Genomic DNA, 1,153,433 nt, shown 5'->3' with positions numbered 1-1,153,433 from the left:
ATGTCATTTGATGTCAAATAAAATACATTTCAAATATTTTGTTCATGCCTAAAGAGAAATAAAAACACTTAGGAAAAATCCTGACTGAGGTTATCAAAATTCATTCATAAAAGGGTTCATCTGTAATTTCCTAAAGCAGATGAGCACTGTAGTGTTTATTAAATATGACTCAAACAGGCAGAAATAGTACATATGTCAAGGACTATTTTCTGTTGTGGATTAATATACATGCTGTGTTCTAGTGAGTATTTCTGGTGGCAGGATGGTGTGTGTGGGATTGTGACAAAATGGACTCAACATTAGGTGCTTTTTAAGGAATGTGGTGACAATAAGAGAGACCTAAACAATTCTTTGGTTTATTTATTTTACAAATTAGTATTCGAATGTTATTATTACATTTGGTGGTATTATACTGTGTAATACAATACAAGTGCAATACAAGCATCTGTCTGTATACATAGGTACTAAGTACTGTGAATGTATGTGTGTGTGTGTGTGTGTGTGTGTGTGTGTGTGTGTGTGTGTGTGTGTGTGTGTGTGTGTGTGTGTGTGTGTGTGTGTGTGTGTGTGTGTGTGTGTGTGTGTGTGTGTGTGTGTGTGATTTTTACTTACATTTAAATACTGTACCTGTACAATGACAATATATATAACAGTTTATTGTCATTGTACAGGTATACAGTGAAACTTCTGCTATATAGTCTATTCTATTCTATTCTATTCTATTCTATTCTATTCTATTCTATTCTGTTGTGTTCTGTTGTGTTCTGTTCTAAATGCTGATGTCATCCACTGAGTCTGAATTCAAAGTTAGCTGATAGCAGCATGGCAGAAAATTTGAACTTGAATCTTGATTATTATTTCAAACTGAAGTGTTAAATTCCAGTAATAATAACATGTGAGACTTTTGTGGAGGACTAAGTATTTCTGTTTGACGGTAGAAAAGTGAATAAAGGACTGATATTGCACAATATTCATGGTTAGAATGTATTTTTGTTCTCTCCGCCTCTATGCAGCATGTATTATTAGTCAGCAGGTGCTGCAGGTAGCAGCTCTGTAGGATTTGGTGAAAAGTGGAAGCAGCAGCAGCAGCAGCACTTGAGCATTAGAATGTGCTGGAGCGCAGTCAGCTGGCTGCAGGCCTCAGCTCACAGCGGGGAGGCTCGGCTGGACGGCTCCACACCACTGGAAGGCAAATCACATCACACCCACCGTCTGAACCACACACGATAAGGCTTCATTACCATAAGTTTATTTTCTCCTGTTGAAACGGCTGCTAAAACAAAAGGGCAGTTGATTATTTTTCCTTGATCAGTGTAGCATTCAAGGCGTCTGATTTGAAAAGGGGGGGAGGAGGGAGGGAAGGGGGGGGGGGGGGGGAGACAATGAAATCCCTCCCAGGAAAAGAGGGGGAAGGCTGACATGTATACAAGGCAGGGAGGACGGCTGGATTCTCTAGGTGGGATCTGCCTGTCCAGCCTCCACAATGGACCCACGAGACGAGACGGACACACAAAAGAGCTGAATCTGACAGTCAGGCCACTCTGCCGGGCCGACGTCTCCAGAGATGACGAGCTGGCCGTCGGCTCCTCCACCTTCACAAAAGCCTCCTTCAGCATTGTACTGAATATTTGACAGATTTGACACATTAGACTCAGTTCACAGAGCTGCAGCCAAACGGGAATAAACTCATTTAAATAGGAGGAGGAGGGAGTGGGGGGGGGGGGGGGGTGGAAACGTTACAGTGTGTGTCCACGTCTGTCTGGGATGGGTTTCCATGTGCAGCCATGCGGAGAGCATGTCTGAGACTGTGTGCTTGGAAACAAAGTGCACAACAGGCAAGTTTTTAGCATGTAATAAGTACAACAGCTGGACAAACACTGTTTCTCTTCTGGTTATGGTTGGAAGGGAAAGAATCCAGCAGAAGATGGATCATCTCATCAACTCATACTCATTAAACATGCATTTAAAGTCTAATATAAATGGCAGACACTAGTCCACACGTGCCAAAGTGCACAATGAAAGAGAGGGGTGAGGTGAGTCACCTTAACATTGCCTCTAGATATTTAGTAACCCTGTAACACCAAAAACGTGTAACAAAAAGTGTGAAAACCTGATGTAGACGTTCAGATACATGTAGTGCACAGATCAACCACCAGGGGACCTTTTATTTGAAGCATCCAAGATGGACGTTGTAAATCAGTGAGCCACAATTTTGAGGCCTTTGCCAGTAAAAAAGCTAAGGTAAGAAAAACATTCAAATAGTAACTGATACTTCAATAGGAATAGTTACTGGATTGATGCAATGTTAAATATTTTGTAGCTTATTTTATAATAAATTCCCAGCCAGCATGTCCATTTGGGCCCCAGAAGGGTTATATTTGGTCTGCAATATGGGTCCGACATGGGTTTGTTTGCAGTTTCCATGGTAACCTGTGTTTTACCCATATGGGCTTCAAGTGGGTTCTGACTGGGTTTCAGGTGGGGCCCAAGTAGGTGAGTTAAACATGTGGGACCCATGTTACTGAAACCATGGGGGACCCACAAAATTTGCCCAGTTCAAGCCCATGCCCATTCAGTACCCACGTAGCCCACATTTAACCCATGTGGGGCCCACATGGACATGTTGGCTGTGTTCCTGTTGAACATGTGTGTATCAGATTAGACACAGCAGGTATAGAAGCTCATTTATCTGTAAATCTGTCTACTGTCATTTTATTGCATTTCATGTTGTGGCTGATATGAGCTCTATGCAGGACCTTTAAGGGCTTAAAAAATGTTGTATTTAAAATGTTTTTATTTGCTTAAATAAACATGCAATGAAAAATAAATTCCGGATGAATCAAATATGATACAAAGAAAAAACTCATGTGTGCAAAGTGTTGTTTTTAAATGATTTGTCTGAAGGTCCAGTAAACACTCCAGTTTTAAAGAATTACAATTTTCTATCAATTATTTGATGGTTCAGACTTTACAGGGTTCAGACGTATAAAGTACCCTGCTTGGAATAATAATGTGTCTGATAAAGAAGTTCAAATTATCATGTTAAAATCCTTAAAATCTCCCTTATTAGAAATTCTGAATCTATGAATATGCAGATTTTTTTTTTTGATTTCTGGTCACAAATGTCTCCTACGTCACTGTAAAGTCCATTCTCAGTGTCAGTGTGCGCTGGCTTCTGTATCACACCTGTGTAAGTTGCATACTGGATTTAAAACTAGATGTGATGTCTCACAGACTGAGAGAAACTTTCTGTCTTCAGCAGATGAATGTGAAAACAAACTCTGCACATTCTGTACAGTGAAGCTCAAACATTACTCTGTAGGAACAGGAAGAAATAAATATGGCTCCAAGTATAAGGTGTAGAAGAGACAAACTTTCCTCCCAACAAGAAAAACAGAATCAGTATTTTCAGCAAGTGTCCCCAAAACGACATATTTATGTTCACGTGACAGAAGCCCTCTAGTGGTGGTGGTAAGATATTGAGTGATATTATTATACAGCGACAATATGTAGATGTAGGGAGGAGGATGGGTGGATGGACGTGTCAACAAAACATGACACTTACATACATGAGATTGTGCTCTGTTTCCCATTTCCAACAGTAACCACCTTTTTTTAAAACCATCACCAAGATCCTCCTCCTAAACTTAACCTCCTGCTCATCTAACCTTTCCAAACTATTTATTTTATCCCAAATCAGTCTGTGACAAAGTGGGTGAGACCACACAGTTAGAGTCGTTTATTCTACAGAATGACTGCAGCTAGAATAATAAAAATGTATAACCTGGCAGCACCAGGTGTTCCCAGGTGTGCTGAGGACGCACCTGTGAACACAACAAACAGGTGAATCATATGTTCACACAGCAAACTGTGACATTATCACATTGTTCAAGATTCAGTGCACGCTTTTGTTACTTCTAGGCTGGATGATTGTAATTCATTATTATCAGGCTGCACTAGCAAGTCTCTAAAGACTTTACAACTGGTCCAGAATGCAGAATGCTGCTCCAGCTGCATGAGCTCTGACTCAATTCAGAATAGAATTCAAAATCCTTCTCCTCACTTTCAAAGCTCTTAATTAGATCTTAATAAGAGCTCATAGTACAGTACCTTATGAACCTAACCCTAACCCTAACACAGTGCTCCCAGCATGCAGGCTTACAGTACTTGTAGTTCCTAGTATCTCTAAAAGTAAAGCCCAAGTCTCTCCTGTGGAACCATCTTCCAGATTGGGTCCAGGGGTTAGACACCCCCTCTCTATGTTTAAGAGTAGGCTTAAAACGTTCCTTTTTGATAAAGCTTATAGTTAGGGCCAACCAGGCTTGGACCAGCTCTTAGTTTATGCCCCTTTCTATGTGTTCACATTCATGAACCATTATAACATGTTACTAATGTAACTTCTTCCCCAGAGTTTTTTTGTGTGCTCTCTTGTCACACTTGTCCTCACAGCTTGCTGTAGAAGCCTGTCCTGCTGTGACATCCACCCATCCTGCTTGACAACCATATCATTCTGCTCTTATTATCATCATTAGTCATACTTCTATTATGACGTCTACGTCTATAGACAGAAGTAGACTAGACAGACATTATGGTTGTAACTGTGCCTCTCTCTCTATCTTTGTGTGTGTGTGTGTGTGTGTGTGTGTGTGTGTGTGTGTGTGTGTGTGTGTGTGTGTGTGTGTGTGTGTGTGTGTGTGTGTGTGTGTGTGTGTGTATCTCTCAGGCACACACACTCTCTCTCACTCTTTCATTCAAATTCATATTCAAATAAGCTTTATTGGCATGACAAATCATAAATCTATATTGTCAATGCATTTTTAATAAAATTGAATTGAATAACATCAGCTAGTTAATAATCTGAAGATAATTAGCCTGCTGCATTTCCAACATCATGCATGTTAATCAATTAATGAATTAGAAAAATGTAATTGAAGTTGCATTATTTATTTTATTTTTACCCAGAATTACAAAATGTGTAGTTAAAGTGACGGTGAAAGTCACTTTTGATGATGTACAGTATGATTTAGTGTCATGCTCAGCCTGTCATGTGACTCTTTGTTACATCACTGGTCATTTACCTACAGATATGGGTTGTGGTAGTTTACAAAATAAATTGGTTAGTGAGCTAGTGAAAAAAGAGCACACTGTGGCTGTGTGATCATTCCCATAGCTTTTAATTTAACTTTTATTTTGAAAAAACACAAAACACATAAAATGCATATAAAATACATATACAAAATACATAAGACTGAACACACAGAGTTTTAAAGGACAGATTCACAATTTGAGAACACATTAGTAACAGCAGTATGACTTCTCATGCGCGACCATGAATCCACCACGGCCACTGTGCTTTCATGGTCAAACACTGTTAAATAATATCAAGATTTTAAGATAGTCCTATTGATTGACATATTGAGTACTTGGGAGACGTCTGATTTGGACATTTTAATGTGTCCCCAGCTTCACATGTGCCTTGTTGTGTAAGACCTGTGGCTGTACCTGTTGACTTCCTCCTACCTTCAAGAAAGTGACCACATCTCAACCACCAGTCAGTGTTTTCATGGCTGAATAAAAAGTAGCCCTCAGCAACAACAACACAACCCTCCTGTTCAGATCCAGAGGGAGGAGCGCTGTGTGGAAAGTGTGTGTTTAACCTCGCAGCTCTGCCTGGATATCAGCAGGACTTGATTGGCTGCTTGAGGGATCTCTGATTTAGGACAGCTCTCACCAACTAGCTGCTAATTTAAAGGCTTGATTGGTCGGGTGTGAACAGGTGAACTCTGAATGTCTTCATATAGCCACATGTCATACGTGTGTGTGTGTGTGTGTGTAGGAGAGTATTTCAGCACCAGGATGCTGATTTGATGTGTTCCATTATCTTTTTTTTTCCTTTGATAAACAGGGATTAGCATTTTTTTGTTGTTGCACAGAGCTACGTCTGAATGGAGAAACGGCAGCATTGCTAAGAAGGCTAGGAAACAGAGGATTACAAGAGGCTTTTTGCACCATAATTTGATTTTAAAAGAGTCTTACCTTTGTTATACGTGCCCAGTTAGGATGTGCTGTGAGCTCGAGATTAGCACAGAGAATCGAGTTTGTGACAAAGCCGATTAGCAGTTGAAACAGGGCCAACTATTCTTTTCTTATTAGACAATCTGCATTTTAGAGTAAACATTTGTTTTGTCATGCAAAGACTATATTTCCATTTCCTGTTTTGTTTCCATGGCAAAATGTGATTGATATATTGTGTTGTACTGCAGCTGTAATGTGTGTTTACTGTAGACAGGTAGAGGTCTAAATGAGAGACCATGGAGGTGTTTCAACCTTTTTTATACATTTCACTGAAAACTGTGAAGACATTTTAGTCTCATCAGAAGGAATTGTGCTTCAGCTTCAGGTGGATTGTGGGTATATACTGCCATCTGGTGGAATAATACACACTGTTTCATACCACCACCGCTGCCTGAAATAATAGTCAGAACAGAGCTATAAATGTGCAGTGAAGTGAAAAGTCACATAAAATCCACCTCCAGTAACTGAATTTTAACTTATAACATGTCATATTCAAATATTTTATAACCACTAGTTTTCACATTAAGTTCTATACTCATATAATGACAAATGAGCCACCTGCATTCTTTGATATGAAGGCAATGAGATGTAAGTGTACCTTGAGTTACTATTTTGTCAAACTACTTTAGAGATCAAGGCTGAACTGTCACTTGCAGCACCTTCATCACTTCTGCAGATCAACGATATGGTTCCTGTTTCTGACAGTTTCATCATTCGACTCCCTTATTGAAGTTTTAATTAGTTTCATAGACAACAGAGTTAAAGCATTTAACCCTCACAGAAAGCGTCGTCAGAGTGGATCACAAAAAATGAGCAAAATAAGCAATCAAAAATACGACACGTGTTGCCCCGGCTTTCACCATCCTCTTATCATTCTTTTGATGATCCATGGCAGTAATATTGTCCTGATACAGAAGAGACTGCTGGTGAGAAGCCTGCCACTGGGAGAGAAGAGTCTCTTCTATTTGAGTTTATTGGGAATAAAATCTTTAGTTTGCTCTTAGTGATATATCTGAGTATTGCCGTATTGACTTATTAATGACCATTCACTTTGATGTCCATTTACCACAGTTAAAAGTATTGTGGCTCTGAATGTAATTGAGCATCATTAATGTCATTAGATACACCATGTTGTAATATCTGCTCTCACTCACTATTTACTACATAGTGCACAACATCTACTGTGCACCATTTTATTTATGTGTCTGAATGCTGAAACAACAACAATAATGTGGCAGGTCTGCTGTACTGCAGCACTGTATGAACTCAATTAATTAACAAAGCAAAATAACATAAAACAAACAGCAGTATATATATACATCCGCACACACTACAAACATTTATTGGTTAATATAAAAAAGAAGTTCAATCTGCTACACTTACTTTCTGAATGTATTAATTACATATATTAAGACATATACACATATACACGTCTTAATGTATTTAACATATAATCTAAATACATTAATTGATATATACATAAAATAATATGTATATACGTGTCTTAATGTCCTTAATGAATAACAAGTCAGAAAACTGAAATGTTTGAAACTTATTGCAACAGCAGTTTATTCAATATATTTCCTTTTTTAAAACAACAAATCATGTGTTTGTAGTGTGTGTGGCTTATCAAAGAACAATACATACATATGTTTTCATATGACGACGGAACATAAAATTATTGAGATTGGTAACATGTGTATACATATTCATATACATATATATATGTGGAGCACTTTGTGACTTAAGTCTTATTTATAAAAGTGCTATATAAATAAATTAGATCAATTCACTCTGTTGTTTCGTCTCTAAACACACGCAGATATTCATATTAAATGTCATGAATGTTCAGTCATGCTTTGTGTATCATGAGGTGAGAGATTTGGTATAATAAAAAAAACTCTTTCAGTAAGTTGTGTGTCATTGATGTTTCAGGGAGCTGAAATGTTTCCTCTATCATTTCACATGAATAAATCATTACTGTAGTCACAGTGATATTTAAGTGACGCAGTTTCAGACCAGGAGAGGGCACACTCCCCTCAACCAGACTAAATCGTTAGATGTTAGAATACTCAGATCTCTGTCAGCTGAGTGCATTAAAATATACTAATAATATATATAAAAAGTGATCAGACCTACCTGATCTGCCAGCAGCAGCCTGCAGCATTTATCAATCACACCTTGTAGGTTCAGTTATCATGATGTGACACAGCTGGATGCACTGCTGCAGTTTTTTGCTTGTACAGATGTTCCAAACACAAGTGATTTCATTCATACTGATTGGACTCGTACAGTTTAAAGTGAGAATATGTAACATTGACAAAATCTTCCTCCTACAAATAAAAAGGAAGACTTCAACATCTCAGGAAGTACACTGATTTACTTTATCTGAGTTATGATAGACCTAGCATAAAGACTGGTAGCCCGGGGAAAAAGCTAGTCTTGACTCCATTCTACAGCTCACTAGAGTTACCATGTTGTATCTCGTTGTCTCATCTGCACACAGACAGAAATGTCAAAACTATTTGTCAGTTTATCCACCATCACAGCATTTTAAAAGAAATGGTATTTCTGGACTGCAACAACCGGACACAATTCTGAGTCACTGAACTGCACATATCTTTGTACTATGGGGCAGCTGTAGAGCAGTCGTCCACCTATCGGAAGATTGGCGGGTCGATTCCTGGCTCACCGGTCCATGTGTCAATGTGTCCTTGGACAAGATACCACCGGTGTATGGATGTCAGTTTCCCTCTGATGAGTCGGTTGGCACCCTGCCATCGGTGTGTGAATGGGTGAATGACTGTGGCATGTAGTGTAAAAGCACTCTGAGTGGTCAAAAGACTAGAAAAGCGCCATATAACTACAGTCCATTCATCATATATATTACATTGGTTGTACTGTCAATCAAGCGTCTTAATTGGCCTTTGATAGTATGTTCTTTTGCTTCTTGTGAATTGCCATCAGTCCAGACTGCATTACAAAAAATGGCAATTTATAAGCTACATATATTGGTGACACAGTATTTCTGTGTCTACTGTGGGTTGCCAGATATAGTTTTTGAGCACATGTACAGACATGACAATACCAAATCTGGCAACCTCATGAGATCAGACTCTGGGATGCTGCACGCAGTCACATTACCCAAAATAGTTCCAGCACAGCTACATAATCTCAGTTTTAAATTTGTGTGTGTGTGTGTGTGTAAGACCTAAACAAACTAAATCACATCTGGTGGTATCAGTAGCGGTGATGTTAGACTCTCCCTTCACTTACGTATAAAATAGTAGACAAAACAACCAATAGTTTTTTTTATTGCCATTGTGCATGAACTTTGACACTGCAGGTTACATAAGGAGTATCATGTAGGAGTTGATGAACACTCTGACCTGCCAGTGATGTGCTCTGGTCACTCTCAGTGCTGGTTTTGTATTGATTGATGGCTTTAGCAACAAACTACTTGCTGATTCAGCCCCCATGCTCAAAACCAAAGGAATGCAAGATGAGATGCGTCGTGTCAAAGAATGGACAACATCCGGGAGGACAACACCTTTTTTTCTCCCCCCTATTATTGCACACATCTAGTTTACCAATGCCGAGTATATGCGGGACATTGGGAAAGCTATAGCTCTTGGTAAGGTGCTGAAATGTCTTAAGAAACCACAACATTGCATTGAGCCTCTTTAAAAGCCACATATATACAAAATATGAATGGAGCATCAATGCAGGGATTCCACAAGCACACGAGATATCAAAATAACTGTCGGTTATGTTTCACTCTTGACGTTTGGAAATGAAAGTTGTGGATCATTTACACTTTGGGCATGGTGATGTTCATCAGCCGAGACTACAGGATAGTGTTTTTTGCACAGAATATATGCGATGTTAAGAAGGTTTCTCTTGCTTGGTGGTAGCATCAGCGTGCTTACAACACTCAGCAATAACAGACAGACAGTGAGAGGGAGGCAGGCCAGTTTTATCCTTTTATCTGTGCATCAAACAGATGAAGGCGCTCCTGTTTCTGCAACCAAACATCTCTCAGTACTGTAGCTAGTCTCTTACAGCGATCAAATCAAAAGGCTGAGAGATATTTTAGGAATGAATCATCATGAGTCTATTTATGTCTTGCTAAAATCTCATGGAATGCATTTTAATGGAATAGCAATTATCTGGATTATCAGAACAGTCTAAGTTTGGATATCACCTGAATGCAGATTGGAGATTGTCCAAAGTTGTACAAACATTCATCTTCTATGGCTTGACTGCAATCTGAGCTTGTAGTAAACTGTTGCCTTGGGCCGAGTATAAATACACAATACTTGTTTTGGTACCAACCAAAATGTGTCTGTGGCATTAATTATCCAGAACTGCGATTAACTCGTGACATTATCACCCTAACCCTAACCCATCAGCCAGTTTCTGATTTAAAGCTGCAACACTATTTTTTGTGACCATATGAAGTTGTTGTGGCTAAAGGGTTAGCAAACAGGTGCTAACTGATACATCGAGAACACACAGAACTATAATAGCACTGATGTAGAGTCTTGTTTGTGTTGAATTCACTCTACTTTTAGTTACTGAGCTAAAAAATATCTGGATGCTAAGTTTCTGCTCCAACTAGCTGCTAACCCTAAATCGGTTTATCAAACTTTTGAGCCAATGAACAATGAGCCAAAAACAGGCTTAAAAAGGCTCAGAAGTGAGCATACTCTATGAGCATTTCCTTTCACAATACACTAGTCATTTGATCCATAGTTAATATAAAAATATAGTTTAGTGCAGCTATTATCATAATGTTGCCAATTTTAGACTTTTGTGTTGTGTGTCTTGTGTTTAACATTTGTGAATTTTGGCTTCTTTTTGTTAAATGGAAAAAGGATTCTGAAGAAAATCACGTTTACATTCCAAGTAATGATTATGGAAAAAGTGACGTTTTGGTAGCAGTCGTTAAACTCAGATATCACGTTAACGCTAGTGTCACTATTAAAGTCACACATTTTGGTTGGAAATTTTTTTATACTGTTCATATTTTTTACCAAAATTCCCGACTGATACATTAAGCTAATTACAGTTAGAACACTGGAAAAATGTAATATTTAAATTCAGTGCTGCAAGCTAAGGGAGGGGTATTCTTACAATGCACTGATCTGTAGCATACCCTGTTACCTTCAGTAAACTGGCTACGTACTAATGAGCCGTGCTAAATAGACAGTGATAACACAGATCAATGTGAGAAGTAATGTGCAAGATTTTGGAATAAACACCACGAACGGAAATATTGTGGATAAAGGTGAGGCTGTTTGCTGACTTTCTAAAACAATACACAACCACAACAAAGTCAAGTAACGTTAGCTTAACTCAAGTCAGGCAGCGGACGCACAACGAATAAACAACAAAACACGTGATTAAGTTTCGTGGGTTGTGCTCGTTCATTTTAATGAATTGTGTTTGTCTTCATGAATTCAAACTTGCTTTAAAAAAGTAAGTAAAACTTTTTAATAACAACATGAACGACTAGTACCTTATGGTGGCTAATGTTTAGCTTGTGCTACTATGTTTTACTGATTACCGTATTAAAGCCTTATTAAAACCAAGGTTTATTTCTAACCTGCAACAGGATATTTCATAAGGTCTGATGTTAAAGTCTCAACATCTAGACTGCTTGTGAATTTAAAAAAAATACTAATATTAGCTTATCACGGCTACATCGTATTGGTGGAGATGCTAGCTGAAAAGTTTTAAGGAACTGCAGCAACATAGTGTACGTTTGGGTAAAATAGAAACAGTTTGTCTGCACTAATAAGTGTGTTTTTACATGGTGAAATGTTTAGAACATGCTCGATATTGGTCACTATTCATTAACTACCAAATTCAAGTTACTTTATGTGATTCTGTTAAAAAAAATGATTATGGGACTTAAAATAAAACCCTCTTAAATATCACTATCGGCCACAGAAATCCAGTATTATCATGCTCTCGTCTTGATTAAGTCAGGTTTGCCATATGGCTAAGTTTCTTTGGCTACGCAAACTGAGGTTTAACTTAACAAATAAGATCATTTCTACCTCAGAAAAATGTTTGTACAACTCCACCTCCAATCTGCACCTGTAAAGAACCAAATGCTTCAGTTTGATTGTATCTTAACGTGAAGGTGCTGCAGACTCGTCCACTCGTGTCCTGCTGTAAACGGCTCAGCGGAGCCAATCGCGTACTGTCGTCAGGCTTAAATAACGGACGTCGTCCCAAGTCTCTCTCCGGCATGCTTCCATCAGTACACACACAGCCACAAATGCCATTGGTCACAGTGCGTGTGGTCCGTACAGAAATCCCACCACCAGTCAACAAAAGGCACCCCGAGGGGAGGGGGCACCCACCGCTTCCAACTCTTTTCTCTATGCAGCTCGCTATCACAGGTCTAGTCTTAGACTTGACTCTGGAACAGAAAGGAATGATTTGTCTAGGAATGAGAAAATGACAGTGAATCTGTTCTGCTTTGTCAAGCTACAGATATTTGTATGGACATACATTCCAAATTACCTGAGTATAGACTCTGATTGAAATACCTGAAGCGAGGCCAGATGCAGACACTGTGCAACTAATTGTGGCCATTTTGTCTTTTTTTTTTTTCTTTGCCCGAATTACTTTTTTTCTTCTCTCCTTCGTTTTTTTTTTTTTCCGACAGGGTTTTAACAATGTGACCTGGATAGTGTAAACATAATCCTGAACAGTACAGCTGTTTTTCCTGTTCGGTACATAACACAGCAATACACAGTTTTGGATTTTTTTTTTTTTTAAACAAGCATTTTTCTTTCTTTTCATAGAGATATATGTGTATATATATATATATGTTTAGAGAGCTTATTCATACTGTGAATGTTGAAACAGAACACAACACATAACTTAATCAGAAATATACTACCAGTTTAAAATGCATGCCCCTCCCCCCATCCATAGTGCTCCATTCTTCCCTCCGATGCCTGCATATCATAACCTTTAACCATCAGGTCCTCCCCTGCCAGCAACAGCTCAGACATTATGCAGGACAGAACATTAAGTGGCGAGTCTTTGTGGTGGCGGTGGTGGTTATTTGGGACATTGTTGCTACGTCATGCAGAGATAGAAGGGGGGGTTGGAGGGGGTCAGCACAGAGAGACGGAGGCTCCCCTGGCAGAGCAGAGGGAGGTGTTGGTGGGACAGTCAGTGGTGATGGTTGGTGGTTGCTAGCGTGAATCCTGGAGCCAGAGGCCAGCTCTGCTCAGGTCTAGCTGATGGCCGGGCTGTCTGTCCGGGGGTCTGCAGTCTCTGAGGGCGAGCCAGGCTCCTCCGGTGGGTCGTCTGTGCTGGTGCTCGTGGAGACCTGAGTGGGGGCGCCGTAGAACGACGTGGCCCCCTGGGGCTCGGAGCTGGAGCCCGCCTCCGCGCTGTCCTCGTCCTCCTCGGGCTCCGAGGCCGGGGTGAGGTGCAGGGAGCCGGGGAGTTTGACGGGGCAGAACGCCGAGCCGGTCGAGATGAAGTTGACCTTGTTTTTGTCGGGGCAGGAGAAGAGGGGGACTGAGGCCGACGCGGACTGCCTGGAGCTGCTAAGCACATAGACAGAGACATATGCGATGTAAGAGTGGATCATGAGAGAAGTGTTCAGATTCAACACGAGTATCACACAGTCTTTACCTCATCTCCTCAAAGGCTTTAATCTTCTCACAGCCCTCTGGGGGCTCTCTCTTGAACATGTAGCTGTTGTTGGGTTTGGGCGAGGAGGCAAACTTGGGCAGTGGTGAGCTGCTTCCACTGTCTGTCAACACAGAGACACAGGCTTTATAAAGACTGCACAAGTGCTCAGTACTTTGAACCTCAAAGTCCCGTTTGAGGGATATATGAGTGGCAAAATGTTAACCCCTAACCCTGTGCAAGTGATCTAATGTAAGAGCAAGATAAGCTGAACAAACTCGACGTTCACTAGGTTGACAGTGGGTCCACCTACTTACAACTAATGCAGCCTAATACAATAATAAACCTGCATTAAGTCTTACCCTTATCTTATAATGTTGACTTTTAGAGAGGTGTTGATTTAATTGTATGATCATTTTGGAGGTTGTAGTTTGTGCTGCTGTTGAATTGTGATGCATTAGACCTATACTGATGAGTTTGTATTATTCATTCATCCTAATTAAATGCAGTTATTCAGCTGTTGAATATGTCTAAATGTAGACCTACTATAATCTATAGCCAATCAAATCCATGCATTTGGACGCGGAGAAACTTGACTTCAGTCAGTGAGATCATTCTGCTGCTTTGCATCTTTTCAGTCTGGACCAAGTGGTACAACCACCAACTGAAACTACTATCTCTAGAACCAATGTTAATATTATAAATCACTTATTGATGTGAAAAAAATGAAACAGTCAGGCTGGATTCATCAGAAACCCAACAGTCTCAAAAATGACCTCATAAGTTAAGCAAATGAGTTGTTAAGTGTCATCAAAGCGTCAGTACTTGATTTCAATTTGAATGAGGAGCCTGAAAGTTCATCGTCCTAAATCTTCAATGTTTGGTGCTAAATTGCTTCTGATATAAATAAACATGGGAGTTAGTTGAAGTAGGAAGCTCACATTCTTCTTCAGGGTTGAAATGTAGATAACAAGGCATCAACAGTACAAGAATAACAGTTCAGTCTACCAGAGATTTAGTTCCATGCATTCCTTTCTAAACAAGAGACGTTTTTAAATTTTGATTGACCAAGAATTAAGATGCTTTTGAGGACCTGCCAGAAAGATGTGGTCAAGACTGGGCTGGTCTGACATGAACCTTTTGACCCTTCTGATCAGTTTACTCTCCTTTCATATCGGTGATTCCAGTTGTTGATGTAGATGGTTTTACCTTTATCGCGGTCGTAGAGTAGATCCTCTGTGGAGTAGGGGCTGCCGTCGTGGGATCCCTGTGGGTGAGCGGGCGAGGGGCAGGGCGACAGGCTGGAGCAGCTGCTGGACCGGCCGGGGGCTGAGGGAGTCTGGGTGTCCACGCTGCGGGTGCTGCTGCTGCGCTGCTGGGGAGGGAAGGGCGCCCGTCGGCCGTCCGGAACCTCCAGAGACTAAATGGGCAGGAGAAAAGAAACACGGAACGAATCACAGCTCAGACAAAGCAAGTTAGTACAAGACTTAGATTGATGTAGCAGGTCCATGTCAGTATGGATTCAGAATAAAACCGATCTTCACCTTCAGCTCCTCCTTCTCTCCGTTGTCTTTGATGAAGACCTTCTCCAGCTCATGGTTGATGCCTTCCATGCTGCTGGGAACCCTGGAGATGGAGGGCTTTGGCACTGTGATGTTGGACAGCGGCATCTGGGCCGACTTCGACATGGAAAACTGCTGTAGTACACACACACACACACACACAAAATATATAAAAATACTTAGTGAGGTGGCTTCCCTGATATCTAAAGGTTGTGTGTTCTATAGTTTTGGCACAACTTCAGCTTTAACTATTCATTAACTACATTCTATTCTCAATTATAGCCAGACTGATACTGGATTTTTGGGGCCAATACCGATAAAGTAAAAAAATTATATCGACATATTGCCTGATAATATTATATGTACAGAATGTATAGATAAACACTGTTTTTTGTAGTGATCCCTTAAATGTAATAAAGGTATGATATTTTACAGTTTAACAATAAACTTTACTGTATAAAATGACTATAAAATAAACTTCTGTGGGAATTTAATGAATGAACTATGAATAAAAAAAACAACACATACATATATCAAACTTGAATTAAGAAAAAATCCAATATACATAAAATGCTCCCTATATAAAAATAAAAATATGGGCACATATAGGACAACATATTCACCAGTTCCGATACATCGGTCAGGCTCTATTCAATATATTAAATTCATGACATGTCAGAATATACACAATTTGTGTCGTCTTTAACACACACAAACAAACACAGTGACTGTCTTCACTTGTCTAATGGAACTTTGAGAATGATCCAATGTTTAGAAAGTGTTGGCAGGCGTGCAGCAGCAGTAATCTGTCCTCAAACATACAGGTCTCAGTGGATTCAGTGCCGCCCCCTGAACAATATATATCATCAGTAAGCTCGTCTCATTTTTCGGTGTTGTTTTTATTGTCTTGTCCACTCTGTTTTGCCCACTGTCTGCTCATCCGTCTAAACTCTTTTAGACTTTTTCTTCACATGTTTTCTACGTATGTAAATGAAAAACTAACACCAGCATCAGCCCTGTCCAACCTCCTTGAGAAATGTTTAAAAAAGTCGAAAAGTGAAGTACCTGGACGTGGCTGGCTGTGGTGGATGTGGTGTTGTTGGTGTTGGTGGTGCTGGTGGGGGGGTTGTAGGTGATGTTGTAGTGGAGCGGGGAGAGTCGCTCCTTGTCTTTACTGTGGCGTCCTCCTTGTTTGCTGCGCTGGAGCTGCTGCCGGAGCTTCCAAATCTGCTGGAGAAGGAAACGGGAGATAACGAAGGTGTCATTATATCAGTGGTATAAAATGATCTTCAAATGACAATAATATCATTTATCGCGATTATTTCTGAGACAATATATCGTCCAATAAAAGTAGTTATCATGACAGGTCTAGTATTTGGGATAGAAAAAGAACTATTGGCTTATTTACAACTGCTCTGATCAGCTGACTGCTCGTGGACCAATCAGATTAGATACGTCACTGTGATCCAAAATCTAAGCACTTACTTTGATGAGAAGAACTACAATGTTAATTAACAAAAACTGAAGTAATGTATTCATATTCATTCACTTTTTTTTTTCTCTCCGTGATGAAGATGAAACGAAAAATCTGACTAAGACTAACCAAAACATCAATTATTAAAGTCTGCATCCATTATAAATCAACACATGGTTCAAGTCTGACTGTATTACTTTAATTCTTTTATACTCTCTCTACATTTTGTTGGTCTGACATTTTGTGGCTGTGTGTGTGTTTCAGACTAAATTCTAACCTGACTGCTCTAGTCAAGGTTTTCATTGGCCAATACAGGCCTATAATAAAATACATCCTCTATATGACTGGTAGAAATATTGGCCAAGACTATAAAAATAAGAACCCAGTTGTAATAAATTGGAATGATCCTTTACATACATAGGCATCGTTGTGTCTTGAATAATAAACATACAACATGGAGGCGCATTATTGGCTCACTACACAGCCACCAGATGGCAGTGTCTCCAGTGCAGCTGGCAGAAATCAACTGCACTGTTCTGCAGTTATCTAGTATGTTGTAGGAAGTCATCAAGTCATTTCATACAGGACTCATTTCATTTTTAATCAAACTTTCACTTATAGAAGTTATAGTTGATGATGTGTTTCTGTACAAGGGGAGAGTATATGTGTTCTGAATGTATGAATGTGTAGATGTTAACCTCTGTTCTCTAAGTGTGTCTGTAAGTGTGTGTGTGTGTGTGTGTGTGAGATGGATAGATAGAGATATAGTGGAATTCCCAGTCGTCCTCCTACTGTACATGTCAGTACATGTTCCCCCACTCAGTACTGACTGGCCCCTCTTTACTGTAACACTTGCAGGACTTTTCAGTTCATGCGCTGTGTCAAACAGCTGTTATATGATCACAGTATTTGGGCCACTGAACCAGTTTACACAGTGCAGTCCTGCAGGGTTTTGTTTCCTTGTCAGCCGCTCTGTGAGTGTCAGTGCTGTGATATTACACTGCAGGGAGCTAGCAGCTAGCAGCGTGGACACAGTTACTGTCAGCTCAATATTCTTCCTGTCATAACACTGCTGTCCATTCATCAAACACATGCAAAGACATTCAAAGTCTGACAGTCTGCAGCCATGCTAGCAGCTCTGTGAGGCTCCACTTGAGCTTAATGCTAACATTCTCACCAATATTATGAAGTTTAGCAGGTTTAATGTTTATGGAGTTGGCTTAGCACGTTAGCATGAACAACACTAAACACAAAGGACAGCTGAGGCTAGAAGGAATGTCATTAGTTTTAAAGGTATTTGCTCATAAACTAAGGTATAAGACATTATGACATTTTGACCAGATGGAAAGTTATCATGATCAAAGTTATTTTAATTCATTCTCTGTGGGAACATGAATCTGTTTTTTCAACTTTCACAGCAATGCATCCAATAGTTTTCAAGATATTTCAATAAAGAAAGTTGTTAAAATAGACCCTCTAGGGACCATGAATGGCAATTTTAATGTACATTTAATGGCAATTAATCCAATAGTTGACTAGATATTTCAATAAAGATTTTCACTGAAATAAACTCTTAATTTATTGAAACCAACTTTTCTTATAAAGTCAGACAGCACTAAAGTTGTTAGAATGCATCCTCTAGGGACCATGAATAACTGTTGCAAAGTTCATGGCAATCCATCCAATAGTCGTTGAGATATTTCACTCTGAAGCACAAATGTCAACCTCATGGTGGCGCTACAGTGGGAGTCAGAGGATCACCGAAGACAGTAGGGTTCGTCCTCTGAGGACCATGAATAACTGTTGCAAAGTTCATGGCAATCCATCCAATATTCGTTGAGATATTTCACTCTGAAGCACAAATGTCAACCTCATGGTGGCGCTACAGTGGGAGTCAGAGGATCACCAAAGTCAGTAGGGTTCGTCCTCTGAGGACCATGAATATCTGTACACAAGTTCATAGCAATCCATGGAATAGGTGTCAAGATATTTCAATGTGGAACAAAGTGGTGGACTGACCCACCAACCCACACTGAAACTACCACTGACATTGCTAAAAATTGGGTTTATATGACGAACATTTTAAGAATGGAAAGGTTTAAGAACATTTTTAAAATGTACGTCAAACTGATTATAATTATGGAGCACAAATTCATCAAACATGTTTTTGGGGATGGACAACAGGTAGTCCAGGCTGTGCTAGGATACTTTGGCTTTACTAGGCTATACTATGATTATGTTCATTATTGATTATTTTCTTGATTCATCAATTTGTTGTTTGATACATACAATGTCTGAAAATGGTAAAAATGTCAGTTTTCTGCAGCCAACGGTGATGTCTTTAAATGTCTTGTTTTGTCCAAAAGTCCAAAGAAATTCAGTTTACTATCAAAGAGGACTAAAGAAACCAGAAAGTACTCACATTTAAGAAGTTGGACTCAGATATGATGCTGTTCTTTTTTCGTTAAAACTTACTCAAAACACTTAATTGATCGATAGTTGTCAACTAATTAATTGGCTTATCGTTGTAGCTCTAAATTCAATGATACCTACGTATGTAACGATGCATGCTGGCACTCTCTCACATTTTCTCTGCATTTGTACTGTCTGCCAAATACAGTAAGATGTTCATTATTTTCTCAGACTGAGATAAGACTACATCCAGAGTGTTTTTCTCCACTAAAAGTGACGTCACACCTCCTCTGACACGTAGACCTGCAGTTAGTCATTCAGACAGAGAGGAGAGTCTCGTCACACACTCTAACAACATCTCTGGTGTTCTTCTAATCCGGCCGCACGTCTCGGCTCTGTCCCTTCTCCTCTTCCTCCTTGTCGCTGCTCTACTGACACGTGTGGAATGTGTGTCAGCTCCGCTCCTCCTCTGCAGCCCTGTAACTCAGTAATGTGCCTGTGCACACATTAGCGAGAGGGCTAGGTTGTCATCCGGCTGGTCCTTATTGTTCCCTTTTTGCTGCAGGAGGCAGAGAGGAGCCAGCTGGGGCTTGGCTGACCATAAATTGCGGCGGGTTATGGCCATTGCAAAGAGGGGAAGTGGGTAGTTAAGAGTGAGATAGCGTTATCTGCCACATCCCTGCTGCTGCCGCTGAGTGTCAGCCGGGTGGAGCTGAGAGGGCTCTGATAAGTGCCGTGCCGGCTGCAGGATTCAGAGGATGTGAGACTGTTGCTACTTTACACCATCAGCACCAGAAAGCCACGTATGCTTGGCCTGTGAGGTTACACAGGAGCTGATACAGTCTAAACAACATACAGCAGCAACTCTGCCTGATTAACTTGTGTTTCCATATGTCTGCTGTACAGTTCAAACAGCTCCTACAGGGGAACTTCACTGATTTTGTGTTTCAGTGGGGAAATGTAAAAAAGTTTGTGTTTGCAACTGGGGCTGTGTGAAATCTGATACATTGCCTCATGTGATGTCATTTGAGTCAGCATCAGTTCAGGCTGAAGGCTTGAAAGTTTGAAAATGAAAACAATCTATTATCGGCCGATATTGACCTATCACGGATAAATTGGTATCGGCGAAAATGTTTTGTCCGATATGTATCGATATATATACAGTACTGTGCAAAAGTTGTAGGCCACTACCATCACACAAACAGAAAATACAGGAAATATGTACACAAAATTTAAATTTTTTGTTCCTAAGACATTTGCACAGTACTGTTTTTTTTAAAGTTATATAAGCAGTATTTTTGTATATTTGATCATTTTTTCTTAATTCAAGTGTTTTTTTGTTCTGTGTTCTTTATTCATAGCTAATTATAATTATTAAACTCTCAATGGTTTTTACTGTTTCAGTGCACTGATGTCATTTTATACAATACAAATATATATATACAAATACCATACATATAACATTATCAGCCAATATATTGATATCAGTCGTTTTTTGCTATTGAATTCAGTATCGGCCCCTAAAATCCAGTATGGGTCGGGCACTAATATGGAGTCAGAAAGAAGTGAGGTTAACAGCCTACGTTAGCCACTTCTAGCATGACACACCTGAATCCCCCATCACACTGTCAGAGTTGCCACGTTACGACAAGGAAGAAGAAAATGCTTGAAAACATTTTTTTAAAACACGATATCTGTGCTTCTGATCTCGAGGAAGAACTTTTCCTCAATCTCAGCTGTTTAAGCCATCAGGCAGAAGCTGGCTGCTGTTATCATGTGATGTGTGTGTATTAGTTTCATGCCTCTTTGAGCTGATCAGCGCTGCCCCAGGACGCAGAGCGCTGGTGGGTGCTCCTCTTCTCTCCTGTTTCGTCACTCCAACATCCGGGAGTCTGAAAAAGAACAACACAGCTACATGTTATTATCTGCACACAAGTTTAACTATGATTCGTTCTCATTTGGATTTTAAGTATGTAGATTTGGTCATTATTTCCACTCAGTTCTGATTACAGGGAACTCACCGAAAGTCTTTAACGAAGCCTTTGATTATTCCAGCAATAGATAATCAGCGAGGCAAATTCAGAGTCAGACACACACATGTACACACACATGCACACACGCACACACACATACTGAATTTCTTCCTGGCTCTTTTAAATGGGTCCGACTCAAAGATGTATTTTTTTAATTTGCAGCAGCGAGTGAGCTAGTGAGAATGGAAAGTCTCCCTCATCCTGCATCCTGTCGTCTTCTTTCACTCTCTATCAGACAGCAGAGACGTGACATTTTTACTATCCGTGTTATCACCACATCCCATGATTAGTCATCACTTCATCTTTGTACAACTTTTGCTTTTGTTTTGGCCATTGTTCCAATTTTGACTTTTTATTCGTAGATTTAATTGCGGAGATCTGGACAGACACAATGTCACACTTTACAATGTCGACCAGGTCAAACCATGTAAGCGGTCACATGATCACGCAGGTTGTAAACAAATGATCTGAAGCACTTTGTTTGGCAGTGTAAACACACCTGAAATGCACTTTATACTCATCCTTTGTGTTATAAAACTGTGTAATTAAATAAAATGACAGGTAGAAGTTTGATGAGGAGGTAATAACATGAATGTTGCTCATATAACTGAATGCATTTTAGTAATAACTATAACTGTCACTGTTATATTCAGCAATCTTATCCTCCAATCAGAACTGAAACAAGTTTTCAATTCATCTATTAAATAATTCATCAGTAACTATTTTAAATATTTGTCCTTTTTTGAGCAAAATTTATAGTATACATAGTATTATAACTACATTATTAATATAATTATATAGTATAATATATATATATATATATTAGGGATGGGCATGATTAATCGATGATCGATAATTGATCGTTAAAAATGTTGTCGATCACATGACATTTTTATCGATCAAACGCTGGTTTCCAATAGAAGTTGTGTTGCGTAGTGTGAGTCTTGAAGCAATGCAATGAATTTCACTATGTGGCAGCAATGAGACACCTTACCAACGGGGGGCGATATTTGACAGAGAAAAGGGCTCAGCTACCTACCAGCTGCCGTAGATATCAAACGTAAACATGAAGAGGTCAAGGTGAAGTTTGGCGAGGGACCCTTTCAAACTAAAAATGACAGAGTTTATTGTAAATCCTGCACCTTGGCCAGGCTACTAGCCAGGATAGCGCGACAATGCCTCTGCATCCCGGCTACATCGGTCCTGTCAGAGCGTTTCAGCTGCTGGACTGACGCTCACTGATCCCTGAGCATGCTAAAATGCTAACATGCTAATCAACAAGAATCAGTAGGCAGGAGTTACTTTACTATGTTAGCAGTGGACAGTCACCACTGTAGCCTTTAGGTGAGTCAGTCTAATTGTTTTACGAGGCTCTAGTTAAATAAGCAGAATTGTGAAGTAGCACTATCTCTGTCACTCACTCTACCTCTTTCTCTCTCGGCTCGGCTGGGTGCATTTTGGAGTCCTTTAACGTTATATTTTGGCAAAAACTGTCAGTCCGGAGTAATATTCTGTTTTTTGATTAAGTTGTTATTAGATTTGATTGTTTTTTTGGAAGTGTTTCTAAAATAGGCTCAATCGTGTTTAAGAGCGCTGTATTGATTGATATGTGAAGAGGTTTGGTTCGGAGCTTCGGGCTCAGCTGCTTTTACAAGCGGCCCGTATCATGGCATTTTTAAGATAAAAAATAATGATTAATCGATAATTGATCGTCAATTTATAGTAATAAATATTATGGTATATAGTATATATATTATAATATAGTATAATTATACAGTTTTATATATAGTATATATGGTGTATAGTATAATATAGTATAATTATACAGTTTTAAATATAGTATATATGGTGTATAGTATAATATAGTATAATTATACAGTTTTATATATAGTATATATGGTGTATAGTATAATTATATATTATGGTATTATAATTATATTCTCTGGTTTCAGCTTCGCAAAAGTGAATATTTGCTGTTTTTAGTTATATGATTAAAAGAAAAGAATATCTGTGCTTTTTGGTTGTTAGTCAGACAAAACAAACAACTTGAATATGTCACCTTGGCCTTAGGTCAATTGTGACAAACAGCTTTTACTATTTTCAGACATTTTAGCAACCAAACATTCAAATCATATAAAAATAAATCATCAATAAAAATGGTGAGCATAATATTATCATAAGCAATAGCAGAGGTTACCAAACTAAAGAAATACAACCAGATTAAGCTCTACCAAATAGCTTTGATAACTTAACTGAAATGTAGGAATGGAAAATGATACAAGTAAGGAAGCAGGAGTTAGAGAGCAACATTAAAGACCGAAGAGTCAGTTTGAACAGAAACTTAGAGCTGAAATAAAAAACCATCTCAGTCATGTACACTGTGGTCACATTTCTTGTAGTTGGACACATTTTCCATTTTCTGCTGTTGACTGCTATTTTATGTTGATTGTGACATCATCATTCAAAAACATGTCTTCAGCTGCATGTTGTTCTTTTCACTATGCACAGTTTGTTTTCACATTCATCTGGAGGTGAAGCTTTCTCCGTTCTCGCCTTCAATCTAAGTTTAACACATACACCTACGAACATGATTTGTGGCAACGCAAGTCATCCAGTATGCAACTTATATAGGTGTGATGTAGAAACTTGACATAGTGAAACTTTTGATATGAACAATACATATTGATAGATTCTGCATTTTTCAATAAAGAGGGAGAAGAGAAGATGTCATATCAATGGTGGATAGGCCTGTCACAATAACTGCATTATCGCCTTATTGTACAGTAGTAAGGTAAATAACTCCGTCCCCAATTATAATGGCAGTCTGTGTAGAGCCCACTCTCCAATCCCACCCCCCACCCCCCTTACATTTCTATGTTATTATATTATCATTATATCAGTGGTATAAAATGATCTTCAAATGACAATAACAATGACAATCATTTCTGATTATTGTTATTGTCGGTTATTGTAACAGGCCTAATGGTGGATTTTTATCTAGATTACAGACAATATTATTTACAGAATTTTTTAAACAATGATCAAAAATCTGAAGGCCGTCTACAATTTTGACAGATTACTTACTGAGGGTGACCAACTGTTACTTTAAGTTAATCACACTCACGTCCAGTTGGTGGTGAGAGCGCATATTAAGTAGCTATGATCTAGCCTCGTCTTATCTTTGGTCTAATTGTGCATGACCTCGTTGTTTAGATGGCTTTATCCAACGCTACATACGAATGCAAAATGTCACAGCAGCCGAGTGTCCGAAGTTTCATCGTAAAGTCCGATAATTGCATTCAGCGAGGCGTCACATGATGGCGAGTTCGCAATCACGTAGACGTTGTCAATATTGCACAGAGTAGGATAAATCTATCAAAAAAGAGAACGTGGGCATCATTGTCAAACTCCACACTGGACTTAACTTGTCTTGCTATCCAGGTGCTGTGCCAAATATTTTAAAAATGACAATGAATGAATGAAAACAAAAGCTATTATATATGTCGTATTATGACTAAAAAATGAAAGTGAAAATGATGGGTTATAATAGATTATTATTTTTACGAACCTGTCCGTTAAAATGACGGATGATGAAAAAAGTGTAATGTGACCAGTGATTACAGGGTCGGACATCAGTCACAGACGGACAGTTTAGGACGACGGAAGGAAATTTCGAATTTGATAACGTTAAAATTAAAGTTGCAATTCAATGATCAACGAGCTAATAGCATCGATGCAAAAATAAAAACATTGATCAGACATCAATAATCATCTTTAAGACGCACCTTTATTTTGACATGTCTGTCTCCAGAGCGTGCACACCTCCAAACAAAATGCAAGCGGCCAGAAAAAAAGTCTGAAGATCCTGAGCAGCTTTTGCCCACGAAAAACTAAAACACAACTCAAAAAGAGTGATGAGTTTCACTGATGCGATGTCACATGTCCACATCTGGAGCCTTTTTGTTCCGCAGCACCGCAGCCAGCGCAGCTTTAATGTATAAAAACAGGAACTTCATTTTATTTCGGTTTCTTTTATGGTATGTGAAAATTTTAAAGCAAAAGAAAAAACAGCTACTATCACACAGTATCATGTCCTATTTAAGACATGAAAATATAACATAGCAATAATGATGTAAATGTATTTTATGTAAAGTGAAAATAACAATAACTTTATGGAACTGTGGGGTTTATTGTATAACCATTAGAGCCATCAGTCTTCACTGCTACATCATTAAAAAGAATGATTAAAACTATTAACTATTCATTTAACATAAGGAAATGTCAATAGATAGTACGGCTCAAATCTGACCCAGAACAGTCTCAACATTTGTAGCACCTATACAAAAGTATTTTGGTCAAATTTAGGAGAAGTCATCAAATTTCAGAGTAAAAGAAATTTAGGCTGTTTTTACAGCTGTCAAATGTCAAAATGGGTCAAATTTGACCCAAACAGTATGTAAGGGTTAAATGTCTGGTTGAATCAGTTGATGACATCGTGTCATATCGATCGCTGAATCCAATCCAAACGAAATCGTATCGTGAAAGACTTTGTAATATCAGCAAACATCATTGTCAATCATTGATATATTATATATCAATATATATATATGTCAATCAATCGTTGTCTGTTGAATTGATATAATATCGTATCGTAAGAAACTTGTGATTTACACCCCTAGTTGCTGATAAGGAAATATAACTGTGAACTCTGCCTTTTGTGTCAGCATATATCTGAAGGAAGTCAGTGACAGAAACGTTGTATTTATCAGAGATTTTATTTGAGGGCTAGCCGGGCTAGCAGCTGAGCTAGCGGCAGAAAGCTCTCAGACATAGCGTCCATGTTTCTGGTAGAGGTGGTGACTTTGATTGACAGGTGACACTTGGTAGGGGGCGGGGCTTCAGCGGACTCGGCGGGCACTCCCACAGCGTTTGGGAGCAGAGAAAGAGGCTGATTTTTACACAACTTTGAAGCCTAATTTCATATATTTGGCGATTTTTTTAATCATTCAAATTTGGCAGGGTGGTTAACAACACACTTTTCTGTGGTATGTCAAACTCAGAACACACATTGCTGCTGCAAAAGAATACGACAAATTAGACTGCTGTATATACAGTTATGAGTTTTATTGAAACTGAAAAAGAGGTGAGAAATAGGCAATGCAATCACAGACTTATTTATGATACAATAATGATAAGCACAACACTAAGTTATGTTATTATTTCTATAAGGATAAATGTATGTTTTTATTCTGTATAAAGCTTTTCTCCTTCGTCATAACAAGAAAATATTCTTATGATAGTTATTTATATTAGGACTGTAACTAATGATTAGTTTCATTATAGTTCCAACTGCTCATTATTTTTTACTTGAATAAGTTGATTGGTTGGTTATGTAAAATAATCAGAAAATAATGATAATAATGATAAATAACATAAACTGAACAAATATAATTACACTCATTCACTCTGCCCCGGCTCACATCTAATTTAACACCTTAACTTCTACAATTCCGACCTAGAATATCAAAAACTAAATTTAAGACTTTTTAAGACTTTCTAAGGATCCACAGGGACCCTGGAGTTTTTAATTTTTCCTTGAATTGTTTTTATTACCTTTAAATATGGTGTGTCTATTCTTGTTTTTTTTTACATTGAAATGTTTTTACTCAAATTGTTTCTATTTGTTCTCTTTTATAAGAGAATTATTTTATGTTTTGTGTATTTTACTGCCTTGTGAAGCACTTTGCCAGTTGGATTTTGAAAAGGACCCTATAAATAAAGTTCATTATTATCATTAATATTATCATTATTATTGTTGTTGTAATTATTATAGAGTGAGTGAAAACAGTGTGGGTGTTCTCTTTTTCTTTTTTAATAAAGACAAGAGCGAAAGAGAGAGCGAGAGGGAGCTGCAGTAGTGAGAACAAAGCTGTGACCGAGAGAAATAAAATGTTATTCTTTGACTGTTTCACGGCGGTTATGACTAAATAAGCATCAAACACTCAACAGATGATTAAGTGTGGACGCAGACGCTTTTAGTTTCTGTTTCACGTTCCTCTTACTAATTTCTCCTTTTCATTCGCTCGTTTACATTACAGACGACTGACAGATAGTAAAACTAAGCAAGCGAGAGCACGAGGAAGACCTCCTCGCATATTCAAACATGTGTCGGACAGGAGTGCAGACTCTCACTGTCGGGCCCTTTGTGCAGCTTCAACAGTTAATAATAAACTGGAAGCTAAGAGCGAAGAGGTCATCTGGCTTTTGATGTGGCACAGATGCGTAGGAGGTAAATGTCACGCAACCTGGAAGAAACAGGATGTATAGAGCTGAATGTGTGTATGTGTGTGTGTGTGTGGGGGGGGGGGGGATCTGAGGTCAAACAGCATGACAGGATCACAGGGCAGGAAGGAGTGGGCACGAATTAAGGTCAAAGATGACTCATATAGTTACTACAGTGTTAGAAATAAACACATAATAATATTTTCAGAGTCAGCGATAACATGGAGGTGGATATGAAGTGGATGCACGATCCAAAACACAGCCACACTCAGAAAGATACAAGAGCTGCTAAATACTTTGCTGGTGGAGAGCTGATAATAAAAGCTGATAGTGGTGACTCATACAGTCCTTAGTCAAGACTCAGGCTGCAGATGGTGAAACTGAGGATGATGACAAAGATCATCCATTTATGGTACACCCCTGGGATGCAGCTCGTCACTCTTAGACCAATAGAGTATGCTTATGTAAGTTAGACAAAACAAAAAGATTACTCACCAATGAGGTTTTAAGTTATAAAAAAAAAGGAAGGCAGAATGAATAATGCTAGTAATTATGCCGATAGCTGAGCATGTAATGTGTTGGTGGTATTTATCAGTGCTCCACGCAGTTTGTATGAACAACAACAGCTGGACTAAGATGTTCAGAGATCAGAGTTAATATGAGTTACAGCCTACAACTGTAATAATCAGTGGTTTTATCATTATTAATCAGTTGGTACTAGGCCTGTCACAACAATTATCGACTTATCGTACAATAACATAATTATCAGCATCATCAGCATATCATATGATACATGGACATGACCGTGATCATTTTTTTAACCTCAGTATTGCCACACTTCACATTAGCAGCTAAGAAGCTATTCATTTCTATTCATTGTCTAAACAAGTAGTGTCCTCCATTCCTCACTGTGTACGTCCTGAGTCGAGACTGCAGAAGAATTAAAGGTAAATAACTCTGTCCCCAACCATAATGACAGTCTGTGTTTTTAGATTCCCACCCCCTACCCCTCTTGCATCATTATGCTATTATATTATCATTATATCAGTGGTATAAAATGATCTATAACTGACAATAATACCGTTTATCGCGATTATTTCTGAGACAATATATCGTCCAACAAAAGTAGTTATCGTGACAGGACTAATTGTTACATATGCACTGTTGCAAAAGCTTCCAGTCCACATGTTGAGGTGTACACTAATTCAAAAATTGCAGATTATTACTATTCATAACATCAATGCTTTTCAAATGTGTTTTTATCTATAAGATGCGTTCAAGTGAAGGGAATATTCCTAAGCAGTTTAAGACTTACTTTAAAGCAAATTCACAGGTTCATTCTTACTCAACTAGTCAATCTACAGATCTTCATCCTTCCTTTGCAAGTTCTCACTTGCAAGGGTCAGTTATCTATAAGATTTAGAGGAACCAAATTATGGTATGGGTTTTCCCACCTGAAACAACAAAAAACTGTTCCTCTTTAATAAGTTATATAAGATGCTTAAAGGAACATTTAACTGCTGTTTTGTAACAGCTTTTCTACATGTGTTTTTGTCTCTGTTCTATTTGTTTTAGTCAAAGTTGTCATGTATCATGTACAGATGTTAAGGCCAATGTCCTCCTCACAAACATATGCACATGCTAATCAAGAAAAATGAGTATTTTCTATCTGAAGTCAGTGTTTTGTCCCTGTTCTACATCTTTAATGGTCAGCATGAACAGGAGGGATGATTACAGCAAGCAAGAAGTGTTCGAATGTACATATAGACATGTACAGTGAGTAATGTTTGAAGACACATAGACATGGGTCACTGTGAATAGATACCTTCATATCTTCATCACACTGTAAGAGATAGGGGACAAACTCCAAAACCTTCAAGCTGTACAAACACATTCTAAAGTTTATCTGACAAATGATGTATCTGACATGACAGATCAGGTGGATATTTTCATCCTGGTGGTCACATGTAGGTTTATTGTTGGTGTGGACACTGTTCGGAAACACAAAGGACTGTGGTTTTGAAAGATACCCATTTGTGTTGACTGTTTCAGACAGCTGAATCCTCTTATTAACTTTGGTGGACACAAATACTGACTGAGGAGTTTGAGGAGTTTAAGTGTGCTAGGAAAGAGTGACGTGTCCACAGCAGGAGTTTTTTATACATTGAACACCAAAACCGGTAATTCTTCTCCTAATGGGCATGTGTGGAGGACAAACAAGCAAGTCGGCCATAGAAAACCAGCAAAGAAGAAGATTCCACTCTGTCTTCCTGACATTTAGTTTCTTGAGAGCAGATCCCAAAAGTTTTGGGGACAGTAAGGTGTCACATAGCTATGTTAAACTTCTAAACTAACTGTCAGTGTCCACAATAAAAAGAACCCTTGCATGAAGCTGTCCATCATTGTGTTTCTCCTTCTGGAGGAGTGGTGGGTTGTGCTTACCTGTGTGGACTTATCTTTCATACAAGATGGATAGTGCACATGAGGGTCCCGAGGCCACTGCCCGGTGAGGTAGGGCCCTGTGATAGCGCCAAGGGAGGAAGTCCGCCGAATGGCCCCCGAACTCCGCACCTGCTGTGATTTGATCCTTTCAACTGCAGACATAAAGAGAGACAGAGCAACACAGTTTCAATGTAACGTAGCAACAGAGAATCATCACCTAGAGCTGCTTCTTTTTGAGCACTGTTTGGTCATGCTGCTCTCATTAACTCTATTTCCAGCAGACAACAGCAATTTTAGTCAGAAAGGCGAAGATGAACCTACTGTACTTGAACTTTCCCGACGACAACCAGCAGACATAGTTAGTAGAACATCAGGAAAGCTGAGGCACTCCTCCTCTAGCTTCGTGGTGACTGTCGTTGACCCCGAACTTGATAAAAATATCTCCCTAACAAACTAACCTCTCATAGACCTCAGGAACTGGGGCAAAGCTTGTGTTTTCACTGACAATGCCTCCTTCTGTACAGTATGCATGTGTTCCTCCACCACAAGCAGTAATACTTAATCCCTCCTTGCCCTTCAGCCTTACGAAGCCTAAGTTCAACTTTATGGGCCCATATCTGTATTAACACCACAGAGAGTGTTAAGCGAAACACTTGAAAAGCAGAAACCTGAAAGGCATACAAGGGTGCTGCAAAGCTCATCTGACAGGACGGGTTTCTAAAAAGTGCATTTCGTCCAATCAGATACGAGACAGTCAACCCTGTTATTTCAGTTTACTGAGTGTAACCACAGCAAAAAAATCCCCTTCATACACTTAAGAGTTGAGTTAGATCGCCGAAAAAGGTTCATTCCAATCCTCTAAACAATCTAGAGCTGGGACGATTAAAATGGTCACTTAATAAATTAGAGTAGTTAATCAACAGAAAATTCATCTGCAGCTACTGTGATAATTGATTAATCATTTTAGTCAAATATTTTTCTGGTTTATCCGCTCACAGCACCAGTACGTCTACAGCAGGGGCTGCATGTGTGTTACATGTAACACATTTGACAAGAATGTGATGGTGTATCTGTTATTAAAAGGGTTGATGCATTCTAACACAATTTCATAAACTTTCTCAATAACATAAAGAACATTACAGGACAGAACATAAGAACATAAAACCCCTGTTGGTATAAACATCTCCATTATAGATATAGTCTCACACAAACGTACATAGATACTTTATTGATCCTCCACAGGAAATTGATTAGTTTACAGCAGCTACATCCACATTTAAGACAAAAAACCTTAAAATACCTACTACTAATACCCATAAGTTGTGTGTGCAAGTGTGCAAAAAGTGCCAATGAAAATGCACTGCAGTATCTACACAAAAAGATTTTATACTATAATATTGGTACTTGTTTGGGTAGAAAAGGAAAAGGAAAAAGTCAAATTGATGCGTCACTAATTGACAGTGCAAGAATGGACAAAATGCAGAGGTTGACTCAACTAAGAGATTACTGAAGACTTCAGAAACAGGATGTACTCAAGACATAACAAAGGGACTGTTTGTTTTTCTGTGCTTCACTAATTCATCCATTTTTGAAAACCAGTATAGACTCTCATAATTCCTTTGTTGCCACTTTGGTGTGAATACGTTGCTCGCATATGTGAACGAAACTTAGCGTATGAATGTGAAAAGGTTTTTTGGGCACATCCGGGTTGGCAAACACACAGATTCATTAAGCTCTGACAGTTGCCCAACCCTCCTATGTAAAAAAAAATAAAAAATATGAGCGCACAGCTGGTGATAGACAGCATGCTGCAGGGTAAACATGTTTTATAACTACCACGTTAAGAGGCCAGAAGAGCTTTCCTTATGTGTGTTCATTACATGACACCTCATCTGGTTAACAGTCCGGTTGTAATCTGGTGTTTTGGCTTCTTGGTCCATAATAGTGAATCCTATTAAACAAGATAAAAGGTAGGGTCACTTGCTATAAATCCACAGGATTACAGGTACACTCAAGGGACTAATTTAGCCTTGGCTGAGATCTTCTCTCTATGTTAAGTAGCTAAACAAGGTACCACAAGAGTTGCACTACAGGAACAATCTCTCTCTTCCTCACCCAGTCTTTCCTCTTAGCTTCCACAACAGACTTTACAAAGCTATTAAGCACCCAGGCCTCCATAGACATGATATTGTCTTAAACAACTCAGCATTTTTTTCCCGAAAAGGCCAAGGATCTGACTCTAGCAACACTATGTTACAGGGTAAACAATAATGAGTTGACTTTTGGGTGTCATTTTTAGGACTTGTTGTGGGAGTTATGATTTGGGTCAGTTTAATAGAAGTTTTTATTTATTTAAATATTTATCCAGGTTTCTATCAGCACAGTGAAGCTTCATGTAACCCTGCTTATCAGGACCTACTGTACTGCTGGCTGGAAGTCAATTCCTTACACCTTGTAACCACAGTGTAGCTCATCCCTGATTACACACAGTGTATGGACACTCCATGATTAAGACATTTGTTAGAAAATGAATCCTTGATCAGGATCTCTTTTTCAACAGAGACTAAAAGGTCAAGAGATTATGTAAATCATGATTTTAATGTGCAAAGTTACGCGGATTTGGGATCAGAAGAGGACCCAAAATAGACCCTTGCGGAGCACCATCACTAACTTTGAGGGCATGCGATTTGGTATCACTGGAAACAGCATCGGCTTCATTTCTTATTCATAAATCTAATTAAATGAATATCAATCCTTTACTAAAAAGGGTAGCTGATATATCAACACAATTTCATAGTTAACAATATTAAAGTCTTTTGATGCGTCATAAAAATGTACAGGACAGTGCTCATGATTGTCCAGAGTGTAACAAGCACAACTGTTATGACATGGTCTAAACTCCAACTGTGGTGGATGTAACCTAAGATTTTTCTCTACAGAGGCTCACAGCATAGAGTTCACTATGGTCGCTAAGATGTTAGGTAAGCAGGACAGCTTGTTGTTGAAATGTGAGGTTAAAAATATAACATGTAGAGCTGCATTTAAATGAGCCATCAGTGCAGTCGTAGAGGATCTACAGATGTTACCCTCAGACTAATTTAAGCATAAGTTCATCAGTTTAATTAATAAACCTCAATCTGACTTACAGGCCTGTGGAAACAAGCTGATGAGACCAGGTTGGCTGAACTGATAAAAAAAATGAAATATTGACTTCCTCTTATTTTAAACAATTATTTTTTTTAGACAATTTGTTTTTCAAGATTTATTCAGTTTAAAAATCCCTGAAATGTATTTTAAGTTTTTAGTGGGTTAGTTTTAGTCTTTATTTGGTTCCCCAAACTTCTACACAGTATGTAATGACTGGTACTGTAAATGAACAATGTGTTGCATTACATAATATCAATTTGCATATGATTGTCCAGCTCTACATGTAAGTTTTCTACTGCTTGTTACAATCCAAATAAGATTGACAGACGGAGTGTATTAACAAAGCCTGAGGCGTGTAGACTTCACGTGGTAGTTAAAATATTCACTGTATGCAGCTTCACTCCAAAAGTAATAGTTTGTTAAATCAACGGGTTTATTTACAACCTGTCTGAGTATTAAACCAACCACATCTTTACTTTTAGACTCTGGAATGCAAAGTTGAGACAATAATACAAATCCATTACTGTGGTCTGTACAGTATGTGTCTGCATTCTGTTGGTTGAACAGGGTTTACAATTCATACCAAATATGGACTCCTAATAAAGTGTATTGTGTAATGGCGTTTCCCTTCTATTCATTCTGCAGGGGGATGCCATAATAATATCAATGGGCTATTTAATGACTGTGAGAGCATGGTAGCATCCTACATTACGGTGGAGTTCCGAGCAACAAATTAGCCCGAGCCACAAGTCAGACGCTGGTAAAATATGCAAGCAGCTGGTAAATTTGCTTCACTCAACATCTTTTGAGTGGCTGCTTGAATGTAAGATTCAGTAGTCATTTTGGCTGAGGGTCAAAAAAGTGAATTTTTCACCCTGGTGTTTTGAGTAGGGTTTACACTTCAAACCAAATATCGACACCTAATAAAGTGTTTTGTGTTATGGGAATAAAGGTTACCCTTAATTCATTTTTCACCACTGCTAAAATTTCAACTGATCAATAATATCATGGGCTATTAATGATTTTCATTCACACACTGTGTGAGCACTGTAGCATCCTACATTATCTTGGAATTCAGTGCATTAGCTCCAGCCAAATTCTGGTCAAATATGCAAAGCAGCTGGTGTATAAATGTAACATTCTTCAAGTTATTTTGGTTGAAGGTCCAAAAAGTTAATTTTGCACCCTGGTGGAATTGTTTTTAAATCATTGACTAGTGCATCAAATCCTTTCTGAATCCTTCCTCTCCTCATTCCTCAAAGGATCTCTTTATGAAAGGTGCTGTTATTTGAGTAATGTAGCTGCTTTACAGAATAGGGCAGTGTGTAACGTGTGGTTGAGCAAGTAGAGCAGGCAACAGAAAAGTGAGGAAATGATAAATATAATAAAAGCTGAAGCTTCTCAAGACAAAGAAAAGTGTTGTCTGTTGTTTCCCCAGCTGCATGAAAAGTGAAGCAGGTTAGCGGCTAACCTGACCAGGCTTACTAAGGTGGAATGACCTTTAAGGTAGACCAACTATTCTCATTTTTAGAGTCAATCTCAGCTGCCCTTCATGTAAACAGAGAATTGAGAAATGTGTGGCCGCTGCAGCTGCTGCTGCTGCTTTCTCCACCCCCGCTGCCACTAAAAAGCAGTCAACCTATAGGAGGAAAACACTGCTTACAGATCAAACTGTTTTTAACCCTGCTGGTTTACATAACCAGTTAAAACTGAAACAGGCCTACTACTTCCTGTCATTTGATGTGTGCTTACATGACCCCGGAGCGCGGTGACAGCTACAGTATGCAGCTATCAACACAGCACTGAAGAAAAAACACACACACGCCAGCTTTGAGGTATTGTCCTCTGCAAGACATTTGATCACTGAACTGAGATGTTGCACACCAAAAAAACAACCGAGTGAACAATGGGAGAAATAACAAGTCATGTTGGGACCATCCCAAATATCATCCACCAGCTGATTATTTTCATTCTCTGTGTTAACTTTAAAGTATGTGATAACAACCTAATTAGACACCAGTGCTGGATGAACTCAAAGGCTGGGACTGTGATAACTAGAACTGCTAGGTGTTGTTATCAGTACATCAGTAACACCACTTTTGAATGTCATGATTACATTTGAATATACCTGAGTAATGCAAAGCATGGACTATAAATGCTGTAGTATGTGGGATAAGTTCTATATGTGGTATATCATTTTTCTTATACATGAAATTAAGTCTCATCTATTAAGTTCATAGATGCAGGTCAAGTTTTCCTACAGTAACCTATCAGATGTAATGTGAAAATAACCCAAATGTGTGGTTTTTACCTTTAATTTAAAAAAAAGCACAAATAATAACAGTTATTGAATTTATACACAAAGTGGGTTAAGAGGTTCATGTTGGGAGCATGTCACTTTTTCAAAATCCACTGGTCTTAGGTCAATATGCCATATAGTGAAGTAAAAAACACTAATATCTATCTATCTATCTATCTATCTATCTATCTATCTATCTTCATTAAAACATACACCACAAACATTCACTTAAAATACAACTATCTAAAGAAAATAGTTGTGTGTATGTAGATATGTTCCTACCATCATTCAGCCCTAACTTTTCACAAAGCACAAATAATGAGAGTTATTGAATTATTACACAAAGGGGTTAAAAGGTTCATGTTGGAATATTATAGCTGATTTGAATCTCCAAATATGGGAGCTTTCACTTTTTCAAAATACCCTGGCCTTGGGGTCAATATGACACACAGATAGTATGAGTATGAGTTTAAGTTAAAAAAAAAAAACTAAAAAAAAAAAAAAAAACCCACTGATGTACAGTATGTAGATTATCTTAAACACATTAAGTGGCCATGTTGTCTTTTGAACTCTATCATTCAGACATGTAGTCATTATAATCCTTTAGTAATATCTGTGATGTTCCCAGTACAAACTAAACAAGCAGAAGGACAAACTCCTGACCTTTAACAGTGGTCAGAGTAGAAATCCACAGCTGGACCTGCCCTCACTTCAACTTAACCACAAATAAACTGAGTTGAACTATAACATGTACTACTGTGGGAGTAGCTGTCATGTGTAATGTGTAGCCTTTGTCTTGCATCTTGTAATCACTGTGGTCAAGCATCATAATGAAACCGTGTACAGTGTTGATGTTCAGCAGCTGTGTTGCTGACTTCTGCAATAAGCAACAAAGGGGCGGCACCGTCTGTCTACAATACTAACAAAGAACAACCACAATGACTCGTTGGCAGCCAAGAAAAATCTGCAAGAACTACCCGGCTCCGAAATTTGAAGCATTAAATCGGGTTGAGAATGTTCAGTGTACCACCTGTGTGGCATAATCCACCAATCCCACCTTAATAACAGAGTAGCTTATCGAGTATAGTGGTACTTTTCATCATCAGTCTGCAGCTGTGGAGGACCACCGCAGTTTCAGTTGAGCAGTTTACACCAAATAGGTTTAGACAACACACTCAGAGTAGAAACAGGAAACGATTGGTATGTCTGCTACAGTTGGTCTCCAGAGGAAACATCAGTGTTTGCTTTAAAAATGTGCACGGCATGTGTAGAAGAAGTCTTCTCTCCAGAAGACTGTGGACACCACGAGCTGGCCGAGAGGTGTATGCTCCTCACGCAATGAGTCGTCATTCTGAGCACGTTAGCATGCTTACGTTAGCATTTAGCTCAAAACACTGCTGCCTCACAGAGGTGCTAGCATTTGCTAAGCTAACTAATCTTTTATCAAACGTTTTATCTCTCTAAGACTACAACTAATGTTTCATTATCAACTTATCAATTAGCTATCAATAAAATGGTGAAAAATGTTCACAAAGCCCAACATGACATGACTTAAATGTCTTATTTTGTCCACAACCAGTTAGTCATAGAAGACTAAAGAAACCAGATAATATTCATATTTAATAAGCTGGAATCAGAGAATTTTGACACAAACCGATTAAACAATTATCAAAATCATTGACAATTAATTTGATAGTTGGCAAATAATCGATACATGGCAACTATATATTGCTCCTCACTCTCTATAAGCAAAGAGATGAATGGAATAAACATAGTTATTACATTCTTATTTCTAGACGACAGTCAGTGGTTAAAATGATAAAAATCACCAGAAGCAGATTAAATCAGTGGTTGCAAATGAACATTAATTCCATATTATCTGAATCAGAATCAGCAGCTGACAGCAAAAATGAAATGTTTGTCTCTATGGTAAGATTACGGTTGTTTGTGAGTGATTCGATTTCTCTGACTTATATTTTTTCAGCATTTTTTTTTAGCTTTAGCTCAAAATTAAAATCAATCATGTTTTCCTGATAGAAACTTTTTAACACATATTTATATATATTCATATATATGCCCTGGGGATATGAATGGGCTACATTTGACCAATGTTTCAGATGACTCAAGTTAGAACAGAATGTATTGTTCTGTACAGTGTTTTCATGAAGGATACTACAGTATTTCCAGTGAATCTGTAGATCCACAGGCCCTGTGTGATTTGTACAGTCTTGTTGTATTAGTTAAATTTGCTCCAGGCATGTTTGGGTATCATGAGTTCATGCTTACATTTCAAACTCGAACCGTATTCACTTTATTGTCAACCAATGCATATATATATATATATATATACATATGGGATGAAATATCATTTCTAGGGCTGGGTATCGGTACTCGATACCTTGAAAGGTATCAACCTAAATAAATCTTAAACCAAGTAGTATCGAAATGTCTCCTGTGAAACGATACCTGTATTCCATCCTTTTTGCACCCAGAGCTAGAACATATGACTATTTGTATGGACTTGCTCATAGCCAATCAATGCAAGCGTTAAATATTAATATTTTTAAGACCTTTAAATGCATTTGTGTAAAAATCTAATCATTTAGATGTGGAGGAGTGGTGGCATTTTATGCAATTTAATACTAATATTTACATAATGGGTATCAAATGAAGTACTCAATCAGTATTGGTATCACTTTAAGGGTACTTGGACGGGTACAAGTATCGGCATTTTTTTCCCAGGATCCTATGGTGCAACAGGTAAACGTTGCGAGACATTAAATATACAACATAAAACATGAGGACATAAACTGAACATATCCGTACATATTAGTTCATGATAGTGCAAGAAAACAAGACTGTGGTGCAAAACAATATAGACTATAAGACAGGACAGTAGTACAAAGACTGAGTAAACTATTAAACAACTCGTGTGGTTGATGCTGAAAGCTTTAAAGGGATAACAAGGTCATCCAGCATGACTTTCACTCATATGACCATCTCAAACCGCAGGAGAAACACTCCCACCACGGTCTCATACATAATTCAGAAAGTGCTATTTAAAGACCACTTCACACGTTTTGCACTTCATTTTCTATGTACAGGATTTCTATGTACAGGATATCACACAGTAATTATCTTGCTTTCTCACTTCTACACCATAGCTGTGAAAGGTTTATAGTGAGGTAAGTTGAGTTACACTGAAGTATACACATCCTACATTTACCATGCACAATTCAAATCTTCTCTTTTATCCCCCTCCTAAAAGTAATGTTGTAGACATGTAGAGTCATGACAGTGAAATACGTTAGCATTATCATAAACAATCACATAGTGGACAAACCAACAATTGACAGCTAGTAAGTTGTGACTGATTAGCGCTCGCATGTTCCCAACTGGCTAGTTTATAAGTTGTTAGCTCCACAGTTGTAGTCTTAGAGAGATAAAAGGTTTGATAAAAGATGAGTTAGCTTAGCAAATGCTAGCACCTCTGTGAGGCAGCAGTGTTTTGAGCTAAATGCTAACGTAAGCATGCTAACGTGCTCAGAATGACGACTCATTGCGTAAGGAACATACACCTCTTGGCCAGCTCATGGTGTCCACAGTCTGCTGGAGAGAAGACTTCTTCTACACATGTCGTGCAAATTATTCAAATAAATCAAATTATTCACTGACATACATCAATAAAACCTCCACAATTACTTTATATATAGTTTAAATAAGTTCAAAATAAATTTGACAAACCACCAATTGACAGCTAGTAAGTTGTGACTGATTAGCGCTCGCATGTTCCCAACTGGCTAGTTTATAAGTTGTTAGCTCCACAGCTACGGTAGCTTGTCACTACCCGATGTGAGTCGCTACCCGATGTTACCAAGCTAACGTATAAACTTCTCTGGTCCACCTTCTTGAGTAAACAGGACTCTGTAGCTGCCAAACTACCAAAGCTGGGTAATAATTAAAAGGTAAAACCGCCGCGGTGTGCTAGCGAGCTACATTAGCTTAAACTGGAGCAAAATAGTAGGTGACTGTGTCTGTTTCTTTGATGTGTGATGCAAAGCTGCTATCTGTATCTGATACTGTATTTCCTCAAATAGAAGACGGTAGTAAATTAAATTTCAGGTCTCTGATAATGGAGGTGGGGGCGTTCTCAACACGGACAAATTAAGGGCTGACCCAAAAACAGACTGGGGGGGAAGAAGAAAAAAAAAAACGGTGGCTCAACCAAGCCCTCCAGGAACAGCACTGGGCTTTGAAGCCAATTTAACATAGTGGCCAAACCATTTAATTACAATTCCAGGTCTGTCATGTGATGCACACTGGCCCAAAAAAGACCTTTTCCCACACATCATCACGGGGAAAGGAACGGCTGTAAAATGGTGGATACATTTCATAACCACCTTTCACTATCAGAATTTGATCCATTTGGTTTGATAACCTTTTGTAAAGTTTTGTTTTTTACCATTCAAGTTAGTGGGGGGCTAAACTGGGAGTTAGGTGGCTCAGATGTGGAAGATCCAGGTAGTTTTATATCAGTGAGTCAAACTTTTTTGGCTTCATGCACCACTCAGCATATGGTATGTGTATTCACATTTACATGGGCCTGCACCGGACGCTGCTGAAATCATCTAGACTGCCACATTTTTGGTGTCAAATTCATCCCTACTTCCATTTATACACTTTATATTAATATATGAGTTCAGCTGATTACTAAGTATACAAAATAACAAGACATTCCAATCATATTCCCAAATGAATCAAACTAAGAATCATACACTTTTGCATTTGAACCACAAATCTAAAAATACAAGTCTAAACTGGATCTAAATAAAAGCTGGGAATGGTTGTGATGGATATAAATAATAAAATAGAACAGTGGGTCAGATGAGATGATTTTTCTTGAAATAACTAGGGGTTGTGCATAAAATGTGAGAAGGTCCAGATCAAATCATGCAAAAATGATATATAATTCCATAATGTAGTATCAGATTACCTGTGGCAGCTTTATCCTGCTCTGCATAACAAATCTGGTGACTACTGATGATCTTATTCCAATGTTTGGACCATGGATGTAATGACAATACCCACCACTGCTTTTGTCAGAAGTTAGAATATAAACATGGTGATTAAAGCTGTAACTAATGATTCTCTTTATTTTAGATTAATCTGTTGATCATTTTCTATAAAATGTTGGAAAATAGTAAAAAAACAAAAATAAAAAAAGCCTGTTATAATATCTTTGAACTCATGATGACATCTTAAAATGTCTGATCAGAACTTCAAAATCCAAAGATATTCAGTTAGCTATTAAGTATGACAAGGAAAAGCTTCAAATCCTCACATTTTTTTGCATTTGCTTAAAAATGGCTAAAACGATTATCTGATTATCATAATAGTTGCTTTTAATGTTTTGTTGCAACTCTAATGATGATACTGAAAAGTTGTAAGGAGTACTTTTTGTTTATAATTTCAATGGAGAAATTGGAACTCACAATATGTATCTCCTCCGCTACATATTTTCAGAACCTGGCAAACATTTATAGACTATACTACAGCCAAGCTTCTAACTCCCACACTTCCTGAATGCAACTCCGTATGAAATAAGTAACATTTATTTCTGGTCCTGTAGCTATCTCAGTGTTTTTAACCCATCTCAATGGAATATTAATTTAACTGATATTAATTTTACTTTGTGTAACTGTTATTTATTTATTCATTCTTTTGTTGTTTTGTATTGTGTGGCGTTGTATATGTTTGAAAAAGCCAATAAAAATACGTTAAAAAAAGAATTTCAATACACTGTGTTCATGATGTGTGTTCTAAATTGAGTTAATACTCCGAGAAGAAGCAAGTGTTGACTTAGTAATGAATGAAAACAAATATCCTGGATATAGTTCAGTGCTGTTGGCACCTCTTCACTACACACAATATGTTCATATCTGAATAACGTGCTGCTTTACATCCCTAAAAAATGATCCAGATAAATGCCAGTCATTATTCCATCCGTACACTACAGCAGGTAGCTTTACTGATTAGCTCCCTTCCAGCTAAGTGGTGCAAATCACAATCACCTGCTATGATCTTTGGCTGGAATGAACACATATAAACGTTTACAGTGTTGAATGACCAGTCTGCACTTGGACTAGTAAAAAGAAGTCATAAAAAATGACAAACTTGTAGCTTGGCTGAAAGTAGTGACCTTATGATAGATTGAAATACTGTATGGGACTAAAATGCCTTCAGTTAATTATGACCACTTTTTCCAAATAGACAAAAAAATTCTTTAAAATGTTAAATGTACAACTATCTATCTAGCTGTAAAACTGTTGGCACTAGCTGTCTATGGGCTCTGCTGGGTCACACAGCCACTGTCATTGTTTAGCAAAGGTCATCAAAATGAAAGTTAGTTATCTCTCTCTCTCTGTGTGTGTGTGTGTGTGTGTGTGTGTGTGTGTGTGTGTGTGTGTGTGTGTGTGTGTGTGTGTGTGTGTGTGTGTGTGTGTGTGTGTGTTTGTTGGTTGTTGGCAGGCTTCTAAAATGCCATGCTCAGTGCCACCCTGGCTTCATGCATGCCCCACCTTGGCCACCACCACCATCACCATCACCATCACCATCAAAATACCCTGAACACACCACTGCTAAACACAACCATGTCTAGAATGACAAAAAAAATAAAAAGTGCATATGATAATAAAAGAGAGGTGGCAGCTCTTGAAATGTGAATACTATATAGGCTAGTAACTATGTAGCAGCCATGACACATGCTATATGTTGTCTGCTTTGCACAAACACCACAGATTAATGGGTGAATTTGGAAGGACAAAGTGTTCTTTCCTCATGAACTGATTATTCCCGTTTATTCAGGTAGACAGAATGATATTTTATATGTATGCATGTAGTTGCAGAGGCTGGCCTGCTTGCCCAGAGGGCTCTGTTTATGTCTCAGAGACTGCTAGGCCCCAATGTTGCCATAGGAGCCACAGACCTACCAGCTGACGACGTATTTTTTTTTTTTCCGTTTCAATGATGGTAAACAAGCACAATGACACGATTTAATAGTGAGCTTTCCGTGTTCACCGTCAATGCCGAAAATCTGGCTAATCATCCTTCTCATGGAGATCAGTAAAGCCTGTTTATCTTCGACAGAGTAGCTGCATCATCACTACACAGGCATCCATATCCTGACATATTTACCTTACAGCACGGATCATATCACTGTAATGCAATAACAACTGCGTTACTCTCTTTACATCTTCATTGTAACACATTAGAATAACACAACTAAATAGCTTAAGCTGTGTAGTGCTAAAATATGAGCAATATTATAAAAAGGCATGGTGACGTGTGTGTGGCATTTATTGTGGAAATCTAAAGATAATATGTGTCATCTCGGTGTTTCTGCGTTAAGCATCAGTTCCCTAATGGAAGTTATTATGACCCAATTAAGACAGCTAGCCAACTAGCCTAGCATCTCGCCCCGATATGTGCCGTTCCATCGCAGCTAGAAGAGAATGGTTCGCTAAACTGAAGCTACGTTTGGAAACTTGACAATTTTTGCTTATCTGTCTAAATGGTGAAGGTATAGATGCGTAAGAAATTATCCTTGACCTTAGTGTGAATGATTACAGTCCGCTTTAAAATTCGGCATGCATCAAACTCATAACACTGAGCTCATTTCAATAAAAATGTCATTTTATAAGCTATTTGGTCTCTTATTTTCCATTAGCTTTTCTCTCCAAAACACAACGTGGCGCCTGATGACGAACCTTAGGAACAATTGTCAAAGTTGAGATTTTATTGAAGTTTAGTATTGAATGATGAACTATACATACGCCGAATATAACATCACATTGTCATTATCCGAATGTGTATGGATTATCACTTTCCAATAAGCGTATCGTGTTCATTCATTGCACAACACTTTAATTGTCACATTTTCTAAGCTAGTTTGGCGTGACGCTCGCTCCATACGAAACACAACGACACTTAGCATAGCACTAAGCTATCTGGACGATGATGGGTGCATTAAACATCAACTTCATCTACTTGAAATGATGACATTACCTTTGGAAATGGGAGAATGTGGAGAGCGTTCTGGTGAGCTCCTGCTGTCCGAAGGTGAGAGTGTCTGCCTGGGGAACAGCCTGCTCTCCGAGCCGCTTCCAGCCGGGTTAGTGGGACTGGAGCAACGGGACGTCGTCGGTCCTGTGTTGCTCCCGGCTACTGAGAAGGAGGAGGAAGAGGAGCGGGTTGGGCTGTGCTGATTTCCACGCAAAAGCTGGTACGGCACCGTGGCGCGGATAGGCTGCAACCGGACCGCGGTGTTGTTGTTGTTGGTGCAGGGAGAGCAGGAGGCTGTCGGGGAGCCGCTGTGTTTAACCCGCTGCTGCTGGGATGAGCTGGCTGCTGCTGCTGCTGCTGCTGCTGCTGACATCATCAGCTACTTCACTTGATAAAAGTTGTTTATGTAACAGTGTGAGTGGTAAAAGTGCAATGTCCTGTTGACTAGACTACAACTTAACTTGACGTAGTTTTTTTTCGGCATACGACATATACGCCATCCATGTTTAACTGACTTTACCAGCTGTCAAAGTTTCTGAAGTTCATTCACAACGTCCAAGTTTCCGAACAGTTACATTTCTGCGATGTTATCCACAACAACTATAAAGTTACTTCTTGGATTCGGTGTCTGATTAGCATAAATATAAACAGCACACCTGTAGACCTACAGCTGACTAAAGTTTAGTTTAAATGTCCTTATTGTTTAGTCAGGTTAGTCCGTGTTTCTTACATGTCTCCACTCCTCTACCACAATTTCCAAGACCGTAGTTGTCAGTTCAAGCAAGTACTGGCAAGAGGTTGGGCCAAAACAATACGACTACTCTCTGATTGGTCTTGGACTACTTCCTGGGTATGTCAATGCTTTGTTCATTGGTTGCATGGAGCCTTCACCCAATGTAAATGGACGGCAGGTTAATCAGAAGTGAGGTCAGGGCGTGCTGTTGGTTAATTACCCCTTCATGGGCCATAAGTAGTTGTATTAACTAGTGTAAAATGTTTATTATATTTAAATGCAACATATCAACTAAAGTCATTTTACAGAAAATAACAGCCAAAACTCTCTATGATCCTCCTTCTGTTACGCAACATATCTTGAGTATTTATATTGTTACATTTTTTAAAGATTTATAATTCTATATTTTCAAACATCTCAAAGAACAAAAGTCAAACTGTGTGAGACAGTGCTGTGTATAAAATGACGGTTGTAACTCTGAACATAATCCTGTAACATTACTGGAAATACTTTTCTGTTTCTGATTTATTCAAGTATAAACACACACAAACACACATTCCTGTTGAAATGTACTCAGAAGGTCATGTTCCATAGGTGGGATAAAGTGACTGTTTCGTCATGAATAAGTCTCAAGGTTTAGCTATGAAGTCTCAAGTTAAGACCAGCAAATTTTAGTCAGACTAATATCCCAAGTCGTGACCAATAAGTCCCAAGTGAAGACTAACAAATCCTAAATTAGGTCAAAAGTCTTTCCTCAAGAAGGTGGACCTTTTAGTCTTTTTTAGATTTTGTCAAATCAAGTTTTAAATCATCAGATTAATGACAACGCAGACTCGAGTTGAGTCCAGGTCATGTGATTGAAAACCATTCCTATGCATATAACCTTCCATACAACCGAGTACTTTGTTACTCTGAAAAGTGAATAAGTGTAGATGAGTATGACCTGCTCAATGTATATCCTTTACCACTTTTGCGATGTTATTTATGCTAATCAATCATCCTAATAAAATAACAAAATGATCATAACTGATCATAAAACATCCCCATCAAATGCAAAGACAGTCACAAATTAATCAACACTCTTCAAATTTATTTGTATAGTTGTTGTCCACAACACTACCAAAACAGAACCCTCTACCAGCATTGTCAGACACTCACTCAGGGAATAGGACGGTTCAGGAAAAAGATTTTAGATGGACAAGTGTGTGTCCCTACCAATGAAAGGTATATTGACTGTACATTAAAGGCACAGCAGGTTAAGATGAGTCCAACTTTGATCATGTACAAACAAATACAGTACAAATAACGTATTTGGTAAGCTCCTGGGTAAGTTAATGACAAATTAATTTCCTCTTCTCAGCAAAATGTCTATGCTTATTAATAAAGAAACAAAGAAAGAAAGAAAACACCCTTGTTGAAGGGTAAAGACACAAATCCAGCAAACTGTTGAGAATATACCCATACAAACTACTTCAACTATACAAACCAGGATGTGCATGTCATTCTAAGAAAACCACTCAAAACAAGAGCTACAGATGAATGAATGGTGAAATCCCCTGTATATTTTACAGTATTTACCAGCGATAAAGTACAAGAGATTGTAACTTTGTTCATGTGAGTACTGTAAATTCTCATATAAAAGCCAGTATTCATCTTATTGCCATGTCTCATGTATTAGCCAGGCAAATGAACATTACAGAGGTGTACTTCTAGTACGATAGCAGTAAATTCGGCTTAATCAAGCCAACACATAAACATGGAGTTTGATAACCATGGAACAGGAGAAATCAGGAAAAGCCTGTTCCAAAAAAAGGCCTGGTTCAAAACCTAGTCAGTATCGTGCCTGGCTACTATTTGAGAATTTACTGCACATCAGCACCAAGGGTTCACCCTTTGCTGACTTAAAGCCTAAAACAGTTTGTGTAAGGTGAATCCCAAACACCTGGGAAGTCATTTCACATTATGTGGAATACTGCACAACTTTTCAATCAGTGAAAAAAAGATAGGACTCTTGTTTTATCTCTTTTACAATAAAAATAAAAAGTGGTCATACAGTTTAATCTCTAAGCCTCTATACACTCTGTACAATATCTGCTGTCATGCCTTCACATCGTTTCTATAGAGGTAAAAAGTGTACCAACCATTCTGAGCAAAGAAACTAGTTTGACAGAATTCTAATGAAACATGTATGACATTAACACAAAGACAGCAAAAAACAACTGAAAATTCAGAGAGAATAAATAATAAAAAATAAACCGAAGCTGGCAGTAAAATGTGCTGATGCTGGATCAAAAGGAAGGCTACATTCAGGAAGGAACATTTAAACATCATGATTGGTTTGTTATATAAACAAGAAGTGGTTTTGCGACACATAATGTGAAATATATAAATGGCATCGTATTAAATTCCTAAGAGTTGTAGCTGGTAAAAAATACTCCTACTGCACATTTGAACTTGATTATTTAAACAATCTGGGTGTGTTGCAGTTCATACTGGGCCAGACATGAATAAGTACTTTCCATTTAATGATTCTAGTAAATACTTGGGTTTAACTCAGTGGGAGGTAGGCATTTTATTGTCCAAGTGCTAAGCTTTGAATAAAGTTATTGCTTCATCATCTACGTGTCACATCCTCAAATGACCTTAAAAAAAGTATTTGGTACCATTTGAAATGACACCCTATTCTAAACAGTAGATGGTTCATACAGGGATAATCAATCTTAACTTGAAGGACGATTACAGTTTATTACAACCTGGGTCTCACTGTTGTAGTTTTGGCTATCATGTGTATCTGTACAGTTCTGCACAGACCCAAATCTGAGACCTGATCCCAGGTGGTACCCAACATGTCATAACCCGACCGCTGCTGCCATTTTGCAGCCTGGAGCCAACCTGAGACCTGAGGCTATATTTCCTTCTACGCTCTTCTGCATATCCTTAGGAAATCATGACATGTATGGACCCGGATCATTGGCACAGTCAGAAAGAGAAAGTTCATAGAAATTACACTGGAAAATAGCCAAAACCTAACCCGACCCCTGTTTGAGGCTTTATGCTACTAAATGGCTCAAATTTGAAACGTGATTCTTTGCGTTGCAGTCGGGTGGCAAAACCCTAGCAGTCACATGATCAGACAGGTTGTTAACAAAATACTCAAATTAGTCAAAGTTATTTGGAAGAGACAACAAATTATGGAGAATAAATAGTAGTAAACTTTTAACAGTTGACTGTTAGACACCATTACAACAGACTGCACTGTACTGTGTCTGTGTCTGTGTGTGCATAAGGACTTGACAGTGATGGGGCCAATTTTCTGGACAAGGATTAAGTCTAGTTCAAGGCTTGCATAATCTTGGTTTTAGTCTAGGACTAGTCTTAAGCTCTGTTTGAGAGGACCCATCATAGACAGGCTCTATAATGAAAGTGAACAGCAGGTGCCCTGACTGAGATGATTCAGTACCTATTAAACTATAAAATTAGAACTCGTGGTCATCTGTTATATATTCAGTGAGATTTTCATGCTATTCAATGGCTTTAATTTAAAAGTAGAAAATGAACAAGGAGTCATTTACAAAAATGTAATGCTTCTGTATTTTCTTAAAACGTATTTGAAGTTTTAGGTCATTTTAGTGAGCATTTCACTAGTGAGCAAATAACATTTGCCTGCTCAGTATGTTGTCAGTTGTTGGTTATGTCAGAGGTTGCAACCTCTGACATAACCATATGCTGCAATAGAGTGACCTATCAGCCAAGCTCCCCTCAGTGTGAAGTCATGATGACAGTCTTGATATTAGAATCTAAGATGATGTATTATGGAGAACAGAGTTCTCTAAAGTGAAGTCGTACTGAAAATTGGCGAGGTTGTAGTTTATGTCCCGGGACAGCAGCACATCGGGGATGAGGGAGAACCCTGCTTGCATTGCCTGGACATGAGGCGCCAAAGTGAAGGGGACATCCCCGAGGAGGTCTGGAAGAGTGGCAGCAGCCTCCACTGCTGGTGGTCCGGCTATCAGTGCTGTGGTAGGTAAAGCTGGAGGGAGACCTGTGTCCATGGGTTGAGCTGGAGTTGTATAGGAGGACTGTGGAAAAAGAAAAGACAAAATTGACATCAGTACAATCGTCCGGTTGGATTTTCCTTTCAGATACACATTTAGTTATAGCCTCTGTTCACTGTTAGTTTAGTATTTATACCCCACAAGCAGTGAGGGTGAGGGCTATAGTTGACTATCTTGCTGTCAAACTGTCCATTCATTCACACACATACTGAGATATCTCCCCATTAACTAAACCTTATTCCCCAATCATACACTATGAACTAGTAGTGCACAGTATGCACTATGTACTTATTTTCTATACTGTTTATCAATCAGTGTACCTTATCAGTTAATCAGCAAATTTGGAATGCAACAACAATTTTACTTGTCAAGCACAGAGAAAAATGTAATTACTGCAGCACAGAGTAGCATCTGCATTACATAGGTCTTTTTATCTTTTGGAACAATGGTGTGCATCAATAGTACATGCAAACACTGAGTAAATATAGTGTGCACGCTGACAGGGTTGTGGGTTAGTATACAAGATTCTCAGTTCTCAACTGTTGCAAAAGGGTTAGGCGTTAATGGTGGTTAGGGTGGATTGTGTCATTTCCCCATTGTGAACATACTTCACAGTCACAACCCAGTTAGAGTGAGTATGTAGTAAAGAATTTGTACACAGCCTCAGTTTTTAGTGATCCCCTGACCTTTCATCCAGATCATCCATCAGGCCAAAACTTCAGCTTGTACACAAAAATGATTAAAGTCTACTTGGCAGATTTTCTTGGTTACCAATAAAGTTGGCAAAGAAGACACAAGTGCAAATGGTTTTGTTGTTTTTCCATCAGCTTTGTTTTAGACTGCCGTGAAATTCGTGGTAGATATTTACAGTTCCCAGATGGTGAAACCTGGCCTTAGCAACACTCCTGCAACACAATTTCCATTTGGACAAAACATACTGCGTGGTGTAACAGCCTGAGAGCCGTGACATTTGCTGAATATACTCATGGTCACCAGAGAGAGGAACCACTTTAACCAGATGACTCCTTGACCTAATCTGTAGTGTTATCCTGAGGCTATTTTATTTGAACTCCACTGCAGATAAGCTTTTAAGAGTAGCAGAATCAGTATGTCTGGTCCTGATCTGTCAGATATTTCCATATTTGAGTCGACCAATGCCACCTAGACATTTCCATATTATGGATATTTAGCCTTGTTGACTCAGTTTTGACTCCATGAGAGTTCCTGGATAGTGATATTTGGTTAGTTTTGTCAAAGTCATGTTTTAGATTTACATGCTGTCTCTCATTAGTGTAGTTTTCCAAAAACAAAGTTTTAATGCTGTCAAGATCTGAAAGCATGTTGGTGAATTACAGTGACCATAATTTATTGTTGCTATAATGGTGCATATGGAAGTTGTTCCTCATGGTTACACACTGCATGTGAAGGTTTGTTGACTCCTCTACTGAATGTATAAAGTTACTGAGTGTTCTGCTGTATGTGGAGGAGTCAAATATGTTTTTAACTTAAGTATTTATAGTCTTTACAGAATGAGTAATGACCAGATCAGATTAGATATGATATACCAACTTTTCCCTCTCTGCAAGCATAAATATATTTTTGACATATTCCAACTTTTACAAAAATGCACATACAATGGGTGGATGGAAATGCACCCAATGATCTGTTACTATCAGTGGATTTGTTCTCAGAGATGACGTTTGTATTGGTCAACTTTGGTGAACCGACATGCAAACTTGCACTACCTGGAAACCAGTTTGACAGTGTTGAACTTTGAGGGTATAAAGGGAACTGTAGAGTTCAAAAAGGATGGGGTTATTATATAACTGTAGCACCAATGACAATACAGCATTCCTTTTTGTATGCAAGTAACTAGTTCACCCATCTACTTCTAATACTATAAGTTGGTGAATGGCTAAATAGTTTGGCAAAAAGTAGACTTAGCTGCAGGATGCCATTGTTCGCTTCCTGTTTCCAACTGCGAATCAGTTTTTTTAAAAACCATAACAACCATTGTCTTGGTGTTTATTGTTGCCACGTTGTATGATTTAAAGGAAGAAGAAACCACATTTCATAGGATTGTCTTAACCCAAACCATGATCTTTCCCTAATTCTAAACAAGTGGTTTTAGTGCCCAAACCTAACTAGACCTTAACTACAGTACTGTCACACCATAAACCTTCATTATTTTTTAACAGGGTATATAACATGTTACAGTAACATTTGTCAATGGAAAGCAGTTTATTACACTCCTATGGGTTGTTCTGGTGTGTAGATATAAACGACCTGTGTGGTTGTTTAATTATGAGGAAGTGTTGAATCATAACCACTGTGCAGCCCACATGGCCCTACATCACAGAGCTGATGCATTAATGAGTTTCACTGTGCCACTTCCTGATGTAACTGCATTCACACCAAGTATGATAAAAGATTCATACGAGTTCAAACAAACTAGGTCTTTAAACACAGCTGGCCACGTCTAAAGGCAAAACATTTTTGTACTTGGTATAAAGGTGCAGACTCCTCCTGACTGCATCCCACTGCCTCTTCGATCTTACATCTTTTTTGAGCGTCTTTGGAGTCTTTGGAATCTCAATGTGATAAGTTGTACCAATGGGGATAATAAAGCATACCCACAGACAGTCTCTCCACTAAGACAGTCATGGTGTTGTGTCCTGTTATACAAATAAAAAGTTATGGAAGAAGTTTTTAGAAAACAAAAAAAAGAAAAGCCTGAAGTTCCAATATCACTCTATAAAGAGGTCTTGAATATTGAATGTGTTTTGAAAAAGTGGTTGGTAGAAAAATGGTTGCTTGAGGCATCCCTGATATCACCATCTGAAAGGAGGTTTTGGACACTGATAGATAATCCAACAGGCACTTTGTGAGATGCATAACGCACAAACAACCACATACGGTACAATGAAAATGTTTTGTCTCAGTGTTTTCCTACAACTAGTGCTGTTACTGGGACACACTAGAGCCAAACAAAGAATATGGGTTCATTTTCAGAGTCAACAGAATCAGAATGATGCATATACATATGTAACTGTTACCAAACATAAAAAACACATTTATTTTGTTGTTCTCTCTAGGACACTGCTCAGTGTATCTTCTCATTTGCTGTAGCAATGTGCTTGAGTAGTATCCAAAGTTAAGCAACATATTTAAGTTAGTGCTGATATTAAAATCGAAGGCTTTGCACTTCTGTAACATCCTAAGGAAGGAAGTTGCGAAGGCATAGTACCCATCATTCTACCTGCCAACTGCGCTTCCACAACTGTTAACTGTGAGCTGAGCGTAGACACACAACAAACCTTGCAGCACATAGCAGCAGCAGCTTTAGGGTAATGCAATGTTTGAATGAGAGGTGTTTTTGGTAGAAAACCTCAAAAAGTAGAGCTCAATCTAACTTAAATGGAAAGTGTCTATGTCTCTCTGTCTGTCTGTATATCTTGCCTGTATGCATGTATGTGTGTATATATGTATGCCTGTATGTATGTAAGTGTGTATGTATGTATGTATGTATGTATATCTGTATGCCTATATGTATGTAAGTGTGTATGTATATATGCCTGTATGTATGTATGTATGTATGTATGTATGTATGTATGTATGTATGTATGTATGTAAGTGTGTATGTATGTAAGTGTGTATGTATGTAAGTGTGTATGTAAGTGTGTGTGTGTGTGTGTGTGTGTGTGTGTGTGTGTGTGTGTGTGTGTGTGTGTGTGTATATGTATGTATGTATGTATGTATGTATGTGTATGTATGTATGTATGTAAGTATATATGTAAGTATGTGTGTATGTGTGTGTATGTATGTATGTATGTATGTATGTATGTATGTATGTATGTATGTATGTATGTATGTATGTATGTATGTATGTATGTAAGTGTGTATGTATGTAAGTGTGTATGTAAGTGTGTGTGTGTGTGTGTGTGTGTGTGTGTGTGTGTGTGTGTGTGTGTGTGTGTATATGTATGTATGTATGTATGTATGTATGTGTATGTATGTATGTATGTAAGTATATATGTAAGTATGTGTGTATGTGTGTGTATGTATGTATGTATGTATGTATGTAAGTATATATGTAAGTATGTGTGTGTATGTATGTATGTATGTATGTGTGTATGTAAGTGTGTATGTGTGTGTGTGTGTGTATGTATGTATGTATGTATGTATGTATGTATGTATGTATGTATGTGTGTATGTAAGTGTGTATGTGTGTGTATGTATGTATGTATGTATGTATGTATGTAAGTATATATGTAAGTATGTGTGTGTATGTGTGTATGTATGTATGTGTGTATGTTTGTGTGTGTGTATGTTTGTATGTATGTATGTAAGTGTGTGTGTGTATGTATGTATGTATGTATGTAAGTATGTGTGTATGTATGTATGTATGTATGTGTGTATATGTATGTATGTGTGTATGTATGTATGTACAGTATGTATGTATGTATGTATGTATGTATGTATGTATGTATGTATGTGTGTATGTATGTGTGTGTGTGTGTGTGTGTGTGTGTGTGTGTGTGTGTGTGTGTGTGTGTGTGTGTGTGTGTGTGTGTGTGTGTGTGTGTATGTATGTATCTCTATCTGTCTGTACATCTACATAAATGTATATATGTTTATATGCATGTATGTCCTTTTCTTAACAACTGTTCACCTGTATGTGCATTCACACCACACATTAACTGTACTCATTTTTCTATGCGTCCCAGTCTGAACAGGCACTGCACTAGTTTGAACAACAGATTTTTGTGTGGTGGGAAAATAATTTTTGTCCTACGTGACGCTTTTTATTGAGACTGAGGTTGCTTTGATAAGCTGTGGTGGAGGTTTACAAAATGCAGCCTAACATTTCATGTGTTGCTTGACTTGTGCAGGTCTGGATATGGAATTCATACAGAGTTGCAGATTACAGACTTTGTTTTGTGCTTTATCATATAATTAAAGGAAAATGTGAGAGTAAATCCAGAAAAGATGTTGTACAGGAAATGGTTATTCCTCTGCAATTAAGAGGCAGAGTTCCTTTGGGACTTTGGGACAGGGAGGGTAGACCAACCAGGTCCCAGGTCTGATCTTCTTTTATGCTCTGTAACACAGTTTCTATGAGGCAAAGCATAAAACAAAGATCCTACACCTGGGTAAGACTGCTGTGGTGGTAGTAAGGACACAGTGAAGACGATAACACACTTTACTGGATCATGACTTGAGTTAAAGTCATGTTGTGACCCTTAGTTTGTAGTACAAGTCAAGTTTGTGACCACTAGTGGTGCTTTAGAGTGACATTTTGGTTCCAAAATGATTTGTGTTAAGTACGGTGCTAGAATGTGCATGCAACAGCACACCACATTTCTGCTGACTGCACAGGGTGGCTGTAATAATCTCCCAGAAACAAACTGAAGAGAACAGGCAGAATAAAAACAGGTCTCAATCATATTAGAGCAAATTTAAAGGGTTAAGGTCAGAAACACATGTAGAGGCAGGCAGAACAGAAGTGTCAGTATTCTTCAAAATTCTTGTTGCATCATTAAACAGTGTCTGTAACCCTCCATGAATCCTCTTTGAATAGATTGCTGACTCAGAGCAGCTGGGTGCTACCTGCTACCTAGTTCCAGCTTCTCAAAGGTTGAGGATTTGCCCCTTTTTTGTCCTAAACTGACATTAAGCCAATAAACACACCTCCCAAATCTAAAGAACACAATGTGCAGACCTGGAGCCTGTTTCACCAAAGTTGCAACATGCAAGCTGCAACTTGCAACATGAGATTATTTCTACTGGAGTTGATTTTGACACGTTGAACTAATCAAAACAAACACAGTACCTGCGACCTGTGCTGAGTTTACTGCCATTTTATAAAATAAAGTTTATTATTAAACTGTAATATATCAATATCCATTACATATCGTTATTACGTATTGTCAAAAGTGCTTGATAACCACATTTGAGGGATCATTGCAAAAAAATGTGTATATATGAATGTATACATATGTATCTATACATTCTGTATATAAACATTATCGGCCCATATATTAATATTGGAATTTTTTGCTCCCTAGTGTTGGTATCGGCATCGGCCCCTAAAATCCGGTATCGGTCGGGCCCTAATGTGTTATTTATTTATAGTTGTTCATAATAATTAAATTCCCAGTGAAGTTTACGGTTTCAGTGCTCTGATGTCATTTTATACAATAAAGTTGATTGTTGAACCTCTATTACATAGCTTTGTCACAAATGTTTGATGACAACGTTTCATGGATAATTGCAAAAAAATGTTTGTGTATGTATTCTGCGTATAAACAATATATTGGCCAATATATTGATATTGGAAATTTTTCATTCTCTGATATATAAAAAAAAAAAAGGTATCAGCCAGGACTAGTCCACATATTCATTCATAATAAAATAATGATTCATTGCTATGCAACTGAGATATTTTGACTAAAATAAACAGGGTGGGTGAGAGTGGAGTTTGTGAGCCATAAATCAAAACAATTAACTTAAACATGCTAAAAAATGTAATTCCCTGTGGGTTCATCACTACAAGAGGCAGCTTTCACATCACACACACATACACACACACACACATCGGATCCATTATTAATATAAAAATATTGATGAATGGAGTAAAAGTAAAAAATAGTGAGAAATATAAATGCTTAAGCTGGTAGGTTTTAGAAGTGGGTTTCAATCTACATCTGGACATATTTTCCAGCTGTTTTGTTGACAGCAGGAATAACTACTTTAAGTGTGTGTGGTCCACATGTAGGCTCTGAGTGGAGTGAGGTTTTCATCCTGCACCGTGTGATCTGAAGCAAACTGTGTGACATGTGGTAGCTCCAGGATGACATATGGACCAAACACACACACACACACACACACACACACACACACACACAAAAACACACACACACACACACACACACACACACACACACACACAAATGACCCTATTTAGAAATCAAGCAATAATCACTGAAGTATCAATGCTCATTAATGCAAATAATACTAATCAGAAGGCTCCACACAGTAGTAAAGGCAGTGGCAAATTTTGGCACGCTGGCTCAGCTCGGTGGCCTCCAGCACCTGTCATCATCACAGCAGTGTGTATCGTTGAGTATGAACCATGTGGGACGAGTCCAGCTGAGATGCTCACAGCTTCTCCTCCCTGAGCTGGAACACTCAGAATATGAAGGAAAACATGCTCTCTCTCTCTCCCTGTCCATGCTTTGATCATCCACTTCCACGCCACTCGTTATGATTCCAAAGGATAAGCTTCACATTATGAACTGAAAATCCATGTACAGTGCGACAGGCTCACCTTTGATGGCTGCACAATGACGTTTGTTGAACGCTGTGCGATGTTCATGGACTGCATCTTCCTCCTCTGCTCTTCAACTGTCTCTCCTGCAAAGACAATGACACAGATGGCAGTTTAAGATTAGTGGCTTATTAGTAAAAAATATTAAAGGAGCAAGACACTCTCTTTTGAAGTACTTATTACAACTTCTTCATCCATGTTAAATTGAACTGGAAACAATGACAATGTGTCTGCATGCTTTTCACACTGGGCCGAAATACATGAAGACCAGCTGCTGCCTGCGAGGTGCCAGAAATCAATAACATTCTAGTAAGCTTGGGAAACATGTAACGTGCTACAACATGCAGAAACAATAGTGTGATCTGGACGTATTTGTCAATCGATAAGTCGATCCAGCTTCAAATGAATGAGGATTTGCTGCCTTGAAAAGGTCAGCTTGGGCTCTGGGAAATTGCGAGGTGCATTTTTTAAACTATTTTTCAGAGCTTTTATTGAACAAACAGTTTATTAGTTCATGAGAAAATAATCAACAGATGCTAGAAGATTCAAATATCATACATGGAGTTATACTTGACAACTATGTGTGTTTTCAGAGGTCAGGTTTATCAGCCTAGCCAGTGTATACCAAAGGAATGAAAGAAGCAGCAGATCTAATGTCTTGACTTGACTTTTAAGGTCTCAGTATGCTTCAAACTTACTGCTTGCTTGATCACCTTTCCAACAACAAATTGAATAAGTTTCCAGAGCAGATTTTCCATTCTTCACACAACTTTCCATACGCACAGCCGACAACTACAGCATGAACATAAGTAGAGAGAGTGTGAAAGTGTCTCTTTATATTATTTAAATATATTTTCAAGGCTTTCATAGTGTTGCGCTCGCTTGTTCACATCACAACAATTAGTCAATGAATTCATTCCTTATCAGCTATTAAATTAACCACCGACTATTTTTATAATCCATTAATCGTTTGAAGTCATTTTTTAAGAATAAAAATTCCAAATTCTCTGATACCAGTTTCTTAAATATGAATATTTTCTGGTTTCTTTAGTCCTCTGTGACAGTAAACTGAACATCTTTGGGTTGTGGACTGTTAGTCAGGATAAAACAATACATCGGAGGATGTCATCTTGAGCTCTGGGAAACAGTGATAGACATTTCTTACCATTTTACAGACCAAACAGCTGATCAGTTAATGGATAATGAAAGTAATTGTTAGTTGCAGCCCTGGAAAGATTCAGAAATGGCCATACACTGATGTGAGATAGATTAAGGGGGCTTCTGAAGATATTTGACCAACTGATAAGCAGTTCTGAAGAAGCATACTGGCAGCTTATCACCCTGCTTAGGAATGTGAACATTCAAGAATAAGTAGAAACACTTCTGCCTCAATATAACCATGTATCTTCTACAACTAATTCAAATGTTGTGCTGTAAGTCGCTGCCTTTTATTAAACCAAATTTGAGTCTTTTGACTCATATCTTGCATTGCAACGTTTATTCTCCTGTTTCATGTCTTCTTTTAGCTTATTTTTTATTTTCTAACTCTTTTTAACTGTACGTAAATGCGTCTTTTCATAATGTCTTTTTTGGGTTTTTTTCCATTCTGTCTTGAATCTGTTTATGTTTGATGTTAAACACTATGAATTGTTTTATGCTTTGTATAAACTTGCCTTGCTTTGCTTTGCCTAAAGACTGATCTACTTTCATTTTACTCCCACAGCATAAACCATGTCAGGCAGGTGAGATCATCTGTGCTCAACAAGTGGTTTTGTGGTCACATTTATAGATTAGAAAGCATTAGAGCTGCTGCCGGGAATGAGCAAACACAGAGATACGAGAGATATTGTCGCATTGAAGCTATCGATACCAATATAATGAATATGCAACAGATGTGTCAGAGCGTAGAAATGAACTCACTTATCCTTTGTCCGCATCTCTACCTATTTTAAGGTTATGCTCGAGGCTTGGCAGCTGTCACCGAGCCAATTAATTAGATCTACCTTGTCAACTGGATGAAACACTGAGTAGGTGGCCAGACCGGCTTTGTCCACAGAGTGAAATCATGCGCTGATGTCATCGTCTCTGATCTCAGCTTTCCGTGTGTCTCTACAGCAGCTTGTGTAGATCATCATCTACAATCATCACTTCTTATCATTTGTCTGCCGTGTTTACTACATGAAACGATGACTGTGGGGTTAAAGTGAGGGCTTCAAGCTGTAAGTTGAATTGGGAATGTTCATATCTACATTCAGTTAACAGTGAGGGACTCGTAGCTTTTTTTTAACTTTAGGTTTATGAATAAAAAAATACTCATGTTCATGTAAAAGAAAAAAAAAACTTGCATTTCAAATTGAATGTGCTGGAGTAGAAAACCAACACAATACTTCCCTCATTCAACTGCATTTTAAAGGACATATGAGACTACTACAGCGCCCCCGTCTGGACAATTGTGGTATTTTTCATGTATATTTGACTCCATTAACGCTGCTGTTGGTTTAGTTCTACAATGGAGGCCTACATAACAAGTCTCAACAACCACCAAACACAAAACAAACAATTAAAAGATCAAACAGCATTACTGTAATTATGATGTTGCTAACCAGGAAACTCATTTGATGTGTTCTTTCCTCTAGGAAAACAAAAAGGGGTTTCTGTCGTCATGGCAATTTGGCAACACATAGTCCAAATGTTTGCATGTAAGCCTAACCAGCTGGTACAGCGGTGAATAAATAGCTGAGATTATGTTCTTTATGTAAGCAATAAATCATAACCTTGCATTGAGTTTTATATATTTTAGCTTTAACTACTGTTCACACCCAGAAACAGCCAAACTGAAGACAGGAGCATCATTTTAACAAATATTAGAAAAGACCAGAATGATTGTATTACCTTGAATAAGTGGAGCATGAATACCATAAACTAAATATTCATTTGACCTAAATTTAAACACCTGTATTGGCAACTGGGTTTCCCCCACGGTTTGGTAACTTCCAGGTTAGACTATGGTATTAATTGATAAGTCGGTCGACAAAAATATAATAGTTAATTGTCATTTTTCAGCAAAAATACCTCAAATGTGTTGTTTTCTACTTCTTAGATGTGATCATTTAATACTTTTCTTTGTCATACAAATATTAAATTGAAAATCTAGGGCTTTTGGACTGTTGGTTTTGACAAAAGAAGACCTCTAAAGACGTATGAAACACTAACAGTCATTTTTTTCACTATTTTCTGTCTTTTTATAGACCAAGCTATTAATCAATTACTGCAGTAAGTCAGTGGCAGATTCATTGATAAGGAAAATAATAATTAGTTGCAGTCCTAACTTAATTGACTCCAGCTCTTTACTTCTAAGAAACAAACTGCTCAATCACATTATTATTATTGTTATTTTAGCTTCTTTAAATCGGCTCCCAGCTTGTCTTACATTTAATTTTAAACCCTTAAAGTAAATTGTAGAACTTTTAGAACTACATCATTCATGACTGTGGAGTTATTGGTAGCTTCTTTTATCTTTCAAACTATAATCCAAGTTAAAAATCCAAAGGTGACAGAGCTTTTGTGTGAGTGTGACCTTTAACCTTAAGTTAGAACGGCTGGTTTTCATCATATTTTAATAATCTCATTTGAGGAGTCATTTGTACAGTATATTCACTTATGATGACTTTACTGTGTGTCTTCCGATCTGCATTCCTTTTACTGGGTTTGAAACAGAGGTGCTGTAAAACCTTCACGCTCCATAACTACTTTTATCTCCACATAGTGACGAGGGTCAGAACAACAGACTGCTTTTATCCTTCTGCCTGGACGAGCACATTGAGAAAGAAGTGTGGACATTGCCATGGCGGAGCTGACCAGCAGCCTCCCTGCTCAGCCTCAGCCTGGTCTGGCCTGTCTGACACTGTGAAGAGCCATGCACCTGTTTATTTACTCCTGCATGTGACCCTCAGCTCAGCCGTGGACATCTGTTCTGTTAGGAGGAAAATCTACCAGTGAGTGGCTACATGAGGGAAAAGGACACTTTACATTTAAAGAAAAATAAAACCTCATCATTTTGTTGTCTATCTTTACTAGTTTACTTAACCTTTACCAGTTTACTTTAGCGACCGTTGCTATGGGGACAGACAGTACACTTTGCGTTACACTACAAAACTTTTATTTAGTATTATATTTGTTAATACCTTTTAATTACTACATTTATTCTAAACTCTGTACAGTTGGTTCATTGAATCACCAGCCACCCACCCCTCTCATTCTCACACACACACACACTGGATGACGTGGCTCATGGAAGGGCATGGGCTGACTCACCACGTGTGACTAAAATATCTTAAATAAACTTACAGCTTTACTTTTCATTAACAATGGATCATCTAAAAAACTTAAAAAACATAATAGTAAATGGGATATAAAACATGAAATGAAACAGTGACTCTACAAAGGAAATATGATCTGTGCTATGGACCAATAAATGAAGTGTCTGAAATATATAAAGGTGACAAAATCAACGATTAAATATGACAAAAATAATTTAATTCTGTAACAGTGGAGGCTGAATGAAATGCTCAATGTAAAGTCCAGTTTGATGAGGTGTATGAAAGTGACAGTGCAGGGATTCAATGAGCAACTTCACATTTTACAATTACAGACTATAAAGTGCCTTTTCTTTACAGAGAAATAGAATGAAGCTCACTGACGGCAGACAACCCAAAACAGTAGTCAAACGTGACGCATCCACCCACAACACAAGACTCTCATTTTGTCTGCTGTTATCAAAAACTGTGGAAAAAAAAATCTATCTCCCAGAATGGAAATAATTCAAACTGAGAGCCTCCACATGCAAATTAAAAAACTTCAAATGGACAGTGAAGAAAAGACTTCCAGCAGACTGATAACATTAAAATAAAGTAATAAAAACAATTCTAAAATCTTGTGATTAAAGCTTGAATAATTTTTTAAAACATTACAGCTTCTGTGGTCCAGTATCGACTGACAAAAAACAAACAAAAAAACAATATATTACAATTGAAATACATTAGTTTAATGTTGTCCTGAGTAAGATGATGATGAAAATGGGAAATTCGTGTCCACGTTTGAATCTAGAGATTACATTTCGTGACTATTTAACAATCTGCCATGAGACTGGGTTGGGCGATCGTGTTTGTCATCACTGACACTTTTGGGTTTATATTAATCACTCACCGAGCACATTGCTTATTATACGGCCATCTTTAATGAGAGGACGTGACTAAATGGTAAGCAGGGAGTCTACAGTGAACGTCTGGGAGCTCAGTTGGTTGCCTCAGTCTGAAAGAGAAAGTCTGGCTCTGACACTTGCTCTCCTCTGCCAAAAATAACACGCGGCTCCTGACCATCTGTGTCTGCTCCACCAGCTCTTCACATTAAAGAGGGGAAATAATATCGAACCTTGCTGAAAGATGAGATCTGAAGTCATGTCAGGTGGTAGGAACTAACAGGCAAACGTGAAGTAAAACTATTTGCATTCCTGTTTGGTGTTCCACAGAATATAACATATCTGTTGTTATAATGTATTTCAGGGGTATTTATGTTAAATGTTTGCTGCCTCTACTCTTGTTTTAAGAGGCGGCATCAATTAGTTGATCTAGACATGAACATGTGGATACACTGTATTACAAAACAAAGTCACTCACTCAGAAAATTGTGAGATCAATTTCAAATTCTGTCAACTCATGATGGACAAGCAGAAGTGAATCCAACCTCAACCGGCTGTTTTTTATTCAGTGGACATTCTTATTAAATATTCCATTATCCTAATCACCACTCATCTTTCCTCAGTGAAAAGATTCATAATAATGAAACAAATCTTTAAAAAGCTTTGTAAATCATCATTGGAGTTACTTTGCAATGTATGCGACCTGTTCCTCAAACAGGATATATGAGCAAGTATGAAGGGAACTTCACACCAAACTCCATTCAAAATTCTGTCAATTTAAGAAAAGCCCTGTTAATAGATGATGGTAAATACAAAATCTGACATCTATAGACCTTTTCTGATCTTTTAATCAAAAGAAACACAAAAGAAATGGTTCACATCACTTTCCACCACCAATGTTGTGCAAACTTTTTTATTGACTACTGGTGTATAGCCCATGAAATATGACTTGTCTTTACTGTGAAAAGGGTCATAACAACTTCTTGGATTTTTGAATGGAATTTTGCCTGACATTTCATTTGTAAGCAGAAACAGGGCTCTACCAGCTAACAGGGTGTTCCAAGAATTAACTAATGTTCTACAACAAATGCCAACATGTCACTTTCATTTGAATATGAGGTTAATATGTTTCTCACCGACGATAACAAAGCCTCCATCTGCCTCCTTCTCGGATGTTGACTTCTTAGAGTCTTTCCGGAGTCCAAGGAAACTGAGCATGGTTATCCTGCGTTAACAAAATAAGAAAAGGTTACACTGACAGTTATTACAGTGTGTAAGCTAGCAAAGTTCATGTCACTATTCAAGTTAAAGTGACGGTAGAAAAGCTTTACTTGAAGAGTGAAATAGCTTAAATGTGACTTTATTGCTGCATGTCTGACAGGAAACACCTTTAGCTCACACACAGCTACTTGGAAACTCACCATAAGTAAATATGACATGATAAAATGTAATGCCAGATATTAAAGTATAAAAGCTAAAGAGCTAGCTCGTAAGGAACAACCACGTTTTAAAGGAAATTCGACTCAAAGTCAGAAGCTTTTTTCTCTGTAAAGTAAAAATGAGTCTTACTGTCGTTGTGTCTTCTCATGAAGTTCAGAATATGGCAATAAAGTCACTTTATGGCTCCAAAAGCTTTTAGTTTGGGTTACTATTGCTTCATGACGTTAGTTTCTGATAAGTATGACTCCGTTAATGTGTTTCTTTGTAGTTAATGTTACGTTAAGCAATGCTGCGACACAGTATAACCTCATTAAGCTTCCGTCATTATTGTCTCCGTGTAATATCATCCGTGTTATTATGTTATGATCAGATGTTGACGTCATTGACCTGAATGTTGTCCTTGTCCGTGTCCGTGTAGAAACTTTAACTGAACCCAAACAGTTCTGCTACACGTGACGCTTTGTGCAACATGTATCGGAACTGTTCGCTGTTGTCTACGGGGAGGAAAATGCTGGAGCACAGCGGATATGTCGTTAAAAAGGTTGGGGATGTTCGATTTTAATTACGGGGTTAACCGTTATTGAAAAGCAGGCGGGTTTCTACGTGAATTTAGATACTCCGCCCGGGCGGGCTACCATGTAAAACAAAAGTAGGCAACTCAATATTTCCCGCGCTCTCGCTCTGAGCTTTAGTATTTTGTGCTTGTGCAGCTTTGTTCAGTAACGCCATTACAACAAACCGCCAAGATGTCAGGTGTTCTGGATGGCCCCAAACCAAGAATCAACTGCTCCATGCTGTCACAGCATATTAGCAGAGCGGTGTGCTTCGTTGGTCGTGTTGAAAAGGTCAGTGTTGTTTGAGCTAACATGATGCTTGAGCAGTAGGAGACGTGCTAAACTTGTTTTAAACGTGTCATTAACACGTAGCGGTTCTTTTCTACGTTTTCAGGTACACCCAACCGGGAAAACCTTCACTGTGGCGGATGGAGAAGGAAAGATAGCAACGGTTGAACTAAATGATCCTGTGAGTAATGTTACATTTTGTAGCAGTCCTGATCTGATGCTTCTTCAATCTGCAACTTAATCAACATCTCAACTCAAAAAGAGCAGTCTGTCTTTAGCCACTATTCCTCATACACACTTTCAATGTGGTGTTTATTAAGTACAGTTGAGTTAAAACGACGCAGTCAATTAGGTAAAGAACAGCTTCATTATGGTTCATGTAATATGGGTTTGAAATGCTATTGAACCTTTGATACTTGTCACATTGCATATTCTCACCTCCTCCTCTCCTTTACTGGGAAATGGATATAAATGGCTTGAACTGAAACAATGTTTCACTTCAAATGTCAAATGGAAGATATATTTATAAAAAGAGATATCACTATGTGTAATAATGTAACTCAGACAGAAACATGTTTGTGGACACTTATAACGGAGTCTTCCTGAAGTATAGAACTAACAAAGTATTTCATGTCCTACCTGTCACAGAGATGAATCTGTGATTCAGTTGAAACATTGCAGTTGTGGCATAAAGGTTGAAAAGCGGCTGCTGTTATGTTACTCTTGTTCTACTGGCATATGTCACTTTGAGTGGTATGTTCCACTGTCTTGTGCCACTTCTCCGTGGCATATTAGCTCCAATGACATATGCCACTGAATATAATGATACACTGACGCTGTGTGACACTGTCACAGAGATGACAGTATCACTCCCATTTCACCAGCAGATGCCACTTTTCGCCTCTTGCTTTAGTGCCATATGTCGATTCTTACTGGCACACTACTTTGCCTAGTGGCATGTCCCTGCTTTCTCACTAAGAATAGGGTACACAAAAACGGCACGTCCTCTTTTCCACTCATTTATCACTCATCACCAGTGTGACTGTGAAAATTCAGACTCATATGCTGTTGTTTTTCTCTTTCTAAATTAGAGCTGGAACAATTAGGCAAATAACAAATTAGTTGCCAAATATTTTGATAATGGATTCATTGTTTTGAGTCAGTTATTGAATTTTAAAAAGTCTCAGATTCCAGCTTCTCAAATATAAATATATTCTGTCTTCTATTGCAGTAAACTGAATATCATTGGGTTGTGGACTGATGATCAGGACTAAACAAACACTTCAGATGTCAGCTTTACTTTTAGAAAACAGTGATCAACCTTTTTCACCATTTTCTGACACTTTATGGACTAAACAGCTACTCGATTAATCAGGAGAGTAAAACAATATTGTTAATTGCAGCCATAGTCCAAATGTTAAGTATCAATGATACAGATCTATTATGTGGATCAATGAAAAAAGTAGTATTATCACTTCACTATCAGTCTTTGTTTTGTTTTGTCTTTGTTGGAGAAGAGGGGTTAACATACCAAACAATGTGGTAATGGTATTAAAGTGAATTTGTCCCCCTCCTCCAGCTTGAAGAAGAGCTGAGCGGCATTGTGGAGCTCATTGGTATGGTGTCCAACAAAGGAGCAATAATGGCCTCCACATACAACATGCTACGAGAGGACAAGGGCATTCCTTTTGGTAAGTCTTCTTCTCTTAACAGATGATATGTCTGCTATACACAGTTACACTGATCAGTGGTGACTAACAGTGCGTTGTGTCCATGTGTCCCACAGATTTAGAGCTGTATAATGAAGCTCTGAAGGTGGTCCATGATTTCCCTCAGCATTACCCTTTTGAAGTGGCTGCAAGTGGATGAGCACTCACCGTGTCAAGACGTTCTCAGTCCATTGTGGAAAATTGTTGGTTTGTTTGTTTTCTTTCTGTGCCCAGTTTTTGTTGTAAAAGTTTTGTACAAAGTAATATCAAGAAAGTTTTGGCAATAAATTTAATTAATCCCTAAAATGATTTTTCTTTTTTTAACTGAAACATTCAGCATAAAATCACTCAAAGCAGCCATTTCAATCAAGCATTAAGGCTCATTGCCTGTGACAAAATAATCTCCATTAAAGGTCCTCTTACTAGCTTTATCAAGACTTTCAACTGCATCTCTCACATGGACCTTTGAGTAGAAAAAAAGTTTATTGCCCAGCTTTTCAGTGTTTCTATTGGAGATAAATTTAGAAAAAAATCAAATACTAGGAATAACCTGACTACAAATTAACCTACAGTACTTTACATAATAAATACTACATTTGTGAATCCTAAACATTTCAATGATGGTCATTGTTGAATTAGGTCAAACCTATAGTAAGTTGGTTATTTTGTCTTCCACTTCACATTAATTGAATATTACTCCATTTAATAAATATAATGGGTTTTTATGCCATGTTGACTAATGTTATTACCTGTTGACATTGTTCAGTACTATAATGTAGTACATATCAATATCATCACAGGTTTTATCTATCTAGCTAGTAAACATTAGGTGTGCTGTTAAATATAATTAACGTTTTTTTTAAAATCAGAATTAGACTTTATTCTCCATGCACATGTGTATAAGGAATGCAGGTGGCAAGTTTACAGGTAAGGTTCTGTGTGATGGGTCATATGCACATAGTGTGCAAAGTATCAGTGATATTGCTAGAAAAGTCCAGTGCAAATATGCCTAGTGTGCATTATATTAGCATTCAAACATACATAATGAAAACTACATACTGAATACATAAATGCATGTGTATTAACATAGAATAATCTTTATTGTCATTGCACAAGACAATGAGATTATGTTGGAGCAGTCCTCCAGCTACCCAGGATTATAAATATAAAGATAAAAGAAAACCATTAACATCAACATGAAAAGCTGGATAGTTATAAAACAGAAGCTTCAAACATAATTGTTCCCTCTGTGTACATGAACCATAATGGACACCAGGTGGCAGTATTACTCAAGCCACAGTAATACTCAAGTCATGTCAGAGCCAGAAAACCTACAGAAATCATTTACACTCAAACCTATAAGTTTCTGTATTGACCATCGACCCAAAAACCCAGTTACATCTCTCTTTGTTTAATACATGGTTAATATGCTATTGTGCACTGTCCCTGTTTAAATAAAATACAAAATTACAAATTATATCTGATTGTATCCAATCTCAAGAAAACAAAGTCACAGTGGTATTTTAAGTACCAACCACACTGACAGTTGATAGGGTAACAATGAAATATTTCTATCCTGATGGGAGTGCTCTCTTCCACAGTGACAATGCCTTCATCCATAGGACATGAGGGGTCACTGAATGGTGTGATGAGTATGACAATAGTGTGAATCATATGCTATGACCCTCACAGTCACCACATCTCAACCCAACTGAACACCTATTGGAGACTTTGGACTAACGTGTCAGACAGTGCCCTCCACCACCATCATTACCATCAAAACACTAAATGAGGGAATATCTTTTGGAAGAATGGTGTTCATCCCTCCAGTAGAGTCCACAGACTGTAGAATCAATGCCAAGGTGCATTTAAGCTGTTCTGGCAGCATATGTTGGCCCAACACCTTACTAAGACAATTTATGTTGGTTTTTCTTTTCATTTCTGTATGTTTTCCCAGTGGTGTGCTCCTCAGTGATGATGCCCTGTAAAGCTGAATGAGCTCCAGGATCACAACATCATCACTTTGGTTATAGCACACTCTGCTGGTTCCAAATGTTGTAACAAAGTGAACCTGCAGTTTCTGGAGGTCCTTAAAATCAGTCTTTAAAAGGGCACACCAGTGAGTTAGTACTGTGTTTTAACAATGCTGGCAGATGTCTGACTAGGGATCATTGTTGCACATCATTCCCCATTTTTCTTGTCATCTCTCCACTGTTGCTATCAAAGGAAGTTGTAAAACGCCCCCAAAATATTATTAAAAATAATGTACAATGACTATGTATGTAGAGCCGTAGTTCCAAAAAACTTTTGGCTTGTGACCACTAACAAAAATAGAATCAGTGTGGCTCCATTTCAAATGCTTCTGGTTTGTGAGTAGTTCCACTAAAAGTACATTTTCCCTCTAAACTTTGTTTCAAAAAAATATCCAGACAGGAAAGCAAAGATAAGAGAAAAAAAGTAAATCAAACTTTATGTAGCATCTCAGAACTCCACAGATTTGATCAAAATAGTTTGAACTAGCTCGATCGACAACAGTATGCAGCTTACACACTGATTCATCAGTATTAATCATTTATTTGATTAAACTTACCTTACTTAATACTTTAAAGTTCATTTAAGTGGTAATACTTCTGTACTTTTACCTAAGTAACAGATCTGGTTACTTCTTCCACCATGACATTAGTAAAGTACAATTACATACAGTATAACAGAAAGTGAGTTGTTTAATTCTTTGTGTAACAATGCTCCATTTTAAAATCATAGTCTTCGAAGTAACTTTAGCTGTCAGACAAATATAGCAGAGGATATAATACAATAATTGCATTTGACGTGTAGTGGAGTTCATTGTTGTTCGATTGAAGGCGCTGTACAAAAGTTATTATTATTATTATTATTATTATTATTATTATTAAACATCTAAGTGTACAAAAATGAGTTCTTCAAGGATCCATTCTTGGGCCTCTTATGTTCAACATCAAGATGCTCCCACTGGCTCATATTGTGAGAACGGCTTAATATCTCATCATCAATATGCAGACGACACACACATTTATATTACAATATCACCAGGTGATTGTTCTCCCATATAAGTAGTACTGAGTAGTCACATTGAACAAATCAATTGGATGTGCCCACATTTCCTCAATATTATTTTTCATTAACCAACTAAATATAACTGGAAAAAACTGACTTTTTCCTGCTTTTTTTATTAGGTTATTAGGTTATTGGGCAGATAATATAAGGACCAGAATTTTTTGATATATCTCTTTTGTAATCAATCAATATGTAACATAACTCTTTTTTTTCCGAAGCCCTGGGGCTGAGTAGATGTTGACAGGATTTTAATTTGTAACTCTCATCCTTCAACAGAATAATAAATGCCAACCACTTCCAAATAGAGACGTAAAATGTAATCAAGGAGGAAATGATCACTGTAAAATATTGTTGGTATGGATGTGTATGTCGTTACAAAAGAAGCAGGGTGATGGTGTCAACTGCTGTAAAAGAGCTAAGTATATCCCTGCCACAGTCAGTGTGATGATGGGTGGGAGAGGAGTAGCCTGGAGGAAAGCAGCTGCCGTGTTCCGGCAAGTCGAGACACCGCTCTTCAATGTTGCAGCATCTGCTCCATCTGCTGCCATCCACGGACACTATCACATCCATCTCCAACAGTTTGTCATGGAAATATCTCCATTTTCACTGCTTATCCCTGTTAAGTCTACACACACATGCATTCATTCATTCATTCTTTTTTTTTAAGCTTTTGTTTTAAACCCCCAAAAGCTTGAGATCATATGTTAGATTTAGATGAAGGCTTCATTTTATCCTGATACAGAATCTAAATGACCACATTTCTTTAATAACCATATTTAAAAGATCATTATCATAAATGATTAATATAATAAAATAAAATAATTATCGGCTGTTATGTTGGTCATTTTTCATTCTAAAACACAGGCTACAATTATACACCTCACCTTTTGCTCCTGGAAATTGTGATGGGCATTTTTCACTATTTCCTGATATTTTATAGCCTAAACAATTACTCTATTAAATACTTTTTTGAACAGAGTCTGACAAAAGCTGATATTTTGAAGCTGCATACATTCATTCATTAAGCCACTTGGAACCAGGAAAACAAATTGAAGCTCAACATTAACACATTATCACCTTATAGAAGTGTTATGGCTAACATGTTAGCAAAGAATTGCCTATTTAAACATACAGCAGACACAGAGTAATGTTAGCATTAAGGTTTCTGTCCACTGGATGAATGTTAGTCTTAGACCTGTCACAATAACGTTATCAGCTTATCGTACGATAACGTAATTATCAACATCATCATGTCCATATATGGACTTATCATATGATAGCCTACATTGACATGACCGTGAACACTTTTTTGACCTCAATATAGCCACACTTCACATTAGCAGCTAAGAAGCTATTCATATCACATTGTCTAAACAAGTAGTGTCCTCCATTCCTCACTGTGTACATCCTGAGTGGAGACTGCAGAAGAATTAAAGGTAAATAACTCTGTCCCCAACCATAATGACAGTCTGTGTTTTTACATCCCACCCTCCATTTGCCCCTCGGCATTATTATACTATTATATTATCATTATATCAGTGGTATAAAATGATCTTCAAATGACAATAATATCGTTTATCGCGATTATTTCTGAGACAATATATCGTCCAACTAAAGTAGTTATCGTGACAGGTCTAATTAGTCTTTTAGCTCTGGTTTGGGTATCCACCAGCTCCTGTTTAGCTGCTAAACGGTCCACTATGTTCACCATCTTTGTCACCCCGGCAGATGTTTCGTGATAGACAGGTAGGATACACTGAATTTACCAGAGCTTCTTTTTTTGCCAAAACAGCTGCTGTTGAAGACAAGGGTGATTAAAGAAGAGTATGTGGCAAACCAAAGAAATTGCTATAAGAAGCCAAAAAGGTGTGTAGCACTGAAGGGAATTGTTGACTTTGGTGATCATTGTCTGTCAGTTTGTCACTATAAACGACACCTTTCACATTACACTTTATCATTTAATCCACTTGTACTATAAAATACTTATACTAACCTTTAAATGAATCATACCAAGAATGGACGCTACTTCCTCAGAATTTAGCAGGAGCCTTTGATACCGCCTTTAATGGGGCTCTAAAAATCTATTAGGTTAAATTCTTTGAGTGAATAGTGCCATAGGCAGAACGAGGCAGGTTTCATTGCAGGTTTTACAGACTGACACCCCTGAAACTGTCAAATAAAATGATCCTCTCTTGGTGGGTCCATACTGACCTGGTAAACTCCTTTTCATCTTAAAAAGCAATTATCTACTATCTATTAATTATATCTACCCAATTCATCATCACTCCCATTTATCAGTCTAAGCCTGTTTCTGTTTGCCTTTGTCGTATAGTGTATGTCATCATCAGTCATAATAGTAAATTCCCTCCTTATGGTTAGTGCTCCAGAGACTTGTTTTCTTCTGTTGGGAGGCACAGTGTTTATGATGCCATTCTGTTCTGCTTGTTAACCCTGAAGTGACCACAATAACTGCAAGACCAAGCTGTGGATCTTGTAAAAAAAAAAAAATCACGTCCAGAGGTTATTAGTTCATATTCTACATACCAAGGTGGACACTGATATTTTCACTGAGGTTTGCCCTGAAATGCAGCAGCTCCTCATGATGCAATGTGAGCCAACATGTCTAAAACAACCTCCACATATCTATCACATGCCTATCAGGGCCCCTGAGTGGGGCTTTTGGAGCGACCGTATCAAGCTGTCAGACCTGCCAAAGTCAGAAGTGCCACAGGGAGCTTTAACAAATGATCTGAGCATGGCAAGTTCAAGACGACTTCATACTTGCATGCGACTCATCCAGGCTCTAATGCTCGGTAGATATAGCGGTATTCGGCGCTTTGAAGTCACGTTTAAACAATGCTTCTTTTTTTTAAAGTGTAACCTTTAGTTCAGGTCAATCTGTATGTTTGTATTTGTGCCTCAAGCACAGTTGCTTGAACAAATACTTTGAAATCTATACTGACTGAACAGAGAGACTAAAATCACACTAAATGCATTGGTCGTTAGTGTTAGACACATGTACACTTGGCAAAAGTTACATGTGAATAATGTTTCATGTCAGACAAATTTGGAGTTGGCTCCTGTTGAATGGAGAACTGTTCATCCACGCATGGAGGTGATATTAAATGAACGTGCAGAAATTCACCCAAATAACCATGCAGATAGAATGAATGAATGAACTAAATCAGTAAGATATTCAATTTGACTGTCATAAGAAAAACAGAAAATCATCACATTTGAGATGCTGCAACAGGAGCATGGTTGGCATTTTTGCTTGAATTACCAAAATAGTTTCTTTTGATCGACTAATCATTGCAGCTGTAATTAAATGTGATACAGAAAGTGCAATTTGAGTAACGCCTCAATGAAGTTTAACATAGACTGCAGATTGCTCGGTAAACACTACAACCATTCAAATGACAAAGTAATGAACCAATAATGTGTGTTAGCCCCAGCAGGTGATTTCCGGATGATGTTTCATAGAGCTGAAGACTGTGACAGGATCAACTTTGGTGCCAGATGACATTGCTTTTTTTTTTACACAGCTCTAATGTCTGTCTGAAATCCTCGTGTTTCCTTGAAAATGATTTCAGTAATGGAAAAAACGTTTGGAATTGTGTTCTGACGTGATAAGAAATGAGAGTTTGACCAATGAATGTTGTGCGTGAAAGAAGTGTACCATTTTATCAAATTTGATATGTATTGTTGCTGTATGCAGTGGCTTTAAGCCTTCTTTCCAAAATATCAGAATGATCCTTTAGTGTTTATTTTAAAAGGAAAAAATAATCTTATGTCAACGTCTGCTTACATGCGTCATCTACATTCCTTTAATTTATTCATTTTTTCTGGATCATTCATGCACATGTGTGAGCTGTGAGGCCGTGGCAGGTTTCCACATGGCCATGCTTGTGTCCAGAAAGCGTCTGGCCGTGCAGCCGTGCGCTGTTTAAAGCCCGCTGGTCTTATCATAATATGTTGAACTGTGGCAGGAAGCGCCCTCTAAACTCTCAGTCTGGTATTGGTGTTGTTGCTGCCTGGCTGTGTTGTCTTAACACAGAGCTGTCTGCAGACAGTGCCACAGCCAGCATTACTACCAGTCTCTTCCCATAAAGCCAGCGGTAGCAGGCAGCAAGGACTGCTGGGTTTCTCTTCACCTGGTGATGAAAATCTTGTGGTAATGTTGAAAGCTCCTGAATAAACCAGTAAGTAGAGTGAAGATCATTTAAAGTATTTAGGCTTTAATTTATGAACTTTGTAATGTCCAGACAACAGTCAACTACAGTTAAAATACTTTTTTTGTGATCAATTTTTTGTTCATTTGTTTATCATTTAGAGGAGGGGAATAACATCATTATAGTCATATATATATCACCACCACTCCCCCATTCCACTAGTTTCCCTTCCATCAACCTTCTAACCTCTGACATGAGCCCAGGCAGTGTACAAAATGAAAAAGGGAGTAAAACAAAAAACAAAAAAAGACACACACCCGCACCCCACGCTTCCCAGGAATCCCAACACCATCACAGACTTCATCACAAACCAATAGTATACTGACACAATGGTATTGAATTATTTTGCTGATTTCCTCCATCACCCATGATGATATCCAAATAGCCAAGCAAGTACATAACATATATGTATGTGAAGTGACCAAAGACTTTATATATAGTATAGTATGTACATGTATGATATGCATATAAATATATATTAACATGTTACAATTACAGTTTCCATACTTACTTCCATACGGCACAAAACTCTACTGCTATGTTCGTTTTTCTAGGAATTGAAGCCAATGATCTAGAAGTGGTTAAAGCAGACATGATAATAGCTTTAAATAGCTGCACTACTTTTTTTTCTTTCATATTAAAAATGGATCATTAAGGCTAATGGGAAATTTGTCAAGTCGACCCACAAAGAATGACCTTTGATGGCCTGCAACGTAACAGTTTTTTTGGGAAGGGCTTTCAGTGTCACTGGTTTAATTAAAATTGTTTCCAGCAGCAAGAAGCAGCAGATTTCAGTTAAAAAAGCTCCAGCAGCAAACAGCAGATGGACAATGTCAGCAACTAGCTATTGAACTTAGTGGAGCATTTAGCAGCTAAAGAGCCAGATATTTTTCTTAGGAGTTGGTGGTGACCAAATCAGAGCTAAAAGGAGAATGAATTATAAAAACACACAAACACAACTCTAAATGAATATTAATGTTTCTCTGTGTGTACTGGATATGCAAATAGGCAACTGTATACTAATACGTGTGCTATAACAATTTCAAAAGACGGTAGTAGGTAAAAAAATGTTTTTACAGCTTGTTCTGCTGCCCCCAAGTGGACATCATTTTATCTGCGTTACTTCTTTGAGTAAAATATTTGTTCAGCATGGTCTCTGTACATAGGGCTGCTGTGTGTGCATTTCAAACCTGCTTTAAGTGTGATTAAATTTTTTTCCCTGTACAGCAGCTGCATCATCATCTTTTGACTACAGTGTTAAGGAGATTTATTTTACCCAAAACATGCATACACAACATACAGTAAATACAGTGTACAAAGTTATTCAAAGCACAGGCATATTGTTACGCTATATAAGGAGATCTTCTTTGAAGGAATGTTTTCTCCAAGGTTTCAGGTAATATTTATAAAATGATTGGTAACTTTTTGCAGAGAAGTGGCAGATCTCAGACATGTCACTGATTTATGTGAGGAATTGGCGATGAAGCGCTTATCTGAGCCTGTCTGAGCCTATGAATTATGGGAGCAGCTAATAGAAGTTTCTTATACAGACATCCTCCAGGTACGGTCTCTCATACACGCTCCACATTCTCAGGTTGCCACACTGCGTAAAGATCAGATTTAAAACATCCTAAATATTCCCTTTTCTCACTCCCACACCTGAGTGAGCCATATTTCAGTCTTACCCCCGTACACTGTTTTTCTTTTTTCTTATCGACCTTCCTGAACAAATTTCAACAGTTTCTTCATCTAAATCATCAACCTGTCTCTTAAACCCCACCTCAACCAGGCTGCTTAAGGAAGTATTATCATTAGCATTGGATATGATCAATTTATCTTTACAGTAACAGTAACAGGCTATGTACATTTCCCCATCATGAGACTAATAAAGGATTATCTTATTTTACCGCAGTCCTTCAAAGTAGCTGTAATTAAACCTCTTCTTAAAAGCGTACTCTTGATTTAGGAGTTTTAGCCAACTATAGACCCTCAATGTAACCTTCCTCTTCTCTCTTCACTCACCAATTAGTTGTGTGACTTTCTACATAACAGTTGTTTGAGGATTGTCAGTAAGGATTTTAGAGCCCATCATAGCACAGAGACAGGAGTGGTGAAATGTACAGATTGACCTCCTTTGCACCAGACAAAAGACTTTTCTTTGCACTTGTCTTGTTAGATGGTTAGATTGTAGTGCAACATTTTAAACCCTTTCTCATCACATACTATTACAGAGACTGGAACATTTAATTGGCATTAAAGGAACTGCATTAAACTGATTTAAATCTTGTTAACGATGAATCCTCCATGGACGCATAAGATACATGGAGTTCCACAAGTTTCTATGCTTGGACCAATACTATTCACCTTAGACATGCTCAGGAGGTAGAGTGGTTGGTCAAGGTACTTAACCCCGAATAGCTCCTGATGGCTGCACCAATGGTGTATGAATGTGTGGGTGAATGGTTAGACTCCTCCTGACGAGCAGGTTGGCACCCTGTCATCAGTGTGTGAATGGGTGTGAATGGGTGAATGTGACATGTAGTGTAAAAGCACTTTGAGTGGTCAAAAGACTAGAAAAGTGCTTTATAAGTACAGTCCATTTACCATATGCTACCTTGAGGTTATATTATTAGGAGGCACGCCGTACATTTCCATTGTTGCCTATTTAAACATTCAGCAGACACCCAATTATATACATTTATGAAGTCAGGTGAAACCATTGTCTCTCTGCCCATAATCAGGTAAAGTAAACACATACTTACTACACTCACTTTTACCAGCTGATCTTAAGTCTTAATGCAGTATTTATAAAAGCTCACATGCAGAAAATCAGTTTGTTGTGTTAATAGTCTTTTTTCCCTCTCTTCAATCAGCAGCAGTCATTGGTGGTTTTCACCGTAGCTGTGACTGCAAAAAAACAATTTCCTTTCCAAATAAAAGCATACAATCTGATGTGGAAAAGGACCGTTAAGGACCCCTAACCCAAAGTGCAACAACTATTGTCTTGAAATATACTTAAATATGTAATGAGATCATGACATAACATATGGAGTATATATATTTATATTTATGAATTTAAAAAAAAAAATACACAGCCTACAAAGGGTTGACTATTTCCTTTCTTGAGTAAAGTTTTATTTTGAAGGCAGTGAGAGGAAGTACTGTTACTTGTAATTGCAGTGAGATGTCACCGGTGTGCTGTGACCATCAGAGCTGCTGTTCTCTGTCTGCACAGCAGCGCCTGCTCATCTCACTGATGGATTAACCTGGAACTCTTACTGCACCAACACACAGGTCAGTGGCTCACTTCTATTTATAATGAAGGAGGACAATTAGTCAAACTGCTAATGACATGTTAATGACCAAGTTGATTGATCATACTGTAGTTGAAATACTTTGAAGAATGATCAAAATGCACGTACCAAACTAATTAACAGGCGTTTATTAATCAAGATAATGTTCAGCTTTCAAAAGCAGTCTCATATCAGGATTATTGTTATCATTACAGTGTATAAGAACAGGAGTGATGTGATTGTTACTGCTGTATGTCTATTTCACTTTTAATACACAACTTTTATTCTAAATTAAAGTACTACTGCTGGTAGTGTAATGGTGTAGTGGTGTATTGGTGTTGTGGTAATAGAGCCCTGATGGAAGTAAGTCCCCTTTTTCGCATTTATAAGCAATATATGATCATTTAATTCATGGTTTATAACACTCTATAATGTTGTAAGTAGTTATAAGTGTTTATGAATGTATTAATCAATAATAACTCTTCCTGTGGCCACTCATAAGTGGAGGCTGCTGTATAAAGAGATTTAAAAAAAAAAAAAAACATTAATAAGCACTTTAAATGTCCTAATATCTGCATATAATAATATAAGTAAAAAGGTACTATATTGGTAATAACAGGACTAGTTGATAATAATTGTTGTAGTAGCACCAGTTATATTAGTAGTAATAGTAGTGGTAGTAATTTTAGGGGATAAAATCCTATATCATAATATATGTAATGGCATAAAACAATATCAATATATTGTGATGTAATGCAGCATCTGGAAAATCAGTTGATACATTGTTAATGGATAAAACAAGCAGACAGGAATGTGTTTGAGGCTAATCCAGCAAATGAAAAACCTGACAAATCATCAACGCCATCGTGCCAAAAATCTTCTATAAATTCATTATCGCTACAAAACATTCCTGCTTATTGATTTTCAGCATTGCCCACAATAGTCCAATTCAAGCAGAGATATAAAAGAGACAGTTATATGATCATATCTCCCAACTCCACAGCTGTCATTATGGAAGTGAAGGCAGAGTTGTGTTACCTCTGTGCCTGCTCACTGAACAGTATATTACCATCATCATGCACTGCCCTCTGATGGAATGCGTCTCTAAGCTGTCTGTGCAGTCTGTCTCCCTCTAGTGTCAATACAAATCTTTGCATGCCTCTGTTACTCTTGACTGAGTGGATGAAATGATGCTATCGTTCAATTAACAAATAACTGATGATGTCAAATGGAAGCGTGTTTACCCATCATTCTGTTTATATTCTCCTCTTTAGACGGGCCGAGCAGCTGGACTGAACAATGACCATGCATTGGCTCCTGAAGGTTTTGATCCTCTTTCTGGCTCTGTCTAGTCTAACCACAGGCCAGAAAAGAAGGAAGAAAGGACAGAGAGATGATAACCAGGTCATTGTTAATGAGGGAAAAGGTAAGAGCTTTTCTTTCACAGGATTTGTGTCGTACATCCATCCACACAGCTTTACAGATCTCCATGGGGTATTGATGAAGTCTGCAAAAAGCACCATAATCTCTACTTCTCTATCTCTAAAGTCTAACATCATATCTAAACTCCTCTAAAGCCTCAATTAGGGTTCATGTCCCTTGATCATGTTTAATGTTCTGTGTTCAATATGAAAGTTGTTTTGCCAGCTTTTCTTTCTAATTTGGTTGTTATCTGGTCATCAAGTGAGATGAAAGTGAATGTGTTGAATTTCATGTCAGTCTACTTATCAAAATGAAGATATTTCTTGCATACAGGTTGAAAATGTGTTATTGCAGTGACACTAGAGTTATAGTCACTAGGTTTCAACATTAGGGTAAATCCTCTGGGCACCACCAATATTTACATCCAATACCATGTAACTCCATTATTTATTAGTTTTCAAGATACCTTGATGGAAATGGTCTTTTCAACTAATGATATTGTTGGATGAAAGGTCAGAAGTTTACCAGAATCATTAGGAAACATTATCTGATAATTCACATTTTGGAGCTATCTAGTCAGTAGTATGTACAGTACATAGTAGTACATAGTATGTATACTGGTCAGTACAACGGTATTGCTCTGGTGGTATGGCAAGACCAACTGACATCAGCATCCAGGCTTTGGTGGGGCAAAAAACAAGCAGATATTTCACATATGACCTAATGTGCCACTGCACCAACTGTCTGATTTTTGATCTAAATGGTTGTTGTTTGTTTGTAAGCCTGCTGTGTTTTGCTTCTTGCCTAGTCCTGATCTGTCCGGTGGAGATCATGTTCATAGTGGACAGCTCAGAGAACGCCAAAGTTCTGCTGTTTGAGCGACAGAAGGCATTCGTCCTGCGCTTCAGTACTAAGCTCATGGAGCTCCACTCGGCAGGCTGGCGCCTGCGGCTCCGTTTGGCTGCTTTACAGTACAGCAGCACCGTGTCTGTGGAACACAACTTCAGAGACTGGCAGGACCTGGACGTCTTCCAGAGCCGGGTGGCCTCAATGACCTATATCGGCCATGGCACCTACAGTGCCTACGCCATCACCAATGCCACCCAGGTGTTCGACCGCGAGACGTCCTCCAGCAGCCTGAGGATTGCACTGTTGATGACGGATGGAACAGACCATCCTCGCAGCCCCAGCGCTGTGACGGCCGCTGCTGAGGCTAAACAGCACAACATCAGGGTGTTCACTATAAGACTGTCAGGCCTGCCCAGGGACATTCCCATGGGTGCAAAGCTACGCTCCATCGCCAGTGCCCCCCCACATCAGCATGTCCTCAGCCTCACAGACAGCCAGCTGGATGACAGACTCTACAATGAACTGGTCAGTGATTGTAGGTTGCACCAGTATAACAGTCTGCTCATTATGTTGTCTTTTTTTCTAAAACGTCATTGATTCTGTGTGGAAATAATACTGCTGCTTTCACAATCACATTTGTTGGGGAAAAAGATGAACAGAAAAATAGAATAAGCGGGTAAAATAGATGAAATTAAAATACGTACGGAAAACAATGAAACTGTATGATAACATAAACATGCCTTATACTGAGAGTGTGGATACTTGACTGGTAAGTATGTGTTGCCTTATTGAAGGGTTGCAGAAAATTGAGAGACATTTTGGGAAATACATAAGAGTTAAATGAGAAGATCGATTCCACTCTCGCCTGCATCCACTCATTATAAGGATAGAACCAGTAGCTAGTTAGCTTTGTTAGCCTATACCAAAGTGTAAAAACAACACAAAGAGGTATTACCCCGTTGTTTTTTTTTTCCAAATTCAACAGGATATTATGTGTTGATTGGTGAGCTTTAGTTAGATTTTGTTTCCATTGGACAGAGCCAGGTAAGCTCTTTCCTACCGTTTCCATTCTTTGTGCTAAACCAGGCTAACTGGTTGTGGCCTTGTATTGAACTCACTTATGGAACTTTCTACCAGAAAGTTAAGTGTATTTCTCAATTGTATAACTACTCTTTGAAGGAAAAAAACACAGTTTGTTTTGATGCAATACTTGTAATGAATGTAACAGTCCTTTTTGCAGAAGACATTATGACATATGTCACAGTTGGAAAAGTACTGACGCAAGTGACAATGATGGTTGAATTCCATTTAGCTGCTTCAGTTTCAGGGTCCTGGTACTTACAGGAACACCGGAAAATAATGGAGCCATCTTTAATGGTATAAGTAACTCTACTAGGACAAGTCAAACTGTCTGCTGTGAAAAAGATCTGTGAAAAAGATCTGTGAAAAAGATCTGTGAAAAAGATCTGTTTAAACTCCACAGGGTACCTTAAAATATAAATCACTGAATATGAACACTCAATACTTGTGTTAAAACTTAAAACTTGACTGATTCTTCCTTTTCCCTCTCTTCCCCTTAGCATAAAGTTATTCAAACTGGAGTAAGTATTATGATATTTATTTAAAATATCAACCCTGTGATTATTTATCTATGTTGTTTTGTTGAGTTTGGACCATATTTTTTCCTTTGCTTAGTGCCCACAGCCAAAGACCTGCCTGTGTGAGAGGGGGGAGAGGGGTCACCCTGGAAGTCCAGTGAGTAATATATTTGGTCTCTATTTGGTATTACATAGGTATTGTGTTTGTGTTACTGCCTTAAATCGTATGATTGGGTCTAGATAGTCCTTTTACAGTGAACGATGAACAAACCAAACATTTTGTCTGAACTCTACTGGTCACTACAAGCTGGAATTTCTCATCACACCATGCAATATGCACAAAGATAATCATGATTTTGGTATTCTTTGAACCTTACTGCTAGTGGGGTAAAAAAAAATGTCACCCTTGGCTTGAGGTTCAAAGCGTTCCCAATTTTATGATCCTTTGGCTTTTTCCAGAGCTTTCAACCATAAACTCTGTTGATATAGATGTGTATCAAATTTGGATATCTTGCTTTGGATCAAAGGCTAGAAAGGCATATTCCCAATCCTTAGGCCATGCTGATAGCTCACTAGCTGCTACATTTATCCACAACCTTTTCCACACCTTAGTCTCAGTACTTGTACTACAACTGTACTGTTTTGGCTTGATATCCTGCAGACGTTTGGGTAATGATGGGACATTCCACCTTTTATGGAAAAAGTAACAATAGATTTAAACCACCTTAGCAACCAACTGTGCTAGTGTGCTTGCTTCTGGTTTACAGGCACTTTGACAGCCATACGGAGCCCAGTAGTCCCTACACAGTGCCTTGTTATCCCTTGATAGCCAGGCATTCTCCCAGCCTTAGCACCCAGACTGTCCGCCTTCACCAGCAGGTGCATCTGGCCTGCATCCAAAACACTACGGTGAAAAAGATGTGAAAGAGCGGGAAATGTTTCCCACAATGCAAGTGTAGCAGGTGGCGAGAGGGTCAGCTAAAGGTCTTTCACTGGCAGCTGTGCTAAAGAGAGGCCAATGGAAAGAAGCAAAGGTCAAGGATGGAAGATTAAACATGAGCAAACACACAGGCCGCGATGATCTGAGAACCTGCTGCACTGAGGTTGAGGTTTATGTTGTATAGGGGTTACAGACAGGTCGAACTGAGAACGCCCCACCTAACCTTTCACTATACACACAAACAGTCAAAACTAAACAGGGGCCCAAATATTTTCATTCTGCACAATCTCTCCCTTTACTTTCATCTAGGGGAAGCCAGGCGAGCCGGGGACTGATGGAGCTCCAGGCCCAAAGGGATCTCGCGTAAGTCTCTATTGTCTCTGTAATCCCCCGCTGGTAACAGAAAGAATCCATGAAGTGACTTTTGATGTGTTGTTTTGTCTGGGCTCGGTCACTGTAGGGGGAACCAGGCATTAACGGACGTCCAGGAATGGAGGGCCTTGAGGTAATAATCAAATATTCTTTCTCATCCATATATCTCCTGGAACTCTTTTTTTTTTTTTTACGACCCTCTGGCAATTAGAGTTTTGAGGCTATCATGTGAGTTTATTTGTGGCATACTGAAAGCATGAAGGGGGTTTCAACCGGACCATATTTACCCTTTCATCGAAACCTTCTACTGTTAAAGTAGAAAATAGTATAGTCTAGTAGGAGGTAGTGGGCGTAACTTTCAAGTCTAGTTTTTTGGTTATTCTGGATGATACCCTTTTAGATGTCAGGTCATGTCTGTTTCACATGTGACAAACTCATTTAGTAAAATGAAATGTCAGTATCAATCTTATGATGGTGCATTAAATTCAGAGCAAGGGTCAGGAGGTGATTAGCCTAGCTTAGCATGAAGACTAGACGCTTGGGGAAACAGCTAGCCTAGCAAACACTTCTACATTTCACTAATTAACACTTCTGCACCTTTTTTTGAGAAATCTATACATATGAGAATGACAATGTGCCGGAGAAATTCTTCTTCTATTCTTGAACTATTTCTTTACAAATACAACAGTTTATCCTTCCACCTAGCACTTCTTTGGCGCAATTTGGACTCTAAAGCTTATAAGGGTTAGATACAGTCGGATACATACTACCATATTTTTTATTCCATTTGTCTCATTTGCAAAGCAATGTACCACAATGTAAATGAGCTGACATTCTGAGGTGTTATGAAAGTAGGGAATCATGTAGCCATTAGCTGCTAGCCTCAAGCAGAGATGAGGAGTGGGCTACAAAGGTCTTACACTCAATTGAAGCAACTCATCAGATTTCCCTCAACTCTCTCTTGCGACACGAAACACTTTACACTACTTTTTCACATTCAGATTAAACTGTAATGTGACTGTCCAAAGTATCTCAACATTTATCCAGACTACAGAGTTAGCTATAGCAGCTGTTTCTCTGCTAGTTTGTCAGTTGTAAAAGCAGTGGCTACAGACTACATATTGACATGGTTTGGAACATTCAAAAGAAATGATGACGAATTGGATCCATTTTCTAGAATAGGAAATCTCTTGTGCTGTTATGTGCATTACATGTAGTAAGAAGTGTGTGTTGGTATTGGTTGGTTGAGAGACTTGCTATGTGTATGAAGTGTTGGTGGACAGTCGGCTGTCTGACTTAAGTTTAACCATTTTCTTTTCATAGGGTCGACATGGAAGTAAAGGAGAAAAAGTATGTATTATTTTGTATTTGGATTTTTATAGTATATGATGACCTGTGAAAATATGATAAAATATGCAAATTCAAAATATAAAAAGAGGCATCTCTTCTCTGACAGACAGTTTGACAGTTAAAGTGATGTTTGATTGAAGCCTAACTTACCTTTGTCTTCTCTGGTTGTATCTTCTAGGGGGAAAGTGGTGAATGTGGCGCTCCTGGTAAAAAGGGAGAACTAGTAGGTTTTATGTTTTAATGTATTTATTTTTTAAATTGCTGCATGGACTGTTTGTTTGTTTGCATGACTGTGATGTATTATATTGTTATACTGTATTATCAGTGATACTGTATTTTCTTTCCTCAGGGTACAGATGGACTTTCTGGCCCCAGAGGCCCCAAAGGAGAGCAGGTGATGTTTTGAACTTATTTATTTATTTATTTTTAATATCTTGAGCCAATAGTCTCTACACATAATGCATGAGTGGCAGAGCAGTACATTTATAATGAATATAAAGAGAGCCTCAGTGTATGGTGGTTTAGGCTATATTCACACAGTACAACTGAAAGTGTCTATGTTGTTATTGACCCCCTTTTAATGGGACATATAGGATGCCTTCCTGGTGTAACCTTGGTAACCAATCTCATCAACATGAATTAAATAATGTGTTAGAATTGGCACTTAAACTTTGAGATTAAAATAGTTTATCATTGACAAACTGTATATCTTTATAAGGAATTACTAATATTTACTAATTCTGGAACACAGTAACTTGGCTGAACTGAAATTTACATGGAGGGCCATGAGATATAACAATGGAAAGAAAGCCTACCCAACTAGTTAGGCCTGTCACAATAACTACTTTTTTTTATTACTGTCATTTGAAGATCATTTTATAGCACTGATATAATGATAATACACGGTCGCCAATAAAGTTGGAATAAAATATTTTTTTACCTCTTTCCATGAAATGATTGTGACAATGTGATGTATTCTTGATAGATAAAGTGTATATATTCTCAAAAATTGTATTGATCAATCTCATTATACCTGGTCAAAGGTGATTACTGATGTGTATAAATAGAAAATAAAAAGAGGAATGTGTTTGAACACTAAATTATTCCAACTTTATGGGCGACCATGTATAATAGCATAATAATGCAAGGGGAGGGGGGGGGGGTGAGCACATATTCACTTTCTTTTCAAGAGCGAGATGAAAAGATTGATATCAATTTAATCTCATGTCTGTGGGTGAAGAGAGCTGGTGTCAGGGCATGGTTAACAAACTGCTAGCCTGAGCAAAGTAAAAAAAAAAAAACACAAATCAACACCTTTAAAGCTCATATCGGTACCACTAAACCATAAGCGCACCCTTATAAAAGATTTATAAATAGTTCTAAGTCAGTTATTAATTAGGTTGTAAACACTTCATAAACCATTAATTAACAGTTGTAAATGAGTTATAACCTAATTTCCCATACATCCATTCGGGGTCACTATTTGGCAAGATGAAGGTAGGCTATACTACTGCATTTTTATCCATCTAGGTTAAATAGACTATCACATCTTGTTATTTTGTCACTTTGTCAGGCAGCAGATTAGTAAATGGTTATATTTTTTACACTTTACAATAATGCTCCCCTTTAGGAGTTATAAATGTTAATAAATCATTAGTAAATGGTGATGTCTTTTACACATTTTACACTCCCTTGTAGTGTTAAATAGTTTGTAACTCATGAATAAATGCTTATAATTGGATGCTAAGAAACATGAAAAGAATCCACTCAACAAACTGTGGAAACCAAGGATGCTGCCTGATGAAGAGAAAGCTAAGAATCCAATCTGAGATTTAACAATACAGATACATTTGGGTTCACTATTTGGCAAGGCACTGGTCACCACTGGTTACCATTTTTTGCCAATGAGTTATAACAGCTTATTAATGATTTAGAAAAGGTTCACAACCTAATTAACAAGCCAATTATAAACTATTCACAAAGCCTTTAAAAGGGGACACTTATTGTGATGTGGTAGCACACATATCTCATTTATGTATCTGCAAACAAAAATACAGAAAAATTAAATCAATACACCAATTTAGGGAAAGTTATATAATGGATCTATTTTCTTGCTGAACAACAACTGAGTGCATTGACTGTGCACACCGTCCCAAAATCTTGTCACGTTGATTTTGTGGAGAGAGGGTAGTAGGGTTATTAAGAAATAGTTACAGCAAGTAACAACCATTTTTACATTCAGTTTGAGTACAGATTAAAGAACATTGTGTTGATCAGTGAACTTCAGTGAATCAGTCTTTGGAGGCATATTTCTTCTCAGTGTTCCCCTGCTTCCAGTCTTTATGCTAGACTGATCCATGATCTTGCCTCACTCTTGGGGTAAAAAAGAAAATAAGTGTATTTACCATGTTGAACTCATTATTTAATAAATGTGTGTTTTATAATCATTTAAAGTAGTGCACAAACGTTTTATGGTAATCTGTCGTTACAGTAAACGTGTGGCCTTTTTCATTTGACTTCTCTGTCGACTTAAAAAGCTTGATGTTACCATCTGCAGTACCCCTATGGAACAGAAATGCTTCCATTCAAAAAGTGAAGATATGTCTGTATGGGCCTTCATACCTGAATGGGTGTGTGGTCAAATTGAAAGATTCCTGTGTCCATCCACATCCGCGCTGAAACAATCAGTGCTGTGCTGAAAGCCACACACTCTGAGTCCATCTTCTGCTCTGCACTTGTGGAATGTGAGCTGTGGATTAAGTCTTATCCCCTTCCTAATGTAGCCTTTCTAAAGCGGGGAATCCAAGCTTGCAATGTTTGGTTGTAGTCTTTGAGCAGACCTTATTCCAGAGGATTAACATTTGGGCACATGTTATCCATTCCCTCTCTCCTTAAATGCTTGTTGCCCCCTTCAGCATCGGTAGAACAACAGCAGTTGTTAGAGTGTGATTAGATTTCACGTCCTTCTGATCTGTCTCCAGTTCCCATGAAATTCAGTGTTTCTCCTATAATTGTACAGGCCTGGCAGGCAGCCAGATCTGTAAGAATCCCTGCCAGGCCAAAAAAATATTTTTTCAAAATGCCAAAAATAACGCCAAATATCCATTCATTCGGAAGTCAGTAGCATTTGGGGGACTCTTTGTAGGTCCTTTTGGGGAATAGCTCAGTGCGTAGAGAGTGTGCAGTCGAGAGGGGGAGAGAGAGACAGAGAGAGAGAGAGACAGAGAGAGAGAGAGAGAGAGAGAGAGAGAGAGAGAGAGAGAGAGAGAGAGAGAGAGAGAGAGAGAGAGAGAGAGAGAGAGAGTGTGTGACAGTGAAGCTACCATCCGAGAGCAGGTTGAGCAGGCAGGGAGAGGAAGAGGTCTTGCTGAAAACAAGCACAGAGAGCTGGGGAGACAGCAGCTGCCTGCTTACAACAATGTGTGTTTACCACAAAGGGCAGGAGGGAGGACAGATTTCTCACTCTGCTACTCTGCTGTAAACACTCAGAGACACTTTTAGTTTGTAATTATAGTCTCCGTCGTCTGAAGTATTGACGACACGCTCGGTATTTTACAAAGTCGTTTGTCATTTGATGAACATGGCCACTGAAAGACAAAAATGAACTCACATTTTATCTACCAATACCAATAATAAGTACCAATAATCTTATATAATTAATTCAATACAAAACATGCAAGCAAAGCATGGGTGGTAGTATAAGCTGAATGACTAAGTAGATAAAGTCACTAAGTGAATAAATGCAGATTATTCATCACATCTCTGTAACAACTGTAATAACAATATTAATCATCAACATACAGTCATGACTATCTCATGCAAATGTCAAACATGTCAAAACCTTGAGGTAGAACAATGTTTAGAAGAAGGTGAAAAGTAATGTTAATAATATTGATAAGTTGATAAAACATGGCCAAAAAGTGACACAGACATACAAATATATATATATATAATTTCACAAACAAGCTATAAAAAGTATGTTATTATTGTATTTAAAGTTGTATTAAATTAAAATATCTGATTTATTATTTAATAATATGTAGTAAATTAAATTCCATGAAATTGTATTTTAGATTATTGACTGTGTTTTGTCTTTGGTTTGTACTGGAGTCTATCACAGTCAACATCTGCTTATCACAAGCTATTATTGTCAGTGATGCATATGAAAGCACAGACATACTTACATTTGCCAATTACCACTAAACACAATGTACATATGAGAATGAGGATATTTCAGGTATTTGGTCATTGACTGAATATTAGCTAAATATTCAAAAATCCATCCAGTAGTTGTTGAGACATTTCAGCCTGGACCAAACAGACAGACATGTATGTTGCTAGCAAGGTTAAAAAAAATAACTGCTCATAAGAATGATATGCAAACTCACATAACTCATATAACAACATGTAGTCTAGGTATTTTACTGTATTGTTTTAATCTTTCACATAACCAGTGGTTTGCAGTCATTCCATCTGGCATTTGATGTGGAAATCAACTTGATATACAATAAATTGGGCATTTGGTAATGGCTCTGATAGTTTTGAGAATTTATATAAATGATTAGACTTATGTTTTCGAGACTTTTGGAGAATTGTGTGTCTTGTGAGTTTCATGTGGAGCAGACAGATGAAATTGCAGTCACACCCCCTCTTAGATTTCAGTAGGGGGCAGTCACAGCTCACCAGCCGGTGCCACACACACACCTGCACTCCAATGTTCCACATGTTAAAGATGTCTGTCATGTACGGTTGACAGTTCAATGAAAACATGCTCAGCCCTAGCTTCTGCTTGTTCAAACATATTTTCATTGAGCGGTTTGGTACACGTGAAGAAAACATAATAATTACAAAGGATGTGTTATTCCTGTATCCACATGGGATTAAATCAGTACGTAAGAAAATATCATTGTAATAACAAATCATTTTTGTTGTAGATTGGAGGAAATGACTTTAAAGACAACAAGGGTGAAACTTGGCCTCATAACTAGAAATGATGTTAATATTCTTACCAAGAAATATGATCCCAGTGGCCTATCACATATATGTTCATAACTCCAGATGCCTTTGAGCAATCCCGATTAAACTCTCTGGAGACATCCTGTGCTACGTCCTGAACGTACACACTGAGTTTAGTTCAGATGTGATGAAAAATGGTGGAACTTTGAGTGCGCAATTATTGAAATGCTGCAGGCTTCATGATGATGAAACAAGTATGTGCTTGATCTCACTCCTTTAAATTAATCTAGCTGAAGTGACCTTTCTCAGCCTGAAACCTGCTTGTTGCTGCCCCTGGCTTTAATTTTATGGCTGTGTGTTATTTATATGGCTTTAATAAATAATGTTCATGTCTTAATGACACATTATGCAATAATAACTCTTTTGCGTTTGATCCACTCATGGAAAAGGGGAGAGATGGCATTAAGTAGTCAGTATTTCTCCCACTAATTCCAAAGTTTAATGTTTAGATGGATTCCAGATCATTCTACTGTTACTGAAATTTTGGTTCTTCTTTAAAAAGAACCAGATGTTTTTGGTAGTTGTTTAACTAAATGACATATCAGAGCAACAATTACAAATGAGCTAGCAACTTCTCCAGTGAAGATGGTTTCTCTGTGATGTCTGAAACGTTTAAACTCTAAATAGATACTAACTGCTTCAAATTCAACACTGTTCATCGCAAACCCCTAAATTTGATCTCAGCAACCCTAAAAATAAATAAATAATCGGTGTTTCCCATTAATTATAAACCGTGGCGGCCTACAGTCTATATAATCCATGTGTCTATGTCTCTGATGCACATGGAGGGCTCAGCTCCGCCCCACTGAGACAGAGCAGAGGACGAGAGGCTAACGTTAGCTTCTGTTATAGTTTGTTGTCATTTCTCGTCGCTGCTCTTCGGTTGCTACTTTATTCCTCCTCACTGTTCTGTGTAAAAGGTCCGGACACTGAACGAGGGGACAGAGTTGCCCCGCCAGTAAGCTGCTACAGAGGTAGTCACAGAGCCGGTGTTTCAGTTTCATTGGTGACCGTGTTAAATGGTGACTTTCACGTAGGTGTTCTCTTAAAAGCCTTTAGCAGTCACTTAGACTGCTAAGCCTTTAGCTTAGCAGTCTAAGTGACTGGTCTAACACAGATGTGTTTACTATCTAAGTTACACAAAATTTAAATTTTGTTCAGAAGACACATTCACCTCTCGTAACGTATCTTGTAATGTGAGACAGTCACCACTTAACACGGTCACCGAAACCCCGGAGCGACTGAGGCTGCGGTCGAGCGAGGTAGAGAGTGAATGAAGAGAGGGAGCGCTGACAGTAAGAAAGCCGGTGAATCAGATCAATAAAACGTTATTTTCTGATTGTTTCACAGCGGTTACGTTCAACAGCACTAATAAACTTCCCCATACACCTCCACTCAACCCTGCAGCTCAGCCTCAAACCTCTGAATCTGAAACACCTGCTGCTGTTTAAAACACAGCAGCAGCATTATACTGGTTTAGTTGGTTCAGTTTAAAAAAACAAAGTCTTAGTGAGAGATCACTTTTATTTCCATTTGTACAATAAATAAACTCTGATCCTGATCCACTTCCAAGACATCTGGAAGTCAAGTCTCAAACAAGCACTTCCTGGTTAGCAGTGTTGTAGCTTGTTGCTGTTGCTAAAATTAGACAAATTTGTATAGCATATCAAACTACAAACATTATTAAGCGTAAATAAACAAGTTTCAATCCTAAAATTTGGTAAAGTTGGCCAAGATGCCTGCCATCTGTTTTGCTTTGGGTTTATTTTTTACACTGATTGATGTATTGTGCTTTTGCTACCACTAGATGGTACAAAAACAATGTCTATGAACAGGACAACAGGTCAAAGTTAGGCAAGGTCCAGCAAACCCAAAATGTAATGTCCCCATATGAGGATGTAAGGTCGCAGGAGGTCAAGTGAAAAGCTATAAGAAGGCCTTTGTATAAAAGTGACCCTTAATAAGTGATTTAAAAGATGGAACTGATTCTGCTTGTCAGAGATAGTCAGGCAGCAAGTGCCACAACTAAGGGGCCCCGGACAGAAAAGGCCCCTGTAGTAGCTTAGTAACTAGCACTACTAATGCCTAGCTGCATCTAGTCAATGATATGTACAGTACAGTTAGAAGTTGAGTGTTGCTGGATCATCAGGTCAAGTATCCCCTATATCCTGTTTTTTCATTCTGTATCAGCAGAAAACACACTAACCTGGCAACTTCGGATAGATTTCACTGTTAACATTATGTTGAGTTGAAATGATAAGATCATTTGTGATTGGTAAAAAAATATTGGTAGAGACTATTCAGCAACACCCCATTCCTAGATCTATATCTATGAAACAGGGGCAATTCTAGGATCAGACCTTTAGGGGGGCTCAGCTCCTAATGAGAATTTGGCCCTGCAAGTGTTCAAACCCCCTGCTAAATGACTCATTTCACTGGATAACGTAAATTACAACAAGAAATATTAATACATAGTAGAATGGTCTACTATAATGTATAATAATAATAATGGTTCAGAATAAACAATGACAGATTTCTACAGAGAGGACTCTAAGATAATTAATGAACCCTGAGGGAAAGACAAAATTAATGACAGAACTATCCAAAGTACATTAAACCTGTTAATAAAACCATTTGAACCTGTAGCACAAGTGTTTGTCCCATCTCTAATAGACAGTCTCACAAAAATAATTAAAGTTGTATAAAATAATGGTAATTTATTTATTTTTTAGGGTTGCTGAGATCAAATTTAGAGGTGCTTGAGCACCCACTAAAAAGGATCTAAAATCGCCACTGCTATGAAAAGCAACTAAAGGGTTACATTTGAGGTGATCTTCCTTAAATTACTTGAAAGGAGGTATTTTCTATTCAGTTGTGCAAAGGTATGGTAAATGTATATGTCCATGTCTTCTACAGGGTGTGTACCAGCCTTTTTTTCTGTGAATTCAATGTCCTGTCAATTGTAGGTGGAATGAAACTATAGTTATTGCCTATAGGAGGGGCTCAAGCTATTTTTTTTATTTTGAAATGGGATTTAATCTAAGGCAAAGAGATGTCTTCAGTACAATTTGCACTCTTCTGGTGGTAGAAGAGTAGTGTCTAATCAACTTAAATTTGTCTTGGCATATGGCATAAAGTTTTGGAGGGACAGACCACTGTTAGTGAGGGATCATGGTCTAGTAATGACTAGTAACCCAGTGTGTATCAAAGGAGATAATTGGCAATGACAGAAATGGTGGAACATGAGGATCTGACCTTTCCAAGTTGGGCTACAGGAGTAAATCAAAGAAAAAGGAATAACACATACCTTGCATTGGCTATTTGACCTTTGTTTTAACTAAGAGCAAGGATCGTCAAATAAGACACATAAGCCCAAAAGATACCCTGGATATCTACCATTTATTAATGGTTAAAACTGACACAAATTTCATTTCATTTTCATTTTTAATTTGTTTTGTGTCATTCATGCAATTTAATGTGTGGCTGGCTTGTCCCTGTTCTGTATTTGTCTCAGGGAGGCAGAGGAGGAGCTGGAGACCAGGGTCCAGAGGGGCCATCTGGATCTAAGGTAAGAAAATTGTCAATCGAGTTTCAAGTACGTCACGTAAATGTTCACAAGTTAAAGCAATGGGCACATTTGTAAGTTCCTTTTTCCCTCCCCTAAAAGGGTGACCGTGGACCGAGGGGTGTACAAGGACCTCCAGGAGATAACGGCGTTGGGTTCCCTGGTTCAAAAGTAAATTTAGATTTAGTTTAGTATTCGATCAAATAAGGAACACCTATTTGTTGGAAGTCCAGTGTATGTCCTTCCAGTTTATATGTGATCTATAAAATGTATTTTTCAGGGGGACAAAGGGAACCAAGGAAGACCAGGTCCGCCAGGGGCAATGGGTATGGGTGAACCAGGGACACCGGTGAGTTCACAAAGTGTAAAAACTTTAAGTGTAAAGCCACCTTACTACTCAATGATATTATCATGGTATTTCTATATCTGTTCATTCAGTATTTCATACTGACTACTTCTGTGTTGATGTTAGGGACCAGCAGGGCCACCAGGGATGCAAGGATCTCCAGGGTTTCAAGGTGAGGGTCTCCCAGGGCCCAAGGTAAGTTCCAGTACAAGCTTGTTCACTATGATTAGCATTTTTTTAATGTACTAATAATAGAAGAAGAAAGTCAAATATACTAATGCAACTGCTGACTGCTCTGGTGACCTGTGACTCAAAACCATTGGATTTTAAATAAAGAGTGAAGATATCATAAGGATTGTGGTTGTATGGTTTGGCTTCTTGTCCTTACTCTCAGTGCGTGTGTTCCAGGGTGATAGGGGGTATGAGGGTCCCAAGGGCAGCCGTGGACCTCCAGGAATCGGGTACAAAGGTGATAAGGTATGGTTAGGAGTTAAATATAGCCGGGACACACAGACAGTTTAAAAACCAGTGATGCTATAAAGAATGACCTGTCTGACCCCTCACCTGTCTGACCCTCAGGGAAACACAGGAGCCCCCGGGCTGCCAGGTTTGGTTGGGTTTCCAGGGGCAGGCATCCAAGGAGAAAAGGCAAGGCCAATGGAAATGTTAGGAATTTGCTTCTTCTAAATATCCTTTTTTTTTTTTTTTGTAATTCTGTTTTTTCTCTCTGGCTTTAGGGAGACCAAGGACCATTTGGGCCTCCTGGTTCAAGAGGACCTACTGGACTGGGTATAGTTGGACCAAAGGTCAGTAGCAGAGTATCAGTAGAAAGTTGACATTCTGGCTTTCTATAGGAATGAGTTATGGGTTTAAAAGGTATTAATGTATCTGTAAGCTTTATCTGACATTTATAAGAAATATATGGACAAAATATAGTATTTTCAAGCAAGATTATGTAACATTTAAAAGAAGAAATAACATGCTGTCTCCCACAAATGAAAAGTTGAATGAGGTAAAACAATAAAACACACTTTTGTTCACTTTAATACTATCAGGGGTTTTGCTCTGGCAGCCTTACTCAGTTTGGTATTACTAGAAGCTTGTGTTGGTTAGTGTTCAGATAGATATAATTGGCATCACTGAGTCAGTTTGCCAACTTTATGACTTTTCTATACTCAAGCTACTGTTATATGACATTTTAGCATTGAAATAAATAATCATTGTCATATTTTGCTCCCAACAACTGGACTGGCACGAGAGACTTGTAGGAGAAACCAGCAACCCAAGCTGACCAATCACAGTTCTTGTGGTCTCCATGTGGTATCTCTGTAATTATCATAGCACTCATGCTTAGTTGCATTTTTGAAAGGGGCGCAAATCATGTAGGCTCAAAATCCCGCCTTTGCCACTATCCTGTAATTGTGACGGCATTGGCTACCGTTGAGCAAAAATCACATAGAGTCTCTTTAAAGTACTGAAATAATAATCTAGGCCTTCACAGATACTGTGGATGGGCAACAGAGGAGGCGCAAGCCCTCTCTGATTCTTTCAGCACTCCCTGCTGTATATGATAAAAATAAAAATAAGTTTTCTCCATAGTGAGCAGTAAATTGAGATTTCATATAAATAGTTTAGTGCTATCAGTGACAGCTATAATAGTAGCAAACATGCATATATTGTATATCTCTTTCTAATCTGTAACTTTCTTGTGCTGTTCTACTGTTCTTCTTCACCATTATGAGACTCAATCGGCTTGTGAGATTAATAACGTATACATTACAAGACTAAGTTTCTTTTTCAACAAGTTAAGTTTGGACAAAAAGTGACAACCTTATTAAAATATCTTAGGTTAAACATTTCCCTATCGTAAGTGCTGCTGCTATATTGATTTTTTCTTACTGCACGAAGCCATTCAAACCAGTAAACCCTTCAAATGCATTTATTCCTGTAGTAGTCTATCCTTTATAGCAACTATACACTAAATGTCTGTCTTTATTCCAGTGTTGTCATTAAGAGGTCCACTGATTAGCATTCATTAGGCACATCATTCTTTATGTCAAGCCTGAGAGAAACAGTAATGTCTTATAACTTGAGCCTTATCACTCAGCGGTGATCAGCTTGACTCTGACGCAAACTTAGGACAATTGATAAGCATTTTTTAACATCTCTCAGTTGTTAGTCAATGATTTGTGTTGCTTCCCAGGGTGACCAGGGTTTCCCCGGGGAGCCTGGACCTCAAGGAGAGAGGGGTATTGGTGAGCCAGGGCCCAAGGTAACTCAGCCACTTGATTAAGTGCATTCACCAGAATGGACAATAACTCCAAATGGGTCTCAATAAGATTTTGAACTTATATATGTATGGATTTCTAGGGTGAGCCAGGGCCTGACGGGACTTCTGGTATACCTGGAATTCCTGGTGAGGATGGAGCTGTTGGGCCTAAGGTAAGAATTTAATTCACTTTATGTGTAATTACAATCTGGTTAAAGTGAAGTTGAGATATAAAGCATGCATCGTGCCTAAACTTCAGTACACCATATTGAGGAGGCAAAGCATCAGATTCACAGTGAATTTAAAGGGTAACTACACCCAAGCTGAAAATACTGCTTGAGTTGCAATCTAGATATAGCTTCCTGCTCTGCACACAATCCAAATTTAGCCAAAGATTCCTTTAGTTCTATGATATATTATATACCTTCATTTTCTTTCTTTATAGTAAATGGTAAATGGACTGTACTTATATATAGAGCTAGTCTTTTTGACCACTCAAAGCACTTTTACACTACAAGTCACATTCACCCATTCACACTCATTCATACACTGATGGCAGCTCACAGTTTATCTGTTCATCATTTATGTAACCTGAAGTGAACTACATTCAGGATACTCACAATTGTCACATACAAGCTCGATTCACTGGACAATGTTGGATTGTTTAATGCTGTTGACATACTGCTCTTGTTTAATTTAGGGAGAGATGGGGTTGCCAGGCCAGCGAGGCTTAGCAGGAGCGCTGGGGAAAGGCATCCCTGGAGAAAAGGTATTATTTAATCATCCGTGCTGCTGCAGCATTTGCAATATCTTAAATGATATCCTGGTCATGTATGCAAACAGATTAAAGTGGATTCGCTAGCTACAACGCCAGTTAAAAGTTTGCACACAATTTTTTTACTACCTATAATTAGAAGGTGTATCCAAACATTCAACTGTTGCTGTACATATTTACATACCTGTGTTGACAATGGCTTCATTGGTTTAGTCGGAATTACAAGTTTGGCCAACTGTATCCAGTTGTATTTAACTTTGACAGCAGTGGTGTCAATGAACTTTTTTACCATGCCTTCCTAGTATTTCAGAACCAGATGTGTTGCAATGTGTCACGTCATGTGTATATATTTTTCCGCAGGGAGACAGAGGTGACCGTGGGGCGAGAGGACTTTCAGGGTCTCCAGGCCCAGTTGGACCTGCTGGAGCTAAGGTCTGTTAAATACAGGTTACCCAGAAGTACTGCTGGTTTTATGTGGAGAATCTATCACTGGAGGTGTTAAGCAAAGGTCAGGTTCAGATGGCTCTAACAGTACCACAGAGGTTTAAGATCAGGTCATATTTCATTGTTGGATGATTAAATTATACAGGTGTTATGTAGTTTGAACAGAGATAAAGTTGGAGATTGAGATTGAGTAATTCTACACATCAGTTAAAAACATTCATCTTTTGAAGTCCACAGTTTTCTATGAAGAACAAACAAGTAGAAACAAGAACAAATGAGGCTGATGAAAGTGCAGAGAGTCAACCAAAGCAATGAGGGCTGTAAAACCAAAACACTCAGCTAAAAGAGGCTTTACAGAGCTCAGGTGAAAAGTGTAAAAAGAGGAACATTGGCACTAAAAAGCTGAAGCTTCTTATTAGCTTCAGATCAACTTATAAAAAAAGTTTTACACAGAAGGAGGACTGTGGATTTAGTCCTCCGTCACTTCCATTGTAAGTGCATTATGAAGGGATCTTCTAATGGTCAGTATGAACAGGAGGAATGATTACAGCAAGAAAAACACACTTAATGTTCATTTGGGCTCCTGACTGTTGTTTTAAGACAGACTTGAAGACTTGTGAACCCGTTCTCCAATATCTGACATTTTGTTCAGGGAGAGCCTGGCAGCCCAGGAATGGTGGGTCTACCCGGAGCTGCTGGCCGTGGTTTACCAGGACCGAAGGTGATGACATCCAGTAAAGAAGTTCACATTCACACACACTCTCTGGCGTAGCCACGGGTGCGCAGGTGCCACTCAAACAGGCAGTCGTTATAGAGAACATTAAATGTGGCACACCCAGTTTTTCTCTGGCGCACCCAGTGTCTTTTTTATGGCTATGCTAGTGACAAACACACTGAAATGACATGTTACAGACTGTCAGTTATTTTTTTTATGAATGACTCATAGTGAATCTGTGGTTAATAATAATAGGGAGATCCTGGACCTTCAGGACAAACTGGACCTGTAGGAGAACCTGGAGTTGGAATCATTGGACCAAAGGTGACAAAAAGACAGATAAGATGCTATCATATCACACCTGCTTCAAATATCAGATGCATTGTGTATCAGAGTGGATGTCATAGACAGACAGTACAGACTTACTGTATGTTGGCATGCTGTACATTATATACATTACAACTAAAACACTGGTAATGAAAAGGTATAGCGGAATAGTTTACTGTTATACAACCTTACAGCTTTGTCTTATTGTGTTTGTCTCTGTCAGTGTTCTGATTCTTTTACTGATCTTTATTCAGGGTAACAAAGGGAATACTGGACCTGTGGGACCACCGGGGGTCAAAGGAGATGGCTTCCCAGGACCGCAGGTGAGAGGGAGCTGTCATAGACAGACAGAAAGGAAGAAAGAAAGAACAAAAGGAAGTAGATAGAAAGAAAGAAAGTAAGGGAAAAAAGAAGAGAAAGCTAGAAAGAAAGAAAGAAAGAAAGAAAGAAAGAAAGAAAGACTTTTGACGTCCTTCAATAAAACAGAGGCACTTGCAACAAACACCACATAAAGCTCCTACCCATTTAGAATACTGTAATAAAGATCAACATCACCCCTCACACACACACACGCACGCACACACACACACACACACACACACACACACACACATACAAGCATACACACACACACACAAAGACTTGAGTAAAGGATATTTACTATAATAAAACATTTATTCACCAAACAGATGGAAAATGAGTGCAATTTCAACAATATTATGTCTCAGTCGGGAACGCAGTTTCGTTTTATTGATGCTCATCACATAAAAAGCTTGTTCACAAAGATAAGTCGTCCCAAACATGCACAACATTTTTGCAGCTAGTTGTGTCAATTTGGGGTTACCCTGGAAAGAGGTACAAATGTGTCCAAGCCCACTGATGCAAATTTGTCCTTCAAATCTGAATCACACTGCAAGTCAATTATTTTGAGTTGGACGTCCACAGGCAGATCAGAAGCCTTGACTGTGAATGGTGAGCAAAAATAAGAGAATAGCATTGCATTTTATTGAAAATTAGAATTAGTTTTCTGCAATTTTCATACTTTGGGCCAGAATGGACCCCTTGGCAGGCCGATTCTGGTCCAAGGGCCATATATTTGACACCCCTGTTATAGGAGAGCTAGCAAGTGCTGGTTAGTACAAAATGTCCTCATCCAAAACACAGTGAAAATGTTTTCAACAAAAACATGATTTCAAGTCATCACATTCAAATTCATATACAGAGAAAAAAGAAGGAAAAAGAAAGGAAGAAAGAAAAAGAAAGAAAGCAAGAATAAACATATTTGGCTTGATCTTTAGGGGCTGCATGGCTTACCAGGAGTGCAAGGAGAGATGGGGCCTGAAGGAAAAGGACTACCTGGACCTAAGGTAAGACACAAGTGTTACATCATGAATTCATGAAGTGAAGGAGAGGAAAGATTGTGTGATCTATCTACCTGATATCACAGTTGCATAGTTACTGTAGGTGAATGTCTGATGTGACATGCGTCAGTTTTGACCAGGCGGGGAGTTCCGGTCCTCTGAAATGAGGCCAACGCGGAAGTAACTTAAAACTGCATTCTATCAAAAGGCCACCAGGGGGCGACCGTTTTGGTGTCAAAAGGACTTCCGTCTCTATACAAGTCAATGGAGAGTTCACCAACTTCTCACTTGATTTCTAACCTCAGTAAACGTTTTCAAAATGTGTTTATGGTCTCAATCGCTAGTTTAAAGCCTTCTTCAATGCAGTATGATGTTCATTTGGGACATTTTGCCCACCCTGATTTTATATTTAACGATAAAGCAGGGTATGCATTAGGGCGTGGCTACATCGTGATTGACAGGTTGATTGATTCACAGGTTCAGGAGGCCGGACCGCAACCTCCCCTGCTCCGCCTCATGCCCCTCCTGATGCCCATATAAGTAGAATCCGTGTTTTTATTTTTCCCGGCATGCACCTGAAATTTTCAAGACGACGCTGCTCAGATCTGAAACTATTGGCCTCCTATCAGCAGTCCACAAACCAATGGGTGACGTCACGGATGTTACGTCCATTTCTTATATACAGTCAATGGTTTTGAACAATAAGCAGCATGGAAGCTTAAAATGTTCAGTCACTATGTGGCTGATGGTAGACTGAGGTTAAAAGGCTGAGACCTCATTGGACCAATTTTTCAATTTGAAACGTTCATTTTGGGGATTTTGGGTCAATTCAGCAACAGTTCATTATCTGGTTCTTGATTGCTGATTAATCTGTTTTTGGCGTTTTTGGCTAAAACCGATTGGCTGGATTAGTACCCCAGTGCTCCTTCTGCTACTTGATCATTTTCCCCAAACACTTGTCAATACAAACTAACCACAGTGCAATCTGGCCTGATAACCAATCATCACATGCCTCTAAAGTGTTTAAGCCTCATCAAATTGACAAATAAAACAGTCACTCATGAGACTTCCCTACCTTCAAACTACTTTTATGTTAATGTGATTGAATAACGCTGCTGTCAGGTGGAAACCTTGTAACTCAATTCATTTTGGACATACTAGGTTTCCGAAAGCAACTAAAGCTAACAACATCAACAGAATGGGTCAAGCCTTGTGTCATATTTCTGTGGAAACCTTACAAAAAACAGTGCATTTTATTTCTCCCATCATGGAGGTCCCCTTTCTGCTCAAGGGCCCCTGGCCACTTGCCCAGATTCCTGTATGGTAGATCCGGCCATGTATTTAAGTACATAAATGTTGACCTCAGTGTATGAAAAACAATGCATTACGAATCAGGAGGAAACGAGAGCAAACAGAAACATTTTGTGAATTTTCAGGTATATATGTTCAGTTCACATATAACACGTATAACCAAGTTACAGTAGAATGTCCAACTGTGTATGTGATCCTACATATGTGTCTCAGAAACAATGGTGCCCCCGCAATATTGTCTCTTTTAATTTCCAGTCTATGCCGGGAGTTGGAACGTGTCTCACTGTGTGGTTGCTGCGTGTCCCCTGCTTGCAACATACATTTGAACAAGGGTGTGGCCAGTTTACAACATAGCATAAACTGTAGTAGTGAAGACTTCTGTAGGTGGAAAGAAAATGAAACTTTGTCACAAAGCAGTCTTGCATACACAGATCACTTCTCAGATCAGTGCTCTTACACAGTGCTGGATCTGCTTGTTAGAGTGTGTTGGTGGTTTACAGAAACAGCCACAGATTAACACGTCATATCAGAGAGAGATTTCATGATTTCAGTAATGTTAACAACTCAATAAAGTGCAGGCGTCGCTGCACAGTGGCACTGGTAAGTTAACCATTAGAGTAAGTTACAGTAGGTGGATGTGCCAGTGTCAGGCCATATAACCTGCTCATACATTTGTTATAAAACTTAAAAAATTTAGAGCAGGTTACTGTAGGTGAACTGACTACACTTTGGCTGCTTTGCTCTCACATCTGTAATCAGGCAGTGCAATATTATTCATTATTTATTGATGTGCACGTTTTACATTCTCCACACTTCATACCTGTCCAGAAATTAATTATTTAAATGATTTATTTGTTATATATCTATTTCTATTTATTTTACATGTTTTTGACAGAGCTTTGCTCGTAATTTCGTTCTTGGATCTTTCTTGGATTCTTGGATTCTATAATGAATGACAATAAAATGTAAAATTGAATCTTGAAATACAGCGGCTGAAAAAAATGGATGAGCTCCATGAGGTGTATATATAAAGGATTTATTTAATCGTTTTAGCTCAGTTTTATTGTCTGTTTTGTGTATCAGGGTGACAGAGGCTTACCAGGGGTCCCAGGGTCATCAGGTCCTCCTGGAATTGGACTTTATGGACCAAAGGTCAGTGTGTGTATGCATGGAGAGAGCTAAACAGTTTCAATCAATTTATCAAAATGAAATTAGCCCTGGAAACTGACAAGTGATGTCATTTACTGTATTCCCAGGGTTCTGCAGGGCAGCCTGGTCCACTAGGTATGCCTGGGCCTCAAGGAGAGGGCATCCAAGGGCCAAAGGTAATAATTTATATGTATTTTAATGTGTTTTATTATGTGTTATATATGTTCCCCTCTTGAGTCATTCAACCTCTGGTGTTCCACTTCATGGATGAGATCAGTCTATATGCTGGTGTTACCCCAACCACTGTTACCAATCCATCAATCTTTATTCTTAGGGAGAGCCTGGGTTTCAGGGACCAATGGGCCCCAGAGGGGCATCAGGGGACGGCCTTCCAGGGGAGAAGGTACAAACAATACACTCTCTGCATGTACCAATGATCTGTCACATATTGCCTCTGATTGCCAGTACTCCATATTTGTTGTGATAAAGATCTCCTTCATACACACACACACAGGGTGACAGAGGCATTCCTGGAGACCGTGGAAAGAAAGGAGACAGGGGAGACTATGGAGAGGCAGGAACTACTGGACCGATGGTAACACAACATACTCCATCCAGGAAATAATCCAAATACATCATGGTTTTTATACTACTACTACTAATGCTACTACTACTACTACTACTACTACTACTACTAAAGCTACTACTACCACTACTACTACTACTACTACTACTAATACTAATACTAATACTACCAATTCTAGTAGTACTACTACTACTACTAATGCTGCTACTACTACTACTGATACTACTACTACTACTACTACTACCACAACTACTACTACTACTATTACTACTACTACTACTAATTCTACTACTACTACTACTACTACTACTAAAGCTACTACTACTACTACTACTACTATTACTACTACTACTACTACTACTACTACTACTACTATTACTACTACTACTACTAATTCTACTACTACTACTACTAATACTACTACTAAAGCTACTACTACTACTACTACTACTACTACTACTATTAATACTAATACTACCAATTCTAGTAGTACCACTACTACTACTGATGCTACTACTACTACAACTACTACTAGTACTACTAATTATAATAATAATAATAATAATAACAATAAACTGTTCCTTTAACATTCTGTGACGGTCACAACTCTCTGAGACTGATGTCTTCCTTAATTAACATCATTAGGACTGACTGGTCCAGCACTTATGATCAATTAGTCCCTGTTCTTGAAGATTCTATGGATCTGATTTACTAAAGGTTTGCATGTGTATAAACGTGTGCAAACGTGACATCACCCACAAAAAAATGTGCAAGTTGATCTACTAACTAATCTGAGTTTCATTTTACAGGGGAGACCCGGAGAAAAGGGGGAAGCAGGACTGACAGTGAGTAAAGTGATGGGCACAAGTGATACTGAGTCGTATATCTTAACATTAAACTTTAAGACCTAGTGTGTCTGTCTTCTTTTTTCTGTGCACAGAGAGAAGAGGTCATCAGGATAATAAGAGAAATCTGTGGTAAAGTATATGTTTTAGAATGTTTTACAGCCATTTATTTTTCAATCATTAGTCATCTTGTTGTGTTGCTTAATTGGCAGCTAATGTTTCTGATACATTTAATTAATTTATTAAATAGAGGAATTTTTTTTTTTTTTTTTAAACAGTATGAAATAATGTAGACCCATGTAGTATAGTCAAGACTACAACATAGTCAACAGCGTTGCCAGGTTGGGCTATGTTTTTGTATCCACTCTTGCATTGTAATTTGCATTGTAGTTCATCTCTTCCATTTGTTGAACAGGTTGTGGATTGAAGTGCAGAGAGAGCCCTCTGGAGCTGGTGTTTGTCATCGACAGCTCTGAGAGCGTGGGACCCGAAAACTTCGAAGTGGTGAAGGACTTTGTGAACGCTCTAATCGACCGCGTGACGGTGGGCCGGGAAGCCAGCCGGATTGGTGTGGTGCTCTACAGCCACGTGGACATGGTGGTGGTCAGCCTGAACGAGCAGTCCAGCCAGGAAGACATCAAGGCCGCTGTCAAGAGGATGCCCTACCTGGGCGAGGGGACCTTCACAGGAAGCGCCATCCACCGAGCCAACGAGCTGTTCTTAGCCTCACGGCCCGGCGTCAGGAGGGTGGCTGTGGTTTTAACGGACGGTCAGGCCGACCCCCGTGACGTCATGCAGTTTGAAGAAACAGCAACTGAGGCCCACGACGAAGGAATCGAGATGTTTGTTATAGGGGTCGTGAACAAGACCGACCCACTATATAGAGAGTTCCTGGCTGAGATGAACGTCATCGCCTCTGATCCTGATGAAGAGCACGTCTACCTCATAGAAGACTTCAGGACACTTCCCAGTAAGCAAACAAGGTTTCAGTTTCTCAAAAGGACTCCAATGCTGACTATTGGCATGAAGACATATTTACGAAAGGAACAGTTCAACATTTTAGGAAATACACTTCACTTTATTTTCAAGATCTGTTGTTTAGGACTAGATGTTGATATCCCTTATTACATACATACTTGAGGCACCAATGAGACTCTGTGGGAAGGTCAAGTGAGTGATGGCATCCCTGGGTTATCAAGTGGCCTAAGAATTAGACGAGAACATCTTGTGCTTTTTTGTGAATATTAGCATGTTTTAATGGGACTTTCTTTTAGACATGTCGTATGTGTCACAGTTACATAAAATTAGAAAAATATAGACAGAAACATGCATACACATATTGTACTAGTGCAGACATATAGGACATGCACCTGTTTGCATACAATAACAGATAATGATCCTTATCTCAACAAGCTTTTTGAAAACAAATAATATAATAAAGTATCACTTTTTCCCCCATTCAAAAACCCATTACCTTTGCATCCTCCCTTTTACCTTATCTAATAATGCCATCCTCCCCTCAAAATCTCCCCTAAGGTCACCCATCATCTGAGAAACACAGTATCACAGGCAGTTATTTCACAGTAATCATTTTAGTATGTTTATAAAGCTAGACTTAGCATCTCATGGCTCTTGTTTAATGACCAGAGATGAAAAGTAGTATCAAGATAACATTGTTTGTTATTGTGAGGTTCCACACCCAAAAGTAATTCTGTCCACCTTAACTCTTTTGTATTGACCAAGTATGCGCTTTTATTACATGAATAAATGATTCACTCTCAACTCCTCCAGACAGTACACAGTCCAGTTTCATAAAGTACAGAATCAATATACAGTTATGATGAACAGCTGGTACACCCAACCTCCTCCAACTGTGTGGGTGTCTGTCAGGTTCAGCATGCTACTGAATAAATAAGGAAAGAGATTAATCAGATAACATCTAATACCTGTGCCAATTAGACCCAAACCAAATCCCACCACACACACATTTCACAAACTGTTGAACTATCTCTGAACTTAACAAACACATGATTCGTCATTCATCACATGACATCAATTTTCTCCTCTAACTTTTGAAAATCTTGAACTATCCCTTTAAAGAACTGAGCTTACTGGTTTTAATAGTAAAATCTTAAAGTAACAATACAACATTTTAGAAAATACATTTTATTATTACTTTACTATCAAATTCCTAAAAAATAGGATGAGAGTTCTTAGTCAGTATGGCTTTGTTGAAATTAAAGTAGCTTCCACAACCTGTAACAAACATATTAACAGTATGATGAATGTGCCCCAACATGTGAAAAGCGTGCCACTTGGCCGTCTTTAAAAATGAGTCACTACATCACTACTGTGAGATTACATTTATTATTTATCTCATATGTTTGCAAAACCTTTTCTTATTGTTTAATGTCTTTGTTCTTTTATGTACAGCTCTGGAAAGCAAGATACTGAGTCAGATTTGTGAGCAGGATGACACGATGATGTTTCTACCAGACTCTGTGTTTCCACCTGTGGAAGTCCAGCCAGAGACTCCAGAAGACAGATACCCAGAGGAGTTACCAGAAGAGGTAAACATACGAGTAATGCTGCTTTCATCATCTCTTGATAGAAACTACACAAAAATAATGTTAATTGCAGTCTTCAGGTGGTGAATATTACTGTAAAAAAACACCAATCAATTCATCTTTAAGAAAACTGTTGACCTCCGTTTAAATACTCAATTATATGAAAAATTATTTGTTAGCACTATTCCAATTACCCAAATTTTGCCATGTGTCATTCCCGTGAATTTGTGTTTATTCCCAAAAAAACACTTTACGTTAGCAGCCAAGTATACATTAGCTATAAGCTAGCTAGCGACGTGCACCAGAAACATCCTTTTTCCTTTCATGTCTGTAGGTTTATGAAGCAGATTCATAACTACCAGACATTCTTTGCTTCAGTTGAAACATTTTTAACTTGTGGACATGACTTTGTATCAGTTCATGCTGCCCTGGGAATATTTTCCTCCAATCACATCTTTCCATTGACTTTGTATACAATCCCGCCGCCTTCAAAAATGTGCCGTTTTCATCTGAAAACACCTTAAAAGATAAGGCTGGTAAATTTTCCATATTTTTTTTTATTGTCAGCCTCGTTTTTAGTTCTGATGCCAATGTTCATATGTTGTTATACGCTTCCCTAGCTAGCTATGCTACGTTCACAACCTCTTGATTTTATGCTAGTTATTTAAAATGCTTTACTTCTTGCCTTGGATATCTAGCCCGATTAGCCACTGTACCATCTGTACATTAGCTGTCAGCTAGCTAGCAACAGACGCATCGACTGTGGCTGTGTCCCTTATTTCCGATGCTAACTAGTCATCATCATTTTGTGTTATCACCACACTCTACCATGGATACCACTTTTTCATTCCCTCCAATTTCCCTCATTTCTGTACATTTATTGAACAGGTCTATAAAGACGTGAGATATGTGTGAACTTACATGGACATTTCATACAAACCAACATTGGCTGGTTATTTATGAGAGCTCATAAAAATGCTTAACATTTATTATTTAGAAAATTAGATTTAATAAATAGAAAATGGTGCATGTTGTCTTTTTTTTAATATTAACATTGTGTTTGGCCTTTGTCTTATTTGGTGGAACTACTTTCTTTCACCTCCCCACACATTAAAGTAGAGATCATATAGAAATAAAGGGAGTATTATAAAAGACTGTGATGTTAGTTTCCCCCTGCTGACTGCCTTTTAAAAGACTGCATTAGTTTGCATTAAAGAGTGTCATGTAAACTGCTCTTTTTGTGTTTGAACTATAAGACTATGTCTGATTTGAGCTGCTGTTCTACTTCCTAGCTGGATTTTCCGGTGGAGGCAGTGACAGCGCCGACTCCACAGACCCCCGAGTCAGGGCGAATCGATGAGAACCTGGTTGACAGGAAACTGTTTGTGGAGCCCTGGAATGACCTTACAGACATCATGTTCGCCTCTCCCGGTAGACGGGGGAAGCAGGGACCTGGAGTGACGTCTGTGGTAGGTCCTCAGACTCCAACTGACTGGCTGTATGAGGCAGAGAGCACAGAGTCTCCAGCCAGCACTTCTCTTCCACCCCTGACAGAGTCTCCTGTTTCAGGTAAGCAAACAGAACTGCAACAAATGAGAAGGTTCCAGAGCCAGACACATACCTATATACAGTAAAAGGATTATCTTGATTACTTCCTTACAGCATTAAAGCCACACCATCAATGACAGGAATTTTCTCAGGTTGTTCAACAAGTGTCTTATCGCAATCTTGTGTTTGTTTTAGTCATAAAATCTTACCACCTCCCTTCTTCAAATACTATTCTTTTGTTTGTCTTTACAATGAGCTTAACAGTAATATAGAAAGATAATACAAGCGGATGTAAAGACGTGGTCATTACTCAGCCTCTATGACGCAAAACCTCACACAGCTCAGATAGAAATGCATGTGCTGCAGTTCTTCACTATTGCACAACTTTTACTTTTTGCTTGTATCCACCGAAATATTTCAACAACTGATGAATGGGCTGTCATTAAACTTTGTGCACACGTTCATGCTCCCTGGAGGATAACATTGAATGGGTTTGGTGAAACTTTAACATCACCAGCAGGTTACGTTTATTCACTTTGAAATATACCAACGTATGTCAACATCTTCAATATAGAGACAGAGCGCAACGTGTCATACTCCGAAAACCACGTCGATCCAGAGGGAAAAACTGTCGGTGCCATTATACGCAACCAAGGCCTGAAATGTTAATAAAATGCCTGTAGCTAGATATCAACTTTAGATTTCAGCATGTCAAAGGATTATTTTAGCACCCTGTTTCTACCACAGAGGAAAGGGTATTAGTGCATATGCTGAAAGCTGTTACATTAAGATACAACACATTAATGCAAAGGCTGACATCACATCTACAGTAGAGATAGCACACCTGTATAGCAGACTCCGGCAGTCAGTACTCCACTAGCAGGTTGACATTATTGGTTTTAATTGACATATCACGACAGCTATTCAATGGATTGCTATTAAATTTGATACAGATATTCATGTTGACCATTCATGTAGTGTCATCAACAGGTCAGTGTTTCTGTTTATCCAGTACTGTGGTGTGAACCATGTTTAAATATGAACCATATTTAAAAGAACACTCCAGAAAGTCAGTGCAGGAAAGGTTCAGGCTGAAGTGTGTTTAGACCTGCTTCATTTCCAGCACAATTCCTATTAATGACTCCCAGACGCTTGGAACATGGACCCTGGTCAGAATGGGACCTAATGGTAATTAGACTTAATCTAAAATGTGGTGGTAGAGGAATATAATATAAAAGGAAGACCATATTGCAGGCTGATTCAATGACCTGCCTCATGTTCAAAGAGTCACTGAAATGAAGGTGATGTGTACGAGCCGTTCACTCATTGTCACCCATCTTGTCCTTTCAGATGAGGGCTGCGGTCTGCCTCTGGACCCAGGTCCCTGCCGGCAGTACGTCGTCAAATGGTACTACGACCCCGAGGCCAACGCCTGTGCCCAGTTCTGGTACGGTGGCTGCCAGGGAAATGCAAACAACTATGAGACTGAAGCCACTTGCAAGAATTCTTGCGTCTATACGTAACAGACTGTGTTTGGAGAAAAAGGGCGTGTGCAAAGCGAACATGCTCCATCGGCGTCACAGAGGAGCAGAGTGGACTGATGACGTAAGCTTTACCGTTTGAGCAGCAGCGGCTACTGCATTCACAACTCTCTGGACTGCTGGGCTGCGGGTGAAGGAGACGATGGAGAGCTTCATCTTCATCGTCTCTCAGGCTACATTCACACTGCAGGTGCTCCTGCATAATTCTGACCTGCTGCACATGTATCAGCTGTCATTTTGGGACAACTGGTCACATCTGTAGCAGAATAAGTTGAGTTTATACTTGGTGCTTTGCTGTGTTCACACATCAAATGCTTTGTTTTAAATATTGAATTTTCCTCTGAAAGATCTATTCCAATTTAGTCACCAATATAACTAGTGTGACTAAGTGACATTAAAAAAGTGCTGGTGGAAGAGTTGGTTCACCTAAATTACAAAAAAAATCATCTTACCTATAGTGGTGTCCCATCACACAGATAGTTTTTTGGAATATCTGCCTCTAACATAGTACTGGTTTGAGCTCACAGCACTGAAACAATTCTTTTAAAAAGTCAACTTTGTAGATACAGTGATCTAAACTGAGGTTCACAGTGGATCTACTTTCTACCCAAGAAACAGTCAGTTCTGTTATTCTTAATTACCAGCCTGACAGGAACACTGTTTCTTTAAAGAGGTTTTTTTACTAGTGATATTTTGTAATGTCATTATTCAGTGCAAATAAAATTCCAACTTATTTCATTGTATTTGGGTGGAGAAAGAAATCTCAGAGACAGATATTCTCAAAACCCGATCCAAACTGTCTGTAGTGGCTGGAGACTACTAGAGGTAGGAAAGATTTGAAGCTCCTGTTCAGTTTGGGCCAGTTAAAACTTCAGGTTCTTCTCAAAATGTATTTTCAATTAAACAATTCCATTTTTTTTTTAAAAAGACCTTAAAGAGTCAAAAGAGTTCAATGCAATATTAGATAACTGTGCATCACATAAGTAAGACCAGGCACTGAATGACAACCTGCGACTTGCGTACCCATCGAAGGCGGAGCTTATCTGCTTTGATTCTCTCACACATGACGTCGACTATGGTCTTGAGTCTTGAAGTTTTACTAGAGCTCAGATACATCCATGGCTTGAGTGTTCTGCCAAAAAAATGAAGTGTTACTTGTCATGTCATGGTGACCTGGAGCATGCTGCAAAAAGTGAACTGTTACCTGCCATTCTGTGACACCATCATTTTTATATTGATAATATCTGAATAGATGGGGGGGGGAATTCCCTCACTCCACCTACACAGCATTAGTACTACAGTGGTACTAATATATTCACTCCTCTTCTCTCTAATCAAACTCAGGACTGTGTGTTCTGAGTTTGACATACCACAGAAAAGTGTGTTGTTAACCACCCTGTCAAATTTGAATGATTAAAAAAAAATCTCCAAATATATGAAATTAGGCTTCAAAATCATGAGAAATCAAGCCCTTTCCTGTGCTCCCGAACGCTGTGGATGTGTCATAATATTACAAGAAAAAGGTCATAAGTCTTTGAAACAATATGTCAAAATATTACAAGAATAAAGTTGTAATTCTACAAGTAAAAAGTCATTATATTTTAAGAATGAAGTTGTACGTTTATGAAACAAAAATCAGATTTAGCTGTGATTTTAAAAATTATTTTGAGAGTAAAGTCAAATTAAGTCATAATATTTTGAGGAAAAGTCATAATTTTATCATTTCAATGTTTTAAATATGATGAAAAGTTCTTTATAAAACCTCTACATCTTTAAATGTGATATGTGAGCTGACTGCTTCTTCTTCTTGTCTTGGCTGTTTCTGTTATCCATCCATTTCCACCTCTTCCTTGTCCTCTGAATCTTCCTCTGTCACACCAACCACCTGCATGTCCTCCCTCACCACACCCATAATCCTCCTCTTTTCCTCTCGCCTCGCAGCTCCTTCCTCAGCATCCTTCTCCCGATTCAATGAGCCGACCACTGCTACCACACGATTCTTTTCGCGTTCATTCTCCAGATATCAGAATGTCTTTATATTATTGATCGTGGCCATCGTACGTTCATTGCAAACGACTCCAAAGGTGTTTGCTTATGGAGGAGACTGGTACGTGTATGTAACAGATACACAGAAACTAATGAAGCAAGACTAAACAATCTGATTCAGTCTTTTGCATGACACGCCGCTCTATTCTTTCATTGTTTATTGTCTTGCGAACACCAGACCGTCACACGCAATGCACAATGTTCCCTGAATATGAAACTCAATAGCCGTCGTTTGGTGCACACGTGTGAAATATAAGGGGATGATTGTGTTTTCTACATCTGAACAACAATATGAGAAAGTAGGCTTTACTTATCACATTTACACTGCATAAGGAGATGGTTTAAATCTCTGAAAGTGCAGCTCATTCTGTTTTTGTTAGTTTATAACCGTCTGTCTGTGCAGAATTACATTACAATAACAGCAGCAAGCAAACTGAGGAAGGTCAACTAAAGAACTAAAGAGTGCATCAACAGAGAAAGAGGTATCACATGTGAGTGTACATTCCTTTCAGTAAACTCCATCTATTCCAGTTTATTGCAGGAGGAACTGAAAACACAAACACATCTGTTTCAGTTTAACATTTATTATCTATAATCAGTTAAACTGTTTTTTTGCTATATGAAGTATCAATCTGAAAAACACCTTGTACACTCTTACTTAAAAACATCACATATTTAAATAAAATCTGAATTGCAGCACTTACACCTGCAATGTGAATGTAGTCTACTGTATACTGCTGTTAAATATGTAGTCTATGGACCCAGACAGTATATGAAACATGTTATATTTCACTTTAGGTTTATTCAAATCTGGGATTAAATTGTGTATTGCTGTTCAGTTTTTGTGGGTCATTGTGAGAATTGTCCATATAAACAGACTGTAATCTTAACCTTTTTATGTTGTAGCTGCTTTGATGTTCATTTCTCAAGCCTTACTGTATGTTACTGTAGTTTATGCTAACACAATATATTAACCTCCAATATGACCAATGTTGTATGAAAAAAGACACTTGACTGTAAAATATATTGTTTTATTGTTTAACAGAAGGAATAGAAAAATTCAGAACTTTGTAGTTCAACAAAATAAACTTTTTCAATAAATAAAATATAATTTCTTAAAGATTTGTCCATTTCAATAACCCGTTTTTCAAAAGTGCAACTCGCATTCAACACATAAGACATTTGACTCGAAGTATAAAGCTGGTGGTTATCATTCCTGCCGATCTAATGATATCTTGATTCATAAGCCTTTGCATTTACACCTGCTATTCATAAGCACTATTGTTGATTTTACTCACACTGATAGGATCTCAATATACATACATTAATTGGGCAGGGCTGACAGACTTCAGCAAACATGACGTCAGGTTAAATAAAGCAATGCCTCTGATGGGTGCCGAACATTGAAACATGTTTTTCTTGCTGTAATCATTCCTCCTGTTCATACTGACCATTGGAAGATCCCTTCATAATGTACTTACAATGGAAGTGATGGAGGACTAAATCCACAGTCCTCCTCCTGTGTAAAAATGTATTTAAAAGTTGATCTGATGCTAATCTGAAGCTAAATATCCACATGATATGACTAACTCCTCATTAGCTTCACATCTACTTTTAAATGCATTTTTGCACAATATGTGTGGAAACACTGAATTTTGGCCTCCATCACTTATATTGATAAAGCACCTTTAATGTGACATGGACAAAAAAAAAGGTTTCTGATGCGAATTGATTATCTGATGCCACCGGATACTACCCAGCGGGCACAAGAAAGTTTCCCCTGCTCATGAGAAAAGTATGTAAGTGTATGTGAGTACTGTACACAGTATGTCTGGTGTGCACAGGAGAACCATTCAGTGCATTTTGGCCTGAAATGTTTCCATGTGTAAATGACAGTACAGAAATATTAAATTTCATGATAAGCACGTTACAGCTTTGCTTGCACATCGTCACCGTTATGACATTTAAAACAAACTTTGTCTCGCCCAGTTTTGATCAGGTATTTGCTTTCATTTATGAACAATTACAAAAATCTGGTCAACTCCACACGTATAGATGGATGTGCACAAAATGCAAGAAGAATGGATTACAATGTCAGAAAAGACAAGGTTTAAAAGAATGAAAACCCAAACTCAATATGTACACATATATATATATATATACACATACCTGGCAACATAAATCTCACACACACACACACACACACACACACACACACACACACACACACACACACACACACACACACACACACACACACACACACACACACACACACACACACACACACACACACACACACACACACAACTCATAAACAAGCATACCATAAAAGCAACAGATTACTCATGACTGCTCCCTCCTTAAGAACCAAGTGTATTTTTTTCTTAAATGAACAGGCGGAATGATTACAGTGAAGAAAACCTCTTTCACTGTTCATATGTACACCTGACTGTTGTTTTAAGACACTTGGAAAATGATTAACCTGTCCTTTAAGCTATCAGGAACAGGAGTTTGGTGACCAGTTTGCATATTAAAATAGTCACACTGTACAGCTTGCATGTGACATTACACAGTCAGTTTTTTTCAAGTTTTACCTGTAAATATGATCTGTCTCAAAGATAATGTAAAAAGTATAGTATCTGTCTGTTGCATTTCGTGAATTACAAAACTAAGGAAGACTTATTTCACACAATAAGACAGATTAGTAAACAGTTACAAACTCAAACATGAAGACAGTTTTCACAGTTGAAATCAGACTGGCAAGAACATGTGAGCAGGTTCACGGCCTCGCCAGGTCTTCAACCATTAATTATTCAATTACACGTTTTTATACAAGGATTAAAAAGAATATAAATAAGTTACACTGACTTGACCTCTCCTCCAGTTAGTGCAGAAGTTATAGTGCAGACAAATATTTTACATAGACATGGTTGTGGTATTAACGTCATTTTTTTTATCTGGATCAAATCTGTATTTGTATCCATACGCCCGCAGATGGTAGGTCAGGTACTCCAAAGCATACATCTGGTCGGCCTGTATGTAGTGAAAGGACACCACTAAATCTGAGCAGCAACCTGGACCCTGGAGAGAGAAAAAAAACACATTACTGTAAATTCACAAATAGTGGCCAAGGCCTTTATTTACCTCAGAGGCTTTTATTAGAGAAAGTCCTTTATTTCTATAGTTTTATCAGGTGCTTTACTTTGCCTTTTGTTCCCCTGAATGATCTTAAATTACCGGGAATAAAACTCTACGGTCGTAAGCCTTGTAGACTGGGTGTGTGAACTCCCATGACCCCTCAAGTTTCCTTGAAGGGTGAAGACCTGGTTCACTGTTCCACAGCCAGGACAGAATTGTTCATTATTCAGATCTAGCAGACAATTCCTCCTAATCACCTCCCTTTACATGTGAGTCCATTCTATGTGAGTATTTAAGTCCACCAGCAGGACTATGGACTCATCGGGCCACGCCCCCTCTAGGACCCCACCCCACTAACTCAAAGAAGGATGGATACTCCAAATTGTTGTTCGGTATGTAAGCACAAACACTCAGAGGCTTCCTCCCAGCAACACATTGCCACAAGGAGGTCAACCTCTCGTTTGGTGGGGAGAACTTCAATACTGCAGTGCTCAGCCACTTTTTATTCCTGAGGTGGTGAGCCCACAGGGTGGCAGCTCCATGTTATTTCTTAGGGCTGTGCCCAACCGGGCCCAAGAGGTCAAGGCCTGTCCACAAGAAAACTTCCCTCCCAGGCCTGGCTCCATGAGGGTGCCCCACTCTCCCTCTTCAGGGCAAGGTTCCAACATGCCTAAAATGCTGCTTCACTGAGGTCTATGAATTGTTCTTGGTGTGGACCCTCACCTGGGACCAAATTGCCTTGAGAAACCTTACCAGGGGCTATTGCCCAGAAAACACAGCTTCCAGGATCACAGGGACACTCAAACCCCTCCACCACGATAACGTTACAATTCTCAGAGGAGCAATAAATTGTCTTACAGGGCAAATTCTTTCAAGTAGTTTATGAAGACATCACATTCACCAAGTTTTTCAGGTGTCTTACATTTACACCTTTCCTTTTGATGATAATAAAGTCCCAACGTCCTATTATGAGCACTTCTTGGTTAATGGTGTCATAGCTTGTTGCTATCACTAAAATTAGACAAATTTGAATAGCATAATAAACTACAAACATTATTAAGCATAAATAAACCAGTTTCAACCCTAAAATTTGAGAAGGTTTTGTACCTGGTTTACTTTTGTCTGATTTGGTCAAGATGCCTGCCATCTCATTTTTACACTGATTGATGTCTTGTGCTTTTTCTACCACTAGGTGGCACAAAAAAGGTGTATGAACAAATGAATGAAAGGACAAGGGGTAAAAGTTAAAAGAAGTGAAGTATAAGGTCCAGCAAACCCAAAATGTAATGTCCCCATATGAGAACGCCGGGTCGCAGGAGGTTAAGGGAAATATTGTGGATATGGAAAAAGGTCAAGGACTCACAGCCATGCTAGCACCTGTGTATGGCGGTATGTAGGCACAGCTGTACTCTGAGCTGAATGTTGAAGTTAACATGCTGTCATGCTAATGCTGAGCAGGCATTATGTTTACCATTCTAGTTAACATGCCAAAAATTGCTAATTAGCACTGTACTGAAATTAACATTTTGACTTGAGGAAAGTACCAAATGAAAAGTCAGGTGATCACTAAAACGATGTTACATGAAACTGCAGAAGGCATGAATGTGTGTACCAAGTGTCACAGCAACCCATCCAATAGTTGAGACAGTCATACATGTCTATCTTGTGGTTATTGAATTACCAATGTCAGTAGGATTCATAGTCTGGGGAACATGAATGTCCGTACAAAATTGGTAGTCCATCTAATATGAGAGCCATGTTGCTAGCATGGCTAAACAAAATAAGGCAAACATCTGTTACATCATCAGGTGTGGAAACGTCCAAGATGGCATTATTGAGACACCAGGGATTATTTCATGAAATTTCATTGGACATGGGTCAAATACAGATTCTTAGTAGTAATTTGTGTATTATGTTCTTACCTCTACTGGGGTGTAGTGATCATAAATGAGATACCAAGGCCGTGGTCTTGGCAGTTGTCTCAGAAGGTAATAGTCTGGTGGGTAAGGATGAAATGTTTGTCTCCCTTTAACGTCTCTTGAGTCCGCTGGTTCCACCTTCATCGTCTCCATACATTTCCCCAGAGCCATGTCCTCTATGGTGGAGAAGTGGGTGCATTCTCCAGTATCAAACCCTTTGATAAATCTTCTTAGTGCTTCCTTACTGAGAACATAACCTGCTCCTCCACTCATGTAGCCTTGGCTGATAAAAGGGGTAAACCTTCTGCCCAGGTACAAAGGCTTCTCTGGATCATACTTGGACAAGACGTAGCGTAGATTCTCCATGACCACAAACGTGTCATCGTCGGCCTTTATAAACCAGTCTGCGTCATCCAGGTGGTGCTCGTAGATGTACTGAAATGCTCGGATGGTCTTCCAGTAAAGGTTTTCCCTCCCCTCACTCACGTTCAGCCCCACGGTCGGGAAGTCGGTCTCGACTGAACTCATGTACAACACTACGTCGCAGCGCTTGGCCCACGTATTCTTGATGTGCCTGGTGCGGGATTCCAAGTATTTGGGCCCCGTCATGATCCAACACAAGACCCGAACTGTCTGAGAGGAATTATCTCCGGAGCTTTTCTCACCTGCAGGTGTCACAAACACAAAATATCAGAAATGTATAACATGATTATCTTACACCTAAATCTGGAGTACCCAAGACACCTAAGCCCCGTGCGGTGCCTGAAATAATACTACTCACTACAATGTGTGGCGCACTACATTTACTGGCCACCATTTTATATGGAGTGCTATTGCATAGTGCCCTCACAAACTTCCCATACTGAATTGAAAAAAGTCACACACACACACACACACCTTTCTTATTATAATTCCAGGTCAGTGTGTCATTTTACAGTCATATAATTCTTACACCTGTCAGTGATAACACAATAAGAAATACATTTCTGATTTGAATAAGTCAATCATAAGTAGAATCTTCTCACTTTGGACAGTCTCAGGCTTTTACAATGATGCCTGCCTTGTTTATTAAAATCCTACATGGTCTTGCCCGTCCACCACTGAGCCAGTTTGTGGCCTGAAAGGACCAGAACCAGAAACACAAGGTCCACATTTGGATGTGACTATGTTGTTCCTTATAGAGGTAGTATGTTTGGATGTCCAGCCTTCTCTATCCGATCATCAGACTACTGGACCGACCAACCGAACTAACTAACTAACCAACTACCTCTGTTCAATGTTCAAAAATAACTCAAACTCTGGCTCAAACACCAGAGCTGCAGCCATAACTAAACCTATATCTTCTGTGTCTACATCACCATCAGACTCTATTGTGGACAATGCTTTTACTCACTGTTCAACTTTAACTGCTGTAAATGGCATTTTGGACAATTTTCAAACACTTCAATGGTTTACAATCACTACACCCAGGCTCCTCTGTTTGAGGTGTAAATAGATACAGAGAGAACAGGTTAAACATGAGGGCTGGCACAGTTTTGGTGTTGATAAAACTTATCTGACACATTCAAAAACTTGCTCAGCTAGTTCAGGCTGTTTAACATGGTGTTGGTATGTTTTTTTCTACTGCACCTTTATTTCATTGTTGAACTTTTATTTTCCTCTTCATTGTGTTTGGACATGTTTCAGTGCATTCCAGTGCCATATAGTGAACACTGTAAAAAAGTCCTTCAATGGTAGTGTGTATATATTACTAGTATATTTACCCATTATATCAATTTCCTTTGTTTAAGTTTCACATAATTAAATAGTAAGAATATTTAAGTAACTCATTGTTTGGAATGAAAAAAAAGATTTTACTCAACTTGACAATAAATTGATTTCACAAAACTCAGTGAAAGTGCTTATGTCTAAAATAAAAAAGTCATGACATCTTTCTGCTCTGACCTGCCTGTTCCACACCAGCGTATTTGTTTGGCTAGGAGAGGTAATACTTGAATACCCATAAACATGAGTATTTATTTGGATTGTTTACCGTTATATTAAAGCAAAGCATCGCCTCGTCTCCTCTATTTGCATTATACAATTTTTCCAAATTGATTGGGCGCCAAAAAGGCCTCACTGAGCTGATAGTGTGTATGTTGTGTTAATGATCAAATGTTTAACATACTGTATATCATGCTTCAAAACCATCACGACTCCTGCTGCCTTCTGCAATGTAAAACATTCAAGCTAACGTGCATCTACATAGTTGTGCTCATTCATGCAGCCTGATGAAGAAAAAAAAAAGTAGATACTAAATGATCCATATAGGAAAAAGACTAAGTTTATTTATTTATATGAGTGAGCCATCCATGTTCCTCGCTGCACTTTGTAAACTGAGGTCTGATGGTCCTCGCTGCATTTTGTTAAATAAATGTTGGAAATAAATACCTGTCTTTTCTTTATTTGTTAAATTTGTGGCAGTGCCAACTAATTATTTGAACTGGATGAGACTTACAACAGAAAAGATAAAACTGGTCAAAATTAATAAAATTGAGTTTATAAATTCAGTCAAATCTAATTTTAAATGTTTACTTTTCTACGTTACTTATTTTAATGAAGTAAGATGTGGTTAATATGCTGACCTTTTTCACATTGGTTAACACTCAATTTCCTGGTTGTTTCTTGTAGAGTGTACTCAACTTAAAATATGCAGAAGTTACACCAACTCCTAAAAGTGGTTGGAAAATGTTACACACACACACACACACACACACACACACACACACACACACACACACACACACACACACACACACACACACACACACACACACACACACACACACACACACACAAATACATTTCTGATTTGAATAAGTCAATCATAAGTAGAATCTTCTCACTTTGGACAGTCTCAGGCTTTTACAATGATGCCAAGATTAGAATTAACTGCTGAATAAGTAATTGCTGTAGAATATATGCTACTGTAGTTTCATGTTCACAGCAACATTCTACACTTTTGTTTAGTTTAGATAAAGTTCAATTGTGTAAATAAGGTAAATGAGAGGATAACAGCGCAGCACCTTCCTACAATCTCTCTAACTGGCAAGATCATCTGAAGTGCGCAATTACGCACCGCAGTCCACGCTCTCACTCCAGCTTTAGATACATAACATCAACTGGAGGGTGCAAAGTAAATAAATACATGGATGATCCGCATTCCTCATATGTCCATTTGAACTAGGCAACATGAACCTAGACTTTGCTGACAATTTAAGATACATTTGACCAAATTATGTAGAAAAATTGGACATTTTCAACGGGCAGCGCAGATGCAAATGACTACTTAAAAAATAAAAAACCGTCCACTTCTTTAATGAAGTTAAACTTAATAAAACATTAACCACATGGTTGTACCTGGGTGTTCATGCTGTAAGTCGCGTATCCTGCTTCTATGCCTGGCGTCCCTCATCAAGAGCTCTGCAGAGAGCTTCAAGTCCAGTATAGAGTGAAGGGAGAGGAATCCCATTACCAGTCCAGTGGTAAAGATTATATTAGAAGTAATGTTCTGCATCCTCTTGATTTATCTGTCAGGTACATGCGTAAAAGAAAGTTACAAATATAATACTTCAGCAACGTCCTCTAAAAGTATGAGAAAAAAGCTTTAAATGGTAAATTGGACATATTCCAGGATAGATTATAAACTGATAATAATACAATAAATCGTATTAGCTGAAGAAAAGTGAATAATTTACCCGGACAAGCACAGACCGCTTCACACACACACACACACACACACACACACACACCCTACTCTCACACACAGGTATTCCCACTAACATTGATTACATCGCTCCAGATTTACGTAACCATAGGTAGGATAGCTACGACCTGACGTCATCAAACTACGTATAAGGTGAAGAACAAACAGGTCCCCTTGTATCAGAGCGGGAAGAGGTATTCTATAATACATCCATTGGGTGAGGAGTGGGCAAGTGAAGGAGAAATGACAGAAGCATCACAGAGGGCTACTGTATGCTCTGTTACAGTCAGCTGAAGAACTAGTTTAGCAGCCTGACAGTAAAAAAAGAAAGAAGCCAAAGCCACGTGATAGCAACATGTGAGATTAATACACTTTTAAATACAACCAAACAAGAATAAAATGATGTCCCCTGAAAACTAAAATATATGTTCACAATTTAAAATATGTCTTGAAACAGCAGTCAGATGTATATGAACAGTAAAGAGGTTTTCCTTGTTGTAAACATCCTGTTCATACTGACTATTAAAATATCCATTTTATGGGCTTGCAGTCCAAGTGATGGGGGTCAAAGTCCACAGTGTGTCTCTGACAGTGTAGCTCATTCAACAAACTTTCTATTCCATGCAGTTTTTTTTACTGTAGGAGGAACTGAAAACACAAACACATCTGTCAGGTATAAAAACCAGTTTCAGTTTAACATTTATTATCTATAATCAGTTAAACTGTTTTTTGCAATATGAAGTATCAATCTGAAAAAAAACCCTTGTACACTCCTACTTAAAAACATCACATATTTAAATAAAATCTGAATTACAGCACTTACACCTGCAATGTGAATGTAGTCTACTGTATACTGCTGTTAAATATGTAGTCTATGGACCCAGACAGTATATGAAACATGTTATATTTCACTTTAGGTTTATTCAAATCTGGGATTAAATTGTGTATTGCTGTTCAGTTTTTGTGGGTCATTGTGAGAATTGTCCATATAAACAGACTGTAATCTTAACCTTTTTATGTTCATTTCTCAAGCCTTACTGTATGTTACTGTAGTTTATGCTAACACAATATATTAACCTCCAATATGACCAATGTTGTATGAAAAAAGACACTTGACTGTAAAATATATTTTGATTTTAAAAGTTCCACCCACATTTGACACATATCATTAGACTGAGTACATAAAGCTGTTTGTCTTTCCTACTGGTGTGATCCATGAGCACTTGCATTTACATCTGGTATTGATAAGCAGTACTGTCAGTATCTACCCACACTGTGATAGGATCATAATATACAAATGAACTGAACAGGGCTGACAGACTTCAGCAAACATGACGTCAGGTCAAAGAAAGCAATGTCTTTGATGGACAACAGTCTTGCTGTAATCATTCCTCCTGTTCATACTGACCATTAAAAGATCCCTTCATAATATACTTATATCATTTAATGTATTTTAAAAGCTACTAAATACTTAACAGTAAAATGCATATGATACTACACGACTCAGCAATATGTTTCATAAAACAAGAAGCAGATCACTCATGACTACCTGACTGATCCCTCTCTAAAAACTGTTCACACCTGATATTTAAAAGGTTTTTTTTGCAGTTAGGGGATTCCATACATTGAAAATACATTTGAAGGGGATCTTTTTATAGCCAGTGTAAGCAGGATGAATGATTACCTCTTTCGTTGTTCACATAGACACCTAAGACAGATTTTTTTTTAAATGGTGAACCTGTCCTTTAAGTTAGGTGACCCTTTAATTTGCATATAGTCACACTGTACAACTTGTATTCAAACCTGATGACATCATGATCTGATCACAACATGAACATATTGATCATATTGACAGGTGTTTGTTATCCAGGTAGTTTAACAGATCATATGTTAATGGTAGATATAAATAGGGTCTCAGTAGCAGTGGAGATTTACAAATAGAGAGAGCAGGAATGGCGAACAGCAAAAGGTGGGTGGGAGGATTTGGGGGTTGCACCAGACAGCAAAGGGCATTTTCACTGTGAATCAAAAGTGACTCAATATTTTTTTAATTTCGTCATTCAAACAATGAGAATGACAAGAATATTCTAACAATATCATAGTTGTTAAAATAGTGTGATAGTGTACTGTATGGTACGTTCCACATACTCACCTGATTACTCCAGTTAGTGCTTAATGTACTGTGCTGTGTGTTAAAGGGGCAGTGTGTAAAATTTAGTAGCATCTAGCATCTAATGCAAACCTGCATACACATGGCTCTCCTTGGCACATGGTTCGCCACCCCTGATCTAGTGGAACAGAATTAAATATATAATATTCATAAGTATGTTTTAATTTGTGTATAAGCACCTGAAAATAAGAATGGTGTTTCGTTAGCTTAGAACGAATCCTTTATATCTACGTAAGGAGCAGGTCCTCTTCTACGAGGTCTGCCATGTTACACCACCATGTTTCTACAGTAGCCCAGAATGGACAAACCAAACTCTGGCTCTGGAAGGGAACTTTTGTGGCCACTGTAGGTTCTCCTATATGCTTGGAAGGGGAGGGAAGGGGGTTATCAATTGGTTGCATCAGAAGATCTGCAACCTCACCACTCAATGGGACTAAATCCTACACTGGTCCTTTAAGTATTGTAGCTGTAGGCATGTATATGTTGGCAGTGATTTATTTGGGGAGAACTGAATATGAGAAACTTACTCATAATGTCAAAGTACAGTATAAGTCTATTGCATCTTAATTAATTACAAAAGTAAAGAAGACAGATTGACACCATCTTAAATGAGTTTCTTTTCTTATTTCACACAATGAGACATCTTACAAAACATTCTCACTCCCAAACATGAAGACACGTTTTCACAGTTGAAATCAGACTCAAGAACATGTGAGCAGCTTCACGGCCTCGCCAGGTCTTTAACCATTAATCAATTCCATTACAGATTTTTATACAAGGATTAAATATGATACAGATAAGTTACACTGACTTGACCTTCTCCTCCAGTTAGTGCAGAAGTTATAGTGCAGACAAATATTTTACATAGACGTCTGTGGTATTAACGTCCATTTTTTTATCTGGATCAAATCTGTATTTGTATCCATACGCCCGCAGGTGGTAGGTCAGGTACTCCAAAGTATACATCTGGTCGGCGTGTATGTAGTGAAAGGATATCGTTAAATCTGCACAGCAGTCTGGACCCTGGAGAGAGAAAAAAAAACACATTGCTGTAAATTCACTTATAGTGGCCAGGGCCCTTATTTACCTCAGAGGCGTGTGTTTGGTTAACCCCCACAGCACCACTTAAGGTGTTTTTTCCCCCCAGGCCAGCTTTGAGTTGCACCAAACATAGATGAGACCCACAGTGAAACCAGTTAAACCTATGCAAAGCCATTTTGGGATAAACTGAAAGGGGGTTATTTCTGTTCATCAAGAATGGAGGCGAGTGTGTCCATTGGGGAAAGGAAGGTTCTGTTCGCTTATAGTTTCAGAGACTGAGGTGCTGATTTATGGATTTTGTACACAGGGTCTCAAGTTACCACCGCTGAAGCACACATTCCCTGTATTGCATTTTCCCTTTCTTCATTTTTCATATGCTTTTATGTTCTTTTCACGTCAAGCACTTGGTCCATGAAATTCCTTTTGTTGTAAAGTACTTTGAACTGCATCTTGTATTAAAAAGGTGCTATACATATAGTTATTATAATCATCAATATAAAGTTCTTTCAATATGTCTCTTAACAAGACAGAACTGTTATAAATAGATACAAATTTGTACTGGAAGTTGAGCTACCTTCTTAAATGATAGGGGAGACCATTCACCTATCATTAGGGGTGCTTTTTCTCCCAATGCTTGGATATCAAAGTCCCCTCGTGTTTGTGGACACAAAAACCTAGTACCAGCTGTTTTATAGCCAGACTGGAAAACTGGCTGTTCTGCAAACATTAACTTTATGTCTCATGTAGGCAAAGTTTTTCAACTGGTTTGTGAAGACATCACATGCACCAAGTGTTTTCAGGTGTTGGGAGTTCTACTATGAAACAAGCCTTTTGTGGCTCAAGAGCTAACTGTGGAAAACCTGATAACGTTGCCTCAAGTAATGTCATTCGAGTTGTCCTTACAAAATTGGTAGTCCATCTAATATTAGCCGTGTTGCTAGCATAGCTAAATAAAATAAGGTAAAAAATGTGTTGCAGCTCGTCTCCTGCAGGGTAAGCTGGATACTCTACATACACTGCCCTGAACTCCATATCTTTACTTTCCACCTCTACATTCACTACTTCATGCATTGACACTGAATGTAGGCCAAATCATTAGGTGCAGATATCTCCAAGATGTACAGAATTTCAAGCAACACTGGGCTTCTAACTGGCATGTTGAGAGACTGGGCTTATTTCATTGGGCATGGGTCAAATACAGGTTCTCCGTCATTTGTGTATTATGTTCTTACCTCTGTTGGAGTGTAGTGCTCGTAAAGCAGAAACCAAGGTCTTGGCCTTGGGAACTGTCTGGACAGGTAATGCTTTGGGTGGAAAGCATGGAATGTTTGTTTCCCGTTAATATCTCGTGTGTCCGCTGGTTCCACCTTCATCGTCTCCATACATTTCCCCAGAGCCATGTCCTCAATATCAGAGAAGTGGGTGCATTCTCCAGTATCAAACCCTTTGATAAATCTCCTTAGTGCTTCCTTACTGAGAACATAACCTGCTCCTCCACTCATGTAGCCTTGGCTGATAAAAGGGGCAAACCTTCTGCCCAGGTACAAAGGCTTCTCTGGATCAAACTTGGACAACATGTAGCGTAGATTCTCTACGATCACAAACGTGTCATCGTCTGCCTTCATGAACCAGTCTGCGTCATCCAGGTGGTGCTCGTAGATGTACTGAAATGCTCGGATGGTCTTCCAGTAAAGGTTTTCCCTCCCCTCACTCACGTTCAGCCCCACGGTCGGGAAGTCGGTATCGACTGAACTCATGTACAACGCTACGTCGCAGCGCTTGGCCCACGTATTCTTGATGTGCCTGGTGCGGGATTCCAAGAAGTCGGGTGTCGTCATGATCCAACACAAGACCCGAAGTGGCTGAGAGGAATTATCTCCGGAACTGATCTCGTCTGGAGGTGTCACAGACACAAAATATCAGAAATGTATTACACTGATATATTACGACCTAAATCTGCAGCATCCAAGACACCTAAACCCTGTGCTGCCATTCACTACACTATAAAGTGCAATTTATTTACTGAGCACCATTTTATTTGCATGTCTGAATCATAGATATAAACGTTAGGTGTGCGTGTCATAATGATTTGCCATTCTGGGATGGAACCATATGGCAGCCATCTTACCTGGGTCAACTTTTAAACTTGCTGTAATTGGAACTTATGGTGAGAGACACCTGTATTATCTTTATAGTCCTTGTCTTTTTCTATCAATACACCCATATTGTTCTATACTTAAAGTAATCAGATACTTCTATTATAATAACTGTCTAGAATGAACCAAGAAAAAAAAATAATTCACAGACAGACAGACACAGTTATGAAAGTGGTTGAATAATACTAAGTCATATCAAAAAATTAAACCAAAAACATAATATTCTGATTGGAGAAAAAAAAAGGTAAAGGCTGAATCCTGACCATTGTATATTACTCGACCCAAAACAGCAGTGAGACAAAACACACAAGAATAGAATAGAATAAAGAAAACCTCATAAAACAGAGATCATGATTGTGAGTCATTTCTCAGTGCTGTATACATATTTCGTATCTTTCAAATATGTTTTTGAACATTGTCTTAAATGTACACATTACTCCATTCTTTTTAGTTCATGGATACATTTTAACATTACAACTGTATGCTCATAATCTGATTGAGTAATAATGTTTTTGATGATTTGCACTTGAAAAGTTGTCAAGGTTAAAATACAGTAGATTTTAAAAGTGTTGTCATCTATTCATATCTCTACTCAACAGAAGTCAGTGATGTTTGATCCTGTTCACTCAGATATATAAACATAAGATCTCCATCACTGTGACCAATCACATCTTGAGAAGAGATCTTACGTGTCTAAAGCTTCATAAAATGATGGTTTGAATTTAAACCGAGGTTACACATTATGTGCAATAAAGATTTTAGTGCAATAAAGATTTTAGTGCAGGAGCTGCTCTAACAGGTGTGTTGTGTGCACAGTGTTATAAAAAGGAAGACATACAGAGGTTTGAATGTGAAGGCAAAACTCTGTTCAAAGAAATGACTGATGCACATAAAAGCTGTAACTTTATAATGTCCTTGAGTTCCAAACTAATATCCAATCAGGATTTAGATTCTGACAGGCAGTTAACCTCTGCTAAGGAATGTGCTTGGATACGCTCCTTAACACAGATGAATGAGGAAATGGAACTCTGTAAAAAAAGGGAGGAGACAGACAGATCAGGGTTTTTTTGAATGAAATATGCCAGTGAGCAGGTTAGGTTCACGGTCCGTTACCATGGTAACTGACCCACAGTTTCTGGAACTGACAAAACCAGAGTTTCCCTCATTTCAGGGTTAACAAACTCAGAGTTTTCACTAAACCTGCTTTCTGGAATGCAGCCCTGATCAGTAGTGATGACATTTATCTCATCCAGTGCAGTTATCTGATCATTAAAGTTAGTGATGTTTAATTCAGATGAATAAGTGTGCCGAATGGTTTAGAATATCATAGTAAGAGAAATAAAAGTTTGTGGCCTTCCATACAAAACACAATCGATTGCGGATGAATCACAAGTTAATGAATGTATCATACTTGCTACTTCCTGCTGCATTCAAGCCAAATATGAGATACATGTAACATTGTACACTGTATCAACCAGTCCTTAAATCCTATACCCAGATTAATGGCTAATTAATTGGCTGTTCACTTGCAACATCAGCGCACCACAGCAGAGCTACACCCGATGATTTCCATCTGGGTCTGAACTAGATGTGACAACTTTGATTTTGATGAGACAGGAAGGTTTCCAAACCATGTTGTCAGATATGGGATGACTGCACGGTTTGGAAACCTTCCCGTCTCATCAAAATCAAAGTTGTCACATCTAGTTCAGACCCAGATAAAATCATTGAGCAAAAGAAAGATTGTTACAATCCAGTCTCTCTTTGACCAGTGTGTACTCAGACAGGTATCTTCTGCGATCGTGTTGTGGCTGTACTAACCGATGACTGTGTATTTTATTCTGCACTGTTCGTGGCACTAGTTTTATTTTATATTGTACCAGGAAACAGTCGTAAACGCCATAGAAACCACAGCATTGCACGATATGACCAGCTGAATCAACACTAGTAACATCACAGAGATCCTTTAAATAATGGCTTCTCCATGTGTAACATCTCCAAATGAAATATGTCTATTTAAACTAGGCTATAAACAAGGCTGCATTAGTATCCCAAGGGGCCCCTGGGCACTGAAGCTCATGTCCCCCAAACAACTTTAGTTTATTCTGATTGGATAACACTGCTGCTGGTTGGAAACCCTGTAACTCATATTTTATCTAATATTTAACTCATATTTTGTTTTTGTATCTATCAGTTTTTAAAAAAAAAAATCAACATCAAGAGAATGGGTGTCAAGCCTTGTGTCATATTTCTGTAGAGCCCCCCACACATTTTTTTCTCCCATCATTTAGGGCCTCTTTCCTGCACACTTGCACCCAGATTACCTTTACATTTTGCATTTACCAACATTTGAGCATAAAATTAAGTTACTGTTCTGATATTTCTCTTTGCAGCACCGATGCAAAGGACTCCTTTAAGTATTTATATTTTGAAATCCACTTTAATGAAGTAAATCAAACCTTAAATAAATGGCCGCAAGTGGGTGTAAGCCGCGTACCTGTGACCTCCCTCCCAAATAGCTGTGCAGAAAGGTCCGACTCCAGCACACAGCGCAGGAAGATGAATCCCAATAACAGTCCAGTGCTGAAGATCAGGTTAGACTTTCTATTCCTCTTCATTTTTCTGTAAGGCACATGCGTGATTAAACAATTAAATACGGGCGTACTTTTGCTCTAAAAGTATGAGAACAAAGCTTTAAATGGTCACTTGGAAATATTCCAGGATAGATGATAAACTGATCATGTTATCACAAACCTTAAACAGCTGAAGAAAAAGTGAATAATACTTTACCAAAGCTGCACTTTTCTCTGTTTTTTCCCTCAGAGGACAACAGATCAGCACACAGACAGGTTCACACTGTCACACCTGCTCTCACACACAGGTGTTCCCACTTTAACACTGATTACACTGCTCCACATTTACTTTACATGGAGCTAGTGAGGTCCCCTTGCCCCCTATGTTGGGGAGGGAAGAGATTCACCTCAATACATCCATATAGAGGGGAGGGGGAGTGGGTAGGTAACTGTTACTGTCACTGTAAAGACTGTCATGTGATATAAGGATCATTTCACAATTTTCAAGTCTTAAAGCAGCAGTCAGGTTTCCATATGAACAGTAATCTCTCTGTAATCATTCCTCCTATTAAAAGATCTCCTTTAAATGTGCTTTCAATGTAAAGTGATGGAGGACAAAATCCAAATCTCCTCTGTCCTCATCTCCTCTCTTCAGCATTAGGATTGGCAAGGCCTCCATGCTCATGCTGCTATTTCCTAACTGTATGTTCAGTGGGTGTAGAGTGATGGGTCTAAAGGACAATGAGCTGGCCTTTATTTGTTCATATCAACCACATCACAGCTTATTATCAGAGACCTGGCTTCTATTCTGTGGCTTTAATTATACGTCTACACAGGTAAGATGACGTCTATAGACAGAATGGGCTTTAAACCAAGGAGCTTTTGTGAGGTCAAGAGTGACGTGAATAATGAAATCTTTTGTTTAGAAAAATCCAATCTGAAAAAAAAATCATCCATAGATGCTTTAAAAATGAACCTTAACCTTGTTTATGATCAAAAAGTGGTAGCTCAGAGTTTTTAAGGTAAACTTTATACATCCAAATGTTCTCATCTTCTAAACTCCATTAAAAATCCATTATGAATTACTTTGTGAGCTCTGAAAGCTATTTGGAACCTTAACAATACAAATCAATTTGGAAATGATGAACACTACAGAACTTTTCTCATGAACTGGCTCCTTTTGTGTTTTAATGTCCTTTGTGAGTGTTACCACCTACACTAACGCCAGGCTTTATCACCCTCACTCCAAAAGATATTTGCATTTGATAGATAAGTAGTTCCCTATCTATTTGTTTAATAATGACTAAGCAATGACTCTTATTCTTGCCAATATAATTAATAAACCACGAGCCTCTATTGTTAAAAGATCATAATCTGGATCTGGCTTTGTCAAACAGGCATATTACAAACACTGTTAGATTGGTTCTGGATTATTCTGAATTCAATTCAACTATAAATCTATCAAAAGACTTCACTCAAATGGTCATTCTTCAGTCAAACTTAAACATGGTACCTCACTGGGTTTTCAGTTATATGGTGTTTGTCAAGGCTTTTTCAGAAAGCAGGTTTAACAAACTCTGAGTTCAAACCTGAATTCTGGGTTGACTAACTCTGAGCTGATAAACTCAGAGTTTTGGGTTTCAGAACATTTAGTTCAATCAACTCTGAGTTAAAGTAACCCTGAGTGAAGCTGGTACATGAGGAGATAAAAAGCCCTCATCAATGGAACACAGATAACATGATTCACCATGGCAACAGGTGAAACAAAGGGCCCGATCCTCTTACTTCTCTCCAGTGGAGTTAGAAATATTAATGAATGCATGCAGATGATGAGTTTATATATTTAAGAAAAAAAGCAATACAATAGCAGCAGCGAAAGAACATGAGCTGACGTGGCAAAAACTCCTTCAACTCTGAGTCAACTCTCAGTGTGTAGTTAAAATTGTTTCTCTGAGATCCTTAGGGCCAAAAAATGACTCTTTCATACATTTCTGTGTTATTGGCATTGTCATTTTAGAATGAATATTTGATATTTATTATCAGGACTGATGTTGGTTAAAAGAAATAATGAATTGAAAGTAAAAAAATAATATTAATTTATAATATTTTTTTACGGCAGTCCTTTTACGTGGACATTTTTGTCCCTAATGAACTCAAAGGGAACATTTTTAAAAGGAGGCACAAGGGTTAAAATAGCATTTTTGCTCAAACCTGGTACAATACACCTCTTTGTTTTAGACAAGGTTAATGTTTTAGTGTGTACTGTCCCTGTCTAAATAAAAATACATTACATTAAAAGCACTGTTTCTCTCCAGTAGGACAGAAGTCAATGAAATGTTTTATAAATGTAAAAAAAACAAAAAACAATCTTAAATAGTGTGGATTAGGGTAATATGAGACACATTTTGTAATTCTGATTTATCATATTTATATATGAATCCAATACATTATATCAACACCTAATCATTATGAAATCCCTGAGATGTTTCCTTAAATCAGAAGATGATTTTAGATATTGTACTCAAAAGGAAAATGGCACATATATTAATGTTCCTTGTGTCAAATTGTTTCACAATGTGTAGATTTTGTAAACTGGGAAAACTATTTTTTCGGCTTAGAAATACCTTAATTTATACAAAGCAACCTTATATGTGCCAAAACTTTCTGAAATGTACATACCCAGATCAGATAGGTTTTTAAAAAAACATAAGTAACCTGTATGTTTACATGTGTGATGTTAAACAATATAACTTACAGTTTGCATATACTAGTTAGCTTTAAAATAATCTAATAGAAAAAGAGATAAATGCACTGGAGCCTAGTAGTCCCACATTAGTCAATGTCCCACATTATCCTAATCCACCCTACCTAGTTTAACAAAGAGTGCTGTGTAGTTGTAGTGGTTGTTTATTAATCCTGTCCTCTAGGTGGCGGTGATGAGTTTATAAACTGCTTTGTTAACCGCCAATAAAACTGAGGCAGAGGAAGCAAAGGTTCATTTCCGGCATAAACAAGGACATGTGTTAAATAACCACCCTTGTGAATGGTAGTTTCTGACAGTTACTCTTACTCTCCGTAATGTGTGTCAGTGCTTTTTAACCACAGGACAGATTCATTTAAATTAGCTGTTAGACAGTGTGGTCGCTTGTGGACTGAATGGCGGCCCCGGCTCATGTCTCCAGAGTCCGCTCACTGTACAAGAGGATTCTAGTCCTGCACAGGTTCCTGCCCATAGATTTAAGAGCCCTGGGTGACCAGTATGTGAAAGACGAGTTCAGAAGACACAAAAAAGCTGAAACCGACGAGGTGAAGAACTTCATGACAGAGTGGGAGGTAACTGCATAGCTGCTCAACCAAACTCCATTCAAATATCTCTCATTTTAAGGTTAACCTGAATGATGGATGTACTTTGTTGTTATTCGCTATTTGTTGCTATTCCCGGTTAGCCTCATATTCTAAATCTTATTCTACAAATGTGTAATTGTGCAGAAACTGAAGAGTTAAATTTCAGATTTAAATATGCCGAATTAAAGCCAACACTCTTATCAATCCTTTGCAACTGTGGAAATCTCGCAGATCACGATTTGATACATTCAGATTGGTAAGAATGTTTTAAATGTAAAGGTTTTATAAGGGAGTTTGGTATGACAGACCCTGTATGCAAGAGAGCTGTCAGTTAGCTGCTCAGTGACATTTTTAGTTTTAATTAAAAAGTTATTTCAATGAATTTTCTTCTTAAAGCTGCTTATTAACAGTTAGTGGTTTAATTGTTAGTACTTAGAGGTGTGTAACTGTAGGTGACTTTATTTAACTCTATGTGTGCAGTATTTGTTATGTGTCCATTGTTAATGTCAGTTCATCACCACATGATGGCAGAGCAGCTCCAGGAAACAGAGAGATGGCAGCAGAGGACTGTTGGAAGTGCATACAGTAATCAGAGGTGTGGTTAGCACTCTTACCTTCAAGTTCATTTAGTACCAGGGAAAGTGAGACAAGTCTTCTCACCTTCAAGGAAAAGAGTGAATCACAACTCAAAACACAACATGCAACTTTTTCAAGTCCCACCTGTCCAGGTGTGTAGTGAGAAGCGATTTCCAGGACAGTGTGATGTGTCAAACGTCTCTTCACTGGTCAGCTGGATATCACTAAATGACCTTCCATTGAAATGAGCAGAGAGTTCAGTCACCAGCTGTTTCACACAAACACACACACTTCATAAATGTTCACGTTTGGAGCCAGAAGTGATGAGAAGTGACCATATTTAGACGAGAGGGTGGAGCTGACCCTCACACTAGCTGCTAGCTTGGTTAGCATGTTGCATTTGCAGTCTATTGTAAACTATGATAATGTTAATGCTAATTTTTGCTAGTGAAAAAAAGGCTTAAGTACTTTATTTAATTCTATTATAACAGTACTTTATTTAATTCTATTATAACAGTACTTTATTTAATTCTATTATAACAGTACTTTATTTATTTCTATTATAACAGTACTTTATTTATTTCTATTATAACAGTACTTTATTTAATTATTATAATAGTACTTTATTTTATTTTATTATAACAGTACTTTATTTTATTTTATTATAACAGTACTTTATTTTATTCTATTATAATAGTACTTTATTTATTTCTATTATAACAGTACTTTATTTAATTCTATTATAATAGTACTTTATTTATTTCTATTATAATAGTACTTTATTTATTTCTATTATAACAGTACTTTATTTAATTCTATTATAATAGTACTTTATTTATTTCTATTATAACAGTACTTTATTTATTTCTATTATAATAGTACTTTATTTTATTTTATTATAACAGTACTTTATTTAATTCTATTATAACAGTACGTTAATTCTATTATAATAGTACTTTATTTAATTCTATTATAACAGTACTTTATTTAATTCTATTATAATAGTACTTTATTTAACTTTATTATAACTACTTTATTTAATTCTATTATAATAGTAATTTATTTATTTCTATTATAACAGTATTTTATTTAACTTTATTATAATAGTACTTTTTAAAATTCTATTATAATAGTACTTTATTTAATTCTATTATAATAGTACTTTATTTATTTCTATTATAACAGTACTTTATTTAATTCTACTATAACAGTACTTTATTTATTTCTATTATAACAGTACTTTATTTAATTCTACTATAACAGTACTTTATTTAATTCTATTATAATAGTACTTTATTTAATTCTAATATAACAGTACTTTATTTAATTCTATTATAACAGTACTTTATTTAACTTTATTATAATAGTACTTTATTTAATTCTAATATAACAGTACTTTATTTAATTCTACTATAACAGTTCTTTATTTAACTTTATTATAATAGTACTTTATTTAATTCTAATATAACAGTACTTTATTTAATTCTACTATAACAGTACTTTATTTAACTTTATTAGAACAGTACTTTATTTAATTCTACTATAACAGTACTTTATTTAATTCTAATATAACAGTACTTTATTTAACTATATTATAATAGTACTTTATTTAATTCTAATATAACAGTACTTTATTTAATTCTACTATAACAGTTCTTTATTTAACTTTATTATAATAGTACTTTATTTAATTCTAATATAACAGTACTTTATTTAATTCTACTATAACAGTACTTTATTTAACATTTTTTTGCGATCAAATGTTTTTATTTAGAATAACAAAATTCCACAGAATACAAAAAACACCATCATATGGTGCCCTTTCAAATGGCACACAACAAGCCCAAGACATAAGAACGTGTCTCAGGATAAAGAGACAAAGAGGGTAAGAGGGGAAACAATTAAAACATAACATAGCAAGAACACTGAGTGGTACATACAAAGAAGACAAAGGGAGACAGACATACAACAAAAAGGACGCGGACAGAGGGACATGCATAAGACATAAGGGACCAATCACATGTACAAGTAAAATATGAAGGCTAGGCTCAAGCTTATAACATACGTGTCAAAGATTCAGCAATATTGCGCCAATTGTCCAGAGTCTTTCCTGAAGCTCCATTAATACGAGCTGTGACATCCAAAAAGGAAAGAGTCTACGTTATTATAACAGTACTTTATTTAACTTAACTTTATTATAATAGTTCTTTATTTAACTTAACTTTATTATAACAGTACTTTATTTAACTTAACTTTATTATAACAGTATTTTATTTGATCTGGTGTTACCATGTTAACGGCAACCGTGGCACAAAATAGTTTTAAAATAACAATGATGTCATTTATCACAATCATTTTCTGCTACAGTTTATTGTCCAACGAATGTATTGATGATGAACGACGTGTCCTGGCCCACAGTTAGCTTTCTGTAGTCTTGAGTTAGAACACAATGACTGTAAACTCTCAAATGTAACTGAAGGCTCAGAGGCTCTATCTAGACTCATGTGCTGATGGAAATCACAATATTTGCAACTCATCCTTCGGTTCCCAGTATAATCTTAACCATGTGAGCCTGCCAAGTCTCTTTTTTTATGTCACTATGGGGGAGAGCCAATGTTTTCCAGCACAATTATGGAGTGCTGGGGGATGGTAAATCACCCATCTGCAGGTAATTTCTCTAATGAAGTAGATGGAGATTGCAGCTGGAATCCTGAGAGGTCTCTTTGTCATTGCGATAGCTGTAAAGTCACCAGGGAGGAGGTAGTCTGTTTCATTATGCCTCACTGTATCAGTATGCATTGTTTTGGAACCAGCAGTCCATTTAAATTGGTCTCCATCAGGGATGAGAGGCTTTTGTCATATTTACACCACTGCCTTGGCTGTCTTTCAAATGGAAACATTTGTGGGGAAACTTAGTTTGACAGAAACCACTGGGAGGCATTCATGTCTGGATAGGATTAGAAATAACAATAAGGTCTCTGTCTAATTGCTGGTTTATCTGGCCAAACCAAAACATCAAAAAGCCAGAGCTGTCCATTACATTTTGGTTTTAAAACAAAACAAAAAAAACACTCATACTTTATGAATGAGGACCTGAACTTGACTGCTTGCCCACTGTGGACAGACACCCTGTTGGCAAGAGCTTTTAAAGGTTTTATTTGAATGGACCCTGGTCTCAGGCCAAGAGAAAGCATTTCTACTTTTGATTCTGGACTCAGAAAAAGAAAAGAGCCGGACACACTAGTATCTTAAAAAAAAAAAAAACACAATTTCAAGCCACCCTGACATAGCTGACCTTTGAGGGGACAGAGAGCTGCAGGAGGCTATTGAAGCTGTTTTTATGTCCATGTGGTTTAGTCAAATTTAAAAGGGGTTAAATGTGAAAATATATAAATATATAAAATGTCTGCTTTTAATTCAATTTTGAGAGAATATATTAGAGGATTACGGTAAAAATGTCTCAAACGGTGCAAATGTCATTTCAAATGAAAACCAGCAAAAATACTAAATGTACATTTTAACAAACCTGATGCTGCTTTTAAAACTAGTTTTAACATATTTTTGAATTGCTCATATTGCATTGACATTGTCAGGCAGATATTAAAATAAGAAGACACATATATATATATATATCTATATCACAGGAAGAAAAGCACAGGTATAAATGAAATTGCTGAATTCCATTTAGCTGCTTCAGTTTCAGGGTCTTTGTATTGTTCATGCTGACTCACTGTCACATCGACAAGTTACTTACTGAACACTTGAATAGACTAGACATTAAAACCTTTCCATAACTGCTGTGAAAAAGAATTATCATCATATATATATATCAGTGTAATTCAAGGTTGAAATGATGAGTACATCTCAGGCGGCCGGGTCAACATTGTATGAATTAACATTTTAAAGATTTAGTTTCATGAATGTGGAAGCTGTTCTTGAAACATGCTGAACTTAAAGGATATTAATGACATGTTCGGTCTTATTTTCATAGGTATTTATTTTATCCAAGTTGTAATTTGAGCTGAAATGATTGTCGATAGACAGAAAATAACAGTTTGATAATTGAATATTCTTCAAATATGTTCTTGTTGCAGCTTCTCCAGTTGTGAGGATTTGCTGCTTGTCTCTTGTTTTCATATCATTAGAAACTGATCTGATATCTTAAGGTTGGACACTGATTTAACAATTAGTCAAGAACATTGCTGCAGATGAATTGATGAAGAGAATAATCATTGCTGCTCTAGTTGTAATAAGTGTAATTATAACTGAAGGTGTTCTTTATAGTAATTGTATAAATGCATTTATAGTAGACACTTGGTAATAAATAGGGAGTGACTTGCAGTGTTTTTTTTAGTATTTCACTCAGGATAAAACCTGGTCCATCTACATCATTGTGGTTTGCACCTTTTGCCATCTGGTGTGGAGGACCATTCTTCCTGTTGCACCAAGTGTTTGGACCCAGTGCTGTATCGTACAGCTGTTGAGAACCCACCAAATCCGATTTACAAATTGAGTATAGCAGATACTCTCTACTGAATGTCCTCCATTTTTTCAAGAGGAGGCGAATTTCTGCTCCACCTCAGCCTCCTCAGAAAAACACAGAGGAGAAGGAACAGACGAGGAGCGGGACGCAGAATGACATTACAAGCACTGAGTGTTAGCTGTGTAATCCAGTTATATCAGAGGCACCCATGGGAGTTCTCTGCTACTAATAAATCTGTTCTGTTGGGCCAAACAAGCTTTCCCCAATAAGATGTAGAAGGAAGCGAGACCAAAGTGTTGGCAATGCTGTCTTCAAAAGGGTTTAAGTTAAAGGGGACCTATTACGCTTTTCCTTATTTTCAGTCATTTATATAATGTTACAATGTGGGATGTCACATACAACATACATACAATAATGACATAGATGTATGTAGCACTTCTCCCTGTAAGCAAAAAGGATCGGCTTCAGACTGCTCTGAAGGCTCAGTGACTGTTATTTCTAGTTTAAGCCCAAGCTGATGTCATCTTGTGACAGATTCCTTTTTATGGTCATCTGCTCTTCATACATAATAATATATATTTAACGTAATGGATTTTGGATGTTATGCTGTTAAAGGTCAAGTTAGTGAATACAACATACAACACCATCTTATGTTCTTGATTTGAATGTAGAAAAGTCAGTTAAAAATGGAGAAACATACTCCTGCAGTTTACTTATTCATATTTGAGGATAAATTGGCTGCCTCTGCTATCTGAAGTACGAAGTTAAACAACAAGTACTTTGCGAAAGCATAGGAAACTACTGCTCCCATGAAAATGTACCAGTGCCGATACATAAAATCATTGTAATCCGGTGTCGTCCATATCTATGAAATTCACCAACACTCTCTTCTGATGTCGTTTTTATTTCTGAACCAGTGGGTTTGGCGCATATGTCGAGTCGTAACATTTAACCTGTGATGATTTAGGGTTTAAGGGGAATGCTGCTTGGTGATCTCTGATTACCATCTCCATCCTTGTCTAAACGTATGGAGTGAACAACACATTGGGCCAGATGCAAGAACACGTTCGTATTTTTCTTCTTAAATCTGTCGTACTTTTTTCGTGAGGTGGACATTTACGAGTGTGCCACGTCAGATTCACCAAACACTCATATCACCAGGACACAGTCGTAAACAACCTTCGTAAACATGATGAATCCCACCTGTTCTAAATGAACGCGCGTTTCGGAGAATAGTACATTAGCATAATTGACGCCCTCAAAATACCATATACGGTCATACATCTGGCAGGTTGTAGGGAAGCTCCATTCATGAAAATGACACTAAAGACTAAGAATAAGAACTTTTTTTACGAACTCTCAGACTGAAGTCCTGCTCTCAGAAATAGATCAACAGAAGCACACGTTATTTAGTAGTGTAAGTGATGGAATTAAAGGTCCTGAGAAATCCAAAGAATGTTTTTTTTTTTAAAAAGACCTTTACCTTGCTTTGGAGAACGGCAGGTTGGTTGTATGTGACTGGTATGACAGGTCTGCACCACTCATACATTTTGTTCGTACCTAAGAGAAAATCTTAAATACGGGAAAATTGGTGAATGCTGCAAATTCTCGTTATATCACTATCACTACACCTCAGTTCCAAGCCTGGATGTTTATTTATTTATGTTGTTGTTAATGTCAGTGGGATTTATAAATGAGGTTTTCTTACTTGTGGAATAGAACCCAGAAATGTTTGGACAATAAAAAGTTATAAAAACATTTTAGGAAACATTAAGCATTATGAGGTAAAAACACGGTTTATAAAAAGTTATGATGTCATTTCAAGTGGTAATTAGTCAGTAAGTTGTTGTACCATACATAAGTGCTGCTCAGATACTGCTCAGTTCATCAGTGTCTGCTGTTCATTGGCGTACCATCTGTAGCACTCTCAGCATCAGGGTTATTTTTTCACTCTTACACAATGACATTATACAACTATAGGCTTTGCAGTACTCCTCATGACTAGTAGACTGACTGAACTTGGTGGAATACCCCCTTTAAATAAATGACTTCCTTGCATGAAATTAAATTGATGGTCAGTGATCTTTCCGGAATCTTTAACACGGCTTAATAAAAGACCGATATTAATGTTGTTAATCTTCGTTTACGTCTCAGTTATCCCAATCAGTCTTTGAATAGAAAAGTTTTTAGAAAAGCAAGAAAATGTTAGAGTAAGCTGTAACCCTCCTGCTTCAGGGAGGATATCTCCCCTTGGCAAACGTTCAACATAATTACATTACGTGCCGGAAAAAGCCTCTCAGATAAATAGCTTGTTATTGCTGACAGTGAGACCGTTCCAAAAAGATGCTTTCTGAATGGACGAACACCAGACAGTCGCCGCGTGCTCCCTGTTCCACCGATGGATGAATTTTGGCCGTGGACATTAATCACAATCTATGTGCACAGATCAGTTATATCCACGCTGTAAAAAATTGAAGACTATAACCGTAAACCCCTGATTTATTTTAGTGAGAGTTGAGAGAGGGAGGGGACAACATAGCAGTGGGGCTAAAACACAACAACAACCAAAATGAGGGTAGTGCAGTAAAGGAGTTACATCAGTACCGGCCCTGTCTAATATGAGCTAGTGGTTATTACAATGACCAGCAAACCAATCTACAGACTCATCCAGCTATGTGCCTCAAAACACTTGAGGAGCTCTTTCATACCATCAGACATTAGACTACAACACCACAGCTCCCAGTACCTCCCACTCCCACTAAAAAAAAGACTGATGCTGTATGCTGTATGTAATCCCAGGAACACTGCACACATGCAATATCAGGAATGTAGGCATATTGCACATTGCAGGTTATTTACACACAGATTGTTAATTGTATATTTTATTTTATTTTGATCACTTTCACCATTACGTGGATACTGTTGTGTCTATTTTTAATTTCTCACTAGGGGGATCAATAAAGATACCTTACCTTACTTTACTTTACCTTTAAGCTGCTGTCATTCTCTTACATAAGGTGTATATGTGCGTGTTACAGAAAAATAACACTAATGATAGCTTTATTTGTTTAGAACTTTTGAAAACACAAAGTCAACAAAGTGCTTCACAGGATCAAAATAAGATAGCGTAGTAAGATTATAACAATAAGAAAATTACATTGGATATGAAATCAATACATTGAAATATAAAAATATATTGAAATACATGACATGAAATACGTTTTTTTTTTTTTTTTAAAAAGAAGTTAAAATAGGAAAGAAGAAAATGTAATAAAATGTATTTCTCAGTTTCATATCAGTCAAAACTGAATATTTTGGGGGTTTGGAATGATCACAAACTATTTGAAATGCTGAACCTGAGGAAATTAAGATCTTCAGTATTTTCTGACACGTACATTGAACAGTTAATGAAGAAAATAATTGGCAGATTAAGCACTAATGAAGATAATAATTAGTTTTCGTAAGGCAGAAAGTTAGTAGAAGTGGTGCGTTGTTCTAAGGCTGACATTTGTTTAATAGCCGTTGGCTTCAGTAAATCCTTACATACATTTTCACAGTTACATACAATGCATATCCATCTTGAACCATATGTTCTGCACACCGTGTGATGTGTTTAATGGATCTGAAAGTGCAGATGGGTTGGAAGAACAGGTGCTAAACACCGCTGCTATTCCTGTCTGGGTTTAAAGTGGTCTCTGTCTGTTCTCCCCTCCCCCCTCCCCCCCCCTTCTACAGAACTACAAGGACACCCTGCAGACTCAGATACTGGAAGCGGTGGGGGAACAAGACGCCCCGGTCAAGTTCGGGGCCGACCTGTCCGACGGGAAACTCGGCCACTTCCAGGAGGACCAGATCGGCCAGCTGTACGAGCTCATGCTGGAATCCACCAAACCTAACAGACAATTTAACATCCAGGAAGACACCAAGTGAGCCGGCAAAACGGGACTTTTACTCGGACGACAGAAAACAGACGGTGCAATCGTTAATTCAGACCTCTAATATATTATCACTCATATATTATCTCTGAGTGCCTCAGATATAGAGTGGTACTCAGAGGCTCAGTAGAAGCTTTTAAGAATATGAGATTCTACTAAAGAGCTGTGTAATATCTCTGTGTTCCTGTGCTCGTCTATTTGACCGTATGTGACAATAAAAGTAGGTTCCTCATGCTTTTGCGTTAAGGTGGCACTAATTGGTTTCTCTTGTCAACTTCTTTTTCACATGAATACAATTCTGAGTCCATGGTCATGAACTGAAGGCAGTAAGATGTGTCTCCTCTGCAGATGCACCAAGAGCTGACATCAGTAATGCCTTTTTTTTTTTCAGCCTCATGGTAATATTACCATTGTTCTGGTGAAACCGTCATTATCAATGGAGACGTATAAAACAATTCTACATGAACTGTGTGTGGTGTTAGAGCAGTTGTCATTATGTCAAGTCATAATGGTTGATGCAATGATTACTTCCCACAGAGCTCAGACATCACAGTCATTTCTCCAGAAATAAATAGTAATCAGTCATGCAGGATACAAATGTACAGACTGCTACCGAGATTCTTCGTCCCACATCTGTTCAAAAATAAATGCCACTTTGAACCCCTACCTCCCACTTACTCCTCACAGTCTGTTCTGATAGACATTTTTTTTGTTGTGCTTTTGAAATTTCTGCAGAATACCTTTTGTCTCCAATTCTTTACAAGGCCTGACAGCCAGCATTGTTTTTTTTTTTTTTAACTAAAAATCCAAATATAGTCTTTTATTTTATTTTTTTGTCTGCCTCTCGTATAATGCACTCTTACATTCATACAGCTGTAGAGAAAGGAGGTCTCTCTGTTGGAGTCTTGTTCTTTTGGTTTAATTTAAACCGACGACTTTAATCGTTGCGTCATGTTCTCTCCTTGTGAACATGCGTTTACTGGCCCCAGTTACACTGTCAACATGACACAAGTCTGAATTGAATAAAAGGCGACAGGGAGCCCCCATGCTGCATTCCTGTATGTAAATGAGATTTTGGAGCTTTCTGTTACCAAGGATGAGATGACGCTGTTAGAGACTAATGATATAGCAGTACAGAGTACAGTACCAACACTCAACTGACTTTACTTAAGAGAGGCTGTCTTACAGGCACCGACAGCACTTGTTCATAGAGATACAGCATGAGGGCCAATTCATACTTTCTGTATCAGCATGGCCGAGAGGGTCTGCACTGGTCTGAGAGACGTACATTTGATCATCCGTCCATGTCTGTGTGGATGTCTGGAAATATGTGACCTGCTGACTGTTGCATTGCAAGGGTGCCAACTGCACACGTGCTTGAAAAGCAAAACAGGAACGCCCGTCTCCTCTAAATGGACTGTATTTATATAGCACTTTCTTTTTTTGACCATTCAAAGTGCTTTTACACTACATGTCACATTATCACATTCACCCATTCATACACCGATGACAGGAGCTACCACTCAGGGTCCCAACCTGCTCATCAGATGGAAGTTAACCATTCACGCAGATTTATACACCGTTGGTGCAGCCATCAGGAGCAATTTGGGGTTAAGTATCTAGCCCAAGGATACGTCGACATGCGGACTGGAGGAGCCAGGAATCAAACCACCGATCTGATTGGTGGACGACCTCTCTACCTCCTGAGCCACATTAACCCCTCTACTATATTTCTATTCTCATTAGGCTGTCACTTTTCTTTTTTTGACTTTTTCCTGGTGTTCAGCAACACATAGGAACTGGGGAAAAAACTCATTGAAAACAGCTGATACTTTCAATCCTAGAGGATGAGAAAGAGAAGGTAGGGGAGCAATGCCACCTGTAGATTTAAAAAACAAAAACAAAACAAAAACTGTAGTTTATATAATATAAAAATAATGGCAACAAAATGAATCTCTTCATTCATTTTTCTCCACCTATTAAAATAATTATGGAAGGTAACCACTGAATTGACGAAGATGCAGCCCACAACAAGACGTAGGTATGTTATGCAAAGTTCTTTAGTGCACTCACAGAAATGCAATGCTAAACTCAAACCAAATGGATCAAATGTATATAATGTAACAAAAACATGTGATTTGGACTTTCAGGTGTGAAAAGGCTCTTGAAAAGAAGAAACGTAGAAGCAGAAAAGTGTGGGGCAAGGAGCAACTTCGAATGTGCTTCCATCTCCACAAAATCCTAGATAATGGATAGTAAATGGACCCAACATGTCCTTTCTATTAAGATAAAGTTTTACCTCAGCACATTCTATCAGGCTTTATGGGTCTGGCACAGCAGCCAGTTCCAGTGAAAGGCTATGGGTAAGAAGAAAAGTGAGTGACTAGGGCAAGTACCATCACTGGCAGCATGTTGTTAGCTCATATTCTAGACAGAGATGTATGCGTTGTTCACTTTTAAGGTGAGGTAGCTGCTTGTTTTATTTGTTGAGCCTTTTCTGTGCCGTGGACCTAACTCAAAGAAACACCAGTTATTGAGAGGTTGCCAACCTGATGACCCTGTTGACTTGCCCACACTATTACACACTGACACATGGCACAACTTAATATTGAAACTATGCTCATTTATGGTAAGAGAAGTCAAATGATACATGATTCATACATGTAACACCAGAGGGGTTGCTAATGAGTAACTATCGGTAAGATTAATGGAACTAGATAAACAGTTATGGTGACTGGACAACCAAGTGCTCCATGGAATTTAAATGCAGTTTCCTATCAATCAATCAATCAATCAATCTTTATTTGCATAGCGCCAAATCACAACAAAGTTATCTCAAGGCACTTTACACATAGAGCAGGTTCTAAACCGTACTCTTCAAGTTTTAATTTATAAAGAGACCCAACATTCCCACATGAGCAAGCATTTAGCGACAATGGCAAGAAAAAACTCCCTTTTAACAGGAAGAAACCTCAGACAGAACCAGGCTCAAAGTGGGCGGCCATCTGCCTCGACCGGTTGGGGTAGAGGGGAGAGAGAGGAAGAATAGGAGAGAGAGAGAAGCACATAGAAAATAAACATTGAAGCTAGAAGGTCCGGGACTGGAATCTGTCATCCGGACGTCTACAGGCCCAGATTGCCTGTGAGATGAGAAAGCACAGACAACTCCGGGGAAGAAGTGTAGGTTACTGAATGCATTAATAGTACATGAATGTTATTGGATATAGATGGATGGATAGAGAGAGAGAGAGAGGAGGAGAGAGGAGCTCAGTGCATCATGGAGGTAGGAGTCCCCCGGCAGTCTAAGCCTATAGCAGCATAAACTAGGAGCTGGCTAACTATAAGCTCTATCAAAAAGGAAAGTTTTAAGCCTACTCTTAAAAGTAGAGAGGGTGTCTGCCCTCCGGCCCGAATCTGGGAGATGGTTCCACAGGAGAGGAGCCTGATAACTGAAGGCTCTGCCTCCCATTCTACTTTTAGAGATACTAGGTACCACAAGTAGGCCTGCGTTCTGGGAGCGCAGTGTTCTGGTAGGTACATAAGGTACTATGAGCTCTTTAAGGTATGATGGAGCCTGACCAGTAAGAGCTTTAAAAGTGAGGAGAAGGATTTTAAATTCTATTCTTGATTTTACAGGAAGCCAATGCAGTGAAGCTAAAATAGGAGTAATGTGATCTCTCTTTCTAGTTTTTGTCAGAACGCGTGCAGCTGCATTCTGGACCAGTTGGAGTCTTTAGAGACTTGTTAGGGCAGCCTGATAATAATGAATTACAATAATCCAGCCTAGAAGTAACAAATGCATGGATTAGTTTTTCAGCATCATTTTGAGACAGAATATGTCTGATTTTTGAAATGTTACGCAGATGAAAATAGGCAGACCTTGAAATTTGTTTTATGTGGGAATTAAAGGACAGATCCTGGTCAAATATAACTCCTAGGTTCCTTACAGTAGTACTGGAGGCCAAAGTAATGCCATCCAGAGTAGTTATATCATTAGATAATGTGTTTCTAAGGTGTTTAGGGCCAAGCACAATAACTTCAGTTTTTTCTGAGTTTAACAGCAGGAAGTTACAGGTCATCCAGGCCTTTATGTCCTTGATGCATGTTTGTAGTTTAGTTAACTGGTTGATTTCATTAGGCTTTATTGATAGATATAATTGAGTATCATCTGCATAACAATGAAAATGTATTGAGTGTTTCCGAATAAGCCAGCAGGGCCTGCCACATGAGTTGCTAACTACTGCTATTTGTAGAACTAGCATGGCTCAATAAACAGGAATGGCAGCTAAATTATGGCATTGGGCCAGCCAATGTAGATTAACCTAAGCAGATGTAGTGTATATGCCAGTTGGATGGTGCCAATCTAAGGATTTCCAGGAGAAAGAGAATAAGCAGCCTACCCTGCTGTTACTGCCAGGTCTTGGGGATTTTTGAATGGGATTGAGTGGACTGCAGACTAGACTGGCAGCAATATGATGGCATACTTACTTAGTGTGCCTGAACTAGGTACATTGCCTCAACACATATCGTCCCCATGTATGTATTTTTGTGTAGACTGACAACTACATAGTGTGCACAGTCTCAGTATGTAGTAGTAGGCTCATTGTTTGGAATCGGGCAGGGTTCCCATTTTGTCCATGTTCTTTTGTCTCATTGTTGCAGCATACATTCAAATCAGCAAGTTCCACGGAAGAAGCTGTCCCGTGCTTTCACTTACTCACAACCTGAAAATAGTTTTATTGCAGTAAATATCAAGTTAATCCTAAAGGCTATGTGGAAGTGATTTCTATCTTGATGGGAGTGGTCTCTTCCAGGATGACAATGCCCCCATCCAACAGGCACAAGAGTTACTGAATGGTTGGATGATGTTGAAGTTGATGTGAATCATACTGTATGCTATGGCTTTCACAGTCACCACATCTTATACCAGTTCAACACCTATGGGAGATTTTGGACTAATGTGTTTATCCTTCCAGTAGAGTTAAGAGACTGTAGAATCAATGCCAAGGTGCATTGAAGCTGTTCTGGCAGCACTAGGTGGCCCAACACCACCATGGTGGATGTCTTACCCATCTGTGTATACATACCTCATGAAAGTAAGGCTTCAGATGCAAAATGAGTTTTTAAAAATTCATCACTGATGTAACCTGTGGGAGAATTTTATATTTAGTTTATTGTCCATTTTCAACTCATCATTGTTCTCTAGCAGTGTTGCTGGTCTCTTGTTCTCCGAGTACCAGATAATGTGCATAGTGTGGCTTTTTCTGTAACATTTGAGTCATGTCTGACTAAAGCTATATTAAACATTTAGGTAACCTGTGTCTGAATAACAAAATAACATCAGATAGATGAAGCCAGCAAGGAGCGCCCTGGTAGCTGAGCGGTTATACAGTGCGTGCCATATATAAGCAACGTCCCTGGTTCGAATCCATCAAGGGACCTTTGTTGCATGTCGTACCCACTTCTCTGTCCTTCTTTCCTGTTGGCCTTTCTGCCACTAACTTACTAAGCCAAAAATACCTCCAATAAAAAGGTGAAGCCAGCAATGTTATGTTTTCTACAGAAAAGGTCTTAAGGGCAGCAGGTGGTCTCTCCCAAAAACCCTGAATGGAAAGCAGTAAGATATCAGCTGCTGGTCTGTTAGGGTGAACATAGAGGGACATCACACAAGACCTGATTTTCATGTCTTTGGACTGTGAGAAGAATTCAATCTTTAACTTCATACAGTTTGAACTGGAAATGGTGCTTACCCATCAGACAAATGTCGTCGTTCATGCTGCCTCACAGACACTTGAACAGAGCCTTGGTTAATGTTATTACTAACACCTTTTCTTACTATGGACAGTCACAACATCTGCTGTGAAAAAGGGGCGATTCCCCTTTAACTATCAGAGTATGTCCAGTCCAATCTCTTAATTAAATCAGTGATTAATATCAGCTGTGATGGGAACAGGCTGCAATTGATTTAAGGATAATAAGCAAGGCGGTGCTTACAGTAATAGTTTAACATGACCTCCGTTACTTCCCCACGGCGCATGGCAATACACAGCACCATATGTCATCAAGTGGCTACTTACAGAGTGAGGGAGGCAGGGTATAAATGAACACACTTGACCTCAACTGTATGAGTATAATAAATGATGATTGAAATAGTGAGGAGTAAAATACTAAATGGGTTAGGATTATAAATCTAAAACCTTTACATATTGTTTACTTACACTTGTAGGTTACTCGATCCTCTATTGTGCATTTTAAAAAGAAATTTCAAAAAATACATTGCATTCTGGGTAACATGTTAGCCTGTTGTGTATATTGAACTTCTCTGTTTGTTGAATAGTAAAAGTGCTTGTTGTGTGTTCATTGTTGTCAACCTGCTTCCCTTGACACATGAAGAATCAATACTATAAAAGTCCACTTGAGTAATGGTCCAGCTCTTGTAATAGCAGCTGGGTTTCACCAGGCGAGAGGAAGTTAACGATAGCTTGTTAAAAGACTATTGGAAGGCGCTGAAAGTCAGAAACTTGCCCCAAGCCTCCACAGGCTGCTGTGCTGATTACATTTTTCAATACTAGATTTGGACAGAGCAAAAATGCTGATGTTCAAACGAAAAAAAAATCTTAAATAATGTTTGTTGAGAGCAAATCTGCTGATGAAGACAATGTGCAATGAGCCTGAAAAGTCCAGAAAAGGCTAGTAAGTAGACCTTGAAATACTGTTTACATGGTCAAAATGTAATGTTGTGCTTTTTATACAGATTATTTTTGTATAGTTTGATCATATTCAGCTCATTTCAAGGTCTACGCTTTCATTCTGAGGCTCTACTGGAATTTCTTGGAGCCACTCAGTTCAGCCTCTGTCTGAAACAGGCTGTTTTAGTTCCCGTCTCTTTAAGGCCCCTTCCCAATAAGCCCACTGTGTTCTTGTTCAGTTAGGGTTCTCATACAGAGATAGAGTGCAATGTATCATAATCTGAGAACCACGCCCACAAGAAGGGAAGACAACCAGTGCTACATTATGAAACCAAGGCCTGAAACGCTAATAAAATGCCTGTATCTAGCTATTTTAGCACCCTATGTCTACCAGAGAGGAAAACATTGTTTATAGCATATGCAAACTTCACTGCATAACAGGCTGGAACTTTTCATGACACTTTTCACAGCTGATATGGCGACATTTTTGCATATGATCATCTCATGTTTTGGAACTTTGACTGTGATTAACATAGACATTCAATTTTAAAACAGTATACAGATGATAGAAAATCACAAAAAGCAAGTCATGCCCCCTTTAAAGTTTGCCCCGTCTCTCTCTCTTAAAGCAATGGTTCGGCGTAATTTCGACCTAGCGTCATATGCACCATGAGGTCTATCTAATCACAGCCTCAGCCCTTTTTTTTCATTTGGTCGCAAAATAGTGGAGTTAGAGCCATCAGCCGAATGGCTTAGTACAGGCGCTAACGGGACCACCAGTGTATCTCGTAAATTACTCCACGAGATGTTTACAGCTTTAGCAGTAGCAGCAGAGTAAAAGCCATCAGGTAAGTGTTTATTTTAATAAACTCCTGGTGTATTTACCAACTTTCCAATGCATCGATTTATGAGTAAAGACTCTATTTGTACTAATGTAGAAGTTTGATAACAATCCAGGCATTATTAGTGGAGTAATTTACGAGATACACTGGTGGTTCCATTAGCGCCTGTAGTAAGCCATTCGGCTGATGGCTCTAACTCCACTATTTTGCGACCAAATGAAAAAAAAGGGCTGAGGCGGTGATTAGATAGACGTCATGGTGCATATGACGCTAGGTCGAAATTACGCTGAACCATCGCTTTAAATTTAACCTGAGATTGGCACTAGAGGAAACGATATAAGGGCCAGTACTATCTAAATGTACAACAGATAAGGATCTGCATGTTGCATCTGTATTAATATGACACATGACTAATCAGTAGGCAGCTGTTTTCACTGACACAAACTGACTATTAATTTGTATAGGTATTCATCTGTACAAGTTAATGGCCGAAATCTGGGAACGCGGCAACATTGCTACAATGAAGTACAACAGGTCAAGAAACACAAGCAGTTGTACAATCGGACAGGTTGTCACAAACCAACACTACTGAAAGTAGAGAGGACCAGATCTGTTGGAAATAATCCCACATTGCACTGGAAACTGCTGCTTTGTTCTCAAATCTCATATATCCCCTTAGTACGTATTTATTACTGAGGAATTATTATCAAACCACAAATACAGGTCGTGTGAGGGGGGAATTTCCCTTTATGAAACATCTGACTTGTGCAGTGCTCTAACCTGCATTTAGGAGGTGTCAGCTGTCATGGCCAGCAATCATACACCTACCATGAGACAGAACGCATCATTTAAACGAGCACTGCTCTTAAATGAAATTGAATAACACAACAAAGCAGGTCGATACACATCCCAGACAAAGGATATCACCTGGCCAAGTGTCTGTCTGACAGGCGAGAATAAAAAGTGTTTCCACAGGGAGAAGCGAGGGCTCTGTACAGGGGGTTTGTCAATTACCCTTACTACTTCTTCACCATAAAAACAGTCAGTATGTGGAGCATGAGAGGGAAAATCAATAGCCTCACAAAAGCTTCATTTGCAGAATTATGTGAACAGAATTCAATTGGAGGAATAATCCCTAAAGTGTTAACCTGCTAATCAATTGGAATCAATCTGGAAATGCAGAGGTCTTGTTAAGCATTACATAGAGTCAACTGACCATCAGATTAATCAATATACACAAATGTGGGGTGGCTGTGAAAGTATATGGTACTTGAAATTAGAAAAGTAGCTCAACCAAACAGGGTTCTGATTTCGGGAAGAGCATAAAGTCCTTTAAATAATTTGACATGTTGAAAGAAGGGTTACATTCTCCAGGAATGTTAGAGAATATTAGGGAATTTTTACCAAGGAGTTTCTGCTCAACTGGAGTGGAAACTGGACTGCTCAACTCTTTAGAAAGCCTTTTTTTTAATCAGTAGAGACATTTAAGTTGTATGTCCTACAGTAGAAACAGGTCTGCTTAGATATTAACATTTTTGGAATTGTACATAAAGGCTACAGTGGGATCTATGTAGATATCTGCAATGAACAGATGCCTTTCATTTCAAATTCCTCAGTCAAAAATTAGAAAATTGTGTTGCATTTAAGTACTGTCGAGACTGTGGGAGACATTACAGTGGATACAGAGAAAGTAAAATGAATGCTTAAAGTGTATAGCTGCTCTATTTCAGCATGACTGTGATGTCAGTGTTGGTCAAATGGAAATTCTTACCTCATAGGGCCACTAAAATAAAAGTCAGCTTATCCCAATTTTGATTAGTATTTATCTTGTGTGAATGTAGAATGCCTGGACTAAGGCCTTGTTTACACAACAACGCTCGCGGGTGAAAACGACAAAATATTTTATCGGATGTGCCTTTTGTTTAGACGGTGATGTTTTTGAGGCTTAAAAACGCAAAAAAGTGAAACCACCCCAGAGTGGAAATCTTAAAAACTCTCCACTGTCACGTTCCCGTCTAAAGGGTAAAGACCAGGCGGGGAGTTCCAGTCCTCTGAAATGTGGCCAACGTGGAAGTAACTTAAAACTGCATTATATCAAAAGGCCACCAGGGGGCGACCGTTTTGGTGTCAAAAGGACTTCCGTCTCTATACAAATCAATGGAGAATTCACCAACTTCTCACTTGATTTCTAACCTCAGTAAACGTTTTCAAAATGCTCTTCCATGTGACGTCACATACCGATCCTTCTGCTGATACCTGTCTGCTGCAGCGGGGCCGACGATGACAGAGGAGGGGGGGAGAGAAGTGTAGTCCGAGACAAAATGGTCAGTTTTTGTTCGCTTCTTAGCCATGTTTTGGTTTTGGTTTTCCATTTCGCCCTATTAGGGAGAGAACTAGAGGGAAGGTTCTACACAGGCGCACACTTTGTGGTGTTGTGGCCGCCTGGCGTGCATACATTGAATTCCACAAACTTTTGCGTCACCGTATGCACGCAGATTTCCCCCAAAAAACGCTCGTCTAAACGCAGAATAAAAAGTGAGAACGCAACGCCACTTTTGCGTTTTCTGTTCATATCGTTTCCGTGTTGGCATAGCCTAAATTCGATTGCAATCCATCCACTAGTAGTTGAGACATTTTATTATTGACCAATCAACCATTGTCATCCATAGAGCCATGCTGCAAGAATGGTTAAACATGCCAGATGATAAAATCACCTGTACTCAAACTGCAAACACAGAGCAATAAAAGCATTCATTTGGAGTTGTGTTTCTTTCCACTACCAAATATGATAAATGTAAGTCTAATATTTAGTCTAATCTAGCTGTGGTTTGATATCCAACAATTCCTCTGAAAGATATTTGGCTATTAAGCTGCTAAATGTGCCGCTCTCCTACCAGCTAGTTGCTAACTTACGCTAACTGTCTGCTGTTTGGTGCTGGGCAGGTAGCGAGCAGTGCACAGTGAGTTTATCTGAGTTTTTTCATTAAAAACAAAGTGCTGCTGGAAGTGAAGTTGATGAGAGTGGTGAGACTGAACTAAAACAATAAAGTTGAAGGCCATAAAGCTAACACAATGAGCAGAATGTGTAGCACTGAGGAGCTCTGTAGGTTTGAGTAATAATTCTCTGCAGGTTCATTACTAGAAGAAACCCTTTCACATGATACATAGTCATTTTAATCATTATTATTTAAATATATGAATTTGTGCAGCTAATATAAAATAGTTAATTTATAACAGGCTAGTGTTATAAATTAACACTAGCCTGTTAGTTTTAGTTCCTAAAATCATCAACGAAAAATATTTTGAATTAAAACCACCTAAGGAAAGTTAGACAATGATAATTAAAAGGCTATTTTTAAGTTCCTTAATGTTGTATGACTCATACAGATATTGAAATTTAAACAGTGGCGCTTTAATGCAGAGAGAGATATACAAACCAACAGACAGCTAGGAGGGTTATCTCCAGAGGGCCAGATCCACTGCTGGCAGCTTCTGATGAATCAATTATTACAGGCAACCACTGTGTGTTATTAGTATGAAATGAGAGTGTTAGAGAACAAACACTGCTGAAGACAGTTAATAATGTGATGGAACAACGTGAAATGATTGAATTATGTGTAACAAAAACATGAGCTGCTGTCCGTCATAAAGTTAATTAAAAATGTTCTGATACTAAAACATTGAATTTGGGATGTTTGTTTTATGAAGGTAAGAGTTATTTTAAATCAGTTATTACAATGAATGCTGTAAACAGTCAAACTCATATGTTGTACATTCTATCATTCGATTTATTTGATTTTAGATTATTTAGTAGCTTTTTTGCTTTTCATCCACAACCCTATACTGTATCTCCTTCTGCAGTTTTTATGTTGTCAGCACTATCATAAGCTGTTGCATTGGCCCCTCCAGCAGGCGCCAAACAGCAGCAAGACTTTATTTATAATTAATTTAAGACAATCAGTTAATTTTTAAAAGTCAGTTACATTAATATTCAATGTGTGCATTTCAATGTAGAATAAACATACTTCTCACATTCTGCTGCGCAAACCTTATACTGACGGGAGTCATCCAAACTACTGGTTGCTCATTATTTTGTAACATTAGGACATATGTCTTAATATAATCAAACTAGCTAGTTAATTAAAGATAAAACATGTACAAATGGTGAATAATGATCTACACACTGAACATGGAGAATGGCAGCTGCCATAAGTGGACAATTTCACTCTAACACTGACCTGCCTCTAACACCACTGAACTGAGACTGAAGGTGAAGTTCTCAATTTACCAGTCAACCTATGTTCCAACCCTCACCTATGGTCATCAGCTTTGGGTAGTGACCGAAAGAATGAAATCGTGGATACAAGCGACTGAAATGAGTTTCCTTCGTAGAGTGTCTGGACTGTGCCTTAGAGATAGGGTCAGGAGTTCAGACATCCGAGGGAGGCTAGGAGTAGAGCTGCTGCTCCTTTGCATCAAAAGGAGCCAGCTGAGGTAGTTTGGGTCCCTGGTCAGGATCCTCCTGGACGCCTCCCTTTAGAGGTGTTCTGGTCACGTCCGACTTTGAGGAGACCCAGGACACACTGGAGGGATTACATATCTCTAGCCTGGGAACACCTTGGGACCCCCCAGGAGGAGCTGGAGGGCTTTGCTGGAGAGAAAGGTGTCTGGGGCTTCATTGCTCAGCCCAATGCCACCATGACCCGTCCCTGGATAAATGGTTGAATATGGATGGATGGACTGACTTGCCTACCTGCACATTCAGGCAACCTCATGCACATATACTACACTTCTACAATGCTGCTGTTGGTTAAAGACATAAGTATTTTTCTTCATGCTGAGAGAGTGTAATTCCCATCCTGTCACAACAGATCCACACAAACATCTGTGAGGCAAAGCTGTGAGCAGGTTGTTATCTTAATGCAGAGCTAATCAGGTGTGTAATGTATCTAAATTGCTTGACACAAGGCTTTTGTAGACTTAATGTGCACACACTTGTATAACATAGGGAAGAAATCCTCATAAATAGAATTAAAATAAACATTATATCATAAAATATCAAGACATCCATGAGTCAGATAGTCAGATATAAAACAGGCACCTCAGTACATAAAGGAGCATTTGAATACAATCCACACAAAGGCCACTAGAAATATGGATTATATTAGAATCATTAAGGGATCTGAATAACAATATTTCTAATGTATCATCTCATATCCATAATCATATAATGTGATGAAAACCAAGATACATCATAACAAGGAGACCTGTGATCATGTAAAGCAGGCACGTCCATACTATTTCATAAAGGGCCGTGTGACTGTAGGTTTTTGTTCCAACCAATCAAGAGCAAACATGATTCGACTAATCATCTGTCTGAAGACTGAGATCAGTTGATGAAATGAGTAAAGCCTGGTGTGCTCCTGCCTGGACAGCTGGATATGTTGATGCAATGAGACAAACAGATGTTACTACTTAAAATGTTTGGCTCTGAAACATCAATTCCTCCAGTTATTATGTTTAAGCTCATAATATAATGTCATGGTCTTGTCACAGCCTGGCTATGTGTTCCTTAGTGGCTGTTCTTTTCGTTCTACCAGAGAATTTTGGCCTTGTCTCCCTTTTTTTGTTTGGACTGGACTGTGTGGGAGACGGCTTACTCGGACTAATTAACATGATATTACTTTAGTTGCCTATATGAATTAGATGCTCCGCTTTTCCCTTCACACCTGCCCTGCTCATAGTGTCTTTCCCTTTCCTGTCCTTGTGTCCAGTCACTCCCCCAGCGGTTCATTTCTGTCCCTTTCACTTCAGTCTTTGTTGGATCCTCTGTTCAGTATTTCCAAACACACTAAAGGTCGGCCCTGTAGTCTCTGCATTTGAGTCCATTCCTGCTATTCCCTATGGCAAATCATAACATGAATAGATAATAAGATATAAAATGAGTTGATCTCTGTGGATTACCATTAACCTTTCATTTTAAACATTAGCTGTTATGTACATTTCTGCCTTTATGTGAAATTCTAAACTACTAAGTATACCCTACAGATACATCAAACAGTAACTTCCAATCATAACATCTACTGTATATGAAACGGCATTGAACTCTTGAGACTTTTCTATTTGATGCCAGTCAGTTATATCTCATCTGCTAACTCCATTCAGACGGTTGCACGGATATATAATTACAACACAGATTATGAAGATTTTGATACACCCGTTGCAGTGCTTGTCGTCACGTCAACAAGCAAGTAAACACATTTTCTTTGCTTTTTCTAGTTTAAATGAGAGATTAGCAGAATTATAAAAATTAAAGTGTCAGCACAGAAGTGGATAGCAAATCCTGTGGAGCGACGTGACCACTTTAGCTGTGTGGTGTCTGATTGGCTGTCAGTCAAGAGTCAGACGCTCTTCACACCACTTTGTAAAGCCAACATTGAATAGACTGAGAGTCCCAATTACCTGTAGTAATTGACCCATTTGACTGTAGCAAAGACCAATACTATTTGTGATGCACTCCATGTTGACTTGAAGGATCACAGGTCCACATGGTCAGCAGTGACTCACTCTGCCTCCTTGTTCAGAAAAACAAAAAATGATGGAGGCTCAACAGCTGTGCGTATACGTGTGTGCGTATGTGTGTGTGTGTGTGTGTGTGTGTGTCACCTCCCCCTCAACAACCCTGTGACTCACAGTCTTCAGTGGCACCAAGTACTATACTGTGCATTTCACCTTAGTGTGAGTGTGTTGACTGTGTGGTGTTTGTACCAAATTAAATGGATTCTGCTGTACATGTGCAAATATGTCAGGCAAAACAGGAACAATATTTGACTTTAAACACTTCGGTATTTAACCTGATCATAGAAGTTTATGTTATGATGACCACTCATGTGTTTTGTATGTCATTGTCTGTCCAGGATGAGGGATGGCTTGTTTAGCTGCAGTGCGTGGGCGTGATGACTATGACCCACAGTACCACATCTGGCTCAGTTGTTATGGTAGACCTTCTGCTGCCTACCTAGTGCTACTCGTAATTCTTTCAGGCTTAGAGTGCATCCAGCAATTGCCAGGTCGCCCATTATACAGTCTTTGACCTCAGCCTTAAGGTCCTGTTCCTTTACATGTGACTGTCATGTGTTATGTTCAATCTATTTATAATCCAGTGCAGCAGCATCTATAACACAAAACCCTCAAGAAATACTTCTATTGTAATAGTAATATATTGATAAGAAATAATGAATCCTATGCTATCCTACAGTAATATCAGTATTAGGATCATTGTATTGCAAACACTTCATAGAAATGTTTTTTTTTTTCAATTCTTGCTTTTCCTTCTACTTCCAGTTTGTGCACTAAACAAGAATTAAAACATCTGGGACGTAACAATAGAAAAACAAAAGGGAGCACATTAACTTGCTATGTTATCATGTAATGATCATGATCAATGTGATTTCAAACTAGCAGTGGCATGGGGTGATCAGCTGATCAAACCAACCCCACAAAGCCAGACAAGAACTGCTGCAGAAACCTTGAATTAAGGCTCATGACATTTTTTATAGTCCAATATCAAAGTTGTTGTCAGGTGATAGTGGTGTCATGCATTTGAATTGTTTTGAGGGGGTTCAGTGTCACGAACAGTTTCACTTCAATTCATCATATCAGATCTACAGAATCCATTATATTTGTTATTCAATAAAAAAAGTGACTTTACATAGGGAGATTCTGAAGCTCAAAGTAAATTACAAATGTATTCCATTAAAGTCCAGCTGTTTTATGATGTATGCTGAGATTGGTTAGTCATACCTCACACTGTGGATAACAACCATTCTATTTAACATCTACGGCCTGGCTGCTGCTAGGTCGTGTTCTCCAGAGGGGTGTATGTGTACCAGGTGCAGTTAAATAATATTAATAACAATAATCATTTTACATGTATAATATTTGTATATTACTTTCCAAACATAAGCACATAAAGAAATAATCTCATGATAAAATGTGAATAATATAAATAACCACATATATAATCAAATGGGATGAAAATAAAAGAAATAAGCTCATGTAGATAGAATGACAGTAAAACAACAAACCTTGAATATAAAACAGATAAAAGTGCAAAATATATAGAAATACATATAAGTAATACTTCAATGATGACAGTAAATAAAAGCACAATTAAAATTGCAATGAAATTAAATAAGACACCATACATATTATTTACTATATATACAGTACTGTGGCTTAAGTCTTAGGCCTACACCACCATACAAAGAGAAAAATACAGGAAATATGTACTGAAAATTGCACATTAATTATTAAATATTATTACTATTATTATTATTAAGGTTCCATTCCATTTAGGTTTAATAGATCCAGGTTCCTGCTATTACTCAAGTGTAAGTTATTACACCTAATTTTAAACATTAATAGAATTTAACAATATCTAGAGCTATCCAATCTCAGATATTTGACGGGTCACATGACCTCTCATGTTGAATGGGCCTGACATGACATGACAGGACAGACTGATGAAATGCCTCAGCACCAAAACAGCAGACAGATAAAGTTAGCAACTAGCTGGTGACAGATATTTCTCTCAGTGGAGTTTAACAGATTAGAAATGAATGTGAATATTGAAAATGTAAAAATGTAGGTTTAAAAAAATGTGTTTTTTATTGTTCTTACAGTGTGATGTCTGAGCTTCACTGTGCACAATGATAAATGTGCAGAGTCTGTTTTCATATTCATTTGATGCAGGGGGAAAGTTTCTCTGTGCTCACTGAAAATCTGAGTGCAAGCAAGATTTTGGAGCCAAGTAGTTTGGAGCCAATCATGGTCTAGTATGTTATTACACAAGTGTGATGTGGAAACACTGTGAATGGACTCTAAAACGTGTGGTTTAGAAGGAGACATCTTGTGTCCAGCAGTTTAACTTTTGAAATTAAAATATTTGCATATTCATATATATACTGTCTCTCTCCTTGGGACAGTGAAGGCAACTGTCTGTGGTGTTTTGGTGGAATGCACAAGTCACATAACCGTAACACAGCATGACTGTGGCACCCGAGGTCAGAGGATATGACTGTCTGACTCCCTAAACCCACAGATGTGTCTTCTTGTTTGTAGAATAACGAACCAATAGGCTAATTCCATTTACAGCCATTTATAGTCATAGAGTATTGGTGGCACTATTTGTGAAGGCTTAAAGACTATCCATGGAGGACAGTTTCCTCAGAATCGTGGTGACGTCATGCATCAGAAGATGTATTGATAATATTCTCCTTGGCCAAGCTGAGTTTAACAGTTAACAGATATATTTAACGTCAACTATACTATTGTCATCACTTACCAGGATGCCAGGATGGAATACAAGATCTCCCTCCTGGCTCACCAGTGTATCTATGCTCACCCGACTGGCCTCAACACCATCCCTCAACTCTACAAACTCTAGTTGCCTCCTCCTCCCCTGGACTAAACTCAGTATCGTGGGTGAAGGAGCCTTCTGTTCTGCTGCCCCTCAGGCTCCTCTCACTGCTGAGAGTTCTGGAGAAAGACTTGGGACATTTCTTTTTATCACAACCTTTATCTTTTGATTATTGTTTTATGATCTTTTGTAGCAATTTGAGATTTATTTTCAAATGTGAAGTGTGTTAAACATAAAATGTATTACATCCTGGACATACAGATGAGTTAACCATTGATCAAATAATTCTCCACAATAACATCTAGGTGACAAACGTTCATATCCAGAGGTGACTGGTTAGATCCTAATTTGCAAAAAGTGGATTTGTTGGACTTTGCGTGACTGTCTCGTATCCAACCACAAGTCAGACAGTTTTTTTTTTTTAAACTACTGTTGCCATAACAACAAAAGTGGCCTAACTTTAAGGTAGTAGTAACTTTAACCCACACCATGTTTCAATTGATCATTTTAACCCAAACCATGATCTTTCCCTTATCCTTTATCTTACCTCAACCACAGCATTGTCAGTGATGTGTAATGGTTTTGGATAGCACAGACATATTATATTGTCCTGATCATTACTGTTGTTAGAGGCAGCATAATAAATAAAGTAGCTCTGGGTCGTTTTGGAGTGCACGGTCAAATGATTTGATCTTTTCATTTAGAGGACATGTCATATATATATTTTTAATGAGGTACCACAAAAAAAATTTCAGACACAATTTATTCCAAGCAGAGGATTTTTTTTTAATGCCACACAGTACACATGTCTGGAGGGGGTCTTTAAGTATGATTCACAAATGTTACAGTTGTGCTACTTGAGTAAAGACTCTTCCAACACTTAGTAATGATGACTTTCGTCTGCCTGCTTCGCCAGATAGATTATCAGTGATTCATAATCTGTAAAACAGACACATTGTGAACCACCCACCAAAATGACACACACCTCCACCCCCGACTCAAGTGCTTTATTGATGTAACCAATTTGTCGCTCATACTTTTTTTAGTTGATCTTTTGAGGGGGTCGCATAATTCCTGGCTGATATTCGTGGTTCAGCTTCTCAGTGATGCGTTTCCTGTCGCGTACGATCGACTCGGTGTCAGTCACATGTGATGATGAGGTTATTTTCATGACGTCTCGTTACCTTTTTCTCCTTCAGACTAGAGAACAATTACTGCTCCCTGTCATCACGGTTTTAAATAAAATGATAAGCTATACTCCGTTTCACCTTTTTTTTTTTCTCAGCCTCTCTGCCACCATATGCTTGGAAATGTCATAAATTTGCCGTTAAATCATCGTAATCACCGTCTCGCTGCTTCCTTAGGCTGAACAGTGATAAAACTGTCCTCTCCTTCTAATCGCTTTCCTCCTGAACGTTCTCCTCATGAAAATGAATAGGGAGCTGGGGAGAGCATCAATTATTCAAAGTCAATTACTCAGCAGGTTTTTTTTTTTTTCTCTTCTATAGCACACGGTGGATGACAACTGCAGCCTGTTTCAGAGGTATTTTTAGGATTTTATCATGCTGGATATCTGCGCCTTATGATAGTTACATGGGAAACAATAATAAACCACTCCCCTCCTCCTCCTCCTCCTTCCCCCTGTCTGAGTATCCAGTTTAAGGCCTAAGATCTAATTTCACTAGCTTTCTTTGTCATCTTTGTCGCCGCTGTTTTCTGAATTGCTAATGAATCAAACACATTGGAGAGTTTTCTCCCCCTATCATTGCCTGTGGATAAATATTACATGCTGCGTGAGGCAATATCTCTTTGTATTGCAACAGAAAGCACTTTGCACTCCGTCTTTAATCTTCATTAAAAGTGAAACATGCTGTTTACTGCCGAGCTTCTGATAGCATCTGGCAAGAGAAGCACAGCAAAAAAAAAAAAAAAAAAAAACCCTCTCAAAGCTTCTTTCTTTCTCAGCTTTGATTCTCGGTGCCTCGAGGACCAGGACAATTTTTATCACAGATGGCATCTGTTCAGTGAGAAGAGACATATTTTCAAACTCACATTTTTTATTATTTTGACATTTCTGAAAATGTCTTCTGCACGTCCCTCTGGGCTGTCCTACATCCTACTCTCTATACAGACTCTCACGCTGAAGAAGACGCTTGTATCCATAGGGTGTCAACCCATGGACTAAGCTATGTATATCACTTCCTGATAGAAGTATGCTGTCCTCACTTGTTCTCAATATTTGGATGAACATCTATGTGGATGAACAGCAGCCAGTGAGTTAGCGCATCCAGCCAGCACTAACAATACACTGTTCAGACTGGTGTGACTTGTTGTGTTTATTCGTGTCCCCAGAAATGATTCTTATTGATTTTGTTGACCGATGACCTTTTCCAATAGCACCACAATCAGGTCAAAATGTCCATATGACCAGCACTTAGTAGCATGACAAGGCATCTCAAAGTCTTATTATTACTATTAAATGTGCTGTGGATGTTCATGATCCCCAGAGGATGAGGAGTCATAATGTTGTTTTGGTGACCCCTGACCTTTCAGAAATCTGTCAAGACAGGACAAGAAAGAAAAATAGATTCAGCCACTATTTCCAAAGTTCCAGTGGTGGTTTCAGACTCAAAGTCCAACAGGTTTTAGAGTTGGGATACATTCCATATGACCAGTACTTAGGACCATGAAAAGGTATCTGAAAGTCTTATTATTCCCCCTCACAGTATGTTCTGTATGGTCTATAGTCTAAGAATCTCCTCATAAAAAGTGTCTATACCACATTGTGAACCACAGATGTGTTTAGAAAACATCAATAGTGGATCTGACTGATCAATAAATGTGTGATTAAATGATTCATGTTTCAGAGAGCAGAGAGAGAAGAAAAAACATCTACTATCACACAATATCATCATGTCCTATTTGACCTAAGACATGAAAATATAACATAGCAATAATGATGTAAATGTATTTAATGTAAAGTGAAAATGACAAGAACTTTATGGAACTGTGGGGTTTATTGTATAACCATTAGAGCCATCAGTCTTCACTGCTACATCATAAAAAGAAGTATTAAAACTATTAACTATTCATTTAACATAAACACATGTCAATAGATACGGCTCAAATTAGACCCAGAACAGCCTCAATGGACAAACATGTGTAGCACCTATACAAAAGTATAAGATTTTAAAATATTTAATTTTTTGTGCATTTTGGGCCACTTTAAGAAAAGTCATCAAATTTCAGAATAAAAGACATTTGGGGTGTTTTTACAGCTGTCAAATTTCAAAACATTGTTTTTAGTGACACCAGAGCGCCATCGTAGCCCCCCCACCCCCTTACCTTCCCGGTAGGTTTGGAGTTGTCACGCAAACACACGAGCTGAGTTCCCATCAGAGTGCAGAAAAAAAAAACAGCCAAAGAAAATGCAAATGCAGCAGTTCTCCATCAATGACTGAGGAAATATAAGGATTTGATTCATTGAGATAAACAAATGGTGGCACTAATTCTTCAGTCAGTGCTATTAAACCATTGCAGAAGAAGACAGACAAACAGAGATAGATTGATAGATATACTGAAAAGTGCTTTTTCTTTGGATGTTGCAAAACTTCTGTCTCAGTCAGCTGTTAAGATTACAGGTTAGTGGTAGTGTGAAGTGATATTATTATAAAGTCTTGCTGTATAATAGAAAGCATCTCCTGCTCCCCCCCGTAACACAGAAGTATAATACACTTCACTTCACCTTTTCATTTCTTATGCAGGAGAAAAATGGAATTCATTAAATAAGCCAATGTAATGTAAGATGTACATATATATAACACTGTAATGAGACAGTTTGACAGTCACATACATTTTCTTCCTCTTGTGATGTTACTGGAGTATTTTCCCTTCAGTTTATAGGAGCTGTGAGCTCAGGTGTAAATGTGATTTGTTTTATCCAGATGAAGCTGATGGTTGCAGTGTTTGGCTCTAATGGAGGTTATAAACCACACAACTCATTCTTTTTTTTTAAGTGGTTCCAACCTTTTTTCTACATTTACCAACAGCAAAGCACATGCGCTGCCATAACATTTATAACTAGAGGCTTCAGTCAATGTTTTTAACCAGGTGGTAAAAATCAGTCTGTGCTAATCGTGGCTACTTAGAATGGAAGTCTCATTACACGAAATACAAAAAAAGAAGCTCTGACATTATGTTTGTGTTTCTTAAAATCCACCAAAGACAGGAAGGGTCAATCAGTGTAACAGTAATCAGGAGTCTAATGCGAAGAGGCAGCGGGGAGAATAGAGTCAGTCCCCTGAGTGACACCTTCGTGAAAAGGCATGACATTTCATCTGGGCATGTTTCCGCCAGCTTACCACGGCGACGTGCTACAGCAGAGCGCCCGGCAGCGACACACACACACACCTACACACACACCTACACACAGACACACACACGCGCACGTCGTCACACTGTTTGCAGGCTTTAGAGCCACACAATGATGTGACACAATGTGTTAGCATTGGGTTTTTTGGGTTTTTTTTTGTTCTCATCTTCATATCTTTCACTCGCTCACACCGTCATTCAGAGCTTAGAATGAGTGAAAAGAATTTCATGACAAACTATCAGAGGAAGGATCTATTGAGTGATGATGTTGTCACACAGCAAATATTATACAAAGGACTTCTGAGGACAGGATGAAATAAAATTTGTAAGAGTTTGTGTTAGTAGGTTCAGTTTTTTAGAAATTTAATTTTTTACCTTGAAAAATGTCCATTTACTTAATTTAGAATTTGTTAACAACTGAGGACGTTTTTTCAAGATTCAGAGATGACAATAAGATCACACTGAGACATTACATCCACCATCAATGTTAAAACCATTCCATACATTCATAGTGTGAAGTGTACTCTGTACTATAATATAGAAATGAAATAACCCCGGCCTGTATCACTGTCAGGTTGTTCATGAAAGAGCTCGTGGAGTGGCACTTCTAGGTGAGGTGGTTCAGGACCAGGGTTGGGAAGGTTACTGTGGAAATGGATTATAGATTTGTAGTTACTCTATTTAAATAAAAATGTAATAAGTAATGTAACTTATTACATTTGATCACTTTCTGATGACTTTTCTAATGTTCTAACCAATGTTTTCAGCTGTTAGGGTAAGTGTTCCCATTAAGCACCAAAATCTAAGTTCAGCTGTTTTTCATGGATACTGACATGATTTATAAGAGAGATCATTTCTTATAAAATGTGTTCATTAGTTCATGTAGATTCTGAAATATACAATAAAGATATTTGATGAAAAAAGTCAAAAGAATTAAAAACAGCAATATATGTATTCACTTACATGTTAAATTTTTTTTTTTTTAAATAAGAAAAAACGTTCCTGAGCAAAATCTATCTATCTTTGTAATCCATATTTTCATCAGTAATTTAATGACACATTTTTTCTCAGTAACTGTAACTGATTACACTTATTACATTTATTTTTTAATTATAATTTTAAATGATGTAAGGCCGTTACATAGAACTAGTTACTCCCCAACACTGTTCAGGATGTGGGAAGTTATTCTGAGCACATCCACACATGGGGGAGGGGCTAAGAGGAGAGAGGGAGAGCGAGAGAGGATGGGGAAGGTGGTGTGTGTGTGTGTGTGTGTGTGGGGGGGTTATATATGTCACGTCGCCTGGGAACACCTCAGGATCCCTGGGAGAAGCTGGAGCCTTTGGCTGTGCAAAAGAACGTGGATTCATTTACCATCTGAGTTTTCCCACTTAGAATTTGACTTAGTGAGGCTGTGTGATGTTTGTTGAGCTGCAGCCAGAGTTACCACAAGTGTCAGTTATAATATAATATAATATAACACTGTAATCATAACACGTAGAGTCATAAAGTCCAAAAGCAATCCCTGCAGTGTCATTTATATAACAATATCTGTCTGGAGTTTAACACCATTAGTCACCATTAAACTACTGCATTGATCTGGAGTCTTTTCTATGATCACCTGATCAATCCATTGTCTTCTTGGTCTCCATCAACTCTTGAGGCAAATACAGACTCTGATCGATTCTACATACACATTTGTTGATGTAAAACATATGAATTAGTGCAGCTTTAAGGATGTTTTAAGCAGTTCTTTAACAAGGTGGTGTATCCTCAGGAGAGTAGTTTCACTGTTTCACACAGCTCATCTTCTATCCTCATAGAAAGCTTAACAGAACTTTCAAGAAAAATCTCAAATGAAAGAGTCTCCAGTGGACATGTTGGCATTGTGTTCCCTCCACATTGTTCTATTATAGCTGCATCTCATCTCTTCCTTCTATGTCATCTTTTTTTTAGCTGTTTTAACCCTCCTGTTGTCCTCCAGTCAGGGAAGGAAGGAGGGAAGAGGGAAGGAAAGATGGAAGGATGGGAGGAAGAAGAAAGGAAAGGAGGAAGGAATGATGGAAGGGAGGAAGAAGGAAGGGGAGGAGGAAGGAATGATGGAAGGGAGGAAGAAGGAAGGAAAGGAGGAAGGGAGGAAGGAACGAAAGGAAGGAAGGACAGAGGACAGAAGGAAGGAAGGAAGGTAGGAGGGAGGGAGGAAAGAAGGAACGAGCGAGGGAGGGAGAAAGGAAAAGAGGAAGGGAAGAAGGAAGGAAAGAAGGACAGAGGAAAGAAGGAAGAGAGGAAGGGAGGGAAGACAGAAGGAAGGGAGGAAGGAAAGGAAGGGAGGAAGGAAGGACGGAAGGAAAGAAAGAGAGAAGAAGGGACGAAAGACAGACGGAAGGAAGGAAAGAAGGAACAGTCAAAACCGACGGGGTCAATTTGACCCGGGAGGACGACACAAAGGTTAAAGCACAAATGGAGAGGCACCTGTAATCTCATTATATGTCATTTATAATGACAATAAAACATTTCTTTTACTGGAGCTACATATCACTGACAAGCTACTCAGTACATGATCCAGAATCCCAGAAGATCATTACATTTCTGAGCTTTTTTATCTTTTTCTATCTTATCCACACAACATGTTATCTTCAAGATAAAAACTATACTCTCTGAGGACTTTGTGTGGACTGAACTCCACTAATTATTTACTGTAATGTAATATTTTCTTCCATTTGACCTTTAGCATTGACACAAAGCTATGTGCCAGGAGTTATGAGTTTTCTAAATCTCTTTCTGTCAGTTTTTATTTATTTGTATGATTGAAAGTACAACATCAATCTCTGATTAGTCACCTCTGTAACAAAAACATTCCAGTTTTCTCCAACAAATGACTTCCCCTCTAAAGCCAAACGCATTTACCTTCTGTTGAGAAATGCCAGAGTGATGTCCTTGAGGCTCTGCAACAGAAAACATGGTTCATTCATTCTAACAAATACTGTGTTGGAAACGGTAGATCCACAAAGATAGATAAATCACAAAAGTACATTTAGTCATTTCAGGTTTTAGGTTGCGGCTCAGTGAGTGTGAAGTGCGGCTCATCACCATAGAAACCCAGTCATTAGCTTCTGTAGTTAGCCATCCCCCCATTAACTAGTGCAAGTGTCAATCAAAATGTGATGTAACCCGCCTGCACAGTCTTGAGAAATGGTCTAAACAGCAAAATGAGCAGATTTTTGAACTACTAATAGTTGTGAATGTTAATTTTCACTTATTTTATATGGATGCTTAATGAGACACTAAATGCTATTTCTAGACGCTTTAAGGTCTGTTTAAACCGTAGGGCTTTGTGCATTTTTAGTCAAAAGAACTAGGAGGTGTCTCTCTTTTCCAAGCTGTCTTAAAGGAGAAGTCTGGCAATTTTCTGTATTTACTTATTGTCAATAAATCTCATGTGTGTGTATTCAAAGCCATTGTTCTAAAAACTATTAAAAACACATCAGTGCACATCGCTGCACTTGTTTCTTGGCCCTGAAGAGGATTGCCACAGTAGTTTGTAGGAGTGGGAATGGCTTCAAAGACTAATAATACTGTGAATGCTACATATCATGACCTCCTGACTTTGTGCTGAATTTCTTTGGGTCGGAGTTGAAGGGTTTCGAGGAATATGAATCTACATCTGACCCACTAGTAGAAATGATGGGATGTGAAGAGTAAAAAAAGAGAGCAACAGCCACCACTAATGTTTCCTTGGTCTTGGTTATAAGCACTAATGTTACTTTGGGGTCAAAACTAAGACTCCACATTGCTTACAGCCACTGACATTACAACCGAAGGAAAAATGTCAAATGTCAATGAATGACATGAAATGCTTTATGGATTTACTTCCATGGTTTTATGACTTTTTTTCCAAAGTAAATGTCTTTATTCAGAACTTAAACTGAAGCTCACAGACTGTTTCTATTGAAAACTATACTTGCATTTGATTTGTGTGTTAAGGTAGCAACCCTAGTTAACAGTTAACACACTTCTCTTACATACAACAGCACAAAACTGTTACAAGAAAAGCTAAAGCTGAGTTAAATTCACAGACCTTTAAAATGAGATGTTTATTGATATAAAATGACTAAATTTGTATTTAGTCAAATGTCATGATTAGATCGGCTCAGCAAACTCAAATCTGAATAAATCTGAGAATTATTAGACCTGATCCAAAATATGACCAACCCAAACAACCCCAAACTGAGAAGAAACACCAACACTGACAGCAGCATGATGCTCCACCAATCAACAGTTCACTAAACCCCTCCAGGGTTAGAAAAACTACATTTCAGTACTGAAACTGTCATTCCCTCCACTTCTACCTCCCAGCCTGTTCTCTCTATCTCTCACTCATCCTTCTTTGAGTGTCTGTGCTTGATTATAGGAGTGGAGACAGGTGTGCAGGAGTCAGGCCACCAGCTGCCATCAATCATGATTAGTCCTGCATATATACCTGGTTCTGCCTACACCTCAGCGCTAGATCATAGGCTGTGTTTACTCAGTCAGTATGTAGTCTTCTAGAATCAGTTTTGCCTGAAGTCTACATTTAGTTAAATCATTTTCTCTGTATTTGTGTCTGCCTGACTCTGACCCTGTCTCCAGCCCTCCTGCCTTCCCCGTCAGTTCAGTACTACTCCCTGCTCTCCGGACCCCCACCACACCCTGGTTCCCCTCAGCATTCCCTCTGCTCTGCTTAGTCCATCTTCATGCCCCAGTCTCAGTCCCGGTTTCCAGCTCTTGTTCTAGCCCACGCCCCAGTCTCTCAGCTACCTCCCAACCATAAAACTTTAAAACCAGCCTCAGCCTCCTGCCTCAATGTTCAGCACTTGGGTTCACTCACCTAACCCCTTAACAGAAACAGCTGTTGTGTGGATGCCAAGACTATATCAGAGTTTAAGGTAAGCTTTAGTTGCTCTGATTATTGGATTTGATCAAGTTTACACTCCAGCCAAACTGTTATGTTTCCCAAACTCATAACCCTGCATAGTTTCCATGTTTTCTACAGGGATCGTCAACTAGTGAGGATGCTGACATGAGAACATACGTTTTCAGCCAACTCGAAAAGTTTACAGCTGATCAAATCTGGCAGCCACAGACTAGAAATGTGAAGCCTGCTTTGATCTTCATCTGAAGTCAAGGAATGATGGTTTCAATTATAACCATGAAATGTACAAAATCTACAGTGAAGTTTGGTCATTGTAAACTGAATGTGTGAACAGTAGACAGCTCGACAGGTAGCAGGGATTTTTTTAAAAAGAGCAGTATGTTATTCCTGCTCTTCATCGGTCACAGTCACACAGTTGCCAAAAACACTTTTCTTGTGTTCTTCTGTAATAATAACTCAGCACTTGAGCCCTCTTGGATCCACTGTTTTTGTTATATTTACAGACAGAAAGACAATTAAACCCAATTAAACAATAAAATAACTTATCAGCTTGGATTCACCTGTGATGACCCCTACTGGTGACCTTCAGTGATGTCACAAAAGGGGTTTCCTATTTGTTGTCAAAGGCAAAACATCTGCTGATTGGTCACACCAGCAGCATCTCTCTTCTTTCTTCAGAATTCTACATTTGATGCATACAGGCCAGAATCCAGCCACTCCCTTTAATCGGAAGTTCTAATTTTAAAATGCTCCAACTGGCTTTTTCTTTTAAAGTAAAGTCTGTGTTTGCAACATATTTCCTAATGTTTCTGTTTATCCTCTTGGCATTATAAAAACTGCTTTATCATGAATGTGAAATAAACACAATCATGTATACATTTTTAAATATACAATCTGCCGTAGTCATTATGAAAGGCATGGGGATATTTATTCTGTATTATATATACATCAAACTCTCTACAGTACATTAGCAAGAAGGCAAAACAAGTTTGTTCTTTTAGTTTTCAGAATCATGTATTTCATTTTCTGAATCAATTCCCCCTGAGGGTATTTGTATAAAAAGTATATGCACAATCACGACTGCAAATATTAGCATATAAATAATAACCTGGCCGGTATGTCCATGTGGACCCCTCATGGGTTAAATGTGGGCTATGTGGGTACTGAGTGGGCAAGGGCTTCAACTGGACAAATGTTGCCTACGTGGGCTGACTGTATGAGCCCCATAAAGGATGTAGGTGGGCTAAGAGGGCATGGGCATAAATAGGGAAAATTGTATGGGCCCCATATTGTTTCAGAAACATGGGCCCCACATGTGTAACCCACCCAGTTGGGCCACCCCTGAAACCCAGTCAGAACCCACTTGAAGCCTATATGGGCAAACACAGGTGGGGCCACCATGGAAACTGCGGACAAACCCATTTGGGACTCATATTTGCAGCCCAAATGTAACACTTATGGGGCCCACATGGACATGCTGGCTGGGAAAATACAGCTCTTGAACATGTATAGACTCTAGGTCTTTATACCTCATCACTAGAACTGAACTGATCATCAGCTTGGGCTTTAAATACTAATTTCTAACAGACAGCTTGTATTTTGACATGTATGCAAGAAGTCTCTGCTGCTTTGATTTTAACACTTTCTCTGTCTTTTGTGAGTCCCCCAACCTTACTGAACCTTACTAAAGTACCCCTGTGCATTGCCTTCATCTTAAAAGCATGTTCAAGTAAGCTATTTGTTATTTTTTGAGACGTGCAAGGAAGTTGCTTTATAAAAGCATTTGGTATTTTGTCAGTAGTGGGTCACTGTGGACCTTCCCTGCTGTGGTTTCAAGTAGAAGTGTGAATATAATCTACTGTGATCCACACATTGGTTCACACATTGAATTATCATCTAGTGAAACAGTCTCGACTCTCCCTTTATTTAACCTCATGATTAAATACAGAAAACAATTAATAATTTGTTCATTATTTTCCCTTAATCAATGAATTCCTAACAATTGTATCATAGGTGGCCGAAGGATATCAATGTTGGTTGTTCGGCCAGTCTGTCATTCCAATTACCAGCCAAATTATCATTAGATTATGCTGTGGATATTCATGATCTCCAGAAGATGAATCTTTAATGAGTTTTTGATGATCTCCCGAGCTTTCCTCTATTGCTCATGCTAAATATTCCACTTGCACTCATATAATATGAAGACCTGATGGACAGATTGCCATTAAATGATCACTGAGCACATTCATGGTCCTCAGGGATGGAACCCCCTCCATATTAAAAACATTCATGTGTGCTCATTAAGCACTACACTGAGACTAGAATGTCAACTTTGCACAGACAGTATCTCACATTCTAACAGACAGACTGGTTTGAACATTTCGGATCACATTCATACTGCATTTCCCCAGAGGATGAACTATAATATCCACTATAATTATCCCATGGCTACTTTAAAGTGAAAAGTACGAAAGGATAAGTACAGTATTTAAGTAGATATGCTTTCCACTAATGCTAGAGGCCCCTCAGAATGAATGTGACATGCTATCTCGTTAGCCTTTAAAAATGGCACCAAAAAAAAAATCAGTGTTTTGTTTGAATCACAAAACACTTGTGTAATCCACCAAGGTAGGTGGGGTACATGGCCATTTGACTCCAGGCCAGTCATTGTCCCAGACAGGCAGGGAGGCAAGGTGAGTATCCAATAAATGACATGGGTGACACCATATTTGGTCCATGAACCAGACACAGTTTAGGTTTTAGGCTCTATTTTTTCTTGTTCATGGACCTACCCAACCCAACTTTGTGGATTACCCATTGGCTGATACATGTCTGGATGGACATTATTGGTTATTTATTTATTTTTTTACCTTTATGAATTGTTTGGTTTTTAAATACCGTACATACATACTTTGACTTTCCTCCGGATTTTTTTCCTTCTCCATGCACCTTGGAAGTAGGTGAGCCACAAACCTCTACCATGTTTCTAATCACACAACACTTGCAATGTGGGGGGGTCAGCTCTATGTTCCCACATCCCTTTGTTCCCACAGCTCTATGTTCCCACATTACTTAGACTTTTACTTTTTTTCCAAAATTAGGCCCTATGTTCCCACAGCTCTATGTTCCCACAGCCCTATGTTCCCACATTTCTAACTTTCTTTTCAAAATTAGGCCCTATGTTCCCACAGCCCTATGTTCCCATGTTTCTAAGAAAGTATTTAAAATTAGGCCCTATGTTCCCACAGAGTTAGGGTTAGGGTTATATTTTACAACTGCATCCATAACATTCACCCTCCAAAATTTTCCCCACACTTGTCCGGGTCTACGGTACGTGAATCTTTATGGCCCAAGTGGGAAACTAACCCCAGTCTCCAGCATGATAGTCGGGCATCAGCAGATTGGATAGAACTTCAACATTTAAATGTTTTAAATTTGTGAAATTTGAAAATTCGGCTCCATAAGTCCCTGGTTACGCCAATGCTCAAAGCCTGTGCTCCGTGCCGTATCAGATGGATTGGTCAAGCCAATGAGGAGAAAAGCCTGGTCTACCTGATCTTGCGAACGCAAAAAGACGGCCCAATCAGGACAGCGTTGTGCCCACCCCAGTGCTTAATTTGTAAATTATTGGTCATGAGGGACTTTCACTCGTAGCCTTACAGAGGTACCAGGACACCCCACATGTCTTTGACTGTGGGAAAAGAGGGTCTAAATTTTAATAATCTCTTAGAAATGTGGGAACATAGAGCTGTGGGAACATAGGGCCTAAATTTTAATAATCTCTTAGAAATGTGGAAACATAGAACTGTGGGAACATAGGGCCTTAATTTGAATAATTTCTTAGAAACGTGGGAACATAGAGCTGTGGGAACATAGAGCTGTGGGAACATAGGGCCTAAATGTAAATACTTTCTTAGAAACATGGGAACATAGGGCTGTGGGAACATAGAGCTATGGGAACATAGGGCCTAAATTTGAATAATTTCTTAGGAACGTGGGAACATAGGGCTGTGGGAACATAGGGCTGTGGGAACATAGAGCTGTGGGAACATAGAGCTGTGGGAATTTAGGGCCTACATTTGAATAATTTCTTAGAAACATGGGAACATAGGGCTGTGGGAACATAGAGCTGTGGGAACATAGAGCCTACATTTAAATAATTTCTTAGGAACATGGGAACATACAGCTGTGGGAACATAGAGCTGTGGGAACATAGGGCTGTGGGAACATAGAGCTGTGGGAACATAGACACGCTCCCAATGTGGGTTGTAATAACTTTCAGGCCACTGGTATACTTGCTTTTTACAAACATAAACACATAACCAAAAGTATAACCACTAGGGGGCAGATGAGAGCCTAATCTACCCTGGCATACACTGGAATATTTTCCCTTTTTTTCCTTTGCACAATGCAAACAGCAGAATTTGACACTCAAGAATGTTGCTGAGTCAGAGCAGCTATTCTGGTATGTATTGTTGTCACTGTGCAGCAACATGGAGATTACATATAAACTGTAGTTTCTCTTCAAAACTTCCAATTATTGTTGTGGTGATCTGAGTCTGCTGCTAACTTACTTTCTGATACCTCCCCTCATTAGTCATGCTTAGTCGCATCCCATGGCTGCGTAGTGTTAATTTGGGTGGGATGTGCACAGCCAGCGCTGCCAAGGACTGCAGGATACATGAGGTAGCCATGATGTGCATGCAAACGTAGTGAAAGCAATCAGCAACCTCGTCTGAAAAAAGCTCATTGTCAATACTAATTTACAATTTACCACGACGTAGAAAATCACAATATCCCCCTCGTCGAAAGACAACGACAGATAAAACACCATTTGAGGGCTTTGAAGACGAAGAAGATGTTTACCGCCTAATGCTGAATGAAAGTGAGTCAAAGGTCAGGTCTCAGTAGGTGCTGAGCCCATCAAAGAGGCTCACCATGATCTGAGCCTGCACTGAAAACCCATGGAGACTAATTAACTCATAGACACCAGGCAGGTTTCTGATCCCTCTATAGTTTGACAAAGGCCATGGGAGTAACACATTCATGAGCACCTGCCAAGTGACTCCCCCGCTGCCTGCCAAGACAGAAAGAGTGAAGTCATCATTCACATTCTCAGAAATCACTCTAAATTGGTGTCCAGAAATAACCGACATTTTATCTGCACAGTGGTATTATTCTGTGAATGCTTTGATGGAGCTGACTATCATCAGCGAAGTGATGGCTTTTCTTTCAGCTCATGTTCAATCTATTTTATTTATGATGAGCTCAAAGAATGGAGGAGGTAAGGGGGCACAGACTCCAGACAGGAGCGGCGCCCACTCGTCGTCAACAGAAATTGACTGGCAGAAGTATTCCTCATGGCTTTCAGTCAAGTTGATAGGCAGCATGTCAAGCAGCAGCGTGTTACTATAAGACAGTACAAAGCACCAATGTGATTGGAAGATTTGATTGATAAATTAAACCTGAGTGAATAAAAATGTCACAAGTGAGACAGTCTGCTGATTGATGAGCTGTCTGCTGATAGCAAAGAGTTGGTTAGAGTGCAAGTAAATCAAGGACAGTACGTTTTTTAAATTTTATTTCTTAATAAGAAATAACTTTATGTGTGATACTGAACGTTTTTTGTCTTGTGGATAAATGTGAATAAAACTGAAGAGCATTTCTTCTACATTTGTTTAGCCTTTATAGAACAAAAAATGAAATATTCACTACAGACCATTTTTTGACCACTTTGAGGCAATGCTAAAAAGTTTAGCAAAACTGAGAGGAACTACAGTGTTGTCTGATATGTCCCTGTGGGTTATTCACTACAAGCAGCACCTTACTTTCTGCCTTTAATACCCTATAAACATGCCCTGCTACCTCGGACCAAAGTTAACACTTACTTGGCCTGATGTTAGCTACTTTAGCTCAGCTGTGCTACCAAATACTATTATATATATAATATATATGTACTGCAACAGTCCAACTCAGTATGGGTCCCACAGCCGGGGAGAGCAGCAGGTGAGCCAGCTGTCAATCACAGCTGTCAATCGACACCCACACAGCAGACATCAAAGCTACTATAAGTCTTCAAATCTTTATTGACGGAGCAATAATTTCTATAATGACCACCAGCAAACTTATTAGAGGGCCTAATTTTTAGAGTTTGAGACCATAATGACTTGTTGAAAAAAATGACTGACTGAAGCATTTTGAAAGGTTGGTGGCACTTTGTGGTGCATCTGCATTTGCTTCAAGCTTAAGCTGTGGTGGGTGGTGGTGGAGGTAAACAAAACACATTCTAAAATGTTTTTAAAAACTGGCTTTGCAAATGTTTTTATGAGGAAAGAAATGTATTCAACACGTGTTAGATCTCAAAGATACAGATAAGATAAGATAAGTCTTTATTGTCATTGCACAATCGCAAACATAGTGTACCCTTTATTAATCTTAGGTGAAATGAGTACAGTTTGTCTTCAATTACAGTCTTTTCTGTTTGCCAATACAGAATTCAAAGCAGCATCTCCATATTGATCTCCTGTGTTCCATATTTCAGCAGAGTTAACATATTCAGACCTGTGACAGGAAGGCGATAGCGATGATAATTACTCTATTCCCACAGGTGCTGTGGTTTCACACAATGGATTAGCACAAGAAGTAGGAGATCCATGCAAAGGTCAGATTCGATCAGCTATCCCGCAAGAGCCAACAAAGGTTTGAAGTGTAGGTAAAAAAAGCCCTGTGTATCTGTTTGAACCTCACACGAAGATCAGTTCGTCTGAATCTTTAATGTGATAGTGATAGGTGTCTGAGCAGAGATTAGGCAGGAACATGCACCTTTAGCACTGATCTACAGCCTCAATGGTGATCCAGCTTGGCTCAGACAGAGGGGACATGTTGTAAGAGAAAAAAGCTCATTAAGTGGACAACAGCTGGTAAAAAGAGTTCCGGAAAAACAGACAAATTAAAACCTCTTGAGGGAGATCACACTGTGCCTACACAGTGGATATAGTGGACATGATTGGCGGATTACATGTTTCGGAAAGATGATCTGACAAACACTTTTTGTTTGAAGCATACATTTATTTCAGTCTTGCTCCCTGTACAGAGACTTCTATAACAGAAAGCGTTGAACTTTGAAAACTTCACTTTTCAATGTTCAAGGCAACTAATTTCAGTAAAATTTGGTATAAGACAATTTTACAGTTTTTTAAGCTTAGGATTTGAATTTATCCAACAAAGAATTTTTACTTCTGTTAACTTACTCCAAGTTAATGTAACTCAAATCCCTGTGCTGCACCCATTGCACACTCTCTGCTTACAAATTAACTCGAATTCCAAATTACCTTTTTGATTGAGTGTGTCCTGTCTTGTCCCACATGACAAGTTAGGCTGTAATGCGAGCTGACACAGCTACAGCTGTAGGACAATATGATGCAACTATCCTCCAAAGTTAGAGTGCAGGAGGTTTGTGCAGACCTCTTCATTGTTTGCATTGTTTTAATTCCTCTTAAATGGACTGTACTTATATAGTGCTTTTCTAGTCGTTATGACCACACAAAGTGCTTTTTTACACTTCATGTCACATTCACCCATTCACACACATTCATACACTGATGACAGGGGCTACCAGACAGGATGCCAACTTGCTCATCAAGAGGAAACTAACCATTCATACACATTCATCATTGGCACAGCAATGGGAGCAATTTTGGGTTAAGTATCTTACACAAGGACACATCGACATTTGGACTGGAGGTGTGAATCGAACTGCCAATCTTCCAATTGGTGGACGATCGCTCAACCTCCCGCCCCTACTTAAAAGACACACATAAAAGACGCATAACAGCCTCCATCATCATCCATCATCATCATCACCATCATCATCATCATCATCATCATCATCATCATCATCATCATCATCATCAGGATTTAAAGGGGAGTTTTAACCTTACTGTAATGTTTGCTGGCAAATACATGCCAATAAGACGAAAATCTTTCTTAATATCTTAGTTCAAAGTAAAATTAACAATCTATTGTACATTTTGATCTACCATACTTCTGAGTTCTGAAAGTGATAATTAACTAAAACCTTAGCCAAGTTCATTTAATATAACTTATGAGATTTTACAGTCCAGAGGATAAACACAAAGTGAAAATTGGTTTTCCTGCATTCCCCAGCTACTATACTACCCCAAGAACACAATTTAACACAATTTTCTTGCTATGTATGTAACACAGATTCAGATTAACTGCTTGATTTGCTGCCATAATTTCAATTTGACTTCAGTTTCTAAGGCCTAACACCTCATAATTGTTATTAATGCCAAAGTATATTGTTTTTTTTTTACAGTATAATTACTGTAAATTGTAAATAGATTATATACAGCACTGTTAGAGTCTGAGAGAAAATGCTTATTAATCCCTAACCTCAACCGCAAAGTCGTCCACAGTGTTTGACTCTGATACAAGAGTTCATTTAGTTTTCTTTGAACCATGATTACCATCGTTTCCTAATCTTAACCATTAGAAAACTGCTACATGACATAATTCACAGTTACAACATTTGGCAGACGCATTCACTGTCAACATTTTGTCGGATAAGAGGAAGCGGAACATTACATAATACAGGCAGCTTCATGTATCCCTGAAATGTATTTATGACATAGATGTCACATATGTTTGAACCTGGTTCCTTGGAAAAAAAAAAGGTTGCCTCAGGTCATCAGAAAGTACAGAAGAATGTTTTTTTCCATCTCAGACCCTCAGAGCAAAGCTAGAGTTTAGAAGAGCACTCGACATAAAAGTGCCATACTTGAAGGACCGCTCTTCCAGTTTCCACATGCAGTAGAAGTGATTAAGGGGCCATTTGCTTGCACAGTGCTCTTTTAGAAAAGCGTGTTTGTGACATAACCTGATTTGCATTCATTTCTTAGTAAATTAGAAGACAGGAATTATGCATTCTGCAAATGAACAACTGAGAGTCAAGAGACAGAGATGTAAGAATGTGCCTTTTGCAAGCCTGTCCATGCAAATCTGGGCGATACTATTCTCAGCAAACATAATGTATTCCCACAGTGTTCTCACTATTTCTGTTCTGATGATTAAAATCCGTCTATACAGGCATCAAGAGATGTCTGTGAATGGCTTCTATTATTTCTTTGGCTCGTTTCAGCATCACAACAGACTGCTTGGAGCTGAAAGCTGCCTGGGGATGGATAAGGAGTACTTCCAGCATCAAAGCAGCTGATCAGGGTACACCAGTATGGTCCTCACAGCATCTTTCCCTGACTCACTTCATATCAGCCCGGTGTGCAGTAGGAGAACAAGGAGAATAAATGCACACTTACAAAAAGAGAAGAAAAACTCTCTAAACATTCGCCCACCTAGTGCCATGTAGCTGTAATTATACTGTTCCCTTCTCAGTGAGATCCAATGTGACTGAACAATAGAGTCAACATCCTGTGCATCAAGAAGATACTAAAGACATCCTCAGACCTCTTAGTATCTGAGGTCATGCTGAACTAGGGCTGGGCGATGTGGACAACATCAAATATATATATACACTTATACTGACACCTATACCTATACCTACACTTATAGCTTTATACTTATACCAATACCTACAACTATACCTGTACCTGTACCTGTACCTACACCTACACACTTATATCTTTATACTTATACCTATACCTACACCTACACCTACACCTACACCTATACCTATACCTCTACCTACACTTACACTTACACCTATACCTATACCTCTAACTACACCTATACCTATACCTATACCTACACCTATACCCATACCTACACACTTATAGCTTTATACTTATACCAATACCTACAACTATACCTGTACCTGTACCTATACCTGTACCTACACCTATACCTACACCTACACCTACACCTATACCTATACCTATACCTGTACCTACACCTATACCTACACCTACACCTATACCTATACCTATACCTACACCTATACCCATACCTACACACTTATAGCTTTATACTTATACCAATACCTACAACTATACCTGTACCTACACCTACACCTACACCTACACTTACACCTATACCTATACCTATACCTATACCTACACGTATAGCTATTATATCTATAACAATACCTACAACTATACCTACACCTAAACCTGTACCTACACTTATAGCTATTATACTTAAACCAATACCTACACCTACACCTATACCTACACCTACACCTATACCTATACCTACACCTACACCTATACCTACACCTACACCTATACCTACACCTACACCTATACCTATACCTATACCTATACCTACATGTATAGCTATTATATCTATAACAATACCTACAACTATACCTACACCTAAACCTGTACCTACACTTATAGCTATTATACTTAAACCAATACCTACACCTACACCTATACCTACACCTACACCTATACCTATACCTACACCTACACCTACACCTATACCTACACCTACACCTATACCTACACCTACACCTATACCTATACCTACACCTACACCTATACCTACACCTACACCTACACCTACACCTACACCTATACCTATACCTACACCTACACCTATACCTACACCTATACCTATACCTATACCTATACCTACACCTACACCTATACCTACACCTACACCTACACCTATACCTACACCTACACCTATACCTATACCTACACCTATACCTACACCTACACCTATACCTATACCTATACCTACACCTACACCTACACCTACACCTATACCTACACCTATACCTACACCTACACCTATACCTACACCTACACCTACACCTATACCTACACCTACACCTATACCTACACCTATACCTACACCTATACCTACACCTATACCTACACCTACACCTATACCTACACCTACACCTACACCTACACCTATACCTATACCTACACCTACACCTACACCTATACCTACACCTACACCTACACCTACACCTACACCTATACCTACACCTATACCTACACCTATACCTACACCTACACCTATACCTATACCTACACCTACACCTAGGTTGAAACAAGTAACAAGCCTGTTTTGACAATGTAAGGACTAGAAAGTACAGATACTTGTATTCAAATTTAGGGAGTAAAAGTAAAAAGTTGTCAGAAAAAGAAATACTCAAGTAAAGTACAGATACCTGAAAAGTACAGTAACGAAGTACAAATACTCCGTTACTTCCCACCTCTGACCTTTTACCAGACAGACCTTTCACCCCTTGTTAGCCAGAACGCTGCCTCACATGCTCAAATCAAAGCGCATGCTTCAAGAGGCATTTAGTGATCTTTAACCTTTATCTACCAACAGCCAGCAACATCACCAACAGGTTAAGGAGACCCCATGTGTGATGCAAACTGTGTCACATTTTAATTATAGAGAGAAGCTTGCTGATGAGATCCTTTAGAAAAGTCAACAGGTATTGGTATTTCTCCCCATGCTAATCAGTGACATCATACTGTTTTCCACTAGAAATCCTTATGTGGTTAATTGTAGCATGTTTGAAGTTTCAGAGGGTGGGGAATGATATTTTATGTGTGGGGTCCCAACCAAAAGTGACATTAATTATAACCATTAAATCACAAGTTAGGGTTAGGGTTAGGGTTAGGGTTAGGGTTAGGGTTAGGGTTAGGGTTAGTAAGTTTTTTTGTTTTTTTTTTAAGATTCAGTTTTGAGCTTTTTGGCTTTATTTACATAGTCATTGGCAGAGATGCCGACAGGAAGGAGGTAGAGAGAGGGGAATGACCTGCAGCATAGGTCCCTGGCCGGACTTAAACCAGGGACACTGCGATTATGTCGCATGCGCTTTAACTACTCCACCACCAGGGAGCACTATATGTGTAAAGTAGCTGTTTTACACCAGTTGATCACATAACTGTTTCGTCAGTTAACCATGCCTCCTATGACATTCAGAAATGACTAATTTGCATTATCAAAAATATTTCGCAGATCTGCCCAGAATACAATCTTCATCAATATAACAAGGAAATGTTATTGATTGTACTGCAATCTGCTCACTGCCAAAACAAAATGTTCATACTGAACATACCGTACAGGCAAATGTTCACTGCCAAGGTATTTTATTTGTCTTTAAAAAATCACTTGCAGATCTATTTCTTCCAAGAGTCATTATTCACCTAAATGCTTTCTCTATCTGCAGGTGAAACATGGAACTGACCATTCTAAAAGGCAAGGCAACTTTATGTGTATAACACACTTCAACGAAAAGGTAATTAAGTGCTTTATGTAAAACATCAATGCAGAATCTAAAAGCAACAAAAGGCAATATAAAAAGACATACAATACACAATACAATTTAAAAGTATGAAATTGGCAGTTAAAAATAAGATGGAACAAAGTTATAGTGCAGTGCAAGAAATGCATTGTTATGTGTGATTAAAAAGAACTGAATGTTGCAGCAGTTTTCTGGGAGTTTGTGGAGCATAAATATTGATTGCTGTTTCTTCAGGTCTAGTTTTGACTCTGGGGACAGAAAGCAGACCTGTCCCAGACCACATGAGAGGTTTGGATGGTTCATAATCAGTTAAATCAGTTAAATCATTTATTGGTTTGTAAACTAGGGTGGAGATTTCTGGCACAACTTCACCTACTTCCAAGGTGCATGGAGAAGGGTCCAAAAAAAGTCAAAGCCCCAGCAACACTTGTAGTATAGAACAACTTTATTAATTGAGAAACGTGTTTTGGCTTGCGGCCTTCATCAGGGTCATCATAATACACATGCTTTGTAAACCACATGATTTTTTAAAATCAGTTGACTGACAGGAAGTCAGTGTAAAGACCTCAGAACTGGAGTGATATAGTAGTAGTTTAGTGAGGACTCCAGCAGCAGCGTTCCGAATCAGCTGCAGCTGTCTGATTGACTTTGACCTGTAAAGTACAGTAATCGAGGCTACTGACCATTAATACATGGACAAACATTCCCAAAGTATGTTTCCATTTAGCAACTGTCTGTCAACACATGGAATCAAAGATCTGCTGTGTTGAGCAAAGATATTTTAATAACAACAACAATGTACATTTGGCATCACTAAGGTGAAGAAGTGAGTGATGTATAAAACCTTTGCTGCACCAAAGATATACACATTGGAAAAAATACAGGGGTCCTGACATGAGGGACCTGAATCTGTGTAAGAATGTTTGAGGAAGCATGACACATAAGTACCTCTGCTATCTGAACAGAAAACACAAGTGTAATAGGTTACACAATATAGAAAAAGAGAGATCACGCAGTACTTGATCAGTTTGTTTGCAGGTCCTTGACCTTACATCAAGTGTGTATAGACGGCATTATTGGTGTGAAAAAAAAAGCTCTCACACTCTCTTCACATGTACAGCTTATCACTTGCTTCTGAAAAGGTTTAACTTTTCAAGAACAATTAGAGCCAAGTGGGGTTTGGTAGTTTTTGATGAGTTGTTCTTCAACTTTGAATGCTGTGGTGGTTCAAACTTAAACCTGGAGGCCATGAGGTCCTGCTAATGCTACAATTTATTTTTTATTTTTATTTTTTAACTTAATTTTTATTGAGTTTTTCTCAACATCATGACAGGTACATATACATTTCCCCTTTTTAACAGCTGCACATAGTCTTTACACGTGTAAGATAACTGTAAAAGTATATCAACTTATAATAAAGTACAATCGAAAAATGTATATATAATAAGATTTGATGGTAATAGATGAATAATTAGGAAATGATAACAGTAATATTAAGAAAAAAAGAAAAAAAGAAAAAAGGAGGAAAAGAAAGAAGAAAAGAAAAATAATAATAAGTAGATCATTTAAAAAAAATTAAAATAAATAAATAATGAGAACAATAAATAAAAATCCAATGCTACAATTTTAAAAGGATTTCCAAATATCTGCATTTGGCCAAAACAGTTAAATAAAAGCTGCATTAATTTGACCACTGGATGCAAGCTGAAAACATGTATCACCGCTGTACTGTTAAGCTGTTATTGTAAATGTGCTACTGTAGCAAACAGACGCCTATTTACACATCCAGCAGACACAGACAAACATAAGCATTCATTTGACGTTTTGTCACTGACACCCGATTAATCTAAGTCCAACGTTCTTTCTCCTTTTAGCTCCTTTTTAGTCTGATCTTCCAGTTGGTGGATGCCCGCTTTACCTCCTGAACCACAGACACCCCAAAGCCAGAAATATGCAGATGCATTCTTTTCTTCAGATTTATATATAGTACTGTTTTATAAATCTGAGTCATGCCCAGCACAAGATGTCCCCCAGACCTGGATGTGTAACTGTAATTTTGAAAACTTTTGTAAACAGTTGGTTAGTAGTGTCTTATTCCACCAAAGACATAAATGGTCACATTTCCTTGTGAGGTTAACAAATGTGATTCTTGATTAACAACAATCACAAACAAGACATCTGCTTCACTATCAACGGCATAGAAATCTGCTCCCATTCTGCTGTGCTGTATATGCACGGCATCAGAATGAGGCAGAGCAGTAAGTAGTGGGCAGAGAGGGCTGACATCACATCACTGTACGCAGCTAGTTCTAATGACTCCCACCACTCTGATCCTCACAGAAGTGGGCGATCGCTGACCCGGTGGCACTGAAAATGGAACGGAATTGAAAAATTCTCAACTACATTAAGAACTAGTGGCTTTTCTCCTGGCAAGCGAGCCTCGAAACACCATCTCCATTTGACAGTATTGTTACTTCACGGCCAAGGCTGTGCACCCTCCATCAGCCCAACCTTGATGCGTGCTCCACGTCCAACTTCCAATGTCAGTCCTACACACTGGCTGATAAAAAAATTTAAAAAAACCTTCAAGCAGTCCACGCAGCCTTGATCCATGCTTCTGCCAAACGAAAAGGGTTGTTGTGTCGGGAACATTCATCCAGAGGTGCCTGTCAGGGTTGGTTTTATGTTTTCAAAATGAAATCAATTAAATTCTATGAAGGTACATGCAGAAATAATCTTTTTACCAATCACAAAGTGGTTGAAAAAAACAGGAACAGAAAATATTCCAGTTATCATTATGTTGAAAAGTTGCACAAATCATGCAATTAATGAAATATTTGATGCTCTATGGAGGTCAGAAAACCTTCTTGTATTCATTGGAGAGTTTTTGAATGCATTACTCATCATTTCATATTATTTCATAAGCAATTAGCCTTGAAGAAGTGAGTTTTCAGTCTGTAGACGCAGTGATCTGCTCGGTCAAAATCAGCATTGATTGATGGCTCGCAATGCAAGAGAGCATTTATATCTGTGCAAAACAACGTGAGACAACCAAATGAAAACCCGTATTGTGCTTGAATTTATCGCTCGTCTCTAAAAGGTAGAATGCTGATGGCTCTGTTAAGTGCATGAAGAGTAATTTAACACTAAAGTCACTATTTTGAAACACAGTTGTAAATGGTAAAATGGTAAATGGACTGTACTTATATAGCACTTTTCTAGTCTTTTATGACCACTCAAAGCTCTTTCACACTGCATGTCACATTCACCCATTCACACACCGATGACAGGGGGCTACCAACGCAGGGTGCCAACCTGCTCGGAGACACAGCCGTTGGGAACAATTTGGGGTTATCGTGCCCAAGGACACATCGACATGTGGACCGGAGGAGCCGGGAATAGAACCACCAATCTCAAATCGCACTACCTCCTGAGCCTGAGAACTACATTCCAGACTATATCAGTTCACCCTGACATCACTGTTTGCGATGATTAAGGTAGCAATCAATCACGCTTCTAACCACACTTAAAGGCACCCTGTGAGTGTTTTGACCTAACGCTGTGTATCACTGTATCATTGTATTGTGCACACACACACGAGCACACAGTAAACGCAATAAACAATCCTGCCATCAGTTTGATAATGTTTGGTTGTGATATTAGGTTAAATGACATGAGCACATAATGGGAGGAAGTGGGTCACTGCAGCAGCAAAATAGTAACTGGATTAAAAATGAATGACCAAACAGTTGCAGAGATACTAAAAAACATCAGAGTTAAACAAAAAAAACAGTGTAGTTAGTCACACTGGCTGTAGAGAACATCAATTAAAATTCAATTTAAAGAATTTTTATTAAAGTTTAAATTTTTTTCTTAATAATCTGCAGGTGTAAATTGACTCAAAAAAATGCTGTTTACGGCCTACTGTTGCACTTCCATACATTACCATGTGTTGCACTTTGTGATGTCCCTTTAAGTGTTTTTGTAGGGTACAAAAATAGCAGAGGGACTCCTGTATGTTCTATTGTCAGTAATTATCTTGTTGTAGAGCGTCAGTGCTGCTCTTAACAGCTCTTTTACTGTCAGTGAACAAAGCAGCACTCTATAAGGGCTGTAATTGTAATAAATTTAGCAGATCCTCACAGCAGAAATTACAGTATCTATGTTCTGAATCTCATCTACAAGACAAGGACACAATGGTGTAAACGATCCGTCGGTCTTTATAATAGCCGTGAGAGCATGGTGAAAGACTATTTCTCTGTTTGGTTGCGGTCTCGTGGTTTCATGTGAAACAACTGAGAGAGAAAAAGAGTAAATATTTGCATGTAGTAAGCCTCTCGGCGTGTGATTTGAAAGAAAAGCATGATGGAATAACGGATAAAACAGTTCCTTTATCAGAAATGACAACAGAGGTGGTGCAGGTGTACTCCAGAGAGCGGTGAGTCATTTAGTGTCTGTGGCGAGAAATGAGAAGACACAGTGTGCATTAAGTAATGAATACTTAAATTCACTTGGCCAAATGAGGGGGGATTATAGGACCCTCCACGTCAGCCGTGATTAACATGGTCAACATTCATTTCTGATGTATTGCACACATGCTGACAAACACAAATGTTTTCAAAGGTAAGAGGGATCTAGGTTAATGGCAAATTTGCAACAAACTGGATTAGAGGTTTTTAGGCCTGTTGGGTATGTGACTAAGTAGCTATGGCTGAGATTATGACATAGACAGTACAAACATTCAATATCTTAAAAAAACTAAAACGATACAGATACATTTGCAACAATATGATACACTTCAATTCAAAACAATTTGATTCCACTGCAATTAGGAATTTATATTTTTACCTTTTGAATAAGTGTGACTTCATTAAAAAACAACAACTAATTCTTCATTTCTTATTTCAAATAGTAAAACATGAATACTCCATAAAAGTAGTCTAAAGGGGTTTTTTGGGGATCGGCCTACATCTCAGACTCTTTGTCGTTTTACAATCCTTCACAAACTCTCAGATCATCTAAACACACATACAATTATGAGCACAAGAAAACAGGAAGTGCCGCTTTCTTCAATTATGCTTCAAAAATAATGGAATACTCTGCCTAAAGCTAGAAGAGATGTGGACTCTGACTTCTAATAAGTGTCATTTTAACTTACTATTTTTTTTACAAATTGTCTGATTTTTTTCTTTATTCTTGTTTCATTTGGTTATTTGTTTATTTGCTGTTATTTTATTGTATTGTATTTTTCTTTTTCTCTGTAAAGCACTTTGATCTACATCCCTTGCATGAAAGGTACTAAGGTATAAATTAAGTAAGTCAAATAAGTTAAATAAGTTAATATTAATATCATTATTATTATTATTATTATTATTATTATTATATATAAGTGTGTCTTCTGCCACACCAACAGTAGGAAACATGAGCAGTGATACAAATATTCTTTCACTAAAATGATGCAACTGTGTATTGCTTACCTCAGTCTCAGGGTCAGTGCCATCCCTCTCCATAAAGTGATACTGCAAATGCGATGTAAACTTCAGGAGGCAACCAACTTTCACTGTGGGAATGTCGTGAAGCAGGTGTGTGATTGGGAAACGTGGTGAGAAAGCAGGACACACACACACACACACACACACACAGACATGCAAAAAGGGGATGCTAAATCATTCCATTAGTGACCTAAAAGAGGCCACGTTTTGCTGCATTCGTCTGACATGATACTAACCTGCTGATGGAATGAATATTAATGTGATGCGGATGTGATTTAGACTAGCTTCCAAAAGGTCACAAAATCAATAAGGTTTCCAGAGTACTTTTTGGCTTGCTCTCTTCTTTAATTCCTTTAGTGATGGGTCGGGAAACGTAACATAATGTACAGTAAATCATTGTTTAATATTTCAAGTGCTGTAAACAATGAATTCATTTCATAACACCATTTATATAACTGTCGGTTGCTAAATGTATTGTAGATTTATTTCATAAAAACAAGAAGATTGCACAAGTAACTATTAGTGATTTTGGCTTGGATATAAAATGATCATGATTAATGTGATGCAGGTGCAAGTATTGATCTTATGATCTCATGTTTAAAAAATGCAAGAGCTGATCCTAATGAATACACATTTTGATTATTCAGTTCAGTTGTTTTCAAACCATAAATGAGCTTGTTTCTGGTTCTTGCTGCTGAGATACAGTAAATGGAAAACAAAGTCATGTATACCTAGTGAGAGTTTACTATTTATAGAGGGTCAATATAAGATCTAATGGCCATTATAATGATCCGCCAAATTATAAATATATAATTGAACAAGGGTAGTAATTTCCGTTGTTGAGTGATAAACTTTTATGGGTAATAGAACTCCTCATAAGTTATACACATACGTCATCATCCTCCTACCTCTCCTTCATCTTCATTTTGCAGGTTCCAGACTCAATTATAAACTCAGGCAGCTTTATTTGGTTAGTAGACCGATGTAGCCACCAGTCATCATCAAACCAGGAAATGAACTTTTTTATGTCAACATAACAAGGATGCCCCAGGAGCCACCTGTAGAGGAGACTGTATGTCTGGGGCCTCCACTGAAGAGCCACTGTTCACTCCACTCACGTTAATTAGAAGTTTACCTACTGAAAACCCAATTTCCTATTGATGACTATGAATGACGTCATCCTATTAAAGACGATGAGAATGAGAAAAGAAGAAATCAAAAAATGAACTTGAAATTGTACACAATCAATATACATAATTACATACTACTACACCATCTCCTTGAAATTCTGCTCAATTAGCAACACAACATTTTTAAAGAACTGTAATGTCATCAAGATTGTGTTTTCATCAACATAATGAGGAAACGTTGCCTTTTTAATGTATCTGGCAAAATGTTCACTGACAACACATGTTCTTTGTTTTTCTACAATATCTGTTCATAGCAACTAAAGCATGATTTAGCTTTTTAGTTTAGGCACTCACAGCACCTGGCTGTAACTATGTGTCATTTAAAACTAGCCAAAAACATTAGCAGTGTTAGCATGTATTTTCTAGTAGACAGGATTGAAACAGTATTAGCCTCCAATATTGCTAAGCTAATATATATATATATATATATATATATATATATATATATATATATATATATATATATATATATATATATATATATATATATATATTAGCAATAGTTGTAACACTTCTGCTAGCTTAGTTCTGTAAAAGGTCAAAAGAAATATAATAACAAAACAAAAATGATGAAAACATTTTCATCAGCCTAGCTAGCACACATGACACAGTTATTAACACAAAGGCCATTTGGGTTGATATTAATTGAAGGACAAGTGGGAATGGACGTAACTAACACTTTTAAAGAGGTGCTGACTTTCAGAAATCTCCACTTTCTTCCCAAAATGTTGTTGTTTCTTATTTATTGATTTCATAGGGTTTTCCCAAAAGAAACATGGCGGCGCGCGGTTGTGCAGCGGCTCTTAGCTCTCCAGCTGCATGCGTGTCTTGTTTTTATTGTTTTAAAAGCACAAATGGAGTGGCACCTGTAATATCATTATAAGTTAAATATAATGACAATAAAGCTTTCTATTCTATTATATTCAGAGCAAAGTTTGGATATACATGAGCAAAAACAGCACAAAATAAGCATTCTTTCACTACACACCAACGTTAGCCATTTCCCTCTGTTTTCAGTTTATGCTAACTTTTAGCATATTTTCTAAATGATGGAGTTTTCTTTTAATTAAAGTGTTTCATGTACATATTTAATGCTTCTGTTCTTTTGGGCTTTTAAAAAAAAGAAAGTTGCACTCTTAAAAATAATCATTAAAACAACAATTTGACGACAAACAAGTATAATAAACTATAATGATTCAAAAATTCCCTTTTACCTTTGTGTTTAGCAGTATAATTGCTGCCACACAATGACAGCAGACATAACTACCTTTAGAAGAATTTCAAATTATAATAAGACTTTTAAAACAAGCAGATGGACAAGAACATGCAAACTTTGTGCAAGTAAAAGAAAAAAATCGATCGAGATAAACAGCTTGTGGAATGGCACCACTGGACATTACAGTCATCCTGTGGCCTTTATCAAATGGAATTTTTCTTTGAATGTGAACATGAAACCTTGACATAAAAACCTGAGGCAGAAATAACTCTGGAGCTTCTTCTTTATTCAAGGAAAAGCGCTCCAGAGGGGAACCTTGTCCTGTGCGTGCAAGAAGAAAAGGGCAAGTTGAAGATAGCACATATCCTTACGTGCCAAAAGAAAAGTGTATAGTACTTATAGTAATGGGTAGGTGGATGTCCTTGAGGAGCAATACAAGGGCAGTAAGCTATAAACAGATTTCTAATGCATACGATGTGTGTAATTCCAATTACATTTGTAAGTGCAGCATAATTATTTGTAATTGTTTCTAATTAATTAAGATACCACATATAGCAAACTCACTGACACTGGGAATAGTGAGGCCCAATGATTTTTATCTTTTAAGAATTATGCTTCTAGATGATAAAACTGCAACTGGTGTTCTATGTCATAAAAATAATGAGTTAACTTTATGATTATTATTATTAATTATATTATGATAATGTACAGTAGAGACAGGCAAGACTGAATGTACACAGGCAGATAAAAACACTGTGGTGTTCCTCTGACTTTTCATTTAACGCCACCATCAGGTTACATTTTTAATTGGTCTAAAACTTATAACTAATACTTGCCAAAAAACAACATTTCCATCAGTCTCAGCTGTGCTTGTGTGCAGTGTAATGTGCTAATTAGTAAATGTTAAAATTAAAACATGTTAAGCTACAAGTGCATCCACACAGACCCAGTTCAGTCCATTTTTCCAGTAAAGTTATGAACACCTTTCCGTTCTCTCTTAACTTTTAAAAATATTAATACATCTAAACAGAACAGCTACAGTAGCTGTTGCTTTTAACCTGCATGTTGACTTTGTCAGATAATGTCACAATTACAATATGGTTTATCCCTGCAGCTCAGCAGCTTGGACATGACTGCTGGTTATTTATGACCAAGTGATTAAATCACTCACTCACTGAAATTACTCACTTTCATACTCACTCTGTTGTCTGACCACAGAAACAGAAAAATATATAAATGAGAACAAATACATGGGGATTGTATTAAAAAGTAAGTAACAGAAGGTACAAGGAGACTGAGAGCAGGACAACAATAGTAATCACAGGATTGAGATTAGAGGATGATTGAAGTTGGGGGTTTTAACCCTCCTGTTGTCCTCAGGTCAACTTTGACCTGGGAGGACAACAGTTGTTAATTCAAAAATGAGGGAATACTTTAATTTAAATTAGGCCTATTGACCATTATTTCCAAAAATATGTGTAAAACCTGCAGTAACAAGTTGGAATGAAGTTGACTCAAAAGGTCTAACACAGAATTAGGTGATAATTCATACCTTATACTTTATAAACAGTCAAACCAGACCAGAATGTTTACCCGAGAAGACAACATTTGCACAGTCGACAGGAAGTCAACAGGAGGGTTAAAAAAACTGTCACCGCGTAGATACAGGAAGCAAATAGCGTTCTCCTGTTGCTAAGTCTACTGGCAAGGTGGTACAAGCACCGCCTCCAATTTGTCAATATGAAAGGCAATTTATCAGAAGGTAATATGTCCTTTTTTTCCAAAACAATACACATGCTAAACATCAGCATGTTAGCGTTGTCAATGTGAGCGTGTTAACATGCTAACATTAACATTTAGCAGCAACTTTGATTATCGTTTATTTTGTCATTAATACTGAACGTCATTGATGAAAAGATTTTTAGGGGCTTTAAGAGTCTGATAACAAGAAAAGCAGCTCAGGTTTTGTTCATTGTAGTTGATCCATTACAGATGTTGGACAAAATACCCACATGCTACTGATGCAGTCCATTACAACATCACAGTGTGACTAATATACAATAACATAGATTTGAATCAACTCATCATGAGTAGAACATTAAGATTAAGCATCACTAGCATAGCATGTATTTCATAGATTTTGTTTTGGGTCCCATTTTAGTGTCAGATGTTTCTGTTGTTTTGTCCACTTCATGTATATTTAAAGTTAACATTCAAGAGAACCTAAATACACATAGCTTAATAGACATGAAGCATCTCAAGTGTAGCAGTATTGCAGAGAGGATGAGTCATTGATCCTGGATGATTGTATATTCTAACTGCTGTGCTTCTTAACAGCCACTAGGGGGCAGCTACACTAACAATGAGTTTGTGAATGAATGAATGAATGAATGAGTGATTAAATGTATGAATGAAAATGTGGGTAAGTGAGTGCAACCATATTTAAACATCCATTCAGATCTTATATGACAATTTGAAATAATGCATTGGCATGTCCGAGGAACTCCATTCATCCAGAGCAGGCTCGTGGCCAGCAGCAGCCGTATTATCGAATGCATTACCATGATTGGACACAGTCTACTTGGTATGCAGTCTGTATTTCATCCTGAGCTGACAGTGGTCAATACTGCGAAAGCGTCAGGAAGTTTTAAAAAAAAAAAGAAGCTGTCTCTGCCTTCCTTTGAGAGTAAAACAAAACTTAAATACAAAAAGTGAATTGTCAAATACAGTTACTGGAACACTTAGACATTCTGACGCAGGAGGTTTTCATGCCAATCGAGTTAAAGACTGCGGCAGCCTGATCGTGAATGAGAGCCACACCCTCCCTCTTACTCTCTGTGACTCTCAGTGATAGTAGTGCCGGGGGGGGGGGTTCCTGCGTATTTCCCTGTCTGAGTGTGATTGATTATGTCTGGGCATCGTCCTCTTCGTCATTGCTCACAGTGACTTCACTCACAGGTGCAGTCATCCAGACTGGCTGGGATTATGATAGGGAGACTTTGAGTCACGCATGCATAAATTAACTTCTTCTCTTGATGGGTAATGTTGATTTATACAAGAATCAGGCAGATGTTTGCCAAAAATGGACTCAGTTGTTTACTATTACTCGAATGACCCAGTCGCTAAATGTAGCAGCAGGTTATAAAGGAGCGACACCACAATACACTAGAACTTACTAGAACACCTGTATTGCCGGGGCTGGCCCAAGCCACCTGAGACCCTGAGAAGAATTTGTTAGGTCTGGCCCCTGCTCTGCTGATTCTTTAATATAACCATTAGCCAATAAGAAAGATAACAGTAGTAGTTTGCTGGACTGAAAAATAAAGTATAAAATAGCATCATTTCCAGGCATTTGTGGAACGTAATGAATTTACCTCCAAAACAAGTTTAAACGTAACTTTGTAATGTGGAAAAATAACAATAAACTGTTAAAATGACATTATATCAGCTGGTCATTAAACCTTACATACTGTTTAGGGTCAAATTTGACCTATTATTTTATTTGAGAGCTGTAAAAACACTATATACACATTTCTTTTAGGTGGACTTTTGCCTGTGAACAGACCTGAGTAACATCAGGTCTGTTCATCTGACTTGTTGACCTCTGCTTTGATTTATATTGTCTGTTACTTTCCATGTTTACATTTAAACAATTTTAAATTTGAACTGGTCAAAATTGAGTGTGATTGAGGAAGAAACCACAGTTTTTGTTTGAGTTGCACCTACCAGAGGGGAGTTAACACCAATGTGAGAGGTGTGAAGCCTCTGTGATGATTTTCACTGCATAGTCTCAGACTCAGAGAGTGTGTCACGGTCCAGTAAGATGAGCACTGGCGGTCTTTCCTTCTGTCCTGAAGCCTGTTTCATGAAACCAACTTCCAACATGTTTTATAAAACCCTACAGAACTTTTGCATGCATAAATCATAAATGTGGTGTTTGTTTTGATGAGTGAAATGTGTCAAAATTATGGAGATAATACATCCTCTGTTGGGCCTTTTTAAAATAATTGAGTCTAGCATAATTGTCCCCCATTTCAGCTTCCAAAAACCAGAAGGAATTTCCCAGTCCACACAGTGCGGCGGATTATAGATGTGGTTGAAAGCTCTGGAAAAAGCCAGTAAGTGAAGCTTGAGTTATGTACAGTCTGTTATCCAACTCTGCAGACACCTCGAGTTCACCTAACACCTAAAAAAAATCACAGCATTCAAGGGTGGGATGCCAGCAAGGGTCCTTGTACCTGTTGTTGCTGCTCTGTTGCCTCCTACTGAGTGGGGTGGTGGTTAGGGGGGGATGCTACACAGAGGGGGGGGGGGGGGGGGGGGGAGTGCATTTGACCAGAATAGCATGAACCTCCCACGTCTTTTACCCCCCTGGTGAATCATCACTGGCAGGTGAATGGAGGCGTCTGATGATACCATGTGTCAAAGAAAAACCACATGTTTGTCTGCCAGTTGAAAGTGGCAGCAAAATTGTCCACTCCAAAGTAGGAGAGAACATGTGCAAAAAGAAGGGGGGAAATCAGTGAAAGTTGGGGAGTGATAGCAAGTTCCAGTCTGTGTTTTGAACTGTGGTTGATTTGGAAACTGACCCTTAAATTGATGAAAAATGTTGATTTTCTCCAAAGTGACTGGTAGAAAGTCTTGTTTCAGTTCGTACTACATTGGTTGTTTTTTTGGGAGATGTTGGCTGAAATTGATTAAGACATTCACACATACTGCACATACTGTATGTTTGAAATACAGGTATGCTCAATAAGACTTAATCAGCGAGTACTCACCCTGACTGGGATGGACACAGTTTATTACCCGTTACCACACCTGATTGTCTGGGGCTGAGTACAGGGAAGGCTGGACTGAAATCAATCCAATATAATAAAACAATAAAAATGCATTGAACAAGAAAACCTGTAAGCTTTACACTTAGCAAGCATTCTTTTTCACAAACCTCATATAATTCCAGTAAATGGAGAGACGGACAGATAGTTTTATTAACGCCCAGGTTCTTAGACATTGCCTGTAGCTGCAGTTGTCAATGGGACAAACCCAGGAATATCTATCGGTTCTCGTGTCAGCACACATGAAGAGAAATACGGGAGCACAGAAGCCCAAAATGAAAACTGATTCATGCAGGAAATGAGTGGCAATGAGATAGTGTGCCACAGAGCCGCCAATTACATCTGACATGTCCCATCTGGACCACCCTGATTAAAATTCCTCTAAACTGAGTTTTCGGTGCCACTGAAAGGCAGTCAATCCTAAGAAAGTTTCAGAAGGTGATTCATTCCTTTATTCCTTGCGTGCGTGCGTGTGTGTGTGTGTGTGTGCATCATGCAGAAGGGCAGATGAGTGATGTAACTATTGTGGCAAACTGCATTCCTCAAGACGTCACATTGTGTGACTCATTCCTGTAGCATCCAAGAAAATTAAGATGTCCTCATAACCTTCAAACATGAAATTGTATTTTATGTTCTGTGGGACTGATGTGTGTGTGTGTGTGTGGGTGTGTTTGTAGTGTGTGTATCCACTTGTGAGAGAGGATTAAAAAAAGCGTATACCAATAGGTTTCCCCCCCCCCCCCTCCAACAAAGCCAACATGATTTCATTCCCACACACCTGCATTCCCCTGTTCTATAGGTGTACTTGACATTTCGTGGGTAACAATAGCTAACCGAAGTTGATGGTGTGAAGTACAGATGACAATTGTACATCGATTTGTTCAAACGCCTCTCACTCTGAAAACTAACCCCACTCTTTGTGCTACTGAGTGCTTGATGGCCACTTCACTTTGCATCACTTCTCTCCAACAAGTCATGGCTTGTGGGTGTTTGGGGGGGGGGGGGGGTGTGTTTGGGGGACAGTATTAGATTGTAGCTAAAGAATTTATGTTTGTGGCAAGAACCAGAATCTTCAATGCCAATCCATGGTTGCTGCATTAACATGGCTGCAAGGGTCCATTTGGTTGTCCGCCAGTTGTGTGAGAAACGCAAACTGGTCGCTTGTTTCATATAAAGTACGCACAGTGTGTACTATTTAAAATGCATACCAAGAACTCCAATTGTAGTATATAGAAGTGCATGTTTAAGTGCTGTCAATAGGCAAACCCACAGCTGTATTGAAGAATAAACAAAGTTGTGAAAGTAGTCGGAATTAAGAAGTAATATGTATCAAAATATGCATGTACTCAAACGTGTGAATTTGTATTTGAATTTTAAAGTGTCCTAGAATTCTAAGGTCTGCCTTTAAATTGGCAGGGGGAATAACACATGGTGTATCCCTGTGAGTGGTGGGCCAGTAAGGCTCTATGTTATCTCTTTTGGGTGAGCCTGAGCTGGTCCTACGGATCTCGATTCTCAAAGATTCTTGATTCACTTTTAAGGGTTTAGTATGCCTAAAATGAATTAGTTTAATCCGATGTGTAGTCTGACCACATCTAAAGGCAAAGGTGTTTCGATGGACACCCTTGAAGACAGGGTCACATTCATGGTTGTAGATACAAATTCAAATCCTACTTTCTCACCTCCACACATGAGGTCAATCATGATGTCAAGTGGGCTTGTTGGATTGTTGTTTGGTAAGTTACAAAAAATGTCTTAACAGTGAGGGTTGAAGGGGGTTTCAGGCACTACTGACAATCCATCAAGCACTTTGTTTGCAGTATACTGAGGTCCTTAGTCTGGCCCCTCACCTAGGACCAATTTGTTTTGGGAGACCCAAGGGGATCTTGAAACAGGTTCGCAGGTAAATTGGTGCAGTGTCAGCTGAAATGCAGGCTTTGTACTGCACAGCCTGAAGGTGACATTTGCTGGTGAGGTTTAAAATTATCTACATTCCAACTCTCACCTACTCGCTCGTGGCATTGACATAAAGTATGAGACCACAGATTCACGTAGAAAAAGAACTGCTGCTCTTTTGCAATCCTGAGTAGGAAAGTCTCTAAGGGTAGACCCAGAACCCACTGGAGGGAACACCTCTGTATCTGTCAGGAGAGAAATGAAAGACATGGCTGGGGAGAGGCTGGGGATGTCTGGATTACCTTGCTTAGTATGCTGCTACTGTGATTCAAACCTGGATAAACAGCAGATGAATGAATAAATGGATGGATGTAAATGAATACTGAGCATTTCTTTATTTCAGCCGCAAGAAAGGTTCTCAATTATCATTCTTTGGATGGATGGATGTGTGACTGTTTCCCCAACTAAGGCACACGTATAAGCACACACTGTGCCACAGCAAATTTTTTACTTTATGGACGTTAATAGGCCATGTTTGTGAGGGTACGCCAGTTGCAGTGAGTTAGCCATACAGCCTGGAAAGCTCAACTAAAAAGTCAATAGAAACCTGATGCCTCTGTCTTCAGTATCTTTATAGTATGAGATATGCTAAGTCCTTTTATTCCCCACCATTTATGATTAATGATTTCATTTTCTACAGTCTATGGTTGATCTCCACAGCAGAACTCATTCATCTGCAAAACCCTTCCCATCACCTCCTTGTCTCCTCCCATCTCATTATGCAATTGGACCATAAGTATTCAGCCTTGTAAAGTCACTAAGACATTATTTTTTTTTTTACCACTGAGCAGATTTTGATATGCAAATTTAACACTGATGTCTGTGGTAGGGCCTGTTAATTTCTTAGCGCAGACATTCAGTTATCAATATTCCTTTCACATCATCCACCCGCCCACAAGGTAGTATCCATTATCTAGATGGAACCCAGGGGACCAACTCCATCAGAAGGTCACAGCATTGTTCGTGCAACCAAACTCTCAGCATAGAAAGCGATTCAGCCACAAATATGTTTGATATTGTATTTGGTAAGATCCCAGGCAATCAGAAAATATCATGACAACAAAAGTGCCAAAGCTAATGAAACATCATTTGTGGTGTATAAGCCATTTCCCAAGAAAAACTGTCAGTGGTTTCATCTAATTCCCCCAAAATAAATCTATATATACTTTGATGACAGAACATTTTTAGCAGCTGGATTATGACCAGAACAAAAGAGGAAATCAGGTGACGTTATTATAGAGCCACAAAGTTCTCATAGGGAGTAGGTGGGGGTAGATGGGTGCGTCAATAAAACATCAGATTTTAACACCATGATCATTGTTCACCTTCTGTTTCCAACAGTGAGTCAACACTGTATTTTAAGAAAGTAATTTTAACCCAAGCCACGAGCCGACAAGGTAACTTAAAAAAAGGATTTTTTAGTATTTTCAAAACTAACCAAACCTTAAAATCATAAAGAGCATTTATTGTATTTTCAAAAGTAATATTAAAAACTTATCATATTTAACAGTTAAATTTAGAGGACTTGTTGACTAGTAAACATTCTCTCAAAGATAGATAGATAGATAGATAGATAGATAGATAGATAGATAGATAGATAGATAGATAGATAGATAGATAGATAGATAGTTTCTTTAAAAAGTGTCATCTTGCCATTCGTTTAACAGCATGAAGAAGAGAACAAGAACATGGAACTAAAAGTCTAAAGCCATGCTGGCAGCCCTATTAAGATGTAATGCTAATAATACACCAGAATATAAAATTATAAGTTGCTAAGTGGGGTTCTAAAAGTGTTACCGATGGGTGGTGCCAAAAAAGGGTTTATTCTCTGTATGGTGGTCCATTTTTGGACTTCATAGACTGAGCATGAAAGGGCTAAGCTCTACATGTCAAACTTGACTTGATGCTCCAAATGTTCATCAGCTTCAGCTTTGAGCTTCCTAGCATGTCCATATAAACAACGCTAGCACCAACATTGCTTTTTAGATTAAGTTTGGTCTTTTGAGCTTGCCGTAGTTAGTTCAGCTTGACAGACAGCAGATGAGAGAGCATGCTGAATCTCCATTTCTTTTAGCAAAGCATTGGAAAATATATGCTTGTGAGTATATTCTTTTGGTTTTCTTGCAGTTTTCTGTTATTTAGATTTTAGTGTTTCTTGGGATGTAATTCAGTCAAACATCTAGGGAATTATATGTGGTGAAATTTAATTAGTCTTTTACTAGGAGGTCTTATTAATGGCCCCTAGTGACCCCTGGATGCCAGTGTGTGAACCCCAGGGGGAAAGCACTTCACTATTGGTCTAATCAAAACACTGAGTAGGAACCAGTAGGAGACTGATTATACTGTGCAAACACTAAAATGCGAGCATGTAAAGTAAAGGAGATGATGCTTGGAACAGAGTGTGTATGCTCTGTAAACCTATAAAAAATATGTGACAATGATGTTTTGGACTTTATGGAGCCAACTGGGGCCTTGAGGTAATTTCAGTGAGCAATAAACTCAACTGAGCAGTGTTGTTGACCTGCTTGTTGGCCTTCTGTGGGTTACGTTTTTTGAAGGTAACTGACCTGCATGAATACACGAAACTCTGAATGAGACTGAGGCTACTTTACTCACACACATATTTTATTTTGGTTCCTTTGAGTTGATCAAGTCCTTGCTCATGAGAATGTTGGGTCAATTTAAATTAAATTAAAGAGGACAGTCAAGACCTGCTCCATGTGAAAAGTGCCTTGAGATGACTTGTTATGATTTGGCTATATAAATGAAGATTGATTGATTGATTGATTGATTGATTGAAGTTGTCTTGACTGCAAAAATTGTAGAAATAAAAGTGTTTGGTTTCTTTCATGGGGAGTGTTTTTAGGGCTCTTTTGACCACTTCAGAGAGATTTGATGGGAACAAGAAGGGATTCAAGTTCAAGAAAACCCAATGATTTATTACAATCTGAATATGTTGCCTGTGGGACTAAAATGCTATTTAAAAGCATTTATTGCAGCAATTAAGAGAGGCCAAGAAGAATTACAACACTTAAAGACAAAAGATGTGTGCTTACAAATGTTTTAATAGACCAACCATAGACTGTAAATAAAATGGACGTAACATCCGTGACGTCACCCATTGGTTTGTGGACTGCTGCCTGGAAGTGAATAGTTTCGGACCTGGGCAGCGCCATCTTGAAAATTTCCGGTGCATGCCGGGTTAAAAAAAACACGGATTCTACTTATATGGGCATCAGGAGAAGCAAGAGGCGCCCTCCTGAACCTGTGAACCAATCAACCTGTCAATCACGACGTAGCCACGCCCTAATGCATACCCTGCTTTATCGTCAAATATAAAATCAGGGAGGCCAAGATTTCACAAATGAACATCATACTGCATTGAAGAAGGCTTTAAACTAGCGATTGAGACCATAAACATATTTTGAAAACGTTTACTGAGGTTAGAAATCAAGTGAGAAGTTGGTGAATTCTCCATTGACTTGTATAGAGACGGAAGTCCTTTTGACACCAAAACGGTCGCCCCCTGGTGGCCTTTTGATAGAATGCAGTTTTAAGTTACTTCCGCGTTGGCATCATTTCAGAGGACCGGAACTCCACGCCTGAGACCAACACGTTTTGGCTTGGAGCCTTCATTGGGGTCATCATAGAAAACATTACAAGCAGTGTTTATATAGGGTAGTAATTAAATACACTATTGAAATACTGCTTGTAATGTGTTTTATGATGACCATGATGAAGGCTGCAATCGGAAATGCGTTGTTCTAACAATGTTGTTAAAAACTACAAGTGTTGCTTGAGTTTTGATCACTTGACTGACCTCTTTAATTTAACAAAATGTTTTCCCTTTTCCATGCATCTTGGAAGTAGGTGAAGTTGTGCTAGAAACCTCTTCTCTGTTTACAAGTGTTTGTCAAGAAAGCAATGTCATTTTTTTTACTTAATAATCTTACTTGTACAGCACACTTTAGAAGGCCATGACACTGAATTAACACAAAAAATACAATGTGTAGCAGGCAAATGGTACCATCACCATTTTCGGAGAGCAGATGATATGATAGTTATGCATCTTCAACTTGTGTCAGACCACATTGTTGGACACTGGTAAAAAACTGTGTCGTTGCTATTCACATCACACCCAGGTATAGCATAGGTCCACTGCAGCATTTCCACAGCAATTTTTTAAAGATTTATGTTTTTTGTGCAGCCACCTTATTAAACATTACTTTCCTTATCCTTGTAAGGATGGTAATCTATCATTGCAATTGGTATTATTCATTTACCATAGAATGTGCGCAGTAGACTGCAGAAACACATTCATTTTCTAAGATTACAGTTGAAGGACAGTCACATTTACAGACTGCATTCACAACAACAGAAGTTCAGAAGTTCAAAACATATCAATCAGTGATGATAGTTAGGCTTTTCTTGCATTCAAACTCTTTAGAGGGGATTATATTAATAGAGAAAATCATGTAAAGGAGCTCGTATCTGCCACTTCCAGTAGGTTGTCACTCTGGAAAATGAACTCCTGTTGTGAAATATCTTACACACACCGAGAATCATTTATCACCACATCTTTCATTTTAAAAGAATGAAAACTTAACAGTGCACTTTGATCACGTTTTATAGAGTTGCTGAAGGTGCCACATATATCATTTTAACATCAATAAATTATTACCACATTAATTGTAAGGCAATGTAATTAAGGTTCAATTAATTAGCTCCATCTCCCGTTTAACAACGTCTTGTATTACGTTAAAAACATGGGAAGAATTGCCGTTCAACCAATAACAGAAATGGGTTTATCTTCTGTGTAAATGCTCACGGAAGATCAAAAAAATCTTAATTTCCTGTTCGCTATGATTAATATTTTAACAACTCTGTTTTATTTAGCATCTACAAGGCTATTTTAATTTAAGAATAAATTAAATGTTCGGTATGATCCCTGTTTGCACAAGGGATTTTCTAATTTAAGTCGCTCATGCATTAACTATTGGCACTGTGTTGCTTTGACTCAGTCATATCTTCCAATAAATGATCTGCTTTGGATTCATTCCAGGCACAAAATCAACTTGTTCTCTGATATATTCATGCATTATGACAGCATCCCATTTGCTGCAGGACGCCTTATCAAAGTTAGAGGAGTGTCCACAGTGACCTGTAGCAATCCAGCTGATCGTATTACCTACACAGCAGTAACATAAATGCCTTTCAGTCTCTCTGGACCGATGTTCTATTTGTCCAATCTGCATATCTGTTTATCTCTGCGCCCCAACTTCAATGGCGCCCTGCTCGTTTTTACCTCCTACATCTTCTCTCTTAATCCTCCTCCTCCTCCTGCTCCTGTGGTAACTCCCTCCCATGGTTCCAAAGACTCCATCACCTCTCTCTCTCTCTCTCTCTCTCTCTCTCTCTCTCTCTCTCTCTCTCTCTCTCTCTCTCTCTCTCTCTCTCCTCACCTCCTCCCCTCCTCCTTCCGTCCGTTAATTGGATGAGGTGTCACGGTGGTGAGGATGATTAAATTCCAGTCCGGAGTAGCTCTGTGACAACGGAGCTCCCCCTGGTAGAGGTAGGTAATGAATATTAGTGTAAACCTATCCACAGTCCCTTCACCTGCACAGAAAGTTCCACAGGACTTCTTCACTTTATGTGAATCATATGTATCCTACACACAGGCATGGGGGGAAATAGTCATGATTTAAACTTCTCATTATCAGAGTAGGGAATCCATAAAATATACAGAACCTCAAGGTCAAATATGTCTAACAAAGCCAGTCAATGCAAAGCATACTTATGTGTTACATGTTAATGTAAATTGGTATTGCATCTTGAGTCAGTTAACAGATGGTTGAGTAACACACACCATAGAAAACAGATTGAAGTCCTTCTCCACCTCAGGCAAAACATTTGCATTTGCCAATAGCACATGGGTAAATAAAATGAATGTATTGTTGATGGAATAAAGGCCCTTGAGAAAATCAAGCACTTGAGTTGTGTGTGGACACTGAACTTGGCGTGGCCATGTAGTCCTTCTATTCATCCTGAACACCCTACTCTTAAAAAAAACAGCTTTTCTAATGGAAATCAGTTGCACGCTCAGGTCACACGCCCTTCTGTTTTCATTCAGGCTTTGATATGAGAGGTATGTATACCTCCATGTTCTCTGAGCTGTAGGAACCACGACACATGTAACAAAATACACGTGGCATTGGTTGTGTAAAATGTCGCCGAAATCAATAAAAATCAGACGTAATAATTGAATAAAACATAAAGATGGGCAGGGTTTTTATGTAGTTAAGTGTAAAAGCAAGTGCGTCATCATAGACTTGCGTGACTGTTACGTTATTATGTCGGTGTAGATAGAAGCTTTCCCGCTTCACACACTTCACACAATTTCTGCTTTTAAGATGTCAACAGAACTAAAATACTGTTTCCTCACAGCCTTAAAAAGATTGATAACAGCTGCTTTTAGTGATTATCACTTGAAATACCCTTATAGAAGTATACAACAGAACTCACATTTTTTTTTATATTTAGTTGTATTTATGACATACAGGGGGGATTCTAGGATCAGACCTTTAGAGGGGCTCAGCTCCTAATGAGAATTTGACATACAATGCCCTGCAAGTGTTCAAACCCCCTGCTAAATGACTCATTTCACTGGATAATATTAATACATAGTAGAGTGGTCTACTATATGTATAATAATAATGGTTTAGAATAAACAATCACAGATTTCTACAGAGAGGACCCTAAGATAGTTAATTAATCCTGAAGGAAAGACAATAGTAATGACAGAAGTATCCAAAGTACATTAAACCTGTCAAAATAAAACCATTTGAACCTTTAGCACAAGTGTTTGTCCCATCTCTAATAGACAGGCTCACAAAAATAATTAATTTTTAGTGGGAAAATTACAATCATCTTTTTGTTAGGGGTGCTGAGATCAAATTTAGGGGGACTTGAGCACCCATAAAAAGGGTCTAAAATCGCCACTGATGACGTACTTTACTATTTTTTTTAAAAAACGTTCAAATTAACCACCTAGTGCGAGAATGGAAACGTGAATCCAATAATAATTTCCCTCCACTGTATTTTAAAATCTATTCCAAGTACTACCTTAATTATTATGCATTCTCTTCCCAGATATGATATTATGAATAAGTAGACGTAGGTTATATGAGCCTGAAGCCCTTAACAATGTTTATGAATGACTGCTGTATCACAGTTATGGTGGCCCACTGCGTGTCTGAATATAGATGATCATTTAGACAAACATTCAGACTTACTTTAATATGGAGACCGTCCAATGACGCACATAGTTTACAGCTCGTGATAACAGAAGTGCTTTGACTGGCAACTGTAACTAATTGAAGTATCATTGGCGCGAGTAATCACACTACTGTAATGGCGTTACTAAGCAACCCTGCTTAGACCGCTATATAGGAGCGCATGCGAGGCTTTTCTGGACAGGAGGACGCACGAGACCCAACAAGTAGCAACAAAGGCTGAGCGCGCGGAGAGCTTTGGACACAGTGGCGCGAGAGCAAGGCACAGCGTTTTGACGCACGCACGCGCTATGGACTACTGTTAAACTGTAACGGAAGAAGCAGTGCGCGCACGGTAGAGCTACTCGTGCCTCAGACCTTTACTCATTTTGGTTTTTTTGTTTGTTTCTTTGTTTTGTAATTGTAGGTGTTTACCGACAGCTATTTTTCATATAACGACTTATTTATCTAAAGAAAACTGCGTTTGGCATCATGAAGTTGCTGCTTTTTCCAGTTTTAATGGCTCTTTTCGCCGTCGCCCAAGTTTTTTGCGAGAGCGACCCAAAAGAGGAGGCTGACTACTGGACGAACAGTAATCAAATACAGGTAGATTATCTTTACTAGAAAACTTCTCTATTCATAAATGCCACTTTCTGATTATTATGTTCTAGTCTGTAAGAATTATTTTCTTTTCTTGAATTAAACTTGTGTAAATCTACAGTTATGATCTAGGATCAAACATGACTACATTTTATCACTTTTTTATACATTGTTTTTTTTTTTACATCTTCCAACACACTGTCAAACAGTCTTGTGTGTTTACCAAAATATCTAAGAGTAAGTTAGGGAGATAAAACTGACAGCATCTTTTTAAATTAGGGAAATCAGCATCGAATTACAAAGCAGAATATTTACTATAGTAAAACCTCTTTAAACCTAATAAGTGTTGTGTATTTCTATAGAAAAACTAGAGCAATAATAATGAGATAAAGTATTACACCTGTCAGCTTTAGGGGACATTGATCCAGATGTTTCATTTTAAGATTTTGTTTTTATGTCGTCCGATGTTTTTTTGTTTTGTTTTTTGCCATTTTTACTTATTTTTTTCCTCTTACAATTAGCTATGTTTTTAATAGAACATAATTGATTGGTACTAAGTAATAAGAGTTAGGTGTTAAACGAATTGATGGCAGTTCTCTGACTGAAAAAAAAGCTCAACCTGCAAGTTTCAGCTTCAGCCTACCAGGCTTTAAGATGATTTTTCTTAAAACTGGAAACAAAATCTGCCTGTGAGTTTCATTCATTTTCCAAAATCAGTGTAAATATGTTGAGATATAAATAATACAGCAAATCACTGCAGTGGTAGAATATCAGTGAAATATTGTATTATTTAAATTCTGGCAACAAGTAGATTTGTAATAGAAACAGGTGATAAAAAATAAGATTTTAGGACTGAGGAACCCCCAACATAAAGATGGAGATGGTTGCATCAGAGCAGAACAGCCAATAGGAAATGAAATAAAGGCTGAAGTGCGCAGTGTATGAGGAGCTGAAGCCCAGACCCTTCTCCATTGATATGAAACGCACGTCCTGTGTTTGACATTGCGATTTGGAAACGTGCCAAACCGCTCCACCAATACCATAAAAACTGTAGGCCGGGGCCATTCTGCAGATGAATGACCGTCCAATAAATCACAGACAGAGACATTAGCCCCCCCAGGTCCACATCTCAGACTGTCAGACTAATGCATACTGTAGAAATATGTCCTGAGATGGAAATAGAAAGTTCAGAATTCAATGCATTTATTGGTGATCGTGTATGTGTCTCACTTTGAGTTTCTTGCCCCCCTGCCAGGACGGCTGGCTTTCCAACGACCCATTCAGAGAAATCCTCCTGAGGATGACAAGAAAGCCGCGGCCACATCAGTTCATCGGTCTGATGGGGAAGCGCTCTATGGGTAACGCCTCATTTCTCACGGCAGACAGTTTTTATTTCCCTCTGCTGGTTTGTTGTCTTCATTTTGTCTTCTCTTTGTACTTTTTTCCTGCAGCAGCAGCAGCAGCAAATGCACAGATCACCCGCAAGAGTAAGTATAGTCACTCATTGGTCCTTTAACTCTCCTGATTGAGCCTTAAAAGTCAGTAAGAATAAAGCAATTACGCTGACATCATTTAAATTAGCTGGAAAACAGTAGAAGAGTTCTGACTGATGATGGTTCAATATGATCATTTATTAGATAAGCGTCAGCACTACAGGAAACATTTGGCCTCATTACATCATTCCTCATTTCTGGTCATTTTTGGCTTCATCTTTCATTGTGCAGTGAAAATCATATCTGCATATCCGATGAGTTGTCCTGTGCAGAGCCATAACCAGGATTTTTAGAAATAATGACATCACCAGTCCCTGCTGACACCCCCAACCCCCCTCACACCCCCACCCATACACCCATGCAACCCATACACCAAGAGATTGATGATTTATTTGGATTTTTCTTACTGAAGCTGAAACTGTCAATTCTGCCACTCAACACACTTAATTATTATAACTATTATTATAATTATTTTTGCCTCGTCCAAATCTTAGACTCTCGTTGTCAAATGTAGCAATAATCCACCTTGAAAATATCACCACTATGTGTACATTTAGAATGTAAATGTAAACTCCATCCAGGTCGCTCAAATCTCTGTAACTTTCTATAAAAACGTACAGAGGCTGTGACGTCAATGTCCTCAAGCTACGTCTCTGCTCTTCTGTCTCAGGCTTAAATTAGAGGCTCTAAAAGCTCACTGAATTATCCGAAAATGCTTTAAACAAAATAAAAGCTCATTTTGAAATATAAAGATTTTTCTCTTTAGATTTTTATAAACCTTTATTCTCCTCACATTTTATTTGATCAAATATAGTTTTCTTCATAATTAGCATTTGACAAAAAAGCAGACATTTTTGGCAGTCTATATATGTTCCTCCAGTATTACAGACATGAAATCACAGTGGATTGGGTCAGTCAGTTGTTGCCAGCATTGTATCTACACAATGAGAAAAAAACAAACCCTGTCGTATTACGCCCACAATATTAGTCATTGAATATTTATATTCAACAAACAAAAAAGAGAGTGTAATTGAAAGGAGCGCACGGTTACACAGGGTTTAATTAATTGACAGCAAGCGCAGATTACTGTCTGTCACTGTTTTTGCTTTTTCTTTTGAACACTGGGCAACATTAATTTGTCAGTGTGGATGTTGGTCCAGAGCAGAAGTCTGTGTGCGACAAAGAGAAGAGAGATAAAGAGCATAGAAGGAAAAAAAAAGAATGAGGAGGAGGGGATTTTCCCTTTTTCTCTGTCAGGGGTTTGTTTTGTCTAAATTAGTCACCCACTCTGTGATGCAACACAGCACAGTATAGAATAAGTAAGTATACATCCATCTAATTTATTCCTTTTATGCAGCCATGACTATAAGTCACTCATTATTAGGGTGAGGCAGAGTGCTGGGATCAATGCCCCAAGGACATCTGAGAGTTAAATTGGATTGTTTACGCTTGTGATGGATAGATGGAGCTACGCTTTCTCCCCTCACTTCTAACAGGAATGCCTTCTGTCCTTACACCACACACGAAACATCAACACACTGAGATAAAGCAACACTGTATATAAGTCTTCTCCAGTAGGCCAGGATTTAGACTTGAGTGGCATATTTTATATATTTACAATTTACTCTCATCAGTATGATGCAAATATTGATATATGTTTGTAATTTAAAATATTCCCAAGAGGAACCCCAATCCAATACAGACCCCCCCAACATGATCATATTACAATCCATTACTGAGATTGACAGTCTGTGATGCAACTGTCCATCAAATTTACATCTGGAGGAGTGTTTCTCCAACAAAGAATCACGTGATCAAAGCAGATAAAAGCAGGAAAATGGTTTGTGCTACTGAAAATTAGATTCATTTTTTCAGACTTAATTCAATTTAGGCTTTCTTTCTTTTGAATGAGTAGTTGATATAACCTCTATATCTTCAAATGAACAACCTGAAAAAGAATAATCAGTCTTTGGTTGAAGTGGTCACGATTTTCAGAAGAGTTAGAGAGGTTGGGAAGCACCGGAGCAGATTTAGGTGGAGGAAAAAAAATTACATTTAAGTATAATACAGGGATTTGCTATCACAATTTAAAATATAACAATTAAATGAATTAATACAATTTGAAAAAGAAAAGATGATTAGAAATTGTCTGATGTTTTTCAGAGGCTATTTTCTTAGGTGGGTTGCGAGGGTGGACTTGAACTTGTGACCTATTTCTAAAATACTGGTTCTGACCCTGGTTTCAGCTTAATGATACCTTTGTTTCTGATTTTTTTTTTGTCATGCTGTTCTCTGTGAACTATTTCAAATGAGAATCTCTTTTCTTTGAAGGGCATAAAGTCAACTCTTTTGTTGGACTGATGGGGAAAAGGAGCCAAGAGGAGCCAGGTAATTGAATTTGGTAACTGTCCTCATGTTATCAGCATCTTTTTTAAAAAAGAAATAAACTCGATGTGTAGTAATTATAAAGCTCCCTGTCTAACAACCGTCTCCATCTGCAGATTCCTACGAGTGGAGCACATTACAGACGTACGACAAGCGCCGCTAACCGGTCACCTCTTCACCTGCCTGCTTCTCATCTAGCCATTCCTCATCCATGGGATGGTTATCCTACGCTGGTTTTGTTTTTCTCCAAACTGTGTATAGCTGTTTAGTCAAATAAAATGATTATGTTTCCACATTGTAGTGATGTAGCAGTGCTGTACCTGTGCCAGTTTCATTTGTCCCAGCAGAAAGTAGAAAGGGGCAAGAGGAGGGAGGGAGGGGGGGGGGGGGTGATGTCATAATCAATGTTAGTGGTTTCTGTGACCGTTCTAGACTGTCTGCCATGCCACAAAGACTAAATGTTGTTGTGGACCATCAAAGCAAGGCTATACCTCGGGGTATGCTGAAAATTGCACTGCCAAAGTCACTGTATAGTGCCTCATAACTGTTTAATTGCAACTGATTGTTCTCAAAAGTACAACACACTGGGACAGGTTCTCATTTCGGCTTTCAAGTGAACTTCAGAAAAAGCTGTCATGATCTCCACCTGGACGTACGGTGTGAAATGACAGATACCTGTGTGTTATAGTGGTTTGACAAAATATTAAAATTATTTTCTTTACTGGTTGAACTTCAGCTCGCAAACTGTGGATTCCTTGTGATTTGTGTGCATGGAAGTGTGTGGGGTAAGCGTGCCATCTAGTGGATGATAAAGGTACTGCATGAAAAACACAAACTACATTTCAGTGTCGAGAGGATGAATTTATTTGAACAGTTCTTAGAATGAAACAATTACAAGGAAGCAAGTCAGACAGATAATGGTTATGATAGGGATTGGACAAAGTAGTTCATGGCTAATTGCAGTATATTGTTAGGTCTTATTTTTATTGTCCACTGTTTATTTTTCAATCATAAATTCAACACTTTGAAGATGTTGGCCATACGGATAAAGCATCACTGTATTTTTAACTTTTTATTTTAATATAAAAAAAATCCCTACAAAAGTTAAATTAAGTTGCAAATCCTGATGGAACAATCCAACAGCTAGCAAATTTCTTTCAGCCCGACCCTAACTCAAACATTATCTTGCGCACACAGATGCACACACACATACATAACAAGTACCTAGCGAGTACAAGCCAGACCTATTTCCCAGTGATAAACCAAGCACACATGTCCTTTACACCAAATGCATATTATACTAATCGACAAGCTGTATCAGCCTTTTTGGTATTAGCACCTACATACACAAACCAACAAATGAAACATCTGGGCAAATATTAAAGTCATTTCACTCAGATTCAGTATGATTTTAAGTTATTTTATTAAAATAGATTGATTTCTGTCTATGGTAATTTATGAGGACACAGTATCTATAAATAGACATCTCTTTTTGTTACCTAACTAGAATGAGACTAATTTTACTGGGGCTCATTATATGATAATACTTATGAAAATAAATTAAATAATATGACGCCACAGAAAAGCCAGTTTAACAGCATGTAGAGTCAGAATAATATTTTTGTTGGTTAAGCAGCTCAAGGTAGACAGACAACCCTAGAAATGCTCAAAGCCTTGTGGTACCTGAAAAAGAGGGCCAGGCGTTTGCTGTGATGGATTACCTTTCTCAAGTTAAGTTTCAAGTCTCTGCAGGTTAATTTTCATTATTTGTTAGCATAATGAAATGAACTGAAACAAATGGCTGCCTGGAAGGTAGAAAGTAATAGCACAGTTTATTAAAAAAAAAAGGCTGATAATTTAAAATAAAAAAGGGTAAGGTAAGCACTAAAACAAAACCAACCATATGGCCCTTCAAGGGAATAGAGTGTAGAATTTAGTGGCATCTAGCAGAATGAATTTGGCAGAAATGGAATATAATGTTCAGAATTAGTGATCAAATGAAAGCAATAATTGTAATGAGTCCTTTATATCTTTACACCGGCATATTTCTACTGTAGTCTAGAACAGACAAACTAAACTCTGTATCTAGAGAGTGCTTTTCATGTTTGCTTGTTTTTATGAGTTTCACAGCCACTGAGGGGAATGGAATTGTGTTGGTTGCAATCTACAATCTCGCCACTAGATGCCACTTTTTCCCACACTGGTCCTTTAAATAAATTGAAAATATCACAGACACATCAGCTAACCCTGATGTTTGTTGACCAGATTTTGTTGTACTTCAGGAAGTATTTATTGTTCTTTGACAGACTTTAATGGAGTTTGTTAAATTTAGCTGTAAAACAATGACTGATGAAAGCTTTCGTAGCACAGTCAGCTGCACAAAGCAAAATGAGTAACAAGAACTTAGAACTCTTTGTACAGTACAGCTACAATTGAACTCCATCACAGTCCGACAAACTCATACAGGGTGACACAAGTGACGCGTCAAAATAGTTCCAAATTACTTCAATTTGAATAGGACAGGGTAAAAAATGACATGTAGCAGAGAAGTGGTGAATGACAGACGCAGACCCCACAGCTGTTCCGGTCCATTACTGGTCTTTATCAGGTTTATAGATAGTCAGCGTGCGGGCTGATGGGTCGGTGGCGTTGGTCCAGCGTGGCATCCAGTAGTGGGAGAGCCACTCGGCCCGGCCGGGGTAGTTCTTCTCAAACACCTGTCTGAAGTAGTAGGCCTCTTTGGTGAGAGGGGGGTTGTGAGGGTAGGTCTTGGGAGCTTTCTCCAGCTGGGTGTCATTGACCTGAGAGGAGAGAGAGCGGGTCAGATACTGTGGGACGACAGGACAGAACCTTTGCCCCACTGCTAACTGGAATATTCAATTCAACTATAGTATACAGACAGTTTCTTATTTTCTATGTTATATGCATTCAAATTAATTTCTGTAAACACTACAATAAAAAATGGTTGATCTCCATCTACTGATGAAGATAATATATGACTTAACAGTTCAGAACAGCAAGTGAATTGACCTCAAAGTGTGATTGTTTTGTCATAAAAAAAGAAAAGCAAGTTTGTAAGTTTTGTGAGTGGATAAAAACAAAATGAGAATATACGAAAGATGGAGAAATGGATGGTATGGACAGGTAAACTGAGCCACTTCCTTAAAGTACGAAGCTATCTGCCATAATCTGAAATGTACCATGTTTGACTGTCTGTATCTGTATTGTGAGACTTCATATCATACACTAATTTTCCTGTCTCATTTTATCTCCTCACAGTCCAACCAGCATCCTCATACAGTGGAAGTGATACATGAGCATGTCAGATATGTAAGTAAATCTGTTGGGACCCAGTCTGAGATTCTGGAGGATGAACATTTGAATTCAGCTGTAACCTTTCAAAGAGTCTCACTGTTTTTTTTGTTTTTTAAACCAATGGAGTGAAGTGCATCCCTTTGTTTCAGGGTTCATTTTGATTCTCTCTCTCTTTTTTAAGCTTTTATGCATTAAGTTTGGTCGCTTCAGACTGCAGTTTTGGATGCTACCACTAGGAGTCTCCACTGTGTACTCAGCTTGGTTGAAAATCCATTACTGAAGTCAGTAAATAGTCCCTATTCACACAGTGGTCATTTTCCTATGACGTCACACTCAGGGTGAGAAGCTGTCAAGTAAAGTCTTTGTGAGAAGGACACGATGGTCTCTTGAACTTCATTTTTATATGGAGAATTGAACTGGATACATAATAAGGAATACACAGACCCAAAGATGAAGATTTTAGCAGATCCTCTGGATTCATGCAAATCCACTGATACACTACCAATGTTACTGAGAAAAACACATAAAACAGCTTGCAAGCAAATTCAATCTGTATGTACAGAGCTATGTGTAAGTTAATCAGAGATACGAAACCAGTTGATGCATCATGGCAGACAGGCTGGAAATAAAGCTACTTATCTTAATTATCCCCATTCACTCAACAGTTCATAAAAACTCTGCTGCTGTCACATTCAGTCTGTCTATCAGTCAATCTGTCAGGTTTGATCATGTATGTGAGAAAATGCTCTCAGAAAATGGCAGGAACATGAAATCGGAATATTTTCTGAATGGATTTCAGCACACAGTAAGCTGCCACGCTGACATATTACTGTATAATTGATGCTGGTTGATCATGACACCATGTAATGTTGGTTACTTTAATGTTTGCACAAGCCAATGGATTGGTTTATCATCTGACAGCGGACCTCCATTTATTAGTAGTTTTGTCACTTGTGGCGGAGCAGTATCCTAGAAGGCTTGTAAAGTTTTGTCATGTCTTCCAGGCTCTTGTTGTACTTTAGCGTCCCCATATAGAGACAAAGACATGATGCAATACCGCCACATTATCTTAGCTCATTTGCTAAGGAGATGGTATAGCTTACACAAACATCCTCCTCCTCAGAGAGATGTTGCCATGGACTCAAATGTATAGCCAAGCTTAGTAGAGATGTGTCTTTCTGTTGGCTCTTTGAGTAGGTCAGTTTTAACCATTGGGTTAATGACTCCTCTGCAGACAAACTTTATTAGCCTCATTAAACAGTCAAGCAGCTTAAGCAGATCCATCTGTTCCCCTCAAAAGTCTTAACAGCACACTGCAGCTCCACTGGTTCCCCTGTAATTGTACAAGCCTGTCAGGCAAAAAGACATCTCTTTTTTTTTAAAGCCAAAAATACCTTCAAGTATCCAGTCATTTGGAAGTGAACAGTGTTCGGGGCCTCTCTGTGCAGCATTGTTCTGAGATGTGAGTCCACCTCTGTGTCGTTGCCAGTGAAACTCTAATGTAATGTAGCTCCTTTAAAGGAACAAAGCAGTGTGTAATGTGTGCGTAATGAGTGTGAGAGAGCAAGCAGCAGAAAAGTGACGGTGGATGTGAGTGAAGCAGTGAGAATGGAGAAATGTCTCTGCTGAGTCTCCCTTTTGAGGCCACACTTCATCCCTTCCCTCCAGCTCAAACAGGCAGAGGTAAGAGGCCATCACATTCCTTGTGCTTTTATCAAGGAGGAGGCTGTATTTGCTGTCCCCAGTGTCAGGAACCACTCCTTTTTTTCTTTTAAGATTTACTTTGGGCTTTTTGACTCTATTGGCAGAGATGCCGACAGGAAACAGAGAGAAGGGAATGACCTGCAGCATAGGTCCCTGGCCGGATTCAAACCAGGGACACTGCCATTATGTGGCATGCACTCTAACCACTCGACCACTAGTGCGCTCCAGTAACCAGTCCTTTAAGAAAATACTGTGCCAGCACACTATTAATTAGAGCTTACCGATATTATCGGCCAGTCACAGATATCGGAACATATCAGTATATGTTTATTCCATCCAATATATTGATGCATGTTATATACATTTAATCCTTTTTACTAACTCAAGTTTAATATATACATATTAAATTCCCTGTATAGTTAACTGTTACAGTGCATTGATGTCATTTTATAAAAATTAAGTTTATTTTTAAACTGTTAACCATCATGGCCTCCATTACGTATCTTTCTTTTTTCTTAAGTGTTTGATACCCACTTTTTTTTTTTAAGTGTTTATGTACATATCATGTATATAGAAGATGATTGGCCATCTGAATTCTTTTATTCTCGGTATCGGCGTCAGTCCCAAAGATCCAGTATTGGTTGGGCTCTACTATTAATCATTTCAATACACTTTGTATGGTGCAGTTTTCCATGCCTGACCAGTCAGGAGAGAATGAACAACGCTGTGAAGCAGACATTGTTGCCTCTGTTTCAAAGAGTCAGTGTTTTTGTAGATTTTGCTTGTGTGGACTATTCAGCGTGGAATGTCAAGAAACTCTGAGTGTATTTACAATTATATTATGTGAATATAAGTTTAATAAAGTTTATTATTATGTTTTCCAATGAAGTACAATGTCTAGGTTTTGAATAAATGATCTGAATTCAGCTTCTTTTATGTCATTGTAGAAAAGATATTGGGCTTTGTATTGTCCCTTAATGAGCTCATTATCTGTGTGTGTTGTGTGATGTGTGTGTTATTGTTCAACATACCATAGATTCTAGATGGTCCTGCAGGCAGGTGTACCAGGACTTCTTCACTGACATCATACCGTCACTGAAGGCTTCCTTACGTCTCCACAGGATCTCATCGGGGATCAAGTTCAGACCTTTGAAAGAGTCTCTCAACAGATGCTTCTCCACTCCATTCTGAATTACACACAAAAACACTGTTATTACAAGGCAATGCTAGTAAACTAACCTCCAAAAAAGGTGACTCGACTGGTTTGGGCACAAATTAACTGACCTTAGGAACCCTCATCTCCTCAGGCAGGGAGAGGTAGTACGCTGTGAATCTGTGGTCCAGGAAAGGCACTCTGAGTTCCAGACTGAATGAAGAAAAAAAAAAAAAAAGGAACTTCAGATGAGTTGGTAAGAAAAAAGTATGACTCAAGTGATCACAATTTCATTGTTCCAAATTCTTTTTCTTTTTTTTTTTTTTAACTCATCAAATTCAGTATTACCTTGTTACTTTTAGTGGCTTTCACTCCTGCAGTTGGTTATTAAGCTTTAATTAATCACATAACTGCTCTAATTATAATACATTAATCAACTGTTGATTGTTTCCAACCAATGTGTTGCTTAAGATCACTTCATCTTTTATTTCTGACACTTGATTTCCTTCTAGTGGTTCAATTAATCATGACTGCTAAAATTTAATATTCCAGTTCAGTCAACCTAATTAACAGATATTAACATATTTGTTAGCTGATGACAAGTGGTGTACATATTTAGTGGTTGTGATGCAGTGGTTGTGATGCAGTAGTTATAATGCAGTGGTTGTGATGCAGTGGTTATAATGCAGTGGTTGTGATGCAGTAGTTATAATGCAGTGGTTGTGATGCAGTGGTTGTAACGCAGTGGTTGTAACGCAGTGGTTATAATGCAGTGGTTATAATGCAGTGGTTGTGATGCAGTGGTTGTGATGCAGTGGTTGTGATGCAGTGGTTATAATGCAGTGGTTGTGATGCAGTGGTTATAATGCAGTGGTTGTGATGCAGTGGTTATAATGCAGTGGTTATAATGCAGTGGTTGTAATGCAGTGGTTATAATGCAGTGGTTATAATGCAGTGGTTGTGATGCAGTGGTTATAATGCAGTGGTTATAATGCAGTGGTTGTGATGCAGTGGTTGTACTGCAGTGGTTATGGTGCAGGAAAAGTGATCTCTCTTATCCACAATGGTCAGAGTAGAGGATGATACTGCATGACTCATGCAGCGGGCGCACGTACACACACACATTGAACTTAAAAGTTGGCAGGAACGTTTGTTACACACTGCGTCACTCCCAAAGACTCGTAGTTAAAAAAGAGCTTGAGGTGATAACAGCTTGATAACAGTTTGTAGTGCACATTACTGCTCTCCACTGATATGACTGTGTGTGCATAACGGGTTGACCTGACACTGGGTCACTGAAAACTTTCAATACTGAATGAGTCAAAGAAAACTCAGACTTCACACAGCCAGTGGGCCAGGCGCTGTGTCATCACAAGTGGTTATAATGCAGTGGTTGGGATGCAGTGGTTATAATGCAGTTGTTATAATGCAGTGGTTGTAATGCAGTGGTTGTAATGCAGTGGTTGGGATGCAGTTGTTATAATGCAGTGGTTGGGATGAGGTGGATGGTGTTACCCGTGTGCAGCAGTGGTGCGATCAGCACGGAGAACATCAAACAGGTAGAGTTCTTTCATCAGGCGAACACTGTCCTCTGCTGCTGCTTTGGGATTTGGAGCCTGGATGAGGGACACATTATGTTAGTAGCTCAATGCTATTAACATTTAGAGATCAGGCTGATAGCGTGTATACACAGAAGTACACACTTGTACATCAGTGCAGCAAGGTGAGAAATTCAACCACTAGATGTCTTTCATGACTTAAGGACATAAAAATTAAAAAAAAACAACAACATTCCAAATATTGTTGTAATTTGGCAAATTTACCACATTCCCTGAAATAAAATGTTTTTGTGTTAACTACTAATGAATAATAGTTTGTGATGGATTAGAGGAGGACTTGCCTTGTGGAAGTAAATGTATCCCTGAGTCAGCTCATCTGAGCCCTCTCCAGAGAAGATCACCACACTGTCTGTCTTCTCCCTGATGTACTTTGAAACCAAGTACATACCTGCAGAAGAGGAAGCAGAAACACATTCAGTTACAGAGATAGTCCATAGGAGTGATTGCAATGCATTGTGGATCCTTTAAGGTAACGAAGGTTTTTGAAGAAATGTAATTGAATGTTGTGCTGCACACCAGTCAACCGATGGCTTCACTTCTACCTACATACACTGCAGTAGGGCGGGGCAATATAAACCATATATACACTCTTTGCGATATAAAATTAAACCATAAGAAAAATAGAAACTTCAACATTAGAGTTTACATTTGCTGCAGATGTGATCACTTAAGTGTTAGGTTATACCACAGTAAACATCCCTCCCATATGTTGACCCTGCTGACCATTTCACTAATCTCTCTGGATTTCACTGTAATTCAAACGAGCCAATCAGGAGGAAGAGGAATGCAGTGATGCAGCATACCCAGACACATTTCTCACATCAGCGAGCACATGAATCAGCAACAATGTGAAGTGCAGAGCCATATAATGTTTCCATGCAAATGCTTACAGTCACTCTGTTCAAACACAAAACAGCCTGTTCAGTGATATTTTACTTTAATGTACGGAAGTAGAAAATGCTTCTATTCAAGCACTTAACAGTAACATTAACAGTGTGTGTGTGTGTGTGTGGGTAAAACCTAATAGCCTACATCACTACCACTTTATTTGGTACTCCTGTACAGTGTAACATCATCCAGTACAACAGCACTGCTGTATATCCATTTGTAAGGTTCATCATGTTGCTGCTGATTCAGCTCCAGGTTCATTTTGAAGGCCAAGTGTTTTAAATTTGTTTGTATGATATTGAAATGAAAGCAAATTATCATATATTTTTTTATGAGGCTACAATCATGGTCATATTTCTTTATAACTAGTTTTATTTTAATTTCATAGATGACATTTTGCTTAGTTGGTCCAGTTGCAGTTTTAAATTATCGTTTTTGGTGTCTGTGTTACATCCACACACATTTAATGCAGTGTATTTTTGTAGTTTCTTCATGCCAAACGTTTCCTGTGTGTTTTACACTCACCAACAGAGGCACGTATGGTGGTGATGTCATAGGTCTCCAGGTGGAAGATGACTTCTTCTACAGCCTGGATGCCTTCTTCTGCGGTGAAGTTCACCTCGTGGTGCTCGCTGCCGATGAAGGCGGCAACCTGAAAAATGCAAAAACAACCCGATTTAAAAACAAACCGAGTTTTTTTTATTTCTTCCACAATCGATTTATATCAACTGTATTAAAAAGATGAGAAATAGCAAAGAAAACTGACCTTGCGTGCAGCTAAGATGTCAGGACTGTCCTCTGAGCCGATGGAGAATGTCTGGATGGGATACTGCAGCTTCTCCTCTTTGGCCAGTTTCACCAGTGTAGCAGCAACCAAACTAGAGTCCAGACCACCTGATACATGGACAACATGAAGGCAGTTCATTAATACAAACAAGTCTATTTCCAATCTCTTGCATCAGTAAAGCTTTCAAAGAAATAGCTAAATTCAGACTTATCTAATGACAACATAACAGGGTAATGTGCTGCTTAATAAGAGCTACTTACATGATTGGACAGAATTGGTCTGGGTTTTATATTAATATACTAATAATAATAATAATAATGATAATAATATTCGGATATTTGATGTGTATACTTCAGCATAATTTAGCCTTCAGTTTTTTTTTTTAGCTTTGGCATTACTTTAGCAATTTATGCCATTCAGATTTAGTCCAATTTTTCAAGTGTGTCTCTAAAAACAGTCACTGTTGCTTTATAAAGAGCTCCACTGGAATGGCCTGGTTTACAGTCAGGAGTTCATAGTAATAATAACAAAATACAACACTTAAATAAACTGTGTTGTGCTGTTCCCGTTAGCGACTGAGCTAGCTGGTTTGCTAACGAGGAACCCGGTGGGCTGTTGTGGCTAGCCGGAATGTTACTTGACATGTATTTATCAAAGCGCGTGAATTCATTTCACAGTGACAGTGTTTGGTCTCACAGGGAAATGAAACCATGGTGTGTCATGTGAAAGGCATTTCTATTTGTTAGCTCACACCCACTGGTTAGTGAGGAGCAGTGTTGGGACAAGTGTCTGTTAGCTGTGATGTTACAAATGCAGCTGAGTCACTAGAAAACACTGACTGCTGAGTCATGTGGTAGAAAACAGCTAATGCTAACCTTTCATACATGATAGTATAGCAGGAAATTACAATAATATACAAATTTTTTGCTACCCAAGGCATTATTGTTATTTTATGTTGAAATAAAGTAGGGATGTCAAACATGCGGCCTGCAGGCCAGAACCGGCACGCCAAGGGGTCCAATCCGGCCCACTTTCCTTTCATCTTTCCTTCTTGTAACCCTAACCCTTTTCCAACCTTCCTTTTTTCTTTCTTCCTTCCTTCCTGACTTTCTATCTTCCTTCCTTTTGTCCTTCCTCCCCTTCCTTCCTTTCTTCTTCTTCTTCTTTTCCTTCCTTCCCTCCCTACCTTCTTTTCCTTCCTTCCCTCCCCTACCTTCTTTTCCTTCCTTCCCTCCCTCCCCTACTTTCTTTTCCTTCCTTCTATCCCTACCTTCTTTTCCTTCCTTCCATCTTTTTAATAATCCGGCCCACATGAGATCAAATTGGGCTGTATGTGGCCGTTGAATGAAAATGAGTTTGACAGCCCTGAAATAAAGTGAGTTATTATCACAGAGAAGATGTAAACGTTAGCTAGCATGTTTCATGTATCAAACAGCTAACGGTGCTGTTTCAGTATGTAAATGGCAGGAATGTTCATTACCTGACAGAAGACAACCGATTCTCCTGTGAGCCATGAGACGTTTCTTGACTGCGTTCTCAAACAGGGTTCTGATGTTGCTTTTCACCGTGTCCTCGTCGAAACCTGCAAACACGTCACATTTAAAATAGTGTTGTAGAAAATGCTAATCAGCTAACGAAACGGACAAAGCCTGTCTCGAATCACACACTTCTGTTGGTATACCGTGTGCACTGTACTTACATGCAGTGCACATATATCGACAGGTTAGTATTGTCTCAAATCAAACACGGCAAACACTTAAAAAAATAACTTTAAAAAATTAAATAATGATTAGCTAGTTAGCAATCTAGGGTTAGCATTATGATTCGTGGTACCAAATCCTTACAGACGTCTAAATGAACCCAATAAACCTACTGAGGGCTTATATGTAACAACGGTAGAGTGGCGCAAAAACACACGTGTAGTTTACGTTTGTATGATGTGGCCATGTTCACTGTAGTTACAACGTCCTTGGCCGCCATTTCCTGTTTGAAAAGTGGTCTCTCCCCTTCTGCTATATAGTCAAGATGATGACCGTTGAAGGTGAGAAGTGTCCATAGTTAGAAACTCAACTGTTTGAGTGCAACATCCAGATACTCATAGTTCACTGCATTTCCCCATACTTCAGTGTGAACGAACTAATGTACTCAAAATATGAAATATGAAGTGTAAAAACAGATTTCAGACACAATGTAAGTGATGAACACATACTTGTTGGTAGTCTCTCCACGATGTCATAGACAGCATGAGCAGGCTCTTTTGTGCAGCAGTGAAACGGCTCCATCTTAATAGGCTTCACTTTGCCACTCTGCTTCAAATCAAAGGCCTCGTAGTGTCCGGGGAGGAAAGGGACGATGTTGGCAGGGGAGGCCATTGCATGGTTGATATCTATGAGACCTGTAATTTTTTTTAAAAACAACAAGTTAAGCAACGCAAAATAAACTAAAAAAAAGGTGTTAAACATGTGATTTGATGATAAGAAACCAGCCCGTTACCTTTGGCTTCTGAGCTAACTGCCAGGAATCCATCGTCTGTGAGGAGTTTGAACAGAGGCCGCACGCCATACGTGTCTCTTCCCAGGAAGACTTTTCTGTTGGCGGTGTCCAGCAGAATGAAAGCGAAGACACCGTCCAGGAGGGAGGCCATCTTCTCGATGCCGAAGCGATCGTACAGATGGAGCAGAATCTCACCGTCCACTTTGGTCTGGTGATCGAAATCAAACTCCTTCTTCAGCTGGGAGAAAAGTGGAGAAATATAGTTGTTATTTTAAGTTTCTTCACATAAACATTCATACTTCTTTATCACTAAAAAAACCTTTGAATGGACAAAATCTACATTATGGGCTGGAACGGGTTTTAGTTCTCTCCAGTCAGTCTTTTTGCATTTGTGGAGCAAAATTAAATTATTTCAAATTCCCCCTTAATCCAATAGTGGATTCCTTTCAAATTACAGAGTCATGTGAATCAATTCTAGCTGAATGAAGAAACAGATGCTGGCATGAGTATAGTCTTGTTTAATAAGAAAACAGCAATGACAAGTAGGCAACATAGCTAACAAGCTACATGCTAATGATGGAAATGTTGAACAAAAGCTGAACTGAGCTTCAATGAAAGATAATCAGCCACGTGCAAAATATTTCTCAGTGACTAACTCACTCACTCACTGAGGCGAGCACGAGCACCAGTCCGACGGGCACGGTCGAGGCCAGTGTATCACAGAGTGAGGAGGACTATTTGCTTGGGTGTAGTTACACTTCAAATCAGGGGCAACAAAAGTCAAACCAGCTGGTGGTTTGGTGCTGTTCTGTGTGGTGAATGTGGGAACACAGTAACAAGTGACTCCTGCCGTAGATGCAGTTTCTCTTTATGCTCTAACCCTCCTGTTGTCCTCCTGCTGACTGTGCAACTTTGGTCCTCCTGGGTCACAATTTACCCGGTCTGGTTTGACTATAAAACACAACGTATGAATCACCACCAACTCTGTGTTAGACCTTTTAAGTCAACTTCATTCCAACTTATTACCACAGCTTTTACACATATTATTGGAAATTATGGTCAATAGGCCTCATTTTAATGAAAGTATAGCTCATTTTTGAGATAACACCTGTTGTCCTCCTGGCTCAAATTTGACCTGAGGACAACAGGGGGGCTGGACCGAGTTGACTAAAAATTTACTGATTCAGCAGTGAACTTAGATATATGGGCGATATGTCTGAATATTCATGGTCACAGTGGAATTCAGTGTGTTGCATGTAACAAGTATTTTAGGGCTGGATGCAGAGTTGTATGTAGCTCAGTTCAGGAGATAATGCAGTGTTTTGACCTTTTATTTTGTATTTATTGATTTTTAGTATGAGTCGTTTATTATACAGCTACTTTTTATCTACTTAGAAGCTGGACAGTGTGCATTACTACTGAATTATTTGGTACTGTGCAGCAGCAGCAGCACTTTGTGTTCAAGGCAAATTTCCCTCAGTGATAATAAATTCTCATCTTATTATAAAAGAAGTTTCTATCATTCTAACATGTACGGCAGCTTTCAATTGTCCATCTGATGGAACAGATTCTGCTCACTGACTGCGTAACAGCTCCAGCTTCAAGTGCAAAATCCCACCTTTTTTTTTCTCTACTTTTGTTTCCAGTACATACTGATTAATGTGCTTTGTGCTTATGATCAGACAGCTGTGTTGTGGATGAGCAGATCCACTACAGACGCTGGTAGGGGACTGCAGCTACTGATATGAAGCTTTTGGAATGGGAGCACAGTGTCCAAACTCTGAGACCTGCAGCAGGTGTTGGCAGCACAAATGGAAACAGGTGGTCACATGATGTGCAGTCTAAATACAGTGTTTTAGTGTCCAAACTGTGTGTGTTTGGAAACCTTGACAAGACCGTGGGAATGGCTTCAGAGCAGCAGGTAGCATCTCCTTACCGTGAGATGGTTGTAAATCTCTCCGTTGTAGCAGAGCCACAAGAAGGGAAATTTCTTGATGCGCAGCGGCTGCATGCCATACAGCTGGTCCACGATAGCCAGGCGGTGGAAGCCAAAGCAGCAGTTGGTGAAGCCATTGACGTTCTCAAAGCGGAAGGCGTCAGGGCCCCTGTGAGCTATCTTCATGGCACTGGTGCACTGAGATGACAGGCACTCATCACTGCCAAACAAGGCCCATATACCACACATGTCAGATCTGTGGAGAGAGAAGATACATGGACAAAAAGAGTGTGTTGGTTAGTATGCAGTTTATCATTTGAAATGTAAAATAACTGATATTCAAACTAAATTAAGTCTAGCATCAAAAGCTACTTGTTTTGATCATTTGTGAAAGAATAAAACAATGTTAGATATTTGAGTTGGGAATTTTGTGAAACTTCTGTTCCAAATTAGAATATTAACACACACATATGCTCCACAGAGAAACACAGCCACATGAGAAGTTAAGGCAATAGTGCATACATCTTACATCATGAACCTTAAACATGAACTGAAAATTCCAGGCAGAGGAATGAGGAAGAATCATCTTCTGCTCACTTATGGGACATTTTTTTTAGTATCACACTGTTCCATTACAGATACATAAAAACCTCTAAATTCCCTCGTTCCTTGAATGCAGCACGATTGGTGACGATTGAATTTGACTTTCCGCTTCTAAGATTAGACCATTTTTGAATGAACGCCAACACACGTGGTGAATGAAAGTAACCAAATTATTAAATAATAATTGTTTCTTTTATTAAGTTAAGTAAATTAATAAAGTTTTCTTGTAAATGAACTTTGTGTGTCATTGTTTTGGTCCATACGTTACGCAAATATTTCATTTGACAAAAAAAAAAAACAGTAATTCGGCAGTGGAGTCTGGCATAAGGACGATATGTCTGAATTCACCATATAAAAAAGCGTTTCAGCAACATCACTGAACACCTGAATATGAGCTAAATAGAAGTGGACACAGTGTCATTCATTGTGTTGAACAGACTGCAGACTATTAAAGAGCTTTTTAGGGCTACGTGTACAGTTTCATATAGCTAACGTAATAGTAAGCGCCATTCTCTTGTATCAAGGGCACCTTCCACCAAACCGCATTAAAGAAATCTACAAATTAAACATTTGCTTTGATTATGGACAAACACTGTAACAGCTACAAATGTGGGATGGACTTTTCATAAATGAATGACTTGTATTCTTCAACTCGGCGTAGACCAAGCAGCACTTTTTTCCCCCATTTAACAGACAAATTGCATCATCTTCTATTCTCATTATGTGTATTCTGTCCAGTCGGGCGGATGCTAACACGTGTACGTCAACCTTAAAACACCGGATAGGTTTGGTGTACTATAATGCTGCTATACGCCCAATTTTAACAAACATCCCATTGATTCGTAACTGGTCGACAGCCCTGTGTATATCATGCATGTAGATATAATGACTGAACTTACGTTGTCCTTTAAGACTTACGATTCCTGTAGAGACCGGCAGACCGTAGTCACTCCTCAGCAATGATGAGCAGCAGTGATGAGGCGTCCCATTTAATATATATCCGGAAATTATTCATTGATTTTCACAATAAGAGAACACGCGCCTAGCGCCAATGACTTGAACCATATCGCAGTAAAACATTTTATTTGTTAGAATTGGTTATATTATTAGTTGTAATATTTCCTTGTTCTACCAGCATCACATTTATTGAGGTCTTTATTTGTGACATGCTCCATAATTTTGAGTCACTTTGACCTAAAAACACATGCAGGGTTCTTGGCGTGAAAAGGTAAGACGTGAGTTGGTAAAACGTGGCCTTTTATTGTGAAAGCTGACGCTATTTTCTGTTTCCTGATCTTGACAGCATCCTGGCGCACGGCACGCAACAGCCGGCACTGTTGCATCAGTGCGGTGGTTTCATCAGTGAACATTAGCAGTTTAATTCACTGTTAAATCATAAGAACAATGAGCCTGCAGACTTTCCATCTCACACAGACATTTCGGCACTGATATAAAGTGAACCCCGTGGCATCATGGTACTCTGAGTTTTAATTTGGTGAAGGACAAACTCGCCACATGCAAGATTGCATCAACTGAGGAAGTGACTTCACGATATCTATATATGGCTCAGTGGTTGTATCTGAATACCTTTGATGACTATGTGTGATGTTCTTTATCTGATGTAGTAAAGAGGTCACAATAAGATTCACTCCCTGTTTATTAAATGAGTGGCAAGAGCAAGGACATATTATGTTAACTGAATTATGTTCCAATACGGTGCATAAATGTATTAGTTTTATATGATCAAGCTGAATTGTGTTTTACCCAATACATTTGTATTTGACTTTATCACTCCAAACACTGTAGAAAGGCTTTGCCCTGGATTAGAGTTCATACTGTCTGATCCATTAATCATTGGCTTGGGTCTGGTTTAGGTCTCCAAGTGTAATTTACACAAAATGTTCTCTCTTAATATCTTTAACTTACACTTGATACACAGTGCCTGGTGAGAAGAGAGAGAGAGTTTGGTGAATAGTCAGCAGTGAATGAGATAGATAGATAGATAGATAGATAGATAGATAGATAGATAGATAGATAGATAGATAGATAGATAGATAGATAGATAGATAGATAGACAGACAGACAGACAGACAGAGAGACAGACAGACAGACAGACAGACAGATAGATAGATAGATAGATAGATAGATAGATAGATAGATAGATAGATAGATAGATAGATAGATAGATAGATAGATAGATAGATTAATACAAATGTATGTATGTACATGTAATAAATAATAATAAAATACTCAATGAAAAAAATGCTTTTTGCAAAAAAAAAAAAAAAAGACTAAAATAATATATGAATAATGTTTCAGATGTTAAAACTAAATTACTTTAAACTGCACTGTGGAGCTTCCTGCATGTTCCATGTGCTTTCAGTTCAGTCCTGAATGTTCCATATTTCTCATCAAAATAAAAAAAAAGTGGTCTGAGAACGCATTATTTGGCCTTTGTATTGTTTTTTGGGTCGCAAACATTTTTGAGATTTTCAAGTGGGCCCTGAGTTGGATAAGGCTGGGAACCCCTTTAGCACATTTAACAGTCTGATAAATAAAATATAATGGTTTGGTTTGGGTGGTACACTTTGGCAATTTAATTGTAACAGTACGTTTGAGTGTTGAATTTAGTTACATACAAATAATTACAGTATATTTTAGGAAATTACTTGTCGTCATTACAATGGCATTTACATTTATCTACTTTAATTTTTAAACTTTCCTCATTCATATCAACCATATGAACAGATGTTAAGCCCTTATAGTGTCATTATAGTATATCTTAAACATATTTCATATATTTCATATGAATTTCTTTTTCTTGTTGACAGATGTATTGTTTTAACCAGACGTTTATGTTTTGATGCATGGGTGTAAATTGTAGTGAAGTATCTTTAAATATAATTCTTATGTATTTCTACCTATAAAAAATTCTTACCTATATAAAAAAAAAAGAAAAAAATGGTGAATGAAATGGTGTCATGATTATGAGTTAGTTAGTAAGTCCTTCATTTGAACAGGTTGTTTTTTTCAAGAGAAACCAGAAAAACATGGGCTATCATTACAATCACTCCATGTACGGTGATCACTCAGAGAGTGAAGTAAGGAGGCAGTTTTTCCAGTAGAGCTTCATTCATTAACATGTAAAAAGCAACCGCCTTTTTATTGTTTGTTAGAGGGGACAGTCTCACCTGTTCTTATAGCATGTAATAATCCATGAGAGAATTATTACTTGTGATAAAGCAAGGTGCATTGTGATAAAACAGAGTCAAGATGCTTTTAGCACACCAGTCACACTCTGATATTCAACTTGCTTGTCAGGTGTTCCACATGAGCCTTAAACATGAATCTGTTATCCAGCTGTATTTGTAACATTTCATATTTTCTGAAATGGATAAAAAGCAAAGTACAGTAATGATTAAAAATGGCCAGGAGACATATACAATGGTATCTGTATAAAAAATGTACAGTACATCATGGAGGGACAGGGACTCTATTGTTTATGTATATGCTCATAATATAGTTATCATGTGCTATTACAATGCAGGTGTATTAAACTTGAATTTTTCAGCAAAATTGAACAGTTAGTCCAGTTTTTACAGACGGCTCTTTACTGTGCAAGAAACTCTGGAAAAACAGGATTCACAAGCCTCCGCTCTACGAAAAAATGTACTATCTGAAAATCTACTCTTACAGTATCATGTGTTTCTGATTTATTAGTACCTTAAATGATGCTTTTATTCTGATTGAAGTGCAATAAATGATGGAGTTTGATGAAATAAACCAAAAAAACAGCAAGTCATTCCTGCTGGGTTAAATGAGCTAACACCATAGCAGCAATACATATGTGAGTTCTGTTAATGGCCTTATTGATAATGATTTATGTTGTCTCAGTGGTGGTTAATAACTGTAGGTTTATTATGTTGAATATTGATTTATTGGAGTTTTATCACGCCCTGCACCTTATTACATGTAAGTGTAAAAAACAAGAGTGGAAATTGGTTGGTTAATAAATGGCTGATTGTAAGATGATTAACAGAGGAGGAAATAGGAAGAAAAAAATTGAAATTGAAATGAAAGCATGTGAGGAGTTATTTGGTGGAGCTGGCTGGGGTTTCTCTAACACCTGTCTGAAATAGAAGGCCTCCTTAGCATACTGTTTGACCATGATGATGATGATGATAACGTTAAATCTATATATTGATTGGTCGACATATCAGGCTAAATATCAGACTTAAATGAAATGACATAGGCAGAAAGCACCAAATAAAGACAGAGAGGCCGCCTGCTCCAGGAGTGAAGGATTTTATAATATTTCTTCACCGAAAGCCAAAATAATACGTATAGTTTTCACAGTGGATATTTTGGAATATCACAGTAGAAAAAGCACAGGTGTAAATATAAAAATGAAACATGGCTGAATTCCATTTACTTCAGTTTCAGGGTACTGTCACACTGCTTTGGCTTACTGGGGCTAAAGTGTCCCAGACAGTTCCTTAGCAGCAGCAACTGTCTCCAATGTAAAGAGACACTGTCAGGCTAAGCTTGCTAAGACTAGAATGATGTTTCTCTGAAGGGCTTTTAAAACTGTCTATCTGAAGGAGTTTCACAGGTATTTCTCTGCTCCGCCCGGGTTACATAGGACACAGCACTGTTGCAAAATCATGATTCACTTCTTAAGTTACATCTCCACACAAAGGATGAGATTGCACAGTCTGCAAACTAAAGCATTATGAAACAACTGACCTTTTTTCACGTGTCTTTATCTGCTCAGGCAAGGAAAGGTAATACACTGTGTATCTGTGGTCCAGGATTGCAAAACATTTTCTTTTTATGTGCTTTGTTGCTGAACCGTTGTATTGTTAATGCAGACCATGTAGAGCCAGTTGGCTTTTGATACAGATAAGTTCTTTGTTAGTGCTCCAGTGAATTCAGCTCACCCTATGCACAGCCGCACTGAATCAAACTGAGCTAACACACAGGCCATATTTGTGCATGTTCTTCTAACCGCCACAATATGACTCTTAATGCAACCACTAGGTGGCACCAAAGGACTATGATGAGAGATGCAATTGTGATTCCACTTCTTTGAAGCAGAAGCTGAAATATCTGTATTCAACACTAAAAGTCAGTGAACAACCCTCATAGAAGGGTCAAGAGATCAACTAGTCTAGGAATAGTATTTCTTTCTGACCATATATGCTAGAAGGACAGCACACAGGTGTGGACCAATGCAGCATGACAACACTGCCCTCTACTGGCTAGTCAGATCAACACATTAAAGAGACATAGACATCTACACAACTATGTCTCACCACTGCTTCAGACAACATCAATTAACTGTTAAACCATCAGCTGAAAACAAACTAATACTAAGCACATATTTTAAGAGCACCATTTGTAACATGTATAATATATAAAAGAAATAAATCAAATGATGATCACTATTTAAATCTCTCTCATAGTGGTTACCTTTATCTGAAAAAATACTGATGAAAATGAATGTAAGAAAAAAGGGTTCTCAGCCAAGATTCATTTTAACTCCATCTGAGTTTCAACACAAATAACTCTTCCCTGGTCATCCTTAAATTGTTCCAAAATATTAATATTTAAATGTTTAAATGCATAAAAACTATGTACTGTGTTTCACTAACTATTTCTAATTCTGTCAAATAGGTTTGTTGTATTTTCCCTTTGAAATATACCAGACATCTCCTATGTCTTACTGGGATTTGAGAAACATTTCTATTCTGTGTAACCACTTTCAGTATCTTTGCCAGAGGGAGATACTGAAGAAAGTTTCAGGCCTGTTCATTATATCATTTTAATATCATCCCAAGTACAATGAACATGTTGTGTAAGAGACAGTAAGAACAGGACAAAAGAAAGAAAGAAGAAGAAAAACACAAAGAAGCAAAACCAATTAAAAAACATGCACACAACCCTCAAATCCCTCCTTCCAACCCAAACTGACCTAATGTGAAGGAATATTCCAATATTCCTTCCACCCCCTGTGGGCAGTAGGTACATGAACTCTACCCCTATTCCCTGACTGCTAGGCCACGTGAGTGCCCATTTCCCCAAATCTCTTCAATCATTCACACGCCATATTTCGTGGCACCATTCCTGTCCTCATTTTAGGGCTGGGAAAAAAAAAGATTATAGCTCATATTGTCCAGGATATAATAATGTCTTAAGGCCTGTACAACCATATGCAAAAAGGGAGGAAAACAATCTGTGGGCATGATGCATTGAGACAGTTTTGTTCTGGGAGGACAGTGTCTCTCAGGGCCTTAGTGGTTCATATGGGTCTAATTATTCTGCTCATGTCTTGTCTCCCTGGTGATGAACTCCACAACTTTTTTGTGTTGTTGTTCACCATTCCTAGTAAAGTGAAGTGTAGCAGGCTCAGCCCGATGAAAACATACATCCATTTCATTCAGTCTCTTAATCACAGGTCTATAAAGATTTTGCAGATCAGCCACGTCTTTGGTTCAGTTAGGGAAGAAGGCCATCCTGCAGCCATTCTATTCAATATTGTCCTTTTCTCTTTATATCTTCCCATCTCCAGACAGAAACTTTGCTCTCAATTTAGAATGTGTGTAGGACGGACTCCTTTCTCCATTGGTGGCCACAGGGTACAAGGTACTCTGCAGCACATCATCTTTAAGATTAAAATGATTTACCTTAGGTCTTACCTTTTGAGGTGAACTTAGTTTTGAAAAGTTGTCCAGCTGTACTTTTGAGCCCTGTCAAGCACTGATGTCATAATTTTTGTTAAATTCTTACATCTTAGTAATTATTTTTGTGAGTACACTGTTATCATAACTGAAAGAAATTATATCCAAAACTATGAAAATAACACTGAATTTGCTCTATCCTTAAAGCCTTAGTTAAGAATAATAATACTTGGGACCTTGGAACCAACTCTTGCTGTCATGTTACTGTCTTTTCTTCCTGCCTCTTCGTCTCCCCTTTCATACCCATAAAGGAAATGTAAATGTCAAGGATCAACACTTTGTTCTAATGTCTGCAGCTGTGACAACAGCAGTTGTCTGGCCCAAAGTCTTCAAAGTTCAGATCAATACACCACAAGATAAGTGGTAAAGATTCAGTCTTCTGGGCCAAATCCAACAAAGGTTACCCAGAACTGAGGCACATTCTCCTGTCAGCATGCCAAAGGCACTTATGACATAGGATACACGTTTAATGATCCCTGTGGGCATCCAGTAAAGATTTCAGATGAGGCAATGATGGCATGTCTAAAGTGATCTCATTTAACAGATGTTCTGGGGAAATTATTTTTTATAGTTTGATCATTTCTGTTTGGCCTGTGGCTTCATCTCAGATCTTTTAATCCCTTTTATATCTGAGTGCATTATGAGGTATGAGGGGTCTTGTTGAATTGCTGTTAGAGTTTATAAATGCTAACTCCTCCAGAGGCCTTCTTTTTGTGCCTCAGCCCACTGGAGCTGTGACTAGGAAGTAACTACATCTTCCGTATCAAACAGAAGGACTTTACTAATATGACAGATTTAGTGGACCTGACCCTTTCTAGGGACATTAGCTATATCCAGCCCTTCTCCTTGAAACCAAAAAACACTGCACTCGCTTCATCTGGACAACAACTGCTTGATGGTGCTAAGCCCTGATGACTTGCAAGGCTTGGTAAACCTGCAGCACCTCACCGTTAACAACAACCAACTGGGATGCATCCGTGTCAAGTCCTTTGAGGACCTGGCACCTCCCTTGTAGAATCTGGACTCCTACAACAACCTGATGTCTCTACTGCCAGATTATCAACCTGCACTGGAAAGGCTGGCGAAACTGAACCTGATGTCTAACCAATTGCAGAATCTACCACCAGACCCCATCTTTGCCTGCACCCAAGACTCAGTGATCTGGACCAGACGCTATACTCTCCAGCTGTCCCTGAACCTGGGTGGGAAGTTGCTCCACTGCAACTGTTGCTGTGAAGACTTGAAAGAGATGACAACCTGAAGAGTTGAGCTTCCCCTTGTGCACTGAAGGGTTGTTACTTTTGGAACATAAAGGAGGGGGTGTTTGTGTGTCAGCCACCTGCCATTACTCAGCACACACATAGAATACTGGTCTTGGACAGACAGTCAGCAAGCCTAATTTGCAAAGCTTCTGGAGATCCTTCCCCCACCATCCACTGGATGTCCCCTGATGATAGGCCACTTGGCAACACCCCCCACCACGCATTTTACAGCAATGGAACCCTGACCTAAACCATCATCACCTCTAAGGACCAATGCAACTTCACCTACTTGCCACTAATGTGGCTGGAGGAGTCCACTGCCTCCATGGCCGTGTCAATCCTCTAGCTTCCCCACCTTAACAGCACCGAGCAGCCAGCGCAGCCAAAGTTCCACCACTCTGATATCACAGGAAACACCAGGATCAGCAAGGGTTAAATGTATCACACAAACAAGTGCAATACCAAAAGTTGCCCAGCAGGTTTCACCATTTTGACTGTATCAAATGCTTAAAAAAAGTGAATCATCACTAGCTCCTCCTGTTATATTGCATCTATAACATATTTTAATAAAAGGGTGAGACATCAGTCTTTTGTCCACAAGTTGCCAGGCACACCAGCAGGAGAGCAATCTCTTTTACCATAAAGTATAACCAGGTCACAAAATCACCTGTCTACAGCAGCAGCTGTCATTTCTTTTTGATTAGCATTCTGACACATATTTACTTGTCTCATATTTGAATGACACTATAAAATTTAAATATCTCATAGCTTTAAAACCATTATAGAGTCCATTTAATGTTTAAATTCAATAAGATCACAAGGGAAAGACAGAAGCATTACTCATTGTTTTGGTCAAAGCAGGCATTTATTAAAGTCTCATTGATCCACAAATACCTGACAAACTGAAAACTGTTGTATGTGATGAAAGCACTTATATATCTCAAACTGTCGTATATTCCTCATAATGATAATGGATGTAAAAGATATTCAGAAACAAGAAAGTGTAATTTTGGAAGTGTGTGTTCATTGTGAAAAAGCTTTACCTTTTACTTTGATACAAATGACAATTTTACAGTCTGAAAAAACATTTACCAAGGAGAGTATTCTTGAGCACTTCCCCACTAAAATATAAAGTCTAAAAATGATAAGATGTTCTGAAAAAGCAAATATGATACTGAAGCAAAGCGGCTTCCATTGTGAGAAGCCATTTTTCTTCTAACATCAGGAAACATCTGATATGGCCTGGAGTCTGACCAATATCTTAGAGCTGAATAAGTAATAACAAATTATGTAATGATGTTTGCATTAATTTACAGTGTTGCTTTAACAGTTTTTCCACCAGAGTACTGACAAGTTTATTTTTATGTGGCAATATGTCCCGCTTTGTACATATGCTGGTCAATATACAATTACAACATTTTTAAAAACTCTGTATATCAGCCACTAAACTCTAGTATGATTTGGGCTGTATTATGGAGTATGTAGCAGTTAGCCAAAAGTTCAACATTGAAAAAATTACTAAAACAAAAAATAAAACAAATATATGTCCAAAGCTGTTGTATCAAAAACCTGTGCATGGCACTGACAAAAAGCCATGCCAATAGTTGTAAAAGCTAATATATATATATATAAAGTAAAAACTTATCAAAAGTATCAGTACTGTTCTGTGCTATCATGCTTGATAAAATGTAGAGCATTCATTCAGTGATAAAATTGTGTTGCCTCAAATTAGTATTCATCTATATTTTCACCATATTGGTTTCAGCATTGAAACCAAATAATTTAAAGCCATGCATTCTGTGGCAAGCACACTAAATATCAGTATTAACATTAAACATGTGGCAATCCATTTTTTCTCATGTATAAAATATAGTGCCAGGACCCCGTCCTGTGCAAAATACTGAACTGAAATGTTTCAAATGTATGGCTTTATTAACTTTCCTCAGATCTATAACTTATGTGTTTGATTAATTATTGTCCTGTGAAATATCCACAAGCAAATTATTTAACAATTCTCATACTATATTGCACTTCGTGATTGCATTAGTCTCTGGTATCGGAAGTCCAAAAGAGAGAAGGGCTTCTTGTGACAGAGTGTGGTGATTACAATGGCCTGTAACAGGCGTCTGGTTGCCACATACGCAGATCCATCACGATCTGGTTCAGTTTCTTCATCCACAAATTCCTCTCGTCCTTAGTGTCAGCACTCAGCCAGTTTCTGCACAGGGGAAACAATCAATGACAATCAGTGATATGAGGCCATGTTAGGATGTTCCATTAATGTGTATAGATACTAATAGTAGGTACTTACTTGGTGACACACATGGTATTCTGGCACTGACTGACTAGTGTCTCTTTGTCGTTCTCTCTTTGTGGTCTGACTGTGATGAGCTCAAATGTGTTTGGTCGGGCGCAAAACTCTCTGTTGGCTGGTTCCACCTTCTTACTGGTGCAGTTGGCCAGGTTGATGCACCCAATGGGCTTCTAAACAAAACAAAAAAGAGAAACAGAAGGTCAACACAGACTTGAAGGAACACCAAGTGTCAGCCTCTGTTACGATTATTAACACTTTATATGGTATTTATATTTCCTGTGTAACAATTATTTTGATGCAATGCAGAGTATCTTTCAGATTTCTTTAAACAAAGAAGGGTTACCTTTCTCTTCTCATCATCTGGGTAAGTCCAGTAGGAGATGTAGTATCCTGATAAGACGCACCACCTCCTGTGCCAGGCGCCAAACCCACTTACATCTTCAAACATCGTCTGGAGAGAAAAGACAGTGTTAAAGATATTTGTGTTGAAAGAAGCATCAGCAAACCAAGATAGTTTTAGTATCTTTTCATCTGTAAGTGATTTGATCTGCTTTCACTCACCAGGAAGCCTCTCTCCTCCACCTTGGAGCCGACTTCACACTGCATCTTGAGGTAGATGTGGCCCTCCAGAGGGCACAAGAATGGTACCTTGAATCCAAAGAGAAGACAGTTAACAGAAAAGCTGGGACATCACGGCGTCAACAATTCAGAAATATATTAGTTACAAGTTAAAGAAGAACACAAAAAGGTTACAATCCAAACTTCTCTTAAAATGGTTAAAAGTAGCTAAAAGAATGTGATAAACACACCGTGATAAAAAAAAAAGAAATGTACATTCACTCTCATGAAATGAAGCTCATGTTAGTGCAACAGTGTTAGAGCGTGTTCACCCTTGCCCACAAGAACAGAACAGACAATAGCACAAGCAGTAACCTTGTTATGAAACATGCCACTGAGTAGTTCTATCTCACTTCCTTCATATGCGATCTAAAAGAAAGATATCAAGGCAGGTGAGTGAGAGCACATGCAGAACATACTGTCCTGAGTCTCTGTAAATGCTGCACACACACATTCTGTATGAGAGCTGTTGGTATCACACATGTATAGTAGTATAGACTGCAGATAGAGGCCAGCCATATTTGAAATGTAGAACAAATGAGGCACAAAGAATAAAAATCAAGAGTTCTTAAAGTAAAAATGACAACAAAAAAACAAACAATACCTTCTCCAGAGGAAATTTGTTTTTCCCAATGGAAGATAGAGTGAGCTTGTGAGATCCGACCTGGACAAAGTGACTGGTGCGAATAGCGTTGGGGCCTCCTGGACTGGCCACAACTACACACAGAGAGAATCAGATGATCTTTATGAATGTCACTGATTTCACACATAAAGATTAGTTTACTTGCCGTAAGGAGTATGACTCAGCATGTGAATACACTCATATGATGCCTTCTGTGGCTCAGGAGGAGCTCTGTTCTATCTGACAATAAACATCAGCTAACATCAGCAGGTATCTTGGCTTGAGCTGAGAGGCCCATTTTTAGCAGAAAACTGGTGTTACAAATTGGGCAAGAAATCCGGTATCAGTGTTGCATCATGGGAAATGTACAATACAATACAGCACTTTTGGGTGATGGTTTATCTATACTTGGCAATCAAAGTTAGGACATTGTCTCTGCTGCAACTTTTTTGCTGTCACTACCAAGCTCCCCAACTTTACTGTTGCATTCAGCAAGCTAGATGCAAACGTCTTGTCACATTTAACTCAGTAGTGCAAAGTTTAGAAGGATGTAGTTTGACATACCTGGTGTCTGGCCACTTTTCTGCAAAACAAAAGATGAAGGGGACAAATTAAAACACTGATTTCAGACAAATTATAAATCAAAGTTAGGGAGTGCACAGAAATGATAAGGGGGGACGTTATGTATATTTTCATTGTGCTGAAAGGAAAAAAAGCAATACTATGTTTAACTTCATTTTGGCAAATACTAATGTGTGATTTGGATTATGTAAAGAATACTGTCCTTTAACATATTAAACTTGAAATCAAGGTGGGGTTACTTAAGGGGAAGTGTGCTTCATTGTTTTGTTGTAAGTCACATTGTAATAACACTGGGGAGGGTCATTCTTCATAAGCTTCAGCCCCCTCCCCACTCCAATAATTAGCACACAGCACCATCATCACCAACATGCTGACATGAAACATGAACATTAAAATACTTACTGTAATGGCGAGGAATCTCTTTGGAGTCATAGCCTGAAAATAAAGCAAATCATGTATTTATGCTTCAAGAAGGGAAAATGGAAGGAACAATCCAATCTGCCTGAGTTTATACTGTATGATGTTGAGCAGTTAACAATCCACTCAATGAAATAAACACCTGAAGCTGTGTAGAGAAACAGTTGTGACATTCTGTTAAGTCTGTCTGCTCTGTGTTCACCCACCAACAAAGTGAGAGATACAAAAACTGTTCATACCGACATACACAAAAAATGGGCCTCATGAACCTGCCTCCAGATCATCTGAACACACACACGCTTTATTAATGGTCATGAACTGGTGATGTCTTTTTACACTTGGTTAAAAATAAAAAAGTTGGAATTTACCTTTGACTTGTTGGGTTTCTTCTTCTTGTCATTGCAGATCTCACGCTTCTGCACCTATGGGTGTCATTAGACCACGCATGAGATTAGAATGAATGACTGATTAACAATGGAAACATGAAATCATTTACTCATGCAGCTCTTCTAGACTTTTGAAATACGACTGGACTGAATTGATCAAATTCTGATAGTGAAATGAGTCATTTCACGGGGGAAGTGATGCTAAAAATAAATGCATGTGCTGATTAACAGACATCTCTTTCACATCATAAGTCTATGAGAAAAGGTCTTTTTGTGATGCTATGTCAAATTATCTTGAATGCCCAGTTCTGTTCCTGTATCCAGTTCTATTTATATATCTGTGGTCACTACTCTGTGGTCTCTAGCAATGTCCCACACACAGCACCATTTATAATAACGGGCTATCAGCCCTCAAAGCTGTGCATGCTGTGCACAGATGGCAGAGAGAAGCATCTGCAGACCGGAGCTGTGTTTGGAAGGTAAACACCTAATTAAACGTAGTGATATTTAACATCCAAAACAATTCCCACATCTGTACAAGCAATACGTTTCATGTGTGTTTGAGAACACTACAGCTGACATAAGAGATCGAAATGTTTGGACACACATTCCCATGATTGAGAACGCATGTCCAGACTTTTGACTGGTGTTGTATGTTGACTCCTGTATGTATTTATATTGGACTTCAGTTTTTGACAATTCAAAAATCATAAAATAAACAAATCTCAGGAGAAATTATATTTTATAGGTTTGGGAAAACTGAATCTGTAGTCAAGATCAGAAATCAAAGGAAATTGTTGCCTGAGAGAACAGTGGTACTGTTTGTGTTAAATGTCTTCAGAAGTATGCACATCATTATGTCTGTATCTGTAAAACACTCACCAGGCAATAGACTTCAATATCAATGGCAAAGTCACTGGAGACATCAGTTCTAAAAATAAAAAGGGAAAGACATGCTTCAATATTAAAAGGAAACTTCAGCATTTTCAACCTCATCATAACCTGTATTGAATCTGTTGTTTTGTCAAGTATCAGGGTTCACCTTCCTCCCTGTACAGTGCTGACTAAAGCCTGACCCATATACCAGTCAGCTGATATTAACATCCAATACTGACCTATCACAGATATATTATAAGTTGCAGCTTATATGTTGTCAGTTTAATATATGTACATGTTTTTTATCCTATGTTTAGTTTATAGTTATTTATAATTATATTTATATAATATCATGGCCTCCATGTCTTTGTCACAAGTGTTTGATAAACACATTTGAGGGATGATTGTAGAAAATATGTGTATATACATGATTATCGGCCGAAATATCGATATTAGAATTGTATTACTCCCTAATATTGCTATTCGCCCCAAACATTTTATATCAGTCACAGAGTATGATCAACTAACCAAACTAAACTGCATCATAACAAAAGTGGACAACAATGACTAAATTACAGTGGCAATCATAGTAATAATCAAACCCCCATGTAAGTGGATGGATGTGTGTGTGTGTGTGTGTGTGTGTGTGTGTGAGCCTACATGGTGAACTTGGTAGGGAAGGTGAGGGTGTCTCCACTGAGGCCGTGGTGTGTGCTCGCTAACGGAGTGGCCACAGTGTTCTCTGCTCCAGCCCGAATCATGATGAAGAAGGAATGTTTGGTCGACTCTGAAATCATCAAAATACAGAATTATATTTATAACCATCGATTTAATAAATATTCTGTTCCACTTCATCATCTTACACTGAGAATGTGAAGCATGACTAAATCCAGCTAGAGCTGCTTCAGAAGTCTACTGTCAGGACTAAGACTGACTCTAAACACAGCTGCTAAAACTAACACTGATAGGCCACGCCCACTTGCACCAATCAATATGGCTCCTCAGCTATAACTTTAAATTAAACTGCAGTTCAATTTAAATTTGAGTACCTGGTTTGTTGGCAGTTGAGCAAACAAAGTCTGCCTTGAGAGGCAGGCGTAGCTCCTGCAGGGTGATGGAGCCCTTGGAAGCAGAGGCTTCTGGAGCGGCGGGGGTCTTTTTCAGGCCTGCAGGACCCTCTCCTTTCAGACGGTCCAGCTCTGCCTTCAGTGCCTCCCTCCTCTCCGCTGAGGGAGTGAAAAAGGAAACAGAGTCAGAGGAATCGTGAAAATCCTGAACACAGGGGCGTTAAAATGTGCAGTAACAGCACTTTGTTACAATTAACTTATTATTACCTATTTTGTTTAATTTCAATTAAACTATATATTTCATTTTTCTTGTTGTATTTAAATGTGCTTTCTAAATAAATTTGACTGGACTAATCCTCAGACTCAAGTGACATCACTTACAGCTAAGTTTTGAAATTGAATAAAGAAAAAGGAAATACAACATTCACAAGGAGCGCTAAAAATAAAGCTAAATCACTTCTAAAGGATCGGTCTACTGTCTGGATAAACTCACTTGCTATCAGCAGCAATCTCTCAGCCTCAGCCTCCACCTGCGATCCCTTGCCGTGCTCTTCGTCTGTGCAGCAGTTGAGTGCCTGACTGGCCTGGTGGATCACTGTCTGCTGCAGGTTCAGCTCATTGGCCAGAATCTACACAAACATACAACGGAGAGTAACCTTCACTGTGCTGTTCACTGGAAATTCAAACTGTGAGCACGCATGAGTGGAATCACAAAGATTATTCCGAACCTTCATCTTCTGTTTGATGCTGAACAGACTGGAACCTTGTGGTTCCTCTGCTCTGTGAGAAACATCTTCTTTTCTCACGATCACCTGTTTGATACTGGGTCTCTCAGTCTCCTTCACTCTGGTGGATCTGTATGCATCAATGCTGGTACACAAAAGCAAAATATACATATTATAATGCGCTTTAAATGAGACAAAGTGGATTTTAATAACTTGAGTACATCTGAGTATTACATGGGAGCTCTTACCTGTAAGGCAGTTTATGGTCCTCGCCTAAAGCCTCAACACTGTCGACAGAGGCGGTGCGTATCATGTTGGTTCTCTGGAACTTTCCAGGTTTGGAAACATTGTCTGGAGTGTTCTTCACAATGAATGAGCTAGCTGGAGTTGATGTCTGCACGAAGATATGAAGAGAATGTTTGTAAAGCTGGAAATTGCCACACATGGCAGTGAATTAGGTAAAGCTCATGTTTGAGACCTACCATCATTCTCCTCTCTGGACTCTTCACCACAGAAGCAACAGTCTCCACCAGAGGAGTGAGGATGGACATGGAGGAGATATTCAAGGCATCTTCCTCCTCTTCTTCGTCGTCATCTTCGTCGTCGCTCTGCTCCAGGACTCCGTCGAACAGCTCGTTGATAACCGCCGAGTTGATGGACTGATCGACACTCATCTCGATCTCCTTGACCTCCTCTTTATCCTCTTCTTCTTTTTTGGTTTCATCTGTTGCTTTCTTTTCTGTGGGGGCTGCCACTCTCAGAGGACTGGATGTGGAGGCTGGAGGTGACAGCACCAACCCATAACCTGCTAATTGACATCAACTGTGTAAGAAACCTCCATCCAACCTCCACCACATAATTTAACTGTTTTCCAAGTTAAGAGATATTTGAACTTATAATGTTAATGTTAATACCTGACCAGTTAAATGTCTGGACAAAATTCACCAATCACCAGTCTGAGATGTTATGTAATACCTGGAGGGGTGCACTTGGTGGGTGTATCAGTACTGTCAGTAGAGGGTGCTGTGGGTTCATCCAGTCGCTCACATGGGGCAACTTCCTTCTCCACAGGCTTGTCCAGCTGTTCCTAAAGAGCACATTATTTGTTAAGTACTACATATTATGTGCTATGAATACTTCAATATCTTGTGAGATGGCAAACAACCAACCCTGATGTCTGTGATTTTCTTGCTTTCTGCTGCTTCATCGTTTTTCCACGTATTGTTGCCCTTCTGGAAACGACTGCGAATCTGAGCCAGTTCAGACTCACGCTCCTGAAATGAGGCGATTCTTTTAATGAATGGTTTTAATCACAACAATTACAATATATATTATAGTATGTGTAACATGAACCCACCAGCTTCTGTTTCTGGGTGAGATCGGCAGTGGTGGTTTTTGCAGCCTGGGCAGCTTTGATTCTCTCCTGCATCAGTCTGGTGTTTGGTGTGACTGATGGAGTCACAGTGGGGGTCTTTGCCTGGGGGGTGGACCCTGCTGGGGAACTGTGGTTTGATCGCTCCTGGCACCTCTCTCCAAACCGCTCCAAGAAAGACTTTACACCTGGAGAGAATCACAGGTAAAAGCAATGATTAACATTGTCTTTCATACGTGAGAAGGACAGTGAATGCAACATCAAATGCTAATCAAATCTGTCTGCAGTATTACTGGATGATCAATATATGAAGAAATTGGATAAATGAGGATGATTATTTTCCCCCTCTAGGATAAGTGTAGAAAATACTAAGATGGAAGAGCTCCATCCATCACTCCACATCCAATTTAAGAACCAGTGTGCCATATCATCTAAAAGCAGCAGGCTAACTTGTCTACAATAGGATTAGGTTACCATGTAGAGCACACTCAGTGCACGTTGGCTGATTTAGTTAATCTAGAGATAATGTGTAGCCCCCCTGCAACCAATGGATTGGTTGCAGATTAGGTCGAATTTTAGTCAACCAAGATATTTTTTGATGCAACTAAATGCGACACACTGGTCCTTTAATAAAAATGATTCCAAAATAACCTGCTAGGTGACTTACTAGGAGCTCCAGCAGCGGCTTTTTCCTGTGGGACAGAGGGGCCAGCAATGGTGGGCTTGGCACGGAGTTCTGGCTTCTGAGGACTGGAGGCGGGGTTGAGACCCCTGGACAGAGCCTGATTCTTCAGGGGGCTTTGAGGCACTGATGTTGAGCTGGAGGAGGAGGAGGTTTTCAGGGGACTGGGTGGGTAGGCGGTTTTCTGGACGGAAATCTTCTGAGGACTTGGGACTGACTGAAGTGCTGGTCTGGCAGCAGGGGTTTCAGCCTTCTGAGGGCTTGGGGGAACCACGTGGCTTGACTTCACTGGAGAACACTGCGCCTGCTGAGAAGTCATATGAAACCACATTAAAAAAAACAATGCAAGGTGAAACATGGTGGCTAGAAATTCAGACTTAATGCAATGATTTAAAATTAAACCTAAACGTTGCTGGTGTGTTTGAGTTCAGTTTGACTGATATATCCATGAGTTAGAAGCCTTATCAGGCACAAAACCAGTGTTATAATGTTGTGGGAAGTTACAGAGAAGCTACTACGGCTACAACAATTTTATTTTCTGTTGCAACAATCATGAGGTAATCAATAGAAATACAGTATTCAAATTTCAAAGTCATCTACCAGTATAGTCGTAGTAGTGTTTACTGTCACATAGTTAATCTTGCTGAATGGGGTCAAATTACATTGCAGGAAAAGGTGAGCCTGAAGACCCTGTGTTAGTTTTATCTTACTGGAACCATCTGAATGAGTGATTGGGTGGACTCAAGAAACAAGTTTTTCAGATGTTGTGAACCTCTGACCCTGCAGACAGTAATGACTTCAACAGTTAAAGCTGCAATGACCATATAGCAGAAGACTACTGTCACATCTGCTACAGTCATGTGAGTCAGTCCCTGCAAGTTTAGCAAAATGTATGATTCATCCATCCCACTCAGTCATTTAGCAGGAAGGTGAGAATGGAACAAACATTAGTTCATTATTACTCTAATAAAAATGTGTAACAAGTCAATACATTCTGCGTTATAATTATCCATGCATGGTGTGTTCTTGTGACGAAAGCAGAATGATTTACTATTGAGTGGTTAGTGAATTTGAACATTTATTTCCCACCCTGGACCAAAGCCATGCAGTATTATGGGTGGATTATAGTTGCATATTTGGTTATTAGAAAAAAATTAAGATATTTCATAAAATACTAATCAGTCAGAAGTAATTGGCTGTGTTCAAGTTTAATGCATTTTTAAAGTAAGCCCACCTGATTGGAGGTGATTGTGGTCTTGCTGCTTGCGGCTGAGCTGGCCGCCACATGACCTGCAGCACTTGGTTTAGTGCTGGCGGTCACGCTGGTGTCTCTGTTGGCGAACCTGGAAACAGATGGTGTAGCAGGCTTCTCTTGTGTCTGTTTGGGAATGTTAGCGTGGCTTAAGTCGTCCTCCCAGGTTCCGATGGTGGCGGCGAGGTTGGCAAGCCTGCCTCTCCTCCCTAGTGGACCTCCTGAGGACGCAGCGGGCACGGCGGCAGGTGGGACATCAGCTTGTCTATTCAACATGGGCAGTGGAGTGCTGTCTGGAACTTCATCAGAAGTGCCTAAAAAAAGGTAGAAATATGTATAATTTAGATCAGGACAAACTATATATTACTATCACACATTTGACACTTATTTGCAGAGTTTGGGTTACTGAAACACCAAGTGACCCTTTCTGCTGCAACAACATACGGCACTTTCTCTGACACCTGACTCCTACAGGCTACCATAGCAACAATGGCCTGACTGAAGACTGAAACCTCTCAATCAATTCTGATTTAAAGAAATGTGCATATAATTGAGCCAAATGTTGTAGGCTTGTGTTCTAAGCTTTAAATGGACAATCATGATAAATGGTTAAATATACATGGACCAGACCGGCAATAAGAAACAATACAACTACTTCTCCTTTTGTTTACACCATAATCATGGATTGTGTCTTTAAAATACTGATACATAAAGTATTCTTACCATCCCAAACCTTTCTCTGCTCAGCGAGTCTCTGAAAACGAGATTTCATGCCTGGTTCCTCCTTGTTCCTCTGTGGAGTTGGACTGGCAGACACCATCTCCACCTCCCTGCTATTCAGAGGAGCAGGAGAAGGGGTGACTGACATCTTCTCTGGCTCCGGTTGGACAGTTTTCGGCTGCTCTGGCTGAGACTGGACAACAGGCCGGGTGGCAGTCTTCTCCAGGGAGGAGCTGGACCGGATGCTGGCGGGCCCCACTGGGGGTTTCTTATTTGTGAGAGGATCTGGGTTGACAGAGGCTGCAGGTGGGGTCATCGCTGGCTCCTGGTTCTCCTCGCTGGCCGTGGGCTGGAGGTTTTCTCCTGAGCGACTGCGCTTGGAGGGAGAAGGCTTGGATGACACCTGTGGGACTGAGACAGAGTGGAGGGAAAATATAAGCAAAGACAAGCTAGCTGCTACTCAGTGATCAAACTGGCAGGACAAGAAATGTGCTCACACCTTTATCAATAACTGGCTCACTGATCACACTGTTGGTGTCAGCCAGTGGCTCTCTGGGTCTTTTGACCATCTGTCTGTTTGCAGCGTTCGGTCTCTCTGCCATCTTCTTCTGCAGGTTTTCTCTGCGAGCGCGGGTCCGCTCCAGCAGTTTCTGGTTTGACAGAAGCAGTTATTCAGTTGTTATCCCACTGGCAGCTTTATACACATGTGCAATGTTTCAATGTGTCTCAAAAGTTGCCAAAGATTTGAGTCTTAACATTTTACATTAGTGATTTACATTAATAATACTTAGTTGCACAAAGGCAGAATATATAGTATGATATTATATAAATATGTTTTATTGTTTTCATCTCAAAGACAAGCAAGACAAATGTTTGTACATTTACAAAACTTTGCTCTTATGCATCCACATAAACCAAATGACTCAGTTACAGCTACAACTTTTAAGTAACTTATAAGTGTTCACAAGTTTGTTTGTTTTTTTGTGTGCAGCCTTTAGTTTTTTTTGGCGTCCCCATGAAAGACCCAAACTAATGTGAGTGCAGTTGCACTGGTGCAGTCTGCACAGTCAAACGTTTTACTGTGTGCACATGGACATGAGCGGACGACAAAACGTACGTCACATGAACCCGTGTGTTGACGGTGCAAACATGAACTGGCATCGAGTCTGCCTCTCATCCTTTCTGACTGTGTGGCACGTCGGTTGCTTCTGAAGACTTAAATCCTTGATTACAGATCACAAATAAAAAGTTTAATCTAAACAAAAGACTCAGTCTAATCAGTCCTAAATCAGCTGCCCACGGGAGTTTTAGGAAAGAATACTTCAACAAGAGGAAATGCTGCATTTGTTTGGATCTTCAGCTGCTGATTAATAAACATTTGGTGCTCTCGTGAGTATTTCCTGCAGTAGGGTTGTGTGTGGGATTTAGCCAAAATAATGTGTGTGTGTGTGTGTGTGTGTGTGTTCATGGTAATCAGCAGAAATCAATCTTTAAAAGCTGATGAAAAGAGGTTTGTGATCAAATTATTTCTTTCTAATGAGCCCTGAACTAAGTCCTCTCTTGTCAAACTTCCCCTACAGTTTCATGATTGCTGTTTGGGGGAAATTTGCAAAACAGACACCACCCCCTCTACAACTTCTAACTGTACGTACAGTATCAGTATCAGTCTAAAGTTTGGACACACTTTCTAATTCAAGTGAATGGGAAAACGTTTGACTAGCGCTGGACGTTTTTGGCACTGCAGCATATTTGTGATGTGTCTCTGGAAGTTGGAGTATATTCTGTGTCACAGAATCTGAGACTCAGAGCTTCATATGTTCTTGTTGCTGTAAGACTAACAGTCTGTCATTTGCAAACAAGAAATCCAGTTAATCCAGTTAAGTGTCTGCTAATGCAAATACGTGCAACAAGGCGTAGCACATATGAGCCACTTTTAACAAGTAACATCACAGCTGAAGACACACAAAAAGTCTTTATCCACCCTAGATAAAAAGACCTCTGTTTGCTCGCCCTCTTTCCTTCCTCTTTTCTTTATTTGACATTCCCTTCCCTCGGCCTCAAATGCGTCCTGTCACACTATCTGATTTACAGCACTGTAAGTTAACTGTGCAAGCCTCAACACATTCCTGCAGCTGCACCACTTTTTCCAGACACTGTGGAAAAAACCTCAAGTCACTTTCAGCAGCATTCCTCAGTAATGAGCAACTCCTGCCCACAGTTACTGGATTCAAAATGTCAAACTAGTGACTAGAGTTGTGGTCACACGGATGTAAATCATGTGTAATGGTCTGATATTGCAACAACAGTTAAGTGCATTAATGAAAAGAAGAGAAATTAAAAGAAAAGTGGGCAAAGTGTTGGACTCTTTCCAGTGCTGACACATACCATTGCCTTAAATGGAGACTAAGCATTTGAATAACGTTATGCTACACTGGTTGTGATGTGTTCTGGTTGAGTGAATGAACAAAACACGTTGATATGAGTTATTATACAGTAACGTTAAAAAGCAACTAGTATCCTGGTTAAGTTACGTTTAAAAACTGCTTAACGTTAACAACTTAAGTGACATCTTCAAAATGACATTTGCAGACAGGAGACGTTTATAAGCTACATATGCGTATTATTTTACAGTTTGCCTAATTTGTGATTGACAACTGATAAGACAAAGAAAAAACACGTGACAGGTTTTCATTGATCTTATTTAAATGTATAAACGTTACTATGTAAGTATTGTGAAGGCAGCCTACGTTAAAAACCTTGGTGTCAGCCGGTAACAAAACACGTATCTAACTATTAGTATTCATAACAGTAAAAAAAAAAAAATAGCCAAAGTTAACGTTAGGTTAGCATTAGCAGTTAACGCAACTCACGTTATTTCGACTCAACCTTACGTTACGCTCATGGACTCACCTCGGTAAATGGATCCATTCCGGATATCTTCTCCCTATTCGAGCAATATTTTAATAACTGTGTATTTTAAAAGTCTAGTACACTACTGTCTGTACATAAACAGGACGCGTTGAGATAAGCTGAGCGACTCCCAGCCACTCTTCTCTTTCCTCTGCTTCTCCTTTTCTCTTCACAAAACAACGTCTGTTCAAATTTGAATTTCAGCGCTGCGCCTACTACGCAAGTTCCAACTGCTCTCCCAGCGGCCGAGAGCCAATCAGAACGAAGTATCTGGTTTTACACATTCTCAGCCAATCAGAGCCTGAGTGTGTTGAAAAAAGCTGTCAACAACAAGGCACCACCCAGATCAGAGAGCATACACCTACTTCCTATGAATCATGTCATCTGTTTAGTCATATGCTCAAAATAAACGGTTGTAACGTACACGTACCTGACCTAATATGCAGATTTATGATAGAATAATGAAATCAGTGGGGATTAAAAATGGACAACAGCACAGAACCATTGTCCAGAAACACTGAGCATCACTGGATTGTAATTAAGAATAAACCCCATTGTGCAAATAAGCTTTTTCTAGGGCTATAAAACTGTCAACCTCTTACTAACACTTTTTTTCCTTACTTGATCACGCATTTACAGATTGAACACTTTGAGACAAATATTCTTCAGGTTTGCTAAATTGGAAACTAGTTTGAGAGATTACTATACATTTTGGTATGCAAAATATAGGTAGAATATATAATGAACAAAAGACCAATTATGATCAAAATAAACTATAAATCTTTATTGCTTGGCTTCAGTTAAATGATACATATTGGCTAACACATTAATTTCAACATCTGTCAATATGTTTCATATTTGTATCATAAATAATATGTCAGCGACAAAAAGCTGCAAGATTTTATATCACATTAATAATCTGTGGACACAGCTTCAACTGAAAATGGGGCAATATATAGTGAAAAATGTTAAAGCAAATGTGTCAAACAAGATTTGCAGACATACCTGACAATAGATCAGTGTTTTCTATATAACATTATTATGTTAAAAAAAATTAAGAGTTTAGCAACTGAAAGCTGAATGTCAGTATAATGCATTCCCTTTGTTAGTGCCAATGAAAACCTTTACTTTACCTTTTATGGTAGAGTTTGTAACTGGGTCAGCGTTGAAAGTCATGTGTTGAGAGTCATGTGTAATGTGATTACATAAGTTGAGTAAATTTCTCAGTCTCGTCATTAACCTGTCATATTGTTTTTTATAGAAAAGACAGAATTGTTACATACCTTCAACTTGGACGTATCAGAATAATTAAATATACATCTTGAAGTTATTGTACAAAAAGATCTGGAGACAACCACCTTCTTTTTAGTATACTGCTACTATTGCAGTGTTTGCTGAATTATTTATTCTAAGCATATGTTGGTAGGTGAATGTGAACTGTGTATGAGAACATGTTTTGATGAGTGTGTGTCTACGATAAATATCTAAAATATAAAAAAATATATCTTGAGTTCCATTTTAGACAGTTTACTGAATTTTCGTGTATTTGTAACACATTGACAATAAAGTGATCTTGAATCTTAGATCTTGAATGTTGAATTACTGTGAAACATGGGCATATCAGTGAGTGTTTATGGGTGTTACTTTAAATCTACAGTCCATAGTTTGAATTTTAATCATGGGAATATTATATTCAATCCACTAAAAAACTGAATAATGCTGCATTAAACCCAGGGGTGATTCTAGGATCAGACCTTTAGGGGGGCTCAGCTCCTAATGAGAATTTGAAATACAATGCCCTGCAAGTTTTTTTTTTTTGTTGTTTTTTTTTTTACAATGCCCTGCAAGTGTTCAAACCCCCTGCTAAATAATTCATTTCAGTGGATAACGTAAATGACATCAATACATAGTAGAGTGGTCTACTATAATGTATAATAATAATAATGGTTCAGAATAATTCAGATTTCTACAGAGAGGACTCTAAGATAATTAATGAACCCTGAGGGAAAGACAAAATTAATGACAGAACTATCCAAAGTACAGTAAACCTGTTAATAAAACCATTTGAACCTGTAGCATAAGTGGATGTCCCATCTCTAACAGACAGGCTGGCAAAATAATTAAAGTTGTATAAAATAATTTTTAGGGAAAAAAATATAATAATAATTTACTTATTTTTAGTGGTAGCCTACTTAGATCAAATTTAAAAGGGTCTAAAGGGTCACTGATTAAACCTATGAATGAAACCAACCTTGATATTTTCTCTACAGAATCTGAATGTATTGTGATCATAGACTGTATATAAAAGATTGTGATACGGACTTCATTTCCCATGAGCATCCGCGCGTGTTGCGTAGCTTACATAGAAACCATGGCAACAGATCAGTCAGTGCGGAGCAGCATCGCAGACAGCTCGGCTTCTCTCGTCAGTTTGGCTGTGGCTCAGTGTAGGCGGGACGTTTAATGTCATTTCATCTGTAAGCTAGAAAAAATGCTCCAAACTATATTCCTGGGTGTCCTGTGATGATAGAATCACTGCGGACAAGCTTCTGTCATCGCCGGGTCACTGTTTGAACAACGTTAGCCGGCTAATGTAGCTAGGTTCACTCGGATAAATAACGACAGTAATCGTCGAACAGTAAGTTAGTGTCTATTTTAGCTTTATATAATTTACATTAACAGAGGATGCTGGAGTCAATAAAAGTCACAGGTAATATTCTTTTTTTCTCATATTATCTTGTGACAGTAGCTAAGAGCTCATTTACTTTACTTAACATGTTATAATAACATCAGAAACATTGATAACAAGCTAAATATAATCCTGTATTAATGGTAACTTTTGTTAACTAGTTGAAATAGAAGCTCCAGTAAGCAAGTAAGTATTAACTTATTAATACTGACATTAACTAACACAAAAATCCAATCTGAAAGCATCTATTTGTAATGATTTATTTCATATTTCCCTGCCTCCATATGAAATGACTTGATATAACTGAGCTTACATGTTGTATTTTATAGTGTTTACTACGCACTTGTGTTGTTGAGAGTCATTTCATTGTGAAAAGCAGGTTTCTAATGTTAGAGGGTTTATTCAGAGGTGGATCGTGCCAATGATTGCTATTTATATGCTTTAAATGAACGATTTGTGCTTTGATAGGTTGTGGTTTGATAGTTAATAGTTATGAAAGAGATGCTTGACCATTGATTTATTTAGTTCTGCAGTTGAATTGCATGTGTATAATGTGTTTTCTGTCCTATTTAATTTCATACATGGTACCTGACAGATTGAAAATGTCTTTTATTAACTTCATAAGGCTTTCACACCCCGATTAGACAGAGATACTAGGTAGATAATATTTTGCTTTTACTATGATATGACAGTACAGCACATTACATCAGCTGAAACTGAACGCTGAGATATTGTGTTAGATAACAGTATTTGATTTGCTGGCTGAGCATGCCAATGAAACTCTAATTTGTACTCTTCCCCCTCTTCCGATCGTTGCTGCTGAAGTCATTAGTTTGCGCTGCGTGTGGCTGTGCGGATTCCGGCTCACTGCTCCCGTTCCGACCAGAGAGCCTGCTCTCAGTGTAATGTTGTCCCGGCTCACCTTACAGCCACTCTGACTTCTGTGCTGTACAGCCAGTCTCTGGAGACATGATGAGAATAATTTCCTCTGTGACGGCAGAGCTCATGAAAAGGAACGGCGCACAGCCACGGACTGCTGATGTAACAGCGGTTCAGGAAACATGACAAATTAGGTGCATTTGTGTCAGATTGAATCTTTCTGATTGATGAAAAAAAAAAAATGAAGGAACGGGAACAGACAGCTGCACTAAAGTCAGTTTGTTAAAAATAGTCACTCTAACAAATATTCCTGTAGCTTGGCACTGGAATTGATCTAAATTTATCCCTCCCTGATAAGAGGATTAGTCTATCAAGCTACTGTTTCTACAAAAGGTCTGCACATGAAGGAGGTGATTCTAAAGAAAGCAACAAACAGAATCCTCTCTCACTGGTGTCTCATATTTCTTCTTTCAGAAAGACTCCACTGGCCAGAGGTAGAAATGTCCAAAAAGTACGTCTTAAACACTGCTGACAAGCCAGTGAGTCCAAGCCAAGTCTACTTGGAGAAGATGTCTTCCAGTGTCCTCAAAGACCTCTTTAGCTCTGGCTCCAGCAGCTACAATGTCCTGCTGCAGACTGAGGAGGAGGAGGAGAAGAAGAGCCCCAAGCCGTCCCCTCACAAGAGGCCAAAGACGTCACTGAAATGTGGGAAAAGAAACCGTTCAGGTATGGCTCCTAAAAAGGTGCGGGCTGCAGAAGGTGGTGGTAGACCTGCCCAGACCAACCGCGTCCTCTCAGGCAGCAACTCCAACCTGCCGAAGCCGGTGCGGACCATCGCCGTAGTGGGCAGCACCATGGGCCTGAACCCCCGCGTACTTCCACAACTCCGGAGGACGTGCCTCCCCAGCTCCCCTCGCACTAAACTTCCTTCTCTGCACAAAGCAGCGATCACACGGGATGTGGAAAATGCCAAGAAGCTCTGCATCCTTACAGCCATCAAGCCGTTTAATGTGGAGAAAGAAAAGGCCAAGTTCTTCAAGTCTGACTTCAACTACAATCCACAGTTTGAGTACAGCAACCCTGTTTCTCTGCTTATCCTGGAACGGCATAATAATGCCTCAGATCGATTCCTGACACAGGTAAGACTTTGTTTCCACCAAGCATGTTTGGAATCATTCAATTCTTTTAGTTTGGTTCATTTGGTCCAGTGAAAGCAATACCATCTGTACCAAATACTACTACTAATAAATGCTCTGTAATGTGCTTCTCAGCCTTTAAACAAAAACTTATATATGATTCGTCTGGGGAGTGTCAACAATTATAAGACACTACCTAAAAACACAACATAATTGTTGATATCCAGCAGTCGCTTATGCTTAGAAAAGCTGTCAGAATACAGAAGTTGAAGGCAGACTACAAACAGGCACTAGAAAACACACTGTATATAATATCACTCCTTATGTTATTTATTATATTTCACACAGAACCTTAAATGTTTTGAGTTTCAAGGCATTTCATGAAAATGTAACACAATAACTCTACAATCATAGCTGCCAATGAGGACGCACTGGTTTGTAGTTTTTCTTGGAATTATACAAACTTTGGGGACGCTCATATTCTACAGTTAAACATGTATTTTGTAATCTGATTCTAATATGTTCAGACTCATTATATTTAAGATTGAACACTCTATGTCAACGATTAAGGACTCAGTATTTCTCTGACAGAATTTTAAATTTAAATTTTAATGTGAAATCCTAATTAGTGTGGAAAAGGCTTTGATTATGTAAAACTTCATGTTTGCAAATTGATCTGTTAACTGAAGAAAGAGATCAGAAAAGACCAAATTATAGCTACAACTACACATGTTGGATCTCTTTTATTAAAGAGTATGGAATTGGAAGTATGGAAGTATTGAATTTAATTTAATTGAATTGACTTCATTGTCCACCTTAATGGAAATTTGTCTTCGGCTTCTTCCAATGCATTAAATAGAAACAATAAACACCATATCATGAAGACATTAAAAACATACACCAACACCACACAAAATAAAAAACATACAACAACTTACCACTGTGCAAAGGGGCAAACAGCAGCAACCATTGTAATAAGTTAAAACCTGTTAAAAGGTGTCTTAAATAAAAAGTACTTGAGTTCGTAGTGCATTCATTTACATTCAGTGCCTGTCTAGACCTGCCTGTCTCTATGTGAAAATTACCTTGAGATAACTTTTGTCGTGATTCGGCGTTATATAAATTAAGTACAATTATTTAAAGATTGATTTTCATTATGAATTCATCTGCCAAGTGTTTTAAAAATGTCTTTCCCTTTAGAGGATAAGTGGTCAAGATAATAGAGAGATGGATGGTTGGATGGATGGATGGAAGTCTTTACCAGGATCTACAGCAGGGTCATAGTGAATCCAAGTAGCCATACAGTAATCCTATAACTTTCTTAGAAACCCCTGTTCACCTTTCAAATGACAGTGTCAGCCCTGCGTGCTGTAAAGTGAGGTCAGAAGCAGGGTTGCACAGCCAGATTAAATATCAGCTTTGGATTCATTGAACCCAGGTTTATCCCAGCTCTCTGTCTATGTTTATTATAAGCACTGGACAGAGACACAGACACTTAGAAATGCTGAAACAGTGTAGAAAGTACATTATATGCAGTTAATAAGTGCAGAAGTCCAGCAGATTCTGGCCCAGGATGCTGTGACAGGTCATTCATCACATCTGCACCCGTGTCCCCCAGTGCACGAGGCCCCGACGCTGAGCTAGCCGGTTTGAGATCAGCAACCTGCACATGGCGAGTAGTCGAGTTTAGATGCTGCGATCACATGACTCGCTGCCAAAGCTCTTTAGTGTCAGGGCTGATCAGAGCGGAAGCGTGGTGAGTCAGCTGTCCAAGTCAAAGGGGAAAGTGGATGAATTCATTCAGGAAGCAAAGGCAAAGAATTCATTTGGCAAACACCGGTAGATTAGAGTGTCTGAAGCTCTAAATGAGTCGCAGTATTTTCAAAGCTAAATTTTGATGACTTTAAGAAGACATGAGACCAAATATGTTACCATCATCATCGTCAAACCACAAATGAATGCATTGTGAAGATCAGATATATTTCTAGTGAAGTGGAAAAAAGCTCTGCGGTAATCTGTGATCTTCGGTAATCTTCCTTTTTCTTCCCTGGAGTCTGCCATAGTCTGTCACGTTTTCTGAACTTTAAAAGTGGACCACAACTTTTTTTTATAACTTTATCTTATAACATTCTCAGCATTTGTCTGAACAAATAGTTACTCAGAGAACTTAATGAGAACGTGTAGCAGGCTTTAACCTTGCTGTGGGCTGACATGACTGACTTGTACACTGATGCTCACAGGCTATCTCCACATTTCAAACTCACACATTAGTTACGTTACGGCCGAGTCCTAAACAGAGGAGGAAATGAGCGTCCCCTCTGCAAATTGGTGTCCTACAATGACCTGAACTGTCTAGACTGCTGAATTTCCACAGCGCTGTTCTCTATAAGGAGAGTAAAAAAGGGTGAGGAACTACAGAGGATGAAAAATTGTATAAAAGTCTAAATAAATGCAGAAATAAATAATTGAATAGATCAAAAATAAATATATTTTGGCAATGAATAAGGACATTAACTGAATATTTTCTATATTTCTATGAATAATCTTTTCATCATTTTTTATTTATACATTTAATTATTTATTTATCTCTTTATTTATACATTTCTTCTTTATTTATTTCCCTCTGTGTTACATCAAAAATAAATGAATGAAGAAATGATGAAATGTAGAAATAACGATGTGAAAAAATAAAGAAATAGTGAAACATAGGAATACAGAAATAAATCAATTAAGAAGTAAAGAAATAATGAAATGTAGAAAAGCAGAAATAAACAAATGAAGTAAAGAAATAATGAAATGTAGAAAAGCAGAAAAAAATGAATGTGGAAATTCAGAAATAAACAAATGAAAAATAAAGAAATATCAATCAATCTTTATTTATTTATTTATTTATTTATTTATACTCCAGTCATTTTTCATCTTTCCTAAGAAACTGTGTGGTAAAAGCGAAACATTCAGGATGCAGCCACACACACTTAAATCACATATATATTTCATGCATGTGGGTATAGGACGTCAGCATGATAAATGAATAGACATAATTAAATTGTTGCATTTTAAATGGGCTAATGCTTTCTCAAATGTTCATATTATCATTAGATGCCCATCTTCAAATGAATTAATTAGAGGCATTTAAAGCACAGGTGTTATTAATAGCATTAACAATTACTCTGTTCTATTCAGGTGTCCCACTGAGTCATGACAGTGTGACAGTGAGCCACCACATGTAATAGATCTTATTCACAGCAGGCATTATGATGAAGATTTGCTGTCACAGTAGAAAAAGCACAGGGGTAGATAATAAAATGAAAGATGGCCGAGTTCCATTTAGCTGCTTCAGTTTCAGGGCCCTGCTGTCGTTGTTGATGCTGGATCACTGTCACACTGTCATGATTTACTGGGACACTTGGAGAGAACAGGAGGTTTAAAGTTATTAATAACACCTGTGATTTTCCTACTAATGCGTAATGTCTGCTTTTATGTTATTTTTAGAACAGTGATTGTGAGACGGTCAGGAGGAAGCAGTATGTTTGTAACCTACTTGACTAAGGTGGGACACTTCACTTTGTGTAACTCCTGGGCTGAAAGTGACACTGAAGTCAGTCCCTGAAAATAGATAATATTCATCATTAATTCATGTAGTGTAAGGCAAGGCTGTAAACTGGAGTTAAACAGTAGAACAACTGCAAACACATTTAAGTTTGAAGTAGTGTTAGGCAATTTAAAAAGTATTTATTTTAAGTATCTAAACACAGACTGTAGCTGGACTGCAGTAATCATGATTGACAGTACACTGGTTAATAGAAAAGAGAGTGTTGGGCACGTTACTTTGAAAAAGTAATCAGTTATAGTACTTTTTTTTTAAATGTTCAAATATGTCAAATGACTCGGCTGCCCCAATCATACTGGCCTATAGTACTATAGTGAAACAATAAAATACTATAGATAGTTTAGAACTTTTGATATTTATTGAACAGACAACAACTGGCCCAAAACACGTTCAAAATTAAATTATGCTTCTTAAGAAATGTACTAAAAAGAAGTAAATAATAAAATTGTACATGTAGCAGATGTGCAGCAATTTAATTTTATTCCTCAAAAAGCAAACTGTTTAACAATATAAACTTCTCTTTGTGTGGTAAAAGAGAAGTTTACAATATAAACTTAAGAGAAGTTTATATGTGCGACAGCCACTGTGCATGTGTGTGTGCTGAACACGCCCTACTCTTTGGTTTTTGGTTTTGCCCCTAAGTGCAGACAGAGAGAGAGAGAAGCGCCTGTTCGGGCAAAAACCGCTTCAGTGAGGTCTGAAGAAGTAACACCGCTTTTTTTTGGCAGTAATGGTTACAGCGTTTTAACGGGGGAAACAGTCATTAATTTGATTACTAGTTAAACTCTCAAATCAAGCATTTTTTAGTACGCATACAGGCTTTTGAGTATACCTAATTTTGTCATTTTTTCAGTATAAACACACTACATTCTCATGATTCTTGTTACTTTACACCCACCTCTGAATCATTAAGATAATTGCCTTCAATACACATGTATTCAACCTTCTTCCCACAGTGAAAGCAGTAAAGTATCAGATCCATCCATGAAATGGCAACATGCTATGTGGTTTGTGGGTAATGCAGTCCTTTAAACTTCAGTAATGTAATGTTATCTTTCACTTCACATCTTTTCAACTTTTGAGCACCAACATGGATCGGTGCAGAGTACTGCATGTCCAAAAGCATGGACAACAGGAGGTCATCAGTCACAGAGAGCTTTCAGGTTATGAGTTGTATATTTTTTATTAACCACAGCGTTTGTCTTTAAATCTCATGCAGGCGGTGAATATCATGGAGCTCGCCCTGCAACGATATGGCAGCTATGAGAAGTTTGAGCAGGCCACCGGGGGCAGCCTCCTCACCAAGAGCCGCATCTGGCATAACGTCAAGAAGTACATGGAGAAGGAAGGCTGCATAGGAGAGGTGAGTCCTGACAACACGGGTGGATTTCATTATGAAGGAGGTCCTTTACTCTTCGTGTTGTTTTTCCCAGTTTGATTTAAACAGAATATTTAAAGGCTTGACAACATGAAGCCTGGTGTTGTTGTGCGGCTGCCCTCTGTAGTCTGTGTCATGGTGGAATAATTGTGCATTATCATTACGGAGCAGCAGACAGCATCACAGTGAATGTGCTCCAGGGGAAAAGTAAGACCTTACAAAAAAAAAAGAAGAAATTCCACTTCACTGGAGTCATCCTGTAATTTGCTTCTGTGGAGATGTGTTTATGTAACCATAAACAAATACATTTTACATCACCATGTTAATCAAGCTCCACTGAACACCACATATATACATATATACCATCACACTGTGTTTGCTTCACAGTCCTCATGAGTTGAGGCATATAAGACTAATACTCGGGAGTATATTGCCTTAAGTAAGAAAAAACACCCAAAAAACGTCTAATTCTTTTATTGTTACTCCTGTGGTGAAGCAACAGTAATAATAAAATCATACAGAGATGTTTCCAGCACAGCTACAACTGATAGCACAACATACAGTATATCTGACCCTTTAGAAAGACTGTATGTCCATGTCCTTCTTCATTGAAATGAATGTGGAGTACGTCTGTAAGGTGTTGTCTTCCAGTGTCTCTCTATTCTCACAGTGCCAGCAGTGTAACGTTTTTTGCATTATTTGTCTACTCCTGACATACTTGGCTATCGCGTCCAGGATGGTAATTAAAATGGAAGCATATGAGACAGGCTTAAGGGAAAAATACACCAAATATAACAATATAAACAGCAAAAACCTAACATCCATCCATACCTGTGTGTTGACAGATAGTAGTCCAGGTGACAGATGACCTCCTGTCCAGAGCCTCCATGACGGTGGTGAACAGCAGACCCACACTGACCATCAACATCTCCACTGCCAGAGAGCATTGGCTGGAAGGCATGCTGAGGCATGAGATTGGTAAGTAATGGCTAGAGATCAATTTAAATTTGGTTATAACGTTTTCAAGGAAAAATAAAACGGAATTAATTGTTCCTTTTCATGGCCCGCGATCCTCAAGAAGAGATCTTTTTAGTTGTTCCCGAGACAACACTCTGGAACAAGCTACCTGAGTAAATCAGATCAGCAGTTTCAGTGACTTCTTTCAATCTCTTCTAAAAACATATTTTTATCTGAGAGCTTTTCAACACTTTATTAGATTTTACTGACTGTCTGAACCATTGATTCTCATACATTTTATGGATTTTATTAATCTTATTGATCGCCCTTTTGCTGATGACACTGTCATTTTTTTGATGGACTGCTCTGATTGATTGTGTTAATTTTAATGTATGTTTGCGCTGTACTCAGTCTTAATGTAAGTGTTTTATGATTAGCTTGTTTTAATTATGTTGCTTTATATGACCTGCAGGTCTTAATTTGTTACCCTCAGTGAAGCACTTTGTAATGTTAGTTTGGAAAAGTGCTCTATAAATAAAGATTATTATCATTATTACTGAATAAAGTTGGCTTGAATTTGAACTTGAATTCAGCTACTATATATATAAGTCTTTGTCTCTGTCCACCAGGCACACATTATTTCCGTGGCATCAACAACTGCCACCAGCCGTGGAGCAGCAGCGTGGGCAGGAAGAAGCACAACCTGAAGCCTCTGAACCCCACAGAAGAAGGGCTGGCCAGCATCCACAGTGTCCTGTTCAGGAAAGACCCCACGCTGTGGCGCGCAGCCCTGCTCTACTACACCGTCTACCAGGCCAGCCACATGTCCTTCTCTCATCTTTTCAATGACCTGGGACGCTTCGTCCAGGATCCCATCACCCGCTGGGACTACTGTGTCCGAGCCAAGAGAGGCCAGTCCGATACAGCACAGCCAGGTCACTATGTCACAAGATTTATTAGGACCAATAGTGGGCTTTTATAAAATTTTAAATGTGTTTGATCAAATGTTATATATAGATCAGACAATAGTACACTGGTTGTCTATTTTCTTTAAGTGGATCTCTCACATTGCAGGGTGCTTCAGTAAAGATCAGGTCTACCTGGATGGCATTCTGAAGATCCTTAGACACAGAGACAAGATCAACTTCCCACTGCTGATGACTCTAGGAAAGGTGAGTCTGTTTATTCTAGTTCATTTACATATTTACTACCCTAGATTATGTAGCTGCTTCTTGATCAGATGTTGCAAAGATGTTGTCACGTCTCCAGTGCTGTCCTCCATAACAGCGCTACAGTCAACAGAAACAGCAGAACACTGTTATATGGTTGCAGTTCAGACATAAGGTAAGATTAATGAAGTTTATATAACCTCTCTGAGGACGGAACAGACCGGGGTCTTCTGCTTCAGAGGAGCTGTAAGCTTTCAGGGTTAAACAGTATGTTCATTCCAGCTGTAGATGTGCTTGTGTTGTGTTTTTAATAGCATCAGCCCAGCATTAAAACAGTGAACAGAAACACACTTTTTAAAGGTAGCATTTAGTTTTTTTCCATAGAGCTGAGTGCAGAGTTGGAGAAAAATTCAGTACGACACCTTTCACACACTCAGTCATTTGACAACTGTTCATATAAAAATATGAATTAGTTCTATTCCTATGCAGCAGGTTGCTAAATCTGTCCTGTGGTGTGTTTCTGTGGGCTCAGGTGTCATTTGAAGATGTGGACCGCCTGAAAGCTGTGGCTCAGATGGAGAACGTCCGCATCCCACACTTCATGCAAGACCAGGCGAAGTACGCTGAGCAGCTGACGAATATCATGGCAGTCAACCAGCTGACTGACGAGGAGCTCAGGACCATCATCTAAATGAAGCTGTCACATCACTGCCAGCCCTGGCCTGCATGCCTCTACACCACCACTGTCATCATGCATGGTAGCAGAGAGTGTGTGACCTGCACAGCGTGCTGTACTGCATGTCATGTAGAGATGTGTTAGATCCATACATTAGTTTGACCTGATATAAGCTTTGAATTAAAATCTGTTACTGCACAGTTGTTTTCCCACTCATACTGTAGGAACCACCCAGAGAATCATTTCAGTGTGTTGTGTTTAGGGCTGGCTATAGTTGGAACTGTTTCTATACTAGTGCCAATGCAATGAGTTGCTGTATCAATACGAAATGATACCTTTTCAAAACCTTACTCTACTTTTCTTTAACATTTTCCAAGAATTTCGTGCCAACTTTTTATTTTTATTTGACTGTTTCTGATACTCAGCTTGGTTTGAGGTTTGATACCCACTCTTAGGTTTGGAGTTTTTTATTTTGTAGCCTCTCAGTGGCTACTTTAGCATTCAAAAGAGTTCTAATATCCCATGAAGACCTAAATTAGACATCATAATCTGATGAATATATATCACTGATATTTGTTGTGTTTTTTTGTGTTTTTTTAAATGAACACTTAACATGAACAACCTTCTTCAATGTCTTTTAAAGGAATAGTTAAATATTTTGGGAAAGGTTTTCCAAGAGTTACTGTAAATGGAGACCAATACCACCCTCATGTCGGTGTGTTAAACTACTGTCGTGGAAAATTAGCCTAGCTTAGCATAAAGACTTGCAACAGCGTGAAAACTAGCATGGCTCTGTCCAAATTTCATGAGTATGCCTACCAATGTATCTAAAGTACCTTCATTTTTAAATCCATACATAAACAGAAATTAAAACAGGACAATTTGTGTTTTATGTGGAAGTTATGTGCTGGAACACATTTTAAGTGATTAGCAGCTGTGAGCAGTGAATTCCTGTAGTTGTGTCATCATGGTAAGGTTGGCCATGCCAAATAAGGTCCATGAACAGGCACAATGTAAAGAAACTGTACATTGGGCCTGTTCATGGACCTTATTTGGCAACCTGCGCTATAGTTGGAAGTCGATGAATAAACTTGTTCATTAAGAATGAGCTCCAGCACTGAATCAAATCACCATTTTTACTCTTCTGTTCATGAACAGGTGTAAACTAACGACATACTATGTCTGAATTAATCTCCTTTTGAGGTGTTGGTAGACATATGTTTGAATTTTGGACAGACTCGAGCTAGTTGTTCCACCCTGCCTAATGCTAAGCTAGGCTAATACTTGTACTAGTAATTAACACACAGGCATGAGGGTGGTATTGATCTTCACATCTCACTCAAGCAAATAATTGTAGGAAATTATACAGTAGACACATAAACTTGTCAGCTCTCTCTGGTGTATAAACTCTGAAATAGGGACATTGTTTCTAAATTACCTCAAACATTTCTCTACTGTAATTTCTCTGTTGTAATTTCTTGTTAATTCTAAACTGACATATACGCACACGGTGACAGAATATCAGCGAATTAATTGTCGGTGCTTTTTTTTTTTCTTTTGTGCATAAATATGATTAAATGTAGACACACAGAACATCCATTAGTTATAGCACAAGCCATTAAAACATTGATCTTATTCCAATATAAGTGTACTTACCTAGTGTTTTATATCTGTCTCTGTAGTGAAGATGAATACTTTCTTGCACTTTGTTTCCTCTAGATACATCTTAGGGTAACTATTTTTGTAGTACACATGTTAGGCATTACTAGTAACACAGAGGTGTTGCTGTAAAAAAAAAAAAAAAAGGTGGTGAATGGATGGAGCAGCAGGCAGAGATGTAAGTGCTTCATCAGCAATGTCACACTCTGCTAATTAAAGCTGGTGCCTGTCAGCATTGTTCTACACTTGCTGATAGCTTGATGCTGAAAAGAGAATAGAGGTGAATGAGGTGTGAAGGTCTCTTGTAATAACATATATAACATTTTGAAGGTGTGTTTCACATGATGCTCGATGAAGCTACGGTGGTCCCAGTGCACTGACTTGAATCCCCTGTTTCACTATTTGCACTTTCTTACCTTTTGATCTACCTTTTTCAACTGCGCTGATATTAGCAGTTACTGTGTCAGTGTCATTTATAGATACAGATGTTTATGTTTGACTAAAAAACCAAATGCCTCGTGGTTTTATCGTGATACTTGATGAGTTTTTTTTTGTGTCGTTACCAAGAATGATCTAATGTAGGGAGCACATGAGCTGCTCCGCTTCCTCAAATACCCATAATGGTACAGTTGAATAACATGGAGTTTCTATGTGATGTTTTCTATTTAAATGGTCTTTTTGTGATAACTATAGATATAATCTCAAATAAAGTGGACTCCCTGTAAAGATGCTTGTTGTGTAGTTTTTCAAGTAGTTGAATATGATGATGTTTGATGACATATTTTGCACATGAAGGAATGATCAGCACTGCACTATTAGTTCAAACCATTTTCAGTCCATGCATGAATGTATTGTTGGTGATATCATTACAGGAAACACTACATTTATACAGTAACAGTCAAAAGTTTGGACACACCCACTCATTCAAGAAGTTTTCTTTATTTTTTTTTACTATTTTCTACACTATAGAAAAATACTGAAGACATCAAAACTATGAATTCATACATATGGAATTATGTAGTAAATGTGCTAGACTAAAATATGTGTCATATTTTACATTTCTTAAAGCGGACACTTGTATTGCATCATAGGACTACTACTTTAGATATTTTAATTGTTATGGCATGCAGTTGTATTTGTCTATATAACCAAAACATCAGCACTATCAGATGAGAAATACTTCATTTTTGCATTTATAAAAGAAATGTACAGTACATGTCCCACTTGAGCACATATGTCTGACTATTACACACCCTAAATGAAGTTGTTTCGTATGCAGCAGTAGCCACAGAGCAGTGGTAGCAGTGTCCAATGTGAAACTGTACTGTTCTTAGCCCCATAGGCTGAATTATTACCCCCATGGGCCCCTGAGCAGTGACAAATCCACAGAGAATAATCACATTCTCTGCAGCTCCCCTCAGCTCTTTTAAGCCTCTTTTAGATTGCATTGTTTGGTTTAGATTGACCACGTTTCAGATTCATCGCTCTCATCAAAAGCTGTTTTCGGTGAACAAGCTCACTGTATGCTACCTGCACGGCTCCAAACAGCACACCGACAAAGTTAACAACAAGCAAGGGCCACAGTTCTTTTCAAGTAATGCAGCTTTTGTCTCATGTTTTGGCTGAGTGTATTATCAGCTTTATAAAGTTCTTACAGTGAACTTTTTTACACATTGAGCTGACACAGCAGCAGTGAGTTCAATATTCACTCTCCTTTTAATTCTGTCTGTGAAAAATACTCTGTAAAGTGGATTTTTATGACACTCTGGTTTGTTTGTTTTTTGCAACAAAAATAATATCTGCCTGCTCCGTATGGAAATGAGGTTGATAAGAGGAAGAACAATTGCAGTATAAGGAGCTTGTGTCAGAGATCAATAAGGAAAGTTTCCTGGACTGAATGTACTGACCCACAATCTGAGTGACCTCAGTAACAAAATCTGTCACAACACCCTTTTGGCCTCTCCAAACCCTGTCCTGAGGTGTCACACCTCCCATTCATCAGAGTCTGGTTTCACTGGGAAACTGGAAACCAATGAGGGTCAGAGTGGTGACTGGCAGCTACAAGCAGTGACATGCTGGACAAAAGGTATCAGTCTACACGCCAGTCACACACACACACACACACACACACACACACACACAAACACACACACACAGGCATCACTCTCCTACCTCCTTACACTAAACTCTGGTATGAGGAACATAATGTGCGCAGAATGTAATGCAGTTTTAATGGGAATGCAATATGTTCTTGTGTTGGAACTAGTGCACTCTTTCATGTAGTTTCTTTTTTAAATTGTGATGAATAAATATATGTTAAATTAAACTCTACCGTAATACTCGTAGAAATGGTGACACATAGGTTTAGATCAACAGTCCTGTCTCTGTACCTTTTAGCCTTGCTGGCACATTGCTCTGTTGGTCAATCCACCACTATAGAATTTGTATTGTATTTAGTATCATGGTATTTTGTACAGACATCCATGATCCCCAGAGGATCCTTACGACTTTAGTGAATCTTTAACGTTTAATTCTGAAATTTTCTAGTGAATGAATCAAATCAATGCAGCCAGAAATACTGTTCTTTTTATTCCATGCATTCTTCTTCCTTGTCAATACCCAGTGCCTTCATTACACAGCACGGCTCTGTCAACAGAGAGGACAGTGTATGTTATCTGTCTAAGATGTTCTAAATCAGTAGTCACCAATCCTGTTCTTGGAGAGCTACTGCTACTGATTGTAATTATTAACTGGATATCAAGCAGCTGAAGTTTGTCAACAGGCTTGATAACAAGTTAATAATTAGAATCTGGTGTGTTAGAGTGGGGCGATACCTGAAAAATGAAGAGCAGTAGCTATCCAGGAGCAGGGTTGGAGAACACAGTGATAAATGATAATGGAAGATGACCTTCCCCCTTTTTTTATTGATAGTTGAATATATTTATATGTTGTTTTTTTTATCTGTAGTTTTGTTTTATGGATATTTATTACATAATTAGAACCTTGTTATTTAGAAGAATGTCCAGCTAAAGTAAGAAAAAAGGTTTCTTTCTGATTGGTACAACAGAATTGGTTCTTGTGAAATGAAGCCTTTTCTCCACTAGGGGGCAGCAGCAGATAATGCATTTCGTTGTGTTGACCTACAGGTGCAGAAACAAACCACATACAGCCTACAGTCCCATAGGATAAGTGCTCATCTTAAAATCCTGTGTGTGTGTGTGTGTGTGTGTGTGTGTGTGTGTGTGTGTGTGTGTGTGTGTGTGTGTGTGTGTGTGTGTGTGTGTGTGTGTGTGTGTGTGTGTACTAGGTATTCCTAACTTTGTGGGGACTTAAATCTGTTCACACAGTTATGTTATGGGGACTCGCCTGTCTTATGGGGACAAAAGCAAGTCCCCTTAAGGGAAATGATTTATTTTAGGGTGAAGACTTGATTTAAAGTTAATATAAGTTTAGGGTTATGTTAAGTTTAGGATAAGGGTTAAGATTAGGCATGTAGTGGTTATGGTTACGGTTAGGATAGGTGTCCAGTAAATGAATGTAAGTCAATGTAATGTCCCCTGAAGTGATGGAAACATGGTGTGTGTGTGTGTGTGTGTGTGTGTGTGTGTGTGTGTGTGTGTGTGTGTGTGTGCGTGTGTGTGTGTGTGTTTTGGCCTGATTCAATTGACGGTGGCCTGAAAACATATACAAACAACCTCACAACTGTAATCACAGTTTCATGCAAATATGTCAAAATCCTGACTGGTGCATAAGAGTATGTGACATCACAGCTTTCTAACCTCAATCCCATCCTTCACACCAGTAGAAAAACACAGAAAAACCTCACAAATACCAAAAATGTCATATGAAAAAAACTCAATTCAGCCTGTTTGCTCATGATAAATTTATTGTTTTTAGTGCTTTTAATTTGTCCATTATTAGGAAAATATGATTATATGTATATGTATAATTATATAGCACAAAGGCATATTCGGGTATTGTATGAAATGTTCCATTTGTTTTGCAAAATATGCAAAATATGTTTTCTATTACACAGAGGTCATGAAAAAAAGCCTGTTTTAGAAAGCTGTAGTATTTAAATGAAACATAATGAATAAAAAATTAATCCTCCATGTTTTTATATTACATCACATCTTAATTAATTGAAATGATGGTGCCAGTCTGGTGCAGTTTTTTTATCAACATTTAGGTTATAAGAATTTTATGTTTAGCTTTGTGTTGTACATATGTGAAAACAAACTTCTTCTTTTTTAACTAAGTTTTGAAATATATACTTCAACCTCATCCTCCACCTTAGAGATGAAGTGTAGCACTGTCTGTGTGCCAGGTCTTATTACTAGGCTGGATATATATATATATATTAACTTACTGACTTATTGACACAGAGATTGAAAGATATAAACATCAATAAATGAGAGATCAGCTCTGCGGTGTGGAGCTGGTGAATGAGCAGCTGAGGCAGCAGCAGAGGTCCTGTGATGGCACTGCGCCCTGCCACCTCATTTCCATCACAGAGGAGGACAGCAGCTCACATGTGCACACAGAGGCCCTGGCTTACATAATTTAGGAGCACAGCTTTGGCGAGCTTTACAGAGAGAGATGTTATCATCCTCTCAACTGACAGAACAGATGAGCGTCACGGCAGAGCTCGCTCATTCAGAGGATGATTAGACGCTGATGATTATCTGCATTAATGACAGTTGAGACACAGCTGGAACATCTATCAATTTATCTTTATTTTATATACATATAGAAAATGTTTGGCACATTTCTTTTTAAAGTACATCATATATATATATATATATATATTGTTAAAACATTTTATGGCTCTATAACTCATCAGTTGCTATTATACAGTGATAAATTGAAACCCAAAAAGGCAATCTTGGCACTTCTTCACATTCATCAGGAAACTCTTTGCTCCACGGCAAAAACCTAAGCAGGACTGAGGCAGGATAAAGTCATTGTGATGTCATCCGCCCTCCGCCCCCCCCCCCATCTGTACTGTGACTTTAGATGCTGTCACCGCTCATGTTTGGGCATAATGTCTCCTCTGTCCACTACTGCCATACCGGGCCTGCTCAGCTCCTTAGGGGCCACATCTGCATAAAACTCAGCGACCACTGGGCAGTGATCTGATGCCACGCCGCCCCACGACCAGTTATCTGGGATCCAGGGGTTGGTCAAGCCCTCCCGCACGACCATGCAGTGGCCTGTGGGAGGAAAAGACGCGAGGAGAAGGGAAGTTAGTGTGGACTCCAGACCTGTCATTATAATAACATACCTGCTTACACTAAAGTATTGACACAGACCAGAATTGCACTCTAAAATATTAGCATTAGCTCTCAAACTTATATAATCTTTAACCCTAACCCTAACCCTACACTCTACTACTGTGCATTAACACCCACACAGATCACCTACCTGAGTAGATCTTCTTGAGGGAGCGGCTCACCCAGATGTTGTCCAGGCAGCGGCTGCCCTGCGGTGAGCGTGTGCTGATGTTGGTGAACTGGTTGGATGGCACCAGCGCACAGAGCTTCTCCTTTCTCAGAATGTCCAGCTCTGAGCTCTGAGGAGGAGAACCAAAGTCTCCCAGCACCACCAGCTCCTTCTCACCTGCAGCAACGAACCGAGAGAGAATTAGACGAGAAGAGGATGAAGCGACCGTTCCGAAAGCCGGAGACAGATTTTTCTCCAAACAGATGTTACTGTTCAATTTTGTCAGGTTGGCTTGTGGTAATTTAATTCATTGCAAATTGGTTTGTTTACAGTGTACGCATCAGTAAAAGCCACGATAAACTGGAATGACACCAACATTTTTAAGGCTGTTTATATTGCACGTGTCATTAAATTAAATAGTCCCAACAGAGTTTCTAATTACAAACTAATAAACACACAGCTGTGCATAGACTGTGGGAGACCACTCTGTGGGTGTTCAAACCTCAGAGCCTGATACCACAAGAGGTAAATGAGAAAAAGTTTTGGATTTTTGTAATTTGATAGAACTGACCTATTTTTTTTAATTTTTTTTTTTTTTTTTTTACAATTGCATCATGAGTAAGGAATGCAAAAGTAATAAATAAATAAATGCATAAAAAAGGATGAGGTTGTGCCACTAAACATGTTGTTGATAATGTAAAACCCTTAAAGGACGAGTTCACCATTTTTCAAGTCTGGTGCCCAATGAACATTAAAGTAAGCTTTTCTTGTCCCCCATCACTTACACTGGAAGTACATTTGAATTTGAATCTTTTAATAGTCAGTATGGACAGGAGGAATGATTACAGAGAGGAAAAACTCTATCACTGCTCATATGTTGTATGTGTTGATTTAATCTGACCCATGTTTTACATTTGAGGGCTGTAAAAACACCCTATACACATTTCTTTTAGATGGACTTTTCCTAATGTGACCATGAAAATACAGACATGGAAATAAAATGCATTATTTTTTTTGTGTGTGCAGATGATACACATTTTTGTAAATGCAAATGTCCAAATTTGACCTGTGTTTATTACAAAAAAAATCACCCTTCAAACATGTTGTATTCATCATATTCTATAAAAATGTTCTACTGGACCATAATATAGTGATTATGAAGTGATGTCTTTTTTCCCATAAATACATAGAACACACTCTCTCTGCTCTCTGACAGCTTCATTAAGCATGAATCAAACATTAATTCATGACTGATGGAGAATTTAAGAATATGAATTGGTGTGCTGAGTCAAAATATGAACAGTATGAGTTGAAAACTGTGAACTGCTCCTTTAATGTCTAGGTGCATCAGGTGCTGGAGACAAGCTGCCACCACTTCAGATATACCTGATACACAATGTGGCTCATGGTGAGAATTGTGTGTGTGTGTGTGTGTGTGTGTGTGTGTGTGTGTGTGTGTGTGTGTGTGTGTGTGCGTGTGCGTGCGTCCGACAGACTGAACTGACCTTTGAGTGTTTCCTGGATGCCGGGTGAGAGCCGCTGACACTTGGCTTCTTCCGTGTTGTGGTTCTTGCCGTTGGACTCTCCTGGTGCAGCCGTGGCTTGGATGTGGACGTTCACTACACTCAGCTCATATGAACCAACCTGATGGAAACAGTCAGTCATGTAAGACTCATCAGAATCCAACACAGTGTTAAAAGGTTCTTGTTATGACTATTCCTAAGTTCTGCAATGAGTATTGGTTTTTCAGTTTTGATTAGCAGATGAGTTCAAATAGAGGAGGATTAAAGGATCATTCTGGATTATTACAACTTGGAATAAACTATTGCTCCTAAGAGTAAAAATAACATTGTTTACAACCTGTCTGATCCTCTGTCTATCTGCTCATGTTTCTTCTAACATTATTTTTAGTGATGTTGCTGTTTTCCCAGATATCACTATCATAACTGATAGAAATGATGATCAGAGTTATGAAAATAAGATAACTGTAATAATGTGGAATTGCCCTTTAACTCAGTATACTTCAGTCATCTCTCATTAGAGGGTTTTTGGAATTTCTGGCAAAAACCAGCAGAGCTGACCTAATGAGCTCCTGGCAGAGCAGCGTTTGATCAACTCAATGCAGCTTTGTTTGAGAGTTCAGTCTCTTTAGAGGAAGTTACATTTGCACGTAAAAATGCACATGTCTGACATTATGTTTTTAAAATAAATGTCAGGTTTTTTTTACATCCTTAGACTGTCTTTAGCGTCAGCGGACTACAGACTGTTTCTCAGAGCTCAGCGATACTGCAGCAGTGTGTGACAGATGGTAAGAAGCACTGAATTAGCCACCATCATTTAGCACAGACACAGCAGAGAGAGAGAATGATCGGCCGAACAATTACGACTGTCTGTTAATAGAATCTGAATGACGTTAGCGGAGTTATTTTAATCGCTTTTACTTAACGCATACTTATACAACATAGAGTCGGTGTTTGGCTTCTCTGTCTACATTTGGATGTTATGATTTTGTTAATGGGGACATTTCTTCTAACCCTAACCCTAACCCTTTCCCCCAATAACTTCTGTTTTATTGTTTATTATTCATAATTAATATAATGTTACAAAGCTTCTAAAAGAGATCTTTGTGTAAACACTCCGTTTCCCATCCCCTCCTTTTTAATATTGCCGTTGAAACATTAGTTTTAATTCCAGACGGGTTTTTAATCAATCATTTATTGATTACTTCGAGGTGGACTGCACTGACTGGACGAGACACTGTGAGAGTTTGCATAAAACATCGATATCAGCCTGATACATCAGCAAACATGCCTCAGAATGACTTATTACTTACAGAAAAGTGAGCCAGGTAAGGTTTAGGGTAGGAATGATTCCCGTTGCCGTTGACAACCGGCGACTCCAGGACTAAAGCGTCCTTCAGGTCAACACCGGACGAGCTGTCCCACAGAAAGCCAGAGTAGCTCGCTCCCTGGGAACACAGAATTGTGGGAACTGGAGTCAGATTTACTGCCCTACTTAAACGGCCTCAATACCATTACTAACTAACAGCTCATGAGCACCTATTAATAAGTAGTTCAATGCGTCACAAGGCCATCAATATGAAGTATTTTATTGAAAAGCAGATGTCACATTGTGGCTAACTTTGGTTGTTTTCTACAGTACTGTACAGTATGAACCTTCATAACACTGAACTGTGTCAGAGGCTTCAAAACACACACAGATGTATTGTATACATGCATGTGGGCTAAAAAGACTCAGTGGCAGTTATAGACTGCTAAACTTCCTCTTATTTATGGAAACATGTATAATTCTGTATGGAAAAATAGAATTAAATAAGATATAAAAAATGAATGCATGTTTACTTTTAAATATGTTGGAATCTATATAACAGCATCATAACAGTCAGAGATAAAGGAAAAGTGAAGATATTTTAAAAAGCACACACTGTATACAGCATGACATGAAAAAATGTAAGAAATTGTGCTCACATGTGCCCTATGCAAGAGTGTGTGTGTGATGTGATGGATGTTTGATATATAGATAGATGATGTTGCTTTTGTGTCTGATGTTTTTATCTTTGATGTTCAGTTATAACATCTTAGGAGAATATTTACTGTAAATAGAAATAGATGTGGACTAAATGTTTTTAACCCCATTTTCATTATAATATCCTAAAATGTAAAGTCAACTCAGGTTGCTAAGAAACCAAAACAAATTCTCAGAAATTCTCACTGGTAACTACTCAGCTCCACTCTGAGTAGTATGGTTAAAGACAAAACTTAAATACCATTAATTGCACAAATTTCCCCATAAAGTCTTGATTCCACTTTAGTTTTACAAACTTTATTATAACATCTATCTCAGAATGCTCCAGCAGTTGGGTGCTGGCGGGGCATTTTAAAAACCCCTCGTTGTTATTTCAATCATCCATCTTTACGTGACCGAGGTCACGGACGCACAGCTGACCCAGCTCAAGTTAATATCAAGGGGGTTCATCTCCTGGCTGGTTTCCGCTGTGAACAAACACTGCTATGTGCTGTGTTGCTCAGCGTCTTCCTGATGTCAGGACAGATACTGAGGAAAGGAGAGGCCATCTCCTGGAGCTGAATATACACACAATAGCCTGTTTTACTGCTGCTGATACCTCTGAAAACAATGAATCACCTGCTAGTCAGAATTTTTTTTTTTTCTTTTTACATTTGGGTGTGAATATTGAATAAAGGTCATCAATATTTTAGTGTTTCAAATGAAAAGTTTCACCTGTTTATTCAAACTTCATCAAAAACACGCTGAATTAGCAGTAGGTGATTAAACATGGCTGCCATACCTTGCAGGAGTGTCCTGTGGGTTTTTCAGACACGACACTTTTCCACAGCCCTCGCGGCCACTTCCACTTACGTACGCTGGCCAGTGTTCCCTGATTTAACTCCACACAGAACTGTAATATAACAGAGAGGAAATTCTGTCAGCACTTCAGACACAAGACCAGATTTGTTGTTAGTAACACTTCAGTTTTAGGAAATGACATAAATGTCAGCTGTAGCTTTACTTCTGCCAACATTTGTAAGAGAATAACCCTTCTAAGAGATAAAAAAAATAATCAACTTTATTGAAATTTGTCTTGGGCACAAGTGCTGATGCAGCTGCATATAGCACCATTACATTGAATACACACAACACATTCACACACATATACCTACAGCATACACATAGTGTTACAAAATGTTGTAGTCCCTCGTGCAATTTCATAACGTTATCGACGGCAATAACATTAGGAAGATTGACCCCCGCCCAGCAGAGATTGCACCTGTACATGAGTCCAGTGAGAAAAACACTGGACAAACTGAGAAAAAAAAAGCTAAATACCTCAATTGTATGTTTTAATGTTTCCATGTTTTTACTACTATCGGGTTTTATTTTATTATTTTTCTCAAATTGCATGTTTTTATGTTTTTTTTTTATTTCCAATTCTTACTGTTAAATGTTTGTTTTATGTATAAAGCACATTGAGTTGCCATTGTGTATTTAATGTACTATATAAATAAAGCTGCCTTGCCTAACGTGCCAATGATTTTGTTAGCTTGTAGCATTTCCATATGTATAGCGCTAAGAAGTTTTTGATGGAATACTGTTGTTGTTGGGTTTTTTCAATTGTGTTAAAAAGGAGAAAAATACACGAAGGCTAGTAACTACAGTGGTTGAGAAGCTATAGCTTGAGGTGGGGTGGTGTCTGGCTTTTTTACAGTATTGCTGCTGGTCCTACTGACCTTCACAATCAAACAATTCATGGTCATGACTCGATGAAGAAAAACACTCATGAACACTCATGCAGAAAGATAAAGCACATTGCCCTGCAGGTGTTTTCAGTTATTTTAGCTGCTTGGCTCTCTGAAAAGATAAGATCTTGGCTTAGTTGTTTTTAGGTTGACAGGTAAAACAGCTGCATCTGAATGGAGTTTTCAGCAGTGAAGTAATAACATGCAATTCATATTTATTTACAGTAAATAGGAAAATGATGAATCTCATGTGTGGGTGTCTAATCAGCTCAAACTGAAAACACTTGAGTATGTGTACCATGGTGTATTTAAACATCTTAGTTGGAATTACATAAGTTAATAAGTCATTACTGGAATCAGTGTATGGTGTAGTAAATATCTCCTGAAGATGATCTGATAATGAAATGCCAACACAAATTTACCTTTGCTTACTGATTAGTTTCTGCCTGCAAAGCGTGACACAGAGCAAGTCACATGTTGTGTTGTACCTTAATTCAACACTTGAGGGCAGATTGAACTCGTCAGCAGTCACAAAGAAAACAATACAGAGATCCAGTGAACTCAAATAGCCTCATCTCATCTCGCGGAGGAAATACTCGGAGAAAGAGGAAGCCTCTAATGTCGACATCGCCGAGGGGTGAAATAAACCAGTGAGCGGTGTGTGTGGCGTGCAGCAGGATGCAGCGAGCGAAGTGACGCAGTGTGGAAATAAGACAAGTAGGACAAACATGCAAAGGAGAAAGGCTCGGGTTGCTTCTTTGGCTGACCTGCAACTGCCTCTAAATTTAAACTGAGGGGCTCCCTGTGGGACGCCGGGAGAGGAACCCCACCTATCTGTACACACACACACGCACACACACATACACACACACACACACACACACACACACACACACACACACAGACCAGATTGAAACGACACCAATTATAATTTAAACTGACAATCTGCTACATTTAAAATGATACAATACAAACACAGATGTTTTTCTATGGATGCAGTGTGTTGTACATGACTTGATTCACCTGATTCTACCACAGCTCTATCAGGCTGCAGTCTGATATACAACACTACAATCACAGTCAACTGCATCCTGCTTTTCACCAGCTCATCGCTGAGTAAGTAATAATATTAATAATAAAGCAATTTTTAAACTGCCAGGAGGTTAGAAAACCCCCCTACAGGATTTATTTTCACTCGCAGCCTCCAGGGACCATTGAGCCTGTAAGGCGTACAAGGATGAATTGCTCACAGGTACTTTGCCAAAACACAAAAACACCCTCATAATTCAGACCGTGAGGACCAAAGTGCGGGCACAGCATGTAGTCAAAGGGCCTTGGCAGAGAGCCCAGACCTGCAGGAATCACCTGGCAGAGCAGGAGAGGCCTTCAGTAAGACCTGGATTAGACCAGGTACAGGAAAAAAAAACATTATAGTACAGTTAGAAGCTCATTTCTCACTGCCAACAAGTTAATTATCTGATTACTAGAATAGGATGAATGTTAATCAGTTTTACAGGAAGAGGATGTAAAACACACTCACCATCATCTCCTTTGTAGAACGCAAGGTTTAAAACTTTCTAAAGTCACCTGTCATCAGGGTTGTTTTAGTTTGAGCTTAAAGAAAACAGCTGGGGGGGCTTTTTAAGCAGAAAACCTGTTACGCATAGCAGGTGTATAGTTTGAGATACATGGGTTGTTCTCATCAGTTACATTATGAGTAGTGTAGTGACTCATTCTAAAGACTGGATATCTCAGTCTGTGTGGCTTCGATTTTGACCACGCACTTCTTCAAGAGCAATGTTAAATCACTGGAGAGACATATTCCAGTAACCTTAACATCACAGGATAACTTAGTTCATTGGTTTGTGTTGTCTATAAATTGCTTGTGTTCAGGGTCTAATTTGACCCATTTTGACATTTGAGAGAAAAAAAAACCTCAGCTTAAAAAATATTTTCTTGTAGCCGGAAATATGATGACTCATTCTAACATGACCCAGAATATGCAAACATTGACTTTTTAAAAACGTTTTTGTGCAGCTGATATACATTCTTGTTGAGTGTCTGACTCATTTGTATTGAAAAATTCAAAAAGCACCATTCAAAAATACTGTTTATTCACATGTAGTATAATTCAGTGAAATCATTATTGTGTTCAGTAACATTGGACCAATATATATAAGATGATTGTAAAAAAAAAAAAAAAAAGTCTCCATCAACAAAGCTTCATTAAAGATTAATCACCAATTTATTAACGACTGATGAGGTGTTCATGAACCATTTGTAGTTCGGAAATTATGTGCAGAGACTAATTATGAAGGGATACTATGAACAGTAAATAAAGGCTAATGGAACAAACTACAATGCAAATGTGTTAGAAAAGGGTTGCCTATGTATACATGCAGTATATATGATGTTTCTATCCATCTAATGAGTATTCTCTCCTGTTTTGCACCAACGCCTCAGACACACATCTGTACGTGTAGCTGCTAAATGAGCCACTGTTTACCAGCTAGTAGCTAAGAGGTAGAATACTAAAAATCCCAACAGTAAAGTGCCGAAAAACCAAAACAAAGAGTTAAACATGCTAAAAAAAAGCTCAGTAGAGCTGAGGGGAACTGCAGAGTTGTGATAATTCTCTGTGGGTTCCACATTACAAGCAACACTTTATTATGATGTAATTTGAGCTGTTTTTAATAGCTTTTTAATTGTTTTAATGACATCACCCTGGGAATATGAGTAACCCCAGTACTGCTAGAACACTGGAGCCTGTAGGAGCCACTAGCAGCATGTACGGCTATTTAATATATCTCAGTATGTTGCTTCCTGTTTTACATTACATCCACAGATCACTAGTGAGAATAAGATCCATATCTCATAAGACTGATTACATCAAGGCTAATAAAATACACAGCTGTGTGGTTAAGGCTTCTTTCACTTCCACAAGGTACAAATCACTAATGGTCTCTATCTGAAACATGACCAAAAGACTGAGCTGCCTATTCTCACACACACACACACACACACACACACACACACACACACACACACACACACACACACACACACACACACACACACACACACACACACACACACACACACACACACACACACACACACACACACACACACACACACACACACACACACACACACACACACACACACACGCTGAGAAATCAAGACATTTAGGAGCATTGCACTCAGTGAACCTTTAGAGGATTGCCAGATCACTGTGTGCAGGGTTGCCAGATTACACACAACACAAAAAACAACAGTGCGTGTTAGTGTGTCACAGTGCTCGTGCATTTTACAAGTGTGAGTGTGTTTTTTTTAAAACTTATTTATACCTTCAGGGAGCTAGGCAATTTTTAAAATGTATTTATTATTCTATTTGAATAGTGACTACTGGGGATTTTACAGTATGATTAATCATGACGGTGAAAGCTAACCACAGTCACGCGGGGTTCCTTAGCGACATAACAGAAAGAGGACGATGGTCTTGAACTGGCCCACACGCACGCACACACACACACACACACACACACACACACACACACACGCTCTGTATGACTAATAACACGTGCAACACATATCCAGAAAACATGTCCATCTAAATTACAGTCCAATGTGTCACACTCAGTCATAACAGAAATCCATCACATGGATACAAAAAAAGTCTAAATTCATTGAAAAAAATGTTTTTTAAGACACATTAACATACATGAGGAAGGTAAAATATTAGGAAGACTTTTCAATCTAATGCACTCCAGTACATCACCACTCACTATGACTGCAATAATGAACATGAAGTAGAATTATGATCCTTCTGATGATGGAAATGTATAAGCTTCATAAAAGTGTAATTTATGGCAGAGCTGCTGATTTCAACTGCATTAGATTGGTGCAGGTGTTCCTAATAGAGTGCATGTTAGTGTATAATAGCATTGTAGGGTTAACATGCTTTTTAAGAGAAGAGTCTGCAACAAGAAAAAAAAAATCTTTTGTCAGGATGCAGTGCACTGAGCAAAGTGAAAGATCTTAGAGAGAGAATGGGTAACATTCCTTATTCACGCCACAGAAGGAGACACTGCAGGGATGGCAGATGAAAAGAAAGGGTGCTAAGGGCTAAGACAAGACAGAAGAAGGTGGAAAAACAGGCTGAAAATCAGCGTGGGAGGCTGGCACAAGTGAAAACACTGCAATGTGGGCTCGAGCTCGTCCAGAGGTAACTCATCCTCCCACCATCCCTTCTCTCTCTGTCCAAAATACTCTGCTGCTGACCTACTTCCCTTTTTAAAGGGAGTTGATTTTCTCTGCCAATGATCCATCTGGTAGCCCCGTACAGAAAGTGACATTTCATGCGTGCAAAAAAAAAAGTGTGTAGGTTGAACAGGAACACATCATACTGCCTCAGAGCCTCACGCTGAACTCTGACATTCATGGATGCACTGGCATCTGTGCAGTAATGCCGTTGCCCTACATCTAAGAGAGTGGGCGAGCTGACTGTACAAGCATACTTTATATAGAGCCTCAGTTAGTGAGTTTATCCACTGATTACACCAGCATCTGTACTGACAGATTGGGGTCCCGAAAATTCTCTCAGGTCTCAAGGCGAAATCACACCAGCACTTAAAGTTCCCTTCAAAAAGTTTTTTTCTTGCTCTTACAGTTGGATGTTTGAGCTTCACTGTGCAGAACGATGTATGTGGAGAGTTTGACACTAAAAGGCTGTTTTCACATTCATCTGCTGAAAGTGGAAAGTTTCTGTGCGCTCAATGAAAATTTGATTTTTAAGGGGCCGGCCTAAAGAGCACAATTTGTGACATCACAACTAGTTCTGATGCCAATAGTGGTCAAAAATTCAATCTTCCACAAGTGTGATGTGGAAAACTTGAAGCCTCCAGTGCACCAACACTGAGAATGAACTTTACAGTGAAGAAGGAGACATATTTATAGATTCTGGACTTTTTAATAAGGTTATTTTTATTTTAATAAAAATGTCTTAATACATTTTGCAGCAAAATCAGGCCATGGATGTAATTCACAAAGACGTGTGGATGTATTTCAGGTGTTCTGTGTAGGAAATAAAAGATATCTGTGTAAGTGAAAGTCAAAAGGAGTGGGAAAGTCAGAGAATCACTTAGTTTTTTTGAAAGGGTTGATAAATAAATGGATTATGATATTAATATTTTGAGATAGGATATGTGTTTGCTACACTAAAAAGGGATAACATAATATTCACAAAATATAATTATCGGCTCTCTTTTTCAGAGTGACATGAGAAGATTGACATCAGTGTCTGGAGCTGAAGCCAGAATCTCTTCAGCTAATAAACACTAGTGTCTGAGAAAAGGATCTTTGTCATAAGTGGCAGGTTGGCATGTACCTTAAGCACCTGCACTGTTTAAAGCAAGATAGACAGTTGTCATACAGTACTCCAGTGAGCTGCTTGTACTGTTTAGAGTTGTAAAGCGTCCAATTTGAATGCTGGCTTGGTGATATATAAAAGCAGAGTAAACAGAAGAGGGTGAGAACTTTGGTCTAGGGTGCTGGCCTGTGGCTATTTCCTGGAAGCAACATGTGGCAGTACATATCAAACTTAAAATGTATCATGTTTGTTTGTTCATTTAAAGCCTGCACCAGCCAATTTAGCCAGTTTAGCATCAGGCTTGTACAGAGTTCTATACTAGAACCTGGCCTCACTGACTACATCTGGAAACCCACACTTTAGCTGGAGACACTGTACAGAAGTACTGAGCTGATGGATGAGCTGTTGTTCACCTAGAAATTGGTTCAGCACATAACTGGTTTTTATATATTAGGTCTCAGAGGAGACTTAAGAACTTAAGAGGGACAGGCTAGCTGTTTCCACCCTGCTTCCAGTCTTAAAGCTAAGCTGGACTAACCATATCCTGGTTCCATTGTACTTAACACACTTATATCAGTCTGAAAGTAAAGAGTGCATTTCCAAAAAAAGAAGAAGAAGTATCCCTTTAACGCGGTGGACTCATAGTTGTGGAGGTCAAACACCCTCTAGTGCTGAACAGCTTGGAAAGCCGCAGCTTCCGTCAGGATTTATATTTCCGTGTCATTTGTCTTCCGGCAAATCTGGACGTCACAGCTCCCAGCTGTCAGCATCTTTTCTGCTAAATTATCTTTTTCTTATTTTTCTAAATAGACTATGAATCAAAGATTGGTCCAAAGATAGTCATCAATAAAGTGTCATCCTCCTTGACAGTGGGGAGGGAGGGGGGGGGGGGGGGGGGGGGGGGGGGGGGGGGGGTATTTATGCCAATACCTGACACTGGACACCCTCCAACCCATAGCAACTACTGTCATATTTATAGTAATGAAAGCACAGGTGAGTGCTAACACAGTTCAAACCGAACACCACTAGAAATAGAGGACATTTACACTCTAGGGATAGAGACAGAGACAGAGACAGAGAAGGGTGGGGGGGGGGGAGCATAGTTGCATAACAGAAATATATTACATCAATGGGAAACACTCAGTGAGAGTTTCTTGGTGCATTTCTCTGAGTAGTGAGTCATCTCATTTACAATGCTGAGAATAAAAGAATAAAAGTCGTCCTAATCCCCCCAAAAAAACAGTGTAACCAGTGAGTCTGAGTGAGAAGCTTCACTTTACCTTGTCGAGAGCCTCCCGCTCCAGCAGGTCCTGCACTGCCAGTAACTTGATGCTGAAAACAGAAAGACACAAGTTTCAGTTTTACATTCCTATCATGAACCAAACAAGCTGTAAACACAACACTGACATATTGTCACTTTATAAAGTTAGTATGGCTTTTGCTGTTACACACAGCTAGCAGACACCAGGCAATATTAGCATTGGTTCGGGGTCACGTATCTGACCACTTAATGAATTTAGGTTAAATTCACTCTCCTTTTAGCTCTGTTTTGGTCTCCACTGTCTCTTTAGCTGCTAAATGCCACTATGTTTGATTCAGAACTGTATGTTGTAAAGAGGCTAAAATGCTCCATAGAGCTGCAGAGTTGGTGTTACTTCTCAGAGGGTTCGTCACATATTGATTAATGCAGCTTTAAATGATTAGGTCTACATTAATTATCTCTTTAAGACACCGTGTATAGGAGTTGAATTCTGACTCTGGCTTTTTCCTGAGCTGAAGCAGCCGAAGCAGCACATACTATACTTCTGTATATTTATAATACACTTTCCACTTTGTCTCATTTTTTCTTCAAATATAACTACACACCATTTTCCACACGGTGTCTTTGAATTCCAACACTATCATCTTTTATAACAAACATCATAATAACATCTTTCAATCTTTGCTTTCAAGTACAAGAATCAACCCACAGAAACTCAAACATCATTAAAATTCATAAAGACGGTTCCACCCACACTGTTTGGTTCCTAGGAAATGCACAGCTGAGAGACACAACAGCAATAAAGCAATGACTACTCAAGACAAGAAGGAGACTGGAAATGGTGAGTATCTCATGTGGATCACCACCACGTCACTACAAATTAAAAATAAATCCCACAACACATTTCCTAACTTGCTTTTAATGGTATCTAGTGATGATAAAGGTGGCAAAACCCCAAACTGGATCCTTTACATAATAACCAACACATTACCTCAGAGCTCAGTGTTTTTTTTAAACTGGCAAACAGCTCAGAAAATGTGACTAACGTTGACAGCAGGAGTTTGGACCGGTGTCTTACATTCTATACGCCGACACGTCAACACACAGTAAAGGAGGGGGTCTTTACAGCCCAATAAACATTTATCTGTTTACTTGAAAAATGATTTTCCAGACCAACAGTCAGCACAATAAAAAGCAGTAAACCTCCGAGAGGCACCGCTGCTCGTCCTCTGCTTTCACTCACACAGGAGGAAACTGCTTCGCAATGCAATTTGCGACAGGCTCTTGTATTGGTAAAGCATTCCTCTGTATTTCATTTGGATTAAAAAGTATTTCACAAACAGCTTCCGAACACGAAGCAAGTCTTATTTAGTAACAAGAAGGGAATTAAATAAGTTCTCCCAATTCCTGCTAGTTGACGCTCATAACACTCATAATCTTCCCGAGCTCAATCCGAGCCGTTTATTATATTAGAGTTACACAAGGCGTTATGCACACACACTGACACACACACATACGCCCTCAGCTCAGTCAACAGTGCCATATGCTGAAGCGATTCGCTGTGGTGCAACACAATGAAATGAAGTTGGTGGAAATGCTCCGACCTCGTTCACCTCTAACCTACTAATCCCAAATCAGCCACAGAGAAAATCACATTGCATAACAGTCTTTTCTATCAGAGCAGTGCTGCTGCTGCTGCTCTGTTACTACTCCACACCGACTCACATTCACTTAGCTGAGTGCAGTAGCTCTGTAGCATCATGTGTAATGTAATCAGTCAGTGCATGTGAAGGAGAACACAGAGGAGTTACGACACAGAATCCTCTACAAGGATGTGAAGCCGTCAAGGGTGAATTCAGCCACGAAGGAGACTACGTTCTGTACTTTTCTTCCTCTGCTGTGTTCACGTCACACGGGACAAAGATGGCTCAGACCTTTATACATAAAATATCATTCACCGGTTATGTCTGGGATTTTACACAGGATACACCTCAGCCTGGTGTATCATGCACCTAATAGATGACAAATGCTTCTATTTTTAACTAAAACAGCTCTTGTTTCACACATGCTCTATGTTGCCAAGCTGCCAAAGCAACTTTATATGCAAGTAAACACATCATTTGCATCCACTTGATCATTTTAATGCAAGTATACCAGCTGGAAAATACTAACCAACCCCTATTTATTACAGAGCAGACAACTACTGTAGAAAATACAGCCTGTTTCATGAATTACACTTCATTGTTTTGTAGGGCGTAGGAAATTTTCATTCAGCTCACTACACCCATCCTTACATTGACATTTTCTGATTGGCTGAGAGCCATTGCACTGCAGTTACCCTTTGAGCAGCCAATGACCTATTGATAGGCATCACCTCGTCTCAAAGACAAGCCTTTTAGACTGTATGCTTACTAGCTGATATTGTTATATTTTCACCTCCAGGCTTCTTTAGCCTTCACCTACTGTACTGTATGGTACTGTACTGTACTGTCCTGTACTGTACTGTCCTGTACTGTACTGTCCTGTACTGTACTGTCCTGTACTGTACTGTACTGTACTGTACTGCTGCTGAATATGTATTAGCAGCTGCTTTAATTGATTCTAATTCCAGTCACAGTGAATGGGGGAGTGTGTTCAAGATTTACATACATACTAAAAGTGACTGTTGTAAACTCACTCTCTTAGACTACTGAGATTTCTCAGCGGGTGTCTGAGTGTCTGAGGAGGACATAATCCAAAGAAAAGGCACCTCAAAATGAAAATATGTTTTTTCATGCACATCTAGCATCAAGCAGCAGCCAATCAGAAATGATAAAACTACGTCACAACGTTGACTGTCTTAAAACAACAGTCAGGAGCCCAAATGAACATGAAGTGTGTTTTTCTTGCTGTAATCATTCAGTCCTCCTTCTTCGTAAACATGTATTTAAAAGTTGATCTGAAGCTAATATGAAGCTTCGTCCAAATGAGTCAAATCTTCATCTTCTATGTTTCAACGTTACAGTGTTTTTAGTGCCAAAGTCTTTTTGTTACTATACTTCCACCACAGCTCAACAGAGAAACACTTAGACGGACTGTTAACATATTGACATATTATGACATTATGGTAAATACAGTATTCAGACTCTTTTTAGCTCAGATTTGGTCTCCACCATCTCCTAAAGGAAATATCGTTCTGTAGCTGCTAAATGTTGTGATATTGACTCTCATTTCATATAAAATGATGCAGTTAGTACACTTCCAGTAGCTGAAAATGTGAACTGTGGCCTATTTCTTTCCTCTGTGTTGCCTTGCATGAAAGCAGCTAGCCAATCACAACCCACCCGGAAACAAAACAGGTTGTTTTAGAATATCAAGTCAAACCTTTGTGGGGGTTGAAAACTGTGACTTGTTGTTTAAGCTGTAAATGTGTATATATGAAGTTACTGAAAGTGCTGCTATATTTCAAATTGCATGAAGTCAATGTTTTTTTGCAGCTTACTAACCCAACCTGCTGTGTGTGTAGTTTATCTAACATACATTCAGGCTAGACTATCCGCAGTATTAGAAGCGGTGGAGATTAACCTAAGCCACGTCAAGTCTAATGCAAATGGTACAGCAACTCATTACAAATCAGTATCAGTACCAATGATCCTCATTTCAGTTTTCCTGCAGATTCATCTATTTCTACTGCCCCTTTGTTGCCTTCGTGATCAGCGATACCACAGATCCTGTTTTCAGAACAAACAGGCCTGCAGCCACAGAGACAATACCCTCTTTCCTCCTAGGTGTGATCACTCTGCACAATGAAAGAAACTTTCACAGAGTCCATGCTACTCTCCCGCTGGTTAAGATCCTGATCCTCCCCGTTTCCACTGGCAGGGATTCAAGCCCAGCACAACCTGAGCTGACCTTAGCTTTAGCAATGTCATCGGGACATGTAGGAGAACGCTGAGTCAGTGATGCAAACTTGTGCTTTGGACTTTACTTTGAAGCCTTGAGATGTCAACGGAATATGCTGCGTCCACAAGCGATAATCCTGACAGAAATGATTCCCTGAGAAGAAATGAAAATAAGCACAGACACAAGCAAGTGCAAAAAAAATACAAACAAAGGTTGCAGAGAGAAACTAATCCTTCAGTGTCACCGTGACAACAGCGACCGCCGTTCATGTCAAACAATCACAGCGGATTTCTGGCCTCCGTATCTACTGCCGCTGTGCAGACACAAACACAACATGATGGAGCAAAAACAGCGTCTGCTTCAGCATTTGTCAGATTAAGGCAAATCTGCGAGCAGACACGAGGTTGCGTAATCACGGACGATGAGCAGCAGCAGCAGCACAGCTGACCTTGAACATAAATAAAGTCTCTGAGGATTTTTCTAGAGCTGAAAAGAGAAAAAGGGGCAAATTTAAAGAGCCACAGTGTTGATGTGATGCGGTGCTGACGGTGGTAAAAGCAGTTCTGAGTTTGGGGGGATTTTTTTCACTTCATATAACTGCTGTCTTGGGAAATCTGTCACCATAGTTTTTAGAGGATTTTGTGTTGAACTCCAGACAAAGGAGGACATAGTTCCTCTATTGGCCATTTGTTATGACTGTGCAAATAAGGTCACATTCAGATGAATATCTATATCCAATAAACTGTCTACCAAATGCTCACTTTTGAGGAACTAACATACAGCTATGAAGAGACCAAATAACCACTAACATTGTTGGGGTTTGTGAGGCAATGAGTGAGTTGCAATAGACAAACATCTACGTACATACACTATTACAATCTGGAAAAGTGAAAAAGTAATTTGCGAACTTCTGATGGATAATTGTATAAAATATTTGGATTTGATATTCTGCATGAGGATACTATCAAAAAGGCTGCAATTCCGTAAATAACATGTATAGCAAATGTCAAATACATTCTTCTTCTTTTTTTTTTACAATGTGTAATTTGCACATTTACATTTACACAAAGACCAAATCAGCGCTAAAAAGGTGGTGAAAAATGGACTTAGAATAATCAGGTGGACAGAAACATGCCTCCAAATTATTGTTAATGTTGCTCTGTGACAGCTGGATGATTTAAGAAGCAACTGTAACAATACTAAAATACTAAAAATACTAAATTAACAATACTAAAGTTATATGAATGATCTCCCAGTCAGTTTTAGAAGAATAAAGTCCCATCCCATCGTCACTCCAACAATAACTAACTATGCCTTCATTTAAAATCTGCCACTACATTTGTCACAAACTCTGCTAGTGACAATCTTAGCCATATTTTGGAAGTGTTTGGGAGATACTGAGTGTATGGATGGACAGCAGAGAAGAGGACCGCACTGCAGTGGTGTTTTGAAAAGTTTCTACAGATGCATTGGTACTTTTCTTTCACCATGAAATTGGAATTCAAAGGAAGCTACTGGTCTTTCACAGCTGTCTTTCAAGCCTTAAAAAAGGGCTTGTGGTGGAGTATTCCTTTTAGGTTTACCCTTCAAATCAAGTATTCACTTTACTAATCTGTACTATACACTGACCCATAATTCATCTCTCTCCAATATCTCTGAGGTAATTTATCTTTTGTCTCAATTTCCCTAATTAAAGTGGAGTTGCCTTTAGCTGGCTATTGACTATTGTAAGTCACTTTGATTTGCTGCCCCGTGTTAAAGTGCTGCTGCAGGAGACAAACAAGCCCAAATCAGCTTTGTTTAGTGGAAGAAATGGGGTTGGAAGCACTGTATTGGCCAGAGTGACTCCTTTGCTGGCAGGGCTTGCTGGGCAATGCCCCTAACTCACTGTCCACCCGCAATAAAATGCTGCGCCAATGGAAATTTCCACATGAGCACCCAACAACCTGCGTCAGCTCAGCACAGACCTCTTTTGCAGCAACCCCGTCCGTCCTCATGACCTCAGCACCCAGGCTGGCTGCAACCTCTCTGTGGATTCTTTTAGAGGACCAGGTTGTCTCTGTGATATCTAAGCGCTATTCTTAACATCACTGACAATGTAAGATGGCGCTGGGGCTCTCAGATGGAGCGGCTCTACGCTCTTCAAACTGATGCTTCAGAAACCGTGGATGAGCAAAAAGGTACAAAATCTCTTAAGAGGACCCGTAAAAAAAAGGTCTGAACGACTATGGTGCAGTTGCTTTCACACTAATAAGAAGTGCTTCGAAAGATTGGTCCTCTCTCTTACTGGACTAACACCAGTTCAGTTAGAGATCCACAGGGGACACCATCTCTCTGGCTCTTCGCACTGTCGTGACTCACCTGGAGAGACAGGATTCATACATGAGGACACTATTTACAGACAACAGCCCCTGGATCCTGAATTTCCTGTCAGAACGTCTTCAGGCGGTGAGACTGGGCCACCACCTGTCCTCTACTATAACTCTGACTCTAACCACAGGGGTGTGTACTGGGCAATATACTCTACTGCCTCTCCGCAAACAATTGTGTTCCTGCATTTGCCACTAACGCTATCGTTAAGTTTGCTGATGACACAATGGTGATTGGGCGGCTCTCCAACAGCGATGAATCAGCGTATGAAGTGGAGGTGCAGGACCTGGCGAGATGGTGCTCAGAAAACAACCTGTCCCTTAGAGCAAAGACCAAGGAGCTTATCATCAACTTTGGAAGGTCACAGGGTGATGAGTTCGCTCCAGTCTTCATCAAATAAGACAGAGAACCTCACATGGTCCAATTGGTCAAGAAAGCAGAGCGATGGTTGTTCTGAAGAAACCTGGTCTTCCCCAACAGATGCTGGTGACTTTCTGTCGCTGCACCACAGAGAGAATTGTAACATACTTCATCTCTGTGTGGTATCTATGCTGCACAGCAGTTGACAGGAAAGCTCTTCAGGATGTCGTCTCCAGCGCACAGAAGATCATTGGGTTACAGCTTTCAGCCCTGGAGGACATTTACAGCTCACATTGCCTAAGGAAAGCAGCATCCGTAAGGATTCCACACACCGATTCCATCATCTGTTTGAACTCCTTCCATCTGGAAAACGTTACAAGGCCTTGTACACCTGAACATACAGACTGAGAAATAGCTTTTTCTCCATAGCTGTAATTGCTACCTCCCATTATCTATCTGACTGACCTAATAATTGTCTGGCACCAAGTGACTTACACACATAGACATACTGCACCATGTCACCAAATAAGCTATACAGTACACATCTGTCCAGGCTCATCAATACATTTACCCACATTGTGTGTTTATGAAAACTCTATATCTATATTTCTGTTCTGTTTTGGTGTTGCATTGCACATCTGAGCTGTTTACTGCCGGACACTGTTTACACTGTTATATACTGTACATAATGTGCATAATGTCTATTACTTAATTGCTACTTTGCCTTATTGTCCATACTGCATAAGTTCCGTTGCGGCATTACTAATGTTCATACTGTTCATCACTTTATTGATATTTTAACTTATCTATATTTCTATTTGACTGATTTATTATTTATAGCATTATTACGGAAGACCCAAACTTAATTTTGTTGTACTTCTTCTTTTGACGCTAAAGACATTCTATTCTATGTGAATATTCATGTGTATGTGTGTGTGTTTCTGCAGGTCTGTGAAGGGATTAAAGGAGCGTGTGTGATGATGCTGCCAAACCGTCTGCCAGCACGTTTCATAATCCACTGAACAGGCCAAAGACATAGGGCACATCATCTCAGCAGCTGCACTGAGCCTCGGTTTACTGCAGTCAACAGTCAGATTTGCAACATAACTCATGCGAGCATGGATGTGAAGAGTCTGTCACTTACAAAGCCTGTTAGTATCCTTGCTGTAGAAGAAAGTGTATTATGTGGTAAAGAATGAAAGGTGCTATGTGCAGCATTGATATTACAATACTAGTTCTTGGTGTAATAAATACAAACATTCAATTTCATGCTTTAGAGCTGACATGTAACATCTTTTTGGAGTGTGGATGGACTGTTGTGCTCACATGAGACGATAAAGTGTGAGAGCAACAGAGGTAACTCTACAGCTGACACGGAAGCATTGCTCTGGATTTCACCATATCTGTTGTTTGCTTGTTGCCATGGCAATGCACATCCATGAATTTGGGGAGTGCAGCTCCTGAAGGATCATGAAAGGGAGGGTTGTATATGTTTTGGTTCGAATATAAACTTTCTCCAGAATGACTGACTCCATCTTTAAAGCTCCTTACTAACATATTGTGTGTAAGTGTGCTTGATTTGCACATAAGCATAAATGTAGAAATACTTTTGAATTATTACATTGGTTTGTGATACAACCTATTAGAAAATGTTAATTAGTGAACTTTAGAAGGTGTTGGGAGGTGTTTGTCCTTTTACGTTGGACAGAACTAGGCCAGTTTTTTTTTTTGTTTTTTTTTTGCTAATTGCCATCTTAACTTAACGTGCAGCTATGACAGTGGTATGAATATATTTCCCAAAATGTCAAATCTTTCTTTTACAGCAAAGTTGACCCGAGCAGAGCCCTGCCACAAATCAGAATCTAACTTCAGTGGACCAACATGTGCAGAGAAAGAAATACAGATTCTAAAAATACACTAAGTCAATCAGAAGGAAGGTTTAAACAAAAAATTGTCTATTGTTCTGAATATTAACTGGATAAAATGCAGCTATTCACAGTCCCTTCTGCTTTCATAAGCTTTCACTTCTCTGTAAAGAAATATTGAGCTAAACAAGGAGCAGAAGCAGCTTTGATTAGACAGTAATATGATTAACTGCGACGACAGCAGCTGCTATCTGTAAACCCATCACTCAAAGACCAGGAATATCACCAGCAACTCATTACCATATAATTGGCTTTAGTGGCTGCTGTGTCAACACAACAGGCTGGACCATCATCTGTTAACCAGCTCTGCTAACAACCTGAAGGACAGGTTGGGATATTAAACATGAAAGGCTACACAGTAAATGCATTTTAAAGGGTTTTCTTCTGACACATCTATTCCCTCTTTTGTTTTTTTGTGCTCGGGTGTATGATTTAATAGCCTGTCGTGTAGCCAAAATGATAATGTGACACCACAATCCACTATGAAACTGCTTTGGCTAACTGGATGAGGATGTAGATCACTTTGTCTGGCGTCTCTTCCCTTTTCACTCGTGTCCTCTTCTGAGAAACTACAGCTTGCTTTTTAGTAGGATCTCTCCTTTTCATGCGTGTAAGCGTCAGCCAATACCACCATGAGCCCTGTCAGCGAGGTCAGAGGTCGACCACAGACTCAGTACCAAGGAAAACAAACCCTCATGACTTGACACTGTGATGGGAAAAAAAAAGAACCTTGAGTAACCTTTCTGCTTTAAGTTTTAACTTGTTCAGGTCACCAAACTGACTTTAGTTCCACTTACATGATCCAAATATAAAGCAGATTTCTCTTTAACTTGAATATGTTAGTCAGAAAAAAAACCTACTTTTCTCACACAGGTTACAGTATAAGAAAAGTATTAGTATTAGAAAACGCTGTAAAATTATAGGAGGAGCTTCATTTGATGTGTGTGCTACCATTGTTGATCCCTGCTTGTAATTTCCATTATGTGTTATCACTGACGTCAAGAGGTTTTTTCTGTATTTAAATTAAAGTCACATGCACTATTTGAAGCTTGGGTATTTATTTTTTTGAACATGTGTCTTTTTTCTTTTTATACACACACTTTCTAAAGTTCCTGTAGTCATTTCTGCTTCCTGTAGTATCAAGTCACAGACCTTCAATCAACTAAGCAAATATGAAACAGCATATGACACATTTTGGATAAGTTTGAATGTCACTAATGATGTTAATACTGTTGCTTGTTGTCATTTTATTGTGGTAAGTACAGTCAATTATGAAAAGAAGAGTTTAAGAAAGAACAGTAAGAAAAATGGTCAAAAGAAGACAATCAGGATCCCAAATGTACAGAAATGACCTACAATTAAAGTCATTTTGCTCAAAAAAGTCATCAGCTGATTAACAGACTTGTAATTACTTGTAATTGCTCTAGGTTAGGCAATATTTACTTATTGCACTAATATAACTGTAACAGCAGCAGGTGATAATGGTGAGAAATCCAGTGGGAGCAAGATTAAGAAAACATTCCCGTACAGGGTTCTGTTATTATATGAAATAAATAGTTATTTACAGCTTTAAGATGATGTATCTATCCATGCAGTTGTCAGCAGTTGTCATTAACTGTGTGCGGTCTAGGCAACAAATCATGCATGTATGTAAGTTTGTGTAAAATGCTGCTACAGTGAGGTATAGAAGTTGTAACACCCCCAGTCTGGAAGAGACTGTGACCTGGCATCAGTGGATAAGAAAATCGGTGTCAGAGGCGCGTAAGACCTACATGAATTCTGCCAAATAAGAACAAACTGGAACATGAGCCGAACCGTTGAACCTTTTCAATCAGAAGCTCGACAGCTTTGCCAAAAACCACTACAACTGGCTGCACCAAGCCAGAGAATGGAGGGATTGAAAAGAAAGAGTAAGAGATGATGAAGTTTACCTCCATGTGGATTTTTTTTTTTGACAAATTCTTCTGCAAACTTAAAGGTGAGGTGCGATTTCTTTCTAATTATTATTATTATTTTGGAGGGAGTCAGAGGCAGGTCACAATCCACACATGTGGCTTCTACAGCAGCTGGATCACAGTCCCACACCACCATCTCACCTGCATCCCTTCAGCATAATAAGAGAGCTGTGCAGGACCACTTGAGGCCTGTGCTAAGGGACAACTTTACATGTCATCACATATAAAGTTCAAACACAACCAATTACAGTGTATCCAATCAATCTATTGCACTATAGTCTATTCTAGTAGCTATGTACGGAATGTGATCTCATGTGATGTTGATCAATTTACTACTTTTACTTCAAAAGAGACTGGTTGGGGGTTTTTGGGTGGTGAAGTTAAAAGTCCAGTCAGAAAATGACTTTAAAGAATTTGAAATGTTGCTTAAGAAATTAGACTTGTTCCGGACTCAAAAATATACATTACATCATTTTAAGACTTATTATACCTTTTTAGAAGTATTATTTGTCACTGACCCAGCTGCTTCCAGTCTAATCTAACCACATCTTAGCTCTGACTCCATACTTCACTTCCAGACATGAGACTGATATTCTGATATTGATCTTCTCATCTGACTCCCTGGAAGAAATTGTACAGTAGTGTGTAAACATTGTAGGCACTTCAGAGGTTTAGATTTCTTATCTATAATGCAACACCACCAGGGAGCCATCTGATTGGTCCTGGTTTCATTCTGCAGCATGATGAAATATCCAGCCAGAGTCATAAAGAACTATCTTGAGTCCTGCAGCAGATGGTTTGGCTCCCACAAAGCTCTGATCTCAACATCATGGAGTCAGTCTGGTATTACAGGAGGAGACAGAAGCAGCTGAGAAACAGAAATCCACAGAAGAAGAACGGTGGTCTCCACAATGCAGAACAACCGATCTGCAGTGTAACTGAAAGTGCAGGTGTAGCGAGGAGAACGGCTGCTGTTTCAAATGTGTAGGTTTTTACAAAAAATATTCATTGCATTATTTTAAAGCATCCTCTCTTAATGCCTAAAACGTTAACCCTAACCCTATATCCCAAACTGTCAAACTATAACCTCAAAGAAAGGACAAAAAAGGGTCCCCACCTTAACAGAAAAGCCGAGTCACTGACTGAAAAACGCACCCACAACCCATCTATCTAACATGACAGCAGGCTGAAACGTCTCCTCTACTGGACTTAACCTGCTTGAAGCAAGAACAAACCTATGTGTGCTTTGTGAAGTGCACACACCATGCTTATATTGAACAGCCTGGTTGGTTTAGCATGAAACAAACCAGAGAAAATCAAAGACGTGACATAATGTCTAACGCTGTCGAGCCCGGCGTTACGAGGACAGATCACTTCCTCCTTGCTGTCCTCTAACTAAATTATATGTTTTGATTCTTCACTTCCTGTGTGTGGTGAAGTGTCAGCTAGGCAGAATGGTAAATTGGATGAATAAATGATGCTGCACGCTGGGCGGTGATGTTTTTCGTCTCTTGCAGCATCGCCGTGCGATTTGGACACAGAGGACAGACGTCGGTTGCTTCAGGAAGCCTGGAAGTTGCACGCGGCGTTGCACACATTACTGACGACATGTGAGGGTTGCAAAACCGATACGGCTGACAAACACGCACACACACACAAAAAAAGGAAAGAACCATGGACTGATGAAGCACAGGAAAAAAAAAACTGCATGGCTCACTCCAGAAACAGAAACGTCCTCCTACAACCTGTCATGTACACAGAGAGGATCCCTGGAGCAGATTTGACAGCAGCACAGAGTTTCACTGCTGCAGCCAGATTAGCTGTGACTCAAGTGAAAGCCTGTCAGCTCACATCTTTACCTCGATCCATATTAACCCCACTGTTAAGAGCTAGTGGCTGTTCCAGTGCGATCGCTAACATTAGCAGGCCCGTGAGACCCTGATGGCTGAGAGCAGTCGGCTGTTTAACCTTTAGTAAGCGGGAGTTCAATGAACTCTAGTAGCTCTCTGCTTGTGCCTGGAGGAAAGCCAGGAAGTGAGTAAACGCAGCCTGGATCTTGTGATTGCTCACACAGCGGAGCCCTAGCGCTGTGCAAACACACCGTATCTCCTCTACAGCCTGCTCCTCCTGCTGCCCGGCCGTTCCACCATAACAATAAAAAAACCCTTACAATGTCATCGTCAGGGGTTGTTACCAATGGCTCCGGAACACAGGAAGCGGGAGGCATGAGTGAGGGAAGTGCTGCAGATTTATAAGAGGGGTGGGATACAGAGGAGATGGAAGGGGGAGGCAGATACGGAGAGGAAGATGATCTAAGATGGCGCCAAAAGGTAATCAGACGGTTCTTATCAAAACACGACAGCAAACACTCCTTGTTCAAATGGGTCTGTCATGTGAGGCTGGAGGCTTTACCTAACACAGTTTGCATTGGGCGTGGTGGAGGATTATAGACGGCTTAATCAACACGTCTGATTCTGAAAATGTCGCACACCCAACTAGACGTGGCCTTCATTATCATCAGATCCATAGTCCACCAAAGACATGAAGGCCTCAGTATGTTTCAGATTCACACAGTCTCCTCTAGGACACGTTTCCAGGGTTGGGATTGAAGGGGCTAGGTCCATCCCGAAAAAGATAATCTGACCATCGCACCTACTTCATGTAGTGACTCGTGTCTTTGAGGAAAAGTTTGTCTTTAACAGGATGCTGTTATCTCCTTCTGTACAATTCATTAAGCTGAGAATATAAAGATACACAAGACAGAGCACCTTCATGGTCATGTGGTTACAGTACATGTCATATACCCCGTAATGTCCCTGGTTCAAGTCTGGGAATAGACCTTAGTTGCATGTCATACTCAACAACATAGAGCCACAAGACGCAGATCATTTAAAGAGTTCTTGGGATAAAACGAGGAGGAGGGTTAGGGTTAGGGTTAGGGTTAGGGTCGCGCCTTCCAGTATGGAGATTCCGAACAGCTATGTACTTGTTCCATGAAATAGGTGTTACGTAATGAACCCTTAAGGGTCTTGACATACCAAGACGGTTTTAAACCACTGTCAACCGAAGCCCTCTGTCTGCATTGCCTTAAGGGTCTCAGTAAGTATCAAATTCAACCACGTCTAAAAGCACCAGGGTTTAAACCCTTTATAAATGCCATCAATCGAAGAGAGACAGAAACACCTGTCATCATAGAGAGGCGTGAAATGTGATGAATCACACAAATACAGATGAAGAAGCACACCTTCATACAGTCTGTCCTTCAGAACGGTTGTTGTTACCCTTGGAGGTAGTTGTGTAAGGAATGATATACAGTAAGAGAGATTGAGAGACAAGTTGAAACTCTGCCTGCTGTCTTACCTCCACGAACTCAGATAATCAGTGTGTAAAGTGGGCCTAATGGTCAGATTGTCTTTTCTGGGAAGACACAAAATGTCCCCATTCAGACTTCAGAAAGAGGGTTTCAAATGCTGTTAGATGATCCAACAAGCACTCCTGAGGCCTTTAGGTCACCTCTCCTTGCTTAAGTGGTTCGTGAACATAAGTGATAGAGAAACTCACTACCTTGTATTTGAATTCCAAGAAAAAAAAAAGACAGAGAGACAAAACAATATTGTGGTCAACCATTTTCACACCACTGTTTCTATGATTCAACAGTCACTGCCACATGTTTGGAATGCAAATTGAGAAATGTGTCTGTTTTGTTAGGGTTAGGTTTGCTGTGCCTGTGGTGTTGTTGTTAAAGAAAACAAAGAGGCAAAAACTAATAAGAAACAGTACTGAGAAGGAGCGGCATCACTGTTACACAAGGCTAAGCAGTTTTCTATCATCGATTCGACCTGCTGAATAAGTCGAATGGCCGCCGATAAATTAAAACTAAGGCTGAACTAAGGAGGATCCTGCAGTACCCCAGGAGGTCAGGAGCAAACACACACATATAAAAATAGCCTGAAGAACATTGAAATAAACCCATCTTTCTGGTAATGCTTGCACAGAAAGGTTTCACAGTTGCCAGCTAGTGAGGACAAAAAGGATGTCATGATGAGACAACACACCTGCTATTTACCGTTGCAACCTTGCTAAGTTGATGTCTGGGATGTTTGGTGCACAATGGGGCTCTAAACAGAACCAATCCTGCTTAATTCAATTCTCCATAGGGTAAAAAAACCCTTCTGATACCTTACATAACATGACCAAAAAAAACTTCCTTGATACATTCTGAAAAAACAGGTGAATTTAGTAGGGCCGGGACTCGATAATAAAAAAAAAATAAATAAATAAAATTAATCTAATTAATTAGAGGCTTTGTAATTAATTAATCGAAATTAATCGCATTTTAATCGCATATAAATATTTGACCTGAGAATAGTGAGAAGTACTACCACACTAGCGTCCACGCTAGCTGCTATATGTTTTGCATTGAGGTGATACTTGAGGCTCGATGTGCTGCGGTGATATGCGAAATCCTTGTTGCATAGCTTGCACACAACCATGCTCTTATCCACACTCCCATCCACAGGGCCAACCAAAGCGGTCTCATCAGCTGCTTCGTTCTTGTTCACTGTGGTTTGTTGTTGTCTGAACTACGCTAGTTGGTGCTCCACTATAATCGGTCCGCCTGAAACTCATCCAGTGAGAAACGTTCCGCGGTGCAAAAATAAGTGCGATTAAAATGCGTGAGTTTTTAACGCGTTAATTATTGTGTAATTACGTTAAAGTCCCGGCCCCTAGAATTTAGTATAGAAATTGAAATTGTAATAAAATAAGTACTAGTTGATGTATCAGTCATAAGCCAAATAGATAAACAGAAGTGGATAATTCAACAAAGCTCTTCAGTCATTTTCTATTGAGTGTGTACAGAAAGCAGCTTTAAAGAGACAGATTTTTAAATGGAGTTTGGTGTGGCACCTTCTCCATATGTGAGAGGAGAGAATGTTTAGGTGCTGTGGTGGATCATATGACATAGCAGAGGATACTAATTTCACTGGCATTGACAGTTTCAGGCAACTCGTCCTGCAGGAATGCCCTCTCATAACCCCTCCACCACAATCCCCCACCCACTCCACTTCTTCAAGGCAGGTCAGAGCTCACCAACCCAAACAGGATACCACACCACTCCGGGGGCAATTGCACTGGCAAACTCAGCCTGTTTAACCTTGTGCCAAGAGCCACTGAGATAGCCAGGTTACACCCAGCTCTAGGACTGGGTATTATGAACAAAGAATAACTGAAAAACACTAAAGGCCATGTGAGCAGCCACGTGAGCCCAACAAAGTAAATACCTCCAATGTCATTTCACGCTGAGGCATCTCAAACCTGGTGAGAGAAGCTTTATATCCACGCCACCTCTTGTTGTCAAACAAACGCCATGATAATCCCATTCAAATGATCTCGTTATATATTCACGGAGTAGTCCGACACTGAAACGCTGCTCTCACAGTTTATCTAGGCAGATTAACCTGATTCACAGAGGCTCATATTTGCACAAATGTTGCACTCAGGGCAAAAAGAACACAAGACACTTTAACTGGTCTACTAAAGATCCTGTTGCTCTCTCTCTGTGCTCTGCCTGCAGTCTCTTTTCAAATGATACTTTGTCTAACAACTGACACAAGGGAGTAAAAGTGAATCAAAGAATCAGAAATGTTACATAAGACTCAGTGAAACATTTAAACTGGTGCGGCCCATACACCTGCTGCATTGATCGTGTTGGGCTGTTACTTTGTAAAGAGTGTATAATGGCTCTGTGTTCTATTTGACTACATATCACTTTTTTATTGCTCTTTTATGGGCGAGCACAAAATAACATTGGATTATTATTTGTCACAATTTGAGTACATATTCAGGAAGTATACGATCCATTTATTCACTTTTTCTAACTAGGTAACAGTTCTGAACAGATCATGTTTTATTTTATTCTTTGATTTCTCATTTTATTTTATTTTTTCCATCAACTTCAATTATAGTTGAAAGTTTGTTATAAACAAGCATGCAAAATGGTGTTGTTGTTGTTCCCCTACTGACTCCCCACCCTGCCTATCTCTGCGCTCTGTGTACAGTACAGTACGTTCTGCTTCTTTGCTTCACAAGCCAATTCAAACTACCTGGCTCCAGGTTTTTATGTGTCAATTCATTTGAGATAATTTAATGACACTCAACTTTTATTTAGGAGTATGCCCAAACAAGCTTTGTAGTTCAAATAGTAATTCTCAATGACATGCAGTGAACTTTGGGCTTTTAGGGCCCCTGGTAGTTAGAGATGGCTAACTGACTAACTGATGTTCTGTTTCTTTTTGGGGTCATAAATAAATCTAAACAAAGTCACAGCATCATTAATGAAAGACACTTTCTTATTTGCTACTTTAGCTTTAGGTGGTAAATGATTTTCATTAGCCGAAGCAAATGATAATTAGCTTCGGGTCGTTATGCTCTAACAGACCGAGCAGGCTCAGGTATAACTTGTACAGGACACTGCTGGCACAGAGTCGTCTCCAGCATAAGCTATCTGCCAAGTGCCACTGATCACACCGTATTACAGACAGCAGATACAATATGATGATTAATGGCAGTATTTGGCTCGCGTCATCTGTTTAGAATGTCAGGACACATTGTTGACACAAGATTTGAATCACAATTGTCAATTCAATGTTGAAGTCCAAAAAAAATGTACCAAAGACAAAGACTGTCCTCCACATACAGTACCAGTCAAAAGTTTGGACACACTTTCTCATTGATGTGAATGGGAAAGTCTGTCCAAACTTTTTACTGGTACTGTATATAGCTCTTTATATTATGTCAGTGTTTCCATACTCATAGTTTTTAATCTAGGCTATTTGGAGGAAACAATACAGGTGTTGTAGTCTAAAGTCTGATGAAGAGTATAACTAATACATGTTAATAACAACAATTAAGATTAAATTAAATCTAATGAATGACTTTTGAACTTTTGACTGATCTTGAAGTCTTTTTGTCTGATCTGAAGTTTTGCCTCACTTTTGGTGTATGAGACTACACCTCTCCACCACGCACCCCACTAACTGTGCTTATTATACTCTTAATATGTAACGGTCAAGTCTACGCTTCAGTGTTGGAACTTGTACTCACTCGTTCTCCAGCAGGGTCATGCACACCACCTCCTTGACCCCCGGGTTGTTGGCCTTATCGCAGGAGCAGCCCTGCAGGCTCCATGTGGCCACGCGCACTACGGGCTTCCCGTCCCGCAGCCCGGGTGGGGGTTCCACGTTGGGTCGCACTGAGATGATCTGGGTAGGTCCTCCAGGCGGGAGGTCCAGGTCGTCGCTCCTGAGACTGAATGAAGTCGGGCTTGGGTGAGACTTGGTGGTGCAGGTGAGTCCTCCGTTAGTGTTGGTGGACGGCGCTCTGGAGCGCTCCACGAACACCTGGAAGCGGATTTTATCCAGCAGGGAGCTGTTGATGTGGTTGACCCTCACCAGGTCCTCAATGTTCTTGAACGGACCGTGTTCCCCCCGATAGGACACGATGTTCTTGGCTATTTTCTCCGTGATGCATCTGATGCTCATGAGCTGGGCCGGGGTCGCGGTGTTAATGTTCATCCCGGTGCAGGACTGGTGATCCAGATCTTTGCGCAGCGAGGACGGCGAGTGCTGGGACGAACTGGTCCTGCTGGAGACACAGATTTCCAGTTTGATCACCTCAAGTTTGGTGGCACCGATCCCGCTCACCAGAGCCAGATCCTCCACCTTTTTAAACCCTCCGATACAGTCCCGGTACTCCACGATATTCTGCGCAACGGTGCGGTTGACTCCCGGTAGAGTCATGAGTTCCTCCTCGGTGGCAGTGTTGATGTTGAGCCGCTCCTGGTTCACCAAGATGTGGCCGAAGTTACAAGCTGCGCTGTATTTACGCTTGCTGCAGCTGAAGTCAGTAGGGTCTTTGGGGATGGAGCGGTGGCAGCCCAGACTCCCACCCATGGCTCCGGAGGGTCACCGGGGCTCGGATCAGTGCAGGGGACGGCGGGCAGTCAGAGGGCCACGGCAGAGAGACAGAGAGAGAGACAGAGAAAGAGAGAGAGAGAGAGAAGAGGCTGGAAACACAAGCAGCACAGAGAGAGAAGAGAAGTGACAGTCACACAGATTCACACCTGAGATCGTCCACACTCCTTCATTAAAAATGATTTTAGACATACGCACCAACACAGCAGCTGTCCACAGCAGCGGCTACATGCTGCACGGACTCCTCACACCGGCTCAGCGGGTCTGTGCGCTCCGGGCGATTCCAGCTGACTGTGCGTGTCAGTGTGAGAGAGAACAGCTGATATAAACACCATCCACAGGAAACTTTGCCCTCACACTGTCTGCTGTCTGACTGGCCACAGGTCGGCCTCCACACACACACTGATCTGACAGAGACGCCACTTCTCCCATCAATACAAACCATCGCTCCCAGCGTGCGTCAAGTCACAAAGGTTGAGCCAGGAAAAGACCGGAAACCATATGTGTGGTTTTCAGAATAAACGTTAAGAATTTGACAGATATGCATGCAAGCCAGTGCAAATAAATAAACAGATAAATAAACACTAATGCCAAATATAGTCAATATGTTGTATTACATTCAATACAGGGACTTTCCTCTCATAGACTGTAGGAGCACAAAAGGGACATAAGATATATCGCACATAAATAAATGTGCCATACAGAAATAAGATGGTTCATTTTGAATTTCTGTATTGATTTATTGATTATTAAATGTCTCTACAGTACATTATCAACATATTTTTGATTTAGTGCCCATTTTGTCGCCAAATTTTAACTTGATATTACTAAAACATATTTAACAATAGATTTAATACACATTTGATTCCTCATTTAAATATAATTTTCTTTTTTCGAGCCTGGAAGCTCAATACTGATTAAAAAAAGTCGTCATTGGTCAATCAATCAGGCTTTTACTTTGAAATCAGAGGCTTTGTGTAGTTTGGACTTCCTTCATTATCAGCAGCGGCAGCAGCCACGACAACCAAATGTTTTCTATCACTGTGGAAGTAGAGCTTATGACACATGCACATTTTGATAAAGGGTATATTCAAATTTGGATTTGGTTTTAATGTAGGTGAATAATAAATCATGACATAATGCCTGTCTGTTATAAAGCAGGATAATAACCTTATAAAGTTTTAAATGAGTTTCATATTCGGTTTTTGTTATCTATATTTGTAAAGACCTTTCACACTGAATCTTTAGTTAAGATCTGAGTTAATTATACTCATCATACTGAACATGAAGTTTTCAGTTTAGAAGCACATGGTTCTGACAGACAAGTTGTAACATGCTGTTTCTTACACTAAGCTAGGCCTGCATTCAGTCAGAAGACAATTTCCTATATGTGTTATACATCTTTATTCAAAATGTTACTCTTGCAGCTTCCATAAAGGTGAAAGATGGATTGAAAAAAAGAATAATCAAGATCCAAGCAGCAGGTTATGCAACCGTTTTTACAGCCCCTGTGAAGTGGGTGAATTACCCCTCAAAGCTTTTTGTTTATAGGCCTCCAAGAACTTCTGAGGCAATTCAAATCTGAAGTGAATACATCTATCAGGACTAAACAGTGGGACCTGTATGCAGCTATTGGTCAGAGCTTTCAGTATTTCACAGTGGAATCCATCAACGGAAGGCGTGTAATTATCCGCTGGCTGCTTCCGCTCTCATCCTGCCTGATTGAATTAGCATAGCATTATAATTTTAGATAAGAAGCGCGCTTTGCTTTCATTCTTTATCAACAAAGCCTGTGATTATCCATTGATCTAACGCTTTCTCTCCTCTTTAATGCTGTTGAGTAACCCTCCATTCATAGACGGGATTATTCTTTTGAAATACATTTAATTCAATCAGTTTAAATGTATTCTTTCTAAATGGAAATAAGACAGTTATAAAGCGATGGAGATATACATCATATGCACCTAGTTTGGTACTAATTAACAGGTTCACAAGTGCAGATTTCATTGCCATCAGTGCTTAATTTCTGTATTTGTTTGAATAGTTATAAATATGCTGCACCATCTATTTCCATAATGAGATTTAGATACCTTCGTGAGTTCTCGATAGGGCTGCATTGATCCTTCAGTGGGTTTCAGAGGGTTTCAAGAGTACTCCAGAGCCCAGATGAAGGAAGGGTTTTAAGGCTTCTTTGAAACATGTATAAGGTAGTTCCAAGAATCCTGGGATTCACAGGGGTAACGGGATCGTTGAAGGAACCTCCTGAGGTCTCCATGAGGTCTATGCTAGGGGAACTAGAGGAGCTAGCTTTTGAGGGGTTACGGTGATGTGGAGAGGTTGCGGGAGGTCTATGAGGGGGTTCTGAGGATCCTTCAGGTGGTTCTGAAGAGTATTAGAGGGGATTCTTGTGGAACACCAGGGATGCTTTCAGGGATATTCAACAGAGGTTTTTGGGTGGTTCTATGGCTCTTTAGTGGATCCAGTGATCTTGATAGGTTTAGGTAGATCCTTGATGGAGTTCATAGGATGTTTGAGGGTGATATGATGAGTATCAAATGGGTTCTAGGGAATTAAGGGGGTTCCATTTGTTCTTGATAGGTTTCAGAGAGGATTGCAGGGGTTGTTTCAGGGGTTCTTTTGCACACCAAAGGTTCTTCAAGGTTTCTCTTGGGCATTCTACTAATTCTAAAAGGTTTTAAGTCCTTAAGACTATTACAGGGGCACTTTGAGAGGGTTTTACAACAGTTCTTGATACACTATATGAGTTTTTTTTAGAGGGTTCCAAGGGGTCCAAAACAAAATTAGCACAATTGTAATTTGACAACCATCATTGCTTTTGCACGAGAGAATCTAACTCATCATTTTGATTATAGGCCTCCACTGTTTCCCACTCTACAGAAAGCTCATCATATCTGTCAAATGCAAATTCTATCCCATGGCACTCTTTTTATTTTAACTTTATCAGATGGGTGCAACGCTCAATTAGTAACCACTGTCATATATCCGTGGTCCTGACAGGTAATGTAGAGCAGACAGTCAACAGTGTGCCAAGATCCTCTGGTAGTAAACGGATAGTCCGCTGTTCACATCACAACTCTATTTAGAACCACGGTGCCCCATGGCATAAATACTGCACATTGCCACCTCTGCCTGACCTCAGCTCTTATGCAACATGGACAGCACAAGAAAGACTTGAGGAGTTCAACATATAAGACGGTGAAAAATAAATCAGGATTTAAAACCGAAGGTATCAACATTCCACAAAAGGGCAAATGGAAAGGAAGGACTGATTTAAATCGGTTAAGAAGATTTAGATTTTAAAGTGATATGAATTTAAAGAACATGACCGTGGCTTAGGATTAATGTTCCCTGATGGTATCTTGCTCTGTCTATTGTCTAATATTACCGTCTAATCCTGCAGTTTTTGGCAGGTAGAGTTCTTGGCCCCATTTGACTTGGTAAGTACAGTCTTCATGAAAAGATCAGATGTTGTGCAGTTACTTGTCAAACACTTTGTATTCACCATTAAATGTTTCCCTGCTATAGTGTGTCCTTTTTTTGTCGTTTGTGCAGGTTGCTGTTTTGTCAGTGTATTCTAAGGACTCAAGGTAGTGGAAATGAGCGCAATAAATAGGCTTGTGGTTTAGAATTATAAGGACTAATTAGTCTTATCTGTGTCTTTTGTTGTAATGGTTTTAATAATAATAATGTTTTTTCCACAGCAATGTTCACTACAGTTACTTTACCCATACTTTCCCTCCTACTGCCATCATCTTACATTAGAAATTTCAAAATCTAATATGCAGCATGGCACAACATTTACTGAGCGCATTCATACTTCCCTGAAGATACAACCTTTCCATTTTGAGCACTTTAAGAACTTTCCTTTTATGTCAACTCATCAAAATTGTGCACAAGATGAACTACTGTCTGTTTCCAGCAGTGATTTGGTTTGGTGTGGATACTCATGGTCCCCAGAGGATGCCCCCCCCCCCCCCAGGCACTTCAGAGTCACTAAAAGGCAAATGCAGATCAAATGAGTAGATTGTAATGAATTGTGTAGGCTCAAAGAAGAGCAAAATCATCAGTGTATTATTCTGTACATCCATACAATCTGTAATTTAATCCAACTCATTCCTATTTAGGGGTGTAATTACCATAGCAGGATTTAGTGGCTGCTAGTGTGGCTCCAGGGAAGACAGTTGGTCAATCTACCCAACTTTTTGTCCAGATGGAAAAAAATCTCAGCTTTTGAATTGGTTTCCACAAATTTATATACAGACACCCATGATCCCAATAGGATGAAACCCAATGACTTTGGTGATAATCTAACTTTTAATAAAATATGGCTTCATATACTTGATGGATCATCAAAATCTTTTGCACATTTATAGTTTCCTGAGGATGTATATCATTCTCTTTGATGATCCCCTGACCGTCTATCCTGTTGCAGGTTTACATTGTGCTTTTGAGTAAAATGTCATTGACAAAGTGAATAAATAATGGATTTGTTCCCAACGGGATGATTTGTGATACTTTGGTTTAAGACCAAATACCTGCAAAATGCACTAAGTATACAGATTCCTTTATTGTTAGCGCTGTCTTGTATTGTTCTTATTAGTTGTAAATATTAGTTGCATCAGCAGTAACAGGTATAATATATTTTAAATCAGATATCCAATGTCTCATGATTGACCACATGCTAACTCAGAGGCTTTTACTCCCTGAGTAAATGAAGGATAACGTGGAGTTTGGAAATGTTTTGGCATGAAAATGGTCAATACTATTCTTCTCATACAAGTAGGATGCATTTAGATACTGGCACAAAAATGTCACCTATTTGTATTGAAGTCTACTGATCCCTTTACCGGCTCCCTGATTAATATGTTTTGTCTGGAGTGCATAAAACTGAGTCCAACAGAAAGAGTGTTGACGGTCTCTGTGACACATTTCCTTTCCATTTTTTGCCCAGGGCTGGAGCTAACCCAGAAACACTGCAGCTCTCAATGAACCAGGTCAATGTCAGAACGGCAATTAACCAAACATGAACAGACTCTGATTAACCCGATAAGAAGCACAAGTTGGCAGCAATAGTATACTAGGCACAATGGAGAGGAAGGTATTTTGGATTAATAAAGAACAATGACAGGGATAAATCAGAAAATAAAGCAAGTTATGGATTAATTGCAGTAACATAACATACTGTGTTTACTGTGTGTTTAGAATCGCTGAAATGAGGACAGGTCAGTCTCGATCTTTTTGGGGCCCCGAAGCAGGATTAGACTTGTGACCAGTTCCTGTCTTGTCATGTGGGCTGACAAATGGGATTTAGGTGTACACTGCTATAATTGGCTGGGGGTATCTTCACCTGTGTGACCTGAGGGAACAGCCGACCAATCAGCAAGAGGACAGACCAAAGCAGACGAATTGTCATTTTAGGAGGACTGTGGCGTGATACTGCAGGACAGCAGTGTGTGTGTGTGTGTGTGTGTGCACGTGTGTGTCCAAAGGGTACATCATTTGTTTGAATAAACCAGACAGAATGCCATATTTAGGGTTACATCATTATATGCAGCCAATACTGACTTTTTAAATAAAAAATCTATTGACCACATCTGATACTGATATGATACAGGGTGAGTGATTACAAGTTATAATGTGGAACTGATCAAAATATTGGCTGTCTGTAGGAAGACCTCACTTTGAACTGATTTAAATGCAACACTATGATTAATAAACATCGTAAACAGGCCCATATTTACCTCCTGTTGCGCTTTTTGCTAAAAAAAAAAAAACAGTGGTCAGGAAGTAAACCTAGATCCAACCTGTTTCCTAGCAACACAATTCCTGTGACATTCAGCGAGGAGTGGACCAGGAGGTTCTAAATGCTGTTTTAACTTTTACACCTTGACCATGACATAGAGGATAGATGAAATACCTCTAATCTTTTGGCAAGAAAAGATAACTGATACTTAAGAGCAGTGTCTGTCACTGTAATCAATAAAACTATAATGCTTGCATCAGCTATTAAAAACCTATAACAATTCACCTCTCGTGTTCATGACTAGAAGTTCTTTAGAGTGCTAATAAGAGTCTGTTGAGGATTCAAAAGGTACATTCATTTTACTCCTGTCATCCTGAAACAACCTTTATCATCAAAATTAAATCATCACAGGCTCAATTATTATTCTATTGAGCATGTCTGTCTGGTGACTTAAAAGTTCCTTGTTCTATTATATTACATGTTGTTGGACTATTGCAAAAATAGAATTTTTAATGTGAAGATGAAAGGTCTGGCTTTACGTTTGTCTGTCAGGAATAATAAGTGCTCACAGAAAATTGGTCAAAATCCCTGAAGCCCCAAGAGCCACTTGAAAACTGTTCAAGATGTTCAGGCACTGTGGAACTATCTCAGCAACCCCTTCAATCATGCATCTGGACTCCTCTCCTGAACCCCAGATCCCAGTTAAGGATCCCAGAGAACCCCCATCAACTCCTTCAACAATCCCTAGAACTCCTGGAATCTCTGGTTACCTCTGAAACCTCCTCATGATCCCCCTCAACTACAAGGGCCCAAAAATCCACCCCAAAATTCAAAATTCTGAAGTGCACCTGTTCAATCATGAACCCCCCAGCCATTAGAACCACCTCAAGGACTTAAGGAACCCTTAAAGATCTTATAAAATTCTTCAAACATTTCAAAAGCTACCACAAGGACTCAAGGGGCTCCTTCGAAAATTCCCTGTTTCTGTGCCTGAACCATCACAGGGACTCCAGGAACCACCTCAAGCAATCTAAAAGGACTGCTGAGAGAAGAATCATTAAAACTTCATCAAGACAACTATAAAATCTATTAAGAAGTATTAGAGCTCCTAGAACTCCCACAAGAACTCAGGGAGCTCCTTAAAGAATCTCCAGAGACCCACACAAATACTTCAGGAACCACCTCAAGATATCCGTCAAGAAAGTCTGCAATCCTCATAGGGACACTGGAATACACTCACTAAATCCTAGAACTTTATGAACCGCTGGAATCCACCCTCAAGCACCAATAGTGGTGTCAGAGCTCCATTCTGTAAAACCAACTAACCCCCCCCCCCCCCAAAAAAAATACTTTTGTTCTTTTGTCATTATATCCAGGTGGGCAACTATCGCTTTGGTGACGTTCAGACCGAGCAGCACTGCGTTCTTGCTAAAGCCTCTGATCTGACCTGTCTGGGCAGAATGACAGTGCCCAGAAGGTTAGAAAAGATCTTTCCAGTGGGTGAAAGGCTATGACAACACACGCTGACTGTACTAAGTGCACCTGGGGTTTTGAGTGCATCAAGACAAAAACAGCTGGGTCATGTTTAAAGTCCAAAGAAACACTGATAAGGCTGATCAAACATGGAAAGTCCCTGAACATGTATGGACTATGGAGGCAGTGCAGTGCTGCCACCTGCTGGAAAAAAAACACAATTAGGACCCAGACGCAAACTTGCACTTCATAAGCAGAAGGATTCGGTCACCGATGTGTAGTGCTGCTTATGGTTCTAGTTTTACAGTTCTTTAAGGAATATAATAATTTTCTACAAAAACCCCTCCCAGTCTCCCAAGTGTTCAGTCTCAATCTACTTGAAACGAAAGCACCTGTACACAAATGTAACGAAATAAAATACACAAAAGTATAAAAATACAAAAATCAGTAAAGAATAAGTAAATTTAGGTGCAAGCATTCAATGCCAGCTTTGGGTATTTTGGCACCGTAACCAACCCTTATTTTAAAAACAATTTGGGTCTAGGGATGGTTGTCATGGTTTAGGCCAGGCACGTCCAAACTATTCCATAAAGTGCCGTGTGCCTACAGGTTTTTGTTCTAACCAATCAAGAGCCCAATCTATCTGAAGACTGAGATCAGTTGATGAAATGAGTCAAGCCTGGTGTGCTCCTGCTTGGTTGGAATGAAAACCTGCAGCCACATGAACCTTTATGGAATAGTTTGGACATCTCTGGTTTAGGCTAACCCCTTTCTTTCAAAAGAAGGTAAAACATTCTGTATCTATTCCCCTTTCCTGTTCCAACATGATAATGCCCTTGTGGACAAACACAGCTATATAAGAAAACTTTTTCCCAGTTTGGTGTAGAGAAAGCTGACTTACCTGCACAGAGCCCCGACCACAACTTCATCTAACACATATAGAATGAATAGCAGCACTGACTATGAGCTAGACCTTACTGGTCCTTACCTACACAATGCTCTTGAAACTGAATGGGAGCAACTCTCTGCAGCAAGGTTCCAACATCTAGTGGAAACCCTGAAACCAGAAGAGTGGAGAGTGTTGTAGCAATATGTTAATGTTTCAAAACATGCTTTAGGAATTACATTTTTCAAACACTTTCACCAAATGTATCTGTTTTTCCCCCATCACAATTTTATTACGTGACTTTTTACAGTAAAAACAAAACATTATAAAATACAGATGCAGTACACAAACAGTGCTAAATGTGATGTAAAGAAAGCCAGCTTGGTACAGTTACAGAGCCGTCTAAACACTTTTTCACTGAAGAATCTCAGCACCAGCTTTGCTATCCACCCACATGTCACACAGGCTTTTCAAATCCTGCCCCTGGAAAGATTTGTTTCTGTTCTGTTGTTAATGCAAATTAGTCTAGAACCTCTCAGTTTGGACCAAAATGCGTCCGGACGCCATTGGATAGACCCACAACCAATTAGAGCAACGACACATGTAACATAGCCCACTGTACAGTTATCATATCAATCCCACCCCATATTAGATAAATGGTTGTGATTGGCCAACGGTGGAGCGCCAGGCACATCTGCGAGAGCAAATAAAACATGAGCTTGCACATTGGTCTGGTTTCCAGGTTGGTTGCATATAGAATCTGGATAAGAAGTTCAACTAAAGGTGTGTAGATTCATTATGTGAAAAGCAGTTAAGCAGTTTCTTTACAGTGTTGCACTCAGGGTGAGTGAAGTCAGGAATATATGGAGGGTTTCCAAGATCAGGGTTGGAAAACATGGGCTATGATAATCAACAACATAATCAACACAATTTCTCTACCAGGGCCAATACAAAAGAAAAAAAAAGAAGAAAATGAACACAAAGTAAGAAAATGTCACACATGACTGAAATTAAACACTGCAGTTCATGGTTATACAATTTACATTACAGGAGATGGAGGAGTAGAATACCTTGGGAGGAAATACAATGTGAGACCTACAAAAGAGAACTGAAAGATATATATTTATATAAAAACAGTGCCTGAGGTGAGCTTCAGCCTTACCCAGTCCGCTAACATGCAGGAAGTGAAAGACTGACCTCTTTGTTTTTTTGGCATTAAAAGAATGGAGCACTGCCAGTGCACCATCCAACATTCCCAAACAAGAAGAAGAAAAGAGGATGACTGAGTGGACTCTGAACTTTGTATCTAACATTACATTATACCAGTGGTGTTTTGTCTGTGTACATCATTTTGTGTCCTTGCTAGGAATCAACAGAAATAAAAACAGTTCTTCAAAGAGGAACAAGTAGAAGTGTGGAGTATTTCCCAGATGGATTGGTCAAATTCAGAGTCTACACAATACTGCCCCCTGGCTTTCTTTTGATTATTACACAGTAATATGGTCAAACAGCGGATGTAGTTGATTGACAGATGTTTTGACAATCAAGGCTGGCAGGTTGGCAAATATTAACACACTGTAACATTGGGAAGGTCCTCCGGAGATATTAAAATATCTTCTTCTTTTTGTTCTTTTCCAAGGTCCTGTAAAATACAAGAAACAAAAACACAGAAGCAGTCAGGCATCCAAGAGTCTGTTGCCTTTCAAAAAACTAAGTTTGAATATGCTCCAGGTGTTACTGCAATTCCTTGCATCTTGGGTCTGTTTTGGAGAATCCAGCATCATTGCTTAGCAAGTCTGCTCTGTTTTAGTGGTTGCAAAATTGAATGAAATGCTGCAAGGCATGAAGTGGCTGCTTAAAATAATCCTACAAAAACCTATTTTCTAAATGAATATGGGCTTTTAGCAGATTTGCATTCTGGTTATTTGGCATTTGATTGGTTTGCACGGTAGGGAGGCACGACTGCTGAAGCCAGAACAGCCAAACACACTACTAGACAACTACCAGTCTAGTGGAATGTATTCATATTTTAAGTAGGGAGTCCAAACTGGAAAATAACGTCTTGATAGGCTGGCAGTGATCTTTATTTTGTTATTGTCAACAAACATACAAGACAATTATATAGTTTAGATAAAGGCTTCGTCATTTCTTAAAACAGCTGGTTATTGTATAGTTTAAGCAAATTTGACTTAAGTAGGAGGAAAAAGTGAATAAGTTGGGGACTATTTTCAGTGGTGGATTAATACACATTTGTTGCTACGATGTGTCTTTCCAGCAGCAGGACGACAAATTTAGTGTTATCGGTTTCTTGGTGCCCAGTTTGTGTTAACTTCAGATTAAGGTCAGATTAAGCCTGAAACTCCTTCTTAAATCAGTTAAGAAGCACCACAATGAAACACTGATCTTCATGTGTGAAGGTGAGTTTACCTGGAGGCGTCTAGTTTCTGCTGTTCCAGAATCCTCTGCTGGGCCTCCCAGGAAGCCTTCTCATCCTCGTGTTGGCGACGCTTGTCTTCCAGTTCTCTGTGCTGGGCCTCCAGGTTCTTTTTCATTTGCTCGTGACGCCTCTGGAGCTACAGGGATGCAGAAGTGCAGTCAGAGGTTTGCCATGAGTTTAGAAAAGAAGAAAAACACAGTACAAAAAAAACAACAAAAACCCCCCCACTATTAATTGAATTAATTTACCTCAGCCTCAGAGTCTTTAAGCTTCTGGAGCTTCTCTTTAACCTTCATCTCAAACACTTGTTCCATTTCTTGTTCCATCTTTTTCATCTTAGACACATGGTCCCGCCGCTCCTCCTCCATCTGGGCAAGAGGACTCCTGAAGAGACAAACCGTGTTCATACAGACAGCACACAGTGGCAAACATCTGGATGGTGACACATCTATGACATCCCAGGTGGACATTTAAGTGTTAAACACAGATGTGTCCCCCTCCCCATTAGATTTGTGTGGCTGAGTGCTGAGTGATGAGGAGAGGAAGGATCAAGGGAAGAGGATAGACCAGGCTTGCTTTCCTTCCCTGGAAGTCCTCTACAATAGACAGCTTCCAGGGAGGGCTGTAGCTAAAAGGTGACAGGGGCTTTTTATTATAAGAGAATAAACCCTTAGTCTGAAACTAACCACGCCTTGTTCTGCAATAATGTCTACATTAGCAACATGTCCAGAGGAAGCAGTGTCAATAGTAGCTAGTGGAGGCATATTTACCCTGTTTCTAATGCTAAATTACATGTTTACGAGTTAGAGAGCTATATCTATTCAAATAAACTGTGTAGAGATGAGCATTAATGGCAGTAAGTTTTTAGACAAAATATTAAGCTAAACTAAGATGGTAAACATTAAATCTGCTAAAAAAAATGAACATGTCATCATTTTTATAGTGAGAAAGCTGGCACAGTTACATAAGCATTTAGCTCCTGTTATTCTGACTTGAGGGCATTATTCCAAGATGGCTAGCCTTGGCTAGCAGTGTATTCTCACCAGATCAATAAAACTTCAGCTAAAATGAGCTTTTTGTTGTCGATTATATTTTTCTGGCAACAGGTGAAACCAGCTGACAAGCTGTGTATAGTGACTTCTTAATTAGCAGAATTCAGTCTGATTAGACCATGCTAATGAACTAAAATAAGAAGGTTAGATGGTCAACATTATACCTGTTAAACATTAGTTTATTAGTGCTGTTATTGTGAGCAAGTTAGCATGCTAACTACAGCCAAACAGATACTGAATCTTTGAGGCTACAATCAGAGTGTTAGACCGTTGATAATTAAATATTGACGGTTATGTTTTTTTCTTTTTTTTTTAAACATAACTAGATGGGTTTAACATAGTCAATGATATAAAAGATGTTTGATGTAGAGCCTTAAACTTGGTTATTCAAGAATTGTGTAGGCCATGATAGAAAGGTATTGCACACCCAGTGTTGTAGTGAGGTACTGATTACTGAAAGTAGACTTGAGAACAGTAAAAGAGTGTTGCACACTCTAACTCTATATGTATGTGTTTTGGCTCTCAGGCCTTCTACAGGACTGTTGAGCTTCACCAAAATGTGCAACACTTTTTTCCTATATTTAAGGAGTTAAACTTAAAATAGAACTTTCTAAGCTGCATTTACATCCAAATGTCTTGGCAAAAAGGCAGCATTACATGACATATCACCCTAGCACCAATAGGAGGTGTTGTGCTGTAGTGTGTCAGTATAGTAGTTACCTGGATGTAACAGCAAAGATGGACAACAAAGTAGTAAATAACTTCTGTAGTTGGGCCAACGTTGTATTCAAGTACAGAACAGCCTTTTTCTCTGGATAGAAATGCACTTTTCAGGAGAGGCAACAGTGGCCCGGCGGCGGCAGCTAGCAGTTGTTTGACATTCGGCTGCGGCGGTGTGTTTTGGCCTTTAATTAGCCATTTAAGTTTCTCAACAGACTTCAATGAAGACATCAAATGTACTTCATAAGAACTGTGTAATGAAACTGCAAAGAAAGTAGCCAGCTTGCTGATTGCCAATGTGCTTTATGGAATGAGATACATTGCAAATATCTAATGCAGAAGCAGAAAGAAAATTCTATGAGATAAGGGAAATGAGCAAGGTTGGAGCGAGGAGGATAGAAGCATCTGTGATGTTATGAAGAAGTGAAATGACACTTACATGCCTTCAGTCGTCTCAGGTCTAAAAACAAACAAATGCACAGACACTTAGCTTACTGCCATAACCCATGCATTAGCTTGTGAGAGTGTGCTGGTGATTACAGACGGCTGCAGCTTGTGGATTAGAAGTCAGATGGTGCCTCAGTTAGTGCTGTCAGATTAGACACAATTGATACTGGGGGCCAGTTAGTTAGTGTGGAGGGTGGGAGGATTAGTGCTGGCTTGTTTTGGCCAGGGGTGGGTTTAAAGGTTTGGGCTGTTTTAGTGACAGCTTGGCAACTTTAATCAGCTGGTGCAGACTTTGACCTCTGAACTGTAATTACCTCCACGGTGACACAGTGAATGAACCGCTCAGAGACCAGAACCAGCAGCCAAATCAGCGGCACGTTCCAGTGGGATGGAAGATGACCTCTCGTTTCACGTAACGCATTATTAAAGGGGCAATTACAGAAATATGAACGCAGTACTGTACTCATAAACTCACTTGGTTAGCTGTCCTTTGGCCTTGTTGTTGTCCACACCGTTGTAGGTGACCGCAGCCAGTTTCCTGCTGCGATAGTTCTCGTAATGAACGTTGTTTGTGACGTCTTTCAGGTCCTGCATATGGGTCCTTTAAACCAACAAGAGGGGACATAAATAAGCACATTATCTCTCACTAAAAGCACACCTCATTATCGAAATCAATATGTTTTAACATAGGTATATTCTCCGTGGCAACCACTCTCCATGATGACTGAATGGGAAGACTTTAATTGTGTTGTGTTTGTCATAAGATCTGCACAATATGCTGTTTTACTTGAGATGTTTTATTTTAAATTAGATGAATTAGGTGCAGCACTTTTATTAGTAATATGATTATGACCCCTTCTATTATTACAGATCTGAGGGAAAATATTGCAGCTAACAGGTATTCATTTTTCATGGGTTGAAAGAGGTATTAGGCATTGATAGACAGCCCAGCAGAACCAGTCCTGTGTTGCAGATGATGTGTTTTTTAGCTCACCTGATGAGCATGTTCCGGAGGATTGTAAAATCACAGTGCTCTCCATTCTCCACTGTGAGAAAAAGCAAACAGAGCAGAGTTTAGACGCAGTAACATGAGAACATAACTGAGACCTGTAGAGACACTAGAGAGTAGAAAACAGAATGTACTGTATAGCAACTAATATTGACCAATGATGAAAGAACTATACTGTAAGTTATTACAACCTGGGTTTAGTTTTCATATAGAATCTATCATGTATTTTATATATGCATTCAGTTATGTTTTCACCTTCAGCCTTTGTGACTCTCAGGATTCCATACTTTAAGCCTTAAATGTAACTATAATGTCTCAGGTTATTTTCAGGCCCTGCAGATGACATAATGCCACCTAAAGCAGCATGTAGTACCACCCTCCACCAGCAGGGGGCATCGTATGCAGCTTTTCTGTCCCTCCTACAGTTAACTCACCACAGTCCCCTGAGGTTTCTCTGGACTGCTGTGGTGGAGTGACTCACATAGCTTCTCAGGGACCTTGCCCTCTTTCTCTCTCCCGCCCTCTCTCCATATTTATGCTGACATGGAGCCAGAAACATTTTTGGTATTCTAAAACTCACTTGCCATGAACAGCAAACCAGTTTCATAGTAGCACTCCTACAAGTGATCCACTGGGCAGTTCTTACGCTGAGACTACAGAAAGAGTCTGAACATCAGATTTGAGGTCAACTGCAATGTTCCCATCATTGCCTTCAATTCATTTGTTACAGTACAGTAAATACCTCTGGACTTAGTCACTTTCAGACATGCCTGTGTCCTCATCACTTCAAGCTGAATATGTTGTCATGTTTCAAATGTCTCGCCACAGCGTGACTGAAACTTCCTGTGTCAGGTCAGATAGGACTCTCATATCCTGTGCTTCTTTCCTAGCAGAACAAACACGAGCCGACTGTGTGGAGGCCAATTCATAGAAAATAAGAATGAAGTTTATATAGGCTGGTATTTTATTCATTTTAGGAATGAAACTGACTCAGCATACAAGTATAAAAGTTACCTCGAGGGGGAGAATTATGTTAATCCTGTGATCTTCTTGTAATCTGTTTAAATTCAGTGTTACTCAACACTTTATATAAACCGAGGTTTGCATGTACGAGCAAGTCAGATTCATCAAAGTCTCTTAAATGCAATTAAAAGCAATCTCACCACATGGGACATTCAGTAACTGCTCTGAAGCTTACAGTTATATCACACAGTCTTCATCAGCAGCCTGACTTGCCCAGTTGAGCACTTTAAGAACTAAAACAGGTTAAAGGACAGGTTCACAATTTTTCAAGTCTGTCTTAAACCAACAGTCAGGAGCCCAAATGAACACTGGAGCCTGTTTTTCTTGCTGTAATCATTCCTCCTGTTCATACTGACCATTAGAAGATCCCTTCATAATGTACTTACAATGGAAGTGATGGAGGACACAACCCACAGTCCTTCTGCCATCTGAAGCTAATATGAAGCTTCAGCCGTCCAAATGAGTCAAATCTTCCTCTTTTATGTTTCAACGTTACAGTGTTTTTAGAACCAAAGTCTTTTTATTGCTGTACTTCCACCACAGCTCAACAGAGAAACACTAAGAGGGAATTTGATGCTAAATAGACTAAATGTCTCAGATATGACTAACTCAGACTGCTGGAGCCGAATATAAGCTTCACGTCTACTTTTAAATGACTGTATGGGCACACTGTGGAATTTGTCCCATTCCTCCTGTTCATTCTCAGAATCAACAGGAGGAACACCTCTTCACTGTTCATATGGACACCCGACTGCTGCTTAAAGACAGATTTGAAGAAGTGATATCTTTCACTAACATGAAGTTAACCACCTGCAGGATTCAGCAGTGAAGCTCAGACTGCTGAAGCCTCATATAAGCTTCACTTTGAAATGACTGTGTGGACACACTGTGGATTTAGTCCTCCATCACTTCCATTGAAAGCACATTTGAAGGAGATATTTTAATAGTCAGTATGAATAGGAGGAATGATTACAGAGAGGAAAACCTCTTTCCCTGTTCATATGGACATATGCTGGTTTAAGACATTTGAAACATTGTGAAATTATCCTTGAAACTATTTTTGTTCATTCATTTTTTCCATTCTTCATTTATTTCCATGACAACTCCATATGCTGAAGATCATGTGACACAGTCGAAAGCTTGGGGAGTGGACCTCAGTACTGAGATTGTTTCTGCCAACAACCGATGAGATGTTTCCACCTGTTTGACTTCTTTTACTCAGTGTTTTATGAGCTGCCCTCTGCAGTTGGCAGCAGTGTGTGTATTGTGTCACAGCAGACATGTGAGTACATGTGCTAATGCAACACAACATAGACACAAAACAGCTGCCTGCTTATCACTATGCTGTTCCATAGAATCTCTACTGGTCAAAAACACCCGAGTACCTTTAACTTACTTTGTGTTATGTGTTATTGTCCATCTTGAGTTTTTTTTATCATGTTACTATGATGGAAAAATGTTATTTGAATGTGTTATCACTTATGTAAATCCACTTATGGATGGGTTCCAAACTAAATTGTGTTAGCAGTCTTTCCAGTTGTTTGATTTAGAACTTTTTTCTCTCTCTTTTTTTTTTAACTTATGGTCATCTTGAAAACATTTAAATGATTAGTTTGATTACAAAGCTATAAAACAAAACTACATGTGGTTTGTGATTAATTTCATAATTATATTATGGAAATTGTACATAAATGTGAATTTCACGTGGCAGGTTTCAGTTTCTTCTTTAAATATATATAAATATATAATATATATGTTTCTGCTAAATTGATTTAAAGGACACCAAAAGCCTCTTTATAATTAAGATTAAATAATTTGATTTAGTTTTATTTTCTGATATATTTTTAATGTAATTGCTATTTCTATAACCTAAATATCACATTGTTTTGTTTAAATTTTTACAATTTTCAAACACACTTTATTATTTATTTGTATTTAAAATGTATTAGTTTTATATTAATTTGTCTTTATAATTGAATTGATTTTTAAATGTCACGTATGTGTAAGCATAAGTAAAGCTTGTAATGTAAGATTGCATTCTATCTCATTCATTTGTTGATCAGTGTGAGTTTAAAGTAATTCAACATAAAGAATAAATATTCATATATTTCATATATTTGGCCTTACGCTCCCAATTCTGTACAATGTCATGCTTGTCGACCCTCCCTCATGTATTAAAGTGTGAGCTATGGATACCCTGATCAATGGGATGAGAGCAAGACAGGAGCGCATGGGTTGTGTTACTGCTTTGCAAACCATCTACGCATGATGTTCAATAATCCAATAAAACTGTGGAAATATGTGTGTGCGTGTGCATGAGAGAGATTCCACTTAGTTGATCAATTTCCAGGCTGGGATGAGTTTGACCTTTGACCTCTCACCTTCAGCCACACCCCAGGGGTACTGCCTCCCGCGCACTCGCTTTCCATTGACCTCGATAATGGTGTTACTGCCCACTACAGCCAGGGGTAAACGATCCTGCAGAGAGGAGGGAGGGGACACAACTGTTGCATAGCTCACACACGACGGCTAAAAATACACTGTAGGCTGTGGGTGTTTGCTAATATACACACAAACACTGCATGTATGACATACATCAAAAAGACTGTATTAAATCAAGAATGCTTCAATAACAGAAATAGATTTACTCGTAGGTTACTTCAGCAGAACACACCTTGATCTTCCTGACTATCTTCATCTCCTCCTCATCGTCCGTCTCCGGGAACTCGTAGATTTTTATTTTGTGCTCCTGGATTTCTTTCATGATCTATACACAAACAAACAAACAAACAAAAACACACACACACACAGAGGAGGGTTGAGATGGACAAAACAGCATGAGAGGTAATGTAGTGAAGTGAGCTCTATGTGGGACACATAGCTCAATAGTCAAACTGGAGGTTCGTCAATACACACATAGGAGGAGGAAACTATCATGTGATTATGGAGGTTTATGATGGATAATAAAGTAATAGATTACTTGCTGTGAAGGTAGATCACGTCTTAGTATCTAACTTTTGTTTGTGTGTCCTTCATATATCTCAACAACTGTTCATCTGATCTAATTCACACATGGCAGGTGTATTGCTGGGAACCTGAGGAAGTGCAGTGTCGAATGCAATTTGAACATCTAGCCCCGTCTCGATAACTACTTTTGTCGGACGATATTTTGTTTATTTTTGTTGGAAAATAACGACGATAAACTATATTATTGTCATCATTTTATATCACTGATATAATGATAATATAATAGCATAATAATGTAGAGGGGCTGGGATTGGAGAGTGTGCGCTACACAGACTGTCATTATGTTTGGGGACAGAGCAACTCAACACCCAATTACAAAGCTTCTAATAGGATGAGAGAGTCAACATGGTTGCTGGCGACTTCATGCATCAAAACACTCAAAGAGTTGTTTGTACAGGCGATATCAGATAACTGAGAACATAAAACTAAATGATTGCTTTTATCATTTTAAAGTGGTAAGTAAGTGGCTGCATACATCTGTAACAGAGATATGATTAAAAGTAACGAGTGCTTTTTCAATTGTAGATGCTTGATGAGACCACAAAGGGTTAATCACGTTGTCATATTGTTTATTACTGATGTATTACAAGTTGGATTTAGTGCTGTCAACACAGGCTGCTGATGTAGGCTATTTTTAATTTGAACGTGTCATGATGATAATTGATGATAATTGTCAATCCATTCACTTTAAATCAAACCTGTTTACGCTCCTGCACTGGACCTGACCGGCAAAACCAGAAACCGACCCAACCCTCGTAACCGCGTCAACAAACTGATCACACACCTGTTTCTTGAACAGCTGACACTCCTCTGGCGTCATTGTGTCGGCTTTGGCGATGAGGGGGATGATGTTGACTTTTTCGTGTAACCTTTTCATGAATTCAATATCGAGAGGCTTCAGCCTGGAGAGGGGAAGCAGAGGAGGAGAGACAGATTCAACGTTAGTGTCAGCGGATGGATCTGGTTTAAGTGGAGCTGTAGGGATGGAACGGGTGAAGCAGTGAGCTTCTGTCACACAGCCTGCGGGGGATGGAAGTCATGTTTCATGGCTTGGCTGACCTCAAACTGCACATGTGAAATGGTCCAGACAGCAGGGGAAATCGGAGCTGATTGGAATCCTCTTTCAAATGGCATTATAGTGTTGTTTGTCTGTTTTGCTGCCAGAGCATCTAAAAAATGCTCTATTTAGATAAAGTATGCGCTCTAGTGGCAGAACTAGTCCATAACCCACATAAAGAGTAAGAGTAAACCAGTTTTTAAAGGCTGATGCAAACAGAAATTAAATGTACAGCTGCTAGTAAGTGATATTGATACAAAATAATTTAAAGGAATAGTTCAACAGTTTGGAAAAAGTATGCTTATTTGCTTTCTTTCAGTGTTTTCAATGTTTCTTCTTCCACATACATTAAACCAAATCAGAACCAATGATATGACCAGTCAGGCTAAAAATCCTGGACTTCCAACAATCCACTGGACTAATTTAAGCCAGAATGTGTCTTTTAAGGCAGAGTTGGCTGTGTATATGCATTTTAATAGAAAAGGAAACTATGCAAAAAAAACAAAATAAAATATGAAAAAATTGCATCACAAATGATTTTACTTCTAAAAAAAAACAATTAAAGATAAATCTTGCAATGTATGTGTGATGTCACCTATCAAACACATAACATCTGCGATATTGGCATTGTAAAAATGTAAATCCAAACCATGTTCAAACATGTGTTAACCCGTGTAATCTTGATTTCCCCACATTTCAGACAGAGTTATAGGTTGTTCCTGGCTATTTTCACATTCATGGTAGTTTGTTTCATCTTGCTGCATGATCAGCTGCTATTGTCTCCATCTGTGAGAGCGATGCTGTGGACAAATGTTTGGGAGTGTTTCAAGCGCTACTCTATTCAGTTATTCCACATATGGCCCTTTGGCCTTAATACAGAAAATGTCTTCAATCTTGAACTATTTCCATGACAGTGATTGCTTAACAGACTGTCAGTAAATCTTATGTACAAACATGAAACAGGATTATAGTGCATTATGTATTGATAATGCATTCATCATACCAGGCAGTGAGTGAAAAAAAAGAATATCTGTCCACCCAACAATAAATTACACAGAATTCAGGGATGATGAAACTTTTCATTCTTAATTGTTCACAAACGGCACATTCATGCAAATTATAATGTCTCTAAACTTTCCAAACTGTCTGTTTGCTCTTTCTACAGCCACTACTGTAGGAAGCTTTTCACTGTGAAGAGATGTGATGTGAAGTGAACACCTGCTGCTTCTTGGCAACAAGATGAATGAATATAATGGAGATTTTAGGCTTCATAAAATTGGATCCTGGGATTTTTATAGTGTATGCATGTGTCTGAGCATACTTGAGGACTATCACATGTACTGAAATAAAGATGCCATCCTAAATCTCATTAACATTTCCAGCCAATGGTCATAGATATATTCTGAGTGTAAACTGATGCAGTGCAACAACAGGTTTCTCAAGCTTTCTAATGCAATTTCCCAGAACAATGCTCCCCTTCCTCAAACTACCAAAATGACTGCACTGCACACAGAAATAACCTGAGATCATCCATGTAACCGCTCTGACATAAATCAAATCAAAGGATCAAATAGCTTCTTTCTATTTACCTAAATGTCTGTGTATCTTTAGGTGGAAATGCTCTATTGAAAAAATATGACCACATTATCTAACACATATGAATTTTTACTTATCCACAATCCTGCTTCTACAATAAAGTGTAATTTATGGTGAGAAAGAGTGGTTTATATCTGGGATGTTGTCATTTCAAAATCATGGAAAAACCATTGACTTAAGTGAGAACAGCTCCACTTCTGCTCATAGCTGGTCAGGTAAATGTCTCCAGACACAGACTCATGTATACATACAGAGAACACAGCTGTATATAAGCTGAGCAGCTCTGCCAAAGCACTCGATGGAAATGATATCCCTTCCGTGGGGGTTGCTATGGTTACCCTGGCATTTACACACACACACACACGTGTCCAGCTTTATCTAACGCTGGTTAACTTATAGAGAGAAATGGGTCTGAAACACCAAATAACACCAAATTCAACAATATATAAAACAGATTCGACAATATTGGCTCCTTTTTACTTCTTACTATTTATTCAACTTGGGTGTAATTTGTTTGTGGATAGGAAAATGCATTTGTGAACACCATCACTTTTCCCAAATCAGCAAACACAATGTAAATCTTGTTTTTATGTGCATTCAGCTGCAGTTTTTGACTAAATGCAGAGAGTTGTGTAAAACTAGCTCTACTACAGTAATGGCAAAATGTGATTAAATGATAATGTGCCTTATCATAATAAATGATTTATTCAAATCTTAAAAATGTCCCAGGAATCTTGTTATCATCAGATACAATCAGCCTTATAACTCCCTGTAATGTGAGCTGTGAATTTCACACTTCTTATAAGGCCAATGCTGGTCTGATGTTTTAGTGCAACCCTTGCACACGCCGATGCAGATGCTGAAAATGAATGGATCCATATGGTGCTTTTCTTTTGCCAAGAGAGGCAACAGGACTGCGGTCAGAAACCCACACTGGGTCACTGTGGCCAAGAGGCTCAATAGTGATGGACTGCAAAACCACCTTTTGTTGTAGGCAGCACAGCCAGGCTGAATGTATGAGCAACTCAGGCCAACTCTGTGTGTGTGTGTGTGTTTGTGTGTGTGTATGTATGCTTGGCAGTGGCCAGAGCCAAAACACAGATGGGAGGAATGGGGTCTCCAGGTCAGCTAGCTCAAGACAGATTACACCAATGTTAGTCCTGCCTGTTAGCTTGGTAGGAAGCCACAGGCAGAGCCGCCTGGGTTTGGTCAACTTGACTCCTGTCCAGCGAGTCATGCAGCGGGGGAGCAGCACTGAAACACAACAGCTGACTGTACTGATCCCATATGAGGGGAAAACATCTTGAAGAACAGCCTTATACTGAAAGTTCCTGACCTTACTGACATTTTTTTTCCTTAGCAATTTCTCAACCTTCATAGCTGGTATCTCCTGCGGAGTTCCTCAAGGATCCATCCTAGGTCCTGTTTTCTTTTCCTTCTACATGATTCCTCTTAAGCATGGCTATTAAAGGCAGTGTCAGTTATTCTCACTGTACTAAAGTCCCACACAGATACACCCCTCCCTTTGTGCTCTTTCAGAAGCCTATCCCCCCTAAATTCTTGGATGTGCATTGCCAAGGCAACAACCAAAAGAGAAATATTGCAGAATCCAGAGCAATGTGTCATCCACACTCTCTGCAGCCTCTGTACTTTCCACTTGACCTGCGTTCAGCATCTCTGTCCACAGAAGCAGCTGTTTAATGATTCAGCTCCTAAAGTGCTGAGAGAACAACACCAGCTAGCCAAGCTGCCTTCCTCAGGCTGATTGACATCAGAAATTTACTGAACCAAAAGAGTCAGCATGTCGGCTCCACAGGTAGAAATCAACAGTGTTTGTATTTATTGATTCGTTGATACGGTTAATACATTGACAACACATATACAGCAGGATATTTGTGTGATTTAATCAGCTGTCTGCTCAGATTATGCTTCACGCTTGGCTAATGTGGACCGACTCATACAGAAAGCCCACTGCTTTGGATTTAACCTATGTTACTGTGTAGGTCTTAATAGGGTGTAAGGGGCTTAAGAAAGGGTCAATTCCGGCCTACAGTAAGAATTCTGGTAATTATATAGTCTAAGCCATTAACAATTGTACAGTGCATATGCATATGTTTGTGAAACCTACCCGTGTCCAGACGGGGCGATGAAATACAGGCAGCACTGCACTCTGCTGTCTGGCATCATCCGTCTGTTGACCCGTGACTCTGCGTTGAGGTAGTCCTCAAACTTACTGTCAATGTAGTCGATGACCGGCTGCCAGCTGGGGACGACACATCATTCACATTAATGTCAGGAACGTCCCGTGTTTCTTCGCTGAACTGTGAAATTACTCAAATAAACCAGTGAGAGACGGCTGAGCTCACCAGTTACTGTTGTCGACGGCATCACCAAAGCCGGGGGTGTCAACGATGGTGAGCAGAAGATGCACTCCTCCTTCTTTTACCAGAACCTTCGACTGTTCCACCTGCAAAGACCAAGAATGTTGATGGAAATCATTAAAGATTATTGCAGGCTAGAGAGAGCCAACACTATCTCTTTACTTGTCTGCGACATTTTAATTATAGGTTATATTTCTTTCAATCCTTCAGACTATTTCCACTTGAACCCGCACAGTGCTATGTGAGTGCAAGAAAGAAATGCTGTACAAAAACAGACCAAGTCACATGTTGAAAGCAAGAGTTCTTAAATCTTACAACATACAAGTCAGGGAACACATCACGTTGACCGAATACTCCTTGTACTCCAGTCTCTAATGCTTCATATCTGATACCAGTTAGTATTTTACTGCTTTTCAAATCTAATTCTAAAGCTGATTTCCTCCCAGTGATCAGACACAAACAACAAGGCATGCTTTCAATTATTATCTGACAGACAAGCAACCGACAGTCAACCAGAGTCAAATGACTGTATGACCGCATAGTCTACATCAGTTGATGTTTACTTGTAAGTCACACCACCAGGTCTTTGCCATTGGTTTGTCAAGGCTCTCGATCAGCAATAACACGTGAAAATGTATCAAATAAGGGTCCTTTTGAAATGATGTTCAGAAACCTTTCATGGTCTTCAGTAACTATCATCCTGTGTAATCCTGCGAAAAACTGTATATATTGAAGAAATTTCTAACATTTCTAAAGTAAAATTCTTGCTTTCTACAATTTCTGCATATGGCTGTAGATCAGGAGTGTCCAAGCTATTCCATAAAGGTCCATGGCTGCAGGTTTTCATTCCAACCAAGCAGGATCACGCCAGGCTTGACTCACTTAATCAACTGATCTCAGTCTTCAGACAGATGATTGGTCAAATCATGTGCTGTTGATTGGTTGGAACAAAAACCTGCAGACACATAGCCCTTTATGGAATAGTTTGGACATGCTTGTTGTGGGTAAAGAAAAAAAGATCACAATTATGACAAATAGCTATGGAATGGTCAGGGTTAGGCAACTAAAACACTTGGCTAAGGTTAGGGTTGGATTGTGTTAATGGTTAATAAAAAAGGTGAATGTTAATTGCAGCTCTTTGACAGGAGGTGAACTCGAGTTTCCTGCACATTGGAATTCAAAAAAAAAAAAAAAAAAAAAGTCTGAAGCTGCTGAACAGTGCTGCTTCTGAACACATCAGAAAGGCCAAGAGGGTTGAGCTTTGATCAGCGTGGGGTCGGGGAAGAACTCGTGATCAGCAGATGAACTTTGATTTAATCAGCACATCTGAACCAGACCTTGTCTGCCACTCTGATGTCAGAGACTCAGAGCTTTCAGACTGTGACTGACTGATGAAAAACAGTCAGTACTGCTGAGGTCAAGCAGGGTCCACATAGCAGATCAACATCAAAACTACAACACTCTATGAAAATGCACATTGTATAGCCTTTAATTGCAGTCCAAGTCATGAACATGAATTTTCTTCTCAAGCTGATGACTTAAAAAAAATAATGAGTGCTGTAAAGGTTGTGTAAAGAAAGCTGCTAGTTTCTCTGAGGAGGAGGGACACACTAGAGCTTAACCTCAGCTAAACTGAGCCAATGCCTTACACTTATGTAGCACCACAGAATGCCTGTGGTACTCTCACAGACTGGGGCTGGGCTGCACTTCCACTACACCACATGTCGGTTACGCTGCGAAACCAGGTTCTCACAACAGAAGAAACCTCCTCAACCAAGGAAAGGTGAATCAAAAAGCAAAGATTTAACACAGGAGATTGGTGGTAAAAGTGTACTTGACTGATGCCAGGAGACATTACAGCAGAGGGAACCGTTTCTATTCAGAGCTTTTGTTTGGGTGTAGTAGTGGCTGACATGGTGAGGCCAAGACGCTCCAACAACTAGACTAAATGCAAGACGCCATTCACCTGCAGACTCTACTTTTGTCTCACTACTGCTGTACCAGGTTTAGCCAAAAAGAGGTGCATTACACATCTTTGAGTTGAAGTCATTTTAGCCTTAAGTTACTATTAGAGGAAGTCAGATGTTCAAAAGGTAAAAAAGGGATACGTGGATAAGTAGATGTGATAACAGATTTAAATTTGATAAAATGCTATAAAACCCAATTCCTAAATATAGAGCAGCAACAATAAGTCGACTGACAGAACAATCAGCAACTATTTTAATGATTGATTGATTATTATTATTATTATTAAAACAATGTCAGATTCCAGCTTCTCAAATGTGAATATTTTCTGGTTTCTTTAGTTCTCTATGACAGTACTGAATATCTTTAGGTTGTGGACTGTTTGTCAAGACAAAAGAAGACATTGGAGGATGTCACCTTCATTAATAGATTGATAAATAATGATAATCATTGGTAGTTGCAGCCCTGTGTAATTACACCTACACTTTTACTGATGTGACATGTCAAAATGGCTCCTCTAAAAAAAAGGGGGGGAAAAGGATGTATCCAGCTTACATAGCACTGACCTCATCTTGCACACATCCTGACAGATCATGGAAACTTCTGGGGACATTACATATTGCATACATTCATTTCCTGGAGACTTACACTAACACTCACTCAAACCTTGACCACTGACCCCCCCCAAAAAGCAGCTTTTTACGAATTGGGGACACTGCTTTTGTCCCCAAGTAACTGGTCCTAAGTCTTAAAATGTGTCCCACATAACAACAACAACAGTACAGGAACCTCTGCAAAGCATTTAAAGCAGACCTTAACCCCTATGACCCCAACCACCACTTACTGGCGTCCGTCACGTAGCCCGGCTGTGTTTAACCTGAACTCTGACCTGCAGGGCTGGCTACTGGGAGGTCGGGCTGCCCAGAGATACTGACAGTACAGTGTGTGGGGAGAGCTGACAAAATTAACTTTTAGAGAACTTCTAAATTGCACTCAGAATGAAATAGGCCTGATTTTATATGCAAACTAATGTAGAAATGAAAGCTACTGCAGAGCTGCTCGAGTTAACCTAGCAGTAAGAGATGATACCACTAAGAAGAAACTGCAATATTTTAAATAGTATATATAAGTTTTAATTTAAAACCATGTCTCACTGTGAAAGAAAGATGCTTGTGATGCTATAAATGTCTGTGAGGCTGAAATGGAACGAGAACATCCTGAACATCATGATCAAAGATAGTATAATATCTAAGATGAATGTTGTAGGACTGCTGATTGGACAGTTTTGTAATGAAGGCTGCAGTGTCTCTCTTCTTCTACTCTATAAAAAAGGATGAGTCAAGCCACAAACATGCTTATTAACCAGACAGGCTGCCCACAGACAGTGAGCTCATGGGAAAGGAAGAACAACAACACTATACTACACCTTACCACTCTAGAATGGTAATCTGAGATGCTTGTACTAAAGTCCAGTGTTTGACTGGATCACAGGACTGCAAGCTTATTGGATGGTGATATAATGTGAATGGATTGTGGGAAAACAAACCACACGTGATGGAGTTGTGGTGATCTAACCTCTATAAGTCAGTCCATAAGTGGTAATTAAACATACAGTAATACAGTATAAAAGGTAGCCCCCCTATCAAGACTCAAAATACAGGATTGATTGACAGGTCTTCACTTATGTTGAAGCCCAAATGACAGACCAGTTCAAATATGAACTTCTTGATAGTCTGTAGGTCAGAGTTCATCAGTTTAATTAACTTTGACACAGACAGCTGACACAAACACTGTTGCATTCTCTTTGAGATTATTCACAGTATCTGATCTGACTGTTCACAATGCTCATTATTTACTAATGACGCAAATGGAAACACTGATATATCTATTCTTTTTCAGTGCTGAGTACACAGCAATTAGCTTGAACTGAAACAGATAACAGGCAAATCTTGGAGAATCCTGTAAAACAATGTGTTTTTATCAGTAAAAAAAATATTAAGTTATCACTGTATAATGTTTAGCGCTTACTTTTTCACCTTTCCGATACATACATGTATGGAAATGTGCTTGTTATTTAAATACTTGAAACAAATGATTGATTTGTAAATGACTGTCCTCAGTCATTAAAAGACAATCATTATATTGTTGGCCATTATTTGTACCAAGGTAAACCTGAAGTCTTGAGGACTGAAAGTGAGTCATTGAGCATTGAGATTATTCATGAACTGTAACGACACTCAATTAGAGGTCAATTAAATACGTTTTTTTTCAGCTAATAACAGTATGAAAGCAAAATGTTTATTGATAACATTTATTATATCTGTATCAATACATAGAGTGATACAGTGAAGGAAAATCTAATGAGAAACGAGGAACTTCATCTGCTGGTGACGGCCATGAGATGAGACTAAAACAAGCTTGTACGTAGACCTTGAGTGAAGATTATTCATATCAAACTACTATTTCTATAATGAAGAAAGAACTTTCATGCTCGGATGTGAAACTGTTGAAAGAAAATAGTGAGAGGAACGTCTGTTTTTGGTTGATCATGTCAATTATATACCTTATAAATCACTTTAGGCCTACAACTCAACCCTGCTGATCCTTTTCTTTATTATGTAATTAATTGCTGTCTATAAAATGTGGGAAAATAGTGAAAATGTTTCCTTTAGTTCAAGATAACATTTCAACGTGCTTGGTTTGTTGGACCAACACTCCATGACTCAAACACATTCAATTTTTCCAGGGAATCATACCGAAACAACAATGTTTTCTTAAGTCTGTAGAACATGATGTGTAGGCCAAGAAGTCTCTGCTGATCTAAATAAAGTGACTGGCAGTCCAACAGAGCCTTTGTTGAAGATGAGAGGGACATTTCCCTTTATATGACAACTATTTCATCAGATTATCTTGTTATTTTAATCCCTTAAATTCCTCTGTAGCCGGACCAAGTGTCTGATATAAAAAGCGAGGCGTTGTCTTGGCACATGGCAATATGCTGGCTAATCACCAAGCTGCCTGTCCTTGTATGCTCTGCAGCCTTGGCCGGGCCTTATTCACCAGGAAAAACAGAGACGGCTGCCCCTGGCCTATCACCTCTGTCAGCTCTAGCCATCATCCTTTTCTTTTCTATTGGACTGGATTTCATTAGACGCAACATTCCGCCAGGTTTCATCACATTTCTCTGGCGTGAGTTGGGGGAGAAAAAAGCGGCCGCAATTATTTTGAAAATGTAATTAGTTTGTGGTTCCTGGAGAGAGGAAAAAGAAGAGCTCTCTGTTCCCCTTATTTATCTTTCAGTCCTTGTGAGGATAAACAACAAGCAAACACACGTACATGCTGTATTCATTTCAAGCTCGGGAGTGGGAAACCTCGGGGGGAATCCTCAAAGCATTCGGTGTGGGAGCCAAGCAAAGCGCACACACGGCGTAAATCTGGTTTAAAGTTTGAATAAGGAGGAGGAGGTGTAATAGGCAGGTAAACAAATTGGAAGCAGCAGTGGGGTGAGGGCACACAGAGCCCCTCAGTGTGTTGCCAGGGATTAGAGGAGATTTAGAGCAAAGTAGCTGGATCACAAGGAACGCAGGTGAAGGGAAGATCCTCGACATGAGGCTGATCTCTGTTACAGCTGGGGTGTTGTTTGGAGCTTCTTCACGCCATCGGTATCACCTTTCACTCTTCAAAAAGGAAGCTGGAGTTAAACTATGCGGCTGTGAGCTGTATTTGAGGAAAAGTGCCAAACCCTGATCCTCTGTAGCTTCACTGCAAACAGCATCAAAGATTTAGGGAGTTTGAGATACAAACCACATGCCTCAAATGTCCAGTATCACTTCTGGTTTGCAACTTCGCTCTTGGCACATCTGCAACTTTGGTATCTGAATTTAACTTAATGATTCAACCTACAGTCAGCTCATAAAACCTTTAATGTTTACTAATGCTGGGTGGTACGAACAAAGATTTGTATCATGGTATTTTTAAATTCCATTACATGACTGGACCTTTATATAGGTTTATAGTGGTTTATTCTACTGTCAGGAGTACACAAAGTTTACATAACCGGTTCAAAAGTTTATATCTGAGTCTAAATGAAAGTAAACAGGGATTAGTCGTCTATAGCAGAATTATGGTTAACTGCATAGTATGGCCGGATCTACCATATGGGCAGTCTGGGCAAGTGTCCATGGGCCTTCAAGCAGAAAGGGGCCATCAATATTGAGAGAAAAAAATGTGTGTCGGAAACTTATGGTGCGTTCCAGTTGTACTCGGAAGTCGGAATTTCAATGTTCCTAGTCGGAAATTTCAACTGGAACGCCCCCTGAAGGTGGATCTCTGGGACTGGGAAAGTCGGACATACCCCACCAGCCCTGACCTCAAAATCCAAGATGGTAGCCCTGTGTATTAACAGTGTGAACGTAATAGTAACATCCTGTTTATTACTAGTTTTGTCTCATTGTGTCTCATTAAATCAATCGTACACACAACACTGTCCAACTTCTATCTGTGGACATGTTGCTACACTGCTTGTATGACCAAAATAGAGCAAAATGCGTCAACTGGTATTGCTATCAATGGCTAACCTTGCTAGAACTGGTTTTCTGACTTGTAAACTGGAACGACACAAAATCAGGTGTGACGTCATACCCAGCACCGCCTCCCAACTTCTGAGGTAAATAGAACACAGCACTAGTATGTACAAAACAAAATATGGAGTTACAAATCTAAAAAGGGCAGCTTGCCAGCTAACCGAACCACCAAAATATTTATCTCCTCACTGTAAAAAAAAAAAAATGCAATTACAACACCGAACACTGTGAGGAATTATAGTATCCAGGTCTTTATCTTCCAATGGAATCCTTGTATTTAGAAACTTGAGGACATGAACCATTTTATTTTATCCACTAAGTTACTTCTTCTCTAGCATAGAACAGCTTGCAAAAAACCTGTTGCTCAATGGTTCAATCCACTGCCTGACATCTGACATCTGGCCTGGATAAACATGCTGGGTGACATAATTAGTACTATTAGAGCACACTGCTTTAGGCACAGGCTGTGCTTAACAGTGCAAATTAAAGTGTTTTAATGGATAAAAGGTCAGTGAAACAATGCTTTTCAGCTTGGAGTTACCACTTCATTTGTCAAGTGGCTGGTGAAGGTGCTCAACCTACCAGCCACCATGACCAACGTGTTGCAATATTGCCAGTCGACAAAGTCTCTGTGCTTGTTGTGACATCGCTGTTTGCGTCGCTGCTAGTGAAATATACATGTTGTGTATGTGGCTGTACAGTCTGTGCCAGTGTGTGCATGATGTGAACCATTGTATGGCTATGTGCGGTACACGTGTGTAAATTTGACCAGCAAAAAATGTTGTATATTAAATGTTGTATATTTTGTTGAGTTGTGTTGACATTGATCTCAAATGGTTTTAACAATATTCACACCCAGAGAAATCTGTCATGTTAATGAAGGTAACGGCCCATTTGATTTGGTCGACAGTCAATGGCGTCATAACCCTCCCATCTGTGTTTTGGTTGCCTGCCAGAAATAAACTGACTTTTTATTCACATGTTTACAAAACACTTTTTAGTTCTTGGTTGTTTTTAACTGGATCTTTTAACAAGATGAAGAATGTTAGTCATCAGATATTTGGATCTTAATGTTGGCAGCTCTGGTCGAAGGACCTCCTGACATCTTGTGTCCATTGAACAGGGTCAAAGAAACACTGACTTTTAACAGGAAACTGCTTTATTCAGTGTTTTTACTAGTTTTTATCATGGGTCTGTTTGTTTTGGAGAGGAGGAGACCTCTGCAGATAATTTGGCTCCCAGTAAAAACCTCCTGAACCATTAACACTGAAGGAATCCTAACCAGGAGGAGCTGACTGTAATGACAGCAATGATGATTGTTAAACAATAAAGACAACAACTCCCATGATCACGCCACTTCACATCATCATCAAACTCCACTTTTGGTTATTGTTTTAATTAAGAGACCCCCTAGTGGCCAAAAATGACACTAAAGAAGAATCTTTTTGTCTTGCATTGGGGAAGTTTGGTTTACTCTATACTGAGTCGTGTGCCTGGTTTTATCAGTACATCAACACAGGAAGTTGTCTGTTTGTTTGAGGTTTTGTGCTGTAACGTTTACTATCATTGACATACAGGAAAAGCAGCGCCAGACATCTGGCTGCTTTAGTCTAATCTGTTCAATTCCGGCAGCAAGGCACTGAGAATAACACTGGATCTCTGAATTAGGAATAAACTAATGCCTTTTTGACACATTTTTAATATATGGGGTCAGTAATTACCTTTCAGACTTCTGTCAATGCATGGATCAGTGCAATTCATATGTTTCAATATACCGTTTAAATAATTTGTGAAAAAATCCATCTGAAATGAAACCATGAACGACTACTGAATCCAGAAAACACACCTCGGGCAGTTACTACGTCACAAATACAGCAGAAGAAAAGAAAGTAGTCTCTTTTCAGTTAAGCCAGTGCTCTCTTTCACTTCCTGCAATTTATTTTATTTATGTATTTAGCGTGTGACAGCTTTTCACAACAGCACAGATACTATCTCTGTATGTGATTGGCTAAAGAAGACCATCAGTGTTCCAATGATATACAGTAAGGAAAATGTAACGGTTATTATATTGCTAAAATGCATTGATAGTGCAAAATGCATTTAAAAAAGCTAATTTGGTAGCCTTAATCAATACTATTGTTTTTTCTCCCTGATGCGCTCAATATATTTCAATGTAAACAGGAAGTATGGTCAGGTTAACTTCAGCTTGGCTTCATTTTACTTGTTGTATATTTCTCTACATTTTGGTGAATTGGCTGTATTATCTACCAGCAGTTCTTGTTTGCACTAAAACTACTTTGAATCACATCTTTCACATGATTCCTTACATGAGATATTACTATCACAAGACATGAGTATAACATCTGTGGTATGATTGGACTAGATTATGACCAGAAACAGTACCACGGATTTCACCCACTTTGTCTTCTGCAGTATCGATGTACTAGCATTGATATCATAACCATCTAAAGGATTAGAACTTTCTATCACAAGTGTAAGCAGCTGTTGGAAAAGCTGGCTCTTCACAAATAGAAACAACCTCTTCTTGTTTAAGCAATAGTTTTCCTGTCTGCTTACACTGGAGTCATGTGGAGCAGAGGGAGGTAAATATATTGTTTACAGAGACGTCTGTAACCAATCAAGCGTAACCACTGGCCGTCTCAGCTAGACTAAACTGTCTGTCATGTCTAGTAAAAATGAATATGCTTTCAAAGACACTCACACTTCAGACTCTAAGCACATACATTACAATGCATTGTACCGTATCAATAAATAAGATTTACAATGAATTCATCCTGCCTTTCATCTACTAGTTACAGTATGACTCATTCATTCTCATAGTAGCTGAGGGAGCCCACACATATCCAGAAACCCAGTGTCAATCAATAAGGCAGCTTTCTTTTTCACACCAGGTCTGTTTGTGCTCCATCTTATCAAACGCTGTTTCATCTTCACACTATCTGCTGTACTCTCCACACATTTAATGTCTTCTCTTTCTGTGTTTCATCTGTACTCCAGCCCACGTTAAATAGCTTCTGTGGAGGCTGGGGAGTAAGCAGTGCCAGGCATAGTTCTGCTGTAGCTCTGGTTCTTCTCTCTCCAGCCATCAACACGTTGCACGACCAGTATCAGTCTGCTGGTTCCGTTAGTCCGGTATAGTAAGCAGTCATCTGCATAGAGTTATACCTACATTTTCTCAGATCTGCTTTTTTCAGCTTTTTAAAATCTTAGTTCAGATATTAATGATTGATTATTATTTTTTGCTGTATTCTGAGACAATTTTGGCAAAGTTTCGTCAAAGTTTCAGCAGATTTAATTATTTCAGTTAAACAACTTATTTTTTACAAATATTACGTTTTTATTTGCGCTAATATACTGTGCACAGATGCAAGGTGGCTTTATATCAAAACTGAGTAAATAAAAAGGACATTATGAAATAAAAAATAATATATATATTTTCATTTTTATTAACAGCAGCAGCACTGCTCTGTGGATGGTACTGTTAATCTGTGGATCAGTTAGTCCACCACTTCAGACTGACATATTTTAACTACCATGCAATATGGTTCTAATATTCATTTTCCTGGGTAGATGAAATCTAAAGGCTGTGATGATCCCCTGACTATTTCTCTGACTCCACAATGAGGTTCACATACCTGCTAAACATCAACATTTTAACTATGTTATTGTGAGCCTGTTGCTTGCAGCAGCACTGTGCCAGAGTACAGCATCAAACAGCTGCTGGCATAGCTGTACAGTCTTGAGTCCAGCCTTGTTATCTCACAGCTGTCAAACCAAACAGAAGACAGAGCCAGCTATACCACTGGCTGTTGCTTTGGTCTGAACGAGTGAACAGCACATCACATAGCTATGTCCGCCCTGTTTATCTTGATTCAAGCAAAGACTTTGTGATAAAACGTGATTAGAAAATGCTACTGTTCATAAAAACAAACAGAAAATTCTTTGTAAAATCCCTTGTGTTTAAAATAAAAAAATGTCTTCCATCAAATAAAATGACCTACAATAAGCTGTTGGATATATATATATGTATGTATGTATGTATGTATAAAGCAGCCATTTACCATGAAATAGTATTTACTGATATCAAGTTGAGTTTTTAACCTTTATTATTTTATTTCACTATTTCAAGTTTTGTTATGTATTTTCATGATTATTTTTTCCATACAGTCTAATTAACTTATTTAGTTTACGTTGACTGCTTTGGTTGTCTGTAGCTTATATATTACCTTTATTTAACTATATTCATCTCATTCTTTTATTGAACTCTCTTTTACAGAAGAGGCCTGAGTTCAGCAGAGAGAAAGACAAGACAAACAAAAGCACATCCAGCATCAGACACAATGGCAGACATTTCTAAATAACTCTGGGTTTAAAACCACACAAGATGTTTGACAATGTGTTTGTCTCTTGCCTAGTGGACATGGGCTTTTGTGTTTAATCAAAAACTGTAAATATTCTGTGCTTGTCTGTGCTATAAATGACTGCTAGGCTGGGTGAATTATTCACTGTGAGAGGATTATCTGTGAATTCCATTATGATGGAATCACTGGAGGTTTTGGGTCTCGGTTTTTAACTTGTATCCAAAGTTTTGGAAGTCCTGTTTCTGAGGTAGATTGTGTGTAAAATACTCATTAAGTCATATATTTTGATTTTATAGCTAAGGTGACAGTTTGAATAGCAACTTTATTGCAGGAAGTGTCACAACGATCTAATTAGATTGCCTAATATGAAATTATGACGCATCTCTGCCTTAAGCAAACCAGCTATTTCTGTGTTAAAGCAGATGGACCGGTTTCACGGTCTAACACAAACACAGGGGTGGCAACAGCTAAGGAGGAGCAGCCACACAAAACAAGATCTCACACAGCAACTATTCAAGCTGATGGCTGTAATGCAGACAGACACTGGAGGGAAGAAGAAAAAAAAAGGCGAGGGCACACCTATGTTATGGCAGCCTCAGGCCCTGACACTTGAACTGGCCAGTGTCAGGGTGAAGGTAATTTAACACACAAATATTTGTTTCTTTATGGGATTATATTTAAAAGTAATAGCTGAGTCATAGCAACCAAAATCATCATTTACCTGTACAGTTTTTTTAATTCTATGCGAAGGACCTGGGTATTCAGGGGAGTACAAGTCTGTCAGAAAGAGGGAGTTGATCAGCGTCGACTTTCCCAGCCCAGATTCCCCTGAAAGACAAAAGACAAGAGCCAGAGTGAGTGAGTGAGTGGGTGGGATTGAACACGAGAGATGCATTTCACGCTATACTTGTTTTCTAATCTTCTTCTCTTTTTTTTCATGCCAGATCGAGGCACAACATGACACAATCTCCAGATGTTTATCAGCCCCGTCTTCCCAATGCCGGTCCTTCTGCTGTTTGACATTCTTTACATGTTTCAGATTCAGACCCTTTTTCTTTTTTTTTTCAGGACAGGAAACGGCTCCCTTTAACCCTCTTTTCTTTTAAAAATAGGCAAGCTTTAACACGAGACAGAGGAAGAGGCAGACCGGGAGCCAGAAGTCCTGTCCTCCCAAATTCTTCTTCCCGTCTGCATTTCAGGAATCTAATCAGAGAGATTTGTGGGAAGGAAGAGGAGGGTGAGGAAATTTTTATAAGACCGCAGTTGTCATGAATTCTCACTCTTGTCAAAAAGAAGGAAAGCAGAAATCAAAAGCAGAGATATCATATCATTGTACTCAATGTAATCAAATGCACAAGAGACAAACATTTAAAGGTGGACTAATCTTCTCATAAAAGTCCATTCTAAAACTTAAATGAAATGGCTCCTGATGTAAATCCAGACTTTTATTCATAAAAAGTTTAACATGCAGTTCATTTGGGGCCGAGCTTAGATTCTCACATAACTTGTCATGTGGTTAATAGTTCCTGATGACAGCGTATGTATGATAAAGTGTGATAAAGTGCCTCATTTTCTCTGAAAGTTACCGTTATCGCACTACAGACCTCCTTCCTTTTTTTAAACTAACTCCTCCACAGCAGAGCCAGTAGAAATGTAACCTTTACTTTCAGCCTTGTGCGTTACTGTAAATAGTGATAATATAAATGTGTCGACATGTCACGAAACCGCCCGCAAACAATTTATAGATTTTCAAAATAGTTGGAGATTAATGTAATGGCTGGAAACTGATCAATTAAGCATGTCCCCACATAATAATGCAGTTATGTAATTATATGCCAACCGGCTTTGAATGCAATGCTAGTGTTAGTGATAGTGATAGTTACCCATTAATGCTCACATTAGCAGCTGACATGAGAACAAATCTTGACAACCCAATCAACAAAAACAAAAGTTAAATTTTGATTATCATTCACTAGTAATTTATCAAGAAAAATGCTGTTCATTTGCTGGTTCCAGGTTTTTGTTCTTCACTGCTTTTTGTTCTGTCTTATATAATTGTGAATTCAGTACTTGGGGGTTTGGACTGTTACACATAAAACAAGCAATTTGAAGATTTGAAGTAGTAGTGATGGACAAAGCTTTTGGTGCAACTTCTAAAAGGAGCTTGTGTAGCTGCAATAACCACAGAAAAAAAGAAAAAGAAAAAGCTTGTAGGAACCCATAGAGACTGACTGTTGTAATACAATACCTTCAGTAGTGTGCCTGTTAAGATTGGGGTGAGTAGAGGGCAACAAGGAACTGCTGAACAAAAGCCTCAGTGTGAGAGAAGAGGCAGTCATACGCCAGCCTGGCACTGTAGCCAAAGAGCTGCTCCTGACCTTTACAAGTGGCCCTGGCCAACATCGGGCCAGCACTGCCAACAGCTCAGCCACTCAACGCCCCGTGAATAAGAAGGAGAAGGAGGAGGAGGACGGCGAGATGAAGAAAAACATCACACAAAAGGATCCTTCACTCAGCACACTCTCGGAGTCGTAAATATTTTCCTACGAGGGCAGAGCCGCATTTATCTTGCAATCTCCACAGAAATGCTTCAGCGATTATAGCTGGTCTGTGATGAAACATGCGAGACCGCTGTAAACATTTCTTCAAGGCTGAGAGGGAACGGAGGGGAACTCTTAGTCGCTGGAGGCTGATGGGTACCAGAGGAGGGGAAAGAGGCTGCGGTTTTGTGCAAACTGTGGGTGAAATACATGCGATAAAAATGTCAGCTTGAATTAGGGGAAAGCTGAGGGCTGACAAAAACAGCCGGACCCCGAAGAGACACGGCGAGATGTCGATCTGGGTCCAATTCTCGGCCCAGTGTGAGGAGAGGGAGGACGAGGAGGGAGCTCTGGTTACATGAGAAGCAAAGCATCAAACTAAGGGTTATGATGATGGTGGTGGTGGTGGTGGGTCAGGAAAACACGAGTGAGGATGCTGATCGTAGCTGGTCAGAGCTGTGGTCGCTTTGTTAAGAAGCAAGGCGGGTCCTGAATCTGCCACATGACAGAGTCTCATACCGCTCGAGTTAGCTGTGGAGATCTGATCAGATGATAATTGGCCTTGACTGAGTGACAAAAAATCCCCATCTCCCCTGCTGCTCTTTGACTGAGGCAGTATATGAGGTTTGACCCTTTAGCCACAACTTAACACTGGTTCCCAATATTCAGCGGCCTGAGTGAGTGAACTCCAGAATGTCATAAAAAAAGCAAATAGCAGCCAGTGGTTCCATTGAAGCAAACAAAGCCGAGTTGCTCTGATGTGTATCGTATCGTGTATAGAATGGAGGCCAAGGAAGTACAATTTTGTAATGCGTAAGATTAGAAATTGTGGATTAAACCAATTTGAATGAGGTGAAAAATGAATTGATTTTGTTCAGGAGATACAAGTTTATGACAGTCTTAGAACAGCTTTAGAACAAGCCTGTCTAAACTTCTCCATAAGGAGATATGTGGCTGGAGGTTTTTGTTCCAACCAATCAAGAGCACACCGTTCGATCAATCATCTGTCTGAAGACTGAGATCAGGTGATGAAATGAGTCAAGCCTGGTGTGCTCCTGCTTGGTTGGAATGAAAACCTGCAGCCACATGAACCTTTAGACATCCCTGTTTTAGCACAAAAACCTATTAAATCTCTGAAACCTTGATTCAAAAGGGTTTTTCTCCACAGCATTCAATACTCACAATAAGCTACAGTCAAAATTTAACTTGGAGAGTTTACATCAGCTCATCTGCTTCATCAGAACTGTGTGGGTGTGGTTTGATCAGATGTGACTGATAGTGAAAAAAAGTATACCGCAATTGACGTCACAATTTGATTCAAATATTGCTAAACTCTGATTGGTGTACAGGAATACCCAAAATGCCCTTTTTTTTACATCTGAGTCTCAGCAACTCCCTACCAGTAAGAAAACAAAGACAGAAATCTGTAATGTGAATTAGTAATAAATATTGTAACATTCACAGAAATGACTGTGTTCGTGTAGAATCCTCGATCTCTTAGTAAACAGCTGACTAAGGATGTACTGTATGTTTGCAGAGCTGTTGAGTCAAATCATTTTTTCACCTTAAATATGTGCTGCGCTACAAACTTAAAACCTTATAGACTTACTGCTGGTAGACCTTCATGACAAATGTAAAAATTAGATCCGATTGGCCAGTTTGGGCCTAACCTTCAATTTTAGCACTCAAGATATCAACTTCGACTTCGAGTAGTGATGGACAAAAAATGTTGTGCAAATACTAAAAAGGATCGTGTGGAGCTGTAATAACCACACCCTGTCCCCCTTTTCTTTCATCCTCCTCACTCTTTCTTACAGTTAAGTTTGCAGTGAAGTCATTCAGAGTCAAGTCCAGCCTTGTAAAACTTCGGGGTCGGCTTTAGTTCTGGAGATAGAGCAGGTTGTCCATTAATTATAGGATATTTCAGAGCATTTCTGTTTGATCTCTGACTCTTCCTGTCCACAGATCAAGAAGCAGGACACTAAACCACAATCATGGCAACTCTGCTGCCATTGCTGTGAGAATGGGTGCAGTCCATTTGCTATTTATCATTAGTATACTGCTACGCTGGTATTGTAGCTTGTTATGTGTACAGTGGTCAACTGAAAAAAAAATTCTTCAAGACCTTATAGGTAAATGACCCCATTACTTACCAAACCTGCTCTACTGACTGGCTTTCACTTCATGTTCCAGAGTTCCGAGTTCAGTCTGAACTCGGAAAAAATACTTTTAGCTTTAACACCCCTGACTCATGGAACAAAATGCAGCCCCCTTCTTAAAATATAATAAACACACTTATACCTTTTGGACATTTTAGAAATTTGATCTTAAACATCCCAACATCTGCTTGTAATTGCTTTGAATAGTTGTATTTTTATTTTTTGCTGTCTTTATAATTGACTCAATGTCATTGTAAATGAGGGTCAACCTCAATGATCTCTTGAGTATAAATAAGGGTCACTACTATAACTATAACATGAGGTTTGAATCAGCGGTACCTTAACAGGGGAACTTTTTCAACCTAGGCTGTATCTTCACATCTTTTTGTGTCTAAGTGAGTAATGAGGACAACAATTTTTGGAATTGTTCCAGTATTAAGTGAGAGTGCTTTAGCCGGCAGCCACAAAACAGGCAGCAATCTATCCTGACAGAGCAGCAGTGTCCTGTCAATGTGTGTCCCATTAGCTACATAGACACAAATAGATGGGAAAATAGGGTCCACATTAAAAAATACCCCAGTATCCTTTTAACAGGTTTACACTCATCGACAGTTTTTATGATGGTATGAAATGCAAATTTTCTAGAAATAGCAAAAGGACATGGAGGAGTGTTTATAAAGAAAACAATTACTGCAAAAGTTTGGTTGATGGAGCTGGTTGATGTTGCCAGGTAGCTGTCAGGGACTAATTGAACAGCTGCACAGGTCATTTGCATAACTCAGCACATACCTATAAAGTAATGCTGCCTCATACACTGCATATTGAAGATATGGAAAAATATATTCACTTGTTTATGGGTGTATTTAACTATGGTGGGTGTATAGGTGAAGTCTCCTCTGGTTTTATTAAATATACCACGTCAAGAATAAATAATGAAGCCATTCAATGTCATGACAGACGAGCGTCCCGGCCCCAGCAGCAGCATAGGGGCCGCTCTCACTGAGCCGACCCGCCAAGCCGAGGCCCCTGCCGGCCCGCCGCTCGGCTCGGCTCAGCAGCCAGCGCACTTCCTTTAAAGGAAATATCCAGCAGCTGTGTAAACCGTGGGGGTTTATTCAAAGACACTTCCCACTGCATGCAAGAGGCTGGTGGAGGGGGAAGCAGGAAAAAAGTTTGGCTTGTAAGAGGGAGGCCGCGGTAGGTTAATTCATTTGACAGGGCTTTCAAAACACTGAGCTAATAACGTGCAGGTGAAATGAAAAGCAGCTTGGGGTTTTTTGTTTTTTTTTGTGAAAGGGAAATTTTGTGTGTTCGACGTTACAGTCATCATCTCTCCAGCCACTGTGTTTATGAATGGGGCTTTCCCTTCAAAAAGCAGCAGGAGACAGTAAAAGTTTAACAAGTCTGGAGCGTGACAAAAGTCTTACATACATATATATATATATATATCTGTCGGCAAAAACCATCAATTTCCATTCGCCTGTCAGGTTTCGGCTCTTTAAAAGCTTGTCTTGTTTAACGCGAGGGCATTTTTTCCATTTCCAGAGAGGATACAACGGAGCTCACTCAGCTCTCTGTCAAGCAGGACCAAACACAATGAGCTGCTATTGCACCGGCCAACATCAAGGTCAGTTCCTGCCAATGTCTAAATCACTGCCAAATATTGACTTTAACCACGACAAATGGCTCTGGCCCACTTTCGCTTGCTCACTAACAATAGTCACCTCCCCCTCCAACTACATCCACCTCCAAAACACTAATGTGTACTTTAACCCTTTAACTTTAAAAATGCCCAGTTAAACCAGCATTTTTCCCACATTTGATTCCTTCTGCCTTATAAAGGTGTATTCTTTTAACATTTTACCATTTATGTAACTAAAACAGACATAGATGCCTTTCCTCTCTCACATTTATTTCAATGTTTTCACATAAGACACCGGATTAACTCTTAAAAACAGGCATCCTATTCCAATTCTCTATTCTTAACAATGGAGAAACAAGCAAAACTAGGCTTAAAAGGCAACATGACAAATAAAGAGAAAAGGACAAACTTCATCCGTTTCTTTTCGATCTTTTTTAACTTAGTTTTTGGTCTAGCTTTTAGTAAACTCTAACTCTTTTATTTCATTTTATTTTAGTTTTGTCTTTTATATCTATCTTAGCTTAGTTTTACCTCTAACTTTTACTCTTATTCTCTCTCATTTTATTTTACTATACATCCTAAATCTTTTCATTACATTTTTATCATTGTTCTTTATATTATCAGCTTGTCAATCAACTGTGAAGCACTTTGAACTACATGAACCTGTATGAAAGCTGCTATGTAAATAAAGTTTGATTGATTAATTGAAATGTTCCTCTTTTTTTTTAAAAGATGTTGCACAGGACATATTATACCTCAGAAGATACATGAACAGTGAAATGTCAGTTTCTGTTGTATTGCATGTTTAGGTCCTGGGACCTTCTAAACTCATTTTGGTAATCTGTATCTGTCCGTTTGAATATGTTGTCCCTGCACATGCTCAAAAGACAGTCATTTTAGAATAGGATATCTCCTATTGGCAGATAAATACATACATACATACATACATACATCAAATGGGGATCTAGTAACTTGCCAACGTCTACGGTTAACTTCCACATGAGTTCTGACATTTTGATTTATTTTAAGCCTGCCCAAGCACAGAAACAAGCGTGTTAAACCACCTGTGTTCACTTATTGTCTTTCTGATAGTTTCAGGTTGGTGAGTACTAGGCTGTGAACCACAGGTTGACCCACATTAGACTTCCATGCAAGTCTAGTTATTATTTTAGTGTTTGTAAGTGTGTATTTGTGCATGGTTTGTTACAGATTCTATTTGCAGACTGTAGTTCCTGTTGTGTTTCAATGCAGATGTGACAGGAAGGCACTGGGTAGTTGTACACTTGTCCGTTATAAAAGACACAGTATTTTTACCAGGCATGTTCATACTTTCCTGAGGGTGTGAGCACACTGGCCTCCACTATATTTATACAAAGTTTCCTTTCTACTAACGTCACCTTGTGAAGCAATATGAGAAATAAAGAGAATACAGTGTAAACATGTAACCTGTCTGTAACATAAACTCCTTGATCTCATCTCTTTCTGAAATATGTGTCTCTAAATTCCATCATATCTCTCTAAATTCCAAACCCAGTGTGTCCCCAGTGGGTAGATGTGTTATGTAACCTTCCCATCAACTGCCTTGAAAATTGAGGAAAAAGCGTGCAGTATCTGACGCTTCATCTACTCCAGCCTGGCGAGTGCTTCGCTTTGCCAATTAGCCAGCTATTCAAATTACATGCTGCACACAAAATTGCCACATAACAGCCTCTTTCCTGAGAGCACACAGCAGGGGGAAACTCCAGGGCGTGACTACATGAATTGAGCCATGGAGGGAGGGAGGGAGGGAGGAGGAGGAGGGTGTGCTGATCGCCATGGAGATGGGTTCTATAAAGCCCTGGGGGCAGGTAGGCAGTGAAAGCCGTGAACCCAGGGGACAGGATGTGACATCATGCAGGCATTCGAGTGCTGGCTTCCTGCTCAGGTAACCTCTGCAAGGGAGAGAGGAAGGGGTTTCTTCTATAGTCGTGCCTCTCCCTGAATCAGCTGCTCAGGGCTTTGACTTTGGCTGTATGAATGGAATGACAGGAAACCTCCCTCCCACCACACCACACAATCCAGAAGATACACACATAAGCACACACACATAAGCACACACAAAAGCACACACACACACACACACACTGCCTGTCTGTGCAGCTGAATGGCAAACATTTGTTTTAAGTATGGTTTCCCGGAGTCTTGTTTTACGTGCAACTTACCCTCCACAACTTAAACCAGCTCTAATCCATTTCAGCGGCCAGCTGCTGGCGCTTTCCGCCGTGCTGCTTTCTGTGAAACTCAACACCGCTCCACACATGAACACTAATGGTAGGAGCAACAAATTCTAACATGGACATACTTACTGTTTGTAGATGTGTCAGCCTCTTTTAAAAAAAACATCACACTCAAATAAGTGACCGAGAAGCTGTAGCTCTCTCTGTGTTTGTATTCATGCATGACTGCCTGAGTGTGTCGCAGACTGACTGAGGGGAAACAAGGTGCTAAAAGAGAGGTACTCACCCACAACCATGAGCGTGAACTCGAAGCCTCTCTTCACAGATTTTCTGTAAACTTGGTTGGGGAGGTTTGCAAAGCCCACATAGCCCTCCAGGTTCTTCTGTAGCTGTGGAGTGAAAATAAACATGCTTTACTGGAGGATGAGAACAGCGCGGACTTTAACAGTGTGTGAAACTTGCAAGCTCGCATTTCACACATAACATGTCAGAACTTTCAGATAAAAAAAAAAACCCATAAATAAATACACAGTGTCTGCATTTAGATCAGACTAAATGGTCCAATCTTTAACTGTGCAGTGCAAACAGGCCAGTAGTATTATCCATATAACAAAATACTGCAGCTTAACATTCTGCAATTTTCCCAGAGCTTTTAACTACATCTCAGTCTTCTAGTTTCCCCTCAGAGGATGGAGCAACTGAGCAACCTCCATCCTCTAAGAAAACTGTGATTCAGTTGAAAGCTGCAGAAAAAAAAACTATCAGGTTGACCTCTGCTCATCAGTTTAAAGTCCAAATGTGTCCAACACTTTGATTTATGATCAAATGTTTGCAAAACTGTTTTATATCATATGAGACTGGAAAAAATTATACACACATTGTGCGGTTCATCTGGCAAATTCTATAAGATTTGGCAAGCTTTTCTGCGTTTATGTATATATTCTGTATTTACATAAACACACATTTTTTGTAATGATCCATAACACATGGCTTTCCAACGCTTGTGACAAAGATATGTAATGGAGGTATTATTGGCCAATATATTGATATCGGTATCGGCCCTAAAAATCCAGTATGGGTCGGGCTCTAATTTTCAGTCAAACATTGGTCAAAGTATTGTGCGTGCACCATTCTTGTATCTGTTACTCAGTAAATAAATACACCCATTCTTTACCTTTAATATAAGTGTTAGGCCTTAAATTCTAATTATTTTAAGACATTTCCAGATTTTAAGGCAACGCTTTCCAATTTTACATGAACAGATAAGGATTTATGCTGAAACTTGTGTCTCTATTCAGGTTTTGTCTATGAGACCCTGAGGCCCTGCAGGCTCATGAGAGACATAGATACTTACAGCTGGTTTGGAGAGCAGACACAAGTCGATGTCCGAAAGAAAGGTGACAGGAGAAGACAGCGGTCACAGCAGGTGGGTCCGTGAAGCAGGAACACAAAAAGAGGAGACACAGAGAAATGAATTAGTGATATGACCGTTTAAATGGAATTCCAGGAAAGGCTGGAACATCTTCTCTTTTTTTTTTCAAATAACGTTAGACATGAGACACAGATGTATGAGGAATCTGGAGATCAAGTTCAGTCTCTTTTTGCCTGTTAAGAGACATGAAACATGCAACAATATAAAGCTGTTCTTAAATACTATAACAGCCACACAATGATGTTCTTTACTGCATGGATACAAGTACGCTGATGTGTTTCACCAGCTGTTTATACAGTAACACAGACAACACACATACTGTATTAATGAGCATCTCCACTAACATCAAAGAAGATTTACATATAAGAGCTGGGTCAGTAACAACTATTTCACACAGCAAGGAAGAAAAAGGATTCTTTCTGTACAATCATTTTTTCAGCTGCGCTTTAATTTAATTTAAAAGGTTTTAATGTGAAATATTTCCTAATTGATCTCCTTGAGTCTCTTTAAAACATATTCAAGACATAACACATAAGACACTTGGTCATTGTGTGCAATATAACTACATTTTGTGAGGCAACCTGCAGGACTCAGAAGCTATTAGAACAATAAGGGAGTGAAAGGACTTGGCACAGACTAGAAATTTAAGATTAAAATGAACATGCACAAAATAATACTGCACATTCCTACAGCGAGGCAGTCTGTAGACATACTGTGTGTATTAGCTTATAGAAGGTGAGTGACAAGCTGCTGTGGTAAAGAAACAGTAAAGAAACATCTAAATATCACAATATAAAACGTGCGTTTCCTGTTTAAATAGTACAAACTAAAACATTGAGTAATCATCCAAGTGCATATTTAACATGTTCAGTGTGGACAGAGAGCGTCTCATGTTATGCAATGCCATGTGATAGTCAATATAATCGCCGGACACAGTGTCAGACGGAGAGGAAATTCAGAAGAAAAGGAAAGAGAAGAGAGAAAAGAGAAGATTTAGCCAGCTAACGTTAGGTTTGATGGATTAAGCAGTTAAAATAATCGTTATTACAGTGTGTTATATACACACCTAGTTATTAAGGTTTAGAATTATACAATTAAAGTCATTTTAGTTCATTTTTAAATGTTTTTAACTAAAATATGATGAAATAAATATGTTCTAAAGTTTGTTTTGCTGAAGGCAGATGAAGAAAAAAAGGATATATGATTATTGACTTTATTTATACATGTGTATGTGAGTTTAATGACTTTAGAGCTGTAAAAACACTGTAAACACATTTCTTTCAGTCACACTTTTTCCTAACGTGCCCCACAGTATATTATTATTATTTTTGTGCAGCTGATACACATTTTATTAAATAAAAATAAAAATCACCAAACAAACAAGGTGAATTCTGAGAGATTGTGAATGTCTTTTTTTGTCCATAAATGTATAGAATACACTGTGTTCACTCTCTGGCAGCTTCATTAATGATTAATCAAACGTTTATTAATGACTGACAAGGAAAGTATGAATGTGAAATTGGTGTAGAGACTAATTATGAGTCAGAATATGAACAGTATGTAAAGGGTTAACGAGTTACAAGCCAAACGACATCATAAATCAGTTGTTCAAATCATCATTTACTAACCACGCTGATCACAAAACATTTAGTTTTGGTATTGACAACTTACATAGTACGAGCCAAAATGTGTCACCTAGCAACCAAGGAACAAACTGTCAGGTAGGAGAAGCTAATGCTGACTAAGTGCTTACTCTTCTATCAGACAGCTCCTGATTCAGATCACTCTTTTGTATTTAGGCTGTTTCTACCTGACTGGACTGACCCAAGTTTCTGATGACAATCTAAAATAAAAACTGTATATGAAGAAAAGCATCAGTGATACAGACTGTTAACTCATCACATCTCTACAGCATGCAGCTGGACAGAGTCAGGCCTCCAATAGAGGAACTACCCCCCCTCCCATGTGTTTAGAGGAGCTGTCACCGTTTAATCGGAGCTGCTTAAAATGATGCATGCTCCTCTCCTCTCATCCCATCAGTCCCAGTCTAACCACACATACATAACTCACAGGTTACTGGTTTATATCACTTGGACTCTCTCACACACACAGCTTCCTGTGCTGGAGACAGCTAACGAACTGCAGGCATGTCAAACATGAAGCCTGAGACAACGCTGCAAACTGCTGCAAACCCCACCTCACATATTACACTGAGAAAAAGTAAATTATGCAACGTTGTGCACGTTCACAGAGTCACACACTGCTTTATTGCGATGTTTGGTGGTGATGGTGTTTTCAACAGAAAAGTCACGTACACTCAGCTTGTCGCATTTTTCCTCACTCAAACTGTGACCACACACACACACAAAGAAAACAGGTGAATCAGGGTCAGTTTTTACATTGAGTTTCACTTACAGGCAGATTCACGTTTTTACACTTTGATATAAGACGAGAATAGAGGCGACTTGTTTGTGCTAATAACTGCTGCGCTGCACCAAGACAGCTCTTTCATAGCTATCTTAACTTAAAGCTAAAATAACTTGCAGGATGCGGAAGGATGCGTACTGAAACTCTGAGACGTTGTCAGCGACTAATCAAATCACAGCAGGAAAGAAGCGCGACAGTAACAGACAGCAAGAAGAAAAAAAAAAGTGAGCTGCACTTTGCTGTTTTGCTGCTAAACTGACGGAAACAATGTGGTGAGGCTGCAGGAAGCTGGAGGTTACAAGGAGCACCAGAGGCACGGAGTCTGAATTGAGCAGCAGAGAGTGAGAGACAAAGAGGCAGAGAGAGAGAGAGAGAGAGAGAGAGAGAGAGAGAGAGAGAGAGAGAGAGAGAGAGAGAGAGAGAGAGAGAGAGAGAGAGAGAGAGAGAGAGAGAGAGAGAGAGAGAGAGAGAGAGAGAGAGAGAGAGAGAGAGAGAGAGAGAGAGAGAGAGAGACAGAGAGAGAGAGAGAGGACACCAGCTCAGGACTTCCCACGACCTCAGCGAGACTCAGACATTTCATGCATCATCCAAGATTGTTTCTCTTACTAAATGTTTTCAGACTAGAGTCTTAAAAAGTATCCCGAATAAGGTTTTACCCTCTCTCTCTCTCTCTCTCAATCTCTCTCTCTCTCTTGTGAGACGTGGTTTCACACAGATGGAGGATTTACTGTCAAATTCACAGACCCCCAGAAAGTTTTTGCATTTTTCCACATTTTAAAAGATAATGTTAAAGGGTTATTTTGGTGTTTTAATGCCGGCTTTATGTTAGAGTCTGAGCTCAGATAACCATGATGATACTATTAAAGGTAATGAATCAGACTTCATAAAACTCCCTCCAGTTCTAGGATGAGTAAACTCATGTTCGTGCTATTTTAACTGATAATAATGTGCTTCGTTTTTTTAGGAGGGAAAATATTCAGCTCTCCTGCACATGTTCCTGTCAGTCATGTACAGATAATTGATCACATGCTATTTCATGGCAACAGTTAACTCTGTGTGCCATCAAATGTGCATCCTTCCATCACATGTACACATGTTGCACACAGTGTTACTGAGGCTGTGGCTGCTCTTTTTTAGCAGCATATGCTCATTCTAAAGTGGTATATCACTGTGGTTTACTGCTATTCTACATTCTAATACCAGCCTACTGGTTTAAGGCACTTATCAGGAAGAGTTTGGAGAATGCATATCCAAATGTAGGTGCTGGTTAATGCCATGTATCACTGGAAGATGCCACTAGACCTGTCACAATAATTATCGACTTATCGTACAAGTAAGTAAGTAAGTTTAACTTCAGTATTGCCACACTTCACATTAGCAGCTAAGAAGCTATTCATATCACATTGGCTAAACAAGTAGTGTCCTCCATTCCTCACTGTGTACGTCCTGAGTGGAGACTGCAGAAGAATTAAAGGTAAATAACTCTGTCCCCAACCATAATGACATGTCTGTGTTTTTACATCCCACCCCCCACCCCTCGTGTATTATTATGCTATTATATTATCATTATATCAGTGGTATAAAATCATCTTCAAATGACAATAATATTGTTTACCGTGATTATTTCTGAGACAATATATCGTCCAGTAGCTATCATGACAGGGCTAGATACCACCAGCAGTTGGCATGTGTCGCTGACATTCTATATGTCGCTGCTGTGTGCAACATACTGTAAAAACATGTGTACCATCAACAGATACTGTGTAGATAATTATGAAGAGAGCAGAATGTTTGGTGAGTTTTATTTTGTCATTTTAACAATGAAATAAATAAATGAATAAACTAAACTAAATTTGATGGACTGCACTTTAATGTGTGTGCATGCATCCTCTAATAAAGTACAAGGTAACCCTCCCACCCCTCTCGTAGACAGCTGTTCCTGATGTGATGAATGCAGCTTTTCTGGCTGACTTTGCAAAGTAAGCATAGCCTTTAATAAAGCTACACTTATGTCAATATAGCTAAGAGGTGGCATCTGCCAATGGAACAACAGTGACAGGTTATTTGTGTGTGGCCACATGCCATTTGTACAGCATCCACATACCAGTAGCCAAAGTGGCATTACACTAACTGGCATGTGCCAATAACTCAACAGCAGGACATTGTCAGTATATGTCAGAGCACAGTGATATGTGACAGTAGGACACATGACAATGTGGAAAATATTCAGTAATAGACAGTTAATATCTTAAAACACATTGATTAGAACATTAGCGTTCGATTAGTTTAGCTCAATGAATTAAAACGTGCACTGTGCATGTGATTGCAGCGTCAGTGAGCTATTTCATGCTTACTGAGCAGTGTTACAAGCTGCATGCAGCATGCATTCCTCCATCACATGTGCAGTGCACATTCATCACATGGACAGATGTTCCTCAGCATCTCACACACTACACTGCTCCTGTGCATCTATCACAGCAATATCTCAATGTACAGCTGCAACAATTAGTTGATTAAATCGATCGGTTGCCAACTATAAAACTGATTGCATACTATTTTAATCGTTGATTAAAGGTTTTTAATCAGTTTTTAAGAAGATGACGTCAAACTTCTTTGGTTGTTGCTTCTCAGATGTGAATATTTCCTGGTTTCTTTTGTCTTTTTTTATTGGCAAGTGAACATGTTTGGGTTGTGGATTTTTGGTTGGGACAAAACAAGACATCACCTCAGGCTCTGGGAAACAGTGATCGACATTTTCTGACATTTCAGCTAATTGATTAATCGAGAAAATGATCGACACATCACTCAATAATGAAAATGTGTTCATTAAACCACTAGACAAAGCATGGCATGTGGCTTATTAAGAGTCAGATCCTGTAGATTTTGATGTCTATACACATGAAAAGTCTGTTCACAATCTGCATACTACAACAAACAAGTGTCCAAAATAGACATGAAGCTTTGTCTCTGTTAACATATGCATGTGTCTTTACAACATCACTCAACTATTTAATTCAATCTTGTGGTTTCACTGGAGACGTCCCAACATGAAATAAGCCATGCTGGGATAATGCGTTCAAGCCTCTTGCTGAGAGGAACGGGTAATAATCTATCCCCTGTGTATGTGTTCAGAAATGACTGAGCTCTATATTCATGTGTGAACACCTGAACAAACTGAGAGTACACTCAGCCTGGTTCTTAAGAGACTTTTCTTTGTGGTATTTGGCCACTGCACCACTACCACCACCACCTGACACACATTGTCTGGCTGAGCGCCTGATCTGCCCATCTGTGCAATGTCACAGCCACTATGCAAACAGCTCAGACAATATGTCACTTGGCTATGACTACAAGATGCCACCCATTTTTATTTCATACAGTGCCCATTACACAGAGACAAATGTGTATGTGACTCCTGGAGGTTAAATGGGCTTTTTCATTCTAATGAATTACAGCTAATTGCAGCATCTGTATGGGCTGTCGTTAAGGGGGAACTACTTAAAGCTTCAAGTCAAATCTTTCATTCCTACTGCTGTCAGACTCTACAACACCTGCAACCTGAACATGTTGTAGTTTCTTCTCTCAATCACCACAACTACTCACCATATATTTATATTTTTCACATCTCAAACTGGTTATCATGTGCAATATTACTTATGTTCTGGTCACTTTACTTTTAGTACTTGTTTTAGCTCGGTTAACACTCGTTTGTTCATTTATTGTATATGTATATGTTTAAGGGTTTGTTTGTTGTGGATGCCCATTTTCTTTTCTGTAGTGTATATTACACATGTTTTTGCTTCTGTTTTGCTGCTGTTACAAGTGAATTTCCCCGTTGAGGGATTAATAAAGTACAATCTAATCTAATCTAACCTGTGGTGGGATGGACAGAGGGTGCAACACAGGAATATGTAACAAATCTGTCAGCCACTAACAAACTAAATAGGCACAGACATGAAGTCAATGATGTTATCGATCCACATATAGTCTACTCGTTGTTAGGGAGATAATGCTGTCGCTGCCAATGGCGATGTGACATCATCACACTGAGAAGAATGTACCGTGCTTTCAGTATATCTGACTGACCTGTTTCACCACCTGTAGCTCATTGTTCCTCTCTCTCTCTCAGTCTAGTCAGTCAGTCTATTTAAGGTAAACGGCGTGGTAACTCAGTGTAGCTATCTTCATACACTGCCGTTGATAGTAAAGGCATGAAGTTTAACGTCACACCTCTCTTATAACGAGCAGTGTTAACCCGAGTAGCAGCTCACACACGACATAAAAAAAAACACACAGGAAATGCCAAGCTATCGTTTGAACCGCTCAACTACATTACGTTACATGATACAGCACTGTCCCTTTATTAAAACGAGCCGTAGCCAAACTCCATTACAAAATATGACCGTTTAAGATAACACTGTGTTAAAATGTGAACTTAACCGTAGTCTCAGTTAATTTATGGCACTCATTGAGAAATGTACAGTTCGGCGCACGATACAAACAACTCAACAGCCAGGAACATTTTAAAGTAGACGTAACATTTAGGTATACATTCTATAATCTTTACGATAAACTTAAATAACGCTACAACACAGCATGGTGGGCGGCAGCGAACAGCATGAACTAGGTTCACATTGTTCTAAAAGAAGTGCTAAGTTTGTACACAAAATTTACCGGAAGAGCATAACGATTTCAGAGGTGATTAGAAACGGTGAGCTAAAAGCAATGAGACGTTAAACGAGCGTTTTTTTTCCTATATAGTTCGGTTTACCCGCTGCTAAGCTAACGCTTCGCAGTGAATGAGTATTCCCGAGCGGGTTCCTACTTTATATCCCAGCGTTTCGTTCGCTAAACAAAAGCAACCGATTCACAAACTTCACAGCAGACCTGGTTCAACTTCACAGACGGAGAACAGGAAGGGTTTAGTCTTAATGCTGAACAAACTCACCCATTATGCCGCCGTTCCCGTCCGCCTCACTAACTAATGTTTCTACGGTTGACATTCCCTCTCACAAACTCAGTGCTCAACTATGTGAAGTAGTAACGTTATAGTAGTTGTACCTAGTGGGATACGCACATTATTTGACGTAACCGCATTTGAGTGACGCAAGTACGTCAGAGCAAAAGGCGTACGTTGTTTTTTTGGAGAATACCGACTGCTACACATCGCGAGATTTGTATTCAACCAAATGTAATAATTTATTTTGTACCGCACTTTTCATTCATAGTAGAACTCAAATTGCTACACTATCAACACACAACATAAAGAAAATGATACTAAGCAGAAGAGTTCAGATGAAAGACTACGTAAAATCACAACCTCATACCACGGTTACGTAAAATACTTACATTAATTAGGATAGCGCCATCTAAACTCAACCATTATAGGATCAATAAAGACTTGCAAAACACAAACACATGTGCACACGACTCTAATAATAACCACTGAAGGAATTAAAACAGGCACATAATTAGAGCGGACACTTGTAGTGCTTTAACGCTTCATGTCTCTTGAGAAATGAGGCAGTAAACAGCGCCATCTAGTGAATAATTGTATGAGATACAATTTACAATGCATTTTTTCTAGTTGACTGCTTCAGTTCCCAATCTAGTATATATTTTGTAAAAAAAAAAAAAAGGTATTTGTTTTCTTTTTTACTTTTTTATCCTCATACTGTGATGGTTTCTGATGTGATGTTAGGAATTAAAAAGAGGGCCAGCAGACCACCTAGTTACTTGTTGTTGGCACTAAATGAAAATCACCAAATCATCATCTAGGACCATGAATGACTCTACCACATTTCATGGCAGTTCATCAAATAGTTGCTGAAATATTTTACTCTACAGGCCAAAGTGTCACATTAACTGACAAACTGACATCTCTTTCCCTAAAGCCATGCTGCCAGTGTGTTTATAATTGTACATTACTTTCCTGCGGAGCACAATTAATTAACTAAGAACTAAATAAAAATGAGAGTAGATATTGTATGCTGCACATGATTCTGAGGGATTTGGGAAATAGAACTATCAAAGAGCACTGCAGACATGAACCGTCCTACGCTAGGCAGCAGTAAAATCAATGCACAAAGCCTGAGCAGCCTCACTGAGCTAGCACAGACGAAGATGACAGCCGCTGGCTGGTGAAATGAAATGAAATGGAGTGTGGCACAGAGGAGATTGAGCATGTCGCGTCACATTATATGAAGCTGGCAGCTGATGTACACAGAGCTTTACATGAGCCACCTGTGCCTCTGTGTTCGGCATCCATGTTATTACTATACAGTTGATTAAACTGTTGACTTGCTCATGCAGATGATGGAGCTGTTGAAGAACAGCTGCTCAGACAGTGTAAATGGCATAATTACACCAACAATGAACTGCATTCTTCAATGCCTGATTAATATACTTCAACATATATACTTCAACAGTTTTATAATGATATTAAAAGGAAATATTTGCCTCTTGTTTGTTGATATAGTTCTATATCATCTACACATGCTACCATGTTAATCTTTCTTCCAGTACATTAACATGAAATGTGTCTCCAGCATAATACAAACAAATATTATAGTCCAACTGGGTGCAAAAAGCTGTGTCCCATGGGGGGAAAGCTGATTTTTTGGGTCAGTGGTTAAGGTTAGGGTAAGTCTCCAGGAAATGAATGCAAGTCTATGTAATGTCCCCAAAAGTGACCATGGTGTGATGTGTGTGTGTGTGTGTGTGTGTGTGTGTGTGTGTGTGTGTGTGTGTGTGTGTGTGTGTGTGTGTGTGTGTGTGTGTGTGTGTGTGTGTGTGTGTGTGTGCACGCACATACTTGTGATCATTTTATTTATTTATAGCTTTTCAGTTTAGTTAGTATGTGATCAACCAATCTGCATCATATCCAAAATAATATAGGCAAATATTACAGCACAATATATGTCAATGTCTTCACTGCATGTATGTCTGTATGTAGGATATACATTACGTATAATACATGTATTAATAACTCCTCACTCCATTAAATCATGTATCATATCCATCATAATATAGGTACATATTCTCATGTTTCATGGAAGATCAGTATCAGCAGGATATTCCGGTTCCCAATCCAAACCAATTTTGTGCTGTTTGTGTTGGAGGGGAAATCTCAGTATCATGTGTCATGTGATAGTAAACAGAGATCTCTGTTGCCTGCTGCTTAGTCCACAGTGCCTAAGTTATGACTTCATGCACACACAAGGTGTCAGTGTGGGTAATATAAAACACCAACACAGGCCTGATTTATTTTTATTTTTTTTTGTGTGTATAATGCAATCGTTACATAAGAAATGACTGACCTCATGGTTGATTATTTTGCTGTGAACCCCTAAATATGAGGCCTGAAGGATGACAATGAATGGAAATGTATAGTGAAAGCAGCACGATATTTAATACCTGCCCTGAGATTAAATGGCTGCACTTACTGTAACAAAGCCATCAGTCCGTGATCCAAACAGTGTTCTCACAAATCTAATTCCAAATTGAGGTAATGGAGTTATTATTCAGCATCTATGCACAATTCTAATTTCATCATCAGTGAAAGTCATTAGCTCTCACAGATATTTAGGATCTCATTGGCTGAGATAGAAGGGTATCATATACCTGCCTGGCATGCTAATATATTGTCAAATGACTCAACATATGCAAATTGTGTGTTTATTTTTTTCTTCTGGTCTATTATTTAGCAGTGACAAAATGTTCAAACAAATAGCAGCTTCTCTCTGTTTTTCATCAACACTGTTTGTTTCCATTCAGCGGCAAACAATTGTCCTTTTGCCAATTCAGTGTGGGTTTGCTCAGTGCTCATTTTATGCACTGTATCTATTTACTGTCTCTTTGTAGCAAGGGGGGGGCTCCGGGAGCCGGTGTGCATTTGCGCTCATGCATGAGCTTACATGGGCACGCAGTGTAGTCGGTGTGTCTGAGAAAATAATGATTCATGCTGGTGGAGGAGCTGCCTGTCATCTTCAGCAGCGGCTCATTACGACCGAGAAGAAAGTGGTCTCTTCCTCCCAGAGCAGACTGAGGAAAAACTCTAACAGACCACAGTCCCCTCACTTTAGAGAACATTAAAATATGCACAAACCTCAAGAGACAAGCAAGGGGGCTTCATTCTCTATTCATTTTTTTTTTTACAGTGGCCACACAGACTGCAGGCTGGTCTTTTTATTATGCTAAAGAAATGCCTGTGAATTACGTGCCTTCACTGAGGACGTTTGAGAGAATTAATTTGATTTCTCTGGTTGATTTAATGGTCACAAAATCAAGGGCATCAAAGAATGGAGAGCACAGCAGAGCTCAAGGAAATATTCATAAAATATCTCAAATGAAATGACATCAATGGAACAGCCTGAGCGGATGGTTTTGTGATTCACAGAATGCCAATCAATTTGTATTATTCAGTAATATCTTGTTGCTTATTATGAAGTGAAGCAACTGCATTATTACTAGGGCTGGGTATCAGTACTCAATACCTTTAAGGTATCAACTGAAATAACTTGATACCAAGTAGTATCCAAACAATACCTGCAATTGATCCCTTTTGCACCCAGAACTAGAACATATGACTATTTGTATGGACTTGCTCACAAGCCAATCAACACAAACGTTCTTCGATTTAATGCGACATGTGATCGGCCCACTTTGAAGACTTTCAAAATGCATTTGTGTAAAAATCTAATCATTTAGATGTGGAGGAGTGGTAGCATTTTATGCAATTTAATGCTTCTATTTACATGATGGGTATCGAATGAAGTACTCAGTTGGTATCAGTATCACTTTAAGGGTACTTGGATTGGAACTGGTATCTTCATTTTTTTAAACGATACCCAGCCATAATTATTACAAAACTACATTGATTATAATCTAAGAAAAAATATAGCGTTACAGAGTTATCCCTACAGCTCAACTTCAATGTTAAATGATGCAAACATGTAGGTTACAGAAGGTTATCATTCAGTGCCTCTAGTTGATCCGTTGGTATTGGTGCTCCATGCTAACAATTTAGCATACAATATTTTAAGTGATGGGTGACCAGTGTTATCTACAGAAATTAATGTCCCTGGCTACAAGTCAAAATATCCACAGTAAAAACGATAGAATAGTCGTGTTCGTTGGGGGGAAGCAGGTGAAGGATGGTGTCATTGTCATTGTTGCATCCTCCCAATACAAATATACAAACTTTGTTGTAATTACTGAAGACACAGACCAACAATATAGGTTCTGAAGAAAGAAAATGTTAAGCAGGTCTTAAACGAACCAAGTTTAAAACCCATACAATGAACAGAGACTTAGACTCTGATAGCTAAACCTAACAGCTCATCACTACCTTGTTTGGTAGCTTCTGTTATCAGTCTTCTTGGGAAAAGCTCATTAAGGCTCATTCTACACCATAATATAACTGATATGAGACGTTCAACTAATTGCAGCAACAACTACAATGATCTCATTAACAAGATTAAGAGTCTATAGACATCCAAGCAGCTCTGAGGTTCTGAGCTCATCAGCATTCTGACATGCTGACAGTGATTTTTCTCACATTTTGATGTTAAGCAGGTATAATGTATGACACATGTAATAGTGTAATGTTTGTTCGTTGTGTTAGTTTAGTGAGTTAGCATCCAAAAAGTGTCAATTAGCGCTAGATTGGATGACAGATGATGGATGATATAACTGAGGCTGATGGAAATGTCATTAGTTTTGTTTACCAAGCTGACCAGTTGAGTGTTCTAAGCATGCCTAAGCAACATTTGCCAAGTAGTACTAAACACACAGCTCAGGCCGATGAGGATGTCATTAGTGTTGCAGGTATAAACCAAAACATTGGACAAGTATTGGAATTTTTCACCAGATGATGCATTAAAAGACAGCAGATTAAAGTTATTACCTCTGAAGACCATGAATGTGTGAACCACATTTTACAGCAGTCCATACGATAATTATCGAGATATTTCAATGAACAAAAAAGGTTAATTTGGGGGGGGGCGTGGTGGTTCGGTGGTTAGCACTGTTGCCTCACAGCAAAGAAGGTCTTGGGTTCTATACCTGGCGTGGGCCTTTTTCTGTGTGGAGTTTGCATGTTCTTCCCATTCTTGCATGGGTTTGCTCCAGTTTCCTACCATTGTCAAAAAACTTGTTAGGTTACTTCTCCTGTCAGTGCCCATGACTGAGGTTCTGACATAAAACTGGAGTTGGCGTTGCATACTGTCTGCACACTGCTCCTAGTACTTAGGATGGGCTAAATGCAGAAACTAAATCTCACTGTATGTGTGACAAATAAAGTACCTAGAAGGAAAATCAAAGGATCAACATAGTCATTAAAATACATCATGTAGGAACCATGAACAATGAATGTCTGTTGTAAATTTCACGGTAAAGCATCTGTCGTTTGTGAAGACATCTCACAATTGTCAACCTCACGGTGGCACTAAAAGAGATGTCATTGGATCACCGAAGTAAGTAGCAGGCTTCATCCTCTGGGGACAATGAATGTCTGTATAATAGTTGTTGAGATAGTTCAGTCCGCATCAAAGTAGTGCACCAAGAAAACATCTGACATTACCATCCCTAGAGCCGATGCTTAAAATGAGTAGAACTGGAATATTTTTGTATTAACTCTTCTTGTGCTTTATACACAGGCTCCAACAAGCAATTATGATTACACTCCTAACATCCCACATCATGATTAAAAGAAGGCATAATACTCACTGATGCATCATAATTTCAGTTTTGGTTCTATGTGTTGAGATGTGTTGTGATTAACATGATTGTAAAGCATTATCAATAGATTTTAATTACTGTCTATGCACAAGTATGCATATAATACACATTACAGTTATAAAACAATTTCCTGAGGAGCATTATATATTACATAATATTACATTATGGTGTAGAGAATTATACTCAATTTGAAATCTTTTCTTGCTGCATTTGTGAATACATTTGCCAACCACAGCTGATATCTGGCTCCACATTCCATTTAGCATGACTCTCTTTGATGTTCCCGTGAGTTTGACATTAAAAAAAAGCCTCATTGTCATTATTTATTTCCATCTGAAAGTGCATTTCTGTTTCATCTTCCCATCCGCCACAGGACAAAACCATGAGCCGTCACAGACTCTAGCTTTTCCCATCGAGTTGGGAGACTCAGTTCTCATCAAATGCTTCACGCAAAAAACAAAGAAGTAGAGATATTAGGCATGCTGAGGTGTTGGACATAATGTATTGTATCTTCTATGAGTAACTACTGGCCTATTGCAGATTACTTTAAGAAAAATAATTGAACACATCCATTCTTTGAGGAGATTTATAGTCTTTTCTTCCTCTTTGCTTTTATCTGCAGGCTGATTTACTTCAGCGTGGGAAGTCCAATTACTGAAAAGTGAAAAATTGTCTAGCCCTCAGGTCGGAATTACAGTATACTCCGTTCACGATCAAGTAAGCAAGAACTACTGAGAGGTTCCTCCATTTATCAGCCTCCACAAAATCACATACCGACAGAGAAGAGAACAGACGGGGAGGCCTGCATGTGGTGGTTTGTGTGAGTGTGTACAGTCTTTTCTCTTCTTTGTTCATATGTGATAACTAGAGATCAGAGTTACCCCATCTGTTGTCACACGGTGTTGGTCCCTACAGCAATGTGAGCAACGTTCAAGTGAGAGAACTCAGCTTGTGCATGTGAACACACAGGAGATGCACACTTTTAGCGCACGATCTAAAGATAACACATGACATCAGTTGCATAATCACTCCCGGATAAAAAAATTGTAAATTGAGTCACAATTGAAGTCACTGCCATGTTAGAGAGGATTGCATTTAAACATGATTTCAAAGCTTTATTGGCATTTTAGGCTAATGGTCAGTTATGAGGGAGATTCTCTTCTTCTGGATAAGAGAAGGAGTATTGATGCTGGTGTTGGGTGAAAGAACAAATCATCTACATGGGTTAAAGTCTGCAAGATATAGGAACAGCTATATGGACACATAGAGCACACACAGGGTAGTTATTGATTCCCACATACACTAATAAAAAAAAAAAAAAGAGGCGTGCTCCGCCTACTGATTGGATGATTTGGAGAGAGTTAAATTGAGTAATAGAGGAACGAAGGATGAAACGAAGAAAAATGAGAGGAAATAACAGACGAGGCATGAGGCATGAGGCATGAGCGAGTTTGCATGTGCATCCATTGATGAGCTTTTGTTCAAATATTCAATTCAATAAGGAAATACATACAAGAGCCGTACTATTTAAAAAAAAAAAATACAATTAAAACTTAATAAAAAGCACTCATTACTATTATTCATGAATACATTGTGGATTCTGTCTCATTTTCTTTTTAAAGGCGCTATATTCAGCTTTTTGTGGTTTTCTGTTATTTATATACTGTGTGTTAAACATGGTCAAAGTTCCAAAACTTGAGATTAATGTATATAGAAATGCTCCATGAAGGTCAAAGGCAGCGCTTCAACCTGTTTCCTGTCCTGTACAGTTTCCTGCTTTGGTTGCTAAGGTTGTTGCTAAGGTTTTTTCCATGTGTTGTTGGCGTTGTCCACTCTCACGTTTCAGATTCTGGCTGTACTAATGTATTTGAGAAGTTGACATTTAGATGTAAAGACTGTGATAAATAGTGAAATCCTTCTTCTATAGTTTGTTTCATGATCTGTTCATATAGCCTCTGGGACCAATCAGAAAGGAGTGGGCTCATTGGGAGGGGGATAGGGGACCTTCATCAGGGTCATCATAAAACACATTACAATCAGTATTTAAACAGGGTAGTTAAAACACACAAAAAATTAAAAAGGTAAAAAAATATAAACAAAAAATAACCAATAATGTGCATCCCGTCATGTATCAGCCAATGGGTAATGTACAAAGCTGGGTTAGGTGTATGGTCATACATATGACTTCAGGCCAATCATTATCCCAGACAGGCAGAGAGGCAAGAGGAGTAGCTGTTCTATACTACAAGTGTTGCTGGAGCTTTGACCTCTTTGGAACTTTTTCCCTTCTCCAATGACCCTTGGAAGTAGGTCAGAAACCTCCACTGTGTTTAGAGACAGAGGCTGGCCTGAGGGGCTGCATAAAGAGTCAGTATAAGAATAACGAGTTTTTAACTTTGAATCATGCAAAACTGTTCCAGAAAAGCCACCGATTAAACATCTAGACGTGTAAATGTGTAAAATATGTCCTCTTTAAAATAATCCCACTTTCACATGTTGATCCCCAAACAGAGAAAACTGTCCAAAGAAAGATGTGCATTGTCACTGAGCACCTGAGGAGCCTGATTATTTACCTTACTATAAGCCTGGTATGTAACTGTATGTGTTGACATATGTTTATACAGCCACATTATGTCATTATCCTGCCTTCCGCTTAGTTGTCCCTATAAGGAAAACGCTGACATCGCAACAACACAGTCAATTCGATTGTCACATGTGGAACACATACAAGGAAGCAGTGTGTATGTGTCGTTTGCTGAAGTTGCTATAGAGTTTCCACAATGGCATTCAACTGGCAGATAGGGATTTTAAACTGGTAGATAGGGATTTTAAACTGGTAGATAGGGATTTTAAACTGGTAGATAGGGATTTGAGCTGCACCATATTTGTAAGGTGTGACCATATTAGAGGATAGTTTGCTGCTGTTTTGCCTATAGTCTGTTTTGCCATTTATTTTCTTCCTAACTGTATTTACTGCTATTTTATTGCTTATAGTTTAGCATATTTTAAATGTGTTTTATTGTTTATTTCTGGTTTGTGTGTTAAACTCTACTGCAACCTTTGTGATCCTTTAAATGTACTAAAGCTGTCTCTGCACTCCTTAATTTAGCGTGTGTATCCGGGCTGTACTGCAGGGTCGCTGGCCACTTGGGTTTGCCGTGCACCTGCATGCGGATAAGTGATGCACAACACCTTGGAGTGTTAGATAGAGTTGATACTGTGTATGTGTGTGGTGGTGGTGGTGGTGGTGGTGGTGTGGATGCATGGTGAAATAGAATTGGATAAAGGTTGGTCATGCAGCAGTCAGCCTGTCTTGTTAATTGTATCCTTTCATTGTTGTATGAGGAGTACTTAAAATCTTGTAAAAATTTGTTTTTCAGACCCACCGTGGCATTTTAGGATACCCGCGTGGTGCTAATTTAAAATCTGATTACCTACTTGGCAGTTATCACTCTATTTTCATTACAATAAAGTGCTCCTCTGGTTTTACTGCAACATTTCTATTCTTAGTTTTAAATAACTTTTTTTACGATTGCACTTGAAGCCAAGTCTCTGTCTAACTCATTTTACACTTATCTGTGTGTTTTTTTTAGTGTTTAGTAGACTCAGTTGAAGGTGTAGGTAGTAATGACTTCACCTCCAGGTGGGCAGGTCACATTCTGTTGTAGCTGGTAGGATTTGTGAAGCATGGATGTGTGCTTCCAGTTGTTTTGTTGTGTTGTGAAGTTTTGTAATTATATGTATCATTTAAAAAAAATGTGTAGATATATAATATAGGCAATGTAGTACATGTTTTAGAGTTAATTGTACTTAATGTTTATTACTGAGGTTGTACTAAGTGGTGGTGTACTGCAGTGCATTATATTAACTGGTGTTCCTAATATTTTGCCCCCGTCATGTATGTTAATGGGGTGGACAAAATATTAGGAACACCATTCAGTATAATGCACCCTAATACATCACCATCACCTACTATGACCTCAGTAATAAACATAAAGTAGAATTATCACCTTCTTGACAATGTCAACAAAGTGTTTGGGTTACTCAAAAAATGTAATGTATTACACATTACTTGTTACTTTCCAAAAAAGTAATGCATTACTTTACTTAATTACTCCGTGTGGAAAGTAATCAATTACTTGTTACACTTTTGATTTACTCCTTAGCAACGCCTGTGATGTTGTGTAAAAATAATATATCAACAGATAAAATAATATGGGTCTTGACTCTTGACCATCATTACACCATCGGCCCAGATAGCTCACCAAAGTTTTCCTGTTTGAATATGGCCGTCGGTTCACTATTATATATTATATTATATGTTATAATATATTGTCCGTTAACTATTATCCTTACTTTGCTGAGTTTGTTTCTGACAGATGGAGGTTCCTCTGTACACACAAGCTTTGGCTGCTTGGTTGGTATCTGCATACACTTAGCTTGAGCATCACTGTGGGTCAGTGTTTCGTTACTGGCTTTACGTTAGCATGAGAGGTCAGGCAGTGTGCATGAAAAGCATCTGATCATTTATTTATCCGCCCAATTTATACATAATAACTGAAGAGCTAATGTAACGCAAGTAACGATATATTTGTTGTTTAGTTACACTAAATAAGTGCAATCCACATACATTTTTAAAAATAAATGAGGGGTTGGACCCAGACTTAATGCTTAATGTTTGGATGTTCATTCATAATAAGAGAGGAAAGGCTTCCAGACTTTAAAGAATGCCTGTACTGATCGTCTAGTGGGGTACATTTTTGGAGCTTTAGATGTGTCATAACTCTTTCCACCCACTTACTGTGAGATGTTGGTTTGGTAGATTTCCAGTGAATCAACACTAACCGTTGGGCCAGTAATGACAGAAAGGCTAGGGCATTACACTGTGCACCTGTAAGTGCCAACTCTCTAGGAACTATTCCATATAATGCCAGAACTGGGTCTGGACATATCTCCCTACCACAAATAGTAGAGAAAGTTTCAAAGATAGCCGAGCAGAATGGTCCAATTGGGAAGCTCCAAAACGAGCGATTAAAGAGCGGCTTCATCCTGATGACAGCGGGCGCAGATCTTATCTATAAAATATAAGTGTATACAGTACAGACATGATCTGATTCTATGGTGAAATCTGTCATGGATGGAAAACCTGCGAAATTATTTTCAGATTGTACCAAAAGCCAGTGATAGTCTCATTTATGTAAAGTTGTTACAATAATATCTATAAATTACAGCGGTGACAATTTGGTATGTAAAAGTGATACTTGTGATTATGTCAGAGGATACTTTTTTGTCATAGATTCATTAAATTAAACTCCAAAAAATCTAAATCAAACATGAAATCAAACAGAAGTCATTGTGTGTGTCCTGCAGTGAATACAGTGTACTGTTGTAACTGCTCCTCAACACGTCAGAGCTGGAAATAGGAGTACTGTCCAGATGGTAACTGTCAGAGCAACTGTCAAAAACCTGGCCCTCCACACATCCCTGCTTTGTTTTTATACATTTCATTATATACGAAAGAACATGACATTATTCCCATGTCTCCCTCCACTCTCCAAACTACACTAAACTAAATGGAAAAACACCAACCTGAGTATCTGCTATGAAAAAAAGGGAAAAAAGTGGAATCTCTTTGAATCCACCCACTCAGTCCTACGCAAAAACGAGGCCACAAGATTTTGTGAGACGGTAGCGAATAAATAAAGTTTCAAGATAATAGCATGAGGCATCCACTTTTACACAAAGCACAAGCTAAACAAAGAGGCTTTCAGTGGAAGTCAGCTTTCATTACTCTGTCCATGAATCAGCTGGAGATTTGCCAAATGGAAAGCATACACCTCAGCTGGCTTTGGAGGTTCAGATTTTGAAAACAGTGTGGCACATTTTCATATTTTCCCCTCATCGCTCATGTGCTTTTGTTAGCTCTGTTTTTTTTCTTCTTCAGGAATGTAAAATCAGACGGTTGATCGGATTTCAATGCAGAAGCTATGTTGCATGTGTGGCGTAAGAGTACTTTATTGTGGAAAAGATAAAAGGAGCAAATGTGCATATTTCTTTGTCCTGACTTATCTGTAGACTACACACACACACACACACACACACACACACACACACACACGCATAGTTTGATATCCCTCAAGGGTCAGGAGGTGAATCATTCCCAGATTGGTGACATCCACGGGTGCACATTCTCTCAATGTTCCCTCATTAATACAGCACAGTTACAGACACAGGGGCAATAACCGGGCTGCTTCTGCTGCATGCCATTGTGAATTTACTTCCAAATGTCTTGTTTTTTTCCTCACAACTTGCAAATGAGAGAATGCAAAAGCACGTTTTTCTTTTTTTTTTCTTTCATTTATTTATTTATTTTTTATTTTTTTTGCTTAATGAGGTTTCACACCTACCAGTTTATCTCGATCCTCGGGGGAGTTTAGGAAATTAATGTTAAAGGAGTGAGAAAAACAAGTGAGCGTCGACAGTCATCAGGTGTGAAAGGGACTAAAAACAGATCGTCTTCACAAGCGTGCCGCGCACAGGCTCCTCCGGGTCAACCCACATACTGTACAGCATGCAGGAACAAAAGCTGTGACCTCATACGCAGGAGAAAAGCATGTTGTTGTTTTTTTTTTGGTGTTAAAAACAACTACAGTAACAGCGGTGGTAAAAACAGAAGCATTGTGGGAGTCGTCGTGGCCTCAGACTTCTCAGACTCGACACAGATGTTACCACAGGGCAAGCATCACCTCCGTTTTACATAACGCTGACACCAAACTGTGAGAGTACATCGTGAAACGCGTACCATATTTTATATGTAGAGGATGTGTAAAAATAATGTGACAGGTTTGAACAAGAAGTGCTTTTTGTTTATGGTGATTTGATTTTTTTTCCCCTTGAAACTGTCAATTCTGCCCACAAGCTAAAACAAATATGTTTATGGTAAAGTGGTAAATGGTAAAATCATCAGGGTTGGAAAGATTACTTTGGAAATGTGATATGTTACAGATTACTAGTTACTTTATTTATGTAATAAGTAATGTAACTATTTCATAACGTATTACATTTGATCACTTTCTGATGACTTCTCTAATGTTCTAACCAATGTTTTCAGCTGTTAGGGTAAGTGTTCCCATTAAGCACCAAAATCTAAGTTCAGCTGTTTTTCATGGATACTGACATGATTTATAAGAGAGATCATTTCTTATAAAATGTGTTCATTAGTTCATGTAGATTCTGAAATATACAATAAAGATATTTGATGAAAAAAGTCAAAAGTCTGTCATGGGTTTAATTGGTACTGTGACACCATTTAATCCAATGTGTGCTCCAAATAAGCCCATATCATGATTTATTTACTCAATATAAAAAATAAAGAATTAAAAACAGCAATATATGTATTCAGTAACATGTTAAATATGAAAAAATAAGGAAAAAACTTTTCATAAGTAACTGTCATTTAATGAAACATCTTTTTCTCAGTAACTGTTACAGATAACACATTCATTTTGTTAAATTAAATGATGTAATGCTGTTACGCCGTTACATGGAACTAACCCCCTAACACTGAAAAATGTAATTAATTTTAATGGAAGTAGAATTGTGGTTTTTCTGATATTGGACAGCTTTGAGAGGAGATGTTATATGTCGTGTTAGATAAAAGGGTCTACAGAGCCTCTTTTGGGGAACTCGACTCTCATGAGTGTCGTTGCCAGCGGCCGCAGTTTTCATCGGGAATGTTGTGACGAACTCACAGGAAACATTCTGCTCAACACCAAACGGCAGATAAAGTTAGCGACTAGCTGGTGAATATAGTGGAGCATCCTGCTGCCAAAGAAACAAACGTGTTTTCAGGAGCTGGTGGAGACCAAAACAGAGCTCAAAGGAAAGTGAATAACAAACATTGATCTAGATGCCAGAACCACAACTTACTGTGCTTGTTGGATATGTAAATAAACAATGGTTTACTCACACATTCAGCATCATTTAAAGGTCCCGTATTATAGAAATGGAGATATTCAGGGTTTTTATAATAATAACAATAATAATAATAATAATAATGCAGGTCTTGCTATATAAATACAGTGTAAGGATGAACAATGCTCAGTCCACAGACTGTGCCTTTAATCAAGCTGTTTGGGCTTCCATAAAGTTGTGATGTCATGACTATACACTAGGCCTTGGAGGGGTGCTTCGTCCCTCCTGAAAGAAACAAAATATGTTTATTTATATATGTTTATGTGCACATGTTTCATTTCAGCTCAGTTTTAGAGTCTCTGCTGAGTTGTGCTGTCATTTGGTTGTGCTAATTTGTCTCCTCTGCTATCTGTGTTTCACCAGGGGCAGGGCTAATACACACACACACACACACAAACGGAGCAGAGGAGAGACAGACAGTGGAGGAAACGCTGCACAGTTGCTAGATGTCAGGAAGCAAAAGTTTGATTGCACAGGCTTCTAAGGGTTGGATAACATTATTCTGGCCAACCGCAATTTACTGGTGACTTTTACCCAAACCACAGAGCCATGGTTTTACCTAGCTACAGACGATTTTAGACCCTTTTTAGGGGTGCTGAAGTACCCCTAAATTTGATCTCAGCACCCCTAAAAATAAATAAATTATCATTGTATTTTGTCCCCCTAAAAATTCAAAAGGTTTTATTTTAATAGGTTTAATGTACCTTGGATAGCCTAGTTCTGTCATTAATATAATTTTTCCCTTAATTAATTCCCTTGATTAATTAACTATCTTAGAATCCTCTCTGTAGAAATCTGAGATTGTTTATTCTAAACCATTATTATTATACATATAGTAGACCACTCTACTATGTATTAATATTATCCAGTGAAATGAGTCATTTAGCAGAGGGGTTGGAACACTTGCAGGGCATTGTATGTCAAATTCTCATTAGGAGCTGAGCCCCTCTAAAGGTCTGATCCTAGAATCCCACCCTGTACTAAGCTTCAATATGTTACCTGTGTTTGGCCTGGGAATATGTCACTCACAAAACAGTCAGCCAATCAGAAGATAGGGGCACTGGGCAGACTCAAAACAACCTGTTCTTAGTGGAGCTCCAGAGAAAATCTTAAGAAAGGAGAGAAACTATACAGAAATGGGTTTTGGTACTAAAAATCACAAAAATATCTTCTTGAGTGGTTCCATGGTTTATGTTCATGTTATCATTTTCCTCTGTTGGATAAATCTCCATGAAAAGTGGCATCAAAGGACAGGTTCACAATTATTCATCAACACTTAAAACAACAGTCAGGAGCCAAAATGAACATTTAAACACGTTTTTCTTGCTGTAATCATTCCTCCTGTTCATACTGACCATCAGAAGATCCCTTCATAATGCATTTACAATGGAAGATGAAGGCCAAAACCTACAGTACTCCTGTGCAAAAATGTATTTTAAAGTATATCTACCTCTGTGGGTTCTCTTCGGGTATTCCAACTTCCTGCCACAGACCAAAAATAGGTCAGGTTGATTTGTGACTCTAAATTGCCCGTAGGTGTGAATGTGAGTGTGAGTGGTTTCCTGTCTCTGTATGTTAGCCCTGTGATTGACTGGCAACGTGTCCAGGGTGAACCCCGCCTCTAGAGGATAAGTGCTAAAAAAAATAAAAAAATATTTGCTTCACAGTCTCTGACAGGTTGATACCGGCAGCAGGAATGTAACTCTTTGTTAACAATTACATATTGTCTGAGCTTTCATATCTACTGAGTCAGTGGGTATTGTTCAGTCTGAGCCACTCTCATCAGCCCCCTGTTGACAGTCTTTTCCAGCAAAAACCTTTGAAAAAACCCGTACACTACATGCCCAGAACAAAACAGCACACAAACAGAATAAGCAACTAGCTGGTGAAGAAAGTCAAATATGTAGCGAGGTAAAGACTAGATAGATAGAAAGGTGTTTTTCTCAGGTGGAGATTGAACTAATTTTAAGAGGAGATTGAATATTGGACTTGTATTCATCAGGCGGCCACTTGACACATCAGCAGCGCCAAGTGTGATACCTATGTGTATACACCAATCAGACAAATCATTAAAACCATCTGCATAATAATGTGTAAGTCTCCCTCATGCCACCAAAACAGCTCTGACCTGTCGATGCATGGACTCCACAAGACCTCTCAGAAGGTGTCCTCTGGTATCAGATGTTAGCAGCAGATCCTTTAACCTTCCTGTTGTCCTCGGGTCAATTTTGTCCCAGGAGGACAACAGGCGTTAACCCAAAAATTAAGTATAATTTCAATTAAATGAGGCAGATTGACCATAAATTCTAAAAGTAAGTGTAAATCTTGTGGTAATAATTTGGACCAGGTCAATTTTGACCTGGGAGGACAAAAGTTTTGCAGTACACAGGAAGACAATGGGTGGGTTAAGTCCTGTAGGTGGTGAGGTGGGGTCTCCATGAATCGGACTTGTTTTCCCGGCAAATCCCACAGATGCTCGATCAGGTTGAGATCTGGGGAATTTGGAACTCTTTATCATGCCCCTCAAACCATTTTCCTAAAAAAAAATTTAGTTTTGCAGGGTGCATTATCCTGCTGAAAAGAGGAATCAGAGAGTACCGTTGCCACGAAGGGGTGTACTTGGTTTCCGACAATGTTTAGGTAGGAGGTACATGTCAAAGTAACATCCACATGAATGTCAGCACCCACGGTTTCCCAGAAGAGCATTCTTCATTTCAGGGCATCACAGCTTGCCTTCTTCCAATAGTACATCCTGGTGCCATCTCTTCCCCAAGATAACCAATGCACACACACCTGGCCGTCCACATGAAACGTGATTCATCAAACCAAACCCCTTCTTCCATTGCTCCATGGTTCAGTTCTGATGTTCAAGTGCCCATTGTACTGTAGGTGCTTTGGCAGTCAACAGCGAATGACTCTTCTGTGGGATTGGGCCAGACTGGCTAACCTCCACATGTTTAAGATGTGGAAAAATACCATCATGCAACTCTACAGCTGATGGTGATGACACGAAACGAAACATCGATTAGTTAGCGTCGGAAATCTTGATGCGCTGCTCACAATCGAGCGAACTATTTAGTGCCTCTTATATAGGGAGTAATGCAAGAGTGAATGTGGAGTGATTCTGGACACAGCCTTAATAAGCAGCAGCAAATTACAAACACTGTTTTGATTATACTGCTTGTGCATTATGATAATTTTACAAATGAGCATGAGCATGAGTTCTTTCACTGTATTCTGAGTTCTGTCCTCAATTAAAAAAATTACTTATGAAAGCATTATTTTCAGAGTTGAGTAATCCAGCCAGGAGGTAGAGCTTTGTGTGAGAAGAAATTGCTCGCTTCATTACATCATCAACTTAAAGACATTTCCAGATGGTCCATATTACGCCTTTGTAAAACAGCCCGGATGCTCTTTCCTCTGGGCTCGGTTTAATTTATTATTCTAGACAGTGCAGAAAAAAGCAGACTGCAACAGAGACAGTGCCTTGATGGTCGTGTCAAAACACAATGCAAAAATCCAGTCAGACGGAGGGAGCGCAGACAGAACCCGAAGCGATTCTCTACTTCCTACAATCACATTTTCAGTGTGACCATGACGATGTTCAAATCTGTACAACGCTTTCTGACTGTGAATCATTTCTTCCAGACAAAAAAGCAATAATATCACTTAAAATTAAATCCTGGGTCTGGTTTCTGAACTCTAACAGTGATTTATTCGTACTTCTTTAACATTTATACTGTTGTGTATAAAAGTACAACATAGAAAGACCTGATGTTAGGTCAATAGTGGCCTTCAGATTAAAGTTGTAGTCGTTATTTACTGTATGACCTTTAGTGAGAATTATGATTGTTGTCTGTCAGTAGTAAGGGCAGAAGCAGGGAGGAGGTCTGGGTTGTTGGGCCGGGTCACTCTGTCAAAGAGTTTGATTCAGGGGAGTCCAGCTGGCATCCTCTTTCCTGACAAAAGTCAACACTTGTTTCTTTTAACAATGATCACAAATAGTTCCTAACCCTCCTAATCAGTAGTTTTAGTGCCTAAACTTGTCCAAAACATAATTATAGAATGGTGGCAGATATGATGGATATGGAAATAGTCATGAGTAGTTTTTGTTATGGTGATTTGAAAGTTTTGGATATATTTCTAAATGCAATCAGAAACACTATTTATTTTTTCTGACCAATTTTTTATTTAATTTTCCAAGTGGAACAACCAAGCTACAACAAAAAGCAAAAGTACAGTACAAAACACAACAAATAATATAGTGACTAGTCAAATATAGTAGTGAAGTATAAACGTACATGTGATTGGATACATACATTGATATTGATATATTTAACCACAAAAACAATCCCAACAACCATCCCATTGGTCCTCCTCACCAACGTACATCAAAACGTCCCTACAAAAACAATTATTACACACAATAAATAGCAAAAAAAAGAACTTTGTAATACCAATTGAATCAGAAATGTGCCAAATATATTAACAAATGCAAGGGTAATTAACCCTCCTGTTGTCCTTGAGTCAAGGAAGGAAGGGAGGAAGAAGGAAGGAAGAAGGAAGGAAAGAAGGAATGGAGGAAGGAAAGAAGAAGGAAGGAAAGGAGAGAGGAAGGAAGGGAGGGAGGAAGCAAGAAGGAAGGAAAGGAGGGAGGAAGGAAGGGAAGGAGGGAGGAAAGAAGAAGGAAGGAAAGGAGAGAGGGAGGAAGGAAGGGAGGGAGGAAGGAAGAAGGAAGGAAAGGAGGAGGAAGGAAGGAAGGAAGGAAGGAAGGAAAGGAGGGAGGAAGAAGGAACGAAAGGAGAGAGGGAGGAAGGAAGGGAAGGAGGAAGGAAGAAGAAAGGAAAGGAGGGAGGAAGGAAGGGATTAAGGGAGGTAGGAGGGAAGGTAGGAGGGAAGGAAGGAAAGAAGGAAGGGAGGAAGGTAGGAGGGAGGAAAGAAAGAGAGAAGGAGGGAGGGAGGAAAGAACGAAGGGAGGAAGGAAAGAAGGAGGGAGGGAGGAAGGAAGGACAGAAGGAACAGTCAAAACAGACGGGGTCAATTTGACCCGGGAGGACGACACGAAGGTTAATAGAGTTAATATAAAAAGACAATGACTGACTTCTATCACAGGAATCCGATTTAATTATTATTATTATTTAATTATTTGATCAAACTCTATACGTCACAAAATAGCATGTTTTGTGATATGGACAAACATAATAAATGTTAGATAAAGATAAAGAAGCTTTATTGTCATTGCACACAAGATACAAAGAAATGTTGTTCGGCAGCAATCCTTGTAGCAGCTACAATCAGTATAAATATAAATAAATATGTATTAAAATAAATAACAACGTATCTAAAAATATGTATTAAAATCAAGTAACAACTCCAACATTAGTGTCGAAGCTGATTGGATAAAGTTTGCCAAATCTGTTACAGCATAGACCAACTGCTGAGTCTACTGAGTCATCATTTATTTATTTTTATACTTTCCTTATTTTCATTATTCCATTTTAGGCATCTTGCGAATGTAATATAAGCTACATAGTGATGACAACATTTTTTTTAGTAAATGTGATCAGGTGTGTCACCCAGTGATACAACATAATAACAATCAAGAATATAGCAATTAGTCAAAGTAAATCAATAATAATATTTACAGTACAGATTGATCAATTGTTACAGTGTATTGTAGTCATTTTAAATTCATAGAAAAAGGGAATTAAAAAAAAGAAAGACAAATTCAACTTTGATTTGATTTCATATTAAAGTCAGCTTGCTGTAGGTCCATAGGTTTTTTCAAAGTTTCCACCTTCCTCAAGAGCAGCAAACATCTGAGAAAATGTCAAAATTAAATACAAAAAACATATAGGGCCTTATTCAAAATAAGGTACCTATAGTGTTATAGTGTATAACTTGACCACTTGGACCATCTTTTATTAAATAGTTTCAGGTTCCCCCTCATTTTATATGTAAAATACTCCATCTGATGTATTTGTTGAACCATGTCTCTCCATTTATCTATTTATTTATTTATTTCATATATAAACATGCTGGATTTGTATGACCAGCAGGTTAATCATTATTGCAAGTTTGACTGGTATGAATAATTCTTAAAAATATATATATATGTATCAGTATTATTATTATTATTATTATTATTATTATTATTATTATCATTATTATTATTATTATTGTTATTATTATTGTTATTATTGTTGTTGTTGTTATTATTATTATTATTATTATTAGTGGTATTATTATTATTATTAGTGTTATTATTATTATTATTAGTGTTATTGTTATTATTATTATTAGTGTTATTATTATTATTAGTGTTATTATTATTATTATTATTAGTGTTATTATTATTATTAGTGTTATTATTATTATTATTATTATTATTATTATTATTATTATTATTATTATTATTATTATTATTATTATCATTATTATAACTTCAGTAACTCCAGTTCCTCATGGTTTCAGTTCATTCCCAAGTTCACTCATTCCTGTTGAGTGAAGGTTTCTCTCTCTCAGTTTCTTCCCGTATGAGCAAGCATCTGATGTGGAGATCTGTCTACCATCAGTGTGTTGTCCACTGCATTAACTGAGTCATTCACAACGTGTTCCAATTGCTAAGACTGAAAAATCTGTGAAAAATCTGTGCATTTGTGTACAAATAAATCATTTTGCATGGAATGTTTAGTGTTTGTAGTTTTCAATAATGTGAAAGTTTGCTCAAGATTTTTTTTTACCTTGCCTTACAGTGTGCTACAGAGCTTTTATGAAGACAGTCTGGCATGTACAGTAATGTTAGGCTACAATAACTAAAATCCTTTGAAATAGAAAAGTGGTTGACATTGACCTCTAGACTCTTGAGAAGATCCAGCTTTAAGCTTCTGTCTGGGTTCTCTGCATTATAGAAAAAAAGCCTACAGACCTAACTCTACCCAGTCTGCTGGGCTGCCCTCACTCAACAGTCATTAAAGTACAGTAGGTACTAAACAAGCCCTTTCAGAAGTAGGTCCTTCAGCAACGAAACTTGATGCTGAATGGCATACTGATTCTCAATAATATTTAATCTATTTGGTCAGTAGGGATACTTACACTTAGAATGCTTTCTCTGTCATATTTTATAACACGGGGGAGTTATGCACTCCCTGTTGAGTGCATAACATGGACATTTATTCATTATACTCAGTTTGTATTTCTAGTGTGGCTCACCACAGTTGGCCAATAAACAGACTCATTCTGACTGTCTTTACTGTCCATAAAGTCAAGAAGGAGTCAGCAGCAGTGTGTTTACTTTCTGACTCATCCCTTCATGCAGTTAGACAAACTAATAATGTGAAAACCTTCAAATTGAAACTGTAACTGAAGACAGCGTTGAAAGAACATGAACTGCAATCATGATAAATAAACAGACACCAGGTGTGAGGTAATTATCTTACATTGCATTCAGAATCTGTCTCATTTTGTCATCCGTCAGTGGACAGTTGTGTCCCCTCAGCTGGAGGCCAGTGCACGTCACCTGCCATGCTGATGGATGGAGGCCCCCTGGGATTGTTGGGTGACATGCTGACAGGCCCTGCCACTGTTTATCACCACCTGACCCAGGAAGACCTCAATATCACATCACATCACAGTCAGTGAGTCATATTGCTTTAATGTGCATCTTGTGTCATGTGTTCAGATACATGACAGAGTTTTGAAAATCAATCTAATCATTGTTTATTCGTTATTTAAGTTCTTAGCAGCCTTTAATGAACATCATTTCCCATAGGTCCTGAAGGTTTGTGGGCTAAACCATAGACTGTTAAAAAAAAAAAAAGAGACTCATATCACCAAATGGTGTGTAGCCTGCTATTTTGAAGCCTTGAGCTTCGTGATTTGACTGTCAGAATCTTTGGACCAGAAGGTGGCGCTGACCCTAGTGCTAGGTGCCAGCTTAGTTAGCATGGTGCATTTAGAGTCTATGGTTAACTGTGATAATGCTAATGCTAATTTTGACTAGAAAAAAACTGGCTTAAAACCATTAAAATAAATATACCTTTTACTCTTTTTGTACTCTTCAGAGGGTGTTTTAGTGGCCTACCACCAGATGCCGAACCAGACTTTTTTAAGCAACAAAAATGTTACAATTTACTTAAATTAACTGAAAACACAAACTGTGTTATACCATGGTTATGTTACGTTATGAATACTGTCGACCATGGTAGCAACAGTGTGGCAGTCACAAGGTAGCCACGTCGGAAAGCTTTGCTTTATCGTCTATTTTACTGTAAATGGGACCATAATTTACTAAATGAACGTCATGTTGCATTGGAGAAGACTTGAAACTGATTATCTGAACCACAATCCCATTTTTAAAGGGTTTACTGGGATAATAAATCAAGTGGGAAGTACGGTCATTTTCTCTTCATTTCTTTTTTTTCTTTTTGGAGCCAGTGAAGCCGCCACCTGCTGGCCATTAAACAGAATGCAGGTTTATAATGCACCACAACAAGCTACCCACTTGGGCTAATAAACATCACGGCTCAACAAAGGAGGTGAGTTCATGAGCGAGTGGAGGGGTCATGGTGAGTTCAAACAAGTCAGTAATTGCATCAGGACAGAGAGGAACGAACACTGTACAGCACACATTACAACTAGAAAGATCAACAATGGCTTTAGAAGAAAGTTTTGGGAAGTTTTATGGATAATGGGTACTTCATATTTGTTTTACAGTATTTTTTATGGCAATCCACCCACTAGTTGTTGAGATAGTTCAGTCTAGAGTGAAATGATGGACTGACTGCTGCTAAAATGGTTAAATGGTAATACAACATTGTCACATCTATGTTAGAGCACCTGAGGTAACTGATATGTATAATTCATAAAATAATAAACCAAAATAATTACTAAAAATAATATAGTCAAAATAAAAACAATAAAATAGATATATGCCAGAATATTTTTCTCACTGTAATACAGATGGACTTTACATTGTAGGAATGGGTCAGCCTTCTACCACTGTATTGCCCTGGATTGTCATCACTCACCTCCCCACAGGTTTGTATGAATTGTGATTGAAAATCAGTGTGATTGAAATCGACTCTACATCTTAGTGACAGATTTAAGCAATCAGTGTTGGCTTATATGGCTTTCATGAGCTAGACAGCCCCTCATATTCAATATTATTATCTGCTTTATAACCGAAAGCAAACTTAATAAACTGAGTCAGCCGCCTCATTAATCAAATGAACAGGAAATGCAGGGAAAGATATGACAGAAAAATATGTGTAAGATGATAACATAAATATAAAAAGACTTATGCTGTAGTTCTTTTTCTGCATTCTGTAGGTTATTGCAAAAGGCAAAATGGTTCTTTTATGTTTAATTTCTTACTTGTAGGCAGAGCTTTTATAGTCTAAGTTTGGAATTGCAATGAAGATAAACAGATCCCAGTGGGCCAGCAGGAAATAACAAGCGACTGTTCTCGTACCAGAGTGAAATATCAAGTTACTGCCGAGGCTCCATATAAAATAATGTTTTGAAGTGCAATTACGAAATGATAGGAGAGCATATTCAGTTTCCCATGATGAGGCACAAGAAAATTAAAAGGCGCCTGTGAAATTTCTCATGAGAGGTGAAAGCAGGTCTTTATCTTGTTGGTTAAGGAGGGAAGTTTATGTGTTTCATTCCAGGGGAAATTAGAGGTAAAGTAAGGACAAAAGATTGGGAACAATAAATATAATATAAAGTGGAAAACGGTGAATGCTACAGAAATTTAAGTTGTATATTCTTGTTATATCTGAGAACACTGAAGCTCACCAATTTATACCTTCTTTATAAACACGAAATGATTCAGATTTTGATTACTTTCAACAAGGTGAATTTTAGAGCTTAATTTCATACTGAAGCTGTTTCGGGACTCTCTAAACCAATTTATATTACCACTTTCTGTCAATTTTACTACTGCTACAAATATAACTGCTGCTACAATAATTGTACAACCACTTCTATTTCAACCATTAGTTGAACAAGGCAACATACTGTGTTGTTGCTACAGGCTACTAAAAATGATGCCATGGTGAAATAACATCCAATCACTTGTAACTGTAAAGATCCATGTCTGTTCTGGCTTGTAAAGTCTTCAGTGAGACTGTAAAGTAAGCAATCAGAAGACTTTTCGTGTCAACCCACGTCTTGGATGAGCCCCAACTGACATGAACATTTGTGCTACATTGGGAAAATTACAAGCCTTAAATAACAGTAATCGTTTCATCTCAACTTAGTTCAATGATATTAATAAGTACAACAACAACAACAATAATAATAAGGCAATTAGTTGGACGTAGGGCCATCTCAGGATCCCTGGTCCAGATAGAAGTAAGGAACCTAAAAATTCTTGAATGGAAGAAGAAACATGGCCAAGGAGAAGTAATGTAGAGAGCTGGGGGATGAGAGTGTGGCTGCAGAGATGTACTGAGGGGCAGACTGTGACAAAAATTCTAATTAGAAAATGATTGATGACAGTAATGTCAGTGAAAAGACAGTTAAAACTAAATATTGTACCACAGAGCTGGTGTTATTAATCTTTGATAAGGGAACTCTTGTCTTCACTTCAGACGCCACGGTCTTCATTGAAATGCAACACTGATTAGCTGCATCACTACCAGCATGAATAAAGTTCATGCTGGTAGTGATGCATTAAAGGTTTAGTCCTGTACATGCCAAGGACTAAACCTTAATACCAGTCTCCTTTCATAAAGACAAATATTTAAATCTTAAATAAAAAAGACTAGTCTTAACACTTGTTCTTCAAATGACAGTACAGCTGCTTTCAGTGGTGACACATTAACTGACATTTCATCTGTTGCACTTCTATTTTTTATGCTATTTCAGTAATGGTATTTTGAGCTGTATTAATATTTCCACTGTGTAAATATAAGTGAGAACTGTATTCTGGTCAGGGTGGAAAAACCTCTGAAGCAACATATCACATGAAGTAGGCTCCTCACAGTTTAAATTGCTCCTTAAAACTGACACCTCTTACCCTTCACAAGTGCATCGATATTAGGTGTAAAATCCTAAAGAGTTGCTAGTCGCAGAAAGTCATTCAAGTGCTTGTGTGTGAGCCTGGAACATAGTTTCATTTTATTGATACTCATCACAGAAAAAGCTTGTTTACAAAGATACGTTGTCCCGAACATGCACAACATTTTTGCATTCATGACTGTCAATTTGGGGTTACCCTGGTAAGAGATACCGATAAAAATGTGTCTAAGCCCAACGAGGCAAATTTGTCCTTCAAATCTGAATCACAAGTCAATTATCTCAAGTTGGATGTCCACAGGCAGATCAGAAGCCTTGACTATGAATGGCTAGTGAAAAATAAGTGTACATTTTATTGAAAAATTGGAATTACTTTTCTGCAATGTTCATGCTTTGCAAAGTTATGCTGTGGGTCGGACTGGACCCCTTGGTGGACCAGTTCTAGCCCGTGGGCCGTATGTTTGATACCCCTGGTCTAAGGCCATTTTCAAACCTTTGTTGTTTAGTCTGGTTGTATCTGACTCTGGTTTGTTGCAATTTGTTTGGGTAGATCCGAACATACGCAGATGCAGACCCCAAAAAAACCTTTCGGAGGTAGAGATCTCAGTCTGGCCATAAATGAATTCTGGTACAATTTGTTTGTGGTGGGAATATGATTGATCTGGACTGACCCACTACAAGACTACACTACAAGAATGCATATGAAAAACCTGGCCTGACAAATGGATTAGTCATGCAGGTTTCACAACTATTTCCTGACTGTGAAACTGTGAAAAATGCGACTGAAAAAATCCATTACTGTAATGTGTTACTCATTAACTTTGGAGGATGAGAAATAATCAAAATAAATAAATATACAGAAATAAAAATAAATAAAAATTGACAAATGGAAATGTAAAAACAAGACAGTTAAAGACATCATTTAATTTCTATTTCTACATTTATTTATTTTTAATTAAGTCATTTTTCATCCTCCATAATTAAATGCCTAACAGTGTGTATTTGTCGATCAAAAGGGAAATAAATAATACCATACACTAATGCATACCTCCTTTATTTCATTTTCTGTATGACATGCCATTACAATCCAACTAAGACAGTCAGTGGTAACATTTTCATTCTCAACTCCAGTCACAAGTGTGAGTTACTCTATCACACCTACCCATCCTGTGCACGGAAAACTGTGATATGGTACATTATTTTTCGGTTCAACAACTGTTTACATTGACATGGTTGATTCAGTTTGTTTTCCTAACCTGCTAAATAAACCTAAAATTGACAAATCCACTAAACAGTGAGAATCCTAAACTGAGAAAGCAAGGCTTATGTGTTCGGAACAAAGACCAGAGGTGGAGAGAGAAAAAAAAAAGAGGTAAATAAAATGGTGAGAGAAGTATTCAGGCACTTAGAAATACTCTCGGGTCCTTGGCTACACTGTGCTTCTTTACATTGTACATGCATTTTGTAGACTATCCTGATCCTGTCATGAGGAGTACGAGATTGCCTCTACAAGACAAGGCTAAGGGGTGTAGCACATTCAATAACAACTAATTAAAGGGATTTCAAGCATTTCACACAACATCGATGTTCCTATTTACATGTGATTCTAGTTTTCTCTACCTACATATTCTCATTGCATATCCCCTAAGATGTCATTTTAACAACCATTATTGTACAAATTCTGTGAAAGACACAATTAAAACATGAATTGAATGGAAAGCAACGTCCAATATCTAACATGTCACCAGTCATGTGCACGGTTTCTGTAGGTCATTATTCAATGTAGGTAGTATATATAAGATGAGCTTTTCCTGGTGAAAATCTGTTCTGATCTTTCTTTCATGTCTTTCATGTGTCTGTGGCTTTCAGTTGGCTCCTATGTTTTAGTGAGCTCCAGCAGCTATGATGGTAGGGAAGCCATTTGAGAAAATGACAGCATTGATTTTCTCGTCTCCTGCTGCCAGGAGTGTTATTAAAGGGAAATGATGCATGCATTGGCAGTTTGACTTGAATAGGAATGTTTGTGTTGATTTTTTTTTTTTTTTTTTTTCCTGACTGAGATGTTCATATCGCCTGCCATCCCCATGTTTTGGTCATTCTGTCCTCCTCTTGAAAGGGCATGGTAAGAATCAGATGGAGTGAAGGCAAACGGTAACAATTATCAGTCACAGCATTGACTCTGAAAGACTCGAGTAACCACAAAACACCAACAAGAAGAGTCCACTGAAACTAACATTTAGTCTTGTGCTTACATCTGATCAGTACAGATATACAAAGACTGACTCTGACTGACTCTAAAGACAACAGGAACAAACGTAGACTTCACAAACTGAAGGAATAAACGTACATACAGTACACCAGAGCAAAAGCCTTGTCCATTGATATTGTCAAACCACAACTATAACTCCTGGATAAGAAATTATTTGACAAAATAATCTCAGCCCATGGTCCACTTAAGAGATTTCAACTGGTCTTTAATGCTATTTCATGGTTATCATCAGTGGATGGAGTTGGCATCCTAACTACTTAAGTATGGAACTTCGCTCACGTGATAAAAGATGGTTGTTTATGAGGATTGATGGTAACTAGCTTTGGTTCGATGAAGTGAACGGGTCTCCTAACAGCAGTGTTGCCATTAACTGACTCCTGATCGAAGACTTGAATGTAGCCAGATAGCTATGTAGAAAGATGACATCCCCCATTATTAATCAAGCCTCTTAAGCTCTCTTTCTCCATCTAACAGCCATCAATGGACCAAACACCAGACCTATATGAATTGTTCAACAAATCTGCAATGTGGGCAGCAATTTTTGAGGTCTGCAACTATGCTAGTAGTGTCATGTCTTTAGGGTGTATCAGTAGGGATCTTAAGGTCTTTGAATGTTTTTTGGAAAGTTCTGCCTCCCTGTGGATGGATGTTCCATCTGCATGGATGTCACAGCAGACCCCGTGTAAATGGGTCCCACTGGGATGCTTCTGTTGGTCCCCTTGGATTTAGCAGTGTCATCCACTGATTGTAACTCCATATATGACAACATGTTATGCTGTCACTGAATTTCCATTCTTAGGCCATATGATGACATGACATGAGATATGGTTGAAATTTCCAAAGAAAGACAGTAATTTGACATTTATTAAGATTATTTTGTCAGACTACAATTCCTAAGGTCAGTGGGAAACATTTTCACTCATTATTTTGGGGCCCAGTTTTACAATGTTCTAGAACATCTACTGTCCCATACCTATTAATATTATCAAGTCCTTTACCACAAATATACTGTAATTCAGGTACAGAGAATTCATATGTAAAACTATACATGGACACATTATTGGAAACCATTTCTTTGCAGCTAACTGCACCAGATTTACTGTCTTCAGGTTCGATTAAAGGCATCAATATACTAGAAATGGGAAATAGGGAACAATTTACAATTTTAATTGATTTTCATTTTCTTTTTGAATTCTAAAACATTAAAGAAGCATCACATTTTTTAGGTCTACATGTGCAAAACACAACACGAATAATACAAAACCTGCACCACTTGCCAGCTGCAGATGGTCTAGTCAGTGTCAAATGCCTCAATTAAGGAGAACAAGAATATTCACTTGAATAATCAGTGTCAACACAGACAGAACAAAGTCCTGCTTACTAATTCATCTGCTTCTGCTGTTTGTGTTTCTTGACATCAACCTGATACCTGCTGACAGCTGTCAAGCTAGCATTAGCTACTGTGCTCCATGGCAGGACAACACTGAACATTGACTCACGCTGGTCAACTGAGTTCCATAGCTTCACCTCTTGTAAACAAAGACAATATCTCTTCAACACAAACTGAGAGCTCAGATTTGCTACAAGATAGCCATAGCCAGTTAGCCACCTGGAGTCACGAAAATCCTGTCAACTACACCAGTTGTGCATGTATTCATGTCACATTTCTTGGGACTGTTGTGACTCAAGACAGCAAATTTTGCCGGCTATCATCTATGTTATCATCATGTCAACCTTTTTGTGCACATTCATTTTCAATTCATATTTCGTACATGTGCAAAAACAAAAACTTAGATCAAATTCATTCATTGTATATGTCGTCCAGCCCTATGCAGAGGACACACAGGTGTCTTTGGAATTTGGAAAAGAGAAATGCATTTTGTAGAATCAAGATGTGCACCACGTTCAACATCATCTCAATTTTGGTTTGCATTGTCTCCAATATATTGCTGCCTTCAGAGACAGTTTAGTATGTTCTCATGCCACAAAGTGATAAATGCTTAATTCAGGAAAATAAAAAAATTAAAAATGTATCATGGCGTACTTTAAAACTTTAAAACACGGCAAGCACAAGCAAATACCATCACAAAATGTGGTTGCAGCAGTACTGTTGGTGTAGTGAACATGACAATCTAAGGGGCCTTGATACACCTACTGTTAATGGAGCTGATCCTAATTTTTTTTCAAATTTTAGATTTAGAAGAGAATGACTGAAGACTACAAGGTTTTTGGTGAAACTGAAAAGAGAAGGGGACAATATGAAATTGCTATTCTGATGATTAACTGATGTTGAATTGCTACATATGGTACCTTAAACGTAAGTCATATGTCATATGCAGTTCTAGTTCTCAAACAAGCACATACAGGTTTTCTGTGCATTTGGTTTATTTTATTTTGAGTTAAAGTACTGCAAAATATGATTAAACACAGGCATATATTGAAAACATGCAACCCTAAAAGGTGCCTTATGTAGGATTAGATCTATGGGTATATTTTTTAATAATTACAAGTAGTGTAACATATTCAACATTTGATAAATGTAAACAGTCATTTTTTAACATCTATAAGATTCGTTTAAAAAATGATCATTGCAAGGTAGATAAATTAATTTCTTTCTTGCATATAATTTACATAAATATAACCACTAAAAATATGTAAAATTTGTTAAATGTTGTTTTGCCTGCTAGAACCATCTTTTTAAGATTGGGGGATGTACACATCTTTTATTGTACTGTATGACATAATGAATATAAAGGAAAACTATGCTTCATAACAACGTGAGTTTTATTTTTGGAGCTCTGATGTTAACTGCATCAGTTATCATCTCCCAAACACAACACTGTTGATTAAAATAGGTCTGACAGGGAAAGAAAGCAGTCAGACAATCATCTTTAGTTAAAGATAAGTGGTAGCTAACCTGCATGAACCTGTGGCTAGTTGTCAGGCATACAGGCTGTAAACAAACCAACAGTGTAACTTGATTTGGACGTAAAACCACAAGTGAGAGCACCAGTGTCACTAATAATCCCTCACTGCACAGGAGGTTAAACCAGTAATGATCATTTTTGCAATATAATTATTACCCAAGAGCCTGGTTGGCCTGGGTATTTGTAAAAACCTGTCTGATATTTTATCTGACTTATTTTAATAAATAATGCTGCATTCTATGATACTGACAATGTTACAGTACTTTTTTACTGTAAAGTATTATAACAATGTATCTATGGATGTTAGTCAGTACCAGTGACTTAGTGATATCTAGGCAAAGTGCTGAGGTTTTTGGCAAACTCAAAGCTCACCAGTCTGTGCTGTTTTGGGGGGGAAAAAGTACTGTTAATAAGTTTTTCCTCTTAACTCCTCTGCTACTAGCAGTGACAACTCCTCAACAATGAAATCCAGTGCTACACAGGAGCCATGAGCCTGCCAAGTCATTACAACCATGATGGGTACAATCTAAACATTGGGCTTAGTTTCATTAATATTATATTTTTGTATAATCCAGAATGAGCCATGCTGATAGAAACAATGCATCATTTTTTTCTTGGTTAATTTCTTGGATAAACTCCATAAAGCTTGGAGTTAGTTATCCTGCATCTACCATACTGCACCACTTAAGCCTGATTTATGCTTCTGCGTCATTCCGACGCCGTCGTTGACCTTTCGAAATTCTGCGTTGAGGGATCGCGTTGCTCTGCAATTCACCGCCATGCCGCTAGGGGGTGTGTGTGGTTTCAGAGGAGTCATATCTGTATCCTTGTTTATCTTCCAGTCACAGTAGCATGTTTTTTTTTGTTTTTTGTTGGTCACAGCAGCATGTAGCATTGCGCTATGTGCACTAATAACAGAAAACACATACCTTTTGTTCATTATTAATAATAATGGTGGTGATGCAGGATGAAAGACCGGAAAAAGCAACTGCCGGAGGAACTGACGTTTTGAGCGGACCAATCACAGCCCTTGCAGTCTGCGTTGCCGTGACGCGTAGTTAGGATTTTTTGGAGGTGCACTTCAGGCTACGCCGTAGGGGTCCACGTCGACGCAGAAGCATAAATCAGGCTTTACTGTGATCAAAATGTAAGTATTTCATTTTTATTAAATTCATTTTAATAGATTTTAGTAAACTTTCTATTGGTACTATCTTTCCCAACCTTGTCACGAATTATACTTTCCCACTTCAACAACCAGGAGAAGCTGTAGCCTTATAAGAAGTGAAATCGGTAGCGCTTCATGTATGACATTTATTTCATAACTGCAATGATGATGCTCAATCATAAAAAGCTAAATGATCCTCCGGCCAATCAGAGTCCTGTTCTACAGAAGTCATTTAACACCAGAAAAATTGCAAGAGAGGATGAAAATAAAAAATATCCATGGACAGTCAAAATTATAAGATACCAAGTCAAAAAATTAAGTAAAAAATGATAAGACAGTAACTCAAAATTGTAATATACATATTGTGAGCTAGTGTCTCATAATTTCAGGTAGAAAATTGGAATCTTGATTTTGTGTCTATAATTTTGACTCACCGTAGTTCTTTTTATTTTTATTTTTATACCCGTTTTGTCCTGGCAGAAATGGACTTCCATATCACCTAGTATTTTCCGTGGCCACAGTTTAAAGACATTTACTGTCAGTGAAATCTCTACATATCTTAATTGTGAAGGTTTTATCTCAATGTGTTATTTGTTTCTATTAAAGACAGGCCCCCATAGGTTTAATGTTCTAAAATATTAAACTTGTAGATTAAATAGTTTCTATTAGATTCTAGGATTCAGAAATGTAAATCTAACTCATCAGATACTGTAATTTTCATACAATTTTAAGGGATATGTATGATGCAATTGGTTTAGCAAGTTAACGTAATGTTATATTTTACGATGGGCTTTGAGATACCAAAATAAGAGAAATGGAGTATAGGGTGTCATGTCTTATAAATATAATTTTTTTTTTTTCAGATACTCCAAATTTTCATTAAAAAAAAAAAGCCATTACCATGTCAATATTTAAACCTGAGATTCAAATTTTCAAAACTCCTTAGAAAAGACAATGGTGGTTTTAGGCTATTGGACCCTGTGGCCTCCCTTCTCATCTCATCTCTGATTCAGTCATGAACAAACCCTGGTAAGGACATACAACAACATTTCCAAAATACAAATATTTCTCGACAGTTTTGATGCTCATATCACCTAAAGGTTTGAAATAGTAAACACTATAAATGCGGGTCCTGTTACATAAACATTTTGGTGTTCATTAGGTTTGTGTGGGACACAGTCACTTTGACACTGCTGTCAGACAACAGTGCTTATGTCGTCAGCCTCATCAGGTTTCTTGGGCTTGCTGGGGAGAGACTTGAGGTACTCCAGGTGGCGTCGGGCGTCCTCCTGGTTCTGACGAACATAATACACCACGTATGAAATCACCATGGCGAACCAGCCAAACATGGTCACTAGCATAGCATAGTCTGTGGTCCTTTTGGCCAGGTTACAGAGGTCTTGGTTAACTGCCAAGAAAGGTCGTCCCTCCTGGTCATGAAGCTCTGAGCTCCTGCAGAGAACCCGGGCAGCGGCCTCATGGTTGTGGGCCATTCCACCAATGGCCTGCTGGAGGGCACAGTCACAATGCCAGGGGTTATCATCCACAATGACGCGGGCCTTGAGTCGAGCAAAGGCATCCTTGTGTACGCTAGTGATGCGGTTGTGGGAGAGGTCCAGCACCTGCAAAGTTGCCTCTATGCCACTGAAGGCACCTTCCCCCAATGTCTCCACTGCATTGTAAGAAAGATTGAGCTCCCTCAAAAGTCTGAGTCCGTGGAAGGCTTGATCGGGCACGGCGCCTATCTGGTTGTGATCCAACCTCAGCAGCACAGTGTCGACTGGGAGGCTGGGGGGGATTTCCTTGAGTCTGGACTGACTGCAGGTGACATTGAGGCCGTGTAGGTGGGAGTCGCGTTGACAGATGCAGCCCTTTGGACACATGCTGGCCGAGGGGAAGCACAGGGCCATGAGGACAAGGCTCTGAAGGAGCAGGCACATGGGGATGGAGCGCGACAGCCACAAGTCCAGCAGAGTCATACTGACAGGCTGTCAGCAGCATCCCGACTGGGGCCGCAACACCACCACTGGTCCCTTAGACACATCGCATAGTAGCGACTGATCGTCACTGTCTGTCCACTGGAGATACTGAAGTACTGCGAACAGATGCTATCATGCTGAGGCCTGAAACAACATAAAACAGAAAGTCAAGGTGAAAAATGTACCTGCATTTATTCTACTCAGACATTTTTTTATTGTTCTGTTTTCAGTATCATCATCCAAGGATTTACAAATTTAGATACTCAAAGCAGCTTGATTTGATCATTGACATTAGAGTTGTAAAGAGGGAGGGGCAATTTTGGGTATGCCTTGGTTCTGAAACTAAAAGTCCCATTCAATTTTCCCATAAACAATGTTGTGGGGTTCACGGGGCTCACACTACTATAGCTTGCATCAACATCAAACTCTCCCAGTTAAATCATTGGTACAAAAGAAAATGTCTGGTTCTTTGAAGAAAAAAAAAAGTTGAAGGCACAAGACTGCATACGTAAAAACTCTGGAATAGAAGCTTAGTCTTCAAAGGTGCATTTCGTCAAGAAACATCCAATCCCTTAGATTAAACTCCTGTCAAGTGCGCCGCTAACAGCAAGCTAAAGCCAAAGATTCCCATGTTGAGAAAACTGATTTTACAATCTACAACATGAATTGACTTTTAATTTCTGGGGCACGTTTGAGTGAATTCAGTAACTATGGCACCACATTTTGTTTATGGCTGCTATGTCGTATCGTTTTGAATTCAGTCTAAATTAAGCCTCTGACTGGCTTCTTCTACATAGCAATAGCAGCTGAGGCTCATTCTAATGACGGATGAAACACAAGTTCTCAGAAATGACATTTAAATCATTGAAACTGATTGGAACCTTTAGACCAGTGGTCTCCAACCCTGCTCCTGGAAAGCTACTGCCATGCATGTTTTAGGTATCTCCCCACTCTAATACACCTGATTCTTATTATTAACTCATTATCAAGCAGCTGAAGCTTGTCAAAGGGCTTGATAACGAGTTCATTGTTAGAATCATTAATATTTAATGTAAAGACCACAACCACAACCTGTGGTCCAAACACTGCATTAGTATTCATTCCCTCACCCATAGAAAGAAGCACATACTTTACTGTGTGTTGAACTATTTTCTTGTATTCAATCCAACATTCCAACTAAATAATAATTGTCCATTAGTTTGCTTCATAAATACTCGTCCTAGAGATTGATGCTGTAACTCTCTTCAAGGTAAAATCTAATGGTGCAGTTTGTTTGGAATGTATAGAGAAATAGGACTATACAGAGAAATAACCATTTACATTTTTAGTTTCTTTTGACAAACTGGAAGTGATAAACAGATTTTTCTGAGAGACCTTGAGGAGAATAAAAAGATACAAAATCTAGACTGCTGCTCTTTCTTTGCCACATTCGAAGAAATAGACAGGCCCTGAATGGCTGTCTCCATCTCTTCCAAGAATCTTCCATTTATCTGTCCTGGCACAGAGGTAGCAATGATGTCTAACAACAGCCTATGAGGAAGAGAAGAGGCGAGGGATCATCTGTTTTCTGCAGCACAGTGAGGACCGGTGACAGCTCCCAGGCCCACATCAAGCTGTTTATCCAGCTGCTGCTCTGCCACAAGAGGGAAAACCTGTTGTATGGAAACAGGTTTTGTGTTGGATCTATTAAAGCCTGCGCTTTGCTTATGGGAGACTTGGTCTTCTGACACTGTCCTCAATATAACTATTAATTATTACCTAATAAATTACCTCAGTTCTCCTGGTGTGTTCTTTAGGAAGAGTCAGAGCCCAAAGGAAATAACTCAATATCAATATAATAGACACATCAAATCAAATATATGTGTAAAGCACTGGTCTTTTTTGTTACTACTGTTTCTGGTTTATTATGCTGTTTTCTTGAATTTGCATACGGTACATCATAATGACTTTTACTTAGAAGTTACTCCAGCTGCAGTGTATTGAATCATATTGTGATACTATAAAATATATCATTATATTATAAGTATAAAATGGAAACAACACTGTGCAGTGGTGCTTAGAATGATATTCAAGCCACTGTTCAGAATATTTATGGTTAGCATTTCAGTAATTATCTAGTTTTCATTGTTAGTGATGGAGTCTGGGGTTCCTGTGCAGAATTCAAATTGCCTTCACACGCATGAAGGACTCACAGACAATGATGCAGCATGTAACCCAACATTCAACTAGTTCATTTTTAGTTCATTGATAACAGCCTTGTCAGAGCCGTTTTAAGTCCCTGCTAAAGCAAGTGGAACATCTTACTACCGCTGCTTCACATGAAGAGCACTGAGCTGACAAAACACGGGTCGCTTTTATTTCAGAGCTGTCACAGAAAAGTCAATGCTCGTAGCCGGGGTTAGTTTAAAAAAAAAAAAGAAGAAAAAAGAGTCGTTTTCTGCATCTTTTGTCAGTGGATCGTTTCAAAGTTTTTCAAAGGAATAATGAAACAAGAGGCAGCAGCTACAGTTATTATTGACTGACTTCTTTATTAAATCAATACGAGTCTGTTTGTTTGCACCATCAACGGATACACCAGTTGCTGTTGCTGTTACCACGGTAACCACGGCTGACTGAATCAACTGAGACAGAAATCTTAAGGATTATAACTTTAAAGCTAAATGCGAACATCAGTATGCTGCCATGATCCAAACAACAATCTTAATAGGGATGCTAATGCTAATGTTTATCATCAGGGGTCATGTTTACCATGTTCTCATGCTAATAATTAGCAGTAATCGCAAAGTACAACTGAGACTGAAGGGAAAGTCATTAGTGTTGCGGGTTTAGGTCATTAAAAAAACTAGTGGATAAAATGAAATTTTTCTCTTTCTGATGGGAATATTAATGTCTAAACCACAGTTAATGTCAAGCCATTAAACAGTTGTCAAAACGTTTCATTCACAACCACAAATGTAGTAAATCTCATGATGGTGCTAAAATAAAAGTTATTAAAAGTCTTTAGGATACATCAAGTGGGAATCTCATGGTGGTGATAAAAGTAAAGTTAACATTGTCATTAGGATACAAGTGGAAACCATGAATATGTGTATACATATTATATTGTAAAATATTGTGTGTGTGTGTATATATATATATGTATATATATCCATCAAGTAGACAATGAGATATTTGACTGGATACGTGAAAACTTTTATTTTGAATTGTTTTGACTTAAAAAAAGTAAAAGGATCACCAAGTAGATTCAGCCTCTGGGGACCATGAACGTCCATACAACATTGCATGGCAACTCATCCCATATATAAAGTGTGGATCAAAGTGGTGGATGGAAAGACATTGTGATCCCACACAGCCAGCATGGCTGTCAAATATAATTTGAAGTCATTAGCTTGAGAGGCCTTTCAGATGTCATGAATCTGCTGCTGTGTGAAGTCTTATTCTGTCTGTTTAACCAACAGCCCTGTTCTAGAATAAGATTCTAAACAGCTCAAGGCTTATAGACAGCAGCCCTGTGACAAAATCTAATTTAAGACCTTTATTATTTTGGTGACATTGTGCTCCAGTGATTCATATTCTAAACATGTAGCAAGAAAAAAGCTCTTTTTTTTTTCTTGTTAACAAATCTCATGTGCAGACCCCAAACCAACAATTTATCGATCTACTAACAAGTATTGTGTTTGTATCAAAAGCCTGACATATCTAAGTCCTCTGTGCCAAAGAGTTCCATTGTTATCCAATAACTATTAAAAACAACAACAAATACCACACATTATTGCACTAGAATACCAAATGTGGATTAATCCACCACTGAAAATAGTTCCAAACAAATGTACAATTTCTTCCTGTTTGAATTGCTTCTTTCAAAAAATACAGTTTTAGAAAATAACTGATCCTTTTTTTAAATCAAGCTATATATTTAGTAGCTATTTTTGAAGACTGATATTACCACAGAGAGCCACAGAGAGGGTAGAGCAGTTGGAAAGCATTGGGAGATGTTTTAGGGTGTTTGTGGTCAGTGATGAAAAAAAGGGATTAATGCTAGCCTCATCAAAGAGGTCCTGCATTAGTACTAGTTAAAGCATATTACTACTGTAAAGCATATTATTCTGTCATGTTGTCAGAATGATACATGAATGGTCATGACATAAATATGCAAATCTTAGGTAATAACAAGCAAAGCTGAGATTTCATTTTGGGTAATTCTATGGAGGTGAAAAATGTCACAGTCACTCAGGGAGAAATGAAAAAATTTAAAAGTCTACCTGAAACATTCAACTGAGAATGTAAATCAGGAAACATAGCCTTTTAGACGCAGATTATTTAACATATCATCCCAAATGCACTCAGTCCAGAACCTTCTTGTATAATAGATGCCTGAGTTGGACCATTGGTCAAAACGTAGGTCATTCTATTCTATTCTTGCACTAAATCACATATCAAACACACTGTTTGTATGTTGTGAGTTGTTTAAGATCCAAATATATGCACTTTTATAAGATACAGGTTTGTAAGAGCTTTTGCAATTGCTATAACCACCACTTAGGTATAATGTGAGTTGATTTCAAATCTCACGATATGGTGAAAATATGTCCAGAAACTTAATTTTTAAGTTTAGAGCTACTGACATTTTCTGCACAGACTGGGTAAGAAAGAAGCAAATGTCATGAATATTTATGTGGCCTTAAATGCTCGGTTGACAGTGAGTGAGTCTATACACAGAGGACAACTGTTGCTACAGGCTTATATCTCTGTCTTGCCATTAAGACTCCCTCCAAATCTTTAAAGCCTATGACGTATGAAAAACGCCTGCTTGGAATAATAATTTGTGAATTTGAAATAGCTGCAGCATGTAACTTTGTATAAAAACCACCAATAATCTTTTAAACGCTGGTGTTCACATACAGGATAAATAAATTAAACCCATTGTTAATTAGCCAGCTTTAAAAGTGTTGGCAGCCTTTAAGCTAAGCTAGGCTAATTACGTCTCCTGCTGAGTACATGCAGGCACATGCTACGAGCTGAAAAAGCATTAACATATTAGGGTTGACATGTTTAACTTATTAGCAAACAGTTGCTTAATTCCACATGAAGTAGTTATGTATCAACATTATGAATCATTTGGAATGTGTTTCTGTCCACCTGGTGATTATTAGTCCAATATTCACTCTCTTTTAGCAGTTCTTCCTTTCTACAAACTCCTACAATCTAGCTGCTAAATGCTCCACTATCATTACCAGCTAGTCACTAACTGGGTCTGTTTGCCTTTAAGTGCTGAGCAGGTAGCGTACAGTGGGTTTTTAGAGCTTTCCTCTAAAAACAGCCTGAAAATTATGCAATGAGACTGAATCAAAACAGTAAAGTGTTGTCCAGATGGCTAAACAATGAGCTGAAACTGGCTATAAATCTCTGTAAAGCCAAGGGGAGCTGCTGATGATTCTCTCTAGGTCCATCACGAAGAGCAACGCGTTTCATAGTACACATTGTGAAAACACTTATTAAGATAAGTCAGAGCGTAAGATAAGTAAGACTGTATCAATAAAGGAAAATAATAAAGAAGAAAAAAAGATACACTTTAACAGATAACATGAGATTGATATCCATCTTCTCATCTCACTCTGGTGACTTTATCACAAAAAGCACCTTTTAAATAAACTTTGCTTACTTACTAAAATGTAGTCTGACATAAAAAACTACGTGCTGAACATGTCTCAACTTTACACTTTTTTCTTTTTCCAATTTGTGCCAAATTACACCACCCTCTCTCTAGAATAGCCTAACAATTAAACATTAAATACCAGCAAATTAGGATAAAATGAAGGGAATATAAAAACCTGTAAATTAAAACGCTGACTAAAAAGCTCTCAGGGTCGGAGAGGACCATTCGATGTACAAACTGTTTTTTTCTGTAACACCAGACACTGCTGTTCCCACCTGTCAAAGTTGGTTTCTTCTAATAATGACTGCAATAGTTCCCTAAACATAACCATGTAGTATAATTAGGGCTGGGCCTGAAAAAATTGATACCAAGTAGTATTGAAACGTCTCCCATTAAACGATACCTGTCAATCCTTTTTACACTTAGCCCTAAGTACAATGTTCCTACATTTAACCCATATTCACTGTTTTCGCAATAGTCATACGGAAGGAACTGAATACCCTATGGTGTCATTCAGGTATTGGATCTCCTTATAGTTTACTTTATGACATACAGTATGTGCATAAAAAGTCAACAAACTGCTATGGAACAGGAAGGATGCAGCTGGGGAGACTTCAAAACCCCTCAGAATGTGAAGAGGTGTGACCTCCAGAACCTCTGTTCCCTCTGTTCTTTCACTCTGCATTTGATATTAGACATTAAAAATACTGGGCTGTGCCGACAGAGACACATCTGTGTGGATGTGAGACAGAGCATGGTCTGTTCTCTCATATTTACTTCCAGCGAGGCACGATTGCATAACCTTTTGAACTACATCTCATCTCATCTACACAACTAAAACTTCAGCTGTATTTAAAATGGATCCATATTTCTCTATCTAAAATCCTCCACTGAGCATTTAGTTAAGCCCCAAATTGAATACTGCAAGGTTACCAACGGATTACTTACAAGTAGGGATTTTTTATAATACTCTGAAATTGAAAGTTTTTTGGAAGGTAGGAAGAAATTGGTGTTCCTACACAGAATTCTTAACATTTTGTGCAACATTTTGAGATACCTCCTGTGTCAGGTCAGAGGCTGTCGAGCAACGCCTCCTCAAGAGTTCAATTCATCTTCCAAGTATCTCAAGGAATTTTGGCCTTGGTTATGAAAACTCCCACTACTATTCATTGATTATGTACCAGTCAATTAATGTGCCTAATGATTCAAAGTTGGCATGGTAAAAAAATAATTAAATGTCACATTTGCTGAGACAGAACAATGCTGCTGAGAGCAATTAAAAAAGCTACAGAGGACGTCAGAACTCGACTTGGTTTTTCTCGTTTTTACTGGATACTATCAATGCTAGACAAAGTGTAACTTAAACATGCTACAGACTGTTGGGGGTGTGAAACAATCCCTTGGGATTCCTATACATTCATTCAAGGAAAGTCTCTTCATTTATGAGTTTTTGGCAGCAGATGGATGGTCGGAAAAACACAGATAACATACAGGCATGGTTGGAATAATGACTGTTCATATTAGCCCAGTTAAGATAGACTTGAGGGTCAATCTGGGCGAAAGTTGCATCAATAATATGACATGTTGTCCGACCATTTCTAAAGGGCAAAATGTTTCTATCTCTTCCAAATGATCACCCTCGAAGGAATGGAGGATGGAAAGCCTTCTGTTTAGCCCTCTCCTGGCCAGATGACACTACCTTTCTCATCTCTTTCAAGAACTCAAGACCACCATCAAACACAGGGTGGAAAGCCTTCTAGCCCCCTCCTGGCTAAATGACACAACCTTTCTCATCTCTTTCAAGAACTCTGTCTTTTCTGGTCCTTTGTAGACTCAACGAAATGGATTGTACAAATGTGGAAATCAGTACACACCTTGGGACAGTTTCTACTTGTAAGCATTCATGGCTGTATACGCTGATAATGACAGAAATGGTTGTGTAGAATGAATAAGGAGATAGACAAAGAAGTTAGACCTTTGCCAACTTTGACACCTGCTCAAATGTGTTTCATTTAGACCTTGTTAGGTGAAAACAAGTTCTTGGTTTGAGGCATACTAGTGACTTAACCAGAATACCAAGCACTATATTTAAAAGCATACCCTGTCTTGAAATATGGTCAGTAAAATGCTGCTGTTGTAAGTATGTAACATTGACAGTAGTAGATAATGAGTCATTATTTATGCATTTGTCATTTATTTTCTTGATTAATTGATAAGTTGCGTGGTCCATAAAATATAGAAAATGGTGAAAAATGTTGATTACAGTTTCGCAAAGCCAAAGGTGACATTCTCAAGTGTCAAGTTTTGTTTTGTCCCGACCGTCACTCCACAACCCAAAGGTATTCAGTTTACTGTCACAGAAGCCTTAAGAAACCAGAAAGTATTCATATTTGAATCAGAGAATTTATTCTTCTTAAAAAATGACAATTAACCAATTATTCAAATAGTTGGCAAGGACCTAAGCCCCTTTCACACATGCACTGCAACCCCGATTATTTTCCAGACATTACCCGGAGGAGTAAATGAATGAGATGCAAATGTGTCAATCCAGGATATCTGACTGGTTGGAGCAGTATTTACAAATTGCCCTGAAGACACATCAGAAAAGATTACGTTATGAAAATTCAGGCAGCATCTGGAGGTGCCATCTAGTGGCTATTAGAGGAACCGCAGTTTAGTCGATATTAATATTACCGCCTAGCAACTTTTGCAAGACAATGACAACTCATTAACCTTAAAATTAAAGATACAAAGCACAGTATAGCTTTATTAACAGGATTACAGGATTACTGAGTCAAATTGCCAACTTGGAAACACAATGACCTGTTAAATGCTGTGCTGTGGAGCATCAATGTGACTATCTTACACGTTATAAAGAAAATATGAACATGATACAAATCAAACACAGGGTGGATTCATCCAGAGAATTCATCCTTACATTAAGCCACCGAGGTTGATATAGCTCTACTTTTAAAGGACGCAAATATGAGGAAAATTGGTTGGAAAATTGCCTGCAATCAGTATGTTTGTGCCTCTCCTGGGAGGGGAGGAGCTCACAATCAAAGAATCATTAACCTGCTGGTGTGAAGCACTTACTGTCCCCCAGCTCGGCACTGTTTTCCCCCCCCCCCCCAGTAGGATGGATTACAAGGTACGGCTGAAGGCAGGGCTGACATACTACAACCTCCACATGTCAAAGCAAAACTGGTTCATGCCTAATACAGGTTAGATTGTGAAAGGTCATATCACCTTGCCTGTGAGAATGAGAGTTGCATATTCTCCATCAGCTAACAGGTAATATTTCAAACACTGCAAAATACACTGAAAATGTTCCAATTTTTTAAGACCACAATCAGTTTGTATAATATCTTGATGAATATCTTGCTGGTCAACCCATATATTGTACTAATCATGATGGGATTGTTGAAGATAATCTCAGGGGTTTGTGAATTTTAGCTGCACTAATCAATATAATATTTCCATATTGACATAACAGCTGTTATATAGCATTTTAACCTCTTTCAGCTCATTGTTTTGTTTTGTTTTTTGTTTACAACCCACAACTTAACTGTCATCCATTTAGTTTTTAACAGCAGCAGGCCCTACTAAACCACAGTACACAATGTTCCCAACACCAAATGTTAGTCACTAGCTGGTAAACATTAGTAGAACATTAAAAGCCATATGTTTCCCTAAAAACAGAGGAAAAAGCAGAGTGGTTATTAGGCTTAGAGTCATCAGATGGACTTTAAATGAACGCCAATGTTGCTCCATGACTGCCAAACGGTACAAGCAACTGACAACCAACATATTTTACATAAAAACTTCATATGGTGATGATATGTCAGTGTTGTATCAACATCTTATTCTACTGCCCCCAAGTGGCCAAAACATTAACAACGAAATAATGAATGCAGTTTGAAAAGCAAAAGCTCATTTTAATAGATAGGATGACTTCATATGTACAAATAAAAGTAGAGAATCTACCGTTTGTGAATGAATTAGACATGATTAATAGAGCTGCGATGATTAGTCGATTAATCAACTAGCTACTAAATTCAGCACCAACTAAGTTTTTTGTTTATATAGTCTAATCTATGACTGTAAACTGCTTATCTTTGGGTTGTGGACTGATGTTCAAGAAAACATTTGAGGACATCATCTTGGAAAAGAAAATAATCAACAGATTCATGAAAACAATGGTTAGTTCCAGCCCTAATTAATAATATTACTAATAGAAATGACTAGTTCTTTGATGAGGCTGTAGTTACTATTCAGCTTTAAAATTCCAGAATAAGTAGTTGGCAAATAATCCTCAGTGGCACAGAGGCAGGTGGTGATCAGATCTGACATAATCAATGAATTCAATACTCAGATAACATATAACCACACTGGCCTCATTAAAACACCCTCAGCAGCATTGTTTAACCTTTTGTGGGAATCTGTTAAGACCACGCAGACCTCTGCAGATAACTGTGGAGACTTTTATACCATTATTATTATCATTATTATGACCCGGTCAGTTGAGTTTTTAAAGGTTCATCAGAGTGCAAGTACATGATGCATTTTTGCCTGAAGTTGTTAATCACTTTTAACAATATTTGGAATCTACATTCTGACTATTTTTGTGTAAAAATTTAAATTAAAAATGTCAAGAAATGCCCCCAAAAAGGATGACACTGACTTCATCATCCACAGGGTTTTTTTCTGGGAAATTGCAAGTTAACATTCTAAAATAAAAATAAAAACATACATATGGTTGATGTTTCTTATACTGATCACAGTGTTTACACTCAATATACACACGCCTGACTAGTTTAGGTCAAACATACAATGATACATGCTTTACTTAGCGGAATATAGACACATTTGGACCTTTTCTGTCATTTAATAGTTTTCTGCTGTAAATAAAAATAAATTAATCAATTTATCAGAAAAAATGGAAAAATCAAAAAACAATGACACCTGGCACAATGCTCAGTGCATTGAACACATATGAAAACAGTATGAGGCTTGATACATGACACTAGTCTTATTATGGACTTAGTATTCCTGGACATTTGAAGAAGGCTTTGAAATAATTTAGACCTTCATTGTGGGATAGTTAAATTTACAGAAGGTATGATTAAACAGGTCCTTTGAATACATTAAATATGGAAAATCCAAATAAGCATCTCCGTATTTATAAAAGTGTTTTTTTTTTAACCACTGAAGGCCAAAGAATAAAGAATAAAGAAAAACAGTGCATTCATGTGGAGTCTAATCCACATAAATATTGGGAATGTGAGCCATTTATAGACAGATAGTGCAACACAAGTAGATCTAATTGATAAATCATTTCAGTTATTTTATAAAACTCCAAATTTGCAGATTTATATCAATACATTTAATATCATCTAATCATTTTAATATTTTAGAATCGTGTTTGATCACTGACATCAGGAAAGGAAATAACATTTCATGCACGGAGATCTATAATATTTAAACGACACAGATGTGATTAAATAACCGGTTTCTCTTCTCAAAAGAGACAGCAGGGTTTACCTCGTCCATCAGGAGTCTGGTTGCCGCCTTGTGAATGTGACACACTGCTCAGTATAATCAGAACAAACACAGACCTTCTGACCGGAATGCACCTGAAGTCAGAGAGAAGATCCAGCTGTTGCCTCACATGTGGAAAACCCTCCCTGCCTTCACACTAACTATTTCACTGCCGCATGCATGAATTGAAATCATTAAAAGCCTCTTTATCATATGACAGGCAGGGCTCAGCAAACACAGCCTGTCGTTAATATAACCTAAACAAACAACAGCACAAGAACCGAACAATTAGCTTCACAAACAGACGTGATGTTGTCAGGCTTTCCAGTCCAATAAACCTCAACTGTGGCCCCGATCTGGTAAATGGAAAGAACGTCACGCAGAACGCCATTAAATAATTTATTAATTTAAAATATAAAACCTCACTGGCAAAAAATGGCTGTATCTTGTGTGATATTACACCAAGGTTGTCAATCTATAGTAGCGACACTTAAATTCGGCATGCATTGAAGACAAACAGCAGCGTTACTTTTAATAAGATTTCAACTTTTATAAATGCTTCACAACGGCCGCTGCCGCCCTCTGCGGTGCGTGTCGCTCGGAAAAGATCGCATTAAACTGCAGATGAAGCAGGTGTAAAGTTGAATATTTAGACAAAACAAAGACATGCTGGTGGATTCTTTATGAGCCGAATTAATGCACGGATTTCACACATCTGAAAATCACATTAGCTCCCATTTGATGCGTTGTGTCATTTTGATAATAACCAAAAAAACACTAATTTACATCTTTCTAAATGGAGTCTGGCAGTACGTGATCTGTGAAAACATCACGCATCAGCCTCCCTGCGCTGCCGACACCAAAGCAAAGCTGATTGTGAGGAAACACAGAATGCAAAATACCAAACACAAACCGCACATATAATCCACCACTGTGTAAATGATACATGTAATAATACCAATTCCTTCGTGCAGAAAAAAGGGAATGATGAGAGGCATGGAGCATGGCAGAGGACAGACAGCACAGCATCAACAGCACAGCAGCGACAAGCTCGGGCGCAACAGGCGACACAAGTCTCCTCACCTGCAGACTCAAGTGAAAATGTTCACATCACATTTAAGCTGGTCGGACAGAGCTGTGAGGACAGTCTGCCTGCTGGAGAATCCGCTCACAGGCGCACAAGTCGCAGTGTGGTTTGGCATCTTTACCTTACCAGGAGAAACCTGCACAGGAGTGAATGAAGAGAAAGGGAGGGGTTCTCTGTGTGAAGCCACTGTGTGAAGAGGACACCAGCACATCCGGCCTCATCTTTCACTGTAAAACCATATATATTCTATATAACGCAGGTAATATTATGTAATGTTAAAGATAAACTCAGGCATCATTAAGGATGAATGTTCAAAAGACATATTCTTCTCTGGATTATAAAATGAACTGGATTTTTTTTTCTTTCATTTAAATGTTTTATTCTAGTGTCATACAAGGGATGTAGCTCAAAGTGCGTGTTCCATCATTTGTGGAGTATAATGAAAGAAAGCCACACTTCCTGTTTTTCTTGTGCACATAATTGTGTGTATTTAAAACCCAGCAGTAAATGATCTGAGAGCTAGTGAAGGATTATAAAATGACACCAACCCTTTAAAAAGAGCTTTAAAAACAAGTCAAAGCAGCTTAAAATCTATTCTAAAAGATACTGGGAGTCAATGAAGTTCAGCTATAACCAGAGTAATATGCTCTAGATGGAAATTGTTCAACTTTACTCTATACACAGGCCTATATTAGAACCTGCTGAACTCCTGCTGACCCGAACACAGTGACACACAGCAGAGTGTAAATGTCAGTTTCAGTGTATGGCCTCCAGAAAGCAGCCAGTCATCAGCTTTGTTTAGGAATGTTTAAAATATTACAGGAACTAAAATAAAAGAGGTCTTTAGTACAGAAACTAAACTCAACTCACAGTTCACTTACTTACTTTTTGAAGAGCTTTCAGATGTTAACCCCTTATTTCCTTTCACTGAAGAATGACCTCGGATGTGGTTGAAAGCTACAGAAAGAAGAGTTTTTCTACAATTTTTTTCTAATTAAATTGACTTTTTTTTTTTTTACATTTTGGGGAAAAATATTATTGAAAACAATATGTATATATATTTCTTAATGTACATAATATATATTTTTGTTGGCCTCTAGGTCAAGCTTTCATCTCTTCCTGTCTGGGCTTTTATCCACATTACTTCTGTTTTGTTCAAATGTTATTGAAAAAAGTTCTTTAACAGCAGATACAAAGTTCTGTTAGCTTGTCCAATAATTGATAAAGTAGATTGATAATTTCCTCCATAAGACATTGTGAGAAGAAAACAACTCCACCTCTTTGACACATATGTTGCATTTAGAGTAAAAAAAACAAAAAACTTAACAGCATGTGTTTTCCAGTGTGTTCAGCCCCCTCCGTCACTGCAGATGTCAGATGTAATACTACTGTGTTCCTGAGTGAGGAATGAGCTCTGCCTTTATTTTGAAGGCTAAATGAGCTGGTTTCCTGCTATAGTTGTGTCTACCTGCAGCAACTTGATGCAGCTGTGATGTTCACCATGTAGAGAGCAGACCAGATGAATGAAAAGTCCTCATTTGGCAAACAGGTATAGGTCTTGCATATGTGTGTGTGTGTGTGTGTGTGTGTGTGTGTGTGTGTGTGTGTGTGTGTGTGTGTGTGCGTGCGTGCGTGCGTGCGTGCGTGCTTGCGTGCGTTCAATCAAAAAGCATTTTTTAAATTGGAATTAATTAAACTGTATGACAGTCTTATTATTATTATTGCTATGATGATGACGATGATGATGATGATGATGATGATGATGATGATGATGATGATGATGATGATGATGATGATGATGATGATAACAGTTGTTGGTTGTTGTGTCTATGGTTGCTGAAGGGTTAAATTATTTAGGGGCCCACAGCTGCAGGGGCCCAGGAACATGCCAGTCATTTCACACACATTTTTTGAAAAAAAAAAAAATATATATCTATACAGTAAATATATATATTTAATCTTTATGAGAGGAAGAGTTCTTTTTTCTAATAGAATGCAATTTCCTCAGCTTTATTCCTGTAGCTGAATGAGAAAAGGTTGTTGTCTTGTATTAAAGTTATAAGTGGTATTTTCTCATTAACTGTCCTGGTCTCTCAGCAGGTCAAACTGGCCCAAAGGGAACCAGGTCACAGCACTCCACATTCCTACCAATCCAGGCCCCGGCCATCTGTGTAGCAGCCAGTCATTCTTCACTCTCAGTTAAACCTTGCACAGCCAGACACATACGTATAGTTATTCAGCTATCAGCCAGTAAATGTTGTCCTCTGACACGATAACATAATGTTTGACTTTTTTTTTTTTTTTTTACCTCAGGCAAGCAGCAGATGTTTTGCATCTACTTCATTTACTCTGTCCGTATGTCTGTCCATCTGTTTGACTACGTCTCTAAAACTGAAGGTTGCATTGGCATATTTTTTGCTGTGCACATTTCACACTTTGACCTTTTACCCTGCTGTGAGCATACGGCTGAACTCAAGTTTCTAATGAGCATATCTCCTCACTCCTCTGTTATACATTCATGATCCCGACAGAGAGAAAACTTTACAGTATAGTGTCACTATCATACCACACTTTGGTTACCCATATAATACCATTAAGTAAGTATATTTCGATCAGGAGAGACAAGTGAATTGAAGAAAAAAGGGTGATGTTTATTATATATTTACAATGAGATGGACAAAAGTCTTTGGCACTTGACATCATCCCATAATAGCAACGAGATAGAGCCTCCCACGAAGTCCAGACACTGGTGGTGAGGCTGATGAAGTCGGATGAGAATAATGCAGATGAAAAGATGGGACTGTTGATCCTGCAGAGACTGGGCGGAGATGGGACACTCATAACAGCTGTATGTCAGACTAGAGCAGAGAGAGAGAGACGTATTTAAAAAGACTGCAACTATTAGGCTAATGATGAAGGTGCGGCATTGTGCTATCGGATGGTGTGATTGACAGGTGACATCTGAAACTCAAACGACGCCCCCCTGAACATTGACAACCAGGAAATAAGTGAGCACGGGTGAGAGAGAGTAATACGCTAAGCTTCATAAGTAAAGGTGAAAGTTACTAGTTATGTATCCAGTAGGTTTCCAAAGCCAGATTAACTTGCTTGAGGGCCCAGGGGCAAAAATAAGCTGCTGGCCCCCTTTAACCCCCCCACAAATTCATTTGGAACATACAGTAAAAGCACAATACTGAAATAATGATGTTCTCAAACTAAATGTTGACCCCTCCTCAAGTCAGAGCCTCATACAGTGCTTTAGTGGTGCACATTTCCAATCCAATTCCATTTATTTTAATACTTCAAATAATCACAAACCTGCAGCACAGACAAAAAACTTTTTTAAATAACCTTCAAAAACAAAGACTATGACTAAGTGCTTTACAATTTTGCAAATGAATACACACTAAACAATAATGTGAAAGATAGACAAAAAGTCAGTCCTCTTCAATAACCTGGACTCTGTGTGTCACACATTTTATGTCACTTAGTGCTGCTTGATCTGTGGCACTAATAATCAGCAGTAATTTAACATCATTAACCATTTTAGACAATGTTACTGGTTTTTGAGAGGAAGATAGTAAGATTTATGACCTAAACCCATCTCCAATGCAACGTTAACATTGTTTTCTGTAAACTTTACTTACTGCTGGGTGTCTCACATAGGCTATCGGAAGGTATTAAAGCAGAATTAATGTAGATTGTCAACAGTGAACAAGCTTTTAATTAATAAAATGAACAGTCTCCCTGCAGTAGAGACCACAGGTAGCTGCAGTAATAGTAAATGAGCAAGAAGGACAGAGAGTTAGCAGCTCTGTTCCAACACAATGACAACTGGATTTATTAAGAGAGTCAGCCGGTTGTGTTATTGCAGAGCAGAGTGAAATGGGACCAGTGTATGTAACCATTAAAGTCTGGTGTAAACAGGTAAACACTACCTTTTCCACTAACCTTATGATAGACAAAAGCAAAAGCTGTATCCATGGTAACTGTACACATCAATGAAACTGAACAAACTGATAGAGAAGGCAGGCTCTGTGCTGACTCTGGAGACCCCTAGATTTAGTTGTGAAGTAAAAGGATGTTGCTGAACACTACACACCATCTTCACAACCTCTACACAACCTCTACACAACAGCATCTTCAATTAAGGGCTCCTTCAGATACTGGAGGTCATTCCTGCCCTCTGTTATAACATCTACAATGACTACCATCTGTGCAGGGAGCGGAGAATCCTCCACTGAGCGCTAATACATAATGCACATCTTACATTTAATTTGCACATTAACAGCAATATCTCGCTTTAAAGTTTTATCTGTCTTTTATCTATTTTTATCTGTGACATCATACTGTAAAAAAATCAAAGGAAATGAAGTCAAACTAAGCTGACTCTAACCAGCTATATCATTATTATATATCATTATTTTAGCTTTTTTTCAAGCAGCTATATCTTCAATATGCATCTTCATTTACCTCTAATATTAAAAAAATGTATTTCAGTGACTGTCATGTTGTTTAACCAGAAAACAGAAAAATAAAATTCTATTAAAAAAAAAATTATATATATATATTTATTTATTTTTAATAGAATTGTATTTTTCCATATATATATATATATATATATATATATATATATATATATATATATATATATATATATATATATATATATATATATATATACATGCAGACTGTCATAGACATGATGAAGACACTGGAGTAAATTCAGTATTGTTAACTCAAACTTAAATGGTTAAATTCAGTAATTTAGAATGGCCAGGGGCAACTGATACCCACTATATTTATAGAGGGTATCACCCTTGCATCAAATAGTGAATTCCACTGTATGCATGTCTATACAGTGTTATATGTTCACAGCTTAATGTCAGTAAATATTGTACAGTTAGTATTGGACTATAAAAGAGCTGTAAGCCTGCTCAGGTAGAGTATTTTACAGCTTTGAATGGGTCGGTTGGAGGTGTGGTTACAGCAATTGTACATGATTGGTGTGGCCTGTGCCTGGTGGTGAGGCCCGATGTGATACCGAAAATCCCTGGCAGGTGGTCCATTGAAGGTGCTGCTGCTCTGTTCAACTCAATGAATTTCAATCGATGCAGAGAGACACAGTCCCATTCATTCTCTGAGGAACATTGGCGATTTCCTCCAAGTAGAGCAGTTAAGTCTTAAAAGTCACCAAATCTTCTGAGAAAGTCACTAAATTGGCAACAGTGGATCTAACTGCTAACATGCTAATCAGCTGGGCTTGTCCTAGCCAGACACAATCTTCTTTTTACTCTTTTTTCCTGTGGTGTAGTGTCTTGGGATTGTGTTCTCAGGTTCATACATCATTATATTCAATAAAGAGTAACTTAAAGGGGGGAAAAAGCTCTCCAAGTTTGCTACTTAGCTTTGCTGCTAATGAGAACAGGTTGCTAATGAAGTTTTTTTTAAAGTTTATGATGTACAATGTAGAACAAAGTCAGGTTGTGTGTGGACAACAACAGAGGACTATAGCATAGAGGAATGAGGTACACCAGGCTCTGATACACACACAATACTTGTCAGCAGGAGTTCATTGTTGGATTGGTTCTGTGCATGAGATTTGTGGACAACAGGAAAAATAGCCATATGCTGTACAATTAAAACTAAGGCAAAATCAGGTGATAAAATTAACAACGCAAACCAGCTGACTCACAGCAACCCTGGGGCTTTAGGGCCACTAGGGTTTGCAGTCCCCAGGTCAGATGCCTGATTTGCCGGGTATCCAGCCATGCAACTTTATTCTTTTTCAATACTGATTGTTAGCAATAGAAGAATATAAGCTATATTCTTGTTCTTATTGCTGTGATTATAGCTGAAATGATGATGTTATTATGATTATTTTGGTTCAGACCTCATTAGGCCTAAAGAATAATAACAGACTGGTTATGGTGATGCTTGGCATTGTCTTTTAAATTCCTTGGCAACTGCGTTGTCACGAGGAACCGAGTCCGTTCGGTTGAACTGCTCATTTATTACGACGAGTACATCTCCCAAAGGTTCATTAGCACAAGATGAGTCATTATCCCAGAGTGTGAGGGCCAGCACCTATTTCCACTGCACTCCCAAGACTCCTTCAGAGAGTGTTTTCACTGACATTTAGAGAGACAAAACATAGATTAATGCCATGTAACTTCCAGGAAACAAGGTCATGATTTGTGCCCATCTTTGCTAAGCGGTCAGTCTTCCTGTAGCCAGGAGGTAATTATAAGCTATATATGTAGCCGCGGGAAAGAGAAGCATAATAAATGCTTAGGGAGCTTTTATCTGCTCAATACACTGCTCATTATGCCATTCAACCTGGTGTGAACGATAAACAATGCTTTTTTGTTCAAATGTCACAGGATGACTCATATATTTTCATTTACAATTTTCTGCCAAGTTATCACACAAATATTTACACACACAGGAGCCCGGCAGAAGAAACAGTTTGGATGAGACGCACGGTCGAAGAATTGAACAAATGATTTTTTTTTATCCTCACAGAAGGAACATGAACTACTCGCTCATGAATCATACATGAATCATTACTGTATCGAGTTCGGACAATATGATGGCCCCTCGCTGTTTCTTTGAACATCAACATGACCATCAAATAACATTTTATTGATCTGTGATGCTCTCATGGAAAGGTCAGCTGCTCTGATGCAGTGGGCTTGGTAGAGTCTAGTCGATGTGTGCAGACTGATGAGCACAGGTGGACAATTCTTTAACTGACTCTGATTAGAGGCAGGATGTCTTTTTTAGTGGGTTGTAGATGTATTTTGTATGTTCAGTGACAAATTACCATCCAGCCTCAACCCCCAATACCATCTTTCCATCTTTCCATTGACTCATCAGTTGATCATTCTATCATCCATCAGTCTAAGTAGGTAAATATTACCACAATGACCTACCAGAAATTGACGGTGTATATTCATGATCCCCAGAGGATGATTCCTAATGATTCTGGTGACACCCTTGACCTTCTGTTGAGTGTTACCATTGGGTGAAACCAACACTGAAGTCCATCACAAGGTATGTTGAACCCTTATGGAGGGGGAATTCCTGATGATCATGGTCCCCACAGAATGAACCCCAATTAATCCAGTGCCACTATTAGCAGTACGTTAAAGTGGCCACAGATGATTAAAAAAACTTTTTGATTCTGGACAGTTCATGAGGTTTTCTATAGGTTTCCTTGGTAACAAATGCCTCAGCATTGTACATCTAAAGCACTATTTAGAAAGGATATAGTTCTAAAATGTCTCCCCTTATCCTTCCTAATACTGTAAAAGTAATAATAGTGCACAGCATTTTAGTGGTTGTGCAACATTATCAATATTTTTATATTAGTATACTTACTGGTAGCTATTGAGCAGTAACTGAATTATTAACAGACAGTTGCAAATTACTTAAGAGTATTTTGGAATGTGGACAAGGCTGCTTTACAGGAAGAAAGGGGCCTGATATCGGCAACAGTTTTCAATTCATGACAATGCAATACAATACAATGTAGCTCTCTATACATCAAATTAGATGGTACAAAGGTCAACCAGCAAACCTGGACAACCTGGTCTAGTTTTTCCAATTACATTGTGTTAAAGAACATATTCGCCGCCTGGATTATGTTCACGGGTAACATTTTTTCATTTGAATGTAGCTTACATATACTGTATATATCGCTCTGAAGTCTGATGGAGGAGGTTGTGGTGGATGGGGGACAAACAAGATGCAGGATTCTGATGCAGACTGGAGTCCACATCCTGAGTCCCAAATAAAACTGCCTTGCCTTGCCTTGCCTTTAGGTTTAGGCAACAAATGCTCTTTGGTTCAGGTTAGTGAAAGATTGTGGGGGGGGGGGTTTTGTCATAAAGATGAGCTTTCTGAAAAGTCCTTCTTTCCCTTTACCTGAAGCAGGGGCTGTCAGTGCCTGAACATAACAAAGTTTAATAATGCTGTAATTACTACTAGCTGATCACTGCATGATCTTATATTTTGGTGGAACATTTTTGCAACTTGCCAAATATGTTTCCTGTTATAGTTTAGTTGTACATAGTATTATAGGGGGGTCGGCAACCCACAGTCCTGGAGCGACATGCCGCTCTTCAGACCCTCTGCAGTGGCTCCCTGTATGCCTGTTAAAAAATAACATGGAAATAAATTACATACATTTTCTTCTTTCTTTTTTTTTTTTTTATTCATTTTTTTGTTGCTCAGTTCCCAATCATTCAAAGGGAACACCTCTTATCTTGGAGTTTGTGGAGATAGTGTGACAATGAAATAAATGAAAAGCTTTAATATTTCATCAACTAAAATATGCATCACATCTTCAAGGTTGAACAGAAGCATGACTTTACAACAGCCCATATATACAACAAATCCTTCATATTAAACAACAGAAGGGTTTTCTGATCTGATGGCCCCCTATCAACAGCAACCATGTGTCTGTGCTTTTCCAAAACCCTTACAAATCACTGTTGGAGAATAAATGTGTTTCATGATGTGATAACGCTGCGGTTAAGGCTCGGTTATAAAAGTCACATGTTTTCAATGATGGGAAGACTGTTCTCATGATTGTTTTTCTGAAAAACAAATTTGCGAGTGGAAATGGGAAGTGAACAGCGATCTCCTGTGTTAATTAAAATCTGATGTTTTGTCGAACCATCCATCCACCCCAACCTCCTCCTCCCTTCAAGGACTTTGTCGCTATTATAGGTTCTGTCACTTCAATGTCAACATGTTGTATTGAGGCACACATCCTGTTGTTTTTCATGGGAGGACAGTTTGCTTATGATGAGCTTGTGGAGTCTTGTTCATGTAAAATGTATCTCTACATTTTCTATCATTATATGAGTTGGTTGATGTTAAATAGTGATCAATCAGGTTGACACGATCCTTGTCTACTACTACAGTTGTCAGTATATTGGTAAGTGCAGTGACAATAAGATGCATTTTGAATAAACAACAATAACTCAATGGGTTTTCCTCTTCCTCACAAATGTCACGTTTTAAATCAGCTACCTGTAAGGTTCTAAAAATGGCAAAATAATCATAACATTGTACATTCTGCTCCACATTTTTCACATTATGTGCTATAAATATTGCAAGCCTCTGTGGGTTGTTAGTGGGGTTTTTACTTGTCTTATTCTTGACCTTTATATTTTTTGGCAGGTGTCATATATTAAGACAACCCATAAGACAAGCCTGACTTTGCCCATGGAGCACAACACAATCAAAATGAGACTTGGATATTTGTCTCTTATAGACAATAATGGGATGATGTTTCATAAAGGTTTAACATGGCACAGTCATTTGAATTAGTATGATGTAATAGTAGGAAAAAGGACCTTGTAACAGACAAGGTTTACTGAATGGTGACATCTAGCTTGCAACCTTGATACCAATACAGAATGTACACACACACACACATACACACACATACACAAACAACAGCTAAACCTGCTCCGCTGATAAAGGAGCTACAGTAAAATGGTGTGCCTTCATTCAGCAATTAAATATGAAGAGGACATGATTATCCAACCATTTCACCCTCTGAACTCATCTCATCCTCATCTTCAACCCTCTGGGATGACTCTCACACTCATCCCCTGACCTAACTTCAGTTTGAAAGAATGAGGAACACCTTCTGAGTCATTTACAGTTCATTAACACTTCACAGAACTGAAATGCAGTCCAATATCTGGGTCTTGTTTGGAGCCGCAAAAAAAAAACGGTAGTATGTATAGGTTATAGGTATGGCTAGGTTAAATGCAGAGGATAACTGTTATTTCAATGTATGAGTGCTGAGAAATGACAGGACAGAAGTCTTAATTTTTATCCAAAACCTGCAGTGCATGAAGGTCCATTACATTAAAGCCCTTGGCAAACAAGTTCACACGATGCTAATAGAGACTTCTGTCAGCCATGGCAGATAACTTGTGGTTAGCTCTCTGCTAACTTGAACGGGGATAAAATAATTTATGCCGCGCTCCATTTTAAAAGTTGGAAGTCGAAGCTGAGAATGACGTTACATCCGAGTTTGAAGTGTTCCAGTTTAGAAGTCAGAAGACCGGTTGTAGCCAGGTTAGCCATTGACAGCAATACCAGTCGATAAAAACACATTTCATTGTATTTTGCTCATATAACACCATAGCAACATGTCCACAGATATAATTTGGACAGTGTTGTGTGTACCACTGATTTAATGAGACACAAATAAGACAAAACTGCTAATAAATAGGATAGTACTACAACGTTCACACTGTTGGTGCACAGGGCAGCCATCTTGGATTCTGAGGTTGGGGCTGGTGAGGGTCGTCCAACCATCCAAGTCAGAAATCTGACTTCAGGGGTCATTCCAGTTGAAATGTCCAACTGGAAACTAGGGAAATTCCAACTTCTGAGTACAATGAAATGCACCATTAATCATGCAGCTCTTCTAGACTTTCCAAATGTTATGGGACCCAATGGATCATATTCTGATAGTGAAATAAGTCATTTCTCGGGGTGTGGCACTCAAAACAATGTATCCACTGTTTTACAGTCACAACAGTAGCTATGGAGTAGGCAACAGAGGGGCCTATGAGGCAAGCACATGTTGCAGTGTTTTTGTAATTACTCTCACTGCCAGAAGGGGAAAAAAGTTTTGCAGTCCAGCTTTAATCTCATGCTGATTCAGTCTAAATTTAATACAAACAAATAGAGAGGTGAACAGCCTCTGCTCCTCGGCAGAAGAACTACTGAACCCATTAATTTAAAGTTGTTCATAACAGACTGTATTCCTATGGACAGTAAGATGAAGCTACTCTTGTAGAATCTATTGCATACAGAGTGGAATATAGTCACCACAGCAGGCATGTGGATCCTCTCAGATGGGTCAGACTGACAGATTCTCATGGCGAGCAGGGCAGGCTGCCTCCCCTGACATTTGATCTAATAACCTCTACATTGCCTGCGCTGACAGTTTCAGCTGTGTCCTCCAACCCTCTCCCCCCAGTCCAACATTAATAACACTTGACATGCTTGTACACCATGAGCATCGCACTGTGGCTTTGCATGAAAAACCCCCCTCAGAGTGGTCAGTATACTGTCAAGTAGCAAGTAATGTGAGGACAACAACGCGTATAAAATACAGAGTTCAGTGTTATTGCTTTTGGCCTTAGTGTAATGTCCTTATGCTGCTTTATCAAGCACCAAAAAACATACTCATACAGTTAATTGACACTGATGTTGGCCACTTTAGGCCACTTCACAGTTATTATGTTACACACTTTGTGACACTCATTTTATACTCGAAATGAAGCTTGAGTCAAATATATTTTCAGGCCTGTTATCAAAGACTGCAAAAAATAAATAATATAAACAACTTTATTATTAACAATTAATACAATTATGTTGATGTCATTTAAAAGTGAACTGTATTCATGTACTTTAAGTGTGCTATTTTTGAAATACTGATTTTGTACGTACAATCTTGAATATTAATATAGCATGCTGTATATTAAAAAATAGACACGATAAAGTTATATTATTTGTATATATATTTTGTAGATTCTGATATGATATTTACATATGTAACACATTTTTCTATAGCTTAATTTACTATTAATAGTAGCTCAGTAGATATTATGGTAATTAAATGTACGTGTATATGGTATATATGACATATATATATATATATGTATGTATATATAAGTATAGGGCAAGAAGTCCACTTTAATGATTTATTTAAAAACACTTATTAGAATTTGGTGTCTTAGAACAGCAGGGTTAAGTGTACTTAAGTGTAATCTTAAGTACACTTAAATCAAGTATTTGTTAACTATAGACATAAAAACATAAAGAACAATGTCAAAAAAAGCGCATTTTAAGTAAGCTAATCATGAGTGGCCACATAAGTATACTAAATATATTATAACTAAGTACAATTCAGTATACTTTATTGTTTTAAGAGGGGAGAGTTGTAATGGCCACGCCCAGAAGTAACAGTTTCGTCTGGATGTGCACTGCAGATGTTGCAACTACACATCTGAATGACAAAATAAAACATTTTTAAAAATCTATCTATAATAAGTATTTATTTCATAACTTGACTTGACTAAATTTGACTAAAACAATGAGTTAAAAGAGGCTAAAAAAAAAATGCCACAGAGCTGAGCAGAACTGCAAATCGGGGTGATCAGTATGTATGCTTATTACTGACTCTTTTCACATTACACCTAGTCATTTGATGAATTGTAAAACATAAAAAAAGATTTCTACTAGCTGTTTATAGCCAACAGAGTGCTTTGGATGTTCATTATTATCTTAATATATAATATCTAAACCCAAAATGTTCAAAATCAAGTATTAAGTATAACGTTGTCATGCTGGAATAGTTTTTAAAACCAAATTTAGATCATGGAACAAAAGAAGTATCCCATAAAACCTAATCTAATAGTGCCTGGAAATTATGAACTATCAAAACATCCAATTAGGATCTACAATGATGAAATTCATCATATTAAGTCAAGGGGGTCGAGGAAATATGGACTTAATTGTGGTCCTGCTCCATGTTCCTCTGGTCCCACACCACCATTATTACATCTACAGTACAAAAAAACATCCGTCTCACCATCCTCATCACAATCCCATCTCCTCACACCCACTTACTGATCTATCATTGAGCACAAATTGAAATTACAGGGTTTCTGATTGCACCACTCAGTTGTCATAATTACATTTTCACTTACGGTCTTTAAAATGTGTCTTTGACCCGTTTCACCCGAGACTTTATGCTTCAAATTTCAACTGAAAAGCTGTTAAAACATAAGTATGGCATTAACACTACAGGGATAAATTAAGATACTTGACATTTGTTCAGACAGTGTAGGGACTGTCCATCAACATGGGGCCCATTAGCTCTCTTCTTCACATCACAATATCCGGTAGCACAGATGCAACATTGATATTCATGTTGAGAATTTGCTATCTTAATTCTAATTTTTGATCAAATAAGTAATGTAGCATGTCACAAAGTCATTATAGTTAGTTCTAATTGCACTCTATGACTTCATGCCTTTAGTTCCTTGTCTGATATAGCTGATACTGTAAAATGCTAATGTCTAATGTAATGAAAATGTAAATGTACATGTTCTTATTCCCCTCGCCTCTCCTTGAAAATGATCCGAAGGTGAACAAACTCATTCTGATCTAATCTACCAACACCACCTGTGTGTAGAGGATAAGAGAAGGTGTAGTTAATCCAGCCGCTGAGCTGTTTTTCCACCATCCTTCTGTACCGTGTCCCAGAGGGTGTCGGTAACTGATTACGGAGCACTGATGACGGCTGAATCCCGTTGATGTTATTTAAGTCTATGATGAGTAGTTTCTGAAATGAAAACACAGAGTGAGTGAGAGAGAGTGAAGAATGAAGATGTAGGAGTGGAGTTTTATTCATCTCATGTACCGTAGTCATACGTCTGGCTCAGACAACAAAGCTGTGTTTGACTAAATATTCTTAAGTCAGTCCAAGCTTTTTCCATTGCTTCCTCATTAGTGAATGAATATTGATGGAGTTTTACATAGATATAATCAAACACAAATAGCAGCACAGAAATATCAAAGAACATATGACAACAACAGACTGCATCATATTAACATATCACATCATGGGTTAGCACATACAGACAGGATATTACAATAAATGAGCAAAGTGAAGACAAAGAAAAACAGATGTCATCATTTCGCCCACGCTCCCTGAAGGTTACATGGGGGGCTCCACATTAGGGCATGACGCCCTCTTTTATATGATATCTGACATATTGAATGAGATACAGAGAAGAAAATGTTGCAACAGTCTATCAAAGGAACATTCATTGTCCTTCAAGATTGCACTCAGTCTCTGTATTGGTATAACTTTGAATAGCTCCCCTCCTCCCATTGATTCACAGTAGGAGGTCCAGGCTTGATCCACTGATATAAAATACATCTTTGCCAAAAGTAGAAGTTTGAACCTGCAGTTTTACCTGCATATATAGCATAGATAAGTCCTCATTCAAAATGTTCAGCAGAAACAAACCAGGATCCACTACTTTGGATATGATACACTTCCAGATACAGTGAAAATAAGAATCCTGCATCTTTTTACACTTACTACAGTGGAGAAGTCCTAGTATCAATAATTCAATGTATGTCAATCAAGTTTTTTGTGCAATTATAACCCGCTGTAAGAAAGAACTTAATCAGGTACATTTATTGTAATTAAATGAATCAACCTTGTTTTTTGTTGTGCTAGGCTACGATTTTAGTCGAAGAATTTTGCAGAAAACATACAGGAGACATAAAGTAGCATCACCTTAACAACGAATGCTGTACTGTTACACTTGCAGGATATATATCCAGGATTAGGATGAGGAGGACAGACTGCAGTCTCATCAGGAGAGCTTACACCGGGCTGTCTCGTCAGTCTTTTTACAGGTGCTGCTATAAGGCATAGTGTCTGCATTAAGCCTGCATAAATTATCAGACAAGGAACTGCCGATCCTTACAGTATGTAATGTAATCTAGTATGAATGTTTAAAAAGTTGAATAAACGCATTAAATGATTGTTTGTTGTCATGAATTTGTACATTATGGGTCAAAATGATTAACATATAGGAAGATAACGTATTTGCTGACTCATTTAGCAAAGAAGTGAAGAAAGAAGTGCTACATTGATTCTGATTGGTGTGACAGTGTTATAAATGGTAAATGGACTGTACTTATTTAGCGCTTTTCTAATATTTTTTTATATTACATGTCTCATTCACCCATTCATATACACTTTCACACTGTTGGCACAGCAACGGGAGCTAGGGTTAAGTATCTTGCCCAAGGAAACATCAACATGTGGACTGGAGGAGCGGGGAATCGAACCGCCAATCTTCCATTGGTGGCTCTACAATCTTCCATTGGTGTCTCTACAATCTTCCATTGGCGGCTCTACAATCTTCCATTGGTGGCTCTACAATCTTCCATTGGTGTCTCTACAATCTTCCATTGGCGGCTCTACAATCTTCCATTGGTGGCTCTACCTCCTGAGCCACAGCCACCCTGTACATTGACGCAACAGTTTTTGTCTTAGCCCAAATTTAAGTGAGTAATTTGGATCAAGTTAAATCAGGCATAACATTTATTTTACATGAATTAACAGTGTGTACTGGAATCCCTTCTATTCTATTACCCAACCAATGAAGGAAGCCTTTTGAACTTTTAAGATGGCTTCATCATTTTTTCTTCATTGTTATATTCTGCATGTTAACCTTACCAGAACTACAATAGTAAAAAGTTGCTGACAGTAACACCAAAACAATGCTAAAAGACACTAAAAGTACTGTAGAGCAAGGCTGCATTAATACTGTCAGGTAATGTTGTAGTACTCCAGATCGGTCTTGGTCTTGGGTCTCAAGACCACATTTTGAAGGTTCTTGTCTCCGAATCGACAGCAGTATTTTACTAACATTTCTAAATAACGCTTTTCTTTTTATCAGCAAAAGAAATAATGTTGAGCCACATGATTATTATGATTACAGCAATGGTCTTGAAAATGGTCTTGCATTTGTTTGGTCTCGGTTTTGACTCGGTCTCAGCCCCTAACCCTAACCCTAACCCTAACCCTAAGATTTCTGACATCATTTTCAACATCAAGAGAAAGGGTCAAGCCTTATGTTGTTTTTGCTGTGGAGCCCGACAATAAAAAAGCCCACTTTTTGTTTGTCCCATCATTTAGGGGCCCCTTTCTACTCAAGGCCCCTCCTGGGAACTTGCCCAAATTGCCCATGTGGTAGAGCTGAGTGCTGAATCTCTGAGGTTTTTTTCACGACTTTCACATTACACACAATCACTTGACCTGGCGTTAATATAAAAATATGGGTTAGTGGGGTTTTATTAGACTCATTAATTGAACTTGCATTAGTGGTGCATGCAAGATAGCAAAACAAATGTGCTTTTTATTCATATGCCATTATTCAGATTAGGAAAAAGTAATTGCTGCAGCTGAGCATTTGGGACCATTGCCAGTTCCCACTTTGCCTGAATGGTCATTCAGTCTTACTTACTACTTATGCTTTATAGGGTTGTTTTCATAGGAGTTATAACACTGTAAGCGGAGAAATAGCTAAATAAAATAAAAAGGTCTATCTTGGATAAATACAGTGCACAAACCAGTGGAGGAAGCATGAGAACAATATCATCGACTCATGTTTACAATAAGAAGTGAAATATTAAAAATGGACCGTGGGTAGCTCCTTGTCCTCCTGCTGACTCTCACAATGTGGGTATCATCATCAAAGAGAACATTCTAGCTCGGTAATGAACCGCTGTCTCATTAATGAACCATGATTCCACAGTGAACGTTGCGCTTGTTGAGATTCATTTAGCGATATCGCTGCTCTCAACAAACATTCTCTGAAGTGAAACGTTATTTCGGAGGAATTCCAGCCTTTCATGCCATAAATCAAATTTGCGTGTCTCAAACAAAGCCAAGCAGATTCAGGCCAGCATTAGAATCCCAAAATAGTGTGGGTGCTCTCCGCAGGGGTTTGTTCCTTCGTCTTCACCCTGCCAGAACAAGTCAGGTCTCGTTGAGACGTGAATTCAGGACGCGATGTCAAGACCGATGTCAAGTTCACAATGTGGAAGTGTATATGAGGAATGGACGATGGAAATATCTGGGTGACACATTATCATATGAATACATACATTATATCCAGGATGACTTCTTCGTTTTGGGCTGTGCTTCATTTTCTTCAATAATATCTAATATCTATCTATATATAAATCTGGAATTTCTTCTACTTAAATTTTTTTGTATGAATCTGTCAATCATTTACTTTAGGAAACAGTATCTTGACAACCAAAGCCCAGATTGCTATAAAGTTGAAATTATTACTTAAAGGATAAGATCGCAAATGTTCAAGTTTGTTTTAAAACAGTGAGACTTCCTTTCTAATGTATTTATAGTGGAAGTGATGAGGGACAAAAAAATCCACAGTCTTCATTCTGTGCAGAAATACATTCCAAAACAATGTTGGTTGGTGATTATTTACCTGTGTGGGGCTACAGGGAACACTATAGCAGGATAAATTATATTTACTCAACACATGCAAACAAGTTTCCATCCAACAGTCAGCTTAACTGTCTCTTTTCTCACCAAAAAGAAGGGAAATAAGACAAGACTTGAGCTTTAAACATTTAAATTCCGAGTATTTTTTTTTTTTTCACTTTAAAATCTGTGCAATAAAAGTATCAACTCAAGTATGTTATTAATACATTTTTAAACTATATTTTCCACTACTATTGTTTGTTTGTTTAATTGTTTGTGTACATACTTATTATTTATTGTTCTTTATTATTTGTATTGATTCTGCTACAATACTATACATTTCCCCACTGTGGACTAATAAAGGAATATCTTATCTTATCTTATCTTATCTTACAGCCTACAGTTCAATAAAGAGTGATGAATCAGAAGTTTATAACAATATTTACTGATGTTGGCAGCAGAAAGACTTTTGGCGATTAGACTCCAACAATATAATAAAATATTTTTTTACCTCTTTCCATGAAATTATTGTGAAAATGTGATTTATTCTTGATAGATAAAGTGTATGTATTCTCAAAATTATATTGATCAATCTCATTGCACCTGGTCAAAGGTGATTACTGATGTGTAAAAATAGAAAATAAAAAGAGGAATGTGTCTGAACACTAAATTATTCAAACTTTATGGGCGACCGTGTATTAGAATTATACTTGCTAATCAAAAGTATACAGTACAAACTCCCAGATTGTTACCCCTTATTCCCTGTCTTCATATCTTTGGTCTGATGTAACTAAATGTATGATAGTACAAAAAAATGACACTGTAAACAGGGAATAATAGACAGGTCTAAAGTGTTATCTACATAAATAGTATTGTGTTAAATAGATTTTATTATTGAAATTCTTATAGATTTCTGATCCAGTTTTGATCCATTGAAGAATCTTTTATATTTAGATGTCAGCCTCCTGATAGCAGAGCAGTAATTAATTATCAATGGTGGTGCTGTGAAAAGTTAATGAAAAAGTGAAAGGTGTTGCAGTGTATTGACAGCAAACAGGATTTATGTTTTGAGGATATTGGGCTTGTTGCTCCGTGTTTTGGAAAAATATTTCCGTCTGTGTCATGTGAGAAGCATCTGTTGAATTCCTGACAGCTGCTACAGGCTGTATAAACATTCACACTACAATGGTGCTGCTCCAACAGTTTCACAGTACTGTCTTTTGAATATGAATACGCTGTCAAAGGGCCATTGTCATTCTCTCGAGTACATTTTAAAGAAAAGGGACCTGTCTTGCTTTATGTGAAACAAATTCGATTCAAATGTGCTGAGAGGACAGAGAAGACATAATGTTTAATAGGAATAGAATGAATGAGGCTCTGCTGTTTAACAATTCTACATCATCTTATGAAACCTTGTTCTTCTATATATGTGGAAGAGCAGATGGTGGAAGCTTCTCATCCTTCCTTCTCATTGCAATCTGTTCCATAGAAGAGATGAGGAAGAAAAGAAAGCAGTCACATTTTTGAATCACCTTAAATCCAGCCCCCTAGACTCCCTCCATTCCAAAGCCCTCCAAACCCTAAAAACTGAGCCCAGAAAAGAGTCCCCAAAGTCAGATGGTGCTGAGACCTAACCGCCCAGTCTCACACCAACACTGCTTGCAAAGCTCCAATCACACTAAAAAAAAATTATAACACAATGTCAAGAAACCTATTTGGAACATTGGAGAAAAAAAAGGAAGATAAATGTCAACATGGATTAGAATGTTATCCGATCTTAAAAAAAGATGATGAATTGGCAGAATATCTCCTCTCTGCTGTCAGAGAAAGAAAGCGAGACAGATTCTAACCAAGAACAGGCTCAGTGATCACTAAATGTCAATGGACACACTGGAAAATTGGAAAAAGGATGAAACAAAAAATCATTGCAAACCAAAAGAAAAACACAGTATGTGATCACTGTTCAACAGGTGAGTCTAAATCAGAAATGCTAAAAAAAATAAAAAAAAAATAAAAAAACCTCTAGGAGGAGACAGGGCCACAACCTGAGTGACAGTGAATGACCTGGACACACACAAAGCACGCACATGCATTCAAACAAAAATATATATTATTTACTGTATATGCATAGTTAATATGCATCACACATTGTATTAACGTTCATATTATTGGTATTTTGTACTGTCAAAATACTTGGACAAATTGTATTTTGATTCTTTGGCAACATTGTTCTTGAAAATTCCATGCCAATAAAGCTCATTGAATTGAATTGAATAGATATAACAGAAAGATTGTGCCTTAAAAAAGCCATTAGCAGATATAGGAACTCGTGATCTGTATAGTGAAGCTTATTTGGCTTAATTAGACACTTTACTGTTTTGGTTTGGTAGGGTTTTTATCTTTGTTCTAACTAGCTAATACAGTATAAAGACAGTGTTCCTCTATTTCCTGAGTGGAGGATGAGTATATGAGACAGAGAGAATCCATGACAACACCTCCTCTACCCATCCAGCTGTTTTCAGAGTAGCAGATGGTCATCTTTACCTGTACTTCATCTTAATGATATGGATCAAATATTAATCTCACAAATGACACAAAATACACTGATTCCCATCTGCTCCTGATACACAGAAATTAATTCCACTTACAATATTACAATCAGTCATAAATCATTATCATACTGATATTTAACAACTCATAATTATCAAACATGTATAATCAGTTGTAATACGTCAATGACAAAATAGGTGCATTCCAAAACAACCTATTGGATTGAACAATTCATGAGGTGAGGTCTTAAGATTTGGTGACTAGAATGATGTGGTTAAGGTTAGGGAAGGATTGTGCTGATGGTTAAAACTAAACACAGTTGACAGGGTGCTATCTCTGTGTGGTTTCAAAGTCAAACTGTGTTTCTGAGGTCAGAAGCATGAGTATCAGGTTTGGCTGCACAGATAAGTTGGAGACATTGTAAACAAATTACAAACTGTGTCTTTTCTTCTGGTGAGGACAGTCTATTATTATCATTCATGTGGCGCTCATTACATTTTTTTAATTTATTATGTGCAATACATTTGCCTTTAAACAAGTGCAATACAAGCAGCATCTGGCTGTATACGTAGGTACTAGGTGCTGTGTATGTATGTTTGAATTGGTGTGTGTGTGTGTGTGTGTGTGTGTGTGTGTGTGTGTGTGTGTGTGTGTGTGTGTGTGTGTGTGTGTGTGTGTGTGTGTGTGTGTGTGTGTGTGTGTGTGTGTGGTTTTAACTTAAATTTTACTTTTTTAAGTCTCTTTGAGGTTTTGATTTAATTTGACTTTACTATTTCTTAAATAACAGACTGATATGTAGGTCTACCAAAAATATCAAAGGAACTATTATATATACTATAATAATATATCTTTATTGTTTCCATTTACTTGGTTTCCCAAATAAGAAGTGCAGGATTTTGCCTTTTACGCTGTGGAAACATGCCTTACCTACACTATACACTTACTGGGAACACTGAGCGCTGCACACTGAGCTAACGTTAGCAACTTTAGCTAAACTGTGAAACTGTAGGAGGACAAATGAATCTGTGGTAGCCTGACACATTTTATACATTAATGGGAAATGCATTTATCCATTTTTATGGCATTTTTCAAAACTTGTGTACTTCCTGTCTGTTCTTGGGTAAAAGCCCTGGACCACACAAAAGTCAATATGCAAAAAAGCCAACTTGTGTTTTGTGCTGTGAAATATTAATAATGTTTATTCCACATATATTTATTCATTAAATAATGTTAAATGTTTTCGCTTATTAGAGATGATTAGGTCTAGCCTAAATGAGACACACACACACACACACACACACACACACACACACACACACACACACACACACACACACACACTTATCCAATCATTACTTATGTTATGATTATAACAGAAATAGGAGAAAAATAAAGAAATCATTCATAAAGGAGGCCCATTGTTCTCTAGAAGTTGCCTTAAAGTGTGTTTGAATGTATCATTGTATTGGTATATTTTGGCTTGGAATATGGCCAAAATGATGACAGCAATCATTAAGAAATGATTAACGTCACAGAACAGAGCTGCACCTCTAAGAGCTTCTGGAAGTAGCAGATGGTGGAGGGGATGAGCCTGAATAAGAGTAAATCAGTATGGAAAATGTACACATGAGTAAGTGGACTCACTGACGAATCCACTGACGTTTCTTTCATTTCTCAAATGCAACACAACAAGTCTTTAAATAACATTGCGATGCCCTGTGTGTGTATTGATGGTAATAAATGCAGACACCAACTCTCTCAACTTAATGCTTCTCTGATGACTTGGTATTTTCCTCTAACTGTGCTAGAGAGATTCATCACATTATGCAGAAAGATTGCTGCAGTCCTTGACTATAATTGTGTGCACAGCAGAAGATTCTCTTTAGGAAGGTAATTACAATGACTGCAGAAGAATGCAGTACAATGTTAAACAGGTTCCAATTGACTAACTACATATGAGGCCTTATAAAGACGGATAATCACTAAACAGCTCGTGTGAATACTAATATGATTGTAATGGCTGTGTAATGATATAAAACAGCTGCACATGTTAAGAGACTGTGTTGGAAGGATAGATGCTTTGTTATGAGACTCCAGAATCTGTCAAAACAACTTTTATGCACATTTCAATAGCGTAGCCTTGCTTTCAGAGGGACGGAATTGCTCATGATAATAAGATCGGAGAAGGCATTTGAGCTATTGATTCTCTAATTGTGTTGTTCAAATGTGGGCCCGCTCAGTTTGAAGTTCATGAACAAAAGATTTAGCAAATCACTGAAATACTGTATCAGTGTGAAACAGTCATGGTCTGAACAAATCTTGTTGTTTCCTTTCAAATGTTTTGCCCATAGTGTGCATGTTGCTGTGGATGGACACCAGCTGTTTGCTGTTATTTTGCTGGTTGCATTGGTTTTTGTGATATTTTAGGGTCTGTTAATAGTAGAATTGTGATTGTAATAACTCGCTGAACTGTTTGTGCATCTTGGTCTGGATGTGAATCGTGGGTGGTCAGGGTGACAACGATCAAACTTACACAAAATTGTACACACAATTTGTATTGCTTTATCAATCCTTTTGGGCACTGAGGAGAATACTAATGGATGTAAATCACGCCATCCCCCCCAAAATTCTTCAATTTGGTGATATCCTGAGAAATTCAAATCCACTTGGCGTCCAATTATACAATACTTCGATCAATTGAAGTGTTTCTCTATAGAATCATAACTATTTCCTGTTGGAGTGGAAAAGTGGGGTTTTCAAGTACATGATGCTTTACAATTCCCTACTTTTTATACAACGATACAATGTTTCGTCTAACCCTTCTACAATGTGAATTGTATGCTCTGAAAATTTGAAACACAAAGATAAAAAACAAAACAGTGGCAACCTTTCATGACATCCAGCAAACAGTCCACATTTTTGTCTTACAAACCTTTCTGTGAATGAGGATCCTTGGGGCTGTATTCCTGCAGCGACTGCAAGACAACCAGCATCATGTGGTTGCATCATTTTCTTTGTAAAACCATGAAAGTTTCACAATATTAGATGATATCTATGGAGGCAAAGACTATTACCAGCCAAGATGAGCTCATGATAGCTATTAGACATTTAACAGTGCACATGCTTGACAGTGAAAGCAAGTAAAGTAGAGATACTGTTTCAAATGCTGATGCTCACAGGGACAAGGCTGATGTATCGAGAGGTCTAATTCATGGTTTTGAAAGCAGATATGAATCCTCAAGTCGTGATAAAATCTTAACATTTCCGTCCTTCAACTTGGCTAAGAAATGCAAGTCTTCCAAAGCTTTATTAACATGATGCTTAGTAACAACCTTCAGTAATATAATGGCAGTTTATCTGTTGACAGATATTCCACTGTAAGAGAATGGATGCATTCAAAGCAAGCAATAAAACCTTTGGCAGTCTCTTCTGCGTATTACTTGGTCAACATAATGAAGTCAACATCCTGCTGTTGTCTCTTGTACTTTTCACTCAATATAATTAAAAAAAAAGCAAGGACAAAACCTGCCTGCTAGCCTCATCCACTTATATATGACAACAGGGACTTTTCACCTCAAGACAGCTGCCGGCTTATGGATGCAAAAACCTAATCACAGGCTCAACCAGGGAGAAAGACTTAGGCTTAGATCATCATCTACCATGGTTGAAAGAGAGGAAGACAGTAGGATAATTGTGCAACATAAAGACGGTCTCCTTTGAGAACCAGACCAGGAGTTATGGTACCCTCGTATATAGTCATCTTTCATTAATAGTGGCATGAACCAATGTGTACAATACCACAAATTCACTTTGCTGGCACAAAGACCACACACGCAAACTAATTATATGCACTACTGATTACATTCTTAAGTGCTCAGTATGCATGTAACACCACAAATACTTGTAACTAATCATCAACATTTTCTAAGCTTGTTAACAGTAGTATATTAAAGTTTCTAGAGGGATATGTGGTTTTCACTCCTGTTCATTTGTAAAAGCAGAGATAAAGTGCTAAAAACACAGCTTTGTGAGTATTGTTTCTTTTTCACTATAATGTAAAAGCATCGAATTTGTGTATTCATCCAAGTAGTTTTCCTACATACTCATGACCTTTGCGAAAGGTCAGGTTCGCAAACTAGTCCAGGTGCTGTATCCTCTCTTATTGCTAAATAACATATTCAGAATATAAATATACATATTTAATATGAATACCTTGGGTGAAGTCATAGTTCCTGCCTGTTGACTCTTGTTACAGAAGCTGGTTAATTATATATACATCAATCAGTGACCATGCTTCCACTCCTACTGACATTTCATTCAACGCAAGCACTTAAGAGTGTAAATCATGTGTTGTAACTGAAAATATACACTGGGAAGGAGTGCAACATCTCTGGCATGTATGGCAGTCTGCACCATCCTTGACCCCCTTCTGTCTGCACTGACCCTGAAACGCTTGACTATAGCACTGACCATTCTTCACATATCTTTGTAACTGTAGCTTCATTTCAAATGCAGTGGTGAACCAATGTAGAGAATGTGGCCTCCCTTCTTTGTACAAGTCACATGACAGTCACATGACATCAATGTGTTCCATATACAGGGGTAGATGACTTGACGTTTTGCTGCTGAAGCTATTTTACTTGCCTGTTCTCTCAGGATACTATACATTATGAGGCTCAAACGTGATGGATTTTTTTTTTACTGAAATAAATATATCTATACTGCATATAGGCATAACATTCTGTATAGACATTCATGGATCCCAGACGATGTATCCTAATGACTTTGGTGATCCCCTGACTTTTCCTCTAGCCTCTAGACCTTTATGGTATTAAGTGAAATGTTAATTGAGTTAATTAAGTCAAATATTTCATTTGTCTAATATATCCAAGGAAGGTTGAATCAACTGGACTCCTTCGAGCCCTTTCGCCTAAGTGTTTTTTTGTTGTTGTAACTGACTGGCGGGGAGTCCCACGTAGGTCATTGACACAATTTTGTTTGTTAGTGCTCCTGGCTGTTGTAATGACTATTGTTAGACTCGTTGGAGTCAGTCAGTAAAAGAACTGAAGCAGCCCTTTGGCTGAGAGGTGAAATGCCTTCAAGTATATGTAATCAAGAGGGCCAGTTTGCCTTGATTCAACCCTCCTTAGATAACCATGACCTGGATGACTGAGAATCTTAACAGACCACTTGTCCAATACTTTTCTGAATGACCTATACCTGCCAAATGAATGAAATAATGTGTTTATGGCTAAATGTTAGACTACACTAAGCTACAATGTTGCTAGCATGGCTGTAGCATGGAGCCATTTTGGGCAACTGATATCAAACCTACATGCCCATGCCAGGACAGGAGTCTTGGTGTCATCTCTGACTCAGCACTGAAACTTGGTGGAAGGTTGCTATTTTCAGCTGAGGAACATTGTCAAACTAAAGTCCATCCTCTCTCCCAGCGATACCAAGACTGTTACCACTGCATCACTATACTCAAGGCTGGATTATTGCAATTTACTGTACGTGCATTTTGGCCATTCCTCTTTGTCTTACCTGCAGCTGGTGCAGAATGCTGCAGCAAGACTCCAAACTGGTACCAGAGGTTCAAGGTTCTTTTATTTGTTTTTAAAGCCATACATGGTTTGGCACCACTGTACATTTCAGAATTTTACTACCCCTACCCCAATTTTAGCAGATATGTCAGTCATCTTTGACTCTTTATCACCGTCGATCACCAGAAGCCTCCGGGTCTAACATCAAGCCACTGCATCACTTCTGCTTATGCATTTTCATAAAGATACATTTTAAAATGTTCACCCCTTTTGTGGTGCATCAAACCTGCATTGCCTGGAATCCCATGTCTGGTGAAACAATTCACATGTGTCCCACGCGACAATTAATGGGGAAATTCGTGCTGCATCATGTTGCGTTGCGCCCCATCACTTCTAGTGGGCCCTCACCTTTAGTCATATTGAGCTAAACACTTGTAAGGTAATAAGTCCATATAAATAAATCATAGACAACTTGAGAGTGAAGATATGTTTGATTCTCTGGGAAAAAGTAAGCAGCACTGTAAAGTATACATTTAATTAATGGGCTAACCTTTTTGTTTTTTTGGCTTGTGACCCTTTAAAACAAACTGGGGTTCTATATGTGCTGAGCTGAGCTGTGAGCGTTGATCAAAGAGTGATTTGTATCATTCTTATAACCCTGAACAGGTAAACTATTTTCTGCTTCACCAGTAAATAAATAACATAAATAAATTACCAATAAACATAATTGTAAGCTTTTAATTGTTAGCTTCTTTTAGTTCTTAGTAATCATCTCATGACCCCTCAGATTTACCTTTCAACCCTTTGGGGGCTCCCAAACCCTTAGGTTGGCAGCCATTGCTTTTAGGAATAGGATATACAATTCAATGGCATCCTACTATGTTTAATGCACAGTATAATTGTAACATACTGGGTCAACCTAACCAATCTCAACAGGTTAAAATCCCATAATTCCATAATTGTAAAATAGGTTGACACTGGACCTGAATAGTGGTCATAGCAGAGGAATGAAGGCCATTCACTGGATGCCACAGACCGAGAGGAAGTCTAATTTTAGAACATGGTGATAAGCTGTGCTCCCTGTGGGACAGGGTGATATCAAAGGGAATGCATACTGACTCTGTTGCCATGGCAATCATAATTCAGCTTGGATATCTCCTAATTATAAGGAAGGGATGTATAAAAAAAATTAAAAAAGACAAGAAAATAGGAGAAGAAGGAATAGCACGAAACAAAGTCATCATCATTACAGAAATGGGAATCAATAGTTCCTTCCCAGCTAAGGCATTATTGATATGAATTGGTGGAATGGATGCACTTAGCTTTAAGTACGGAGAGGAGAGGGACAGACGCTGCTGCAAAATCCTCATCATCGAGTCTGTACATTTTGATGCTGCATCATATTTTTAGGATTCCTGTCCATTCACTTCTAATTTTACATAAAGGTAGGGAATCCTGACTATCGAATTGTGCTGTGGCTTTAATTTACAATGGAGCATGTTCGCTTTTGCTGCAATAATGCAAAATTAAGAGCAAGAAACTGCTGAAAAACACCATCACACAAACTGTGAATCAGAGTTTAAAATGGAGCTGGACAGTGAGTGATTTATTAGTCCTGGAGCCAAAATATTCCCTATGAAGATTCTGGGCTTTCCTTTTGAACCAGTAAAAAAAAAGCTTGTCACAACTCATTTATCTGTGTCAGATTATTTCAAATTAAAAAATGGATGAATAATTGATTTATTCATTAGCTGGATGTGACATCCAGAAGAGTTAATAAAACGTAATCTCTAAAAATGGGCCTGGAAAGACATTCCCCAGTACAGTAATTCATCATCTGGGACTGGCTTTACATCATGGTATTTAATTCAGCCAGGATGGTACAACTATTCATCAACTGAAATACGGCACAAGAGCTCCAAGCCTGCCAAATACAGAATATGAAGCAAAGGTTTCATTGTCAGGGTTTGGCGAAATTTGGTTTCATGCACAGATCATAAGGCATCAAGGCAAAAAGGTATCATAAGAACATTGTATGAATATTTTGAGGGCATAATGTAATGATCATAATCTACAAAACTGAGATAAAATGCCAACAGGCCCTCCAAATTAAATGACCAAATACATCATTGACCATGAGACTCCAAAATGACACATTGTTTCTATCAGCAGTAATTGGCAGTACATCATTTTGTCTGTTTCAAATACTGCTACTGTTAAAATAAATATTGATGTTTTATGATGTGACAACGCTGTGGTTAAGGTCGGATTAAGTTTAGGCACAAAAAACACTTGGTTGGTAAGGGAAAGATGATGGTTTGGGTTAAAATGATCACTAGTTAAGGTTAGAGAAACGTGGTGGGGGTTAAAATAACTAGGTCCTTAAAGTCAGGCAAACACTGTTGTTATGGCTACAATAATAATCATAGGTGGTTAAGATTAGGGGTCAATCATAGTTACACTTTTTAAAAAACTGTCTGACTCGTGGTAGGAAATGTGACACTTGTGGTTGGAAACAGGCTAACAATAGCTTCTTGTGGCAAAGTCCACTGTTAGGTTATCATCAGAACTGCCACACTGCTCCAGGTCTTACACTACAACAGCTAGATGGCACACATAGATTGTTTTTTGGCCCACGACATTACGACAATGTCATTTTATTGGGAGTACAGCCGTAAATGAATCAGGAAGCTAAGTGATCATCAGTTGGAACAAAGGAGCATTCACCTTCCCTGCGACGAAATAACCTATCACCGAAATCAGATGTTTTCAGTATTAGCTGCTATGATGTGATTACTTTCTTACTTTGAGTCACAAGTAATGTTACAATTTAAAATTCAGGAATTCTCTAACTCTATCTTACATTCATATTTTGGGTGATCACCTCATGTGCTATTCTACCAGAGGTTGTATGGTATCAGAGGATTAATATCTATTGTCCTGGACCTGTTAGCCTGGACCTGTTAGCTTAAACACTCTTAGGTGATAGCAGGCCTCTGGCGTGTCTACATTCAGGAATCACTTGGCTTTGTTCAGCATTGGAGAGCGTGTCAATCTTCGGGATGGGACTTTTGGAGTCACGTTCATTTCATACCTATCGTTTAGACAACAATTACAAGCAACTCAATCTGAAAAACTGTTCAACCGTTGAGTTGTAATTTTGAGTTCGAAATTCTGACGGTGCAATATTTTCCACTTGGTGAGAAGAACTACAGAACTGTCAACGAACTGTTAGGAAAATGGCTGCAAGCTAACATTGCTCTCAGTTACATCTAAATAAAATACATTATTAACACGAATACCATTTGTGTAGCTGATTTAAAAGGAGCTAAACAGGTTTTCTACATAAATATATATAGGTTTTCCTTTTTTTTGCCATTCTGCTAACATTGCATGAATGCGTAATAAGCTAGCTGGGGATGTTAATACGTCCATAAACTGGCTCCTTATTAAAGTTAGATAATGTAACTGCTTCTTTACTGAGAAATAGTTATGCACGTAACTCTGCATAAAGCCTCATGTTGTCTGGGTTTTACATTATGTGTATAGATTAAACAATAACACACAATGTTGGACAGCTAACTGTTTTCCTCTGATTTTATTCTTTATGCTAAGCTAAGTTCACCTCCCTAACTCCCACTCCACATTTTCGGTACAGATATGAGTGTAATATCCATATTCTCATGTAACTCTCTCAAGAAAGCAAATAAGTGTATTTCCCAACTTATTATGTTGTAAAACGTGTTTGTCTCTTTTCCTCGGTGGAATAATATATTCTACTGTATAATGTGAGATTTGTATTTCATTAAACGACAGTCTTACTCATATTAAAAAATCTTCATGGGACCACTGAAACACACATATACTCTAAATCATAATTGTCTGCAGGGATATTTAGACCTCCCACAGTCATTCTATGTCTCCCTCAGGAAGCCAGGCATGAACCGTGTGTCTCATCTCCTAAAAAAAATGGAGCAGATTAATTGTCAATCAATCTTTGAAGAAAGGGAACAATTTAGAGAACTGTTCTTTTCCCCTAGGGTGTTGTTTACTTTCATTTCAACCCAGACATAAATCCACTTTGTCCCAACTAACCTCTTTTACTCAAAGCTCTGTTGATCCTGTGTTGTTCTATTAACACTATAGTAAAAGGCAATACAAGGCTAAATCAAAAAGGACAACAACATGAGGTCAGAGGTCTCAGCTTGACAAGTGCCCTAAATAAGTTATCACAAAAGGCACCATAGTGAGATCATGCCTCCATTAGGATCTTATTAAACTCGTCTGCACACACCTATAGCACCACTTATTTCTTAATGGCAGTATATTATAAAAGCTTTCTGGGGTCTGGGCTCCTGTTAAAAGAAAACATTGGTTGGCTATAGGAAGCTAAGAGGAAGCAATTATCATATTAACCTCTTCCATACATGATATCCTCTCAACTTACTCTAATGGCTCTAAAAGCCTTCTGTCTGTCTCTCTTGCTATTTCTCATCCAGACAATTTGATATGTCATGATAGCTCATAAGAAAATCATTAACGACCTGACTTCGGACCGTCATTTTGGATGCTTGTGAATTGTGACGGTGCTTATTTTTCTGTTGTGTTAAGGTGTCTGCTGACTGCCAAAAATGTAAACTGTACTGTAAATATACAATAAAAGCAACATGCTGGACTTGCTGGGAGCCAGCACCCCCTGCTGGTGCCAAGTGCTGCACACAGACATATACTTTTCACAGTGATTGTTGAGCAGTCATTATTCCATTGGTATAATTTTCAACACGTTTCCAAAGCAATTCAACTGGATATTATGTGGAAGATGGATTCAGACCTTATCAGGGTTGTGAACAAGATTTTAGAAATGCTCAAGTCATTGGTGTCATGTCCCCTCCCCCAACAAGTCTTCACAAAAAATAATGTTCAGATATATTTCCTGTAAATTTGAACCCCTAAGACAATGACTTAAAAGATGTTCAAACGCCTCCTTCACACGACTCTTCTTGGTTCAAAGATAGCACTTGGCGGTCTTCATTTCGTAGAAGGAACAGACCAGATGAGATGAGATGTTCTGGATCTCTTCACCATATTTTGTCAAATGTGTTACCTATAAAGACATTGAGTCTGAAATAGCAGAATAAGTATAAAGCAACTACAGTATGTGTAATTTGTGTGAAACAATCAAACCACAACGTCCTCATTGGCTACTGAGCAGCTCCAACTTAACGAGAACTGTGAGTTCAATTATTTCACAATGTTTTACAGTGTGCCCCAAAATGTAAATGTACTTATAAGTATATAGTGTGTTCAATCAAAATTTTTTTAGTCATACCAACAGACATTACCTTGTGTTTTCTCTTTAGTTTCATTGTCTCAGGTTAAAGAGTCGATCAATATAAAAGTATAAGTAAAAGTAGTATAAAGTCTTTTGTGTCTCCAGAGGAAGGTGTGTGAAATCTGATAAATTGATGTGATGTAATTTGAGTCAGCATTGGAATCCTCCCCTACTAGGATAACATCTGAGTGTGTAAGGTGGAGTGAAGTCAAGTTGCATTGTGGTTAATGTAGGCACCAGGTTTTTACAGTTAACCCTCCTGTTGTCCTCGATTCAAGGAAGGAAGGGAGGAAGAAGGAAAGAAAAGGCGGGAGGAAGGGATGGAGGAAGAAGGAAAGGAGGGAGGGAGGAAGGGAGGAAGAAGGAAGGAAAGGAGGGAGGGAGGAAGGAAGGAAGGGAGGAAGGAAGAAGGATGGAAAGGAAGGAGGGAGGAAAGGAAGGAAGGACGGAGAAAAGAAGGAAGGAAGGAAGGTAGGAGGGAGGGAGGAAAGAAGGAAGGAGGGAGGGAGAAAGGAAAAGAGGAAGGGAGGAAGGAAGGAAAGAAGGACAGATGAGAGAGGTAGGGGGAGGAAAGAAAGAGAGAAGGAGGGAGGAAACAAGGAAGGGAGGAAGGAAGGAAGGAAGGAAGGAAGGAAGGAAGGAAAGAAGGAAGGAAGGAAGGAAGGAAAGAAGGAGGGAGGGAGGAAGGGAGGACAGAAGAAAGGGGGATGGAGGAAGGAAAGAAGGAAGGGAGGAAAAAAAGAGAGGAAGGAAAGAAAGAGAGAAGGAGGGAGGGAGGACGGAAGGTAGGAAAGAAGGAGGGAGGGAGGGAGGAAGGAAGGACAGAAGAAAGGGGGATGGAGGGAGGAAAGAAGGAAGGGAGGAAAAAGAGAGGAAGGAAAGAAAGAGAGAAGGAGGGAGGAAGGACTGACGGAAGGAAGGAAGGGAGGAAAGAAGGAACAGTCAAAACAGACGGGGTCAATTTGACCCGGGAGGACGACACGAAGGTTAAGAATGCATGGAATAAAACACTCAATACTGCTGTTTCTACTGCATTGATTTTTCTAACCTTCAGCACTAGGTTTTCATTATTTTCAGAAGAAAATGATGACTCAACATCTATCAACAGAAGGCAGATAGCAAGTTTTCACTATGTATATTGTCTTCAAACGAATGCTATGATGTTTTGCAGTGCAGGTGAGGGGTGTAAGGTATTGCTCAAGGACAGCTAAGCCGTGGTAATAATGGGGGGTCGAGTGGTCCTTATTCATATTCTTTACTTGGATTTATCTTTTTAATCCAATCCATCGAACAGGTGACCTTGTGGCAAGCACACAAACATGAACTATTGTTCAGCCTACTTGTGCCCTTTGTGTTGCTCTTTTTACTACACAGGCCAGAAGTATGCTGTCACATCACCTTTTCCAAATATTGTAATACAGTTTCCTCTGATGTTCAACATTTATACATTTGACCATTTTTAGCCAAAAGAAGAGCAAAAACAACAACAAAAATCCATTTAAATTGTTTTAATATTTGTAGTTTAAATTACAGGTTTTCAAAAAAATTCATGGAATCTTCTCAAGAAGACACATTAAGTTCATAAGAACTTTTCACAAGCAACCAGGGATGGATCTGATCAGTTCTACTTAAACATATTCAGCCTGTTAAACTCTATGACACCAGAGGTAAAGAACACACACTGAATCAGATCAGATGTTTTATAAAAAGTCCAGAATGACTTTGAGAGTGTTATCAGACACTGGTGAAACACAGTGAGGCGTTGGTGCCTCCAAATCCAAACGAGTTGGAGAGTGCGACCCGTCTCCCCTGAGTCTGCCACTGCTGCGCTGTGCAGGGAACATAATTGAGGTTGAACCCTGGCTCGGTGCGGTCCAGGTTGAGGGTCGGGGGCAGGACCCCGTGGTAGCAGGCCAAAGTGGTGAACGCTGCCTCCAGAGCCCCCGCAGCCCCCAGCAGATGTCCCGTGGCTCCTTTGGTGGAGGAGACGGCCAGGCTTCCGACGCTTTGCTCAAAGAGTCTTTTGATGGCGGCGTGTTCAGCAGCGTCACCCAGAGGCGTGGAGGTGGCGTGGGCGTTCACATATGTCACATCTGCAGGTGAGACGCCGGCATCTCTGATGGCTGCTGACATGCATCTATGGAGACAGTGGACAGTCATACAATTGGAAAGACTCAAGCTTTTGAGAACTAACTCAATTAAGACATTTTTGGCTATCTGTGTCTCATTCCTTATTGTTAAAATGTCTTACTCTTGAAAATCTAGAATCTATATGCAAATATTTTTAATTTCAAAAGTGTCTCATACTTCTAAAGTTCATCCCCAGTGTTTGTGCTGTGGAGGCTTCAAGTTTCCACTTCACACTTGTGTAAGTTTCATACTGGACCACGATTGGCTACTAATTGTGATATCACAAATCCTGCTTGTATGTTTGCCCTTTAATTCATATTTACGGTGATCTCAGAGAAGCTTTCCCTCCTTCAGCAGATGAATGTGAAAACAAAATGTGCACATACATCATTCTGCACAGTGAAAAGAACAACATCCAAGTGAAGGAATAATAAACAAAACATAGTTTTGATAGGACACTTAACAATATTGAATATAAGCACAACATGTTGGCTTTCAAATGGTTAAACAAAAAAAGCTTCCAAAGACCCTAAAATGAATCACCTGAATGCTCCGTCTCCATCTTCAGTGGGTGCGGTGATGTGGCTGGCGTCCCCTGAGAGCCCATAGCCCAGGACCTCTGCATAGATTCTGGCTCCTCTCCTCACTGCGTGGTCTCTCTCCTCCAGCAGGAGCACAGCAGCTCCTTCACCCATCACAAAGCCCTCTCTCTCTGGGTGAAAGGGTCTAGACGCCAGCTTGGGGTCGTCATTCCATTTGGTGGCAAGGGCGCGCGCCCTGGCAAAGCCGGCTATTGACAGAGGACCCACACAGGACTCTGTTCCCCCTGCAACCATAGCAACTGCATCACCGTGAGCAATGAACCTGGCTGCATCACCTATGGCGTGTGCGCCTGTGGTGCAGGCTGTGGACACAGCATGGTTGGGACCCTTAAGCTTGTGTTTGATACTTATATGTCCCGCAGCCATGTTGACAAGAATTCGAGGCACAAAGAAGGGGCTGACTTTGTTGTAGCCCTTTTCTTGGAAAGCAGCAGCGGTTCGAGCAATTTCATCCAGTGACACCATCCCCATGCCAACAGCCACCCCTGTAGAGAGCTGCTCCTCTTGGGTTTTGGGGTACCACCCTGAATCCTCCAGAGCAAGCTGAGCGGCTGCCATGGCCATCACAGTGGCCGGTGACATGCTGCTGATCTCCCCACGAGAGGCAAACTTCTCCTGGTTGAACTGGCCCTCTTCAGCCCCTCTGGGTACCAGCGCTGCCACTTTACAGGGAACAGTTTTGTACTGCTCAGAGCCAAGTGCAACAAGCCCACTGTGGCCCCCAATCAGACGCTCCCAGACCAGAGCAGTCCCTGTGCCCAGAGGACACACCAATCCAATACCAGTGATCACAACCCTTCTTCTCTCTGGTGCAGAGCTGTGGCATCTGGAGGCTTGACTCCTACAAACACAAGCACTGTTTTGAAGAAGTGCTCTTGTTATATTGTGTTGCCTCAGCTGCAGTTTAGTCCAACAGGAGAGTGATGTGACAGACATGCTGGTATCTGTGTCAAGTTTGACTGATGCTGGTGTCAGAGAGATAAATACACCAAACCAGATACAGGTGTAACTTACTTAGATTAGAGAAGTGCTGAATAGTTATCTGTCACTTTCACAAACATCCACACGAGAGTCCATCCTTCATTCGTCTGCAGCTGACTTGGAGTAGTCTTTCTGAACGCCAGATTCGTTTAACATACAAATATACTGCTTAAATATGAAATTAAACCGATAACACAGTAACATAACGTGGCATGAAACAGTGTTATGGTGAAATAACAATACAATTACAGACAATATAATTTTCTACAGCTGCAAACACTTACTCAGGCGGTGTCAGGTCAGCTATATCCAGGACCCCTCTCCCTCTTTTTTCAACCTTATTTAATGTACACAATTCTCCATAACACCTCCTTAGCCCCAGAAGCATTATTAGCATTGATGATAATAGTGTAGGTTATTTCGGTTTGCTTTAGAAATAGCAACATGGCTGCTTCACCGGCAGTCACAACACTGTGTGAGAATTCTAACGAAGTCTTCTTAGACGTCGCCAAGTTGTTACTGACGTACGCCGACAATATATTAAGGTAAGGTTGTGAAACTGAACAACGCAACGTAAGGTGAAAGGTGTTAAGCTGAGGGTGTATTAGTCATATTTTATAGAAGTTAATACGTATAAAACAGTAGTATGTAACGTCATTTCAGCAACTGTCACACTAAACCGGTGGAGCTAGCTGCCTCATATACTCTGTAGGTGCTGTTCATACAGAGCGACACACCAAACCCTGTTAAAAAATCTGCATATTTTAATTTTCTCGTGTTTACTTATTGATTATTGATGTAAAATTAATAATTAACTAATTGTCAGGGTGCTGTGGTGAGTTCGGCACAAGATTGACTCCCCAGGTATAGAGGGAAGGATACAATGTGAATTTTCACACGTGTCTGCCTTAAGTAAATGTCTGCATTTAAAGTCCAGTCGTGTATTAAAACTTATAAACACTCTGCTTGGAACAATAATGTGTGTCTGATGTTTATCCACAAATTACCAGAAAAATGTCTTTAACATTGCATCCGCTCCATTTCCTTCATTAAAAGTCCAGAGTTTATGAATATGCAAATGTGTTTCATTTCAAAAGTTTAACCACTTCGCAGAAGATACCTCTTGCTTCACTATTAAGTCCATTCTCAGTGTGTGTGTATGTGTGTGTACTGGAGGATTACATTTCCACATTGAATATTGCAAATAGAAGCATTCAATTGCATAAAATGCCACCATTCCTCCAAGATGTATTTTTATTTGCTTGTGTTGATTGGTTGTGAGCAGGTCCGTACAAATAGTCATATTTTCTAACTCTGGGTGCAAAAAGGATTGATTAAAGGTATTGAGTACCCAGCCCTAGAATTGGCTTCATACTAGCTGTGATGTCACAGATCCTGCTTGTAGGCCCATCCCATAAAATCTGATTTTCAATGAACTCATAGAATCTTGTATGTATGAACTCATTCATTGGTTTGCATAAAGTAATTAGTTTCCTCCACTGTAGAGGAACAACATGTATTTTGAGAAAGATCTCAACAGTATCACTTCCTCCTCAACAGGAATCCCAATGAGGAGAAGTACAGATCGATCCGTATAGGCAATCCCACTTTTTCCACCAAGCTGCTGCCCATCAAAGGTGCTGTGGAATGCCTCTTTGAGATGGGATTTGAGGAGGTAATTTGCTGAACCTGTACTTAATAAGTAACAGACAGGTTTGTTACTAGGCTGTGTGGTTGTATCTGTGACCTAACTGTGAGTAAATATGTACATAGCTCACATGCTTCCTTTTTACTTTTGTACTGAAGACCTAAAACATGAAATGCATTGTAAAGGCTGATAGGTTTGTTCCGTTAATGTGATGCTAAAACACAACATGCACCTTTGCCAGCCAAGTTAGAATCACAATTGTGCCTCATTTCAGGCTGAGACCCACCTGGTCTTCCCCAAGTCTGCATCAGTGGATCAGCTGAGGCTCATCAGGGAATCTTTAGCTGCAGAAAGGGATCAGAGACTACATGGAGGTCAGTCTGTCCAACCCGCTGCTCGGCCTCTTGCGGCCACGGCCTCTGCCTCTACCTCTGCCTCTGCCTCTACCTCTACCTCAGCTTCAGCTCCGCAAAGCTCTGCTGCCTCCAGCCAGCCGGTAACATCACCTCCAGCACAACCTTCGTCCTTGGTAATGTTACATGAATGACACTGTGTTTAGATGGTGTGTACATCTGCCGTATTCACGAGTAATATCTTTGTAACAGTGTCATACTGGAGGCTAAAATACATCTCAACTCAAGATGTTTTCCATATGAAATTGAGAACTACTATTACTAGTCTGTTATGGACATATTGCACTGATAATTAAACCCCAATAAATGCTAGTTTGTCAGTTAAGTAAGGTGACAATAGAGCATGTTGAAGATCTGATTTGTGGGTATGAAACATAGAGCTGGGTGATATGGACAGAATCAAATATCATGATATATTTGACAAAATACATCGATATCCCAACAATATTGTAGGGATGAATATCGGTGCTTTCACAAAATATTTACGCAATGAGATGTTTGATAAATAATCATCAGTAATGTGGATATAATGAGTTAGTGGATGAAGGCAAATAATAGAACAGCTTGAACAGTCTAAGTTCAGAGAGATACATCGATTTACTGTAATACAGCTTTTAAAAGCAGGAAAAGACAACACTTAGATTTTTGATATGGTAACATTGTGATATGACATAAGACAATATCTATCTGTCTCATATCACGATATTGATATAATATTTATTGCCCAGCCTTAAGCAACATTTATAATGTGGCCTTTTGTATTTGAAACAGCAGTGTATTCCATAAGCTGGTTAATTTACTATCATTACATTACATTGATGTTTGACAGAGAGCAGCTACATTTGACTGAAAATCAGTGTAAAATGAAATCGAGTCTGCTTTCTTTATCATTAGGGACTACAGGAAAATGACCATATTAGGAGCGGAGGGTGTTTTTTTTTCTTTCTTTTAGCTGAAGGAGAAGTAGTGTGACTTTTTTTAATCTATGAGTGGATCTTTTACTTTTCTATCATATTCTATTGAATATATATCTATATTATGGGTCATAGATGTGTTGCTATATGCGTAGAGCAGCAATCTTGTTTCTAGCTTTATTTTCCTTTAGTACAATGAACTAGTTGCTAATATGACCTGTATGTATCAATATTATGTCATTAGTTTGATTGTGACAGTCAGACACTTTTATTACATAGAATCTGGGGATGGACTTCAAATGTTATAGTACTCAAGTCTATAAGCAGTGAGCAGTTTACACATTAAGTGGCTATAATATGAAATAACTGTTTATTTAGCCACACTTTTAAAAAGGGTGGAGTGCAAAGAAAATACTATATTCAAAAAAAAAGGTGAAATAAGATTCAGCAACCATCCCAAATCATTTTTACATGATAGAACATCTATATGATATGTCTTCTTTGCTGGTGAATAATCATCTCTCTGTCACTACTGTTCCTCTCAGTGGGGTAATGACGGGGATGTTTTCTGTGTTTCTGTGTCTGACAGGAGAACAGCATGAGCTTCTTTGTGACTCTCCAGTCCAACTTCCAACATGTGATGATGTATGAAAGTGCTGAGCTGCAGCAGAAAGCCCTCAGTCACATCCCCCACCTGCAGCTGTCCTCTGCTGCTGAATTGAAGCTGAAGGAGGTTACAGAGGTCGACTCAGGTGTGAATCCCATTACACATTTGAGTCAGTTCTGTATCTGTATGCAAATAAACTGATAGTGAACGCAGTGATTCAGAAAAAAACAGCTGACCTGTTTTTACCGTTTGTAGAATGTAAACTTGGAAGGGAGGACTTCTTGGTGCTGGAGTTGCTGCGATGGTTTAAACAGGACTTCTTCTCTTGGGTGGACTGTCTGCCCTGCAGCCGCTGCGGAGGCAAGACCAAGAACAACGGCTCCCTCAGCCCCAGCACGGACGACATCCGCTGGGGAGCCCAGCGAGTGGAGAACCACTACTGTCAGAGCTGCCAGCTCTCCACCAGATTCCCCAGGTCTGCTTGTGTGTTTGGGATGACATTTTCTTACTACAGCGATGAGAGTTTAGGACAGGTATTTGAGGTTTAGATTAAAGGCGACTTGTTTATGTCTTAATCTTGTGTTTTCTCTGTGTTGTCAACACCAGGTATAACAATCCTGAGAAGCTGCTAGAAACCAGGAGGGGGCGCTGTGGGGAGTGGGCCAACTGTTTCACCCTTTGCTGCAGAGCCATGGGCCTTGAGGCCAGGTACATTTGGGACAGCACAGGTATGTTCATGAAAAACAGATTTAACATAGCATGCCATCACATTTGTCAACATCACAGAAGTTGCTGAATACTAGTCAGTGTTGTTATTATCTACAGTATATGCCTCTCCAGAGAGATGAGTTTCAGTTTCAGTGTGAAATGAGTGGACTGTAACTCTTCAGATTCAAACATGCCTCAACTTGCCTTACGAAACTGCCGTTTATATAAAGTATTCATCAGGATGAGTTTCAGTTGATACTTTCTGTGTTTTGTGAAGGTGTTAATACTGTTTCACTGGCTTTCCTGCTTGGAGAGGTACTTCTGAAAAAAAACTTAAAAGTTACAGTTTGCATTAGGCCTGGTGATTAAACTGTAGAGATATGTACCAGAGATAGACACTTCATCAGTAACTATAAGAAAATTGCCCTGTAGACTGTTCAATAGTTTCACTTAGATGTATTAAATGCAAACTGGCATGAAAACACATAAGGAATATCCAAAGTTCAGTTGCACGAACAAACCCTAATCATGCTCCCTCCCTGGCTCACAGCCTATAACAGCTTATCATATCACTTGATAATGAAACGTGCTGCGAGTGACGCACAAACAGCCAATCATTGAACAGGTCTGTTGTTGGATCACACCGTCAACATATGACACAACAAGAGAAACAGTGTGGAGTGAGAAGATGTGCAGACATGTGTGCTTGATAAATAAAGTGGTTTTAATAGAACCTTTTACTGCTGCTCTTGAACATATATTTAATTATGTTTATTAATAATAAAATGAATAAAACTAATAATAAATAATAAATTATGACAGAAATGAAACATTTTATCGTTAACCATTTCTCAGCTATATCGCCCTCAGCCATAATTTGAAAGTAAAAGTTATTTAACATACTGAATACTTGATTTTCACTGAGCCTTTCATACATTACATTACACTTCTGTTGTCTTTTGTTTCAGATCACGTGTGGACAGAGATTTACTCGACCTCTCAGCGTCGCTGGCTGCACTGTGACTCTTGTGAGAACACCTGTGATAAACCTCTGCTGTATGAGGCTGGCTGGGGGAAGAAACTGGCCTACATTCTGGCTTTCTCTAAGGACCAGGTCAGAAAAATGAACACATACTACTAAACGGTCTCTTACTACAGCTATCAACTGTTCAAATCTATACTGATATTGTTTCACTACTACTTTTACTACCAGTATATAGCTGCTTCTGAGTTTTTCCTGCCTGTGATCTTGTGGAAACAAACATATAATGAATGGCCTTAAAGAAAAAAAAGAGAGATTTGGCAGGAAAATTAAATGTTTTTAACATTTACAGTTATTTTCTTATCATGAACAAATCTAATGAAAAGACCAACCCAACAATGAATTGATCTACTATCAAGTGATATGTGTGTATCAAAGCTTGATATATTTCTTGATACACATTAGTGAGCCACAAGAACCACATTTGTATTAATCTGCTGCTAAAAAGAGTCGCCAACAGTTGCACCATTACCTCCTGTTTGAGTGCAATTTGATGAAAACTGCGGTGGTCAGCTGTTTTAAGGAAATGACTCAACCTCTTTAGCCATATTAGACGGATCAACGGATGGCAGCATCTGTCAGTAGGTTGGTTGGCCTGCTGTACACTTTAATTACAGACTGAAATATCTCCTATCATGTGGATTCCCCACTGGATCAATTATACTGACTAGTATTTGAGTAGTATTTTCTATTTTCTTTATTTCATTTTAAATATTATTTTATACATCATGTACTTTACTTCTGTACCTCTGACTTTACCTCTGTGCTCCGGTTTGCCTTATTTTGTATTTTCCTTGTTTGGTTTTATTATTATATGCTCTTTAAAGCCCTTTGTAACAATGTTAAGAAAAGTGCTATATAAATAAAGTTTATCATTATTATCATCCCTGACATTTCCCTGATAGCACCACCATGAGGTTGATATCTGTGATTCACAATAAAATATCTTGACAGCTGTTAATTGGTTGCCACGAACCTGCCAGCACAGCTGTACACTCTTTCTTTTTTTAAATTTGTATTTTTTTCCCTTTTTAAAAAAAACTTATTTTAGTAGGGAGGGACAGACTGTAACATTGTTGGTTTTGATCGTTTTCATGAGATCTTTTGACAGTAAGTAAAACACCAGCCTTCTCCTTTAATAAAAAGTCATGAAAGTGTATATTGGTGCAACCCAATTCTAGCACATAGTGTTTCATTAGTTTCTTAGTGTGTAGAACTGTAATCATCAGTGTGCTGTTGTGGAGGACTAACAAGGGTATCATCAGCATATGTTTGAAAATGTCAGAATGCAGTTGTAAGCTGCACCACTTCACACTGCAGTGCTCTGTTTGCTGTAGTTTCAAGTGAATTCTCTTACAGATGAGATCAGAGGTGTGTGTTTGTGTGTGTGTGTGTGCTGCAGGTAGTTGATGTAACGTGGAGATATTCCTTCAAACATCCAGAGGTTTTGTCAAGAAGGACCAAGGTTCAGGAGGCCTGGCTACTGCACACTATCAATGGGCTCAATGCATCTGTAAGTCTTTATCTTTTTAACACTTTTCAATTTAAGGCTGTTAAGGTGTCTTTGTGATTGTGACGTTAACCACTTTGTGCTTTGATTGATGAAGAGGCAGCAGTCCCTCACTCCAGACAGGAAGAAGGAGCTGACGGAGCAGCTGCTTGTGGAGCTGGTGGAGTTCATTTCCCCGAAGGAGCCAAAAGCAGGCGAGCTGGGGGGACGCAACTCTGGGTCAATGGCCTGGAGGTTAGCGAGGGGGGAGACCAAAGGGGCTGATACAGCGGCACAGGTACCCACATAATATATATGATGTTATAAGGAGCTCATTGCACTCACACATTTCATTATTTCTGTTTTAACAGACAGAAAACAAAAAATCTGTTAGCTAGTTCATCAAAGTTGTTCTACAGGTGGTTGAATTTGCCTGTACTTCTATTTTGTCCCAAAACTAAATGTCCTTATAGGAAAACAGCAGTTTATTACAGCATAACATGCTGCACCACACATGTGGAACAGCCTTCTTCACCACCTGAGGGCAGCAGACACTAGACTATTTAAAACAGCCTTGAAAACAGGAAAACTTTTTCATCTTAACCCTGTTTGCTGTTCAACTTTGAGATTCACTGTGGATGAAAAGTGCAGTGCTAATTACATGTATTATTATTATTATTATTATTATTATTATTATTATTATTATTATTATTATTGGTCTGGATAACAGTTATATGTTTATGATTATACTCACTTTACAAATCATTATTATTATCATTATCATTATTATTATTATTGTAGGTCTGGATAACAGCTCTATGGTTATGGTTATGATTACACCCACTCTTTTTTACCCACAATTATTAGGAAGAGAAAACAAAGACTAACAGTAAAATGATTATCCAAACTGTCTGTGGTAAACATCATTCCTAGTTTACAGTTGCACCTTTGGTTATCCAGGTGCAACCACTTTCAGTTTACCCACATATATTATAGTACATTATATCTGGCTGAACTGTTTGGGTTTCTATTGCCTGTTGTTGTGAAGTCCACAGCAACCCCCCCCCCCCCCCCCCCCCCCCAAAAAAAAACAAACAAAAAAAACAAAAACAAAAAAACTACACTGTAGTTTTTCTTTATATACAAAAAGAAAATGATTAATTGCATGCATTACGTTTACCCTACATTGGATTTTCTATCAACTCATGTAGGCTATTGGACACTAAAACTTTCACTTAAAACCAAAGATGATTGTAATGATAGACACTCAGTTTCCAGTCTGTTAAGTCCATCAAGCTAAAACTAATTTTTTGTTTTTAATATTACCTTTACCCTACTTGATATAAATGGGGTGGACATTGGGAAAGACTTAAACAGACAATGAACATGTAGCCAACATTTATAGGGACAGAAAAGGACAAACACCACTGCGATCAAGAAGCCACCAGTAATGTATTATTAATATTCTTAAAGCTTTATACACTAATTAATACATATTTATGAATATGATATTCCATTTCTGCCAAGTCTGTTGAACTAGATGCTACTAAATTCTACACACTGCACCTTTAATAGTTGGATTGAATGTGTATCTGTGTGTGTGCTCAGGCTCCAGGTTATGTGTTTACTCCCACTGAGAAAGAGAAGAGCGACAGATTACTGCACGTGCGCTACAACGCCGCCAAAGACCAATACTGCCGAGTGTCCAGCAACTCTGATGTCACTGAGAGCTGGGATCAGTGTGTGTGGAAGAAGGAGTCAGTGTTCAGGAAGACGGAGAATGACTGGAAGATGGTAGGTTTAAAGTCCATCTCCACTCAAAAATGTGTTTTTCTTTTTGTTCCTGCAGTTGGATGTTTGAGCTTCACTGTGCAGAATTTGACTTGTTGAAAGTCAGACTTTTTTTTAGGGACGGGCCTTCTTGAAGCCTCCAGTTCACAAACACCCAGAATGAACTCCAGCAGTTTAAAAATATTTCCATGTCCATAGATTCTGCAGATTTCATTTGAAAGATTTTAACATGGTAATTATACTTTTCCGTGTAAAAAAACAAAACAATCAGACACACATATTATTGTTCCAAGCAGAGTATTATTACATATCTGAAGAAGGAAGAACTCAACATAAGTATAACGTGTTCATCATGCACTTTAATAGAACCTTATGAACTGTTGTTATAACTCAAAGCGAGAAAATGTTTCAGTACTGTCCTAGAGCAGTTAAATAGAAATTCCAGTACAAATGGAGACTTTGTTTCTTTACACTTTCAAACTATTTTGTGTTAAAATTAACACAACATTCACATTAACTGCAAAAAGAGTGTGGGGGATACACACATCCAGAAAAAAACAACATTACAGGTGCTGCATCAAATAACAAACTGAAGCTAAAAATCAGACACAAGATCGCACCATGTTTTTGATTATGTCCTAAAATCTCTGGTAAATTGAAATGTTGCTTTATTAAATTTCCTGTGTCCTGACTTTAGTTTAAATTTTGCAAAATGGCACTGAATACTCAGCACAGTAGAAGCTGATTGCTGCAGCTGACCTGCAAGTTTAACAGGTATTAGGAAACAACTGTCATGAACAGTGTATTAGACATGTTAAAACGTTGACCAGTAGATGGCGCTGGATAAAACGTCTGGATTAAATCCTGAGAGGGACATGAATGTGTGTAACAAATTGTATGGCAGTTACCACATATACCAACCTCATGGTGGTGCCAAAGGAAAAGTCAGGGGATCATTAGAATAATTAGGATTCATCCTCTGGGCTCCATGAATGTCTATACAACATTTCATATGGCAGCTCATCTTGTTGAGATATTTATGTGTTTTCACAGACTGAATAATAGTTCCTATGACTGTTCCTGTTTTTAATAGAAAATCACTGTGTAAGTTTCTATAAGAATGCTATCAAACCTCATTTAGATTTAGACAGAAGCTGTATTCATTGTTTGATTGAATCTGTGGAAACCAGGACAAGAGTTGGTTGTGTATCAGGAGGAAGCACCTTGTTGTTGTTATAGACAAGTCAATCCACCAGCACTAAAACACGATACTCCAGTCTGAAAACTGGATTTTGAACACGGTTAAGATTAGCGGCCGATTTGAAATATCACTGTTGTCAGATAGTGTGGGAATGTAGGAAATGTGAGTAAAGCATTCAACTTTTTAAAAGACCCAGGAGCAACATGCAGCCGTATATGTGTGATTATCCAATTGTTCTTCTTCTTGCAGGTGTACATCTCTCGAACAGAAGGCTCCTCTATGGGAAAAATCAGCTGGAGGTTTGACTTGGCTCCAGCGGGAATGATGATAAAGTCTGTCTCCATCATGGCCAAAAGCCAGACCTTCCACTCTGGGAAAGTCTGCTGGCACTTGCAGGCAGGCCAGATTACTACAGAGTTCTCTGGAGGTATGTAACAGATACTCTGATAAAATAGGATTGTGTGACATGATCTACTAATGATCCCCCCCTCCCTCTCCTTTGTTTGAACTTTCAGACGGGAGGATGCAGTCGTTCCAGACTCTAGGTGGCTCCTCAGAGTTCCTCGTTATAGCAGAACTCAGCGGTGGGGAAGGCGATTCATCATGGCAGCACTCTCAGCTCTTCAGACAGAGCTTGGATGAGACGGAGGAAACTTCGTTCGAGATCCTTGTCCACTTACAAGATGCTTAACAGTTGTTTTACTCATCAAGATGGGACCCCTACTTTCTTTTTTTCAATGTTGAATGCTCTGACAAGTTCAGGGATAATTGTTTGGGTGATAGTTTCTGTTCTAAAAAATTAATGTTTGATGACAAATCAGTGCAATATTTAAATGTGTGTCAGTCCTCCAGAAGGGTTAAATATGCATGGCGTGGTGATAGATTAATTAAGACATGAACTTTGTACTTTATACACAGAGTACAGATATTGTAACACATTTTAGACTTTGAATTTGACTAAGAGCCAATTAATTAATAATACATGCAGTCTACTATTAGCTGTAAAGAGTTTTAACAAGAAGCCATAGAGTCTTTGTAATATTTGCCTCCATTATCACACAGCAAACCAGAACTGCCAGTTCCGCTTGCTCCAGTTCTACTGCTAAAAATAAATACAAATTAACAGTGAGTGTGTTATTTGATACTGCGCTGCTGAGCTGAGCTAATACATGTTAGTATTGGTGTGTGGAAAAGGCTTAATGTTGGTAAATGTATGGTGTAATAAAGATATTTTTTCAGTCTGGTAGTCGAGTGTGAAACTGTGGTTGGGTGTACATTACTGTCTGCTGTTGAATCCTGGGTGGGTTTTTTGGCGCCATCTGGTGTTGAAGACAGAACGTCACTGGTTGCTGATTTCCTCTATTGGCCGAGATACCGGTGCCTTCGAAAAGCAGCTACCTGATTGGTCGGTTTATCTGCGAGACGATTCGCCGTCTATCTTGTAGATGGCGGAGCCGGACAGTGGGTGCTGCTGTTAGCTAATATTCGTTTTATTTCTAAATGAAATGTATTTTTGTTTTTTTAGAGCATTTCAGTTAAACAACTCTTATATTCCGCTCGGCTTTCACATGGAATTATAACCGTATTTAACGTGCGCGTTTTGTACAGTATTTATTGTGCAGCAAATAGCTCTGTTAGCATCTTTGTTGGAAGTTTAGGCCTACTGTGCCTCCGCTTGTCGATTTTAACAAAAGCCGTGATACACTCCCCTCTCCTGTGCTTGTTTTCATACCTTCAAAGGACTACCTTTTTTAAAAGCGAACGGAACATGGGAGATAAGCAGGTCTTGGTCACTTACAGCTACTGAGACATTTGTTATGTGGACGGACATTTTAATATAGCTGGAACTGAAGACATTTTGCGAGCTACATCACAAAAAAAATTGAGATCACAAAGGAAGATGTCCAACGGCGCAGCAGGAAGCGGGGGTCTGGCTTGGTTGGTAAGTTGGTTTGCCGTTTAACTATCTCAGTCTTAACTTACCACTTTATGAGCCCAATTGTGCTTTTGTAACACGTAGAGTAAGCGTATTGTTTACCTTAGCGAGCGTTTAAATCCCACCACAGTGGCTGTTCTCCTTCCCATTCATACGCTTGTTAAAGAGCCAGCTACAGTCTCCATTTAAAAGCCTCACCGGGTCACAAAGGCCGGTGTCCGGACGCAGGAACACTTAAGAGTGTTTCTTTGTAACAAATATAACAACTACTGATAGATACACAGTTTTTAATAACATGTTCTCTCGGGACCAATACGGCAACATTAATGTAGCTGTAGAACGAGGGTTATGTCTTCAGAATGAAATTGAGGGCGGATTGAACGTAGAAAACTAAACTATTTAGTTCTTTATTACCATATAAGCAATATACATGATGCTAATTTAATCTCTAGTTAACCTCTTGGTTTCATTGTGTTGTCAGTATTTCCTAAATGCGTTGTTTACCTCTACCGACATTAGTGTGTAGTAGTGTACTAGTGTAAAACGCGCTGATGATCAGTTAGTAAATCACTTTAAAGCGAATGTACTCCCACGTTGTTAACTTGTGCACGTTTTGTAGTGTGTTGTGGATGAATGGATTAACGTAGGACAGACTCCTCACACAATAGTAGTAAACAGTTGTCAGCCACCCCCCTTTCTCGCACACACACACACACACACACACACACACACACACACACACACACACACACACACACACACACACACACACACACACACACACACACACACACAAAGGCATCTCCAGATCACAGCCGGTTCACTTCAGGTGTCTGCTCTGGTTGCATTTACAGTTCATCGCAGCTTTAATTTGGCTTTGAATGTCAGATTTAGTGTTATAGCTGTATTAGATAATAATCACACATTTACACACCAGCATGTTCTCATCAGTACCTTTTTAGAAACATGGACACATGCATGTGAATTAATGCTGTTACAGCTGTTGTTTATTTTAGAACAAGGTACATAAAAGCCCATACTATCAGTAATTAGCTAAATAAAAATACTGTAATGCAAGGAGACTGTGATACAGCAGGCATGTGTGTAGTTATATGTGAAATGTGCAGTCATCATAACTAGAGCATGACCAATATATGCTCAGCTGATTTTGACCTGATCTGTATCAGCATATATGTTGTCAGATATGTGCTGATATTTTTTTTAAAGTTCTACAGGCAGCATTTAATGTATATTTGATCCTTTATGTTAATTCAACTTGAACATATATGTACATGGTTTTTTGAGTGTTTTTTGGTATTTAGTTAGTTATAGTTATTTATAATTATTACATTCCCAGTGAAGTTTACTGTTTCAGTGTACTAACGTCATTTTATACAATGAAGTTTATTCTCAAATGTTAAAATATCATGCCTTTATTACATATCTTCTAAGTACATATAAAATATGTGTCAATATTTTTAAAACTTACTTTTTTTTTTTTGTTCTACTTTTTTGAAATTCAGATTTGTTACTTAAAGTTTGTTAAACTGTAAAATATCACATTCTTCATTACATACCTTTTGTCACAAGTGTTTGAAAACCACATTTGAGGGATCATTACAAAATGTGTGTTTATATATACAGGTATTATCGGCCAATATATACCCATACTGGTATTTTTTTTACTCCCTAATATCGGTATCGGCATCGGTTCCAAAAATCCAGCATTGGTTGTGAACTGTAACATTATGATTTCAGAGTTGTTTACAGTTCATAAGGGAACGTGTTAGTTTCTGTGTTCATTACTTATAAGTACCTCCAAGTTTCATTGGAATATCTCTAAAATGGCTCAATGTTATTGTGTGTTCATCATCACTGAGAAGCTGATATTTAACTGGCACAAATATGACTGTAGCTCAGAATAGAGAGATTTAAAGGTTTAAAGCTCACGTCATTATAAACACAAGTTGAGCCAATTCTGCTTTCTAGATGTAATGACTGTAGTTTGTAGTCTGTTGATTATCTGCCGCCAAAATGACAAAGCCACAGAGAGACTGGTGGTGAGCACTGATAATCTGCTGTCAACATCCCACCCAGCGCTGTCATTTTCCTCTCAGCTGAGGTTTGAACTGAGTCCTGTGTGTATATTAATAACAAAATAACAATCTTGTCAAACAGGAGGCGACGAATGGCAGAGGTGATAGTGGCAAGATGGAAGGAGCCAAGAAAGACAAGGCCGGCTCCAAGTTGTCTGTGGAGAGAGTGTACCAGAAGAAGACCCAGCTAGAGCACATCCTTCTCCGTCCAGACACCTACATCGGCAGTGTGGATCCCATCACCCAGGTCAGTCCACAGGTTCAAATAAAACTCATCTAAACTTTCTGTACTCCCCCCACCAGCACTCCTCTCTCCAACGCTGTCATGGCTGAATTTTGATGATAACTCTCACAAGATTTCAGCATAAGACTTCTCTTTGAGTGACACATGGTTAGACACAATAACAAACTGACAGGAACAATTGAACAGTAAAGGAAAATGTTGTATTTCTCTGTAAAGCAGGTCAAATGAGTGTCAAAAACACCTTTAGTGGATGCACGTTGACAAGGTTCTGTTGCTCCATGGGATTACTTTGCAGCTGGTTTTGCAACTGCCATCTGAATCACTCTTAGCGGTTGCAGCAATTTTTGGGTGTATACCATTTGTTACACGCATTCAGTGCAAAATTGAATCATTTTTGACCACTCTAGAATTGATAAAAATAATTAAAAATCCCTCCAAAATACCACATTAAGACACAGAAACCTTGAGGAACATCATGCAGTCATTTGATATCAAAAGCATTTGACTTGGCATTTCACCCACTGTCAGACCTGCAATGGACTTTTTTTTAGAAGTCAACTTCTTAAAGTCCACATGCATTTTTATGCAATTTATTACATTTCACTCAGCTGTCTGCAGCCACAAAAGATAACTTTTTTACCACATACACAGCAGAACGCCCCGACACTTTTATGTGTCAAATTCATGGCGTTAGAAGGCAAAGTTTACTGCTCTATTATGGTATGAAAAGTTGAAGACACATCCTGTTTTATAACAGAATGAAATGCCTTTTACAGACATTTTGTTCATCTTAAAAATAATTTTGATAGCTCAGCGAAAGAAACTAATTATGTCTGCTCATCTCTGTAATAAGCTGCTCTCTGTCCTCCAAGCCTGTTGCATCACTTTGAGCTTATCACACCAGCTGGTTGTGGTTAGTAGTCAATGGATACAAAGATGAAGATGAGTTGGTGTTGGTCTTGCAACTGAAATAGAGAAGTGCTTTCCCTCCAAAACAAGTAGGAGACAACAAGACAGTTGAGCAGCATGTTATTAAACAAACTTGATCAATGCGTAACTTCCTGTTTTGCAGAGTTTCACATGTTAAATATAGTGCGAGCGTTGCAACGCTCTCAGTTGTGTGTGTGAACAAAAACAACACGGAACTCCTTCAAAACAGAAACAAACATCTGTGTGTCATCCTGTACAGTCATAGTGTCTAAACTGATGAGTCACTGAGGACAGTTTACATACCTGACTTACTTTCCTTTTTCCTAGTTAATGTGTTGTTTTGTTTATTTATTTATCTTTTTACATTAATACTTTATAATTAATATAAATAATAGTGTCTAAAGGCAGCACTGTATCTGTCCAATTAGGTGTTATACTGCCTGCGTGAGAGGCTCACTGTAAAGACACATAATTAGTCTGTTGCTGTCATATACATGTATCCGATAATTAGTTATGTGTTGACTCAGCAAAATACAACAGAAAAATGTGATCACTGGTAGTTTTGATAATTAATCTTTTAAGGCATTTATCATTGAAAATATAAAATATTTGCTTTGAGGGAAAAAACAAGCTTCATGCACTTGTGTGTGGAGCAGGAGCAAGTAAACCTTAGGATCAGGTTAAACAGCCTTTATTCAAAAACAGGAGCCTTTAAACTTGTCAATCTAATCTGTGGTGGCTGTGGCTCAGGAGGTAGAGCAGTCGTCCACTAATTGGAAGATCGGCAGTTCGATTCCCGGCAAAATACTGAACCCGATGGCTGCACCAACAGTGTATGAATGTGTGTGAATGTTAGTGTCCTTCTGATGAGCAGGTGTGGTAGCCCTTGTCATCAGTGTATGAATGTGTGTGAATGGGTGAATGTGACATATAGTGTAAAAGCACTTTGAGTGGTCAAAAAGACTAGAAAAGCACTATATAAGTACAGTCCATTTACCAAAATGTCATTTTTATAAAAATGATTTCTATCTTCTTTTTTCCCCCCTCCAGCAAATGTGGGTTTTTGATGAAGAAATCGGAATGAACCAGAGAGAAATCACATACGTCCCCGGACTCTACAAGATCTTTGATGAAATACTGGGTGAGTGAATCCACACTGTTCAGTCTGCCTGTGACACTGTAATGCACACAGCTGATATAAAGCCTCGTTTGTCACATAAGCTAGTCCACTCCATAATTGTGATGCTGAACGCTTATCATCAGTATAAAAATGTCAGCATCATTGAGTGAATCACAGCGAGCTGCTCGGCAGTGATCTAGGAGGACTGTATGTTTGGAGATTACTCTCCCTCTCTGAGCTTGTCTTTGTGTGCACACTGAATAGAGACATTTGTGAAAAATGAAAAGTCAACTGAGAAATAATTCCAGCAGGCGAAGCAGCTTGCGGTCAAAGTGAGTACGCTCAGTCAGCTTTTCCTCTGCTAAATAAAGCTTAATAAAGAAGCTGTACGCTCTATCTGTTCCACATTAGATTAAATGACTCAGTAAAATGTGGGAGTAATGTTGTACATGGAGGTTTCTGCTAGTAAAGAGCTCCTTTGTAATGATGCTGCTCACCACATGGGATAGTTGTTGATGATCACATTCATCTCCACACACACTCGGCCCCTCTTAGCCTGTGTTTATGGAGGCGTCTGATTGATGACACTTCACCGTGGGGATATTATCACAGTGTCCATGTGATTACACAAGAGGCTGGAGCACATACTGCACAATCACTCACAGACAATACAAGTTACTTTTTTTGTGTGAGATTCATTGAATGGAGAGTCACTGAATGGGGCACACATGACTTATTCAATTGTTTTAATGTTCATATTATATGTATTTTATCCAAATTGAGGTATGATAGTGTTCTGTTCGTTAGCAGAGAAGTAAATGTTTCCTTTAGAATCTCCATCCAAAGGTCAACCTCTATGACTTCAACAATAGTCTGTTTAATTTTTACTTATTGCCTTTTCACAGTCAACAATAATACAAGTCACTTCTTATTACTGCTCCTGTTTTGAATGATAATAAAGATAATATCTCATATATAACACCAATATTCCTCTTAACATATTAATTATAACTTTATTTACATAGCATCCTTCAAAACAAAGTTAAGATAAGGTAAGATATTCCTTTATTAGTCCCATGATGGGGAAATTAGCGTTAGCTATAGTTTGTGACAAAGTGCTTTACAATAAAAACAGATGATGCCAGTAAAAGATCCAAAGTCAAAATATAGACAGTATACAATAATTAAATGACAAAAACCAACAGTTCAGAAAAAGCCATATGATTAAAGTGAGCGTTAACAAGAGATTTAAAAGATGACACTGAGTTAGCCCGCCTGAGCTCTCCAGGCAGGGAGGTTCCACAGCTGACTTAACTATTTTTTAATTTCCTATTTATTCCTATTGCTTGTTTACTTACTTATTTATTGTTCTTTATTCATTTTATTGATGCTCTTTCTATTTTTTCTCTTGTCTTTGCTGATGTAACACTTTAAATGTCCCCATCATGAGACTAATGAATGATTATCTAACCTTACTATTATCATAATGTAAATCCTCCATGGTTAAAAATACAAATCATTTTTCACATGAGCAGAAAATGTGTGAATAATGAGGAGTCATGTACACACCAAGGCTGCAGCCAATGCTTATTATGTAATTATGAATGAATCTGTTGATTACAGCAGCATCGACAGCATGTGTTTTAGCCCGATGAGTGACTGACTTCAATGATTAATCCATTATCCATTAGAATTACTTTGCTTTTCATGGGAGGTGGAATTAAAATGATAGGTTCAATTTAATATAATTTTTGTATTAATCTTTTATTTAAACTTGAAGAATCATTGAGGTGGACCTTATTTACAGTGATGTGGAGTTAAAAAACTAAAAAGCAGAACAAACACATGAAAACCAGTTCATTATATGAGCACTGACTTCAGTGACATTGTATTATTATTAAGTTAAATACATGAGTGTGAAAATTCATTCTTGACCACTGGAATAAGTAGTTTGACAGTCATTATAATATAAGGCCCGCTTGCTAGTTTTTCCCAGAGCTTTTACCAGCTCTTAGTCTTCATCAGCACTTCATCTACCTGATAGATTTTCCTGAGGACCTTAAGTTTAGTTACTTTAATCACACAGTTAAATATAGTTTGTTTTCATACACTGAGCTGTATGAGAATAAAGAGTGTACAGATGACATTTCCAGCACCCACACACACACATAGTTCACCCACATAGGAGCTCCTTTCAGGACTGTGTGGGCGTGTGCAGACAGTGGATGATGGACAGTTTCCTCACACTCCTCGTTGTTTTTGTTGAACCCATTCAGGCGTTCTTATTGGTACGTAAAGTTAGGTGACATCATGTAACTCCCAGCAGAGCTCCACCCATCGTCAATCTCAGTGGAGGACTAATCAGGCTTGATTAAAAACACCTGTGATGTTTTATACATTTGTTTGATTTCTTTATTCATGTGGAAAATAAACTAGTTATGATTTACTTTAACTCATTAACACAATGTTAGCAGATGGACAGAAATTAATCAACATTTTTTAAATTAAATGAATGATTTAAGTCAGTAAACTTTGAAGCAGAAATAACAGATATTTGCTGCTTCCAGCTTCTTCAACATGACGACCTGCTCATTTTTATTTCAGTATCTTTGGACAAAATGTGCAATTTAAAAATGTCATTTAGATGATTTCAGATTTTTTCTAACTTTCTGTATTTTTTCCTTCAGTGAACGCAGCAGATAACAAACAAAGGGACAAGAACATGACAGCCATTAAGATCACCATTGAACCGTGAGTACAATGTTTATTGTTTACTAAATAAGGCATGTACTATGATAATATGAATATGTCACTTCCACATGTTTTGAGCAGTCTTTTCACAAAGTTTATATACTGATAACTATTTTGAGCTCATGACATTCTGAGGCAGGACTTTGGTTTCTGTCTGAATAGTGAAGCTGATGTTTTCTTCATGCTGTGGATATAAACAGAGCTCGTGAATGCATGTAGTAGATGAAGCAAGTTTGAGACACAGATCCAGACGACACTACAGTATAACCCGCCTGCACTGAAACGCACTGAGCTCTTATTTTATATGCCGTTCACCTCCAGCCTGCCGACTGCATCCACATCCGACTACTTAAACAGCAGCATGTCCTTCAGCCGAGCCGCTCCGCTCTCTCTAATGTCCCCCCGCTGTATAAATGAGAGCATTAGTCCTGCCACATAAAGTCTCTGCTACTAATGTGCTTTATAGAGATGTTAATGCTCCTCTCCACAGATCCCCCAGCCTGCTTGTGTTTGAGCTTATTGAGCATTTTTATATCACTTTGAGTCACCACAAAGTAAACTGCATCATGTTATATCAGAGGTGGAGGTCACTGACAGATTAGTAACACAACTATAACATAGTAACATTAGTTCTATAAAGCAGTGAAGTCCTGATTAAAAACATGTGGTTTAAATAAATAATTGACTGTTTTTCTGTCATTCTTTGTTTGGTTTGACAGTGAACAGGTATTATACAGCATTCTGTGTGCTATTAAAAAGTCATAGATTTAGTTAAGTGTGAAATTGTAGTTTAATTTTTCAATTAAAAAAAATAAACCAATCGTCTCATATACATCAGTGCTTAATCAACCTGATCTCACAGACATATGTGAAATGAGCATGACCTCGTAACACAGAATTCAGTGGTGGTGTCACATAATGTGTAAAGTGTACATGTCAGTGTCATGGAAACAATACCCATGTAAAGTCAATGTGGGTCCTGTTTTGTGGTGGACACACGGATTCCCTGGTTCAGTAGTGTCACACAGTGGGCGGTGGTTAATATTTTTTTCTAATCTAGAAATCTTTTATTTTATCCTTATTTTTAATTGTCATTGCTCTGAATTTTTTTTTTTTTTTTTTTTACAGTGCATTGAATTTAATTTTGTTTGTGGTCTAACATCAGATGGATTTTTATTTGTTTTATGTTATCAAAGGCAACTTTAGTCCTATTATCATTTTCCCACATGAATAATGAAAACAGTTTTATATTATTAGAAATCAAGTGAATATATTAGAGCGCTGATATCATCTCTGTCTAATATACATTACAAACAACAACAAAAACCTGCAGGCACATGATCCTTTATGGAATAGTTTGGACATGTCTGTATTAGAGGTTGATTCTACATCGTAGGCTGATATATATTTTTCCAGGTATTTTATTTCATAGTAGGCTAACATTAATAATAATAATTGTAATAATAATGATATTAATAATAGGCTAATAAATGAGAGGAGTCAGTCGTTACCAAGGCAACAGACGGGGAGCACAGCTGTATACTATAATCACTACATTACTCAATATTCTGACTGTGAGATTTTTATCCTTGTAGAGTATTTATCAGTCTGCCGGGCTGACTGGATAACCTGTTGCTTGAAGTATTTTCCTCAATGTCGTTTTATTTATATCCTCAATATTTCCTAACACAAACACATGAAAGTGTCCTTGATTAGTCAACAAAACCATTGGTAAATGTTATGGCCATTATTATGAGGTCGTGGTCATTTCATGTATTTCTGTGAGATCAGGTTAGGTTTAATTTAGTCTTAATATCAACTGATATTTTAACATTTATGCAATATGTGATAATCCTCTGTTAAGAGAAGAACATCAGGCATGTAACACCAGCTTGTGGTATTTGATAGTTTTCATTGGTCCTTCAAGTAAATGTTATCACACTGTCTGTGTTCATGTTCCCTTCATATAACCTGTTCACTGATGAATTTGTCTCTATTCTGCCTCCACCAGTGAGAACAACACCATCACTATCTGGAACAATGGTAAAGGAATCCCTGTGGTGGAGCACAAGGATGAGAAGATGTACGTCCCAGCCCTCATTTTCGGCCAGCTGCTCACCTCCAGCAACTATGATGATGATGAGAAAAAGGTCACAGGTGAGAGGAGCATCTTCATCGGTGCTTATTGAAATCAGTTAAAGGTTAATATTGTTCCCTGGTAACTGTTTGTTGGCCTGCAGGTGGAAGGAACGGGTACGGTGCTAAACTTTGCAATATCTTCAGTACCAAGTTCACCGTGGAAACTGCCTGCAAGGAGTACAGACACAGCTTCAAACAGGTGAGGATGGGTCTGCTGTCTTTTTGGTTTACAGGCATTAATGTGATCATATTGTAGCCTGTTTTAATATAAACATTTGAAGGGTGTCAGTTTATCTTTGAGTGAAATAATTGCTGTTTTATAGGGTTTTGACATGTGGTCATATCTGAGGTAAGGCTGTGTATATTCTCACCATTTGTGGTTGCATCCTTGAGGGTGGTGTGAGCACAATGGTTAAGTCAGCGGGTGTTAAATATCACAGTTGTTAAGCCTGAGGGTGTTCTGAGTTTAAGAGGCTCACAGACAAACTGCATAAAAGATCATTTATTTACCTGAAGTGACAAAATGAAATAGTCTATACATTTATATCCAGATTTATCAGGCAGCAGTAGATCAGTGTATCACTGTGTGTTTTTCCTATCCTCAGACGTGGCAGAACAACATGAGCAAGACAGCCGATCCCAAGATCAAGTTCTTCGACGGAGAGGATTTCACCTGCGTGACGTTCCAGCCGGACCTGTCCAAGTTCAAGATGGAGAAACTGGACAGGGACATCGTAGCGCTGATCACCCGCAGAGCATACGATATAGCCGGCTCCTGTAAGGGGATTAAAGTCACACTGAACAGCAAGAAGTTACCTGTAAGTCACATCTTATTCTTTGTTGACACTGTGTGGAGCGTTTCACATCACTCATACAGTTAGAAGTGTTACATTTGATGCTACTTTACAGGCCTGAACTGAGTCCCCATCAGGATGGAGAAAATTCAAAGCAATACAGAAGCAGATTAGAAAAATAGATATAAATTGGTTTATGCTACTGAGCTGTTTTGGGGGTTAAAATAAGAATAAATCATGAAAACTAAAATAAAAATGTGGTGGAACATCCTTGTAGTTAAAGTGTCAGGTTTCATGACAGTTGAACAAAAGATGAACCTTTTCTTTTGATCTTTCATCAGTGTTTCACTTTCTGTAATAATAATAATAATGATAATAATAATGATGATGATGTAATAATAATATGACACTTAATGGATGATATTTAACATAATGGAAGTTACCAATACATTGGTAAATTTTTCTTAAATTGGTTGTTGTCATTAATGTGAATTTACAACAGATTCTATCACACCCCTGTGGTCCAGACTGATGACAGGCCTGAGAGCAGAGTTACATTTATAAAATGAATATTGATATTGACGCTCACTTGTATCTTTCCTCTGTGTCATTGAAGATTACCGGGTTCCGCAGCTACGTGGATCTGTACGTGAAGGACAAACTGGACGAGACGGGCGTAACCCTGAAGGTGGTGAATGAAACTGTGAATGATCGGTGGGAGGTCTGCCTCGCCATGAGCGAGAAAGGATTCCAACAAATCAGCTTCGTCAACAGCATCGCCACCACCAAGGTATCTGAATCTCAGCAGGGAGTAAAAGTGTGAAGACTAAGAATCTGTAGTTTCTAACAGTGAGTTTGTGTGTGTGTGTTTCAGGGCGGCAGACACGTCGACTATGTGGTGGATCAGATAGTATCCAAACTTATTGAAGTGGTGAAGAAGAAGAACAAGGCAGGAGTGACAGTCAAACCTTTCCAGGTGGAGCAACGAATGATTTAAAGTTATCTTTCAGGTTGTTGTGCACACGTGTTGCAAGCTGACTCACTTTCCTCTCATTTGCAGGTGAAAAACCACATCTGGGTGTTTGTGAACGCACTGATCGAGAATCCCAGCTTTGACTCCCAGACCAAGGAGAACATGACACTCCAGACCAAGAGCTTCGGGTCTAAGTGCCTTCTGTCAGAGAAGTTCGTCCGGGCTGTAAGAACTCTCCTCAATTACTTCCAACTCCTTTATCTGTTCTCATGTGAAATAGCAGTGCATCAAAGGTTTTTTTCTTTTTTGTCTCTTTTTCACCCACAGGCGACCAATTGCGGGATCGTGGAAAGTATACTCAACTGGGTGAAATTCAAAGCTCAGACGCAGCTCAATAAAAAGTGCTCATCTGTGAAGCACAGCAAGATCAAAGGCATCCCCAAGCTAGATGACGCCAACGATGCCGGTGTGTCAACAGGGCGATGATTTATCCTGTAGAAGAATGTGTTCCCATGAATGTCAAACCACAGATGGCACTGCAGCAGCATCTTTTAAACCTAAACATAGAAGTTGATGTGCAGTTTAGAGTGAGGTTTACACAGGACATCAAGTGGTGCTCATAAAGTATTATCAGATATAATTATATACTTCATGAAGGCTTTATCTGCATATTAGAAGTCTAACTTTAAACTGAATAATAAACACTAACCACCTCATAAACACTAAAATGTTAGGGGTTGAATATAGAACATACTGTAAATTCTACATAGTGGCTGGAGCTTTTCTAATGTTTTAAATGTTCCTGTTGAAAAAACTGTTCTATTTGTTTGCTGTTACTGCAGACTCAAAGCTTCCTTCATGCTTTACATTTGGTCCCGATAATCCTGGATAAAAGCTCTAATTCCATTAATACAACAGAATAACTTCATTTTCAACACTCTGCTGCTCTGAATTCTCTTTAACAGAAATACAGATGAAAATCAAACAGCCCTAATTAAATTAAACATTAACAGACTGATTGAGCTAATTACATTTCACAGAAATACCAATTATTAGTTAATTGGTTCCACTTTCACAGTTTTTTTTTCTCTTAAGCTGCTGTCAGTGAAATTGAACACACCTGTACCTATGTCTTACCAGCCGTTCCTTTTCTGATAGGCTTTTAATGTGAAACACAGGAAGTGTTGAGTGTTTATAACATCTTAACACAGATTTTATAACCTGCTAAGTATTTTATTTATTTATTTAATTTAAGATTTATTTGGCAGGGACAGTACACATCAATCAACATTGTATTTCACACCGCAATGTAAATGTGACAGAGTTGACCAAGAGTCTGAGTCTGACTTTTTCTTTTAACCCAAGATTATTTGTTAGTGAAGATCATCATTTCAATACTGGTTTTTATTAGAGGATTTATGGATAGAATAGAATAGAAAACTACTCAGAGCAAGAAGTCATTTGATTTGTCTTAAAGACTGTACAAAAAAGCACATGAGTAAGTTATCTTCTCTCTATCTATGTCCTAGGTGGAAAGCACTCCTCTGAATGCACACTCATCCTCACTGAAGGAGACTCAGCCAAATCTCTGGCCGTCTCTGGTCTGGGAGTCATCGGGCGAGATCGCTACGGAGTGTTCCCGCTGAGAGGAAAGATCCTGAACGTGCGAGAAGCAACACACAAACAGGTACGCAGCACAGTATCAGTAATAGTTGTCCCATAAAAAATGTGTTATAAATAGTGGTAGTGAGTATTTAAGCTGCAGATGATGGAGAAAATGACAGAAACGGCATAGAAAATTACGTGATAATAATAAAAGTAATGTTCGAGACGACTGGAAAGGTGAGTGATGGTATGTTAAGTGTGTCTGAGACATAAAACATCCCAGTGATTGAAACATCTGCTTCTGTAAGGCCATCTGTGATAGGCCAATATTGGCCAGTAATATTGGCTGACCGATATATCGGTCGGGCTCTATATACAACAAAAGGTAGCAAAGATTTTGGAGGGTGTGTAATGTTATGTGCAGGTCCTCTCAGTGGGATTGTAGCTTCACTTTTACATGACTGGAGTTATTTAATAGAAAAATGATTTCAAAATATGAATGAAATATATCCTTATAAAGCTTTATTATTTTTTCACTTTAAGTAACATTCTCGTTTTTTGTCAACAGATCATGGAAAATGCTGAGATTAACAACATCATCAAAATCGTTGGCCTCCAATACAAGAAGAGCTATGATGACGCAGAGTCTCTGAGGAGCCTGCGATATGGCAAGATCATGATCATGACAGATCAGGTGACTCCTCATGAACACACTGTGTGCTGGTGTTATTTCTATCTGTTCACTCTCGGGCTGGGCAAAACGATTATTTTTTAAACCATTAATCTAGCGATTATTTTTTTGATTAATCGATTCATCTAACAATTCATTCTTCGATTACCTTGATTATTTTTTGATTATAGATTATTTTCCCATTATTTGATTACTATAGCAATTTACACATTATGAATATAAAAAAACATTGATTTCAATATTTATTTAACATTTCTTTAATACATCCCTTCAGAGTATTCCTCCCAAAATCTCTCCAGATAGATGAGACAAACTGATTTTGAACTGCCTGTGGAAGCATTTCCTTCATTTTACATGCTTAGCTACAGTCATTGTGTTTTGGGCTCTGAGCACTTCCAAAACGTAGGTGACCTACACTTAACCGTGTACCTGAACGCCTCCTGTGTAGACACTCGCTGTGATCTTCTAAACATGCTGCTAACGCTACGCTTTCTTTCAAGACGCAGTCAGAGTGTCCATTCTTGATTAAAAGCTGTTTTCGCTGTCTACTTTACTCTGACTCGCGCTGTTGCTGCTACAAGCTGCCGCCATTTTTTATTTTGGTTTGACGCGTCGACCCAGCCCTAGTTCACTCACTCATACATTTCTAACATTTCTCCTCTGGTCTCAGGATCAAGATGGCTCCCACATCAAAGGTCTGCTCATCAACTTCTTCCACCACAACTGGCCGTCACTGCTCAAACACACATTCCTGGAAGAGTTCATCACACCCATTGTCAAAGTAAGACACACACACACACATATAAATACACACACACATATCAATACACCTGATAACTAACAGGGCTCTTTGCTCTTATTAATAATTGTACAACATGAAAACTCAACATACATTTAGAGAAAGCTGCAACTTCACTGGTGTGATTTTTATTTATTTATTTTATTTCACAGGCGACCAAGAATAAGCAAGAGATGGCCTTCTACAGCATTCCAGAGTTTGATGAGTGGAAGAAACAGACAGAAAACTATAAAACATGGCATGTAAAGTACTACAAAGGTTTGTTCTTTAAGTCATTAAATATATCATTACACATGTCAAAGAAAATCCTTATAAATTCAAACAAAAGCTCACTAATGTCACTATTTGAAAATATGTTTAATTAAAAATCTTAATTTGGGTGACTTCAGCTGATGTGGACGGAGTAACAGCATTCAGTGTGAGCTTCTGCATTATTGTTGCCAAATATCCCAACTGTCACATCTGAGTCAGCCCAAACTTTCACAAAACACAGTTACAAGTCTATGTGATGTTGTTAGATCACTTCTGAGGCAAAGCTTTTATTAAAATGGCTTCTAAGAAGACTCAGAGAAAAGGAACCGTTCGGCTAGCAATGATGATAAAGCACAACATGTTGTCATAGAGACAACAGAATACTTAACCACTAAACCCAGTGATGACCAAGGACCACAATTAAGGCCAATAATGACAAGCCTGTTGCATGGTGTCAACTGTCATGGTCTCATAAAGCTTATTGTGAGGTTCAACATCAAGTCTAGTTTAATGTGGTCCCAGCTCTACACAACCAAAGTATTCAGTGGAATGACATTTAATTTAAACACTGATTGAGCTGGAATCCTGGAAGCAGCCAGACGGGTGAAGAATGTCCATGTTTGAGGGGAGCAGGATTTTCTTTTTCCATGACTTTTCCAACATAAGTCAGAGATAACAGAAAGAAGCTTCAACCATACAGGACACTACATCACTGTGAACAACACTACCAAGTGTTAAGACAAGCCTGAAAAAGTGATGACATTTTTAAACACTGTGAGAGGAGAGGACTGAGCACGAATACACAGGAATGTTTAAACCAGAGTCTGTGATCAACAAACTGAACTCAGACTATGCTCTGTTACATGTATAGTTTTGTTGGGACTGTGTTAGAGGAGGGGAATGTTCAGAGGGCTTTTGTGGGTGGATGGGTATATAAATGTAAAATCTGTCTATATGTGAATAAGACATAATTAAGGCATATTTTTAAAAAAAATGTGATATTTCTGTTCCAGGTTTGGGTACAAGTACAAGTAAAGAAGCAAAGGAATACTTTGCTGACATGGAGAAGCACCGCATCATGTTCAGATACAGCGGAGCAGAGGACGACGCTGCAATCACTTTGGTCAGTTGCTGTACTATTCTGAAGAACTCCTTTTCAATATGATGCAGTCTAATCAAACATGAGAACTCAATCAATACCTGTCTGACACGATGAAGTCCACGAATACTGGTGGAGGTAATCTACTGGATTATCATGTTTCTGCTCACTGAGATTTACTAAGAAAATGGAATCGTGCATATGTGCACTGTGATTTTTATTAAGTTCAGACCGCAGCTACTCATTAAACTGTCAGCTTATCAGCTCACTTCTACACTCATTCTGTGAGTGAAGAAGAGCTCAGGAGCTCTGTGCTGAGATATATCTGAGGTCACAGCTCACAAATAAACTGATAATAGTGATAATAGTGTTATCTTTTACAGAACACTTAGTCTGGCAGCAGAATTCTGTTACTATTACTCCAAATATTATGACACTCTATTTTTTAAGCTTACAGTCAATACAAAAGGAGGCAGTGAACACACACACACACACACACATATGTGATGATAAATGTGTGATAAATACATCTCATGTTTGGGGCAGAATACATCAAATCTGCACCTTTTAAAACTGCAGTGAATCTGGCTTTAAGTTTAATATTTAGTCTGTCTGGAGATGCTGTTTTATATCAGAAAAGGAGGCAACTATGACAACCATAACATATTTGTATGTATAATCATGTAAGAGCTGAAATGAGTAATGAGTGGAGGCTAATCTGCAGTGTTGTGCTTGTTGTGTTTCAGGCCTTCAGTAAAAAGAAGACAGATGACAGGAAGGAGTGGCTGACAAACTTCATGGAGGACAGACGTCAGAGGAGGATGCACGGCCTACCAGAGGTTTGTAGCCTTGTTCAAAGTTTAATGATGAGAGGAATGAAGCTGAAATGATGAAGATGTTTGAATTTTGACGTGAGCTTCACAAACTCTGTGACTTCAATTCACTTTCTTCTTTCTTTGCAGCAATACCTGTATGGAACTCAGGCCAGGCACCTGTCATACAATGACTTCATCAACAAGGAGCTGATTCTGTTCTCCAACTCTGACAATGAGAGATCTATTCCATCACTGGTTGATGGTTCGTACACACACTTCTTATCTGTCAGCTGTTTCCTGCTGGATTCTTTTTCTCTTCCTGAAGCTACAGTGAAGAATCTTTTTAGAAATTTGTTCTGACATGTATTGTATAGAATGTTCTCACACAGTCCTCCTGACACAGTCCTGCTCTAATGATGTGGTGTGTGTGTGTGTGTGTGTTTGCAGGTTTAAAGCCGGGTCAGAGGAAGGTGCTGTTCACCTGCATGAAGAGAAACGACAAGAGGGAGGTGAAGGTGGCGCAGCTCGCCGGTTCAGTGGCAGAGATGTCTGCTTACCATCACGGAGAGGTACGGTCAGCTCATTACAGTCCTCAGACATGTGACACAGTGTGCCGCGTCATCATAGCAGAAGGGAAGATGAGTAGTTAGCTGTTTAGCTCGAGATTTCTATCTAATGTTCACTTCTGTGTGTTTTTTTTCTTTTTCTATCGTGTTTGCTGTGTGTGTGTGTGTGTGTGTGTGATTAGTCATTGTACATCCTTGGACTTGAATTAGCCAATCAGAATCTAAAGGATTTTCTACTTTTTTACATTTGAGAGCTGTAAAAACACCCTATAGATATTTCTTTTAGCCACACTTTTTCCTAACGTGACCCACAGTTTAAAAACTGGAAATACATTTTTTATTTTTTATTGTGCAGCTGATACACATTTTGGTATATGCAATTGTACAAAATTCAAAAAACACCATTCGTATTCTTCATATTCTATAAAATGTTCTCCTGGATCATAAAATAGTGATTGTGAGTGTGATTTTATGTCCATAAATAAACAGAATACACTCTGTTAACTCCCTGACAGCTTCATTAAGGATGAATCAAACATTTATTAATGACTGATGGGGAATGTATGAATGTGAATTGGTGTAGAGATTAATTGTGAGTCAGAGTATGAACAGTATGTAAGATGCTGTCTTGTAGAGGTGTTGCACTCATTGACATGTTTCTCTTCCCTGTTATTTCCCATGTGTCCATGCAGCAAGCTCTCATGATGACCATTGTGAACTTGGCTCAGAACTTTGTGGGCAGCAACAACGTCAACATCCTGCAGCCTCTCGGTCAGTTTGGTACTCGAATCAATGGAGGCAAAGATGCTGCCAGCCCTCGTTATATCTTCACCATGCTCAGGTAAATAATGACCAGCAGTGACTGTGTCATTTGTTTATTCCAGTTGATGATACCAGTGTTTATATTGTTTAAATCTGAATATCCTGACAGATTTGATAGACTTTGTATCAGTAAGTCCCATAACAGTGTTTTCTTTCTCCCACAGTCCTCTCGCCAAGCTGCTGTTCCCAGCTGTGGACTCCAACCTGCTCAAGTTCCTGTATGATGACAACCAGAAGGTGGAGCCCGAGTGGTACATTCCCATCATTCCCATGGTGCTGGTGAACGGCGCTGAGGGCATCGGGACAGGCTGGGCGTGTAGGATCTCCAACCACGACCCCCGAGAGATCGTCAACAACATCCACCGCATGCTCAAAAACCAGGACCCCCTGCCCATGGTCAGTCTGTTGTTCACACTACACTTCCCTTTTTTCTGATTGGCCATCGGTAGAGTTGATCAAGATGATGAGGATATATTTACTTGAGTCTGACACAAAAGAATCTAGTCAAATGTCAAAGATGTTATCATATTGTTTATACTTGATTAGCTTTCCCTTTATTATCTCTTGTATTAAACCAATGAGCAGGACTGATTTATGTCAAAATGGGATTTACAGGATTTCTGCATGAAATGTAATCTAAAAACATGGCTGCATTACCACAAAATGTACAATATCATAATATATATTTGTATAAATATTGCATATAAAATGAATGACACTGTGATAGATGTATCCATATTCACAGCAATGAAGGAAATTATTTATTAAATTAGGTGAGCCAGTGAGAAACAAAAACCCTGTAAACAGCTATCAGTTCAGTCTGAGACCTTTTAAATGTTAACCACAAACCATCTAATGAATAAAATATGAATACCAGTATGAGTCTGACCTGAACCTGACAGGACAAATCTGGTCAAAAGACAGAAAAGATTACATGTTTCAATGCAGCATAACATCAGTAGATAAATAGATCAGTTAAAGTCCAACAGGAAGGTGTAAACATTAATTAAAGTGATGTTTTAACTTCCCACAAAAAGCTGCAAGTTAGTCAGTCAACAAACCAGCCAATGATAGAGGCTCTAAGTATTTATGAAGTATTTAAGACGTGTGATCATTGAGCTCAGCAAGTGATGCATTGATTGTAAATTGTTACCTCCTGATTAAAGTTTGCCCAAACATTTTGATTGATTGTATGTAATCACATCATTGTGGAAACACTGGCAGCTGAGATTAAATCATCTTGGCTGACAAACATGTTGATGGTACACTGCTGAGCTCTGTGTTGAACCTTGTTAGAATGAATTCAACCAGGAGAATTATTCTTCCACTCACTTTGTCTCCTTGTGTAAATTTGTGTTTCTGAACAGCTTCCCAAATACAAGAACTTCAAAGGGGTGCTCCATGAACTGGGTCAGAACCAGTACCTGGTCAGTGGAGAGATCTCAGTCATAGACAAGAACACCGTCGAAATCACAGAGCTGCCTGTTCGGACATGGACACAGGTACACTTCAGCTCCCTTTCTCACCTCCCCGCTTAAACATGCATCACTGTATAAAGAGGAGGAGCTGGAACATTTGATGATGATAAAGAATAAAAATAAGCTATGTGGTCATTTGTGTATTTACTGCAGTATTAATATCTTGTGGTTCTTCAATCGTTTCCAGTCCTATAAGGAGTCAGTGCTGGAGCCCATGCTGCAGGGCACCGACAAAACACCAGCTCTCATCAACGACTATAAGGAGTACCACACAGACAGCACGGTCAAGTTTGTGGTTCGTATGTCTGAGGAGAAACTAGCCCAAGCTGAAGCAGTCGGACTCCACAAAGTCTTCAAGCTGCAGTCCAGTCTCACTTGCAACTCCATGGTAAACTCTGACTTCATACTCAACTCAGACATGAATCATAGACAGTGATCATTGTCTGTCCTGACATGCAGATGATTTTTATACCACTTGATCCACAGGTGCTGTTTGATCAGATGGGATGTATGAAGAGATACGATTCAGTCCAGGACATCCTAAAAGAGTTCTTTGATCTCCGCCTGCACTACTACAAGCTGAGGAAGGACTGGTTGGTGGGCAGTCTGGGAGCTGAAGCAGCCAAACTGTCCAACCAGGCTCGCTTTGTGCTGGAGAAGATCGAAGGAAAAGTATCTATCGGTAAGTATGTTGAAATATTTGAAAAAACTTCAGCTCAGGTACCAGCTGCTCCTGGAACAGAGAGGTTGACTTGTTTTTCTTTGTGTCCTAACAGAGAACAAATCCAAGAGAGACCTGATCCGCATGCTGGTCCAGAAAGGCTACGAGTCTGATCCTGTAGCTGCCTGGTCCAGAGCTCAGGAGAAGGTACAGATATCCACACACCATGAAGAACACATTAACATAAACATAGAAGCAGCTCTAGTTAGTTATTTAAAATGACTACAATAGGCATTACAAATTTACCACAGCATTTGTATCGACCATGATGAGCATTATATTAATGAAGAACAGCAATTACATCATTTCCACTACAGGAACCAAAACTTGTAAAATCTTTTATTATGATCTGAGAAACCAGACACTAAATGTCTGTACAGTAGTTTCAAATGGTAAAAAAGTTGCTTCTTCAGAGGAAGAACTTACTGATAATAAGGCATACTCCTCTGCATATCTTCTTTAATTCTTTTATACCATCAGGTGAAACATCTCAAAAATAAAAACCAAGAACATGTTTTCTCATGTGCAGAAGTTGTTTCAAACACTGTCAATGTTTTTTATTTATTATAGATTATTATTATTATTAGTCTAATCTTGACAATTCTTCAGAAGTGAAGCAAGTAAGTATAGTTGTTCCAGCTGTAGTCTTTTTAATGACTTACTCAAAACATAGCTTTATAAAAAAACAACAACTGACTTGTTAAGTTCCTGCAGTGGAAAAGAGCTGAATTGTAGGAGGTTGAGCTTCAACAGTGGGGTTCTCAGTGGAGTGCTAAAAGCAAAATCTAGTAAACATGTTCCAAAAATATGAAAAGGTTGCACATTTTCCAGTCAAAGAGGACATTTCACTTGTTTATTTGGTTGACATCATAAAGAGCCATTAGTGAAATAAGTAGTAACAAACACAGTGGGCAGTGGATTAGTCCTGGCAGCATTTCTGTATAACACATGAATCCTGGCTGAAGCTGCAGGAGGCACAGTGAGCTCCACTTCCTGTTATATGACTGGATATTATTTCTCTAACAGGCTCTAGAAGAAGAAGACCGGGACGGAAACGACAGCGACAGCTCGATAGACTCCGGCTCCTCATCAGGACCAAACTTCAACTACATCCTCAACATGCCTCTGTGGTGCCTCTCTAAAGAGAAGGTGGACGAGCTGCTCAAACAGAGGGACCTAAAGGTATCAATCACTTGTTCATTTCTTTGCTTTTATCAAATGATCACGAGTTACCCAAATGGAAATCACACTCCAACAGTACTGAGTGAAGTGTGTTCATTAACAAAGTAACTGTGTTGTGACGTTCAGAGAGCAGAGCTGACTAATCTGCAGAAGAAATCTCCAGAAGATCTGTGGCAGGAGGACTTGGCAGTGTTCATTGAGGAGCTGGATGTAAGAACAGAACTCACTTCATCATTTAGTCTCTCCTTCTTGTCTCAGTTCACATTTGCTCAACTGTAGAAGAGTTGTTTTAACTCACTGTTAACACACTTTGGTGTAATATCAAACACAAATGAAGCCTTTTTCATATCAACGAAATAAAACTACTCAGTTTTAGTTCTTTACAGGGTTCAAGTCACACCATCTGTTTCCCAACATGTCTGATATTAAAATAAATGTGATCCTCTTTAGAGACAATGACTCTCCCCTCGTGTACATACATAACATACATTCTCAAATAGTAGTTGGAGCCTTTATTTACCTCAGCTACAGATGAAACAAGGTTTTTATTCGAGACAGCTTATTGAAGGGCCTCTAATTTATTTCCTGTTATACACAAACTGTTCACATTTTAAGGTTTACTGTCATTTTCTCAGTTTTAGCAGAAATGCAGTTTTTATTCACCAATTATTTCCAGGTTCTTACATTTGCTGTTAAAGCTTCTGTCAATTGAACTCAGCACTTCCTGTTCAGATGTTTTACATTGAAAGCCTCCCAATAATCCCTCCAGTCCTATCCATCTTTAATTATTTTAGTGTTATTGACAGTAGCTTACTACTGATGGATATTATTGATGGAAGAAGCTGTAAAGTGGAAACAATTGGAATGAATTGGTGAATAAGAGTGTGTTTAAAGAGACATTGAGAGTATGTTTCTGCATGTAACTGAATGTGTGTGTGTGTGTTGTGTGTCAGACCCTGGAGGCTCATGAGCGAGAAGAGCAGAATTTAGGAAAGGCCATCAAGATGGTGAAGGGTAAAGTGGGCAAACCTAAAGCGAAGAAGTTGAACCTGGAGGAGACCATGCCCTCGCCGTTTGGCCGCAGGGTGGATCCTCCAACTCAGGCAATCAAGTCTGACTCCGCCAAGAAGATGACCAAAAAGAAGAAGGTAACACCTGCTCTTGTGAAATGGAAGTGAAAGGAGAGATATCAGGAGTACAGGGTTGTTACAGGTTGTGTTTTTGATCTCAGAGTGACTTGGACCCGGCGGTGAAGTCGGAGTTTGATGACGAAGGTTTGGGAGGAGAAGCAGGAACAGGAGGAACAGGAGAAAACTCTGTGACCAAACCCAAAACTCCTCGTGTTAAGAAGGAGAAGAAAGAACCAGGTCAGTTCTTCTCTCAGCTTCTTCATTTAACATCATAAACTATTCAATCTAAAATGACTTCACTTCTGAATGATGCAACATTTTTCAGTGTCCATTCATACTGAAATGTATTGAATGAAGTTGTAGTTGTAAGAAGTGATAGGATTGCACTTGTATCAGCAGATAAATAAAATATATATCAGCACAGATGATCAGATTTTTTTCTCAACTTGAGCTTTCTAAACATGACAGTGCAGTGTTTCTCATGTCTACTGTGTCCTACTGCATGAAGCTGCTAATCCATTATTGACAACCGGTCAACAAACAGCCTGCTAAATATTGTTTATTCTGTTGCAGCAACTCCCAGAGTGAGAAAAACTCCAGCATCCAAAACTACCCCAGCTAAGAAGGTGAAGAAGAGGAACCCCTGGTCTGAGGATGAGTCAAAGTCAGACAGCGACGCGGAGGAAGCCAAACCCGTCATCCCCAGAGAGACCAAGTCCCAGAGGGCATCAGGTACTGTCAGGCTTTCAGGCTCAATATTCTGTTATCTGTAGCACCAAGAAGTGGGTATTTAGAAGATGGAGGGCTCTAATGAAAGACACTATGTAGTTTCATTATGGGAAGCGTAGGAGGAATATCTTGACCTCTGCTGCTTCAGTTTTAATTATCCCTATATTAATCTGTCTCCTGTTTTAAATGGTGTTGTAGGTTGAATAGCTAATAAAGAAACTAATATAATCAGCAGTGTTTATTGGTCCAGACTGGATGAGCCACTTCATTGTCCAGTGAGAGAGACACGTTTGAACACACTCACTTGAGAGTACCAGGCCTTTATTGGAAGCAGGTTTATATTAGAGAGAGGCCTTTATTCTAATTCGGTTCTCATATTTTAGTATGAAGAATCCTTGTTTTCTATTTTTCTCTGTAATCCACTTACGGAACAATAATTGTGTTGTCTAATATATTTTACATGCTCAGCAACAGAACGTTCACAGAAGTAATAATCTGTTTTCCTCTGTTTTATGGATGCTGGAAGTTTAACAAGCAAAGAAAACAGTTTGTATTATCTGTGTTTCTCTTTTATATGTCTGGATTATTTAATGTGAGCATCAGGTAGCTGCTCACACACTGACTGGCAGCTTTGAGCTTCCTGACTTCAAGCCACTTGCAGCCAAAAATAACTTCTAAACTCATTGAGCGTTTCCTCAGACTGACGAGTCTCTGTCTGCCTCGAGTGTCTGAGGCGCGGCCTGATGCAACCGCTCAGCAACATGAACCATTACTGTACAATGCGTCAGAATCCTCAGCAATAATAATGAGGTTCGACACACACACTGCTCTTGTGTTTCAGCGTCGAAGCCAAAATACACGTTTGACTTCTCAGAGGAAGAGGAGGCTGATGAAGAGGAGAACGGAGACGACGATGCGGTTACTTCTCCAGTGAGGTTGTTCAAAGATGACTTCTCTACATCTGACACCAAGCGTTACAGCGACCATGATGATGACGAAGACGACAACGAGATCTCCTACTCTCCCCCCAAACAAAAGACCACGTAAGACTGAAAGCACTTAGAGGCTCATTTTAACTCACTGTGATTTCCTGTCTCCTCTCTACTGTCTCATATTTAATAAATGACCAGAACACATGTGATTAAGATTGAATACTTTTGTTTATTCCTCCTTCAAGGTCTACACCAGTAGCAAAAAAGAAACCAGAGACCACCAGCATCTTCTCATCCAAGTCAGCCTTCTCTGAAAAGAGCAATGACAGTGGTGAGTGCAGCTCAGTGTTTAATGAACCATCCTGCAGTGGTTCACTTTCTCTACATTTGGTGTTTGATAGTTATCAACCACAAGCTAGAGGAGGTTGTACCAGTGTCTGCTTCAAAACTAGTTTAGCTCACTTTGCTAACAGCACTGAAACTGAGTGTTGGACACTATCCTTAGTCATTTCCTTCATTTATAGCTGTGAACTGCTTTCAGTTCACCTCCACTGACCATAGAAACATCACTGTGTATAAAGTTAAGACTGATGCAAGCTGGCTGGATGAAGCATGTTAACATTAGCTTGTGTTTGTCTTGTAGATGGGTCCAAATCTGACAGCGAAGATGACAACGGCCCAGCGTTCTCCACATACTCCAGCAGCTCTGCTTTTGACAAAGTATCACCAGCAAAGAAAGGTAATGTCTTACCATGTCCACCAGGGGGAGCTCTAATACAGACAGCATCATGTAACAAGAGCCTATTATACAGCCTATAATGACAGGTCTAAAATCCAGGCTGGCAAAAACAAGCTCAACATGAAGTACATCATCTAGTGTAGTTCACATAACATCAGTCTAAGTCAAACTATTCCATAAAGGTTCATCTCAACCAAGCAGGAGCACACCAGGCTTGACTCATTTGATTAACTGATCTCAGCCTTCAGGCAGCTGATTGGTCAAATCGTATGCTCTTGATTGGTTGGAACAAAAAACCTGCAAACACATAGCCCATTATGGAAAAGTTTGGACATGTCTGATATAAGGTGACTTGAAATGATGATTTACCTTAGTAGGAAGAGGTTTGATGGTTGGATCATTGATGGATGGCAAAGAGTCGATTTCCAACCGTGAGTCAGGACATTTTTGTCAAACCTGTAATGAAGTGAAGGGGAGGAGGTTAGACAGAGATCACTGACACTACAAGTGGAGTTCATTAAGTCTAATATGCATTTTATAAGACATGATGAGTTACTCATTATCACAGGATAAACAACGTATGTCTTTGTAAAGTCATCTTTTTATATGTGATGTGTAGCAGCTAAGAAGCCAGCAGATGCAACTCCTAAACCTAAGAAGACTCCAACACCAAAAGCAAAGAAACCAGATAAATCCATCTGGGACTCCGACTCTGACACTGGGTCCAAGAAGCCAACACCAGCTCTGAAAGGTACAGTACAGGTTCTAGTTTTTGTTTTTTAATGACATTGTTAATATTGAGTAGTTATTCATGTTTGGTTTTGGTGAACTTGCAGGTAAAGGCAGAGGGAGGAAGAGGAAGGGCTCTGGCTCTGAAGATGAGTACAGTCCAATGAAGAAAACACCAAAACCTGTTGGCAGTGGCAGAGTGAGTTTGTTTCTGTTTATTAAGTTATGAGTAAACACTACTCATCCTCAAGCTGGATTTGGACACTTTTTAACATACTTCCTTTACTTTATATAGCTCATTTTTTATAAAGCACCTTTCATACAAGGGGTGATTTGGAGAACTAAAGGCGTCATGGAAAGAGGAATAAAGCATTTCATTAATTAATAAGTTATTGTACAATTAAAAAGAGGAATTTACTATTTTCTAAATTATGTTTTAAATGACTATTTTAAAATTGTTTTTACAATTCCTCTTTCCGTGACCCTTGTGGTCCTCCATAGGATAGATAGATGCTTTATTGTCTTTGCACATTTCTATACAACAAAACTTTCTTTGAGAGCAGTCCTTATCACAACAGCATTAAAAAATCAAATAAGAGTAAACATAAATAAAAGGAATAATATGTAGCTCAAGATACTTTACAGAGAAAAAATACAATAAAACATTATAATAAAATCAGACAACTTGTAAAAAATTTATAAAAATAAGACGTAATTAAATGATCTCAGCTGTGGTCCACATCTTTGAGTTATTCCATCATTTTGGAGCATAATTAAAGAAAGCTGCACTTCCTGTTTTCTTATGCGTATTTATAAACTCAGCAGTAGAAGATCTGAGAGCTCGTGAAGGATTGTAAAACCATTAAGAGCTTTAAAATCAAGTAAAAGATACTGGGAGCCAATGAAGTGTAGAAACAATCAGAGTAATATGCTCTAGCAGCACTATTTTAAATGACAAGTGACAGCTTTGGTAGTCCAGTAAAAACATCTCTGCAGTAGTTCAATCTGTTAGAAATAAAAGCATGAATCAGTTTTTCAGCATCTATGTATATACCATCACTCCTTGCTCACTTTTGATATTTGACCATTTTTCGGTACTTTGGTAGATTCAATCCATGACCACATCCTATAATGCTGTTTGAATGCAATCATCATTTGAGTGGTAATTCAATTTAAAGTGTTATTGTCCTCCTATACAGAAGCCTCAGAAACCTCCCTCTGATGTTGATGATGATGATGATGTGGAAGATGACAGCAACAACCTGAGTGTTATGAACGCTCTGTCCCGTGACCGGTCGGGCCGGGCCAAGAGAGAGGTCAAATACTTTGTTGAGTCAGACAACGAGGAAGACGATGATGACGACATGTTTGATTAAAGCAACTTTCGATCACATTCAAACACACTCCGCTTGTATGGAAGTTTACTCCTCCTTCTGTGTTCCCACAGACTTTTGTACATTTCCTGTTTCATTTTATTTTCATTAATGGTGATGTTGAATAATTTTTAATGTGTAGTTGTTTTACACTTTTTATTATACATATACAGGTTTCATTTTTTTATGCTCATTGAAATGTTCTGTATTTGTCTGAAGCAGCTTTTAGAAGTTTAGAATGCTGTGCTTTAGCACATTTTAATTGTTAAAATACTATGTAACTTTTTGAACATGAAGTTGAAAAAAGTAAACAATGAAATGTGGTTTGCTGGCTGTGGACTCTTTAATGACTGAGCACCATTACACACAGCAGAACTCACTACAACTCTAACGCTAGGAACACACTGAAGAGCGGGGGCTGCACTTTGCCGGCCGCTGCAAGTTTACATAGAGATTGCATGGCAACTCGCTGCAGGCCACTCTTCGGTGTGTTCCCGGCCTAATACTTTCTCTTACACACAACATGATCTACACAGCAGCACAGTTTCTTCCTCTGCCCTTGATCACCTATTAGTTTATGGTGACACGACAGGAAACTACTAGCACACATAGTCTAAAGTATTCTAGAAGTCAGCTTAGCTGCTGCTTTCTGAGGCAGGAAATACATCATCTTCCAGATGAGATTTATCATTTAGGCTAAGAACACAAATGTTTGTCAGAGAATAATATGTTGATAATTACTGACCAGAGTGCTGATTCATAAATCAGACAGTTACAGGAATTTGACCTATGCTCATCTGATGCTATCAAGCCCTACTAAGACTAGCCTAACAAATAACAGTTACCTGAGGTTCCCTACATGCTGGCCTGAACATGAGACCTGAGTTTACCTGGAGGGTTGTGTGTTTGTAACAGTGTGGCTCTGACCTGACAGTCTCCCTTGACGTCCGTCAGCTGATTTTCGTCGGTCTCTGCAGGCAGCCTCCTCTCTGGTTTGACTGATTATAAAGCAGAAAGTATAAATTATCATCCAATTCTGTGTTTGACCTTTGTAGCCAACTTCTTTCTAACTTATTACACATATTTTTTTTTAGAAATGATGGTCAAAAGAAGTCCTTTAAATGAAATGAAACTATATTTTTGCGTTAACACCCGTTTTGAAAACTGACCTGAGGACAACAACAAATACATATTCTTATTTATACACAGAATATTTACATGAAGGCTTCTTTACACAATTTTGTAGCATGTGCTGCAGTAACAGAACTACCAAAATTCTCATGTTCCTCTTGGGAAGGAAACTAAACCAGAAACTGCCACAGATGGATACTCAGGATGGTGGCATACAGGATGGTGCATCAGCTAAGACATTATCCTGCCACATGCTGTAGGGCTGCAGACACACTATGGTTCCATGTTATGAATTCAGCTGGTAGAGACAGTGGATTTTGATTTGCGTTCACCTCAACATGAGTTATACACTTAAACTTCCAAATGCTTGACAGCCTAAACAAAACCCAGAGCTTCTTTCTCAATAGCTGAATAAGCCTTCTGATGTTTATTTAGCTTTTTCGAGTAATGAGCAACTGGACCGTCTAGTTCAGCTTCATCTGTTTGCAAGGGCACTGCTCCCACACTAGTGTCACATCCATCTACCGCAAGTTTCAACAGTGCATCAACACTGGATGCAAGCAACACAGGTTCACACACCAATATAGCTTTCACACTAACAAAGGCAGGAGCTCCACTCACTTTGCACACACTCTACTGCAACAATCTGCAGATATAAAACTCCTTCATCAGGCTCTAAAGTTTAGAGGTAGATTAATTGGAGCAGATCTGGCTACACCCACATCATGGACATCCTGGATAAGGGAGGAGAACTGAGACTGCCACTCTGATGGTAAATACTCCAGATAAGAATCAAGTGTGGAGTTCATCAGACAGAACCTATCAGTGTCCACTTCTCCACTGAGATCTGACTCAAAGCTGCACAGGCAATAGATGCCCACATGAGCCACCATGGTATAGCTTTAACACATTAAAAAGTGGCATCATGTGGTTTTTCACCAGAGTGCTGATCACATTGTTTTTGTTTCCAACGTTTTTCAAACCTGTATACGGACCACAAAATAAAGCTCACTGTGCCAATGAAGCAAGGACCTGTTCTCCATGTGCAATACAGCCTTCTGATCAAACTGAGCTTTCATATTACTTCCTGTACTAACTCATCTGCTGTGAAGTGTGTTAGTGTGAGTAAATATGTTATGAAGTATCTGTTACAGTTGCTGGGTGGCTGCATATTAGCAGCTACTGTTACTCAGCTACTGTCTGTAAACTGACAGTATATTATGCTCACTTTATGCTGTATTACAGACAAAATACCAGATTGGTCAGCCTCTTGTTGATGTGCTCATTAAGTAACGAGGTGCGTACATCACGCACAGCTCAGCAAGCTAGCTCAGTCACTGGTATTACTGCACTACATGTACACTACTGGCCAACAGAGGGCAATGTTACACCACTGTTAAGAGGGAATATGTTTTGGCCTCACATATGTTTACAGAGTATTCTAATTAATTAGCTGCTGTTTATTAGCTTGTCATACAGAGAAAACTCTACAATTTCTACATGTGTTTGTTATATTATCATACTGACATTTCACATGTTTCATTATATTATGTTCATTAATACAGAACCACTGATTCAGACTGTTGTACATGGGATGTGGATGTGATGAAAATAAAAACATAAACCTGAAGATATCTGCATGATTCTGACTGATCACCTGCAGCAGGGTCTTCTGTAATAAATCCAGCACAGTCTGAGGAGATCATTTTACAAAATGGCTCTTCCACCACAGGTATAGTCAGCACAACAACAGAGAGTTTCTGGTTAGGTTCCAACCACCTGACAGGACTGACAGAAAGCTACAACATGCTGACGGAGCTTAGACCAGTACAGGTGACCCCTGGTCTTAGCCTGGGTCTTCCTAACTCCTCAGTGGTCAGCTAACTCCTCTTCATGATGACACTGAGACAGAACTATGTGGTTATACACACTCCACTCATCAATAGCAGGTCTCCACCTCTTCATGAGCACATCAACTCTTTAAGCTACTGGTTAAAAAGCTCCACCCATCATACATCATTCCAGTTAGAAAATACATTTCAAAGACATCGTTACCTGTGATGTATGAAGCACAAAGCGAACAACTGGCAGCTACACTAGCATCAGTGGAGTTTTTTGCCTCAACCATGGACATGTGGTCGAGTTGAACCACAGAACCACATATCAGCTTGACCGTGCTCTACATCAACAACGACTGGAAGCTGAACTCCTGCACTGAGAGAAGTTTCTTTACCAAGGATCACACAGACCAGTGCGAGTGGTTTAAGACAGTTTCTGAACTTGTGGCATCTAGAAAAGGACAAAAAGGTCAAAATTGAGGTCAGTTTTATCAGGTGACTGTCATGCAGGCTCCTGAAGAGTTACAACATGGATACAGCCAGCGAAGGCAAGATGACACAAACATGGAGTGTGGGCAGGACATCGACCAAACAGAAGGGCTACTACTGTTGTATAGATGTGGTCTGGGTTTGAAAAGTCAACCTTTATCTTAGGGCTGGACGATTATGGCAAAAATCATAGTCACGATTATTTTGATCGATATTGAAATCGCGATTTTAAAACATGATTATTCATAGATTTGTAAACATAAGCATTTATTGAATCACCAGAACTAAACTTGATATATATATATATATATATATATATTTGAACAGCACAACCAGAAATAAATTAAAATCAAGAAATAAAAAAAGAAAGAAATGGAAATAATAGTTATTAAATAATAATAATAGAATAGAATTCAAATCTGACGATCTGAGTGTTTTATTTACATGTTATATTTTAAATATATAGAGAAACTTATTTTGCTCCTTTATATTAAATGTTTACATTTGATATATTATATACCAATATTTATGTTAGGCCTGTGTCTTTGTCTGCATCTACAATTCAAACTGTGCTACTTTATTATAGTATTATTTGATTTTGATATTTTTGACCATGTTCACACTTTTTTTTTGTTTGCAACTATAAAACGGGCTTTCTGGTTTTTTTTACCTTTTTATATTTTGGAGCCTTATTTTGTTGCTATATCTTAAACTTGAAATGTTGACATTTGGTATTTTAAATACCAGTATTTATTTTAGGCCTGCATTTTTTAAAATTTGCTTCTACAGTTCAAATAGTTTCATTTCTATATTTTTGACCATGTTCATCCCTATATTTATTTTGTTTGCAACTATAGTTTAAAAGTGTTTCCTATTTCACTTTTATGTTGAATACATTCACATTTTATATTTTGTCAGATGCTTAATTGAAAAAGGTTCAAATAAGAGCAGAAAGTAATCATATTAAGTTAGAAAATAAAAATAAAAGTTCCTTTTATGTCAAGTTTATAATTCAATAAATATAATAAAAAAAGAGGGCGTTCCATGTGGTCAATTTATGTAAGATAAATTAAATTGACAGAAAATGTGCTTTATCAGGATATATATAGTCATTGTGATGTTTTTTTTAGCCAGGAGGACAACATCCTCACCCACATGCCAACAGTGAAAGAAACCATCAGCTGATCACCTCTGCATGTCCATGTTAGAGGTGCTGCATGGTGAGTTTTAATGGCCATTTGAAGACTTCAAAACAGTTGAGTGAAATACACATGGTTTCTTCTCCCTTCACTTGCAGTGTGGATGACGCACCCAGTGATGTTCAGCTGCAAAAAGTTTAGTTTTAGGTTCATAGTCACTACACAGCGTTTTCTGCTTGTATCTTGTACACAGAGATTCTCATTATGTCACTGGTTCACAATAAACAATAACAAGATACCATCAATACATCAAAATAAAAGATTTACACCCCATCTCAAACTCTTTTGAGGGCAATATGTCTCATTCATTTCTATACCAATAATCTGCATTCAGTATAACACCACCTTTTCTTAATAACAGGGCTATGAAACATTAATATAAACAGGCTTACTCACTTGGCTATGAATAGGAACAGTCTTACCCAATATTCATATAACAATCTCACACAATGTTAGTGTGCCCAGTCTTAACAGATACTAGAACAATGCGCCCGTTGGGCGCTGCAGCATGTTTATTTGCCAAAAGACACGCTCATAGATTAAATATAATCTATGAGTGTAGTTACGTCAGTTGGTTGTTTGAAATTAGTTCCACATAACCAAGGACATGTTAGGCCATTTGTGAATAAGATTGTGTATGTAAATTATCATTGTTAATGTTGTTACTGTGGGATGAATCAGCTGGGGTAATCAGAAAGTATGAGTACCTGTAACCTGAGGTGGCTCACATGACTTCTTCAGTCTCTTTCGGTGGCGATGGTTCTCACGGCGCTCAGCTAAAAAGTAAATATTTCAAATGTGTTTTTTATGCTGTTGAGTGAATTATAATACATGTGTAGTTGCATCAGATAGTTGTTTGAAATGAGATCCACATAACCAAGGACATGTTAGGCCATGTGTGATGAGATGGTGTATGTAAATGATAATTGTTTATGTTGTTACTGTAGGATGAATTAGTTAGTTAGTATTCTATTAGCATGGTAATGCTAGCAGGTAGGTGAGAAAGTGAAGCAGCAATATGTTTATGTGTATTTGTACATTAATTGAAATATATGCATATATAGGCATGAAAGGGTTAATCAGAAGGTATGAGTACCTGTAGCCTCAGGCGGCTTTGATGACCTCTGCTGTCTCATTCTGTGGCAATGGTCCTCACAGCGCACTGCTGAAAAGTCAAGACAGTTTCTTTTAAATGAGATAATGCATGACCACACACCACTGGTTAAGTTAATATATTGATAATTGGATTTCTGAAAAATGTTTATATAGGCTATGACACACAGACTACATTGTAATATAGTGGACCCAATACATGAAAAGGTTAGGCTTTACATGCATAATCACACTGTGAGATAGTTTATGCAAGTATTGTCTGAAAAAATATATTTTCCCTTGTTGTAACCGGTGTTACAACGAAATCTGTGACCGTCAGAAATGGTGACCTGCTGTGTTGCTGGCTCTCTGCTGAAGAAGTTTATAAACCTAAACTTTACCTTAACTTCAGAAGAGACCCCAAGTCCCACCGAGTGAGTGAGTGAGTGTGTGTGTGTATCCGCGGTAACAACGTGATCCCGGACCCTCATCATAAACCAAAATTTGTGTTAGGCGAGTTATTATATAACTCTGGAAAAAAACGGATCTTAACCCTGAGACAAAGAGGAACATAATGCGTGAATTCATGTCGCGGAAGGATAATTACATGGAAGGCTGTATGGGTGAATAACTAACAAACTGTAGCTGTAGTATTAGCATTAGCATTAGCTACTGTGTGGATTGTGTTTATAAGCAAAGTTAGTGGTTCCTTGCCTGACTTCTCTGGAGTTTCGCCACCTTGCGTTGATGTTTGGCGGCATCGTATTTTCCAACAGTGATTTGCTATTGTTAGGCATGTTGTTGTTCGTGGATAAATGTCCGTGACTGCAACAAAATGTCCCTACAGTCTCTTTTCACCCCGTCACGCCCCTATGTCTCTACCATAGACTGTATACGTCACAGGCTGAAAAAATAGTCCCAGGTGGCTGTAACTCCGCAATCCCAAATAAAAAGTTTAAATTCAGACTATTGATTTAACATTGAAATAGAAATTGAAGTTGACATGCAATGAAATGCGCATAAATGCCATATGCAATGGCTGGCTCTCTGAACCTTGATGGGGATGCAGGGGGTTGGAGAAAGGCGGACGGATGGACGGACGGAAAAACATCCTGCTCTCCAATCATAGTAGTAGGAGAGGGCGCACTGTAAAGTCTACTGCCCCGCGCGTCACTACTACCAACGCGGGCACCCTCCGTACATTAGCTGCTAACTGGCTAGTACACAGTGAAATACAGTTGCTAATGACACTCACAGGACATAATACAGTATCCCCGACGTACAGTGTAAACATTATCTTAACCCCGGATCCCTCAATAACATCACCAGCTTACCTGCAACATGCAAAAAGTATACGCTACACAGGGGTTTCTGCTTGTATCTTGCACACAGAGATTCTCATTGTGTCACTTGTTGACGTGAGACTTCCTGGTAACTCACCCAGCTTGCGTAGCGACACTGCCACCTGCTGGTGATTTACTAGCGTAACGCTAACACTGGCAGTGAATAACTTTGTACCCTAGATTTTAACTATAATGAACACTCTTCTTCCCAAAAACACATAAAACACATATGAAGCCGATAACACAACTCTTAACTTACACTACATCCAAGAAATTGTTTATTAACATATGACTTAATTGTGCCCCAATAGCAACACTAGATAATAAAAACACATTTTACTGTATTTTGCTCATACAAACAGCGTAGTAGCCTAACATGTCCACAGATAGAACTTGGACAGTGCTGTGTGTACAACTGATTTAATAAGACACAAATAAGACAAAACTGCTAATAAACAGGATGTTACTACAACTTTCACTGTTAATACACAGGGCAACCGGTTACACTTCAAATTTCTGACTGGGAACTCGGAGATTCCGATTTCCCAGTACAACTGTAATGAAGCGTAATGCCAGCCAGGCGTTAGAAGCAAATCACGTCAACAGCTCAGTCAGTGACAACAAAGCCCGCCAAACACAGCAGACTGGGCTCAAACAAACATGGCGCCACAGCAAAACACACACACCACAAAGTGACAGCACGTCACTCTAAGACTATAGCACAAAATGATCAGCATGCACCGCTAAAAAAAAAAAGCACCGTCAAGGAAAATTCACAAACATTGCCTACCCTTACTGAGCTAACAGCTAAAAGCATGCTATCACCTACAACTTCGATCAATGCAAAACACTCATTATGGTTGCCAAGCTTATCTAGGCTCAGCTAGTGTTATAATAATAATAATAAAATAATATATTTAATTTATAAAGAACTTTACATTTACCAAATAACTCCTGGTGGTGTATGAAATTCTCTGTTTGTCTCTGTCTCCAGCAATCTGTCCCTCCTTGTTGTATGTCTTTCAGCGTCTCCCCAAAACAGGGCAGCTGTAGCCATTTAGGATTAACGAGCCAAACCCGTCACACCCCTGACGTGTCCATGTCAGCCTCACCGTCACTCAAACCTATCAAATATCATTGCACCAGTTTTGGTAGTCGAGTGGTTTCCGTGCAAACCGCACAATCGCAAAGTGCCTGGTTCGACTCCAGCAAGTGGACCGTTAAAGCACATCATTCCCCTCTCTCTCCCTGTTTCCTGTCGGCCTCTATACCATGCACTATCAAGTAAAGGCTAAAATGACACAAAACAATCTAACACATCCAGCAAAAAATGGACTGTTATTATAGTAATACTTTATGGCCATTTGTTCCAACAAACCCAAAATGAATGGGTGAAAAAATAGTTTTATTGTGAAACAGGAGGAAATAGTGCAATGGTGTTGAAGACTATTTTTCACATGAATAATGAAGTAACATGTCACCCTGTGAACAGTGCAGCTCAGTTATGTGTTTTTAATAGTTTTTGGACAATGAACAATGGATACACTGCTATTGTTAGTCTGTTTGTTTTTTTCATGGGATTTGATGACAGTAAGAGAAATACAGGATACATCATTTGCAAGTGTGGTGTCACCTTAGGTTCATCCAGTGGAACAATATAGATCTATATCAGCCATAAGTCCCTTATATATTTTCTGTAGCTACAGATAAGATGGCAGTATGCAATCACTGCTGTCATTACATTCCGTTAGCTCTTTAATGAGGTTACCTGTGTTTACATTTTATATCAAAAATGCACACGCAAGTATTTTAAAATAAATATATTTTATTACTTTGCCAGGACAGTTCATGGTAAAGTTAAACAGTATATGAACATAAAAAGCGTATGTTAATGTACAAACAAAGACAATATTCAAAATGGAGAGCGGATACAGATCGAAGTTTAAACCTCAGAGATGGCTCCTGAGGTCGGCTTCAGTTTACGGGCCAGCAGCAGGGGCTGATGGGAGAAATCCACAACAGTGCCCGCCCCTCTTAATTCTCACGTCCAGTCAGATGTGACCTTAATGTCTCATATTAACACGACTATACAACACTGCGTATGAGTGGTGGTGAGGTTCTCTTGATACCGATGGAAAAAAAAGCGACCGTGGACAGTTTGGGATGTCTACCAAGAACACCTTCAGGACGGACAACAACAGAGCTGTTAATGATTCATATTGAGGTTCACAGTCATGTTTTCTGGCTCCTGGTTAAGGTGTTGTAGGGTTAGACCGATATGTTGGGCTGATATTGGGTTTTTGTACACCTGTTGTCATGTTTTCTGGGTTTTAGTTAGTTTACTAGCTTGTAATCCAGTAAGCTTATGTCTGGTTCACGTTATATATATGAGCAGCCTCTACAGAGTTAGAAATAACAGGAATTTATGACAGCTAGAATGTCTCCCACTTGGTAAACAGAAAGTAAGTTCCATAAAAGAGCTATACACCATTTATTTGTGTATGGTTTACTTGACAAACTGCTAATTTAAGCTATTTATATGATATGACTTCAAGGCCTATTTACACATCCAGCGAGCAGGCAGCAACTTCAGCATTCCTTTTAAGTCATGATTCTTGACACTTGACAAATACAAGTACCTTCACTCTCTTTGTTGCTAACACATCTAACTCAATGATGTGTTCTAAGGACAGATACCGGACTAAAAGTTGGCAACCGTTCACTGGAATGACAGTTGCTTTCCTGGCACATGAGCCAGAAAAGTTTTCTAACTTTGCAGCCCACTAAAAACTCACAGCGAGTTCCCGCTCAGCCCAGAGACTTTACATTTGGATGATGTTAAAATAGCTTTTTCTAGGCTCTGGGAACGTTTTACAAACATAAACAATTAAACATTCATAATTCAAGGAGTTATAATTCATCTTATTTGCTGTTCAAAGTGTCCTGTCAACAGTTTCATAGATGCTTTTTGGGTCGCTGGTAATAACTGGCAGCAAGTCAGTGTAGCAGCGCAGTATCCAGTTCTTAATACACCAACAGTCTAATTACTTAGACTGTTAGACAGCTAGCAATATGTGAGTTTATCAGAATTGATGAAAACAGCTGCCTGCTGTTGTCGCTGGCAATATAGTTGATGAGACTGGTGAGACTCAACCAAAGCAATACAGTTGATTTCAGTAAACCGAAACAATGAGCTAAAAGAAGCTAAAATTTGATGTCTAGCATAGAGACCTGGTGATAATTCTCTGTGGGTTTGTCACTATGAGTGACTCCTTTCACATTACATTTAACCATTTGTTCCACTGTTAATATAAAAGTTTAGATTAGTGCAGCGTCAAGATTTTCCCTGTGGAGATTGGTTGTTTGGGTGTCGTCAAAAGGCATTCTGGGATAGCTAATAATGAAGGCAGGCTTAGGGATGTGCACTCAACTCAAAAAGTAGCTTATGCATCCAACACCACATTCTGATATCAAACTATCTGAAGAAGATTTTTTTCCCCCTTTGACTGCTTATTGGCACCAAACATCAACCAAGGAAGATCAATCTAAAAATGTCAGTATTTGTTTTCAAAAACCCCATATCGGCCGAACCCTAGTTCAGCAGTGGATCTGTTACACCAATTAGCTGTCGATTGATTGGGTTTGATTGATTGTTGACAGCTGATTGGCTTCCTGGCTGAGGGGAGAGGAGAGGGGGGGGACAGCTCTGTTGTTTGACATAGAACAGGAACAGAATGTATCGGCGATATCTGGTGTTGAGGTGACTTGGTCGTCCATTTCTCCCATTCCTGGGCTTCTGTTTCTCAGTCACTGTGTTGTGTGAAGTATGACCCGGGTACCCAGATCAGCCCACCAAGTTCCAGTTCCTCCATTTTTTAAAATCCTTTTTCTTTCTTTTTTTTTTTTTTTTTTTACAGTTGATGTGAGTTGATGTTCCCAAGGACAAATAACAGAGTGTCTTTTCCACAGAGCTGCCAATTGGAATGCAAAGCACACACCATTCATATAACATCTCTGCAGTGAGCTAGATAGTAGAGTATTACAGTTACGTCGGTACAACATTCAACAGAAACGAACAAGAGTAATTCAGCATTGTGAAGTTGTTTCCTAAAGGAACTGATAACAATCCCTGCTGCGTCCAGGCGCCTGAGGGCTGCCCCGACGCTTCAGGGGTGGATGTGGACATTCTTCGGCTGTGAAGGTATTCCAGCTACGAAAAAAAAAGAAAAGAATAACACCAAGATGCCTCCCTTCAGCTCTCACCAGGAGAGCAAAACAGAGAGAGAACCGAGGGAAAGCGTTTTCCTATGTTACATTGAGATAGAAGTAAATTATCTTTAACACTGCATATCATTCTTCTGACAGCCTCCATGACATTATTCACATTCAAACACGTTAAAATAAAAACAAATTAAAAAACTGAAACAGCTCAGGTTTCCCTTATGATATGTATCTCCAAGCAGGAATGGAATGTAGATGTTTTTTTTTATCACGTGCTGCTGAGACCCAGAACCCTTCACTGCCCTTATGAGTTGTCTTACTTTTCCTGTTTCGGATCGAATGCCAGAAGCTAAACGACCCGTCTGGTCCGTGCAACAAACACCTTCAAGGTGTCTGGGAGAACATTTGGAGCAGATATTTATGCAAGCAGGTACATTTACAATCAAGTTTTGAAATTTCACTTGTATTTAAGGAACGGAATTTGATCAAAATAAATAACTTCTGGTTTGTAGTGTTCAGTTTAGCAAAATTCATTTTCAAAAGCAAAGGAGAACATTATCCTAAGTGTCAACTCAAGACGTCATAATTCATGTTGTATTATATCACCAATTCAAAATGTGATCATGCTGAAGGTTTAAAGCCTCTAAAAACTTGGTTTAAAATAAATGAATTTATTTCTCTATGTCATTAAATATTTATGACTAAGTGATCAACATCAGCTTGACAAATCATCCTTCTTCCAAACTGTGTGAGGAAGTTTTTTTTCGAAGATTTGATTGGTGATGATTACAAAAACCAACTGATTCAACCGATGTTGCTAAATCCTGATTGGTTTATGGAAGTCAGCTTTCTCTGACCGATACCATCCACATGAAACCAATGATTAGAATACAGAGAAAAAAGGGGGAAAAAACTGAAATCCCACATGTGATGTAGCCAAAAGGATTCCAACATTGGTCGAATATTATGTTCATGTGTCACAGTAATAAGCTGATTGAGAAAATCAGTCACTGGTACCAAATTCCATACCTGTTGGCACAAATATCTGCTTATAAGCCTCTACTAGTGTTAAAACCTGTCCTTTTAACTAAAATTGAGACATCTACTCTGTTGTTGACCAGACATTCTGCATCATGTCTGGACTGAAAAAACAAAATCTTCCCAAAGGAGTTCAAAACTGTTTACGCTGTTTTCATATAAGTCGTCTTTGTTGCGCATCATTTTTGTGCTTAATTAGTTTAAAGTTGAACTTCGGCCTCCGCCTCTGGTGGTGGAGGTACCGTTGTTTTAGCCTTCATTTTGTTCAGTTTTAGTACTACAGCTAATTTTCCAAAGGTTCAACATGTTTAAGTGCTACAGTTAGCTTGTCCCCTGTATTATAAGTGAATCACTTGATATCTGTGTGAGTGGAGCTGTTCTTCAGCCACAAAGGGGAACAGGGTAGTGAGGGATCTGGGTCCTATAAGAGGATATAATGGAGTTAATTTCTTACTGTTCAGTATTATGTGTGACCCTAGCTGTGGAGAAAAAAGCTGCTATTTAGGATCATCTTTAATTTCAGCTGGACCACCTCATCCGATGTAAGACACACCGCCTACTTGGCTGCCAATGAGATTAAGAGCTCAGTTAAATCTACTATCCAAAGAGAAGCTTTACTCCACTGCACTTCCCAGGGGGATAAAAGGTCATCTGGAATCTCCTTTTGCATCATTAAACGTAGCTTACACTGTCATGTCTGAAGAGTAAGGCGAGCAATTGGAGTGGATTCATGGATCCCACCCCACCGTGTGCTTTCTACATTAGTATACAATCGTCCCGACCTGTGCGGTTCGGTCATCAGTGTGTTTTAAGGATTGCATTGCCCCTGTGTTTCACAAACTCAAACAAGACACTTCTGAAAGGGAAAGAAAAGTGGGTTGAGGAGCTCTGCTCATAAGGCCATAACAGAGCCCATGTGCGTTTGTAGAGCCCGGTTGGTAGTACATGCTATAAGCGGTAGATACACCATCATTAGGTTGACCATCAGGCAATTCTTGAAACTGAAAGCTGCTACAGGCTGTGATCAGATTGGAAGCATAGTCACAAAACGTGGTGCTGATAGTAGTAGAGAAACTATGAATTCAAAGGGTCTAAGTAGCTTTATACCTGATATACAGCAACAAAGGGATTAAAGAAAATTACAGTTTATTAAAACGTGGCTCTTTTCTGTAGTTTTCGACCACGATTCTGATCAGTTACGATACCATGAACTCACCAAATTCATTTCTGAGATCTTGGAAAATGGTGATATTGTTTAAAATAGGTCCTACAGGGCTACACATGGGAGTGTGAGACAACAGGTTGTAAACAAACCAACAGTTTTGCAAGATTATCGATGACTTTATCTAAAGGTAAAACCACAAGTGAGTACACCCATTATTTGGTATTATATATTATAGTAACACAAAACTATGGCAAGTAGAGTAAGTTGAAACATGATATCTGTAACTCAAATGGATGTTTTAAACTGCTTGAATTGTAATTTTACCACTGACAGTGTATCATCTTCCAAATAAGTTTGGCTAACCTTTTTTTTAATCCATGCTGCTGCCTATCTAGATCTTAGCAGTTAACTTGGTGTGATAACAATCATTGTTACAATCACAGAAATACACAGGATGTAATTAACTGTAGCTTTCCTTTAAAATCTAAACTTTACTGTCAACATTCATCACATTGACAGACCAACTTCCTGCTTCACATTTAACCTACAGTACTTACTGTAGTTGTGTGTGCCAGCAGTTTTCCAACAAACAAGCAACATTTTTGGCGCACCTGCTTTTGGTTAATCAAGCTAAACTGTTAGCTGGTTTACAACCTGTCTGATATATGTAGTGATGTCAGTGTCCCAAGATCTCAGCAGAGTAGACGTAATATAACTGACGGAAATAATAACCAGAACAGAAAAAAAAGACCCAAACTTGAATTATTTACGGTGAGACTATGCAACGTTGGAAAGAACAGTTAGCACATTTCGTCTTGCACCAGCAAAGTTCAACGCAGGATTTGTTTCTGATAAAGCCTTCATGATTTAGTAGGCTATGATCAGTAGCTAATGTTAGCTAATGTTAACAAACTTAAGCTTTTTGTGTAACTGAGTCAGCGCAATTATTTGTACAACTGTTACATTATGTTTTAGCATTTAGCATTAGCCTCTACTTGCCACCTTGTTCAGCAAAAGTTACACAAACTGCCCTTAAACCAGGTCAAAGGAGATGAATGCTATCACTGCTAGCTAGCAGAGGGTTATTATGTCTGTCAGGAAACAAGCAGACATATTAGATCCATTTCAAGGATCTATTTTCATCAGTTATTTGTTTTCCTAGCAATGTTTCCTGTACAAGAACATCATAGTGGTTGAAATTAAATGAATAAATGCTGAGCTGACTCCTTGTGGAATCAATGGATACTTGTGGTCTTTGATTATTTAAAGTGTGATACCTCCGGAAACAAATTATGGGCTTTTAAAAAAAAAAACGTATTAAACCCTGTTAACTGACCAGATGATGATGATAAAGTGCGACATGGTTAAAGTTGAATCATGGTCAAGTTGAACAGGTTCACCTATACAAAAAGCGTCGTATGTGATCACAGCCTGCCGCAGAAACATCTCTGGCATCTATCAGCAACCTAATTTCCCCAATCTGTTTTGACAGCACGGTAAACTGATCTACTGACGAGATACAGCCACCAAATGAGTCGATTTCATGGACTGGCTTATTTGATAAATCTAATCCCGTACGTCGGGCCTCTGCAGGTTCATGTCGAGACTGAAAAGTTAAACAGACGCGGTCAACCTGATGAGTGTGTATCAAAGGCTCCTGCTGTTGTACTTCCCTCCTCTGAGGAAACAGTTGAACAGACTCCGCTGTCGATATGGAGAGAAGCTTTGCATTCTGGCGGTGTGGATGTACACTCATTCATGTAGAGACATGAACCAATAAGTGTTATAAAAGACAAAAACAGTTTTAAATATAGGAACAAATATAAAATAGTAGACTTCCGTAATATCTATATGCAATGACATTCTAGATAACTTTTTGAAGGACTTACAATTAGTCCCACTTTAAACCTTGATGTATCGCCTCAAAGATAATATTTAAGACAATGAAAAAGCACCACAAAATTCATCATAGAAACAGAGATCTAACCATACAATGGTATGTACAATGTATGTATGCCAACAATACGAGAGATGAAAAGAGATGAGGATAGAGAGAGAGAGAGAGAGAGAGAGAGAGAGAGAGAGAGGAGTAAAACCACTTATGAAACTCCCGTCATGCAGATAAGAATTTACACAGGAGACCTGAGGAGTATCATTTCTGGCGGTTTCCGAGGGCCATGCCCTTCCTGTCACAGTCCCTGTCCCAGAGACACCACGCCAAATAAGAGCTCAATTCAGAATTATACACAAAGCACTGATCCTTTGAGGCCTCCGTGTTGACGTTTTCTTTTAAGGAGGGAATTTCAGGGAAATTGGAGAGAAAAATAGGACAAGGATATAAAGATAACGTAATACCAAGCGAAGGAGTCAGGGTTGGGGGTTTATAGGGGGTCGGCGTCTTGCCCGGTTGTTCTATTTTTGTGCAAAAGAATGTCATAGTGTGTCCTGGAGGCACCTGTAGGCGCCTCCTAGGGCTCGTCGCTGGGCGGCGTGGCCGTAGCCCTCTTGTTGTCCGGGGACTCCGGCGACTCCAGAGCGGCGGTGTCTTCCTCGGGGCTGTCCTTACTGCTGGGGCTGCTGGACCCCGCCTCGGCCGAAGTGCTGCTGCTGCTGCTCTTGCTGCTGCTCTTGCTGCTGCTGCTGCTGCTGCTGCTGCTGCTGCTGCTGCTCTGGCCATCTTGGCCCTCTGAGTTCTCCAGCATCTCCTGGATGAGAGGTGGCATGGAACCGGGGATCTCCATCTTTAAAGAGATGACGCGCTCTGCTCCTGCAAGACGATGATGATGATGATGAGGGCAAAAAAAATAAAGCTTAACATTGGAGCTGCAATCATCAAACATCAAAAAGAACATTAGCTGTTGATTAACCAGATAAATGTCTGCAGCATTACAGAAAGGAAATAATAAAATAATGACAATAAGAAAATAACATAAGAAAATAAGTCAGGGGGCTGCAGTCTGCGGAAAGTTCCAGAAAGGCTTTTTATGATCTCAAACTACACTCAGGCTCATACAAGGTTTAAGGCTCAGCACTATAAGCAGTCCAGAATGTGCATTAAAAGTTTAAAGTTAAGAACGAATAGAGAGAGTAGGGAAGATAAAGTGGAGGTAATGTGCTCTCCCCATGTTTCCTGTCCACATCTTCACTGCCCATTATCCAATAAATGAAAAAATGCCACAAAAAAAACAAAACAACGAACAAATAAACAATACACCAAATTTGTGGACATAGAATTGCAGATCACACGCAAAGCTGAAGGTTGTTTTGAAGTCTGTATTGCTTTCAGTTACTGGAGAAGACCATCAGGACTGACTAACAACCACACAAACCAATCATCCTGTAAATCATTATGTTTCATGAGTGGAACACCGTTAAATGAAATTAGCTTATCAGAGTCTTCTTGTGGAAGTAACTTATTAACTTGATATTTTTAAGAAATAAATTGCAGCATTTTCCAATTAACTTCAATACAATCAGTTTCTTGAAGACAGCATCTAGTGGCAACCTGTGGATTTGCAGCCTTTGTCAACAGTAGATGTTCAATTTGACTTGTTGTTTGCTGTTAAGAGACCAACAGAAAAACATCATAATGAATGAGAAAAAACGTTCTTGATAGTTTGAGCTTGGAACGTTGAATTCTCCTGTTAGACTCCTGAGTTAAGGATGACACAGTAAGCTCAATTTGCAATTGTGACATCAGCATTCTTGGAGATATCACCAGCTCATCAAAAAGTACAAAGAAGTATCACTATTGCGCAATTGGTTATTTGCAAAATAAATGGTATCATATGTTTAGAACATCAGAGCCACCAGTAAATTACCAAAGAACTTGCTGAGATAAGATTGTTCCCTCAGGATGATCCTGGTGTTCATCTGCTATTGGTTCCTCATATCTTTGAGAAAGGCATCATTTGGATAAACTGATCACATATTTTGAATCCACATGATTACTTCATCACCTTAAAAAAAATTCTCACAGTTGCAGAACAAACACTAACAGTTGTGGGTTTTGCTCATGTTCTCCACCATCACCAGAGACTGATACAGCATGCATATGGATTACTTAGCAACCCAAAGTTCATACAAGCAAACTCACATTACCTAATAAAAGCATCTTCTTACCTTTAGCGCTAATGCTGCGCAGGTCTGTGATCTTCATCAGTGTTTTGGGGAACATGTGCGGTTTGCTGGGCCGACGTTTCCTCACGTAGATCTTCAGAGCTTCCAGCAGCGGCTCTTGGAGCTGGTCCACCTTGGAGGGTTCCTCCAGGTCCTGACGGTCTGACACACACATTAACAAAACAAGTCAAACTTTAAGCTCCAGTGTGACTAATCCATTTTTTTTTTTTAACTTTATCTGATGTAGACAAGCTGGAGGCTCATAAATGTATCACAGTGTGAAGTCTGGTTTGATTAAGAAGGAGGTTTATCACATTATGTGCGGAGATGGCAACAAGTGAATAATCTGAGCAGGGAACCAATCTGAATCTTGTCTTTTGATTAGGAGTGCTCAGCTCTTACAACTGCGAGGCTTTAAAAGACAGTGACAGCAGGGGAGCAACAACTGAACATGTCAAAGTGATCAGCAGATCTGAGACTCAAAGCCACACATCTATTCAGAAATCACCATTCTGCACGCACTGATCATTAGGAGAACTCATCAGGGCATCTCCTTTTCTGAATAGAGATGTTGGCTCAAATCACCCATCAAAACATGCTTTGGGCTATTTTTAGTTGTTCGAGTATTCGAGTCCTTTAACATTTCATCCAACCTTGATTCTACTAGGTCTAACATTTGCACACTACTACTAACGTTTGCATGATCGCACACCTGCAGGCAATATCACATGTGCAGAAATAACCTTCGAGCAGTCCTCAAGGCGAATACAATATTATGTTTCCGTAGTGACGTCACCATCTGGCGCCAAGTGCCTTATATTGAAAGAAGGTGGCAATGCAATAACAACAATAGCAAATTAACGGTTTCAGTCCCGACCCACTGAATCCCCATCTCATATACAAACTAGCGTAGGCTTGTGGAACAAGTTCATACTATATATGTGCCAAAATAAACAATAAATAAATATACAGTGGTAAAATAAGGGAAATGCATGCGTGTGAGACCCATAGATGAATCTGGGATGTATGCAGAATAAGACAAGCTGCTTAGCCGCCATTACTGTGGTGGCACCCATGTATAACACTGTAATGTGAGGAAGACAATGTTTGGGCACTTTTGTTAAGAAACCTGTGAAGGAGATCTCGTAAAAGTAGGTTATATGTCGAAATTATAGTCATGATATACCATTAGAATGAAGGTTTGAAAAAGCTGTGTAGGAGACGCACACATCTGGAATAAGAAAGCAGGTGCTGGACCAAATAACTAAATCTGTACCAGCATAAAAAAGTCTGCACACTGCAGCTCCCAGCATTACCTTACCTTACCAGCATACCTGCATTGGGAGCTGCAGTGTGCAGACTTTTTTATGCTGTTATTAGAATGAAGGTTAAAATCCAAAAAATGAAAAAAATTTAAACTTTTCTATGAAATGTAGCCTTGTTTTCTTCTTTTTTTTCTTTTCTTTGTCCATGCTGCTATCAGCTGCTTCGGCATTAAACTTTAACTTTGGAAAAAACAGCCATAGGCCTCTGCTCCATGGAATCTATTTGACTTTCTACTGTAAATATGATTAAACCTGGAACAACGCTACCTTACAGAGCTGTCTTCAAACTGCCACACTGCTGTTGCACAGTTTGGACTGTTGCTTCAGTTTGTGAAAGCTGCTCACAATCAAAGATGTGAGACCAAAGTGACGGCTGTCAACGCCATCGTGAGCTTCCTGCATGATGTTCACCAGAGATCAAACATATCCTCCAACGTGACAGAAGTAAATGCAGAATGTTGGTGACAGTTGAACGTTGGTTGGTTTGGGCGTTTTCTCTCAGCAGCATAGACATCAGGTATTCTCTGATAGATCTGCTGCTTTTCTGTTTTTATATCTTTGTAGTAATATCTTTAGTATTTTAATATCTAACATTTTAAATGCTGCATTAAAGTAGAATAAATGACCAAAATTATCAGTGCATTAATTGAAATGGATAATAATTGTCCTACTTTAAATAAATAAATAAGATCATGTCTGTGGTTTTACACAGACATGATACAGTAAAAGTCTGATTTTGAAATGTCATGTCTAACATATTGAGGACTACATTTCATTTTGGGGGTCTCTTCTGGATCACACGCAAACTACACCATAAGGTGGCAGTGTGTGCTCTGAAATCAGCTGCTCAGCTGCTGGACCTGCAGCCCGCTCCGTCAAGGTGTGTGATTACTGATGCAATCAGAGGTGTCTCGCACTTTTCATGGATTATGCAAGAGCCTGTAATATTTGCCAAGGCTTTGGGGATTCAGTATAGAAACATATATTATTGTTGGATGAAAAGCCAGCAGTGATGGAGGCTGAGCGCTGATGAGAACAATGAGAGGAGTGGGGCAGAGAGGGAAGTGATAAAGAGAAGTGAAGCTATGTAACTTTTGGTTTGGTGGATGTACAGTAAAACTGTGTGTGTGTGTGTGTGTGTGTGTGTGTGTGTAGCCTGACACTGAGAGACACAGTCATGCTAAAGGTATCTTGGTGGAAAAAAACCAGAGCAGGTTCATTTCCTCTGGGAGGGAAGTTCAAACATTCCATTCAGCCAACCGACACTGCAGTGACATACCTGTACATCATCCCTCTCTCCTTCCCATGTTTGGCAGTCAGAATAGTGCTGCCTCACTCATAGCAACCTGTGGCTGACCTGGTTTCAGACTCCTGTGGAGGATGGCTTCCTTTCATCCCAAACTGGGCTACAGCTGCACTCAATATTTAACTGGAGGAATCAATACACTCTGACTATGTTGAATGGAGAGCAGCCGAGCATGGTTAGAATGTGGAGTGGATCTGTTTATTCATTCCACTTGAAGTGCTCCATGACTTAACTATCAACTCTGTTTATATCTTTAAATCAGAATTTATGCTAAATATATGATGTAATCAGGCTGCAAAAATCCTTTAAGTTGATGTATCCGTCCTGCAGAGTGACAGCGTGATGACAGATTTTACACACTGACTCACACCGACTCTTTGGATGAAGCTGTCAATAAATAATACTTTACACCTGTGATGCCCAACCTGAGGGTCGGAACCCCTGAAGAGATCATCAGGATATTGAATACTCAAAAGTATATATTTTTTAACTTTATATAAATCTTAGCTTTTTTGTGCAACATATCAAAGTTCTGCCTCCTCAGACCTCTGAAAAGTCCATCTGAAATTAAATTCAATGGTTTTTGCTTTTTCATTAAAAAAATAAATAAAAATAAGGAGCGCCCTCGTAGTTGAGTGGTCACAACGCATGCCATATACCTGCAATGTCCCTGGTTCGAGTCCTGCAATGGACCTTTGTTGCATGTCATACCTATCTCTCTCTTTCCCCTTATTTCCCGTCAGTCTCTCTGCCACCAACTGTCCAATAAAATCAAAAAAAGCCCCAAAAAATAACATTTAAAAAACTAAAATAAAACCTTGGGTCTCATGAAGAGGCCTGTCTACAAATAGTAGTGACCGTGTTTTGTCTGTCTACACAGACAGAGAAAGACATAATAGTGTGAGTTACTAATCAGACTATGTCTCTTTTAAAGAAGAAACAATGTGGTAGTTACAAAAAATAGTACTTCAACTTCTCATCATTTGCCAAGATCGTGTTTTGTGATAAAAACTGTGACAAATTCATCTGAGACATGCTGAAATGTAGGCTAGAGGAATAGAAGTGAGTAGAGAAAAGGCATGACGCCATCACACTTACTGTGCATTGTCAGATACACTGCAACCTCCACCTAAAATGTACTAACATTAGCCACAACAAGCTATTGTCATACAGGACCAAGTAAGGCTGTAGCCTTAGTATACTGAATTAAGCAAGGGTGTGTTTTAATCGATTGTGAATAACATTTTTCATTAGTAATAAAAAATGTTATTACTTTGTTTATGTTATGACGTATTTGAACAAATAAAATACACTAGAAAGATGTGGACTGCTCCCTTTGGGTTGGGAGTGAGTTGCTGCCTGAAGTGGAGGAGTTCAAGTATCAAGTATGTCTGGGTCTTGTTCCTTGGAACATGAGGTTGACAGAAATATGGTGCAGCATCAGTAGTAAAGCGGATGTTGTACCAGACAATTGAGCTGAGCCAGAAGGCAAAGCTCTCAATTTACCAGGTGATCTACATTCCAGCCCTCACCTATGGTCACCAGCTTTGGTTAGTGACTTAAAGAATGACATTATGAAAGGCCAGGGGGAGCTCAGGGAAGAATCGCTGCTTTGGAAACTGGTAGGAGACCCCAGTGCAGACCCAGAACACACTGGAGGGACTACATATCTCTTATGGTCTGGGAACGCATTGGGACCCCCCCAGGAGGAGCTACAGGGCATTTCTGGGGTTAAGGATGTCTGGGTTTCCTTACTCAGTCTGATGCCACTGCAACCCAGTCCCAGATAAGTGACAGAAAATGGATGGATGGCTTCAGTAACCATCACTGTTATATCTTTGCTGACAGCCATGACACAACACAATAAGCCTCAGTTTACATTATCTATCTAGCAAATGTCTCTTTCCTATCTAGCATTGACATAAACGTATGTGGCTCCTCAGTTTGCATGCTAAATAGCTGATTAGCTAATCAGCTGTCGGAATAATAATAATAATAATACATTTTAAAATCACTTTCAGATGTTTTTTGCCTGCAGAATTTCAGTTGGACTTCATACTCAAACAATATAAGAAGGATTTTTCACTGTTTGGTTGAACTTATACTCTGGTGTCCTTTGCTTTCTCTGTGAGTTATATTCCTATCTTGTCCTTATCTCCTGCTCTCCCCCTCTGCTCCCCCTCACTGAATGCCCAATGCTCTGCCCTGGCTCGCCCACCTCCGGAGATGAGACAGATGGCGCTGAGGAGGCCTGTCTCTGTGTCGTCCATCTCGATGGGCAGCAGCTGGTTGGCAAAGGTGAACACCAAGTCAGTGAGCGGGCCGAAGCCAGCATTGTGCATCTGCGTTCGGTTGAGGGTCAGCCCGTCTGAAAAGGTCATGGTGTCCTTTTCCGGGGTGTACCTTGTACAGATGCGCAGGATCTGACGGGGAAAGAAAGAAAGAAGAAACAAGGTCCGTCAGCAAGGATTAGTGGACAGGAAACTTTAAAGGGAGACTTTGATTTTTCAACTTGGACCTTTTCTTTCCATCATTTTGTGTCTAAGCGACTAATGGGGACAACAGTTTTTGAAACTGGTCCAGTATTGAGCGAGAGTGCTTCAACCAGAAGCGTCGAAAAGGGCTTCAATGTTAGCCCCGTCAATGTACATCCATTACAAGGGCTCAGATATTATTTTAAATGTCTCCGACAGTATGGAAAGGACCATACTGAGAATTAAATGCTTTTCTTAGCCTTTTGCTTGATCGAGTCTGTTTGAAAAAAAGGTCTAGTTCTCACGAAAGTTGGGTTGTTGCAGAAAGATAACCATCACTTTGACAATCTTAGATACTACTAAACTACACTTTCTGTACTCCAACATAACAAACTCCTTCCATCACTCCTGTCTCCAACTCTCACTTCCACTGTTGTCTTCCTTCAACAACTCAACTCTCGTGAGATTTCAGAGCTAAACTTCATGAGTGAGACACAATAACAAACAGACCGGATAGAACAACAAGTAAAGAAAAATGTTTAATTTCTCTGTATGGTTCTCTACAAAATGTTGTACCTTTTAGTGGATGTACATTGATGGGGTGCAATTGCACCAAAGGATTACATTACAGCCTGTATCATGGCTGCCGGCTGCAGCACTCTCACCCAATACTGGACCAATTTCAAAAAACGTTGTCCCCGTTGGTCACTTACATGCAAAAATATTGGAAAATAGTTTCCCTTAAAGAGAGCCCTATAAATGTTTTAGTTCAACATTTTAAAGACAAAAACTGATACAGATTTAGTGTCTACCTCAGACCCCAAAGCATTCAAATACACATTTGGACAGTAAAAGACATAGGCACTTCACTGTGGAAGTTATTGGTCTTCTTTTTGGTAATCGAGCAAATTCATGAACTTCTACATAACTGAGACAAGACAGGCTGTCTAATTTACAACATAACAACCTGCACTCTTATCATTTAGCCTGAAAAACCAATGGACAGCTATAAACAAATCTGAAAATAATAAAATACTTTACAAAAAAACTGCCAAAATTGGTCGTCTATCCTGTACATACTTGTTAAATTTAGACATTGGTTATGTATGGATGATACCCATCAACCTGTATAAAACCGTAATGGATGACGTAGTTACCATCATTTCAAAAGTCCTATTCACAAACACAGTCATGTTGGAACTGTCCTTTAGGTCAGGCTGAGGGATTCAGTGCATGTTAAGAAAACACTGTTTATTCTTATTGGATAATGTTTCCACTATCCAGGCTTCTTCAAGTCTGGAGAAGTGTATTTATGATGTTCAAGAGACACAATGACTTATTTTTTAGTTCATATTTTCCAGATGTGTGCTATTAGAACTGTAAAATATTAAACTGTTGATATCGTTTAGGGGTGTAATGATACGCAGAAAGACCTGAAATGTGCTGCTGCTGTTCATCTTTTGTCGTGTTGTTTTTTCCTCCACAGCAAAAATCCTGCTTTAATGTGTAAAAATAGTGACTTAATGTACTTTCGGTTTTCTTTTATAAAATGTGAAAAAATTGTGTGGTAGACACGCACATCCGCATTTTGTTATTTGGTCTAGCTCCTGCTTTCTTACTCTGGATGTGTGTCTACCACTCAATTTGTTCTTTTATAGGATGCAAACATTTTAAAGCTCAAAATGTGGCACTTTATAGTGAACAGGAGGTCTATTTTTTATTTAATTAAAAAAGATTGTTTTCCATTTAAATGTCTGCTTGAGCTCAGGAATAAAAATTGTTAATTTTTTTGGGACGTTTTAGGATTTGATATAAATGGAAGTGATTTTGTTAAATCAGCTGTCATATCGTCTCATAACGATCGCTGCCTCCTGAATCGAATCAAATCAAAATCATATCGTGACAGACTATGTGATATCGGCAAACATCGAATCATTGTTCATTGAATCGATATCATATCGTATGGTGAAGAAACTGGTGATTTACACCCCTAATATCGTTGAATAGAGGCTGTTGACAAACCTGATAAAATCAAATAGTTGTGTAAATAGCCAATTATTTGCTAACATGCTGGCTGTAACAACTCTACTAGGCTAGCTTGCTCTACTGCCCCCAAGTGGCCACAAAAATGAAATACTGCAGCTATAAAAGTGATGAAACTAGTTTTTTTAAATTTGGTTGAACCAAACCTCTAACAAAGATCAAATAAAGATGTTTTACTCACGAAGAAAATCTAATTATACTGCAGCTTTAACAGACTCCCCATGTGTGTTTTCTCATCTTTACTTTCACACCATTATTTTCCTGATACATTAGTCTGACCCTGCGCACACTAACAATTACAACCTGCTGATCAGGGCAGGCAGACTGTAGATTGAAGTGTGTACCAGGTCTAACAAGATTCCCATAAACAGCAGCAGAAACAACAAGTGCAACCAAAACAATGACCTTCCATACGCTCTAAGAGAATAACCTTTGGGTCTCCCTGCTGCACTGCGTCTGTGTTTGTGTATGTGTATGTGTGTGTGTACACCTAATGAAGCATCTGATGCTGGATGTGAAGCCTACTGTAGCCTTTGAAGCCATTTGAGTGGGCTGGCTCTGACAGTGAGTGGCAAGCGTGTCTGCAACATGAAACAGAATAAAACATGGCTACTGGCGGTGACTCGCACCGGCTGGCCAGGCCCGCGCTCACACACACACACACACACACACACACACACACACACACACACACACACACACACACACACACACACACACACACACACACACACACACACACACACACACACACACACACACACACACACACACACACACACACACACACACACACACACAGTGTTTGATCTTTCCTCTGACACTCCCTCACCCAGCCCTTATGCACAATATCTACGCCCTTCACCACAGAAGTGTGCCGGTGAGCGGACGTTGATGGCTGAGCCAGAGCCAGAAAGTCATCACAGCCGGCCTTCAACTTCTCACCTCCATGTCCCTGGGAGTTCACTCCACTGCTTTGTCACATCTGACAAGTACGACTTAGTCAATGCAAACAAATCCATCTATTAATATGGAGACGCCACTCACACTGAACCTGTTTATACACACCATGAATAACAAATAAAGTATGTACAACAAACCATTCCTCATTTCATCAGCATTCATCTATCCAGGTTGTGTCTGGATAGGATATCACCACTCTGCATTTACAACTCCCATTAATATGCATCTTCATGCATTAATCATAGATTTTTGCATTCCCTCAACAAAATGTAGATCATCCAGCATGTCACCTCCTTTCTAATTATTTTACATGCACATATACAAGATTGCAGAGAATTAACCACTTTCTAATAAACCATCATTTATCAACATTTTATAACCTTAAACTTAATCTAACTAAACTAAATCATGTAATATTAATCATATTATTAAAATAATAATAACTGCCAGGGTGTGGCAATGTCCTTGGTTGGTGTTTTTCATTTATTTTGATCATAATGCAGAATAAATGTTGATAATCTGTTATTAAATACTTATACTAATATACTAATAAGTTATCAAGTCTGCAGTTGCAAATATTCATTAATAAAAAGTTGTAAACGTTCATTAATGAAAGTTCATTATTTCAACAAGTGCTTTAAAAAAAATCAAAAAACAGCAGTCATTAATCTAATGTTTTTTTTTTTTTAAATCAAGGCATTTCCAACTCAGCCCAGAAGTTTCATATCACGTGACCTCTGACATAGCGTCAGACTGCTCTGAGTAGAGCTGTGCGACCACCATGACAGTTTTATCCTGTATGGAAGGTGAAAAGAGTCTCTGTGGCATCTTTTAAACAAGGTAAGAAATCAAACCTGTGCTATTATTATCTTTATTATTAATAAGTCATTAATAAAGTATTTTTACAATAACACATCAAGTCTGACTTTGTAAATCTCAGTATGTTGTTACTGTGTAGACAGTGGTGTCTGTGTTAGGTGAGCGTGTCATGGCAGTTTTTAGTTGATAGTCTAGAAAAGAAAGGCTTCATGATGTGTCTGTGAGGGGTTGAAATGATGACATCATACAGCTCATGTCATCCCTGTACTTATTAGTCCTGTAATACTTTAATGCTACTGGAACACAATGTATAACTTTTTATTAACTCTTATACTACTTACTAATTCTGATGGAAACCCTGGTTCACATCTAGTCAGTAGGGCTGGGTTTGAGTACTCAAAATCGATACCAAGTAGTATGGAAACGTCTCCTGTCAAACGATACATGCAATCGATCCTTTTTGCACCCAGAGCTAGAACATATGACTATTTGTATGGACTTGCTCACAGTCAATCAATGCGAAAGTTCTTCGATTTAATGCGACAATACTAATAATTTGAAGACTTTCAAAATGCATTTGTGTAAAACTCTTGGTGCTCGGGTACTTGGATTTGTACTGGTATCTTAATTTTTTTAAATGATATCCAGACCTATTAGTTCATGATCTTTGTTGCATTTCATCACTCCTTTTTTTCCCTCGACTCTCCTCTGTCAGCTATTCCATCCAATATTGATAGTAGATGGACAAAGAGCAAAACGGAGGGCACGCAGATGGTCGAGTGGTTAAGAGCGCATGCCATGTACGCAGCGGACCCCAGTTCGAGTCGTGGCCAGCGGACTTTTCTGCATGTCAATTTCCTGTCTCTCTACTTTCAAATAAAGGCGTCTATGCCAGAGAAAATCTTGAGAGATAATTTATCCCTTTGAATTATGATCTGTAAATAATTCAATAATTTTATTTCCCTGAAGAAAACACAATTCAAACGAAACATATTTTATTTGTAGATAATGCATGCTTTCTGTGAAGATTCTAAAAGCAGCCGTAGCATTGTTTTGGTGCATGTTTGGTCTATGAAGAAAAAATATGAAGAGAAAATAATCAGACATAAAAAAACATATTTTTCTTAATGTTTGATCATTTTCTGTAGAACTCTTGAAAGCTATTTTGTGCTACAGACTGTATTAAGTGTCAGATTATCGTTTTCATGTCAAAAGTAAGTACTGTGTTTTTTTCTAGAATTGACCACATTAGGAGCATGGAACAGTCTCCATGTAGATAATATAAAAGTACTCATACTGCTTCTACTAATACTTTATACTACAGCTAGTACTGAAAGTTTAACCCTGTATTAAAATTAAGGTCAAAAAGTAAAAACATATAACAAGACTGTCATCACTTTCTTCCCACTTTTTCTTCCTTCCTCCTCTCTTCCTCCCCTCCTCTGAGCAACGAAAGCTAATCAAATCGCCCCCCCCCACACCTCCCTTGAAACCCCACAACAGCCGAGCGTGCATGAGAGAGAGAGACAGAGGAGGAAGAGAGACAGCCATTTGCCTTTTTTCCATCTCATTACTGCAGCTACATTAGTACAGTACATCGCTCCACTTAACAACTTCTAAATAACAAACAAACATTCAGCCGACAGCGCAGACATTACCGCATCTGTACTCCATAAAGAACACACAGCGTCATTAACAAAAGGAAGAGCAACGGAGTGCTCGGTATTAAAAAAAACAAAACAGATGACCATCTCAAAAAGAGATTAGTGTCTGAAAAAATGTGCCTGTGTGTTTAATTTAATCTCCGCTACAGACAGTTTCTCCACTTGAAGAATTGAATCGACTGGCATGATCAATTAATCGGATCTTTCTTGACTCCCATTGGCCAGCTGAGTAGGTCATCCAATGAGGGTTTGAGGATTGGTCTAATGGGAGCTGGACCTGAGGTTAAACCTACAGATCCCCTGGAGATCTGAGGCTATCGATTCACCACAGAGTCTAAACGAATTCATGGATTCTTGCACACTGAAGAACAACAGGGAGACTAGCAAATAAATATTAGAACATAGTGAAGTAGACAACTCCCCATTGCAGTACAGAGTTATGTTTATGTAACTGTGTTATGTCACTGCTGCGAAAGCTCCGAGAAGGTTTTTAGCTCATTACTGAAGATTCGGAGACATTTTAGGCTCTGAAGAAGCATCCAAACTGCTCTTTTTGTTAAAGGGAAACCACACAATACAATATAATGACTAATGCGCATGAAAAGGCAGGAAAGTGACTGTGCAGACATATAAGAAAATATGCCAACACCACGCTTCAGAAATGTGAAATTCACATAAGCATAAATATTAACTCATCAGCACTAACAAACATTACTACATGGCTGTCCAGTGCCACAATACTGCTGGAAATGTTCTATCAGAAAGTACTTTGTGAACATTAAAAATCAAGCCAGCTGTATTGCCATGTCCTTATCATTACTATAATATTAGCAATGACCAATCACTAATATTTGTTAGTCCAGAGATGATGTATGCCAATTTTTTGGTGGAAAATGCAATGTGCTAGTACCTGAAAATCAAATGTTATAATGTTGCTACCGAAAGTTCCCAAAGGTTAACAAAGAGTTTTCATGCTCAGGAAGTCATTTTGTGTCTAGCATACATAGCAAATATTTCAGACATTATGGACCAAAATTAATCTATAATGTATAATTTAAACTTCTTTATGTTACCATAGCTAAAAATTATGAGTGTTATTTTGATAAAAAACATGTTCTTCAGCTATTCACAGTTATTACATCACATTAGTCACTAGTGTGTTGGACCACTTAGCTAAGTTGCTACTAAGCTAAATCCATACAATATACTACTGTATTATTGAATACTGTGTACTAATGTTGACAGTGCACTATTTTGGCAGTTTAGCAAAAAGAAATTCATGTAATTACTAACGTTAATTACTATTGTGCTGTTATTAAAAGGAGATGATACAACTAACTAGCTAACTAGCTTATTTCTATGTCTTCTGTATTCGCAACTGCTACGGATGCTAACTTCTTATACGGTATGTGTTAGCTTTATCCTAAGTCTGTTTTCCATCATTACATGGTAGCCTACTTAGCTTGTGTAAAATTATACATAGCAAATATATAATTTTATCCATAAAAATTGAATTGTGGGGCAACATTGCAACACTAATAAATTGACTCTGTATAGTGGAATATTTAAGGTAGCTAATATTTCATTTGTCATTATTGCAGCATGAATGCACAACACAAAAATAAAAATATTGGTGGTGAAATACTACTGACACATATTGACTGGCTGAAGGAGTTTGAGGTCACTATCAACTTCGAAAAAGAGTTATAATCCATTTTTGATATTATATATGATCACTATATTTTCAGCAATAGCCATTCAGTGTATTTACCTTCATTAACTACTACTAACTACTGATTAGTAGATGTTACTGGCAGTGGTGGAGTCTGCCATTCTTGCTTCAGATTGCATACCTTAAAATCGGCATTGGTAAAAAGTGTTCATATTAAACAAGAGGACTGTATGTAGATTGTCAATAACATGTTTTCTGATCTAAAACTAAGCTGTGACACACACCAGAATGTCCAGGCAGGCAGCTTTCAGGAGCGTGATCTGGTCCGCGATGGTCAGCGCAGTGAAGCCAGGCACTCGTTTGGCAAATTCCACGATCTTGATAATGCACTTAGTGGCCAGCTCGCTGAACTTGTCCCACAGGCCCAGGTCCAGCCTCACACGGTGATCTGCACTCGAGTTCTGCGACACACACACACACACACACACACACACACACACACAGGAACACACAAACAAACAGAATAAGGCGTCAGACGAAGAGGCATCTACTTTCTTCATTGCAGAGACTGCTGCTAATGATCTCCTCAGTGCACCCTCTTCACTCTGCTCTATATGTGTCACACTTACATACAGCAAATAGGCTCCATAAGACCTGAGCTCTCAAAAACACTGGCAGGATTGTTGTTGTGAATGTGCTGTGCTGAGCTGGGTGGCCGGGTCTGCGATAATGAGCGTAACAGTGTCAGTGGTATACTTCGGCAATGATGGGATGCAGAAACAGAGCTATGACAGGTAGCACAGAGGGGTTTGAAGCCATAGGTTCCATTAATATAGCTAGACGGTCCAGAACCTACACAAACACTGGAGGGGGGGAGCGGGAAGGGGTGGAAGCCAGGGAGCACTGAAGACAGAGAAGATCGCAAACTGCAGAAAGGAGAAAAAGTGGAAGTGAAAGTGCTGCAGACACCAAGAGGGAGGAAATGACAGATTGGGGGTGGGAGTGGGGGGATAGGCTGTTCTATGAATATTGGCAGTTTGTATATTTGGAGGTTATGTGTAGGCTACTGTAGAGTGACACTGGGTGCATTAGTTTGTTGATTTATGGCCTCTGAATGAAGCTCACATGACAGTCAATGTCATCCACCTCTGATGTATTCGTTCTGATTAATGTTGTTAGCACGAGGAATCATTGGGGGTTTGTACAATGTTCAACAGCGTTAAGTTAAAGGATAAACTAGCAATTTTTCAAGTCTGTCTTAAACCAGCAGTCAAGTGTCCATATGTACAGTGAAATAGGTTTCCACGTTGTAATCATATCTTCTATTCACTGACTGTTAAAAGACATCCTTCAAATGTGCTTTCAATGGAATGATGAAAATTTAAAGTTAGTCTACAGTCTACCGTCATTTAGTGCAAAACTGCATTTAAAAGTAGATGTGAAGCTTATATGAGGCTTCAGCAGTCTGAGTTAGTCATGTTAAGTGGATATCTGACACATTTATAGTCTTTTTAGCATCAAATTCCCTCTTAGTGTTTCCCTGTTGAGCTGTGGTGGAAGTACAGTAACAAATAGAGGGACTTTGCCACTAAAAACACTAACGTTGAAACATAGAAGACTTGATTTGGTAATAAATAAATAGCTGAAATAAGTCATGGATATGTGGTTGGAATGGTTCAAGTGATTGATAAATCGTTGACATGTCTAGCTCCTGCAGAAACACAAGCAAACACATACTGCTCCTCTGATGTTGGAATGACAGGAAACCAGGAGAAGAAGAGGGAGACAACAAAGAGGCAGAAGATAGTGTGATGGACACATCCAGACAGAGAGCAGGGAGGATGAGCAGCAGTTGGGGAATTGGTCGGGTGTAGCGGGGGGAGAAAGCTGTGGTGTGCTGGCTGATGGCGAGGATGGAGCATCTGATGATAATTTGTTTGTTTTCTGATGGTTTACGTGGAATAGCCCATCGGTTCCACATGAGTGAGTCTCCACATGTAGCAAGGACACAGCACAAACACTCACAGAGCAGGAGAAAGACAGGCCTATGCAGAATCTACTGTGGATGTAAGTTGGACACCAGAAAAGCAGAGACGTGTGGCTGCTTTGACCTTTCTACCTGGAACACCTTATGCTGTTTTAGCTTTTGACCTTTTCTGACTTGTACTGGGCTTTCGTGATGATCATAAAAGGAAACAGTATTTTTCCTTGTCTTCTTATTTTCTCTGATACAACATTTAATTCAACAGAATAAAGACCATAGTGTGGCTTCTAAAAGGGGGTTTTAACCTTTTACTACCTGCTGTTTCACCTGTATGAGACTAACACATATTGAACTTTCACAGACTGTGTAGAGAGCTGAAGCTTTGAAATTGTCTGTTTGACATATATGAAATTAATATTTCTTAGATTTCTGGCAAGGAATTAATGAACATCTTGCATGGCATTGATAGTGCATTTGAATCGACCTACTACCATACAGTCAAACATTATGGATGGTTTATATTTAAAGGATTGATTTCAGCCTACTCCACAGCAGTAGCTAGACGAGCCCTGAAAACAACAATAACATAATACATCTAGGTTAAAAAATCTGCTGAATTAATTTCCACAAAGAGTTGGAGGATTTGGAAAGAGTTGGAACTGCAAGAATCATGGTGGGCTACAACAGAAATGCAAACACAGCAAGTCTGAGTGACGATCCTGAGTATGTGACAAGGGACACTCTTAAGGATTACTGGACCAGCAGAAGAGCTTTCATGAGGATCTGAGGATTTTCTCAAATGATCCTGGACTCAGCCAAGAAAAGAGTGTACTCAGTGTTGGTTGAGTTACAAGAACTCAAAGGTGAGACTGAATTACTCTCAAAATGAGATTGATGATCTAAAGAAACACCAAAAGGCCCAATAAAGTGAGTTTAAGTACATATCCAAGTAGGTTAATGAACTGAAATTAGGACAATCTGCGAAGGGATACTATAATCAGATGGATTACCTAGAGAATCAATGCAAGAGAAATAGTCTTGTGATTAATGGACTTGGACCATATATACAGCTAATGAAACCTGGGCTTGAGTCCAAAGCACAAGAACTATTCACCATAAAACTGGATGTCTCTGTGGAAATTGGGAGAGCTCACAGGAATAGAAAGTTCAGAGTGACAGTGAAAGACAGAGATCGTTATGGCCATGGCAAGACCTTACCTGATAAACACCTCAGTTTACATCATTGAGGACTTTTCTGAACGAGTGAGGAAGAGAGGAGCTGAGCTGTTACGATGAAGGCGGAATGAAGGAGGCAAGATCAAGAGAAGATTATGGTCTCATCATCTACAACTGCCTGACTGAGCAGAGAGAAATCCCCCAGTCAATGATATAAAGTGTGTTGGATCATTGGTTGGTATGAACTGGTCAAATGAGTGATGGCATCATCTGGGTTGTCAAGTGGGCATCCTCCTTCCTCAATGTTTGAAATGTGATAGGCCAGTGAAAATATCAAGACACTTGCTGTCTCAGAAACACATTTAGACCAATCAATAAGAGACTTGGGGGTAAGCCTACCAGACTATAACATTTTTAGAAACTGTAGAAATATTTTTTGGGGGAGGCGTAGAAATGTTTATACAAAGCCATATTACCACCAAGGTTGGACTGGACTGGACCTGATGGATGCCAGTATTGAGACTTTTTGGCGGCTTTTGGACTTATGCCCATTGAGAAAAAAATTTGAACAGCACTGCATTCATCTATAATTTAACTCGAAGATGGTGAACCAGTCAACTAGAGTATATTGCAATTATGCCGCACAAACATCTGCAACCTGTATTGATCGCATATTTACTAATAACTGTGAATTATGCTCTAAATCTGTCCTGTGGGATTAAAAGATCATACTATTGAGGCTATTAAGAAAAAGTATAATTCCTAAAGTTATACAAGAGGTCATGTAGAATGTTTTGTGATAATGATTTTGTTAAAGGTATAGAGATTGTTGAGTGGAACCAAGTGTTGGCATTAAATGAGCTGCAAAAAGTTATTTAATGAACTATTTCTCTCTTTAGCTGACCATTGTCCCATTAAGAAAATGTACAGTAAAATCCTGGCTGGTATGGATAATCTGGATGGTTACTAGTTGTTACCAATATAATTCATTGCAGATATGTCATATTTTTAATTTAAGTCTTAAGGAGGGGTTTATTCCCTCAGGTTTGTAATCTGCCAAGGTTGTACATCGTCCGAAAAACAACAAGTTTCTCAGCTGCCAATAGCTGACCCATGAGTGTTCATCCAGTGTTGAGCAAGCTGATGGAAAAAGTTGTTCTTGAACAGATACTACATTATTTTTCACTTAAGGGAGATCATTCCACCTGCACAGCACTGGTAGAGATGACTGACAAATGGGTATCTTATACTGACAATGACAATTATGGTTGGAACTGTATTGTAGACCATAGGTTATTCTTAACAAAACTAATTACACATGGGTTTAGTCCAACAGCAGTACACTGGATGAATTGTTACTAATCCAATACGATGCAGTCTGTGTTTTTTAATAGTGGTTTTTCCTACCCTAAATGCTTACAGTGCAGCATGACCCAGTGGAGTTGCCTTGGGCCGGTACTCTTTTCAATATTTACCAAAGACATGCCTTGGTTTTGGGTAAGTGGAGTGCTATCGTATTTGCAGATGATACAGATATATATTTTGCATCAAATAATGATTTCGGGAACACACTATAATCTGAACTGCAATTATTACTTGAGTGGATATGTGAGAGTAGACTTGTTTTGAATGTAGCAAAATCAAAAAGTATGATTTTCATGGCCAAACAAGCCACTAATAAAGATAATCAGCTGTGCCTATCACTCAAAGGATCAGATATTGAACAGGTTCAAACGACAATTTTGCTTAGAGCCACGCTTGATGAGCAGCCATCATAGGAGAAACATAGTGAGAATATTAAGAAAATGGGTAGAGGAATATTATGCATCACAAGATGTTCCTCTTTTCTTACCACTGCCTCTGGAGTGCCAGTGGCATAGGCTGTAGTTTTATCTCACCTTGATTATTGCTCAGCAGTCTGGTTGGGTGCAGCCACAAAGATCAGTCTAAGCTTCAAATAGCTCAGAATAAAGCTGCAAGGCTCGCATTGCCCTGTCTGTTAGATGTGAGGCAGGGTACAGAGAGAATGCATGCCAGTCTTGCATTGGCTCAGAGTAGAACGGAGGTTGGCATGCAATCTAATGGGTTTCTTTGGGAATATCTGTTATAGTAAACAACCAAATTTTCTGTACTCACAAATAAATGATGTGAGAGATCAGACCAGGCAGGCTACTAGGGGTTATCTAGTTAAACCAAAACCCAGAACAGATGCAGTGTGCAGATCTGTAATGTACAGGGCCATAACAAGTTGAAACAAGTTACTAACTATGATAATTGAACCACACAGTAAGGCAACTTTTAAAAAAACAAAACAAAAATAACCTGTTATGCTCAAGCTTCATATTTTATTTATTTTTCTCCACAAGAGTAGCTTTGCATGACTCACAGTTAAAAAAAACCCTCCTTATTTATCTTATACTTGCCCTTTATGTAGCCCCCCAGTTCAGCCTCTGTCTCTTAACAGTCCGTCCTAGCTACTGTCTTTTTAAAGTCCCTCTTCCAAAGAGCCCACTCTCTTCTGACTGGCCAGCTTTTGAAAAGCCTGCTGAGGGGCAGCCATATCAGAGTCTTAAGTTACTGCTGATGCACTGACACATTGTTGGTTTTGCTCTTTATATGTGATTGTTGACAATCTGTATGACAGATATCTACAGCAAAACGCAGAACCTAGACTCTTGAGACCAATACAAATACTTAAGAGTTTAAAAATCTGATGTTATAATAGTGAATATCCACATTTTACTGTAACATAAAGACATATACAAAAACATTTAGATAATGATTCCTTACGTTTTCTTTTTTTTAAGAATTGTGAGTAATATATGAATGAAATGAAAAATTAAATTGTAAACTGTTGTCTGGTGAAATACTGTCCTTCTTGTGAGTCTAAAGTGTACAGAAACCACAGCCAGAGTAACTCCCCTGAAAAAAACACATAGAAGTCAGGAAACATCATCCATGTTTCAATTAATTAGGCGGCTGGCTGTCAACTAACCCAAAAAAAAAAAGTATTCATAAATTTGCAATATCATTTTTGGCCACATGGGAGCAGCAGAAACAAGTTGAGAATAGGAGGTTATGAAAGGAGGTTATGAAAGTGCTGAGAGTGAACCAAAACAGTAAAATTGCAGTCGGAGAGCTAAACAATGAGCTGAAATTCTCCTATAAAGCTTTTTAAAGCCCAGGAGAGCTGCAGAGTCATGTGCACATCGTCATTTTATACATTATTATTAAACATACCAATTATAACGACTTTTACAACAAAAATATGCCTTGACTGATTAGCCAAACATCCATTGGCTTAAACTAGTAGTACTTTGCAAAGATTAATACTCAAAAAGTATTAACCTGTCACTAATAAAGAATACACCAAAAAACGTCATATCTACTTACAGGCATACCTTCTGAGGGCTCAAACAAGAGGATTGCGGTGGATTGCGTCAGAGTGCACTACTCTGCCATGCTACTAGCTTATGTTAGATTAACAAATTAATTTGCTCACTATAAGAAATTAACTTAAGTCGGAACAGATGGACAACCTCTGCAATAACGCCACTGTTTCTAAACTACCTCAAATGTATCTTTGGCATTTCTGTACTGCAACTTCTCATACATATATCTACAATAAGCTAATGTCGAATGATAATATTGGCACTAGTGTTTCATTTTAAAAGAAATTCACAAAGTACCTGTTGTTTTTATACTAGTATTTGTTTGGGCACTGTTTTCACTCTGATTTTTCCATTGTGTAGCTGGCTTGGCTTGGATAGAGTTTGAGCACATAATTAAGCCATAAACAACTATATAAAAAGGGTTCTTGACAGCAACAAAAAGGTTTGTGCCACTGCCCAGTCCTGCAGAAAGGTTAGGAGTGTACACAGTATTATTCACAGGCCTCAGGAGAGATGGAAACAAAGCCTTTGTGCAGCTGTAATTGACTGTTGCATAGCTTTTTCTTATTTTTCAGATCATAAATACAACTGCAAAGAGACACTGACAAAGAGTTCTTTGTGTCTATAAACAAACTTAGGCTGTTTATTCAGCATAAACGGAGAATGAAGAATTCAGTGGCATAAAGCATGTGTCTCCATTTAAATTGTGTTTACAGACAAACAGTAGAGACTGATCAGAGTGGGCAGAGAAAACATGCTCATCTTTGTGTTTACTAGCACATATTGATACAACGTGGCTGAAGATGCACTTTGACATTCTGTACTGGGATATAATATCGTTAGATTTGACTTTTTGACTTTTATTTTGACGAATGACAAACCTTGCTGTCATTCTTTGCAATTTTAAAATACGTATTGTATTAATACAATTTACAGAAGTAATTGAAAGAATTAATAAAGTATTATGTCAAACCCCAAACAAAGGTAATAAATTAAGTTGGACAAAAACTTACACTCAATCCTAAATTCTAATTTTTGAGTTTGAACTTTTAGCAATGAAACCAAGAGAGCATATACACGTCTACTGTGCAGCTTTTCGGAGGAGTAGACAGAAATATGATGAAATAAAATCTGGTCACAGGGGTGTTATGCAATCAATCCATTTATACCAAATTTAATATCATTTGCCTTTCTGTATTTTACTTGTGTCAGAGTGGAAAGCATTTCCACAGCAGTAATTCTATGAGTGCAGCAATTCATTCCAGTTGCTTCCGCTTTGCTTTTTTTATGATCAATGTTGAGCTAAAGTCAATGAAATACAAAACTTCCTGCAGATGTTTGACATAAAATGCAGAAGAGGAGTGAAGTTATGCCGCTGGAAACCCATTAATGTCAAACATCTGTGCAGGAAGTGTTGAGTTTCGATGACATGTTAACAGCGATCAAAGAAAGTAGCAAAGTTGAATTAATGACTCATTATAGAAATTCTGTATATTGGTGCTTTAGCCAAAAACTTGTTGTATTACTTTATAAGAACATCAAATTTATTTCCATTGTGGTTTTTGATGTAAAAAGAGCAAAGATGCAGGAGTGCATGTGAATTACTATCTACTTATATCATCATCTATAAAATCACATCTAAATCCGCCCAGACCTCTCAGGTGGTCTGGATCAGATCTGCTTTCTGTTCTAAGAGTCAAAATTAAATAAGGAAAAGCAGTTTTTATGTTCCACATATCCAAACAAACTCCCAGAAGACACTCACTTCTTTTAAATCACAGCTGAGGGCTTTTCTGTTTGCTGCTGCTTTTTTTTATTAAATACAAATGTTAGGTTTAATACCTGCACTGTAACTTTTTATTCTCCTATTATAGCTTAATTTAATTTCCATTTTAACACTTTTAATTGTGTTTCAATGTTTTTCTTATGTTGACATGTATTGCTTTTATATTCTATCCTGATGCATTTTATGTAAAGCACTTTGAATAGCCTTGATGCTGAAATGTGCTATACACATTAAAGTTGCCTTGCCTTGCCTTAAAACATCTAAAAAATCATATATATATTACAATGAGAATTCAAATCGACCAACCTTAGACCAGACCTCATACTATGGTCGGTCTCACTCCGGCTCATCTACATCATTGAGCTCACAGTGCCCTAGGAGGATGCAGTTGGAGGAGGCCTGTGAGTGCAAGAAGCTGAAGTACCCAGAGCTGGACAGCAAATGTCCAACAGGTTGAAGCAGCCTGTAGAGGGTTCATAGCCATGCAACATCAAAGTTACTCTGGGAGATGGGATTCAAGTGTGCAGCTAAGGGATAATAACATCTAGTCCTACGCAATAGATTCTTCAATAGCCATAATTTGACCTTTTCTTTTCTTTTCTTTTTTTTTTTACAGCTACTTATATTTACCATAAGGTAACTTAGTTCAAAGGTCATTTATTCCAACATATCAAGAAAATAAGTAAACATGAAGAAATTTTGCAGAGTTGGCACTAACAGCAAATTAAACTGGGAGAACAACAAAAACAGGAAGAGGCCTATTCTCTCTGCAGTTGGAGTAGAAACTACTATTTGAGAATTTACCTTACCACAAAAAGGAAAATGACTTGCATTAGAGCTGCCAGATCCAAGCAGCAAGGTTAGTTACACCTACCCACCAACTATGCTTTAGCTAATCTTTCTATGTCCTGGCTGCACTCTGAATGCACTCGGCCAAAAATGTCATGCTCCAAGTTGGCATGGTCTATTCTGTTAAAGTGTTAACTGGTTTTCCTCTTGTAAAAAGAGCAGATAATCACATGGCAGCATCATAGCCAGGATTTAAAAAAAAAAAAAGCTGATTCCATGATTCCATTCCCCCAACATTTCCTTTGAGTATTGAGTCAGACAGCAAAAAGAAGGTCTTTAAATTACTTATTATCATTTAACTTTCTTATAGATTTAATAATTCAGTCAAGTGTTAAATTATATAGGTTAAATGCTTCCTTCTCCACATTGGCAGGAATAAGATTCCGGTGCTGAAGCAGAAATACTGAACTCAGCCTAAAAAAACCTTTACATTTTTTAAATTGTAGAATGTAGAGATGGCCCATTTGCTTATTTGAATCATTTACTTAAAGCTCCTAAATTCTCTACAAATAACATAGACATAGAGGACATCATTTTTAGACGCTTGAAGCTATTGAAGAAAAAAAGGGGCAGGTGGAAAAAGAACAGATTCTTTACTGAAAATCCAATATATGCTCAATATGTTTGCCAACCTCAAAATGAGTCTAAGCTCAACCCCAGGAGCTATTGTAGTGTGAGAGGGCTTGAACACAGCAGCCCTCTGAGTTGAGTGTGGAGAGACAGCTGTGGAAGCCCTCTGCCTCACAGCACATCAATCCCCCTGAGGTTGTTACTGTGAGGCAGTTAGCAGCGCGGCTGCTGGACACTGTCACCAGGAGACTATCTATTGTGTGGCAATCCGAGAGAGAGAGGGAGAGAGAGAGAGAGGGAGATATCGGGAGACATGGAGCGGTGGAGAGAGAAAGAGAGAGATCATTAAATATGATCCGGGGTTAAGTGAGAAGCACATTAGGACTGTGCTTAAATCACAGACAACGAGCTGCAGTCGACACAACAGCACTACGGACTCACATTCCACTGATTGACGTCTGATTTGATGGGGAAGGAGGAGGTGGAGGTGTCGACAAAGGAGTGTGTGTGTGTGTGTGTGTGTGTGTGTGTGTGTGTGTGTGTGTGTGTGTGAGAAAGAGAGAGAGTGTGTGTTTGCACAATCCACATATGTTGGAAGGGGGGTGGGGTGGGGTGGCGGCGGTGGCTGATATTAAAGCAACTCATCTTGTCTTCCCTCTGGGTGGAGAGGGGCAGGGAAGAAAAAGGGTGGAGAAGAGGGAGGGTGAAATAATTCGCAGTTGAGTTTTTTTTTTATTTTTTAGGCACCCCACCACCCCCATCTCCCATTGCCCCCCCCCCCCCCCCCCCCCCCACCCTGCAATCTCAGTCAATTACACGAGTCCCATAATTCAATAGAGCGAAACAAGGAAGTTGCCGGGGAATTCTAATTTCATTTAAGAACATTTATCCAAACAAATTAGACAAGTTGCAACATTAGAAAATAAGCCGGCAGTGTAGAAATGAGTGCTGCGCAGTACATCAGCGCGCCGGCTCGTGTGTACAGATCCAGAAAGGGGAGAAGCAGTAAAAGCAGCCAGCACCTGTGACAAATAGCGACGTTGAATCATGGCTGTAATGTGGCTAATATCTGCAGGCGGGGGCCCCGTGTACTTGCACAGCGGCTCCCGGAGCCCGCCGGCCACGTCGACCGCTAATGTTTTATTTTGTCTTTGAAACTGCCGGGCTCGTTTTTCATCACCATCACTGTCAATGAAGCGTTATTCATTGTGGAGCTAAGCCCTCTCACTCGCGCGAGCTATCTCCGCTAACCCGGCAATGAACTCCTAAATCACTGCAGACTAGGATTTGAATATTTCACCACATAATTGGAGCTTTAACCTAATCTAGGGGCGCGGGAGCTCCTCTTCTGTTTCCGACGAGGAGGACTCAAAAGGCGCATCAGGATCCAATCGCTTGTAATAATGAGGAACTTCTCACAGTCTGTGAGCAAGCATAATTACCACTGATCCAGATTAAGGCTTTATCTGAGGCCCGACTGCCACTCCAACAAACAGCAAACACTGGCTTATATCATGACGGGGGAGCAATATTTTTGCTATTATGCGCCACTATTTTCACTCGTGGATTTTTTTTTTGCCTCAATGTGACTGTTTATTTTGGAAAATCAGGAAGTGTCCCGTGGGAGAGGGGATGGGATAAGGGTGGAGTAGAGAGGGGTTACAGCGATTAGGTGCTTTGTGTTGGGATTGAAAGAAGGGGGGGGGGGGGGGAAAACAGTGTTTTGGAGACGGGAGATTACTGTACATTGAAATGACAGCAGCAGCAGTGTACAGCTGCACTATATGCCAATTTGCTCCGTTTTAGCATCACTTACCAGCTCCACTCCAGTTTATTGCCAGTGACTGAATGATTTTCATCACTGCCACAATTGAGGCATCACTGCGTAGATTTGTTTATCCTCCTATAAACAGTATTTTACATGATTGACAGGTGTCGGGAGATTTTCCAAAACTGGTTCCACCAAAATCATTAAACCTCTCTCTTCCTGCTCTCAAATGCTCCCTACAGATGACTGTTAGTGGCACACCAGTGTCAATCACGTCTCACTCCCGCCGACTGTAATCTACACGTTGAGTCATCTTAAAAACAAACACATTAGAATCTGTCACCTCCCCACACATTGCTGCCATGCCTACCTGTCAATCAAAGCGCCTCCATCTCTACTCGGGATCGAGCCGTCCTGCAGCTCGAGCCATTTACCTGTCATGAGCATCACAAAGCTCAGCTGAACACGGGGTTTTTGCAGCGTCGAGCTAGGGGTCGGTGTTCGCTTTTGGAGGTTCTTTTGACATTTGAGCGACCTTCAACTTTTGCACCGAGTCATGACGAGTGCAGGGCAGTCTCTCAGGGGAAACAGGAGCTTGTTGTCACTGAGTTGAGGGGAATGTAGAGACTTTGCAGGGTCGACCGCTTTGAGAACTGAAAACAAGGGTGTCTGATTGACAGGTTCTTCTCAAAGACCCCGTTTGGATTAGCATCCCCTCGCTATCTGGCCTTTCATTGGTTGTTAGTTCAGCAAAGGGCCTGGCGTTTGAGGGTTTAAGGGGGACGATAAAGAAACCTTGATGTCTGGCGGGAGATGACTGGTGGAATAAAGCTTCTCACAGACCTTGACAAGCGTTCTCAATACATCCAGCTTAGCTCCGTCGCACATCAGCGTTTTGACTTACGGAAGCAGATAATGACGCACGTTGGATTAACTGCGTTTATTCCACTTTTTAGACGTGTCAGAACTGGAGGCCGTCTCAGACTGACTGATAGGCAGCTGTCTGCTTCAAAAGCATTTTCCCCAATCAAGGTTTGGTGTCGACAGCTGCAACGTCTTCCATTCCTGACATCTCTTTCTGATTCCTCCTCACTACGTTGCAACATATAGGAAAAAACGGGTAAACAAACCCTGCTATCATCTCGGATCGGTCTCACCGGAGAAGCTGGAAGTCGTGGTGTGTTAGCTGTGCTGTTATGATGCATGCCTGTACAGCCTTTCTATCACACTTAATGTCCAATCAATAGCTATTGAAAGAAGAAGAAGAAGTGTTGGTGAGGATTTGCCTGGACAGTCAGCGGTGTACATCTAGACTCCTGAGCTGCATTAGAGGGGGATTTAGAGTACAGTACGAGAGATTGATTATCATTACGAACACTGCACTCGCGGGTAGTTTGCAAGACCGGATCAAAGAAGCGCACCGTACCATAGGCATAGTGGGGTCAAAGAAACAGCGTAGCTCTGTTATGTTTATGATTCAAAAGAAGCGCAAACCACAGTCGAACATTTTCATTGATCTACTGTATAGATGTATATTTGCAGACAGCGGACTCACCGTGGTGTATTTGCCAAGCTGGCAGAGGGAGGGGAAGGTTTCTTGATGGGCCTTACGAATCTTTTCTATGATGGTCTCCAGCTCGGCTGTCATCTCGTAGCTCTCTGCCAGCTCCGGCTTTGGGCTCTCCTTCTTCTTTTTATTCCGGTCATTTCGAACAGCTGAAGGAGAACAAAGGATTAGGATTAGCATCAACTATGAATAGCGATTGTAAAAAGGATGGCTCGATCATCGTAGCGAATGCGGATGTTTGGTGGATTGAAGCAAAAATAGAGGACGACCTGAAGGAGGAACAACAGAACTTTGTTGCTAGTAAGCGTTTTTATTGCTGGTTATTTTTCAGAGATGCAGCAAGTTGTCAAACTGTAACTTGAGACCTTACATAAGGACAAAAAGTTTTGGAGCTACAGTCTTGCTCTGTCAGCTCAACCAGACTCTGTCAGCTTACTGCCGATAGCAAAGTCTCATAAAAGGAGAGAACAACAGTGACTGCAGAAACTCAAGGCTTCACAAATGGATTGTGTGATGTGGGCAGACGTTCTAAATTAATTTCCTAGATCAGTTTCCCCTGAAGAGTTAGACTGGTGTTAAGGGCAAAATGAATATGGGTGTTGATACAACATTACCTCAGCGTTCCCAGTTCTATACCATTCAGGAGGCTTTATTAATTTTTGTAACCTTTATTTATATTGGGTGATCCAATGAGAGCAGCTGTGGTGGTCTATGCAACATCTGCATGGGTGCTCTGTTTACATAGGACAATATAATAACAGGCAAAAATCCGTGTTTCCCGTTTCTCTCCAATGTCAAATATCAAAATGAAAACTAAAAATGTAGTTATTGAATCAGAAACCCATAAACAATGTGAATGATACATACGTTGATAATAACAAATTATAATGACACTGGACTTTTTGTTTTCAAGTCTAACTAAATATTCAGAAATGTGGCCAACAATTCTGAATAATTAATGTACTAACCATTAAAATGTTAAGTTTCATTGCTATGGGAACTGTGACTGAAAACAATAATACATGAAGCATTTTTGAGCTCTGTGTAGTGTGTGCAGAGCTCACTGTCAGGCTGAATATAGCCCTAACAAAGTGGACCAACCACAGAGTTAGGACAGCCTCTATGTGGCCTCAGAGAGCATTCAAGTCTACACAAACACTACTGCTCACAAAACCTAAACATACCCCGTGGAGTTTCTGACCTCTAGTAGCAACGTTGTTAACTTAAAGGGGGCGTATTACGTTTTTTTCTGGTTTGCTGTCATTTATATACTGTTATGTTGTTGGATATATATGCTGAACATGGTCAAAGTTCCAAAACCTGGAGGCTAACGTATGTGAAAATGCTCAACGCAAGTCAAAAACCAGGGCTTCAACCAGCTCTGAACATTTAGTTTGCAATATTTTTTTCTACATTACAGACGAGATGACATCATTATACACGCCCATAAATAGCCAGCCATAGCCTTGCTAATGTTGCTAAGGTCTTTCCATGTGTTGTTTGCATTGTTAAAGCATCATAGACAATCCTGTGCTATGCCTAGCAATATTTTTTTATGTGCAATACATACATACTACTTTCTACATAAGTGCAACACAAGCAGCATCTGACTGTATACGTATGTACTCAGTGCTGTGTATGTATGTTTCAACTGTGTGTGCGTGTGTGTGTGTGTGTGTGTGTGATTTTAACCTAAATTTAAATTCTACTCTTTTAAGTCTCTTTCCTATTTGAGCACCACTCAGGCAGTGCAGCAGAAATTTCGTTGTATATGTGTGCAATGACAATAAACTATTCTATTCTATTGTCTACTTCCAGATTTTGGTTCAAACATGAACGGATGTGTTTGAGAAGTTAATATTTCAACTTGTTTAAAGAATGAAAAAAAAGCAGTGAAATCCCGCTACTATAGTTTGATTCATGGTTTGTTAAAGTGGCCTCCAAAGCCAGTGGTGTTATGTTATGTTGATATTAAAAATATAGTGTTCACCCTTGTGCGAGTACACTGTCCTGCCAATGGTTTCACACTATTCCACACATTTACAGTTGCTGGTGTTGACATGCAAAAAAAAAAAAAAAAAAAAAAAGAAAAGAAAAAAAGAGCAATGCACCCACTTAGCCAAGGAGGAAGGAGACTGTGAGTTGATGTAAACAATGTTGGTTTCAAATTCTTCCAAAAATCAGCTCTGCAAATGCTTAACAGGAAAGTAAACAGCCTCAAGGATACACACACTGTATCCCAGTGGGAAACAAAAACTGTACAGCACACCTTTAATATTGGTGTAAGCACATAGTATTAATTGAAGGCAACCTACACGAGTATAGTTTTTCTTAATTGACCTAGATCCTCTCTTATATTGATTATGTAGAGTAAGAGGACACTGAACATGACCCCGGTGGTAATTACACCCTTGTATTGAATATTACACTACAGGTAAATGTAGAAGTGCTTTAAAAAAAATCCAAGATAAACAGCTGTAGGAACCCCTGAGGAGACTTGTCCCACTGAACAAAGCGGAAAAGTGCTACAACAAAGCCCAGTTTGTTGTGCTTGTTGTGTGTAAAGCGCACCCTGAGAGACCCGAGTCCACGGAGTCCTTTGCTTCATTAGGTGCACATCTTTGAAGTCTGTCACAGCAGGAGGCTCCAAACAAAAACCAACCAGGTTTATTACTCAACACACAGCGTGATCACCCCCCGACATCACAAGTCTCTGATCAGCTGCGTGGTGCCTTTTAAAATAATAAGTAGAGGAGCTGGAGAGAAAGAGCCAGGCCCATTGTCAGCACTGAGACACCCAGGGGACCTTCCTTGGCTGATTATATAGCAGTCACATCCTCTGCCCTAGTTTACAGTAAAAAAAAAACCTTTATATTCAGGCACTAAAGCCAGGGTTGGAAACCTTTAAAGCAGATCTACAAATAGAGAGAAATATATATATATTTATTTATGAGGGGTTTTGTAAACAGTGGCCTACTTAAAGAAGAGAAAACATGCTGAAGCTTATGAAACCTTGCCTCAGCTCTTGTTTCAGTGTTATTATCATATTGTGAAAGGTGAAAAGGTAGTGTGTATCAGAGCTGTGGACCAGTGTTTGCAAAGGGACACAGAGACAAGTACATTCATATAGTAACTGTGACATTCTATGTACGTAGGGTGCAGGGAACACAACATATAGGATAGAATGTTATGTTTGTGGCCCTGGAGCTGAAGGTTGAGGTTTATTCTCATATAGAATAGGGTTAAGTGACAAAGATAAGTTTGAATATAAGGAGACATGCTGTACTGTTGGTTTTATGGTAGGAGTGGTAAGAGAAAAATAATGATTTTATGGTATTTCATTTTATTTGTACGGTGCTTTAAAAAACAGAGCAGTAAGAAAGACACAACATAGCATCGTAATGCAAACATGTGAGTTCCAATGTACTTGGTTTATATTAATTTTATTCTAATAGAATTGTTTTCTTATCCAAAACTAACATTTTACTGAGATTTTATATTTGCTGCCATTTTTAGACTAATCATGAGTGATATAATCTCCATCAGTTGTTTACAATGTACCACACTAAGGCCCTACTGTCAAAACTAAATCATTTATTATTAATATAATGTAACAATTACTTGTTTCAGCAGTCAATTAGAAACTTACTGTAAACAAAAGAATCATGTAGTGACCCTTTAGTAACTGCAGTGTGCACTCTTCATATTAGATGATATTCAAGTTCACAATAAAACAAAAACTAAATGAAAACAGCCTAATGTCCATAAACATCCCTGAATAATGAAGTGTGTTAACTGTCTTAACATTGTCCTAACTGTATTTTAACAGTAGCATCTCTGGTGCTACAAATACTCCTATAACGCTAGTTATTGCTTTACTGCAGACATCCCAACTCTCCCGCATATAGATAGCGGCTTCCTGACGCCCGCAAATTATATACAATCTCCCTGAATCTGCAGCGAGCGAGCAACAGTGTGCGCTAGAGAGTATCTGCACGTGTGTTTGTGTGACTATCAATGCAGCGCGTGTGCCTGAAATTTCTCTGAAGCTTTCTCCCCACTGATGCAGCATTCAACATGTGTCTATGGTGTAACTGATTCAAGGCTGTAGTCATAACACTTCGAAAAGCAAGAATCTATGACCTCAGCTGTTATCTCCATTTCAACTGTCCATCATGCTCTCCAGCTTTGACGCTCACTCTGTTGATTACATTATCATGTGCCATGTTGTTTTTGAGGTTAACCGCTTTCAATAGGAGCATCAGCGCCACCAACTGTTGACTTTGGACACGTGGCTATAGTCTCTTTTAAAAGTATCGGACTAAAAGCTGAGCATTAGTTCAAAGAGGCTTTAAAAAGGCTTTTTTTTTTTTACTATTGGGGAGGGTCGCAGAGCTTTTAATATCCATGGGGAGAGCGTTCCAGAGTGGGGGCAGTGTTGTAGAAGTCCCTGACCCCTCCTCCCCCTGGAGTTTGTAGTTTGGAGAGGGAAAAGATGTTAGAATCAACTGAGTGGAGGTTTGGTGAAGGGGTGTGATGATGGAGGAGTTCAGTGAGGTAGGACGGAGGCCTTTGTAAGTGATGAGGAGGATTTCGAATTGGAGCACGTAAAGGTCATGCAGAGGTGTCTGGGATGAACTTTATAAGGTGATAATATATCAGTGTTGTGTTTATAGCTTCTCAATAACATCATGCCACAATGAGAAGCTCTGATGGATAAAGATGGTCGTGTCTATATCATACTCATACTCAGTCTACCTGCCTAATAACTGGTAGCTATTTTTAGCTCTATGCAATCTATATTCTCTCTCTCTATGGAATTTCCTGTGTGATTAGGGTTAAACCTGCAAATCTCCATATAGTGTGTTTTATATGTCAGTGTTGGACGTCACACTCACCAGCATCAAAGTTCATGGAAGCAGACTGTTGATGGTCAGAGGGTTTACCATGTTGACCGATCGCAGGGCTTATCCCTATAATCAGGCATTAACCCCCAGATGGAGGCCTCAAATATCTCATCTGTTTTATCAACAACGCTTTAAATCTCTAAACTGGTCTCTCCTGATTAAAAAGGTACACTTGAACCGTGTTGACATGATTCAGTAAAAAAAAAAAAAAAAAAAAAAAAAAAGTCCAGATGTTGTTTAGTTTGACCGATGGGACATATTGCGTCACATATTAGCTCTGCTTCCACATCATTGGACCGTCTCAATACATCAAAGAGAAAGAGGAGTCAATCTGATTTTCTGTTTCAAAGAGTAAGACTGAATGTTTTGGTCAGCCGCTGCCTCGCGCTGATTACTGTCACTGCTGAGAGGCAGCTGTAAAGTGCTGACATTAATCACTCTATACATTTTGACCTACATGTTTGACCTATATGTCCATTACATGGCGGTGTGTATATGAAGGAGATCTACCGCTACATCAGCTATTATAATACAGAGAGGAAAGCAAACTCTGACACTGACAGTATGAATTACGTCACTAGAACAGAAGATATGAAACAAAAGGAGAGACTTAACATCACTTTTTAATGGTGTTTACTGCTTCACACCTGGCAACGGTAATCTTCAAAGATGTAAAAGGAAACCAATGATGGGAGAATTGATCCTAACCTTGTCTATCATCAGGGTTTATAGTGTCAGTGTGGGGGCAGTAAAGGGGGGGGTTTGACTGACAGAGGAGAGAAAGCCTAGAGAACAGCAGATAGTACAGTAATGATTCACAACATCTCTCCAGTGTACAAGACTAAATAAATATGGGCCCAATGCCAGCCTTTTGTTAAAATCAGATGTGGATGAATGTTGATGTGTTTCGAACAAGGATTCAAGAGAGAATATGAAAGAAATGAAGGAAAAACTGTTTTTAAAAAAAAGTCTTAAGTGGATGAATCAGATGACATTTAAAGCTGGTACAAGGAGTTTTTGAGTGGTTATGAAACAGTCTCATGATGCCTCTATATGACCCACAAAAGCAAACAAGAACATCAGCGATAAGGTTATATCTATACAGTTACTGGAAGTTATTCTAAATGCCTGGCAAAAGAACCTGTGTTTACATTGCATGTAGCGTTGTAGCAGTACAAAGATGTTTATAGGACAAGAGAAGGACATTTCTCTACATTTGATAATGTTAATGTTTAAAAAAAAAAAAAAAAAAAAAAGGAGCAATTTGAGGTTAAGTATCTTTCCCAAAGACACATTGACATGTGGACTGGAGGAGATGGGAATCAAACTGCCGGCCTTCCAATTGGTGGATGACTGCTCTACCTCCTGAACCACAGCTGCCCCAACAACAGCACATTTAGAGGACTCTACCTACCTATACCTAAAAAAAAATTAATGGCAGCGTGTTTTGGCTTGAAATTAGAGCCCGACCGATATGGAATTTTTGAAACCGATACCATTACCGATTTTAGAGTGGAAAGATTCACAGATAACCAGTATTTTTGTGAAAATATTGAAATTTGAAAATATGAAACGATTGACGTTTTTCTATCGTCACAAGATATAAATCATCATCATATTTCACAGCCCTGTGATTAAGTAGAGTATAACACCAAATTAAAGTAAAAATCGTGTCAACAAAATATGATTAGAATTAAATATTTCAATTGGAATTATTTATTTATTTTATTCCTATCCGTTTTAGGGAATAACTTACAATGCCAAACTGATATGAGTCAAATGAGGCAACATTCTCCACATGTTAGTCCCCTTAATTAAGTTCATCTTACATTAATGTAAATAGACACAGTGTGTGTGTGACACATCTGGAATTGCATATTGTAAAATGTGCTTCTGAGGTTTGATTCCACTGATGCATCTCCCTAATTCTGTCAATCTAGCTTTTCTTCCACTATCCACCATACTGACACTTACTCATCAAACACACTAACATATCTGTCCTCACTATTATGCTCAAAATGGTGCAGTGAAAATGCATCTTTCTGTTTAGAAAAGAACACTAGCTGTAAAGTGTAGTCTAAGACCCAATCTTCCAATGCTGTGGCTAATTCTGTAAAAAATGCTGCCGTCCGTGGTTAGTGCTCTCGCTGAGAGAGGACATGCCGCCATGATGGTGAGCGAAATCAGCCGGTCCATGATCCTCACTCTATCAAACAACACAAAAAAACACACACAAAAACACACTGCTCAATGGAAGAGGGGGATGGTATAGAAGAATGGTATGGAAAGGGGGATGGTCCACAATCTGTTCTCATGTGTGTGTCTGTCATTTGTCACAGTGGGGTGACAAACTGTGTCTGGCGAGGAGGGGGGGAGGTTGCTGTCCACACAGAGTCCGGCGAGCCACAAGATGTGATTTAGGAAGACAGCGACGTGGCAAGTGCACCCCACCCCACCCACCTACCCACCCAGGGCAATCAATTACCACTGCACTCCAAGCAAATTACTGCGAGCACGAGCAGATACATCCAAATGATGCATCGGACAAGAGGCCATGAAAATATATGGCTTTTTAATACCCACAAAAAGAGCAGAGGGAACTCATCCAGCTCTCAACAGAATGCCTGTGATCAGTGCTCCTGACTACCATATTTTTACTGCTTTATAAGAGTATTTTTGGCTCCTTAAACACTATAATCTACTATATAATATACTATGATTTTTATGGAACAACAGCACTGTGTTAAAAAGAAAATACAAATCTACAGCCATGCTAACAGTTCTGTGAAACACACCCGTGTTTTGACCTAACGCCAAAGTGACAATGCCAACATGCTGATGTTTAACAGGTATAATGTTTACCATGTTGACCATCTTAATTTAGCGTGTTAGCAGGCTAATGGGTGTTAATTAGCATCTTATACCACGTTGCTGTCTTCCTAGCAGTACAACTGTAATAAAGTATACCCGAGGCTGATAGGAATAAAGATTGGACCGACCAAAGATTAAAATGTTGACCTGATGATGGTGCTAGATGAAAACTTGTTGGTGGTTAATCCTGTGGGAGACTTGGATGTCTGTACCAAAATTAAAATCAATGGCAATACATCCAATAGTTGACCTATCGTTTCAGTCAAAACCACAAACATAAGCCTCATGGTGGTGCTAGAGGCAAAATATTGAGTTGAGGGATTACCAATATCAGCAGGATTCATCCTCTGGTGATCATTAATGTCTGTACCAAATGTCATGGCAATCCATCTGATTGTTGTTGAAATATTTAAGTCTGATCCAAAGTACTGATCTGACAGACCAACACTAACATCACCAGAACTGCTCTGTTCGTGTGACTACAAAGGGCAAGGCAAAGTGTCGGTGGGTGGTATTCAAGTTAGAATTTCTGTCCTTACACTAATTTACTCATCATTTCAGTGCCACTTTGAATGTATAAATATTAATATGATGATGCTTGGTGTAAGGGTTATAGCTGTATCTGTTTTCAAAAATTCCCAGTCCAATCTGAGTACAGACACATTACTAACAGAGGCAAAGAACCTCTTTCCAGCTTCACTGGTGGAAACAATATGTCACGAGGACTAACTCTATTGAAGTGGTGGTCTTTGAAATGGGCTCTATAACATGAAAACATTTGAGCACCTCTGAGCAAACCATCTGATTTCAATCCAAACATAAAATCTGAAAAATGGTGTGTTAGGCATTTACTAGGACTGTGTTGAGTGCATGAAAACCTCCACCGAGCCATACTGTCAGGCTTTGAGCGAGCTGTGTGAATGAGCAAACACAAAGTGTTTCTGAAGTGCTCTCCAGAGTGTTAGACCAAGGGATGAAGGGTCATTGAGTGGAGTTCAGACACGCTGTTAAATACACCCTTCACAGCCAGGCCTACTGTCACACTCCCGTCCCTTGGTTTCGCAAGACACTCATCTCCCGCTCCTTTAGTCAATGAGCAATATCCCTCCCTCTCTCTTTTGTCCCCCTCTTTATTTCTTTTTTCACTACTGCCTCGAGTCCCCCGGTATAGCCTGGTATTTTTTTTTCTCTGCTCTGCTGCTTTAGTGGGGTGGTGTGAGGCTTGGTGGCAGCAGGCGTGGACGGTGGCCGTTGTGAAAAGCCGCCGGCCAGCCATCTGTGGGCTGCCAAGCTCTGCACAGTGTCTCGGCAAGCAAACAGATGCAGCGGTAAATAAACACAATCTATCTGGAGCCCACATAGTACAGCCTCGGCCGCTTGCCACACCACTTAACATGGCAGCTCCCTAACAGTAACCAGGTGGGTGTCGAGGAATGATGATATTTCTTTGCTGCTGTCAGGGAACTGAGTTTAAGCTAATGGTCCTGATGGGGGCAGGGGTGGGGTGGGGGTGGGGAGAAGGGGTTGTCAGAACTAGCACTGGGAGAATATGACCTTGGAGGGGGAGGTGGATTAGGGTAGTAAATAAACAACCACTTTAAGATATGATAAGATAAACAAGCGCCATTAAAACTGAACAAGACCAGGAATTAGCAGCTATGAGGCTTTACTTAAGCACAGTGGTTCTTTGCCAGGTAATGTTTACTGCATCAACCATCTTCGTTTAATTAACTTGTGTTAGCATGCTAATATTTGTTAATTAGCCTAAACACAATAAAGCTGATGGGAATTTCATTCATTGACCATGGGTATGTGTACTAAATTTCTTTCTGAAATCCATCCTATAGTTGTTGAGACATTTCATTAAAACCAAAAATGTCATGGTGACATTGTAGGAAAGGCCAGGGAATCAACAAAGTAAGATGGCCTCATTGTCTGAGGTTCATGAATATCTTTACAAAATTTGATGGTAATCCCTCCAATAGTTGAGAAATTTCAGCCTCAGAGCAAAGTGGTGAACAGACAGGCCAACAATGCCTGCAGGCTACAAGCATGCATGTGTTCAGGAACAACTCTTTATATCACTGCTGGTGCCAATGGCAAAATGTGGTGACAGCTTTCTTCAGAAGGCTCTACGCCAATTTTGGTTTTCCACAATATAATCCACAGTGGTTTCATGAGCGCAGAGCCAGCTCAGAGCCTGGTACAGCAGCTGCTGTGACAAGTGGAAGGATTGGCTGACATTCTCCATTGAGAGAGTACTGAGATGCAAGCCATGGACCTCAGGCAGTGCAGGATGGCTTTCAACTGGCTGTCCAACAGTATCACCAGAAAGACATTTTTTTTTTATTGGATGAGTCTGCTGACCCAGGGATTACATTCAACGACCATCTCTTTTATTGTCCAATACCAATGTTTTCCGGGAAAAAAAACCCCCAAAAAATCTGCAATATCTGCACGTGGAACTTGGTACGATCAAGGTCATGGAAAGATCTTGGTTATGGCTATGGTTAGGTATTGTGACGGAACAAAACTCCTACATGGAAGTTGGATGCGCAACAAAGGCAACCTACACCTTAGCCTCCACACTCTTTCTTTCCACTACTCTACATAGAAAGCACAATACGTCCTGCAATTAGCCCTGAACATTGGAACGAAACGAAAATATGCAGTTTGGTCCAATATGAACATAATTCTTCGGGGTGCCGGGTCACTATCATAGGAGGACACCGATAAGCTGTATGCTAGGAAGAGGGTCTCCCCTGGGCTCAGGAGAAAGAAGGGTCAATCTCACTCGTTTTCCCACTATGCATGGTTCCGTGATAGCTTTATAGAGTCCTTTAAGAATGTCTACACTCTCCATCATCGCCTGTAGGGTGATGGGAGTGTTTGTCATCTTGGAGGAATCCTAGGTCAAACAGCTAGTACAGTAAGGCCCGGTGCTCCAGGGTCTGCACAAGGAGAGAAAGGTCCTATGATGGAGTTAGCCACTGGTCCATCTCCTTTGAACCCCTATACTACCCTGCTACCCCCTATAACTACTATATATTCATTGTCTTCAGAGGTTAAAGACACACAACGAACACCTTAAAGACAAGGCCCTGTCCACTTTACTGACAGGACAAACACTTATTATTTGACGATCAGATCAGGCTCAAAAATGTTGGATTGTTTCTTTAAAAAAAAATCCTGATCAAGCTTTTGTAAATTCTTTAACATGAAAATAGATATTGATATCAGAAGCTTAACTACAATAACTTTTGCCTCCAAAAACTCTTCTTTCCTTTGTGTTATTCACATGATTTCACTTAATATTTGAGGCCTATGTAACTGAACAGAAACACACACACAAACACTCCACTAATAACAGGAACACAGTACATCCTCTTCCTCCTCCACCTCCTCTTCGTCTGCAGATTCACCAGATTAATTATGGATCACATCAGTACTCATGACGTTATGAGACTCATGATCGCTCACCACTGAAAAATACAAAGACGCAACTTGTCTAATGACGCATTCAATCACATACCTCCTGGTGCAGCGTAGACACACTCATAGACACAAATCACATACACACACACAAAACAATCCTCCCTTTGTGTTCTACCCTAAGCAGAAGTTCAGCTATCTCCAGAGGCACATGATAGCACGAGTCTAGTGTCCAAAAGCAGATGTTCCCTTCCATCATCTGACTCTGGCCTCAGACTGTGCTCTCAACACCCTGCTTTTATTATGAAATAATTACCACTGACAAGCTTTCAGGTGATACAGCCTGTGGCGGCCATAATGCATGTCTCCAAGCTTTGAGATAGTGAAATCTGATGACAGTTAGTAGTGTTTCTATATATACAGCTAGGACTCATGGGAACTATTATAATCAATACTTCCTGATTATGTGGTTAGATAATGAATTGACTGCAGTCAGTCAGAGAGTAGCTGCACATTTTAAAGCAGCATGAAGGCGTTAAAGTCTTTAATCCTTTTGGTTTGCCAGTGTTCTAAATTTAAAGTAGCATTCATTTATTTATTTGGCCACTTGGGTCAGTTGGCCAGTTATACAACATCAATATATTATCACCTTAGAAAGCTGTTTAAAAAATTAAGCAGATACAGAACACTAGCATTAAGTTGTGGGTCTTTATACCAAAACAATGAGCCGAAAGATTAGTAAAATACTCAGTAGGAGTGACACTGTCGGGGGGGGGGGTAGCCCTGCAACAGTGGTTTATAAAAATGTGTTCAAACTGATGTTCTGAGGCTACATAAAAAGCCAACAGAAATACTTGAGTGAGTGTTGATAATGTGAATTAGCTCTGGGTAGCCTGATTTAAGGTGGAGTACCCATGCAAAACCCACGGGTAAATAATGTTTCAACTTCAGTGTCAATTTTGGGCTTGAACCTGGATGACAAGAATGAGTAGATTAGAAGAAAAATAACTCAAAGAACCAGAGTTGCAGGTGAGTTTTGAGAGTCTGAGCTGTCATACAAGACTGCTGTACTGTACAGTTGGTTCATTGAAAGCTCTTAATTAAACTAAAACTGGTCAAGTTGGCCTGAATAACTCACTTACTGCTTGATTTCAGCACCTCTAAAGGATGGAAATGTCAGTTAGTCTGTCTAATACTTTGATCCAGAACGAGACTGTCATGGACTCATGGTTGTTGGTCCCTTTGTGTTTTGTTCTTTTGGGTCTCTGTGTTCACTCTGTGTGTCGGTTTGATTCCAGTTCTCCTTTATGGTTATTGAGCCTGTTAAATTTTCTGTCACAGTCTGGATCTGGGTCCCTTGGTTGCTATTCTCTTCCATTCCACCAGGGATCTCAGCCTTTTCTCTATGTTATGTTAAAAGTGTACTGTTTTTGAGAAAGCTGATTTGAGTTGTTTCTGTGGAAGACTATCTGGCGTGATTGGGTTGCATTTTTGGTCTGTCTGTTTTTATTTCGGTCTGTGCTCACACAGCTTACTCAGTCTAGGTTAGGAAGGATTGTTTTTTTGGGGGGTTTGCTTTTCTGTTTTGCTCATGTATCCCCAGCCTGCCTTTCCCCCTACACCTGCCCTGCATCTAGCCTCATTAGCCCTGGCCTGCTCTGTGTTTTCCCCACACCTGCCCTGTATCAGCCTTGTTAGCCTTGCTCTGCTCCCAATGTCTTCCCCAGCCAACCAGCTCCTTGCCTGTTCCCCTGTCCGGTGACCTATTGCCCATCTCCTCGATAGTTCAGTTAGTATCTAAGTCCAGTTTTCAGTTGAGTCTTTGTTGAGTCATTGGCTCAGTTTGACTAGTTCTTGTGCCACAGTTTCTTAAAGAAACTAATAGATCTAGTCCTGCCATTTCATGCTTTGTGGTCCACCTGCTCTGTTCTCCTTTTGACAAATATCTCGACAACTACTGACCAGATTACCATGATAAGTAAAGTGGAATTTCCCAAATTGCGATTTTTGGATTATAGCCAAAATAACCTAATTTTGGACACACATTTACTTGATCATACACATCTCTTTCTAGCATGGTTGGACAATTAGCTTTAACAAGTGAATCTCAAACATAGTATTGGCCATGGTTGCTAAACAATTTGTGACAGACCCTTTAGTCCCTGTAGGGAACAATGTCCAGTCAGCATGGACTAAAAAACATAGTAAGAGTTGCTCCTAGTGACGAAATTGTAAGAAAAATCTATGTTGAGAATCCGGGGCGAAGGAAACCACCCCATCACTTCCATCCATGAATATAGGAAAGAGAATAGTCCCCTTTCTCATCAGTGGCCCTGTAGGGGGGTTTAGCCTGAGGATATCAAGACATCATCTTTTCCATGACTCCTCTGCTGAGGTGTGAAACAGCATAAGAGAAAGGAATGGTACCCCCCACCCCCCCCACCCCCTCCACCCTCAGGCTAATGGAGCATGAAGTGGACCTGAGCTATAAATGCTGATGCAATCAAAGGATGCCAATAACCTGTGAAATGCAAACTGTTCCTATGGATGACAATAGAGCAGGGGGGGGGGGGGGACATGAAGGCCTCGACAGCAACAATTCACTCGGTTTCCTAAATACAGAGTGTCTGAAGAGTGTGGTAGCAGAGGGAACCCTAACATATTTTATTGCGGGTTCAGATTGTGCATCCTTGTTTGTTTACTCAGTCATCAATTAATCTGTTCATTATGATCTCAGATCCAACTGGGTTGATGTTTGATAGAAAAAAAAAAAATGATGCAACTGCCCCTCGCTAGATGTAACACTGTTCAGAACAGAGGGCATGCATAAGACAGAATGACTGTATGAGTAAGATGAGCAGCGCTACTGTAACCATCGCTCCACTGCAACAGATGAGTGATCATTGCTGCATCACACTCATATCAATAAAGCCATTACATCATTCAGTTCAGCTGCTGACCGCATGAGATCTTATCTGACAGACACAATGCTGTTCACTCATATTAATGGATAGTTTTTCACATCTTCAACTCCTCGGTGAACTGTGCCGCAGGCCATGTGGTTGTCTCATATTCTACAATACGCAAACACTGAAAATTCACTGAGAGATCACAGCTTATTTTCAGTACTTTAAGAAACAGTTAGTTGAATGTATTGGTGTATATTTTTAGTGTTAGAAACAACTGAAAATCATATTAAAAACTTACCTCTTGATGCACTTTAAAAACCTCTACAGAATTATTATTGCTTTAAACAGCTCTGTTTTATAATCATTTGCAATTGCAGTTCATTTGCATTTAAAACCCAATACTCTCCTCACAGTCTACCACTGGAAACACCTTTTATTTTGCAATTTGTACTGTAAACAATATGGAATACTGTCTTCAAGCAGCAAGAAATATAACACTGTCTGAATGCCTGGGGACATACAATCTGAGTGAAAATACGCTTTCTTCACGGCAGACATTTAGACTTGTTCTAGTAGGAAAAGCACAGGCGTTACTAATAATTCAAGTGTCCCAGTAAGCCGTGACAGCGTGACAGTGAGCCAGCATGCACAAAGCCAGGACCCTGAAACTGAAGCAGATAAATGGAATTCAGCCATCGTTCGTTTTATTGTTTGCACCTGTGCTTTTCCTACTTTCTTAACATGTTGGAAAAGGTTTAAACTGATGTGCTCTTCTGAAGGTCCAACACTCCCCTGACCCACCTCACAGGTGTTTCCACATATGTGTGATTAGGCTTTTTCTCAGGACTATTTATATGCAGGCTGTGCTTGACTGACATCTCCCTGAGTCTCCTGTTCCTTTCCTTATGTTCCCTATGTTAGGGTGGGACGCTATTTTATATTATTGCATGATTGTGGTGGCCTTCCAGTATAGCTTGACTTCAACCTGAGCAGAGCAGAGTTTGGGGTAAAGCTACAGCTGTGAAATGCACACAGTGAATTAGATCAGTGACATAAATGTGAGACATCACTGACAGAGCTGGAGTTTTGATTCCTTGTACTCCACACTGTACAGCACCCAGTAGAGCTGCAATGATTGGTTGATTCATCAGTTAGTCAATTCACAGAATATGAATCTACTACTAGAACTATATTGATGATTGATTAATCGTTTTGAGTCTTTTTTTTTTTCCTTCTTTTTTTTCTTTTTACAAAAATGCTACAATTATCTGGTTCAAGCTTCTCAACTGTGAAAATGTTCTGGTTTCTTCAGTCTTCTATGACAGGAAACTATTTTAGGATGCATCTTGGGGTTTAGGAATCGGTGATCAAAACAACTGATCAAGATTTTTTCTTAAAAAAATCACAAATTCCCCAACATTTCTACAGTTGTCAGGGTGGAAAAAAGACACACCAAACCCCTTTCTTTGTAACTGTAGATCATATGTAAACGACAGTCATTTCAGATCATCACACTGTGTAAAACTGAGGGGTGAAACTCACACTCTTTGGACATTCCCACCGAGAAGCACCTCTGCAGCCGGCAGTACTGACAGCGGTTTCTCGTCACCTTGTTGATAATGCAGTTCTTGTCCCGGTGACACGTGTACACCATGTTCTTCTGGATGCTTCGGCGGAAAAAACCCTGAGGAGACAGACAAGACACAGACGGGGGGGGGGGGGGGGGGGGTGGGGGGTGGGGGGAGGAAAGGGGAAGACCCTCACGTTAACCTCATTTGGCTTCTAATCTTGTGTAGCAGCCTGTTTTCTAAAACATCCACATAGCTCCAGTGAAACTCTGCCACCACTGGATATAATGCAGCGACAGTCACTGTAACAATGAAGTAGATGTTTTTGTCTTTTCGCTGCCATTAAGGCTGAAAAGAAAAGCGAGTCGCTGCATCCCTGTTGGGAGCTCTGTGGAGCTTCAAATGCTGGATTTAAACAGAGAAACAGTACAAGTGGGAACAGAGAGTGAAGAACCTCAGGGTATCAAACAGTGAAGCTGCTGCTGCATTATGGGAGAATAACTGAGGACTTTGGTTTAGCTGTAGGCTGGGAACATCATGTCTGAACTTGACAAGGTGACATTGAGCTTCTGTGGAAGACCAAAGCCACTTTTCTGTCAAAAGAATACTTTGATTGTACTTCTGTGGTTCACTACTGGAGTCACGGATCTTAATTGGGCTCATTCAGTGGTTCAGTGTTAACAGACTGATAAGTAACTAAGTAGCAAAAGCATGTAGCTCCATCAACATTTGCGACAATGGGAGAGCTCTGCTGACAGAGGAATAGATGCTGTTTTGGACACTGAGCCCAAATGACAATAAAAACTAAAATATGCTAAATGTAATGTAGATAAGATTTTCAACACTAGCTCAAAACATTTCACAGAAGATAAAAAAAATACATGTGAAATACCCTTAATAGATAAAATAAAAGCATTACTTTACAGGCCCTACACTCATACTAAATATGCTCAACTCCTTAACATGCTGTGTTGATGGACTACCAACTGAGCAATTCCTTCATGGTCTCCCAGGACCCTCATAGGCTGCAAAATTAGATTACTTGCAGCTTAGTTTGGTAAAAAGTAAAATATAAGTTCCATTTGTCAAACCTGTCTTAAAACAGTACTTCCATGCCCATCTGCAAATATACATTTAAAGCATTACTGATCATCCTAGCTCTGCAAAAATGACATCAAACCAAATATGAGGATTAGTAGATTGTTATTGTTCAAAGTTACAGATCGACAAGGAAACACTGTTAATATATAGCCAGAAAGCCATTTAATAGTCTGACACAAACTGCTGAAGCCTCATATTAGCTTTAGCTGAGGTTTGGAATGAATTTCTGCAGAGAACAGAGACAGTGGATTTTTCCAACAGCTCTGGGAACCACCAGAGGGTTAATCCAGCCTTGGTTGACGGATACTATTCTTTCCACAATGCAAAGCACAGAGGGGGTTACTCATGACATGAAGAAAAGACAGTACTATATCCTTGGAAATACACATTCTCCTTGCTATTTGTGATGTTTTTTAGATCTGACATTGCCATGAATTAGACACAGTACACCAGTGATACAATACGCCAGCTATGTAGTACTTTTTTTTAAAACTTCCTACAGCATATTCTGGATTGTGATCAGCTCAAGAGGACCTTGCTCATTATAACATGAATTCAACAGTATGTTTTTACAGCAGAGAACAAACTTCTAGGACTAGTCTAGTAGCTTGTTATCTATCAAAACACTAAGAGACTTTACGAGTGTCCTCCAACTTAACCTCAGGAGGTTATTTCAAGCTTATATATAATACCTTTTAATCAGTGTGATGCCTTCCATTTAGAAACACCATCAAAAATCTCCACAAGGCCGGTACAGTATGCACACATTTTTTTAATCCTATCTGTAGCTGTTACGCTTGTGATACGCCACAAATGACCCTTCTGAAACACTAGAGCCCTCTCCATCTAAACCCACATTTAGACACTCTCATGTGCACTGGGCTGCCCGCCTTGATGGAAAGTGGTAATGAAGGCGATGTGGATCCTCCGTGAGAGTAAACAGAAACAGACACTGAGCCCGGGCTCGGCTACGTTTGTCGCTGAGTGGCGTGACAGAAAGCAGAGGAGCAGTTTTTCCCCTCTTGATATTAATTTGCCGCTGCTGGGGTCTTTTGCAATGATCGTCCATCATCCCGGCCCTTTTGCACATGTTTGTAGGCGTTTGCGCCTGAGGAGCTGCGTTGAGTATAAGGAGGGGAGTTAAAATTCCATTTACCATAGCCTCCTGTGACTGATGGGACCTTGCCTTTTCATTAGTGGAGCAGGATGCATGATGGGTAACAGATTAGATCACAGGACTGAAACGGCTGACTGTGTAGCCCATCTCGCCTCACCCTCGAGCATCCGTCAACCAACGGACTGCCCCCTCTCTAGTGCAGATACTAGACAAAAGCGGCCAATCATGTCTCAGCCTTTGTGACACGTGGCCGGTCCGAGGTCACCTCTCCTCAATTGGTATTATTCACTGTCTTAATAGAGGCCCTTATCCAGGCTGATTTAAACCAAGTGAGTTCTTAGACATTACCTGTGAGGTCTGATGAATGACCATGGAAGTGGCCTGCCTCACCATCAGCTGCCATATGACTGTGTTCAGGTTGGGTGCAGAACCCAAGGCTACTCAGGTACTTATGTCATTCAAAGCTGAGAGCATGTAGGTCACTTAGCCTTGGAAATCTGTGTGTGTGTGTGTGTGATAAGTGCTGCACAGTGAGGTGGAGGTGATGGTGGGAGCTGGAGGGGCTGCAGTATGTGTGTTGTGCAGTTATTGCACGCTGTTTTCCCCAAGACAGATTTGCATTTTGTGGACTTCAGCTATTTGGGGAAGGTTTGTTGACAGTTCAAGGCCTGAGCTGCGATACCTCTCATTTAAACTTTGCTCATCCACGGTATGGATAAATTACATTGAATATATATATATATATATTTAATGTAGTATATATATAATATACTGATGGGTAAAGGAAACATTTTCCAGAGGGTTTCTTTTATGCCCTATGCAGCAGTGAGCTAGTGTATTAGTTCAACTTGTCTTTGACATGAAAGGTCGATAACTGAACAGAATTCAACTAGAACCTGGCCTAATTAGGCCACCTTTAAAAAAAAAGGTGACTCATTTTTACTGGATCTAAGAAAAAGTTCCAATGAGAACTCCTGACAGCTGGGCCTCTGGATAATAAAAAGTAACAGGGTTCCTGCTGCTACTGAATTTTTTAAATGTTTATTTTCAATTCTGTGAGCACCCCTACACAATTCAGATGGACAGCTCCAAACCTAGACATGTAAGTCCGTAACTATCTGCACCAGTATAAGTAAGTGACTAAATATGTTCTTTGTTTCTTCTGTAATTTGGGTCATGTGACCCTGTGATTCGAAGTACTTACTAATAAATAACTAATTAAATGGGGGTTTTCTGTTTTGTTGTCTTTTTACTACTATTGTCCTTTTATTGCTTGTGTACTTATTTATTGTTCTTTATTCTTTCAATGGATGCTCATTCTATTTTTGGCTATCCACTTGCTGCTGCAATAATGTTAATTATATCTTATCTTACTGCAAGACAAAAGCAACTCTTTGAGCCCATAAAAATGACATTTTGGAGTGAAAAACAATAGTAATAATATAATACATGGAATAAAGAGTGTGTTTATCTGCTGTAATGTGAGCTCTAAATGTTAGCATTTAACTAGCCTATTATTTACAGTAGTAACATAGCGTTACATGTGTGGTGGCTATGATGCTAGAATCAGAGATAAGTATAAGTATAACAGCGCTGTAGCTAACTGTAGCTAGCTACACTAACTAAGATAATGCTAACGGGGAGAAAAATGCCTCATTTTGAAAATCTGGAAAAAGGGTGTCTTATGTTAATACTGCTCAGTATGACTGTACATAGCTACATACAGACATGGTCCACGCTGCAAACATGATATCATGCTAAAAACCAATGCTAACGTGACCTTGTTTGGCTGCTCAGCTCCCGTATTTATCTATATTTTCAAGCACTGTGTTTTAACTTTCAACGTTACAAGAGAAAAGGTTTTTGAAATGAGGACTACCTATACAACTGGCAAAGTACTACCTTGCGCAATAATACAGCAGGGTTACGCTCTGATAGCATTCAGGACTAGCTCCCACACAGTGTAGAAATACTTTATAGTGGAAGTTGTGAATAGCGTTTTCTCATAGAATAACCTATAACCCACAAGCTAACGTAATTTAGTTAGTTAATGCATTCTTGGCTTTTCAGTAACATATTGTTGGTAGTAACCTAGTTAGCTTGACATGGTAAGGATAGCGGCTTACGTTGGATAACAGATAAAACACACTGGTTTGTCCTTTTCTTACATTTTTGCTGTTGTGTTCTTGGCTTTTAAAGGGGTATTACGAGGCACCACCCTCATACCTTTTCTACTTTTTCTCATGTTGGAGCTTCATGTTCAGGATGTGGAGAAATTCAAGTAATCACAAGCCTCCCAACTCTATAGTAACAGTCGCTAAGCTATGATTGGACAATAGCTATTTGAGGGAAGGGTTAGTGAACGGCCAATTCCATCTTGACCCTCATTACTCCCAATGTGTCCTGAGTTTTTAACCTGTGACTTTCTTGTCACAAGACATGCCCCCTTGGTATACTACATAGAGTTGTATGGCTGTAATTGTGTGTATGGTTATTATGTGTGTGTGTGTGTGTGTGGAAGAGGCTGTTTGTGCGGCATTGTGTACCTCCAGTGGTTTCCCAGCAGCAGTAGTGAACAGATGCCACGACTCGGAGCACTTCATCTCTACAAGCCTCGAGGGAAACACCATCAGTGTCTGAGATGACACTGAGACACACACAATCATCACAGCTGCTTTTTTGCCTCTTTTCCCCCTTTCCCGCCCCGGTTTTTTCCCCACTTTTTCACTCAGCAGCATTTTCTCTTCCCCCCTTTCGTCTGTCTCCTTTGCTTTTCCTCCTCTCTTTTCATTCCTCTCCTGCACAGGACGTGCAAGTGTTGACCTGAGACTGCAGACTGCTCTGATATTTGCCTCTGCTTGTCCTGTGGGTTTTACTCATTTGAAGTCTATAAATGTGCAACCAAAGGACACCCTTGAGCTGAGTGTTGTACAAAGGTGTTTACCTAGGTAGAGTGCAGCGGGGGGTAGGGGGGGGGCTGCTGCTGGGCTAAATAAGTGTTTCAGCTGTGGGAGGATGAATCACCTCACAAGGATGCAGAGGAGCAAGCTGCTAAACTCAATTTGCCCACCTACAGAATCAGCATCAGTACAGAATACAAGTGTTTTGAGCCAGTTTCATCAAGGTAATCTTAATATTTTATTTTATTTTTCTTCTTCTTAAATCTCCTGTATGGCTTTGGTGCCACTTGACTTCTTTAGAATATCATGTGAATACACTACTCGCCTTTCAATCTGTCCTTGTCTAGGTAGGAATGTAAAATCGGATCACTAACCACAGGACAGTAAAATTCTCTATAAAAACAAAGGACAAACCAAAGTAATGTGATATCAAAGAGAAGATAACTTTCAAATTTTCTTTCTTCAAGAAAATGTCTTCCTTGGTCATGGTTCTGCAGCTAATATAAATCTTTCAGACCAAAACTCAGTGTTCATCATATACATCAAGGTGGGGATAGTAATGCAACCATAAGACAATGTAGGTGTTGTTCAACGGGGACTAAATGAACTCAACTAGCTTATTACCTTATGTCACTCCAAGTATCTCCCAATCAAACTTTGATTCATGTCACAATAAGATTTTAATGTGATTACAGTTCTGTAGTAATAGTTCTGAATCAGGACCCTCAGTGTTTGGGCTAATTAGCTCTTGAGACACTATATCTATAATATCTATAAATAGATATCTATCTATATCTATGAATCTATCAGCAACAAGAGTAGTCTGTAAGTAGTCCGAGTAGTATTGACCAATCACATTCTAGTTGCATGCAGGTAAACAGTGGAGAGCAAAAGAGGTTGAACGCACTGACCGAAATGCAATCTAGGAACCAATGGGTTATTGTCTGCTGTCGATGTAGCTTTTTATGAGCTTTCTTTTTTTTGAAAAATCTGCATTCATATTCATATATGTGTTTATAGAGATTCGCCCAAATGTTGTCTGGACCGCCTCAAGTTGCTAATCAGACCGTAAACAAAGACCAGCGTACAGAGAAGGAAGTCTTGGCCCGGATACCTATTACCTAGATATCTGCTGGCTACACCAGAAGCCCCGAAATACTGGCCGCTGCCCCCAGAGGCTAAATCATCATCAGACAGATGGCTGATGGGTTCTGAGATTGATGAGGTACAGAATGATTGTGTCAAATGCTTTTTAATGAACATTTCATGTATTATGCAGCTCAGATCATTTCTAGGTTGTGAACAACCACCAAAAAACCCTGTGTTTTTGCTTTCTCAGCTAACAAGAGGTGATAGACTTTATTTTAGCCTTTGTGTTGGATTCTCTTAGAATTCTTTCTGAAAAAGTGATTGTGTCTTTGTTTATCGTGGTGGTTGTTTGACAACTACAGAGCTCCTCATACCAGAACTCTCTGTGTGCTTATTGTGTAGATAAGGCCATGTTAAGATGTAATGTCAGGGTATCAGGGGACACGAGCCCAGCCACCTGGGAGATGAGGCCACTTCTCCCTGGACTGATAAACTGCACCTTAACAGAGATCATTATCCAACATCTTGTTATCTTAATGGGCCAGGGATAGGATGTCAGAGCAACGGCCCGCCATCTTAGGGCTTCTCATTTACAGATTAAAAAACGAAAGTGCCGTCCATTAATTATTTAGCTACAATCCAACCCCTTGTCCACCTGGCCTCCTCTACTTTCCCCTCTCTCTCTCTCTCTCTCTCTCTCTCTCTCTCTCTCTCTCTCTGTTCCTGCCATCAACTGGCTGTCCGGCTTGCTCGCCTCGCTCGGCTCTTTGGACTCGGCCGCAGCGCTTTGTGTTGCCTGAGCATTCAGCACAGCCGAGGGAAGAGAGGCAGAGTGGCGGATTAGCTTTCGCTCTTAATCATGTCGACATCTTATCACTGCCATGGAAAGTGGAGAGGACACTGGAGACCCTGGGGGGTTCCAGAAAAAATGAGGAAGAGAGGTAGAGTGGAGAGTAGGAAGGGGGGGGGGGGGGGGGGGGGGGGTGATATTTATCCAGTTTATCCAGTCCAAGCTATTACTTACACCTGCAGTTCACTGGAAAGACACAGCGGAGTTCAGGGAGGAGGCCGGGCAAGCCAAGCAAGAGGGAGAACAACCAGTAAACCAAGTTTCCTAAAATGTTGCCTTCCCATTTTACAAAATGAAGCCTGAACATATTATTGATTGCTGTCAATGAAAACTGATTTTATGTAAAATATATGCTATAAAAGACTGAAAAAGAAAGACATCACTCTAAAATAACAAAAAAAAGATTTGTAGAGTGTACAACAGGAAGAGTTTAAGTTACTGGAACACAGTAATTATGTACAAAAATGTTCCTCTTCAAAATATGTTCAAGTGCCTTCTATTCCGTCTCTTAATACAGTATTATTGAGCTTTGTAAAGCACTCTTTATGTTGGGTAACGTATCTCCATAGGTAAAAACATAAGGTTTAATTCAACTTACAATGTAATATCATGTTTTCTCCTTCATCAATAAGACAAAATTATTATATGAATATTTTTATTGTATATAGTTTTGATTTCATATAAGCAGTTTGAGTTTTAAGATCTTACATGTAGAATTTGAATTTTGTAGGTATGGTGCTCACACTGGTTGTATCAAAAAAAGATTCAAAAAAGATATTTGTAACTTTAGACAATTTAGACAGCAAGAATTCTTTCCTTTTTTGTATCATTTTTCTAACACCAAAATTACTAAATGTCAGAGATGCTATTAGCACATTTGCAATGTGTGGTTACCACTTGAAGCTAAAGCTGTTGTCAAACTGCAAAGGGAAAGACCTTTATTGGTACGTTCCATTTGTACTCGAAAGTCGGAATTTCACAGTTCCCAGTCAGAAATTCTAACTGGAAAGCCCCCTGAAGTCACCAGCCCCAACCTCAAAATCCAAGAGGGCAGCCCCGTTTATTAGCAGTGTGAAAGTTGTAGTAACATCCTGTTTATTAGCACTTTTGTCTTATTTGTGTCTCATTAAATCAGTGGTACACACAGCACAGTCCAACTTCTATCTGTGGAAATGTTACTACGCTGTTTTTTTATTAGCAAAATACAGCAAAATGTGTTTTTATCAACTGGTATTGCTATCAATAGTTAACCTGCCTAGAACTGGTTTTCCGACTTCTTGAACTGGAAAGCCTTCACTTTCAACATCCGAGGTAAATGGAATGCAGCACAACATTAAAGAAATAGCAATGTAAGTTTTACCTAACAGTGGCCATTTTAGCCAAATCAAAGTGCTATGAATTTCCCCAAATTTTGGTTAGCCAGGTGGTTCAAAGACACCTTCAACCTAGAATAAAATAGAATAGATCTTTATTGTCGTTGCAAGTATACAATGAAACTTCGTTTGAGAAGTCCAATTGCAGCATACAAAAATAAAATAAGATATAAAGTATACACATAACATTAATACACACACACACATCTCAGCCATACCCATGACCACATACACATTCATACCCTTAAAACCTGACTGAGAGTATGCGTAATGGGACCACAAACAGGTCTCTTAATGTGGTGTGGTATGGTAGAGAATAGAAAAAGTCAGCAAACATTAGCAACCATAAGCCTTCGGTCATACCAGACCTAGGCAGGTTGTAGTGTCAAACCTCCTGAGTATACTCAATTGAGCAAAGGATGTATTGCTTATGAATACAACTTTTATATAACAGCAGTTGTCAAGCTTTTCTCAGACCTGAAAGTCAACAGTTTTGAGATAAAATGTTTTAAAAAACCCAGTTTTATCCGGCGTGCCTCACATAACCCTTTCACAGGGAACACATCAAGGACTGGGAATCTGTGCCATCTGGGTTTTGTAGAAGCTAAAAGTTGACATTTGGGAAAACACGAAACGGGAACAGCGGTGATGTTGTGGTTCACCCGCTGTATCAACTGAAAATACAGAACAACCGGATCAAAAAAAAGGACCTGGACTTCACAAAGACCTGCATTGTGACCGTGGCAAATGTGAAACCTCGACAGATAAGGCACAAACAGAGTCAACAGCTACAGCAGTGAAAACAAGACACAGCTCTCTCAGACCCCCACTCTTCTATTCTGTTCCCCCTCTACACACCAACCCCCCCTCCACCCTCCTGAAACCCAGTCAGTGCTTATCTGTACATCCGAGCACCTGAAGTGCACAGATGGACCAAGAGATACAGTAGAGATTGAAAGGTGAATAAGGGGAAAAGTAGAAGGGAGAGCGCAAAAAAAAAAAGAGGAAGGGAACAAGAGGAGGAAGAAAAAGGAGAGATAGCTAGTGAGAGAGGCCTGAACAGAGGAGTTGTGTGACTCACCCAACCTGCTCTGAATAGCTGCAGAGACAGAGAACCGGAGACCGAGCGAGAGGCATGAAAAGACAACGGAGGAGAGAATGAAGAGGTTTCAGATCACCCAGTCCTCCACAGACGCCCCACTGTGGCCCTATTCTTCGGGTTGCCTCTCACCATTCAACGCTCATCTTTCGGCCCCGGACCTGGCGTGGGCCCCCGGAGCGATCAGAAGCCATGTTTAAAAGCTCTCTCTCTCACTCTGCGATGGGAGGCCGACATTCTGCTCACTTACACATTAACACACACCACACACATGCAGACCTGCTGCTGACCTGTCCTAGTAGATAGGCCTGCTCACAGTAACAATGTGTGAGGAACCAAACTTTGTTGGAGGATTAGGTTTGCAATACGATTAAGGAACAGTTTTGATCATTCTGACAGCATTTACTCAGCATCGAGTCAGTCAGAACTTTATATACCTCCAAATTCATAGAGAGTGAGCTTGATAGCTACGTGTTTTTTCCAGCAATGCGTTTACACATCCAGCTTTACGAACTTTAGCATTTATTTGGAATCATGTTTCAAGCCATCTGACAAATGTATATACAACAAACAATCTCCTTTTAGCTCTGGCTGGGTCTCCACCAACTATTGAGAAAAATATCTGGCTATTTAGCTTCTAAAGTGCTGGGTAGGTAGTGTGCATCAGGTTTATGTAATCTTTTTTGCTGAGTTTGAGAGCGACTGGAGTAAACCAAAAATAGTCAAGTTGTGGGCAGTAAAACCAAAAAACAGCTGAAAGATGCTAAAATGGCCTTTATAGCAAATATAGTGTACATATAATAAACCCTTTCGGATTACATGTAGTCCTTGACCAATTGTTAATATACAGCTATAGATTAGTCAGCTTTAAGGTGGAATTGCCACAATCATCATTATGGATTTGCTTTTGGTGCATAGTAAATCTTTTATGTAGATGCTAAATACCACAACCAGCTACAAAACAACTTCACAGAACCGACACTTGAACATAAAGAACTGGTATTATATTAGCGAAGTCATAACATTACAGTGGTACCACCACTGCCCTGAGTGAATTTGCATCTACCAATCGAGAGTGGAACTAGTCAATACATCACCAAGCTTCAAGCACACCTATTTTGTGAGGACATGGGAATGAATCTTGCTTTGACACTTCCTGGTAAAACCGGCTACACTTAAACAGATATATCAAGAACAGCCAAACCATTGGCTGAAATGAGGTTACCATAGTCACACTAGGCCTACATCTGTATATAAAGAGAGAACAACTGAAGCAGCCAAAAGTGCAAAATGCTGAATTCAGGTCAGTGTGTGAGTCAGTCAAGCAGCACTGTGTCATGTCATACTGACTGTTGGCTTACACAGTGTTTGGGAGCATTCTGCAACACTGGCTGATTTCTGTGAGCAGGCTAGACTTTAGTTTATAGATTGTTTTTCTTTTTAAATCTTGATGTGAATGTCAGAATCTGTCTTTGTTGCTGAACTTGATAATATATGTAAAAATCTGTTTAAAAAATGTTTAAGATAGTTGTTTTCTTTCAACTTGAATTGTTAAATACAGGTATAATTTATCTTAACCTGTACATTTTAATGCTGTAACTGGCTGGTAGGAGGTCGACTCCCAACACTATGTCACCTTTCTTTGGCAACCCTCTTGACATCTCTAGCAACAGTGTATAAATCTATATCCCTATTAGTGTTTGTTATGACTTTGTCCAACCACATCCAGATCCACCACCTTTGCAATCCCTTTGCTTTTATTACCAGGGAACCCAGAACTCTAAACTGACCTCAGAGCTCAGAACAGATCCGAAACTGACTGAACCTGACTTAAACACTTATCTGCTGAAACATTATGGAGAATCATTGCTATAGACTTACTGTGAAACTATTTCATTGTACTTTTTTATTTTTATTTTATAAAAAATGCCATCTTAGGCTGTATCATTTTATTTTCTTACAAAAGAAAAGTTGTAATACAATCTACTATTGGACTTGCTCTCTGGCTCCTGATTGAGGCCTTTACTCATCTTCAACCCTCCCTACAAATTTAGAAATTGGTCCAATATTCCTTGAACTACCCTGTGGTCATCAGGCATTGCAGATGTTACATAAGCAAGCTTCCTCAGTGGTCTCGCCACAATCAGTGTTAATCATGAGATTGTCCTACAATGATGTCATTGATGACTTTGCATCTAAAAAAATCTAGAAAGCGAAAGTTTTTGAAAATGGCGATGATGACGATGATGTTAACAATACAGCTAAGTTCTTTGAATTTAATACGTTTTTTATGAGTAAAAAGTAGCATTTGGTGTAATATGGAATATAATGAAATAGGGCGAAGGGGGCTCTATGGCCACACTTGTTTAGCTGTCTGCCAGCAACTTTACGGTTTGCTTCACTGTCAGTCAGATGTATCACAGCTGTGGGTGTTACAGGTATATGATTCCATCTCTCCCCACTTTTTCCTGAGGTAGACAATAATGAAACACAACTGAGCCACCCAACCAATCACAGCCATTTGACCAACCCACCAGGCCAGGGAAGAGTAAACAGCTGAAGTACAGTAAAATGATGCATTCAGAAACTGTGCTTCTGTCACTTGCTGCTGGCTGTGATAACAGATCAGAGACAAGATCTGATAACAGATCAGAGTTATGAAACTGCAATTTAATACTAGGCAATAAGTACAATTTTGCCCTTTGTGATTCCTGACACTCATTCTGAGTAGAGTTTTTATAATGTGAAAGCTGGTGTTTTCTTGCCAATTTAACCCATTTTCAGTGATGGATATGAGTTGGACAATGTAGCTCAGTTTTCATTTTGTTGAGTATTGTAGATAAAACAAAAACAGTAATATTGTTTATATCATACTGTTAATACAGATTTTACACAGTAATACTGAAGGGTCAGCGGATAAATGTGAGGGGTGGTGAGATGATTAATGGGAGAGGAAAGAAGAAAAAACTATGTTCTGATACACAAATGTGTTTTCAGTTTTTGGACTTTTTCTCTAATCTTTGATTTTTGCTAAAAATATTGGATCATTTGAACATTTATTGAAATGAAACCATCTGAGAAATTTGGAGGGAAAAAAAATCACTATTTGGTGGAGCTGTTAACAACTCATAGACATCTGAAATGTGACACACTGCTTTTTGAACGATGTCAAAAGACAAAAAGGTCTTTAACAATGTGTTGTATTTTTAAAGCTTGTTATATTATCCATTGTGTCAAATCTTCACCTGGAAAGTAACTAAAGCTGTCAAATAAAGACAGATGACAAATTAAAGGAAAAACAACAAAGTGGGAGACCATCACGTGCCACTAGAACAGCTTCTAGTGGCACGTGCCCCTTGTTGTTCTACAGTCTGTGAACTTTACTGGAGGATGAACACCATTCTTCCAAAAGATATTCCCTCATTTAGTGTTTTGATGGTAATGATGGTGGTGGAGGGCACTGTCTGACACGTTAGTCTCCAATAGATGTTCAACTGGGTTGAGTTGTGGTGACTGTGAAGGTCATAGCGTATGATTCACATCATCTTCTTACTCATCACACTATTCAGTGACCCCTTGTGCCCTATGGATGGGGGCACTGTCATCCTAGAAGAGAGCACTCCCATCAGGATAGAAATGTTTCATCACTCAGAAATACTTTGTATTGATTTGCAGTGACCCTTCCCTCAAAGGGGACAAGTGGACCCAAATAATGCCAGTAAAATATCCCCCACAGCATAACAGAGCCACCAGATCAGGTCAAGCATTCATGCCTGTACCGGTTTTGGTAAATGTAGTGGAGTAGAAAGTACAAGGAGGAGTGAAAGTATGAAGTAGCATCAAATAGAAATAGGCTACTTAAGTAAAAGTACCTCAAATTGTGAAATTATACTTTTTCTTTTTTTTTTTAACTTTTTATAACGTCACGGTTTTAACCCTTATGTGACTAGGCGGCGGCGGCATATCGCCGATGTGGTGTCCATCGGCGATGGCATCGTCCATCGGACCAACCCTATATCTTATACACAATGAATTTGACAAAAAGCGTGTTGAACAATCTTACTAGAATCACTGACTCTACCTTTAAGTACTGTACTTGAGTAAATCTACTTTCAACCACTCATACTAGACTTACATTTGGCAACACTTTAACCACATCTATAAAAGGTGATATATCAATGTTATTTAAAAATGATTTAAAAAGCTGATTTCAACTTGATTTATGCTTCACCTTCATTTTTGAATGATGGAATGCAGCACTGAGAAAAATTCAACAAGTTCATCGTCATTATAAAAGATAATGAAAACTCCCCTGGGTTCCTTTAATGACAAACTTCCAAATCAAACTTAAGGACTCAAAGCGGGTACATCTTTTTGAAAAGGCGAGTCCTGATTCTCCTGACACACAGTAGAAAGAACTCATTCATCAAACAGCCAATCAGCCTCCACAGCGGTATGTGAAAGGACACTTCACACGCTGTTACTTCCCTTCACACATCCTTGACAACCTGAGGTCCGTCCAAACACACAGTCACATACTAAAATCAAGTCCTGCCTTTTAACCGGCCATCCACTGGTGACTGAAAGAGACACGAGGCAGTATCACCAGTTGAGCGGCGGATTGCACCGCAGCCAGAGAAGAGAATAATACCACCGTCTAACAATCATATCTATTTCCCGTCACACCTCTGCGAGCGGCAAGCGGCTCTGACCCACTCTGTTTGATTTTTCTCTCTCTATTAGCGCTCTGGCTTCTTTTATGTCGTACAACGTTGACAAATCACATTATGGACTGCGTGTTAGCACCGGGGGAGCTGTATAGATTACAGTGACAGGCAGAGAAAGGCCCCTGCAGATCCATGTCTCTTTTCGCTCTCTATCTTTTGCAGTAAACTGTCAACTCAACCAGCCTCTTCATCATCGCCGTCCTGCAACTGCAGCAGGGAGTAAATAAAGATATGAAAAGCACAGAGGAGGAGGAGGAGGAGGAGGAGGAGGCGGCTTATGTGTATGTAGGCAGGGGTGCAGAGGGAAATATACAGGAAGGTTAAGTGTGAGCGACCACCAACAAGAAAAACATAGCATTTTCTATGTCCTATTTATCGGAATGTGCTTTTTTTCTGATTAAACCTGCATATTGATCAGAGGGTTCATATTTTGTACTAAAGCCAGACACAGAGACAAAGACTTGAGCAGATTCAGGAGTATCCACAGAAGCAACAATATGCTTATGCAATCTTGTTACCGGAATTATAAACTCCTGAATATGCATTGTTACATAAAGGAGATTATATTTTTGGCCCGTTTTTTTGTGTGTTTTTGTCTGTTAGTCAGCAAGATGCATCGAAACTTTGTTAACAGATTTTAATGGAATTGGTGGAAAATCAGGCTGAGGACCAAGAAAGTTTGTGAAAAGATCTTTAAACAAAGAAAGATGTATAATATATATATATATATATATATATATATATGTTGGGTATTTTCACTGTTGCTGCATAAAATAGAGCACTGCACTGATTTAGCATTGCACTCCTATAACACTGTCAGACCCAAGATGGACAGTTATAATAATTTTTAAAAAAGATACAGCAGAGCCAGAGACTTCCACACATTCTTCTCTTGTGTCAAAACCTGGCCCCTACATTACCCATAATGCAACTCAACATGGTTAACTTGACAGATTCAGGCGTGTTACTCCACTAGTATCTAATTGAGCTGGTAGTCTCTGGCAGAGATGAGGAGCGGGCTACGGATGTTTGCTAACCTCATTGACTTTTGTCATTTTCAAACTTGTAGTCTTTAACTCAACTGACGCTGACTCAAGTGACATCACTGGAGTCAATTAATCAGACTTAATGCAGCTCCCACTGAAGCCACAAAATGCTTTATACTACTTTTTCCACATATGCAGTAGTGCTCTTCAATACGTGGAAACACACTTTGTTGAGTAAAAGCATTGCTTCTTCAACAAAATCACAAGTACAAGTATGCTTAAGTACATAAGTATGAAATAACACATTTAGTGTATTGAGCAGCTTTCTAATTGTATACTATGCATGTCAGTTATTATAAAAATGTGTGTGTGTGTGTGCGCACAATTTCACTCCCACAGTTTGCCATGAATGGTATAATTGTATTTTTGTTGTTATGCACAACTGTTACAGCCTGATTTGAACCAGTATGTTGTTGTTATTTCAATGAGTTGAAGTGACAGTGAATCAAAAGGTTTTTAATGTTTAAGCAGACTACCTTTTCAAATGACATGCAGTGCCAGTAAATGCCATAAATAGACTGCAGTGCTTCCCTATTTACTCTCTGTATGCAGAGGTGTATACAAGCAAGCTGGGTTTAAGATTAAAAATGTGTGGAACAATGGAATGTGACACCATATTTGAAATTTCTCAAATAATTTGAAGGTGGTGCTCAAAGCAGGACTAGTGACTCAAATGAGGAACTGCATCCAAATGGAATAAAAGCCTGGCAATGGAACTTTGTACACGGCCGATTTCACCACCATCCACGTCCACAATTTCAACTGCTTGTCTCGAGCACCTTGATTCATTCTCTGGCTAGCTGCTAGCAACTATGTTGTTTATCCTCATCCCAGCATGCAAAGCGCACCACGCTACAGAAACGATGAATGTTTAACTCAAACTTGCAGAGTGCGTCTTGCAGTTGTGTCACATCCAGGTCGGATCATGTTCCACTTCCTCTACAGGGTCTCGGTATGTTTTTTTCTGTCCAAACAGATCCAGGCTAGCTGTTTCTTCCTGACTGGAAAAATCTCGTACTTCTGTACTTACACTTAATATTTTGAGTGCGTTCACACTGAGAACTATGGAAAAATGCAGTGCCCTGTAAGTACGGTCAAAAAAGTTGAGTGCGTAACTATGGACACTTTTCACCCTCAACAGTCGCCATCTCGGCTATGTAGCAGAAGGGGAAGAACCACTTTTCAAACAGGAAATGGCGGCAAAGGACGTTGTAACTACAGCGAACATCACTGAAATATACAAATGTAAATTAAACAAGTGTTAGTTGCACTAAGCACCACTGTACTGTTGTTACATATAAACCTTCAGTAGAATTTTTGGGTTAATTTAACAGTCTGTAATGATTTGGTACTGCGAATGCTAACGCTAGCTTGCTAACGCTAGCTTGCGAACGCTAGCTTGCTAACTAGCTAATCATCATTTCAGGTAAATGTGCAACGGCCGTGTTTGATTTGAGACACTAACCTGTCGAAATTTGCACACTGTACAAGTAAGTACATAGTGTACACAGTGTACTAACACGAGTGTACTAACAGAAGTATGTGATATGAGACACAGCATCAGTCTTTATGCTAAGAGGCTGTCTCACGACGTCCTCACTCCAGCTCTGTACTTAACGCACAGACATGAGTGGTATTATCTTATGTAACTCTTGTAAAGAACACCAAGATTTTCTTAAACAATGTTGAACTACAGTATTTCTCTAAAGCACAAACACACATATTGATGTTAACACGTGGAAGCCTGTTGAGACTTATGTCACACACATTCCTTCTTTGACATTTATTTTCTCTTTGCCAAAGTGTTGTAGGTCACAATGATAGTGTCTGTGTTTATGTGTCTTGTATATGTCAGGAACCTAATGCTTTCCTGTGATAAATTATAAAGAAATGAAACCTCAACAGATTTATAAGTGAGTTTATTCCTACATTCCATCCCTGTGTGCAGGTTTGAGGTGCAGAAACAGAGAGGTTTTTTTTTTCTCTTCTGAATTGTGTTTTATTCAAAGAGGTTATGGTCCCCTGCTTGTCAAACCAGTTCCATCAAGCTAATCCTGCAGCGTCAACGCCTCAAGACCCAACAAGTAAAAGAGAGAGAGCGAGAGAAAGGGGGGAAGGTGGGGGAGGAGTGTTCGCCGCTTCGAGTTTTGTCTTGGTTCCCAAAGGCCTGTCAGCGCTGTCGACACGCGTACAGATTCAAGCCGTCTCTCTTTCTGGACATTTCAGAGCTTATGCAAAACAACGTTAAGATGTCACTGTCTAAACTGTTCTCACTTTTCTCTCAGGGTGTCAGAGTCATACAGATAGCTGTGGTTTTGTTTGTCAGGTTTGGAGATAACACACACTCTCTCTCTCTCTCTCTCTCTCTGGTTTCTGCTTCAAACTCAATGCAGAGGAGGTGAATGGGATTGTTATTCTTGTGGGGGGTCTTTCACACAGAGAATACATGACACTGCTGGCTTCATCGCTCTTTTTTTAAAGGGGGGTTTTGTCATGAAAGCAGATGTGTCTTTTATGTAAATGTTCCTCACGGTTTCATTCAGACATGTGAATTCTGCTCCAGATGATATAAAGACAGAAACTACAAGCACTGAATTACAGGACAGTTGGGAACTATTTTTTCTTCTTTCATGTAGTGGATGGATGCAAATGTAAAATTTAGGGAGGGAGTTTTTCCTCTTATTAGGGGCCAAGCACTAACAGAGCGAAGGCCCTATTGAATCTGTAGGAATTCTTCTTCTTCTCATTTTTCTTCTTCCAAAACAAACTGATTATTGGTTGCTTAAATGTGCCCCAAAACTCACATAAAATAGCGCACATGCCAAACCCGACGAAAAATGTGATATTTTATGGGTCGCAGAAATTGGTATCGCAAAATGGCTCAACAACGCCCCTATAGGCAATTCTTAAAAATTGAGCCCCTCGCTCCAGATTGACGTAGATGAACGAACTTTGAAAGTCAGACATTGTGATTCGAATATTTGATTTTGGCACCATTTTTCGCGATTTCCACGCCTCGTACGTTAACGAACTCCTCGTAGATATTTCATCCAACCGACTTCACATTCACTCAGTATTATCTTAAGACCTTGCAGATGAAAAGTTTGGTGCGGGGGAGCGATGGCCCGTTCATCGTTGCTTGCAACTTTAATTAATGTTGTGGTTGTGCAAGATTGCAGTTTTGTTGCCCTCCTTTGACATGAGATGCTCCTAAACAGTAGGGCTCATTCATTTGTGTTTAACCAGTTTTTTATGTTTTTTTTTAATTTTCCTTGTTACGGTGGCCCTGAATGCTCAAATGCACTCGCTGAAATTTAAGAAAACATGCAAAAGGAGAAAAAAAACAAGCAATCATTTACTGCATTACATAAATATCTATATAAATATCTTCAAATAGCTTCACTATGCATACACAGCGCTTAGAAAAAACTGCACCCATGCAGATATTGGTGTTTTTAAAAAAACATATTTCCACTGTGTTTTGTGTGAGTTGCCATGTTTCTGTATCTGTTCAGCATTTTGTGTTAAATGTTATATGTTGTTAAATTTGTAAAGAAGTTGTTTATTTGCATGTGGTTTCTTGTTGTTGATAAGAAAGGAGACATTAACTGTTTACAGGTAAACAGCCTGTACCCCAGCTTGGAAAGCTGAGTATGAATTCTGCACTAATGCTTCTATATTTAGCTTTTTCTTCATGTGTTCTTCACTGGTACGAACAGCACACAGGATCAGTCGCAGACGTCATAGTCAGATGGTACCTGCGACACTTTGTGGAGTTTCAGAGGGAGTTTTAGAGGAGGGCACAGTTAAAAGATGTCAAACGGACAGGAAGTGTAGGGGTGACTGAATGTGAAAGCTGCCTTGACTTTGGAGGGTTTTTTGACTTTGGGTCAACACAGATACAAACTGTCATGTGCTGCATATGCATGTGCTTCTGGAGGCCCATATGCTGGTGCCCTGTTTTAACAATTCAAATCAGCTCTGTCCGCACAAGCAGATTTGCTCCTGCTGGACAGCACGCTCATTAACTAAGAATCAAACACCAACAACTGATGCTGATTCTCTGCTGGTGTACACACTGTATGTATGATCTGATCAGCGGGAAAATAATGAAGCATTTGGATAATAAATGAATCATTTAAGCCATTTATCAAAGTTCATTGGTTCCAGTTTCTTAAATGTGAAGATTATTTGCTTTTCTCTGTTTGACATCACTTCTGATATCCAGAACTTGTTTCACACATTTTATAGATAAAGGATTATTTTTGTCAAAAGTCCACTAAATGTCTCAGGTACCATATTACCTTATTGATTGGATTAATAATAAGAATAATTAGGGGAGGAATCAATCTTTATCAATTTGTTTTGGTTCATTAATTATCAAAAATAATAATTTATCCTTATATATCTAAATATATCTTATTTATTTATTCTTTTGAATATATTTTAGACATATTTAAGTTACTTTTTGTTTGTGTTAACATTTTGATAACTTTAATAAAATATAAATCATAAAAATTAAAAATCACGCTTGCATATACCATGTGGTTACTGTACATGTTGAATTTGATTTGAGTGTCAGAATACTTAAACATTTCAACAATGGACCAAAAAGTCACACTGACGCATATACACAATCTTACAATTCAATGTGTTATATTTTACAGATGCAAAAATGACTCTACAGCTGTTGTCATTACATAACATCGTAACAGGGTAAATTACGCACTGTCTGATATATAAATAACAGTGAATGACACAATCTTATTCTACAAACCCAGCTGTAGAGTCTTATCTTCTTCACTCATTCATCAAATGTAGTCCAAATATTTACCTGAGCAAGCAATAAATCTCAAAGTATCCACTGATAAAATAAATCTGTTTTAAGTTGTAGTAATGTGATTTATACACAGTGATATGATTTTAAATAAACCTTTTATTAAAATGAAAATGTCTCATGTTTGCTTTTATTAACCTGTAAAACTCATATCTCACATCACTCATCTTAACTTTAATGATTTTACTGTAAACCAACAAATGTTTGAACACTCACTCATGAAATATGAATTTACTGCAGCATTAAACATGGGCATGCATGTGTGAGAGTTTTCTTCAACAAGTGCTACACACACACACACACACACACACACACACACACACACACACACACACACACACACACACACACACACACACACACACACACACACACACACACACACACACACACACACACACACACACACACAATATCTTTGAGTCTATTTGTAGCTCTAATTGGCACATTGAGCGGGCAGTAAAAGGCTCTTTTTGCTGGCTAAAAGCCTACAGCTGTAGAGCATGCTTGGTTGCATCTACCCAATAGAAGGGGGCTTGCCCCTCGCACTACAGACAACAATGCCTTCGCCATGGAGACAGAAATACAACACAGGAAAAGATTTTTAAAAAAAGGCTATAATCCTCCGCTTAATCCTCTTGAGTCAGGATGTCACAAAAATCAAGGCCATTCTGCCATGAATTGAACTATTTTTACATCAGCGCTGCGTTAAGAGTGAGCGGGCGGGTGGAATGAAAATCCTGCCTCATTGTAAATATTCTCAGAAGCACTCCGATGTGATTTCCCGTCATTCAGCACCTGCATCTGTCATTAGGGAGGCGCAATCTGCACTCACAGCACTCACATGTGATGATGATTCACTTTATCTGTCAGCGTATGTGTGTCTACACTGAGCTGTTGTGCACACACTGCTCTGTTTATCTCACGAGCAATGTGGATGAATTTCTTGGTTTTATAAAAGGGGGGCCTCCTCAAAAAGCGAGGCCATAGCAGAGGAGGTCAGAGGTCACGACAGGCTTTTACGATGAGGCTTATATTGGTGTATTAACGGCATGGGAGTCCACGGAGAACTTAGTTTGACCCACAGCCGAGTGAGTGAGCTGATCACCACCTCCCTCTGGGCCAAAAACTCCAAAGGATTCCTGGCATACCACCGCTTCATTTACAGAGAGGCGGGGAGGAGAGGGTCTGCCTGCATGGGAGAAAAAAGTGCATCGCCTGGGAAGAAGAAATCCTATAAGTTGTCTGCAAGGAACATGTGTGCAGTTCTCAAGAAGACTTCACTGTTCCCACTGACAAAGTTTACTGTTTCAAAAAGTTACGAAAAAAAATGATCTAGAGATGCTTTAAAAATACATTTAGCAGCACCGTTCATTGTCTACTGAATCTACTGTATATATATATGTATGTATATGTGGATACGGGCTTGAGAGGTTGCCTGGCAACAGCTGCTGTAAGTAGGAGAGGAAAGACAATTGCTGGCAAGGCAGATGTTGGAAAGAATTTCTAAAACGTTTGAGAGCAGCAGGGGAGACAGAGAGGAGACACTGTCACTGTAGAGAGTTTAAAAAGTTGAACCATCAGAAAGTTTGAGCTGTGAATAGCTGTGAGCTGCATGTCAGGTGTTTAGCTATGTGGAGGGTTTATAGTTTGTTTTCCCAGGTTTGCAAGTATGTGGCTATGAGATTTCCTCCATCCATCACGATACAGTGGAGGTGAATGTAGGCTTGTCTTGATAACTACTTTTATCGGACGATATATTGTCTTAGAAATAATCGCGATAAATGATATTATTGTCATTTGAAGATCATTTTATACCACTGATATAATGATAATATAATAACATAATAATGTAAGGGGGGCGGGGGGTGGGATTGGAGAGTGGGTGCTACACTTCTGAGTTATTTACCTTTAATTCTTCTGCAGTCTCCACTCAGGACGTACACAGTGAGGAATGGAGGACACTACTTGTTTAACCAATGTGATATGAATAGCTTCTTAGCTGGTAATGTGAAGTGTGGCAATACTGAGGTCAAAAAAATGATGAAGATCATGTCCATGTATCATATGATGAGTCCATATATAGATATGAGGATGTTGATAATTACCTTATTGTACGATAAAGTTGATAATTATTGTGACAGGTCTAGGTGAAGGAGGATTTTATTTGTTTCCTAAAATTTGGGATGCACATTTTACAGTTGAAAATACATTAATAAGCATTCTCCAGCAGAACAACTACAGTATAACAGTTACTAGGTTTCTAAACTACAAGAAACAGTATCACAGATTCTTCATCATTAGTTGCAGTTTTGCTTCGTTGTCGCAGATAAGTCAAAGAAATTACGAGTTCATCCAGACCATTTAGTAATTATCATCCATGTTGGCCCAAAAGCAAGAAGCTTAAAAGTATGTCAACAGATCCATCTCCATGACAACGATAATGACTGCGATACATATGGCTAAAAGATCCAGAAAATGTTAGTTAGAGGACCTTTTGTCAAATTTCTATAGCCACGAACTTTCAAATAAAACACATTTCTAGCATTTCTGTGCCAAAATATCCTATTACAGTACCTACCAGACAACATATACACTGCTGCTGGCTTGTGTTCGGACCGTGGGAGGAAACCTGAGCAACCAGAAACACTTTCAGGTGCAGACTCTACACAGAAAGACCATTCAAGACCTTCTCACAGTGGAGTGACAGTGCTAACTACTGAACCACCGTGCCACATTTCAGAAGACCAATAGACTATCTTCAATAGTACAATAGACCACTACGAAGGTCACTTTAATGCTTTTTATACTTAGTTGTGTTATTACTTCATTTATTCCTTAAAAAGTAAGTTATTAATTAAGTTATTACTAAAAGGAAAATGCAGTAATTTCCCTCAAAGATCAGGAATTAACTGCAGAAAAGGCTTCAGGGGGTAAAACCTGTATCATATAATACAGACCGTGTTGAATCATGTTGATCAGATCAGCAGTTCAGACAAAAAGCTCTCAGTTTCACCCAGCTGCTACGTTCTCCAGAGGCTAAATAAACCACATCAGCATTCAATAATAACTGTCTCTCACTTAGTCTGATGATGAGGTACAACAGTCTTACCTTGCAGCCCTCACAAGCACTGACACCATAGTGGTATCCAGAGGACTTGTCCTGGCAGACGAAGCAGGGCTTGTAGACTCTGGGAGGGGGCGGCGGGGACGGCGGGCTGGGGACGAGCTCCTCGGAGCTGGTGCTCTGCGTTTCAATGGCTGCGGGGAAGGAAAAAAAAGAAGAGGAGAAAGATGAAGAAGCTTGTTTTCAAAAGACTAAATGATTGAGTTAGACATGTGGAAACAGGAAAGGACATTCAAACTAAAAATCAGGAAATGAGACATTATTCAAAAGTACCCCACTGAGAACTTTATAGGCCGGATACTGTTGCACAAAAATGTCTGGATGGCTGTTAGTTAGCTCAGTCTCAATGATAAAGGGGAATTCCACTGATTTTACACAGTAAAAAACGTATTTTCTAGTACTCCTTAATGTAAATGTAGTCTGATATTAGCAATCTGAGTAGTGTATGTTTCTTGTTTGAGTGGAAACTGATTCCATGTTGTTTTATTCACTTAAGAAACGGTGATTTGTGATGGTTGGTCGTTCCACCAGGTCTGAGGAAAATCTCTAAGCAGCTGTCGTGACATTTGCTGATTCATGCTCTCCTCAGGATCAACTGGAATAACTTTAATGATCACCACACTTTTCATTTCATGATCAGGTTCAAATTTTGCTCCAACAGTACCTTCAGATCTAATACCACTTACACCTCTATCACACATAAGCAGAGGTGGAATGAACAAATTACAATACTCACGTTGCTGTAATTGAGAAGCTTTTTTGTTTACTTTTTTGAGTATATTATATATATATTTCAAAGTAGTTAGTTACATTTGTACATTCATCCGATACTGAGTAAATTATTAAATTGTGCTTTAAAATGATAACAGATATTGCGAGCTAGAAAAAAATACTGTCTTGGACCAGACACCTATCAAATGCATTGCATCAGAAACAGTCCAATCAGATCAAAAAGTCATTACATAACAAAGCCACCATTGTGTCAAAACAGCAAGTGATGTCATTTAGAGTTTGCTATTTATTCAATGAATTAAAATGTGCGATATCGGGATAGGTATCATTATGACCAAAACCTCATATCCCAATGTAGGTCATTTCATAACCCACATTGGGATATGAGGTTTTGGTCAGCCCTTCCTCTTATCACTAAAGGAAGCAGAGAAATAGCTTACATTTTGACACCCCTCCTTTCCTTACCTGGAAGGTAACCTTAGGGAGTAACTAAGTAACTTTTACTTTGATTACTTTCTACTTTTGCTTGAGTCATTTTTTACACAAGTACTTTTACTTGAGTACAATTTCAATTAAATAACAGGAATTATACTTGAGTAAGATATTTCAGTACTCTTTACACCTCTGCTAATTACTAATGCTAACATGCTACACTAAGAAGCTGAACATGGTAAACAAGCCCTGTTCAACGTCAGTGTGTTAGCTTTGCCTTTGAGCACATGTTTGCATGTACAGCCTTACAGAACAGCTAGCGTAGCTTTATCTATGTTAGCTGTTACGTTTTGTCGTAAACACACCAAACTTATATTCACATGAAGTGTTTTCCACTAAAGCGTGGGACTAGGAGTGCATTTCCTTCTTCATAAAACATTTGCAAAGCTAGCAAACCCTTTTCCAGGTAGACATTTTGTCTTGGCTAAGAAAAACACAAGAGGATGTGAAAAGCTAATGGGCGGGAAAAAATAAAGCCAGTCTCACCAGAGAGAAGGCAGGAGAGACATAACACAGTAGTGTTTATGGGACACGTGGTCTTAACAGCACTAACAATGCTTTAAGACAGAGGCTAGCAATTAGCACCTTGAAGTTAAAATGTACCCAACTCAAAATCTACAGTATGCAGACACACAACCACTGTGTACACAACCTATCTGCACAGAAAATGGAGAGCAGCCTTTCCAGCATCTCTGCTGATTAGATTACATTCTTCCGTACTTCATCAGAGTAAACTCAATTACTGATGGTAAGGGACAAGCTCTTATAATTACTGGACCCTTCCTTACATGGAATTCCCTGGTGGTTTTAAATCTAATCTCTCGCTACATTCACCGTGTGACTTTTTGCGCACGTCGCATTCGCAGCTTTGCTTTTTCAGCGAGCTCCAGGGAAGACTTAACAAGTTTGTGGCACATACAAGTACAGGATGTGAGGAGGAATGTTACCTCTGTAATAAGGGGATGAGACGGAAGATGACCAGAAAGGTTAATTGGAAGGAGATGATTCACACGCGTATCGATTCTCGCTCTTATCTGAGGTTGGAGAGGCGGTTCGGGGCTGCAAGGAGAAGTCTCGGTGACTCACTTGTGAAGCGGTGACAGCATCGAGTGCTTAAAACTTCTGTAGAATCTTTAAGTAGACTTGCATAAAGCTGACATAATGGTGCTGCGTTAGGATTTAAGGGGGGGGGGAAAGTTTGCTGGTGTGAATTTTCTGAGCAGTACTCATGTGAGAGTAAACAACTTGAGTAAGGGGGAAAGTCAGCCATGTTATTTCTCCATTCTTTAAAACGACTGCGGTGCGACCCGGTTCCACTGATGAGGACAGACAGACAGGCGTTTGTTTTTCATGGAAGTCATCTCTTTGCTCCAAATGGTCCAAATGCTTTCCCTCTGTTGCTGGCAGAGAGCACTCAGAAGCAGCTTGCACATAAAGCAGATGTATGGTGAGATATCATACTGGGGGAGAGCCAGCGGGGCCGACACACAAAGCCATCTGATCAGAGAGGAAGCAGGAAAATACACTGTGCTTGTGTCTTTGTGTGAATACAACTAATACTGATTAATACACAGTTTAAAGTAGTATTATTTACCATAGGCTTAATGATTGCAATTATCTGTTATTACACAATGCTGTAGCAACATATTTTGCTATCTCTATTGTTGTGCCCCATCCTCAAAAGTGATGCCTCTTCTTCTCAGTGCTGAGTTAAACAGGAACACACAGATGTCTTCATACTTGAAACATTAAGCTCAGTAATGTTTGAATAAAATAATCATGTTTCAGCAGCTCTGGTGTGCAGGCCAAGATTAAAATTTGACTGGTCCAGGTTTTTAGCTGTGTTGGCAGCATGGATTTAAGGATGGATGCTGGTCAGACGGTCAGTTGTCCAAAAAGGGTATGATGGACAGACATTCATGGTCCTCACAGGATGAATTCTACTGACTTCGCTCTGACTTTTTCCTCTAGCACCACCACAAGATTGACATTTAAAGTTCAGAGTGAAATATGTCTAAGTCTACTAAATGGATTAACATGAAATCTACAGTAGATATTCAACGTCTCCAGAGGAAACATTCGAAGGATTTTGGTGATTTTCTAAATGTTCCTCTAGTGCCATCAGTAGGTCAAACTTTCACTTAAAGTGTGATATATCTCAACATCTACTTATGGATAGGTACAAAATTGGGTTTAGACATTCATGTTCTCCAGAGGATGAGATATAATAGTTTTGAACTCCTCACTTTTCTTCTAGCACCATCATCTGGTCAAAAGAATGTATCTTTCCAATACTTTGTTTACTAATTAGCAAATGTTTACATGTCAACACAGTATGGTTTGTTGCTATGGGCAACGCCTTTCACATTACATATAGAGAACCTTTGTCAATTAATTCTATGTCTGTTGACAAATTGATAAACCAACTAATCATTTAAGACTATATTCAACGTAAAGCATTAAATAGAGAAATGCTCTCAGTCTATAAATACAGTGTATTTTTCCTGCATTTAATTCATTTTGGTGCTCTGCCACAAAAACACAGAAAAAAAGCACAAATATCTGCTTCATTAAAATGAAGAAAGTCAAAAACAGGAAAAGAATTGTGCTTGAGATTAATGATTAATAATCAGCAGACTGACAATAAATAAATAAATGAACTTATTATCATTAAATGTTAATAAGAACAATATCCTCAACATCATACATATTTTGTTGATGTGGCTCTTTTAGCACTGTAGTTATGTACTCTTCTTCTTCATGGATTTGAAATAATCTGCAATATAACTATGATCACATAATATGCTGTGTGTAGCTGCTTACATACAAGAGTGTGATCATTTCAAACCTGAGCTGAAATCATGCTTTCCTCCCCTCTCTCTCTCTCTCCCTCCCTCTCTCCCTCTCTCCCTCTCTCCCTCTCTCCCTCTCTCCCTCTCTCCCTCTCTCTCTCTCTCTCTCTCTCTCTCTCTCTCTCTCTCTCTCTCTCTCTCTCTCTCTCTCTCTCTCTCACAGTAATATCACTGCACGTCCTGCATCAAAAACATGTAATAAGTGAAACAAGGCACATACGATGATGATGAGGATGTATGTGTACTGGAGCACAAAAACAGTGTGTATTAGCCTTCCCCAGGTGGTGCGGCACACTTTAACATACATCTAGAGGACAAATTCTCTTGCTGCTGATGTGCCTTCAGAGCATTTGTGACGGCTGGGTAGTCCCACACTGAGAGGCACTGCCAACAATTCGGCCCCGAAGCCTATTTGACTCTTATGGCTGCTTCTGGGAGGCGGCGTGACCACCTGCAGACAGATGGGACGCATAAACGTAGATGCATTACACCGCTCAGCGTGTGTGTGTGTGTGTGTTTGTGTGAGAGAGAGAGAGGAGGTGGAAGAAGGGGGGCGGTCAATGGGCACCTGTATGGTAGTGTACGGGGGCCCCTATCAGGTGCAGGGGAGCCTTTTTCCATTTTCTGCGTGATTAATCTTTGAGTCGACTTCCCCGCATGTTAACATACACAGAAAAGAGCCATTAGAGGAATAAAGGCTGGTGACAGACACGCGGCACGGCGAGTCTGGCTTAAGAGCAGGCGGAGAAAAATGTGCGGCTGCCGCGGCTGCTGAACCCTTAGCCTCTGGCTGAACCTGCCGGTGGGGTCAAACAGGAAAGCACACACTCCCTGCTGGAGGCTGCAGGCTGAATGAGGGGAAAGACTGGAGAAAGCAGCTCCTCCTCACCCGCTTGTCTACTGAGACTGAGCTCACTGACACACACACCAGTACACGCACTTACACACACATATACAGGACTGATACTGACTGTCAGATTGAGAAATGAGCTCAGGGAGGCAAACAATATAATTGAACTGACAAACTTTATGATTGGAGATATGACAAGATCTAATAACCTCATCATGTCTTTATCTAATTATATGAGATCAATCATGCACTATAACTAATGACATCCACCAGTTGCAACACTTAAATATAAATGACTGTTTAAAAACTTCTTATTTTCTTAATTTAGTTAGCTGTAAACAAGCCGGTATTACACAGATGATCTAAAGCACTTCATTTAATAAATGTTTACAACAGAGCTCACACTTAACTGACAACTCATTGAAATACTTGGAAATTCAAGATTTCTACCCTAGAGAGTTATTAGGGGGATATTTACATGACTTTTTTTCAAACTGCTGCATTAAACAGTGTTGATCAGGTCATTGTTTCATCATTTAAAGTCTACTTCCATCTCCATTGCTGAGGAATTACACCTACTTCATTATCACATCCTCCATTTCTGATATGATGCACTTGAATTGATTACATGCTGTACAGTGTTTATGTAACTGATCACTATTAAACTGCTTCTACTGTGTGCACATCTGATGCTTTTACTCTACTCTCTGTTGTCAGTCGAGTTTGGGACTGCTGATTGGACAAAGCAAGACATTTAAGTTGTGAACTCTGGCTGTAAGAACCTTTAAGGACTTTTCACTATTAGACTAAGGGTCGATGAGTTTGTTTTGTGTCCATGTGGTTTATTCAAATTTAAAGGGTTAAAATGTGAAAATAAACGTATGAATAACTTGCACACATTCTTTTTTTGTGGACCCAGCATCAAATTTCTGCTTTTAATCCATTTTGAGAGAATATATTAGAGGATTATAGCAAAAATGTCTAAGTGTTCAACTTGCTTAAAAACACTACATTCTCATTAAAACACCATATCAACTAGTTTGGCATGATCTTACATTATAACTTTTATATTAAATAAAGGTAATGGAATACAATTGTTCTAAATATGACATTTCATCTGGGTTACCATGGAGATCAGGAAACATTTACATTCTTTAAATGAAGTCATTATTAGTATAAGTCCACTTAAATACACTGTAGGTGGATAAAATATGTAATATTTATCATTATTTTGTGGTTACACCATTTGACATTTTCAGGAGCATTAAGTCTTACTTTTGGTAAAAATGATGCAAATTTCAAATGATATAAAACCAACACAAATACTAAATGTACATTTTAACAAACCTGATGCTGCTTTTAAAACTATTTTTTAATATATTTTTCAATTGCTATCCTTATTTGTCACTGACCCATAAACAATTAATTAATTAATAAAGAAAATATCAGCATGTGACAACAGTTTAGCTGCAGCCCTGATTCCTCTCTTTTTGGCTTGAGAAGCCATCATCATAATGTACAGTATGTGAGCTGTTGGCAGCATCCTCCAGAAACTATGCAGCAGCTTCTACAATCACCTTGACAAAGCGCTGACACCTGTTCAGCCCCAAACAAGCAGTGTGAGGCAGCACAGGAGGTTACTTGCAGGTAATGTGGAAATAATCTGCAGAGCGGCAGCATCATCTTATCCGTTATGTGCCCCTCTCTGTGCTTTTATCTACTTCCCCCAGTCTGAAAATCAGTGACATGTAAAACTCTGCCCACATGGTCCACAGGACCAACAGATGGCAAAGAACCTGAAGCAAAGTCTGTCGCTGCACACAGGCAATTTAACACAATGATGGCGATCCAGAATGAGGACAGAGCTGTGTTTCTGTGGCAGATAATGGAAGGAAAAATGCGCTCAAAATCAGACTCTACCTTCTAATTTAAATAAAAATCAATTGAGTTTCAATTGAACGCTGAACCCTAAATCACACTGATTGAGTTAAAGCTGACAAACTGTAACAGATCACCAGAGGAAAAGGAGAGAGGGGAAGAGGAGGAGGGAGGAGGAGGAGGAGGAGGAGGAGGGAGGAGGAGAGTGACATTTCCTGAAGCTCCTCCGGGTGTTTGTGTATTTGGTTTGTGTTAAAGAAAAAAAAGCTGTGGTGATTTGGGTGGGGAGCGGTGGGTATAGCCTGGAAGGATTAGAGGAATATTACTCCCAGTCTGTGGATCTAGCCCCTCTCCTCCTCCTCCTCTTCCTCCACTACTTCTTCCTCCCTCCGCTCAGCTGACGCTCCGTCCAGTCTGGAAGTGTTTTTCCTCCAGGTTTTTCTCTGCAGGAGTGCTGAGTGCATAGCTCACATACACCAGGCCCCCAGTCAGAGGAAATGGTCAAAGTTCACCCAAAGTACAGCAAATTAGAAGCAGCTTTGCGCCGCTCGCCTGCGCCTTTTCTTTTTTTCTTTTTTTTTTAACGGAGAGGGATATTTACAAGAGCTTTAAACACCCGAGGAAAAAGAAAATAACAATGAGGAGCAGTCATTTGACTTCATGTCTGCTGGGAGAATGAAGGAAGAGAGAGGAGTAGAGGGAAGAGTAGAGGAGAGGATCTGCTTTCCATCAAAATCTGTTCTGTATTTGACAGAGAACTTGCCAGCCTGACGATGAGCCGAATGAGGTTTAGGTTTAGAATTATTCCCAGGCAATCATGTGACCAATCCCCTCTTCTCAACCCCCCTCCCTTTGACCCTGTGTTTTGACCTTGTGGCGACCCCCAGAGGTGACCGCAGCGCCGAGGTCAAACTGCAGACAAGGCGCAGGGTGACGGGGCGAAGCAGCAGCAGCGGCAGCAGCAGACTCTACACAACAGGTGCAAACCGCTTCAAAAGCTTCCATAAAAACCGAGAAGCCGTAAAAATCTAAATCAAAAAGAAGTAGACTATGAGAGGAGAAAGTAAAAGGAAGGATAAAAAAAAAAAAAAAAAAGTTCTGGAAAGGCGATCGGTTTCTTTTTTGAATCCGCAGGAATTTGTGGCTTTAAAAGCACAGCTATGATTTTATTCTCCCTCTGCCAGCACTTTAAAACGTAACCTGATTCTCATGTTTTTAAAAAAAAACCACAGTGGAGGATACAAAAGAAGTGGCTGCTCTGAGATGGGTGTGGCAAACATATATAAATATATATAAATATATATAAAAGACTGTTTCAGCTGAGGAGGAGAGAAAAGAAAAGATAAAGCAGTAACACACCTGTGAGTTATTTCAGGTGCAGGTACAGGATGTGTTTGATATTGCTTTTGTAAACTGAAATCACTTATTTTGCTGATATTTTTTTCCTGTTTTTTAAGAATCTTAAACTGTCAAACTTTTATGCCAAAAAAAGATGCAGCACTCAGTGTTTTTGTGTTGTTTTATGAGGGCGGGAAAGTGTCGAAAAAATAAAAGACTATTTGATCATTAACCGCGCTGGAAGCATTTGAGAAATGTTTGAATATATTTTAATATTTTATCTGAGCTCATTTTTTGTTATTTGGCATTCACTTTAAACTGTTAAACTTTTAAACAAAACTCTCATTTCAAATGTTAAAGAGCTTTAAAGTGTATTAAAGTTGAGGCAAATATACATGAATGAGTCGATTTAAGGGGGGAAAAAAACAAAACACTAAAAGTTCTAAAAGTTGTAAAAGTTCTAGTGTTCTCCACAGTCTGTTTCTACATTTACATCCCTTTAAAATATGTGGTTTATATTAAGAAATATAGGATGTTTTACCACTTTTCTCAAAAGCTTCCATCATCATATCGCAGTATTTGATCGTTTTTTTAAAAAGTTAACAATAAAAAAAGAAATGATTGCTTTTGGTGCCAAACGTGAAGGATTAACAGGCAGAGCTCAGCTTGACCTCCTCATGTTAAAGACCAAAATCTTATAGTCAGAGTTCTATTTTACAGTCCACCTTAAGACTAATTACTACTGTCATTTGAACCATTCAACTATTAAAGGAGTTGTGTTTCAACCAGTCTTTACAGGTCTCCATTAAATAGCCATGAGAGTGTCAGGTCTTTACACTGACTGACTGTGTGTTTAACAATGATCTATTATTATGATTGGTTCATGAAACACTGCTTTATAGTCCAAAATACATTTCTGCTGCTATGTTATGTCCTTTTTTTTTACTATACACCTCATAGTCCTCTCAGTTCTTTTAGGATTACAACCCTTTTATTAAATAAATATGTATTCTTCTATTTAAATCTGTTTTTTAACTCCCCCTCTTTTTTTAATCCCTCATCTCTTTGTGTTTATTTAACATGTCTTGTCTTAATAAGTGTGTATGCCTTATGTAAAGCTCTCTGTATGGCCTTGTTGTTAAAGGGTGCTACACAGATAAACTGGCCTTCACTTCAAGCCAAACAAATTAAGTGTGAAGTGGTTTCAAGAGGGTGAAAAAGCCTCTGAAACAGCAATTAGACCATTACAAGAGTGGGAAAAAGTCTTTACTGGAAGCGGACATAAAAAATATTCTTTCTTTTTTTTTTTTTTTGGAGCATTTTCATGGTTATGACTTCAGAATTCTGGGAAACATGAGTGTTTAAATGAATCATGAAAAAAAAAAAAAAAAAAAAAAAGGTGTTTTTTCCTGCAGCTGTGTTTGAGCAGGAGGCTAGAGGAGACTTGGTATTTGATATTTATTAAAAGGCCGGCGTCGCTCCCGATACACACAGTATCAGTTGTAACCCAGGCGGGACCCTCGCGCTGTCCTAATCATGTCCATTAAACATGCCTGGCATCAGACAGCTCTCCTTTCATTTCACTGTTGTACATCGCTTTTATTTCCCCCCATCCGCCTTTCATTTCACACGCCCACTAAATTAGCTTGGTGTGCAAGCTGTGCTAATGGCCTTTCATGTCCATATCACAGGCGCTTAAGCCTTGAAGACAAAAAGGCCCCAATTATCCCATAACAGACATCAGCTGTACAATGCATATCACGCTGCAAGCTCGCACTTTTTATCTTTTTAAGTCACAATAGCGCCTCTGTTTATAGACCATTATCACATTTTCCTCTGATTTGTCTGTTAGTTGTTTTTTTGTGTGTGTGTGTGTGCGTGTGGATTTCATTTGTCTCATAACGCAGCGCGGCCATCGTGTGCAGCGATTCCTCAGCCGCAAAAAGCCCGTTTTATCTGCGTTAAAGGAGGTCCTTGATCATTCTTAATTAACATCTAAACTGGAAGAGGAAGTGCATTAATGGTCGGCTCGTTGTCTCCGCGGCTAATTAACACCCAGGAGGTTTCCATTATCCTGAATAAATAAATGAATAAAGCAACATTGCAGTGACCCCGGGAGAGGCTTTCTCAAATCAAAGGCTAATTTAAACAGCGCCTTATTCAAACAGGAAAAGGGCAAGGGTGTCCTGTCTGACAGCCGCTGAAAGGCCAGCGTGCAGCTTTACCAGTTTGTTGGGAAAGAAGAGACTAAAAAAAAAAAAAATCATCGAGAGCTTCGTGAATCCCACGTTTAAAAGGCCAGCGTGTGCAGATGTGTTAAAGGGCAGCGATTCAGACGTTGGAAGATGATCTTTAAGGAACGTACAGGAAACACGATGTCCAGAGGAGAGAATAAAGACTTTATTTAAAGATCTGTTTGAATTCTATGACAACTGATGGATGTTAATGAGGAGAATCGAATCAAACAGGCACCACAGTGTCTTCAGCAGGAGAAATGACACAAAGAGCAGGCCGGACGCTGACTCTGATGAGGTCAAGCACTCCCACAGTTTTAGGGGAATTTGGAAGGTTTTTTTTTAGCGAGCTAGTTATTAAATCCACGAGGTAATTTTACAGGATGATGTCACTGTTGAAAATTCGGTTTTGTCGCTTTTTAAGCCAATAAATGAGTAAAAGATTGAGTTTTAATTGTGGCAGGGTGGAGGAAGCAGCATGTAGATGGTTTTTGTAATTGTATTAAAAAAAGGAAGAAGAAGAAAAGAAAAAATTTAATAATAAACAATTCTGAATAAATATGAGGATTATGTGATTTTAGCAGCTGTGATGTCAGAGGATGAAAAACAGCAGAAACTTTGAAAAAAAGCGCATTTCAAAATAAATTTTAAAAAACTACAATTTTGTGATAAGTGGAGCCAGCGTGCATTTAAAGCTTTTTAATACTTAAATATTGTGGTTCAGTGAGAAATGAACAATAAATGAGAAAATTCAAAGATTTTCTGTTTGGGGGCTAGTGGAAATTTTCATGAGGGAAGGGAGGAGTTGGGGTTGTTTTAGAGAACGTCAGTATTTCTACACTCCAGGCTGCGGCCCTGTCACACAGCCAGTCATTTAACTAACACATCAGTTTGTAATGTAGAATAATAATACACCAAACATTTAACTAACATTTTTTTCACTGTCAGTCCAAATTTTTTGACTTTTAAATTTTTTTTTACATTGAGCCAACTCCATCTGTACACGTGTTAAATATTGGAAATAAAGACTTAATTTGAAGAACTTCACATTTTTAACACTGCTACAAGCATTAACAGCTGCTTTACTGTCACCACCATCATATTAATCATTAGCTCCCTGCTGTATTATTATCATTAGTCTGTTTAAACATTTCACTGAATTTTTTTTTTTTTGATTAACCGTTTTAATAATTTCTCAAGCAAAAATGCCATAAATGTGTTACAGCGTTTTAAATATGATTTTCTGCTTTTCTTTGTCACATATGTTAATAAAATGGAATATGTTTGACTTTTAAATCGCTGGACAGCATGAGAGATTTGAAAACATCACCTCTGGTCATTTTTCACTGTTTTTCGACACGTTTGAGACAAAATGATGAACAGAAAAACTAATCAGTGGATTAATGTCTATGAGGAAAATAATGTTAGGTTGCACAGTTGTGCTGACTGCAGCAGAGCGCTGTGTGGAGGCAGCTCAGGTTAAAGGTGGCAGCTGTAGCTTTTGCACTTTCCCTCTGACTGATAACAGCCACTTTGCACTGAGTGCCCTTGAGCAAACACTTCCTGAGGAATGACAGCTGGAGGCTGGGTCATTATCAGATGAGAATAAATCACAGGGGCAGCAGCGGGGGGGACAGCGCAAAAACAAACACTGACGGAGGAAAACCATCCTGTTCACACTTAGGTTTCTCTAGCAGGAATAATTACAGGTGCACTTGTCCCACAAAGTATTCACAACTGAGGAATCATTTCTAATATTATAAGGAATGCAGCTGCCTTTAAAGCATGCCTTCTTTCTCCTGAACTAAAAACTAGCAGCGGTCCATCCATCAGCCCGGCCAATTCAAAACGCTAGAGGCTGACATGTTCCGATAGCAGCCCGTTAATCTTGTTGAAAAGTCCACGGGGTCATTTATCTAAATCAGTGTCAGAGCGTGCAGGTCGTGGCTCGTCAGGCCGCCCCTCCTGTCATGTATGGGCCGAGGGGAAAGGAGGTGTGGAAACGCCGTCTGTGTTTACTCACTGCATTCCTCCAGCCAGCAGTGAGGAGGCTGCTGCTGCTGCTTGCTCTCTGAACTGAACTGATCTGAGACAAGCCATACGTCAAGCAGGTCCCGGCTGCTGATTTCACTGCTCAGAGAATTTATGGAGGCGCATGCTGGGTTTGAAATATGACGTGTTTTTTTTTGTGTGGTTTTTTTTTTTGGAAAGATGAGTTTGGAGAGCTGAGGGGTGGATGAAGCTTTCCACTCAAATCTAACAGCAAAAATCAACTTTAAAAAAAACAAAAAACACACACACACAAGCAAATAAATGAAGTCACTTCATCATATCACTGATCTGCTCCAATAATCTCTCTATGAATCATTTGCATTATGTGATGCATTCATGCTCCCTGGTTTAAAAGGTTTTCCTCAAACAACTCAATTAACTTTATGTGTGGAGCAGTTTGTCAGTAATTATCAGACCTGCAGGCCTTTTATAACAACTCGTTGTGAATCATGTGGATCAGCAGCTCATCATCATTTAGAGCAGCTTTAAGTGAGCCGATAAACAACAACAACAACAACAACAACAACAACAACAACAACAACACATGATGAGAAGTTGGACCTACAGTGTGCGCTCCGGCGGTGATGCCACTCTCTGTGCGCCAGTCCGCTGATGCAGGCTTTCAGAGCCTTCTCCTGCAGCATGCATGAGGACGGGCTGGATGTGTAGAAATCCAGCATCTGCCCGGGACTCACAGCCAGCACGTCCATGCAGTCAAACATGATGACGGCGCTTCCTTCAACTACTCTTGTGCGTTATGGGTAAAAATCACCGGCATAAGCGCACACAACTCCATCAAACTCCGCTGCTTTCCCCCCCTCCTCCTCCTCTTCCTCTTCCTCCTCCTCTTCTTCTTCTTCTTCCTCTTCTTGGCACGGCTGATTTAGCTCCTCTTCTTCTTCTTCTTCGTCCCGCACCGGAATCATGAATTATTTCGGATTAAAAATGCTCCACGGTTTCTTCTAAACGCTCATTTGTCATGTTTCTATGTTAGTGGCAGCGTGTCCAGTCAGCGCGCGGCCACGGACTCCTCCATAGTAACAATCACAAACATTTAGATCCCGGTGTGTTTTCGCTGGATCGCTTCGCCCCCGTCCCGGTAGCAGACAGAGGAAGAGGAGAAAAGCTGTGGCAGAGCTCGTCTGAACTGGAGGATGATTCTTTTACTAATATCAAAAATAACACGCGCGGCGTTTAAAAGCACGCGTTCTCCTCTCAGATGACGAATTGGGTTCTCCTTCCCCCCGTGCAGCTCATTTCCAACTAGTTTTGCCACAGAGAATGAAAGATTGAATTGCCTAATATATGCGAGTGAACTTTGTATGAACCCTTCCGAGGCTGCTGACCTTCAAATGACCCAGGCAGGCTGACATCACTGCAGCTCCGCAGCGCGGAACAAGGCGGAGAGAAGAAACGCAGGGGGAAAATAATCAAACGTGTTCTTTCTTTTTTTTTTTTCTTTCTCCTGGAAAAGAATAAAATATACGACGCCCCCTTAAAAAAAATTAAATCGAGCTTTTTTTCTTTTTCTTTTTTTTTAAATTCTAAGCTGAAGAAGTGATACTACAGCTGTAAGTGGCTGCGCTCTGAAGGGCGGTGCTTTTTTACGCACAGTCGGTCCCAACACAAGGAAATGCCCCATTCCCACACAGATATATGACCATGAACAGCACCCATTGTATTGATTTATGTATTTTTAAAGTGGGGAGACTTTACTTAAAGTAAAGGAAAGGAGGAAAAGTCTGTGTTTGATCTCATTCGTCACATTTCTGTAGCAGTAAAAAAAAAAAAGAGGAATGAGATGACGTTTTATTATCTGCTCACTTCATCCATCAACTGTCATCCTAACAAACATTATTTCTAAATGTTCCACTGATGGTAACTAACATTTCTCAAGCTTCCTGTTTAGCTTGTAAAATGATGAAATAAACAGATAAAGCCAGCATGTGCTGTGAGCGAGCTGTAAACTCACTAATAAAGATTTAACCGTACATTTACAGGCTAAATAAAAAGAATAAAATGATATCAGATTGTATTATGGGGGGGAAAGCAGAGAAGCATTTGCTGAGGTAATTGCACGTGCTTGCTGTGAGCAGTGATGTTGATTGCTATGATTTTTGCATGACTTCATAATCATATATGGGAGTAAAATGGGGCTTTAAAACACTTCTCTATTAGGCTTTAATTCAGTACAGTATGTAACTCAAACTGTGCATGTGATCATAATGAGCTTATTAAACAGCTGATCCGTGTAGAATAGTGAGCATTTGAAATTTGAATAAAGTTTAGTGTGCTGACTTTCATGCATTATGTCATGTTTACGTCATACGCAGTTTGTCATGTACAGGTGAGCAAAAGCAAAAAAGATAATAATAATAAAAAATAATAAAACAGTTATAAAATAGTAATCATACTTATTTATTAATCACAATGTACAGATGTCTTTCTCCACAGCTATACATGCCATTAAATGACCAATAATAAGTTATTAGGAGTCACCAGTTATGAAATATAACTGCATTGTAAATGTATTGTAGGCACAAGGAGGAAAACGCTCATTAAGCAACTACACATAATACTAAAGAATGAATTTAGGAGACTGAATTACAGACTGAAACACTGGTTAAGAAAACTTCTCTGCTGATAATTGTATCATTTTATCTGCTGCAGCTCAATGGGAAAACATTTTTAGTATATTTTTTATTTGGTGAAACTTTAAAAAACAAAGAAAATACATTAATGTAAGTCAAATTTAAAGATACTTCATACTTTATGTGAGTATTGTAATTTAGTGTGACTTTCACAGGAATATAATGTACTCTACTACATTTATATGTCAGCTGGAGTTACTAGTTATTAGTTATAATAATGGATATAATTGTGTGCACATGCTCAAACTAGCCAGTGTTAACCAGTGTTGTGTAAATGCAAACAATGTTAAGTTTAGAGGCTATAAAAAGATTCTTTAATTGTGTAATTGGTCATAGTGTATAAAATAAATAAGAGCAGTGTTAGAGTCGTCCTCGGATAATGACAGTGATGAACTTGCTTGTGGAGACCATGTGACCTTCTGCAGCTTCTTTTAACCAGCGGAGTTCCTGTTAGTCAAGACTGTACTGAAGTTACACACACTGTCACTTCAGAGTCAGAACCACTTACACACTGAGGTTAGTTCTTTTTTATGAAACTACACCCTTTTCAGTTATATAATTAAATGTTCAAGTGTTGGTCGGAGATGTGTGAAGTAGAGTTTTGTTGTTAAGCTGTTGTGTTTGAAACATTTAATCATTCCTCCACTTTTACACACAAACTGATATCACTATATCATAGTCATAAATAATATAAATACTACATAAATGAATTATACATTGTTTGATTGTGTGTTTGTAAGTCTCACATATGCTTATATGCACAGTCTGTCCCAAACACATTCCACCTTAATTACTTCTAAAAACACTTTTTTACTGCACATGCTGAACTTTTACCTATAATAAGTGTTTTTATATGTGATAGAGGAACATGATGTGCTGTGTTCCTTTTGTCAGGTAGAGTGATGTCGGTAGTGTGTGTCTTGTGAATCAGACATGTAAATGGACTTAAGACAGACACAAGGGAAGCTGAGTCCAGAGTACACACACAGCTGATACCGATAAGGTGCATAACTGTGGCCTGCTGCTGATATGAGGGCCAAATCTATTGTCTGTGTACTTGTTTGTGATTTGTTCATGTTGCACAAGTTCAGTATTTTGAAACCGATGTCCATTAAAAGCTATTGACTGACAGATTATTAAAGCAGTATTCTACAGTAAGAAAACTTACTTTCTGAGGCCAAATGATTACAAAATGTTAAAGCTTAAAATATATATAATAGTTATTCACTTCAGCCACTCACCAATCCATTTCAGCATTCTTTCTATTGAACACTTAAGTCATGGTGTTCATATGTATCTGATCCTGGCCTGAAATTTAAAATCCCCTGTGTGTATGTTAATTTACATTCAATTAAAGTAAAGGTAAAATGTGTGTTTATGGTGTAAAATGAGATGTTTTTCCAACTTGGAGTCATTAAAACAGAAGTGTAAAAGTGGTTAGATTAACTTAAATTAAGACCAAATTACATTTTCTGTCTTTTTTAAATTTTTTTTATTTAAACGTTGTATTTTTTACAGTGTATATTGACCACATTTTTCCAACCATTCCTCAAACACTAATCTGTAATTCTGCCTTATTTGCATCTATCTTCAACATTGATAATGCAGACACACGTTGTCAGAATTAAGTCCACATAACTGAAGATGATTATATTGAGGTGCAGCAGCATTCTGAAGCAATCAATCATTTTTGCTGCTGCCACCACTTTTGTATTTAGGCCTAAAACACATTTAAACACAGCTAGAATCTCTGAAGCCAAACAGAGTTTATCATTTTCATCTAGTCGCAGAGTAGAAATGATCATATGTTGTAAAGCGTCCTGACTATTGGACTACTGCACACAATGACTCATTATTTATGAGTGTAAACCCCGTGAACTGAAAGTCAAGCGCACACACAGTAGTGTAGTAGTGGCTGGCACATAATAACACGTGACTCATATGATGATGAATTACAGTCAGATACATCAGATACATTAGTTTCTTTAAATAATTACACATCAGAAAACCCCATTCAATTCATCATCATGTTATTAACTGTGCAGCTGATATCATATTCTAATTATACTGATCATCATTCACTTACAATACACTATATGCTTATGTAGTGCCATATAATGACTTACAGCACTGTTAATTCAGTTTTGAGTTGATGTATTGGTTGACATTTGTATAAGTAGATTTATTATTAGTCATAAATTAGTAATCAAATGTCAGTGTAACATGTTCATATAGCTAATGAGACTTTCTGACAGCTACAGTTCAGGTCACCTTCCTCCACCTCTTCACGTTCCTTGTTCTTTCTCTTTTTTTAAGATTCTGCCTCCAACTTTCACTCTAATCTGAGTCTGTAGGAAGAACACGTTTAAGTTTCATTAGCCACTGCAGGGTTAACTCTATATCAGTTCGCAAGCTAAAAGGTGTGTGAGAATCATAAGTGAAATCATGTCAGGTCAGTGCCACAGTCAGACCTGTTTTAATCAGCCTTACAGAGCTGTTAAACAACAACTTTATATAACTTCAGTGTCCAGAGCACCAGACATCACTCTGACATTGTGACAAGAATATATATCTCCAACAAAACTAGTTGAAATGATCAGAGTAGGTGGAAATTCTATCAAGGCTGCATCCAAGGCCAGAGTAACCCTCTGAGGGGCCTAAGGGCAAATATAAGCTGTGGGCCCCAACTGACCCCCCCGCTATCTAAAAATCTGTCTCAGCTACTATTTTTTACTTTCGGCAAGGTTGCAAAATACTTTCCAAAAATGAGAAGGAAGCTCCTAACAGATAAGATAGTGTGTTAAAGTGGTAGCTGTTCTACATGCTAGGACACCAACAATCAAAATTAAATCAAAACCTCTTTCTTTCTCTTTCAAAACTATTTTGTCTCACTCATGCAACATCTCCCAAAATGTCCAGTCTTAGCTAAATGATTACCAAAAAAAGAAATAGATGAAGGTATAGAATGTATGGAATTAGACACCTGAGAGCTGGATGTGATAGCATGCTACTGTAGCACTCCATGGAGAGGTACAGAACAACCTTTTTTTTTCCTGCTTTCAAAACTATGGGAAGTCAGATTTTGATACAACAGCAGCCTTGTGAGTGGTTCTTACTGAGGTCAATTGGTGTCTTTGGTAAAATGCTAAATTGTTCACAATGAAAATGGTAACATATGCTGATGTTTATTAAATCTCATTTTTAGAAAGGTACTGATTGGGCTCAGACAATTGTCAAAGACTTCTCTCACCCCACTAACATCCTGTTTACACTGCTGAAGTCTTGCAGACTCTTCAGCAGCATTAAAGCTCGGACAGAGAGGCTGAGGAGGAGTTTCTATCCTCAGGCTGTCTGAGCTATAAATAAGGACATTCACCTGCTCACCATGGCTAACTATACTATACGTTAAAGCAACAGTATGCAACTGTTTTACCTTAAAAATAACAGCTTTAAAATCATGTGGATGCTACACTGAGAGAATGGCTGCGCACCTCAAACACCTGTTGGTTCTTGCACTGTGTAACTTGGGTGGAGCAGGTACGATAACCTAAAGATACTAAAGATAATGAAACTGCGACTAACTGGATGTAACTTCATTTCTTGCTGCTGTTGCTTCATAATAAAGGCTTTCCACTGACATTCTAACAGGAGGCTTTTATTGTGGAGAACTTGAAATGAAACGTGTTTGTCGCTGAGTGAGTAGAGCTTTGTTAGTGATGCCACTCTTCGATAAAAACAAGTTGATAACAACAACATGTGGAGATGTTTGTTCCGTGGATCAGTTAGAAACACTGCAGGGAGTAAGAGTTCAAGCAGTCAGAGTGATGATGATGTGTGATGAAGAGCAGATGTAAGGCTCATAGTGTATTTTAAGCAAACAGCACACCTCCAACAGGTAGCCTGAACAACTTATGACCTTGTAACGTGAGGGAACACTGTTTGAAGGGGAGCAGGCTTCAACATTAACTGTTGTGACATCACTCGATGTGTTTCTGGCTGATCGTATTTCTGTGATCGTTGACGTCTGAACTCACAGCAGCTGTGTGCTAAAATGTAGTTGCTAACAGGTTATGATCCCCATCATCTTCACACACCGCCAACAATACAGTCCAGTCTCTGCTAGGATTTTAGCCAGGTGCTAGTTTTTTTTTTACTTTCTCTGGACCAGATTGGCGCTGCCGTTGGGCTAATATCTCTCTCTCTCTCTTTGTGAAGTAAATTTAGAACCGTTTTTGGAGCATGTTTGTGTCTGTTATAGAAATTGATTTTATTTTTGAAGTGATTTAGAAGTTTCCTCTAAGAGCAGTCGGGCAGTATGTGCTGTTTTTGATGTTGTGTCACATGGTATGTGCATTGTAAAGTGGGCAGTGACCTAAGGGAAGATGATCTGATAGCGATGCTGCACATTGGTGTCTTGATGCGTTGCGGATGTTGATCAGCTGTCATGTTGGTGTCGATTAAGTACTGTTGCATAATAGTGGCCTTATATTGGATTCACAATGTTTATGTATTGTAGGACATAGGCCTTAATGTGTGCGGCTGCTCTGTTGGCTGTATCGGCATACAATACTTTGGGGGGTTGGATTTTGGTGCAGGCCCTGACTGAAACACCACCGCACGCTACTGTCTAAGGGAGAGCCCAGCCACCCTACGGAGGAAGCTCATTTCGGCCGCTTGTACCCGCGATCTCGTTCTTTCGGTCACTACCCAAAGCTCAAGACCATAGGTGAGGGTAGGAACTAAGATCGACTGGTAAATCGAGAGCTTCGCCTTTCGGCTCAGCTCCCTCTTCACCACGATGGATCTGTGCAGAGTCTGCATTACTGTGGACGCCGCACCGATCCGCCTGTCGATGTCTCGCTCCATCCTTCCCTCACTTTTTTAGGTATGTGGTTTTCAAATATCTGACCAGTCTCTTACTATCTGAGATATATAGTGAAAGTTGGACCTGATGATGGTGTTAGATTAATGACTGAGGATCAACAAAGTCATTAAGATAAATTTCCTGCATCTATGACTCTACCACATTTTTGGATGTAATGAAGCTCAGCAAAATATCAATCAGAACCATCTTCATGCTGTTCTATTTGTCTCTCTTTCTTTCTGCTTCTGTTTGCAACCTAATCAGATGACTGAGGAAGTTCATACTGCCATGACCTCTGTGAGCTAATCATGATGTTGCCATCAAACTTTCAAAATTGTTCCTTTCTCTACTGTTGTGTCATTTCACTGTCAGATTGATGCAACCCTCCTTCACCCCACAGACCTCCAGTACTCATCAGATCCAACATCCATGGGTTCTTCCACAGAGTTCTGTCCCACATATCATCCATCTAGATCTTCAGCCACTGCTCTCACCTCTTCACCAGCACCACCAGAGTCTAAACTCCATCAGGGATGTTCCTGTACAGCTCATGGCAAGATCTCTTAATGAACATGATGATGTCATGATGGGGTTGAATCAAAGACTTTTCATGTTTTTCTTCTACCTTCAACCTCAACATCTATACATTCAATTTGATCACTCTAATGGATTCTCTCCTGATTTAATCAAACAAACTCACATTTTAATCAGATGATGGTTCTAAAATATTACAACTCTTCCTGAGAGGGTGCAATGAATGTCTGAACCAGCCTTCATCTCAACCCATTGACTGATGGCTGAGACATTTCAGTCTGGACCAAAGTGGTGGATCAGATTGATATTACCATTCATAAAGCCATGCCAGTCCCTTTTGATGGTGAAATGCTGGTAGTGAAATTTCTTCACATTTGTTGGATGGATTGGCACAAACTTGGTATAACAATATTGTTGAGCCCCAGGTACAGGTCAAAATGTTAATATATATTTTAATATCTAATTGGCTGCTTTGATTTAGAATCAAATTCTACCAATACAAAAAAATGACATTCCAGTCAGCTTAGTGCTACATTTACTACATTTACTCTATGCCACCATTTTATTTGAGTGTCCGAAGGCCAAGTGTGTTAATATATCCACTATATAAAGTCCTCAAATATTCCAACGTGGAATGAAAAAGTAGTGTTCATGGCATGTAAACTACTTTCTTTTTAAATTCTGTTATTTCAATTTTAAGTTTGTTTTCATTATCAGAGGGGCTTTGCAAAGTTCTCAGAGTGCAATGTTTTACAGTAATAAACGCAACGACATGGTTCTGACAAAATAACAAAAATACTTGTTCCCTGGTCTTTTATAAAATATATGTATTTGAAGGTAAGCAATACAACATTTATAGGATTGACTTATGTTAATTTATAATGTAAATTTAATATCTACTTTAAACACAGAACTGCATCAGATTGCATCATATCCCAACAAATCATACCGAATCGAATCATGTCAAATCAAATCCTACTGAATCGATCCGAATCGGATTGTCTTACATTAGAGAGATGCACATCCCTACCTTTGCTAATGATCCCACAATGCAATGCTCTTATAAAGATGTAAAAACTACCATCACATGACTCTACAGCTGATGGTGACGACACAAAATGATGACGATTAGTTAGTGTCTGAAATCTTGATTAGCTGCTCACTGTTGACTGAACTATGTAGTGTTTATTATACAGGGAATAGTGATTGAGTGAATAAGGGAGTGATTTTGGACACAACCATTATATTGTACCTACTGACATCAGCATGTTGATTTTTAGCTCTAAGCACCACTCTCCCTAAGTACACAGAACTGCTCGCATGTCTGTAGACTCTTTAAAACGGGGTTTGGGAATTATTTATCATCAACATAATTAGCTTGTATATCTGTCCACTGATGCCATCTAAAGCCTAATTGTGGTTTGGTGATTTAATTAAGTCTTTATATTTGTTTACAGCCATGTTAGTTAACTAACAATCTAACACCATCAGTCTTCCGCTTCCTGTATTGGCTCTCCATCTGCTTTCTATGCTGTTTGTCAGCTGGTGGATTTTAACCAACAGTGAAGGAAGACTTCTTGGTTAGCTGAGTTGCTTAGATGGAGTATTTCCTCTAGCTAAATCTACATTAATGTATGAGTGGGGAGGCGCATCTTGTCCGTGTTCACTAACTTAAGCATGTATTCAGTAATAATTAATTAATGACTATGTTTCCTATAATTGGTGAAGTGCATGCAGCTATTCCATTAAAGACTGTATGTACTGTTTAATGTTATATATATATATATTCAAATGGCATAAAAAAAAGATCCTATTAGTGCATCCTTTCTTTTATGTACACACAATGGCCACCAGGGAGCTCAGCACTTATTTTATGTTCTTATTGTAATGAAGAAAAGAGTCGTATGTACAGAGTATAATTAGAAAGACACAAAGTTGACACAGACCTTATTAAAAAATGAATTTGAATTTCTCAGAAGTTGCTGTTGCTCATTGTTGCTTTGTAAAAGCTTAAAGGAATATAGGATATGCCCGCCCATGTTCATGTGAAGATTAAAATACTGGGCATTAACAGTGATAGCATCATATGCATTCATTTCTATTGGTTTAATTACATTGAATGTTGGTCTTTGGCAACTTCATTTGTTTGCTTTTTCAGTAGGACTGGGTATCGGTACTCGATACCTTTAACCGAAATAACCGAAATAAATTGATACCAAGTAGTATCGAAACGCCTCCCGTCAAATGTAACCTGCAATGGATTCTTTTTGCACCAAGTGCTAGAAAATATGACTATTTGTATAGATTTGCTCACAGCCAATCGACGCGATCATTCTTCTATTTAATGCAATGCGATTGGCCCACTGCCACAGCAGCTACAACCCGTTCTGTGGTGGTGAAGTTGTGGTGAATTTGAGTTAACACACTTCAGCAGTTCAGCAGCCAAGATGCCACGTTAACGCTCTAAAGTGTGTTTACACTACAATACACGCTTGTTACACTGGATAAAAGCAAGTGCACAACAGGTGGTACTTGGTTTGGTATTTGGTATTGTCATGTTTAAACGATACCCACCCCCTAGTTTTCAGGCACATCTGTAATATTAAGTGCCAAAAGTCTTTCAAAGTTCAAAAAGGTTTCCAAATTGTGATTACAAATTGGAGATTGACATGATTTACAAGTTTGAAACTAATTGCAATAACTCTGATAAGACATGAACGCCGCGCAAGCCTACCTAAATACAAGCAGAGACCTAATCAGGAATAATGTTATTCAAATGTCAAGTGAGAATAAATCCTTTTCGAATCTGACACTTGTCACAGTAGGAAAATCCCAGGTGTTACTAATAACACTAAGAATGGCCCAGCTCCCTTCAGGTGCCCCAGTAAATCATGACAGTGTGACAATACCAGGACCCTGAAACTGAAGCAGCTACATGGAATTCAGCCATCTCAAATTTTTTTAAATATAAAACATCACATCTCTTTTTTACAGTCTTCTCAAACATTATGTAACCACTGGTTTAAACTGAAGAGTTGTTTAAAAGCCACGAGACTGTTTTTGTGGTTGTTGCATGCTCTCTGTGAGTTATATCTCTTATAATAAGCCATGGATAGAAATGACAGCCAAAACTACAAAAACAAGACAAATATTTCATTTATATGGTTTGTAAATAAGTAATTTATGTTTATGGAGCTGCTGATTCATCTAAAATATACTCATTAGTTTGGGGAGTTTGAAAATGTATTATAAATCAGGATAAACCTCTTGAGTTGAGTCATCTCCTTATCAATATATTGGCCGATAATGCTATATGTACACAATATATAGATAAACACGTGATCCCTCAAATATAATGAAGGTATGATATTTTAAAGTATAACAACAAACATTATTGTATAAAATGATATCAGTGCACCAAAACAGCAAACTTCTCTGGAAATGTTATTAAAATAAGCTAAGAATTCATAAAAAGGGTTAAATATACATAAAATTCGGCCTGTATAACTTGCAAATATAAAACAATATAGGCACATATCGGACAACATCACCAATACCGATATATCTGTGATAAAGCAATATCGGCTGAGCAATATATCGGTCAGGCTCTACATACATATGCACTATAGATTGAATATGGTACACAGCAGCCACAGCTGTCAGCATGCTGAAAGCCACAGTAACACTTGTGATAGTGTTTAGAGAGGGAGAGCCCTGTGAGCGCTGCACAGCACACTGATCCCCACGGAGCTCATGAATATTGCAGGGAGCCTACAGCAGAGCTGAAACAGGAACCCCTGGACCCCCCCCGCCGACACACACCAGCTGACCCCCTGCAGTTCAGCCGGTGTAACAGTAACCCCCCGGACACACACACAAACACACACACGCTCGTACACGTACGCACACAGTACCCCAGTCAGCACAGGTAATGAATACACCTGAAAATCCACCTGTAATTAGAAGGTGATAATGAACCCATCCATCAAGATAAGCCGCTTTTTGGCATCAGTGCTCCGCAGCTCGTGGCTGCCGCTGCCAAAACTCACCGGGCTGTGACAATACACGGCGTAGCTGATCATTTAATAAGGCCGGGTAAAGCCTGACAGCTCCGAGAGCGACACGCGTGCGGGCGGCTGCTGTTTTCACTCGGTGCTGAGCCTCAACACAAGCAGTAAGTGGATAACCTCACCACATAATCTGCTGCTTCAGGTACACTGTCTAATTTCTAGTTTCCTTCTCTCCACAAGAAATCCACATTTCATAGCATATTTATGAGCGCAGCTGAATTTGGTGCTAACGATTCATGTGCGGGTCAAACCCCGTTCACACAGCTATATTTAGTTACACTCGCACTTAGCCTATTGGTAATTTAATTGAAGCTGCGTGGCAGGAGCAAACATATTTTTCCATTCGGGTTGTGTATCATGCCAAAGCGTGCACAGGAATTATGCTTTTGTGTAGCTACATGATACGCAGAGTGAAACTGGAGATTAGGATTAATTTGGGTACGCGTCATTAGCATAATGTCTTCATATTTAAACTGTTTGTGGATTTTAATACCTTCCCATTCCTGATTTCTCTTTTTTTTTATCTTATTAAAAATGAAACGCATGGTGATAAGATTGAAATGTGTGTGTGTGTATTTCTATTTATCTGCACATGTGCAGAGGCGTGAGTAGGCAGAGGATCAACAGCTTGTTCCTTTCAGTTTGTATTTAAAGCGTTGATTCTTATTGTCGGTGCGGTAAAAGCTGAAGAATCCATCAGTGGATCATTTGAAGCAGCTTTTTTAGAACTGACCTTGTTAAAATAAACAATAATCATGAACGGAGCACTTGCATGGAATGTATAAATGTAAAAAGTAGACAGAAAGAAAAGGTGTTTAATAAAGTGCTGCATTATTCTGAGCTGGTTTCCTTCGTCCTCTGTAGACACACTGAACAAAGCTGAAGTAAGAAGAAAAGAGAGGCACCGCAAACACAGAGAATCACACAGCAAGCAAACCCAAAGGGCTGAAAAATTATTTATCATCTCTTCAATACGTTTGTTTCTTTTTTTTTCACAGAATACGCCGTGTGTATATATCTTGCAGCAGGACTACATGTCCTCACTTTGACAAACAACTATCTCCCAGAAGTTAGCTGAATGAGCCTACATGTGTGCTGCCTGCGTGAAAAAAAAAAAAGGGAGGAAAAAGTCCATTTTCCCATCAGGAAACAAAAACAGGAAGTCATTTGACATTGAGACGGTAAAAGGAAAGTGAGAATGTGGAGGAGGAGCGGAGGCTGTGGAGGAGGATTTACCTTCAACTCTGAATAACTGGGCTCAAGATCCTGAAATAAGAAGTTGTTTAGCACAATGTGTTTTTTAGTTTCGGTTCAACTTTTCTATCATGAAACGGAGAACAAAATGTTTAACAAAATAGTCTTAAGAGAAAAGATGACAGCAATCACAAGCCCACCTACAATAACGTCAAAAATCACTGAAGCCATACTGTCCTTTATGTTTTAAAGAGGATATATTTGACACATTTCAACATCTATATTTATATTCTGCTGCTCTACTCAAATATCTGTGCATGATTTACAGTTCAAAAGACTCTTTAACGCAGTGCCTCAGTTCAGCCTCCGTCTGAAACAGGCCGTTTTACCTCCTCTTTTTATTGGTCAGCTCTTAGAAGCTGCCCCTCAGGCGACTTCCTGCGCCTCAGGAGGCCACATCAAAGTACAGTAGTAGGATTTCACTGTTTCTGTCTTTACTCAGTAACTCATGTAAACTTTATATACTGTATATATATAGATTTGGACATATTCGAGCAGCACTATGATGCTGAATATGGGAGCGTGTGTAACATCTGACATCATAACGTCCTCTTTAAGGGAGGGAATGGAAGCCAGCATCTACAAGAACTAATGTCATGGGACAAGTACAGAGGATGTTGGATAATTCATTTCAGTTTTTATTTAAAGAAATTTTTAAATAAAAAAAGGACTGAAAATTGGTGTTTACAAAACCAATCATTTAAAAATCATAACCATAACAAACATAACAAATGAAACACAATTTTTTTAATGCAACCATCTAGTTTAACCATTTATTTCTGTTATGATTTTTGACTTTTGGGACCCTGTTGCATAATTAGTAGCTCATTTGCAATCTTTCTCTATTTGTGTCCTCACTTCATGTACTGTTGCTAAAAGCATATTTAGAGTTGTGCTAGTTGCAAGAAAGTCTTATTTAACTGTAAACTACAGTGATCAGCATGGTGCAGCCATGAGGAAATAAATACAGTTGACTAGTGACAGGGGAACCAGACTTAATCCTTTTTTTTCTGGAGAAACTGACATAAATTCACACAGGCATTCCTGTGTGTGTGAGTTTGGAGCATGGATTTATTAACAAAGTCAAACAGACACACCAGTAAAAGTATTGACAGGACATCTCAAACCACAAAGGAGGACTGTTGAAAGTTTAATATCTGTATAACTTTGCTGGAACACTAATGTGCATCAAGGTCTCACATTCTGAAAGCAAACCAGGAAGTTACAAAACTTTTTTGGCTTAATAAGCAATTCAAATCAATGAACACAGTTTTGGAGTCTGGTATCCAATTCTTGTAATGTATTCATGGTTTTGACATTCTGGTTATTTGCCATCGCTACATCTGGATCCAGAGAGAGAGACAGCTAACACTAGCACTGCCAGCACTGATAGTGCCGATGAGTCAGCAGCTGTTGAAAAAAAAAGTTGAGTCGAGTGGGAATCAACGTTTATTGTAGCGAGCTAGGCTGACTTGCTCCCGTTTTCTAAATATAACGCAAATTAATAGCATGATGGTCATTTTAAATGTTGAAAAGAGAAGCTTTGTATAGACACAGACAGGAGTAGCTGGTGGATATCCAACGCTGTGTGGATGTGTTGAAGAAGAGGGAAAAAGCTCTGTAGCTTCTCTCTGAGTGAATCAGTCGTGACTCATTCGGAGGCTTGAGGCTTAGACAGTGTTTCCATAAATATGTCCAAAAACACATTTATCCTCTTAAAAAAAAGTGTCAATATGAAAAAATCAACTTGACATTGTTTTGAAGAAAAGACTACATTTAAAATAACTAAATGTTTCTTTTCAATATTAAATAAATACAACAACAATAACAGCTGCATAGAAATATTGAATCCACCCACTGACACAACACTATTCACAGTGAGGAAACATGCTTTGTGTTTGCATCGTGACACGTCTGTCCTCACCTCACTAACTGTTAGCGGACTGTACTGTGAACTCTTTCCACACATTATGATCCGTGTTTGGTTTGGTCACCGTCTGATAACAACACAGACAGCCAGTTCCAATCCTGCGATTCAACAGCTCCCTGTGACCCCGTGACCCCCCGAGGGGGAACTCTCCGTGTCCCCTTCCTTGTCGCTCAGCAGAGGACACAGAAACAATAATACATTTCAACAATAATAAAAACACAGACTCAATGCTTTCAGTTGATCTCTTATGGACAGCTATTTCCCCTCCCAACAGCTATATCATTGTTGAATGGTGCGGGCTGTGATTGAGCAAAGCACTTGAGGTCTTTAGCATGAACCACAAAAGGTAACCATACACACCTCTTTTACAGTTGCAGCCATTAAATACTATCATATAAAGTGTCATTATGAGCACAGTGAGTACAAGATAGATATATTCAGGACATGATTTGATAGCCACTGTGGGGTTTAAGTATTTTTTAGATGTTTTTGTCTGGGCTTTTGTGCATTATATTATCTCTCAAATAGGGAAAGATAAGGTAATATTGACTGGTAATGAGTCTGTCCATCCAACACTGGACCAGAGTAACATACTCCAAATACTGCTCCAAGTGGCATGAAATTATAAGTATTCATCTAGTTAATGCCATAGCTTTTTTGTAGAATGGCTCCTAAATAAAATGACACAAATATGGTTTCTAACTGCCTTCCAATGACCAGGATGTGTGTTTTTGTGATGATCGTTATTGAGGTTAACAGATCTACTGTGACAGGATGTGAACTGCAGTCTCCAGTGTTAAAGTCACATACTGAAAGAGTAACTGCACCCTGGTGAATAATCTGGCTTGCACTGCCAACTAGTAGTGTCAAGATGCCTGTTTCATACCCTGTACACAAGTGTGAAAGACCACACCCAACTGAGATCATGGGTGTGGTCTGAGGTTCAACGCACAAATACGTAATACTTGCATCAGTACAGCAATGCTTTTCCATATAAGGCCTAGCATGGACTTGATTTATATGTGATCACAGCTACTTTGTACAATGTGTTGTCTGATCATGTTGGAAATAAAAAACTAGAGCCCGACCGATGCTGATGTCGATACTGATATTAGGGAGTGAAAAAATTCTGACGTCGATATATGAGCAGATCATTTTATATATCGAGAATATGTACATAAACTCTTTTTTGTCCAAATGTGGTTAACAAACACTGGTGACAAATGACATCACTGCACTGAAACGGTAAACTTTACAGGGAATTTACTATGTATATATTAAACTTGAATTAGGAAAATTAAATAAATATATATAAAATGCAGCCTTTTTTTTTTTTTTTTTTAAATCAGCACACTCAGACGGTATAAAGACTGATACTGTTATATCTTTGATAGCTCAATACCGGCCGATTATATTGATTGACTGATAAATCGGTCGGGCTCTAATCCAAACTGTACGTAGTTGTTCCAAACAGCTACACTCAAAGCAAAGGCCAAGTGAAAAGGGGGAAGACAGGATATTGTTTAGTGCATATTTTTCAGACAGAAACCAGAAGGTGTTCATGGTGTTGAACTTGGTTGTTAACATGATAAAAGTGGAAGTGATGGTTGTGTAAAGGATGTAAAAAAAAAAAAAAGAGAGCTAGAGAGAGAGAAGTTCAAACCCTGGCTCTTCTCTTATCTCCACACAGAAGTGAATGTCAGATTGCACATTGGAAACTTACAGAAATGTTCAGACACAGCCCCCCAATCACATGTCGGAAAGGTGTGGGGGGGGGAAAGGGGTTTCTGAAATCTCTTCTGATGAGCAGTTCTGATGTAGTATACTGCTGCCTTTACCCTTTAACCATCCACTGCAGCCCCTTCCCTATATAAACTGTAAGCCTCTACTACACAGCTTGTTCATGGCAGGAATGTTACACCATTATTCTGCCTCGTTGTTCTGTAAAAGGTATGAAGACGGAATTTTTTTTTTGGGGGGGGTGTTAATACAGGATTTAAATTAACCGTGGATTTGAGTGGTTTATGTGAGAATGGATCCACCATCATACACAGCTAGGTACGGTAACACCACTTGGACATAACACATCTTGTCACTCCAGGATTTGACCATGGATTGAGTTATTATATAATGATTCATGTTAAGTGTATTGAATGTATTTTACAGAGCTCAGTCTTTTGTTTCTTCCATCTTTGACATTCATTTGATAAAACACTGGTACTTGCTCTTTTTACTTCCTGTAGTTTAGATCCTGTAGTTGCCTTTATATCGTTTATCTCGGTAAAACTGTTTGGCTCATGTTCAGGATGTAATTCTTCTTTGGCCCTGAAAGTTGTGTAGAAAAATAAAAGCCTACAAACTTCCAGTATCCGCTTGAACATGAGTGAATTACTCTGTTCCTACATGAGCAAAACATTTTTAGATGATAACTCGTGCTTTGAAATAGTGACACTCACATCCTTTAGACAACATGTAGTTTGTCCAAATACTGTTGCTGTACCATACCTAGCTATCCAACATGGTGGATCTGCTGATGCGTGCATGACCCAATTTTACAAGTGCCTCATTTCCTGTAGTGACAGGGGGCGTTGTTGTTCTGCCATTGAGCTGGCATCCCATTGCTGGATCAACGTCTGTGTGAAAGGGAGAGTGCACACGCTCGATGCCGACACCATTGTGTTACACATCACGCCGGCATGCTATCTAAAATCACACACAGGCATTATGCCGTATTATGCAGGCTTTGTTTGGTTCAGTGTTAGAAAGCAAAGCCGACACAATGATGAGTCGTCTTTACAGCTGTATTGGATCTCTGTATAAAAGGGACTATGGGTTGTTTTAGGCATTTGAACGAATAACCAATGCTGTGTTGGATTTCATTCAATGAGAATAACAGTTCGCATTGTAACAATGGCACAGTTAACGTTAAAGAAAGATCAAAGTTATTAAGTAAGTCATTCTGATCTCTCACACATGCTTACCCATAATATCTTTGCTGTCATTCTCCTTCCTCTAGTCACATCTAACCAATAGCAGGGTGACACAACTTCATCATCAGCCCATTAAATTGCAGCTGTCTTTTTAAATATGTTTTCTCCCTCTCTGCTTTAGTGCTTTCTTGGTGCAGTTTTGCGTGACCAACCACCTCCCCATCACCACCCTGTCTTTGCAGATTCATCGATTCATCAACCTCATCAGTCTGATCAGCCACCGCCACCACCAGTGTCTGGACTCCAGATGCCCCTCGATTCTAAATCTCCCCGTAGAATCCAAGCACCAAAGACTTTTGACAACATCTATATGATAACTCATTCTGCTTGATTCACTTGTCTCTCCTGATTGAAATAGTACTGGATATAAATCATAAACCACAGAACAGTCCAATATGAAACAACATTCTTAGAGACTCTGGGCTGCTAGACTACTGTTGGCAGGACTCCTTTTCCACTAGCATAGAAACATCCGGTTGAACTCCATGACCTACTCTCTAGCTCCACCACCAGGAGAAACTTTATAGTCAAATTAAAAGTAGCTTAATTGTGATGAAAACTTGCAGCTGCTCTAATTATTGGTTGGATTTTAAACTTTCGGTGTAATTCCCTACTTTTATTTATACCTGTAAATGATCAAACTTGCTTCTACTGGACAACAGTGACATTAAATAAATTGCTTTCCACTCTTTGTTGAAGGTCATCAAAAAGAAAGTAGCTGTTGTAAGAAGTAAAGGAGTAGAGTAATAACAACAGGAACCAATTATTCAATGTACTGATAACTGATAACAGAACACCCATTTACTGCATGGAAAGCTATTTGTGAAAAACAATGCAGCTACACAATATAAGCATAAAAGAGCTACAGGTCAAGAATACCAGCCCCCTTGAATCACAGAGTTTGGTTGATGCTTGTGTTTGCCTATTAATCACATGGCTATTTGAATTTCATGATTTATGTCAGTATCACGGTCTGTTTTTTGAGCTGCTTTCTTGAATTACATTAAGATTGATGATTTCTATCCCGAGTCGTTTCCAGCGGGTCAAACTACTGCCAGCTCTGTGAATCTTAAAAATTCAAATGCAAATGTTCTCCTTAATGAGCAAAAACAAGAGGCAACAACAAACATGAGCAATTCATGAGGCTGGATCCAGGACGAGGACTGTCTGAGGTTTGAAGCGCTCATATAGACAGAAGTAGGATGTTTGTGCATTATTAAATGATGCTTTTTTATAGAAACACACAAACAATGTTTACTCCGTCTGAAAGTTTCACAGTATTCAAAACTACATTTACGACCATACAAAGCACCAAGATTAACTTGTGTGTAAACTATAAATCTATTCAACATAGAACATTGAGTCACATTGAGTCACATGTCTGTATGTGTATACTTGAGTACTGAGCATGTAGTCATGACATGTTAAGCTTAACTTAGCACAGGGAATGGAGGCAGCTCATTAGCTTCTCATAACAAACATGATACAAAGTGAAAGTTGCTCAGCTTTTTCTTTTTTTACAATATTTGGACAGAGCCAAGCTAGTTATTTCTCCCTGTTTCTGGTGTTTATGCTAAGCTAGGGCTAAGGACTTTAACGCGTTAATTATTGCACTTATTTTTGCACCGCAGAACGTTTCTCACTGGATGAGTTTCAGGCGGACCGATTATACTGGAGCACCAACTAGCGTAGTTCAGACAACAACAAACCACAGTGAACAAGAACGAAGTAGCTGATGAGACCGCTTTGGTTGGCCCCGCGGATGGAAGTGTGGATAAGAGCATGGTTGTGTGCAAGCTATGCAACAAGGATTTCGCATATCACCGCTTCACATCGAGCCTCAAGTATCACCTCAATGCAAAACATATAGCAGCTAGCGTGGACGCTAGTGTGGTAGTACTTCTCACTATTCTCAGGTCAAATATTTATATGCGATTAAAATGCGATTAATTAATTACAAAGCCTCTAATTAATTAGATTTATTTATTTTATTTTTTTTTTTAAATCGAGTCCCGGCCCTAATTAAATTACTACTAATGCAAACCAAACATTCTCTACAGTTGTTGAACTTTGGAAGTGTCCAAATGGCGAAACATGGGCTGGCTGATAACGGTGAAGCAGTCATTAAAAATGTGTCTACAAAACAAGACATGGTTATTTTGGGTATTTTGCTGTTACCACCAATCACCAAATCAACCAGTACTGACATTTTAAGAATTACATATCAATAATGATCTTTTCATTTCAGACTTGAAAGCAAGTCAATATTCTTCACAAAATGATGAAGTAAGTTTTGCTGAGGTAGATGGACTATTGTGTAGCAAGTATCAACATGTTAGCTGTGGTGTCAACCAATGATCCTGATTTCTTGATGGATTCAAAAGAAAATTGTGTAGCTTTTTAATTTCTCAAAATGAATACCATATTACCTTAAAACCATTGCCTTAAATGTTCATGTAGAACTCAAGTGTTGGTGTGTCCTGGACTATATCCAACACGACCAAAAGTGTACCGCCATGTTAGTGTGCTTTAAAAGTTTAGTTAACCTTGTCATTTTCACTATTAGGTGGTTTCTCATGTTCACATATTTCCCTCCTTTGGAATGGATGGGAGAAATAACAATAATATAATAAAGTATTTTAATACATGTTTTTATTGCTTTAATTTATGATTCCATTTAGAGCAGATGTCCACCATTACAATAGTGTGTTTTTGGGTTTGAAATATAATTTCGTTCTGAACCAGCTGAAAATATACTGTATGTGGTAAAGATATAGTCACTGACACTTTACACTAAAGACTAATTACTGTCTCAAAATATTGTTTGCCTGATAAAGTCCACAGTAGAAGTATATGCAATCTGACTGCATTTATAATGTAGAAGTTTCACCAGCAAACCTATAAACAAAAGCTTAACCACTTACATGAATATATTCATTTGGCTGCTGTGTAGAAAGGCATGAATCAACAAACACAATAAACCACATCTTACTCCTCAGCTGCACAGTTAGAGATTGAATTGTGCTAAGTTGAAGTTATAAGTACAAGCCTCCCGTGGTCATGTCAGGGCATTTTGAGTCAAGTGCACTTTATTGTCTGCTCTGTATAAGACAATAGCTAATAAACATTGACTGTGCGGGCTGATTGTGATTGGTTAAAGACATGTACCGCTGGCCAGAGGTATGGAAGAGAGACCCATTACAAACTAGAAGGCAATAAAGTGAGCTCATTTACTCCTAACAGCCTAAGTACCTTCAGCAATGGGTCCCAGCTGGAAATTTGGGTCGATGGAGAAGCAGTAATTACACTTCTGTCTAAGTGTCTTAATGTGACTGCCTCCATTGTTTACTTTTCGGTCTCCCGCAAAACACTGGCTGATGGATCATTTTCATTTCCAATCAAATCCGTGAGTGTATGTGTGTATCTGCATGTCACCACACACATGTGTATGAGTGTGTGGGTGTATTTGCCTCCATATTGTGCCAAAGGTAATGCAATATAATGTTATCATCAGTCTAACACAATTTGGCAAAGACCTTCTTGGAAATGTGTTGATGCTGTCTTCTGTTTTTAGTTTTTAAATATATATTTATTTTGTCTCCATCTGTGAATCTAAGCACTCATAAAATCAAATCAAATTTTTACTCATTACACTCAAGTTTTGCAGTGATCGCCTGTAAACAGTTTAACATGAAGGCTTTTGGGCATATCTAATCACACAAAACCTTTTCTAGAGTGTCTTTACTCTCAGTAAGGTCTACCTTATTTGCTCAGGGTCTCAAGTTATAAGTATAACAGCAACAGTTCTGACCAAATCAAGTCATTTCACACATCAGTGAATTTGCCCGCGCTCCGTAAACTTGTTTCGGGGTAAATATCAATTTTGGTGAACTTTAACAGGCAAATTCATACTGTTGACCAGTTGTAAAACATGTTGACAGCACTGACCTTTGACAGAGCAGAAAGAATCAGACAGTCTGAATACAAGGAAGCTATCATATTAGCTGTAGCACACCTTCCATTTTTATCCAATTATCAGGGTCAGGGTTGCAGTGGCAGAAGGCTAAAGCATGAAGCCTTTTTTAACCAGCCACATCCTTCAACTCCTCCTGGGTGATGATGTTCTCAGGACAGATGGGATATGTAATCCCTCCAGGATGCTTTGGGTCTGTCCCCCAAGTTTTCAGTTGGAGTGCCCATGAAAAGACACCAGAGGGATGCCACCTAAACCAGCTCCTTCAGATAACAAAGAAGCAGCAGGTCTACCCCAAATTCCTTTAGGATGTGTGAGGCCTTAACACTATCTCTATTTGCAGTATGAATTAAGTGTGAGCCCAGCCACCCTGTTAAAAATACTCTATACAGCCATTTTTATGTGTATACTAAGATTGGCTGGTAAAAGACAGCTGTTTGGGTGCCGTGGTGGCCTAACGGTTAAGGTGCATACCACATACCTGCAATGTCCATGGTTCGACTCCTGACTCCTGGGTGACTTTATGAAAAAATAATCTTTAAAAAAAAGATTGCCACTGCAGTCAGGAACATGTGCATTACTGCTGATGTCACAGCGATAAACCAGTCATTCTCTCATTCCATCTTACCCTCACACCAAGCATCTAACGCTACCTATATTATAATTTCTGCTGTGCCAGTTTAGGTTTGACCAGGTGCTCAGGTACATTAGAAACAAAATTATAGTGGCTGAGATATCTGGAATGAGTTTAGAGTAAAACAACTGCTCCTTAATGTAGGAAGGTACCAATTAAGGTGGTTAAAGTATCTGATTAGAATGCCTGAACCACTGGTTGATGCATCTGTATGGAGGAGATATTGAGGCATGGAACATGCTAAAGTACATATAGAAGGGACTATAAATTCCAGCCTGGGAATACTTTGGGATCCCCTAGGAGATGCTGGAGGATGTGGCTGAGGAGTAGCCCTGATGGCCTTCAAGTTGAGGCGCCAACCATGAAGATCCTAGGTTTGTGTCAAGGGGACCTCTGTTGCATGTCAATCCCCATCTCTCCTCATTTTCTATCATCTCTCTACTACAGACCAGACATTTAACGCATGAAAATGCAGAAAAAAATATTATATAAGAGAGGAAAAGAAAAGTTTAGAATTGGGTCTTCTGGTGATAGAGTCATTAGTGCTTTTCAGGACTTGTCTTCTGGAATGACCCTTTATGTGATGTCTCTTGTTTTATTCTTTGGTTTACACAGCCAGTGTTATATGGAGAGTTATCACAGCTCCTATATGGCAGCTATCAAAGCTCATGTTAAACTAACTGGAAACTCTGGAAACATTAAACATCTTCTCTTTTTCTTCGGAGAGACCTACCACAACTCGACAAAATACGCCTGTGTTGTCGTTACCTTCCAAGACAACACAAACGATTTATTCATGATATGTGTGCTTTTCACAACTGTTTCAAATGTTCCTTTACGAAATGACTCATATGAATGTTTTTTGACCTGCCGATAATAGGGTCAAGAATTGGGTCGTTTTGGCTTAAAAAGAAAACCTACTAAATTAAGGCTAAGAAAAGATTGTGGTGATGGTTGAAAGGAATTAACATTGACAGTTAGCAGGAAACAGAAAGCAAATTGTGGCCTCCCACGTCATTGGGTTTGTTGACTCATCAGTTCCCCCCCCCAACCTCCTCTACAATGACCCGCTGCTCCTAATTATGTGTCTGACAGACAAAAGTCATCATTCATACAGCCAATAGAGGTCTTTGCCAGGTGAACGCCAACACAGGTCTAAATATTAAGTCAAGATCTACTTACCACTTTTCATTTGTTCATCATGTGTCATTAAGTTCTAACAAAGACATTTCCATGACAAGTGAGCAGACTCCAACCAGTCAATAAAAATTGTGGTTAAAAGCTCTAGAAAAAGCCAGTAAGTGGACCTTTGATTCAAGACTTTTTTTGTCAAAATCTGAGCTCAAGAAGGAACTTTTACATTGAAGTACAGGCTGTTTTAGGCATTTGAACAAAGGACTAACGTTGTCATTGTTAATGTAAAGACGATGTAAAAAAATCACTTTATTTTCCATGAAAAGTTTTACTTTAAATCTATTCAAGAAGGATGTGGTACTGTCCGACCACAGCAAAGTAAAACTCCTGCGATCACACTGGTTATTTGACAGAAGATTCAACTTTCTCCTCTCTGCTTTAGAGGCAGAAGTCTGGTGTTTGTAGTGAGGGAAGCTGTCCATCAGTCAGGCGGGCTTCTCTGTGGCTTGGGGAGGGATTACCGGGCATTCAGGCGGCTTCACACGGTGAGCCACAGCCCATCTGATCAGAGAGGCACTCGTCTATCTGCCCACCTCACCCTCTGGGCCCGTAATTTCACAGGGATTAGCACACAAAGTCACCTAATCTCTCCCTCTACTCTCTTTCTATTGATGGCCATCTCAAACATGAACGCACACACACACTGGCACTCTCACACTCACACATAGGATCAGAAAAAAAGACAATAAAATTACTGTCTGCACATATAATCGACTAATTTGGCAGAAAACTGACAAGTATTCTTCTGAGGAAACTAAATGAAATTAATTATAATTAAAGTTTTCTGTAGCGAGTTGCATGAAGCATCTTAAACAGTGAGATAAGAAGATGAATATCAATCTCATGTCTGTGTGTCAAGGGCAGAGCTGGAGTCAGGATATCATAGCTTAGCATAAAGATGCTAATAGGGGGGCAGTTTTGTGTTGGAACAATTTCTTGGCAAACATCAGCCAGTTGCACTGACTGAGTGATCCTTCCTAGAGCCTTATCATCACCTGGATTTTTCCTGTAAGATTGCCAATACAATACCTGTTCTCAGGTCTTAATATGTGCTGAATCCTGCTGGAACAGAATCTGGGATCTCTCTGTGTTCTGTTACCTATTGGTGCAGCTCTGGTATACTTCTTGTGGTATAGAAACAAAAATAACATAAAAAAAAATATATATATATATTAATGTACAGAGTAATTTTGCATTCTTTATTAGATAGGATTTATACTAAAAAAAGTTGAGAGATCTAAATGTTGGTGCGAGTGAGTGAAAAAGCTTGCTAGGTAATTAGGCCGATGTCACAAACACGGACAAAAAAAGATTTGCCAAAGTTTTGCTGCAGTCAGAACACTGAAGTAGAGAGGAACACAAGTGTGCAACTGCAAGAAAAAAATGTGAAAAACTATGGTTACATTTGCTATCCTTTTTCTAAAGAAAAGAAGAGTAGCATGATGTTTCTAAAGGAGTCGGGATGGCGACAACGACACAAGAAGCTGTTAAGTTTGTCTAAGAACTTGGAGGACTGTATATTATGTGATTATTATGGGGCAGATGCAGGATAAAAAACGGTTTGTTGAGGAGTTGAAGGTGCTTTACGCATAGCACTGAGGATGCTGGTGAGGTGTACCTAACCGGATCTCATAGAAATACATGAAATGACCACAACTTCTTAGGGAGATGACTGAAGTTGAATGGCTGCATCAGCACATGAACACTGAAAGTCTGCACACAGTCATTCAGGCCTCAAATAAACTTGATTTGCACCCTGAACTGTGCCTCTCTGAATACACCCACCATATCATATTTACTCTTTCTGAATCTTGTTGGACCCACCCTGGCCAAATTCAATCCAGTCCCTTATGTATATTTAAATTATTGCTATAGCATTTATACCATGCAAATTATTTGAAAACCTTATTATTGCCTGTAAACCGCAAAGATTATTAAGTGGGCATTTGTGTACATTTGTGTACGTACATATGTTGTTTTCAGCACTGTGTTCTGCGCCCACCTTCTCATTTACAAATGAAGCCCTGCCTGGATCCCCACACTACTAAACGTGCTGGGTGGATGGATTAAGAACTGTTTGTCAAGATTTCCAGAACATAACTGGTAGGTGGATATTTGAACTTTGGACAGGCTTGCTGTTTCCTGCTTGTCTTTATGCTCGACTGAGACAATTGTCTGAAACTAGCTCTGTAAGTGTGTTTTCCAAAGTGCTTCACTAATTCTGTAAAATGATCCTCAAGAATTCACTTCTAAAATGAACTGGATTTATGTAAACACACTTCAGGCGCATAAAACTAAACCTAACTCAACATATGTTTTAATCTTTCAGCTCTTCCTTTAATCAAAAGACTCCTTTAACATCTGGTCACAGAGGCCTTTGTCACAGACGACATTTTAACATGTCACAATAAAAGCACAGGTGTAAATAATAACTCATATTGCATATGCTGACTCACTGGCACAACTGACAGACACTTGAATAGAACAGACATTGTAAATTGTGATTTTCCTGCTGTGACAAGTCAAAATGTCTTTGATCAATTTCTGTTTTTTAAGCATTTTTTTTTATTAATTTTTGTTTTTTTTGTGTGGAAGTAACCTTGATGTGAATGTTTATTTATTAGTTATGGGTTCTATAATTTCTCACATACATAAAACAAATGGATCTGTCACCGTAGCTACTTAAAGTATATTCTGGATGCATTGCCATTGATTGTATAAAAACTCTCACATTCATTACAATGTACAAATGCTGGTTGGAACTGTGAAGTAAGCTTATATTTACTTCATGGCAGTTACAGTTCAAAAGGCATATTGCCTAAGAATCTAAATCCTACATGAAATCTGCTGATGTATTAGGTGCATAGAGAATCACAGCATGCCATGTTAGGAAAAGCAAACAGCCTGCCTGTCATGTACGCACATAATATAGTCAACCAAAGTTGAGCCTTTGCAGGTTGCATTTATGTACCAAGTATTTGGTTGCTGAAGGTTGCTTTTCCCCCCCTTTTTTGTGTGTAGTTTCCTTGTGAAATTGAAAGTAATTCCTTTTATTTTTTGCTTGAAAATGATAATTTAGCTCATAATTGGGTTGTTGGTGTGGGTAGAGAAAGGAGCATGTACCTAGCTGTGGGAAAGCTGGAACACTCTTAATTGCTGAATTTATGAACAGCAGCATTGTTCATTTTTTCAAATCCCCTTCTTGAAAACAGTAAATAACCTCTTCCCCATTAAGTGTTGGGAATACTTCAGGCTGGTACCAAATGGCAGAACACAGACGCCTAATTTAATCAGAAAGCCCTAGGGCGGCCCAGCATGGCTAACTACATCACGGTTAAGCATCTTGATTTTGTCAGAATTATAGAAAATGACAAGTGAACTCGACATGAACCAGAGAGTCGGGGTGGAATCCTCGTATTGGCATTTCTTAATCTAAGCAGGGTGGTGCCAGAAAATCAATACTTCTCAGCCGCTCTCCTTTTCTGCTGTTTTCTCCCAGTGAGTCTGAAGAAAAGGACTCCCAAACATTACAGTACAGTAACACAACAACAAGCACAGACCCTGTACAGTCCTAAGGTAAAGAGATCATAAATCCAGCTCTTTCTCAGGTTATCCATTTATGATCACCACAAATATTGATCAATCATTTAAGATTATTGAGTTTAAGAAGAACTTGTTTTGGGTGGCTACTTAAAATAAGCAGGCTATTTACAACAGTAATGTAACGGCTCATGCTTTATGCTTTACACATGTAATTGCATGTCAGAGAATTTGTATGCTTCAAGTCTATTTTCTAGAGACTTACATGTAGATGTACATTTGATTGTGTATGGAATTAATATCAAGTGAAGGGAAGTGTTATTTTGTCCTGTCCACTTTCAAAATAAAGGCTCAGACCTTTCAGCTATTGGATGGATAAAAAGAGAAATATTTGGTTAATGCATTATTTTAAATATCTAAATATGTTGACAAATGTTACCTTTCATAGATTAGCAAATGATGTCATTTGTACCTCCCTCGTTACTACCACTGCGGTGCCCTTGAGCAAGGCCCTTAATCCAATCTGCTCCAATGGAGCTGCTCAGCAGCTGACAGATCAGACTGTGGTTGTCCTGAGCAGCTTCCAGGTATGTAACTGTATGAATGTGATCAGGGTTGTTCCTGCAAATGAGAGCCGTCCTCTAAGTGACACTCAACTGAATAATTAACGGTTAACAAAAAAATGTTACTTTAGTTTGTCCTGTTGAAGCTTGCCGATTGCAAATTTCATGGCGGCCTGCCAGTTAGATTGAGATATCTTGTGTTCAAAGCCAATGTTTTGTCCTGAAGGTGGAGAAAAGTGCAGGGAGAGAACACAATAGAAAGAGTTCATCCTCTGAAGAGCATGATGGTGCTAATCTAAAGTGTTAGAGTTTCATTTAAATTTATATTTCTTGAAGTGGAAATATTTGCCTGGTGCCACCTTTATCAGCAAACCCAGCACAAAACAACTGTATGGTATTATTACTGGATGTTTTTTTCTGCTTTCACCCCTTTACTTTTTACCATGATCAGTTCTTTAAATATCACATAGTAAAGATTTATGCCGTTGTAAATAGGTGGTTTGGTAATGAAGGAGGTATGGTTGGATTTCTCTTACATTACCCTCCTTGTTAATGCAGCAGTTTTCTATTCTAATACAAAGGTATGAGGAGAGAGCAAAACATACAAGCAAAAAAGAGTGGACAAAAAGCGAAAAACTCAGAGGGCCTCCTTTCAGTACAAACAAACTTACTTTTCATCAGGTGCTATTACACGTCCCATTCACATTTATTGGATTGAGTCCATGCAGCATAACCAAGGTGGTGACAGCAGCTGATTACTCCAATAAGTCTCGCAGCCCTACATGAGGGGTCACCCAGAGGACAGGAATGCAGAAGGGCCTTCCTGAGGGCCAACGGTGACCCGGACTAGAGGCTTGCCCAAAGGATGGATAAAATCCCCTCACCCCCACATTGACACTGAACCTTTTCCTCTGTTGGACTCATTCTCCTGCTCTCTGGCTCGCTGTCATCCAAAATCCTTTCCTACAGTTCTCCCTTTTCCTCTTCATGATTTTTTTGGCTCATTATTTAGCCTCCTGAATCTACAAACACCACATTTGGGGTTTAGGGGTTGTCAAAAATCTTAATGTCACAAGCAGCCAAACAGACACGCTGAACTGGAAATTAGACTGTTGGATGACATGATTTTGTCCTTTGAAAGCAAGTCTGGGTTTTTTTCTTGATTATGACCTATGAGTCATATTTTTTCCTAATTGGAATTTCAACAAAATGAAAAGATACCCAATTTTAAACTGGGCCCTTGAGAACCTTAAAGGCGTATGCTTGAAAAAAACTAGTTTGTCATCCAACCAAAACTTAAAAGTGTTTGTACTGGTTTCACATTCAAAAATGGTAAAATGCCTGCTGTCATGAAGACGAGCCAGACGCGATGAATCATACACATGGTATGAAAATGGACCATTTGCAATAAGTGTACCAAAATTGTACACTTTCGGACAAGCTCTTCTCAAAAGGCATTCATTATGTTGCATCCAGTTGTCGCTTTGTGAAGAATGAAAAAGAGAAAGTTAAAATCCTGCTTACATTTTTATCTCCACAAAACTGGCCAGTCAGTGTGGGAAGTGGATGAGCTTGTTGGACTGGTTTCAAAAGGTTACCGATATGATAGGACGCAGAAGCCCCGTGCCCCAAGTTCAATGTTTTAAAATGCTGTTTGATGATCGGACAAGTACTTTCTTTAATGCCTACTTAGACCTCATTGTACAGTATGAAATCTATTAACATGTGGAACTTGGGGTGTTTCAACTGTAGAACAACTGTCACCTCCTAATGTAGGTCTCTACAATTCATCCTTGAATTTGAGAAACAACAAAGTTCTAGTGGTTCCAGCTGGTGCATAAACTATAGCGCTTTGAGGGGACAACCCTATAGAGTCTATGTTAGTTGTTTCTCATTCACGAGCCGACCTTTATCAAGGCATCCAGAGTCCTATGGAGGGAAAGTATGCAAGGGAGGAAAGGGACTTACTATCTCTCACAGCAAAGAGCTTGACTGGCTGAGAAAGGTTTTCTCTGTTGAGAGACTGAGCTGACAAATAAAAATTCCATATGTTCTACACCATGAAAAATCACCTTTAATCAATATCAAGTCAATACATCATTGTCTGGTATTCAATTTGCTTGTCTGTCATTAGTCATTGAGGTTACGTTGTTGCAAGCGAAACCATCAATCTGTCACTGGGCTGTTTGTTCTCCGTCTGTCTTTTGTCTCTCTCGGCTGTTTTCTGCTTCAGCTCCATACATCCAGCGGTTGTTAATCAGTTGCTGGAGCTCTACAGTGCTGCTGCCGCTGTTCTGCAGAGCCCAGGAGTATGTGGCTTAGCGCCTTTCAAAGCCTGCCTGCCTGCATCGCCACAAACAGAAACAGCTAACCCAGCTCCCTCTTTGAGAGAACAGCCTCCACACATAAACAAGCTTTTGTTCGCGTTCTCAACCAGAAAAAAAAAAAGAGGCTCCACAGTCTGCTGGCCTTCCCCCAAGACAAACTCACTCGATTAGAGGGATCTGTTCATGGGTTGTGTGTGCTGGTGCTGGCCAGGAACCTGCAGCCGAGCAATAAATGGAGAGATTGAAGAAAGCAACTTCTATGTGATGGCCCTCCAGTCCTGATAATGCTATCTCTTCAGTCTACCGCTATACCAACAAGCAGTTATCCAACAGCCACATGCTCGCAGAATGTACTCAGCCTAATATAATTGATGAGCTAGGAGCTAAGTTGTGACCAGAGGCTAAATATAGCGCTGTGGCTATACAATGGGCTCGACCGCGGCAGACACACTGCAAACACAAACGCTCGGTGTGTACGCCACAGCGTGACAGATCACAGCAGAGACAGCGAGGCTCAGAGCGTCTGTGGGAACTGGCCATTTTCACACTTACAAATGTGACCTCAATATATTACCTCTATATGTATCTATTTGTTTGTAAGGGATAGTGCATATGGATAAAAATTATAGGATATTTGTGGTTTGTCCAGTCCAGTTTGGACGAATTTGTATGTGAATGCTTTGGTGTTCAAAGAAGTAGGGTAGACTTGTAGAGAAGCAGAAAGTAAGCATGTGAGTGTAGTTCCACAATCTTTCTCTAACCATAAACCTGCAATCATTTAATTTTAACCACTTGGGGGCAGCACAACAAGCTTTAAAAAAAACCTGGTGTACACAGCAGATACTGAGCAAGATTAGCATTGAGTTTGAATCGTGTGTTCGCCTGATGAATGTCCAATATTCTCCCACCTTTTAGCTCCGTTTTGGTCTCCAACTCCAATGTTCCACTATGATCAACAGCTAGTTAATAACTTTGTCTGTTGCTCAGCACTGGGCAGGTAGTGTACAGTGAGTTTATAGCTTTATGAGAGCGCTGAGAGCGACACGAAACAGTAAAGTAAACCTAAGGTCTTACTTTTGTATCGCTGACCGTGAAGTCTAACAGGGCAAAGAACGATCTAACAGGGCAAAGAACGATCTAACAGGTTGTTAACAAGCCAACATTTTAGCCAGATTATCTTAACCACTTTGTTTTTAGCTGAAGGTAAGCATACCCATAACGTTGGTTCCAACATCTCCTCATTGCAAAGGAAAACTGTAACTGCATCTAACTTTGTTTAAGGGATGTCACCATGTTCCCATATCGGAGCCATTAACCTGGTAAGTGCTATGTTATTATTACTGGTAGAAATAAGACCCAAGTTGGAACAATAGAGCGTAATTATACTACAATGAGTTATACAAATGTCTGTTGATGTCCATCTGCAATCACTCTCCAGAATATCAAATAGAGCTACACAAAAAATTTAAAAAACTGTGCAAGTCTGAGTTTATGAGTGTGTGTACATTGCTTATATACAATCATGTTTGTTTGATATCCCCATGTTTTCCCATCTCTATGTGTATTTCAGAGTCAGGCTGCATGTTGTGGAGTATCTGTAGCCCATTTAGCAGAGTAAAGCGCATTGGCTCTCTATGAATGAGAGCGAACATCCGTCCAACTTATCTCTGAGTGCAGACTTGGGCTCTCTGCCTCATAATTGCAGGTTCATACACACAACTCACGGACACACATTAAATAGCTTCTTTGTGGGAAGCTTAAGACTACCACTCATTTCCCAACCCCCTTTTTTTTCCATTTCTGAGTCGAGATCAAATGAAGGGAAGCATATTGTGAAAACTGGACTTTGCTCCTCATTTTTGCTGTGACTACTAGGCTCTATTTGCATTGCCACTTAAGACTCTTATATAAAAAACCTCAGTTGCAACAGCAGGATACACTTCCTATGATCATTTATCTAAATCTCAAGCCTCCGCCACATTTCAGCGCGTTTGCATCCTCTGCAGATGACAAACCTGAGCGCTGTAAAGCTTCCTATAGATGTGAACCAAATTTAGCGCTGGAAAGTTCACGTTGGCCTGCGTTTGACTCCTGGATCTTCAGCTCCACCCGACTCTCCCTGCCCCCACATCCCTTCCTGTGATGAAATCTACTCCTCATGGTTAGATCCAAGCCCCTCCTCCACTCCCATACCACCCACCACCACCACCACCAAAAAAAAAAAGAAGCCTTCTTTGAAGCGAGCCGCATCTCTGCTGGCCCGGTCGAACAATGAGATGCTCTCCGGCTGCTTTGTGCTTCGGGCCTCTCAATGCAAACAGAGCTCTGAGAACTGCTTTTTCATTGTCTCATCTTCAAGGGGTAATAAATAAGAACGCAGACAGCTAGACAAGCTGCTACAGGGCGAGAATAAGAATGCCGCTGTTAAAAAGGCTGGCTTTCAATCAAAGTCCATTCAAAGAATAGTTGGAGTTTTGTATGGACGCATGTTGTGCCTATTAATGAACATACAAAAGGAGCCATTTTCTTGATTTATAGGCGGCTACCATGGAGAATGCGCTGTGACCACAGGCAGGGGAGGCCATACATTAAGATGCACATTTGGATATTTACACCAGCATGGCTCTAAGAACAGAATTGTACCAGTTTGTCTGTTGACTGAGAAGTGAATTTATTTTCCAAAAGAGAAATCTAAAATGAGTTTGGATTAAGTTCCAGCAACAATCTTTTTCGTGCAGATTCTCATGGCTGGCAGACACAAACACGTTGCAGAAACCCCCCCCAGTCTACCCACAGGTGCACGGCACAGAAGTCATACCAATAAACTACAGTAAGCTCTGTAATCAACACAGCTCCGATCACAGGTTGCTTATTGCTTTGGGAAGTAAATACCATAAGATGATGCATTTCCAAATTGAAGGCTCCGCAATTAGTTTTGCTCAGTTTTTAAATTTTCCCCTTGCAAGTTTTTACAGACTGTTATCAGTCATGTGTCGACATCATTTGGCTTTTGCCAAAGCGAGGAGATGAGGGCTGAAGTCTCTTGACAACTCCAGAATGGAGCGAATTGATGGTGGGCTCGAAGTAAAAACTCGGGCAGACTCTGCCTCTCATTAAACAGCTCCAGATGTGTGCCAGATGTCAGGGGGGTCTCTCCCATAAAAAAAAAACCCTCACCATAAAAAACCCCATGGCCGATGTGATCACAGTGGGTAACCAGCGTTGCTTGCAGCAGCACTGGCACCTTTCCAAACCAGAGGCAAACTGTGGCTCATGTCGTAAACACTGTTTGAGTGTATGTGTGGAATGTGCGGTTGCATGTATGCATAGGATTCTCCAAGCGCTACATAGGGAAGGTGGGTGGCGGGTGGTGATGGAAGGGGGAAGACTCCTCGCAATGTGAACTATGGTTGAACTGTAGGAGGGAGTGCACTGAAAGGTTGGAAACAGTGGGGGTAAAAAAAACTCTCCCAGCCCTTCTTCAATCAGTCATACGTCTCTGACAATGGTCTGGTTTTCAGACATTCCTCTGCGCATTGTCGATGTCCAATAATCTCTCCCTCACTTTTTTTGTCTTCCACTACCCCCTTGTACTCATCACATTCAGCCCACGTTGAATGAAGACACGGCGCCTTTTGCAGTCAGCAGATGAAAAGGCATATTGTATTGTGTAAAGGCTTGGAACCTGTTAAAATAGAAATGCTGTTAAACCTTTGGGGTACATTATCAGATGTAGCCCTCGCTCTCTTTGCTTCTCTTGGTGGAGCGGCTGGCGAGTTAGCTCCATTCCTTTGCCAGCCACTTGAGTGCACATTGATTTTCAATCCAGAGGGTTAGCACATGGTGTAATGAGAGAAGTCTGCATTATTCATCCTTTGCCAGGGCTAGAAACCGCGTGTGACCTAAATACCCTGCGATGGATTCTAAAATAACAACGGGGAAACACTGACAGACAGTCATGCAGACAGTGACATGAAATGAGAAAGGAAGACAAAGGAAGGGGTAGGGAAAGAGGAGGGGATCAATCTGGAGGAAAAGAAAGATGAATGTGTAGGTGTGTGTGTGTATGTTTGCAAAGTTTGAGAGCAAGCTGACAGCTGAGTCTCTTTTAAGATTAGGTGCCATGCAGACATGTATCAGTCGTGGCACAAAGAGAGTATTAAAGCAATGCTGTGTACAACCTGTGTCCATGTATTTATATCGCTGTGTAAATGTACATGTGTGTGTGTGTCATCTCTTACACCCACAGATGGGTTTTCTTACAAGGAAAATTGTGAGAAAGCTTCCTCTTTCTCTAATTGAACTATGTTGTGTGTGTGATATTGGTTTCTAAGCTCATGTGAAACACAACATATTGTAAACTCTCAATACTAGTAGCCAGAGCCTGTATTTACCCACATTTTTATCTTTATATGAAAAATGCCTACACACCTTTATTTTTAAACCATATGTCCCTGTTTTGTGATTTACTCCCATTTGAACATTCAAACCTCCACCATGTTAACCTTCAGATGCTGCTACAAAGATGTTTTCTGCACATTTATACATTTATTTACAGTGTTATGAATGATGTAATGGCAGCTACAAAGGTCACTCAACTGACTTCTAGTCTGTGGTCATCTTAAAGGGGAACTCCACTGACTTTACACATCAATAATCTGTTTACAGGTGTAGTATAAAGCCTTTTGTGTCTCCAGAGGAAGCTGTGTGAAATCTGATCAATTGCCTCAAGTGATGTCGTCTGTGATAACTGTCAGCAGTCGAGTTGCATTGTGGGCAATGTAGGCACCAGGTTTTAAAAAGGAAGAAGAGTATGTGGACTACAACATGACATTCTTAAATTGTAGCTGTTTCAGTTTCAAGGTCCTGTCATAATGTATGAAGGCTCTGTCATGACTTACTGGAGCATTTGAATTGAACAGCGCCATCTTTAATAGTATAAGTAACGTCTGTGATTTTTCTATTATGACAAGTCAAAATGCCTGCTGTGAACAATGCTTTTGAAGGTGAATGGATCTTTGTTTTTGTTGCTTGCTGCAATGAAAAAGTTCCATTTAAAAGAAGTTTGCACGGCCAGATATCAGGACAGATAAGTGAGTGATTTGGGTGAACGAGTTTTAACCTCTTATATTAGCACACTAGATCTCACTATGATGTCTCTATACAGCAAATTTGTTTCAAAAACATGTATGCACTACCCTCAGGTAGCAGCCTGCTCATCACAGCTGACAGGACACCTCTCAGCTCCAGACGTGATGCTGCCATGTGCATTTCGGGGAGGAGAAAGACACAAATGTTTCCGGGGCGATGGGGAAGCAAATGTTTCCGTAAGCATCTTTTCTGTATAAGACGAGGAGCGTGTTGACATTCTCCTGTCAGATGAAGGCTTTGATAATCTGTTGGGGTCGTGAGCAGGTAAGACACTGACAGGTTGGAAGTACAGGTGTCCCCCTCCCCCGCCCCCCGTCCCCCCCAAGGCCAGACGGAAGGAGAGCGTGGGGAGGGGATACGACAGATGTGAAGAGGCCGTAAAGTGTGCGAGTGACAGGATCCATTAACCGGCACGCTGAAATGCTGGTGTGATGCTTTTTTAGACATTCCAATCAGAGAATGATGATGGTTTGGTTTTTGTTTAGCTGACCGATATTTTTGATCAAACTCTTATAGATGACTTTTGATGCCAACTAGCCCACTCTTTCTTCATGAAAGTACTTCCATCACTTTTCCTGTACAATGAGTTCAACACCATGAATACTGTCAAGCACATACTGTCTAAAAGTGTGCGCCCTTCTCCATATTTACCCCAAGTGTAAGATTAATTGGGTCAAGACTATAAAGACAAGCAAAGGAAAAAGGATTCTTGGAGCGAGATTGGGGACGCAGTGACCGCAGGCTTTTTGCCTTGTCTTCAAGTATCCCCATTTGGAAGGAACATAAACTTTTCCTGGCAGGCATGGTCCTAAGACACATTGTACCAGCTAGTTTGTTGCAATCATATTGAACATATTAAAGTATTCAAGAGTTGAATTAATGGATTAACACCATATTTATACACCAAGTTATTTGAAATTCTGATGGACATTATAGTGGACATGGAAATTTCCAAACATAACGAATGGCCAAGATAATGAAATGTGTCTTAAATAATATGGAATGCATCATTAGTATTTCCTTTAGATGTACAGTCATGACCCTGAACATTTCACTGTTGTAAAATAGCCTTAATTAGAAGAATAAATGGATGCAGTATATATGGGATATTTTTTTTAATAACTTAAGTACTTTAAGTAGCAGAGCAGTTAAACTATAAATCATATACTTTTTTCTACTATTCCAGGCAGCCTTTGGTTTCCATTCATTCCTGTATGAGCAAACTCTTGAAGTGTGCTTATATAATTCATTACAGTGAACATTGAGTCTTGTTTTTTTCTCTTTTTGCCAAAGTAATATTATTTTTCTGATAGTGCAGTTTAAATACAGACTGAAAAGTCTGCATTGCATTACCTCAAAACAAAAGTGTAAAGCAATTATTAATAAAGATTTGATGTTTCTGTCATTGTGTTGATTACATAACTTAAGCAAGTTTTGTTGGCATACAAACAGGTTACATATGGAATTAGAGGAAACCAAAGGACCCCTGAAACAGTTAAAAAAATATATATGGTCAAATTTTCCATTTTAAGTTTTTAGGGGTCAATACAGGTTATTATTTTTTCTTGTATATTTTTAATTGTATATATGGAAATTAAAATGATTGTATGAAAGTGGATTGTGCAGCAAGTCCAAAGAACAGCAGCATCTGCCTCCAAAAAATTTAATATGTTAAAACTCCATCATGCATTATGGAAATTGTTGCAATATGAATGTAAAAATGCAGAATTCATGCATTAATGTGTGTGCTTGATTATAATAACTCCTTTGTCTTTGGTGTCCTTTTTATCTCTTTCATACTTACACATGCACCCTCCCACTTTATCTCTCTCTCTCTCTCTCCCTCTCTCTCTTCCTCACACACACACACCCTTCTCAGTGATGCTGAATGGGCCACTGGAGTTCCCAGGAGGTGTGTGATGTTTGCAGTAAAGTTCACTTTCCTTTGTGAATCCCCTAGTGGAAGTAGAAGGCGGCATGCAGGGCAGACCGGCCCTCTGACCCAACAACAGCGAGTGTTTGAGTGTGTCTCAGGGGACACTGCGACGGCCCCCATCATTGGTGTGAATTCATAAATCACACTCGTGGCAGTGCTCATTACCTCACTGTTTGTTTCATCTGGATTTCCTTGATGCCCAAAGTTCAGACGTTTCTGTATCAGACGGGCTCAGATTTATTCTTTTGTCTCTAATGTTGTAAATAATACAGTCTCTGTTTTAGTCTATTTCACACACCAAAGGATGATCAAGAGGACGACAGCATATGTTTGTCTTTTTATCTGCTTTTTATTGTTGTTTTTGTTTGGATGGATATTATCTTTACTGATGTTGCTGTGTATTTCATGTCTAAACTCTTGTCCTGCCCCAGTCAGCCAAGCGAGATTATTTTAATGTATTGACCTTCTCTTCATGTTGCTTTCATCTGCAGAAAATGACTATGAAATTGTATTTTTAAACATATTCTGATACTTCTTATTATAGGTATATATTTTTTTCTTTTTTTTCTTATTATTATTTTTTCTGCATTTTTAGCCTTCATTGGACAGTTGGTGTCAGAGAGGCCGACAGGAAACAGGGGAGAGAGAGAGATGGGTATGACTTTGACTGAAGTCACTGGTTTAACTCAAGTGACTCCCAACCTCTGGGATGGGACCCTGAAAATAGGTCACAAGATGACAACTTGGGGTACCACTAAAAAAACAGATTGAAAAATGATTCAAAATAAGGGGTCAGCACTGCACTACTTCCATCAGTTCACCAAAACCATCATGTCATATTAACCAATACGTTGTGCTGAATTTCTCCTGTAAGCAGAAATGCTGTTCTCACTAATGAGTTTCTCTCAGTTGCACTTGGCTGTTCTTTTGATTGGTGTTAAACTAACATCAAAGAAACACTAAGAAAATTATGTTTGATATTAAAATCCAACTAGAGAATGGAAGGATTGAGGTTCTTTTAAGTAAAGTGAGATATATAGGATAATTAATATGCATGTCATTTAAAACAATACTGAATGAATACACATAAAAGGTGAATCTTTGCTACACTGAAATCCACCATTTATTTCCAAGGTTGATTCTTTGTTGGTTCCATTTTTGTCTGGAACAAGCTTTAAGATTCACCCAATCACAACATCACATGTGGCAACAGCTAGTTGCCAATCACAAAAACCCTAACCCTTTTTTTGAAGATTCACCACAACAGGCTAACAGCCTCTTCAAAATGGGTCCGGCGTCGTCTCTGTCCTGTACAACAGCACATCTACCTGCCAGAATAGACATGGCTGATACCAGAATTGCTCTTTTCAGAAAAAGCTTCTTTAAAAACATCTTTCTGTCGTCTTGTCTTTTCATAATGCAAAACTTTATTGAAAAGAAAATCGGGTTAAGTGTCGTCTTCTTGGATTGTGGTAGATCTAAATAGACCTACTTTTAATGCAGCACTGTGACTGCAAATTTTTTATACCTTATTGCTGTTTATCTGTAGTGAGCTTTGATGTATGTAAAAGGGCCTTTATTGTCAGACTTTTATACACATTTAAGTGCTGAGTTTCACTGAAAACAGCAACATAGAACTGACTGAAATAAATAAGAGTAAGAACAGTATGTTTCTTAAAAAGAGAATCTCAGAGCAATACAGGGCTGGGTATGTCTTTTTTTAGGATGATGGGTAACACGGGGGAACTATATAAGTGATATATATATATAAATTGAAAAACTAAAATCAAACTCCAATTGATCTCAGCTGAGTCTATTTTAACACTTTTCCACCTAAGTGCACTTACTCTGATGAATTTGCATTTTAATTTAGATATTCAACAAATAGTTTGTGTTTAATTCCTCAGCACATTTGAGAAAAATTATCAACAGGAAAAGAAAAAAAAAACTCAACAAATAATATTGAAATTCCCAGACTCCCTGTGTTGTGTCTATTTACACTTCAGAGTTCAGCAACACGCCGCTCTGCACACCTGAGCACCTCGCTGGGGGGAAAGAATCCCCCCTGGGTGAACCTGCCTGCTGCTTTTCATGTCAGAGCAGATTTTTAGGTGGTGGTGAAGAAGGGGAGGGGGGGGTGTGGAGTGGAGGGAAACAGAGGGAGTAAAATATGTGGGGATGAAAACAGGCGAGCAGAGGCTTAGGCAACACGAACCAGATTGTGTCAAAAATATTGCTGCAGCGGTGTAGAGCACCTCAGACCACTTAGTGAGGAAATAATCCAGGAGTCGTGCTGCTGTCTGGATTACTCAGCATTATCTGAGGTGTTATCATGTTCTGTCTGGTTCATGTCATCTCCAAACAATGAAGCACTTCATTTCTTATTTATTTTACAGCTATGAAAGTCATCTTAATGTAAATGTGCATCTCTTTAAGATTTAAAGCTACACCTCAAGAGTGTTTAGTAGTAGTTGTAGGGAAGTAGATATTGTGTCTCTATTATACTGTTATACATAAATAAATGGGGGTATTCCTGCAGTTTAGTATTGCACTTACTTGGGAGAATCCAAAGTGACATGATAAAAAAGAATGGTAAAAATGGACACAGTGGAGGCTGAGATATCCTGACCTATAGGCCTTATTTACACCTGTATTAACATGTGATATGTATCTGGATACATTACAGAGATTAAGACATCTGATCCATGAGCCTCTGTGTTTATACCTGCTATTAAAATGCCTTCTTGTTATCTGACTCGTACTGACATTGTGATCTGATCTCAGTATGCAAATTAGCTGGGCAGACTTGTCAGTAGACATGTAGACATGGTGTATTCCAGGTCAATGGAGGCAATGCCATGAAGGGATGTTATTTATACCTAAAACACTTTTTTTTCCTTCTATAAATGTGGTCATGCTGCACAGATTGCATTTATACCTCACTGAGAACCCATCACAGTGCGAGCCTGACCTACCTTCAGATGTGGTCTGCCAGGTCTGATAGCATTCTGGTCCCATCAGATCTCATGTGCCAGGTGTAAATTAGTTATTAGTTCCTAGTATGGGGGCAAGACACTGGATCCTACATTTCCCCAAATGCAACCAATAGCATGCCTTCATGAGGCTGTCCCTGCCTGGAAAACACCCATGTATCAAACTCCGCGGTTCAGTTCTGTTAAAAACTGAAGTCCAAAAAGTTTTATCCAAGCTCAGGCTGAGAGAATCCTGTTTAGTCTTCACTTCTGACTGTTATTGACTGTTTAGATCAGTTCAGTAGAGAACATGACCTGTACAACCACTGTTTATAAGGTCAGTAGCTCGGCAGCCACCTGTGCTTGTGTGGCTCTCCTAATTGTTCAGTGAGCTTTTACCCCAACTGACATGCATGGCCGAGTGTCATCTGAGAGGGGCGCACTGAGACAACAAGCTACTGATACAGAGAGCAACAAGCATGACTGAATGTATTCAGATAAACTGAACTGGATTTATATTCATGCACTGAAACCTTTCATATCAGGGCTGCCCAATACATCGATCACGGTCCATCAGTTGATCGCAAAGCCTATGCTGGTAGATTGCGTGCCATTAAAAAAAAATGCCACTTGATTCACGTGTGACTTGATTGACATGTATGAGCGACCGGTTTGTCAAACCCAGAATGCAAAATGAGTAAATTGAAAATAAATAGTCTAGTCTAGTGAAGGGATGGTCAAGGAGAGGGGGAGAGAGGGGGAGAGAGAGAGAGAGAGAGAGAGAGAGAGAGAGAGAAAGAGAGAAAGATAGAGAGATTTGCTACATACCTGCAGCAAATACAAACTATTTTATGTCTATAAAAGGAATGAAAAAGAACTTTGAGAGACGGCTTACATGACTCATTCATGATTCTGCTCTGGTAACTAAGCTGAATGTTAAGATTGTGTCAGATTAAAACTGTTGTTATTTCGCCCTCTTGGAATTTAGGATTTATTTTTTTTCTCCTTCTTTTGGTTGGTAAATCAATTATAGTTGGTCTGGACCCCCCTGCTTTAGAGCCTGTTTGCATCAGGTCCTCATATGTAGACAACAGTAAATTCCAACCCTATTTCCAGGTAAGACTATTGATATTGGATGATTGTCAAAACCAAAACTCTTTTTTACATCCCATATCATAATTAATTGGAATTCTCACAATATTCTTGCATGGCAACCGCGCTAGGGTAAAGGTTTTGGAAAGAAAGCAGATAAGGTAAAAGAACTATGGTGAAGGTATTGTTAAGGTATTGTTAGGACAGGGCCACTAAAGAGCTTAGTTAAGACTAGGGAAAGATCAGTGGATAAATATCACATGAAACATTACTGCTCGTTATGACATCACTTCTAGTTTGGAGCCAATCATGGTCCAGTATGTAACAAGTGTGATGTAGAAACTTGAAGCACAAACACTGAGAATGGACTTTACAGTGAAGCATAATTGTATATTAATAGAATGTGGATTTTTCAATGTATTTTATTGTGTCTCTATTTGTAATTGTCATGCACTGATATAAATATACAACAATGTAGAAATTAATCTAACCTGGGTTTTTTTGGCAATATAATCATTAACATTATGTCTGTCAGTAAGGTAGGGTACACAGGAACATTGTTATCCTTGTTATTAGGAACACTAGCAATTCAGCCTCTTTATCCAATCAAAACGTGTAAGCCACAAACACCATCAAACCCACATTATGTGAATACAGCAAAAGCACAAGAGCGTAAATAGCCAAAAAAAAATTAGAAAAAAAGTGAGTTTCCTGCTTTCCAAATGGTGCATGAAAAATACCATCCTCTCTTGCTTCATTCTTTCCTTTCATCTCATGTTCTTCATCAGTACATAAAATAGGGCTGTTCACATGGTAGTCATTTCATATCATTTATATCAGTGATAAGGGTCAACCATGGGCCAGTCAAGATTAGGGAGAGATTGTAGTTTCCATTAATAAATTAGGGGTGAGCATTAATTACAGGTCAGAAGTGCAACACCAAGTATCAGCACACACACACACACGCTTTCTTAAAATTCTGCAGATCCTGGTTAACAAAAACTACACAAAAGAAAACATAAAGAGTTGTTGAAACATTGTAATGTCCGTATGGACTTAAAGAAGATTTGGGAACAATTTAGCAGTACACAAGCACCCAGTTGTTCTTAAGTACAACACCCCCAATCACCAACATTGACATCCTTGATTTTTCATGTGGCTACATTCACGACATACTACTTATTACACTGATTTTAAAGTGCTGGCTCCCCCATTGGTGGGTTAACACAGAAGCCACTAATACTACTTGGTAGTTTAACAGCTACATTATATTAGCTTTGTTTACATACACGTACAGTCAGTGTTAGTGTTGGATGGTGCAGCAGCAGTACTCACCCACAGGTGACGGTGTGCTGCCGCTGCTAGATGGCTGCTGGATCTGGAGCCTCTGCGGTGATGGTGGCGGCAGCTGTGGCAGGGAGCTGATGACCGATGGGAAAAGGAAAGGATACACCCCAGGTGTGTAGTGCCTCATCTGGACCAGCGGAGGACTGCTGCGGGGCTGGGCGCGGCTGGCGGTCTTCATCACAGCGATGGGTGGAGGGTGCCGGCAGGAGCACTGAGCGAGCTGAAGTGTGGCTAGGCTTGGAGGCCATCAGGTGACCCCCTGGCTGCGGTTAGTGTGACTGGAGCAGGCTCGGTACCACCTCAGCACTACACAGATGCATGGTGGTGCAGGTTGGTGTCACCCAAGTCGACTCAGAGGTTCACCCAATTACACTGTAACACAGACGCACAATGAGTCTGGGTTAGTTTCTTCTCTTTAGCTCATCCAACAGTAGATGATGAATGTAACTGCACCTCTCATTGGCTCATTTTAAATGTGGCTGTCCTTGACACTATGCATAAGGACCATGGCTGTATAACAAGACCTGGACATGGGGCCATAGCTAGGCCTTGCTACTAATATTGCCCAGTGGTCATTTGCAGTATTGCAGCTGAAAAACCCCCTGCAGCCCAAAAAGCATTTTCCACAAAGACCACTATTATAAAAGAGAAGTCTATAAAACTGTTGACAAAACACCTCCAACTGCAAATAATGTGAATTAAGAGTTTTCCAATTTTGAGTTTATGATCTTTTAAGTTTGAACCTGATGTGTTTGATGTTTGTATAATTGCGTGAACTCAAATACTAGTAAAAGGATCGCTCTCCTCAGTGTGGGTCTTGTTGTGGTTACAGTCACACAGGAAGCTGCAGCAGCAAGTAAAGAAACATTCAACCAACATCAACAACCAAGTGCAGCAGAATCACTTTAATCATCCTCTGCATCCTTCATTTCCACCTCTTTATTCAACAGACAAGCTACTTCCTGCTAGACACAAATAGAACACCACAGGATCTTCCAATATCAACCTCAATTTGTAAGGACAAATGTGATCTTTAAAAATGGAATAAGGGAAGTATTCAAAACATTTGTACATAACATACATATATATATATATATATATATATATATATATATAATATATAACATATTACTACAAGCTTGGTCCAGAAGCTAAAATTGATTCATCCACAAGGCTTCAGATATCACCTAGGATATTCCTTACAGAGAATTTGTCCTCATATATCAGCACCTTTTGCCACAGGTGTCCACCTCGGACTCGCCTCATGCGAATGTTGCCACTGTCTGGCACGGGGTGACAATGGGAGACGATTAGGGTGGAGCTGAGGTGTGATCAGTCCCCTCTGCTGAATTGTTTAACAGAGTTATAAACCGCTACAGTACAATGGTGGTCATAACGCTCTAACCTGCAGTCAGGGGGGCCATTAAAGTGACACATAACCACACTTTGTAATTATTGACCACCAGATAGAGTCTTGCTGCTGTGCTGCGAGCCACTGAGGAAAGCAGAGGAGAGGTGAGAGTATAGAGAAGGACGGGGACGTGGTAATAAAATGTCTACTTTATCTCGGGATCGAAAAACAAGGTGTTACTTCTAATAGCATGCACTGGATTGGTAGGATTCAGATCTTTGGGTTAGACAGATGATCAGTGTTTTCCCTGTATGAAAATGGGATCTCTGCATCCAAAACCCTTACCACTAGTAGAAATGTTTAGTCAGGTGTGTCACCATGGGTAGAACCATCACAGCAAACAGAAAAATCATTGAGGGAAGGATAATAATGACATGAAACATCACGTTGAGTGTTCTATATCTAAAGATGAAGAAAATAGGGGTGTGAAGGTTGGGGTGCTGGCTGGACATGTAGCACATTTCATGGGTCATTTCTAATCAGTTTGTTCACATAACAAAAAACCATGCCATAGTCCCACATAATCTATTCCTTATCTGAACCAAGTACTTAAACTCTCTGACCTTAAGCACACCATGCCAAGTCCCCTCCACTCAAATGTGTTTTTCTTATTGCTACTTCAGTCTCTGTGCTGGCTTAAAAAATAATCTATCTATATACAAGCATGATTTGTGACATCACTACTAGTTTGGAGCCATGGTCATGGTCCAGTATATAACTTACACAAGTGTGATGTAGAAACTTGAAGCCTTCAGTGCACAAAGAATGAGAACGGACTTTACAGTGAAGCAGGAGACATCTTGTGAAATGAAAAACGCTTGAATATTCATAAATTCTGTCATTTTAGATGGAGAAACCATATCCAACACAAATTATTACAGTTATTTACCATGTCTTTATATGTAGTTTTTACACACCGACATAAATATACAAAAAAAAAATTCTGGCAATATCCACATTTACAGTATGATATAAAGTGTACAACTATTATCACCACAAAACACAACCACCACAGACAGAAACATCATTAAAAAAAGTAAATACGTTATTTGCCAAAGACTGTTATAAATGTAATCTGTGTTGGACAAAAGACAAACATATAACAACTGCAATTTGTTAAATGGACACAACTCACACAAAAACAGCTCAGTGTATCACACTTAAATCAGTGTGTAAATTATCCTTGTTATTAGGAACACTAGCAATTCAGCCTCTTTATCCAATGAGAACTAAAAAGCTACAAACACCATCCAACCCACATTACGTGACTATAATCAAGGGTGCAAACAGCAAAAAAAAACAAAGTTATCTGCTTTGTAAATGGTGCATGAATAATACCATCCTTTATTTCTACATTCTTTTCTTTCATCTCATGTCCTACTACAGTACATAAAATAGGGCTTTTCACATGGTAGTCATTTCTTATAATTTATATCAGTGATAAGGGTCAGCCTTGGGCCACATTTTCAGGATGTTATTTTGGGGGACATTAACAGCACAGTGGAAACACAGGTCTTTATGATTTGTTTATTTTCTTTGAATTCATTTAAGTATAAAATTGCTTTTTAAATAAATTTAGGGTTGTATCCAAGGGCATGATGGTTTTATTTTTTTATTAGTAAGTAAGAGCTAACAGAGTTACAACCTATTTTCATACTCATTTGACTAGAAGTGACTCATGTGAATATATATGTTCTGCATTGCACATATTAGAGAGATACTTCATCTGGTATACACATGATAAACAGAGGCGTGATTCATTTATAGTTGACCTTATTTATAAGATGGTACTTACACTCCACTTCTCTTGTCTGCTATCTATTCCAGTCTGACACACTGAAGTTGTGGAATAAAAATATAACATTTTCTGGTATGTTTATTAGACCTCATTTCAGTAATATGGGCCACTTGCCTACTGTTTTATATAGTGTACATAAAGTTTGGCAGTGTTTAATGTGGGACTGACGGGACATCACATACCATTTTAGAGAACCAACAACCATGGCCATGTCCTCTGGGGTCATTCCTTTCTTTTAAAAGGGTATTATTTCCTTATTGTCCCATGACTAATATTTTTAGGTATTACTATGTTATCTGACATACTGTATATATGCAAGAAAGACATGGGAAAACCATAACCCCCTACCTATTTTACTGGCAGGTGTTCAAGGCCTAAGGTAGAACATAAATAGCACATTGGAAATAGCCTTTATCATGGTAAATGTAGGCATGTATCTTGACATACCTGTTGGGTTTCTGTCTTCTAGCAATACATGCCCTCACAAGTCTAAAATTATTCTCACTGCTTTCTGTGTAAAAAAGGAGTCATCCAGGGTTTAGAGGGTTGGGGGTTTTGGCTGGTATCTCACTTATAGTTTGAAACCCCCGCATCACAAGCTGTGGGAAATAAGAGATGCAGCTTCCAGTGGGGGGAGAGCTGCTGCTTGTTTGGCTCCAGCAAAGTCTCATCTACCCCGGGGTTCCTCACTGTCATATACACATTACTGTAACAGTTTAATCAACAGGGATGGGGGAAAACCAAACACACACACACACACTTCTAGTTCTAGGCTCGTTCAAACCCCAGTCTTGGAACTTCTGCTTTCTAGCAAACAGAGAAGATGATCATCAATCATTTAAAGATGTAGAGAAGGTTATGATTAAAGCATTGAAGATGATTTGCCTTTCTTCCTTTCTTCCATTAGGTATTTAGGAGTCATATTAACACAGTACTCAGAAAGATGATGCCATGGAGAAACTAAAAAACAGTATCATTCAATTTCAAACCTCAAAGCCCCCTTAAAGCCCTGGCTATCCCTAAAATGTTGCCGATTCTGCTCAGTCTGTATTAATAATTAAGGGTGAAGACCAATCGCAGTGCTGTTTTGACCATCGTCTCTTTCAGTGCTGATAATGTTACAATAACCACAGTAACAGCTAAAGTCTGGGAACACAGCGACTTCACTACAACGGAGTCTGACAGTGAAAGAAACCTGCCAGGTCGGACAATCAGGCAGCTATCCAGACTATCTGAACTACTTTATTTGAGTGTAAAACCTCAAGAGTGAAGTGTTGATGATAAGCCCTCATTGCACAACTATGGTAAAATCCAAAAATGAACTGGGATGTGAGTTTGTAAACTTGATGACACTTGACCATGGATGTATTATAGGAACTGCATACCAGAGTCGAAGACGGCGCCTATTCAATCGAGTGAAAACTGCTTGTCTGGCGCATTAGCAAAAAAGTTTTCTAGTTCAAGGTTTGCTTCTGGGTTGTGTGGCCCACTAAATATGTGCAGTAGTGTTTCTATGACCGGCTCCACCTGCCTGTTCCCCACTCAGCCCATAGGCTTTACATTAGGATGATGTTACAGATTTCAAAATCTCCTTTATAGAAAGTGTAAAACCTAAATGTATTAAAAATTCAGTATACAAAGACTAATAATTGACCCCTATAGACGTTTCTTTTTATAATGGTGGTCTATGGGAAAAATAATCTTTTGATGTAACAAGTAACAAGTAACACGTTAGGTCCGCAATTGAAGTACTTAATTGAAGTTGTTTAATTACGTTTTTAAAAAGGTAATCCGTTATTATTTTTTAACCAACTATTCCTATAACCTATCTCTTTGCCACAAGAAAAGAAAATCTGCCATGAATTTGTACCGTTAATATTTTTTTGGCAGGCACTTGGCTACATGCTACGGTTATATCCCTGCATTAGTGTACGGCAGCTCGGAGACCAAGATGGCAGAAGGGGCAGGATTCACTTTGTGGATATTCATATTATTTTGAATTTGTGGGATGAAATAAGGGTAAGAACATTACAGTAACATGCAACTTGTGTCCAGGTAACAAGAGCCTGTTGCCCTGTTGCAAATGATGTAGATATATGTTTGAAAAGCTTATATGCGTTAATCATTTGTGTTCAGGGCTGTGATTTGAAATGCCTATATGTAGTTTTATAACTTGTATGTGGGCATATGTTTGAGAAGCCACTTTTACAATTTCTATGTAAGGCTGTGCAATAAATAGCTGTAAATAGGACATTGTAATTTTGAAATATAATTAGCTACTTTTAAAAGCAACAATCCCACCAGAATATGATATCATACTAATCATTTATACAAATGGCATATTGGAAAACCACATTTAATAATCTCAGTTTCTAGTATGATTTATGATTTCCGATTTCCACCAACTCAGTTCAGACTGTCTGACAGGAGAAATATCAGATAATGAATACCCTGCTGAAAAATCAGCGTAGACCAGCATTGCTGCATTAATCCGGGCCAGTGCGGAAATGTCAAACCCAATACCAGATTAAAAACTCTATATACTGTGAGATTTATCTGCTAGTGATATGCTTAATCAGCATTGTGTGAACTTGTTTGGCGAGGGCTTGTAATGTCAGACATTTATTTATTTATTAAAGTTTTGCACTGCAGGTAGACGGAACAAGAACTCTACAGAGCAAAGTTTGTACTGTGCCTCAAAAGTACTTGTCGTCATGGTAATGTTTTGCAGCTCTCAATAAGAAAACAGCCTCTCAAGTATTCTAGTCTTAGAACACAAAGTTCCACTGTAAATTATATAAAAATATGAGCCAAACGTCATGTGTTCGTGACTTGTTTTGGTATTACTGCTCCAGTAGAATGAATGATTTACCCCAAAGTATCTAAATTATCCAATTGACAGCCTGTCAGTGAAATCATCATAGTCCTGCTAATGCATTTAAGTAATAGCCCCATTATCTGGCTACAGATTTAGACTTAATAAGAGGACATTGAAACTTAATAAGTGTACATGTGAAAGGGTAAACAGTGCTGCTCTAACGACATGGCATGTTAAAGAGAATGGTTGTGGAAAGAGTACTGGAGGAGCTTCATACAGAAGAGGGAGAGAGATTCATCTGGGGATTTCTATATGAGCTGTTTATACTGCGACACAGCTTCAGCAAGAGAAACTTCTACAGACCGGCGCTATTCAGAAGTTAGTCTGTCTTCTGCAGACGCAACTTTGGTCTTACGACTTTAAACAATCTCCTTTAGAGACAGCTTGTTTCCTCCACTGTACTGAGAAACAAGAGGCAATGCAATGGAAGAATAATTCATGAGGCTTAATTTAGAAGTGTAGCTCCTGTTGCCTGTAGCGGATAGAAACCTGATAACGGTGCAGCCATTGAGCACCGACTGAATAAAAATAGAAGGTATTAAAAACAACAAGTTAGTGAATGTAGAAATGACAGTTTGATGAAGCAAGTCATATGTTCTGCATCAATACACTCAGTGAGGGAGTACTCACTAATTAATTCAGTTTATAAAAACAATGTTACACTTATATGGAGCTTTATAATATGATCAATGTGATGACATGATAAAGCTTAATAGATGAAATGTCCTCTGTGTAAAGTATTGAAACTGATACTGATATGTTTCTCACCAATGCGCACAGTGTATATCCCTGATATGTAACAAACATGTTGAATGTACTTCCTTCTTTATGAAATATTTGCAAAGCCAATTTTTGTGAAATATGAAATCCTGCATCCTTTACATTCATGTTTACCTACTAGCAGTCTTCACTGCATCTGCCTGTGTTTTTGGCACATAACATGACAAACCTGTCGCCTGGTGAGACAGCTCTACAAAAATGTACAGGTATCAACCCCCATACTTTAACTGGTGGATGTAAATCTTTGTTGGTATGTATGATACAGGTACAACAATCTGAGACCCACTACTGAGACTCATTGCTTCATGGAGCTACCAGTGGTCAAAAAAATTCAAAGAGTGCCTTTAACATGCAATTACATGCATGTCGTATGTGAAAATACTGTTGCAGAGAAAAATTACAAGTCAAGACAAAATTGTATATCCCGATATAGGTAATTTTATATCCCGATAACGATATATGTCCCGATATAGTATTTCGGCACCAATTCCTCTTTGGGTACTGTTTCCACTGTGTTCTCCGCCTCAGCCATGTTGTTTACATCTATGCTCCCCTAGCAGTGCCGTAAATGAGTCTTTGCGGGTGACGTAAAAATGCTACCGCAAAGTAGTAGCGTTGCCGCGGTTTCATTAGCCTTCATTCATTGTTCATACAACATGATACATTTGGATTATCCAATGGTCATTCCGACATTGAGTTGTACTTTGCACTGCGTACCTAAACCACAACCGTAGTAACGTTAACGTTGGTTAACAACAGAGCTAACCCAGTACCCCACACGTTAAAATTAAGATATAAAAAGTAGAGGGTTATATCGTACGGTAGACATTTTTTATATCGCACTACGATATATATATTGTAATATCACACTGCACTACTACAGACTATAATGTAATGTCACCCACATCTTAGATTTCTACAGTTATTCAAACAGGTCTGGTTTTGTGACAGTTGGAATTTCCCTCAACTGGAGAAACTTTTAACCAAACAGATATTAGTAGATTGGATTAAGGACATAATATATCTACAAAGCTACCTAGCAACACCCGTGAGAAATAGCAACAGGAAAACATTGACGCAGCTGTACAGGTTGCTGTAGGTCAACTTAATGATGAATGTGAAGTGAAACAGCAATTCATTGATTATCAGACTAACTTCTGTTTATATTAGGACAAAATACAGTTCAGTCCAAATTTTAGTTGGACAAGTCTAATAATATGAGCATCGTTGATAAGCCAATCAAAACACAACTAAATACTACCTTAAATATTATGTCATCATCAAGATTGATTTTGTGAATGAATGTTAGATTTAGGCCAGAAAGCAGCAATGCTGGCTGAAGCTTTTCCTCGTTATGTACCAGCCGATTACTCCTAGGCCAGGGGTGTCCAAACTATTCCACAAAGGGCCATGTGGCTGCAGGTTTTCATTCCAACCAATCAGGAACACACTAGGCTTGAATCATTTAATCAATTGATCTCAGTCTTCAGACAGTTGATTGGTTGAATCATGTGCTCTTGATCGGTTGGAACAAAAACCGGCAGCCACATGGCCCTTTATGGAATAGTTTGGACATGCCTGTTCTAGGCTTTATGTTCAATATGATAGTTTAGTGTCACTGCATGAAGTGGTGGACCCTTTATGTATCATTATGTAACAAGATGGAGAGTGAAGGTTTGGAGGATGGGGTAGCATTTCTTTCATGCAGCAGACCAGAATTTGCTTCCCATCACAGACCAAAGACCCCAACCTTTTTATTTTAGTGCCACTTTCAATTATCCATAAACACTGTTGCTGCACAGCCCTAACCTTACATTAACTATAGTGTATTTGTCATAACCACAATCTCTTTCTGAAAAAAGAGTAAGAGTCAACATAAAAGTCTGTAACGGTAGGTGGCTTGAACAATAGATGTTTTAACTGTGCCAGTTGGGAGCCAATCAGTCTATCATTTTCATTTTCGTTTTTTTCTGAGGTGAATAAGACACTAGAGACACACCGGGCTCCTACACTGGCTTAAAACAAACCAGACGCTGCTCATGTACAAACGCCACAGCATTTGGGTCCAATTTCCTCAGGCTTTGTTTAGGCTTTGGTACAGGCGCTGTTGGGTCTAATGGAAGGAATCCACCAAAAGGTTCAAGTCATGTGTCCATTTTTAAGCCAGGTAAAATCTTCTTTACTGTGAATACTTCTGAAGTATAAGGGAACATCTGATTCAGTTTTAAAATCATGATTTCAGGCTATCGGCAGCTCTAATCCGAAAATCTGTATCAGCCTTCCAAAGTTCTTATAGGTCAAACCCCAATAAAATCTGTCCTTTTCCCATCGATCTATAGTACATACTGTACATCTGTATCTGTACTGTTCTCTCTTTTTCTGCTGCTGATTTCTCCTCTTCTACTTGTCTCTGTCTTCACACTCGGGTTTAGTGGCTCTCAACTCCCTCTGATAGATGGGGGCTCCCCTGACGCCGACCTCTGGCATCTGGATCACAGCCGTAATGACCGGGCCAAGTGGTGCTAACATGCCTCAGAGAAGGTTCAATAGACCCGAATGGCAATCCAGGTATCGACAGTGTCATCCGTCAGAGGCTGGAGGGGCTCGACGACGGCATGACAACAATTGATTGTACATCAGTCACTGCCGGATCAATTCTGGAATCATTTCTGCATCACTTTCAGATGCACAGAAATCAAAGTGAGCAGGCTCTGCACTTAAGGGACAAGATATATGACAGGCACACACCTAATCAGACAAACCGCACAAACACATTACCTTCATTATTCATACAGGAGCTATGGAGGTGTTTTTTTTTTTCCTTTCTCGCTGTGCATTATTCATTATGCTACATGAAGGCAACTTTTCAGTGTGGTAGACATGCGGGGGTGCTGTCTGTTTCATGTGAAGCATGGAGCTGCTCTAGCTGGGAGTCTTGGGACCCATTGTGAGTATCAGGTGTGATGAAGAGTACAACAGGCTTTATTAATTCACATGCACCCATGGTCACACACATACTAGAACAATGATATGCACACATGAAACAGTTCTCACACACACACACACACACACACACACACACCCTAACCCTGCAGAAGATGTCACAAACAATTTACATACTGTATTCATAACCTCGTACTGTAAGTCTTTGTTTGGGAAAATATTTTTGTGTTCAGGAAGTTAGACATTTCATTGTTAGGCTTGAGTCAGTACAAGAAATAAAGAAAGATAAGAAAAGAAAATGTGAATTAATACTTTACAGTACAAGAAATGACTTAAAAGAAGAGGAATTAGCTTTAAAAAGGTGATTTAGTCATGCACTCTTAATAGCTGGAGTGGTGATGTAAATCATGAATCACGTTACTTTGGAAATGTAATAGGTTACAGATTACTAGTTACTCTATTTAAAATGTATTAAGTTATGTAACTATTTCAATGACTCCATTAAAGTAATGTAACTTATTACATTTGATCACTTTCTGATGACTTCTCTAATGTTCTAACCAATGTTTCAGCTGTTAGGGTAAGTGTTCCCATTAAGCACCAAAATCTAAGTTCAGCTGTTTTTCATGGATACTGACATGATTTATAAGAGAGATCATTTCTTATAAAATGTGTTCATTAGTTCATGTAGATTCTGAAATATACAATAAAGATATTTGATGAAAAAAGTCAAAAGTCTGTCATGGGTTTAATTGGTACTGTGACACCATTTAAGCCAATGTGTGCTCCAAATAAGCCAAATAATCATGATTTATTTACTAAATATAAAAAATAAAGAATTAAAAACAGCAATATATGTATTCAGTAACATGTTAAATATGAAAAAATAAGGAAAAAACTTTTCATAAGTAACTGTCATTCAATGACACATTTTTTTCAGTAACTGTTACAGATTGCAGTTACCCTACATTTATTTTGTAATTCAATAACCTAACACCATTACATGTAACTAGTTACTCCCCAACACTGGTGTACACTCTCTATTTATGTTGTGCACAAATTTCAATAGGTTAGTGTTGTCTCAAATCAAACTGTTGCGCACTTATCGGAAATTAACTTACTGCAAACTAGCACTAGCATAGACTGCTAAATTAACCCAATAATGGTTAAGTTAGCTTACTGATGGCATACTGATGGCTTATATCTGACAGCAGTATAGTGGTGCTTAGTGCAACAAACACATGTATAATTTACATTTGTATAATGCTGCGATGTTCACTGTAGTTACAATGGCATTTCCTGTTTGAAAAGTGGTCGCTCCCCTAGCCACCCACTCCACTTTTTGATCGTTTTGAGTGTAATTTACAGTACTTACAGTAACTCTAGGTCATTTTTGCCAACCATTACAACCTATTGTGTTGGAGGGTTGTTTGTTTTTTTTGGAAGGACAGGCTTCTTGTGGCTGACACAGATTTGTGTTACTTTTCAACACAATACAAGGCATTTTAAAATAAGTAATGATTTACATATGACCTACCTTCTCGTTCCCTTGAATGTTTGTTACCAAGAAACAAAAGCAACACAAATGTGACAGTGATGTGTGACCTACTGTATCCCAAGAAAATCTGCTAAATGTATCTCTAAATGAAATAAACTAAAACCAATTGTGGCTTGGAAGAGGAAATCAGTCTACACAGTTATGGTATGCTTTGGTATTGAAACAGTTAGCAGTAATGGAAAATATACACTATTTGTAGTGGATGGGCTAAAACATACAAAATCCCAGACATAGACCTTTAAATAATATATAGAGGTATTTTTTCCAGTGACGCCCATCCATGAATATAAATACCTGCACATGTCTAGCAGGCTCAGAGAGGTCCAAACTGAGACTGTTCCTCTGGGTGTTATTATCTCCACACAGAGGCACACTGGGAAATGTCTGAGAGCTGCCCCTAATCATGCTAAGTGTGACTAACCAACCCTGACCACTGTCTCCTCAGGACACACACGTACGGACGTATGGCTGTGATGATAACTTCTGAAGGATATACTGTTACAAGCATCCTCTTACTCCTCTGTCGCTGCTGTGATGTGTGGACCAATCTGCTCCAGCAGGCACAGTATGTGTATGTTGTATAGTACAAGGGCTACAGAAGACCACTAACACTGCAAACAACATGGCTTCCGTTCATTTTGTAAACGATATTGTGAAGGACTACAAGCAGATGGGAGACATGAGAAGTTCTATACATTGGGATATTTCATTTACTAGGATTTTTGTATCATTAAAAGGTGCTATGTAGTAAAGAAAAACATCTTAACTCCATGGCTCAGTGTATGTGGTGTCTGAATGGTCTCATTCAACCTTTTGCTCTAAATATACAAGACTATTGTTAATGAGTGATTTATCAGCCTATGTATTCCAAATTACCTGTAAGCCTTTTTACATTTATTTTCAGTTAACGCCAACATACATAATGCCAGTTATCACTATGAAATACTACTTCTTAAAGTGAAATAGTTCTTTTTAAATGAATAGATTATAATTACAGTAAGAGGTGACTGCTGCTGGCTGACCTCTAATAGCTGCAGCTGTTACATTTTGTTGGCTAACAGCTGGGAATCCATTTAATTCCTTTACAGTGGTGTACAATGAAAAATGCTGTGTAGTGGCTGTTAGAAGCTGACAGTCTTTTCCACAACGGTCTCCTTTACATTGATGACAGAAGCTCAAAAGACAGATTGATGTCATGTTGTTCATAAGCCCTACAGTGCACAGTGTCACATGTCATGAAATGCTGCCATATTTTATACACATACATGCAAAAAAGAAATACTCACACTGCAAATTAAAACTGCTAGATAGCCAGTTAGCTTACTAACTACTTTTATTGCTCGCACAATATTCACTTTGTGGGCAAGTTCAGGTTTGTTGCTGAGTCGTGTCTTTCAGCAGTTCTGGATGATGTGTTCCGAGTGCAGCATTGTACATAAATGCTGCCTGCCTGTTTGAAAACTAAATGTGCGTTGAGACAAAAAGGTAGATTTTAGTCGTGTATTGTTCATGCAAACTCAACTGGTAAAATGTTTTTTGATGTCTGTTTATTTGCCCCCAACAGCCAATATACCAACTGCATAGACATCAGCTGGAGCTAGCTAACAACACATACTAATGAGGAATCCCAACTTTTATTTTTTAACCTCCAGTTCTCCTATTTTCCCTGTATCTAAATAAAGTCTGTATTAAGTATTCACTTAGGTTGAAACATTTTCATGCTGTCACATTTTTGCCTCAATTTGCATCATCTAACACAAAGAAGTAATGATGCATTGAAGTTGTAACTACAAACTGAAATATTTATAACTTTTTAAGTGCTCATAAAACCTTGCAAATGCTTTTGCACCACAAGGCAATCACTTACACGTTACATATTAAAAGCATGTAATAGTACTAACAGTGATTACCTTACTTTACTAATTACTCAAAAGCAAAACTAATCATTTTCTCCCACTTTTGATACTCAGCCCAGGTCGAGGGTGCCTTTAACAATTTGAAAGCTTCCACATGTTCCATCGTGTGTGTTTAGCAGAAAAAGAAGATGTTGTGGTTTATCAAGCAGTCAGCCTACAATTTGGAGGTATTTACTGATCAACGGCTAGCTTAATGTGAATAAAAGCCGGTTGGAGCTCCATGACTCATTCTTGCAGCCAATTTTATCATTGGTCACTTGCAGTATTGCAGCAAAAAATTGCCCTGCAGCCCAAAAAGCATTTCCCCCATAGACCTCCATAGTAAAAGAGACGTCTGTTAAACTGTTGACAGGATACCACGAACTGCAGACAAGCTCAATTATGACTTCTTCTATTATGAATATTTGATCCATGGAGATTATATATTTGTAAAACTTTCTTCAAGCCAAGAAAAAGCTATTTAAAAAATGGTGACATCATCACAATGTAAAGTCTGTGCTGAGCAGGAACTTGTGGGAAGCATGGAAGCAAACCCAAGGTTAGAAACTTTTTTTGGCGTCTGTGCCAGCCATGCAATTCTTATAGGACCGAACAGGCACCACTTTTGGTCCAGTATGCTCTTATAATACATCCATGTCATACCCTGATTCCTCAATGTGGCCTTACCAGAGGTTTACATCAGTAATCCAGCTAAAACACAACATGCAAATACAACAACTCAGCTCACTGAGCACACAGATATCACCAAACTGATATCAACCCTCCATCAAGCTACAGCAAACATGTCAAACCCTAAACTGCAGAAGTAATGGAGTGTTACTGCCTTGCTGCTATGAGTGCCAAACTGAAATTTGTTGTGGAACTACAATGACAATGAGCTTCCTCATGTCCTTATGTCCTTATTAGTGAAATGTACATGATCATCCTTTACACTATTTATTTTTGAAAAAAGTAATAACAATACTGTTACTGCCCAACACTGCTTATAGTAGAGTAACACATCATTTAGGTGTGTTAGATGTAACATAAGATGAGTCAGGTCTACTTTGTCAGACACGCCATACATGGAATGCACCACATTAAGTTTAAATCTGAAGAAATAAGAGCTCAGGCCAATCTCAAACTGCCTCTGCGCACCAAATACGGATTACAGCTTTAAGCAATCCCCTTCCATACAGCCTGTCAGCCTTATCACTGCTTGGCTAGGACACAAAATGGAAGCGGTATTCAAGAAGATGCACTAACTGCTAATCATGACATATATTTTCCAGCTTTAGCTCAAACGGAAAACATGCTTAATGTAATGTCTGATTTTATCATCAGCATCAACATGGCTAGAAAAACATGCTCTTTTTTCTTCAGCGACAAGCAGCTGACAGACATACAGTGCTTCCATCAGGACCCTGACGTCTAATATGCTGAGCATTATATTTCTCATTTCATCAGGGCCAAAGGACAGGGTCATTACATAATTGTGTAATTAGTGGGGTTTGGTATAAAAACAGGCTCAGCAAAGCTCAGTGCCTGATAAGATGCCAATAAAGAGTGGAGGCCCAGCATGTTAAAACCAGCACTGAGGGAAATAAGCCCCCTTTTAGATTTCAAGAGAAACACTTAAAAGACAAGCCATCACAGCTACATCCTCTGCTGTTTTCATAAACTCACAGCCACCCCGATCCGTCCATCCTCTCACTGAGCTTGGAGTCAAGCCAGGCACAATATTGTTTCATTTCTCACCAAGACTCTGGAGGAAAAAGAGGCCTTTTTCTCCTCCTGCCTGTCTCTTTCACACACTCACAGATGTACAAACTCTTCTCTTTATCTCTGCTCTATGCACATGCAAGCAAACCTAACAGCATCAACTTATTTCAGATCTGCGTTCCCGTTTTCTGTCATCACTGACTACATGTGGTATATGCTCGAGTGAGGAGAGCCATGTTCAAACCCTGAGGCGGTCGACCAGCTCAGCTCATCACCTTGTTTGTATGAGCGGTGCTGGCAACAGTCGCCAGGCTCTGTCTTTTGTTTCCTGTTTCCCCCCCTCAGCATCCTGTTGTCTGCTTTGCGTGGAATAGCCTTGTCCTCAATAGCGCTGTTGTCCTGATTAAGCTCTATCCATCCAATTAGCTCTGCTTGCTCATGAGCTCCAGCGAAACTTTCTCAAGTCTGAGAAACTGTTTCGGTTACACTTTATTTGAGGAGCATGGTGATGCCTTACAAGTAGAATATAGATTCTGCTTAATCACAGATAAAATATAAGCTTCAAACATCGCAAAATATACTGTACTCAAAATAGCTCAAAGCGCTTATGATTCTTTGTGAGTATGATTTCGGGTAGCTCAAATGAGCTCATGAAAGAAAAAAGAAAGACGTTATGAGCTCTCTATGGTTTCTGCTTTGCTGCATGTTCTTTTGATGTTATTCCCTTAAAGAATATAAATGTTACATTCACTTTTTTTGTAACTCTTCCAACAAGTCCCCCAATCTAGATGACAAAACAGGTGGCCTGTCATTGCCTTGACCGCTAAGACCTCTCGCACCTCCATCACCTTGATGAAACTGGCTGTCAGCACCTTCCAAAACGATTCCCTCCATGGTTAAAAGGGGCCATATTATGCTTTATATGAATTATTTTATTTATATGCTATTATGATGGATGGCTATGTTGGATATCTATACTAAACATGGTAAAGGTTCCAAAACTTGAGGTTAACATACGCAGAAGTGCTCCCTGCAAGTCAAAAGCCAGGGCTTCAGCCTGACCTCTAAGCTTTGTTTGTGAAAACTTTTTCTACCTTGCTGACGAGTGAACATCGGCTAGTCGCACATGCCCATAAACAGAATTTTAACAGTGCCATCTCGCACTCAGGCACTTGGGTAACAGTAAATCACTGCTGAAGGATTCCTAACATCCCTGACCATCTACAAACCCTAAATTAGGGTTGTAATAAGCAATAATGGTAGTTGACACTTATTTATGTGCAGGCTGGTTGCAAGCCCTGTAATCCTGCTATTTCTCCAGTGTCCCATTTACATTAGCAGTCCAAGGACTGCTGGATTGGGACCCTCTATGGAGGTGGTAGGAGAGTGCGAGGCAAGGCAGTAAAGCACAGGTGTGCTTTGGTTAAGCCAAGCCTCAGGTCTGATCCTTCATCTGGGCATACAGCGTGGTCCTCCACACGAAGGCCAAACCTATTCGTCAGCTTGACGACCCGCGTTGACAGTGGACACAGAGCACTCCTTCCACTGTTGCCTCAAACAGGCATGCAAACGATCCTCCAGGACTTCAGCTGTTGTGGGGTCGAGCTGAGTAGGACCTTAGGCCTGGCTCCTAGGCTAAACCAAGGGCTGTCAGTCTGTGTTTGTGCCACACAAAGAAGAAGGACTGTAGCATTAAACTGCTCCACCAAGGGAGCTGGTGCTGGGCCAACAGACACTATAGAGTCCAAGTGCTTCTTATACTCTCAGATCTTGTATTAAGAGGATATTCTATCCAGCAGCTCTGTAATCTCAAGACAACAACCTACACAGTTCTCACAGCTGGATGGAGAGGTGAGTGGTGACATGCTTATAAACCACAGTAGAAGGGTTTCAAATTCACGGTAAGAATAACTGTTCAGCTTGTTTCTCTGACAGCTTGATCCAGACGTCTTTTATACTGTCGAAAGATAAAGTTAAAGACAATTAAGATCTAAAAAGTGTATTGTAAAAATGTGCCTTAAAACTGGATAAGAGCTACATTTATGTGTCTGGTGGGTAAACACAACACACACATGTTTCTTTCTATGTAATGGAGTGAAAGATTATGTAATGGAGTGTTACACTTAAATGAGAGGAGTTCAAGGTGGAAAGTCCTCACTCTCTGGGAAGGATAAACATACTCTGTCATTGTCATAGCAGTCAATGCATTAGATTTTGCAGTTTCCTGTGAATACTGCAGCATTATAAAAACCTAAAAAAGGATGTTCAGCGGATCATCAGTCATTAGGATTCATAGCTATCCAAACTAAATGAGACTCAGTGACTCACTGACAGGGCAAACACACACAGAAAAACTACATGTAGAGACTACTGGATTTACAGGCTCAAATTTGAATACAGTATGTAAAGAAGTCCAAGTAATTGCTTTTAACAAAACGTATTTCCCGTGAGGCATGAATGCAGGATTATTCTTCTAAGCTAGTTTACTTTAGTAAACTGCTAATACACCTGCTGACAGCAAACTCACAAGGTCAGCAAGTTCTCTGTCAATAAAAGGCATTTCCTTTCTCTGGCTCCTTATTGACATGCTCACAATGTCTGTCTGTAAATCTCAATAATACACAATTGACAAGGCTGTGTCACCTAGGTTACTAAGTTTTCGGTACGTCTTCACAGTCTCAGAGAACATCTGTGAGAAGCCGAGAGTCATTTTGCTTTTACTTGTGTTTCTATTTTATGCTACTTTCACTTTATAAACCAAGGTGAACAAAGACATGAGCTCTTTTCAAACTATTCCAAAATCATTCATAAACCAAAGACCTTGATGATGACACAGCAGGTGATGCTAGCACAGAGGACTGGTTCAAAAATCAATTGAAAAAACTATGAAACAAAATGAATTTCACAATTTAAAAATATTAAAATGAAGTCATACATTTAAATACTATTTCAATCATATTCCCAATAGTAAACAGTATAAGTATGGATTTAAAAAAAAAAAAAATCTCCACTCAGACTTTTTTTCCTCACAAAAAATAACATCATTGACAGAGACGCAATAAATTATGTCTGTAATGTAGCTATAATGAAATTCAAAAGTTTATTTAATAGAATTAAATAATTAATTAATCTATACATACAGAGCTACAGAGCTGTTTGTTCTGTCCAGTAAAAACTTCACATTTAACAAACTAATGTGGCAGCTACAACTGTTAGGTTTCCTCTGTGAGACCAATATATATCTTCCAAAAGGAATGATATCATATATCAAAATGCAGTGGAGACATTAGAGCCAGCGGTAAATCACCAAAGAGCTGCACACATCAATTCAGATCATTTTCTCCCTGGGATGACGATGCAGGAGCTCGCATCTCCGAAAAAGTCACAATGTCAAAGTGTTATTTGGATAAACTGACCACATATTGGGAATGTAAATAGTTACTTTGTCAACTGAAAAAATATTGAAACTTCCTAAAGTAACATACTGACAGTCCTTTCCTTTCCGCTGCATAGCCAAGATGACTTTTTAAAAAAGGAAGGAAGCGTCCAGTTTTAGACCGGTATGAGTGCCCCTTCCAGGTACTCACAGTGCACTGCAGTTTGCCATACTTGTGAACGCACTTAAGCACTCAAAATAGCAAATGTCAGGATGGAAGTACGCAAACTGAGACACAGCGATAGATTCAAGAATGACAGCAAACAAAGACAGGCTTTAAAAGGTCAAGTCCGTCTGCTTTTGCAGTGCAAAAACAACAATAAACAACAAAGATACAAAAATGATATGTTAGTCACATAATAAAACCCTGCCCCAAACCCATATCTGACTATAAATACTGCTCCTTAACCCATGTATGTAACCCTACTTTATGATACAAAAATAATACAATTATTTTAATGTACCTGTAGATCTTTTTAAGTAGTCGTAAATAACTGATAGCAGAGATAGATAGACAGAGGAAAAATGACAGCAATATTTGGTCATAATGCATATACACAGAATTAAGTCATTCAGTGATGTTCCTGTCAGATTATTTTAAAGTATGAGAGTACGTTCAGTTCCATACTTTAATATTTTTTTATATGTAAATGAAAATGTTGTCCCTCTCACATACACATAAACATGAGATTCTCCACATAAAACATCCTTGTTTATTGCATGTATGTGTTCACTTTCCTCATGGATTATTCTTTTGAATGATTTCTGTCTGTGTGTGAGGTTCTATTGTTTCCTCCTGACTCAGACACTCGGTCTCTGTGGTTAACAGTGGCCAGGTTTCTATACCAGTATATTTATGCTAATTATTATGAATTGATTAAGAATCGCTGCATATTTAACTATTTTGAAAAAGGGCTCAACTTTGTACAGTTGCTTGAGGCTAAAAACATTCTAAATGTTAAATTGTAATGGAGATGCATTTGTCAAATATAATGACATATGTTTGGCATATTCAGCTTGATGAATAGTTAAACTGCTGGTTATGACACAGTTGAGGAACCTTCCTGTAATGTTTGTATTTTAAGTGAATGTCTTTGTTTTTGTTTCTGGACTGTGTGAAAATGGCTCTAAAAACACTAACCAGTGGTTGACATGAATGTGTTTTTGACAGTAAGGAAGCTACTTTAGATTCTTCAACTCAGTCACATCATTTCTTGTGACATAATGATGCTCATTACGGAGCTTAGACGTTCAGACATCAGACAGGAGGAAAACAAGGAAAGCAGCCGAGTTAAACTATGTTGTCTTTAAAGTCACTCAAATTCATGGTCACAGAGTGGCAGAGAGAAACAAGCACATATTTTATTTTTTTATTTTTTTAAACAATTTGTGCATGCAGTTTGGTAATACATTTCCTCACCCAGGATTAGAGGCTGGGATCTCTGGTGTTGCAAATATGTTCTTTACTAAGTGAACTAAACTGTAAATGATCCAGCAGTCAGGCTAAACGGGTCTTCACAGCTGGATCCTGCAGCTACACTCGTGATGTGTACTACAAGAAATTATTTTTGGGTCCCACCAGCAGACTAATTGGGAGAGTGACTTTCTCCTCATCACTGCTCAAATGATTTTTAGTTGAATAACATGCAAGCTATCATTTAACACAGTATTTTGCTGTCACTAGACTCTTATATGATTTAAAGTGTTACTGAAGCATACACAACACAACAACTAACAGTCAATCCAAGTGCTAATATCAATATGTTATGACTATTCTGACTATTTTCCATTGATTAATTAGAAGTTCATTTTTCCAATATATTAAACTAATCAAAACAAATGTCATGAGATCACCACAGATGTCCTGATGTTTCCCTCTGGACTAAAGTAGTGGAACTATCTAACATTACCATTCCTACATAAATAAATAAACCATGTAAAACGTTTTTTACTTATAAGATTACTACATATTAAAAAGAAATCTATTTAAACAGGATCATTTGGTTAAATACCAAATTATTTAAAAAAACAAAAAGCAATGCACTTCACACATGTATTGCTTGAGCACGAGAGTCTGAATCTCTTGGTTGGTGGACACAGAGCCTAAAGGTGTTTAGGTCACCAATGCTATGATGATGATGATGATGATGATGATGATGATGATGATGATGATATAATAGCATAATAATGCAATGGGGGGCAGGGGGTGGGATTGGAGAGTGGGTGCTACACTTCTTTAAATTCACAGTCTGCCATTATAGTTGGGGACAGAGTTATTTACCTTTAATTCCATATAAGCGGCACTGCTTGCTTCTGCAGTCTCCACTCAGTAACATAATTATTGTGACAGGCCTACTCACCAGACTCCTAAAAGGCTGGTTGAACCCTGCATGGATATAGACCACAGTCACATTACAGCACCCTCTCAACAAATGTGAGTTTAATGTGACTGACACGATAATGCCGGCAGGACCCCATTTCTGATTCTACTCTCTTATATGTTGTTACACCTATGTCTTACACTGAGACATTTCTCTGACACATACAGTAGAGTAAGTGCAGCAGAAGCCTGTCAGAACATGGATTAACCTCAAATAACATAGCATTAAGTTATCTGTGACCTCTATTAACCTCTACACTATAACACCACTAATACAGGCAGCATCAGCAGAACACCACCCTCATGCTAGCAGCCCTCTGGCAAAGCCTATTTTCTACCCTCCGTTCCTCTCAAAATTCTGGTGAATGATTGAAATAACTGTGTTTTTTAAGATTTTTCTCTTAAGTGCAACTTTTTTTTTTTTTTTTTTTCTCAGAAAAAAAATAATGAATTTGATCTTTCCTCTTTCTGCATGACCGGGTTAAGAAACAATACATAAAACTACATTTATGTTCAGCCAAAGCAAAAAAAAAAAAAGGAATCCAGACACAAGCTGAAAACCCTGAACATGACAACAGCACTTTGGAGGATGATGGAGTGGAGAAGAGTTGCTGTGTTGCAGCAGAGTTCCAACAAAAACATCTTGTGAGGAAACGTCTAATGGAATAATAATAGTGCTCTGTCATATTTTGGCTCGGGAGCAGTGCTCTTTCCATCTGAACAGTTTCTTCCATCAATAAGTATTTGGATAAAAGGGAAGTAGGTGGGAGGGGTGATTTTGTGTGTTTAGGGGAAAGGGGGGGGGGGTGTAGAGTTGTTATTCCAAACCCGAGCTTGGCGTTAGCTGTTGACAAAGACAAAAATACTATTTATGTTTCCATTAGATACTAATTCATCACTGACATGAGTAAAACCTGAATATTTAGGTTTTACAAATGAAAGATGTGTGCACTTTTAAAGGAAGAGCTCTCTTTTCCAAAACCGTGAGTGTAACTTGTTTTGCTCGTTCAAATTTGACCAAAAAGTCAAAGTCACTGCTACTGGCGGGCACTGTACATCCACATGAAGCTGCAGAGAAGATGCTCAATGGGGAAGAGGCTGAAAAACCCAGAGGCTCCAACTCCATTTAGACTTTATGACAGCAGGACGACGACCACTGACGGAACAACCAAAAATCTCCACTTCTCAACCTGTCACAGTAAAAAAATGCTCCATATAAGCATCTAATCTGCACTCTGGTAATATTGATGATGTATTATTGAGGAACACGTCATAATGATATTTTCTTTTTACAGTAACAATTTATGGCATTAGTATTTGAACTGTAATCTGGCCTCATCATGTGTGAAAAGGAACATATAGTGTAATTGCAGGCTTCAATCACAGGGTCAAGTGTCAACTGTATTATGTGTGCAGTAACAGTGGAGCAGCCACCATACAACCAAGCAAATGACAAAATGTAAAGGTCTCAGTAATGTGCAGGACCACTGCTACCAACAATAATATGTCCTCGAAATGATCAGAGTGGAAAATGACCAGTGTTGGGCAAGTTACTTAAAAAATGTAACCACATATACATTACATGTCACTCATTAGAAAATCAATTACATTACTTACTAATGAACAGTGAGTGTAATTAGTTCCATGATTTGATACCTTACTTTTGTCACTGAGCCATCAGCTTTGTTACAGGTGACCTTTAAGTAACTTGAAAGTCTCCACTCTCCACTCTCTTTCCTCTTTTGGTGACACCTCCAGCCACCACACCAAGCTGGTATGTAATGGACCAGAGATCAAACCACTGGTAAGACGGCAAACAAACTGACCTCCAAGCTGCTGAAATATTGGATTAGTAACTTTAATGTTATTATAGAATTTCAAACTATTTACACTACTGAAAAAAGGAATCACATTACTGTCACATGTTACAAAGTTATGCATTACTGCCCAGTGCTGAAAATGAAGCACAACTGACATCATCCAAAGTCGATTCAGGATCAGCATCATTCAGTTTACCTTTATCCCTATAGTGTGTACCCAGCGGTCCACATGTAAGCCATAAGGAACCATGCAACAATGATAGCTCATCTTAAGACAAGATATGTGCTTCACTGGAGGTTCTGAGAACTACAGTATGTGTACCAGAGAAGCATCCAGAGCTAATTCATTTGAGCTTTGCTTTCAGTGATAGCAACTCAATCAGTAAAACAGGAATGATAGCATGTATGAACTGGCAACACTAGCAGGAAAACAGTATTGAGGTGTCCAGACTATTCCATAAAGGTTCATGTGGCTGCAGGTTTTCATTCCAACCAAGCAGGAGCACACCAGGTTTGACTCATTTAATCAACTGATCTCAGTCTTCAGACAGTTGATTGGTTGAATTGTGTGCTCTTGATTGGTTGGAACAAAAACCTGCAGACACATGATCCTTTATGGAATAGTCTGGACATGTCTGCACTAAATGTACTATTTAAACTATGAGAGGAAATTATGTAAGTTTTTATGTACATGTGATGATACTTTAAGAAGTCCTCACAATGCTCTCAGTGCTGCAGCAGAGCGTGTAGGGTCACATTTAATCACACTATAAGACTTTAAAAGATTACTTTTTCATTATAATATGCCTGTTGGGAGTTTTTATTTTCTAGCATATACTGTAGTTTCACAGGTCCACAGAGAAAAGAGTCCTATCAGAAGTGGATTATGAGCGGCCCTTTTCTGTTGCACTGCATCTCATCACTTTTTGCTGCTGGGAGAATGTCAGCCTTCTTTTGGACTCCAAAGCAAAAAGTAAGTCTTATGTCTGGAGGGCAACCACAGCAAAGAATGAGCAGTTAGTTAGACAGCTAATATAGACAGTGTGAATGGTGATGGTTGCACTCAAGATCAGCTGATGCAACAGACAGTGCTGATTGAGCTGTCTACAAAAACTTCTATATATTCTGACTGGAATATATGTCATTTTCAGCAGAGGCTGTACAGATCACACTAATGTCTCCCAGAGATGAATCCTAATGACTCTTCTGACTTTTCAACTTGCATGAGGTCAATGTTATGGTGAAATGAGGGAAATGTCTCATCAACTACTGATTGGATTGCCATAAGAGGCCTTAAGAGGGTCAATCTTAATAACACTGGTGATCACCAGACAGTTTTCTATAGCACCACCCACAGGTTAAAGTCCTCTCTTGGTACAACATTTATGTTATCAAGGTCTGAATTTCAGTGTGGGATTGTGGGTACTGCGTATAGTTTAATCAATTCCTGCAAATCTAGCACCTATAATGTGGGAAATTTCTGCACGCATTTACAGTGATGTATATAAATGTTCAGCCAACATTTGCAGCGGTGCAGAATGCAGGACGACTGACCAGAAACACTGCATCAGATGTGTCTACTGTGAATAGGTATTTTATACAATCTGTATTTAAGCTCTTTTTCTCACCAGTTTTTGAAAAATCTTGTCCTCAGTGCAGGGACAACCATTCCATCACTAATAGTACGTTCTCTGTTGCTACCAGAGAGATATTTATTTATTGTCTCCTATGACTTCTGCCATGAACAACACACACACAACAACAGTGAAATGAGCTGCTCCATTTGTAAAATGTACAGTGCTGCGTAGTTCTGCACGATTAATCTAATCGCAATCGCGATGTCAGCCTGTGCAATTATATAACCACAAAAGAGACTTTTAAGTTTAATTTAATTTAAATGTGTGTGTCAGATACTTCACAGACTGCTCTCAGTCTCTGTGTAGTCAGTGAAGCAGCAAAAGTGCAGTGCATGGTCACATGACTTGCCGGTCTGCAGACCACACGCAGCAACACAACACATTTATATCAGCAGTTTAAACAGCACAAAGAATATGAAGGCATGGCAGTGAAAGCACTAACTAACAAACAGAGAACTTACGACCAGCCTGTGAACAAAACCAAACACAAACTGACTCCACAACATACTGCTTATCATACTGCATATCAACCTGTGTAGGGTGCACACCCACAAAAAACACCACTCTTCTATTTACCAGTATCAATTCATGTCAACTCGTCAGCCAGTATGTCACTCTTTACTTGTGTTATTTTATTGCTATAATAATAATAATCTTATAAATCAGTCTAAAGGCATAAGTTCTTGTTTGCAGAAAGATGAGACAAAACCGGTGAAAACTGGTTTCTTTCAGTCTAAGTCGAAAAACTTTAAATTGTACACAGTGACATGAATACAATATGTATTCATCCTCGAGCTGGTTGACTGATCTTGATCCAGGGACTAAAACAGCAGATAGGGATACATTAGAGATGTGGTTTTTTATAGATGTCACAGCAGGGTGTATGTTTTTATTCCTCAGTACAAAGTGCAAAAAATGCTGATATTTGGGTTACAGAAAGATAAAAAATGCAAGCTTGTTTATTATCAGGTAAGTATAATAATCAATAGATGTAACAGGTGCAGTTCTTCAATCAGTAGTAATAAGATGAATCACTGAAGCTGCTGAAATACCTTTACCACTACCTGTAAATCCAAGTCAAGTAATACAAGGCAGATTTTTTTTAAACCAGGAAAATGTTCAACCACTATAGAAACTGAGAATAGCAAAGCACAAAGATACAGAGTGTGTTCTACACCTGAAAGTCTCATACTGAATAAAACCTCATACAAACAAAGAAAAGAAAAGAAAAGATCAAATTCAATTTCAACACCAACTACACACTCAATTACCATCAAACTATTCATGTGATAAAACTGAAGGGGCTTCTGTTTTGTGAAAGGTTAACGGTTGAATTTATGTCAGAGACTTTAAGATGACTGTTTATCAAAGTCACACAGTAATGACATTAGCTGCGTCGTACTAATCATGTAGAGAACGTGCCGCTCAGCGCATCAGTCAAGTCGAATGAAAAGCTTCCGAATCATCTGCATGAGAACATGAACACGCCCCGCTCAAATTCACACCCATTTCATGCATTTCTAAAAAGGAAGTGTGTGCAGGATATCCAGTGTCAGGAGAACTCATTGAAATATTGTTGTCATTTTATGATCGCTCCGTATGTTTATTTTTGGTGTGAGTGGAGTTTGTTGACTCATTTTCATGCTTCATTTATGATTTCAAAAACAGGCAGCAAAGCCTCTGTAAATCCCTTCTTTCTGTCAGGCAAGTGACTCACACTGACTCGACAGCACAATTCATTTGGTGATGATCATCTTGGCCATCATTACAGGCCAAACAAACAAACGCCACAGTGTAATGGATTAGATATGCAGGGAAAACTGGGCCAAGTGGGACGGGTGGAGTTTGTCTTCAGGCAGGGTGGTGTGTGTGTTGGGGGGGGGGGGGATTGAAATGCTGTGATGCAGCATGACTGTGGTGGGAAAAAAATCTTTTGAAGGTGTCACAGCGTGGACCAATTAGAAACCAAGACAACTCCATTTCATTCAATTAAGAGACAAATGAACATTAAAGAGACCTGTGGGGGCGTCTGTGATCTCGGCCAAAATGACATGTCTTTCAGAGGCTGTAGCGAGCTCAGTTTTAAAGCTAGTGATGATACTGGTATCATGTGAAACTAAAGGCATCCATTGGTACCAGTACCAGTTCCTAGTAAATTGGGAAGGGGGCTAAATATGCTCCAAAATTCAGCCTAATTTTGGTGAGGGAAAAACTGGCATGACCAAATGGGACCCAAGCATGTATTCAGTTCAAATCCAAAACAATGAACAAATACACAAACTATGCGCACTTTTGTAATAAAACTGAAAAAATCTGCGTTCTCAAGTTCAAACCAGTTAGTTAATGTGACAGTAGTTAATGTTACAAATAGACTGGGGCTTGCTATTCACTACTTGGAAAGTTCATGAATCTCATGAGTCTATAGAAGGTCTTCAGGAACACTCCAATGTCTAATGGTGCGTTCCATTTGTACTGAAGACGGATTTCTAAGTCAGAAAGCCAGAAGAACCTCACCAGCTCCACACATTAACAGTGTGAGAGTTGTAGTAATATCCTGATTATGAGTCCTCATAAGTCATGAGTCTCATTAAATCACTTGTACACAAAACACTGTCCAACTTCTATCTGTGGACATGTTACTACACTCTATGAGCAAAATACAGTAAAATGTGTTTTTATCAACTGGTATTGCTATCAGTGGCTAACCTGTCTGTAATTGGTCTTCTGACTTCTTGACCTGGAACACTTCAAACTCTGGTCTGTCGTCATTCCCAGCTCCGACTTCCAACTTCCGAGGTAAATGGAACGCAGTATAATCCCCTGGCCTTCTGGCTCCAACTCAAAAACCTGATTTATGAATAAGGTCAAAATTAAATTACACTTATGCTTTAAGTTTCACTGTGTGATTGTGTGATGATGTTATCATTATTAAACACAGGTTGATGACCTTGACTGAGATATTTGGCAACTAGCAGCATAAACATTCATATTAATGTAGAAAAATACATAAATGTAAAGCACAGAGAGTTCACATTACAATACCAGCACACAGAACATGGGTGTGTATCATTTAGTATATTCTTAAACTCAAGAGCAAGTACCGTTTTATAAACAGCTAACAGCTTTAGCACGAGTGAATGGAAATTCACATTGACCTAATTAGCGTTTAACCTAACCGTTCTGGATCGATAACAGTTTTAGCACAAGTCAATGGAGTTAACAGTGATAAACTGTAGCATAGCGACTAGCGAGCTCATACACTTGAAGCTAACTCACCAGAGCAAAGCACCGCGTTAACTGAGAAAACTTCTGTCTCTCAACTTCTTCTGGAGTGACAGCTTCCGGTTTTTAATCCACTCAGTTTAAAAAAATTTAACATTACATATGAATTACCAACATGAAAAAATGTACTTTGAAGGAGTTTTTAATTGATAGAATTGCTAATATGCGAGTCAGTGTGTATCACTGTCATTAACTTCACAGCTGTGCACTGCGCCCTTTCACCTTTACCTACGTAACCACAGAGGTACAGCGTAGGGCGGGACAAACAGTTTCATTGGTTAATATCATAGACTGTATATAAAATGGACGTAACATCCGTGACGTCACCCATTGGTTTGTGGATAGTTTCGGATCCGAGCAGCGCCATCTTGAAAATTTCAGGTGCATGCTGGGTAAAATAAAACACGGATTCTACTTATATGGGCATCAGGAGGAGCATGAGGCGCCCTCCTGAACCTGTGAACCAATCAACCTGTCAATCACGACGTAGCCACGCCCTAATGCATACCCTGCTTTATAGTCAAATATAAAATCAGGAAGGCCAAAATGTCACAAATGAACATCATACTGCATTGTAGAAGGCTTTAAACTAGCGATTGAGACCATAAACACATTTTGAAAACGTTTACTGAGGTTAGAAATCAAGTGAGAAGTTGGTGAATTCTCCATTGACTTGTATAAAGACGGAAGTCCTTTTGACACCAAAACGGTCTCCCCCTGGTGGCCTTTTGATAGAATGCAGTTTTAAGTTACTTCCTCGTTGGCATCATTGCAGAGGACCAGAACTCCCCGCCTGGTTAATATGAAACCTTATCAAATCAACAATTGTTTGTTCAACAAAGCAATCAAAAAACTAACTAACTAACTAACGTTAAATGCCATATTATTTTCAACACCATGTATGCTACTTTACTTTGAAGTTTTAAACTATTTTAAACTTTATATTAATTTTCTCATTTAAGCACATTATATTACCAGTGTTAGAGTCCAGTTCTCATAGTTTTATTTAGTTTATATTCTCTCTCTCTCTTTTTCTAGTGTTCTACATATGGGTAACCATGAGTCCCCATATACTTAATCTCATATATATATGTATATATGTATATATATATATGTATATATATATATATATGTATATATACATATATATATACACGTATATATATATATATATAATCATATACTTCCATCATAATGTTCTAAGCCCTGAACTTTCAAAGCTTGAATAGGTGCCTAACTAAAACACAAAGTTCATTAAAGATTTATTAGATTTATTAGAAAAAGTTTTCACACAGTTCTGTGCTGCACCTTAAATTAATCTGCAGGTTCTTAGCTTTCAGAATATGTATACCACTTCTATGTGGCATACACTATTACCTGCCACCTCCCCCTGAAGATCCCCTGCCCCCTCCTAAAAAAGACAAAGATATTGTGGGTCTATGGTGAGTCTCTCAGGGTTACGTGATGCAGATTAACACACACACAGCGAGTTATAACCATGATCAAAGATGGGGAGATGGGGCCTGTCGAAACGTCCCCACTTAAATGCGGCTCCTGCAAAAAGCTGAGGGTCATACAGCTGTCATGGCTCTCTCTCTCTCTCTCTCTCTTCGCTGCCTCTTCCCCCTCTTTTATGTATTTTTTCCCGCCCAATCCTCCTATGCCAGAAGCACACAATGCATGCTGGAGCCCTGAGGAAAAGTGCATCAGCTCAGCGCCAAAGCAAAAAAACAAAAACACAACAACAACGAGGCAGCGGGACGGAGATTAACATATAACACAGCGGATAGAAAAGAGCTTCATTCATCAAACATATTCCGTTTGGGGTGTACTAAAGAAGCAGACAAGCACACTGTAAGCAAGAGTGCATGCTGCATACAGTATGAACACCAAAGTACTCTATATACACTGGGAACACAGTTGTGCATACTGCAGGGAGGAAGCAGCTTAATTCTGTAAATGCAGAAGATTTACATTAAAGTGTTTCATTCTTGGGTTGGTTCTTATTTACTGTTGTCATTTCTCACATTTCAAATGTTTCTCATGTCCATAAGCAACATAAATGCTTCATCACCAATCAAAATAGCAGTTAATTAGCTGATTAATCAATAATTTCAGCAATACAGACTATTTCTACTGTTATAACAAAATATCAATTGAATGTTTCCACAGGCAACACATCCAAACATGCTTCAATTTTTCAGCATTTGAAATCATGAAAGCCTTTGTTATTGAAATAAATGCACATATTGTAGCAAAATCAGCAGTTACTGTGTCTTCCAGAGTGCAAAAATGAACAGGGCTTGCTTTTTACTTATTCATCAAGCTTAGTTCACAGCCCTCAGCTGTCTCCTCCACCACACACACAGACCTCCACACACCGTGACTATCCACAATGTTTCCCCTCCTCAGTCCCCCTGCTGAGCTCCTCAGTCCCAAACCCCACACCTTTTGAAGTGCCTTTCTTCCACTGAGACAATGAGCAACCTCCCCCACCTGATAATACTACTGGCCAGGTTAGGAGACATCTGGAGAGACTGCACTAAGGCAAAGCTGCCTGACGGTATTAGCTCAAGGGTTCTGAGGACATGTGCCTGCCAGCTATCTACTATTCTGTGATACCTCTTCAACCTGAGCATAAACCATGAGAAGGTACCAGTGTTGTGGAAGATGTCCTATCTGGTTCCTGTTCCCAAGAAAACAATACCATCTTGCCTCAACAACTACAGACCAGTTGCCCTCACATTTCACGTGATGAAGGTGCTGGAGAGGCTGGTCTTGGTCCACCTTAGACCGTGGCAGAAATCGTTGCTGGACCGACTCAATTCGATTCCAGTTCGTTGGTGTCCGATTCACTTCAGAATCGATTCTCAATTGAATGAATAGAAAATGGGTCACTATTTTCAGTCTCTTGCTCAAGTGGCCTATTCAGTGTGCCAGCCCTTTCACTGGTGTCCTTTATCCACTGAAAAACAATACGAAAAATAACTGGCAGATAAGATAAATGGTCCACAGCATTTTTATTTTAAAAAGATAACTCCATTTGGATGAATTAATTTAAAAGCATCTTACAGTCTCCTGCCTGTTTGAGAATAACAAACTGAGAGGGAGGCGGAATGCTCTACTGTGTTGTTATTAACGTCATGTCTCCAGCAGTAGAGAGCAGCCTCTCTGCAGCACTGTTAGCTCTGGGGAAAGACATTTTCAGTCTAACACGCTGAGTAGGCGCAGGGTTTTTGAGGTGAAATAGACTGAGCACCAAGTTATTTTCTTCACCTCAGACTTAGTTGAAGTTTTTTGATGCTGCAGTCAGCAGGTCTCGTTTGTTACGGCTGGAGCTCGTATATTGGTCTCTGACTGACAGTGTAGAAAGTACACAATATACTGTTCCATTAACATCATGTTCATTCACATTTAGAAAATAGATTTTTGAATTTGGACGATTTGTGAATCGATGCACAATCGTCCACATCTGCATCATAATATATCTAAGAATCTAGAATCTAACCCTCTACTCTGCAGTTTGCCTACCAACTTCATCTGGGAGTGGACAATGCCATCACCTATGCTGAAGTGAGCTCACTTGTATCTAGATGAAACCAGTTGCGCTGTGAGAATCACATAGTTAGATTTCTCCAGTGTATTCAACACCGTTCACCCACTGCTTCTGAGAGAGAAACTGCAAGCGATGAGGGTCAACACATCTACCCTCTCCTGGATTAGCGACTACCTGACAGGCAGACCGCAAGTTTGTCCGATGAAGCAGTGCTATGTCTGACATGGAGAGTAGCATAGGAGCTCCACAGGGGACTGTCTCCCTTCCTTTTTCACTTTGTAAATCTCAGACTTTCAGTACAGCTCCAGTTCATACCACTTGCAGAAGTTCTCTGACAACTCTGCAGTGGTTAGGCGTATAAATGATGTTTGGGAGGACAGAGCACTGATGGACGATTTTGTGGAAAAGTCTGGAAGAAATCATCTGCTTCTGAATGTGGCCAAGACCAGGGAGATAATGTTCAACTTAAAAGGAAGAGGATGACTAACTACACACAATTCATGGTTCGGAATGTACCTGAGATTTGGGGTCATGGTTCAGTACGAATTCAGTACAGCAGGACTAAGGGTAGAAAAGAATATTTTGGTCTTATTTTGAAAAATCTAAACATCCAATATTGGCTCATTGGCCAAAACTGTTACTGACAGAGTTTAGTTGTTCTGCAGTAGTGAAGGAAAACAACCTTTCTGTCTGTTGCAAGGAGTAAGGACACCCCCTGACAGCTGTTTTATGCTGATTTATGGTCTAACTGAATGTAAACTAGCTAGCACTAGCTACTTGTGAAACTAGTACAACAGGGTAAACAGGGTAATCATGCTACCTTGGCTAAGCCAGCCAGCATAGACCCATGAGCATGCTACATCTTTGTACTGTGCTACCAAAATGTTCTGGCTGGAATTTGTGCTCTAAAATTATTGTTCTGCACGTCAGACTAAGTGGATTATTAAGCTATTTTGAGTTATTTGCGGGTGGTGGAGGGTATTCTTTGTATGACTGTACGTCTCCTCTATGTGTAAAGTGCCTTTAGAAAACTTTATTTTTGTGATTTGGCGCTATATAATTAAAGATTGATTGATTGATTGACAATACAAGTATCTGGACTCCACATAAACAAATGTCTGAACTGAAAGACCAACATTTAGGCTGTATATGAGAAGGGGATGAGTAGATTCTATTTCCTGAGGAGGCTGTAATGTTGGAAATCATCTACCAGTTTGTTGTGGTTGTGTTTTGGTGTTCGCTGTAGTCTGCTGAGGGAGCCAACAATACCAACAAAACTTGTTAAGAACTCTGGCTCCATAACTAGCTGCAGACCAGACACCACTGAGTTGTGGTAAGAGAGGGGGGCACTGAACAAACTGTTATCCATTATGAATAATCCTAACCAGCCTTTCCACCACCTACTGGATAGACAGCCAAGCACTTTCTTTAACAGACTGGTTCAGACTTGCTTTCATATGTACCGATACAGGAAATCTGTCCTGCCCAAAGCAATAACTGTCTACAACACCTCACCTCGGTCTAACGAAATCTCAGAACTCTCAGTTTTACACTTTCTGTCTCAACCAAACTCCAATCTGTTTTGCTCCTTCAGTAACTTTGCTCATGGTGAATTTGCAAATGTTTATACTCCTACTCTACCTCATTGCATTTTTAAAACTTAAACAACTTTGTCTAATTTATACAGTATGTTATCCTATGTAAATACATACTGTGTGTTAATGTTTTTTTCTTCTATTCTTGTATTGAGCAATTTAATTATGTTTTGTGTTCATTTTTCTATGGATACTATATATATATATATATATATATATTTCTCTCTCTCCCTCTTCTAGTGTTGATATATACTGTATATTTACTGTGTATTTACTGTTCCCGTACCTGGATATCCTGCTGCTTTAACACAAAAAGTCTTATTTTAGTACTGATCAACTAAAAAGTCATAGAGACTGTAAAATGATTACCTCAAGGCCAAAATTCTGAAACAGGCTTTACAGTGTCCGATGGATTAACAAGATACTGCAGGTGAAGTGTGCAAATGTTGGTGAAAATAATGCTGCACTGGCACAGGATGAACTAAACAGCATAATGGATCATCATTCTCATTTTTCGTCCAAGAAACGGGCGCATGCAGCTCTGCCGCTTGAGCCCAGTGACTCATAATCCATGTCGTCTTTCATTTAGCGGGAAGAGCAGTTGGCGTATTGCGATATGGAAATAAGAGGAGCTGATCAAAGCTCTCCTCCCCTGGATGAGCTCCTCATCTGTCTCTCCAAGGACTCCCAGCCTGCCAAGTGCTGCAGCTCCTAATACAGACGTTTCAGCACTCATGCCCAACCACCCGCCATCATTAAAATTTCATACTGACATGCGGCATACAGATTCCTGCGAGCCCTACAGGCTCCACAGTATCCACCTGACTGACTCTAATGCTCTTCCCTTCTCCTCTGCTTGCTCCAGTCGGCTGATTGGACTGGTCTGAAGTCTGCGGAGAGATGCACATCGAGGGATGACTGATTTATTAGGACAGTCCAGAGAGGGAGAGTGACGGCAGTGGGGAAGCAGTTATCAGCTGATCATCTCATGCCAAGGAGAATGTGAAAGTGTGTTAAGAGGCTGTAAAGAGATTCTTGTAGGCTGGTGAACATATTTGAACTTTCTGCATGAATAGAAAACTCAAATCTACATGCCAGATGCAGCATGTTAACAGTGATAAACACTGATCTATCACTATATATTAATCTCTAAGCTTAAGTAATTACCAGTAATACAGTTTAAAGGCATTTAGCAGTCAGTATTGACTTCCACTAATGAATCAGTATCTGATCTATAGCTGCTGCTAATACAATATGATATGCATTGATTCCAGGTCATATTGGCCTTGCTAGTTTTTATATTCATATTGATGTTTATGCCTTTCATGGTCCAAACACCTAAATGATGTGTCAAAGAAAAGGGCATGTTTTGACAGAACATAAAACACAAAATGTAAAAGTTCCATCTACTTAAGTATGTCATTTTACTGTTTTTATAAGGTAAAATTGTTAGAACATAGATATTTCTAAGATACTTTGTTACAAACATAACATTTAATACAATTTTAAAAAGAATGACTAAGAACAAAGTATATATAGAAAAAATGGATAAATATATCACTTCATGTTCTATGTATTCATTCCCCTCATTCTCCTGCGTAAGGTGCTTTAAAGAGACCTTTTAATTTTTTGTATAGTATTTGGACTTAATAAATTTAAGACCAGTATTAACTTTTCTTTTAGTTCTGTTTTTGGTCTCTGCCAAAGAAGAGAAAAGAAAATCTGGCTCCACTCACCAGCTAACTAACTAAGCTACGTCACTGAGTGTGTCAGCCATTGGGCCAGATGCAAGAATATGTTCGTATTTTTCTTCTTAAATCTGTCGTACTTTTTTCGTGAGGTGGAATTTACGAGTGTGCCACGTCGGAAACAGTCGTAAATTACCTTCGTAAACATGATGAATCCCACCTGTTCTAAATGAACGCGCGTTCCGAGAATAGTAAATGAACATGAATGACGCCCCCAAAATACCATATAAGGTCAGACGACCGGCAGGTTGTGGAGAAGCTCTATTCATGAGAATGGCACTAAAGACTAAGAATAAGAACTTTACGAGCTCTCAGACTGAGGTCCCGCTCTCAGAAATAGTATACACTTGCTCATTGCCTACAACCCCTGTAGTTCACACCCATTACTCAGGGGTCTCTGAAATACTGTCAATATAATATGCTCAACCTGCGGATCGACATTATTCATTTCTCTGTTAAGTGGTAGTCAGCATACAGTGATGTTAAAAATAAAATCCAAGTCAGTTGACTCTGAAGCTCAACTGCTGATGTTACACCTGCTGCCGGACTGCTGTCAGCACAGACCTGCTAACAGCCGGGATGACAACGCAGGGCAAGCAGGCAGAAGAAGTTGGAGATGAGGGTAACAGTTCAACATCTCGACCTCTCTGTGTATTTATGCTGATAAACTACAGTAGGTTACATCACTCTGTAGAGTATGGCTACCGTATCGTGATTGGCTAGATTGTATCATACAGTGTTGTTTGGTCTTGATACCCGTGTGGAGGTGTTATGTGTTCATTAAGTGATTATCATATCTTGCTTATAGTATATGATGTCACACCCCCCATGCATCTGGCCCATTGTCTGACAACAAAGAACTATGTTATATTTTCCTTTGCGGACTTCTGTGATAAAACCATTAAAACATTTAACTATGACATGCTAAGACATGGTGTGACAGTAGCACAACGCAAAGTAAAACAGTAATGTCACTTGCACAGCAATGCAATATCTACTTTAGCTTAAGTTTGCTAACGTTAGCTAAAATTAGCCACCAATGGACATACCAGACAAAGTAAGGTTGTAGCGGCAAAACCCTGAAGTATATTAAATCGAGCAAGGGTATGTTTTATTGCTTATGGATTTAACTTTTCATTCATTCGTAAGAGGAATATGTTATGTCTTCTCATAAAAGTCACATAGTATCACTTTCAATTGTCAGATAATGGATCAGTATTTCTAAGAAAGCTAACAATGTTACAATAACCGGTTTTGTAGTCATTACAGCAAGACACCATCTTCATGCTTTCTCACAGAGAAATCTTTCATCAGTGATTTTTAATTTTGTGACCTCAGCCAGCTATCACTGAAACATTTCCAGCTCTCCCCATCGTCTGTCACACTCTCTCTTAGCCTTTCACAAATATTCCTCTGCAGCTAAAATCCATGCATAGTCTTTCCAACTGTTGTGCGATTGATGCGTTCAGAAAAGGGAGGGGATGCCGGCTTTGATCAACATTATCTCCATGCAAATTTGAAACCCAGAGGGGAGGAAGAGGCACGTGGCACCTCGCTGCTCTGCGCCCTTGCTGATTGTATTTGGGGGACACTGGGATGAAAATGCATCAAGACGCCCGGAGAGGCGTTCCATCTTCCTCTCTGTCGTTATTCAGGCATGGCAGAAATGAGCGCAGAGACGCCGCCGGTCCTATTGTCATTCAGCTGCAGTGTCAGAAGGGGGGGGGGGGGGGGGGGGTGATGCAGGGGCGCCAAGGCTAAATTTGTGTCATCTGCCAAAACTCTGTTCTACCACGACACACCCCGTTTAACCAACTTGACTGGAAACAATTGATTTTTGCCCATTTTCTCAGAAAGCAGCTGGAAGTTGGAAGCAATGAAGGGACATGAGAAAAGGATTATTAAATAAAGAAGTCTTTTTTTTTGTTCTTCCTCTAGCAGGCGGCATACTTCACACTGTAGATTTGATGTGGCTATGTTCTGTAAAGGAGACACATGAGAAATCAACCTGACATGTAAAAAGAGCAGCTGTGTCAGGTGAGAGGGGGAAGGATGGCAAATTTACTAGAGGATGGATGTCAAAACAGCTGCAGGATGATAGCTCCCTGACAACACTATGCTTCAGAAAATTCTAATGGTAAAATATTAACTGTTCTGCACTCAATGATGGTAAATATGACAAATAATAAAAAAAGATTTAACTTGTTATTTTACTATTGTACTAGTTACCATTGAAGATACTGAGGTTATGTCATATGAAGGGTTTTTGTATTTTTAGACTTAATATTATACATTCAGCCATCCATAAAAAGCACATTATCATTACATTACATTATTGGATGATTCTGTAAAAACGCTGGATTATATTAAATGACTGGAGTTTTTTTTTTTTTTTACCATGACTGTATTGATTCACAATGCGAACACTTTCTACACTATCTGCACATGGTTGAGGTTTATAATGGTTTTTGTTCATCTAACAACTCAAAATGGTTGTATTATTACAGAGCTGTTTGAATGAGGGTTAAAAATAGTGTGCTTTGACAATACAACACCATATCAAGTAAAACCTTGACCAGACTTTTGCTGACATAAGGTATCCCTATGTGCTTGACTTTCAGGCACTATTATGTTGAGGCAAGTCAGATATTTTTAGAGCTTTCAGACAATTCCAAGTGTCCTTGTTAGAGTTACAACGTGGATGTTGGTGTGGTAGTCACAAGTCAGAAACCTATAATCATGATAACATATATATATAATATAATAATATAGCATGGATGAGGCATAATGGGCATGTTCAGTGGTGTTAAGCAACACAGAAGCAAACTGGGAAAAGCAGACTAGAAAACATTTTTAGCTTATGTGCTCAGCAAGCAAATTTCATCAAATGAGTCTTCAGCATCTTGTATTTTTATATCAGGGCAAATGAGGCCACTACTCCCTACACTGGCATTGGACATTGGCACTGGGTGCAGCTTTGTACAACAGGGAACATAATTCTAGGGACACCGGGCTTTACATTCATGTTAAAACACATGAAACATCATTTGACATATGATAAATTCACAAGATAAAGACACATGATTTTTACATGTGAAGCCGTCACATGACATGTTAAAATATGAATTTTACATGTGATATCACATACGGACCACTGTTGCCGGTGGCACATTTGGTGTGTCGACTTTTATGTGTGATAAATGCACAGATTAGGATAACACTGTTTGACCGTGGGGAAGAAAATCAATATTTCATCTGCACTGATGTGACCAACTTCAGAAACCACAGTGTGTTACAGGAGCATAAAGCTCTGTTTATACTTCCACAGATGGCACATGAGCTGTGAGCATGTAATGAGGCATTTATTCTCAACATGTTGTATGTTGCAGTATTCTCCAAAAACACCAATGGGCACACAAACAAAATATTTTGTGAATAAGCAAGAAGTCAATAACTGTTTTTTGTTACCATTTTCAGCCTCTTTTTTTTGTTGCTCAACTACAAATTAAATTGTTGTCTGTCTTTCAATGTTTGATAAAAATAAATCAGTTTTTTAACAATAATTAAAGTCCCCCTCCACTCAAAAATATGTTTTTTCTTTTTGTTCCTACAGCTGGATGTTTGAGGTTCACTGTGCAGAATGATATATGTGCAGAGTTTGACACTAGAAGCTGTTTTCAGTATTATCTGCTGAAAGTGGAAAGTTTCTCTGCGGGTATTGAAAATCCAATTTTAAGGGGTGGGCCTATGAGTAGGATCTGTGACCTAACAAATAGTGTTGAATATGAAATTTACACAAGTGTGATGTGGAAACTTGAAGCCTCCAGTGCACAAACACTGAGAGCGGACCTACTCATGGTTGGATCTACCATATACGGACAATCTGGGCAAGTGCCCAGGGGCCCTTGAGCAGAAAGAGGCCCTCAGTGATGGGATTTTCTTTTTGTCGGGCTCCACATAAATACAATTAAAGCTTGACCCATTCTCTAATTATAGTCACTATTGGAAACCTAGTATGTCCAAAACACAATATGAAGTTACAAGGTTTAGACTCAATAGCAGCTTTATCCAATAAGAATAAAATAAAAGTGGGACATGAGCTCCAATGCTGGGGGTACTAATGCAGACCTGAACCTACAACAGTGAAGTAGGAGACGTCTTATATCCAACAGTTAAACTTCTGAAATGAAAAAATATTTGCTAATTAGTTATTAGGAGTAGATATAATTTTAAGGATTTTAATACAATAATTTAACTTTTTTGCTGGAAAGACCATATCAGAGACACATTATTATTCAAAGTAGAGTATTTTTATATATGCAGCTTAAAACATGCCAGGAAGGGATCCCTTCTGAGTAAATGAAGGCTACATTTGGGGAAAAAATTAATTTTTAAAATTGCGACTGCAGCCACGCTGTTGCAGAGCTTCAAAAACAAATGCGGTGGTGGCTCTCTGCAGTGAATATCAATGCAGCTACAAAGACACATTTCTTCCTTATATTTCAAAACTGCTGACTGTTTTCACTGAACCATAAAATGCCAAGAAAGACAACTCCAGAGAGGACGGCGAGTTTGTTGAGACATCATCAATAGTATAGTAGAGCAGCACCATTTAACATAATGTGGATCAGACTGGGCACTGATACTCATTATGTGCTGTGTCAAGGCTCAGGCAGAAATCAATACAGACATGAATTGGTTGAAGAGGAAAAATGCCCAACATAACTCCAGAAAAAATAAGACGTTACAGCTACTGTACAATATACCGGACTGGCAGATTGGAATATTGTCGATTGCCTCCATGCAAACAGTGCCATTCATAATCAGCGGCAGACATGCTCTTGCTGCCCAGTGTAATTTAAGCTTGCTATTTAAAACTAAGGACAAACACTGATGCCGCTCTATTGTGCAAATCCTTCATTAAAAAGCAATAACAAGAGTAATCTGTTAATGATTTCCCCCCTCCTGTTAATGGATGTTTCTTTGTCTACCAAGGTCTTTCTGGAATAACATCCAAACAATGCCAGGGCATTGTCCTGCAGGGGCGGAGGGAGACGATTGTGTATGTAGCGTTGATGTTTTTAAAGAGCTGCTGGGAGCACATGACTGATTTGTGGAGTCCAAATGGAAAGGAAAACAAAAAACAAAGATGTGAACTTCCTTCGCCAAAACCGCTAGTCTACTAAAGTCATGGGATCCTGTGGCCTTGAACACTAAGTCACTGTTTCCAGGTCAGCATTGTCAAGTCCAGACAGGCTCTTAAAACTTTAATACTGTTTAATACTGTTAGTGTGCTGAGGAGATAAAAACAGACAGCAAGGCTCATCCTTGTGAATCCTTTTCCACCCCTTGTGTTTTGTAACCACTTATTCCTATTCAGTGTCCAAGCGTCTGATATAAGGTGACATCATTCTTTGTGTATGACATGATGCTTTTTGATTGTGTTTCAGAGGTCGACAGCAGTGCAATATTGTATTAAGACACTAACTTTTGCACTCTTAAAGCTGCAATAATTCAACTTTGCGGTTTTGGCTGCCCAAGTGCAGCTGCCCATAATTTGCTCTTAAATATAATAAATTCTCTCCTTTATGCGTTTTTATGTTCTCCATCCAACGTTTAGACATTCTCAGTAGATATTTAAAGCATTTTTAAAGTCATTTTATTGTATACCATACTTGATAGTTACTTTTATAATATACTAGTTAGGGGTTCATCCTCATAGACATGCAGCATCTGTCATACCTCTTTCCACTCTGGAATTTTTACTGGTGTAAAAACACATGAGAATATTCTTAACTGAGAAATCATCAGCTAAACTAAACCCTATTTATTTTCTGTGCCTTAATTTGGCAACTGAAAGAGAGAGAGAGAAGACAAGTAACATGGGTAGAAAGATGGAGTATGGCATCCAACAGAGGAACTGAACCGAAGGCGTTGCAGTTATGTGGCATGTGTCTTAACCAGTAGGCTTCTAGAGAACCTCTTGTTCATTTTTCTATGAAAAGCAACAAATGCCTCAATGGGATAGATGGCAGTGAGAGACAGCAGGAAGTGAGGTGGACACAGTTGAAATAAATTCATTGGAGGAGCTGGGAAAAGGTGTGGAAAGCAGCCTAATATTTAACATATTGACATGAAACTCAGCTAAGACACCTCTCCCACAATCAGTTCCTTTACTTTACAACAGTAGTATATTGGATTGAATTGGTTATATCGGATTTGTTTTGGTTGTTTATTTAATACTTTTATAATTCAAATATATTTTTATCAAGTAAACATGTCAGGCCCATAGTAAAGTTACGTTTAAGATTACACATGCTCCTGTTAGCAGTCATCTTCACATAGTTTCTATCCTAAAACACTGGTACTAAATTAAAATGTAAGACACGTGTAGGGTTCTGGGCATTTTCATTCAGTCAGCCACATGTCTGCAGTTTGCTGACAGGCTGTATTCTGCTTCTCCCACAACCATTCATGTGTTTGATGAAAAATACATTCCAAAGCTGATGACTAGTGTTGTTGCTGCGTCTTCTATCTATCTCTCAGCAGCTGACATACCCGACCTGAACATATTCCTTTTCGGCATGAGTTTGATGCAACGTGGAGACACAAAGGAGCAACAATCTTTCAATTGCTGTATTGCTTTTGTATGTATCCTATGTGTTTTTAAAGTCTCTGTTGTTTGTGCTTGTTGAATAGTCCACCTTTCTTGGTTTTGATGGCTTCTATCGAAGCCTTTTCTACCAACATCCTCATTGTGAATTTCCCTGGTTTAAACCATTTAATAAATGCTTCCACACTACAAATAAATACACACATTTGATCACATATTGAGACATAGTGAGCAGCAGCGTTTGCTAGTATACACTGCCAAGTAGTAACCTGAAGTCAAGAGAAGATCCAGCTCTTGATGGCAGGATAATCAGCCTTCAATCCCTCTCCTCTTTGATAGAGCCCTGCAGCCCCGAGGCCTTGATCCAGTCTGAGAGCACTCATTAAAACCCCAGCAGAGAGTCCAGACAGGCCGCAGCACATCACGTCCTTCTGAAATTCCTGCCACAGTACACAGAAGCGGCTCATTGTGGGATACTAGCAGAGATAAGGACTTTTCAGCCCTGCTTTGTGATGCTGAATGACCTTAAACTTAGTGGTGGACATTAGCGGTGCTTTGATGATTGGTGTTCTAGTGATGATTAACCCTCAGCACTTCTTTTGATGCTTTAAAAAGTAAAAGTTGCATGTCAAATAAGGATTTTTTAAAAAAGCTTTTAACTTAACATATATTTAGTTTGAATTATTTCGGACGCAAACCCACACAGAAAAATCCACGTGTATGTTGGAGAATGGATATTGTGACAATGTGAGCCAGGCAATGCAATTTTAGAGTTTGTGGTTTTAGAATGACAAAATAGTTCACCTTGAACCTTCACAGTTTGGTTTGTAGTGCCTCCATAGTGACAAGGCAGCTCCATTTTTCAAAGAGAATATACAGACTTGCCTTATCCATATTTTATCCACCTATGGTGTTGAATCCAAAATGTTCCAAAACATGATGTTAACGTATATAGAAAATGCAGCCAAGGCTACAACCTGCTCTGAATGCTTCTTTGTCACATTATTTAATCCATTTACTCCATATTCTGTAGGTTTTCCCAGGTGTTGTTTTCTATGGATTTCAGCTCCAACATACTAGTGTTTGAAAAGTTGACATTTTAAGTAAAGAATGAGGAAAAAGTAGTGAAATCCTGCTACTAAAGTTTGTTGAAATAGGTTCCTGAGCTGCAGGAAGTCTGCTGCTGGCCATGCAGAACAGAGCAGAGTCATCATCTTAAAGAGACAGGAGCTAAAACAGCCTGTTTCAGACAGAGGCTGAACTGAGGGACTGCATAAAGGAACAGTATGAGTTACAGAAGGAGTTTTTTTTAAAGTGTAAATCATGCAAAGATATTCCATTAAAGCCATGGATTAAACATATAGACCTGGAAATATGTATGATATATCCCCTTTAAATCTTTTGATGTCAGTTATTATCCATTCTGCTCAGCTTGCTAGTTTCCTTAATCTTGGATTGAGTATTTATTATAAGATAATAACAATAGGTTGGTTTACTGAGAGCAGTAGGACATGTTATGGTCAGATTAACATTTTTGGAAGCCACCCCCCCCCCCCCCCCCCCCCCCCCCCCCCCCCCCCACCCCCCCAGAGTACAGGGTAATTGTTTGAATTCTTTTCACACTTTTACACAGATGAATTTCATTTTTCCCACATTTGAACAATAGTTAAAAAAAGTGACAGTCCTATTAGTTGGTAGATTTTACTTAACTTCCTTCTCTGTGCTGTAAATGTGGAGGATCACTTGAAATTAAAATGAGTCCAATCACAATTAAACCCTGCTAGGATGACCAGCTACAGAGAACGTTTCTGTTACTCGTTACTATTCCTGCATAAGATAATGTCCACGCCTGCAGAAAACTAATAATAAACCAAACGAGCCACATGAAATGCCTGTGACTGGGAACTTATCTTATCAATCTAAATGGTTTTCAAAGCCGAGCGTTGGATTTTCATCAGCTCCGACCATGGCATCTCTGTTTCCAAGCTCTCCTTCAGTGCAGCAGCTGCAGAGCTTAGATCCCACTAGAATATTATGAAACTGACCTAATTTCCCAAGCTTGCTGCAGGCAGCGATATGGCTCCTTTGTACTTTTCATTTTAGCCTAAATAATTGATTCAACCCTCCTTTGCCTCTAATATTTCCCATAAAATACCAGGCAGTGATACTCATAGCTTGGGCCATTATAAATTAAAATGGATAAATATGTAATAGCTATTGTCTCAATCCAATCGCAAACTCATGAGACATGTAGCTCAATTTCATTTCCCTGCAAAAACATTTCTTCATCATAAGGCCACTTTTTGGTCATATTTAAGCAGCACTCGTATCTTGAAATGGATGAAGCACACAGCCAAATAAGTTTCAATTTCAATTTTTTTTTTTTTTTGAGAAGGATGGGGCTCCAAATTCAGAAAGACTACTTCACTTTACACCCAAATGTGCACATATGCCGAGAGGATATACATGTGTATCATTGTACATAATGCATCTGTGCAGTTGGAAGCATGCCAACTCAAAACAGGCATCCTTGCCAACACCCTCCCCCCCCCCTTACATATAAAGCCCCCAATACAAACATCTTCCAATGCTGATACACACAAGCTTGCGGGACATTTCCACATTGTTTGACACCTCCAGTCAAGTGCTCCCCAGCAGCCCAGGGTCTGATAAAACATTCAGAGCAGGATCCTGGCACCCAGCGCTGCTGCTGCTGCTGCTGCCACTGCTGCTGCTGCGGCTGTTCCTGTGATAAGGGCCCTCCTCCTCTAATTAAAGCCAAGTAAGCCAATGCTGGAGCTGCCTGCAGTGAGAAACCCGCAGAAACTGCTGGGGATGGCTGTTTGAGGAAGCCTCTGAAATATTAAGACGCCGCTGACAAATGGAGGCTCAGGTGAGCGTTCTGCTGTCAGCTTCTCAGCTTCACTTCCATCACGGCTCATGAGACGGCTTAGCGTTGAGGAGAGGCTGGAGGGCACTGGACTGGGTTTGACCAGTGTAGGGTTTAAAGAGCCATACTGATATTTTTGGCATGAGTAGCCACCTAGATATGATTAAATGTGACCATATCCATGCCAAAAAGGTAAAATATTAAACATATGAGCATTAGAATATGGCGATAGACTATAATACTTCTTTTTTTTTCAATAAAACTCACGAAAAGACCCAAACCAACTAAAATGTAGTGTCTGTTTATCCTAAACCTGATGACGCAGATGTTCATTGCTGTCCGAAAACATCTGTGTTTGGTTCCAGAAATTGTCCAATCTCATTTTCAAGTACACTGTAGTTTTTTTTTTTACAGCAATTCCAGATACCTCACCCTACCACAGTAGGACAGCAATTGTGTATTAATCCAAATCTGAAAATAGTACCCAACAAATCAACAAATTCCTCCTGCTCGAGTAACGTTTGATGAATACGACGTTGCACAACTCCCTCAGGAAATAACTGAGCTGGAAACCATTTTTAAAGACTGACAGGATGAACGAATGCTTAGGAGAGGCAAGCAAGTCTGAAAGTACTGATGTGGACACATCACTGGTTTGGGTCTTGTTATTTGTTGACTATAGGACAATGGTGAATCATGGCCAGCCTCATCCTTTCTAGTGCCTACTTCATTTTACTGAAGCCTCAGAGAGAATGTACACTCAGCCTCCAGTAAAGCACTTATGCACACATATGCCAGACATAGTTAGCCAGCTTTGTTTCAAGGCAAAGCTTTGTACCGACGCATCAAACAAGCAACCCTTCATCTGTAGGGCCTTGATTAAAAAAAGCAGTGAATTAAAGTCAATATTCCGTTTCACCCTGTGGGCAAAACATTGCGCCAGGACGCTCAAAGTAAGAACCATCTGCGACAAAAGGCGAGAAAAAACACTTGTTAACAATGATAACTGACCTGAGAGGCTCACTAAGACAGAATAATTGGGTCTCATGTTCTGTAATGAGATTCTTCACTCGATCACAGCTAAACAAATGAACTGCGGAAGTATTGACACATAATGAATAACCTTTCATTTCACGAGGGGAGGCAAAGCAACGGGAGCCATAATGCCAGGACCATTTTCCACAGTTATTCTATTTTCAGAGTAATCATGCCATTAACAATTCATTACCTTTTTTATGAAATCAGAACGACAGCGCTGAGAACGGCTAATATTCCTCACAGTGCATATTTACACACAAAATGTACAACTCATTTGGGGTATGACAGCGCGGCCTAATCCACGGCTCTGATGACTGAAGTCATTAACCGGGCCGCTGATGACGGCGTTAGTCATTAGTGTCAGGTTTAAGGTGTCACGGAGTCAACGCATTAGCGGAGTAATGTGGGCGAGCGTGGATGGAGGAATGCGATCATTCATAGGACGGGATGGGGTGTGAGTGGGCGTGGCAGCATGGGAGAGAGTGGGTGCTAATGACAAAAAATAAAACAACAATGGAAAATAGCTCAGAAATGCTGCATGTTGTGCATCTCAGTTACTGTTAAGACGCTCAACCTGCAATCCAGTCTATTTAAACGATGTCTTATTCTTCAATTACACTTCTCTGATGACCGTGTTAATATGATTTATTCATACAAAACACCTATCCACTGCTCCAGCTAGTTCAAAAAGTAGAGGACTCAGAAATAAGTACCAGCAGTTTAAAGAGTGTTTCCACCCAAATTACAAAAAAAAACATTTTCAGCTCTAGTTGTATCTAGCAATGTTGACAGCTTTGGCTTTATTTGTCCAGGTTGTTAGATTTCTGTCTTTAACTCAATACAATACATGCTTTAGTTTGCAGTGCTGCCAATAACATCATTCAACTGCAACTAACTAAAAATTGGTCCAACAGAAGCATTTGGACAATCAGACAAGTTCAAAAATATTCCACAGTTCAGTTCCTATTGAACTGGAGAAGGAAATGAAGACAAACGGTCAAATTAAACTGTCCAATGTACATGCTGTAGTTATGCACACTTGGTTTTCTTCTGCAGTGAAGGATTATTAGTAATATAATGGAGATGGAGCACCTTGGTAGTCAAGTTGTTACCATGCATGTCACATAAAGGGAACGTCCCTGGTTCGATTCTGGCGAGGGACCTTTGCTGCAGGTCATTCCCCATACTCTCTTTTTCCTGCCAGTCTCTATGCCATGTACTTTTGAATAAAGGCAACTACTTTTTAGTTGTTTTTTTTCCGGCAATTGCTTAGCTACGAAATAATGACTTAAGTTGTAATGAACCATAGTTTTCCGTTGAGCAAGTATAGTGTATGCCAGTTCAACACAGCTGCCGTTGTGCTAATTTCACAGACTTTAATTGTCTTTAATTGTAGTTCAAGTGACTCCACTTGAACAGAGTATTGGGATCATATATACTATTGTGCTGCTCTGACAAATTATCTTTAATCTAGCTTCACTGACAAGTTTTTTCTGGCAATTCTAGCCATCATGAGGTGTTGTTGAAAGCTCTGGGGGAAAAGGACATAGTGATGACTTCCTTCTGGGATACAAAATGCCAGCCAAGTCAGCTGAGTGTCAGGACTGGAGGGCAGATTTTGAACCAGCTCTAGATTTAGATTTAGATGTTTCTTGGGTGCAGTCTTGGGCTGGTTTGAGCTGAGCATCAGTTCCAGGTAGGGACCTCTTTGGTGTATTAGTCAGTATTAGCCAATAGGATTTGCCTTTATAGCAGTTTTGCCAGATTGATCAGTTTTGGCTATGTAGGATTCTGCCAAAAAAATGATATAAATACATTTAGTTTGAACTTTTATGACTTGATTAAAAATGAGTTGGCTCAAAAAGAGTGTTTATATTCCTGGCTGCATCAATCTATTGTTCATATTATCAAGACATTACAGTCATGCTGCTTTGGGGGTGTTTACTGATGTTTTCCCCTTTTTAGCATAGTGTCACTCTTATTTCAAGCAATGTGTGTGTGAGATCATTCAATGGCAGGTCTAGACTGAATATTTACACAGAGCTTTGTGAGACTTCTAAAATCGCAAACTGTTTCATAAACTCATTTGTTTACAGTGTTGTTGTTATTCCAAAATTCTCTCCCCCATTTTTTTTTAATTTTTTTTAAACCATTGTGTCCTCGATGTGTCAAGTGACAATACGTGCCCAGACGAGGATGCTCATAAATACAGTGAATACATTTTGAAGAAGACCTCAGAGGGATTGGGGGGGAGAAGAAATCCCAGTTGTGGAACAGCGGGATATTTCTGTGAACTTCTGTTTACCTCGTGTTGAACTTCATCGCATTTATTTACTTTTTTTACACTGCATCTTATATCTAATACAAGCAGCCCATTCATCTAACTGGAAGGCTGGAATTACAGTTTTTACAGTTAAGTAAGGCATTTACAGTATTTTTCATTTTGCCACGGTGACATTAATGTACCCATATAAAGTACAACTCTTTATCTCTGTCACACACAAACATTGCTACAATATCCTCTCACTTCCCCCCCCCCAGCTTCCAATAATCTCCACTCTCTTCCTTGTGTATGTAGTATTCCCGTCTCTCTCTGTGTATCTCTTACTCATTCTCTTCCTCCACTGACCTGTGTTTCACTCCTGTGGACGACCCGTATTAACAGTAACCGAATCGACGGCGTCTTTTGAAAATCTATTCACCGTGTCCAGCAATGAGGCTATTTAAACGACTTCTAAAAACACGCTTTAGTCTAGGTGGAATGTCGGTGATTGTTACCATGTGTGCTGAACGCAGATCAAAGTTTCTGCTCGGTCTTTCTTCCTCAAAATGAATCGAGAGACTAAACTCGGCGTTCCTTTGGTTGCAACCGAGCTTTATATCAAATTACTCAAAGTGTGACTCTGTCTAGGGATTTTTTTTCTCCAGTGTAGAGATCCTACTGATCTCTGTAACAAAGACCAATGTGATGCATATGATAAACATGACAAGGGAGAGGCCAGGATGTATTGTATATTATATTAAAGTGGTGGCCTTACATCAATATTAATAAAATAAGTGATCACAGAGATGTGTTTGATCTCATTTTCATCTCTGTTTTACAGATGCTTTCTTTACCACAATGGAAAATAAGTCTTGGCTTTATCACACTATCCTTGATATATTTTTTTTATATATGTATGACCTGAATTCCTCTCTCTCATTATATCAAACTAAACTGAGCTAACCTAAAATAAAAAAGCAGCCAGTCTCAAACAATCTCTGATGTGAAGTGTCTCCACATTTAAAGTGTGAAATCTAGAGCAGTTATGAGAAGGTTTATGCCAGGTTCAGCCTGATATTGGACACCGGGTCGGGTCGAGCTGTGATTGGTTAATCATACAACAACTTCCACAACATGTACTGTGATGCTGACCAAAGTAATTAGTTTTAATCAAGTAATATTTATTTATTTAATGAATTATGTCATCGGCTAGTACTTGACTTGCAATTTCATATATTAATTTCATTTGTTTTATATGTATATTTATTTATATCATAGAATGAACAAAAAGTGTTTTAGTTTTAAGACATTTGAATCATTTTACATCAAAGTATTCCTGAGTGAACTCTACAGAACATATAACTACTTTGCTTTTTATATACTTTTACAAAGCTTTCTCTAACAACTCTGACGAAAAAGTGCAAAATATGTTATTAAACTTCAATAAATGTACAACTTGAATAGTAATTGATGGTCTTTTTGATTATTCTTGAGATGAGAATTGTGCAAATTCATAAATGAAATGATGGACTTCGATGATAAATCTCAATGAAAATAACAACACTGAGTGGGTTGGAGACTCAATGGTTTTTATCTAGGTTTACATTTATTTATTTTTTAAAAGGCCATCTAATTAGAGCTCATTGAGCTACATTGAATTGAAAGTTGTCAGACCTTCAATCTGAAAACATTCAGACTGAAGGTCTGAAAACAGTCTGAATGTTTGCAGACCTTCAGTCTGAAAACACCCCGTTTCAGTTTAGCAAAAAAATTCCATGAACAGATCTTCTGAAACGGCTGAATTTTATTAGACATTCTCTCTATTATACATTCTCTTTAGCAGCCTTCGTTGTCCCCATTATCTTTTCATTGCCCTCGTTTTTTCCTGCTGTTTTTCAAGGTAGTCTTGGTATTTTTCTCTTGCCGATTTACAAGGGGATCATTGCCAGAGTGACAGTTACATATGAGTCCATGGTAAGACCTGTCCACCAGTCTGTAGTAATAGCTACCTTGTTAGCACTGTGCAGATCAGCCCTCAATTTCACTGCACTTTCCTCTCACATCTTCAGTCACCTTACATGTTGCAATCCCAATGTTGACTTTGGAGGGGGCCACAGTGTCATCCTCTGTCGCAGTATATTATGAGAGTTTTACTGCGTCCGTGAGTGTCTGTCACCTCTTTCTTTAGGACTGTGCTAGTGACATCGGTCAGTAAGTCTAGCCAATCAGCTGTGAGGAATGGAACCATGGTAGGAACCCTTGTATGTGTTCAGCAAACAAATATGGAAAAAATGCAGTTTTGCTGGCAGAAGTTTGTCTGAATGTGATGCAAGTTGGTTTTTGTCACTTTCAGCTTTTTCCAAACATTTTCATTATATAATATTTTGCAAAACCTCTTAAGCTTACTCGCTACATCTATCAACCCAGTGATGGCCACAAAACTTTTTTTTAGGAAAAACTGAGGAACCTGTTAGTAATCTTCATGGTCCATAGAATCTCTGCATGCCACAAATCGTTATTTTGGACCCATGAAGAGACGTTTGAAGAGGACTCATGCTGAGGATTCTGCAAGCAAGAAAACAAACAATAACTATTAACAACTTTTGTCAGTATTAGACTGGTTCTCATTCTGTCTGCAAAGATGTCGACAGCAAACAAAAAAAACAATGCAGCTCGGTTAGGTTGTTTTTTTTAATGATCTATCCCTTTACTTGATATTCATATTCATGTAATATCTCTTTGAGTTATCTTCAACCATAAACCCACAGCCTAGGATACATCTCACATTTATTTTCATTTCCAGTTTTCCATTTTTAAACACATATAATATTATTAAAGCCATTTCCTGCAATCAAGAGCCATAAAGGTACAATATGACATTTAGCATTAGATGTCACACTATAGCACCAGCATCTTAGACTAAAACAAATGTCTGCATCATTTACTCATAAAGTTGGGATGGAAAAAGAAAGCAGCCCCTAAACCAACAGCTTACGGACCTCAACGCTAGCTATCTAGTTTTTTTTTTTTTTCTTTCAAACATAATACAGAACTAATTAGTGTTTGAATTGAGACATCTCCTTGTCAGTCTGGTTGTGTTGCTGCTGCAGTGGGGGTTGTTGAGGAGCAATAGGCATGTACTGAGTTCAAAGTGGTGCCGGCCTAGGCAACAGCAGTGTTGTGCTTCTCCGCCTTCAATGTGGCTCTTCGGGGCTGATTCGCTCATACTTGCAGTGTCAAAGTCTTCCACACATACCAGTGTACATTTTTGGGGTCTGGTGTGGCTGTGTGAGGGGGGGCAGCAGTCGCTCAGTGACATATATTAATATTAATAAGAGTAAGACAAAAAATGGATGTACAAACGAGCAAGAAGTCAGAGCCGGCAGCCACTAAAACAACAGAAATCCTCCTTGTATCTCGCCCTGTATCTCTTTAACTTTGCTGCTGCCTGTTCCCGCTGGTAAAACCTTGTTTTAAAATGTAAATGGCGGTGTAACCAGAGCTGTCACTGAACCTGATCACAGCTCTGCCCCGCAGTGGAAAAGTTCAGTTTTGGTGGAGCTGCTCCACAGTGGAAAGGTTCAGCTGACAGACATGACTGACAGTTTTGGCAGAGCCCCGGTTACAGTGTGATTTAACATTTTAAAGGAAAAATGTACTAAGATTTTCCTCTCAAAGTACTTTTTCAAAGGCCAAGTTAAAAATGTCTGATTTTCAATGTATTTCAGTAATTACACTTCTGAGTGCTAAAGTCTACGTCACGCACCTCAAGCACCTTCTATGAACCTTGTGAAAGGGTCAGTGAGATCTTGGACAGAATACACATCACATTATTCCCATAATCATGTAGCAGAAACACACCAGTGACATCATGGCTTACAAAGCATTTAACCTTTAAATTACTGTCACCAGGATAATGACCATTTTGCATTGATCAGACCGACTCTACTTCTGATTCCATTACTATGGAACCACAATGTTTACTGATCACCCTGACAGCAGTAAATGTAAGCTATAGAATTTATGGGTAATTCCAGTTGCATTGGGAATTACCAATTATTGTGAAATCCATACTACATGTCCTATATCATATCTAAACCTGACCCTTAATGTCCTAACCTTACACAGCACTGTGGCCTCAGAACAGAGCAGCTAACGCTTCATTCTGAGGTGAGGCTATACTTGGGCACATGATGCTTTAAACAAATATCTTAATGAAGTATGTTACCATGTGTTACCAGGAGTTCTAACACAAAACTACTGATGGACAGTCATGGACAGTGATAACTTTGTGTACTCAGTCTGAGGATTGTGTGTTAAAGATGAACTCATGCAAATACTGAGCACCTTTAATACCCAATGTATTTTCCAGACTGCCAACTGTTTTATGTTAAAAAAAAAATCACTCATTAAAAAATGAGTCAATCATTGGGTCACCATGACACCATGCATACATACACTAGCACACCTACTGGTTCTATACTGGAGGTATATTTTAGTGAGATGTCTGCCTAACCTCCCAGAATCACTTCATCTTGTATAAAACAGATAGAACAGATAGAATGGATTTTGAACTTTTAGCAGATGTGCTGCTTTTAACATCATAAGCAGACACTGAATTAAAAATTCACTACTCCTACTTGAGTCTTCAATACACAGTATTTTTACTCCTCATGCACTCTACTGTCTGCCTTGTACTATATACCAAAAATTCTCATTAAGAACACTTTCTAATCTAATAAAAGCAAACTTTTACTCAGTTTACTCAGTCAAATGAGGCCATTTTTCTATATAATAATGTGATGCTATAATTTGTTAATCATTTACATACCAAATGAAAGACTGACCATGATGTGAAAATAAATCTATGGCTGACATTTGGAATGAAAAAGAGGAAATTTATCAATTACGGAGCTATAATTGCTTGGCGAGAGCAATCCCTCCTCCCCCTATTGATTCAGTTTGACAGGTTTGTTCATATTGACAAATCCAGGCAGGCGGAGCAGTGTTCCAGCCACCTCCGGGGTGTCATCCATCTCCCACCCTGAGTCTCTGAGCAAACCTCACGCCTTAATGCTCATTTAAATGAGACACAAATCATCATCCAAGACTAATGGCCTACTCAGACATAGTGTAGCATCAGCACCCCCAGAATGTCTGCAGCAGCGTGGAACCGGAGCGGGGGACGTCACACGGCAACTTGCATTTAAAAAATCAAGCAACTGTGGAAACCTATATGCAGAGAGGCTCCGACTTGCTTGATTGGGTGATTTAATCATTTATATAAAACTAAATGTCAGTGACATTTACACTGTGTACACACACACATATATATTATATAAGCTCAACTAAATAGACCAACTCAGTATTAACTTTTCTCTGACTGACTTGAAACCAGAGATGAACTAGATCCCAGATTTCAAAGTGGGAGGCGGGTCTCCCAAGAGGCACCAAACAGTTTCATGGGAAGCTCAATGAATGGAAGTGAAAAAACATGACATTAGTTATTATGGAAAGAAGGATCACATAGAATAGCCTAAATATGTGTGATTTGGTTAAAGAGATAGTTCAGAGATACAGTAGTTTTGGGGGAATTTGAACAGTTTTTCTAACTTTCCCAGAGTCAGAAACTAATAAAAAGCCTTCACACAGACTTTTTCATGTATATGGTGTAGTGTGAAGTTATGTCAAACAGCAATATCACACTATCCTGGCTCAATTGTTGAGTGTCTATGAGATCAAATAACATAATCGTGATCCCATAGGCATCCAGGAATTGAGCGAAACTAAGCGAGCTTTGTCTGAGGGGAGTCTCACAGTCTCAGACTTTGAACTATGTTATTGTATTGAATTTCTCACAGAAACAAGTTAAAGTTATGAATATGCTTGGTACAAACTTCAAACATCATGCCTTAAACTATGTAGACCTCTCATAGATGCTTTGAATTAAAATATTTCAAATTTAAACTGTATAAACTTGATATTAAAAACTTCTTTTTTCTCTTAAAATGATTCAGCTGTATCTCAAACTGAGGCCAAAACAATGCAGAGGCTCTGACTGAGGTACTAAATCACTCCGACGCTACACAACCGAGCTGTTTTCTCAATTAACCGATCAGTACACACAGCTACTCTAGAGGCCATAAAACACAACTACCCCTTGTAGAGCTGTACAATGTACTACTCCAGTCAGATCGGACCGATCCGTTCTTCTTAACACGCTTTACGACTGCTTCATTTTGATTGTCAGGCTATAAAAATGAATGAGTGACAGAAATAATCCATAGTTAAGATGTCATGAGGGTCAATAATTCAAACTAGATAAGACTTAAAATTAGCTTACATCTGATGCAGCGCGCTCTGGATGATTTTGGATATTGCACCGCTCTTTCATCAGACATTATGAAAGCATGGAGGGGTAATCATTCCACTTGTTATTCACAGTTTTTGATGATCTGTCTGAGGGGAATGCTAAAGGTACCTTAACAGATGTGGGCTCCGTCCTGGGGCGAGCCCCCCCTTTAAGTCTTCAAGTGACAGGTTCATTGGCTTGACCGCCAGGTGGGACCCGAACACTCTGGCAGCCTCCCGTCCTAGGCAGGCTCTCATCGTAAAAAAACGCAGCTGTGTAAACACGCCAGGATGAATATCTCATTTTAAAACCGCAGGCGGCCTGGACCTGAGGAGGAGCCTGGAAGTTAAGTGCTGGGGCGGGATATATAAAGAAAAGTTGGATGATTGTAAAACCACAAAATATTTACATGGTTTGGCATGTTGGGAGTGTGGTTTTCACTTCCTGCAGGCAAAGAAGTGCACAAGGAAAAAGTGTGCATGCAGTAGAGCTTAATAAAAGGCTTTTAAAGCACTAAAGCTAATAAATATTTTTATATTAACAATGGTTCAAATGACTGTGTGTAATGTGAACGTGGCCACCCAGTGACAATATCATGGAAAATGATCACCCAACTTTTTACTTCTCTACAGCTCTAGTACAGAACATTATATCCTCTTCCTGCTAGAAACATACACACATATACTACATTTCTTATGTGCGATGCTCTCTTTGTAATTGGTTATGTTTTTACAACTTCTCTAATCTGAGCCTGCTATGGTTTTATTTCACAACGGTGGATTTCTTATGTGAGTGAAGGCTGTGCCATCACTGTGTGTGTATGTGAGGATAATAAGAAACTCCTCCTGATGAGCAGGTTGGTACCTTGCATGGCAGCCGTTAACATCAGTGTATGAATGTGTGTGTGTTGGCACGTAGTATAAAGTGCTCTGAATGATCAGAAGACTAGAAAGGAACTATATAAATGGAGCCCATTTATATAGAATATTTATATTTACATTATATGAGGAAATCAGGTCGGCTATTTGAGTTTTCATTTTTCTTGAATTGCTTTTATCTCCTTTAAATATGATTTGTCTATTCTTGCCTCTTCTTTTTTCTTTTTCTTTTTTATGTTGAAATGGTTTTTACTCATCTTATTGTTTTTAATTGTTGTCTTTTATACCATAATTCATTTATGGTTTGTGTATTTTTCTGCCTTGTGAAACACTTTGTAACTTGGATTTCAAAAGTGCTCTATAAATAAAGTTTATTATTATTACTTTTAATATCCACCCATCCACAAAGGGTTTCTCTTTTTTGTGCCAAAAGCCAAAAGCAAACGGTGAGAGTGAGGGAACTGCAGAGGTAATGGTATGATAATTTGCATAAGACAAGAAAAAGGCTGAATAGCTCAATGTATATTTCACAGTAACAGTTAAATGTTAGTCTTGACTTAGGCCAGGCCCTTTAGGACTTTTGACTCAGACTTTACACTTGTCAGATGTGGACTCAACTCAAGTGGTCCTGACCACAGCCCGGTCTGTAGGGATCTTCTGGTTTCAGACTCTTGACTCTCCATCTGCATATTTTCTATCCATGTGGCTTCTCCTCCCTCCCCTGAACATTAGTTTCCCTTCCACTGACACAAACACACTGATGCTTATTAAATTAATCTGGTGAATGGACGCCAACTGTCACCGCGCTCTGCCGTGACCTCGGGGGTCACGCTCAGGTCACATCACATCAATTCTTCTTTATTTGACAGAACCACCAGCTTGATGTTTAGAGGTTTAAACCTATCCTTTCATTTCCCTCGACTTCAATAATAACAGAGAGGAAAGCATGACGCTGGGGAATAATGGGACCATGTGATGCCTGGGTATGCAGCTGGAGAACTAGAAAAAAAATCAACAACTACAATGTCCTACAAATAGAAAAAAGAAATACCAATACTGGAAATACCAGTACCATTGTTTATTGTTTTACAGCACTAAGTCATTATGTGGATCTTATTTTTGTAGTTTTAGCTCATATTTCTAAGAGTAATGATCACATTGTACTCAACAGACACCAACAGAACAATCTGACAGACAGACATCAATCAGTGACACCATTTGACACATTTGACAAGTTTTAGCCAGATTATCAGCAGGTCATAGTTATAACTAATAACTATGCCACAAATGAAGCAAAGCCTTTGAGCTACTGTAGATCAGGCAGTCAATTTGAGTGTGCTACAACGCCCACATGGCACACCTCTCACACCGCAACACATATCCAGCACACCGCTTTGATTATGGCGACGTGCTTAAAAACATCAGAGCCCTGCTGTCACATACTGTCACTTACTGCTACTGCTGCCGGAGTTAAAAAAAAAGCCCCACCTCGCTATCCTCCTGTACGTCTCTTAATGTGGGGACGGGGTATGATTGTTGAGCCTATTATGAATATGAGTGTGAGTGTGAGTGTGACGACTGATCGGACTTAGTTTGAGGGGATCTTTTGTAGGCTGGATCAGTTGGAGTTAATATTCAGCAGATAAAGTCATATAGTGTGTGATATGTAAAGATTCTAATCTGAAGTCTTCACATCCAGTCGCTGCCAGCCGTTAAAGAAAATGTGTTTCGCCCGAGGAAGACATACATGTAATTTAAGAAGAGACTGGGAGAAATTGGGAGCAAAAAAGGTATTAGGTGTGAGAGTGAAGTGGAGAGTGAACTGAATGGTAGAAAAAAGCTAATTGAGCTTTGGAGAAGGAATCATAACTTGAAAGTGAAGACATACACCTGCGGATTCCAACCTGGGGTTTCCTAAGGGCAGAAAAAATTCCCCAGAAAATTGGGAATATTTTAATTTCACTGTTATTTCATTGGCTAGAAGTCAACCCAATGATTCTATTCTGTTCATAGGTTTCACACTCCTCACTGTTAATCTGCCAGTCTACAGACAGTTATGGAATAATTCAATCTTATCAGGTGAGGATCCCTGAGACTACATCAAATTCAGGTCCGTAGCCTGATGTATATCAATTTGGGGGTCCTTGACACCGAAAAGATTGACCTGTATAGCTGACCATAACCAGTAAAGTCCCACACCTTTCCATCCAGGATCTGAACCAGACTTTCTGCTCTTTTTCTTTGTTTTTTGCCTTTTCAGGGCAAATTGCATAAAAACAGTGTAACAGCTGATTGCCATCTATGTCTATTTTGGTACAAAAACACATCATTGGTATTTTTTGAAGGATTTACCAGCAGAACTCCAGTTTCTACTGACCAGGCACTCTGTACTACTTTGTCCATTTATAAGATTTATGCTCCATCCTGACCTAGTTGGTGGTAACTATCTATATGTGTTATTTACTCAATCTTTATAGGTTCTAGCTTTAATCCACATTATTCATTTGGTATCATCACTCCCCTCTCCACTGAGTTTGGCCATTTGTTGTACAGAGTGACAACATCAGAGCCTACATACACATTTTCAACACTGTAAATCTTCTACATTCACAGTATGATACATTCCACATCCGATGGCTGATGGAACTATGAAAACAAGATCCAGGCTTTGTTACAGAAGCATTATTAACCTTTGTCTATCTTGATTTGTTGTAGCTATGTCACCACTGCCAGATCTATTACAATGTTGTTATAACTGATGGAAAATGATGGCCAATTATGAAGGTCTAATTACTTAGAGTTTCTCAGAGCTTTACAAAACATATCATTATTAATTTCCCACGGTATACTAGTACAAATATATATATAATAGTGCCTTCATCCATAATGAAGCATCTTTATGTTTTTGAGCCAATGCTGTGAAATACCATCACCTTGGCTTCCTCCCATGTGCAGACTGATCTCTTGAAACCTGGACTGAATGTGGTGAATCAAAGTGTATAGAGCAAGGCATTCTGGGTAAAGAGCCCGAGAGCACATACCAGCTATGACAAATGCAGCTTTGGTGGATACAAATTGAATTATTCAGACTCAGAGGCTTTGGGCTGGATGGGAAAAAGATCATTGGTTTGCGTTCTCGTGTCCATCCTTCATGCTGTAGGACAATGACAAGAGCAAAGGCGAAACAGAGGTCACAATCTATCATCCCCTGCTACATGCAATCAATCAGCATTTTTGTTTGCTTGCGCGCACGTGTGTGTGTGTGCGCGCGTGTGTGTGTGCGTGAGTATGAGAGAAAGCTGTCGAGGGATGGGGGTGGGAGAGGGAGTTTTATTTCAATCCTCACTTGATCAATGCATCAAATTAAATGTCTGAGTCAGTATGAGTGGTGAAAATCGAAGAAACAGCAGCAAGGTCAGAAGAGCTTACTCGCCTACAGTACACACTACTGTATCACACACACACACACACACACACACACACACACACACACACACAGCTGTAATCAAACAAGAGGACTCCTAGTGTTTTGGTGTATAAAGAATACTGTACACTCAGTACAGAGTAGAGAAGTATCTTTTGGGCCTTTTACTTTTACCTTTACTTATGTCTTTTGTACTAATACTACAAAAGTGAACACTATCTAACACTATTACTATACGCTGTTGATACTGCTGACACTTCACCATGTTGTACTACGAGACAATGTTCTACGAGGAATGCAATTCATTCATACTGACTTTATTAGTCTGTTAGTTACATGTAATTAGTCAGTCAGTTTCCTAATGAGTCAGTTAATTAATTACATAGCCAGTCAGCCAGTTAGTTATTCCATGAGCTGCACAGTCAGTTTGTCTGATACTTTGTGATACTTCAGTGTCAGTCATTTGTTTGTCGCTCAGTTATTTAGTGCAAGTCACTCAGTTTGAAAGTCAGTTAGTTGTTTCCACCATCTGCCACCAATGTTTCATTCTTTGACAGGACTGTGAATGAACCTCGCTAGTGAACACACACTGAACCAATGGTCAGTAATGACTGGTGTTCTGACGGTTGACGACCCCGCAAATCCCAAGAGAATTATTGTGTGTTCTTGTACTGAAAGAGACAGCAACCAGCAGCTTGTATTCTATGAGCCAAATCACAGCAGCTGAAATGATGAGTGCGTCTCCAAACTAAGAAAGAGGCTGTACGCATTTACGCAACTATGTAGCTTCATTATCTGTGTTCTACTACACATCTACAGATCAGCTGTTACACTCAGATTCAGGTTTATATGGTGGGATTTTTTTTGTAATAAAGCAGTCCTGATGGATGATTCCTAAGCTCAAGCAGCAATGTTGGGACATTTTTATTTTTAAGTATCTGTAAATCTGAGATAGGCCTAAACCCACATACCCATTTGACACTCCCCAATGTTGGATTTAAGATTCCGCCCTTGATATCATTCCGTAACAATTCAATATCATTCAAGCCTCACAAGCTTGAAGATTTGAAGAAACAGAGACAGACAGTGAGTGAGGAACAAGCGTGCACGCAGTTAACACCAACTCTCTGAAGACGCTAATAACTCCACCCTAATGAAGTGTGGCAATTAGCTCTGATCTTTGTGAATTAGGCTGTTTTTTGCAACAAGACTTATTTGCATAGAAAGGGGCCAAATTTGCACCAAATGCATGAATATTTCCTCATTTACATACATGTAAATGGGACAGGCACCATGACACTATTTGTTTGGCAGCGCAGTTTGCAGTGCATTTCATCCTTTGCGAGTACTTTTTTAATGAGACACTACTTTTTGTCACATTTGCAGATGTTTAGCAGCCGCAAAAGCCACGCAATCCTTTTGTGGCTTTGGCAATTTGCAGTGAAAAAGAAAATAAAAAAGCAAGATTGGATAATATGGAGTTTTATAACAAAGTTCAGGAACAGAGACCACGCCCCATACCCTCTCAATTTCCTCTCAAGCAGTACTTAAGTCACACCCTATCAGCTATCCCCCTTCGTCTCAAATCCGAATACCCCTCCCCCCCACCCTCTTTCTAATGTTCTCTCTTTTTGTTTATTACAGGAACTGGGGATCTGCACTCCAGACCAGAAGCAGAGACAGCTCCCCCACCCAGAGTCTCATCATTCCCCGGTTCCCTTACTACACGCACCTAGGAGACGGGTACAGCATCCTGCGCCTCCTCACCAACTCGCACCCACACTACATCCTAAACCTCTATTCTTTTCTTCTCCCCCTCCCCTACATCCCATCCCTTCCCCCATCCCCACGACCCTCACTTCTCCCTCCATACCCTACGACCCCTCGACCCTAACCCCTACATCCCCACGACCCTAACCCCAATACATCCAACCGACCCTCACCCCTCATCCCACCTCTTCAACCTTTCGACCTTCATCCCTTTCGACCCTTACCCCCTCATCCCTACCCACCTACCCTCACCCCCCATCCCTACCCTTCGACCCTCACCCCTCATCCCTACCCCTCAACCCTCACCCCCCATCCTTCCTTCCCTATCCCTCAACCCTTTTTCTAATTCACACAATAAATACTTAAACTCATATCTCAGTTGGCGTGGTCTTTGTTAGTGAAATCCTTGATGGAGAGGTGTGGGTAATGTAGACTGTACAGAATACAAAGGGAACTGGAGATGAGTCAACTTTGTACAACAAGGGTTAGGGTTAGGGTTAGGGTTAATGTCAGCTGTGCAGCTCTTTGGTTTGATGTTGCAGAGACATTCATTCTCTTTACAGCTCAATAAGCTGTTCCTCTATTTCAGTTGTGCATTGCTCTCACACAGTACAATCCCCATGTTACCAGTACATCTACCTTGCAGTCTTCATAGGTGGCTGATCTCCGTGAGAACGACACGCAGTGACTGGATATAAAGACTTCTGATTACGATCTTCAAAAAACACACATAATATTTTTATCTGCTGACCCAACTGGAACAGACCAGCTCCAACTTGTCAGCTACCTCTCCCAAATTATATTCTGCTCAATAGTTGTAGTGTGTGTTCGTAATATATTCATAATAAGTTTCAATGTTTTGGTCCGTTATTTAGTCATTTGGTTTGTAAGTTAGTCTGTTAGTTAGTAATAGTATTGTAACTTCACGGGAACTTCATTATAAACTTTATTTGTGGAAGAAGTACGAAGACAACATGATGTCCTTCCGGTTCCTCATCACATAGATCACCTTGGTTTTGGAAGTGTGGAAGGAGCGGGTTGGGAAAATGTATGACCATTGCCCGTGAAGATGCCAACTAAGCCACAACTCCTGACAGTCTTTTCTCCTCCAACCAGGGCACCCTATCCCAGTTAGAGATGCTTTGGATCATTATTAGATCCAATCTATTCAGAACCAGCAACAGGATCTCCTTCAAGTACTTGAAGGCAGGTAATATGGATATTACCTGCCTTCAAGTACTTGAAAGCCATGACGTCATCGTGAACTCCTGCAAAAACGTCAAGCTTCAGTCCATGATACAGTAAAACAGTGTCTTCAGACGACATTATGCAGCAAGGTTTGGATCAGTCCATAGCACAGTATTCATGGGTTCAAACACATCCGCTGCTGCTATTGATAACTATGTGGAGAAATTACAACAAAAAGCTTCTTTGTTGCCTATTACCCGACCACTTGTTTCATAGCTCTGACAGCTGTCTTTTCTTTTACCAATGCACTAGATTGTGGAACAAAAGTATTCATCATCAAACCTCAAAAAATCAAGTTATGTTAGCCTGCATACTGACGTTTCAGAGAAGACATGTCCCAGTTAATAACAAGGCTGCTATCTTTAATGTTGTAATGTATTTGTAATGTAAAATTTGTGAGAATGAAAAATGTTTTCCTTGCATCACAACTCAAATTTTGCAAGCACTGAAAGAGGAAACAATGTGTCAGTCTCAAACAAACTCTTTCATGAATTACACCGCTGTGCAGATGATTTCTACATCTGTGTTTAAAATTCGATTTATGACATTCTTGTAAATACATGCGTCTGTTTCCCCTCACATAGCTATACCGTTATTATTCTGTTATTTTCAACACATCATAATGCTGTAATCCTCACATTTTCCTTTGATACAAGTGGTTACATATGTGTTTTTGTCTTCTTATTTATCTTCAGTTTTCCCTTTGTTGCATCCTATTACAATACAATTTGCTACTATAACAAGCTCTCCACAGGAATCAATATCATTTTTTACCTAATCATTAATCACATCATATCTCATCCTCACTATAGGACACACAGTAAATGCTTCGGGGGGGAAAAATACATAGAAAGCTGGTTTTCTGTTGTCAAAAGCTCTCCTCTACAGCACACAGCACATCATTGTGCCTTTGGTGCACATGAGTTGCAGATTTCTCCAGGGCAAAATATGAAAGCAGCCATTTGTATTCTGCAGAGTCCATCTCACTAAAGAGGTGGAAATCAAACCGCCATTTGAAAGGCTCCTCATATCCCGGCATCATTTGCTAGATTGGTTCGGCATTGTGAAGTCCAAAAGCTTTTGTATGGATTTTGCCTCCGCCGTCTCCATGAGATCAAAGCAGGCTGAGGCCAGATGATCTGTGCGGTGTTTAAGATGGGCTCTGAGGGCCTGCGGACGTGACTGGACTGCCTAGATCAGGTCAGAGGCCTCCGAAGAAGTGAAGGATTTCCATCGGTTGCATGGTGAGGTGAGATGGATAAAAGGTGGAGAATGGAAGTGTGTTGACTACTGAAGTGTTCAGAGGTGTGAGGGGCTGTGAGCGTGGTTGGGAGAGTAAGCATTTTACTGAAGAATAAAGATTACAGGTGAAACAGTCATTACATGATGGCTAGCTTTACTTGGCTGCAGACTGTTCATAAGCTGGCTTAGTCGATCCATACAAGCCTTACTTCTCTGATGTGTATATATTTTACCTTCATTTATACAGGTCATCTCATTGAGACACATTTTCTAGAGAGACCCGTCCTAGAAAAATGGTAGATGGACTGTACTTACTGTATATGGTCTTTTAACCACTCAAAGTACTTTTACACTGAGTCATATTTACCATTCACACACACATTGATACACTGATCGGGAGCAATTTGGGGTTGAATATCTTGCCCGAGGACACATCAACATGCAGACTGGAGGAGCCAGGAATCGAACAGCTGATCTCCCAATTAGTGGACGATCTGCTCTACCTCCTGAACCACAGCTGCCCCGTAACAATAGAGGACAAGAGTTACAAACAAATAAGTTAATGAGTACAGAACACTAAGTGAATGCACAACTGTCAGGAGATGATCAGATTAAAATACTGAGGACAACAGCAAGTTCCTGAAGGTGCTCTCTCCAACGCCTCTTAAAAAAAAGTTTAAAATCCCAGAGAGGAACCTATAGTGAGTTCCAGGTCGAGGGTATGTGTTGTGTTCTGTGATGCCACCAGTAATGTGGTGACCTAATGAATCTAAATGCAAAAGCAGAGATATACTTGGACTGATCACTGCAAGTGCCTTCATGTAAAATTCCAGAATCTCAGAATATGCTATTATTATTATTTGTTTTAAAAGTGTAACAACTGGACACAAGAAAGTCCATTCTAGGCACTGGAGGCTTCAAGTTTCCACATCACATTTGCATACATGTAGGTTGGACACTGGACCGCGTCCCGATCAGCAGGTGAATGTGATTTACTTTGACAGAGAGGGGGTGGCCTCCACTAAAGTCAATATAAACCAGATAAAATTGAAGACGGAAGCTGGAAACTACAGTATACTGCAAATACTAATACTAATGTTTAAATGGTAAATGGACTATACTTTCCAGTCCTCTAACTAACGTACATTCACTCACACATTCATACACTGTAGGCACATCCATCCGGAGCAATTCACGGTTAAGTATCTTGCCCAACACATTGACATTTGGACTGGAGGAGCCGGGAATCGAACCGCCAATCTTCTGATTAATAGACAACCCGCTCTTCTTCCTAGGCCATAGCTGCCCCGATTAAGACTAGTTGAATGCTTGAGTGTTTAGCTACCATTTGTTATCCACCCAGGACATGTGATATATAACATGACCATCCTGCTACAACAGGCTTACGTTTGTACAATGTAGCTACAATGCCCTAACATGGCATCAACTACATATACTGGTCACAGAACATCTTGCTACTTTCACTTTCTATTTTCAGCTTCATACCCCTCATCATCATCATCATGCTGTATCAGCGAGAAGACACAATTGCTCAGTCGGGGGCAGAGGGAATATTGTGTTAACTGGTTTATTCATGAAAACAGAGAGAGGCTCAGTAAGAGGTTCATGTAGTCAGATTAACCTGAATAAGACCTGAACCAGAACACAGACGACAGCACAGCATGGATATGTGACTTCCTTTGAAAAGGCAGTGGTGCACTGAGCACCTTTAGATCATTATATGCATCTTCGGCATGGTCATACATATATTAGAATACATTCACACTTCATACAAGGATGAAACAAATGACATAAGAATATTAAAAAAAAGTTCACCATGCTATAAATTTACAACCATACCAACCACACACCGTTGGTATGTGTCCACTAATTCAAGCCTGTATAATCAAACCAGTCATCTCTGTGTTTTTACAGTAATTGCATCAGATCCAAATCTTGTAATGAAATCTTATTTTCTCTCAGACACGTCACATGCACATCATCGGCTCCTAAGTCTGCATGATCTAGAAGAATAACACATCTTACAGAGTTACACAGACAGTTCAATCCACTCGTGCATGACAAAAGACAGACAGGCACATCCTCTCCTTTTCCGGTTTATTCTAAAAATGAGCAGGAATGTCAGGAATGTCTTCCCCACAGCACAGAAATGTGTATTTACAGTGAGCGAAATGAATATTTAACATTCCAGTTACAGCTCTGTTAGTAAGCAGGCTTTTCCCTCAACTTAATCTAACTCAATTTGATTTTGGCAATGAAGGAAAAAGGCTAATGATGCTCATGTGGATAGGTGGTGTAATCACATTGTAAAGTGCATGATCATTATTAAACTGGTGTAATAAGCAGAAGGTGCAAAGTGGAAGAGAACACAAACACCTACAGTGTGTGAGTGCCGAAAAATCCCCAAACATACTGCTCCCTATCACTTAGTGGAAGTTAAAGGAATAGTTGTCTGTAACTATGGAGTCAGTATTGACAACTTTTCTCACAGGGATTTGATGACTTCCAAGAACCGATTCATTTTTTGGGTTTGGTTTGTTCCTTTTTTTTTTTACGAGCCTGGCATCAAATCTAGTGACTTTTTGTCCAATCCTTAGCTATTCTCCACTGATGAATGAATGTGCACTCATCCTGTTCACAGTGGGCTGACTATGTTCAATGATTGGGGGGAAATAGAAACAGCATGTCAGCAGTTGGAGCACTTTTATAGCTTGGATCAGCTTGGAACTCTCATCAGTACAAAAGATGAACAACATAGAAATTATCTGTTTTTTTTTATACAAACGTCAAAGATACAAGACTGTGTACATAAAAGCTGCTTGTTGTCAATAGATAATAATGAAATGCAACTTAAAGGTGCAGTGTGTAGAATTTTGTGGCATCTAGCAGATCAGAGTTTGCAGAAATGTAATGTAATATAAGTATGTTTTAATTAGTGTATAATCACCTGAACATAAGAATGATTGTGTTTTTGTTAGCTTAGAATGAGCCATCCAGCTTTCCATAGAGCCCACCATGTTTCTACAGTAGCCCAGAACAGACAAATCAAACGCTGGCTAACCTTCCTCATTTTTTGTGAGTTTTGCAATCATTGTACATGTCTGGAAGGGGAGATGTGGGGTAGGTATTTAGTTTCCTGCAATCTGCAACCTCGCCACTAGACGGCACTAAATATTACTCACTAGTCCTTTAAGGTTGCTGGTAGGGATATTTTTAACGTAGCCAGGCTAGCTGTTCCCCCCTGCTTCCAGTCTTTATGCTAAGCTAGGCTGAAAACTTACAAGTTACACAGTTCCCATTGGTCCTCCTACATCAGTCTAGGAAAGAAAGCCAATAAGGGGCAGCTTATGGTAGATCAGAATAGTTTGTATGATGTGTTGTCTGAGCATGTTGAAACTCATAAATGTGATGAATTTTTAAATACTGGGATAACAGAGCATGTTTTCAGATAGTCTCTCCTGGAAAACATTCATAGTGTTGCTCTCGGTAGTTCACATGAAGATACGTATGTCAAGAGGGAAAAAAACAGGATTGAGAGAGAAGTCAAAACCCCAGAAAGTTATAGAAATGGATGCCAAACTTCCCCCGATAAGCTATCAGAAAGCAGCTCTGAGTATACTGGTCCCTAAAGTGTATTTCCAAAAAAAAGTTGAACTGTTCCTGTAAATTCTTCATCAGATAAAAATCCCACCAAAACATTTTCTGGTTCCAGCTTCTCAAATGTGTTTCTCTTTTAGTTTGAAATCTGTGGGTTTTGGACGGTTGGTGGAACAGAACAAGTGACCATCCTGGACTACAGCACATTTTTCTATTTTCTGACCTTTTACACACAATCTATTATCCTGAAAAATAATTGAGTAATTAATCATAATTGAAAATAATTGTTAATAAAATGCCTTCAAAGCACCACTTAATCTCAAAAGGTACAACAGGGTTAAACAGTTGGTGTCAGCCATGCTGCGATTCAAACAAGGAGAATTCAATCTTTAGCTCTCAGGCAGACCGACTGCATGATGTCAGCTGCCACAGAGGATGCTGAGGCTACACAGGTCTGAATAACTGACAGGGGCATGACCCAGCCTGCTGCGTCCCGACAGGAAGAGAGCAGGAAGGCGAGCAGGAAGGAGAGGCTCGAGGAGGACAGGGTGGAGCACAGACTTATGTCCTCGCTTTGAACCGGCTCCCATTTCTGCTAACTTCCCCCAAAATAACGTCTGGAATGCGGCGCATGTGGGGCATAAATAAACCTGAGTGACAGTTAAATACCGGGGCGACGCTTGTTGATACGGCGCATCGCTTCCCTCTGCTCTGTCTTCATTGAGGAGGATTTTCAGGAACATATTGAATGGCTCTGGCTCTGCAAGCTGAGAATCTGAAGAGGATTTTCACACCACAACCCCACCCATCCCCATCCCCCCTCTTATCATTGTCGTCTTTGAGGACCCGGGGAGGAGGAGGAGGAGGGGCGGCGAGATGCCAGGGACACCCCCCCTCCCCCCCATCCTTCGCCAGACACAGCGGACGGGTACAAACGCTTGGCACAGGGTGGCGACGAATTTGCCAACAGCCACTCTGGCAACTGTCGACTCGGAAGGTTCAGTGAGAGGTGAATCATCACTCACCGGCAGTAAACACAGAAACACACTGCCGCAAGCTGCAGCTGCAAATATCATCATGTGGAAATTACAGACCAAAATATTGGAAATGAGGTTACAGCACAGTACTACTAGCTAATGACAGTATTTGTGTAGTATTTGCGAAGCTGCTGAAGCTGAGTGGCAGCGAGTAAGTGAATGGGAGACATTTTCAGTTCATGTCAGCAGTTGTACGACAGTTGTATATTCTATTAGTGTTAGTTTGCTGTCAGATATTCATAACACTCTGGAGTTGTGCATGTTATATCTCGATGACAACAAACTGTGTGCACTTTTGTCAAAATCATTTCATAGTTCAATCAATCAATAAATCAGTCAATTGGAGTACAAAACACAGGTCATGAAATTTTACAAACATTATCATCCCCATATCCCACCACACCTAATCACTGTAATTCACTCATTTGTGCAAAGTTGCAGCAATAGACACATTCATTCCCACATCCTAAAACCAGTCGGCCCCTGACTTTCACAGATATGTGCAAAGTATAACTTTAGTGTAATAACATTAAATAGGTACAATGCTGCGCCTCCAAATCCTAATACCCCCCCCCAGATCAAAGACTCACTAAAAACAGGAAGTGAGGAAAAGCTATCATAACTCTCATGACTCTGCAGTGAGAAAACATCAGAGATAAAAGAGTAAAAATGAATCAAAAATAAAATAAAAGGTCATAAAATATTAATCAAATAAAATAAATAAGCGGGTGGGTGAAACCAGAAATGTGAGGTGGGTTATTAAAAGGAAAACAAAGATAAGAAAAAAATGAAATAGTAAAACAACAAAGAGGAAATGTGATGAAGTAAAAGCAGACATACTGTACAAGGTAGAAAGCAATCAGGAAATGAAATAGAATAAAAAAGTAAAACAGGTTAAAACATAAAAATGACAAATGTGTTGTAATGCAAATATAAATTGAGACTTTTACACCCAGTGAACAGAGAGCCTCCCTTGTTATTAATGAAAATAACTAACATGAAATTAACATTCAATGACATATTTAGTCTGTTAGAATTTGTCTTCCAGATGTGAAACCTAAATAATAAATACAACTTTTAAAGCAGGAGGAATGTTGCCGTTCCAGCTGTGCTATTCTACACTGTTCAGGAAACACACATAAAAAAGTAATGACAAAGAAAATGTGATGTAAGCCACATCAACCATGTAGTGTGTAATTATGTGTACATCACATGTAGGTACACATACAGGAAGTGGTATTTGTCTTCTACTATACTTGCTTTTTTCATTGTAGCTTACAACTGTATTTTAGCCACATTAGCAGCTGTTTTGTTTTCAGTGTTTGGAGGATTTTTATCACTCTGGGAGTTTTAACCACACCTGTACTCCTGTAGAGTCTGTTGTTATATTGATGGCTGTGCTTTGAAAGGTTATCTCTTCCAAGTCAATTGGTGGTTCAAAGCCAAGTGTGCGGCCATTAGTCTTTTCATTGCGGGTGAAACTACTTCACAATAACGTATTTGTGGTTTCTCGGGAAGAGATTGGCACAAATAGAACACGATAAAATACCAAATTCACATCATCTTTCCCCCCCCCCCCCGATATCTACAGTCTGCTTATTGTTTGTCTCGTGTGTCCTTGAATGCATCATCACCGCTTGCAACCCGAGCACAACACACGACACGTTGCATAGCACAGTACTTCCAAAACAGTGTGTGTATAAGTGAGACTGCATGTCACAGATAAGCTTCTATATCTGTACTCTACACTTACACTACTGTACAGTCTATGGAGAGAACCTGGCTCCTGAATATATCTGTTAGGGGGAAATGAAGACTTTTTCACGGTATATTATTCAGAGTCTAACCTATCCTTATCCTTGGCTCGTCAGGTGTCTTTGATTTGATATTCAGAGGGCCTCGGGGGTGAATACATTCCTTCAGCATCAGAAACTAACTGCCAAGCAGGCTGGAAATAAAAGAAAAGATCAAACTCTGATGCTCTGATTTAGATTTACCATAATTAGTGACTTGAGTCAGCTCGTAGCAGAGGGGGGGAAAAAAGCACATTAGAAGCCAGTGTAAGCAGCACGATTGAGTTCATTTGTTGTTAACTAGAGTTATTCAAGTTTAGTTCATTAAGGACGCCTACTTTCTGCAGAAAAGGCAGCTACAGTAAGTCTCTCTGCTTAGTGGGGGGTGTATTTGAACACCATTTTTCCAATGTGGTTGCTTTAATTACTTTCAGAAAAGCCCAGAATAGAAAAAAAAAATGAACTAATTTAAGAAGGGAGGGATGGTAGAGAGGGTGAGGAGGGAGAAGGAGGAGAGGAATGGAGGGAGAAGACGGGCTTTTGTTTTCTGCACTTTTCTAAAGTCACCATTAGAAGTACTGCAATGCACATCTCAACCATTATGTCAAATAAATAAATCCACATCTCAGAGAGGCTGACAGAGACTTTACCGCAGTGGTAGAACCTCCACCTGCACTCCTCCTCCTCCTCCATGTGAAGACAGCAACGACAGCAGGAAAAAGTTCACTGCTGAGTTGTGGATAAACTATAGAAACACACCAAGTTTGCAGGAGATTGTTCTATAGTACACAGTCAAACTATATATGTCTATGAAAAGAAGCAATTATACCATATCTCAAACCACACACACTATATAAGGTTTATTACAATTTGGATGTTATTTTCATATTCTTGGTCATCACTCTTCATTCCATCTTTAATCTACAGTGCTTCCAGTAGCTCTGCACACTGTCTTGTGTAATAGAGATTAATTATTCGTGACATTTGGGGGATACTTTCAGTTTCAGTTTCAAATGAAGTCGTTTATCTAATGAAAATGTTGCCGCTGCTGTTTCTTGCTCTGTGAGATGTTGCCTGATCTCAGCTATTTGAGCCCAATGTTATCATGAGTGATAAATGTGATGGTCAATCATATTCATTCATTGTTATTTATATAGTGTCAAATCAACACAAAAGTTATCTCAAAGCTTCAAAACTAGAAAAAAAACCAAGACACAAATTGTAATAAAGATAAAAGATCATTTAGGTCAGATTTTTACTTGTAATTAATTCATTGAGTATTATCATTACTTCTTTTTAAGGTACTTCCACATACTACTATCAGCACTGGTGTAATCCACCACCTATAACATCCATTACATGTGATATAGTTTGCATGATTACATACAGTATTTAATGCAAAAATGATCATTAGAGCCACTATAGACCAACTAATCAAATAAAAGAAGCCTCTATCAGTGAGTATCAGCTGAAGTCTTTGTTTTTACATCATATGAACTTCTCTGAATCGAGGATCCCAAGTCTGAGAGTGAGTGAGACGACGTAAAACAAACAGCGTGTACGAACAAATGCGGTTTGACCTTTTAGCTGGAGCTGCACCGGGGCGAGCGGGGACCGACAAAAGAGGGGCGAGAGGTTTACCACGGCGGCAGGCGTGCGACAGACACATTACAGGAGTGTGATGATGCCAGAGTATTAGGTAACCAAGAGGATTATTCAGATGAGAACCGGAGTCATTTGCATTGCAAATTAAAACAGTATTTAAAGCAGAGTAACATGCCCTTCAAATAACTTCTGCTGCAGAGAAATCCCACTTCTCCTCCCTGTTAAAATAGTTATAAGGCGGAGAGATGTGCGGCACATGAAAGAGTCAGCACTTCCACGCTGAACATCGCTATCACACCGAATTATCGTCGGCTCGCCCTCCTCTCTTAGATACAGCAGACTGTGTCATCATCATTTCATGGACGGTTTTGTATGGGAATTGAACATATGATTAATTCATTAAAATCACTCTGTGTTCCTCTCGCAGGTTAAATAGCTTAAAGAATCAATAAATCCTCAAGCGGAGCCGCATTGGGTGTTGAAAGTGTACAGAGGAACAGCACGGTGATACACTGATGTTTGTCTGCGTCGGTGGTTCTATAGTTTCCGTCAAAGATGATGGAGAGAGAAAAACAGATTGAGTTAAAGGGGAAAAGATGCTTGTCGACTAAAATAACATCGGGATCCATGCGTCTTTTCACATGTGATGAATGATTAGAGGCAGGTCAGAAAAAGTTTATATCTCTTGCATCTCTTTGATCACATGTGCTGCTTGAATTGGGTCAGCAATCTCTGATACGAAGGATGTTCGGTTTTTTCTGTCCCGCTGCATACTGTTACAGCACTTATCACACAGTACAGTCACTTTCTAATGAACGTATGCACTCGTGGAATAATTACTGTGTAGGCCAGAGGAGGCAAAAATGTGCAGCTGCAGTGTGAACTTGAATTTCTGTCTTCTTCAAGTTATGTAAATCAGTGAAGACTAACATATTGCTATGCAAATATGCCAGATTATGGTTTTTATCAACATAATAAGGACATGTTTTTAATGAACAGATCTGCAAAGTTGGAAAAATGTTCACGCTTAACGTTCATCATCATTTTCTTGGCCTGCAGTATCCACTCGTGGTGAATATGGTAATGTTTAGGCATCTCAAAGCAGGTTTTGGGTTTGGGAAAGATCAAATGTCTCGGTTAAATATTAAAGGGTTAGATTAGTGTTGTTCTATATTGTTATCATTGTCAACAACTTGCATGAAAAGACCCAAACCAACCATTTAAATTACGGTCTGACTCCTAAACCAAGCATAAAATTAAAAAAAAACATTTTGAAAAAAAGAAAAAATGCACTGCCCGTACAAGATAATAATATGCATGTATACACATAAAATCTAACACTGTACATGGTGTCAAAAGCCAAAGAAAAGAGGTATAAAATAAAAATATAAAGTTTCATTTACAAAAAAATCCCCCAAAAAAACCAACTTAAAAAAAATTAAAACAACAACTGGGGACTACTTTCAGCTGCGGATGAATCCACATTCGGTGGTCTAGTGTGTATTTACTGCGGCAGGATATTGTGTGTGGGGTTGAGTTAAAAACAATACAGTATACAATACAGTGTTTTTTAACAGTTTGTGGACATTAGAATGGACAGTTATCATTTTTTTTGTCCTTTCAAGAGTTTTTGTTGCTGAAACCTGAGTCCCTGTCATGTGTAGTGATTACCTCTCTATGAGTTCTATGTTGTTCATGAACACATCAGTCTACATTAGTGATGTGCATCTCCATCACTGAGGTCCATGTGATGTGCATCTTGATGCATTGCCGACGATCGATACATTAAAGATACATATGAAGCATCTACCGATGTGACACGATACAATTCACCACTAGTGTGATACAGTGCTATTAGACACGAGTGGATTCTGTCTCCGGTTTAGATTCATACGCTGCAACATGCAGAACAATAGTTGTAGAGTGCAAGTTTTTGAAGTGCATCAGTTAGCTGTAGCCTGCTAGTGTGCTTGAATAACAGTTTAGAGAGGAGGAATCAATCTAAATATCAACTCATGGGTCATAAATGATTGGTCATATTTCTAAATAATACTAATACTAATAATTAGATATAAAAAAAAATCTGATTTTCCAGATTCAAATTGTATCCAATACACACTTTTTTAATCAAAAACATTTATGCTGGTGCACTGATGAATACTGGTGAATCTTCCCATCTCTAGTCCACATGGTTACTGGTAGCTATTTATAAAGGCCTGGATAAAAAATCATCCTTTTATAATGATGACCGTATCACACAATCATTTTACTGAATGTAAGAAAACAAGCATGATGAATAATAGGGAGAGATGTTTGCCCAGTAACTACTTAAACCAGTCTATCTATCCATGTGTGTTTAAGAACATTTTTTATTACAAAGCCAGTAAGTTATATAATAATTAAATGTCATTTTGAAGGCTATCGTGACTTTGCTTCAGTTATTTTCGTTGCACTTCGTACTGCGGCCTCGAGACAATAAAAAAGAACAAAAAATTGCCAGTAAAGGCAGCAGTTGTGTTTCCTTCCGCAAGATCTTAAGGCAACACTGTTTAATAGTCAATAAACATTTGTGCATATCAATTACTGTAAGCATTTCTTGTTATGAAATAGTCATTTTACCCTGAAATCAATTTCTCTTTCATGTATTCCCCCTTCATGCTGTGCACACATGCTATGAAGGCATATGGTTTGGAGTACAGTCACTTCATTCAAATGTAAGCACTGTTTCAGATGCCTGCCTCTGATACTCTGTGGACACCGCTGTAATCTTTGACACGGAGGACAAATTAACACCTCATCAGTTAGGAAGCAATTCCAAAAACAATAGAATTTGATAAATGAAGATGCACAACTCTTCTTTCTTTCTTTCTTTTTTTTTTTTTCTCTGGGCTATTGTTTCGACACCCCACCCAATTCTCCTTATCTGGCTAATGAAGCATAGCAAACATCCTGATGCAATTTTTACATAAGGTTCACGGTAAGAAATCAGTATGCCAGTTAAGTTCAGTCTTCCACTGAACAAGATATCTTTCATTCATTATTGATGTTGTGTGAGAGGAGCTTTCCCCTGAAGGCACACTAGGATTCCCATAGCCAGACTCAGCATCAAAGGCTTCTCTATAATCTTGTCTTCTCTTTTTCTCACCCCTCCACTCCCTGACTCTCCACATTACATGGTCCATCTTACTCATTTACTGCTTTCCCCCCCTCGCCATATGTGTTTAATTATGCTATCGCTTGTAGTAGATAATACGATAGTGGGATGAACGGTGCAACAACTGCTGTTGGTGATATCCTTATTAAGAGCTACATTCCTATATATATATATATATATAAGAGCAGTGATTGTCTATGGTTGGATTGTACTGTTAGGCTCATTTTTTCATTACCTCACAAAAGGTACAGTGCACTTAAGCATACTGTGTAGCCTCGCTTGGCTCAGGTTAAGAGTCTATAGATCAGAGTCTGTATTAATGTGGCAATTCTGAGGCATTTGAAACTGTGTCAGCGACATTATCCTATGAAGTCTCCTTTGAGTAGTGTTAGTACTTCAAATAGTACTTCAATAGATGTAATCAACTTCTGTTGTCAGCAGAAACAGAAAGGGAGCTTAGCTGTTTTTAGTAGCAGTGTGATTTATATTCACAACCTGTGGCTAAAGCCTGGAAATGAGGATGATCAGAATAACATGTCAAAGGTTAAACCATAAAAGTTGTTCTTTCTTGTTCATATAAATGGCAATAGAAGACACAATCTGTTGTTTCATAGCAACCATTGCTAAATACGTTAGCGAGTAACAAGTTTTGAGGTTTCGAGCCAGCAATAGATTTAAAGCTTGCTAATGTTACCTAAACATATACGGTGTTCTTTGTGAATGTAAAGCATTGAGGAGAAGTAAAAGGTTTAGTGGCATTGAAGCTTATTTTACAGAATGGAACATAGATTTAACCCTCCTGTTGTCCTCGAGTCAAGGAAGGAAGGAAGGAAGGGAGGAAGGAAGGGAGGAAGAAGGAAGGACAGGAGGAAGGAAGAATGGAATGATGGAAGGAAAGATGGAAGGAAGGAAGGAAGGAGAGAAGGAATGATGGAAGGGAGGAAGGACAGGAGGAAGGAAGGAAGGAAAGATGGAAGGAAGGAAGTATGGAAGGAAGGAAGGGAGGAAGAAAGAAGGAAAGAAGGAAAGAAGGAAGGAAGGAAGGAAGGAAGGAAGGAAGGATGGAAGGGAGGAAGAAGGAAGGAGGATATGAGGAAGGAAGGAAAGGAGGAAGGAAGGATGGAAGGGAGGAAGAAAGAAAGAAGGAAAGGAGGGAGGAAGGAAGGAAGAAAGGAAGGAAGGAAGGAAGGGAGGAAAGGAAGGGAGGAAGGAAGGAAGGAAGGAAGGAGGGAGGGAGGAAGGACAGACGGAACAGTCAAAACAGACGGGGTCATTTTGACCCGGGAGGACGACACGAGGGTTAATGAGTCCATCTGTTGACTTTCTAAAGTGAGAATTTTCTGAAAGCTCTGAGTTCTGAGAAGTTGACTTTAGCACAAAAGGTAGAAGCCATGGAAGTTCATTTATCGGTGAACGATGAGTTTCATATATTGTAACTTTAGTCGTACTTAGTTTTTCTTAGTCATTTCATAACATGTCTGAGGAAAATGTTCATATTCCCAACAGCCTCATGTTTGTCCTCTATGTGTCTGCCTTTACATTTCCTGCATTATATTACCTGATAGAATCTGTTGGCCGCTAATGTTGCCTAGCAGCGGTGTCCTCATGACTTAACCACTTGAACGCTAAACATATTATGTAGACGGTTTCCCGTGTCGTAACCACAACCTCACAAGCTCTATTTGAGGGGTTTTGGCGCTTATGACATTCAGCGGTTACAACACTTGGATGCAGAGGTACACATGTTCCAACTTTGTGTTTCTTTGTGTTGATTTTACACTTTTTGTTATTTGGTTGTTTTGGTTGTGTATTTGCACCATTGGGCACAATTAAAAATAAAAGCCTTGATCTCAATTGGTTTCCACTGATTAAATAAAGGCTACCTACCTACCTATGTATCAATCCATCCATCCAAAACCCTCCTTCACTTGAATCATTATGACCTGAAGGGGGTCACTGACCTCTTCCTTGCATCTATGAGCACTAAACTCATCAAATGTTGAACAAAATCCAACTTGTCTGCAGTAATAAAACTTTCCAAATGAGCCATTTAGCTTTAGAAGAAAAAACACTTGCGAGACTGCTGCTGGACCGGCTGTCCGTGACTAAAATGTCTGTGCGCTCACTGCCAGAGTTTGCGGTTCCATTCCCTCAAAGCAAGGCGCAAACATCGCCAAGGTTTCCATCCTAGTATGCAGGGAACGGGACCGTCTCCAAATCATTCCTCTGTACCCCCAGTTAATAGCCCGCACCGTGGATTCATCATTAGAAGCAATTGCAGTCAATCTCCTTCTGACATGATATTTGGCTTCCTGACACCTCCGCTCCTCCCCTTCATCTTGAGATGTGCGGAGGGGGGAACGTGTTAAGTACTCGGGGGTGTTTATTAAGCAGTGAGTGGAGCTTCTCTGCGGGGGCAGGCTGGAGCTGTCACACCCCCACCACCCCCCCCCCCCCCCCCACCCCCCACAGACAGTTAGCCTCAGTGCACATTCTGGGAGCTGCTTCAGCAAATATACTAATACAGAAGTGACAGGAGGAGGAAATAATTGTGAGAGTAGTGAGAGATGATATGGACTGTTCATACGTGTACTAGATATTATAGAGCTGCTATATGCATATGTGTGTGTGTGTGTGTGTGTGTGTGTGTGTATGTATATATGTATGTTTTAATGAGGCTTTTACATTCTGACAAGTATGCAAGATCCTGAGGGAAACAATGAACTCAAGCATACACATACTGACTATCAGAGGTCAAAGTCATTGTTTTGCAAGTCACAAGTAAATCTCAAATCTTGACTATAAGTATATATATGATATAATATAAAAGTCCAGAATGAAGTCCTAAGCCAGTTTTAAGTGCTAAACTGTGTGTTTCCTGCCCTACACATCACTATGCTCCACCCACCATCATATATTTACAACAGTAATAGGTAGGACAGTGAATTTACAAAAAATAATGGATTTCTTTTAGAATGTTGTAATAAAAAAACAGATTAAACAATATTGTCAGGTGTGACACAATACAGTATTTTTTATTGCAAGTTTTACTGTCAGTTGTTTATTGCCCACAGCAGAGTGTTTGCATCTGAATGTGCTGAGAAAATAAAAAAGTAATTATGTGTAATGTGTATGCTTGTAACCACTGCCATCCTGCCACGTGACTGACTGTCGACAGACAGACACACGCACGCACGCACGCACGCACGCACACACGCACACACGCACACGCACACGCACACGCACACGCACACGCACACGCACACGCACACGCACACGCACACACACACACACACACACACACACACACACACACACCTTTCATTTCGAGCCAAAAAGCCAAACTCAAAGTCAAAAAAATGAGTCACTAGTGTTGAACTCAAAGTCCACTGGTGAGTTGATTTGATCAAAGTAGATTCATGACTATATTAATAACATGTATATGACTACATTATTGGGTTATATTATTTGAAATACCACCAATAAATTAGGCGGGCCCCGGGCAAAAAATTGAGTCTGTATCAACACCTTGTTTAGTACCTTGTTGATTCATCCAGTTCCCATCATGCACTGTGCTCTATGCTGCTGTTGTACCTGGCTCGGGGGTTTGTGTTTGTAATTTGGTTAACTTGATTTTCATCCATAGAAACACTTAACAACAACAACAACAACAGCATCTTATGTTAGATTATACAGTGTATTATTATTACTACTATTAGGAGTAGAAGCAGCAGTAAAATCATATTGCATTATTTATATTACTTAATTATATTATTATATTAAATACTGTATCTGTCTAGAATCTAGAAAGTCACCATTTACTAAACTGTATACATTTACACAATGTTTTATATAGTCTAAGGTATTTTCATGTGTTCCTTTACATTCATATACATTTACATTCTCATTTCGTATAAAAAGTGTATTCTGTTTATTCTCTGATAGTTTTTTGTTTGTGTTTGTAATCCTCTCAGCCTGCTTCTGTGCTGCTTTAAAGTCTTAATTGCACCCATGGGAATCAATCAATCAGAAATATGTGAGAAAATAGAACTAGATTTGACATGCAGGGCTTCCGTACAAGACAGGGAGACAACATTAAGAAACAATGCAGGGTTTGATATTGTTAACATTGTAATTCAGTGGTGCAAATTTGTAAATAAGTATTATTCTTCACTTAAGAAACAGAAACTAAAAAACATTCTCATTCATTTTAAAAGTCTGAACTTCTTTTTAAGCGGTAAATGGACCTTGAGCAGAGATTTTTTTGTCATATTTGTAAACCAGCTGACACACAGTGAACTCCAGTTTTCCGGGGCCCTTGAGGGTCCGGAACCCTGGGGCAGCTTGCTTTTGTCCAGTTAGATATCCAGCCAGTCAGTGCGCTCTGATAACATACAGAGAGCAGCGCTCACATTAGAATTCAACACTTATCCCTCAAACACAGTCATTTGAAGCCTATACACAGTGCAGTGGAGACATTTCTAGCACTGTAATAAGGCTGAAGAACTAAATCTTTAAGAAAAAAAAGAGGCCTGAGTTTCAACCTCGGAAGACTCTATTGGGATGAGACAAAAGAAGCAACAGCGATGTCTTTGAAACTCAGCTGAGCATCTCAAGCTACAGCGAGCTGCCCTTCAGAATGTCACCTAGCAGCCTGTGATAGATCTCTTTCCATCCCTGAGAGCATTTTGCCACCTACTGACTGTTAGTGGTAATCACATGACTGATCACATTCCACATGTAGCGTCCACATAACACAGGGTGCAGTGTATGATTGCGTAAGTCGTGATTAAAGTCAGATTTTTTTTTTAAATCCACAGTGACAAATGTAAGGAACCAATATTTTTCTGTGTTTAAAAAAAACCTCCCGTGCATAGTGAGCTTTTAAAAGAAAGGGGGGGGAAATCAGAAGAAAAGCAGGCACACATTTGAGTAATGAGTAATGAGAAAAATGAAAATGTATGGAATAATTAAAAAGCTTTGATTTGGGCACAAGGCTCAACATGAAAGCGCTGGAGAAACACTTGAATCGCTGATGGAATTAAGCATATTATTAATGTAGGCTTACTTCAGGCTATTGCATCTCTGAGGTTCATCCTTTGATATCTTCCAAAGTCATTAATATTGCATAGTGTAGCTGAAGTCTTAATCACCAGATCCACCAGTGTATAAAGCACTACATTTTTTTTTTTTTTTTTTTTTTTCCCATCTGGGGGCTTCACACAGAAATAAGTTGCAGACAATATCAAACCAGCTATCATTTAAGAACAAACTGCCATTGACTTTGAAATTTCCCATTGACGGAATGTCGTTCTGTCATGGCTCCGTTTCCCCCTGATGGCATTTCACGGAGGACAATGCCGCGGTGCGCATACAAGTGGGTTAATTAAAAGATTCATAAGTCAATCAGAGAACATTAACATAGTCGAGAAGCGGTTTCAATGCACAGGGTTCAGCACGAGGAAACATCAAAGGGTTTAAACTGCAGGCATGAAAGGCATGGGAAATGAGCTTTCAAAAAAAAAAAGAAAAAAAAAAAAAAAAAAAGGAGAAGCACTGCCAAAGCCTGCAGGAGGAGAGGAGCCTCTCTCTGACTCTCAGGTATTCTGAAGAAGCTCATACCCCACCAGCTGCAGGAGGAGGAGGAGGAGGAGGAAGAGGAGGAGGAGAGGGGGGCAGCTCAAACAATAATGTCTTGTCTTTTTACTCATGCTGTCTGTTGATAGATCAAGTTACATTATTGATTCCGAGACACATTTTTCTATTAAGTGTTTCTGTTAAGTCAGCTGTGTCTTTGGTCCTGGACATGAATACATGCATTGACTGTACTGCATACATTAAAACCAATGCTCCTTCTTTTAAAACATCAATCACTTTTTATATGAAAAGCCAACATAAAAACCTACAAAGCATTCATGATAAATACAGAAGTGGAGGTGCAAACAGGAATGATATTAAGGTTATTATTTTATATTAAATGCTTGATGATGTTTGCTTGGGGGTTTTTTTATGTTCCAAATGCATCCCTTCACTTTGGTGGATGGACTACAGTGGTCCACTATGGGCTGCAACAGGTAAGTGCCAGACATTCATTCATCATCATCATCATCATCATCATCATCATCATCATCATCCAAACCAGCTTAGCCAACAACGACCAAAAAGCATCATCCGGCGCCAGAACCAGCACCGCCACGTTTTTAAAAAAAAATTTAAAAATTTAAAAAAAAAAAACCTAGGATGGCAATGATGCTGCAGGACTCCAAGTTGACAGCATGTGTGTTAGGTCCATGGTCCAGACGCACCAAAACAAACCTTGCGTCAGGTACCTGCAGCACCCACGCATCACTCCCTGACCCACTTCACCCAGCACGGCTCAGCTCGGATCAACAGCGGCTCGTTTCACACAACTTTTCCCGATATGCCACACAGAGCTCCTCATCATCATCATCATCATCACACATTCACCGCAGAATCCAGCTCCTTCACACTTGAACTTACCCGCATCCCGCAGCTGCTCTGGACATCTTTATTTCTAACGTGTATCCTCTCTTTTGTTTTTTGGGGGGGTTTTCTCCTCGCCCTCAGACGCTTAACCTTTGCCGAGCAGAGTGGAGAGCAGCCGGTGTATTTCCTCTTGAGGTGAGGTGAAGTCCTTTTGGCACAGGGTACCAGACCCGCTGCTCACAGACGGAGCGCTTTATGGTTTCTAACGGGCGCGCTACCGCAACATGGCAATACGGGGTCTAACCCAGCGTGATGGGAGCGCTCCTTTAAACTGACACTGTTAACCACATGACACCAGCTTTTTTTTTTTTTTTAGGTGGCGCTCATCCACACAACACAGTTCATCCTCAGTGATGACTTCAGTTGAGCACACTACAGAATCCCTACAGTCCTGTATGGAGGGCTGGGAGCTGAATTTGGGAAATGTATAGAAACCTTACTAGCTGGGAATAAAGAGAGCGCTGCTAAAAGAAATAAAAACCTGCTTTTAATTGTTAAAAGGTTCATTAATCAAGCAAAACTTTACTTCAGTAGATTCTAACTTTACCCCTCCCTACTCTATATCAATTGTTGACAGCAGGCGCTGACAGGTGATATTGGGCCCCATGAAAATATATAACATTTGGCCCCACCACCTGTCACAAGCCACCTGATAATGTAATATTTTCCCAATAATGTAATAACTCCTAATAATGTAGTAAAAACTCCTCATAACTCAATAAAAACATTTAATAATGTTATTACAATATTGGGAAATTATTACATTATTAGGTTCTAACCCAACAATGTAATAACATCCTGTTAATGTAATCATTTATTACATCATCACTACTGAGATTGTTACATTATTGGGAAATGCATTTTTTTTTTTTTACATGATCAGGAAGTTGTTACATGATCAGGTTTTATTATATTTTTTATTGAGTTATTAGGGCGTTTTATTACATTAGTAGGAGTTATTACATTATCGGGACATTATGACATTATCAGGTTGTACGAGACATGCCATTCATGCACCACCGCTCCTCCAGAACCCAACCAACCCATTCAAAGCTGTTAAATACTCTACCTGAGGAGGCTTGCATTGAATATTGCAAACATTAATAGTAGTACATTTTTTTTGGTCCTTATTAACAATTTCCCAAAAATAATGCACATAGAAATAAATATATAACAATAAGGACTTAGAGCAAGAGGGAAAAAAATATGTTACACTCATTTTTAATTACATTTCACTCTGTAACACTGTCTCAACTAAAATGCCTTCAGAAGTTTCACTCTTAATCACAACTGTTAAACTCACTGAGATTCAGTCAGCAGCTGGTTGATGTCACTGTTCATAAAAAGTGACTTTAACCAGATTAAAAAATAAATAATAAATAGCTTTGAGAAAAACATTCAGGGCTGCAGCCCAAAGCCAACAGCTCTGCCCCTGCTGCCCCCCTCTAGAAGTAATGTGTCTTTTACAGTCTAAATGTAATCTTAATGGTAACATTTTAAATGCCAAATTCTCTTAACATTAATGAAAAGCATAAAATAATAAATAAAACTTCTTTCATTAAAATAAATGAACATTATCATCTAGACTATAGGATGATAACAAACTAAATAATACAATCAGCAACACATGTTTGAGTATACTACCAGTTCTTATCATTGAAAAAAATTTCATCTTTTATTTTTCATAATAAGAATAAAAATAAATGTATGACAATAAATACTCTAATGTTAAAGGAGCAAAAGTAACATTAACCTGTTTCACTGTGGATGAAGTTCAGCCAACAGGTTCATTTCCACCGCTCATGGATTAGACTCATCTTATTATGAAACATTAGATGACATATTGTCCTCTCAGTTCTCTCTCTTGTCTTTCTTTTCTTTGTTTTTGGAACCCTGCTTATATTTTATGAAGCTGCTGAAACATTTTTTGTTAATTTTCTCTCTCAAGTCACAGCTGGCAGGTGCCACACCTGGTTTGAATGCAGGACTGAACCATTTCATGTAAACAGAGGGGGGTGTTTGGGCAATACAGAGGCTTTAGATGGTTGATTCCTGCCCAAAACAAGAAAAATAAATCATTTGTTCAATGAGTGCAATGTAAATAAAGCATTATTTTAATGACTATTAATGATGAATGATGATGAATTGTTTTTTGAACCTATGTTCTAATAGTGTTTTAGGGCTCTAAGAATCATCAATCAATGGATGCACCTGAGTCGCTGATAGTTTTAATAAACAGACAAACGTTCAAACCATTAATCATCAAGGTACTGTATGCCTCTGGCTCAGTGGGACGATGAAGCAAACTGAGGCTTTATGACCTCTGACCTTTGTGTCCAGCAGAAGCAAGCACAGCTACTGGAGGGTGGGTTGACCTACGCCATTTAATTTGAGGAGGAATGTTGCTATGGATACGGGAAATAAAACGCATTGTTGGGGTTAAAGATCAAACAAAGAGCAGAAATACATTTAAATGGCACATTTTTTTAAATGTTAGGGGAGAATTTAACTTTCTACTTGTCAATCACTGTTACCACTTGCTATGGTAGTTGAGTCAACAATGGAGGCTGTCCATGGCTATTTCATATATGTGTCACATGCAACAAGTTGAGATGTTCCATGTGCAATGAATCAGAGAGACTTTAATAACATCATTTGCTGATTCAGCTGCTTGTTGCAATTTTTACACCCAAAGGAGTTTTATGTTATGATGGTGCAATGAGCTTCTTAGCTGGAAATATGGTTTTATTTAGAGAAAATCACACTTTTCCCTTTCTTCAAGTTTATTTCCATGTGAGCGTCACTAATTACAGAACACATGCCTGCTACATATCACAGCCAGTCACACATTTAAATGACTTGTTACTGTTAAATGTTCATTATTAAACTCACTTAAACTACATGTAGTTGAACTACATAGCTTAACTACAATTTGCTGTAACTTGCTGGTAGTTAACTTACTCAAAGGGCTTGAGGTGAACACAGCAAACAAACATTCATTTCTGAATAATGAAAATCTTTGAAAGACTTAAATCATGTTTAAAGACAAAGGAAGCTGCTCTCAGAGTAACCATCACTGCAAGATGTTTTACTTTAGTGATTCTATATTCTGCAGAGTTGTGACTTGTACTGTAGGTTTGCATTAAACTCTACATAATGTAGATATGGCAACAAACTCACTATGTTAATCATCAGCAGCTGTAAACTTACCTGAGGGGATGATGATGATAATCTATGTGTCCAAAGACAGGTATTAGATCTCATGCATTACCACTGCAGCCACAGAAGGGAATTTAAAGTTTTAATTTACAATTCAAATTTGCAATTTAATTTAAAAATCCCCTCCAGATATGTTTGGAGCCATACTGTATAAACGAAGAAAAGCTCAGTTACTTCCTTAAAAATCCTTAAAATTACATCTACTAAAATGACTACATCTACTGAATATACAAATATTAAAAAAGTTGAAGTGCTGGATAACAAATGTCTCCAACATCACATTCTCAGTTGTATACTGGACCGTGACTGGCTCCAAAAATGGTTGTGATGTCACGAATGACGCTAATAGGTACGCCCCTTCAACTCAGATTTAAGGTGAACACAGAAACTTTCCACTTTCAGCAGAGGAATATGAAAACAGCCTCTAGTGTCAAACTCTGCACATACATCATTCTGCACAGTGAAGCTCAAGCATCCAACTGTGGGAACAAGAAGAAAAACATTTTGAGTGGAGGGAGACTTTGAAGTTATGTATAAATATATATATATATATATATATATATATATATATATATATATATATATATTGCACGCAGCTGCTTCATCTTCTTACTGTGTGCTCAAACAGAACACAAAGTGAATTTTAGATGCAGTGCAACTGTGTATAAAGACGCGTCCGTGCGCAATGAAAATGTTTCAGCCTGAGTGAAAAATGTGCGTATCCACGGTTTTATGAATCCACTTCATAAACATATGGAAAGGAGAGAGACTAGAGAGAAATAACAGAAAGAACCAGAGTTTCTGTTGAGTTCTGCATTCAGTCCCAGGCCGAACTGAACACAAACACACAGGCACACTCTCACAGATACAGTCGGAGCAGCTAACGTACAACTGGATCTCTGGATGTTTGGAACTGATAAATGATCCAACATTCACATTCATGCATGATGCAAGACGTCATTTCACTTTTCTGAAATTTAAACTTTTAACACATCTTTTAAGTAAGTCAGTCAATCATGGAAAGATTCATCAAAATGACAGTAACTCCTCATGAAGTTATTAATATACCAGGACAAGAACTATGATGATCAACCTGACTCTTATTCTGTATTACCTCAGTTTGAGAGTCTGAGAAGTGGAAAAACCAATCATAAGGCTCCGCTGATGACATATTGAATTGGTGATTGGTTTACAGTTGCCTTAGCACCAGACAAAAACAGCTCTTCACCAAGGCTGGATGAGTACTCCCAGGGGCCCCTGGGCACTGACACTCATGGACCCCCCACACCGTCTCGCCGCACAAATCACGTCCACCTGATGTTATCCACCCTGGCCATTAAAATCCACCTTAATTATTTTGAGCTTCACACACCTGTTGCTCAAAATCTGAATACGTAGTTGAGCTGGGCTGGGAGCAGGTCTGCCTATACTTCATTAACCAATTGCTGAAATAAAAGTCATTTTACTCACAAATCACAAGACAAGGATACAATGAATGAAATCATCTCAAGGAAGTGAATGGCTCAAGACGATGGTATTATCAGTGTTCTCTGAAAACCACCCAGCAGACAGCACAACAGTTATTACTGATATATGTGACTGAGTGACAACAATACCATCCTTCAAAATAAGAGTCACTTTAGTGAGCGAGGTAATTTCACACACTGCAAAAGCAAACATATAATACACATGTTAAATCAACTCCCACACACAAGCCTATAGCAGCATCACTCCACAGTGATGCAAAAGTGAATGACCAGATAATGTTATCTGGTCATTCACAACAGATAACACAAATAAATGTACACACGGAATAAAGGTTCTTACCATTAGAGGTTCATCATTCTTGCCTTTTCCTTTGCAGAGTTAGAGATCAGGTGCTTAAAGTCCAGCTCCTTCACAAACTCAAACTCGAGGCATCAAAGAAAGTACAGAAAGCTTCCTTACTGCAAATACTGTATGACTTTTTTTTTACTTTTTTTCTCTTCCTTTTTTTTTCTTTTGGTTTCCCCGCTTGGCTTTTGGTTAAAGCCACTGTCCATTTTAAGCTAAGTTATCATTTTTCCTGCACCCTCGTTGATACCATAGACTGTATATAAAATGGACGTAACATCCGTGACGTCACCCATTGGTTGTGGACTGCTGCTCGGAGGCCAATAGTTTCGGATCTGAGCAGCGCCATCTTGAAAATTTCAGGTGCATGCTGGGTAAAAAAAAAAAACACGGATTCTATTTATATGGGCATCAGGAGGAGCATGAGGCGCCCTCCTGAACCTGTGAACCAATCAACCTGTCAATCACAATGTAGCCACGCCCTAATGCATACCCTGCTTTATCGTCAAATATAAAATCAGGGAGGCCAAAATTTCCCAAATGAACATCATACTGCATTGAAGAAGGCTTTAAACTAGCGATTGAGACCATAAACACATTTTGAAAACGTTTACTGAGGTTATAAATCAAGTGAGAAGTTGGAGTGAATTCTCCATTGACTTGTATAGAGACGGAAGTACTTTTGACACCAAAACGGTCGCCCCCTGGTGGCCTTTTGATAGAATGCAGTTTTAAATTACTTCCGTGTTCGCATCATTTCAGAGGACCCGAACTCCCCGCCTTGTTGATACAAACTAACCACAGCACATTGTGACCTGCTGACCTTTGTCACTGTCCCAGGCATCAAAATTAGAAATGAAACATGTGAATTGATTTTCATCAAGAGTGTGTTTCTGTGGAGCCAACCAAAAAAAAAAAAAGAAGAAGAAGAAAGTCTCCCATCCCGGATGGCCCCTTTCTGATCAAGGGCCCCTGGGTACTTGCCCAGATTGCCCGTATGGTAGATCCAGGCCAGCTCTTCACCCATTCCTGAAAATATGAAGCAACGTCTTTTGCCACATACATGTACATCTGGCCCTGCCACATTTTCTTCTTCTTTTTGTCAAGTTTTATGGCTGTTGGCATCCACAAGTCTTGCATTTCCTCCATCTGCTGGGCTATCCCTTGCCCCAACTATTCCAGCATTGCCATGTGTGAATAGTGAAAATCACTAGCAGTGCCTGAAAGGTTATCCCAGTAATTTACCACACATGGGAACTATGTGTGAAAGAGGCCTAATATATATACTCATTCCTAATCCTGTCTACAAACATCTTACCATCTTCTACTCTGCCACTTCCAATTCCACCTCATGTCTTTTTTCATCAGTACCAACGCCTCCAAACCATACAACATAGCAAGTCTCACTACCGTCTTGTAAACCTTTCCTCTCACCCTACTGGTACCCTTCTGTTGCAGATCACTCCTGACACTCTTCTCCACCCACTCGACCCTGCCTGCACTCTCTTCCCCATGAACAGATGACTCCAAGTATTTAAACTCATCCAACTCCGACACCTTTACTCCTCGCATCCTCACCATTCCGTTGTCCTCCCTCTTATTCGTGAACATGACCTTCATTCCTCTTCTCTCCAGTGCATACTCCACCATGGTTCTTCTGGTAATAACATCCACCTATTTATTTTCAAAGTGGGATGCTGCAGCTTTCTTATTTCTGCTTCGACTGAAAACCTTTCAATCTGTTATTCTGCTTCTTTTTTCAGCCCATTTAATCACTATACATTCGGTCAATATCACGTATATGGTAAGAATGAGCTAGGTTGCCTAGAGACAGCATACTAATAAGACAAAGTAGTATTAATGTGCTAACCTTTTCATAAATGAATTTTGCCATGTATACAGTCAGCGGTTCATTTAACATTACAGATTGATATAGAAACACACAATAGAGTCACAGTATGTAGCTGTGGTCCTAGGCCTTCACTGTGTCTTATGCTGCTTCTCAAGCTGTATAGAGCATCTCAGATATCGTAGTGTTTGCCATTGACTTCTTAATGTACCTCATGTCCCCCCCATCCCCTTCTGCAGCCCATTCAGTGGCAAAAGATGATGTTGTTATCAGCACTAAGGGCTGAGTGTGCATTCCTCTTCCTGAAGATATTATCTCTCCCCTCCTCTGTAGACAGCCAGAGAAAGGAAAGAGTGATCGCGGCACAGGGGCGGGAAACTCCTCTTTTTGACACCATATCAACTCAGTGCTCCTTATCACTCCCATTTGCTGCTGAGCCAGACGATTACCAGAGTGGCTTTATTCACACAGCCCCGACACTCAATTAGTCTCCCACACCCACTCGCTCTGTTAGCGCTCAGTGCCGGGGACCCACAGCAGCAGACACAAGAGCAAAGGAAATGCAGATGAGTTGACCCGTATCAACAGATCGAAGCTCTCTGTGTTTTAAGAAAAAATCCACTCCTGGCCCTGTGTCTTACATAAAGATGTCTTGTGTGGTGTGAAAGGAAAGAAAATATTGTTTCTGAGTGCTCCAGTGTTTTGTGCTTTTGGTTAATCTGAAGTAGAACTCTATGAATGAATGCAGATGTCAATGAATAAAGCAGCAGCTGGAGATGTCTCCTTGCTCATTTTGTACGATGCAATAGAAATATGACTGTAATTAAGATAATATACAAAAATAAGACGAATATACCTGTAGATAAATGAATCTGATAATTAAACTTTCATTTTTGATAATGTGCCACACACCACACCTGGGACTACCAGCTAAAGCTTTGACTGAAAACTGTCATGCAATCTTCCTCCATAGCTAGCCACTTAGCTACATCCATGGAAAATAAATAAAATCTCTCTTAAATCTGCATATTTCTTTGACTGTAATAAAAAAAATGGGGAAAAGTCCAACTTACCAATAAATTGCGGTCCCGCTTATTTACTTTCTTCTGTTTCTAATCATATAGATATTTGTGTTGTTGGTCTTGATGTCAACTTTTACAATAATTCCCTGCTGTTCCTTTACATTTTTAATATTATGTTCTGTGTAACTATGAACAGTCTGTCAATGCTAAATCATAATGTGGAAAGATTTTCAGATATCAACGAGAGTCCATCTCTCTGGGCAATGAATTATAGATATGTTCATTTACAGCAGAAGCAGACTGGGACCAGCAATGACTGATGCTCATCAAAGCATGTCAGTGCATGATTTAATGTGAATTTCAATGAGGACCTCAACCATGATGTGTTTCACACATGACTCATCATTCTTAAATTCATATTTTTTTATCCAAATGTCACACCAGATGGCTTCTAGTGTGGTTAATTGAGATGCCCCTCTGGTTGGCTCAAATGTTATTGTGGGGTAAAAATGAACCTCAACCTGGAAGGGTTGTTCAGTATGCTCAAACTAGTTTATACATTTCTTCTAAATTCATCTAAAGGCAAAACTGTTTGTACTATTCTCAATGGCCACAGAGGAGTACAGAGCGGAATAAAATGCTGTCTTGGCATCTTCCTAGCTGCATCCCCCTGATCTGTCTGTGAGGCTTTTGCATGTCTTTGTAGTCTTAATCATTTAAATGAGTGTAATGGAGAACGCTTTCAGGCAGTGTCTCCACAAAAGCTTTCATTCATTCATGTTACACACATGAAAAGGGATGAAAGTATTTGTGTTAAGAGTGAAAAATGAGAGCTTGAGAAAGAATTTCAAACCTGTCATTATCATAACTCCTTCAACCTACTCTCCTGAGAAGGACATTTATATACTAAATTGTTTTCCCAAATGAGAGAAAGAAGTGTGCACCATGAGTAATGTATGAGGTTATGTTTAGGCAACAAAAGCACTCAGTTAAGGTTGGTGAAAGACGGTGGTATGGAGTGAAAGGTAGTTAACATGTCATGTCTTGTGCTTTATGAGACTAGAGACTTTCTGTTTATGTTTAACCAAGACCATGATCTTTCCATAATCTAAACAACCATAATAGAGTAATATTGCAGTCACTACGAGCAGATGTTTTACTACAAAATTGAACATTTTGGGAAAACCATGAAATATAGTCTCACTGAACATTTTACTGACTACTAACTATCAATATTTTTGCAACTTGCCAGATAATCTCCAGACAGGTTTCCCTGTGGATTTCATTAAAGAGGTAACAGCGGTAGCATTTCAACATTATCTGAGTCATTATAATGAGATTCATGTTAGATACAAAGAAGACAGATTTTCCTGCCACTTACCTGGTAATCACTGTTAAGTTCTTTACAGGAGGAAAATTGAAACATCTGTAAATGCCAGGGGTTTGAAAGTCCTGCACCTTCATTCCTTCCTGACAATCACTCTAAAAATCAAATTACATTTGTGTCACGTCTAGATCTGCAACAAAAAAAAATCCTCAGCTGACCTACTCTGATAAAGAATCAAGATCTCAATCTTTACCACTGTGGCAGGTTATCAGTGATCCTAGGTTCAATTCAGCTTGTACTGTAAGAAATGTGTTCTTGTAGTTCCAAGTTACTGTTAATGTGAAACGTTTGACAGCAAATGTTGCCATTTGTCCGTCTGCTGACTCTCACTGAAAGTGCAGAAGACAACTTTGGTGTGTTTCCCAGGAGCGGAGAGGATAAATGTTCCTTCCCCGGGTGTAGCGCTGCTCCAATCACCAACATAATTACACAAAGTCTATTTGCTGGGGAGGATTCGCTACAGCTCTGCTTTTGATCAATGTCCATGCATGAAGACCCCCCCAGCCCCCTCCCTGTTTGGCAAATACCAGTTTGAAACACTTACCTGTCACTGTCAGCTCATCTGTTTCTCACTGTTAAATTCCTCTGTCCTGTTTTTTTCTTCACACAGCACATATTTACAGGATTGCATCTTTTTTTTTTTTTTTAAAGAATGTGAAGTCAGCAAGCGGGGCCTAATGTCTTTCATATTTCAGCGTGATGGGCATCGATGGTACAGCACACTCCTCTCAAAGACTTTTTGATTATTGCAGTCAGTTCAGTTCCTGCAGACACAGCGATGCTGACAGGATTCTACACCTAGAGGAGATGCTTCCTCAAGACCCTCCTCATCCTGTCTTATTAGTACATTCATTGAAGCGTCTTAAGAAATTGACCTTAGTGGATATATACTGTGTTTATATTTGACATATACGTCCTTACAGGCAGGAACAATTCATGTGGTATTTCAGCAGGGTGAGTCATTCTTGACCTCAGAATCGGAAAACACATTTCGCTAGCTTTATCTGGAGCTTTTGACTGAACCCTGGAACCTTGTTTAATGAATAGAATCAGGCGGCAACAGTGTGGAACCACACCATAGGATAGCTGGTCACAACACTGAATGAATACCTCTCATAATTACATGTGTAAAACTACAAAAACAAGACAACATGGTTTAACTATCTGCCAGCCCACAGTTTGGAGATCTTTATTGATTATTAACAGTTAGTTTAGTCACAGTGAATGAATGCAGAACTCCAGAACTGCTCATCTTTCTCCCCAAACCCCATACATGAATGTATACTTACGCTCAATTTGAGGTTCTGGTTCTTACGATGTGCAATCCAATGTGATGGTAGTTCTTCTGAATGGTTTCATTCAAAGGTGGAGTGCAACGCCTATCTGTGTGGACCTATACCAACCCTTGCATGCATCACCCATGAATTGTCCTTAAAAGGAAACTTTGGTATTTTTTCAACTTGGACCCTATTTTCCCATTGTTTTTGTGTCTAAGTGACTAAAGGGGACAACACATTTTGAAATTGGTCCAGTATTGAGCAGTACTACAGCCAACAGCAGCAAAATTGGCTGCAATTTAATCCAACATGGCAGTAGTGCATTACTGACATATACATATTGTGTCTGACAACATTATGAAAGGATCACACAGACTCATTTTTCTTTATCTGTTTGTTATTGTGTCTAACCAAGTCTCGCTCAATGACAAATTTGGTTCTGAAATCTTATGAGAGTTGAGTTGTTAATGAAATCAGCTAAATTAGGCCATGACAGAGTTATTGGAAAAAGGAGTGCTGAGAGGAGTTTGTTGTGTTGGAGTACAGCATGAGCAGCTTAGTGTTATCTAAAAGATTTTCAAAGTAATGGCTTTATATTTAGCTGATTTTGACAACAACTGAATTCTTGCAGCATTGGATTACAATGCAACCTGTTTTGTAGCTGACAACTGAAGCACTCTCTCTCAGTACTGGACCAATTTCAAATACTGTTGTCTCCATTACTCACTTAAACACAATACGATGGAAAAATAGGGTCCAGGTTGAAAAGTACCGAAGTTTAAGACACAAAAAAGTCTATTTCCTAAAAAGTAGCTGGGATAATACTGCTATAATGCACTTGTACACTGTTATCACTTACACTACGTATTACAACAAGAAGTAATCTCATTACTGTAATTGCATACTCAGTAATACATTACTGCTCAACACTGCAAGTCAAGTATTTTGATATTTATAGTTTTAGTCTAAAGTAAACAGACATGTTTTAGCAAATCTGTGCATTTTGCCAACCTCAGACTCTGAACTCACTCATGCTGCACGCAAATAATTTTTCATGTTGACTCATTTTCACTTGCATATGCTGCAGAATGCTGCACTGCAGAACCCAAGACTAGCAGACTGAGGTGACAAGACACAATAGATAAAAATGATCAAAGAATGTGATTTTGATAGCGATTCATTAAAATATGCCCTGACACCAATCATTAGGATCAGCCCAGAATATCTCCAGTATTTGGATTGAGCTTGAAGGTTCATTCCTGATTGATTTGTTATTTTTTGTTTGTATGTATTTTGGTTTTGTTATTTTTTTGTTTTTGAAGTGTACGAATTTGATTTTGTTCTGTACTTTAACATGTACAGACATTAACCCTTTCTTCTTAAAATGAATATTGTGTGATTACACCAACCGACCTTACTGACTTCTCTATACACTGTTCTCATGTAAAATCATAATATCACTTTATCATAATTATATCAACATGTCTCACCATATCTGTGATATAGTGATTAATTTGCTTCTGAAAAGGAGTTCATACATGGGCGTTCTTGTTAATGAACCAGTTTAGTTTGGACTGTTTGGGCTTAGGGACTTGTTACTATGACAACAGCTCCAGAAGACTGTCCTCAAGAAAAACAACACAATAGGCCTTAATATCAGTCCACCAAAAACAATATATAGTTACATTTGAGTGGCAGGTACCATCTAGTGGCCATAGTAATTATGACCTGGAGCAGTGGTGCAGATCAGATGTCATATATAAAAGTTGGCATTTCCCTCATTCAGAGGAAGAAGGGGGCTGGAGGCATTCATCCAACAATTGTCGCCTGTTTCCAATTTCGGGTTGGGACAGTTTGATATAATCCATAACTACGATTGTTCTCTAACATAATCCATATAGTTATTATTGTAGCCACGGTGATGAAAGTGGCCTAACGTTAAGGAAGTAATGAACCCACACTACATGTTTCTCTAACCTTAAACCTTGACCAACCCCTAAACCTAACCCGACCTTAACCACAGCGTTGTCGGATCAAAAAACAGCAATAAATTTGTACATTTTCCAGATTTGGAAAGCATAGATGGATGATATTTTCTAGCTGATTATTGCCGATAGGGAAAACGTATTTACAGCGTATTTGGTCATTTAATTTGGAGGACTTGTTGTCATCTTTGAAGTCCTAAAAAATACAGAATTTTGCCAAATCATCAACAATAAAGTCAGGCTATGTCAACTATCCATATAAAAAGGACAGGTCCCTTTGCACAAAAGGTCATTGAGTGGCTCCCAGGATGCTGATACTAATATAACTCCTTACACCTTTTTCATATCAAAAAGGTGGATGAAAGTGATGTCATCCTGTATTTAATGAGGTGTTACAGAACAACCACATGAAGAAGAACACTAAGCAGCTGGAGGCTCCTTCTTTTAGTCCCTGTTGTGAGTGATACTCCAGAACCTGCTGCTTCTTTATCGCTGAGACCGCACAGAGGGACTCGCGTGTTATTAACATGTTTAACTCACACACACGCTCCACTCAGATCGATGTCCACTTTGTCCCGACGCTCTGAGGGCTCTTATTTGCCATTGATTGACGGAGGGAGAAGAGCTGCCAGGCCTGTGCCGCAGAGAGAAATAATTATTGAGCTGATGTGAGAGGATAAACTGTGGCTCATCTCGGCTTAGTTAACATCTATACAGTAGAGGAGAGATGCTGCAGAGACACTGAGCTGTGCAGATGACAGGAGCTGTTGGACCGGAGGCGGAATAGCTTTTTTTCTTTTTTATTCCTTTAGTTTTACAGTAAATCCTGTCTTTCAAAGGACTTACAGAGCTCGCTGCTTTGTAGCAGCAACAACACAATCAGAACTTTGAAAAAAAACATGTCAGATCCAGTGGATAAGATGACGGCCAATGATTTACATGATTATAGTGTCAATGCTACTGATCAATACTACATTATGGGATGCTCTTCCACAGCCTGAACTCATTCAAATGAATTAATCTGGTCAGATTTCACACAAGTTTTCAAGATTGGATGTGACAGTTTGAGGGGTGTGTCTGTGTGTGCAATTTGTAACTGAGTGTGTTTTTGTAATGTGTGTTTCTTTGTAGCAGGGTTTTAGCTTTGTGTGTGTTTTTTGTTCATTTTTGCTTGTGTGTTTTGCTCGAGTTTCTTCGTGTGCTGTATGTCTTTGAATTTTCTGCTGAATTGTTGATGATGTGCATTTTTATTCAGGTGTGCAGTCGTATGTGTGTTTGTTTTGTGTGTGATTTTGTTTCAGTCAGAGATACTTGGGTAAATAAACCATTTTTATCTGAGGTTTTTGAACGGTGAGGCACGCCTCCTGAGGGGGGCGCCGAGGGCCAGACATAAGGGTGTGTTCACAACGCATAACTCACTCGAGATTGACTGCTGGACCATTTGAGTTTATTTACCCTGAACAACCAAAATACATTACTGTACATTAGTGGTAAGCTAGCTAGTGATGGAGTGTGTATGGGAGTTTCTGTCAAAGTCAAAGCTATCCAGAGGCTGTTTGGCTGAGCAGAGCCGTGTCTATTGTGCCAGACAGCAGGGATAGCAGAGGCTCATCTCCTTCTCCTCCACAGGCTGATTCAGGCAGGAAAACCTGATCAAGAAATCAGCCACTGATGACTGAGCAGGCTTTCCTGCCTGAATCAGCTTGTGGAGGTGGAGATGAGCCGCTGTCTGACACACTAAATACAGCTCAGCTCAGGCAGACAGCCTCTGGACAGCTTTAACTTTCTGTGTCTGGGTTTCAATATGTGAGCCAGAGAGCACTCTGTCATCCTACTGGTCAGTGTCAAGGAACACATTGTTGAAGATGTCAAACTAGGCAGGAAAATACAAAATATTCTGACAGCCTAGACTTTTTGTTACGGGCGTTCTTTGATTATGTCATACTATAAGGTCGTTCCTGAAGTTCATAATCGGGCCAAATGCTGAAACGACAATAGCAAATCATGCTGAATTGGTGTAGTCTGATCCCAGCATAAAATCGCCTGAGTCCACACCTGGCCAACAAGTTGAAAACAGACATGCCAAACCAAACACCATGGAGTGTAATGAGTTGACAGTCCTGTTTGATATCATGCAACCACTAAAATGCAACTAGACAAGTCAGACTCTCCTCTCTTAAGCCAGGGATGTGTAAAGTATTCCATAAAGGTTCATGTGGCTGCAGGTTTTCATTCCAACCAATCAGGAGCACACCAGGTTTGACTCATTGAATCAACTGATCTAAGTCTTCAGACAGTTAATTGGTCAAATCATTGGCTCTTGATTGGTTGGAACAAAAACCTGGAGGCACACAACCCTTTATGGAATAGTCTGGCTTAAGTGAACCAAATGATCAATGAGCAGGAGTTCAGCTATAGGTTCTTTTATGATATGAACAACCATAAACCAAGTTGACTAGTATCTCTAGTGACCATCCTGAGGAAATGATGTCAAAAACTCAAACAGGTGGATTCAAATTCATCATCTTTTCACAAAGAACATGGCTAGCACAGAAATGAGCTCAACTGCTACATTTTCATTAATTGAACTTTAGATTTTTTTCAACAATACTGATGCAAATGAATAAACATACTGCAATTAATACACAGATACTCAGCAGCATGATATCAAACTGAGCAGATAGCAGAACATCATCTGCAAACATGCTCATGCTCATCACAAAGACAACAACAGCCATGTAGGCTCATAGCTTACATAACCTGTATGAATGGCAAGTAGAAATCTGGTGACAGAGGGGTTGGCTTGGTCTTCCCATCTGAGCCTCCAGCTGTTTAACAACAACATGGACAGCACACTGCACCACCATTATTTACTGTTTGATAAAGTTGCCCCAAAAACTAGAAGCATACATGTGTCAGGTCAGCTGTGGCAGCAAACAGCATGAACAGTCATAGTGTCAGGATATAATGTCCGCACTGGATACCTAAATGAACGTGATTGGCTGTCACTGGCATCAGCTGTGAATGAGCCAATGGCTATAAAGCATACTGAAAACAGCTGGTCAGCTAGTAGTCTGAAGTGATGCTATATTTGTTTTCATTTACTCTTTAATTTTGTTTGTTTTTATGTGTAGGTGAAAAGTTTTGTTTTTTCTTTCATGTAGCCCTATTTTTTATTGTGTCATTGATTGCATGTTTATATTTTTTTTTTTTTTTTATTGCTTGATTATTTGTTTTTAATTATGTGGGCTGTATGTTTTGTTTTTTAATTTTCTTTATGTTTTGTTATTGTTTCGAGATGTCATGTTTGTGTTTTTTAATAAGTTTGTTATTGTGTAATTGATTACATAGTTAATATTTGTTTTTCTATATGTATTTGTTTTTGTTTATTGACTGATCATTTATTTTTCATTGTGTAGGCCACATGTTTTTTTCTTGTTTGTTTTTTTAATACATTTGTTATTGTTTCATTGATTGCTTTATTGTTTCTCTTTATGTATTTGTTTTTTTTTGTTGATGGCTTGTTTATTTGTGTGTTAGTGTTTTTATCCTTAGCCTGTATGTGTTTCTTTATCCATATTTGTTGTATTTTTGTTTGTTTTGTGAGATTTATTCTGCATGTCTGTCTGTCCAGCATCAAAGGGTCACATTAAAAGATATTGAATATATTATAGATCAGCTGTCAGAGGCTCCAGCATCACTGCCAGCCTTTAAAAACTCATTTCAAACTCTTCATTCCAGTACCTGCCATCAGCTCCTGGCAAGCGCTTTCATTAGCGATCACGCAGCCTTAATCACATCATATCAGATATGATGGAGGAAAATCATGTGAATTTTGTGGCTGTGATGAATGACTCTGTGCCATGGTTTCATCAAGGTCTGGCCAATGTAATTTGATCCACCGGAGTCTCTGGGGGGGAGAGGCACAAGAGCAATCAAGAGAGAAGGCTCGACCCGGCCGTCCACAGTCTTCAAATGCATCATCACAAAAACAAGAATTTATCACTAGAAGATGAAAACACTGATGGTGGAGGTTCATCCAAACACCACACATTCATCATTCAGTCTCAACTTCAGAGACAGCACACCTGCATCCGTCTTCATTCCTGAGCACCTCGTGGATTTTCACAAGCTCCACGCAGACTTTCCAGCAGAGCGCTGATTCTGTAGTTAAACGATATTGTTCAAAGCTTTTTGCTGAGAACAACACCTCTCATTTCAGATGGATGGCAGTCCGTGTTCGCCCTGTGGTGCATGATTTCTTATCTCTGTCAGCAGGCAGTGGTGTAAGCTCACCAGACTTTAGAGGACTATCTATCTGAGTTTGCAGCACAGCTCAGGGGAACTATTGAAGGGGTCAAACCGAGGGCAGCGCAGGAAACAATAACATGGAGCAGATAATGACACAATAGAATACAGTCGCCTGAAAATGACTGTCTTATCATCAAGGATATCATATGTTGGAGGATATTTTGACAGGTACTCCCCCTAGTGAGGAAACACAGCGGGTTTGGTCATTTTTAATCAAATCTCATGTTCATGATAAGTAGGACAAACCTACTTTATTAAATATATGCCCCCACCTTCAGGGGACACCTTGGACTGGGACAGGTGGAAGAAGTATAGAGACCTTCTTAAGTAAAAGATACAGTCAATTATACTCTTCACAAGAAAAGAAAAAACTCAATTTAAAGTCATTATTTTCAGCAAAATATACTTAAAGCTCCCCATAAGACGTGTTTTAAGATATATAAAAGTATTAAAATGCAATTATATTTTTTGTCAAATGTACATTTCTACATTTTTTTAAATTACTCCCTCATTGAAAAATACAGAATCTGTGAATATGCAAATGTAAAAAAGGTTTGTCTCCTTCTTCACTGTAATGTCCATTCTCAGTGTTCATGCACTGGAGGCTTCGAGTTTCCACATCACACTTGTGTAAGTTGCATACTGGACCACGAATGGCTCCAAACTAGTTGTGACGTCATGAATCATACTCCCATATAAAGTTACCTTTAAGGTGAGCACAGAGAAACTTTCCTTCTTCAGATCAATGTGAAAACAAACTCACTCTGCACATTGAAGCTCAAACATCCAAGTGAAGTAACAATGATTTAAATATATTTTTGAGTGGAGTTGGACTTTAAAGTATTAAAACTAAATGGGAAAAAGCACTGTAAATACTAACTGAAAACTGATGAACACAGTGTTAAATTGTAAAAATAAACACTACTGCAAACATCAAAAACCAAATGCCAAGTCCAAACATGTTCGGTGTCCCATAGAAACATCTTTATTTTTGTCATTGAGTTCCATATTTTTGTATACTTGATACTTGATCCTAGATGCAGCCCTGCTCATATTACACTGGTATCATTACACACATGCTAGATTAATTATAAACCTATAAGCTGATTTATTATTGACATATGTATAATCATTTATTTCTTTATCTTTGTGAAATTATTCATTGTATGGCTCAAATTTCAGGGTGTCATGAGAGAATTATACCTGAGAATTCTCCTTTTTTACCTTATGCTCAAATGATTATTTAAAATGTGGTTTATGTTACAATTTATGAAGTTTATTCACCATAAAACTCTTAAATGTACATGAAACTAATTAGTCTGTAAACACAGTCTGCAGGTCAATGATTGAATGCTTGTACACTGAAAGGTTTTATGCACAAAATCCTGATATGTGTGCTTGCTTAGTAAATAAAATCAAAAACAAGGTTGACTGTTGCTAGGCAATTCAACAATTGGTTCCCTTTATAATCTTAATTCTCCTTGTTGTTGTTCAGGCTGCTTTATTGAATATGAAACTGGTAAAAATAGATAAAACATTTTTTAAACACTCTCATGGTCTTATTAACTGTTTATCTTCTAGTTTTATCACCTGCTGTTTGTGCTGATTTCATTAAGTGTAATATTATATGTCAACTTCTAACCATGAGAAAAATGACACTCAAATTAGCTTCCATCATTGCATTATAATAAAAATATAATGCTATGATGGCAAAGTCAGACATTTGGTATTTTTAATTAAGGTACTGGTACTGTTACAGGTATGGAAAAAAACGCAACATTACACTACAGTTAGTCTATTTGCCTTAATTAAAAAGTAGTTTGTTGCATTTATTGGATTTGAGCATTAAATATAATCCTTAATAAAAAAGGCCAGTGAGTGATGCACTGCAAACCCTGGCTGAGCAGATAACTGGCTTGGAACAAAAACACACGGACGCACTTCTCATAATCGTTGGGGACTTGGGGAAGAGAAGGAAAGCATGAACTACCCAAATATAGACAGCATATTAATTGTCCCACCAGCGATAATAACTCACTGGACCATTGCTACACAGTTCATAAAGATGCATATCGCTATGTTCCCCAGGCAGATTTGGGGCACTCTGATCACTGCTTGGTTCATCTTATTCCAGCCTACAGGCAGAAATTAAAATCTGCAAAGCCTGTGATGAAAACAGTGAAGAAATGGACCAGTGAGGCGAAGCAGGAACTGCTGTTTTGGCTGCACAGAGTGTTTCTGAAGATGCAACTGACAATCTTGACAAAGTGACTGACAATGTGCCATCTTACATACATAAGTACAACTTTTTTGAAGAAGTGTGCCAACCAAGACCTTCTTCACATATAACAAGCCATGATTCACAGACCAAGACAACTTTTTTCAGGCCAAGGACGATGCCTAGACAAGAGGGGATAGAGCCCTGTACCTGTCATTGCTGACCACCTGAATGTCTACTACTGAAGGTCCGAGAGGGGCAAACCTACACCCCTTATCCACTCCAGCCCCACAACAACAGCACCCACACCTCCTACAGCCTCCCTTCCCCACTCCCCATGATACTCAGACCGCACTCAAGATATGTGTAGAGGATGCGAGCTGGCTCTTCCAGAGACAGAAAACCAGGAAAGCACTGGGTCCAGATGGTGTCTCTCCCTCCTGTCTTAAAGCCTGTGCTGTCCAACTGCTTCCAGTCTTTACACAGATCTTCAGCAGATCACTGGAGCTGTGTGAAGTCCCCCCCTACTTTAAATGCCCCTCCATCATCCTGGTCCCCAAGAAACCTCCATCCATCCTGACGAATGTTACAGGACACCTGCTGGAGCCCCTGTAGTTTGCCTATTGGGCAATCAGGTCAATGGATGACGCAGTCAACATGGGACTGCCCAGGGACATATGTAAGGATCCTGTTTGTGGACTTCAGCTCAGTGTTCAACACCATCATTCCAGAACTCCTCTCCAGGCAGGAAACAGCAAATGAGGATGAACTTCTGGTATAAGGAAAGTCAGCATTGGTGCTCCCCAGGGTTCCAGGTGTTAAACTCAAGACATTTTCAGACATTATCGGACTCATTCAAGATGGCGACAAGTCTACATATTGGCAGGAGATTGAATGGCTCAGCCTCACAATATCCAGCCCTGTGTCAGATCTTCAAGTTTCTGGGAACTACCATTTCCCAAGACCTGACGTGGGACACCGACATCAACTCCATCGTCAAAAAGGCCCAGCAGAGGATGCACTAAGAACTAACTAAGAAGTATGGTCTGCCACAGGAGCTGTTATGCCACTTCTACACCACAGTCATTGAATCTACCCTGTGCATATCTATCATGGTCTGGTTCAGAGCAGCCACAAAACAGGACAGGGACAGACTGCAGTGAACAGTAAGGACAGCAGAAAAAAAAACGTTGGTCCTCCCTAGCCCACCCTCCAGGACTTGTACTCTTCAAGAACCAGGAAAAATCATTACAGATTCCTTTTACTCTGAACACAACCTTATTCAACTCCTCCCGTCTGGCAGGTGCTACAGAACCCTGCATACCAAAACTACCAGACACAAGAGCAGTTTCTTTCCTCATGCCATCACCCTCATAAATAACTAACCAGTATCATCTGTTATCCTATAACTACTCTTGTTTCTTGAGATAGTTTACACCCTGCTTCACATCTACAAACTGTATAGAATTCATGGTTCACAATTTCATTCCTATACATGATGCACATTATTGGTGTGTGCACTACCCCACACACACTTGCACATTGTGTATATTGCTTGTCTTTGATAAAACGTCTGAGTACTGTTTATTGCATGAGAGACACCAATGACCAGAACCGAATTCCTTGCATTTTCATCATTAACATATTTGGCCAATAATTCTGATTCTGATTCTGGAAAATGAACATGCACGGGTTATCTGTTCTAGAGATGAAAGACAAGATTGGGATTATTAAATTATGTTTATTTGAGACCACTTTTTACAGATATTGAGTATCAAAGATTTTGTACAAAGAGCTCTCTTGAATCTACATCTAAGAGGTTAAAACATAATTTAAAAAAAGAGTGTTACATATGCAGAAAGAAACATTCAATGACCTCTACTTCCAAATTCCCCAGTATGAATTTGGCAAATGTGCAGTCCCATCAAATAACCACTAGATGGCAGCAGTGGACTTTGCTTCCCATGTTACATAATTTGGCACAGTACCAAAAACTTTTCTACCCATCAGATAAAACCATAACATTTCCACACATCTACAGCAAATATGTGATTAATTTGTGTGTGTGTGTGTGTGTGTGTGTGTGTGTGTGTGTGTGTGTGTGTGTGTGTATGTGTATGTGTATGTGTATGTGTATGTGTATGTGTGTATGTGTATTTGTATGTGTGTGTGTGTGTGTGTGTGTGCGTGCGTGCGTGCGTGCGTGCGTGCGTGCGTGCGTGTGTGCGTGTGTGTGTGTTCATGGTCACAGTGAGAAAAGATACTGCAATGAAGAGCTCATATCAAAGTGTCAGTGTTGTGGAAGAAGTTCCAGGATCCAGTGAAATATTTGGATTTGGCAGCTGTAGAAGGCTTCATGATGACACTGTCAGAGACTGAGGTTACCGTGTGTTTAAACTGTCTAACCAGCTGTTGGGATTACACACTTTGGAGAGATCAGCAGTGGGGGTCCAGAGAAATCTCAGCCTGCTCCTAACAGGACAGACCTTCCAGTCTTCATCACTGAATCTGTAGCCTGAAGCAAACCCAGCAGCACTGACTGGGTACTATTCAACTTCTACTAAATGAAGCTGTGTAATGATATACTGCCTTTTATGTCAGGGTCTGTTTAAAGGCCTGTACTTTGAACTTATCAAAGGTCTAGACCATAGTTTGGAGGCAGGCCAAGTTTCCAAATTTCCCAACTGAACATGAAATGTGTGAACTGAACAGTTACATTACAAAACAACATTAGCCTACAGTAGATGCCTTCATAAATATATATAACATACATGGATATTATTTACAAAAATATAAAAATAAAGATTGACATCCACTTCAGTGTGTCCTAATATTTTCTATTATTATATTCTTAACAGCCATTAAGGATGGAGCAGTCATAGATGCAGCATTCCCAAGATTCTCCTGAGTCAGTTGCTTTAAAGGCATTTTGATTATTCCTGGAGCAGACTATGTGATATCACCCGACAGACGTGGAGCATTGGGAAGACAACCAACACAGCATCTGGGTTTCCTTATAATGTCCAAATAAAAAGATCATTTTCCCCTCTCTAACTGTGTTTGACAGCATGCTCTATTACGCTGACCCAGAGGGTCACAGAGTGTTCCTTCATTCCCGGCTGTAAGTCTGTAACCGTCTGACCATCACCAGAAGCATTATACCAAATAAATCCCACCCTTGGGAGCGACCCTTTGTGCACATACTTACACTGTATTTCCACACACTCATCCTCTTTCTATTAACTGTCACCACTGAGTGAATGTTTCCATGTTTACTTTTTTTCATAAAATTGTATATAATATATAATGTTGGTTGCTGGTGCAATCAAGTGAAACACTGAAGTCAGACCTCAGCACCTAAATGACCACTCATGTCACACAAGTCATGAGAGATGGCAATCTATGACTGATGGAGGTCCAGAGTGAAATTTTCCATGTCTTCTCTCCAAGTCTTGACAAGAATTTCTGATTCTATGATCACCTAATCTGAGACAACTACTTTTGCATACTGAAATCAGTTTTTAGTTATATCTGGTCAAATAAACATATTGTGCATTTGTCACTCTTATGTAAACAATCAAATAATTGTAGGATATAAATAAAGTGCAATTCTGAGAGTAGGTGACCTGACTGAGAGCGAGTGGTACTACAAGCAGTAAATGACAAACCTGTGTCCTGGTGAAATGTGGTTTACTTCTTGTTGTTGGAATTCAGTCATGTTTTGTGTTTCTTTAAACCTGCATGGTGTGGTTTTGTTCATTTTAAAAGTAGCTAGGAAGATTCCTATCACCTAGAGTTTTCAACATTCGACCTGTAATGAATTGACTTCTGAGATAGAAAAGGGTTTAACTGAAAAGCAAGACCATGGGTAATGAAGACTCAAAAATTGAACAAACTGACTCACTCGTGTCAGTAATAGAACAATATCTATCTTAGGCTTGCTAACATTAGCCACCACTCTAATCAAACTTTAGATTAAACAACCACCAATTCAGTCAGGAGCACTCTTGCCATAGATCAAACCATATATTGCAACAAATGGAAGTACAGTTTTGCTTGGCATTGGAGGCTCCACTCTAAGATGTTCCCTGGATTAGCCAGCAGCATGCTGAGCTAAAACAGGGAGCGCAATGCAAAACCCCCATGCAGAGTGGGCTGAAAGCAAGACATGAATTGCAAATTGACGAGCCACGATGAACCATCATAGGACCCTGAATCAGAAAGGTGGAGACTGGGGTGGTGGAGGCAAGCTTTGCCAGCAGCAGCAGCAGCAGCAGCAGCAGCAGTAGCAGCAGCAGCAGCATCAGCGTGAGTGACAGTGTTGGTGTAGTGAGATCAGTGTAGGTGGGAGTCATATTTAAAGGGACCGCCTTGTTGTGAGAATGGCTGTGATTGGTGTGTGACTGATAAGGTATGCTGATTCAATCAGCAGCTGCCAGCTGATTACAGCTGGGGCATACGACTTCCGTGTCTTGCCTGAACTAACGTGATGCTTCATTTCAGTCAGGAACAATATTGTCATAGATCAAACCATTGATTGCAACGAATGGAAATACAGTTTTGCTTGGTGCTAAAGGCTCTACTGTAAGAGGCTCCCTGGATTAGTCAGCAGCATGCTGAATTAAAACTATGCAAAAAACCCCAAAACAAACATGAAACCCCATGCCAAGCCTAGATAACGCCCATGCTAAGCAAGCATGCTGCCACTCTCAGAAATTCATTAAAGAATGAGGATGCAAGTATACATCCTGAAGAGGCCATTCTATGGTTACGTGAACTATCAATGTGTAGCAGCATGCATGCTACAGACCTCAGCTGTACGAACTGCTTAACGAACTGTTAGCAATGAAGCCCAGCCAACCCCTTTTAAATGCAGTGCAGTCCTTAAATCTTTGCACTCATAGCCTGTCGAGCTGCAGTTGTTTCATTTACTAGCAGGCTAACGTAATATTCCTAGGCGCTTGAAGACCAGCGACCCCTGCCTTTTAGAGTGGATGCTGGAAACCCAGGCAGCTGCAGAGGTAGCCACACTCTGAAAGAGTGGGAGGTGCACAGTTCAGAGGGGGAGGAAAGAGTGGGAGGTGCACAGTTCAGAGGGGAGTCCACATTGTTTGCAGAGGAGCCGGAGGTGTGCAGTAAAACAAGACCTTGACATAGCCTTCCTTTGTCAGTCAGGAACAGAGGTTTATCTTGCCTCACTTGAGGGCACCACTTCAGATACCGGGTTATAGAGGATAGAGGACAAAAGCAGTATTCATTTGACAGATACTGGATGAACCTTTACACCTCCTGTCTGTTTTTGAATGTTTTTTTTTTTTTTTTTTTTTTTTTAAAGATTTTTTTTCAGGCATAGACACCTTTATTTGATAGTTGCCAGACAGGAAACATGGGAGAGAGAGGGGGGTGTGACATGCAGTAAAGGTCCACCGGCCGGGATTCGAACCGGGGTCCACTGCGTACGTGGCATGCGCTCTAACCACTCAACCACCTGCGCGCCCTGTTTTTGAATGTTTAAGGTAGATGGTTAAATCAGAAATGGTGAGATCATGCAGTGGGTCAAAGATTCTGAGCTATGTGTTTGCCACACCTGAGGAAACCATAAAAAGCAGTAAGGAAAATGTTCCAATATTAAATCTACATAAGAACCAAAACACCCCCGCTTTAAGTGAGATACCAGTTTATGCACTAGAGGTAATGAGAACGGATGCGCTTATCATTGCTGCCTGGATGCTCTTTCAAGGCCGTTGAAGAGGAGGCGCATGAAAGGATTTCCAAGCAACTACATGATGAAGGTTTCTGCACATCTTAAATGAAACTGAATACCTGCTACAAATGCTTTGATGGAAGAGGGTTGAGTTTTACAGGATTTAAAGCAGTGTACAATAAAAGCACAAAAGTTTCTACATGGATGCCATTCCAACTGACGCACAGCTTTGACCAAATTGTAGATCAGATCTATATTCTTCATCTATAGATCTTCTGTCACAGTCTTAGAAAGTTCCAGCAATCTAGATATGAATGATCTGCCCTGGGAATCATTCTCGAGGCAAAGTTAAGGATTAAGGACTAATAAAGACAGCAAGTCGCTTTTAGTAATAGACACTGCGTCTAATGCACCTTTCATGGCTTCCTGAATGCAGGCCAGTTTTGAGGGCAAAGATGCTAGCATTAAGTTGCTGTTCAATGTGATGCCTAAAATTTCAAGCCTCGTCAGAGGCCCAGGGTTTTCCCTGCAGAGAGAGGGACACCCAGTTGCTCAAAAGTTCTCTAATGCATCGATCTGGTTTGGACTGAGGATAATCTACCAGTAGGAACACTAAGAGGTGCAAAACAAATACAACTTGCAGTTATTCAGCAGAATCCAATAAAACAGCTCTGAAAGGATGTGCAGGGGCTACTATGATAGCTGAAAGTTAGACTGACAGAAAAGTACACTTTATAAAAAGGTGTTCTTATCTGCTTTACCTAACAATGACCTTTACTGGCTGGCTTAATGAACTGAATTGCATCATCAACAGTAGCATTGAACAGAGAAAACGGCGTGAGAGGTATACAGCTGTTAGTACCTGGAGCAATATCATAATGAGGCCGACAGGTCTATTATCAGACACTTTCCATGAATATTTGTGAGTTGCAATGCCAAGAGGATTTATGCGAAATATGAAAATGAAGGACTATCATAAGGCCCAATCATGTAGGCTCGCTGTGTGTGAAAAAGATCCATGTGCTACACAGTAGAGGGCCTGATTGATTTAGTTATTTTGTTCAATTCATTGCTGCTTTTGCAGAGAAAGATTTATAGTACTCATACGGAGAATGCCCCCATATGACATAGCCAGGTTTGAGATCATGCTAAATATGAGTCAAGTTCAAATCTGCGATATGGATAGACATCACATGTGATGGGGGGGGGGGGGGGGGGGGGGGGGGGGGTACTCCTGTTGAGTCTGCTGTTGGAGACAGCCGGGGCGGGATCTTAGAAGTTGAGGGTGGACATCCAACTCACATAGGTGATGTTGTGTAGAGTGCCGAGAACGGAGTCTCAGCTGATGCTTGGCGTGTGGTTGGACTCTTGCCATTTTAGCCAAGGTGCTAGCGCTAGTAGAAGTGGAGGCAGGTGTAAGTACATTTTCAGTGCTGTGAGGGCAGTTCTTCTTCTTTGACGTGCAGTTTTTTCGGAATGTGGAAGGAATGATAGGAAGAGCAGACTAGCCCTTGAGGCTTGTGACGAAGATTCAAAAGGCTCTTCATGGCTGGCCCCCAAAGGAGCAGAGAATAGCCAGAACACAGATCAAAGTTGTGTGTATGTATGTATGTATGCATGTATGTATGTCAAAAACCCAACACAGTGTGATACACTAACCCTCTTATACGTACTATATTTTGATATGACTTTGATGATTTATTGCACAATATTTCAGCTTTCATTTAGTCATTAAAACTACAACAACAAAAACAATCTGATAGGGTGAGATTGGGTATGATTGGCTTGTGTCAAGAATATTATCTTTTCTAAACAAGAAAGCAAGAGGAATTTCTAGAAATGTTTAACAATTAAACTGCAGTGACAAAAAGTGGACTCATGATACGAATTAAGAATTAACTTTATAAACATCACTATAGAAAGGTGGTTGATCACTCTAATGGTTTGTATCAGACAGTTAATGTATGACCTCATGTATGGTGCAGCGTTTTTTTGAAGCATTAGTCCACAAAACATCTGATCTCTTCAATAATCAGATTTATCTACCAAATTACCAGGGGCCATGCCCAGAGCTGGTTTCACTCTGGTTAATGTCAGTTCACCTGCATGGTGACCTGTGAAACAACTGGTTATGAGCGTGTGTGTGTCTGTGTGTATGTATGTGTGCTTGCATGCATGTGTGTATGTATGTGTGTGTGTGTGTGTGTGTGAACTGGTCTGGAGGGCTCCGTGCTGATGTTGATTGTAATGCTACTTGACAGCTCCCAGAACAAAATGCCCCAGTTGCCAGAGGGAGCAAGCACTCAACTGCACACAGATACTTTATTTATAGGTGGAGGAGATCAGAGGGAGGACGGGTTCATAAGGTCAGCTGCCAACACATCACTGTTTGTTTTTTACACTGCTGGTTGGCACTTCAGACAAACGTGAAGAATGCTCTTTGAAGCAGGCGTCTGGGGAATGTGGAGCAGATTGATGCAATTTTCATCCAAGTACATCTTTTCATTATAGTGATCAATTATTACTTCAGTCCAGCAGAGGTATCATCATTTGTGAACAGTCTGGAGAATTGAGTTTACCAAGTTTCATACTGGCCAACTTTTGGGGGGAGGTAAAGAGCAATCATTTGAATAAATGTAGCAGCAGGTGGCAGTTGGTGGGTTCAAACCTTTTTTTAACTCAGCAGAAGGAACATCTCAATTGGCCAAAATGAAAGCCGTGAGCAGCAGTGAGTGGGTTCCAGGTTTGACAAAGCCAAGCAAAGTCACTTCACTTAGTTTAATTCTGTTTAAAGTAATACTAGGGATATATTTTAAAGATCTTGCTTTCCCTTCTGTTCTACCTGAGAGGCTGCAGCTATGCTTGTTACTATTGGTTGTATGCTGAGTGACGTCACAACCTGCCAATTTGTTTAGCATGAGTGGCTGATTGATAAATCTGACACAGCTGGCCGGCATGTTCTTCTGTCTGTCGGCTAAAGTGTTACTAAGTTGAAGCGTGCCCCTGTAATAGTAAAACAAAAAGGTAATATATTAATCTGCAATAAGTTAAAAAGCTCATAAAAGAAACAATTAATTAAAAAAATATATGATTAAAAAGACCATAAAATCACTATAGATATGAGTTAAAAAACAGTAAATGTGAAGAGTTAAAAAAACAGCTTAAAACTGTAAACTCATCAGATGTCTAAGAAGGGGTTAAAATGTTACATAATCTCTTATTCATTTCATTGTTGGTTTTATTTGTTACAGTTCAAAACTAAGCTATAATAATCTCTGTCTTCCATTAAGGAGGTCTAGATCTGTCACAATCGGGGATCGATTATTTTGGTCTGTGCAATGTTTTCCTCACTTCTGGTTGAGGAAACACTGCATCACTTGTGTGATTATTTATCCCTGTTTTCCAGGAATATGTTGGATAATGTGAACTGTTAAACTGTTTCTGATAATTTCGTAAGACGTTTTGACTGTGAGGAGAACATTTATATGATGGTTGAGTAAGTTAAAATAATGTTTACTGGGTATTTAAGAGTAAGTACCATAGACTGTATAAAAAATGGGCGTAACATACGTGACGTTACCCATTGGTTTGTGGACTGCTGCTTGGAAGCCAATAGTATCGGATCTGAGCAGCGCCATATTGAAAATTTCAGGTGCATGCTGGGTAAAAAAACAAACACGGACTCTACTTATATGGGCATCAGGAGGAGCATGAGGCACCCTCCTGAACCTGTGAACCAATCAACCTGTCAATCACAACGTAGCCACGCCCTAATGCATACCCTGCTTTATCGTCACGTATAAAATCAGGGAGGCCATAATTTCTCAGATGACCATCATGCTGCATTGAAGAAGGCTTTAAACTAGCGATTGAGACCATAAACACATTTTGAAAACGTTTACTGAGGTTAGAAATCAAGTGAGAAGTTGGTGAATTCTCCATTGACTTGTATAGAGACGGAAGTCCTTTTGATAGAATACAGTTTTAAGTTACTTCCGCGTTGGCATCATTTCAGAGGACCCGAACTCCCCGCCTGGTAAGTACGAGCGAGCGAGACTGCCGCCATCTTGCATAAATACGCCAAGCGTCTTCATTGTTTACGTGTGTATGTGCACATAAGTGAATGTATTTTGCACAGTTTATATCCTGTTTATTTAGTTACTTTATTTGTACAAGTTACTCGTTTAATTAGCAACCTTTGTATGAGTTCACTGAGCTACTTTTCATAAGATTTACTGATGATACTGAGCTGATGAGGAAATTGTGAATTATATGTGAGAAATGCTGTATTTTATTTTATTAATGATTTAGATTCAGTTGTTGTAAAATGATGTATAAATAAAATATAATATAATTTGTGTATTAAAAGACTTAAGTTTTCGATTGTTAAATGTATGTGCAGTTTAAAGACAAGTGGCATGTAATCACATTATTTGAGCTGTAAACATACTAACACAGTATATGCAGATGTATTATTGTGCAGATGTACTCTGTTTCAACGAAAGTATTGTTGTAAAATATGATTTGAAGTCACTACACTAACGCTCTGGTTGAGGAAACACTGCATCACTTGTGTGATTATTTATCCCTGTTTTCCAGAAAAGCGTGCAGATTGACAGAACTCAAACTCAGGGACTCCTGAAACAGCTGACTCCATCCAGCAACCACAAACCTTTCTCTACAATATCTACAATGATGGGGCTGGCAGCCCTTTGGGCCATTGAGAGGAGACATCCTCGTGGGAGTCCCGGAGGTAACATAAGCATAGCTACCAGTTTGCTCACCTTTGGTTTTATATCAGCTCTGTGTTTTCCTCTTCCTTCTCTTGATTTGTTTTTGTCACGTTGTACTACGCAGTAGTAAGTTCCGATTGTGGGCTTGTTTTGGCTGTAGCATAACAGTACTGAGACCACTCAAAGTTCTACCATTCATACCCGCTTCATCGGCTGTGAAGGAAACTCAATATGTATATTCAGGAGGTAGCCCAGGATGACTCCAGTGAGTTTAATCAGGATTGCTCAAAGGCATCTTGAGTAATGTGCAAATATGTTAAAGGCCTCACCCACTTGCAACAATCAATATGGTGCTATGGTGCTTCATATTTTGGTCAATACTTGCCCCAGAGCATGCACACCAATTTTGGTGAAATTCTGTCCCCTAGGACAAGGCCTTTGCTGAGATATTTTGGTTAATAGTGGCCAGGCTTTTTTGCCAGATTTTGCTAATTTATTATAGAATTGACCTATGGCTAAGCCACGCCCCCTTCCACTCACTCGGACAAACGATCAACATTCAGTGACAGACGCTATGGCAGGTTTCACAGTAGGAGACATTTCGCAGGAGGCCGTTGGTGATTTTTGGAGACCAGATATCATCTAGAAGTCACCAAAAGGGTCTAAACTACGCATTGGAGGGATATATTATTCATTTTATTGTTGAGAAGGTCGATAAAAAGCTTCAGTTACAAGCCAAAATGTACAGGTCCCAGCGCAAACGTGATAAACCGCATCTCGTTGCCATCACCATCTCAGACAACATTGTTGACATCAAAGTGCCACTGAAGTTAAGGTTTTTGGCTCACAATATGATAAAAATATAACTGCATTTTTACCATCTTTACCAAGAGTGTCTCTCCGTTAGTTTGGTGCTACAGTATTTACATTGAATCATTCAGCATAACATTTGCCAACCTTTGTTCTCTGGGCTATTACAGATAAGTTAATGAAGCTAAGCTCCAGAAGTTAACGTTAGTTTAACTAGAGCCCTTTGGACAACAGCTAACAATGATGTACGATCACCAAAGTACAAAAACTAGAACAAAATAGGCCAATGAACTCCCAGCAAACAGTGACATGATGAACAACGCAACTAGGAGCTAACGTTAGGCTAACTTTAGAGATGTTAAAGATAACTTTATATTCATCCTTGTTAATTTTATTCATGTTGAGTTGATGTTGTGGTCTACCGCACAACTTTATCCGAAGAAGACACTTTTCTCAGTTGAGATGTGGCTTAGGAAAGGGTAAAAAATACACCCCGTCACCCAGCCTCTCAGGATACCTTGTGTCGGAGTTACATGTACCCCATGAACACCGTTTGACCATTTTTAAACTTCAAATATCAGAAAACCTCATAAAACCGAACGAAAACTGACTTTCTGCAATGCATTTCAATGGACGTGCAGGCAGAGAATGTCCGAGTGTATGGTATGGCTATACGCACTGTGATTGACTCATCGCGTTTGAGGGCGGGACTTAGCCATACAGTAGGTCAATTGTGTGGTTATCTCAGTCACGCAATGTTGTATGAGGTCTTTCAGTGATACAAATGAGTAAAAAAACAAAGAAACAAAAACCCACCATGGTAGTCTTCTATTGTCCAAGAGTTTTTGGTATAGCACATCGAGCTGGACATGTGTGTCAAATTTCAATGCAATCAGAGTCACTGTGTGAAGGGTGAGACCTTTCAGAACAGACTTTTTGGGCCTTAATTACAACACCATAATGTGGCCAATGAGACTCATAGTTCCTGTGAAGCACATACACATATCCCCCTAGGGGTTTGAAACCTAAATTCACTTGTATCTGTTAAAGTGATGATAACAGTCATTACAGAGTCTGCTTGGACCTGTTCATATGCCGTAAGTCATTTTAACTTGTTTTTTTTTTTTCTTCAGTCTTGGCAGATGTGCCGTTAATAATCTATTTGGTTCAATAATCCTGAAAACATTTCGACACAAGCTCTGACACTGAATTTTGATACGATACTTAATACTTAAACTATACTCTTTTAATAATAGATGTTTCAGGGCTCCTGGCCAACCCTTGGCTACCATTCAGGGCTTTCAGGGCCAACACTTATGTCCTAGGAACCTTACAACATCATGAGACATTTGTTTTACAGGGGAACAAATTTGAATGAGTATGGCCACATGTAATGTTCTCCTTTTTATTCTCTAGAAACATAAACAGATTTGTTGGCAGTTACCTGCTTGGTTAGTCATTGCAGGTTTTTCTTAAAATAAAGGTCAAACCCCAAATTTAACATTGTAAGAGGTTTCCTTCCTGCTCATTCTTGCCAATAAAAGACCTATTTTCAATTACAGTGGATTTTGTCGCCCTTCACTTCTTTTGAAAACACATTGAGAATAGATCTTTTAATGGCAAGTTTGAACAGGAGGAACACTCATGAACTTTTAGGGAAACCACTTTTATCTTAAGACAAACCTGAACAGCTGTGAATCTATCCTTTTAAAGCAGTATTAATTGCATGAACATTTTTACATACAGACATACAGTACTACCCTATCACTCACCAGCTGAAATGTCACATATTATATTATATTTATACGCTTATGGCGTAGGATGTGGTGTAAACCAATGAAAACACAAAACTAACTGTGAATGATTGTATATCTAACAAAGAATTATGTAATAGTTATTAATAATTGTTTTTTTTAACAACTTGGGTCTTATATCATTGTTCTTATCATCATATAGATTGATAAATTGTTATCTTTTATGATAACATTGTACTCATGATTGCGACATCGCTACAGCAAAGTGAAAGCTGGCAAGATAATATTGATTTGAGACTCCAGTATGTTAACTCAGCCTTGAATCAATGGACAGTAATTATAATAATTTTCACCTTCCAAATGGTATGGGTGTTTGTTTACAACCTATTTGAGTGTCTGACTGCTCATGTTTATTGGCCCAACTGAAATACTTTTATATTTGACTTATCTTTGACTTAAATTACAAAGTGATAACACAAGTTAATTTACCAATAGTGGTTAAATAGATAGTTTAGAAATACAGGAAACTGCAATAGGTGTGTGAGGAATAAAATAATAGGTTGAAAGACTAGGAAAAAATGCTGTTTATTTAAGCTTGACCTGTTGGAACAGTAGCTGCAGAAGAGACAAAGGTTAGTGTCTGAGCATTTAGCTATATCTCCAGGACTTTATTTAGATTCCATTATGTTACTTAGTCCCATGCTATTGGCTTTTAGACTTGATTTCAAGGTGTGTTTAATTACTTACAAGGCACTAAATGGTCTGACTCCTCAATATATGTAAGATCTTTTATCCCTGTATAACACTGCTAGCACTGTGATAGCCTTCTATCTGTTCCAGACTCTCGGCCAAAGGCTAAGGGGGACAGAGCTTTTGAGACAAGACCTCATAGGCTCTGGATCACCCTGCCCAAGGAAACAAAGCAGGCTGAGTCAGTGGCTTCTTTTAAATCTGAGCTAAAAAACATACTTTTATCAAACCACATTCACCACATTTTAACTCCTTCACATTCTGATTTCTGTATCACTTTGTAACTTTGTTTAAATGAGTGATGTGTAAATAAAGTTAAAATTATTATTATTATTATTATTATTATTATCATTATTATAAGAAGTAGTTTGCAAATGCAGACATCCCAACTCTCCCGGAAGTTCCGGGAGTCTCCCGCATATTGATAGCGGCTCCCTGACGCCCGCAATTAAGACGTAATCTCGAAGTAATCGAGCAATCTGGAGTAAACGAGCAAGAGCGCGCACTAGAGAGTGACTGCGTGTGTGTTTGTGTGACTATAAATGCAGCGCATGTGAGAGCAAAGCAATCACATTTTCTCCATTTGGAGCTAGGACCTTCCAAATAAGAATGTGGGGTGTTTTGTTTCATAGTCTGGAAACACACCATGCTACCTCAGACCCAAACTGACATTAGCTTACTTGGAACACCAAGCAGTGCATTTCTGCTACTTGAGGTAAATTGTGCCAACAGGGCAGGTATTGGAATAATTAAACTTACCGAAATATTGCAATAGCCAGACTCAGTGTGAGAGCTGCAGGTTAGCCAACTGTCAATTGAAGCTGTCAATCAACTCCCACATGGGGGACATCAAAGCTACTATGACTGTGTGTTCAGACTACTGACGACCAAGCAAAAGGCGTTTTCAGTGGCATGAAGCTACAAACTGACATCCAACACAACATACTGCATATCGAAGTTAAGCTGGCCGCGCTTTTTTCAGCGCTCCAATGATACGCTGGAGTGTCAACCAATCATATGATTTTGTTCACCACTTCCACTCCCCTTCTCTCTCCGCACGGTTCCTGTTCTGTTCCATCTAAAAAAAATGGAACTTCCCTGTGCTAGTTGACCCTGCCCTTCTCATTTAACATGACACTAACACAAAAAATGCAGTTTGGCAGAGGGTGGAAGTATGTACTGTAGGCTAGCTGTGCTATCTACGACATAACCACATCAATGAGTGCTTGAGCAACACTTCAACGGCGACTCAGAGATGATGTAGCTGGCCACACTGGCACACACCTCGTGTGAACATCCCATGAGTCTTCAAATCTTATTAACTGGGCAATCATTTCCAAAATACTTCTACATTGGCTGTAGACCCAAGCAGTGTTAGTTGCCACATGGTTCATATTCCTCCTAATGCCATTGTTTTGGAAAATGTAAAGCAGTTCTGCAGCGTGATCATATTATGGTTGTCAATTTCCCATACTTTACACTGGATCTGATATGGATATTGACAAGTTTCCAACCAAGGGATTCCTCAGAAGCTGTTGTTAGTGGAAAACTCATCGGGATCATTCTGCAATACCGATTTTCTTGTCAAACTCTAGAGAAAGAGGTCCTATACATTCTGAAGCCACAACCCAAAACAGAAAAGAGAATACCTCAGGACACTCATTAAGATAAGACATCAGCAGTCTAAAAGTACTGTTAAGCTTAAATCTCCCACAGCTTAAAACCCATTAAGATCCACTGAAAACATCCCATATAGGCCATACAAACATCAAAGCCAAAGATGGAGTAATATTAGATCAGATTACCATTGGATCAAATGAAACTTTAATGATTCTTGTACTGAAACTGGGTCACTGCGGAAAGCAAAAAACATAGAAAAGAATAGAAAATAGAGAGTACAGAAGGTAATAAAACTATTACAAAGATGAACACAGTGAGTATAATATAGTCACTAAATAAATAAAGATCCAACGTCTCCATCCTTATAATACATTACCGACTGTTGGCTACTAATAGATTTTGAGGTTTGGCAGATGTTTGCATTTACATACAGCTGACAGAATTTATGAATAGCATGTATCTCATCATAAAGCATTTCTGGCTGCATAGATTACAGTTACAAGTGTTCTGTTTAAAGACTGATCACTCCTAACTAAAACAGTCCAAATTCCACAATTTGCCACTGAAATGGAAAACACTTGTGCTGTGCTGGCTAGTGGTACTTAAGAGAGTAACCCCTCCGATGGGCACTGACCAATTTTTGGAGGACAATTACTTAGAAAACTGGGTTTGAATTCTCCTTGTCTTGTTTATATGTACAAAACCATCGCCGTCGTCTTTCTATCACCGTCTATCACACTTGCAAGACAGCTTGATTCACTACCTCATAGGATGCTGATTGGTTACAAGTACATAACTTGAAGCCTGACAAGATGGATTACTGTGTGATCTTGTGATGTCATGATCTTGCAAATCGAGCTGTCTTAAAAATCTGAAAAACAACTCGGGAAGTCAGTGATAGTTTTGGTACATGACTTGCCAATTTTAATATACAATACAGATGAGAGTAAATATCTGGTTCATGTCAACAAGCTTTTTTATTTATTCACTTATTGCATATCGATTTTATGCTCACATGTTATTTGTAAGATAGTGTTAGGTTGTTGCTGTTGGTTAGACTTGTTGCGATAACTACTTTTCCGTAAAAACAAAGACTGCCATTTTGGGCCAGGACAGTTATTTACCTTTAATTCTCCACTCAGGACGTACACAGTGAGGAATGGAGGACACTACTTGCTTAACCAATGTGACATGAATAGCCTCTTAGCTGCTAAAGTGATGTGCGGCAATACTCAAAAAATGATCAAGGTCATGTCCATGTATCATATGATAAGTCCATATATAGACATAGTGATGTCAACAATTATTTTATTGTACAATAAGTCGATAACATTATTATTGTGACAGGCCTACTGTTGATTGCTGTCCATAGACTGACCTACATTAGTTCATAATTATTGCATTGACCCTGATAACAAGTCAGGTAAAGCATTATCTTAGAATATACTGGTATAGCAACAATACTGGGACAAAATACAACACATCTTTGGAATGTCCATGTTGTTTCCGCATTACGACTTAAAAGCTCATGAACACACCAAAGTCGTAAAAATGACTTCCCAACTTGGGAAATGGTACCATTCGAAGAGCATGTAAATGCAGCATTACTTTGGTCCATACTGTACATGATGTCAAAGTCGGCAAGCCGTGTACCAAAATGTTCACTGACTTTCTGAGTTGTTGTTCTGACTTGAGTTCATATGAATTTCCCTAGTCAGGAACTCATACTCCCAATTATTCGAAACACCACATAAAAAAACTGCAAAATTATAAAATCAACTTATTCCACCTGTGGGCTGACTTGGTCCTGATTGGTTACTGCACTCTGTCAAATTTTTTTTTGCTGTGCCACCTTCAGAGATTTTTTTTTGGGAGCTTTTTGCCTTTATTTTGATAGTAATGTCGGTGGCAGAGAGGCCGACAGGAAACAGGGAGAGAGAGACAGGGGAATGACCTGCAGCATAGGTCCCATGCCAGAATTGAACCAGGGATGCTGCCATTATGTATCATGTGCTGTAACCACTTGGCTACCAAGGCGCCCTGCTGTTCAACCTTCAAAATATGAGTTTCCTACTCCCCTCTTTGCAGCAGCTTGAGCCTCATCCAATTATGATTACATTGCATAATTATGATGAATTAGGATGTTCTAATTAATCATAAGTAATTAGATTTACTCATCAGAAGCTCATTCAAGTAACTGAACTTGCAGCCAGTGTCCACCTGTTATAAATATGGCTGTGCCTCAAGTTTCCAGCAGATCATTGCTCAAAAAGTAACATTGTGATAGAGAGAAACATGGCATCAGAACTAAGTGGAAGTGTCATAATTAAAATGTTTATTTTATTTGAAGATCCCAGAGTAACATGTAGGCCATATTGATCCTGCAACCTATTTAAAACTTGGGAAAGTATTTCCTAAGCCTAATGAAGTCCAACATCATTGAAATTGAATACTGGTGAATTTTATTATATTTTCAGAAGATATAACAACACAGTCTGAACTTTGCAACCTAGGTTTTAAGAGTAAACATGTAATTTCTATGTAGACGCAAGTGAAGTTGCTATTTTGCCTGGTTCATGGAGCCATGTATTCTTTTTATGGTAAAAGAGCAACAAAGGAAGATGAAGTCAACTAATGTAATTCCGGTCCAACATGAAAACATTCCCAGTCAACAACATGCAAAGTGCATTTATGTACTGCAGAAAAACTGATGGCTACATTGTGTGGCTAAAAGCTCAAATGGTGCACTCCGCCATTAGAGGCCACAAGCTTTTAATGACTCTATAATGAAAATATGAATGGAATGGTTTTGAATAATGCAGAGTACCTCCACAAAGGGGGTATGTAGCTTTAATATCACTTCAAAAAACACTATTGTGATGTCATTATATACTCATTAACTATTATTAGTCCAACAGATTTAGTCATTTGGAACTTTGGGGGAAGTGGGGTGATCCCTACATCCCCCAATAATAACAGCCAAGCCCAGATACCATGTTTACTGAACTACACAACCATATTTTCTATAACAGCTTTATAAGGTGATAACATACAGTGGTGTGTTTTCAGTTAGTTTTGCTTCCCCCAAGTGAAAAAATTAATTAAGAAACAAAAACTGTGTCAGTTTATTAGGGTTAGGGTTTAGGGTTAGCTTGTTTGCAATGGTGAAAATTTGCAGGTCAAAGTTCACTGAAGTTAAATTCAATGGAATAAACTACTTTACAACATTTGCCATAACAACTTTATTAAGTGCATACAGTATAGTAGTGTGTTTTCAGCTGTTTTTGTTTCCCCAAGGGGCCTTGTGTTCAGGAAAGCCTTTCTTGGAAAGAACAACTTGGCCAGCATCTTCTACAAAATTTGAGTTCAGGACTCCCGGTCTAGTGTCTGTCTGTGTGTGCAAGCTTTAAACTTTGAGCACTAAAACTCAGTCTAAATTTTGAGTAGCCACAACAGGTGTAGCAACTCTCACACCATTAACATTAACGGCCGTGCATAGTTATTAGTCCACATACAACCATTACGTGGGTGGAAATACTAATAGTAATTGCTGACTGTTCCAAACTAGTAAGGTGGCAGCCATTAGCCAGTTAGTGAGCTAAATTACTAGCAAGAAAGCAACAAGAAGAGATGAGAACAACAGTCTGCTTTCAATTTTCACTGTAGAAAATGTCTGTTCCAAAGTGGTTATGGGAAACATTTATCACTGACTCATTTCCACATCCTCTCCCTGGATGACAACAGGTATCAGCAAAACATCAGTTCCCACCCCCTTCATTTTGCTGATCCTGATCTGGTTCTTCTTGGACCACTTGATGAGACTCTTTGTGACTCTCTCTGACAAAACCCGCAATCAAAGTTCTTCTGGATGTGTGTAAATGGTGCTCTAAAACTGAGCCAGGTTCTAAGTTGTAGTTGAAAATGTTTGTGCTGTTGAATTGAGTTGATTCAGTCGTTTTTGTCAGGTTAGGGCTTTAGCCTATGAAAAAAAAAAAAAAAAACTGTAGAAAATGTTTTGCCAGTTTAAAGCTATCTAGGTTTTGAAAGCTAATTACAGCTAGTTAACTGACCTTCCAAGATGAAGAATGTTCCATGATTTACAGCTTCTCCTTGAATATGAGTGATTGGATGAGTTTAAATACAAGTGAAGTGTTAAAAAACCACCATTCGCCATTGTGCAAGGAGTGTGCAATAGAAATAAATTGAAGTGGGCAGGTAAACTATATGAATGCTTATGTTGGCCTTGATACAGACATAGACAGAATCCTTCAGTGCAGGTCTCAGATGCTGGAGAGCAACCCCTTATAAAAACTGTTGAACATTAAAATGCAATCAATTATATTTTCATAAATGCTGCTATAAGACAGTTTTAATTCAACTTGCAACCTGGCAATTAAATATTCTTTTAATTACCACTTTGCTGATGGTGCTTTCCTATAAAAAAAACAAACGTGTGGTGCATGGTAAGTGATTCATTTTGTTTCATTTCCTGGAATCAACAGAAAAACTGATAATAGCTGCACAGACTGACAGATCAAGAATATCAAACACTACTGATTTAAACAGCAAGTAAAAGGTGTCCACAGTCTTGGAAACACTTCCACTTCCCTTCCTTCTTCCATGTTCTTATCTGAAACCTTTAAAAGGTATTGGAGGATTTGCTTAGCAGTGCTTTACCACATACTCAATAGATAACAGACAGTAAAATAACAGGAAACAGGGGCACTTGAGGATGCAGTCATGATTGCATTGCATGGGCAGTCTCTGTTTACTCACCCCAAACAGACATCGTACTGACTTTAGGTGTGAGCTAGCAAGCAACATACACATCATGTATGTGGAAAACAATATTGTGCAAAAGTTTTAGGCACTCAAATTAAATTGTGCATCTAAACAGAAACAAACCTACACACAGTTTTTCAGTTACTCTGCAGGTCGGTTGTTCTGCATTTTGGAGACCACAATTTTTCATCTGTGGATTTCGGCGACTCAGCTGCTTCTGTCTTTTCATGTAATCCCAGACTGACTCCATGATGTTGAGATCAGAGCTCTGTGGGAGCCAAACCATCTGCTGCAGGACTCCTTGTTCTTGTTGCTGAGCGTAGTTCTTTATAACTCTGGATGCTGGATGTTTGGGGTCATTGTCATTGCTACAGAATACATTTTGGGGCCAATCAGACATCTTTCTGGTGGTCTTGCATGAAAGATAAGAATCCAAACATTTTAAGTGCCTAAAACTTTTGCACAGTTCTGTGTGTTGGTATGTGGTTTGTGTCGGCTCAGCTTGTATAAAATGTGGAGGTTTATCTGATGTTTCTGCTGAAAAAACAGGTGCCTGCTGCTGCTGGAAATGGATTTGAGGAGAGTTATGAGACTGAACCACACATTAAAGACTACATCGAATGATAATATAAAAGTATTGATTAAGGTACAGCAGTTTTTTTGGAGTTTGTAATATTACAAAAAGGGGAAGCTAAGTAAATTCTCTTTAGTTTCTAGAAAATCTGTCAACCTGCATGTGAACAGCATGCAAGTCCCTCACTGTGCATTCATTCACTCTGTTACAGTCCTGTGACCTTGACAGCGCTGCGATCACTAGATCAGTAACACTATGTTCTTCCCAGGAACCAGCATACTTGACACAAACAGATTGTGCATTTTTCATCAGCCCCCATACAACAACAGGTCATGTGGTTTATATATGCAGCTGTGGTTTGGCATACCGCAGCGATCTTCCTGAAGTGTTTGTGTTCTGCTTCACATACCTTATACCGAAGGGGTGTGTGTGTGTGTGTGTGTGTGTGTGTGTGTGTGTGTGTGGAGGAGGAGGGTTTCACCTTATATTTTCGGTTGAACACATCATCCCTAAACCTACAAATCCACCTTTTGAAATATATAGCACGAGCATTCATTTGAAATGGAGGTTGGTTGCTGTGTGGCATCTTTATATTTCCGAGACTGTCTTGTTGTCTGGTGTGTTGTTCCTCTTTCTGCAAAGACATTGTGGCATAATGTTGACATGTTTTTATTTAGACGGCAGAACATGTGTCAGCTACCAGACAACATCAACAGTAAAGTGAGGCGTTGGTGTCAGTCCATCACAGTCAAAGAGCGAGGGCGAGACAGAGAAAACAGTTATCTCTCACCAACAGTGACCTCAATTTAAACAATGAGACACAGCACTCTTTAGCCTTGTTCAGCATAATTAATTTTTTCTCTTACTAATGTTATTGTCTCTCTCATATGAACATTTTTATTTGAATACATGATACATGCAATTGCAAGAATTCAAGGAAACCGCTAAATCAAGTAGAAGGTTGACTACCACGAAATAACTCCTGACTGAGCTCAGTGAACATTGATAATGTATGAATATCATGAGATTGGAAGCTTCTGCCTTTGTTGGAATTGAAACAAAATAAATGTTATCCATAGCAGTCACAGAGAGCGTCTGCTGTAGCTACAATATCTTGAGGTGGTAGATAATCTGCACAGTAGTTTTCTTTGTTATATTCTTATCAGACATGTTATGGTATTTAAGCTCAGACATCAACTGACTGTAAAAAACGGTCGAGTCACTAACCTTTCACACACTTGGAGAACGTCCAAGTCCAACATACAGTAGCCTACAGAAAAGCACATGTGATGTAAAGTAAGTTTTATTCTTATATATGGTTTGTTTATGCATGCTGTAACTTTTACTGTTTTTACAGGCCTATGTTCTGTAATGAGGACATCCTTATATAAACAGACCAGCTGCAGCCAAGGCCTTTTATGCATGACAGAGACACTATTCACCTCCAAGGCAGAAGACTTTGAAACCTTCCACTAATAATTTACCTGCAAGCTTCGATTCTGCCACGACTTTAAAGCTAATTTAACCCTAATGCCATAAGAAACTGTAACAGTCAGCTTGCTGGTGTATACACCAGATAAAACAACGTTTATGAAATGATGCTGCAGTTTTTATTATCATACCAGCATTAGATTAATGTTGCAGACCAAAATTTGGGCAAAATAACCAAATCAGTTATTTACAATTCAGAGCAGTCACTAGACTGATAATTTGATGACCTACGTTGGTCATATGTGCATACGTATGTGTGTGTATACATATATGTATATACAGTCATTGGCCACTTCATTAGGTACACCTGTGCAATCTAATTCAATCCAATACAACAGCTCTGCTCTAAATTCAACATTTTTGAAGTTTATACATTTTTATTATGCATTATACATTTTTTTTAACATTGTCAAAAAGGGATAATTCTACTTTATGTTTATTACTGAGGTTGTACTAAGTGGTGTAGGCATACTGAGGTGCATTATATTAAATGGCGTTCCTAATATGTTGCACCCCTCATGGGGTGGACACAATATTAGAAACACCATTCAATATAATGCACTCCAGTAAACCAGTGCCACACACTATGACCTTAATAATAAACATTCATATGAATGATCACTTTTCTGATAATGTCAAGAAAAACTGAAAATGTATAATTTTCTTTAAGTTTTTTATACATTTTTTATAGCAGAGCTGTTGTATTGGATGAGATTAGCTTGCACAGGTTTACCTAATGAAGTGACCAATTAGTGTATCTGTGTGTCTGTGTAATCTATGTGCCTGTATCTATGTCTACATGTATATACCTAGATATAGATTCAGACAAATATATAGATAGACATATATAATACAGACACATATGTATGTGCGTTTATATATGTGTCTGTATCTAAATATGTCTATATCTATATATGTGTCTGTATCTAAATATGTCTATATCTATATATGTGTCTATATATATGTGTGTCTTTATCTAAATATGTCTATCTATATGTGTCTGTATCTATATGTGCCTATATCTATATATGTCTACAGCTTTATATATGTATCTATATCTACATATGTGTATCTATATCTATATATCTATGTCTGTATCTATATATGTCTATATCTATATGTATGTGTTTATATCTATATATGTATATATGTCTATATATCAGTGTATACAGATATACATATAGATAGATGTATAAACACTACTAACTCAAGGCTTATAATTATTTTAAAAATTAATTTGTAGAATTAATTTTAATTATTATAGATGAAAAAGCCTCCCCCTGGTGTCCGTGAACACACGCGGTAAGTTTGAGCGGTATGTTTCGTGCTCTGTGTGCATAAAGCAGGCCTACTGTAAAAACAGCCAGCCGAGAGAGGAAAAAAAAAAAAAAAAAAAAAACTAAAGTTGGGAGTTAGTAATGAGGGCGAGGCTTGTTTTGTTCTGTTCGTGTCCGTGATTCAGCTGTCTGCTTCCCCCTTCGCGAGCAGTCGGAGCGCTACAATTGTCAGTTTCGTTAGTGTGTCCCTATTTTTTAAACGTTTTTGTTTTCGGCTCCATGTTGAAGTTTTTGGAAGCAGGGGACTCACAGCCGCAGCACACTGTGTCCACACTCACACAGGACGCACGCAGACTCACGCGCACAGACCTCGCCTGATCTGCACCAGCGCGGGTCACTTCAGGTTAAACCCCGCTGTGTCCCGTCCAGTCCAGCCGACGGAGACCTACACTGCTTCCAGTTGAGGAGGAATACACAGCCACTGGAACTCCATATCATATTTGGATACGAGCTTCGTCTTGCATATGCGGTATGTTTCATTTTTGGTTAGGGGGGGGGGTATTTTTTGACAGCAGTCTAGCCAATGACAGCTCTAAACACGGACAGTACAGCAGCGAGGTGTCGTATAAAGCGCTTCCGAAGCTAAACATTCACACTAATTTTCGCGCTTTTACCGCAGCTATATGTGTTTTTAAGCCATATGGTAGTGAGTAGTTTTTACCGAACTACATTCATTTTTTTTGCAATTCAGTGCTGCCTTGCTAATAGGTTGTCGGTTCACACCTGGTTGGACGTTAGACCTTTCCAGAATTATGTGTGTTTCTGACAATACACAGCACAATTTATCCACCAAGCAGTTCAACATGACTGTCATATGTCAACTTTATAGCGGGGCTACTGCGCCCTGCGTCCGTCGGAATGAGATAGCAGGAAAAAAGGAACATGTATCAAGAAAGTTCACATTGTTATCCATTTCTGGTGTATTTTACCCACGCCGAATTGAACACCGGCTCGTAGTAAATCAGAAACTACATCGTTTGTCATTTGCAACGTGTCGTTATAGCAACAAAAAGCGAAAGCGCGTTAAATGAGCAGATATTTGACTGGAGGTTCGGTCAGTGCAGGAGACTAAAGCACCACTCGTGTTAGCTTTTATGGAGAGTTGAAGGGAGTTGCTTCGTGGGGCCCAAGTTATCGTTATGCCTTCATAGCTCAGGGCATCCTTTCACTTCATGATCGCACTGCTTCACTTTCACTCTCTTGCCGTGGCCTTGAAAAATATGTCACATATATATTTAAACTTACTGTCGCTGACGTAACCTTTGCTTTCGGTTCGGCAACGCGAACTTCACTGAAGCGCTCAATGAACATCTGGCATGCAAAATAAGCGTGGTCCTTCACAGTGCATTAGTGACCTTAAAGGTTGGACTCCTGAACATTAGAGTTCAGTGTATCACTGCACAAACTCAAGCCTAAGCTGCTTGTTAAAATGCTGCATTTGCAAACGTCCCCTGCAAAGTGTCTGTCTGTGAGTTGTCGGTTAAAGTTTGCTGACAATCGATACTAATGACAATCTTGCATTATGTTATTTTATTTTATTTTGCCTCGTTGTAGTTTGCTGTGTGAGAGGTGATATTTTACCATATGAGCATGAGATGATGCTTTCAGGGGCTGTCAGGAAACACACGTGAAGGATTCAGCAAGGTGACTTTCTCTTCCTTCTTAAATCCAGATGTGAGGTTGAGAGCACAAGCAGCTGCATGTTCACCACATTCATAAAATCACCCTTAAAGCCAAAAACATATTAACAATATTTTAAGTATAAACATGTTGAATAATGTGGCTATGAATATATTGTCAAGCCATATTTTGACATTTAAACTCTTTATGTGTGTGCATGCTTTATTTATTGATTAAAATTATAGCATGAATACACAAATAATAGTTTAGTTGCATAGCTGATAATGGAATTTTTATTCAGGAGCACTAAGCACTGGTATGCGTGATATGTCACATTTGTTCCAGGCAGAAAAGGGAGTTTCCAAGGAGCTACTGAAGGCAGCATCGCCTCTCAGCTGAGGGTATTTAAGGTTTTTCCTTCTGCCTGCTGGCTGCTGTTTTGTAGGATCTTGTGTAAACCTCCTCAGCTCCCAGGGCAGGGCTCATGTTAGAGAGCATGCAGCATTCATTAAATCCATACAGCAGGTGTTAGAATAATGTCATTTGTCTACACGCAGTGGAAACAATGGCACCGAGCTGAAAATCCGCTGGAAAGCATCTGTATTACACGCCCGGTACAATTACTCCTTTGATGTGTTTGTTGAAACTTGTTTAGGCTGCTTTTTTCGCCCAGATGGAAACCCGCCTCCGCCAATGACAGTTGTCAGTTTTGCTCAACAAGTCTCGACTGCTAATAAAGAGAGGGCCGCGGCATCAGAACATAGAACGCTTTAGTGAGGACGTCTGCTCCTGCTTTGCTCAAGGTGTTTTTCATCTGATGACTAAAGTCGTCGCATTTCCTTTACACAGTCAGGCCTTAAAGCTGCTGTCATGCAGCCCTGTCACTACTGGACAATATTATTGTCTGTCATGTTTTCCATTTAATTCCTCAACTTGTTGATTTGATTTAAGAGCGATTTTTGTCTTCTTTGATTCATTTTTGGAAGATTCGATTCAGCAACAGTCAGCCAAAACTGGATGTTCAACAAGTAAATATTCAATCATTTAAAAAGAATGTCCATATTTGAGGTGAAAAAAGAAAAAGCGATTAGAGCGTTTTCATGCATTCCACATAATCTAAAGCATGGATGCAGCAAATGATCTATTTCAGCAACATTCACCTCTAACAGATTGTCCAAAGCCTGCTGCCACAACAGCTCTGCTGCGACACATCTCTCTCTCTCTCTCTCTCTCTCTCTCTCTCTCTCTCTCTCTCTCTCTCTCTCTCTCTCTCTCTCTCTCTCTCTCTCTCTCTCTCTCTCTCTCTCTCTCTCTCTGCAGATATGATATTATAGAAAATATGATTGGAAGCCATCAGTGGTGGCTGTGATGAAAGCTGAGTTATCTCAAAGCAGAATTACTCAGCTGTCAAACATACCTTTACTGCTTTACTAATGTTAATGTGGCCCCACTGTTGGCACTGTGCACCTGTGTGGGAGAAGATAGTGTGAATGAAATTTAAAAATGGCAGATAATGAGTATCTTCTAATACTGTGAGGAGGGGGGAGGAACTGACCAGTAAATAAAGTTAGTAAGTTAATTCTGTCCGTGTGAACTGAGACATTTGCTTTTACTAATACATACAGCTGAAAATGCATAATGCAATTTAAGCAGCAGTATCAGCAATATCTAATAATAATAACAATATAATCTAATAAATGTGCAACCACTACCATTGCACTTGTAACTAGCGGTATTATACTCATTATGATAATTCTACTCATTACTCAATGATTTTAAATGTTGTTCTCAGTTTAAGTTCCAGCTTATCATTCATCTTTGGAACTGACTGTGGTCACCAGAATGATTCAGTACAATACATCCTTTTATAACAAGTCAGAAGTACATTCATTTAACATCCTGTACTGACATGCCGACTTTATTTTGGCTTGTAATTTCGTAGGCTTACTGACTTCCTGTCAGTGTATACATGCTGGCCAGCCTTAACCGAGGTCAATCTGAGCCGCAGATCTTTGTGTTACCATTCATGTGTAGTAGTGTCATTATAGAGCTGAATCAGTGCTTATTCAAATTATGTGTGTGGTTATTTTGGCACTTGATTTGTAGATTTGTTTACAGCTGATAACTGCATTCTTTGATTTTGTTTTTGCCACTAGGGGGCAGAAGAAAGGTAAAACAGGCTGACAGACACACAGCCTTGTGCGAGGTTCCACTGTCCTCACCAGCTAATAGCTAACTGTGTGTGTCTGCTGTGTGCTGCTGGGCAGGTGGTGTACAGTGGGCTTTATCAGAGCTTATTTCCTGGAAACAGCTGCCAGCTACTGCTGGAAGACAGGATAATGAGAGTTAAGTTTGTGCGCTATAAAACTGAAACAATGAGTTAAAAAAGAGTAAGCTATTAAAAAAAACTCAGTAAAGCTGCAAAGATGAATGATAATTCTGTGTGGATTAACACTTTTCAATTTGCATGAAGATTAGTTCACAGGCTCATTTGTTCTAAAAATCCACACTGCTGGATAATGTAAGTTATGTTAAAAGACAATCACTACATGTGATTGTATATCATGATTCATGGTATACAATACTCTCAATACTCTGATTCAGAAAATATAACAGTATGGCTGAAGCTAATAATTATGTTCATTATTCATTAGTCTGCTTAATTAATGACTTAATGGTTTATTTCATGAAATGTTAAAAAAAAGGCATTAACAACTTTTCACAGGCCATGATGATGTCTTCAGTTTGCTTGTTTTGTCGTCTGATTAACAGCCCAAAACCTTGATTCATAATCCATAAAGTGGTCACTAATCTTCCCAGGGTCCATTCAAAAACAGCATCAATAAAACAAACTATTTAAAATAAATGTTTTCTATAAAACTTCAAAAAGCAAAATAAGACTGTTACTCCACCCTTGGCTGACCCTGTGTGGACAGCCGAGACACATCGCTGTTTACATCTCTATTATGCGTCTCAAGTTGACCACTTGTCCAGATATCTGTGGTCAAATGCGTACCAGACTACCTCGGCAAGTGGTTTTGAGTGATCAGATCATGATGCGTCTTGGTGGTCGTTCAAATTTGATTTAGTGTCTACCTGGGTAGAACAATAGACAGGAGAGGAAAAGGACACAAAGTGCAGTCAGCACAGCATATACAGCTATAACAAAATAACAAAAGTAAATGAGTAAACTGTCAAGCTAGAAACAAAACGAACATAAAACTAATCAAGAAGGTTCCAAAACTGTAATAACTACAATTTACAAAATGTACTTTTGATGCACCTTACAGTGTATATCCCATGTAGAAGAGGCTTTATAGAAAACAGTTGTCATCAGATATGTTTGCTTAAAAAACAACCGAAATGATTAAACGATTGACTGAAAATTAATCTGCAGCTACTTGAATAATCTATTAATAGATTTACCCTTGCAGCTCTTTGTAACTGCTCTTTCCTTCTTTGTAAGAAGTGATCAAACAGTAGACTGAAAAGCACTCCTGAAGTTGGAAACCTCAGTGTGATGACTGACATATAGCAGACTTTTTTCAGATACCATACTGTGTTATGATACAAGCATGGACAAGGCCCACACTGCAGTGCTGCTTTGCTTGATGCAGCCGCTGATGAAGCCGCTGGCTATAAGTAGGCAAGTGTGTGTTAGCATGCGAGCACAGGCGGACATGCTGGTAGTTGTGTAGGACACAGTTATTAGTGTAATTGGAGAATCTTTTTTGGATTCTAAAGTTAGTGTTGCCTGGTATGAATTCATGTTTCTAAAGCAGAATGAGGTTCTGAGGCTTAAAGACTATCAGTGTCATGTACATGTTATGATCCATAACCATAGACCATTACACAATGAACAATGAAATGTATGATTGTATAATTGCAATTATGCAAAATTTACCTTAAATCCTCTTCCCCCAAAAGAAATTAGATGGCCAACAACAGCAATTACATTAATTTATCTTGCACTTGACAATATTCACTTATGGTCTTGAGTTAATTATTTCGCCCTGCCTGGAGCTTTGAGTGGTTGTAATCAACGTCTCATGCATTGTGCACACATTAGGTTGAGCCGTTGTTCATGAAATTAAATCACATCGGCACTGAGGGTTCCGGTGACAGCACAGGTAGTTCAATCGGTCACTGAGGCTGGATTACAGATTGTCAAGCGGTGGACTGAATCTGATGAACAGATCTCACATAAAGGCTAACGGATAAACAGGGAGGCAATGCTCAAACACTCCATAAGAACTCTAATGATTTCACACATTAAAGGACCGGACCAATATGTAACATATAGGGCTGGGATATCAGTACCAATCCAAGTACCTTTAAAGTGATACTGATACCAATCGAGTACTTCATTTGATACCCATCATGTGAATAGAAGCATTAAATTATGACTTCACCACCACAGACGGGTTGTAGCTGCTGTGGCAATGGGCCAATCACATGTTTCATTAAATTGAAAAACGCTTGCGTTGATTGGCTGTGAGCAAGTCCATACAAACAGTCGTATTTTCTAGCTCCGGGTGCAAAAAGGATCGATTGCAGGTATCGTTTGACAGGAGACGTTTCGATACTACTAGGTATCGATTTATTTCGGTTGATACCTTAAAAGTATTGGGTACCAATACCCAGCCCTAGTAATATATTTACTGTACTAACTCATAAAAGGATCATGATATGTTATCAGAGGTTAATCTTCAATTTACAATCTGTATGTATTTATGAAAGGTAGACATGAAGCTCTAACTACACAAATAGTTAAGGTGTTCATATATATTTGGCTAAATTTTAGTAATTGAAAACTGGAAAGTTTATAAAAATGAGCTACTGCACTTTTACAAAAGTCACCAAGAAACAGTGTTTGATGTAGATTTAATGTGGATAATTTAAGCAGCTAGATAATACTTACCCATGTGTGAAGTCTAGACATCGAACTATCTTTGCTTTTTACTTTAATTTGTAACTAGTTCTGGGACTTGATGTCATTCATTGGACCTTGACGCATTTGATCTCATTTGAAATGCAGGCGACCTTATAATATTTTTATTTGAAAGACAAACCTCTGCTGTTTTTGGCTCCATTGCAGGCTAAACATTTGAGCTCAGCTTCATGCCCTGAGGATGGACGATTTAAGTGGCATACTCAAGCTGTCTGTGGTTCAGGTGCGAAAAATTATGAAGGACACCTGGCACATTCAATGAGCCCCCATCAGCTGAGAACAATGACGTATGTTTGGTATACAGGCTACACGCCCAATTAAGATGAACATTTTATAGGGAGATTCTCCCAAAGATTCACACTTCTATTAGCTGTTTTGAGCAGTCTTGTTAGGGAAGTGAGATGCAAGATTGGTGAAATAAATCACAAACTGATTGGCCATAAGTTCGGAAATGTTAATGACCTTGTTATTGTCATATGCATAGCTTAGACGTTGCTGGTAGGGAGAACAAAAGAAGAGTGGAACATCTTCAGTTCAGTGGCAGTACTGTCTTCTTCCATGTTATAGAATTGGCAAACAACCTTGACAGCGTCTGCAGCTCTCATGCATTTCCAGTTTCTTGGAGTTGTAATGCACTGACATCTTGCCTTTGTCATTTATTTTTTCCAACTCAGGAAGATGTTCTTACTCCTCTCTATTTGTTTCTCTGTTAGCAGGGCTACTATCTTCCAGATGTCATAAAACTTTCATGACCGGATACATTTCTTAAACCTTTTAACATGCCTAGATAGAGGTTTAAGTTCTACTGGGCTTCCCATGTAATTGCTAATGGCTAATGCAAGCATACCTTTATCTCTCTCCTCTGCTCCCTTGCTGCCTCTAATTTGACGATAAAGCAGGGTATGCATTAGGGCGTGGCTACGTCGTGATTGACAGGTTGATTGGTTCACAGGTTCAGGTGGGCGCCTCTTGCTCCTCCTGATGCCCATATAAGTAGAATCCGTGTTTTTATTTTTCCCAGCATGCACCTGAAATTTTCAAGATGGCGCTGCTCAGATCCGATACTATTGGCTTCCGAGCAGCACTCCACAAACCAATGTTACGTCCATTTCTTATATACAGTCTATGGGTATTATCAAGGTTACCGCTTAGACTGCACTGACCCAAACAGTCAGGAGGGGGTGTGACTGAATAATGATTCATTTTGACCATAATGGTCAGTTTTATTACATGTGAAGACACTTTAGAGGACATTTTATCATAGTGTGGGCACCAGTGTATGATTTGCACATCTCATCTTCTAAACGAAACTGGTCCTCATCCCTGTGAATGCACATTAAACTGATAACTTGATAACTCATGAATCTGATTATAGTAGTGCTGTTGTAATTTGATTGAACCTTCTACAGTTACTAGAAATGTAACCAGTGCAGTAAATTGGGTCCAAACAGTTCACAGATGACAGTTTTTTTTACTGAATGACTGGATACATTTGAATTTGATAGCTTTCATTTACTGTAAATGCCAATGAGTGCTATTACTATTAGAAAAGGTTGTAACAGTTATTACTCATTTAAAACATAGACTAGTCATAATGTAAGTGGTGGAAAGTTATGGCTAAATATTTCCACCCACTAACTACCAGACTGAACTGCATAGCACACTTAACTGAAACAATAAAAACTAGGTTGCTAATATTACACTTTATTACCCTTTGTTATATTAAATAATAAAATGGGTAATATGGAATATGGCTGACCTGATCATTTTTTAAACATAATACTGATTAAATGATGCGCAATAAGAATAGTTGCAGTCTGTTGCATAATAGCATATTTCCTTCTCATTTTAAATTTGATCGTTTGAAGTTATCAGTATGATTTATATTATTTGTGTGGCATTTTGGCTTTGTTGGATACTGCAAAATCACGGTAGAGTAGCAGACAAGAAATGGTGAAAAAGATCAGAGATATGGTGTGGCTGGGGACGCTACAGTGACTTTCTCTGTATGTTGATGCCTACTTTGGATTGGAGAGTGTTACAGATGTTTCCTAGCAACTGAGTTATACATGACTAAGATCCGTACTTACACTTTTACTACTGACACTGCTTAAAAGTCCCTCTCCACTTGGAAATCGTTCCTTCACGTGGATGTTAGATCTTCTCTGTACAGAATAAGAGCGATCACGACTAGTTTGGAATGTATCATGGTCCAGAATTCAACTTAAAAATGTGATGATGAAACCTGAAGCCACGCACTTTGCATCTGTCACATGGTGTGAGTAGTGTTTGTTGACAGGAAGCTCAACGCCTCATCAACAATCAAGGTGTTGAATCAAGGTGTGACTCAGAGCATTCACTTGACAAAGAACAATGTGTTCTCTGTTCCTAACAAGCAATTATGGGTTTTTATTAACTGACAGTCAGCCTGTCACTGTGACTCGTATCTGTGGGTGTCTAGTACATGTACAAGGTTTCCAGTGGTATTGTGTAATTTTGTAGAGGCAAAATATGGAACTCACATTATGTTTCTTGTTTCAAAGATGCCACCTTCATCAACTTTCTTTAATTTAACAGTCGATGCTGGATAATATTTTTGACACATTAGAAGCGTTGTGAAATTAGTGACGTGACATTGCATCCCATGTGTTTTGTTTGCATATTCATAGATTCATAGAGTCATTTTAAGGATTTTAACAAGGTAATTTTTTGGTGGGAGAAAAACATGTCACCTCTTTTCCTCCACCAATTTCTTATTGTGGAGGCCTCCCTGTCAGCCCAGGCTTCTCATGTCATGAGAATAGCGTTCAGGAGGCTGATTTTTGTTTTTTTTGTTTTTGGCGATGTCAGTGTTTCCCTTATAATTGTAACTTGCCTGGCAGGTTGTCAGGCCAACAACAACCCCTGTTAGTCCAAAAAATATTTTTTTAATGCCAAAAATAACACCAAATAACCATTTATTTGCATTCATTTGGAAATCAAGAATCAATTTTTGCTTGGGGAACTCTTGGTAGCATAGTTCCTTAAAAGGAATAGGGCAGCGTGTAATGTTAGGTTACAGTAAATGTACAGTACAGACTACAGTAAATGTATAGTACAGGCTAAAGTGAGTCAGCTAATAAATGCTTCAGCTTCTCAAGACCAAGTCTTGTTGTTTCCCCAACTGCTGGAACATTGAAAGGGGTTAGCGACAATAGGTTAGCCTAACTTGACCAGGCTTAATTATGATGAACTGCCCTTTATGGTGGACCATCTATTCTTGTTTTTAGTGTCAATCTCAGCCGCTCCTACACAGAGAATGGAGAAACATCTGGCTGCTGAGTCTCTCCTGAGTTTTGCTCAGCAACCTGGTCAGAAGGCTGGAGAATGGAGATTGTGTTCTTTGGCAGGAACTCAACTCAGATGTTTCTCAGTGTTGTGTTTTTCACATCACGGCCTGTACAGTTGTCCACAAGAAGCAGAATATTCTTCCTCTCTTGGCCCAATTTGACATCCCACTCCTTCAACCACTCTACTCCTGGCTGCGTAACGGACAGGCAGTGTGCGCACATTTCTGAAGCAGCGTGGCTTTTGACTTTTGCCAAAGATAAAAAAATCCTTCTTTTCCCCAGCAGCAGAACAGTCAAATAGAGCGGTGATCATTTACTTAGATTTCTTTCCCTCCCTTTTATTGTCAGATTTAAAGGTCAGGTTGCCATCAGATAGTGCTCGAAAATAAATTCTGCTCTCGTCGGCATTCCAAATGTTTTCCTCAGTGTATTCTTGTCTCATCTGTCTCCACTGTTCCACAAGCCCTTTATCGAATGACACCATGTCAGCCTCAGCCGCCTCTCTGTGCAGTTTCTGAAACACACTGTTTTCTCTCTATGTAAATCACTCATAACTATGGACATGTTTAAATGGTCTTCACCCAGGCCTGCTGCCAATTATTCTGCCTTTTGCTCACCAAAGGCCTCCTCAATGGGGTATTATGTGACCGGGCATTATATCAATCCACTTGATGAGGGCAGCTTCAACCACAGGTGCTTTCCCCATGTATATTTATCTCCATCGCTAGCAAATCATGACTGTTTCTCGTCACTTGAGTAGACTTGCTTGAGTAGCCTGAGGAACACACTCATCTCGTTGGCTTGTTTATGGCAGTTTGTTATGTAAGCTTTGAGGAGAATATGTTTTTCATCGAGAGAAAATGAGTTTCTTTTTCCTGTCATGATTCTAATATGCACAGAACACCAGCCTCAGGTAGTCAAGATCCTTACCAAAGTTAGGGGGGAAAAGACACTATCAAAATGTCAGAATGGCTTTAAGCAACACAAAGAATTCCATTAGCTTGTGATATGTGTGATCTGACAACCAACTGTTTGACACCAAATTAACTCTGCAAGGAACCATTTCGAGACATTACTCCAAACAATGCGATACTGCACTGCTTATTGACTTGCTGTCAAAATATATTATAAGCTGAGCATGTACAGTATGATATGTTATTATTAGTCCATAGAATATTCAGTCAAGGGACTTGTCAAGGGATTGTCATTACAAGACAATGATGACCTCTCTATGGATAATGCAGAAATTATGAAGAATATATTGAAGTGCAGTATCAGTGAGTTTCAAACATCAAGAGTCATAGGGACATCTGGAGCTTTATGAATTTAACTGTTGCCTTTAGTCAGTCACCAGAAACCTCAGTATCTCCAACTTCTTGGCTGCATGACAACTGCTCATGCTAATAAAAACATACACTTACACTTTTCTTCCAATTATAATTACAGATTACAGATGCTTTTTATGCCCCATCCGAGCCATAAATATGTCAACAAGACAGCCATGGAGCATTTCTTTTTCACCCCGTTACTATCATGTGGAAAACTGTGATAGTGACGATGAGGCAGACCTCTTGACAAACTGTGGCGGGTGGTGTATGTGTGGCTGGCTGCACATACTTTGCAGCTGTTAGAAACAACTGCTCGCATGGTGTATATACAAGTGTCTGCAAACACTTAAACACTGCATGGCTTAAGCTGTGAAATAAACTGGTGGCAATAGCTTTAAAGATTTTCATACTAACCTTAAGAAACGATATATACCTGGCTTATTTCAAACAATAGCCATTGTGATACATCACAAGAAAACAAAGTCAATATGCAAAACAGAAAATAATAAAAACATCATGTAATACTTGACCCTGAATATTAGACAACCCTCATAATAAGACATCAAAGTAAATTATGAAAAAAGTCCACATTTGTGTAGCTTGTCTATCAGCCACATACTCGCACACTCTCCTGGCTCTTGGGAATAGTCTAAATGATTTTCTGACAGTTAACATTTTGCAGACAATCTCTTTGAGCTTCTCATCATCTGTTGACAATTCTTGGCTGCTTTTTATCAGAGAGATCTCCAGCTAGCGTTATGGGTATATCAAAATCAAGATAACACAATATTCCAGCAGCTGGCAGTATGGACACTAATGCCCATGTAAACACATCAACTACGGTCATTTTGTGTTACAGGGCTTTGAATAGCATATTTCATTTGGTTGGAATCAGTCCGCAGTCAGTCTTTTGATACAATTTTGGCCTTCAGCCGTGTCCTTAAAGCCTGCAGGGATGCACATCAAAGAATGACAGTGTACAGCAATAACACTAAAGGTGTTGTCATTCATGAGGGTTAATACATAGAAAACATACTGTACTGTTATTTTAATAGAAATCACAATGCCAGTGAAGTGTTATTGGTCATGCTATCAACCATAATGAAGTTTGTCAGTAACCTGTTTAACCTATTTACCCCTGTGACAGTCAGAGTGAATGCTGCTGCTGTGTCCTTGAGCTGGTTACTCAACTTCTCTCCAATGATAAGGACCTCAGTTAGACGCCAAGAACAACTACGCTTCCTGTATTGGTTTTGGAAGGTTTCAGCAACCCTTTAGCCGTCCTGTTGTCCTCCGGTCAATTTTGATCCAGGAGGAGAACAGGTGTTAACTCAAAAAAGAGGTATACTTTCATTTAAGGCCCATTGACCATCATTTCCAATAAAATGTGTAAAGCCTGTGCTAATAACTTGGAATAACGTTGGTTTAAAGGGTCCAACACAGAATTGGGTGATAATTAGGCCTGGGTATTGTTTAAAAAAGTACGATACCAGTACCAATTAAATTACCCTAAAAGTGATAGTGATACCAATTAAGCATTAAATTGCATAAAATGCCACCACTCCTCAACATCTAAATGATTTGATTTTTACACAAATGCATTTTGAAAGTCTTCAAGTTATTAGTATTTATTAATCGAAGAATGCTTGTGTTGAGAGGCTGTGAGCAGGTCCATACAAATAGTCATATGTTCTAGTTCTGGGTGCAAAAAGGATCGATTGCAGGTATCGTTTGACGGGAGACGTTTACATACTACTTGGTATCGATTTATTTCGGTCGATACCTTAAAAGTATCGAGTACTGATACCCAGCCATAGTGATAATTCAATTGATAATTTATAATTCAATAGGCAACGCTTTTGTGCCATCAATGGACACACACTAGCCTAAAATGAAAAAGCAGGTTTATAAAGTGAAGCTAAAAAAAATCAATACTGAAATCTTACTCACAGTACCAACACAGACCCTTAAAACAGTAGACGTTTTCAGCAGATTCAAGCTTCAAATCTTCAGTGTCAGATGCTTTGATATAAGCACTTTTTTTGTTGTTGATCCTCTTAAGTTTTGTCAGGCTCTTCTTACAGTTTGTTTTGGTAGAGTTCAAATTTCGGCTGGGTCATTTAAGGACACTCAAAGATTTGAAGCCGCTCCAGATTTTCCTTGGCTCAGTGCCTTGGCCTCTCGTGCTTTTTTCCTGTCTGTGGCTGTACGGGCCTCTGCAGCCGTTTTTCTGTTAGGATCTCTCTGCATTTGGCTCAATTCATTGTGCTCTCAGTCTGACTACCTCGTAAAAACTCGTTAGCGCCAATGAGAGCAATCCCCATAAGCGTGATGCTGAAAAAGGTGTTATCCAGATGAGTGGTTCCTGGTGTTTCCCAGCTGTAGTGGTTGGTATTTAGGCCAAAGGGTATTGTGTAATCAAACCAGTAGTCTTTCTGCACATGCCGAGTGATTTGAAGGACCACACCAGAAGTTTGACCAAAAAATCATAACTCAAGGTCTACTTGCTACCTTTTTCAGAGCTTTCAGCTCTTGGTTTTCATCAACAGTTGAAATTTGCTGCATTAGTTGCAGTTAAAACATGGTTCTCCTCCCTGTTTCTGAACTTCTGCACTCAACCGATTTGTCATGTTTTGCTATTAACTAAAAAATGTTTTTTACTTTGTTTTGCATTCTTGTGGACCACTTTCAAAATTGTCAAACATCACATCTTTTAAATTAAGTTAAGACACAAAAACTGAGCATTAAGGATCCAAGTGGTGGGGGAAGGACACACGCAGGCAGTAATATTGTCACCCGCTGTTTGGATTGTTTGCTCTTTTTTTTCCTAGACGGAAAGGAGAAAAAAAAGTATTCAGGCTTGTTTTGAGAGGGGTGAGTTTGGAAAAAAACTATGAACACAAATGAAAAGAAACCCTGTCAAAACTTGTCAAAAGAACATGTGGAAACTCAGCAATTAATCAAGGAAAAACAGAAGTTCCACGCACTGAAAGTAATAATTGATGCACCTCATTTGATCCTCTTATGGCACACCGCAGGCATCAGATTATAAATGCCAACACCACAGAACCAACACAGATTTGTATTGTTGTTTTCTGTTTTTATTGCTGCATGAGTTGGATGTAATGAATTAATGAAAAGAGGGGGAAAATTGACCTAAGAGCATCTGTTACCACAGTAAATCATCTGTCGCGTGTTTGATGTTTATTTTTTTGTGCTTCAGAATGTAACCACCATGAAACAATCAGAAAATAATGTGTTTCTCTCATTTACTGCTTTGTTCTCCCTACTGCAGCTCCCTCACCTCACTCGACCACCACTGCACTCTCTCTCTCAGCTTGCTTGAGCTATGTCTTTTTTTTGGCTGAAGAAAAAAACCCTCGTTTGATGCTTCAAATTGAGGCAAGGTCAGATAAGGGGCATCAAGGCAGTTTGATGTGCCTCTTGGTGTGCGTTTGGCCATTTAAAACAGCAGGTTTACTTCAAAGCGCATGCGTCACACGCTTTCACTGTGTTTGGGCCTTTGAGGCTTGGCCCATGACTATTGGGCAGCTAGGGCAAGCTGCCATCAGCAAGATTACAGATTGCAGATAAACTGAAGAAACCGAACTGAGGAGCCTCTAGCCCTGGCTTTTAAACAGCTCCCCCCACACTGACAAACCAAAATTAGGGTTAATTAAACCACACAAGCTGCAGTCAGAGTTCTTCTCACTATAAAGTCCATTGGATGCTTCCACTTCCAGTTTGACACTCTGGACCTTAACGTGGAGGTAACATGGGTGCAAAGCACATGGTAACAAACATCTGATATTAAATATAATGAAAACAAATAGATTTAACCCTTGCATATTGTTCATATTCTACACACTTGTAGTATGTTCTGGGTCAATTTTGACCCAGTCTTAGAATCCCCTCATAAAAGTGTCCATACCAAATTTTGAACCACAGATCTGTTTAGAAAGCATCAATAGTCGATCTTTATTAATATTTCAGACAGCAGAGAGTGTATTCATTTATGTAGAAAAAACAGCTACTATCACACAATATCATGTCCTATTTGACCTAAGACATGAAAATATAACATAGCAATAATGATGTAAATGTATTTAATGTAAAGTGAAAATAACAAGAACTTTATGGAACTGTGGGGTTTATTGTATAACCATTAGAGCCATCAGTCTTCACTGCTACATCATAAAAAGAATTATTAAAACTATTAACTATTCATTTAACATAAAGACATGTCAATAGATACGGCTCAAATTTCAGAATAAAAGACATTTGAGGTGTTTTTACAGATGTCAAATGTCAAAACGGGTCAAATTTGACCCAAACAGAATGTTAAGGGTTAATACAAATACAATACAGTAATACAAAATACATTAACTCAAGTATGTGTTTTAAATATGTAATTTCACAAATGTAAATGTCTTTATTTGTACTAAAATAATGACAAAATAATGAGGTGTTTTGTGTGTTGAAAATCTGCGGACATACATGCAAAAGACCCAAATACTATTTTTTTTCAGTCCCAGACCATGAACAGTACTACTGACATAGCATTGATGACATTTCTAAATAGCCAAATAACATATTCTAAAAATATCATTATACATTATATAAAACATGCAGTGAGTATTATGCCATTAAGAGCCACAACAGAGCAGAAGCAACCTAGAGTTCAAAAGGTTGAGAGAGTAATCGTAGAGCGGAGACCATTTAGAAAAAATTCCTCTTGAGGTATTTTTCTGCAGAAATGACTTTGCCTCCAATTAAATGCTTAATAGATTTAGTAACCTGCAAACAAGCCATTATATGCAGTCATGTTGTTTTCAGTGGATAATAACATGTTTACCCTCCTCTCAGCATATCACAGAGCCAGGCACTTACAGGCAGAAGGAAGTAGAACCTGATAGTAAGAGAAGAAGCTGTTAGGCTGTGCTCTGGATGCTACATACACTGTTGTTTGTTTGTGAGTTAAGCGTTATGTGGAATCCCTGTGCACTGTGGAGTATGATTGTGCAGAGAAACACAGGTTGACCAATGCTTTCTTGCATACTCTGTTTTTTTTGCCATGAGGTGCACTTGACTCATCCCTTTGATTCTGCTTTCTCTTCCTCTGTCACTTCTCCCCCCCCCCCCGTTCCCTATATCGTATGTCAGTCACTAGTGTGTGAGCTTGTGTTCCTGTGGGTGCTTTTTTTGTGTTCAAATCACTCAAAGAGCAAAGAAAGAAAGAATCCTACAAATAATTTAATTCTGAGCGGAGGTCAGGAGTGAGTTCTTTGCAGTTATTTTTAACTCATCCTATAAATCATTTGGTTTTGATTAAGATTTTTCAAGATCTAAAATTTTTTTTTTATTTTGGAGATGAGATTACAGATTACAGGCTATTTTTTCAGCAGTGCTGCAGAGGAAATATGCATTTAAAGCTGCAATTCCTCTAAACTTTGAAAATTGATTCAAAAGACGCATTCATTTAGAGGCCTGTAAGACTGGTCTGATTGTTGAAAGGTTTTCACAGAAAAATCCCAGTTTTGTGCCTTTGAGGTGGGATTTTCAGAGAAAACACATTAGGCTAATTAGATTTACAGATATCTAAGTAGTCAGATGACCCACCCCCTCTGCTTTGGAGGAAATGGATCTGAAGTAAACAGGCTTTGGTGTTTCTACCACAGTCCTCCATCAGCTCTTAATGTTGGATTGAGACAAAAGCAGATTTTGTCTCATACATTAGGCCCCCCCCCTCCCTAAGTTCTAAGCGTACTGTAGATTTCAAGTTCATGTCAAGTTAACTAAACCCTGAATCAGGATCCACTTCTCTGGTGTCAAAAATGAAAATTGGAGCCTTAGTAGAAAATAATCTTTGGCTTTAAATTTGAAACATTTTGAACTTCAGTAAAGATTTATTGGTTTTCTGGGAATGTGTTGATGGTTTAAAACAGCATTTGTACTTTCAAACATTTGGAACTTCAGCAAGTATTTATTGGTTTTCTTGGAATGAGTTGCCACTTTTGAAACGTTTGTTTGCTTGCTTGGGGTGTGATTGGCTCAACGCTCAGATGCAAGTGGTTTTTAAGTAAAATCTGCAATGTGTATCAAAGTGTTTCCTTAATACCTTTTGTGTTGTGTTCTGTACTGTACATGCTTCAGTGTATTAAGAGATGATGATGTGAGGTAGATGTGGTATTTACTTAAAGCTTTGATTCAGCTTATAACATGAAACGGCACAGTAAGACATGCAGTGTTACTTCTTAAGTGAAAAATAATAGCAATGCACTGGATAACACCCATCTGCAGTATGGGAGCCTAACGGGTTCAATATTAAATAAACAAATAAATAAAACATTATGAAATAAATGAACAAGTAAAGTAAATCAATGTACCAAAAAATGGTGCAATAATTTATAAAAAAATATTAAAACTCATTATGAAATGTTCATTATTCTTATTTTAATATTTAATAATAAGTAATTTCCTGCTGTCTGGCAGGAGATATAGATCCAACAGAGCAAGAACAACCAGAATGTGCAGCAGCTTCTTTCCACTAACCATAAGACTCTTGAATCCATAATATTGCACTTTTTGCACATCCATACATCAGCTACCTCTTAAATGATTTCTATTGTTAATTATTATGTTTTTATCAGGCACTTGATTGACTTTATTTTAGTAAAGCACGGGTCTTTATTTAACTGCTGCTGCTGCTTTATTGTCTTAATTGTTCTCATGTGTTTCTTAACTATGTTTAGTTATTTATTCTATTTCTCTTGCACTTTGGTCCTGATAAACACAATTTCATTCCACTGTATGTATTTAATAGATATGGTTGGAATGATAAATAAATAGACTTGAAACTTGATTTCATGATAGAAATCTGTATTTTAAAATACTTTTAGCATTTTATGTCACATTTTTGAACAGTTTTACATTGAGTAGACGTAACAAGTCAGAAGAACAAGCTGGTATAGGCAGTTAGTAGGGTTAGCATGTGCAGCCTTGTTGAGTTAAATAAAAGGAGAGATTAGTTACTGTGTGTGTGTGTGCAATGTGTTTATTTACAGGAGCTGCCTCTGTTACATCTATCGTGCACGCTGAGCAGAACTTGGGAGCCAGACATTTCTCCATTCTCTGTGTAGGAGCAGCTGAGATTGACCCTAAAATGAGAGTAGCTGGTCCACCTTAAAGGTCAGTCCATCTTAAGTGAGCCTGGTCAGGTTAGGCTAACCTTGGAGCTAACTGCCTTCAGTTTTCCAGCAATTGTGGAAACAACACATGAGTCTTTCCTTTGTCTTGAGAAGCTTCTGCATTTATTACCTGACACACTGCAGTTTATACTGTATATTTAATGCCAGATTGACAACTTACTGCTATGTTTTCCTATGCTCCATCACTTTTCACACATTGCCCTATTCCTTACAGCAGCTCAGTACCCAGTTTCCCAGGCAATGACAAAGAGGTAGACTTACGTTTTTTAACAGACCTGCACAGAGGCTCCTAAATGCTATTGATTTCCAAATGAATGGATATCTGGCATTACGTCTTCATTTGAAAAAAACTAAAACAGATTTTTTTGGCCTGGCGGGGGTTCTCGTTGGACTGGCGGCCCGCCAGGCTTGTTCAATTATAGGGGAAACACTGGATTCAATCCATCAAGTGTCACTGTGGCCTGAGTCTTATTTGAAAAGTTCAACAGTGCACTCTGAGCCTACTTGACCGCTTTAATTGGCATTTCAGCAAAACAGCCTGGAACTAATGCATTTTGTATTTTAGTTGAAAAGAAAAAGTTCTTTGACATTTCTCAAAGACGAACCCCTGTGCAGCATACAAATGTAGAGTTCAGTGTGGAGAGCAAACTGTGCAGCCATTCTCAGAAAAACATCCACACACACACACACACACACACACACACACACACACACACACACACACACACACACACACACACACACACACACACACACACACACACACACACACACATAAAACTGTGGCTGCCAGAATTGGTGTTTTCCCCCGATGTAAAAGACAGGCATGGTGCCGGTCTACACAATGTTAAAGTAAAAGCTGTAGTCTCGTCTTACACAATGTTGACCTTTTACTTTTCCCGTCTGTTATTTGTACTTCTTCTCTTGTGTATGACTATTTCTTTTCTAAACATGTTCTTGACCTTAGCACTTCACTAAGCTGTGGTGGCTCTGTAATGCCAAACAAGACCAGGATTTCAAATGCCAAACAACTAGAAATTCATTTCAAAATGTACATATGAAATCACAAAGCAAAAAGGACAAACTTCATCCTTAAAAAACACAATGCCAAACAAAAGCGTAGCATATCTTCACACTGGCTGTGTTAACTATAAGACAACACAGTAGAAAGTATGCCTGCTGTGGCCTGATGACTAGCCAGTGATACACTTATTTTGGTTAAGTAGCCTACACTATCTCTAATCTTCCTTTGGAACTTAATCCTCTCTAGCCTTGGAAGAAAGAACAATGTTACTTTTCACTGTACTTATTTTTTTTACAATGCTAATTCATTATTATTGTCCTTTGTTCTGTTATTATAATGAAAGAACAGAAATGTAAGTAATCCATTAATTTTAATATGTATTTTTTACAGTCTGAGGTGGTGTCAACAATATTGGGCCCATATAGCTATACTGTATTAACAAGCCATACTACTACATACTGTATGTGTATATTCAGTTATACCATACATACTTTTTGTGCTGTTATATTTATAATAGGTGCAGCCTTTGACACTCTGAGATAGTTACTCATTCAGTTCACTCACTTTTTTAGGGGTAGCTAAAAGTTAGCTCTAAACTCGACCTCATTCACATTCACACACTGTTGGCATGGCTCGGTCCACCAACTTGGTCCACCATGGTAATGCATGATTTATTTTTTTTACTGTACTCTCCTGAGTATTGGGGGCGGCTGTGGTTCAGGAGGTAGAGCAGTCATCCGCTAATGGGAAGATTGACGGGTCGATTCCTGGCTCCTCCACTCCACATGTCCATGTGTCCTCAGGGAAGATACTTAGCCCCAAATTGCTCCCGATGGCTGCGCCAATGGTGTATGAATGTTAGTCTCCTCCTGATGAGCAGGTTGGCATCCTGTGTGGTAGCTCCTGTTATCAGTGTATGAATGTGTGTGAATGGGTGAATGTGACATGTAGTGTAAAAGCACTTTAGTGGAAGTGCTATGTAAGTACTGTCCATTTACCATTTACTGAAAAAATATTGAATAATTAAACAGCTTCTAGTAAAGGAAACACTGCTTTTATTTCAACACACAGTTCATATGCAACTGTGAGGAATGCTAACACTTTGGTAATGTTTGTTTAAAAGAATGATAAAGACTGTAGTTAATATACAGCTCACCTGTACCCTGATGCAGTCATGAAGAGCTTACTTAAATCCTTTGTAATTGTTTATGATGAAGTCATTATGGATAGTTCAGCTTAACTATATATCTGCTGTGGTCTCAAGAAGATGCTTTTTGTCATTAGGGCAGGAATCACAAGATGAAGTACAGTTGTAGGGAAACCACTGAATAGCATTTGTCAAGCAAAGCATAAATCTGTTGTTTTGCAGTGGTGACCAGAGGATTATCTTTGCCTCACTTGGGTAATAAGTTGTAGCCTCTGTAGTGTGTTTAAGGCTCCAGCTGTGGTGTGTGAATGTTCAGGGGACTAGGGGATTTACTGCTGAGGGTTTCTTGGCCTTCCTGTGACGTTTCAATCAGTTATACCCATTTGTAGTGTCAAATGTGCTTCTGTTGAGTTTCTTCTCTGTAAAATTGTGCAACCTTTTAACAGAACGAGCACAGCGGTTTGTCAGAATGGATTTATTTGTTTCTCTTTCACCAGTGTTGGATTTCTGCAACTCTAACACATTTTTTTGTTTTTGTTTCAAAGAAGCTTTTTTCCGTTTTGCCACATTTTTACTGCTGCTATATGTCACACTATGTCACATTTATTTACAGCAATGTCCTGCTCTACCCACCCTGTGCAGTTTGTCACATGGACACACACATCATATTTGTGTTGAACTTAGGGAGAAATTTGAAGTGTTTGTTGTGATGCAGCAGATCTCCTGCTGGTGCAAACAGAGCTGAATCATTGTCAGATAAACATCAGATTGTAAAAAGTCTGAATCAAGAATGTGATCTTATTTCAGTTGCCATAGTGCAGCCTTTGTTAAAACAGACATTTATCAATCTTGGGCCCCACTTCATTTTCATTGTATATGCTCCACTTGAAGCATATTATTTGCAGTTCATATCTGCTCTCTTATTCTAGATAATACAGCTGCATAGTGCACACCTAGCTTACAGTAGGCCTAAAATTACAATTTTACAGCCTGAAAAGCTCTGCGTTAAAAAAATGTAGCATGCAGCGCCACCTTCTTGCCTTTGGGTAGTGTTTTATTGTAATATCTGTAGTGAGTTAAGTGTCTATAGTTGTTGTGGGCAGGTTTTGACAGGATTTAAACAGGCGCTGCTTGTTTTCATCACAAGCAGCGCTATGAAAATGTCATTTACTTGCAAAATGTTGCTGAAGCTAATTTAAAAAATATATATAATTGCATCTGTCAGCACCTACTGTTTAGTTTTGCTTACTATAGTAAACATCGCTCAAAAAATTGTCTTGATCAGCACTAATGTCGATCCCAGGACTCACATGATACACAGATTGATGTGTTTTAAGAATGGGTGGTCTAAGGTTAAGACTCTCTTCATTAGACTTGTATAGGTGTTGCTTTCAGCTATATAAGTGATGTCTCCTGTCAAAATCCAGCTGAGAATATGCTAAGAGTACCAGAACTTTAGAATACTGCAATTTTCAGTTGAAAGGTTGAAAGAATATGAAATCCATCCTTTTTTTGCACTTGCGTCATCTTCCTCTTATTTTTGCTGACGGTGTAAAACTGAACTACGTAGCTTCTACAAAATACTATTTTAATCTGTCGGCCAATCTAGTAGTAGTAGTCTGGCAGTCACGTTTCTAAAAGTTTGTTTTCATTCGTGATATGAAATGCCATTTATGTTTCCCAGTTGTTCTCCCTTGTCATGCTTTGTCAGAGACACACTGTGGTAACATCTATTATACACTGGAGCACAGAAATCAACACTTCCAAAGCTGGTTTCACATTAATGACCTACCATTGCTGTCACATTAAAACCCATTTATTGTGAAACACATTCAAAAAATGCTGATTTACTATTAAGCTGACCATATCTACTGACTCACCAAAGTCAAATGAATGGGTCAGAACACATCACAATGAAACTCCAGCTGTGAAAGTGATGTTTGAGTGAATGAATGACTGCTGGCACGCTGTGATAAATGAGGCAGTATTATGCAAAAGGGAATTGCTGTGGAGAGGAAAATTCTGACGCAGTGGTTTGCTGCGAGGATAAAAATGCAACAGACAGATGCATGTTCTTACAACTAGGACTTTAAAGAACTTATACGCCAAAAACAAATTACACTTAAATAGACTAATCAGAAATCACTGGGTCACATTACTAAACTGGGAACATTAGTCATAACCAAAATGAGAAGAGGTTTGTGAAAGCATTTCCCCTTTTTCAAATTACAGACTTTCACACTGGACAAGGATTACTACAGTACCATGTCATTTTGTTATTTAATCTGTGTCTGAGTTTAGTGTGGTGCATTCACAAGCCAAAGTCAAAGTTTGCATTTTTTCTCAGAATTACTGACCGAATCCAACGTTGAAACTGAGACATAGCAGCAGCCCCACGATCAGTGATGTGCACAAGGGGAGTCGCCCCCCCTCGTGGCCCAATTGTTGAAAAACGCTCGCTAAAGTGCCCGCTTGGAAGCCAAAATGCGTGCTAAGGTGCCCTCCCGGTTGGCAAAACACACTAAACTGCCCCCTTGGGTGGCAAAAACGTGCGCTAAAGTGCCCTCTTGGGAGCCAAAACGCGAGATTAAGTGCCCTCTTCAGTGGCGAGAATGCGCTGTATGTGCCCTTTGTGCGCTTCAAAAAGTCTGTGCACGCCACTGCCCACGATGCTTGTTTCAGAGCCTGTTGAAAGGACATTTTTGGGAGAATAAGCTAATATGTGTTTTCACTAAAGAGTTGATTAGGTAAGAAGATCATTAGCGTAGCATTAAAACTGGAGGTATTGGGGAAAAAGCCAGCCAGGCTCTCCTAAAATATGCCTAGAAACAGCTATGGCACTGCTTTCCTGGCAACCTCATTGCGACAACACCACGAATATTGGGACATCACTGTGACTGTGAATAATAAATTAGTTACAATACATAACTCCCCCTGAAGCTACAACTTGTCCATACACAAACTTCTGGTTATGTAAGGATTAAAAAAACGTGATAAAATGTGTTAATTAGTGAGTTTTATATGTCTTGATAGGCATATTTCTGAACATTGGACAGGGGTAGGCTAGCTCTTTCACTATCCTTCAGAACTTTATGCTAAGCTTATATAATCACCTCCTTACTACAGCCCAGTACTTAACATACAGACATGAGATTGGTATTGATCTTCTCATCTTACTCAAGGAAACAAGTGTATTTCCAAAAAAGTTGAACAATTCCTTTGAGAGATTGTACAACACGTCTCACTATCTTTGGAGATTCTACTTATTTGATGGATGGTGTCAATGCTGAGGGTTTTTATTAGTATCCACTGTAGCCTCTTTAATGGTGCATCAAGGAAAGTAGGAAAAAACAGGAATTCTTGGAATAAAAAAATCCAAATCATTTGCACATATCTTTTTTGGTTGACCTCTTTGTTCGATGAAATATTGTATGCACAGCCATCGGTGGTGGAAACTATACGTTACCGACTTGGCCGATTGGCCTAGGATCAAAAATGACCTCTGCGATGGCTACAAATTATAGAAGGACCCCAGCTTATAATAGTGGTGTGCAAGCAGGGAATTTCCTCATGATTAAAATCACCGCCAATCTCTGCAGTTCATCACTGACAGTTCATCTCCAGGACAAAAGCTTTAGTGAATTTATTGTTGCTCTTGGCAACTACTGTCATGCACCTTCCCCTTTGTATTTAAGATAACTGTAATTAAATAGAGCCACATTTGTTTGGACATCACACATCGCTTCATTTGCATCATTCATCCGTCCTGCTTTGAACATGTTCCTGATGACCTGGTTTTACTTCACTTTCTGATAATAGTATAATAGTCCCGGTGGACCCTCTGGGTGCCTTTTGTTATTGTGTTTCTATTATTCTCAAAGTCCATGTTCCTTTATAATATGATTCAAAATGTCTGGAGATGTAGAGATCAACACTGACACATGCTGATGTTTTGAAAATCTGATCTGTGAATATAACCACCGTATGGATAATCTGCAGTGGTGGTACAGAATCATAAATAACAGAAGAACAGGAAGATCTCACAGATGTGTCATTTCCCATACGGTTCAGACTGCGCGTTCCAACTGTAGTCAGACGCTGACAGCAGATAATCGTGTGTGCCATCTTTATGCTAACACACTTCCTTCACTGAGCAAACAAAAGGTCATTGGCAGCAACATTTCAACACAGATATATCATCTATTCAGCGTGTGGTTGTCTTTTAACAAATAGTTAAAAGGCATCCCTGAAGGAAGGCCTTAAAGTTAAGCTTAGCGGAGGTTGAAATGTGCTTTGACCACTTGAACTAGATCAGACAGAGCGGCCTGGCCTCATTTCCCTCAGTTTACCATCCTCAGAAATAAATAACTTATGCCTTCAAACTTTTCATGTGACTTGCAGTGAATAGGGTTATGCTTCTGACACAGATTGACTGAATTTACCGTGCACTGATGTTCAATGACATAAACTCACATTGTACTCTTTCTTTCTCTTCTATGTGCCTGGATCATGATCAAATACGCGTTGACACCAATACAGGTAGGTCGTGATCTCCTTTTGATCTCATCAAACATGTACATATCACACATTTGTTTCATTACTGCTTTAAGTTGTACTAGATATCAAATGCCAGGATGTTTGTGGTTAGGACCAAAATGTCGCAGTATTGAAAACTGTCAATTACTAAAAGCTGGCTCTGAATGTCTGGTCAGATTTGTGTTCTAATTCTTACATCAGATAGTTCCTCATCAGTTTTTTGCTGGAACTTCTTTTTTGGCTGCTTGTGTTTGATGACGTTTGAGAAGGATGATAGTAGCGTATTGAAAAAAGCGGACTGAATCTGAGGAATTTAGACTGAACTGAGCTTTGACTTAATCACCAACAGTTTACACACTTCTCTTGGACTTAAGCTTCTTGACTTGGAGTGACTTGATATTCTCTCTCAGCTGAAAGATTAAAAAATATGTTAGAAAAAGTGTATGAATCCACTATTTCCAGTGTCAGGTACTGCAAATGATGGAAGGTGTGATTCAGCACTAAAAAGCCTCAAATGATACCCACTTTAGAATACTACAATACTTCATTATTTGGTGATCTGCCACTAAATAACCACACATACATCTCTGCTCTCATCACATGTTCCAATTATTATGAAACAGTTGTTTTTGTCTTTCTTTCACTGAAACTATTCCCAAAGCACATTTGCGGGGAAAAAACCCTCCTGTTTCTCTGTTTTTCTTCTGCTTCTAAATCCAGATTTTCACATTCAGTGCATGATTCAGACAAAACGGATAACACCCTGTGTGGGTTAACACACTACCTTTGCCAGTCTCGTCAGTAAAAACCTCTGGTTATGTGGCCTTATGTGATCCCGTTATAATCAGGAGTGGATTTCTGTTAGGTATGAGGAGCTTATGAACCACCTGGCAGTCAGTGTGGAGCTGCATTGTGTTTTCATGCTTCGGGGGAAAGTTAAAAAACACTGGAGGCAGAGGAGGGGTCTCTGGCACAACTTCACCTACTTCTAAGGTGCATGGAGGAGGAAAAACATTCTAAAGAGGTACAAACTCCAGTAACATTAGTAGTGTATAGAACAACTTTATCTCTACAACCCTGTTGTACAATTAACAATAAAGTTTTTCTACAGTATACGGTACAAGTGTGGCTCTGGTTTTGACCTCTTTGAAGTTAAAAAAAGGCTTGGACTGGGATGAATTATTCATGGAGATAGAAAGAGATGAGCTGTAAAAGCCTTCATCTTCACTTTTTTGCCCCTGGCAGTGCCGCTCCATGGTGCACTCTGAGCGATGGGGTGAGTTGGGGTAAAAAAAAAAAAGGCTGCTGATTTTATATGATTGTATCAATACTGCATGGGCTGGCAGGGTAAGATTGTGTAAGAGGCTATGCCAAAACCAAACACAGATTGCCTTTTCCTTGCAGACTCCCATCCAAACCGCTAATTTTTGGGGTGTGTCAGTAATCCATATCCGATAATCTGTTTTTTATCACGGTTCCTCATCATGCTAGTACTCGTGTTAACATTCTGTATGAACTGAAGCTGTCTCAGGTGTCAGCAGTTTGTAAAATAAGACATTTTCACCCTGAAATACTAGCAGGCACAAAGGCTAACTGTAGCGGGGTCAGCAGTATTTGGTTATATGGATGAATAAGTTTAACTGTCATTGGAACTGTGACAAAACTGCTCAATACATATAAATCCTGCATTTCCCCAGCAGAGCCCTGTGTTGTCCAAAAATGATTAAAAACACACCAGTGAGTCACACTGTTGCACTGGGTGACATGTTCTTTCGTAACCATGAACACACACACTGTTTTCACTCAGTCCCACACACACACACACACACACACACACACACACACGCACACGCACACACACACCACCCTGTCCCTGAAATACTCACTGGAACAGCGTTTTTCTAGCCTGGGAGTTAACCCTCCAAGTTCCAAGGTACATTTGAGGCATCACCAAATGATTAACTATCTCCTTTGTGCTTATTCAGCCCTCTAAATATCTTTCGAATAAGATAAATCCAACTAACTTTTCCCACATCTTGTCATTTGAAGGGGTCACAAGTAAACAGTGCTTCATTGTAATGTGTCACAAGTCAAAAAAGGTTGGGAAACCATTTCCCTAGAGTGCTAAATGTGTATTAATCCACAGCTGAAAATAGGTTCCAAGAAATGAACTATTTACTCCTGTTGGAGTAATGTTTTCTGCAAACAACAGTGCCCAGCTGTTTAAAATGAAACTATAGTGTGTCCTGTTTTTAAAGCTTTTCTTCTTCAGTAGGAATAAATGGGGTTTGGGCTGAGAGCCACAGACAGGTTAGGAACCGGCAAGCACTGAGAAATTTGTTGACAAAAAGAAAAACAGAATAATGCGAGCCTTATCCCTTAATAAGATTGGTCTGAACCTCGCATTACATCATACACGACGATAGGACAGTTTGTTTGTTTGACATTTGGGTGTTTACAGATCCAAATAGCAAAGAGCAGATTCTCTAAACCTTAACATGGGTTTCATCTGGTGTTGGCTTTGTTTGTCATCAGATATGGAAACGGTAACTGGACTGGAACATTGCTTAAAGCGTATTTCTTTACTTTCTACTTTATCAACAAAGTGACAAACACGACATGGAACTGGGGACTGCTATTTAACTTTTGCCAGCAGCTCATGATACAAGTTTTATTTACACTCTCTCACATTTACATTTCATTTAAAAACACCAAATATATGAAATCCCACATTTTCACTGTAGATCTTCTAGAAACATCTGCGTAATGTCTAGCAATAACAGATTTTTTTCATCTGTCTTTATTCTCAGTAGAGTTGTGGGTGGAACTTGAGGTTTGCCTGCTAAGAGTGCTGCTTTCATGTACTGTTACTGGCCTTCATTCATCTTGAGAAAGACCAGGAACGGGTAAGACTAGAGGCAGTAATATATTGTAACAAGAAGCAAAGTTAGTAGATAATAATAAGTGTAACATTAGTTTTGAGAACCACAAAATGTTGCTGGCTCACCAAACATCTCTGAGTCCACTTTCATCACTGAATAAACTCGTGTTTGGGTTATTTCTGTGGGTAACTGGCTAAACATAGGTGACATGAGTGGAATTTTGAAAATACCAGGATTTAATCTCAACTCTTTCAAATAAAACATACAAATAAAAAAATAAAAACATAAAAATCCAATACTACTCCAATATTTTGTTGGAGAGATCCATTGTAAGAGCCAGAAATACCAGTCCCCCAGCAACCAGGTAGACGAGAGTGAAATGATGCAGCAGTGTTTATTAAGTCATTATTTAGCTTGCTTCTCAGGTCCACACACCAACTGAAGAAAAAACACATTCCTGCCCTCCTGGGCTTTTTACAGGCATTCTTTAAAAGTAGGTATTTGTAAAGTAGTGGATGATGTAGTTTGAAAAAAAAAGTGGATACACTAAGTCAGATAGAACAAATTGACTAATGAAAAGAAGCAAATATTGTAATAAAAACAATTAGATTTCCAAGGTTGGTGTTTAAGACCAGCTAGTGTGCAAAAGGATGGTGATGTTTGGTTGGTTGGTCTGTCAATCAAACACTTTGCTGATGTACATCCATACTACAGAGGGGTTAAGCCTTGATTTGAATGACCCCTGCAGCTTTTCTTCTAGCATCACCTTAAAAAAGTGTGTTTCAGAATACATCCAGCTATAGAAAGTGATCGTTGTGGCCAACTGTTGGACAAAAAGCTGAAGTTGTTATGGCTAACATGTTGGCCAAAGGTTTCCTGTCAATACATCCAGCCACCTTATCGTCCTTCTTAGCTTTGTCCATTATAAACTCCACCAGTTCTTGAGAAACATATCTGTATCAGTCTCACACTGTCTGTATGTTGTTTAGTTCTGGGCAGACAGTGCATAGTGGATTTATTAAAACTTATTTGATGAAAACAGCTGCAGCCTGAGCTGATGAGGTAAGACTAAATGAAACCGATGAGTTTAGAAGAAGCAAACAAGTCACATAAATATTCCGTCTGACTTTGTCACTAAGTGTGTCCTCTTTCACATCGTACATAGTCATTTAATGACGTGGGAATTAATAACATCAAAAAATAATGAAATATCATATCAAAAACCATCCTGAGCTGGCCAAATGAGGTCAGCCAGTCAGAAGAATTATTATTCCTCTGTTTATATTATAGATTAACCTCCTTTCTGAGTGAAATTCATGTTATGATTGAGTAGTCATTAGATCATGTTGAGTGAGTTATAATTCATCCTTGTACCATCAGTGTCACCCACACAGACTTGAACTTTTGACTTTAGATTTTCACACAGTTTCCTGTTTTCAATCTGTACTCAGATATTCATGTCAGACTAAACTGATTGTTGAAATCATGTTTGAACAGATTTGATTTAATAACCTATAACTGCAAACCCTTTCTCCACACCTCTAAATCATTTATTCAGGGGACATCTTGGTTGACAAATAGTAGTATTAGTAAAAACGGTTTTATTTACATATTGAGATACATTTTTCATTGGTTCACAATTGGTGACTGTACAAAAAGAAATGCTTTCATTTCACAAACTCACAATCTTTTTTAACACAGTAGTTTTATAATATTCTCATTATGAGGTATAAGAGACATTTCAACCTCAACATGTTCGGTCTTCATGCTGGTTAGTGTGCTTTTGGGGTGGCTGTGGCTCAGAGGTAGAGCGGTTTGTCCACTAATTGGAAGGTCGGTGGTTCGATAACCGGCTCCTACAGTCTGCATGTCATGTCCTTGGGCAAGATACTGAACCCCAAATTGCTCCCAAAGGCTGTGCCGTTGGGGTGTGTGCGTGTGTGTGTGTGTGTGTGTGAATGAGCATTAGAAGCTCCTCCTGACGATCAGGTTGGCACTTTGCATCAGTGTATGAATGTGTGTGAATGGGTGAATGTTGGCATGTAATGTAAAGCGTGTTAAGTGGTCAGAAGACTGGAAAGGCGCTATATAAATGCAGCCCATTTACCATTTTACCTTTAAGGGGTGCTGTAATGGGAGCCTTTAGCAGTGTGGCCTGTTATGTAAGGCCTTGGCTGTGGAGCTCAGAGCTGCGTGGCCCCTGCAGTGTCCCTGTGCCAACAAGCACAGGAGGTTTCATCACCCCGCTGTTTCAAAGGACCCTCTGGACTCTGGGATATTGTTCAGTGCTGCTCTGTAGTTTGCCTAATTCATTTTCTCCTTTATCTCTGCGTTACACTTACCATCTGTTGTCCTCCCCGATAGTCCTCATCTTTTAAAGCCTCTGTCTTTTTTTCTCATCCGCTCCCCTCTTTTGCTGACTCACTCCACTCTCTGAAATTATAATGCACTGAAATAGCTGACTCTCTCCGATGGTGGTATTGCACAGTTTTGGTTTGCATATGCGCTTCTATTCTGTGAATCCCTTTTCTACCGAGACAGTGTCTAACAAGAAGCTTTGAATAAGGATCAGGCGAGGAGGACTTACTCCCACTGGGTGTTTTCTTCTAGTTTTGTTTGTGCAAAAATACATAATTTACTTTTACACACAGAGGAAAATAAAACAGTAAGGGAGTTTTTGTGTTATGACACATGGACATCATCTGACATTGACGTAACTGACATTTTAATTGTTTTAGATTTTAATTGATAAATTAAATATTTTTATTAGAACTACATTCTTAGATGCATAAATGGTCATATAAACAGCATTATAAAAAATAATGTTAAATATTACATAGTAACAAGTAAAAATATGTGCTTGATAATTTAGGGAGCAAATATAATTAACAGCATGAAAAGGAAATGCTGGTTTTTCATGACGTTTGTCCTATTCTTTAAAAAAAAGAAAACTTGTGTATTTCAGTCAAAGTGTTGCTGACTGAACAATCTGTAAAATGAGGGAAAAACAACACCTTAAAGGTGCAGTGTGTGGGATTTAGTGCCATGATGAGGTTGCACATTGCAACCGACTGAATACCCCTACCCTCACTTTCCCCTTCCAAACGTGAAGGAGAACCCGTGGTTCCCACGAAACTTGCCAAAAAACGTGAAATATCCTTTCTAGAGCCAGTGTTTGGTTTGTCCATTCTGGGCTACTGTAGAAACATGGCGGTGCAACATGGCGGCTTTCTATAAAAGTGGACCCACTCTTTATGTAGATATAAAGGGCTCATTCAAAGGTAAGACAAGCACAATGGTTATTATTTTCAGGGGATTATACACTAATGAAAACATATGTATGTATTATATTTCATTTCTGCCAGTAGGTCACCCTGAAGTGTGTCAGTGGATACCACTCAATTTTCTGGTTTATGATTCTAAATCCTAGCTTGGCTCCCTTTATGTCAACTTAGAAAAGAATAATAATTGCATAGGAAATTAAAATGTAAGTCTTAAGTGAAAAAATTATACTAAATAAATTGCTTGCTAAATAGTTTCCAGCAGTGCTGCCACAGTGAATGTTTTTACAGTGACCACCAAGCTGGTAGACTGGAGAGACGCAAACAAACAATTCTACCAGCTGAGTGTAAAAAAGTAAAAGCAGTGGAAAACTGAAAAGTGGTGGGTATGAAAGAGAGGGACCTCACCAGAATAATAACACCGCTGGTTTGAGCTAATGCTTAAAACAACAATGGTCTCTTAATGGCAAGAGCAGAGGCGGTTATACTGCCAAAAACCTACTCTGATGGATGATTGCCTGTAAACCTTAAAATCACACATTTGGGGGTTTTAAAAAAATGAGATGTTTGTAAAATGAAAACATGGTTAACCAAAGACAAAAAAGAGAGTTCAGGTGCATGTAACCAACGTTACTCAAAGTTAAACAAATCAGATTAGATTAGATCATTCCTTTTATTCAGTTTTGGCTAGATATGTCCTTCAGTTTTATGCTTGACTCCTTTTTAAAGAGATGCTTGCAGGTTGAATTTTTCAACTGGATTTACAGTTTATGGATCATGAAAATGATCCTGTGAGGTTAATGTTTGATGTTATTAGTTTAATGAGACACAAAGGCAGCAATTCAGACAGAAACGTGAATCAGCGCCCTTAAAACAAGCTTTATATGATGAAGTTCAGGGCGGAATGTGTAAGGCAGATGGCTGGTTTACTCCACTTAAGCATCACCGCTACGTCAACTGTAGATCAGACATCCATGTAGGAATGATCTCTTCTGGTAAGTCCTTATTTCTAATGTTTTAAACTTCCAAATCAGACAGCATGGTGGCTTGAATTGAGAAGTAACATCTGATGTGTGTTTATTGTTGCTAGGCTGTGTAACTAACCTTAGAAACCACCAGCTGATGATGATGGATAGTGCCAACATTAGCTGACGTAAGCATTGTTAACGTCCTGTTTGGTAAACGATAGGATCCTGGTGTGTGGTTACATAGCTTGGTGACTTTCTGTTTGGTCAACTGTCATTTTCATTCTCAAGTGGTGTTATGTAGCTGTGATATAACGTTTTGGGAGATGCTGCAGTAATGAGTTCTGGTGTCTATGAGGTAACTTTTTATTTTCAACCTATAGTTTCTGATCTGAAAGTGGCCCAGTGAAGCTTTGGATGCAGGCATGAAGGACAGTGAGTGGAGGACCTGAAGCTGTTGACACCAGACATCATCAAACAGTTAGCAGTTGCATTCAGTCATTGAATTGAGCAAAGCGTTAGTTCAGACAAGCCACAGAGTCAAGCTCAGCTCACAAACCCAGCTACATCAGCTCACAGCAGCTGAATGAATCATGGCTCAGCTGATTCATTCTATGCATTCAATTGGCGAAACCTCAAAGCCGGCCCACGTCAGCCGATAGCTCAGCTGATTCCCCTCTATGCTTTCAATTGGCAAATGTCATACACGGCGAGCTGCTTCAGTCTACCTACCCTTGCTGCTTCTTCTGTAAATTTTGCAACCCACCTCCACCACATGCAGTGTCTGATTTAAACAATGTCATACTGTTGTCATTGTTGCCCGCTCTGTTCTGGTCTGTGGTCTTTGCTGCTGCTCCGCCTGTAAGCAGTAACATGAAAAGGCAGGGAGCTCCCAGAACAGAGCCATACCCCCAAATATAACAACTGCAAATGGCTATAAATGTTTTCTTTTTGACTAAAGTGGTCTTGACTGAAATCTAATTTATTTATACTTGAAACTTGGTAAGAAATTTTGGGAAAGGAATTTAGATCATGAATGATTGAGTGATGGCGTATTCTTGAACATTTTTGGTATTTACTCATACAGTAGTTATTCAATTAAACAAAAACCTGTCTCATAATCGTCTAGGTCTGTGTGTATTGTGATGTAGAGCCATATGCAGATGGAAATATTTTGAAATAACTAATTAAGCATTGTGCAGTTCTGTTGGTTTCCACTCTGTGCCTTCTTGTTGTTTGAAAGGGTAAAATTGGTATTTTTCTAGTTTGATACATCCAGATACTTCAGTACGACTACTAAAGCAGTACGACTACTACTTGACTTATTTTAAAAGTCTAATTTACGTCTTTAAAGTCCAATAAACGTTAACAAACCTAAACATCAGTCCTGTGGGCGGTTGTGGTTCAGGAGGTTAGAGCGGTTGTCCTCCAATTGGAAGATTGGCGGTTCGATTCCTGGCTCCTCCAGTCCACATGTGGATGTGTCCTCGGGCAAGACACTTAACCCCAAATTGCTCCCGTTGCTGTGCCAACGGTGTATGAATGTGTACGAATGGTTAGCTTCTCCTGATGTGCAGGTTGGCACCCTGCGTGGTAGCCCCTGCCATCAGTGTATGAATGTGTGTGAATGGGTGAGTGAGTTGTAGTGTAAAAGCGCTTTGAGTGGTCGAAAAGACTAGAACGGCGCTATATAAGTACAGTCCATTTACCATCCTTATTCATCTGAAAGAAAAAATATCAGACCTTAAACAGTGAGTCAGTCTAGTTTATTATCCTTTAAGAAATCCCTTGTGTGTCCTTGTTGAGACAAACAAAATGACAGCAAAAGACATTACAGTTAAAGACAGACATCCAACAGCATTGTGCTCCATCATATCAGGCAATATTAGGCCCCACCACAACATCACCAACAATCACAAATAAAGTGCAACAAATTGCGTGTAACATTACTCTCATTTGTTGAACAGAGCTATACTGGAAAGGTATGAAGGATCTCTGAACATGGGAAGTCCACAATGGTTGCACCTTTGTGCACCGTTGATACGTCACTGAAGATGACTCACTAAGAAGTGTCCTACTGTGTTGTTGTTGACTCGTAATCTTACTAGACATATTCAAGGGGACATTTGCAAATTGCAGGTTCGATTTTTTTTTATATCTGGGGATTTATTGGAATATCTTTCCATAATTTACAGTTCAAAAAATTGCTTATTGATCTTATAGTGAGTCTTTATGCAGCCTTTCAGTTCACCCTCTATCTGAAACAGTCTCTTCCTGTCCTGTCCCGATGAGCCCACTCTGTTCTGATTGACCAGGTCTTGAAAGCTCTTCTTCAGAGATGTCAGGTGGCTCGGGAGGTGTCAGCAAAGTATGAAACAAACTATAGTCATAGCATTTCACTTTTTCTCTTTCTTTACTCAAAATATCAACTTCTCAAATACATCCGTACATGTTTGAACTGGAGTCATATCCAAAATATGAGTGGACAACATGAACAATATATGGAAAATCCTTAGCAACAAGCTGAGCAACCAAAGCTACATAAAGGAAAGTCGATGATGGTCGAGCTGACATCAGCTGGTCTGTAAGGTTGAAAAAACTATCGCAAACTAACCATTCATGGCAGGCTGACTCGCAGGGAGCATTTTGTACATATGTTAATCTCAGGTTATGGACCTTTTATCAAGTTTAATATCCAACATCATAACAGTATGTGAATAAAAGAAAACCAGGAAAAGCTTAACATGGTCCCTTCAACAATCGTATCGTTAGAAACACCAAGGAATAATACAAACAAAAAGTTAGAATGCTCTTCACAAATGATGGAAGAGAACCAGTATCTGACCGTCCAATCCAAAATGTTGAAGCTTGTGTATGAAGTATAATTGTTGTAATCCCCTCCTGTAAATGAAGAGTACTTATATCATTTAACAAACCATACAAAATAGGGTTTTGGACATTAATGTTATTTATTTATTATGAAATCATCTTTATTTATGATTTATGTCATTGTGCACCCCTACAGTACCATGGCGAATGTATCTGAGCCTATATTTGATCATGGGCTCAGGTTGTGTATTAATGGATCAGGTCAGGTTGGGTCCATAATTGATGTAGATGCAGAAACACTGTATAGAACAGTTTGTTTGGTTCTGGTACTGAGCTTTGTGGGTACGGGGTAGGTATGAGTTTGCAAACCAGACTGTGCAGGACTCAGCTACTCACCCCATGTTTTAAAATGTTTGTCCTAACATGTGTGAATACTTCAAATATATCACTGATGTAGGCCTACTCTGGTCTGGAAGTCTACTGCATGGTGTAGGGACTCCCTCCAAATGATCAGAAGGTATTCAACACAGTTTGTACAAAGCATGTGACTTTGCATTCACATCCCGCTCTTACAACTCTCTGTTTGTTTCTTTTAACATTGAACTTTGCCAAACAGTTTATTTTTTACTCAAACCATAAACCACAGAGGCGGCAGATGAGAAAACACTCATATGAATCACATTTGAAACAATACGCTTCATTGTGGAAGGCACAGACTGTTGACCTATTTTCTTGTTTAGGTATTAGGACGAGCATGAGATAGAATCATCGTTTGGCAGCGGTGGAGTCACTGTGGAGAGAGATGTTTTAAATGCCACATCACACAGAGTGTACTTGTTGTAGGCCTGTAAACACAAGGTGCAGCAATTGGCTGTTTGAGAAGGCTGCTTAAAGACAGCTGCTGTCCGTCACTTAAGTGTTTCTAACGACATTAGATCATGTTGTTAACTGTCTGGAAGAAAATCAATCGTATCAATGCAAGCCTAATGCTTCATTCTCAGTAAATCAAGGTTTTCAGAGACAACCACCAACTTAATAGAGAGGAGGATGTCTCTGTTTAAGACTGATTGGACAGCAGTTGTGTGCTCTGTGTTAAGGCCTTTCCGCTCAGCGCTCAATACTACATGTTTTTCTGTGTGCTGCCTGTGAGCATTTCTCCGAAAAAAGAAAAAAGAAAAAGAGGATACAATGAGTGGATTAAATGTGTGGCTCACGCACAAAACACTCCAAAACATGCTGGAAATAAAATAATAGAAAACAGAGGCTCACACTGCCAAAAAAATGCATGCTGTTTGATCAGTCCCTAAGTCATTTTGTCTTAAAAACATAAGTAATACTAAGTAGGTGGATGAAAGGGAAAAAAACAGTGCTCTGTGTGTGTGTGTGTGTGTGTGTGTGTGTGTGTGTGTGTGTGTGTGTGTGTGTGTGTGTGTGTGTGTGTGTGTGTGTGTGTGTCTGTGTGTGTGTCTGTGTGTGTGTGTGTGTGTGTGTGTGTGTCTGTGTGTGTGTCTGTGTGTGTGTGTGTGTGTAAACATCGCTGTGGGTGGGTGGAGGGGTGAGAAAGCATTCAGGCTCTTTAACATGATTTCACACAGCGATTTTAAAATTTGGATTCAACTCAAGATTTCACCGGCTGACATTTGTCTTTGAATTTGTCACCTCACAAGTTAGCACTGCAAGGAAATGTGTGTGTGTGTTTTTCATAATGGCTGATTGTGCTTTTACTGTGGAGGTTGGAGCAGATCAGTGAGAACTATCTTACCCCTGCCCACGCGTGGCGCCTCTATTCTAATTGGTTATGGGTGTTGTAAGAGGCTCTGATTGTATCTGTGCAGCGGTTTCATGCAGCTACTAAGCGCTGAGTGGTAAATCAAGTATCTGTTCTGCTTTGTTTGAGGCCCTTCATAACATTACATCATTTTGATGAGTCAACCGTACGCTGGCGTTAGCAGAATATATACTGAAGAACTTCTAAATGACTTAAGTGAACAGCTCTAAACTGTTTACATCTGTGATCCTTCACACAAAAAGTTCTGAATGATCAGGGAACTTTGTGCGACTGTAATCAACCACTTATTAAAATCATATTAGATGAGTTTCCATTCAAATCCAATTTTTTTTTTTTTTTTTTTAAATGTGAGTATTTTCCAGAGGGTGCAGCAGTAGTCAGTTAGTCTGACAAATCATGGCATTTTATTTCTGCTTCTTTCCAATGTGGCATTAAAGGCCTCAATATGCTTCAAACAAAGTGTCAGATTGTCTAACAGTGCAGCAGAGTTCCCTCTAGGAGTTATGTCCATATGGGATGATTTCACACCCCACAATTTATGTTCAGTGCCAGCGCTCCGTGCTAACGCAGGAAGTCTTGTGCTTTTTATATAGAGAAGAGTTCTGTGGAATGTTGCATGCGTGACATTTGTGCAGGAGACTGGAGTTTTCCCCCCGTCACAGAGCAGTAGTTAAAACCAGTCTTTGTATTCACTGCAATCACAATCTTTCCTTATTTTATCGATAAAGTTATTGGTAAGTGCAGATATTTTTGAAAGGTTAGGCTTATATTGTAATCTGGGGAGGCTTTAACCTAATGAGCCAGATGGTTTGTTATACAGAACCATCTGAGAGGTCCTCCTTGGAAAGTGTTCAAAAAATACTTGGCATAGATGATAGAATGAACCATCTGTCTATCATCATGTATCACCGTCTTACCTGGGGCAGGACGTCGGCTCGGTGGTTAGCACTGTTGCCTCACAGCAAGAAGGCCTTGGATTGGATACCTGGCTGGGGCTAGAGCTGGGCGATATTGACAATATCAAATATCATGATATATTTGACCAAATACCTCAATGTCCCAACAATATTGTAAGGATAAATATCGGTGCTTTCACAAAATATTTACACAATGAGATTTTTGGTAAATAATCATCAGTAATTTGGATGTAATGACAAAGTGGGTAAAGACAAAGAACAGTCTAGTACAGGGTTATATTCATTAGTGTAACTAAGTATCCCAGACGCTAATGCACCGATGAAAACTGTGATTTGCACACCTAAAATAATAAATAATAGGCTATACAAGCTCACACACAGTAGTATTACATCATGAGGCATTCTGGGCTTGTAACTCTCTTATTTTCGGTGCATGACACATTCACGCATCTGAGTATGCTATGAATTAACAACGCCAGCAGTCTGCAGTGGTGGCTACACAATTAAACACTTAGCGAACATTTCTCCCTTTGTAACTAATGAAAATACACTCTTACGAGACCGTTTGGTTTCATTTGTACAACAGACAGTGTGTTTTGATGCCAGCACGTGTCGCAGGTGGTGATAATTGAACGCTTGAAGAGAAGACTGGATTACCGGTAGGACATTGTTTTGGGCTACCGGTGGACGTACCGTTTTTATAGTGACAAAAGAAGCTCTGCTTTAGTCGTCTCCGAGGGCCCCGACACACTGACTATGCTGAGTGCGAGTCATTTGTGGTTTTCAGTACAAGCAGAGCGAATCACAACTTTAATGAGTGCGGTTCAGTTTGTTGTTGAAAAACATTTAATTTGATTAAAATCGAAAAATAATATTTGGGTCAATGACGTATAAGGATGTATTTAAAAATAATAAATATGGGAATTGCTATTGCAGTAATTCAAACATTAAGAAAGGTTGAGTACACATAAATACATATTAAAATAGTAAATTAGGTGTTTTATGTGTTTTTCCATCTCGATGAATTTGAACTGACCTTAAAAAAGTCATGTGGTGCGACTGTGATCTATCTTAAAATAAATGAATTTAAGTGTTTCGAAACAAATTATTTGCATGTCCTTTAAGTTTTTGTAAATAATAATCTCATATTTATGTTCTATTATGTCACAGTTGCCTTCTTAAATGTATGTAAGACTTATTTTTCCTGTAAATTGCTTAAAAATGATTGAAAAAATTTAAAAATACAATTCAGTTAAGCATACTGTATCAGCGATTAATATTAAAAGTGATATTTTACTCTGAATTTAATACAGTTATTGGTTTTATTGGTCGCACCACATGATGTTTTGTCACTTTAAATAACAGAAAAATTACTAATAACTTGTGGTTTTTGAAAAGTTAAAGTGATTTCATATAAAGGAAAGGTACTACATATATATGGTATTTTTTAAAATCAATTTAAACCTTTTTCTAACTGAAACAAATGCAGTTAGACTGAACATGTCATAGGCACGTCATTGACCCATTTATAGCCTATAGGCTATAAAAATAATAGTCATTAAAGTAGCCAGCTGGACCTAATTGTGTAGTCGGCTATATGGCCAGCAGCCGGCGCTTGTGGAAAGCCATGTCTGGTTCAGAAAATGACATTTTACTGTAATGCAGCCTTTAAAAGCAGGAAAAGACAACACTTACGCCATATCACCATATTATGATATCCAAATTCTAAGATGATATCTAGTCTCATATCATGATATCAATATAATATCAGTATATTGCCCAGTCCTAGCTGGGGCAGGGCCTTTCTGTGTGGAACTGCATGTTCTCCCTGTGCTTGCGTGGGGTTCCTCCCATTGTAAACATGTACAGTATGTTAGGTTCATTCTCCTGTTGGTACCTGTGACTACGGTACTGGAGTGGGTCTCTGGGCGTTGCATAGTGGCTGCCCACTGCTGCTAGTACTAAGGATTGGTTAAATGCAAAAACGGAATTTCACTGTACAATTATATGTGTGACAAATAAAATACCTTTACCTTGCGAGGCTGCTGGATTCATGAGGTTATGTGATCACTTGAGAATCTTCATACAGTAGGATGCTGATTGGTCCAAACCTTGAAGCCTGACAAGATGGAGTCTCTTGTGATGTTGTGATGTTGTGATGTTAAGGTGATCGCAAGGTAAGGGAGATTTCTGAATTGTTTAATATCCAGTGGTTGAATTCAACTGTATCCAGCAATTGGCCAGTTGTGCAGAGCTCCTCTCTCAAGCTCTCTCTATGTATTTATCATGCAGCTGCGTGTCCACGTGCCTCAAAGGGTCCACCACCATCCCCATTTCACATCTCAGTATGATTGCAGGCTGTCTAGCAAAGCTTTTAGTGTGGACTTTCATAACAGGTCTAAATACTTTTGCCTGTAGAGGTGGACCCCTGAAATGTCACATCAACTATTTAGTATGAAACATGTTTAGACCGTTACATTACCTTCAAGATTCACTGCAAAAGTGGTATATATGAGTAAGGACTGTAAAGACCCTAACCCAACATTATATCTCATAAACAGCATTACCACTAACACCGGGGACAAGAATATATTATACTAGAGTAGAAGAAACTTACAGGGAATGCAGAAGTATGTTTCAAGTTCCTCTAATTATCCCTTATGCACTCATTCTGGCTCTGTATAAAAATGAACAAAATATGGACTGAAATCCATATAATTACTACTTCTAAAAGATAAAATACATTCTCACTGAGCTGTGCTGAAAAAAAATCAGATATACTGTGAATCTGAACAGGCATATAAATGATGATATATATAGTATTTGCAGGGTCAGGAAGGTTATTTAAAAAAGGTGTTTGGCCCACTGGCTGTGTGAAGCTATCACAGACATACTGTATGTCGCAGCAGGGAGGAGACCCCCCCCCCCCCCCCCCCCCCCCTCCGCTGGGTATTGGAGCTATGAGAGCTTTGTCTTCCTCCACAGCTCTTCTCAGAGTAATGGCGGTGGCAGACATATGTGCAGCGGCATCACGGGCTTCACCGCCGCCTTTTATTCTGTTCTGTCCGCGTGATACGTCTGACTTTTTATCTCTGACCCATTCAGTATTGAGTGTGCTCGGCGACCAGTGAAACGCTGTCAGCTCCGGGCACGTTACACACACACACACACACACACACACACACACACACACACACACACACACACACACACACACACACACACACACACACACACACACACACACACAGAGTCATCTCAGAGTAGAGCCATTATGTGCACTACAAGCTGTCATATACTCAAGCTGTGTTTTAACTCACAAGTCTTTGGTACGGCAGCAGTACGACCGTCCCTGCCTACTCTCCCACCGTGAATTCAATGTGTGTTAAGTGTGTGTCTGTGTGTGTGTGCCCATTGTGCTTTTTTTGTATCCTTATTACGTTGCGGCCCTCCATGTATTACACCCAGGCCTGACTATTTGACCACAACTGAATATAACAACAAAGCATTTCATTGAAGTCTGGAAGAAATATGTGAAGCACTAGAATTTATAGCAGAGCTGTTGTATTGGATTGAATTAGATTGCACAGGTGTACCTAATGAAGTGGCTGTTGAGTGTATGTTTGTAGAGAATGGAGGGGTGGAAGTGAGTAAATGTGATGGTAAGATAAGAATGGAATACGGGCCAGTGTGTGTGCGTGCGTGTGTGTGTGTTTGCTAGAGATCAGCCTATGTATGTAGGTGTGTATTAGCTAACATTTAAAGGCTTGATGGAACTGCTCTCTTTAAATAGTCAAATAGACTGTAGTAAGTAAATAAGTTGGAGACTATAGTTAAAGCCTTGTGTTGGATAGCATGGCTTTTAATAAAAAACAATAACAACAATAAAAAAAAAGAAGCCAACTTAATTTAGTAGAGGCATCAAAAACTGCTTTTTTCAGCTCATTTGCAGTTATGTCTATTTATATGGATTGTCGCTAAAAAGAAACCAACACAGGTTCCTCTTTTTTTGACTAGTTTACATGATTTGAGCACGTAGAGCAAGTCTGTTTCCATGAACCTTCACTGCATCTTCACTTTACCACTACTGTTTTTAACACCTCAGCCGCACCAAACCCTTGTTTTGGCTCAGCCTCTGTTAGATGCAAATTCTAATTTACATAAAAAGCAGAACAGTGGTGACACCAGCAGGCCGAGACCAATGCAAATGTGAAACATGAACGCATGAAACATTAAAACATCAGCGACTGTCAGGTTTTCCTCCGTCGACAAACTCGCTTAGCGTCCACACGCCGGTTGACTCTTCTCTGTCGCTTAGCTGCACTTTAACACAAGTTAATGGACTCTGATGAGTTGATGTTGATGTTCATAGCGTGAGTGTGAGCGACCCCCCCCCCCCCTCCTCGGCTGGGAGTCAGGGGGGAATATGGTGAATTACTGGACGCAGAAACGCAACCCGGCTCTAATGGACGTAGAATGAGATAATGACGAGGCTAACGACAACAGGAAGATTTGTCAGCGTGAAGCAGCAGCGAGGAACTCTGCGCTTTGCTTTCAACGGCCAAAATGCATCCATTACTGTTAACTATAGTGAAGCCTTTTTCTCATGCAGTGACTTACAATTTTATGTTCCTATCAGGACACAAAGGGCCTCTTCTAGACTCACAGCTGTGCATCAGGCTTCAGCTGGACTCTCTGCCCTAATTTGGCTGCGTATTGACAGACAGACACACACACACACACACACACACACACACACACACACACACACACACACACACACACACACACACACACACACACAAACAAACACACGAATAAAGTCAGCACAGGGTGATCAGACAGAGACAGAGCAGTCAGAGTACATGGGACATGGAAGGCAAAACAATATGTGGTATTAGACTGTTAGTGTCCAAACCGACCATATGAAAGAGGCCCCTGTCCATCCTGTTTGTGCCACTTTGTGTTGTTCCTTGTTATGATGTCGCTCACATTCCCCAAACTGGCTGCTGTGGCTAAAAGTAGCGTATAATAGTACAGAGAGGCTACTCAATGGAAGTATGTGTGATTCTGTCAGCACTCAATGATTTGTAGCATCGGTTAGTTTTACACACACACACACACACACACACACACACACACACACACACACACACACACACACACACACACACACACACACACACACACACAGTAGTCACACTGCAGTCACTTCCAGGAGGATGTGGTTAGGGAAGAAAATTAAGAATGTCTTTTACGTATAATATGACTTTTGTTTCGCTGGTCCTCACATGTCCCAGTGCCAAGACCGTCAGTCAAGAGCGAGGAGAATATTCTTAGAAGGCAGCTCTAAACATTGAAGTAGTTCCACTGCTTTTATAATTTCATCATCCTAATTTGATCATGGGTATGCGCTAGGAAAAACAGGGATAAAGTTTCACACCAGACCTGATGGCATGAAATAAGAACACTATGATTTCATGGAAGCATGGAGGGAATCACAGAATATTGTAATTAAAATGGAGTTAACATAAAATGTGGAATATTGTGGGGTTTGCCAAAATGTGGATGCAGCACCTAAGCTGAATAAACAGAATAAAGACTATGCTGAGTGTTTGGATGTTATTTACGGGCGTGCTGCTGCCACAGCTTCTGTTCTGTGTGTCAGTGTTGACTGAGGACAGGACTCAGCTCCTCTTCTGCTCCTACAGCTGGTTAGTGGATTCATCCTGACTTTGGGAGGATGAACAAATTGCTCTTCAAAATCCCTTCACTATAAACCTGTTTTAGCGATGGTATTTTGTGATCATTATTTTTTATGGCTCACGGTGAGATTACTTGAGGCCACAGCGCTTAAATGACTGTTTCGCTTCTTCATGCTGATGTCTGAGTGTTCTGTATATTGAAGCACTTTTAAAATGAGAACATAGTACAGCGTTGTGTTGCATCATTACAAAAAGGTCAGTGTCATCAAGGCGGGACAGTACAGACAGTGCACTTTAAAAAGAGACAAGAATAAAAGGTAAAAACAAGACATTTAAAAGTAACTAAGTACACCCAAACCCCCCTTCCTGCCCCACATAGGCTGCAGTATTCAGAACAGTCCGTTCATAGTTCATAAGCAGTCCATGATTGATTATGTGTAAAATGCATATTATATAGTAAAGTCCATGATTGGGTTCTATTCATGATTACTTTCTTATCAAATTGTTGGAATTGTATTCATCCACCACATGATTAAACACTCTTTCTGGTGACAAAACGTGGTTCAATTCTGGAAAATTAAAATGGAAAATCTGGAATTTGGGGGAAAAAATCTGGAATTTGGGAAAAATGAAAAGTGATTTCATAGGGCCCTACCTGATATATTCCCATGTCAAGCTGATAACAAAAGGTTCTTGGTGTGGGACATGGATACAGCAGAAGGAAATAGGTGGTAAAACTCACTGTGATCAAACTGACCTTGATGTCAACCAGGGCCGGTTGACATCAAGACCATATTACTCCATCGGAACTGCCTCATCACCACAGACTCACACTGTAAGAATATGGACAACATCACAATGACAGCAGAACAAAGTCAACACAGTGTATCTCCCAATACAGTTATCATTTAATGAGTGAAACGTCACTTTCAATATCCTATTACATTATACCTGCATTGGTAGCGACAGTGTGTTGACTTATTTCTGCTGTTACAGATTTAGTTATTTGAGCTAGCACTTGCTTCCTAATTCCAGATGTGCACATCTACCACACAACTTTTTCAATCAAATAATGAATACATTGTTGAATATGACCAACTACCTTTACCTATGAGGAACATTCTATCAGTGTATTACACATAACTAATTGGCTGAACTTACCAGCTTCATAAAGTTATGTAGATGAATCAGACAGCAAACATCTCCTGAGTGTATCTGGATAGTTAGACAGTAGATATTAGCCTGTTACAAGCACAAACATGTAGCTGCAGAGTAGGACAAACAACTGCTGCAGTCTGATGCTCCAGCTGTGTGTCAGTTCAAACTGAGCCTGGTTATAACATAAATGATTCCAAAGTTATGATTTATGCATGACAAAAATAAAAGCTGTTGCACAAGCTACAGCAAGACTCCAAGTAACAATTAAATAGTTACACAGCCCACTATCCTGAGGTATTACATTCATATTGGATGATTCAGCACCTTACACGTCTGGGGAGGTTGAAACCATCCAGCTAGTACAGTCTGAAACCCCTATACGCCCCCCCACACACAAACCTTTCTCACGTTAGAATTGGGGAATCGTGTCTGACAATTTCTGAAACTTTATGCAACTGACAATCATGCCAACTTCAGGCAGGTGTGTGAAGGTTATGAAAGGTTTAACCTCTTTGGTAATTACTTCAGTTGCTTTTCATGTACAAACAAGTGATCCTCCATGATTTCCTTTGAGGGAAGATTGAAAGTGTACATCATTATCGCCATCTGAACAATTATTTCCCCCCCCCCCACCTTTCTATGATGGCATGATGTTCCCTCGCTTTTGAGTATTGCCATTTGGAACAGTTACAAACACTTTTGCTTTCAAAAATGGTTAGATGCAGTTGATGATGTTGTATGAATTAGTTAGCTTTAAATGTAAAGGGAAAACCCCCTTTTTTTATTGACCACACTCTTTCCCTATACTTGATTATACTGTGTTTAGATGGGCAGATACTGATGAAGGAAGAGTTGGGTATTGAATGTTAAAAGAAGTTTAATTTAACCTAATCTCAGGTTTTGTTGTTTGGTCCCATATCAGCATTGTTGTCTGGCAATTAGGTTGTTCAGAGCTTATTAAAAGCTCAGTATATACAGCGGCGTACGTAACTCGTAACCTTTGAAGTGACCTGATGACAGTAAATCATTTTAATAGTTTTGGATGAAAGCTTCAGAGTAGCTTCAGAACATTAACTGGTCCTTTTTAAAGCAGATGAGGAATTCTACCTAAGTCAGCAATCTAGTGTTTCATCTGGAAGCCTCTTTGCTGCCCAGCTGTTTCACCAACCTCTGCTGGCAAGTTTCATCTCGCTTGAGTCGAGCATATTTTTGGAAGCATTTTGCATCGAAATGTGGAATTTTTGGCACAGCGTGCCAATATTTTCTTCGATGTTATCTTTATCGGTTTTAAGAAAAAAAAACAACCCCTTAAGCTGAATAATGCAGCAATGTACAATAATATGATCTGAAATAGATGTCAGGATTAGCCTGTCCCTGTCTCCACTCCACCCCCCCCCCCCCCCCACACACACACACACACACACACACACACACACTCATCTCACCAGGTCTGATTTCCTAAGTTCTTCTAAAATGTACCTATTTAAAGAGAAGGCAATATATAAAAACAGTACAAAGTATTAAAAGTCTGACTTCTGTCATGTCTGACTTACAAATGATAGTTAGATTCAATACTTATTCAGTATATAAAGAATTCTATGTTGAGGACTCTGTCTCCAGAAATGTTAGAAAACCACCCCTAATCTTTTGAAGCTCTTCAGACATTCCCCTCAGGTTATACATTATCTTCTCATTAAGTATCCATGATGGTAATTCATTAGTCCATCTAGCAGATATAAGTGGATGTCCATCTTTCCATCACATAGTTATACATGGCTGTGATGAGGGCAATTCTAATAAATTTGAGTTAGTTTTTATCATAGATGTGTTGGCCAGTAGGGTTATTTTTGCCTCTGTGATGATAATGGGATGATTATTCCTGTGATGTCATTAAGCACAGTGAGTATGGAGGTCCAGTATGAATCTACACATGGGCCACACAGAGCCTGCTGCTGCTTATTGATACTATCTGACAACAGGATGCACAAGAACCACCACCATCAGCTTTTCCTGCACTTATTTAAAGCAGCCTTAATGAAAGACAGACCTTCCTCTGTGTTTTTCATCCGACTGGACAGCAGAGAATAGGTTGCAACCATCTAGAGAATGTTTGTGCTCGGGGATGACGTAGGTGCTTTGACTGTTTCTCTGAACTCGCTTAAAAGGTTTCACAAGAAGTGAATAAAGCCATTTAAACTGATTGAAAACAATTAAACAAAGGCGTCTCTTACTGCCAGAAGTGTGGACGGCGTGCCTCCTCAAACTATCGTGGTTACACACACAGTTTCTGCTGCGGTCAGGGTGTGCTATGATTGGCCGCACCGATAAAGTGTGTGTCATTTCATGGTTAATGCTGGTTCATCCAACGGTGTGACGAACATAAGTCATTGGTGTAAGGTTTACTTAATTACAGTCACTTGTAGACGATGTATTGGGATTTTGTAGCACATCACTACAGTGTGTGAAGCAGATGGGTTTTGCTCTTTGCCAAACACTCAAATTCGAAAATAGAAGATCTGTGTCACATGTGAGAGGAAGAATCAGACTTTGGACCTGTTCCTCTTCATCTCGGCCAAATGTCTCTCCTTATGCATTTGTCTGGCACAGTTACAGATCTGACAACTAAGCAAAATAGCTGCACAAAAGCTCAGTCTGCTAATTCCAAGAGGTTGTCTCGAAAACAAAAGCAGCACAAAAAAAAAACACGTGGATACAGTACTTGGGGGTAAAAAAAACAAACAAAGCGCAGCGCCTGCTTTCGGAAGGCGCCTGCTTTCGAGCTGGATAGCTTTAAGCAGCGAAAGAAGGAGAGGGGGGAGTCTTAGGGAATGAAGGAAGTAACAGATGAATAAGGCTGAGACATATTGTGAAACTATTTTCCAAATGTTGGGATCCCAGAGGCTACAGCATCATAATCACACCAAGTATGCACATGTTGTGTAGGCCTGTAGGCAGCACAGAGGGAATAGAAGTGTTTGTTGTCATTCCCTTTAAATTATACTGTGGGTAGCAGAGGAGAAGAAGCTTTCTAACAACATGTTAGAGCTCATTGATTTCAACATGTGTCTTTTTATATTTCTGTGTGATGGTTTTAATTCAGGGCCGAGCGTGTTCTGGCGCTGTAATCGCCCTCTTTTCCAGTTTGTGTGTGGTTGTTCAGTGAACTGGTCATAAATATGATTTGTGTTCATGCTCCGCATTGCAAACTCTGTCTTTTTAGATCTTTTTTTAGCCACAGAACCAGCAAATCTGACTCGTGCTGTTTTGCATTCCTGATATAAAGAAAGTGGAAGGTTGGAAAGAGGGATAGAAAAATTGGCCACAGGTGGGAGCTGACAAAAGAAAAGATTATTGATTAGGGTAGACATATGTGCTGAGTATGGTCTTTCTTTTAAAGGACCAGAGTGTAAAATAAGACTTGTTGTGTTTTCTTTAGCTTAGAATGAGCTCTTTAGGGAGCGGGTCCTCTTTCACGGAGTCCGCCACATTGCACTACCATGTTTCTACAGTAGAATGGACAAACCTAACACTGGCTCAGGTTTTTTTTTGTGTTTTTCCATTTTTTTGTTTTTTGTTTTTTCAGTTTTGCAGCCACAAGAATGTGAAATTGACACAAACTTTTTATGTTCAATCAACACAGCTACTTTGTGTTGATACACAGCTTTTAATATTTGATTCAATAAAGTAAATTAAACCTTTTGGTCACTTTATTCCAACACTATTTGATCATTTAACTAGCAATATTTTTCATTCTAATATTCCAATGCCAATGACATGTTTTCATAATGGAAAACTTTAATAAATGTAGAAATTGTATCAATTACAGATATAATTCAATATCAATATAAAACAGATTTAATTGTATACATGGAATAAATTACAATTAAAATTTCATCAATTATTTTCTTATTTTCTTTCATCTAATACTTTTAAATTCATTTTTTCTTCATCATTCTTACCATTACCCACTTTGTTTTATATTGAAGGCAATTATGACTCCTTGCTTTAGGAAGAACAACAGGTGTCCTCAATATAAATGTACCAAGTTAAAATGTCACATGTGAAATGTCAGATACTTGAAACAAGAAAAATCACTACACAGCAGATACCAGTGTTTCTGCCCGGTGACACCAATTTATTTCACTACCAAACTGCATTGCGTCTTTATCTTGCAGCCGCATCAACCGATGCTGTCACAGAAAGAATAACAGTTTGTGCTTTGAGTTATTCAGCTGAGCCTGCTTCTTTAAACACTCCTCCGAAGTGTTTTAAGCTGCATTTCCCTTGCAGCTGTACCCCAACCCGTTTATCTTGTTGTTTCTCCTACCCCCTCCTTCATTTTAACCCTTCCCTTATCTGCTTTCCCTTTCCTTTCCCTTTCACTGATTTACAAGAGTCTGTGTACAGTTCATACATATACCTGAACAAGAATTGCATTTAACATGTGCACCTTAAATGTGCCATGCAACAATGTAAAGATTATTCAGCAATGTATCACATATGACCAAATAAAACAGTAATATCAAATATACAGATAATTGCATAGTAATGACAACTGTAAAACATCAATATAGAGCTATATGTTTCTTATACATGTCTGTTCCAGGATCAGTGAGCCAAGAACAAGAATGGGAGCTCTTGTGTAGTTTAGTTTTCAAGCTTTGGGCTTTTCTTGATTGTTCAGCTGCATCTTACTACAATACTATGTTTTGAATATCTTTGAAGGTGTAGCAGAGGTTCTGCTGGTACCTCATATTCAAAGGTGCCAAAACAGCATGGCAGATGCAAGGGTCACATTTTCCAGATCATGAAAGCGCCAGCACACCCTCAAGGTTTACTCCCACATCAAAATAGTCACTGCTGGGAGTTCCTCTGGTGACATACATCCCCACTGTTGTTCCCACACATGGCACATGTTGGCTTCAGTCACGTCCTGCTGAAAGGGAAAAAAGAAATCTTTGAGGACTGGTTGAATTTTTATTTTTTACTTTACTTACACAGACCTCATTGAGACATGGCTTTTTTTTAAACAACACAAAAAGATTATTTCAACCATCACTTCAGGGATAAGAAATGCAGCACTTTGCAACATCTTTTCTTTCGACTTGTAAACATCGGACACTGGAGATTAAAGCACTTTATCGACAGTTCGTGACACATACATTGCTTAACAGCTGTTGAACGGACCTGGGCGGTCAAAAACAAAACTAGAATGAGACTACACAGGCATAAACAAGGGGGGGGGGGAACAGGGAGGGAATAGCAGAAAGGAAACATTTTCAGTGTGAGGCAGAGACCTTAACAATTGATCTGTTGAGGTTGGATATTGCAGCAGAATTCAGGTGATAGATAGCAGCACAACTCATGGATGTAATCGGACTATGCTCTGTTTCATGTGATAACGGTACGTTGGCAATCCATGCCAATCTGAATCACAGTATCGCCTTGATCATCGTATTGATCATTATCGGATTATTAGTGTGTATATATAAACGTTGTCATTTATACCTTCAAAAATAATCTGCTACGTAAAAACAAGAAGCTCACATCTCAAATCAGCAGCATCATGCCAGTGTTACTATTTAGTATTCAGCTGTAGACTGTTTGCATATTCAGTTGAGCTCCTGTGCACTAACTAAAAGACTCTCTGAATGACACAAGTAAATCTGAAATAGTTATTTGGAAGTGGACCAATTGCACAACAACTTTATTTTCCATGAAATGACTATAAAGTAGTTCTGTCAACAGTACTTGGTAAATGTCTTGAATAGCTTTTTGATAGAGCAACCTTCTTTGCTGTTGCTGCACTGAAACATAGTTATATAATACATTTACCATAAGTGTTGACAGCACATGAAATTGGATTTTTAGTACTTTGTCTTGTCACTTATCAAGAGTATGTATTAGATTATCGACTGATATATCGACATCAGAATTTTTCACTCCTTTAAATCAGTATTGGTATCAACCTCAAAAGTCCCTTATGGGCCTTAATTGGTGTACATTGTTATATTTCAGTGGCTTTAGGGAAGATTTAATGACATTGAGTGATATGGACACCTGTCAGCGTATACATATGATGACAGTCACTAGGACCTTTGTGTGTTTCTTTTACTGATTGAATCGTGTGTCTGGGCCATCAAGCCTTGAAAGCTGTCAAGTACCAAAAGGTGGCATCAGATGTCTGGGCAGATTCATAGTGTTGTCTTGGATCAGATAGTTCCTGATTTAAATGAGTTTTGCCAATTTTAGACTGTAGTTTTATTGAGATAAAGATGTTGGCTGCTTGTGTTTAAACCACATGGAACATTTAGGAAATTAGAACTTACATAAATGGAAGATAAATTAATTAAAATGAAAGACATTGGTAGAAAAACATGATCAATCATAAAGTAAAATATCAAAAATGGATGGTTCAGTGTTTGGTACAAAAACTCAAGTACATTTCGAACAATACTCAGCACAATTGGTTTCTATACATTTTCTGTGCCATCCAAAAGTATTTGTACTATATGTGCTTTCAAAAACCCACATCCTCTAAACCCGTCCTTCACTCGTCATTTCCAGTCACTGGTATGTATCTGTAGTTATTGCATGTGACAACATTTTGCCATCATACATACATATGACACAGGAAGTTGACTCAATCTATAGGTGACGGAAAGACAACTGTGGTTCTTTTTTTCCCCTATATGTCACAGACTTGCACATGTATCCACATTAGTCATTCTGTTAATGTAGCTGTTTGTTGAAGTGATTTAAAGCCTGTTGCTCCCTTGACTGGATTATGGGATTTCACACAGTAACTTCTTCTTTACCCTTTCATTGCTTCTGGAAGCTTTTTACTTGAAATGTATGGTGCACGTTTCAGCTTAATCCTGCTTATAGTGCCTTGGACGTGTCTGTCGGAACAGGTCTCTGGTATTGCAATACTGTTGATGTGAGTACTACCAACAACATGAAAGATACTAACATTGTATTGTACACGGATGTTAAGTACTGTACTACTTGAGTTTAGATCATTTGCATAGGTACATTTGCTCAAAAGATTTGTGCTTGAATGAGTAGGGCTGGGTATCGTTTAAAAAATGACTATACCAGTACCCATCCAAGTACCCTTAAAGTTATACTGATATGAATTGAGTACTTCATTCGATACCCATTACACATTTTGTTTTTATCCGGTGTAACAGGCGTGTAGTGTAACCACACTTGGGTGCTGCTGAACTGCAAAGTGCACTAGCTCAAATTTACCATGACTTCACCACCACAGGCAGACTGTAGCTACTGTGGCAGTGGGCCAATCACATGTTGCTTTAAATCAAGGAACGTTTGCGTTGATTGGCTGTGAGCAAGTCCTTACAAATAGTCATATTTTCTAGCTCTGGGTGCGAAAGAAAATCAATTGCAGGTATCGTTTGACGGGAGACGTTTCGATACTACTTGGTATCAATTATTTCGGTCAATACCTTAAAGGTATCGATGTATCGAAATGCAACAGTGTTTACCTGGGGCCCCCGATTCACTAAATCCACCCCTGAAAAACACACCCAAGTTGCAGCTACTAGCAGTACACTGATGAAATAGGATACACTCTGGTTCATTGGGTGTTTAGTCACCTGCTTCGACAGCGGTTATACAGTGAAGCAAGGATTTAATCAGTGGAGGTGTTTTGCCGGTGTGAACGTTATTAATATTTTAAGTTAGGATGGCAAACTTACACAATTTGAGTTGCAATAATGGCACAGTGGTACAGTTCCTCTAGGCTATACACTCGTGCTCATGTTAGACTCAGTCCGCGGAGCCCTGAAAAGACCTGCCCCCTGCTACACAGAACACTGTTTGCTTGGCTATATAAAATGTATTTATATTGAATGTATTGTGTGTCCAAATTGCATACAATTCAACACTGCATGTCCTTGGGTCCTCAGTCATACACCCGCCAAGTACATGAAAGACATACATACAGACATACATACAGATATACATACAGACAGAGTGTCCTTGCTCTATAGTTAGATTTTCTTTTTTGTCCTATGTGTGTGGTGGCTAAAGGCTCTAAAGTGGTAAAAGTTGGTAATACTAACACAGATAGGGGCAGCCTGTGTATCATGGTCTATTTCTGTACCTCGCCTGAGGTTGAATGCTCAGGAATTGTGCTGATGTTTTTGCCAGATGTGGATCAAACTGTGAACTCAGATTAGTGTTTCACCTTTTTAAAGTTGCTTGCATATGTGAGAACACACACATTTGTTGTCAAAAGTAGATTTGTGTGTGTAGCTCAGTAAATACCACGGCTGTGTTCCGAGTAGTAATGGTGCCAAATCACAGTGTGTGTTTCCTCTACTGTGAGTTAACCCCTGATGAAATGTAAAGGGAGGTTGTGGAGCTTTTGACTCCTAGTAGCACTGTTAAACAATGTTTGATGTTTTTGTATAACATGTTCTACCAGCACAGGCACATACGTATCACATCACCTATGATATGACTTTTCCTCTAGCGCCACTGTGAAGCAGACACTTTGGGCTTTTCTATTCATCTATTGGATGAATTGTCATTAAATTTGGTACACATACAGTATGTCCCCTTCAGGATAAATTGTATTAACTCTGTGATTCCCTGACCTTTAATGTGGTACCATCATCAGGTCAACATTTCAATTTCTGTAATATTTTGGTTTGTGATCAAACACCTACAAAACTACTCACATGTTCATCAGTCTCAGATGTACTTTGTGCTAATCACCAAATGTAAGCATGCTAATACATTACGCTAAGATGGTGAACAAGGTAAACATTATACCTGCTTAACTTCAGCATGTTAGCATTATTATTGTGTGCATTAGTAAAAATATATTTTTTTAAATGGCTAAGTGCAGTTCAGCCTCACAGAGCTACTAGCATGAAACAAATGGGTCCTCTCATTTCAGAGAGAAGTGGACAAAGCAGGCTTCTAGCCAGCAACAATTGTTTTTGTTTCTCTTACTAGCAGATTTCATCACCTGTGGCTAGCTAGACAATTAAGCTAACGTTAGCGTCACAAGTTGGTTGAAAATGTCTCTGGCTGGCTTCTTCATGTGATGTTTTGGTTTAAAACTATTAGTCTTGTTTTTGGTTAGGAGAGGCTAACAAAAGACATGACTCTTTAAATCCAGAGGATATCTCTTTCTACACCTCCATGCTCACCACTTTAACATGGCAACAAATCCAAGGCTTGACAGGCCTGCCATACCTACTTACAGTTACTAAGTACAGTTGTTTTGTTCGTGGGAGGGGTTTAGTGAAAGGTCAATTCCTCAGACTGTAGTGATGCATGTCAAAAGTTGGTGACATTAATATTCTGTTAAATGTAGCAGTTAAAAGAGGAGAAAAAGAACCCAGCTTTCTGCTAATGGCTTTTTCACAAATGACTTCAACATTGTACAGCCTTAAGGACACACATAGCGTGTCTTGGTGAGAAATGTTAAATGTTTTTTTTTAAGTGTTTGTTTACAAAGAAACCTCCAAAGGGTACCTTTAATACTGCACCTGTTTTTTTCTGGGATGAAACGAATGAAATCCCTTCTCTCTGGTATGTAGCTTTGGTTTGAGGCTTTTCATATCTACCTCAGAAACAAATACAGCAACTATCCAAGGCCAGTATCTGCTCAGAACAAAAATAATTTAGAATTATTTTCTTCTTTCCTTTTTTTCATCTATTGTCTTTTTCTTCCTCTTGTAATCCACATGCACTTGTGCAGAGTCTTCTGAAGAAGAACTCTGTGTAGCTTTCATCCATTTCCAGGGTGATGTAATGGAAAATCTGCATGAAGTCCTGATCACTTTGCACCTGAGGGACAGATTTTTTTTTAATACTGTTAGTTGATAGAGCTGGTGTAATTCTCCATGACTGCTTTCTCTTCACTTTAATTAATAGTGTTTGCTCATAGAAATTAGATCATATAATAAATCATACATTTCATTGCTATGGAAATATCTGCTTTGAATCAGTACAGCTGCACAGTGACACTGGAAGGTTTCTCTGGCTGGTGTTATCCTCATCTGACAGTTTCTGCTGCTGGCATGTCTGAACCTTCTCTTCAGCTGTTATGTACATTTACTGCTGACGTCCAACCATTTCTGATCAAACAAAATCAAACAGTAACTGAGTTAATGTGTAAATAATGAGGGATAATATTCATAATGCTATTCCTCTCTTTTTTTCTTTCAGGAAAGTATACATTTTCTGTTTATTGTATATTCTATCTACTATTTTCAGGTTGATAATCAAAAGCAGTTTGTGCAATGTGCACTTTGTTTCCATAGAGACAGGGTGCTGTTGCTACCACTATCTGCATCTATGGCGTAATGAGAAAAACATTTTTGCAATCTAAATGAGGTGAAATGAAATGATTGTCTGATGGTAATTTACAGAATCATGTAGATGTCTTTATTTAGTGCATTTTCACTCATATTGACTTAGGACAGATGATCATGTAGTCTCTACAATGTCAAAAATGAAAACAGGGGCAACAAGTTCTTTGACAGAGATGCTTTGTGTCTGCCTGGCAGCTGTTTGACTTCTAAGCTCTGGATAACATGTTCTAAAAATGGTTGCTTTTCCCCAAAAACTCAGTTCGAGGAGAAGGCTTGTCTTAGTCTTTTTTGCTACTGCCAACAAACTTGATGAAAAATCCAAATTAAGAATATGTCATTCTGTCTCAGTGCTTTCTGACTTCCCTACCTACTCTATCTGTAGTAACCAGCCACAAATCCATTTATTCCCAATGAAGACATAACTCTTAAAACACATCTCACATATATAGTTTCATTTTTAAAGAGGTTTACTCATTTCCTAAAACAGCTGAGCACTGTAATTCTTTAGCAAATGTAAACATTAGGAAACAGTGTATTTATTGGGGAATACTTTACACTGTGGATTAATACACATTTGATGAGTATTTACAGCAGTATGTAGGATGGAGTCAATGGTTATGAAGAAACATGTCACCCAGTGCAGCAGTGTGGCTCACTGAAGCCTATTTAATAGTTTTTGGACGACAAAGGAGCTCCATGACTAGGATAAAGAAGCAGTCAAAAGTTTGGACACACTTTCTCATTAAATGAAGAAATGTGTCCAAACATTTTACTGGTACTGGATGTCAGGCTTGGGATACACACACATACCTTAATAGACAGTTCATTGTTGGTTTTGGTGTTTTGGTGGGATTTGTTAAAGGTGCACTATGCAGGAAGTGTCAGTTGGTGTTTGTAAACACACAGCATTCAAAGCTAGGTCCTCCTTCTTGGCCCAACCAGAGAGAGTAAGAGAGAGAGTGGTTGAGCGAGCTAGGGAGTGAATGAAGAGAGTGAGCGGTGCTGGCAAAAAGGAAGCCATGAATCAGCGTAATAAAACATTTTCTGATTGTTTTACAGCGGTTACATTCTAAAGCGGTTACGTCTGCTGTCACACTCTCCTCTGCACACAGCACTGCCCAAAGGTTGATGCCCAGAAGCTTCCATACACTGTCATATACGTTTAGTGGGTCATAAGTGATCATTGAGAGGGATTCATTTTGTATGAGACATATATACATAGCTTTTTTAGGAAAATCCTGCATAGTAATCCCTTTAACATTAAGAATGATACAGAATATATCAGCAGCCTTATCTTTAAGAAATCACTGTAGCTTGGGGTGTCCTGGTGGACTATGGGTTTAACAGCTGCATCCTGTCCAGTAAAGGCAAGAAAACAGAGAAAAATAACATAACATCAATAATTATGACTGGAACTGATGAAAATCTAGAGGATGGTCTCTATTATATGCAAATAAGCTCAGGCTGCTTTTAGAGCCCCACACACTGATGAAGAGAACATACCACCTCTAGGCTGTAAGTCTGTTTCTTCTTCTTTTGTTACAATTGGTTAAAGGTGGTTATTTAACAAATGAATAGTGTCATAGCAAATTTTTTTGTTCAGCTTATTTGACTCCACCATGGGTATGGTTTTTATTTAACGGTGTCTATTTGAGTCCAGCTATACTTTTTTCTTTAGTTGAAGTCTGCCCCGCTTTATGCTTTCTAAGCATGCATTGATTTGATACTCGGTAGGTTAAATTATAGATTAGGTTATGGTTAAAACAAAGCCGTATTTGATTAAAACATACTATTTTAGAACCCTAAATTACCTGCAACTGATGTTTCAACAGCATTTCAACATTTAAGGGAAATGAACCCATTTAATATGTCATTTTTCATCTTTTTACTTGGAAATCACTCTCACTCAGTTGATATAAGTGGACAATAAGCTAACAGTTTATTCAAATTTGTATTTGTCCAATTGAGGCTTGTCTCATACCTGTCTCTGGACCTCTTATCAGTAAAGGGGTCCAACTGCAGACTTCTCGTCTGGGGGCCCAGGTCTGCGAGCCAGATACATGTGGTCAGAAAGAAAAATATCTTTAGTGGTTTGTAGCTACGATAGCTTTTTTAACGTTAGCAAGGTGTGAAAAACAATGATGTAAGATCCAGAGTTATGCTAACAATAAACTGTACATTTGATGTTAAGATGGAGCTTGTTATATATGTAGATTTAGTCTTAGTCAGTGAAGTAAAGGCTGATTGAGAAGTAGTTATAAATACATATACAATACTGTTTTTCATTTCTATATTGTGTAGGTGATAATATCAATGTTTGAGCTTCTCCAACAGACTCACTTCACCTGAACTTGATGTAATGTCAACCAGGTTGTATTTTATTAATTTAGTAAGTAATTTAGTATTTCACACCTAACACAATGCTAATGTGAGCAGAACAACACAAAATGTGAGGACACCTGTAATATTGGTAATAATCCCTCATTGAAAACTGCAGCATTTAAATCAAAAGATGTTGATGGATGTTTATAGACAGTTTGGGTAATTATTTCACCCTTCACCTTTCTATTTTTCCTCCAAATAAAGTTTGCTAACTTGGGGGTTTGTGTACCATCTCACTGTGTATGCCTCTTGCCTTGTTGAATTTCTTTTTCGTGACGTCGTGTGATTGTTTCCAGATCTCCGTTATTACATTGGTGGACTCCATCCTGTTGGTAATGGTAGAAAAAAAATGTCCACAACTATAATAATACATTGCAGTAAACTGGAATCATCCTTTAATAGGTTTCCACAAGAGAACAGTGTAAACAGCTATAACTGTCTAGAGCTGTGCTTGTCTCAGTCCAGCTGTTGGGAAAAAGCTGTGTATTCTGTTCAGGGTCAGTGAAATCAATCTTCCAGAGCCTTGAGCCTCGTGGCCCCAGCTGTTGGGTGTAGAAGAGCCCGTGTGTACACAGAAAAAGCTGACCACCAGCCAAATCTTTATGCCTCTGGTTTCGGCCTGATGTGACATCACTGTGTTTTCATGCTCGTCTGTATGCTACGCATGCAGGAATGTTTGGGAGGGTGGGAGGCTGTGGGGTTGGAGGGTGTGGTGGGAGGAGGTGGGCAGTTGAGGGGAAGGGGGTTCTCCTCAAACCTGCCAGCGTTCCTAGCTAGCGAGGGTTGAGACAGTGTTGTATCCAGGTTTCTGCCCCAGAGACGTGGAAACTAACCAATCAGAGGGGGAGTTTTGGAGACAATCCTAGGGTGCCCATTACTGACCTATTTGCAGTTAGGCAGGCTTTACACTCTTTGCAAGCCCCGTAACTATCAGCACAGCCTTATTAGGAGGGTTTGTATTGATGTATTAAGTTCCATTTAGACGCTCTAGTTTTTTCTTGATCTCCACATGAGTTTCTAATTCATTATTTGTTCCTTCTTTTTCTTTGTTTTCTTGTATCTCTCTGCTATTTTACTGTCGGGAGTGCTGCAGCAAACAGCTTCCTGCAAGTCTGCCAAAAAACATCTTGTTCATCCAGTACCTTGCCATGGTTCTGGAAGCCTGGCACCCATCTTGCCTCTATCCTTTCTTTCTCTTCCCTTCCCTTCCCAGCCCTGCCTGCCTGCCATGCCTGTCTGGGTAAACCTAGTGTTTACTGTAGAGAACTGGAAAGTGCTGCAAAACCAGTGGAAAGAAAAAGCTTTGCAGACCCAGACTTAACTGGTTTATAGCTGTCTGAATTTAGATCCTCACTCCCTTTGTTTTATACTGTATTGTCTTTATGGTGGGACATGGAATAACACTGGAAGAGTTAAACATTTTTTCTGAAACTATATGGAAGACTTTACAACATGCATGGTGAGGATTTAGTGCCTAGTTTTAACAACAGTTTAAATGCGTCTATGTGCACTTGTGAAAGAATAATTACAGCTCAAATGAAGTTTCTTAAATGTAGGTTAGCAGGGACTGAATGTGGCAAAGGTCAAAAGGTCATTTCTTGAAACCAGATTTGTTCCCATGAAGCGGTCTGTTCCTTCGACATCACAGACTGCACACAAACAGCCACATAATGGCACCGAATTATAATACAGCTTTCCAATTTCATGTTCAACAAAGCTCCATAATATTGCTAGACTACATTGTGCTATTGCTCAGAGAGAGTATAATACTCATTGTGCTTTCAGGGATTGTGTTTACATACTGTTCTGAATAAGTGATAATACCACACTTAAAGTCTTTGCCGGGATAAGCTGTTGAAATGCATCTTTGAATGCAATTCAGGAACGCAGTCATTTTGTATGCAGGCATTCTGGGTGTGCAGTCGCTCTATCTGTCAGCAATATCTCCTCCACACAACCGTTAAATCACTAGAGCAGAGGTCCATGAAGTCAAAACTGAACAAGGCTCACTCTTTATATAACTCACTATAAAATGTTCTAAAACATGAAATTGGTATCTTTTGGGAAGGGTAGTTATAGTGAACGATCCTCTGGCAGGCTTAGTAGGTTTTTAGGCATGAGCGGTTTATTGAACCTGTGGTTTTGCTCTTGTTTTTGTGTACTGCTCTGCACTGTGTTGTTGATACTACTCCTTATTTGTGGACGCTGAAGTCTTGATTCTGTCTCTCTTGTGACATTATGCATGAGAATAAGAATAAATTAAATAAGAAATATGGTACCACTTTACAATAACACTACCATTATAAAGGATTTTAAAATGGTTGTGACGTATTAATTAGATTGTAAACATTTCATAAACCATTAATTAACAGTTGTAAATGAGTTATAACCTAATTTCCCATACATCCATTCGGGGTCACTATTTGGCAAGATGAAGGTAGGCTATACTACTACATTTTTATCCATCTAGGTTAAATAGGCACATCTTGCTATTTTGTCACTTTGTCAGTCAGCAGTTTAGTAAATGGTTATATGTTTTACACTTTACAACAATGCTCCCCTTTAGGTGTTATAAATGTTAATAAATCATTAGTAAATGGTGATGTCTTTTACACACTTTACAATAATTAGTGTTCAAATTGTTTGTAACTCATAAATAAATGCTCATAATTGGATGCTAAGAAACATGAAAAGAATCCACTCAACAAACTGTGGAAACCAAGGATGCTGCCTGATGAAGAGAAAGCTAAGAATCCAATCTGAGATTTAACAATACAGATAAATATGGGTTCACTATTTGGCAAGGCACTGGTCACTGTTACCCTTTTTTGCCAATGAGTTATAACAGCTTATTAATTATTTAGAAAGGGTTCACAACCTAATTATCAAGCCAATCATAAACCATTCACCATGTAATGCAAACAGATGCTGGAACAGGAACCAACCAACATCAGTTAAATGTTGCTTGAACACAAGTTGTACTCATTAACAGTGCTCTCCTGTCTGATTCATTTCAGCCTGGGTTTTCACATGCTCCAAAAAAAGAAAAAAAAGAAATGCAAATGAATATGTTTCCATCAGCAAGGGTTAAAGTGACCTAACAGTCTCTCTGAGAGTGGAACAATGAGAATTATATTTTCTAATGTGCCGACTCATTTTCCTGCGACCACAAAGAGGCTTTATTATGCATTTAGAACAATAAGGTTTGTGGGTGGTTGAGGTGGATTTGCTTTGGCAGCAAACGTCACCACATGATTATCTAACAGACAGATACAGCTTCATAACTGTTTAGTCAACAGTTTTGGAGGTTGGTTTTATTAGGTTTTTTGAGGCATCAAATGAATGAGATTGTGACAGAATAGCATTAATGGTTAACATATTAGCACATTAAATGAATATCTGATATACTGTATTGAAAGAAAAATGAGAAAATATATGCTTCTTCTAATGGGCCTAAATACGTAAAAACAGTGTTACCACTGTTTTTAATGTAAAAGCTGGTCACCTAAAGAGCCTTTAAATGTAATCATACACACACATCACTTTATATACCCTGTATATACTTTATCATTATGTTTTAAAATCAATAAATAATTGCCACGTACATTTTGATACGTTTTACATCATCAGCTACAGAGTTTACATATCTGGCAGGAAATCTGCTCATGTGCTGTATTGCGCATTGCAGGAAGAGGGCGCTCTTCAAATTCAGATTGAACAAATAGCTACAAAAAAACAACAACGTAGGTCTGTTTAAGTGAGGACATCATCATACTGTATAATAAGGGTTTGTAAAGTAGCTAGCAGTGTTTTCACAGTATGAAAAGCACAGGTTTAAATAATAAAATGAATGATTTAGCTGCGTTACTTGCAGGGTCCTGGTATTACACATGCTTGCCCAATTTCTTACTCTCATGGTTTACTGGGACGCTTGTTCAGAACAGAGCCGTCATTCATGTCATTAGTAGCACCTATTATTGAAGTTGAAATGTCTACTGCAAACGATTTATTAGTGCTGAAACAATATGTCTGTTGATCATGTGTCAACAATTTTGATAATTTATATATTTGAAGTATAATGCAAAACATTAAGTGGTTTCATATCAAATGTGTGGATTTTCTTGTTTTCTTTGTTCTATATGATTGTTAAAGGATTCACATTGTTTGTCAGATAAATTAAGGCAACAGTCCTTAGGCTCTGGGAGTTATTTAACATGCTAGATAGAGAATCATATTATTGTTATTTTATCTAAGCGTAAGATACAAGCTTAACCACATAAGCTCAGCTGTTCTTGGTAATGATTTTAATATCACAGAGTTCATTTGACACTGATATGATGACGTGTAAAAACACCTTTAATGGCGTGACCGTGCTCGGTGCACAGCAGGTAGCTGCAGTCCTGAGGGTGTGTTGCATAGGGGACCCCCACCCCACAGGCCTGGTCTCAGCCAGGAAGCTGGCAGCCTCCCTGTCACATCTGGCATGAAGCAGCGGCTACTGATCAGTGGTGACACAGGCTACGCGAACACGTATTCCCTGTAGCGCTCCCTGTCTGCTGCCAGCGTACACTCTCAGCACTGTGGGTGAAACGAATTCACACACTAACACACTTCAAATGCCATGGCACACACATGGAGGTCGCGCTGGGGTCAGGGATTCATACGGTGCCATCCTGCAGACGTTTCTATGTCATTGCTTTGGCAATGGCAGCGGTGGCGAACAGTTGAAAGCCAGTGGGGGGGGGGAGAGTTGCTACAACATGCAAGGTCAGTGTTAACAACGCTGCAAGGCTAAAACTATGTGACCCAGGTTAGATGACACGGAGATGCTGTTAAGATAAAAAGAGGTACCAAAACTTTGAATCTCCTAGTTATTATCTTTATTAGTTCTCTTTATTTCTTTGTACTTGATGTTATTTCAGATCTGTGTTTAAAGTACACTCTGCATGTGTGATCTGTGTACTGTTAACTGCTTTTCTTTGTCATTTTTAGAATGAGTTCCCTAAAGATGTTTAAACCCCCATACCTGCTTGTCTTCCATTACAATCTTTGGCACAATGCAATTTAAGTTTTTTTTTTTTTTGAAAGTGTGTGCTGCTCTCACTGTGTCTGGGTTGAGTTTCAGTCCAACAACATACCCCTCCAGTCATCCCCCCTGCTGTCCAGCCCCCTCACCGTCTGTACACCACCCAAACAAAATCCCCAAAGCCCCACAGAGCACTGTTGAGTCAACTCTGTCTCTGTGTGTTTATGTGTTTTTAAATCGTTTTACCAGAATTGTTTTAGAAGCAACTTCATTTTCAGCTTGGCAACGTCACTGGCAGCATTTTTTTCAATCCATAAAATGCTGTGTTCATGTGCTGATCTGAATTTATAAGCAGTAGGTCAGGATGAACAGTGGGTGTAGATTTTAACTTTGGTCAAATATTTAAAAAGAATATATTGTGTCTCGTGCCAGTATTGATGTTTCCAATACCACAACACCACAATCTAACTTAATCCAAGTACTGTGAGTTTCCCCAAACATAACCATAAAAACATGGATCATGCCGTAGTTGCCAGGAGGATATTGTAGGAAAATGATTGCAGATATGTTGGTATCAGAACTTTACAATCTGGCCAACACACACTTCATTATGTATATGAAGAGTACCAGTTAAGTGACACTATGTCTCTTTGAAAATGTTTATGCTGCAATAAAATATATATAGATACAACATAATACATACCCATCCGAATGTTTTACATGTATTAACCAGAACCTATATAGTATTATTCTTTTTTTACTAATATATTTCTATATATTTATGCATGCTTTAATTACTACATGATACCGTTGTCCTGTATAGTATTATTCTTTTTTTACTAATATATTTCTATATATTTATGCATGCTTTAATTACTACATGATACCGTAACAGCAACACAGAGCTATCAGGACGCTGTGCTCTCACACACGCTGCATTGATAGTCACACAAACACACGCGCGCCCACAGACACTCTCTAGCGGGCGCTCTTGCTCACTCGCTGCAGATTCAGGGAGATTGTATATAATTTGCGGGCGTCAGGGAGGCGCTATCTATATGCGGGACACTCTGGGAGAGTTGGGATGTGTGCACTAAAGCAATAACTAGCGTTATAGGAGTATTTGTAGCACCAGAGATGCTACTGTTAGGATACAGTTAGGACAATGTTAGGACAGTTAACACACTTCATTATTCAGGGATGTTTATGGACATTAGGCTGTTTTCATTTAGTTTTTGTTTTATTGTGAACTTGAATATCATCTAATATGAAGAGTGCACACTGCAGTTACTAAAGGGTCACTACATGATTCATTTGTTTACAGTAAGTTTCTAATTGACTGCTGAAACAAGTTATTGTTACATTATATTAATAATAAATTATTTAATTTTGACAGTAGGGCCTTAGTGTGGTACATTGTAAACAACTGATGGAGATTATATCACTCATGATTAGTCTAAAAATGGCATCTGTGCTAAAAGGACCCAAAAAAAGGGATTGAGAATCGAATCGAATCGAATCTAATCGTGACCTTAAAATCGAATCGAGGATTTGGAGAATCGTGACACTAAAACTAATACCTTAGAAAAATATGCCTTAAAACCATTTTGATAATTGATTTATTATGTAACCATTTTTGAAGAAAAAAATGAGTATTTCCGCTATTAAAATGAATAAAATATATTTGTTTTTTTCTGTTTTAGTATAAAAAGGGGCTCTGTGCTCTTGTGATTGTCTGTGTGCCACTGTTTAGACATCACGATGAATCAGTTCAATGAAAAATCAATCAATCAAATAAAAATAGTTTAATAATAATGAAGATTTTTAATTTAAAAAAAAAAGCTTTGCAGCATTAATTAACCATTTAAAAAGTGTCAAACAGCTTTTTCATGTAGTGTTTGATGTGTCCAAAACATCAGTCAAATATAACAGACCACCTGGAAGATGAGGGAGATGAGGTTTCTTCTTCTCACAATAAACAACATGTTAATTGTTCACCTTCACATGGAGCTCTGGGTCTCAGTGTGGCACAGTGTGAAAAACAGCGTGTTCCTATCAGTATGTGATGCACATAGAAGCACAGAAACAGTTAAAACAGAATCACTGAGTGTTTGTCAGAATGAAATGTTGAATTCCTCCATCCTTCACTGATCCTGCCAGTATTTTTGTCTCACTCCCCTCCCTTCGCCTCCCGCCCTCCCTCTGCACCCCCCCCCCCCCCCCCCCCCATCTCTTTTTTTTTCATTGTGAACAGCTTACTGCAGTATCCTTAAAGTCCCTGCATGTGTCCTGAGTTGTCCTCTCTTACCCAGCATGCACCGCAGCGATCTGGAGCTCTGCTCAGGATGGGCGCACACTTTTGATGTCGGGAGAGAGGAGAAAGGAGAGGGTGGGGGGGGGGCAGACAGAGGCTATGATGCTGCTTTATATACTCCTTCTTTCAATGGTTTCCCTCAGCACACACTGCTGTCATCAATTTGAAAAGAGATTTTTTTTTTTTTTTACCCTTCTTTTTTTTGCTTTTTTTTCTGCTTTTTTTCCACTCTGGCTCTGAAATAGTGTCCATGAGGCTGAAAAAAAGGGAAAAAACTTGGTGCAAACAGAGTCTGTGAGCCGGCGCATTGTCCTGATCTGACCCTCACTCACTCATACAGGCGAGAGCAGCACCTATCAGGCTGGGAGGGAGGTGTGTGTGTGTCTGTCTGTGCGTGTGTGTGTAAAGTGGTGATGTTAGGAAGGGAGGAGATGCATGAAATTGAGATGTGTTTCAGTGTTTATCTGCAGCATCTTAATGTTGCACATTATTCTTCATATAGAGGATATTTATAATCTTTACCTACATGTCAAGACAGCACTCAACTCACAAACATGCATACACACACACACACACACACACACACACACACACACACACACACACACACACACACACACACACACACACACACACACACACACACACACACACACACACACACAGTCATTTATGAAGCCTAATTGCCAAACATCTGGTTTCCAGCTTCTGAAGTATGAGGATTTCCTGCTGTCTCATTTTGACATTTTTATTATCAATTAATCTATTGATTATTTATTGGATTGAATGATTTATCACGTAGGTTTGAATGAGCACATTTGTGTCTCATTTAGATTGATTTAGAAGAGAGAAAAGAAGCAAAGTCACGCATTCATTTGAGAGGCTGAACACATACAGTAAAAACACTTGCTGTTGTTTGATAATCAATGAATCAAGTAATTCAATTGATTGAATTAAATGTTTCAGCTCTAAATTCAACATGTTTTAGTGTTGATCACACAAAACAAGCAACAACATGTCACCTCAGACTCATTTCTTCACTATTTTCTGATTTTTTATTGACATTGAATTGATGAATCAAAAGATGAATCAACAGTAATCAATGATGCAAATAATTGTAAGTTGCAGCCTTTAGTTCAGTGTTATCAAGAGTAAAACTTGACAAAACAACCCAACTCAAGGCCCACTTACTAGCTTTTTCCCTGGTTCTTACAGCCTCACTTCACATGGCTTTCATCACCAGGTGAAGGGGCAAGATTGTTACGTGGTCGAGAGCTCTGGAAAACACTAGTAAGTGGATGTTGAGCTGAGATAGTTTTAATAAACCGTTTCCCAGTTCAAAAATGAACGTTGCCTTTGAATGCAGCACGATATGATCAACATCAGATAATCACATAACATTTGAAGCGTGGCTTTAGAAAGTTTAGCATCAAGAGAAAAGAAGAAAGCAGATACACGATTTCCAGAATGTTGATTCAGCACTTTGTAGAACCACCACTGGCAGTCACTCCAGCTTTGACCTCAGATCGCTGCTCCACTCACACTCATCATGGCAGCTATCTTCAGCCGCGTTAGCTCTCCTGCGTCTTGAAGGTGAAGCTTGCTTGAAGGGTCGACCTGAACGACCCCCGTTTGTCGTCTTTCTGAAAAGTTTATAAAGTTGTTTCTGCTTGATTCTAAAAAGTCTGGCGAAAGACTCGTTATTTGAGATAGTGTTACTGGTTAGTCCTCATACCTAAAAGCCTTTTTCTCTTTTAATATTAGAACTAAAATATACATGAATACAAACTCTAGCTTGCCCAAATGTCCAGGTTCTCCCTGTATGTCCATGTCTTCTTCATGCATCTAACCCTAACCCTGCTGACTTTCTCTTTAAGACAGCTGTAGCCTCTTTAATATATATTTAACCATCATGTGTATATTTAAGACGTTTTAACAGTAAAACTGTCCCTTTCACCTCATCCAGTACCTCTTTGTGTTGTTAGGTTTGTATCATCATTGGGTGCAGTTGAAGTTCACTCACCTTCAACTGTGCAGAGTTCACAGTCCTCGTTCCTCACGTCTCTCTCTCTGGGTTTTTTTTTCCTCTTTCTGCCTTTTCAGTGCAAACAGAACGAGGACAGCAAGTTGCTTATTGACGGGTGTCCATCCAGAAGGATTTGTTTAGCGTGTGGATTTGGGGGGGTTGCCAAGAGACTGACCTATAATCTGCTTGTTGTTCATTGTGATGTCCACTGTATTGATTCAGTCAGTGAAGGATCTCTTCTCACTGTAAAGGCTGAACAAAGTCAGATCAGTTAGATGTTCTTCCATCTTTACCAGCCTTAATACCAACCAACTTATTTCACATAACTTAATGTCTATAAAGCCCGTGTCAGTGTTCCTGCTCATAAATGAACATTTCTGTGAATGTGTAAGTGTTATCCGGCCGGCTCATTTTCTCCAGCAGTCCTTTGGCGAGATGTTCTAAAACCAGGATGAAGCTTTTTTTTTTAATAGTAGCTCAGAGGCGGTTCTTAGGACACGCTGTCCGACCGCGTCAGAAATCAAATGTGTTTATACTTGTTCCGACCGGCGTCACTCAAAGGCAAAGTGAAAAGCTGGCTATCACAGGGAGAGAGGAGGGAGGAGAGGTGGTATCCTTTAAATACAAGGATATCAGTGTATATTTTCAAAAAGTCTACTCCTCTCTCACCTCCACACAGCTGACCAATCACTACATGAATTTGGTGAGAATGTTGGCGTGTCCGTTTAGAAAAGTTATAAAAATGCCACAGCACAGACCCCCCCCCCCTCCTCTATTTATCCGGCGCTCTGACAGCTAGCAGAGTTAGCGGTTAAATGGAGTTAACGGCTTACCTCCTGTAATTTCTGGATTACAGCTGCTGGTTGTCAGAAATCCGAGGCAGTGTGTTTGAAACACAGTCGTTGAGTTATCTACTTAAAAAGCTGCATTTTCTGCAAATGTGGTGAAGGATCCTGAGCTGTCCACGCTCAGGACAGAGACCCTAACCAACTAACTATTTAACCTGTGAGCTAAACTACACTCCTACCTGCTAGAACTGGAGACTGCTTGATAAGACCCAAAAGAACCACTGTAACAGATGACTTGATTACTATAAGCAAACTATTTCATTTGATTCTGTCCCAAGCTTTATGATCCATATAAAAGAGTTGATTTATTATTGTTAATTGGACAAACAAATTAGACTGTTCTAATGAGCATTTATAACTATATTCTGATATTTCACTGACAAAATAATGAATGAATGAATTGAGAGAATAATCATTGTGCATTGTGTGCATAAACCACACAATCTGATTGATACCAACTGACAAACTGTAAATAAAAGATAACTAGGTGATACAAAGTAATGCTTATCAAAGTCATTTTACATCAGATGTGTCCCGACTATTAAATAAAGGTCCATGGCTGCAGGTTTTTATTCCAACCAATCAGGAGAACACCAGGCTTGACTCACTTAATCAACTGATCTCACTCTTCAGACAGTTAATTGGTCAAATCATGGGCTCTTGATTGGTTGGAACAAACCCACAGGCACACAACCCTTTATAGAATAGTTAGGACATGTCTGTATTAGATGATTTTATTCATGTCAGAGTCAAGATTGGATGAATACAACAAACACTTCTGGTTGTACAGTTAAAATAATACATTTTATATTTAAAGTGAAAATACATACATATTACATTACATAAGAGAAGAAGTTAAAAAACAACAACATATACACATTAAATTATGCTTTTGAATACAAAATTTCATTTCCAGACTTGTTCTTGCTTGATAGTTTAAACTGAAGCTGGGTTGTGTTGCATTCAAAGAAAACAGACAGTAATCTCACTGAACACAGGAGGCAGATACCTGTTTTATATATTCTCAGAACTTGCATGAGCCCCCAATTTAACCCCCGGTTGCAACCTTCATTAGAAGCGCTATTTAGAAGACTATTCAGAGAAGGTATCGTAAGTGAAGTCGGACTCAGACAGAACAGTAGGAGGGTAAGGGGCAGCAGGTGTACAGGTGTGTGACTGGGATCGGGGGGGACATAGTGAGGTCAGCTACAGGGCAGGAGAAGAATAGCTGGAATCTGGAATGACAGTAAATGTTAATGACAGAGAGAAGCAGCACAAACATGCAAACAGAGTGAACTGAAGTGACCGTGGTGACGCTGGTCGGGTTCACTGCAGGACTCTCTCTGTTGTGCTGTAATGTGCTTTTGAATTTCCATCCTCTGAGTTTGCCTTTATATTCTGTAACCGTCACTTTATTTGCTTTTATTGTAATTGTCGCCTTTGAACATTTCTTTCCCTGCACATCGGTTTTAAACATTCTAAGTGAGAAATGGAAGATGCAACTGCAGAATGATGGTTGGATAAGAAGCTGCAGGCTAACACATCAAAGTGTTATACTTCTTGATCATATACACAGTGTTTGCATTTTCCCAAAAGAAGTCCCCATCTGACCCCATAGCCACGGTCATGTTAGGCCCCTCGCTTTAATCCTGAGTGGGATGTTTGTGTGTTTTGAGTGATGTTCTCTGCATGCTCACATTGGTTTCCCTTAAGTGCTCCACTCTCCTCCCACACCAAACACCCCCCCCCCCCCCCCATCCGCCCCCCTGTCCCTGACCAAGACACTGGCCTCGGGTCTGGAAGGAGGATTAAGTGTTCTCTTTTTTGCTCCATCAGAAGCAAGAAGCTTTCCATTTATTTCCTTTTTATGTCTTTTCTAAAAAGAGAGAATCCCCCCTTTAAAAAAGACAATCACTTGTCAAAAATGAAATAAAAACCCTTTATTTTAAGTCCCACTATTTACTATTTATAGGCAGTGTGTAAACAGGTAATAAATGGTTTATAATGTAGTTATAAGCAGATATATGTGTTTATTCATGTATTTGTCTTTAACTACAAGTGGAGCCTACTGTATAAATGGATAATGAATGACAATATATTAAAATACAGTTGTAATAATTATGATTGCTGACAAGTACTGTACATGAATAAACACTTAATAATGTGCTCACAACTACATTATATTGTGTTATAAAGCATTTATTAGATGTTTACAGTGATGTGTTAGCAGCAATACAAAAACAGTAAAACACAAAGTATCCAAAAGTGATGGAATAGTTAGTATCAGATATTGGCACAGAGCACAGTTATATAATCATTTCTATTGTGATGAATGACAAGCACGGTCACAACAAAGTCAGCTGCTGCCAATCACTTTCCTAATGAACCATTTTACGTAATATCGCCATCCATTTGCCAATCTGTGCCAGCCAACAGTGTGACATCACAACACATATTTGAGAGCAGATCCATGACCTGAGAGTACCCACGCTACTGTACTGTAGCTCAAATTGTAAAATAACAGCTTGGTCAAATATCTGAATGACTTTAGACCAGTTCTTGACACTTTTGATAAAAACCATTTCAAGATAACATCACAGCAGCAGGTACACTCAACATCAACTAATGACAGTTACAAAATTCACATTATTCACCTATACAGCCTCAGATTGCTCCACTGACTGATACAAGTCTGACAAAACAGTCTTGTTACATCAGCAAAGGTCCAACCAATCCAGTGTGATCACATGACAATAAATATCCACCAATAGCTGTTGGTGGAAATGTATTGATTTTTTTTTTTGGATTTCTTTATTTATTGTTGCTGTATGTCTACATTATTTTGTATACAGTATTATTATTGTATATTATTATAATTATATACAGTATAGATAGTAGGGCTGCTCGATTATGGAAAAAAACATAATCACGATTATTTGGGTCAAAATTGAAATGATTATTAAAACAATTTTTTTTAACTTTAGGAACATGCTGCATTTATTGGACATTCAGCTTAATTAATTTTCTCTTTATCTGCCGCTTAACGCAACACAAAGAAGAACATGTGCGGAGATATTAGTCCTGAGCGGGTTAAGATGATGATAGTTCACACAACACATCCTGTTTTTTGATAATTAGTCAGTAAACTCAGCATTGTCTCACGCAGGCTGGAAACTTTGCACTTTTATTAAGAGTTAAAACATTTCGCTGTGTGTTTCAGCTTCTGTCAAACTAACGGAGCTGCGGCGGCTTCCTGTCTAAGCTTTCAAAGTAAAACTTTTGTTATTGTGCGCTTTCATTATTATTAACAAACAAAGTTGGGGTTTGTAAAATTACGTGAGATTCCCAGAAGAAAAGATAAAACGGGAGAGCGGTGGGAGATGGGTCTAAAATACGGGAGAAACCCGGGAAAAACGGGAGTGTTGGCAGCTGTACAGTGCTGCACGCTGTGGAGGAGGGACGGAAATATGCATGCGCGGCTTTTTGCAGACTGTTTCTAAACAACGTTGCACAACGGAAAATGACAAAAAATTGTTTTCCCCGATTTTATTAGTTTTGAGTTCGTTTGGCCCCAAAATCGTAATCACGATCAAATTTCGATTAATTGAACAGCCTTAATAGATAGATAGGTAGGTATGTGGTAGGTAGATGGATGGATGGATGGATGGATGGATGGATGGATGGATGGATGGATGGATAGATAGATAGATAGGTATGCGGTAGATAGATGGATAGATAGATAGATGTATAGATAGATAGATAGATACTTTATTGTCATTGTACATAAAATACAAACAAAACTTAATTTCATATTCTCATCCCAGCAGCATACATGGAAATAAATATATATGTATATAAAAAATATATGTATGTATATATTGCAGATAAATAAAGTAATAAAGTGCAGCAGTAGCAGCAGATTTATTGCACATAGTCCCAGGGTGTGTATCTGCACCAGACTTTATTTTATTATTTTATTATTATTAGTTTTATTGAACTGAATTTTAACCACAAGCCAACAATTCAGTTTTTATCATGATATTCTCTTTCTACTGAAACATCCACTTGTGATTTTCTCCTGTTCCGCTCAAACACAGACGCACAAATTCTGCATGTTTGTACCTGATAGGACAGACATGAAAAGCTGAGTCATGCTGAACATTTTGCATCCTGCGGCGCTCGTGCCATTTCTCTAAAAAGCACAGAAAGCACAGGAGGCCCCTGAAGAACCACGGCAACACAAGTGTGCAAAAAGTTAGTTGTAAACTAGATAGTGACGCCCGCGCTGCAGAAGAGGTGTGAAAGGTGATATTCCTGATCTGCTTTCACTAATGTGAGCAGAGAGCAGAAGCAGTGGAACAGCAGCATTACTGTTGTTTGTGTTAATGTGTGTGAGCTGTACAAGCATGTATGAGATTCACACAGTTTGTTTTGAGCACCGTGAAGGCTCAGTATTTATTTCTTAGAGTTAATAGCAAAGTAATTAGAGGCTAAACACACAGGACTAATCACACTGGAAACATGTAGTAGGGAGTTGGGATGACACGCTCAAGAAAGCCTCGCATTCATTAAGTTTCCCGCAGACCACTTGACACACCCCTGGAGGAAAATACTGAGGAGGAGCTCTGTGCTATCCAGCCTCCAACCCCCAGCCCCCATCCTCCAAACCCCAGCCCTGCCTTTACGTCACCATTTCCAGCCGTCACACTCGGTCCAAGCCAGTCCACACTCATATTCCGTGTGTTGCAGCCTCTCTGCAGTCACAGCAAAAGTGCCTCAATGTCATTTTTATCTCACTTTTCTTTCTTCTTCTTTTTTTTTCTTCAGCACAAGCCATTCATACATTTAGCTCAGCGCACTGGAAGAGATGAAGATGCTGAAAATGTGCGTCACATTGTCAAATATAACTCAAATCACCATGGAAACTGAGTGGGGTGTTTTTTTTCACAACTCTCTCAGACTCACACACACACACAAGCACTTACACACACACACAAGCACTTACACACACAAACACTTTCTTTTCATCTGTCTCGCTCTCTCCTTGTGTCTGTCTTCACAAACACACATACACACACACACACACACACACATATTCCTATCTGGGCAATAGCATCACAGTCCAAAAAAACACTTGTTGGTGGATGATATTAATAGAATTTTTCCCCCTTTGGGAAAAAACACATCATGACACAGCAAAGAAAAGGAGAAGAGGGAAGATATGAATTCATGACATCAGTGTGACATATTTAGTAAAAAATAAAAAATAATAGTGCTATAGCTAGTTGTTGTTGCCTTACTGCTGAAACTGATGTTATTTGAAACCATGAGACACAATATAAAACCACACCCTTTAAAAGGTGTATTTAACACAATAATGAAACATGAATTCAAGCTGTTTAAGTATGTAAAGTCACATTTTATGTCCTTAACTTGTACCTGCAGCTGTTGCCACATTAATGTTCTGGCTTGTATGGATCAATAGCTAGTGTTTGCAGGCTTCCTCACAGCTCCAGCAACTTCCACCAAGAGGATAAGGAAGGATATTTTCCTTTTAGCGGCTAAAAAACAACAACAACCCCAAAACACAATATTTTGATCAAGTCAGACTTTTTCTCCCTCATGGATTTCGTAGGTTGGTCAGAGGCATTTTAGTAAATGAAACAAACTAAAATAGGATTTTGCAGTTTCCCTCCCTAGTGGAAATTACTGCCTTGCAACCAAACAGAAAAAAACAGTCAAAACTACTAAAATAAAACCAGAGTTGTAACAAACTAGGCCTCGTCTTTTAAGAGGAATGTAAACTGTGTGTTTGGCTTGGTTGTAACATATTATAAGTGGTGATGAGCTCCAGATTTAACCAGCTGAGCCTCTATCACACAATGAATGAGCGCAAATGAGATCTGAAGAGAATATGAAGCGAGCAAACATGCCAATTAGCATTACAGACAAACAGGACTTGATTAGGTTGCATTGTTGTGGATAGACGGTATTATTAAAACAATTATTCTCTTTTCAGTAAGAAGAGCGGTTTAACATTTTGCGCCGAAAGCGCGTGTGTGCAGGCGTGCGCGCTCTTTGTTTGAGCGTGAACAAGTGTGTTAAAAAAAAACATTAAAAAAAAAAGAAGTGCTGCAGACAGAACACGGAGGGAGGAAAACCATTCCCATTAGAGCAGCCATTAAGTCTTATTACAAGTGATTAGCGTCTGTCGGAGAGAGATGACCGGCCCTGTCCTGCCACTGAATTAATGACATCAACAAATGCTTTCCTTTCTCGCTCTCATGATAATCAAACCAAATCCTGTTTTTTTTTTTTTCTTCTTCCTCCTTTCTTTCTCTCTTTCTTTCTCTCTCGTTTTCTTTCTTCCCTTGAGATCTCACCATGAACTTCACATGACTTCTAATGATTTTTTTGGCAAAGCGCCAGCCGAGGCCGAGCGTTCGGGTTCCGCCTCCCTGCACATGTTGTTTGTGTCACTTGTTTTATTTATGGCTCTCTTCCCTCTTAAAAAACGGCGTCCTCTTGCTCCTGGAGCCGACACGCAGAAAGATATATCAACTCGTTTTGAGAGCCGCCCGTCCAAAAAGGGGAAAAGAAATGTATACTTCTTTTTTTTTTCTTTTCTTTACTGCAGCATGAAAGCATGGCGGGGGGAAAGCATTTGCGGTCATAACCACATGTGGCAACCACCAGAGGTTAAGTGCATTTTTTAAAGCCACTGTGGGAGTTGCTTTTGTTGAGAGTACTGTTGCATATAGGTCATCTTAGCCGGATGTAGTCTTGTGACTGCATCCTGCAACACAGACACAGCACAAAAGGTGAAAAGTGATGTTGCGGCTTCTCTGTGACTTCCTTTAATTGAACTCAGTGACTCGCGATTTCAAAGCAGTGATGAAAACATAGAAAGATATATGGATTGTAGGTGTGTTTTTAATGTCTGCGCCAGCACCACCGAGAAGCTTTTAAACTTTAAAATCCACTCAGTGCCTCGGTTAAATGTTTTATGCCATGGCAACAAGGTTGTGATGGTTTCTACCCTTCCTGAGGACCTACTGCTTTTCATAGCTGGACTGTGACTTTCATCTTGGTTGCTCATTAGTCTGACCTTGCTCTCTCTCTCTCTCTCTCTCTCTGTGTGTGTGTGTGTGTGTTTAGGTGTTTCTCTCGGGGAGCTCAGCAGCTCCTCAGCGCTGCCTGGAGTCAGACTTCACCACTTCCTCTGGTAAGACCTTCATGTTGATCAATTCCACATAGCCAGAGTCCGGCAGCTTGTAGAACGCCACACAACATATGCAGTGTTGTCTCTCCACTACACCTCCCTGCTGTGGACATGACACACACACACACACACACACACACACACACACACACACACACACACACACACACACACACACACACACACACACACACACACACACACAGATAATCATTGTCTCAAGCAGATGCGAGTCGTGATGTAAATGGTAATGAAGCTCAGATCGTGGTTCTGTTTCTGGATGAATCACGATGTGCCAGACTGATGATGCCTGTTTATTCTGTGGCTTGCCTTTGGGTTTGAAAGCTGCAGGCTGTGTGTGTGTGTGTGTGTGTGTGTGTGTGTGTGTGTGTGTGTGTGTGTGTGTGTGTGTGTGTGTGTGTGTGTGTGTGTGTGTGTGTGTGTGTGTGTGTGTGTGTGTGTGTGTGTGTGTGTGTGTGCGCGTGCGTGCGTGCGTGCGCGTGCGTGTGTGGAGCTTCACAGTGCTGGTTCAAATCAATATCATGATATGATGAGAATAATTTCCCAAATGTATTTTCCAATATGACAAATTAGTACGAGATGACATGTAAATAAATTAAATTGATGTTAAGCAGATCAAACTACACGTAATTGTTTTAATCCACATTCATTCGGACAGCATGTGATAAATCAACAACACAGCACAGTATGATCATATCATTACAATATGAACAGTAATGTTGCATTCATGGCCAGCCCTGCAGTGTCGTAACATAAGGTTAGGGGTGTAACAGTTATGCTATGATGCTCATTTCCAGCTCTATGTCTTTATTCTGAGACTCACAGTTAAAAAAAAACTCTATGCATGCCCTCAGTTCTGATTGGCTATCTGATGGCTCTGGCTTCCGCTGTTATCAGAAACACAATCACTGGACTAAATCCAAACTACAAGCAGCTCAAAGCCAAGTAGAACCGTGAATAATAGTTACAGTCAGAGACATTTCACTTGTAAACACACCGGAGCTGATACTGTAGCTGCTGTTATTGCTACAAAGTCTGATGTTACATAGATAGCAGTAGATGCACTAACATAACTCCTTGCACACCTCACAGTAATACAGTATGGCAGTGATATACAGTACGGAGGGTTTTAGTGTCTATGTTCTGATTGTTGGTTACATGTATTAGATCATTAATGGACTTTCATGGTTTCACCACATTAACGTCAATGCTAACGTCATCAGAGCAGTTCTGCAATGTTACAGTGATAAAGATTTGACAGGAAGTTGGATGCTAAAAAAAACATCTTTCTAAAGCAGGCGGTCATGTGACAGTCACAGAGGTATTAGAGGAGAATATTATAGTCTACAGGTGATGTTACACTGTCAGCTGCAACACAACATGATGCTGGACAGAAAAAACTACTGAAATGTAGAAGTTGCTGCACCATAATATGAACCATTAAACCCTAAAATCTAAAAACCCTGTTAAAGAAATTGGCAGTCCTGATGATGAAACTATGGTGAACAGAATATTCATTTTGCATTATTTGTTTACTTTTTTTCTGTCTGTTAATTTTGTTATCATATTAAAACTCTAAATGAATTCAGATTTGGACATTATAATTATAAGACAACCAAGTGTTTCTCCACAGTGAAGAAAAGTAGAGATGACCTATCCATGACAGATGTGACAGGTCTGGACCACTTGGTACCTATTTTTAGGAAGTGCCAAGTGCCTGAAACACATCACAGTCGTCTCTATTACTATGTTGGCCATCGTAGCTATACATTTATCTGTATTGTAAATAAAAAATGTGGCGATAAAGGCCACACTTTGGTCAGACGTGTTTACTTTCCATCAGAAACTGTACGTAATAATTATTCATTACGTAAAGTTTGATGTGCAGATAAGCACAGAGGTTTCTGTGGTTCTTTTGCAGTAGTGGAGTGCTGGTTCCACACAGTGTAATTGTGTATTGACAGCACATAACATCATTCCAATTAGAATGCAGATGGATAAGATACCTTCCACCTTCAGATGGTTTTATAGACAGTCACCAGGGTAAAGTAAAGGCTGTTTCTATCTGTTGTGGATGCAGACATGCTGGTAAGAATCACTTATTAATCTTTAGTCAGTCTTGCAGGGATTTATGCCATTACCAGATGAGCAAAACACAAAAAAGAGGTTTGTGTTTTTCAGAGAGGGTTATATGGGGTGCGCATTCATCAAATAAAGTGACAAAATAATCCAGAACATAAGCGTGCAGAGCGTTCGACCTTATCTGAGCAGGCGAACAGTGAACAGATTGCAGTGTGCTTTTGGCATCACCACATTGGCATCACCACATCCTCTACTGTGCTTCTCCTCCTACAGCAAAGTCTCTAACATACCAAACAAAGAAATGATCAGTTAAGCAGTTTGCCAGTGTTGTCACACTGTGCTGTCACAAAAAATAGGAACTGGAGTTACAGGCTGCTGTCGTTATGCCGGTCAGATGGGTAATTGGGTAGCTAACAGGTGTCCATTAATCATCCAAGAAGCATTCAAGATTGCTGTAAACAGTTTTAGATGCAGTCTAGCTAGATGTTGAAAGGTTTCTTCAAGACACCTCGTTATGTCCCCGATATAAAATAATAGGGGATGAAGGGAGTAACAGTGATGTTACCCAGGGAAAGGTAAAATAAAGGTAAACGGAGTACGATTAACACAAAACACCACTCCACCTGTAACACACCTACATAAAAGTAACTACAGTAACTGCTACAGGGTCTGTCATTGTGATAATGGAGCTGCAAAGCTACAATGAACTTACATTGAAATTAAATATAATTACAATCATACAGAACTTCTGTATGATTGTGGGTTAGGGTTAGGGTTAGGGGTTAGGGTTAGGGGTTAGGGTGTGTCTTCTGTAACTATAGCATTTATCTGTATTTTTTTTCCATATATATTTTTCTGAACTCATGCTTGCTCACAGTAACCAGCAAAGAAACACCGGGTTTTAAAATGTGGTTTGACTGGTTCTCCAGACTTCAATCAAAGATCTATCTATCTAACATTTTGACTGTCACATGGGTGTATTAGAGCAGTGTGTCGGCTATAAAAAGCACAAAATGCAAATACCTCGGCTGCAGGCGCATTCGGCCGCTAATTATCAGCAGCCAGCATCAGCTATCACATTTTAATGAAACGGTTGATACATTAAAACCTCACCAATTAAAAAGAAACAAGAAGTTACAACCAAATAGTTTCGACCGCTAAATATAGTCAAGTCAGTTTTATTTGTAGCACAGTATCCTAAAATCAGTGCATCAGCTTCATCTACCCCACTGCAAAAACGCTGGAGTAACATAATAAATTCAACTCTTGACAGAAGCAGCATTGTGGACAGTGTACTGCAAAAAGGAATATATGCTGTATGTGAATGCTTATTAAAAATGAAGGCTAACAGACTGGCCGTGCTGCTCAGGAAAGATGTCCAAACTAAATCAAAAAGGCTTCCGTCTGCACACATAAAATGAGAAAATGTGTTTGAGCTAAAAATGTAATGGTGACGACTTAGATGCCAACATCATTCATGGGTTTGCAGGTGATTGTTAGCTCCAGCTGTCAGAACATTTGTCAAACGCCATGACTGTGTTCTCTCCTCTGGTCCTCCTGGCAGCGCGTGGATTATTGGTGGTAATACTCACAGAGCATTATTTGGAGCCGTTCTGTCTCCAGCGAGGACTCACGCTCACAGCTGAACAGAAACGGAGCCTTTTTCTTTTATATTCGTTCTTACAAAAAGCACGAGGAGGAAAATGAGAGAATCCTATGTGGGATTCAACAAACTCTCTTGACTGCCTGAACTTGTCGTAAAAATTGCTCGTTTCAGTCTGATGAATGTCATCTGTTCATGTTCATAGGAGGCTACATGTTCTGCTGCATTTGTGGGTGAGTTTCATTCACAGAAAGTTACCAAAGAGTAAAACATTACACAGCTTTATGTCCTGCTTTCACAATTCAGACAAAATTTAAGAGTGAGGAAACTATAAGAGATATAAATCAGTATGATTCTCCTGATAAACAGTAATGTCGCATTATTTCCCAGCCTTGTAATATCGTAATATAAAACCTAAGGGGACCTATAATGCGCATTTCCAGCTCTATATTTTACTATGCTTCTCCTAAGTTCTGATTGGCTATCTGAAGGCTCTGGCTTCCGCTGTTATCAGAAACACAATCACTGGACTAAATCCAAACTACAAGTAGCTCAAAGCCAAGTAGAACCGTGAATAATAGTTACAGTCAGAGACATTTCACTTGTAAACACACCGGAGCTGATACTGTAGCTGCTGTTATTGCTACAAAGTCTGATGTTACATAGATAGCAGTAGATGCACTAACATAACTCCTTGCACACCTCACAGTAATACAGTATGGCAGTGATATACAGTACGGAGGGTTTTAGTGTCTATGTTCTGATTGTTGGTTACATGTATTAGATCATTAATGGACTTTCATGGTTTCACCACATTAACGTCAATGCTAACGTCATCAGAGCAGTTCTGCAATGTTACAGTGATAAAGATTTGACAGGAAGTTGGATGCTAAAAAAAACATCTTTCTAATGGGGCGTTCAGACCGAAAGCGTCTGACGCGAATTGAGCAGCAAGTCTACATAGAAAATGAATGTAAATGGCGCAATCACATGCGATTTTATATCAGGCGGCGTGAATGAAGCATCTGAAGCGAATGAATGAATGAATGAATGAATGAATGAATCAAGCGTCTGAAGCGGCGCGAATAAAGTTGGAAAAATTGAACTTTTCAGGCGGCATCGCGCCGCGACATCCAATCAGGGGCAAGTTTCTCCCGACGTCACAAGCGCGAATGAAGCGATGATCCAAAAATGGATATTTATGATCAAGCTGCGCGATAGAAGCGATTCAAGCGATTTTTTCAAGTCAGACGCTTTTTGTGTGAACGCAGCTTAAAGCAGGCGGTCATGTGACAGTCACAGAGGTATTAGAGGAGAATATTATAGTCTACAGGTGATGTTACACTGTCAGCTGCAACACAACATGATGCTGGACAGAAAAAACTACTGAAATGTAGAAGTTGCTGCACCATAATATGAACCATTAAACTCTAACATCTAAAAACCCTGTTAAAGAAATTAGCAGTCCTGATGAGAATATTCATTTTGCACTAAGTTTGTTTTACTTGTATAATAGGCTTTTTTTTGTTGTTAATTATGGTACCCTATTAAAAATCAAAATAAATTCAGATCAGGACATTATAATTGTGAATCCAACAGGGGTTTCTCCCCAGTGAACGAAGGCAGAGATGATGTATTCATGACAGATGTGACAGGTCTGGACCACTTGGAGATTTCATTCATACGTAAGAGAAAATTCTAAGTACGAGGAAACTGATTAATGCCACTCTGACGTGCATTTTAAGAACGGATCAGTTTGTACGAGTGCTTCTTGCAGATAGCCCATGTATCACTGAGCCTTTTTTTAGGTTGGTGCCTGGCTGTTTTTTCCCCCATCAGCATAGAGAACTTAATGTAATACGATCAGTGCTCTGGAGACTCCCAAACAAAGTCATTCGGTTGATTCTTCTATCAGCTTGAATTCTTTAATGAAAACACCATCTGCTGTCCTTTTTTGTGATACGAGTTGCCATGATGATGAGCCTGGATCACATTGCACGGCGTGATGCAGCTTCGTAAATTAAGTATTAGAAAGCTCAAGGCACGATGGCCGGCGGATCATGACCGACTCTTATCTGAATGCCGCCTCAAATAAGATGCGTATCGGTCGAGGCTGTGACTGTTGTTTACCGCCGGTCGCCCGTGTTGATTCATGATGCAGGCACAATGAGATTACCACTGAGGACTGTGAGGAGGGCTGACATTTAGACTTAGATGAGGCACTGATGCCCTTTGTTCAGGTATCAAAACAACCGCAGCCAGAACTTTTCTCACAGGTGAACGCGTACTTTGCTGCTTCTGCAAATCAAAACTCAAAATTTTCTAAAGGGCACCAAGGTGTCCTTGATAAAAAAATGTATCCCATAGGCAGTGAACTTGCCTCCCAGAAGCCCACAGAGTTATACTATAAGGCCAATTGTATATAGACACCTGGACATTACAACCATATGTCATTATTTGCAGAAGAACTGTTTTCTTATAAGGGTTTGTAGCTCTGTATCAGTATCAGTTATGACTAAGTAAAGACATCTCTGAAAGCTGCGACATCACTAAATCGTGTTTCTATAGAGCAAGAAACTCAAGTCAGATGATCATGTTGTAGCAGGTTTCCAACTTGGCTGCAGAGATTTTCTCCCATTCCAGCTTGAAGAGAATTGAAATCCAACACTGATGTTGCAATAGGTATTCTAGTTCATCCCAAAGGTGTTAGATGGGGTTGGGATCAGAACTCTATGCAGGTAGTTATTCCACTTCAAACTCAAAGAAAATGTTTCTTATGAAAGTGAATCCTTTTTGATTTTGGTTACTGGAGCTTTGACTTTTTTTTTTCTCTATGCATCTTGGAAGTAGGTGAAGTTGTGCCAGAAACCTCCATCCTGTTTCTACAAAGTTCAATTTGCTGAAAGAAGGTCATGGGATACATTTCAAAGAAAAAAGCTAGTTAGTGAACCTCGACTTTAGAATATTTTATCCCCCACTTCTTCATGGGCCTCACTTTGTCTCGTTTTTGGTGCACGATGTCATGTTGAAACAGGAAGGGGCCTTTCCAAAATTTTCAACCACAAACGTTGAAGGTCATTGTTGTCTAAACCAGCATTGTCTGCTGTTGCATTAAGATGTATCCCTCATCCTGTCTACATATGGGGGTATGCATGTTTTCAGTTTCATAGCGTCTGTAAAAGATGAAATTATGAAAATGTTCTGGAATTATCCAGTCTCAGTGAAATGAAAAATACATTTCCCAGTATTAATCCTGTGTCTCTGTGCTAAGTGTTCATGTTTTTCTCATTATATTCCAACTATATGTTGAAAAATCAGTATCAGAGTTTTTTGTTTGTTTTTTTGTTTTGTTGTTTTTTTCACATCAAATCTCTTTCTCTTCTATTCCAGTAAAATGGTTTCCAATGTTTGATGACTCATCCTGCACTTGGGGGCATTTACAAAAGTTCATCCAATCAAATGTGACTTTGTGGAGAGTAGATAGCCACACCAGTCATATAAAATCACACTTAACTGTTTGTGGGTCTGTAGTACCTAACAGATGAATATGGAGAAAGATAGGAAGAGATGTGTGTTTGGATATCAGTGTTTTCATTTCCAGAACCACGTGGCTGAGGTCTGATTCATTCATCTCTCCGTCATCATCCTCCTGATCTAACAACTGTACACTGCTCAAATATTCTGTTTCACTGGGAAATATGTCACGGCACAAAAGCTAAAGATGCTCTGGCTTTCATTTCACTGGGAGTTACGTGTGGGAAAACTCTGTATGTGTGTCAGAGCATTTACAAGAAATGGGTTCACAGAGAAGCTGTTTGCAGATGTGGGAGCATTAACACGGTGGATCCACTCATTCACATCAATTCTTCTCTGTCAGTGTGACTGTCGCTGCTTTCCACCATGCTCTCTGGTGACAGCTAAGCAATACATCACAGTCAGAAAAATGCTCTTTGAGTTTGAAAGCGCAGGATATGGATACAAAGGACCAAACCGACAAAGAATGGATTGTGCCTGCCATTAGCACAGTAAATTAGGCCGCATATGCAATCTGCCCCGTTTGAAAGGTCTAATTCAAGATCTTGCGCTAATGATTTACCGACGCAAACACGCCCGTAAAGTTTTGCAGCTGAGTGCAATTTACCCTTGTTTTGCATCTGACTGATTAAGCGGAGCTGTTTCCACTGTTTCAGACTTTTCTTCACATTTCAGCACACAGATTGATCCACAATGAAAACTACAGAGAGCACAAAAGCCTCAGATTCTGTGTCGGTGTTAATTAGCAGAGGTGCACTTATTTGTACTTCTCTAGTATTTCACATGTATAACACAATCTACAGAGGTGTGATGTAACACTAACGAACAACAGACACCCACTCCAGAAACACAAAACACATCCTGCTGCAAATCCAAATCAACATCGTGTTCATTATCATCACAAGTCAGCACTCAGAGGATAGATATCTACACACAGAGACAGGCGGGGGCGTTCAGAGCCGTGCGCACACCCACACACTTGACACAAGCGCAATGAAATTAAAAGGAACCAACACAATAGTCACACCATAGAAAATGACTATGACAGTAATATGATGGTTATGTAAAAAAACGGATTTACTTTAATGTTAATTGAACTTGCTAAAGATCAGTCTGCATTGCTCAGTGTCCCATGCCAGGACGTCTCGGTGTATAAGGCTGCACATCAAGCCAATTTTACCCCTTTATGTATATTAACTTTAACTTTTAGTTGTTTATTCATTATCTTTTGAGTTTAGAAGGAATTATGGCTTCATTTTTGTCAATTTTGTAACCCCTTTTTGGTGTAATAAATAATTCAAATATCAACCAGTTGTTTTTGGAATGCATCTTGAAAAGCCACCACGGACAGATGTGTGGTATATGGTGAGGATGTGATGGTAATTCATGTTCTGTGTTTTGCTATACATCTTCAGGTCAGCTGTTACACACACACTCCAGGTTTATATGGTGGAATAGTTTGTAATAAAGCAACCTCTTACTGTATGGATGAATCCTGGCTTACATCAGCACTATTATTTTTATTATTAAATCTGAGATAAGCCCACAACCCCACTTGATCCCCTCCATTTCTCACTGTAGGTTTCACCCTTGATGTCAGTTAATATCAATTCAATATCAGTCAAACCTCTTAAGCTTGCAGATTTAAAGAGAGAGAGGGTGCAGAGTGAGTGTGTGCATAGTTAACACCAAATATCTGAAGATGCTAATAACTCCACCCTAATGGAGTGTGGCAATTAGTGCTGATCTTTGTGTATAAGATTGTTTTTGCAACAAGACTTATTTGCATAGAACGCCAAATTTGCACTGAATATGAATACTGCCTCATTTACACCATGTAAATGAAACAGGCACCTTGGCACTATTTGCTTTGCAGCAGATTGTGGTGCATTTTAGTCTTTTGACACTATGATACTATCTTTATCTCTCATTTTGCACCAGTTTAGCAACCGTGAGCACCATGCAATCCTTTTATAGATCTGGCTCAGTGTTTTTTTGCTCGGTTAATGTCAGACACAAAGAATGTCGACTCCTTTCATGCTTCAAGCTTCTGCCCTATTTTTTATTTTGATGACTTGTTGCGCCGCTGTGCCCGTCTTCTCAAAGATGCGTTGCCCTTAATGCTGGCAAAAACAGGGCAATGCTGACATTTGAATAAAGCATGTAAAACTAATTAATAACAGATGGAAATTAGAATATGTCCAGCTGAGAGTCAGCTGAGGTCTTCATCTGTATGTTTACACTCTTGTAGCAAGGAGTATCTGCAGTAAGTTGAATGCAAAGTCAGCATGGCAGTTTAGGGAATCCTTGTCTTTCATCGCAGATCAACTGTAGTTTTATGTGGGGAAAAAAACCTAAAAGATAAAAAACATTTAGACTTTGTTGGATGCAGCTGGTCTCATTTTCCTGTAGGTATCAAGAACTGGTGAACAATAATCAGTTTATCTCTTCTTTGGATGCTAGCAATGAGGAAAAGTACAGCATGTACGCCATTAGGAGCCTATTTCCTGTTTCCTGCCTTACCCCGGGCCTCTTGAGTGCACACTTGTGGGTTATTTCATAATGCTTTCTTTGTATTAGCTGCTTTCTTTGTGTGCTGGTGCATCAAATTTGTTTCCATGTTGAGCTTGGAGTACTGTGCTGATGATGTGTTCTTGCTAAGAAGCCACTGTTTAGATCATCTTAATTTAAACTGCAAAGTGAAGGTTTTGGAGCTTCTCAGTAAAAGATAAATACAACCAAGCAGTCACACTATGTCAGTTTGCTCTCATGTTGTTATCATATGTATCACTACCTCCATCTATATTAAAGTTGAAATTTGGGGAACCAGATAAAATAGCTGAATGGGGTAGATGAAGGAAGGAATGTGCCTATTACAACACTTGACCACTAAATAACTTGCACGAGAGGATCTGAGACTGGAACTTCCCACTTTTGCGTAAAAAAGCATCATGACAAAAAAATATTTTCCCTCGTCCTTATCTCAAGATTTCATTTGAAAAACACAACGGTCAAATTTACCCAAGCCATGTGATGGAAATATTTTAAAAGAAGCAATAAGCAAAATGATGTGTTATTTCAAGGATCCAAAGTATTCCTATCATAGCACATACAGCTTTAGCAAAGAAATTAAAGGAGTACTGAAATCAATTTTTTATTGGACTTCCATAATGTCAAGAATCTCAGAAGAAACTGATTTTTAAAAGAACGGTCAAAATCAATGTAGATATTCTCCTTTTCAGTTCTCTAGTACGGGTCAACTTCCTAAAATGCTGAATCCTACAATTCCCATAATGCCATAAATAGTATCTCTTTGTAAAATGTTCTGTCTCTTACAAAGAAGGCAGACGTTCCTTTCAAGTAAATATTGGCATAATATCATCTTAAATAGCAAATATGCAAGCAAGCAGTTACCATTATACACCAGCAGATGAAGATAGTTGAATTTCCTTGTCAGCTAGCAGCATACTTTGTCTCTTTAATGTTTGGTGCTGAGCAGGTAGCGCACAGAGTCAGTTTATCAGACCTTCTTTCTGAAAACAGCTGCCTGCCACTGCCAGAAATGAAGCTGACATTAGATAAAATTGTCATAGCCAAACCCAAATGACATCATCGGGGGGTTATACAACTGCTTTTATTAGCTGAGTAAACAAGTCAACTCAACTTGATGCATAACAATGCTGGAGTGCCCCTTTAAGCAAAAAAGAGAAAAAAAGAAAAAAAAGAAAGCCAATTTCAGTTTCATTGAAAGTAGTGTTAAGTGCACAGACCTCCAAATGTTGAACAGTGGAATTGGTGAGTAAAATTTTATCAAAACCCATCTAACTGAAGGCAAGAGGTATGAAATATGTACACAGTACACAGTGTCATTGTGGGTATTTAATATCAGTGTTCATTTGTCTGGTTTACAGCTGTTTTACTACAGTGCTGTCTCAGCAGTAAAGTGTGGGCTGCATTCGATAACTGTAGATTTTCGGTGGCAGCTGTTAAATGAAATCACTCAAGTTCTTGGTCAAAGTTTACTGTAGTGAGGTCATCAGTGGGACTCCTTCTGTTGAGCTGTGTGGGATGAATCCACACACAGCAGACTGCTTGAGTCAGAAACGGCAGAGTGGCGAAGGCGATGTCCATATTTCCGTTGGTAGACTCCATGATAAGTTGAGATGCGGAAGCAGATGTAAGTATGTTGTATGACTCCTTAAGAAAGTTGTTGGAAGTTGAAGAAGTTGAATAAACTAAAAACAGAAATGTAACATTAAGTTACCATTTGACATTAATGAAGTGGTGTTTAGAGTTTATCTTGCGTTGCCCATGTTTTGTTAGTGCCCTGGTTGAGCTTGTTTCTCTGCCAGGTGCATGAGCTCCTTCTACAGACATATTTCAGTTAAAAGTGAACTTTATATTCCATCCTTGTCTGTTTTTTCAAACACTGTGTATAAATTAAACAGCAAGGGAAAGAGACACTTCTTGTTCTAGACATCAACACTTGTTCCAGCTTCCCGCGGTTGTTCAATTTATACAACAATCAGTCCTGTTGAATAATGCATGCACCCTTTAACAAGGTTTGATAGGAATCAAATGTGCTGTGTCAGAAATCACTCCCAATATACTACCTTTAAGGTATCAACCAAAATAACTCAATACCACGTAGTATCAAAACGTCTTCCATTAAACGATACCTACCATCGATTGACTATTTGTATGAACTTGCTCACAGCCAATCAACACAAGCCTTCTTCAATTTATTAGGTGATTGGCCCACTGCCACAGCAGCTACAACCCATCTGTGGTGGTAAAGTCATGGTGAATTCAGTGAGTTCAGCAGCCAAGATGCCGCCTAAATGCTCTAAAGTGTGGCTACACTACACGCCTGTTACACCGGATAAAAGCAAGTACATTAAATGTGGAATGGATATTAAATGAAGTACTCAGTTGGTATCAGTATCACTTTAAGGGTGCTTGGATTGGCATTGGTATCGTAATTCTTAAAACGATACCAGCCTTTACTATATAACGCGCTACATTTACCCTCCGCCATTTTATTTGAGTTTCTGAATGCTCAGTGTGTAAATATGTCCACTATGTAGGGCCTTCAAATGTTCCACCATGAAACAAAAAAAGTAGCGTCCATGTCATGTACATTACTTTTACAGGAGCATGCTACTTATTTTAAAGATGTGAAAACTACCATCACGCGACTCTACAGCTGATGGTGACGATACAAAATGATTATGTTAGTTAGTGTCTGAAATCTTATCTTAGTGTCTGAAACTATTGACTGAACTATTAAGTGTTTATTACAAAGGGAGGACTGAATGAGGGAGTGATTTCAGACACAGCCTTGGTTTCTATTCATTCTCTCTGTTCTTTCATTGTTACCATTTTGTATTGATTAACCTATGGTAGAGAAACTGTATCTGGAATGCTCATGTGTACCACCTGGTGGTTGTTGGTGTGCACTGCAGCTACTCCTGGATAAATGATTTCACACCACCCTTCACTACCGGCGCAGCATCACTACGGTGTTACCGCGGGAATTGCGTCAGTTACTACAGTTGCATCATACCATACCATAAGTGGTTTCAGAACTAGGCACAGTGATGAACGTGATTAGAGCAGGTGGTGAGTTTACTATTCTTAATCATACTGTCATGTTTGTTTATAGTGAAGTGCAGTACATTGTGTTCTTGCACCTCTTGTCATGCAGGATGTGGTAGTTGTTGTGGTGGGGAAATTATGTGTCCCATTGTAGAGGAGGAAGTGCTCACCCACAGCTTTCAGAGCGGTGCTCCGTCTCCAAACAGAAGCATAAAACACACCAACAACACAGTGAAAACCAACGAGTTAACCTGACTTCCACGAACTGATTGTCTTGAGTGTTTGCAGTTGTAGGAAGTGAAAGGAGTGAGGAGGGTTTCCATTGTTATGCTGGGTTTTGGACAGCCATGGATAGGTGTAGAGGGCTTTCATGACTGGAAGTAACATCTCACTGTCTTCTTATGCAAGCACAGGTATGTTTTTTTTTATATAGCTACCATGCACCATCCTATAGTAAATATGCAAATATTTTAATTTACCATTATCACTGCATTCTGTGTAGATATCATTTTCATAACACTGGAAAGAAATCAATTAAATAATTGTCCAAATTAGTCTTTCTCAGATCATTTCCAGTGTTTTAACACTCACACACTAATATTATGTTCCTCAAAATGTAAAGGGCTGCCCTGACTTGAATAAAAGGCGGTCTGATTATGAAACAGTTATGACATTTACTGTTAAAAGAAATTATTATTATTGTGTATAGTAGGACTACTACTGATTAAGGATCATTATTAACTATTGTTAGTTTCTCTTATTTCCATACATTAACTTTAAAAATATATATAATACACATATCGTAAAAATAGCTGAATATTATTCATCCACCTAATCAAGGCAGACAATAGATAGAAAACATTTATGTGGCTTATAATTCAATTATGTTCATACATAACACTGTCACCATGATTGACTTATGCAAATGTTGATGATGATGAATACACAAAATAAATAGAGACATGGCAAACAAAGAGTGGCTGGTTGTAGTCCTATCAGAGCCATGCTGAGGCTGCACAGACGCTGCAGGGACAGAAGTCAGTATGACTGGATGTGATAACATAACTGTGAATGTGATAACACAACCAACAGTAGTTAAAGTTTCATTCCTCGCCATGTTACACTATGTAATGGTGCAACATGGACCGAAGGACTGAAGATTAGACCTGTTCAAGGAGACACAGGAGCTTTTACCAGGCTGAATAGAAAACACAGGCAAGCAAAATAAACATTACTTAACTAGAAATAACTTAACAAATAACAAAATCATATCGCTCTATGAAATAAACACAAGTGCATATTTACTTGACAAGCAGCATCAGGTCCATTGATTCAGATCTCCTGATGATATCATGTATCTGTTTGCTGACACATCACAGAGAACCTTCCGGTCCAGATCAGGCTGAGTCTCTAGTGACCGTAAGTAAATATGTGCAACCCAGTGAGATTACTGGCACTCATCAGTACAGATCAGCTGTGGAATCTGTATGATGCTGAACTGAAACTATGTACTATCCCAGTGTGGTCCTGGAGCCTCACCTGGAGGATTAGAGGCCAAGTGAAGGCAACTGCTCAGGGTCAGAGGTGATGATGAGGCTGATCAGCTGTAGCTACTTCCTCCTACGGTCTGTGACTCTGCTTTTACCAGAAGAAATATAATCACAGATATACAATATATCAGTTCACAAACATTTCAGTCAGTCCTGCTGCTCCAAACACTGCCTCATCGTTCTTCAGCTGCTGAATGGACCTGAACTGCACTGGTATCAGACTCTCAGAGAAAGGCAGAAGTCAAGGAAAAAGGATTTAATGAAGCTGCAGCTGTTATCAGAAGACAGGAAGCAGACTGGGTTTGGGGTTAGGGTGTGAACGTGTAAGAAATGAAATGAAAATAACACATTACAGTGTAACAGGTCAACAACTTTCGGGAAAAAGGAAGAACAAACTAACTCTTCTGTCTTGTGTCAGTCTCTGAAAAGATAACAGATCAGTTTCTCACAGTTCGGACAACAAAGTGCGGAATTCTCACACAAGTCAGTTATATAACTCACACTTTAATATGACTTAGAGTTACATTACCATTTATTCACTGAGTTACATTGTGCACACCCATGTCTACTGTTTATCTGACGAAGACTGGTGTGGTTTTGTTTATCTGAATCAGTTTATCTGTCTGATGATATCAAAGACAATAATGCTGCGGTGCTTTACTATCAGTCACTAATGACTCAGTGACAAATAAGGTTTGACAAGATGAGCAATTCAAAAATATAATAATAAATAGTTTTTAAAAAAGCATCAGGTTTGTTAAAATTGCTCCTGAAAATGTCAAATGGTGTAACCACAAAAGAATGCAACATAAACATATGTTATCCACCTACAGTGTATTTAAGTGGACTTATACTAATAATTACTTCATTTTAAAAACATGTAAATGTTTCCTGATCTCCATGGTAACCCAGAGTAAATGTAATATTTAGAACAATTGTATTCCATTACCTTTATTTAATATAATAGTTATAATGTAAGATCATATCAAACTAGTTGATATGGTGTTTTATTGAGAATTTACTGTTTTTAAGCAAGTTGAATTATTTGGTACAAATTTTTTATGGTTACACCACTTAGACATTTTTGCCATAATCCTCTAATATATTCTCTCAAAATGGATTAAAAGCAGAAATTTGATGCTGGGTCCACAAAAAAAGAATGTGTGCAAGTTATTCATACGTTTATTTTCATATTTGAACCCTTGTAAATCTGACTAAACCACAAGGACACAAAAAAACCTCATTGACCCTAATATAGGAGACTGCAGCACATTGTTATTAACAAAAAATATTACCAATGTTAATGGAGAAATGATCAATACATTAAGAATATGACAAAAATTCAGAGCTTCTTACCGTTCCTCCAGTTCCACAGCAGAGAAACAGCTGAATAAATGTCAGAAACAAACTTACAGAAGGCCAGCAGATGAATATCGGCTTGAACAAACAAAAGTCTTACGAGTTTCATTCACCACAAACATAAAAAGACAGGAATATCTCATATTTCGGTTCAAGTTTACAGTGAAGTTATTCATAGTCATAAACGTTGAATCACTGCTTCTGCTGTCTTCACTAACCGTGGAGTCGGCGAGCGGAAACACAGACAGCACCGCTCTGCCACTGGAACCCGCTGTGGTTGGAGGGGGATTACACCCGAGGGTTTAACTGGAGGCTCATGCAACTAACAAAATCCCCTGTGGTCCATAGACTGCCATTATAAAAGAGGAGGCTGTAAAACTGTTGGCAAGACGCCTTGAATGACAAACAAGGTCCATTATTAGCTTCTGTATTATACATTTTTAAAGCATGAAGGTTACGTTTACCGGCGAGGGAGACGGCAGCGCTACTTGTGCACAGGGCGAGCAATTTCCATGAAATAGGTGCCGTCTTAAAATTCGTTACCCGGTTCTTGTAATTACTCCACGGTTCATTCAAAACGGAGAAAGGCGAGTCAGCATTGTTCCACCCGACAGTTTTAAATGATGTAATTAAGCGTAAATGCTCAGTCCATAGACATTAGAGTCAGTCAGACAGAGAAAACAATTGTAGTGTTGGAGGCAGATGAAGAAGGGAAGGTACAGAAAATAGATAACATATTAGGGAAGAGGATGCTCACCTCAGTAAACATCAAATAGATGAAAACAAAGATAATAGGTTGTAGATAATAAGCTAAAAGAAAGGCAACAGATTCCAGCAGGGGTTCCAACACCTGAAACAAAAAGTCAAAAGGAACTGTAGAAAGTCACACACATTTCAGACACTGCTGTGTATTACACATATGTTTGTTGTCACTTGATACCCTAAAATACCCATATATGTGTTATTTATATCTAACTCAGCCCATTTTAACTTCTTTATTTTGGCTGATAAATGTCTAAATTGTTTTTTAACTGCTGAATTCATCATTCCTCTTCAGTAAAAATAATTGTAAAAGTTAAGTTTAGTTTGGTTTAGTTCAGTCATTAAACTCAAATACACATGTATAAATAAAGTAAATAATCATATTTCTTCATCTCCCTTAGAAACAGTGACAAACCAAGCAAGCATTAGCTTATAACACCAACGCTTCTTACATTCATCTTTAGAATAGATCCCAATGTACATAAGAAACACAAAACATTTATAATGCATAATGCACATATGATAATACACTGAAAATATACACATGGATACACATTATGTCCTTGTATATATGCATGGTTATATGTCCCCAAAAGTACCAAAGTTCTTATACATAACAAAAGCCATTGCAAAATTCATATACACCTTAATATTTATGCGTAACTTTTATATTTTATATTTCATCTTATTTTTGAATCTTTTTTAATCTGTGTAGTGTGTGAAGAGGTCCTCTGCAAGGACAGAGCATCTTGTTTACTGGATATTTAAAAACCTAACCCTAACCCAATGTAAATGTGACAATTTAGTGTGATTCTATCAGATGCTATCACTAGTTCCTGGTCTAAGTGCCTGTTACTCCTATACATATATCTATTGACTCTCTGAAAAATACATATATATATATATATATAAAACCAGGGACTTTTTTTTAACCTTTAATAAAGATTAAATGTGATTTTGTAGCTCATGTGTACTGTAGACAAAGCTGCTGAAACGAGGAGGGAAAGGAGAAAGGCAGCAGTGTCTGGCTGTAGCAGTTGTAGGGAGGTCAGCATGAAGTCTGCAGCATGTTAGCTCATGTACTACATACAAGCAGACACAAGCGTGCACACCGTGATACACAACTTTTAACAGTTCCAGAGTAAACACCAGGCTGCAGTCTAAACTGCTCCACACCGCAGCTCAGCACTTTGTCATCAAGTAAATATGCGGATCTTTCTTATGAGTCCATGTGGAGCTCCTGGCTTGTTCCAGGAAAGCCAAAGATAAAAATCAATATGCAAACAACAAATGAGTTTCTGCTCTGCTGTAACCTTGATGAAACTTCCTCTTTGCTATAAGCATACAAATGTTGGGTGTTGTTGCCACTATGAATTGAATTACACCAGACCCTGATACAAAATGAACGGCTTAATTAATGTTCTATTTGTTTTGGAAGTATGTAGTTGTGCAGATGCCGTGTTAAAATGCTGTCATGAGGGATTACAAAGAAACTTGTGATTATCAGTGTTAATTAGTATCAAAGTGTGAATCAGCATTTTAGAAAGACATTCCTTGCAAAGACAGCACAAGGTCCGAGTTTAAACTGTAGAAATAATCTACTTGCCTAGTCGAAGCCGCAAAGAGTTCAACCTAGTTCTTCTGTTTTAAAATCCAAAGAATCAGATGCAGTAAAGTAGAAAAAGCCAAAGCTGGATGAGCAGAGAATGGGTGGACTGGGACAACCCTGCTCTCTGCCACCGCAGCTAATTTCTGCCTGGAGGTCCATTATAGTTGCTTTTGTTTATTTGGGACACTAATGTGCAGAAATGGCAACACGAGAGCCACAAAAAGCACTCAGTCGTATGATTTCTTCCCCCTCCAAAATAAATTGCCATCTGTGGACCTCCTATCTGATGGAATTGGTTTGTCCTGAAATGCCTTCACTTGAGCACCTGCAGTTTAGGTGTAGCTGCTATATGTTGGGTGAAATTTGCTTTTTTTTCTACATATGCATTAGTTTAGGTGTCATTTATTACATTCAACACATTTGACCCTCTGCAGAGGCAAACACTATTCAAGGCATCCAGGGGTTCAGGAGGTAAAAGTTACATTCATTTTCTGCACAGCCACTGATAGATGATTGGCAGCATTACCATTTAGCATTGCCAAGGCTTGGTTGGGTGAGAAACTCAATCTCCTGATGAGTGGTACAATCCTGTGTACATAGACATGTAAAGTAGAGAAGTCGACTATGACTCCCAAGCAGTTTGAAACCCAGCTTCACAAGTCATTTACAGTCAGCTAAAGCTAAACATTTAGCTTTGTTGAAACATGATAAAACATTCAATAGTTCAAATATTTTGACTTCTAGATACATTTGGCAGCTGTGTTGTTGTATTACATCCCCAATGGCAACAAATAAAACTACAGCTTTAAATGATTCCTCTGACTGGCAACTGTTGTAATAGTAATACTTTTATATTCTGTGTAAATAATAATTACACACCCCACAATTTGCACCCAATGCCAATGTGGTGTGCCAATGGAGGAAATAGCATTGCAGTAATGTAACACTATAAGTGGCACTATACACTCACTGGCCTATTTATTAGGTACACCTGTGCATTCTTATTCAATCCAATACAACAGCTCTGCTATAAATTCTACATTTATGAAGCTTATATATTTTCAGTTTTTGTTGACATTGTCAAGAAGGTGTTAATTCTACTTTATGTTTATTACTGAGGTCATAGTAGGTGATGGTGATGTATTAGGGTGCATTATACTGAATGGTGTTTCTAATATTTCGTCCACTCCATTAACATACATGACGGGGGCAAAATATTAGGAACACCAGTTAATATAATCCACTGCAGTACACCACCACTTAGTACGACCTCAGTAATAAACATTAAGTACAATTATCACTTTTTTGACAATGTTAACAAAATCTGAAAATGTATAAACTTAAAAAAAAGTCGAATTTAAAGCAGAGCTGTTGTATTGGATCGAATTAGATTGCACAGGTTTACCTAATGAAGTGACTTTAAGTATGTGGAAGTTGTGGTGGTGGTGGATGTGGGTACCTTTCATGCATTTTTATTAACCATAACCATGTTGCATGCTTTTTGCAATACACACACTCTCATGCAATACAAGGACGGTCCCACAAACCACTGCGGTCATGTAATTGCGGCCAGTGTGCAGACCTGACACGTGCATCATGAAATCTGAAACACTGTGATTTGTAGCCGCGCTGACGATGTTGATGACTGACCCAATCACTTCCTCTCCCAAATTCCAAAAAAGAGATGATTAGTAGTGATAGTAACCACAGTGTCTATAAAGACGTGAAGAAAAATGCCGGGAGAAAACATACTGTACAGCCACTGTGAAACTAAACATTCAGGTTTTAATAATCAGTGCTGGAGATCAAGGACAACTCCTACATGGAATAGAGCTCAGGTTACTAATCTACACATTAACTGTGTAGATAACGGGTTCACCACACTGACCATGCCAAGCCTGTTACCTTGACCAAGTTTTGCGTAATCCTGTCATTTTGAAATCAATACAACGGACGTAAAAAAATAAAGGTTGCAGTTGTACAATATTGATGTTCTTGTCTTGCTGTAGGGTTGTGCCACACTAAACTTAAAGAAAATAATTATGATCGCTTCAAAATTCAGTTTTAATTATTAAAACTGATGGTCATAACACAAACAGTAGTACAACAATATTGAGTTATCTAAAACACCCACACATAGCAGCTCTATTAAAAACGAGTGAGATAAACTATTTAAAAGAGTTTTTTTTTTTTATTCCCCAAGCCTAATGAACATAGGTAATTTACGTAAAAGTAAAGGCTCTGTCATAATGTGATATAAAAATCAGATAGAAGGTTATTAAAAAATGTCTCAATGAGGAGTTCAGTGTTCAATCTGTGTTGTTAATGTCCTACAGTAATCACCTGCAAATATCACTTCCCTCTACATATGTACATTACTGCCCAATCTTCACATTCTCTCCAGCCAGAAAACTATTTGGGCATCAATCTGTCTGTTTGTGTCCTCATTAGAGCCTCGGAGACCCGCTGTATGGATGAAGCAGCTTTCGGGGTCTTCCCCAGCTGTTGTCTGGATCTTAAATGCTCTCTGGGGTAAAAAGCAGCAAACCGAAGCACAGTTTTTCCCATAATGCTTTTCAAGCCAGCTGTTCTTCCTGTAGAAAGAAGTTATGAAAGCTGTAATACTTCTTTTTTTTTTCTCCCCAGAGCTTTGTTAAAGAGTGAGTTTTTGAATCAGCATGTTGGCTGAAATTGAAATCTTAGTGGTTGGTTGTGATACTTGAATGCTTTTTACTCAGCATTACTCTTGTGTTTGTGCCATGGTCAGAGCAGGTAGAGGCTCAGTCAGATGAGGACATGTTATATAATAGTGACCTCAATATGACTCTTCAGGGTAGATGCAGGTTATTTGATGCCAAGATGATTGTTTTGTGTCTGACTAACACAGAGGTACAGAGCACATTTATTTGAGCTGCATTTCTTGTACGAAAAACTTTGAATGAACGATTGTGTGTTGACCCTGAAAATTGTTAAAAGTAAATCTCTAAAATGCAGTTAATGGACATTAAAAAATATTAAAAAAGCTGCTTTGAGGGATCAGCACAGTCACATAGAACTATAATATGATGGTAGGCAGTTATGAAATGGTTCTTTGGCCAATTAACTATATTCAGCATAATAAAACTAACTTGCAGACAGTGTGGATTATAATGGCAGCTGCATAGTTCAAGGAAAAGCTTTGGAGCTAACCTAAAGAAACGTTCAGTTGATATTTATTAACCTAAATTAAACCAAATTACAGCAACATACTAAACCAAATGAACGGGTGCCTGAAGGTGAGAGGGAGAGAGAGCTGCAGCAGCATGTTGGCAGAGCTGCACTGCAGTCAGGCTTAAATAACCCAGGAACACACCAGAGCCCTCATTTGTTCCAGGTTACAGTAACCATCCACCTGCAGGGTGAACACAAGAAGACACAGCAGGGTTATCGCAGGGATAGAATATTTACTTTAGAAGTGGGATTTTGAAGGAACAGGCTGACATTGTGGGGATGAAAGTCTTAATGAGAACATTGGTCTGGCACATATTTATCCAAGCTTAGCATAAGGATGGAAAGCAAACAGCTAACATACAGTAGCTTTATCAACATTTTAAATTAAAAGTCAAGCATATCAATGCAGACTTTTAGCAAGGCACACTTATAAATATTCTGCCATTAAAAAAAAAGAGAAAGAAATAAGACATTTTAAGTATTGTTGGAAGGCAGTATGGGGCTAAGCTAGTCGTTTCCCCTGTCTTCAGTTGTTAGGCTAGGCTAGGCTAAACAGGGCCTGGGCTTATCTCTGTACTGAGCAGTCTGATATTGTGGGAAGGAGAGTCTTAAAGAGAACATTGGTATCAAACTTGTGGGTCTAAGTCTGGCACATATTCAGCTTAGCTTAGCATAAGGATGTGAAACATCTAGCTAACATACGGTAGCTTTGTCAGCATTTTAAACGAACTGGCAAGACTGTCATTGCAGCCTGCTAGAAAGGCACAGGCTAGGCTAGGCTAGGCTAGGCTAGGACCTGGAATTATCTCTGGATACTGGACACATAGATGGATGGATAGATTGATAGATACTTTATTGTCATTGCGCATAAAATACAGTGGAATTTCATTTAGCATTCTAGCATTCAGCAGCATACATGAAAATAAATATAAAAAATCTATATATTACAGATAAATAAAGATATAGATATTCTAATGCAACAGTAGTGCCATATATATTGATAAGCAGTGCTAGTATTTCCCAAAATATCAGTGAGGTTAAGTCCAGATTTAAAGTAGGGTAGATTAGGTTAATGTGGGACACTTTACCGTATTTACATATGAATCCAATACATTATATAAATTCGTAGATTTTGTAATGTGACACACTAGTTAGTATTTAAGCTTAGAAATACTCAGATTTATACAAAGCAGCCCTATATCTGCCACAACTTTCTGAAATGTGCGTACCCATAGTTTTAAGGTTAAAAAACAGTGTAATTTTAAACAATATAACTTACACAGTATACATATACTAGTTAGCTTTAAAATAATCTAATAGAAAAAGAGGTAAATGCACTGGATCTTAGTTGTCCCACATTAGTCAGTGTCCCATATTACCCTAATCCACCCGGTTGTATGACTCAGAATGATACTATATACACTTATACTAATATATACTAATACTATACTTACATATACTAATATATATTTAAATATAAACGTTTATAAATATTATGCACATTCTCATGAGTATTACTAATATGTTTAATACCTTTTTAAATGTTGCACGTGTCGAAGTGCTGCTGGTAGATTTAAAGAATCACCAGCACAGATAAGTGAGTCATCTGAACCCGAGTCTTGATTGGTCCACAGTGAAAGGACACATGCCTCTGTGAACACATGCACAACTCCTACTTCCTCCTGCTTATCATCACAATCAGAAAGAGTCCTCTTGTTGTGGCTTCAGCTACAGGAAAGTGCAGTGTGTGTGTGTGTGTGTGTGTGTGTGTGTGTCTGTGTGTCTGTGTGAAGGCAGACTCACAGGGACAGCCAGTCAAGGACATTTTGCTTCCTGGTTTCTCAGCTTCCCACAGCTTATGATACAGACAGATGCACACAGTGACTCTCTGTGGAGATGAATGCTGCTGCTGTGTCACACACAGCTACCGTCAGACAGACAGACAGTCAGACAGACAGAGGAAGAGATGTTGCAGCAGCTCTGTTCAGCTCCATCCTGTGATAGTGACTGCTAAATGGACTGTGTATCCGCTCATGTGGCCTTGGTTGCCCTCCCACTGTTAATTCATTATTTATGATAGATTCTCCTGACTGCTGCACTGGTTGGAACTCTGACAGCATCGTTGAACCAGGAAAAGCATCTGTACACGACAGTGCATCCAGAATTGATGATGACGGATTTTGTTGGACTAAAACAATGTTTTCTTATTTTCGAAATGTTCACTGATGAGGACAAAATGAATCCGGTACCTTTGCACTAGTTTAAAGCGACTACAATATATATTTTTATAATAAAATGTTCTGAAATGTGTAATGTGAGAAATCTCACTTATTATGACGATCCTATTGGAAATGATCATTGACACTGCAGCTCCCATCAGCTTTATGGAGCTTTCTATCACTCTCATAACCTTGTTTACAGAGAAGAAGCTCTAAAAACACACTACACAGTTATCTGTAGACTAGCTGGTGAACATAGTGGAGCATTTAGATATTTCCCTCAGTAGTCGGTAGAGAGTAAAAACAGAGCTAAAAGAGAGAGAATATTGGACTTTACATTCAGCAGGTGGACAGAAACTCGATGAATGATAATGTTGCTCTGTGTAACTGCCGGATGTGGAAATAAGCAACTGTTTGTTAACAAGTGCAACACATCAACTTAAAATGTGATGATATGTTAATGTTGTGTTTACAACTTCCATCCGCTGCACCAAAGTGGCCCCAAACAATATTTACCACATGTTTAAGAGGCGTTGTAAACAGCCATGAACTAACATGTGAGTGTTATTGTGTTCTGTGGTGAGTGTTCGCTCATGAAACAGCAAATAAAACATTGCTGACATTCACATCTTTGTTTCTTTTCCACTTTTCCATCACTATTTTCACCAGTTTTGAATAACTGATATCTGATACTCAATAATAGTAGAACATCTCTAAGCGTCTGTCAATCCCGCTTCTGTACAGAGCAGTACACTCACATCTCCATCAGCTATGCATCCACTGCACGCATCCCATTCAGGCTTTCAGGGATTGTTTTGCCCCCCCGAGGTCTTCCTCCTGTGAACTTAATACTACATCTGACAGCTGACAGATGTTTTTTGGTTACTAATCTTAGACTGCTTGTATTTTCACTATCACATGTGTGATGTATAGTACTCACCGGTCGCCTAGCGCTCTGTTTCTCTAGGCCTGTCACCCCTACTGCCCCATCAGTCATAAATCAGTTGATATATATATACTTTGTACTGATCTGGGTCGTGGTGACAACAGCACAGCACAGCAGAGCAGCAAGTATGTTTTATAAATCTGAGTTTTCTCATTTTTGTCTTCAACTTTTGCCAACAAAGAAAAAAAAATAGGAAAACATTCATGAATGAGGCTCAGTGTTTTCATCCATTTGGAGTTTTTAGTTTTTGAATGAATATCTTGTATAATTCACTCACAGCCAGCCATCTGCAGTAGAACGCTCTCTTTAATTCTTGATAAACTTGAAGTAAGCAGAAGGGAATTTAATAGTCTGTAAAATCATGAAAATAAGTTAATGAAATATGACACATCTCAGCCGTTCAGCGCTCCTTTCAAGGCGTTAATTGTGATGGGAAATCTGTTGACTTGTGTATCACAACCATGCTACTGTGACAGCATTGCTGTTAATGAGTGTGTTCATGCACGTCAGTAGTTAGTTGTGTGTGTGTGTGTGTGTGTGTGTGTGTTGCAGATACTGAGATCAGCCCTTATTCCAATTTTTAGAGTAATGAAAATTCTAACCACAGTTATAAAGTAGCTAGTCTGTGAAACTAAAAATATGATGTGAGTTTGGATACATCAGCTGACACAATCCTCTCACATCAAGGTCCATTTAGGAGCTCCTCTGGAGATTTCAGTCACTTCACATGATCTTCATCATCAGATGTTGCGTGCTAAGTTGTCACAGAGATGCAGCTGTTTAAATGTCGCTTTTTTCCTCAGCACTTTGAGCACTTTCTATTCACACTGGCTTAAAACTTTTGACCTTATATTGTTGTATTGTTGCTCGTGTCTTCCGTTACTTGTATGATGTGGAAATCAAGTTAACAGTGGAGGAAACTCTCTCTAACTCCGGACATGAATGCCAGACGGTGGTGTTAAGGATGACAGCGACCAATAACTTTTACTATATTGTATTTGATATGTTTGTTGATATTTGTATGTTGTTTATTTATTGGTAACCATCTATCAATGTTAAGTAATGTCTTATGTACTGCTTTGGCATTTCTGACCTGTGATGCCAATAAAGCTTGTTTGAATTTGAGTTGACCAATACAGACAATCAGAAAAACGACATAATGCTCAAAATCAAGTTTAAGTTGATGTTTATGATCATATATAATAATATAAGATATAAGTATATGAAATGGCCCTCATATATGTAAGTAATGTTTATTATAGACTTTTATTAGAGACTGAAGATCATCTACATTGCACACATTAGTCAGTCTGGCTTCTGGACACCATATATGCAACCTCACTGTTGTGTGTGTTTGTACAGCTTGCCCCTATGTGTGTGCGCGTATGTGTGTGTGTGTGTATCTCTGCATCTCTGCAAGACCTTTGTACTCCCCTCAGCTTTACCTCAACTCACCTGTCTGGTTAACAACATGCTGCAATGGGGTGATGAAGAAAGAATCAACACCTCACACTCGTCCTTACTAATAAGTTTCGAGGGGTTGTATGACTTGAGTTTCCACGTCTCACCACTAGATGTCACCCTACACAGGAGCAAAATGTCACGAGACACCGAACACATTCTCTTTGATAGGCTGGCATCACAGTAATAGCTGCATCCACGTACGTCCCCTGAGATGCAAACAGAGACATCAAACATCTCTTTCAAACTGTTGTATCAAGGCTGAAGAAGCTGATCGCATCCAATTAACAACACTGCTTCCTCTCTGAACTTGATTGAAGTTTTTTGAAACTGGCACAGTAGGGATGAACAAGCTGTGAGCAGAAAATAACTCATTGTAAGATGTTTGTGTTATCAACGCTCTCCATGACTGATGATCTTTTTGTGTCTCTGTGTTTTCATAGGTAGATACCCAGATGTCTGAGGAGGCTCTGAGGATGACGTCTTGGCCTTGAACCCCACCAGTATGTCAGGTAAGACCCCAACACACACACACAAACACACACACACACAGTCTCACACCCCCAGGCTTATTCCTAATACAATTGACGGTATACGACTTATATCCCAATACCGATACTGGAATTTGAAGTTCGTGTAATAGTTGATATTTAAGCCGACATTCACGAACTACCAAAATCAATAAGCTCTCAGTGACTCAAACCAACATGTAGATCATCACAAGACACAAAATCTCTTCATTGTATAGAAACATTTAGTGTTATTACTACTTTAAGGCAGAGTGAGCCATCCTTTAGTTCAGTCACATGATTATTTCCTATTTTTTAGTTTTAATCATTAAATCTGAGTACTGCTCTGTATGAAATGTGAATATTAAAAAGAGTGAGACCCTCTGCACATGATCCACTGTTTTCTTGTAGAGAGCACCAGGAGACCAAAACTATCAAGTTCAACTTTTAAAGGGTCACTCCACTGATTTTACACACAAAGGTCAGTTTGCTCTTCATGGGAACTTCTACATCCCGTGGAAGTCTAACTTTAAATGTTCTCATCCCTCTGGAGAGAGCTGTCAAACCCCTGATGACATCATTAGGGTTATTTTTATTATCTCAGGGTTTGTTTGAGACTTTTTGACAGAAATCCTGTGTTACAAACCAGGGTTGCAGAATTTGAAATTTGAGGGGATTTGACGGATATGGAAAGTCTAATTAATCAGTTGCATTATGGGAGGTGTAGGACTCAGTATTATTTAAGTTTGACCCATACTGGAGAGTTAAAGTTAAGTCATCTTGGACTCTGACGCTTCAATCTTGAGTCAATCTTTCTGGAAGTGCAACACAAAATCACTGGAGTGCCCTGTCAAGCCAATGTGGACGAGATGCTTAGAATCATTGACATTTAAACATCAGACTCTATGTGCTGATGACCATTTGATACAGTCAAAAGCTCCAGAACAAACAAGTAAGAAATAAATATAAAACGAAAAAGAATGCCTGTAAACTCAATTTGAACCTGGAGGAGGAAACAATAACTTTTAGAAGCGAGGGAACAGAAAATCCAGGTACATCAATCTCAAGTATTTTTCAGCCAGAGTTAAGTTCAGTCCTTGAGTTACAGTCCAACACAGGAATCAAATGCATTATTGGTTCATTTGAAAGCTTAAAGAAATGGCCACTGAGCACTGAATGACCCTCCTTTGCTCATTCATTACTGTGTATATGTACAAACTAGCAAAGTGTACATGTGTTTGTTTACTGAGCAGAGATAGTGTACAGTGTCACGTGCGGGTTTAACCGGTCCTAGTGACCTCGCCGACCCAGCACATATGCTATCAATCTCAGCATAGTGAACACACACACACACACGTACACACAAACACAAACACAAACACACACACTTATTTGTATCCCATGAGGAAATGAACCCAATCCCCCCTCACTCACTGTATTACCATGAGAACAACACACTGTGATGTTTTTGATGCTGCTGTTTATGATTCACATGAAACTGCTGTGTTTATTAGAATCCTACTGTTGATTCCTTTCATTGTGATGTGAAAAGCAGAGGAGCACCACTCTGCCTCTCTCTCACCTGTTACACTGAAGCAGCCTTTTCTTTTAAAGTGCCTCTCCATCTATTTTAGAGCCAGCAGAAAATTGCTCCCCCCACTGGAAAGATGAGGCCATTCAAAATGGTAATATTTATCCTCCCTCTCAGCACTGCTTTTCCTCCTTGTCTGTCTGGACTCTGGACCACTCATGAGAAATCATTTCACAAGCTTTTCACTAAACTGTTGAAATTAGAGCAAATTTAGATAGAAAAATAAACTTATGGAGAATATTTAACAGAAATCTGTCTTTTTAGTGTATCTATGTGGCAGAGTAGCTGTAGACAGAGACACGTCATCATATTGATTTGAGCTAAGATAATAGATCTAAGACTAGCCTGCCACATTGAGAAAAAAGCTTGTTATAATAATATAAAGATGTGCAAAATAATAATTCATTTTGTGGCATTATTTTCCAACATAAATCTCCAATTAATATGTACAAAAAACAGTTCTGGTCAGAAACATGTACATAATTTGGCACTAATTGTCAGTAAAAAGAGTCAGTATTTAGATGTTTCTATATCAAATTAATGGCAAGCTAGAATAACCCAGTATTAAGTATTTTGGTCACTGCATAGCAGGTCATCTGACTGCAAAAATGTAAACATTTACCTTGAGAAAAACCTACAGTTCAACATATATATATATATGTTTCCAATAATAAATGAATAATGAATTCATATTTACAGAATATGGAGTTAAATAGAGCAGGTCTTTAATAAACTATCTTCTAGAAAAGCATCAATTCCTTTTAAATTTTAACACAACTAAATTAAATAACAGTCTCAATGAACTCAAAGAATGATAGTTTATTTTAGAAACTATCAGGAAATACTTCAGTAGTCAGGGACGAAAGGATGTATAAACAACTGATAAAGACTTAAATTTAAAGGACTGCAATAGTTTAGTCCTCTGCAACAATCATCTCATTCATTTGCAGAAAACTAGAGACACATTTTATCACGATTATAACATCTGTGATCCTCATACCACTAAATGATCCAAATCATAGATGAAGCAAAAGTGTGTTTATAAGTAAGAAACCTCAGTATAAAATGTTGGCCACAGATGCATTTTAATGTCACATATTATTAATATAGATAAATACAAGAATATTGGTAAATGATGAATGCATGTAGCAGCCAGAGTGTGTACCAGCAGGTTGTTAAGTGCTTTGCTTTTAATCAGTAACTATTACTAACTACCTGATGTGATTCACCATATGTTTGACCGCTCAATTAATCAACTAACTTCTCACTCACATCTCTGTAAGCATGCAGTGGAGAATCTCTACTTCCTCCTGAATCTCTCTTCTTCTCTCTCTGACCATCACTAAATGTTCCAACAGAGCTTGTGTATGACTGCAGGACCGTTTCAGACATTTCAAAGAAAATTCAGCACACAGAGTCTCTCAAACAACATTTCCCCTCATGACAGTCAGCTGTTTTATCCTCTCTGCCGATCACTGGTGCATTCAAGGACACTTCAGTCAGTGTTGTTACAGCTTCATATGACCTTTTCATTGAGGCGCGGCCCTGCTGTGAACAGACTACGCTCCTTTTCTAGTCGTCTGATGACCGTCCGCATGAAAGGATGACTTTTAAAATGGTCCCAGAACAGCTGAGATTGCCTCAATTCATATTTCCATCTTTTCCTGCTCACATTTGGTGGGTTTGTAGAGGGATGTGACAAGTATGTATTTATATAAAGTCATGCTGGGGGCACATTCTGAGAGGATGGAATGAATCAATGTTTTATGTCTTTCTTTTGGATTTTCGGGCTGGTGAAGTTTCTCTCAGAAACTAATCCAGTAACATTGTGATAATCTTTTGCTGGGAAAGATCTACCAGACACAGAGGGACAGATTTACTGTGGCGTGATAAAAATGTGCACAAGCAGCTCAGGTCAGGCAGCTCAGAGTGCATTAGGCGGAGGTGGAGTTGGTGTTGATATGGCTGATATCTCACTGAAATGGAAGTGAATGCAACCGAGCACACTCTGTGAAGGTCTTATCAGAAGGAAGAAGTGTGCAGTTGCTTCACAGATCATATCAAGTTTAAAGAACACAAACAACAATACCTCTCCAACTGTTCATTTGCTAAGTCACAAAAAAATGATATGATCATTATTGCTTTATTTTTCTACTTTCTAAGAATTAGTTTGCACTTATATAAAGACACATTTTTATATTTATTTCCACCTTTCTTGCAAGATAAATGTTTGCAGATGGTGCAACCTTTGTAAATCCAGCAAATATAATTAGTCTTTGTTAAAGACACAGTGAAATAGAAAATACATTTTCACAGTTAATTGTTCATTTATCTCTTGTTATATGCCAATTATATACACAAATAAACAAGTAAATCATTTTTGAGTATTTTCTGTAATAGTTTTCAAAGGCTTCATATCAAAGGTGCAGTGTGTAGGATTTAGTGACATCTAGTGGTAAGGTTTCAGATTGCAACAAACTGAAAACAGTTGCAGAGGCTATGAAACAACACATGACAAACATGACAGCCCTCTCTAGAGTCAGTGTTTGGTTTGTCCATTCTGAGATGCTGTAGAAATGTCGGCCCCCATGGAAAAGGACCCGCTGTGTGTGTAGATATAAAGGACTCATTCTAAGGTGACGAAACACAACAATTCTTATTTTCAGGTGATTGTACACTAGCTAAAACATTCTTGATTATTATATTAAATTTCTGCAAAGGCCGTCCTGCTAGATGCCACTAAATTCTACACACTGCACCTTTAAATCCAATCTATGTATCCAATTAAAATGTGTGTAAAACCACCCCTCACCACCTGTGAGTTGTTGTAGCTCTCAGAGCATCATCATAGAAAGAAGTGTGTGTTATATCAGTGAACAAAACTTTATTTTCATTTCCTCCTTATCTAATAACGGGTTAGGGAGCAGTGTGTAGAAGCCAACGGTCCTTTGCAGCTCACTTTTTCTCACGGGTTCGTATCACAGTGTATTCTCAACACCACATCCACTTTCCTAGCAGTCCAATCAAACGTGAAGGATTTGATGTAAATCCTTCTTGTAACTCACATATTCTGTTTCACTGAGGAATGCGTCACAGTACAGAAGCAAAAAAGCTTTGGCATCTTCCCTTAAATACATTTGCAAATTGGAGACTTGCTAAAACAACACAAACTGCAACTTCAGACTAGTGCGTCATTGCCAGAGTTAAATATATCCATGTGAAAATATTATCAAGTTGTCTTCATGACCTCACCCTGATTATCAGACAGAAAAGTGGATTAATTACAATGCATGATAAGGCTCTTTGAAGACTAATGATGTCTGCTCAGAGAGGTCATTTGTTATATAGTGCTGACAGTATAAAAGATTCTTTCTTCTTCATCCTATGACATATAAAGGTGTAACATATGTAACAATTATGTTTGAGTTATAGTGTAAAACATTGAAAAATTGAAAAAAAAAGACGTCTATGTATTGTATTGCAGATATTTACTGAATTAGCATGCTATCCAGCTAGCCCCAACCCATTTTGTATTGTAATACCACTTGTACATTGAGGGGTTATAGTCACTGTAGTGTCCAGTTTGCTAGCTAACTTAGTATTGATAATGCACTACTGATTCAGTGCTAACGTAACATAAGGTAACGGACAACCCAGCTTTCTGATGATGTGCTGCACTCATTCGGTTTGAAGTGTGGAGTATGAACTTCAAGAACAAATTGCACACTCAGGGGTTGTATATAAATATTACACTGTAAGGAAATTAAAATAATCATAATTTTTAAGCCATGTAATATTCCACTTAGTAGTAGAACAGTCTAAATCCTGTTAAGTGAAATGGCAAACACACTGAACTGTGTCCCCAAGCAGGAAATGAGCTTTAGATAACTGAATAGGATGGAGCTCCATTCTTTCCAATAAAAGATAACACATGCACATAGTGTTTTTATTGCAAGATAATATGTTGATATCAGGTGACTCTCTTTGGAGATATCCGTTGGTCTTAGTGTAACAGTGTTGAAGCATATTGTGTCTTCATGGGAATGAACTGTGCTGTGTAAATTGTAAATTCTTACTTGTTTGTTTGTTGTTGTTCATACTGATTTTTCCTTCAACATTTTAGTTTCTGTTGTTCATTTTATAACCGGCCATGTGTTCCAACTTTTTCCACGCTATCTTCCTAACAGAAACCGTCTGGTTGTCTCGGTTTTGTTTTGGTGTCTACGTTTGAAGTGAAATTGAATTCTGTGTCTCAGGAGAAATCTTATTCAATAACGTTTGGCCTCTAGAAGTCTGCTGTGGTGAGTCACTCATTACATGTCTGTCTCTGCACTGGCTTGTTTGCAGACTTCTTAATGAGGTCACTGAGGGGAAGAAAAGCAGCTCTGATGAATTGTTCATGATAGTGACACTGACCACATTTAACTTGTTGAAGAATGAGTCAGGAGCAGTTGAAAACTTTTAATTCATCGGTTGAAAACTTTTCAGAGCAACAACTACAGCATACTTTAAAAAAAAAAATCATATTCTTCTTTAACTCAAACCAAATATCTCAATATTTCCTCAGATGATGACTTTCCACACCAAACACTTGTCAACTTAGAAGCTTATTAATATTTATGCGTGACAGATGACCCATGTCATCCCACAAGGTCCACACACAAGTACATCATTATGCAATGAAACAGACTTCCTGTCATGTTATAGAGCAGAATAAATTAGATTTATTTTGTTAAAAAAAGAAAATATATAAGAAAATGAAACAACACTAAGCAATAAAATGAACAATAAACATATACAACACATTTTCAATGAACAGCATAAATAAACATTACGTGTAGGAAGATAAAATACCTCTTTTCTATTCTTACTCAATGAACTTAATGTTCATGAATAGTCCTGCAGCCCCAATCAAATACAATTAAATGAATTACATTACAATAATTCCCTATATGTTCATTCTCTTAATGTGCATATAGTCTGACACCTACAAATCTATAATAAATACACAGTTAAGAAAATTACAATAAATAGCAATAATACCAATTTTATCCCATTTATATGTAATGTTCTGGATATTGACCTTTACTGAAGACTCATTAGGAAGGATATAGTACAAAAAATGACAATAACATGCATGGTACATATGTCAACTATGAAAAACCTCAGAAGTTTAATTTTTGCTGGCTTTATGTATATTCATTTTTTCTTCGTCCAGCACTTTTTAGACTGTCCTCACCCCACATGCATGGGATTCTTTTTTGTTAGTCCAGCACAAGCTTCGTCAATTGAGGAAAGAATGAAGCTATCAGGAACCCAAATTACAAAAAACAATGGCACAAGCTCATATAAAAATGTACAAATAATCAATTATTGTAAAATGACACAATTACAGTAGGACAATGTAAGAACACAGTTTCTATACATGTAAAGTGATTTTATTCCAACTAATTGTCTTTTTCATTGAAAGCTTGTTAATCACTGAAAAATATGAATAATTCAGTTTGAAAAATGTTACAGCGTAAATACATCACTTTGGGAAATCTTCACATCAGCACATTTAACTGGTCGTCGTTATTTTACTACCAGATAAATCAGACTTGCTTACTTAATAGGTGGAATCACCTTTAATGTGTGAGGATAAGGAGCTTTTATCTTGCTGTAGTACTACAGTGACTGGTTGAGCTGCACTTGAACCTTCATCACTTGACCTTGATCAGTTAAATCCCCTCTGGTGGGTCTGGGCAGGTTTTTAAAGTGCTGGTGAATGCATTGCATAGTGAGAGCACTATTATATGAGCATCATACTCATAGTGTGGATAGGCCAGCATGAGTCATATCAACACAGGCCACACACTCAGGCTAATAAAATACTGCAGTTGTACTGTGTGTATTCATAGTACAGGCTAGTGAATATGTACAGTTGTAACAGTATGAAGCATGACGCATCCCTTTGTAGAGAAAGCTCTGATTTTAGAGGAGTATCCTAAATAGATTCCTGCACTTCATTCTAAAGTGGTGGATAATCCTCTCAAACTTGATGGGAGCCTTCTGTTGTTCCCCTGAGCTTACCCTGAACTTTAAGGAGAAAAGTTCACCAACTCATGCGCCCTCCTCAGGTAGCATAAGAGTAGCCGAGGACATCTGGCTCAGGGCATCGCATCAATTGAGATTCCTCCTCACATCCAGCGATTGTTCATGACCGGCTTTGAACCCCAAAGGCCAAAAGTAATCAATCAGGGAGGGAATATATATCTGTCCCAAAGCCTGCCGCAGGGCCACTGTGGTGAGGTGCCATCCACAGAGTAAACCGTGTTCCTGTTTGCAAGCTTAGATGAATGTAAAGAAGTGTAGTCGTCTGAAATGGAAAGGCTGTGTTGTCGTTTATGAAGAATACATTGAGACAGTGTCTCGGCTGCTGGAGACAATTCCATGGAGTATTTACTCACTTCACACAGGACATGAAATATCTGCTGGACATACTATGTCAACACGTTTTAGTTAGAGTTAGATTAAAGAAAAAAAAGATGCAACTGAGACTAAAGACAATCTGGGTAAGTAGAGAAAAAAGAACATTTTAGACTACGCTATTTTAAACAACTAAAATATGTTTGCCTGTTTTCATGCAGTATTAGAAGGTGCTTGTGATAGTATTACTCTACAGTAGTAGTAGCACTTTAATTCAGTGTTTATAGAAGGATATAAACATTTAATAATTGGTTTGTAATATACTATCATTTAAGCAGATAAAAATGTCTAATCATATCTGGACACAGTAATATAAAATATGTCCTCATACAGGACATAACTAATTATAAACCACTGATTAAATGTTATACGTAAAGCTTATAAAATATATATACATACAAATGTGTTGGCAATGTGGTCTTTATTGATTATTAATTATTATTGATTATTTTAAATAGAATTTTCTGTCTATTTCTGCCTATCATATAAAAAGAATGACAAACTAATAATCTTAACTCAAATCCCAATTAGTTATATTATCCCGGTACTTTAAACTTAAATATTTAATTCAATATATTTATTATGTATTATTTATGTTTAAATGTGAAGGTTTCAGTGTTGACATAATGCAGATAAAAGCAACTCATTTACATAGGACAAGTTTAAAATATACATCTTTAACCTAACTGCAATCTTTTTTAAACTTTTATTTAATTAATATATTTTTAAATACCTGAATTTATATAGAATCTGTATCTTTTTACATTTTCCATAAATAAATACAGATGAATGTAATGTTTTAGTTTCCATAATGCTTTTCTACAAAACTACATTTTTAGCTTTGTGAAAAAGTTAATTTTATTTTAATTTAAAAAATAATAAAAGTTTAAAAAAAATACATTGAAAATAAATGATTAAAACTTGAGAAGTGATCTTTCAAAATATATAAAACGTGAGTAAAAAAACGTTTAAAAAAAAATCTAGGCATTAATGCAGTCCGCTCAGACGGCAGATTGTTTCAGTATTGACATGCGACCGTGTCTGATGAACGCTTAACAGTTCGTCCACAGTCGTGTAACAAACTCCAAACAAGATTAGTCCATGGTGAGGACATCACCTCATCAAAAAGTTAAACTGGTATCAAGAAGATTTGCCTCATAGGGCCTGCTGCCTCTTACCAGCTGTTGCATGTTGATCACATCTCCTTGTCACACACTCACACTTATTACATTAATGGAGTTAGTAATCCTACATTAAGCCTTTTTAACTGTTCATCCAGCCAGATAATAAGAATTAAGCATTGATCATTCAGTTGTGTCTGCATGGAATTCTTCATTTAGGACAATTAAGATTAAGGATACTTTTTTTTTTTTATGTGTTCCAGTTCCAATTCACTTATTATGGTAAAAACATTCATTTAGATCTATACAGTGTGTGCATAATTCTGATATTCAGAGTTAATATGTTATATTACTACTACATTTTATTAATACAGCTATTACCAGTAAAAAAAACAATAATACAAATGCAGTGGGAATTTCAAATAGTTGAACATCTCATATTTGAGCATTTTGGATCAATTTAAACCAAGCGCCCTAAAAGTAATGTCAATAAATGTTAAATTGAATAACCAGATCTTTAGTTGGAAATCACTCTTAATCACTATAAACAGCCACATAGTAAAACCTGTTTGTCTAAATGTGTTTACCAAGTAGAGGCTTATCTGGGAGACCTTTCCATTGCACCTGTGTTTAATGAAGTACTACTTAAGCTTGCCAAAGAAAAGGGTCCAAATAAACAACAGTATCAGACTTTAGGCTCTCAGTGGTCAACAGGAGGCAAATGTTAGAAAGCAAAAATAGAAGGAACAAAACAGTGTAGTGTAACGTGAAAGAAAGTATGTTTGCTACAAGTTCATACTGTAATTATAGTCATCACAAACTAGACCACCTTCAATCTTCAGGTTTCATTTTTTATCAAATACAAAGTTTATTTTATTGTATGTACATTTGCTTTCATTGTAGCTTTGCATTAAAGATATAAAATGTTTGTCATTTTAGATAGTTTGTATAACATTTACATTGAACCCTTCACCTGTTATATGCATTACACTGTCATATAAAGCAGCTATATGCAGAGAAACACATTCATTCAACATATGTATTCTTCATAACTGCAAATACAACTACTTGATATGAAAATAGTCTCTATATTCACGTTATGATGAATATATAACTACTTATAATGTGAATGGTAAGTTCAGTTCAAAACATCTTAGAACTTGTTCATTAACATTTAGAATTGTAAATGAATGTTAGGTTCAATTTAATTTATAGTACCTTTAAAATGGCTTCTCTTGGTCAAAATGTTTATGAAATAATACTCATAAAATCTTTAGGCATTTTATAACCAAACACAACAACATAAAGATGTCTCTCCTAAATGATGATGTCATTATGTTTCAATACACATTTCCAACTTTTATTTTTGTTACCAAATTAAAAATAGATGTTTCATTAGCTGCAGTAGTTAAGTGTTAACAGAGTAATGAAATGGATTATAGTGCGCTCCATTACCTTCAAACTTTGTTGTGCATCTGAGGAGAAAATTGTGATCGTAACCACGTACCATGCTTAGTCTGCTGTTTGCCCCCGAATCCATAAATGGAACAAATAATACAACAGTTCCAGCTCTTTGGTTCTATTTAGATGCTTTACATATGAGCTGTGTAGAGTGATATATGTTCACATCAGCCTGTAAACGGAACAGAAAGCACACGAAGACTCTAATTTAGCAGTGAATCTGTCAATCATGGATGTGTATGGTATTCAAAATGACCAGTAATATTAATGCTGCTGTTTAAGGGACATGTGTAAGAATGTCATAGAGTTGTTATTTGTTCAGCTGTCTGCTTCATTAAAAAGCCAGAATCCCTTTATCTATCACAGAAGTGTCCGCTCCGTTTCAGACTGCAGTGTAGCATGTATGTGCGTGATCCGCACAACACAAAAGCATTACAGTCGTTCGGATCACAGTGTGCTCCGCATCTAATGCGATTAAACAGCAAACGCTCCGCAGTCACACTTGTCACAGCAACATGAGTCGGATGACACGTTTAAGTCTCTTTAAGTGTCATATCTGGATGCATAATCAGTCAGTCAGGTGGCTAGTCTCAGGGTTTCCAAAGGCACGACGGGATTATCAACATCCTGTGCTGGAAATCGCATGAAAAGACACTAAAAGATACACAAAGTGCCTGATAACATTATGAAATTAAACTGTAACATCTTTACCTTTTTTAATTTTATATTGTCACACAAGTGGAAGTGTCAAAACATCCGGAATTGACTTCATAAGTGTGATTTTCTGTTATTTTTTTAATTGTAGGGAGAGCCCTTCTATTCATGTGTTTTTTAGTGCATGCTAATTTCAGAATGTAGTGCAGTACAATACAAATCATTTTTATTCTCAGTTTATAATAAGGGGACATACAGTACATTCATACAGTTGATTCACTTCAGAATTTGAAAATCTTTCTCTGAGTAACTAGAATATTTTAATAGCTAAATCTAAGAAATCTTAAAAGAGAAAAAAGTTATTTTTATGTGTAAAGCTTTGAGGCTTCAGGCTATAAGTGAAGGGTGCTAAGTACTCCTAGGTTTTGGTTATAGCAGTGGAGCAGAATAATATTAGTATTATACAGATATCATATTAAACACAAACTGAAGGCCCCCATCTTTAAAGATCTGGCCTTTAGTAGTCATACGTGCATTGGAACCCTGATTATCTGTATTTCTTCATAATCCCGTATAGCAACGGTATTGATCGTCTCTTTTTTTTAAAGAGGTGATGGCAAGCGTGCAGACCGGCTGCGATTCAGGGTTCACATAAGTATAAGCAGCAGGGATTTTAAAGCCAAAACTGCACGCATGGTTTTTCAGACTTTGCCATGTGGTCACGAATTCGCATGTCTACGTGTTTTTAGCCATGTTACTCACGACATGTTCCGTGTTCTGGTATTTGATAATCTTAAGAAGATAAAAAACGTCTACGTGATCAAATCTGATCTCAACTGTCTAAAAAAAAGCAGGAACAAACAGACAATGGTTCATGTTGTGATGGTGATGTACTACACTGTGTTAATGATCACAGAGTACTTTAAGACTTTATTGACTGTTTCATTCAGAGTTTCTCATCCTTGGATCTCTTGCTGATATCATGGCTGATTTCTACAGGAAATGATATTCTATATATTCTATATGTCTGTCTGACAGAATCCAACACAGACATATCATTATTTCTTTTTTCTTCGAGGAATAATTCCTTTTTTTTTTTTTTCATGCTTAGCTTCTCATAGTGGCTGACTGCCCGGTTCATTAGAGACCTAAAACGAGCTTAAGAGTTTAATTATTCATTTTCACCAAAATAATCATATGTGAGTATTGCACATGACATGATGACAAGTAAAGGCATGTAGAGTGTATTTAATGCTGCTGTGACTGGTGTATAGAAGTCATTCCTGTAATTCAAAGGGAACTAATAGACCAGCTTTCACAACAGTCTATCTAACTTTGAATTGTATTCAGTAATTTTCCCTCAAAAGTGCCAATGACTGAATAGGATTCTACATCATTTCAATATCATAATATAGTTTAATTATCATAGATTGTTGTTAGAATTTTTTGCTTTTTAAAGTTTCTCTCAAACATTAATTAGAACTTGAAAAATAAATATTTAAAGTAGCAGAGTGTAATTGTAGAAGTAAAAAGTGAAAGTAACTACAAAAATGAATAAATTCTAGTTCAAATAATACTTTAAATAAAATAGTTAGATTTATTACTAACTTCTTTCTGCAGTTTTATTTACAAGCCAGAACAAGCAATCAGCAGGCTCTTCATTTTTGATTCTCATTGAGTTTGCTGTTGTTTAATTCATATAAAATAAATAGTTAGGATGTCTAAAAAAAAAAAAAACACTTTATAGATCAACCTGTTATTGTGAATTATGAAGAAAATGTTACATTATTGAAAAAGGCATTAAAAAATCCCAACAGATAAACATCAGTGCCATAAGGCTTATCCCATCTTCATTGAACAGGAAGCCTAATCAATATGGCTGAGTATAGCTGGTGTGCAGGATAATAGGTGAATTATCTGACACAGATCAAGCAATGTGTCTCTCAGCGTGTCTCTCAGCGTGTCGCTCAGCGTGTCGCTCGCGTGTCTCACATTGAGGAGAAACAATATTGATTTTACAAGTTAGATTCAGTCATTATTTAAGGCTGAAAAGTCATTAAAAATATTGGTTTTATTTTCTACATCTTCGGTATGGAGTGTGGTGTGTAAGAGGAAAAGTCCATTATTCAAGTATCATTTAGAAATAAAGTGAAGGCATGAATTCCCTTTTTTTGTTTTTGTTAGATTTTTTATTTTATTTTATTGATTGAATTGGAATTAATTTTAATGTTGGCAACTTACAACAGACGATTTAGAACCATCTTACCAACAGTACAGAAAGTTTAAAAAAAAAAAAATTATTAGATTTGTATACGTCCAGTAATCTAAATAAAGTTCTTCTTTTAAAAGGTCTTTTTTTCTTTCTATTCTGACATTAAAATATCTGTTAGTGGTTCCAAAAGCTGTCCTGTAGCAGTCAAATACATGTTCAAGTCTTAATAGTGAAAAGTTACTGTAAAATCTTTTGTGTAATAACATTCACTTAATAGTTGGCAGGAATAATTATGTGCTACTGACCTAAGAAAGCTTGTTTACAGTTTCAGTTTAAAATATCCACAGGATAAGCAAAGGCTTTAATACAGAGAGGTTAAAGGTTAGGGTTAGGAGAGGTATTAGGGTAATGACAACTACTAATTCTTACATGATATAACAACCCTCGTCAAATGACTTTAAAGTCTTTTTTTAAAGTTTCTTGTAACGTTTCTCTGCTTTCTTTAGTATTGTTTCCGCTTGCTTGATGTTATTAGATGGTGTTTACCACAGGTGCAGCATGCAAGGTTTTAATCTGTGACATCTCCACTGTCTGTGGCACTTCGAGGATTTGTGGAGTGTAAGATTAGAGCTCTACGTCGTCATAAATCTCTGCTTGCCAATTCGGCCGGGTGGTAGCGGGTGGGGCAGTTGTTAGGTGTAGTCTGTGGTCTCTGGCTCTGGTGTATAAAACCTATGTACGTTTACGTAGGGTGAACCTCTTAGTTGTAATTGTCACATCCACGTGGCTCCATGCTTTTTGTTAGACGCGACTTTTTTTAGAAAGCAGAGTTGACCTAGAACTTTTTTTATGGTGCTCTGCTGTGGATCTCCATGATGAACTACTGCATATCAGACATGTATGAGATGCCTCACACCGGGGTGGGATGCTGCGCGGTGCAAGGTGGTGGGGAACACTGCATGTACCCAGGTGAGGGACCTGGGTACGGATACTTTGAGCCCCAGCCGCTCCACCATCCACCATGCATGGAGGAAGTTTGGCCGTCCAGTCAGCAGTACTCTTGCTCGTACGATGGTGGCCCTCCTGTTTTTAAGAATGAGTTCTGCAGCATGGAGATCCCTCTTAGTCATTACCAATGTCAACCTGAGTATTTCCCTGAGATCAAACCAGACTTCTCACACCTGCAGTGGATGCAGGAGGCGCACAAGAAAGGTATGACTTCCTGATTGCGATTCTTTACATCTTCTTGGTGAAAAGGTGTTTTGAGAGGGCAGAATTGAAACTGTTACCATCGTTTTGTGGTCTCTGGACCGTGTGTGAAGAACATCCTCGTATTTTTTTTTTGTTAATTAGTGATGCCTCTTTCTTGATCAATGAATCAATGATGTCTGGGATTTTCGAATTAAGTCTGATAAGCGTAAATCCAAGACTTAAGGCGTCATGCAGTGGCGGGTCTGGAAGCAGGACTTGCTGCATCTGATGCTCCGGGTGTCTGACTAAGGCGGGCGGGGGTTTCTTATTGATTGATGGTGAGGCAACAGAAGGCTGATGCAAGATGAATTATTGCTTTCTTCACAAAACCCCAAAAAAGTATTGATCAGTTTGTTAACCTCCAGTCCCGGAGTCTGCCAAAGGTCACAGCACACAACTCATTAAGCCAAACCACAAAACTTGGCCAGGTGTCTGTTACTAACTGGTTAGTTTACTCGTGGCAGTGCTGTTATCTGTGGAAGTCGGTGCTAATCGAATGATAGGTTAGACATATAGAATGAACCTTTTTAAACCTCACTGTGTGACTTTCTGAAGGCACAGCATTTACACTCACAACTGGATGTTAGATACTAACACAAAGGCACAATTTTTCTATAAATGTAGTTAACATCTCTTTGATCCCCACCAATCTGTGCTATTTCAGTTTCACTTTTTCCTACTTAAATTGCAAAATAAGCAAAAAATACATTTTAAATAATACATAGAATTATAAAAAAAAATAAAAGTCTAATATCATTGTTTAACTTACCTCTAAATTGACTTAGGTTCATTTCTAACACCAACTAAAATATCGTTGAAAATGTGTAAAAACCACATTCAACCCCAGCAGCAGTCATGAAAAGTAGTTACAAGAATATAGTGATTTAAAAAAAAAAAAAAAGATCTATAAAACATGTGTTCTTCTCCCCAGGGTACATACCAAGTTACCTGGACAAGGATGAGCTATGTGTAGTATGCGGGGACAAAGCTACAGGCTATCACTATCGCTGCATTACCTGTGAAGGTTGCAAGGTAAACAACGAGAGAGTACATTCATTCAGTCGTCATCATTTGAAAGCACTTCTGAGCCTTCCACCGTCTGCTCTCTCTAGGGTTTCTTCAGGAGAACCATCCAGAAGAATCTCAACCCGACCTACGCTTGTAAGTACGAAGGGAAATGCATCATCGACAAAGTGACCAGAAACCAGTGCCAGGAATGTCGCTTCAAGAAGTGCATTGCGGTGGGAATGGCGACCGACTGTAAGTCTTAAAGGCAAAGTAGTGATACTCCAGCCAAGATGATGATATTATATATACTTCATGTTTTTTTGGTCGTTCATTCACTCATTCATTTTCCTACAGAGGGCCTTTGTGTGTTCAGTTTCCATGTTCTCCTTGTACCTGTGTGGTTAATTGGTCACTCTAACTACCCGTAGGTGTGAATGTGAGTGGAGGATAAGCTGTTAGATGGTTTTTTAGTCTGCTTCTTAATAGCAAATTTCTCATTTCCGTCATTTTTCAAGCCAAACACCAAATATTCATCCTTTCCAGGTTGTTAAATGAGCGCATTTGATGATTTGTCTTTGTTGAATATGATAGCAAAACTGGATATGTTTGGGTTTCTGCAGTGAGTTTTTGATAGTCCATTCATAGACTTTGGGTTAAGTAGCACTTCAAGTATTCAAGTAGAGTGACGGCTGTGTTTACTCCTCCTGTAATTGTATTATGGTTGTGGAGTAAACTGAATATAAGGGTTCTGAGGCAACATAGAGAAGTATTGCAGGTCAAAGTGACTGAACAACACACTAAAGATGCATCTATTAAAGAGCTGCTAATGTTGTGGTAATGTATTGTTATAACTCTCATGCATGTACAGTGTATTGAGAGTATGTTGCTATGTTTGACCAGTTCATTTCATCTTGTTCCAGTAGGCAGCATTGCCCTGTATTTTCAACTACTGTACATCACTAATTCATCGTTACATGCCTTTCCCTCCTCCTCCTCCTCCTCCTCCTCCTCCCTCCACTCTCATTGTCTCCCTTTTTCTTCCTCTCCTCTTAACACCCCCCCACCCCCACCACCCTCTGCCCCCAAGTGGTGTTGGACGACAGCAAGCGGCTGGCCAAGCGGAAGCTAATCGAGGAGAACCGGGAGCGCCGTCGGAAGGAGGAACTGCAGAAGACGGCATGGGACCGACTGGAGCCCACCCAGGAGGAGTGGGACCTCATCCGTATGGTTACTGAGGCCCATATGGCCACGAACGCCCAGGGCAACCACTGGAAGCAGAAGCGGAAATTCCTGGTGAGACATCCTCTTCCCTCCCTCTCTCTCCCTCCCTCCCTCCTCAACACCACAGCCTTCATTGTATTGTTTACCCTGCCTTATCCAATCCTCCTCCTCCTCCTCCTCTTCCAACCCTACCCCAACGCCCCCTCCCCATACCCCTTCCACATCATGCCCCTGTCTTCTCCACCTCCACCACAACCACTGTTCCGCTGTTCCCTGTGTTAATATGTCCATGTGTTTTTTTGTATCTCCTTGTAGAGTGGGGAGAATTAGCTGGACGATGGAGAAAAGTGTGTTTCCTCAACGCAGCAGCACTAATTAATAATGGAACATCTTATTCTTGTCTTTCTTATGTCTTACAAAGCAATGATCCTTAATCGCTAATACTAATAACTTGCTTTTTTGTGCTGTTTTCTTTTTTCTATCTTTCTGTTTGTAGCTTTAAATTTCACAATTCACCTTTGGTTTTTTTGTTTTATTTTGGGTTTATTTGACTAATTTCGTTTTCTTTTCTGTGAACTCTAATTGCTTTGTCCAGATTGCAAGTCTGTCTCTACTGTTGAAGTTTATCGGTGTCTGTGGTACGATCAGGACTAACACTTTATAAAATTCACTTTATATATTTTTTACATGGTGTGGTGAAGTAGGGAATCATTTCTACTGAAGATTCCTGATCATTATGGAGTATTATTTTAAGACTGCGGAAGACAAATTTGTTTAATTTTCTGGGAGAGTCCAGGAATATATAAAGATTTTACAATTGTGTCACTTTACACAAATATATGAGTGTATTTCACTACTTTTTTGGCAAGACTGCATTGTAGTCAGCGAGTGATTAAGTAGTGTTTGCTTTTTTCTATAAAGTGATTTTTTTTAATTGGAAAATTGTATTTTAAAGTCATATAAGTCTCCCAACATGGTCATGGAGCTTTGTTTCAATAGTCACATTTTCGCTGTAAAATAATAATCTTTAATCTGTTCGCTAGTCGTTGGAGTGTTTCTCAGGACCTGTTTGAACTGGTCCTGGGCCTGAATCTCACCATAGACACCTATCTTGGATTTCTGTCTTCGCCTGTTTTCTATCTGTACACTCTTTCATCTGTCTTCAGTTTTAACTTGTTTTCTTTTTAGTTGGCTTGACACGGGTTCTTCATTGAAACTTCACAATTCCTGTTGATTATCCAACAGGTCGAGGAAGCTATGCTTCTTAATGAAATAACATGTAATTTATTCTATACTTCTGACCAGAGTGCAGCGGGGGTGAAGGAAACTAAGGTAAGACACAGTAATATGTATTGAATATGATCAAATGAGTGATAAGGACACAGTCTGTATGTTGTGAAAATATTAATGTCAGTCATTCACATCTAATTTATTAAGTGCTTTGCACACCTCAACTCACCTTTAAACTCCTCTTGTCTTTCAGCCTGAGGATATTGGTCAAGCGCCCATGGTCAATACACCAGATGGAAACAAAGTGGATATAGAAGCCTTCAGTCAGTTTACAAAAATTATCACCCCTGCCATAACCCGAGTGGTGGACTTTGCCAAAAAACTGCCTATGTTTTGTGAGGTAAGTACAGAATAGAGAAGTTTTACAAGAATAGAGCTTTTACCTCTGATGGTTGCAGTCGAGGTTCAGCTGGTTAAGTTTCTAAAGCTGCATCTCTCTCTCCTTTTAACCAGCTGCCTTGTGAAGACCAGATCATCCTGTTGAAAGGCTGCTGCATGGAGATCATGTCACTGCGAGCTGCCGTTCGCTACGACCCGGAGAGCGAGACCCTCACGCTTAACGGGGAGATGGCGGTCACACGCGGTCAGCTTAAGAACGGGGGCCTGGGTGTAGTGTCGGATGCCATCTTCGACCTTGGCGTGTCACTGTCCTCCTTTAACTTGGATGACTCTGAGGTGGCTCTTCTACAGGCTGTCATCCTGCTTTCATCTGGTAAGCACCTGCTGTCAAACACGCATCCGCCTGACACAGAAGGAATAAAGTAAGGAAATACATTAGTTTGATGATGTATGGGCTGTTTTTAAAGAACGTGTCCCCCCTTGAGTCTATGAATATGATTGTTTATTCAATATTAAATATGACATTCACCTTAACTTGACTGTGTTAAAGCTGCAACAGTCAATTAATCAATTAGTTGTCAACTATTAAATGGATCGCCAACTATTTTTATAATGGAATAATTGCTTGGAGTCATTATTGAAGAACATAAATGTCCAAATTCTGTGATTCCAGCTTCTCAAATGTGATTATTTTTTTGGTTTCTTTAATCCTCTGTGATCTTTGGGTTGTGGTCAAGACAAAAGAAGACAATTGAGGACATCATCTTGGTCTTTAGGAAACAGTGATGGACATGTTTCACTATTTTCTGACATTTTATAGCAAACGGCTTATCGATTAATACAGAGAATAATCCACTCTGTTAAAGGACCATACTGGTAGTTGTATTCATTTTAGCCAATTAACTAGGTATTGCATGTTCTTTTCATTACTACTGACCGTGCTGTAATAAAGTTACATTAAAGAGATCCACTATACAGTCAGATGAGTATTGAAGAGTGTAAATATCATGGGTTTAGAGAGCAGTAAATAAGTGGTTAATTAAAGGTATTGGATAGATTTCTTTAGACCAGTATAAAAAAGAAATAAAAGGATCAGGGATCACTCCTCCTGCTGTCTCGAAAGCAGTGTTATTTCTTCATAGCTTTGTTCTCCCCTGCACAGATTGTGTTTCTGACATTAAATCCATATCAAACTACAATTCAATTAATTAATCGCCATAATTATTCTGAGGAGCTTTGTTCAGCTAGCTTGGTTTTCGCTCCACCACCATTTTTCTGAGCAACACTGAGCATCTCAGTCAAGATCAATACTGTTCTGCTGTGTGCTGTACATGTAGTGCATGACATGGGGTTAACCAGCCCATCTGTCTTGTCCTCTGACACACTAACTGTAGCCACTAGGGTTTGATCAATGACAGGCTGAAATCAATATTTTTAGACTGAAAGTTGATTCTTTATCGTTACATTTGACAGTCTTTTGTGGAAATGTAAGAAAAATATGAAACGAGATTTTCTCATCTCAGGATAATAACAACAGACTTTATTGATGTATACTTAAATACACAACTGGCATCAGATTCAACCTCAGTAATTTTCCATCTAGCTATTATCATAGGTTCACACTTTTTCCAAGTCTGTCTTTTTTTCCTCGCTGTAATCATTCCTCCTGTTCATACTGAACTATAGATCCCCTTCAAATGCTTTCAATGGAAGTGATGGCAGCCAAAATCCACAGTGTGTCCACACATTGATTTTGTGCAAAAATGCATTTAAAGTAGATGTGAAGCTACTATTCAGCTTCAGCAGTCTGAGTTAGTCATGTCTAGTGAATATCTGACACATTTAGTCTTTTTAGCATCAAATTCCCTCTTTGTAGCCTCATATTAGATTCAGATCAACTTTTAAATACATTTTTAAACAGGAGGACTGTGGATTTAGTCCTCCATCACTTACATTGTAAGTACATTATGAAGGGATCTTCCAATGGTCAGTATGAACAGGAAGAATAATTACAGCAAGAAAAACAGAAAATTTTCATATGGACATTTTGTATTAAGTTGCTTGAAAAATTGTGAACCTTTACCCTCTATGGTACGCATTATGATGCCAGTTTGTTATGTGTTTAGTCATACAATAGTCTAAGTAAACCTAATTTAAAGACATTTTCAAGAAATACACTTTAGGATATGCTACCTTAAAATAACACAGTACCATAATGGTAAGGAGGGAAAAAAAGAATTATTGTTAAAAAATTTTAATACAATTTATTTTGCTTATGGAACATATTCACTTGCCTCACCAGTTTAAAATTCATGCAATTTTATGTTGAAAAACATGCAAATTGAACTATTTTTGTCTGTTCGTCTGAATGTTACTAGTACTTATTACTAGCACTAACACTCCAAATAAGAACAAACCAGAAACTACTTACATTATGTCAGAAACACAGCACACTTCATGTATTTAATCTTTAAAGCCTGCTCAGTTCAACTGCTCAGCCTTCCCACTACTGTAGGTGCATTAATTAAACCAGCCAGTAGGTGGCTGCAGCACATCTGGGAATCAGGTGACACCATTTCGATCCAACTAATGGTTTTAGCTGGAGTACGAAAAGTAAACCCAATCAGTAGACATGATTTTGAATGAGTGACTTCTTCCACTGTTGTTTCCTCACATACAGCACACACAGTTCATCCCATAAACCCCTGCAGTCCTTTGTCTGACTGTTTGGTTCTGGTTGGTGTTTGTCTCATCAGATCGTCCGGGCCTGAGTAGCGTGGAGCGAATCGAACGCTGCCAAGAGGAGTTCCTGATGGCCTTTGAACATTACATCAACTACCGCAAACACAAATTGGCGCATTTCTGGCCTAAGCTGCTAATGAAGGTGACGGACCTGCGGATGATTGGCGCCTGCCACGCCAGCCGATTCCTTCACATGAAAGTGGAGTGTCCCACTGAGCTATTCCCTCCTCTCTTCCTGGAGGTCTTCGAGGACTGACCAATGGATTTTTTTTTGTTGCGTGTGTGTGTGCATGTATGTGTGTGTACGTGTGTCTGTGTGCACACGTCAGCACCTGGGCACCCTGGTGGTCTCAGGGGTGGAACCAGCAGAAGGCCCGTCACAATGAACTTTCCATTAGCACTACTGAGTGTCACTTCATTCCATAGTTTAGGAGTAGCTCTCTGGTCTAGTTTTGAATGGAACCATTCCTTACAGTGCGGGTACATGTGAATAGCAATTTGCTCTTTTTTTTTTTTTGGACTTTGTTTTGTTGTTGTTGTTGTTGTTGTGGATATAACCTCTCACCTCGGATTTTACTATAGATTATATTTTGTGTTGATGATTGTACAGTTGGCATAACGGTGATCTTATTGACACCTGCTCATTAGAAACCATGCAAATGTATTTTCCTTCATGTTGAAAAACTCAAAAATGGCTGCTCACCTGACACAAAATAAGACATTTTTTAGTGATCGGTCAGCCTTTCCCCTGACCTGCTCGACTTTATCGGACCCATTTGTTGGTTATTATATTAACTGTCATATAGTCAGTCATCCATCTGGTGAGGAGTCTCTGAGCTGTTCAGTGCCTCGCCATCATACTGTGACCTGAGACAGCGACACACACTCTAATAGACAACAACTTACAGGTCTTTGTAAGTCTCTTGGTAGCCACACGTCACAACATTTAGTCACAATGCTGCGTTTCAGAGATGTTCGTAAAAATCGGAATTTTGCAACTGAAGAGCAGTTGCAAAATTCAAAGAGAGAAACCTGGGTAAGATTGTTGCTGAATGAACGTTTCTGATTTTTTTTTTTAGTTTTACATCACATCCACATGGCAGCAGACACTTTTAAAAGTGCACAAATATACTGTTAAACTTGTTTTTAATCCTATAAACACACTGAGTCTGAGTATAAATCTGCCCAGTACTTACCTTTGTAGTAAGTAGTTTAAAGGTTGCAATACTAAAATACTCACAAGCAGTGCTAAATATGATGGACAATATTAGCTGTTGTGTTATGGCAGCATGTTAGGGCCATTTCAGAAGAAAAGAAATGATCTTTTTTTACCACCAAAATGAAAGATAGAGATATTTTATTTTATTTTGGACAAAATACATCAGCCAATTGAAGATTTCTGAATGTATGAAAGGAAACCACTTTGCTTTGCACACCAAACTCCATTCTAAAATATGGTAATTTAAGCACAAATTCATTGATATTCACTTTCACCCAAGATTCTTTTGGTTTTTTGAGCTCTTGCAACCCTTAATGACTGTTTGGGGCTTTTTATATCATACAATTATAATTTATAAGCTGATTGCCAGAAGAATTGCTCAGTTTCTCTTCTTCCATGACCTTAATATGCTGTCATAGCTGCTTTAAAATCTGTATTTTTGTCCACGTTTATTGCCTTTTTTACAAACCAGACCATGACAACACAAACAGGTAATAGCAAGTTACCAGCTGGGGATTCAGACGTTATTGAAGGGAACGCAACAGTAGCATTAAAATGAGCCTGTTCATCATTGCCAGAGACTGGTCAGGACTAACTAAAAAGCACATAATGACACTGATGTCAGGAAAAGACAATCATATAGTACTCGTTTTTTGTTTTTTTGTTTTGTGTGTGTATGTGTGTGTGTGTAACAATGCCACATGCTGTGCCAAATCCAAGTGAATGATGCCCTCCTTATTGAGTCCCCCTGCTGGGCTCTCATAGCGATATCAAGACTTGACTGGTTACGCTAGTTAGTGCATGCCGTGAGCCAGCACTCTGACTCATGTTTTATGTTAGCAGCTTCTACTCATCAACCAGTATCAGTTTTAAGTGTTTAATCTCAGCCATGTTGCCTCACTCATCCCATATAAAATCATTTCAATCGCTTTTTTGTTTTTTTTGTTTTTTGGTTGTTTTTTTTGTTGAACTCCCTGAGAAGAGGAGACTGTATGTTAAATCAGTGACGTCTTGGTGCTACGGTGGGTTGGGGAAATAGCCGATTGGACTGTATTGTTAGTTACATGCTTAAATGAACATTATGTTTGTACAACAGCCCACCACCCTCTTATGATGGCATGCATATACACTAACACACAAACATGCACATATGCAGCACATACAGTATGCACATACATCCTGTACACATGCACATATGTGTGTGCCTAGAAAACATATGGGTCAGACCCCACCACTGTGACCAATCAGTGGGATTTGGAAGCCAGGTGAAGCTTGGCTGGCCCAACAACAGTATAATTCATCATCAGCAAGGTACACTGAGAAAGCTGGTGAGATTGTGAAAACGTAGTGCTCGTTCCTTTCTCTTATTTTAGCCGGTATGTTCATGTTTTTTTGTTGTTGTTCTCAAAGCCTCTCTATGGTATTGTTGTTTGCAATGTGACAAACATTTGCTTTGTATATCTCGCTTTTTCAAGCTTCACACTACTCCTCAAAGCAGCTTGTGATTTTATTTTATTTTTTTCTCTTTCTGTGAAGTGATGCCTTTTATCAAAGCAATAGACTTGCTGCAGTGTTTGAATGACCCGGACCTCACACACACACCTCGCAAAATTGTACAGACTCAAATAAATGCACAGACAATCAGAGGGAGAGAGATGGATAGGCGGAATAGGCAGCTGGGCTCAACCGCCTGGTTCACATGTTGGGTTCCTGGGCCATGTTGAGTCAGAGCTCTTTGGAAAAAAGTGACATTGGCTATGTTTACATGCACCTCTGTTGTCCACAGTCCTGTAGCGGTCACCTTCATGTTAAGTTGTTTGCAGGAGCCATTGATATCCTGTGACTGAGCCAGAATAGTCCCAGTAGAAAACACAAACACAGAAAAAATCAAAATGTCTCAGACAGACATGAAAAATTATTTTAAAAAGTCAAGAGATGTGAAAAGAAATTGGGCCAGCTATCATAACTAGGGTCTGGTTGCACAAACATGTGGACTGCTCTATAGAGTTAGGCCAGTCCTCGTTTTCCTCTTAAACTAGTGTAAAACCCTTTTCAACCAAACAGTCACAGGAACTGAACTCAGGAACTAAATCAGGACCTAAAAGCCCCTTCGGTGCAATTATGTTTGCATTTCCACTGCATCTGAAAAACCATGAAGTCAGCAAATTAGACTAAAATGTTCAAAAGTGACATTCTGTTTGGGACTTGATTTTTTTCTTTAATGCAATGAGATGACAACTCAGCCATCGGGTGGTCTTGTGTAATTTATTGTTGCATGACGATGTGATGTTCTACTTAAGTATGTACCCACATTGAAACAAGCATCTCTTGTCAGCCTGCTGTCTCTTACTGTACCTCTTTTTTTTAAACGTTTGAGATCTTTTAGCTAATCTCAGGAATTTGGCTACGTAACTTTGTTTAAAGATCCCCTCCAGACATGTTATGGGATATATAAAAATACTCAGCTTTGAATAATAATTTGTGTCTGATATGTTTTTTCACAAAAACAGAACAAAACAAAAAACCCCAAAAAGTTTAATTGCCTGGTTAAAATTCCTAAAATAACAACTACTCCCGCTCCCTCATATATTATAATATTGTTGATCTCTAAAGTTTTCCTGCTGGACACAAGATGTCTCCTTCTCTACTATGAAGTCCATTCTCAGTGTCTCAGTGGACATCACACTTGTATAAGCTGAATATTGGACCACAGTTGGCTTCCAAACCACTTGTGTCACCTTGTCACCAATCGTGCTCGTAGGTACACGCCTTAAACCATAATGAACACACACTGGGGCTGTGTGATATGTTGATAGTCATGTCACATTATGCCGTATCGTTTATTTAGTTGTGTCTCAAATCACACTCTTTACAACAGTATTTTTCATCATTTGGAGTCTGTCCATCTTTTGTGCGGATTACATTAATAAATTACTCTTCTTGGCTTTTTACTCGTGAATTCACAAACATTCTTTTGTAAATTATTTTTATTAACATTAATGTAACGAGTGTAGTTATTGTCAACTGGAGTACTTCACCTGCTTCACTGTCTCTCCTCTGCTGTGCTGTGTGCAGCACACATATGAAGGGCTGAGCCCCACTCGCACCTGTGAAACACAAAGCGCAGAGGAGAGTAGAGTGACCACTCTCACACTGAACTGAGTGCACATACATTAGGTAAATAACAGGAATAAAAATAGTCTCTACTGTGTTTTGCTGTCTTTTATGGTCATGCTATTCTCCTCTGCTCTCTGTGGTTCAGCCGTTGGTTGTATGTAAATATGGACGTCATGACGGTTCCCCAAAAGTGAAGCCAATACATCTCAATCGCCCTAGTGGCTGGCTGCAGTACAGCTCATGAATCCCGCCCCTTCAATATTAGTCGATGGGCCAAACTAAAAAGTCAAAGTGCATGTCTAATGCATTTTTCCTAAAGAGGTTTTTGTCAATTTAGGTAGTTCATATTACACTGTTTGTCGAAGTACTCATTTTTCTGATAAGTTTGATTTTAATTAGTTATTTGATCATCACCATGATTGACAGGTATGACAGCAGCTCTAAAAAACCTCTGTCAGGCGCATGCGGGTAGTTCTCTGTGTAAAAAAATTAAGCTACTGCGGAAGTGCCTTAAACCTGTATTCTTTCTAATGGCCATCAGGAGGCGACGCCACTGGTTGCATAAAGAGGTCCAATGACATGGAAGTCTATGAGAAAATGACCCTACTCCTCACTTGAATTATTACCTCAGTTAACAGTTTCCTAGTGAGTTTATGGTCCAATTCGCTAGATGAGCGCCATTTTTGGTCCGGTATCCAGCTCTTATAATACATCCATGGTTTTCAGTTCATCTAAGTTAATTGTAACATTTTAGTCACCTAAAAAAGTCTTGTTCAGCATTTGGCTGTACTAAAAGACCCTCTAAGGAGTCAACTGTTCCGTTTTTCTGGTACACTTTGTTTGAATGGTTTTAGGCCAGCATTATCACAGCTAACAGTAGACTGTAAATGCACCGTGCTAACTAAGCTAGCAGCTAGTGCTGGGATCAGCTCCACCCTCTCATCCATATATGGTCACTTCTGGCTCCAAAAAAGATGGTGGTGGTCAAATTCAAAATGGTGACAGTTAAATCACTAAACTTGAGGCTTCAAAATGGCAGTCCACACATCAATGGGTGACGTCACATTGACTCTGGTTCCAAATGATGTTACACAAGCAAGGTGGCAGTTCCTATAAATGAGATATTTTGGCTTCACTTTTGCATAGTGGTAGGAAGCAGAGATGCGTCATCCATATAACAGGTGAAGTACTCAAATCGAAAGACACAAAGGGTAATTTATTAATGAAATACCACAAAAGATGGAACTAATACCAAAAGACGTGCTAGTTCTGTGGCATGGATGTGGTTTGGGTATGAGTCTGACACAGACCAGAAACTATTAATTGAATTCACTCAAAATGTGCTATATCATGATATGTATTAGTACTTGTACAAGAAATGTATATTACCTATATCAGGATATGAGTTTTTGGTCATATCACACAGCCCTACTGTCAAACTTCTAGTGTTAAACTCTTCACGTACACCATTCAGCACAGAGAAGCTCTAACATCCAAGTGGAACAATAAACAAAATACTTTTTTTAGGTGGAGGGGGACTTTAAACAACATTAAAATAAATTCAGTCAGACACACCAGTACTGTTAACTCCACCCTGATAGCTGCTCGGCCATCAGTATGTACTACCTCAGGAGTAAGTACTTCAACCACCCAGGGACCAAGATGGAACTACGTTCCTGCGGTTATAATGCAAGCAAAGTTCCTGAGTCTCTGCAGTGGTAAAACTAACCATCAGTTAGACAACAAATAAAGACTCATCAATTCTAAAGTTGCATTAATTGTTTTTCGGGGGTGATTTTGGCCACTAGGAGGCACAAATACTCCACAGCGAGCTGGCAGATACACAGCCCTGGCATATTGTGGCCTTATAATGTTGTTATGGGTCACTTGTTAGGAAACAGTTGCATATTTTATTGTATGTCCATTACTTACTCCCCTTTTAGCTCTGGTTTGATTTCAACAACTTCTGAGAACATTTGTTCTCCTTAGCAGCTACATGTTTTACTTACGTTACGTTAGCACTAGTTTGACGATGGGTGCAGAAACAGGATTGATAATAGTGGTGAGACACAGTGAACTACTAAAACTAAAATATTTAGCTAAAAAAAAAATCTGTAGAGCTATAGAGTTGGGTGATAATGATCAGTTATCAATTCTGTTCACTTTGCACAGTCATTGAATGTACTGTTACTATTGCAACACTGGAATATGTTAGCATTAACCTAATTAAATCCATTTTGGGTAGTGGGTAAGAAACAGCCTGGGTACAGCTTCATCAGACAGCAACATTTGTGTTTTAATGTCCGTTCATAGGAAAAAAGTAGGGCCCCCAGAACACCAAAAACAAACTTAATACATCACTTCACTATGCAGCGTATCACTCTGCCCAATCTAAACTATCCTAAACACTACAGACAAGCAGGACTGTGGATTTTTTCTTCACCTGTTTCTTACAGTGGACTTCCAGTAAAGAGCTAACACTGTAAGGCCAGTATAATACTGCAGCTAAAAGCTTTTCTTCCTGTTAATAGGCAATGGGAGTAAAATCCATACAGACTCAAACATAATATGAGTTAATCAGTTCCACAAAACTGACTGTCTGTGCAACCTTTCCTGCCTCAGCTTTCTCATAATCAAAGTATGAACTTTCAAGATTACTGGTCTTGCAGAGGAATCTTCTGTGTAAGTAGAAACACATTAAAAAAGAGTTTTCTCAAGATACTCTACATGACATCTCAGTGGAAATGTTTCTCCACTGAGGTCAACTTTACTGGCCTGGCTAGTTCACGTAATTGGTATTCAAAATGGCCACAACTCATTTTGAAAGTTAGATTTATTTTTTTAATAAATAAAAAGAACTGTAATTCAACTTAAAGTGCTTTTTAAAAGCAAAGGAAGTGACCAAAACCTCACCCCAACGTTAACCAAAGTCATTTACAGTCACCTCAGAGCTGCATTGATCATTTTATTCGGCCACTTGGTGACAGAAATCTACTATGAGCTAAAAATAAATACAAAATGACATCATTCTCAAGTTAATTGACTATCATGTTAACAGCCTGTTTTTCTGCAAAACAGCCACTGTAGGCTAACTGTAACAGACGCTAAGCAACATTAGCATTGGAGTTGTGTTTCTGGTGACCTGATGAATATAGATGTACTGTCTCAACAAATTCCTGAGAAAAACAATATTTACTGCTAAATGGTCCGCTATGCTCATTAGCTTGTTGCTAGCCTTATCTGTCTGCTATTTGTTACTGAGCAGGTATCGTGCAGTGGAGTTAGCTATCTCACATTTTTCACTGAAAACAGCCGCCTGGTAAGGAAGTTGTCGGGAACGCTAGACGGAACCGAAACAGTAAAGACTTGTGTGTCGTAACACCAAAACAACGGGCTGAAAGGCGCCAAAAGGCTACGTTGAATACGAATGTTTGTGTTTTTTGTGGGACGTGTGCAAACGAGTTAATGGCTGTAAGAATATGTTGGACATTTACACGTCACACACACACACACGATTACTTGAATTATCATAATGTACAGAGCTGGTGGTGCATGTAAACATAGTCAATGCTGACTGCCGGTTCGAAAAATGTTTACTGTTCCCGAAGAGGTGCCAGTAGGCTACGCTGTTATCTCTCCCACGAGTTGTTACTCTTAATGTTACTCAGTTACAAACCAATAACAAGAGTTGCACCACAGAAAAGCTATTTTACAGTACAAAGGAAAAAGGATGTATATTTTCAGACTGCAGATTTTTTTTACAGATGTTGTTAGCATTATATGAACATGGTATTGTTTTGCATAGCGTTAAAAAAAAAGATACAGTATCTTGCTCTCAAATCGCCGTCAGCACAAAAGAACTATGAGCAAGATATTACAAATCATAAACACTTATAAATTAGTGCTACATTCGTTTTTAATGAAAAAAATTAATAATTACTGTAGCTGGACTTTCACTGTCAGTGCAATGCAGCACAGCTACACATCGACACATTTAAGGACAATTTATGGTATAAACAACATCAGAGAAAAACTCATCCACAGTTAACACAGATTTCTCTCCTTGTGTGTTTGAGTGTCTTCTTGTTCTACTCATGTGTTCAACACGTACTGGTAAAACCGTCACGGAGAGAAAGGGAGTGAGACAAAGTGTGTGTAGGTGTTGGAGTGAATCTGTGGCAGCCAAACAGAAGACGAATGAAGTTCTGTTCCGAAATTTGCTGTCTTGCACTCGGCATTTTACTGGAAACATTGTCCAGGATTCCTCGTCCAGCAGGACAGTACTTTGACATGAGCGTTGATGACTTTCAGAGGGAATATTTTTGATGCTCACGATTGACTATGATTGCAGCTAATGTGAATTGGCTCTTGAGAATAAAGATGGTTTTGAGAGACTTTTTGAGTTGTGCTTTTATTTCTGTTCAGATCATTTTCTTGCTTTTACCGCCACCAGATGTCAATGAATGGAATAGCAGGAAACCTTTGGCAAGAATGTGTATCACACTGCTACATGTGTGTGATGCGTGACATAACTGAGACCTATACATTGAAATATTGTTCCGTAATGCATCTACTGGACAAAAATTCCACAAAGTACCTTAAACTGTGGATACTTTCTCCACTCTGTTAAATTTAGTGAAAGCAAAACTGAATCTTGATTAAACATCTTTAACTATTTATAATGAGTGAATAGTAGCATACATTACTTCATAATTTCCATGTGATGCTACTTCATACTTCCACTCCACTACATCTCAGATGAAGATTTGACACAGTGGATAATATAACAAGCTTTTAAAATACAACACATTGTTAAAGACCTTTTTGTCTTTTGACATCTTACAAAAAGCAGTGTGTCACATTTCAGATGTCTATGAGTTGTTAACAGCTCCACCAAATAGTGATTTTTCCCACTAAACTTCTCACATGCTTTCATTTCAATAAATGTTCAAATGATCCAATATTTCAGCAAAAATCAAAGATTAGAGAAAAAGTCCAAAAACTGAAAAACAAGCATCTCTGTATCAGAACTGAAAGTTCTGATACAGTTTTTGAAAGATTCAATCTAATGATGTCATATATAATAATATATCAGTCAGAGGGACCAAACCACTACTTTTACTGTAATACTGCATACTACATCTCTCATAATACTGCAGTACTTTTACTGTAATACTGCATACTACATCGCTCATAATACTGCAGTACTTTTATTGGAATACTGCATACTACATCTCTCATAATACTGCAGTACTTTTACTGTAATACTGCATACTACATCGCTCATAATACTGCAGTACTTTTACTGTAATACTGCATACTACATCACTCATAATACTGCAGTACTTTTACTGTAATACTGCATACTACATCGCTCATAATACTGCAGTACTTTTACTATAATACTGCATACTACATCTCTCATAATACTGCAGTACTTTTACTGTAATACTGCATACTACATCGCTCATAATACTGCAGTACTTTTACTGTAATACTGCATACTACATCGCTCATAATACTGCAGTACTTTTACTGTAATACTGCATACTACATCGCTCATAATACTGCAGTACTTTTATTGGAATACTGCATACTACATCTCTCATAATACTGCAGTACTTTTACTGTAATACTTTAACTACATCGCTCATAATACTGCAGTACTTTTACTGTAATACTTTAACTACATCGCTCATAATACTGCAGTACTTTTACTGTAATACTGCATACTACATCACTCATAATACTGCAGTACTTTTACTGTAATACTGCATACTACATCGCTCATAATACTGCAGTACTTTTACTGTAATACTTTAACTACATCGCTCATAATACTGCAGTACTTTTACTGTAATACTGCATACTACATCACTCATAATACTGCAGTACTTTTACTGTAATACTGCATACTACATCGCTCATAATACTGCAGTACTTTTACTGTAATACTTTAACTACATCGCTCATAATACTGCAGTACTTTTACTGTAATACTTTAACTACATCACTCATAATACTGCAGTACTTTTACTGTAATACTGCATACTACATCGCTCATAATACTGCAGTACTTTTACTGTAATACTGCATACTACATCGCTCATAATACTGCAGTACTTTTACTGTAATACTGCATACTACATCACTCATAATACTGCAGTACTTTTACTGTAATACCGCATACTACATCACTCATAATACTGCAGTACTTTTACCGTAATACCGCATACTACATCACTCATAATACTGCAGCACTTTTACTGTAATACCGCATACTACATCACTCATAATACTGCAGTACTTTTACTGTAATACTGCATACTACATCGCTCATAATACTGCAGCACTTTTACTGTAATACCGCATACTACATCGCTCATAATACTGCAGTACTTTTATTGGAATACTGCATACTACATCACTCATAATACTGCAGTACTTTTACTGTAATACTGCATACTACATCACTCATAATACTGCAGTACTTTTACTGTAATACCGCATATTACATCGCTCATAATACTGCAGTACTTTTATTGGAATACTGCATACTACATCGCTCATAATACTGCAGTACTTTTACTGTAATACCGCATACTACATCGCTCATAATACTGCAGTACTTTTACTGTAATACTTTAACTACATCGCTCATAATACTGCAGTACTTTTACTGTAATACTGCATACTACATCTCTCATAATACTGCAGTACTTTTACTGTAATACCGCATACTACATCACTCATAATACTGCAGTACTTTTACTGTAATACTTTAACTACATCGCTCATAATACTGCAGTACTTTTACTGTAATACTGCATACTACATCACTCATAATACTGCAGTACTTTTACTGTAATACTTTAACTACATCGCTCATAATACTGCAGTACTTTTACTGTAATACTGCATACTACATCACTCATAATACTGCAGTACTTTTACTGTAATACTGCATACTACATCACTTATAATACTGCAGTACTTTTACTGTAATACTGCATACTACATCACTTATAATACTGCAGTACTTTTACTGTAATACTGCATACTACATCACTTATAATACTGCAGTACTTTTACTGTAATACTGCATACTACATCACTTATAATACTGCAGTACTTTTACTGTAATACTGCATACTACATCACTCATAATACTGCAGTACTTTTACTGTAATACTGCATACTACATCACTCATAACACTGCAATACTTTTACTGTAATACAGCATACTACATCGCTCATAATACTGCAGTACTTTTACTGTAATACTGCATACTACATCACTCATAACACTGCAGTACTTTTACTGTAATACTGCATACTACATCACTCATAATACTGCAGTACTTTTACTGTAATACTGCATACTACATCACTCATAACACTGCAGTACTTTTACTGTAATACTGCATACTACATCACTCATAATACTGCAGTACTTTTACTGTAATACTGCATACTACATCGCTCATAATACTGCAGTACTTTTACTGTAATACTGCATACTACATCACTCATAACACTGCAATACTTTTACTGTAATACTGCATACTACATCGCTCATAATACTGCAGTACTTTTACTGTAATACTGCATACTACATCACTCTTAATACTGCAGCACTTTTACTGTAATACTGCATACTACATCGCTCATAATACTGCAGTACTTTTACTGTAATACTTTAACTACATCGCTCATAATACTGCAGTACTTTTACTGTAATACTGCATACTACATCACTCATAATACTGCAGTACTTTTACTGTAATACTGCATACTACATCGCTCATAATACTGCAGTACTTTTACTGTAATACTGCATACTACATCACTCATAATACTGCATTACTTTTACTGTAATACTGCATACTACATCACTCATAATACTGCAGTACTTTTACTGTAATACTGCATACTACATCACTCATAATACTGCAGTACTTTTACTGTAATACTTTCACTACATCACTTATAATACTGCAGTACTTTTACTGTAATACTTTATATCACTCATAATACTGCAGTACTTTTACTGTAATACTGCATACTACATCACTCATAATACTAAGTAGGATTTTTCATGCAGATCTTTTACTTGTAATGGAGTATTTTTAAATTGTTTAATTGGTATAATAATGGCAGTATTATGTAATACCCTCTCCCCATTAAAGTTTCTACCAAACAGATTAGATTACATCACCAACAGATCCTGATAGTGTGTGTGTACAATGGTGGATTTTAGATGTTGAATATCCAAGCAACCATGTGTGTCTTTGCATATATGTGCTAGTCCAGCATTTTCATCTAATAGTTAATGCTGAATGAGGTCTAATATTAATGTTGGGTTTAAGAGTTGTGTTTAATTTTCTAAACTAAAATATTATCAAGCCTTGACTGACTCTGAAGTATGATTTGTTCATGTAGAACTGAAATGATTTCTTCTCTGGTTCCAGAGCAAACATAAGCATGCTGCAGATGGCATTTCAGTCCTGGCTGCAGGGAGTGGCAGAGAGTGGACAGAGAGGAAGCTGCGCTGTTGCCATCTGCTGATGGATAGTGACACTACCACAGGCACACTGCTGACGAGCTTTGACTCCGCTCAGCTTGAGATGAACTAAAGCAACTGCACATCATCTTTAAAAGTGTCATAGTATTGTACCTGATGCCTCTATCACAGGTTTGTAACTTGTGTCTTTGACATACTGTATTTCTCTGACCAAAGTTCATTGATATTTTGCACCCAAAAAAAAAGAAAAAAGAAAGAAAGAAAAAGATGGGATTCATCCCAGCTTGTATGTTTTTCTTCCTTCATGCAACACTAAGAGTTTATTTTACAAACAAATGTCAGTTTACATGGTGGAGCATAAAATGTATACAGTGTATTGCGATAAATCATATTTTGAGATCATACTACTATTTCTCAACGGCACAATGTAACTATAAAACACTCATTCTCTGCACATTCCTTTGCCAGGGCTGTGCAAAACTTTTACAATCCCTTTATAGTGAGTGACTAATGACCACTGAGTTATAGTCATTTCAATTAATAATCTTGCTGTAGCAATGTCTATGTGGCAGTTTGTGTCTAATAGTTCATGCATACACGCCTTTCTTAATTAACTGCAGGAAAATGGTTTGTAGCATTAATAAATTAAGAATGAGTGGTGAGAAAAGTAGCAGAACATTTTTTGGATATTGTCATGGCTTATGCTAATAGGTAATTTTAAGAATCGAGAACTTACACCTTACAGAGCCAATAGTCCAAATTCATTCAAATTCAAAGGCGGTTTTGAATCTGTGGTGTGTTAAAACAGGAGGCGTGACAACATTAAGTGTATCACTGCCTCAAAATAATGTAGCTATACACATACCAACATGATATCAGGTGTGTAGGTCTGTATACATACCAAATCTGTTTGAATTCATATTTACTATTGATCATGGTGTATGTATTGCATGATCCCGTTAGTAAAAAATATAAAATATTGTATGTTAATATATATTATAAAAAATGATATATATAGTACATACACAGTGTATACAATAAGTGTGTAGTATGGAACTAGGACACAGTCCATTTTTACAAAAAGAGTATCACACATGGCCATATGGTGGTGCTAGGCAGCCATACAGATTCATTGCCAAAGATAATTAATGCCTCCATTAAAGAAGGGAAGTTTCTGAAGGACTGGAAGTCAGCCATCGTTGCAACAGTCCATAAATCGTGATCTGTTTGTTTATGAATGACTGATATGAGCAATTACAGGACTAATAGCATTCTACCCATTATCTCCAAAATCGTAGAGAAATGTATTGCTGAACAACTGACCACTCATCTTAACAGTATACCTTACATACTGCACCCAATGCAATTTGCTTATTTAGCCAACCAATCCAGTGAGACAGGAAATTGCTTCTTCTTGGAGAACGTCAAACTAAAACTGACAAAGGGCTTATTGTTGGGGCCATTTTTGTAGACCTAAAGAAGGCATTTTGATTCTGTCAACCACCAAATACTCATCTGTAAACTAGAATATTTATATATATATATATTATTGCTCCTCTAACGTGCTGAATTGAATTCCTATCTTAGTCCTATCTTGCAGGCAGAGTTCAGTGTATAAGGGTGGGTAAATAACACCCTTCCCAAGCAATGAATGGGTGCGCCCCAGGGATCTATTCTGGGACCTCAAATATAAATCATTTACGCATAGGGTGCACAGGGTGCAAAGTCCAGATGTATGCAGATGATACCATAATTTATGTCCATGCAAAAAAAAAAACAACAACTAGCTTCTTAAGTCAGTGCAACAAAAGGCTTGATGATTCACATCTGTTTTTTAATGTTAAGAAGACTGTTTGATCCTAAAGTATGTGTCTGGAGAGATCATCCAAGTGGTCTCTTAATGGTGTCATGGTAAGAAACTGCTCAAAAACTACAGCAGCAAAACTATATATGAATGCATTGATCATCCACCACTAAACTCATGCTCTCTCTGTACAAGCAGGCTCTCAAAGTGTTGGACAGAAAACCCATTGCTTACCATGACTAACACCTATCTGATGCTAAAGATCCTAAATGGGAAGACTCCTCCACCAGTTACTACTTTTATAAAGCAGAACATTTCACACAGGTCTACAAGAGCCGAGAGGAGACTGTTTCAAGTGACCCTTTCAGGTTCAACTTGTAGCATATGTATCACCAATACACACTATTTACACTACTGGACCAGTTCTAGGTTCTAATGGAGTGGGGTAACAAATACAATTGAGCCAGAGACCAGGTGATTTAAATGCAAAAGCCGGCACTTTACTGGAAGGAAATAAAAATAAAAACACACATAACATTTGAATCAGTCAATAACTTGCAGGTACCAAAAATAAGTTTCTTTTACTTTCACCTCTTTTTTTCTCTCCTCAGTTTTTTCCTAGGTTAGAGATCATTTAGTTCAGGCAACCCACCCTAGTTAAATGGTTTATTTAGTTTAGAAAGTTTAGTTATGTTAGACCGGTCTGTAACTATATTATTTGAGGTTAATTTATTTTGGTTCAATTATCTTCCTGAGTTACCTCTTTTTTTCTCTTCTCACAGGTAAGAGAATAATTACACCTTTGTAAATCAAAATGAAGTGTAACACTTATACCTCTAATCACAACAATGACAATTATGAAGAACAAAATACAAAATGTAACACTTCAACCCAGAGTTCAAAGTTCAGTTTCTGTGTACTTCAGTTCAGAGTTCAGTTTCTATGCACCCAGATCAGTTCAGAGTTCAATTTATATGTAATCCAGATCAGTTCAGTTTTCCATTAACAAGACAACATGCACTCTCAATTGGTTCCCTTAATAAACCGAAAATATCAGCAGCTAAACAGCTTGTGTTAATAGCTTTCTCCACACAGTTGCAACCATAGACTGTATCGGAGCAGCGCCTTCTTAAACTAGCGATTGAGACCATAAACACATTTTGAAAACGTTTACTGAGGTTAGAAATCAAGTGAGAAGTTGGTGAATTCTCCATTGACTTGTATAGAGACGGAAGTCCTTTTGACACCAAAACGGTCGCCCCCTGGCGGCCTTTTGATAGAATGCAGTTTTAAGTTACTTCCGCGTTGGCCTCGTGACACTCCCCGCCTGGTTGCAACGTTAGCATTGAGCTAGCATCCACAAGTGTAAACATTACAAACGGTATTACAATAAAATAAGTTGAAACTCACCAAAACCGTTGTGGTTTGATTAGATATGGCTCTTCTGAATCACCAACCACGTAGTTATTGTTTTTCAGGTCTTAAATCACTCTCTGGAAAAATATTCATTTGTTCGTTTCTCTGCTCTTCTCATCTTCTCTCAGAGTTCTGCATTTATGCTACGTCATGCCAGGGTCATAGGTCAAAGAACCATGAATCTCTTAAAGGGACAGTACTGTTAAAGCATTTTACTGTATATAGGCCTATTTTTAAACATTCCCATGAAATTATTATCACAGTTTTTTAATGACTCTTATTTAATTAAATGTGACAGTTTAACTGTTTCAACTTATTTATGCATTTTAATGAATTGTTTGTATTTATTCATATTTTACTGTGGGTTACAAACTCCATCAGCCAATCATGCTTTTCTGTAAGGGCTTCTCAATTATGGAACACCAACTGAAATAACAAAACTGTACCACCTACCACACCTTCAGACCAAGTCTCAAGACCTGGCGTCTGGCATCATGTCAACAACATTTCTAATCTACATAGTTTATTGCTTTATTATGATCATTTTCATTACTGGCTAACCTGTTCCTAACTTGACCCATTGTCCTTTGCCCGTTACCAGGCAGCCAGCTTTGCATGGCTTGTGTATGCATGGAAACACTACTGGCATTTCATTAATAATCGAGTTTGTTTTCCTGTAGTTGCGTCTCACAACTCAGTCCTCATGACCATTTTATTATATATATCATGTCTTTACGTATCAAAAGATGGTTGTGGTCAGTACTGCTCGGCTGTGTTTTGTTGCTTCGTGTTATTTGAATGGCTACGTGCCAAAATGTTGTTTGTGGTTGCTGTATCGACATCTTGCAGTTTCCTGTTCATCTGCATGGCTTGTGTTCTGTATTGAGATTTTTTTTTTTTGTTTCGTTGCTTTTGCCGCATTTATGACGTCCGCTTGTCTTTGTTATGTAAATTTGATCACAAACAGGTTTTTATAACATCTCGCTAAAGGACAGCAGTTGAAAATTAGTCAGCTGGCTAACACTGGCACATTTACCTTAAGTTGATTAATATGTGTTGTCCTTATAAGTAAATGAATGAATTGACATGAAATATTACAAACACATCTAGACCAAAAACGCTTAACATTTCACCCTTTCCACCAAATGTAATTTAAATATGTTAAATGGTTTTTTAAATGTTTCATCAGCCATTTCAAGAATTAAACTGAAATGCTTTATCATCATTATTATAGTTTTTAATGATGGATGAAAACAAAGCCCAGATGGATCATGAGCACAATAAGCTGTAACGCTTTAGGGCAGCAGTAAATGTAATGCTTTATTTTTATAGCAAACGTAATTAATTATGCTATCATGTTATGACATTGTAGAAACAGCCGTAGTTTAAGAGCAGTTGAAGCATTGAATTCTTTAAACATAAGAGACAGCATAGACTTCGGAGATAAAGCTTTGTCCTTTAATGCTCAATTATAGTTTCTTAACTTTTCTTATGTTCTTTGATTTTCATATTACGTGCCTTCAAAATGTTCCCATGCAAAAACTAACAGTTGATTTTGCTTAATTCAAAGACAGACACATGAAATAACCACATCAGCAAGAGAACTGCATTTATAAAATGTATTTATATAGATATATTCATCTATACAGTAATGTATGTATGATAATATGTATATACTTATATAGAAATCTATGCATACTGCAATCCTTTCACAGAGGAGAACAGAACCACATGTCAGCAATGTTAACACAATGACAGAAGCTCTGGATATTCAAGGCGAGACATTCTGAATTCATTGATGGGGAACGAATGGAACAAAAAGATGGCGTCGCAAAAATATCTGAACGTCAGCAACTCGGCTGTCACCTTGACTCAGCTTATTCTTTAAATTACAATCGCTTCAGTAATAATACAATCATATTTTTTTATGTGGTAATCCTAACTATTCAGTTTAACTATAGTCAACTAAAATCTGTACAGTTTGTCAAACAAATGAAAAAAAAAAAGTCTATAGAAGCAGGTGGGAGTTGCTGGTGTCTGCGAGTCGACACCCAAAGCAACGCTTCTCTGCCGTTCGGCGTCCGACAGCAACACCAAGTGTCTCGACACGACCTGGGACAGGCAGGACAGAAGACTTTTTTTTTTTCTTTAAGTAAAATATGAGAGTGACAATGCATCTTCAAGATGCTGAAACAAGTCCAAAACTTCAGTGGTTCAGTGTTTTCTCCGTTTCCACAGATCCATGTGTGGAAATCGGATATAGCAATTAAGAGTGACACTGAATACATTTGATTTGTCACAATGCCCGAATAATTTAGAAAAAAAAAATCACACGAAATTGACAAAAAAAGAAAAAGAAAAAAACCCCACAGCATAGCACGTACACAACTCTGTGTAAAGCCTGAAATAAAAGGATCGTCTTCTTTTGCTCTCTGGATTCATTCGAAAACAAACAGACATTCTCGTGATTTTTCCGACCACGCTGGGAAGCTGGAACTCTTCCACATTCCTCTCATTGTCGTCTGCATTTTTAAAAAGTTTTGTTTGTTTTTAAAGAGGATTCTCCTCATCACTCATTCGGTGTCCACGGGGTTTCAGGTTTACAACTCCCCCTTATCACGTGAACACAGCACCTATTCAAAATGATTAAATGTCTGCCATAAGTTTCTTGACTCCTCACTATACAGCTCAAATCAAAAAGCAGTCACATATTGCACTATGAATGCAAAAATACCAGTCTACACTATACAGAAAAGTGCTTCTAACATTTGTACAGTTGCTAAGGTACAGTCTGCTACACACAAACACAAGAAACATATACATCACTCAGTGTGTCTGTATGTATGCATTACCATCACACAGGCTGTTACGCCCTACAGTACAGTACAAGGACATTTTTATGGTCGTCTTCCCCCTTTTTCAATGAAAGCTTTGAGCTTTCAGTTCAAGTTATAGACAGAAGGAAAAGAACCGTCGGGAGAAGTGTGGAGGTGTGGTTGTGGTTGAGTAGGAGGTATGGGGAGACAGTGGTCCACGTCCGCTTACTGGCGTTTCAGTTTGTGTTTGTGTTTGGGGGGGGGGGGGGGGTCAAGTATGACTTCAGGAATGGACCTTGAAGGCCAGCAGCTCCTCAGAGTGCATGTTGTTGAGGGAGCGCAGGTCGGGCAGTTTGAGCAGCAGTTTGGTGAAGATGGCTGACTCGTTGGGATGGTTCTTGGTGATGAGGCTTCGCAGGGCGCGGATCAGCGTCTCCTGCAGGGCCTCCACCGAGTTCACGTTCTCGATGCCAGAACGATCTGGAAAAACGGATGGCGACAAGTTAATGTCAGGCTGAGGGATGCTTCACATCTTTGGGGATGTGATTTACAGTATGCAAGCATTTTTCTTTTGCCAATTTTGAGATAATTCTGTTAAGATTTGAGAAAAACAATCTTTCAAATGACAGAAGAATGAATATGCAAAACTAGAATCTTCAATAAAACCAACCTGCAGAGACCAGGACCACTGCAGTGAAGAGGCTCATCTCCTCTTCGCTGAGGCCGAGGTTGATGAGCTTCTCGCTAAAGTCAAACATGGAGTTGAGGAGGTCCCCGGCACCCATGGCCCTCAGGGTGTCCATGCTGTACTTCTTCCCACCCAGGAAGGTGACAGTGCGGTCTTTCACATCGAACAGCGAGGCGAAACGAACCACCAGCACCTGCACAACACAAACGCCGCTCTGTCAGAGAACATCTGATGTGATACGTGCTGTAACATCATCGGCCGTGTGTGGCACGTGGCAAACTTAGCGTACCTCAAAGGTGCCGGCCTTCAGCAGGCTGACCTGGTCTGGCTGGGACAGGTCTCTGAAGCCTGGGATCTTCTTGGCAAACTCCACCACCTCCCTGACAGCAGGGGTGAAGCTGTGGGAGAACTCCTCCCAAACCTCGTGGCCAGACTTCTGAGGGTCCACTTGAGGAGATGTGTTCATGGGACAAACCTGAGGGCAGGACAGAGGAATGTAAGACTGACACATCAAACCAGCTGCACAGTATTTCTGTTATCTGCCCCAATACAAATACATTATATTTGAGGGTAAAACTATCAAATTGTGTCAGTGTCAGCAGCATTTGGCTTTCAAAAGTCACCTCTAAACTCATTTCACTGAGTTGTAAATGTAAATAATGTAGCAATATTAATGTATCAATATTTTAATATCAACAATGGACATAGGGAGTATGTGCAATGTGAAGTGTCCTCCCAGGTCAATGAAGCCATTTAGTCAATTTTTCCAATTTGTAAGATGATTTTTCAGCTCTTTTGCTGCCCCCAAGTGGCCAAAAATCAATTAACTAAAACAGCTTTATTTATATATTTAAGATTTAGAAAAAACATTTTAAGCAGTTTTTAGTTTCTATGCAGTTTTTATTTTGCTCTACTGTTACTTTACTTTAATTCATTCATTTTTACTTCAACACACATTTTCCTTTCCCTTGTCTTTTATTTAAATACTCTTTCATTCCTTGTGTAAAGCATTTCAAACTGGCTCAGTGTTATACTAATAAACTCTCCTCTCCTTGTTTATTCTTACCAGATGCATCCTGTTGCCTCCTCTCCACAGGGGCCCACTGTAGGCTCCGTTGGCGGGGCCCTCTGTGGACGGAGCTCTGAAGGCTCCGTGAGCGTAGGCGGGACAATGGCTGCTGGCAGCGCTCCTGGACAGTCTAAAGGGGCAGTGGCTGCTGCTGCTGCTGACCTCTGGACCCTGAGGGCCCAGGCTGGAAGGGGGGTCTTGGGTTGTCATAGTGACCAGGTTGTTGTGGTGGTTCCAGGCATCCTGTCGCTCCTCAATCCGGTGGCTGGTGGTGTTTTTGGCGGCACCACTGTTCTGCAGGCCTGAGGGGGGCGGGGCCTCGCCTGTCAGGCTGCTCTGCTCCTGGTTGTACATGAAGGTCTCCTGGTGGGCTCTGGTCACCGAGCCAATCACCTCTTCCTCCCCGCTGTCTGAAGCATTGGGAGAGGATGAGCTGGGGCTGGTGTCCATGGCCACAGTCAGTTGAGGGTCAGAGCTGGAGTCTGATTGGCTGGAGCATAGTGAGGACGATGGAGAAGAGGAGGGGGTGGGGCCGGTGTCCCCTGAGGTAGGTTGGGTGGCGCAGGTTGGCAGCGGTTTGGCAATGGGCAGCTCCTGGCTGCTGTGCATCTGGCTGTTGTTCATCATGTTGTTCATGGCACTCTGCATCTCCAGCAGCATGCGCTGTTTCTCACGCTTGGGGATGCGGCCAAAACGCACAGCTGAACAGAGAGGAGACAAACACGTCAGCACTATTCACTTCTAGACTAGTCTTAACAGCAGTTATAAATAATCATTTTTATTCATCAACAATATGTTTGAAATCCCTCCTCACACACACTGACTGGGCTAGTTTATTTCAATTGATGCATGTACAGTATCTCAAGCATCATATGCACACGTTAAAAGGAGCAATCCACCAATGTTACACATGGAGTTAAATTCACTGGTCACAGGAAGCATGTGGAACTTGTGAAAACAGTTAAGACAAAATGTCATCTGTGGTTGGGGAATAACCCTGATGATGTCACAGCGATTAGCGGTTATCTCAGCTTGGATTTGGAAACTACCAACTAATGAAAGACTTCGGTGTTTACCAGGCAGGAATGTAACCAAAATATGCTTTCAAGCTCAATCATTGGAACTGTAGGATTTAAAAAGAGTGTTCAATATTACATCAATAAAACAAACATTACAAAATAAATATTGACTCATCTCATGGTTTTGAAATATTATTTTATCCCGCCTACTCCTGCAAACATTTTAATATTAAATAACATTGAGCTGTGTTTCAGTTTAGTAATATATTTTGTGTATTTATTCACATTACTATTGCGAAATTGTCTTATTTATTGATTTAAATACACACATTCATTGTGTATATGGAATAGTAAATTACTATAGTACCTAAAATGTTTGGTAATTGTTAAATAATAAGCAATATGACAAACTATGCCTGGGCTCATGACACATCAAACCCGAGAGTAACTGCACTATAAAGCAAGATACCCAGAATTCTACATGTCTACAGCACATGTGATGCTGGGTGACTATGTTGATTTTACTGAGGATAACATAAGTACCTCTGTTAATTCACACAGTTCACAATCAAGACATCTGTGTGTGTGTGTGTGTGTGTGTGTGTGTGTGTGTGTGTGTGTGTGTGTGTGTGTGTGTGTGTGTGTGTACACAGACTGAATCAATGAGTGTGACAGTAATGAGTGCAGGTGCAGGACACAGCGGACACTCACAGTCTCTAGACATCCCCACCATCAGGCATTTCTTAAAGCGGCACTGCTGGCAGCGGTTCCTGTTAATCCTCATGATGGGGCAGCTCTCGTTCTTAAGGCACTTCTTGTACTGGATGTTCTGCTGGATACTCCTCCTGAAGAAGCCCTGTGTGTGTGTTCACAAACACAAAGAGCACATGTGAGAACAAGTCACACACATCACTAATAGCTCTGTGGATACAAGTCTCAGTATTGGATTCATTTTAAGGGAATTCTGACATTTTGCCCAAGTTTCACCTTTACATTTGAGCATTTTTATGTCTGATTAAACTCAGATTTTATCTATATATATTAATTGATTGCTACAAGGCTGCTGCAGATTAAATAAATGGTAATAAAAAACAAAGGCTTGAATGAAATAGCAAAAATCTAGCCAACCAACATATTGGTCTTTTGTGTGTGTGTGTGTGTGTGTTCCTCCTCTGAAGCGCACTGTGGTGTGTCTGTCACTGTGACCCGCTCCCCATGGTTAACTAGGCCACACAGCAACGTGAAGTATGAGGGGCAACTGATATAAATATGGGGAGAGTGAACTAGTTCCCCGAGTCTCTAGTTGTAGCTGTACAGATGGCGACGCTGGGAGGTGACCCACTTCGACTTCAGCCCGAGTGCTGCTCTGCCCGTAGCTGTGTCGCAGCAGCGTGTTTGCCAGGTGTGTGTGTGTGTGTGTGTGTGTGTGTGTGTGTGTGTGTGTGTGTGTGTGTGTGTGTGTGTGTGTGTGTGTGTGTGTGTGTGTGTGTAGGGGGTTCGTGGGAGTGGGGTTTATTCAGAGAGCTGGCCTCACCTTACAGCCCTCACAGGCGTGGACGCCGTAGTGGAAGCCAGAGGCCACGTCGCCGCACACCTTACACAGCAGCACCAGGCCGTTGATTTCTGAGAGTGATACAAAAACACATTCTTTACACTTTTGCATGTTTTTGTAGATTACCTTCACAACACAAACGCCACTTCTAAAAATTTTCCAAACTGTATTGCAAGTACAGAGATGTACTCCTTTAAAAAGGTCAGACCAGATTTTTATCTATAACAATTTAGAAAAAAGGACGCTTTTAAACAGATTTTAGGAATTTGTATAAATTACATTTGTAGAAGAGAAAATTAAAAATCCAAATAATTAATAGAAATTTGGAGAGGGGTTTAGGTGCATTGGAGGGACATGGACTCATCACCACAGTATTAATAAAACCACATCCGCTGCCCTACTTCCACAGCTCACATGCCTCACACTTCATGCACATCTTCCCCCTATGTGAAATTGTGTATTTAGCCTACTTACTTGTGATACCACATTTTGCAGTGGAGGATGATCGTCCACTTTTCTGAGTCCCGGACGGGTTTTGGCCCCCGGCGGGCAGTGCGGGGTTAGCCGGCTGACCCAGCTGACGGCGGGTGGATGAGGAGCCGTGGGGCGGGGAGGATGACTGGTAGCTGCCATTGGAGGAGTCGCTGTGGCAGGACTCCGGGCTGGAAGAAGAGCTGGATGAGCTGATGTAGGCTATTACGCCTCCTGATGCACAACGATGACAAGAGAGAAAAAAAATAGGGCCATGTTGTTAGCGGCTGCAGAGACAACTGAACTCAACAATGTGGAGAGCTCCGAGCTGGAAGCTGCAGTGTTTTAATACAGCTTTCATTTTTCTACATGGATATTATGTATTTTTTTCTTATGTTAAGACATGCTATGAAAACCACCACATGTTCCTTTCTTTATCATGAACACACCCTGTAGTTTACTTTGACTCAGCCACACAACCGCACACACTGTCCTACTGCAGTAAATACTGACTGGAGCGCCAAATGTAGATTAATCCGCAGCTGAAAATAGTCCCTGACAAAAGCACTATTTCCTCTTGTTTGAGCATCATTAAACCAAAGTACAGTGACCAGCTGGTTTAGGAAATGACTGAGTCAACATTTTTATGACCGGTTTTTTTGTGTGCAGATTTATGTCCTCTACAAGAACCAATGAGCTGAGTGCACAAGAAGCTAAGTATTGAGACAGATAAATGCAGTCTATCCTTTAATTGTATTAATCTTTGCTTCTTTTTAAAAGGTGCTGCATGTACGCTCATTCTTTAATGCGCTAATCATCCTCTCTTTATACATTTTTTGTAAATTTCCCAATAATTAGCAGTCAATTAAAATACTGTGCAGCACTGTGACGGCTTCATTCTTCAGCTATATGTTAAACACACTCAGGGTTCTGTAGGTGGAGCTTTTCTCTTTGTCTGCTCAGTCATGGTGACTCTCAGCGCTTCGTGCTAACTCCCTGTCGTCTTCTCTCCCTTCAGTGAAATGAAACTCTAGTCATCACCAGCTCCAGACGGGGTTTTTTCTTCTTCTGTGGAACCAACAGGCTTAACGTAAAGAGGGCAACGGCGTCCTCAGCCATGTGAGAGGCGAGCAGACAGACTGCTGCTGAGCCGTTTTTTCCCCTCAACATAGGCTGACCTGATTACTTCCCCCTGCCATTCTCAATCATTAGGTAACAGCTCTTACATAATGTCAGCTTCACAAATGTGTGTAGTAGGTAGTCTGGCCCATCCCTGCAACCATTCACGTACACAGTCTTCATAAGAAAAATGTTCTAGTGCCAAATGATGTTCTTAATGAGATGATTTTCAACTAACAGCTCATACCGATATTACACATTTCAGTCAGCACAGGATGCATTCTATACATTGTAATTGTGAGATAGGCATTCATACAAAATGGTACCAAATTAATGATGAACTGGGAACATTTGTTCTAATTATTTTTCACAGCATTTTGCAATATAAAAATATCATCAAAGCTGTTTTTTTATTCCACATATTTAACTATTGGTCTTATTTATCATTATTGCTTAATGTTTTACAGGCTAGTGTTTAAGTGCAAAAATAAAAGTTAAAGAATGTAAGGTTTCATTTTAAGGATAAAAGCAGCCATACTTGAGGCTGTTTTTCATTTTGACTACGGTAATTTTATCCAACTTAAAGCTGGAAAATAGCACAGACATGAGTGCTGCATTCATGGCCCATAGGAAATGGTGGATTTAACCCTTTTGAGCCAGTGGAAAACCTGTTAGTCTAGTTAAAGTAAATACGTTAGAGAAGTAAAGCCTCTTGAAGGTTCTTGACATTTGATTGTAGAAGCTGTGATCATGCAGTTATTTAAAATAAGTTCAGTTTGTCGAATAGAATGTCCCATTTAACACCTACAAATTTCATTTTTATTCCAATATTGCCAAACAATGTCAATACTAAACCCAGAGTTTACATTTATATTTAATATCAAATGGAGTTGGAAGGCATTTCTAACTGCTTTAAACAATTAAATGCCCTGGCTAGCACGGCATTAAATAAATGGAGCATTGGTTGACCCACGGGCCCTGAACGCAACATAACATGACTTTTTTTTTTAACACGCCCCCACGTGGAGCCAGCATGTTCTTTCCCGGGGAAAACTGGGTCACCGCGCGCCGCTGCGAGAAGCCTCACGTGTATCCAGGCGGGACCCCACGCCAGTTTGCTGGGGCAAATTATGCAATGGTGACGTCACGGCACCGCTCGACCAATCAGCGGCGACGCACGGGTAACGTAAACACAGGTGCACATGGCTAAACTGACGGGTCCATGTGAGAAGAGACGACTGCAGTGCTGCCCGAGCCAAATACTTGAGTAACAACAACAGCCCTGTGGCACTCCTAACCCAGTTTAACACACCAGTAAACGCCACAGCCTTTAAACATTTAAAGTGCTTCTTCAGAAAGCGAAGACTGTTTAAAAATATAAAACAAGCCTCGTTGTTGCTGTGAGACGAGTCGTGCCACTTTCACAAAGCGACATTTCACTGAAGCTAATGGCTGGATGTGACTATAACATATTAGCCCATTCAACAAGCTGCAGCTATACAAACGTTAAAGCACACTTACCAGCTTTGGTCGACTCCATTTCCAAATGTGTTTCGGGGGACTTTCCTCCTCCTCTGCTACCTCAGTGCTGAAGCCGTTTTTTCTGTTTTTGGTGTTCAGCAACTGAAAAGTCGCTGAGTGCTCACGATAGAGAAACTGCCCGTAAAGCTAAAACATTTAAAATTCACGACTGCTAAACTGATATTAGGACCACAGACGGTTTGGTCGGTTGACAGTGACAGACGAAGCGAGAGTATGATTGTATTTCACAAGAGGAAATGTAACATATCAAACCGACGCGGTTAAGTTTTCAAAGCTTCAGTTGAACGACGTTGAACAGGCTGTTTTTTTCCGTCCTCGGAGGTGTTCGTCGCTTCTTTCTGTCAAAAGAGGGAAAAAACCGAAGCTCGTCTACCTTCACAGTAATTGAGCCACATCCAGTAATCTACGCGCTTTCCACTCAGAGATAGCACAGTGGAAGGTGGCGTTGTGAAGACTGGCTTTTTTTGTTGCAGTGACTGTTTCGAGTAGCGATCAGTGTAGCGACCATGTGACCCAGTTCATCGGCTCCTCCTTCCTCTACAGCCCTGCAGTCACTGGTGTCAATGTAACCCACTGACACACTTTCACCAGTCAGATTGAACAAAGACACGTAGCAAAGTGCATCCTGTATATATAAAAAAAAAAAAAAAACCCCAACTCTATATTTATGATAGTTATAATACTTTGGTCTGAATCCAAATTTGTCACCGTGCTATGCTGAATGGAGGGCAAAGGTACACTGAAACATGCCTGATGAAATCTTGGCAGGCATCATTTATCACTGAAGTTAGATTAGATTATCTTCAGGCAGTTAAAAAAAAAATATTGTAAATTATGGTTAATAATATAATTATACGTTTTATAATCTCAGTTTTCTCTCCTTTAATCAAGATTGTATTCGGGATTTTACAAATATTCCAGTCAAGTCCTCCCTGCAGTTTTGTCTGAAAACCACAAAGAATAAGGGACTGTACGAAAATGATTAGGAGGGTGGGAGGGGGTTCGAATGGGGCTGCTATTCTAATTTGCATTATTGCTGAACGGAAGTTAGTGTGACTTTTGGAATTTTTATAAACAGATATGTTTTCTTATGAATGCAGAATCTGTAGGCAGCAGGACAAGATTATTGAACCGAAAGTGTTTGGTTGCTTTAGTTGAATGAAACAGAAACAGTCCATGTGGAGATCAAAAGAGGTAGAACACATGGGCTGAAATGCAATCTTGAAACTCATTGGCTACTGTTCTGACAATTTAGCTTTTTATTAGTTTTTTTTTAAATGATATGCATTAATATGCATGCATGTTCTTATAGAGATTTACTGAAATGTCTTCTGGACCGTCTCAAGTTGCTAATCAGACTAAACAACAACCGGTGAATGGAAGAGGAAGTCTTGACCCGGATACTTTTTACCTAGATATCTGTTGGCTACACCGGAAGCCCCAAAATACTGGCTGTAGAGGCTAAATCATCATCAGACACATAGCTGATTGGTTCAAAACATTGGACTTTTTTTTGGAGAGCGGAGGGGGTCTTTTTTTTTTTATATATATATTTTATTTTAGCCTTCACTTCTGTGTTTTTTTACATTTATAAGTCACTAAAAAACTGGCTGTCACAATGATGTGTTTTTCCATATTCAGGACAACAGTCATATCTCTGTAGCACTTTATTTCCTTCACAACAAATGGCTATTGTTCATTTTGAGAGACACATGCAGAGCTTATTAACTGACTGCACGTTACCTTTAGAACAGCTCTTTGCGTTCCTTAGTTCCTCATTATAACACAAAGCAGAAGTGCAGTAAGGTTAAATGTATCATAAAAATTAGGCATCGCATGTTGCCAGATGCTCTAGCAATCGTTATAGTCTACACATGTTTTCTTCAGGACATCTGGAACACACACACATACACACTTGTCGTCTGTTATATTTGACTTTGTGAAAGGGGGTGTCTGAAATGTTTGGTGGCGCATATTATGAACATTAAAGATATATGGGGGGAAGTTCTAAATCATATACTAGTGATCTATTAAAGTGAGCATAAGGTTTAGCCCCCCCTACACACCCCCACTAATCAACGGTCCATACAGTTATTGGAGGGAGGGGGAGGGGTGCTAGTAAATATTTGTTTTTGTTGGACTAAAAGTAGTTAAACATATTGGGTCTAAATGAAAATGTAAATTCTACTAACCTGACGCACCAGATGGTTTGTTACACCATCTGGTGAACCATCTGAGAGGTTTGCTTTGGAAACTGTTTGGAAAAGGTCAGGCACTTTCAAAAAAATACTTGGCAGCTGATTGGATGAACCTTTTTTCCATCAACATCAATCACAGGCTATCGCTTCTTAGACCTGTCACAATAATGACGTTATCGACTTATCATACAATAAAGTAATTATCCACATTGTCATATCTGGACTTATTATATGATACATGGACATGACCGTGATCATTTTTTTAACCTCAGTGTTGCCACACTTCACATTAGCTAAGAAGCTATTCATGTCACATTGGCTAAACAAGTAGTGTCCTCCATTCCTCACTGTGTACGTCCTGAGTGGAGACTGCAGAAGAATTAAAGGTAAATAACTCTGTTAACCCACCCCTCTTGCATTATTATGCTATTATATTATCATTATATCAGTAGTATAAAATGATCTTCAAATAACAATAATATTGTTTATCGCGATTATTTTTGAAACGATATATCGTCCAATAAAAGTAGTTATCGTGACAGGCATATCGCTTCTCACTGTCATCACACCTAAACCATGCCTGTAGCTGCCAGTAGTTCTAGGAGACTGATTGGTCCGAACCACTTCTGTTTCAGCCACAAGCGCCTAACTTGAAGGTTTACAAAATGGATTTTTGCATCTTGTGATCTCCAGCTGCCTCATAAGGTAAAAACTTGCAAAAACCATTAAGCTATGTTCCCCCTAAACACAGCAGACGTGATCCTCAAATACCCTTTATCCTTTGTGGTATCGTGTTTACTTTTCTCATCGTTGTTAGTATTGTATATAGTTTAATGACAGGTTTGGCACTCTGTATATAACCACCAATTAACCCTGAAGAATGTGGATGTTTACAGTATTTCTTTTGTGACTAATGTAAGGAAGAAGTATGTGAGCATGTTGTCTTGCTTAATAACTAATGATGCATTATTTTCATTTTTTTCAAAACATACCAGCATTCATTTTTTAAAGATAAAATATATGGAATATGGAAGGAATATATACTTTTTTAACTAAAACTGAGTGATCTTCACAAGAACTGATCATGGCTTCACTGAGTTTTAACCTTTAAAGTTGATTGTGTTCTTTGCAGACTTGCCAAAAATTCTGGTGTGGCCATGAAACCTAGTAAACAGCTCTCTTGGTACATTTTAAGGTGTGACCACTTGTGTGATACAAAACATGACTTGTTGTTTGTTCCCTGAGGAATGCACCGAGCCTGCAGACAGTTTTTCTTTGACCTCAATTTTGAAGCAGGAACACATTAAAGCACACCAAAACCTTCAAACAAGGAAATATAAATGATAAAGCCAAATTGGCTTCATAAATAGCAAGTTTTGTCTTTTGTGCAGTATAGCTACCTTTCAGTGTCAAGCTGAACTGCATATGTCCCACTACTTAAAATGAGTAGTATAAAAATATTGAGAGCCTTCAATGAATGTTGTCATGTTTTCTAAAACATTAATATCATAATTTGAAGATGTTTTTTTATATAGAGTTTGGGAGGAAAACCTGAATGTAAGTCATGACTGCAAATTCATACATCACACAACATTTATGATGTTGACTGTATAGACAGCATTTCCAACTAGTTGTGTACCAATAGGAAATATGAGTGGAATTCACAAGAGGAATGGATTCCTTTACGTGCAAGTTAATGTTATCTATATTGTCTGTGTCAGTCTCAGCTGGTTGGTCAACCAATTTGGTTCAGACTGAAATGTCAGGTAAGGTCACATTTTTCACTTATCCAGTTCTAAACAACTAAAGAGAGGTTTCTGTCACAGTCTGTTCTCTGCTCTTCTCCTGCTGCTGGTAAATTTCCATTCACCACACCCCTGCTCTACTCCTGCTGATCAGCCACACCCACCTCATCAGTTAACTCTGTTCACCTGGGCACTCAGCTGCAGCTCATCAGTAATCACCTGGACCCTCAGCTGCACCCCCTTTTGTAAACAAGCCTGTATATATACTCCAAGTATTTGCATGATATGCACATCGATAGCAATCTGTGAGCATGTATCGAAGTAAAGCCCAAAACGTCTATTCAGGTTTTTAGCTACAGGAACATGGTATGTACTTAAAGGACCTGTGTGTGGGATTAAGCGGCATCTAGTTGTGAGTTAGCAGATTGCAACCAACTGAATACCCACCCTCCCCTATACCTTCCTCTCATATGACCACGAAACTTGCAAAAAACATGAAAGGTCCTCTCTACAGCCAGTGTTTGGATTGTCTGTTCTGGGCTACAGTAGAAACATGGTGGTGCAACATGGTGGCCTCTGTGGAAGAGGACCTGCTTCCTATGTAGCATGGATGTATTATAAGAGCTGGATAGGGCGCTGTCCCTCAGGCATCAGCTGATTTTTCCCAGTGGTCACTCATGGTAAAAATCCCCCTTCGGCCCAAAAAGCATTTTCCCGATAGACCACGATTGTAAAAAAAAAAAAAGACGTCTCTAAAACTGTTGACAGGACACCTTGAACTGCAAACAAGTCCAATTAAGATTTATTGTATTATGAATTTTTGATCCATGGACGTTTTATATTTGTAATACTTTCCTTGAGCTGAGAAAAGTCATTTTAAAATTAGTGACGTTATCACAATGTAAAGTCAATGGGCCGAGAGGCAACCCATGGGCAGGTAAGTGGGGGAAACAATACTGCACAAATTTAGTGGGCCAAATAACGCAGAAGTAAACCCAAAGGCTAGAAACTTTTTTTATTTTTTAAATGCACCAGCTGAACAATTATTGGATTGTTATTGGACGCCATTTGTGGTCCGTATCCAGCTCTTATAGTACGTCCATTCTATGTAGAATGGTCTCATTTTAAGGTAACGAAAATACAGCGATTCTTAGTTTCAGGTGATTATACAGTAATTGAATATTATATTCAGGGTACAAACTACAGGGGAGCCGGGGAGCTTGCCCCCCCCCCCCCCCTTAAGAAGACATGAGCTCCCCTGAAAACATCATTTGTAAAATTTTGGAGAGGTCTCTAAAATACCGACAACATGCTTTTTTTCCCCTTGCATTTCTATTTTTCTGCATTCTTATTATCACGAATCATACGTAAAATTAGTCCATTATGGATGTATGATTCACGCAGAAGAGTCATCACTAATTCACTTTAATAAAGAGACTTGCATGCATGCTATTCTTGCCGTTCTCGTTCCCTCAGCCTGAATCGCTGAATCGACATTACTCATTTCTCTTTTATGTGGTAGTCAGCATACAGTGATGCCAAAAAAATCTGAGTCAATTGAATCTGATTAGCAACCCGAGCCAGCGGCGTCTTCTACCGCAAATCTTAGCTTGACGACAACCGAAACTGATGCTACACCTGCTCCCAGGACAAGTCAACAGAAGAAGCTAGAGATAGAGGTAACAGTTCGTCTTATTTGTGCTGATAAACTATAGAATATAGTACTGTGTCCTGATTGGCTGTATTGTTTCATATAATAATATTAGTTTTTGACACCAGTGTGGAGGTTTTATGTGGTCATTTTCTGATATCATATACACAATGTCCGTCATCTCTCTGAGGCATGCCCACCGCCCCATTCGAAAAATGTGAGCTCCCCCAAAACCCATGATATATTTCACACACTGACTATATTCCATTTCTGCTAGATGCAACTGAATCTTACAGACTGCTCCTTTAAAGCTCACAGAGCCGCTGGTATGTCTTCAACAGAGACGCAATTATTTCAGATCAGCCCTTACTGCTCGTCTCTTTCTGCTGTCTCCAGCTTTTTCAGATTCTTTCCTTTAACAGATTTGTTAAAGTTCCTGGCTGTGAACTCTGTGGATGAAATGTTGGAAAAATGGAGTGTTTCTAGACACCAACACAAAATGAGGGAGTTTATCTCTAAAAATCTGTCTTGATGGTATGTAACAGACTGTTCTTAGCTTATCCTGATTTCACTGTTTATTTCATTAACCATCTTTTAACCTGCGTCATCAACCACTCGTCATTATTATTATTACCAGTAGCAACCAACTGAGTACAAGGTGACCCCAAAGAACATTGTGATCATATCATTGTATCGTATAACAGCTGGATGCATCAGCCAATGAGCTGAAAGTAAATAAGAAAGTAGATTTGTCACTATGAGCAACATCTACCACATTATATATGGCTATTTTATCCATTCAAAGTATAGAAAATATGCATTAATGCAACTTTAAAATACTATATTTTTAAATTTTATCCTCAGAAATGTTAAAAAGCATTTGAAACATGATTGAGCACAATACTGCCTAACATTACATTCCTTTAACCCCAAAAATACCACAATTATTTCTTTTAACTTCCTAATTGAAGCATTAAAACCACTGAGTAGCGCTTACTGCCAAATGCTTCAATCATTTTTTATTATGTGTGTCATGTGAGTCAACTTTGCCAGCACACGAGTGTTTGGCACCGGATACTGTTTAAATAGGACACACAGCTCGACTAGCAGATCCAGTTCTATGACTTGATCCCATGTGTGTTTTTTAGAGCTGCTCTCCCCCCACGTGGAATTCTCCCTGGGTTAACGTGACATAGAAAACACTTTTCCTCCTCCCCATCACCAAAATAGCAGACAGGAGCTGGCCGGAGTTCTGCACCGAGAGGGAGAGATGCAGCGCCAGGCGGTTTCCCCAAGGCGCTCTCACTCAATCCCAGCTAATGTTTCCCTCGGTTGACACAATGAAACCTTTTTTAGCGAGTAAAGAGATCCCACGCCTTTACCATCCCGTTCCCTACTTTCTTTTTTTGGAAATTTGGCGAAATCAGGTCAGGGGTTACCGCTGCCCCGCAGACTAATGCACGGACACACAATGGAGTGGGAGTAATGTGAGAGATGACCGTTGTTCTCACTCCTCCCTTCCATGTTCTCGGGTTGACCCTCTTTCATTGGAATATGATGTCATGATGACCTGCAGGATTCATTGATTCTTAGTTAACATAACCCAAGAGGCTTTAAACACTTAAACGATCCCTGTGGGAACACTGTGAGTCCCATCCTCCTACAGGAAAGTACATAATGATACTAACAGAACATAGTCTGAAAACATAAATATTCAAAGCTATCTATCTATGTATGTAAAATGGATCTCTATCACACATATAAACGTACTATATTGTCTGATCTCTCTCTGGTGCTGTTGGTCTAACTAAAGACTTGAATAACATCTCAGAGGTTTATTTTTCCATCAAACATTTACTCCGTCCTTCATCTCCTTTGACCCAATTTCCAAAAGCTTTAGCCACATGTATTCTTTTTATAATTTCTTTTGGAAAAACAGCTCCCTCTTCCCATGCAGTGCCAAAACCTGCAGATTTTCTGCCAAATCTGCCCTTCAGGCACCAAAGCCACATTTACGTTTAACATGTGATCTGTATCTGGATATCTGGATAATGACATCCAATCCTCGGGTCTTTGCATTGCAAGGAAAGGCACATTTATTTGTATAGCACATTTTCAACAACAAGGCAATTCAAAGTGCTTTACATAAGCACTAACAGGCGGCTGTGGTTCAGGAGCTAGAGCGGGTTGTCCACCAATTGGAAGATTGGAGAGTGGAGACTGGCTCCTCCAGTCCCCATGTCGATGTGTCCTTGGGCAAGATACCGAACCCAAAATTGTTCCCGATGGCTGTGCCAGCGGTGTGTGAATGTTAGTCTCCCTCCTGATGAGCAGTTTGGAACCCTGTGTGGTAGCTCATGTCATCAGTGTATGAATGTGTGTGAATGGATTAATGTGACATGTAGTGCAAAAAGTGCTGAGTGGTTAAAAGACTAACACTAAATAAGTACAGTCCATTTACCGTAAAACATAAAATGCATCAATAAGGATATAAAAGCAACACATGGCAAAATAAAAATACATTTAAATACAATTCAAAAGTGTTAAATTGGAAATAAAAGTAAGCTAAAATACAATAAGACTGATAAAAACAGGAGAATAAAAAGTTTGGACTATGGGGGACAGAAAGCAGACCTGTCCCCCAGACCACCTGAGAGGTCTGGATGGTTCATAACGCAGCAGCCGATCAGCCCTAAACCATTCAGTGCTCTATAAACCTACAGCAGTATTCTTTTACACCTGGTGTTAAAAAGCCTCAATGCTAGCTTGTATTGTGATCGAACTACTGGTGGTCTTGTCCACAAACATGGCACATTTACCTTTAAGGTATTGAGTGAAATAAATCGATACCAAGTAGTATGGAAACGTCTACCGTCAAACGATACCTGCAGAGGATCCTTTTTGCACCCAGAGCTAGAACATATGACTATTTGTATGGACTTGCTCACAGTCAATCAACACAAGTGCAAATCATGATGTGTATCAAAGTACTCACTTGGTATCGGTATCACTTTAAGGGTACTTCGATTGGTACTTTCGATTGGTATTGTCATTTTTTTTACGATACCCAGCCCAAACGTTTTGAGACAACCTTGTCTCGCCTGGACAGTGGACAAGACCTTACGACTTGCAGTGGGATGAAATGACAAGAAGCTGCGGGTAGTTTCCAGCAGACTTTCCAATCAGGAAGTCACAAGAACACTCTCAGTCCATTAGATCAGTTCCTGATTCAATTACATATGATCAGACCAGCCTTCCCAGCTTTTACTCAGTCCCCAATGATTGTTATTTTAATTATGTCGACTACCATACTAACATAAATCAGCTGCGGGTTAGATTTGTATGCTGGACCACCTCAAACTCTCATTCTGAGATAAGGACATTCAAAACACTAACCAGATGTCAAAGGTCAAGAGGAGAGGGACAGCAGGAATGCGCAACAGTAGTTTTCATGATCGAGTTCTTTGCTTTACTGATTGACCAGAAGTTTTAACGAAGAATGAACATTGCAGAGTATGTGTAATATATGTTGGCAACTGAATGATTCTGGCTGATAAAAGTTTCCATTAAGCACACACATTGATTCTGTTAACCAAATAAAACCTCCAGAATAACAGAAGCTTAATGTGTTTGTGCTCTCTGTCAAACTTTCACAATCCAGGACTTGGAAAAAGTGCTTCTTTTGTTCGGTTTTATGGGATAATGAAATTCTCCAGTAGAGTGAAGAAAAAAAAAGCCAAAATGCCAAACGAGCAGTTAGCCGTAAATTGTCATAATGACAGTGAACATGACGGCTTCAGTGTTCGCTAACACCGGCCAAACCTGAGGAACATGAATAAATGGCGTAGTAGGAACTGAGCGGACCACATTTTCCACAGAAACGGAGCCAGCGTACATCAGGGAGAGTGGTAGCTTTAGTGGCAAATGAAACTGTTTATTAGGAACGATGAACTTTGTAAGGATCTATTTATTTTACAGTGACATGTTTACTGGCAGTGGCTCCATAATTAACTTTTATTTACTGAAACCAAAAAAAAAAAAGAATGAACTCGTAAATAAACACAAACTAAACTACTTAGGTAGGTATATATCGTTTTAGTATCATACTTTTTTACATAAATGTGGTGACCACAAAACAGTAATAAAAGAATAATAATATCTAAAAGCTAATGTCTTAAAACATCTCACCACACGGTCTATTTAATAGCTGTTCTGGATCTTTCAGTGATAACACATCTTCATCAGCAGATACCCAGACGTCGACGAAATTGTAAATGTTCAAATTTGCAGCACTTTTTAAAACTTTAATCAATGTTGCAAGTCAATTATAAATAGTATATTAGGCACTTGGCAGCATAGCAGCACTCACATGCTCTTCTTCTGATTAGTTTCTATTCATGGCATTACAAGCTGCTAGAATAATATAAGTACAGTAAAATGTTGATCAATTGAAGTAGATGACAGTTCTTTATACTGAAATGTTTATAGGTATGTGTTTGCATTCTCTGAGGAACAGCAACTATTAAATAGATCTTAACAGTTACAGAGGATTATATATTTAATCTGTCCTATGCCCCACCTGGATACATAATACATCAATACTGATTGATTTTTACTTCCTGTCTCTGCAGAGGTATGCCTTCAAAAGAGTTAAATATTACTAATATTAAATATGGAAGGCAGCACTATACTGCTGCTTATATTAACACGTTGAAGAACATTTTAAACCTGATCTTTAGATTCTTCCTTTCTCACAAGAATGCTGCATCTACCTGCAGTTTATCCATGAAGCAACTCTGAAGTTTAGTGATTTAAAAAAAAAATGTCATGACATCTGCAACAGTATGAAAGTGTTTATAGCTAAAATACTTTTATAAACATATGTATATATATTTAAGAGAACTCGGGAGCAATTTGGGGCTAAGTATCTTACACAAGGCCGGGAATCGAGCCGCCCCTCAAAAGCAAAAAAATGATTCAACTGAGAGCACAAATGATAAATCTGGGCACGAATTATTAAAGAGCACAAATATTACATTGTGAGCACAAATTATTAAATCAAGAGCACAAATTATTATATCAAGGGCACAATTGTATTGAGAGCACAAATAATTAAATTGTGAACACTAATTACTGTAACGAGAACACAAATTATTAAATTAAATGGACAAATGAGTTATGTTTTCTCTCCATAAGTTCTCCTAGACTCTGCAAGCTTTAGAGGACATAGCTCTTGACTCTGGACATAGCAAAGCTAGCTGTTTCACTGTAGTCTTTATGCTAAGCTAAGCAACTGCTGGCAGTAGCTAGTAACAGTAACAGTGTAAGTAGTGAACAAACATTTGAGTGGTATCAATCTTCTTGTCTAACTGTTAGCAAGAAAGCTAAGTCCCTGAAATGTCCCCAACTAATGAATTATTTACTCCCGTTTGAGCAATGTTGCTAAAAATGTGCTAAGAACGAGACTAAATTGCTAACCACTGGGTGACATGTTCTTCCATTACCATGAACACATTGATTCATTTGACTGCGTTCGGTTCCATATAAATGAAAATATACTCAGTTGAGAGCAGAATGTGTATTCATCCACCGCTGAAAATAGTCCCCAGCAAATGCAGTATTTCCTCCTGTTTGAGGAACATGAGCTAAAAACAACAGTGACCAGCTGTTTTTGGAAATGACAGAGCCTACTTTATTAAATTAAACATATATATTTGTGACCTACTTTTAAAGATTTACATTATTAATTGGAAGGAATGGTCTTTTTGGGCTATTTGCAGGCAAAAAATAGAGAATATCCGCCTTGTGTTTTATGTTTACAGAGCTGATGGTAGCTTCAGTGATACAAATATAAGTCTATAACACTTCCCACCCAAATACGTCTTGGATTACACCTTTTTCAGACTTCACATAAACTAACAGCCCCCTCCCCCCAACAACTGCTATCACCTACACTAACACTCAGACACCCTCAACAGCCATTGTATGTTGGCAATGGTTCCTTATAGTTCAGTCAATGGCCGACACAAAAGCTTCATAATACACTCTCACAAGCCAGTGTGACTTTAAAATAGGACTAATAGCAAATGTAATGTCCTCAGGCAACTTGTTCCACAGCACAGAGGTCAGCTTTGTTTTCTATATAATGCTCTGCCACAGGCCTATATGGAATTAAGGTCTGTGCAAATATCAGTATAATTAATACAGTTATTATTGTTTGCAATGTGGAGTGACCTCGCTGTGCATTTAACAGTTATTATACATGACTATATTTCAGATTGCTTTTTAAAAACAAGTTACAGAGGCAGTTTGAAAATAGGTCAGTAATGATGGAGAACAAAAGGGTCCAGATTGGGTTTCTTTAAGTGGTTGAGCTACAACATGATTAAACCTGGAGGGGGGGGAGAACCAGGAGATGAGTGGGGAATAAATCCAAGAGCACACCATGAGGATTTCATGTGAGGAATATTGCCCTAAAATTCTGTAACTGGTTGGAAGTAGCTCAGTATTAAAGGTTACAGGCAGCAGTTTAGATTTAGGGTTTGATGTACTTGTTTAATTTATTCTCTTTTAGAGTTAGGCTGTAGATTGTGAGGTTACACCAGAGACTGCAAACAAGAACTGTCTTATAATGGACTGGATGTATTCAACAAGCCATTTATTGCAGCCAAATGTCACGTGCTATGAAAATGATCAATCAATAATCAGCCATAGCAACCAACTATGGAATTCTTCAAAAATCAGTAACTCAAATTATAGGTGTAGTTATACCAGAATACCATGAAGAGTTACTTGTGTAAATAAAACACTAAGAGCCTCATGAGATCAAAATGCCATGTGATTTCAAGTGTATCTGTGGTCAATGTTTGCAGAAGCACAGCTGCTACTGGAATCCTGAATAGATGATCAAATATTTATTTAACCTGAATATTAAACAAACAAGTTGTGTTTATTATAAGAGGAGGCTGTTCTACAGAAAGTAGAGCCTGGAACAGTGGTGTCGTGTGCAGTTATCTTTGCTAAATTCTAAATGCCAATAATACAGACTGCAGGTGAAGAATGAGGTCAGGGTTTGGCTTTAATTTGAGGACCATGTTGTGTAATTATTTCTTACTGGACCTCATCGCTCTAACACAATGGGTCAATTTAAATATTTCCATCTGTAAACAATCTCCTTTTCAGCATTATGACTTCATTAGTATGAAAGCTTAATGAGGCATTCAGAAACTGTTAAACCATACAATGGATTTTTTAGTTTGTCATAATGTGCTATATTCATACAACACCACCTCACTCTGATTAAGACTTAATAGAATGAGACAGGAGAGTGATCCAGCATGTCTATACACTATTAAGCAGAATTGAAAAGCGAGTCATTACACAGAACATGATTTTTAAGGCATGTTTACATCTTTCTATCCCAAAAAACCGTATAGTCTGAAATCAAGTGAATGAAACAAACAGCAGACCGGGTTTTTTCACCATAAAAAGGGATTTTATTTGTTTGAATGTACAGACATGTGTGGCGCGCTCTAACGATAGCGGTGCAGCTGCAGGGTGTTGCGCCTCTTCCAGGCGGCGCGACGGGAGCCTCCGATGGTCAGGTGGAACTTGTGGCCCTTGCCCAGGCCACGGCTCTTCTTTCCTGCAGATGTCAGGCCACGCATCTCTCTGTGCTTGTGCACAGCCTTTGTGATCCATTGGGTGTCTGGGTTGCGTCTGACGGCCTTGTGGTTGATGTCGACCAGAATCACCTCGAAGAACTTGTAGGTGGAGTCCTCACCCACCCAGTAGGAGGCCAGCACACGCAGGGCGCCGCAGTGACGGCCAGCACGCTCCTACAAAAGACATTCAATGAAAGACAGTGAGTGAATGATTCTGACATGACTACATCAACTCACGTCTTAAAGCTGTAGGTAACTCTGTGCTTTGGCGGCTCCAAGTGGCAGCAACGTGTTTCAACTGTATTACTGAAGTGCAAATTACTGTAGACATGCTCCTATTTACCAACACTGCTGCTCTGTCATCATATTACATAAAGAAGCAAAAATGAACACTGGTAAATCCAGTTCTCTTTGTTAGGAAGCTACTGAGCAGGAGAATCATTTCAGTTACAGTGATCGATAACATGGATGCTTTCAACCTAACACCAGCAGCTACAGTGAAATATAACTCAATTATTTGGGAAAATGTGAAATGAAAGCTTCCCAATCCACAGTGACTTGACACTTGTGAATACAACTGGAGATATACAGTATTTATACTCTCAGTATACAGTATTACAGTCAGTGCCAGTCTACCAAATACAGATGCTGTTGCAGATGTTTGTTAAACAACAAACTGAGCTGCTGAAACATTGCTGCAGGGAAGTCCTGACATGTAACTCTCTAATATCAAGCTGTGGACTACAAACAAAACCTTACAAGGAAATGAGCTTAAAAACAGCCTGCCAACTTAACTAAATCATACAAGGTGATTATGTAATCAGGTCTTCTTGGATTGTCTGATATTCATAGTTGGAAGTTACTGTGTTCCTTTGTTTGTATGGCTGAAGTGAACTGTTACAGCTGCATGACTACAAGCGCAACACTCACAGTTACAGGCATACAAATAGATGACTTAAATGAGAACTTTCATCAATGCTGGTGTGAGTGACACACATTGTTCTGAGTGGATATTTTGGCTCGTCACAACAGGAAACAGGTGATAACCTTCATGTATTATTTCCTATCAAACGTTCCATTAATTCCTGTCAGTGAGCCAGCAGGCACAACACCAGATATCTCTGAACACAATATATGCAATGAATCCACTTTATTTAGAGCTGAATGATTTTGAAAAAAATATCTAAAATGTTGTGATTATTTTGACTGATATTGCACCTGTGATATCTGCATTATTAAAGGGAATGATAACATTTACATCATTATTCTCAATTTAATAGAAAAACATTAAAATGTGATAACAGATCTGCACCAAACAGACATTTTCTGAAGGCTGTAAAATAGGATGTGTAGGCCAGAGCATCTCTGCAGCATGATATTTAATTTAACATATTATTTTGACACATTACACCTGTAACAAATGTTGTGCCCCCTGAAGTTTTCAATAAAATGTCAAGTCAGAAAAACTTCAGAGTGAACTGACAGCTCCATGTGGAGATGAAGTTAAAGCGATGGTTCAGCGTAATTTCGACCTAGTGGGTCCGTTAGCGCCTGTACTAAGCCATTCGGCTGATGGCTCTAACGCCACTATTTTGCGACCAAATGAAAAAAAAGGGCTGAGGCAGTGATTACATTACGCCGAACCATTGCTTTAAGTCTCTTCAACATGTTCCAGAAACTAGGTTCAAATTAGTTTAGGTGTCCAAATTCCTGTGATTTCACCTCCAGTTTCATCTCTTCTAATGAGTATGCTGCACTCTATTTGTAGTGTTGTGTTAAAGCTGCAATACTTTAAAGTTTGATATAAACTGCCCTGCTACTGAGGCAAATATGGGTCAGAGGTCAAAGTTAAAACCCCACTGTCCAATCAAATTGAGTCCTAGTGCTGCTGATCAAACCAACTCCTGTGTGGGCATCATGGACCCTGTCAAATCACACTGTCACAGGTCAGTGACAGCTGACATGTGTGGTTGCAGTCATGTCAGATTTTTATGCGACATGGTTATAAACGAGCTGTTGGAGGCAATTCACAATTAAGCATCTCAAGTCTCTGGGCCTCATCTCTGTGCTGCTACAAAGCACAGCGTTGAGATGCTATTTTCCCCTCAAAAGATTGAGGTTATATCATCAATGATGCGCCTATTTGTCATCTTTTTGATTTGCTATGCACCACAGGTGGAGGATTGGCACAGCTCAGGGTGTAGTGATTTCAGTCCAGAGGCTCACTGCAATTTTGGTTTACGATTGTGACTCCTCCTCAGAAAAAAACATTCTCATCAGCATATATGAGCTGCTGTATTTATATTTTAACCTTTTTTTCACACCTCAAAACTTCTGATTTTTTTCTGAGGAAAAGTACACAATAGCTGCCCACTGATATTAATGATAGTGTGAAATTTTAGCAGCAGAACCTCTAATTGGATGAATATGGGGACAGGCTGAACAGTCACCATAATGTTTACTGTAATCAGCATTAATCCAAAATGATTACAACTACAATCCACCATGAAGGACCCAAACAGAACAGGAGGTGTGAGTTTCACATTTAAAAATCTGATTTCAGGAAGCGCATCACTTTAAAATCTAAAGTTCATCTGGAAGCATTTGTATCATTATACTGATAAATATGTGCAAATCAGTGTGACTTACTCATTATCCACCACCTGCTCTAACTTTAACATCGCTGATCATTCTGTTACCATTTGCAATCAGAATGAACATCTTTTTAATGAAGACCACCAGCTACTCTTTCCACTCTTAACCAACTCTACAGAAGGGAAACAGAACATTCATTCTGGCCTTAAAGTCAGTCTAATTAGTGAGGGTGATCATACCTCAGCGGTGGACTGCAGGCTGCGGGCAAACTTGATCTGGTTGACACCATGATGCACAGGCTTGCCATAGGTAGCACCCTTGGGCACGGGGCGTTTACGGCCACCACGGCGCACACGGATGCGGTACACTACGTAACCTGTTTGGATAAAAGACACTGTTAGATATAGAATACAAATGCAAAACTACTATGCATCATCCATGCTGAGTTATCTAGTTATAAGACCAGCACAAGGCATAAACAGTGCAGCTGTATAAGACGATTTGCACAGTGGACAAAGACAGTGAGATCATATGTGTGCAGGTGTTAGCTAACAGAAGGAGACCAATTCCTGGCTGTGCACTCACCCTGCTTGGCCTTGTAGCCCAGCCTACGGGCCTTGTCAGGTCTGGTGGGTCTAGGAGCACGGTGGAGGTTGGACAGCTGACGGTACTGCCAGCAACGCACGCGGAGCAGGAAACGCATCACGTCGGACTGCTTCTTGCGCCATAGCTCCTGCATATACCTATATGCTCCCATGTTGACTTATCTGAGGAAGAGGATAAACAATTGACATGTGAGTGAGCGCATCATTAAAAAAAAAAAAAAAAAAAACATTTCAAAGCTCCAGATCTGACATGGTGTAAACATGTGGGTTTTGATTTGGAATAACATGCAGCCAGCATTTGTGTTTCAATCTGAATTGAAATCCTAACTGTTCAGCTGAGTGACAAGTTTCAAAGCAGTTTGTTTCAGCAAGGATTACAAGCAAGGAAAGATTTGAAAGCATGAAAAGCTGTCCAAGAGTAAATGTGTACCATATATTGAATTAAGTATTATTTAATTGCTGCTATATGCCTGAAATCAATAATGGCGTCTGAGCACTTTAAGCCTAGTCTCAGTCATAATCAAATTACAATCAGCAGGTATTTATGAAACACAACCATAATTCATTGCAGCACAGCCCATATTAAAGTTATAACAAACCCATATAGTTGTAAATGAACATAAGGCTGCATGCTGGCTAACAGCAACACATGGCTCAAAGCACTACAATACAGTGCATTGATAGTAGAGCCCATTCTCTATCTATACAGGTAGCTACGACTTCACATGCATTCATTAACAATAGAAGTGTGTTTTAATACGAATATGACATAATCCAGCCACCCAGGTGTAATGAGTGTACCGTGAAAATGTTTAAGTTACACCGCCGGCATACAAACGGGCTTTAAGGCTAGCATGCTAACACTAGCATAGCAACTTACTCGGCATTTAGCATTATTATAAAGACACAAGTACATACATTTACACGACTTCACACATTTACGTTGGACAACAGGGGAGTAGTTTAATAAAAGCGTACACTCTGCACAGTAACACGTTGGTTTTATAGAATTGCAGCCACCGGATAGACAGCATCCCATCACCACATAAAATGCTCTTTTATCAGTATTTATAACAGTGTTAGTCAAAAAATCATAACAGCGTATACGTAATTATTAAGTAGTTAAACATTGTGCTGTGTTAAACAAGCGGATGGATGCAAATAAAAGACGATTTTAATGGATTTGGTTTGGTAGAAAAGCACAGAAATATTCGCTTACATGATGGCGTACCAGCCGGAAAGAGAGAGCAGACGTTTCCCGGCGTGCCTTATGGAAACGCCGGTGACGCATTTCCCTTGTTGTGCTCATGGGAAATGTAGTCAATTTGCTGCAAGTAGTATGCTACAAGATTTTTTTTTTAAATAAAAAAATCTTAATTTATTGCCTACCTTTTACTATATCAACAAAATGAAAGTGAAGTCATGTCATTTGTTATTTTGATTTCATTATAATGTCTATTTTTCTGATATTGCGTTATTATTACACATGCTGTGAGACGCTTTCTTTAAATAAAGTGATGATTACAGTGACTTACAGTAACTCGAGCTAGCGCTGCCATAGTGTCTCTTGTCAACATAATAGATGTAGCCTACTATTACTGTGAGGTATACTATTAGTGTATAATATGGTGTGCTTACTCATCTGTCCAATGCGACTACACACATTGTGGATCAGCATGGTTAAAACAAAAACAATCACAAAATAAATAATATTAATTTAATATCTTAACACATACCCATATCATTATTAATATTTGTTATTATTATTATTTACACATGTATTGTAAGCGTCAAATAGTCAAACAGTTACACATAATAATATTATTATTATTAATATATAATATATAGTATATTATATTTCTTTTATATTGATGCTTTAACTTTGTAGTATTTTGAGATTTGCTTCAAATGTAAAGTGCGTTACAAATAAATTGCATTATTATTATTATTGTCATTATTATTAGTAATATTATTATTACCTTTTAATAGTAGACCAATTTACAACGTGATTCACAAAGGCAGCAAAAATTAAACAGTCATAATAAAATCAATAGGTTTAAAAAAAAAAAAAAAAAGAATTTAGTGTAGGAATAAAAAGAAGATAATAATAATTTAATAAGTATGAACAAAGTGCCAGTAAATTAAACGATGACATAATAAAACATTTGGCAACATTATTATGCAATAAAAACAAAAATAATACACAGAAGGAGATAAAAACAAAATAAAACAGTATGTATTTATTATTACGTTTATGGTGGTGACTCTGTCCGTCGCGCATGCGCACTGATAGGATAAGTGATGTCCAGCGGTAGCAGAGCAGAATGGGAGCTCCAGTTGTCACTTTCCATTTAAACACTTGATAGACGGCAAGTTATCGGTACGTATGAGACAGGTGTTAATCATACATGCACCATGAATTAACATAGAGTGTGTTCGCAGCCTGACTGTTGTTGTTACGTTTACATGACGCAGAATAAAGTGCTACATTACTGTTAACCTATTAGCTAACGTTAGCTACGTATAACAGTTTAAAATGGATTGTTGTGTTATTAAAGCTTGTCTTACCTGTACCAGATCATATGATGAACTGTGTGACATGTTGTGTTCATGCATTGCAGGCTAGAGATGGGAAAGGGTTGTAAAGTCGTGGTGTGTGGCCAGGCAGCTGTAGGAAAAACTGCAATACTGGAACAGTTGCTATACGGAAATCACACTGTAGGTAAGTATCACACCTGGAATGACATCATTTGTAGTTAAATAGCAGTGTTGTATTCACACACAGGTTACATTTGGATTCATAGATTCACTCATTGTTGTCAGCTTCTAAATTAGATTTAACTTTGATTTATAATAGCATTTCTATATAGAGTTAAATGTATTGTTCCTGATTGGCTGCAGTGTATTTGCTGAGTGTGTTGTGTATGTGTGTGTGTGTGTGTATGTGTTTTCTAGGCTCTGAGTCCAGTGAGACCCAGGAGGACGTGTACGTGGCCTCGGTGGAAACTGACCGCGGCGTGAAGGAACAGCTGAGACTGTATGATACCAAAGGACTGCACGATGGACAAGACCTCCCCAAGCACTACTACTCGGTGGCAGACGGCTTCGTGCTCGTCTACAGCGTGGACAGCTTGGAGTCTTTCAAGAGGGTGGACGTCCTTAAGAAGGAAATAGACAAGTCCCGAGATAAAAAAGAGGTGCGGCTTGTTCAAAGTGTACTATTGTGTGTAGAGAAAGTTTTACTCAGCTGGCTGATCATCAGATGAGATTTGTCAAGATTTGATTGACTTTCCATTTCTCGGGGGAAACGATTTCGTGATTGATAGTTCAATTACTCCTGTATCCTCTTAAAATGTGAGAAAATAGTGAAAATGTGCATCTTAACAGTCTAATCTCCCCCAAAACAGCAATTTATAACATGTTGTGTTTTTATGTCATATCTCTCATACATGAGTGACAACTTTACAAGTATATATGAGCTCAGTTGTGTCTGTGGTATCAACAGGTGACCGTCATAGTCCTGGGGAACAAGACGGACCTGCGGGAACGGCGTCAGGTGGACCAGGAGGTGGCGCAGCAGTGGGCGCGAGGCGAGAAGGTGAAGCTGTGGGAGGTGAGCGTGTCCGAGCGCAACACCCTCATCGAACCCTTCACCCAGCTGACCAGCCGCCTCACGCAGCCTCAGAGCAAGTCTTCCTTTCCCCTCCCGGGACGCAAGAGCAAAGGCACCCCGTCCAACGACATGTGAAACTCCTGAAGATACACTCACTCACCTCCCGCTCCTGTTAACAACCAGTCTGCATTCACCTCATGTGGGAATAACCAGCAGGACAGTTTAAACCTAGACTTTAGGTTTACACCGTCCATAATCCACAGTTTGGTTGTTTCTATGTAGATTATTACCACAACACTCATATCATTCCCAGTGTTTACTTCATTTTAAAGGCTAGTTCACCATTTTGGAAAATTATCCTTTATTTGTTTTCTTTCAGCAAGATGGGATTGATACCAACACTCCAGCTGTGTGTTGAGTACACAGCTGGAGTCAGGATGTGGTTATCTTAGCGTATCTTAGCTTAGCATAAAGACTGGAAGCAGAGGGAAACGGCTTGTTTGGCTCCGTCCAAAGTTCAAAACTACACCAACCAACACCTCTAAAGCTAACACACATTGTATGCCAATGTTTAACCAGTACATAAATAGGAATGTAAAAATGTGTGGTTATGGGGGGGAGTTGAATGCCGTTTATACAGTCTCCAGCTGATGATAAGACCTCAGGAAGTTGCTCTCGTTGTAGTTCGGTTGGGAATGAAAATGTATTACCCTCGAGGAAGTTACAAGTTGTAACTTTTTATTGGTGATAAAACATCCAACAGAAGTGAATGTACACAGCCACTCAAAGTCCTGTTGTCATAGTGATATTGCCAAGTTTGGTAGAAGCTTACCTTTACATTAACTATATCTGACAACCTGTGCTTTAGCCACAAACAAATGGTGGGCGGATTGATAAAGTCATAAAATAGTTCCAACGCATAACTGCCTGTAAAACTACAAATGATCCTTTTTTACATTTGTGTGTGTGAAAGTTAAAGAAAATAGATACAGCGTGTTAATCAACAAGCTTGAGAGGTGTTTGTTATTCGTATTTGTTCATTTTGTACAGAGCCAGGCTAGCATGTCTTTATGCTAAGCTAGGCTAACCACGTCCTGCTGTACTTAACGGCAACATATTGATGATGCTCGTCTTAGAATTTCTAAAGAGGAATCCCCAAAATGTTGAACTACTCCACTGAGGATGCTTGTATTAGCTCATCAACACTACAGCGTCATCCGCAAACCCAAAAAATGCTAATCTGACATTTTCATATTTAACAAAAATACATTGTTATTTTGTCGCAGCAAACAAAGCAAAACTTCTGTCTCTAGCTGGCCAATGAAAAGGTTTTCTTGTTGCTGTTTAGCATGTAGCATGGCTGAGAGATTTAGTACCAAAGATTTGAGACTACCCACGCACAGATCTACATTCACTCACTCTTTTCACTTCATTCCTAAAACCTTTGACTTCGCTCACAGTGTTTTCTGATAGCTTTTAAAGCCCTGCACTTCTTTCCCAGCTGACGTGAATGCAGCATTTCTTCTTTGTCCTCTGGCAGGATTCGGCTAGCCTTTGTCCGGTCCATCTCATATATCAAGTATGGCCTGGCAGCAATAACGTTCATGGTACGGCCTTTACTTGTGATGTATGATTTCACGATGTCTGTCTTGACATTAGTTGCACTCCTGTGTGTGTTGTCCAGCCTGTATATAATCCAAATAGGGCTACTAGTTGAAGCAGTGTGTGGGTGTATGTATGCCTTTTTAACAGTAGAAACGTCAGTGTCCAGAGGAAATATTTATTTTTTAAACTAATTTATTTTCGTCACTTTAATGAGCCATTCCTTGACTTTTGAAAATGGTAGAACAATGTGAAGAAGGAGGATTGACGATTCGAAGGTTTATGTCCTTATATTTCAAGAATAATAAATGTTTAATGTGCTGCTAATAGAACAGAGGAGTCATGCTAACCTTTAAGTATTTTCTGCTCTGTAACTCTTGTCTTAAGATCCACTGAATAAAATGTAGCTTCTTCATATTAAAAAGACCCTTGTTGAAAATGATCCGACAAACCACAATGCTTCAGTTGGTCATGTTTAATTCTTTAAGGAGAAACAAAACAGCTTTTTATCAGTACAGAACACAAATCACAACCATTGTCCATCCATGGCTAAACATGTCTACATGTGTAAAACAGCTTTTCAAACAGGGGGGAAGAAAACACCAACTGGGGTTTTTTTTTTTTTTTTTTTTTTAACATGTGAGAGAATTTACAGATCGACAGGGATTCATGCTGTGACACATTTTATCTAGCGGTTTTAATTTCCATCTTCAAGCATGAACTAAAAAAAAAAAATTGAAAGAAAAACACAGGATACGTTATTGCCAGATTTGATTAGAGTTGGGCCGGAGATAACTTAAAAAAAAAAAAAAAAGAAGAAAAAACACAATAAAACAACAAAATGTCAGGAGTTAAAGACTTCAATTCTGATAAAAATTCACCCCTCTACCCGTCCCGCCTCGCTCCTCTAACTGAGAGCCACGCCCGCCCCCCCCCCCCCCCCCCCCCCCCCCACAGAGTCGACGCCCCCCACATATCCCCAAGTCGTCCAACCAGCCAGCAGCTCCTCCTGATGATTATGTGGCGTAGCGTTTGGTCCACTGTTTGGCTATCCTGTCGTGTTCTGGTCTGTTTGTTGTGTACTGTGTGGCGATGCTTCCAACCAGCGGGTCAGCTGTAAAAACACACAAATGCAACATGACATCAATATATATTACCATCTGCAAAAAATGTATGTAGTACCCGGTGCAAAATTTAGACAACTTTTGACTGTACAAATCCACCAGTTTGATCAACTTTTGACTGGTATTATATGCAAAGAAATAGATTAACATTAGCAGAAATACACTTATTTGCCTCCGTGCCGAAAATATGATGAGGAAATCAGCATTACTCTCATGTCTGTCTGAACAATTTGAAGCTTGAAAATGGAGCCAGCAGTCCGTTAGCTCAGCATAAAGGCTGATAATGAGGAAACTGCTAGCACTGACTCTGTTCAAAGCTAAGTAAAAAAAGCTTATTAGCACCTCTAAAGCTCACTAATTTATTTTCTGTATATTGTTTATTTACAGTTCATGTTTAGGAAGGTTTCAGAGATTTCTTTTTACATTTATCATACATGTCAGAAAAAATAGTGCTGCGAACATGAAGAGACTGAACTACGTTTTATTGAATTGAGGAGTTTGAGTGTTTTTACCATTCCTGTGTTCTTTGGACAACCCTGAAAAGGTGGAAATCAATGACATAGAGGGGCTACTAGCATGACCCCTCCCCCATGTACTCATGGTTACTATTTTCACACTGGGTAGTTTTACAAACTTTCCAAGAAAAATGGGATTTTCTTCGGATAATCTGCTGTTATTGATGAAAAGGGCCATGTTAAGTTAACGTCAGCATTGAAGGAGTTATTTTAAACCCAGCAGCTGAAGCATCTACTGGCAGGTGGAGCCATCGTGGGCTTCAGAGGCAGCTGCTCCGCAGGTGACAACCATAATGAAGCCGCCAAGGACTCATTTTAGATGAACTCTTAGTCTCCAATGGGGGTCAAGGCACAATACCGCAAGTTTTGCAAAATGAGGGTTCTCTACTACACAGATTCTATTTTAATTTGCAACTGACCTACTTTTTTACATGTGTTTTCATACCATTATGTAGTTTTTCCAGTATGAGCATCTATAATGTTCACACACACGTGTACACATTCTGTTCATGTGTTACCAATCTGCAAATATCTGATGATATGTGAGTTTTAAGACGAACCAGCTCATATGGACACCAGAACACAAGTGCAGATACTCTACTGTCTCACAAAAACACAGTATTAATCCTTATAATTATTTTATACAATATTAGTTCTAATGTGAATGTTATATTATTATCTGCAGCGACAGCACAAAAGCAGGAGATATGGATAAAATCCTGTTTTTTATCACAATAACAAAAGACTGTTGACCCATTTTTATAGTAAAAACCATCTTGCAAATGAAACAGCCTTCTTCATTTGCAAACCAAACAAGCTACATGGTATAAACAGTATGGTAAGCATCTCTTGATTCACTGTGTATTACCTCACACAGGGCTCATTATGGTTTCATCTATCAAAGGTCTGCATCCAGTATTTGTATTCAAGCTAAGAAGTGATACAACATGAAAGGTAGCGTCAACTAAAAATCAAAGGATGACATGTGCCGTTACTTTTAGAGTTGAGGTAAAGCTCGCTCGTAAACATAAAAACTACAGTACGCTGCTTACATGCAGAGAGTCGTAAGTCTGTGGTCGATCTTCAAAAACAATAAAAGACTACTTTAACTTAATAGAGATCTAAGAAAAGGGGCTTTAAGGCTCTGTAATGTGAGCTGGAATGTCAGAGAGGAGATTGAAAGGTAATGCATTTAAACCTTAAAAATCCTTTAAAGCGAGTAAGTGTCCCCCGAATAAAGAGTTTTATGATCTTGCCTCTAAACATCCAATATCAAAGGCTGCTGATAATACCTTTGTGTTTTAAACAGGAATATTGAGTTACCATGAATACTTCTCAAAAGCCAGGAAAATAAAAAGGGATGAGAAATAGAAAAAAACCCATTTATTTTTAAATATTTAAAGTATGTCAGCAGATTGAGCGGGTTTAACCAGGGTTTTTTCTATGCTTGTGTGTGTGTGGTCTGTCTTAAGCTACTTTTGGGGACGGCTTGTCCAAATGGGGACAAAAGCTGTATCGCCTATTGTAGAATAGCTGATTTTGGGGAATTGGTTTAGGTTGGAGTTAAGATTAGGCAATTCGTGGTTAAGGTTAAGGTTAGGGTAAGTCTCTAGGATTTAAATATAAGTCTAATAATGTAACTTCCCCAAACATGACCATGATTGTATCTATCTATCTATCTATCTATCTATATATATGTATGTATGTGTGTGTGTGTGTGTGTGTGTGTGTGTGTGTGTGCTGCAGTTCTCACCAGGGTTGCAGTCAGTGAGCAGGGAGCAGATGGACAGTAGGACCTTGGAGATGGTGAGGGCAGGACTCCAGTTGTCCTTCAGGATGTCCAGACAGATCACTCCCTGACTGTTGATGTTACAGTGGTAGATCCTCGTACGGAACGTCACCTGCACACACACACACACACGATTAAAAAGATGAGTGTGTAATCCACAGCTTTAACACATTTTCTTTCTGTGCCAAAGTCCATAGAAAAAAACTAACAATGTTATACTGACTCTTATCAAAAGATTTATACAGTATCGTTTCATACTATCTGAATAATCAGTATCGTCACTTCAATTAGGAAAACATCACCAGCTTTAAACCTGCTAGTTGATAGACAGACAGCCTGATGATTCACAACATTTTCCCATGTCATATTTCAAAAGCAGTTTGGGTAAAACAGCTCCTCCTTAAAAGAATAGAATTAGGACTGAGTGATCCCATATATCAAAAGGCCCTGGGAATGAGGATGAGAAGCATGAGCTGCTGATTTCATTTAGCTGCATTCCAAAGTGCAGCGCTGCCGTCTAGTGGAAGATATGAGAATGACATCAAACTCCTAACTGAAGCCATCGGTGCAGAAACACAGGCTTTACCGCCTGGTGAGAAACTATTCACATAAGAATTTCACCTTGGGTGGTTTGAAGGGGTAGTCTGGTGTGAAGGCGATGTCCAGGAAAAACACTCCACCCTCGTACACGGAGCCCGGAGGGCCCAGGATGGTCGACCTCCACTCATAGATGTTGTCTCCTTTAGGACCGGCGCTGTTGGTACAGAAGGAGGACTCATGTTTAAAATGCTTATAGCTACATCTTGTGTGTGTGTGTGTGTGTGTGTGTGTGTGTGTGTGTGTGTGTGTGTGTTTATGGTGTCCCTCTTGTGGTCTATGTCAGGAAGTGATTTCTACAGCCTGGTGCACTTTAGACCTCCTAACTGGATACGTTCTGTGGTGAGAGTTAGAGTTCTTTAATGAGAGAAAGCTCTTAATTTACAAGCCAAACACATGCAAAACCACGAGGAGAGAACTTCATATTAAACCATATGAAAGTGACACCCACAGAAACATAAAAAAAACCAAAAAGTGATATTGAGCAAGATATCTAAATGACAATTTGACTAAGTGACAATTGTTCAAACATTCTGATTTACAGCTGTATCTTAGTTTTTATTACTTAATTACTCTTTATTGTAAATCTATAAATGATTAATCAATTTAATGGATTAGTTGCCAACTATTTCATTGACAATTATTTTCATCATCATTAATCATTTTGAGTCAAAGTCAAAATTCTCAAGCTTCTCAAATGTGAATATTTTCTGTCTTCTTTAGTCCTCTATGACAGTAAACTGAATATATTGAACTGTAACAGCTTTGAGAGACAGTGATCAACATTATCAGACGCCTTTGACTCCCCCCCCCCCCCCTCCAACTTAAACATCTGCATTCTGCTTTTCTTTGACCTCTCTATCTTCTTTGTAATGAGGTTTATTCTAACTATCTCTCTCTCAACATCTGCTAAATGCCTACCACGTCTGTATAATTACCATCTTTTCTCCTAATGTTGCGCTGCCAGAAAAAAACCTCCCAAACATCCATTGTGTGTCATCTTATTGGTAATTCATTAAAAAAGAAAAATCGAGCACAATCGCCCCGCGCCGGTCTCCGTGCCAACGGAGTGGGAAGCGATAAAAAAAAGAGAAAAGATGAACACAACTTCATTTGCCTTTGGAGATAAAGCTTGAAGAGGAGCGGGGGCTGACGACTAGCTGCCGCTCCAGCAGAGCCTTGATTCAACGGCGGCGACGCGGTAAAGTCAACAGCAAGCTTCTGTTGGGTGTTTTAATGTCGGGAGATGTTTTCACATAATTGACTGCTTGATGACACGCTCCGGGAAAACACTTTGCCTTTTTTAAATGATAAGTAGGGGTTCTTAAAGCTTGTGGAATCAAAATCAAAAGAGTTGTTTTCAGTGAGAGAACTGTACATGCACACTACACACTACAGGGAAGAAGGAGATAATTCTTATAATAAACATGCTGACAAAATGATCCATTATTCAGCACGAGTATGATTCAGTAAATAAATGTGCTGTGTCGAGCGTAGTTACTCTGCACGGTGTTTGTGGAATAAGTAGCTGGTGTTCCTGTTTCTCTGCCTGTTCTGAGAGACGACAGGAGAGGGAAATGTCAGACGGTAATCTCACTTTCTGAAGCAGACGCTCCACTCTGCTGCTCTTCATCAGGACGCGCTGGAAATACCAGCCGGGATCCTGACCCTCATACTAGTGACTGACAGAACACTGGCAAGAAATCACCAACATCTATTTTCCCACTAGCTGAATTTTTTATTGTTGCCGTCATATGAATTTCAGGAGTAAATGAGCATTAAAAGGACCAAGAAGTCAGAGCAGGCTAAATTCATACAGATCATCAGTAAAGAGAACTCTCTCTCTGATAGGTTGTTGGAACATCTGGTGAAAAGTGAAAATTAACCACCACTCAGGTGTTGAGGGACGGCTGTAGGGCCTAGTTCATTTCTACTAGGAAAATGTAACTCAGTCTATTCATCTTTTTTCTAATGTAGTTTACATTAATAGAATGATTTAATTCTTGGAACAGTGTATTATTTACCTTCTCGTGTATTTCTAGGGGTGTATTATGTGTAGGAGACTGTTGGTACTGTGTTCTTTGTGAAATAATCACTTTCATTGTGATGGTTGGTCATGTGACCTTATGTCTATTTATCGCACTGTGTGTAGTTGTGCAATTTTTGCTGAGTGAACCTGAGGAAGCTGCAGGCGAAACCACTGAAATAAAGTCATAGTAAAGTCAGATAAGTGTTCGGTGGTTAATTTGGACTTTTCATACAGACCATATTGCTATAGTTATTATTATTTATTACATATAGTTTTATTTGATTAGTTCCTGTGAATAGATACAGATGTGTTTTATATTGTGTGGTTGTTTTGACTGTGCATGTCAATGATTAATAAGTCATTTCCTGATAACGATAATAAAGTATCTATTTAAATTAGCTGCAGCTACCACTGATTCCTTCAGACAGTTTAATACAATATGGGGCTCCCAGGCTAAAACTGTGGGCCCTTGTTTCTCCACATCTCTGTGAACAGTGTTTGCATTACTTAGAAGTTAGTTTGTGGTAACTTGGAAATGTGCATTGTGTAAGCACAATATAAACTAAAATAATAAAGGCTTTTAAAATGAGATTTTAATACAGGCCTCTCTACAACAGGTGGCCTCGAAACAAAGTAATAATGTAGGCATCACCTCATTTCACTTTATGTCGGGCTTTACTACGCCAAATTCCAATTAGACAAATTGCAGCACAGTGAACAGGAGGAGCATTCGGGGGGCCCCCCTGACAGTTCGGGGGGCCCAGGTGCAGATGGTAATCCAGCCTGGTGAAAGAAGGCTTTATGTAAAGTGATCATTGCTTGATAAAAGTTGCTTTAGTAGAAAATGTGAACATTGGTGTTTGTTTGGTGAATTAGAATAGTAATACTAAATGAACATTAAAGACATAATGTAGAATATTATGGGATTCATCCAATCATTCATGACACCCCTACACATGTTTTTCATTTTCACAGTCTATGCTGTACCAGACCTGAACAAATGTAACACATGTTGCATGTTATCAGAATATAATGCAGCTTCTAGTGTAAGCTCATATTCTACACTGCTGGCTCCTATGCTCCATGCAAACACATGAGTAGAAAGTGAGTGAGTGCAACTTTGCATAATCACAACTAGAAATACCACTTCATGGTTGTATGCCTCCACCGACATGTCAAGTTGCAGTTTACATCGACATCTGTCTAGACTATGTTACATATGTAGTGAAGACAAAAATTAATTTAATAAGAAGGTATTGAATGTATTTTCGTTGGACAACAACCATCTTCAGGTCACAGTGAAGCTGACCTTCGACCACCAAAATCTTATCAGTTCATCCTTCAGTCCAAGTGGACATTTATGCCAAATCTGAAGAAAATCCCTCAAGGTGTTTCTTACACAATGCCTCTGCCCAACGGTGGTCACCGGTGCCAAGACATATAAAGAAAAAATAACTGACTTGTCATAATCTGAAATGATATTTACATAATTTAGAACTTGGAGCAATTGTGAGGCCTAGTGCCAATTTTGTACAAACAGACCACATTGTTCTTTGTGACAGGAAGTGAACCTGGTGGGTGAAGGGGAACTGTGTACAGCTATAGATCTGAAACTTTTCCAAAAAAGAAATCTGGCAGATCAAATACACCACCTGGTCCCAACCTTTTTTGGCCCAGTGACCCCTTATAGCTAAGAAAAGTCTATTGTTTCTACCCCTGTCACAGTCTGTTTAATTATATTACATATCTAGTTTTCAATTAATGGTTTTACAAGAAAAAAAAAAATTGGGACATAGAAGATGAGTAGCAGAAATGTATTTTTGCCCACATATAAAATGATATTTTATTCTGACAGTCACATCAGAAAAAGTGGGGGGTGTTTTATATTCAAGGAGTAGACAATTACATGTTTATCCTTCTTGAATGGACCAAGTCTATACATAGTGTTGTATTCAGGGTATTTTATAGCCTTCGTGTTGCTAGGCTAGCCAGTTTCTTCTATTTATAGTGAATGTTAAAATCAGTCAGCACTAAAAGTGTGTGATTAGCTCAGTTTAAGTTTCTGGAGGCTGTGCCTACACGGTTTCCTGCTACGGAGGAAATAGTTTCATGAGTGAAAACGAGACCAAAACATCTTCTGACATCTTTACTGCAGAAACAGACCACTGACTCAATCTGTCAAACTGAAAAAATACTTCTGTTACAGAGGAGGAGCTCACAAAGACAAAGAGGCAGTGTGAAAAATGCTAATTACAGAAGAAAATCATTTGGACCACTGTGAGTGTGAATATGTGACTAATAGTGTGTGAGTCTACTTAAGTGTCAGCATGAAGTCAATGATGGAACAGTGACACACGGATGATGACTCGTGTTGTGGTATAATTCTTTAAATAGCGCCAAAAACACGGAGAACAAAACAAGATTGAAATATTCAGATTTAACTTAACAACTGCGGTGTGCTATCCAGATGTGAAAACAACAGGAGAAAGCCCCCCCTGTGGTATAAAAAAAATACCACATGTCCCCTCGAGGAATGCAGAATGAAACAGTGTGTTAGCGGCTCTCCTGCAGCGAGGCCCGACTTACGACAGGAATGCTAATATACATGTTACTGGTCACACCACAAGACCTCAAGCCAGGACCCGCTGCTGTGCCAAGAATAGATATTGTATCATTTCCCACTGAATCAACCAGACTGAGGTTTCTTATGCCTGACAACAGAGGCGTCTCACATTCAGAGGCGAGCCGCAGAAAAGAAGCCCGGGCTTCCTCCCCGCCTGCCCCCGACTCACACAAAGGCCACCCAGTGCTTTTGTGTGAGCCAGTAATATGCCATGCTATCACTGTTGTCATTCACTTCAATATCAGGGGAGCCTCTTGTGCGACCTCTGTGTACACACACACGCTGGAAAGAAGAGTGCTGACATTTCGGGCTGTTCTTTTTTTTTTTTTTTTTTAAAGCCTTTAACCTTTCAAACAGGCACATGGTAGTTTACCCAAAACTGACTGAAAAGCAGAACATGTTATCTGAAAGGAATCATCTCCCACTACTACAATGAGCTGTGACACATACACACACACACCATGTTTTCACTTTACCAAATAATGTTTAACACTGGTATTCAATTTTTAAAAAAGCGGTATGAATTCATGCCGACTTACTAACTGAGCTGAGGAAAAAGTACTGTAATTTATTTAAATTCAAACTGAAATTTAAAATCCAGAAATATCCAGTTATCAAAAGGGGATATATTCATTTAACATACTGTATATATTAACTGTTTTCAATAGCATGGGTTAAATGACAACAGTTTTAGAAGATTCAAACTCAACTTCTGTGGTGAGTTACTGACTTTCAAGTCCACATAACGTTAGCAAATAACTATTAGCAATTTAAAGCTATCTTTCGTTTAAAATGTGGGAGAATCACTATGTAGTTTGATTTTTATTCCACTTCCACTATTCCTGGTTTGTAAAAAGGAGGTTACTTTTCTAGCACATGTAACATTAGCAAATAACTTTTAGCAATTTGTGGAATTGGAACAAGTGGAAGCTACTTGGCCTCGCTTGCTAACGTAACTACAGATTCCCCGCCTCAATTTCACCACCTGCTGAGTCATTGGCAAACCCAAAACTGGTGGTCCTGTAACAGTAACCTCTATACTGTATGTGACTCTGACTCAAATCATGACACTGCAATAATGTAGCAAGAGCTGCCATCACAGCTGGGAGGAAGCAACAGGTAACCAAAAAAAAGAAAAAAAAAAGAAAAAGAAGTTTGCTCTGTAACCGTCTGCTCCAATTTAAATCTCAGTGCATCAGTACAGCAGACTGTGCCTTGTTCTCCAGCCTGAGCCAATCTTAAAAATACACCCACACATGCCCTGCTGACCTCAGTAAATGAAACTATTGCTCTTCTTGCTAACGCAAAATGAGGTAAACCAGAGAGCGGCGCTTGAACTAATAATCCTGGCGGCAAACCGCGCGCATTTGGGATTCGATACAATAACATAGATGGAAAAGTTGTGGCCAAAGGTGACGACAGTACGACCGCCTCTCGGTAGGGTCAGCTCAGACTGAAAGGAGGCAGAGAAAATGAACAAAACAATGTTAATCCAATGCAGGGCCTAGTATTATGCTACGTGAGTTACGTGATTGAATTGTTTCGAAATTGACCTCGTAGAAAAAGTGACAACTGCTCCTAGAGAATAAAAAATACCATTTTTCTTTTTCATAATCAAAATTCTGATTGAATTTGTAAACACGTAAAAAAAAAAAAAATACATCCAGAAGATACATTTTCATTTCTTAGCAAAATCTAGTTTTAATTTCCGTTTGACTTTAAGCGTACGAGCCTTACAAACGATAATGAGACAGTCTGTTCTCTCTTCATATTCCTCTCTTGTTATCTCTCATGTTTAAATGAAGCTATTTTTCTCCATCTCCGCGGTTTGTTTTGTTCCGTGGGGGCTTTCTCACTCGAACCGCTGCTGTGCGAGTCTCGTCTCTATAGACCTTTAATATCCACGCTGCCATCAGCGCACACTGGGCTCATTTTCAATCACCGCTATCTGCCTGCGATGGTATTGTGATGACAAGGAGAAACACTGTAATAAGCTGCCTGACTGAGACAATATAATGACTCTACTTCACTTGAATGCAGAGGAGACTCCACGCAGCAGCAGCAGCAGCAGCAGCAGCAATAGAGGCCCTACCCGCACACACCCGCCCCTTCATTCCCCGCCAATTGAATACAATGGCAATCAGCCTGTAAATGTTCCTGGGTGCTTCATGAGGACAGTGCAGGGTGAGTATATCACATGGTAGCGTTCATAATGCTCCTCTGAAACAAAAGTGTCACATCGGAGACTGATGAGTCCTCCTTAAAGTAGGTTGTTGTTGTTATTACAATGAGTGAAATTAATGACACTAATAAGAAACATATTCCTTGACACGCTGAAATCCCAAACATTACAATAAAACTGATAATCACCACAATTAAAATGCGTTCCACTGAATTACACCGGACGATTCGCACAAATACAACCACTTCAAAATCACTCTTTGGCCTGGAATAATTCCTTTGTAAGACAGTATGATCATAGTAATTACTGTATGATTCTACTGCCAGTTGATTTATGATGGTAATCATTTTATGGACCCACCAAACTCACAAAATGACCATGAATTGATTATTTTACAGCTGATTTAGAAGAGGACTGTAAAGATCAAAGAATGTCGACTTCAGTAGAAATTAAATGTATTCACAATTTTTGGTAAGTGCCACAGCTGCAATATTGTTTAAATATGAAGATTATGTAAAGTATAAATAAGCCTTTTAAAACAGTGCAGGCTGAATGAACACCACACTGATTTTTAAAAAATCTATTTTTAGGAGCTTTTTACAATGATGAGATTCTATTGGGAAGTTTGTCCTGGGGGTGGCGCAAGAGCAAAACGTCATGAGGTCATTAAATCACATGCTTTATCCCTTCGGAGCCACATATGCACACTCCAAATGTCACAATAATTTCCCCCGTTTATAGCGTGATAGTGTACAGCTGGAAACTGCGGCCTGGTGGTGGAGCTGGCGGAGAGGTCAGGAGTTATACAGAGGGGGGGAAAAAAACTTAAAAAACAAGAGCAGACAAACAGTGGCATTGTCAGGCTGCTGTCACTACTAGTGCTGATACAATACCCACGTGATACTTTTATAATAAGTAACTTTAAGAAACATAAGTGTGGTATGCAAAACTCGGGTTTTATATTAGAGCTTTGTCAGTTCCTGACTCTTTTCTATACTATTTTACAATACTGTTTATTTAATGTGTTTAGTTGTGGTGAGTGTATAAAAAGAACCACTCCATTCAAACACAGACATCCACATTCAAATGTATTCATCATTCACTTACTGTTGAAAATACAGCCCAACTGATATTGGCCTATCACAGATGGATTGGGATTGGGTGTTAATACTGTCCCCCATATGTGCCTGATATATATATATATAGGCAGTATTCTATGTATATTTAATCCTTTTTCCTAATTCAAGTCTACTACATACATACATATTAAACTCTGCACTGATGTCATTTTATAACATTTTTATTTATTCTTAAACTGTTAAATATCACAGCCTCCATTATATATCTTTGTCCCAAGTGTTTGGTAACCACAATTGGGGGGAAAGGTGTGTTTATGTACATATTCTGTACATGTAAGATTTTTGGCCAAGATATCAATCAGAATTTTTTATTCCCTAATATCGGTGTTGGCATCTGCCCCAAAAAATCTAGTATCGGTTGAGTCCTAGTTGTAAACTTTATTCTTGATTTGTGTTATAGTCAAATTTAGCAATTAATTGTAATTAATGAGTTTAAAGTGTACAGGGCTTAGGTCTAATTTCTCAATGGTGCTACTAAAAAAAAATCTGAGGTCACACCGGTGCGACCAGCTGTTTGAAAAAAATAATAAAATCTCTGCGACTCTGAAAGTCTCCCTGAGGTTCAACCTTCAACAACAAACACACATTAGGCCCATATTGTGGTCTAAACCAATCAGAGATAGTGAAGGGGCGGGACCACCCTCTGATTGGCCGTGGTCCAGATATTCCTGTGTGTAATGCGTGTGCTGCAGTCAGACAGAGAGAGTGGATGTAGAGTGAATGTAGCCACGGATGACAAGATGAAAAGAACGATTGACAACTTTTTCGTGAAGAATGTTAAGAAGTTAAGGCCTGATCCGTCCGAAAATCATAACGAATGCTCTGACACGGAGCCATCAACCTCCCAGGTCATGTCAAGCCCTAGTCAGGAGACGGCCTCAGATAATGAGCCACATACGATCGACTCCCATTTCCCCCACTGTGATGAAAAAAAAGATCCTGTAAGTCATTATAATGAGAAACTAGCTCAAAATAATGACTTAGTATTTTCAAAATAATGAGAAACTATCTCATAATAATGACTATTTCATTTATCTTGAGATTAAGCACCAACACTTTTCAGTGAAGTTACCTTTCTTGTGGAATTGTTCAAATAAAAGAACTTTATGTTGACCAGATTGTTAGTTAATCATTTACAAGTCAATATTGCCTATATGGACAGCTATTTAAAAAATGTGAACCTGTAAAACTGCGGTGTTGAATGCGATGTGGTCGAAAATTTGGGTGCGCTTAACTTTTGTGCTGGTGCACTTAAGAAATTTGCAACCAGTGAAAAAAGTTAGTTTAGAGCCCTGGTGTACTAATTGAACACACCAATTGTCAGTTTTGCTTGTAACTTGTGGTAAGCTGTTTGGGTCCTGGAAACTAAAAAGGAAATGACATAATGCATTAAATAAGCAGTCACCCATACCTCGTTAAGAAAAGAAGACAAAGTCCTTAACACACGCAGCTATACAAAACTCTACCTACAGTAAAAAATCTGACGCCTGCAAAATTTGGAAGTATCTGATAAAAAAAACCAGTCATTAAGGTCATGTCCTGACATTTAATGCCAGCTTTCAAGACTGCCAAGTGTAATGGAAACCTTTCAGTCTGCACTGAAACAATATAGAGATTCAACGCTCTACCTGACGCTGCCGGGAGATAAAATGAAGCATCTACCACCCACCCCCCTCACCCTCGCTGCCCAACTAAAGCCTGGCATGCAGAAGGGAAACTTCTTAAAACTTCCATCTGTGCAGCAGCTCAGGGCTCGGCGCAGCTTTCAGGGCAAGTAACAAGCGGCGTACAGGCCAGCCACTTCCTCTCCAGGGAGGAGGCTTTTTATAGATGTGAAGAAGCTGTTGAGACAAAAAAACCTCAGCAGTCACAAAACACGCAAGACGGTAACGCTGCTGCAGAGGTGTGTGTGTGTGGAGAGACACCGAGAGGAGGAATCACACGCAGGCCTCTTGCTCAACAGACACACACACACACACACACACAAAGGCAGTGGCCACTTCTTTTGTTATATACGAACCAGAGTCAGAAACAAGTACAAAATACACAAAAAAATCATCCGATTTCCAAATTTTTCAACCTAAAAATAGCACTAACACCATATGTATCCACCTCACTTAACACCAATTACCTCAGTGTACATGTCTTTCTTTAGCCGTCATGAGCCCCGAACCGAGAATGTCAGGAATCTGACACCCGGGGGGGGGGGGATCTTAAGAGGAGATATGGTGGACAACAGCGCAGTGCATGGAGGACAAGAGGCAGGGAGAAAGACAAGAGAGGATAAAGCAGGAGCGTCAGGAAGCCGGCAATAAATAAAATAGCTGGTGGAGAGGAAAAAAGGAATAAAACATGTTGAATGAAAAGCAACACAGGACGAGTGGGAGGGAGGGAGAGTGTGGGGGGGGGTGCAGCAGGCCTGTGATGTCGGCAGTTTGCACTTCAGTGGCAACGAGGCTATAAAAAAATAAAAATAAAAAGAGGCCCTGCGTGGCATTCCCTGTGTGGAGTATAATTAGATTTTGATAAATGACAGATGAAAGACTCCTCCGTGGAGAGCTCAGAAGACAAAGTTTGCAACTAGAGACGCGCTGCTGATGATAATAATGGAAACTAGTCAGAAAAAAAAAAAAAGAGGCGAAACAACCTTGAGAGAAACGAGACGACGAGCGACTGACTCATCGATGTGTAATCCATTAAACAGCATCTGCAGGGCCGAGCTGGCCGGCTCCATTCATACTCTAATGAGCAGATTCTGTGTTAAATGAAGCAGAAAGGACCCAAAAAAAAAAATCCAGTCAAAAAAAAAAAATCCCCTCTCTGCACGTGGTGCTGAATAGAGGGTTTTCTACAGAGTGGAACTAAACAATATGAAGAGATGAGGCCTTTCTTCATGCTGGTGGTGACAGAGAAAGATAAATCACTCAGGGTGTGGTCGCACCACGCCGGTTTGTTTTTATCTCAGCTCTCAAGCATATCCTCCCTTATTTTCATTTAGCAAAAGGTGAGAATACGTCTCCTGAACGTGGGCTTCAGTGAACAGAACGTCCACGAATGCATCTCCAAATCAGCTGAGTCTGTTTTGGTCTTATGCCGTCCTCTGATAACGGGAAATTAAAAAAATAAACCCTGATATTTTGTAAAGAAAACTACAGCACAGCTCTCTCTCGGGAATTGCGCCAATTAGCAAAAAGCAATCTAAAAAATGCAAAATGACAGATGTTGATATCTGCCAGGCATTTCTGAAATTACATTTACTCTTCATGTGTTCTTCAAATTAGATAAATCACTCAGGGTGATTTATCTAAGTGATGCATCAGTGTCAAACATCTCCAAATCTAATTTATCTGACCTCCTCCCAATAAAGCCTGGAGACCCTCACTGTGCAGTAAAAGCTCTCTTCTTGCAGGTTGGTTGCAGGCGACAAAGCTGAAACAAATAGCTGATTAATTAGAAGTTAATAGGCAACTATTTTCATAATCTAATAATCATTAAAAGTAATCTTTTCCAGGCAAAAATGCCAAAGAGTCAGATTTTCTCAATTGTGAGTAATTACTAATTTGATTTACTTTATGTGACTATTGATTGGGCCAAAGAAAAAATTTGCTGCTTTTCATTAAGACTTTATTCAACGCCAGTGTTTGGTTCACCTTCCAGTGGAGTCTTTGTGTTTTCATGTCGTCTGATTGTTAATTTGTAGACTTGGATCGTGGTGAAATATTGGTCATTTGAACTTGTTTCAGCTGACTCAAAACTTGACTTGGACTTAACTGACCTGAAACTCAGCCATGTGAAAAACACTATTAACAGCCTTGAAAGTGAAAGTGTTTCAACATACATTCTGAATCTGATCATCAAGTGAAACCATTTCGCTGCCACAGAAAAGAGCTGAACGTCGCCTCAAAACTAAATCTCATGTCAACAATCCTGCATTCATCAAATCTCCTTCTCTCTAAGCCGTCGCAGGTTCTAGGCAGCCCCCGATGTGAGGAGGTAATCCTTGACGCTGCAGGGGGGGGGGGGGGGGGGATTCAGCTACTGCGTGCACTCTCCTAAAGTTGGGGATTTATGACTCTCTGACACACTCACACACGCTTGCAGCCGAGGAGTGTTGGGTGAAAACAGCTCCTGGCGAAGCCTAAAAGCTCCATCTGTGGTCAGGGTTCAGCTTCTAAATACTTGTTTTGGGTCTGGGCTGCGTAACTCGTGGTTTTTTTTTTAAGCTCGATGCCGTGCAATCAGGTCTAGACATTGTGACCTGCGGCTCCCACCTGCCTTCATCACACACACACGCACGCACCACACGGGCTTTAATGCCAACAAAGAGACCTGTCATCATCTCAAGATACCTAAACTGTTGCTTCGAGAGAGACATCACGTCTTCCTGACACCTCTCTGCAGCTCTGTAGTAAAAAGATGTGACAAGCATTTGATTGCAACACCTTCACCTCAGTGGCACAATGCAAAACATTTAACCCCAGGTGTGTGTGATAATGTACACTGAAGGCATTTGCTTATCAGGGCTATATTGCCATCATATACCTACTGCAACAGGTCTATTTCCACCTAGACACTGTTGGAAAGGGTTGAAATCTCCTGTGCTGTGAACACCGTCACACCATCATTACCGGGGGGGGGGGGGATAAGCTAATTGACATGTGGGTGGACATACCACTCGTTGCCTGGATATCCAACTACCTCACGCCTGACCACAGTATGTTCTCATCTGACACATTAGTGGGCAGCACTAGAGCGCAGCGGGGTTCTGCCTGCGGCCTCTATACCTCTGACTTCAGGTATAGATCAAAGTCATCACCTGCAGACATTCTCGGATAACTCGGCTATTGTGGGCTCTCGGGGTGGAAGTGGTGGATAGCTTTGTGGAGTAGTGTGAGCTCAGCCCCCTACAGCTTCACATCACAAAGACTAAAGGGGCTTGTCGTAGACTTCAAGGCGGTGGAGGACGACCCCCGACCCCTGCCACAAGCAGTTGAACTGACGTTGAGGTGATTGATGACTACAAGAACCTGGGAGTATACCGTGACAATAAACCAGACTGTTCTAGGAAGACGGACTCAATGGTAGAACATCTTCTATGCAGATGTGCTCATTAAGAAGAATTGTTCTGTTCTTGGAATCGAACTAAAGACTCTGGCAGATATGTCCGAAAGTAAGACGCTGTAGAAACTTCTCAAAATCATGGACAACCCCTCTCAACCATTGCATGCCTCTGTAGAAGGACTTTCAGAGCAGTAGGAGACTTGTCGCCACCAATGCAAGACTGAACTGTAGATCCTGTCAACTGAAGACCATCAGACTCTAATTAGCACCTACATACCCTTTTCAGTAAAGACAACAACACAACATTTCGTCATCTAACACTCTACAGGCTTAAACCCAATGTGTGCACTAAGTAATTTATTGCATTACATCGAGCGCAGTATCTGTCGAGGCAGCCGTGTCATCACCCCATCTGGTTCTGCTTCTGCTATCAGTACCGTGGCCATCATTCTATCATTCAATATTAATATGAATTGTCACTTTCAACCCGCCACTGACAACTACATTGTTCTATTTTGCACTGTCTATCCACTATCCATGTCTGTGGCTGTACTGTGTAAATATTTTATTTTATTTTGACTTCATCTTTTTGTCTGGTTACTTTTATTTATGGTACAAAGTATCTAGATTTGACTCAGAATGGTGTTTGTTCTAGCCTGTGTTTCTGTTGCATTGAGAGTTTCCTTCTGGATTAATAAAGTTATTTCTTATACTCTTACAACAAAATAATAATAATAAAAAAGGTTTAAGAATAATGACCAGGATCATGTTATGTACAGTACACAGTGTGTTCAGTATTAGCAGGAGACTGACAGAAGCTCCACCACATGGTACAAATCCATTTTCGTGACGCGTGTCTAAACCTGCCTGGCTTGTTTGAAGGACAGGTTAAACTGACTCAATTTGGCAAACAAAACAAAAAAGCAGTTTCATAGGCAGGGACTGGATTAGATCTGAGCCTGTACTACACATACTAACCTGGACCTGGATGTATCAATACCATCAGGTTCCTTTGGGGTCAGGCAAAGGTTCAGACCTTAGACCTCCAGTAGTTAGAACTGGTAACTAACCACTATGACTTGTCTTTTCCTCTTTTTACTAGAGGGTCTTGTAGAGGGCTGTCCTGTAGAGATAAAGACCCTGAACACCTGCTTCACATATTAGTCATACTTCAATTACTACTAGCAACGTTGTTACTGTGCCTCCCTCTCTCTCTGTCTCTCTCTTCCCCTTCTTTCTTTCTCAACCCCAACCGGTCGAGGCAGATGACGCCCACCTAGAGCCCGGTTCTTCTTGAAGGGGAGTTTTTCCTTACCGTTGTTGCCAAGTGCTCGCTCACGTGGGGAATGTTGGGTCTCTGTAAATTAAATTAAAGAGTACAGTCTAGACCTGCTCTATGTGAAAAGTGCCTCGAGATAACTAAAATTGATTTTAAGGTATTACTGCATGTACTCCGGATGTGTGTGTTTGTGGTCTCTGTTGCTTCGTTATTTATGGAAACTAATGTGATTCAGTGGTGAAGTTATTGTAGTTCAAGCCAGTCAGTCAGAGAAAAGTCCACTTAAGTATACTGGACTAGTTTTCTAGGACAATTAGAGGATATTGTCTTTTTTATTTGTCAAAACATGCTGCCTACATTACCCACAGTGCAACTTGACCCACTCGATTGCACAGATTGTGGAGTGTTATGCAGGTAAGCTCTTTTCTTTCTAACCACACACACAAACACACACACACACACAAGCTTTCAATGATTGGAATCAAGGATACGTTCCAGTGAGATTCAGTCCTCAGCTCTCATGATAATAATAATATTCCACCACTATGTGAAAAGAGCAATACTTAACAAAGAGGTAACCTTTCTATAAATAAGCAGCGCACAGTACAGCATCTATCGCATCTGTCATTTACTGAGTCTAAAGAGGAGGAAGAGAGGAGCATCCGTCTCTCGTTGCTTTGATATGTTTGAGGCTTTTGATTGACTCGACATTCAAGGCAGTGAAGCAAAAGCATCTTTTTCCAAACTGGCAAATAGACAAAGAGGGGCTTTTTAACTTTGGGGGCGGGGGGGGGGGGGGGGGGGGGGGGGGGGGGGGGAACACCTACATGAGCATATGTAAAGGACTATTTACAGCAGATTTTCACGACAGACTACAAAACAGGCAGCTGAAACACACACCAACACACACACACACATACACACATATCCATAACACAATGAAAACGGTCCTTTTAATGATGCCATGCACTCGTTTGCTTACCTGCAGTTTGGTGGTGGATCCAACGTAATGTCAGCCAGTTCCTTCTGAATTCTGCAGAAGCAAACAGAAGCCACGCATCAACAAGCTAAGCTCTGATCAAATACTGCAAATCCAAACTCAAAGCCTGGATGGAAAGCAGGACGCCTGATGGAAATGAGAAAAAGCTGCTTTGCGAATTCTTCAGTTATAAACTAAAAACCTCAAAGTCAGGACCAGCTTTTGTTGACATGAATGTAACTTTAAAGAACTACAAAACCGAGACTAGTCCGGGTTTGGTTAGATGATCTTGTGTCTGTTTTCTTCAATTCGTTCTCTGTCTTCAGCTGGACTCGTTGCCAATACATTGGATCAACTCCTGACTTGTTTTCAGCTGTTGGGGTGATAAATTCTCCCTAAAGAGACTGAACAGCAGGCCTGGGAATAAACGGCAGCATACCTCAGCTAAGCCTTTAAACCACTCACTGTAGTCAGCGTTAAATAAAAAAATGAAAAAAGGAGGGATAACTATATCCTCGAGTCGTGAACATCACTAATCTTTCTCCTCCATCACATGGACGGCAGGGGGTCTCACCTTTTCGCACTCGTAGAGAGGAGTTTGGATGTCTTGCTCATGCTGGCTTTGCTTTCTCGTTTCTTCTGGGAGTTCGGCTCCTGCTGCTGCTGCTGCTGATGATGAGTTGAGGATGAAGAGGAGGAAGAGCTGGTGCTGGCACGGGAATCTTCATCCGACATACCGAGCCTGGGGAACAAAAAGGTAGTGAGAGTTTATTTTAGGTTTGTTTTTTTTGTTTTGCATATAAACCCTTATACATCTCAACTCCACAGCTAAATCACTCAAAAGAAATCTGACATTTAAGTGCAGAGTCTTGCTGTAGGGCAAATAAGAAGAGCAGCTGCAACATTTGACACTTAAGATAAATCTTCAGGTTGCACTCTTAAATTCGGCATGCATCCAATACACTGTAATATACTCCCAACTGTCTTTTTCCACCAAACATGCCCGTGGGTGGCAGTGAGTTGTGTGTGAACCAATTTAAGTGTTGATTTTATTCACATGTGCAACTCTCTGGTGGTCCACATGTACGCCGAATTGATCAGAAGACCCTCCAAATTACTTTAAGGTCTCACATCATGTTGTATCGAGTAGAAACGCGGCGCGATACGCGTGCGAACTTTAAATCGTCTGTTTTTTCAACGCAATCTTGCGAGTCGTTTACATCTCGGCGAATTTGCATATAGACGATGTGAACCACATCCACGAATCCCACGGTGCTACCAGACTCCATACACGTTTCCGTCGTTTTAAATAGCAGGCCCGGACTAACTGGATCCAGCAGCAGCAGAAGAATGACGGCTGTGTGGATGTTGTTGTGGAGCGTTTTTTTTCTTCTCCTCTTTCATAATGCTCACTTCTGACCTCTGCTTATGCTCACAGCTCTGCTCATATTCTTCAGCTTGGTCGGGCTGCGACAAAGGAAATCATTTGGTGAAATAGTTCGTGTGAAGGCCTCTGCCTGACACACACATAAGACACACATAACACACATACACACACACACCAGAGCTCAGGTCGAAATGGAAAAGCAATGGAACATCGACGGGGCGCTGTCGCTGCAGTCGGGCAGAGAGCTCCTCCGACACTAAGCAACAATCAGCAGGCCCAATCAAACTTTCCCCCGAACAAGTCAGCGCGTGCCGCAGCGCTGTCACGCCGTTCCTCGCGCCGCCATTCAGTACCAACACCACACTGGGTCCACTTAAAGCTCCTGCTCGCGTTTCTTTTCTTTTTTTTTTTAAAGCTGTATCCGTCGACATGCAGCTGATCTCAGTCACAGGATGGACCGACTCCTCAGCTCCTCTCTGACCGTCACACAGACACACACACACTCTCCAAGCATCCTCCACAACACACACACTACACACACACAACACGCGCCGACACAACAGCACGCGCTGGAACACAAATATAGATGATTTCTACCTTTCTTTGTGTGTGTGCACAGCCTGTGTGTGTGTGCCTCAGCCGCCAGGACGCACCGTGTCAAGACAGCCACACTAAGGAAGAAAAACACTTCCGGTCAACATTTTTAAAAATAAAAGCGCAGAGGATTAAACGGTCTCATAAAAAAACGGAAAACGTAAACATTTATTTCCTACTTTTTAATTAATTTTTAAAGTTTGTTTATTGATCCATTGGTTATCGTTCACGTCTGATATGATCAGGCTGTTGATTGAACTGAAATAAAATGAGCTGCAGCTGCATTTTATTTAAATTTTTAGTCAACGTTGTAATCAAATGCTGTGTTCATTGCTTTTGTTGTTATTGTTATTATTCATTGTTATTATTATTATTATTATTATTATTATTATTATTATGATCATCATCATCATCATTATTATTATTAGCAATAGTAGCAATATGATTGTTATTAAGTATAATCTAAATGTTGCTTAAGATGTTTTTGTACCCTGCAAAGATTTAGCAAAATTCTACATTGTTATTGTAAATCTCTGCTTTAGAAACAATGCTGTAGGCCATAAAAACCTACAATCAGTGCAGTCACTGCAGGTTTGAATATCAGCATGATATAGAGATAGAGAACCACAGCTCTGATCCAGGACCTGATTAACCTGCTGTGGGGCCTGAGGGAAAAGGTTTGTGGTTTGGCCCCTGTAGACCTCCACATCACATGATAGCACTTTAAAGCTAGAATGCATTGTTGATTCATTGATTAGTTGATTGACAGAAAAGTACTTGACAACAATTTTGACAACTGATTTATTGTTTAAGTCATTAAAAAAATAAAAAAAAGCAAAGTATGCTGAACTTGTACTGGTACCAACTTCTCAAATGTGAATATTTGGTCATTTTCCAGTTTCCCATAATGAGATACTCATTATCTTTGAGTTTGTGACTGTTGGTTAAGACACAACAAAATATGTATACGTAAACATATGTTAACTTGGGCTTCAGGGAATAATGATTACTAATCGATCGTTAAAGAAAATAACAGTCAGAACTATTGATCATCAAAACAGTTCCTGTGGTGAAATAATACAACCTGCCTTCAGTTTTCTGTGCACAGTTTGATAAAAACACAACTTTACAACATATAAGCTCAATATAAATTAAAACAATGAATGTCTTAAAGCTAGATTTGAATGCAGGGCCCCTCTATAGGACCTTAAGGGATTCACTTGGCTGGTTGGTAATCCAGACCTGCTTCAATCTGTCATGGTTCATCATTTATAATCAATGTTGAGATTTAACCACGCTTTTATTTTGTAGGGTTAAACAGTGTACCATCCGGTATCCTCGTAAACCACTCACGTGAGCTTGACGCTGCCGCTGGACGCGTGCCTCCTCTCGCCGGAAGTGTTGGTCCAGCAGCAGACAGACAGACATCCTAACATCTACATTCATCACTTTATCAAGTCACAGCGTTAGTGTGACAGAGTGACGTCAGAGATTGAGAGCTGTGTGATGAAACAACGTCAGAGAGAAGAGCTCAGTGATGTCCAATTAATGACTCCATTACTCCAAATCAATCAATGAAATGAATGAATGAATGACTAACTTACTGACCTCTCTGAAGTGTGGCTCATACTTCATTTACTTCTTGTTAATTAACAGCTTCATGTTAACTGGTGGAAACTGATCCATCCTCATATGATTGGCTAGAACTCTTAAATACAAGCAATGTTTCAAACACTTGTCACCTGGCAGAGTTAAGATGAAGCTCATCTCCCCCAAACAACTTTTATTTTATTCTGATTGGATAACGCTGCTGTCAGGTGGAAACCTTGTAACTCCATATCTTGTTTTGGACATACTAGGTTTCCGACAGTGACTATAATGATCAACATCAAGAGAATGGGTCACGTTTTGTGTCCTTTTTCTGTAGAACTGAACAAAAAGAAAATGATGAGGGCCCCTTTCTGCTCAAGGGCCCACTGGGCACTTGCCCAGATTGCCTATATGGTAGATCCGCCCATGGATGCTCCTCCTTGTGTAGGTGATTGGGCCACTTTTTGCTTAATCGCCCAATGCACTAAAAAAAAAGAAAAAAATGACCATGGCTGGATTTACCATATAGGCAGTTTGGGCAAGTGCTCAAGGGCCCTTGAGCAGAAAGAGGCCCTCAATGGTAAATGGTAAATGGACTGTACTTATATAGTACTCTTCTAGTCGTTATGACAGCTCAAAGCACTTTTACACTACATGTCACATTCACCCATTCACACACACATTCATACACTGATGACAGGAGCTACCACACAGGATGCCAACCTGCTCATCAGAAGGATTAGACATTTATACACCGTTGGCGCAGCAACGGGAGCAATTTGGGGTTAAGTATCTTGCTCAAGGACACATCGACATGTGGACTGGAGGAGCCGGGAATCGAACCGCGGTGGACGACCGCTCTACCTCCTGAGCCACAGCCACTCAGTGATGGGAGAAAAAATGTGAGTGCTTTTTTTTTTTTGCTCCTTTTTGTCAGGCTCTACAGAAATACAACATGAGGCTTGACCCGTTCTCTTGATGTTGATCATTTTGGTCACTGTCAGAAATCTAGTATGTCCAAATACACCCGTGTGCCTCAAAGCACTTGGGGGGGGGGGGGCTCTTTCATACCATCAGCCACCAGACTGTACAACACCACAGCTCCCAGTACCTCTCACTCCCACTAATAAGACTGAGGCTGTCCCTACTGTTCCCTCTACTGTATATAGTATTTTATTTATCACTTTCACCCATACGCTGCTACTTTTTTCCACTGTACTTCTGTGTCAATTTGAATTTCTGTCAAGGGGGATCAATAAAGATGCATCTTATCCTTATTTCAAATAACAAAATATGTGAGTTAAATACGAGTTTAAGTATAAGTTACAAGGTTTTCCACCCAATAGCAGCGTGATCCAATGAGAATAAAATAAAAGTTGTTTGGGGGACATTAGCTTTAGTGCCTGGGGGCCCCTGCAGCCTTGTGTATGACATTTAACAGTCTTCTTATGATGAATATAAGGATAGTCTTTAATATTTTTTTAAATATCTGTAATAAAATGGTATTGTTCAGGCCCCACAGCTGTTAAAACATCATCTATCCCACACATCTGCACACTATAACAGTATAACATTAAAGCACAATTGCATTAAAACAACAATTTAATTCAAAAAAATGTTGCATGCTTTCACCACAAAGTGTGTATTCACTTTTTTTTTTTACCTCTTTGGCCTGTCTCTATCCTCATAAGAACATTTACTCACCATTTATAGAATTACACTCCATTTATCAGCTATCACCCATTCTTTTTCTGTAAGGTGTTCAAGATGTCACTCGTGTCACTCGTGTTAGTTCTAACTAAAGCTTCTCATCGCATGGAGGTCATAAAAAGAGGCTACAGTTAAGCCATTAGCTTGAGTTACTACCCACCACTAAAACAGAGCCAGCAAAGAGTTGAGTGACACTTTTAAAAGGCCGTTACACCTCTCGATAAAACCTCCCGACATGTGAAATGTGTCGGGAGGTTTAAATAAACATTAAAACTAAAGCTGCTGCTGTGAGGGGAGCACAACGATGAAGAGCTGACTTATATATATATAGAATATATCTGAACTCTCTAGGAGTCACGCTCAGCTTCTCTCCATGAGAGACAATTGGGAACTTGACCGGAGCTGAATGTCACTTTCATTTCTTGATGTGAGAGAATGTGTGAGAAACACTGTGTAATCTTGCCCACTTCCTCACAGAGGTGACATGTTTAAAGGACCGGTTCACAGTTTTTCCACACAGTCAAGTGTTATGATAGGGGACCAAAATCCACATGTGGTGCAAAAATACATTTAAAAGCTGATGTGGAGCTGATTTATAAGCAAAACTAAATATGAAAAATAAAAATGTATATATGCTGTTTGGCTGTTTGGCTGTTTGCTACACACTGTGCGTGTATATGTTGTTTGACATTTGTCCTGTTTGGCATTTTACCAGCAGGAATAAGATTATGTTCATACTACTGCAAACAAAGGCTGTCTCTATTCTAACGCTTCCTGTCTGGTGGGGGTGTTATTGTTATTACTTCTGCATTATAATATGCATCATAATGCACAGCAGGCTCTCCTTTATCCACAGACAAACTCCTGGCCTTTTCACTCCTATTGATCACTTACCTCTCACTGCAAATGTTACATTATTATTATCCACGAATCAGCGACTTCTCCTTTTTCTGTCAAGACTCTTCCTCCCGCAGCGTGTGAAGGAGGAAGGGAGGAGGGCGGAGGGAAAGAGGACAAGAGCTGCTACCCACCCCCACCCCCTCCTCTCTACCCCTCGCCCTCTCTCTCCCCCCTCCCTGCTTCTGATGTGTCAACCGTAATTAACTCTGTCACTGTTGCTCCACTTTGCTGGTTTTGCAACGCAGTCAGGGACTAAAAACCACAGCAAAGCGTGGCCTCCCGCTCAGAAAGCCATGTACACACAGAGGCCCGTCCACAAGGGTGTGTGTGTTCCAAGTTCGAGTTTCCTTTATTACAACACAGCCGGGCTGCTGGAAGAGCTGTGACAACACATTCACGTACAGTACAAGTGTAAATATAAAGAGCCACACAGCTGTACATTGGTATAGCTGTAGGGAAGAAGCTCTGATTAAGGTGTTGTGTCCTGTGTGCTGTTTACCTGTAGATGCTGATCAATCAATCAACCAATCAATCAATCATACTTGATCTATATAGCAGCTTTCATACAGGTTCATGTAGTTCAAAGTGCTTCACAGTTGATTGACAAGCTGATAATAAGACAGAACAAGTGTAGAAAATTTTTTTAATTTTTAATTTTTTTTTTTAAATTTAAGAATTTAGGATCTATAATATCCTGCATCTAAAATAAAATAAAAAAATATTTAAAAAATATTTGAAAAATAAGAAATAAAAGAGAAAATAAGGAAAAGGTTAAGTAAAAAGGACAAAACAAAAGTAGAAAGAAAGACAAAAAGAAAGAGATGAATAAAATGTGTAAGAAGATAGAAATGTGGAATGATAGTAATGATAATAAAACCACATAAATAAAGCAGAATAAACATTTAAAACATCAAAATAAACAAAATGAAAGCAGGATGCAGCATTGAACGGGCTCTGGCACCCTCGAGCACGTTCCGCCGCAGCTCAGTTGAAGAGCTTGCACATTGAAACTCGCTGCATCGCGCCCACCACGTATAATGAGCGGTCAAGAGTTTGATAGCTTGACATTGTCGAGGTCTTAAGATGATGCTCAGCAAATTTGAAGTCGGTAGGATTAAATCTGCGGGAGGAGTTTGGTAAAGCACGATGTGTGGAAATGGCAAAAAATGGTGCCAAAATTGCAAATTTGAATCACGATGGCTGACTTCCTGTTGGACTTAGAGTTTGCCTCCAAGAGACTTTTTTGTACGTCTGGTCATGATACATACGCATACCAAACTTCGTTCACCTACGTCAATCTGGACGGAGGGGCTTCAAATTCTCCTCCAAGATCTTGATTGCTCATGAGTTGGTACATTGTGAGTATGTGGAGTTTACAGCCTGTGATCTCTGATACTCAGGTGATCATTCTGTCCATTTCCTTTACTGTGTGCTTCAATGTGTTTCTGTAGCAGACAGAAATCAATAATAACAGGATGTTGTGGATTATAGTTGTATAAAATTGGGCTTGTAGACCTCTCCTCACTCTTTTTTGAGTAGTCTCAGGAAGTCAAGTCTCTGTTGGTTCTTTTTTTACATTTGACGGTTAGCATTTCAGGTTATTACTGATGTGTTCGCCCAGGAAGCTGAAGCACTCACTTATTGTAATTGGTCGGGCTGTCGATGAGGACAGGCGCTTTCATTGATTGTTTTGTTCTGAAGTCGATGATCATTTCGAGACCCTTCACCGGCTGACTGACTGACTCCTCCGCTTCCTGCCTGTAGACGTCTTCATGATTTCATTCAGCTTTCAACACACACACACATACACACACAATATTCACTATTCATCTACTAGTTAGCCAGCTAGTTCAATTCCTTTCATCACGGTCACCGTCTTTCTTTTTGGCGTTGTTAAAAGTATTAAAACGTGCACAATGATTTTGAGATAATCACTTGAATGCATCACTTATTATCTCATCCGTTCATGCAAGAATGCCTCCTCGCAACTTATCATCTAATATCTTTATGAGCAGCAGATACGTTGTGCAAACTCACCCTCAGAAGATATCTCCAATCTTGATCAAACAAGATAAAAAAAACCCCTGTGTGCACACAAATGATTTTGTGGGAACAAAATATAAACATGAATGCACAAGTTCTGCTGCGGTGTGTGCAGGATGTGAACTAATATCTTGTTTGCGAAAGAGCTTCTGTTCACAGGTTATACGATATCTTTACGAGCACGAGATAATACGATGACACGCCATGCAAACCCGTGCTCGAAAAAGAATATCGACAAATACACAAAAAATTAATAACAATGAGATATGATTTAATAACTGCTCTATTCACTTGTGGATCTTGTTTTGCACAAAGGAAGAACTTCTGCCTCTGTGTGCAAAAGTGATTATCTTGTGTGAGCCGAATGTCAGATGATAATCTCACGCGCATACGTTTGCACCTATCGTATCTCTGCATAATATCTTCTGCTCGCAAGATCCGATGTCTCCTTCCCACCGCGTGATTACTCGTGCAAATGTGTGTGAACGTGCGCTCGGATACGACCTAATATCTTACGAGTAAAGAAGACATCGTAAGCTAGAACAGCAGATATTAAAAAAAAAAGTTTTGCATGAGTCAGATACGATCTAATGTCTTATGTCAGCACAAGATAATCACTTATGATTTTATGTGGAAGAGATGTGAGATAATATTGTGTTCTTGTGAACGCAGGGTTATTATTTGAGGTATAAAACAAGATCGTTAAATAGCTTTTGGGAGTTCTGGGACTGTGCGGAGAATAGGTACATCAGAGAATCAGCAAATAAATTGACATGTGTGAATGTGTGGTGAACCTCTATCATCACACTATCCATCAATAACACAGAACTATTAGATTGTTCCACAGATAGCAGGAGAGTGTTGCAATGCACGGCTGCAGACTGAGGGAATAAATAATTAACCCTTACATACTGTTCTTATTCTGACCCCGACAGCATGTTAGTACTTACGACACATTTTAAACCACACATGCATCAATAGATCTCTTATCAGTCATGAATAAATAGGGGGATTGATCCTTTATTCATGTCTCAGAGAGAAGAGAAAGGTTTATAGAGGATATATATTGAGAATCACTATATTATGATCTCATGTTATCTAATACAAGAGAACATTACGGACTTAATTACTTTTATGAGTTTTATTGAAAGTGAAGGATGCAGCAACGTTTGAATGGCAGTTTTTCATCATAACCATTAAAACCATCAATCAACAACCTCTAAGTGCAGCTGCACAAAAAAAAAAATCATCTTGAAATATTTCCATTTAAAAAATAAAAAAAAATGGTGGGCCCACTGTGGGACTAATAAAGGAATATCTTATTCAATTTCAGGCTTTATGAAGTCATTTATGCTTTCAAATCTGAGCCTATGTAAGGATGTGAGGTTTAATTAAAGCCTTTTTTTTGGTATCTTTTCTGATGTGATATTTCTATGAAACACATCACCACACACTTATATTGTTCTGTTAGTTTCTGTTGAGGTAAGTGTGTGTATGAACATAAGCAGCAGAGGCGTCGGAGCGTGACCTGGCTGACTGGATGTGTGAACAGCTGTTGTATCAGGCTTCTCACACACACACACACACACACACACACACAGACACAAACACACACATATTACAGAGCAAAACGAAAAACAATCTGTGTATGAAAAAGAAGGTGTGGATAAGAGTTAAATCACATTTAATTAATCATTGAAAACAGACGGTCTTGAATGCACTACTGTATTGGAATAAGCTGAATTTAGTGAGCAGCTCTGTGAGGTTTAATGCTGATTGTAAAAAAACAGCTGGACTCATCCTCTGGGATCCATCAAAATCTTGTGCCAACACATCTAATAAATATTGACATATTTCAAAAATGAAAGCTTTGACCTGCTGGTGGCGCTATGTAGAAACTAAGTAGATCATCAGAGTTATTGAAGATTTTTTGGCTGCTTTTGTGTCTTAATTTAGCACAGGAGCATCAACTTGGACCTCTGAACCTTTAACATGATGCTTAAAGGACATGATTAGATGGAGCTTGGATCTTGTTTAGTGTGTGTGTAGACTGATAGCAGCAGTGTGATAGTGTGTGAAGTGTTTTCTTGGCCCAAAACCTGTTGAAGAAAACATCTGAACTGGACGCTTTATTGTCTCATAGAATCCTTTACAGGCTGAATTCATGCTGTTGTAAAGACACGTTTACACTGCGGCTCCTCATTCATTTCAATGAGGCTGATGTGGTGGCTCAGTGATGGATTGTTACTATGGTGACTCTCCAGAGTTGTAACGGTGTTAGTATTATAAATGTAACGCAGTGTTTAGGTGTCTGATAAACCTTCACACTCATGTATCTGTTACTCAAAGTGGACACACCATTAAGATAAGGCTGCTAATACACTTTACTATATAGCGACATACTGTTTGTGTGTCTAACCAAAACCACTTCCAGAAAATGGGGGGGAAAAAAAGAATTCAACAGAATGTGATAATAACGTGACCTTTTGATGTTTTTAGGCTGAGAGGATGAGAGTAAACTCCCACATTGACTTTATTCATTCTGCTCTCTGCGGTGAGCTTGTGATGACTCATTTCTGACAGGAAGTGGTCAGAGAGAGGAGCCTGCATGTACACAGTGCACACACACACACATACACACACACGCACTCGTATTGAATCAACAGATCGAGACGGGCTCTGTCACATTACAGCCAGTGTTTAATTGAGTATTCAATGAGTATGTATTCTCACAAGGCATTAAATGTACAGCAAACTACCACTATCGTCATACATGGTGATGGGCTCGCTCCATGCCGAAACTCTGCCGGGACAGATATATCAGAAATAATACCTACATGTCCACACTGCATGAACACACATCCTGATGCCATGCACTAATATTGACCATGAGCTGTAAAAACCACTGAAAGAAAAAAACAAAATAACAAAACTAAATGCGCTCGCTCAGTATGATCCTTTTTTTTTGTTTTGTTTTGTTTTTTGCCTTTTTTCTTTTTACATAAAATCACATGAAACAGGAATAATACACACGCGCGCTGCTTTTTTTTTTTTTTTTTTTAAGATAAAGATGACGAAGGTGGGGCGACAATGTTATAAACAATGCAATAACAATAAAGAACAACAACATCGACAAGAACAATAACAGTATTAAAGCTTTTCATGACCATATCAACATTCAGTGTATTGGAAAATACAATCCCAATAGACTCTTTGTATAAAAAAGAAGCTTTTCAAGTCAGCATGGAACAAATAACAGTTCGTTTCTCAAGGGGTGGGGGGTGTGGGTGGGGTGGGGGTGGATGATGGGGGAGGGGGCGGGGCGGGTGTGCTTCCATAGATTTCAGAGGAGGGGAGGTGTCGGAGGTGTGTGTATGTGTGTGTGTGTGTGTATATATATGTATATAGGGTGGGTGGGATGTGGGATGTGGGGGGGGGGCAGGTCCTGGAGGAGTAATGCTGGTCTATGTTGCGTAGCGTTTGGTCCACTGTTTGGCTATCCTGTCGTGCTCGGCTCTGTTGGTCAGGTACTGTGTGGCGATGCTTCCAACCAGAGGGTCAGCTGTAAACACAAGAGGAGTGGACTCAAGTCAGACTCAACACAACAACAAAGTATTGATTATGTAATGATTATGTACTGTAACATTAACTCAATTACTGCTTAAAACCAAGTCTGGACCCATTAGTGATGCCTACAGTCAATCATGATAATATGATATCGTGGAGCCTCTGGTGATTTTCACCCCTAATAGAAATATTGATAGGATGTTTTTTTTTTGTTTGAGAAGTCAGATGCTCTATGAATGAAACAATGTATCAACTTTTACTTGTATTAACTTTTTGTCTTTAAACCAGCAGCTGGTAGTCGGGAGCAGTGCAACAAGCTGTAAACACAATATTGAGTAACATGAGTATGTATTCTCATAATGCATACATTATTATTGTTCATATTGCTTTTTACTTCTTTTTTTATTGTTCTTTTTTTATTGATGCTCTTTCTATTTTTACTATCCACTTTGCTGCTGTAACGCTGTAAATGTCCCCACTGTGGGACTAATAAAAGGTTATATTATCTTATTTTATCACCTCATGAAGATGTTCCAGTTACATTTACTATTTACATATAGAGCAGATACTGAGACACATTAGCATTAGTGTCATGTTCCTGATGAATGTAAGTCCAATATTCACTCTCTTTTATCTCTGTTTTGGTCTCCACCAATCCCAGAGACAATATCTGGCTCTTTTTTAACCGCAAAGCGCTCCACTTTGTTCACCAGCTGGTTGATTTTCTCTGCTTGCTGTTTGGTGTTGGGCACATAGAATACAGCTGAGTGCAGATGCTTGAGAACTGAGTTTTAATGAGAGCTGTGAGAGTGAATCAAAACAGTAAAGCTGTGGGCTGTCAAACCAAAACAATGAGCTAAAAGAGGCTAAAAAGGGAACTGCTGAGTTAGGTGAGAATTCTCTGTGGGTTTGTCAATATGAGTGACACGTTTCACATCATACATCATCATTTAATATAGAAGTATTGATTTGGTGCTGCTTTAAAATGTCAACACATAATGATGAATCCTTGTCGTAAATCAATAGAGTCAAATGTGACGGTCTTCAATTAGTTTATTAAAAACACAACAAAAAGTCCCCAAAGATATTCAGTCTACACTCATATATTTTGAGAAATACTTTAAATGTCAAGTTATTTTCTTTTAATCAACTAAAATGGAACTTTATATGGGTATGGTGGTCTGTCATTAAAATAGCTTTGCCTTAACTGTTGTAAAAGCAGGTTTATCATCATAATACATTGTCCAAAGTGTTGGCAATTATATTCATTACATATTGATCTTCTGGTTATTCTTTTAGATGTTCAGTTTACCATGGTGTACGATGTATAAAAGCTTTCAAATCCAAACTGAAAATGTGGCGCCTTTGCTTGAAAAATGACATCAATTATCAAAATAGTGATGAAATAACAAGACTGCAATATGCATTACAGGGTTGGGGTGCTTCAGTAAAGACAAGAAGAAAAATCAATCAAGAAATTCATCCACAGAGGACCAAGAACATCCAGAACAAACTGCTTTATAATCCAGTTGATAGTTGTAGAGATACTAAAACGTGTCAGGGTCATACTGACATCTAAACCTTCACGAACAGATGTTCTGAAGGGGGAAAAAAAGCCTTTAAAAAAAAATCCACATCTGTGTGAGTGATATTTTATCTATTAGGACATGCGGCATGTTTACACAAACATCCAAACACGCTCCTGTTTGACATCCAATTACTTGACCCTACGTATCAAAGTCTAGAATGTCGTAGAAACCTCCAGCGGTCCACCTCGGCTCATCAGCATGCATGGGAATTTTTATTACAACTGGAGAAAAATCACAGAAAAAAGCCGTAAGTCAAACAAATGGAGCTCTATCGTTGCCGTGGTCTGAAGTGGAGCTTGTATTGCGTGACGTACGGCCCGCAGGACAGTTTTATCGGCAGCAGAGTAAAATGAGTGCGCTGCTGTAAATCAGCGGTCATCATGGTGGGCTCCAGCGGCACTGACAGCGAAGGCTTGGAGACGTCCCGTCTGTTGATACGCCGAACACGTCCAGGTCAGTCAACAGACGCCATTACGAATTCCCACCGGTACGCTTTATCGACTGCGCTGCTGCTCAGCCTCTGGTCAATTTCTCAGTGAGGTGACACAGAGAGAGCTTCACACAAACACACACACACACATTCTCTGCTTTGGCTTCAGACCGTCTCCTGCGGGGCTCGGCCTGCTGACGGAGCAGTGCGATGAGCTTGGCTGAGCAAGCAGCACAAACACCCCTCCCCGCACTAATCCCTGCTTAGGTTTCAATGATGGGGGGGTTTTTACAGGCTTATACCCATATTTCTGGATGAATGGATCTTTACACATCATGTCTTTGTAGCTTCCAGTCAAGACGTTTGCCTTGTTTTTCTAGATTCACGTCCAAATTCACAAGCGACAACCGGAGCCAAGGTCCTGTTGGGATCGTGGTCCCTGTGGAAAAATGACGGCTTCCTGAATCACCACGTCACTGCTTATTTATGAGTTATGACTGCATTGTATTTGGATCTAAAACTGGACTTTTTAGATTCAAGCTCCCAAGAGTTGGTATTCTCAATAAAGCAACACACTTAAGAGGTCGGTATGTTTCAAACGTATCCTTGTTGGATCGTCAGTGTCTAAAACCCCCCCCGAACCTCTTGACACCTTTCCAACACCAGAGTTATGGAGCTGTGTCCAATGATTTGAGGTAAGAAATCAAGCAGGATTTATTTGAAAAATTGTCACTTTTTGTGTGTAGGAACAAGTCCAACACACTGACTTGGAAAGGGACTCCTCGTTGTGACCGCATGCGTCCGTCCTGCTTCCTTGGATTCATTCAGAACAGGTATTAACACCTTTAGGCATTGTATAAAGTACTTAGTAGTATAGTAGTTCACTGAAGCAACCATACAACACTAGAGATGGGAATAGATACCATTCATTGTGAACTGAGCCACAAAAAAACAGTCTGGTAAACGTGGGAAGTTAAAAAAGCTTCGACTTCACACAGATGTTCCTCAGGCATGTTGGAACGCAAACCAATCACGCTGCTTTGGATTCTCACACGAAACAGAGCAGAAATGCTTTGTACTCCACTCAGCATCTTTAAATTACCGATCAGTCGCTGATCGCCACAGTCTGCGGCTTCCCGGTTCTCCGCGACAGAACTCTGAAGAGCGTTGTCTCGTGTCCAGACTGGCTTTAGAAGAGACTCATTCATTTATTTTATGGCCTCTTTTCTGGTTTCTTAAAGACCGTCCAACAACTTCAGCACATTCAGACCACAGCTGCCAGAGTTCTAACAAGAAGCACTGAGCATATTACCCTGGCTTCCACTTACTTATAGAATGGATTTTGGAAGTGCTGCTGCTGGTAAATAAATCACTTAATGGCATCGGGCCAAATTGTTTAATCTCCTTGAAGAATATAAACCTAGTAGTGTCTTCAGATCTTTAGGAAGAAGTCAGCTGGTACATCATTAGCTACAGCGCTGCGAAAATGTGTTTCGACTTGTGACACTTTTAAAACCAAATAGAAAAACTCTTAAAACTTTGATTTACTTTGTAGCATTAGAGACAACTGACAACTTTTTACTGCGCTGTCACTATCACTATCACTATCTATCTAACCTATTACTTCTCCTGTATGCTTAACTTCTTCATTTTACTTTCAAAAAGGTTTCTATCCTTTCAATGTGCATGTCATGATTTTAATGTATTACATAAAGTATTTTGAATTGCATTTCTTCACACTATAAGAACAGTGTGTTGAGATCTACAGAGGTAGAAAAAAAGCATATAATGATCTCGAAAAGCTTGTGTTGTGTTCTGAAGCCTTTCGAGTATAAATCTTTCACTTTACCTCTTAAACTAGGGGTCAGCAATTAAGTTCAACCATGGGCTGGATTTTTGAGATGCTTTTGTTAGTTTGTTTTAGGGTTGTTTCTGAGGGCAAATTTTATGGTTGAAAGTGATTTACTGTTATTGATACAAATCTGTTCTGGTCAGACTAATGGACGAATTATGTTATGTACTTCTATAAGTGTATAAAAGGTTACAAGCTCCTATTCATTGGGGTTTACATGTCTTTACATCGTCATCTACTGTAGATTTATTAAGAGACAAGATTTGACTTCATCTAACGTTATAAAAGGGAAAGCTTTGTTAGGAGGCCAAATATTTTTGTTGGAGGGCCAGATTTGCCTACCACTGTCATAAAAGTATCCACACTTGTTCTCCAGTATCAATATACTTGAACAATCTATTAAAGAGGTGCCTACAAATCACAAAGTTTAATTGCTTTTGATAATGAGGCAAACGGTAGACCTTTTAGACCAACCGCGCAATCATAAAGACAGATTACGCAGAGTGAGCCGTTCACCCCTAATTTTATGGTCATTTCAACCCTTTTTTTTGCCAGATTTAAGTACATGTTTTCAGCCTCTTTTATTGTTGCGCTGAGGGCAGACGGGAGCTGCACTTAGCTGAGGACACACAACCCTAAACTGTCTTCATTGCACACATCCTGGAATCCATCCAGATAGTAAACCATTCCTTTAAGGCACGGTAAGGCGGCTGTTATTACAAGTTTGACAAACTGACACCCCTGAAGCTACCGAGGGTTAGGAAAGAGAAGACACCTTTATTATAAAAGACTGCCCCCGTATCTGCACACATCAGCCAGATATACGATCCAGGCCTAGACGGCGGCAGAAGAAATCTCAGAGGACCGATCCCTGTGGCTGATGTTCAACGGAGGCTGAGGCGACGACAAAAAAAAAGGGGGGGATGACATGTGACAGAGGCCCTGGGCTGGATTTGAGCCCTAGATACGCTCTACAAGGAGTCTGTCTTGGCCCCCGAAATACGAATTCACTGGGACGCCCCAGGTAGAAATGCGCTCGCGGGGGACCGTGACGCGAGGCATGACAGCGGGGGACGTCGGCCTCCAGGGAGTGGGTTGTTTAACTGTCAGTCTTCTTCTCTGCTCGCCTTAATGAGCTACATACCGATGATCCCCGCCTGCACGTGGGTGGAAAATCTTCAGAAGGATGGAGGTGGGGAGGTATTTTTAGGGTGTTTCAAATCCAGGGTCCTCATTCTGCACTTAAGTGAGTAGTGAGTGTGTAGCGAGCCGGCCGATTTTGATGAGGCAAGAGGCAGAAAGAGGGATAGAAAGTACGTGGGTAATAGGAAGGAGGGTGTTTTTTTTTTTAAAGTGGGGGGTGGTATGGGGTGTCGATCAAGACCCTTTTGTATCATGCTTTAAAAGGAATTGGCTCATTTCGTGTAAAAAAAAAGAAAGGCGACAGAGGAGGAAGAGGAGGGAGAATGTCCGCCGCTACGTTTATCAAAGAGCAATCCCCGCTGAGAGGACAGAGGCTATCATCAGAGGTCTTCACAATCAGTACTATCTACCCCCCCCCCCCCCAACACTCCCCCATTCTTCTCCCTCTTTCTTCCTCTGTTGCCATCTCATTCCACCATGATTCGCATCTTGAAAATCACCTGTCATTCTCCTTCTCTTTTAAACTCCCTCTCTTGCTCCGACACGTTTCTCTCCCTCCCCTCTGCTTCTTTCATTTCCCGATTTCATTGCTGTGATGTCGGATAGATTTTTCTTTCTTTTCTTTTCTTTTTTTTTTTTTTACCACCTCTGCTAGCTCAATTTAATACTTTACACTGAGAGATATTAACTGTATTGGTAGCAGAGGAGCGGTGGGGCTGGAAAAGTGGTTTAACTGGTTCATAAAAGACAGATTGAACTTCCTCCGACTCTCTTCGGCCGCTGGTAAACTACACATTAAATGGATCTAATTAGCCTTAAAAATGTTGACGTCTTTTTTCTCTCTCTCTCTCTCTCTGTGTGTGTGTGTGGTGTCAGCTGTTTACGGGACTGTGTTTAGCGAGCTGGTCTTGGTTAAATATTGATTGAGCTGCAATGAAGGGAGGAAGAGAAAAAAAACCCCCCAACAACCCAGGAGCACAATTTATGACACTGTAAGAGGATGGATGCAAATATCATGGAAATGCTACAGTCGTTTTTTTTCTCTCTTCCTTTCTCTCTCTCTCTCTTTTGCGCCCACGGTCGCCACAAACCAACACCAGCAGTTGTAATGTGTGGTTATTGCAGTGGAAAGGCCTCGGCTGCAAAAAAACAAATAAAGCGTTCGTCAGATCGTCTAAAAGCGTCTGAAATCTCACTTCCTCTTCGGCTCGATCTGCAGAAGGGCTGACGATTATTTCGCCACAGTCAAATAATCACATCCACTTCACGCGGAGCGGTGATTGGCCGCTGATTGAGGAGGTGTAGCGGCATGAACGCCTTCAAGAAGAGACTTGGAGAAAGTGAGCAGCCCCGTTTATATAATTCATCATGTTGAGACTACAAAGACACAGAGTTGTTCTATAAACACCACACGTCACATTTTATGACCTCGTAAATTTAAAGCATACTGAAGCTTTGACTCAGGCGCTCTTGAGCAAGGCAGCGAATCTGTTTGAAACTCCATGAATCGAGACCCTTTCAGCCGTGCACTTTGTTACATAAATGTGATATCTATTTACTTTTTACACAGATAAGATTCTTCCAACTTGGCAGAGTGTGAGTTGAATGCTCCGATGGATTTTTCAGGCTGATACTGGTGTGGATATTTAACAGGGTGTTCTGGTAGCTGCAGGGTTACCGGGAATGCCAAATGACATAACAGCAACGTCTGTTCCAGTAGAAGATCTTTGTTGTGTCATCCCTCTCTCTTATTTTCTCTTTCTCTGTATTGACAGCTCAGAATAAAGGCAAATATGTGTAACATTAACCCTCCCGTACTGTTCGTATTCTCACCCACAGTCACAGTATTTCCTCATAATTAGTCTCTATGACAAACTTCTGAACCACAAATCATTCATAAATATGTCATCAGTCACAAATAAACATGATTAATCCTTAATGAAGCTTTCAGAGAGCAGAAAGAGTTTATTTTTCTAGTTTTTATGAGAACCCGAACCCCCCCCCCCCCCCCCCCCCCCCACACTATATTGTGGTCCAATGTTACATAAAACATGAGAACAAAACTATTTCAGTGACTTATTTTAAATGTAAAGACTGACTATTTTTAAATGTTGGATAAATATGGGTCAAACATGCTACAAAAATAATTGTTTTATATATTTTTTTTGTTTTAATATTTTGTATGTTCTGGGTCACATTAGGGGAAGTCATCAAATCTCAGGCAATTTTGGGTCAAAAATTGGTCAAATTTGACTCTGAACAGTATGTAAGGGTTAAGAATAAAACCATTATATGGATTATAATATATCAGAGCTGCAACAAGCGCTCCATTTATCCACACAGAATGGATGTGTCAGTCAACCCTGTCACAGCTAAATGTGGAGAGAGGTATGTCAAGGACGGATAATGTCTGTGTGTGTGTGTGTGTGTGTGTGTGTGTGTGTGTGTGTGCTGCAGTTCTCACCAGGGTTGCAGTCAGTGAGCAGGGAGCAGATGGACAGTAGGACCTTGGAGATGGTGAGGGCAGGACTCCAGTTGTCCTTCAGGATGTCCAGACAGATCACTCCCTGACTGTTGATGTTACAGTGGTAGATCCTCGTACGGAACGTCACCTGGAAGCATGGAAGCAGACAGTGAGTTAGATCAGAATTTAAACATTTTATTATAAGTTTAATATAATCAATATTTTGTCCTGGCTTTAGATAGATAGTTTTAGACCAGGACTATAGTGAAAGTAATCAAGGTTTCTGATAGGATGAAAAATGTGGGACACAAGAACTTTCCACCACAGTCCAGAAGAGCACTTGTTACTTTGTGTAGACTCAATTAATATTATCGATGCTTCATTTTTTTATTCATTTAACTGAAACATTAAAATCCTCAACACAGCATGAAAGGGTGGGAACATTGTTAGATTACTTAATACAGACATATTTACACACATGAGAATGACATTAAAATAATTGGAAACTCTTATTCTAGTTCATGTCAAATGTGCTGGAACTAAACAATAACATTCTGCATGTAGTAAAAAATAAGGTTTTACATTAGCTACATGGATGGAAAAATATAATGAAATACAGGGTGTGCATTTTACCTTCACCCACCAGATTATTTAGTTAACAGGATATATTGTAAACATGTAACAGCTTTCAATTAAAGGGGCACTCCTATCAATGTGCACTTATATAAAGTTAGCCGCCTCACAAGCAACACATAACAAAACAGAAACAGATTGGTCCAAATTGAAGCCTGTAAACATTGTGTGAGGTGTAAAATTGGTGGAATTCCCCTTTAAACCGGTTGAAAACCATGAATATGTAACATTATGACACAGGATGCATTTCTAACTGTAGTAAATCTAGCATATGTATCCCATGTTTATCACTGTATGTACTTTGAAGCAGATTTGAATCTTGATTTTTTTAAACATAAAAAATATCCCAACATTTTTTATTTATTATTAAAATAACACATTCACATGATCATACTGGTTTGACTAAGGAATGAACTGTAGTGAATGAACAGGAAGTGCTTTCTTATTTCAACCACATCAGTGAACAACAGCTGATTTTTCTATCTTGGGATACCTGAAAACTTTACCTTTATATTCTTGTATGCTATATTACTTAACTAATTAAAATGAGCAACTAATTACATTTGTATCATTATTATTATTATTATTATTTTTTTTTTTTACAAGTAATCACAAAAATAGCCAGAAACTAAGAGTGAAAATGACAATATTCCAATTCCATGTCTTGTTTTGTTCAACCAATACTTTTATATTTATTGAGACATCTTAAGCCTTTACTATAGTGACAGAGGAGAGATGACAGGAAATGAAGGGAGAGGATGTTGTGGATGTTGTGGTTATAGGGCATCCATCATAACCTGTAGACTACCAAAACCCCAAAAAATTCTCTTTACAATGATATAAAACAAAAAACGACTGAAAATCATCATATTTGAGAAGCAGGAAAGAGCAAATGTTGTTTCAGCATTACACTACATTTGATTGGTGGTAAAATGTCCTAAAAAAATCTTACAAAGGTTCTAATGACTGACTCACATAAGCAGCCCTTCCAGTTTTCCTGGACTCAAAGCTGTTAATATGAAAACATGCACAGTCTGATTGATTTTTAAAGTCCAAACTGGCCTATAACAGATGTCTGCCAATATGTTAATGCATTAATAAACATCTCTTTTTCTTCTGATTTCATTGGGAGACCCTGTAAGCGATGTCACAGTTGAATTCACAGTGAAAGATTGACATAAATCTAAATGTACAGTCTGAAGGGATCCTGTGCTTTAGTCAACAGTGAAGTGAAGACAGCCCTGCAGAACTCAGCAGAGCCTAACATCAGCACAAGGAGCACAACATCATTAAGGAGCGACCTTTGACCTCTCTGCTTCTTTAAAATGGAGGTTTGCTGACCAGGACTGGCAGTGCAGGAATGTCAGCGTCCCGTCTCCCTTTTTGTGCTCGTGTTGTGCCCTCCTCTTTTATCCTCTCATTAACTCTCCATTCCTCCCTTCAAATCTCCATCTTATGAGAAACAAACAACCCCCCCCTCCCCCCGGAGCTCTCCTCCTTCCTCATCCTCCCCCCCCCTGGCTTCCTCAAATTCCACGCTGGCTCTCTCTGAGGGGATGCCGGCTGACTCGTGATAGACAGACAGAGAGATAAACAGGACGCTTTCCGTTACATGAAAGGACTTTCCGGAGATGTGAGGAGAAAGGCTGACTGGAGACGAGGCGATTGATGGTGACTGGTGGAGGGGCTGCTCTCGTGTCGGAGTCGCTCCTCTTCCGTTCTTACACCTCAGCCGAGATGGGTTAGCGGTGGCATGCTAATGCTGGCAAGCCTAGCAGCCATGAAACAGATCCCTGGCTAGCCTGTGTGGTCTCATTAGCAGGCTGTAATCCCATCATGGCTGATGCTAATAGATTATGATGCCTGCCTCTGCAGTAACAAAAGCTACGGTTCTAATCCTACATCCCCTCTGTATCATGGTTTCATCCCTCAGCCTCTAAAAACAGCTTCTGCATCCTCATTTTATATCCAGACTCTGGCTCTGATTAATCTTTATGTGTTTATAGAGTAAATTCAGCTTTCACAGAAAAAACACTTTAATGCCTCCATGCATAAGTCTGCTGCAAACATCATGACAATCCAGCCATTAGTTTTAGTTTTAGACCTATACTTCAATCCTTGAAAGCTGCACCAATCAATAGTTTCATATTAACAATAAATCAGGTGATTATGAGAAAGGTGTCGCTTGTAGCGAAGAAACCAAACAGAATTATTACAACTTTGCTGCTTCGTTCTGCTCTGATAAACCTGCTCTACACAACCTGCTTAGCACCAAACAAAACAAAATTGAGCTGAAAGAAGAGTGAACATTGGACCAAATCAATTATAATGTCTCCCTGTATTTCATGTCTCCTGAATGTGTATTTAAGCAACTGTTTGTTAATGTCAAAGTTGAGTTAATAGCTTTTTCTGTTGTCCCCAAGTAGCCAGAACACTTCATTGATGCAGGTTTAAAGGGCAATATGTTACTGAAGAGTGCCCTCTGTGGCCACAAGTGGTAATTACAGAATAATTCAAAGGTAAATAATCTTGGGAGGTAAATGCTAAAACGTAGCATTAAGTAGTAAAAGTAGAAAAGAGTAATGAAGTCACCAAACAGTCTCAGAATGTTCCTTATACAGTAAACATCTATTTAACAGCTGCTAACATTAGCTACTGGTCATATCAGACCAAGTAAGGCTGTAGCAACAAAACCTTTCAGTGTGTTGAACTAAACAGTAGTGTGTTTTATGGCATATTAATTCAACTTTTCATTTGTAAGAGGAACAATGTGTAATTTCTTCATTCACAGGGAAACAATAAAACCTCAAATATCAGCATTTAGGGAAAAAAAGTTTACCTAGAACATGAATATTTGGAAACATTGACAGAGAAGGACTGTTGAATTATGGGCTCATGGTAATTTAAGGGTGGAAGACATGGATAAAATCCTCTATCACAATCTATGTAATTATATATCGGATATTGTGATATTTACAGATATCGCGATATCTATAAATATCATGATATCGTGCAGTTTTAGATGCTTGACTTTTAATGGTTTTGCAGGTTGAAAAGTTCCTACATTTATAAAAAAGAAATAAATGTTCCTTTATCATGAGCTCAAATCTGCTCACACTGAAGTCATTTTAGGGCGAACAGGAAGAAAATCAATTGAGCTGATTCATAGTTTTAGAGCAAGGCAGCCATCATGACATATTTAATAAATGAGACAGAATAGAAGGGTTTTGGTTTAAAGGAGAAAATGTGTTGAATGGCTCTGATCATCCATAAGCTTTAAACTTGACTTTATGGCGCTACATGGCACGTTAAACAGCCAATTTCGCAAGTTTCAAAATTGGAATGATCCCATGCAGGGAAAGATAAAAGTGTGCGGCAGAATTTAGTTCAAAGCCATGAGGAAATTAGAGTTGATGGAGGGGTATAATGTTAGTTGGAGCCGTCGTTGTCCCCGGGTGGCTCTGCTGAACAGGTTGAGGGATTGATTAACATTAGACACATATGATACCTCATATAAAAGCAAAAACACTGAAGTATTGCCCTTGCCATCCTCAACCTCTATCTAAGAGTATCAGCGTGAGCCTAAACTGGCCTCATCATCCTAACATTAGTGGGTGAGCCAGTGTAGTGAGCAGCTGCAGCTGTCAGATTGGTGGCTGTTAGCTGGTGAGCTGCTGGATGGCAGCGCTCACAGCCAGACTGGAAAAACAAGGCAGCAGGAGGCCAAGAGTTTAGATGAGCTCTGTTTCCCCCTCGGCGCGGACTGCCAGGACGGAGGCGGTTTGAGCTGGTCGGGAGCAGACGGGCTCATGGCTCGTTCCTGGACATCGTCTCTACTCGGGAGTCGTGTTTCGCAGCAGACCGCGGATCAAATACCTGAGGCTGTAACAAAATAGCCAATAACTTTCATTTGTGGCTGCAGCCTTATTTTATTCATTTATGTTTAAAGAATATTAACTTTCTTTTCTATTTAACGCACAAACTTCTCCAAATTTGAACATCCAACACATTGGACTCCCTTCAGTGCCTTAATATGTGAGAAAAGCCTACTCAGCCTACTTATTATTGCTTAAATGATATCACTGTGGATAAAGTGTAACAGGCTGCATGGGAGATACACTTATTGAGAGAGCATTAGGAGAAAAAAGGACTATTAAGGGGAACGTTCAATCATCATTCCTGCTAAGTACAGTACTTCTCTTTCATTACAACTTATTTGCCCATTTTCCAAGGAGGGGGAAAAATGAATCACCCGAAATGTAGAGCTCGTTGATACAAGAGGTGGTGACTGTAGGGAGGTGGTTGGTAGTAAGAGACAAATCATTCATGTGTTTATGGTGCCATGTAGGGCTGGGTATCATTTAAAACATTACATACATATAGATACCCTTTTTGAAAATCAGTTTATACAAAGGTTTGTGAAGATTTTCCACCATGGACCCCTTATGGGTTTAAAAATTAGGATACCATTACCCATCCAAGTACCCTTAAAGTTATACTGATATGAATTGAGTACTTCATTCGATACCCATTGATACCCAGTGTAACAGGCGTGTAGTGTAGACACACTTTAGAGCGTTTAGGTGGCATCTTGGCTGCTGAACTGCTAAGTGCGCTAACTCAAATTCACCACAACTTCACCACCACAATCGGATTGTAGCTGCTGTGGCAGTGGGCCAATCACGTCGCATTAAATCGAAAAATGCTACCGTTGATTGGTTGTGAGCAAGTCCATACAAATAGTCATATTTTCTAGCTCTGGGTAAAAAAGATCTATTGCAGGTATCGTTTGACAGGAGGCGTTTCGACACTACTTGGTATTGATTTATTTCGGTCGATACCTTAAAGATATTGAGTACCGATACCCAGCCCTTGTGCCATATATGGCTGTTTTTCAGTACTTTTTAATTTTTTCTGCAATTTTAATCAACTTTCCTGAACAATGTGAAAAAAAACTAAACAACTTCAACCTCAACATCTACTGGAGGAATATCCTGTGTTCCTTGTGGATATTCATGTTCCCTACAGGATAATTCAGTTTGTGTCCTTTCTTATAACCACAGTCACATCAAAATTTCCATTTAACCACAACTTTTGGTCAAAAGTATCTGACAATCTGATGTCTGGATTTCCATTAAAACTGCTGTGAATATTCAAGGTCTCCAGAGGTTCAATCCTAATGTCCACCTGGCCTTTGTTCCAGCATCACCCTCAGGACTAAATATCAGTTTTGCATATGAGGTACCTCATGATCTAACAGGCAAATTCTGTACTAATGCTGTTGTGAACCGTCTCCTCACTGACTCTCTCTCTCTCTCTCTCTCACTTCTCAACCATAATCCTAAGCAAGCCAAACATATCCTAAATATATTCTCCTGTTTGCTGTTCCTGTTTATTTTTAAAGCACGCGTCTCTCAATAGATGATCGAGGTTAGCTGGCCGAGTATTTCTAGACTTGAAACCAAAACTCATGGTAAAAAATCAGAAGCACGACTAAAACCGAGGGAGGTGGCAACCGCTGTCAGCCAGTCTACTGTGTAAATACTGACACACACTTGCATCAGCAGAACACACACACACACATACCCACAAACCCGCAGCGTCACTGGAGGCAAGCCAAACGCTGCTGAATGCTGGCTGCATGCATATCATGAGGGGAACAAAATAACAAGAAGCACCTCACGGATAAGTGTGGTGATGTTCTAGATTTTTCCTATTGTTAAGAGATGCAATGAAAAGACTAAAACTAGGAGTGAATTGATCCTTCAATCAAGTATTGTGTGTGTGTATCCAGAGCCTGGCGTGTCTTGTTCCTCTGTGCCATAGAGCTCCATTATTCCCAAAAACTATTAAAAACACATCAGTGAGTCACACTGTTGCACTGAGTGACATGTTGCTTCATTACCGTGAAGCAACACACACACACACACACACACACACACACACACACACACACACACACACACACACACACACACACACACACACACACACACACACACACACACAGTGTGGTTTATTTTGACTCAGCCTCACACACAAACGCACACATTTCTATTGCTAGAAATACTGGTGTGGATTAATCCACAGCTGAAAATAGTCCCCAAAAGATGCACTATTTTCTTCTGTTTGAGTAACATTTGTTAAACAAGTAAAGTAACCAGCTGTTTTATGAAATTACTGAGGCTTTTTAAAAAAAGAACCTCTACATTTGTGGCTGTTTTTCCATAAATATGTGAATTTTTGCAACTGAATTTCATGTAGTTTTTTTTTCTCAACAAAAAACTTTTATCTTAAAAAAAAACAAAGTTTACACCTTAAAGTCTTTTAGACATTCTGAGGATACATATGTGTGCTGTGACATTCACAGTTACCATGGTTACAGGTGGTCTTTATGGCAGAGTTGGTTGGTGCCGGTAACATTAGATAATGATGAAATAAGGAGTTTAACAGGTGTAGCATCTAAATGAACTTGTGAAGATCTAACAATCTAATTAGTAACAATAATTAGATTATTTGTTGATTCTCTTCTGAATGAGTTTTTTTTTTTTAAATAGATAAAAACTGTGATATATTAATAATGCACCATTTTCATCTCTTTTTTTGTTGTGGAAAAAAAGGTGTGAACAAATACTCAGTTTTATGGTGTTATGTGGACAAACAGACAAAAACATTATTGTTTTTTTAATCTTTTCATGGGCAATAAAAAATGGCAGAAATTGATTAAGAAAAATACCCTTAAAAAAAAGAATAGGACCATCATTTGTATTCAGACCAGCTTCAGCTCTGTATGCCAGTGTCATCCATTATTTGCTGTAGGTGAACAAGCCTTAAACAAGTCATTGTTGTCGGACAACGGGGTGAAAAGCTGACAGCCAGCTGCGACAATGGTGGCATTGTTCAAAGCTCTGGGTGAAGGAGAGGGGGGGGGGGCTGCGTTGCTGCAGGCCATGACTCACCTTGGGTGGTTTGAAGGGGTAGTCTGGTGTGAAGGCGATGTCCAGGAAAAACACTCCTCCCTCGTACACGGAGCCTGGAGGGCCCAGGATGGTCGACCTCCACTCATAGATGTTGTCTCCTTTAGGACCGGCGCTGCATTTACAGAAAGCAGAGGGAAGAAAAGGAGAAAAGATTGAATCTACCAGTAGATGTTTGGAGAGGCGAAGATGCTCTAATCGTCTAACTCAATTCTCTCTGTGGCAGCAAGGGAGTAAATAAATAAAGTGTGTGATTATCAGCAGTTAAATCAGCCACACAGAGCTGCCATTTACAGTTCTTATCCATTAGATGATAAGGCAACATTACTATAGTGTACATAACAAAGGTTGCATCTGTAAGCCAGGAGAAATGATGAGTATGATCAATGTCATGTGGATGACTGATCTGTCTGGGATATGCATGCAAGCGTGAAACACACACACACACACACACACACACACACACACACACACACACACACACACACACACACACACACACACACACACACACACACACACACACACACAGGAAGGTGTTGAGCAGCAGCAGTGGCTTTGTTTCCTCACTGTTCATCAGCACTTTACTGTTGGGCAGCTGGCTGCTGCCGAGCTCCATTGTTGCCTTCGTTCTCACTTCTCACCCCACACACACACACACACACACACACACACACGCTCATGCACAAGAACACACACACACACACACACACATCTGCAAGAAGAGAGGCACTAATCCAATTCCATTTTCCACTGGAATTAGGCCAGATGCCCCTGTCGGTTTCTTGTATTACTTTTACTTTCATCATTTACACACATACACACACACACACACAAAGACAGAGAGAGAAAGAAAGAAGGAGATCCGGAGAGAGTGAGAGCATGTGTGAGGCACATAAATGTAAGATGAGAGCGTGAGTGGGGTTGTTCATGTGAAACAGCAGCCTGTTGTAAAGCACCGGGCCGCTGCAGACCTATTTCTTGTCAGCGTGTGTTTGGACACAGAGAGGAATTATGGGAGCGGGCAGGGGAAAGGATGCCGACATGTTCCCCTGGATGGATAAAAATAGTCCGGAGAGCGATAGTGTGCCAGGGCCGACGGGGGGACAACATGGCCAATAAATCGCTCTGCTCAGCATGAGGCGGTAGCCTGATGTGACTCTGTGGGTGACGAGGGTATCTACTGTATCTTTGTGTGTCAAATAGCTTTTTCGCTGCCGATGGTTGCCGAGCAGCACGGTCAGATTAAACCACTATACGGTGTCGATGTTGGTCTTTTTCTACTATTACTATTATCAACAACTCTTCACTGTGGCGCTGTACCGGAACATTTTCAATCACGCTTTAAAAGAAACCAAACCTCAACCCACAACCCTAAAGCAATTACAGACCCAGCTTAAGTGCCTTTGTGTGTTGAAAATCTCCGAAAAAGGTCTTCCAATCAAGCAGTGCATTTAAAAACGATCAATCTGGCTCCTGCTATCATTACACACATCTCTGTGTCACTAATGACATTCTGATTGATGCAGATTTGGGCTGATATTCAAGGCTATTTTGTTATATTTATCCCTCCTGTTCTCTTCCCATTGACAATGCAACCCTTGTCCTCCTGGGTCAAAATTGAGTGTTTATAAAGCATAAGGTATAAATTATCAACCAGTTCTGTGTTAGACCTTTTTAGCCAACTTCATTCCAATTTATTACCACAGGTTTTACTCATAGTTTTATTGGAAATGATGGTCTCAAAGTATAACTCATTTTTGAGTTAAGGCCTGTTGTCCTCTTGGGTCAAAATTGACCCTGCATGTGACACAATAGAGCATAACTTATACTCATTGACAAGCTGAATCAGTGGGTCTGTGTGTTACAGTTGTGCAGACACATTGACCGTTTTCTGTCTCGATTGCTAATTATTCCTTTAATGTTCACCCACTATCTTTGGCTTTCTGTTAATATGTTACCATTGAGTCACATTATCAGCCGGCACAACACTTCCTACCATTTCTATGCAGACGATTTCCTGTTTAATCTTTAGAGTATTAGCAGACTATCAAATCTTCATGACATCAAGAAGAACTTCTGAATGTTGGCAAAATTGGGGGTAATGCTCCAATTCCTATTTTCTGAACATTTCAATGTTTCTTGGGTTGCTTATTTTACCATGTAATGCCATTCCGCAAGAATTAAAGATATCATTGTGACTCATGCCTGTTATCACAGTCACGTCACACAAATGGTTCAATCATACTTCCTTCAGCTCCGAAAATATTACTCACCTCACAATACCAAGAAAGTCATCCATGCCTTTATAACTTCCTACTGTAACTTGTTCTTCTTTTGCATTTCTCAGTATTTTATTCATCAACTGTAACAAGCTCTGATGCAAGATGTCTCAAAAGCACAAAACTGCCTACCATCATAGCGAGGGGTGATAATCCTTCAACTAAACGGCTTACTGACACACATTTTCAGACAGACTCTCCTGGAAGGCATTCATTTTGTTACACTTGTTTGTGCAATAAAAAAAAAACCTGACTGAAATAGTTGTGTGAAGAATGAAAAAAAGGGTCTGAAGAGAGAAGCTTGAATCTTGCCTGCTTTTCTCACCTCCACACCCCTGACAAATCACAAACCTACAGAAAAGAAAGATTGTTGGACTGGAAAGATGTAAGAGAGCGAGTTCAGCCACTTCCCCCTTAAATGTAACTCAAATCTAAACAGGATAGAGCCTCTGTAGCCATGACTCTACATTTTAGAATGCATTACTCTATTATGTTAGTAGTATTGGTTGTAGTAATTCTTGTAGTAGTATCATTAGTATCATGATAAATGGTTTCAGTGGACAGTTTAAGTGTTTTACAATGGTCTAACTGCTGTTTTACAGGCTTCTCTACACTGTAATGAATTCTGGGTGAACACACAGCGTTTCATTTAAATGATGATTATTTTTTATAATTTCCCCTATTACGCTTAATGTACCCTCGGCGAACAACCCACCAAGTCCATTTTTGTTTCATGACCCTGGATAATTTGAATAAATGTCCGCACAAAAGAACAACAGTCGGTATGCTCAGCCCACAAACTACCAGCGTCTGCCTGGAAAAAGCCATTATTAATCAAATCCTATGGCAAGGTAGACGTTTCAAATCGTAATCTAGGGCTTCTTAAGGTTGGCTGACCGCTGATTTTTCTCCCAGCTGAGTTCCCACCGTTAAGTCTGCAGCATCTGGAAATGTTTAGAGCTAGTGCCAGCAACGCCTCCTTGTTTCTGTTTCTGTAGCCTGGTACAACCAGCTCTGACAGGAGGACAGATTTGGGATCCAGTAGAGAAAAGATCTATATTTTTACCACCTGCCTAGGCCTGTCAGAATGATGGAGAACACAGACCTCCAAGATTTACCTCAGTGCATGCTCTTTTTATTTATCCAAGGCAAGCCTACTGACTTTATTTCCATTCAACCGCTGCGGAATTTTCTTTGAAATCCTTTTTTCGACCGAGAGCTGCTTCATAGCATACCCAAACTCTTGCAGGAAGAAAAAGAGTGCTGTATATAATGATGGCTGAATGATGATGATGGGCACAGGCTATTTCCCACGGTGTTAATTTCCACACTGTAAGGCATTAATAATGAGCCTGGAGCATTAAGAGCGCCCTGCCAGAGGAGCATTACAATTAACATTAGGCTCTTTTCGAATCCTTTATCTCCCTTGCAGCAGTGATCTTTTATATATTATATAAAGCTTGGAACTGACCAGTGGAAAAATACAATCTGACCACATGAACAACACAAGGTGAACTGTCTCTTTGGCACTGAGCTTTAACCAAAAACAAACCGTCCAGACCACATTCTAAAGTGGTCTAGGCCATCAGATTTCAATCTAGTATAAATGCGTCTTGATTGCATTTACAGCTGCTCCTATTAAAAAAAAAACCTCTATTCATCTACTTCAGAAGCTCCAGAAGAATTAAACAGACATTAAACAATAGTTATGTTTTATGCAGACTAAACATTAACTCCATATTAGTCTGTACAGATTTCCAAGAGATGGGGAAATGATTGAATAAAGAAAATAACCCTAACCCTCTTTGGTGTATTCAATGATTTACACATGAGCACATTTTACAATGCTTCAACTTCATATGCTTTTACAGCCAAACCTTGTACGGCTAAGATATTAACAAATTTACGTCTTAGAAAAAGTGTGAACTGTTCTAGAATCATGAGTGGATTTCATTAATCAATCAGCATTTGCTTCACAGATATTAAAACCTTAAACTAAGACGTTATCATTGGTCAGAAACAGCTAACAAGCATATTCAGAGCTAATGGACAAAAAATATATTAGTATTCAGACTGCAGGGATGTTATGGATTCTTAAAGGATTTATATAACTTACTACAAGAGCAGCCTGTATATTATCTGCTTATGACTGCACATTTTTAAAATCTGAAATCTCTTCCAGGAATTCAAGCACAGGTTTTGTACCTAAACATGTTGTACTGAAATTCATTATTTCCCTTTCACTTTTTACTATTGACTTCGCCATCCACCACCTTTCTAAACACTGCTTGGATCACTCGACCCCACCGTCTCACAGTGTCTCCCACCCGTCCCCCCCCAATGTTTTTTGTAGCTCTCCCTAAAAACACACACACACAGGCAACATAAAATACAGGAACTTCCACACTGGTGTCTACAGAGGTTTGAGACTGCTGCGTTTCATTGCCCAGAGCCACGGGGAAGAGCTCAGCTAACAGAAAAACTCTCTGCAGTCTCGCCTCGGCGCCGAATTGCTGAATGTGACTAATGTTTGAACTGAGTGGGTGTTTGTCAGTTGTGGCGGAGATAGTACCCATAATCTCCTGTGACAGCTTGTTAGGACATCACAGCGAAACAGCAGAAGTCACCTAAGGTTGTGAATATGTCAGATTACTTTTATAAAAACCTTTATGTATCGAGGAAAAAGTCGGAGTGAGCCCCGTGCTCTTTTTTTTGTCTTTTTTTTTTCTCGGGCAAGTCTCTGCTGCACTCTCAGACGAGACACATTTACACAAGCAGCAGTGCAGTACAAGCGCAGCCTTGTACTGCAGCAGCAACAGCAGCAACAGCTGGGGGCTCAATGTCCCACTCAAGGGCACCTCCACAGTGGTTTGTTTAGGAAGCAGAGAGCGTAACTCATTCACTTTTCATCGCGCGCACGTTTTCCAGCCAGTTCGTAGGGATTTGCTGAAATGTTGGGAGGATTTGAAATATTGACCTTCCGCTTCTCTAACCACAAGGCTGCTGCCGATTCCAGGTTACTGTCTTAATGATAATGCGAGAGCTCATACAGTATGCATGTTTAAGTGTGTGAGCGATGAGTGCATACTTAACTTTGACAAAATTCATTAGCATTCAGACCGTGACTTTTATTTTTTTTTTAAAGAGCCTAAATTGAAATCTAAAAATACACTGGCGCACACCCAGATGCTTCTGAAGCAGTGTTGACAGATGATACACGGTATGTTAATTTGACCTTAATTTCACCCTTACATCACCCACTGTTAGCAGACTTACTCACACATAAAAAAAAAAATAGAATTAAATCAGAAGCGTTCTGTTTATTATGAATCGTGTGAGTCATTTATTTAGTTACAGGGTTTCGACCTAAAGACCCTGGAGAGGTTAAAAAAAGGAGAAAGGCTTGAGGTACTGAACCTCTGTGCTGTAGATCTACAGCTCAAACATGTATGCCAACATAAAGCCTGCAACACACCATGTGTACCTCCAACCGTCACACAGGTGCTCAGCTGAAGCCATCCTCCCCTTTAATGCTCAATAAAGTAGCCAATAAGTGTTTTGGTATTCAAATAATAGCAGTTTTGATTTAACATATAAAAGGTCTCATATGGTAATTCCAGCAGTATTACCCTCAGTGCAACAAGTACAGCATAGTACTCACTATGCTGCTGCTCTGAGTTTCCCTTTTTAACAGAAATAGTAGTTTCATTATTAGACCTGTCATGATAACTACTTTTATCGGACGATATATTGTCTCAGAAATAATCGCGATAAACTGTATTATTGCCATTTGAAGATAATTTTATACCACTGATATAATGATAATATAATAGCATAATAATGTAAGGGGGGCGGGGGGTGGGATTGGACAGTGGGTGCTACACTTCTGAGTTATTTACCTTTAATTCTTCTACAGTCTCCACTCAGGACGTACACAGTGAGGAATGGAGGACACTACTTGTTTAACCAATGTGACATGAATAGCCTCTTAGCTGCTAATGTGATACTGAATACTGAAGTCAAAAAAATGATCAAGATCATGTCCATGTATCATATGATGAGTCCATATATAGACGTGATGATGCTGAGAATTATGTTATTGTACGATAAGCCGATAATTATTGTGACAGGCCTATTCATTATTTCTCACTGTTTCCACTTTGCCAAGACTTCTTGGAGAATTTTTCACAATGAAAGTTTACCAAATAAGGGAGGAATTATGAAAGTTTAATGTGAAATATCAATCCAGGAACTGTTGGGCCTTAACCGAGATGGAAAAAACGGCAAAGTAGAAGTGACAGTATTTCTATCAGAGAAGATGAACTGGGAATAATAATACGATTATAATTTATATTGATTTGTTATATTTATAACAGGTAAACATGGAGTAATGGCTGAGTTTGCATTGAACTAGGGAACAGGAGAAACTAAGAATAAAGCACTGTCTTGAATATGAGCATGCTCTGAATAAAGGTTTGGTTCTCTCAGTAGCTGAAGTAAATATTATTTGACAATTTACAGTACATTCCTCAAAGTAAAGTCAAAACTATGGTATTATATTGGCTATCATGTAGGAAAATATGACACCCTCGCCTGTGAGTAGAATCGAATGACAGCATCATTATCACGAACTGCCTGTCATATCCCAATTTCATCAGTGATTAACAGCTGAATGAAAACACCATTAGTCACCGATATTTGAAAAAATGCCACGGGACGTTCTGAAAAATTCAATCCGTCTACCTTAATCTGTTAGACTGCTGTTCTGAATCAACAGCTGATGGTTAAAAAACAAAACAGACCTTTCAGTTTTTTTGGTTTCTCCTTTGCACTTGAAGCTCATTTCTCCATTGCAGCGTTTCAAACTTACACTGACAGTTGAATACAAACGCTGCTTCACGAAAAAAAAAAAAAGAGAATGTGAGGAAACGATGGAGGCTGAGTCAAAGCGGTCTTGCCAGCTCTGTCCTGCTTTGGGGCAGACCTCTGGGACTGACTCCAGCTCTGTGAAGGCACAATAATAAACAATCTTGTAAAATCTCTGTGCCATGCCGAGACCAGCCGAGCTGCATTCCACCGCCACACACACACACACACACACGCACATACAGTGATGCTTACATTGTGGTGGGAGGCAGCAAAAAAAACCAAACAGTTTGCTGTTTATCCAGAACGCTCAAACACACAGACACACAGGACCTAAAAGGACAAAGTGATGAGTAAGTGTGCTGAGCTTCATCATTCCTCTTCCTCTCTTTGCTCTGACTGACAAACAGACAACAGGCCCTGAACCGGGACTGAAGTGTGTGCATATGTAACAGGATGATAATGGGCATCGATTGCCTGAAATCTTCAAAGAACTCTATAAAAGGACACACTGTGCCCTCTCCTGATATCCATCTTTGGTGTACTTTCAGCACAGCAGCTCATGATGGTTTATTACACAGAGCATCAAACTGGCTGGTTGGTTTATTATTAGGAGTTTCCTTAATGGTGATGAAACCAGAGATTCTGGACTAACAACAAACCAGATTTAGATTTTGTATGAATAACTGGGTCAGTGTTTCTGATCTGGAGGTCTAGTAGGACTGGGTATCAGTACTCAATATCTTTAAAGGTATCGACTGAAATAAATCGATACCAAGTAGTATCGAAACATTTCCCGTCAAACGATACCTGCAATCGATCTTTTTTGCACCCAGAGCTAGAATATATGACTATTTGTATGGACTTGCTCACAGCCAATCAACGCTAGCGTTCTTTGATTTAATGCGACATGTGATTGGCCCACTGCCACAGCAGCTACAACCTACAACCAATTTGCAGTGAATTTGAGTTAGCACGCTTAGCAGTTCGGCAGCCAAGATGCCACCTAAATGCTCTAAAGTGTGGTTACACTACATGCTAGGTCTAGAGATCTTCAGGGGTCCAAAGTGGAAAGTCTACACAAACCTTTGTTTGAACTAATTCTCAAAAAGGAGAACCCTACCAAAACAGATCTGCCTTGAAATAGAGGATAATTAGACCTAATCTACCATGCTAAAAACACCCTTTGGAAACATCAGTTTGTACATGTATATGTGTATGTAAAGACAGTGGTTACATTGTGGTTGAATCTGGGGTTACAGATTAGTCAAACTGCAAGATACTAACTGTTGGCACGGAATATCAGCCATTGTCACTTTCCTCCAAAAACTGATAAGAGTCAAAACCAAAGAGTAAAAGTGACACTGACACCCTTTTAGTTGCACAAGCCAGTGATACAATCTGAACACCGACTTGTTAGAACTGTATAAACTGTATAAAGCTCAGCTATAAGCAGCTCTACAAAGCTAACAGCTCCTAACAGCTCAGAGCAGTGTTCTCTTGAATAAACAAGCGGCTGTGTGACCTCTGCGCTCAAAAGTGGCATCATTTATCATTTTCCCCAGCGGGCGTATCAATGATTGCGTTAGCTAATCAATTCAACTAATGAGACTGACTGACAGAGAGGAGCCCTAACTGTCCATCTCTATCAAGTCACACACACTGTGGGTTTTAATCCTGAGGGGAGGTTCACAGGGGGGGTGTTTGGATGGTTGCACTAATATACATCTAAACAAGCTTTTCCCATCGCTCCTTTAGCTGATGATGGACTATCTTCCTTTGTTCATAGCCTAATAAAGTTACCAGTTCTGCTTTTTGATTCTTTTATTTGGATATTGTAACCAGATAAATCTTGACTGCAAAAAGAGAAAAGCTGTGTTGAATTCGGACCTCTACTACGCCAACTGACTAGACACATGTTACTTGATATTTGAAATTTCTAATATCTGGGATGATACTCACTGGAGGACAAAAATACATTTTGATTCGCAATTGAATCAATCATGTAATGTGGGTTTAGGATTATGCACCATATAAGCACAACATCGATGGAAATATTAAGGTTCTGAAAATAGATTTTAAGGCCCTCTATAAGAGAGTGCCCAATGGGTAAAATCAAGTTTCCACCTTAGGGCCCTTATCTTTTAATTAGTTAATTGTGCTTTAGTTGTATTTAGAACCAAACAAAGATGTAATTTAGTGAAAACCACAAACCAGAAAAACCTTGGATGTTTGGGGCCATGAAAAACAAAACCTGAAAACTATCCTTGTAACAAGCTCAATAGCTTCTATCAGGCCTTTCTATCTTTCTTCAAGTTGTTCCATTGGCATTTATCTAACCCTGAACCCCGCAACCTTTAGACCTTTTGTTCTTCTGGGTGTGAAACAAATCTAACAGGGCTCTCACTATGTTTGCTCACAGTGTCTTTGACGCCTTTGACACCTCAACATCTAGCCCACCAGCCCGCTGTTATTATTGTAGAAGCACCTCGGCTTTGTTTCTACGCTCAAGGGCACTGCACAAATGTCAGTGACTCACCGGGGAGGGTACAGAGAGGCTGCAACACACAAATCATTACAAACAGGTAAATAAAGAAATATGCCTCACAGACACAAGGGTAGTCAGATAGGAGGGAGGAGGATTTAGACATTGTTCATCTGTGATTGGGTTTGTTTGTTTCATCTGTAGTGGGTGTGTTTGACTACGTGTGAAAATGTCACACCTGACACTTCGTATTGCAAGTGTTTGTTAGTATTTGTAAGTCGGGATTTCTTCTACTTGGGAAGTGCCAAATACATAATGGTTTCAACTGTAAAAAGTAGTGAAAAAACCCCAAAGAGATTCATCATTTGCTGCTCAGTCGACCATCTCAGCCAGACAGGGAATTTTATTCGATAATCCCTGTGAGATTAAAAGGGATGCTTGCCCCTCGATTGAGCATCTCCTACCAGAGGAACTCTTTCACCCTTCAACGGTGGACTGATTAAATTGAGATCGCGTTGCACGCTTTGACAAGCAGGAGCGGCGAGTGATTCATAAAGACAAATAGATACCCGTGAACACGGAGATTCAAAAAGACAAGTCAGCGGGACACTGTCAGCCTCAGCCTCCTGTTTGCTGCAGTGAAAGACAGGACCAAAGTGGAGAGGACAGGAGGAGAGGATGAAACCCGACCCGGCAGCATTACCATCTACTTACATTCAGCCCGGATGGCTAATCCTCCCTCCCCATTCCAGATTACAAACTAACTGGATTAAAAACCTGACAACTGATGATAGGACGCTGCGCTGCCTAAAATGCATTCCCAATACACACTAATCTACGAGGGCCTTCAAAAACACCACCCATTAGCGGCTGTTCTGGAGCTTTCAAGGGTATCACATGAACTTCCTCAACAGTTGTCACGGGACAGTAGATGTTCCGATGTATGTTTTAACTATGTCTCCTCCAATGTTGGTTTAAAATTGTTAATTGAAATATGATTCTTGACCTTTTGTCAAACGCTTTTTCCGAGGTCAAGGATGACCAAATCAATCTCAACTTTTGTGAATGTTTGTAGATTCAGCATGAACTTTAAATGCAACTTTTAAGCCAGAAGATTAGCCATGAGCCATTGACAAACTATGTTGCAACAACGCTACAGTTGGCATAGCGTGGCGCTTAGATTTCACATCTTACTGCTGTGCTCAAAGCTCAATCTGTTTCAACTTTGACCCTGTTTGTTGTTGTCCGAGGCGCACCCTGAAAAAGACCAAAAAAAGTTCTTTTCTAGTCTTGTTTTTCACATTTTCTGGGGCTTATTTGAGATGAAAAGCTATGGTAGACTTTGCTTTTTTACATGTCACTGATCCTGTGTAGTGGTTGACTGACAACCACCAAGTAGTTCCAGCCATAAACCTCAGAAAGCTGTTCCTTGCTGGGTAGCAGGATTTCATGCCAGTTTTCTTAATTAAGGGCAGGTTCAAGGTCTTGGGGAATAATCCACTGTAAAAAAAAACAAAAAACAGCTCCAGAAAGGGGTGAAATGCTTAAATCCCCTTGAGATAAAAGCTCTTTTGATTCCTTTGTCGCTTTAGCCAAAAGGATCAAGTGTCAGCTAGCAGAGGCCTTTGTGGTTTCTTTGCTTGGTGCAGCTATATATTCACAAAGCACAAGTTCACTGGGAGCAGAGGTGACAAGGGCTGATTGGAGGAAGGTCGACCCTGGTGTAACTCCAACACCCTCTAACCTTTGAATCAGCACTAAACCAATTGCACTTCCCCTTTGTCTTGGACATGTTGCCTAGCAACATTACATCCCTGCAGCGACTGTGCATGTGTGTATGTGTGTGTGCATTTTGTGCTGCAAGATGAATTTCCATGGAAACAACAGTGTGTGTTGTAGCAGCGGTACCAGCAGACACAACAGTGCTGTTTGACTCAACTAAAAACAGTTTGGACAGCGGATCAAACATAAGGGCCTATAAAAGAATGAATTGTCTCGCACATTCATCTTTGTTTATGACTCATAATCTCTAGATAAAGGTCCTTCAGGGACAAGTCAACACACATTAAGCTGTTTAATTAGCCAATGAGATCATATGGAAGAAATAAAGACACGTTACTTCCTAAATGTTAGTTACAGAAGATCTAATACACTCCCTGCATGCTTGTTCTAATGACGCCTCAAATAAAAACTGAGATTTGCATCAACATAGAGCGGTTGGAAATGAATTAAGCCATTCAGGCTCGGTGCCTGATTTGCTTTGATGGCAAGCACTGACAGTGCAGTCATGGGAGAAGCTCATCATCCACAACTCACTTACCTCTCGTATCTATGTGAGGCACAGTGACAGCCTGAGTATCCTTTCACAAAGGATCAGTTAGTGTACAACACATGACTGGATGCTTATGAGTAAAGAATAGGCAGAAATACCAAGGGGAGGAAGGGAGGGAGGGGGTGGCTGACTCGGGAACTGAGGCATATAATTCCCAGTCAACAGCATTTTAGAGAAAAGAAAAATGTAGAAAAAGCTATCAGATACATCACTGCTATTACACTAATCACTGTTGCTGCTGCTTCCTGGGGAATTTCTGATTCTGTTTTTGAAATACAAATTGAGGACATAGTTACTTTAGTTTAGTACAAATCCTACAGCTAAATCCAATTGCATCAAATTGGCTTTCAATTGAAGTGTATTGTATCACTAAGAGAGAGAGACAAAGATAAACACATCAGTGGATGAAGTTTGCTTAGTTGCTCAATGATACAGACTATAATATAAAGTTGAAAGTTCTGGAAAAACTGAGTGGACCCTGAGTTACTATTGTATATCAAACAGAATACATTTTTAATATCTTTCTTTGACAAATATATGCATTTTCTACAAAACCCTTTAAAAAAATCTAACAAAAGAAGTCTCAAATGTCGAATGTTGTCTAAATAAAACCAACCATGAAAATTGCTCCAATCTGATTTTAATTGCAACAAAATAAATATTTAGGCTAAATAACCAGCTTTATATCAATCAAATAAACCTTGCCACAGAAGATGTAAACTTGGGTTGTGTATAAAAACCACAAAAATCCTTCTCATATTTCACAGTTCTGCTTCAAAGACACAACATCGCAGTGTTAACTTTGTGAATGATTTCCTGATGTTTTCTCAATAACCGCTCAGTGCATGTCTCCCATGCAGCGTATTACTCCGCATCCACGGTGATCATTTAAAACAAATGATGAGGATGGATGTGAGTCACCCCCCCCCCCCTCATCTGCTCACCCTTTCAGGCCCCTAAAGGGAGGCAAATGTGTTTATGATAACCTTTACTGTTGCTGTAGCCATTAATGGCTGCTATTACGGAGCAGAAACGGTGATGGTAACTCTCCTGCAGTAAGCTGGGAGAAACTACCGCCAATAAAACACCCCGTAGACGGTAAAAATGTGAAAACAGAGGAGGAGGAACAAGAGTAGAGTTAAGTCTGGTGATGCTTTTGCTCTGTAAAGATGGAAAGCTCAAGGGGAAGTAGAGAAAATCACAAAAAAGACTAAATCAAGTGATGTATTAGGTTGGGAAAGTGAGCGCTCCATAAAGGTAAATGACAGCACTTAATGAACTCCAGCACTAAGTCACACATCATCATATATTGAACACTTTCCTTTAATAAAATGATGCGAGATAAAATGACATTTTTCATAATGTATGACCTAAAAGCCAGAAACCTTTTTCATCTCATAGAGCAAATGTTAAGATTTAATTGGATTATATTCTATTTTCATCCTGGCTAATAACCTTTTGCAAACTGCGCTTGAGAGTAACTCTTGTTTTATACTGCGGCGATGTTTGTAATGACTGCAGTTGAATGAGCGCTGAAACAAAGACTAGACTAGAATGTATCTGTTTCGTTTTTTCTTTTTCTTTCTTTCTTTCTGTCGGGCTGTTCGTCTCCGTGCTGTGATGGTGTACGCCAATCGTTGCGCCAGTGAGAGATGAAAAGAGGCAGGAAAATATGAATAGTCTTCAGAGGTTTCTTACATATGTGTATGGCCTTGAACTTCAAGAAGGAGCGGTGGATAAATGGTGTAGATGGAAAAAGGGGCTTTGACGTTGCGGTGGAATAAAAAAAAAAAAAAGGAAAAATCTTACATTGCAGACACTGGGATGTATATTTATCAAGCATCTTAGGATAGGAAATCGTATTTGATCTCTTTGAGGATTAAGATCTTCCCAACTTTATCGACTTAGAGAATTATTCCTCCTGCCGATATGCGGAGAGCTCCAGAGGTGTCTTAACCTGTTAGGAGCTGCTAGGAGATGTGCTAGAGGTGTTTCAGGACTGACACTATGAGCTTATTCAAAGAGTATTCACAAAAAACCGAATCATTTTGTAAACCTGTCAACAAGAAGAACACACGCTGCCATCGCAGAAACCGGGATCCTCGGAGAATGAAACTTTTTTTGGCGACAAATGCAGCTTTGCAACAGTGATGATTTGGGTCTGTCACAACTAGCCAATTTTCAGGAATAATACATCAAACAGAACCTCAGATTCATTCATTTTCCCACTCAGTGTGAAGTCACGGAAAAACAAGCCGCAATCATGCAAATTGCTTTATCGTTTCAAAAGTACAGATGGGAGGTGGGAGGGTAATGATTTAGAGAAATGTTTAGAGTGTTATAGGTTTATTTCGCAAGACTTTTTCTTTCCACATCTGTGTAGGCACATAGGTTAACAAGGGGTGTAGCCGAAAGGGGAATTACACAATGAAAGAGACGATTCTGTCTTTTGAGGGGAGTGTGTGTCCCAACATCATTTTCTACATCTGCGATACTGCGCAATATATAGCAGATGCCAAATCCCACGGTCTTCCACAGACAGAAAGCTGGAAAGTGACAATGATGGTGATAAATTATTCTATCATTTTGCGATTAAGCTGTTTATTCATTTTGGCGTCATACTGTGACAAGGCTAACCTGTACATGCACGGGCCAAAAAAAATAAAAAGTTGTGCTATTACATTTCAAATGTTTCAATTGTCCAGCTGCTGCTATCGGTTCCAATAAACCAGCAGGATACAGTATGTGCTTTGCAGCTCTAGGTGTCATAAGACAATGATGTCACACTCTTTTCCGATATTTATCCATTCCCTTTGCTTAAAGTAAAGGCCTGATTTAGGTTGCTTTCAATCAGACTAACTAGATAGAGAGGTTTTTGCTTGTGTTTGGGAAGGAAGTCGAGTTTTGTGTACTGTATATAGAACAAAAATCACAGATGACAAATTTGCCTCGAGGGGCTTTACAATCTGTACAGCGATACATCTTCTATCCTTAGATCCCCAGGTAAATACAGAGAGAGAGAATGAGGTTGTGCCTGAACCAACACATGGCGGTGTCTTAATTGCTTTCCCAGAGTGTGTACTGATGGAATGGGATAAAGGCAAGAGTACTATATGTTCCGTCAAAATGGAAGTGTAATGTGCGTTAGTCCTTGGTGGTTTCGGACGCCTACCATGAACCAAAGGGTGTAACTTTGGTTTGAGAAGTGGAGGGTCTGGGGGTTAGGGTTAGGGTTAGGGTAGTTGCGATTTGAATCCTATAGTCTGCCTTTCTATGCACATTTAGAAACTATGGTAACATATAACCTACCTGCAACTCAGTGCTGCTTCTCCCTGCCTCGCCTCAATATCTTCTATATGCACCTCCATCTCATCTAATCTCTCATATAAAAGCAGTCGAGTTATCCTATTAAACCATCAGTCTGTGAATCTCATCTATATGAAAGCATTTTTCCTCTTAACGTCCCGCTGCCAGAGTACATCCTGCTTTACGTTCACTCGCCCTAAGTCTTAATTATTTTATCCAACCATACATCTAACCAGCCACTGTGTGAGAATACATCAGCACGGGGACCATGGAGGCAATCGGCCCGTCGTCTGCAGTTCGTGATTCAGATGTTCATGAATTTTTGATTTTTCTCAGAAGTAAGCATTAGCACATTATCTAGATTCAGTCAGCTCACCAGCTCCTAGTACATTAATGTGATGTGAAAGGTTGAGATGAGAGAGAAAGTAAGATTCTTTCTCTCTTAAATTACAATCTCTGTAGCATCAGAACATTGACAGACTCATGAATAAATTCATCTTTAAAGCGATCATTTAACCTTCATGCATCAAACAAATTTCAAAAAGTGAAAAGGGCCTCATTACATGATCATAAAACCTGAAACATGTTTGATCATCAGTAGACATGTATAAATAAACATGGAAGCAACTCATAAGCAAAATACATAGTAATTGTAAATAATTTAATAGAGAAATTATAAGAATAAATAAGTCAAGTTAATAAATTCATCAGTATGCTTTATAGGTTGGTGTAAGAGGGTCATACTCCAAGGTAAATCCTCATCTTCCTCTATTGTGCCTCTATTTTAGGGAAGGTTACCCTAGGAAGGTCTTCTGTCTGAACCTAATATGCCTACAAGGGGACAACGACCATGGATGGGGGAAGGTAATTGAGGTTCTTGTGTTTGTGTACTGGTTGGCAAGTGGCATATCCGACAGGGTTGTGTCAGAGGCCTTTGATATTCCCCCGCAGCACGTATCAGGACATAGTTCACCAGTTCAACAAGGGCATCCAAGGTGTTTTCAGGAGGGTCATCCACTTCTGCCAACAGGCATGAACTGGAGGACCTCACGGCCAGGTTCTAACAGCTGTCTGGTTCCCCAGTTTTCAGCAATGTCATAGGGAACCATGAAATGAATCAAAAAGGTATTTTTGATGTGAAACTGTAGGATGTCCGTGTCTTACAGGGGCCGATGTACTTGCACAATTTTTTACTGTGACTTTTCAAAGCGACTGATACCCACTACAACAATTCAGAGAGTGCAAGTCTTCTAGGACTTACTCTCATTCCTCTCATTAGGCTAGATTTAAAAAAAACAAAACATGGTATTCTGACTTTTGAATTCTGTATTCTACTGAAGCACCTAAACTTTTGCTGTATCTGGTTCTAATAAAATCTTCAAATGTAACAAGCTATGAAATAAAGTCAATCCGGAGAGAATTTTAGGTCACTTCTTACGGCCTCAGTTGTGGTCTTTAGAAAAATCAGACCAGTGCTAGTGTGATGTTCCTTACCCCAGAAAAGAAATCTTTTATCTAAAAGGCCTCTTTCATCTTTTGTAAAATGTCTTAAGTCAAAGTTCTTTCATCGTCTTCAAGAAAAAAAGGGCATAAAATTCCACACTGGCGAGAAGAGGGAGATTTGCAAGTGGTGTGTGTGTGTGTAAGTAAGTAAGTAAGTAAATCCAGCAGTGGCATCACAACAGTGAGTTCTGTGGAGAGTTGAAGCTCCTGTTCAGAATTAATTCAGCCTTGACGCCATCTCTCAAGCTCCACGCTGCAAGCTACGAACGCTGTCCCTGAAAAATGTCGAGACAGAGCTCGAGGTGGGAACGTTCACACTTTGACTAATTCCGGGAAAGGCGAGGAGTGACAAGAAAATCTTCTGAACACAAATGCACCTTTCTTTTTATGTTCAATCATAAAATGGTATCTGACAATCTGGCAGTGTATTTTATGTTAGAGGATGACCTGATTAATTAAGTCAACGCAGGCTAAGGCCTCTGTACACTGTATAACCCAATGCCAGCCACAGACATGATAGGGGAAAAACCTTTCGGTAAGGCTGAAATAGGACAGACAAAACAAGTATTCTCTTCTGATACTTTTACTACTTCATACCATGCCATTAACTGGATCATTGCCCAATAAAGCACAACCTCTTCCATTGTTGGGTGTGTTAGAGGAAGTACTCAAATGACTGTACTTCCATAAAGTTGAAAGACTTGCGGTAGGCTGATATATCCAAACTGTAGTTCGTATGTTGGCTTTAACTTCTAAAAATTCTACACTTCCCATAATTCAGCTCCAAAGCATCTTTCCTTAGACATTCCCTACCCAGTAGACATCTATGTCTTTCAAACCCCATGCTGAGAATACTGCGCGTTTTTCTATTTATTGATATGAGAATCAGTTTGTATTGGAAAACCATTCTGAATCGGAATTGAGTCATGACATTCCCAAAGAGATTCCGACCCCTACTGATGACATCACAGTGGCGTCTTCAGGGTTGTTGACTTTAGAGCCAAAGAAGACATTCCACAGCTGTTTTCACAAGCTGAATATTACTCAAAATAACCAACTGATCATCACGTTAATAATTGGTGACCTGCATCTTTAAGTCCCCATTTACAATTCAGACATAGAGAGAAAGCCAATAAACAATGTGACCAATTAAGAACATGGGGTGCTTTGTAATGTCATGAGGTTAATGCTATATTAATCTCTTGAACCTGGAATTTCCCCTCAAATTTCCTCTGATGCATTATTCAAAGTATCCGTGTTTTATATCTACTCAGTATCTGCTTGTTCCAACACTTCTTTAAGGCTGTACCATGAGATCAAATGATACTTGAGTCAAAACTATGATAATTAATGGGAGGTATACGTTATGATCTTATTTTCTCTGTATTTTACTACAAGTACAAATGAACCATTGAGTGAGTCCATCAAAGTTCAGAAAGTTAACACAACCTTGATACTTAATGTTGGTTTTGCTAAGGTTGTTGTTGAAAATACTGCTGAAACATCTGACAGGTGGTGACATAATCTCACTGTGACAACATGTCAAAGTGATTGACAACTATTGCGTCCAGGATAGACAGCCAGCCAATCAAAATGCTGACAGTGTCACGGCAGAATATAGAACAAACACACAGGACGGCAAATAAAACATTCCAACCTGAAGTTGTATTGGCTTAAGGGTCGGGCCTTAAGAGTACTTTCACATCTGTCCTATTTGGACCACATCTCTAACCATCCATCCATCTATACCACTTATCTTCCAGAGGGTTTGCGGGGGTGGGGTTGGAGGCTGGAGCCAATCTCAGCTGACATTGGGCGAGAGGTGGGGGACACCCTGAACAGGTCAACAGTCCATCACAGGGCTAAAACATCTCTAACCAGTTCAAATGAAATTCGGTGCGGTTTGGTTTGATTCACTTGGAATAATGTAAAACCTCATGAAGCAAGAGTGAAAAGGAGAGTCTTGGACCAATACTGCTGAGGTTCATTTGTGGTGTGAATACAAACTGAACCAACCACAGGATTATGTGATAATAGATATAAAATTTCAACATCATTTCAAACTACATTTACTAGATCCATGTGCCGATGGTAGGAAATACAGGAAAGAATCTCCTAGGCAATTTATAAAAGGGATTAATATAATCATGCAAGATCATGTTGTCGCTGTGTTAACATGTTATGAGCCTCAGCAGATGAGTGCTGGGATTTTCCCTGATCTATCGGCAAGCGAAAAGGGGGTTGGAACAGGTGTGTTGTGCTTGTGTCTTCACTAAACCTAATGATAGGTGTGAAACTATCAGTGAAATGTCAGTTGAAATATGAGCACTGAAAGTAGTTGAACTGTCAGTTGAAGACTGAAAGACGAAAGCAGTCGAAATGTCAGCTGACATGCAACAGGTGAAGGCAGTTCATATGTCAGTTGAAGTGTACGTGATTAAAGCGCTGGAAATGTCAGTTGAAGTGTGAGCTCTGAAAGTAGCTGAACTGTCAGTCAAGTCACCTGCTGAAGATAAAGAGGTGAATGCCTCTGAAACATGCCATCTGACATGTGAGTGGTGAAAGTAGTTGAAATGTGGAAGAGCCGAAGAGAGTTCGCATGTAAGCAGTTGAAATGTGTGTGTACTAATGGGAGTTTTAAATGTCAGTTTGTATAAATGTACATTTTAAGATATGGAAGTAGGTGAAGAATAGAAATCTGTGTCATGTAGTTGCAAAAGCAGTTGAAGTGTGAGTTCATAAAAGTGTTTGGGAGACTTCAAATTTCAGTTGAAGAGTGAGCTCTGAAAGTAGTTGGACTGTCAGTCAAGTAACTGCTGCAGAGAAAGATATGAATGTGCCAGCTGACACCTAAATAGTGAAAGTAGTTGAAATGTGGAAGCACCGAGGTGAGTTCAAGTGTAAGCGGTTGAAATGCGTGTGCGCTAATAGAAGTTAAAATGTCAGTTTGTAAATGTACTTTTTAAGATATGGAAGTAGTTGAACGGTCAGGTGAAGACTAAAAATCTGTGTCAAGTGTTTAAAGGACTTGAAATTACAGATGAAGTGTGAGCTCTGGAATTAATCGACATGCCAGCTGAAGAGTAAGGGACAACTGAGTTTAAATGCCAGCTGAAATAGTAAAAAATAGCTGAAGTGTCATTATGTAACCGAATAAAGTGGAAGTGTAACGTTCTACTCCTTTTTCTTAAAGATTTGAATGCATCTGAAATGCGAGCCGACACGTACCGCGAGAGGTGAAAGTGGTTAAAATTTCAGATGAAACAAAGGCGCCGAAGCATCAAGTAGCATTGTTAAAAATGAGGTTGTGTGTATGGAAAGAAAGCATGAGTCAAGGTTTTGATGCATAAATGGCCTATGAAGTGTGGACACAGTGGGAATAAGAAGAGTTTAAGGACTTTTTTTTAAGAGATGTTGAAGAGCTGAACTATGAAAGTCTGGAAACTATTAAAACTAAAGGTGTGAAAGTGACCCAAGAGACTTAATACAGTACTCCCCCACCGTAACCTCCACTTTTGGCAGATACTGTGCTTTATGCTATCCTGATTTTATTAATGTTCATGCACTTCCTTCTTTCTCACAGTGTAATATGCTTCTGATGCCTTATAAGCACCACTTTAAGTAAAGTGTAGCTATTATTATCTATACAGGATGAAGTCTAGGATGAAGTTTCTGTTTCAATAATATATCAGAGTCGCTCCCTCTGGCCTCTCTACAGGACCTGGCTGTGCCATTATTTAGTCCTCGAGCGGTACACACACAGACACGAAGGTCACAGAGACCTGCCGACTCAGCTCGCTATTGTGAGTGAATGTCCTGAGCCGCTCGTTAGCCGCTCTCTCGTTATCGTATGCGGAGCCGACGGCGGCCCGCTTTCACAGAAATGAACACATTTTCTGCGGGGACGAAATTAAGTGATTGAGGAAAATTGCCAAGATACAGTGAAAAAAAGAAACCCGAGGGGAGTCCGCGTGCCACGCGGTCGGTGTCGAAACAGCAGGACCATTTCATTAGTTGTACTAAACCTTGCCAAGCTTATTGTGAGAAGAAAGGGTGTGGGTGTATCAAAGGAAACACAGGGTGACCTCCCAGGATAACCAAATAAAACAATCTCTCAGTGCCTCCCCCCCCTTCCCCTTCCATAGTCATCATGGCAACATTGATTAGGTTGCACTCAGAACATTGATTTCACGTCACTCTTCTATTGAGATGCGCTCCCATAGACTGCAATCACTCACAACCAGAAACATTCAGTCTATCTATAATTCACTTTGCCCTTCATCCCCTCATCTGTCACCAGCCTGCACTCACACTTTGTGCTGAATGTAAAGGGAGTGATTCTTTTTCTACGGGTCAATTATTTACATAGATACACAAGGTGTGATATAGAGTGTAAAGCCCTTTTTAGACATGCAATCTGTAACAATTCTGGCTTCACCTGTCTGTGAAAGTAAAGGCTTTGGGGCTTATGTAAATATTCCTTAATGCCTCAGTTCAAACATGGAAGGAGTGTTACAGAAAGAACCATGAAGCTCCTGCAATACTTGGCATCTGGTATGTAAGAGGGAGTAGTGGTGTTCTCACTTCTCACACAGGCTGCATTATTTAACCCTAACCCTCAGTGATAGATTTTTAAACTTATTTTGTGGATGAAATCTTCATTAATGACATTGTGAGGTAAGGGAAGGGATCCCACAATAAATCATCATAATCTCATAGTCTCATCATTTATCATTAAGCTAATATCAAATATCATGGTAAACAGTATTATCACGATGATCACGTTTCCTGAAATCTAACTATTAGCTCTAAACTATAGATAAATTACTTCCTAACATGATTGCCTTGGATTTTATTCACTGAACAGTGGTCAGTATAGTCTATTACAGTTTTGTTAAACTCAGCATAAGAAATAACAACAAAAATGGTTAAATACTGTTCACAGTTGAAGACATTTGACTGGAAATGACTTCAAATGCAGCTCAGTGACTGTGTTAGACTCTACGCACACATTCATATTTTGGAAATTCATAAATTCTTCCTGATTTAATTGGTCGATTGATTTCTGGAGTTCAAGAACTTTGTAGTAAATGTTATCTGCTGGGTGTTTAAAATCCTCTCAAGACATGTATTAAATGAATAAAGATACTCTGGAACAATAACGTGTGTCTGATATGGTTTTTGATATGGACAGATAATAACCAGATAACAACGAGGTCAAGGCGAAAGGAAGATGAAGAGGGGTTAGCGGGCCGATCTGTTAGCCGAGCTAAACGCTACCGCGACAAGGCCGGTTGTTCCATTGCTCTTTCTGGTCAACGCTCATTCACCGGATAACAAAATGGATCTGATCGGGAGATGAGGAACTGCTGTGTTTGTCTCTTGATGGAAACAGCTGTCGGGGACAACCTCAGGAGGTCGACTTTGCGTAGAATAATCTTCAATTATAAATGATTGGTTCCTTAGATTTGTGGTGCACCAAGTCCTGCCAGGCTCAATCTGTGTTATCGAGACTGTCCTTGATACACTCAACCATGGCGTTGACTGCTTTTCCACAGAACATAATAACAGTTACATTGGGTTCTCACTTGTGGCTAAAACAAGTGAAGCTGGTGATGAACGATAATCACAGTAATGATGGCAATGGAAATGGTTTGCTGGTATTTATACTGTCAGCATGTTTCACTGCTAGTAGAAACAGTATACTGGCATATCTCTAGTCTCCTGACAATTACAATTTCATACAACTAATTTATAACTGCAAATATGTTTTTTTATCAACTTATATGTTTTTTAATCATACTTCTAACTTCACTTTAGAAGGTCCAGCAACACCCGTAGTATATAGACCAATGTGTTTCGGCTTGCGGCCTTCTTCAGGGTCATCATAAAACACGTTACAAGCAGTACTTAAACAGGGTATTTAAAAAAGGTTTAAAAAAATGCATCCAGATATTTATGAGCCACTGGGTAATCTCCCAAGATGGGTTGGGTATATGGTCATATGACTTCAATCATTATACTGCTTGAAATGTGTTATGATGACCCTGATGAAGGCTACAAGCCAAACAAGCTGGAGTGGCTGTACTACAGGTGTTGCTGGAGCTTTGACTTTTTTTGATTAATGTATCTGCAAACTCGCAAAATGTTCACTGACAGTGATTTCTTAGGCAACTCGTATTGAATATTGAAAAAGTCAATAGTGACACCAGGTGGGACATGCTGACATTTCTGTGCGTCACATAGAGACATTTTTTTCCCCCTCCAAAACAACTATTTAGTGGTAGTTAGGGCTGGGTATTGGTACTCCATACCTTTGCTCACAGCCAATCAACACGAGCCTTCTTCAAGTTAACGCAACATGTGATTGGCCCACTGCCACGGCAGCTACAACCCGTCTGTGGTGGTGAAGTCGCGGTGAATTTGTTAGCACGCTTAGCAATTCAGCAGCCAAGATGCCACCTAAACGCTCTAAAGTGTGTCAAGATAAAAGCAAGTGCACAAAATGTGTAATGGGTATCGAATAAAGTACTCAATTGGTATCAGTATCACTTTAAGGGTACTTGGATTGATACTGGTATCATTTTTTTTTACGATACCCAGCCTTAGTTGTAGTACTATGTAGTGCAAAGCACAGTATTATTGACATTAAGTTGGTGCTTATTTCATTCTTTTATGCTTGAATGTTGTGTGTAAAAGCATTTTCTGGATATTCATACTAGAAAGTGTTTAAATCATCACAAGTTTTCCTATTAAAGAGCATGCATACTAAATAAAGCTTATACATTAAAGATGATAAGAGTTCATTAGCACTCAACATCTTTGTCAATGCTTTCTTTATTGATGTTGTGCATTACAGCATTGTCAGCTGTGTTTTCACTGCACTGCAAATTGTATCAGCAGATCTTTAGCAATTATACTTCAATGAAGCTTCACTGAATCATATCTGGCTAATCAAACTAAATAACTCTATTGAAGCTAATTCCAACAAAGACTGCCAATGTGCGTGAACGTTTCATTACATTGTAGACATGTGTTAATTAGGTTGCTTACAGTTTTTTGTTTTTTTTTAATTAGGCCTAGAGGAAGATGAAAACGATGGTAATAATGATGAAGAAACTACATTTGCAGTACTGAGCTGACTGTCAAAGCAACACCGAATGAGGCGATGTTGAATCACGGCATCAACATCTCACTCTGTGTTTTTTTCCCAGACCATCTTCCACATGGTTGGTGTCCGAGCCCGTGATGTCCTGCAGATCCCCCCGCAGTGCCAGCTGCTGGGGGATTCGTCACCTGAATGAAATGAAAAGCTCTGATTGTGGGGAAGCTTATCCTGGGGGTGTGTGTGTGTGTGTGTGTGTGTGTGTATGGCGGCTGCTGAGGCCGGTGGGGGTGTGTGTGCGGAGGGGGGGCTCTGCCTGGCTGTCTCTGCCGAGCTCCCTGCCAAAACAGTAATGGAATCTCACCGTGGCCTCGCTCTGTGTAGGAACTATTTGTCCCGGCGCCAAGATTTCACTGTTTACCCACACGAGCCCTCGGGTAGGATCTAACCCCTTCAACCCTCCATTCAGGAGAGCTGCTTCTCCTCATCACACAGTGCCGAGGCGGAAGCTCTTTCAGCAAGGACAGATCCACCCTGGCTATGATTTACGCTCGTCCATTAGTGCTCCTTAAAACAGCATTAATGCCTTTTTTTCCCCCTGAACTGCCATGAAAACTAAAAAGGGGGAAGACACCCTCCCCATTAAAAGGGCCGAGGCTTGAAGGTGATAGCTGTTGAAAGCCGACCACAAAAGGGCACATTAACAATTCAACAAGCTAGCGCGGCCACATCAACTGGAAAAACCAACTGAGGCATGCATGCAGACAATTAAGCAGAGATTTACTGTGCGGGGAGGAGGTGGATGATCCTGCGAGGTATGTGGAATCTGACGCTTCCTCCTGTACACTCTTCTATGTAATACACTCTTTGATTAATGGCAGCTCTGGGCCTTGCCAGTGCGGTGACTGGTATCAGAATGGGGAAGGGTAGTAAGGTGAATGGCTCCCACAGGCTCCATAGTGCTGCAGCTGGCACGCAGGTGACCTACAGTCGGAACAACTACCTTGAAACTCAACTATCTTCGCGCCGGGCGGTTAATTAATCTTATCAAGGGCGGACATGTGTGTGTGTGTGTCTGTGTGTGTGTGTGTGTGAATGTGTGGCGAGGACAGCTGAGGAGACTCGCCGGATGAAAATACTCCCTCGCGGTCGAGGATAAGGGCGACGGATACCTTTTCGGAAAGGCGGCGGCGAGGGATCAAGAGTTGCCAAACAGGAGAAAACGCTGCATATTATGAGCTGATTTGAAGGAGGCTGGGAGGCGTAGTCGACAGCCCAGTCTGTGGGTGCAGCCTGGCTCTCGCTGCACTATTGATTCAAGCAGCACTGCAGTTTAGAGAAGCATCGGCTGGATATGAAGAAATGGAAAATAAACATAGAGGAGCGAGTGGGAGCTGTGGGAGCTGTGGGAGCGGAGCAACAGAAACCGAAGAGCCAGATAAAGAATAGACACTCATGGTTAGAGTCCAAAAAAAACTATTTACAGAAACATTTAGTAACTTCTCTCTCTCTCTCTATCTCACTCTTTTTTTTTAGTTTTTAAGTCTGTTAATTGGCTGATACACTTTGGTATCCCCACACAGTCTCATACACTCAGTTTAAACTTCAACACTGAATAGAAAACCTGACAGGGCACCAATATCTTTCATAAATGGACAAAAGCCTTCTTAGCCTTCGTCTTTTAGTTTGATTTGGGTTGTGAAAATGGAACTCTGTTGATTTTACTAGTCGTACTGACTTGTGTTCAGCCTGTGAAAACAGTTGTATAATGTCTTCTACGGCCATAGAGAAGCTTTGTCCAGTCTGAGAAAAAATGACTCAGACAACTGACTTCACCACCCAGGGGGACCAGGGCCTTTCCTGTCTGGGGTTCCTCAGAACTTTGTAGAACTCCCTGAGTATCTCAGACAAACAGTTTCATCTTTTAAATCACTTCTTAAGACTCAGATTTATGCAAAGGCCTTCTTATAGTTTTTTACTAAATGTAAAACAGACTTCATTCTCGCCCCACCCTGAGGGTTACATGAGGGGCTCCAGACTAGACCATGACGCCCTCTTTGTATGATATCTGAAATAATGAATGGGATATAGAGAAGAAAGGGTTGCCACAGTCTATCAAAGGAACATTCAATGTCCTTCAAAATTGCAATAAATATAATAAAATACATCTCCGTGCCAAGAGTAGAAGTTTGAACAAAAGTGTTACCTGAATATATGGCATAGACAAGTCATCCTTTTTTTAATTTTTGGTTTTTAATTCTATAATTTCATCTCTGCTTCACGTTTTTTTTTATCTATTGTTAATGTTATTGTTTTATGTAATGATGTTTTACACACTTTCTATGTTTTACTACATTGTCTTGAAAAGTGCTCTATAAATAAAGCTGTTATGATCATTATTATTACTTGAATGGTCAGGTGTTGGGCTGTCTGACACATGCGTATTTATCTGGTATGAATGAGTATGAGAGCCGTATAACAAACAAGTGTAAGTAGAAATTAAACAAATCATCTTCACTGTGTCTTTAATCCCTCCATAATTAACGTGATGAGAGAAAAAAGCAGACTACACAGTGTGCGGTGTATCTGTCAGGCTTTCCTGAGGACACACATTTTTGCGGTGGTGTCAGCTTCAGGTATGTGCGATGATGACTGGTGTCACCTTATCTTGCCTCTCTCTCTCACAACTGGTTGGTGGAGTTAAGCTGTAACAACACGGGCAGATAAAGAGACGCCCAGGACTGTTTCTGTCAGCTGTCTGCTTTATCTCTGTGATGATAGGGGGGGGCGGGGGGGAGGACCCTGGCTACTAACCAGCCACACACACACATACACACTTATATGACTCAGCTGCTTCTCTGCAGATCAGAGGAGCTGATGTTCATTTACTGACATTAACTTTGCTTTCTCGATTATGTTCGCAGCGGGCTGGCTCGGAGTGGGGGAGATGAGCTATGCACAGACTCCGGAGCAAGGGCATAACTTTGGTTTGAGAGGCGCGTGTGTGTAAGTGTGTGTGTGTGTGTGTGTGTGTGTGTGTGTGTGTGTGTACAATGAAATGGGGATTCTGAAAAAAAAGTGATGTGAATCCCATTTCCTGTGTTTCTGCGAGAGAGACTCTGCTTTTCATACATTGTTGATGAGTTATACAGTCCAATAGAAAAATCACACTGTCTATTGTCTACTGCCTAACCGTAACCCTAACCCTAAACCTTAAAGTCTGTGTAAAGTCAATTCATTGATTTACTTCTAAACATATTATACATGTTGGAAAATGGTTACAGAAAACATGTGTAAAGGCTGATAACTATGCAGTACTGATTTGTGGAGATAGAGCCTCACCCTCTCATTTTTCCTGATTTTCTGAGCCTGCAAAAACGAGCTACCCCGTGACGTAGTGGCGTACCCGCGTGACCGTGGTCCCTCCCCCACTATATAAGACCGAGAGTCTGCTCTCCTCAGTGGTTAACCTGCCTAGTGGCTAGTCATTGTTAATATCTAACACTACTACTACTACAGTCTACAGTTAGCCAGTTAGCTGAGCTAGCCGCCGAGTTAGCCGCCGAGCTAGCAGCTGAGCTAGCAGCTGAGCTAGCGGCAGAAAGCTCTCAGACGTAGCGTCCATGTTTCTGGTAGAGGTGGTGACTTTGATTGACAGGTGACACTTGGTAGGGGGCGGGGTTTCAGCGGACTCGACGGCCACTCCCACAGCGTTTGGGAGCAGAGAAAGAGGCTGACTTTTACACAACTTTGAAGCCTAATTTCATATATTTGGCGATTTTTTTAATCATTCAAATTTAGCAGGTTGGTTAACAACACATTTTTCTGTGGTATGTCAAACTCAGAACACATATTTATTCTTACTTTACACAGACTTTAAATATATAATTTGTCAAATCACTTTCCCCCCCCTTTGGAAATATGTGACTATCTGGTGACTATTACGCTTATTAGTAATAGGAGCAATGTTACCTAGCAACAGTGTATCGATGTAGGTTCAGTCAATGTTGGAGGGGTCCAGTACTGCCTTGTGCAGGGGACACGTCCACTGTGTCCCCCAGTAAATTACACCCATGGTCTTATCTGATTTCTTTGGGTTGTAATCTCGCTCTTTTTCACAACCATCTGCTATGCACATAAATGTACTTATGCTTATATGTGTATACATATGTTCCTCCTTAGTAAATCACTTTGCTGCAAAATCTGTTTGCTTTTTAAAAAGCTGTATAAATAAAACACTTGAAACTTGAGTTATGCCCCCCCGCTCCAGAATTGGTAGGAAATCTCTTTTTTTTCAGCTGTACTCACACAGAGAAAGAAGTGTGATGAGCTCTGCAGCAACATCCTGCTTCATATCTGTACACTTTAACACAGTTAAAGCCTGAAATATCTAACCATAAAAAGGTTTAGAGTGAATAACATAGTTGAACATGTGAATATACAGTGTGAAGCATGCTTACAGTACTTCATATCAGTGATACAAGCTGTGACACGCTGTTTCCTGACTTGTTTTAATCTTTTGTAAGAGAACGGTCTCTGTGGTAAGAGCACAGTTCAGTTTGATCAACAGCAGTGGAAACTAAAAGGCTGCTGCTAATCATTACTTTCCTTATTGCACACCCAACTTATTATTCTTTTCATTAAGTGATATTAACCCTACAGGTGTTAACTCAAAAATGAAGTATAGTTTCATTTAAAGGAGGCCATAATAAAAAAGAAAAAAAAAAGAAAAAAAAAAAGTGTAATACCTGTGGGTAATAAGTTGGCTTAAAAGGTCTAACACAGAATTGGGTGATAATTTATACCTTATGCTTTTATAAACAGTCAAACCAGACCGGGTCAATTTTGTAGGGGTGAGTGATTCGCCTCTAAAATGTCCGAAAATAAAAAATAAAAAAAAACACTACAATTTTGTCAAATAACTTGAACAGAATAGTTAAGAAAACGAAGATACTAAAGATCATTTTTACCATTCTCACTGAGAAACAGCAGTAAATCCTCACATTTGAAAAGCTTGACATGTTTGGCCTTTTTTGCTTCAACAATTAATTGGAGAGTTGGAGTTGAGGAGGAGGAGTTACTTAATCTACTAATCCCTTCACCTCTTGTGGAAATGACATATATGGATGAATTGAGCTTATTCAGTGTCGGTTTCATTGTGTTCCTGTCACACCGCTGCTCTGCCGTCACACTGACACTTTTTCTTCGTCTCACACATTGAGTACAAAACTCAATAACTGTCTTTTCTCCGGGGAGAATTGTCACTGTAGAAATCAGCTTCCTCTCTTCCTAACCTGATTATGGAAACCCAGTTTGTTGTTTACAATGTTTAATAAATCTAAGTTACTGCAGAAAGGTTGGGGAGCTGGTGAGAAAGGTTGCTGACAGAAGATACAGCAGCTGTGATGCCTGTTGCTGCGGCTACCACGGCTTCTAACCTTTATTTGACACTGAATTTTGAAGATGTTTGGTGTCAAAAAAGAAGAAAGAAAGAGGAAGAAATAAAAGCATCCGCATAAAACTGCTTACACACTCCTGGCATGCTCACATAGTAGAAGAATGTTAGTGCTAGTATGTGTCACTCGGGTTCAACTAGTGTGATTTATCTACATCTGAATCATTTCTGTGGTACAAATTATATTATCTTCACACTTAGAAATCTTTTCACTTTCACAGACAGTGGATTTATTATTACGAGCTATAAAAGCAGCTTTTTTTTACACCATCCGGAGACATTTGAAGTCTTCACTTAAAACCTGAGTTGATGACTAGAAAAAGCCTTTCCAGCCTTCGAATGAGACCTGATTTCAAAAGAGACATTTAATGAACAATGAGGTGAACGGCTCTGAAGTTCTCTCAGACTGTCGTTGAGGAGCTGCAGCCAGCCGGGAGCCTTCACGTCACGGAGGTGGTCCTCATGTCTGGGGGATGATGATGATGGCTGGAGGTATCTGTGTTGTTCTAATGGGTAATGCTCAGGAAGCCTCTATGTGTGTGTGTGTGTGTGTGTGTGTGTGTGTGTGTGTGTGGGTGTGTGTGTATCCGATATGAATGAAGTTTCCTCTTTAAGCGCGAGGAAGAGAGGAAGTGGTACATTTATGTGTAAGTGCAATCGTGTTTCTATTTGAGTAGTGTATCTGAGAGAGTGTGTGTGTGTGTGTGTGTGTGTGTGGATACAGAGAAAAAGAGAGAACTGCCTGTGTGCATTTCTGTAAGAGACTAAGAGGATACTGCAGTCCTTCCTCTACAGAACAGGACAGCATATCTAATGAGAAGGCTAATCATTCATCCAACACAGAGACATGATGTGCATAGCTGATACACACACACACACACACACACACTGACTATGACCTCATTCACGCACACACACACACTGCAGAGACAGGCTTAGTCAGCTGGAGCAAACTGCAGTGGAGAGAAAGGAGGAAATGAGTGAGGATAGAGAAGCAGAAGTGGTTGAAGGAAAAGGAGGTGTGGAATAGTTTGGAGGTGATACAGAGGCCTGTGTGTGTGTGTGTGTGTGACGTTCCTTTTCTGAACAGCCAATCAAATCCTGTATTGTATGTTTCTTATGGTTACTATTTCATCTACCTGAAATGTCAGATCATAAGAAAAAAAGGAGGATGTGAGCTGCTGCAGTGCACTTTGATGATCATTCTCCTTAGCTCACAAAGATATCAAAGAAAATGGTGAAAAATGTTGATGACTTTTTTTTTCCCTTAAGCCCAAAGTGCAACGTGAAATGTCTTATTGTGTCCTTACTAAGAGTCCACGACTCAAATATGTTCAGTTTGCTGTCAGACCAGTAAATACTCACATTTAAGCTCTTTTTTTAATATCTCTTACTCCTCTACACACACTCTTCTGTTTTTACTCAAAACACTGAGTCAATGATGTCAGTCAGTAAATGACACTTTCATTTCATTACTGTCATACAGGCAGGAGACTGGAAGCTGCTTCCTAATGACTGCAGTTCAGTTACACTCTCACACTCTTTTCCTCTGCTTTTTTTTCTTCCGTCGGTCACACGGAGACCTTCATCGAGACCAGTTGGTTCCGGTTAGTAGCGGTCGAGTGGACAAAGGACAGGAGTGAGGAGTTTGGGACGCGGTGCTGAACAACAGCTGCATTGCTATTTATTGAATCAAGATTTGAGTCTGAATTTAATCAAGAAGTGGAGACACACACACACACACACACACACACACACACACACACACACACACACACACACACACACACACCCCCATCTCTCCATGTTTCTGGTCTGTAGTTACACTTACTATTTAAGTATATCCTGTTAAGTTTAATATTAAAGCTTTTCTTTCATACTGGCAGTAGAGCTTGACTGATATATTGGTTGACCAGGTATATCAGTATCAGTGTTTAACTGTCTGCTGATATATTTTAAGTATATATATATATATATTGGAATTCTTTTTAGTCTCTAATATTTGTATTGGCCCAAAAAAAATCCAGTATGGGTCAGGCCCTAATAAGAAGTCATTGCCTCGTTGCTTCTGACACACACAGCACTTTATCTATTAACCACACAGTATCCAGGAACAAACAGCGTGTCACTCTTGGAAACATCAGTAAGTCATACACAGACGATTCTTAGATAAGGACAGATAAATGACCGCCTCGTGACCTCTGAAATGTTAAAAGAATGCACAGAAAAACTAAAAATAAGATAAAATCAACACTGTCATGAGAAGAAGAGACTTGGGTGAAGATTGGTGTTGAGCAGAAGCAGCTTTTTCGAAGTGTGAAGCAGCTGAGAGCCGATAAAGACAAGTACAAGGTGTGAAAGTAAAAAAGACTTTCTGTCGCTTTCAGCCCAATTTCATATATCATCCCCGATATTTCCTCCTTAAACTGTGAACTTTGAAGGAAAATTATTTTTCACAAGTCTTTTTTTCTCCCCCTAAATTCTCAGAGATTCTACTCATATTTTACAGGCTGGCTGCACAGATCTGCAGTGAACTGACAGATCAGGATTTTCTACAGCTCCCTTGAAATCTTTTACAGGAGAACAAAGTGGTGCTAAAGCAGCCCCTCAACTGTAGCAAATGTTCCATTAGACATACAAGCACATAATCCCTGAAAAAACTCACTGGAATAAATAGGCCAGTTATGCGTGCTTGTGTGCATGTCTGCTCTGTGTATCGCTCTGATTTAGACAGTCTCAGTTTAAATGAATTTAGGATATTTAAGTCCAACTTACTGCTGAATTGGGATTCATTCCATTTAACATTATCCACCCCTTTTTTCTTAACTTTCCATTATACATGGAAAATCATTTTAGTTGTTGTCTCAAACTCAACCCCTAAAATCTGAGATACACACAACATCACAGCATGTTTTCCCATGAAGTCACACCTGTTAAAGAGATTTAGGATGGTGATCCAAACATTTCAGATTCAGTTTCCAGCTGACAAAACACCTGATTTGTTTAAACAAATCTTTTTTTTTTTTTTTTTAAATCAGGAAAGAAAGATACGGGAAAGATTCAGGTGTCCCTTCATCTGTGTCTTATTTTAACCTGGTCTGACCGTCTACTTTTGCTAAATGACAAACATCACACACAGCAGATGATATCAGCTGTAGTTAATTAGCTTTATTTCCATAACCCTCTGGCTGCTGTGTGATAATACTGTGCTCTCTGCAAGCTGTCGTCTGCACACAGCCAAAGATAGTTAGCGAGGGGTAAGAAACTAACTCCGCAGGTGTTTCCATCCACCTGTTTCTATGTGCATTTGTGTGTTTTTTTTTAACACTTGGCTGAGGTGTCGTGGCAACAAAAAGAATCGTTCGAGCTTTGACTACTGCTCTTTTAATGATGTCATCTCGTCTTCTGCGATGGTTTAATGTCACCGGCTGTTTATCTTGATGACCCTACTTCTAAAACGTACATTCATTTGCATTTACTTCTACTAATTTGTTGCGATTTCATTTCTAAGTTGTGAAAATCTCTGCAATCTATCTAAAGGACCAAACGATCGGCGGCTTTTTCGGATCGATCTAGCCGGTCGCCTCTCGTCGTTTTCCGAAGCGTTCGGCATTAAACTTTCATTCTTGTGTGGATATTCAGCAATTTTTATCTTGGCTTTCAGTTTTTGGATCGAACAACTTGACAAAAAATAAGGTGTGCAATGTAAGTAGGCTATGCGTGTTATTTCATCCTGTCATTTAATCAGCGCTGCATATCGTCTGCTGCTAATCTTGTTTTTTCGGGTTGTAGTTGGAGGTTGTGAACATATGCTTCTTCCTTCCCTGCCAAGAAAATATGTCTACAGATCTAAATTAAATCCGTGAGTTTTATTTATTCATAACTTTAGTTGCATGCGAGTATCGGAGGGAAAACCCTAATTAGATTGGATAAGGGATTTGAAAGGATTTGGATGCACGGACAAGACGGTGGATTTGGATCTATTTGGACTCTACGGAGATCGTCATCATCCAGACATAGAGGCAGGTATTGTGGGCATTTATAGAAGTGACAACAACACGATTAACATAATCATTAAAACCTAATCATCTATATACCCTGACCATTATTTCAGTATCCAACTAAATAAATCATTGACTGTGTTATGTACAGTTCTATGTGTTTACATCAGGTGGAACACTGAGCAATGAATTATTACCTCATTAACAGGCTCAAATGAGACTGTTACAAGTTATTAACTGAAGGTTTAAGTATAACAGCAGTATTGGAAATTTTTAATTAGTCCTTCAGAACAGAGCAGGCTGTCTCAGACGGCCTTATTGCCTTCCGGGAGCCAATTTAGTCGGTATACAAAAAGGTCTAAGTAAGTCTGTGGCCAAATGTATATCCAGCAACATGGGTATTGATCTGCTGCTATTAAACAGCCTCAGTCCAGTCTTCTCGTTTCAGTCTTGGCACCAGATTTTGGAGCCGAGCTTTAGGGATTCAGTTCTTAAAAAGGTGTTGGATGGCGTTGATAGCTCTGAGCAAACCAGTCAACTTCTGCCACAGTAAACTGGGAAAAGCATTTCTTTATGGAGCCTGATTTAAGCACGGGAGGGTGGATGGTAATGTTGAAACAGGAAAAGGGATAAGCACAAACTTTTGAGAGAAAGCTGGAATCACGATATGGGGTACATCTCAAGTCTCTTAACTGATGGTTCTTAGCTCCTCGATGCGAACCACCTCTGTGACGGCTGTCCAGAGTCTCTTATTTTCGGCTCTGTGGAGCGAGGAGCAGCTAGGGACGACTCATTTCTCTAAAATCATATTTCTGGAGTGCCTTCATAGTCGAGTGGTTACAGCACATGTCATATACCTGCAACACCCCTGGTTTGAGCCCGGCAAGGGACCTTTGTTGCATGTCACTCTCCCCTTGTTTCCTATCGGCCTCTCTACCACTAACTGTCCAAATAAAGACAAAAAAACCCCCCTAAAATCATATTTCCTCATCTCCTTAAGCCATTTCTTCATCTGCTTCCATGCTGAAGCCTTGAGATTGACGTTCATCAAAAAAACACCAAAAGAGTAAAAAAAAAAAAAATAGAATGGTACTTTTGTCCACCTACCTAAAGCTGTATTGAATTTTTCTTTAGAAATATACAAGAGTCCTTGTCAACAGCCTCTTTTTTGCTTTGACAGTAGGCTCTTGAGTGATCAACTGTGTGGTTTCGAAGTCAACTGTAACAACTAACCACAGTGTGACTCTCTACTGCTTTCTAACATTACACACGAGTGGGGTTGAGAGTCCTTGACGATAACAGCGATGCTGTCTCTAGAGCTTGAACCTTGAGCTCAAATGAAAAGGACATCTCTGATAGGACGGCGCTGTCATGGATATTTTTAAGTAGTATACGCTGACAAAGAACCATGGCGGCGAGGTAGAGCAATAAAGCAATCTTCTTTCATTATGTCAGGCTGTTATCATGAAACAACCTATTATTTATTATCATCATCATCATCATCCTCCCCCATTACCAGTCAATTTACATGGTAAATAACCACTCATTTCTCAGCAGCAAACCACAACACTACACAGTCTAGTGTAGTGTTGAATCCTGCATAACCTAACACATGCTGTTTTTTCATACAGCTGTTAGTTAATAGTAAGACTCCTTTTAGCCGTTGTCGTAATCATTTTGCTGTATCGTCCCACCCTCCCCTCCGTCTCTGTTCTTGTATGAACAAATGCGGCTTTTTGTCAGAGCAGCGAGTCGTTGGCTGAACAGCTGGTGCACCCACACGCCGGCTGTTTCACTGCGGGATGTTTCCTAATAACAAACTGGACCTCCTCCCATTTATCTGACGAGACCGCAGCTACAGCTACAGTAGCTGGCTGAGATGCTGCAGGGCTGTAATGCAGACCTCAACTACAGGCCAGACCACTTTACACACACATACGCTTCAACCTCATCCGATCATGCCAGAGGAAAGCGACTCTGCCACGGGAAAGAAGCTGCAGTTCTGTAGAGTATCTGACAACCAGTCAACTACTCGGGCTGCATTTATTTTCATTATTGATTCTTCCCAATGTGAGAACTGTCCATCACGGTTTCCCAAGACTCCAAGGTGACATCTTTCAATGTCTTGTTTTATCCAACCAACAGTCCCAAAACAGTCACATATACAATTTACTATCATGGAAGGTGAAGAAGCAGCAAGGCCTCACATTTTGGAGCCTGGAACCATTGGATCTTTGCCATTTTTTCTTGACATACGACTGAAATGACAACCTGGGATAGCTTAGAGATTCATTTTCTGTTAAATGACTGATCAATTAATCGACTCTGCTCTGGCTATTTCACATAACATTGGTTGGACAGCTGTCTGAAAATGTCCCTGATTAAAAAAAAGAAGCGTTATTTTCTCATTAAATTATGGAGCCAGATTAGAAAAAAACTACAGGGTCTCTCAGGCATTCTGCAGTTTCCTCTTATCCTGAATGTCCTTCAGATTCTGATATTAAGAGGATCTTGTAAAGACAACTAAAAACTCAAAGAATCCCAGCATGATAAGACATCATGCAAGTGTAGTCCATTTTAATGATGCTGGTGGATGTTGTCCAATTAAACAAAGGTGGGCTGCTTCAGAAATGAATCTTCAAACAGAACATCATTAACAGAATGTATCGTTCCCCTCAACGGTTCAACATTAACGTACATGAAATGGTGGATCCACTGATGGGTTAGTAGAGATTGACCTTTTTTAAGCAGACGGGGTATGTGACTGATCTACATTAAATGCAGTGTTCTGTTCAGCTCTGTTCCTGTGCTGCGTTGAGCTGATGTCGATGGGTAAAGCATGTGCTGGTCCTATAAATCACATCCTTCATGTGCGTCACTGTAACGGCATGTTAATGTGAAAGCAGAGGTGGGACCTGACTGTGAAACCAGAGGTGGTGATAATAGCATCTGTCTCTGGAAGAAATTTCAATGTGGGGGATAACACATTTGTGTCTGGATTAAAGTTTTTCGAACAGTTGTTTTGAACATTTTGTGCACTTTTCGTCGGAAATTGTTTCATTATTTTCATTAGCAATTAATCTGATGATCAATTAGTAATTTTACCTGTAAAATGATAGAAAATAGTGACGTAATAGAGTGTGTAACAACGCAGATCAATTTTCTATCAATCTACTAATCAATTAATAAAGTAATTGTTTCAGTTGGACAATAGCACTGAGGAAAGACCTTTTTAACAAAGCCGATGTACACCTAAATATTGAACTACATTGCGGCAGATGGTGTTTGGTTTGAGCGTGAAGAATATGGAGACGTGGAGATACAGGAGCGTGTAATAAAGCTGAAGGCTGCACTTTGCCTCAGCTGTCCTGCAGACATACCGATGACGGAGAGGACGGCGAGGACAGCGTCGCCTCTGATCAAAGCTGTCTGCACTGTAAAGCTGCGTTCAGACCAAAAGCGTCTGACGCGAAAAAATCGCTTGAATCGCTTCTATCGCGCCGCTTGATCATAAATATACATTTTTGGATCATCGCTTCATTCGCGCTTGTGATGTCGGGAGAAACTCGCCGCTGATTGGATGTCGCGGTGCGATGCCGCCTGAAAAGTTCAAATTTTCCAACTTTATTCGGGCCGCTTCAGACGCTTGATTCATTCATTCATTCATTCATTCGCTTCAGACGCTTCATTCGCGCCGCCTGATATAAAATCGCGTGTGATCGCGCTATTTACATTCATTTTCTATGTGGACTTGCTGCTCAATTCGCGTCAGACGCTTTTGGTCTGAACGCAGCTTAAGGTTTCTATCTGCTTGAGGAGCACATGTTTCGCGCACCTTCTAAACAACATGTTTTTTGAAAAGACTCGGCTCACGGCGCTGCATAATCCATAAGGTTCCCATTTTAAAAAATCATTTAAAATGCTGTTTGTTAGAAGATGTCTCAGAGTCTGTGTATAAAATGTTTTCTCCTTTGCTTCTGACATGTACATTTTGTTGGCTTGTAGATTTATCATCTGTGTAGTAAAAGCTCCATTTATATTGCTTTACTGTGGCTGGTAAAGAGCTGACAAGCAACATACAGAAGCACTAATTTCCCTTCTGTCAATCACTGTGAGACAGCTGTGGGGAATTTTCTTCACGTACATTTTACTGACATCTTTAAACTCCTGCCTCGTGGTCACATCAGACACTTAAGGGGACTAGAAACCCCTGAAGATATAGATGTAAATATAGATATAGAACTCCTATTTCTGACTTTGATACGCATGTATTTTACAGTCGTCGCACTGTAACTGTAACAGCTGCTGATACCTCTTAAAAACACAGAGTTACGAGACAGATGTATGAGAGGAGTCATTGCGAGAAACGCTGCCAATAAAACATCTTTTCTTCCTTTTACCGACTCAAAAGTCTGTCATGGGCTTGATCCCGAAATTTAAAAAAGAAAAAAAGAAAAAGCTTTTATGTGGAATCCTTGACTCAGACTACTTTTCACAGTCCAGCTGGCCGGACCAGGACCAGGACCAGGACCAGGACCAGGACCAGGACCCGGACCAGGGAAAACCATGTGCTGCACTACCCAGATGTGATTTTAAAGATCTCACATGAAAATGGTTCAATTTAAATATAGCAGCTGTCAGGGACTTTAGGTGAGAATTGTATTTCCTCATCTTCACAGCTCACTGGAGTGTGATTACATATTTTTAGTGATTAATGTTCATATTTTGCAAGAAAAGAACTTTCTCAGCGACTCATGCTAATGTTAAACTGATGTTTGATTTGCTTGTTGCTTCTATATGTTTGTACTGACTGCATGGTGGCAATAAATAATGCAGTAGGTGGTCATGGTTGGGTTAACCATATGAAGGGCCCTAAGTGCAAAAGCCTGCTGTTTGGCCCCTGTTAAAAACACCACACCTGGCTGTCATTATCTAAATATCAATTTAGATAATGGCCTAAACACATCCGCACACTTTCCTTGAAGGTTAATGTTTGAGCTCATAGAAGTGTATTTAATATTTATGACGGTGTGTGTTTTAGGCCATAAAACACTGTGGGAGACCCTGTAAAGGTCACCAGAGAGGAAGAAGTGATGCCGTTTAGCACAACAAGCGGGTGCATGCACAGATCGCTAGATTTAAATGTTGTAATTTTCAACACTGTGAGGTGCAGACCGGTGGGAGCTTCGTCTCTTCTGCAGAACACTGCGCTTTATTCACTGAGGCAGGGTGGCTGAAAAAAATCAGGATCAATTTGATGCTGTGCAGTACTCAACTGCTTTGAGAAAAAATGATCAATTGCAATTTTAACAACTGGTCAATTAACTAATTAGGGAGAAAATGAATCACCAACTATCTTGACAATCAAGTGAGTCAATTTTCAAGCAAGAATTCTCAAGTAAATGTGCTGCAGCTTTATACACATGATAATGTGCTGCTTTCCTTAGTCTTAAATGACAGTAAATTGAATATCTTTTGGAAGAGAGCTGAAGACATCACCATGGACTGATTAATTGTGGATTAATCAATTAAAGCACAAATATTGCACATCAACAGATAATTAAAATAATCCCTAGTCGCATTTCAATACAATTCATTGTGGAGCCCCGACGATAACCCGCAATGTTATTATCATCAAGGAGGAAAAATCTGAAACCTGAAAGAGCATTTAGATCATTGTGACACCTTTTCGTCTCTAAGAGCTTCAGATACTGAAGGTGAATGATGCTGCTGGGCTGAGATCAGTTATTTAATTAAATACGGCTGTCAGCGTGTCAGTCACCCCTGTGCTGTAATCCTTCTGAGTGCATTTCTCAATATTCATCACCTGTTGATGGGGACAAGTGAAACTGAACAAAGCAAATCATTCGCATTAACTTAAATGACATAAACATAATTCCCATTGACAGCTAAATGGAAATGCAGTATTTGGTCACAGTAAAAGCTCAGCTCAGCGTCTATTATCTCCCCTTTTGAGAAAGTGAAACCGGCTCTCGGTGAAAGCTTGAATTGTGTTTTGAGTCAATCATATCTCCGGCCTGATAGTCACGGATGAATTCACATTTCTCTCATTTAGAGCCATTCTGCGCCGATACTTTCTTCTGCCTTATTGCTTTCATTTCTTAAGATCTTCGCTGATATCCGCTGAGGAGTACTTCCTCTGGAACTCACACGTCTTACTGGGATTAAGAAGGAGAGAGAGACAGAGAGAGAGAGAGAGAGAGAGAGAGAGAGAGAGAGAGAGAGAGAGAGAGAGAGAGAGAGAGAGAGAGAGAGAGAGAGAAAGCATGGCCAATTCCCCCTAGGAATCCACACATTGTTTCCCCCTCAGCCGATGGGGGATTCTTATCAAAACGCTGCCAGGATGATCATGAAAGGATATGGTAATTATGGAAAACACTCACACACACACACACACACACACACACGCACACACACACACACACACACAGAGGCAGGCAGAAAGGCCGAGCAAGCGCAGGGCTAATATAATGTGTCTGGTGTGGGGGCTATTTACATACCCTTCCAGAGCGCTTGTCACATTCAATTAATTACTCTCTGGCAGTGTGACAAAGATGATTAAAAAGAATGATGGAAAAATATTTCCTCATATCCCTCCAAAAAAAAAAAACCCACAACAAGTCCTTTTAAACGGAGCCAAATGACATCTAAAAAAACGAGGCACGCCGCCTTTCTAAAAGTTAAAGGTGTTTTTCTGTTCGTTCCCCCGGAGGGATTACAGTACAGCACCGTTCCCTCTATTGCAGAAGGGGAATGCAGAAAATGAGCCAGCAAGAGAGAGGATGTTTGTAGGAGTGGCTGTGATCATGAGCTGTGCTTTTATTCTGGCTAGAGGAAGAAAAAAAAAAAAAAAGAAAAAAAAAAGAGGAGCGGGAGCCTGTAGGGTAATGAGCTGCATCACAGCGTCCGTTCATAACCCCTACACATCTGATGTCTTTCAGGGGAACGCAGCCTATTTAACACTGTCAGATCAATTAGCAGGTGAAGAAAGGGCTGCGGGGACGTGGAAGCCTTTTGTTCAAACGGACAAACGGTGCGAGCCGAGGTACGGGATTCATCCCGACTGAGGTTTTTTTTTTTTTAAACGCTCACAATGTGCGATTGTGCTTCGCTTACGGCACAAAAGGACAGCCTGAATCGGGATTGTCGTGGTGAAAAGGTGTAGGCTAAATCAAACGGCGGGGATTGTGACAGCCTTGTGGGAGGTGGGGAAGGAATGGGGAGGGGAGGAGGGGGGCTGTTAGAGTGAGGCAGATACCCCAAGGGGCGTATGAATACAGGAATCTACATTTCAAGTAGCGCCCGGCTCGTATCTCTACCTGCCGCTGAACTACACTCGAGGTCTAATTTTTCACTTATGATTGAGGGCTGCAGCCGGGTTGAGTCCATTTGTCAGCGTGGACGTTCTGTTCAAGGAAGCCTCCCTTACACAAAAAATGTAATATTTAATACAAATGTCTGCCGGTGTCTTTTTTCCCCTTGCTGTTTGGCCTATTGTCAGGAAACATAATGGTTGTGCTTAGCCTTGTGTTTGAGATCGGAGAGAGCCGACAAAACAAACCGAGACTCTGATGGATAGTCCCTTTATAAAGAGAGCTTATTTTCACCTACTGTATCTCACCTTCTACAAGCGACCTGGTGGAGTAGTTGTAGAGATGTGGCTGTCTGCAGAAACAAACCTTTGAACGCAGAAGTTGCTTTAACACCTTTCAAAATGTCACCTTTACTTGACATGAAGTCCTGAACACGAAGCATTTGTTAAAAGTTACAACAGCGGCGGCGGCAACACGAGAAAAATCACTAACACGACTTCAGAGTTCATGTTCCAATCAAACAATGGATGCAGATGTTCTCCAGAGGTTTGTTCTTACTGCTTTGGATGGATGGCTGCTGTCAGCTGTTCTGTTGTACGCTGTCCAGGTGGAACTATTGTTCACGTGGTTAAATCACACTGGTATAGAGGCATGGCAGAGCAGAAACCTCAGGTCTTCAGGTGAGCCGTTAAATCCCCATTAAAACCAACACCAATCCAATACCTGAGCTCTCTTTTTCCAAACATTTAAAATCTGTGTATGTCACTGTGTGGAACCCTTTGGGATCATTTGTATGTAGGCAACATGTGGTCAGAGAATGTTCTAGCACCGAAAAAGCGTATTCAGGATGCAGCGATCTGGTTTGTCGGATCAGTATTGGCACCAACAGTGACCTTATTAAGTGGATTTAGTGTCTAGGGTCAGGGTTAGGGTTAGAGGTTTAAGGTTTAAGGTTATTAGCAGTAGTAATTAATGGAAGTCATTTTCTTTGCCAGTGTTCCTGCCTCAGTTTTTAGTGCTACAGTAGACTTGGCTTCACACGAAAAAGTTCCACATAGTGAGGTTGACAGATTTAAACCCTGAGTCGAGGTATAAGAGTTGGTATCAGGAGGAGGGAAAAGCTGGACTGGTTTGATGCATTAAGCTTCTACTGATACTCATCACATCCTTCATGTTTCTCAACAGTAAGTGCATTTTAATGTGAAGGCAGTGGAAGGCCTTTATTGGAAACCGATAGTACCGACAGCACCACTCGGGGGTTCATCAGCCTCACCAAAAACTGACTGTGTGTAGTACATTTTCTGCACTCGTTGGAAAGAAACAAAGCTCGAAAGCAAGGAGCAAGTTACAGCTCATTAGTGATGAATAGTTAGCAACTGGTGTCAAAATGCACTGCAGAGGAGTGTTGTAATGTCGGTTTAGCAGATATGATACAATCAGTTTGCAGAAGCATGTAATTAAGCTGGAGGACACCTTTTGTCTCAGATGTCTCATTGATCCGACAGAAGGGACTGTGTGCTAGACAAGCTGAAGGTGATCTTGTGCTGCTATTAGGTCAGGATATGTAAAAAATGTGATGGATGTGGATGCATTAGAACAAAGCAATCTTAGAAATGGACTAGAACAGTATAACAAAGATATGCACTGAAAGTCTGAAAGGAATGATGTCTAACTGGAAATTCACATTCAGGTCAGGTCAACATCTCTGTCCACAGCAGCGGCCGTCTGTCACCAACAGCTGACTGACAGCAGAAATGTACAGAAGCTAAATAATCTTCATGTCGGCTTTTACAGGAAGAAATCAACAGCGTCTGTATTTACTGATCCAGTGATTTTATTTCCCGAGTGTAGCAGGCAGAGAGAGGAATGGGCCCGTAGTCAAACATGCAGCTCACAGACAAGACTGCGAGCTTTGATCGTCAATATAGATACGCTTAATAAGTTCAAAGCACATATATATACAGCCGGATATTTGTATGATTTAAACACATATTTGTGTGATTTCAACAGCTGCCTGCTCAGATTGCGCTTCACTAAACGCGACAGAAATAGACTCAAAAAGAAAAAGAAGAAAAAAAACACAGGCGGACTCCGTGAGACGCACGACAGTCATGTGTCTCAGGGTCAGTGGATTGATAGATTGAATTAATTAAAGCCAGTCTGTTCCACTATGTGGTTTGGCTGTCACAACCTCATGTTAACTTAGCAAAGCAAAAATGTATATCAGTTAAAGGAGAACAATTGTGGAATATACTTGAAAATGTGTAACACACTACACAGATTTAAATATAAGGTATTAATATTATGGTATATGGGTCAATGAGGTTTTTTTGTGTCCATTTGGATTAGTCAAAATTAAAGTGGTTAAAATATGGATTTCGTTATGTATATGAACCTTGTTACTTTTGGGGATATATAAGCATATATATATGAGGAAATATGTATATGTGTATATTTTAATTTTATTATTATATGAGCATTATGTAAATATTATTATAAATGTTTTGTACTGTTATGTAAGTAGGAGTCTATTTAAAAGATGAATGTAAAAAGCGTTGGTGTTATAAGCTAATGCTTCAGCCTACACCTTTTCAGCCACCGTTTCTAAAGGAGATAAAGAAAACAAGGACGTATGATGATTAACTTTATTTATTTACATGTGCATTTGAGTCGCACACTGAGCTAAACTAAACTAAAACATGAGAAGTATCCTAATAAATTTCACTGAGTGAGGTTTATAGACAGCACTGGTACCACATCTGCAGAAGTTGTTGGTAGACACTCTTGAGTTTAGGTCAGCCATGGGAAAAGGGAAGAAGTCAGACGTGTATACCTGCTTTTACAACTATCTGCAGTGTCTAAACTCAGCCCACGGCCCTGCGAGCGTCCTCGCATCACTGACTTTTTCAGCCCTACAGGAAATGCCTGGACTTCAGTGACTTCAGGCCGCACCTCCACCTTCCCCTCGCCCTCTGACGCTGCTGAGAAGAATGCTGACTCGACAAAACCGCCACACAATGAAAAGCTCTTAACGCCGATCTTGATTGGCACCTTCTGCCTACCTTTCACCTCTGGAGGAAAATAAACCATGCGAACCAGTTTGAGCTGCGGTGAGAGAGAGAGAGAGAGAGAGAGAGAGAGAGAGAGAGAGAGAGAGAGAGAGAGAGAGAGAGAGAGAGAGAGAGAGAGAGAGAGAGAGAGCGAGAGAGCGAGAGAGCGAGAGTGCCTTTCCCACCCTAAGGGAGCGTGAGCAAACATGACAGTGTTGCTACGGTGATCCTAATGGTAAACACTGCCAATCAGCTCAATTGCACAGATGTTTATTTATTTACTCTCCGTCTTTGCCCGTGAGTCTGATTCATGCCTCAGACTGCTTACGAGGTCCGTTCATGACGTTTCAGCTGGAGCAGCACAATAATCCACCAATTCATGTGACTCACCGAGCTGACGCAATCCACACACACACACACACACACACACACACACACACACACACACACACACACAAACATAAAAGTGCCTCAGGTGTCAGATAGCCCTATAAAAAAAAACACAATCAACAGGCTCCTACCTGCAATTTGGCGGCGGGTCCAAGGTTATCTCTGCGAGCTCTTTCTGGATCCTGAAACGAGACCAAGATCTGAGTTACAATCACACACACGTGCACGAGACACAGACAGTTATATAAATCCAGCCTGTAAAAAATCAATCTGTAAGTGTACACACTGAATACCTCATTGATTTTCTAATGAGCTCGCGAGCGCCGCGACCGAAAATAGGAATAAGTCCCGTCACGCAAGATCAACACGGAGACGCACGGAGGAATATTTGCCTTTTTTTTTTAACGGCGCGCATAAATTGATATTGATGTCATAAGGCCGCGTCGGATGAAGGAATCATATCTGACATATCTGAGGAAATTCATTTGGCTTCTGATCTCACCCTTCATGATTTCAGAAAGCTGTTGGGAGCATTTCCCTCAAAGGGCACATTAAAAAAAAAAAAAAAGGTTTAATGAATAGACCGTAGAAGGGTCAAATTTCCTCCCTGGTTAAGTATTCATGACATAACTGTGTCAGTGATTTGCCTAAAAGGATCCAGCAGCCAGGTGTTATATTTTACACTCAGTCACTCAGCTATGAACGCTGCAGTTATTCCCTCTCGTGTGGAGAAAGAGCACCTCTGCCTCATTTACATTTACATTCCTGCTTTTGTCAAATGGAGCGACTCGAAAATGTTTCGCACAAGGGTTTTTTTCCCACGAGGTCTTGATCTCTCTACAGTACTGAACAGCTTTTTCCATGACTTTCCTTAGACTGGAAGTAATTGTGCTTTCATGACCTAAACTTCTCTTCTTTCTTTGTGTGATATTTCTAGAAGGTTGAATATTCTCTTTTTCTGATGCAGTTTAGTGGACTACCACAAAAAGCACTAAATATGTGGAACGTTTGGAATATTCTAAACTCAAATTCTGTGATATTCTACAAATGTATTGACCTAGGCTTTGCCAAAAAATGTCCAAATCCACTCCATATTTACTAGATTCTTATTTGGGTGTTTGAATTCTGAGTGAAACTTTGCTCCATGTAATGTGTTTTAACTGCAGGAACTTTCCTCAGGTACTAAGAACCTTTTGGAGAATTCAGTTCCTCTACCTGTGTTTCTACTAAAAGGATCAGGGTCCATAGTTTCAATCCCTGCTTTGGGGGGTGGTACTTTCCAAAAGTACAGGAACTTTGGGGGCAAGGTTTGCAGGGATGACCGTTACTGATTGGTCAAACACACACAGCTCAGCTGCTTCAACTTAGGTGTTAGCTTCATTCATAAAACCATAAAACAATTAGGCGCTCTCGTATTGATTTAGGATCTGTTTCGAACAAAGGGAGGAAATTTCTCTTTGTTTGTCGTTGTTAATAGTAAAGTAAGACTTTGTTGTCAGCTTCCCAACTCATTTTAAAAAAGAGTAAGAGAAAAAAAGAGATAGTGCGAATGAGCTGGGAGAGAAAGAGACAGCACGTTGGTAGTTGAGTGAGGAGAGGGAGCTGCTGTAGCGACAACAAAGCAGTGAATGAGAGAAATAAAATGTTTTCTGATTGTTTCTGAAAGCACGAATAAATAAGCTTCAAGCATTCAGCGGATGTTTTAATGTGGACACAGACCCCTCTTAGTTTCAGCTTCATATTCCGTCTCTGCAGTTCTCCTTTTCATGCATTCAATACATCCAACTCATGCAGCGGCGACTACAAAGAACAGCAGGACAAATCTGTCTTTCCTCATGTCTGAGAACACATCCTCAAACACATGAGGAAGTGTGTCTGAGGATCCTCTGTTTCTCTAAACGCTGCAATCATTTTTAAATTCCTCATGGGTCTAATTTGCATGATCTACCTGCTTCCTCAGATACAGTGGAAATGCAAACAGGATGCACAACAGGGGCTTAAAGTTCCAAGTTTAGTCCCCCTGGGAGCAAAGTACCAAGAACTTTTTGGTGGAAACGGGGCTTTAAATCAACACTAACAAAACAAGTTGTGACATGTACTCTACTTTCTGTTAACAATTCTTCTCTTTTTTATAGAAAATCTCAATTTTTTTGCTCACTATATACAATAAAACAAGTGATAAGACAAGTGTCGACTATACAGAGTGTAGTGAATGAGTGAATGATGAATGAGTGATTTCAGACACAGAGGTGGACCACTTAGAGAAACTTTTAGGTCAGAAATGAACCATCAACACTTTAAACATGTGACTGATTTTATTTAATGAATACTCATTACTGCCATCAGTTTTGAAGATGTGATGTCCTGCTGACAGATAAACCTGGTCTAAAATCCTAGCAGCTATGAGGCCAGCTGTGGAGACAAGCAGCCAGTCAAGTTCAATGATTGTCCTGATGACAAGAGTTTGAGCTCAGTTATCTCTTTGGTTATTAATCAAAGACACTGATGTCTCCATAGTGTTTGAACATATCAAAATATAATATATTTTATATAATCAAAATCTATTAATTGCCACAAAATTGGTTTGGGTGAAGGTGAAAATTAAGGTCCATGTTTTTATTGGACCTTACAGATATTGGCTCTTTTGGCTCCTTACATGTAGATATTAAGCCACCAATAAACAGAATGAATATTTTATGTCCTCCGCTCTTTCAAGTTTGGACTGCTGAACTCAATTTGCCAATGTTAAACTCACAAGAACACGAGTTACAACTTGGTGTACTCTGTATTTAGAACGTTTTTTTTAATTGTTTCCTTGTCCACTCCCTTTGTTTTATTGTTTCCAATTGACTTCCTGAGCCAGGCGGCCTGCTAGCTGTCCATACTAGACATCTCTGTCTCTTACCTGTCTGTAAGCCGTGCCACTGTCCACAGAGTTCCTTATTCATCAGTACAACAAATTTGGCATTAAAGTTGAAGCGAAAGTTTATGCTAAGGACGCAGTTACGTTTATGTTTCTGCTCTGACTGCGCCTTAAGGCTTTATAGTCATAGCAGCAGCTACAGACATGATGGTATTGAATATGAATATTTTACTTGGCTCAATTCCTGGATGCCTATGGGATCATGATTATGTTATTTGATCTCATAGACACTCAACAATTGAGCCAGGATAGTGTGATATTGCTGTTTGACATAACTTCACACTACACCATATACATGAAAAAGTCTGTGTGAAGGCTTTTTATTAGTTTCTGACTCTGGGAAAGTTAGAAAAACAGTTAAAATTCCCCCAAAACTACTGTATCTCTGAACTATCTCTTTAACCAAATCATACATATTTAGGCTATTCTATGTGATCTCTGAGCCTCCCCCAACTATAAAACCTCTGCCATAGGTTTTTATTTAAACATTAACATGACAAACCCTTCAAGAGTTTGCTCTCTTAACTTCTTATCATGTTGTACTGTACGTCACATGCATTTACTATATTTTGCTTAGCTTGTGTTCAAATCGAGGCCACGGGCTATTAAAGGCTGCTGAGGGTGTGGTGAGGCCATGGTTTGAAATACACGTCGTCTCAAGCACCTAAATAAAAAAATGGCTATTTTCTCCTGTTGGGGGGGGGGGGGGGGGGGTGTCTGAGGTCAGCTGCAGAGACTACAGCACAAACAAGTCAACACTCTATCACAAAGAAACTCCTGGAATGGATTGTGCATCACAGCTTGATGATACATCACCGAGTAGAGTAATAGAGTAAAGTATCCACGGGGGGATTTGCCTTTAAACTCCCCTCAGTGGGGGAGGAATGACTGAACACGATTCACTCGGGGGGCGGGGAGGAGAAAAAAAAAAGACATATATTTGCAAAGAAGCCTGTAATACAATCTCCACGGTTACGGATTCATTTTCAGCATGAGTGCATGCTGTGTCATTTTATCTGCTGTATTTTTTTATTTTTTTATTTTCCTGAGGTGGCACATTTTTGAAGGAGCTGGAGCTGGGGAGCTGTTAGAGAGAGAGACAGAGGCGTGTTGAACGAGGATCTACAGTAGTGTGTGTGTGTGTGTGTGTGTGTGGGGGGGTAACGCTGATTACGCCGATTACGCCATAACTTCCTCACACACACGCACACACGGCCTCTTTAACCAAACACTGGCTTCCTCTAATGCTCCGCAGCTCATTGCGTTTGATAATCCCTCGAGACACCGCCTGCACTAAACTATCACATTCTGCATCCTCCGCAAATAAGTCATCTTAGTGTACTTTTATTATTATTTTTTTTATTTCCTTATATTGGAAAACAACATTTTTGGCTCATGTGCATCCACTGACAAGAACTATGAGTGTAGAGCATCTAAACCTCACGCCTGCCAAACTTCCTATAAAAGCGGTAGCCCTCAAGGTCCTTATTTTTTATGTTGTGGCCGTCTCTGGTGATAAGAAGTCACCGCTGGATTTATTCCGCGCTGTCAGACAGGCGTACGCTGCACGCTTCCTCTGAGCCGAACTGGAGGATGTTTTTCCCAGGAAATGCCTGCTAAAGACTGTTTGTAGGAGGCATTGTGGAAGCTTTCAGTTTCAGTGAGTTATAGACCCCAGGGGGGGGGGGGTTATGGCATAATAGTGGCATGCTAGAGCTTTTGATTGTATTACACAGTCTTCCTCAGCACATGGAGAATGCCCGGTTGTCACTGAATTGCAGATGCTTCACTGACATTTAGCAGATATTAACAATGGATCTAATGACTTGTTGTTGATGTGACAGTTGTTTCCTGTGTTTCAGCCTTTTAGCGTCTTTCGGTTCGTTGTTTTGGTTTCAGAGCTCAAAGCGTTACTGTTAGTCAACTAGCTGGTGAACATGAAGCAGCTTTCAATTAGATGGTGGAGACCAAAACAGATCTAAAAGGAGAGTAAAGTCACGATTTACATTCTTTAAGTGAAATGAATAAAAACAATGCTAATGTTGCTCTGCTATATGTGTAAATAAGCTGGTGTTTGCTAACAAATTCAGCATTGGAGCTACAATGAGTGCTCGATGATAAAAAATTATAGAGTCTGACCGATTATCGGCTGATATTAGCTCATCACATATATACAGTATATATGTAAGTATCTGTGTTTATGCCGTCCGTTATGTGCCGATTTTTTTTATTTTTATGTATAGGCCGCATTTTATGTATATTTAATCCATTTTCCTAATTCAAGTTTAAAATTACCTGTGAAGTTTACCGTTTCAGTGAACTGATGTCATTTCATTAAAATGAAGTTTATCCTTAAACTGTAAAATATGCCTCTGTTGCATATTACTGTCAACACAGTCAAGTATTTGGTAACCACATTTGAAAAGTGTTTATATACTCTTGACAAAAACCTTTCTAATATCAGTATCGGCATCGTCCCAAAAAAATCCAGTATCTGTCGGGACCTGGAAAATTATTCTGCAACTATTATAATAATACAATGGTCATTTTTGTTTGTTTTTTTTGGTAAAAATGTCAAATATTTGCTGTTTACTGCTTCTCAAATGTAAGAATTTGCTGCTTTCCCTTTATTTTGACAAGGTAGTCTGGTAGATGCGCAAATGCTCTTGGTCTTTGAAACAGTGTGTTAGTGACATAAAAGGAATAAACAACACTTATTTTTTCTCCCTCATACAATCCTTAGGGTGCAGTATCACCAGTCTTTATTAGTTCTAACCTAACTCAAAGTATTTGAAAGGAATAGCTGTGATCAGTAAACTTGGACCCGCAAATTTGCTCGATTGACCGACTGCAAACCATCTTCACAGTGCCGACCTTTGACATAAATATGTTCCTTTCTGTCGAACGATGTGTTTACTCCCAGCTGTGCAGAAGCCTTTAACGTGGGACTGGATGTGTGTTGAGAGGAGCTGGAGCCATTATGTTGGTGATAAAAACCCAGCAGAGCAGTGACCTAACAGGAGTGCCAAACAGCTATCAACACATCATTGAGTTCCCTTGCAATAACAGAGAGATTACCCAGAACCTCTGGTTTTGTCTGTAAACTGTCATCAAATAGTGATAAATGTCCATCACAAGTCCCCAGACGTCTAATCAACAGTAAAAAAAAAAACACAAGATACTCAGGTTAGTGTCATAGGAAATGGCTAAAAGTAATTCATAGTCATGATTTGGCAGTTTAGTGTCTCTCTTGCTGCAGAGGGAAGTGGTGCTTCTTCTATCCAGAAAATAGAGGAACAATCAAGTACAAGTTAGCAGCTGAGCAGACAAAGAGAACAGCGCCACTCACAGAAAATCAAGCCTCATTAAGGACTCTAACAAGTCATTCTTTTCATTATTGATCAATCTCCACTGTGTTTTTTTTTTAGGTTTGGTTCTTAGAATGACAAAGTTAATTGAGACACCCCTTAAATTACTTGTTTTTTTTTTCCAACCAATAAGAGGAAAAGTGATAGTATGAGCTGTGTGAGCAGGGTGAAATGGAAAGTCCCACTTTCTTTCATAATGTGCATTTGATGATGATCTAGCAGTGCTGAGTTTCCATGAAATGGCTCCACAAAAACCTCTGAAATATTCTGCTGTACGGATGATCAAAAACTGGAGAGGGTGTTTTAATTTTGGTGTGTTTTAAATGATCCTCAGATTTCACAGGCTGGGAGCTGTCAATCATTGGTATTTTTTGCTCGATAAATGACTCGAATGATTAACTATCGGAGACTATTGGAGTTGTTTCTGTCATAATCAATTTAAAGTCAAAATGAAACCGCATTTCCAGAGTATTTAATGTTGAAAAGTGGGTGTGTAGGCTGATTGATTGGTGCATGTCATGATATTATTGGTTGAAATTGATTCAAGCCTACGTACACACACACATATTTTGTTTTACAGTAGGAAAACATGATTAGATTTTGATGCAAGAACACAAGGGAGATCTAAAACCCATCTAGCATGTCCATGTGGGTCACATAAGGGTTAAATTTGGGCTGCAAATATGGGTCCCAAGTGGGTTCTGACTGGGTATCAGGTGGGGCCCATTGGGTGAAACCCATGTAGACCCCATATGTTTGCCCATATGGAGTCTAAGTGGGATCAGAATGGACCTTAAATGGGGTCCATTTAGCCAGCCCACATGGGCTTCACATGTTTCTGGAACAATATGGGGCCCATACAATTTGCCCTATTTATGCCAATGCCCGCTTAGCCAACTTACATCCCTGATGCGGCTCATACAGTCAGTCCACATGGGTTTCACATGTGGGGCCCATGTTACTGACACCATGTGGGACCCCAAAATGTGCCCAGTTCAAGCCCATGCTGACTCAGTACCCATATAGCCCGCATTTAACCCATGTGGGGGCCAGATGGACATGCTGGCTGAGAAAGGGTTAAAATTTAAAAAGGGTTTCATTTCATCCTGACTTATAACGATTAATTTAACAAGTGTCACCAGCTGTCTTTGACTGACAGATGATCTGTGGAAAGAGGGTGAGCACTCAGCAGCGAAGAGAAAAAACCAAAGAAGGAGCGACAGACAAGCACTTGAGCGGTTATACAGAGAGCCATCGGGGCAGAGCGGGCAGAGACCCAGACGAGGAACACTAAGTAAAAGAGAGCTAGCGCGGATCTACCTCTTGGCGCTGGTGGAAAGCTTGGCAGCGGTCTTGCTGGAGATTTTGGCCTCCTTCTTCTTGGGCTGAGTCTGGTCCCGCTGCTCGGGGCCCGGCTGCTCCGGAGGGGCCGCCTCCCTCTGCTCAGCATCTGAGCTTCCCCCACTGGTGTTGGGGCTGTCGTCCGGCCTCGGCTGCACCTCACTGGACATGCTGACACTGGCAGAAGGTTGCACACACAGGTAGTGTTACACATACTTACTGAACACACACACACAAACACACACCTAACAGGTTTTGCTGCAGCGTTACAGTCGATGCTGTAATGCTGCTATTTATGAACTGAAGTCATGGAATAAATCTGTAATCAGTCAAATCCTTTGTTATAAAGGAGGAGGATGTTTCAAATATAGCTGAAAATAACAATTGCTATTTTAATGTGATGGTGATATTTAGTCCAATGGGATTATCACGGTCCAGAAAAAGCGAGTAACAGGACCTTGATTTGGAGTTATTTTGTCAAGCTACTATTTTCCAACATCAAGATTGAACTGTCATGATTAATCAACTTCAGTGTCAAAAATGTCCATCATAATGTCTCACAGCTCAGAACATCTGGTGATGTTGATGCATGACTTATAACAATTCATTCAATTCTTAATTCATTTTCTAGTGTTAACTTTGGTTTGATGCTCAGTCTGGTTAAATCATTCATTTCCACATGTGTAGTGTGAGTTTATTCCATTGATGGGACATGAAGTGATGAGTAGTGGTTCTTACTGACCTCATTTTCCTACTAATTCTCTGACTTTTATGTCTTGAAAGCTTCAGAAATAATGAGTAAGTGAACCTTCTGTTAACCAAACTGCTATTTAAAGCTTAATGTTATTAGCATTAGTCATCATTTTTGTCCATCGTTTGCTGTTTGTCTTTTTTTCCCCTTTGGCACACACACACACACACACACACACACAACACATTCACGTTTCCTTGATGATGTATTCTACTGACTTTAGTCATCCTCAGACTTTTCCTCTTTGGTTTTGACTACTAGATATATGTGAAATCAGATAAACATACTGAAGGGCCTTACAGGAAAAAGCCATGTGACCTTTGACGTAGCGCCATCATCGGATCAAACATTTCTTTATGACTAAATACCTGCAACAGTAACGATGTTCCCATGAGCCTCGGCTGTACCGCGTTTAATGCTAAATACATAGATATGAAATGATTTTTTGAAGCAAGTTTTGCAGGTTTCTCTTCCTGTTCTGAGATAATCACCTGAATATTTGGGGGTTTGGAACTGTAAAGGTTGGTTTATGCTCTGGATGGATACACTCCAGGGCGAAGTCAGCTGTCATAGAGAGAGGGAGAGTTTAAATGAGGTAATATATACACACATATATTTTCAGACAGTCTCTCCTGGCTTGCCAGTCAGTCATCTTGCACTGTTCACACCAATTAACCAAATAGTGAAATATGTCCATCGCTGTTTCGAATGTTTCAAATGTTTCAAATGTCTTGTTAACCCAAAGATATTCTGTTTACTATCATATAGGAATAAAAAAAAGAGAAAAGACCCACACAAGCAGATAAAGTCAGAAACCACAGACCAGCAGACCTTAACCCACATAAGAACCAATTCAAAAATCGATTTTCTTAATGTTAGTTAATGGTGATTTTGACAGAACGAAAAAGGTGGAACTAAACTGTGAGGGCACTGTAACACCTGGACAGTCTACAACGCAGCACACGCCTGAATTATCTTGTAGTCCATCCTCAAAAAAGACCGGCAGCAGAGGAACGGGAGACAAATGTTAAGTACATTGTTCAGCTGTAACAAATGAGAGCAGCTGACCAACACACACTGCAGCATTAAACAACACAAACCAACTCTGGAGGTTGAGAAAATAACTTGGTGCTTGCCGCCTCGTCTCACCTCATTAACGCTGCACCTGCTCGGTCCTGGACAGTGATGATTTTAATAACACATCGATGTGTTATTAATACAGGCGGGAGACTGTAAGATGTGTTCAAATTCATTTATTCATCGGTTAATCCTGTTAACTTAAATCCAGTTGTGAGATTCCTAAAGATTAACACTACTAAGCGGCAGGAAGATGAAGAGAGCACCACAAGTAAGATGCAAAATGTCAGAAATGATGCTCCCTGGGAAACCAAATGAGATCATTTCACAATTCACATAAAGCGATAAATAGAGTTATTCATAAAGCTTTTGTTTGACTAGTTTATTACCCAACCCGCCCCATCACACGCTGTGCCACCCACCACCACAAGTACACTGTCAAGCTGTGGGAAACACTGATGTCAGATTGTCCTTCGGGGTGAAGGGGTGGAGGGTGGGCGGAGAGAGGGATCGGGCTATTCCACGATCCGACAAAAGGAGACGTTAGAAAAACATCTGTCAGAAAAACAATCTGGAAATGAAGCGCGTTTAGTCGTAGCGACGCTGAGGTTATTCCTGTTTCCTCTGTGGAGGAAGAGGATATAAAAAAAGTGAAATACACACCTCAGATCTTTTAACACTCATCCTGCCGGTCACGAGCCTCAAGTCTCAATATTAAACGACACCAACAAGGTCATGTTCACTCAATCCAATTCCCCCATCACTCTGCCTGCCTGGCTGCGTGTCTATTTATGTGTGTGTGTGTGTGTATGAGCCTCAAGGTGAATGCCTCTATTTACATTCCCAGGTTCGCTATGAAAAATGCATGCTACAGATGAATGAGTGTGAGGGCTCCTTTTTTTTTTTTTTGCTGCTGCTGAAATGAATATCACATTGGACAGAAGTAAGGGCAGATTGTTCAATAAACATGACAGCGGGTTTGGCAAGATGACTTGGCGTTTGACATTAGACAAACAGCCACTGCATACACACACTCACACACACACACACACACACACACACACACACACACACACACACACACATAGGCTATCTGTATGGATGTGTGTCAAATATATGTGTGTTTATGTAAATGTTTTCACCTTAAGTGGAAAGCTTGTGTGCAATGACAATAAAGCTATTCTTTGAGCTGATGCAGGAGATAATTATGGGGGTGGGGGGGTGGATTATATGGGTTAGGATAATGCAGAGAGGGGGTGGGGGGGGGGGTGAAGTTGTTACAATGTAGGAAATGATGTGTTTCCAGCTGTCAAGTGAGGACAAACATTGGAGGTAAAAGTTGCAGATGACTTTGGATTGTTTGCCCCAAGAGATTCAGCAGTGAAGCTGTCAAACATCTCACACACACACACACACACACACACACACACACACACACACACACACACACACACACATTTTCCTGGAGCTTTTTTCCAAAGTGTGAGTGTGTGTGTGTGTGTGTGTGTGTGTGTGTGTGTGTGTGTGTGTGTGTGTGTGTGTGTGTGTGTGTGTAATTGAGGAGGCCTAGAGAAATATCACACACCCCCTACACATTCCTATACAAGCTTTTTTTTATCCATTTAATTATCTCCTAGTAAACAAACCAGCTCGGGGGGCAGTTGAGGGGGGGGGGGCAACTTTTTGTATTTGTTATTTGTCTCGCGCTGTTACCTAAGCTCGCGCATTTTTTTGGGGTATAGCTATAATAGGTTGACAGAAGTTGACATGTATTACAGTTGAGTGCTGTTTAGAGCACAGGGTGAATTAAACGGTGGCTGCTAACGATCGTTCAGAGGCCTCCTTGTGAGGTAGGTTCACACGTTTTTTTGGGGTGAGAGGACGGACAGCCTCGAGTGTGAGACATCTTCATACAGTAATGAGAGAGAGAGAGAGAGAGAGAGAGAGAGAGAGAGAGAGAGAGAGAGAGAGAGAGAGAGAGAGAGAGAGAGAGAGGACACGATGGAGCTGAAGCACTGACCGCTGCCAAATCAGCTCCAGCACAAAAGACGGAGCGGATGCCCCCCTCTCCCTCTCCCTCTCCCTCTCCCTCTCTCTCTCTCTCTCTCTTTCACCCCCCTCTTCACCACCCACCGCCCCCCCCCCCTCTCTCTCTCTCTCAGAGGAGACAGCGATAACAAACCTCTCAGCTATCAGTGGAGTTAAAGGTTTATTTTGGAAGGAATGGTAAGAAGCACTGACCTTAGTAAGCGGGCTGGACGCACGGCGGCGGGAGAAATTCGTGAGATTGTCCTCAGCGGTATATTCCGTAATCCGTACGCTGGCTGGCTGTCCGCGGCTTTGACTGACTGCTGGAGAATGTGCCGAAACGAGACTGTGAAGCGTCGCAGAAGATACGAGAGCCGCTTCCGGTGGCGAGATTGCAAAATAAAAGCATAAGAGTGCCCGTCTCGCGCGTGTTTCGAAAGAGGCGCGAGACAAGGTGACAAACTGCACGTGAAGTCATTATAGGAACAATACATTAAGGTTTTTTCTCTAAAGTTTCACTGCTTAACTCATTACTTCTGCGTATATATATTTACATTATATACTATATATTTTTTACTTGGACAGCAGTTTACATAACGCAAAAATCATGTATGTGTATACAGTGCAATACTAAGGCGAATATATATGATGAAAATGGCTTTTGAATGTAGCTGACATTTTTATATTTGTCCAATTTTGCTGTATTAATTGTTTTAAATAGTTAAAAAAAAATCTGTTTCACACATCTTTAGACTGTTGACGTGAATTTGCCCTTTTGGGATCAATTATATTATATAATGATAATAATAATAACTTCATTTATATAGGCCTAGCACTTTTAAAAACAATGATGCTAAATGACTCATTTCACTGGATAATGTAAATTACAACACGAAATATTAATACATAGTAGAGTGTTCCACTATATTTTATAATAATAATATTGGTTCCGATTAAACAATCACAGATTTCTACAGAGAGGACTAAGATAATTAATGAACCCTGAGGGAAAGATTTTATTAATGACAGAACTAGGCTATCCAAAGTACATTAAACCTGTTAAAATAAAACCTTTTCAATTTTTAGGGGGAAAAAATACAACAATCATTTATTTATTTTCAGGGGTACTTGAGCACCCCTAAAAAGGGTCTAAAATCGCCCCTTAAACCAACAATAGTCAAAACCATGACATAGGGATAAATAGAATTAAAAACATAAAAAAAGGATGAGGAATATAGTCAGTAAAAACTATAAGAAGGCATTTTCATAAAAGTGAGTTTTAAGAAGAAATGTAAAAGATGATACTGATTCTGCTTGCCTGAGATACTCAAGCAGTGAGTCTCACAACTGAGGGGCCCGGACAGAGAAGGCCCGGTCCCCCTTGGTTAAAAGACAGGTAGAAGGACCACCCAGAATGTTCTTGTCTGAGGGTCTCAGGGTCTCAGGGTCTCAGGTAGCATTGAGGGTCTCATAGGGCACCTGTGAGTCAATAATATAATTAGAAGCGTGACCCTGTTAGGCCTCGCATGTTATCAAACAGGTGATGGTGTTAGTTGAGTCAGTTCACCAAATAACAACATTTACAAAACTGCATCCAAAATTTGGAGTGATTTAAAGGTGGTTAACACTATTTAAACTGTTATTGAACCTCATCTGGTGATGAAAAACAAAAAGAAGATTAAATGTGTAGGAAACATACATACAAACATTGTCATTTTATCCACATTTTACCACAAAGCCACAAGTTATAATACACCTTAGTGCTGACTTTTTTTTATGCTTCATCAAAAGTCTTTTACCTTTAGGCAGGGACCTTCTCACTTCCGCTCTTTTCTTTGTTTGCATGAGCTTGACAAATCAGACCGCCTCCGTGCGCGCTCCCACGCGAATGCGCGCAGACTGTGTGCTCTGTGAAGCGTTATGGCAGCTTTGATGATAGTGTGGACTACAAAGGAAGTGCAAAGGAGAGGAATATCACGCTGGCGACGCTTTAAAGTGTGAATGAAGATCTCAGAAGCTATTTCCTACTTATTAAATATTTACAGCCATTCCTTCAGGTTATGCACGGAGCCTCAGTGGACTTATTCATTATGTCTGTGCTTTGGTGACCTGTTGCTGGTGGGAGATTGTTAGGGCTCCATGTTTATTATTTATTTAATAATCTAAAACAGGTTAGTTGAAATTAACATGAAAACACTTCAGGTAGATGCCTGAATATTAACCTGTAGTCACATTTATGAACATAAATAATTAACTATTATTCATGTGTCATTATTTTGATTATGAACAACAATTTTCTTTCAAACACGATTTAATTGACATTATATATTACCGGGTGTATTTGTCTGTGCGGTCACCAATGCGGAACCATTGAACATATTCCATGTTTCTCTACGCCGAGCCCAGTGACGGACATTAGCGCTCTCAACATGCGCCATTGAAAACAAACGTAACTTAGCCGTAGCTAACGTTTCTTTCATTTATGTGCTAGCTAGTTACAAGCCTCATATTGTCTGCAGTGAACACAGTTTAGCTTCATTAACCATGGAGACTATTTTAGAGCAGCAGCGTCGCTACCATGAAGAGAAAGAGCGGCTAATGGATGCTAAAACTAAAGAAATGCTACATAAGAAGTCTACGGTGAGCTGGCCGCTAACGTTAGCATTGTTGCTAATCTATAGCGTCTCGAAGTTAACTTGTGTTTTTATAATGATAATCTTTTTTTTCTTGACAGTTGCGGGAACAGATTAACTCTGACCACCGAACAAGAGCTATGCTGGATGTAAGTGAGAGTTTTTCATCTATAAGCTAATAGTTAATAATAGAAAAGCTTTCGTCGGGCTACAGTTACATTTTACTAACATATTAATGTATTAAAGACACTTTCATGATTTTCATGATCATGTTTTTCATTGTGGGCTATAATAACCTCATTCAAGATTAGAAACATGCATATGCAAGTTAATAGCTTCATTTATCTACTAGGAAATACTCGTTAACGTTGCACCAAACTCCACTTTACAATCTGTTAATTTAACGTGTCTTTGACCATTAACAGATAAATACGCTTGCATTCACATGATATCAAGCTTTATTAAGTATTGATAGTGTTTGTTGTAACATTCGGTATACAAGTGATCCGCCAATCAGGTTTTATAAGGAAAAAGTCACCTGTGATTGGTTGACTCGCAATTCCCTCCATCATTCTATGCTGCTGGAGTTAATGTTGTACCAAACTCCACTTGAAAATCTGTCAATTTAACGTGTCTTTGATTATTAATAGATACATATGACTGTATCACACAATGTCAAGCTTTATTAAGTATTGATAGTGTTTGTTGTAACATTAGGCATAAAAGTAATCCGCCAATTAGATTTATATAACAGGAAACAAAGTTAACTTCTTTGATTGGTTGACTTATAAGTCCCTCCATCATTTTTATAAGCCCAACTCCTGTAGGCATCCTTTTTTAAAGGTGACTATTTTCAACATTTAAATCGCTTTAACAGTACACCTTAACAGTTCAGAAGTGCTCCTAAGTCCGAAATTGCACATTGGCAGTGAACTCTTAGATGTTGCAATTTGAAAGATGTAGTTAGAGAGATTTGTGACTTTTTGCTGTGTGTAAAACAATAATTCTGCTGAATTAATAATGGCGAAGATAACGTGGTGACAATCCTTCTATCTATCGTTTTATAGAGGTATATGGAAGTGAGCGCAAATCTCAGAGACTCCTATGAAGACAAAGATGGGTAAGTCTTTTATAAGTGACTCTACTAACCTGCTACAGTGTAATAAGTGGCTATTCCTGCTTTTACTCTCATTTGAATCATTTGTATCAACTTTGAAACATAAACTTTACTCCTCATAAAAGCTTTAATAATTTATTGTGTTTATGGTGGATTATATCCTGCTTAATAGTCTGAATAGTATTGTAAATGTTTGTCTCTTTGTCAGAATGAGGAGGGATGAACTCGCTGCCATCTCAGGACCGAATGAGTTTGCAGAGTTCTACAACAGACTGAAACAGATCAAGGAGTTTCACAGAAAGCACCCAAATGAGGTAATTCATCTCTGATTGTAAAACCCCCCCAATCAGGCACGTAAAAGCTTTAGCAGTGGATTATTTGATCCTAATGTTGTTGTGTCTCTTGTAGATTTCCATCCCCATGTCTGTAGAGTTTGAGGAGCTGATGAAGGCCAGAGACAACCCCAGCGAGGAGGCTCAGAGTACGTCTCAATCCTCCACAACACCATTCATCTCACAGCATTAGTTTCACCTAGTTTATCAAAAGCTGTTAACACTTGGATTTTCCTGTCTAACAATGAAAATGTTAACAAGAATTGCTCTCACACAGTACTTTTAATAATAATGATAATAACTTAAGTCCTTCACATTAAGAGCCAATGTTAAAAAAGAACAAAAACATTAATATATGATGGAAAATAATAAAAACAATAAAATAATACTATTTTTTAAATATTAATAATACGAATAGCAATTAATAAGAATAATAAAATAATAAGAATAATAAAATAGTATTAAAAAAATAAAAAGAATAACTTAAACATAGAAATAATTATAGCAGTAATAATTAAAATAGTAATCATTTTTGAAATAGTAAAAAGTACAACTAAAAGTAGCTAAATCAAAGAATAAACAATATATAGAGTATACAAAATCAAATTAGATGCAACATTTTTAATTTCCCTTTCTTTTTTTACTTTTTTTTTCTCCTTTTCTTTCAATTTTCTATGAATTTAAAATGACTACAATGTACTGTACTGTGAATATTGCTTCTATTTCCCCCCTCACCCACCCAATTATATACACACATACATACACACACACAAAAAGCCAGAGCTAAATAAGGGAACGAGCAGCAACAAAAGTATAATGTTCATAATACTGTTACTGATTTACTTTAACTAACTGCCATATCAGTTAATTATGATATAACTATTAACACTATTAACTAATAACTATTCACATTACTTATGTTCATAAAAAAAACTGTTGTCATCCCTATGTAGCTTATATAACATGTGCAAGATGCATAAAATGAAATGATGACAATAAAGAAAGTATAAAAAAAAGATAGCACATTTTAAAAGTAGAGCAGTAGTGTAAGATAAGAGAATCCTTTATTAGTCCCACGGTGGTGAAATTTACAGTGTTACAGCAGCAAAGTGGATAGTAGAAATAAAAAGTACAATACATAAGAAGTAATTACACAAGCAATAAAAGCATATAGTAGTAAAATATAGTAACATTATGTACATGAGTGTGATATTGGTATTGCACAGATTATAAAGTAGGGGTCTATTTTCCGCAGATCTCGTGGAGTTCACCGACGAGGAAGGATACGGCCGCTACCTGGATCTTCACGACTGCTACCTGAAGTACATCAACCTGAAGGGAGCTGAGGTTCTGATCCCCTTTATTCTCTACTTCATTTATTTCTCACCTTCAAACTGATCTCTCATTAATCACCATGTGTGATCTCTCCTATAGAAACTGGAGTACATCACCTACCTGTCTTCATTCGACCAGCTTTTTGACATCCCTAAAGACAGGAAGAACGCTGAGTACAAAAAGTAGGTCCAGCATGCTTTTTATGTGTAGTATCTTGTGAGGTTTAGCTTGTATGTGAGTGTTGTGCTGAGCTGTGATGTGTCGTGTTGGTGCAGGTATTTGGAGATGATGCTGGAGTACCTGCAGGACTACACAGACCGGGTCAAACCTCTGCTGGACCAGAACGAGCTGTACGGCAAAGTGCTGATAGACTTTGAGAAGAAATGGGAGAACGGCACATTTCCTGGCTGGCCTGTAAGATCCCCTCTAAGTTCTCCTCTTTCATGTGTGATGATTATTCAGATTTTAGTCGTTCTGGCTCAGTTGACGCGTTTCTTTCTTCCGTTTTGTTTTTCTTGGAGCGTAGAAAGAGACGAGCAGCGCTATGACTCACGCCGGAGCTCATCTGGACCTCTCTGCTTTCTCCTCCTGGGAGGTAAGATATAAAACTTCTCATACATGAAGACGAATGATGTAATATTAATACAAATGTTGCTCATTAATGATTGTGACTGTCTCACAGGAGTTGGCTTCTTTGGGTCTGGACAGATTGAAGTCTGCTCTCATGGCATTGGGGCTGAAGTGTGGAGGGTGAGCATGTAATGTAGTAATGATTCTAATATTGCATACCATTGTTCTGATGATAGCAAACTTTGCAGGTGCACCTTATTTCCAACTTTTACACCAAAAACACACACACACTCAGCCTTCAGGAGCAATCAGGGGTTCAGTGTATTGCTCCAGGACACTTTGACATGTCAACTGGAGGAGCCAGGGATTGAACCACCAACCTGCTGATTAGTATCTTTGAGCCGTAGCCTTGTTTTATCCAACCAACTGCCTAAAAGCCAAATATTCAAAGTGCCTGACCGATATTAACGGCCATATGAGCCTTTCACAGATATATCAGTATCGGCGTACATGTTTTCTGATATGCACCAATATAAAAACTTTTTTACAGAACACATAATGCAGAAAATGATGCTTGGGGTGATTTAGACATGATGTCATAACATAGTTTGCCCAGCAGAGTGCGTTTCACCTTGATATACAATACTGTCAGCTCCGCATGATGGACAGAGTTAGCATCAGAGCTAACGGTACAGATTTGGAATGAAGCTGTGTCTCCACAATAAGTTGCCAACGAGTTAGTGAAATACATACTGAGAAGTTAAACAACGACCTCGTCATTTTCCCTTTTCAGTGTAACTAATATAACATTTAGTCCATCCCTGACAACATGTCACTCATGCTTTTCACATGTTAGCAGCAGGCGGGGAGTTCCGGTCCTCTGAAATGAGGCCAACGCGGAAGTAACTTAAATCTGCATTCTATCACAAGGCCGCCAGGGGGCGACCGTTTTGGTGTCAAAAGCACTTCCGTCTCTATACAAGTCAATGGGAGAATTCACCAACTTCTCACTTGATTTCTAACCTCAGTAAACATTTTCAAAATGTGTTTATGGTCTCAATCGCTAGTTTAAAGCCTTCTCCAATGCAGTATGATTTTCATCTGTGAAATTCTGGCCTCCCTGATTTTATATTTGACGATAAAGCAGGTTATGCATTTGGGCGTGGCTACATCGTGATTGACAGGTTGATTGGTTCACAGGTTCAGGAGGGCGCATCATGCTCCTCCTGATGCCCATATAAGTAGAATCCGTGTTTTTTTTTACCCAGCATGCACCTGAAAATTTCAAGATGGCGCTGCTCAGATCCGAAACTATTGGCTTCGGAGCAGCAGTCCACAACCAATGTGTGACGTCACGGATGTTACGTCCATTTATTATATACAGTCTATGGTTAGCAGCTGTAGTTTATCAGTACAGTCAGTAATGTAGCAGGCTGAAAGGTTAGCATCAGAGCATCTTTGTGCAGTGATGGACTGAGTGCGTTCACTGTTGATTTCACACTACGATGTGACCGAGCTGATGAGACACAATACTGAAAGTAAACAACTTCCCCCAACTTTTACTGTGTGACGACCAGCTCATCCTACTCGTCAACCACATTAACCGTTAGCCACATTAGCTAGCCAGCTAACCACGTAGCTACTTTCATAGCTCGTCAGCTAAGTGGAAGCTAATGTGTGATCGTGTATTCACACCAAACGGTTTTTGTTCAAGACTCACAGTTCAGTTTGTCTCCAGCTGAACAATTACAGTCGTTACATTTACTAAAGTTAAAATGTATGACCAACAGCAATTTTGAGTGAATAACTAACAAGCTTTTATCTTTTCACTCTGTGTAGTGCATGAGAATGATTTATTACATGTTGTTTTTCATTTTTATGCAGCAAATCACCCATAAAAATATGTCACATCTTTAGCTAGGGAGTGCTTCAGGTGATGTTGCTGCAGTGGGAAAAAAAGGCTCTCAGACTGTACAGCTGTCAGTACACATTCTGGTGCACATCACTGACAGCAGGTTTTGGCCGTATAAAAAGCATGTTGTCAGGCAGTCGAGCAGCAGTCTGACGTGTGTGTGTGTGTGTGTGTGTGTGTGTGTGTGTGTGTGTGTGTGTGTGTGTGTGTGTGTGTGTGTGTGTGTGTGTGTGTGTGTGTGTGTGTGTGTGTGTGTGTGTGTGTGTGTGTTGAGCAGGACTCTGGAGGAGCGAGCTCAGAGACTCTTCAGCACAAAAGGCAAATCTCTGGAATCACTGGACCCTTCCCTGTTCGCCAAGAATCCCAAAGCCAAAGGGCCCAAAAAGTAAGTAGGAGTGTGTAATAAAAATGAAAACATTTGAGAGCGTGTCATCACATTTATGATATAATTCCTAACTGCTTCCATCCATCCATCACATGTGCAGAGACACAGAGCGGAACAAGGAGATCGGCTTCCTGGAGTCTCAGGTCTATGAATATGTGGAGATCCTCGGGGTAAGACTCAATTTATTCCAATATTTATGAGTGTGAGGTAACCAGCATCCTTTATCAGCGTAGGCTCACATAGGACTCTTTTTTTCTGTCTCTCTCTATCCGGTGGTCGTCGTGGGTTACAGGAGCAGAGGCAGCTGACTCACGAGAACGTGCAGAGGAAGCAGGCCCGCACGGGAGAGGAGCGCGAGGAAGAGGAGGAGGAGCAGCTCAGCGAGAGCGAGAGCGAGGACGAAGACAACGAAATCATCTACAACCCCAAGAACCTGCCGCTGGGCTGGGACGGCAAGGTGAGGTCTCACTCCTACACAAAAATAACTGCTTTTCTCCAGCTTCAGCAAACACAAGCTCAGAGGTACGATGTTGAAAATGAAGTGCAAACCAGATGCTGAGAAGAGGCTGAGAGACGTGTCAAACTTTAAAGTGCTGCTTGACGGTGGGCTGTGCACTGATGATGATGATGATGATGATGAAGATACTTGTATTACATAAGCAAGAGCTATTCTGTGTTATTCTGTTTTGGGAGCTGCTACAGATATCTGTGTGGGAAACGCCACATAACTTTAAATAAATCTCAGCAGCTGATTGGTTATCAGCATTATCAGATAGTAATAATAATAATAAAATGTATTTATATAGCTCTTTCACAGACAAATGTCACAAAGTGCTTTACAAGAGAGAATATAAAAAGATACTACAGCAGTCCACAGAACAGACACACACAATGACACTATATACTTAGATAGACGCATTCATATATATAAAAACAGAAACAGAAAATAATGAATACAGCAACAATAAAACACTGATTCATCCATTTAAAGGCGACTAAAATCCAAATTACAGACAAACAGGAAGACGAATGAGCAGAATGATTAAACGTGTTAGTTTTAGATAGTTACATCATAACACCTGCAGACCTGAATGTGTGAAGCTTCACTGCAGTGTGTGACATAGTTGTTTATATGCTCACATGAAGAATTTAACATTCAGTATTAAGGTGTGTTTACAAGTCAGGATGTGAAACTATAACACATGGTGAGCATTCTGAGCTCTAACTAACACATTGAAGGCATTTTGGTTCCTTTTTAAACTGCAAAGCTCATTTTAAGTTTTTTTTTTTAAGTTAAGTTTTATTAAATATAAGAAATAGAAAGTAAAAGATTCATATATTTTAAATCTTTTATTCTTTACATCCATGTTTACTAGCTTACAGTCTTCTCTGCTGATCTTTGGACTAGTGTGAAATCCTCAGCAGGAACGTGTCACCCACTTGCATGTGCATTCCTCGTGCGCGTGCTTGAGACAAACACACCATGGACTCATTAAATACTGCTTCATTGAGCGGTTTGAAACTCCTCAGGGTCCTAAAAGGTCCCCTGATAAATCTGAGGGGTCATGAGATGATTAATGGGAGAGAGAAGAAGAAAAGTTCTGCTGCACAAAATCTGGATGTAAAAAGGAGCTAAAGCTATGGTCCAAATATTTAACTTTTTCCTCCACAGATTAAATGTAGTGGAGGATACAGTACAATATTTCCCTCTGAAATGGATTAAATGTAGTGGATTAATATTATAAAATAACATAAAATGAAAACACTGGAGTAGAAGTGGCTCGAAATTATATTTAGGGCTCCAACTAATGATCATTATCAAGTAGTTTATTAGTCTGTTTATTGTCAAAAAATAGTGAAAAGTGCCTGTTTTTAACATCTCAGAGCTCATGTTTGCATCTTCACATTTTCAGATCTTTGTTTATGTTTGATCATCAGACCAGTATGACACATAAAAAAACTTCACATCAGAGAGGCTGAAACCATCAAATGTTAAACTAAAATGATTGTTAGATTATTAAAATAGTTGCAAATGAATACAGTGCAGCATTAAATGCTTGAGTAGCTCTTAAATACACTATGATTAGTCTTTAAATCCTGCTTTTATCTGTCTGTGTTGGAAACTGAATGCATCTGATTCATCTAAACTCTCCACAACCTTCATGTGACTGTGCTCTGCTTTATATGTGCTGCTGTGTGTTTTATTCCCTGCAGCCCATTCCATACTGGCTCTACAAACTCCACGGACTGAACATCAACTACAACTGTGAGATCTGTGGAAACTACACCTACAGAGGACCCAAAGCCTTCCAGAGGCACTTTGCAGTACGTTCCAGTTTGATCAAAGATCCACTGATAACAGCTTTTTTTGTGTGTGTTTTTGTGGCATCTCCTGAAACTAAAGTGTGTGTGTGTGTGTGTGTGTTAGGAATGGAGGCACGCTCACGGTATGCGCTGCCTGGGAATCCCCAACACTGCTCACTTCGCCAACGTCACACAGATCGAGGACGCCGTCTCTCGTAAGTCTTGACTCGTCATCTTCTCATCAACACATGTGGATTTTAAAGAATTTTGGAAGTTTTAATAAGCATTTGTGTGTTATTCCATCCAGTGTGGGCTAAACTGAAGTCCCAGAAGGCATCAGAGCGGTGGCAGCCTGACACAGAAGTAAGTACACACTCAAAAACAGCTGACACACATCCTAGTCTTAATAAACCTGCTCTTCTCATGACTCGTGTGTGTTTCAGGAAGAGTACGAGGACTCGAGCGGCAACGTGGTCAACAAGAAGACCTACGAGGATCTGAAGAGACAAGGCCTGCTGTAAAGGATCCAACTCCCTTTTTAAAATGTCCTCTTTTTTTTTATCACTCATGTCTCCCCTGTTTCTTTTTATTTGTAAGCATTCATGTTGTTTTACAGATCGCCCTCCGCCCCTCCCTCCCTTTGATAACTTTGTAACATGGCAACCGTCGATCATTCTAATAAACTGTAAACTTTTTGTCACCGTTGCATATTTGTCACTGTTTGCTTTGCCAGTGAATCATGGGGTTTATTATCAGCGTCGTTTGGACTTTTAAAGAGGCAGACACTGATTTAATGGCGCCACTGACTCGTAAGCATATTTTAACTGTCTTTACTCAGGGTGCTTTACTACTGTGGGTTTTATGGTGCTATTAAATACTTGAGTAATAGATTAAAGTCGTGGTAGCTGTAATTTTTTTCACAAGCAAACCTGCTGCTGGAGGCGGAGAGATTTTCTGCCATATAATCGATGCATACACTAACAAAAACTGTACGGTTTTTACAGCTGCTGGCAAAGAATGAGAGCAGCATATATTTGACAAGCTGCAGTAAACAGTAACAGGAAGACAACCTTCCCCATCTTTTTCGCGAGTTTAACGCCATGTTTTTTTAATGTTTTTGTGTTTATGAATAATTGATTTCAGAGGAGATAAAATAAAGTGTATTGTTCCTGCAGACGACCTGTTTGGTGCACATCAAAGCTGCAGCGCCCCCCCAAAAAATAAAAAGTCAGTTTTGATCAGAAAATGACAAAAAAATTTAAATTTAAAATTCATGAAAGCCTTTAATGCAGTTTCCAGGATACACAGAGCTGTCGGATAATGAATAAATAAGTGTTGATAGTCATTGATTCACAGGAACATGATGATTCTAGAGGATGAAGAACACATCATAAAAATGAGTTCTTTAATCAAGTTATTCTAGAGATACATATTTATGAAGTTGTACTGTAGGCCCTGCTTTTATTTAAGGCTAATAAACGTTTAATTTGTTAACCTTCCTCTAGTGTTAGTTCCTCTCCCCTTATTTAAGTGTTTTATGTTAACACAAAAAAATCATCACCAAATTTGTTTAAGCCTTTTTAAACAGTGAAACAATGTATCAGAGTAATGGTTCACATGAGAAGAAGATATGATACATTGTAGTCTGGAAGGTGCAGTTCACATGGAGTACTTATGTTTGTGTGTGTCAGTGGCGGCTGGTTAATGCGGGGCGCTGGGGCGCCGCCCCATCCAATAATCTAGAGAAAGTCTACTTAAACATATTAAATATAAATTAATTAGATAATGCTAAATCATTATGAAATAAAAAGTGTTTGCTTGTAAAATGCGCCTGTTAGTCTCTCAGCACCTGTCAGCATTCATTATAAATCGATTCCAAATTGTATTTTATTAATTTCTATATGTACTTCCTGTATGCGAGGCGCCGGCCTAATGGGAGTCAATGCAAGCCCTCAAACATTTGACAAGCACATGACCTGAAGCTGCTCTCTCATTGGCCTGCGTCACGTTTCCCACGGGGCGCAGCTCAGTGTGCCCCGGACACGCCCACTTTTATTGGCAGCAAATTGTTGTTGTTTCATGTTTTTTAATCTACTGTGATTGGACAGTTACGGCTGTCATTCACGCCCACCCGTCAGCTGCTGTCACCCAAACTCCTGCTGACGTAGATTCTGGAGATGACGTTAAAGTGGAGCCGCGGAAATTAAAGAAGATTATTTGGTAATTTCTCTTCAAAAACATAATTTCACAAGACTTTCACTAGAAGAGAGAAAGAGGATAAAGCAGTTTGGACCGGACCGGCTTCAGCAGCAGCAGGTGATGAAAGGACGAGCTGAGACCCGGAGCTTCTCCCGCTGCTGTTATGATAAACGGAGCTGGCTAGCTGGATGCAGTGTGAGTTATTCCTTTTATTGCTTTATCTGTTTGCTGTTTCAAAGTGTCGGCACCGAAGAGTTGTTGACAACGACAGGGGAATGAGACCTAAAACATCTCTCAATGCAAACAGAAAGCTGCAGCTATCGAGACAATAGCATGGAGCTAAGTTGTTTTTAGCAGACTTAGCATTGCTGAGCTCTTTCTGCAGCTGTTTCGCCACATGTAGACCTCTGCTTTGCCAAGCTCCAGAAGAGGAACATAGATAAGTAATAAGTAATTTTGACTATTACGGTTGATTTGGGGTACATTTCATTATTAAAATAAGTTAAATAAGTTATGCTTAATCACAGCAGTGTATAGTGCTTAATGCGCCATCTATTGTCATGTTTAGGTATTGCAACAACTAACATATTACAGTGAAATCAGGACTGAAGACACAATAACTAAAATATAGGTGGTGTCTCTTTTTAAGCATATTACCTTATTGGTAACTCTGCTTTAACTGCTGGTATCTTTAGGTGTGGTGAGTGAATTTTATCATGGCTAATTATAATGTTTTATTCCTCTCTCTGTGGGTCAGAGATACTATACTGGGACAAACCAGGGGACATTATAGTGTGTTGTGTTATTTTTAGATTGGTTTACCTTTCTTATTTTTATTTTTTTGCTGCGGTATGAAGTGGTGCTACGGCTTGTTTGAAACGGCATCAAACTGCGCCCCCCGAAACATTTTTGTCACCAGCCACTGGTGTGTGTGTGTGTGTGTGTGTGTGTGAGATTGTGTGTGTGTATGGGGATGTTTTTTCAATCTAATGGATGAACATAGTATAGTCTTATCCATCTGTTTCCTATGGTGGACCACAGGTGGAACTATGTTTACTAAACCACTCAAAATTCAATGAAAGTGGTGATTCAGCAATTTTTATATGTTCAAATACCCAGTGTGGAGGACATCACGAGGCAACCAGATGAAAAACACAATATTTATGATTCATGATTTGAAGGTTGTAAATTGGTCAGATTTGTCCACTAGAGGAAGGTGGAATGACATAAAGTGATTTCTTTTCAATATATGGAATACAAAAGTAGGAGATGGCACGAGACTTATTTTACTGCTGCAGTAAATGTGTTTCCCAGCAGGAGTGAAGTGTATATTACCTACCTGAGGAATGTGTTTTCTACCATGTCTGATAGCATCTGTGTAATGTTTGACGCTGTAGTCGAGTTTTCTCAAAATATGGGAATAGCTTACAATCACATTTACTATGAAAAAGTTGTAGTGTGGGCTGGAATGGAAAGAACTTGGGGAAACTTTTTTTTATGTATAGGGGGTCCTTGAGTAAAATCCACAAAAATGCAAGATTTACTTGCTGTGCTGACAGACACACAGCAGTGGTAGAGGAAATATTCAGATCCTCTAATTCAGTAAAAGTACCAATAAAACAATGTACACATAGTCCATTCAAAGTAAAAGTCCTGCATGAAAACCATAGTAACAGTACTGCAGTATTACAGTAAAAGTACTGCAGTATTATGAGTGATGTAGTATGCAGTATTACAGTAAAAGTACTGCAGTATTATGAGCGATGTAGTATGCGGTATTACAGTAAAAGTACTGCAGTATTATGAGCGATGTAGTATGCGGTATTACAGTAAAAGTACTGCAGTATTATGAGCGATGTAGTATGCGGTATTACAGTAAAAGTACTGCAGTATTATGAGCGATGTAGTATGCGGTATTACAGTAAAAGTAGTGCAGTATTATGAGTGATGTAGTATGCAGTATTACAGTAAAAGTACTGCAGTATTATGAGCGATGTAGTATGCGGTATTACAGTAAAAGTACTGCAGTATTATGAGTGATGTAGTATGCAGTATTACAGTAAAAGTACTGCAGTATTATGAGCGATGTAGTATGCGGTATTACAGTAAAAGTACTGCAGTATTATGAGTGATGTAGTATGCAGTATTACAGTAAAAGTACTGCAGTATTATGAGTGATGTAGTATGCAGTATTACAGTAAAAGTACTGCAGTATTATGAGCGATGTAGTATGCAGTATTACAGTAAAAGTAGTGGTTTGGTCCTCTGACTGATATATTATTATATATGACATCATTATATTATTAATAGTGAAGCATCAGTGTTAGAGCAGCATGTTACTGTTGTAGCTGCTGGAGGTGGAGCTAGTTTACACTACTTTATATACAGTTAGCTAGTTTAGTCCAGTGGTTCCCAACCTAGGGGTGGGGCCCCTCCAAAGGGTCAGCAGGTAAATCTGAGGGGTGGTGAGATGATTAATGGAGGAGAGGAAAAAAGAAAACACAAACTTCTTTTCAGTTTTTGGACTTTGTCTCTAATCTTTGATTTTTGCTGAAATATTGGATCATTTGAACATTTATTGAAATGAAAGCATGTGAGAAGTTTAGAGGGAAAAATCAGTATTTGGTGGAGCTGTTAACAACTCATAGACATCTGAAATGTGAGCCTGACTACACACTGCTTTTTGTAAGACTGGCTGGAGGAGAACTGCTTGAGAGTTTGTAGCCAATAAAATATCTCCGAGTGGCTTCTAAACTCCAGCAGATGGGGCTCTTGTATCCCCGTGTTTGGTGTGCTTTTATGACTTTCCTGTTGAATTGTCTTTTTCCATATTCAGTCAGCATATTACATGATTGTGCAGCTTCTGATATCTAATTTTCCTGTTCATACTGCTATCACTTATCAGCTTGTCTCATATCAGACACCATAACTTTGAACCTCATGGTGATTCCAGAGAAAAAGGCTCACTAGAGTCTTCAGGATTCATCAGTGAATGTCTGAATGACTTGTTGTGCCAGTCTGTCATCTCCATGTAGAGATATCTCACCTGATAAGTCAAACCTGTTGACCCGTCGGTGGCTGCAGAGGAAACGCAAGTCTGTTTGTCTCGCCGCCTTTAGAGGTTTTTGATCAATGAATTCGATCGATAGACGGTGAAGCGGTGCGGTGTGCGAACAGCGGTGGATGATAGTAGAATAAGTCATCTTTAGCACATTGCTTTACTGTCAGTGAGCCTCCTGCCACTGAGCAGCTGTCTTAACATCACAGTGAGACAGGGGAGACATCACAGAGAATGGTTGATAGTGTAATTATGACATTTCAAATTAGGGCAAAAAGTTGAATTTGCATGATGAATTGTTGCATCCTTTTCCGTTCGTAAAATACGAGAGAAATCAGTCATGTGAATTATTGTTTGAAATGACTTCGTTTTTATCTTCAGTTTTTTGTCCTCCTGGGTAAAAAGTGACCCAGTTTGGTTTGACTGGTTATAAAGTATATAAAGTATATATATAAATTATCACCCAATTCTATGTTAGACCTTTTCAGCCATCTTCATTCCAATTTATTACCACAGGTTTTACACATATTATTGGAAATGATGGTCAACAGACCTCATTTGAATGACATTATACCTCATACCTGTTGTCCTCCTCGGTCAAAATTGACCCGAGGACAACGGGAAGGTTTAAAAGCCTCCGGTCTATTTAAAGCTGCAAATTTAACCATTTAAATGACATTTTCACCCTTTTACAATTCATCAAAGCCTGCAGATGGTGCTGCTTTGCCGTGACTGTCTAGTAGAAACAGTCTGAGTGCTTTAATAGATACGGCATACTCTGACGTGCAAAGTGAGGTTATGAAAAAATAATAGAGAGAAAGATTAGAGACAGACAAAGGCCTTTGTATTATCTGCTTGCTGGATTCTGTCCAATATGACCGTACAGATAACCTTCTAATGGTCTTCATTATACAACTGCACTGCTGGAGCCATAAGGCACTGACAGCCACTGTTAATGATGCACTCAGCTCACTCTGTAACATTACAGTGTGTTCATTGCATTATCCGCAGTAATGATCTATATTATAGCTTTCCATGGACACTATCAATGTATGTGACTCATATAAATATGACTAAGACATCGTGGAATTTGTCCATCAACACTCATTTTTCTTTTTTTTTTCTTTAATGGTCACTTAAATTTATACATTGTATTATTTTGAATTATTAATGTATGTATATTCCCATGCATTAAAAATCTACAAACCTTTTGACAGACTGCAATATTAGTCTAATCTAGTGTGATCTGGGTGGAGAAAAACAGGTGATTTCACTAAAAGAATAAAGGGCTTCACTAAAACCGGAATAAAATCACCCTTTTTCTCTACTTTTTAAAGATTCATACATCTAAAATTATATTTGAAATAGTCTCTGGTGTCTCTGTGTTAATGTAGCTGAGACACTGTTCAGACACATCTGTTCATGATGTGGTTTCATAAGGTCAGGATATTAAAAATTAGTGCAGAATAAAAGTTGGATTTTTGAACAGTTGTTGCATTATGACGCCTAGTACAACCTTAAGTGGAGTAACTATGGCGATAATATTAAATATGATCGGTTACATATCCTTTAGCTTTCCCTTTAATCTCTGAATCGCTGATAAACCAGTTTCATCATTTTCGAAATGAAACATACAGCCTAGTGTCAGGCATGATAATGACTCCAAACATACATCAGAAAGCACTCGAGTGTGGATGAGAAGAAAACGTTGCCTGCCATGAGTCCTGATCTGAATCCCACTGAACATGTGTGGAAAGAGATTACATTTGCAGTTTGAAGACAGCACCCATCAAACCTCAGAGAACTGGAGCAGTTTGCTCAAGAAGAATGGGCCAAACTACCAGTGGAGGCATGTAGAAACCTTATTCACGTGATCCAGTGAACGTCCCCTCATTAGCATACTGTCATGGTTTTCATGTCCACCTATAATTATGTTTATTTGACACATTCCTTTATTATGCAGTGAGATATGGTTACTATGGTCACTAGCTTACACCTGTGATACTGTAGGTAGCCATGATATCACTCTCTCTGCAGCTGTTCACCCCTTTGACTTCATTGGTTGTAAATAATCAGTAAAAAAAAAAAAGCTAAAATAGTTTGTCGTAATAATGTAATCTCTCTCACTCTCGGACCTTTGCTATTCTTCTTTAAATTTCATTTTCATATCATTAATTATACGTTTTTTTCTTTTTTAACAATGCCAACAGAGTCTCTCCTGAATCCCATTAAATTACATTTCTGTGCTGCAAACAAGTGCTGAAGCATTATTTCTGTGGTTTAATAGGATCCCTTTGATCAATGACCTGTCATGTAGCAGATGTTCTAGTGGTGCTTGGAAAGTCCTTATCTGATGTTTTCCTGCCTGATACATATGGCTCCATTTTAAAGAAAAGCTTGACTCATACATTTTTCTTCATACATACCGGCACAATTACTAATTTCATTATAACGTTGTCAGCATATTTACAGTGTGGATATTGTAATATTCGGTGTAATGGCAGGTGAAACAAAAAACATCTCATCTTCATCGAGACTTTAAAGAAAAAACACGTAGTTATAAATTTGATTAGCTATCTTTGATGATGTATTGTACCTTAGCTTGTTTGTTCCCTAGTGTAGTAAACATGAACCTTGAACAAAAACCTTTTTAACTGAGTCGAAACAAGTGACAACTCAATCTGTTGTACCTGAGGCGTCACTATTGGTGCATGAGCCAAGAAGACTGTGCTCATAACACATTTCGGGGTTTTCTGACAATTAGATTTATTGGTACTGCCATGCCTTCCACTTTTGCCTGCTAGTTGGTAGTCTCTCTGTCTTTTTGTCTTCACCCTGTCTTGTGTGCCTGTGTTTGATTACAGGAGTGGAGACAGGTGTCCAAGAGTCACCAGCATGATTAGTCCTGCATATATATACCTGGTTCAGTCTACACCTCATCAACAGATTCTACACTTTGTTAACACAGTCAGTCATGTTTCTAGACATTCCTGTAAAGTTCCTGCTTCCTAAGTTTTACCCAGAACTTCCTTAATGGAAATGGGACAATGCAGAGCAAACGTCATGGAAATCTGGCCATAAAGTCTTGGAATAATAGACTAAAAATTGACTAAGTATATCAGAGGTGTCCAAACTATTCCATAAAGGTTCATGTAGCTGCAGGTTTTCATTCCAACAAAGCAGGAGCAAACCATATTTGACTCATTTAATCAACTGATCTCAGTCTTCACACACAGGTGCACTGCCCTTTATGGAATAGTTTGGACATGCCTGAAGTATATCCACAAAAAGTGTCATGACAATCTGGTTAGCAGTTAACCCTAACCCTAATTATATGGGGAGCGTGTCTATGTTCCCACAGCTCTATGTTCCCACAGCCCTATGTTCCTACACCACCTATGTTCCCACACCACCTATGTTCCCACAGCTCTATGTTCCCACAGCCCTATGTTCCCACATCACCTATGTTCCCACACCACCTATGTTCCCACACCACCTATGTTCCCACAGCCCTATGTTCCCACACCATCTATGTTCCCACACCACCTATGTTCCCACAGCTCTATGTTCCCACATCACCTATGTTCCCACACCACCTATGTTCCCACAGCTCTATGTTCCCACACCACCTATGTTCCCACATCACCTATGTTCCCACACCACCTATGTTCCCACATCACCTATGTTCCCACACCACCTATGTTCCCACAGCCCTATGAACTTCAGACAAAGACACTCCGTGAATATTTAGTGCCAGACAGAAACAGACAGTTTTAGGATGAGGGTTAGGCTGAACAGATAATGCATTAATTATGCTCTTTAAGTTAATCAATTACCTCACCATATTACTTTCTGATAGTAACACCATTGATATCTTACCTGTAATTCATATCTAATTTGTTTAACAGAAGGTGGTTCCATGATAGATATTGAGCAGCATGCTAATATTTGCTAATCAGTACAAAACACAAGGTGAAGCTGAGGCTGATGGGGAGTTTTGCAGGTATTCCGAGTTCGCAGTGTCTACTGACATAGACTGGTGAGTCTGACTCGCTAATGGAAATCTGGACTTGATAGTGGTGCAAGATGAAAAGTCAAGAAATTGCACTCATTAGTATTCCATCCAATGGTTGAGATATTTCTGGACCAAAAAGGTGAAAAGATTGACTGACATTGGTATCTCTAGTTTCTTGGTGCTAGAATGGCTAAAAGTGATTCCCCATCACCAAGATTCACTGGCAACAATACTAACAGTATAATAGCAGCAGCAGTATGTAGTTTAGCTGGATATATTTAGTGTCAGTTTTTGCAAAGGTGACAGTGGCAGTATTATCCTGGTCCTGACCCTCAGTATTTTAGTTTCCAAAGTAAAAAGCACTCTACGTGCCTTTTGAAACCCAGAACTGTAGATTAGCGATGATTAGCTGCTCCCAGGCCTGGCATTTGAAAGTGGGCTGCCAGCAGCCTGGTGCTAACATGTCATTTTTGTGGGCACAGGCTTTATGAGGGCACAGCCATTAAAGCGTGGCATTAGAGTGTCCTAGGGGATCATCTTTGCTCCAGTGATTTCTCATTCAGATGAGGGCTGAAGCCAGGTTACTTGGACACTGGTTGATTCACTACGCCTGAGCTGTTCTACTTCCAACTGCCTGGCACAGAGGCATTTCCTCAGGCTTCACTGGTAAATTACACATGAACATGTCGCCCCTCATCAACAGACTAAAGTCGGTTCTACATACTGAAAGCTGCTTCAGTGGTTTATGAATTTAGTATGGATTAGAACTGCCTGAAATGTCTAGGTGTTAGTAAGGGAGTGCTGACAGCCAGAGTTTTCAGTTTACTGAACTACTTGCATGAAATGCCTGAGAACAGAGATTTCATCCTTTTCATAAGTTACCTGGTTTCTTACCAACGCAGGATTGGAAACATAATCTAAATCCGCAGGAGTTAACTCCAGTGACCAGGAAGCAAGCAAAAAATCAACCACTTCTATATTACACCAACAAACTTATTACTGTAGGTTTATCTTATATATTCTGATATTTTTATATTTTAAAGGAAAAAAAGACCAAGCCTTACCTGAGTTCTTTTGCCCACATATGGTAGGTGTGTCTTGGATTTATACTAGACACAAGGGGTTAACTGCCACAGATGCCTATGGTGCACATTTTATTTTGTAGTCCACAAAACACAAGCAGTCAAATCTGACCAATCACAGTTCTTATGGTTACCATGTGGGATCTATGCCCCCCCTTCTCAGTTGTCTCAGTTCTCCCCTCTTCTATTTCTTCTTCTTCTTCTTCTTCTTCTATGTTATTATAGGAATCACAGTGGGATTGACGAACCTAGGATGCCTCATTGAGACATGCCACCACCCTTACTACTTGGGTTCTTCACTGCAACACTCTCCAAATAAAGTGGTTTATTTCATCTGGTTAAAATGCTAACTTGTTTACAACCTGTCTTATGATCTGACTCCTTGCCCTGTTGGATTTTGTTGTAGTGTTCTCAGATCTCTGCTTCAATATTACAAATAGAAATGATAGCCAATTACACCCGAATCCTTTAAGTCAGAACTGTGTGCTCTGATTTCCCCACTGCTGAAATGTTCAGCATACAACCAAATCTTTGTTCAAGGAATAAACAACCGGAGAGGCTGTGTGACTCGTTTTTTAAGCACTGATTGGTTTATAATTAGACTGTGTGACCTAAAACAAACCAAATACAACAGTAGACCAAGAAAAATCCATTCTGATTCAGATCCTCACTGCTCCCATAATTTAAACCAGCTGGAGCAGCTCTCTGCAGCTTCTATTTGAGGCCGATGTTTTTGTCTGCACAGCCCCGCTTTTATGTTTGACTGTATTGATTACTTCACCATGTACAAACAAATGCAACCTCGAAACTAGAGTTTGTCTGGAGGAATTGACTGAAGTACTGCATTTCATAAGCAAACACACGCCTGCCTACGACCCAGGGCTCTGTGCAGTTCTCTAACCTTTCCTTAAAAGTTCATTTTCTTGCCAGGTGACCCCTTCTGTCACTTTTTTCTTCAAACATGTCACTCATTCCACAACAGTAAACTGACACATTTTAATTGTTCTTTAAGGAAATACAGGAAAGAACAGTTTTTCATCATAAGAAAATAAGAAAAAAATCCTACAGAGGAGAGTTACTGTACATAGCCGCACTTGACGTCGCAAAAACAGATACTTAACCGAGTTGTTAGCATATCGGGAAATGATGATTATCTGTCCATCATGACCTTGTAGCTTCAACATATCAGTGATATTATCAATCCTGTACAAAAAACTTTAGAGATTAAAAACAGTGAGGGTAAAGTGAACATTTGGAGAAAATCACAAGGATTGCTGAGAGAGAAACAGGGTAGATGGATGACTATAAAGTTGCTGTCTTACAACAGAGAGAGCTGACTTAATGCCATTTCTGGTCACGCTCAGGGCATCAACCAGGGTAAATAAAGCTATGTTCACATTAGCCACTTGTCCTTTTCCTTATTGAAGTTTTCTGCCCACTGGCGCGTAAGCTCCAAGTAGTGTTCTGGTTGATTGGGTTGATAGTCCAGGTACAATCGGGTCACTGTTTTCTTGGGTACCGCCTTCTCTATCTGCGTGCCTTCGTGCCATTGGTTAAAAGAAGTAATGGTGACAATTTCTGGTCTGACAGACAGGGCTGCTTGCAGGGATGTCTCATAGTAACGGCCGTTGACCCGGTTCCTGGTGTTATGGTTGTTCCACGGTCGAACAGCGGTGTCTACGTACCCCGGACCAACACTGGGGATGAACAGCAGATTGTTTGAGTCGCAGAAGGTCTTGATGACTTTCCAGTTCTGGTGGGAAGAGCCAAAGGAGAAGCCGTTGGAGGCAAAGTAGGTATACATGCCGTCAAAGCCACTAGCTAGGATGTCATGTTTGTGGCGCTCTTCAACAATGAGGGCAACAAAAACACCGTCGTATGGTGTGCCTCTGATGGTGTGGGAGCCTTGAGTGGTCAGGAGCTCTGCCCAGGACTCTGGTGGAGTCAGGTAGGAGTCATAGATATAAAACAGAGGCAGGATTCGCCCCGTGCTGGACCGGAATCTGTAGAAGGCGCCATGTTCTCCATACCTAAGAAAAATAAGACAAAGAAATAATAGAGAAAAAAAGCATTGAAGAGTGTTGCATGAGAAAGCTGTTATAAGAAGATTATAATGGTTGCAGTGTACATTGCTGTCTGCAACACTGTCTTAATTTGACACTGCCACTGTAGGGTATTAAACTGGAAATCTTCAAATCCATAGGGTTTTAATTTGTTGTCATATTAAGAGTCTCTGGTATAATTCCTCTAAAAATAAGATTAGGTTGACGAGGCTGGCTTGCTTCGATTTGTCAGTTTGCACTGCTGTCTTTTACGCATGCTCACCAGTTACATTTCCCTGTCTGCTGTTTGGTGCAGGCCAGGTAGTGAACAATGGATGTCAGTTACTGCTGCTGGAAACAAGATGACAGTGATGATTTGCTGGCCAGAAAACCAAAGGGTTGGGTGATAATCCTCTGTGGGTTCGCCACTGCCAGCGAACTGAATCAATATCCATATAAAATATTACTGCAGCTTTAAGGTGTCAGATATTAAACACTGTTTAAGGCCCCACATTGGTTAAGTAATGTATCCAGTTTCTTTCCACTCTCCCTTTACCATTTTCAACTAGAACAACAATGTCAGGCAGTTAAGTGAACAACCTTCATGCTAATGATGTAAAACGATTGGTCTTGTTTGTTTGATGGTAACTATACTAATGTATCAAATTTAATGCACTTCATTTATCCCAAGTGGGAGGCAATAAAAAGTATATGCAGCAAAGTGTACATACACAAATACACACATATCTCAATCTATTCAGGATACTCAAAATATAAGGTGCATATTAGCAGAATCCATCAGCAATCAGATTGATGGGGGGAAGGGTTCAATAGATCTTGCACCAAGTTGATAATGTAGCACTTTTAATACAGCTAAGATTTCACAGTTTGTGCCACGCAAGAAGACTTCAGAAAATATTTATGACTCTCTAAAACCATCAGCTCACATTTCTGTCTCTCTAGTTTTTGTTCCATTTCACACAGATGGTCAGCACAGTGGGTTTCTGGGAGTACTGGCAGCAATATAAAGGAATATGATTCAACTCAAGGCCCTCCAGCTTGGCCTTTTATTTGACTCCAATCTAATGTCAGTACAAACATGGCATCACTGAAACCCTTTATTCCCATTCCTAGACACAGTGTGAGATCATAACTCTTTTTTTTTCAGATTACCACTGAATATCTTATTAGATGAAACACTATCTGATTAGCCTCGCAGCATTTTTCCCCATGTCCTCCTCTTCAAGCATCCTCCTTGAGCCACAGGAAAAGCTGAATATCATCAAATTAAATTAGATTGATTAGGAGTCTGGGTTTTTTTTGAGATATATTCAGACTGGTTGAAGTCAAGGGGCAAAAAACACTTTCGGTTCCATTGTAGCAGGATCACAGGGGAGACATCTATATTTAACTACCTGTTCCTCACCTTCCCACATCAGGCTTCGTGTTTCACCAAATCAGTAGGCTTCTAACGTCAGCACCACTGATATGAAAAGCAGAGCCTTTGGTGAGTGAAAGGCAACTATTCCTTCTCTGGCACAGAGGAAAGCGGATGCATAGAATAACTTACTTGTCGATAATATATTTGATGTTGTCATGCATGCTCAGGTCCGTCCGCCCTTTGTATGGCTGTATGTGAAAGGCCACCTGTGCAAAAAAAAAAACAGCGGGACAATGATGTCAAATAAATGACACTGAACAACACGAATACACAAAGACCTGAAAAATAAGAGGTTACACAATGATTTTCAAACTCAGCACTCAGTTGCTCATTATTCCAATGCAATGTTTGTTTTGATGGACAGCCAGTATGAAGGCAACATTTAATTAGCAATCTGTGGACCTCGCTAATTATTTGGACGCGCTGTCTGTGAATTAGAGTGTTGACTGAAGTGTCATTTCGTGCCGACTCCGGAGGCACTTGTTTTCACAGTGATTGCATGTTTTTGTATGAATGCTCAAATACCAAACTGCTCAGCTCAAAATGACAGCATCATTTTCAATTTTAAGCACCAATCCAACCAAGTGTACTGATGAACAGTTAGAGGACACAATGAAAATGTTATATCCTAAATCTTTCATCAGGAGCTTTTGCAATGGCTTCCTATGAAGCGGTTCTATTTAGGTCCTCAATAATGTGTAGTCATAACACAGCTGAATAGGTCAAGGCAAGTCAGCTTCATTTACTGTGACCTAATCAACTGAAGCAATTAATCCCAATCAAGAGAAAATAGTCCATTTGTTGATGCAAATGTAAATTATGATTATGAACTAAATGACCAAATCTGCACTATGCCTTCTAATATCCAAACAATACAAGTCTACACAAGTTTACAGTCACGTCTGTGTTCTCCCAGGTGCACAAAACAGTCCTTGTCTTTGATTAATGTTGTTTATGGTCAAGCTTAGCAATTCAAACTAGGGTACGGTTGGGTAGATATCATGTAGATCTACCTATATATTAAAATAACAGTTTGACATTTGGGAAATATGCTTTTCTTGTCGGGAGTTAGATGCGAAGCTTGATACAACTCTTGTATGTATGCTAAATGTGAAGCTAAATATGAAGCTAAATACTGTATAAAGCTAATGCTACTAGCTAGTTAGCTTAGCTTAGCACATAGACTGGAAACAGGTGAAACAGGTAGCCTGGCTCTGTCCAAAAGTTTAAAAAAATCCCACCTACAAGAATGGCAATACCTCCAGAGTTCACTTATTAACACATTTTGTCTCGTGTGTACAAAAACCAAAGTGTAAAAACAAGTTGTGGTTTTACAGGGGGGTTGTGTGCGCTGTGACTTCCTGGGTTTTGTTGTGAGGTTATCTAATTCTCATTAAGAAAGTGAATAAGAATACCTCCCAAATGTCCAAGACGTAACATGTTTACTTTGTAGTATTTCTAAACCACCTTAACCTAATTGTTCAGACTTGAAGCCTAAACGAAAGCCTACATTTGGAGCCAGGATGTCAGTCTTGGTCTTGCACTTTGTATGCCATACCTAAGCCTGTCCACCTCCTTATAAGTTGTGTGCAGTACCAGAATCATACCAGATGGCAGATGGATGCCTTCAATCATCGCCTTGTGATACGGTGTCACTGAGTTATAAAAAGGAAAAACAGCATGTCGCTATTACGTTCCAGATTCTTCTTTTATTCTACACGGACGTGACTGACAACATTTCAACCATTAATGACATTTGTTCTCAAAGAGTTGTCAATCATTTGTCGTCTTCAAGAGCATTTGTAGTCGAAATGTTGTCAATCATATCCACTGAGTCCCATCCTGTTCTTTTGTGCTGATAATCATAACTCCGCACCTGCGAGGAAGTTACGCGTGTGTATGTGTGCGTGTATGCGTGTGTGTGATCGCGCATGTCTTTCTATCTTTGAGAGAACCAATTTCAAACCAGGGTTGTGAGGACATTTCGGTGTTGTGAGGACATTTTGGCCGATCTTTACAACTTCAAAGGGGGGTTAAGACTTGGTTTTAGGGTTAAGGTTAGAATTGGGTTTAGGTTCAGTTTAGGGTAAAGGTCGGGTTTAAGCATTTAGTTGTGATGGTTAAGGTTAGGGTAAGAAGCTAGGCAATGCGTTGTGTTTATGAGTGTCCCCACAAGGATATAAAGACAAACGTGTATGTGTCTTTATAATTGACAGAGTAAATGTTTGACTCACACTTTATAATTAGTTTTTTTATTCAGGGGTAATCTGCAAAGTATTGTAATAAGAGATAAAGCAAATATCTTTTCAGCCGTGAGATCTTATGTCAGCATGACAGTGAAAACACTGTCAAGCATTAATGAATAATGATGATAATTTATAATATAATAATAATGAACCTTCAAGTTTAACTGCAGAGCGTGACTTTAAACTTTGATTTTCACCATTGCTTGACAATAATAACGTTGTTGAAAAATGTTGAAACATCAATTTGAGCTGTGAAGTTGCACTTCAATGCAAATATTCCTTGTTAGATGAACCCTGTGTAGTCATCCTTTGAAATATTCATAGTGTTTTGAAACCTGTTTATAGTACTTTCATTTTTTATTATATTTTTACACATTTTTATTTCTCATTTATTAGGAAATTGCTACACTTTGTGGCACATTATCACTGCTAACTGTTGATTTACATTACTGTTCATTACCACCTGCAGCTAGCAGATATCAATCCCATACTTGCATAACATATGTTCTCATTCTAGGCTGGTGCAAGACAATATAAAAGACAGCAACACACTTATCAAACATCCATCACTCACTCCATCCGTCACCACTACTTCCGACAGCTGCTTTAAATTCAGTGTTGTTACTTTACACTGGAGAATCTCGAATATGTCTAAATTTCAGTGCGGTTATCGACACAGCATTCAACATTCTTATCGATACAGACTGAGTGTGTGCTTGAAATTCTGCCTTGCCTGGAAAATGGTTTAAAAATAAACTCATAGGACCTAAGTTTAGCCGGCAGGTTTGATGAGTGTTTCTTGAAAATGGAGTTGAGAAGGAGGAGGAGGAGAAAACAAGTGAAGCAGATGCTCACCATCCCCGCAGGCTTGTCCTGCATTGTCATCCCATCTGTCAGCACATTCAGGTGACACGGGATGGCGTCTACTCAACTAACCAAGAGTGTCTCAGAAATCTTTTGTAGCTGCCTTCGGTAATAATTATAATTTAAGAGACTGTCATCAGACTTATTTTTTCAGATTTATGCGATCCCCTAGGGATTTAAGTTCACAGAGTTTTTAGAGGAACCAAATTCAACTGGAGGTTTGAAAATGATTTCACATAGAGCAGTGTGTTGTGTTTCTTTAGCAGCAGCTTAAGGTTGAGTGATGGATGCTTTCTGTCATCAAAGAAAAACTACGGCAGTCACAAGGTGGAAAAGGTCTACTGCAGCTCAGCAGCAAACAGTAAAGCATCGACAGAGCTGTCGAGCCGCAAACACTGAACGCTCAACGCCCACTCCATCTTTCAAAAGAGGCTGCAAGGTCTTCATAAACAGTTTCCATGGTAACGTGGCAGCGTTGGCGCCCGGGCCTCGGGTTTGTCAGTCGTCTCGACTCATTGGAAATCATGAAAGGGCCAGCCAGGTAAGACGCTGTTCAATCTGTTCCTGTTTGGCTGAATGAACCACAGAATGAATGTGGAAGAAAAAGTGCTTTGTTTGTTCAGATGGCTCCGTGTTGTGTGATGCTGACAGACTCTCATATTTACATTCCAGGCCTCAGGTGTATAGATGATGCCGCAACAAACAAGCCTCCCCTACAGTTTTCACTGATGTTTGTTTTTTCTTCAGATGATGACTAACACTAACCTGAAGCAACATTATATCATCATGTTGGAATATAGTACATGAATTCAGCTGGTAATGTATACTGAGATGATGCAAAATACTATAATGGAAGGGAAAAAAACGAAGCCACTCTAAATGGAGTGCAGAAAATGGCAGGTGTACCAAGGATAATAAGAAATCCTGCAATGTGGTCAGAGTAAACTACACGCAAAATATTCACATTCACCTTCCATCAAATGGAGTTAATGGTATAGGAAACTCAACAGAGCAATTCATATTATTCACATTCACATTTTATGTAGACAACTTTCCACCATGGTGGACAATAAAGTTGTACATGTTTTTTTTACTCTCCTAAACTGCATTAATCCACATTTCCTGAAGGCGTCAGACATTATAAAGTTAATATGGTGAATTTATTAGCAAAAAATTGACTATTTAAACATCCAGAAAACACAGAAGCACCATTACCATTCATTTGGAGTTGAGTGTCTGGCCACCTTATGAATATAATTCCAATATTCATTCTACTTTTAGTTTGGTTTTGGTCTCCACCAACTCCTGAGAGAAGGCTTTTTGGCAGTTTAGCTGCTAAATGTTCTACTAGCATCATTCACGAGCTAGTTGCTAAGTTTGTCTGTTGTTTGGTCCTTTGCAGTACACTGTATCTTTTCCAAAAACAGCTGATAGTTAGTGCTGGAAAAGAGGTTGATGAGAATGGAAAGACTAAACTAAAATGACCTGCAAACGCTATAAAAACCAAAACAATAATTAAAAAATGCTAAATAACTGCATAGAACTGAGGTGAACTGCAGAGTTGTATGATAATTCTCTTTGGGTGACACGAGCGACACGCAGTCATTTGACCCATTGTTAATATATTTATAAAAAATGTATGGACGAGTGCATGTGATGTCACATTTGCATATACATTATATTCAATATAAAATATTTAGATCTCACTGAAATATGAAATCTTCCTTGTGGTGATAGTGAGAGAACTGCTCTGCTCTACTTAAGTTTTGATGATTTCTCTCTCCTCTAGTTTGCAGCGAGCATCCCAACAGCAACACTCACTGGGAAAACAGGGTCAATCTATGCTTAATTAGTGATGATGGAGCACTGGGGGGGGGGGGGGGGGGGGGGATTATGGATCACTCTGTGTCCTCCTGTGTGTCATATTTGATGCGACAACTGATTTCTGTGACACTGGTGGTCTAGTTTGGATGGAACTTAGAAGGGTGATTCATCGTTACGCCTCATTCCGCCTTTAAACATTGAAGCGGCTGTATCAAAAACGCTACATCGTATGACATGCGACATCTGTAGACACGCATATGACATTTGTAGAGAACGTGCACACACACACACACACACACACACACACACACACGTACACACACATGACTGGTCACACACATAGACTTCAGCCTGTATTTTGTCAGTGGCAGCTCTGGTGCTCTGAAACACTAGAGCATTAGCCCTCAGGTCAGCTGTGAGATACACGCTGTTGTGTAAGTCTTACTGAGACACACAGAGAGACCCAGTTCTCGGTCTAAGACTTCCATATAAGGAGCATGAAAATAGACTGAGGGAAAGCTCTTCTGTCCTGTTAACGGCTGAATCTACAGTCTGTCCTCAGCTTGTTTTTGCCACTGCTTTCTCAGGCACCTTCAGCATGTTATGGCTTAATGGCATTTGAAAGCCCTTAATGCTAAAGTAGATAGATTTTTGTTAGCTGGAGTTGTGCATCGAAAGGGAAAATCCACCCTTCAAACAGCTATTGGCTCATTATCACAACATTATCAGTACACGTATGTGCTTACGTTACTGTAAATATCAGGTTTCGAGGTCAGAGCATCGACATCAAATCCGCCACTGGGACCCAACATGGAGGTACAAATTTGTTCACTGTCAGAAGCGTCGATGGACTACAATGCAGTGGCTTCATTTGAAATAAAGGGCGTGACACACTTTCTCTCAACTGGAAAAAATTGAGCCTTAAGGCATGATCACACCAGCATTTAAAACAGCAACATTTACCAGTGATATCATTCCACTTTAATGGGATTGTTGTGACTGATAGATTTGCTTGTGGTGTCTGGGTTAATTCTGACAAATCTTTCATGGTGAATTCAACTTTGATTCACTCTGACACCTTAATTCACTCTGTTGATAAACAGCAAACTTCCTGAGTGTGCTGACCTTTGAGGGAACACAGCGCCGGAGAGAGTCCAAAACAGTGGAAGCTATCACAGCCTATTTGCTGTTTTTCCACCATCTACATTTATATAACCCTGGCTCTGCTGGGTATAAACTGCTCCACAGAAGAGAAATAGGCTGCAGACAGATATGGGACACTTGCCAATGGTCCAGAAGTCCTGAAAAAAATGTGTGTGCAAAAGGGACTTTTGGGACTTTGGGTGCTCAGTACGACAGAATGAATTCATCTCTTGGATAAAGCAGTGTGAACATATTGTCCAGTAAGCAACAGAGAGCTTGGCTGGCTTAGCTTACTCAAAACTTATATTTAATTTGCAAACCTCTACAATTAACTCTCCTCCTCTCTTTATATCTGAGGATGGATGCAAAGGAACACAACAATGTTTTATTTAGAATGACTGAATAAACTGAATAAAGGATATTCTGAATTTAAAAGTGTGTTTTAATGCACATGGTGGATTCATTAAGTGGATTAAATATACATCATTTGGCAGCTTTACTCTTTAATGTTGTGTTTGCATGGAATCATGCCCAGAACTCATCTATTTGTCATATCTGTTTTTTTTTCTTTTTTTTGAATAGCCCTCTGAATCTATTCCACAATGTAGGCTAACCCACAATCTGATAGCAACATGAAGTGACACTCGTGTCAAAAAGAAACTCAACAAATGACAAACAATGTCCCCTCAATATTTCTTTCAATTTAATAAAGTTTGACTGAATTATCATCTTTAAAGCTCCTCCTGTCACTCCGCGTCACTCTCTTTCCCATCGTCCCACATTATTCTGTCCTGCATGCTTAAACTGGCTCAACCAACAGGCCCTTTTTTCACGGATTACATTTTGACATGTCACAGTAGCAAAAAGCAAAGGTGTACTTAATAAAAATGAATCAGTTTCAAGGTGCTGGTATTGCATGTCCTGGCTCATTTGTCACACTGTCATGGTTTGTGGGAACACTTGGATAGAATAGAGCCGTTGTTAATGGTATTACTAACGTGACTGCTATGTCAAGTCAAAATGTCTGCTTTGAAAAAAGGTCCATGGGGCCAACAGTACGACAGTGAGAACACAGCGCTGATGATATAACATTAAGATCAATGTCGTTCTCTGGTTTTTGCTCGCGGCACCACACAATTAACACTTGCAGTCATTCATTCATTTATCAAATCATCAGAAATGAAAAAAAACATACCGGTTGTCTCACCAGTTACCTTGATGCTGTGCCTGTGGGCGGCGTCCATGACGGCAGGAACCAGATCCTCGGTGGGTTCCCCGTGGTCGTCTGCCACCTCGGGAGGATACCAGGACAACACTAGAACCCCTACAACACCATAGCATGGGGACAAAGTCTGGTCTGACTGCAGTAAGACATGAAGTTTGAATGTGATGATGTTAAAAGAAAAGGTATCAATTTGTATTATTAAAATCGAAAAAGCAGATTTTCCTCCATAACAATCCCCCTTCTGTTTTTAACCAGGAGTGTCTCCTAACTCATGTGATGGCAAAGTAGTTGGTTTTCTGATCCTTTTAATCCTCATCTTTTACTCAGCCCAGTATCCTAGAAGTTATGTCCATATTGGACAAATGTACACCTTATAATGTATGATTGGTGCCAATTTTCTATTCCAATGCCAGGTGGAATAACAGTGTGGAGGTTGGCTTGGTGGATGGGTGTGTAGTGAGGCTTGCGATGAAACTGGATGGTTAGTAGAACTAGAAGTATGAAGGGGATGATGGGAGCTATTGCAAACATAATGAATTGAACACATTAAACAACAATTGATTAAACAACAAACTAATTAAAGATGAATAAAAAAGGAACTTTTGTTTTTACTTTTTTACATCGTAAAGTTGACAAAAAACAAGTAATTTACTTTGTTAATGATGATTATCATGTATATGTTATATTGTTTTCAACTGTTTCCATTAAAAAAAGAATTGGTATTATTCTTTATCTAAGGATTTGCTTTATCGTCCAATATCCACTTTCCTGTCTGTAGGTAAGGTTACTTTATATGATTACAAAAACTATGATTAATTAACTTAGCTCGCTTACACTTTCCAATTAATAAAACACGTAGTTATTTTATACGCTTATTCCAGTTTTTTAGACAAAATTTACCTACCTGAAATGTAATTCAAAACTAACTGAATAGATGAAATAAGAAAAATCCAGACCTATAGACTACCTCTGGTCAAAATGTCTTGGAGGTTGGGTGCTGTTGGGGGGGGGGGGGCTTGGACTCATAGCCCCGTAAGTCTTGGTTACGGCAGTGGAGAGTATCAACATTTGACCATAACAAAGGAAACATGTGGAGCCACTGATGTGAGAATAGTTTACCTGCTGCCGCTGCTTCTATCTGGGTCATGTGTGACTCCAGCACCTTTGGGTCCCTGGAGCTGTAGGGTCCCAACTCTGGGTAAAAACTTGAGGCAATGTCTTCTGGAGGTGTGTGCCTTCCTTGAGCATGACTGGCTGCAATCTTAGGGTCCCAGTGTGGCACCAGGACGTGATCCCAATGGATGTACTTATTGTCCATGCTTGGAGAGCCATACCACAGGTAATAGAAGATGTGCACGTCGTAGAAAATACTGTATTCTCTGTCCGATTTGGTGAAGACAACCTTGGTGTCGCTACTGCCCATATGGAACTGTCCCGGCGACACCATCACATCTTTCACATCCAACCTCCTCTTGTCAGATCTCTCCCCGGCGAAGTCCATCCCTGGGGCCAGGTCTGAGAAACCATCGCTTGGCTTCAACGTCCTGAGCCCCATCATGGTTCCAAAGATGAAGAGCGTGAAGAGGAAGAGTGCCACCAGAGCTTTCCTACGCAGCCGAGTCATTGTCGCTGTCCGTGGTGCTGCAAGAGAACAGCCAGTCCAGAAGCCAGCAGGAGGAGGGATAACACGGGGGTTCCTGTTAGTGCCAACTGCTGCTGCTGCTACATCCCATCAATGCAGTCATCGTCTGTCAGCACCAACAGGCGTCGAGCAGGTAGCAGAGGAAAGCGTTCAATCACTGCTGCGGCTGGCACACAAATCGAGCCTGTAACACGCACGATAACCAAAGCGATCTCATCTCACTTCCATAATCAGGACCTGAGGGCATCCCGCTCTACAACGCTTCAATAAATCGCCTCCTGCTCACCCCGCGCACAGCCATGATGATTTTATTTCTCCTCATCATTTCTTCTTCCATCCTTCAACAATCTCCGCATGTGTCTATAGAAAACTGAAGCTCACAGCCGAGGCTTCGTTAAAGCTGTAATAAACCGACGCTGGTTACCTTTGTATTGCATCCAATCGCAGGTTCCTCTCCATCATCTGCCGCTCCTGTGTTATCCCATCCTTATTATGACGGAACACATCTGTTTCTAAAAGAGTGGGTCGAGTCTTGTATTGAAGAAATACTTTTTTTTTTTTTTTGAAAATTGAATGTTCTCACAAAACGAGAGGATGAAGCATTTGATGGTGTGGTGAGGCAGGAGGGCAGGAGGGAGGAGGGATTAACCCCGACCGGAAAGAGATGTATGAGGGGTGATTAATGCCACAGAGGAGCAGGAGGTGGAGATTTCTCTATGAATTCATGTTATCTTGGATATAAAGAGATATTTCTGTATAAAAGAAGGAGAGAATAGTTTCATTATGTTGGTATGGCTTTATTTTACTGTTCTGTAGTTACATTGTTACAGGAAAGAACAATTTAATAAGCAACTCTTTATAGGTCATACATGGAAAGTGACGTATAGGTCTATACATGCATGTGCTGAGTGATGAAAGTAATAAATCAGCTCCCACACTGTCAACACTTATAATTAAATGTATGCTGGCAATGTTTGGTAGCTATAGAAACAGTAATTAAATTAATGACTCTAACATGTAGCAGTAAATGTGCACATTGTTTATTAGTTTTGTCAGTCATTCAACATAAAATAATTCACATTGCCAACAATCCCATAACATCCCCACTCCCCGCCCCTCCCCCCATAAAAGAAGAGGGACAACAAACAGGAAGTATTTAAGATATAAAACCAATGCAAAAAAACACACTCACTCACACACACACACACAAGTGTTGACCCTGTCTGTTTTGTTACTTTGTGTTAATTGTAGAAAAAATAGGGAGTGTGTTTAGTTGGTCCACCTGCAAATATTTAATTGCAACTAATGGCCATCATAAGCAAGGAGTTTGTATTCTCTATATTTAGCACCAATGTATGTATTTCAGGACACTTTCAAGTAAATTATTAGGAATTTATTAGTGTGGAAAATGGTGTGTTAAACAACACGTAGCAGTTACACCAGCAAGTTCACATCCTGTCATGTTCTAGTGTAGTAACATATCATTGTGTGATATGATGAAGAAAAATGAGATCCACGTAGTATTGTGTTTCCCTAATATACATTTTGCTAATGCAGAGTAGTTGCATGATCATCATTTTTTAAACGGACAATTGTATGCAATGATACAAATACACATCATCATCAAAATCAATGAAAATCAATGAGAAATGAAATGTTTTTATTTATATGAAGGGGGATAAAAAGAGTTATTTTTTGCATCATAATGAAATTCAAAATACAATCCTGTGTTGTACAGCTGTAGAACATATTTCATTTTTCATACTTGTTATGTAAATAGTAACAGGCCATGTTTTCAAACCATAATTTCACATGCTTCATATACAGTTGATATCAATTTGTCAAAAAATATGAGGCAATAGTAGTTGTAGTTGAGGTTTAGTGCAAAAGAGATAATCGACTTCATTGAAATTCAATCGGTTAATATTACGTTAATTAATAACTCCTTATAAGATATTTCCATCTCCATCTTCTTGACTGTGCTATTCATTCTAGCTTGTTGTGCTCTGTAAAACAAAGTAATACCTTTAATGAAGATACACATTTACTACCAAAAGAATTGTACCCCATTGTATTAATGGTCATTATTAATAGTCTGAGCTCAGTCTCATGCATTTAATGCTGCAAAACAATCAACATTACTTTTTATAATCTTCTCTATATTATAAATCAGCTAGTGTAGTAAGTTAATGCTTAATTTAACATATATTATTTAATCATGTACATACTGTACAACAAACAAGGAGCTAATAGAAAACATCATAAATATTAAAGTATATTTTATCCAGTGGAACTTATAAAGGCCCTTGAGCAAGATATATTATTAGCATGAAATACATTAGGACTTTAAATATTTTCAGCTTTGATGGAGAGCTGAATGTGTCTCCAGCTGCAGCAGTACACTAAAATCTATTCTAAAGAGATGAATAATAGACTGTTTAGTAATTCCTGCTTGTTAATTGTATGTGATGCATACGTTTCCCTTTCTTACTGGATTACCAATCATTCTTATATAATTGTGGGATATAATCTGTGCTGGAAATTTGTGTGATAAAGAAAAATGACAATGGTCTTTCTTTCTGTCAGTTTATTCGAAGCATTTACAAATGGGTTCAATCATGCAGAGATCAGTGGTCTCCACACAAGAGCCCAGAGCTGCTCTCTGAGGCGGTTTTCTAAACATACAATAGTGAGCATGTAAATGAGGGGGCCTTCACACAGAGGTGTTTGAGTCAGCATCGTGCTGCTGCCTCGTCTTAACCACAACGTCCTGTTTTTTTAAGAACCCGTAAACTGTGTGTGTGTGTGTGTGTGTGTGTGTGTGTGTGTGTGTGTGTGTGTGTGTGTGTGTGTGTGTGTGTGTGTGTGTGTGTGTGTGTACGGTGCAGAGGAACTGAGTTAGAAGCAACACCTTTCACTGTCTGGTTGCTTTGACACATAACACCAGAGTATGAAGTTAAAAGGTCAAATACATTTTCCATTACAGTCACACACACACACACACACACACACACACACACACACACACACACACACACACACACACAGCACAGCACAGTACATGCTGGAGGTGACATCTAGTGGGAGTGATCAAATAGTGCATTCATCACCTATTTTTATGTAAGGCTGGTTATTATCTAACAGTGTTTGAGAGTAGATGATGATGGTTGGATAAACTGCAAGTCCAAATGTCACCCACAGATGGTGTGTGTGTGTTTGAAATAGAGTCAAATACACAGGAGAATACAGGTTGACCCCCACCATGCTTTCAAATGGATGTTTTTGCATAAATTAAAAGCACTTGGCAGAAAATCCATACATTTGAAACCATTGATGACTTTAGGTGAAGCAGTGTGACCAACTTTTTATTATTATCCACACAGAGCATATGTTTATACAAGAAAAAAATATTGATTGCTGTTGTTATAGCTGTGCTGATTGTAAATATTTCAGATAAAGAGAACGAAAAAGTGTGCCCTAAGAAATGTCTCCTATATATCTTATGCCAAATAAACATTTTTAACCCTTACATATTGTTCAGGATCAAATTTGACCCATTTTTACATTTGAGAGCTGTAAAAACAATCTATACATATTTATTTAAGCTGGACTTTCCCTAATGTGACGCAGAATATGAAAAAACAAATGTGTGTGTCTAACTTATACACATTTTAGTATATGCAAATATATATAAATTTGACCCATGTTCATTAAAAAAATACAAAATCAGCATTCAAACATGTATTTTTCATATTCTATCAAATGTTCTCCTGGACCATAAAATAGTGATTGTGAATGTCTTTTCACCCCATAAATAAATAGCATACACTCTCTGACAGCTTCATTAAGAATTAATCAAACATGTATTATTATTAATATTCATAAATTATGAATCAGAATATGAGCACTATGTAAGGGTTATGTATTGGATTATCTAAACTGAATTGGCACAAAGCTGAACACAGAGCCTCTTTCATCATCTAAAAATAGATGTGTTTTGGATACATGGTTTTCACAGGACAGTGATAACAAAGGATTTAGCTGAAGTGATTCACATAGAGGATTTAAAACCAAAGAACTGAATTAAAAAAAACTCCCCAAATGAGTTGCAGTCAATTAAAATGACATTTTCATAAGTGGACAGTTTAAGGAATGAGTTGTCATTCAACAGCACAATGCATGGTAGACATGGTATGTTAACACCATTGACATTTGATAATATATTGAGGGATTGGAGCATCTTTACCTAGCAGCATCTCTGACTGTATAAATGTATATAAATGTATGAATCCTTATATACAACAGTATTCTCTTACATACCCAACTTATATGCACCCATACCATGTATTATATTCTTCCTTATTATTACTTATGCTATATATTTTATTCTGTTTTAGAAGGATGTATTTTATGTCTGAGTTTTTAATGTTGAAGATGATTTTCTGTCATGGCAGACAATAGAGTTTCTGCCACACTCCAATATCAAATTAAAAATGATAGCCTTGTGATGTGATGGCAGTGAGTTATTACAGTGTATACCAGCTATAATTGGCCACGGTTAAAAAAAAAAAAACAGTTTCTTGATTTATAGATTTAATCTTGAGGCATAAAGTAATAGAAATGTCACAAAAGCCAGTTTGAAGTGCTTTGCATTGTTAGTGGAGCTGTCTGTGGTCCTGAAATTAAAAAAAAGGCCCTCCACCCTTATTGTGATGGATGTTATTGATGAGCTTATATATGTGATTATTTGTTGGTAACATTTCTCCAAACTGTGCCTGTCCTAATATGACCTGTACTACAAAGTCAGGAGGTTGTGATATACACTTACAGAGCACTTTATTAGGAACACCTGCACTGATCTAATTTAATCCAATACAACAGCTGTGCCATAAATTCTACTTTTATGAAGCTTATACAATTTCAATTCTTGTTGACGATGTCAGAAAGGTCATAATTCTACTTTATGCGTATATTGATGTTGTACTGGGTAGTGGTGGTGTACTGGAGTGCATTATATTGAAAAGTGTTCCTAATATTTTGTCCTCGATGCTGATTTCTGAAAATGTACATCCTCCACATATCAGAATTTGAGATGGCTTCCAAAATGACGACTTAAATCATGTGTACCTTCTCCTATCTCGCACTATTAGATTCCTCAACTCTAAAAAAATGGAGGTTTATGCAGTAGACTCAACTTTCAAGGCGTACAGATAATGACCAATGCCCATTTTGTACTTGCCATTTTTAAAGTCCCCACGTGTAGGATTTGAAATGTTTTCCTATTGGCGCCCTCTTGTGGAGGTATCAAGAATTGTACTATGTAGAGAGTAATGCCTCTACACATCTGTCCTAATAGGCTAAACACAACACATGATGACTTTAACATCTGCACACTGTAGTTTTATAAATGAAGTTTTATTACTAAAATGGGGAACAAAGACAACACCTCATACCTCCCTTATTTCCTCTCTCCTTTATCTCAGTTTTCACATCCCTCTCTCCTAAACCCATTCGAACATTCGCTCTCTTTTGTTTGATTTCAGGAATAACTGTAGCTCCATTCAGAGTCTCACCTCTAACCCTACTGGTTCCCTCCCTATAACCACCATGAGCTTGGTGCATCATCCTGCACCTTTCTCCATCTAACCTCCGTCCTGATTCTAACCACAGCCCTTCATACCGTCATCCCTGACCCCTAACCCTTCATCCCTCAACCCTCCATCCCTAACCCTCTATCCCTCGACTCTTCACCCCTAACCCTTCAACCCTCATCCCTCCATCCCTAACCCTTCATCCCTCAACTCTTCATCCCTAAACCTTCAACCCTCATCACTCTATCCCTCCATCCCTCCTCTTCATCACTAACCCTTCAACTCTTCATCCCTCCATCCCTTCACTCCTCATTCTTCAACCCCTAACCCAACTACTTTTGTCGCAATACATCTCTAAACGTATTACCTATTTATTTATTGTATTTATTGTGTTGTATTCAGTGGGTGATACACCTAATCACATTTTAAAAAAAAGGATTGTCATTGCTGTGCGACAGGAGGTATAAGCACAGAATGCATGAAATTAAAGTGATGACAATAAATAAAGTATTTAAAAAAATCTTTACACTCATATCTAAGTTGGTGTGGTCTTTGTTAGTGAAATGAGAATCACAGGTATCTGGTTCAAATGTAAAGAAAATAATTCTGATTAAACTCTTCTACTTATTAATCATCTCATAAAGTGGTGACAACCCAATGAGCAGTATCAGCTCACTTGATGAGGGAAGCTGTCAAACTGTGTATTACTGTAGAATATCAGTATGGTCCCAACATGAACAAAAAACATGAACAATCACTTAAACCAATCAAACTCATAGTTCTCTGTTATTGAATAAATGTTTTTTAGTCTCAGCCAATGAAAACTCACTGTTTTACTATTTGACTTAGTGAAAATTGAAAGTCCCCCTTATAGTTAATGCTTATTTAACTGAGGTGTTTGAGCTTCATTGTTCAGAATGATGTATGCGCAGAGTTTAGTGAGGGTCAAGTGGAAGACACTTTTAAGTTGCATTAGTCTAATATTAGCTTTAGTAAAAATGAGCCTCTTTTCATGAGTGAAAGATAAGAAAAACTCAGAACAACAATCAAAAACTTTGTCATATTCCTTTACCTGAAGCTTTGATAGCTGTCATGGTTGCCTGCTTGGAGGTTGAGGTGGTCTGCAGCAGCTTTCCCTTTCTAAAGGCTTGTTGTAGGAGGGGTATCTGTCACAACATGGCAGCAGCTTATAGATTTACTATTGATCAGGCTTATCGATTGATTTCCCTCTGAAGGAAGGGGTGAAAGGTGAGCTGACAGGCTTCCCAGTGGGGCCGCTGCTTATACACCCACACCCCACCTCTCCCTCCCCTTTTCTCACCCGTCAACACACAACGACCCAGGCAATCATTCCCAAAGTGTGGCTCTCAACCATCACCACGCCATTACACACTATAAATACTGCAGTCTTAATTGAGCTCCAATATGTGTACGATCCAGGTACACGTTCTGCTGTTCAAGAACTCTTTCGTTTCCTTTTCTAGCACTGAAAAGAAAATGAGTGTGTGTATTTGTGTGTGTGTGTGTTCTTTCAGTGATGGCTGCTAAACAAGCGCGTGCCAAGGCTTTGTTCCCACAAGCCCTTGTGAGTGACCCGGGTCACCTTAGGGTGGCCTGTTTTGTTGTGCGGCAGCCGGTGGGGCTTTCCATTTCCATGGTGACTTTCAGAGAGGATGCATGAATGGAGGGAGTCATTTGGTTTTAATTAGGCAACATCTATCTCTCTCTCTCTCTCTCTCTCTGACACACACACACACACACACACACACACACACACACACACACACACACACACACACACACACACACACACACACACACACACATCCATGTGAGTGAATTGTGACAAGGCCAGCTCCCCTGCAGGCAAAACAAGCACACTGCAAGATAATAAAGAGAAATAAATTATTACTATGTGATGACTATTTATGTATATTCATTTCCTCCCTCTGAGTTTGTCATTCACACACACACACACGCACGCACGCACATACACACACACACTCGCCACACTCACGCACACACACACACACACACAAACACACACACACCGAGACACTGAGGAAGTCAGAAAAACGGTTAGGTATCTTATTCTCTTTGCACATGTTGTGTATTAGTGTGTGTGTGTGTGTGTGCGTGTGTGTGCGTGCACTTGTGTGTCTTTGTGTGATTACTGGAAGTCCCATGACTCAGTTGCAACCAGAGCAGGTTTGTGTTCCTATACAGCAGCTTGAAAGCGACTAATTACCTATTAATGAGCGTGAGTGAATGAACTGACCCCAACAGGCCACCGTTTGCCTTTTTCTTGCAACCCTTGACAGGTGGACGTGACTCACCTCAGCAGACAAAAAAGCGAGCAGATGCGTCTCATCCTCAAATATGATTCATCCTGGAGATTAAAGGAAGAGGAAGATGCCATCTGGTGTCTGAATTTCATCTATTAGTGTGTGTACTTATCACTGAGGACATAAATACAGCACTGATCTTCACTCATGTACACATAAAGAGAACATTCAGGAGCAGAGTGTCTTCTGAGACGACAGCATGGTGACCCACGGTATGTCTAATCATTTACTACACAGCACAATGATGTTTAATGCTTGTCAGAAACAGCCATCACTACAAAATAATAGCTTAATATACTCTAATAATTAATAGTTAAAACATACCCAACAACTTTATCTATCTAATTTAACCACTGATTTGAAATATTTCACTAATTCAGTAATTATCAATTGAAGTTGTTATTAATGGGTTCTCAAAAGACCTAAATTAATTATCTTAAAAATGCATAAATAGCAATTTAATTAGATTTTTAGGACTGCATGACTTTTATCTTATTTTACACATTTTACACTCTCTTAACCCTTTACATACTGTTCATATTCTGACTCATAATTAGTTTCTACGCCACTACACATTCATAAATTCACCATCAGTCATTAATACATGTTTGATTAATTAATCCTTAATGAAGCTGCCAGTGTGTATTCTATTTATTTATGGAGGGAAAAAAGACATTCACAATCACTATTTTATGGTGCATTTACATTTTTGAATGCTGAAATTTGTACATTTGCATATATAAAAATGTGTATCAGCTGCACAACATTTTTTAAAAGATGCATTTTATTTCCATTTTTGTAAAGTGTGGGTCACATTTAGGGAGAATTATCAGTGTGAGGTGTTAAGGGTTCCAATGATTGATATAAAATGTTAGATATTAGACATTTTAAGTGATTCTTGTATAGTATTCAGATATTTAATAGGTCTACCTCAGATTTGGGGTGTACTTAATGTATAAATTAATGGACTTTAATTTATGAAAGAGGTTTTAATGGCTTTCTTGGAAGGATTGAGGAGTTTTTTTTAAGGGGTATGAATGTCTTTCAATTTAAAAAAACAAACATTAAAATCATCTTTTCAAAGGGGTTGTTCAATTAAAGTGTAAAGTGTAGGAGTTCACACCAGATTTGGGATTAATTAATGAATCAATTAATGGATTATTACATATCAAGGGCATTTTAATTACATTTAATAATGTACATACAACTTACATTCTCAACCAATTACCACCTTAATTGAAAACATTCATTTGAAGGACAAATGAAGAGATTGCTTTCATATTTTTGTCTGTTTTAGTGTGTTTTTACATCTTATATCAAACAAATAACCCAATGAATATAATATTCATCATATGTTATTGATTACATCATTATTTTATGGATTTTAACATTAAAATAGTGTTGTTCTTATGCTCTTAATATTACATTTGACTCAGTATTTATTATATTTTAATCTCTAAATTCTAATCTAGCTTTTGAACAACTTCATTTACTTTCAATATTCCTTTCTCTTTTCCCATTTTTTCCCTTTCTTTTCTTTTCTCAGTTAATATGTACATTTGTAAAATCTTCAGATCTTGAGACTCACATTGTATCGGTCACATCCTCAACAATACATGCAGTGAAATGTGGAACTTGTGCAGATTTCACCAGCAAATGTATTATGAAATAATGTATTAAACGGATGTCTACTCTCAGAAAAAGAAGGTTTCATTAATGCTGAACAAGCTTGATTGGATATTCACATTATTAAATCAGCAACCAAACTCTGTACAATAAATCAGATAGGAGGAGACTTTATTGTGAAAGAGCAGGCACTGTTCTTCATACATGGATAACTAGTTTATTTAGATTAAAATGTTGATGATTTGAAATGAGTCTGAATTTTGTTAGTTCTTCAAAGCTGCTTAAAATTAATCTGGAACTGTTGTCATAGCAACAAGTCCTTACACCCAAAGGTTTTTTCAGATGAACCCCAAACATGAACTCATATTCACATACTAATATCTAATTTTCTCATATTTTTAATGAAAGATTAACCCTACACTACAATATAATAATAATATAATTATATATAATAATAAATTTAAATGTATATTTGACATAAAATATAAAAGAGCAGTGGAGCCAGAACATATGAAACAATAAAACATAATAAGAGATGAATTGCTGATACATGTTATATTACAAGTAATTAACAAAAAATGTATCACATCATTATATAGTCACATATATGTTCAATGAGGACAATCTATCATGCAACCACATCACTTGTAAGTTGACCATATTCTCTGGTAATACATTGTAAAACGGTGATAGAAGTGTGGGAACAGTAGAAACATTGTGGAGCACAGTGTAGAACAAAATAACAGCAGTAATGATGTAAGAACACACATAAGATGGGACTCGTGTCAAGAATCTGTTGCTCAGATTATTTTAGCCTGATAACAGCATGTTAGCCTGAATTAGTCAAACCACATTTGAAGAAACGGGCCGCTAAATGCCTTGCAGCTGGGTTTTTGTGTGTATGTGTGTGTGTGTGTGTGTGTGTGTGTGTGTGTGTGTGTGTGTGTGTGGTGGTAATAGTGGGCGGGGTGATATCCCTCTGGACCCAATGCTAATGCTTCATTGCCCAAAGTCCTGATTGGTCAGTTTGTCAATTGTATGGCTCTCTATCTTATTGGACATGTGTGATTTATCTGTAATTGGAAATCACGTGGACTTGACCGAAAAGGTGGTGTGTGTGTGTGTGTGTGTGTGTGTGTGTGTGTGTGTGTGTGTGTGTGTGTGTGTGTGTGTGTGTGTGTGTGTGTGTGTGTGTGTGTGTGTGTGTGTGTGTGTGTGTGTGTGTGTGTGTGTGTGTGTGTGTGTGGCTGGGGGGTGGTTAGGGTTACCAGAGGTAGGAGGGTCAGGGGCCTTTCTGCATATTGTGCAAGAGGAGAGCAGGAAGCAGGCAGAACACATTCTTTCTCCTGGAGGATTACACACACTCACACACACATACACCGTGCACGGATGTCCAGCATGCAGTTCACTCATTTCATCTGATATCTTTCTGGGGCTGGAGCTGTTTCTGCAGGAGGCTGCATGTGGAAACCTCCCACCATGGCAGAAGGTATGAGGAGAGCTCCTTTGAAGATGCTCTGAAAGAAGGAAGAGGAGGCAGGGGGGGGGAAGGTTTGGTGGCAGAGAGACAAAAAAGGAGTCTTGGCTTTTCTTCCTTTTTGCTTTGTCTTTTTTTTCTGAATCTTCTTCTTTGCCTTCCTGTGGGGCTGGGTGGTTGTCTATTCAGGAAATAAAAAGCCCTTCCAGAAGTGCTGCCATGACTTGGTGTCTGGGGGGAAAGCATGCTTTTGTTGATGTGAAGGTAGAGAATGGGGGTGTAAGAGGGAGAAGGAGAAGGAGGAGAAGGAGGGGGGTGGAGGAGGAGGAGGAGGAGGAGGGCAGCAGTTTATCTAAAGCTGAGAATAAGCAGCAGAGAGCGGCGGGATGGGCTCTGCTTCCAACCAGAGTTTCACAGGTAGACCAAAAACATTTTACTTATTGATAATCCAAACTTTGAAAGCAGTAAGAGATGAAGGATGTTGTTTAGCATCACTTCCATAAAGATCTGGCTGTTTATTGGTTTTCATATTAACATATAGGGAACATATAGGTTGTATTTAGAAGCCGTGTTGGTATGTTTGTACATGTAGTTTTTTAAAGAAGAAAGAGTCATTATAGAAGTAGGTGTGAAAATATATGAAAGCAAAATAGATACATTCTCTATATCTCTCTAAATTGACAAATTAATAAAACAGAGCCGTTGATCAATTGACTCTATTTCATCATGTTGGAGATGTAAAACAGATTTCTAGAGAAAAAAAAAGAATTGAGCAGGAAAAGTAAAATAAACGGGGAAAAGAGACAGAAAATAGGTTATTGTTTTTATTCTATTTTGTCATTTTAAGCAAAAATCTGATAATTTTATGTCTTTTAGCGTTTCGTGTGAGTAAATTGAATATATCCAATTCATATTAGGACTGTTTGGACAAAGAAATACTTTTAAATGTCACTCTGGGCTCAGGAAAATGTTATTTAAATTCTTTTTTTCCTTTTTTTTTTTTTACAATTTCTGACATTCTATAGTCTAAACTGATCAGTTAATCTAGAAAATCGAGAACATAATCTGCTGACAAATCAATACTGGCGATAATTGTTATCTACATCACTATCATTACATCATCGAGCAAATTGTGAATGTGTTTTTTAAACGGGCTAATCATGGGAATTATTCTAAAAAACATATCCACGGTATTGAATTACAAGCCTGTGCTTTAGCTTTTATCTGTGTGCTGTGTGTTGTGAAGGAGGCAGTGCTCAGAGTGAGGAGGAGGGAGCGGCTCTGTCCCGGGGCAGCGGCGTCTGCAAGTGGTTCAACGTGCGGATGGGTTTTGGCTTCCTGTCCATGAGCATCAGGGACGGAGCTCTGCTGGAGCAGCCGCTCGATGTGTTTGTGCACCAGGTGAGACTCTGCTGCTACTGCTGCTCTTTACATCACTTGTAGTGAAATAGTGAATTTGTGTGTTTTACTGCTTTTGTATTAAGTATTTGGACTTTTAAACAGGTTTTGTTGTGTTGTTGTACTCCAGCATGTATGAAGGAAGGAAAGGGGTAACACAATCAATGTCTTTTAATATGTGAAATTACTGACATGCCTTAATTCTAAATGATGACACACTATTTGTTTGTTATGGTGAATTGTTAAAGGTTGGTCTTAGAGAGTGTACACTACTGCTCCTTTAAAAATGCACTAAAACACTCACCTAACCCTAACCCTAACCCTGTCCATATCTCAACTAGTAAGTAATCAATCAATCAATTAAAGGTGTGAAATGAACAAAAAGTATACAGGCTACCTGCAATCATTTCAGGAATTCCAACCAAATTTTAAAGTTCTTCAGGTTTGTCTCACTATTTTAGCGTAACAATCTTGTGTAATCCACAAATCTCTGAGTTCAGTGATTTTTCATTCTCTTACTCGTGGCTGGATGCTCAGCTTATATTCGGGTTCCCTGTTAAAGAGATAAAGTAGAAACACATGAGAAATTTTTTTTTTTTTTGACTGGAAACATCTCATCAAAAGTGAAAACCTGTCACATATTCAACATGGGGGGAAAAAACCCTGAAGCAACATCTTTTGAAGAAAGTGAAAGCTGCTCAAGCAATGTCAGAAAGTAACAAACCTGATGGCTTTTTGTGTAAAATTACCTAAAGATTAACACATTTTAAAGTTAACCATGCTCGAGCCAGCACCGCCACCCTCCCACTCACTTTATCTCACATATATCTGCCGTGGAACTTACATGGTGTGTGTGTGGGGGCAGGGTGGGGGGGTTAAGGCTCAAACATTTCTATTTAAAAGGGGTTAGAGGCTAAAACAGAGATAACAAGGCCCATTCCTCTCCCCATCCAGCCCTGCTTCCTGTTATAAAGTCATTAAAGCGTCAGGGAGCCCACCCACTCCTGAATTTCAGTCCCACCTCCCATGCAGCCTTTTGGCAGGAACCTCTTCTCAGATTACCTGTCCCTGTGTTGCTGTAAATCATCTGATGAAAGAGAGGGAATGAGGGCCCTTTGCATGCTTGTTCTGGGCCTCAGTGAAACATGGGTGTCAATGCGGTATGCAGAGGTGTGATCAAATGGCAGATTGTAGTCTGTTGTTACATTGACCAATCAAGTATTGATAGAAATTAATCTGGGGGCCACATTTGAACAAAAAAAATTCTTAAGTACTGTATGTATTTTACATTTACTTAGAATCAATGATATAGGGACTGTCAGACATTTCTTCACACATGGAGGATTTGAAATGCAGCCAGTTTGAAGGTTCTGGTAGCAAAAATGTTCACTTATGCTTTTCCTTTCTTCTTAAATTAAAAAATGTGTGATGGCCAAACGACTGCATAACCATCAAACCGAGTCACAAAATGCTAATGACACCACTAATAACAGTACTAGCCATATGGTTTGTTAGCATCAAGCTCATGCAGTTGTCTGACAGTCAATTAAGAGCTATGGGAAAATATTTATACTGTATTGAGTATGGTTTAATTAGAGGTTAGCCAAAGTAACAATTGAAAAATAAATGTTGGTATGGTGAAAATGCTTTTGGTTGACATGGTTCATTATATGCTACCTAAAATGTTAACAGATGGTGTGTGATAATGGAAACAAAGAGGTACTGGTTAACTGGACAATGGAAATTTTTTGTCATTTCAAAATTGGGATGAGAAGATCTAAATGAACTGTAATATCTGTGTGTTACGTACAGAAAAGGTGGCCAGGATGTGGTTAGCCAGGATTAGCATAAAGACTGGAATCAGAGGGAAACAGCTAGCCTGGCTCTGTACAAAGTTAAAATCCAAAATCATGAAGACTTGTGCTGTGTCTCAAATTTTGTACCATTGTACTCTGGCTACACTTAATATTTTGAGTGCATAAGTGCATTCACACTGGGAAGTATGGAAAAATGCAGTGTACTATGTGCACGATGAGTACCCGGATGGTGCACTTAAAATGGTAAAAATGTTGAGTGTGGAACTATGGACACTTCTCACCCTCAACGGTCACCATCTTGGCTATGTAGCAAGCAGGAAATGGAGGCCAAGGGCGTTGTAACTACAGTAAACATCGCCGCATTCTACAAATATAATTTATAAATGTTGTTTTAGCACTAAGCACCAATATATTGTTGTCACATATAAGCCTTCAGTAGGTTTATTTAGTTAATTTAGCAGTCTGTAATGATTTGGTACAGCAAACAATAACACAAATGCTAATGATAGCTTGCTAACACTAGCTTGCTAACTAGCTAATGGTCATTTCCGGAAAGTGCGCAACAGCTGTGTTTGATTTGAGACACAACATTAGAAATGTCCTTGTTAGTGCTGTTTGTCTTGGAGCTTATTCAGTGAAGGTATCTTCAGTTATCTTAAAAAGATCTTTGAACAACATGGAGTTGAATTTTCTGGCCAAATTAAACAGGAAATAGAAACAAATGATGTTTAAGGAGACAGAATGCTAGTTGCTAGATAGCATGCAGATTATCTATAAAATAAGTAATATAATTGTATTCTGACATTAATCTTGTTTGTGACATTACTGCTGGATTAAAGTGGGGAGTTTCAGGGGATGACAGGTTGATACATTTGTTGACAGTGTGAGCAGGAATGCAGAGGTTGTTAAATTGTCAGGAATTGGATTCCTATCCCGTAATGATCACCAAGCTGTGTGGGTTCAGACAGGCAGCATGCAGGAGCCACAAGCTGACCAGTGGCAAGCCTTCTGCAGTCAGCTGTGGTTTCATACACATTAAAGCCACTGTTTTTGTATTAATACATTAATTTTGTAAGCCAAAGTCAGCCATGAAATACTGTAGTGGCTAAAGCTGTGGTCAGGTCAGGGAAGCTTTTAAATGTTCTCCTGTGTTTCCTGGAAGAACCGTACAACATGATGCCTTTAATGATTATTAATGATAATGAACATTTAAAGTGTCACCTACGGCATCTCAAAGGTCATTAAAAGACCATTCCTAGATAGAACCACATTTACACCCCATATTAGTGAAAAACGGGGTGTAAATGGGTGATAGTAATGACGTCCGACCTGCGTGAAAATATGAGCTCTTTCATTTGGTGCACATGAGGGCTCCATCAAAAAATAATGCAGGGTCGTGAAAAAAGTTGAACCAGACTCCAATACTCCAAATACTTGCTGTTGACAATAAAAAATGCACCCATAGTCCACAAATTAAATAAATACATTAAAAGTAATATTAATATTTTGTTGAAATGATTCTTTTCCTTAGTTGCTTGTTGGTGCATGTTTACCTTGTACCTTTACCTTGTAGCTCTGTGGTTCATCCTTCTTTTAACCATTGGTTGATTGTAGTGAAAAAATCTGGTGATTTTCTTAGTGCATTTCTCTTTCCACCTATCCTGGTAGCTATCCCAGGAATGCACTACCCCCCTCCCATGTGTCATTTCCCAGCATCCCTCCAGAGTAGTGGTCATCTTGAGACTTGACCAGATGGACTCATTTTAGAGAATCTGTGGCTGTATGTTGGTGGTGGTGGTGGTGGTGGTGGTGGTGCTGAGGAAGCTAGGGTGGGGGAAGGGGGTCGGGGGATAGGAATGCTTTGGAGGCTTGGTTGGAGACACAGGAGGGGAGGAGGGGTGTAAGAAGGCATTGATGTTTCAACACTGCTGTCAACAGGATTGGGTTTTTATGAGGGAGCTATGAGGGGATACCTTGAACAGAGTGGCTACATGTTTGTATTATTGCGATATTTACGCAGTTCGTCTTAAGTGTGCGATCTGGTTTTGAGCGCACTGCACCTTTATCAAGTATTAACCGAAAATAGAATAGGCTGATTAAAGCTTCTAGCAACTTTTGACCTCAAACAACTGTATTTATCTTATCAGTAACTACCATAATATACATGCCAATAAACAATGAACCAAGCAGCAGTAAGTTTAATTGTATTTTGAGGTAAATTACAGGTAAATGTTGGCAAAATATGTGTCCAATCCTGCTTGAATGCATGCCTTTGTTCACGTGATCTAGCAAGGCTAAGTATACCCCAACCTCATTTTTATAGTTGGACAATAGATACTTATAGTCATGTCTTTCATTCAGACATCACATCTTCGTAAATGTGTCAGTGTGCTTCAAATAAACTTCTTCACTGGCTGTTGTCCAACCGTGTCAAGAGGCAAACAGTGTTAAAGCCTGTTCCAAATGGACACACTCGAAGGCCCGGCCAAAAGCCTGCTGTCATGCTGTGAAAGTGACAAGATGCAATGAATCATACAAATGGGGGTAATAGTGCACACCTTTTGACAGTGTCTCCTTAAAGATGGGTATGTTGTTGCACTTGGGTTGTACTCATGAAAAAAAGATTAAAGAAACTCTGTGATGGATGACAAAAGAGAGCTTATTTTCTTTCCACACCTGGCTAATAACAGGTATTAAGTGAGTGTGAAAAGATTGTCCGTTGAAGGAAGAGAAAAAGAATACATGGAGATACAAAAGCTGTATTTCTTTTTTTTTTTTTTTAATCTTTTTTTTAAGTCCATTGTGAGTCTGACTGTTACAGTAGAAGTAATATGTTTATTGGGACCATGTATAGTGTTAAATATAACATGTTACCATTTGATATTCTGTAACAGAGATAGCTTATAGCACATTTTCATCTGCAGTCGCTTCAATAGGTTGATATTAAAATATATAATAGCAGATAGAACAACATACAACGTAGAGTCAGTGGTCACAGAACTGAGAAGCTTTTGGCAGACTTTAATTTGTTTTTAAAAGTACTGATCTAACTGCAGCTGCTCGTGTTATCAGGTGGGGCTTTCCACTGAGTTGAGAGAATGCTGACTGCCCAATTGTAGTGCAACCAAATGGTATGGTACAATCTCTTATAGAGGAAATACTGGAGGCTGGAGGATCTAGTAGAATTTATTGAGCAAGTATACACAGTTACATAGTGGAGGATGGGTCAAACCATTTAAAAATGTAATAAAACAGGTTATTTAAAAATAATCTAATCTCACAGCCCAGTGCATTGTATTCCTCCAGTATCATACATGGAGATACATTGGCTTTTTGTCCAGAGTTTTTAGAGTTAGTTTGTATAAGAGGTCTTATAGGAAGGTATGCTAAATCAGTGGAGTACCCTTTTAACTTGGACTAACACTGCCCTTTCATTTTCATTGTGGAAAACCATGGTGGTTTTTCTGGAAACATTGAGCAATCTCAATTTTTTTGTATGTGACGCATGACATTTTTAGGGTTTTTGATATGAGCTCCTAGAAACTTATGTCTCCAACAAACAGTCCAAGAGGAAACTTTTCACCAGTAAAAGCTAGAGTTGTTCTTTTTTGGTTACACAGTTTGTTTATTCTACCACCACCCTGGCATTCTGTGGTAGCAGCTTTAAACCCTATGACCCTCACTCTCACCAACAGAGCAAACTGCACATGGAAGGCTTCCGCAGCCTCAGAGAGGGCGAGGACGTTGAGTTCACCTTCAAGAAATCATCTAAAGGGCTGGAGTCTGTCAGGGTCACCGGACCTAATGGAGCACCGTGTCTTGGCAGTGAGAGAAGACCCAAAAGCAACCAGAAACGACGCTCCAAGGGGGACAGGTAAGTCTAATTGAAGGACACCCACATGCTCATTGAGAACCTAAAGAAATTTTGTGCAAGAATCTTTCAGTAATGAATGTTTGTATCTTGCAACAACTCCAATCACAGACAAAAAAAGTCTTAGTCGGAAGGAGATGTTTGCAAGCGTTCTGCTCTGTATGAGTGATGTCATCTGTTCTTCTTGAGGTTGAAAGTTATGTTTGGAGCTGACTGAATGTGGGCTCTTTGTGCAGCAGCAGGCTGAGCTGGATCAATAGCTTGTTTGATCTCCTCGGGCTTGGCATTTAAAGCTTCACTTCTCCAACCCCCCACTCTCCATTCGGCTTCTGTTCTGACCGCAGCGTATAGCTTCATCGGTTTAAAGTTTATCACTTTATCACAAGTCCAAATATCCAAGAGCTATAAATTAACTTGTAAATGAATGCAGTCGCAAATAAACTCCCCCCGGTAACAAATTGTTTGTCCTTGAAGCTTGTTTGGCGGATTTTTTAGGCAATTAAGATCCGGAGAGGCTATTAACTTGATAGCATCTTTTAGATTTGACCATATTAATCATGGCTGGCAGTGATAAAATGAATCCCACACCTTCCTGACTTTAAATACCTGCTAGATTTGATTGCACTCCGATGTTCCTACTTTCTTCATCTCTCTAGTTCACAAACATTGAAAGTTGCAGTCAACAAAACCGAGGAGTTTAATTTATAGATTGCTGGGCATTTTCGGACGAGGTTATTAATGTGATAGTGTCTTATTAAGTTCATTAATCACGTTGAGAGAGGATAAAAATAATCCCGCAGCTTCCCGTCCTTAAATACCCGCCATAGGTTTGATTGCATTCACATGTTCCACCTTTTCTCTCGCCGGCTCCCGAACATAAATGTTGTATTCAGAAGAGGAAAGGATCCTATCCATTTAATTGATAACAGATGTAGGTGCCTGAGAGAGGTCAGAGGTCACCACTGCCATAGCAACAATGGGGTGTGGTGTGCAAATGAGGTGGAGGGGGGAGGAGGGAGGCAGCGAGCGAGCGAGCGGGGGGTCAGGGTTCAGAGGTCACCGTAGTATTGAAACAAAGGAGCTCCCTCTCATACCCTCGTGGCCACGCTGATCAATACTGAGCCCTGATGGGGGGCAGGGAGGAAGCAGGGAGAGAGGAAGGAAGTGGTGGTTAGCGGTGAGATGATCCAGGGCTTGGTCTGCGTTTCATCATTCTGTATCTCACAGGCTTCGTTTTGCTGGTTTAATGCGTAACACTGGTGATATTTTGTAGTTTTCATATTTGAGGCTAATAACTAACCTCAGTCCCACACACACTGCCAGAAATACTCAATAGAGCACTAAACGTGTATTAATCCACTGCTGAAAATAGTCCTCCAAAATGCACCATTTCCTCCTGTTTGAGAAACATTTGCAAACAACTACAGTGCCCAGCAGTTTAAAAAAAAGACCTTTTTACAAAATGAGACTATATATGCGTGACAAAGCAATAAGCTGGAGGCTAAGCATAAAATATTATCCCATACATACTCTGACTCTACACAGTATCTCCTAATAAATGAGTCTCTGAAGCACAAATCTATTTTCCTTCATAAACACCTCATCAATCATTAGATTAATCCTTAATGAAACTTTTAGAAAGCAGAGAGATAGAACCAAAAGCCAAAATCATTATAATTAATTTTACACAATGTGAAGGATTTTTGTGAAGGAGTTGAAATATTTCCACTTTTGTATATTCTGGGTCAATTTTGGCAAAGTCATAACATTTCAGGTGAAAGCAAATATGTTTTTACTGCTTTGAAATATAAAAAAAATGACCTCAACAATTTGCTCACTGTCAGTCTGTGAACTTACACCACTTTCATGACCAAAGCTTAACGTAGTGTGTCAGATTAAATGTGTTTTCCTACCTTACAGGCAGCCATTGGTTACCATGTATTTTCTACACAGTATTAAAGCAATATGAAGATACATGAAACTTGCTTATGTTAAGTGATTCAGTGATTTTAGAACTTAACTCCAAATGGATTTTTGAGGCCAACACACACACACACACATATATCAGCCAATATTCATTATTTAATACTAAGTGGGACATTTCACAGCTGAAAATGTATTTCCTTATGTATTCCCTGTGGGCAATGTAATGGCAACACTGTTTTTAAGTAATTTAAAACATATCGTTGGCATTTCTGTACTGCAGTTTAGCCAAAAAATAAAATCTTTATTTGAAAGTAAAGTAGTTATTTCAAATCATAAACACAAATAATGAGTCACACTATCGGCTCTTTTTCCTTTTTTCTCAATCCGCTGCTGCAGATTGATACCAGCTGGTGTTGATGCTGAATGAAAAATAATTGTCAGATGTTCAAGAAATAATGAAGTAGCCCCATTAACAGCTTGAGAACAATGTGCTTTTTTGGGGGGATTTTAAAGGGTTCTTTCAAATAAAAGGTGGGAGAATTTTCTTTAAATGAACACAGTAATCTTGTGTCGAAACATAATCATTCTGTAGAGTATGAAATAAGTATTTATATGCTTTGACAGGGAGTGTTGACTCTTACTGCTCTTGTTCATTTACTTGTTCAGCTGCAGGTGAACCACAAAGGGGAAACCAGGGCAGATAGAAAATTAGATTGTCCATATTTAAAAAAAAAAAAAAAAAAAAAAAATCAATGTATTTTTTCCCCCTGCCTGTTTAAGTGGCTCCAGCCTCTTTGTGTCACACTGCCTTATTTTTCCTGCACTAATGAATTCACCAACAGGATTTCACTTTGCAACCGATCATTAGCTTTCTCGACATAGATTTATTGACAACAATATCCCATTTACCTGCTGGATAAACAAACAGTATCTGGATTGTGAATGTTTTAATCGTAGCGGCTTGAGCAACATCAATCAGTGTGGAGATTTATACTTAATGCTTTGACCTGGATGAAAATTCAGTGCTATCACTCATCGACTTTCAGTGTTTCAGTTGTGGAACTGACTTAAAATTGGCATACTGCACTTAAAAAATGAATAAAAAGACAAGAAACAGCACAGTTGTAATTAATCCCATTAACGATACAAAGCCATGCCAGTGAAGAATATATGGAATACAGCCATTGTTGAGTTAATACGCCTATTATTTTCCTATATGTAATGTAGTTAATTTAATTTACCATTAGTTTTTTTTTACTACTTTAAATATGTGATTAATGTTCTTGTGCTTTAAGTGTCATTTTATTGTGTAGATCTGAATATTTCAAGAGAGTGTCATAAATAATACCTATTTTTATTGTTATTATTAATTTGATGATTCATTTTATGTTTGATTTTGCAAATATTTTCCTTATTGTGGTATCAATCAATTAAACATCATGATATTTTAATGGTTACCTAGCTTCAAGTAAAACACAATATCAAATGAGTTCAGATTTTTCATCGGAAGAAAAAAAGAAAAGGAAGTTCCTCCTCATGTTCTTCATCATAAACCAGTTCAAAAGATCTGACATGAAATATCAAAGACTTAATAGTAGGAAGGCACATGCAAAAACCGAATGAGTCTGAATTAGTGATATATCCATATACTCACACTCTGTAACTGAGCCAAAATGTATCTTTTTAACTTGACTGGCAGGACAACAAAGCATGCCTTAAGAAGCTGGTTGTCAGAGTTTCCCTTATGCAACATCCCTTGAGGCACAGAGATCAATCTGGTCAATCCCCCGACAGCTGTCTACCACTGGGACTACAGTTAATGTAGACACATGCTGACAGATATTTTAACGAGAGTGAGGAATCTGGAACCAAATCTGGAAGTGTGTCTCCCTCTAGTGGCCATTTAAGGTGTACTGCAGTTGGGTTATGCGCAGATTTGTAAAGTGTGTGTTTTTCACTCTTCTTTTGTTCAATACCACTGCATCACTGAGATCATTTCCTCTCCTGTCATGATTTTAGATGCTACAACTGTGGAGGACCTGGACATCATGCCAAAGAATGCCAGTTGCCCCCTCAGCCCAAAAAGTGCCATTTTTGCCAGAGCGTGTCCCACATGGTGGCCAACTGTCCGGTCAAAGCACAGCAGCAGCAGCAGCAGCAGCAGCTTACCTCTCCTGGCACTCAGGGAATGGCAGCCTTGGCGATAAATGAGGAAGAGGAGCAAAGCCATGCAACCCTTTCTGAAAACTCAGAGTAAAGGATTCGGGGAAACTGTAAGGTTTTTCACTGGAACACTGCTTACAAACGACCTCAGATTTTATTTATTGAACGGCAAAAAGAGTCATCACTGTGATATTTATGTGATGTGTTGTTCAATAGCACGCTGACAGACAGATCCACTTTGAATACTTCTTATTTTCCCTTTTTGTGTTGTTTTTCTGCCTTAGATGAGTGTCTTATCTTTGGAATGAAACAATCAGGAACATATAGGACATTCCCCCTGACTTAGATTCAGCCACGTTGTAGCCACAGACATCAAGTCCAATGTGTGCCTCTGTTAACTGAGCCTCATTACAAAATGCAATAAGTATATCAGGTTTAATTTAAAACATTGTACACATACAGGGTGTCTGAAAGCTTCTGGCCTAAAGCATCAGGACAGGTTTGACTGATAGATGGGTTTACAAAATATGGGAATATATTAACAAAAAGCCATTTAAGCTAGTCAATGTTGTCTTCCTATATGACCACAGCTAAAGCCTGCATGATGGGTGCAGTACAAGGATTAGTCATGTACAGGAATTAATCTGGTTCTCCAACTTGTTCTGCCAGTAATTATAGTAGTTCAATTGCTCAACAGATACAACTGCCAGGAATCTGCCAACATTTATAACGAGTGAATGACTATTCCATTTTCTGAATTCAAAAGTAACCCATTGGATAATTCATATAGTTCCAATATTTGTCCAAAGGGAAAATGGATAACACACATTTTTGCTACATTACAACAGACATCTTCTAAGGTCTTAATGTGGAAGCAAAGCAAAAGAGGAGGAACCTTGAACATCATTGTTTAGTTTTCTGCGCAACTGAGCATTTTTCATAAGAATGAACAGGGCCCTGCCTCCAACATTATATCCAGTTCTCTTTATACAGCCATTGGCTGTATCCAAATAGCATTAGCTACTTAGCTTGCTGACAAGAGTCACAATCTAGCTAGCTAAACTTCAGAGTTATTTCATTTTTCAGACTAAAATGAATACCTTGCAATGTAATACACAACGCTAAACGGAACTGACTATTTTTTCACCTACCAGTGAAGATAGCCTGCGCATCTAAAACTTGGAACTGAAGTGGTGGAGAGGCTTTTCCGCTTTTTTTCCTCATTATGAATAAAACCTCAGAGAAACACTGACTTTCTTGACACAAAATAGTGAAATTCAATCTTGACATTTGTAACAAAACAAAATAGCTACAGCATTAGCCTAAAAATGTGATTATTGGCTTTTAAAAAACCCTATCAGTCAAACCTTCGTTTGCCTTAAGACCTGGCAATATTACAACCTGTTAAATCATGTTTGAAATTAATGGTGATTTTTAATGATGATCAAAAATGGCATTGTATCTTTTTTATTATTTCATTTAACACTATTGAGGTAAACAATCTAACATGTGAATGTAAAGAGAAAAACATATCCAGGGCTGCCAAATACTTCACTGAAAGTACTTGTGTCTGCTACAATGGGATATTATTTTTTAGGCGTGATAGTGATAAGTGACTATCACAAGCTCAACGTAAGTGCCATAACCTCCACTTTCCAAAGGGGTCGAGGGGAGCTGCTTTCAAATACCATTTTCCACTAAAAAACATCCAACTAACAACATTATCTCACCACTCATCTAACATGGAAAAAAAAAAACATTTTTTCCATTAGTGGTGAAGCTGTAATATATATCTGAATTTCCATTTCGTTGCCATTTCATTATAATATGACCTATATGCAAGACCAGTGTTGATTGTATGGCAGGCTTTGTCTGCAAAACAGTTTTAATCAAGGTGGAATGTTTTTACACATAATATCAGGGATTTACTCCAAAAAAACATTTGCTCACATGTTGTACTTGAAAGCTGGAGATGGAGCCAGTGAGAAGGAGTTGGGATGAAGGATTATTTTGTTTTTTTCTAATAATCTAATGCTGAAACCTTCACTTTGCTAAATGTATATAGATATTATCTTTTTTATATTAACTATTTATTCAGGGTTGTTCTTCCTCCCAGTGTTCTGCTGGCTTCGGCTGAGGGTCAGACTGAACAACTGACAGCTTTAATAGTTCCTTTCACACCTATGCTTTGATTCAGAAATATTCAATATAACACAGTTGTGCAAAGCTTTAGCTTCCTTTGCAAACTTTTTAGACAAATTCTGTCACTGTGTAGTTGTTTACTGTCGATGTAATGTCATACATCTACAACTATATTGTCATTGCACAGAAAAAATACAGCATTACTTTTAATTTGGCTATTCCCATCATTTATGTAACAGCAATTAAATATAGAAATACCTGTCGCTATCATGGGTGGAAGATTACTTTTTCTGTCTCGATGACCTCAGCCTGAATTCAGTTTACATGGCATTTTCCTTTTTGAACTCAGGGAGAACTTTTCTGACATAGCTTCTTTTTAGGATGTGTCTATATGTTTGAGTTGTTTACTGTCCTGGGTTGCCGGAAGACCCAGGGCCTCAATTGCCAAATGAGCCATGCACATGCTATCTTTGTTATTATGTACCAGACAAAAATAGAGCAGCAAGTACTGTGGCAGCCTTATGTATGACCTCCATCCACCTCTTCGACACTGTACCTACTTTTAACATGATGTACCATGCACTTCTTGGTCCAGTTTGTTGTTGTGTTTGACATATGCAAGTGGATAAGTGGTCAAACATAGACAATGTAATGTCACGTTACATTCAGCTACAATGGAGTGTAACAGCAGCAACTTTATATTAATCACCAGTTGTAATTCCTGTTTTTTTATGGTAGCTGAAATGGCTTAAAAGGTTTAACTTGCAATTTATGCAGCCTTAACTTAACATGCAACCACCTGGCCTATGCTATCGCATCCAAATAGCTGTACAGCCACAAAGCTAGCTTGCCTGATCAGCCCGCCAGCTAGCTAACTAGGCTACAACATAGATTCATTCCAGACTTTGATGTCTACTCAGAGTCTGACTCATAAATCTTTACATACACTATTCATTCTTTTATAGTACTAAAGAAATAGTGAAACATTTAGTAAAATACGTGTTGGTTTTGCTCTCTTTCACGAGTGAGACAAGAAGATAGAAGCTGTAGCCTAGCTTAACCTAGCTTAGCATAAACACCAGAATCAGGGAGACAGTAAGCAAAAACCCTTCTAAAATCTCATAAAGCTCATGAATTAACACATTGTATCTTGTTTGTTTCATCGCTACACAACAGAAACATTTAAAAAATGTCAAAGTATTGTTTTAGGGGAAAGTTACGTGCTAGAACAAGTCCTTGGCGAACAGAAACAGGGCGCGGCGATTGTGCACAGCTTCTTGGCAATTGCATGAATTTTTGCTTGTCAAGAAACATGCCGAACAACAATCATCATTTCATTTCTGTTTCTGTTAAAGACCGAACTAACAAGATCCAATGTGTTCATTAAAAAGCTGTAAGAGGTGTTTTGAACTTTAGAGAGAACTCGGGGGCAACTTTATTACCTCACTCTCAGGAACCAGTAAGAGCAAGTAAACATAGCCTACTCACCATTGTTGAATTTCTCTTTTATGCTGATGCTTTATCTCGTGTTGTGTAGAAAGGTATTCTAGGATATGTAAGCTATAATGAAGTGACAAAAAGGACAATAAAGCAGGTTAAGGGAACTGGTTCACCACAAGCACGTCATTTGAAAGAGTTCATCACATTTTAAACTCAGGAACGCAATGGGCATCACATTGATTGTATATAACAGTGTACGAACAGAAAATGGAGGCATCCTATGGAACAGTATATACATATTTATTTTTAACAGTCCTGCTCTGATGGGTACTAGACACAATAGATAGCCATGGGCCTTTTTAAGTCAAAGCAAGCATGGCACTAGATTTTGAGAACATCACTATGATGTTTTTTATTGTACATATTGTTTACAGTGTCTTTTTCACAGTATTAATATAATGTTCATTATGTGTCTGCATGATAATGAGTAGAGTTATAGATTAGCTTGTTTTTATGTAAGGGGGACTGATGAGAGAGCCCAGTGACTGCAAAGCATAAAGGATGTTTAAAGGCATCAGTATTGATCATCATTAAGGATCATTATGCCTCTATTATGTGCTTGAGTTCACCTTAATGCTCACTATGCTGCAGCACAAAGGGCTCTAATCTACCATGTATAATACTTTAATCTAGTCCAAGTCCCGCTGTTTTTTGTCTCGCTTCTTGTACTTTGTATTGCTTCTCGTGTGCGACCAAGACAGAAATTGTCTCGTCAAAAATCTATACAAGTCTACCTCAGGTGTGATTTTGGTTTTGGATAGCTTGAAAACAGCATGTCCAAAAAACCAGTTTTGTAAATGTTTGTGTTTATTAAGTTTGTCTGTTCAAATATTTATTACTTTTTTTTTTATGCTTCCTTTTTCGATCTGATGTGTATGCTACCTCACAGAACTTGATTTTCATTTTTTGGGGGATTTCTAAACCTGATGTTGCTGCGAATATAATGACAGATCCTCTCCTTAACACCAAAGTGGTGCTTTCAAATGAAGCTTTGTGTCCAGGAAAGGCAGAGATACAAAGGAACTTACACTATCATCCTTCAAACAAACACTCCTATCTTTACTCAACAGAGTGGACACACCCTCTGTTTTAGTCTTTCAAGGGATTTGACTCCATTATTAAAATCCCTCAGCGTAACTGTGCAGACAAAGAATGTTTGGATTAAGCACACTGATGGATTTAGGATGTTCATGTTGACTTTCCGGGTTATACCGCATGTTTAATCTGTATCAGTGTTTAGGGGTTGTGCTGAACCTAAGCTGTAGCCATATTAAATACAATGATTTGTGATTACATATGGATCATATCCCTGATTTGCTGACTGTCAGTTTCAGCCTGCAGTTGAAGTAGTTTGTGCTACAATACAATGGAAAACAGAAGATTTGTGACCTTTGACCTGTAGGCAGTCACCATGGAGGTAATATTCACTGTGAAAATAATTAATAAACATATTGATGCATACTTGTGTGGTATATTTATCAGTTCTTTGACAATGGCTGTAATCAAGGAAAGTGCTATGCTGTTAATATCAGAGGTTAAATCTGAATTTAACAAAAGATGATATAATGTAGTTTAGAGTATACAATAATCTCAACTCAAGTTGCACTTGATTTTTCAACAGCATTTCACGATACTTCCCAGCAGATGCAGTTAGGTCAGTTGTCATGGCGATATCTCAGTTGTCACCAAAGTATGGAACCAAGCCATCACCATGATAATGTAGCGAACTCCATTCACTTAAAGGACCTTAAGTTATAATTTCATTTGATCAAGACAATGTTTGTTTAAATGGAGGATTGTGAGATTGAGATTTTGTGCCTGGCATCATTTGGAATAAAATTATTTGATTTGCATTCAAATAAAATAAAAAATAAAATAAAAAAGAACAGATTGAAATGTGATACAAATGTAATCTGACACTGTGTATGTAATCATCCTGAAAAACACTAGAAAAAGAACTCAACAGGCAGCAGATGTGTAGGCATTTATAGGAATCCTATTAACTAGGCTTACCACATACAGTTAGTTAATACATTAGTGTGAAATTGTCTTTAAAAAATCCACAGTATAAGCTTCAGAGAATTTGAAGGACTATTGCATTAGAGCTCATACATATGTGGAGGTGCCCTGTTATTGTGTCCACCCCCTGAAAGTGACAGTTCGGTTTGAAGGGGAGGGAGGGAGGTGGGTGGGTGTCCGCATTTCACTGAGTGGCTGACAAAAATGTGGGGAACTAAGTAAAGTTAGCCAGATTTTGCCTTGGTTAAATCCGGAAGTGCTGTAATTTCCTTTCAAAATATAATGTATTATTTTGTCACTTTTGGGCAAAAATCAGCAAATTCAGATTAAACAAATGAAAAATAATACAATCAGTAATCAGTCACATTTTTAACTATAGCTCACTGTAGAAATGTTGCATATGTGCAATAATATTGTTATGTTAATGTTAATAGAATTTGTCATTCAATAGGCTTTTCTTTGACATGTAATACAGAGAGGAAGATTCTGTGTGGTGTGATGAGACTGTTACAATGAATATGTTCACTGAAACAGTTCCATGAAATGCATAAATGATGAATTATTTATTTTATGTGTCTTCTATTAAAATAAGACAGCTGACTCTTAGTCATAACACAACATTTAATTGTTAGAAAAATAAGTTTATCACAATAATGCAATTTCTTTGATTATTTGAAAGTTGTGATGACCACGATGGGCTAAATACTGTTTAACCTTAATCCTATTGATTGGGGTATCTGGGTACTTTTTTGTCATAACTTACAGGTGCTTCTGTCATTCCAATTTATGTGTTCCAAATGACTTCATATAATTGTTTTCTGTTTCTGTTTTAAAAAAAACAACATTGTATTGGGGGTCCTTGGGAGACCACATTCAAAAGGATCCACTTCCATCTATGCAGTTGTAATAGAGTTAAGAGTTTATTGAGTTTATGTTTGACATGGGGACTAATATAAAGTATCAAACACCATCAGGAGTCAATTTAAAGACTTGAGGAAAGCCTGTACTTGGAATAATAGCAGCAATTTGTATTAAAGAAGAGTATATATATTTCATTTTACCCAACATGCACATTAACTGTAACTTTCCTAAAATAATAATAACATGAATCTGTTTTTTTCAGATGACATTAATTAGATAACTTATACTTTTTTGCTGTGATGGTTGTTTCTTACAGTAGTTTAGTCTCGTGGTCCCTATTGACCCCAGTCAGTAGTCCTTGTATGTTAAATATGTTGGTAGGATGAGTGTTAAAAGCACTCATCCTGATTGTGACTGGAGGCAGTAGACAATCAGGAGGAAGGCCAAAAATTATGTCCTCTGTCTAAAACAGTTGGATGTTTGAGCTTCACTGTGCAGAATGATGATGTGCAGAGTTTGACACATTCATCTGCAGTTTCTCTGAGCTCATTGAAAATCTGACTTCGAGGGGCGGGCCTACGAGCATGATTTGTGACATCACAAATATTTTGGAAGCCAATCATGGTCCACTATTCAAGTAACACAGGTGTACATACACTGAGAATCTCCATTTCCTGTGGACATTGCCTGAGAATGAACTTTACAGAGAAATAGGAGACATCTTGTATCCAACAGTTTAACTTCTGAGATTAAATACATTTACATTTTTATAGATTCTGGAGGATTTTAAATAAAGTTTTTAAATAATATATATAAAACATTTTTTTTAACTTTTTGTGGAAAAGCTCAATCAAGACCCACATTAATAATAATAATAATAATAATAATAATGATAACAACAACAACAAACAACAACAATAATAATAATAATAAGCATTATAGTGCTTGTTAGTGTTTCTAAACCTGCTTCACATCTGTTTCACCTGTTCACTTTTATTGCTCTTCCAATACAATAGTTTATTTTGAAAAGCCTAGCCGGAAGCGAACTCATCCTTGGCACCGCGCGCGCTGCAGTGCACAGCAGCTGCTCGCTCTCACGTCCAGTGTCTGACTGAGCGAGCGCGACGTGTGCGGCGGTAATGGCTGCCAGGGAGAGTGAGGAAGACAACAAATGAAACCCTGAGAAAAAACGACTGAAAGGTGAGAGCCGCAAACATGACAAGCTCCAGCACAGACTGCCACTGCCTCTCCTGTCTGTAGACGCTCGTCCTGTCTGCTGTGGGCTTGCAGGTGTGTGTGTGTGTCTGTCTGTCTGTCTCTGTGTGTGTGCGTGTCTGTCTGTCTGTCTGTGTGTGTGTTTGGAGGAATCTGGTTGACACACACGTACCCACACACACACGCGCACCCACACACACATACACAGGACAATAAACTGTCAATACCTTGTGCTAATTGTGCATGCTTCTCCCACGCCCTCGGTATTAGCTCCGTTTAATAGCATTGAACTTGTTTTTTTTTTTAGATGTGACTGATAGAAGCTAATGCCAACATTCATGCCCGACTGTGCTGGCGAGAGCTGGACTCTTTGTTAGCTGCTGTTAACGTGATTAGCTAACGTTAGCTAACCCAACATCTTCGTTACAGGCCACATAGCTGTTAGCCTGTTAGCCCGTTAGCCTGTCAGACAAGTGGATGTCTGATTAGCCCGTTAGCGTCAGTGTCAGTGTACGGGGAGGCAGCTCATAGCTTCAGGACTGTTTGGAGATGTTTATCAGGTATGGATTTCAAAGTGTCAACCGTCTTTACATTGAAATGAATGATGTTTTCTCACGTGTTACATGAATGGCCAGGTGTAGGCAGGTGTGAGTGAGTCTGTCACTGTAACTGTCAGTGTCCAGTTTGTTTATGTTTACATGTTAGCAATTAGTAACAGATTTATCATAGTGCTAACTTATCAATCTCAACGGTTAAAGATCACCTCCAGGCATGTTTCAAGATGTATGTAAAATACTTTAAATATCATTTGTATTTAATATATTTTCCACAAAAAAAAGTCAAATTAAATAATAAAATCCTTAAAATCTCATTTTATGCTTCCCATCTCATTAAAAATCTAGAATCTATAAATATATTTAATCCCACAAGTTAAACTGCTGGAGTGCAATCACAATGTTTATTAACTGTAGCCTTCCAAGTTTCCGCATCACACTTGTGTAAGTTGAATATTTGACCAAGATAAGCTTCCAGACTAGTTGTGATGTCACAAATTGTGCCCATAGGTCTGGGTCAAACTGTCAATTTTTGAGTACAAGGGTGACTTTAAAGTTATTGATAATTAATTAATAACAGTAGCTGTATTGTTTAGATAATGTTAGTGAACAGGTTTTGTGAATCAATGAGAACCTTCATGACATTGATTCATTTGGATTGGCCACTGAAACAATACTCCTCAATGTAAAGCCTGAGCCACTCTTCTATATTATATTTTAAAGATGATATTTTTGCTACTTTCATTCAAACTGTGGATAAACTATGCTAGATATGAACACTAATGTATGTAGACAAGGAAGCTGTTTTAATTAGGGATAGTGCTGAAACAATCAAATTTAATAATTGATTTATCATATATTCAAAATGCACAGCAAATGTGTTCATACTGTATCATAGTATTGTCACTCAACCATTGTCTTATTGTTAATTACAGTCCCAGTAATACTGGATTTTTGGGGCTGATACTGATTTATATATTTATTTATATATACATAAACATACATTTTTTGCAATGATCCCTTAAAAACACTTGTGACAAAGATGTGTAATGAATGCATTTACCATTTAACAATAATCTGTATTGTATAAAATGACATCAGTGCCCTGAGTATTGATGAAATGATTATTTGATTAATCTTATAAATAATCAACAGATTCATTCATTAAAATAAAAGATAACATTTCTTAATTAGTCTCAGTATTCTTAAGTGATTAATGAACTAATTGTTATAATATCTGGTTATTAGAGATGACTTTGAACCCATCCAGGCAGATTTTAATTGATCAGTATCAGCTATAATAAAGCCCATCAAATGAATATCATTCCTTTCTTTATTGTACTGTTGTACTGCTTCTCTGCTTTATGACAGCTGGCCTCTACAGTGCTGGCAAAAGTGAAAGTGTATGTGTGTGAACACGTCCGCTAATCTCAAGCACCATCAACAGTGTTATCTCTCTCTCTCTTATTAGTAAAAATAAATGTAGCAAACCTCCAGGAAGCAGCTTCTCTTCTCTCTGTGGGCCCGCAGCACTGACTGTACTCTGGATAAAATGACACGCGTGGTCAGCGGCGTAGCGGGTCACGTCAGCTGTTGCTAATTAAAATGAATTCCAGCAGTAACTCGATGACAGGGCCCAAGCGGCGGCGTTAAAGTGCTGTGTGAGGCCCGGCGTCTGTCCTCAGCCTCTGATCATCCGCTCTGTTAACACCACCACACAATTAAAAGTCTTTCTACAGTTCCAACTACTACAACACAGTCACATGTTCAGTTCAAGAGGGGCGTATTCCAGTTACACTTTAAACCTGGATCTTCTATATTTGGATGAAGCAGCTGGTCAGATGTGCTAGATATAGTGTGCATGTATTTAATCAGCATTAATATAAATATAAGTATCACATTGACAGTGGACATAATCAGCAGTTGCAGTAGTGCTATTTTCTGCAGTGGCAATTTGAACAGGATTATGTAACACCATGATAAGGATGAGTCACACTGCTGGAATGATTTATGTCTTTCCCATACTTCCAATGTAAACAGCTGTGCAGCATGTGCTGTTAAAGGTGCAGCGTTTCCTCTAGAGCGTCACGTGTCAGTGTGACGTTTGTAGTTACATACACATGAACAATGCAGCATGGTAACGCTAACTGATACCTGGTGTCAGTTTAACACAGTGGCTGTTATATGTGGTGTGTCACTTCAGACATGGAGTAGTGTGAAGGTGATGATGCTGTTTGTGTAGGTTTCCCTCATTATAAAGGCTGTTTTACCATGTTTCAACTTACTAGCACACTTAGTGCAAATATATTAGATTAGACTCATGTTAAGTGGACTCTGATTTTCCTGAGAAACACAAAGTGCTCACAAGACTTGATTTATTAGAACTAGAGCCCAACCGATATATCAGTCAGCCGATATTGGCCTATCACAGATATATCGGTATCGGCGTATATGTTTGTGATATCTTTTTCGTAATTCAAGTTAAATATGTACGTACATGCTTTTGTCCTTTAGTTAGTTATATAATAATTCTGTTTATAATTATTAAATTCCAAGTGTAGTTTTTATACAATAAAGTTTATTGTCTTCATTACATATCATTGTCACAAGTGTTTGATAACTACATTTTAGGGATCAATGCAAAAAAATATGTTTGTGTATATATTCTTTATCTATGAAATTATCAGCTGACATCGATATCGGGAGTTTTTTACTCCTTAATATGGGTATTGGCCCCAAAAATCCAGTATTGGTCAGGCCTTAATTAGAAGTTAGATAAAGTCTGGTCCATTACTGACTTGATGTGATGTCACAAACTGTAACAGTGTAATCCACTGCCACAAACAACAAAAATATATTTTCCTGTATTCCTCTATCCACAAATGATAGCAAGTATTTACATAACCCTAAGCAAAGTCCACCTATCACCTTCTTCAAAATATACTTGAACTGTACATATACTGTACATAGACTGCTGTTGTTAGAAGATATGTATCGTGATTACAACAGCAACAACTTACCAAATGACACCTTGCACCTTACACTGATTATGTTCTTTTTTTCAACTTTGTTTTTATTGTTTAAGTGACCAATTTTCTAAAGCAGTATTTACATACACAACACAAACACAACAGACTGGGTCTTCTACTGCAGGGACTGAAACTCAGTCTTTATAATTGGGGGAAATTCCCCTCTTAAATGCTTCACATAGGGGGGATTTGACTTTGTAGGGAGGAACTAGAGCCTTACTGATACTACTTTTGTGGCTGATACCAATTTAAGAGATTAAAAATAATTCTGATATCAATATGTATAGGCCGATAATCTTATATATCCAGAATATGTATATAAACACACCTTTTTCCCAAATGTGGTTACTAAACACTGACAAAGATATGTACTGGAGGCCGTGATATTTTACAGTTTAACAATAAACATTTTGCACTCAAACTGTAAACTTCACAGGGAATTTAATATGTATATATAAACTTGAATTAGGAAAAAAGAATCAAATATACATAAAATGTGGCCTATATGTCTTTAAAAAAAAAAAAAAAGCTTATATCAGACAGCATAAACACCGATAGCATTATATTTGTGATAGTAATATGAGTTGTAGAAACAATATGAAGCTAACAGCCTTGTTTTTTCTCCACAGCGAGGACTAGGATGGTCAGCAGCCAGCCGAAGTACGAGCTGATCCAGGAGGTGGGGCGCGGCAGTTACGGCGTGGTCTATGAGGCGGTGGTGAAGCGCACTGGCGCCCGGGTGGCGGTGAAGAAGATCCGCTGCCACTCACCGGAGAACGTGGAGCTCGCCCTGCGCGAGTTCTGGGCCCTGAGCAGCATCCAAAGCCAGCACCCGAATGTCATCCACCTGGAGGAGTGCATCCTGCAGCGGGACCAGCTGGCCCAGAGGATGAACCACGGCTCCAGCTCCCCGCTCTACCTGGAGGTGAGGACGCAGACGTGTGGTGGGAGTAGAGACAGTTGGGGTGTCGGTTCAGTAGACACAAGCGTTGGTCTATAAGTAAAAACTAAACCATCTATACTCATTTAAGTTAGGTTGAAACACCAAACTATCTGACTGTAAAAGATCAGGTTCACTCAGCTTCTTTCACTTTTATTTATACATTATACATTATCATAGAAACTCAACACTTCCTGCACCTGCTTCAGAGTAAGAGTCACCAAGGAAGACAATGTATTATGACCTTAACTGTGACAAGACTGCAAGGAACAATGACTCGGATCACAAGTGGCTAGCAGAGACACATTGCTGTTGACACATGTCTCTATTATGCGTCTCCAGTTGATCAGTTGTGTCCGGATCTCGTTGCTGCTTCCATCACTTCTGCTGGGAGGTCAAACGGTCCTCCTCAGACCTGTTATTACATCAGTCAGACAAGCACTAGAGTAGGTTTTAGTGCTAATAGCTAATAAAAGTGTGATAAGAGCTATTACAACTGTTTAGATTACTCCAACCTTGTACACCTGTGCTCCTCTCCATTCTTTCAACCATCACGTCCTGCATTGATGACGTATTTTCCTGTTACATCTTAGCCGGAGACGCATCAAGACACATTAGCATTTACACTACAAAAGACATCCTAGATCACCTCAGCAAGTGATTTGAGTGATGGGATCAGAATGTGTCTCAGAGGCTGTTCACACTTGTATTTAGTTCTGTCCACCTGTGATTGGATCACCTGAGATGCATATTGGTGTCGGGTGTAAACAGGGTGATATTCACAAGGTTTGGTACCGTTAAACCATTAAAAGGGTAGAAGCTTGTCTAGAAGCTGCTGTGCTCTGGTCTGAAGTGGATTACTTGTTGCGCTTGTTGTGTTTTCCCTTTAATTCACATGGAAGTGAACCATGTTGCATCACTCTTGAGGCGGTTCAGGGTTTTGAGAGTGTTCAGTCCTCTCATTGGTCAGATGTGTTTGGGGCGGGAATGAGATCGTAACTCAGGAGTGTCCTGATGAAGGTCTGCACACAAATAAAGAAGGCAACTTTGTTGTTAGTCCAAGTTGAATTGCAGAATCTGACTCATCAGGTCTAAAAACACAAATCTACATTCTCCACACATTTCTGTTGGCAGATCAGTGATCTCTCCTCCAGAGGTCAGCGACGCCAGAACTTGATCGGCCGAAGAAAAAATCTGAAGCACACGTTGCTTTTTTCATCAGGCCAATTTCAAGCAAATAGTGTGTGAAATATTTTCCGAGCGCTGCTGATCAGCTGACCGTCTTTTTTTTTTACTGCGTGCTTTGGCCTTAGCGCTGCTAAAATGTCTGTCTGGAACCTGATTATCATTTACATCTGTTCATATTAGTGAACAGATGTTTGTTTCGCTACATTTTAATTGTAGCAACAAGTGAAAGAAGAAGGTTGTTGCTTTTCTCTCTGTGTGTGTGTGTGTGTGTGTGTGTGTGTGTGTGTGTGTGTGTGTGTGTGTGTGTGTGTGTGTGTGTGTGTGTGTGTGTGTGTGTGTGTGTGTGTGTGTGTGTGTGTGTGTATCCACAGAAGTGAAACTGGCTGAATTGACATGTTTCTAACTGCATGTCACAGTAACCTGACTCTTAATGTGTGTCAGCAGCATCACGACAAGACAGTAAGAAACAGAAACAGTAAGTAGTTTTATTGAAATCAAACCAGGCAAGAATCCAGTTATGAGTTCTCTCTCTGGGCTTGTTTACAGGCTTAAAAAACAGATTAAAAACTGCTTATTTGTCACTCTTGCGTAAACAAAACCATCATCTGTTCTGTGCTTTGTACTTAATGAAAATAGTCTCAATAGTCCTGTTTACTGAATTATCTGGATAACCGCTGAGTAAAAGCTGGAACCGGTCTGTAATCACTTGGCTCCATTTTCCAGTGACTCAGTAAACCTCTTACACAGGTCACTGGCGCACCATCCCATAATGTAAACGGCAGCTATGAATCATGACTTAGGAAGTTTGTTAGGTGCATGTACAGTCAGCATTTACCATATTGTTTCCCATTGTGCTTTGGATCAGTAAAAACATATTAAACAGTGTCATCAGTCACTGTAGTAATGGCTCACAGTTTAAAGTCTTTTACATATTTCATTCAGTTAAGCCAGATAAGCTAATGAGGTTAACAGACACTGTAGTAGTAGCTGGTTACTAGCTATGAGTTCATTTAAAGTCAGTGAGAAAAATACACAAATCATAAAAAAATTATGTTATAAAAGAGAACAAGTAAAGACAATCAGAGGATAAAAAGTAGGGAAAAAAAGCAAGAATAGACTAACAATATTTAAAGGAGATTAAAGCAATTCAAGGAAGCAGACTTTAAGGCTTGTTGTTCCTATCTGACAGATAACAGGTCCAAGTCACAGAGATACAGAGCAGGTGTGGTTCAATAACAACCAGCACGTCAACACACTGGTGATACTGCTCGGATACAGTGAGAACTAATCCCAGGTTGGTGGGATCAGTCAGATTAATGTGACACAGCATCAATCATTGTATTTAGTTTATTCTATTTCGGTCATTAAACAAAAATACACATGTATAGATAATGTAAATAATCATAAATCTTTGTTTTCTTCATCTCCCTTAGTAATAGTGACAAACCAAAAATGAAAAATAGAGCAGTTTTTCACTGAATAGGTGTCGGCTGAAGCATTTGCTTAGAACACCAACCCTTTTTACATGAGTCTTTCAAATAGATTCCTATATAACAAACATGTATCTACATTTATTTAGTGTCTGTGTTACTGTGTTGTTGAACACTATCTGATACTAAAACAAACTAAAATAAAAAAAAAATAAAAAAATATGCAATCAGACTTGAGGACAGTGTGACCTATTACAAACAAACCCAAGGATGATAATACTGATCCAAACAGACCATAATAGAAACACAAGGCAACAGTAACACACTGACAATAACAGATGAGCCACCAAATAACGACAATCTGTAATAAAGTTCCCAGCTCACTCTCTATATTTCCTCAAAAACACATTTTTCTGTAGTGAAAGTGAAGATGATGATGTTGGTGATGAAGTACCATGTGATTAGAGCTGATAGCGTATGCTGTAATAGTGTGATGCCTTCCTGGATTAAATATTATTAAGATCCGACACACCTAGACCTGTCATGATCACTACTTTTATTGGACGATATATTGTCTCAGAAATAATCGTGATAAACGATATTATTGTCATTTGAAGATCATTTTATACCACTGATATAATGATAATATAATAGCGTAATAATACAAGAGATGAAATAAGCCTCAAAATCAAACTCTACATTTAAAGTGTCAGTAATAGTAAAACAGCTGTTGGTACAGATCAACAGGTAACACAAGGTTATCTGCTCATCTGTCCCTCACACTTTTTTTCCCACCCAGTTAATGTTTCATTTGCATTTTCCAGAAGCACATCTCGTTAAAATCTACAGGCTGTAGGAAGCAGACAACAGTCTGGAGAGGAATGGAGCTCGACCTCCAGCGCTGTAATTATGGCATTTAAGAGGCGTTTAAAAAAAAAAACAATTGTCGGTTAGCCGCATGTTGTCTTAAAATAGACTAACTCTTTAATTCATGAGATCTTGTAAAACATCGATTGATTGTAAGAAGAATGTTTCCACTGGTGACAGATTGTCACACTGCTGCTGGCTGATTGTTCTAAGTGTAGATACAACAGTTAAACATAAAGGTCAGTGACTGTTCCAGTTAAACAACTGACTCATCAGCAAGTGTTGTGTCATCTCTTATTGTAGTTATTACTGTCAGAGATGACTTTTCTGGTGAAATTGTCACACTAGAGCAGGGGTGTCAAACATACGGCTCACAGGCCAGAACCGGCCCACCGAGGGGTCCAATTAGGCCCATTGGATAATGTCGCAAAGTATGAAAATTGCGCTGCTATTCTCGCTCATTTTCGCTCGCCATTCACAGTCAAGGCTTCTGATCTGCCCGTGGACGTCCAATTTTAGACTTGTGACATGATTCAGATGTGAAGGACAAATTTGCCTCAGTGGGCTTGGACACATTTTATCACTATCTCTCACTATCTCTCACACACATTGACACACCCGGCTGCAAAAATGACTTATCTTTTTTCTGTGATGGGCATCAGTAAAACAAGACTGTGTTCCAGGCTCACACACACAGGCACTTGAATGACTTTCTGAAACTAGAATTTGACACCTAATATATTGATGCACTTGTGAAGGCTAAGGGGTGTCAGGTTTCAGGGGCAAGTTAAACTGTGAGGAGACTATTTCATGTGAAATGCTACTTCAGGGGTTTTTCTACCCTGACAAGAATGCAACACATTGTCGTCATATTTAAAATGTTAAAATATTTAACATCGATCAACAGCTTCTGTACAAAAATGATCTGGAATAGTCTGAGACATAATCTTGGCCGAATCTACCATACGGGCACCATAGAGGCCCCCTAGCAAAAAGGGCGCCTCAATGATTTTTTTTTTTGGCTCCACAAACATACGACACAAGGCTTGACCCCTTTCTCTTGAGGTTTCCACTCGACAGCAGTAGGGCTGTAATCTCCCAGTCGACTAGTTGATTATCAGAATAAAATAGTAGTTGTTTCCAAGAAAATGAAGTCTCATGATTGGCTGCTTTATTTGCAGTTTGATGGCTGGGCAAGTGATGATTGGCTAGCAGGCCACAATTCACTGTGGATATGTTTTATCAACGAGCCTTTTTCGAAAAGGCTAAAAATGAGGACATTGCAACATAAATGAATTGCAATGGTTGTACTGGTCTGGCCCACTTCAGATCAAATTGGGTTGTATGAACTAAAATGAGTTTAGCACCCCTGTACTACACTACTAGTGCAGGGGTGGGAGTAGAAAGCATGCTGGTGAACACTGGTTTTTGTCACTGTGTGTGTGTGTGTGTGTGTGCGTGCGTGTGATGCGTGATGCACATTAGCTGGAAGTTTCTGGCCTCCATCTGTCTCCACGGTCACATGAATGTGTTGTCAGTGTTTAGAAGGGGGGGCCCTACTCTTCCCCTGGCGGACCTGTCTGCAGCCCGTCACGTTGCAGTGCCTCCCTGCCGTCTGACAGAGGACTCACAGGCACTCTGCCTGGACCTGATTATAGTCTCTCAGTGGCACGCGGGGGCTATTGTCAGACCCTTCATTCACTCATTCAGTTGTTTCTGCAGAGCTTGCATTGGACACTTTCCCAGAATCCTTTTATTCCAGCTCTTTTTTTACATTTTTTTTATTCCTCTGTAATGTTCCAGTACATGCTTACAGGAGAACAAATGATAATAGAGGAGAATTATCTGACTGCACCAACTGTGGAATCATTTGCATAGTTTTTTTTGGTGGGGGGGGGTTGTGGATTCCTTGGCTCACGTCATGTCAAACAATTTGCAGCCATTTGTTTACAGCAGGAATAGCCTACTACAGACATTCATTCAAACATCTGTGCTGCCTTTAAATCCATTAACATCCAAAGCAGTTACATATGCATCACTTCATTTAAAGTTTATTCTTTTAAGCAACCTGTAGCTTTTCTGTGTCTATTACAAATCTATCAAATGTAGAAAATGCATCACATTACATTTTTTTTAACATGAGATGGATGAAACCTCACAGGTTTGTGGTCCACTGTCAAAAAAGTGGAGATTAAATGAATTCACTCTGTTGCAGCAGGCAGGCATGAAAGATGAGAGGCTCCTCACACAGCTTTGATTTGGAAAAAAAAGAAAAAAGAAAAATCTCACAAAGGCAGGAAGGCAGGAAACAGCGTGCCGTGAATACAAAGCCAGAACGACCTGGCTCGTTAAGTTATGAGTGACATTTTCTTCTCCTGACGCTATTTCCTGCTTCTGTTAGTTTATCAGTAATAATGAAAGTAAGATCAGGACTGACTTATATAAGGGCTGTGGCTTTGGCTAGAGCTAAGGATTTGCTTCATTTGAATTTCCTTTTAAAAGCAGATGTCAGACAGTTTGTGTAGTGGCTGGTTTGTTGTTCTTTAGGTTCTTTTTCCCACATGTGTTCAGCAGAATCACTTCAGCTTTATCTTAATAAGTGACACTGTAAAATACAGAGACTGTTCCTCAGTGCTGGAGAGTGTTTCAGAAAGCAAGACTATCTATTATGTCATGCGTATGTTAGTAAATTGCCATCATTATTAACCTCAGTGACACATACATTTCATTTCTTGTGGTTTCAAAATAAAAGCCATGCCATGGTTCACCAGTTGAATGCTTTTAATGTGAAGCAGCTGCAGCAACAGGATGTGTTGCGTTTGTGTTTGTGTGTCTTAACCCTCCTGTTGTTAGGGTCACCCAATTCTTTGTTAGATCATTTTTGCCAACTTCATTCCAACTTCCAGGGCCCGACTGATCATGGATTTTTGTGGCCGATACCAATATTAGGGAGTAAAACAATTCCGATATGGATATTTCGGCCAATATATACTTATAGAATATATACATGAATACACAATCACTTGTGACAAAGATATGTAATGAAAAAATACCTTGTTTGTATTAAGTGACATCAATAAACAAAAAGAGTCAACTTTACTGGGAATTTAATAATGATCAATAACTATAAACAAAAAACAGCAAAAAACATATACATGTATATCAAACTTGAATTTAAAAAAAAATCAAATACATATAAAGTGCTGCCTATAGGACTTTAAAGAATTAAAAAAAATATCAACACATATTGGACAACGTATACACCGATACCAATATATCTGTGATAGGCCAATATCGATATTTCCAGCCGATAATATCAGCGGACTGATATATCTGTCGTGCTCTAATCATTACCACAGGTTTTATACATTTGATTTGGAAATAATGGCCAGTAGGCCTGATTTAAATGAAATTATACCTCATTTTTAAGTTAACAGCCTCCCATGTCAAAATTGACCCAAGGACAACAGGAGGGTTATTCCAGCTCTGATAAAATGTAAAGAAAGTGAAGAGTGGTCGACTCTTTTCTGAGCCATTTTTATGAAACAGTGTTCTAATGTTGGCTTGTTTAATTAAGTTATTATGTCATTTTAACAGTTGTTTAACAGTTGTTGTTTGTGTTTCTACTGTAGTTGGTGGAGACGTCTCTGAAAGGAGAGATCACGTTCGACCCGTGCTGTGCCTACTACCTGTGGTTCGTCACGGACTTCTGCGACGGTGGCGACATGAACGCCTACCTGCTGTCACGCAAGCCCAGTCGCAAGACCAACACTAGCTTCATGCTGCAGCTGGGGAGCGCCCTGGCCTTCCTGCACCGCAACCAGATCATACACCGCGACCTCAAACCGGACAACATCCTCATCTCGCAGGCCTGCACGCCAGCCGGCTCGTCCGAACCCACCCTCAAGGTGGCCGACTTCGGCCTGAGCAAGGTGTGCTCCACCTCAGGGCTCAACCCCGAAGAACCGGCCAGTGTCAACAAGTGCTTCCTGTCCACGGCCTGCGGAACAGACTTCTACATGGCCCCAGAGGTGTGGGAGGGTCACTACACGGCCAAGGCGGATATCTTTGCCCTCGGGGTGATTATCTGGGCCATGGTGGAGCGCATCACCTTTGTGGATGTGGAGACTCAGAAGGAGCTGCTGGGGAGCTATGTGCAGCAGGGCTCCGAGATTGTACCCTTAGGGGAGGCCCTGTTAGAGAACCCAAAGATGGAGCTGCTGATCCCCGCCAGGAAAAAGAGCATGAACAGCCACATGAAGCAGCTGATCAGGGAGATGCTGTCGGCTAACCCTCAGGAACGGCCCGACGCCTTTGAACTAGAGCTCAGACTGGTCCGTATCGCCTGCAGAGAGCTGGACTGGGACACGTGATGGACGAGCAAACGGCACCACAGACTCAGCCGATCAAGCACATGTACACATCTCATCAGCTACTGTTATCCTAGATGGTCACGCAAATTGGGGATTATTGTTTATAACTAGGGAACAATAGTTATTATTTTTGTTTCATGGCTTAAACATCATCTACTTTTTCCAAGCACATACAGTCCTACACTAGCTGTGTCTTTATATTGAGGGGAGAGAGGTGACACTCATCGCTGCTGCTGCTCCAAACCGCAGCTTAGTCTCAGGCTAATCACATCACAGCTTCCACTTCCTCCTTACAGAATAACTCGAGCGTGATAGAAGAGCAAAAAAAAGAAACCTGAAATCCTGAATTCAGTGAGATCTGAAAACCAAAGTGATAGTTAAATAGTTTGTCTACAAATGCCATCTCTGACTCGGTGCTAACAAATGCAATATCAAGACATCATCCTGTGATTTTTTTGCAGTGTACATTTATCCAAAGGGCCAATATTAAAAAACACACTCACCTCCATGTGTGGAATGTTTTGAAGCCATTTTTGGCTTCGTCAGAACTTAAAAAGACTTAAAAATCAGCATATTTGAAATTTATACATAATATTTGATTCTGTTTCGGCATCAAATGATACGCTCTGAACGCTCAGGTAATAAAAATATACAGCCTGATGGTATTTGTAGACAGACATCCACTATAAAGGTCAGTTTTGCTCAATATTCTTGGAGGAGAAAAATACCAAACTTTGGTGCTTAAAGATAACTCTTTCTTTCTTTCTTTCTCTCTCTGAAGGCTGCTCTGTCAGTTGGTTGGTTGGGTGGGTGGGTGGGGGCATTTATCAGCAAGTGTCCAGCAAGCAGGTGCTTGTGGTTAGCTGTTTTTCCACTTTCTGCCCATTACAGACTGAAGATAAGCATGTTAGTCCCAGACACACCCCTGACCAGTTTACCAGAATGTGTAACAAACAAGACAGGTCACCTTTATTCGTACAGAGCCTTAAACACAATATACATTTGATATTAAAGGCTCACTACGCAGGATTTTTTTGGATCGTTTGTTTGTAAACACATCATTTAAAGTTGGCCAGTTGGCACCTCACAGAGAGAAGTTGTCATTGGCTGGGAGCCACACACACCCACTGCCAAAGGTTGACGCCCATAAACTTCCAGAACACAGCAAAATAATATGAAAATATACTTCTGGTGGTTCATAAGTGATGATTGGGAGTAATTACTTTTACATGAGTCTAAACATTGTGTTTTAGGAAAATCTTGCGTAGTATGCCTTAAATTACAAATTGCTTCATACAGTTAATGAGGAAGAGAGCCTACAGGATCATTCTACTTTATTACAACTTTGTTCTTATTTTGGTAGTTTTGGCCAACGTTCCTATCAGTGAGAACAACATTGTACTCAGGAAACGGACTGTTAGCCAAGCCTCGACCTTTTAGTTACTGTGTGGTAGGTTTACCAAATGAGATTTGTGGTAACTGTTGAAACATTGGACAACATTTTAGACAGAAATAGACAAAAGCAGCCCCTCGTTGGCTTGGAAAACTACCACTAGCAGTTTTGATAGGTTGTAGCTAGCTAATGTTAGCTAATTAAATGACAACTCAGTCTCCAGCTAACGTTTTAATGTTTAATGTGGCTGAAAAAATTTTAATCCTGCAAAAAAGCTTTTGAAAACACATTTGATGGCTACATACATGATATAATGCTAATGAGGCTCAAGCTACATGATCAAAGTAGACTGAAGACAGCTACAGCTAGTCATCCCTAGTATCTCATTACAGTATGTTTACTGTAGAAATATTTACAGTGCAATACTTGGATAAGCAACACAAAGGTTGAATTTCTGCTTTTTATGTAAGTTTTTCCAAGCAGTATCTTTCACTCACATATGAGGCTAATGTAACTCTGGCTAACGAAAAGCAGGACACAACTGCTAACGAAATCCTACACTCTGATACAGTAGCATGTCTGACCAGTGTTACATTACTTTGTAGCGTCCCTTGTAGCCCCACAAAATGATGCACTTAGCTAATGATATGCTAACTATTAGCCTTAGCCGTAACATGACCCTAGGTTACTACTGTAGGTAGAAGGTGGGACAGAAAACATAGGTAAAGGTTAAAATTATAACCTTAACATACTTATTGTTGCTGCTAGTAGCTGCACATGCACAATGGGAGATTTATTAACAGTTGAGGTGCGTTCATTAGTAGTTTTAGGGGTAAATTTAATGGTTTATATTATCTGCCGAAACTTGTTTTGGATACCTGCCCGATTGTATTCAATTTACCAATTTATTCTAGCCGATAGCAATACTGACCAAGACTATGAAAGGAAAGCCCAAGTTGTGATAAAGTGGAATTATCCCTTTAAGAATAAAGCCGAGGAGCTCACTACAATTCTGCACGCTGGCCTACATTCATAAGACCTTGCGTTGTGATTCCCTCACACACGTCAAACAAATCCACTCTCAAGAGAAAATCCTCACGTTGCCTAAACCTAGATTTAATTAGCTGCTTGTATTGTAAGAGCAGTGACATGAATATTCACATTTCAAAATCCATTTCGACAAGAGCCCTCCCTCCTCTGAAAAAAGGGTGGGGCGAGGAATTCAGTGAATTTCACCCAAAACACTTTTTTTTCTCTTCCCGTTGTGGTTGTTTATATTTATTGCTCTTACAGTAACTACCTACTGCATTATATGGAGGTGCTCTGTGAGGGCTGGATCCAGTGTGATAAACTTACGTCGGTATTTGTTTACCAGGCGAACACAATGTCAGCCAACAGTCTACTTATGCATGCGATGCCTCTCACCTTCAGGGAAGAAGCGAGAGAGAAAAAGACACCAGCAAACAATCCTCCATGAGCCAGAGGATCTCTCTCTCTTTTTTTTTTTTTGACACATAATACTGTTGTGTTTAACTTGATCTCTTCTCACTGTGTCACTGCTCTTGGTTTCTTTTGGCTCCGGATCTTACAGTAATCCCTTTCCTCATGCTTCCGACATGCTAATTCTAAGCCTATTAAGTTGTTGCAGCACTTGGCAGAGGATCATACTCGGGACCCCTTTTTTTTTTTTTTGCTTTTCAGGTCATAAATAATTTGTGCACTTTGACAAAATTTACCTGTAAAACCAAACAATCTAGCTTTCTTCCTCGCTCACCAACTCCTGACTCGTTTCCAACATTTATTTGCCAGGTAGGCCTTTAATCCCCCCCCACACACACACACACACACACACTTCTTCAGATTGAGATTTGCCTTATTTCTTGAAAATTCACTGTTTCCTTTTTCGGACACTGTAGTGGCCTCTTCATTGATTATTGCACTCAAACACAAAAATTGGCATAAGCTGTGCTTTGAGACGCACCACATGTTGAAGGCACCCTCAGCATGGTACTTGGGTATGAATAGCAATACCACAGTTCAGTATTAAAAAAAAAAAAAAAAAAAAAAGGCCTGTCTTTACCGCGGGATAGGCTCATCGCAAAAGCTGCTTCGGACAACTTTGCTCCGCTTCAAGAATGTGGTGTTTGTGGCTTTCCTGTACACGAGCAGCAAAGTTTGGCCTCAAAGTAGGTCACCCATATCCTCAGAGCTCTAAGCAGAGGATGATGGGTAGAGTAATTTCCGGCCAGATTTCTTCCTACCCCTCTAGACAAGACGAAAGAGGAGGGGAGGGGAGGAAGAAGACACTTGGCTTCCTGTGAGGTTTTTAAGACGTTTGCCAAACAAAAAAAAAGCAAGTTCTGGGGGAGTGTTTTTCCCCCATTTGATTTGTTCTATTCAATTTCTTTGCACATGTGTAAATACTGTATAGGATCAACACGGGGATGAACAAGGTTTGTGTACATTTTTGAGTGGACGCGCTCTGTTTTCGAGAGCCCTGCTTTTTTTTTTGTTGGACGTGTAAATTGCTGTGATGGATTCCATTTTTTTCCCTTCAGCTCTTAATCCAAGCTTCAGTTTTTCCTTTTCAGTCATTGAAAAGATGTGATATATTTACAGGTTTAAATACTGTTGGTGTGCTAGTGGTAACTGTATGTTTTTCATTGGCCTATTGTTTGTGATTTTGTGTAAACAAAAGCTGTTATACAACGTGGGTCAACTCAATCGTCTTTTTTCTGTCCGCTACAGGGCTGGGTAGAAGTTCTTTTCAATTCTGGGATGTCAAATCAAACATCACCACTTTACACAACCTTCACCCAAGACTTCTACTGCATGTCATGATTGCACTTTACTCTCTCCTGGAACTCAGACATGTCAGTCACTGAGCAGCTCAGACTGTTCGTTACAGGAATGTTTGATGCTAGAATTCATTCAGTGGGGGGGCAGTCTTCTTATTGAGCTAAAAGATGGTTGTGGAGCCGGCAGGGCTTATGAGCTATACTGCAGCCAGCCACCAGGGGGCGACTGAGATATTTTGGCTTCACTTTTCAGGGAGCTGTCTCTGCGTCCATATTTATGTACAGTCAAATTGGCTTTTTACTTGAGGTTTGAGTAAATCTACTATCAAAGTGTCTAAACCATGATGCGAAACAAAGAGATGTCTGTAAATCAGCAGATACACTTTTTGAGTGAAATGACTATCAGAATTTGATCCATTTGGTCCAATCACCTTTCAAAAGAAAGAACGAGCCACGTGATTTAATTATTTTATCCCCATTCAAGTTAGTTGGAGGGCTAAAGCGGAAGTTAGAGGCTCTACTGAGCATGCTCCATGGAGACAATGGCCCCATAGAGCATGCTCAGTATGTTTTCATCCACGTCTTTCAACTCTTGTAGACATGAATGGGGCCCCACCTCTCACTCCATGGTTTTAATCAGTAGTGTTGTTGTAATACAGCTTCTGGCCACTAGTGGCAGCACTCCAGTTGGTGAATTGATTGTAATAGCCGAAAACGTTCTTGGTGTGGAATAAACTAACCACTAAGAATAACTACTATAAAGTGACAACGTATTCTCAACAATCCCCCTGTAGCAAGTTTTATGAGGCACTTGGTGACTGACATATCAGTTCTGGGAGATGGTGATGTAAAGTACAGTGGTCCTGAATCTGGGCAACACTTCACACAAAAAGATGAAGATTAACCTTCGTTATAAAATTGGTATAATTTCAAACAATTGATCCTAACTCACAGCCAGGCAACACTCTGCTATCACACTTTTGTATGAACAATTTTGCTCTTATGTCATTGTAAGATATTTTGAAGAGATTAAATGAAGTTTATCAAAAGCGGTGTGAAAACCTGTCAATCACTGTTTTATTTTATTTTTCTAAATAAAACTTGAAATGATGGTTGAACTGTTGCAAAGAAATGGGAACACGCGAATGGCTTCGCAACCAATTATTTAACACGTCCTTGCACTGCACCATGTGGGTAATTGGTGTAATTGGATTCACCTGATGATCCTGCACACAGAGGTTAGAAATGCTTCCAGATGATTGGCTTCTGATAGTCCTTAAGTTTCAAGTTTGTTGTTTACTGAAGAGTACCGGCAGCTGCCGATGTTAGAAAGGTAAGAAAAAGGAGAAATCCTAAAATAATGGGCCTCATGCAGGAAGATGATGAGATTTGTGGCATTCAATCAATTAATTTTTCTAGTTCATCACTGAGGAGAACCACTTGTTTGATTTACAATTACAACATTATCTAATCTGAATTAATTTAGAGTTTAAATATGATACTGAAGTTAATATAAAGGTAGAAGAAACAGTGCCAAAGTTATGTGTTGTCTTCTGATTTAATAAAAGCAGATGTTTTTTTTCGCTGGAAGCTTTTTTTTGGATGAAACTGGTTTACAAATAGAGCAGAACATGGAGCCTTATATGGCAATCTCAGGGGTGTGGATCACATCTCATGAACAGGTGACATTCATCAAAAATAAGAAAACATTCATGCATGACTCCCATTCTTTCTCCTTTTTGTCTTATAAATTGCAAACATTCAGTTCTGCTCTAACAGTTATCTAATATTTTGCCCCAGCTTGCAGTGTATCCCCTGATGAGATTACCAGCCGTAGAGCAATGTTGACAAAGGTGTGTCTCCTGTGAATAGTAACTGGCATGTGTGTGAATTTAGGGAAATAGTTTTCATATGGTGGACTTAACCAAAATGTAATGAATGCTTTCCTTTTTTTTTAACCATGATCTCACCACAGAGGGGACGTCTTGAGATTTTACCCTGCACGGTGTCTCAGCTGCTGACAGCTTCCACAGTCAGCAATGATAGCTTTGCAATCCGCGACTGGGAACTCAACCAGGTATGAGTAATGGAACTTGAATAAGATGATTTCACTCTACATGTGCATATATCACTAGTGCACAGTGCAGAGGTACGGACCAGCAGTAAGGGCCCGATGAATCATGAATCTGGAGATTTCGACTTGACTGGGTGTTTAGACTTGATAACTTCTCAAACCCCAGAGATAAGAAATACTCTTTTTATAGGTATGCAGTGTGTGTGTGTGCGCGCACAACTCATCTTCCTGTCAGCGGATATATTGTATTTTGCATCAGTGTGCAGGAAGGAAATGTGCATTTGGCACTGCACACAGAAGACATGCAGAGAGACAGACTTTGACTCTAAACTTTAAAGCCAACATGGATTAGAAGCTTTTTAAAGTGTGTAGGGAAAAACTTAGTTACATGACACTGAGCAAATTCCATGTAGAGATGATCATGTGATGTGATTTTAAAAGCTCAACAACAGCTACTGAATGGACCCTGAGGAGGCTGAGATCAACTGTTGTTTTCAAGATTAAGAATTAACTTAGAAACTGACTTGTTTAGGTCTTGAAATGGCAAGTTTAGGACTCGCTATGACTTGGTCTTGGTCATGACTTCATAGCCAAGACATGAAATTTACATGTACCTTGCAAAATCATTACCTTATCCCACCTTACTTGCAGGGACATGTGCCTGATTTAAAGAATGAGTTTGACATGTCAAATTTTCAAATAAATACTCCAGTCATGTTGGTCTGTTTTAAATATGAAGCTACAGTCAGGAAATGTTTAGCTTAGCTTAGCACCAAGACTGTAATCCAGTTCAATTAAATTCAAATCACTTTATTTGTCCCCCAGGGGCAATTTAAAAAGGGTAGCTAAAAAAGAAACACAATCTAAAAACACGAGCAACACACACACTGCACAATCAAGCTGCACACGCACTGCAACATAAAACACATGAATAATAATTTATAAAGTGCTTTGATTATAAAGTGCATTTAGATTTGTGATCAAAAATCTTAGTTTATGTAAAAGAAAAAATGGTAAAAAAAAGTTTGTTTATGGGGGTCAGTGATTAAGAACTGGAAGTCTGTGTCCTGAGGGGAGCCACTCGAACTCTGTAAAATCAGCACGCAGGATTCTACAGGACCCCTCCCATATTCTGTTTCCTGTCTGCTGATCATTTAGGGCAGTGAGAGTTCGAACAGGTTGCTCAATGATTTTTGAGCAGACCTTAATCACATTCAGCAGGCGGTTCCTGTTTTGCAGGGTGATAGGGTGCATCCAAAGAATCCAAATAAACACATACACATACAACACACAGTGAATCTAAACAACTGGCCTGGCTCTGTCCAGTGGTTAAACCTCTCTATGAACACCTCCTGAAGCTCACTAATTAATATTCAAGGTTGGTTGTTTAATCTTAGTGTCACTTTAAGGTTGCCAAGTAACCAGCGGAGACTCTAGGAAGTGACCCTTCCTGATAAAGTGCTGCACACAACCACCATAAAACTAAAAAAGTTCAGTTTTTGTACCTATTTAAAAAAAAAAAAAAAAAAAAGATATGAGGTGTTTACTAGGTGAGTTGTAGAAGCACTGATACCTGCGGGCAGAGCAAGGGTCACTGTTTTTCCCCTGCTTCCAGCCTTGTTGCTAAGCTAACTTATTTACTGTACAGATGCAAGGGTGGTATCAATCTCCTCATCTAACAGAGAAAGAAAACAAAACTGCTGAACTATTCCATTAAATACAGAATGTGGCCTTCAATTTCAAAATTCTTAAGTGAAACTGGCACATGGACATCTCGTGTTGAGTTTGCTGTGCTTCTTTCGCTGCAGGTGTCTGTAGTGGGCGTCGTCAGAGGATACGCTCCCTTCTCGACAAATGTCCAGTACTCTGTGGACGACATGACCGGTCCACCTTTGAATGTGCAGGAGTGGGTTAACACGGAGGCATGTGGTTTTGAAAAGCTCATTTCAGAACTCTATGTGGAAAATAAATGAGCACTGCAAACTGTACTATTTTTTTTTGATAGATGATCAATTTCAAACTGTTACTCTGGACAGGTCTGCACTCCGATGACATTTGCTTCTCCTCCTGGAAAATATGTGAAAGTTATAGGAAGTCTACGGAATTACGAAGTACGTAATACTAACAAAGGGTTTAGTGGGATTTAAAGGGGAGTGAACACAAAGGAACACCGGTGACCTTATACTGTATGACAAATTCAGTTTTTTTTTGCATTAGGGTCAAAGGTCATTGCTGGCAATGACTATCCGTCATATCAAGGACCTGAATGAGATCACATCCCACATGTTGGAAGTGGTACAAGCTCACATGCAGCGTTTTGGAAAGGTACCAGTAACATCTTTTGTTTTATACCTTTTTTTTAAGTATTCAATGATGTGCTATGTACTGAGTAGAATTTGCAGTATTGGCCTGATATTTCATGCATTTGACATTTTCTTTTTTTTTTAATCCAGATGTTTGATGTGAACATGAATACCACTGCTTCCCCGCTGCCCGGAAGAGCCCTCAGCCGGCCTGATGGACATTCTGAAGGCATCTTACCACATGGTTTGTCCAGCATGCAGGGGGAGGTTAGTGAGTTTTTAAAGCATAATTTTACCTATATCACATATTTTACTTGGTAGATATCTTCAGTTTTCTTCGCCAAGCTTTGATGTCCAATACTACAAGTTATCATAACATCGCATCACAGGGCTAGAAGGTAATTTTTGATCCCCATTTAAGGTGTTGCAAGTAATCAGGAGATTCTCCGTCCGTACTGATGGTATCGGTTTTGACAATCTGAAGACTGAGCTGGGCTACCTCAGTATGAAAGACATCAGGTACCTTCTCAGCTCACCATACCTTTTTGTATGTACTGTGTATATATTGAACATTTGCATATCTATGTATAAATGCATTAATGTTTTCACTTTTGAGGTAATGATAGTTCCTCTGAGTGACAGAAGATAGAAATTAGTAGGTGCTCAACTGGTTTGTCTGGAGCCTCCTATTACTCCACATACTGTTTGTTAGTCTAGGACCAAGATCTATTCCAGGGACCCGTATATACATGCATAATGTACTGTATAACTATAACAAGGAGAGATGTTTACAGATGGTCTCCTTTCTTGTACAGGACATCATTGACATTTCTGACAAATAAAGGCCATGTCTTCTCTACTATTGATGACAATCATTTCAAGTCAACAGAGCATTAGCAGGCTACCTGGAGGCTAATTTGAAAGTAATGTTACTTTTGGAATACAGCTGGTCAAGAGACTGTTCATGTTTTCAGGGCAAAGAATGTTTTGTGTTTAGTTATGTTTCGTTATAGTGGAACTATATCTACTGTCTTGGTCTGAAGATGGTGATTGAATAATGAAGTCCAGACAGAAAAGTCAACCGTTACAGGGTTTATAGTGTATCCTTTGTTGCCTGTAATGTATCACTACTAATATGTTGCTTATGCCCCTTTTTTTTATTTTGTTTGTATGCTCTGTATTCCTGGGTACCCTGTAAACGTTACGATCACTGTACATAAAGAATGTGTAAAGTGTATATTGTCCCATCTCATTTAAGACTCTTCAAGAAGTACTACAGTTCCCATATATCTTATCGCTGCAGTCCTGCTTCCCAGCATTCAGTGAGAGAAAATGCGTGGGCAAAGACGGCAACAAACCACCAAAAAAGGTCATGAAAATAAGGTGGTTAGTGAGGCATAAACGTAGAAAGTATGCTAACAGTAGCCAATTATGTCAGTAATGGTAGTCAGTATGTGAAAGGATTATATTTAAAGATTTCTGCAGGAGACAGTTAACATGTCTAAGGGGATTATTGGTGTCTATAAATGTCTTGGCTGACATTGTAGAAATGCTAAGACCTCATGATAATGATCCAAGTGGACCATACTGGCAGCTGTGAACCATTCTTCGTTAATTGCCCATCACAGAGGACCGAGGGGTCACGATCACAGGTCAAATACACGCATGCATTTGATCGATCCATAGGGGTTTGCATTATAAACGTCATGCTTGTTGGTGCTGCTTCCGTCTTTCTAATGTCTTCCGATACAAAATTGTCCAATTGTAAGCATTTAAAACTGGTATTTGATTACTCTGCACTACGGCCTGACTGATACTAGGTTTTTTTTTTTTGGGGGGGTGGGCAAATACCAATATTTGGGGTACAAAAATTCTATTGATACTGTATGTCAGCCGATAATTTTATATAGAAAGATATGTACCTGAACATAATTTTTTTGCATTGATCCCTCAAATGTAGTTATCGTACACTTACGATATGTAATGAAGGCATAACATTTTTACCATTTGACAAACTTTATTGTGTAAAATGACAAACGCACTGAAACAGTTAACTACACTGGGAATTTAATAATTATAAGTAACTAAATAAAATTAAAAAGTACATATAAATTTAACTTAAGAAAAATGATCAAATATACAATAAATGCTGCCTATATAACTTTTTTAAAATATCAGACAACATATACGCCAATACCAATATATCTGTGATAGGCCAACATCGGCTGACCGATATATCGGTCGGACTCTACGCTGCATCATTAGCAATAAATTGGGCCTATTATGAATTTAGATATAAATAAACTAGGGTTTCTGTTCATACCGATGTTGTGCAGTATGGGTTGCCAGTTTATCTTGATCCAGTCCTGAAGATTTACGACTAGAGAGCAGAGATAGCAGGTAATGTGTTATGGAATAATCTTGGTCTACAATAATTTCAATGTGGTAAGCTTTATTGCCTAAAGACATTTCCCTCCACACTAAGCTCTTCAACCTGCAGCATTGCATTCATGGGTGTGACTTTGTGTGTGTAAATTGATGTTATGCAAGTGAAACTGACTATTACATAGTTTATCACCGTAGCAAGAGCTGGCAACCTGTGCTGTACAGGTTCAGGCAGCATGCAGCCAGGGAGGTCTGTTCCCCACAGGATTAGTGGGAGAGTCCAGAGAGCAAATATACTCCAGGAATCAAACACTAAAACTTTAAGTGTGTGACCAGCCTTCTGCTTTAACAGAAAGTGCTGCAGTTTGATTTCATATAAGAAGTGCACAGGCATGAAATTAGCCTAACCAGCCACCTGACACCTCACTTATAGAAAACACAGCTGCAACAATCTACACACCTGTGTTTATCAGTGTAACACTATTTACTCATTTTAATCGGAACTATTTGTGAACACTTATTTTCCATCTGTTCCAGTTGTATTGGTGTGCTTCTCTTCTTTTCTTTTTGGGGGGGGGGGTGTCTTGTGTCACCGTCACCAACAATATTAATGACAATCTCAATGTAGTTTAGTACATCCTCTACGTTTAATAGGCAACGTGTCTTTTTAAAATATTTTTGGCACTTTTTTTTTTTTTTTTGTCTTGATTGGACAGTTGGTGGCAGAGAGGCCGACAGGAAACAAGGGCTATGGTATCCAACAGAGGTCACTTTCCGGATTCGAACCAGGGACATTGCAGGTAACCACTCAGCTACGAGGGCGCTCCACCATGTCATTTTTTAAATCAAAAAGCAAAACCTCTGAATACTTGCCTCTGCATGCACATCACTACAGCCTCTACTAGTTTGTTGGAGTGTTGCACCATCAGCCAGCTTTCCCTGCAACCATCATGTTGCTGGCTTTTCAAGTTGTACAATATTGAAGTTGGATCGTTGTTGTATTTCAAGAGGATGTTGCAATATTTAAGCGTAATTAACTGATCAATCATTAAGATTCCTTTCTACTTGTAAATACGTTATATCACAATCTAATGTGCTGATAACATTACATTAGACTTTTAATTATCGTGAGCATCGGGATAGACATTTTATCCAACAATGCCTGTCTGGAAGTTTTCCTAAGGACATGAATACTTGGCAACATCCACCACAACATGCCATGGCTCATTTTTAGGAAAGGCATTGGTGAGCTGAAACAACACGATACTCTGAAACACCAGATAATGCTTTTGAGCCAGTCTAGCAGCGTCAGGGGAGGCAGTTGTTGTTTTTTGGTCAACCGGACAGAAATGCATACACATTTTTTGTCCGATATTTTGTCTCATAACCAAATAGCATATAACCAGATAAATCCGTGCGTACATTTCGTCTTCAGCTTTTTTGTAATTCACCAACCAACAAACCAAATAGTCAGAAATAATACATTTCTTGCCAGAATGCCGGCTGTGATTGTTAATAAGTTGTGAATCAATGTAGAATTAGAAAAGGAAAGTGTTGTTTTTGTTACCTGGTCAGGGACACCTCTCCCAGGACTTCACCTCGATGTGGTGAAAGAAGACCAGCTAGTGGAGGTGAGATCAATTATCTACTGCTCATCAACATCTACTGTGACCTCACTGACCTCAGCCATGAACTGAGCAGTCTGACCTCAGAGACAGGACGTGTGCTGGGTGCATTCAGAGGCCAAAACAAACCAAGAGTGTCAGTCTAAGAATGATGTTCTTCATGAAATCCAAAATCTAATAGATAAAGAAAAACTATTAATGGGTTAATAACTGGAATTCCTAGTTTGTGTCTGTTTTAGCATCATGTTTCAAATATATAGAGAGTATTTTGCTATGTTTTCTATTTTGGCTCATACACACTCAGGCTGGGACAAACCTGGACAAAAAAAATACCTTAATGACAGTACATGCAATATAATGAGGGCTAAACCAGTGCCACTGTTTGACCAACATTTCAATAGAATTCCTCTCCTGATGCAGAACAGGACCAATAACCATCCTTAAATGTAATATGTCACATATAATTTAATTTGTTTAATTATTGTTCATGCTATAACACTGTCTATTTCTTTTTCTGTGTTGTATCATTATGAAGTTTAAACCTGGATTCACATTTCCTTTTTTTGGCCACTTGGGGGCAGTAAAACAAACAGTAAACAGATCATTGACATATTCAGCTGATATGGAGCAATGTTAGATGTAACATGGTAAAAGAGCTGAAGGGAACTACAAAGATGGTCGCTGATTGTCCTTAAGCATGACTTATTCTTTGAGAATTCGAGAAATACTGAAAAGTGCAGCAACAAATCTTTACAAAACAGAACAACAGGGGTCACAAAGATTAAAGTCCGTATCTTCAAACATGGAAAAATTATTGTGATTGTCACTTTTTCATTCAGTTTGTGAAAAGCTCTTGTATTGGTGAAAAGATGCTGAAAATATCAATGACAGAGTTTCACATTAATGTGTCCTTTCAGTTACAGCTCAATTGCTGCCTACATATACAGTACGTTAGCTGCACAGACACATACATCGATTCAGTGTAAACATCGATCCAAGACACTTTGTTTACATTGTTGCATTCATACCGAAATGAAGTGAGAGAGATCAGAAGCTGCTTACTGATGAATATAAATGTAGACACCCCCTTTGAGTCAGTATGGCACCAACACAATACTGAGTTAATGTTACCCAGAAAGCCACTCAAGACTAGGGGTTGTTTTGACCCAGTTACTGTTGGGGTTATTTACCCAAACTAAATCTTGTTATAATCATCTAATTTTAAAATAACATGTCTTAGTTTGTTCATTAATAACTTTTAAGTGGGTAAAACTTTGACCCAGTGTTTTTATTTGTGCAGGAAAACACAATATGCATGCTATATCAGATGGGACTTTCCTTTGTGTCATTCTGCAGAAGATACTCATTGATGAACAGAAATGCTGCCTGTTTGGGTGAAATCTGGATGTCTGTGAAATTAGATCAATAACAAATTCACAATGGATCACCAGTCCTGCTCAAGGATCCATTCTGCTCTAGTTTACCATAAACATCATCATAAAGTCTTGTGCTGCTTATTTAGATTTGGTGTGACTGAGGTTTGAATCACTGTCAGTTATTCGCCAGCCACATTAACAGACCTATCACTCAGTATACAACAATATACAATATATTGACTCTACTGTATTCTGATTCTGCTATTATCTGTCAATATCATGATCATCAATACAGAAATCTGTATCGGTGCAACACTCTGGCACCTAATGAGGTTTAGGCATTACTTCTAATATTTAGAATCTATGATACTAACAATTAGTGGCAGCCTAAAACCTGACAATTTGATTATTATAAGAGAGCATTCATTGGGGATGAGCAAATCTGGGTATCCTAACTTGGTGTTGGATCCAAAACTGAATAAATTGAACCCATCCCTGCACATTGCTCGCAGTCATTTCATCTATTTTAATATAAACTTATATTGTTCAGTGCACATTTAAGCCTGTAACTGTAAAAGCTGACAGCAAATGTCTTGACAAAGTTTGCAACAGGAATAATAATGTGAGCAGTGACTGTTGTCAAAACCAAAAATTGGCAAAGTCATTCTCAATTGTACTTTCAAAATTGTATGTGACCCTGATTTAAAAAAAATCCAAGCCATATTGGCAACCAAGCAAAAGCAAGTTAGACACTGAGGCTTGAATGTTTTCATTTAGGGGTAGAGAGAATTCAGTTCATCAGATGTTATCTTGAGAGACAGCACGCTGGCACTCGTTTGTGTGGTGGCTGCCATTTCAGAACAGCTTTTTTTAGTTTTAAAACATTTAGACACAAGATTTCGTCCAGTCGCTAGTTAAGGTTTTTGAATACATCACCGAACGTTGGAACACTGCTTAGTGCCCTCTTAGAGTCACTGAAAATAGTTAGCGTGTGATTTGTTAAATTAGTTTCTGAAGGTCTGTTGAGGTGTTTGTCATTGAGAAGGTATATTGTGGTCCTTTTTAAAGAGACTTTTTACTCACCATAAAGAGAGTCATTTGTCTTACTTCCATGTTGCACTGTTGTCCAGGCATAGTGGAGATATAAATGAAAACTAGTCTTTGCCCCCTGGTGTTTCATTGCAGCACATGGGATGAATACGCCTGGATCCACACAAGCTCATCAGGTTCCATTAGTCTCCAACCATGTCATTTAGGTCACATGTACATTCTTGGGCAAAAAGGCCAGACTCAACGCAGCACTGCACCAGGAGAGCTGGAGGCAGAGGAGGATGAAGAGCTGTAAACCCTGCTGGGATTGCCTGAAGAGGAGATTGAATGAGACTCGCACAGATTCAATCTTTGTTTGCCGCTGTCGTTTCTCAGCGGGGTGTTTAAAAAAGTCTGAATTCAAAGGGGAATCAGTGTTACCTTTTTCAAAAACTCCTGAAAGTGAGCAATACCACACTCTAGATGCATTTGCAAAAGAAATCCAGCGTTTCTTCGGATCTGAAGAAGCTGAAGATTGACAGCTGTAGAGGCATTAATAATTCACAGCCTGCGCTGGTTGTTATTTTACAAAAAAAAGGGAGGCTTTAGTTGAGGTAGCCCCAGAAAACAAAATCCAAACGACGTCCTCCATAAATGATAAGTGTAAGAAATTACCATAAACATTGTGGTATTAAAATTAAAATGTGATTCCACACCTTTGGAACACACTAAATTTTATTTTTTATGCTTCTCTGGCTGAAATATTTCTCATTAATCTGTGGACTAACTTGGAATAAATTGTCAAACTTTATCATACAGAAACTGACTGAGTCCAACAACAAGCACATCTCCACCAGAACCATTGAGAAGACCAACCTCGACATTCAGGGGCCCAACAAGGACATGGAGGAGGAAGAGTTCCTGTGTGTCCTTTGGTGATGAAGGGGAATTCCAGGTAAACAGAAACAAAAATGTACACTAGATATGCTTTTTCTTGCACAGATGATGCTGGCTCCTTTGTTGGACACTTTAGAAACCTGATTCAGACATCAGTTGTCTCTCTAAAGGTATATACTGTGTGAAGGGTAGGGTTCGCTTGTATCTATTCATATTGTGTATATGCTCGTAGCACACTGACCTGATAATTAGACTGAAATGCCATTTGGTTTCACTTCATTCTTTCAGCCTGACATTGTGTTCGACTAAAACAATTTCTTATGGGAGCGGGATTATTTTCTTTGGTTTTGCCATTACTAATCAGTATTGAGTAACGTATCCAATGTGTCTGACATTTCCAAATGGATCTGGACACAGCATCTATCCACTTGAAATGCTGTATAAATCTGTAGACAGTGATTCAGAGGTCTGGAACCAGGCTGGTCACATATGCCAATGATAAATCCTACACATCCTCTGAAGCTGCATTCAGAGAGAACTAGAACCATGTTTCAGATGACAACAGATGAGAAAAAAATGGTGAATGATTTTGTGTTATTTTGGGTCTCAACACAAATGTCAAGGATTATGAAAATATTAGATTTCATGTCAAAGGTAACCAAAGACACAAAACTCTGTGGCGGTTTTAAGCTGCAACTACAGATTATTTTCAGTAACCTCAAAGAACAAAACAAAGATGCCCATCATGATTTCCTACAGCCCGAGGTGATGCCGCATGTCTTGTTTTCTTTGGCCAACATTCCTACATCCAAAGAGAATCAATTTACTGCAATGTAAAATCAACAAAACCAGCACATTCTCACCTTTTAGAACCTGGAAGCATCAAATATTTGACATTTTTGCTTGAAAGATTACATAAGCAATGAATTATCAAAATGGCAGCCTTATTAATTTCCTGTTGATTGACTAATTAATCTAACTAATTAGCTCTATAGATGTTCATAAATATGAAATTTTAACTGTAGACGTCGCAATCTCCAATTTACATGTTATAACACATAATTTACACATTTTGCCAAAACCTTGAGCAATACAAGATTCACCTTTGTACACAAAACTTTAAATCTGGCCTTTTGATATGTTTTCATATCACAATGTATGTTAATATATATATAACCTTTCAAATTGTTCTGATAGTGACGCTGGTTGAATTTGAGTTTTACATAAAGTGGGTCTGAGTAGCGATCTAAATTGCCTTTATCATTACTTGCCAAACTCTGAACTACTTAATTGTCACTTAATGTCACTTAGTGTAATTGGATCCTTCTATAAAGATTATTGAAGTAGATAATAGAAAACAGAAAACTCATCCTTTTTTGTTTTGAGATCACGTTAGATGGAGAACTAGTTTGCTAACTATGCTATCTGATCGGATAGATATTGCTGTCTTATTGTAAGCTGAACTTCCTTATTTATAATACCTAATACCTAAAAAGCTTCTGCACACTCAATCTTGCTTTGTTAAGCCAAAGTTTCAGCTTTTATCACAGCATGATGAAACCACAAGGATTTTCTCAACCTATGATTTTCTCTGTGGCTAACGTTAATTAGCTAGCTAACAGATTGTTGGCTCAGGCACTTACTGAAGAGACCTACGCTGCAATAACTTGCTACGTTGTTAAAACAATGTCATTAATGTGATGAAACTCAAAACATGAATTAGGCAAATCATAGATCATCTTTATAATATGTAGGTTTCTTTTTCACTTGCTATCACGTTACTGACTTTGTAACGCTTTTTAAGCAGAATAATGGTATGTTTAATAGTACTGTCTGCCTTTGAAAACTAATCTAAATCAAATGTATAATTCCTTAGATTTTCATTTGATCAAGCCCCATTTTTTATGCTAATTATGGCTGTAGCTGTAGCCAATTGATGTATTTACTTTCAGTGATTGTTTCTCTATATAGTAGTTTACTTATGCTTTGTTCCATTTAGCTGGAAGTTGGAAGACGAAGATGGGAAGCTTAGAAGTCTCAAAACCAGTTCTAGTCAGGTTAGCTATTGATAGCAACACCAGTTGATAAAAACACATTTTGCTGTATTTTGCTCATATAAACAGCGTAGTAACATTTCCACAGATAGAAGTTCGACAGTGCCGTGTGTGCGCGACTGATTTAATAACACACAAATAAAACAAAAATGCTAATAAACAGGATATTACTACAACTTTCACCTACTACCTTCTTGGATTCTGAAGTTGGAGCTGGTGAGTTCGTCCAACCTTCAGATTCAGAAACCTGACTTCAGGGGGGCGTTCCAGTTGAAATTTACGACCGATAACTCAGAATTTCCGACTTCTGAGTACAGTTGGAAAGCACCAATAGTTACTGGTGGAATCTACCTTTTCCACAAAGATCCACATTACACCCACTCACAATGGATTCGCAGCAAATGTTCAAACACCATTGAGACAAGTAACCACAGGCCAAATCAAAAAGAACTGACGTCTTTAACATACTTATTAAAGCAGCATTAATTGCATTTTCTTTTGAAGTCTTGTTTCTGGCTGCCTGACAGTTTCTAAGTCCAATGAGATTTTTTTTTAAAAAGGATGAAAATACTTTGTACAGATGACAGAACTGCACATTACAGGTATGTACTATGTTTCTTAGTAGAATAATAATTAATAATTATTGCAGCTTATTAATACCAGAATGCACCTACATAGACCACAGCTCTCCTTTTTTTGTCTCATCTGGCTGGTTATACATTTAGACATTATATGAGCACATTCCAAACATGGCTACAAATAGATTTCCTATCATCTGACCGTTCCTTGGACAGTGCAATAGAATACAGTTACTGTAATCCATGAGACCATCAGACCATAGAGAGAATCTCTTATCTTATTGGAGTTTGTTATATGGACTTACACACACACTGTACCAGCTACTTAAGGTAAGCTATTGTCACACCTTTGTACAGAAATTTAGTCTTAAATGTTCTTTTTTATTGTCATATAAAGTGTATTTGTGTTCTGTGTTCTATGAATTCTGCCTCATTTGAATTAAATCTGGTCAGTAGATGGTGTACTCATAAAAATAGGAAGGAAAATGTCACGAGCCAGGCAGGGAACAGTAGACAAACCTGTAATAGACTGTGACAAGGCTATGAACTGCAGGTGAAGACTGACTTCAAAGGAACTCAATAAAGAAACCGTTATTTGTGACAGTGAAATCAATGTTTTTTTCTCTCTTTTTTCTATTTTTATACCACACTCTGGCTTTTCAAGAAAGTGCTATTGTCAGATATTTATGAAACACTTAAGAGTGAGAGGGGCTATAATTGATATGACTGTTATTAGAATTCATCTACGCTTGATATTTGTATAATAAACTATAATCCATACTTCTCACTTGGCTGTGTGGAATGATGTGGAGGAGGATTAGTGAGTCCCTGGAGAAATCTCCCACTGAGCTTACTTTACTTTCATGTATTCACTTTTGTCTGCATGCTGCCAATGGTGCCATCTATGGCAAAAAAAAAAAAAAAAAAAAAAAAAGCCCTTGAGAGTGCTAATTAAGTGATCTTTTTTAGCAAACTGATTTTGATAGCATGTCTCTAACACATGCTAAATGTGTCATTTTCTACCCATATTGATGAAGATGTTCTCTGAAGATTTTGAGCAGCTATCTGTTCCTTCTGTTTGAATCTCATTCTGACTGGTGACAGGTATTGCTTTTGAAATGGCTCAGCTACGCTTTTCAAATGCGGTATGTGTTTTTTTCCCCCTCTCCACTGCTTTATTTTTCATATTAGGACTGCACTGCGCTCTCTTAACAACCATTAATAATTGTCCCTACCACATAATGAAGTGTCTCTATGCCTGGCAATATGCTGCCTGCTGCTAAACAAGGCTCTAGACACCCTTCCGCAGCAAAGCATGCAATCTTAAATGTTGTTGTTTATCCACTAGAGGGCAACATATGTACTGTAATCCACAAACACCCCCTTATGTCTCCTTCACTCCAAAGTCCTCTAGATGCAAATCACATCCATTTTTTATTTTACAAAATGGTTTGCAAGACCATACACGTAGACAGCCTTATTGTGGATATAAAAATGCCATATATTTTAATGAGAAACACCCCCAGCGGCGTCAGATTTCATAGTATTGAGACAATGATGGCAAATTTAAAACTAAAGCTTTGTTTCACCTCATATTTCTTTCTTTGTAAGAGTGATGCAATAAATGATACCAAATGGTGTCCTTTTTTATACAGTAAAGGCTAAATTGGTGTTTTTTTATGGATTAAGTGAAATATATGAGTATATTGCAGCTGTGAATAAAGCGTACATTGCATCACTTCCACCTTTAGGGGTCTCTCAAGCTCTGTGCAGGCCCCACTGTCTAGCCAGTACAGATAAATGGCACCTCGTTAATCAAATCTGCATGAGTGCGCTCAGGTTGCCATGGCAATAATTATCAGAGCTGCCTAATTAACTTTCTCAATTGCTTAATGATATACGACCCTCTGAACTCCCTCATTTTTTTCTCTCTAATCCAAGTTGTTGTGTTTTTATTCCTCCATTTTCACTCCCCAGTGTTAACCCGTGACCGCCAAGATAATAGAAATTATAGAGAAATTAAATTCAACGCCACATCATTTCCTGTCGGCCCACGCGAGCCTGTTCCAGGCCTGAATATGGGCGATGTCAAGACTTTGCATGCATGCACAGTGCGTCGGTATTCGGATGTGTGTGAATGCCGACGCATGAAGCCCCCCGTGTCTGGCCTGTACAGTGTGTGACTCGCATTTACTTTGTCTTCTGCTGTGACCTCGTGTGACAGCTGACTGAAGGTTGGGAGCAGTGGCCCTGTCGTCCCTGATCAGCCAGGCGAAACTCTTGAGATACACCAAGACAGGGGGAATCGTACCTGGTGACACCCACCCTGCCATCCCCTGTCACAGCCGGCCTCCCCTACTGTCTACTGCCTTTCTCTGTAGCCTCCTGTCAGCCTGAAGCCCCCCTCCAACACCACACCAATCCCAAATTGTGCTCAGCTTGTATATTTATATCTTTTAGTTATGAGTTTCAAGGTTCTTTGTGGAAAACAGTTGTCTTTGGCCAAAACTGTCCTTTTATTTACAAGCACTGAGAGTACTGTCCAGTCACTGTCCAACTCTTTTACAACTTTACAAAGAACTAAACTCTGGAAGAAACACTCAGCTGTATAGCCGTTATTCAACAGAAAATACTCCAGATCATGAGTATGAGTTCAAAATATTGATATCTGCCTCCTAAACACCTCATTCATGGACATGGGACAGCAATATCGGTGTCTTTATTTGGCCAAAATGTACATCTGTTAAAAGAAAAGGAAACTTGTTGACAACTATGCAAACTCCATACAATATTGAAAATGATGTCATATGATCAAAAGTTCCAGAACAGTTACTAAATGGACGTTTTAGTGAGATTGTTTTCTCAACGTATGAATGAACAAACCTCAGCCTAATGTAGTGTTGAGGTTGGATGAACCAGTTTTGTTCGTGCTGCTCCTCCCTTTGAACCCTCAGTTGTGTCGGTCGTGCAAAGGCCATGTTCCTCAAAAAAAATGGCCGTCCAGACTCATGCTGGAGTTCTGGGATCAGTTCTGGGTCAGCTGACCGCAAGGCCTGGAAGAGTTCATGTGATTAACTTTTTTGCAACCACCATCAGGAAGCTTTATAGGACTGGGTCAAATCAAGCTCTGGCAAAAGCCTTACAGCGTGGTTACCACCAATGTCTGCCATATGTCTGGCACCACCCGCTGACACAGTGTGATGCTCTTCGCCTTTTCTATTCCCCACATAACCTAATTTCACAAAAACCTAACCTTCCCCCCCCTTTCCTTTTTTCGCTCAGAAGACCCACCCGTGCTTTAATTGTACCTGCTTGCTTTTGTTGCTTTAAAGCCAGTGGGGAAAAGTGGCAGGGGAAAGATTATCTTTGTAACACCTCTGCACTGCATCGCTGTGTATTTTTTCCTCTTGTGAGTGGATTTCATGGTTGAGAGTGCAATTTGAAATAGGATTAACAGTAGGTGTTGGGTAGTGTTAGCTAAACCTCTTTATGTCAGGTACAGCAGAGAGAAGTCTGTCATTGCGTCTGCCCAAACCCTTTCACATCGAACATTGCTTGAGGGGGGATTCTTTAAATATTACTTAAACTGTGTTTGTTTTATCAAAAGAGCTGCGAGGCAGGCAGGCACAACACAATGTTGTGGTTTTTACCTATAAAAAGCCGAAGAAGGAATCCACACACGTGCAGTATTAGACAACCTCAACATGTACTGCCAATATGTGGGCAAAGTGAAGCCTTTTGTTTTATGGAAAAAACCTCCAAAAAGCTTCTTGGTCTTTTTTTTAAATTTTTTGTCTCAGTGCCTCAGTGACATTGGGAGGCCACATAGTTGGCTGCGGCCCAGACCCATGGAGAGGATGCATTCCTGGGATGGCCATCGGCAGAGTACAGGCTGAGATGCCCAACCCTCCGCTCCCACAGTTTCCGCACACAGCAGAGAGTCCCGCTGGAAAACAACAGTTTTGGCAGTCTTATGTAACTGGGGTTGGTTGTAAAGCGAAGGGAGGGCTGGAGGGAGGGATTATGGACTGATGGAGAGAAAGAAGGAAAAAAATGGGGGAGGTTGTTTAAGGCTGAACATTGAAACTAAGTTAGGCACAGCGACTGACATGCCCAAAGACAGTTTCTAGCCTAATGCAGAGATTCCCTATTTACTTTAGAAACGCATTACAGCAGGTTATTTAGTTGAATGTGTGAAAGCAACATGTTTTAGCTGTACTAGCCCCTGAGAAAAATCATTCTTAATCCTTAAAAGTTGCTCAAATCAGTATTTCTATATTAACAGTAGATCAATGACTATGTGTAATGTGTAAGGGGTTACTTGTAATGTTAAACTCAGAGAATTCTCCCTCAACTCCACAGAGCATTTTAGCATTTTTAAGCTATGTGTTTTGGTTTTATGGCAAACTAACTTGGCTAGTAACATTTTTGTCCATTCCTTCAGCTCTCATCAACCTTGTTGCCAGCAGCAGAATGTAGTTGTTTTTAATGGAAAAACTGAAAAATCCTCTGTTAGGTACCTGTCCAGAATCACGACAGACAAAGTGGCTAGCTAGTAAAGCGTCTAGCAGCTAGATATTTCCGCAGAAGTTGGTGGAATCCAATTCGGAGCTAAAAGGAAAGTGAATATTGCAATATTGGGCACAAACATGATTTTTAACAAATGATAGGTTTAATCGTGTCTGCTGGATGTGTGAATGGGCTTTTGTTTTACTAAAACTGTTGCGATCATCTGCTAAATATGTCAGTGTTGGGTTTACAGCTAGTTTCATTACGCCCGAGTGGCCAAACAAATCAATTAGGACTGCTTTAAAGGATAATTTCTCTTTATTACATCCTATGTTTGATGCTTGTGGTTTTGGACACCATTTTTATTAGTTCTGATAACATTGCTACAATGAAGTCCAATGAGGCAATGGCCAATTGATCAGCCAGCAGTTCATTCAGACTTCATTTGAAGGTAAAAAGGTTCACTCCACTTCATTTGAGGGAAAAAACCACAAGTGAGTGCACCAGAAATGTTGTTAATAATCCCTTTATTGCACAGGTGAATGGGTTTGCAATGGACAGTTTGGGTAATCAATTTGCCATTTGCCTTCTGTGTCCTTTTTTAAACAAGTTTGTTAAACCTGGGGAGTTTCCTTTTAAACCTGTTGCTGCTGATTTGAAAAGATCTGGTGAAGAAGCTCTGGTATAATCTTTTATTACCAGTAGGATTGATGACTAAAACCAAAAAATAGTCACAAAGCTTACTGGTGCAAGCAGGTCGATGGAGCTGCAAGGTACACTTAGAGATACATTCGATGCATTTATTCTGTTTGTGTTGGGTTGGCATGATGACATCCATGGATTATAGTTGCAACTAAGCTTCATGAGTGTGGAATGACTGGTTTTACACCTGCAATCATTTTACACCTGCAACAGTAGGTTACAGCCATGGGTGTATTGCATTTCAGGCATAGTGGGACCAATCTGGGTGGGCTGCTGGACCATCAAAACGTCTTTGTTTTATCTGCCTTCTCTGTGTGTTTGTCATTCAGGGTTCACACGAGAGCCTGTTCAGAAGAGCGACCCCCTTTCGCTGCCAGACGGGGGAGACAAAAGTCCCGTACTCACACAGTTTTAAATCAAGTGAGACAGGTGAGTCAAAAAGTCAGGGTACAACCACCTCTTTCTTTCTGTTATGCCTCATTATGAGCATGGGTGAGCACATCCCAACTTTCCTGATTGGAGGCGGCAGTGGCAGCAGTCAGTGTTACTCAACAGTTGAAAGCCTCAGGGTTTCCCAAGGCAGGGAGTGGCATCCCCCCCTCCGCCGGTAAACACATCAATAATCCTGCAGGTTGACTGACTGGCTCACTGGATAAGGCATGAAAATGAAGGAGGAAGACCTGTGGAGAAGAGGCAATTAGTGTTCACTCTAAGGTATACAGGGGCCTTGGAATAGTTAGTGATGGAGTGTTAAGAAGGAAAGTAAAGTCTCAGCCCCAGCTGGTGATCCGCCTAATGTAAACAGCTGCCAAGAGAAAAGAAAAATTCAGTTAGTTTCTTAGAGAGGTATGAACTTTTTTCATTCGAGAACATTTTCACAGGTAGATTTCATAAAGTGGACACTACTTAGCGTGCTGTGGACTGTGAGTTTAAAGGAATACTTAAACACTTTAGAAAGCATGTTCTTTGTCATTTTACCCAGAGTTAAATGAAAAGATCAATATGAATTTCATCTCTTTGTGTCCAGTAACAGGCTGTGTTGAATGTGTTTAGTATAACTTTAACACACACACACACACACACACACACACACACACACACACACACACACACACACACACACACACACACACACACACACACACACACACACACACACACACACACACACACACACACAACCCTGGAGGCAGGGGTGGTTAACAGCTAGTCTAGCTTTGCCAAATTACAAAAAAAAAAAAAAGTTCCAACAGTTCAAAGCTTCCCTTTCCACACACTGGAATGTAAAAACAAGACAGAGTGGTTTATGCATTTCACAAGTCTCCTTGACAAAGTAGGTCAGGACCTTACAAAACAACCCACATAAGCATTTACTCATCTGCCACCACTATGATTAAAGCTGCATCAGTTGATTTGTAGGCAACTTGGGGACAGTAGAACAGGGCTTGAACACGGGGTTGACAAATCACCTTACGAAGTTGTTGTGGTTGAACGTGTTAGCAAATACTTGCCTATTTAAGCCTCCCCGCAGACATGGAGAAACATTAGCATTCATTTGATGTTCTTGACTACCTGTTGCTAAGCAGGCAGTTAGTGTACAGTGTTTGTTTTGGGGTTGTTTTTTTTTTTTAGAACTTCTTGGACAAAAACAGCTGTCTGACAGTGGAAAGGAGGTTGATGACTGCAGTGAGAATGAACCAAATCAGGAAAGTTTCCAGTCTGAAAACCAAAACAAGTCAGATGATGATGGTGAAAGAGACGACAAAAAAACATTTGTGGTGCTAAGCGAACTGCAAAGTTGTTACTATGAGCGACCCCTTTCTCAACTGTCATAAATGATAAATGGACTGTACTTATATAGCGCTTTTCTAGTCTTTTGATCACTTTACACAACGTCACATTCACACATTCATACACTGATGACAGGGTGCCAACCTGCTCACCAGGAGGAACTGACATTCACACTCACATTCATACCAGGAATTGAACCACCAATCTTAGTGGATGACCGCTCTACCTCCTGAGCCACAGCCACCTCCAATAGTCTCTAGTTAAGATTAAAAAAAATTGATTAGTTCAGCTTTAAGATTTGGTTATGCTTTGGCAATAAAGGTTACTTCATGTACTTAAAGGTTCAGGAAGGATTATGGTCGTAGTCAAAATAAGCCAAAGGTACAAAGTCAAAACATTCAACCATCTACTTCAACTGCCTACCTAAGAAACTTTATGGCGCTATTACTGTGTCCCATTATGTAACAGTCAGTTATAACGGGCCTGTCCGCAAGAGGTCATCAGGAGAAGATTAACGTGGGTTGTTTAATCGCAACATTATTCATTCATTTTCAATACTGCTTATCCTCTAGAGCAGGCATGTCAAACTCATTCCATAAAGGTTCATGTGGCTGCAGGTTTTCATTCCAACCAATCAGGAGCACACCAGTCTTGACTCATTTAATCAACTGATCTCAGTCTTCAGACAGTTGATTGGTTGAATCATGTACTCTTGATTGTTTGGAACAAAAACCTGCAGGCACACGGCCCTTTATGGAATAGTTTGGACATGTCTGCACTAGAGGGTCTCGGTGGGGCTGGTGCCAATCCCAGCTGACATTGGGCAAGAGGCAGGGTACATCCTGGACAGGTCACCAGTCTATCACAGGGCTAACATAGAGTAGCCAGACAACCATTCACATTCACTCCTCAAGCAATTTAGAGTGACCAATTAACCTAAATTCTTGTTTTTTTTGGTCTGTGATAGGAAGCCGTAGTACCTGGAGAGAACCCGCAGGCACAATGAGAACATGCAAACTGCACGCAGAAAAAGGCCCCAAGCTTGGCGATGGGTTCAAACCCAGAACCCTCTTGCTGTGAGGCGATAGTGCTAACCACTGCCTCAGTCTGCAACACGTACTTTTTTAACTCTTGCAATTCCCTCAACTCTCAGTCTTTGCACTGGGGTAAGCTAACACATCCTGAACCTCCAGGATGCACAGAGGTGAAATCATGTCAATCCTCCTATCCGACTGTAGGTTTGATGTCAAGCATACTTCCTAAACTCTTTTATAGTTCCTTAAATAAGATATATCTCTGCCATCCTCAAGTATGTGTATTAGCATGATTGATTATTTACCCTTCGTTCCATCCCTTCACTTGGGCATCTTTGGACATAGAGATCTATAAGAAGAGGCAGCTTGAGGGAGGCGGAAGTGACAGTCAATATGCATATCATGAATACTTGATGATGAGAAAATAGGGGGGACAATGGCTAAACATGAATCTCACACAGATCCAGTTGGCAGAATCAGTTAAGCTGACAAATAATTGCTGGAAATGAGACACTGACGCAAAAATATGTTTCTTGGAAGAAGGAGCCGCTCAGTCTTTTTCACAAACGGCCACAGTATCTTTGACAAATCCACCGCCTCTGTTTGGAAGCATGTAATTCTCCGTCTGCCTCATGTCGTGTCCAGCCGTGTGACTCATGTTTCTCATGTTTACGCTGCGGCGGTACATCACCTAGCCGTGATGACGAGGACTTTGCTGTAAGCCGCAGTTAAACACCCTATATCCACCCTCCTGGCACGGCTTCAGTGTTTTCATTCCATATGATAGGAGTCACACCACATTCCTGTTACAACTTCTCTGCGGCGCATAAAAATCTCCTCTCAAAACCGCAGAGCCATGTGTTTTGAATTTTCCCTCTGTTTGTTCCCATTTACAGCATCTCTCCACTTTTTCTCTCTCTCTCTCTCTCTCTCTCTCTCTCTCTCTCTCTCTCTCTCTCTCTCTCTCTCTCTCTCTCTCTCTCTCACACACAACAACAGATTGCTCGCTCTCTTCATGTTGATAGGCCCATTTAGTCCTCATGAAAGCATTCCATTTAGGTGCATTTGAGGTTATGGTTGTCACTGACAACCGGCTGTCAGAGAGTGGCAGCCTCTATCAGTGTTGGGGGTTTCCAGAGGAGCTTACAACAGACAGAGCAGCTATTGATGGAGCCTGCTTTATGGACTCAGACCCACCAAAGGCGATGGTGTGTGACAAAGACAGTGAGGGGAGCTGGTAGTTTGATTCTTTGACCCCCTCAAGCTTATATCATGAGGTCGTGATGAGCTTCACTATGCGGATGGGAAAAAAAGAACCCCCCATCTGCTAAACTGTTAGATTTAGAGTATAATGCACCATTTGATAAGTTAAGAGAAGAGTTTAAACTGGGCGGTTGCACCAGCAGAAACCCTGAAATTTAAGATGGAAAAATACACAAAACTAGGGATGAATTTCAAAAAATGTAGAATGTGAACAATGGTAAAAGTTTTGAGGGTCTCTGCTAAAAACAATAAGTAGTCTATGGTGAAAGCAGCATTCATATTTGAGTCCATTTCCACCTGCAAAAACTTTTACAGGCACCAAGGAACCATTTCAGGAACCTTGCCTGCATTTTAGTTCTTGGTGCACAAAGAGTCCATGATCAAGAGGGCTGTATGAAATTAAGGACAGGATTTTTTTTTTTTTTTAGTGAATTTGGGGTGAATTTTTGTTTTTGTTCAACATTTAAAAAACACACCAGTACATCCAGGAATTATGTCCATATTGGACAATTCCTCACCTCATGATCTATATCCAAAGCCAACATTCAGCACCAATGCATGAACTAGTGTGTCCTTTACATAACAGGGTCAGGACCTGTTAACATTTGCCTTTTTATTAACCGTAACCACAGTCTTTCCATAAACTAAACCATACTGTAGATGCTGTGCTTAGATTTAGTAGAAAACCTCAAATTCTGAAAAACGTTGGTACGAACTTTAAAAAATATCATCAACATAATCTGGAATTCTGTAGATTCGTCCAATGTTGATGTTCTTATGTGACAATAGAGCCAGTCAAAATATACTCATTGCTGGTATTTTACGGGCTAATTTCAGTATTTTCAGACTCAAAAACAAATTTGACTACATTTTGTCCAAGAATACAATGAACAAAGCTAGACTTGGAACAAAAATCTAAATAATACATTTTGGTGATAAGCGTGTTGGAGGGATACTCATGAACTCAGTATCTCTAAAATCCTTACCACAGCCCTGAGAGAAGGTATTAATATTCACATATACATGGATTTAGTCCTAGTTATTTGCAGCTGTAGGGGGCGGCTTATGGATTACTACATTAGAAAATATATAAATGTTGACCAAAGGTCATTATGAATTATAAATGCTATAAATCAAGGCTAGGCTGCTTCATTAATCTAATCTACACAGGAACCTGATGTGTGACCTTCATGTGGTTTTATATGTGAGGAGTATAGATGCTGTTTGTCTTTGGAGTATCTTAAACACAAACTCACACAGAGGGAGGAAGACTTTCAAACATTAAATTATATTACAGGCAACAAGTTTTTCTTTGAAGAGATATTCATTTATTGGTATGATGCACGTTTCGTCTTAATTAGGACATTAATAAAAAAGAAAAAAGAAAACAGGAAAATGAAAGTTAACATTTATCTTTGATTAGAGATAATTGAATTAAAACTCACCTTGATTGTCACTTGTGAAAAAATGAATACAAACATTGTGATGAACTATGTAATTGGATTTGGCTGCATATGCTACATTTAAATAACTGCTTTTTTGAAATTGTATTGTTGGGAACATATCACACACACACACACACACACACACACACACACACACACACACACCCTCCCTCCTCCTCCTCCTCCTCTGGAAACCTGTTCTGGAGGGAGTGACTTGATCCAGGCGGCGTCCAATTATATGGAAGCAGCACTTATTCCACTTTATTCCAGGCTTCAGTTAAGTGGCTTGAAGCCTGCAGAGACACACGGGTTTGTAGTATAAAGGCAGAGCAATAGGAAGAGAGACGGTACCCATGTGACATGTGAACGGAAAGCTAAAGACAAAGGTAGAAATATCTACTATACCAAGTGAGGCGTCTGGCGGCGTGCGGAGGAGACTCAGAGGATGCTCCAAGCCAAATCCATGAAGGCAAATTTTTTTTCTCGTCTGGAAATTCACGGCTTCATATAAATGATTCATGAGAGGCTGTTTCTATTTCTAAGGGGAGTAATTGCGCTCGCAGTGAGTTTTCATTTCAGCTGAAGCCGGTCACCAGCCAATCTGCAGAGAGACGGTAGAGAGAGAGAGAGTGAGTGAGAGAGAGAGAGGGAAGAAAAAAGACCCTGGAGAAAATTATAAAGTCAATTAATTTGGGAGTTGATGAGCGTTCCTTTTAACCTGCACTGGACCTCATCTGTCAAAAGGATCAACTGTTGCTGCAGCCGGAGCGAGCTCAGAGACATTCTCCAAGTGTGTCTGGCTTTCATAATGGATGTTTGACCGTCACTTGGTCCTGTATGCAGCCACACAGCCGGTGTTGTGCAATTAACATGGAAGAGGGACTGATACTGTTGTTGATGCCTCGGATACACCTTCATCTGTCCTGATGTGATGCCACATTGTTGCACCAAGGAGAATGATAATATCCCACACCGCTGCCGGCTTTTTCATGTTGGTTGATCATCTCTGCGCGTGAAACAATACAGTTTGCTTCTTTTTTTTCTTTGTACAAGGGCACAGTTTATGTGTTTTAACTCACTGGCACGCGTCAACATTGACAGGTTTTTTGTTATAGTGACCTTGCCCGGTTTTGACATCTATTCAGCGGGAGATCATCATGCTGATGATGATGGAGAACAGCGGCATGGATGCGCATCAGGTTGATATCGATTCGGAATTTGAGCCTCACAGCCGGTCGCGGTCGTGCACCTGGCCGCTGCCGTGTCCGGAGGATTTCCCCGGGGGAGAAGAGGCGAGCCGAGGTCTGGCCCTGGCATCGGTCAAAGTGGAGCAGTACAACGTGCCCGCATGCCGGGCCGAGAGAAAGGGCGGCGCACCGGCGGAGATCAAGCACCCAGCCGGCGCCCCGGCTCCGGTCGTGGCCGCTCCTGCCTGCATGTCCGGGGCTGCGCTCGACGTGGCCGGCCAGCTGCGCAAAGCAAAGTCCTCCCGGCGGAACGCGTGGGGGAACCTGTCATATGCAGACCTCATCACCCGTGCCATCGAGAGTACCCCCGACAAGAGACTCACCCTGTCCCAAATTTATGACTGGATGGTTCGCTTTGTTCCTTATTTCAAGGATAAAGGCGACAGCAACAGTTCAGCCGGATGGAAGGTAGGCCACATGAAAGAATTTTCTGATACCACATGGTGAAGGTTTTAGTGGAGGAAGTACACTATATTTAGCCTCAGTCTGTGTCTGCAGCATAACTCCTTTTCTGCATATTTCAAAGCCACATAATTGACCCTTGCTTCCAGCAATTTATGTCAGTGGCGTGTCCCCATGTCACTCCACACTACGGTGTGTGGAAAGGGGCGGAGAGCATGGTTGGATAAGGGTTCACTGGGTTCATCGTATTTGGGGATGCAGCCTTTATGGTTCCCTTTGGATAGGCAAGTCTAACGCGCTGTGACGCATCCGTAAAGTGTCTGGTTTCAAGCCTGTGTATATATATATTTTTGCATTATCAGGTCACACGGGGGACAAAGTATGCCTCCGCAACTGGAGCATCACCCATGCCGCCGGTTGGGTGCTCGGGATAAACCGTTTGGAGCCACCCCGCCCCCCGCGCACGTTGAATTACGCACGGGCTGAGAGAAAGCATGGCACAAGACGAGGGGTTTTAAAAGGACAATAACAAGAGATGATGACATGGGGTGTCACAGCAAACAGATGTAACTAAAGATTATCCCTTAAATTCAAATTAATATGAGGTTAATCTAATAGATTGGTTGCTGTAATCTACTTAGATTTACCACCCATTCTGTGTGAGGATTAGTAGTCTTTTGTTTCCAAGCTCTATACTGTAGCTTAGCCGCACGCACTTCTTTATGTTGTAGGTTGACAAAGTTGAGCTTCCACGTGTCACTTTCTTTTTTTTCTTTTTCTTTTTAAATTTCAGCCATTTCAAAGCAAGCTGAACATTCTGTGAATCAGTCCTGCTGCTTATAACTACAGTTCAGTTAATTCTACCTAAATGTACACTGTGTTCTAATATCTGGACTCCTGGCATTAAATGTATAATAATTAATTATCTAAAGTGGGCTTTAAGTCACATTTAAACAAAATAATATAACATTTGAATCGGATATTTTTAGGAAACAGAAGGATCATATATTTAAAAAAATCTCATCTGCTGTTTTTCCTCACTTGTATTATAGCTGTTTATTAAGGTGTTTGATCAAATGGCTACAGGGGTCACTGCGATTGATGAGAGTTTCTACAATGGATACACATTGTTAACTCCAGCAGAAGTGGGGAGTAACTTCAATAACTCCCTTCTTGTTAAATTGACAGCAGGCTTTAGTATTTACTGGCATGATTCTGTCCTGAAGCTTTAAAAAGAGATACATTAACATTATATTAATGCTGGGCGCTGGGGTGTTTAAAGGGTCACTATAGTGATTTAGTATTTTACTACCATAATGTTAGGTAACTCATAAGAGACGGATTAACGAAAGAATGTTCAAAATTGAGGCAGCAGAGGCTGATTTTTAGCCTCTAGAGTGGGTCAATCTCCAAAACAGATTGGATCCTACATTTCCCATAATGCAACTTGATTGTATCTTTTATTAGACTTTCCTTGCCTCTCTTTTAAACGCCACACTTCCAGTTTGTAACGCAGTCTTTCTGTTAAATAATCTGAAGTCTCGAACCCAAGCTGAAATAACCCTGATGACATCACTCTGACATCATCAGGGTTGTTTTTCTCAAACAGGGGACGTTATACAACTGTTTTCACAGGCTGAGCAGCACTCCTTATGAAGAGTTACCTGAAATTCACATGTAGAATCAGCGGAGTGCCCCTTTAATACTTTTTTTGATGCTTTTGAAATTTGCGGTTTTTCCTTTTCCTTTGCTGAGACAGCCGGGCGATACTGTAGGAGGAACACAGAAGAAGAAGAGGGAACACAAGTTGCTTTGGGATTAAGAGGCTTTTTACATCATCTGAATGTCTGATGTTCGACTTGATCCAAAATCCTGTATCTGCCACTGCCACTGTCATGTTATCGTATCGTTACAGCAGTTCTTGATAAGTGTCATTGTCTCCCTCCTTCTCTCTCATACATAGGCTTTCTTAAACTCTTTCCCTCTGCCTCAACATCTCATTTGGCTCCATACCAGCCTCTAACTGAGCAGTATTAAGATGCAGATTAATCTCAATAAAATCACCATTTGATTTAGGTCTGAGCGGAGTGGCAACAACCCCTGTCCAATATTTATGGTATGGGGGGGTTTTAAAATTGGATTTAAAGCGTGGCTTAAGTCCCGGGGCCTTGTTTGTGCTGCCCAGGGATGCCCAGCTTGGTGCCTGCTCCTGTCCCGGCTTTGCACCAAGGTTTTGATTGGTCGGCCTGGCAGGAAGCTGATTGGTGGGAGAGAGAGAGGCTCCAGGTCGAGGCGAAAAACAACTTGATTCAATCATAATAACACTCCTCAACAACAACACAAACATTTTTTTTAAAAAGGATGGGGAGAGAGAGAGAGAGAGAGAGAGAGAGAGAGAGGAGAGACACATGCATGCACATGTTGGACTGTAACAGTTGGCAGAGGTTTTAATGAGCACAGAGGTGCGCAATCGCCCGCAAAAATACACACAACTTGCGCACAATATGTATACTCCCTCACACATTCTTCAATGTTTCAGCTTAAATTAGGGGGGGGGGGAGGGGGGGTATATGGATGGATGGTTGGATGGGATGAGTGGGAGGGAAATAAGATCCAGTCAGAGTCTTGCTATTAAAAGCAGTCTTTAAGAGCTGTTGTGTAATCCTGTCTGAGAGCTGCTGCTCAATTCAGCCGCTGGGTTCTTTGTCTTCATCTGGGCCAGCAGCTTCTTCTGCCTCTTAATACTGCACACACACACATATACATACACACGTACTGTACACACACATAAAACACACACACACACACACACTTTTGAGGTGTCACTCACTTGTTTAAGTCGAGCGCCCAGGCAACAGGATTGGATTTCTTTCACACATCCGCACACGCACACACACTTCTTCTTGTGTGGATCGTATGGATTGCTTTGATTGTGGTCAGACGGACACACACACACACACACACACACACACACACACACACACACACACACACACACACACACACACACACACACACTGTTGCTTAAGTATCTGACAGCAGGGTTACCATGATGACTATGTATGGATTGCTCTGACTGTGGTTCAGTAATTGCGGTCAAGTGTTTTGGCCATGTTTGTTATTGCATCTGAGGTGGGAGGCTGTGTTTGGTCATATGAAGTGAGTTCAGTTCTGTAGGTGGTCATGGTGGTGGAGGTGGGGGGGGGGGGGGGGGTGTGCACACACGCATAAACGCGCACACACACACTGTTCTGTTCATTTCACAAGTGGCTGTGCGTGGGAATGAATGTGCAGAGCTGTGGCCTGTCTGCAGGCTGTACTGTACACAGATTCAGCAGCAGGCAGGTAGAAGCTCATGACTCTACCTGAAGGCTTCACAAAAGCAGCAAGTTGAAGGCACATCGTGGGTGTATGACTGTTGTAATCAGGCTGTGATATAATGAATCGCTACAAGGCAAACAACAAGGAGCAAGACACGAGAATCAATTATAAATTCCGAAAGGCGTTAATTCTTCTTTTCTTGTCCTAAACTTGTGAGAGTCTGCTCTGTTTTGTGGTATTTTTCACACGAGCAGCGCCCGAGAGACGGCTGCAAACATTTATGAACATTACTTTAATTATCTAAAGTCATGTAATTGCACGTGAATGCACGTTTTTGCCAAACATTTTGATCAGTTTGAAGCTGCGTGTTCACACAGACTTCTGTCAAAACGATAGGTAATTACAGTACAATACAATGTACAATGTATAAAAAGTATCACTACCAGCCACAAACACTACAGGTCCCGACAAAGAATAAAGCTTCAGGTTGTTTTATGGGTTTGGGTTCGTTTCAAGTTTATTGATTCACACTATTTTTCTCTCTCTGACTGTGCCAGTCATCTGCATCCGTGCGTGTCAAGTGTTGCAAGATGTACAATGCCGCGCAGGAAGACAAAAAAAAGACAGATACTGTGTCCAGAATCACTCACTCATTCACTGCTTCCTATTTAACAATAAGCTGCAATGCCAAACACTTATGAATCATCAATTTGTGTCATAACTAACTGGTTGTACAGTTGCACAATGTCAACTTTGGCGTCTATAAAAGTGTGACGCATTGAATTGTGTAAATGCCATGAACATTGGTGTTAGTGTGTAATAAGGGCAAATGATAGACAGTAAATAAAGTGTATAGAGTGGTTCAAGGCATAGAGTATAGCCTGTGTTTCATTAGTCTGAGCCAACAGTCAGTATTGGGTAAGTTTGGGTCTTAAATTTGGTAACACCAGTAACTATGGGTTATGTCATAGGTATGGGCTGATCTTAGATATCAGTTTTAGGTCTTTGCAAAAGTTTGTTTACTATAAAAATAGTTTAAAAAATAAATAATAGTAGCTTATTGAATAGTCATGCATTTCATTTATAACATACATTATTTTTCTAGAAAATGTGTCAGATTGACCCTTTATAAACAGACACAGGATAAGTTTAAACGTGATCATTTTTGGGCAATATACCGAAAAATGTCTATTTAAGAAATTAACGGTGATGATGGTGTCCATGCTTGTATATTTATTTATTTTTTTATTTCTACTCATGCAGACAGGAAAATAAAGCAAAAGAAACATTTTTGGCTGGTGTTCCATATTCTTTATAATGTAGTATGGTTTAATCTATATATGGAAACACTTTTAATTATCACATAAAAAGATTTATGTCAGAGTTAAACTGACCAGTCAAACTGACTTTACCTTCATCTCATGTATATCACTGATTACTGACAAAGTGGATACTTCCCTCTAATATGTTTGTAATGCATCTCAATGCACTTGACATAAAGTATTACCGCCCACGCTGATGGTCATCATCTCACCATGCTGAGATTCCAACTGCAGCAGATAGAGCGGGAGAATAATGTGCAGAAATAGTGACAGAGAGAGAGAGAGAGAGAAAAAAAGAGGAGGCAAGGAGACATTTTGAAGAACAAGGTATTATTTGTCTTGCCAATAAAACCCTTTTTGAATTGAATTCAGAATTGAGTGGGAGAGGGAGAGAGGCGGAAAGAGAAAAGATAGAGCGAGCGCGAGAGTGGTGGCGGTGGCCCCTGCTGCTGAGCACATTGATAGCAGCCTTAATGCTTGTGATGCTCCAGCGCCAGCCGAGACAGAGGGGAATTGGTTGGAGATGGTGGAACAGGCTTAGAGGGTTCCCTGTGCCAGCCAGCCTGGCGCTGGCTCAACAGAAAGCCCTCTGCACTGCTACACAGTTATTGTTATTATCACAAAGGCGCAGCAGAAGGAGAGGCAGCTCTTGAGTTGGCGGGCTTGGTGCTGGGTTAACCGGGGGTGGGGAATGGGAAGAGGAATTTGGAAGGCAAAGGGGGTTGGTTGTCGAATCTGGAGTCCACAGTAAAACTCATCTGATCAGTCCTGTGAATGGAGAGAAAACAGTTGGGAAGAGTCGTTGGGGGCTTGAATGGAAAGGACGCCAAGCAGAGACGGACAGATTTTGATCCGCGTGGATCAGTTGCCTCGTCAGTTGATGCTGAGCTACAAAAGGCCTTTGAATAGAACGTGGCCAGCTATCACTTCAATCTGTAGAGGAGCTTGGATGTAAACAAGGGATGCACCGGCAGTGGAGGCGGGGTGTTCACTGCTTAAATGAGTCATAGTGGTTGGAATAGAACATAATATTCTCGCCCTCAGCCCTCACACTTCAATCAGTTGGAATAAATCAGCTGGAATAAAATGTTGAGAAACACTCTACAGACGGAAATTCCAGAGAGAAAACCGAGTCCAGACACACAACAGTCAGTCAGGCAGGCAGATCTTGGGAATCATGCCTGGTGGTGTGTCGTAAAATGTCGGCCCAGCACACATTCTCTCCATGTTGTCTACCAGACCTCAGGGCTTCAAAATGTTCTATGTGTCTGGGTCGGACGATGAGTAGAGGACTAGTCAAAAAACATCCAGTCCTTTGTCCTCATTGTCACAGAGGAAGTGAAGAAGTTTGACAATGAGGACTGTCAGGAAGAGGTCTCTATGTATTGTAGTTACACTGCTAACAAGGCCTTAAGGGGTTTAGCATTTACCTTAAAACACAGTAACTGTACTTTAGATCAACAATTTTGCAAACCATGTTGTGCTTTTAGAAATGTGGTTGTATTTGGTCTGCTGCTCCACACAGCCATTGATTTCCATTCAATTTGATACAAAATGAAATCGATTGGCGGACTCTTTAAACTTTCCTAATCTATGCAAGCCATTAAAGTAGCTCCTTGACTAATATTTAACTCTGAACGTTATGTTGACCACTCCATCCAGCCATTAGTTTCCATTCACTTTGATATAGTATGAAAACCTACCAGCAGACTGATGAACATTGTTGAAGTTATGTAACACATCACAGGAGGGGTACCCACTGCTTTCTGGCTTGTAAGCTACTTGTAAAATAACCAAGCCAACCAGTAATACCAATAATAGCCAACAATACATTTGGGTTCCATCCTCAACACAATACATCTCAATAGATTTAGGGTCCCTACCTCATCCTAATGACTTGCACTGGATTGAGTCAGCCAGGGTTGCGTAATCTAGACAGTAGCTCCTGTTAACTAGTCTCAAGCAGACCTCCAGATGATCATCAGTCATGGTGGAATGGTATTTGGACTTAATAAACATCATGTGAAGAATGCATTCAGTGAGGTAGCACATTTGCTCACGATTGGATACTATTCCACCGTGAGTAAGTCACAAAACTGTCCAGCATGGGTCTCGCTTCAACTTCAATTGAATGTCAGCCTTCAGTGACTAGATCTCATCCTCCAGTGCAGGCTAATTCATGTGAAACAGTGTTGCGATTTTTGAGGTCAGGGAATCAACCTCAGTGTCGTCTCCAAATAGAAAGCACATGGATGTAGCGATCGGCTGAAGTGAAGCGAAGTCTTGAAAACATTTGTCAAAGTCGACACAACGTCAATTTGCTCTGTGTAGGGTGCGCTCTTAAGATGTGCATGTTCTTTCTCTTGCTTCTCTCGATCAGATGTGGTATTTTGGAAGTTTGGAAGACGGTGCTTGTATGTTTCATTTTAAATCATTAACTGAACTGATCGTGTTAACCACACAGTTTCTTTTCCTTGCTGTTCTAAATTAAGTTCTTTCAGAATGATCAGATCTCTTAAAAATGACATATCTAACAGCCTCCAATCATCGTGAAGTTGTTTGTATTCTACATGTTTAGTGCCAAAGAGAAGCTCCCTTATCTCCTGTTGGAGCTCTTGAAATCTGCAAGATTTGGCCCGTACTCAGCCATCTGACGTTGGTGTGTATCAGTTAGTGTCAGTATGGTTTCAGTCAGCCTCCTTCAGAAACAGCTGTCTTTAAAGAGATCTTGCCCGAATAGAACAGGCGATTTTCATTGACTAATCCATGATCTCTTTCATGTCCAGCATTTTCACACATAGTGCTTGTTGGTGTCTTATGCAGTGATAGTTAAGGAAGTTGGAAAATGGGTCCTCTTCCTTGCATTTTGCATTTAACACCTTTGTCCATCGTGGAAGGACTTATTATCTTTAATGATGGTATTACTCACCTGGTATGATGCCTCTGTTGCTTTCAATTCAGCCGTGTGAAGAGGGACTGCTGTCCGATTAACTTTGTTTTCCCTTCCTCTTTCACGTCTCGGTTTTGGCAGGAAAGTTACTGTCCCAGTTTTTTTTAAAGGGTTCAGACACACAACAGTCTCTTGACATTTCCTTCCTTCAGAATAGCGATGCTAGTTTGGTAAATCAGGCAAACACACTTTGAATAGGACATGGTGAAAAAAAAAAGGGTTCCCCCCATTCCAAGTGCATGTGGTAAGTTTTCGGCTTGTTGCTTGGTCCTGCATTCATTTTTATAGTGTTCTTTTGCTATTATATATTCATTTGAATTGGTAGGCTAGGTTGATATGAATGAACAAGGTTTGCTCACCAGAGTTTTACATTAGCTGTGTTCTGGGACTCGCAGTGCTAATTACAGAAGTCATAAGACAGCTTAATAAGTTAGTAGATTACACAATAAAAAGCATGATTTATGAGTTTAATAATAAGTTTAAGTAGCAGCTGACAACATTCATTCAAAAACATGAAACATAACATCATGGTAAATATATGTGACTGATTGGTTTTCGCAATTTAATGGGTATGGGTGATGTAAGTTATATGTCATTATTTGATTTTCATACCCTTTGGAAATGAATGGAGGGTAGGAAAAATACATCAAAACTGTAAATCTTGCATTTGAAAATGGTCAACAAAATGAGGACCTAAAATTTGCACATTGGTATGGTGATAGTATGAAAGCTATGAGAAGGTTGTTGTAAATCCCTGAGTTCCTCATATTTTTGCCATAATTAATTTAATAAACTGTAAATAACAATACAAAACACCCCCCCAAAAAAATCACAGTTTTCGCTACCCTTGAAAGTTAGACATTACACAAAGAGTTAATTTTGAAATACAGTCCCCCCCTAACAAACCCAAAGCATCAACTCACAGCAGCAGCAACAAACTGATTGTAATCCCATTGGAATCAGAGGAAAAATCTTATAATGTAATCATGCATTTGAAATTGCACTAAATTTTAATGTGATTAATGACACAGTTGCTTCATAAAGTATTCAACCCCCTAACTTTGTGCATATTGTTCTCATTATACTGTGCACCAATTTTAATAAATCATCATGCACTCACAGTGTGTTTATAATGGGCTTTTGATGCCTTATAATGCCTTATGAGCTTCACTTCAAGTAATGTGTTGCCCTTATTTTTACTGAAAATGGGATTCGTTTTTGAGTTCCTGCACACGCTAAAATGGGTTTGATAGAAGTTTGTATGGATCTGAAGATTCAGTGTGTGTGTGTGTGTGTGTGTGTGTGTGTGTGTGTGTGTGTGTGTGTGTGTGTGTGTGTGTGTGTGTGTGTGTGTGTGTGTGTGTGTGTGTGTGTGTGTGTGTGTGTGTGTGTGTGTGTGTGTGTGTGTGTGTGTGTGTGTGTTGCGTGTGTGTGTGCATCTGCTCTTGTTGTTGTGTTGCTCGGTCTGATGGGAGTCCAGGTCCAGGGGGTACAGCTCTAGTTAATAATTCAGATGAGGCTCATTATCAAGGCAGCACAGATCTCTCTCTGATTCCACCTTAATTGCAGGCAGGATGTGCCTCTCAGACACTCTCAAAGTCACTCCCCCTCCTGTCTGCAGCTGCAAATGACTACCACTCTCTCTCTCTCACACACACACACACACACACATACACACACATGGATCTCCACTGGTACTGTTCCAGACCTCACCTCTTCGCAGCAGTTCCCCTTTCCGACATCAGGCCAGTATCTGTACATGAGCAGGTGAATGGACATTTGGAGATGAGTAGATAAATCCCACTCAGAGCTTATGACTATCACAGGGTATTGTCTCAGAGGCCAGGCATGTGCTCCCATTATGAGTCACTTACATTTTTAATCAGATCTTCATGAGGGCTTTCTCCTGTTGGAGGGCCCAGCAAACCAAGATTGATGGGCGGTAATCAGTCGGAGGACAGCAGCTCTGTGATTAATGCTGGCCGAGAGTGGAGCTCTAAGCGCCACGCTGTACGACCCGGATCACGGCTTTTCAACCCCAAAACTTCTGCAGAGTTGAAGAGGAGGGGAAGGCATGTAAAAACAAGAGTGCTGCTACTGCTTGACAAGTAGAATCAGACTCGTGTTCCATTTTAATAATGGCCCGGTATTTCACAATGAAGTTTCTGTTAGGACATGTGGTTGTATCAAGTGTCACAATTAAAATCAGTCAAACAGAAACAAAATTTACACTTCCTATATGTTAGTGTATGAACTAACCTGCCACAAGGTATCAATGTGTTGATTATAGGTCTTTCTTAAACATTTGTTGGTCTTGGGGAGTTGTAAGGTATCTGAATAAATGCTAATAGCCTTTGTGCTGATTGTATTCTTAGAAACATTAGCTGGTCTTAGTTGTAGCCTGCTATTGTCAAGTCAAAGACATATATCTAGATTTGGAGTGTTATCCTGGGTCGCTGAATCGATGCAGTTGTGATAGGTGGACATCTTCTTTTCACCAGGGAGCTTTTAAATGGGCATTTATACTGATATTTATGATAATAGTCTTCTCTGCGGCTTGCTGGACCCGGTGTAGTGTTTGGGGCTGTTAGACTTAGATCTCTGACTTACTGTTGAATGAAGTAGGTAAGGCGGATCTGTCGCCCCGGAAACCAGTAAGGTGAGGAAAAACAGCACAGCCAGGGTTAGCGCTTTGTTAAATGGTGAAAAATGTACAGTACATCAATTGGACCTCATGCATAACCACTCTTATAAACAGATTTGTCATTGACAGGTATGAGTGATTTAAGAGAACTTACCACATTCATTAACCTTTTTGGCGAGTAGCACGTGTGGTTACAATAGAAAAGTTTTAAAAAAGTAGCTGGCACTGGAGCTTTATTGAAGACTCATTGGTCTTCATTCTTGAAGCCTTCTCTCTTGCACTTGAGAACTTGCTCGAACAAGTGACAGAAAAGTGAGACGTGTATTCAAACAGTATATTTCAGTTTCTCAAAAGAAAAGACCTCAAGGATGATGACTAACTGGTTGGTTTGGCAAATGTACATCTGATTAACATCCACGCCTTCGATAAAGAGCAGGGCACAGGCGCCTCGGGTAACCCTTTCTTCCTATTGATGTCTTGGTATGGCTCTGTGATGTCAAAGCATTACCAGCTGTAACAATCCACTAATTTCACTACCGACACGCCTAAGCTTTGTCGTGTGAAATTTCTTTTTTTTTTTACTCCCTGGTGATATTTTGGTGAAACAAACTTGACCACAAGTTGGCTAGAACATGTGGCCTTATAAAGCTTTTTAGTTGTGTTGATTATGCTGATTAACAAATTGCATGTATGTGCACCTTCTTATGAACAGCTTTACGACAAGTTTGCACAGTCAATATCTGATATGGATCATTTGTACGGACCAGGATAAGAACTCAGAAAATATTCTTGCAGGAGGCTCAATGACTGAGTTAATTCAGAACAGCTAAAAAAAAGTCTTTGACAATTGGAGAATTTCAAAACTTCTCTGGATTTGTGTGGTGAAAGATGCTGAAAAGTTAATTATTTGAGGGAGATTAATATTGCAGTAGTCAAAGAACAATAGGGCATTTTACTGTAGTACAAGGCTACTCTATCATCATACAGTACTATCAATCACCCCTAATGTGTATTGTTCTCAGTGTCATTCAGTCGTGTTCAGGTGATGTTCAGCATCAATCAAGGCACATTCATTTGCTAGGCAATTGAATCAATTTCCATTAAAGTTGTCTGTGATTGCGCTTTGATCATAGTTGATAAAAGCCAGTTGAAAATTAAAGCCATTAGTGTCTAAAGAGCAGAATCACTGGCTGCAGTTTAACCAGACTTATTTGCTCATTGTCTTTGGTAAAGTCTGTTAAAGCAGTTGCTACACTCGGGAAGGTGTCTGCTAACAATGTCAAGTCGAGTCTAGACAGAATAAGAACAACATGCCTACTGTCTATTGTCAGCACAAAGACAGGTCAGGGAAGAGTATTTTCGCTAATGAATATTCATCAGTCCAACGGCATATTTGGACAAATTACAATAAAAGCCTTTCAAGCCGAAGCTGAGTAGGAATAATTTGCAATCTAGTCATTTTGGAGATTATTAATCAAACATCATTAAACTGCTTTAAATCACGGTTAAGCAGATTTACACTATGGTATGTACGGATAGTACAAATTGTGTGTGAGTGTGTGTATGTGTGTGTGCGGTCCAGGAGGCAGACAGAGGTTAGCAGCGTAAGACGGCCTCTCAGTGGAATTCTGTGTCAGTTTGATGAAAATAGGTCAGGATTCAGAGCCCGGCGTTTAGCATTCGGCCCATGTGATGGCTGACGCCGAGCCTGACGACAGCTAGCCTCGAATGAACTCCAGACTCTTTCTGTCTCTGCATTTCTCCCTCCCTTGCCTCCCTCGCCTCCATCCCCTCCTCCCTCCTCTCTGTCTTCCTCCCTCCCCATTTCTCTGTAATCTAAACTCTGTCCTGTCATCCTCTGTCTCTCTCCCGTGGCTCCCACTGCTTTGAGCTCATGTACAGAAATTCAAATCTGCAGCCGTAGATTAAGCGCGCCCCTCCACAAAAATTGCACTTAAATCCACAATGGTCTGCGTGTGGTAGAATTTATTTGATTTAGATGTACTTTTGAGTATTGTAGTCCTGCTTTTCAGAGAGAAAATAGATGTGCTGTGAAGTTTTATGAGGATAATATTTCAACTCTGGCCAGCAGTGACCTAACTTAGCATAAGGTCTTCAGTATGTTTGGTCACCTCTAGGAAGGCTTGATTTATTTTCTCTCCTACAGCGGAGGCCCTCATCTCTCATGTCTGCCATGACTTAAAAATGATCCTCTTAAAGGTGAATTCATTTAAAGATTAGCCAGTTCAATGTTAGGCTACAGAGGCACAATTGAGTCACAACAGCCCAACCTCTGGATTGTGGAGAATTGGCTGTAGGCCTACACAAATAATGAATAAATACAAAGCTAATAACAAGAAGAGATAAGTGCCGCAAAGTCAATTCTGTTAAGTGAATTTTTCAATATGTTGGTTCGTGTACAATTAGATTACCAAGACAGAAAATGGTGGTTTCATAGCCTTCAAAACACTTTCTTGTTGCCTCAGAGGGATTGCTGTTTTAGCTGGCTATTAGCCAACAGCTAATTTAGCTAAACGGCTACTGTAATTGTGAATGTTAGCTACAGTGTTTCTAGTTTTTGCTCTGCTAGCACCATCCACCACAACTCCGGTGTTTATCAGCTCATCTATCCAACACTAGTAATAGTAGATAATTTCTAGATTGTCTTCAAATTTGGTAAATAAATCAATTGTCTCCAGATTTTAATTCATAATGATTTTGGTTAGCATATTAATTACTTTACTGCCATTGCAAGGACACATTTTATACACTTGAAAAATCACGATCTAATGGTCAGACTGCCATGGACTCATATTTTGAGTACAGGATACTTTTGCACATTTTTGTACATAAGATATTCAATAATCTAATAGCATTATCTATTGCGGCAGATTAAAAACTGTGATCAAAACAACATTTGGGAGTATTGCAGCACCAAAGCAAACAGCTGATTTAATAAAAATGTGGTGCAACACTTCCTCAAGGATAAAAATGCTGAATTTATAAAAAAAAATCAAAGGCATAACATGAAGTTAATAATTAATTTTAGTTAAAGTTATTGAGCATTCATGGTCCCAAAAGAATGAAATAACCTCAGATATACCTTTACCTGTTTTGTTTTAGTAATCTACAACTGATAAGGCTTTTAGAACCGTAAAATCGTAAGTATGTTTTTGGTTCTATTGTTCAGTGTAGTGACCATTTCAGGCTCTAAGGGTCACTAGCTTGTTTTTTTAGGTTCCTGATGTCTTGCTAACAAGTCCATTGGCAAATGGGGAAAATCAAATGTTTTCTCAACAAGTAAAATAGTCAAATATATGAGCAATGAAAACACCTCTGGTAACCAAGACCCTCAGAGACCCCAGAAGTCCCAGGATCAGTATATGTAAACAGGTTTTTAGTGCATCGCTACAGTACAGGATCAACTAAATTGGGTTCTGCAATGTTAGCTAATTTTGTTGCCCCGTCATGTGTCAGAATCTAGATGTAAGACTGCTATTATTTTTTATTGTGTTGGACTCACATGTGGACACTCCTAAATGAAGTTTTAAATCAAATTACCGCAAACTAGCCGACATAGAATTCTTGGTGTACTGGCTGGTCTCTATGTGTTTTCGTCTATAATGTATATAATGACGTGTGTAGAGAGAGGTGGTGGATCAATATGGGCCCAACAACAAGCCCCCAATCAGGATAATGCTGCCATTCTAATAACCTACAGCAATAAAAGTAATCATGTCTGTTTATTCCTGAAGAGAAGAAGGCATCATTAATTTACAAAAGCCGGTCAAAGTTGTTCTAAAGCTGAGTACCTCGGATATGGTTTCCAGTGTATCACTAGTGTCACCTGGAAGTCCTCTTTAGAAGAACGATAAATCCAATGCTTGCACAGGTGTACTGTTGTGTTTATTTCCTTAAAAGCCTGATTTGTCCAGTATCTGTTTGCTCCTTTGTCAACCTCTACCTTGTGAAGTGTTGGATTGCGCCGCCCTCACTGATTTATGGGCTTTCTGAAAGTCTGACTTCATCAAATCCTTGATACCACTAGTCATATATACTGTCTTTGATGAGTGCCACCGAAGTCGATGTGTGGATTTAATAGCAGCATTAATCTGGCTGTTTAATGGTGTTGTTGAGTGGAAGGTGGTTACCGCAAGACGCAGCACTAAAAGATGAGTTATGGGACCAGCCGGCGAACGATGAAAGGGCAAAATGCAAAGCAGTCGAGATGTGGAGGAGAGCGGCGCAATTAAACGGCAGTGAAGAAGGTCTTCCTATTTCCTATACCATACAGGAGAGAGGACTGAAGCTACATGAACGCACTATTTCCTGCCAAATTTCCTGAACATGGTGGGAAGTAACATTTCAAGACATCGCTGTCAAAGTTTGCAGCAAGTTGTCACCGTTCAGTAGGTGTTGCTAAACACAGTCTGAGGTGATGTTTTATTTGTTAGCACCATTTGCGTCTCTGCTAATTTCCTGAGACTACTCGATAATTGATTCTCATGTCCCATTTTATCAGATTACACAAATGTGCTTCATTTTTCATCTCGTCATAATTGCGTTGAGCTAATGAACCTTGTAAAACATCATACACCTTTTTTTCCCAGGTGTTTTTTTTTTTTTCCAAAACATGTAGCAGGTTGTTTTTTTTTGTAATGAGGACTTTATGTCATGTTTAATTGGCTGTGGTTATGAATAAGGTTACACCAATATACTGATGATAATAAGCTTTTATCATGTATTTCGTGCCATCAGCCTTTGATAGGATGAAGATCAGTGATGGCATTTTACTCAACAAATGTACTCAACTTTACTTCACTGCATTTACATACAAAACATGATGAGCTCATAAGATATGATATCAATATTTATAAAATCTAATTAAAATGAGCTCCATCCTTCTTACACTACTACTTATACTACTAATGCTAATCATTTTAATAGTAATACTCATTCTAATACATCTACAGTAAACTATAAAAACTAACTCAAGGTCCACTTCCTTTTCAGCCTATAACTGTATCTCACAGTCCTTGTCAGTGGATGGAGTTTGCTCCATAAATCAATACTAATAAAACGTAACATTTTGAATGCAAAGTCTTACTCATGAGGGTAAAATTAGCTTCTTAATTACCTTTTTATTATGAGTGATGGGTTTCTACATGAACACAGATTTATGCTGGTTGGAACAGTTTTGGTTAGTTCAAGTAAAAAAAAAAAAAATCCACCACTAATGAATGTGACTGAAAATGTGATCAACACTTACTGTACAATTACAATTTATGAGCAAAAGACAACCTGACCTGTCTGTAAATCATCATTTAGACCAGCTGCTGTTACATGACTGTAACCAAAGTGAAACTATCAAAAGTCTAAGTGAAGTTGTTTTTTTTACTAATTAAACTTTATATATTATTTTGAATGTGAAATCTTACTCATAAGCGTAAAATTAGCCTTTTAATTAGCTTTTAATTATGAGTGATGGGATTCTACTTGAACACAGATTTTCTGCCAAAGTTGGAACAGTTTTGGTTATTTCATGGAGGTGATGTCACTTTCTTGCAACCACCAACCAGGATGTACAGTATGGTGCATCATTTAAGGTGCCAGGTCAACTGAATCTGATCAAACTACTTGCTAATAGTCCTGATGAAGCACATCTGTTAACTACTGTTAACTATTAATAGAGAATAAATAAAGATAACATTTCTGAATATTATTTTATTTAGATTTGGAAGTCAACAAAGCTTTTTAAAAAATCAACCACTGAATGTGGTGCAGTTTAACTAATTGAAGATGTGATCAACACTACTGTGCACATACAGTTTATAGGAAGACCTCAACCTGACCTGTGTGTAATACATAATTTAGACCAGCTGCTGTTACATGGCTGTAATCAAAATTATAATATCAAGAGTTTAAATGATGTTCTTTTTTACCCTGACAGATTTTTGCAATATGTTTGGCGTTATTGTAGCATGAACATTGAATTATCAAAAAGCATTCAATTTGCTCTCTGAATCCATTTCCACATGTATTGACAGATACAGTGTAAGATGCCAGCTGAAGCAAACAGTAATGAAGTTGATGTGAAGACAGAGCAGGACAGGATGGTCGTAGCGGTGCGATTGCGTGACTGAGCAGTGCACGGGCCTGTCTGTGTAATTCTCGTAAGACGGATATTAAAGACGCAACGCTGAGGCCTTCCCTCCGCTCTGTCCCTGCACTCCCTCTCTCCCCTCGCCTTCCCCATTCTCCCTTTCCCTCTCTTTCCCTTTCCGTCTACGTCTCTGCTAATGATCTGCTCCGCCTGTCGCTGCCTGGCTGACTGATGCCCACTGACAGCCCCACTCATGCAGAAAGGCTGCAACCCTCCACCCCTCCCCTTCACACACACACACACACACGCGCACACACACACACACACACACAGTAATGAACTCCCACACATCCGAATGCTACGTATTTACTATGCATGTGTGACACACATGCACCATGCACGCCAACTTGCATAAGCGCTCACGGTGAGATAGATAGATCCACATTAACAAATCACGCCCATTTGTTCAGTCACATGTCAACAGACATATATGTAGAACAGATGACACACACACAAATAGACCACACCACAGCATGCCTATCCACAGATAGCACTTTATCCTCTTCCATACTGTGTAGCTTCCTTATAGAGCAGCTGACTTTCCCGCCCATGCATTTTTATGCAAATGACAACATATTGAATTAGATGGGCTGAATGGAAAAAGGGACGTTTCAGTGAAATGCCTGCAGTGTCGCAAAAGAGTTTATTGTTTGCCTAGGGCACACAACTTGTTATTGTTGATAAAGAAATAATGTAACAAATAGAGATGGGAATGTGTTAGTCATATAAATTATAATCAGGTTTGACATGATCAGCTTGGTAAATGCATCAGTCAGTTAGTGTTCAAAACATCATTTTTTTCTTTTCTGACACATCTTTTTAAGAGATAAAGACTCATAGTTGTATGACATTTACTTTGTTTGCATTTGAATGCATCATATGACACCACATACAGTATTTGGGTCAGTGACAATTGAGGGTTGGCAAGATGAGCAATTCAAAAATATAATAATAAATAGTTTTTAAAAGCAGCATCAAGTTAGTTAAAATGTACATTTTGTATGTGTGTTGGTTTTATGTCATTTGCTACATTTTTTTTTTTACCAAAAGTAAGACTGAATGCTCCTCAAAATGTCAAATGGCGTAACCACAAAAGAATGATAAATATTACATATTTCATCCCCCTACAGTGTATTTAAGTGTACTTATAAAAATAATTACTTTATTTAAAAATCTAATGGTTCCTGATTGACATGATTCCCCAGATTAAATTACATATATATATAGTAAGTTAATCTGGGGAATCATATATGTGTATATATATACAATTTTATACCTTTATTTAATATAAAAAGTTATAATGTAAGATCATATCAAACTAGTTGATATGGTGTTGCTTAGTGTTTTTAAGCGAGTTGAAGTTGAATTATTTGGTCAGTTTTTATGGTTACACCAGCGACTTCTAATATATTCTCTCAAAATGGATTAAAAACAGAAATGTTATGCTGGGCCCACAAAAACAGAATGTGTACAAATGATTTATTTTCCAATTTTAACCCCTTTAAATTTGACTAAACCACAGGGACACAAAAAACCCTCATTGACCCATATACACATTCATAAAATCTATTTATCTATTTAATCACTTCAACCCAGCTGATAGAAATACAACCAATTCACTCTGTAGTGTAGCTTTGGATTCACTTAACACCAGGTTTTAAACTTAACGCCTCCTTTAAAAAAAAAAGAAACTCTAATCGAAACATTTTAAAACTGCTGCTAGGTGAGATTTTTATCCTGATATTAAATGTATTTATGCGCACATTAACCAGTCTGATATGAGGTAGAAAACACTCCAGCGCTACTCAGAAATAAATCGTCACCACTTCACATATTTAGCAACACCTACAAATTGCAGCTCATGGCTGTAGCCTAGTTTCTCAATAAAATAATAACTGGAAAATCTCCATTCTTTCATTAGAGTGTGTTGAAGCACTAACTCGGCATTCTCCTGCTGCTCATGCTCTTAATTGCTAATTGGCCCTTACTAATAATAAACAGTCATGCATATGGAAATCTGATCAAAATAGCTTTTTTTGAATCAATTCAGGGTAATTTATTCACACAGGCACCCCGTGAAGTATCGATCAACCCTATAATAAATACATAATCAATCTATTATATATATATGAGTGATACTGACTTGTGCACATGTGATTTTTAATAGAATGCCAATTTATCTAACCGTATACGCCTGGGTCCCGCCCCAGCATCTCAACATCAGGGCCCTGCCTGGGGAGTTTCAGGGAGGTAAGAAATGAGGTCAGTAAGCAACACTCTGATGCAGGGCGACACCCCTGGGCTCCCCTCGGTCCCAGCCCGCACACGGCCCACAGTCCCCCAGCTGATGGCTCAGTCTTGCCATTACACTCAGCCGGGGTTATGCAAGGCTCCGTGAGGCCTGCCGGCTCTGGCACAGATTAGAGCGGGAGACTCGGCCAGGTTCTTCACTGCTGTACGCTTTACACGAAATATATCTGGGCTGGAGACCAATGTGAGAGTTAAAGAGGAATACAGATCATACTGTAGTGGATCGGGGACTGAAATAGTCTGCCAATTCATGGTTTTTTTATTTAGTGGAATATCGGGTACCGCTTTTTCACGAGGCACATGAGAAAGTCACACCTTGAAGGGTTTGTGACTTATAAGTGATGGGGTTTTTAATGGCCAATAAAGTAGCCTTTTATAGATCAGTTATAAGCCAGTAATAACAGTATGGTTTGGACAGTCAGGCAGTAAAAAATAGTCAAGTCAGTATATTTTCACATGCTAACTTATTTCTCACATATCTAATAATCCTACAGTTCTACATGTTAATAAGTCGGTCATGAGTTATTAACATAATAAAGGATTATTTACAATAATGTATCATGTCTGCAGTTGTAAATATTACTAAATATCAACTACTACATGAAAATCAACACCAGCCAGATATTTCACAACCTCGCAACTCAAAATGTGTTCTCAATGATGCTGATGAAGCATCGGTAAATGGGTAATTAATTATGAGTCACACTATTAGTCACAACTTATAAAGCCTTTGTATAGGCTGATTTATTGAAGTGTTAATATTATAAATAACAGAATATTGTATTGGCAATTTTTAATTATTTGGGTATAAGCCAGTCTATAACATGCATTTATAAGATGTAGACACATAACAATGTGTAATGTAGTTATAAGGGGACTTCTTAGTGTAATTAAGGTGCTTGTCAACAACTACAACTCCACCTGTGGCATAAACTATAAATGATTGCTTACAGTATCTTATAATCAATTCAAGGAGTTACAAGATAAAGCTGAAGAGCTGCAAGATGCTTAATGAGAGGAGGACGAAGATAAAGTTGTTACAATATGACATTCCCTTTTTCAGATTTCTAGCCATGCTAGTGGTCCACCACTTTGGTCCTGACTGAAATATCTTAATAGTGTGTATTGGATGGATTTCCGTAACATTTTGCACATTCATGGTTCCCATATGATGATTTTTGGTGATCCCATGATTTTTCCTCAAGGGCCACCATTCAAGGTTTTGAGTGAAATGTCTTCACAACCATTGAATTGCAAGGAAATTTGGTTCATGTTCCCCCCCGATCCTTTAACTTTTTTTGTTGTGTCATTGTAAGGTCAAATTTTTCTATTTGTCCCAAACATTGGTTTATAACCAAGCAAAGCTAATGATAGCCCCTTCACACTTAGCTTTACTTTGTGTTTGGTGCTAGTTAGCGAATGTTAGCATGCGTTAGCATAGCGGTTAGCTCAAATCAAAACTGCCTCTAAAAGCGCATCCTCACTGCTAGCATGGCTGTGGACTTTCTTGTGAATTAACTGATATTTGTACAATTTCTTTTAACAGTCAATTAAAATAATAGTTTAGTTTATTTCGGTCACCAAACTCAAACACACTTCGTAAAAACAAAGCATACAATCATATCTCCTTGTTCCTTGTCCTTTAATGAGGTTAAAAGAGAAAAAATAATCTTTGGTTAAACTGCTTACAACTCATATGCAGCCATTGCTTCATTTTAATAGGTGGAACCACTGCTTTATTACACAACATATAATAATTGCTTTAATCAATATCATATTTTTAGTTCTAATATCATCAATTCAAACTCCTAAAGAAGATTACATGTTCTTCATTAGGATAATAAAGAAATATAAGCATTTTGCCTTCAGACCACACATGTCTAACCATAAATTCAATGACACAGGCCTGTTGGTAAAGATGACAGACACCAAAAAACCCCAAAAACAAACCCATTTTCATTTTTGTTTCAAATGAACAGGATGGTTTCCAACTTTGTTAGCTGCCGTTCGAGCGTTGAGAACAGTGAACTTCCTTCTCACTTCAAGAAAACGCGACGGTGCTTAGATGTGCAGCAGGAGGAACTTCAAGCCTCTAATGAAGTTTTGCGTCTACTCTTTGAAAGACTGAATGCTCTGCTTATACTCCACCCCTCAGCTACAAGCTTGACCCCCCTCCCCTCCCACTTTACACACACACACACACACATGCAGACACTCAAACACACACAAAAACACACATTCCAGCATCCCCATTAGCAATTCATGAGCGGCGTCTCATTAGACTTTAAGTTTTACCATAGGCCTCTGAAGTATATGGCTGGAGCAGTTATTAATATTTCATAGTCTCCCATTGAGGAGCTAAAAACGAAGTCGACCCGCTTCCACTACAAAGTGACTCGCGCTCCTCTCTTCTTCTACTTCTTTTTTACCCCCTCTTCTCCCTGTTCGTTAGACTGTCTCTCTCTTTCCCTCTCCTTGCCGTTCGCTCCTCCGTCGTCGCTTTCTCTCTTCAGCTTCCTCGCTTCCGATCCCTCTCTGCCACACAGACCTTAACTCAAACTGACTTAATTGGGCTGTCTTTGTTCTGGGAAATGTGGGCATACCTTCCCCTTCTCCCCAGCAGAGAGAGAAAAGAGAAGTAGAAAGTGAAGAGGGGAGGGAAATGACAGAGGAGGAGGGAAACGATAGAGGAGAAAACTGAGTGAACCCCCGATTACTCTACGAGTACTCCCTGTGCCATGCTCGGTTTAGGGGCGCTCAGGGGTGGCGGGGGGGGGGGGGGGGGGGTGGAATGATAAGCGTGTGTGTGTGTGTGTGTGTGTGTGTGTGTGTGTGTGTGTGTGTGTGTGTGTGTGTGAATAGGAAGATGGGGAGGGGAGTCTCGAGGGTTCATGGGGTGTCTGTCAGACTGGCAGACAGGAGCTCTGCCCTCGAAACAAACCCATGCATGAATAAGTCAATAAAGCCATGTCTGTGCGGTGTGTGTGTGTGTGTGTGTGTGTGTGTGTGTGTGTGTGTGTGTGTGTGTGTGTGTGTGTGTGTGTGTGTCTGAGGGTGAGACTGAGTGAAAGGAGGGAATAGGAGAGCATCAGATGAGGATGAGGGTGATGAGGCTTCTTGTTTCCCAGCATCTGTGACAATGAGACAGACGCCACATTCCCTCACAATGAGAAACAGACTGAGGTGCAGAGAGAGAGAGAGAGAAAAGAGAGAGAGAGACAGAGAGAGAGAGAGAGAGAGAGAGAGAGAGAGAGAGAGAGAGAGAGAGAGAGAGAGAGAGAGAGAGAGAGAGAGAGAGAGAGGCACTTTGAATGGGTTGGGGACATTTACAGCATGTTGGCGCATTGCACGAAATTGGTTGGAAGCAAAACAATGTGAATATGCTCTGTGCTGCTTGTGCATGTGTGTATGTGTTCAGCACAGGCCTAAAACTCAGATCCGAACTCAGTTGAACCCAGCTGAATCTGGCTGGTAACGTTGAATCTGAGACCCAAAAACGACTCAGTACCTGAGGCTATTTTTTTTTGTTGTTTTTCAAAGACAAAGAAATATACTTGGTTCAGATTGGCAAAAAAAAAAAAATCTTGCTTATATAAAAATATATGGACAGTCTTATTAATCTCATTCCAAAACCATGGGCAGTAACTTATATAACGCTTCAGGCTTTCCATTAGATTTTGGAACCTGACTGCAGGGATTTGCTCCCATTTAGTCAAAAGAGCTTTACGTGGGACCAAAACTGATGTTTTGGTGATAAGTCCTGGCTCACAGTTGGCGTTCCAGTTCATCCCAAGAGTGTTGGATGGGGTTAAGGTTGAGGCTCTGTGCAGGTCAGTCAAGTTCTTCCACACCAAACCGTGTAAACCATTTTTTTATCGTGCTGAATATCGTGCACTGGGGCATTGTCGTGATGAAACAGGGGAAATTCTTCCTTATAATGGTGCTACAAAGTTGGACTGTGGTCTAATTGGAACCAAAGGGTCATGAAAAACATCCCCAAACTGAAAGAGTGTCCACATACTTTTGATCATATAACTAATCTGAGAATAACATCCAAACTGTGGTATGGCAGCCCTCCAGCACAAAGCACAAGTACCTTATACTAGCTAATGAGGCATTCCTCTTGTGTGTTTGGTTGCAATGCCATAAACCAGTTACCAGCATTATAGCACGTCATATATAGCACTCATAATTGTAAATTATTTGCTTATTGACCATACCAAGAGCAACTGCCTTTTCACATGAAAACAGCCAATAAACTCAGTATGTTTTTCCAAGCTGAGTTTGACAGTCATAATGAAGAACAAAATGAAATCCAATCATGATTGCGATTCTCTCTATTACTAAAAGTTGTGGGATTGTTTAGAACGTAGAGTTCTTCACAGCCTTAAAACTGAGACCTTAACCAGACCTTTAGCCACATCTTTAAAGCCTTACCTTAATTAAACCAGACAGATACTGGGCTATGTGATGCAAACTCCTTCCAACACCTGAGGCTATACTTTATTTCACACAGTCAGAGAGAAAAGAGACACTTTTCTTGATCAATTCCTTGATGAATTACACCCCAAAATAACCAAACCCAACCCAATCCAAGCCCAAAGCTTTATGTAACACAACAGTCCGAACCCAACCCATAACAGAATACTTTGTTGGAATTTTTCAGCTTCAGGGTGGGTAGCAGAACTCCAGCAGTTTTGATTGTAAGGAAATAACACTCCCATTCAACAAGTTTTTGATTGATTTAATCTGTTCCTAAACTCACCAAGCCAACACAACATGAAGGCTAGGCTCTCTCTGCAATCCTTCTCTTTTTAAGTGTAAGTAACCATACCTTGACCAGAGTTTGTTCACCATAACCACAGTCTATCATACTGTGGTTGTCATGCCCAGAAAATAAAAAAGAAGCACGAAACATCGGTATTTGGTGTTACAAAAGGTTGTTGAATGTAGTGTTCTCCAGAACCGTCCGATATCAATCTGACAATAGAGGTGGACACACATAGAAACAGATGATTTGGCACTGTCAGAGAGAAATTGGAAGAGGGAAATTTCTTGATAAACAACATTTAAAACCCATCTGAAATCAGAGGCTTTACGCAACAAATCGGGCATTCTCCCACCTGACCCCAGACGCAAGACTTTGTCGTGACCTGCTGGATTCAGATCGGGTATAGACAGAACTCATCAAGTGTAGAGTTGGGTGAGAGGTAGAAGCTTTAGGTGTTAATATGTTGCAGCTTTGCAATTACAGCGTCCCTCATGCACATGTGCACACGAACCAGTCCCCGGCAATGAAAAGAATGATTTAATAAGAACCAATGAAGTAAGACAGAGGAAAAGAAAGAGAGAAGAAGAGAGATGTGGGGAGGAGGGAAGGGGGGGTACAAACAGTGACACAAAGAAATGGAGGATGGAAACAATTCAGTGTCCTTGGAAACCAATAAGGCTAATTTGAATTTGAGACTGAGTACTTCTCCTCTCTTCATTCGCCTTGTATGACCTCCGCCTCGCCCTTCTTCTGCGTTCCCCAATCAGTTTAATCTCTCTCTGCTCATCTCTCTCAGATGCTCTCCCTCTCTTTCTCTCTTTTCTCGATCTCTCTCTCTCACTCTCCCATCCGTCGTTCATTACCGCTCACTCTCACCAAAGCAGATTTCTTTCCATGACGGATGGGCTCTGTGAACGCTCGTCCAAAAGCACTGTCAGATCTTCTGCTCGTGTAGTAAAAGCCGAGAGGCGGGAGGTTCACTTGGGGACATGCATGGCATTATGGGATGGGGGTTGAGGGAATCAAGAAGGGGTTTTGGGGTTGGTAGGGGAGGTATTTAGCGTCATTTTGGCGTCTTTGTCAACGCCTGGATCTCGTTGTGGTTGGCCAGGCAGCGATCATGTTGTCCATGGGAAAGCTGCCGCACGCACATTGCTGCTTTCAAAAGAGAAGGGGGGGTTTCTTTTCTTTTTTTCCAAGGTCTCCCTCTTTTCCTGCTCTCACCCCATCAATTTCCCACCACGCATTATTTCAACAGTCTCTGTGGTTCTTCAAGAAGCTCATTGCCTCGCAGGCATCTTTACAAGTCACCCTCTTTCAACATCTTAACCATAACCCCCTCCAGCCTTTCTCTCCTCACTTCGTTCTGCCCTCACTTTTTCTCCCGTCTCTCTTTCTCTCTCTCTGTCTACGATGGTCAGGTCTCATGGGGGAAGACAGTTGGCAGGATGCAGTCTTGCTGCCATGGCAACAGGAACCCTCCCTCTCCCTCAGGTCTCCTTAGCAACTAGTAGCTTGGCATTGTAGTAATGAGCCGGCCCAGCATGCCATGCTAGCGAAGCACGAGATGTGTGTGTGAGTGTTAGTGTGTGCGTTTGTGTGGCTTTGTCTTGCAAGGGGAGATATGCACACTGTCAGAGTGGGGTTTTACTTAGACCATGATGTCAATTGATGATACATAATGAAAAGTTCTCTTTAATACATATCCGATGTGAATATGGATATCCTCTCTCTCCACGTCTCGCCAGTTTCTTTTAATTTTCCCTGGAAATACATATCCTGTCTTGGAATGACGACAATCAACACACATAACAAATTGGCATACTTCAAAAGAGCACATCTGGTGAGAGATGTGTTTCTCTTAAAACAAATTTGGGTTCTCAAAAAGTGTGACAGTGTGAATTGGCAAAATTGCTTTCTGGGAGTCAAGTCATATTCCCATGGGTAGAAGTGTGTTTTCAAAGCTGGCTGAATAAAAAGGACTGATTAAATCTAACAAAACTGTGAAGTATTTATTGTAGGCTATGTGCGTGTATTCTACCCATAAATTTCCTATCATTGCTATTCCTATCCAGCTTTGGTATTTGAGTGTAGGCCCCAAGGCAGGTATCGAGTTACAGAGACGCAATTAAAGATGAAGCTAATGATGATCCATTATGAGCAGAGACACACCACCCAGGTTGCAGTGAAAAATGATCCTTTTGAATCTGTGTATGTGTTTTGTTGTGATAAATATTGCCATGAGGGGTCAATATGAGAATTCCGCTTCATGAAATGTGGCTCATGTGTAAAGTTTTGCAGAGTGGTGATGTGATTGTTGGATTCCAGACCTCTGAGTCGTTGCCCACATCTCTGATTTTTATAGAGATTTCAATGGGTCTGGTTTTAGTGCTCATTGACGGCTGTTTAAGCTGTGCCTATCAGAGCTTCTTTAGGTGAAAATAAGACAGGAGATGTCGTCTTCTTGTATCAGATCCAGAAAAATAGACACATTCAACGAAAACCAGTGACAGAGTGCCAGAAACATACGCCACAAAAATGGTGATAAATGTGGAAGAAACGATTTGCTCGGGTTTGCAATCATTCTGTCTCTCCTCGCTGGCTGTGAAGCAGTGCATTCACAGAGAAACTACACTGTAAAAGACTCGGGACTAAATCTGCAGTCCTCATACCTCATAAATTGCTAAAGTTCAGCTGAAGCCAGTATGATTCTTCAGCACTCTCAGTTAGCCAAATCGAATGGGTCTCCATACAGGTCTACTTCTGGTGCTTTGTCCCAGCAACAGACCTTCTTGTGACTACCAGCAAGGAGCCCATTGCTGTGGTTCAGCAAAGAAACACTGTATTTTCTTTACACACACACACACACACACACACACACACACACACACACACACTTACACGCTCAGTTCTGCTAGCTCAAACAGCTAAAGCCTAAAACTGAAGCAATACCTTTTGCAAAGCAACTACTTTATAGGACAATTGAGCCAAGATCCACAGTCCACAGTTGTTCTGTGCAAACATGTCTTCTATATGTAGTCCTGTAGTGCTAAATTTTGTCCTGGCAGCCATGTGTAGATTTATTGCTGCTATTGAATCTACAAAGTATCCATCCACTCCAGCTCAGTAAAGAAACACTCCAATAAAACACAGACCACAACTAGAAATACCCACTATATTTGGCTATCACACAAATGCTGAAGCCTCGTGTTAGCTTAGGCTAAACTGCCATCTTTCAGCATGTTGTACATATGGCATGTAAGTGTTCTGAACCTACACTTTAAATCAACATTAAGGCTCTGTATTGTTTTAAAAAATGACAATACCAGTACCAATCCAAGTACCTTTAAACTGATACCGACACCAATTGAGTACTTCATTCAATATCCATTACACATTTTGCTGCTGGTCTGCTAAGCACGCAAACTCAAATTCACCACGATTTCACCACCACAGATGGGTTGTAGCTGATGTGGCAGTGGGCCAATCACATGTCATCACATTGAAGACTGCTTGCGTTGATTGGCTGTGAGCAAATCCATACAAATAGTCATATTTTCTAGCTCTGGGTGCAAAAAGGAGACGTTTCGATACGGTCGATACCTTAAAGGTATAGAGTACCGATACCCAGCCCTAATTAACATATTTCATTCAGTCATTCTTCAGTCAATAAAACAGTTAAGCCGCTAAGTTTTTGGGTGGACTGAAAATAACGCTGTAGGGATGGATACGTTACTCACTGTGATTGTTTAGTGCAAAACAAATCTCTCTAAGCCTGATTAACAGGTTAGTGATGATTTGTGTTTAATTGGTGAATTCAAGTTCGAAGTTAGATTTTTTAGTCAAGCAGCAGTTTGGGTTCAAAGATACTCAACCACTGAGTATTCGACAATACATCTTTTGTTTAAATAAATGAATATTCAAGACTCACGGTCATGATAAAATAGCTTTTCAATGCGTGTTTGGTTGAAAGCAAAACTAATCTTTAATTGAGGTACAGACATTTTAAGGAAAGTTGATCACCTCTTCTTCAGAAGTCTATTACTCATTCAAGGCTACACCATTCTCTGCTTGAAATTTCTCAAAGTTATTGATATAAGGCCAAAGGTTGAACTCATTACTTGAACATAAGAGAAAGTTGTTATTCTTATAGCAAGTTGTGCCGCGGTATCTCAAGTTTGCTCTGGCCTTTCTGACACCTGCAGTCAATCAAGCCTTTGTTGCTTTTTAATACTGTGCCATTCAGAATGTCTCATCCCGTGTTTCTGCCGATGTGACTGTGGATCAGTGCATTCGTTGGTAGGTGTCTTACAGCCTCGGTTGTGTGGATGGATGTGACAGCTGAGTGTTGAGGTGGGTGGTGCTCTCCTGAGACCCGGTGGCAGGTGTGATCAGGCCTGTTTCTCAGCTTCTCCTTTGGCTCCCATAGGTGTCACGATGCTCCACCTGGCGTGTGAAAGCTCCCAGGGGAAGGATAGAAATCACAGCCGTGGAGGTCACTCCTTTTATGACTGTGAGGCAAATGTGGAGGTGACAAACTACATTTACTCTCATTACTATAATTAAGGGTTCATTTTCCTGTATTTGCGCTATGTGTGAAGCTTTAAGAATCTGGTTGTATCAAATCTGTATCATCATGCAGAGAATGCATTAATTCATGCATTCTAACCTCTAATGGTTATAGCTAAAAACAAAAGAAATGAGTGTATGCATTTTCTGTTTGTAATTCCTGGAATACTGATATAATAATGTCATGCAATGTACATTGAACGGGAACAATAGAGGAAACTGTTGCTTTATTGTTTAATCCTCTGGTTCATTTGACAGCCAGCTTGTAGGTTTTACACAAGAAGAGCTGAAGAGACAAAGAAAAAAAGCTTTACACTAGTACAAATCAGAAAGACATGAAGGATGAGAGAAAATATCCCTTTTGTTGTTTTTATCCATAAAAACTTTTCCCCCAAACACAAAGTGTAAAGAAAGAAGTAGATATCTGAGCAAATTACACAAAAAAGGATGATGTCATTTTTATTAACTATGTGAAACAAAAGAGCAATTTATAAAAAATGTTTAATCCTAGAAGCTATAGAGCTGCAATATAGGTCTTAATGAGCCCAAAATATTGGACCTTACCTGAGATGGACTAATGGAACATCTACCCGAACCGTGCATACATTCATTTTCAAAAAAGAGAGGCCTGAACCGAACAGACACCAACATAACAGACCCTGAAAATCCTATTCAACCTCCTGTACCAACAATAAAACCTTCTGTGGCCAAGATAGATAGATAGATAGATAGATAGATAGATAGATAGATAGATAGACAGACAGATAGATAGATAGATAGATAGATAGATAGATAGATAGATAGATAGATAGATAGATAGATAGATAGATAGATAGATAGATAGATAGATAGATAGATAGATAGATGTAAAATGTAGGAATTTATTTAACAGCATAAATTTTGTAGAAGACTGGTTTTTCCTAAAATACATTTGTCTTCAGTTCTCTTGTCCCTTTTTTGACTATTTGCATAAACCAGGAGCAAACTGCTGATGCCAGTTGGTTATTCCTCCTTGCTCTCCTTTTCCTTCCTCACTGAAAACACTGTTTCCCCGCTGTGATTGTGAAGTACTACATGATCCCAGCTGATACGTGTACACTCAGATCGGTTTGGATCCACTTGGGTATCGGAAATATTGACAGACTCGAGACTATAAAAGGTAAAAGGCAGTAAAAGGATACCCAACGGAGATGGAGGAGAATTTGGACCCGGTCTGACGGTCTTGTTTCCTCAGAGCTGAGTGGACCCATAAAAACCTATAATTAACATTTAAGCAAAGTAAGAGTCCTCGATCAGGACCTGTCGGTGTTCCTCCTCCCTCTGGGGTTCATGATGTAAGGAAGGCTAACAGGAAGGAAACACCTCTCCTGGCCACTCTGGGTCCGTCAGCCTGTACAGAGCTGGCTGTGGCCTGAGGACCGGGCATCTCTGGCACGCAGGGAGGATTTTCCGATCCCCTGCCCTGCTTTCAGATGCTCGTTAATCTGCCGGCTCTATTTTTATCTGCCCTCTCCTCCCGCCCCCGGGCTCTCCGCCTTCACTCGGCTCCTAATGTCCGTGGAGGGAGAGGCTGCCTCGGCAGGCCGGCAGCTCCAATTAGAGGCCTCTCCGCTGGGGATTGGGCTCACTGTCCGCCCCTGGCCCCTCAGGCTCTCTTCCCATCTACCTTTCTCAGGTTAGCCTCAGACAACGCCTTGCTCCCTGCCTCTCTCCCTACCCATCTTTTCCTTCCTTGTCTGCCTTGTTACTCTGTCTCCCCCCCAAGAGCTTGTGGAGCTCCACAGGGAGTAAGGGGAGTGAAAGGCCTTCTGTCGCCTGAGGGCTGGCTCTGGTCCCTCGGCTGTACTTTGAGTAGAAACTAACTGGTGCACCTTTCAGGAGGCGGTCTCTGCACAACTGCTGAAGACACTAACTATGATCGGTTTGTCACAGATCCTGCAAGTAAACAACTGTAACTTCTGCTTTTACTTTGAACACTATTATTCATCCAGGAGTGTTCTTTAAAGATTCTTTGAAGACGTTAGTGGTTCATCACGACTCAAAGAACCCATCAGTTACAAAAACGCACAAATATACAAAAGAGCCTGTCTTGTTCTCTAAAAAGATTCTTTGTTTTAACCTGCTGAATTACAGCATTCAGTCTTCTTCTTTCTTTACAACACAATGATCTTTACATTCAGTGTGGCATAACAGAGAATCTCTATCAAATATTTAATGCCACTGTCAAATTCTCTACTAGTTGGTGCATGTCTATGTCTTTTTCTGGTGCTATAGTAAAATAAACAATTCAGTTATGGTTACAACTAATATGTAACGTCAGTATTTGCAACTTTCCATAAAGTGTAATGGTGTTTTAATGTTAGCGGCAGCACTATTGTTGTCTTTATTGTAACTGATTGGTGTATGCTGTTGCAGGCCTTATACACAACTAAGTTATTGTGCTCTTTAAATGTTCCTAGCTACACTGCATTCCTCTGGATGCTCTGACCTATTATTTTCCTGCAATCCACCAAAAGAATAGCATCTTTCTTCCCAGCTTAGCCCCCACCCGAACTCCACATGCTCACACCTTCTCCAACCCCATTAATCCCTCAGCCTCCCACTTCTTTATTTCCCTTCAAAGAGACAAGCGCTGCCCGTGACATCAGTCACAGGAAGTGAATCTTTAGCGTTGACTAATTTCCATCGATTGCCTCCAGACAGGCTTAGCAGACGAGACCCATTCCCACACAGAGCCTGGCTGCTCTCATTTAAGTCTCTCCCCGCCTGCAGAAAACGCTCCACAATGAACGCAGTCAGCGCTTTTATCTTCTCCCCCACTCCTGCTTATTATCAAATAAATGCGCAGCATAGAGAGATACCCATTGACAGGACCGTGCATAATGACTCCTGGCTGTGTGAAATGGATTAATAAATAATGGTTGAGCAAGGGGAGAAAACGGCTTTGCTTAGTCCAACTACTTCTCAACGAGGCTGCGTAGAACAATCTCCACAACACTTGGCCGGATCGTGCCGTACCACATCTAATGGAGCACTGCAAGGAATTTAAAACGCAAACCCTTCCTCTTGAATGCGCTGTGGAATGCGTCATAAATTAGAGGTGGGCTCCTTAAAATGTGAAGCAGAAAGCACTATAAAATCCACTACATGATGTTCTACTGAATCCTCAAAAGAATCCCCTCCAAGAGACTTCTCTCCTGTGAGGATAGAGAAGTAAAAGCAGCCTATAAAAATGTCCAGGAGCAGAACTCCTCTGCAAACTGAACTCCTCTGCAACCCCGTCTCGCTGCTGACAGAGCTGCAGCAGAAGGTAAATCAGTTTCCTCTTTGCTTCTGCTTTCACACTCTCATGAGTATACCAACGGTTCAAACACACATATCCTGCAGTTTCCATGTGCAAACTCAATTGAGAAGGCACACAGTCGAGTCTACAAACACCAGAGGCCCCTCCTTGTTTTTTAACAAAGCATTCCCATCCATCTCTTCGCAATGACATATTGCTTCATTAACACTCTTGGCTTTGTGTATATTGACAGCTTCTTCAAAATGGCAGAGAGTGAAAGTGTTCCTTCTGCCTGCTACGCACCGAAGGGGGCTTCAATGGACTATAAAACCAAAACTGAGGTTGTGATAGTGAAGTGTGCTCTGACTGCCACTGTACCTCTGTGCCAAAGTAAAAAGTCTGTCTGAGACACGTGGGGTGAAAAGGTCTCAATCTCCTTAACGCTAGATTAAGGAGCAGCTTGATCAAGGCATCTTAAGTGCTTCATTTTGGATCAGGATCAATAGCGGCTAAGAAGAATTGAGCTAGGAGCTTCGGTAGGTAGAACTGATTGAACGGAGGCTAATGACTTCTCAGAAGGTCCTTAAAGCGAAAGGAAGGGGTCATACAGTATACCTTGCTCCTGTGTTTTATTTCAGCCCTTTACTCTCCATCCTTTTAAATGGTCAGAAAAGGTTAATCTATCCCACAGCTCAGGTTGTCACAACAAGTAGACAAAGTGACGCGGCTTTGCTTTGTATTAGCGTGGACAACCTAACACGCAGAGGAAAACATGTTTTGTACAGTAAGGCCGTGACGTGACGTAACAGGGGTCAATCCGACCGTTTTTTTTGAAGTCCCGTGAAAAACCTGTGCTTGTTTTTCTTGGCTCCCAATAACTGTCCGACCAATTATGTCTATCAACGCCGCGCCCACCCTCAATCTCCATGATCCGACCAATCCCCACCCTGTCTCTGTGGTTGCAGGGTGAAACCCAGCTGAGGAGTGCCCAGAATTAACCAGGATTAGCCTCGGATTGTCGGGGATTACTCAGGCTGGAGAGGGATTAAGTATGATTGCCAGTTTGGGGTGGGTGGGGGGGCCGTGAATGTGTGTGAGTCTGCGTGCGTGTGCACACGGAGGGTGAACATGTGTCAAGTTGTGAAATATATATGGTGGCGTATGTTTACATGTGTAGCGTGTTGGTACAGTACCACTGGGACCGAAAACTGGAAAAGAATGGAGCTGATCCACAGTAAAAAAAATTCACAGTACATTGACTTTAAACTATATAATATATTTATGAGGTCTGTAAAGGTCTGACAGTTTTTTTCCCTTATAGCATGATAACTCTAATTCTAGTTATATTTGGATACAAGCTAATGTATAGAATGAATATAGGAGACTTATATGTGCTCAGTCAAAGCTCACTTGTTAGATTCGCCTGGAACGGAGAGACAGCAACAGGGAAAAGGGTTTCATTATTCTCGTTGCTATGCAACACAAACTGGAAAATTTGCAATAGATGTAATTAACGCTAGCTACCTAACCCACAATAAAAAAGGGACAAGGAGGCTGAAAATAATAATAATCAAGTAAATTAGCCATTGGTCTTTTATTACCGCAGAAACAGATGTTGTAGGTACATGGCATCCTTCTCAACAGAACACACAGTTTTTAACCATGAAAAATGCTGTTTGAAGAGAATAAAAATGTACTGTTGGTCCACCTCTCTCAGCCTGAATCAGTCTCTACAAAAACTACAAAGGATGTAACGTATTTGTGCAGTACTGTGTTGCATCAGACTGTACTAGATGTCACGGTTATTGTGTCCACCTCCTGTATTTTTTCAAGTTCCAAGAGGACTATATTAAAGGACACTACCAAACCCACATCAAAAAAGAATGAGCCAACCCCAACCTACTAAATAGTAATCAGACTCACAAAACAACTCTAACTCAAAGTCCACTTGTTAGCTTTCTCAGGAGATTTTGACAATATCACACATTCTTCATCAGTAGGCTGACATTAATGAGCTTGATTAACATTTTGCTTTTGCTTCACTTTTCAATGCTTAACTGACTTAAGTGGGTTAGAGTTAATCTTATAAACACAACTATAAATGTAAGTTTCATTGATGAAATCTTGCATGTCAACACTATGACAATGGAGCAACTCTATCCACTGATGGAGACAGTGTGATATTGTCGAAAGCTTTGGAAGAAAAAACACACCTAATATTTAGATTGTGTTATATCGAAATGTTCAGCTCTAATTATACAGCATATACAGTGGATTGAGATGATGTCAAAGTCATATTGTCACTATCAGTATCTACAGTACCAACATGCTGAACACTGAACAGCATGTTCAAACCCAGCTGTAAATATTTCCCTGTTCTGGCATTTTGAAAAGAAATTCTGTGTGCAGATAGATCTGTGTGTCCACGGGCCATTAGCTAACCACTGGACTGACTATCCCCTGACTCAGTGAAAGCAGTAGTGTGTCAGGGTCAAACTCAGTCACTATTTATGTATAATATACAGTAGCAGAGCAGGATACAGTGCAGTGCGTTCCCTGTAGAGGAAGCAGGGTGGATGTGAGGACAGATTCGGTCACCATTCTCTCTGCAACAGTCCATCTCCTCCTGCATTAGCCTGCAAGCCAAAGGCTGAGAGCAGAGGGAAGCTGCTTCTTCACTTCAGAATCAGTCTTTCTGTCAAGTTAATATATGTACACTGAAGCGGAGATGGGCAGCTGTGTGCCACGAGGGGCTGATAGTCTGCAGGTTTTATTCCAAGCAAGGATCATGTTAAGATATTTCATTGATCAGCACTTCTGTGTCTGACAGTGTGCTAATCAGTGCCATCTCCAACTATATAGTCTTTGATTGCAATAAAAATGTCACGCTGGACTCTTTTTGTTCTTTTTTGCGGTGTTTTTTCTTTATTGATGTTGCAGCCATCAGTCACAGTGATGCTGTTTAAAGTGAAGCACAGTTAAGGAATGTAGTGTGATTGATTACGTGTTTATTGTGTTGATAAATGGCAAGCCGGTTGTCAATTGGAAACCCTTATACTGAATTGATTGATTTTGATCAGACGCCACATGTGAGAATAAATGTTTGTTAAGAAATGTAGTTTCATCAAAAGAACTACAGCACATATACTTAATCATACAGTCACCGGCCGCTTCATCAGATACATCTATGCAATCTAATTCAATCCAATACAACAGCTCTGCTATAAATGCCACTTTTTTGAAGGGATAATTCCACTTTATGTTTATTACTGAGGTCGTACTATGTGGCGGTGGTGGTGTACTAGAGTGCGTTATATTGACTGGTATTCTTAATATTTTGCCCCTTTCATGTATGTTAATGGCGTGGACAAAATATTAAGAGCATCATTCAATAGAATGCACCCTAATACACCACCATCACCTACTATGACTTAAATGATAGTCAGCAAAAGTCAACAAAAACAGAAAATGTATACAGTAAGCTTCATAAATGTAGAATTTATAGCAGAGCTGTTGTATTAGATTGCATTAGCTTGCACAGGTGTACCTAATAAAGAGGCCAGTGAGTGTATAAAGAACTCTAGGGGCCTCATATATATATAGTGTCACTATAACTTCTAATTTGTTAAGGATTCATTGGCTTCTTATTGCTCCCTTGTGTTCAGATAATTGGCCCTTAGAATCACAAATCATCATTTTTGGAGACTGAGTTTTGAAGTAGGTGTTGAAGGTGTTCAATATCAGCCCCGAACTTTCACTATTAGCAGTTTGAATCTAGAAATGTGAAGGACTTGAACATATAGTTGAATCCTACTGTATATGTATATATAGGAGACAATGCTACCACGTTATAGCGCAGTATAATATATCAGCAAGTGAAGGAACAGCAGTTTACTGTGGTGGTGTAATTGTTGCTCTGGTGGTTGTATGTATGCTCTTCTCTCTCTCTCGCACACACACATACACACACACACACACACACACACACATACACACACACACATGCAACTGCTAATCACAGCTTGGTACAGGTAGTGAGGCGTTGGAACTACTGGTGATTGAGCCTCCCTGGTGGATTGGAAGCAGGAATCTGACAGACTCAGATAAAAGGCTGTTTGGAGTTGCCTGCAGCATCAAACAGCATCAGCCCCCCCCCCCACACACACACACCTCACCACCCGCTTCCCTCCACCATCTCCTACCCACCATCAACTCCCCTCTCTTCGTTTTTTTTTTTCTCCTCCTCTCTTTTTGGTTTACTCTGTTGCCATGGCTACGCCCAGCCGTCATGTTGAGGAGGAACCTGTCAGGGCGCCGCTCTCAGATCACCTGATGCGGGTCGCCTCCGCCGGCGGCCTCTTTCACACGGCGTCATCGTTCAATTTGGCTTTGATTAAGTCTGTAAGCGCGCCGCGGCTAAGGGCCCGTTTTGACGTTGAAACGTTGAGGCCCGCGCAATTTTGCATCCCTCTAAACAGCGGGGGAAAAATACCCCATCCAGTCCAATTGCCACGTCTGTGTAGAGAGTGTAGTCAAAGCAGTGTGATTTGAGTGGAGGATGGGTTGAAATTACCTGTTCGGAGTCATGCTGAGGGGATGTGTGTGTGTGTGTGTGTGTGTGTGTGGAGGGGGCTTTTCTACATGAATGAGAATAGTAGTAGGTAGGATACAAGACTGATTTGGAACCCACTTAAGGCTGAATTCCTCCTGTAAACACTTTGCGAGAAACCTATTACCTGCTGTTTGGGATGCTGTGCTTTTCATAATGCATTGCAACAACAAAGAGCCGTCGCTTCTTTTAGTTGGCTGTCCAGTTCGGAGCCGTGTGGCTCAGTATGCAGCCGGAGAAGAAGAAGGGGGTACATATGCTGACTGTATGGATTGCGGTAGAGGGGGAAATGTAAGCCGGCACCCCCCATTGAACACCTATTTGCATCTCCTGCTGTTTATTTCCGATATTCACCTATCAACACGAATGAATGAATGAACGGATGGACGAGGGAAGAGTGGTTAGGGGGGGTTTGTAAGTTGTGTGAGGTGATGAGAGGATGGATGCAGAGAGAGAGAGAGAGAGCGAGTGAGCAATGTCGTGATCAAGAGACGCTGAGACACGGAGAGGGAGATGAATGGGACTGAGAGCAGGAAAATTGGACAGGAGGCGGGGAGTGAATGAAGATAGAGAATGGCTCGAGATATCAGGAGACAGAGATTGTGAGCTATGTGCAGGTAATAAACAAGGCAGAAATAGATAGATATCTCAAGAGAGGAAAAAGAAAAGTGTGATTGCGCGCTTGAGGTAGAGGATGGAGGTGGAAGGGAGGGAGATGAGGGTGGGGGTGGGGGTGGCGTGGTGGGGGTAGTTGTTGCTCCCAAAAGATCAGAAAAGAGAGGCAAAAGAGAGGGAAGAAAGAGAAGGCGGAAAAGCAAAGGGGAGGAAAGCTGGAGAGAGTGTGAATAATGACACAAGCAGGAAAGATTTGGATGAACACGCTGTACTTAGACTAACTTGGCCAGCTGAGATGATGTGTATCCCTGCTAAGCTCTCCTTTAGGCAGGCTTAGATCTCATCAAGTTACACCAGGTTGGCAACGGCTTCAAATGCTGCTGGATTAACTATACAGCTGCCACTCAGACACTAAACAGGGGTCTGGAGAGGCTTATCGTATGCGTACCCCCTCCCCACCCCCCGCACTCCACATTCACCCACAACCACCAATTCACCGCCCCCCCGTTTCAAAAAGCTACTTGCAGGAAGACTTCATCATAACGATATCCGCTACCGTTGCCTACGGTCATGTTAATTGTGCCATGATTTTAAAAGAGGTTAAATGAGCATGTCCCTCCCCCTCCTCCATCCTCCGTTCACTTCCCCTCTATCTTATTCCAGGCCCTATGTATGAGTGTTTCTTTTTTCATTCTGGTGCTCTTCCAGATCTTCTCCTGCCAAATCACGCCTCCCCCTCCCACCCTCCCTCTCACTCTCTCTCTCTCTCTCTCTCTCTCTGTCTCTGGCTGGATCGTAGGCTCTCATATTTGGAGGCCCTGCAATCGATATGGGCTGTCTGTGATTGGGTTGCCTCGCGTGATTCATTTCTGTAACCTTGGTGATGGTTTGATGTGGAGGCTGCACCCATGTCCATATTATGACTCAGTGAGCGCGTGTGGAGAGGAGAGGCTGGTCAGGGGAGGTATCGATTGGTCTTTCACTCTCCCTGCCCTCTTTGCTCTCCCCTCCATCTCCCTCTCTTTCTTTATCCATCTTTTTTCTCACTCGCAGTGCAGCCTTGATAGTTTGGCCATAATTTGAAATGACTTTGTGTTCTCAAGAAATGATTATTTAACCCTAAATGTTCCCTCAGGTGTTAATGTTTATCTTCTTTCTCTCTCCCTTTCCCACCTCCTCCTCCCTCTCTCTCCCACCATCTTCCTCCCATCTTTTTCTCTCTCTCATTCCAGAATTCAATCAGACACAATCTGTCCCTGCACAGTCGCTTCATCCGGGTGCAAAACGAAGGGACGGGGAAGAGTTCCTGGTGGATGCTGAACCCAGAAGGAGGGAAGATGGGGAAGGGACCCAGACGACGTGCAGCCTCTATAGACAACGGCACCCGCTACCTGAAGACCAAGGGTCGCATCAGCAGGAAGAAAGCAGGGGCCACAGGCCTTGGTCGGGGACAAGGTCAGGGAGCTGGACCCACAATGCAGGGCTCCCCAGAACATGGCAGTCCAGCTGGGAAAGGAGGTGTGGGCATGGGGGGTGAGGAGTACGACACCTGGACGGATCTCCATTCTCGCACCTCTTCCTCTGCCTCCACCCTGAGTGGCTGCCTGTCCCCGATCCTGGCTGAGGCAGAGGCTGATGAACCAGAGGAGGGGGGACTGTCCTGTTCAGCCTCGCCACGACTGTACCCCAGCCCAACAAGCACTCGATCCCCAGCCCTGGGCACTGGAGGCCACTGCCCCACTGTGGAGCTGCCAACGCTGACTGATCTGACAGGGGCAATCAGTCTAGACGAGAGTGGTTATCCCCAGCCACCCCAAATCAAATGCAACGGATATCCCTACGTGCCTGGGCCCAAGGCCGAGGGCTCCTACTGCGGGCCTGTGTACGGGCAGCCCTCCATGGGTATGCTCCGGCACCACACTCCCATGGAGACCATCCAGGAAAACAAGCCAACCAGCTTCCAGCGTCCAATGAGGGGCTACTCAGAGACCAACGCTCTGCAGAGTCTTCTTACTGGAAGTCCTCCGTACTGCAACAAAGACACAGTGCTGGGCCAGGGCCGGGAAACACACACACTAATGACACAGGGGACCAATGGTGTTCTCAACCAGCACAGCCACAATCAGAGTCGCAGCCACAATCATAACCACAATCACAGCCAGGATCGCTCACACAATGCCAGTCTACACAACGGCCACGGCTCAGTCCATGAACAGAACACAACCCACCATCAGAACCACAATCAGGGTCACAAACACCAAGCCAGCCTCGACTACAGCCACAGCCACAAACCCCACCCTGCCCACGACTACGTTGCAAGTCAGGAGCATGGTCACAGTAACAAAGTAAACCCCAGCCATGACCACAACCCTCGTTCTAGCCAGAGCCACATGCACAACCACAACCCCCACAACCCTCATAACCCTATGCACAGTGGGCCTCACCCCCAGGCCCTATCCCCACGGGTGAGCACTGACATCCTGCAGCCCTACAGCCTCAAGACCTCTAACCACTACGGGCCCCGACCCCACCTCCCGACATCGCCGTCCCTGCCACCCAACCCTGCGGGCCTCATGGATGTTCCCCAGGACCCTTGCCGCTTGGCGTCTGCACCTCACCCCCGTCACCAGCCTTACCCCGGAGCTCTCCATCAGGGTATGACCGACTCCTGGCACGGCTACTACCACAACAACCACCAGTCAGGGAACACTGGTTACCAGGGGCAACAGCACAACTCCCACAGTAGAATGGCTCCTAACCTGGAGATGGAGAACGTCCCCAACAGCCTGGACTGTGATGTAGATTCCATCCTGCTCAATGACTTTATGGACACAGAGAGCATGGACTTTAACTTTGACGGCTCTCTGTCCCAAGGCGTGGGCATGGGGATGGGCATGAGCTTAGGGGCGTTCGCTTGCCCTCAACCGGCGCACAGCAACCAGAGCTGGGTGCCGGGGTGAACCCAAGCCAAAGGGTTTTGCATAAACACATGACCGAAACGCTCACCCAGTGGGCCAGGCTGCTGGTGGGCTGTACCCTTGGACTGACTGACTGTGATTCTGTTTCTCTGAGACTGTAGAACAAAATACATATTGTCATTTTGTTTCCTGGGGACACCCTTCACACCCACATCCTACTCTTCCTCTCTTTCTCCCCCCTTTTTTTATAAAGCCTTCTGTCTCCATATTGAACCTGCCCCCAATGAGCCCAGTGCTAAAGCCCCCACTGTTGCCCTTCAGCTATTTTGTCTGTTTTTTTACGCTCTCCTCCCAATGTCGTCCTGCCTGTCCCAAGCTCTCAAGCACTTTACATCCATCCTTTCATACAGATGCAGTAACACAAAGACCAGGCAAAGTCACTTAGTGTGTTGGCTTAAGTTTAATGTATGCAATCCACTTTACAGTATTATCTCCTCCTACAAAGGAGGTGTTGTTTTTGACTTGAGAACATGATCAAACAGCTGCATAAATAGGTTTCAATGTAGAGGTGTTCTCAGATTGGTGGTTAAAAGGCAGGGGAGGCTTTGAGGTTTAAGGATGAAGAAAAAAAGGAGAGGAGTTTTTTTTTTGAAGAAGAAGCGGAAATAAGAACTTAAGGGATGGAGGGTATAGAAAGGAAGTAAACTCCAGGGTCAGCGTGACTTCTCCTCTTCCAGTGATCAGTGGTGTTTCCTGTTCTTCTCAGAGCAGGAGGACAGTCATCCATCAGACAACCATCAGCACCACTCCATTGAAATGCAACGTCCCTTCTTTAATCTCCAAAGTAATGCCAGAGTGATGCATCACTATTGCAAATCTAATGTGCCACTCTGTGTTTTTTCAACCACCCCCCTCTCTCTCTCTCCCTCTTCAACTCCGGACACACCGGCTTAATGTGTTTTGGCGAAAGTGATGATTAAAGTCACTCTGCACTAAATGGGGGAGGGATTGAAAAGGGTGGTGTTGGGGAGGGAGGTGGGGGGGGGTATTGAGGGGGAAATGATAGGAGAGGAGAAATGCAAATATTCCCTCTGTGCCTCTTCCTCTCCATTTTGTGGATTTATGTAGCTTTCCCCGTAATGAAATAAGCAACGATCAAAGCCTGCTGTACATCCTGACGAGCGCTCTGATTGGCCTGCGCTGGGCTGCCTCAGCGTGGCTCCTTCACCGGCTGACCCCAGAACAGCTTAGCGAGCAGCTGTGGTCAGGCGAGGATGTTGATGGAGCTGCCGTCCTCAGACCCCAGGCAACCTTGTCTAATTCACTAACACCCAGGTTCAAGCCCACTATGTGCTTTTACTCCTGTGAATTGCGCGCTGATGAACAGCGTCAGCAGATTACTATTTGGTGCTATCTCCTCTTCCCAGGCTCCCTCCTATCGCGCCGCCCCATCCCGAGGTTACTCGGAGGGTAAACAAGAGTAATTAACCGCCAAACAAGATGGATGATTTATGCAAGTGTGTGTATTCGCTCATCGGCACAAAGTCATAATTCTTCCCCCCGCCAAGCACAAGGAGGGCGATTTTTGAGAGGTGGTGCCCGGTGACAAGGTAAAAGCGGCTGGCAAGCGGTGTGCTTACAGCGTCCTTCAAGTCCTTCAAGCAGCCCCCTTTACAAGCACCCCCCCCCCACGCCCCGTCCTGGCCCTCTAGCTTTACTTTGCTGTCGTCTTTTCTTGTGCTCGTTCTGTGATTGTGCATTTGTCTGTCCTGTTTCAATACAAGTGTGGATCGGAGCTTTCGTGTGCATTTTTTTTTTTTTTTTTTTTTTTAATTTCCCTTCTTTCCCAGAGAGGGGAGGGGGATGGGGGGGGGGAGGAGGAACAGGCAAAAAGGGGGCAATTGCCAACCCTTGTCCTGGCACCATTCCCACTCAAGATAGAGACAATAGGAACAAGAGAGAGAAGAAAGGTAGATAGATACAGCAGAGAGAACGAGAGAGTGAATGGGAGGGAGGGGAGCTAGATGAGTAGGCAGGATCTGTGAGACTTGGAGAGATTTTCCAGCTCGGTAGCTTTCTGTAGAATTGGCTGTTTGAATCGGGCCAAATGTCAAGTGCTACTCAGCCAGCTTCGGCAAGCTTTGACCAGAAAGCCACTTCTCCCTCATGATCAAGGACAATGACGGGTATTTCCATACAGATTCCTTTTTGCTTTCTTCTTTCCTTTTCATGAGTTAAGATGGCCCATTGTCGTAAACCCAACTGTAATTTTTTTCTTTGGCCTGTGTGCACTTGTGTGTCAAGCTTTTCGTGGGTGTGCGAGCGTGCGTGCGCGCGCGTGTGTGTGTGTGTAGCACAGTGATGTACAAGAGAACTGATTAAGGGAATATTGTTGAGAACTAACTTGCCCTGGTATTTTCCATGCCTGGCTGAGTGCAGCATACATAATATATACAGTTTATATTTATTGGTTAGGGAGATGGGTCTATGGAGGACCACTCAGACCTCCCCCCCCACCCCCCCTCACTGCTTTGTCTTCTTTATGACACAGAGGCAGAATGCTATTTCAGTTTGACTACATTTCATTCTGTACATAATCTATATTGAGAAAATTGTATTCTAATTTTTTTGCAAAATATCAATTTCTTTTCTAAAATGATGTATCTGCTCATCTGGTGACTGTAAAAAATAAAAACAAATAATAACATACATGTTTTTTTGTGTGTCTCTGTTATTAACATAAATAATGTACACTGCTGTCAAGTGGAAACCTTGTATATCCTGCATATTCATTCTTAAAGAACTATGAAAAGCAGTTTGTTGTTTTTGTCAGAGCAACATTAGGTCAAAGCAATTTTATTTATAGACCACACAATCACAAAATACAGCTTGTTACCTGAGAGGGCTTTACAATAAGAACAGCACACAACACTCTCTGGCATTAGATGAGGTGTTGTGTATACAAAGTGGACAGAAATGACAGTATAGATCAGGGATGTCCAAACTGTTCCATAAAGGTTCACGTTGCTGCAGGTTTTCATTCCAACCAATCAGGAGCACACCAGGCTTGACTCATTTAATCAGCTGATCTCAGTCTTCAGACAGGTAATTGGTTGAATTGTGTGCTCTTGATTGGTTGGAGCAAACACCTGCAGGCACACAGCCCTTTATGGAATAGTTTGGACATGTCTGATATAGAGAAATAGAATGAAAGGTAAATGGTGAATGGACTGCATTTACTGTATATAGTGCTTTTCTAGTCTAGTCTTAGACCTTACACTATCTACATAACATTCACCCATTCACATGCTCATCAGGAGGAGGACATTTGGACATGCATGCTGGAGGATCCGGGGATCGAACTGAGGACCTTCCAGTAAGTGGACGACATGCTCTACCTCCTGAGCCTACAACCTTTACCTTTTATGATGATAAAAGATAAGTAAATCGCAGACATATGTGAAGTATATGTATTAGAGAAGACATCAAGCAACTTCCAGATGCTGGCAAGTACTGGTAGAACATTGAAGATTAAATATGTTAAAAACAAAACAAAAACTAATAATATCTCCAGTTCATTATAGCTTTTTTATAATGTTGCATTCATAAAAAGTTAACCCTGAGATCAGGAAACACAGCGACATTGCTACAACAGGTCAAGAAGCATGAGGAGTAAAGACAACAGACAGATTATCTAGTGTCTTTTATTTGAAGATAAAATTGAAAGTGAGCGTATTAAAATGTAGGTAATAATCTATCATTAGACAGGAGAAGTGTTCACACATCTATGGTTAATAGAGTAGGTCAGAGTTTAACTTGGTCTGTGATGTTTACAGTGGCTACTTTACTCTTTGCACTCCCAAATAAGTCTGATTAAACTCGAGGTTGTGGTTCTTGCCCCTATTGATATATTTTAAGTGATGTCACCATCAACATGGTCATTAAGATGTTAACATTACAGACAGAAATAATGAGTGAAACAACAAAAATACCAACAAAGATCAAATACATTGGAATGATGTCAATTTAATTTATTTAGTTTTGAGGCTTTTACACTTACAGTCATACAAGCTATTATATGTTACACAGTTAAACATCAGTGAACCTGTGTTATTATATCAGCAGATACATCATTAGTTGCATGTGTGGGTGTATATGCACGCGCATGTGTGTGAGACCTGTTAGTGTCTCGGCTTGTTTGAGTATACAGTATGGTGTAGATGTGTGTGTATGTGTTTTCCTGCGTGTGTTTTTATATAACATAAGGTGTGTGTGAATATTAAATGTGGTCTCTGGGTTTACGTCTTTGTGTGCAGATGTGTGTGTGTGTGCCGTGAGCAGGGGCGGAGCGTTCTCGAGGGGCCCTACTGATTAAGTCATTTTAAAACTCACAACTGTACAATAGCTGATATATCCTGTCCATAAACATGCATCTTAGTTTAGTTTAGTTTATTTTGGTCTTTAAACTCAAATACACAGGTATAAATAAAGTAAATAATCCTATGTCCTTGTTTGCTTCATCTCCCTTAAAGACAGTGGCAAACCAAAAGGGAAAGAAAAATTAAAATTATTAATTAAAAATAAAATAAACCCAAAAAAAAAAGCAGTTTCTAAATGAAAAGGTGTTGGTTGAAGCATTTTTACTCCCAATGTACATTACAAAGACATTTATAATGCATAATGCAAATATAATAATACAATGAAAATATACACATATATACACACATATTTACATATATTTACATTTCCTTAAATATATATGCATGGTTATATATCCCCAAAAGTACCAAGGTTGAGTTGCCATTGTGTATGAAATGCGCTATATAAATAAAACTGCCTTGCCTTGCCTTGCCTTATACATAACGAGATCCATTACAAAGTTCATATATTCCATAATATTTAAGCCTCAGTTTTATATTTGTTTTATATTTTCACTTATTTCCTATTTCTAAGAAAACCGACAGTGTTGCCAGTCGCATTCAAATGTTTCAGCACTGAGGACAGCGCACTGCTCTGTACACGTATCGATTGACGAACAGTTCAGCACCACTGCAGATAGACAGCGACAGACCAGGTGCACTGTCTCAGTACCATGTCATTCTTACACATAAAAAAGACACAGTGGTCTACATCAATAAAAGACATATTCAAATAGAAAAGTAGACAGTCTACAAGAACACAGGCAGTGACACAGACAGGTGCTGACATGCACTTAAACAACAGGTTAATCTAATCTGATTTCTTCAATGGCAAAATGTAAGTTAATAAGTCTAATTATGGATGTTGTCCCTGCTCAGCCTGCTGTAGTTAAGTGTAGTCCATTTGTGTATTCCACCATCCTGTTTGAGTCTGAAGAGAAGCAAAAGGCTTGAAATGTCCCATAAATGATACGTGTATTGGGAGCTACAGTGTGCAGACTTTTTTTTGCCTTTACAGTTTTAGAATTTTTAGGTCCCTTGCCACGTTTGAACCAGGAACGTTGCAGGTATGCGGCACACACTGTAACCATTGGGTTACATGGCGTTCTTAGTACACAACTCTTTCATGTATTCCACCATTCTCCATAGAACAAAATCATTCAAACAGGTTAACTAACTTCGTACATATCACAGCCCATTGTTAAGACTTCCCCCTGCTCTCCATCATGGGGGCAAACCTGCCAACCACTGTCTTTGTTGTTTATAATCTGGCCTCATCCATGCATGGATGCAAATAGCTCTTAACGAGCATCAGATGGTAAAAACGTCCTCTTGTGACTTTCATTCACCACAAACATAAAAAGACACCAATATCTCATATTTTTGTGTAAACATTTTACCAAAGTTAGTCATGATTTTTGAATCGCTGCTTCTGCGGTCTTCACTTCCTGTGGAGTCAACGAGCGCCACTCTGCCATGGCGACCCACATTGTGGTCGTATAGAGGAGATTACATCCGTAATGATAAGAACAACCACAGAGGAATAGAATAGAAAAAGTTAAGAGAGTTAAGCTCTATTATTCCGGCTGTGCTGCCCAGTTGGGCCCCTACTGAGCGTTGGCCCTGGAGTGGTTGCCGCCCCCCCTCCCCCGCGGTCGCTCTGCTTATGGCTATGAGAGTGTGTATTAGGGAGTTTAACTCACCAGTGTATCACCCCATACTGCAGTTTTGAGACTGTCAGAGTGTGTGTTTGTGCGTGACTGCCTGTATGTGTGTGTGTGTGTGTTCATTCCTGTGTGTGTGTGTGTGTGTGTGTGTGTGTGTGTGTGTGTGTTTTGGTGTATGCGTCTAGTCTAGCGCCTGTGTGATAAGGCTCGTTAGCAACCCGATGCCGTGCCGCAGCTGTGTCTGTCCCAGTGGAGGCTTTCTCACTGAGGGACTGACTGCATCTGCACCACCATACTGTGCCACAAACACACACACACACACACACACACACACACACACACACACACACACACACACACACACACACACACACACACACACACAAACACCCCCACACACACGACTGCATCCTCATTGCCCCATCACCTCTGTTTTTGTGTGTGTAGTGTGAGCCTGCAGAGAGAAAGTCAAACCAATGGTTAGTTAGTTAGCAGCAGCTCACCTGACAAGATGGCTGATCCTTGTACACCTGGGAAGATGGCGGCACCTGGAGCTACACACACACACACACACACTCACACACACACACACACACACACACACACACACACACACACACACACACACACACACACACACACACACACACACACACACACACACACACACACACTGTCAAAAGCCAATAACAACTCTCCGTCATTCCCAGCTCATACCATTCTATAAGATATGCCCCTCAGAAGCTAGTTAGTTCATTTGGTAGAGAGAAGGAGGAGGTTAGTGTGAGACAGAATGCATAATAAGGACGGGCTCCTGCTGCACTCCATGCAAATGTGAAGCCTGATGTGTCAGAGCCATGATGGATCTGTTCTGACAGACACAGTGACAGCCCGGTGACAGCAACTTAAAAACCTACACTCCTCTCTCTCTCTCTCTCTCTCTCTCTCTCTCTCTCTCTCTCTCTCTCTCACTCTCTCCCTCCTCGTATATATTTACAACCAGAGCATCTTAAAGCACTTTTTCCTCCCTAATCTCCCATGTTCCTTTGCAGCTAGTTCAGAGACGTCGCCATATTTCACAGGATGTGGGATTTTGTGATCTGACAAAGGTTGCAGGCTGATACGCAAACGCTACACTGGTGTGTGATATCTGCATAAAGTGTATGAGGCTGTAGAATGCATATGCCTATGTCAAAAGATATTAGTGAGAGACACTGAAATCCATAATAACAACACAACCCATGATACTAATCAACCCCTTTATAAATGACACCAATCCAAGGGCGAAACTATCAAACAATAAATTCTTTTTGACTGAAATGTATATTGTTTGATAGAATTTCATATCTATATTGTCACTGAAAATAGGTCTTTTTAGGAGAATATAATCACATATTGTCAATTGTAGATGAAAATATAGATGAAATCAGTCCTAAGTATTGTCTACAGATTTCAGTCTTATTCAATCACAATAATACCTCAAACCAATTGTTTGATTTATGGCATTTTGTTGGAATCTGCACACATACAGGGACCAATAAACCTTAATATTCATAGTAAAAGGCCAGTATTGTCAAATATTGGTATAACTACACTGCACTTTTGTCTTTACCTGCCCATCACATGAACACTACACTCTTTTTCCTATAGGGTGTAAATGTACATGTTTTTCCAAAATAACATTTTAAAACCTGTGTTAAAGGACCAGCGTGTAGGATTTAGTGCCATCTAGTGGTGAAGTTGCAGATTGCAACCAACTGAATACCCCTTGCCTCCCCCTCCACTTCTTTGTGTATAGGAGAAGCTATGGTACTGCAAGACTTGTGAAAAAATGCTAAATGCCCTCTTTAGAGCTGGTGTTTGGTTTTTCCATTGTGGGCTACTGTAGAAACATGCAGCCTCTGTGGAAGAGGGCCAACTCCCTACGTAGATATAAAGGGCTCATTCTAAGGTAACATCAACACAACAGTTCCTATTTTTAGGTGATTATACACTTATTAAGACATACTTGTGAATATTATATTCCATGTCAGCCAAGTCTGTTCTGCCAAATTCTACACACTGGTCCTTTACGCATTCCAATTAGATGGTCAACAAAATAAAGTGCCAAAGTAGGAAAAGGTGGCACACCTTCAAAGCAGTCAATGCTTTGATGGAGCATGAATAGAGGCCAATGCAATGAAAAGAAAGGATGAGGATGATGGTGGCCTCTATGTAATGTCTTGCATCGTCTCGTTAACCTGTTCTGATGTCTGTTTTGTGCTTGAAATATGGATTTTAAGAGATCTTTTATGTTGTCCTATAGGCATTTCTGCAAGGGCACCATATGGCGCTTTTCCACTACACAGTTCCAGCACGACTCGACTCGACCTGGCTCAACTCGACTCGGTTTTTTTTGCATTTCCACTAAGGATAGTACCTAGTACCTGCTCTGGTGAGGTTCCAAGCGAGCCGAGCCGAAACTAAATGTGACGTCAACAGTCTGCCGGCCGCTGATTGGTCAGAAGAGTTGTCGCTGGAAGAGTCATGAGCCGTCCCACACAAGAATCAAACCCAGCATTTTTAAATACCGGCAGCAGCGTTACAACCATAGTTACAGCCATACGGCTCAATTTTCTTGCTTTGTCTGTGACAAAAAGCCACATACAGCAGCAAATACACCACTGCCTCAATGTCCTCCATTGTTTATGTGTTTTGTGTCGCGTATAAAACAAAGTCACGGCAGTTTCGCAGAGCCGTGCTATGACGAACACGCCCACGTTGAGTAGGTACTTTTTTATAATGGAAAAGGTCGTTCCTGGAACCGTACCGAGTTGAGTCGAGCCAAGGCGAGGCGAGTGGTGCTGGAACTGTGTAGTGGAAAAGCGCCTCATCAAGTCATCAAGACTATTAGACTTTCCAGAAGCCTGTCCATTCAAACCTCTTTGAAGGTAATATGTGGACATTCTGTTCAATGTAATTATGCTTACATGCTTACAAATGTAAGAGTTTTAAATATCCATTAATGGATAAAACGTTTTCTATAAATTGGTGAAGCCAGGTGATCACAACAAAATGAAAATGAGTGGTGTTCTGATGAGTGTTATTTACTATATCAAGTTATGTGTTCCTCAGATTAAGCCATGGCCACTTACCAAAGAAACAGACAGCTCTACAACCGCCCCAGCAGCTCTATGAGGTGGTATTTATAGTCATGGGCTGTGTCCAAAAATCACATCCTTATTCACTCATTCTCTACTCCCTATGTAATAAACACTTAATAGTTCAGTCAATAGTAAGCAACAAATCAAGATTTTGGACACTAACTAATCACCAACATTTTGTGTCATCACCATCAGCTGTGGAGTCATATGACATTTTTCATTCCATGATGCAACACACTCAGCATTCAGACACTCGATGGCGGAGGGTAAATGTAGAGCACTATATAGTAAATAGGGAGTGATTTCGGACACAACTATGGTGTTTCTTTAAGCTAAATGCTAACATTAGCAGGCTAACATCCTTATGTTTAGCTGGTAAAAATTACACTCTTTTAACTATCTTAGTTTAGCATGTTAGCAAGCAAACATTTGCTAGTTAGCACTAAACAAAAAGTACAACTTGTCATAATGGCTATTGTTCAGACCCAAAATGCAGACACAGAACTCAAAGATAAGGCGGTGAACACAAAACCAGGTTTATTGACAACAGAGTGGTCAAGGCAGGACCGGCTGGAGCCAGGAAAGTGAGTGTCTCTTTCCTTGAATCCAGTGGTAGTACTGAGCGGGATCTGGGGGCCGAGGAGTTGACAGGTGAACAGGTAAATCTGTCTGGAGCACAGGACGGAGCGAAGTTCAGGAGACCAGGGAGCAGTGAAGGAATCGTGGATGGCAACTGGAGAACGGCATAGAATTACATGTTAGAATGATAGAAACTGACACAGGGAAGCAACTATGAGAGTGAGCCAGAGCATAATACCACATGGGCAAAACAGATGATCTGGCGGAGAATGGAGTGCAGGACCGGTCCTTAAATACATGTGAGTAGAAGATGGCTTGATGGCTGATTGATGGCAGGTGTGCAGATTGCAGTGGAGAGAACTCCAACTCCGCCCAGCTCCAGACCAACCTCCAATAGAGGACAGAGAACAACTACAAGACAGACAAACACAGAACACTCCCAGGGGAGGGAAAAGGTTGAACAAAGGAAAAAACACACAATATGTATGAATTTTGGACAGGGGTTGTAGAATATATATCATGCAGAAGGCTAATTACATATTTAAACACCCTTTTAAATAGTTTACTGGCAATCCCCAAACACTTTCTTTACTCCAACAAAAACATTGTCCATTTCGTCCATCTTATCTAAATCAGTAGCCTTTCCAAAAAAAACGAGGCAGGCTTTCTTTAAATCATGAGGCATTTTTCAAAATAGGATTGTGGTTAGCTTAACTGAAAGTTTGCTCACTTTCAGGAAGCGTTATCACATAACGTAGCATTAAATGGAAAATATTGCTGCTATGGTTAACCACTGCTAAATTGACCGTGTGCGCTAATTTAGAATGATAGACAAATTGTACACTGGACTTTGTTTATAATGTGCCTTTATAGGTAAGTTTCTGAGCCTAATAAACAGTAAGAATAGTCTCAACACTAACAGTAGCATGTAAAGCTAAAAATAACCATACTGGAGGAATGTTTTCCACTGGACAGCAACAGTATTCATTTTTTATTTGATGTTTGCTTTCTCTTTCACAAAGGATGTAAAATGTGGTACTGGTGGTCAGCGGGCATACTGCACAGTTATGTGTTGTGATCCAGTCTCAGTGGCCTCCTGACCCCATGCTGCTCCCAGAGAGCCAGTGGGACAGGCTGATGGGACTTCCTGCTGGTGAATGCGTATCCAGTGAGCTCACTGCTGTGGTTTATTACAGCAGAGCCTCCCCAGGGATTCAGCTGATGGCGAACATCAAAGCTGTGCCTGGCATATTAGAACAGCGAGAATGTGGGTGGAGGTCATCTCCAATGAATTCTGCCTCATATATGGGACAAACGCCTTCAGCACGTTGCATGAATGCTCATTATCAATTCATGGAGCCATTGAACACTCACTGTTTCGCTTCAAATTCTCTTTTTTTTCCTCCCTTGTCTTTAAAGAGATGCTGAGGTTTTTTTTTTTCTTTTTGAGCATGAATTTCGACAATTCAAACTTCCGCTCAATGACAAGCTACGAGTCCCACGCTGGAAAAAGGTCCCATGTGTTTGAAGCATCTAGGCCGCTCCATCTTTTTGATCAGCAGCTCGGCTGTGAATTCTGCAGATCAGAAAGTGGATCAGAGGCTCCCTGGGGACCGCCATTTACGTCTGCCACCAGCAGAGGATAGAGAACGTAATTAAGAGTTTGTTAAGATGCCCAAATTCCTTCTCATTTCCACCCGCCTCCCTCCATCCGCCTCCCACCCCTCCTCCTCCTGCACCCAGTAGCTCTGATCTCGCCACAGATTAAACCTCTCATTCCCCGAGAAGACGGAGCCATAGAGGGGAGCTGAATCTCCAGCCACACAGGCTGATTATCTTAAAGAGTAATTAGCAAGTGTGACAATCCCAGAGACAGAGCGCTGTGTCGACATGATGGAGATGGATTATTCTGACTGGGGTGTACACAGGCCCCTCTGAAAGGCACAAGAAAGAGAAGTGCATGTGTTGCATGTGTGTTAATTATCAGTGTCACTCATTCTTTATGTGTCTTTATGTGCCTGGTAGTAATTACTGTTCATGTATGTGTATGTATCGGTGTCAGTCAGTCAGTCAGTCAGCGAGCAACTTCAAACCACTGCAAGGCAACAATTATCCCCTCAATAATACACGGCTCAGGCTTAGTACATACTGTGAGATTTGAGACTGAATGCTAATTGATCTGGAAGTTGATTGTTACTTTTGTGGGGGAGGCTGAAGACTAGAAAACACTATTTTGTTTTTTGTATGGAAATATGTCTGGGTCAGTCAGTATGAGAATATAATTAATATTTTATTAACTTATATAGTTTTATTAAGAATTTGAATCACAAGCGACTAATTAAAAGAAAAAGGCATAAAGAGCTATCAAAACTCATTTGGATATAGTGCGAAAAAGATGAAAATTTGGAGAGATATGTGAGGAGTCTTTGTGATTGGAACTAATTGTGATGTAAACCTAACCAGTCCTTAACCACAGCACTGTCACACCATAACATATAATTATTCAACTGATAACAGCCATTTAATGCAGCATTTGATGACACTGAAAAACCTAAAATACGATCAACATTGAAACATATCTGTGGTTTGCAGAAACATACAATATCAATGTTTTATTCAAAAATGAATGATATAACACTTTGCATATATGAGTTTTGTTTTGTATCATATGATACATCTGGAATTTTTGCAATTTATTTTTCATAGCATGTTTTTTTAAACAAATAAAAACATATTGAATACAACTTTACAACTCCTTAAATAGGACTGGGTATCAGTACTCGATACCTTTAAGGTAAATAAATTGATACCAAGTAGTATCGAAACGTCTCCTGTCAAAAAATACGTGCAATCGATCCTTTTTGCACCCAGAGCTAAAAAATATGACTATTTCTATGGACATGCTCACAGCCAATCAAGCTTGTGTTAAATATTAATAATTTTTAAGACTTTCAAAATGCATTTGTGTAAAAATCTAATAATTTAGATGTAGAGGAGTGGTGACATTTTATGTAATGTCATGCTTCTATTAACATGATTGGTATTGAATGAAGTACTCAGTTGGTATCGGTATCACTTTAAGGGTACTTGGATTGGTACTGGTATCGTAATTTTTTTCATGATACCCAGCCCTACACGTAAAATGTCCTGCATAGAGCTCATATCACCCACAACATGAAATGCAATAATTTGACAGATTTACAGATAAATGTCAACAGACTGACGGCCACTGATTGGTCAGAAGAGTTGTCGCTGGAAGAGTCATGAGCCCGCCACACAAGAATCAAACCTGGCATTTTTAAATACCGGCAACAGCGTTACAACCATACGGCTCAATTTTCTTGCTTTGTGTGTGACAAAAAGCCTCATACAGCAGCAAGTACACCACTGCCTCAATGTCCTCCATTGTTTATGTGTTTTGTGTCACGTATAAAACAAAATCACAGCAGTTTCGCTGAGCCGTGTTATGACGACCCCGCCCACGTTGAGTAGGTACTTTTTTGTAATGGAAAAGGTCTGTTCTGGAACCGTGTTGAGTCGAGTCAAGTCGAGCCAAGTCGAGTCAGGCTAGAACTGTATAGTGGAAAAGCGCCATTGGATGCCTCAAATAAAAAATCCCCTGGAGGTTTATCTGTGCGCTACATGTAACTGATCGTATACATCAGGTTTTTACACTGATGATGTAGAGCTCTCTAAAACTCATGGATCAAATATGACTCACTTGGCGTTACAGGGTTGAAGTTTAACAGCAACGAGGTGATTGGCACACAAACATCACGGCAAAATCTATAGTTAATAGTCAGTGTAAGCATAAAAGATCCCAATTGATAATCTAACATGCTAATCTTCATAAGCAGCTTCTTTTTTATTAATAAAGTATTTAAAATGATTAAAAGGTGCACTCCTTCATTCCATTATAGCGCCTAATAATGCCTTCAAATTCCCATACTTCCTTCCAGCACACTGTTGATGTTTTAAATTTAGATTTATTCCCTCAGTGTGTTTCTGAAAAAGTCCTTTCAGTTCTTTTGATTGGGGTTTCTATTAATTCTTAGATGTTTTTTTGGCAGACAAGCATTTATTATACACAACTGAAGCAGCAAAACCAATGTTTTGGTAATCAGCAATTGTCCCAGCTTTTGTCTAATGAAAATTCACATACTTCTTCATTTAAACGCTATTGACAGTAGTCTGCTAGAGAGAAAAAAGATCCATTTGTCCAACCATTACCTTCTGGCCTGCCTGCTGTCTGCAGCTGCTCATCAGTATGCAGACATTGTTGTCTCACACGTGATCATTATCAAAAATCCTTGCACAATGCTCTTATTTTACAAGTATAGATCATTTGTCTATGAAAATTAAAGTACTGGGCGTTTGATGGGGTGGTGGGCAGGCTGAAGCAATTTAGACTGACAAGAGGGGGACATAAGGGCTTTTATTGGCATTCGTGTAGAAGAGGCTACATAACCAGATATATTGGCTTTGGTGATTTTGTATACATGGTTTGTAAGAGATGAAACAGAGATGGGCGTAAAGATGATCCATTTAATATAGCGCCTATTCCAGAGAGGCAGACATCTCTCCCTGTGAGCTTTGAGGACAGATTTATATTTTATTATATACTATAACTCTACTTTTACTTTTATTGCATTTTCCTGTTTCTGCTCAGACAGTCCAAGTACACACGAATGACCATTTCAGTATTTTGTCTGTGAAACTATTTGGAATACAGTTCATTAAATGCAAGCTGAGCTCAGACCAAAAAAAAGACAAGCTGAGTTGTCCAGATTTACAGTTTCCAAAACCATGTGCAAAATAAAAACCACAAAGAATTCAAAAGTAGACAGTTTTGGGTGAGCTGTTGAAGGGTTCAGGCAATTTTGCAGTTTAATCTCTAAAGGCTCAATCTGTGTGTCATTAACTCGAGTTTTAGAGACGTCTACATCATCAATGTGACGATTTTTTTCCTGAAAAACCTGATGTACATGACCATATACATGTAGTGCACAGATAACACACCAGGGGACAGAACACATGCACCAGGCACCTTTTATTTTAGGCATCCAGACATTTGTGCGCCAATCACCTCGTTGCTGTGAAACTTTAACCCTGTAACGCTAAGTGTATCATATTTGATGCATGAGTTTTAGAGAGCGCTACATCATCAGTGTAAAAATCTGATGTATAGGATCAGATACATGGAGTGCACAGATAAACCACCAGGGGACCTTTTATTTGAACGTTGTCAATCAGTGAGCCACAATTTTGAGGCAAGGATATTTTTGCCAATTTTGAAAAAGTGAAGATAAGAAAAACATTGAAATAGTTACTGATATTTCAATAGGAATAGTTATTGGATTGATGCAATGTTGAATGACTAAAAATGTTGTAGCTTATTTTATGGTAAATTTCTGTTGAAAAGGTGTGTATCAAATACACACCTTTTCAACAAACACATAGTACAAAAGAACATTTAAAAAAATCAATGTGGAATCACTGTAGGACAGAAACAATAAAGCAGTCATGTAAAACCAGCATATTAAGGGCAAAAAGATTAAATCAGAGCCAATCATGTGAAAGAAAAACCTCCAAACTCCTGCCATCTTGGTGTGAAACTGCATGTCGGTTGATTGCGCGTCTATAAATTTCTCGGCCTTTAACACACGCCGAATTCAGCGATCCTACATCTATAGCCACTCTCTGCCACCCTTGGGACTTCTTCTTGTTGACTCCATGTTGAGATGCCAAAACAAGCAGGAGAGAAAACAGATCAATGAAACACCATATCAGATGATGGAAAAGCTGCTGCGAGAGAGGAGCGTTAGCGGAGAGAGAAGCTAAGATCAAACTGGGAAAACAAGGGTGACATCATCACCTCTCGCAAACTAACCATCGCAGATTTTTTGAAAAGCGGTTCCTTCGTGATCCAACTTTAAAGTGCCTTTAAAACCTCACATCTGAGATTGATTATCAAAGTGTAAAAGTAGAAATCACTTTTATACCTTATATAGAATGTTTTCTAAAAGTAGAAATCTCTCACATAGGAACTCTGGACAGTGTCTGGAGAAGCAGGTCAGCACAATTTTTATGTTGAAGTTGTCCTTTCACACATGAAGCACATAGTGAGAGATTGTAAAAAGTAAAAAGTACACTACGGTTGTAATTCAGTGTTTTTAAGCATTTCATCAGCTTTTATTTGACAAGAAATCACAGGAAGTCTTTCTTTTCTTTCTTTCTCCCATTACTGCAAGCTTCACAGTGGAGCGTTCAGGCCCAGTCAAGACAATGCAGCTCAGCTGGCCTGCTGCATTGATTCAGTGCCAGCCACATGTGTAAAATAGCAGCTGTGAATGAGAGGAGAGTTGGCTCAGGACGTTGATAAATTGCTCATACTGTCTCCCTTACTGCCAGACTTTACTGTATTTATGGCAGCAAGCAGTTGTAGCTCACTTATCTGGAGAGTGACCTACTGTATTCACACATGGACTTTGTACTAGGGAGCTGGCAGGGTGAAGTGAGAACGTTAGTTTAATGT

General features: G+C 39.3%; 30 protein-coding genes, 2 long non-coding RNA genes and 1 pseudogene across 47 annotated transcripts; 16 read left to right on the top strand and 17 right to left on the bottom strand.

Moving 5' to 3' along the window:
- Positions 1–9,334: 9,334 nt before the first annotated feature.
- glcci1a (glucocorticoid induced 1a) lies at positions 9,335–44,202 on the bottom strand. 5 transcript variants are annotated; one of them, XM_062435372.1, is made up of 8 exons: positions 43,456–44,202; positions 29,946–30,097; positions 20,991–21,080; positions 16,368–16,532; positions 15,285–15,437; positions 14,950–15,160; positions 13,744–13,864; positions 9,335–13,655 (listed from the first exon to the last, which is right to left on the bottom strand). In XM_062435372.1, the coding sequence occupies exons 1-8, from the start codon at positions 43,826–43,828 to the stop codon at positions 13,337–13,339; spliced, it is 1,584 nt and encodes a 527-aa protein (XP_062291356.1). In that variant the 5' UTR covers positions 43,829–44,202; the 3' UTR covers positions 9,335–13,336. The 5 variants fall into 5 exon arrangements, with proteins under 5 accessions (XP_062291356.1, XP_062291358.1, XP_062291359.1 ...); XM_062435374.1 differs by having other exon boundaries at positions 9,335–13,652; XM_062435375.1 differs by having other exon boundaries at positions 15,285–15,434.
- A 1,065-nt stretch (positions 44,203–45,267) lies between these two features.
- On the bottom strand, positions 45,268–62,580 carry umad1 (UBAP1-MVB12-associated (UMA) domain containing 1). The gene is made up of 4 exons (XM_062435889.1): positions 62,337–62,580; positions 61,904–61,992; positions 55,571–55,656; positions 45,268–48,264 (listed from the first exon to the last, which is right to left on the bottom strand). The coding sequence occupies exons 2-4, from the start codon at positions 61,983–61,985 to the stop codon at positions 47,983–47,985; spliced, it is 450 nt and encodes a 149-aa protein (XP_062291873.1). The 5' UTR covers positions 61,986–61,992; positions 62,337–62,580; the 3' UTR covers positions 45,268–47,982.
- A 308-nt stretch (positions 62,581–62,888) lies between these two features.
- On the top strand, positions 62,889–65,051 carry rpa3 (replication protein A3). Its single transcript, XM_062436218.1, has 4 exons — positions 62,889–63,052; positions 63,156–63,230; positions 64,629–64,740; positions 64,836–65,051. Exons 1-4 carry the CDS (start codon positions 62,954–62,956, stop codon positions 64,916–64,918), a joined length of 369 nt encoding a protein of 122 aa, XP_062292202.1. The 5' UTR covers positions 62,889–62,953; the 3' UTR covers positions 64,919–65,051.
- An 11,624-nt stretch (positions 65,052–76,675) lies between these two features.
- col28a1a (collagen, type XXVIII, alpha 1a) lies at positions 76,676–106,254 on the top strand. Its single transcript, XM_062435474.1, has 34 exons — positions 76,676–76,802; positions 77,607–78,172; positions 79,228–79,248; positions 79,343–79,402; positions 80,495–80,548; positions 80,646–80,690; positions 81,881–81,907; positions 82,086–82,130; positions 82,257–82,301; positions 90,438–90,491; positions 90,591–90,659; positions 90,769–90,837; positions 90,961–91,029; positions 91,243–91,311; positions 91,414–91,482; positions 91,572–91,640; positions 93,038–93,106; positions 93,205–93,276; positions 93,804–93,872; positions 94,239–94,310; positions 94,975–95,043; positions 95,293–95,361; positions 95,619–95,687; positions 96,663–96,731; positions 99,120–99,188; positions 99,293–99,361; positions 99,520–99,588; positions 99,700–99,780; positions 100,581–100,616; positions 100,712–100,748; positions 101,032–101,586; positions 103,050–103,198; positions 104,476–104,752; positions 106,082–106,254. Exons 1-34 carry the CDS (start codon positions 76,676–76,678, stop codon positions 106,252–106,254), a joined length of 3,531 nt encoding a protein of 1,176 aa, XP_062291458.1.
- A 4,983-nt stretch (positions 106,255–111,237) lies between these two features.
- LOC133995965 (glycoprotein-N-acetylgalactosamine 3-beta-galactosyltransferase 1-like) lies at positions 111,238–116,934 on the bottom strand. The gene is made up of 3 exons (XM_062435473.1): positions 116,778–116,934; positions 113,382–114,043; positions 111,238–111,402 (listed from the first exon to the last, which is right to left on the bottom strand). Exons 1-3 carry the CDS (start codon positions 116,932–116,934, stop codon positions 111,238–111,240), a joined length of 984 nt encoding a protein of 327 aa, XP_062291457.1.
- Positions 116,935–119,354: 2,420 nt separating this feature from the next.
- Positions 119,355–122,202, bottom strand: LOC133995964 (glycoprotein-N-acetylgalactosamine 3-beta-galactosyltransferase 1-like). Its single transcript, XM_062435472.1, has 3 exons — positions 121,567–122,202; positions 120,158–120,316; positions 119,355–119,411 (listed from the first exon to the last, which is right to left on the bottom strand). The coding sequence occupies exons 1-3, from the start codon at positions 122,170–122,172 to the stop codon at positions 119,355–119,357; spliced, it is 822 nt and encodes a 273-aa protein (XP_062291456.1). The 5' UTR covers positions 122,173–122,202.
- A 5,872-nt stretch (positions 122,203–128,074) lies between these two features.
- Positions 128,075–137,636, top strand: sdhaf3 (succinate dehydrogenase complex assembly factor 3). The gene is made up of 2 exons (XM_062435377.1): positions 128,075–128,396; positions 137,203–137,636. The coding sequence occupies exons 1-2, from the start codon at positions 128,220–128,222 to the stop codon at positions 137,395–137,397; spliced, it is 372 nt and encodes a 123-aa protein (XP_062291361.1). The 5' UTR covers positions 128,075–128,219; the 3' UTR covers positions 137,398–137,636.
- A 60,706-nt stretch (positions 137,637–198,342) lies between these two features.
- On the top strand, positions 198,343–202,491 carry tac1 (tachykinin precursor 1). Its single transcript, XM_062436227.1, has 5 exons — positions 198,343–198,456; positions 199,706–199,808; positions 199,914–199,937; positions 202,275–202,331; positions 202,445–202,491. Exons 1-5 carry the CDS (start codon positions 198,343–198,345, stop codon positions 202,489–202,491), a joined length of 345 nt encoding a protein of 114 aa, XP_062292211.1.
- Positions 202,492–203,168: 677 nt separating this feature from the next.
- On the bottom strand, positions 203,169–217,801 carry asns (asparagine synthetase). The gene is made up of 12 exons (XM_062436426.1): positions 217,726–217,801; positions 216,224–216,479; positions 214,288–214,525; positions 214,004–214,189; positions 213,275–213,376; positions 211,774–211,901; positions 211,533–211,659; positions 210,401–210,507; positions 210,016–210,116; positions 208,632–208,713; positions 208,379–208,534; positions 203,169–205,129 (listed from the first exon to the last, which is right to left on the bottom strand). Exons 2-12 carry the CDS (start codon positions 216,470–216,472, stop codon positions 204,920–204,922), a joined length of 1,686 nt encoding a protein of 561 aa, XP_062292410.1. The 5' UTR covers positions 216,473–216,479; positions 217,726–217,801; the 3' UTR covers positions 203,169–204,919.
- A 6,449-nt stretch (positions 217,802–224,250) lies between these two features.
- Positions 224,251–225,264, top strand: LOC133995963 (leucine-rich repeat and fibronectin type-III domain-containing protein 2-like; annotated as a pseudogene).
- A 421-nt stretch (positions 225,265–225,685) lies between these two features.
- Positions 225,686–239,526, bottom strand: anln (anillin, actin binding protein). The gene is made up of 23 exons (XM_062435665.1): positions 239,372–239,526; positions 236,961–237,111; positions 236,450–236,872; positions 235,724–236,055; positions 234,475–234,796; positions 233,793–233,995; positions 233,605–233,709; positions 233,411–233,522; positions 232,918–233,243; positions 232,684–232,829; positions 232,439–232,580; positions 232,204–232,339; positions 231,693–231,869; positions 231,304–231,430; positions 230,650–230,698; positions 229,750–229,803; positions 229,367–229,399; positions 228,947–228,965; positions 228,365–228,477; positions 227,704–227,790; positions 227,486–227,593; positions 227,140–227,312; positions 225,686–227,046 (listed from the first exon to the last, which is right to left on the bottom strand). The coding sequence occupies exons 1-23, from the start codon at positions 239,387–239,389 to the stop codon at positions 226,932–226,934; spliced, it is 3,471 nt and encodes a 1,156-aa protein (XP_062291649.1). The 5' UTR covers positions 239,390–239,526; the 3' UTR covers positions 225,686–226,931.
- A 2,530-nt stretch (positions 239,527–242,056) lies between these two features.
- matcap2 (microtubule associated tyrosine carboxypeptidase 2) lies at positions 242,057–252,312 on the top strand. Its single transcript, XM_062436155.1, has 7 exons — positions 242,057–242,081; positions 243,414–244,078; positions 248,905–249,048; positions 249,909–250,041; positions 250,650–250,955; positions 251,095–251,192; positions 251,722–252,312. The coding sequence occupies exons 1-7, from the start codon at positions 242,057–242,059 to the stop codon at positions 251,878–251,880; spliced, it is 1,530 nt and encodes a 509-aa protein (XP_062292139.1). The 3' UTR covers positions 251,881–252,312.
- A 5,927-nt stretch (positions 252,313–258,239) lies between these two features.
- On the bottom strand, positions 258,240–289,760 carry eepd1 (endonuclease/exonuclease/phosphatase family domain containing 1). 2 transcript variants are annotated; one of them, XM_062435996.1, is made up of 8 exons: positions 289,534–289,760; positions 288,471–289,431; positions 270,894–270,945; positions 263,294–263,404; positions 261,800–261,934; positions 260,472–260,610; positions 258,949–259,143; positions 258,240–258,737 (listed from the first exon to the last, which is right to left on the bottom strand). In XM_062435996.1, the coding sequence occupies exons 2-8, from the start codon at positions 289,316–289,318 to the stop codon at positions 258,547–258,549; spliced, it is 1,671 nt and encodes a 556-aa protein (XP_062291980.1). In that variant the 5' UTR covers positions 289,319–289,431; positions 289,534–289,760; the 3' UTR covers positions 258,240–258,546. The 2 variants fall into 2 exon arrangements, with proteins under 2 accessions (XP_062291980.1, XP_062291981.1); XM_062435997.1 differs by having other exon boundaries at positions 289,538–289,760.
- Positions 289,761–292,778: 3,018 nt separating this feature from the next.
- Positions 292,779–294,574, top strand: LOC133996008 (uncharacterized). The gene is made up of 3 exons (XR_009927185.1): positions 292,779–292,797; positions 294,312–294,458; positions 294,563–294,574. It is a non-coding gene; the product is annotated as an uncharacterized LOC133996008 (long non-coding RNA).
- A 3,154-nt stretch (positions 294,575–297,728) lies between these two features.
- On the bottom strand, positions 297,729–759,602 carry septin7a (septin 7a). Of its 3 annotated transcripts, none has more exons than XM_062435604.1 (14): positions 759,599–759,602; positions 331,985–332,087; positions 323,863–323,969; positions 312,197–312,297; positions 311,959–312,093; positions 307,962–308,079; positions 306,825–306,917; positions 306,532–306,628; positions 303,113–303,164; positions 302,594–302,719; positions 302,111–302,131; positions 300,148–300,283; positions 299,890–300,035; positions 297,729–299,104 (listed from the first exon to the last, which is right to left on the bottom strand). In XM_062435604.1, the coding sequence occupies exons 2-14, from the start codon at positions 331,992–331,994 to the stop codon at positions 299,068–299,070; spliced, it is 1,179 nt and encodes a 392-aa protein (XP_062291588.1). In that variant the 5' UTR covers positions 331,995–332,087; positions 759,599–759,602; the 3' UTR covers positions 297,729–299,067. The 3 variants fall into 3 exon arrangements, with proteins under 3 accessions (XP_062291588.1, XP_062291586.1, XP_062291587.1); XM_062435602.1 differs by lacking the exon at positions 759,599–759,602 and adding an exon at positions 340,498–340,613 and having other exon boundaries at positions 331,985–332,081; XM_062435603.1 differs by lacking the exons at positions 302,111–302,131; positions 759,599–759,602 and adding an exon at positions 340,498–340,613 and having other exon boundaries at positions 331,985–332,081.
- On the bottom strand, positions 372,854–373,636 carry lrrc3b (leucine rich repeat containing 3B). Its single transcript, XM_062436398.1, has one exon. It carries the CDS (start codon positions 373,634–373,636, stop codon positions 372,854–372,856), a length of 783 nt encoding a protein of 260 aa, XP_062292382.1.
- Positions 418,023–420,251, bottom strand: oxsm (3-oxoacyl-ACP synthase, mitochondrial). The gene is made up of 2 exons (XM_062436156.1): positions 419,105–420,251; positions 418,023–418,568 (listed from the first exon to the last, which is right to left on the bottom strand). The coding sequence occupies exons 1-2, from the start codon at positions 420,097–420,099 to the stop codon at positions 418,166–418,168; spliced, it is 1,398 nt and encodes a 465-aa protein (XP_062292140.1). The 5' UTR covers positions 420,100–420,251; the 3' UTR covers positions 418,023–418,165.
- Positions 420,510–431,187, top strand: ngly1 (N-glycanase 1). The gene is made up of 12 exons (XM_062435663.1): positions 420,510–420,689; positions 421,705–421,819; positions 422,067–422,321; positions 423,709–423,871; positions 423,982–424,201; positions 424,333–424,454; positions 425,403–425,548; positions 426,879–426,989; positions 427,084–427,263; positions 428,574–428,759; positions 430,207–430,384; positions 430,473–431,187. The coding sequence occupies exons 1-12, from the start codon at positions 420,589–420,591 to the stop codon at positions 430,646–430,648; spliced, it is 1,953 nt and encodes a 650-aa protein (XP_062291647.1). The 5' UTR covers positions 420,510–420,588; the 3' UTR covers positions 430,649–431,187.
- On the top strand, positions 431,398–458,926 carry top2b (DNA topoisomerase II beta). The gene is made up of 36 exons (XM_062435662.1): positions 431,398–431,899; positions 434,072–434,236; positions 436,214–436,304; positions 438,971–439,034; positions 441,046–441,191; positions 441,275–441,372; positions 441,779–441,991; positions 442,584–442,757; positions 442,842–442,943; positions 443,028–443,165; positions 443,268–443,406; positions 444,470–444,627; positions 445,114–445,239; positions 445,907–446,017; positions 446,188–446,293; positions 447,301–447,410; positions 448,133–448,225; positions 448,349–448,463; positions 448,649–448,770; positions 449,460–449,608; positions 449,754–449,985; positions 450,957–451,091; positions 451,255–451,455; positions 451,554–451,749; positions 451,844–451,935; positions 452,815–452,970; positions 453,097–453,180; positions 453,924–454,118; positions 454,202–454,337; positions 454,674–454,832; positions 455,671–455,872; positions 456,007–456,092; positions 456,405–456,500; positions 457,120–457,251; positions 457,337–457,428; positions 458,429–458,926. The coding sequence occupies exons 1-36, from the start codon at positions 431,858–431,860 to the stop codon at positions 458,603–458,605; spliced, it is 4,833 nt and encodes a 1,610-aa protein (XP_062291646.1). The 5' UTR covers positions 431,398–431,857; the 3' UTR covers positions 458,606–458,926.
- On the bottom strand, positions 463,253–464,405 carry LOC133996105 (uncharacterized). The gene is made up of 3 exons (XR_009927194.1): positions 464,356–464,405; positions 463,967–464,035; positions 463,253–463,385 (listed from the first exon to the last, which is right to left on the bottom strand). It is a non-coding gene; the product is annotated as an uncharacterized LOC133996105 (long non-coding RNA).
- LOC133995962 (retinoic acid receptor beta-like) lies at positions 474,587–596,176 on the bottom strand. The gene is made up of 8 exons (XM_062435471.1): positions 595,987–596,176; positions 540,534–540,682; positions 517,257–517,398; positions 501,584–501,744; positions 488,788–488,964; positions 481,087–481,291; positions 476,241–476,399; positions 474,587–474,885 (listed from the first exon to the last, which is right to left on the bottom strand). The coding sequence occupies exons 1-8, from the start codon at positions 596,174–596,176 to the stop codon at positions 474,587–474,589; spliced, it is 1,482 nt and encodes a 493-aa protein (XP_062291455.1).
- On the top strand, positions 718,639–842,542 carry thrb (thyroid hormone receptor beta). 5 transcript variants are annotated; one of them, XM_062435608.1, is made up of 12 exons: positions 718,639–718,994; positions 736,818–736,941; positions 793,304–793,370; positions 819,765–819,833; positions 821,465–821,515; positions 835,520–835,620; positions 835,701–835,848; positions 836,684–836,889; positions 838,123–838,149; positions 838,301–838,447; positions 838,561–838,819; positions 841,203–842,542. In XM_062435608.1, exons 4-12 carry the CDS (start codon positions 819,827–819,829, stop codon positions 841,442–841,444), a joined length of 1,188 nt encoding a protein of 395 aa, XP_062291592.1. In that variant the 5' UTR covers positions 718,639–718,994; positions 736,818–736,941; positions 793,304–793,370; positions 819,765–819,826; the 3' UTR covers positions 841,445–842,542. The 5 variants fall into 5 exon arrangements, with proteins under 5 accessions (XP_062291592.1, XP_062291590.1, XP_062291591.1 ...); XM_062435606.1 differs by having other exon boundaries at positions 838,063–838,149; XM_062435607.1 differs by lacking the exon at positions 736,818–736,941 and having other exon boundaries at positions 838,063–838,149.
- Positions 842,543–858,704: 16,162 nt separating this feature from the next.
- On the bottom strand, positions 858,705–868,024 carry nr1d2b (nuclear receptor subfamily 1, group D, member 2b). The gene is made up of 8 exons (XM_062435601.1): positions 867,524–868,024; positions 864,887–865,117; positions 864,395–864,483; positions 863,572–863,716; positions 861,839–862,542; positions 861,062–861,247; positions 860,755–860,965; positions 858,705–860,564 (listed from the first exon to the last, which is right to left on the bottom strand). The coding sequence occupies exons 1-8, from the start codon at positions 867,540–867,542 to the stop codon at positions 860,368–860,370; spliced, it is 1,782 nt and encodes a 593-aa protein (XP_062291585.1). The 5' UTR covers positions 867,543–868,024; the 3' UTR covers positions 858,705–860,367.
- Positions 868,025–880,611: 12,587 nt separating this feature from the next.
- Positions 880,612–885,300, bottom strand: rpl15 (ribosomal protein L15). The gene is made up of 4 exons (XM_062436486.1): positions 885,222–885,300; positions 883,983–884,164; positions 883,637–883,773; positions 880,612–880,976 (listed from the first exon to the last, which is right to left on the bottom strand). Exons 2-4 carry the CDS (start codon positions 884,152–884,154, stop codon positions 880,671–880,673), a joined length of 615 nt encoding a protein of 204 aa, XP_062292470.1. The 5' UTR covers positions 884,155–884,164; positions 885,222–885,300; the 3' UTR covers positions 880,612–880,670.
- Positions 885,301–886,306: 1,006 nt separating this feature from the next.
- nkiras1 (NFKB inhibitor interacting Ras-like 1) lies at positions 886,307–889,654 on the top strand. The gene is made up of 4 exons (XM_062436487.1): positions 886,307–886,382; positions 886,624–886,724; positions 886,958–887,199; positions 887,508–889,654. Exons 2-4 carry the CDS (start codon positions 886,631–886,633, stop codon positions 887,748–887,750), a joined length of 579 nt encoding a protein of 192 aa, XP_062292471.1. The 5' UTR covers positions 886,307–886,382; positions 886,624–886,630; the 3' UTR covers positions 887,751–889,654.
- Positions 889,655–890,188: 534 nt separating this feature from the next.
- On the bottom strand, positions 890,189–910,604 carry ube2e1 (ubiquitin-conjugating enzyme E2E 1). Of its 2 annotated transcripts, none has more exons than XM_062436485.1 (6): positions 910,519–910,604; positions 909,109–909,276; positions 908,538–908,588; positions 893,267–893,399; positions 892,610–892,757; positions 890,189–890,331 (listed from the first exon to the last, which is right to left on the bottom strand). In XM_062436485.1, the coding sequence occupies exons 2-6, from the start codon at positions 909,267–909,269 to the stop codon at positions 890,234–890,236; spliced, it is 591 nt and encodes a 196-aa protein (XP_062292469.1). In that variant the 5' UTR covers positions 909,270–909,276; positions 910,519–910,604; the 3' UTR covers positions 890,189–890,233. The 2 variants fall into 2 exon arrangements, with proteins under 2 accessions (XP_062292469.1, XP_062292468.1); XM_062436484.1 differs by lacking the exon at positions 910,519–910,604 and adding an exon at positions 910,097–910,357.
- Positions 910,605–919,455: 8,851 nt separating this feature from the next.
- LOC133996962 (ubiquitin-conjugating enzyme E2 E2-like) lies at positions 919,456–991,340 on the bottom strand. Its single transcript, XM_062436483.1, has 6 exons — positions 991,224–991,340; positions 987,134–987,331; positions 979,654–979,704; positions 935,396–935,528; positions 927,804–927,951; positions 919,456–920,320 (listed from the first exon to the last, which is right to left on the bottom strand). Exons 2-6 carry the CDS (start codon positions 987,322–987,324, stop codon positions 920,223–920,225), a joined length of 621 nt encoding a protein of 206 aa, XP_062292467.1. The 5' UTR covers positions 987,325–987,331; positions 991,224–991,340; the 3' UTR covers positions 919,456–920,222.
- Positions 991,341–993,457: 2,117 nt separating this feature from the next.
- On the top strand, positions 993,458–1,002,298 carry sf3a3 (splicing factor 3a, subunit 3). Its single transcript, XM_062435684.1, has 17 exons — positions 993,458–993,650; positions 993,745–993,792; positions 994,711–994,763; positions 994,969–995,074; positions 995,169–995,241; positions 996,348–996,439; positions 996,527–996,609; positions 996,703–996,841; positions 996,954–997,022; positions 997,110–997,177; positions 999,187–999,294; positions 999,395–999,464; positions 999,587–999,751; positions 1,001,509–1,001,619; positions 1,001,723–1,001,813; positions 1,001,906–1,001,961; positions 1,002,042–1,002,298. Exons 1-17 carry the CDS (start codon positions 993,555–993,557, stop codon positions 1,002,117–1,002,119), a joined length of 1,506 nt encoding a protein of 501 aa, XP_062291668.1. The 5' UTR covers positions 993,458–993,554; the 3' UTR covers positions 1,002,120–1,002,298.
- An 11,047-nt stretch (positions 1,002,299–1,013,345) lies between these two features.
- maneal (mannosidase endo-alpha like) lies at positions 1,013,346–1,024,361 on the bottom strand. The gene is made up of 4 exons (XM_062436239.1): positions 1,023,857–1,024,361; positions 1,022,727–1,022,836; positions 1,015,565–1,015,641; positions 1,013,346–1,013,982 (listed from the first exon to the last, which is right to left on the bottom strand). The coding sequence occupies exons 1-4, from the start codon at positions 1,024,359–1,024,361 to the stop codon at positions 1,013,346–1,013,348; spliced, it is 1,329 nt and encodes a 442-aa protein (XP_062292223.1).
- An 11,443-nt stretch (positions 1,024,362–1,035,804) lies between these two features.
- Positions 1,035,805–1,046,687, top strand: LOC133995961 (protein lin-28 homolog A-like). The gene is made up of 4 exons (XM_062435470.1): positions 1,035,805–1,035,835; positions 1,036,665–1,036,819; positions 1,042,329–1,042,507; positions 1,046,450–1,046,687. The coding sequence occupies exons 1-4, from the start codon at positions 1,035,805–1,035,807 to the stop codon at positions 1,046,685–1,046,687; spliced, it is 603 nt and encodes a 200-aa protein (XP_062291454.1).
- A 7,521-nt stretch (positions 1,046,688–1,054,208) lies between these two features.
- On the top strand, positions 1,054,209–1,067,497 carry pdik1l (PDLIM1 interacting kinase 1 like). 4 transcript variants are annotated; one of them, XM_062435958.1, is made up of 3 exons: positions 1,054,209–1,054,315; positions 1,058,543–1,058,838; positions 1,065,971–1,067,497. In XM_062435958.1, the coding sequence occupies exons 2-3, from the start codon at positions 1,058,554–1,058,556 to the stop codon at positions 1,066,709–1,066,711; spliced, it is 1,026 nt and encodes a 341-aa protein (XP_062291942.1). In that variant the 5' UTR covers positions 1,054,209–1,054,315; positions 1,058,543–1,058,553; the 3' UTR covers positions 1,066,712–1,067,497. The 4 variants fall into 4 exon arrangements, with proteins under 4 accessions (XP_062291942.1, XP_062291943.1, XP_062291945.1 ...); XM_062435959.1 differs by having other exon boundaries at positions 1,054,267–1,054,315; positions 1,058,547–1,058,838; XM_062435961.1 differs by having other exon boundaries at positions 1,054,288–1,054,315; positions 1,058,553–1,058,838.
- A 5,365-nt stretch (positions 1,067,498–1,072,862) lies between these two features.
- LOC133995960 (replication protein A 32 kDa subunit-like) lies at positions 1,072,863–1,076,176 on the top strand. Its single transcript, XM_062435468.1, has 7 exons — positions 1,072,863–1,072,979; positions 1,074,785–1,074,898; positions 1,075,013–1,075,087; positions 1,075,194–1,075,301; positions 1,075,430–1,075,546; positions 1,075,701–1,075,798; positions 1,076,095–1,076,176. Exons 1-7 carry the CDS (start codon positions 1,072,863–1,072,865, stop codon positions 1,076,174–1,076,176), a joined length of 711 nt encoding a protein of 236 aa, XP_062291452.1.
- A 20,948-nt stretch (positions 1,076,177–1,097,124) lies between these two features.
- On the top strand, positions 1,097,125–1,137,211 carry foxo6b (forkhead box O6 b). The gene is made up of 2 exons (XM_062436184.1): positions 1,097,125–1,097,622; positions 1,135,406–1,137,211. The coding sequence occupies exons 1-2, from the start codon at positions 1,097,125–1,097,127 to the stop codon at positions 1,137,131–1,137,133; spliced, it is 2,226 nt and encodes a 741-aa protein (XP_062292168.1). The 3' UTR covers positions 1,137,134–1,137,211.
- The last annotated feature ends 16,222 nt before the right edge of the window (positions 1,137,212–1,153,433 follow it).

The sequence above is a fragment of the Scomber scombrus genome, chromosome 16 (genome assembly GCF_963691925.1).
Source record: "Scomber scombrus chromosome 16, fScoSco1.1, whole genome shotgun sequence".
Lineage (NCBI taxonomy): Eukaryota > Metazoa > Chordata > Actinopteri > Scombriformes > Scombridae > Scomber > Scomber scombrus.
This window is presented reverse-complemented; position numbering and strand designations above follow the sequence as displayed.

Coding starts and splice junctions, on each gene's coding strand:
- glcci1a (XM_062435372.1), bottom strand. CDS start 43,828: ATGATGTCAGCAGCAGCAGCAGCAGCAGCAGCAGCCAGCTCATCCCAG. Junction 15,161..15,284: donor GAGAGAAGGAGGAGCTGAAG/GTGAAGATCGGT, acceptor CTGCCCATTTAG/TCTCTGGAGGTTCCGGACGG. Junction 13,656..13,743: donor AAAGCCTTTGAGGAGATGAG/GTAAAGACTGTG, acceptor CTATGTGCTTAG/CAGCTCCAGGCAGTCCGCGT.
- umad1 (XM_062435889.1), bottom strand. CDS start 61,985: ATGCTCAGTTTCCTTGGACTCCGGAAAGACTCTAAGAAGTCAACATCC. Junction 55,657..61,903: donor TGGAGGCTTTGTTATCGTCG/GTGAGAAACATA, acceptor TTGTCTTTGCAG/GAGAGACAGTTGAAGAGCAG. Junction 48,265..55,570: donor TCATTGTGCAGCCATCAAAG/GTGAGCCTGTCG, acceptor CTTTTTCCACAG/TCCTCCTATACAACTCCAGC.
- rpa3 (XM_062436218.1), top strand. CDS start 62,954: ATGTCAGGTGTTCTGGATGGCCCCAAACCAAGAATCAACTGCTCCATG. Junction 63,053..63,155: donor TCGTTGGTCGTGTTGAAAAG/GTCAGTGTTGTT, acceptor CTACGTTTTCAG/GTACACCCAACCGGGAAAAC. Junction 63,231..64,628: donor CGGTTGAACTAAATGATCCT/GTGAGTAATGTT, acceptor CCCCTCCTCCAG/CTTGAAGAAGAGCTGAGCGG.
- col28a1a (XM_062435474.1), top strand. CDS start 76,676: ATGACCATGCATTGGCTCCTGAAGGTTTTGATCCTCTTTCTGGCTCTG. Junction 91,312..91,413: donor TCGGGTACAAAGGTGATAAG/GTATGGTTAGGA, acceptor TCTGACCCTCAG/GGAAACACAGGAGCCCCCGG. Junction 104,753..106,081: donor GACAGAGTCTCCTGTTTCAG/GTAAGCAAACAG, acceptor TTGTCCTTTCAG/ATGAGGGCTGCGGTCTGCCT.
- LOC133995965 (XM_062435473.1), bottom strand. CDS start 116,934: ATGCAGAACATTACTTCTAATATAATCTTTACCACTGGACTGGTAATG. Junction 114,044..116,777: donor CTTACAGCATGAACACCCAG/GTACAACCATGT, acceptor TGACACCTGCAG/GTGAGAAAAGCTCCGGAGAT. Junction 111,403..113,381: donor ATCACTACACCCCAGTAGAG/GTAAGAACATAA, acceptor TTCTCTCTCCAG/GGTCCAGGTTGCTGCTCAGA.
- LOC133995964 (XM_062435472.1), bottom strand. CDS start 122,172: ATGACGACACCCGACTTCTTGGAATCCCGCACCAGGCACATCAAGAAT. Junction 120,317..121,566: donor AGCACTACACTCCAACAGAG/GTAAGAACATAA, acceptor TTCTCTCTCCAG/GGTCCAGACTGCTGTGCAGA. Junction 119,412..120,157: donor TTAATACCACAGACGTCTAT/GTAAAATATTTG, acceptor CTGTTCCACTAG/ATCAGGGGTGGCGAACCATG.
- sdhaf3 (XM_062435377.1), top strand. CDS start 128,220: ATGGCGGCCCCGGCTCATGTCTCCAGAGTCCGCTCACTGTACAAGAGG. Junction 128,397..137,202: donor ACTTCATGACAGAGTGGGAG/GTAACTGCATAG, acceptor CCCCTTCTACAG/AACTACAAGGACACCCTGCA.
- tac1 (XM_062436227.1), top strand. CDS start 198,343: ATGAAGTTGCTGCTTTTTCCAGTTTTAATGGCTCTTTTCGCCGTCGCC. Junction 198,457..199,705: donor CGAACAGTAATCAAATACAG/GTAGATTATCTT, acceptor CCCCCCTGCCAG/GACGGCTGGCTTTCCAACGA. Junction 199,809..199,913: donor GATGGGGAAGCGCTCTATGG/GTAACGCCTCAT, acceptor CAGCAGCAGCAG/CAAATGCACAGATCACCCGC.
- asns (XM_062436426.1), bottom strand. CDS start 216,472: ATGTGTGGTATATGGGCCTTGTTTGGCAGTGATGAGTGCCTGTCATCT. Junction 214,190..214,287: donor AGTTAGCTCAGAAGCCAAAG/GTAACGGGCTGG, acceptor AAAAAATTACAG/GTCTCATAGATATCAACCAT. Junction 205,130..208,378: donor AGGACCATCTAGAATCTATG/GTATGTTGAACA, acceptor CTCTCCTCTCAG/GTCAATGACACCCAGCTGGA.
- anln (XM_062435665.1), bottom strand. Junction 233,523..233,604: donor AGAAAATCACAGACATCAGG/GTTGGTTGTTTG, acceptor TGTGCTCTTTAG/GAACAGCTGGACAAGCCTGT. Junction 229,804..230,649: donor ATATTGAAGTCTATTGCCTG/GTGAGTGTTTTA, acceptor TGACACCCATAG/GTGCAGAAGCGTGAGATCTG.
- matcap2 (XM_062436155.1), top strand. CDS start 242,057: ATGCTGGAGTCAATAAAAGTCACAG. Junction 249,049..249,908: donor AGGAAGGCTGCATAGGAGAG/GTGAGTCCTGAC, acceptor GTGTGTTGACAG/ATAGTAGTCCAGGTGACAGA. Junction 250,042..250,649: donor CATGCTGAGGCATGAGATTG/GTAAGTAATGGC, acceptor TCTGTCCACCAG/GCACACATTATTTCCGTGGC.
- eepd1 (XM_062435996.1), bottom strand. CDS start 289,318: ATGGGTGGGAGTCTGGGCTGCCACCGCTCCATCCCCAAAGACCCTACT. Junction 260,611..261,799: donor CTTACCTGGCTCACTTTTCT/GTAAGTAATAAG, acceptor TGTTTCCATCAG/GTTGGTTCATATGAGCTGAG. Junction 259,144..260,471: donor CATCCAGGAAACACTCAAAG/GTCAGTTCAGTC, acceptor TCGTTGCTGCAG/GTGAGAAGGAGCTGGTGGTG.
- septin7a (XM_062435602.1), bottom strand. CDS start 340,560: ATGTCAACCGTAGAAACATTAGTTAGTGAGGCGGACGGGAACGGCGGC. Junction 308,080..311,958: donor ATCGCCCCGTCTGGACACGG/GTAGGTTTCACA, acceptor TCCCCTCTCCAG/GCTGAAGCCTCTCGATATTG. Junction 302,720..303,112: donor CTCCGGAACATGCTCATCAG/GTGAGCTAAAAA, acceptor GTTGGTTTAAAG/GACCCATATGCAGGACCTGA.
- lrrc3b (XM_062436398.1), bottom strand. CDS start 373,636: ATGACTCTGCTGGACTTGTGGCTGTCGCGCTCCATCCCCATGTGCCTG.
- oxsm (XM_062436156.1), bottom strand. CDS start 420,099: ATGTCTGTCACATCACTCTCCTGTTGGACTAAACTGCAGCTGAGGCAA. Junction 418,569..419,104: donor GATGGAGACGGAGCATTCAG/GTGATTCATTTT, acceptor CTGTCTCCATAG/ATGCATGTCAGCAGCCATCA.
- ngly1 (XM_062435663.1), top strand. CDS start 420,589: ATGGCTGCTTCACCGGCAGTCACAACACTGTGTGAGAATTCTAACGAA. Junction 427,264..428,573: donor GGGCTGATACAGCGGCACAG/GTACCCACATAA, acceptor GTGTGTGCTCAG/GCTCCAGGTTATGTGTTTAC. Junction 428,760..430,206: donor CGGAGAATGACTGGAAGATG/GTAGGTTTAAAG, acceptor TTCTTCTTGCAG/GTGTACATCTCTCGAACAGA.
- top2b (XM_062435662.1), top strand. CDS start 431,858: ATGTCCAACGGCGCAGCAGGAAGCGGGGGTCTGGCTTGGTTG. Junction 451,750..451,843: donor CGAAGGAAAAGTATCTATCG/GTAAGTATGTTG, acceptor GTGTCCTAACAG/AGAACAAATCCAAGAGAGAC. Junction 457,429..458,428: donor AACCTGTTGGCAGTGGCAGA/GTGAGTTTGTTT, acceptor CCTCCTATACAG/AAGCCTCAGAAACCTCCCTC.
- LOC133995962 (XM_062435471.1), bottom strand. CDS start 596,176: ATGAAGACCGCCAGCCGCGCCCAGCCCCGCAGCAGTCCTCCGCTGGTC. Junction 517,399..540,533: donor GTGCTTGTGAGGGCTGCAAG/GTAAGACTGTTG, acceptor CTGTCTCCTCAG/GGTTTTTTCCGCCGAAGCAT. Junction 501,745..517,256: donor GGTGGGAATGTCCAAAGAGT/GTGAGTTTCACC, acceptor GTTCTCCTTCAG/CTGTTCGAAATGACCGGAAT.
- thrb (XM_062435609.1), top strand. CDS start 834,210: ATGATGAACTACTGCATATCAGACATGTATGAGATGCCTCACACCGGG. Junction 835,849..836,683: donor GGTGGGAATGGCGACCGACT/GTAAGTCTTAAA, acceptor TCTGCCCCCAAG/TGGTGTTGGACGACAGCAAG. Junction 838,448..838,560: donor AACTGCCTATGTTTTGTGAG/GTAAGTACAGAA, acceptor CCTTTTAACCAG/CTGCCTTGTGAAGACCAGAT.
- nr1d2b (XM_062435601.1), bottom strand. Junction 864,484..864,886: donor TGCAAAATGTGGTATCACAA/GTAAGTAGGCTA, acceptor TATCACTCTCAG/AAATCAACGGCCTGGTGCTG. Junction 863,717..864,394: donor ACGCCTGTGAGGGCTGTAAG/GTGAGGCCAGCT, acceptor ACACACACACAG/GGCTTCTTCAGGAGGAGTAT.
- rpl15 (XM_062436486.1), bottom strand. CDS start 884,154: ATGGGAGCATATAGGTATATGCAGGAGCTATGGCGCAAGAAGCAGTCC. Junction 883,774..883,982: donor GGGCTACAAGGCCAAGCAGG/GTGAGTGCACAG, acceptor TTATCCAAACAG/GTTACGTAGTGTACCGCATC. Junction 880,977..883,636: donor GCCTGCAGTCCACCGCTGAG/GTATGATCACCC, acceptor TGTCTTTTGTAG/GAGCGTGCTGGCCGTCACTG.
- nkiras1 (XM_062436487.1), top strand. CDS start 886,631: ATGGGAAAGGGTTGTAAAGTCGTGGTGTGTGGCCAGGCAGCTGTAGGA. Junction 886,725..886,957: donor ATACGGAAATCACACTGTAG/GTAAGTATCACA, acceptor TGTGTTTTCTAG/GCTCTGAGTCCAGTGAGACC. Junction 887,200..887,507: donor AGTCCCGAGATAAAAAAGAG/GTGCGGCTTGTT, acceptor TGGTATCAACAG/GTGACCGTCATAGTCCTGGG.
- ube2e1 (XM_062436485.1), bottom strand. CDS start 909,269: ATGTCGGATGAAGATTCCCGTGCCAGCACCAGCTCTTCCTCCTCTTCA. Junction 908,589..909,108: donor CTCTCTACGAGTGCGAAAAG/GTGAGACCCCCT, acceptor TTGCTTCTGCAG/AATTCAGAAGGAACTGGCTG. Junction 893,400..908,537: donor GATCCACCACCAAACTGCAG/GTAAGCAAACGA, acceptor CTGTACCAACAG/CGCCGGTCCTAAAGGAGACA.
- LOC133996962 (XM_062436483.1), bottom strand. CDS start 987,324: ATGTCCAGTGAGGTGCAGCCGAGGCCGGACGACAGCCCCAACACCAGT. Junction 935,529..979,653: donor GACCCGCCGCCAAATTGCAG/GTAGGAGCCTGT, acceptor CTGTAAATGCAG/CGCCGGTCCTAAAGGAGACA. Junction 927,952..935,395: donor ACCCCTTCAAACCACCCAAG/GTGAGTCATGGC, acceptor CCATGCTTCCAG/GTGACGTTCCGTACGAGGAT.
- sf3a3 (XM_062435684.1), top strand. CDS start 993,555: ATGGAGACTATTTTAGAGCAGCAGCGTCGCTACCATGAAGAGAAAGAG. Junction 995,242..996,347: donor CCCCAGCGAGGAGGCTCAGA/GTACGTCTCAAT, acceptor TATTTTCCGCAG/ATCTCGTGGAGTTCACCGAC. Junction 996,842..996,953: donor GCACATTTCCTGGCTGGCCT/GTAAGATCCCCT, acceptor CTTGGAGCGTAG/AAAGAGACGAGCAGCGCTAT.
- maneal (XM_062436239.1), bottom strand. CDS start 1,024,361: ATGACTCGGCTGCGTAGGAAAGCTCTGGTGGCACTCTTCCTCTTCACG. Junction 1,015,642..1,022,726: donor CCCACAGGCACAGCATCAAG/GTAACTGGTGAG, acceptor TTTTTTGCACAG/GTGGCCTTTCACATACAGCC. Junction 1,013,983..1,015,564: donor ATCAAATATATTATCGACAA/GTAAGTTATTCT, acceptor TATTTTTCTTAG/GTATGGAGAACATGGCGCCT.
- LOC133995961 (XM_062435470.1), top strand. CDS start 1,035,805: ATGGGCTCTGCTTCCAACCAGAGTTTCACAG. Junction 1,035,836..1,036,664: donor TTCCAACCAGAGTTTCACAG/GTAGACCAAAAA, acceptor TGTGTTGTGAAG/GAGGCAGTGCTCAGAGTGAG. Junction 1,036,820..1,042,328: donor TCGATGTGTTTGTGCACCAG/GTGAGACTCTGC, acceptor TCTCACCAACAG/AGCAAACTGCACATGGAAGG.
- pdik1l (XM_062435958.1), top strand. CDS start 1,058,554: ATGGTCAGCAGCCAGCCGAAGTACGAGCTGATCCAGGAGGTGGGGCGC. Junction 1,058,839..1,065,970: donor GCTCCCCGCTCTACCTGGAG/GTGAGGACGCAG, acceptor TTTCTACTGTAG/TTGGTGGAGACGTCTCTGAA.
- LOC133995960 (XM_062435468.1), top strand. CDS start 1,072,863: ATGATCTCACCACAGAGGGGACGTCTTGAGATTTTACCCTGCACGGTG. Junction 1,074,899..1,075,012: donor AGGAGTGGGTTAACACGGAG/GCATGTGGTTTT, acceptor TACTCTGGACAG/GTCTGCACTCCGATGACATT. Junction 1,075,547..1,075,700: donor TGTCCAGCATGCAGGGGGAG/GTTAGTGAGTTT, acceptor TCCCCATTTAAG/GTGTTGCAAGTAATCAGGAG.
- foxo6b (XM_062436184.1), top strand. CDS start 1,097,125: ATGCTGATGATGATGGAGAACAGCGGCATGGATGCGCATCAGGTTGAT. Junction 1,097,623..1,135,405: donor ACAGTTCAGCCGGATGGAAG/GTAGGCCACATG, acceptor CTCTCATTCCAG/AATTCAATCAGACACAATCT.